At 40.9% G+C, this 1,153,433-nt stretch overlaps 11 protein-coding genes, 5 long non-coding RNA genes, 1 other non-coding gene, 3 pseudogenes and 10 gene segments (V, D, J or C); 21 read left to right on the forward strand and 9 right to left on the reverse strand.

Moving 5' to 3' along the window:
• The first annotated feature begins 79,612 nt into the window (after positions 1-79,612).
• LOC107130351 (T cell receptor alpha variable 8-3-like) lies at positions 79,613-93,885 on the forward strand. The segment is given in 4 exon segments: positions 79,613-79,793; positions 79,902-80,388; positions 86,403-86,455; positions 93,759-93,885. Coding segments are annotated over 3 exon segments (561 nt in total).
• A 5,406-nt stretch (positions 93,886-99,291) lies between these two features.
• LOC135971937 (T cell receptor alpha variable 14/delta variable 4-like) lies at positions 99,292-101,811 on the forward strand. The segment is given in 2 exon segments: positions 99,292-99,477; positions 99,642-101,811. Coding segments are annotated over 2 exon segments (558 nt in total).
• A 16,126-nt stretch (positions 101,812-117,937) lies between these two features.
• Positions 117,938-119,798, forward strand: LOC107130272 (T cell receptor alpha variable 9-2-like). The segment is given in 2 exon segments: positions 117,938-118,006; positions 118,143-119,798. Coding segments are annotated over 2 exon segments (381 nt in total).
• A 74,884-nt stretch (positions 119,799-194,682) lies between these two features.
• Positions 194,683-196,565, forward strand: LOC102119520 (T cell receptor alpha variable 19-like). The segment is given in 2 exon segments: positions 194,683-194,847; positions 195,050-196,565. Coding segments are annotated over 2 exon segments (564 nt in total).
• Positions 196,566-198,219: 1,654 nt separating this feature from the next.
• LOC123574690 (sal-like protein 4 pseudogene) lies at positions 198,220-203,264 on the forward strand (annotated as a pseudogene).
• A 30,650-nt stretch (positions 203,265-233,914) lies between these two features.
• LOC107130366 (T cell receptor alpha variable 20-like) lies at positions 233,915-242,018 on the forward strand. The segment is given in 2 exon segments: positions 233,915-234,100; positions 234,255-242,018. Coding segments are annotated over 2 exon segments (399 nt in total).
• Positions 242,019-287,385: 45,367 nt separating this feature from the next.
• LOC123574692 (T cell receptor delta variable 1-like) lies at positions 287,386-289,479 on the forward strand. The segment is given in 2 exon segments: positions 287,386-287,548; positions 287,766-289,479. Coding segments are annotated over 2 exon segments (456 nt in total).
• Positions 289,480-296,338: 6,859 nt separating this feature from the next.
• On the forward strand, positions 296,339-298,717 carry LOC123574691 (T cell receptor alpha variable 24-like). The segment is given in 2 exon segments: positions 296,339-296,425; positions 296,587-298,717. Coding segments are annotated over 2 exon segments (501 nt in total).
• A 15,841-nt stretch (positions 298,718-314,558) lies between these two features.
• On the forward strand, positions 314,559-801,569 carry LOC101925857 (T cell receptor alpha chain constant). Of its 36 annotated transcripts, none has more exons than XM_045397467.3 (6): positions 314,559-314,755; positions 315,186-315,284; positions 796,958-797,230; positions 799,120-799,164; positions 800,042-800,149; positions 801,021-801,569. In XM_045397467.3, the coding sequence occupies exons 1-5, from the start codon at positions 314,716-314,718 to the stop codon at positions 800,146-800,148; spliced, it is 564 nt and encodes a 187-aa protein (XP_045253402.1). In that variant the 5' UTR covers positions 314,559-314,715; the 3' UTR covers position 800,149; positions 801,021-801,569. The 36 variants fall into 36 exon arrangements, with proteins under 36 accessions (XP_045253402.1, XP_015309046.1, XP_015309044.3 ...); XM_073996941.1 differs by lacking the exons at positions 314,559-314,755; positions 315,186-315,284 and adding exons at positions 741,002-741,211; positions 744,054-744,127; XM_073996944.1 differs by lacking the exons at positions 314,559-314,755; positions 315,186-315,284 and adding exons at positions 769,033-769,171; positions 769,616-770,722.
• Positions 360,392-361,664, forward strand: LOC107130355 (T cell receptor delta variable 1-like). The segment is given in 2 exon segments: positions 360,392-360,548; positions 360,768-361,664. Coding segments are annotated over 2 exon segments (474 nt in total).
• LOC102118139 (peptidyl-prolyl cis-trans isomerase NIMA-interacting 4 pseudogene) lies at positions 410,199-410,647 on the reverse strand (annotated as a pseudogene).
• LOC107130364 (T cell receptor alpha variable 36/delta variable 7-like) lies at positions 479,529-480,428 on the forward strand. The segment is given in 2 exon segments: positions 479,529-479,680; positions 479,834-480,428. Coding segments are annotated over 2 exon segments (405 nt in total).
• LOC135971938 (uncharacterized) lies at positions 652,094-654,131 on the forward strand. The gene is made up of 2 exons (XR_010588360.2): positions 652,094-652,218; positions 652,384-654,131. It is a non-coding gene; the product is annotated as an uncharacterized lncRNA (long non-coding RNA).
• Positions 669,468-683,851, reverse strand: LOC102115546 (uncharacterized). Its single transcript, XR_006699870.2, has 2 exons — positions 683,766-683,851; positions 669,468-669,834 (listed from the first exon to the last, which is right to left on the reverse strand). It is a non-coding gene; the product is annotated as an uncharacterized lncRNA (long non-coding RNA).
• Positions 700,885-718,243, forward strand: LOC102115168 (T cell receptor delta constant-like). The segment is given in 6 exon segments: positions 700,885-701,138; positions 701,732-701,930; positions 714,625-714,903; positions 715,466-715,531; positions 715,871-715,984; positions 717,196-718,243. Coding segments are annotated over 3 exon segments (423 nt in total).
• A 12,444-nt stretch (positions 801,570-814,013) lies between the features above and the next one.
• Positions 814,014-837,115, reverse strand: DAD1 (defender against cell death 1). 4 transcript variants are annotated; one of them, XR_006699872.1, is made up of 4 exons: positions 836,836-837,115; positions 823,911-824,085; positions 816,187-816,220; positions 814,014-814,235 (listed from the first exon to the last, which is right to left on the reverse strand). XR_006699872.1 is itself a non-coding variant. In XM_005560800.3 (3 exons), the coding sequence occupies exons 1-2, from the start codon at positions 837,044-837,046 to the stop codon at positions 823,955-823,957; spliced, it is 342 nt and encodes a 113-aa protein (XP_005560857.1). In that variant the 5' UTR covers positions 837,047-837,115; the 3' UTR covers positions 814,014-814,235; positions 823,911-823,954. The 4 variants fall into 4 exon arrangements, 2 of the variants coding, with proteins under 2 accessions (XP_005560857.1, XP_073853054.1); XR_012415549.1 differs by having other exon boundaries at positions 816,187-816,479; XM_005560800.3 differs by lacking the exon at positions 816,187-816,220.
• A 9,650-nt stretch (positions 837,116-846,765) lies between these two features.
• Positions 846,766-860,505, forward strand: ABHD4 (abhydrolase domain containing 4, N-acyl phospholipase B). 3 transcript variants are annotated; one of them, XM_045397471.3, is made up of 7 exons: positions 846,766-847,254; positions 850,150-850,238; positions 851,872-852,244; positions 852,407-852,561; positions 854,576-854,687; positions 857,877-858,063; positions 859,023-860,505. In XM_045397471.3, exons 1-7 carry the CDS (start codon positions 847,028-847,030, stop codon positions 859,110-859,112), a joined length of 1,233 nt encoding a protein of 410 aa, XP_045253406.2. In that variant the 5' UTR covers positions 846,766-847,027; the 3' UTR covers positions 859,113-860,505. The 3 variants fall into 3 exon arrangements, with proteins under 3 accessions (XP_045253406.2, XP_005560856.1, XP_005560854.1); XM_005560799.5 differs by having other exon boundaries at positions 846,766-846,943; XM_005560797.5 differs by having other exon boundaries at positions 846,766-846,832.
• A 14,610-nt stretch (positions 860,506-875,115) lies between these two features.
• Positions 875,116-890,658, reverse strand: OR6J1 (olfactory receptor family 6 subfamily J member 1). Its single transcript, XM_065547603.1, has 2 exons — positions 890,588-890,658; positions 875,116-875,980 (listed from the first exon to the last, which is right to left on the reverse strand). The coding sequence occupies exons 1-2, from the start codon at positions 890,656-890,658 to the stop codon at positions 875,116-875,118; spliced, it is 936 nt and encodes a 311-aa protein (XP_065403675.1).
• A 35,260-nt stretch (positions 890,659-925,918) lies between these two features.
• LOC107130275 (large ribosomal subunit protein uL24-like) lies at positions 925,919-926,673 on the reverse strand (annotated as a pseudogene).
• An 8,187-nt stretch (positions 926,674-934,860) lies between these two features.
• On the forward strand, positions 934,861-935,836 carry LOC102145347 (olfactory receptor 6E1-like; the record flags this gene model as incomplete). Its single annotated transcript, XM_015453284.3, is given in 2 exon segments — positions 934,861-935,573; positions 935,575-935,836. Coding segments are annotated over 2 exon segments (975 nt in total), but the record flags the coding sequence as incomplete, so codon positions are not given.
• A 72,798-nt stretch (positions 935,837-1,008,634) lies between these two features.
• On the reverse strand, positions 1,008,635-1,008,703 carry LOC123574998 (small nucleolar RNA SNORD41). Its single transcript, XR_006700169.1, has one exon. It is a non-coding gene; the product is annotated as a small nucleolar RNA SNORD41 (small nucleolar RNA).
• Positions 1,008,704-1,017,014: 8,311 nt separating this feature from the next.
• On the reverse strand, positions 1,017,015-1,019,535 carry LOC107130376 (uncharacterized). Of its 2 annotated transcripts, none has more exons than XR_001492357.3 (2): positions 1,019,445-1,019,535; positions 1,017,015-1,017,309 (listed from the first exon to the last, which is right to left on the reverse strand). It is a non-coding gene; the product is annotated as an uncharacterized lncRNA (long non-coding RNA). The 2 variants fall into 2 exon arrangements; XR_001492358.3 differs by having other exon boundaries at positions 1,019,397-1,019,535.
• Positions 1,019,536-1,019,655: 120 nt separating this feature from the next.
• Positions 1,019,656-1,025,727, forward strand: OXA1L (OXA1L mitochondrial inner membrane insertase). Of its 2 annotated transcripts, XM_005560801.4 has the most exons (10): positions 1,019,656-1,019,737; positions 1,020,221-1,020,382; positions 1,020,928-1,021,141; positions 1,023,731-1,023,874; positions 1,024,133-1,024,218; positions 1,024,402-1,024,566; positions 1,024,746-1,024,850; positions 1,024,959-1,025,121; positions 1,025,209-1,025,289; positions 1,025,375-1,025,727. In XM_005560801.4, exons 1-10 carry the CDS (start codon positions 1,019,675-1,019,677, stop codon positions 1,025,500-1,025,502), a joined length of 1,311 nt encoding a protein of 436 aa, XP_005560858.4. In that variant the 5' UTR covers positions 1,019,656-1,019,674; the 3' UTR covers positions 1,025,503-1,025,727. The 2 variants fall into 2 exon arrangements, with proteins under 2 accessions (XP_005560858.4, XP_015309051.3); XM_015453565.3 differs by lacking the exon at positions 1,023,731-1,023,874.
• Positions 1,025,728-1,027,136: 1,409 nt separating this feature from the next.
• On the reverse strand, positions 1,027,137-1,070,345 carry SLC7A7 (solute carrier family 7 member 7). Of its 4 annotated transcripts, none has more exons than XM_015453566.3 (11): positions 1,070,192-1,070,345; positions 1,065,845-1,065,973; positions 1,063,401-1,063,941; positions 1,033,765-1,033,890; positions 1,032,627-1,032,771; positions 1,030,071-1,030,194; positions 1,029,714-1,029,817; positions 1,029,338-1,029,434; positions 1,028,262-1,028,411; positions 1,027,844-1,028,027; positions 1,027,137-1,027,627 (listed from the first exon to the last, which is right to left on the reverse strand). In XM_015453566.3, the coding sequence occupies exons 3-11, from the start codon at positions 1,063,897-1,063,899 to the stop codon at positions 1,027,521-1,027,523; spliced, it is 1,536 nt and encodes a 511-aa protein (XP_015309052.2). In that variant the 5' UTR covers positions 1,063,900-1,063,941; positions 1,065,845-1,065,973; positions 1,070,192-1,070,345; the 3' UTR covers positions 1,027,137-1,027,520. The 4 variants fall into 4 exon arrangements, with proteins under 4 accessions (XP_015309052.2, XP_065404698.1, XP_065404699.1 ...); XM_065548626.1 differs by having other exon boundaries at positions 1,065,839-1,065,973; XM_065548627.1 differs by lacking the exons at positions 1,065,845-1,065,973; positions 1,070,192-1,070,345 and adding an exon at positions 1,065,444-1,065,524.
• On the forward strand, positions 1,029,315-1,048,517 carry LOC135971939 (uncharacterized). Of its 2 annotated transcripts, none has more exons than XR_010588362.1 (2): positions 1,029,315-1,029,443; positions 1,044,656-1,044,827. It is a non-coding gene; the product is annotated as an uncharacterized lncRNA (long non-coding RNA). The 2 variants fall into 2 exon arrangements; XR_012415550.1 differs by lacking the exon at positions 1,044,656-1,044,827 and adding an exon at positions 1,046,047-1,048,517 and having other exon boundaries at positions 1,029,316-1,029,443.
• A 14,741-nt stretch (positions 1,070,346-1,085,086) lies between the features above and the next one.
• Positions 1,085,087-1,089,236, forward strand: MRPL52 (mitochondrial ribosomal protein L52). 9 transcript variants are annotated; one of them, XM_045396147.2, is made up of 5 exons: positions 1,085,087-1,085,149; positions 1,085,251-1,085,311; positions 1,085,388-1,085,540; positions 1,088,310-1,088,374; positions 1,089,065-1,089,236. In XM_045396147.2, the coding sequence occupies exons 1-5, from the start codon at positions 1,085,114-1,085,116 to the stop codon at positions 1,089,212-1,089,214; spliced, it is 465 nt and encodes a 154-aa protein (XP_045252082.1). In that variant the 5' UTR covers positions 1,085,087-1,085,113; the 3' UTR covers positions 1,089,215-1,089,236. The 9 variants fall into 9 exon arrangements, with proteins under 9 accessions (XP_045252082.1, XP_065404700.1, XP_005560864.3 ...); XM_065548628.1 differs by having other exon boundaries at positions 1,085,087-1,085,141; XM_005560807.4 differs by having other exon boundaries at positions 1,085,087-1,085,141; positions 1,085,388-1,085,455.
• Positions 1,089,237-1,091,747: 2,511 nt separating this feature from the next.
• MMP14 (matrix metallopeptidase 14) lies at positions 1,091,748-1,102,837 on the forward strand. Its single transcript, XM_005560813.4, has 10 exons — positions 1,091,748-1,092,086; positions 1,096,587-1,096,735; positions 1,097,002-1,097,124; positions 1,097,499-1,097,806; positions 1,098,331-1,098,492; positions 1,098,797-1,098,957; positions 1,099,455-1,099,593; positions 1,099,714-1,099,864; positions 1,100,336-1,100,451; positions 1,100,788-1,102,837. The coding sequence occupies exons 1-10, from the start codon at positions 1,091,979-1,091,981 to the stop codon at positions 1,101,117-1,101,119; spliced, it is 1,749 nt and encodes a 582-aa protein (XP_005560870.1). The 5' UTR covers positions 1,091,748-1,091,978; the 3' UTR covers positions 1,101,120-1,102,837.
• On the reverse strand, positions 1,102,620-1,127,503 carry LOC102131426 (uncharacterized). Of its 2 annotated transcripts, none has more exons than XR_279111.5 (3): positions 1,127,443-1,127,503; positions 1,118,365-1,118,502; positions 1,102,620-1,103,320 (listed from the first exon to the last, which is right to left on the reverse strand). It is a non-coding gene; the product is annotated as an uncharacterized lncRNA (long non-coding RNA). The 2 variants fall into 2 exon arrangements; XR_012415552.1 differs by having other exon boundaries at positions 1,102,620-1,103,323.
• A 429-nt stretch (positions 1,127,504-1,127,932) lies between these two features.
• LRP10 (LDL receptor related protein 10) lies at positions 1,127,933-1,134,861 on the forward strand. Of its 3 annotated transcripts, none has more exons than XM_045396151.2 (7): positions 1,127,933-1,128,502; positions 1,128,899-1,128,943; positions 1,129,372-1,129,604; positions 1,131,878-1,132,068; positions 1,132,178-1,133,195; positions 1,133,481-1,133,610; positions 1,133,732-1,134,861. In XM_045396151.2, the coding sequence occupies exons 3-7, from the start codon at positions 1,129,423-1,129,425 to the stop codon at positions 1,134,317-1,134,319; spliced, it is 2,109 nt and encodes a 702-aa protein (XP_045252086.2). In that variant the 5' UTR covers positions 1,127,933-1,128,502; positions 1,128,899-1,128,943; positions 1,129,372-1,129,422; the 3' UTR covers positions 1,134,320-1,134,861. The 3 variants fall into 3 exon arrangements, with proteins under 3 accessions (XP_045252086.2, XP_005560871.3, XP_045252087.2); XM_005560814.4 differs by having other exon boundaries at positions 1,129,469-1,129,604; XM_045396152.2 differs by lacking the exon at positions 1,129,372-1,129,604.
• Positions 1,134,862-1,140,563: 5,702 nt separating this feature from the next.
• REM2 (RRAD and GEM like GTPase 2) lies at positions 1,140,564-1,144,997 on the forward strand. 2 transcript variants are annotated; one of them, XR_012415551.1, is made up of 5 exons: positions 1,140,564-1,140,720; positions 1,141,999-1,142,340; positions 1,142,591-1,142,664; positions 1,143,267-1,143,556; positions 1,143,939-1,144,997. XR_012415551.1 is itself a non-coding variant. In XM_005560816.4 (5 exons), the coding sequence occupies exons 1-5, from the start codon at positions 1,140,618-1,140,620 to the stop codon at positions 1,144,232-1,144,234; spliced, it is 1,023 nt and encodes a 340-aa protein (XP_005560873.1). In that variant the 5' UTR covers positions 1,140,564-1,140,617; the 3' UTR covers positions 1,144,235-1,144,997. The 2 variants fall into 2 exon arrangements, 1 of the variants encoding a protein (XP_005560873.1); XM_005560816.4 differs by having other exon boundaries at positions 1,143,349-1,143,556.
• Positions 1,144,998-1,153,433: the final 8,436 nt, after the last annotated feature.

The raw sequence follows: 1,153,433 nt of genomic DNA on the forward strand, positions 1-1,153,433 counted from the left end.
AAAAAGAAGATGGAACATTTCTTAGTTTCTATTTTGGGAAATTACATGACATGCATAGACTGGTTTTGCCCAAAAATGTGACTAATCCCTAAAAAATATGACTCATGGCCAGGCATGGTGGCTCATGCCTGTAATTCCAGCATTTTGGCAGGCGGAGGTGGGTGGATTACCTGAGGTCAGGAGTTTGAGACCAGGCTGGTAAGCTCCATCTCTACTAAAAATACAAAAATTAGCTGGGCATGGTGGCGGGCGTCTGTAATCCCATCTACTCAGGAGGCTGAGGCAAGAGAATCGCTTGAACTTGGGAGACAGAGGTTGCAGTGAGCTGAGACTGTGCCATTGCACTTCAGTCTGGGCAATAGAGTGATATTCTGTCTTAAAAAAATGGCTTATGCCTAAAAGATACCTTGCTGAGATATTATGGCAATAGAGACTTTTAGCTTCCATGATATCTCAGCAAGACGGCTTTTTCTCACTAAGACATTACTTAAGATGAATAGGTAGTGTTCAGAGTCTGAAGATGAAAACTATTGAGACGAAACTTTTTCTATGTAGATTGGTGTGAGAAAGGAATCTTATAGCTTCCCCAATGTCTTTCAAGCCATTTCTTCTACAGAAGGGGAGTAATAGATGGAGCAGTATATGGTGGCCAGGCCTATGAGAAGATAAAGAATGGCAAAAGGAAGAAGTTTTTGATTTAATTGCAGCTATCTTGGCATCTTTGCAAATATTGGAGATTTTCTTTTGCTTGTCTATTGAAAGTGTTTAACACATATCAGTCAGTTTATTGACCCATAAGGAGTACATTTTTGCTCTTTATAAGGGTCCTTATGCACAAAAAGTGAGAGTAAGAGAATGGTATGCAAGATCCCCTGTGTCACAGGCTACAAAGAAATTGAACTATTCAGATTACTGATATAATAATTGACACTGAAGATACCTTGACTTTGAATCTTTCATTTTTCACGATCATCCTGCTTCAGTTTCTCTCTTACCTTTTAATTTTATTCCAGAGGACTCAATTTAGATCTTATTAGTTAGCTGAGCTAATAACTATACAAAATAAATAATTTATGTACATGGGAAAAATAACTTTAGATGGTTCAAATGACTATGCAAAATGTCTCTGACTTTTGACTACCACATGGCCAGGCTGCAAATTTTCCAAACTTTTATGCTCTGCTTTCATTTTAAATATAAGTTCCAGTTTCAGGTCCTTTCTTTGCTCACACATATAAGCATAGGCTGTTACAAGCAGCCAGGTCACATCTTAAACACTTTGCTGCTTAGAAATTTCTTCTGCCAGATACCCTAAATCATTACTCTCAAGTTCAAAGTTCCACAGATCCCTAGGGCAGAGAGACAATGTGGCCAAGCTCTTTGTTGAAGCATAACAAAAGTGACCTTTGCTTCAATTATCAAGAAGTTCTTCACTTCCATCTGACATCTCATCAGCCTGGACTTTGCAGTCCATGTCACTATCAGCATTTTGGTTACAGCCATTCGACAAGTATCTAGGAAGTTCCAAACTCTCCCCCATCTTCCTGTCTTCTTCTGAGCCCTCCAAACTGTTCCAACCTCTACCTGTTACATAGTTACAAAGTCGCTTCCACATTTTTGGTTATCTTTTCAGGAGTACCCCACTCCTGGTATCAGTTTACTGTATTAATCTGTTTTCACACTGCTGATAAAGACATACCCAAGACTGGGAAATTTACAAAAGAAAGAGGTTTAACTGGACTTACAGTTCCACGTGGCTGGAAAAGCCTCACAATCATGGCAGAAAGCAAGGAAGAGCAAGGTATGTCTTATACAGATGGCAGCAGGCAAAGAGAACTTGTGCAGGAAAACTACCCCTTATAATACCATCAGATCTCATGAGACTTACTATTATGAGAACAGCATGGGAAAGACCTGCCCCCATAATTCAATTTCCTTCCAATGGGCCCCTCTTACAACATGTAGGAATTCAAGATGAGATTTGGGTAGGGACACAACCAAACCATATCAACTTCTTTGCTTACTAATATGCACTTAAGGTTTCTAAGTGTTTTTCATGTCTTGATAGCTTATTTATTTTTAGTAGTGAATAATATTCCATTGTCTGGATATACTACATTTTATTTATCCATTTACCTCCTGAAGGGCATCTTGGTTGCTTCCAAGTTTTGGCAATTATGAATATAGCTGGTATAAATATCTCCTTGCAGGTTTTGGTGTAGAAATAAGTTGTTAACTACTTTGTGTAATTACCAAGGAGCACAACTGCTGGACTGTATGGCAAGACTATGTTTAGTTTTGTAAGAAGCTGCCAAACTGTCTCTTAAAGTGGCTGTACCATTTTGCATTCTCACCAGGAATAAATGAGATTTCCCATTGTTCCACATGCTCACCAGCATTTGGTGTTGTCAGAGGTCTGGAACTTGGGCATTGGAATAGATGTGTCAGGGTATCTCATTGTTTTAATTTACATTTTCCCAATGGCATATGATATGAAGCATCTTTTCATATGTTCATCTGCTATTTGTGTATCTTCTTTGGTGAAGTGTCTGTCAAGGTCTTTGGTCCATTTTTAAATCAGGTTGTTTGTTTTCTTATTACTGAATTTTACGGCTTCTTGTATATTTTGGATAGCAATCCTTTTGTGTTTTTGCAATTATTTTCTCCCACTCTCTGGTTTTTCTTCTCATTTTTTTGACATTGTTTTTTACAGAGTAGAAATTTAAATTTTTATGAAGCTCAGTTTATTATTGATTTCTTTCATTGATCATGCATTTGGTGTTGCATTTAATGACTCATTCCCATGCCCAAAGTCATCTAGGTTTTCTTCTATATTATCTTTTGGAGTTTTATAGTTTTGCATTTTACATTTAGGTTTATAATCCATTTTGAGTTAATTTTTGAAGAGTGTAAAGTCTGTGTCTATATTCATTTTCATATGTATATATATTTTTTGCCTGTGGATATCCAGTTGTTCCTGCATCATTTGTTAAAAAGACTATCTTTGCCCCACTGTATTTCCTTTGTTCCTGTATCAAAAATCAGGTGACTTTGTGTATGCAGGTATATTTATAGGTTCTCTATTCTGTTCCATTGATCTATTTGTCTCTTCTTTCATAAATGTCACACTTTCTTAATTAATGTAGCTTTATGTTATGTTTTGAAATTAGGTAATGTCAGTCCTTTGATTTGTTTATGTCTTTCAGAATTGTGTTTGTTACTCTGGTTTTTTGCCTTTCCATATAAGCTGTAAAAAGAGTTCATCAGTGTCCCTCCAAAAATCTTGCTGGGCTTTTGATTGTCATTACACTGAACCTGTAGATCAAGCTGAGAAGGATAAACATTTGGACAATATTGAGTCTTCTTATTTATGAAAATGGAATTCTTCATTTCTGTAGTTGTCCTTTGATTTCTTTCATCAGAGATTTATAGTTTTCTTTATGTAAATCTTGTACGTATTTTGCTAGATTTATACCTACATATTTTACCTTTGGGGTGCCAATGTAATTGTTTTATGTTTTTAGCTTAAATTCCACTTGTTTATTGCTGGTGTATAAGAAAATGAATATGTATATAATGTATATAATAATAAATACATGTATACAATATATCTTAGTTTGTATGTTAACTTTGCATCCAGGAAACCTTGCTACTATTGCTTATTAGTTTCAGGATTTTTCTTTTTGTCAATTCTTTTGGATTTTTTTAAGTAGATGATCTTGTCATCTGGGAAGAGAGTTTTATTTTTTCCTGCTCAATCTGTATAGCTTTTCTTTTCTTGTCTTATTGCAGTAGCTAGGACTCCTGGTATGATGCTGAAAAGGAGTTGAGAGAAGGGACATCCCTGCCTTGTTCCTGATCACGGTGAGAAAATTTCAGTTTTCTCGTTATCAGGTATGATGTTAGCTGTACGTTTTTGTAGATATTGTTTACTGTATTGAGAAAGTTCTTCTCTATTCTTGTTTTACTGAGCTTTTTTTTGTTGTTGTTGTTATGATTAGGTGTTGAATTTTCCTAAATGCCTTTTCTGCATCATTGATAAGATCATGTGATTTTTCCTCTTTAGCCTGTTAATGTGATGAATTACATTAGATGACTTTCAAATATGAGCCAGCCTTGCTATTTGTTGCCCTTGTTCTTTGTTCTTATTTTTGCCTTCCACTCTTTATTTTTTTAAAAATAATTCCTTCTCTGGTTCTTTAACGATTTTTTTTTTAAATGTATGATTTTCTTTTTTCTTTTATTTTGGTGGTCGGTGGGGGCGGGGTGGGGACACGGCCTCACTGTGCCCAGGCTGGAGTACAGTGATGTGATCTTGGCTCACTACAGCCTTAACCTCTTGGGCTCAAGTGATCGTCCTGCCTCAGCCTCCAGAGTAGCTGGGACCGCAGGCATGTGCCACCACATCCAGCTAATTTTTGTATTTTTTTTTGCAGAGATGGGGTTTTGCCATGTTGCCCAGGCTGGTCTCTAAATCCTGAGCTCAAGCGATTCACCCACCCCAGCCTCCCAAAGTGCTGGAATTACTGGCATGTGCCCAGCCTATCTATGATTTTCTATAATTTAAAAAGGAAATATTTAGGTATTTTGTTTTGTTTTGGTATATATCCTGCTGTGTGTTCTCTGAGCTTCTTGGGTCTGTGGTTTGGTGTCTGACATTATTTGGGGGGAAATTCTTAGTCATTGTTTAAAAACAATCTTTTTTGGTTAACTTCTTTCTTTCTTCTCTATCCGATATTCCCCGTATGTATATGTTATACTTTTTGCAGTTGCCCCAAAGGTTTTAGATTTTTTTTCCACTTTTTCTTTTGTCTTTGTTTTCTTTGCTTTTCAGTTTTAGATGTTTCTACTGATCTATCCTTAATCTCAGAAATTCTTTCCTTGGCTGTGTCCAGTCTACTAATAAGCTGATCAATGATATTCTTCATTTCTGTGACAGTATTTTGATCTCTAGAAATTTTTTGTGCTTTCTTAGGATTTTCATCTCTGTTACATTGCCCATCTGTCTGGCATGCTGTCTACCTTATTACTGAGCTCTTAGCATATTTTTAAAATTCCTGGTCTGATAATTCCAACATCCCTGATGTGTTTCTCTGATGCTTGCTCTGTCTCTTCAGATTGTTTTTGCCTTTTAATATTTCCTGTAATTTTTTCTTGACAGCCAGACACGATGTACTGGGTAAAAGGAACTGCTGTAAATACGCTGTTAGTGCTGTGGTGGTAAGGTGTGTGGGGAGAGGAAGTGTTCTATAGGCCTACAATTAGTTCTCAGTCTTTTAGTGAGCCTGTTCCTCTGGGCTGTAAACTTCTCCAGTGTTTTAATCTCCCTCACTCCTCACACACCCTTTAGCTGCGAAAGAATTGTAGAGTGGGCTGAAGTTGGGTATTTCTCTTCCACCAGGTCAGTTAACCTCTGATGAAACCCCAGCAGGTTGGGCTTTGGTTAACTGGTTTCTCCGGAGGGCAGAACTTTGCTAAGCACAGAGTGCTGTAGTGTATTTCAGAATTATTCCTTTTCCCCTGTCCGTGCTGGAAGTGCAAGGGGATTTTTCTGTGATATTTACTGTGGAAGCCTGGTCAAGTTGCTAAAGATAAAACTTATAAAAGTGTGGCCCCAGCCTCCCCACCCCATGACTCAGCCTTCCTGGAGTTTTCGACTCTCAGACTTGTCCTTTCTGAGCCTAAAACAGTTTTTAAAATACAGTTCAGGTTTTCCTACGTCAGCAATGGTTCCCATAAATGCTTCTGCTTCTGAGTCTTTGTTCCAGTAAGCCACGACTCCCTGCATTCACCTATTTGCCTAATCCTGGGGGCAGTGGTATGCCTGGTGTCCACACCTTTATTATGGATCCAAGATGAATTATTGAATTTTCAGTCTGTTCAGCTTTTTACTTATTAGGAGTGAGTGGCAACTTTAAAGCTCCTTACATGCAGAACCAGAGACTAGAAATCATCTGCTATTGCCTTTTTAATATAAATTTCGAAGAACATTTTCTATATTAAGAAAACTTGTCATATAACCATCATATATATGTATATATATCTTCTTAAAAAGTGTATTATCCTTTTGACTTTATTTATGATCTTGTTTGTCATGCAGAATTTAAAAAATACTATATAGTCAAATTTATCAAAAACTTTTTTCATGGATTGTGAGTTATAAGCCCTGCTTAAAAATCCATACCACTCCAAAATGGTAAAATTTTATATTGTATTTTCTTTAGTTTTTCAGATTTTTTTTGTATTTAAATTTTTAATAAAAGTGTGTGTGTAAAAAATGAGGTTGATGTCCACGGATTTTTATTTTTCTTATTTTTTTTTGGTTCATTTTGAGGCTGCCACTCATGCTCAACATCCTTTTCTGAATGACTCATTTTTCTTCATTGATTTAAAATATTTGTCCATTTTCCATGTTTCTTATTTTTCACTACTAAGGTTTTCAACTTAAGCATTTTTTTAAAAATCCAAAATGTATTGTTTACTGTAATGATGCATAATACCAATAGCTTACCAAATATGAGAGTAATATGTAGCTAGTCATCACTCAGCTCATGCTAGAAATAAACATGGGAATATGATGTGAATAGAAGGAATGTTACTAGAGAAGGAGAAAGAGATAAACTATGAGAGTGTGTAGTGAGGTGTCATCTAAGACAATGTAAACTATATGCCCGTAATCTCAAATCTGTCAGTTGTTTTCAGTTGAGAGGACTCAGACAAAGCAGTAGACAATCATGCTCATGAATTGTTCACTGAGTAACAAGTAGACAAGCAGCTTTGGAAAACAATGACAACTTGGCATCTTCTTTGTTCTTTTTGAAGAGGAGAAATTAAACAGTCAACACTTGAGTTTAGAGTTCTGACAAGTTCCAACTAGTTGAAATGCCTTGAAATTTGCAGCTACTTCAAGTTTGGGATGCTGTCATTGTTCTGGAAGAAGATTTTTGAATTTTCTTCTGTTACCACGTATGCTCCTTCATGATGTTTAGTTATATCCCCTGCAGAAATTATCATAGCTCTCTGAAAATGTTGTTGAAAATTGATTATATTTCAAATATAGTGCCCCTAACTTAAGCAGAATGAGTACAGACAGGTCTTTTTTGCTGAGATTTCTTCTTCCTACCTCTCCCTCTCCTTCACCTTCTTCCTCCTCTCTTTGACCTCTGTCTTCTTTTCTTTCTCTTCCTTGACTTTGCTGGACTGATTCCATGATCCTTTCCCGAAGTAAGCATCTCTGGGGGATCAACCCTTACTTTGGACTACAATGCCATTGCCATCAATATTTAAAAGTAATCTCATCATAAGATACCATCTCACACCAGTTAGAATGGTGATTATTAAAAAGTCAGGAAACAACAGATGCCAGTGAGGATGTGGAGAAATAGGAATGCTTTTACACCGTTGGTGGGAGTGTAAATTAGTTCAATCATTGTGGAAGATGGTGTGGCGATTCCTCAAGGATCTAGAACCAGAAATACCATTTGACCCGGTAATCCCATTACTGGATATATACCCAAAGGATTAGAAATCATTCTACTATAAAGACACATGCAAATGTATATTTATCCGGCACTATTCACAATAGCAAAGACTGGGAACCAACCCAAATGCCCATCAATGATAGACTGGATATAGACAATGTGGCACATATACACCATGGAATACTATGCAGCCATGAAAAAGAATGAGTTCATGTCCTTTGCAGGGACATGGATGAAGCTGGAAGCTATCATTCTCAGCAAACTAACACAGGAACAGAAAATCAAAAACCAGCCAGTCGCAGTGGCTCATGCCTATAATCCCAGCAATTTGGGAGGCTGAGGTGGGTGGATCTCCTGAGGTCAGGAGTTCAAGACCTGCCTGGCCAACATGGTGAAACCTCGTGTCTACTAAAAATACAAAAAATTAGCTGGGCGTGGTGGTGTGTGCCTGTAATCTTGGTTGCTTGGGAGGCTAAGGCAGGAGAATCGCTTGAACCTGGGAGGCGGAGGTTGCAGTGAGCTGAGGTCATGCCATTGCACTCCAGCCTGGGCAACAAGAGAGAAACTCTGTTTGGAAAAAAAAAAAAAAGAAAAAAGAAAGAGAGAAAAAAAGAAAAGAAAACTGAACACACCACATGTTCTCATTCACAAGTGGGAAGTGAAAAATGAGAACACATGAACACAGGGAGGGAACATCACACACCGGAGCCAGTTGAGGGGTAGGGGGCAAGCAGAGGGAGAGCATTAGGACAAATACCTAATGCATGTGGGGCTTAAAACCTAGATGATGTGTTGATAGGTACAACAAACCACTATGGCACATGTATACCTATGTAACAAACCTGCATGTTCTGCACATGTATCCCAGAACTTAAAGTTAAAAAAAAAGTAATCTCGTTATAAAGGAAAGCAGCTGTTCACAAGAGCATATAAAACAAACAATGGATCTATATTATTTAGATTCATGCAGATTTAAGACTGTGATGTCTAATATGCAACTCCCTGTATATATCTATCTGTATTGATATAGATATGTATATATCTATATCTATATCTGTATCTATCTATCTATAGAGAGAGATTTATTTTAAGGAATTGTTTCATGCAATTTTAGGAGCTGGGAAGTCCAACTTCTGCAGGGCAGGTTGTCAGGCTGGACAACCTGGGAATCATTGATTTTGCAGTTTGAGTTTGAAGACAAGTCTGGAGGCATAATTTCTTCTTCTTTGGAGAACCTAAGTATTTTTCCCTTAAGACCTTCAACTGATTGAACGAGGTCCATTCACATTATGCAGAAAATCTGCATTACTCAAAGTCTACTGATTCAAATATTAATCTCATCTAAAAATACCTTCACAGTGACATCTAGACTGATGTTGGACCAAATATCCTGGTACTGGGGCCTATCCAGTACCAGGATAGATAATAAAAATTAGCCATCACACAATCTTTACTTCTAGCAAATCTTTTCCAAAAGCCTACTTTGCTTATACAAGTATAATATACCAACTTTTTTTTTTTTATTGTTTCTGGTATATCTAGTTCCATTCTTTCAACTTCTCTGTGCTTTAAATCTGAAACTTAAAATAAATCCTCATATATCGACATTCTCAACTGTTCATAAGCTTCTTATTTCACTGAGAAGATAGAAACAATCAGAAGAGAATTTTCAAAAGCTTCAACACTTACCAGTCACTTGCGTCTATGCTCAAATACTCTCTTTCCTCTCATTAGAATGTAATCCCATGTGTGCAGGGACTTTGCTTATTCTCAGCACTTATCATCATACCTGAAAATGTAGGCATTTAAAAATAATTGTTGAATTAAAAATGAATAATAAAAATACCTCTGTCATTACCAGAACAAAACTATCATTTATTCATTCCCTCAATAAAAATTTATTAATGCCTATTTACTGACAGGCCATATTCTAGCAACTGACAATGTAGCAGAGATAGAACAGATAAAAGTCCCTATCCTAAGGGAATTTATATTTCAGTTGAAGGCTAAGTTCATGTTAGCCACTACAATAAGCCTTTACATGAATCATCTCTTTTCAATCTTTCAATCTTTCAAAAAAAATTTAGGTAAGTGTTATCCTACCTATTTTCAGAAGAGAAAGCTAAGGCTTAACTCTCCTATTTAATATCACATACAGCCAGAATGCAGAGCTTCAAATATATGTCTAAATTACTAATCTACTGTGCTGATATAGACATAAAGGGGTTTATCATCTATATTATGTTGCAAATAGTGAGGAGGAAAAAAGCTTAATCAGAAGTTCTAAGCAATTGTAGCTCTGACCCCAAGATGGCAGTATTTGCATTCGCCCAGCCTGCAGGTCTGAATGTGCAGTATGTGTAAGATAGCAAAGCCTGGTCTCTAATTGGCTAGGGATACTCTCTGAGGAACTTTTTGTTTAGTGTTAGAAAAAGAGAAGATGTTGAATACACAAGTCAACTTGTGGGAGCAGATCTCTGCAAAATAAAAATGAAGAAGCGTCTGAGGACCTGCTTGGTGATTTTGTGGCTTTATTTTTATAGTAAGTTAGTGGACAGTTTTAGCAAAGTTAACAGAGTAAGTCAAGGGAATATTTTCTTAAGATTTGGGGTGAAGGTGTAGTCCACTGGGATAGGAGGAAGGGAGAAAACGGGACCATTTTCTGTTTCACTTGGGATTCATTGTGGGGAGTAAGGAAGGGATGCAAATTAGACAGTATTAATACTGAATAATGGATCTCTTGAATCTCACTTTGCTTTCTGAATAGGGGGAAGTGGCAAAAACCAAGTGGAGCAGAGTCCTCAGTCCCTGATCATCCTAGAGGGAAAGAACTGCACTCTTCAATGCAATTATACAGTGAGCCCCTTCAGCAACTTAAGGTGGTATAAGCAAGATACTGGGAAAGGTCCCATTTCCCTGACAATCATGACTTTCAGTGAGAACACAAAGTCGAATGGAAGGTACACAGCAACTCTGGATGCAGACACCAAGCAAAGCTCTCTGCACATCACAGCCGCCCAGCTCAGTGATTCAGCCTCCTACATCTGTGTGGTGAGCGCACTGTGCTCCCCAGGCACTTGAAGCCAGTATGTAAACCTGCACCTGGAGGTTGTCAAGGAGGCATAGGAGTTGGAGTAGATCATTATTTTTTATGCAGAATATAATTTCACAAGTGCGTGAATATTTATCTTTCAGACATGATTCGATTTGAGCTTGAGCCTAGAGTTCTACATAGGCTCCAGTAGGATACATGCCCTCAAGCGAAGATTGACATTCTCACACAACACACAAAGTTGATTGCTACCTCTGGGTGTTCCCAAGGGCAAGACAGTCAATCATGCTGTATTACTGCTGCTGAAGTAGATGACAGTGTTGGTTGGAAGGGAGAGACTAGCTTGGTTTGTGATCTGGACACCTACCAGCAGAACGTTGACTAAGTGAAAGAGCAACAAGTAGATGTGGCTGATGGAAATACCTTGAGAAGTTTCCTTCCCCTGAAAGACATTCAGTTGTCATTTCATGGCTATTCAAGTTCTCAGAAAGCATCCTGTGAGAATAAATCTGCTCTTCCCATTTAGCTATGCTCCGGATGAAGGTATCTGTCCAGGTGCTGCACCAACTCTTTATCACCTTCCACCACTGCTCTTTTAGAGGACACTGGAAGGCCAGGGGATCCTGGCAGGCAGAGTCACTCTCAGGCAGCAGAACAACTGTGCCAGGCTTTTCAACTATCAGTGTTCTAGAAAAGAGGCTTAGGGACAGAATGCCTACCTGCAATTGTGAACTCTGGTTTGCACAAATTAGCTGTGAAGTTCTTTTTGGGACAATTAGAGAAACGTATATATAATTTGAGAATTAGATGAGAAAAGTACTTATTTAAAAGGCAGATATCAACCGTAAAAAACGGGAAGAATATACACCAAGATATTAAAAATGGCAATCCCTGTATGGTGGGAATATAATGTTTTTACTTTTTGTCTTTCCTTGTCTTCTGTGCTTTTAATTTTCTATAGTTCTTGGATTTTTCTTCTGTCGAAATAAAGATTATTAAAAAATAACAAACGTCTTAAAAATGTAAAGGATTCACTTGGGAGGCTGAGACGGGCAGACCACGAGGTCAGGAGATCGAGACCATCCTGGCTAACACAGTGAAACCCCGTCTCTACTAAAAAATACAAAAAACTAGCCGGGCGAGGTGGCGGGCGCCTGTAGTCCCAGTTACTCGGGAGGCTGAGGCAGGAGAATGGCGTAAACCCGGGAGGCGGAGCTTGCAGTGAGCTGAGATCTGGCCACTGCACTCCAGCCTGGGCGACAGAGTGAGACTCCATCTCAACAACAACAACAAAAAAAAAGTAAAGGATTGCATCTGATCTGTCACTATAAACTCACAGGAATTGATATTTAAAGATGATCACACATTTCAGGATATTGTTGAATAAGATTGATTTGTTATCTTTATGAGCCCTGGAAATAAGTTCATTTCCAAGCTTAGTGAATTGATAATTTGTGAATAAATGAAGCCAGGACCTGGACTGTTCTTTGTAACTAGTCTGGAGATTGCTTAAGTGTCAAGACATCAAAATGCCTTGAATTCTGGAGCAAAAGTAAACCTAGATATATTCAGTAACCAGATATTTTTTCCTGTCCTGTATCTCCTTTCAAGTCTTTAGAGTGAAGAAATTAAAGTTCAGAATGCTGCTATAGCAGACTTGTGTAAGTAATTATAAATTAATTGAGGAAAAAGATAAAATACATGAAAATGGAATCAATAGGTAAAATTCCAAGTATGTGGACAAATAAGTTGTAAGGGTATTCTCAGAAGGAGATCACTGTGGGACAGAAAAGATAGGAGGAAGTATCATGGGGAATAGCAAATTTAGTTAGGTCTTGAAGGACAGCCACACATTGAATTTGTTCATTACACAATTATTTATTAAACAAAGAATAGGGCCAGATGCGGTGGCTCATGCTTGTAATCCCAGCACTTTGGGAGGCCAAGGCGGGTGAATCACTTGAAGTCAGGCATTCAAGACCAGCCTGTCTAATATGAGGGAGCCCTGTCTCTACTAAAAATACAAAAATTAGCCAGGCATGGTGGCATGCACCTGTAATCCCAGCTACTAGGGAGGCTGAGGCAGGAGAATAGATTGAATGCGGGAGGTGGAGGTTGCAGTGAGCTGTGATTGCACAACTGCACTCTAGCAAGTGCAATGGAATGAGAGTCCATCTCAAATAAAACAAAACGAAACAAAAAACAAATAATAAGTGACAGGTGTTTTTGTAGGTAGAAGGAGTAGAGTAATAAACAAAATAGATAAATGCAAACACAAAAGACCTTCCATCATGAGGCTTGAGTCTATATTTGTCTACAGTGTTCACTTTCTTTTACAGGAATATCTTGGGAAGTTTGCATTCCAATATAGGCATTTTCTTTGTTTGCTTAGTTTGGCAGGTTTCACATGGTGATTAAAAGGCATAGGTATTGACATGCTTATCTATCACTTACTAAATTGCATTACCCTGGACAAAATTACATAACCTCAGAGCACCTACACATCATCAATGGTAATTACACATACATTGCATGGTCATAAGGATTGAATTAAATTAAATGAATTTAGTTAAATGCTTGAATTGCATTGGTAGAAAATAATTTTTAAATTAATGGTAGTTATTCTTGGACATAAATGATACAACAAAGGTAATTTAAAATAAGACAATAAGAAACTTTAAGTATAGATTAAGGTTTACCTTTCCACTCTCCTTCTGTTGATCATATTCTTTTACTATGGTTATGGCCGAGAGTCACCCTTTATTTCACATTGGCCTTATCCCATCCAATTATTTGAACTGACAGTATTGGCTTGTTTGTTTGTTTGTTTGTTTTTATCTCATAGGTTTTCTGCACAGAAAATGAAGCTTTCTTGCTTCTGGTGTAACTTAGTGTAAATTCTATGATGGATCCACATGATTCAGTCCTTTATGGAGCAGGACTCAGATATAACACCATTATACTGACCTACAGTGCCAATAACTAGATCCATACCCGGGAGCTCATTTAACAGAGCTCTGCATTGGAAAGGAGAGAAAATAACCTTTCTAGGTTTGGGGGAGAAATCTTTTTAAGTTATTCAATTTATAACTTGTACATACATGGTAGATACCCAGGAAGTATTATAGAAGGAAAAAAGAAAGAGGAACCTCTAGGGGACAAACGCTAGATGTAGCTGACCGAGAATCAGCACCTGGTCCTGCCAGGGCCCTTTTCCATGTTACTTCTTCAGAGATCAGGAGGAGCTGTGTGATCTGTGCACGGGGGAGTAAATCTTGTTTCTGGCTGGATGGGGAGACTCTCAGCTTCCTGCAACAAAGAACTATGAATAGTCACTCAGAGAAACCAGACATTTGGCTTGATAGTGTTTGAGGGCTCCCAGACCCCAGCCGGAGACCTCACTGAGTCTGAGTGATAAAAATGGAGAAGCCCTTGGGAGTTTCCTTCTTGATTTTCTCCTGGCAGCTGTGCTGTGAGTTACTGGGCTCTGGAAATATCATAAAAAAGAGCAGACTGTAGTATCTTCTTCATAAGTCTGGAAGTTATAGAAGGGTGATTAGGGTCTCAGTGCTCACCTGTGGGGGCTGTGAAAAGAGAGTATATCTTCCAAATGAACTTCTATGGATGAATGTCATCTGTCTGTGGTTCTCTGTTTAAACAGGGGTGAATAGACTGCATACACTGGAGCAGAGTCCTTCATTCCTGAGTATCCAGGAGGGAATGCATGCCATTCTTTTTTTTTTTTTTTTTGAGACAGAGTCTCGCTCTGTCGCCCAGGCTGGAGTGCAGTGGCGCAATCTCGGCTCACTGCAAGCTCCGCCTCCCGGGTTCACGCCATTCTCCTGCCTCAGCCTCCCGAGTAGCTGGGACTGCAGGCGCCTGCCACCGCACCTGGCTAATTTTTTGTATTTTTAGTAGAGACGGGGTTTCACCGTGTTAGCCAGGATGGTCTCGATCTCCTGACCTCGTGATCCGCCCATCTCGGCCTCCCAAAGTGCTGGGATTACAGGCGTGAGCCACCACGCCCGGCTATGCATGCCATTCTTAATTGTACTTATCAGGTGAGAACACTCTTCAATTTCCACTGGTTCCTGCAGGATCCAGGGAGAGGATTTGTGTCTTTGACCTTAATTCAATCAAGCCAGAAGGAGCAAGGAGACAAATACTTTCAAGAACTGCTTGGAAAAGAGAAGTTTTATAGTGTTTGGAATCTCCCACTCTCTCATCCTGGAGATTCAGTCACCTACTTCTGTGCTTTGTGGCAGTGTCTCCCCAGCACCTGCAGCCTGTGCCATGATCTGCAGCCGGGATCCTTGACACAGGCCTGGCCTTGCAGGTGGGAGTGAGCCAGAAGGCAGTGGGATGGCATATTTAAAGTGTTTAAAGAAAAAAAAATGTCAACCAACAATTTTATATCAGGCAAAACTATTGTACTAAAACAAAAGAGAAATTAAGGCAGTTCCAGATAAACAAAAACTCAGAGTATTCATCTCTTGTAGATCTGCCCTACAAGAAAATCTAAAGGGAATCTTTCAGGCAGAAAATAAATGGCACTAGACAGCGACTTGGAAACATGCAAAAATAATGAACAATCATAAAGGTAGTTACATAGATAAGAACAAAGCCAGTAGTTTTTGTTTGTAACTCCCACTTTTTCCCTAAATTATTTAACAAACTAATGCATAAACAATAATTATAATTATATTGTGGATAATCATACACAATAATCTCATTGTGTATACTGAGAACACAATGAGTATTCCATGTGTATAAAAATTTCCTTTGTTGTTGTTGTTTTTAATAGTACAACTTATGTATTTCAAATAGACACAAAATTAGTAGCATTTACAGTAGTATCTTAAGATAAATTGCCTTTGAATAAGATCTTGCTTTCAATACTTTGACGTCCACAAGGCATATCTAGAAAATTTCATGCTATGGAAGATGAAGACTGTTTAATCCAATGGGGAAGGGGACTATGATTTCTCTTTGATTAATTGCCATAACACTGTCCTTAAGGCATATGAAGGAGTTTCATATGTTATTTATACATTAGTAGACACAGAAGTTTTGCAGTACAACTTTGATGTATAAATTCTGTCATTTTGCTAGCACTGATATTGCTCTTTATATCTATTTGCCCATACTATTTTTGTTACAAATATTAAAAAGGTGATTTCTTCCTGAAAATACTGTGGTCCTCATTCAATTTTAGATGTTATATTTGTTTTTTTATAAAATTTCCAAGAAAGTAGTGACTGCATTCTTGGGTTGGTGTGACTCTTCCTTTGGTTTTTACGCTTACTGAGAAGTGACTGTTGTAATTTCTGTCATGTACAATACATTCCTAGAAAAAGGGATTTCAATACTAGCATATTACTCTCATTCTATTTCCTACGGCAGTTGTTGGTGGGAATGGGAAGGGCCTGCCCAGGCCATCATTGATGAATACTGATTACATGGCTCTTGAGTAGACAAGAGCCTGCATCATTGCTGGCCTACAGCTACCAGCTTCTTCAAGGACACAAAGCAGATTATGGACTAGAGGAGGAACAGCGGTTGTTGTGCTTATTACTCTGTAGACCCAGTTAAATTTCTTCCATAGTTAACCCTCCATAGATCTGGTTTGCTTTTTAGGTTAGGATGAAAAGGCAAAGTGAAAGACCAAATTCATGAATTTTGGAGATTCATTCCTAGATATAAACTTAAAACAAGAAAAGAAGTAAGAGGAAGCAGATGAATGAACAGGCATATAAAAGTCTAGATAGTGAAGGTAGGTCCATCTCTTTTGCAACAGCCCAGATAAATACTGTTTTGACATGCACATGTCATTGGTGTAAGGCAGAATGACGAATTCCAAGCTCTAGTCCCTGGCTTTGTTGAAAAATTTGGCCCAGGCTGTGAGCTCGAATCATATTTGTTCAGCTAGATTTTAGGTCATTCTATTTTGAAAGAATTCTTTTGAATTACAGGAAACTACTTTAAAACGTGGAGATAACAGAATGGTATGGGGATGTGTGGCCTGACATGGAGAAGAGCTATGTAATGTGAAATCCTCCTTAAATTGCAAGAGTCTCACTCAGAGTTTTGTAATAGAATGCTTCATGACTGACTGTTCAGTGTAGGAAAGTGGCTATTAGAAATAACTGCTCTTACTCATACGAGAGTTGCCATTTGATATCAAACACATACACGCATAAACATGCTTCACAGACGTCAACTTGGAGCATTTGCTTCTCAAATTTTTAATGTAACTAACATGTCAGATTTTTACATTCATCTATTCACATAATACAGGTCTACATTTTGAGTACATCTTTGATTACTATCATGATTCCACAAGATGGCAGTGTGTTCTTAGGGACTCTGAGGAAAGGTCTGAAGTGCTGGGGTGTGTGTGTGTGTGTGTGTGTGTGTGTGTGTGTGTGTGTGTGACAGAGAGAGAGAGAGAGAGAGAAGGAGAGAAAGACAGAGAGAGAACGGGACAGATGATAAGAGGAGGGGTTGGTGATATACCAGGGGTTGTGAAAAGAACCTTTTTTCTAATTGGTAGGACAGATTCTTTTATGATTCCTAAAGTGGAAGAAATAAAATATCTGTGCTACGTTATTTTTTTGGATTGAAAATTTTAATCCTCAGTGAACCAGGGCAGAAAAGAATGATGAAATCCTTGAGAGTTTTACTGGTGATCCTGTGGCTTCAGTTAAGCTGTGAGTTTGGGCATGTCTATAGGAACATAATGTATAATATTTCAAGATGTTTTGTATCCTAGGCTGGGGGCTAAAAGCCTGCATTTTTTTCTCTAACTAAGGGAGAGTACAAGGCCTGTAAAAAGATGATTTGAATTCTGGGGAGTAAGCATTTACCTCCCAATTTGTCTTCTCTGTCTGACCACTGTCTTTTTCACAGGGGTTTGGAGCCAACAGAAGGAGGTGGAGCAGGATCCTGGACCCTTCAGTGTTCCGGAGGGAGCCACCGTCACTTTCAACTGCACTTACAGCAACAGTGCTTCCCAGTCTTTCTTCTGGTACAGACAGGATTCCAGGAAAGAACCTAAGTTGCTGATGTCTGTATACTCCAGTGGTAACAAAGATGGAAGGTTTACAGCACAGCTCAATAGAGCCAGCCAGTATATTTCCCTGCTCATCAGAGACTCCCAGCTCAGTGATTCAGCCACCTACCTCTGTGCAGTGCGTACACAGTGCTCCCCAGACACCTGCAGTCTGTACCCAAACCTGCTGTGCCCCAGGAATGCCTGATGTAGAGCTTAGACTGCAGGGCAGTCAACTTGTCTTTGCTTTCCAGATTCAAGTGGAAATTAAGAGTACTAGTATGGAGGACTGATTGATCAGGGAAGTATTATTATAATTCTGAAAATAATTAAGACCCTGAAGGAAAATGAAAGGTACAATCTTGGTCTGGTTAAAATGTTTTCTAGTATTCTCTTTCTACTTTAGTTTTAAAATATTTTTTATGTTTCTTCTGGAGAGATTAAAAAAAATTAAAATATTTTTTGAGATCATTGACAAACAAGAAGGATTACATATTCATTTCATACATACATCACAATCTATGCCATAAGCATATCCATCATCTCTAAAAGTTTACTTCCTCCCTCCTTTTTAAAAAAATTTAGGTAAGATTGATAGACAGCCAGGTGCATATATTACATAATGTATACATTTTAATGCCCACTCTAGTTTTGTGCCACATTTTTACTTTATGAGATTGATTTTATGATTCTTTTTATTTATATCAGGAAAACATTTTTATACAATAACAGATATTCTGTCACTGTCCATAGGATATCTTATTCTTTCCCCATTTAGTTACCCAAGAAATTTGATGGTCATTGCTTTAGGAATGCAAAGAAAAACACAAATGCAAAATAAAAAAAAATCAACAAACTACTGTGAAAATCCTGTAAGTCATAAATTCTTTTAGTTATAGGACCCTCATCCCATCTCCAGTGCCACTCCTGAGTTATATAAGGGCACATTTGATGAGTAGTTGGAAGAACAAGAGGGAGAGGGTGAGAACTGGTTAAAAAAAGCCTAGATATTTGCAGAGATTGAAGATTAGAGAGGGTCTATATTGCCATTTTGGGGTAAAGTCTGAATTGAACTCAAAACCTTGTGGAAGAGTATATTGATTCCTATGTAACTGAGTGTGGCTTGGAGATGGTAGGGAGACTTAGCCCTAGTCACAATATGTCACATACTCACAGCCCCTGCTGGGATGACTTAAAATTTATTGAGAAGGATTTCTAAGTATCTAAAAGAAGTCTAGACACCAAGAGGCTTTGTTATGATGAACAAAGACCTGTACAAATCAGTGACCAGAGACCATTTGGTATTGAGCATGTTTCAGCAAATGTTGGAGGAGAGTTGGAAACACTCAAGAGCAGATAAATGCCTCCCTCCTCTGACTACCTAGCAATACATATTTGCCCTGCAATGTATACTAAGTTAGGGCAAAATATTTGTGCCTGATGAAAAGAAGGCTTTTTAGTGGATATTAAGTTGAATTACAGGAAAAAACTTTGAACATCACTTTATTATAAAAGTGAAGTTGTAGTCTGTTGGGCATGATATTGTTTATGTAGTCCCCAAAGTGGGAAAGTTTAGAAATGGAGAATTAAGATTTCTGTCCAAAGTTGTTCCCATAGTCACTGATGGAAAGGATGCAACTCAATCCAAATGTGCTTCAAATTCTTAATCTGAAGAATGAAAGACTGAACAAATCTTTCCAAGTCTTGGAAGAAAGATGTGAAAGGCAGTAAGGAAGAGCAGAAAGTTGCGCCAGAATCAAGATCCTTAAATTTTAGTTCCACATTTATTGTACACCTTTTGGCTTCCTGGCATTCTGGAAAGAACCTGGGTTGTGTTTTTTGTTTGAATATTTATGTTACTAATGGTCCATTTATTAGGCTATATATTACATATATTTCAGGATTTGTTTCAGTATTAAATGAGATAATATACTGCCTTGGGATGAGTTCCTTAAAAGTAGAGACTGCACTTGGAATTCTTTCTCTGTAATTGATTGAGGAAACCAGGTTGAGATGGGGGAAAGGCTAAGCATGGACATGGTCCAGTGGGAGTCTTGATCCTGCCTGACCTTATAGGGAGCTCTGGAGAGTGAACTGCATCAAAGGGGTGATTCCTCCCACCCTGAGGCAAGGGAGTCAGACTGCTCTGATCTATTGTGGGTAAGAATAAAATCATCATTGGCTGTGCTGTTTCTTGGGGTAGAGGTATATGCTACCGGACAATCGTGACTCTCATTGGCAGAGGTCAACTTTCTAGGGAAAGGGGCAACTGTGAGCCAAGAGTAGCCAACACTCACAGTGGTGGGGGATGGCTACACTGTCCTGGGAAAGGAGATCTAAGTTGGGGATCAGCAGTGTTCGTTATTACCATGGAGCTTGCCTGGTATGTGGGCAGCATTCAAGAAATAATAAATTTTAATTGTATTCTGAATTTTAATTTCTCTCTCTATTTTAAGGCGTTTATACAGTTGGCCTGACCAATTTTGAATAGTTGAAATAATGTAAGTTAAAGCACTTGTTAACAGAAACCATCTAAATAAATATAAAAAACAGATAAAAGGAAACATTTTTTCAAAGCTAAAATTCAGGAATTTTTAAAAGAGTAGTGACTAGAGAACCACTCTACTATCTTAGTTGCTTTTGGGAATGATGAGATGACATTCTATCCATCACTTTCTATCCAGGTAGCAATGATTCTGATGATTTACAGTTCACGACTCTGGGCTTCCACATGTAGACAGAACAACAGAGATACCATCTATATTTATACACGATTAATGCTATTTTGTTATTAATTTGTGTTTAAGAATGAAGGACTGGGTAGCAGGATGGACTCCTCATGTCATTGTGTCCATGTTCCCCACAAGGTTTCTTTTTGAATGGGGTGCCTGGCCAATAGTGTGGGTATGTGGGCCTGTCATGTGAATTGACAGGCTTCTTTCTAGGATGAATGAGGAGGGAACTGGTAATTAAGTTGCTTTTCTTTGTTCCCTGAATCTAATATCATTGAAAATAGTCTAATTCTATTAAATACTGATAATAAAAACTGAAACAGTCCCAGATGGTTCATGTAAACTCTCATGAAGATTACGTGTCCCAAGTTGGCTTCATATGCTTCTCACACACAAATACAGAAGCAGGTTGGCGAGAACAGAGGGAGGCTAGTGCAGCCATTCCACATGTGGACCTTCACTACCTTCTCTTGTGTTCTGTTCCTCTCACCCTTCATCACTTACTCTCTTTCTCAACCCAGAACCTCTCCAGGGTCCCACCCAGTAGGTTCCCTCCATTCACATTTCTACTGTAATCTTCTCATAGTTCATTCTGTCCCGGACTTTTCCCCTCTCTGTTTTATCCATCAGTGTGCTCGCATCCACTTATCATCTACCTCATGGGAATTGTGATATCTTTCATCTTTTTATTACTTTCATTATTAATGGATTCCGGTCATTCTGCTTATATTTTTACATTTCATTGCAGTGGGAATTTTAGAGAGTTAAGAGGACAGCACATGTGTTTAGTTAGAAGTTTTGTATCAGAAGCCCACCCTAGTTAACATTTAAATTTTTAAACTGACTACATAATTTAGTCTTACATGTGATAAACAATTTATAGGCAGAATCAAGAAATAGATCAGAAGCCCAAGGGAAAACTGATTTCAGGTTGATACAAGTCAATGGAGTATTCAGAAAGCAGTTTTTGTTCTGACCTTGTAAAATCCCATTTTACCTGAGATTTTTCTCCTTATTTGGTTATTTCATTTTTAGGATCCAATGATCTCTATGTTGCAATAGGTTCGGTGGGAAAGGCTTTTTGCTCAAAAGCTTCGTTTTATTATTGAGGCACAGGGCAGTCTGTTCTTGTTCGCTATGCCTTGTCTCCCACCCACATGGCACTGCTGTTTACTTAGCTCTGTTGAGCATCACCATCAATATCTCTCACCATTTCTATACCTCTCACAGGTTCCTCTAGTTTCTGGTCTGCTGGTTGCACTCCTTCCACCTGTATTGAGTTCATGTAGGTTTACTTTTAAAAAATCTCTTTAACTACTTTGATAATCACTTATTTATATGTTATATTTTCTTCCACTTATCATTCTGTTCAAGTTTCTTCATAGATGGAGGAACTTAATTGTGGAGATAGAGAAACTGCATTAATTTTTTTAGTGTCAGATTCTCATAATTTGGCACAATATATCAGTCTATTCTGAACACTGACAGTTGGAATAAGACTCTCACTTTGTCTTTTTAAATATAAGTTATCTAAGTTATTTTCTCCTAGGTTCACAAATATTAAACTTGTTGACCTGAAATTAGGAAGCCTTTTCCACACTTTCCACTTGACAAAGAAAATTCTTGCCTTTAATCGTTTGCTTTGATTAATTAATTAATGACATGTGATCCAGGCTGACTTTAAGTATGAGTCTCTGATCTAATTTATTTTTTAAATAATCAAATAAAGGAACAATCTCTTTCACCCACTGTAATGCCCACATCCAGCTGCACAGGGCCATATGAGACTCAGCCCAGACTGAGACAACTGATCACCACTCCTCTCTTTGATGAACGGCTTTACTGATATAGAGTGTCTCAATGGTTTTCCAAAGTCTATAATGTTGTCTTCTGTGACTAATTTCTCAGTGAAGTAAATTACTCTTCTATTTCTACATAACTCTCCTTTCTCATGTATTTAAACTTAAAACCATTTACTCTACGGAAGGTGACGTCATCACGGATTCGGGAAGAAAGAAACACTTTCTGTTGGTTTTGAGATCACATCTCAAATGAGAAGGAACAGTTCACTTCCTTGGATCTGTGGTTCCACGTGTGCCCTTCAGGGGGCGCCATTGCACTAAGGAGGCATCTGTGTTCATTGCAGACCATCCTCATCTACTGAGCCTCCTCCCTGCAGCTGGCTGATGTAGCTCACTGATGTGTGTGTAGATAGGGAGCTGTGACGACAACAAGAAGTCAGAACACATCCAGACTCCTTAAGGGAAGACCTCTTTGTGTTTTGGAAACTTTTCAAAGAAGGGACTTGTCCAGCCCAACTTTCCCACTGCTCCTAGCTCCTGAGGCTCAGGGCCCTTGGCTTCTGTCCGCCCTGCTCAGGGCCCTCCAGCGTTGCCACTGCTCAGCCATGCTCCTGCTGCTCGTCCTAGTGCTCGAGGTGATTTTTACCCTGGGTGAGTAACATTCCATTACCTTTTCCTACTTTTGTAAATGTGACTGTGTTGTAATTGCCTCAAAGTAGACTTCTTAGCGAAGTCTGCGCTGCTTTTACTTACACAGCGTTGGTGTTGCAGGAGGAACCAGAGCCCAGTCTGTGACCCAGCTTGACAGCCAAGTCTCTGTCTCTGAAGGAGTCCCTGTGCTGCTGAGGTGCAACTACTCATCGTCTGTTTCACCATATCTCTTCTGGTACGTGCAATACCCCAACCAAGGACTCCAGCTTCTCCTGAGGTACACATCAGGGACCACCCTGGTTAAAGGCATCAACGGTTTTGAGGCTGAATTTAAAAAGAGTGAAACCTCCTTCCACCTGACGAAAGCCTCAGCCCATGTGAGCGACGCGGCTGAGTACTTCTGTGCTGTGAATGACACAGTGCCTGAGAACGCAGGGCAGCTGAACACAAACCTCCTGAGATGCTGAGACTTTCTGTGACTCGAGAACTCAACCTTGAAGTCTGTCTTGTAATATTAAATAGCAATTCCAAGTTTCTGATGCTTATTGATGTATGCTGTATCTTTTCCATCTATTTATTTTTAAACTAACTATGACTTTAAATTTAAAGTGTGTTTCCTTTAAGCAGCTTTATATATAGGGTCTTTCTATCCACTATGCCAATCTCTGGTTTTGCATTGGCAAGTTTAGATAATTATGAGTTAATATATATTGATGTAATTGGTTTTAGTATACTATGTTATTATTGTGTTTCTGTTTCACCCTTTTTTTTTTTGGTTCTTTTTTTTTTACTGACACTTTTTGGATTATTTGAATATTTTAAACAGTATTTTTATCTATGGACTTCTTTGGTTTTATATCCATATTTTTTGAGTGGTTGCTCTGGAGATTATAATACATATGACTAACTCTCCGGGGTCTTCTGTGATGTTGTACCTCTTTATGTAAAATGTAGAAATTTTTGTATAATATGTCTCTTTATTCAACACTGATGTTTGTTGTAGCAGTTCACGTATATTAAAGCTACATATATTGGAAACCGCACCATATAATGGTACAATTTTTGTTTTAAATAATTTTATGGACTGTATAAAACTCACTAGGAATAATAATAAATATTTCGTGTTTAACAGCTGTTTACTAACTCTGGTATCCTTCCTTTGTTTCCAAAGTAAGTTTTCCTCTGAAACCAGGAGATGTGTTTGAAATGATGTCATTCCCTTCAAACTTAAAAAACTCCCTTTAACATTTTTTCTAGAGTAGGTTTACTGGTAATTGTATTTTTTAGTCATTTGTTATCTGAAGATGTCTTTATTCTTAATTTGCCCTTTATTTGTGGAAGATATTTTTACTGGGTCTGTAATTCTGTGCCAACCATTTTTCCCCTTACTTTAAAGATACTGTTTCATTGTCTGTTGGTCTCCATGTTTTCTGGTTAGAAATCTATGGTCATTCAGGTAATTGTTCCCCAATGATATTAATATGTTGTTTTTCTCTAGCTGCTTCATATATTTGCTATTTGTACACACACATACACGCAAGTAAAATCATATCGTCTTTTGTTGTCCTCAGTTTAATTATTATTTTTACATGTGATTCCCTTTAATTTGATCCTGTTTGGGGCTTAAATTCGTAAGTTTGTCTTTCTTTGAATTTGGGAAGTTTTTGGCCATTCTTCTTTCAAATATGATTTTTGGCCCAATCTCTTTCTCTTCTCCTTCTAGGACTCCAATTAGTTAAAACTTAGACTTTAGGACACTTTCCCACTAGGTCTCCATAGCTCTATTTTTTCTTCTTTCAAACTTTTTCTTGATTTTTAAGGTCTGCCTCTACCCACTAGATGCCTGTAGAATTACATACACCAAGTTGTGATAACCAAATTTGTATCTAGATTTGTCAAATGTCTCCTGAGGGGAGCAAAGTCAAAATTAGTTAGGTTAGGTAATCTATACTGATCTATTTTCAAGTTGTTATCCTTTTCTCTATCATCTTCATTTTGCTATTGAGCCCTTACTGTGAGATTTTCATTTTGGATATTGTATTTCTCAGTTTTAAAATTTCCTTTTTTTTTTCTTTTTTGAGATGAAGTCTTGCCCTGTTACCCAGGCTGGAGTGCAATGGCATGATCTTGGCTCACTGCAACCTCCACTTCCCAGGTTCAAGCCATTCTCCTGCCTCAGCCTCTAGAGTAGCTGGGAGTACAGTTGCGTGCCACCACCCCTGGGTATTTTGGTATCTTTAGTAGAGATGGGGTTTCAACATGTTAGCCAGGCTGGTCTTGAACTCCTGGCCTCGTGATGCCCCTGCCTTGGCCTCCTTGTGTTCTGGGATTACCCATGAGCCACCATGCCCGGCCTAAAATTTCCCCCCCTTTTTTTTTTTAAATTATACTTTAAGCTCTATGGTACATGTGCACAACATGCAGGTTTGTTACCTATGTATACATGGGCCATGTTGGTGTGCTGCACCCATTAACTCATCATGTACATTAGGTATATCTCCTAATACTATCCCTTCCCACTCCCCTCTCCCCACAATAGGCCCCAATGTGTGATGTTCCCCTTCCTGTGTCCAAGTGCTCTCGCTGTTCAATTCCCACCTATAAGTGAGAACATGCGGTGTTTGGTTTTCTGTTCTTGCGATAGTTTGCTGAGAATGCTGGTTTCCAGCTGCATCCATGTCCCTACAAAGGACACGAACTCATTCTTTTTTATGGCTGCATAGTATTCCATGCTGTATATGTGTCACATTTTCTTATCCAGTCTGTCACTGATGGACATTTGGGTTGATTCCAAGTCTTTGCTATTGTGAATAGTGCCACAATAAACATACATGGGCATGTGTCTTTATAGCAGCATGATTTATAATCCTTTGGGTATATACCCAGTAATGGGATGACTGGGTCATATGGTATTTCTAGTTCTAGATCCTTGAGGGATCGCCACACTGTTTTCCACAATGGTTGAACTAGTTTAGTGTCCCACCAACAGTGTAAAAGTGTTCCTATTTCTCCACATCCTCTCCAGCACCTGCTGTTTCCTGACTTTTTAATGATTGTCATTCTAACTGGTGTGAGATGGTATCTCATTGTGGTTTTGATTTGCATTTCTCTGATGGCGAGTGATGATGAGCATTTTTTCATGTGTCTGTTGGCTGTATGAATGTCTTCTTTTGAGAAGTGTCTGTTCATATTCTTTGCCCACTTTTTGATGGGATTGTTTGTTTTTTTCTTGTAAAATTTGTTTGAGTTCTTTGTAGGTTCTGGATATTATCCCTTTGTCAGATGAGTAGATTGCAAAAATTTTCTCCCATTCTGTAGGTTGCCTGTTCACTCTGATGGCAGTTTCTTTTGCTGTGCAGAAGCGCTTTAGTTTAATTAAATCACATTTGTCAATTGTGGCTTTTGTTGCCATTGCTTTTGGTGTTTTAGACATGAAGTCCTTGCCCATGCCTATGTCCTGAATGGTATTACCTAGGTTTTCTTCTAGGGTTTTTAATGGTTTTAGGTCTAACATTTAAGTCTCTAATCCATCTTGAATTAATTTTTGTATAAGGAGTAAGGAAAGGATCCAGTTTCAGCTTTCTACTTATGGCTAGCCAATTTTCCCAGCACCTTTTATTAAATAGGAAATCCTTTCCCCATTTCTTGTTTTTGTCAGGTTTGTCAAAGATCAGATGGCTGTAGATGTGTGGTATTATTTCTGAGGACTCTGTTCTGTTCCATTGGTCTATATCTCTGTTTTGGTACCAGTACCATGCTGTTTTGGTTACTGTAGCTTTGTAGTATAGTTTGAAGCCAGGTAGCGTGATGCCTCCAGCTTTGTTCTTTTGACTTAGGGTTGTCTTGGCAATGCGGGCTCTTTTTTGGTTCCATATGAACTTTAAAGCAGTTTTTTCCAATTCTGTGAAGAAAGTCATTGGTAGCTTAGTGGGGATGGCATTGAATCTATAAATTACCTTGAGCAGTATGGCTATTTTCACGATATTGATTCTTCCTATCCATGAGCATGGTATGTTCTTCCATTTGTTTGTGTACTCTTTTATTTCACTGAGAAGTGGTTTGTAGTTCTCCTTGAAGAGGTCCTTCATATCCCTTGTAAGTTGGATTCCTAGGTATTTTATTTTCTTTGAAGCAAAATTGTGAAAGGGAGTTCATTTGTGATTTGGCTCTCCATTTGTCTGTTATTGGTGTATAAGAATGCTTGTGATTTTTGCACATTGATTTTGTATCCTGAGGCTTTGCTGAAGTTGCTTATCAGCTTAAGGAGTTTTGGGGCTGAGACGATGGGGTTTTCTAAATATACAATCATGCCATCTGCTAACAGGGACAATTTGACTTCTTCTTCTCCTAATTGAATACCTTTTATTTCTTTCTCTTGCCTGATTGCCCCAGCCAGAACTTCCAACACTATGTTGAATAGGAATGGTGAGAGAGGGCATCCCTGTCTTGTGCCAGTTTTCAAAGCTAATGCTTCCAGCTTTTGCCCATTCAGTATGATATTGGTTGTGTGTTTGTCATAAATAGATCTTATATTTTGAGATAAGTTCCCTGAATACCGAATTTATTGAGACTTTTTAGCATGAAGTGCTGTTGAATTTTGTCAAAGGCCTTTTCTGCATCTATTGAGATAATCATGTGGTTTTTGTCTTTGGTTCTGTTTATATGCTGGATTACATTTATTGATTTGCATATGTTGAACCAGCCTTGCATCCCAGGGATGAAGCCCACTTGATCATGGTGGATAAGCTTTTTAATGTGCTGCTGGATTCGGTTTGCCAGTATTTTATTGAGGATTTTTGCATCGATGTTCATCAGGGATATTGGTCTAAAATTCTCTTTTTCGGTTGTGTCTCTGCCAGGCTTTGGTATCAGGATGATGCCGGCCTCATAAAATGAGTCAGGGAGGATTCCGTCTTTTTCTATTGATTGGAATAGTTTCAGAAGGAATAGTACTAGCTCCTCTTTGTACCTCTGGTAAAATTTGGCTGTGAATCCGTCTGGTTCTGGACTTTTTTTTGTTGGTAGGCTATTAATTATTGCCTCAATTTCAGAGCCTGCTATTGGTCTATTCAGGGATTCAACTTCTTCCTGGTTTTGTCTTGGAAGAGTGTAAGTGTCCAGGAAATTATCCATTTCTTCTAGGTTTTCTAGTTTATTTTTATAGAGGTGTTTATAGTATTCTCTGATGGTAGTTTGTATTTCTGTGGGGTCGGTGGTGATATCCCCTTTATCATTTTTTTTTGCATCTATTTGATTCTTCTCTCCTTTCTTCTTTATTAGTCTTGCTAGCGGTCTATCAATTTTGTTGATCTTTTTCAAAAAACCAACTCCTGGATTCATTGATTTTTTGGAGGGATCTTTGTGTCTCTATCTCCTTTAGTTCTGCTCTGATCTTAGTTATTTCTTGCCTTCTGCTAGCTTTTGAATGTGTTTGTTCTTGCTTCTCTAGTTCTTTTAGTTGTGATGTTAGGGTGTCAATTTTAGATCTTTCCAGCTTTCTTTTGTGGCATTTAGTGCTATAAATTTCCCTCTACACACTGCTTTAAATGTGTCCCAGAGATTCTGGTATGTTGTATCTTTGTTCTCTTTGGTTTCAAAGAACATCTTTATTTCTGCCTTCATTTTGTTATGTACCCAGTAGTCATTCAGGAGCAGGTTATTCAGTTTCCATGTAATTGAGCAGTTTTGATTGAGTTTCTTAGTCCTGAGTTCTAGTTTGATTGCACTGTGGACTGAGAGACAGTTTGTTATAATTTCTGTTCTTGTACATTTGCTGAGGAGTGCTTTACTTCCAATTACGTGGTCAGTTTTGGAATAAGTGCGATGTGATGCTGAGAAGAATGTATATTCTGTTGATTTGGGGTGGAGATTTCTGTAGATGTCTATTAAGTCCACTTGGTGCAGAGTTGAGTTCAATTCCTGGATATCCTTGTTAACTTTCTGTCTCATTGTTCTGTCTAATGTTGACAGTGGGATGTTGAAGTCTCCCATTATTATTGTATGGGAGTCTAAGTCTCTTTGTAAGTCTCTAAGGACTTGCTTTATAAATCTTTGTGCTCCTGTATTGGGTGCGTATGTATTTAGGATAGTAAGCTCTTCTTGTTGAATTGATTCCTTTACCACTATGTAATGGCCTTCTTTGTCTCTTTTGATCTTTGATGGTTTAAAGTCTGTTTTATCAGAGACTAGGATTGCAACCCCTGCCTTTTTTTTTTTCTATTTGCTTGGTAGATGTTCCTCCATCCCTTCATTTTGAGCCTATGTGTGTCTCTGCATGTGAGATGGGTCTCCTGAATACAGCAGACTGATGGGTCTTGACTCTTCATCCAATTTGCCAGTCTGTGTCTTTTAATTGGAGCATTTAGTCTATTTACATTTAAGGTTAATATTGTTATGTGTGAACTTGATCCTGTCATTATGATATTAGTTGGTTATTTTGCTCGTTAGTTGATGCAGTTTCTTCATAGCATCGATGGTCTTTACATTTTGGCATGTTTTTGCTATGGCTCGTACCAGTTGTTCCTTTCCATGTTTAGTGCTTCCTTCAGGATCTCTTGTAGGGCAGGCCTGTGGTGACAAAATCTGTAAGCATTTGCTTGTCTGTAAAGAATTTTATTTCTTCTTCATTTATGAAACTTAGTTTGGCTGGATATGAAATTCTGGTTTGAAAATTCTTTTCTTTAAAAATGTTGAATATTGGCCCCCACTCTCTTCTGGCTTGTAGAGTTTCTGCCAAGAGATCTGCTGTTATCCTGATGGGCTTCCCTTTTGGGTAACCCGACCTTTCTCTCTGGCTGCCCTTAAGATTCTTTCCTTCATTTCAACCTTGGTGAATCTGACAATTATGTGTCTTGGAATTGCTTTTCTTGAGGAGTATCTTTGTGGCATTCTCTGTATTTCCTGAATTTGAATGTTGGCCCACCTTGCTAGGTTGGGGAAGTTCTCCTGGATAATATCCTGCAGAGTGTTTTCCAACTTGGATCCTTTCTCCCTGTCACTTTCAGGCACACCAATCAGATGTAGATTTGGTCTTTTTACATAATTCCATATTTCTTGGAGGCTTTGTTCATTTCTTTTTTCTCTTTTTTGTCTAAACTTCTCTTCTGGCTTCATTTCATTCATTTGATCTTCAATCACTGATACTCTTCTAGTTGATCTAGTCGGTTACTGAAGCTTGTGCATTTATCACGTAGTTCTCGTGTCATGGTTTTCATCTCTATCAGTTCGTTTATGGACGTCTCTGCATTAGTTATTCTAGTTATCCTTTCTTCCATTCCTTTTTCAAGGTTTTTAGTTTCTTTGCGCTGGGTACATAGTTCCTCCTTTAGCTCTGAGAAGTTTGATCGACTGAAGCCTTCTTCTCTCATCTCGTCAAAGTCATTCTCCATCCAGCTTTGTTCCGTTGCTGGTGATGAGCTGCGTTCCTTTGGAGGGGGAGATGTGCTCTGATTTTTTGAATTTCCTGCTTTTCTGCACTGCCTTTTCCCCATCTTTGTGATTTTATCTGCCTTTGGTCTTTGATGATGGTGACGTACTGATAGGGTTTTGGTGTGGGTGTCCCTTCTGTTTGTTAGTTTTCCTTCTAACAGTCATCATCCTCAGCTGCAGGTCTGTTAGAGTTTGCTTGAGGTCCACTCCAGACTCTGTTTACCTGGGTATCAGCAGCGGAGGCTGCAGAAGATAGAATATTGCTGAACAGCAAGTGTTGCTGTCTGATTCTTTCTCTGGAAGCTTCGTCTCAGAGGTGTACCCAGCTGTGTGAGGTGTGAGGTGTCAGTCTGCACCTAGTGGGGGATGTCTCCCAGTTAGGCTACTCAGGGGTCAGGGACCCACTTGAGCAGGCAGTCTGTCCGTTCTCAGATCTCAACCTCCATGCTGGGAGAACAACTGCTCTCTTTAAAGCTGTCAGACTGGGACATTTACATCTGCAGAGGTTTCTGCTGCTTTTTGTTTAGCTACGCCATGTCCCCTGAGGTAGAGTCTACAGAGACAGGCAAAGTTCCTTGAGCTGGAGTGGACTCCACCCAGTTCGAGCTTCCCAGTGGCTTTGTTTACCTACTTAAGCCTCTGTAATGGTGGGTGCCCCTCCCCCAGCCTCGCTGCCACCTTCCAGTTAGAACTCAGACTGCTGTGCTAGCAATGAGGGAGGCTCTGTGGGCATGGGATCCTCCAGGCCAGGTGTGGGATGTAATCACCTGGTGTGCCTATTGCTAAGACCCTTGGTAAAGTGTAGTATTAGGGTGGGAGTTACCCAATTTTCCAGATGTTGTGTGTCCCTGTTTCCCTTGGCTAGGAAAAGGAATTCCCTTCCCCCTTGTGCTTCCCAGGTGAGGTGATGCCTTGCCCTGCTTCAGTTCTCGCTGGTTGGGCTGCACCCACTGACCAGCATGACTGTCCGACACTCTCCAGTGAGATGAACCTGGTACCTCAGTTGAAAATGCTGAAATCATCCGTCTTCTGTGTTGCTCACTCTGGGAGCTGGAGGCTAGAACTGTTCCTATTTGGCCATCTTGGGTGCCCCCCAGAAGTTTGCGCTTCTAATGATCTTGTAGTGAACATAGTACCCTACAGATAGTTTTGCAACACTTCTCCCTTCCCTTCTCTCCCCCCATTTGGAAACCGCAGTGGTTTTTGTTCTCATCTTTGTGTCCTTGTGTACTCAATGTTTAACTCCCACTTGTAAGTGAGAACATTCTGTATTTGGTTTTCTGTTTCTGTGTTAATTCACTTAGGATAATGGCCTCCAGCTTCATCCATGTTGCTGCAAAGGACATGATCTCATTCTTTACATGGCTGTGTAGTATTTCATGGTGTACATGTACCACATTTTCTTCATCCAGTCCACCACTGGTTGGAATTTGGTAGCATTCTTAAGGGTGCATGTTACAGGCTGTCCTAGATTTTTATATGTTATTCAGGCAATGGTAGGGTATGTCTCTAAAGTTCTATAGTTGAAATCCATATCTTAAATAGTTTTATTTAAAAACCAGTTTCTAAAATTCATTATGCTGTTTAACATGCCACTAATGTTTCTAATAAAAATCCAATATCTGATATTTCCTGTGCTACTTATAAAAGCTTCAGGTATCATTCAAGCTGTCGGTAGCTGAACTGTAGTTTCCTCTGTTGTGGCCTTACATGTTAATAACAATAGTAGCTGACTGCCTTGGAGTTTGCTTTCTTGACTAAGTCAATTGACTCTCCTTAGACTTGAGACTTAAGTTAACTAGCTCATGCTTGATATTCTGTGGTTTCTGTTGAAAAGATTTAATGTAAATTATATGTCCTAGCACTTTGGTATATTTATTCTTACTTGTATATATATGTAACAATATTTAGATAAGTGTTCCTACAAATCCTGAAGATCTATAAGTCGTGTAATTATAATCCTTGCTCAACAGTCATTCCAGAGAACTTATTAAATATTTAGAGACATTTTGCTATATACAGTACATATTAAAATATTTTAAAGCTTGTTAGGTAACTTATAAAGAAAATTTCACTGTTATTTAATATCAAGTATGCAGTACATCCAATACAAATTTCCAATCATTTAAGCACAATAATAAAGTTGTCAAGATAATTAGACCTCTGTACCGAATTCTTATGGGGATATCTAAGACAAGGGAGCACTTTTATTCAGGAAACTAGTGCACCAAAACATGAGTGTAAAAGGTAGAATGTTAAGATGTTGAAGATATTTTATATGTATATTTATGACTTCAAATTGCTCTGTGTGATATATTTCATATAATTGGATATTAAAAATTTACTTTCATATTAATTTTCTAGAGCTGCCGTGACAAATACCACAGACGGGGTGGCATAAACATCAGAATCTGTTTTCTGTCAGTTCTGGAGATAGAAATCCAAGATCAAGGTGTTGGCAGGGCAGGTTGTTTTTGAGGCTTGCAGATGGTTGCCTTCTCACCATGCCTTCAGGTGGTCTCTCCTCTCATGGCACACATGTCTGTGTCTGGATTTCCTTTCTTATAAGAACACCAATTATATTGAGTTAGAGCCCAGCTATATAGTCTCATTTTACATTAATGACCTCTTTAAAGATCCCGTTTTCAAATACAGTTTCATTCTGATGTACTGGGGGTAAGGGCTTCAACATGTAAATTTCGGATGAGACACAGTTTATTCCGTAGCAACCGTAGCAACCCTCCAGGGAAATAAATGTTAAATTCATAAAGAAGACGATTAAAGCCTCTCTTGACACAACACTTTGCTAATTGCTGGTACACACAATGATCATATATGATTTTGATGATGAATTTTCTCTGCTGTCTTTTGTGATTCTAGAGCAATTAGAAATGTGCAATAACAGATGCAGATACTTCCTTAAATATTTCAAATTGTAAAGGAAGTAGAGAGACTAATGATAAAAATGTAAAAGCTGTTATTTAGACTTGCCTTCTTTCTCTCTGCTACATTAGCATATGGAATTTTTCTCATGTTAGTTTTGTCCTTTTCTCCAGCTAAATCTTAACTTCTTTTTGGTTTTTCATCTCAGATAGTTTTCCTTTCTTTCTCTACTGTTTTCTGTCTGAATGTTGAATTTTTTAACCTGTCTTTTTTTTCCTCTCTCGTCTCTGATTGAGATATTTTAACTGACTAACTTGTTATTCTTGTCTTGCACTACTCTTTTACTACCTAATCAGCAGAACTGACATTTTAAAACAGCAAAAACAATTGAAATTCTTTTGGAAGTTGTTTATGGCAGGCGCAGTGGGTTGAGTAGACAAGGGAGGGGGCTACAGTCCTTGAACACGGGGTCGCAGGAAGAATCCAATCCTATATGCTCAGCTTTCTTGGGGGTTGTTGTCTGTTTTTTCAAGCAGTATGTAGCAAGATTTTTAAATTTGATTGAATCGTAGTCTTTTTAAAAAATATGTTTCTATTACTGATATGTTTGGATTCTTCTTCTTCTTTTTTTTTTTTGAGACGGAGTCTCGCTCTGTCGCCCAGGCTGGAGTGCAGTGGTGTGATCTCGGCTCACTGCAAGCTCAGTCTCCCGGGTTCATGTCATTCTCCTGCCTCAGCCTCTCGAGTAGCTGGGACTACAGGTGCCCGCCACCAAGTCTGGCTAATTTTTTGTATTTTTAGTAGAAACGGGGTTTCACCGTGTTAGCCAGGATGGTCTCGATTTCCTGGCCTTGTGATCCGCCTGCCTCGGCCTCCCAAAGTGCTGGGATTACAGGCGTGTGGATTCATTTTTAACATTTTGGCTTTGCTCAGCATGCTCTTGATTTGTTCTTTCCTGGTTCAGTCTGTCTTCTGTTGCATTAATAATTTTTTTTTCTTTCTACTGATTTAGAAAGTGTAAATTGTATTTTTGTTCCTAAAATTATCCTTAAATTATATACATGTATACATATATAATTTTTAAATGCCCAAAGTTATTATTATTTTTTTCTAAAGTTATTCTATAACATTTTTTCCTTGTATGTCCCCCTCCTTCTCCTTGGGTGTATTTTTTTCTCTTTTTGACTTACTATCTTTAGAAATACTTCTGTAGCTGATTAGAAGAAACTATACATATCAAGATGGTAATTTTAGAGTTTATCACATAAGCCAATAAACTAGAGCTCTGATGTTCACTAAGAAAAGTAATAAAAAAGAAAACCCTTCAGCACAATAGTTGGAACATGAATTCGTTCCCTTCTTCCTCAGAGCTTTTGACCAATCTTCCCTCTCCTTGGAGTGCTTTACACTACTAGCCACATTGATGGTTCTTTCACTAGCTCCTAGTCTCTGCTCCTGAAGAAACATGAGCACATATGAATAAAAAGAGGAATTACTTAAAAGCTTTATTGCCATTTTATATTTTATGGTTAAAAAATAACATTTTAAGTGTTGATCAATAGGAGAAAGGCTGTATAAACTGAAGTACATCCTCAATATGATGCAGTATGGCAGAAGGCCCCATATGTGTTAATCCAATAAGACCTAAAGATTTATTATTGAGTTTGTAAAGTGAGTTACAAAAAGGTATGCACAAGATGTATCATTTTATTACACTGTAAAACTATAAATGAAATACCATATATTTCAGCAGTTTCATATATTTTGTATATGTATGTAAACAGCATCAACTACAAATTGATTAGATGAAAGAATAAGGGTAATAAGGGATGAAAGGACTAGAATTGGGAGTGGTGGTCAAAGGAGATTTTAGTCTATCTGGAATGCTGTATTACTTTAAATGATTTCATATATTTGTGAATTCTTCCTAGCATTAAACCAAAAAAAATCATAAAAACTATCACAAAGATTTATCCACATTCTTTTCTATTCTTCTCATAGAAAAGGGGAGAGAGGAGAAAATGATCACCTTCTTCATTATATTTTGTTCAATCTTCCTAAGTATAAGTATTTTTCCTGCCTCTGGGATCATACAGCTTCTAGTTTACACTCCTCTTAGAGTCCTACTGTGTGATTTGTAGTAGAGATATGCATTTTTGTCACTCCAGTAGACTATAAACTAGAGTAACGTCCACTTTTAAGTATTCTTCAAGCCTAGTAAATAATTCACTTATAGTAAAACTTCAATACATGTTTTGGACTTATTTCGAACTAAATTAAAGGAATTAAGAGAAGAGTACAAAATGAGAATTGCCAAATTAAGATATTAATTTCCACAAAATGACATTTTAAAAGTGGTAATTGGTTCATTCTTAATCTCCATGCAATCCAGGCAGTTGTAATGTTTTCTGACCACCTCCATTTCCTTCATAGGAAACACGAAGTGAAAGGGGCTGGGTTGTGTGACTACTGAGGAATTAGTTGGTCTGAAGAGATCTTTGTTGATTGCTTCAGTCCACTAGGGGGCACTCTAGGATCTCCAGAAATGAAGACTTTTTCTGATGGTCCCAAAGGATGGAACAATTAAAAGAGGAGACAAGGGGGCTTGTGAGTCAGTCAAATCACAGATAACAAGAAATTGCAGTGGAATGGGGGGCAGTGCGTGTGTAAAGTTCATCTTAGGTTTTCAGCTCTGACATTCTATATAAAACCTCAGAAAGTTGGAGTTCATAGGTCTATGAATCCATTGTGAGGATGATTCTGTAAGTAGAGGTAAGGGAATTGGAGTTTTACTGGGAATTGGGAGGATGGACACTCAATAGAAAATATCTCTATTACATATTTTCAGTTTTTAAATTTTTATGACTAAAATTCCTGAAATTCACTGACATGCAAATTCTTCCAAAATACCCCTGATATCTGATTTCTTCATATATCTTCTCTGAGACTAAAAAGAACAAGAATAAGCAGGAAAGAAGAAAATAGGAAGGAAATAAGGACCAAAACCAGAAAGAGAATAGAGAGGAGAATATTTAATTTGACCAGCAATATGTGGCCTGATCATAACAGCTGTGTGGGCCTGTAGAATGTGTAGGGAAAGGGCTGGATGGCGTGGGAGAGGTAGAAATTAAATCAGGGTTGATATCACACACACATCCTATTTCTCTTTTAATCAAACAAACTCTAGTTGGAAACATTTTCTATGCAGAAAATCTCCTGATTTCAAGAAATTGTATTTATTTCTAAATCCACCATGCATACTATCAAAAAGTTTTCCTTATTAAAATTTTCATATAATTGAATCGTACAATTTTCTGTCAAACTATGTAATTTGGGCTTCCCATGATTCTTCAAGGCTCTACTTTACCCAGCTGAGACACGGATTCGTCTCAGACGTATCATCCTCTTTCTTCACATACTATCCTACAATTTCTCTTACATAAAGTACTGTAAGGAAAAAAACCCCTATAACTTTATACATTGGAAATATTGGCTCTTCCTCCCTTGCACTATTCCCACCCAGAGTTTTGGAGAGATTACTCTGCAGTCTCAAAGGTCACTGCTGGTGGAGTTTCCTATTTAGATGAATGACAGAACTCAGGTGTGATTGGTGCTCAGGGAGTCTGGTGCAAACTATTGACTGTAAGAATAAGTTTGTCTGGACCCCAGACTTGATCCCTTCCAGAGCAGGGGCAAAGGTACTCCAGCAACCAGGCAAGGAGCCATGGAAAGGAGACTGGGAGCTCTCTTGGGGCTTTCGTGGGTCCAGGTTTGCTGTGAGTTGGGCCGTCCCAGATGGGGGCTGTGGGGCCCCCATGTTCCGTGGCTGACAGGGGAAGGGAGGGAAGGGAGAGCTGACACAAAGCTCCTGGACTGTCCTACAGCCTCATGAGTGTTTCTAGGGATATTTTACAGGTTTGGAAACTGCATCAGTGATTCCTTAGTGACATAATACATATTTGCTTTTCTCTTTCTGAGCAGGGGTGAGAGGAGTGAAGGTGGAGCAGAGTCCTTCAGTTCCGAGTCTCCAGGAGAGAACTAGCTCTACTATGAGCTGCCTCTGTGAACAACGTGCAGTGGTTCCAACAGAAACGTGGGTTGGCCTCATCAATCTGTTTTCCATGGCTTCATGGATGAAACACAATGGAAAGTTTTGGTTAAAAGGAAACTCTAAGGAGCTCTGTGGTACCCTACACATCACAGCCGCCCAACTGAAAGACTCAGGCACTTACTTCCGTGCAGTGGAGGCACAGTTCTCCCAGGAAATCTGTAGCCTGGATCTGAACTGCAGCTGGGCCTGCAGCCCCAACCCCTACCATGAGACAGGCATGTTGCCCCCACAGTAGCACTTGCACAGCTTTAGGTTTTCTGATTGATGTTGCACTTTTATCTCTGCTAAAATTAGACATTTCAGGATTGCCATTTAACTTTTTTGTTCTACCCTTTTACTCTCAGAAATCTGTTTGCAGGAAAAAACTTTGATATGGAACCACTGGAGCAACTTATAAAGATATCAGGACCCAATGGACTGTTAAAACAGATCCTCTAGCAGAAAGCATATAAATTATACATAAATTACTATGATAAAAAAGGTTTGAAAAAATATATGCTGCTCAACAAATAGCAAAGAGATGACTCAGTGTTTCATCTAAATGCAGGTTGTTCACTTTTCTAGTAAAAGGGAAGAGGAGCATGTGTGATGTATATTATATATATATTTTAATATTGGTATTCATATTTTTTACTCCTGGAACCCATGAAAGATAAAATTTTAAGGCTCATAATGTCATTGGGTGTCAGACATTCTCTGAATTCACATAGATTACCTAGGTGCTGACAATACCTCTTTACTTTACACATGAATAAACTGAGGATTATAGGGCACACATGTCTTCATGTCTTGCCTGAGCTCAGATGTTTATGAAACTAGCAGTGAAGCTGGGCTGGGATTCCCCTTCTGGATGTATGAAAGCAGAGTGTGTACTCTAAGCTACACACTGTAGAAGACTCTTTAGAATCACCAAATACCAATTATTTCAATTGATAAATTTGTGCAATGTGCTCACATACATCACTGGCAAATATATCCGTTTGGATAATTTCTTTTCTTTTTTTTTTTTTTATGAGACAGTCTTGCTCTGTCGCCCAGGCTGGAGTGCAGTGGCGTGATCTCGGCTCACTGCAAGCTCCGCCTCCCAGGTTCATGCCATTCTCTGCCTCAGCTTCCCAAGTAGCTGGGACTACAGGTGCCCGCCACCACGCCCGGCTAATTTTTTGTATTTTTAGTAGAAACGGGATTTCACCACGTTAGCTAGGATGGTTTCGATCTCCTGACCTTGTGATCTGCCCGTCTCAGCCTCCCAAAGTGCTGGGGTTAGAGGCGTGAGCCACTGCACCCGGCTCTGTTTGGATAATTTCTAAATTGCACCTAGTAAGAAAGAGTTCATTAAACTTTTCATTTTGTTACATTAAAATCCATTTGTCTTCCTTGCATTACTCATGATTTTGTAACATCATTCAAGATCTGGAAAAGAGAGCAGAAACTTCTAGGGTTGACCCCAAAAAACTTACCTGAGGTAGCCACAGTCCAAGACTTCTGGCAAGCAAACCCAAAGTTTAAACCTCAATGTGGATCAGTTAAAACACTTGTAGAATTTCAACCTTACCAGGTCTGTTATGTGAATGTAAGAGAATGGATTAGGAAGGACTGGGGCCCTGAGAACCAAGATAAAGACAACCAGGCAGTCTCCAGTGAAGCTGGGAGCAGAGCCAGCTTCCTGGGTATGTGACCTGATGCAGCCCAGCGGACCCTGGTTAATGCTCTGCTATCACTGCCTTGACATTTTTAATAGGTCTGTTTTTAAACTTGTGTGAGTAAGTGAAGTTCAGTGAGAGGACAGAGCATGTAGATGAGCAGAGGAGATAGACAGGACAGCAGGACACAGGACAGAATCACATGCAGGCTCAGGTTCATGGCAAAGTGGGCAGTGTATGAGCTGAGCAGTTGGATGGGCTATTTTGAGTGCATGAGCACACAGGGCTCTCTGGTGTTCTGCGGCTATCCAAAGTGAGTGGCAGTAAACTTTTCAGTAAATTATTACACAATGGAAGCATATACATGGACAAGGTGATAAGGTATATTGGAGAGTTATTAGAATCTTTCAAAAAGTTTAGAGACTGTGGTTTTGAAAGTTGATATAACATTACAATTTGAATATCTGCAGGTTTAGAAATAGAAATTACATGTAAGGATAGCAGCTTAATGGAAAAGAACATCATTTTCTTACTTTTTAATGCTATCTTCTTTTGTTTTTTTTCTTAACATCTTTTTTTTCAACTTTTATTTTAGAATTGGGGGTTCTTTTGCAGGTTTGTTATAATAGTATGTTATGTGATGCTAAAGTTTGGAGTTGTAATGAATCCATTACCCAGGTAGTGAGCATAGTGCTGAAAAGGTGATTTTTTTTTGAATCCTTAACCCCCTCCCTCTGTCCCCTCTCTTGTATTCTCCAGGGTCTACTGTTCTAATTTCTTTTTTTTTTTTTTTTTTTTTTTTTTTTTGAGACGGAGTCTCGCTCTGTCACCAAGGCTGGAGTGCAGTGGCCGGATCTCAGCTCACTGCAAGCTCCGCCTCCCGGGTTTACGCCATTCTCCGGCCTCAGCCTCCCGAGTAGCTAGGACTACAGGCGCCCGCCACCTCGCCCGGCTAGTTTTTTGTACTTTTTAGTAGAGACGGAGTTTCACCGTGTTAGCCAGGATGGTCTCGATCTCCTGACCTCGTGATCCGCCCGCCTCGGCCTCCCAAAGTGCTGGGATTACAGGCGTGAGCCACCGCGCCCGGCCCTACTGTTCTAATTTCTATGACCTTGTGTACCTAATGTTTAGCCCCTACTTATAAGTGAGGACATGTCATATTTGGCTTTATGTTTCAGTGCTAGTTCACTTAGGATAATGGTTGCCAGCTGCATCCGTGGCTGCATAGCAGTCCATGTTGTATGTGTACCATGTTTTCCTTATCAAATCCACTGCTAATGGGCACCTGGGTTGATTCCATGTCTCTGCTATTGTGAATAGTGCTGTGACGAATGTATAGGTACACATGTCTTTGGTAGGATGGTTTATTTTCCTCTGGGTATATAGCCAGTAGTGGAATTGCTGGGTGGAATCGTAGTTGAACTCTCAGTTCTTTGAGAAATCTCCGAACTGCTGTCTACAGTTGCTGAACTGATTTACATTCCCACCAACGGTGTATAAGTGTTCCCTTTTCTCCACAGCTTTATCAACATCTGCTATTTTTTTGGCTTTTTAACAAAAGCCAAACATTGTGATTTTGGTTTGCATTTCTCTGGTGATTAGTGATGAACATTTTTTTCATGTGTTTCTTGGCCACTTGTATTTTTTTTTTTTTTTTTGAGAAGTATCTGAAGAACATTATTTTCATGTGAAGTTTTGAACAGCCATGTTTTAACATAGAGGATAATACTGAAGTTAATTAACTTTTTTTTTTTTTGAGACAGACTCTCACTCTGTCACCCAGGCTGGAGTGCAGTGGTGTGATCTCAGCTGACTGCAACCTCTGCCTCCTAGGTTCAAGTGATTCTCCTGCCTCAGCCTCCTGAGTAGCTGAGATTACAGGCCCCTGCCACCATGCCCAGCTAATTTTTGTATTTTCAGTAGAGATGGCGTTTCACCAAGTTGGTCAGGCTGGTCTTGAACTCCCGACCTTGTGATCCACCTGCCTCGGCCTCCCAAAGTGCTGGGATTACAGACATGACCCACTGAGCTTGGTCTGAAATTAATTTTTAATAATTACAGTGAAAAAATGAATAAACAAGGATTGTGAATTCTATCTACATCATTAAACCATTTCCAGTTTTTTAATACAGCTTCCACAAGTCACTAAAAATTTCAGAGGAAACATTAAAACAGCACTGTATAAATTTACATTGAAAATTGAGTTCAGATGTACATAAAACTGATGTGTGGTAAGAAATAAATTGTTTTAGAAAAACTGTTTCACAGGGACCATCAACCATTGATTTACTAAAATTTATATTTCAATTAATCTGTCAGATAATTATGCTAATGTTGTCACAGTATATAAAATACTTTTAAGAGCTCCAGTATCAGTTGCATCAGCAGAAATATCCTTCTCGCAGTCAGAAATGAAAAATTCTAGTTAAGATCTTGCATTTAATAAGAGCACTTGACATTGCTTTCATTTATATGCTTAAAAATGAAGTTGCTCCAGGCATGAATTTTGCTAACCTCATAAATTAATTTGCAGAAAAGTGAGCCATAACATTGTATTAATTAAGATATCATATTAAAGTGTTATATTAATTTATGATACCAAATTTTTAAACCAATTTTATGTTTTTTCTTATGTATCATTATAAAACCTATTGTGTTTTATAAGTAATACAATATTTTAAGAAAAAAACCTTTACATTTTATTACCTAATGGCCATTTTTCCTGCTTTTTGAATAAGAAATCTTAAATTTTCATTTTGCACTGAGTCCTACAAATGTACAGCCAGCCTAGCTGGGAATCTTGAATCCCCAAGCTAAGTTTTGAAGGAGGGATTTTGATGCCTGAAAGCAATCAGGATGTTTGAGAAAGTGCCTTTTGCTTTACATATTAGTAAACTCCTCTACTTCCTCCATGTTCTCCAAGTTGCTGAGGGGTGTGTGTGTGTGTGCGTGTGTGTGTGTGTGTGTGTTTCCTTTAAGACAGACATGATACGTTATTAAGATAAGAAACAGATCTCCAGAAGGGAGAATCCTGCCTCCTGATAGCCCAGCCATGGTGTCCTCCCTCATATCACTGCTTGTGATGGCCTTTATGCTTAGCAAGTGAAGTCTCATTTTATTTCATCTTACTATGGATTTAGGCTCCCCTTGATCCATCACCTATCACTAATGTTATAGGAGGAATGAAAGCTCACATAGGAACTCATCCAGAGAACCTTGTCTTTGCTTCTGAAGGGGCCCAAGGATTGGTTAGGGTAACCTCAGACCCACTAGATTGCATATAGATGTGAAAATGGTTTTGGGGTTCCATGATGCAAGACAATTTCTCCTTGCATTCCCATACTTCACACTGTGCACAACTAGTCCTTAGTAAATATTTGCTTTGTTAAATAGAATAAAATAATTTTACAGCCAGAAAAGCACTTAGAAATATTTTAGTTCAATTTCACTTTACAAAGAGAGAAACCGTATCCAAGATGCCAGTATGAAACCATTAGATGAGCCGGGAATAGAAAGAAACTGGATTTCCTCCCTTCCTCCTTAGTATTGTTTCCCCTGCCTCATTCCTGCAGGACCACATTGCTGAGCAAAGAGATACTGATGAAAATCCAGCCACTTTGACCTCTGCAGTTTGGGTCTGGGAAAGACTTGGTCCAATCAGTTTGACCATGAGAATGGAGAGTTCCAATTTGTGTAAACATTTGCCACTTTGGGCAAGAAAGATACTCAGGTGGAGACACTGTTATTTTACCAGCAAATCAGTCCATGACTCATTGGCTTCTGTAGGAGTGAGCCAAAAGTGATGGTGCCATCCTCAAGCCCTGGATGTATTTCTGAGAATTTTCCTAAAAATAGTAAGGTATATATATACCTTATGGTGGGTGGATATTCCTTGAAAGAAGGATGTGAACATAAGGAGCATCACTCTACATTGTTTAAAAATGATCACTGAAATTGGGAAGCTAAGGGAAACATTGACCTTATGTAGCTGACAGTTCATGAGGGTGCTGGAAAAGCTTTTCTAGGCCAACGCTTTGATAATGAGTCTGGCAAAATTCAACGAAATAATCACCAGGCTGGGAATTTTGTCCAGGGCATGGCTATATTCAAGGTACAGTGAATACACGGAATGCTGTGCTCCATATGTGTGGTCATATTTAGACCATTACATTCAGTTCTGAATGCCATGACTCAGAAGGACAAATAATAACCTATGCATCTGTCTCCAAGAAAAAAGTAATTTGCTCAGTGAAGATTTGATAATTGTATTGTATGAGGAATGAGTGAGATAACTGAAGATCCTTAGAATGGAGAAATTTCATATATATAAAAACACACATTATATAAATACATATATATTTATGTATTGAGTTGAGATTCTTAATCATAGCTGTCTGAAAATATTTAAGGGTGTGAGATGTGAATAAATAATTAGATTTAGTCTCTATAACTCCAGGAGACTAGAGAGTACAAATCACAGGAAAGGGGCTTTCCTCCTAGAAATGAGATAGTGTTGGTTTCCCAGGTAGCATTTCTCATGATCAGTATTTCACTGTCAGTTTTCTATTTGTACTATTCTGCTAATACACAGGAAATACTTAGCCTTCCATTAATTTATTCTTACAGAAGTAATTTTAAAATATCAAAAATTAAAGTAGATTAGAAAGGGTTTTTTTGTTTTTGGCAGAAAGAGATAAACCTGGAAACATACAGGACTGAAGGACTTTCTCAATATCTTGGAGAAAAACAATATGGTGGGGTTTGGGAGAAAAATGATAGATATGGAATCTGTGCCAGCAATGGCTGAGGCAACAGCAGTTCATGACAGAAGAGTTGGCTCGTACTTTAGAGGAAATTCCACTAAAGATATGAGTCAGTCACTGTATATAAGGACATATATTGATATCATCCATTTTGATATCAAAAAATAAAATTATTTCAACAATAAAGTTACATATGGTTATATTTTTTGAATCTGCAGCCTGATGTTTTCTGAGAATTTCTTCTTGTTTTTTTCAACACTTTGCAGAAAGCAAGACACATAGCAATAGGAAAAGACTTCTTAAAACATGCCAGATTTCTCCTCGCAAAACAGCCCAGTCAGTGGGTCAAACTATCCCTACTGTTGGAGTAGGAATAACTCATGGAACTTGCCCCCCTCCTCCTTTATCATTGTACTTTAATTTTTTACTTTTTATTAAAGCCATCTTTACTGAAGAAATATTCAACACTTTGATTGTTGGTACTATCAATTCTCTGGGAATAGCAAGGTCATGGCCAAGACCATGCTTGGAGAAGCAGAACCTGAGATAATATGCACTTGAAATATTGAGTGGTCCTCTCTCTTTTGCTCTGATCTTTGGCTTACGTATTGCTTAAAGAAAGAGTTTTTCTCCATAACAAACAAGTCATGATGGTAGACTTAACCTAAAAGGAAGGCATTATTTTTTCTTTGTTTATGTATTTTGTTAATTTCAAACATATAAACTCAGCCCATCATTGAATAAACATCAACAGCATCTACTTCTTTATAATTTATGAATAATGAATCAGTAGTGTGCATAATTATAGAGTTAGATCTCTACATTCTTACTGTGCATTTAGTCTCTGATTGAACATCCAGTTTGTTTGACTCGTTGCTGCTTTCGTGCACCTGAGTGCCTCATAGGATTAGAGAAAAACATTCAACCAGCAAGTTCAGTAGTTAGGGATGTGACCACAAGGTGGTAGTGCTCCTCTGCTGAGGCAGAATAGAGGGTTCATTTAGTGTGTCCTGAATGACTAGGTTTATGGTAGAAGCAGAGCCTTTTTCTTATTGGTTGGGTACACAACGTGAGAAACCCCTGTGGTTGTTAGAGGAGAGAAGGTACAACCTGATGATAGAAGTAACTCTTATAACTGGAGGTTGCAGGTCAATGACTGATCTTAATTGGGAAGAACAGTGATGACATCCATTCGAGCTGTATTTATATTCTTGTGGCTGCAGCTGGACTGTGAGTTGAGGGTATTTGGGTAACAGAGTATATTAGTGAATATTCTTTAGAAGTTCAAAGCGGAGACTTGTTGTATTCAGGTTTCCTCTCTTTAGTATGAAAAATAATTCTAGAGAGTAATGACCTAACAATCCCTCTTTTTTCTCTGATTTTTTCTTTCTGCATAGCGGTGAATGGAGAGAATGTGGAGCAGCATCCTTCAACCATGAGTGTCCAGGAGGGAGACAGCTCTGTTATCAAGTGTACTTATTCAGACAGTGCCTCAAGCTACTTCCCTTGGTATAAGCAAGAACTTGGAAAAGGACCTCAGTTCATTATAGACATTCGTTCAAATGCGCATGAAAAGAAAAACCAAAGAATTACTGTTTTATTGAACAAGACAGCCAAACATTTCTCTCTGCACATCACAGAGACCCAACCGGGAGACTCAGCTGTCTACTTCTGCGCAGCGAGTACACATTGCTTCCCAGGCACCTGCTACCCGTACACAAACCTGAGACTGGAGCTGAAGCTGCAACCCCTTTCTTTTGTCATAGACCTTCAAGTATAGCATCTGTCATATTGTTTGTTTGCAAGTTGAAACTAACATATTGACATTAAAAGCATATAATGAAAAGGTTAGGTTCAAGGTGACATGGAAAGGTTTAGGGCATTTTGTTGGCTGATTGTTGCCGAATGAATGCTTTTTTCTAACATTTATATTATTGTATATGTTTAAGGTATGCAACATGATGTTTTGACATACATAGTAAAAAATGAAGAGTCAGATGAAGAGATGTCTAGGGCAAGGTGTAGGGGAGGGGATGCCGAGCTTCCATGCCTTCTCTGGCTGTGCCTCCCTCCAGGCACCTCCATGTGTTCATTCAGCAATCAGAAGGCTCTGCTCAGTAGATTCTTAAAGGGAATCATTTAAAAATCTAGGCCTTAAAGATGACTTTACATTTTCCTATCAATTCAGACTCCTCTGCTATAAATAACCCCTTAATATCAATATCACAATCCCTATTATGAATGAGCTTTTCACTCTTGTCGTTTGAAAATCATTTTAGTTATTTGTTCTGATTGTAAAGCATTACATGACAAATATAGAAAATATGTAAAAGGCCAGGCAAGGTGGCTCATGCTGGTAATCTCAGCACTTTGGGAGGCTGAGGAGGGTGGATCACAAGGTCAGAAGTTCAAGACCAGCCTGGTCAAGATGTTGAAAACCGGTTTCTACTAAAAATACAAAAATTAGGCCGGACGCAGTGGCTCATACCTGTAATCCCAGCACTTTGGGAGTCTGAGGCGGGAGGATCTCGGGAGCTCGAGACCAGCCTGGCTAGCATGGTGAAACCCCGCCTCTCCCAAAAATACAAAAAATTAGCTGGACATGGTGCTATGCGCCTGCAATCCCAGTTACTTGGGAGGCTGAGGCAGGAGAATGGCTTGAACCTAGTAGGCGGAGGTTGCAGTGAGCCAAGGTCGCGCCATTGCACTCCAGCTGGGGTGATAGAGCGAGACTCTATCACAAAAAAAAAAAGAAAAAAATATAAAAAACATAAAATATGAAATTCATAATCCTATACTCAGATATTGTTTTGCTAATATTTGGTTTAGTCACTTCATAGATTTTTATTATAATTAGAATCATGATTTTTTTCACTTACTATTATAATATTGTGAATTGAGCACTCTTCATTTTATCATGTCCTCTCCTCATTTATGTTTAATTTATTATTTATGCTTAATAAATTTTTATAAGTCACATTAATTTTTATTTTTTTTCTCTATACCTGTGGTAAAATATGACATCCCTTTCCACCTGTTGTTTTTTGTTAAGAAAATACGACTGGGGTTTTCCTTTAGAGGCCAGTGAATATATATATTGCTTGTGTGTTTGAGGGAAATTAAGATAGGATGTAATTTGAGAATCTGAGCTTCAGAATAGACTTGCCAATCTATTATTTTCAACTCTTATTAATATGCTAGTATTTACTCTCTCATAGAATTTAGAAAGGAGAGATGTGTGTTTTAATAACTGCTGTATCTGCAGAACCCAGCACAATCTTTTTCACACAGTTAATAGTCAGTAGATGTTTGTTAAAAAAAAAAAAAAGAAGAGAAAAGTTAATTATGCTACGGTAGTCAAAATTTTAATTTAGGCTTTGTGGTTAAATTAAACTTAAAAATTGATTTTTGAAGTATAAAACTTCTTAGAAATGTATGTTTGATTACCTGATTATTCAATAACATAACATTTGTTTTCATTTTTCTATGTCTTTCTCCCTGAAGCTTTATTGTTTTCAGATAAACTTATTCCTACACATTTAATTTTTATTGCCACCTTTATCCTTCTTTCTGTGGTAAATGGGAATTTTTTTACATACATTTTTCAGCTATCTTACTCAATTCCTTTTTTTTTTTTTTTGAGATGTAGTCTAGCTCTATAGCCCGGGCTGGAGTGCAGTGGAGCGATCTCAGCTCACTGCAATCTCTGCCTCCCAGCCTCCCGGGTTCAAGAGATCTAATGCTCACTGCAACCTCTGCCTCCTGGGTTCAAGAGATTCTCCTGCCTCAGCCTCCCGAGTAGCTGGGACTACAGGTTTGCACCACCATGCCCAACTAACTTTTTGTGTTTTTAGTAGAGACAGGGTTTCACATGCCAAGCTATTTTTTTTTGTATTTTCAGTAGAGATGGGGCTTCACCTTTTGGCTAGGATGGTCTTGATCTCCTGACCTCGTGATCTGCCCGCCTTGGCCTCCCAAAGTGCTGGGATTACAGGCGTGAGCCACTGTGCCCTGCCTAATTTTTGTATTTTTAGTAGGGAGGGGGTTTCACTATGTTAGCCAGGCTGGTCTCGAACTCCTGACCTCAAGTGATCCACCTGCCTCTGCCTCCCAAAGTGCTGGGATTACAGGCATGAGCCATTGCGACTGGCCCTATCTTACTCAATTCTTATTAGTGGATTACAACAGGTCTTTGGACCAATGGTTAATTTACAGACAGCTTGCTACAAATCTCCCTACCTCATTTTCATGTTTTGACTGAATTAAACTTTACTACCACAATTTCTTTTAAAAGAGTTATATCTTTTAGTGTTGTAGATATATCAGTGGAAATAAAGAAGGTGCATAAATAATTAATTCCCTATTTCTCCTACCTGTGGTCAAGGGTAGGCTAATTTCAAGATTTCTTATATTCTTCCTAAGGATGGATCTAATCAGCAATTGGCATAAGGAGAATAACTCCTCCTGGCTGAGTTATGGCTGTTATGGCTTGTTCTTATAGGGAAAGTAATTAGATTAAATTAGGGTTAAAACAGCTGGACAAGAAAGGTCAGCTGTTCCTTGTCTCTTCCAGCTCTGATGGCTGTCTGCATGTCTTGGCTTGTGGCTCCATCACTCTGATCTCTGTCTCTGTGGTTGCACTGCTTCTCTTCTTCTGTCATCTCCGTCTGTCTCCCTATTATAAGTGTATACGTGATTACATTTAAGGCCCATATAATATAGGATAACTTCTCATCCCAGGATCTTTAACTTAATCATATCTGCAATGTCTTTTTTCCCTTGGCTATGTAAGATAACTTTCATGGATTCCAGGGACTGGGGCCTAACTTTTTTGGAGCCCTTATTTTGCCTACCACAGTTGGCATGCCTGATGCTATCTTTTTCACAAGTTGAGAAAGAAAATCAGAATTCCAGATAGAAAAATAGAAATCACATCAATTGCTTCATTTTATTTTCTCAATTTTTACAATTTCCAGTTTTTAAATTACCACATAAAAAGGAACACATTTTGATATGCAGTTCAATGTGTGAAATTTGAATTTTGATATATTGTATAGTTTGATATAACCATGACATAATTATGATACAAAACAGATTGCTCACCCCAAAAACTCCCTTGAGCTCTCTGTGTGAAATCACACCTTCTCCATCTCAAACTCCTTGCAAACCATGGTCTGTTCTTTTATATTTTTATCTTGTTCTGGATGTCACATGGACGGAATTGTACAATATATATCTTTTGAAAAGTCTGAATTTGGTTAGAGAAAGCATACACCATTGGGCACATACATGATCATCATCTCTGCTACCACTCTGTTATTTCTGTACCTGAATGTCTTAAACTTTTGTCATGTTATAGGAATAACTCAGCATTTCAAATGTTTCAATTTCTTTGGAGGCTTGATTTACAGTTTAAAGAAACACTATGGCAAGTATAGGGTTTAAGGAAACAGTGTGGCAATTGATAATGGAGAGGTTCAGTTGAGGATTGAACCAACTCCTATAATCAGAGTTAAACACATCAAGTTTGTTGTACCAACTCTACCCTAAATTTTTATCGATAGATATTTTTCTAACATTTTAAGGCTAAGTTTATTGATCGAAATTTATTTTAGTCATCTTAATTGGGTATGGTTAATACTTGGATTTTCCCAAGAGTTGGCATAGAATGACATATCTCACAATTATTTAAATTTTTTGCACTAGTTGTGGCTTTGTAGAGGTGAAAAGTGTTAGGATGGTTATCACCTCAAGTGAAGACTGTACCTAAGCAAATTGTGTTATTAATGAAAGAACAAAGTAGAAAAAAATTACAGATATATGCAACGTTGTACCATTAAAGTTGAAAAATACCACTAAAATGATGGAAAACAAAAGAATGCAAGGATAGTATAAAAACCAGTGGTTCCATCATCTAGATAATACTGTTCGATTATACATGGATGGAGCTGTCTACTTTATCCACCTACACATGTGTTTCAAGGACCTGGGTCTGCACTCATTTTCTGAAAAGCCCCTGAAGAGTCTATGAAGAAACTCAGTTTAATATCTGTGATGTGAATGACTTCTCAATTCTCGTCATTTAAGGATGGATAATGTCAAGCTAATTGGTAAAAAGTAACCACAGAACAATTCCTTGTACTTTGTTGAATTGGTAATAAATAGTACCTAATAAGGTCATTTTCACAAGGTTGAAAGGCAGTCTTTCTCTGAAATTTTTTCCAAATACCAACTCATCCGGGCTTAGGTCATATAAAGGCTGATTAAATGAAAGGCCAGGAAAGAAAATTATACCTGTTGGTATAAGGACTGAGTATAATGAGTTTATTTATCTAGATAAGTTTGTGAAAGAATGAACTATATATGATTCCAGATACTAGGAGTAATATGGACCTACAAGTCACCAGTTGATACTAAGACAACCTATGATGTCAGGGTGAACAACTCAGGGCCATGAGAGTGAAGGGTAATAATGTATTAGGTCATGGAAGTTCAAGGATGTCTGATACCGTAATTAATTTTAGTTTTAATATTTCTCATGTGTTGTGTCTCCATTTATAGAGGATAAAGAGGGGATAAGAAAAGAGAAGTTCTGAGTGAGGGCAAAACATTTTATAATTGTCCCAGAAAAATATTTTCCTCTAGATATAGATGATTTGAAATGTCACAGGTAGGAACACAAAATTAAATTGATTTTCAGCCATTGTGAGCTCTGTGTATTTCTCACAAGAGAGTACTTCAACCCATGTAGAAAATAAAACAACTCTTACTAGTGCATACTCATAACTCCCTAGGGAATATAATTGTCTAAAACCCCTTTGGAGATATTAAATTGTTTCCTTACGACAGTATTCCAGTTCATATTCTATTTTTACACTTTTCATGGAATCTTAGAGGTTTCAAAAAAGGCATGAACTGGCCACCTCCTGTGTTATCCTAGAAAAGTTTTTCCCCCAACTACTTGTATAATATCGCAACCAATACATCCCTACTGTGATGGGTTGTCTCTGGAAGGTTGCTAAAACGAGTATTCACTGGAGATCATTTGGTTCTACCAGGTAGCCTTTCTGGCCTTGATATATCTTATTCTCACTGATCAAACAAATCAATAATTGATCTAAGATGTAGTCATGAAATTTTTCCGTGGATTTTTCTTCATGTTCTGTAAGAGGTACTTGCATGAGGATGTTATTCAGAAAGGCATGTTCAGCATGATTCTCTGCTTATGTATTTTTTTACCTAGCTTCTATAGTGTCTTCATACTTTGGAACTTTGTCTTTCTTCGAGTAGTATCAAGACATCAAATAATTTTTGTATTTGGTTTCCATTTTTATAGCGATACATGAGATGTATGAAAAGATTAAGAAGGTTAAGAAATCTCATCATCTCCATAGTATTTGAGAGTTGTGAACTGTGTTAAAACATACAATTACTGTGTATATTTTTCATAATTGCACATAGCAAAGAGAAAGCCACAAATTCAGTTACTTTAATTTAGTTTGCTTCTTCTAAGGAATTAGATTTTATAATGGAGTCTGGAGCAGTAAATGCATTATAAGCCTCTTGTTATTTCTTTTCAATTTTGAAGATAAGACATTAAAAACAAAATTAATTCAGAATTAGGTATGAGACTGTCCAAAATATCTGTTCTGGGATGGACACTTCTTGAGTGACTGAAATACAATCATAAGATTCATTGATTGAGAAGTGTAATGGAGTTAAACACTATGAAGAGAAATTAATAATACTGTATAGTTAGTCCACCAACTGGTAAAAAAATGGATGTTTTTAGAGAGTAGATCATTTGTGCTCTATGTAGCATCATAAGATTTAATGGTGATTTCAGTGAAAGATCTGGAGATGCTTCAACAAATTTAGACAAAGCTGAAATCATTTTAAGACAAGGAGGATAAGCTATAATCATTATATTAAGAAATAGGCTATAATAGGCAATGAGTCTTTGTTGTTTTTAACGTAATTGAGTAATATCCCTAGGACATGGCCTTACTGCTAATGTTCACACAAAGGAAAGGCTTATCACAATCAATTTTCCTATAATATTTTTTTCTGGGGAGACATACGGAGACACCTAGGATTCATACCTTTCAGAAGTGGATGTACAGAATCTAGTGGCTTGCTGTGGCTCATTTGGGGTCTCAGATGACATAATAAAAATATATAAATTCAAAGATTTGATAACTTAATGATCAGAGCCCGGTGTCTAATAGGGTCTGTAAAAACAGAGCTGGGCTGTCTAAACTAATATGAAAAAAGAAGAAAACTTTTAAGATAGGACTCAATGTCTGAGGGCTTCATTCTAAACTCTTAGAAAAGAGAGATTTCTTTTTTTTCTGCATAGAAAAGAGAAAGAGAGATTAGTTTTTTCCTGCCATTTGTTCCCAACATAAGCAACTGGACAGACTTCGGGAATAGGAGAAATATTGCTATATTAACAGGTAGATCTGACGATTTGCAGCGATTAGTGCAAACAGCTTTACTTTCTTAGCATAATGTGATGAATTTCTACCTTAGGAGAAACAACAACATACATAGATGTGAGGATACATAATTATTACATCTTCCGTTGTCTTCATAATTCATTACATGTAGTATTTTAAAATAAGTGCCAACCTCTTAACCTCATTGCTCAATTCCATCACAGATGCAATGACTGAATATAGCAATCAGTCGAATAATCAATTTCCCTTCCAACCCGACTGTGTTTATTTTCATATTTAAGTTATTTAGTATCAAATTAAGGGTGGGTAAGTGCCAAAGGAAGTTTGCATTGGGTGAGGTTCTTAGCCAGTACATAGAGAAGTGTTAGAGAGCACACACTAGCTTGCTACACTGGAAAACCCCTGTTCCCTATTCTGGGGTAGCAGCAGCAGCAGCAGCAGCAGCAGCAGCACATAGTCCAGTAACTCTTCTCTTACTTCATCAGACTCACCTCACAATGCAGAGCCCTGAATTTTAAGAAGAACAAAATATATTCTGTCTGGAGAAAGAACCAAACATGTTGCTCTCCAGCTGCCTGAGGGTGGTCACAGCTTCAATGTGGCTAGGTAGGGATGCCCCTGGTGGGAATGGTCTTCCTCTAAGACCTAAGAACTGGGAAATGTCTTATCAAAACTTTGGTACAGAAGAAGTAACAGGGTGTAAAAGTAGAATTTCTTCGTTCCACATTACTCATCCCTAAACCTTTCGGTTCTTTGTTTTCTCCTTCAGAATCTGGTTTTGCTGACAAGCAACTCAAGTTAAACCATCAGTATTGGTGCATGAGAAGGACGCTGTGACTCTGGACTGCAATTATGACACTAGTGCTGGAAGTTATAGTCTGTTCCGGTACAAGTAGCCCAGGAGTGGGGAGATGATTTTTCTTATTCATCAGGACTCATGATCTGCAATATGCAATAGGTCACTACTCATTGAATTTGCAGAAGACAAGCAAATCCATCAACTTGTCATCTCCACTTCACAACTGGAGAACTCAGTGATGTGTTTTTGTGCACTGAAAGAGGCTACAGTGAGAGAACTGTTGGAGGGAGGTGCACAAAACCCCACGGGTCTGCTTGAGACATCCATCTGCTGGAGAGACCAAAGAAAGGATTCACCATCACAGACAGGAAGTGGCTATGGTTGTGACAGCACAGGTGTAGCATCGGAGGAAAACACTCTAAGAAAATACCTCGCTAGACTCATAGACCATTTTCAGAGTTATCATTCATCAAAAACATCCTAATCCCTGAGTCTTTGATTTGAAGTTAGACATACCAAATTTTTGACCAATGACTGAAGAGAAAGAACTGCCACAATAAGCAATTTGCCACTTGGCCACTAGATTGAGCTGGAAGTATTGGCTAAGGTAATTCAGAAACATATGACTGAAAGATGAATAAAAATAAATTCAACACTCTTTGTGAATTGTTGAATTTTCAGATCACTTTATTCAATAAATGCTAGGTGTCTTCAAAAAGTTTATGGAAAAAGGAAATTGCATATTATGAAAAACTATGCATGGGTTTCAAACTTTTTTGCACCAAAATAAACTTATACTAAGTTGTTATAACATATCTGAACAGAATTTAGTTTAAGGCACTAAGAAGGATAAGACATCAGTTTGAAAGGCACCTCTATCAGAGCAACATGAATTCTGTTAAGCTTGAAGCAAGAACAAACATCAAATTTACGGTGAAACTTCAGTGGAAGAATGGTGAAATCATTGATGCTTTATGAAAAATTTATAGGCTCAACACCCCAATAAAATCAGCCATCCTCTCGTCTGTCCGTTCTTAAACAAAATGGATAATTTGTTTAAGAATAGACAAGAGGGGCTGGGCGTGGTGGCTCACACCTGTAATCCCAGCACTTTGGGAGACCGAGATGGGTGGATCACGAGGTTAGGAGTTCGAGACCAGCCTGACCAACAGGGTGAAACCTCGTCTCTACTAAAAATACAAAAATTAGCTTGGTGTGGTGGTGGCGCATGCCTGCAATCCCAGCTACTCAGGAGACTGAGGCAGGAGAATCGCTTGAACCCAGGAGACAGAGGTTGCAGTGAGCCGAGATAGTGCCACTGCACTCCAGTCTGAGCGACAGAGCGAGACTCCGTCTCAAAAAAAAAAAAAAAAAAAAAAGAATAGACAAGAGGATGCTGATGAAGCCCACAGTGGAGACATTCCACAACAATTTATGAAGAAAAAATTAACCATATGTGCCTTAATCGAAAAGGACCGATGATTAACAGTGGAAACAATAGCCAACACTATAAATGTCTCAATTGGTTTAGCTCACACAATTCTGACTGAAAAATTCAAGTTGAGCAAACTTTGTACTTGATGGGTGCCAAAACCAGTATGCTCAGATCAGCTCCAGATAAGAGCAGAGCTTTCAATTGAAATTTTAAACAAGTGGGATAATGATCCTGAACAATTTCTTCAAATAATTGGAACAGGAGATGAAACATGGCTTTATCCTTGTGATTCCAAAGATAAAGCACAATTAAAGCAATGATTACCAAGAGGTGGAGGTCCAGTCAAAGTAAAAGTGGCCCATTCAAGAGCAAAAGTCATGGCAACAGTTTTCTTGCAATGCTCACGGCATTTTGTTTACTGAATTTCTGGAGGGTCAAAGAATGATAGCATCTGCTTATTATAAGGATGTTTTGAGAAAGTTAGCCAGAGCTTTAGCAGAAAAATGCCTGGAAATCTTCACCAGAGAATCCCTTTCCACCATGACAATGCTCCAACTTATTCCTCTCATCAAGCAAGGACAATTTTATACAAGTTTCTGTGGGAAATCATGAGGCATCCACCTCACAGTGCTGATTTGGCTCCTTCTGACTTCTTTTTGTTTCTTAATCTTAAGAACATCTTTAAAGGGCACCACTTTTCTTCAGTTAATAATGTAAAAAAGACTGCATTGACTTGGTTAAATTGGTGGCTAATCATCTAGTAACTAAGCAAGAAGAATACATATTCACCGAGAATAAATATGTATCCCCTATGTGTACAATGTACTGTATTAGGACCTTTGACTATACTGATAGTAGTATAAAATGTTACTCTTAAGCGGAATGAACTTACCTGAAAAATCTTACAAAGTAATCCAGGAATAAGATGAAATGCATGAAAACTTAACCAATAGATAAAATTCCAAGTATGTAGGCAATTAAGTTTTAGGGGTATTTTTAGGAGAATAATGTGGCACAGAAAAGACAAAAGTAAGCATCATGGAGAGATAGAAAACTTAGGCATTAAATGACAGACACACATTGAATTCATTCATTATACACTTACTTATCAAATTCACAATAAGCAACAGTTGTTTTTGTAGGTATGAAGAGTAGAATAATGAATAAAACAGACACATGCAGACACCAAAAGACCTTCCCTCATGAGGTTTAGATCTACAGTTATCTATAGTGTTCACTTTCTTTTACAGGAATATCCAATATAGGCATTTAAAATATATCTGTTCCAATACAGGCATTTGTCTTGCCTACTCTAGCGATTGGCAGGTTCCATGTGATGATTACAAGGCATTGTCATTGAAGTACTATTAGTATATCTGTCATTTACTAAATTATTTGACCGTTGACAAAATTACTTAAACTCAGGCTGCCTGGACATCATCAATTATAATAACAATAACAATCACCTCTCTACATGGTTGTAAGGGTTGAATTAAGTTACATGAATTTAATTAAATGATTGAATTGTAGAAGTAGGGAACAATTTTTCACCAATGGTAGATATATTTGGATATAAATGAGATATTGCAACAAGGATAATTTGAAATAAAATAACAAGAAAATTTAAGGATAGATAAAGCTTAACCCTCTGCTCTCCTGCTATTGGTTATATGCTTATATTTTACTATATTTAGGGCTCAGAGTCACTCTTTATTTCACATTGGCCTGATTCCATTCAATTATTTGAACTATTTCTTTATCTCATAGGTCTTACGGGTAGAAAATGAAGCTTTCTTGTTTCAGGTATAACTTAGTGTAAAATCTATGATGGATCCACATGAGCTTTATGGAGCAGGGTTCAGATATAACACCATTTTATACTGAGCTTCAGTGCCAATAACGAGATCCATACCTGGGAGCTTAACAGAGCTCTGCATTGGAAAGGGGAGAAAATAACTTTTCTAGGTTATATTGGGGGAGGAATCCTTGTTAGTTATTCAATTTACAACTTGCACATACATGGTAGATGCCCAGGAAGTATTAGAGAAGAAAAAAGGAAAGAGAAAAATCTAAGGGACAAATGCTAGATGCAGCTGACTAAGAATCAGCACCTGGTCCTGCCAAGGTCCTCTCCCGTGTTACCTCTTCAGAGATCAGAGAGTGCTGCGCGATCTGTGCATGGGAGAGTCAATCTTGTTTCTGGCTAGATGGGGAGACTCCCAGCTTCCTGCAACAAAGAACTATGAATATGCACTCAGAGAAACAAGAGATTTGGCTTGGTAGTGTTTGAGGGCTCCCAGACCCCAGCCAGAGTCCTTCGTGAGTCTGAGGGATAAAAATGAAGAAGGCTTTGGGAGTTTCATTCTTGATTTTCTCTTGGGAGCTCTGCTGTGGGTTGCTGGGCTCTGGAAATATGAAAAAGAACAGAGTGTAGTATCTTATTTAAAAATCTGGAAGTTATGGAAGGGTAGTTAGGGCCTCAGTGCTCACCTGTGGGAGTTGTGAAAAGAGAGTATATCTTCCAAAAGAAGTCAGCCATGAGAAGCTTCTCTGTTTAAACAGGGGTGAACAGACTACATACGCCGGAGCAGAGTCCTTCATTCCTGAGTATCCAGGAAGGAATGCATGCCATTCTTAATTGTACTTACCATGAGAGAATGCTCGTCAACTTCTACTGGTTCCAGCAGGATCCTGGGAAAAGACCTGTGTCTTTGACCATAATTCAATGAAGCCAGAAAGAGCAGAGAAACAAACTTTATAGAACTGCTTGGAAAAGAGAAGTTTTATAGTGTTTGGAATATCCCGACCTCTCATCCTGGAGATTCAGCCACCTACTTCTGTGCTTTGCAGCACGGCGTCTCCCCAGCACCTGCAGCCTGTGCCACAACCTGCAGCCGGGACCGTTGACACAGGCCTAGCCTTGCAGGTGGGAGTGAAGTTTTTTTTTTTTAATGTGTAGGGGGAACTTTCTTTACAACCTGTGTCTCCAAACAGAAGTGAAGAATATTGCACCATCTCTCTTATGTGAATTTATACGGAATTATGTTTCCTTTTGTCATTATTAAAATTTCATTCCTCGCCGGGCGCGGTGGCTCAAGCCTGTAATCCCAGCACTTTGGGAGGCTGAGACGGGCGGATCACAAGGTCAGGAGATCGAGACCATCCTGGCTAACACGGTGAAACCCCGTCTCTACTAAAAAATACAAAAAAAAACTAGCCTGGCGAGGTGGCGGGCGCCTGTGGTCCCAGCTACTCCGGAGGCTGAGGCAGGAGAATGGCGTAAACCCGGGAGGCGGAGCTTGCAGTGAGCTGAGATCCGGCCACTGCACTCCAGCCTGGGCGACAGAGCCAGACTCAGTCTCAAAAAAAAAAAAAAAAAAAAAAAAAAAAAAAAAAAAAATTTCATTCCTCAATGTAGACTGTACAGATCCTGGGCCTGCTTGCCCAGAGTCCTTCCACTCCTTTATTGTTTGCTCTGAGAGGTCACATGCTCTGAGTCCATGGAACAAATTTTCCCCTGGCTGTACACTTAGCAGCATTTAACTTATTTTTTCATAATCTTCAAATGATGTTTGCTGTGTCTGTGTACCATCTACCCCATAATTTACTTAATTTAACATTAAATTGACTTTTCTATTAAATAGATGTCAAAAATATGTAAAATATTTTCCTTACTTTAATAGTTACTATCAGTGGAACCATTTATATGTTATAAAATGTGTATTTGATGTGCAAGATATTTTTTCCTAATACAAATTAAAATAATGTTACGTATATAACAATCAGAAAGACCGTCTGTGTTCTGCCTAATGTGACCTCCTGTGTCAATCACACTTTAGAAAATATATTTCCAACTCAAGCCCCTCATTTGATAGATGAAAAAAAGCAGACTCCACAGGCATGGCATCACTTTACTCAAAGCATGTGTTGCAGTGAAATGGAAGCCTGGAGTAGAAGCCAGGCATTCTGGCCCCTTGTCAATTGCTTTTTCCATGAAAGATGTAAAGCGGGATTTGGCGTTTGAAAAAAGGAGTTGTGTGTTGTAACTTTAAACTAAATTACATTTTTATTACTTATATGTATATATAAAGATATAAGAAGATATATAAAGACATAAAACACCGAGAAAAATAGAACACACCTATAATTTCATAACCAAGAAATTATAGCTATTATTCTGTAAAAAATTTTTGGTATACATATGCAGCTATATTTTTCTATAAAAGTGGTTCATAATATATCCAGTATTTATTACCATGCTTGTTATTCTCAACATTATGTTTAGGTGTCTTCATCCTAGGAAGCATATATTGAAGGCATAGTTTTATTTTATTTTATTTTTTATTTTTTATTTTTTTTGAGACAGAGTCACGCTGTGTCTCCCAGACTGGAGTGCAGTGGCGTGATCTCGGCTCACTGCAAGCTCCACCTTCCGAGTTCACGCCATTCTCCTGCCTCAGCCTCCTGAGTAGCTGGGACTATAGGCGCCCGCCACCACGCCTGGCTAATTTTTTGTATTTTTAGTAGAGACAGGGTTTCACCGTGTTAGCCAGGATCTCCTGACCTCGTGATCCACCCTCCTCGGCCTCCCAAAGTGCTGAGATTACAGGCGTGAGCCACCATGCCCGGCCTATTTTATTTTATTTTATTTTCAACCTTTATTTTAGATTCAGGGGGTAGTACATGTGCAGGTTTGTTACCTGAGCATATTGCATGATGCTGAGGTTTGGGGTATAAATGATCCCATCAGCTGGGTACTGAGCATAATATCAACAGTTATTTTCTCAGCCTTGCCCCTTCTCTCCTTCCCCCTCTAGTAGTGCTCAGTATCTATATGTAGTCTTTATGTCCATGTGTACTCAATGTTTAGCTCCCACCCATCAGTGAGAACACATGGTATATGGCTTTCTCTTTCTGCAATGATTTGCTTAGGAAAATGACCTCTAGCTGCATCCATGTTGCTGCAAAGGACATGATTTCATTCTTTTTTATGGCTGCAGAGTATTCCGTGGTATTTATGTATCACATTTTCTTTATCCAATTCACTTTTGATGTGCACCCAGAGGGCATAATTTTAAGTGATTGCCCGATTTCCATTATAGAGATATATTTTAAAAAATTAATCACTTTTGGTATTATTTCCTCTTATACAGTGTTATAGATAATGCTTCTTAAAAACATAATTAAATTTGTAAGTTTAATGGAAATGGAGTTGCTTGAATAAAGGAGAACATATAACACTAAATGCCTAATATTCCTGAAGATTTATTTCACCACAGTATAATTTCAACAGCAGCACATGATGATGCTGATTTTTCAATACTTTATCAGTTATGACCGTTATTATCTTAAAGTAGCTTCCATTTTATTAAATAAACCCTTTCATAATGTTTTAATTTTCTTTTCTTTTAATGTGTGTGTTTATATATTTTATTATTAAAAATGTGATTAAAAACAATCCATCACGTAGAATAAATATTCTTTTATACAGTAAGATATATTTTTTAAAGTTTTGAAAAATACTGTTCTGGCCCACATTACCTTCTGTTAGGCTGGTGCAGTTAGGCTGGTGCCAGTGTAATTGCGGTTTTGCCGTTTACTTTCAATGGCAAAAACCGCGATTATTTTTGCACCAACCTTATAGCTGGTCTCTTTCTTCTCAAGGCAATCTATTCTCATGTTTTTGCTACTCAAAGTATGGGCCAGTGCTGTCTGGACTTGTGCCGATTCTCAGGCTCCACCCAAGGCTAAATGAATTTGAATCTGCATTTTGCTAACATTCCCAGGTGATTCTATCACTTCAGAGTTTGAGAAGCACCCACCTGATGGGTTGCCAGAACGATTTTTTAAAGTATAAATAAAGAGATGTCTCTAATTGGCAAATATGCTTCAATGGCTTTCTATTGCTACTGGAATAAAATGCAAATTTAGGCTGTGGCATGCAAAGATCTGTATCATTCAACCCTCCCCTCTCCCTTCAGCTCTAAACTCTCTTTTCCTGGCTTTCTATGCAGCAAAAACACCGACCTTCTTTCAATTTTCTGAACTTGCTGTGTCCTTTTCCACATTTAGTCTAACTCTCTCAATCACCTGCAATGCTCTTCCCCCAAATCTTGGTGAGTCTCATTTTCATTCCTCAGGTCTCAGCTCAAATACCATAGAGAAAACCTGCTGACTTCTGCGGATCATCCTGACTAATGCAGCCATCATGGCCTTTGCCCTAACTCTATAACAACACCCTTGTTATTTTCATTACTGTAATAATCACAGTGTGCAGTTATATTGTCGGTCTACGTGTTTACTGTCAATGTGTTTATTGTCTATATCTCCACCCAGGATACAGGCTTTATGAGGTCGGGGGTATAGTTTGTTTAGTTGACAGCTTTATTCTTAGTGCTTACAATAATGACTGGCCTGTAATAGCCAGTCAAAAAATATTCACTGAATGATAAATGGATGGATATTATTTGGCCCTCCTCTTTCCTTTTTTCCTTCCTCTCAGTCTCACCCTAGCAACTTTGACCTTTTTGTGTGTTCTCTCTGCTTCATTATGTCGGGCAGCTCAGTTCTTTCTCACCAGCCTTTCCCAGACTCAAAACCAGCCTTTCTGTGCTCAGTGAACTCTAGTCAAATAGTTAGATCCATTCAGGGTCTCAGCCTTTCCTCACTAAAGTGACCTCACTTTATCAGATGTGATCGGAAGCACTTAGTCAAATCTAAAGGCTAGTAACACATGATGAAATATCTAAATGGAAAAAAAATACTTAAAACATGTTAGAAAGTATAAAAGTAACTTCTCAAGTCCAATAATTATGAGCTGAAGTCAAAGTTATAATTCAAATTACTGTAAGAGTAAAAGCCCCTCAGGAAACAAATTCAAATAAATAGCCGTGGTAGACATGTTATAGATTAGATTTTTAAAAGATCTGGTTTAAAGATATTTATGTTCAAAGGACTGGTTCATAATTACCCTGCTTTTGACCGTCTGTGTAGTGGCTATTAGGCTTCTCACAAGATTAATAGTCATTTGAGTTGGTAACACTAATTTCCCAGAAGGAGTCTTTACTTCATTAAAGTATATCATAAAATTGCTCAAGCATTTTATTGGAAGTGATGGTTAATTACCCATGGGGCTATATACATTACATCCTTCCAGACTAGTTTGGGGAAACTTATCTTTCTAACATGTAGTTCAAGCCTTTACTATAGTAGAGAAGAGTGTTATCAGTTCTTGGATTTTTTTCCTCTTCCTGCAAGCTAATAAGTGTGTTGTTTCATTGAGGTTGTCAGTAAAGACATGAGACTCCTTAGTCAGAGACAAAGGATTTTGTCACTTATGGCACAGCAAACAGCCTAAACATCAATATGTTCACTTCAGTTACACTTCCCTTAAGTCCCCAAAAGATGATATAGTGAGTGCTGATGAATAGTTTGCATGCAGTGGTGCTGTATCATAGCTGAGGAACTCTGAGCTTGGGAAATTTATAGCAACAGTAAACAGTAAGCCAGCTTGCTCTTTGGCATACAGGGAGGCATTACCTCATCCCTTAAGGTTGCTTGCTACAAGCCTAACTCTGAAAAGTGGTCCTCGTAGAGTGGTCATGGCTTTACACTATTGGCATACCCAGCAGGTCATGTAGGGGTATGACTCACGGTGGACTGTCTTTCAACACTATCCATTCCATGGTCCTATGTCATGTTAGCTGCTGGAAATTTTTCTTATGAGTAGTCCACTCCATCAGTCATTCTAATTAATTTGACTAGAGAGGTAGAGACTAAATGCATAGAATTTGTCTTACACAAGATTTAATTAAGGCTACTGTCAGTAGAACTCTAAGCATGAGGAGGAGACCATCCTGCAATAGCAACCTTAATCATGCCTCATAGGATCCTAGATTCTCCCAGCTATGAATAAGTCCCAAAGTACAGACAGCTAGGATATAGTGTATTATTTAATATGACCTACCCATGGAAATTTAGACTGACATGCTGATCTTTGTTTTAATTGCCAAGAAGTTAACTATTATTCCCAATATAGAGATCTCGTATGGTCCCTATTTCCCAGACATGAACATAACCAAAGGTGCCAAGATTAATCCAGTTTGAAATTTATAGCTATATTTTATTTGGGTCAGCATTAGTTCACTTTGGTTAGGCTATATGAGCAGGGTCAGTGTGTATTTGCAAGTTCTGTAGCCATTCACGGTATAACCCAAGACTGTCCAGACACCAGGGGAAAAATACACATTTGTATGAGTCAGATTGAGAAAATGTTGTGCTGATTCCTGTATTTTCACACTTAAGAGGATAGGGAATCTGCATTGGGAAGCTGCCATTCATGTTGCAGAAATGTTCAGGAGAGGCTATATTCACAGGAGTTTTTCTGTTTTCATGGAATGTGGAAGAAGATGACAAACCAACAGACAACCAAACTATATTGTTGCCTTGCCAGGCTGTGTGCTTCATCTAGCATACAAAGAGAACATTAATCCTCACCCTCTTCACCTCCAATGGTCCAAGATTGTCCATTCCTAGGTGCCAGTGCTGTTGCTCTTTTTATCCACAATCACAAAATTTGTTCATCCCATTCTAGTAGTTAAGCTTTGCCTTTTTTTGTGGTCAATTCCTAGTCATACTCAAACCTTTTGTCTAGAACAATAAATAGAGGAAAAAGGTATTTTATGACTTTTATATATACCCATTTTATTTATCACCTGGGCCCTCGTGGACCATTGTACAATAATTCATAGAGCAGAACACTCAAATTAATGATAGTTAACCTCATAATATATGACCATGTTTATCCAACAAAATAATCCAGGTGGCTGAACCAGAATTCAGTTTTAACACCATTCTGACCATGTTGCTACCAGGAGAGTATACCTACCAGGCTGTTCTAAGGTTGCTGTTAGAAGAAAAAAAGAAGCATCATGCCTTCCACTTCTAGAAAGTTAGAGAAGGTGTACTTTTTTCCATTCATCTTGTTACATACAGCTAATGATTCTGGATATTACAGATGTTCCTTGACTTATAATGGGACTGCATTATAAGTTGAAAATACTGTAAGTAAAAAGTACATTTAATATATGCAGTATGCTGAACAACATAACTTAGCCTAGCCTATCTTAGATGTGCTCAGAACACTTACATTAGCCTATGGTTGGGCAAAACCATCCCTAACAAAGCCTATTCTATAATGAAGTGTTGAATATCTTACGTAATTTATTGAATATTGTACCAAAAGGGAAAAACAGAATAGTTGGATATGTACATAAAGTCCAGCTTTGACTGATTGTGTGCTGCTTTCATACCAGTGAAAAATTATAATTCAAAGCATTATAATCTCTACATAAAATTAAAAAATTAAAAGATTCTAAAAAGTGAGGAGAAAAAGCCCAACTGGTTAAGAAATTTAAGACCTGAGCAATGCTAAAGCAGTGAGTTCCATGAGTTTCCTTTTGCCTCATACAATCAGGAGTAGCCACCGACCTGGAAATGTTAGTGCAAATGTACAAAAAAGCCCAAAGACCAGCCTTTTACTTTCTTTAGCCAAAAGATCAGGAAAATAACAGACTGTCAAGACACAAAACTAAGACCACAACCAGTTTCCTCCAGCCAAATACCACAGAAAGATTTACAGCTACCAAGCACATATTTAGTCAATAAAAAAGGAATTGCAACCTGGTAGGAGAATTTGTGTTATTTTTAACTTACCTTTGCTCCATCTTGTCATCACTGGCTTTAAGATAGTCTTTAAATTACATCCTCCATTCTAAGTGTGGGTTCCTGGTGCTGGAAGAAGCAGAGTGGACCTTGATATATCAAAGTAGTGCTTGATTACTTTGACCTCTCAGGTGGCTCATTGAAGGGCTAATTCAAAGGGCTAGACTGTGTTTCAAACAACTCAAAATCTCCCCAGGATGGAGAATTGGCAACAGAGAAAAGTTTTTTTCTAAAAAACAATTTGCTAAAGGGACTTAACAGCAGGTAGGAGAAAGAATCTACAAATGTGAAGATAAGCCAAATAAAATTATTCAGTCTAAGAAGCAGAAGGAAAAAAGAATGAAAAAATATATGCACAAGAGCTCAGATGACCTGTGGGACAACAAGCATAACAGAATTCCCAGAATGGGAGGAGAGGCAGAAAGATTCAGGAAAAATATTTGTGACATGATGACCCTAAACTCCTCAAATTTGACAGAAGACATGGATCTATACATCCAAGAAGTTCAACAAGAACTAAGTAGAATAAAGGCAAAAAAATTCACAGTGAGATACTTCATGATCAAACTGTTTAAAGAAAAAGGCAAATTGAGAACTTGAAAGCTTCAAGAGAGAAGCAACTAGCCACATGCAAGAGATCCTTAATAAGATTAGCAGTCAATTGCTCATCAGAAACCATGGAAACCAGAAGGCAGTAGGATGGCATAAAGTGTTTAAAGAAAAAAGTTGTCAACCACCAATTTATATCTAGTAAAACTGTTGTTCTAAAACAAAGGAGAAATTAAGATAGCCCCAGATAAACAAAAACTGAGAGTATTCATCACTTGCAGACCTGCTCTACGAGAAAATCTAAAGGGAATCTTTCAGACAGAAAAGAAATGACGCTAGACACTTGGAGCCATACAAAATAACGAACAATGATTAAGGTAGTTACATAGATAAGAATAATGCCAATATTTTTGTAGTTTTTGTTTGTAACTCCCATTTTCCCCTAAAATTATTTAGCAAACTAATAGGTAAATAATAATTATAGATACATATTAATAGGAACACAATGGGTAAAGATGCTTGTGTTTTTGCATGTGTGTAAAAATCTTCTTTGTTGTTTTTCATAGTACAACTTACGTATTTCAAATGGACACCAAATTAGTAGCATTTGCAGTAGTATCTTAAAATAAATTGCCTTTGAATAAGATCTTGCTTTCAATACTTTGAGGTCCACAAGACATTTCTGGAAAATTTCATGCTGTGGAAAATGAAGACCACTTAATCCAGTGGAGAAGGGGACTGTGATTTCTCTTTGATTGATTGCCATAACACTGTCCTTAAGGCATATGAAGGAGAGTTTTATATGTTATCTAGACATTATTAGGCACAGAAGCTTTTGCAGTACAACTTTGATGTTGTATAAATTCTGTCTTTTGCTGGCACTGATATTGCTCTTAGGTACATTAGACTATTGACCCATACTATTTTTGTTACAAATATTCAAAAGGTGATTTCTTTCTATAAGGACTGTGCTTCAACTCAACATTCAATTTTAAAAGTTGTATTTGTTGGCCAGGCGTGGTGGCTCACGCCTGTAATCTCAGCACTTTTGGAGGCCGAGGCAAGCGAATCTTGAGGTCAGGAGATCGAGACCATCCTGGCTAACACAGTGAAACTCCGTCTCTACTAAAAAATACAAAAAAATTAGCCGGGCGTGGTGGCGGGCACCTGTAGTCCCAGCTACTTGGGAGGCTGAGGCAGGAGAATGGCGTGAATCTGAGAGGCGGAGCTTACAGTGAGCCGAGATCAGCCACTGCACTCTGGCCTGGGCGACAGTGTGAGACTTCACCTCAAAAAAAAAAAAGTTATATTTGTTTTTTAAATTAATTTTCCAAGACTTTGGTGGCTGCCATCTTGGGTTGCTCCTTCTTTGGTTTCTACACTTACCGAGAAATGGCTTTTGTGATTTCTGCCTCTTGCAATGTACTCTTAGAGAAAGGGATTTCGATATTGGTATATTCTCTTTCATTCTATTTCCTGTGAAGTTGTTGGTGGGAATAGAAAAGGCCCCTCCAAGCCATCATTGATGGATACTGATCACATGGCCCTTGAGTAGAAAAGAGCCTGCATCCTTCATGACCTCCAGCCACCAGCTTCTGCAAGGAAACAAAGCATGTTATGAACAAAAGGAGGAACAGTAGTTGCTTGTGCTTCTTTCTCTGTAGACACAATTAAGTTTCTTGCATAGATAACCCTTCATAGTTCTGATTTTCTGTTTAGGTTGAGATGGGAAGGCAGAAAGAGACACCAAATTCATAACTTTTGGAAATTAATTTGAAGATATGAGCTTTTTACAAGAACAGCCATGAGAGAAACTAGAAAAATAAACGGTCACACAAGATGTCATTGAAAGTCTATATACTACTTCCTAAACATACTGCACGTGCTCACTTCCCAAGGGTAAGACGGTACTGCACATGCAGGCAGCCCACCCTAAGGGAAGAATCATGGGAAAGGAGGAAGGCTATAAAGTCCTAGGGTCAAAGTTAAACACTGCATTTTACCTCAGTAAAATGCTTGGCTCTCTTCCAAGTGTACCTTCCTTTCTTTCCTATTCTAAAGCCTTTTAAAATAAACTTCCACCCTTGCTCTGAAAAAAAAAAAAAAAGAAAAGAGAGAAAGGCTATGTTCTGGCAGGTTTATCTCTATTACACCAACCCGTGTAAGTACTGTTTTGACATGCATGTGTCATTGGTGCAAAATGCAATGGCTATTTCCAAGCCCCTCTATTCCTGGGTCTTGTTAAAAAAATGTTGCTAAGGCTGTGAGCTAGAACCATATTTGTTCAGCTAGATTTTAGGTCATTCTGTTTTGAAAGAATTATTTTGAGTTAGAAGAAACTTCTCTAAAAATTGGAGATAACAGAATGGTATAGGGATGTGTGGCCTGACATGGAGAAGAGCTATGCAATGAGAAATACTCCTTGAATTGCAAGAATCTCACCCAAATTTTTATAATAGAATACTTCATGACTGCTATTTAAGTGTAGGAAAGTGGCTATTAGAAACAACTGCTCTTATTCATACAACAATTGACATTTGATATTATACACAAACAAACATAAACATCCCCACAGACATTAACTTGGAGCATTTACATTTGTTAAATTAAAAATTATCAAATTTTTAATTTAACAAATGTGTCAGATTTTTAAAATGACTTGTTCACATAATAAGGCTCTACATTTTGAGTACATGTTTGATCACTGTCATGATTCCACAAGATGGCAGTGTGTTCTTAGGGACCTTGAGGAACGCTCTCAAGTGCTGGGGTGTGTGTGTGTGTGTGTGTGTGTGTGTGTGAGAGAGAGAGAGAGAGAGAGAGACAGGAGGAGGAGGAGGAGGAGGAAGGATGAGGGGAGGGGCTTAGTGGTGAATTAGGGGTGTTAAAAAGAGCATCATTTTTTCTAGCTGGTAAACAGATTCTTTTTTATGATTTTTAAGGTAGAAAAAGTAGAAATATCCATTCTAGGTTCATTTTTCTAAGGGTTTAAAATTTGAATCCTCAGTGAACCAGGGCAGAGAAAAATGATGAAATCCTTGAGAGTTTTACTAGTGATCCTGTGGCTTCAGTTGAGCTGTGAGTTTGGGGCATCCCTATATAGGAAAATAATGTATAGTATCCGGAGTTATTGTCTATTATAGGTCTATAGGTAGAAGCATGATTTTTTTTTTCTAACTAAGGGAGAGTGGGGGCACCAGTGAAAAGAGGATTTAAATTCTGGGGAGTAAGCATCTATTACCCAGCCAGTCTTCTCTGTTTGACCACTGCATTTTTTCACAGGGGTTTGGAGCCAACAGAAGGTGGAGCAGAATTCTGGACCCCTCAATGTTCCAGAGGGAGCCATTGCCTCTCTCAACTGCACTTATAGTGACAGTGGTTCTCAGTCCTTCTTCTGGTACAGACAATATTCTGGGCAAAGCCCTGAGTTGCTAATGTCCACATACTCAAGTGGTGACAAAGAAGATGGAAGATTTACAGCACAGCTCAATAGAGCCAGCCAGTATGTTTCTCTGCTCATCAGAGACTCCCAGCTCAGTGATTCAGCCACCTACCTCTGTGCCGTGAACACACAGTGCTCTCTAGACACTGGCAGTCTGTACCCAAACCTGCTATGCCCCAGGAATGCCTGATGTAGAGCTTAGACTGCAGGGTAGTGAAGTTCTCTTTGCTCTCTAGGTTCAAGTGGAAATTATAAGAACTAGTATGGAGGATTAATTAATTAGGGAAGTATTTTCATAATTCTGAAAATAATTGAAACACTGAAAAAAATAAAAACAAAAATCTTGGTCTGGTTGAAATATTTTTTAGTCCTGTTTTTCCACTCTAGTTTTAAATATTTTTTTAATTGAGGTCTGATTGATAAACAAAAAGGTGTGCATATTTACTTTACACATACAGCACAATCTATGCCATAACATACCCATAATTTCTAAAAGTTTACTTCCTCCCTCCTTTTTTAAAAATTAAGGTATGATTGCTAATCAAAAAGGCACACATATTTAATGTATATATCCTGGTGCTCAGTCTAGTGTTATGCCACTTCTTTATGAGATTGGTTTTATGGTTTTTAAATTATATAACAAGAAAATATTTTCACACAATGACAGATATTCTCTCACAGTTCCCAGGACACCTTCCTCTTTCCTTCTTTAGTTACTCAAAGCGTTTGACAGTTATTGATTTGGAAATGCAACAGCAAAACAGAAATGCAAAGCAGAGAAAAAGTCATAAATGAATGACTTCAAAAATTCTATCAGTCAAAAATTCTTTTTTTTTTTTGAGACGGAGTCTTGCTCTGTCTCCCAGGCTGGAGTGCAGTGGCGCCATCTCGGCTCACTGCAAGCTCTGCCTTCCAGGTTCACGCCATTCTTCTGCCCCAGCCTCCTGAGTAGCTGAGACTACAGGCGCCCGCCACCACACCCAGCTAATGTTTTGCATTTTTTTTTTTTAGTAGAGACGGGATTTCACTGTGTTAGCCAGGATGGTCTCGATCTCCTGACCTCGTGATACCCCTGCCTCAGCCTCCTAAAGTGCTGGGATTACAGGTGTGAACCACCACGCCCAACCAAAAATTTTTTTAGTTATAGAACCTTCATCTCCAGCCTCAGCCACAGCACCACTCCTGATTTATGTAAGGGTATATTTAGTGGATAGACGGAAGAACTAGATTCAGAGGGTAGGACCTGGTTAAAACTAGAAGTCTAGACAGTTGCAGTGAGTAAATATTAGAGAGGGTCTATCTTGCCATTTTGGGGTAAAGTCTGAACTGAACTTAAAACTTGGCTTGAGCCTTGTAAAAGAATGTATTTATACCTATGTACTTAAGTGTGGCTTGGAGATGATAGGGAGCATTAGCCCTAGCCATAGCATGCCGTATCCCCAGGCAGGGCATGGGAGCATGGAACAATCTAAAATTTATTGAGAAGGATCTCTGAGTAAGTATCTAAAAGAGGTCCAGACACTAAGGAGCTTTAGTATGATGAGCAAAGACCTGTGTGAATCAATTACCAAAGACTATACGGTATCAAGAATGTTTCAGCAAATTTTGTCAGGAGAGTTGGAAATGCTGAACAACGTATAAATGCCTCCCTCCTCTGACTCCCTGGCATTGTAAATTTGTCCTGCAATGTATGCCAAGTCCAGGAAAAATATTTACTTCCTAATGAAAATAATGCCGTTTAGTATTTAGTACATTGAGTTATAGGAAAAAGCTTGAAAAGTCACATTTATTGTAAAACGAATTTGTAGACTGTTAGTCATGACATTATTTAGGTAGTACAGTGGAAAAATTTTGGAAATGAAGAATCAAGATTTCTGTTCAGTTAGTTCACGTAGTTACTGATGAAAGATGCAAGCCAATCAACATTTGCTTCAAATTGTTAATTTGCAGAATTGAAGACTTAAGAAATTTTTCCAAGTCATGTAAGATTTGTAAAGCAATGAGGATGATCAGAAAGTTGTACTGAAATCAAAATACTTAGATTTTAGTGTCACTTTTATCATATGCCTTCAGGCACCCTGGCACTCTGTAAAGAACCTGGGCTGCCATGCTCGTTTAAATATCAGTTATGTTCCTAACAGGCCATTTGTATTAAGCTGCACTGTTACATATATTTCAGGATTGAACTCAGGATTAAATGAGATGAAATATTGTCTTCGGATAAGTTCATTAGAAGCAGAGCCTGAATTGGAAATTGTTTATCCATAATTGATTGAGAAAACCAGGTTGAGATGGGAAAAGGCTAAGCATAAACGTGCCAGCTAGTGGAGTCTTTATCCAGTCTGACCTCATGGGAGCTCTGGAGCATGAATTGCATCACAGGATTGATCCTTTCCACACTGAGGCAAGGGGGCCAGAATGCTGACCTGTTGTATGTAAGAATAAGGTCGTCACTGGCTGTGGTGTTTCTTGGGGTAGAGGTATACTCTACTGGACAATGATGACTCTCATTGTCAGAGGTCGATTTTCTAGGGAAAGGGGCAACTGTGAGCTGAGAGTAGCTAACATTCCCAATAGTGATAGCGACAGGAGATAGACAAATTCCTAGGCAGACATGGACAGATCCCTGGTGAAACCCAGCCTTCCTGCCAAGGACAGTTCAAAGCCTTAAAACCGAGCTGCCAGTTCCGGACAGAGTACATAACTGTCAGTTCCGGATAGAGTACATAACTTGAATCCCCTCTCTTACCCACTCTCTCATGATTGGTTCCTTCTGGATGATGCCTTTTAACCAATCAAATGGTGCTTTTTCCAAGACCACCTATGGACCAATCAGCATACACTCCCCCATTCTAAGCCCCTAAAAACACTCGGCCTTAGCCTCCCAGAGGGCTGCACACTTTGGGTTCCGTCTTGCTTTCCAGAGGTTTCCTGTCACTCAGTAAAATTCTCTTCTGCCTTGCTCACTCTCTTGGTGTCTGCTTACCTCATTCCTCTTGGCCAGTGGGACAAGAATCTGGAACCCACCGAACTGTGGGAGTGAAAAGAGCTGTAACACCCTCTCCCACTCGCTGAACTACGGGAGCGGAAAAGCCTCTGGATGCCATTTCCTCCCGCTCTCCGAACTACAGGACGAAAAAAGCCATGACAGTAGCTGAGGATGGCGACACTGTCCTGGGAAAGGGGGTCTTGGCTGGGCACAAGCAGTGTTCACTATTAACTTGGAACTCACCTGGCATGTGGGCAGCATTCAAGAAATAATAGACTTTGTAATTATATTCTGAATTTTAATTTCATTCTCTATTTTAAGGAGTTTATATAGCTGGCTTTACCGATCTTGAAGAGTTCAAATAATGTTAGGTTAAAGCACTTCTCTTTTTTTTTTTTTGCACTTATCACATGTAGCGATTTTATTTTTTATATGTTTTTATTTTTTTCCTTATTTCTTCTAAAAAAACAGGATACATGTGAAGAACATGCAGTTTATTACGTAGGTATACATGTGCCATGGTGGTTTCCTGCACCTATTGACCGGTCCTCTAGGTTCCCTCAGGTTAAAGCACTTCTTAACAGAAAGCATCTAAATAAAGGTAAGGAAATATTACTCAAAGCTAAAACTCAAGGTATTTTAAGAATAATGACTAAGGCAACAGTATATTATCTTACTTCCTTTTGGGAATGATAACATGACATTCTGTTCATCCCTTTGTATTGAGGTAGAAATGACTCTGATGGTTCACAGTTCATGACTCTGGGCTTCCATGTGTAGAAAGAACAACAGAAAGAGATCCCATCTATACTTATACATGATTAATGCTATTTTGTTATTAATTTGTATTTAAGAATGGAGGACTGGGTAGCAGGATGGACTTATATCACTGTGCCCATGTTCCCCACAATGTTTCTTCTTGAATGGGGTGCCTGGCCAGTGGTGTGGGTATGTGGGTATACCATGTGATTTGGCAGGCTTCTTTTCAGGATGAATGAACAGGGAAGTGGTAATTAAGTTGCTCCTCTTTGTTCCTTGCACCTAATATCGTTGAAGATGGCCTAATTCTGTCAACCACTCATAATAAAACTGCAGTAATCTCAGTGGTGCATTTAAACTCTTGTGAAAGTTAAATACCCAAGTAAAAGTTGGCTTACTATGCCTATCACACGCAAGTACAGAAGCAGGATGGTGAGAACGGAGGGAGGCTAGTGCAGCTATTCCATGTGTGGACCTTCACTATGTTCTCTTGTGTTCTGTTCTTCTCATTGTCCATCACCTGCTCTCTTTCTCAACCTGGAACTTCTCCAGGGTCTCACCCAGTAGGTTCCCTTCACTTGTATTTCCACTGCAATCTTCTCATAGTTCATTCTGGGCTGACTTCTCCCCGCTCTCTGTTTCATCCATCAGTGTGCTCACATCTACTTTTCATTTCATGGTAATTGTGATAGTTTTCATCTTTTCATTATTACTTTTACCATTATGGATTCAAGTCATTCTTTTTATACTTCTAAATTTTATTTCAGTGGGAATATTGGAAAGATAAGAGGAGAATACATGTGCTTAGTTAGGAATTTTGAATCAGGAGCACATCCTAGTAACATTTAAATTTTCAAACTGGCTATATGATTTTGTCTTTCACGTAAATCTATAGGCAGAATCAAGGAATAGATCAGAAATGCAAGGGAGAACTGATTTCAGGCTGGCACAAGTGAACGGAGTACAAAGAAAGGAGGGACTTTGTTCTGACCTTGTGAAAAGAATCCTTGTTGGCCAGATTCTCATTTCACCTGAGATTTCTCTCCTCATTTGGTTTTTTTATTTTTTAGGATGCAATGATCTCTATGCTAAAATAAGTTGGGTGAAGATGGTTTCTCATTCAAGAGTTTCATCTTTTTAGGCCATAGAGTCGACCGCTCCAGTTCAATACAGTCTGTCTCCCACCCACAGGGGACTGCTGCTCACCTAGCTCTGTTGAGTGTCACTGTCAATCTCTCCCAAATCTACTATACCTCCCACAAGGTCCTCTCATGTCTTGTCTGCTGGTTGCACTCCTCCCAACTTTCTGAGTTAACACAGGTTGATTTTACTTTTCTTTTCCTAACTCTTCCCAGGAGTATTTATTTGTTATATTTTCTTACACTCATCATTCCACTCAAGTTTCTCCATAGATGGGCCTCTGTTAATGTTCTTTTTAGTGTGAGATATAATTTGGCACAATATATCAGTCTATAGGAGCTTTGACAATTGAAATAGGACTCCTTTTAAACATGAAGTACCTAAGTTGTTTTTTCCTAGAGTTACAAATATCAAAGTTGTTGACCTGAAACCAAGGGGCCTCTTTCACATTTTCGTTTAACAAAAAAATCTTGCTTATTTGTTTGCTTTGATTAATTAATTAATGACATGTGATCCATGCTGATTTTAAGTATGAGACTCTGGTCTAATTTGTTTATTCTTTTAAGAATCAAATAAAGGAATAATCTCTTTCACCCACTGTAATGCTCACATTCAGAAACACAGGGCCATATGAAGCTGAGGCCAGACTGAGGCAACTGATCACCTCTCCTCTCCTTGATGAATGATTTTACAAAATAATATAGAATGTCTCAATGGTATTCCGAAGTCTAGAATGTTGTCTTCTGTGACTAATTGCTCAGTAAAGTAAATTAGTCTTCTATTTTTACATTACTCTAATTTCTCATGTATTTAGGATTAAAACCATGTACTCTACAGAAGGTGACATCACCGATTTGGGAAGAAAGAAATACTTTCTGTTGGTTTTGATACCACATTTCTCAAATGAGAAGCAAACAGTTTGCTTCCTTGGATCCGTGGTTTCGCCTGTGGCCTTCAGGGGGCAGCGTTGCACTAAGGAGGCATCTGTGTTCATTGCAGATCATCCTCATCCAATGAGCCTCCTCCCTGCCGCTGGCTGATGTGGCTCACTGATGTCTGTGTAGATAGGGAGCTGTGATGAGAACAAGAGGTCAGAACACATCTAGGCTCCTTAAGAGAAAGCCTTTCTTTAACTGTTTTTGAAACGCTTCAAAGGCAGAGACTTGTCCAGCCTAACCTCCCCGCTGCCCCTATCTTCTGAGGCTCAGGGCCCTTGGCTTCTGTCCGCCCTGCTCAGGGTCCTCCAGCGTTGCCACTCCTCAGCCATGCTCCTGCTGCTCGTCCCAGTGCTCGAGGTGATTTTTACCCTGGGTGAGTAACATTCCATTACCTTTCTTCCTTTTGTAAATGTGACTGTGTTGTAATTTTCTCTGAATAGAGACATCTTTTCTTCATAGCAAAGTCTGTGCTGCCTTTACTTACACAGCGTTGGTGTTGCAGGAGGAACCAGAGCCCAGTCTGTGACCCAGCTTGACAGCCAGGTCTCTGTCTCTGAAGGAGTCCCTGTGCTGCTGAGGTGCAACTACTCATCGTCTTTTTCACCAAATCTCTTCTGGTATGTGCAATACCCCAACCAAGGTCTCCAGCTTCTCCTGAAGTACATATCAGGGACCACGCTGGTTAAAGGCATCAATGGTTTTGAGGCTGAATTTAAGAAGAGTGAAACCTCCTTCCACCTGACGAAAGCCTCAGCCCATGTGAGCGACGCGGCTGAGTACTTCTGTGCTGTGAGTGACACAGTGCCTGAGACTGCAGGGCAGCTGAACACAAACCTCCTGAGATGCGGAGACTTTCTGTGACTCGAGAACTCAACCTTGAAGTCTGTTTTATAATATTAAATAGCAATTCCAAGTTTCTGATGCTTATTGATGTATGCTGTATCTTTTTCATCTATTTATTTTTAAACTATCTATGACTTTAAAATGTGTTTCCTGTAGGTAGCATAAAAGAGCATCTTTTCTTTTTATCTACTTTGTTAATCTCTGTTTTTGCATTGTGAAGTTTAGATAATTAAAATTGAATATAAATATCAATCAGGTTGGATTTAAGTATATTTCATTATTGTGTTTCACCCATGTTCTGTTTTTTGTTCTTTTTTTCTGACTCTTTTGGATTATTTAAATACTTTTCAATTTACATTTTAATTTATCTATGAACTTTTTGGCTATAACTCTGTACTTTTTGAGTAGTTGCTCTGGAGATGGCAATGTACATGCCTAAATATCCCGGGTCTTATGTGAGCAAATACTGTACCTCCTTATGTGAACTGTCGAAATTTTACACAATGTCCCTTTATCTACCAACACTAAAGTTTGTTATTGTTGTTCATATGTATTAGTCACATACATTGAAAACTTCACCAGGCCTGGCACAGTGGCTCATGTTTGTAATCCCAACACTTTGGGAGGCAGAGGTGGGAGGATTGCTTGAACTCAGGGGTTTGAGACCAGCCTGAGCAACAAAGTGAGACTCCATGTCTATGAAGTATAAAAGAAATTAGCCGGTTATGGTGGCACTCACTTGTAGCCTCAACTACTCGGCAAGTTGAAGCAGTATGATAGCTTGAGCCCAAGAGTTCAAGGCTGCAGTTAGCTACGACAATGCCACTGTATTCCAGCCTAGGCAATAGAGCGAGATCCTTGTCTCAATTTTTTTAAAATCACAATATATAGAAAACTTTACCATACAATGTTATAATTTTTGCATTCAACAATTATATGCACTTTATAAAACTTAAGAAGAAGAGTAAGAACTATTTTATACTTAACAGCTATTTATCATTGCTGGTATCTTCCTTTGTTCCTGAAGATTTGGGTTTTCTCTGATACCAGGGGATATAACTGAAATTCCCTTCAAACTTAAAAACTCCCTTTAGTATTTTTTCTAGAGCAGATTTGCTGGGAAACATATTTTTCACTTTTGTTAATTATCTGAAAATGTATTTTTAACTTGCCCCTTATTTCTGGACGATAGTTTTTACTGGGTCTGTAATTCTGTGTCAACACTTTCCCCCACTCACTTTAAAGATGCCATTTCATTGTCTTTTGGCCTCCATGCTGTCTGAATAGAAATCCATGGCCATCAAGTACTTGTCCTCCAATGATGTAATATATTGTTTTTCTCTAGCTGCTTCATATATAAGCTGTGTACACACACACACACACACACACACACATACACACGACAAATTATACAATCTTTTGTTGTCAGTGATATAATTATAATGTGTTTAGATGTGGTTCTCTTTGGTTTTGCCTTGTTTGGGGCTTGAATTGATAAATGCATGTCTTTCAATGAATTTGGCAAGCTTTTGGCCGTTCTTTCTTCAAATATGTTTTCTGACCCAATATCTTCTCTCCCTCTAGGACTCCAGTTAGATATAATTTAGACTTTAGAATATTTTCCCACAGGTCTCCAGGGCTCTGTGTTTTTTTCTTTCAATTTTCAAATTGATGTTAAGGTTTGTCAGTGTTTCCTGACCTTGGCACTACTGATATTTTGGGCCTTATAATTTTTTTTATTGGGGTGTGGGGCTGCCCTGTGTGTTGCAGAATTTTTAACATCTCTACACTAGATGCCTATAGCACTACACACCCCAAGTTGTGACATCCAAAATTGTGTCCAGATTCGCCAAATGTCTCCTGGGGGAAGACAAAGTCAAAATTAGTTGGATTAAATAATCTATATTGATCTATTTCCAATTTTGCATATTCTTTTTTCTATCATCATTTTGCTATTGAGCCCTTACTGTAAGATTTTTATTTTTGATACTGTATTTTTCAGTTCAATTTCTATTTTTTTCTTTACTTTGTGGAACATAATCAAAAGGGCTACTTTGACATCTTTGTCTATGAGTTTTAGTATCTTAGTCGTCTTGATATTTGAATTTGTTGATCTTTTACTTCAATATTAGTTCATTTTTCTGGCTCTTTGTCAAATAATTTTGATGTACATCTTGAACATTTCAAATATTATGTGTGTACACTCTGTTTTCTCCTCCTCTTCCTTCTTCTTTAAAAAACAATCATCTAAAAAATGTTAATGTTTTTGTTTGAGCAGAAAGTCAGCCTAGTTTGGTTTACACTGTTAGTTGTTTCTCCCCTTTTGTGGAATTTGGTAGCTCAAAATCACAGTTCAGTTCTCTAATCATTTGCAATGCTGGTTTGGGTTTATACCTGTCGTGTGTAACTCAGGGATTAGTGAAACCAGTTTGCGTGGCTCAAATCTCAGGTCAGTTCCTGAACTCTCTGCTACATTGGTTTTAGTTTCTCCTGCATGGGTGCCGCTTGGGGGTAGTCTGAGACTGGAATGGTGGTTCAAATATTAGTTAAATAACCTAAGATTTGCTGTTCTGGTCTGAGTCAGGTTCATGTATGTAGAGTCTTGGGATCAGCCTGAGACTTAAAACTATTTTCCATCTCTTCCCTAGGGTCTCTGTTTTCTAGCCTGACCCACAGAGGCAGAAAATTGTGTTTCTTGCAGAGTTTTGACTTCCTACATCATTACCATATTGTTGTATGCATTGGGGCCTCCTTCAGGGCAAAGTCGAGAGAAAGAAATAGAAAAAATATGAAATTCACCCTTGTGCAGGTTGCTTCTCCAATTTTTGACTTCCCTACACAATCTGCTAGCTCTTGGGTAATTTCAAAGTCCACAGTTAGTTTTTTTCTTCTTTTTTTTCTTTTTTTTTGTATTTTGTTCAGTTTTTACTCGCAATCCATGGCAGAGATTGGCTGTAGGTATCTTAAAGTTATCTCCTATTCTACTATGGTCCTGCATTAATTTGTGGTTGTCCATAATATTCATCAAGAATGGCTATTTGATGTTGTCTTTTTCCACCCTCTTTAGTTGTATTGCCCTTTTTAGTTAATCTAATTCATTTTTTATATTTGCAAATTTTTCTCATCAAGATTGTAGGATGATTTAATTAAGGTCTTAATTTTTTTTTGATATTTCATTTCTTATTTTTCGAATTTAAGAAGGTCTTTCTTTGGTGCAAAAAAATTGAGAATGCATACTTGTTTTTATAAATAATTCAAATACTATATTTTTTCCTAAAGTCTAAAAATTTTTGTATTCTGAATTATATCTGGATTTAAGAGTATGTTAATGCATAGTAGGACTATTCAAATACTACGTTTTTTTTTAGTACCTAAAACAGAGCTGATTAGTTTTTAATTTTCTCTTTCACTGCCTATTTTTTTCATTTCTGATTTTTTGCTTCCTTTAAATGAACCATGCATTTTGGTATTTGGGGCTGTGTTTGGAGACCCTTAAATCTTCCAGGTAATCATGTGTTTCTTAGAATGCTGCCAACACCCTTCAGTGAGAATATTCTATTTATGATCTTATTTAACTATGAGGTGTTGCTTCTACTACTATAGGGGATTGAATAATTCCTTTACATTCTTCCAGTGCAGAGCAAGAGGCAATGTTCCAAGACATCACACAATCCTATGGCCTTTGACTTTGAACACACTGGGCTTTGCAAATGCTCAGCAACTTTGAGAAAAGTTAAAATGACCACCATTCTGAAATTCAGAAGAAGTTGTTCCTCATAGCTTATTTTCGAATATTTTTTTTTCTGCTCTGCTTTAATCTTCAATATAATCCCACCTACTTTCTGTCTCCTAGAAATATGTCACCAGATGACCTTCACCAGATGACCTTCATTTTTTTCTACTCTTGTGAATTTTAGTCTATTTCCATTTTATTTCTATTCTTTAATTTAGGAAGAAATATTCAAGAGAAGAGAAATGAGCATATGGCATTAAGAATTAGAAGTTTACACTCAAAGGCTACACTTTTACAAAATGATAGCATTACTTAATTTTCTTCATTCAAGACAATCTTTTCCGACAGGAACAAGTGAATCAAGAACCCAAGGAGAGAACTGGGCTTATACTTTCAAATCAAAGGAAAGAAGTATTCTGACTTTGTCAAGGGTCCCATTAACCACAGAAAAAGCAGTGACTTTCTCCATTCTCATGTTTTCAGAGTTTTATTTTTGTTCCCATCTACATTTATTATTATTTGTTTTTATTTTTAAATTTCAACTTTTATTTCTCGCTTGTTGTGGTTGTATTTCCTTCAGCCCAAGAGGTTTCTGTAGTTTTATTTTCTTTACCCCTAGAGGCAAAGCCTTCCCATCATGAGTTATGCCTTGTCATTAGTTGCATGGAGGCACTACTCTCCTTATGTGAAATCTTTTCCTGTATGGCTGCACAAGCACCATCCGAGGGAAATGTCTCTACCATCCTCCATCACCACTGTGGCAACACTGAACCATCCAAAACTCAGTCCAGGGCAATTGGTCTGAGCCCAGACTCTCATGGACTCATATCTAAATTCTGATATACTTTCAATAACGATTCCTCTGTGAGGTGACGTATTACTCCATTTTTACGTGAAATCTTATTGCTAATGGACTCTAGCACTAAAACACCATCATAGATTTGGTCAGGAAGAAACACGTCCTGTGGAAGTTTTGATACATCTCAGAAAACAGGAAGAACACACTAATGAGCGGTCTCTGCTAAACTCCCGTTCTGCACTTGGCCTCCAGAGGGCGAGGCTGCACAAACTGGAGCTTTTGTTTCTGTTGAAGATCAATTCACTGCTCAGTTTCTTCTTCCTGCAGCTGGTTGAGTTCTTTCTAGACAGAGACAAGTGACAAGAATCAGAGGTTTAAAAGCAACCACATTCATCTCTGCAGGTTTTGTAGTTTTATATAAGCAAGGAGCTCGTCCAGCAAACCTTCCGCACACTTCTTGTTCTTGGTCTCTTCAGCCACTTTCCTTCTTGTTCTCTGGAGATCTTGCAGAAAAGAGCCTATAGTGTTTCCCTTGCTCAGCCATGCTCCTGGTGTTCATCCCACTGCTGGGGATACATTTTGTCCTGAGTGAGTAAAATTTCTTTATGGTCTATAGTTTCACAGGTTCTGACTAGAAATGCTTACTTTTTATACTGAGTCTGCACTGCTTTCACTGATAGCACATTGTTTTTCCAGGAACTGCCAGAGCCCAGTCAGTGACCCAGCCTGATATCCATATCACTGTCTCTGAAGGAGCCTCACTGGAGTTGAGATGTAACTATTCCTACGGGGCAACACCTTCTCTCTTCTGGTATGTCCAGTCCCCCGGCCAAGGCCTCCAGCTGCTCCTGAAGTACTTTTCAGGAGACACTGTGGTTCAAGGCATTAAAGGCTTTGAGGCTGAATTTAAGAGGAGTCAATATTCCTTCAACCTGAGGAAACCCTCTGTGCATTGGAGTGATGCTGCTGAGTACTTCTGTGCTGCGGGTGCCACAGTGCCTAGGTCTGCAGGGGGAGCTGAACACAAACTGCCTATGCTAGAGAAGTTTTCAGAGACTCAGTGTATCTTCCTGTGGCATTTTCAAAGATCTCTTGCTTTTAGGATGGTGAGTGAGGCAAAGAAAGCTGAGCACATCCAGGCATTTCTATATAATTCTGCAATTCCTGCTGTGTCCCATGTCAGGTAAACTTTGTTTTAGAAGCTTTTTGTTAATTGAAGAAACTGCATAGTAGGAAATAGTATTCTAGAATGATGGAGGAGACATACTTCTTATCACCTAACAATCAGGTTCTCAAGGACCTTTCCTTGACCGTGACTGCATTAAGTGGTTGACTATGGGAATGTTGATATGGTCTAGGATAACCTTGGTTTTCATTTATCATTTAATCTCTCAACTAACCCAGAAAACAAAAGATAAGCTTCTCATTTTCTTACCTTGCAAGTTTGCATTCTTGAGCTGGTCATTCATAGGGTATTTTCTTAGAATTTATTTTTTCTGGCTTTAACTGTGCTATTCAGGTTTCAGGGTATCTTGTCTCAGTAACTCTATTTAGGAAGAATTATGAGAAATTATTAGCCAATGGTGAAAGTTTCATTAGAATCATGAAGGACTCAGAAAATTGTCACAGCGATGTGAGTTCTGGCAACTAGGAATAGTGCACAAGGAGAATGAAGATTTAGAATTCATCAGTGTTTCTCCAAAGACTTTTTCACAGTTATAAAAATAGCTTCTATTCTATTGATATATTAATTATGCAAATCTACACTGTAAGTTTTTCTATGAAATTCCATTCATCTCTTCTAGCTACTGACACTTTTACTTGTTGCTTTCACTCTGTTGTTACATGGTTTCACTATTGAAATATTAAAGATTGATTCTTTTTTTGGAGATAGGGTTTTACTCATTCACCTAGGCTGGAGTGCAGTGGCATGATCATAGCTCACTGCAGCCTTGACCCACACCCCCAGCCTCAAGCAATTCTCCCACCTCAGTCAGCTTCCTGAGTAGCTGAGACTACAGGTGCACACCACCATGCCTGGCTGATTTTTTTTTAAATTTTATTTTTAGTGGAGAAAAGGTCTCACTATGTTGCCCAGGCTGGTTTCAAACTCCTGAGCTCAAGCAATCCTCCAACCTCGGCCCCCCAAAATACTAGTATTATAGGCATGAGCCACTGAACCTGGCCAAAGATCGATTCTTTTATAGTAACATTTTGATAATCTGTCATGTGGTAAGTTTTGCGATGCCAAGCTGTGTTAGAAATACTGATAAGAGTTACAATGGTACTGGATTCCAGGCAGCTGCTGGAAAGTATAAATGTGTGACTGTCTTATGTCTAGAGTGGAAAGAACTGTATAAGAAACTCCTTGTCTGCTTGCTGCCTCGGAGGATAACCAGTGCTTCGGAGGAAAAGGAGAAGGAGGAGGAGAGAGCTCTTTAGCTGCCATTTAGCTCATACTATAATGTCTACGAGGGTAGGTGCATAGGGACCCTGAAAATATAGATCAAATTAGTAAATTGTGGGCAATGGCACTCCTTAGCCAAATGGTGAACCAAGATGTCAACAGTATGTTTTAGGATGTGGTGATATGACTACATGTGATAAATATGTTTAAGTGATTTCTGGAATGCTGTGAAGAAGGTGAATGATGTGTCAGATATATAAAATTATGAAAAAGAAATGTATGCTCATTTAACGTTCCTGCCTCAGTCCCTTCCTTCTTTGCTGGTTTTGGACCACACTCTCATCTACCACTGATAAGACAAATAATTTCAAGTGACTCATTGTCATCAGCTCAGCCACGCTGCCCAAAAGGACTCATCATAGTATCATGAGCACTTTATGCAGATCGATTTGAGAAAGAACTGCCCATTTCTTTTGATTCTGATCTCAAACTGAATATTAAAGAAAAATAAATTTCATACCAAGGACCCTAAGCAGCTGGGAGAGCATTCCCCTTCTGCCTTCAGGGAGAAGCATTCACTTCTGCCTGAAAAATCAAAGTAGTCTTGCTTCCTTCTATTAATAATTTGTTGCTTTTATATAAGTACATGATTTGTAGGAGAAACTTTCCAAAATAAGGAATTATATTAAGAAAGTGGAGATTATGAGTTATTTTATCAATGATATCAATCATTCCGACTGTTCAGAAAGAATTCTGAATTTTCTTGTAATTAACTGATCTTACCACATATTCCATCACCCAGAAACAGGTACCCTAATTGAAAGGCGGAACATTTTACTGAAGATCAAGCTAGAGCCCTGATTGGGAGACAACAGCACATATGCTAAACATTTTCTTCTCTCCCTACATCGTGTTTTTATCTTATGTACAAGCTGTTGGAAATAAACTTTATAATTTAGTGTGAAGGTAACAGAATTTTCAGGCTGAGTGAAGTGGCTCTCACCTGTAGTTTCTGCACTGTAGGAGGCTTAGGCAGGAGGATCACTTGAGGCAAGGATTTCAAGACCAGCCTGGGCAACATAGCAAGACAACATCTCTACAAACAATTAAAAAAATTAGCCAGGCATGGTGGTGCCCACCTGTAGTCCTAGCTACTCAGGAGGATTGCATGGGCCCAGGAGTTCAAAGTTACACTGAGCTGTGATCATGACACCGTTCTCTAGCCTGGATGACAGAACAAGATCCTGCTTTTAAAAAAAAATTTAGGAAGGACTGTCCCTGAATTTGAAGAACTATTAATGTAATCAGTGATAAAGTCAATGACTTTTGGGGTTGTGCATCTCTTCATTTTGGAGAAAGAATGAAAAGTTCTTCAGTTGCAAGGCGGATTTCTGTATCTCGAAGGAGATAGAAGTATAGAATTATTTTGTTGTTGTACATGTTTCAAATGTGTGTAGAAGAATGTGTGTGTTGCATAGAGAAGCTTGAAGTAGTTGAAGGAATCAATTTATTGACTCTCAGCTCTAAATTCACCCTTGCTGCTTCTGTGAAGGTGGATCTGGAACCTTCGACCATTTTCCTTTGCCAGTTGACACAATGTTAAGCTTTGTAGTAGAGAGTCAGGAAGAAAAGGTTTTGCTTTCTGCTTTCCGTGTGCTCACTCATCAGGATCCTGCACCATGGGAGTCTTCTCCAGTGTCCAGTTCACGCAGAGCACTTGCACCAGTTTCCTGCAGTGCACAGTGCCCAGGAGTTTCCTTCAGAACCCCCCTGTTTTGGGGTGATTCTGTGGAAGAGAGCCTGCAGTGAGACACTTCCCCGTGAACAGCTTTCCCCAGTGTCCTAGAGGATGATTTTCTGCCATGTTCTAGAGGGTGGATTTCTAGCAAGTTCTGCTGGTACAGCACCACAGCGACTTCCCTTTCATCCAGTGAGCCACAGCTGTGTCTTTTCAATAACATCTGGGTCTCAGCCCTGAGGGTAGGGCTAGAAGCCTCTTCCCTGGTTATCCTACCCTGCCCTAGGAGTAGAGGCTGCACCTTATGTCTGCTATTCCTACAGGAATAGGAATAGCAGAGTTTTCTGTTTTTCATATTATTCATTCTCTTGTTACTCTAACACTCTGTTTATTAATCCTTAGAATCTTTCTGTTGAAATTATATGGTTTCTCTTTCCTGATTGTACTAGACTGAGACATGCACCAAGGACTTCAAGCAACTGGAAAGCATCCTCCATCTCCCCTCCCACTCCTGCCTGAGATATCAAAGTAGTTTTCTTGTTTTATTTCTCTATTGATTTATTGTTTTACTTACTTATTGTTTTATTTACATTATTGTTATATAATTATGAGAAAACTTTACAATAATTTTATTAAGAATTTGGAAGTATTGTTACTATGTTAATAAAATTAATTTTACTATTAACATTTTGTGCACATTATACACAGAATACTATTATACCATTGGCGCAAATTGAAATCAATTTTAAAAGGTTTTAGCATACCACACAAACAGGCATTCATTCACCTATGAGGATGTGTCTGGAGATTATAATTCTAAGTCATTTTTCTTGCATGTAACTCTCTTAATACATCATTATTTTTTGATTATTCTATTTCCTTCAGATGGAGGGAGAAGACAATGATAATTGCAAAACCATCTGTAGACAGAATATTTCTGTCACCCTAGAAAGTTTTATGTGTGCCTTTCTAGTCAACTCACCTTCTGGAGACAATAGATGTTCTTATTTCTATCACCTTAGATTTACTTTACCCATTATAGACTTCAAATCAATGGAATCATGCATACTCTTTTGTGCCTGGTTTCTTTCATTCATCGCATTTTTTAGATTCCCCCATGTTCTCATGTGTATCAGTCTTTCATTATTGCTATTGCTGAGTAGTATCTTATTATATGGATAAAGCACAATTTGTTTATCCATTCAGCTGTGCACACCACTGACTGGACATAGAATCTTTTAGGGATTAAATCTTTGGTATCATTCTTAAGAGTGCAAGGTACAGTTGTTCTAGATGTTTATATCCTGTATTTCAAGGGTAGGGTGTGCCTCTAAAATACTTTAGTTGAAACATGTATCTTAAATACCTTTATTTAAAAACCATTTTCTATCATTCATTATGCTACCTAATATGTCACTAGTTTTGCAAATAAAAACCCAACATCTAATATTGCCTATGCTATTTAGCAAAGCTTTGGGTATTATTCAAGCTGTGGGTAGCTGAACTGTAGTTTCCTCTGTTGTGGCCTTATGTGTTAATAACAACAGTGGGTGACCACCCTGGAGTTTGCTTTCTTGACTAAGTCAGTTGACTCTCCTTAGAGTTGAGACTTAACCAGCACATACCCAATATCCTCTGGCTTTTGTCGAAAAGATTTAATGTAAATTATACATCCTAACACTGTGGTATCTTTATTCTTACTTGGTAACTGATAGTCAGATATTATGAACAAAATTTAGGTCATTGTTCCTGCAGGTCCTGAAGATCTGTAAGTCATGTAATTATAATCCTTGCTCAACAGTCAAATTGTTTTTTGTGATATGTCTTATATAATGGGACAATAAAATTGACCTTTATATTAATATTCTAAGGCTGGCATAACAAAATACCACAGACTAGGTGACATAAACAACATAATTTATTATCTCAGAGTTCCACAGGCTAGAAGCTCAAGATCAAGTTGTTAGCAGGGTCAATTTCTTCTGAAGTTTGCAGATCATGTTGACTTTTCACTGTGTCCTTACATGGTCTTGCCCTTGAGGGTACGCATGTCTGTGTCCAAATTTCCTTTTCTTATAAGAACAGCAGTCATACTGAATTAGAGTCCACCTATGTGACATCATTTTACCTTAATTATTTCTTTAAAGACCCTATTTTCAAGCACCGTTACATTCTGAGGTACTGGGGGTAAGGGCTTCAATATGTAAATTTTGAGTCGGATAGAACTCAGTCCATAACAACTCTCCAAGTAAATATTACATTCGCAAACAAAACAGTTGAAACCTTTATGCACTGCTTTACTAATTTCTCTTGCACACAATAATCATGTATAATTTTGATGATGAGATTTTCCTGTATTGAGTTTCTTTCCAGAGGAATGAGAAATGTGCAATTACAAATACAGATAACTTATAAAATTTTCTAAACTGCAAAAAACCAGTGATAAAAATTGAAAGCTCTTTTTCAGAGGTGGCTTCTTTTTCCTTTGTTCCATTGGGGTGCAGAATTCTTTCATGTTTAGATTTGTTCTTTCCTGAAGATAAATCTTAATTTCTGCTTGGTATTTTATCTCTGACAGTTTTCCTTTCTTTCCCCATTTTGTTTTCTGTCTGAATGTTATTTTTTTTTTACTTCTGTCTTATTGTTTCTCTAATATTAAAGTCTACCTGTGCAGAAGCCAATTTAGCTAACTTGCTATTTTTCTCTTGCACTCCTCCTTTACCACCTCATCAGCAGAACTGACATTCTAAAAGAAAAAGAATTGAAGTTCTTTTGAAGTTGTTTAGGACAAATGCAGTGGGTTAAGCAGATGAGGAAGGTGGCTACAGTCCTTAAACACAGGAGCAGCAGGAAGAATCCCATCATATATGCTCAGCTTTCTTGAGGATTGTTTTCTGTTTTTTTCAAGTAGTATGTATCAATATTTTAAATTTTGATTCAATCAGAGAATCTTTTAAAAAAATATATGTTTTGATTGCTGACATGCTTGGATCCATTTTAAATTTATTTGTTTTACATAGTGTTTTCTTGATTTTTTCTTGTTTCTTTTTAGCCTGTCTTCTCTTGCATTGATAGTTTGATGTTTCTTCATACTGCTTTGAAAAGGTAATGTATATTTCTGTTATGATAAGTACCCCTGTTATACAAATGTATGTATAGAAATATGCATATAAATGTATGTATATATGTGTATGCATACATAAATCTAATTTTTATGCCCAATGGTATTCTTTTTTTTCCCTCAGTGTTGTTCTGTAACATCTTTTCCTTGTATGTCCCAGTCCTTCTCCTTTACCTCCTGCTGACTTATGATTTCTAGAATTACCTTCGTGGCTGATTGGAAGAAACTACACATAGTTATATACATCAGGACAATAATTTCAGCAAGATATTATGAAATGAACAATAAACTATAGCTCCAATGTACATTAAGAAAAGTAATAGAAAAGAAAACCATCCGACACAATAATTGCAACATGAATTTGCTCCCTTCCTCCTCAGAGCCGTTGTCCCTGATCTTCCCTCTGCCTGGAGTGTTTTTCACCATTGGCCACATAGATGCCTTCACTGGCTCATAGTCTTTGCTCCTGGAGAAACATGAGAACATGTGAATAAAGTAGAATGCTCAAAAAGTTTATTGCAGCATTGTATTTCATAGTTTAAAAAAACCGTTGTATTAGTCTGTTCTCACACTGTTATAAAAAATGCTGAGACATGATAATTTATAAAGAAAAGAGATTTAAGTGGCTCACAGTTCCACAGACCGTACAGGAAGCACAGTGGCATCTGCTTCTGGGGAGGCCTCAGGGAGCTTTTACTCAAGGTGGAAGGTAAAGAGGGAGAGGCCGTCTTACATGGCAAAAGCAGAACCCAGAGAGAAAGGAAGGTACTACACACTTTTAAACAAACAGATCTCAGGAGCACTCTGGACAGTAGCAAGGGGGAAATCCACCCCCATGACCCAGTCACCTCCTACCAGGCCTGACCTCCAGCATTGGGTGTGGAATCCTGATTAGGGAAAAGGAGTCAGGCTGGCAGAACCAGGGGAAAGCAAAGGGATAAAGCAAATAAGCTATAGGTCTGCCTTTTTTTCATGGTCCAGGACATAGAAAGAGGAAGCAGATAAGTTATAGGTCTTTATGGCTCGGAACCTGTAGCTCTCCTGAGCAAATAACATACATAACTCACAGACTTCCTGCTTATCATCAAACACCTCTATCTATCATCCAAAACCCCAGTTGACAGAAGAATGCAAGTTAGTTCCTTGCTACCTTAGTTAGATAATGCTACCTTGGCATTATCAGTACTGCATGTAGCACTCTGCAACCCAAAAACATCCTGTAAAATCTCCAGCAAGCCTTTGTTTCCTTACCGTCAGCTCCTCTTCTGCTGATTGCTCCCTGGCAACTACTTTCACGCTTTCTTTAATAGATCTGCCTTTCTTTATCTACAACAGTCATGGCAAATTATTTTATCCCAACACCATGAGCCCAGGTAGTCATCGCTCACCTGTGACTTTGAGGATTACATTTCAACATGAGATTTGGGCGGGGACACAGATCCAAACTATATCATATATCATCTTAAGTCTTCATCAATAGGAGAGGACTATATAAACTGAAGTATATCTCTAATAGGATGCAATGTAGCAGAAGTTCCCATATGTGTTAATATAATAAGCTCTACAAGATACATTATTGAATTTATAATGTGAGTTACAAAAAGGTATGCATGAGGTGTATCATTTTGTATTAAATTTAAAAATAATAACCAAAATACTATTTATTTTCAGTTTTTTTTTGTATTTAGTACATGTATATAATGCTATAGTAAAACATTTGGAAGTATCAACTCCAAATTGATAAGATGAAGGGAGAATTAGGGTAATGAGTGATGAAAGAATCAGAATTGGGAGTGGTAGTAAAAGTAGATTTTTGTCTACCTAGTATGTTGTATCACTTTTAATAATTTCAAATGTTCATCAATTCTTTCTAATATTAAACCAATAAAAAGTCATAAAAGCCATCATAAAGGTTTATCCATATCCTATTCTATTATCCTCATGAAAAAGGAGAGAAAGGGGAAAATGACCACCCTCTTTATAAGGTCTTGTCCAACCTTCCTAAGTATTTCCCCCACCTCTGGGATCATTAGCTTTTAGTTCACACTCCGCTTAGGATCACAGTGTGATTTTATTATAGATTTTACTGATTTTATTATAGACATGTGTAGTTTTGTACTCTTCAGTAGATTATAAACTAATGTCTCATCACTTTTTATATACTCTTAAAACCTAATAAATTAATCACTTATGGTAATACTTCAAAAAATCTTTTTGGATTTTCTAAAACAAAATCAGAGAATTCAAATAAATTGCACAAGATGGGAATTGCCAAATTATTTTAAGATATTAATTTCCATGAAATGGCATTTTAAAAGTGGTAATTGGTTCACTGTTAACCCCCATTCAATCTAGGCAGTTACATTGTTTTCTGACCACCTCCGTTTCCTTCATAGGAAACGTGAAGTGAATGGGGCTGTGTTGTGTGACTACTAAGGAGCTACGTTGGTGCAAAGTGGTCGTTGTTGATAGTTTCAGTCCACTAGGGGGCACTCGAGGAGTTCCAGAAATACAGACTTTTTCTGATGTTCTCAGAGGATGGAACAGGGTACAAGAGGACATGCGAGTCAGTCAAATCACAGATAACAGGGAGCTGGTGCGGGGTGGTGGGTGATGTGTGTGTAAAGTTCATCTTAGGTTTTCAGCTCTGACATTCTATATAAAACCTCAGAAAGCTGGAGTTCACAGGTCTATGAATCCGTTGTGAAGATGCTTCTGTAAGCAGAGGTAAGGGAATTGGAGTTTTAATGGGCATTGGGAGCATGGAGGCTCATTAGAAAAAATCTCCATTACATGTTTTCAGTTTCTAAATTCTTATGATTAAAATTCATGAAATTCACTGACCTGGAAATTATTCTAAATACCCCTGATATCTGATCTTTTCTTATATCTTCTCTGAGACTAGAAGGAAGAAGAATAAACAGAAGAGAAGAAAATAGGAATAAAATAAGGATCAAGAACAGAAAGAGAATAGGGAGAGGACAATATTTAATTTGACCAGCAATGTGTGGCCTGGTCAGAGCAGTTGTGAGAGCCTGCAGGGTGTGTGGGGAAAGGTCTGGACAGAGGAAGGGGAGAGGTAGAAATTAAATCAGAGTGGATATCATACACACATCCTATTTTTCCTCCAACCAACCAACCTCTAGTTGGAAACATTTTCTAATCTCCTAATTTCAAGAAACTATTTATTTCTAAATTCACAATGCATGTTATCAAATAGTTTTCATTTATCAGAATTTTCATATATTTGAATTCTCTAATTTTCTGTCAAACTGTGTAATTTGGGAAATGGGGTTTCTCTTCCAATTACTCTTTAAAGCTCTACTTAACCCAGCTGAGACACAGATTCTTCTGAGAGGTACCATCTCCCTTCCTCACATATTATCTGTAAACTACTCTTACATAAAGTGCTTTAAAAAAACCCTATATCTTCATACATTAGAAATAGTGCCTCTTCCTCTCTTGAGAGATTGCTGTGCAGTCTCACTGGGCCACTGTGGGTGGTTTCCTGTTCAGATGAATTTTTAAAACTTATGTTTTTAAACTTAAAAACTTTTAAATAAAAGACTGATCATGAACATTGCAATAAGGCATGTTGAGGAGTTATCTGAATCCTTCAAAAAGTTTAGAAACTCAGCCAGGCGCGGTGACTCACACCTGTAATCCCAGAACTTTGGGAGGCCGAGGCGAGCAGATCACGAGGTCAGGAGATCGAGACCATCCTGGCTAACACGGTGAAACCCCGTCTCTACGAAAATTATAAAAAATTAGCCGGGCGTGGTGGCGTGCGCCTGTAGTCCCAGCTACTCAGGAGGCTGAGGCAGGAGAATGGCGTGAACCCGGGAGGCGGAGCTTGCAGTGAGCCGAGATCTGGCCACTGCACTCCAGCCTGGGGGACAACAAGACTCCGTCTCAAAACAAACAAACAAACAAACAAAAGTTTAGAAACTCTAGTTTTGAAAATTAATACATTACAATTTGAATATCTGCAGGTTTCAAAACAGAAATTAAATGCAAGGGTAGCAGCTTGATGGAAAGGAATATTATTTTCCTGCGAAGTTTTGAATGACCCAGTTATCGACTTAGAGGCTAATTTTCAAATTAATTTTTCTTATAATTGAAGATACAATGAAAGAATGCACAAACAAACATAGTGAATCATATACATATCAGTAAGCCACTTTGTTACTTTTTAAAAAAATATTTATTTTTTAAGAGAAGAGGTCTTGCTCCATTGCCCAAACTCAAGTGCAGTGACAAAATTATAGTTTGCTTTAGCCCTGAACTCCTGAGCTCAAGTGATCCTCCTGTCTAGGTCTCCCAAAGTGCTGAGATCACAGAAGACTCTGTCTCTGCTTCTGACGGAGCCCAAGGATTGGTTAGGGTAACCTCAGACCCACTAGATTGCATGTGGGCGTGACGATGGTCTTGGAGTCCCTTGATGCAGGATAATTTCTGACTACTCCCGTGCTCTATATTGTACACAATCAGTCCTCAGTAAATATTTGCTCTGTTAAATAGTATAAAAGAATGTTAGACTTATAAAAGCACTTAGAAACCTTTTAGTTCAACTTCATTTTACAAACACGAAAACTATATCCAAAATGCCAGTATGGAAACCATTAGATAGTAAATGATCTAGGAGTAGAAAGAAACTGAATTTCCTCACTTCCTCCTTAGCATTCTTACTCTTGCCTATTCCTGCAGGCACATATTGTTGAACAACGAGAAACTATCTAACGGCAGCCCTACCAGGCTGACCTGTGCATTTTGGTTCCCAGAAAGCCTTGGTCCAATCACTTTGACCATGAGAGCGGAGAGTTCCAGTTTGTGTAAACATTTACCACTTTGGGCAAGAAAGATACTCAGGCTGAGCCACTGTTATTCTACGAGGAAATCAGTCCATGACTCACTGGCTGCTGTGGGAGTGAGCCAAACGTGATGGTACCACCCTCAACCCCCAGAGGCGTTTCTAAGGACTTTCCTAAAAATAGTAAGATATATTCATTATGCTGGGTGGATATTTCTCAAAGGAAGGATGTGGACATAGTGAGCATTACTCTACATTGTCAAAAAATAATAATTAGAATAGAGAAGCTAAGGATAACATGTCCTCATGTAGGTGACAGTTCATGAAGGGGTTAGAAAATCTTTTCTGGGCCAACACATTGACAATGAGTTAGGTAATATTCAATGAAATAATCATAGGGTTGGGAATTTTGTCCAGGGGATGGCTATACCTAAGGCATAGTTAATATGCCGAATCCATATGAGTGGTCATATTTAGACCATTATATTCAGTTCTTAATGCTATACTCAAAAGGCCAAATATTGACCTAAATTTTCCATTAGCAAAAGGAGAGAAATTCATCCAATAAAGGATTTGAGAATTATATTGTATAAGGAATGAATGAGAAAAGGGAAAATCCTTAGAACAGAGAAGTTTTACATATGTAAAACCACACATTTTATGTATACATATCTATATTTGTATCTTTTAGTTGATATTTTTCATCATAACTGTCCTTACATACTTAAGGGTGCAAGATGTGAATAAGAAATTATATTGAGTCTCTATAATTCCAGGGCCCTAGTGAGTACAAGTCACAGGAAAGGTGCTTTCCTTCTGGAAAGGAGATAGTATTGGTTTCTGAGGAAACTTTCCCCATGGTCACTTATTTAGTTTTGCACTATCCCTCCTAGTGGACACAAGCAATATTTTGGCTTCCATAGATTTATTTTTACAGAACTAATCAGAACGTATCAAAAATTAAAGTAGATGAGACATGTTTTTTGGGCAAGGATAGATAAACCCAGAAACGTACAAGACTGAAGGACTTTATCAATATCTTAGGCAAGAATGTTGTAGTGGAGTTTGGGAGAAAACGGCAGATATGGAATCAGAGCTAGCAATGGCTAAGGCAAGAGCAGTCCATGCCAGATGATTTGGCTCATATTTTAGAGACAAGTTCCACTGAAGATATGAGTCAGTCATTGTATTTAAGGACATGCCATATTGATATCATTCATTTTGATATCAGAAAATAAAAGCACCTCAATACTCAATAAGGAATTTACATGTGGCTTCATTTTTGGAGCCTGCAGCCTGATGTTTTCCGAGAATTTCTCCTTGTTCTTTCTGTGCTTTGCAGAATACAAGCCACATAGCAATAGGAAAAGACTTATTAAAACATGCCAGATTTCTCCTTGCAAACCAGCCCAATCTATGGGTCAAATTGTTCCTATTGTTGGAGTATTAATAACTAATGGAACTTGTCCCCCTTCTCCTTTATCATTGTACTTTAATTCTTTACCTTTTATTAAGGCCATCTTTACCAAAGAAAGATTCCACATTTTGAGTGTTGGTACTGTTAAGTCTCTGGGAATAGAAGGTCATGGGGAAGACCAATCTTGGAGAAGCAGAACCTGAGATAATATGCACTTGAAATATTGAGCGGTCCTCTCTCTTACTCTTATCTTTGGCTTACATATTCTTTTAAGAAAGAGTTTTTCTCCGGAACAAGCAAATCGTGATGATAGATTTGACTGCAAGGGAATATATTACTTTTCTTTGTCCAGGAGAGTGAATCATGGTGCTTTCCTGATTTCAAACATGTAAACTTGGTGCATCATCGTATAAACACCTGCAACATCTACCTCTTTCCAACTTTTTAACAATGACTCATTAGTTTGCATAATATCAATCTTGATGTCTACATTCTTACTGTGAACTTAATCTCAGTGTGAGGACTTTATTTGTTTGACCTATTGCTCCTTTTGTTTATCTGAGTTCCTCACAGGGTTATAGAAAAACATTCAAACAGCAAGTTTAGTAGCTACGAATGTGACCACAAGATGGCAGTGCTTCTCTGCTAATGCGGAACACATGGAGGGTTCGTTTTAGTGGATACTGAATAAACAGGTTTATGGCAGAAGCAAAGCCTTTTTCTATTGGCTGAGTAGACAATGTGAGAAACCGCTATGATTTTTAGAGGAAAGCAAGGAAAACCCGATGATAGAAGTAGCTCTTATGGCTGGAGATTGTAGGTTTATGACTGATCATATTTGGGAAGAACAATGATGGCATGCATTCGAGCTTCATTTATGTACTTGTGGCTGCAGCTGGACTGTGAGTTTAGAGTTTTGGGTAACACAGTATATTAGGTGATGTTTTTGAGATGTCCAGGGGAAGAGTTGCTTTATTTAGGTTTCCTCTAGTTACTGTAGAAAAAGAAAATTCTGGAGAATAATAACTTGATAAACCTTTTTCTTTTTCTTTCTGCACAGGGGTGAGCAGAGGAGAGAGTGTGGGGCTGCATCTTCCTACCGTGAGTGTTCAGGAGGGAGACAACTCTGTTATCAACTGTACTTATTCAGACAGTGCCTCAGACTACTTCCTTTGGTATAAGCAGGAATCTGGAAAAGGTCCTCAATCCATTATGGACATCCGTTCAAATATGGCTAAGAGGCAAGGCCAAAGACTCACCGTTTTATTGAATAAGACAATGAAACATCTCTCTCTGCAAATTGCAGCTACTGAACCTGGAGACTCAGCTGTCTACTTCTGTGCAGAGAATACACATTGCTTCCCAGGCACCTGTAACCATCACCCAAACCTGAGATGGGAGGTGAAGCAGCATCTCCTTTCCTTTAGAATAAATTTTAATTATAACACTTATCATTTTGTTTGTTCATAAGTGGAAACTAACATATGGATATTAAAACCATATAATAAGAAGGTTAGATTCAAGGAGACCCAGAAAGGTTTAGAGCATTTTGTTGGACAGTTGATGCTTAATGGATTCCGTTTTTCAAAAAAAAGTATGGTACACATTTAAGTTAGCAACATGAAGTTTTGATATACATGTACATAGTAAAGAGTCAGCTAAAGAAATGCATAGGGCAAGGTATGGGAAAAATGGCACTGAGCTTCCATGCCTTCTCTGGCTATGCCACCCACCATGTGTTCAGCAATCAGGAAGCCCTGCTCAAGGGATCCTTACAGAGATTTAGTGATGTTTGATTTTGTAATCTAGTCTTTAAATGTGACTTTACATTTGCTATTCAGACTCCTCTCCTATATATAACCCCTTAGTATCAATATTGTAATCCCTATTATGGATAAATTATAACTTAGTTTTCAAAATTGCTTTTGTTATCTTTTTCTTATTGTAAAACATTGCAAGCCAACACCAGATAATGTGTAAAATACAAAAAACACAAAATTGATAATTCTGTATCCAGATAGTTTTTTGCTAATATTAGATTGGTGCAAAAGTAATTGCTGTTTTTGCCATGGTTTTTAATGGCAAAAACAGCAATTACTTTTGCACCAGCCTAATATGTAGCTTTGTTTCTTCATAGAGTCCTATTATAATTAGGATCATGATTTTTTCACCTTTTCTTATGTCTCAAATTGAGCTTTTCTCACTTCGTCAAGTCCTCTCCTCAAACACATGCTTTTTAATAGCTCTGTGAGAAATTTTCATAAGTCACAATTATTTTCATTTTCTCACTCTCTGTATCTGTGGTAAAATTTGACAGCCCTTTCTACCTGCTGTTTCTTGTAGGGAAAATGTGATGCGTTTTCCTTTAGAGTCAAGTTTGGATATATACCCTGTGTGTGTGAGGGAAATTAAAACAGGAAGTGACTTTAAAATGTGAACCTCAGATTAGACTCATCAGTATATTCTTCTTCAAAATCTTATTGGTATCTCTTCTTATTTACCCTCTCACAGAATTAAGACGAGTTATGTTTTTTAATCACTGCTATTTCTGCAGAACCTAGTGTAAGCTTTTTCACATTGTTCATAATCAGTAGATGTTTGTTAAAGAGAGAAAAAAATGGATTAAACTTGTATATTCAAAATTTTAATTTAGGCTTTGTGGTTGAATTAAATGTATAATTTTATTTGTGAATAATTAAACTCATAAAATATATATTTAGTTTACTTGAATATTTGAGAGCTTAATATTTCTTTCCATCTATCTATGTCATTCTTTTCCATAAAACTTCGTTGTTTTAAGATAATTAAATTTTTTCTAGACATTTAATTTTTATTGCTACCTTTTTCTTTCTGAGGTATGTGGGAATGTTTTTAATAAATGTTTTTCAGCTACTTTATTCAATTCTTATTAGTAAATTGCAGGAGGCATTTGCATAGTTAATTTGTAGTAGCTTGTTCCAAATACCCCACCTCATTTTCATGTTTTGACTGCTTTAAACAATACTAGCACAGTTTCCTTTTCAAAAGTCTTATCTTTTAGTGTTGTCGATAAAAATAATGAAAATAAAGAAGTTGCACAAATAATTAATTCCCTAATTCTCCCACCTGTGGTCAAGAGTAGGCTAATATTATTCCTCATATTATTCCTCATATTATTCCTAAGGATGGATATAACTGGCAATTGGTAGGGTGAGAATGATCCCTTCTGGCTGAATTATGGCTGTTAGTTATTAGGTTGGTCTTATAGGAAAAGTCATTAGATTAAATTAGGGTTAAAAACAACTGAACAAGCAAGGTCAGTATTGTAGCCCAACAACTCAACTGGCTTTTGTTATTTTCCTGTCTATACCACTAGCTTCTCTCCAGAGAAGAAAGCTGACTCTTGATCAGTCCATTTCCTCCCAGACTGAAATGGAGTGAGTGGGCATCATGGCTTATAGTCTATTTATTTATTGCTTAAAAGAGTGTAATTACAATTGGTTTATTTGCTGTATCTTAGTTGTCAATTTTTCCAATGTAAGAAGAAAAATTCTCTAGCTAGAGTGTGCAAAGTCAGTACACAGCTTAGATTCAGACACATTTAAGCATTAAACTTTAAATGGAAAATGGTACTGATGAGGAGAGACACTAGTAGGTAATAAAATTTACTATAAAATTACCTTCTGAGGTTGGCATAGAATGAAACAGATCAATGGAGCTAAATAAAACACATTGAACAAATACACCAAGTTTGATGTATTTTTTGTTGCCTCTGTACAAACTTGCTATCTTAAAACAATAGATACCTATTTTTTTCAATCAGTTTCACTGGGCTGAAATCAAGGCATCAGTAGGGCCCCCTCCAGAGGCTGCAGAGACAAATCTGTTCCTTGCCTCTTCTAGCTCTGTCAGCATTTCTTGGCTTGTGGTGCCATCACTGCAATCCCTGTTGCTATAGTCACGTTGGCTTCTCTTCTTGTGTTGTCAAGAACACATTTCCACAAGTTCAAAGGCAATATTTCTTCGAAAAATTTTTTGAATACTTAAGTAAAGTAAAAGCTGATTAAATGAAAGGCCAGGAAAGAACCTGTACCTGTTGGTTAAAGGACTGAATATAATGGGTTTATTTGTCTATTAATAGTTAAGTGTGTAAGAATGGAATATGTGTGGTTCAGAACATTCTGAGTAATATGGGCCTACTAGTGACCAGTTCATAGTGAGATGACACATGACTTTGGGAGGCGGAAGAATGCAAGGCTGTTAGAGCTAAAAGTAACAATGCTTTAGGCCATGGGAGTTCACAGATGTCTGATAGGGTAATTCATTTTATTCTTAATAGTCCTATGTTGTTTCAACATTTTCAGAGGACCAGGAGGTGATAAGAAAAGCAAAGTTCCTGAGTGAGAGCAAAACCTTACATAACTGTCCTAGAAAAATATGTTCCTCTACATATAGATAATTTGAATTGGCACGGATAAGACATGGAAATCAATTGATTTAGCTATTGCAGGTGCTGTGTCTTTATGACAGGTGAGTGCTTCAACTCATGTAGAAAATAAAACAACTCTTACTAGTGCATACTCACAACCCCTTAGGTAGTAGAACTGTCTAAAACATACTCAACTGTTCCCTTAGGACAGTATTCCAGTTCATATTCAATTTTTACAGTTTTCGTGGAATTTTGGAGGTTCCAAAAAGGACATGAACTGTCTACATTCCCTACTATTCTAGAAAAGTCTCTCCACAGATGTTTAATATTGCAGTCAACATGTCCCTACTGTGATGAGTGGTCCCTGAGGGGTATTAAAAAGTGTTCATTGATAATCATTTGGTTCCACCAAACAGCCTTTCTGGCCTTGATATATCTTATCATCACTGATCAAACAAATCAATAATTTATCTAAGAGAGTTATTGACATTTTCCATGGATGTGCCACTAATTCCATAAGAGGTGCTTGCATAAGGACTTTAGTCAGAAAAGCATGTTTAGCATGATCCTCTGCTCATGTACTTTTTTTCTAGCTTCTAAAGTGCGTTTCATACATGGGACTTTGTCTTCATTAGGAAATTTGTTTGAATAGCATGAAGGCATCAAATAATTTAAGTATTTGGTGTCTATTTTTATAAAGATACATGAAATATACGAGAAGGTTAAGAAGAAGTAAAGAAGGTCAAGAAACCTCATCAGTTCCATTATATTTGGAAGTTGTGAACTACGTTAAAACATTGACTATCACTGTTTATATTTATCATAATTTGACATGCAAAAACGAGAGTCACAAGTTCAGCTACTGCATTAATTTTACTTCTTCTAAGAGATTGAATTTTATAATAGAGTCTTGGGTAGTTATTACATAATAAGTTTCATGTTATTCCTTTTCAACTTTGAGTATAAGACATTAAAACAATTAATTAACTAAGTGTTTAATTAATTGTTCAGTTAGTTAATCAGAAGTTGATATAAGACTGTTCAAAATATCTGTTTGGGTATGGACACTTCTTAAATAACAAAAATGCAATTAAAAGATTTATTGATTGAGAAGTGTAATGGAGTTGAACACTATGAAGATAAATTTGTAATATTTCATAATTAGTCCACCAACTGGAAGAAAAAATAATGGATGCTTTTACAAAACAGATAACTTGTACTGTATGTGGTATCATAAGATTTAATGGTGATTCCTGTGAAAGATCTGAAGATACTTCAATCAGTTTTGACAAGGCTAAGATAAGCTATTTTAAGACAAGAACCATAAGCTATGGCTACTATATTAAGAAATAAATTACAGTAGCAAGGCAATGACCTTTGTTGTTTGCAATGTTGTTGAATGGTATCACTAGGGCATGGCCTTTAATATTCACACAGAAAGAAAGTTTGTTGCAATCAGTGATCCTATAATCAGTTGTCCTGTATATGGGATTGCCCAGAATACATTCTCTTCAGAGCTGGGCGTACAAAACGGAGTGGCTTGCTGGGGCTTATTTGGGGTCTGAATTGAAGTCATGGAAAAAATATAAATTCAAAGGCTTAATAACCTTATAACCAAACTCTGATATCTAATATGATCCGTATGAACAGAGCTGGCTGTTGAAACTGAATAGGAAAGAGAACGGGACCTTTAAAATACAACTTGATATCTGAGGGGTTAATTCTAAACTCTTCATCAAAGAGAGATTGTTTTTCTGAGTTTGGCTCCAAGATCGGCAACTGGATAGGCATTGGAATTGAGGAGGAATATTGTTATATCAATAGATAATGCAAAAGATCTGCAGAGATTTGTCCAAACCTTCTTATCACAATGTGATGTATTTGTACTTTAGGAGAAACAACAACATACATAGATGTGAGGCTAGAGGATTACGGTATCTTACATTGGCTCTATAATTCATTACAGGCATAAATACGTGTCAATCTCCCAGTTCCATCACAGGTGCAATGACAAAATACAGTAGTTGGTCGAATGATCATTTTTCCTCTCAATGTGACCATGTTTATTTTCAGATTTGTTAACAAATTAAGAGTTGGTTGATCCAAAAGAAAGTTTGCATTGGGTGAGGTTCTCATAGAGAAGTGCGAGATAACACACACTAGTGTGCTATACCAGGAAACCTCTGTTTCCTGTTCTAGGGCAGCAGTAGCAGCAGCACATGGCCCAGTAATTCTTCTCCCACCATGCCAGGTTCACCTCACAGTGCAGAGTCCTGAAAATAAAGAAGAAGATTTTTTTTTTGTCTAGAAAAAGAATCAAACATGTTACTTTCTAGCCTGCTGAAGGTGGTCACAGCTTCACTCTGGCTAGGTAGGGATGGCCTAGTGGGAATGGACTTTCTGTTTCAACTAAGGACCTTGGAAGTATCTTTATGGAAACGTTGGGAAGGAGGGGTAATGGGGTACAAAAATCGCACTTCTTTGTTCCAACCCACTTTATCCTTAAACCTTCAAATTCTCTTTTTTTTCCTTCAGGATCTGGCATTGCCCAGAAGATAACTCAAACCCAACCAGCAATGTTCGTGCAGGAAAAGGAGGCTGTGACTCTGGACTGCACATATGACACCAGTGATCAAAATTACGGTCTATTCTGGTACAAGCAACCCAGCAGTGGAGAGATGATTTTTCTTATTCTTCAGATGTCTTATGACAAGCAAAATGCAACAGAAGGCCGCTACTCATTGAACTTCCAGAAGGCAAGAAAATCCGTCAACCTTGTCATCTCTGCTTCACAAGTGGGGGACTCAGCAACGTATTTCTGTGCAATGAGAGGGCACAGTGAGAGAACCGTCGGAGGGAGGTGTACAAAAGCCCCGGGGACCTGCTTGAGACCTCCATCTGCTGGAGAACCAAGGCGGGAAATCAACATCACAGACAGGAAGTGGCTACAGCTGTGGCAGCACAGAGGCAGTGTTGTAGGAAATACATTCACTCTAAGAAAACACCTCTTTAAGTTCACAGACCATGATCAAAATTATCATTAATTAAAAACTTTCTTATCTCTGAATCTTTGGTTTAAAGTTAGACATATCAAATTTGTGACTGAAAGTTGAAGATAAAAAACAGCCACAATAAACAATTTGCCATTTGGCCACTAAATTGAACTGGATTCAAAAATATTTGACTGAAAAATCATTAAAAGTCTCTGTGAATTTTCACAACAATTTGTTCAGTAAATACTGGGGATCTGCAAAAAGTTCATGAAAAATGTGTATTATAAAAACTATTTTTGGATTTCAATTTTTTTTTGCACCAAAATGAACTTACACTTAAATTGTTATATGTAGACAGGATCTACTTTGAGGCACTAAGAAAAATAAGACAACAATCTGAAAAGAACCCCTATTTGAGCAACAGATTCTGCTAAAATGAAGCAAAAAAAAAAGTTTCACATTTATGGTGAAGGTTGGGTAGTAGAATTGTGAAATCATTAGTTCTCTATGAAAGTTTACGAGGTCAATGCTCCAAATAAATCAGCAGTTTGTAAGTGGATAACTCATTTTAAGAAGGGATGAGACAATGTTGAAGGTAAAGCCTGCAGTTGCAGACCATCCACACTAATTGGTTTGGAAAATGTTAATCTTATTTGTGCCCTGATTGAAATGGACTGATGATTAATGGTAGAAACAATAACCAACACCACAGACACCTCAGTTGGCTTAGCTTACACAATTATGACTGAAAATTAAAGTTGAGCAAACTTTCCATTCGATGGGTGCCAAAACCATTGCACCTAGATCAGTTGCAGACAAGATCAGAGCTTTCAACAGAAATTTTAAGCAAGTAGGATCAAGCTCCTGATGCGTTTCTTTGAAGAACTGTAACAAGAGATAAAGCATGGCTTTACCAGTATAATTCTGAAGGCAATGCACAATCAAAACAATGGCTACCAAGAGGTGGAAGTGGTCCAGTCAAAGCAAAGGTGGACCAGTAAAGTGCAAAAATTATGGCAACAGTTTTTTGGGATGCTCAAGGAATTTTGCTTGTTGGCTTTCTCAAGGGCCAAAGAGCAAAACCATTTGCTTATCATAGGCATGTTTTGAGATATGTAGCCAAAGCTTTAGGAGATAAGTGCCTAGGAAAGCTCCACCAGAGATTTCTTCTTCACCATGACAATGATCCTGCTCATTCCTCTCATCAAACAAGGGCAATTTTGTAAGAGTATTGATGGAAAATCATTAGGCATCTACATAGCCTTGATTTGGCTCCTTGAACCCCTTTTTGTTTCTTAATCTTAAAAAAATCTTTAAAGGGCACCCATTTTCTTTAGTTAGTAAGTAAAAAAGAACTCATTGACATGATTAAATTCCCGGGACCCTCAGTTATGCAGCAATGAACTAAATGGCTAGTATCGTTGCTTACAAAAGTGTTTTGAGCTCGATGGAGCTTATTTCAGGAATAAAGGCTTTTTAAATTTTTATATTTTATTTATTTATTTTTTTATGTTGGAAGGTCAGTTCTTTTTTTTATTTTTATTTTTTACTATACTTTAAGTTCTAGGGTACATGTGCACAACGTGCAGGTTTGTTACATATGTATACATGTGCCATGTTGGTGTGCTGCACCCATCAACTCGTCAGCACCCATCAACTCATCATTTACATCAGGTATGACTCCCAATGCCATCCCTCCCCCGTCCCCGCTTTCCATAATAGGCCCCGGTGTGTGATGTTCCCCTTCCCATGTCCAAGTGATCTCATTGTTCAATTCCCTCCTATGAGTGAGAACATGTGGTGTTTGGTTTTCTGTTCTTGTGATAGTTTCCTGAGAATGATGGTTTCCAGCTGCATCCATGTCCCTACAAAGGACACGAATTCATCCTTTTTTATGGCTGCGTAGTATTCCATGGTGTATATGTGCCACATTTTCTTAATCCAGTCTGTCACTGATGGACATTTGGGTTGATTCCAAGTCTTTGCTATTGTGAATAGTGCCGCAATAAACATACGTGTGCATGTGTCTTTATAGCAGCATGATTTATAATCCTTTGGGTATATATCCAGTAAGGGGATGGCTGGGTCATACAGTATTTCTAGTTCTAGATCCTTGAGGAATCGCCATACTGTTTTCCACAATGGTTGAACTAGTTTACAATTCCACCAACAGTGTAAAAGTGTTCCTATTTCTCCACATCCTCTCCAGCACCTGTTGTTTCCTGACTTTTTAATGATTGTCATTCTAACTGGTGTGAGATGATATCTCATTGTGGCTTTGATTTACATTTCTCTGATGGCCAGTGATGACGAGCATTTTTTCATGTGTCTGTTGGCTGTATGTATGTCTTCTTTTGAGAAATGTCTGTTCATATCCTTCACCCACTTTTTGATGGGGTTGTTTATTTTTCTCTTGTAAATTTGTTTGAGTTCTTTATAGGTTCTGGATATTAGCCCTTTGTCAGACGAGTAGATTGCAAAAATTTTCTCCCATTCTGTAGGTTGCCTGTTCACTCTGATGGTAGTTTCTCTTGCTGTGCAGAAGCTCTTTAGTTTAATTAGATCCCACTTGTCAATTTTGGCTTTTGTTACCATTGCTTAATTTTTATATTTTAATTTTACTTTACATGAACCTTTTGAAATCTCCTTGTATTTACTGTGTTATTGGCATTGTTTTCAATAAGAAAGGCATTGAAACCTTTTATGTTTCCCTTCTAAATATGTTATGATGTTTATATTGTTTAGTGGATTAGTTTGATTTAGGTTTGTTTGCTGTGAGTAAATGGTACTCACATTTATTTTCTAAAGATATCTACTATGTGACAAACTTTGTGCTAAGGGCTTATTTCATCTTATTAACACCTCGAATGTGGAAGAAATCAGTTTCCATACTACAGATTTACCTGCCTCTCAACATTCTTATCCATGAAGTGATAATTTATTAGTGACTTCCAGAAGGACATGTGGTGAATCTTCCTCAAAGAGGCACAAACCTTTTCATTTATATGTAAATAAGACATCTTTTCTTCTAAAATGAATCACCATTTTTGAAATATAAGAAATTTCCCTTTCACTATGTTTCCACACAGTTTATTTAGTTCTACTGATCTATTTGTTTAATTCTATGACAATCTCAAAATGTCGTTTCACAGTAAATTTTATAATCTCTTAGGGTAAATCACTTTTCACGAAAAATCTTTTTCAAGGTTTTAAAAAATAATTCTTGCACATTTAGTTTTCAGTATGTTAAAAGTTCTGTCACATTTTCCTTATGTTCAATACCCTTCTGTTAAACTGACAAAACAAAAATGTCTAAAAACCAGAAAGTTGAAATGGCATTTAATGAATATGTTAACAAATATCAACTTGCTTTTGTACGTTTTTATTCAGAAAAATGATATTTTTTCATTTGTATAGGATCTTTTATGTTCTCTATTACATTGTGAAGTTTCTTAATTTTATCTTCATATGGATTTGCATAAAACTGTTCCCACACATTCATCTATATATATGCATTTTAAATGAAATTATCTTTTATATATTCATTTTTACTGATATTCCCAGTACAAAGAAATGTTATTTAAAAATCATCTTGGTTATATAGCTAAGAGTTTCTAACTTTAAAGTATAGATAATTTGCAATATATTCATACTGCTTGAACCATTAAATTTTATTTTATGAACCTAGCCTAATCTTAACCCAACACCTAAAAAAATAGGACGATAAAAATATTTACTCCCCGATTTTTTTTTTTTTTTGTTTTTTAAGATGGAGTCTTGCTCTGTTGCTCAGACTGGAGTGCAGTGGTACAATCTCGGCTTACTGCAACCTCTGCCTCCCGGGTTCAAGTGATTCTCCTGCCTCAGCCTCCTGAGTAGCTGAGATTACATGCGCACGCCACCACCATACCCAGTTAATTTTTGTATTTTTAGTAGAGACGAGGTTTCAACCTGTTGTTCAGGCTTGTTTCAAACTCCTGACCTCGTGATCTGCCCATCTCGGCCTCCCAAAGTGCTGGGATTACAGGCGTGAGCCACTACCACACCCAGCCTACTCTCCTATGTAAAAGTCAAGAAACAACAGATGCTGGCAAGGGTGTGGAGAAATAGAAATGCTTTTGCACTCTTGGTTGGAACGCAAATTAGTTTAACCATTGTGGAAGACAATGTGGTGATTCCTCAAAGACCTACAGCCAGAAATACCATTTGACCCAGCAATCTCATTACCAGGTATACACCCAAAGGAATAGAAATCATTCTATTATAAAGATACCTGTACATATATGCTAATTGGAGCACTATTCACAATAGCATAGAAGTACCATCAACCCAAATGCCCATCAATGATAGACTGGGTGAACAAAATATGGTTCATATACACCTTGGATACTATGCAGCAATAAAAATAAATGCGATCATGTCCTTTGCAGGGACATGGATGGGGGTAAAAGCCCTTATCCTCAGCCAACTAACACAGGAACAGAAAATCAAACACCACAAGTTCTCACTTATAAGTGGGAACTGAACAGTGAGAACACATGGACGCAGGAAGGGGAACAACACACACTGGAGCCTGTTGGGGAGGCAGGGGGAGGGAAAGCGTCAGGATAAAGAGCTAATGCATGCGAGGCTTAATACCTAGATAATGGGTTGATAGGTGCAGCAAATCACCATGGTACACGTTTACCTATGTAACAAAGCTGCATATTCTGAACATGTATCCAAGAACTTAAAAGAACATATTTAAAAATTCACTGAAGAAACTGAATATATATTTGCAAGTGTCCCATGCCAATATAAAACACATTGTAATAAGCATTTATACATCTTATTAAATCAGTTAGAATGAATATCCATATATTCATATTCATATAATTTGATATAAAATAGCAGTTGGATACATAGTATTAATTTTAAAATTCTACTTTTAAAATTTATAATTTTAAAATTTTAATTTAAATTTTAAATTTCAAATTTAAATTTAAATTTAAAATTAAAAATTTTTAAAGTACCTCATTTTATTTCTGAGATCTGGAATCTTATTTAGTTGAATATGTCTCTTCGAGTACCCTGAGCTTGTGTAGCTTATGCTGCTGCCTCTAATATAGCTGCTACTGTTTTCAATATAGAATGAGCAAGGTGAGTGGATTTCTTGAACCATTTACTATAATAGAACCTCTAGATAATTCTACCAAATAAATAGTAGAGAACAAATTAAAATAAGCCAAATGTACTTTTACAGCTACTTTCACATCTAGTAGATGGAGTCTTTCATAGACATTTTATGAAAGAGTTTCATAATCCTCACCCTTGTTACAACACACAGTCTAGACAGGCAAGATATGTTCACTCTAACATAATATCTAAGGGATGATGTGAAGGATATTGCAGGCATGTACACACACACACACACACACACACACACACTCACATCTCACCCCAAGTTCGAGTTTACAAATAGCAGTTTACCTTTTAGGTAGTTAGAGAGAACCAGTAAGACGAGTTGATGGGTGCAGCACAGCAACATGGCACAAGTATACATATGTAACAAACCTGCACGTTATGCACATGTACCCTAGAACTTAAAGTATAATAATAATAAAAAATAAAAAAAATAAAAATATAAAAAAATAAAAATAAAAAATACACCCCTACAAAAAAAAAAAAAAAAAAAAAAAAAAAAAAAAAGAAATCACATACTTTCAGCCTAATCAGTAATTAGTTCAAATTCAATAGAAATGACATCTAAAATTGGAATCTTGGAAACAAGACTCTACTAAAAGATAACTTTGGAATGCACCAAAAATCAGTTTTTTAGTTGAGAAATGTTGTCTTTCACTAACTCTTCAGTCATTATCATTGTATTTCTTGGCACCTACTTCTGGGAAAACCTTTGTAACCACAGGTAAAACATAATATGGAAATAGTCACTCTACCTTAGTTTAATAAATGTATTCAGTTTTTTTAATGACAAAAAATTTACTCTTGAATAGAGATGCAAATATTTAAATTAAGTAATTAAAACCCGGAAGGCAGTGTATTAACAAAATAATACAGCTTGATTTTTAAAAACTTATTTTTTCACTTATATATCCATTTATTTTTTAAAAATCATTCAGCACCTACAGAGTGACAAACTTTGTGCCGAGAACTCAGTCCATGTAACAATCTTATTGTGATCTCTAGCATGTAATAGCTCAATTTCTATACTGTAGGGTTTACCTGCCCCATACCAGATTTATCCATAAAATGATTAATAAATTACTGGCTCTTAGAGGGACATTGTAGAGAGACAGAATTTGAAGTCTCTCTTTTCTCTGCTTTTGTCCTTCATTTTACTACTCTTTCAAAAGCATTTATGCCATCGTGTGGATCACTTTGCACACCCGCAGACTTGTTCCACTATGCAAAATCCTCGTTCTTTTCAATCTTCTCCTTCTACCTCCAACACCATTTTCTCCTTCCCTAAGTTTTGAATGGTAATGGTTGGTTGGTAAGTGATCTCGTATTGCAACATCCTCTTATATTTGCGTTTGAAAAGTAGATGTGTATAGTATAAATCTTAAAGAGAAACATGTTTAAAAATTTTTAAATTATTTTTAATTGTGGAAAAATATATATAACATAAATTTTGCCTTGTTAACCATTTATAAACGGACACTTCAGTAGTGTTAAGTACATTCCTTTGTTGTGCAACCATCACTACCATCCATCTTGAGAACTCTTCTCATCTTGGAAACCTGAAACTCTGTGCCTACTAAACAATAGCTCTCTATTCTCTTCTCCACCTAATCCCTAGGAACCAACCCTACTTTCTGTCTTTATAAGTTTGACTACTCTAGGTACTTTGTATAACTGGAATCATACAATTTTTTTTGTAACTGACTTATTTCATTTAGCATAATGTCCTCAAAGTTTATTCATGTTATAGCATGAAGCAGGTTTTCAGAATTTCCTTCCTTTATAAGGCTGCATATTATTCAATTGTGTGTACACACCCTATTTTGTTAATCTATTTATCTGTCAATGGAAATTTGAGCTGTTTCTATCTTTCGGCTATTGTGAATAAGCTGCTGTCAACATGAGTATGCAAACATCTCAATATTTGGGGCATATCTCCCACTTCTTTCAATTTTGGAGGGGATATACCCAGAAGTGCAATTGCTGAATCACATAATAATTCTATTTTTAATTTTTTAAAGAACTGCCAAACTGGTTTCCACAGTGGCTGCTGTACCATTTTACTTTTTTACCAAGACAAAGGTGTTTTGATTTCTCCACATTTCATCAACACTTCTTTTGTTATCATTATTTTTGATATTAATAGTAGCCATACTAATGGGCATGAAGCAGTATGTCATTATGGTTTTTATTTGCATTTCCCTAATAATTCGTGATGATGAGTATCTTTTCCTGTGCTTATTGATCAATTGTATATCTTCTTTGGAAAAATTCCTGTATAACTCCTTTATCCATTTTTAATTGGGCTTTCTTTCTTTCTTCTTCTTTTTTCTTTCTTTCTTTGTTTCTTTTCTTTTTCTCTTTCTCTCTTTCTTTCCTTTCTTCCTTTCCTCTTTCTTTGTCTCTTTCTTTCTTTCAAGATGGTGTTTTGCCATGTTGCCCAGGTTGGTTTCGAACTTCTGAGCGAAAGCAATTCACCTACCTCAGCCTCCAAATTCCTGGGATTACAGTTGTAAGCCATCGTGCCTGGCCTGGGTTGTCTTTTTTTCTACTGATTTGTAAGAGTTCTTTATATATTCCGGATATTGACCTTTTGTCAGATATATCATCTGATATATTTTTTTTCCATTCCATGGTTGTTTATTCACTCTGTCACTCCATTAACTGTGCACTTTGATGCACAGTAGTTTTTAATTTTGATGTAGTCAAATTTATCTAAGTTTTCTTTTGCATCCTACACTTTTGGTATCATAGCCAATAAATTATTGCCAACTTCATGCTTTCTGAAGGCTGAAAAAAGAAAAGAAAAAAGAAAAAGAAATTATTGCCAAATCTAAATCGTGAAGCTTTTCCCTGTAAGATAAGATGTAGTTTCACTCTTTTGCATGTGGATATCCAGTTTTTCCCAACACTGTTGAAAAGACTTTCCTTTCATCCTTAAACAGTCTTAGGACTCTTTTCTAAAATAATTTAGTCATAAATGCAAAGGTTAATTTTGGGCTGTCAGTTGTATTTCATTGGTCTATATTACTGTCATTATGCAAGCACCACACAGCTTTTGCTATATTACTGTAGCATTGTAGTCAGCTTTGAAATCAGGAAGTGTGAGACCTTCCAAACTTGTTCTTCTTTTTCAAGGTTATTTTGGCTATTTGGGGTTTCTCAAGATGTCATATGAACTTTTGAATGGATTTTTCTATTACTGCAAAACACTATTGGGCTTTTGATAGGGACTGAATTGAATCTGTAGATTGCTTTGGGTAGCATCAACATTTTAATGATATTAAATTCTCCAATCCATAAATATCAAATGTCTTTCAACTTATGTGTGCCTTATTTAATTTATTTCAGGAGCATTTTAGTTTTCATTGTACAAGTCTTATCATCGTTGTTTAAGTTTATTCCTAAATATTTTATTCTTTTTGATGCTATTGTAAATGGAATTATTTTCTTAATTTCCAAAGTGTTCATTGTTAGTGTATAGAAATGCAATTGAGTTTTGTGTGCTGTTCTGTATCCTTCAAGTTTGCTAAATTCATTTATTAGTTCTAACTACAAGCATCTTTAATGGTGGAATTTCAGATATTGTGACAGTAGAGTGGAGAATAGGACATTAGTCTCGTGTCCCTCAGGATAACTCATGTAGGCTGCAAAACTTCAAGTATACATAGAAGTATGAACTTCATAATGTAATCATTTTAATCTTTAATACATCAGGCCCTTCAAAATTTAGTTTAAATGTTGAGAAGTCAAAGAATGATGTCCTTCTAAGAATAAATATTCTAACTCATGATGATGTGATGAACGAGATGAAGAATTTGTATTTGGATACATGTTTTTAAAGCAATGTTTAGTTAGTAATTGAAAATACTAAACCAGGAGAAAATAATGTGCGCTCTCCATACTAGAGAGATATAGAAGCAGAAAGTTTTACCTCAGTCCATAGATCTAGTAAATAAAGATTCAACACTTAAACTTAAGTCATTTGACTCCAATTGATGAATTTTCAGTAAACAATGAAAAATAAAAGTAAACCAATTCAATATACAACTCCAGGAGTTATAAAATAAACAGTAAAATAAAATGGTTGAGAGTAGATTAAAGGAATTAAAAATAAAAGCAACAAATTAATGGCTCAAAGGAAAATAATAAAATCAATGATAAAACCACAACATGATATTTTGAAAATAATTAGAATACTAACACGATCCAGAAAAAAAAAAAGTGAGAAGGGACAAATACATGCACAAAAAAATACAACATAATTAAGTTGAATTTATTTTGGGAATGTAAAGTTTATTTAATACTTGAAAATCTGTTAATATAATGCTTGATATTAACAAACTTTAAGAAGGCCAAAGATGTTCTAATACCTGGTATGGTGGATTGTTTCATTTGGATCTAGGATGATTCACTGTACCTGTATGTATATGTGCATTTGTGCAGGCTCATTTAATTTTGTTGGCTTTTAAAAATATTTGGGTTCTCTCTCTTAATTTGACCCCAATTATAGATATAGTGTTATTGTTCTTAAATTTCTGGTTGCATTTAGATTATTTCTATGAAGACAAGGGGAAAATGATGAATTTATTCAACCATATTTATGACAAAGTTTTGACATCCATATTATTGTTTTTGTATTTTTCTTTTATTGTGAACTGTACCAAGGTTTATTCTAGAAATTGCTGGACCAGTAAGTATTGTTCAAATTGATGGATTGTATATAGTTCAGATTTTTGGAATATTCTTGAAAATTATTCTCATTTATGTCCTTAAACCTTGCATAATCTTGTGAAATAATGCTTCATAATGATGACTGACTGTGCACAGACTAACCCATGCTTTTAATAATGTTAGTCATTAGAAAGAATTAAGCTATGATCCTGTATGTGAGAAATTTTCATACTGGTTAATTTGAACAACTATGCTTTAGACTCCTTTATCACGAGCAAGTTTCCAGGAAGAGAAAGAGAGTGATCACCGGCCATGAATAAAGTTCCAGTACTCTGGTGGTTCACAGAAGTTTAGAAACCTTTTCAGCCTTGCTACCATGCATTGCTCATCAGGTGTTTAATAATTGGTCTGAAAAGAATGCTTATGCCACTACCTGGTGGTCAGCTCCTAAACTGCAGTTTGTTCATCCTTTAAAATATATTTTCTTTTCTTTTTTGAGACGGAGTCTCGCTCTGTCGCCCAGGCTGGAGTGCAGTGACCGGATCTCGACTCACTGCAAGTTCCGTCTCCCGGGCTCACGCCATTTTCCTGCCTCAGCCTCCCAAGTAGCTGGGACTACAGGCGCCCGCCACCTCGCCCGGCTAGTTTTTTTAGTAGAGACGGGGTTTCACCGTGTTAGCCAGGATGGTCTCGATCTCCTGACCTCGTGATCCGCCCGTCTCGGCCTCCCAAAGTGCTGGGATTACAGGCTTGAGCCACCGCTCCCGGCCTAAAATATGTTTTCTTTCCTCTTTTAGTCAAATAATCAGACCTGAAATTATTTAGTTATTAAAAAAATTCATTTGGATAAATGGAGCACCTATTAACTTGCTGTCTTAAAATATTTCAAGGGCTTGGGAAAAAGTCATTTTGGTGTCTTCTAACTTCCCTCTCAAATTTCTCTGAAAGCAATTTATACTGGAAAAAATAGGGAACACATGTTTTGCTATTAATGAGGTTTATGTTCAAAACTATTAACTTTGCCATGTACCTGCTGAATACTTGTGTGCTGTGTTTCATTTTTTGTAAAATGTGATAGTGATGGCTTCTTTAGTATTTGTTGTGAGAATTCATCAATAATGTATCAAAGAAGATTAACAAGTAGCAGATGATCTAATAATGAGGATATTCTCAATAGACTCAGAAAAGGCATGTAACAAAATCCAGCATCCACTCCTGATTAAAAACTCTCTCTAAATGCGAAATTAAAAGGAACTTTCTCAGCTTAATAAAGGAACCTTACAAAAACCTATGTCAAGTGTCATACTTGGTGAAAAACTAAAGGCTTCTTTCTCCCTAAGATCAGACATAAGAGAAAAGTTATTGCTCTAACTGTTTTTGTTTAATATTGTACTAGAATGCCTATCCAGTGCAATAAGGCAAGCGACAGAAACAACAGGCATACAGTTTGGAAAGGAAGAAATAAATCAAGGTTTATTTGCAGATAACATAATTGTCTAAGTAGAAAATCCAGAGAATCTACAGAAAATCTACCAGAACAAATAAGTAAGATTTTAAAGTTTGCAGGATAAATGATCAATTTGCAAAAATTAATTGTATTTATATATTTTCACATGGGACAATCAGAAATTAAAATTAAAAACACAATACCATTTACAATAGCATCAAAAATATTAAATGCTTACAGATTAATCTTATAAAGTTTAGAAGACCTGGTAACTTAAATCCACAAAACCTCAGGAGAGAAATTAAGACCTAAAGAATGGAGAGATAAACTATGTTCATAGATTGATAGACTCAATATTGTTAAAATGTTAGTTCTGTTTCAATTATTCTATAGATTCAATATAACCACAATAAAAGTTCATTTTTTTTGTTTAAAATTAGCAATCTCATTATAAAATTTATTCAGAAATATAAGGCACCTAGAATAGCCAAAACAGCATTGGAAAAGAAAAAATTTGGAGGGATAATACTATCTTACTGCAAGCCATTTTCCACAGTAATCAAGACAATGTGGCATTTGTGTACAGATAGACTAACAGATTAATAGAACAGAATAGAGCCCAGGAATAGACCCATATATACATGAACAACTACTTTTTGACAAAGGTACAAAGGCAATTCAATTTGGAAAGGATAGTCTTTTCAACAAATAGTGCTTAAATAATTGAATATCCATATGCAAAATAATAAACTTTGACACTCTCATACCATATACAAAAAGTTACTTAAAGTGATGATAAACATACATGTAAAACCCCAAATCATAACACTTCTAGAAGAAAATAGGAGGAAATTTTTGTGACCTTGGCCTATGCAAACATTTCTTAGATATGATAGCAAAACATGACCCATAAAAAACAAAAAGTTGATAAACTGATAAATTGGTTTTCATAAAAATTTAAAACTGCTTCTGGAAACAACTCTGTCAATAGAATTAATAGATGAGCTATAGACTGGAAAAATTCTTGCAAATTGGGTATCTGATAAAGTCATTTATTTGAGTTATGCAAAGAGCCCATAGAATCCATTAACAACAACAACAAAAAAATAGAAAAGTGAATAAAATGGGCAAAAGACTTGAACAAACACTTCAGCAAAGAAACTATATGAACGGCAAATAAGCATATGAAAACATGCTTAGCATCATTAGTCATTAGGGATATGCAAATTAAAGTCACAATTAAGTACTACTACATACCTATTAGAGTGGGGTTGACAAGGATGTGGAGCAACTGGAACTCTCAGGTACTACTGGTGGAAATACAAAGTAATATAATTACTTTGGAAAATAATCGGGCAGGTTTTAAATAAGTCAAATATACACCCGATATCTGATGCAGCCATTCTACTCCAAGTTATTTGCCCTAAGAGAAAAGACAGAATATGCCTATACAAAATTTTGAATACACATATTCGTAGTAACTTTATTTGTAACAGCCTCAAACTGGGCCTAACTGAAATGTACATCAACAGATAAATAACAAACACATTGTTTTATATCTATATAATGTAATAGTACTACTCAGCAATAAAAAGAAATAAACCATTGATTCAAATGACACAATGGAAGAATCTCAAAATAATTATGCTAAGTGAAAGAAGATAAACCAAAAAAAAGTGTATATAATTTAATTTTTATAAATTATAAAATACACAAACTAATATATAGTGACAGAGAATTGCTTGGAAATGGGCATGGGAGATAGGAAGGTTAAGAGAAAAAGTACAAAGAAACATGAGAAACTTTTGGGGTGATGTAAATATTCATCATGTTGATTGTGATAATAGCATCATAAGTCCATATGTATGTCAAATCTCATAAAAATGTTCACTTTACTTTGGTGCAGTTAATTTTTATGTAAATTATACATCAATAAAACCATTAAAAAATCCAAATTTAAAAGTACATGTCTTCAACATCACAGAAGTCTTCTGATATGGTCCAAAATGCAAACTGTTCTCACTGGGTTTAAACTATTTTTCTTAAGTATAGATAACAGTTTTCACCCATGTGCTCTACTGTTTATTTTCAACCCAGCATCATTCCAGCTTATTTTGCATTCCCCTTTGTATATCAGAATAGAAATTTGTAGCTGATTTTCCAGAATTCATTTTAAACATAGTTCTAGGCTTGTTTCTGACAAAGTGATTGGGAAGGTGGAGGAGAAGGAGAAGAGATTTGCAAACCCAAACAATATCTGGGCCTGAATTTCTTATTCAAGTCTGTATCTGAGAAACTATTCATATGCTGACTCTGGATGCATTCTTTATCTGAATCTGGGGAGAGTGAACTCCAGGAAACAGAATGAACTAAGTGTCTGTTCTTAGCTATGTGTCTAGGTATAAATGTTTACAGGTCCTTGCAGAAAGTTGGGTCCTTCTCCTAAATTTTATTCTGTTAACACTTCTGAAGGTTTTTTCTTTCCTTTTTCATTTTATTTTTAGATTTACAGGTGGAGGTTTGTAACAAGGGTATATTGAGTAATGCTGGGTTTGGGCTTCTAGTTGGTCACCCAGATAGTGAACATAGTACACAACAGGAAGTCACCTAGATAGTGAACATAGTACGTTTTTCAGCCCTTCCCTCTCCCTCTCTCCCTCCTTTTGGAGTCCACAATTTCTGTTATTCCCATCTTTATGTCTGTGTGTACCCACAGTCTGGCTTCCACTTATAATGAGAACATATGATATTTTGTTTTTTGTTTCTGCACGAATTCGCTTAAGATAATGGCCTCTAGCTGCATACGTGTTTCTGCAAAGGATATAATTTCATTCGTTTTATGGCTGCATAGTATTCCATGGTGTGTATGTACCACGTTTTCCATAGTCTATCCACAATTGATGGGCACCTAGGTTGTTTCCATGTCTTTGCTATTGTAAATAGTGCTGTGATAAACATATGAGTGCATGTGTCTTTTTGGTAGAAAGATTTATATTCCTTTGGATGTATAGCCAGGTATGTGATCGCTGGCTTGAACCATAAATGTTTTTATTTGTTTTCTGAGAAATCTCCACACTGCTTTCCACAGGGGCTGAACTAATTTGCATTCTCACCAACAGTGTATAAGTATTCCATTTTTCCTGCAAACTTGCCAGCATCTGTTATTTTTTGAATTTTAATAATAGCTATTCTGACTGGTATGAGATGGTATCTCATTGTGATTTCGATTTGCATTTTTTTGATGATTAGTGACATGAAAGAATGTTTAATATGTTTGTCAGCCACTTGTATGTCTTCTGCTGAGAGGTGTCTGTTCAAATTCTTTGCCCATTGTTTAATGGAGTTATTTGTTCATTTCCTGTTGATTTGTTAAAGTTCACTATAGATTCTGGATACTAGTCCTCTGTAGGATGTATAGTTTGCAAATAATTTCTCCCATTTTATAAGTTGTCTTTAACTATGCTGATAGTTTCTTTTGCTGTGCAGAAGCCTTTAGATTAAATAAGTCCCACTTGCCAATTTTTGTTTTTGTTGCAATTGCTTTTGAGAACTTAGCCAAAAATTCTTTGCCTAGGCTGATATCCAGAAGTGTGTTTCTTAGGTTTTCTTCTAGGATTTCTATGAGGTGTTACATTTAAGCCTTCAATCTCTCTTGAATTAATTTTTGTATATGGTGACAGATAGAGGTCCAGTTTTATTCATCTGCATTTGTCTAGGTAGTTATCCCAGCACCATTTGTTGAATAAGTCCTTTCGCCATTGCATATTTCTGTTGGCTTTGTCAAAGATCAGATGATCATAGGTGTATGGCTTTATTTCTCTGTTCTCTATTCTGTTCCGTGGGTCTTTGTGTTCGTTTCTGTACCATTACTAAGGCCAAGTTTTAGTTACCTAGCCTTGTACTACAATTTGAAGTTGGGTACTGTGATGTTCTTTCTTTTTGTTAAGGATTGCTTTGGCTATTCAGGCTCTTTTTTTGTTCCAGATGAATTTTAGAATGTTTCTGCTAATTCTGTGAAAAATGACATTGACAATTTGATAGGAATAGTGTTGAATTTGTAGATTGCTTTGGGCAATATGGACATTTTGATGACATTGATTCTTCCAATCCATAAGCACGGAATGTTTTTCCATTTGTTTGTGTGCTCTATTTCTTTCAGCTGTGTTTTGTAGTTCTTCTTGTATAAGTCTTTCACCTCATTGGTTAGCTGTACTCCGAGGTATTTTGGGGCGTGTGGCTATTGTAAATTGGATTGCATTCTTGAACTAGCTCTCAGTATGATCACTATTGGTTTATAGAAATGCTCCCGATTTTTTAATGTTGACTTTGTATCTTGAAACTTCCCTGAAGTCATTTATTAGTTCTGGAGCCTTTTGGTGGAGTCGTCAGTGTTTCCTAGGTATAGAATTATATTGTTAGTGAAAAGAGATAATGTAACTTCTTTCCCTATTTGGAGGCCTTTCACTTCTTTCTTTTGCCTGCTTGCTCTGGGTAGGACTTCTAGTACTATGTTGAATGGGAGTACTGAGAGTAGGCATTCTTGTCTTGTTCCCGTTCTCAAGGTGAATGCTTCCAGCTTTTGCCCATTAAGCCTGATGTTGGCTATGGGTTTGTCATAGGTCACTCTTGTTATTTTGAGGTATATTCCTTCAATACTTAGTTTGTTGAGGGTTTTTATCATGAAGAATTATTGGATTTTATAGAACGCTTTTTCTGTATCTATTAAGATGATCACATGAGTTTTGGTTTTAATTCTGCTTGTGTGGTGAATCACATTTATTGATTTGTGTATGTTGAAACAACCTTGGATCCCAGGAATGAAGCCTACTTGATCCCAGGAATGAAGATGAGCTTTTTGATGTGCTGCTGGATTTAGGATGCTAGTTTTTGTTGATAATTTTTGTGTCTATGTGCATCAGCGATTTGACCTTTGGTTTTCTTTTATCATTGTGTCTTTACCAGATTTTGGTATCAGGATAATACTGAATTTGTAGAACCATTTAGGCAAGAATCTCTCCTTGATTTTTTGGAAAAGTTTCAGCATGATTGGTATCAGTTCTTTGTATGTCCGGTAGAATTTGGCTGTGAATCCATCAGGTATGGGGCTTTTTAATTGGTACATTTTTTATTACTGATAAGCTGCACTTCACTAAAATTTAAAAGTTATGCTCTTATGAAATGCGATGTCAAGAAAATGGGAGACAAAACACAAACTGAGTAATCCATTGCACTTGAACAAATCTTTCTTGATATTTTAGTTTCTCTCATGTAAGAGGCATATTTCAGCTGCATTAATCTGCCATCTTACCAGAAAAGGTTTTGTTTTCTTTTGTTATGTTATAAAATGAAAACTCATAGGAAGGAAGCATAATGAAGTGCTTGTTTTTGCTGCAGATACTTCATAGGAAAAGACCAGCTTTAACAATCTGTGTAATCATGGGAACTTCTTTTGTGATGACCTCAGGGTGTTATCTCTGATAGTTGATAGCCATCTTGGTATAGGACAGTGATCACAAACAAAATCTTGTAAACAACTATCAGGCAGGCAGCAACAAAACCACCAGGGAAGTTTTTAAAAAATGAAACCCTTTGAATCTTGGAAATTGTGGTTTGAAATCTTGGAAATTGTGATTCCTAAAGTTAGTGGTTTTGTCCCAACATCTGTAATTTTAAATGACTCACAAGTTAATTCATTTCTCACACAACCAGGTTTTAGAACCTCGATTATCAGCTGATGTGTCTTTATCAATTTGTAAAGCAAGAGAAGAGGAAAGTTCTAACTCATGCTTCAGTCTATTGATGCAAATCTACATGTGGGTTCCCTACATCACCAGAGGAAATTATTTGATTAAACTTTGGCAACAAATGTTGCATATGACCACAGTAGAAAGTGTCCTTGAGGCCAGATCTCCATGAGTATAGTGTTAACACTTGTTGCCTGACTGTTATAAGCAAGCAATTTATCTTGGAGTCATTGAAATTGTGAGGGAATAAGCTATTAATCTGAGGTCATATCTTATCAGTAAATGTCAGTCACTGCTCTACATGTTAGGATACAGTGCTGAAAAACGTAGACTCAGTAACAGCAAGACTTCTTAACACTCTGTCTGATTTCAACTCAAAACCCTTGTCTGACATCCCATTGAGTTATACCACTGGCCTGCAATGGATACATGAAAGTATTGGCCTGTATTAAAATATCCAAGAAAATGGAAATCTCACCTACAGAAATACCCTAGGATGCTCTACTAAAGATCTTTTATGTCAGATAGTGTCCAAAGAACAAAATTGATAAAATAGACCATAGAGATGATAACATCTGCCCTTCATATTTACAAGGACCACCTGAGACTGGCATGGGCCTTATAAATGAGGTCAGGGTTGAGGACCTATTTCGGACTTTTGGAAGGAGTCCAGGAAAACATTCATCCCAGTTCAGCCCCTGTCCACCAGAGGGAGTGGCTGCCTAACACAAGCTCATTTCCTGCTGTCGCTGTAGGTTTCACTGTGATTTCTTCATGTTAAGGATCAAGATCATTATTTGGGTAACACACTAAAGATGAACTGTTCTCCAGGCTTAGTATCTGTGATACTCTTACTGCTTGGTAAGTAAGATGCCTTTTAAAATTTGGACTGTCTTCTATCAAGCCAAAAAAAATCTTTAACCACAATTTGACCTAAGAGCATTATGCTCAAGACTAAACATATCTCTCTATGTCTCTCTCTCTTTTTTTTCCCTAGGAAGAACGCGTGGAGATTCAGTGACCCAGATGGAAGGGCCAGTGACTCTCTCAGAAAGGGCCTTCCTGACTATAAACTGCACGTACACAGCCACAGGATATCCTTCCCTTTTCTGGTATGTCCAATATCCTGGAGAAGGTCCACAGCTCCTCCTGAAAGCCGCGAAGACTGATGAGAAGGGAAGCAACAAAGGTTTTGAAGCCACATACCGTAAAGAAACCACTTCTTTCCACTTGAAGAAAGACTCAGTTCAAGAGTCAGATTCAGCTGTGTACTTCTGTGCTCTGAGTGACACAGTGACAGGGACGGCAAAGGGAGCTGAGCACAAACTCTGAGCAGCACGAGGGGCCCGGGTGCTGAGTGTCAGCCACTGTGATCCACTCTGGTTCCAGCACAGTCTGTGGTTGTTTGTGCCTCAGTTTCTCTGATTAATGCAGTAATCATATGCATGGCTAGAGGAGAAAAACAAGAAATGGACATCCCCAAACCCAGCTTTTGGTTAGTGAAATTAGAAACAGACATTGACACCAAGTAGTTCCTCATCCAGTGCCAAAGTAATTTCAAGGTTAAACCACAGAAACAATGAAGCGGTCCCTGTGCTCATCCTTGCAGACAAAGTTCAACCTCCACCTCTTGTTCCAGGTCACTCCGGCAGATATTGGAGGTAGATGTGTTCTATTACATTTTTACACAGCCAAATGTGCCAGAGAAGGTGGCATCTCTATAATGTCTCCCTAACAGAGTACAGCAGGACAGATGACAGGAGAGCTACAGCTCCTCAGTTCAGTTCAAATGTCTATGCAGGATTCCTAATAGAGAAAGAAGGGAAGAGAAGAAAGGAGGAGGGACAGAATGCCACATGTAACAAAACAATGCAGAGAGGAAAGCAACAATTGTCAGAAAGAGGAAGGTTTCTTTTCTGGTAAACCAGATGGTAGACAAAGTCTCATGTTCCAAAAAGAAAGGGAAGGATCAAAAGCATTATTGAAGAAATGACTCATTTGTAAATCATAAGTATTCTTTACTTGTTACATTGATCAATAGGCTTTCTAACAACAAGTCCTTAAGTGAGTTAGTTTTGCAGTGCCGATGGAAGATTAAGCATACAGATTTATATTTGTATCCCTGTGAAATCCTATTAAAGACACAGTAAAGAAATTGAAAAGGGCATAAGACTACAAAAAGAATAGAAAAGGAAGTGACAGCAGACAGTGATATCAATAAAATTTTAGAAGGCAAGAGCGTATGGAGAAGTGAAAACTTGCATAGAAGACCATATAAAGAAGAATCATGGGCCTAGTGAAAGAAGACTACGAGGAATACCCAGCGTGTGTTAAGCCTTGGTTAAAAGGTTTAGAAATCAAAAGTACCAATGACCTTTGAATAATTGGTGAAGACAATGCTTTGTGTATGTGTTCTACTTTGAGGGTATTTGAAAAGAGGGTATGAAAAGAGGAGAAGAAAGTGAGAAAATGTATAATTAATAGACCACCTATGCTCTCCACCACTATCTGTTTAACAAGCGATGATCACTTCCCAAACGCAGAAGAAAATTGGAATTTAATATTTCATTAATTGAAGTGCAGAACATGATAACACAAGAAAGCAGAATAAAATTACAATGTTAAAATATCATAGTCAATTATTTAATATGAGAAATATAAAATATTGTTTATGAAATATTCTCATAGTAGTCTATGTGTGTCAATCCAATTGTCTTCTAGATAAGTTTCACTAATTTATACTATCCGTAGTGGTGATTTGGCAGAATACCTATTTTCCTTAAACCTTATGTATTACTAAACTTTTTGACATTGACTAATCAGTTAGAATTTCGTTTAAAGAATATTTCATTTACTTATGAATGAGATGGAGCTTCATTTAATATATTTAAAAGCTATTTACATTTTTTGATATATTGCCATTCATATTCATATTGACCCCCCCTTTTTTTTTTTTTTTTTTTTTTTTACCATTTATTGTCATTATTTCCCACATCTACCATTGTTCCAACTATTATATATTGGCAAACCCTCACCCTTTGAAAAATTATTTATTTTTTAAGAGCAGTTTTAGTTTACAGCAAGATCTAGAGAAGGGTACAGAGATTTACCACATGCCCTCTATCCCTTCCCAGGTATATGTCCTCTCCCATTATCAACATCCACCACCACAGTGGTGCATTTGTTACAACTGATACACTTACACTGACACATCATAGTCACTCAAAGTTCATAGTTTACATTAGAGTTCACGCTTAGTGTAGCATAATATATAGATTTGGACAAATGTGTAATGCCATACAACTATCATTGTAGTATCAGACAGAGTAATTTCGCTGTCCTAAAAGTCCTTTGTGCTCTGGTATTCATTCATTTCCCTATGTAACCCCTGGCCACCTCTGATCTTTTAGTGTTTCCATGATTTTGCCTTTTCCAGAATGTCATATACTTGGCATCATAAAGTATGTAGACTTTTCACACTGACTTCTTTCACTTAGTAACATGCATTTAAGGTTTCTCTGTTTCTTTTATGTCTTGACAGCTCATTTTTTTAGTATTGAATAATATTCTCTTTTCTGGATACACCATAGTTTATTTATCCATTCATCTTCTGAAGGGCATTTTGGTTGCTTCAAAGTTTTGGTAATTATGAATAAAGCTGCCATAAGTATCCCTTTGGAGGTTTTGGTGTAGACATGTGTTTTCCACTACTTGGATAAATACCAGTGAGGAAAACTGCTGGATCATATGGAAAGAATATATATTTTTTAAAGTTGCCAAACTGTGCTCAAAGTGGCTGTACCATTTTGTGTTCCCACCAACAATGAATGAGAGTTCTTTTTTGTTTATATCCTTGCTAGCATTTGTTTTGTCAGAGGTCTGGATGTTGGCCATTCAAATAGGTGTATCGTGGTATCTCATTGTTGTTTTAATTTTCATTTCCCTGATGCCATATGATAAAGAACAAATTTTCATATGCTTATTTGCCATTTACGTATTTTCTTTGCTGAAATATGTGTTAAAGTCTTTTATCCATTTTTCTTGGTCAGACTGTTTTCTTATTGTTGAATTTTAAGATGTTTTGCATAACAGTTCCTGATCAAATATGTGTTTTGCAAATATTTTCGCCCAGTCTGTGTTTTGTCTCCCATTTTCTTGACATTGCATTTCATAAGAGCATAACTGTTAAATTTTAGTGAAGTGCAGCTTATCAATAATTTTTTTCCAGAGAACATACCTGTCTTTGTATAAATCATTGCCAAACCCAAGGTCATCTAGATTTTATCCTACATTGCCTTCTTGGAGTTTTGTTTTGCATTTTACACTTACATCTATGGTTGCTTTTTGAGTTAATTTTTGTGAATAGTATAAGGTCTGTGTCTAGAGTCTAGATTAATTTTCTTTCCTTTTTCTTTTTTTGCCTATGAATGTCCAGTTATTCCAGCACCATTTATTGACAAAACTGTCTTTACTCCATTGTATTGCTTGTGCTCCTTTGTCAAAGATTAGTTGACTACTTTTATGTGGGTCTATTTCTGGGTTCTCTATTTTGTTCCATTGATCTATTTATTTATTCTTTTGCCAGTGTCATGGTGTCTTGATTATTGTAGCTTTACAGTAAGTCTTAAAATCAGGTATTGTCATTCATCTGACTTTATTCTCCTATAAAACCTTTTTTTTTTCATAATTCTGGGTCCTTTGCCACTCCATATAACCTTTAGAATGAGTTTATCAATATTCACAGAAAATTGCTGGGATTTTAATTGAGATTGCATTGAACCTACAGATTAAATTGTGAGGAATGAACATTTTGATGATATTGAGTCTTCCTACTCATGAACATGTCACCTGGGAACAAAGTTATGCTTCTTTTTTCCCCAATCTGTACACCTTTTTTTTTTTTTTAACTTGTCTTATTGCATTAGCTAGGACTGGCAGTATGATGCTGAAAGGGAGTGGAGAGAGGCCCATCTTTGCCTTGTTCCTGATGTTAGTAGGAAAGCATCAGTTTTTCATCATTATGATGTTAGCTGTAGATTTTTGAACATATTATTTATGAAGTTGAAAGAATTCCACTTTATTTCTAGTTCACCAAAAGTTTTTATCATGAATGGGTGCTGAAATTTGTTAAATGCTTTTTATGCATTTATTGATAAAATCATGATTTTTCTAGAGACTTGAAAAGTTGGGAAGTTTATATAGCCCATAGACACAGGCTCACTAAAAGACTGAGAACAAATTGTGGGCCTATAGAACACTTCCTCTCCCCTCACACCTTACCACCATAGCACTAACAGCCTATTTACAGCAGTTCCTTTTACCAAGTATGTCATGTCTGACTGTCAAGATTACAGGGCATATTAAAAGGGAAAATACAATTTGAAGAGACAGAAAAATCATCAGAAAAACACATCAGGGTTGTTGGAATTATCAGACCCAGGAATTTGAAACAAATATGCCAACAGCTCTAATAATGAAGTAGAGAGCATGCCAGAACAGATGGGCAATGTAACAGAGAGACAGACATCGTAAGAAAGAACCAAGAAAAAAAATGCTAGAGATCAAAATACTGCAACAGAAATGAAGAATGTCGTTGGCTGACTTGTTAGTAGACTGGACGTAGCTGAGGAAAGAATTTCTTAATATATATCAGTAGAAACATCCAAAACTGAAAAAGCAGAGAAAACAAACACTAAAAAAACCCAGAAAAGAATATCTAAAAATATTCAAAACCTGTGGAACAACTATAAAAGTGTACTATACATGTAATGGGAATGTCACACGGAGAAGAGAGGGAAATTAACAGAAAAAATATTTAAAATAATGATGGAGAATTTCTCCCAAAATAATGCCAGACACCAAACCACAGATCTAAGAAGTACGGAGAACACTTGGTAGCATAAATGCCAAAACTCCCCCAAACCCTAAGCATATCATTTTCAAACTAGAAAACCATAGATAGAGAAAATATCTTGAAAGAAGCTGGCAAGGGGTGGAGTGGGGGAAATGCCTTACCTGTACAGGAACAAACATAAGAATTATATCCAACTTCTCTTCAGAAATCACGCAAGGAGGAGAGAGTATAGTGAAATATTTAAAGTGTTAACAGAAAAAACCACCAACCTAGAATTCTGTACCCAGAGAAATTATCTCTCAAAAGTGCAAGAGAAATAAAGACATTTTCAGACAAAATTGGGGATATGTGTTGCCAAGTAGCCCTGCCTTACAAGAAATGTTAAAAGTTCTTTAAAGATAAATTAAAAGTTCAGGTTTCTTCTATGGCAGACTTGTAAAATATGAATTCATTCAAAATATAAATATATAAATAAAAATAAACCTTGAGTAAGTCTCAGTTCAACTATAGAAAAATAAGAAAGTGCTTTTATGAGATATTTAGCTAAAAGTGCAATTCCTGTTCGTCCTTTTGCACACTAGTGGAGACTGTTCCATAACCAGAGAACCCACTTGCAAATCTGAAAACCTAATTAGCTTCTGCTTATTCTTACATTTATTAGCTTGTGAGAACATGACAGCAGGTGTAAGAAGGTTCTCCATCAGTAATCCAAACTCGGTGCCTGTCATTGTAAGGAATATGCAACTGATGCTGGAGACCAGGGATTTCCTTCCTGCTTTTGCAGCGAAGAAGTGACCTTATGTAGACCATGATCTCTCTCCTGCATCTGTGACAAGAATTCTGCTACTGCTTGATGAAAAGGGGTCACTGAGAACTCTGAATTTTTTATGCTTATTGGATTCCAATGAGGGGGCAAGTAAAGGCTCTGAGAGCCTGATGGCTGCTCTCTCTGAATTCAGCAAAACATTATAAAAATAGTACATGAAAATAAAAGGTAAATGAAACAGATTAAATTTTATTCTTCTCTTGCAAGTGTGCTGAAAATGACACTCTGTCTTAGTTTTCCCTTAGTTATATCAAAGTCTTGAAAATTTAGCCTTTACCAAAGCATTTCTTTTTCCCTCTAGGCATAACACTTCTGCTCTAAACTTATATAAATTATTAGAACATTTCTCAATTACCACAAAAAATCCTTCAATTTCCTAGTAATTAGTCACAGAAGAAAACTATTATGATGAAAACAGATGATATTTGTTCTAGCATATAAGTGAATAATTTATGTTTCATATGAGAGTAGAAGTCACAGCATCAAATGATCAAAGCTGAATAAAATTTTTAGCAGTAGCTTTTTCATATCCTCCCCTCCACATTTCATCCTCTCCTTTTTAAAAGAGGTTAGCAAGGACAAAGTGTGGCCTGCCTGTGTTCTCTCAGCTCAGTCACTTTCATGTCTTTGAAATCAGATAATGTCATGGGACTGAGTCCTTCTCAGCTGAATCCATGAGAAATAGTTCATCTTTTCAGAAACCGGTAAACAAGTGAAGCATTTCAATTCACACATTGTGAATGCCACCATTTACCATGTGATTTGTTGATTAGGGAACAAAAAGGAGAGGTAGTGAAGTGAGCAGTTAAGAGTAAGAATTTAGAAGCCCGTTTGCCTGGGTTTGAATCTGATCTTGGATGCTTACAACTGTATAACCTTGGCTAAGTTGCTTAACTTTCGAACTACCATTTGCAGCAAGGATTAAATGAATATATATATTCGAAATTATGGTCCATGATAAGTGCTCAGTAATTGTTAGCTGATTATAAAAGCTACTATAAAATCTTCTATAATACTGAGAAACTAAGAAGTCACTTGTGTTCAGGGAGAGAAAAATTACCATTTCGGTGGTTAATCATTTAGTAAATAAGCAAGAAAAGAAGAATACATGTTGACCTAAAATAATAATGAAGCCTTTATATGTACAATGTGCTGTATCAGGACATTCATCTACTGATAGCAGTATAAAATATATTGCTTTTACCTGGAATGAACTTATCAGAAAAAAGCTTATAAATTAAGTGAGGAACAAGATAAAATACATAAAAACTTAATCAATAGTTAAAATTATAAGTATGTAGGCAATTAAGTTTTAAAGGTATTTTCAGGAGGAGATCACTGTGTTACAGAAAAGACAAGGGGAGACATCATGGGGAAATAGAAAATTTAATTAAGCTTTAAAAGGCAGACACACATTAAATTTGTTGATTATACAATTATTTGTTAAATAAGCAACCGGTGTTTTTGTAGGTTTGATGAATAGAATAATAAACAAAATAGACAAATTCAGAGACCAAAAGAGCTTCGCTCATGGGGCTTGCATCTGGCTTTGTCTACAGTGTTCAACTTTCTCTTAGAGAAATATCCTATGAAGTTTTTGTTTTAACATAGATCTTTCTCTTGCTTCCTATAACAATTGGCCTGTTTTACGTGATGATCAAAAGGTAAAGTTTTTTTGTTTTGTTTTGTTTTGTTTTTGGAAACAGGTATCACTATGTTGCCCAGGCTGGTCACAAACTCCTGGGCTCAAGTGATCCACCTGTCTCAGCCAACCGAGTAGCTGGGACTATAAGCCCACACTACCACACCTGGCCAAGGTCTAGGTATTTAACTGCTGTATCTGTCACTTACTAAATTATGTGGCCATGGACACATTGCTTAATTTAGAGCATCTACACATCATCAATTTTAATAACATACAACTTACCACATCACTGTAAAGATTGAATTAAATTAAATGAATTTAACTACATGATTGAATTTAACCAAAAATAATTTTTCAACTGATGATAGTTATTCTGGAATGCAGATGAAATGTGAATAAAACAGAACATAAGATAAAATAACTAGAAAATTTAAGTATAGATTAAGGTTTAGTTTTCCACTCTCCTGCTATTGATTATGTTATTTTACTATGGTTAAGGCTGAGTCACCCTTTATTTCACATTGACTTTATTCCATCCAATTATTTGAACTGACTGTAATGGCTTTCTTGTTTGGTTTCTTTAGTTCACAGGTTTTATGCACAGAATGAAACACTTTTGCTCCTGGTGTAACTTAGTGTAAATTCTAAGATGAATTCGCATGAGCCTTATGGAGCGGGTCTCAGATATAATACTATTACATTGAGCTACGGTGCCGACAATTAGATCTGTATTTGGGGGGTCATTTAACAGCTTTCTGCATTGGAAAGGAGAGAAAATAAGCTTTCTAGGCTTTCCTCGAGGAGGAATGCTTTTTGGGTATTCAATTTATAACTTGTATATATACATGGCAGATGCTCAGGAAGTATCACAGAAGAAAAAAAGGAAGGACAACAATCTAGCAGATAAACAAGTATCGCTCTCCAACAAATCAGCACCTGGTCCTACCAAGGTCCTTTTCCATGTCACCTCTTCAGAGATCAGGAGGAGCCGTGTGATCTGTGCATGGGAGAATGGATCTTGTTTCCGGTTGGCTGGGGGAACTCTCAGCTTCCTGTAATAACAGAACTATGAATATTCACTCAGATAAGCAAGGTATTGGCTTGGTAGTGTTTGAGGGCTCCCAGACCCCAACCAGAGCCCGCAGTAAGTCTCATGGATAAAGTGGAGAAGCCCTTGGGAGTTTTGTTCTTGATTTTCTCTTGGCAGCTGTGCTGTGAATTTTGGGGCTCTGGAAATATCATTGAAAAGAGCAGTTTGTAGTATCTTCTTTAAAAGTCTGAAAATTACAGAAGGGTGGTTAGGGCCTCTATGCTCACCTATGGGGACTTGAAAAGAAAGTATATCTTCCAGAAGTAGTTAGCCATGAATGAATGCCCTCTGTCTGTGCTTCTCTGTTTAAATAGGGGCGAACAGCCTCCATATTTTGGAGCAGAGTCCTTCATTCCTGAGTATCCAGGAGGGAATGCACACCATTCTTAATTGTACTTATGAGGAGAGAATGTTCTCTAATTTCTACTGGTTCTGGCAGGGTCTGGAAAAGGACTTGTGTCTTTGACCTTAATTCAGTCAAGCCATATGGAGCAGGGAGACAAACATTTTAAAGAAGCGCTTGGAAAAGAGAAGTATTATAGTGCTTTGAATATGCTGGTCTCTCATGATGAAGATTCAGGCACCTACTTCTGTGCTTTGCAGCACAGGGTCCGCAAGCACCTGCAAAGTGTACTACAACCTGCAGCTGGGACCCTGGACACAGGTCTTGCCTTGCAGGTGGGAGTGAAGGTATCATCTTTATATGTAGAGGGAACTTCTTTATAACCTCTGTCTCCAAACAGAAGTGAAGGATAATGCAGAATCTTTCTTATTTGATGAAGCTGAATTTATATTAAATTAAATTTCATTTTGTTATTATTGAAATTTCATTCTTCAATGTAGATTGTGCTGTGCTGGTTCTGGGCCTGTTTGCCCACAGATCCCTTCCACTGCTCTGTCCTTTACTCTAAAGGGGCAGACCTCTATGGCACAGGCTCTGAGGCCAAGAGGCAAGTTTTCTCCATGCTGTACTCTCACCAACAGTATTTTACCCATTTGCTTGTAAATTCATGATGTTTCTTGTATTTGTATCATCTACTATTTACTTAATTTAATATTAAATGAACTTTAATGTTGAGTAGACTTCAAAACTCTGTAAAACATTGTTCTTATTTTAATGAATACTATCAGTGAAACCATATTTGTATATAAACTATATATCTGATATGCAGGCTATATTTGTTCTTGATACAAATTAAAATAACATTACATGTATAACAATTAAAAAGACCATCTGTGTACTGCCTAACATGACCTCCTATGTTAACCACAATTTAGAAGATGCTGATCCTCATTTAATAGATGAAAAAGGTACAATCAACAGGGACAGCATTACTTACTCAAAGCGTGAATTATAGCAAAATGGAAGCTAGGAGTGGAACACAGACATTCTGGCCCCTTGTCACTTGCTTTTTCCATGAAGTGTGTAAAGTAGGTTTCAGTGTTTGAAAAAAGGAGTGGTATGTTGTAATTTTAAACTAAATTATACTTTTATTACTTAATTATATGTTCATTAGAATAAATTAGGAGATATAAACACCTAGAAAAGATAGAACACTCATATAATTTCATAACCTAGAAATGATAGCTATTTGCATGTAAAAAAATGTTTGGTGCACATATAAGGCTATATTTTTGTATAAATGTGGTTTATAATATATCAAGTATTGATTAACACACTTTTCTTTCAACTTTATATTTAGGTATTTTCAACTCAGGAAGTATATATTTTGAAATAATTTTAAATTATTGCCTAGTTTCCATTATATAAATATGCTTTTATAAAAAATCTTTTTTTGGTATTGTTTCCACTTATACAGTATTATAGACAATGTTTTTATTAACATCATTACAGTTGTAGCTTTAATGGAGGTGGAGTTGCTTGAATAAAGAAAAACACATGATACTGAATCCCTAATTTCCATGAAGCTGGTTCTCACCAAACTGTAATTTCAGCAGTAGCACATGATGATGCTAATTTTCCAATATAATTAGCTTCCATTTTGTTAAGTAAAATATTCACTTTTTAATTATTCTTTTCTTTTAATTTGTGATTTTATACCTTTTATTATTAAAATAAATAAATAAAATGAGATGAGAAAACATCAGATTCCACCACACAGAATAAGTATCCTTTTATGCAGTAACATGTATTTTTCGAAAGTGTGAAAAATACTGTTCTGATCCAAGCTACCTTCTAACTGGTCTCTCTTTTCTCAAGGCAATCAATTCTCTATGATCTTGCTCTCGAAGTGTGAACCAGCATCGAAGTGTGAACCACCATTGTCTGAACTTACGCTGATTCTCAGGCTCCACCCTAGGCTGATTGAATTTGAATCTGAATTTTATCAAGATTTCCAGGCAAGGCCGGGCGCGGTGGCTCAAGCCAGCACTTTGGGAGGCCGAGACGGGCGGATCACGAGGTCAGGAGATCGAGACCATCCTGGCTAACACGGTGAAACCCCGTCTCTACTAAAAAATACAAAAAACTAGCCGGACGAGGTGGCGGGTGCCTGTAGTCCCAGCTACTCGGGAGGCTGAGGCTGGAGAATGACGTAAACCCGGAGGCGGAGCTTGCAGTGAGCTGAGATCGGGCCATTGCACTCCAGCCTGGGCGACACAGAGAGACTCCCTTTCAAAAGAAAGATTTCCAGGCCATTCTATCACATCAAAGTTTAAGAAGCACCCATCTGATGAGTTGTCAGAATGATTTTTTAAAGTATAAGTAAAGAGCATTCTCCATCTGTCAAACATGCTTCAGTGGCTTTCTATTGCTCCTGGAATAGTGTGGTGGCTTTCAGGCTGTGATAGAAAAGGATCTATATAATTCGAACCTCCCTTGTCCCTTTTCCTGGCTCTCTGTGCAGCAAAACTTCTGATTCTCTTTTAATTTTCTGGACTTGCCATGTCCTTTCCCACACGTAGGCTCTCTTTTGTCCATTTGAAATGTTCTTCCCCTAAATCTTGTTGAGCCTGACTCAACAAGAGTCATCCTTCAGGTCTCAGCTCAAGTGTTACTGCTGTAGGAAAAAACCTACTGACCTTCGCTGCTCTTCCTGACTAATGTAGCCATCCCTAATCCTCCCCCTAACTCTATCAGAACACTCTAGTTATTTCTCTTATGTTAATTATCACAACATGCAGTTACATTCTTGGTTTATTTGCCAATATGTTCATTACCCATAATTTCTACTAGAATACAATCTTTATGATGTCAGGGGTATTGTTGGTTTAGTTCATGGCTTGATTCTTTATGTTTGCTTTTCCTTTTTTTTTTTTTTTTTCCAACTTTTATTTTAGGTTCTGAGGGTACATGTACAGATTTGTTACATGGGTAAATTGCATGTCACGGGAACTTGGTGTAAAGATTATTCCATCACCCAGGTAATGAGCATAGTACTTGGTAGGTAGTGTTTGGATCTTCACCCTCTTCTTACTCTCCACCTTCAAGTAGTCCCCAGTGTCTGTTATTTTCTTCTTTGTCTTCATGTATAATCAATGTTTAGCTCCCACTTATAAGTGAGAACATGTAGTGTTTGATTTTCTGTCCTGTATTAATTTGCTTAGGATAATGGCCTTTAACTGTATCAATGTTGGTGCATAGGACATGATTTCATTCATTTTTATGACTGCATAGTATTCCATGGTATATATGTACCACATTTTCTTTTTCCAGTACACCATTGATATGCATCTAGATTGTTTCCATATCTTTGCTATTGTGAATAGTGCTGCAATGAACATGTGTGTGCGAGTGTCTTTACGGTAGAGTGATTTCTATTTCTTTGAGTATCTGCCCAGTAATAGGATTGATGGGTCTGATAGTATTTGTTTTATGTTATTTGATAAATCTCCAAATGGCTTTCCACAGTGGCTGAACTAAGTTACATTGCCACCAGTGGTGTAAAAGCATTCCCTTTTCTCCGCAACTTTGCCAGCATCTGTTATTTTTTTACTTTTTAGCAGTAGCCTTTTTGATTGGTATGAGATGGTATCTCATTGTGGTTTTGATTTGCATTTCTCTAATGATTAATGATTTTGAGCATTTTTTATATGTGTGGTGGTTGCATTGATGTCTTCTTTTGAGAAGTATCTGTTCGTGTTGTTTTCCCATTTTGTCTGTCCATGTTGTTTGTTTTTTACTTGTTAATTTGCTTAAGTTTCTTATAGATTCTGGATATTATACCTTTGTCTGATACATAGTTTGCAAATATTTTCTCACATTCTGTAGGTTGCCTGTTTACTCTGTTGATAGTTTCCTTTGCTGTGTAAAAGTTCTGTAGTGTAATTGGAACAGGAATTAAAAGAAATTAAAGACTGTGTAAGCAAAAACTCAGTTATATGTAAGAAAACCCAATTCCCTCTGAGGAAGAGAAAGGGCTGGAGTCCTTTAAAATTAACTGCCTGTTTCTCTCTCTGTGGCTAGTGAGCCTTATCTCTCCCTTTCCCAGGCATTGTGAAAACTCTGTTTCTCTAACTGTACAGCTGCAAGGTCACTAGACAGATAATCTCAAGTTGTAAAACATGTTGTTCCTTGAAAAGTAAGAAATATGCATGTCTTAATTGAATAATTGTCTTTGCTGTTCACTTCTGTAACACACTTCTCCCTGCACAGATCTCCCCCGACCCCACGAAATGCTTAAAAGGTAGCTCAACTCTTTGTTCAGGGCTCAGACCTTTGGATGTTAATCCAACTTGGTCGGTGCATCTAAATAATTTGATAATTCCTCCTCAACCTCTTGGTCTGATTCCTTAATTATCCCATGCCATAATTAGGTCCCATTTGTCAATGTTTGGGTTTATTTTTTGCAATTGCTTTTGGAGTCTTGGTCATGAAATCTTTGCCAGGCCTATGTCCAGAATAGAATTTCATAAGTTTTCTTCTAGGGTTTTTTTAGTTTTAAGTTTTACATTTAAATCTTTAGTCCATCATGAGATTATTTTTGTATATGGTAAAACAAAGAGATCCAGTTTCAATCTTCTGCACATGGCTAGACAGTTACTCCAGTACCATTTATTGAATAGGGAGTCCTTTCCCCATTGGTCGTTTTTGTTGGCTGTGTTGAAGATCAGGTGATCCTAGGTGTGTGACTTTGTTTATTGGTTCTCTATTCTGCTCCATTTGTTTATGTGTCCAGTTTTCTATTATTACTAAGGCTAAGTTTTGGTTACTTAGCCTTGTACTACAATTTAAGGTTAGATAATATGATGCCTCCAGTTTTGTTCTTTCTTTTGCTAAGTATTGCTTTGGCTATTCAGGCTCCTTTTTTGGTTCCATATGAATTTTAGAATGGTTTCTACTAATTCTGTGAAAAATGACACTGATAATTTGAAAGGAGTAGTACTGAATCTGTAGATTGCTTTGGGCAGTGTGGACATTTTGATGACATTGATTCTTCCAATCTATGAGCCTGAAATGTGTTTTTATTTGTTTGTGTGGTCTATGATTTCTTTCAGCTGTGTTTTGTAATTCTTATTTTAGGTATCTTTCACACCCCTGGTTCGCTGCATTCCTAGATAACTTTTTCTGTGTGGCTATAGTGAATGGGATTGTGTTCTTGATTTTGCTCTCAGCTTGGATGTTTTCAGTTTATAGAAATGCTACTTATTCTTGTACATTGATTTTATATCCTAAAACTTTGGTGAAGTTGTTTATTAAATCTAGGAACCTTTTAGCAGAGGCTATGGGGTTTTCTAGGTAAAATGTCATATAGTCTGTGAGGAAAGAGAGTTTGACTTCCTCACTTCCTATTTGGATGCCATTTATTTCTCTCTCTTGACTGAATGTTCTGGCTAGGACATCCAGTACTATGTTGAATAGGAGTGGTGAGAGTGAGCATCTTTGTCATGTTTTGGTTCTCAAAGGGAATGCTTCCAGCTTTTGCTTGTTCACTATTATATTGGCTGTGGATTTGTCATAGATGGCTCTTATTATTTTGAGGTATGTTTCCTCAATGCCTACTTTGTTGAGGAGTTTTAACCTGAAGAGATTTTAAATTTCATTAAATGATTTTCATAAATCAAATAAAATGATTAAATATTTTTATGTCTATTGAGGTATGTAGTTTTTTTCATTCTGTTTATGTGATGAATCACATTTATTGATTTGCATATGCAACCTTGCATTTCAGAAATAAAGACTACTTGATTCTGCTGGATTAGCTGTGGGATTTGGTTTGGTAGTATTTTGTTTAGGGTTTTTGCATGTATATTCATCAAGGATATTGGCCTGAAGTTTTCTTTTTTGGTTGTGTTTCTTCTAGGCTTTGGTATCAGAATAATGCTGATCTCATAGAATGAGGTAGGGAGAAGTTCCTATTCGTCAATATTCTGGAATAGTTTCAAAAAGTACCAGCTCTTCTTTATATGTCTGGTAGATTTTGGCTATGAATCTTTCCAGTTCAGGGCTTTTTCTTGTTGTAGGTTTTTATTACTAATTCAATTTCAGAACTCCTTATCAGTCAGTTCAGAAAATTTATTTCTTCCTGATTCAATCTTGGGAGGTTGTATTTTTCCAGGTATTTATCCATTTCTTCTAGGTTTTCTGGTTTGTCTGCATAGAGGTGCTCATAATAGTCTCTGAGGGTTTTTTGTACTGCCACTGTGTCATTTCTGATTGTATTTATTTGGCTCTTCTCTGTTTTTTTCTTTATTAATCTAGCTAGCAGTCTATCAATCATTTTTATTCTCTCAAAAAATCATTTGGTTTTATTCATCTTTTGTATGGTTTTTTCATCTCCATTTCATTCAGTTCAGCTCTGAATTTTGTTATTTCTCTTCTTCTGCTAGCTTTGGGGTGGGTTTGCTCTTGGGTTTTTTTAGTTACTCTAGGTGTGATGTTAGGTTGTTAATTTGGGATCTTTCTAACTTTTTGATGTGGATGTTTAGTACTATGAACTTTCTTTTCAACACTATTTTAGCTGTGTCTCAGTGATTCTGATATATTGTATCTTTGTTTTCATTAGTTCCAATGAATCTTTTGTTTTTTCCTTAGTTTCATTGTTTACTCAAAAGTCATTCAGGGACAGGTTGTTTAATTTCCATATAATTGTATGGTCTTGAGAGATCTTCTTGTTATTGATTTTTATTTTTATTGCACTATAGTCCAAGAGTGTGGTTGGTATAATTTGGAGTCTTTTTGAATTTTTTGAGAATTGCTTTATAGTCAAGCATGTGGTTGATTTTATAGTCAAGCATGTGGCTGATTTTATAGTCAAGCATGTGCAGGTAAGAAGAATGCGTATTCTGAGGTTGTTGGGTGGAGTATACTATAGATGTCTGTTAAGTCCATTTTGTCATGTGTCGAGTTTACATCCCAAGTATCTTTCTTATGTTTGTATTTCAATAATCTGTCAAATACTGTCAGTGGGGAGTTGAAGTCTACCAGTATTATTGCATGGTTATCTAGGTCTCTTCATAGGTCTCTAAGAATTTGCTTTATGAATCTGGGTGCTCCAGTGTTAGTTGCATACCTATTTAGGATAGTTAGGTCTTCTTGTTAAATTGAACACTTATCATTATTCATTATTTAATGCCCTTCTTTGTGCTTTTTCATTATTTTTTTAGAAAGTCTGTTCTAACTGAAATTAGAAAAAACAACCCCTGCTCTTTTTGGTTTTCTATTTACTTTGTAGATCTTTCACTGTCTCTTTACTTTGAGCCTATATGTGTCACTGCTTGTGAAATGGGTCTCTTGAAGATGGCATACAGTTGTCTTGCCTCTTTATCCAAATTGCCACCCTCTGCCTTTTGAGTGGGGCATTTACTCTGTTCATGTTTAAGTTTAATATTGATATGTATGGATTTGATCCTGTCTTCATGTTGTTAGCTGGTCGTTATGTAGACCTGATTGTACAATTGTGCCAGTGTGGTGGCTGATGCCTGTAATTCCAATGCTTTGGCAGGACAAGGTGGGCAAATTGCTTGAGCCCAGTAGTTTGAGACCAGCCTGGGTAACATGGCAAAACCCTGTCCCTGCAAAAAAATACAAAAATTAGCTGAGTGTGATGATGTGTGCTTGTAGTCCCAGCAGGCTGAGGCAGGAGGATTGATTGAGCCTGACTGGTCAGTGCTGCCGTGAGCCATGATTGTACCATTGCACTCCAGCCTGGGTGATAGAATGAGACCCTGACTCAGGAAGAAAAGAAAGGAAGAAAGAAAGGAAGGAAGGAAGGAAGGAAGGAAGAAAGAAAGAAAGGAAGGAAGGAAGGAAGAAAGAAAGAAAGAAAGAAAGAGAAAGAGAGAAAGAAAGAGAGAAAGAAAATAGATGGTAGAGCTGTTTCATAGTATCAATGGTCTGTCCTAATTGTGTTTTTGTGGTGGCTTGTAGCAGTCTTTTATTTCCATGTTTGAGCACTCCTTTAGGGACCTCCTATAAGGCAGGTCTGGAGGTTACAAATTTCTTTAGCATTTGCTTGTCTGAAAAGAATTTTACATTTCCTTTGCTGATGAAGCTTAGTGTGGTTGGCTATGAAATTCTTGTTTGGAATTTATTTTCTTTAAGGATGCTGAATGTAAGCCCCTAATCTCCTCTGGTTTATGGGGTTTCTACTGAAAAGTTCACTGTGAGATTGATGGGGTTTCCTTAGTGGATGACCAGCCCCTTCCCTGTAGTGGCCTTTAATAGTTTTCTTTCCCACTCTATCAGAACAGTTTGGTTCTTTCTTAAAATGGCTATTTTGTTTTTCAGCTCTCATATTATTTTATTTCTTTAGATTGTTTAGATTCTTTGGATTGAGTTTCAATTTTCTTGGGAATCTCGATGTTCTTACATCCAAATTGTGACTTCTCTGTTTGTCATTTCAGCTATTTCAGCCTGGTTAATAATCATTGCCTGGGAGCTAGCGTGGTTGTTTGGAAGTAAGAAGACACTCTAGCTTCTTGAAGTGCCAAAGTTGTTGTGTTGGTTATTTAGCATCTGTGTAGGCTGATGACCCTTTAATATTTGAAGTTTCTGTCCTTTGAATGGGTTTTTAAAACTTTTATATTACTTTATGCCCTTGAGGGATTTGACTGTGGAATAAATTGGGTTCAGTCAACTGACTTCATTTCTGGATAATTTCAGGAGTCCCGGATTCAGATGAGCATTCCTGGGCTGCATGCTCTAACCCTATGGGGCTGGGACCAGGCCCACTGCTTTGTTCTCTGGCCCCTTTAGATTAAGTACCTGCTGAGCCAGAGGGACTGAGGTATTACTGGTTTGCTGACATCAACACTCCACTTGGGGGTGCCGGCAAAAGCACTTCATTGAACTCATGGCAGCAGTATTAGCACTCATGTACACATGTGCCAGTGGCAATGGGGTGAGGCTGTGGAAGGATGTGTGTCAGGAGTGGCCTGTCTGCATAAGCTCTTTGATGGTTAGGCAGAGTTTGCTGGTGAAGTAGCTATGGCACCAGTAGCCAGGAAGTGCTCTGGTTTGACACCTAAGGCAGAGCTTCAAGCAGGCATGGTCAGGTAGGGACCCCAGGAGAGGTCGGCAGACAAGAGGGTGCTCAGATCAGACTAGTCCTGACCCATGGGCAAGACAACCCTACTCTGTCCAGGTCTAACAGTCAACAAAGGCCAGAGCCATCTAGAAGAGCATGGTGCACCTTGGGGAATGGGCGTCTCTCGCTGTGCTCACTGCTGCTATTCCCATGCTAAACATTCTGGGCTTCACACAGGCTAGAGTCCTGTCACTTCTAGCATTCCAAGTAGTTCTCCCTGCCAGCTCAAATTTCGATGGGCTTCATGGGGTCTCCTGCAGTCAGGATTCGAGAGGTCCATGGGAGGAGTTAATAAATGCTCGCCTATCTGATTCAGCCTTTCCTCAGGAGACACTGGGCATCATGAATGAGTCCCAGTGCTTGGCAACACTGTGCAGGGTTCCCAGGTTCCTCTCACTTTGGTCCAGGGTCTGAGTCTTCTCTCCACCCATTCTCAATGCATTCTTTCTGGAGATATACTCAGAAAATGCCATTCTTTCTGATGGTCTGATTTATTGGTAGGAGAAGCTCTGGCTGAGTCTAATCGATCATCTTGGAGTTTCTCTTCCTGGCTTTATTCTTAGTGCCTAGAATAATGACTAGTCCATAGTAGTCAGTCAAAAAATCTACTGAATGAATGAAAGAATGAAATTTGTTTGGCCCTCCTCTCTTTCTCCCTTTTCCCTTCCTCTCTCATTCCCACTCTAGCAACTTTGACCTTTATGAATATTATCTCTACTTCATTATGTGGAGCAACTCAGTTTTCTCTGGCCCTCACCCCAAGACTCAGAACCCAGTCTTTTTGTACTTAGTGGCTTCTATCAAATAGATTCACTCAGGACCTTAGCCTTTCCTCACTTAATTGACCTCACCTTATCAGATGTGATGTGAAGGACTGAGTCAACTCTTAAGACTACTAACCCATAGCGAAATATCTAAAAGAAAAAAGACATACCTAAAAGACGTTTGGCAAGTATAAAAGTAACCTCTCAAGCCTAATAATTATGAACACATATCAAAGTTTTATTTCAAATTACTGCAAAAGAAAAAGCTCCTCAAGAAACAAATTCAAATAAGTAGCCTTTGTATATTGTTACGGGAAGCCAGATTTTTAAAAATCTGGCTAAAGATCATTATTACTTTCAAATGACAGTTGCATAATTACCCTGCTTTTGACTGCCTGTGTAGTGGCTATTAAGCTTCTCACAAGATTAATGGTCATTTGAGTTTGTAACACTAATTTCCCAGAAGGAATCTTTATTTCATTAAAGGATATTAGAAAATTGCTCAAGCATTTTATTGGAAGTGATGGTTAATTACCATATGGGGCTATGTATATTATATCTTCCAAAAAATGCCTACTTCATACCAGATTGGAGAAACTTACCTTGGTCAGCTATGTATGTTATATCCTCCATAAAAGGCCTGTTTCATACCAGTTTGGAGAAACTTACCTTTCTCATATGTAATTTAAGTCTTTACTTTACAAATCTTTATAACGCCTTTAGTAAGGAGTTGTCAGGTCTTGGATTTTGTCCCTTCTTACAAGCTAATAAGCTTATTTCATTGAGTCTATCAATAAAAACACAGGGCTTCTTAGTAAGAGACAAAGGATTTTATTATTTATGGTACAACAAATAGCATGAACATTGATGTATTTCCATCAGTTTCTCCTTCCTTTAAGTCCTCAGAAGATGATATAATGTGTAGTAAGGGATGCTATGCATGAAGTGGTATTGTGTCACAGCTGAGGAACTCTGAGCTTAGGAAGTTCATTGCTTTTATAACAAGCACTTAGCCAGGTTGCTTTTTGTCTTAGAGGGAGACATTACCTCATCTCCCAAGGTTGCTTGCTGGCATAACCCTGAGAAGTGACCCAGATAGAATGCTCATGTCGTTACACTGTTGGCACACTCATCAGGTCATGTAAGAGTACAAGAGACTCATGGTGGACTGTCTTTCAATAATATCCACTCCATGGCCCTACACTGGGTTAGTTGCTAGAAATTTATTTTATGAGTATGCCACTTTGTCAGTCATTCTGATTTATGTAACTGAGAAATGTCATGACGAAACGCATTACATTTGTCTCAAATAACACTTAATTAAGGCTACTATCAGCAGAACTCTAAGAAGCAGAATGAGACCAACCTGCAGTATTAACCTTAATTATGCTTGATCCAGCCAAATGTGAGTAAGTTCCAAAGTACAGACAGCTAGCATGTAGTATTTTATCTGTTATAACTCATACATGAAAGTTTAGACTGAAATTTTGATCTCTGAATTGCCACAAAGAAAAAAACCCTACCATTCCCAATACAGAGATGTTATATGGCCTTTCCCCAGGCATAACCCTAAATGCACAGGTTAATCAAATTTGGGATTTATTATTAAACTTGATTTGGATAAGCATGGCATCACTTTGGTTAAACTACATGAGCAGTGTCAGTGAGTATTTGCAATATTTGCAACCTCTGTAGCCATTCATGACATAACCCAAGTGTCAAGATATCAGGGGAAGCATATAAATTTGTATCTGTCCGTTTGAGACAAGGTTGTGTTGATTCTTGTGTTTGGATACTTATGAAGATGGGGAATCTATATTGGAAAGTTGCCACTGATATAACAGAATAGTCCAGAAGCCATATTCATAGGAGTTTTCCTGTGTTCATGGAATGTGGAAGGAGATAACAAATCAATAGCAGGTCAGAGAGTTGCTGCTTGGTTTCAGAAGACAATATGGTTGTTTTTCTATACTTCTTTTAGCATACAAAGAGAGTATTAGACCCTCACCTCTCCCCACTGGCCAGGGTCTAAGAGTTTCTCTTGCTATGTGCTCATCATCACTAATCATCAGAGAAATATCCATCAAAACCACAATGAGTTATCATCTCACACCAGTCAGAATGGCTATTATTAAAAAATTATAAAACAACAGATACTGATGAGGCTGCGGAGAAAAGGGAACACTTATATGCTGTTGATGGGAATGTAAATTAGTTCAGTCCCTGTGGATAGCAGTTTGCAAATATCCCAAAGAACATAAAATGGAGCTATCATTTTACCCAGCAATCCCATTGTTGGATATATATGCAAAGGAAAATAGACTATTGTACCAAAAAGACACATGGCTTCTTATTATTATTGCCATGCTATGCACAATAGCAAACATGTGAAATAAAATTCTGTGCCCATCGATAGTGGATTGGATAAAGAAAATGTGGTACATATATACCATGGAATACTATGTTGTCATAAAAAGGAATGAAATAATGTTCTTTGCAGCAACATGAATGGATCTGGAGGCCATTATCCTAAGTGAATTAATGCAGAAATGTTTAACCAAATATCACATGTTCTCACTTATAAGTGGGAGCCAAACACAGAACCTATGTAAACATGGCAACAACTGTGGCTTACCAAAGGGAGCAGGGACTGGGGGGTGTATTAAATAGTACCTATCGAGTACTATGCTCACCATCTGAGTGTAATATACACATGTAACAAACCTGCACATGTACCCCTTGTACCTAAAACATAAGCTAAAATGTCTAAAAATAGACGCAAAATTAGTACCATTTCAGAAGCATTTATTTTAAGATAAATCGCTTTTAAATGAAGTCTTGTTTTGCAATACTCTGAGGTTCACAAGGCATATCTAGAAAATTTACTGTTGTGGAAGGTGAAGACGGTGTAAAATCAGTGGAGGAGAGGTCCATAGTTTTTCTTATTTGTTGATTATCATAACATTGTCCTTTGGGGATATGAAAGAGTTTTATATAGTCTTTAGACATAATTAGGCAAACAAGGGTCCTTAGGACAGGTTTGATGCTGTATAAAGTCTGTCATTTTGCTAGCACTCATATGGCTCTTGGGTCCACCACAGCGTTAGATCTGTTGACCCATTTGTATCATGTTTTGTTACAAATCTTACAAAGAAGGGTGCTTCTTACAGACTTTGCTTCAGACGTTATATTTGTTTTAGTACATTATCCAAGACTAGTGGCTGCCAGCTTGTGTTGCTTTCACTTTTCCTCTGGTTTTTGTATTTATCGAGAAATGGTCATGGTTTCTGTCAAGTGCAATGTGCCCTTGGAGAAACAAATTTCAATATTAGCATCTTCTCCCTCATTCTATTTCCTAGGCAGTTGCTGGTGGGAATGGGAAAGGTTAGCCTCAGCCATCTTTGGTGAATACCGATTACATGGCTCATGAGTGGAAAAGAGCCTGCTTCATTGTTGGCCTCTTAAAGGACACAAAACACATTGTGGAACAGAAAAGAACAGTAGTTGTCTGTCTTTGTTTATTTATAGACTCAATTGAGTTCCTTGCATAGATAGCTCCCTGATAGATTTGGTTTGTTGGTTATGTCAGGATGAACAAAACCTGTAACTTTTAGAGACTGATTCCTAGATATCAGCTTTATACAAGAAAGGCAATAAGAGGGACAGGACAAATGAACAGGCACATTGGGTTTATTGACAGTTTTTAGGTACTAAAGGCAGGTTCATCTCAATTGCACCAACCCAAGCAAGTGCTGTTTAGGCACAGATGCATCATTGGTGCAAAATGGAATGACAAAGTTCAAGCTCCTCCAGTTCCTGGCCTTGCTAAAAAAAAATATTGCTTAGGCTGTGGGCTGTAACCATGTTTGTTCAGCTAGATTTTAGGTCATTTCATCTTGGAAGACCTATTTTGAGTTACAAGAAATTTCTTTAAAACTTGTATATAACAGAGTAGTATAGGAATATGTGGCCTGACATTAAGAAGAGCTATACGGTGTGAAATTCTCCTTGAATTGCAAAAATATCACTCAGATTTCTATAATAGAATCTGTTATGTCTGATTTTTTAGTTCAGGAAAGTGGCTATTAGATATAAGTGGTCTTACTTAGATAAGAATTGCCATTTGATGGAAACTCATACACACATACATATCCCTCTGCTTCTCTCACACATACATTGACTTTGACTCTTAATATAGCTTAAAAGCTTTATTAAAACTTTTTATTTTTAATTGATATGTAATATTTGTACATATTTATGTAGTTCATGTGATATTTTGTTACGTGCATAGAATATACAATAATCAAGTCAGGGTGTTTAGGATATCTATTACCAAGAGCATCATTTATTATTTCTGTGTGTTGAGAATATTTCAAGTCCTCACTTCTAGCTATTTTGAAGGTACAATGTGTTGTTGTTAACTTTAGTCACTCTACTCTGCTATTGAACATTAGAATGTATTCCTTCTGTTTGTACCCATTAACCAACCTCTTTTTATTCCCCGCAACCACATCCACATCCTTCCCAGTCTCTGATAACCAACATTCTAGTCTCTGTCTCCTGAGATCAACTCTTTTTTTTAGCTCCCACCTCTGAGTGAATTCATGCAATATTTATCTTTCTGTGCCTGGCTTATTTCATTTAACATAATGACTTCCAGTTCCATCCATGTTGCTGCAAAGGACATGATTTCATTCATTTTTATACGTGAATAGTATTCCACCGTGTAACTATACAACATTTTCTTCATCCGTTCACCAGTAGATAGACACTTTGTTGATTTAACATCCTTGCTATTGTGAATAGTGCTGCAATAAACATGGGGAGGCAGGTATGCCTTCAATACACTTATTTCCTTTCCTTTGGATAAATACTCAGTAGTTGGATTGCTGGATTGTATGGTAGTTTTATTACTAGATTTTTGAGAAATTTCCCTACTGTTTTCCAGAGTGGCTGTACTAATTTACATTCCTACCAACAATGTTTGAGAGATCCCTTTTCTATGCATCCTCATCACATATATCATTTTCTGTATTTTTAATAATAGCGATTCTAACTAGGATAGGATGATATCTCATTGTGGTTTTGATTTGCATTTCTGTAATGATTAGTGATGTTGAGCATGTTTTAAATACCTACTGGTCATTTGTCTTCTTTTGAGAATTGTCAGTTTAGATCCACTGCCCATTGTTAAATGGGATTGTTTGATTTTTTATTTTTTGCTGTTGAGTTGTTTGAGTTCCTTGTATATTTTGAATTTAACGAAAGTGTCTTATTTTCACTTTTAACAGTTCATATAACACAGGCCTGTAGTTGGAATACATCTTTGATCGCTTTTGTGAGTCCTCAAGATGGCAGTGTCTTCTCAGGGACCTTGAGGAAAGCTCTCATGTGCTTCTGTGGGTGGGGGGAGGGGAGGGGGATGCATGTGCACTTGCAAGTGCACACACACATGAATACGAGCGAGACAGAGGGAGAGATGAGGGAGGAGCTTACTGATGGAGCAGAGGTGTTAAAAAGAACATCTTTTCTCTAATTGGTAGGACAGATTTCTTTTATGATTCCTACAGCAGAAAAATGAGAAACATTTGGATTACTTCTTCTCTCTGTGTGTATGTGTATGTGTGTGTGTTTAAGGTTTGAATCCTTGGTGAACCAGGGCAGAAAAGAATGATGAAATCCTTGAGAGTTTTACTGGTGATCCTGTGGCTTCAGTTAAGCTGTGAGTTTTGGGCATCTCTATAGGAATATAATGTATATTGTTTGCAATTATTGTGTATTCTAGGCCTGTGGGTAGAAACATGAGTGGTTTTTTTCCGCTAACAAAGGGAGACTGTGGAGAGTGGGGGGTCCATGAAAAGATGATTTAAATTCTAGGGACTAAGTGTCCACTACCCAATCTGTCTTCTCTGTCTGACCACTGTCTTTTTTCACAGGGGTTTGGAGCCAGCAGAAGGAGGTGGAGCAGAATCCTGGACCCCTCAGTGTTCCAGAGGGAGCCACTGCCTCTCTCAACTGCACTTACAGCAACAGTGCTTTTCAATACTTCATGTGGTACAGACAGTATTCCAGAAAAGGCCCTCAGTTGCTGATTTACATATACTCCAGTGGTAACAAAGAAGATGGAAGGTTTACAGCACAGGTCGATAAATCCAGCAAGTATATTTCCTTGTTCATCAGAGACTCACAGCCCAGTGATTCAGCCACCTACTTCTGTGCAATGAGCGCACAGTGCTCCCCAGACACCTGCAGTCTGTACCCAAACCTGCTGGACCCCAGGAATGCCTGATGTAGAGCTTAGATTTCAAGGCAATGAAGTTCTGTTTGCTCTCTGGATGCAAACGAAAACCAAGAGCAATAGTATTGAAGGTTTGATTAATTTGGGAAATATTTTCATAATTCTGAAAATAATTGAGACCCCAAAGGAAAGTAAAAGACACCATTTGGTCTATTTGAAATACTTTCTAGTCTTCTCTTTCCACTTTAGTTTTTAAATATTTTTTTGGCTGGGCTTGGTGGCTCATGTCTGTAATCCCAACACTTTTGGAGGCATAGGGAAGAGGACCACTTAAGCCCAAGAGTTTGAGACTAGCCTGGGCAACATAGGGAGACCTTGTCTAAAAAAAAAAAAATCGCCAAGAGTGGTGACATGTGCCTGTAGTCCCAGCAACTTGGGAGGGAAGAGGTGGGAGGATTTCTTGAGTCAGAGAGGTGGAGGCTGCAGTGAGCTGTGATCACAGAACTGCACTCCAGCCTGGACAATGCAGTGAGACCCTGTCTCAAAAAACCAAAACCAAAACAAAACACAAAACAACAACAAAAGAAATCCAAAATATTTTAATTGAGGTATTATTGACATACAAAAAGGTGCACATATTCACTTTATACAGACAATATAATCATGCCATAAACATAGATAGCATTTCTAAAAATTTACTTCCTCCCTTTTTTCTTTTTATTAAATTATTATTGCTACACAAAAAGGTACATTTATTTAATCTATGCCCAGTCTACTTTTATGCCACATCTTTACTTTATGAGATTGGTTTTATGATTCTTTTTATCAAGGACAAGAAAATATTTCCATACAATAACAGATATGCTCTCATGGTTCCTAAGACAAACGCTCTTTCCCAAAGGCGTTTGACAGACATTACTTTAGGAAGGAAACAGCAAAGCAGAAGTGCAAAGAGAAGAAAAATCATAAGCAGACTACTTTGAAAATCCCATAAGTCATAAATTTTTTTAGTTATAGAACCCTAACTCCATCTCCAGCCTCAACTGCAACATCACTCTTGAGTTATGTAAGGGTACATCTGATAGATAGCTAGAAGATCTAGAGTCAGATGGTGAGAACTGGTTAAAAAAAGTCTAATTAGTTGCACAGACTAAAGATTAGAGAGGGTCTATGTTGTCATTTTGGGGTGAAGTTTTAATCAAATTCAAAACTCCCAGCTTGAGCCTGATGGGACAGTTTATAGATGCCTATGTACTTGAGTGTGGCCTGGAGATGGGAGGGAGCACTGGCTTTAGTTATAGAGTGCCTTATCTCCCCAGCAGGGCATGACAGCACAGAAGGACTTAACATTTTTTTGAGAAGGGTCTCTAAGTATCTAAAAGAGATCCAGACACCAAGGGCCTTTGTTATGATGAGTAAAGACCTGTATGAATAAGATACAAAAGACCATGTGGAATTGAGAATGCTTCAGGAAATGTTTGTCTGGAGAGTTGGAAACACTAAACATCATATGAATATCTCCATCCCCTGATTACGAGGCACCACAGATTTGCCCTGCAGTGCATGTCAAGTACGGGGAAAGTATTTGTAACCTGATCAAATAAGGCCTTCTAGTCGATATTACCTTGAATTACAGGCAAAACATTTGAGAATCACATTTACTGTAAAAATGAAGTTGTGGTCTGAGAGGTATGACATTATTTATGTGGCCCAGAAGGTGGGAAAAGCTTGGAAATGAAGAACAAAGATTTCTGTCCATTTTATTGACAGTCACTGATGAAAATGATGAAGCCAAGTCAGAATTTCCTACAACTTCTTACCCTGCAGAAGTGAAGACTCTGAACAAATATTTCCCAGTCATGGAAGAAAGATTTAAAAAGCAATGAGGAAGAGCAAACAGTTGTGCTGAAATCAAGGAACTTAAATTTTTGTCCCATTTTTATTATTTGCCTTCTGGCATCATGGTATTCTGGAAAGAACTCAGGCTGTGGTACTGGTTTGAACATCGATTATGTTACTTATGGCCTTTTTCATATTAAGTTATACTATTACATATATTTCAGAATTGGTTTCAGGATTCAATGAGATAAAATATTGTCGTGGGATGAGTTCCTTAAAAGCAGAGACTGCATTTGGAATTCTCTCTTTATAATTTATTTGGGAAACCAGGTTGAGATGGGGGAAAGGCTAAGCATGGACATGGTCCAGCAGAGGTCTTGATCAAGCCTGACCTCATGGGGACCTCTGAAGCTTGAACTGTATCACAGGGTTGATCCCTCCCTCCCTGAGGCAAGGGGACCAGACTGCCTAGACCTATTGTGGGTAAGACTAAAGTTGTCATTGGTTGTGGTGTTTCTTGGGGTAGAGGTGCATTCTACTGGACAATGGTAACTCTCATTGCCTAAGGTCGATTTTCTAGGGAAAGAGGCAACTGTGAGCCAAGAGTAGCCAACATTCACAGTAGCTGGGGATGGCTACACTGTCCTGGGAAAGAAGGTCTAGCTTGGGGACCAGCAGTGTTCATTGTGAACATGGAACTTGCCTGGTATGTGGGCAGCATTTAAGAAATAATAGACTTTGATCAGAATAAATGATATCAGAGATTGAAGATCAACTTACTGATATAAGATGTGAAGACAAGATTAGAGAAAAAAGAATGAAAAGAAATGAACAATGTCTCCAAGATATATGGGACTATGTGAAAAGATCAAATCTACATTTGATTGGTGTACCTGAACATGACAGGGAGAACGGAACCAAGATGGAAAACACACTTTAGAATATTATTCAGGAGAACGTCCCCAACCTAGCAAGACAGGCCAATATTCAAATTTAGGAAATACAGAGAACACCATTAAGATACTCCTCGAGAAGAGCAACCCCAAGACACATAATTGTCAGATTCTCCAAGATTGAAATGAAGGAAAAAATGTTAAGGGCAGTGAGACAGAAAGGTCAGGTTACCTACAAAGGGAAGCCCATCAGACTAACAGTGAATCTCTGCGTGGAAATCCTACAAGCCAGAAGATAGCAAGGGCCAACATTCATAAAGAAAAGAATTTTTGACACAGAATTTCATATCCAGCCAAACTAAGCTTCATAAGTGAAGGAGAAATAAAATCCTTTACACAGAAGTAAATGCTGAGGGATTTTGTCACCACCAGGCCTGCCTTACAAGAGCTCCTGAAGGAAGCACTAAATATGGAAAGGAAAAACTGGTACCAACCACTGCAAAAACACACCAAAATATAAAGACCAATGACACTATGAAGAAACTGCATCAACTAATGTGCAAAATAACCACTTAACATCATGATGACAGGATCAAATTCACACATAACAATATTAACCTTAAATGTAAATGGACTAAATGCCCCAAGTAAGAGTCACAGACTGGCAAATTGGATAGTGTCAAGACCCATCAGTGTGCTGTATTCAGCAGACCCATCTCACATGCAAAGACACACATAGGCTCAAAATAAAGGGATGAAGGAATATTTACCAAGTAAATGGAAAGATTAAAAAAAAAAAGCAGGGGTTGCAATCCTAGTTTCTGATAAAACAGACTTTAAACCAACAGAGAACAAAAAAAGACAAAGAAGGGCATTACATAATGGTAAAGGGATCAATACAACAAGAAGAGCTAACTATCCTAAACATATATGCAGCCAATACAGGAGCACCCATATTCATAAAGCAAGTTCTTAGAGACCTATGAAGAAACTTAGACTCCCATACAATAATAGTGGCAGACTTTAACTCCCCACTGTCAATATTAGACAGACCAAGGAGACAGCAAATTAACAAACATATTAAGGACTTGAACTTAGCTCTGGACCAAGTGGACCTAACAGACATTTACAGAACTCTCTGCCCCACATCAACAGAATATACATTCTTCTCAGCACCACATAGCATGTATTCTAAAATAAACCACATAATTGGAAATAAACCACTCCTCAGCAAATGCAAAAGAACAGAAATCATAGCAAACAGTCTTTCAGGCCACAGTGCAATCAAATTAGCACTCAGGATTAAGAAACTCACTCAAAACCACACAACTACATGGAAATTGAACAACCTGCTCCTGAATGACTACTGGGTAAATAACAAAATTAAGGCAAAAATAAATAAGTTCTTTGAAACCAATGAGAACAAGGACACAACATACCAGAATCTCTGGGACACAGCTAAAACAGGGGTGAGAGGGAAATTTATAGCAGTAAATGCCCACATCAGAAAGTGGGAAAGATCTAAAATCAACACTCTAACAAGGCAATTAAAATAACTAGAGAAGCAAGAGCAAACAAAATTCAAAAGCTAGCAGAAGACAAGAAATAACTAAGATCAGAGCAGAACTGAATGAGATAGAGACAAAAAACCCTTCAAAAAATCAATGAATCCAGGAGCTGTTTTCTTTGTAAAGATCAACAAAATAGATGGATCACTAGTCAGACTAATAAAGAAGACAGAAGAATCAAATAGACATAATATAAAATTATAAAGGGGATATCACCCCTGAGCCCACAGAAATACAAACTACCATCAGAGAGTACTATGAACACTTCTACACACAAACTAGAAAATCTAGAAGAAATGAATAAATTCCTGGACGCATATGCCCTCCGAAGACTAAACCAGGAAGAAGTAGACCAATAACACGTTCTGAAATTGAGGCAGTAATTAATAGCCTACCAACCAAAAAAGCCCAGGACCAGATGGATTCACAGCCAAATTCTACCAGAGGTACAAAGCTGGTACCATTCCTTCTGAAACTATTCCAAACAATAGAAAAAGAGGGAATACTCCCTAACTCATTTTATGAGACCAGCATCATTCTGATATGAAAACCTGACAGAGACACAACAACAACAACAACAAAAAGAAAATTTCAGGCCAATATCCCTGATGAACATCCATGCAAAAATCCTCAGTAAAATATTGGCAAACTGAATCCAGTAGCACATCAAAAAGCTTATCCACTACTACCAAGTTGGCTTTATCCCTGGGATGCAAGGCTGGTTCAACAAATACAAATCAATAAACACAATCCATCACATAAACAGAACCAATGACAAAAACCACACGATTATTTCAATAGATGCAGAAAAGGCCTTTGATAAAATTCAACATCCCCTTATGCTAAAAACTCTCAATAAACTAGGTATTAATGGAATATATCTCAAAATAATAGGAACTATTTATGCCAAACCCATAGCCAATATCATACTGAATGGGTGAAACCTGGAAGCTTTCCCTTCGAAAACTGGCACAAGAAAAGGATGCCCTCTCTTACCACTCCTATTCAATATAGTACTGGAAGTTCTAGCCAGGGCAATCAGGCAAGAGAAAGAAATAGAGAGTATTCAAATAGGAAGAGAGGAAGTCAAATTGTCTCTGTTTACAGATGACATAATTGTATATTTAGAAAACCCCATAGTCTCAGTCCCAAAACTCCTTAAGCTGATAAGCAACTTCAGCAAAGTCTCAGGATACAAAATCAATGTGAAAAAATCACAAGCATTCCTATACACTAACAATAGACAAGCAGAGAGCCAAAGCATGAGTGAACTCCCAGTCACCATTGCTAGAAAGGAAATAAAATATATAGGAATACAACTTACGAGGGATGTGAAAGATCACTTCAAGGAGAACTACAAACTATTGCTCAAGGAAATAAGAGAGGGCACAATAAAAAAAAGAAAATAATTCCATGCTTCCATGCACAGGAAGAATCAATATCATGAAAATGGCCATAGTGCCCAAAGTAATTTATAGATTCAATGCTATTCCTATCAAGTTACCAGTGACTTTCTTCGCTGAATTAGAAAAAACTACTTTAAATTTCATACGGAACCAAAAAAAGAGTCCATATAGCCAAGACAATCCTAAGCAAAAAGAACGAAGCTGGAGGCATCATGCTACCTGACTTCAAACTATACTACAAGCCTACAGTAACCAAAACAGCATGGTACTGGTACCAAAACAGATATATAGACCAATAGAATAGAATAGAAACCTCAGAAATAACACCACACATCTACAACCATCTGGTTTTTGACAAAGCTGACAAAAGCAAGCAATAGGAAAAGGGGAAATAATTCCTTACTTAATAAATCATGCTGGGAAAACTAGCTAGCCATATGCAGAAAACAGAAACTGGAACCCTTCCTTATACCTTATATAAAATTAACTCAAGATGGATTAAAGACTAAAATGTAAAACCCAAAACCATAAAACCTCTAGCAGAATACTTAGGCAATACCATTCAGGACATAGGCATTGGCAAAGTCTTCATGACTAAAACACTAAAAGCAATTGCAACAAAAGGCAAAATTGACAAATGGGATCTAATAAAACTAAAGAGCTTCTGCACAGCAAAAGAAACTATCATCAGAATGAATAGGCAACCTACAGAATGGGAGAAAATTTCTGCAATCTATCCATCTGTCAAAGGTTTAATATCCAGAATCTACAAGGAACTTAAACAAATTTACAAGAAAAAACAAACAAAGAAACAAACAACCCCATCAAAAAGTGGGATAAGGATACGGACACTTCTCAAAAGAAGACATTTATGCGACCAAAAACATATGGAAAAAGCTCATCATCACTGGTCATTAGAGAAATGCAAATCAAAACCACAATGAGATACCATCTTACACCAGTTAGAATGGCGATTTTAAAAAGTCAGGAAACAACAGATGCCAGTGAGGATGCAGAGAAATAAGAACACTTTTATACTGTTGGTGGGAGTGTAAATTAGTTCAACCGTTGTGGAAGACAGTGTGGTGATTCCTTGATCCTTGAGATCTAGAACCAGAAATACCATTTGATCTAGCGATCCCATTACTGGGTATATACTCAAAGGATTATAAATCATTCTACTATGAAGACACATGCACACGTGTGTTTATTGAAGCACTATTTATAATAGCAATAGCCTACCCTAGTAAAGTTTAATATTTCAAATGAAATATATTTTGTTGTCTTACATTTGAAAAGAAAATCTACAGGCAGAATCAAGGAATAGATCAGAAGTGCAAGGGAGAACTGATTTCAGGCTGGCATGAGTGAAACAGAGTACACAGAAAGGAGGGAGTTTGTTTTGACCTTTGAAAAGAATTCTTGTTGGCCAGATTCTTATTTCACCTGAGATTTTTCTCTTTATTTGATTTTTTCAATTTTGGGATCCAATGATCTCTATGCTAAAATAAGTTGGGTGAGAAAGGCTTATCATTCAAGAATCTCATCGTCTTAGGCCATAGAGTTGACCGCTCTGGTTCAATACACTCTTATCTCCCACCCACGGGGACTGCTGCTTGCTTAGCTCTGTTGAGTGTCATTGTCAACCTATCCTAAGTCTTCTATACCTCCCACAAGGTCTTCTCATTTCTTCTCTGCTGGCTGCACTCCTCCCATGTTTACTAAGTTCATGTAGGCTTACTTTTCTTTTGATCTCTTTAATTCTTCCCAGAATTACTTATTTATATGTTATATTTTATTACCTCCATTATTCTGCTCAAATTTCTCCATAAATGGGCTTCTGTTAATGTTCTTTTTAAGGTGAGGTACCATAATTTGGCATAATGTATCAGTCTATTCTGAGCGTTGATAATTCAAATGGGACTTTTCTGTAAGTTTTTTTCTCCTAGCCTTACAAACGTCAAACTTGATTTGAAACCAAGAAGTCTTTTTCACACTTTCTGCTTCACGAAGAAAATTATTGCCTATTAGTTTGCATTGATTGATTAGCTAATGACACGTGATCCAGGCTGATCTTAAGTATGAGTCTGTAGTCATTTTTTTTTTTCCTTTAGCACCTAATAAACGAGAAGTCTCTTTCATCCACTCTAATGCTCATGTGAACCCACTAGCACAAGGCCACATGAAGCGTAGCTAAGCCTGAGGCAACTGATCTTCTCCCCTCTCCTTGATGAGTGGCTCTAAAAAATAACATAGAGCATCTTAATGGCATTCCAAAGTCTATAATATTGTCTTCTGTGACTAATTTCTCAGTGAAGTAAATTACTCTTCTATTTTTACATAACACCAATTTCTTGTGTATTTTTTGAGGAGAAAAACATTTTTATTTTCTAATTTTTAAATTTTATTTCTTTCAACTTTTATTTTAGAATCAGGAGTACATGTGCAGGTTTGTAACAAAGGCATACTGCATGATGCTGAGGTTTGGACTAGGAATGCCTTTTCACTCAGGTTGTGAGCATAGTACCTAATAGTTTTTCAGTCCTTTTCCCCCCTCATAGTTTTTCAGTCCTTTTCCCCCTCCCTCTCTCCCCACTCTAGTAGTACCCAGTGTCTATTGTTACTGTCTTTATGTTCATGTGTAGCTAGTGTTTAGCTCCCACCAGTAAGTGAGAACATGCAGTATTTCGTTTTCTGCTTCTGCATTAATTCCTTTCAGATAATGGCCTCTAGCTGCATACTTGTTGCTGCAAAGGACAGGATTTCATTTTTCTGTGGTTTCATAGAAGTCCATGGTGTATATGTGCCGCATTTTCTTCATCCAATCCACCACTGATTGGCACCTGATTTGATTCAATTTCTTTGCTATTGTGAATAATGCTGTGATGAATATATGGCTAAATGTGCCTTTTTGGTAGAAAATTTTATTTGCCTTTGGGTATATACCCAGTAATGAGATTGCTGGGTTGAATGTTAGCTCTGTTTTAAGTTCTTTGAGAAATCTCAAAACTAATCTCCACAGTGGCTGGACTAATTTATATTTCCACCAACAGTATGTAAGTGTTCCCTTTTCTCCACAGCCTAGCCAATATCTATTATTCTTTGACTTTTTAACAAAAGCCATTTTGATTGGTGTGAGATGGTATCTTATTATGGTTTTGATTTACATTTCTCTGATGTTAAGTGATGATGAGCATTTTTTCACGTTTGTTGGCTGTATGTATGTCTTTTTTTAAGAAGTGTCTGTTCTTGTCCTTTGCCTACATTTTAATGGGGTTGCTTTTTGCTTGTTGATTTGTTGAAGTTACTTTTCTTTCTTTATTTTTTGGAAAGACAGGGTCTCCCTCTGTTGCCCAGACTGGAGTCCAGTAGCATGATCCTAGCTCACTCTATCCTCAAATTCCTGGGCTCAAGGGATCCTCCTGCTTTAGCCTACTGAGTAGCTGGGACTACAGGCACATGCCATTATGCCCAGCTGATTTTTTCTTTTCCTTCTTTTCTTTCCTTCCTTCTTCCTTCCTTCCTTCCCTCCCTTCTTCCCTTTTCTTTCTTTCTTTCTTTCTTTCTTTCTTTCTTTCTTTCTTTCTTTCTTTCTTTCTTTCTTTCTTTCTTTCTTTCTTTCTTTCTCTTTCCTTCCTTCCTTCCTTCCTTTCTTTCTTTTTTCTTTCTTTCTTCCTTTATTTCTTTTTCCTTCCTTCCTTCCTTCCTTCCTTCCTTCCTTCCTTCCTTCCTTCCTCCTTTCTTTCCTTCTTTCTCTCTCTATTTTTTGGAGTCAGATTCTTGCTGTGTTGCCCGGGCTGGTCTTGAACCCCTGGCTTCAAGCAATCTTCCAGCTTCAGCCACACAAAGTGTAGGGATTACAGGTATGAGCCACTGCATCCAGCCTGTTACTTATGGATTCTGGATATAAGACTTTTGTCAGATACCTAGTTTGCAAATAATTTCTTCCATTCTGTAGGTTGCCTGTTTACTATATTGATAGTTTATTTTCCTGTGCACAAACTCTACGTAGGTCACACTTTTCAAGTGTTGTTTTGGTTGCAATTGCTTTCCAGGACTTAACCATAAATTCTTTGCCAATGCCGATGGCAAAAGGGTATTTATCTGTTTTTTTCCTAAGATTTTTATAGTTTTGGGTATTTCAGTTAAGTCTTTAATCCATCTGGAATTAATTTTTGTGTATAGTGACTGGTTGTGGTCTAGCTTCATTCTTCTGCATGTGGCTAGCCAGTTATCCCCGGCATCATTTATTGACTAGAGAGTTTTTGCCAATTTCTTATTTTTATTGACTTTGTCAAAGATCAGATGGTTGTAGGTGTGTTACTTTATTTCAGAGTTTGCTATTCTGTTCCATGGTTTATGTGTCCATTTTTGTACTATGCTGTTTTGGTTACTGTAGCCTTGTAGTGTAGTTTGAAATTGGGTAGTGTGATGCCTCTGGCTTTGTGCTTGGTGCTTAGATTGCTTTCACTATTTAGGCTCTTTCTGGTTCCATATGAATTTTAGAATAGTTTTTTCCTGATTCTGTGAAAAATGGCATTAGTAGTTTGATAGGAATATCATTGAATCTGTAAATTGCTTTGAGCAGTATGGACATTTTAATGATATTGATTCTCCTAATCCAGGGTATGCAATGTTTTTCCATTTTTTTTGTGCCGTCTCTGATTTCTCTCAGTAGTGTTTTGTAGTTCTCTTTGTAGAGATCTTTCACATCCTTGCTTAGCTGTATTCCTAGGTATCTATTCTTTTTGTGCTTATTGCACATGTAATTTTGTTCTTTAGTTGGCTGTCAGCTTGAACATTATTGGTGTATAGAAATGCTACTGATTTTTGCAAATTGGTTTTACATCCTGAAACTTGACTGAAATCTTTTATCAAGTCTAGGAGCCTTTTGGCAGAACCTTTAGGGTTTTTCTAGATATCAAATCATACTGTCAGCAAAGACAGATAATTTGACTGCTTCTTTCTCTATTTGGGTACATTTTATTTTTTTCTCTTTCTTGAGTGTTCTAGCTAGGACTTCCAATTGTTCCAGTTCCTAAGGAGGATGGTTCCAGCTTTTTCCCATTGAGTATGATGTTGGCTGTTTGTCATAGGTGGCTCTTATTATTTTGTGGTATATTCCTTCAATGCTGTTTGTTGAGGATTTTTATCATAAAGCGATATTGGACTTTATTGAAAGCTGAATCTGCATCTATTGACATGATCACATGATTTTGCTTTTAATTCTGTTTCTGTAGTGAATCACATTTATTGATTTGTCTATGTTGAACCAAACTTGCATCCCAGGAATGAAGACTACTTGACCTTGAATTAACTTTTTGATGTACTGCTGGATTCAGTTTGCTAGTATTTTTGTGGAGGATTTTTACATTTAAGTTTGTCATGGATATTGACTGATATTTTCTTTTTTCATTGTGTTTCTGCTGGATTTTGGTATCAGAATGATGTTGACTTCATAGAATCAGTTAGGAAGGAACCCTTCTCCTCAATGTTTTGGGAATAGCTTCAGTAGGATTGGTACCAGTTCTTCTTTGTACAACTGGCTGAATTCTGTTGTGAATCCATCTGGTCCAGGGGTTGTATTTGGTTGGCAGGTTTTAAAAAATTATTATTACTGACTCATTTCCAGAACTCATTATTAGTCTGTTCAGGTTTTCAATTTCTTCTTGGTTGAATATTTAGAGGTTATTTGTTTCCAGGAATTTATTAATTTTCTCCAGGTTTTCTAATTTTTATGAATGCTGGTGTTCCTACTATTCTCTTAGGGTCTTTTGTATTTCTATAGGATCAATTGTAACGTCTCCTTTGTAATTTCTGATTGTGCTTATTTGGATCTTCTCTTTTATTTTCTTCATTAACCGACTTAGTGGTGTATCAATCTTGTTTATTCTTCCAGAAAAACAACTTTTGGTTTTATTGATCCTTTGTATGGGTTTTCAAGTCTCAATTTTGTTCAGTTCTTTTCTGATTTTGTTTATTTATTTTCTTCTGCTAGCTTTGAGCTTTGGTTGTTCTTCTTTTTCTAGTCCCTCTAATTGTGATGCTAGAATGTTCACTTGGGATCTTTCTAATTTCTTGATGTAGGTATTTAGCACTATAAGCTTTCCTATTAACAGCTTTAGCTGCAAACCGAAGATTCTGGAATTTTGTCTGACTGTTTTCCTTAATTTCTGCTCTGCTTTGTTGTTTACCCAAAAGTCATTCAGGAGCAAGTTGTTTAACTTCCGCATAATTGTGTGGTTTTGAGAGATCTTCTTGGTAATGATTTCTGTTTTTATTACACTGTGGTCCAAGATTTTGGTATTTTTGAATTTATTGAGATTTGCTTTATGGCTGCAATTTCTCATGTATTTTGAGAGTAACAGCATGTACTATACAGAAGGTGACATCATCACAGATTTAGGAAGAAAGAGACACTGTTGCAGTTTTGATATCATGTCTGAAATGAGAAGGAAACAGCTTGCTCCCTTGGATCCGTGGTTCCGCCTGTGGCCTCCAGAGGGCGATGTTGAAGCACCTGTTTTCATCACAGACCATCCTCATCAACTGAGCCTCCTTCCTGCAGCTGGCTGATGTAGCTCACTGATATCTGTGTAGACAGGGAGCTGTGACAAGAGCAAGAGGTCAGAACACATCCAGACTCCTTAAGGGAAGTTCTCTTTCTGTTTCTGACACTTTTCAAAGCCAGGGACTTGTCCAGTCCAACCTCCCCACTGCTCCTAGGTCCTGAGGCTCAGCGCCCTTGGCTTCTGTCCGCCCTGCTCAAGGTCCTGCAGCGTTGCCACTGCTCAGCCATGCTCCTGCTGCTCGTCCCAGTGCTCGAGGTGATTTTTACTCTGGGTGAGTAACATTCCACTCTTTTTCCTTCCACAGAAGTGACTGTGTTGTAATTGAATCTAAATTGAGACACACTTTTTATTCACATAGCATTGATGTTGCAGGAGGAACCAGAGCCCAGTCTGTGACCCAGCTTGACAGCCAAGTCCCTGTCTTTGAAGAAGCCCCTGTGCTGCTGAGGTGCAACTACTCATCATCGTCTGTTTCAGTGTATCTCTTCTGGTATGTGCAATACCCCAACCAAGGACTCCGGCTTCTCCTGAAGTATTTATCAGGACCCACCCTGGTTAAAGGCATCAATGGTTTTGAGGCTGAATTTAAGAAGAGTGAAACTTCCTTCCACTTGAGGAAACCCTCAGCCCATATAAGCGACACGGCTGAGTACTTCTGTGCTGTGAGTGACACAGTGCCTGAGACTGCAGAGGAGCTGAACACAAACCTCCTGAGATGCTGAGACTTTCTGTGACTCAAGAACTCAACCTGTGGAGCTTTCAAGAAGGTCTCTTTTTTTCTGTGCCCCTTTTGAAGGCACATAGGGCAGGGTAGGCCGAGCCCTTGGTAGGATTTGTCTCCTGAATAATTGCTCCAATGTCAATGTCGTGCCACATTCAGATACGCTTTGTCCCACATGGAGGTTTACTGATGAATTTCTTCAGTGGGGACCTCCTCCACACTCTGAAGAAAGTACATCCTAAGGTGTCAGAGCTCCTAAATAAAAGGCAACAACATTTTTATAAAAAATTATTTCTAGCATTCATCATGATTAGTATTGCCTCAGGAGTTAACTTGTGAATAACTGATGTAATAATCTGATTAGAATGTTAGCTAAAAGCTGTGCAGGATGGATTCTCAATTAGGGCAACCCATGCAGCACAGATTCTCAATCAGTGTACTGCAGATTCTCAACCTAGATTTGAAGCTTAACTTCCAGCACATACATAATATCCCACTGTGTGGTATTGACATGTTTAAAGTAAATTAGACATAATATCAAGATTTTTAATCTTGTAAGCATTATGCAAAGCAGAAATTAAACATGAATCTTAATACAATATTGAAAAACTAAGCCATCAAGTTGTGATCATTTTTAAAACAGCTATTCCAGTGATTTTCAAGTTCCAAATCTGAGGGATAAAAATGTAACCAATATAAAGATATCAAATACACTAGATTCAACTACTTTAAAAACTACTTTAAAACTCTGAGGCACTTCATTTTAAGAGATTACACAGATTTATTTTACAAAATTACACAACAAAAATTTCCGGTTACATTATCAGAGCATATATTAATTCTAATGGGTGTCTCCAAGACCAGGGTACACTATTATTTACTCTGAAATAATTATATCAAAAAACCAACATGTCTAAGATATTTTATGTACATGATTATTACTCCAAATTTTTATTTGTAGTTTGATCACATGGTAGAATTAAAAAATGCCTCTCAAAGTATTATAAAATGTTCACACAGACAGAAATTAAGTCTTCCTTAATTTTACTTTTTATAATTTTTGATGACAAAAATTATGAAGTGAATTATCTTGCTTCTTAAAAATATTTATAATTGCCTAAATCTCCTCTTTTAAAATGAGATGAAGTTATATTCTTCCCTTATTATAAAACATGCCTTTAAAGTAGTTTAAAAATATTCCTATGAATTGAGCTAAAAGAGGGTAGAGGATTTATAATCAAAGCTGTTTAGAGTTGGCTTCTTCTCTTGCACCAAAGACTCAGGTTCTTGCTTATGGTTTCTTTGGCTGCTGACATTCTTTAGTTACTTCTTAGTGTGCCACCTCTTCCAGTTTTACTTTCGTCTTCGTTTCATTTTTGTTTGTAGTTTTTCTTACAGATTTGTCCTTCCATTGTGCATTTTATGGCCCTTTATTTTGATTATGTTCAAATTTTACAGGCCAAGAACACTTCACATGATGTCTATTTTAACAATTTTTTTAAGTGTACAACTCAGTCAACTATTGGTCCAATGTTGTGTAGCAGATCTCTAGTAATTCTTCATCTTATCTAATGGAAACTTTGTACCCCTTCATCAACATCCTCCCACTTCTTCCCCCAGCCCCAAGAATGGTAACCACCATTCTACTCTCCACTTCTATTAGTTTGACTATTTTAGATATCTCATGTAAGTGGAATCATGCAGGCCTTCTATGACTGGCTTATTTCACTTAGCATAATGTCCTTAGGGTTCATCCATGTTGTTCATGTTGTTGCATGTGGCAGAATCTCTCTCTCTTTTTTTTTTTTTTTGAGATGGAGTCTCGCTCTGTCACCCAGGCTGGAGTGCGGTGGCGTGATCTTGGCTCACTGCAACCTCGGTCTCCTGGGTTTACGCCATTCTCCTGCCTCAGTCTCCCAAGTAGCTGGAACTACAGGCACCTGCCACCATGCCCGGCTAATTTTTTTTTGTATTTTTAGTAGAGACGGGGTTTCACCATGTTAGCCAGGATGGTCTTGATCTCCTGACCTTGTGATCCGCCCACCTCAGCCTCCCAAAATGCTGGGATTACAGGCGTGAGTCACCATGCCCAGCCCAGAATCTCCTTTTTTTAAAGGTTGAAGAATATTCCATTTTATGCATGTATCACATTTTCTTTATCCATTCATCCATCAGTAGATATTTAGGTTGTTCCTGTACCTTGGCTAATGTGAATAATGCTGCAGTGACCATGAGAGGGAAAGTGTTTCTTCAAAATCCTGAATTTAACTTTTTTGGATAAATAACCAGTAGTGGGATGGCTGAATCATATGGTACTATTTTTAATTCTAGGGGGAAACTCCTTACTGTTTTCATAATTACTGCACCATTTTGCAGCAAGGATTCCAACTTCTCCACATTCTTATCAACACTGTTGTTGTTGTTTTATAATAGCCAACCTAAAAGGTGAGATGTAATAACTCATTGTGATATCTAAATTCTCTGATGATTAATGATGTTGAACATATTTTCGTATAACTTTGGCCATTTGTATGTCTCCTCTGGAGAAATATCTACTCAAATCCTTTGCCAATGTTTTAATCAAGTTATTAAAACATTGATAGTTATAGGAGTTCTCTATATATTTTGAAGATTAGCACCTTATCAGACATATGGTTTGCAACTATTTCTTTCGTTCCATATATTGGCTTTTTTTCCTATTGATTATCTTCTTTGATGGGCTGAATCTTTTAAATTTTATAAAGTCCTGCTTACCTACTTTTGGTTTTGTTGCCAGTGGCTGTGGTGTCACATACAAGAATTGGCTGTTGTTTAGACCACAGTCATGAAGAGTTTCCCATATATTTTTCCAATAGTTTTACAGTTTCAGGTTTTACGTTTTTAATTAATATTGAGTTGATTTTTGTGTATTATGTTAGCTAGAAGTCCAATTTCATTCTTTTGCAAGTGGATATCCAGTTTCCACAGCACCATTTGTTGAAGAACTACTCTTTCCGCATTATGTATTCTTGATGCCCTCGTCAAACATCAGCTGAGTGCATATGTGTCAGTCTATTCTTCAGCTCTCTATTCTGTTCCATTGGTTCTATGTTTGTCTTTATGATAGTACTATGATGTTTTAATTACTGTAGCTTTGTAATATATTCTGAAACCAAGAAGTGGTGTGCTTTTAGCTTTGTTTTTCTTTCTCAGGATTGTTTGAGCTATTCTGGGCCTTCTGTGGTTCCATAGAAATTTTAGAATTAAAATTTTAGTTTTTTTCTATTTCTGTAAAAATTTCTTTGGGATTTTGTTAAGGATAGCATTGTAGATTGCTTTGGGTAGTATAAACATCTTAACAATATTAAATCTTTCAATTCATGAACATGGACTATCTTTCATTTATTTGTGCCTTCTTTAATTTTTCTTATAGATGTTTTGTAGTTTTCTGTGTACAAGCCTTTAGCCTAATTAGTTAATTTTACCTCTAAACATTTTAATATTTTGTAGCTATTATAAATGGGATACCTTTCTGGATTTTTTTTTCAGATAAGTTATTGTTAATGTGTAGAAATGGCACTGATGGGCCTGGCGCGGTGGCTTGCGCCTGTAATGCCAGCACTTTGGGAGGCTAAGGCAGGTGAATCATGAGGTCAGGAGTTCGAGACCAACCTAGCCAACGTGGTGAAACCCTGTCTCTACTAAAATACAAAAAATTAGCTGGGCATGGTGGCAGGAGCCTATAATCCCAGCTACTCGGGAGCAATATTCCTGAGACAGGAGAACTGCTTGAACTCGGGAAGCGGAGAGTGCAGTGAGCTGAGATTGCGCCACTGCGCTCCAGCCCAGGCAACAGTGTGAGACTCCATCTCCAAAAAAAAAAAAAAAAAAAAAAAAGAAAAGAAAAGAAAAAGAAGTGGCACTGATTGTTGTGTGTTGATTTTTATATCCTACAACTTTACTGGATTCATTTCTTATTTCTAATAGGCTTTTTTTGGTGGAGTCTTCAGGGTTTTTAATGAATTTATGTCATCCACAAACAGAAATAATTTTACTTCTTTTCTGGTTTGAGTACTTTTAATTTCTTTTCTCTGTCTATCTACTCTAGCTAGGATTTCTAGTATCATGCTGAATAGACATGGTGAGTGTGGATACTCTTGTTCTGCTCTTAGAGGAAAAGTTTTTTTGTGTTTCACCATTGAGTGTGATGTTAGCCGTGGGCTTTTTATATATGGCCTTTATTATGTTGGGGTAATTTCCTAATTTGTTGAATATTTTTATCGTGAAATGTGAAGCAGGTTCACTGTGCACTGGCTACTAACTTGTCTGAGTCCAGTGAGACAGAACACGCATGCATACAACAAGGTTTATTGCATACAACAACATGAAACAGGTTTATTAATTACAAATAAGCAAGGGACAGCAGAAGCTTAGGTTTCATTGCAAACAGGTCCCTCAAGGCTCAGGAAAGTTGCCTAGGGTGGATGGGGTATCATCTGCACGTGGTCCAATTGTACCACACCTGAGGGACCTGAGAAGTTACCATGCCCTAGGTTTTAGACCCCAGGATGATGTGACACCCTGGGCTAAAAAGTACTGAAGGACACTGTTTCTAGGGGGTATCTGAAATACAGCCAGCCTGTTCCAGCCATTTCATTCCTATCTGAAGATGTTACATTCCCAGTATGTTCTATGGTTATTCTTGAGAACCGCAAACAAGAAAGTGGAGAGAACTGGGTTGGTCCAAGACCACCCGGAGAACCATCCTGCATGAAAGGATGTTGAATGTTGTCAGATTCTTTTTCTGCATCTATTGAGATGATCATGTGATTTTTATCCCTCATTTTGTTATGTAGTGTGTCACATTAATTTATTTTTATATGTTAAAACATCCTTGCATCCCAGGGATAACTTCCACTTAATTATTGTATATGATCCTATTAGTGAGCTATTGAATTTGGTTTGCTAGTATTTCACTGAGGATTTTTGCATCTATGTTCATCAGGAATATTGGTCTGTATACCTTCTTGTAGTGTCCTTGTCTGGCTTTGGTATCAGGGTAATAATGGCTTCATAAAATAAGTTTAGAGGTATTCCCCTTTCAGTTTTTTGGAATAATTTAAGAAGGATTAGAGTTAATTCTTCTTTAAATGGTTGGTAGAACTCATTAGTGAAGCTGTCAGGTCCTTTGCTTTTCTTTGTTAGGAGGTTTTGGATTACCTGATCAATTTCCTTACCAGTTATAAATCTGTTTAGATTTTTCTGTTTCTTCATGATTCACTCTTGGTAGGTTGTATGTTTATATAAATTTACGCATTTCTTCTTGGTTATCCAATTTGTTGGTGTATAATTTTTTAATAGTCTCTTAAGATTCTTCTTATTTCTGTGGCATCAATTGTAATGTCTTCTCTTACATTTTTACTTTATTTGAATCTTCTCTCTTCTTTTTCAGTCTAACTAAAAGTTTGTCAATTTAGCTTGTGTTTTCAAAACTTAGTTTTGTTTATTTTATGCTATTTTCTACTCTATGTTTTATTAATTTCTGCTCTAATATTTATTATTTCCTTCTTTCTACTAAATTTGGACTTCATTTGTTCTTTTTTTCTAGTTCTTTGAGATGTGAAGTTATGTTTTTTGAGAACTTCTTTTTGAATTTAGGCATTTATTGCTATAAACTTCCCTATTAGTACTGCTTTTGCTCACTCTATAAATTTTGATATGTTGGGTTTTTGTGTTTATATCTCAAAACATTTTCTAATGTCCCTTTTGATTTCTTTGACCAATTTGTTGCTCAAGAATATGATGTTTAATTTCCATATATTGTTGAATGTTCTAGTTTTGCATCTGCTGTTTATTTCTAGTGTTATTCCATTCTCATTAGAAAAAATACATGGTATGATTTCACTTTCTTAAATTTGTCGAGACTTGTTTTGTGGTCGGGCATGGTGGCTCACACCTGTAATCTCAGCACTTTAGGAGGCTGAGGTGGGAATGCTTGAGGTCAAGAGTTTGAGACCAGTCTGGGTAATAGTGAGACTCCTTCTCCACAAAAAATAAAAATATTGGCCCAGTGGGGTGGTGTGCATATATCTGTAGTCTCAGCTACTCAGGAGGCTGAGATGGGATGATCGCTTGAGTCCAGGAGTTTGCGGCTGCAGTGAGTCATGACGGTGTCATTGCACTCCAGCCTGGACAACACAGTGACATCCTGTCTCAAAAAATGAAACAATGAAAACTTCCCTCTTTGTTCTCAGTGACCCTATGCATCAGGAATACACTGGGTCCTATCAGTGATCCTTGACAAGTGTGATGGAAGCCAGTCTCTCAGGCAGCCTATGGAAAAGCTAGAATGTTGGATGTAATGTCCAACTCTTTCCCTCCCCAGGGAGAGGCTGAAACTGGGGCTTTCCTCTCATTTATGGTTCACTGTGCTGGGGGTAGGAAGATGTCACAAACCCTCCTGTCATCTTTGATGTGGCAGGTTGCTTGCTCATTCAAGGTACTGGAGACTCTGAACCAGTTACTGGATTTTTTCACAAGTGAATTGATTTATTTATTGCTATTGAATTGGTGTGTCCATTGGGGAAAAGAGGGTCCAGGGATTTCTGTTCTGCTATCTTGCTGATGTCATACCTTTCAGGGACAGAATTCTTACTGTTCTCCTCATGGGCTTCTTTGTTTGCCCTTCACCAGAGCTGACCTCCTCTTGGGCATCTAGTTGAATGCGGTGTTCACTGTGGGCATGGTGGTGCTGCCTGACTGCCAGTATGCTGCCCTGCAATGACAGCCCAATCATACGCTTTAAACTTTCCTTGACGTTTCTTTTAGCTGTGCCTCTTAAGCAGTAGAAGGCTGGATATGAAAATCATTCAGATCATTTTCATATCTTAATAGAAAAATTGAGCCTTTTAAACTTATATATACATGCATTTATTGCTACAACTAGTATTTTTGACTTATCTTACTCGGCATAGTGACATTTGACATTGTAGAACACTTCCTTCCTGGAATGCTTTCTTTGTTGATTTTTAGAAATTCCACCCTTTTTTTCATTCTTCTTCAGTATTGTCAGTTGTTCCTTTTCAGTCTTTTTTGCTGTTTTTCCCCTCATTTATCTAATCTTTAAACATTGGCATGCCTCAGAAATTTATCCTTGGAAGTCTTTTTCCTCTGTAAATAAAGAGTTGGTTTTATTCAGTCTCTTGGCTTTAAATCCCATTTAAATACCCAAATTTATAACTGAATCCCAGATAACTCATCTGGCTTCTGGATTCGAGTATCAAATAATCTATTTGACATCTTCTTTCTGACATCCTCCACTTAATATATCTGAAAATAGTCTACTGAATTTGACCTCTATACTCACTAAACCTTCTTTACATCCCACTCGCTTCTTATGAACGCTTCTTCATTTTGGTAAAAGACAATTCCATTTACCAAATCTTCTAATCCCCTTAGCCAAATACTTTGAAATAATCCTCGACTTATTACTTTTCTCACATCCCCACTTGATCCATTAGGAATTCCTATCAGCCATTTCTTCAAAATATCCCCATAATCAACCAGTTCTCATGACCTTTACTGCTACCATCCTGATCCAAGCCACAGTAATCTCTTGCCTGGTTGATTGAAAGAAACCTAACTTAACTTCTTTCTTTCACCATTGTTCCTCTTCTGTCTGTTCTCCATGCAGCAGGATAAGTAATCTCTTTAAAACATAATTCAGATTATTTCATTTCTCTGCTCACAACTATATAATGTCTTACTATCTAACTCAAATGAAAACCACATTCTTTACTGTAATAGACAAGTCCATCTAGCTCCCTGCCACATCTTTGGCATTTGACATCACCACCTTCCTACTTACTCCCTCTCTCCAGCCTCACTTCACTTATTGTTGCTCTAACATACCAATTATTTTCCTGCCCCAACGTCTTTGCAGCTGCTCATTTCTCTGCCTTGTGTACTAGTACTCTAGGTAACCACATGCCTTATTTCTACACTTTATTCTGCCAAATAACCATGCACAAAATATTTACTGCAGATGCTTTTTGTAATGGTGAAAATTAAAGCACAAGGCGTTTCTCAGAGAATGGCTACAGAAACTGTAATAAATCTATACTATGGAATATTAGGAAGCAAACATGTTAACATCAATAGATTATCAGGACATATAATTGGATTCCAAACAAATTGCAAACAGATAAAAATGTAAACTATATATATATATTGAGTATGTATTCATCCATGTGTTCTGCAATATTTTAAAATTAATAATAAAAAATAGGCTCCAATTTCTTTCTACATCTTTGTAGAAATAGGTTCCAATTTCTTTCTACATCTTTGTCCATTTGCTCTTCTTATATTTTCATTTAGTAAGGGTCTCTATTCAACTCCCAAGCTTATTTAGCTTCTTGATTGCATTCTGTTTTATCTTTTCTAGGAACAGACAACAATGATCATATTTTCCTTAAATTTTTGTATAACCATCCTTTGTTGTAAGAAATATCTCCTTATTTCTGGGTTCATTTTGTACTTTTTGAGGTGTTACTTGATATATATGAAAACACACACATATACACGTTTGTCTTTCCCACTAAACTGCAATGTCTTGTGAGTAGAGAAAATGTCTTACTAATTTTTTAATTTCTTAAGACCTAGCACAAGATCTAGCTTATCATAGACCTCAATAAATTACTAAGGACTTACTTTGAAATAAGTTGGAGAAATCACATTAAACCTTGAAGATGCAATTTGACAAAATATTTTAATATGGTAATCTCTTGTACATGGAATTTGGAGGAAGAAACCAGTTTCCTTTAAAAAAAAAAATCACCATAAGCCTGACAGTTTTTTTTGCTCTTGACAATCTGGGTGGTTCCTCAGGAAGGAATTGGGATGAAGGCTCTGGGACTCCACAGATGACTTAGTTGGCTTGGTGGTTTCAGACCACTAGGAGGCTCTCTAGGCTTTACTCTAAATGAGGAACTTTTCCCTCAAGTTCTAAGATAGCTGACTCAGTGAAAAATTGAGAGTTAGCATCAGTTAGCAAAACATCTGAACTAGTCATATATGAAACAGACAGGAGGAGTCTCCATTTATTTATCTGCAAAGATGTTCTGTGGCTGTGATGGGTGTCACAGAGACAGTCTCCCAAGAAGATTGACCGTAGAAATCAGCAAGGGAAATGATAAAGCTGGAAACTTTACAGGTTTAATTTTTATGACTAAAACTTCTAAAATATGAGTCTCTATTTTGACTTTGAAATTATTTCAATAGTTTACACCTTCTTTTATACCTCTTTTGAAACTAGAAAAACAGGAAAAAGGAAATGAGAAGAAATGAGAAAAAATAATGAAAATATTCAGAGAGAGGATAAAAGAGAGAAAAAGAAATAAGAGGTTGGGGGGGGGAAGATGACACGACACATTTAATTGAATTTCAAAATGTGGTCTATGCCTCATATAATTTCTGTGTTGCCAAGTTAAAAAGTTCTAGAGATCTGATGCACGACAATGTGAAGATACTTACCACTACTGAACTGTACACTTTAAAATAGTCAAGATGGTAAATTTAATGTAATGTGTTTTTTACCACAATAAAAAATGTGACCTCTACCTCTTGTTCGTAGAGCAGAATTGACCAGGTGGGGCTGCAAAGTGAATGGAGAAAGTGTTGGATAGGAGAAGAGAGATGCAAATAAGTCGGGGTGGCCATCATACACACGTGCTATTTCTCTATCAACCACAGTCTCGTTGGAGACATTTTATATGTTCATGATGACTATATGTCTATGTTAACAGAATTCTCTTAATTTAATTGTATTGTATTTACTCCTTTAAGGGTGCTTAATAAACAACGCATTCGATGAGATATTCTTTCTTTGTGAGAACTTTCTTATAAATGAAATTGTGATCACTTTTCAAATCACAAGTCCTGATTTTTTTGGCTGAGGAAATTGGGCCACTGACCCTGATAATTTTTTCAGGCTATGCTTGATCCAGATGAAGCTCCCATTTGTCTCTGAGGTATCTTTTCCCTTTCTTCACTCCCCTCCTGACATGTCCGATTACTGATCACTTTAAGTGGAGGCATCCTCAGGGCATAAAAAACCTAGACATTTCCGTGTCTCTAGTGAGCAGCACAGCACTCAGCGGGGTACTGACATCAGCAATTATGCTAGTACACTGCAGAGAAACTAGAGAAAATCTCTTTGCTCCCTGATCTCGTTGTATCCCACCTCATTTAAGTAACAGCATATCTGTTACTTTTTTCTGAGCTATTTGGAGGTCAGAGGAGAGACTTTCTCAAGGGAATTAGTTTTCTTTTTAGAAAAACAAGATATCTGCAGGAGAAGCTATCTGCATGACCCATAGTTTTCTACTCTTAATCCCGGAGCTTCTGCCTACTTGACCCCAGATTTATATCTGACCCCAAAATGGGACACCTCACTTGAGCTCTCTCAACATAGCTTGACTGGGAGCTGGAGAAAATCTTTGGTTAAGGAACAGGGATTGGGGACACTTTCATTCTACCATTTTTCTAGAATTTCCCTCTTTCTAAGTCAAATGATTGTTCCTTTTATTATGGGCTTTTTTTTTTTTTTTTTTTTTTTTTAAAGCGTATAGAACTAAAATCCAAAAGGGCCATTTCCTGTGTGGGGAAGGTCAGAATCAATGATGGTGGATGGAAAATAAAATAACTTGATCTCTCAAGCCTGTAATCCCAGCACTTTGGGAGGCCGAGACCGGCGGATCACGAGGTCGGGAGATCGAGACCATCCTGGCTAACACGGTGAAACCCCGTCTCTACTAAAAAAATACAAAAAACTAGCCGGGCGAGGTGGCGGGCGCCTGTAGTCCCAGCTACTCGGGAGGCTGAGGCAGGAGAATGGCGTGAACCCGGGAGGCGGAGCTTGCAGTGAGCTGAGATCCGGCCACTGCACTCCAGCCTGGGCGACAGAGCGAGACTCCGTCTCAAAAAAAAAAACAAAAAAACAAAAAAACAAAAAAAAAAAACTTGATCTGATAATGTTTACACATTTCACCAAAATATCTGTATAGAAATTTAAATTTCTATGAAGAGTAATCTATCTATATTTTTTCTTACGTTTTTTGACTGTCATGCTTAGAAAATCCATGACCTTTCTAAATTTATTTTAAAAGTTTTTTATTTTACTTAAAATATTAAATGTTATGCCTTTTGAACTTTATTTTATAACAGGTATTAAGGTAGGCATCCTAACTTATCTGTTAACTTCCAAATGATTGGTAGAATTACACATTTTCCCCATTTTTAACTAAATTTCCATATGTATTTGTATATTTGAACTTTATATTCTACTTCATTAAGCCCTATATATGGATTTTTAAAATAACATTCTATTTCAATTAGTATAGCATCACACTTTGTCTTACTGAGGAGGAAATTCTCTGAATTTGAAGATTTCCTGAAGCCTGAGTTAGCTGCAGTATTGTATTTGGCCTCTAGAGGGAGATGTTACACAAATTGAATTTGATAGCCAAAAACAACCTGATCTTTTTGAAGAACAGCTTTTTGCTTTACATGCTGGGCAAACTCATCCACTTCTCTATCAGAGTGTCTATGTGGCCGAATTGTTTCCAGAAAAGACCTCCAGAAAATAGCTTCCTGTTTCTCCACCGCTCAGACATGAAGCCCACCCTCATCTCAGTGCTTGTGATAATATTTATACTCAGTGAGTAAAGCCTCTTTTTGTTCTATTTTTCTATGGTATTCTGATTTAGAATAACTTTAATGAATATTATCTCCAGTCTGTAAGGCTTTTCCTGATCCAGAATTGGTGTTATAGGAGGAACAAGAGCCCAGAGTGTGACTCAGCCCGAGAAGCTCCTCTCTGTCTTTAAAGGGGCCCCAGTGGAACTGAAGTGCTACTATTCATATTCTGGGAGTCCTAATCTCTTCTGGTATGTCCAGTACCCCAAACAACGCCTCCAGTTACTCTTGAGACACATCTCTAGAGAGAGCATCAAAGGCTTCACTGCTGACCTTAACAAAAGCGATACATCTTTCCATCTGAAGAAACTATTCGCTCAAGAGGAAGACTCAGCCACGTATTACTGTGCTCTAAGTGGCACAGTAGCTGGTTTTGCAAGGAAGCAGAACACAAACCCTTTAGTCACAGGAAATATTTCTTTGTAAACTCTCTGTATGACCACAGCGGGGCATTCTTTCTCCAGAAATTAATATTGAGTTTGTCTCCTACATATTATATCATCAGTAGTCAGTTAGCTATAGATTAACCTCACAATTTTGTCCAAAAAAATTCTCATTATTTACTCTGCTTAAACTAATTTTAAAAATAGTAAATGTATTTATTTTGTCTAGTAGTGCAGGAAACATACTTTTGAAATAAAAACTATATTGCACGGCATAAAAAGTATTCTTTTCTTGGTTCAGAGGTACTGTCCAGGCTTCCATGGCACAGTCCTACCTCTCCAACTCCTCTGCTGCCCCACATGATCCGCACATGTGGTTGTCACCACATACCTAAGCACAGTTCCTTAAAGTGCTCTGCTGTTTCATGGCTTGTGGTTGTTCATCTTTCTGTATCTATTACCTTTCTTTCCATGAGTTTCATAGACTTTTCCTATCTCAGTTAGGGTCCAGCCAGGAAAAAAGAAATCCAATGAAGTTTAATATAAAGATTTATTAAATAATAATGAGTAATTAACTACTAATGGGTAAAAAAAAAAACAAACTCTAAAGAATGTAGGAATGCACATGTAAGCAGAAGTTCCCATCTCTAGGGCTAACGTAGAATTCCAGGAAAGGAACAGATTGGCATAAGCATGAACCCCTCTGCCAAGGCTATAATTCAGATCTCATTGGGAGTGTGTAGCTGGAGCCTGCTGGATGGTGGAGAAGTTTGCGGAGGTGCCAGAGGAAAATACTGACAAGCAGAAAAATACCTACCAGGATTACAACACAATTCATGGGAAGCCCGCAAAGGAGTGCTGCTGAACTTGCTTGTGGTGGCTGTGAAACTTGCCAAGAAACCACCTGTCAGGCTTGCCGCTGGTGTCCCACAGGCCAACCAAGCATAGTGGACAAGAAGTGTGGAAAACATACCAGAACCAGGAAGAGCAGCATCATCCTTCTGCAGGGTCCTTCCAGCCCCCTCTACTGACAAAGCTTAATATCAAATATTTAGAGGGTCCAGATCCAGTTCACAAATAGGGTAATGAGGGTGGATTTGGAGCTGAGAGGTAATACATTGATAACTGTCACAGCCTGTCCCTCGGGCTACTGATCTTTCACATCCATTCTTTTTTTCTTTCTTTCTTTTTTTGAGACGGAGTCTTGTTCTGTCGTCCAGGCTGGAGTGCAGTGGCGCAATCTCTGCTCACTGCAATCTCCGCCTCCCAGGTTCAAGTGATTCTTCTGCCTCAGCCTCTTGAGTAGCTAGGACTACAGGTGCCTGCCACCATGCCCAGCTAATTTTTGTTTTTTTAGTGGAGGTGGAGTTTCACCATTTTGGCCAGGCTGGCCTTGAACTCCTGACCTCAGGTGATCCACCCACTTCGGCCTCCCAAAGTGCTGAGATTACATGCATGAGTCACTGCACCTGGCCTGTATGCATTCCTATATGCACATTTCAACTTCCAGACAACAGTGAAATGACACTATGTTTCTACCTAACAAGCTAAAGCTGTCCTTGAACAAGTGACGTTTTCATTACTTTTCCCAAATGAGACGATCCATAGTCCCAACAACCGCTGTATGAATCTCTGACTATATCAGCCACATCTCAAGTTCAGAGGAAGTTCTACTGAATATGCTGTTATATACAGACTAAATTATAAAGTTAATCTCCAACAATTTACATGTAAAATAATTATGATAAGAAAGAGAGAGAATAAAATGGCAACACATACAAAGAAACACCTACATAAAATGAGCAAAGAGAAAATGCATAAAGCTACTACATTCCTTGATTCCAGACTTGGTCCTGGGCTTCAATTGACATAGACAACTTCCTTCTCTTGTTACCTATTATATATTCTTCTGCCCTCAGCCACATCATTGGTGGATTGGGGTTACTTACCTGGTGGAATGACAAAAATCTTCATTCTCAAAGAGTCTGAGTTCTCAATAGTCATGGCTTTTAATTTGTTGCTGTAGGTTTCCCTTAACTTTTACTATTGGGCATGAAAGTGCCATTAGGCTCCTTAAAAAATCCCCTGGGTTTCAGATGTAGCTCTCTCTATATGTGTTGTATAGCAACATCTCAATTCTCCTTAGTAATTGGTATCGATCACTCCAGCCAGTAATTTCTTTTCCTACTTATTGGTTCAGAGGCATACGTCGGCTAAAATGGCCACATAGCAGTGTCATCTTTCAATGCAATTGAACCATTTTTTTGGGTCTCCTGGTAGACACATTCTTCCATTTAGAGAATAAGACCTTCAAACCAACGCAGCTCAAAGTCACAAAGACAGGAAGCAAAAATTACAATAGTGGGCTACTGGTAATAAGAGTGAGACAATCCATTCTCAGGACCACTTCCTTGATGTCTTGACCCATGCATTCTGGCTATGGCGGGTGGGGGGTGGGGGGCAATACCATATAATGGTTTTTGATGTAAAGCAGATACTGCATCTTGTAAGATAGAACCTGATCTTTTCAGGGTGTCTTCAAACTGGTGCCATAGCTCAATCAACAAGCCATTCCACATTTCAACAAACACTTGTGCATTGTAAGATATGTGATAAGTCTATATGATTCCATAGGCACGTGTCCACAGATGCACTACTTTGCAGTAAAAATAGTTCCTTCATTGGAGTAAATGCCGTGAGGATTATTTTGATGGTGAATTAGGCATTCTGTAAGTTTATGAAGAGGAGGCCAGCAGAAGCATTGCGTACAAGGAAGACAAGACAAATTCATAGGCAAGTATAGTGTCTGTTCTAGTAAGGACATATCTCAGTCATCTCTATGATAGAAGAGCAATCAACAGGTGTCTGGTTGGTCCCTTGGGGCATGACACCATATGAGGAGCTCAGTATTAGTCTCTGTGATTTACAGATTAGGCGTTCAGCAGTAGCATTAGCTAAGTTAGCCTTAATAAGGGGAAATCCATGCTTTTGAGCTCATGCATGGCATTCATCCCTGCCAGCAGGGCCACTTATTTCATGTGACCATTGAGCAAGCACTGGGATGGCTGGGAAAAATGTTGACACATCCATAGAAGGCATCATTTTGTCCATTACAATAGTTTCTACCGCATTTGTTTTCTCTTGGTCAGTATTCACATTGAGCAAAATTATCTTGACAGTCTTTGTTCATTCTGAGAGGTCCATCAAGATACTTCTTTCCTAGATTTCCTTGCCATCATCTTTCAAGCCTATTCCTTCTAGGTCTTTTGCCATCTGGCCAAACCTTTAACAACTTCCCATGAATCATGCCTGGGATTACAGGTGTGAGCCACTGCACCTGGTTCACATGCATTCCTATATGCACATTTCAACTTCCAAACAACAGTGAAATGACACAACAGTGAAATGACAGTGAAATCATGAATCAATGTAGATGAGCACCTCTGGCCATCTTTTACCAGATAATGTGGATAACCAAAATGTACCACTTGAAGGAGTAAGGAACTCCCCAGGAGGATACAGTCATGGATTACAGAAAAAGAGACAATGTAAGAGAAGTTGGCATCAAAGGAATCTGAGCCACCTGCTCATGCAGCTAACTTGCACCTTATGGATCTGTCTCAATGTGGTCTCTTATGTACAATTTCCACTTGATGATTGCTTCTGGGCATGCCCAACATTATGGCTGCTAGGTCAGACAGCAGTTGGTTCTTGGTCATCTATTTTTCCTAAATGAGACATTCAGACTTTACCAAGGTAAACTGGCAATAGTTACCTTGTTATCTGTAGAAAACGGAACATATTCTCCCAACTACTAGAAGACTATGCTGTGATTCTCCTATTGGTGTTTCCCAGAGTCTCTATAGAGCATTCTTACTTGCCATGGAAACTTTGAATATCATTGTTGGATCTGCTGAATCAAAAGACCAATGCGATGAAACAGTTTGTACTGAAGCCTGAAATTGTAGAGTCTCCTGTTGCTCTGGTTTCCTCTGAAAATAGGCAGCTTTACAGATGACTCTGTAAATAGGCCAAAATAGCACATCCCCATGTGGCATAGATTGCCTCCAAATGTAAAATAGTCAGTCAAATGTGTGCCTCTTTTTCTGTGGTAGGTGGTGTGGGGTGCAGCAACACGTCTTTCACCTTGGAAGAGATGCCTCAATATTCTCTGGACGGTTGAACCTCTGGAAACTTCACTGAAGTAACAAGTCCTTGAAGTTTTGTGGAGTTTATCATTAAAGGTATTGATCTTCAACTTCCAGCTCAAGAGCTTCTTATATTTTAAGCATGTTATGGCTTCTGGAGCTACTCGCCCCCTTCCTGACAACTCTGCAATATGTTCTGGTAACCATCACAGTATATTAAAACTTTATCTTATCTCCTCTTCCTATTGAGCTGAATGTTCCAGAGAAGAGCTATTATGTTCTCTCTGGCTTTTACTTAACCTTCTAACACAGTATGGAGCACACAATATGTACACAGGAAAGGAATATTAAATTCATTTAAACAAATATGAAAATTAGCAATCCTTTCCTGTGAGCATGTGAGTCAACCTCCACTAATATGATTTCACTGGTTTCTTCAGGGAACCGTGTCAAACCAATTAATATAGGCAAACAGTATGTTCATCTGGGCAAACAGATGCCTAATCAGGATAAGAGTTTCCTTAATTGGAAAAATAGCTTGCTTATGAAAACAATAGTTTTATCAATAAAACTCACCTCAAGACCTTCGGCACATCATTCTACCAATCCTAAACTCATGTATCATGAACTAGAGAAAATATCTGAGAACTAGAGCTAGATAGTGAGTTCTTGGACATCCACCCAAAAAGTGCAATCTATAAAAGAGAAAAATGTTAAATTGGCCTTAAATAAAATTGAAACCTTTGGCATTGTAGAAAGACCACGTTAATAGAATAAAAGGCAACCTATAGACAGAGAGAAAATGTTTATAAATCACACATCAGACAGAAGTCTTATATCTAGAATAAAGAGCACTCAAATCTCAGTGTAAAAAAGAAACATATAAATAATCCAATTAGAAATAGAACAGATATTTCACCAAAGTAAAAATATGGGTGAAAAATAAGCAAATAAAAAGATATTCAGTATCATTCTTCACTAGCAAAATGAAAACAAAAATTACAGTGAGATATCTCTATAAACATATTAGAACAACTAAAATACAAAATAATAATAATACTAAATGTTGGTGAGTATGTAGAGAAATGGACGCTTTTATACATTGCTGGTGGGATTGTAAAATAGTACAGCCATTCTGGAAAATAATTTGGCAGTTTTTTTTATGAAACTAAACATGCACTAAACCCCAGATGAGCTTTATGCATACGTGCTATGTCATCACACAGAATATTAAAACATAAACTAAATATGACCACGCCATTGTGAATTGGACATCTATCCCAGCAACATTCACATAAAGTCTGATACAACATTCATAGTAACTTTATTCATAATTGCCAAAAACTGGAATCAACCTAGAGATTTTTCAAGGGGTAAATGGTTAAATAAACTATAGTCGTTCATACCACGGAATAATATGACAAAAAAGGAACAAACTATTAATACATGAAACAACCTGTATGGGTCAATTCCCAAAGGTTACATACAGTTTGATTCCATATATATAACATTTTCAAAATAACAGAACTATAAGAGATGGTTGCTAGGGGACAGAGATTGGGGATGGGAGGGTGTTCGTGCATATAGAGGGTTAGGATGAGAGAATTCTGTGTTGATGGAACAGTCTGAATCTTTATTATGTTGGTGGTTATATGAGATAAAATCAAGAACCACACATATGTATGCATGCACACACACAGAGAAAAGCAGGAAAATGGTGAAAATTTAATAATATCTGTAGTCTAGTTAGTGGTATTTGAACAATGTCAATTTCCTGGTATTTATACTGCATTTCAGTTATATAAGATATCTCTACTGGAAAAGGCTATGTGAAGAGTACACAGGGTTCTATAAACTATTTTGGCAAGTTCCCATGGATTTATAATAATTTCAAAACAAATACAGGACTATAGTTCAAAAATTGCATTCTTTACTATCACCACCAATCTTATCAGCAAAACCACTAAGAATTGGGAAGCTGTGAAGCCAATGGTAGTGGATGCAAATTTTCCAAAATTCTAATTTTCACTTGGAAGCTCAAATATTATCATTGGCAACAACCACTATTCAGTGTTTTCCTCAAAGTGGCAGGTTCACACTTTATCATTTTCAAGAATATTTCTTCCAGCTACCCAAATCTGCTGTTCTGTCACTCATGCCTTCAAGTAAAAAAAAAAGTTCTATGAAAAACAGCTAATTTAGCTCACAACTCAAACAATGCTCCAGTGCCTTCCACTCTCAAGACACCACTATGTTAGTACACCCCAGATGAGCTTTGTGCATATGTGCTATGTCATCACACAGAATATTAAAAAGCTGTAGTCTCAAGGGTTAATTTAAAAATTTTTGCTTCTACATCTAGGACATTCTTGAGTAAAATCTTTTTCTCTCACCAGTGTGGTGGTAATAATTACGTACAATGACTACTGGAACATTTTTGGTTCATTTATTTTACCTGCTTTAAAATGCAAGCAACTGCATTTGCTCCATCAGTGTAAATGTCAACACAGTAAAAGACTCAAATAATATCAGCACTATTGTAAAAATAGTTTTATTCTGCCTCACACTCTGTCTCACAGTTTTCCCAAGAGGCCAGCAATATTTCTGGTTACTTTTTGCAGATACAGCTAAATACATACAAATATTAAAAGTACTATATTCTTAACCTCCTCATTGTGAGACATTAGACACAGCATTTAATTTCTTAGAACCAGCGTACATCTTTTAACTACTATTCTAAATTTCCTCACAGACTTTTCCAAAATTATCTGGAAGACAGCAGACAGATTAAAATTTCAGTTTGTTAAATAACACTGGTTCATTGCTCAAAAAGCTTTCATATGTCTTCATTTCGCACAGAAATACATACAGATTTATTTTGGCAGTCATCTGACCCAGACCATTCTTCTAGACTTATCTCGTGGAACTCTTCAATCTACATATTGCTCCAGTCAGCAATCTCTTCTTCTCTTCATTTCTTTTTTCCTTTCTCTGTTTTCCTCTCTTCTCTTTCCCATCTCTCCCTCTATTTTACACACAAAATATCTTAAAATCAATTTTTGAGAACATTTATAAAATACTCTAGAAGATTCTTACTCTTCTTTTTCACTGCTCTGCATCAGGACCCATTTTCTTATAACAATAATAATTTTTCAGTCACTAATGAATGTCAGGCACTGTGCTAAATGACATTTTATTATCTCATCATTAACCTTCAACAGCTCTGAAAAGTAGTATTATTATTTACTCATGATCCATGTTGTATAGCCAAGAGAATGTAGGCACAGAAGACAGAAACAGCTACTGAATTGATAGATGTAAACCTGACTTCGATGGCCTGACTACAAAACTTCCTCTCTTCCTGGACCTGCCTGCCTCCTGCCATAGAAACTAAAACTTGTAGGTATTCATTGCCATGGGCTGAATTGTGTTTCCACAAAATGTGTATGTAGACGCCCTAACCCCCAGTACCTCAGAACGTGACTGTATTTGGAGACACAACTTTTAGAGGTAAAGTTAAAAGGTGGTCCTGAGGGTAACCCCTAATTCAATAAGACTGGTATCCTTTTTTCAAAGGGAATTTTTCCAGTTTTTGCCCATTCAGTATGATATTGGCTGTGGGTTTGTCATAAATAGCTCTTATTATTTTGAGGTACGTTCCATCAATACCGAATTTATTGAGCATTTTTAGCATGAAGGGCTGTTGAATTTTGTCAAAAGCCTTTTCTGCATCTATTGAGATAATTATGTGGTTCTTGTCTTTGGTTCTGTTTATATGCTGGATTATGTTTATTGATAAACTGGCACAAGACAGGGATGCCCTCTCTCACCACTCCTATTCAACATAGTGTTGGAAGTTCTGGCTAGGGCAATTAGGCAAGAGAAAGAAATCAAGGGTATTCAGTTAGGAAAAGAAGAAGTCAAATTGTCTCTGTTTGCAGATGACATGATTGTATATTTAGAAAACCCCATTGTCTCAGCCCAAAATCTCCTTAAGCTGATAAGAAACTTCAGCAAAGTCTCAGGATACAAAATTAATGTGCAAAAATCACAAGCATTCTTATACACCAGTAACAGACAAACAGAGAGCCAAATCAGGAATGAACTTCCATTCACAATTGCTTCAAAGAGAATAAAATACCTAGGAATCCAACTTACAAGGGATGTAAAGGACCTCTTCAAGGAGAACTACAAACCACTGCTCAGTGAAATAAAAGAGGACACAAACAAATGGAAGAACATACCATGCTCATGGATAGGAAGAATCAATATCGTGAAAATGGCCATACTGCCCAAGGTAATTTATAGATTCAATGCCATCCCCATCAAGTTACCAATGACTTTCTTCACCGAATTGGAAAAAACTGCTTTAAAGTTCATATGGAACCAAAAAAGAGCCCGCATCTCCAAGACAATCCTAAGTCAAAAGAACAAAGCTGGAGGCATCACACTACCTGACTTCAAACTATACTACAAGGCTACAGTAACCAAAACAGCATGGTACTGGTACCAAAACAGAGATATAGACCAATGGAACAGAACAGAGTCCTCAGAAATAATACCACACATCTACAGCCATCTGATCTTTGACAAACCTGAGAGAAACAAGAAATGGGGAAAAGATTCCCTATTTAATAAATGGTGCTGGGAAAATTGGCTAGCCATAAGTAGAAAGCTGAAACTGGATCCTTTCCTTACTCCTTATACGAAAATTAATTCAAGATGGATTAGAGACTTAAATGTTAGACCTAATACCATAAAAATCCTAGAGGAAAACCTAGGTAGTACCATTCAGGACATAGGCATGGGCAAAGACTTCATGTCTAAAACACCAAAAGCAACGGCAGCAAAAGCCAAAATTGACAAATGGGATCTCATTAAACTAAAGAGCTTCTGCACAGCAAAAGAAACTACCATCAGAGTGAACAGGCAACCTACAGAATGGGAGAAAATTTTTGCAATCTACTCATCTGACAAAGGGCTAATATCCAGAACCTACAAAGAACTCAAACAAATTTACAAGAAAAAAACAAACAACCCCATCAAAAAGTGGGCAAAGGATATGAACAGACATTTCTCAAAAGAAGACATTCATACAGCCAACAGACACATGAAAAAATGCTCATCATCACTGGCCATCAGAGAAATGCAAATCAAAACCACAATGAGATACCATCTCACACCAGTTAGAATGGCGATCATTAAAAAGTCAGGAAACAACAGGTGCTGGAGAGGATGTGGAGAAATAGGAACACTTTTACACTGTTGGTGGGATTGTAAACTAGTTCAACCATTATGGAAAACAGTATGGCGATTCCTCAAGGATCCAGAACTAGATGTACCATATGACCCAGCCATCCCATTACTGGGTATATACCCAAAGGATTATAAATCATGCTGCTATAAAGACACATGCACACGTATGTTTATTGCAGCACTATTCACAATAGCAAAGACTTGGAATCAACCCAAATGTCCATCAGTGACAGATTGGAGTAAGAAAATGTGGCACATATACACCATGGAATACTATGCAGCCATAAAAAAGGATGAGTTGTGTCCTTTGTAGGGACATGGAAGCAGCTGGAAACCATCATTCTTAGCAAACTATCACAAGAACAGAAAACCAAACACCGCATGTTCTCACTCATAGGTGGGAACTGAACAATGAGATCACTTGGACTCAGGAAGGGGAACATCACACACCGGGGTCTATCATGGGGAGGGGGGAGGGCGGAGGGATTGCATTGGGAGTTATACCTGATGTAAATGATGAGTTGATGGGTGCAGCACAGCAACATGGCACAAGTATACATATGTAACAAACCTGCACATTATGCACATGTACCCTACAACTTAAAGTATAATAATAATAAAAAAAAAAGACTGGTATCCTTAAGAGGAGATTAGGACAGACAGCACAGGCAAAGGGATGACCATGTGAAGACACATCAAGAAGACAGCCATCTATGAGTCATGGAGAAAGACCTCAAAAGAAACTATACCTGCCAGCACTTTGACCTTGAACTTGTAGTCCCTAAAATCATGAGAAAATAAATGTTTGTGGTTTAAGCCATGCAGTCTGTGATACTTTGTTATGGAAGCCCTGGTAAACTAATACAGTACACTCGTAACCTGCCTTCTGGTTAGGCTTGATGTGGGCACATGGCTTGGGCTCTAACAGTTAGATGATTTGGTCCCTAACTTTCACTCAAGAATTACTTGTGCAAAAAAAAAAAAAAAAAAAAAAAGAAAAAAGAAAAAGTAAGAATTTGCTTTTTGGGAGTGGTGGTAATTACAGCAAGCTGGACATGAGAGTTTACAGAGCTACAAGGCAGTGGAATTGTAGCTACATACATTGTCCTGCATGAACAGTCTTGAGTAAACTACATGCAGTATCTGGAGCTCAGGAGAGGAGCCAGTGGGATACTCAGAGGAGTGATTCTCCAGAGTGATTTTCTGTACTGCTGCTCACTTAATAGCTTTTGAGTTCAATTCTCTGACCCTATTGGAGATTCTGAGGCAAATCCAGTATTCATTAATTTATTCCTTTTCTACTTAATTCAGGCAGAGTCCATTTCTGTTGCCCATCAATAAAAACCCTGACTTGTATATAATCTCATTCCAGGGAAATTTTTTAAAAGGAAGCTCATAGGTACATGATCAGAGGTCATAGTAACTACAGGGAATTTAACAGTGCTTCTCAGAGATAGTCTGCAAATATTGAGCACCAACTTTCGTAGTTGAGTTCTTACCTGAATTGAAATGCATCTGTTCCTATTCTAAGTTAGAACCAGAATTCAATAAAGGCAGAGACTGGAATAGCTTTATAATTTCTTCTGAGTCAGCTCTGAACTTGCATCGCCGTTCCAGAGTACATCCTAGCAGCAGGATGATGTCGCCGTCACAAGAGGGCAGTGCCTCCCTCTTCTCAGACTAACTTGGCTTTAGATCAGCCTGTCTTGCGTTGAAAGCAAAGGACTGAGCTTGCCTCTGACTGGCTAGGTAGGAACCTGAGACTAGGGGACAGAAGGACTAGGGATTCATCCAGTAAAGAGAGCTCACCTGTGACTGAGGAGCCTGGCTCCATTTCAGGTCTTCTGTGATTTCAATAAGGAAGAAGAATGGAAACTCTCCTGGGAGTGTCTTTGGTGATTCTATGGCTTCAACTGGCCAGTGAGTTGGGGTTTTTGGTGATGGGAATGGCAAGACCAAACTTTAGAGCCCACAGGACTGAGGGGTAAAGTGTTCTTATTAATTTGGAAATGTGATTTGAAAATGTAATGAGTGACTCCTGGTCCCGGACCTGTGTTTCTGCCTAGGGGTGAACAGTCAACAAGGAGAAGAGGATCCTCAGGCCTTGAGCATCCAGGAGGGTGAAAATGCCACCATGAACTGCAGTTACAAAACTAGTATAAACAATTTACAGTGGTATAGACAAGATTCAGGTAGAAGCCTTGTACGGCTAGTTTTAATACGTTCAAATGAAAGAGAGAAAAATAGCGGAAGACTAAGAGTCACTCTTGACACTTCGAAGAAAAGCAGTTCCTTGTTGATCACGGCTTCCCGGGCAGCAGACACTGCTTCTTACTTCTGTGCTACGGATGCACAGTGTTCCCCAGGAACCTGCAGCCTCTACACAAACCCTGCCAAAGCAGCTTCTTAGAAGCCCTAACAGTGGGCAGAACTGGTGGTTATGTCTTTCAGTGAAGAAGAATCTACAAACAGCTGGCACAGTAAAAGGGGAACCCTTTCAAATTCATGATTTTTTAAAAAGCATCTTGGACTAGGGGAAAAGGCATGAAATTTGGAACAGGAAATGGAAATACCAGGCTCAGTTCTGCTAATCCTGGCTACATAGGGACATTGTCAGTGCAGCAGCCTTCAATTTCCTCACTTGAAATAAAGGATTTGGATCATTGAGCCCAAAATATTACTTAATCCCTAATTTTATTAGGAAAAAAAAAACAGTCACTGGGCACTTGTGGAAGAGGAGGAAGGCTGCTCGGTTTTAGAAATTCTCATTTGTCCTTTGTGCAGCCCTCCCAAGATGTCAGTGGGTCTTTGAGATGCATTAGGTGGCTCTTGCATTCCTCTGATTGTATAAGAAGCAGTAGATTCATTAGGCATTAGAATTGGAAGGGGTCCTAGGACTCTCAACCAAACTTTTCATTTTAGAGCTGAGGAGTAAAACCATTGCATAGTAAGACAGACAATTATTTGAATCTTTGGAGTGATAGTGACAAATATCTGGATCTGATTTCACCATTTATTAGTCATATGATTCCCAAGCTTCAATGTCTCTATTAGGTAAATTGGGAATTTATAAGAAAGTAACAACTTTTCCCCATCCAAACGAGAGACAGGTGTTTGCCACTACAAGGTCCTAAAATGCTGTGTTTTGAAAGCAGTGTTTTTAGTATCAAATACATAACAGTTTTTCAGCTATTTATTCTTGCTCCTACTGAGAAATAAATGTTGACTATAGTTTTCTTGACACAGTTTAGATAGTACCGAAAATGTGTTTGTGGAGAAAATTAGAGCATTTGTATTTAGGTGCACGCTTTGGTGAGAAAAGTGGGGGAGGGCAGGGAAAGGTTGTATAGGACAGTGGTTCCCACAAGTCAGACCTTAACCCATCAATATTAGCTGTACCAGACTCACTAGAGCGTCTTTGAAGATCTAGACTATTAAGCTCAATTCTGACTTACTCCATCAGCCTCCGATAAAGTGATGAATTTCAATTTTTAATAAATATCTTCTATATATGTAAGAGACTGGCTCAGGTTCACATTTAAAAAACCCAAACAATAATGTTTTTAACAAGATTGAGTTTTTTTTTCCACACAAAGGAGCTCTGTAATAATCAGGGCGGGTGCAGTAGCTTCATCATGTTACAAAGGAACCAGGGTTTTCTAGCTTACTGTTTTTCACTCTTAATGTCTCACTCTTGTTTTTACACTTTCAAGAGAATGATAGAGATCCTTCTACTTTATACACCTTCCAGACTGAAAGAAGGAGAAAGTCAAGGGCACGTGTACATGCTGGCTGAGTCAGTCTTTACCAGAAGCTCCGCCCAATGGCTTCTCCTTACACTCATTTACTAGAGCGCTGTTCGATGTTCCCACCTCCTCCCATCTGCAAGGGAGGCTAGGATATCAGGATTATTATCTAAGTATGTTTCCATTCACAGCAAAATTCTGGTTCTATTAGTAAAAAACATAGGTGATAATGGACATTTTACAGACAATTAGAAGTTTCTTCCAGACCCTCAGTTTAGGACATATTAGGACTCATAATATTTTTGGTTCATAGTTATTTTTGATTTACCATATCCAATATATTTCCAAGTTCTATTGAGTGTACCACCCACCAAGTTTTCCAGAAGACATCGTAACCTCTATAACCTAATTCACCTCCACATCCAAATTTAAAATCCTCCCTAATCCCTTGCTCCTCTGCCCTTAGCAAACTTGACAGACCCCATCACTTCTCAATATAGTGCTTTGTACACAGTGAGGGTGACCTTTTCAGAATGCAAATTTGACCATGTCAACCACCTGGGCCCTCACTGGTTCTTACAGTAGAAGAAAAATTGCTTCATGTGATTTATAAAACCCTGCATAATTTAGACTCTTAATACCTCTCCAGCATCTTTCCACAATAAGCTCCTAATTTATCCTTTTCTTCAATACTGGTCCTATCTACGTTTCTCTTTTTTTTTTTTTTTTTTTTATTGTACTATAAGTTCTACGGTACATGTGCACAACATGCAGGTTTGTTACATATATATACATGTGCCATGTTGGTGTGCTGCACCCATCAACTAGTCAGCACCCATCAACTCGTCATTTACATCAGGTATAACTCCCAATGCCATCCCTCCCCCCTACCCCCTCCCCACAATAGGCCCCAGTGTGTGATGTTCCTCTTCCCGTGTCCAAGTGATCTCATTGTTCAATTCCCACCTATGAGTGAGAACATGCGGTGTTTGGTTTTCTGTTCTTGCGATAGTTTGCTGAGAATGATGGTTTCTAGCTGCATCCATGTCCCTACAAAGGACACGAAGTCATCCTTTTTTATGGCTGCATAGTATTCCATGGTGTATATGTGCCACATTTTCTTTTTATTTATTTATTTATTATTATTATTATACTTTAAGTTCTAGGGTACATGTGCATAACGTGCAGGTTTGTTACATATGTATACTTGTGCCATGTTGGTGTGCTGCACCCATCAACTCGTCAGCACCCATCAACTCATCATTTACATCAGGTATAACTCCCAATGCAATCCCTCCCCCCTCCCCGCTCCCCACGATAGGCCCCGGTGTGTGATGTTCCCCTTCCCAAGTCCAAGTGATCTCATTGTTCAGTTCCCACCTATGAGTGAGAACATGCGGTGTTTGGTTTTCTGTTCTTGTGATAGTTTGCTAAGAATGATGGTTTCCAGCTGCATCCATGTCCCTACAAAGGACACAAACTCATCCTTTTTTATGGCTGCATAGTATTCCATGGTGTATAGCCACATTTTCTTAATCCAGTATGTCACTGATGGACATTTGGGTTGATTCCAAGTCTTTGCTATTGTGAATAGTGCTGCAATAAACATACGTGTGCATGTGTCTTTATAGCAGCATGATTTATAATCCTTTGGGTATATACCCAGTAATGGGATGGCTGGGTCATATGGTACATCTAGTTCTAGATCCTTGAGGAATCACCATACTGTTTTCCACAATGGTTGAACTAGTTTACAATCCCACCAACAGTGTAAAAGTGTTCCTATTTCTCCACATCCTCTCCAGCACCTGTTGTTTCCTGACTTTTTAATGATCGCCATTCTAACTGGTGTGAGATGGTATCTCATTGTGGTTTTGATTTGCATTTCTCTGATGGCCAGTGATGATGAGCATTTTTTCATGTGTCTGTTGGCTGTATGAATGTCTTCTTTTGAGAAATGTCTGTTCATATCCTTTGCCCACTTTTTGATGGGGTTGTTTGTTTTTTTCTTGTAAATTTGTTTGAGTTCTTTGTAGGTTCTGGATATTAGCCCTTTGTCAGATGAGTAGATTGCAAAAATTTTCTCCCATTCTGTAGGTTGCCTGTTCACTCTGATGGTAGTTTCTTTTGCTGTGCAGAAGCTCTTTAGTTTAATGAGATCCCATTTGTCAATTTTGGCTTTTGTTGCCATTGCTTTTGGTGTTTTAGACATGAAGTCCTTGACCATGCCTATGTACTGAATGGTATGACCTAGGTGTTCTTCTAGGGTTTTTATGATATTAGGTCTAACATTTAAGTCTCTAATCCATCTTGAATTAATTTTCATATGAGGAGTAAGGAAAGGATCCACTATCAGCTTTCTATATATGGTTAGCCAATTTTCCCAGCACCATTTATTAAACAGGGATTCCTTTCCCCATTTCTTGTTTTTCTCAGGTTTGTCAAAGATCAGATGGCTGTAGATGTGTGGTATTATTTCTGAGGACTCTGTTCTGTTCCATTGGTCTATATCTCTGTTTTGGTACCAGTACCATGCTGTTTTGGTTACTGTAGCCTTGTAGTATAGTTTGAAGTCAGGTAGTGTGATGCCTCCAGCTTTGTTCTTTTGACTTAGGATTGTCTTGGAGATGCGGGCTCTTTTTTGGTTCCATATGAACTTTAAAGCAGTTTTTTCCAATTCGGTGAAGAAAGTCATTGGTAACTTGATGGGGATGGCATTGAATCTATAAATTACCTTGGGCAGTATGGCCATTTTCACGATATTGATTCTTCCTATCCATGAGCATGGTATGTTCTTCCATTTGCTTGGGTCCTCTTTTATTTCACTGAGCAGTGGTTTGTAGTTCTCCTTGAAGAAGTCCTTTACATACCTTGTAAGTTGGATTCCTAGGTATTTTATTCTCTTTGAAGCTATTGTGAATGGGAGTTGATTCATGATTTGGTTCTCTGTTTGTCTGTTACTGGTGTATAAGAATGCTTGTGATTTTTGCACATTGATTTTGTATCCTGAGACTTTGCTGAAGTTTCTTATCAGCTTAAGGAGATTTTGGGCTGATACAATGGGGTTTTCTAAATATACAATCATGTCATCTGCAAACAGGGACAAGTTGACTTCTTGTTTTCCTAACTGAATACCCTTGATTTCTTTCTCTTGCCTGATTGCCCTAGCCAGAACTTCCAACACTATATTGAATAGGAGTGGTGAGAGAGGGCATCCCTTTCTTGTGCCAGTTTTCAAAGGGAATTTTTCCAGTTTTTGCCCATTCAGTATGATATTGGCTGTGGGTTTGTCATAAATAGCTCTTACTATTTTGAGATAGGTTCCATCAATACCGAGTTTATTGAGAGTTTTTAGCATGAAGGGCTGTTGAATTTTGTCAAAGGCCTTTTCTGCATCTATTGAGATAATCATGTGGTTTTTGTCTTTGTTTCTGTTTATATGCTGGATTACATCTATTGATTTGCATATGTTGAACCAGCCTTGCATCCCAGGGATGAAGCCCACTTGATCATGGTGGATAAGCTTTTTGATGTGATGCTGGATTTGGTTTGCCAGTATTTTATTGAGGATTTTTGCATCACTGTTCATCAGGGATATTGGTCTAAAATTCTCTTTTTTTGTTGTGTGTCTGCCAGGCTTTGGTATCAGGATGATGTTGGCCTCATAAAATGAGTTAGGGAGGATTCCATCTTTTTCTACTGATTGGAATAGTTTCAGAAGGAATGGTACCAGCTCCTCCTTGTACCTCTGGTAGAATTTGGCTGTGAATCCTTCTGGTCCTGGACTTTTTTTGGTTGTTAGGCTATTAATTATTGCCTCAATTTCAGAGCCTGCTATTAGTCTATTCAGGGATTCAATTTCTTCCTGGTTTAGTCTTGGGAGAGTGTAAGTGTCCAGGAAATTATCCATTTCTTCTAGGTTTTCTAGTTTATTTGTGTAGAAGTGTTTATAGTGTTCTCTGATGGTAGTTTGTATTTCTGTGGGGTCGGTGGTGATATCCCCTTTATCATTTTTTATTGCGTCTATTTGATTCTTCTCTCTTTTCTTCTTTATTAGTCTTGCTAGCGGTCTATCAATTTTGTTGATCTTTTCAAAAAACCAACTCCTGGATTCATTGATTTTTTGAAGGGTTTTTTGTGTCTCTATCTCCTTCAGTTCTGCTCTGATCTTAGTTATTTCTTGCCTTCTGCTAGCTTTTGAATGTGTTTGCTTTTGCTTCTCTAGTTCTTTTAATTGTTATGTTAGGATGTCAATTTTAGATCTTTCCAGCTTTCTCTTGTGGGCATTTAGTGCTATAAATTTCCTTCTGCACACTACTTTAAATGTATCCCAGAGATTCTGGTATGTTGTATCTTTGTTCTCATTGATTTCAAAGAACATCTTTATTTCTGCCTTCATTTCATTATGTACCCAGTAGTCATTCAGGAACAGGTTGTTCAGTTTCCATGTAGTTGAGTGGTTTTGATTGAGTTTCTTAGTCCTGAGTTCTAGTTTGATTGCACTGTGGTCTGAGAGACAGTTTGTTATAATTTCTGTACTTGTACATTTGCTGAGGAGTGTTTTACTTCCAACTATGTGGCCAATTTTGGAATATGTGCAATGTAATGCTGAGAAGAATGTATATTCTGTTGATTTGGGGTGGAGAGTTCTGTAGATGTCTATTAGGTCTGCTTGGTGCAGAGTTGAGTTCAATTCCTGGATATCCTTATTAACTTTCTGTCTCATTGACCTGTCTAATGTTGACAGTGGGGTGTTGAAGTCTCCCATTATTATTGTATGGGATTCTAAGTCTCTTTGTAAGTCTCTAAGGACTTGCTTTATGAATCTTGGTGCTCCTGTATTGGGTGCACATATATTTAGGATAATTAGCACTTCCAGTTGAATCGATCCCTTTACCATTATGTAATGGCCTTCTGTGTCTCTTTTGATCTTTGATAGTTTAAAGTCTGTTTTATCAGAGACTAGGATTGCAACCCCTGCTTTTTTGTGTTTTCCATTTGCTTGGTAGATCTTCCTCCATCCCTTTATTTTGAGCCTATGTATGTCTCTGCATGTGAGATGGGTCTCCTGAATACAGCAAATTGATGGGTCTTGACTCTATCCAATTTGCCAGTCTGTATCTTTTAATTGGACCATTTAGTCTATTTTCATTTAAGGTTAATATTGTTATGTGTGAACTTGATCCTGTCATTATGATAGCAGTTGGTTATTTTACTTGTTAGTTGATGCAGTTTCTTCATAGCATCGATGGTCTTTACATTTTGGCATGTTTTTGCAATGACTGGTACCAGTTGTTCCTTTCTATGTTTAGTGCTTCCTTTAGAGTCTCTTGTAGGGCAGGCCTGGTGGTGACACAATCTCTAAGCATTTGCCTGTCTGTAAAGGATTTTATTTCTCCTTCACTTATGAAACTTAGTTTGGCTGGATGTGAAATTCTGGGTTGAAAATTCTTTTCTTTAAGAATGTTGAATATTGGCCCCCACTCTCTTCTGGCTTGTAGAGTTTCTGCCGAGAGATCTGCTGTTAGTGTGGGTTTCCCTTTGTGGGTAACCCGACCTTTCTCTCTGGCTGTCCTTAACATTTTTTCCTTCATTTCAACTTTGGTGAATCTGACAATTATGTGTCTTGGAGTTGCTCTTCCTGAGGAGTATCTTTGTGGCGCTCTCTGTATTTCCTGAATTTGAATGTTGGCCTGCCTTAGTAGGTTGGGGAAGTTCTCCTGCATGATATCCTGAAGAGTGTTTTCCAACTTGGTTCTATTTTCCCCCTCACTTTCAGGCACACCAATCAGATGTAGATTTGGTCTTTTCACATAATCCCATATTTCTTGGAGGCTTTGTTCATTTCTTTTTCCTCTTTTTTCTCTAGACTCCTTTTCTTGCTTCATTTCATTCATTTGATCTTCAATCATTGATACTCTTTCTTCCAGTTGATCAAGTCAGTTACTGAAGCTTGTGCATTTGTCATGTAATTCTCGTGTCATGGTTTTTATCTCTATCAGTTCGTTTATGGCCTCCTCTGCATTGATTATTCTAGTTATCCATTCTTCCATTCTTTTTTCAAGATTTTTAGTTTCTTTGCACTGGGTACTTAGTTCCTCCTTTAGCTCTGAGAAGTTTGATCGACCGAAGGCTTCTTCTCTCAACTCATCAAAGTCATTCTCTGTCCAGCTTTGTTCCGTTGCTGGCGATGAGTTGCATTCCTTTGGAGGGGGAGATGCTCTCTTATTTTTTGAATTTCCATCTTTTCTGCCCGGCTTTTTCCCCATCTTTGTGGTTTTATCTGCCTTTGGTCTTTTACGATGGTGATGTACTGATGGGGTTTTGGTGTGGGTGTCCTTTTTGTTTGTTAGTTTTCCTTCTAACAGTCAGGACTCTCAGCTGCAGGTCTGTTGGAGTTTGCTTGAGGTCCACTCCAGACCCTGTTTGCCTGGGTGTCAGCAGCGGAGGCTGCAGAAGATAGAATATTGCTGAACAGTGAGTGTTGCTGTCTGATTCTTGCTCTGGAAACTTCGTTTCATGGTGTGCCCAACTGTTTGAGGTGTGAGGTGTTGGTCTGCACCTAGTGGAGTATGTCTCCCAGTTAGGTTACTCAAGGGTCAGAGACTGACTTGAGCATGCAGTCTGTCTGTTCTCAGATCTCAACCTTCGTGCTGGGAGACCCACTGCTCTCTTCAAAGCTGTCAGACAGGGTCATTTACATCTGCAGAGGTTTCTGTTGCTTTTTGTTTAGCTATGCCATGTCCCCAGAGGTGGAGTCTACAGAGGCAGGCAGGCCTCCTTAAGCTGCAGTGGGCTCCACCCAGTTCGAGCTTCCCTGTGACTTTGCTTACCAACTTAAGCCTCAGCAATGGCAAACACCCCTCCCCCAGCCTCACTGCCACCTTGCAGTTAGATCTCAGACTGCTGTGCTAGCAATGAGGGAGGCTCCATGGGCGTGGCACCCTCCGGGCCAGGTGTGGGATATAATCTCCTTGTGTGCCATTTGCTAAGACCCTTGGTAAAGCGCAGTATTAGGGTGGGAGTTACCCGATTTTTCAGGTGTTGTGTGTCTCAGTTTCCCTTGGCTAGGAAAAGGGATTCACTTCCCCCTGCGCTTCCCAGGTGAGGTGATGCCGTGCCCTGCTTCAGCTCTCGCTGGTTGGGCTGTACCCACAGACCAGCACCGATTGTCCAGCACTTCCCAGTGAGATGAACCAGGTACCTCAGTTGAAAATGCAGAAATCACCCATCTTCTGTGTTGCTGGCGCTGGGAGCAGGAGGCTGGAGCTGTTCCTATTCAGCCATCTTGCTCAGGAAGCCTATCTACGTTTCTTGAATGCACTTTGTTCATCTTACATAACCCCCTCAAAGCAATTTTAGGATACATTCTTACTCTTTTTAAAAAGTTCTTTTCTCTTCCCTTGAGAGTAGAACCCAGTAAATGCCTACTTGTTCTTGTACATCTGTTCAAGAGTCAGTAATAGAAGAAAGCTCAATATGCTGTCTTTGAATTGTGGACCTCTGCCTTTTTTAATGTGTAGTTTCTCCTTTTATTTCTTTATCTGATTAATAATTGTCTGTATTTTTACTCTATGTGCTCCATAAGGGCAGAGACCATTATCTGTGAGCTCAGCCTTGAATCCATAACACCAAAATATCTTAAGCACTAAGATAATCAATTTTTCCTCTTCTTTCTTCCTTTTAATTTAATATAATATATTTAAATAATATACTTTATTTTAAGCCTCCTCTAAGAGTTACAATAATGTTGTAGTGAAAGAACACACAAGAAAATAGGGCTGAGTTTTTCAAACTATATAGTCCATGGGTATTTGGAATTGTATGAACAAATTGTTGGTGTATAATGGGGGTCAGAAAACGATGGCCTAGCATTCAAAACAACCTGCCACCTGTTTTTGTAAAGTTTTATTGCAAAATAGGCTGCCCATGTATTTACACATTGCTTATGATGGCTTCTGGGCTCTAACAGCAGAGTTTAGTATTTGCAACAGGGAGTGTATGATTTCAAAGTCTAAAATATATACTGTTTGTCCTTTTATAGAGAAAAGTTCACCAGTCCCTGAGGTATAGAAATTAAATGAGAATTTTTAGATTTGCAGTTTTCTGTGTGATTAGGACAAAATAAAATAATAAAGGAAAATTTCTTCTTTATTTATTTCTAAAATTTTTATTATACTTTAAGTTCTAGGGTACATGTGCACAACGTGTGGGTTTGTTACATAGGTATACACGTGCCATGTTGGTTTGCTGCACCCATTAACTCATCATTTACATTAGGCATTTCTCCTAATGCTATCCCTCCCCCTGCCCCCACCCCATGACAGGGCCTGGTGTGTGATGTTCCCTGCCCTGTGTCCAAGTGTTCTCATTGTTCAGTCCCCACCTATGAGTGAGAACATGCAGTGTTTGGTTTTCTGTCTTGTGATAGTTTGCTCAGAATGATGGTTTTCAGCTTCATCCATGTCCCTGCAAAGGACATGAACTCATCATAACAAAGGAATATTTCTAATCATCTAGATGACTAATAGAATAGCCTTCTTGATTTTGATTTATGTCGTTTTTACCAAATTAAGGGCAAGTGGGATAATAATACTCTACAAATGAAGACATTGCAGCTGTTTAAATGGTGAAAAGTTTTTGGAAAATTTTGGTTATGATATAGAACATAGCACATAGCACTACAGGTATATTGCATCGCACTACAGATGGGCCACAAACTCCCAAGAACCTGCATGTTTCCATTGAAAGAGGATGTATTGCAAACATTCATTGTTTGTATGTATCAACATACAATTCAATAGACACAAAAGTAGCAGTAAATAAAAAACATATTTTTTTCAGTGCTGAATTCTTGGGTGCTTCATTAAATAATAAAATTGTATAATAGTGACTGACTTGAGTATTGCTGAATAGGAAAAGTGAAGAAAAAATCTTAGTAATCACTAATCACAATAACTCAGACAATAGTACATCAAGCTCCAAATAACTTTAATCAAGTCAGTTATTCAACTATACACATCCATAGCTTTCTTTTAATAAGCCTACACTAACCCTTTAGTTTCAGTGAAAAATCATTTCTCACACTAATGTTTTAATTTGAATTTTATCGACTTCATATTTTGTTTTCATTTTTTGTCTGATTTGGTAATTGTATAAAACCTATGAGCCTAAAAAGTTGATACCAAATTTTATTGTTGGGTATATGAAAACACCATAATATTAAAAAAAAAGTTAGTATGAGAGCGGCCCCTTTTAAGAAGTCCTGCACCTTACTCGATTTTGAAGAACATGGAATGCACCTGCTACCAGGTCCTGGATCTACTCCTAAATGAAGTCAGTCATGCCAGGGGCCTAAGACACATCTTTCCACAGACTGTCCATCAAAGATAATTTTGCCTACCAGACACAGCCATTCATTCATTTTTTCACCAATTTTTAAGGGTTTTTTTTTTGAGCATTTCCTATGAGCTAAGGGCCTAGGAAAAGGGCTGCTGATAGTAACAGGATTCAACTTCTGATCTCAGGAGCACCAAGTGCGGCTTGAGAAACAGGACAGAAATGATTCTAACATGATGTGATAAGGACAGAAAGTATGGTGGGAAAAAAGGAGAGCACTAACTTAGAAAAAAGGAGAGTTGGGAGAATGTCTTCACATGGAGGTGATGCACTGGTTTCAAAGAATGAAGAGGAGTCGTCCAAGTGAAGCGGAGTGGGGAGAAGGAAGGACATTCTAAGCAGAAGTGCTCACCCCCTGGTTTCCGGGGACCAGTGGGAAATATACCAAGAATAAATCTCACAATTTTTTTTCTTTATCGATATTCTCAGGATATCCTAAGACGCCTAAAACTAAATTACCACTTGCGAACACATTAGATGCCGGGACTGTGGAGATTTAAGGGAGTCATATTGCTCTGCACCTTGAAGAAGTTGACAGGACTCACCCACACGGTGAAGTCAGCAGAGCGTTTGATGCTCCTTCCTTGAGTCCCACCACCCTTCACCTCGGACACCGTTTTCCTTCTATGTCTGCCCGTTAAGCCGCACCCCAGTGAGAAAATGAACAACATTCCAAGACTCAGAGCAGGCTTCAGGGACAGAGAGGAGCCGCAAGAGGGCGCTGCTCCCTTCAGCTTGTGGTTTGACACAAATTTCATCTTTCCTTTCCGCACACATCTCTTTGTTCTGCCTGTGGCCTGATTTGTAGAGCAGTTTGCCATGCTTAACACGTGAGTCAAGATTTTGTAGAAGATTCTGCCAAAGAATCAACAACATAAAGAAATATACCTCTCGGTTTGGATATCTCTCAACAAAACCTTCTACTGCTTCTCAGCCAGCCATGCTGTTTGCTTCCTGCTCAGGACTTGTGATCTTGTTGATAATCAGTGAGTAATGTTTACTCAGAACTTCTGAGATGTTCTATTCCTTAGCTTTAGGATGACCTTTAACCCCTTCCAAACTGGAGACCATACTGTCTATTGCCAGTATAATAACGTCTTTCCTTTTTTTTTTAGGAAGGACCAATGGAGACTCAGTGACCCAGACAGAAGGTCCAGTTACCCTCCCTGAGAGGGCAGCTCTAACATTAAACTGCACTTATCAGACCAGCTATTCAGCTTTTATATTCTGGTATGTCCAGTATCCAAACAAAGAGCCTGAGCTCCTCCTGAAAAGTTCAGAAAACCAGGAGATGAACAGCAGAGGTTTTCAGGCCAGTCATGTCAAGAGTGACAGTTCCTTCCATCTGGAGAAACCCTCGGTGCAGCTGTCGGACTCTGCCGTGTACTACTGTGTTCTGAGAGACACAGTGGGAGGGACTGCAGCGAGAGCCCAGCACAAACCCCGGGGGCCGCAGGTGGGGCCTGGGTGTCAGCGGCTTTGGGAGGGGGCGTTATTTTCTGTCTCCAGGGTTCTACCCTGCAGCCTTCCTCCATGTAATTCCAGCTCTGATTCTTTGGTGCCAAGAAGCCATGGAGATTTTACATTACACCACACAGAGGAATTGGGGGAGGAACAGTCTAAAGCAGAACCTAAGCTCTGTTTTCTAGAAATGCTTCTGTCCTCAGTCCAGATGTCTCTTCTTCCCCTCAGATGGCATACATTCCTGAGAAGTGACATTAACTTTGCTATGTGACAGTTCAGTTGGTCTATGCTGAAATACTTCATAACCTGTCAGTAAAAACTCTAAGGGAAAACAGTTCATGGACTAATGATCACCTTGAATCTACTCCCTTGTGTTTACAATGGAGACCAAGGTTGTTTGTCTTGCTGAGTTTCACCTGCAGAAACTCCATCTCCATGGACTGCGGCATTTGTCCTCTCTTGCCTTGACTTTTCCTTCTCTTGTGGTTGCTAAGAAATTCTGCTACCTGAGTAAGTTCTATGAGGAGAGTGTGCTGATGAGAGGCTTTCCTTGTGTTACCAGCACTGTGGTTTCAGAGCAGCCCAGTCAGTAAAGGCTGCACCCATGGCATGTCTTGCCCACACTGTTTACACCTCTCCACACTGATCTTCCTGTTGGCCTGGCAGCTGTTTATTGTAACACTAAATCATGACCTGGATTTTTGACTTGAGGATCTGTGTTATGAGAAATTCTGGATTTGGGACATTACTTTAATTTGGGAACTAACATTTTTATCATTGCATTTATGCCCATGATCCTTCTAAATTGCATCAAATTTAGCAGCCAAGAAAGACTTTATAAAAAAAGAGGTGAATGAACATGGAGTTTTGTTCACTGGGACCCGAAATGGAGAAAATAATCTCATATTTCTCTACATCAAAGAGCATAAAGCAGAAATGTGGGCCCCTCACCGAAACTCTCAGGATGTAGCTCACCACGAGAAATTTTTCCTAATATTCGGAGTTCTGTGAGACTTGTTTGTCCTTTTTCTATCCTGCATGATCCTGTGAGGTTTACACATAAAAAGGTACAGGTTTTGCAGACCCCAAAGTTTTTTCTTTGATTTCTGGGGTGCTCTTCAAGAAAAAGAAAATTAAATTATAAATTTAAGTTTCTAGGTTCTGGGGTAGAAAGGGGCTCTAAAATCAAAGCCTAATATACTTCATGGTAAATCTGCATTTAGGGTTCCATAGAGATCATCTTCTTTAAGACTGAAATATTATAATAGTCTTAGCTTGTCCTGATGCTGGGAGGTTCCCTAACCCCCAGTCCTCTTTTCCACGGCAGCACTAGAATCACTTTAGCTATCATTAATATGAGTATTTTCACTTCTATTATTAAAAAAAACAGCTTTATCGAGATACAATTCACATACCTTAAACTTCATCCTTTTAAGTCTGCAATTCAGTGGTTTTAGTATATTCACAGTTATCAATCATTATCGTGATCTAATTCCAGAATATCTTCACTGCCTCACAAAGAAAATGTGTGCCCACTAGCACTCACCCCCATTCTTTTCTTACCCTAGCCATAAATCAAATAAAATATATTTTTAATGAAGAATAATAACACAAAACTTTGATGAACCCACTCTTATTGTAAATATAGGACCTCTTATGAACCTATATCTAAGGGGTGAAACATAAGTCCCAATATTTAACACTGCAAAGAGTTTAATGTCTGTGCTGCAAGGGACAAAAGCCAGTGGAGATTGAACTCTGCTGGTATTTTAATAGGATTCCTATGATTTTTGGTAATGCTCTGGTTATAAATTATATATTTTTAGTTTTTTTCCTATCCTAATCTCCACTACAATTAATGTGTGAGGATTGGAATAGCAGGGGCATTTTCAGGAGCACACATACTGAGTTATAACAGAAACTCCTGCATTTGAGCAGTGAGTAGAATTTTTGGAATTTATTTTTGTTTACACACACATACAAATATATGTGCAAATAAACATGTATATATTTTTCTCTGCTGTTACTTGACATGGCAAACACTGAACAGATTTGGTGACTCAAGAGGTATGATGCAAAATCATTTATTAACAATAAACTATTTCTTACATAACCTTTGCTGGATTCTGTGACTGGCAAAGTAGTAACAAAGATTGAGACTAAAAGTTTTGCCTTCCTGCTAGAGAGTGAAAACTCTGTGTGGTTAGTTTGCACTTTGATTCCATCTGAAGAAAAAGACATATGTAAGACCAAAAGGTGCATAATTATATCATCCCATGTATTCACTATAGCTCATAATAAATTGTAAGCCTCACATTTTCCACCAAAGATGAATTAACTAACCATGATTCAATTTTACCACTGTATATTTACAGTCCAGTAAGTTATATTGAGACAAAATTGGTACTTAGGACAGTCTAGGATCTTCCATCTATACAGGAAGCATGTGACATGGCACAGTCAAACTCATCATACATCTGTTAACCATACTTCCTGTAAAAGGCAGAAGCCTCACACAGCCCAGTAACTTTGCTAGTACCTCTTGAGTGCAAGGTGGAGAATTAATATCTGGATTTGAGACGGAGCACAGAACATTTCACTCAGGGGAAGAGCTATGAACATGCTGACTGCCAGCCTGCTGAGGGCAGTCATAACCTCCATCTGTGTTGGTAAGCAGGACCACCAGCACAGAACTCAGACTCCTGTTAGCTCAGAAGGATGTGGAGGGAGGCAGACCTTTGTAGTCTAATGAGGCTTAGAAAGAAGGGGTAACAGGCAATGAAATCAGAGCACTAGGTCCTAAGCCACTTAATCCATTTTATCCCCAGTGTTGCAAATAAGGGATCAGTCTATTTTTCCTCTTTTCTGCAGGATCCAGCATGGCTCAGAAGGTAACTCAAGCTCAGACTGAAATTTCTGTGGTGGAGAAGGAGGATGTGACCTTGGACTGTGTGTATGAAACCCGTGATACTACTTATTACTTATTCTGGTACAAGCAACCACCAAGTGGAGAATTGGTTTTCCTTGTTCGTCAGAACTCTTTTGATGAGCAAAATGAAATAAATGGTCGATATTATTCGAACTTCCAGAAATCCACCAGTTCCTTCAACCTCACCATCACAGCCTCACAGGTCGTGGACTCAGCAGTATACTTCTGTGCTCTGAATGAAGCCACAGTGAGATGGGTGTTGGTGGGAGCCCTACAAAAACCTCAACAAGAGACAGGGCTCCTGGGGAGAGACTCCATCACAGACAGGAAGAAGCAAGTTGGGGCTGTGTCAGCACAGGTGGTTTGGCAAGGAAACCTGAGTTCAATTCATGTACAGTGTCTAGATATATCATTTATTAGAAGCATGGGTGTCTTCTATTCTTTAGAATAGATTGAGACAGAATATATAGCACATATTTTTATATCATATATAGAATTATGCAACAAAAAGTGCAAAAACAAAATATATTAATCTCGTGTTGGTTTTATTGAGGGTGGGAAACTATCCAATTATCTTCAGACCAAATGGATGATTCCATTCATAAGCTGTTAAGTTTTCAGAATGATTCATACATTTATGCATTAATTATTATGTAGAATGCTTTAATCCAAGTGTAATAGAAATGCCTTCCATTGATTTTTCTTAATAATGGTATCATTACTAAATGAGGTAGAATAATTAAATTTAGACTTCTTTCCATAATCATACCAGCAACCTCTTATACATCAGAATAGATGTGAAATGTTCCTCAAATTTCCTTTCTCTGGCTCCTCTCTTTTTGTGACATGATTATGATATTTTAAAAGTATCTAAGTATTTTGCTTTCATTTAGAGGCTGCCTACAAAGAGAGATGTGTAAGGTGGGAATTGGTCCTAACCTATTGAATATCTTGCCTTCACCCTTTCCCCTCTGAGTTCTGGCCAGTTTGAAGCTGAGAAGTGGTTAGGGCCAGAATTACAACTGCTATGGCAAACAGAACCCAGATGGTGTGTCCAGTGTCTACTTCCTGTCTAAACATATATTTTCCTTGGATATTACAGCAGGTGCTCAGGAACAGGGATTTTTATTTCTTTTGCTCCACACAAGTTTTTAGAAACCTGAGTTTTTAACATTAAAAGAAAACAGATATCACATTAAAAACTGGATTTCTAGCTTAGCTATAAACATGGGAAGATCTGGGAAACACTCCACTCCCTGGCGTAGAGGTCAAAAGTTCTCTTTGGACACATAATGGCTTTGATGTATATGTATTTTATTTTTAAAATTTACAAAAATTTACCATTCATTTCACAGTATGAACTAATTTAAAAGTAAAAATTTAAATTATTAGTTACAAGACATAAACTCATCTTCAAGACAAACAAATCTGAAATACCATCTCATGAAACTACACCTGTTTTTCCCCCATGATTTCATGTACCATGGGTATATTCCAGCTTGAGAAACTCAAGTGTAGTTTATTCCTAATTTAGGAGGTATTTTTAGCTATAGTAAGCATTGGAGAAACATTAGTTCATAAGACAGACATGGTTCCTGCCTTTATGAAGGCCATGTTCTAGGGGGCTATATCCAGTATAGAATGGTAGGCAGAGGGAATTAAAGTTTTACACAAGCAATCTATGTGACTTGAGAAAGTTATAATTCCCCTGAACCTGTTCTCTCATTTGCAAAATGTAGAGATTTAATTAGGCAGTTCCAAAATTTTACTAGCCTCACAAGAGCACATAGTCCACTACCTTTTTGAGTTCCTAACACTTATTAGCTGCCCTTCTTTTTTGCGAAAGGACAATTAGTTGTTATAGACATATTCGTATTGTTCCACATGTTGCATGATAATGTAACAGTAGTAACAAGAAGCCAAAGGAAGCAGGCAGAGAGGAGAGTGGCTTGTGAAGTCACCTGCTCTCCATACACAGAAACTGCTATTCTATGTAGCCAGGCAGCAGCAGAAGAGGGAGAGGAAAAGGAGGAGATGGAAGAAGAGGGAGAAAAGAAGGAAGAAGAGGAGAAGGAGGAAGGGGAGAGGAGGAGGGAAGAAAGAGCGACAAAGAAGGAAAGAACAAGGGAGGAAGAGAGAAGGAGGAAGGGACAGAACAGGTACTAATTCAAAAGTGAATATTTTTATTTGAATTTGAATTTATTGTTTTTTTTCCACAAGGCATTAGACATAGTTTCTTTCCTCAGCATGAGAGAATGAGAAAAACTAGAAGATTCCCATTTGACAAGCATGAGGTCACACTGAACTTGGACTAGCTGGCTGAAACTCCAGAGGACACAGCTCCTCCTGTTAAGTTCTAAGGCAGGTTGAGAGACAGATTTTCTAGTAATTCTGGTTGTCTCTTGTAAAATTAATATAATTCATCTGTTCCTAAAGGAACTAAGTACATTGTAACTGGGAAAGGTTCATTCAATATTAGAGTTGTCTCTAGAGCTGAGTAGCAAATGCAAATGCTCGTAGGTGCCTGGAGTAGAATGAAATGAGTATGATTGTCCAAGTGTTTTAAAAAGGTACAGGCTTGATGATGTGTCACTAGGCACTGGGCCTTGGCATCAGAGGATAAACAAAAATGACGCAGTAAACCCTATTCTTCTCCTAAGTAGAGTGGGTGTCCCGAAAGGTTATCCAGAGATTGAAGCTTCGTTGTTTGTTCCTGAGTCCTATCTAAGTCAGGCTACAAGCTGTTAGATGTAGACAGGCCAATGCACAAGAGCTATAATACAGGAAGTCTCTTTATGAGGGGCTGGGGAGATGAAGCCATCACAGCCTGCAAGACAGCTGAGGCTTATTCCAGCCTCTGTGAATAAAGTCAATGATAATGACCACTAGGCTTCAGCCCCTGCTACTTCCTAATGATCCTCATCAGGGAACCTCTTCAGGTGTTCCCTGAAATTAGTCACCCTCATATCCCACATCTCAGAGCCTCCAATCTTGCATATGATGGATGTCTTCATTGCAGAATTGTTCCAGTATCCCTGGGCTAGAGTTTGACTGAGTTCAGATAAAGTGTATCACACACAGAGAGAGCTGGTCAAGCTAATGAGCTGTACAGGGTCCCTAATCACTTGACTTAGGAAACTTCTGTTCTGGACCTGATCCACTGTCGTAAGCTTTTTAAAATTAATTTAAAGAATGAAAGCAAATATTAGGGACATATTATGTGTGATACAAAGAATCTCTGAACCTTAACTCTCATCCCTCTTTATTACAGGTAGTAGTTGCCTTCCGTCTGACCCCTAGTACAACCTGCTTAGCACCTACATCCTTTGTGTGTTTGCCCTCATTTCCATCTTCTAATAGACAATAAGATACAAGTTCAACAGCTCGGTGCTGCTTCAACCCCAAATGGTAGCATTAGGAACCTTTCCACCTGATTTCATAACTAAAATTTCCTTTCTTTGGAAACAAGGAAATTTCCCCATCAGAATTGGATACCCTTGGGAGCGAACAGTAAATTGTCAAATGTGTACTCTCCCAGAAGTAGAGTGGAATTCTTAATGTTTCACACAATTGTTATTCCACAACCTCCAGTGTCTTTCAGAATTTCCAAACAGAGGGAAAATATTAGGTGGACTTGAAATAGTAACTCAATCCAATAGACTTCCCCAGAAGTGAAAAATAGCTTTGTTTTCTGTTCACTGTATTAAACAAAATACTGCCCTCTAGATCCCATCGCCAATTTATAGTAAGTACAAAGGACAGCAGAACATATTAAACCCATCACAAGTATACGGTAAGCAAAATTTATGGTGTGAAAAACTCTGCAAGACAAACATCTTGGTTCTTTTTTTTCTTCCCATAAACTACAAAGAATGAGTGAGGGGATCTATGGATTAAAAGAGCCTTTAAAAAACATATCAGCCAGAATTGTGGCTTTCCCAGTGCCCCATGCTCACACCATATAGAAGTGCAAGCAGATGAAACTCCAGCATGCCAGCTTGGAGGGGGATCAGGGCGAGCAGCAACTGAATCCAGAGTTCACAGATGCAGCCTGAATGGCACCAGTGGTGAGGGCCTGGGGTGCTCCCATGGATCACCAAGGGAATGATGATGAAGCAAATAAGGACAAAGCCACATGGTAAAATGGCTTCATCGGGAGGAACTGGACACCTGTGAGAAATACTGTGCAGTTCTTTAGCATCTCTGAGTTCTTAGAACATAAGAAAAATTGTACTAAAAACCCCCCTGTCCTCATCAGGAATGACAGATAGAGGCCATGGCAGCTCTCTGGAGCCAGACTGAGCCACCAGCCACCCAGTCCAAGCAATAAAGATGGCCAGAAGTAGAACAGTGGCAGCTTAGGGGACATGAAAGAGAAGCCGGGTGTGGAGTCTGTGGTGCACTTACAGAGATGGCCCTGCACCCACACCTAAGGACATAAGCTATTTACCCACAGGCAAAGCAGCCAACACTAAGGTGCCCATGCAAGCTCTCTGGGACACCAAGTTGGCAGTGAATCAGTGGAGTGCAGGTGCACTGCCAGCCTGTGCCCAGCACCAACAGCATCCCATGGGTCCTGGAGCAGATCTTGCATCTGCAACAGCAGCTATAGCAGATCCAGCTAACCGAGAAGATCTACATTGAGATGAACATGTGGGCCTCCCATGTCCTCCACTGTGGCAGGGCAGGGGCTGACACCCTGAAGACTTTGGGCATGTCCAGCAAGTTTCTGCAGCTGTGGTTTTGCTCAGCCAGAAGGCTGGAAACCAAGGTCTGTCTCTGGATGCCTTGAAACAAGCCAAGATACCACATGCCAGCATGCCTTCTACCTTCACCACTCTGCCCCAGGACTGATGCCATTTGCTCTGAAGCCAGATGGGAAAAGGGTACTCTCTTCCCTTTCCCTGTTTGGGAAAACATCGTGTCTCCCATACTGAGTGCTTTGCTCCCTCAGGCTCTGGGCTTGGTGCTCTTCCAGGGTCCTTTCTCCACTATGGCATTAGACCCCTCCAAGAAAGGGAAAGAAAAGCTACAGAACATCTCCAAGCACAAGTGTAAGTACTCTAGCAAGGTTTTGGGGACTGATAGCTTCTCGTAGATCCACCTCTGCTCCAGCACTGGAGAGAGACCCTTCGTGTGCTCTGTAGTCATCGCTTCACCACCAAGGGTAACCTCAGCGTACACGTTCACAAACATCTCCAAGAGAAGGTGAACCCTCAGCTGTTTTCTGAGTTTCAGGACAAAATGGCAACAGGCAATGGCAACCCATATGCACTCTGTACCTGCCCCCATCGATGAATCAAGTGTCTCTTTAGACAGCAAACTTGTCCTTGTAACTTCCTCTCTAAGGCTACCTCAGAATCTCTCTTCAAAGACTAACCCCAAGAACCTCATGGATGGCCTGTTGCCCAATGACCTGCATCCTAGTCCTTCTGCAGTGAGGGCAGGCTTACCCTCCCTGAGGTATGGACAAACAATAATTCACCAAGGATTGGTGGCTTCTAAGTGAGTGGGACCCCTAGCCAGGACCAGAGACCCTAAAATTACTGTAGCTGTTTGAGAACATCCACAAGGCCACCACTGGCTTCATTTTCTACTGATTCCTAAGCGCTCTCAAAATATATTACTGTACAGGCAGCCACACAGCAGGGAGTGACCATTCCAGTATAAGATTTGTGGCTGAGCTTTTTCTAACAAAGGCAACTTGCAGACGCACCTTGGAGTTCACTGAACCAACACACCCATAAAGAGGCAGCATTCATGCCCCATCTGCCAGAGTTACCAATGCTGTGATATTGCAGCAGCATATTCGGATGCACATGGGCAGTCATATTCCAAATATTCCCTTGCCAGAGGATCCCTGTGACCTTATGGTCCTGATCCAATGACAGTCAGTGAGGATGGCAGTACCAGTGCCATCTGCTATGATGATGTCCTCAAAAGCACTGATGTAGAAGTCAGCTCCCAGGAGGGCCTAAGCAGCTCCTCAAAGATCACTGTACCTCTTTCCACGATGACTTCCTTGGATGCCCCAGGTGGGGGGATTGGGTCCTATTCCTTTTGACTTGCAGTGCCAGAGCAGCCGAAAAATGGTTCAGTGGAGAGCAATGTCTTGACCAAAAACTCATCCTCACTGAAACGAGACCAGGAGTGTGAGAACCAAGTTCAGACACCATGAAAACCAGGTCCTTCCAAGCACTGTCTCCGGTCAATAGTGAGGCACAAATCATCAAGTCAATGTCTCCTGATGCTGGGGGCAAATCAGAGCGCTTTGAGAACAGATGCAGAGATGGAAGGTCAGAGCAATCTCCCTTCAACTTTATCTGAGCCCAGCCAACATATGTCAAACTTGAAGTTCCAGGTATATTTGTAGGACCCTCAATCTTGTCTCCATTGATGACCCCTTTGTTAGATGCCCAGCTACACCGTCAGGTCAAGCAACACGGCTGCACCCAGTGTGGGAAGAACTTCTTGTCCACTAGTCTTTTCAGACTCATGGACAGACTCACACCTGAGAGAAGCCTTTTGCATGCGACATTTGTGGGACAGTTTTTACCACCAAAGGCAACTTGAGGGTCTACTATATGACACATGGGGTGAACAATAACTCAGCACACCATGGGAGGAACCTGGTCCTGAAGAACACCATGGCTCTATTAGGCACAAAATGAAAAAGAGTCTCAAAAATGTTTCCTAAGGAAATCCCAGCCCCTAAGGAAATCCTTTGGTGAATGTGGACCCTGTTGTAAGGAACCAGTATACCCCTACACTTGACGGTGGTCTGGCAGTGAAAACCAGTGAGCAATTTTGTGATCCAGAGTAGCTGTATTCCTACCTTCCTGGTTTCCTTGGGGGCTGTCTCAATCATGAATAACACCACCATCTGCAAGATGATGGCTCCCAATCAGGAGTCAGTGTGGATGTGGAAAAACCAGGTGCAATTGACAGCATTCCCAAACACCAGTTCCCGCACTTCCTGGAAGAAAACAAGCTTGCAGTCTTCTTTTTTTTTCTTTTATTTCGTTTTTCTTTTTCTTTTTCTTAATTTTTTTTTAGCTTAGCTTAACTTGCCTGGAAGGATAAATACAGACAGAGTTAAATCTCTAGAATCTGCCTTTTTTTTTTTTTTTTTTTTTTTTTTTTTGTAAAGACCCATCTCCTCCTCTTTTCCTTCTTTTTTATTTTTATTTTTATTTTTGAGATGGAGTCTTGCTCTGGAGGCCGGAGTGCAGTGGCACGATCTCAGCTCACTGCAATCTCCGCCTCCCAGGTTCAAGCAATTCTCCTGCCTCAGCCTCCCGAGTAGCTGGGACTACAGGCATGTGCCACTGCATGCAGCTAAGTTTTGTATTTTTAGTAGAGATGGGGTTTCATCATATTGGCCAGGCTGGTCTCGAACTCCTGACCTCATGATCTGCCTGCCTCGGCCTCCCAGAGTGCTGGGATTACAGGCATGAGCTTCCTGCGCCTGGCCTTCTTTTTCTGAAGGGTATGCAAATGATGTTTATGAAGGTCATGACCACCACCTCAAGCATGACTGAAATGAAAATGAAAAAAATTATACCCAAACAAATATACGCTAGATTTTTTTTTTTTTTTTTTTTGAAAGCAGCAGGTCTTGCAAAGTAGCCTTGTTACTTGTAACAAACTGTATACATAGGACTTTCGTACAACCTAGGGTGACTTTTTCTAAGACCATTATCTATTTCAAGGTGGAACCATTGGAACTTATTGAACCACAGTGGAAGACACACTACTTAGCCTAATTGGCGCAAAGGGTACTGGTAATTGTATGCAGGTAAACAGACATGATCTGTCATCTATTTAGGAAACTGTTTTATATTCCCCCAACCCTGTTCACATCTTTTTTTTTAAAATATACTTTAAAAAGAACAAAAAACTAAGGTTGTACAATTATAAAATTGCTTCAACCTTAGAACCTTAAGTAGGATGCCCTCAGATGGACTTATGTTAGTGCTTAGGGATTCATTGTGTGTGTTGCTGCTTATTCAAATGCAGTTCAGTCAGAGCCACAAGAGTGCCAATGTCCTCTTCATACTTCCCAAACGCCTTTTTCTTCCCGAACCTGAGGTGGACACCGGAACGGGGAATCTCAGGTGACTTAATTTAGTTTGCCAGTGCCTACCCTATTGAAAAACTGGGTTTTCATTCTTAAGAAGAAACTCATGGAAGGGTGTGTTTCCTGCCATAGGTTTACATACTATTTTTTTGTTTTGTTTATTTGGTACAACTTAGGAAAATTATTTTTTCTTGAGGATTTTATGAAGGCTATGAAGTTGGAACAGGTGAGTCCTGGATAGGAAAGCTTTTACTTTATCTACTTTATTTATCTGTTTATTAGCCATAGTCTCTATTTTCCTATTTTAAGACTGCTGAAGAATTCCCAGGTTCTGTCTTAAACCTAAAAGTCAATGTATTGGTGGACAGAGTTGGATGTTCAAGGTGTTTTGTGATTCCTTTATTTGTAATCTCCTTTTGTATATGTAATGATATTGAGCAAATGAAACATCTCTGTAATGGTTCAACAAAAAAGGAGAAAGAAAAATCCTAACTTCTGGGAGAAGTCTGTCCCCTGTATGTGGAAGGCCCTGATTGAAATGTAGATGGAGACTGTTAGCTAATGTTTTGCCTGTTGGTTATTGTACCTGATTTTAGGCTTCCCCCTAACCACACCCCGCCCTTTTTTTTTTTTTTTTTTTTTTGCCATTTGTGCCTTTTCTTCTGGTATTGTAAGTGAACACAATAATGGTATCTGTTTATCCTGTGAAGTGGATATTGTTACAGAGAACACACCAGTGACTTTTTCACTGTTGAGCTAATAATGCCTTGTCAATGTATGATCTTTGGAGAAACTCCTGTAGCTGCTACTGTTATCTGTTGGAAAATAAATTTTGAATGGTTTCTCTTCGGAAAACATGTCCACAAATCGCAATATGTGACTCTTAGATGAATTCTGAATCAGACAAGCTGTAAAATAATTGAAAATATGAACACATTTACTAATTTGGTTGTGTTTTTAAAAAGTCAAAATTTAGTGATAGTACTAAAATAAGCAAAAGCAAAATAATATGATATTTTAAAAATGTATGAATGGGTTTAAAAAAATAATTGAATGGCTAAATGCAATTGGGGCATAAATAAAACAAGATTGACCAAGAATCAATATTTGATGAACATGGGTGATGGGTACATGGAGTTTCATTGTTCCATACTGTGTACTTTTCTATACATTTGAGAAATTTTCTTTAATAAAATTAAAAATAGAAATTGGCTAGATTCAAATCCTGTCATCTCCAGTGCAGCGTGACTTTGATTCTTTAGCCCATTGATGTCTCAATTTCCTCATCCATTAAATGGTGATAATAGAATTTACCTCTTGAAGTCGAGTTGAGAATTAAAATTATACATATTTGCATTACACCTATATGTTTAAATTAAACTATAAATGATTTTATACAGACACAGTTTTCACACAGTGCCTAGCATGGCATGTCGACATAGTGGAGACTCGGTTTGTGACAGCCAATGTTAATGGAAAGGGTGGAATTTGTTCAGGACCTAAATCAGATTTTCAATCATGTGCTAGTTTCAAAACACCACACTGTTCCTTGACGCGTTTTTCAAAGGAAAGAGCCAAAACTTATTGATAAGGCAAGGACATCTTGGCTCTGCTTGAAAATCACCCCAATAGGGCCCTATATCCCTATTTGCAGCTCCGGTAAATAAACCCATTTGCAGCTGCTCCCACACCAGTACCCACCCTGCTGATAGGCCCCAGGCCCTGTAGAGAAACAGCACATGAGGGATGTTTAACATAAAAGTGTTTTCAGGGGGCAGGCAGGGCTGCTTTAATTGCCCTAACTAGGTAATTTAAGGTACATTTTCTCATATTTGCCAACAGACCAAAGAAGAAATGCTCTAAGATGTAATCAATATTCACATCAGCCTTCAAACCAATTTGGTTTCAGTCTTTCACAATATTGAAATAAACAACCCAGTGAAGTCCCACACATCAAGATAAAAGCTAACAAAGAAATGACATTTTTCCCTTGAGCAAATATACACCTAAAAGATACTCGTGAAGCAATAAATATAGGTTATGGAGATTTTCCTCTCTTAAGAGTACATAAACACTTTTAAAATGTACTTGAAATATTACTGATTGCTGAATTAATATATTTTGTAAGATGAGGTAATTATTGACAAAGAAGATATTCTCATCCTGTGTTCAGTTTAAATGCAAGCTGTCATACAAAAGAGAGGAGATTTATAACCTGCTCCAGGAAGCTAGGAGAAGGTTTCATTCACCAGCAGAGCACAGACACCTCCTCACTCTTCTGCTTGTTAACAGTAATATGGATGCCACTGTGTCTGGATATGGATCTGTGTCTCTGCTTAAATTGTCCCCATTGCACAGAATGTCCTTTCTCCATCTCCACAGGCTAAACTTCTGTCTCAACCTTCTATGACTGTGCTTTCGGAAAGGAAAGTGTAGAACACAGTAGGTGAGAAAAGACATCTGTTTTGCTGGTTGATAGTCTAGAAGATGTGGCCTAGACATTGAATATTGTCATTTCATAATTTATAAGAACAACTATTAAAATGCAGAGTGGTCCTGGATAACGTACAGTCACCATTCTTATCTTACAAGACACAGCTGTCCTGATGCAAAGATACAACGTGTGTAATCTTTCCTTCTCTAAACTTCTCAATCACTCTTTAACCTTTGTTCCTGCTTACCACTTGATATGTTGCATTATGGTTCCGAAAATTCATATCTATAACTATACCATGATCAGAATGGCTAAAGTGAAAAAGACTACACTAAATGTTGACAAGAACATGGAGCAACAGAAATTCATGTATTCAGTTGGAAGGAATGTCAACTGGCACAATTTCAAAAAACATTTGGCAGTATTTACTACAGCTGAACATGTGCATTCCCTGTGATGCAGAAATTCCATTTCTACCTATATGCCCAGTAAAAAGTTACATATATTCATTTGTAAAACATGTACAAGAATAAGAACATGTATTACATCAGTGATTATAATATCCTAAAAATGGAAAACAACTCAGATGCACATCAACAGTTTCAAAGATAAATGAATTATGATAATGAAATACTACCCAGCAATGAGAATGAATAAATTTGCCATATGCTCAAGGCAGATTGAATCACACAAATATTACTGAGTGAAAAATGAAAGCAAAAGAAATTCAAAAAAAAAAAGGCAAGACTAAGCTATGAAGTTGTAAGTCAGGAGAGTGAAGATAGGGGCTATCTTTATAAGGAGATAGTGACTTGGAAAGAGTACAAGGGAGGTTTTTGGATGTTGGCAACGCTGGTTCTCAATTTGGGTGCTGGTTACATAGGCGATTTCACTTTGTGAAAATTCACCAAGCTCTACATTTAAGTTCTGTGCACTTTACTGAATCTATATTATACTTTAAAAGTTTTTAAAAGAAACCTTATCCATCCCATTGCCTAAATTTTGAGAACATAATTCTTATTCAATCCATCTTCATAGCCCCACTGCCCTTCACATTAGCCTTTATTTAAAAGATGCTTCGTAATTGTTTTCTCAACAAAGGACTGAGCTACATGTTTAAAAAGATGCTCTGGTCCCAGGTCCTAGGATCTAGTGTGTTATTAGATGGACTTGAACTTTCCTGTGTAGCTTACTAATTACTGCTCTGAGATTAGATCTTTGATATTTACATGGTTTTTCTCTTTGTCTCCACTCAAATCTAATGTTGAATTGTAATTCCCAGTGTTGGAGGCGGGGTCTGGTGGGAGGTGACTGGATCATGGAGGTGGCTTCTAATGGTTTAGCACCACCCCTCTAGTGCTCTCTCATGATAGAGTTGTCAAGAGATCTGGTTGTTTTAAGGTGTGTGGCACCTCCCTCTTTGCTCCCTCTCTCTCTGTCTCCTGTTGGGCATGTGAAAATGTACTTGCTTCTCCTTCACCTTCTGCCATGATTTTCTGAGTTTCCTAAGGCCTCCCCAGCCATGCCTCCAGTATAGCCTACAGAACTGTGAGTCAATTAAACCTCTTTTCTTCATAATACCCGATCTCAAGTAGTTCTTTATAGCAGCGTGAGAATGGTCTAATACAAGCATGTTACACATGGTTTTCTGTGACAGGCTTTTAACTGGCCTCCCTCCTTCCAGCATTTCCTACCCATAATCTGCTCTCATACCCTACAAATGACTTATTCTTTTAAGAAACACAGCATCAATAACATCAGTCCTCTGTTTAACAACCTTCAATGACCATCCTTTGCCTATAGGAGTACGGTTAATTAAAACTCATGGTGTAGCTCTCGATGGCCTCTACAGTAGTCACGAAATTTCTGCTTCATCAGATTAAGTCTAACTTGTGAATGAGGTTGGGAGACATTTACTGTCCTCCATTAACAGCTCTGCTCATAGTCCTTTGCTCCCATCATTACACCTGTCTGAATGCTTACCATAATTATTTCTCCCGATCCTAGAGGCTATCTCTGATCATTATTATCTTGTGAAGAATTTTCTGGTCACCCCAGCTCACAGTGATCTCTCCCTTCTGATAAATTACCAAAAAAATGTTTTAAATATATTTCAAAAAGACTTTTTGCAAAAAAAAATTTTTGAAATATAGTTTTATATGTTTTATGTATGTTTTAAAACATAGTTGACTTAATTTTACGGTGCACTTTCATAAGCACTATCTCATTCACTCTTTATAATAACATTATGAACAAGGCAAGGTACAAAGAACTAATCTCATTTTGTAGATTAAAAACTGAGGTTCAGAGAAGTGAGGGGACCTAAGCCAGGGTGCTTAGCCAAGGGTAAAGCTCACTGTTCTCATCCAAGCTCTTTATACCCAATTACCTTATTATAAGTATATACGTTATCTCCTCCCAAATATACATTTTTTTTCTAAATGTGCTTACACTTTTGTGTCTCTCACAATACCGGACAAGACATTTATGGGGCTATGTAGAGTTGAGTGATTTTATTTCAACATTGTTCCTAGCAAGCTCAAGGACTGACAAAGCTGTACTGCTTCTGCTCTATGGGACTTCTGGAGCAAAAACTGAATTGTAGAAGAAAATAATCACTGCATCTCCAAAAAATCTGCTTTTGGAAGTAAGAAAGAGACAAGAAAAAGAGTCTTTTAAAGGTCAGGCAGCCTTAATTTTACCTTTATATCCTAGACTCCATATTGAAAAGTTTCAAAGAAGGCTATAAGAGGTAATGGGGAACAATGGGCTTCAAGAACTACAAATGAATCACAATGAAATAAGTTTCAAATTGATCAAATTCCAGAAACCACTACTCAAGTAATTTAACTGTTAAGCAAAATGGAGAACTTTTTGATTTTGAAGCCCAGTTTAATATAATTTAACTATATTAATGTAAAACTTAACTTTTTATTCCAAAGGCTCTATTATACTAAATCTTTCTGGAAGCTAGCCACAGAACTAGTGTGATGAAATTGAAAGAATGGGGAACAGACTAGGTGGATGTCTGGACACTGAAGGTAAGTGCTACCAAACTGAAGGTAAGTGCTACCTTCTATCCTTACATTGTTGACTTCCACAAACTCAGGTGTTAGACACCTGAGCACTGGAAGTTAAACATCTAGATATGAAGACTAGGAAAAGAAGAGGGAGATAGAAGGACCAAAATAAATCTGAACATTGTAAAGAAGGTATTCACACAGTCTTTATTTGCCTAGTGCTAAATACATCCAGTATCTGTTCCTAGTCTGACCCTTCATTCCAAAAGCCTGTGCCTGGGCTAACAGGAGTACAGACAGCGATTAGAATTTGCTTTACTATCTGCTCTTCACTCAAATGAAAGCAATTTGAGGCAGAAATCGTGTTTTGTTTTGGTTTATGTGTTTTTTTTGCAGAGCTTTGCATATCATGTAAGTCTGAATTTCTGGAATGAGTACTTGAGCCTGGGGATTCCTGAGCATGCATAGTGATTTAAGAGCGGCTAGATGATCTGTCCAGCCAGAGAATCTTGTCAGCATGGTAACTGTACTCAAGACCATAATTTTACTAAGAATTGAAGTGTGTAGGCAATTTTAATTGGTGAGAAAATTCATTTAGGATCAATATTTATTATTTGAAGATTATTTTTATGTTCACTTTATTTTTGCCATAGCTATTGTTATCATATTGACAGCACTTCCCATCAGAGCCTGTGTAAAAAAATACTATAGCGGTCCTCAGTAACACAGTCCTAATGCTTTAAAATGGTTTGTGTAAGCAAAGAACTATGCTTTGGCTTCTTACTATACTACAACCATACCTTGCATAAAGTAAATCCAATCCTAGAGAAATTACAAGCTATGAATTCTGCTGGTCTTGTTTCATTAGCACAAATAATTTTAAAAGCGCTAGACAAATAGGCCAACAGATGTCGAGCAACCAGAGGCTTTAATTGAGATTCCTGAAATCCCTAATAAAACAAATAAACAGGAGACAGCTATAATAAAATAAATGCCTCTGTAACGAAGAGAAGTGTGTAGTAGTAAGTATGTAAACATGGCATTGTAAAAGAAACAAAAAGTAAAAAGATGGCATCTCAAAGGCCAAGTTACTAAAGTAAGGTTACCTATTTCTCATAAGGCTAAAGGTGTAAGACTGCTGTCATCCAAGTATGGTCCAGGGAACCCTAGACAGACCTTTTAGGGAGTCTGGCATTCCAAAACACATTACTATCCTTTTTTACTTGCAGAGTCTCGCAGGCGTATATGCAAGGTTTCCGGTCTACAAGTTATGTGATAAGGTCATCCCTCTGATGGTTAATGGAATATATTTCTACCTCTATCTCTATTCCACACAAACAAAACCTCTTTAGAGTCTTCTTGGAATCTCTCAGTAAAATTATAAAGGGATCCTGAGACCAACACATTTGAGAACTGATGGTTTACAGACTACAAATTCAATTTATCACAATATGACTTTGAATAATATTTTACCATTTCACACACATTTCACAATAAATTTACAGCATTTCACTTCCATTCTTTGTGCTATTGTTGTCAACACATTTTTATTCTACATAAGTTAAAAGCCCCACAATGCAGTTTTATGGTTTTTCCTTAAAATATTATCTTTTAAAGTTTTTTTTTTTTTTTGGCACTTTAAAGTTCTGTTCTGACATACATTGTTTCGATGAAAAGCTGGCTGTTATTCTTAGCTTTGACTCCTGGTACCTAAACTGTCTTTCCTCATCTTTCTATCCTGTCACCCCAATTGCTGTTAAAATTTTCCCTTTTATTACTGGTTTTCAGAAATTTGATTACAATGAGGCTTGGGATAATTTTCTCCATATTTCTTCTTTGTATCTATGAAAAATTTTCAGCCAGTATTTCTTTAAGTATCTTTCTTTCTCTCCCTCTCTTCCTCTGAGGCCTCAGTTACACCTATTTTAGACTATTTGATTTCGTAGAGTTCAGGAGCACTATTTCTTTTTTTAAAATCTTTTTTCTTTGCTTCAGTTTAGATCATTTCTACTGCTTTTTCTTCAAGTTCTCTAAGCTTTTTTTCCTGTGATTTCTAATCTGCTGTTAATCTTGTCCAACTTATTTTTCATTTTATTTATTTAATTGGTTTTTATTTCTACAAGTTCCGCTTGGATCTTTTCATGTCTTCCATTTTCCTCCTCCTTATGTTTCTGCATTTCTTTACATCCTTGAATTCATTTTTATTGTATATATGTAGTTTATATGTGTCCGGAGCTGCACGCCCCGGCCATAGCGAATGATAATTAAGGATTAAAACGCCTGAGCTATATTCATTTCCACCTCACACCTCCTCCCTAGATTTACCTTCTTCCCTATATTAATACCGCCATTAAAAGATGGCGCTTTTCCTGCTTCTTCACTCACTTTTCTTGCGCCCAGAAAAAATTGTTACTTGATAGCGCAAGCGCAACATGACGTCCGACCGGAGAAACCGAAACCTACCTGGCCACGCCCTCTGCAATGAGGTCATTTCCGCCTTAGCCCAGCCTCTTCCCTTCCAAATGTATATAAGGCATTGCATTACCGCCATTAAACGAGACTTGATCAGAGCACTGTCTTGTCTCCATTTCTTGTGTCTCTTGTTCCCCAAATTCCCACCCCCTCCTCCAGGTTCTGCTTTGAACCCAAACAAATCAAAACAGACAATGGCCCTGGTTATATAGCCAAAACCTTCTTACAATTTTGTAATACCCTACAAATTAAACATACCACAGGCATTCCCTATAATCCCCAAGGACAAGGTATAGTAGAAAGAGCTCATCTATCATTAAAAACTATTATTACAAAATTAAAAGGGGGGAACTGGTACCCCGTGAAGGGTACCCCCAGAAACATACTCAATCATGCCCTGTTTATCCTTAATTTTTTAAATTTGGACAGTCATGGAAAATCGGCTGCCGACCGTTTCTGGCATCCTGAATCTCAAAAACAGTTTGCAATGGTAAAATGGAAAGATCCACTTGATAATTCATGGCATGGACCTGATCCAGTTTTAATTTGGGGAAGAGGCTCAGTATGCATCTTCTCACAAAAAAATGATGCAGCCAGATGGCTGCCTAAAAGGTTGGTAAGACAAATAAATCATAACCATTGTCAGTCCAGGGAAGATAAATCTCCCTGAGAAGTTCTTTTCTTCTTGTTTTTCAGAAAATGAAGCCTAACATGAAATTCCTTTGGAGAATAATCGCTCTATATAACATAGTGACAGTCTATGCAGGTTTTAATGACCCTCGTAAAGCAATCGAACTAATACAAAAACAACACGGCCAGCCCTGTGACTGCAGTGGAGGACAAGTATCTGAGCCTCCGTCAGATAGCATTGTCCAAGTAACTTGCTCGGGCAAGACGGCTTACTTAATGTCAAACCAGCTATGGAAATGTAAGTCGACCCCAAAAGATACCTCACCTAGCGGGCCGCTCCTAGAATGCCCTTGTAGCTCTTTCCAATCTTCTGTACATAGTTCCTGTTATACCTCCTATCAACAATGCAAATCAGGCAATAGAACATATTATACGGCCACGTTATTAAAAGAACAAACTGGAGGTATCAATGACGTACAAGTATTAGGATCCACTAATAAACTTGTACAATCTCCTTGTAATGGCCAAAAAGGAAAGCCTGTCTGTTGGGGCACTACCGCCCCCGTCCATATCTCTGATGGAGGGGGTCCATTAGATACTACTAGAATTAAAACTGTTCAGAAAAAATTAGAAGAAATTCATAAAGCCTTATATCCTGAACTTCAATATCACCCTTTGGCCCTACCTGAAGTTGAAGATAATTTTAGGCTCGATGCTCAAACCTTCAATATCCTCAATGCTACTTACAATTTACTTCAAATGTCCAATACAAACCTGGCCCACGATTGTTGGCTTTGTCTTAAAATGGGCCCCCCTATTCCTCTAGCTATACCTAACCTTTCATTGTCCTATGTCAATTACTCAAATAAATCCTTAGTAAATAATTCCTGTCCTATTACCCCCCTCCTCTTAGTTCAACCAATGACGTTTTCTAATTCCTCTTGCCTTTTTTCACCATCATATAATAACACTAAAGAAATTGATTTAGGCTATGTTGTGTTTGCTAACTGTACCTCCATAATCAATGCCACTAACCCTTTGTGTGCTATAAATGGTTCGGTTTTTGTTTGTGGAAATAACATGGCATATACGTTTCTACCTACAAATTGGACAGGGCTTTGTGTTCTGGCCACTCTTCTCCCCGACATTGATATCATCCCTGGAGATGAGCCTATCCCCATTCCCACTGTTGAACATTTTATTTATAGACCAAAACGAGCCATACAATTTATTCCCTTGCTGGCTGGACTCGGAATCACCACTGCTTTTACTACAGGAGCCACAGGCCTAGGAGTCTCACTAACCCAATATACTAAATTATCTAATCAATTAATTTCGGATGTACAGACCTTATCCAGTACTATACAAGATTTACAAGACCAAGTAGACTCGCTAGCTAAAGTAGTTCTCCAAAATAGAAGAGGTTTAGATTTGTTAACGGCAAAACAGGGAGGGATATGTTTGGCTTTACAGGAAAAATGCTGTTTCTACGCCAACAAATCCGGAATCGTCAAAGACAAGATAAAAACTTTGCAGAAAGAACTAAAAAAACGCAAAAAAAGCCTGGCCGCTAATCCACTATGGACTAGACTCGATGGACTTCTCCCCTATCTCCTGCCATTTCTTGGTCCTTTACTCACTCTTCTACTTTTCCTCACTCTCGGGCCTATAATCCTTAATAAGCTTATGGCATTTGTCAGACAACAAATCGAGGCCTTCCAGGCCAAACCTATACAGGTCCATTATCATCGCCTTGAGATGACTAAAAATGGTGAGTCTTATTTACCTTAATAAGACCACCTCCCCTGTGTGCTGAACTGAACAGTCAATGACGGGTAAGAGGACACTATCTCCATCAGAGCCTAAGACAGGAGGGCTGCCTTTGCTGCTGCCTTATCCCATGACGGGCCTAGAAGGTGGGGGTAAGTTGACCCAACCTAAGACAGGCGCAGTTCCCGAGGGGTTTTCTTGTCATAAAAATATAAAAGGGGGACCTGTCCGGAGCTGCACGCCCCGGCCATAGCGAATGATAATTAAGGATTAAAACGCCTGAGCTATATTCATTTCCACCTCACACCTCCTCCCTAGATTTACCTTCTTCCCTATATTAATACCGCCATTAAAAGATGGCGCTTTTCCTGCTTCTTCACTCACTTTTCTTGCGCCCAGAAAAAATTGTTACTTGATAGCGCAAGCGCAACATGACGTCCGACCGGAGAAACCGAAACCTACCTGGTCACGCCCTGCAATGAGGTCATTTCCGCCTTAGCCCAGCCTCTTCCCTTCCAAATGTATATAAGGCATTGCATTACCGCCATTAAACGAGACTTGATCAGAGCACTGTCTTGTCTCCATTTCTTGTGTCTCTTGTTCCCCAAATTCCCACCCCCTCCTCCAGGTTCTGCTTTGACGATCCCGCGGGCCGGGATATATATGCACTGTTTTAAAGTCCTTTTTTAATAATTATATAATCTGCATCATTTTAAATTCCATTTCTTTCTCCTGGTTATAGACTTTATTTTCCTGGTTCTTCACCTGCTTGATAATTTTGATTGGGTGCTAGATATTATGTATTTTACGTTGTTGGATGCACAATTTTGTTATATTACTTTAAACACAATTGGACATTGTACTCATCATTAAAATAATTTGTGTATCATTTTGATTTTTTGAGACTTCTTTTAATTTTTATCTGAACAGCCTTTATTCTGGGACTAATTTAACTCACTACTAATTTATCACCTTTCTGAGGATTCTAGTGCCTGTCTCATGCATTACAATATCCTTTGAATCTTGGATGCTAGTAGTACAAACTATGCCCAGCACTGTGTGAACTCTGGAAATTATTTGGCCTGTTGCTTCTCTTTGTCTGAGTTTCCTCTCATACATATACAGATCATCCAAAGACAGAGAGTGACCCCTCCAGAGCCAGTTTCTTCTGAATCTCTCTCTCCTCCTCTTTCTCTTTGTCTGTCTCTCTTTTTCTCTCTCCCCAAATTCCTCCTCTCTGGTACACTTATTCATACCTTCTAGATGCTTTAGGATCCCCACTCTCCTATTCTATTCCTCAATGCAATGAGGCAGCTGTGCTGTGTTGTGGTTAATCCTCCCTGTGCTGTTGCCTAGAAACTGCCTCCAGGAAATAAGTGGAAGCAATGTTAGGACTCACTTCATTTATTTCCATTATCTCTGTATTATCTGCAGTCCAAGGTCTGAAAATTTCCTTTATTTTGTCCAGCTTTTAAATTTGAAGATCAATTTCTGTAGCAGTATACATTTATCAAGGAAACAAAAGTCAAAGTAATTTATTTGTGTTGTATTTTACAGTTGTAGTGGTCCATGATAAGTTGGTGAAAACACTGATTATTTATCACAGATTATTTGAAAAAAGCCACATCAGATAACGTTTCTAACATGCATTATCATGTTTATAAGATGGCATACTAATTGTGTCTTGGGGGCTTAATAGAACTGATTCAGACAAAGAAATAAAGGAGAGTAGAGAGGACTTTCTAGGCAGATGTTCTCTGTCCCATGAGAACTATGAAGACATGCGCAAGGAAGAGACCTCAGATTTTTCTACTTAAAAGTTGTGCCTGAGGCCGGGCGCGGTGGCTTAAGCCTGTAATCCCAGCACTTTGGGAGGCCGAGACGGGTGGATCACGAGGTCAGGAGATCGAGACCATCCTGGCTAACCCGGTGAAACCCCGTCTCTACTAAAAAATACAAAAAACTAGCCGGGCGAGGTGACGGGCGCCTGTAGTCCCAGCTACTCAGGAGGCTGAGGCAGGAGAATGGCGTAAACCCGGGACGCGGAGCTTGCAGTGAGCTGAGATCTGGCCACTGCACTCCAGCCTGGGTGACAGAGCGAGACTCCGTCTCAAAAAAAAAAAAAAAAAAAAAAAGTTGTGTCTGGAATTATTAGGGATTATTATCTGTACCCAAGGAGAAAATGATGCAAGTAATAATTGAACATTGCCCCAATTATTGCTATGAATCTATAAAATATGAATGTTTAGCGCTTTCTTCTTAGAGACCTATTCCATTCTTCTTAGGTATCTACCTTCCCTTCAAGCTATTTCATTAAAAACAGGGTCAAGGTTCTTTTTGGTTTTCGTTTTCTCCAAGATGGTGGACTGGAGGCGTCGTCAACATGCCTCTCCCACTTGGGAAGACAAAATAGTGTGTAGAGACTCGCACCGTGAACTTTCTTCCAAGAAGCAACACAGGAACTTAACAAGAAAACTGAAAGAAACCACATACCCTTTAAAAGATGCAGCAGGTAGGCCGGGTGCGGTGGCTCATGCCAGTAATCCCAGCACATTGGGAGTGGGAGGTCGAGGTGGGTGGATCACGAGGTCAAGAGATCAAGACCATCCCGGCCAACATGGTGAAACCCTATCTCTACTAAAAACACAAAACTTAGCTGGGCATGGTGGTGCGTGCCTGTAGTCCCAGATACTCGAGAGGCTGAGGCAGGAGAATCGCTTGAACCTGGAAGGCAGTGAGCTGAGATCATACCACTGCACTCCAACTTGGTGACAGAGCAAGACTCCATCTCAAAAAAAAAAAAAAAAAAAAAAAAAAAAAGCAGCAGCAGGTTGCAGCCTGCACTGTGAGCTACTTGGAAAACTGTAAGTCCCCAGAGTGTGAGAAGGTTAGAAACTGCTTCTGGGATATACATGCCCACTGGAGAACCTGGCAATCCAGGCTACAGGGAAAGCCTTAATCCAACCAAGCCATAGAGCTGATTTAGTGAGCTGCAGGGGATACGTGAGAAGGAGCAGCACTGGGGTGTGCTTTGCATGCATTCCCAGTCTCCAGTGGGGACAGAGGGAAACCATTTCTGATCCTCACAGGGGACCTCACAGATGTCTGCCAGCTAGCTCAGGCGGTGGTTGAGAGAAGCTACCAACTGAGATTTGCAAATATAATCTCAAGTGGGGATAAACCCCCTTGGCCCGAACTCAGGGACAAGCGGAAAGTGTACTATAACCATTAGCACAGGAGCTAAATGCCCCTGCTTTTCAGGTGGATCAGGAGGGGCATGGCCTGAAAACCACAATTTCTGTCTCTGTGGGGAAGGCTTATGGCTGGAGAAGCTATGAGTTCTGAGTGCAGACTGCTTGGAATCTAGCTAGCTGCTGATAGTGAAACACTGCAGGTGTGAGACCTGCCTTGCCAAGTGTGTGGGGGCTGAGGGAGGCTTACTGCTGCCTGCTACTCCCCACTCCCCATGTGGAAGAGTACACATGGGGAAGTGCCTTCTGTGCAACAGAGGCAGCTCCGCTCCTCTGCTTGTGCCAGCTTGTGCCTCTGCTTGTGCCAGCACACAGAACATGGACTTCCCTAACCTAGCCCCACCTAGCTTTGCCCCTCCACCAGCTCTGGTTGCTTAACACAAAGACTGAGTCTTTTGGGAGCTATATCGCCCTTCCTGTTGCTTGAGACAACAGAGTACCTCTCCCGGTAGCATAACGCAAGCACAGATCCCACCATTATTACCATAGTTGGTGCTCCTTTGCAAGCACTATCTCCTGGCTGGAGGCCAACCAACGCAATCCTTTACAGCATTTGTAGACAGAATAAAACAGCACCAAGAAAGAGGAAACTTAAGTGTGACCTCAACTATCACCATTGCCTGCAGCACCCTGGCTAACCAGGAGGTCCTCAGCCTGTCCACATGATCAGTTCATTTACTAGTATAACCGGCATTTGAGAAAGCCAACACGCTAAAGCTATTCATAACCAAGCAATCTCTCAGAGTCTAAGTCACTCTCCTGCCACTCCCATCAGAGCTGGTGCTGGTAGCCACTTCTGGGAGACTTGACAACAGGTCACATCACCAGATCACCTGCAGACATTCTGCAGCACCAGCCTGGAGGCATCAGTCCCACTGAGTGGCCAGATCCAGAGGAGCAGCAGCATTCACAGTAGTCTGGCTCTCAGGGACTCCTACTTCTAGGGGTAAAAGGAGTGCACCACATCAAGGGAGCACCCTGTGGGACAAACGAATCCAGATGGCTGGTCTTGAGTCCCAGAATTTTCTGCTTTGGGGAAGTTTCTTTCAACGGAGGCACAGGTGCAGTGCTGGGCTCAGCAGGGAAAGCTTGTAGCTCTAACTCAACAGTCAGTCAGCCCTGGTGTTAGAGAAGCATCTTGAAAAATAGAATTCTTTTTCCCCCTCATCCACCACTGTAGACACAGCTGGAGCTTCTCCCACAGAAGCTCAGTGTGGGTGCATCTGTAGACAACCTTTCTGGAATACTTCAAGGTAAGTGCATCCCCACGGGAAAAATGCCTTCCAAGTTCAGGCTTACACAAGAGGGAGAGTCACAATCCCTGTCTACATGGAACATCAGCACTCTTGCAGGTGAAGAAGAGGTGCCTATATGATCCGTATAGCAGGACACTGGGCCAGGAGTATGACTGGGAGGTGGATCACTTTCCTGCTGGACTGGCAGGGTAGCTGAGGTGGCTTTCTCCCTTCCCCTTGAAAAGGACTCAGTGCGTTTCACTGAGAGTTCCCCCAGCTGCTTCTGTCAAGACTGGGACCTCTGCCCACCACTAAATATTGCATTTACCCATCTGCTTTAGCCACAGTTTTTTTTTTTTTTGTTGTTGTTGTTGTTCCCCTTGGACATCTCTTACTGGTCTGAAGCTCGAACTATTCCACCCAGTGAATAAAATACTGGGGAAAAAAAGTAAATAAATAAAAGGGTGCACACCACTGGAGAATGAGACAAGCGTCTAGATATCGCTGCCATTCAAGCCCCACAGGAGACAATGAACCTGCTCACGTACTGAGTCCATTGCTACTACAACCAGCAGCCAAGAAAGCTGTCATACAGACTCTCTATAACGAAGGAACTCATACAGAATCCATCTCTGAAAGCACCCGGAGCCAAACCAGATTGCAATAAACTATAATCAAAGTCATATCCTCAAGAGGGCAAAAAAGGAATAAAAACCCACAAATGAATAAAAAATAAATTAAAAAATAATTAGAAGAAATGGTTTATCCAAATACAAGAAGTGCAAAGAACCACTGGGAGATTAAACCATACACACAAAAATGTGACCCATGGTCAAAAGAGAAAACAGTTAATAAAACAAACCCAAAAAGAGACTATCCAGGTGTTGGATTTATCGGACGTACTTTGAAATAAATATAATAAAATACCAATGGATTTAATAGAAATTGTAGACAATATGCATGCTGAGAGATGTAAGTTTCAGAGAGAGAGAACAAATATATATATATGGAATATATACAATAAATACATATATATATGGAATAGATTAACCAGTGTATTTAAAAATATGTATACAAAATATGCTAACCAAAAAGAAAGATTGACAAATAGGACATGAATAAAATTTTAAAATGGTGCTCATCAAAAGACAGTATTAAGAAAGTCAATTAGCAACCTAAAGTCTGAAAAAATATTCAAGAAAGACACAGCTGAAGAAATATTATTTCCAGAATATATTTAAAACCTCCCATAAATTAACAATTAAAAATTACACAATAATAAAACACATAAATGTTGTAACGAATGAGTACTACTATAGATTGAATGTTTGTGTCCCCCAAAATTCATGTGTTGAAATCTGTTGTGATTTTAATTTGTTATGTCTTTTTTGTTTTTTGGTGGAGTCTTGCTCTGTTGCCAGGTCGGAGTGCAGTGATGCAATCTCGGCTCACTGTGTCTTCTGCCTCCTGGGTTCAAGCAATTCCCCTACCTCAGCCTCCTGAGTAGCTGGGAGTACAGATGTGCGCCACCATGCCTGGCTAAGTTTTTGTATTTTAGTAAAAACAGGGTTTCATCATGTTGGCCAGGATGATCTCGATCTCCTGACCTCATGATCTACCTGCCTCAGCCTCCCAAAGTGCTGGGATTACAGGCTTGAGTCACCTCACCTGACCAATTTGTTATGTCTTTTTAATTTGGACTTGAGGTCTCTCTCCTGAGAATGACCATAAGCCAAGATAACCACTGCCTAGGAGAGCCCTGACTAGGGGAAAAATTAGGTTTAGGTGTGTGGGTCAGGTAAAATGGAATGGATCTTTAAAACTTAATGTTGAGCAATAGAAACCAGGCCCTTTTCCCAGCGAAAATGCATAAAATAGAAGGAATTTATTACTCACAGGTCCCAGAGAGGTTATAGGTGCCAATGGGAGGCTGATGGGAAGTTTGGAGGCAGCAGGGAGCTCAACTAGTAGGTGGAGAGAGAGAGAAAAACAGAGGGAGAGAGAGGCCTGTAGGAATATACCTTTATTAAGGTTCATGGGTATTATCCCTTAGGCTTATCCACGGGTATTGAGGACTGTCTAGTTTAGAGAAAACACATAAAAAGGGGAGAAATTGTGAACATGACTCTGGCATTGGCTGTTAAATTTATCTTGGTTAACAGCTGTGGAAAGTGTTGGTCAGTGGGATGAGGAACAACCACAAAGGGAGGAGAAGTTCTAACTAGGCCAAGGGAGATGAAGTATGACTTATGTCAGGCCTGAAAATGGACGCCAAGGCAGCAACCACATTAAACAAACTTATGACAGAACTTAATTACCAGTGTGATGGTATTTGGAGGTGCGGCCTTCAAGAGGTGATTAGGTAATGAGAATAATGCCCATGTAAAAGAGATCACAGAGAGTTTCCTTGCTTTTTTGGCAATGTAAGGACACTGGAAAGATGACTACCAACCTGAAAGCAGGCCCTCACTAGGCACTGAATCTTCTGGGAACGTGATCTTGGACTTTGCTTCCTCCAGAATTGTGAGAAATAAGTTTCTGTTGTTTACAAGTCACTTATCTATGATATTTTGTTATAGAGGCCCAAACAGACTAAGACAAATTCATAAAATATGTTAAACACCATAAGTCATTAGGGAGATGCAAATAAAACCTACATTCTGGTGTCATTCATCCCCACTAGAAGCACTAAAAACAAGCCATCTGACAACCCCAGTATTGGCAAATACGTGGAACAACTAGACATTTCATGCAGTTCTGGTGAGAATGTAAAATGGCACAATCACTCTGGGGTCTTGCAGTGGCCCAGCAAGAACACTCACAGATATTTAGCAAAGACAAGTGAAAATATAGGCCCATAAATGATCCATACAAAAAATTGTGTATGCACCTCATTTATATTTGCTGTAATTGGAAACAACTTAAATGTCCATCAACAGGAGATAAAAGGGAACTACTGACTGGTACACATGACAATATTAATGGATCTCTAAAGCCTTATGTTGAGCAAATGGAAACCAGGCCCTTCCCCCAAAACACTGCATGATACCATTTATATAAAATTCAAGAAAAAAAACTAAACTATGGTGATAGAAGTAAAAATGTGGTTTCCTCTGGGAGGGAGGGTTTGACTAAAAAGGAGCACAAAGGGATTTTTCTGTGATCATGAAAATGTTCTGCGTATTGTTTTAGGTGATAGTTACACAGGTGTATAAAATTCTCAAACTTACTAAAATGAATATATTGTATCTGTGCTTTTTATTATGTCAACCATAGTTCAATAAAAAAGAAACCAAAATAAAATAAAATAACCTATGTAGAAATAAATGTGCCCCTGCACAATTGTAAAGTTAGGTAAGTTTTCACAATTTGGAAAAGCCCATGTAACCAGGACCCATATCAACAAAAAGGGCATTACCCACATGGCAGGCCACTCTTGTACCTGCTTCCTGTCTCTACCAGCCCAAGTAACAATTATCCTGACATCTAGCTGTACAGATTAGTTTTGCACTTTAATTAAATGGGATCATTTAGTATGTACTCTGGTTTCTAGCTAATTTTACACAATCATAACCTTATGAGATGTATTTGTATTATTATGTGTAGCCATAAATCTTCATTCTCAGACTCTGGGGCGTTTTATTTTCTTTAGTCATTTCATTTGTGTATATTTAGCATCCCAGGACATATTAACGACCAGCTAGTCTTTGTTGATTCCAAGTCTCAGACAGTTATCAGAGTAGACCATAATCACGACAGACCACAGCTGCTCTGTAGCAATTAGAAAAGTATAAACAAATTCCTGCAACAACTGTAGACAGCTAAAAACATTAATTTTCTCTGTGTATATATTATTTCATTTTGGTTCTTTTTATGAGGTATAATTTTTTCTACAATGAAATGCACTTACATGTTTAGTTTAATGTGTTTTGAGAACCGTATACACCCATGTAACAAGACAATATATAGAACATTCCCTACATCCTTAAAGTCCCCTTGTGTCTCTTTCCAGTCTAATTTTTCCTCCTAGAGACAACCACTTTCTGATAATTGTATCACTAGTTAAATCATCGTGGACTTTAAAAAGCTGTATTTTCTAATAAGAAAGACTATAGGTCATTATATTATATTCAATTATATTGACTCAAAGAAGAGAACATAAGTAGACAATTAAAAGCTGTGGTCAACTGAATCACACTCGTAAATCTACACATTGACACCACGTAAATCAGTCACCAACTTTCATGCTGCTGAAAGGTAAAACTATAGAGTTGTCCCCAGTGAAAAAAGTCTTTCAGCCACATCTGCCACAGCAGTGGCTGACAGAGGGATTTGTAATGTTCCAATTGCTTTATTTATGATATAAGAGAATAAGAATGCTTGCCCTGATGAGTTTGGCTGCACTCATTTAGACTGTCGGGTGCAACGTTTGAAAGACAGATTTTTCCTACCACAGACTTACTATTGATTGCTATTGGCCACATGCAATGGGACAAATTTTGTCAATCAAGAAACTTGCTGTAATGCCATTAAGCAAACAAGAAACTTTATCTAATATAAATTTTCCCAGAATCCAATGCCTTGGTGCATAGGAAGAAAGAGTTATAATGATTGAGAGTGAAAATGTTTTATCTCCCTGTCCAGAAGAAAAATCTGTGAATATATTTCACTGTAGATTTCAGCCACAGACCAAAATGAAAATGCAAAAAGATGGATGATAATTTGTTCTCAGTAGTCATCATAACCCATAATAAATTTTTATTTCTTAGGAAACTTATGAGTCCATCTCTGATGCATTGGCTGAATATAGTAAATGGTTGAATCATTAAAACCCTTCAATTTAATTTAACTCATGTACATGTATGGATATAATTTCTGTCTATTAAATTACAATAAGACCAAATAGGTTAAAATTTCCAACCGTGTCAAAAAGCTATGGTATAACACAGGCAAACTGATATCAGCAAATCACATTTTCTCTTCTGGCACAGGAACATCTTACAGCTTGATACTCCAAAGAACTTGCAACATTCTGCTCCCCTGCCTACTGAGGATAGTCATAGCCTCTTTCTGACAAAGCATGGTAAAGATGGCCACAAATGCAGGACTCTGGCTTTTCTCAGCTTTAAAATCTGGGGGCAGCAGCAGGTTGTTGTTGCCTGATGGGGTTTAGGAGAAAAAGGTAATGCACAGGGAGTCAGAATCCTGTCCTACATTAGTTCCTTACAAGCTCACGGGTACCACCAGGAGAATCAGCATAATTCTCTCTCCCTTCTTCTCCTCTTATCTCTTTTCTCTCTCTTTTTCAGGATCTAGCTAGTTCCAGAGGGTAACTCAAGCCCCAACCACAATTTCTTCTTCTTCTTTTTTTTTAAAATTATACTTTAAGTTATGGGTTACGTGGGCAGAACTTGCAGTTTTGTTACGTAGGTATACACATACCCTGGTGGTTTGCTGCACCCATCAACCTGTCACCTACATTAGGTATTTCTCCTAATGTTATCCCTCCCCTAGCCCCTCACCCCCAACAAGCCCCAGTGTGTGATGTTCCCCTCCCTGTGTCCATGTGTTCTTATTGTTCCACTCCCACTTATGAGTGAGAACATGCGGTGTTTGGTTTTCTGATCTTGTGACAGTTTGCTGAGAATGATGGTTTCCCGCTTCATCCATGTCCCTGCAAAGGACATGAACTCATCCTTTTATATGGCTGCATAGTATTCCATGGTATATATGTGCCATATTTTCTTAATCTAGTCTATCATTGATGGACATTTGGGTTGGTTTCAAGTCTTTGCTATTGTGAATAGTGCCACAATAAACATACATGCGCATGTGTCTTTATCGTAGAATGTTTTATAATCCTTTTGGTATATGCCCAGTAATGCGACTACTGGGCCAAATGGTATTTCTAGTTCTAGATCCTTGAGCAATCACCACACATCTTCCACAATGGTTGAACTAATTTACACCCCCACCAACAGTGTAAAAGCGTTCCTATTTTTCCACAACCTCTCCGGCATCTGTTGTTTCCTGACTTTTTAAAGATCACCATTCTAACTGACATGAGATGATATCTCATTGTGGTTTTCATTTGCATTTCTCTAATGACCAGTGATGATGAGCATTTTTTCATATGTCTGTTGGTTGCAAAAATGTCTTCTTTTGAGAAGTGTCTGTTCATATCCTTTGCCCATTTTTTGATGGGGCTGTTTGCTTTTTTCTTGTAAATTTGTTTAAGTTCTTTGTAGATTCTGGATATCAGCCCTTTGTCAGAGGGATAGACTGCAAACATTTTCTCTCATTTTGTAGGTTGCCTGTTCACTCTGATGATAGTTTCTTTTGCTGTGCAGAAGCTCTTTAGTTTTATTAGATCCCATTTGTCAATTTTGGCTTTTGTTGCCGTTGCTTTTGGTGTTTTAGTCACGAAGTCTTTGCCCATGCCTACGTCCAGAATGGTGTTGCCAGGTTTTCTTCTAGGATTTTTATGGTCCTAGGTCTTAGGTTTAAGTCTTTGAGCCATCTTGAGTTGATTTTTGTATAAGGTGTACGGAAGGGGTCCAGTTTCAGTTTTCTGCATATGACTAGCCAGTTTACCCAACACCATTTATTAAATGGGGAATCTTTTCCCCATTGCTTGTGTGTTCTGATGTGAAGTTCTATACTACCAGGAGAATCACTATAATTTTCTCACCTTTCTTTTCCTCTCCTCTCTCCTCTCCTCTCCTCTCTTCTCCTCTCCTCTCCTCTCCTCTCTTTTCTCTCTTTTTCAAGATCTAGCCAATCCCAGAAGGTAACTCAAATCCAGGCTGCAATTTCTATGCTGCAGAAAGAGTCTGTGACCTTGGATTGTGTATATGAAGTTAAAACTTAGTTATTATTTACTCTGTACAGACATCCACCACGTGGGAGAATTATTTTCCTTATTAATCAGGAGTCTTTTAACGATCAGAATGGAACAAAGGGTTGGTATTCTCTGAACTTCCAGAAATCAGACAGTTTCATCAGTTGTATCATCATAGCTTCACAGCTTGAGGTTCCAGCAATGTACTTTCGTCCCCTAGGTGAAACTACAGTGAAATATTCACCTTAGGGGGCCTTAAAATATTTCATATTTCAGTGTCCCCCGATATAAACACCTGGGCAAGAGTCACAGTGCGAACAGGAAGAGGCAGGGAGGCACTGTCAACAGAGAGGGAGATTTAGAAGAAACTTCACTCTAAGGAAAATGTTTTCTCTGGCTCAGAGAACATATCTGAAATTGTCATTCATCAACAGCATGTTTATCTTCAGTTCTTTATCTTGAAGTAGATTGTTTGGCTATATATATATTTTTTTGAGATGGAGTTTCACTCTTGTCGCCCAGGCTGGAGTGCAAGGGCACTATCTCAGCTCACTGCAACCTCCATCTCCTGGGTTCAAGCCATTCTCCTGCCTCAGCCTCTCAAGTAGCTGCGATTACAGGTGCACACCACCATGCCCGGCTAATTTTTGTATTTTTGTATTTTTTTCTTGTTGTTGTTAAGCAGAGATGGAGTTTCACCATGTTGGCCAGGCTGGTCTCGAACTTCTGATGTCAGGTGATCCACCAGCCTTAGCCTCCCAAAGTTCTGGGATTACAGGCATGAGCCACCGTGCCCAGCCAGCAAAAGATGTTTTTAGAAATTTGTCGTGACTACATTAAAGTGTGAAACTGACTCTTAAAAAGTTAAGAAACACTTGGCCGAATCTGTATGCAAATTATTAGATGATTTAGGTTCGTTCCACAAGTATTTATGCATTGCTTACTAAGGCTGATCGCTGTTCTAGAGCTGGAATATCTAGAGCTGGAAATCACACCTCTTGGACCCTCGCTCTTCCTTCAACTCGTGCTGCGCCATGAGTGACTTGGAATGCTACGCATAGGATAAACATTACTACAAATCTTAACACCAAGGAGAAACGAAGCTCTTCATTTTGCTCAGAACTAACTTCACTACCTGGTCACATTCTCTATATGCAATTACAGAGTTATTCATGTTTCAGGTAAAAAAATAAAATATCCAAGGAAGGAAAGCTAAAAATAAGATAGCTCCAAAATTCTACCTTTCAGAAAAAAACTATATTATGGAATCATGTCGTATAGGATGTTTTCTATTATACATTTTTACCCAACAGTATATTGTGAAATAATTACTTACAGAATGTTATTTATAGATTAACATTATACATTCTAATGATGATATTATAATGTATGATTTTAGTAATTCTTTAAGTGATTTCATTTTGTTGACTATTTAGATTATCTTAATTATTTACTGTAACAAATAATGCTGAGATGAACACACACATACAGTTATTATATGATTTCCTAGATTATTTCCAGGAGTTGAATACCTGATACTTACCCTTAAATTTTTCAAGTATTGCTCCCTGACCATTTTTGTGACCCTGGAATATAGCACGTTTTTCTTCTGCAACCACTAAACACTCTTGTAAGTGCCCCGAATCACAAAATTTTCTCTATCTATCTAGCTACTAACGACTATCCAGCTTTTTTTCCTACCTCTTAGCAAGTTTCCTGTCATCAGTAAGCTATCACTAGGAACTTCCTTACTATCTAACTGCTGATGACTCCTTGTGGCCTCTACTTCCTATAATCTTGCATTAAGTTCACGTGCAGATTAACTGTCACAAAACTACTTAACAGTCATGCCCTTTTGCTGTTGTTTGATGATATTAGATAGAAATAAACCTGGTGGATCTGTTTTCATCTAGAACTCCAAATGGAAAGACATTCTTCCTTTTGAAAGGAATCCCTATCCTCGATGTGCAAATAATACTAAAAAAGAGAGCATAATGGTGTGTGTGTGTGTGTGTGTGTGTGTGTGTGTTAGAGAGAAAGAGGAGGGGGAAAATGGAGACAGGGAGAAAGAAATAGACAGAGAGAGAGAGTCAGAGATAGAGAAGGATGGAATTATGTAAATTATGTAGCCAAGTCATCAAGTAATAAACTATCCAAACAGTTAAATTTTGTAAAACATATGGGAGGAAAGTAAGTAGAGTGTTCCAGAGAAATATTCTATTAAAGAAAATAGATGTTTAAGTAGTTTACAAATGAATAAATCAAAGATTTGAAACAAGAAAAATAAACCCTAGAATCTGGTATAGGAAACAATAATAATGAGAGATACTCAAAAGAGGATTCGCAACATTTAGTAGAAATTTAAAAATACAAGACCTGAAACAATAAATTACCTATCTTGTTTAAGAGGTATTTCCAATATATTTGTTTTACACACATTTTGCAAAAATCTCCAAACATATATTCTGGTCTGTAAGCCTTTGTTGGTTCTTTCCAAAGTCCAATTCAATAGGAAACATTGCAGTTAATGTCTTTTACACATCTATGTCTATGTCTACATTTATGTATAGATTCAAAAAATTCCTGTTATGCTTATAAAAGTGAGCACCACAGAGTCAGGAAATATGTATGTATTGTACACCATTAGCTAGGTCTTGCCATGTAGTGATTGCACATTAAATATTTGTTGATTGAAGATCAAATGGATTGATAGCATTAACAGGTAGAGTGTTTTATCCTTTGGATGCTGCTAGACAAGTATAGATCAATTATTTTACGAATTTGTCCTTTTCTCATCACCGTGAGAACATCCCTTATATTTACATGTGTCATATATCTCCTTTCCATTTTTACACATTTTTCTCATGAGGTACTATTTCTAGGTTTGCAATTTAGATGGTCTCCACCTTGTTGGCATAGACAGTGGCATCATGATCACTTGAGTGATTCTATACAAAGGTTTATACCTGATTTGGTTTCTTGCAGACTTGGAAGTTTGTCCTATATATGCATGCTGATTCTTCTTGGCTTTGGCCATTGATGGCATCCCTCTGTCTTATCTCTTTTCTGGTTTATTCTAGGAGTTTTAGAATTTGAGCATCAAATATTTACTTACTACGGCTGGAGATATGAGTTCTATAAAACTAAGAGCAATCATATAGGGGCTAAGCTGAAAGAAAATCACAGTTGTCTCAGTTCTCTCTGTGTCCCCATACTTTTCTCTTCCATCTTAAATTCTGTGGAACAAACAAAATTATTCTTGCATGTGGGTGTTCTCAAACAGCATCTGCTGCCCTTGTGTACAACTGGATGGGGTCACACCGTCAGTTGCCATTTGTCTGTATATTGCCATGACTTGCTCATCTTCTTTTTATATTTTTTTTCTTTCCCATTGAGTGACCTACTTGATTTACTTAATTTCTGGGTAGATATTCCTTCCATTACAAGTCCTAGCCTAAGACTTAAGGAAAATGAGCTTGCTTTTCTAATTTCCTGTCTCTGGTTCCAAAGGCTGAATTATTTCAATTGAAATAAAAACTTCTTGATTCTTAACCCTTAAGGAGACTTTTAGAAAGTATTATCCTCAATTGTAATATTGGCCTTTTCAAAATTCACCCATGAGAGCAAAATCAGGACCCTGTTTGGGGAAGAAGCATGACTACATCCCAGGGAGCCAGGCCATTTGGCCTTGAAACTGTGATTGTGGAAAGAAATAGATGAAAGCATACGACTTTCACAAAAAGTAATGACAAAAAGAGCGATTTCTCATTCTTGGGATAATTTGGAGAGAATTAGTCTTTTCTTCAGGAAACATGTGCCTAAATATCAGAAAAGAAGTCATAGATGAAGAAAGAAAATCTAGTTTTCAGTTCATTTTGATGACCAAAATGGATGGGCAATTTTCCCGGGGAATATTAAGGTTTAAAAGAACATAAATTTTAGGAAAAGTTTCCAGTTATTCTCAGTAATAAGACAGATATAAAACTATTTTCCAAATCTATAATAAAAAATTGCCCTGTAATAAATTACAAGAAGTTTCCAAAGATGATGGGTTGAAAAGGCTTTGATGTGGGTCCTATATTTTTAAATTAACTTTTCAGGTAGAGTAATCATAGTGAGATAAAAAGGAAATTTTTCAGCCTCAAAATATAAAAGGTTTTAAACTTTTAACTATTAAAAGTCTTTGATGTACATTTTGGTTATTCAAAGCAGAATAACCACTCTACAATTCCATTTATATAACATTCATGAAATAAAATTGTAGGGATTAATAACAGATTAGTGATTGTCAGGGGTTATGACTGGGGAGAAGGAATAGCTGTGGCTATTAAGATGAAAATAATGACCCATTCCACCTTTCCAAAAATCTATTTTAAAATAAACATCATAAAAGATAAATTCAAAGAGAATCATGAAATTAAATGTAAAATGTAAAACTCTGAAACTTTTGGAAAAAATAAAGATAATCTTCAAGATGCAGAGCCAAGCAAAGAGTTCTTAGATTTGACACCAAAAGCACAACACACACACACATACACACACACACACACACACACACACACATACACACACACACATACACACACACATACACACACACACATACAAACACACACATACACACACACATACACACACACATACACACACACACATACACACACATACACACACACATATACACACACAAATTGGATTTCATCAAAATTTAAAACTTTTGCTCTGTAAAAGATCCTGTTAAGAAGATCAAATAATAAACTACAGACTGGGAGTAAATGTTTAAAAACCAGGTATCTGACACAGAGTTGTAGCTAGAATATATAAAGAATTCCCAAAATGTAACAGAAAAAAAAACCGGTTAGAAAATAGGGAAAAAAGCATTAAACAAATATTTCACTTTGAGGATATACATATTGCAAATAAGCATATGAGAAGATGATCAACATTATCATTTATCAGTGAAATGCAAATTAAGCCACAATGAGATATTATTATATACCTATCAGAATGGCTGAAATAAAAAATAAAGATAACATCAAATGCTGTTGAAAATTGAGGGAAGTTGGATCACTAATATGTTGCTGGTAGGGATATAAAATGATATAGGCACTCTGGAAAATAGTTCAGCAATTTCTTATAAAATTATGCATGCCTTACCACATGACTCAGCAATTACACTCTTTGGGATTTATCCTAGAGAAACAAAAACTTATATTCACACCAAAACCTGTACATGAATATTCATAGCAGCTTTATTCATCACAGCCCAAATCTGGAATCTGGAAACAACCCAGATGTCTTCCAGGGAGTGAATGGTTAAGCAAACTGTGGCACATTCATAACAATATAGCAATACAGAGGAACAAAAATGTTTATAAACATAATAACTTGCATAGATATCATGCTTTTATCCCTCATGCAGAGTGAGAAAAGCCCATTTTAAAACATTGCTACTGTACTATTCCATTTATATGACATTATTGAAATAACAAAATTGTAGGGGTAAGTAACAGATTAGTGATTGTCAGGGATTAAAGATGTGGGGAGCGGAAGGGTGTGGCTGTGTGAAGGAGTAGCATGAGGAAAGCTGTGATTGTGAAACCGTTGTGATTCTTGATTGTGGCAGTGGTTACATGAATCTATACATATGATAAAATTGCATAGAACCATACACATAAAAATCAGTGCATGTAAAACTTCAGAAACCTAAATAAACTCTACAGATTATACCAATGTTAATGTCTTGGTTTAGATACTGTTCTATAGCTACACAAGTTGTTATCATTGGGTAGGCTAAGTGAAGAATATGTGAGACTTCTCTGTACATTTTTTGAAACTCTAATTCTAAAATTGTTTCAAAAGAAAAAATAAAAATATTTTTAAAAATTAAACAAGACTTTGTGTAAAACTCACATTTCTAAATCACCTTCTGTGGCTCTGTTACCCATCTATCACACATTCAGTCTAGGTTCTCTTAGTTCCTGCACTAATAAATATAAATTGTCCTTGCACTATAAATAGCCCTGCCCTGATCTTGCGTTTATCTTTGGTCTTTTCAACTTTTTTCTTAGGTACATATATTCAGAAACAGAGAAAAACTGCCTATTGAAAATGATTTGTAAGAGTCAGAGTTTGCTAATGTGAGTAAAATAAATCAAATCAGTGAATGATGAATTATATGCAAACTAGTGTAATGATTTGTAGATAACTGAGAAATTATCTTATTCTCAAAAAAAGTCAAAGAACAACGTGTTTATACTGTTAGTACAGCATGTTCTGTGTAACCGTTTTTTTTACTGCCGAGTGGAAGAAGGGTTGGAGGGGCATCAAAGTTAATGGGGACTAGGAGCAGACTGCTATTGGTACAAATCCAAAGAGAATTCATATAAGTGATGGATAATTCAACAAGATGACCACATATTTAATGACAAAATTTACTTACAAAATTATTGGCATATGATAAACATATCTCAATTATAAAATCCAGTGGTGTGTCATAGAATCAAACTAATTAGGGAATACTAGTTTTGCCATGATATCTTAGCCTAGTATTGCTAATTTCAATATTCTTGGAAAAACAGTTTAGGATTTATGTCAGAATATTTTGAGGTTAATTTTCATTAGGTAACTACTCTTTTAATTCAGCAACTCTTATTTCTATAGTAGTGGGTATGTTTAAATTATGACTACCTTGGAATTTTCATACATTTATTTGAAATTAGACATGCTCATTCAAAAATTTAAATGGAGACTAAACATGTAGAAAATAAGAAACAATCTTAAAACAGAAGGGCAATAGAGTGGAGACAAGTTCAATCATACATTAAATAATATAGCCGAAATAATTAAAAAATTTTGACAATAGTGAAAGCATAACTAGATAGATTGACAGATCAGAAGACAGAAACAAATTACATAGAGAAAATTACTATATTGCAAAGGTATTATTAATCAGGGAGAAAATAATAGATTGTTCAGCACATAATGTTGAGTCAATTGTCTAGCGACTTGAAAAAAATAACCCCTTACCTTATTCCTTAGATCAAAATAACTCCAAATGATAGGCTTAAAAAGATTAAATAAAAAATATACCAGAAATTTTCAGGATTTAAAAAAGTAAGCTTAGAGTGGGTCAGATTTTCTAAGCAAGACCAAAACTTCAGAAGACATTATAAAGGTGAATACATTTGAATATACCATAAGTAAGAGTATATGAAAGCAAATATTTCTACATGGCAAAAATACAATAAAAAAGCAAAAACCAAATGCCAAAATGGAATAAAAAGCTTCAAAATATAAAGTCACATAAAATGTGACTTTAATATATAAAAAGCTTTAGTAAACCAACAAAAAATTAACTTTCCAAAAGAAAATTGTGCTAATACTATAATAGCTAATGTTACTTATTTGTTATGCCTTAGCCACTATTTTAATTTTTATCTAGGTAGTATGTAATCTACCTATCTACCTATGTATCTATCATTATCAATATATATCCGTTGGTTTCAATACATATTTCAAATGATTCTCACAGTAATTCTTTAAGGTGTGTACTGTTCTTTCTCCACCATCCAATGATAAAACTAAGTTCAATGATAAAACTAAGTCACAGAAAATCTCTGAGCAAATTTTTCATAGAAAATAAATCATAGAGCTAGAGTTTGATCACAGGTATTCTGCCTCCAAAACTAACACTTAAACATAATTTTCAATAGACTATTGAAAGAGAGACATACAAATGGATTTTAAAATTATTTTTTCAATCCAAGCTTCAGTAATAATAGAGAAAATTTTGAAGTGGTATTCTGAATTAGCATTTTTCATCTATTAGCTTCAGAAAGATAAAAATGTTTAATAATACATTGTGTTGTCAAGGAAGTGAAGCTGACACTCGCACATCGTAAATGTGTATAATGCTACCGCTTGTTAGAGGCATTTTGGCAATATTTATTAAATGAAAAATGCATGGGTTCTCTGTTGTCATTTACATATTTTCAATAATTTTTATTAACATATTTGTCCATGTTGGCAAGCATCTTTTTATGAGGATAATCATTTCAGCATCATCTTTGGTAGTAAAAGATTGGAAATGAAAATACAAAAATGCAAAACTGTTTAAATATAATACAGGACAGCCAAACAATGGAATATTATGTGGCCATTTTGCGTGGACAAAAAACAAGGCACAGAATGATATGTATGTTTGTCTGAAAATATTGAGTATGTACATGTATGAGAGTGTTTGAAAGAACAGATGCATAGATGCCTCTGTAATGAGAACTGTGATACTGAAGGACAGATGAGGAGGAAAGACTTACTTTTGCTGTGTATTATTTATATTGTGTAAAATATTTATAATTTGCATGGAATAATCTCCCTCGCAACACACACACACACACACACACACACACACACACACACACACACAGTGACTTTCAGGTCTCTCTGAGGTCCAGAAATGGAGACCTCTTTTTTCTCTCTGCCATGCTTTTTCAAAACTTCCTTCCTTTTAAGATCTACCAATTTTGTGACCCTGAATTTCGGTCACAGTTGGTCTCAATCCTGTAGTCACACAGAAAATTATTTGAAGACATAGACTTCTTAATTTATGTTCCAAATTCTCTGCACATTGCATCAGAGAGGTTTCTAGACATATCCACAAGCTATTTGATCCCCTCAACCCCATCTTTTATTTTCAGAGCTCCAGTATTTTTAAGGTTTCACCTGCTGAGGTTCTTGTGTATTTTAGTGAGAAATATTTTTTAGTGAGACACAGAATTACACTTACCAGTTGGGTTCAACTCCTTTATAACCTCTGGTTGCAGCTTAGCCTTAAAGACCATTCAAAAAACAATCTAGACAATTAAGAGTCCAAATAAAATAAGGCTTTTCTTATTGCCACTTTAAACCTCATATACACTATGCCCACCAAATATGAAGAATCTTTTTCTTAGGAGGTGGCATGAAGTGGATACTGTGGGACTGTACTGTGGCCACAAGGTGGCAGTGGCTCAGTTTACTCTCATCCTACAACTGCCTTTAATTTCAAAAGCATGAAAATTACTAGAGGACTTGCATTTGATTGGTTGAGCAGCCAACAGAAAGGTTCTTTCCTGCATTCGAGAATATGAACTAAGATACAGAAGCAGCTCCTCTGAGAAAAGAAGGTTGAAATTATCATAATTTGTCTCTACGCTGAGATACCAGCATGGAGAAAATGTTGGAGTGTGCATTCATAGTCTTGTGGCTTCAGCTTGGCTGTAAGTTGGAGGTTAAGAAATGAGAACCATTCATGAAAAGCTGAGGAAGAGAGATGAAGATTTAATCTCAGCTCATTCAGTTTTCCTGTGGGAAGTTTTCAAAGCTGCTAAACTAAAAGCTTTGTATAATTTCTGATTTTGTTTTCCTGAACAGGGTTGAGTGGAGAAGACCAGGTGACGCAGAGTCCTGAGGCCCTGAGCCTCCAGGAGGGAGAGAGTAGCAGTCTCAACTGCAGTTACACAGTCAGCGGCTTAAGAGGGCTGTTCTGGTATAGGCAAGATCCTGGGAAAGGCCCTGAATTCCTCTTCAGCCTGTATTCAGCTGGGGAAGAAAAGGAAAAAGAAAGGCTAAAAGCCACATTAACGAAGAAGGAGAGCTTTCTGCACATCACAGGCCCCAAACCTGAAGACTCAGCCACTTATCTCTGTGCTGTGCAAGCACAGTGTTCCCCAGGCACCTGCAACTTGCATCAAAACCCTGCAGCTGGGGATCTGGAATGATGGCAGAGGCATCTCTGCTGCTCTTCCTCCTGAATGAGTATTTATTTAATACCCAGGACATTTTTCCAAATGGTCCTTTGGAGAATGAAGTCATGAGACAAAGCCAGAGGGCAGGGACTACTGTTCACTCTGTCCAGGCATCCTAGACAGTCCCTTGTGCATGTTCATGGGTCAGTCTACTCTTATTAACATCCCAGAACTTCCCTCACATAAATTCAGAAGCGCCAGAGTCCTGGATTCCAGTTGTGGACCACTTGGAAAAAGACTGCACAGGTGCATATACTCTCTGCTGAAAAAAATGTGTGTATGTGTCTGTGTTGTCTTACAATAATCTGGTCACATTAATATAAGTAAATCTTTTTCATTTTAATATAGTATTCCTGAAGCCCACATCTCCACCAGTCACATCTCTATATTTCTCATCCCTTTATCATCAAATTACCTGAAAGAATTGTCTGTACTCATTCTCTTAATTTCCATTCTTCAGTCTCACTCAAATCTGGCCCCTGTTAAGGTCACTCCAAGGGAAGTTCTCACTTTAACACCAGCGGTTTTGGTATTGATAAGGCTATCAGATATTTTTCAGTACTCATCTTGTCTAGGATTTTCAGCAGTGTTTCCTCCCTTCTCGTTAAAATAAATGTTATTTTAATCCAAATAATGCTCACATATATTTACAAAACCCAACAGCACTGTCTGACACCCCAGTCAGGTCTCCCCATTCTCAGGTGATGGTACTCACATTTATCTGAACATTTAAAAATGCTGTTTCTTTGCTTTCGTCTCTTTCTTTTTGAAATTGAGGTACAACACATAATGAGGTGAATAAAACTTTAGCTTACAGATCAATGGAATTTTACACTTCTTTGTATCTGGGTAACACCATCCAGACCTACATACTGAAATTTTCCGTTACTCCAGAAGATTCCCACCTGCCCCTTCCAATCCGACAGCCCTTCCCCAACTCCCCACCTGGAGTAACCACGATTCTGGCTTTCATCACTTGATTTTAAACTTTGTGTGACTGGAATTATATTGTACAGCCTATATCCTACTGTCTCAATTTCTTCTCTCAATGTCATGTCTTTGAAATTCATTAATATTGCTGTATGCATAAGTTATTCTTAAGTTTATATGTAAAATTCCCCTGTATAAATATGTAATAATTTATTTTTCCATTCTTCTTGAAATAGACATTTGAGTTTTTTAGATTGTTTACAGTTTTGTGCTGTCATGGAAAAGGCTGCTATAAGCATTTATTTAAATTTTATTTGGTGGACATATAAACTCACTATTCTTGGATAATTCCACTGGAATGGACTTAACTAGGCCATAAAATAGGCATATATTTAGCTTTAGTGGTTATTATCAAATGTATTTTGAAAGGTTACCAAGTTGTATGCTCTTATGAACAATATATGGAAGTTTTAGTTACTCCTCGTCTTCACCAAAAAATGGTATCAGATTTCTTTTTGTTTGTCTTTTAATTTAAGCCATTATGGTGACATGCAGTGGTATCTTATAAAACTGTGGTTTTAATTTGCTTTTCCTGAAGAGTAATGATGCTGAACACCTTTTCATATGCTCATTGTCCATCTGGATTTTCTTTTCTGTCTAGTACCTGTTCAAGTCGTTTGCTTGTTTTATTGTTCACATGTAGGCATTCTTCATAGATTCTGGATATAAGCCCCTGTCGAAACCATGTATTGTGAATTCTCTACTAATCCATTACTTGACTCCTCACTTTCATAATGATTTTCTTTGAGATACAGAAATTCCTAGCTTTGATAAAGTCCAAATAACTATTTATTTTTCTTTATTGGTTAGTATATTTTGTGCCCTGTTGAGAAATCTTTGCCTGCTTAAAGTAATACACACACTTTTTTCATGTAGGCCCATTTTCCACCTCAAATCAGTTTTCATGATGCTATGCAAAAGGTGTCAAGGTTCCTATTGCCCCATGACCATTTAGTGGAAAGATCTTCCTTTCCCCCATTGAATTGCAGTGGTGTTTGGGTCATAAATCAAGTGATCCTACACGTACAGATCTATTTCTGCACTATATTTTGTTTCTTCTGTTAATTCAGCCTCCCAACTATCTCATAATGTGCTTATTAATATAGCTTCAGAGTAGAATTTGAAACTCATCAGTGTTTTTTCTTCATTTGTGTTCTTCCCCTTATTATTTTATCCATTCTATGTCCTTTCTGATTCCATACATATTTTAGAATTAGTTTCTAAATTTTAAATCCTTTCCAAATCTACAAAATTTCCCTTGCAGTTTTGATTGGTATTACATTAAGCCTATGGATAATTTGGGGGAGAATTGCTACCTCAAAAATACTGAGTCATTGTGTCAAAATTATAGACTATCCATTTGCTAATGTCATCTAATGTCTTAAGCAATGATTTTAGTTCTCAATGTAGTGATTTGCATATCCTGTATTAGATTTACTTCCATGTATAGACATTTCATGAAGATTTAAAAATTTTATTTTCTAATTGTTGCTAGTGTATGGAAATACAATTGGTTTTTACATATTGACCTTATGTTTATTGAACTTGCTACACTTACTAATATTAATCATTTGGTCATAAATTATTTTGGATTTTCTAAGTCCACAAATTATGGCATTTGCAAATGAAGAAAATTTTGTTTCTTGCATTATAATCTTTATGTCTTATTTATTTTCCTTGCCTTATTGGCCAGACTTAGTGGCAGAGTTGGCCACTCTATTTAAATCTGCTTATTATTCCAGGGAGGCAGGGACTTAAAAATGTAAGAGATATAATTTTGAGAGAGTGGATTATGGAGTTCTAGCTATTGAGTCAAAGTAATGACTAATGCCCTAATTATAAATGGACTCTAAAAAACAGAATCAGCTCTTCCCTTCCCTGCTTTGTGGAGAAGAAAGGCAGGGAGGCCTGGAAACAAGAGAGCAAAAGTAGAAGCTTCCTGATTTAGGAAGAGAGACCCAAGTGTTCTTTAACCCACATCATCTGGTTTTGTTGTATTTAACCCTTTGGGTTTACAGCCTTACAGTTTGCCCAGCGTATTCAGGTGAAGGGATACAAAAATCACCGAAGGATTCCTGCTTTACCTGGTGCCAATTTTGTCATACTCATCATCATCTTTATTGTCACACAAACTATGAGGTAATATTAACCCATTTCTCAGATTGGGAAACTGAGGTTTACATAAGTTTTGAGATGAAGGCATTTCTGAGATAAAGTAAATGCTGTAGGTATCATAAAATAAGATGAAGAAAAACACATAAAACTCCAGAGTTAACCAACTAGACAGCACTTCTCTAATTTTACTGTACATTTAAGAAGCACATGAAGACTTTATTTTAAAAATGCTTTATTTCCATAGATTCTGATTCTATAGGTCTGACACAGAGTCAAGAGTCTGCTTTTTTTTTTAGAAAGTTGTCTAATGATTTTGATCATTAGATCGAGAGATCTAACTTTGAAAAACACTGCAATTGGGAGAGTACTGCATTTCAGGAGGATGGATGATATAGACAGGCAATCGATTTTGTGTTAACTTAGATAACAGTGCTAAGGGAACCAGGAAACACACCTAGGAACGCCTTAATGTGGGTTATGCCTATTCTGATTAAACTATATCCTATCATAATTAGTAGAAAATACTGTGTTTTGATGATAAAGAAGGCAATGATTTTTGTTTCAACAACAGAAGGAAATTTATCTATGATTTGAAAGGCAGCAGAGAGGATTAGGGATAGACAAGACTTTTAGTTGCAGACTTTCCAAGAAGAAAATAGGCTAAAACAATATATGAGACTCTCCACTATGAATAAAAGCCTTTTCATTCTTTATTGTCAATTAAAAAATAAAACTTCTATATATTTTTAAAGGCCATAAGCCAATTATCTTAGTGTTTCCTTCAATGTTCTAAAATTTAGACATGTTTTATCTAATTGTTTTATTTACTCTTTTTACTTTCTCTGGATTCTTTACAACATTTTAACTTCCTATTAAAGAAGTTTAACTTCCTATTAAGTTGGTTCCAATACTGTTAAAACTCTGTTTATTACAGAAGATAGCACTATAGTGCTCTAAACTCTGCCTTTAACATGCTCATAATAATTCCGGAATAGACCATGCAAATATTCATAATTGTTTAATGACCGCGGTTAATCTTTTGCTGCATCCAGCTATACCTCCTTTCCTGAAAGTAATAAGCAGAGAATCACCCAACTGCCTGAATGAAGGAAAAATTATGTAGTTAAAGATAATAATACAAAAAGGCAAACACTTAATATTGCAAAAATGGCTTGTCACACGTGATGATCATTCTGAAACCACAAATGACCAAAATTGGTGAGGTCCTTCCTGTAACATCACAGGCACATCTAAGTGATTCTTTTCCATATCTGTAAAGTAACTTTACAAAAGCAAGTGGAAGACTTGCCCAGGACCTGAACAAAAGCATTCATGTATTTAGTCACAAGAGGGGGTTGCTGCGTCTGTCAATAAGATGCCTGTTCAGTTGGGGAAAGAGTGTTTGGCTCACAGTCGGTAGTGAAGTCATGCAGAAACTGTGACAAATTATACATTTTATTCTCTTTGTTCTAAGCAGAGAAGTCTGTGCATAGCTTCCAACATTCAATAATTCCTGGCCTTGTCTCAATCCATTATGAAAAGTTTTGTTTCTGCTCAAAATAGGACAATACAGAAAGATGGAGACAGGAAGTAGCTATACAACTTTCAAGTTGAATTGATGTATTTTTCTCAAGTTTTTGGAATAGAGAAAAGTAGATATTTTTGGTGGGGAAGATACTGTTTTTTTTCTCAATCTATTTCATTTCTCTTGAACTTGAGAAGATAATGTGAAAAAGTCTTCTAGGCTGCTCCCTTCCTTCTTACAGTCCCCTCCTTTCTTTTCTCTTTTCTCTTCTCTGCATGTCAATTCTTAGTGTGTGTCACCACCAGGCACACTCATGGAGAATGGGGAAAAGTGGGTCATGGATAGGGTTTCCGGGGTGTAAGGATGAGTGTGATCCCAAGTCTCTTGTTTCCTTTGTACCAAGACATGCAGTCTATAAATGCTCTCCTAGAGACAGATGATATCTAGAGGCATTTCGGGCATCTGGAGACATGGCTTCCTGATCAGGCTCTGATTATACTTTTCTGGTCACTTTGGACACATTACTCTCTGCATCTGAGCCTCATTTGCTCTTTATTGTTATTTAGATGGGCTTTCTCCATCTTCTTATGATGGTATAAGCCTTGGTGGGGTTTTCCTGAATATAAAGAAGCTCATGACAGAGTTGACTGTCTGACTCTTACCCTGGGTAAGAGTTTTAGGCCTAAGAAAGGATGGTGTTCTAAACCAAGAAATCAGAAGAGAAACCTGCTGCCTGCACTGTCTTACTCTCCTTCACCCAAGATGCTAAGGGCAACTGATCAGATAACAGCTGTTTACTTTTTGAGGAGGTTACATCCTCAGTGTGAGGCACTATATCATACCCAGTGTATTAGTTTGTGCCACAGGCTGGGGACTTAAAAATCAGAAATTTATTGTCTCATGGTTCTGGAGGCAATGTCTGAAGTCAAGATGCCAACAGAATAAAGGAAAGGAGGATCTGTTTCAGGTTTCTCTCTTTGGCTTGTAGATGGCCATCAAACCCCTGTGTCTTCATATCATCTTCCCTCTATGTATATCTGTGTCCAAATTTCTCCCTTTATATTGCATTAGAGCCCACCTCATTTTACTTAGATACCTCTATAATCAAGAAATAATCTTGAACCCAACTCCAAGTAAGGTCACATTCTGAAGTACTTGGGGTTAGGAGTTCAACACATAAATTTTAGAGGGACAAATTTTAGCTTATAACCCTCAGTGAAAGCTCACAGAAGAGTTTACTTTGCTATAGAATTTCCTATATTACTGAATCCGAGGGAAAATAAGAGACAGATCCAGGGAGTCCTGTCTCTTAACTAGCGAGTCTACATAACCCTAGCCATATTTGGCTCTTTCTAGGGGAAAGGAGTCATAGATAAAATTACTTCTCAGTACTATACCAGGGGTCTTCAACAAGTTCATGAAAAATGCATATTACAAAAAACTTATGCATAACTTTTAAATTTTTGCATCAAAATAAACTCCTGCTAACTTGTTATGACATTGTGCACAGTATCGAATTTGAGGCACTAAGAAGGATGAAGGACAAAACAGTTTGGAAAGAGCTCCTATCAGAGCAACGTGAATTCTGCCAATATTGAAACAAAACCAAGCACCAAATTTAAGGTAAAGCTGGGGTTGAAGAATGGTGAAATCATTGAAAAGTTTATGGGGGCAATTCCCCAAAGAAATTAGTAGTTTACAAATGAATAACTCATTTTACGAAGAAACAAGATGATGTTGAAAATGAAGCATGCAGCGGCAGACCATACACATTGATTGTGAGGAAAAAATTCATCTTGTTCATGCCCTGATTGAAGACGACTAACGATTAACAGTGGAAACAATAGCCAACACCATAGACACCTCAACTTGTTCAGCTTACATAATTCTGACTTGAGAATTAAAGTTGGGCCAAGTTTCCACTCAGTGGGTGCCAAAATTGTTGCACCCATATCAGCTGTAGACAAAAGCAGATATTTCAATGGAATTTTAAACAAGTGGGATCAAGATCCTAAAGCATTTCTTCAAAGGATTTTAACAGAAAATGAACACGGCTTCACCAGTATAATACTGAGTACAAAGTACAATCAAAGCAGTGACTGCCAAGAAGTGGAAGTGGTCCAGGCAAAGCAAAAGTGGACTGGTCAAGAGCAAAGGTTGTAGCAACAGGTTTTTTTGTTTGTTTGTTTGTTTTTTGTTGTTTTGTTGTTTTGTTTTTGTTTTTTTGCTGAAGGCTTGTTGCTTCTTGACTTTCTGGAGAGGTGAAGAATGACAACATCTACTTATTATTAGAATGTTTTAAGAAAGTTAACCAAGGTTTTAGCAGAAATATGCCCAGGAAAAGCTCACCAGAGAGTTCTTCACCACGACAATGTTCCTGCTCATTCCTCTTATCAAACAAGGGCAATTTTGTGAGAGTTTCAATGGGAAATCATTAGGCCTCCATCTCACAATACTGACTTGTTTTCTTCTGACTTATTTTTGTTTCCTAATCGCAAAAAAATCTTTAATGTGCATTTATTTTTTCTTCAATTAATATTAAAAAAAACCTGCATTGACAACATCTACTTATTATTAGAGTGTTTTGAGAAAGTTAGCCAAGGCTAACTATTTCTGCTAAAAAAAAAATTGTCTTGAATTTATTGGAGCTTACGTTGAGAAATAAAGTTTATATTTTTTAATTGTTACCTTTTAATTCCATATTTCTATAAATTTTTGAAGCCCCCTTGTGCCTTGATCTTAAAAATCTGCCTTTATTTGAGGGTCTGGAGATAATCTCGTTTTTCTCCTCAGGGATTATGTGTAATGTTAAAGCCACAAGAGTAGGGCAGTGCTGAAACAAGAAGTGAATATCCCCTGTTCCCACTCTATCACTGGAGGAAATGAGGACACAATCTCTGGTATCAACAGTTTGATAACCATTGCCCACAGTAGCTGATTGGAGGTTTAAAGAACGAGATGATCAATCAAATGACTTCACTGCCTGTATTAGTCTGTTCTTGCATTGCGATAAAGAAACACTTGAGATGGGGTAATTTACAAAGGAAAGAGGTTTCATTTGCTGACGGTTCTGACCACTGTACAGAAAACATGTTGTTGGCATCTGTCTGGCTTCTGGGGAGGCCTCACAAAACTCTCACTCATGGCGGAAGGTGAAGGCAGAGCCAGCACTTCACATGGTTGGAGTAGGAGGAAGAGAGAGAGGACAGGGAAAGTGCCACACACTTTTAAATGACCAGATCTCACAAGAACGCAGTCACCATCACAAGAAAAGCACCAAAGGGAAAATTCACCCCCATGATCCAAACACCTCCCACCAGGCCCGACCTCCAACACTGGGGATTACAATTTGAAATGAGATTTTCGGGGGGACACAGACCCAAACCATATCACTGCCCATCCCTGTGGACAATAAGTCTAGTACCCTGGTCCTGCACCAGATAACCCTCAAAGGCACCACCATGTGTTACTACACTGTGGGCAGATTGGACCACACTTGTCTCCCTGGTGAAGAGGGGAGATAACCTCCATTTAAAGAGGGCATTGCACAAAAAAATGTGAGATTAATGGACAAAGGTAGAAAACGAAATGAAAAGAAGGAAAGGGGAAAAATAAGGAAAAGGTACATGAAATCAAGAACTGCACCAGTAAAGACAAGACAGGGAGAGAGAAGATCCTGAAACTTTCTCCAATCTAACATTTTCATTCTTGGTAAAGGTCTAGTGTCAAGTTCATAAATTGAGCATTATTTTTCTGAGAAATGTCTGGGCTCTCTCAATTTTTTTCAACTGTAGCACAATGCATTGAAAAATAAATGAATCTTGAAAGTTTGCTAACATGAAATCATTATATTAATATTTTTATTTCAATATTTCCCTAGTTTTCTATGCACCTGTATTCCATTTTTATGACGAATCACTTTGTAAATTAAGATGTAATTATTTAAGTATCTAGGCAATATAGAATAAAACGTGATACTTCATTGATTTGCTCCTGACGAGTTCCTAATCACTGTTAAAAGTTTCATCACACTTCCACTGTTTCTATACATTTAAATACAAACTCACAATAAACATACTTTTAAAAATCACAAATAGGATCACACTATATGTAAAATGCTGTGATTCAATTGAATAAGAGAGAGAAGCTTTTGCAACTCAGAAAATGTAACCCACCTTGCACTTTTTTGCAAGTATAGTAACTCACAATACAGATCTACCATAATGTATTGACTATCTATATGGAAAGAATATTTAAATTTTTTCCACATTTTTTAACCATTGCATGCAACGTACAATGCTATAAGTGTATTTATAAGAGTATTTCTTAAGAAAAATTCCCGGCCAAATGGAAATTTTGCATTCAATAATATGTAAACAACATAGGTAGACATTTATTAATTATATTTCAGTTATCAGAATATCAGAGCTTCCATTTCCTGACATTACCAACAAAACTGAATATTAATATTATGATTCTGAACTCTCTTTGCAATTTGACAAGTAAGAGATGATAGAAAGGGCCTTTTCACAGAAATGCGAGTTACAGGAAACCAGTCCTTAAGCACTGAAGTGGCAAGAAGAGACAGCAGTCATAGGAATCTGGAGAAAGTTGCTGTAACAGTATGGAAAACATTTATATATTTTCTCATTTCTAATATAAGCATTTAAGAATATATATTTCTCTCTATGCACTGATTTGGCTACATTCTACAAATCTGATATTCAGACTTTTTTGTTTCTTTAAGAGAAGGAGGAGGAGGTGAAAGTGGAGGAGAAAGAAGCATTTCTCTAGCGGTACTGTGCTTGGTCCTGAAGTGGCAGTGTTTTCATTCCTTTCATTCCATTTCCACCTCCCACATTTTGCAGATCTCTCTGTGTGTGTGTGTGTGTGTGAGAGAGAGAGAGAGAGAGAGAGAGCAAGCAGAGAGAGAGAGGAGAGACAGAGAGAGAGAGAAAGAGAGAGACTTGTCTCGGATTGGCTGGGCCAACTCTGTTTCCTGTAGAGATGTTTGAACATATGAGATACAAAGCAGAGCGTTTATCTTGTGAGTCATTCTCCATATTTCAGACATAAGATTTCGGTTTTCAGTGGGTCTACATGACAGAAGGAATGGAGACCCTCTTGGGCCTGCTCATCCTTTGGCTGCAGTTGCAATGTGAGTTAGAGGGAACTGGAAATGAGCAAAGAACAGGCCGACTCCAGGACATTTCTCTCAGGAAAGAGGGAGAAAGAAAGGGAGTTGTTATGCCTGTATGATTTGCTGGGAGTTTCTGTGGAAATTGAAAAAATAAATTTAAAAGTAATTTCTAAGGAATCATTACCCACTAACCAGTCTATTGCTCTTTTTCTGAACAGGGGTGAGCAGTAAACAGGAGGTGACACAGATTCCTGCAGCTCTGAGTGTTCCAGAAGGAGACAACTTGGTTCTCAACTGCAGTTTCACTGATAGCGCTATTTACAACCTCCAGTGGTTTAGGCAGGACCCTGGGAAAGGTCTCACATCTCTGTTGTTAATTCAGTCAAGTCAGAGAGAGCAAACAAGTGGAAGACTTAATGCCTCGCTGGATAAATCATCAGGACGTAGTACTTTATACATTACAGCTTCTCAGCCTAGTGACTCAGCCACCTACCTCTGTGCTGTGAGACACAGTGCACAACAGGCACCTGCAACCAGTACCCAAACTCTATAGCTGGGGCTCTAACCACAAGTTTTATCTTGAGACTGAGGAATGTTTTCGCATTAAGAGGTCTTCTAAATTGACACTGTCTCCACATAGAAGCAATTAAATACACAAAACTTGATGTAATAATCTGAAGTTAAACTATGATTCTCTGATCTTTAGATTTTTATCAATTTTAATATAAATAATAGTTTTATTTCAATTAATTTACATGCTACACAGTTCAGTCTTTTAAAGTGAACAAGTAAGTGTTATTTAATATATTCACAATGTTGTGCAGCTTTTATCTCTGTGTAGTTTCAAAAACTTTTTAACATCTCAAAAGGAAACCACATGACCATTAAGCAGTTACCTTGCCCACCCTCCTCCCAGCCCCTGGCAGCCACCAACCTATTTTCAGTCTCTATGGATTTTCCCATTCTGTACATTTCATATAAATGGAATAATACAGTAGGTAGTGGCCTTTGTGTATGACTTCTCTCACATGGCATAATTTTCTGAGATTTATTCAACGTAGGAAGGACCAGAGAAAGCTAAATATGCACAACTAACCAATCGCATAGGATACCTCACTTTTTGGTGAGCCTGCTTATATCTTCCCCATGCAAGAGCCTCCAACTAGGGCACACCTGAAGCTTCTTCCACTCTAAAGCTTCCCTACTCCTCTGCCTATCTTTAAGTCTCTGCCAAACACAAGGGACGGTAGCTGACTCCTTTGGTATAGCAAGCTCTGAATAAATTGCCTTTGCTTTTCTCATTTAGGTGATCTTCACTTATCTCCACAGATCCCTTGTAAAGACACTTAATTTTTCTTTCCTGCCAAGTTCTCACTTCACCATAAGAGTCACTTTGCACATGAAAAATTAATGAATCACCATAAGAAATGTTAAAGCTGGAGGGCAGCTTGTTCTCCATTCAGATTGGTCATTGAAGCCTACATCAATCAGATAGTACTTCTTAGATAAGTCAGAGAGATGCATTGATGTAAAGCCCAGTTCTCAATATTTATGTCCCAAGCTCTGTCATCAATAAAAGCTTGAAACTCCAAACAGATATCTTGGCCTTCCTGGAAGATTTTCTTATCAACAAGTTCTTGTTCTCATCTATTTCTTTTACTAAATATTCAGGCTCCATATTGTGTGATGAGGAGTTTGCATCCACAACCTCTGCCATATCTGGGCTACAAAGCTGCTTTCTTTCTTGACATCACAAACCAACTCATGGGTAAGTAATACATTCAGATATATGAGCTATAAAGGAGCTTAAATAGTGGGGGACTTCACCACCCCGCTGACTATATTAGGAAGATCATCAAGGCAGAAAACTAACAAAGAAATTCTGGACTTAGGGCTGAGCGCGGTGGCTCACGCCTATAATCCCAGCACTTTGGGAGGCTGAGGTGGGCGGATCATGAGGTCAGGAGATTGAGACCATCCTGGCAAACATGGTGAAACCCTGTCTCTACTAAAATACAAAAAAACATAGCCAGGTGTGGTGGTGCATGCCTGTAGTCCCAGCTACTCGGGAGGCTGAGGCAGGGGAATCGCTTGAACCTGAGAGATGGAGATTGCAGTGAGCAGAGATTGCAGTGAGCTAAGATTGTGCCACTGCACTCCATCCTGGTGACAGAGTTAGACTCCATCTCAAGAAAAAAAAACAAAAAAAGAAATTCTGGACTTAAACTTGACCAATTGGATCTGACAGAATTTTATAGAATACTTCACTCATCAACCACAGAATATACATTCTTCTTATTGGCCATAAAGCAAGTCTCAATAAATTTTTTAAAAATTTGAAATTATACCAATCATACTCTTAGACAACAGTGAAATAAAAATGGAAATCAATACTAAGGAGATCTCTCAAAATCACACAATTACATGGAAATTAAACAACTTGCTCCTGGATGATTTTAGATAAACCATGAAATTAAGGCAGACTTGAAAAAATTATTTAAAATAAATTGAAAACAGAGACACAACATACAAAAATCTGTGGGATGCAGCAAAATCCGTGATAAGAGGGAAGTTTATAGCGCTAAATGCCAACGTCAGAAAATAAGAAAGATCTTAAATTAACAATCTAACATCATACGTAGAGAAACTAGAAAAAGGACAAACTAGCTCCAAAGCTAGCAAAGTGCTTGAATTCCTAGAAGCACACAATCTTCTAAGATTCAATCAAGAAAAAAATTAAATCAGTCATTAAGAATCTACCAACCAAAAAAACGTCCTGGGCAAGAAGGACTCACAGCCAAATTGTACCACATGTACAAAGAAGAGCTTGTACCAATCATGTTGAAATTATTCCAAAATATTGAGGAAGACGGACTCCTTCCTAACTCATGCTATAAAGCCAGCCTCACCCTGAAACAAAAACATGGTAAAGACACAAAGAAAAAAGAAAACTACAGGCCAATATTCCTCATGCATCTAGATGTGAAAACTCTCAACAAAATGCTAGCAAACCGAAACCAGTACTACATCAAAAAGTTAATTCACCAGAATCAAATAGGCTTCATTCCTGGGATGCAAGACTTGTTCAACATATGCAAATTAATAAACGTGATTCACCACATAAACATAATTAAAAACAAAAGCCATATGATCATCTCAATAGAAACGGAGAAAACTTTTGATAAAGTCCAGTATCCCTTCATAATAAAACCTTTAACAAACTAGGCACTGAAGAAACATACCTCAAATTAATAACAGCCATCTATGACAAACCCACAGCCAACATCATATTGAACAGGTAAAAACTGAAAGCATTCCTCTTGAGAACTGGAACAGGAAAACAGTGCCCCTCTTACCACTCTTAGTCAACATAGTGTTGGAAGTCCTAGCCACAGCAATCAGGCAAGAGAAAAAATAAAAGATGTTGAAGTAAGAAAAAAGGAAGTCAAAGTATCTCTCTTTGCTGACAATATGATTCTATACCTAGAAAATCCTAAAGACTCTGCCGAAAGACTCCTGGAACTGATCAATCTTTCACTTCCTTGGTTAGATGGATTCCTGGGTATTTAACTTTTTTGTGTCTATGGTAAATGGTATGAGAGTGAAAGATCTCTACAAGGATAACTACAAAACACTGCTGAAAGAAATCAGAGTCAACACAAATAAATGAAAAACCATTCCATGCTCATGAATTGAAAGAATTAATATTGTTAAAATGGCAATAGTGCCAAAAGCAGTCTAAAGATTCAATACTATCCCTATCAAACTCTCATCTTTATTTTTCACATAATTAGACAAAACGATTCTAAAATTCATATGGAACCAAAAAAGAGCCCAAATTACCAAAGCAAAAAGAACAAAAACAGAGGCAGTACATTACTCAACTTCCATCTACACTGTAACCAAAATGATAATGGTAACAGTACAAAAACAGACAGACCGACCAATGGAACAGACTAGAGAACAGAGAAATAAAGCCATATACCTACAATCATTTAATCTTCTACAAAGCCAAGGAAAACAAGCAATGGGGAAAGGATTCCCTATTCAATAAATAAATGGAATTAAAAACAAAAGATTTACAGTAAGACCTCAAACTATCAAAATTTCAGAATAAAACCTAAGATACGCTTCTTGACATCAATCTTGGCAAAGGATTTTTGGCTTAAGTCCCCAAAAGTAATTGCAACAAAAATAAAAATTGACAAGAGAACCTAAATAAGGAGCTTCTGCCTAGCAGAAGAAACTATCAACAGAGTAAACAGACAACCTATAGAACGTGAGATAATATTTGCATACTACGCATCCAACAAAGGTCTTATATCCAGAATCTACAAGGAACTTAAGCAAGTCAATAAGAACAACACAAATAACCGCATTAAAAGATGGACAAAGGCTGGGCGCGGTGGCTCACACCTGTAATTCCAGCACTTTGGGAGGCCGAGGTGGGCAGATCACAAGGTCAGGAGATCGAGACCATCCTGGCTGACACAGTGAAGCCCCATCTCTACTAAAGAAAAAAAAAAAAACAAAAAATTAGCTGGGAGTGGTGGCAGTCACCTGTAGTCCCAGCTACTGGGGAGGCCGAGGCAGGAGAATGGCGTGAACCTGGGAGGCAGAGCTTGCAGCAAGCCGAGGTTGTGCCACTGCACTCCAGCCTGGGCCACAGAGCGAGCCTTCGTTTCAAAAAAAAAAAAGATGGACAAAGGACAAGAACAGACACTTCTCAAAAGAAGACATGTCCAAGTGGCCAACAATTGTATGAAAACAATTCTCATCATCACTAATCATCAGAGGAATGCAAATCAAAACCACACTAGTCAGAATGGTTATTATTAAAAAGTCAAAAAATAACAGATGCTGGCTAGGCTGTGGAGAAAAAGGAACACATACTCTGTTGATGGGGATGTAAATTAGTTCAGCCTCTGTGAACAGTTTGCAGAACAGTTTGGAGATTTCTCAAAAAACTTGAAACAGATCTACCATTCAACCCAGCACTCCCATTACTGGGTATATATCCAAAGAAAAATAAATCATTCTACCAAAAAGACACGTGAACTCTATGTTCATTGCAGTGCTATTCACCATAGCAAGAACATGGAATCAACCTAGGTACCTGTCAAAGGTGGATTGAATAAAGAAAATGTGGCACATGTACACCATGGAATATTCTGCAGCTACAAAAAAGAATGAACTCATGGCATTTGCAGCAACATGGAAGCACCTAGAGGCCAAATTCCTAAGTAAATTAATGCAGAAACAGAAAAACCAAATACCACGTTTTCTCACTTGTAAGTGGGAGCTAAGCATTGGGTACACAAGGACATAAAAATAGGAACGATAGATACTGGGGTCTTCTGACGAGGGTAGGACTGAAAAACTACCTATCAGATACTATGCTCACTACCTGAATGACAGGATCATTCATACCCCATACCTCAGTGTCACGCAATATACCCATGTAATGGACCTGCACATATACCCTCAAACCTAAAATAAAAGTTGAAATTGTAAAAAAATTAAAAATAAAATTGGATATAGTTATGAAAAAGGGGGCTTGATTAGTGCTACTTTAATAGCTGTTATGTTCCATGATATAAATGAACTTCTATTGTTAATGAAAATTAATGAACCACATTGCAAGAATAAATGTGAGAGTTCACCCTTGAAAGAAATTACTTTCTCCTACACATGTAACAGCATCTTAGGTAGGCAAACACTTTGCTGTTGGCAATACAGCAGTGAACAGTTAGAATTTAACAGGGAAGATGTATACACACAATAAAGCAATTCAAACAAATATTCAACACTTGAAAAGGACAATAAATTTTAAAAATGAATATGAAAGATGATAAAATTGTGTTTACTTTGGCAGGGTGGAGATTATGCCGCTGGTGGTCAGAGAAGCCCTTTTCCAGAAAATAGTTACATTGAGGTATGTCAGAAAGATCGCAATAGCAAAGTTAAGGTTTCTGCTAAGAAGAGCTGTAGGCAGAGAGAAGCACTTCTCTCTGGTGATTAAGGATACAATAAACTTAATTAATAAATGTTTTGTGTGTGTTCTGACTTCTCCACCAAGTGACTGTTTGCCCCTCTCTTTCTCTCTCTGCAGCCCTTTCTATTCCCTAAGACATAACAATATTGAAAATTGGCTAATTAATAACCCTACAATGACCTCTTTTTTTTTTTTTTTCGAGATGGAGTCTCACTGTCTCCCAGGCTGGAGTGCAGTGGCACCATCTCGGATCACTGCAAGTTCTCCCAGGTTCAAGGGCTATTCTCCTGCCTCAGCCTCCCGAGTAGCTGGGACTATAGGCGCCTGTCACCATTCCCGGCTAATTATTTGTATTTTTAGTAGAGATGGGGTTTAACCATGTTAGCCACAATGGTCTTGATCTCCTGACCTTGTGATCTGCCTACCTCAGCCTCCCAAAGTGCTGGGATTACAGGCGTGAGCCACCGCACCTGGCCCCTACAATGACTTCTAACTGTTCAAGTGGAAGGAAGAGTTGCATATCTCTCATATTATTTATTTTTCTTTTTGTGGAGATGGGGTCTCACTCTATTGCCCAGGCTGGTCTCAAACTCCTGGGCTCAAGCAATTCTCCTGCCTTGGCCTCCCAAAGAGCTGGGATTATAGGCATGAACCATCATGATGGGACTCTCATTTTAAGCCAAAAGCTAGAAATGATTAAGCTTAGTGAGAAAAGCATGTCAAAAGCCAAATCAATAGGCTGACATATAGACCTCTTGAACTAAACAGCCAAGTTGTGAATGCAAAGGAAAATTTATTGAGGAAAATTAAAAGTGCTACTCCAGGTAAACACATAAATGATAAGAAAGTAAAACAGCCTTACTGCTGATATGGAGAAAGTTTTAGTGTTCTGGATAAAATATCAAACTAGTTACAACATTCACTTAAGCTGAAGCCCAACGCACAACAAGGCCCCAACTCTCTTCAATTCTATGAAGTCTGATAGAGGTGAGGAAGCTGCCAAAGGAAAGTTTGAAGCTAGAAGAGGTTGTTTCCTGAGGTTTAGGAAATGAAGTCATCATCATGACATAAAAGTGCAAGGCAAAGCAGGAAGTGCTGATGTAGAAGCTGCAGGGAGTTATCCAGAAGATCTAACTAAGACCATTGATGAAGGTGGCTACACTAAACAACAGATTTTCATTGTAGACAAAACAGCTTTCTATTGGAAGAAGATGCCATGTAGGACTTTCATAGCTAGAGAGAGGAAGTCAATGCCTGACTTCAAAACTTCAAAGGACAGCCTGACTCTCTTTTTAGGTGCTAATGCAGCTGATGACTTTAAGTTAAAGCCAATGCTCATTTACCATTCTGAAAATTCTAGGACCCTTAAGAATTATGCTAAGTCTACTCTGCCTGTGCTCTATAAATGGAACAACAAAGCCTGGATGACAGCACATCTGTTTATAGCATGGTTTACTGAATATTTTAAGCCCAATGTTGAGATCTACTGCTCAGTAAAAAAAGATTCCTTTCAAAATGGTACTGCTGATTAACAATGCACTTGGTCACCCAAAAGTACTGATGGAGATGTACAAGGGGATTAATGTTTTCTTGTCTGCTAATGTAACATCCATTCTGCAGCCCATGGGTCAAGGAACAATTTTGGCTTTCAAGTCTCACTATTTAAGAAATATATTTTACAAGGCCATAACTGGCATAGATAGTAATTCCTCTGATGGATCTCGGCAAAGTAAATTGAAAATCTTCTACATAATACCATTAAGAACATTTGTAACTCATGGAAGAAGGTCAAAATATCAATATTAACAAGAGTTTGGAAGAAGGTGATTCCAACACTCATAGATGACTTTGAAAGGTTCAAGACCAGTGGAGTAAGTAACTGCAGGAGTAAACAATTCTGTAGAATAAGTAACTGAAATAATTTTGATATTGATGGTTCTTGTTTATTTTAATTATCTAGGACACTGCTATAGAAAGCTTTTAAGAATGGGAGGGAAATAATGGGTTTGGTAGGGTTAAGTTGTTTTCTTTCCTGGAGGCAGTGAACGAGTTGAAAGGCTCTTGAGGTGCCCTCTGGAGCTCAGAATTTTTAAACGTCAGTTTTAAAAGATCCAAATGATAATAAAAATATAATGGTAGATAGCAGGAGAACTAGAATTAGAAGTGGAACCTGAAGATGTGATTGAATCTCATGATAAAACTAACAAATAAGGAGTTTCTTTTCATGGGTGAGCAAAAAAGTAGTTTCTTGAGATGGAATCTACTCCTGGTGAAGATGCTGTGAACATTGGAACATTGTTAAGATAACAACGAAGGATTTAGAATATTATATAAACTTAGTTGATAAAGCCATAGCAGGGTTTTAGAGGCGTGACACAAATTTTGAAAGAAGTTCTACTATGGGTAAAATGCCATCAAACAGTATTGCAGGCTACAGAGAAATCTTTCATGAAAGGAAGTATTAATTGATGCAGCAAACTTCATTGTTGTCTCATTTTACGAAATTGCTATAGTCACCCCAACCTTCAGCAATTACATCCTGATCAGTCAGCATCCATCAACATCAAGGCAAGACCCTCCACCAAAAAAAAGATTATGACTTGCTGAAGAATCAGATGATCGTTAGCATTTTTTAGTAATAAAGTACATTTTAATTAATGTATTACGTTGTTTTTCATAGTGCTATTGTCCACTTAGTAGACTACGGTGTAGTGTAAACATAGTTTTTATAAGCATTGAGAAACCAAAAATTTGCATGACTCACCTCATTATGGTGGTCTATAATCAGCAATATTTCAGAGGTATGACTGTATTTGACTTTGCCATCAACTCAATGACTTACACCCCAGAAATTGTCATTAGCAGAAGCATACCAACGGTCAGGCAATGGGAGTGGTTTGCTCCAGTTGCAGGTAATAACGGGGTGCTTTAGAGAGCTTTTTAAAAACAATATAAAAATGATTAATAGCCAATCTGATTTTTATTACCATATGCCAGGAATTCTAAACAACATCAATGATAAAAAATATTTTGTTGGCCTAAGTTCTAAACAAATGCAGAGGTTACAACTGAGTTTTAATAATAAATGTATGCTTCAAATTATCACATTTTTATTTCTTATCATGTAATAAACAGTTTTCTACATGAAAGTTATTTTGGAGAATTCTCAGTTTTGCAGCTGTCTTCAACACACCTGGATTGTAATACAGCGATTTTCCACATACCTTTTATCCAGTTTCCTCTAATAATATATTATCTTGCAAAACAATGATATCATTACAGCCAGAATATGGATGTCGGTATAGTCAAGATACAGAACATTTCCATCTCTACAACAATCCTGTTTCCCTTTTATAGCAATAGCAACTTACATTATGCCACCATCTACTATTTAACCCCTGGCAACCACTAATTTGTTCTCCATTTCCATAATTTTATCATTTCAAGAATGCTATATAAATTCAGGATGTTAATGAACATGTTGGGGTTTATTTTTTCACTCCACATAATTATCTGGAGATTCATACAGGTTGTTGTGTATATTATTTCATTCCTTTTCATTACTGAGTAGAATTTCATAGTATGGATATACAAGTTTGTTTAACCATTCACTTAATGAAGGACATGTGGGTTGTTTCCAGTTTTGAGCTATCACGATTAAAGCTGCTATAAGTGTTCATGTACAGGTTTTTGTATGAAGGTGAGTCTTCATACTCTGGAATATATACCAAGTAGTACAATTAATGAGACATGGGGTAAGTGTATGTTTAGTTTTATAACAAATTGCCAAAGTATTTTCTAGATTGCTGTACCATCTTGCATTCTCACCAGCAATGTTTGAGTAATCTAATTTCTCCACATTTCTGCCAGCATTTCCTGTTGTCATTGGTTAATACTTCAGCAACTCTAAGAGGTATGGAGAATTCATTGTAGTTTTACTTTGCATATTTCTAATAGCCAATGATGTTAAACATTTTCAGTTTTTCTTTCTTTTTTAAATTAACTAAAGCCCACACCTTATTCCTAGTTCCTTAGTTTTTGCCCAAATGTCCTTTTTATGTCTGCAGGGTCTGTCATTCTCTGTTTCATTCCTAATATTAGTAATTTGTCTTTTTTTTCTTTGTTTTATTACAAGTTTGTCAGTTTTACCCATCTTTTTAAAAATGGCTGTTTAATGTTTTTTTTTTCCAGTTGTTTTCTGTTTTCAGTTCTATTGATTTCTGCTTTTATCTTGATTATTTCCTTCCTTAAACTTGCTTTGGGTTAATTTTTTCCTTCTTTTTCTTGGTTCTTGAGATGGGAACTTAGATTTTTGATTGGATACCTTTTTTCATTTCTAATATTTGCGTTTAGTGATATACCTTTTCTCTCAATGCTGCTTTGACTATGTCCTACAAATTTTGGTACACTGTATTTTCATTTCTACTCAGTTCAGTATATGATTGATTTCCCTTGAGACTTCTTTGATCCTTGGATTATTAGGAAGTATGTTGTTTAATTTTCAAATATTTGCAGATTTTTCTGCTATCTTTCTGATATTCACTTATAATTGTTTTCCGTTGTGGTTATAGTCTTTATTATTTCAAATCTTTTACATTAAATTTGTTGAGGTTTGTTTTGTGGCCTAAGATATGGCTTACTTGGTATACATTCTACAGGTGTTTGAAAAGATTGTCTATTCTGACATTGGTAGGTGCCGTGTTCTAGAAATGGCTATTAGATCCTGTTGGTTATCGGAGTTGTTGAGTTCTTCTATGTCCTTGCTAATTTTCTGGCAAGCTGTTCTATTAGTTATTGAGAGTGGGGTGTTGAAGTTTCCAACTATAATTCTAGAATCATCTGTTTCTTCCTTCATTGCTATGAGTTTTGCTTCCATGTATTTTTCAGCTCTTTTGGTTGGTGTATACACATTTAGCATTGCTATGCTTTCTTGATAGACTGACCCTTTCAATAATATATAATGTTCCTTTCTGTCTCTGGTAATTTGCTTTGCTTACAAGTCTACTTTACCTGATATCAATATAATTATTTTGACTTTCCTTTGATTAATGTTTGCATGATATATATTTTACTTTCAGCATGCCCATGTCATTAAGTTAGAAATGAGGTTTTTGTAGACAGCTGTAGTTGGATCATATTTCCACTCTTTTCACTTTCTCTGTATTTTAACTCTTTTTTCATTACTGTTTGTAGACCAGTCTCTGTATCTTAATTGGTATATGTACATCATTTGCATTTAATGTAATTTATATTTTAGGGATTAATCTTCCATTTAATTTTTTGTTTGTTTGTTCTGTTTTTTGTTCCCCTGTGTTTTAACTTCTTGTGGATTATTTGACATTTTCTAAAATTCCATATAATTTACCTATAATGCCTTGGATGTATATTTTTGTGTAGCTTTCTTCAGTGTTTGCTCTAATGGCTATTATAAACAGAGAACACAGTTGTCTATTGGTGATATCATTCCACCAATTTAAATGAAGTATAAAAACATTGTCTCCCCTTACATTCAGTTGTCCTCACCAATTCATAATACAGTTTTCTTTATGTTTTCCCCAATATATGTTTAGAACTTTATCAGACAGTGCTATTATTTTTGCTTGATCCATCAGTCATAATTGAAGATACTCACAAGGAAAAGGAAAGTCAACTGTTTTTGCCCACATTTTTGGTTATTTTGTTCTTTTTATTTCCTGATGTCCCAAGGTTCTTAATTTTGTTCATGCTTAGAGAGCTCCTTTAGACTTTTTTTTTAGGGTAGTTCTGCTGGTGACAATTTTTTTTTAAGTTTTCCTTTATTGGAGAATGTCGTGGTTTCCACTTCACTCCTGAATGATAGTTTTTTTTGTTTTGTTTTTGTTTTTTTATACTTTAAGTTCTAGGGTACATGTACACAACATTCAGGTTTGTTACATATGTATACATGTGCCATGTTGGTGTGCTGCACCCATTAACTTGTCATTTACATTAGGTATATCTCCTAATGCAATCCCTCCCCACTACCCCCTCCCCACAATAGGACCCGGTGTGTGGTGTTCCCCTTCCTGTGTCCAAGTGATCTCATTGTTCAATTCCCACCTGTGAGTGAGAACATGCGGTATTTGGTTTTCTGTTCTTGAGATAGTTTGCTGAGAATGATGGTTTCCAGCTGCATCCATGTCCCTACAAAGGACACGAACTCATCCTTTTTTATGGCTGCATAGTATTTCATGGTGTATATGTGCCACATTTTCTTAATCCAGTCTGTCACTGATGGACATTTGAGTTGATTCCAAGTCTTTGCTATTGTGAATAGTGCCGCAATAAACATACGTGTGCATGTGTCTTTATAGCAGCATGATTTATAATCCTTTGGGTATATCCCCAGTAATGGGATAGCTGGGTCAAATGGTATTTCTAGTTCTAGATCCTTGAGGAATCGCCACACTGTTTTCCACAATGGTTGAACTAGTTTACAGTCCCACCAACAGTGTAAAAGTGTTCCTATTTCTCCACATCCTCTCCAGCACCTGTTGTTTCCTGACTTTTTAATGATTGCCATTCTAACGGGTGTGAGATGGTATCTCATTGTGGTTTTGATTTGCATTTCTCTGATGGCAAGTGATGATGAGCATTTTTTCATGTATCTGTTGGCTGTATGAATGTCTTCTTTTGGGAAGTGTCTGTTCATATCCTTTGCCCACTTTTTGATGGGGTTGTTTGGTTTTTTTCTTATAAATTTGTTTGAGTTCTTTATAGGTTCTGGATATTAGCCCTTTGTCAGATGAGTAGATTGCAAAAATTTTCTCCCACTGAATGATAGTTTTATATGTATATAATTCTGATTGACAGTTCTCTCTTAGCACTTGAAAAATATCTGGCCACTTCCTTCTGGTCTTCCTGGTTTCTATTGAGAAATATACTGTCATTGGAATTGTTTATTTCCCTTGGGTAAGTTGCCATTTTCTTTAGGCTGCTTTCAAGATTTGTTCTTTTTTTAATTTTCAGATTTCATTATGATGTGTATTGACATAATTTTTTTAGATATATTCTGAATAGGATGCTGTCAGCCTCCTGTGTCTGTAGGGTTATGACTCTTCACAAATTCAGAAGTTTTCAGCCATTATTTCTTTGAGAACTTTTTAGCTCTATTTTCTTTTTATACTTCATATAGAATTCTGATAACAAAAATATTAAGACTTTTATTATAGAACTACAGATGTCTGAGGCTCTGATCATCTTTTTCAGTCTATTTTCGCTCCGTTGCTCAGATGGATAATTTCTCTTGTTCTGTTTTCTAATTCGCTGATTCTTTTCTCTGACCTATCCATTCTGCTGTTGAGCTTATCCAATGAGTTTTAAATTTCGGTTATTTTACTTTGAGTTCTAAAATTTTCTTTCGTTTCATTTTCTATCCTCTATTTCTTTGGTGAGACTTTCTACTTTAAAAATTTACTTTGAACATGTTTATAATTGCTTGTTGAGGCATTTGAAAATGATGTCTGTTTTAAAACTCTTGTCAGATAATTTTAACACTTGGGTCATCTAGGTGTTGGTGTCTGTTGATCATGTTTTCTCATTCATTTTGAGATTTTCCATGTTCTTGATACGATGTGTGATTTTTCTGTTGAAACAAGGATGTTTTGAGAGGTATGTTGGGCAACTCTCATCTTTAAATCCAAGTTCTGGAAGCCCCTTTGCAATGTCTTTTTGATGTTATTCTTTAACCATCTCATATTATCACTATTCCTACTGCTGTAGGCCCTATTGTCTACTCAATCTGAACACGGTCCATGGGAAATTTCATCTACTCAAAAGGCTTCAATTATCATTTAAGCAACCTGAGTTGACTACAGATGATAAGACTAGGCTCTGGAGTTATACGGACTTGGGTTCTAAATCCTGCTCCGTCTCTTAATAGCATTGGGACTTGAATAATTTAATTTAGCATCTGTAAAGCTAAATTTTCTCATATGTAAAATAAAATTAGTAACATATTAGCTTTTTATATTAGGTAACATCTTCTCTATGAGACATATAGCTGATAAATCATTCCGAAATACTTTCTTTATGATTGGAGAAAGATTTAATGTAAAGTTAATGAAGCTTAAGCTTCAGAGTCTCTTTCTTGAACAGGTACCTTTCAAGGCCCTGGGAAAGACTTTAGCACTGTGCCCACATTGTCATATATTTTGTATATTTTTCTAAAAGTAGGATATTTTAACCACAATTAGTTAAAACCCTTGTTTTCCTACTCCAATTTCCTACTTTGGTGACAAAGTGACCATAAGTTTATTTGGAACCCGACTAAAGTGAATTTGAATTAGGGATGCATTTAATTTGGATTTAGTTGGATTTATTTATATAACTCATAGTTACTTTATTATATATCTAGATGTTAGTTAGAAATATTTCACAGGCTTTGAACAAAAATGTTTGATAACTACCTTTACATTACACTATTTAGCCTCTCCTTTGCTAATGATCCATTCACAAACCTTTGTTTCCTTAACTTAATATCATGATAGTCTAGTATCAGCAACTTTCCAGTATTTAAACTTGTATTCCACCTCCATAACTGGCTCTGATATACTTTTTCGCTCCTTTTTTGAGACAGAGTCTTGCTCTGTTGCCCAGGCTGAAGTACAGTGGCATGATCATTGCTCACTGCAACCTTTGCCTCCTGGCTCAAGTGATCCTCCTGACTCAGCCTCCTGAGTAGCTGGAACTACAGGTGCCACCATGCCCAGCTAATTTTTATATTTGTAATAGAGATGAGCCTTTGCCATGTTGCCCAAGCTGGGGTCAAGCACCTGGCTCAAGCAATCCTCCCACTTCAGACTTCCAAAGTGCTGGGATTATAGGTGTGAGCCACTGTGCCTGGCTTCTGATATACTTTTCTAGTTTCATTGCCCACTGCTGCAGTATCTGCACACTCTATGCTATCTAAACCGGATTCCTTACCTTTGGTTATATGTTTCCTTTGGAAGGAAAAGACCTTATCCAATCATTAAAGTTTTTATTAACTTCATTCTAATTGGTCACAAAATGTTTACATTTATAAAGATAAAGTAACACTCTTACTACACCAATACAATGAGGACATTAACAGCTGTGGCAGGCAGAATTCTAAGATGGTACCTAAGACGTCTGCCTTCTGGTGTACACGTCTTGTATAATCTCCTCCCTTGATTGTTGGCAGGACCCAAAATTTGATGAATGTCTCTTCTTTAATTAGGTCATATGGCAAAGGTGAAGGGATTTTGCTCATGTAATTAAAGTCCCTAATTAGTTTCCTGTCAGTTCATCAACAGGGAGATTGTCCTTGATGGGCCCTATCCAATCAGGTGGGTTCTTTAAAAGGGTTAAGCATTTAAAAGGCTTAGGCTTCTTCTGAGCAGAGAGCCTCCTGCTAGAGGAGTCAAGCTGCCATGAGTTCTACAGCTACAAGAAAATGAAATCTTCCAATAACTAAATGATCTTGGAAGAGGACTCCCAAGCCTCAGACGAGACTCTGACCTTAGCTGACTCTTTGATTACAGCTTTATGAGATCCAGCTTAGCTGTGCCTTGCAGAAACTGTAAGATAATTAATAGGTGTTATTCTAAGTTGCTATGTCCGTGGCAATTTGTTATACAGCAACGGAAAACTAATACAGACTTAATAAAGTAGTTAATGAGCGTCATTAGTCATAATACTTAGGATTTATTACAGAATAAAAAAACTTAAAATGTAGTGAAGTCTCATAGCACATAGTAACTTGATAGTAACTTTCTCAAATTTGACTATATTCCTAAAAATTTACATGACATTAGCATAATGCACTGTGAATAAAAAATTGATCAAACATCTTTGGAGTAAAGACTGCATTATCTTATTTTTTCTATATAGGAAATACTACAAATTTATTGTCATATGAAGTCAACTAAGAAGCATGGAACCAAAAAATATAAAAACAAAAAATATGCTGGCAAGGACATGGAGAAAAGGGAACCCTTGTACACTGTCAGTAGGAGTGTAAATTAGTAAAACCACTATGGAGAACAGTATGGAGTTTCCTCAATAAACTAAAACCTGAGATACCATAAGATCCAGCAATTCCACTGCTGAGTATATACCCAGAAGAAAGGAAATCAGTATATTGAAGAGGTACCCGTACTCCTGTTTGTTGCAGCATTGTTTACAACAGCTAAGATTTAGAAGCAATCTAAGTGTCCATCAACAGATGAATAAATAAATAAAATGTGGTGCATATACACAATGGAGTATTATTGCGTCATAAAAAAGAACGAGATCCTGTCATTTGCAAGAACATAGATGGAATTGGAGCTCATTATGTTAAGTGACATAAGCCAGGCACAGAAAGACAAACATTTCAAGTTCTCAATTATTTGTGGGATCTGAAAATCAAAACAATTGAAATCATGGACATAGAGAGTAGAAGGATGGTTACCAGAGGCTGGGAAGAGTAGTGGGGGGATGAGAGGGGAGGTGGGGATGGTTAATGAGTACAAAAATATAGAAAGAATGAGTAAGACCTATTATTTGATAGCACAACAAGGTGACTATAGTCAAAATAATTTAATTGTGCATTTTAAAATAATGTACAATTACACTAAAAGTGTAATTGGATTGTTTGTAACACAAAGGATAAGTGCTTAAGGAGATGAATACCCCATTCTCCGTGATATGATTATTTCACATTGCACGCCTGTATCAAAACAGTTCATGTACCCCAAAAATATATACACCTACTATGTACCCACAAAAATTGAAAATTTAAAACTTTAAAAATAAATAAAGTATTATAGAAGTGTGTCAGATAAATAAGTAATAAAATACATAAATTTCTGAATTTTATATTTATGGTATTTGTGTTTTAAAATTTATAGATTGCTGTGATTTTATTTCTCACCTGAAATTATTTTTGTACCCAGTTTTATTCTTATTTTTATGTTATTCTTTTAAAAATCCTCCACCTTATAAGTTTCAGGCTCACAAACATAAGTCCTCCTTTGTACATTATCATAAATCTTTGCATTCAACACTGGAAGAGCAGGAAGGATGTGGAGGAAGTTCACAAAAATTGTGAATTTCTCTTTAGCCCTCTATTTGTCCGCTGGAGGGCGTTGTTGCCTAAATTGGAAATGGCTTTTCTGTAAAAGATTAGAATAAGCTTCTTCCTTCTCTACAGGTTAAAGAGGTGTCCTTTCTGACTGAGCATTCTTTTAGACAGCGATGTATAAAGAATCTCAGACAACAGATGCAGGCAAGTTTGTTAGGAGAGCATCTCTTACTAACAGTTTCTACAAGATCCCTAAGAAGAAGAAATCTAAATCCCTGCCATTTCTCCATAGCTTCAACCTGGATCAAGTTACCCCATGGTCAGATTGTGTCTGTGGGGAATCTCCTGGAAAGGTGCATGCTGCTCCCTCAGTGCTGAGACATATAGCTTAAACACCTAAGGATCTCAGCCTCAGTTATTTTCAGGAAGTTGACGTGTTCTGTGAAAGCAAACAGTACAAAGAAAGTAGAATCCTGTCTAGCATTTAGTTTCTATGGACATCTTAGGTTTCTTTAATTTATTTTCTTATTTGCCATTTTGCAAAGGAAAGAGCTTGTACCTGATTCTAGAAGAAACTAGACTATAGGATTTGTAACAAGCTGGAGGAGGTGATTTGCACCATGTTATTTGAGATAGTGATGGAATGAGATGACTTAAGCTTGGCCATGTGGATTGGTATAAGGCAAATCAATTTGCTTTTAGTTATTAATCTCATCTCTCAAGCAATCAGAAACCCAGAATGAGAGTTTATTTCAAGTTGAATTATCTACAGATTATTTTACCTACTACCCTGACTTCAGTGAGCTACAGTCCTTTGAGGAAAGAAGCCTCTTCAAAAGACTTCAGCTCACTGATGAAAGTATTGGAGACGGGGAGACTTAATTAAAGCTGACATTTAAGGATGTGTGCAAGGCAATCTTTCCAAAGACAATATAAGTAGAAAGGGGAAAAAAGACTTTTTTTTTTTAATCTGATGGTCCCCAGCAAAGGGCAATCTAAATTAAACACAACATCATGGCAAAGTTCCATGTGGAATCTTGGGGTTGGTTGTTCTATGGATGACCTGCCCTTTATCAGTTCTACCCAGATTACCTCTCTCCTGTTTTTCTCTCTTTCAACTCAATTTCTCTAATACTTGCTGAGTGTCCAATAACTATTATTGATTCCTTAATCATATTGAATTATTTCTCTACACTATTCCTCATAGTGCCAATAGTAACTATTTGCAACGTTCTTGAGCAGTTACTCCAATGTTGTGCCTGCAGAACTTTTATTTCTACTTCAGTGAAAATATAGGTGTTCTCATTTTTCACCCCCTTTACCTCCAAATCCATCTACAGATAATTAGTATTAATTATGGATTCTGGGGCAAAAGCACCAACAAATTATTTTCATAACTTTTAAAAACAGCTAATTTTCTTTTAAACCATTAGAATAATCTATTAAACCTAAAAAGAAAAATATAAATAATAATTAACAATGGATAGTTTTAATAAAATATATTTAAATAAAATTAGAATTCATTTCTTTTTAAGTTTAATTAGATTACAGTATTTAAAATAAATGCTAGTTTCAACATCCATCTAGTTGATAAAGAAGCTAATCAGTGTTACTCTTTATGCAGATTCAATCTAGGATAAATGTATGCAATTTATAAGTAATGTTGTTTAATATTACAAAGTGTTCCAGCCATCATGAGCAACTATAGTGAATACTATGCTGATTCATGAGTACCTTGAAGAACCACAAATGAGTACGTAAGAGATGCAAGAAAACAGATCCTCAACATCCTTGGGAAACAGTATTTCTTTATGTACAAATCTATTGCCTCCATGCTGAGAGGAAAGATGGGGCTAGCTAATTAATTTTTTCCTTCTCTTCCCTGAAACCCTTCCACCCTCGACCCCAATTCCAAATCAGAGTCATATGAAGTCAATTAAGAAGTATGGAACCAAAAAATATAAAAATGAAAAGTGTTAATGCTGCCAAGGACATGGAAAAAAGGGAACCCTTGTACGCTGTTGGTAGGAGTGTAAATTAGTATAGCCACCATGGAGAACAGTACAGAGGTTCTTCAAAAACCTAAAACCTGAGCTACTATAAGATCATATTTACTCATTTTTCTATACCATTCCTCACAGTGCCAATAGTAACTATCTGAAACGTTCTTGAGCAGTTAATCCAATGTTGTGCCTGCAGACCTTTTATTTCTACTTCAGTAAAAATATAGGCGTTCTCATTTTTCATCCCCTTTGCCTCCAAATCCATCTAGAGATAATTATTATTATTTATGGAGTCTGGGGAAAAAACACAAACAAATTATTTTCATATAAACAGAGTCTGCCTCCTATGGCCGCAGCAGCACAACCCACAAATATTTCTAATATTCGAAAAGGACAAAGGTCAAGGTATGTGAAGAGGTATTTTTCTCAAACCTGAAAAATGGTGTTAGTAGCTTTTTAGGCTACAGAGTGTGCCTGGTTCTGAGTGACAGAGACAGCCTGTGTTCTTCAGTACATTTGTGTGTGTGTGTGTGTGTGTGTGTGTATGTGTGTGTGTGTGTGTGATTGAATGGCCCTATAAAATATGAGGCTCTGGGCGGGACTCTTGCCTGAGTCTAAGGGTCATACTGTCCACAACCTTGCTCATCTTCTCTCCTCCTTGTATTTAATAAAGGGTCATTTTTCAAAGTTGGCCATCTTTGCTTTTGTTGCTTTCCAGTCTTGTCACCTCCACAGAAGGCATGTAGCAGCACATCCCCCATCAACTCACTTCCTGTAATAGAAGTTTGATGTAATTGTTACTGTCTTGGTGCTCATGTGGTGTTTAAGGATGCTTTTCAAAAATGATATCCTGTAAACCTTTATTACATTCAGACAGATGTTTGTCTCCTCACTATATCACAAGCTCTCTGAAGGAAAAACTGTATCCAATTCATTTTTTAAAAAAATTTCCAAGGTCTCAAACACTCTTAAATATATTGGCTTAACAATACTGAATCAAATTGGTGAGTTCATATTTTTTCAGTTCATAGGTATGAATTAAATGGATGTGCTAATTACATAAAATTACACTTAAAGTATTTATTTTCATAAAAGCCACCGTGGGGTCTCATGGTCCTATTTATGGTACTCTCCATTTTGTGGACACTTCTGTTGGTTCAAGTTAACCCACAAGTACAGCCCTAGGAAAAGACAGCTGGGCTGAGCTGTTCATATATGCTGAGGAAGATGTGGTCTTTGTCAAGGTTTTAGCACATCAGGAGGCACTATAGGCTTTTCTTAAATTGAGGGATGACTCTGAAGGATCTAGTAGTGAATAATTGTTGAAAGATTTGAGAAATATATTGAGTATAAGGATGAGGGCCAGCAATAGTGAAGAGGGAAGAATAATTATGTGTAAGGACAAACTAAGTCATTATCAGCACATAAGAAATATATTTTTCCTGAGTATTCTTTTCAATTGTAGCTCTGTCCTCTAAAACAAGATAAATGACATATGAATATTCAATATAATTCAATATAATTCAGGTTATATTTGAAATGCACATATATATCTCTATAATTTTTATATTTATCTTTATCATTATCTTCATCTGTATCTGTCAGAAAATATTCCTGGGTCAAACAGAATCATATACAGCGAAAGGGAAAGTGCACAATTCCAAAGAAGGGAATTCAGATTTTTAAAAATTTTTGTTTCCTAAGATTTCCTAAGAAAAAAATACGAACTTTGATTTCACAGGTCCAAAATTATTTCTAAACTGTTGAAAGCCATCTTCTCTTTAGTATTCTTCTGTCCCTTTCCTGTAACTAGAACCCCTTACCCTCAACCAAAAATAAATAAATAAATAAATAAATAAATAAATAAAGGAGAGCGAGAGAAAAGGAAGAACACGGAAATAAAAGGTAATCATTGAAAAAGAAGAAGATGGAACCGAAAGGTAATGATAGGAGAAAGTGGAAGGAAAAGAGGGAGACAGAAAAAAATAAAGAAAAAAGGATTTACTAGACTGTAAGATGAGCTATAAAGGAAGTTTGTATAAAACAGGAATTAGGAAAATAAAACATGTTGCCCATCCAGGGTAATATGTAGAAAAAAATATTTGAATTGATCTTATTTTTTCTCTCACAATTTAGTCTTACGAGGGTCATTTCTTATAACAATATTTGCCACAATTCTTGATTATTTCAGGAGATTCCTAATCCACATATTTCATATATTCTAATAATAAAAATTATTACATTTATAATACGTAACATGTATGTTCTTATTACTTTACATGACTGGAATGACTTTCACCTAAATTAATTCATTGGTTAATAAAGACTCTTTTGTCAGAACACATTCTCGTTTTGGGGGTTTAAAATGTGGACGCTCATTCTGTGATCTTCTCCAGGCTCGAATTAGTATTACAGTTGAGGCACGTTGTCGTCCCGAGGAGGCCCCTCCCTTTCCTTCTCATAGGATCTTTGACATTCTTTACTATATCCAGAATTATTAGAAAACATCCCTCCGGTTATGGAATAATGACCTTTCTTTTTTCCTTTCACTTCACCCCTTTCCACCCCGGTTCTCAGCCAGGTTTAAGCCGGCGAATGGGGCTTCCTGTCACAGAATGCTGTTTAAAAACTCAGTAGCATCTGGGCGTGAGCAGGCTTTGTTGAGTGAAGTTGATTGGTTGCAGGAGCAGCAACAATTCCAGAACCAAGTCATGACACCCACCTCTTCAAGGTTTAGTTAAATATATCTTGTGGTGAAAATGCCCGGAGCAAGAAGGCAAAGCATCATGAAGAGGACATTGGGAGCTCTGCTGGGGCTCTTCAGTGCCCAGGTTTGCTGTAAGTTGGGGCTGTCCAAGGTGGGAATCTGATAGGATTTAGCAGCTGCAGCCTTGTTGAAGGGAGGAAGGGAAAGGAGTTAATAAGTCTTGCAATCTTTCTATTCACGCATTCCGTGGGAGCATTTTCAGGGTTCTTCAGATGTTAAGCTGCCCATCACCTATGACTTTTTCTCCATTTCTCACCAGGTGTGATAGGAATTCAAGTGGAGCAGAGTCCTCCAGACCTGATTCTCCAGGAGGGAGCCAATTCTACGCTGCGGTGCAATTATTCTGCCACTGCGAACAATTTGCAGTGGTTTCACCAAAACCCTTGGGGACAGCTCATCAACCTGTTTTACATAGCATCAGGGACAAAACAGAATGGAAGATTAAGCGCCACGACTGTCACTACGGAACGCTACAGCTTTTTGCACATTTCCTCTTCCCAGACCACAGACTCAGGCATTTATTTCTGTGCTGTGGAGTCACAGTGCTCCCCAGGCACCTGCAGCCTGTACACAAACCCTCAGCTGGGCTCAGTTCCTCTACCAGCAACAACCACATCATGAGGCCACCACAGCAGCATTTGCACAGCTTAATATTCCTTTTGTACATAGGTAGAGTTTTAACCACAGATTCTTTTTGGCTCTACAGGTTTGAGACTTTGGTCTTTATTTTCCCTTTTCAATACACACCTCCTCCTACCCTATAAATATCAAGCTTGGAAGGAGTAGAGTAGCTGATGAGAGGACAGAATCAAAATAAATATTTAAGTGACAGTATGCAGGACTCCAAAAGAGTAAAGTAAAAAGAATAAAAAGAAAAGAAACACCATTCCAATAAGCATGTTGTTAGATACATTAGACCACGATCCAGCTTAGTTGCGTGTCTCAAGCACGTACAAGTCTCCCTCACTACATTATGTACCAGCAGACAAGGGCAAATATTTGCATCCTATCCCACTAGTGCAGCAAAGTAAAACTTCTTTGAATATTAACATATTGATAAACAGCTGTGGAAAAAAGCTTTAAAATGTTATGTTCCACTCAACTATGTCCAATATGTGTTTTTCAGGCTTGTTGTATAACCTAGAATATGATCTATCCTGGAAAATATAACCATGCATGCTTGAGAAGAATGTGTTTTCGATCTTGGGTAGATAGATGACTGTTAGGTCTACCTGGCTTTTGTGTTGTTCAAATCTTCTATTTCCTTGTTGGTATTCTATTTGTCCTATCTATTATTGAAAGTGAGATATTGAGTCTTCACTTGTTATTCTTGAATTTTCTGCTTTTCCCTTCAATTTTGACAGTTTTCGTGCATCATGTATTTTGGGGTATGTCATTAGGTTCGGATGCCCTTTTTAACATTATAAACTTTCCCTTTTTGTCTTTAGCAACATTTTTTGGTTTAAAGTATACTTTGTCTAATAATAACGTAGTTACTCTAGTTCTCTTATGGTTGCTGTTAAATGATATATCTTTTCCTATCCTTTTACTTTCAACTTATTTGTATCTTTGTATCTAAAGTATGTCTCTGACAGTGTATAGGGGTGTGTGTGTGTGTGTGTGTGTGTGTATGTAGACATTCTGATAATCTCTGCTTTTTGATTGGATTGTTTAATCCATTAACATTTAATGTTATCGTTGATACAGAATATATCTGGCATTTTAATTTTATTTTCTTTCTGTCTTATGTGTTTTCTGTTCCTCTGTACCTCCTTAACTGCTTTCCTTTGCATTATGTGAATATTTTATAGTATATTATTTTAATTCCTTTATTTTTTTCACTATGCTTTTGCAATTGTTTTCTTGGTGGATGTTTTAGTACTTACAATATATATACATCTAAACTTGTCAGAATTCACTTCAGATTTTATGCTAACTTAATTCCAAATATAGGTCTAGTTCTTATTCCTTTTATTATTGTTGTTCACATTATATGTATATATGTTACAAACAATAGATTATTGTATTTCTTTATATAATTTTTATAATTATTTATTTATATAATTTTATGTTTCATAAGCTGATAAGGAAAAAAGGAAAGCAAATATATGTTGAAGCGTTTGTTGTTAACCTTCTTACTTATCATTTCTGGTTCTCTTCATTTGTTCCTGTGCACTTAATCATAGCCAAGAGGTCGAGAAGTGATCATTTGTTCCCGTGGATTCAAGTTGCCATCTGGTGTCATTGTCTTACTCCAATATAGTTTTGCAGTCTGCTTTCCTCCTTTGTTCTTTTATTGTCAAATATATTACATTCCTATAAGTCCAATAATAGAATTATATATGTGTTGTTTTATACAGTAGTTATTTAAATCAGTTAATAGTAGAAAGGGGTTAAATATGCAGTCACACCATCTTTTTAGTATGTGTGTGGATGCAAATTACTGTTTGAAGTCCCTTGCTTCCAGCCTGAAGATCTTCCTTTATTATTGCTTGAAGGTGGGTCTGCTTACAACAAATTCTCTCGCTTTGTATTTATCTAGGAATGTCTTTATGAGATGCTTTTGCTGAATATAGGATCTTCATTGACAGTATATTTCTTTCAGCACTTTGAATATATCTTCTCACTGCCTTCTAGCTCTGTCGTTTTTGTTGAGAAATCAGCTGTTAATGTTATTGAGTTTCTCTCATAAATATTTGTTTTTCTCTTACTACTTTGAAGATTCTATTTGTCTTTCAACATTTTTGCTATGATGTGTCTGAGTGTGGATCTTTTGCACTCATTTTACTTGGAGTTCACTGAGCTTCTTAAATGAGCAGATTAATGTTTTTTGAATCTGGGAATTCTCAGCCATTGTTTCTTCAAATTTGTTTGTTCCTTTTTCTTTTCTTTTCTTTTTTTTTTTTCTGGTACTCTCACTATGCATATATTGGTGTGCTTAATGATGTATCACATTTCTCTGAGTCCCTGTTTATTTTTCTTTATTCTTTTTTCTGTCTGTTTTTCAGATGGCATAGTCTCTATAGATGTATCTTTAAGTTCACTGATTCCCTGTTCAGGGAGCCCAAACCTACTGTTTGACCTTCCAGTGAATTTTTTATTTGGTTATTGCACTTCTCCAACCCTAAAATTTCTATTTTGTTCCTTTCATAAAACATACTTTTTACCACTATATAGGTATTCTCCGGCTCATAAGAAGTCATCATCATATCTTTTTTACTTCCCTGAGCATGGCTTTATTTCTTTGAGCATACTTAAAACAGCTATTTTGAAATTTTTGTCTGTGAAATCCAACATCTAAGTCATAGAAAAGGCAGTTGCCATTACCCAAAATATTTCTCTTGTGTAAGAATCACACTTTCCTGTTTGGGGCATATCTTATAATTTTTTTGTTTTAAACTAGACATTTTAGATAACATATTGCATTAGCTTTCTATGACTACTCTTATTGGTTGAATTGTGTTTCTCAAAATTCAAGATGAAATCCTAACTCCTAGTACCTCAGAATGTGACCTTATTTGAAAACGGGGTCATTGCAGATGCAATTAGTTAAGATAAAGTCATTAGAATGGACCCTAACTGTGATGGTTAATGTTAGGTGTTATCTTGATTGGACTGAAGGATGCCTAGATCACTGGTAAAGCATTGTTTCTGGGTGCGTCTGTGAGGGTGTTGCCAGAGGAGATTGACATTTGAGTCAGTGAACTGGGACACTCTTTGCGGGTGGGCACCATCCAATAGGCTGCGCAGCTAGAACAAAGCAGGCGAAAGAAGGTGGGATAACCTTGCTTGCTGAGGCTTCTGGCTGCCTACTTTCTCCCATACTGGAGGCTTCCTTCTGCCTCTCCTGTCCGTGTGTTCCTGGACCAAACTGAGGTTTGGGCTGCTATTTTTTACGGCCGTATAACGAGATGCAGATGAACTGGGGAGAAATAGAGTTTTTATTTCTGTAGTCAGTTACGGGGACATGGCCTGGAAATTATTGCCAGACCAACTCAAAATTACAAAGTTTTTTCAGAGTTTTATATATCTTCTAAGCTAGATGTCTATGTGTAAGTGTGCCTTCATTTAAAGACATCATAAGTGATTAACTTCTTTTAATCTATAACAAAGGTCTGAGTCCTGAAGACCTTCTTTTAGAGCCTCAGTAAGTTTACTTAATCTAAATGGGTTTAGGTGCTGGGGTGATTACCCTTATCTGGTCTTCTGCTAAATCACAGAGGTTTGGGGAGTTCCTTCAGACCTCCAATAAACTTGTTTGTGGAGGCCTGGGGAGTTTCTTCAGACTCCCAGTAAAACTTGTTTAATCCTAAAGTGGTCCTGTTAAGAATTACTCCATTATTTTGTCATGCTTTAAGGCCCAGGAAAGGCCTAGGCAAAACTCTTGGTGGGCTTTTGCTACATTCCAGCCTTTGTATAAGGGCACTGGCTTTTAATATTTGTCTTAACCACTGAGTCAGTGCTGAAACAGTTGTTACGGAGACCTGCCACACTTGGACATCAGACTCCAGGTTCTTTGGCCTGTGGACTCTGGGACTTGCACCAGTGGCTTGCAGGTGGTTCTCGGGCCTTTCGCCACAGATGGAATGCTGCACTGCTGGCTTCTTTGGTTTGAGGCTTTCGAGCTTGGACTGAGCCACTACCAGCTTCTCTTTTCCCCAACTTCCAGATGGCCTATCATGGAATTTGGCCTTGTAACTATGTGAGCCAATTCACCATAATAAATAAATAAATAAATAAATAAATAAAGTTTATTAGGGAGAATTGGCACACACAATTACAAGGCTAAGTTTTATATGTATGTGTCTGTGTGTATATATGTACATATATGTATGTATACACACAGATATACACACACACATATACACAGACACACACACACACACACACACATATCCTACTAGTTCTGGATAACTCTGATCAATACACTAATCTAATATGACTGGTGTCCTCATAAAAAGGGAAAATTTGGAAACACACACACACAGAGGGAGAACACCATTTAAAGATGAAGGCAGAGATCAGGGTGGTACTTTAAAAAGCCAAAGAATGCTAAAGATTGCCAGAAAAGCATGAGAAGCTGGGCAAGAGGAATGGAGTAGATTCTCATAGCCCTCACAGACAGTCTCTCAGACTTCCACTCTCCAGAAATGTGAAACGGTGAGTTCCTATTGTTTAAGCCACCTAACTTGTGGTACTTTGTTATAGCTCCAGCAAACTAATAAAGCTGCTGTACCAAATTACTGCAAATTTGGTAGCTTAAAAGCAAACAAATTTATTCTCTTACAGTTCTGGAAGCAATCTGAAACCAGTTTCACAGGGCTACAGTCCAAGTGTTGGCAGGGCTGATTTCTTCTGGAGGCTCTCAGGGAGAATCTGCTTCCTTGCCTTTTCCAGCTTCTGCCATCCACCCGAATTCATGGCTCATGCTCTTTCTCGAATCACTCCAAACTTTTGCTTCCATCATCACGTCTCCATTCTCTTTCTGGAGCCACATCTTCCCCTGTTTCCCTCTTATCAGAACACTTGTGATTATATTTAGAGCCCACTCAAATAATCCAAAATAATTTTCCCATCTCAAGATCCTTGATAACGTATTCAAAGACATTTTTGTCATATAAGGTACCATTTTCAGGTACCAGGCATTAGGGCCTGGTTGTCTTTGGGGATGATTATTCAGGCTATCACATACATTATAGTGACTCTGGATATTGAGTCTCTACTCCGTCCAGGGCTTGTTCTTGCTTGCTTGTTTATTTAAACAACTTTACTTGACTATTTCAGTTAAGTCCATTTTCCTGCAGGGTGCAGCCTATGATGTTATTCCTCAGAGGACAGTCTTTGGTATGTGCACAGACATCTTGATATGACAGTGATTTCAGCAATATTTTCTTTAACTGTCTTTCTCCCTGATTTTTCTGTTAAGCTACCTGCCTCTGTTTGTGTCACACTTAGCCATGAGCCTCCACTAAGGAGATGCTGACTGACTGTTCTATGATTTTCAGTGGCACCCTGGGGCATACATTTCTCCATAGTCTGGTTCAATTAAATTCAGGCCCCTTTGCAAAGGTAATCTTTGAGGTCAATCTTTGAAGCTTCTTATAACCTCAGGAAGACTCTTCCCAGCTGTCTTTATTCCTGGTTCTCTCTATTAGATTTTTAGGTAGTCATCTGTGGTTTAGCTTGCTGCTCTTGTGGCGCTACCAGCCTCCTCTTAATTGCTTACCACAAAAATCTTCATTCATTTCAACAGTACCCTCAAGGCTTGGACTTCCTGACGTTCTGTTCCAAACAGAGTCTTCCTAGGGGAGAGCTCTCTGTTCTTATAACTCCTTCTCTCCCAAACTAGGATTGCCTAGATTGAATAATTTCAGTGGGCTCTGAGGCCAGGACTATCCCTAGTTGCCTGGTACCTGACCACGGGATGCTTAGGGCAGAGGAATAGTGGCTGGAATATAGGAGCCTATTGACAGCCTGATAAAGCAGGTTCTTGGAGTATGGGCTCTATGTTAGTTGGTTTGCATTTGAAAGACGTGCTCCCAAGTGAGTCTTTACTATCTCTGGGGGTTAGCCAGAGATGGTAAAGACCCTGAGATGTCAAAACATTTGAGTAAAAAGATGTGGTTAATATACCAACACTGTTGGAATATGAGACTTCTCTATGCCTCACTTTACTTTGCATACTCTTGTTCATTAATATTTTTTCTTTACTTATTTAAGGTTAGGTACTCTGACTTTGCCTGTTATGTTCCTTTTATGATTAATAATAACTTACCTAAATCTAGTCTTTACTAGAGACAACAATCATCAACTCAGTTCACTCAATTCTCCAAAGCTGACGTTATTACAGCCAATTTGAAAAGTGATCAAAGGCTATGGTACACTAACACTACCAATAGTGATACTGTTTGTAGGCAATCCATAGGTGAAAAAAGTCCTATACAAAAGGTATAACATATGATGGTGATTATTTGTCAAGAATGAATCCCATTTGAATTCCATTCAAAATGGAATTTTCATTTCATTCCTACAGCTCCTGGGATCTGTTTCTGTTTGAGAATCTGTCTCTTCATTGCCAAAACAGAGCCAAGATCAATCCTTCTGTAAGTCTATTTGTTCGGCTATTTTAAGGGCATGACCCGCAACAATCCTCAGTGGACCATACTATTTTACAAAAGTCATAAAGCAATGAAACTTTTTCTGAAGGAAACTCCTGAGGGTAGTGACGCCATCCACAGCATTAAACAATTTGCAGTGGTTATCTAAAAGTATTTTCTTACATTAGCTAACATAATAAATATAGTAATATATCCAAAATCTTGGAATCACAGTAAGCCAGTTAAAATTTCTTAATCCAAAGGCTCATGTGTAGTAGAATAGTCATATTTTTGTGGGGCCAATCAGGGAACCATCTCCGTCACTGCTAACACTTCATGTTGACTCTACATTAATACTGAAGATGAGTAAAAACAATTTTAGCATAGATAGATAGATAGATGCATACATACATACATACATACATACATACATAGACGAGACATAGATTAAAAAGCAACTTAGTTGTGTAAGATAGACTCAGAAAATCATTTGGACTTGTTTTTTATAATCAAGTCTGGGAAGTCTTGGATCATGGTTGCAAAGTATCTTACCCTTTCTATAATATTTATTACTTCAGATTTTTTTATTTGTTGCATGGCTCTGCTGGGGTTCTAAATATCACTGTCCCCACAAATGGTTGAACAAGTAATCCAAAGACAAGAATTCGATAAAACTCATGCTTATCAATATGCAAACTAAAAATCAAATTTCTACAGGTCAAAACTCTTTGTCAAGAAAATCGACTGTAGTGGGGAAGATCTGGATAGTTCTCGAACATCTTTTCTGCAGCTTTGGCTGAATAAAGACCAAAAGGGTATGGGAGGTAGGGAGAGGGGAGGAAAATAAAATTATTCTCATAGATTTAGGAAAAGATCGATTGTTACACAGCCATGATATGTAGCCACCAGAACCGGTTTTATACCTGTTCAACTGATTAACACCTCATCTCAATGAACATGCTTTTGCAAGCCAGATAATCAATGTCAGCTCCTGGTTCTGAAAGTTGGCCATTCAGTGCCCCTGAGTGCCAAGCAATCAGCAACAGCATCACCCTAGTGACTCTGTTTCTGCAGATATTGTTAACTCATTTACACCTCTGAAGTTTGCCAATTCCTGAATTCCATGCTTCCCCCAAACCCAATATAAATCAGCTATCTGCTGTGCTCAGTAAGATTGTGTCTGATTTTCTTAGGTCTCCTTTGCTATTATTGACAATAAATGCACATGGTCTTTTTCTTTCACACATTGAGTAGTGTCAAGTCCTTCGACAGCTACCAAAGTATATTTTCTTGTGGGACATTTGGACTTGGGCAACTTTTCTTACTACTTTTCTCCAATGCTCAAAACAAGCCTGACATAAAGGATATCTATTCTTGTTTGAAATGAAATTCAGCATCAGCAGAAGTAGTTGACATGCTATCAGAACTTATTAAATCAACATTTAGTATTATAAGAAAATGAATCTCTCTGCAGATCATTCCAGCCAGAATAGTGATGTTTATTGCTTTGTACATCATTGAAGTCACTGATTCAAAAATCAGCTATTTCAAAGCAGTTGTGGATTACATTTAGGGTGACTGTGTCCCACATAGCATAGCAACAAGATTCTTCACTGCTATCAAAACTATGCCATTAAGAAAAATCTATACTAGAAATATTTCTTCTAATTTTACATAATATACTAAGTGCTTCCAGCATAAAACTTTTAGGTAATTAATTATGCCTTCATCTAAAAACCGCATATATATTATGGTACTAGAGGACAAAAAAAGATATTGCAAATACTGAAATAACTCTCCAGTTACTTTGGGCAGCACATTTATCAAAACAGATTTTATCTATTTTGGCAAGTTATTCTCCTGTCTAATTGTAGGAACCATCTCCCAAACAATCTTCCAACATCCGTGGATTTAACTTTAAATATACATATAGGAGATATGTGTATTTATAGAGGATTTTCAAATTTTTCTACACATGATTTTACTTTCTTATTATTCTTAGCATTATAGCACAGTCAGACTTCCTCTCAATGAATGTATATAAGTACATATGTATGCATGATATATGTCTGTGTATATATTTTTCCCTGAGAAAAATGCTTTTCACTAAAAACTAACATCTGGCTTGGCTGAAGATTATAGAAGAGCCCCATCTTATAATTATTAATTACGCCCATATGCACATGCTTATCCTGAATAGATCTCCTGATTTCAAGCAAGAATTAGTAGCCAAAAGAGTTTCTGCAGATGCTGTATATTTTAGAGTAATGGCATAATGTTCTGACAATGCCAACAATTGACCTATATCTCCATTCAAAATGTAATTGTATTACTCTTTTATTTAGAAAAATAATTCAGATCTGGTTTTTTTCACTCTAGATTAGTAAAGCAATTCAATAATTTCATTTTATAAATTTACCTTTTGTTTCCCCTCTCATTCTTTTTACCTTCCTTTTCAGACTGGTTTTCTATTCTGTTCTGGTTTTTAAGATACACACACACACACACACACACACACACACACACACACACACACACACAGATATACCTTGGAGATAATGTGGGTAGGGTTCCAGATCACCAAAATAAAGTGAATATCACAATAAAGTAAGGCATATATTTAATAGCATTATGTATAAAAATGTATACACCTCGACTTAAAAATATTTTATTGCTAGCAAATGCTAATTATCATCTAAGGCTTCAGAAAGTTGTTACTTTTTTTGCAAATGTAGGGTCTTGCCTCCATGTTGGTGGCTGATCAGGGTGGTGGTTCCTAGAAGTTGAAATGGTTGTGGCAATTTCTTACAATAAGGCAAAAATGAAGTTTGCCACATCAATGGACTCTTACTCTCATGAAAGATTTCCCTGTAGCATGCAACACTGTTTGATAGCATTTTACTCAAAGTAGAACTTTTCTCAAAATTGGAGTCAGGATAAGAAGAAGGAGGTTAATGGTTACAAAAACATAGCTAGAAGAAACAAATTCCGCTATTTGATAGTATAGTAGGGAAATTATGGTTAACAATAATTTACTGTATCTTTCAAAATAACTAGAAGAAGAGAATTGTAATGTTCCCCAAAACAAAGAAAAGAAAAATGTTTCAAATAGTGGATATCCCAATAACCCTGATTTGATCATTACACATTGTATACATGTATCAAATATCATAAATGCCCCCAAATACATACAACTATAATGAATTAATTTCAAAATCTTTTTTTTTTTCTTTTTGAGATGGAGTTTCGTTCTTGTTGCCCAGGCTGGAGTACAATGGCACAACCTTGGCTCACCACAACCTCTGCCTCCTGGGTTCAAGTGCAGCCTCCGCCTCCCAGGTTCAAGCGATTCTCCTGCCTCAGGTTCCTGAGTAGCTGAGTTTACGGGCATGCGCCACAACGCCCAGCTAATTTTGTATTTTTAATAGAGACGGGGTTTCTCCATGTTGGTCAGGCTGGTCTCGAACTCCAGACCTCAGGTGACTCGCCCACCTCAACCTCCCAAAGTACTGGGATTATAGGTGTAAGCCACCACGCCCAGTCTAATTTCAAAATCTTTTAAAAACTACTAAGAAATTTTTTTTTTTTAAATTAAAGTTAATCATCTCAAAACCTGACACTGCTTTATCAACTAAGTTTATGTAATAATCTAAATCCTTTGTTGTCATTTCAATAATGTTTATAGCATCTTCATCAGAAGTAGATTCCATCTTAAGAAAGCAATTTCTGTGCTTATCCATAAAAAGCAGTTTATCATTTGTTAAAGTTTTATCATGAGATTGTAGCAATTCAGTTACATCTTCAGACTCTACTTCTAATTCTATTTATCTTGTTATTTTTAACACATCTGCAGTTACTTTCTCCACTAAAGTCTTGAACTTCTTGAAGTCATTTGAGCATTTGAGTTGGAATTTTCTTCTTCCAAATTCTGACAATATTGATATTTTGACCTCCTCTTGTGCATCATGAATATTCTTAATGGCATCTAGAGTATGAATCCTTTCCAGAAGGTTTTCAGTTTACTTTGCCCAAATCCATTAAAATACAAGCACATTTTATTTTATTGCAACTATTTCTTGAAAACACTTTTTTAACCCATTGAATTGTCTTGGTATCTTGTTTGAAAATTAATTGAATATGAATTTGTGAATCAATTCCTATTTTGTTTCATTGATCTACAAGTTTTATTTTCACAAATACCAAACTGTTTTGATTACTATTGTTATAATGTCTTGAAATCAGGTAGGGTGAGTCCTTCAATTGTGTTCCCTTTAAAAATTGTTTTAGTTATTCATTAAGGTTTATTTTTGCATTTCCATATAAATTCTAGAATTAGTTGGTCAATTTCTATAAAAACGCCTGCTAAAATTTTTAGTGATATTGCATTGCACTTATAGAAAATTGGGGGTAGAACTGCCATCTTAAAGCTATTGAATCCTCTAATTCATGAACATGACATATCTATTCATTTATTAAGGTTCTTTAATTTTTGTCAGTACTGTTTTTGGACTTTTCAGTGCAGAGGTCATGGACATCTTTAAGAAAACAAAAAGAGAGGCCATTGACTTGAAGAAACTATTTGAAACATGTAAATTATTCCAAAGTCTTGTGTACAGCATATGCAAAAAGCTCTTACAACTCAATAAAAGAGAAGAAAGGACCCAAGTTAAGAATTAACAAAATATTTTCGCAGAATCTTCACAACAAAAATATAAAAATGACCAATAAGCACATGAAAAGATGCTTTACATCAAGAGTCAACAAAATATGGCCCATGAGCCACATTCAGCCATCCACCTCCTTTCATAAAGTTTTATTTAAACACAGCGATGCTTGAGTTTTTTTTTTTAATGTGTTACCAGTGTTACCAATGGCTTCTTTCATGCTGCGATGGCAGAACTGAGTAGTTGCCATTGAGACTGAATCACCTGCAAGGTTTAAAATATTTTCTAATCAACCCTTTATAGAAAAAGTTTACTGACTCTTATGTCACTAAGGATAATCAGGGAAGTGCAAGTTAATACAGTAATCAGATATATAGCCACTATATATAGTATATATATATGATCCTATATAGCCGCTATGTTGGCTACAAATGAAAAGATGACTACTATACCAAGTGTTGACAAAGATGAAGTATAATTAACTAAGTTAGATCTATTTAAGGACATATTCTCTTTAGTGTGAAGACTTCTGCCTGATCTGATGTTGCCATTATGCGAGGAAGGAGATCTCATGTAATGACTCCATCTGACGGCCAATTTCTGCCTCTGAAGGAACCCCAGAGCAGTTGCTGTGTCACTGTTTCAGTAGCCCTGTTCTCTCCTGGTACCTCCAGCATCCCAATCAATTCCTCCAGATCCGCCTGAGACATACCTGACCTCAGCAAGGACAAAATCTCCTTTCATCTGAAGAAATCATTGGCTTAAGAGGAAGACTCAGCCACTTATTTCAGTGTTCTGATAGATGCAGGGGTTGCTGAACAGTTTTAAGAAGCTGTAGGAAATTGTTTGATGGAAACTCCCTATATGGCCACAAGGGGGCAATGCTTCTTCAAAGAAGATTAACATTTGTCCACATACACATATTCAGCAAGTAGCCAGAGATTACCCTTTTAAAATCTGGTAAATTATCTACTAGTCTGTTTCAATTCACGTGTCTGTTTCATTCAATGCCTCTATGCATTTATCCATTCATCTACCTAACTAGTATCTGTATTTATTCCACTCTAACAGAGTGGAAAACATTACTTTGGAAGTCAACACTTTTTTGAATTATACATGTGATCCTTCAAGCCCACATTAACTTCTCTAGTATAACTTTACAATGTTTTCACCCATATACAGTCCAATATCCAGCCATACGAATCTGTGCCTAAAATTCCCTTATCCATTCTTTTTATGGGGAAATCTATCATGGTTTGAGGCCCAGTTCAAGCATCTCGCCATCCGTACTCTTCTTTGACTGGGTCCAGAAACAGATTTCATCAATCTTTCCTTCATCACATCATCTAAACACACTGGTGTCTTTGGCAGATTTCATTGGCTGATACCTGAGTCTTGGGACTAGGTTAACTGAAGACTTGGACTATGTCTCTTTTGTGAATGAAATGAGGCCCAAGTACTGCCTAATTTAGTAGGCACTTAGTATACAGTATATATGTATTGAAGGTATTCATATATAAATTAAAAGAAAAGAAAGCACAACAAAACTTTAAACAACTTTTAAAAAGCACGTTAGGGTACTGGGGAAGAAAAGGTTTGGATTCTAGATTGAGGAACGTGGACCATCGTCTCCTATTGGACTGGGATGGTGTTTTCTTTGAGTGGAATTGTGGTGACACCAAATACAAATACAAAAAAATCATTTTTGTGTTTCTGAAAAAAATGTGCTTCTCATGTTATTTTAACTTATATGATTTATAATACAGATCATTCCTATTTTAGGGCTGCTTTAGAATTTATCTTCAATTTCTGCCTGTGTATCCTGCTTGTGTTAACATCAAAAGTTGAATTTATCCTTTGTATTTTCATAGTTGACCCATTTTGAAGTGTGAAGAAAATATCGAATGTTTATTCAAACTCAGGATAAAAGCCACCAAAAATGACTGCATTACTGGATTGTTATAGCTCTATATCTTCTGTATTCTGCAGAATTTCTATCCTCCCTTATCCATTTAAAGATCACAGCTCCTCCAGAACAGATTATTTCAGTATTTGCTAATTTCTTTTTCTAGTTACATTAAAAAATATTTAATTTACTTAATCTATTTAGAAAAAATTTGAGGAAAATAAGATTGACTAAATTATATTATATCATTTCTGAGGATCATCTAAAATATGGAATAAATACATCTGAAAAATTGTAATAAAATTTAAGTTCTCTGAGGACAAAGGGACCATATATTCTCTATGTTCTGATTCATGACCTTAGCTTGTAATGGGATATTATGTTCATTGTGTGCCCTCAACACACTTTATTATTATTCACAATAGAAAAGAAGTGCTACTGTACATGTTAATCTTGTGGTTTCACAGGAGTTCCTCTCTTCCACCATTGTAAAGTAAGGCCCTTTCTATTGACATATCCAGCCATCTTAAAGGTCTGAGGAAAAGTTGAGGGGGCTTGAGAGACAGAAATTCTAAACTGACACTTATCTGTGTGTAAAGAAAGGATTACTGATTCCCAAAGAATATATCTTCAGCAATTCTAAATTTGGACAAAGTGGGGGAAGTGCTTCCTTTCACAGAGATAGCTTTAAGTGAAAGCACTTGTGAAAGGGCGGGGCCTGTTGAAAGAATTCAGTTGAGGGTGAATTTACAGAGTTTCAGCTGGTTGGGAAGACTGGAAGACCACCTGGGCTGTCACTGAGCTCTGGTGCCAGGAGGAATGGACAAGATCTTAGGAGCATCATTTTTAATTCTGTGGCTTCAACTATGCTGTGAGTTATGGAAGAGAAACTCCAGGGTATGTTACTAACTTGGGTGGATGAGAAAATTGGGGTACAGACAAACTCAGGCAGGTAGACACTTTAAGAAGAAAATATTATTTGGGGGGCCTAATGACATTTTGTTATCTCTCTAAGCAGGGGTGAGTGGCCAACAGAAGGAGGAAAGTGACCGGCAGCAGGTGAAACAAAGTCCTCAATCTTTGATAGTCCAGAAAGGAGGGATTTCAATTATAAACTGTGCTTATGAGAACAGTGCATTTGACTACTTTCCATGGTACCGACAATTCCCTGGGAAAGGCCCTGCATTATTGATAGCCATAAGTTCAGCTGCGAGCGAAAAAGAAGAAGGAAGATTCAAAATCTTCTTCAATAAAAGTGCCAAGAACTTCTCATTGCATATCATGGATTCCCAGCCTGGAGACTCAGCCACCTACTTCTGTGCAGCAAGCACACAGTCCTACCCAGGCACCTGAAGCCTGTACCCAAACCTGCAGTTGAGGCTCCAGCCAAACCCCTCAGTGGAAGCTTCCGTGGGCAGAGATGTAGACTGGTTTTCATCTGCATATGCAAGTGATAAATAACTGTATAAACACTAGTGTGGCAGTATGAGAATGGTGATTAAATAAAAGAAACTAAGCTTAATAAATGACCATCTCTAACAAACTTTTTATTACAGTTAAAGTATTTGCAATTGTTACAAGCATCCAACCAGTTGTGGGGCAGCTGGGACTTTTATGCCTTGCTGATGGGATGCAAATCAGTATTATGACGCTGGAAAATCATTCGGCAGTTTCTTATAAATTGCTCTTAACATAGCACCAGAAATCCCACTCCTAAGTATTTATCTACAATAAATGAAAATATATCTTCACACGAGGACTTTCGTTTACAGCAGTTTTAACCATAATAGCCCCAAGCTGGAAACAATCCAAATGTCCATTAACTGGGGAATAGAAAAATAAATTGTGGTATATTCCTATAACGGAATACTACAGAACAATAACATGCAATAAGCTAGTGATACGGATAACACATGATGGATCTCAGAAACTTTATGCTTCATTGAGTGAATGGTTAAATATATCTTGGTACCTATCCACATAATGGAATATGATTCATCAATACAAAGGCATGAACTATTGATGCATGCAACAACTTCGATGAATCTCAAAGGCATTATGTTGAGTGAACAAAAGTCAATCTCAAAGGTGATATAACATGTGATTTCACTTATATAACACTATCCTCCCATCGTCTTTCCTCTGTGTGTGTCTCTGTCTCTTCATGTGACATTCTTTTCATAAGGGCACCAGTCTTATTGGACTAAGGGCCCACACTACTCCAGTAGGATCTCATTTCAACTTAACTAATGACATCGGCAATAACCCTATTTCCCAAAAAGATCACATTCTAAGCTTCTAGAGATTAGTACTTCAACATATGAATTTTCTGGGGATACAATTTAACCGAATAACATATAGCAAAAGGAACTTTACATATGTGATTAATTCAAGAACGTTGAAATGAGAAGATTTGGCTTCGGTTATCCAGGCAGACCCAATGTAACCACAGGCATCTCTATAAAAGGGAAGCAGTAGAGTCGGAATGAAAGAAAGCAATGTGATGAGAGAATGAGGACAGCCTCGAAGTTGGAAAAGGCAAAAAAAAAAAAAAAAAAAAAAAAAAAAGAGACTGATTATTCCCCATAGCCACCAGAAGGAACTCAAACCTGCTAGTACCTTGATTTTAGCCCAATGAAACTGACTTTGGATTTATGACCTTCAGAATTGCAAAATAATAAATTTGTGTTGTTTTAAGCCACTGAATTTGTGGTAATTTCTTATGGCCATAATAGGAGACTAATAAATACAATAATAGGAGGGATTAAAAAGGAGACATGTCTGGAGATAAAGTAGAAACTAAAAAAAAAAAAATTAGAAAATGTTAAGTACAATTTAAGCCAATAAATTTTAAAACTTTCAAAAGTAGAAATAATTTGAATGAAAAACATATACTACCAAAAGTAACTCAAGAAGAAATAGAAAAACTAAGTAGATTTATAATCATTAAAATTATTTGATAATTGGAAATGAAAATCACTAAAGATTCAGTAATACAAGGGAAATTTTTAACCTGCAGGTGCACCCACTACAAAATTAAAAGCAAGACACATGCTGGATGCATCTGTAAATAATATAACCGGTACAATTTTAGAAATTAAGGTTAGATGGGGAACTCTTACATATAAATAAGAAAACATCCAAAATAAGAAGAGACAAGGATATAAAAAGGCAATTCAAAAAGAAGAAATAGGAATGGCCACTAAAAATGTAAAACATCAACTTCCACAGAACTCAAGGAAATCAAATTAAAATAAAGTATTGTTTCATTTCTACTAGATCAACAAAATCTAAAATGTCTGATAACATTAAATATTGGTAGGAATATATGGAGATGAAGCTATTACACTTTTCCAGATGAAAAAAAACACCACACAGAGAACTTAGGAGAACAATTTGCCTAAACTAGTTATGAATAGGCATATATCTAACAATCCAGCAATACAAATTTCTGATATCTATATTCAAGGTAGTCAATATGTAAACTAGGAGGCATTTACAAGGGTGCTCCCTCTTTAAAAATAAGTGTAATCAATAGTGGAATGAAAAAATAGTGGTTTTGTCATACAATGGAAGTATTAGCTATTACAAGCAAAGAAGTGGTTCTGTACATATTTTCTTAGATAAATCTTACAAATAAAATGTTGGATGTAAAAGCAGAATGATACATACTGCATGGCACCATTAATAAGAAATCTCAAAATACAAAATAATGCAGTATATTGTTTTGTAATACATATCTGTAAGGTTAAATTCTTTTTTTTTTTTTTTTTTTTTTTTTTGAGACGGAGTCTCACTCTGTCGCCCAGGCTGGAGTGCAGTGGCGCGATCTCGGCTCACTGCAAGCTCAGTCTCCCGAATTCACACCGTTCTCCTGACTCAGCCTTCGGAGTAGCTGGGACTACAGGCACCCGTCACCACGCCCAGCTAATTTTTTTTTTTTTTTTTTTTTTTTTTTGTATTTTCAGTAGAGATGGGGTTTCACCGTGTTAGCCAGGATGATCTGGATCTCCTGACCTCGTGATTTGCCCACCTCGACCTCCCAAAATGCTGGGATTACAGGCGTGAGCCACAGCCCCCGGACTGTAACGGTTAAATTCTAAAAGACATGTGTGGAATCTTCCCAAGAGTGATTACAATCTTTAAAAGAGTAAACGGAACAAGGACTATTGTTCTAGCTTTGTCTGAAATGTTTGAGAAAATCTGAAATGTAGAGAGAGAGAGAATATTTTTAGAAAACATAACAAAATTCATCATCTGTTTTTCTGTTTATTCTCATCGCTGGATACAAAGGTATCTGCTATATGATTTTCTGTACTTTTTCTCATGATAATTATTTCATAAATTTAAAAAATAATTTTTAAATGGTTTACAACAACCACAGTTTTTACTATCTTCACCAGTCCACAGAATGGAGAATAGCACCTTCGTTACCTACGATTTTGTCAGATGTATTTCTGGTAGGCCACATAAATGGCAATAAAAAATCAGTTGGAAAAAATCTCTAATTTATGAATAAAAGGATGTTCAACCTGAAATAAACAACCCAAGGCTCTTTCCCCTGAACCACAATGCATACTGTTTCAATACATAAAAAGAGGAGGTGGAAAAAAATCCAATTAGTTACCTCTTAGCAATGGGAGATGTGCCCACAAAATGTCAGCATTTTGTGAATATTAACTCCCCTGGGCTCTCAAAGTTTATTTTACTTCCTTTTCTAGCAGTTTGAAAAATCAAAGAAGAAATTGGAATAGTATTTATGTCTGATTAGAGTGGCTTTCATTGGACTGAAATATTGAAGAATAAAGTAGAATACAGTGCCTAGGTTGGAATTCGTGGTCAGCATGAGAGGAGGGCTGTTGACAAGTACATGAGAGAGAGGAAGAATTGGGAAGAGCTGGGAGCCTCAACAGTGATTCTGTGGTTTCTTACAGATGTGAGTTTGGGGATTTCTACAAAGAACCGGGAAGAGTCTGAGGACAGTTTGCCGTAGAATAACTCAATTATTCCCATTGGGATATCTTTATGGGGCAGTCCAACAAAAATACAGCTTTTGGAATTTGGTGCTTTGACATAGACTGCTTGATCAGATGAAGTTTCAGCATAAAGTGGAAAAGAATCTTCATTCTTTCAATGTCCAAAGAGGGAAATATTTTTATTTTGAAAATTTATACTATTAATAGTTTTGAATATTTTTACTGATAAAGCAGCATTTTGTGAGAGACTTTGTCTTCCTGATAACTATTAAAAATTATAGAATTGCACCAAAAAGTACACATGCACTCATGACAACAGCATGGCTAAAGATTTGAATTCAGAGCGCCCATGGATTCTCCCATCCTAGAACTTCTAATAAAAGTAAGCATAGAGTTCCAGTAGAAATAATAGGCCTTCGCTGCTACTCTTGACACTAGAATTCACAACTTGAGAAAATACTGAACTTGGGAGTCTTTTTTTTTAAATCTCATTTGTCTGAGCTGATGCTTTGCCATTGTGAAGTTACCAGTTCCCTTGGTTTGATGTGTAAATAGGAAGGACGGGAGGTGATGACTTCTGGTTTGTCTCCTGTGTCGAAGCCAAGGATTGGTGAGCAGCTTCACCTTAGACTCAGGTTGATAGTAAGTGAACAATCAAAACATGAATGAATATTTGCAATCAAAGCCATGATTCATAATAAATTGGCTTCAGATAAGCCCCTCAGATTTATCACAGATCAGTTTCCTAAACTTGGAAATTTTAAATGATTCATCTCCTTTTAAGAATTCCTTCAATATTGTTTCATGCATGTCCTTTACCAGATATAATCCTTTGTCATTTGTTAATTAAGTTATAAGAAAGCGCAAAACAATGTTTAGGATAGAACCAATTTCCCCACCGAGGGGTTATCACAGCACATTAACACTTGACCCACTCAGAAACCACATTTCAGAGGCAGCTTCTATACAGAACTGCGGGATCCTGCACCTATACTGTCAGGGTACAAAGCAGGGCTATATCAACAGGAGGGAAATCCTGCCATCATACTGGTACCCAGTCTACTGTGGGTATTAATGGTCTCCAGCTACTTAAGTGCAAATAATTGCAAACCAGAGCATGGCTACCTGCCTGCACTCAGAGGTGAAATGGACAGAGGAGTAGATGTCTCAAACAATGAGAAACTCTTCCCTGCACCATTCAGTGATATGCTATTTTAACCTTTATAAAAGAACTGGAAATGTTTTAGACCTTGTCTGCACTTTCTTTCTTAGCTATCTCTTGGTCCCTTTATATTAACTCATCCATTAAGACAGTGAAACTAGGGGCTGGGTTCACACATAAAATCCCAGGACTTTGGGAAGCCAAGATAAGATCACTTGAGGCCAGGAGTTTGAGACCAGTCTGGGTAACGTAGAGAGACTCCATCTCTACAAAATAAAATAAAAAATTAGCCAGTCCTGGTAGCTCTCAACTGGAGTCCTAGCCATTTGAGAGGCTGAAGTGACAAGATTACTTGAGCCTAGGAGTTCCAGGCTGCAATGAGTTATGACCGTGCCACTGCACTTCAGTCCGGGTGACAGAGAGAGACCCCAACTCTAAAATAAAAATTTTTCAATTTAAAATTTTAAAAAAGACAATGAAATCACATGGAGGATTAACATCTAAATTCCATACAATCACATAACAGAATATAAAAAATTCAGCCACCAACTTCTGTGGTATTGACATGCACGAAGTTCTTGCAACCTTCAGATAACACGTTCTGTGAGAGTATATTATAGCATTGTATCACAGAGAGATCTTGTATGCTTATCATGACAAACAATATCTTATGCTTATCATTAAAATGTTTAAAAATGCCCAGTCACAGAATTTAACAAGTGAGACTGAATACTTTGGATCAATGGGATAGAAAATGTGATACCAGGACAATTCTAGGACACATGATCTAAGCAGTACAATTCTACTTGTGAAGGCAACAGGACTGAATATACTGATTCTCCTCAGTCTAGTAAATAAAACTTAGTGTCAGATTTTGAAATGATTACATTTTATTCCTATTATAATTTCATAAAAACGTAAACAACTGAGCAGCTTCTGAAAGTCAAGAAGGACTTATTTTTATCATTTGATTTTGAAGTAGCTTTACTTATTACAGAACTTAACTAGGTCCCTAGAACTCAGTAAGGAGGAAGAAAGAGATGCAGTAATTGTTTAGAATAGGACTGCCTTTCACAGAGAAAGTCAAATATCTGAGTATTTTTATTTTAAATTTAATTCGTTTCTGATGGCAAAAAGTAAATATATGCTAAATGAATAATATCAATGTATGTCAACTGCTTCAACTGCAGTTCCCCTCAGCTACAACCCTCAATACAAATTGCTTTCCGTATATCCGTTTTCTAGGTTCTGTCTATCCTAATGACTAGGGAAAGACAACTAGACAAAGTAAAGATTCAGGGTGAACCAGACATTTTTCCTCATTTGTGCATAGCCATGTAGTCTATGAACATGAGACTCAATTTCCTGTTTGGGGAGATAGCATCAGAACTCAGGAACTACGTATGCACACCACAGGGCCCTTGTGGGTACTGAACTTGGAGCGTCAGGCAGCACAACTCACATTTGTGCAGAGAGCTACATGCCACATGCTGTTCTCCAGCTTGCTGTGCGTATTTGTGGCCTTCAGCTACTCTGGTATGGATGGTTCCAAATGTGGGTAAAAATGTTAAGGATGGAAGGATTATAGACAGACATGTGGTGTTTCTCATGGATTTGAAGAGGAAAGGAGTAATTGGAAAAAGGCGAGCATACTATGATTTTAGTTTGGTTTGTCTCTGGGTCCTAAATTAATCTAGTTCTTATGATTCACTATATCAAAGGATCAACTCTGTTTTCTGATTTTTTCCCACAGGATCCAGTGTGGCCCAGAAGGTTACTCAAGCCCCGTCATCAGTATCCATGCCAGTAGGGAAAGCAGTCACCCTGAACTGCCAGTATGAAACAAGTTCGTGGTCATATGACCTTTTTTGGTACAAGCAACTTCCCGGCAAAGAGATGATTTTCCTTATTCGCCAGGGTTCTTCTGAACAGAATGCAAGAAATGGTCGCTATTCTGTCAACTTCAAGAAAGCAGCTAGCTCCATTGCCTTAACCATTTCAGCCTTACAGCTAGAAGACTCAGCAACATACTTCTGTGCTCTCCGGGAACTCACAGTGTTTGAAGTGATAGTATAAGCAAAACAAAAACCCTAGGGCTCGACAAGAGAACCCTCTACTCCGCATCCTCTGCTACAGGAGCCAATTTGAAATGCACACCTGCAGATCTCAGGCAAGAGAGGGTAGTGACTGTGATCTGTGGATTTAATCTGTGGTCTGGATCAGATGAGTTAATTCTAAGTAAAACCTCCTTCTATCTCATTTGGAAACAGGTGTTCAGAGCAACTTTCTTCTAATACTTAAATTTTTACTGAAAATAGATCAGACGGAAAACGTGTAAAGTTGTCTAAAGTTGGAAACACTTCCACATAATAACTTAAAGTGGCAGTTTCACTTAACGATGCTCACAGCAGAAATATGGGTCTAGTTATCTTGAATCATAATAAAAATCATTTCCTTAGCCCTTTCCTCTTAGGCTTTATGTCAATTAGGGTACAATCAGGGAAGCAGAACCATCATGAAAGATGTAGAATAAGATTAATTATAAGGATTAGACCTCATGCAATTGCTGGAGCTGGTGGTTCTCAGAAGTTACTTAGTTGTTTGTGTTTTTATGAAATTATAACAGGAATAAAATGTAATATTTTCAAAATCTGACATTGAGTTTTATTTACTAGGCTGAAGAGGATCAGGATATTCATTCCTATTGCCTTCACAAGTAGAAGAGTACTTCTTAGATCATGTGTCCTAGAATTGTCCTGATATCACATTTCTATCCCATTGATCCAAAGTATTCAGTCTCACTTGTTAAATTCTGTGGCTGGGCATGTTTTTTATTTGTAAAATACAGTCGTGATAAGCATGCCAGATTTCTATGTGATACAATGCCATACTCTGCTCTTACTCCTATGCAAAGCTATTGTCTTTGCATCTGGTATTGAGCCTGAATTTACTCTAGGTCAACTAGACTCACATTTGGGAAGGAGAGTTTAATGTGGACAGGAGCATGCAAAAACTGATTTGTAAAGACATTTTGGAACCCATGGTGACAGGTGGAACCCATGAGGACAAACTAAAACTTGTCTCCTACCTCCTTCAATCTCATAGTGTTGGTGACCTTCAGAAGAAATGGTGTTATTTGCTATCTTGTTCCCTGGGTGCTTGGCCCAAGAAAAAGAGAAGCTGAAAGAGGAGACCTGGGGGCAGTGGGGGAGTTGTGAATCAACAATAAGATGAGTTAGCAGATCAGTAGCAACATGTGTGAGTTGCCACCGTTCCTGGAGCCTGGCACCTGTCTTGCACAATTTTTTTCAACTTAATAGAGAATAATATAGGGAAGGATTTTCTTAGAAATATATTTCCAGGTAGTTACGATGAGACAATACGAAGTTACCACAATACCCCTACCTTGTAAACTTGACATCCGTATGCACCTCTTTTCATAACACTTAGCTTTCAAATAAAGACAATTTTAAAAAGCATGTTTCCTGCCAATATGATGCCACTATTCTTCACTCAACCACAAATACCCTAACCCTCTACCTCAAAGAGAATACAAAGTTTATTTATTCATCTTTGGGTGATGGTCTTTCCTCTTCTAGCTGAGTCACGCTCTCCCATTGATATCCTGTAGTTTAGCTTCTGATATTTAACAAGATATGTGATTAACTTATTAACATATCTTTCACTATTATGTATAGACAAATGGGAGGAGAGTAAAAAATGGTTACCATGTATTTTAATATTTTCATATCACAATGGAAAGGAAATGTTTATAACAGTATAGTCTTTTTTATCCACAAATGATCTCATGGTTGTAGCTGGTTTCCATAACTATCTCTTCCATTACCCATTTCATAATCTGTTTGTTTTCAGCAAGCACCTCCACTCACTGGTACACTTGACTTTCTATAAAACAAGCTCCTTGCTTGTGTATAGCAATGCTATACAGAATGCCATAAAGTTGAGTAAGGAATTCTCTAAGTCCACCACTGTGGTTTTGCCCGAAGCAGTGCAGATGTGGAACGAAAGTCCATATTCGGAATGTCTAAGTGGAATAAAACAAAGCAAAACTTGCCAGCAGCCAGAGAAAGTTGATATATCATGTTCTGGGAAATGTCTTTAAGAATGCTTGCTGAATTCTCATCAAAATCGACAGAAGCTAAAGAGGAAAAAGTATTTTTAAAGTACTTATAAAACAAACAAAAAAAACCTCTCTAACTAGCTTCCCATGAACATAAAAGTCTAATTTTTAAACCCTTTGTAAAAAATCATTGTTAAAAAGGTGGAAAGTCAGTACACAGATTGGAAAGTTATATTTACATTGACATATTTCTGAAAAAGATTCAAATGCAGAATACATAAAAAACTTGTACAAGTCAATAAGCAATGATAAAACAATACAAATGGCCAAAACTTGAAGAGACACTTCAGAAATATGATATCTAATAGTAATAAGCATACACAAAAAGCACTTAATATAATTACTCATTAGGAAAATGAAAATGAAACCCACTGAGTGATCCTCCTGTGCCCCTTCAGCACCCCAATTGTATTAATGTAGCCAGGAGGAAATGACCACGAGAGGATAATGAAAAATAGTGACTACTCCCAGGGGAAGAGATGGCCAAGTAGGTTTTCTAGAAACTTCTGTTAAATTAAGTTTAGCCTAAAGCTGCCTCCTGACTTATTTTAAGCTCAGGGCAAAGGTTTCTCCATACACAGTGCCCTGTAACCTAACAGGATGCATAAACAGGCTACAGTCTACTCTCTACAAATCCCTAAGTTTTGGCCATAGGTGGCCAACTGTTCAAATCACGTTCAAATAAGGCAAATGCCAAGCTTTAACCAATCCATCTGTTTCTGCACCTTACTTCTTTTTTCTATAAGTCACTTTACTTTTTCTGTCCAGAAATATTCTTTGACCATGTGGCAGTGCCAGAGTCTCTCTGAATCTGTTCTGGTCTGGTGGGGGGCTGCCTGAATCTCTAATCGTTCTTTGCTCAATTAAACTCCGTAAAATTTAATTTGTCTAAAGTTTTTCTTTTAACACTCCCATCATTGAACCACGTTCGACGTAAGAAGAAAAAGCAGTAACAGGCTCCATACTGGAACACTGAAGGAAAAGCAGGTTTTACTAGGAAAGAAGAGAGTTGATATTCATTGGCCATACTATATGTCAGGCACTATTTATACATTTCAAATTCATTACCTAATTTAAGCATCGTACACCCTACGAGATAGGTTTTAGTGTTCCAGTTTTTCATATTTGGGAAATGAGACACAACTTTTCCTAACTTTGAAAAGCATCTCTAACTAAAGTCAAGCAGGGTGTAACATCTTAAAGGGCTCCTATAAAGCAAAGTTTGGACTATGGAGAAGCAAACAGCCCCAAAGCAGCAGCATTGGCTTTCTCAGTGAGGATGACAAGATGCCAAACCTAGGCACAAATTGCCTCAGGATCAACAGATGGAGGAAATAATCGACTAAGCATTTAAGAGTGCTGAATGTCTCAGTGAGTCTCTTCTACAGTAGTGTGCTATGAAGCGCAAGAGGGTAGAGGGAAAGATGAGATACTATTCCTTAAACACTCCAAGCGGGCTTCCATATCAAGGCCTTTGCCCACTATGCCTGCAATGTTATACCCCCACCAGACTTCATGGTGTACCTCTGAACTCCTCTACGTCTTTACGCAAAGTTCGCCACCTTGTGAAGCCTTTATCGAAATCTTTCTATTATATTTTCCTTTTTTGAGAATCAGGCTCTAGCATATTCCACGCGTTGAGAACTAAAGCACCAAGTTCTGAAGCACTGCCACCTGGTGTCCCGCTAAACTGTTTGGTGAGGTTTATGTGGCCTCCCTGCTGCCCTCCAGTGTTCATAGGCTAAGCTATGGTGAAGCCTGGTTGCAACAGGAGCTAATATTTCTGAACCAATGTCAGTAACCTTCCCATTGTAGTGATCATGTGAGACAGGATTCAGCAGGACTGGCTGTGATTTTTTTTTCATTTAAAAAATCTTTTTCCCTGAATATGTGAGGGTGATTGATTTCAAAGTGGCAAAAATGATATATGGGCTGGTTTAGGCTAATAGAATACCTTGGCAACAAAGGTTGGCATTATTGCACAAGGTGGGAAGTTTTTCTCTATGAAGTGAGAGTTTGTCTACTGCTCTGTCCTTTACTGTAATATAGAAATATCCTAAGAAGTGAGAACAAGAGTCAATGATGGATAAAAATAAGCCATTGTAGGGAACACTGTATAGCACACTCTCTCCATGTTACCATATGCCTTCCAACCTCCCAATACAGCATCATATTGCGACTGATTTCCCGCTAACAGTAAGAAATGTGATAGAACATGGATATTTATTATAGTACATAAAATATGCTATGCAAATTACAAAATGCCCCTCGGAAAAATACTGAATTTTATCTTGTAGATAGACTGCACTGCAATTTCAGATGGTGCCTCCCAATCCCCCAATATTTTCTATATTGAATGCATCTGGTTGAGTGCCTAAGATACAGAAGTTATTGAACTAGATGATTATTCAGTTGGTGTAAAAGTAATTTTTGTTTTTTCCATTACTTATAATGTAGTGGCATAACCATTACATAGGCTTGGATTGGATTTCTGGACCTTCCACTCATTGGTTCAATTATCTTAGCAAATTACTTAATAACTTTAATGCTTCAATTTCCTTATCCCTACAATGTGGATATTGATAGTACTTACTACAAAGGGTTATTTTGAGAAATAAATAAAATGACAAATGCCAATGCTTAGCCCAGTACCAACAAAAAGCTACTGGTGACTTACAGAAAAGGAAATTGAATATGAGAGAGATTAAATGTCTTGCCTGGCATCACAAAGTGTCAGAGTTGAGCCTTCCCTCCATACCTTATTTAGAGCAGATTTCTTTTCTCAACCCAAGAATAACTCTCTAACTCATTACAGTGTTATGCTGTCTTTATAGAGCTTATCACTGTATAGAATTATCTTATTTTATAAAAACTCATTTATTTAATTTCTTCTCACTGCACTCCAGCCCCTTTTCTATCTCTTCACTACCATGTTCTCTATGCCTGAAACAATGCCTAGCACACAGGAGACACAGTCAATATATGTTTGTTGAATGAATGCACAAAAGGTAAAATTATGTCCAGAGTCCGTGCAATTCAAATATTAATATACAAGTTTAAGCTGGATTTATGTTTGTGTTATTTATCCAGAATTGTCAAGATTTCTGTCCCATAACTTTCTTAATGTAATATTTAAATATGTAAGTGCTAAATAGTTGAATACTAGCTTTGGTTTATCTACATTGGTTTATTTTTAAAGTTTGGGGGAATTAATAAATAATCTTACTAAAAATATTATCTATCAATCCCTCACTTTACTCACTGGGGAGATGAGGTGGAAAAAATGTTGAGGCATTTTTCTCTGTAGTGCGTGCATCTTATCTTTTATGTTGCAAAAGTTTTTCAGAGGACTTATATATACGTATATATTTTTATGTTTTAAAAAATTCTGTGCACACACGCACACTCCTTGCATAAGAGTAGATATACAGGCCTACTATTTGCTCAAAACAGAGAAAGTACATTAACCTTGTTTCCCTTTACTATCAGGGTGAGTGCATTTAGAATCCTCCCTTGATATATTAGGCTGTTAAGAATGATAAAGATTGATATTAGTTGAGTTGTCTTGCAGCCAAAGTGAGGAGGAAGGAAACTAGGATCATGCACTCTTCCAGAAAGAGAATCTCACTGTTTACTTTCCCTGTAAGGCCATATTTAGTTGCCAACAGGCTTGGCCTTTACTTCAGGTCAAATGTGTGGCTCTACCTTGTAGGAGTCTGTCCTACTATTATAGATAGAGGAATTCTCGCTGCCGTTAGACGTATGTCCTTCTTGGTCTGGACACTGCTCCTCCAACATGTGGGTGAATTTATCAGTGGATCAGTATTCTCCCCAGAAATGAGCTCCACAGCATGTAGGCTTTCTGAGTGATTGTGGCCATGCCTTCACTCTCCTAAGATGAAGTTATCTGAATGCTGTGATCTGGAGAAGAAACTACCTTTATTAGAATGTCTTGTTTGTCTACAGCAAAGACTTGGAGCCAACCCAAATGTCCATCAGTGATAGACTGGATTAAGAAAATGTGGCACATATACACCATGGAATACTATGCAGCCACAAAAAAGAATGAGTTTATGTCCTCGGCAGGGACATGAATGAAGCTTGACACTATCATTCTCAGCAAACTATCACAAGACCAGAAAACCAAGCACTGCATGTTCTCACTCATAAGTGGGAGTTGAACAATGAGAACACATGGACACAGGGAGGGGAACATCGCACTCTGGGGTCTGTCGGGGGGTGGGGGACTAGGGGGGGGATAACATTAGGAGAAATACCTAATGTAGGTGACGGGTTGATGTCACCAGGGCATGTGCATACCTATGTAACAAAACTGCACATTCTGCACATGTACCCCAGAACGTAAAGTATAATTTAAAAAAAAAAAAAAAAGAATGACTTTTTTGTCTAGCAGCCATCCCTAACTCTAGTCCTCATGCTTCTGAACTGGGAGTCATTATTGAGGCTTCCAGGATTTCCTTTACTACCCATACCTTTATCTCCTTTCCTGGGAAGGAAAGCTAGAAGTTAACCATTGAGATGCTTTCTAATCCTGTTCTAATTTTTTGGAACATGATTTAAATGTATGTGGACAGTGCTGTCCCCTGATATTAGTACAAACCCCATGCTGTTTCCTTTGCTTATTTCAGTTGTTCACTGGAAAGGTTTTAAAGGCACTTCATACACAAAATACCTAGAGGTTGAATTTATATTCTGAAAAAATTAATTAATGCTCTCTTATACTATTAAATTTCCCTTGGATGTATCTTATTTCTCCAATTATATTTTGGGCTCACAGCGAACAGGGAATGTTGCTTTGTAATTTTTTTTCTTTCTTTGCCTCTCCCCTAGATGAGGCTATAGCTTTGTAATTTTTAATTCCTCAGAGCTCCTAGGAAAATTCAAAACACAAAAATTACTGTTTAAAAACTACATGTATATTGAATCAAACTAACATTATATCTGGACTGTGACAGAAGCAAGACAGCACAATTCTTATTTACTTTTAAACAAGTTTATTGGAGTATGTTTACATTCCATAAATTCATCCATTTTGAATGTATGGTTCAATGATTTTTAATTAATAACTGATTTATGAAACTATTACCATAATCTATTTGTAAATACTTTTCAACACTCTGGAAAGATCCCTCATGCCATACTATAGTTAATCTCTAACCCATCTCTGGCCCCAGGCAACCAGCTTATATCTTTATAGACAATGTTCCTTTTCTGAACATTTCATATAAATGGAATCACTCAATACGTAATATTTTGTGGCTGGCTTCTTTTTCTTAAAACAGTATTTTTGAGACTCATCTGTGTTGTAGCACATATTAGATGTTTTATTTTATTTATTTCATTTTTGCTTATTTATTTTATTTATTTATTCTTGATTTATTTTTGTTGTCAAATATCATTCATATCTTGTATGAATATGCTGCATTTTGCTTATTCATTCACCAGCTGATGGACATTTGGGTTGTTCTCATTTTTTAGCCATTATAAAGAATATCCACAAATTAGACTTCCATTACTTTTAGAACATATCTAACATGTAAAGCAATCATGGTGCATCACAAATGTAGGTGGCATATCAGATTTCAAATATTATAAAGTCTAGAGCTAGACAGATATAGGTAATTGACCTTGAGTGAATTATTCATTCTCCTTGAGTGAATTATTCAATCTCCTTGAGCTTTGGGTTATTTTATGTTTGTAAATTGGAAACAGTAATGTCTCTATTGTGTGACTTTCTTGTTAAATAATGTACATAAAGAAAAAGGTAGTTTAGATGTGCACACATTTATAATTTCAGAGGGATTCAAAAGTTGTTTTTCAATGTTTGAAGATTCAAAGAAAAGTGCTTTTCCTGCCACAAATTGCCATCCCACTTGTAACTCCCTCTGAATTTGAATAATAGCAGTCCACGGTTAGGCAGCACACTTCTGATAGGTTGTCAATTATCTTTGTGTTCCAGACTCATGGGGGATTTCCTCAAAGTTTATGAAGTTGGCCTGAAGAAAGCAGTTACTTCGACCCCTCTTTGTGAACCACAGGAAACTGAAAATAGGGCAGAGTGTTTCAAGGACATTTATAGGAGCTGGTCTCTGATTGGCTAGGCAACCAGATGCAGAATCCTGTTTTCTGAAGCAGAATACTTCCACAGATTTTGGCTGCAAAACGTTTTTCTGCTGAGGGTACGTGAGCAGGAAACATGGAGAAGAATCCTTTGGCAGCCCCATTACTAATCCTCTGGCTTCATCTTGACTGTAAGTCCAGGAGTTACAGGAGACGTTCTTAGTCTGGGGTGATGATGAGGAAAGAGGAGGATGCAGTCAGACACTCTAGGTTTTATTTGGGGGATGTGTGAAGAAAATGCAAACCCTATAGAGAGACCAATTTCTATGTCTGACTCTTTTTAATAAAACAGGCGTGAGCAGCATCCTGAACGTGGAACAAAGTCCCCAGTCACTGCATGTTCAGGAGGGAGACAGCACCAACTTCACCTGCAGCTTCCCTTCCAGCAGTTTTTATGCCTTGCACTGGTACAGATGGGAAACTGCAAAAATCCCCAAGGCCTTGTTTGTAATGACTTTAAATGGGGATGAAAAGAAGAAAGGACGAATAAGTGTCACTCTTAATACCAAGGAGGGTTACAGCTATTTGTACATCAAAGGATCCCAGCCTGAAGACTCAGCCACATACCTCTGTGCCTTTGCACAGTGCTGTTCAGGCACCTGCAGCCCATACGCAAACCTGTGTCTGGTGTTGCACTATTACCAGCATTGGCAAAGAACCATGAGTAGGATGGAAAAGACAAATCCATTGAATTACAGTTTTTGTTTTCAAGAGGATTATGCTAACATGGAAAAATAAGCATGCTAGTGATCATAGCTAACTACCACAAGAGCTAATTAAGTAAACATATTCCTTATGACAGACAGATGTCAGAGTGCTAATGAAGCGTAACACATGACCTGGTAACTGGGCTGTTACTAAACAATACTAACCCCAGCTCCCAACAACACATTAACCATGTCATGGAGTCAGACCCAATGCCTGCTCTTTTGGCATGACTCTGAAAGAACCCAATAGTTACTCAAATCTATCTAAAACAATCTGGGTAAACAACAGTAACATTTATCCCCTCATTGTTGCTATGTCCTGAAAACGAGTTCTTCTATTATATTTTATCACAGCACAAATGGAGCATGTCGGCATGCCCCTTCCTCACACACCTGGCATGGAAATACGCATGTTTAATACCAGAACAGGTGATGATGTCTCCTTTAATCCATTGGGGATTTTGGTTTTGCTTTAGTTCAACTTTCCCCTCTACATGAACATTTTTATTTTTATTTCTTCTCACATGTGGCTATTTTCATTTTTAAATATCACTCATAATATTATAAAGGAGCACTGATGAAGGACCTTCACTATTAACATGGTCTATCCCCCAGTTGTACCACGATTGTGATATTGGATGACTCACTGAACTCTATTATCGAAGTCTCTTCATTTGTAATTTCCAGGTGTATTCAGCAGGCTGAGTGTTTGGTGCTCTGCTCCTTTTGCAGGTTTCCAAACAACCCACCAGTTTAAGGTCCCATTGGTACTCTAGAGGCATATAATTCCGAGCTTTCTTGGGGGTTGTTAAGATGAAGTAACTTGTTTCTGGGCTTCCTCATCTAAAAGCTAGAATTTCAACTTTCTCTAAACATCTACATTAATAGCTATTTATCCAGCTCCTGTCCAGTTTCCTAATATGCTGCTATTGCACTTTCTCTCTCTTTTGTGGATTTATGTTTTTAAAAAATCTCCTTATTGTTATTATCACATATTTAGGAAAAAAGCCGATACATTTTAAGAATAATAACGGAGTGTATACAAATCTTTCAGACTGGACGCTTTTAAAGATATATACACAGAGAGAGAAATAGTTTTTCAAAATTTATTCACAAGGTGGTAATGAATCTATTTAACTATCGGATTGGAAGTGGCTAAATTTGTAATACCATTTGAACATATATGGAATCGGAAGGGTATAGCACAGGACTGAGTGCAGAGAAGCTATGGTTCATTGTACACTAGTGTTGGTGGAGAAGAACTACACAAAAGAAGACTGATCACTGTTCCAGCTGGTAGTCAAATTCCCAAACCAGCTCTCCATTATTATTGGCATAAAGATCAATGGAAGAATTTCTAATATTTCCAGCAATGATCTCGAGGCTTGAACTAACTCTAAATTGGTAGAATCAAAAGACTTGGGTAAAATTAAAGATGCACGTCTGACTCATTTGTGTGTGCCTGCAACACAATGCCTCACAGTCTCCTGCATGTCAAAGCACACATAGAAATTAATTACATTCATACCATACTTCAGTGTGGAATGACGCTGCTTGAAACCAGCCTTGAGAACTCTGCCTGCGTTAAGCCACGATGAGATAGAGATCTTCCCACACACACGATCAAGAAAAATGTAAATCTGTAGTGCACGGTCCTTACAAAAATATCCCTATCTTTATCAAAGCTGTATGTAACCAAATAAATATGGACCAAAATTTTCAGTCTCTTTGGATTCTAAAACTGATCTGCAATTGAAAATAATGTGTTTCTCAGCAAACTATCGCAAGAACAGAAAACCAAACACCGCATGTTCTCACTCATAGGTGGGAACTGAACAATGAGATCACTTGGACTCGGGAAGGGGAACATCACACACCGGGGCCTATCACAGGGAGGGAGTAGGGGGGAGGGGGGAGGGATTGCACTGGGAGTTATACCTGATGTAAATGACGAGTTGATGGGTGCTGATGAGTTGATGGGTGCAGCACACCAACATGGCACAAGTATACATATGTAACAAACCTGCACGTTATGCACATATACCCTAGAACTTAAAGTATAAAAAAAATAAAAATAAATAAATAATAAATAAAAATAAACAAAAGAAAATAATGTGTTAAATTCTGATTATTTATAGACACAGACAGGTAAGTTCTTGTAAATTTTGTTAGTTTAGCCACGTGGAATGAGAAGAGTGTGTGAAATATAAAAATCATGTTAAATGAGAGACACAGATCTCTGTTGATTGCAGGGCCCCAACCTGAGCAATCAGCCACGTGCTCCTGTGCTGTGGTAGCACAGAGCTCTTGTTACCTCTGATCATTGCCACCACGTCTTCTGTGCCAGTGCAGAAGCATAAGGATGGCTTTGGAAAAGAAGTTTGGTGAAACTGGCAGATGCTTCAGGTCAAGCTATTAGAGACTAGCAGAGATCAGACAGAGGAAGCATACATTTTTATTGTTGATTTCTCACAAGTTCTCAAAAAGACTATTTTTCATTGCACTCCAGAGCTTTTGTGGCTTGCTGAATAACAAACTAGTCTACAACTCACTTAAGCAAGTGTCATTGTACTATCTCATGACACTTCTGCTCCTTGTGATGTTGACTGCAGCTAGGGTCCTTTGGGAGCTTGCCTGACTAGAACCCCTGGAGCTCACTGCCGTACCTGGAGCTTTGGTGGGAATGTGGAAGGCTGGGCTCATCTCTCATCCCAACTATTCTCAGGGCTTTCATTACACATGGCCTCTGCATGTGGTTTCTCCTCAAGATCTCTCTAGGGTACAACTTACCTGGTGGCTCAGGGCTTCCAATATTACAAAAGTGGAAGGTGCCAGGCATTTTTAATGTTTAGGCCAAAACTGCCACAATATTATTTCTACTGCATTCTCATGCACACATAAGAACCATGAATGTGACGTTACTTGGAAAAGGGGCCTCTGTAAATATAATTAAAATTGAGTCATGGAGCCGGCCCAGACTCAACATGGAAGGGAACTACACAAGGGCATGAATATCAGAAGCAGGATTTTGGGGGCATCTTTGGATACTAACTCCCACAAGAGCTAACTAAGTAAACATGCTCCTATGCCAGATACGTATCAGAGTCCTAATGAAGCATAACACACGACCTTGATAGTCCAGTAATTATCAAGGTCATGTCAGTTTGAACTTCCAAATACTGCACATATCTGTTTCTTTATTTCGATATTACTGGTTTCCTAATTCAGGCATTCAGCATCTCTCACTTGGATGATTTCAATGACTTCCTAATTGTCTTCCTGCCTCTAGTCTCAACTCTTTGAATCTAACTTCTACATGGCAACTAGAGTCATTATAAAATGTATCTAATAAGATCATTTCCTGCCTCCCTGTGGATAATGAGGAACCATTAGAAGTTATAAAGTTGAAACTCTATACTAAAACATACAAGGCTTGTCAGGTGTGGTGGCTCATATCTGTAATCCCAGCACTTTGTGAGGCTGAGACAGGCGGATCACCTGAGGTCAGGAGTTCGAGACCAGCCTGACCAACATGGTGAAACCCTGTCTCTACTAAAAATACAAAAATTAGCCAGGCGTGGTGGTATGCTCTTGTAATCCCAGCTACTCGAGAGGCTGAGACAAGAGAATTGCTTAAACCCAGGAGGTGGAGTTTGCAGTGAGCTGAGATCATGCTACTGCGCTTCAGCCTGGGTGACAGAGCAAGACTCCGTCTCAAAAAAAAAAAAAAAGAAATACAAGGCCATCTACAGAATCCCATTTACCTTCTATTTTAATCTTCCATCCTTCTCTCATATATGTAATATATTTTTACATGATACATATTTCATATATATTATATATGCATATTTAAATTCTAACCCTTTATATGAATATTAAGGGCTTTCCTAAATCTGTCCTCTTTTCCCAGAATATATTTTTCCCATTGTAATATGCATACAGGTCTACTCACCTTTTATGGCCCAATTCAGGCAGCATTTTTAATTTTTTATCTGAGATTTCATAGAATAACACTTGTAACATCTTATTATAAATATTTTTTAATCTGATCCTCTCTTACAACTCTTTTGACAAAAATATTTGCCACTGAGAGCTATCAGATGTTTATATTCAATGGAAATGTTTCCTGCAAGGAAATGTAGAGATTCCGTCTAAAAGTGCAGAGATTTCTTTTACTCCTTGAACCAATGCATGGCCAGCTTCCCTTCTCTTCCTTTAGTAAATTTCCACTTCCAACCATAAGATCTAGAGAGAGGCTACAAGAGAGGCCATGCTGCTAGTTGGGAAAGGGCAAGCTTGACCTGGGCGAGATTCCTGTCTTGGTTTACACCTCCTACGTAAACTGCACCAGTGCTGGTGCCCTGGATGAAGGGAAGAGGATTTCTAAAGCCCACACAGGTGCTCCTTCCACACTCCTTGCTCTTCTTGAATGGGGAAGGAGTTCTTATGGTCTTAAAATTGTTAACTTTGTCTTCATTTTGAGAACTAAATCCAGTATTCCTAAAGAGGAAAAAAGCATCCCAGTGGCATGCATTTCAAAAATTTATCTTAATTCACGAGATTTGTCATTTTTCAGCACATCCTAAAACTGCTTCTTGGTCTGTTTCCATTTCATGCAGTAATTCAGATTTTGATTCACTTTTTACCCTATACAAATTGTTGAGATTTCCGCCGTTAATACATTTACATGGCAACACTTTAAAGACATTAGATTTCTTGCAGTGGGTTGAATGATGACAGAAGATACGTCCATGTCCTAATCCCTAGAAATAGTGAATGTGGGCTTATTTGAAAAAGGGTCTTTGCAAATGTAATTGAGTTAAGAATATTAAGATAAGATCACCCTGGATTATTCAGGTAGGCCCTAAATCCAATGACAACTGTTCTTTTAAGAAACACACAGATGAGGCCGGGCACGTGGGTTCATGCCTGTAATCACAGCACTTTGGGAGGCCGAGGCGGGCGAATCACCTGAGGTCAGGAGTTCGAGACTAGCCTGGCCAACATGGTGAAACTCTGTCTTTACTGAAAATACAAAAATTAGCCAGGTATGGTGGTGCACATCTGTAATCACAACTACTCAGGAGGCTGAGGCAGGAGAATCTCTTGAAACCGGGAAGCGGAGGTTGCAGTGAGCCACTACACTCCAGCCTGGGTAACAGAGTGAGACTCTGTCTCAGAAAAAAAAAAAAAAAAAAGGAAACACACAGATGAGAAGACCATCTAAAGACAGCAGTAGAGGTTACAGTTATGTAGCCACATCCAAGGGATGCCTGGAGCCACCGGAGGCTGGAAGAGATGAGGAAGGATTCTCCCCTAGAGCGTTCAGAGGGAGCACAGCCCTGCTGACACCTTAATTTCAGACTTCTAGCCTCTAGGGCTGTAAAGAAAATAAATTTTTGTCAAGTCACCAAGATTGTTGGCTACGACAACCCTACGAAACTAGTATCTCCTAAAGGTACTATTTCTAAATAGCTACAACCAAACCTTGATTGTTTTATAGAAGGTCACATGGTCAACCAATACCATTTGAATATGGTATTGAATATGGTTCAAATATTTTAATACTTTTTGGAAATTTTTGAGTTTAAACTGTGACACAATATATATACAAACACACCTTTCTTTTTTTCTTTTTAATCATTTAACGAACACCAGAGTATCCACAATTTACCAGCTATCAGAGTCGGACATGTTGGTGAATAATAGACAAACACTTATTGAGGGCTTACCACATATCAGGTTTATATTAGTGATCCATCAGCAAACTAAAAAGACAAAATTCATTGTTTTCATAGACCCTACATTCTAGAGCAGTACTGTCCAATAGAATTTTCAAAGATAGCAAAAATGTTCTGCATCTACATAGACACTAGCCACATATGAATACTCAGCACTTGAAATGTGGCTAGTGTGCATGATAAATTAAATTTTAAATTGTATTTAATTTAAATTTAAGTATCCTCATGTGGCTTGTAGCTACCACATAAGACAGTGCATTTCTTGAAGATGATACAGTTCACACCTTCAAGGTACAAAAAGGCTAACTCAGATAATTAATCAGTAGTTATACAGGTATAAACAGTGCGATAAGTGTGGCTGAAGTTCTGTGGGAGCCAGCAGCTTTTTTAAGTTACTTTCTGTTTTTATCTTCCAACCTGTTCCACCACACATTGTAGATGTTTCTCAGCCAGATCAGAACAGAAAGCTACTTTATCCAAGTGTTTTGTTTATGGAAGCCTTCCTATAGAAATTGATTATCTGTTAGATAAGACATTTTTTCTAATTATATTAATGTCTTCCCTCGTCACTGCTGGCATATGTAAAAGTAACATAGAGGGGTGGTAGATATGATCTCTAAATTGGATAGTTTACCAGGGAAATCTGGGTGACAAAAGAGAAATATGTATTTCTTATCTTCTGTTTTGAGGTAATGGGTTGTCTAACAATAAATTACAAGGGTCTCCCACATTTATTAAAATGTCTGTGACCTAATATGTCCCATTAACACACTTACAAGCACGTGCTACGTGGCACAAGGTGATTCTTAATGACGATGGAAGCGACAAAACGGAACTTTCAATTTTCTTTGGATACCCTAGTTTTAAATCACAGACTCCATTTTAAGAGGCAAATTATTTCTCCTTGAACAATGTCACTATCAGGAAGCTCTTTCCTTCCAATCCTTGACACACATACATACCACCTAAATTACAAAGCAACTTTATTAATAAAAGAATGTTGTCAAATGAGCAATGTTTGAGTCCAGCCACAAGGAGGCAGCATCGGCAAACATAGACTCTCCTCTGAAGTGGGTGGGCAAAATGGTCTGATTGGTTTTCTTAACTTGCAGTCACTTCCCCTTTCTTTCCAAAATGCACACATCTGCTTTCCAAAATAGACCGCAACTATTTCTATTGATTTGGAAGAAGCTTATACCAGGCAACCCATTTAGGAGCAGTTGGATGAAGAGGAAGGAGAGGGAGATGCTACTCATCACATCAGTGTTGGTCTTATGGATGCAATTGTCACGTGAGTTTGAGATGTCCCTGACTGCTTCCAGAGAATAAATCCAACAGGATAGAGAAGTATCTGCAGGCAGGGAATGGACTTTCTGTTTGAAAAACAAGAATTAAGAGAAAGGGAGAGAAACAGAGAGAAAGAGACAGAAAGAATAAAGGTTGAGGGAGATGGAAAGGGAAACATGGACAGAAAGGGAAAAAAAGAAAAGAGAAGTGAGAGAGACCCGCGTAGCTCAGGGACTAAATATCTACTCTGATTTTATGTGATGCTTCCCATTGTCTTTCTAAACAGAGGTGAATGGACAACAAATAATGCAAATTCCTCAGTACCAGCATGTACAAGAAGGAGAGGACTTCACCACGTACTGCAATTTCTCAACTACTTTAAACAATATACAGTGGTATAAGCAAAGGCCTGGGGGACATCCTGTTTTTTTGATAATGTTAGTGAAGAGTGGAGAAGTGAAGAAGCAGAAAAGACTGACATTTCAGTCTGGAGAAGCAAAAAAGAACAGCTCCCTGCACATCACAGCCACCCAGACTACAGATGTAGGAACCTACTTCTGCGCAGGGCACAGTGCTCCCCAAGCACCTGCTGCCTGTCTCCAAATCTTGCCCTGGGTCTTCAGGAGCAGATCATCCTACTCTCCCCAAAGAGCAGGAGCCAGAGAAAGCCAAAGTCACAATGTCTGTGAGGATATCGAGCAACTCCTCCCCACGGCAGCAGGAATGCATATAGAAAATCACTCTGTTAAGACCTGGAAGCGTTTAGCAGTTTTATTTCCTAAAACTTAACTACCGGTTTTCTTCTACACAGGTGTCTCAAAGAATTCGAATTGTCTTAGGAAGAATCGTTGGATTTTAACAAATTGTGATACAGATATTTATATAAAAAGTCTGAGTTCATCTTTCAGTGCAGTGGTCCCCAACACTTTTGGCACCAGGGACCAGTTTTGTTGAAGACCATTTTTCCACGGAGCAGGGTGGGGGATGGTTTAGGGATCCCCCTAACCGTGAGGGAAACTGTTTACCTCAGATCATCAGGCATTAGTTAGATTCTCATAAGGAGAGAGCAGCCTAGATCCCTCGCATGCGCAGTTCACAATAGGCTTCGGGCTCCTGTGAGAATCTAATGCTGCTGCTGATCTCACAGGAGGCGAATCTCAGGCAGTAATGCTCACCTGCCGCTCACTTCCTGCTCTGCGGCCAGGTTCCTAAGAGGCCACAGAAGGTTACGGATTCCCCGCCGCCGGGGTTTGGGACCCCTGTTTGGGTGGTAGCAGAGGTTTCCAAGCAGTTTCTTTAAGGTTTTAGCTCAATTGTATTGTGGAAGATTTGAAAATTAAACATTTTTCATTATGTACACGAAACTTAAAAGAAGTTTACCACCAACTCCCTGAAGAGTCACCTCTGTAGAACTCATCTGCTTCAATGCAATGCAGTCCAACATAGCATAAAGATTATGCGTGCGGTAACCACCTTTCCAGAGAACTGAGTGAAGAGAACTCTTTTTAAAATGAGGAGTTTAGACGAAACTAGAAGGTGACCCATGAAGAGATTTAGGCATGGTCTCTTTTTCACTCTTCTGACTGCAATTATATTCCCCAAGCCCAGATGAAGCTGATGATTCAAGTTCTGGTAGCCATGTTCATTGGTCTAACTACCGGGAAATGTTAGCCACAGATTTCAAAGGGTGTTCACTGATTTGATTAATTACTTTATTTCTCAGTACTTAGCAAAGATTTTTCTCCTGGGAAAGAGAGGATAAAAAATACAACTGTATTGGAGAGTTTAAACATTAAAATCAAGTGATATTGGTCAGCTAAATGGTCAAATAAAGTTTTCGCACCTTTCTAATAAAACATTTTGTAGCCATAAAATTGTTGTGATGAAAATGTTGTGACATAAGAGTTAATTTAATTTATCAAATGAACAAAGTCAAATACAAAATAGTAGTATGCCACTTATAAAACAAAATAACATGTATATAGAAAAATATGGCTGGGAGCACACACATGTTTAGGTTAATTTCTAAGAGCACTATAATTATTTAATAGTTGTTTTCATCCAGTATAACATTTCCAAGGCTATTTCAGAGTTGTGCCAAAAACAGTAATGTTAAAATTATTGTAAAAATTATTTTCTCCTCTTCTGTCATAGCCTTGGCCCTTTTGCACACTGATCCTCTCAAATTATTACTTTTTATTGGGGGTGGGGGGCAGGTGGGTCTTTCTCCCAAGAAGTTTTCCTTCTTTTCTCTTTTTCCTTTCATACATTTTCTGTGTGTTTCTGCTACAATCATGCCAAAGTAAAACATAATACTAATCAACAAAATCACAAGCACTTGAAAATAGACATGAATTATAAAAGACCTCATAAATAATTCTGGAAAGATCAAAAATGACCTTTACTGCCAGTAGAGGAATGATTTCATCCATCAAAACAGCTGCCAGAGATGATTCACATAAGAAGGAAAACACACACACACACACACACCGCCTTACCAGTATAATTAGGATCTCATTTTGATTCTCTACCAAATTTCAGGAGAGTATGGTCCGATATTTCTTGGTTTCCTTCACTGATTGTTTCTCTTTTATTCCCAGTGTATCTTCTATTAAGCACACATGAGGGGCTCTCATCCTCTGATTCTCCAATATTTTCTGTCTGGGAGACACCATGTACAGAAACAAGGAGTGGACTGACAATTTCAATTTGACTCTAGTGTCAAATTGAAATGTTTGGCTTGTTCCTCCAAAATCCTTTCTTCATAGGATTTTTTGGAAGGTTTTCACAAAGACTGCACCTGATTACTGTACAAAAACACATCTGTAGAATCTGCTTAAAAGACCTCCTTCAAGGTTGCAGTGAGCATAGATCACGCCACTGCACTCCAGCCTGAGTGACAGAGTGAGACTCTGTCTCAAAAAAATAAAAATAAGAAATAAAAATAAAATAAAATAAAAGACCTCCTTCAGAAGGCATTAATCATGCTTTTCTTCCTTTTTATCTTTCTTTCTTTCTTTCTTCTTTCTTTCTTCTTTCTATCCTTCTTTCTTTCTTTCTTTTGTCACATCCAATCTGTATCTCCATGCTGTCTAGAGTGATTAGAGTGATTCTCTATCCTTTACAATGATGGGGTCCATTAGTCCACATCTCTGCTTTTCTTGCTCACTCACAGGAGATAAGATTAAAAACAAGTAAGGATAATACTGCTTTATGAAGCAGGTATTATAATTTCCAACTTATAAAGAAAGAAACTGAAACCTCAAGATATTAAGTAACTTACATCTACTCACCTGTAAGAATGAATAAAGTTCAAATATATGACAATATCAAGTACTGGTTAGGCTACACATCAACTGGAACTCTCATCCATTGGTGATAGGAAAGAGAAATGCTCAGCACTTTGTAAAACAGGTTGGCAGTTCTTATAAAGTTAAACTTCACTTACAATATGATTCATCACTCTCTCCTGCGTATTTAGCCAAGAGAAATAAAGGTTATGTTCACATAAAAATGTCCATGTGAATGTTTACAGAAGCTTAATTCATAATTACTGAAACCTGGGAATGACCAGATGTCCTTCAACTGGAGAAGGGTTAGATACATTGTGGTTCATCCATATGACTGAGTACTACTCAGCAATAAAAAGAAATGAAATATTGACTCATGCAAGAACATGGATGAATCTTCAATGCGTCTTGGTAAATAAAAGAAACTAAGTCCAAAGGACTACATATTGTGTGAGTTTATTTATATTATTAATACATATGAGTAGAAGCAAAACTATAAAGATAGGAAACAGATCAAAGGGTTAGTGAGAACTGTACCATAGACCTGTATACCACAGAAAGTAAATCTTACTGTGTAAGATAACTAGAATGTGAGTGGAACCCCAAAAGAAATAGAAACTGTAACAAATGCATCCAACAATATTATAGTGAATAATGTAAACACAGTGACACTGTCTTTAATGTGGAAGAAAATAACTAACCTAAATAATTTTTGACAACAGTATTTTGAGTAGATACTGTAAGACTAAAGGCAAAAGAATGGCACACAAATACCATTCTGTAGGTAATAAATTTATTTCTCAAGGGATATGGGTTAGCAATTCTTAAACTAATTTATGCAAGCATTTGGATTGAACAAATGTATATAGGTAAAATACATAATAGATCATGAATCATGAGAGCCAGATTTCTCACTGTTGGGAAAAGTAATAAATAATGAAGGGAGAAATCTATGCAGACCCAGTGGAGTTGAACTCACGTTTTTTATAACATTCATAGGTATAGGTTGATACATAAATAAAATTATTAGGAGACTTGAGTGCTTTCTGATGCCCAACAGCAAAGCACAAGCCTGTGGTTACTTTATTCAAATTGCTTCAAAAGCCTGAAAGACCTTCAGCAAAATAGATAAGAAATGTCTGGGAAACCTAGGTGGTCTTGATATTAGGAAAGATACAGTATTTGTGTTGTCACCATATTTAGTTCCGTCAGTATATCTCTTTGGTTTTTGTATTGAGGCATAATACACATACAGTAAAGTGCACTAACATTCATCAAATGTTTGTGAATGTTTAGTTATGCACATCCCTGTGTAATAATCCTCCACCAATCAAGATGCAGAATATTCCCACCAACCCAGACATTATTTCATTCCTCTTTTCACTCAATACTTACCCCTAGAGATAACCACTATTCTGATTTCTATTGCCTTAGATTAGTTTTGCTTTCTCTTGAATTTCATATTAATGAAATCATACATTACATTTTTATGTGTTTCTTATGTTGAACACTGTTCCATTGTATAAATATGCAATCTTGTTTATCTACTTCTTTGGTAATAGAAATTTGTGTTGTTTCGAGTTTGGGGCCATGATGAATACAACTGCTATAAATGTTCTTATGTAAGTCTTTTTGTGAACATGTGAAACTGTTGAACATTCTTATGTAAGTTTTATTGTTGTAGTAGAATCCCTGGGCCATAGAACAGGCATATCTTTACCTTATTAGAAACTTCCAAGCCGTTTTTGAGGTTATATCATTATGGAAAAGAGTTTCAATTCTCCATAACCTTGCTAGTACTTAATATTGTTGACATGTATTATTAAACTTAAAATTTTGAGATTATTATAAATTCACATATATTTTTAAAAATTAAGGCAGGTCATATGTATCCTTTACTCAGTTTACTCCAGTGGCATAAAACTATAGTACAAGATCACAACCAGGATATTGACGCTGACTCAGTCAAGGCATGGAACATTTCTATCACCACAAGGGTGCTTTCTGTAGTCCTTTTGTAGTCATATTAATTTCCTCTCTGCTCCTACCCCTCCTTCATCCCTGGGAACTATTAATCTATCCTTCATCGTTATAATTTTGAGATTTCATATATGTTGTATAAATGACCTTTGGGGACTGACGTTTTAAACTCAGTATTCTGCTATATTTTGTGTCTTGCCAAATTTGAGAAGTTTTTGGCTTTTACTTCTTTGATACTTTTTCAGTCCTACCCCCTTTCTTTTTTAGTACTATCATGAAAGGAATGTTAGATATTTTGTTATAGTCCTGCAATTCCCTGAGGCTTGGTTCATTTTTTAAAAATCATTCTATTTTCCTTTTGTTATTTAGATTGAGTAATTTCTTTTGTTCTATCTTCCAGTTCACTAATAATTTTCTCTATCCCCTCCATTTTGCTATTGAGCCCATCTGGTGGACTTTTTATTTCAGCTATATTTTTAAGTTCTAAAATTTCCATTTGATATCTTGGTTCTTTTTTATGTATTTTACTTCTTTACTTAGACTTTCTATTTCCTCCTGAAGCTTTCTGTTTTTTCATTTGTTTCAAGCATGTTTGTAGTTGCTCTTCGAAACATTTTCATCATGGCTGCTTTCACATCTTTATCAGGTAATTTTACCATGACTTTCAGTTCAGGGTTGGCACCTATTGATTGTCTCTTTAAAATTCTGTTTGAGATCTTCTTGGTTCTGAGTATATTGAGTGCATTTCTTTTATTGAAATCTGAACATTTAAGTATTGTGTTTGAAACTCTGGATCTTATTTAAATTTTTTGTTTTATCTCCTTTCTCTGATGCCACACCAGCAGGGGAAGGGGAACTACCTGGTAGAGATAGAATCCAGTGTCCCCATTCAGCTTCATTGACATCAGAGGGCAGGGAGGATCATCAAACTGCCAGGTGGGGGTTGAACTTCTGGGTCCTTATGTACAGATGAGTCTTGAAAAACACAAGGGTTTGGGGCACCAAACCCATGCATTCAAAAATTTGTATACAACTTTTGGCTCCCCCAAAACTTAACTACTGATAACCTGCTGCCTTACTGACAACATAAACAGTCAATTAACACATAGTTTGTATGTTATATGGATTATACACCATGTTCTTACAATAAAGCAAGCTAGAGAAAAGTAAATGATATTAAGAGAATCATAAGGAAGAAAAAATACGTTTACAGTACCATACCGTACATAGCAGTTCTGTAAGTTTATGTAGTCTGTTTACAAGATGAATCATCTGTCTGAAATTGCAGGCAACTGCAACTGCAGCTGCAGCTTAATGTCAAGCAATTAAGTTTTTTCTTGTAAGGTCATGACTTTTCTCTGCTTCTTTTGCGCACATCCAACATCACTGGTGGAATTTTGCATGGATCCCATGGTGTTATTCAAGGTTTACACTATTGCACTAAACACAGTGAAAAGTATGTGAGAACTGTGAGAGATGACTTTTACTACAATGGACAAGTGGCTGGAGAGATGAACTGCTCATGTGGAGATAATTAGCATTGCATTTTAAGTCGATATTCACAAACTTGAGCTCACTGCAATAACAACAGAAGGTGGCTACAAAATTATTACAGTAGTACAGTATGTACTATAGTTAATTTTATGCAGTTGTGATTTAATACTGCATAAAATTAAGTTTGTGTGCATTTCTCCAGACTCCAAGTGCCACCACATACGGTCTGTGTTTGTGTGCTTAAGTTTTGATACATTTAAAATTTTTATAATAAATTTGTGTATGTTTTAAGTAGTAAGTGATAAGGTAGACTAGTATTTACATGCATTTTACACATTCATGACATATCTTTTTCTTAATTTTATTGATATTTTTAGACTACATTGTGTGTTTGCAAGATTTTTCAACTTGTTGCAAATCTCCAAAAATTTTTCCAATATATTTGTTGAAAAAAAGTTCGCATATAGGTGGACCCATACCATCCAAACTTGTTCAAGGGTCAACTGCAGTCTCCACTGTAATTTATTTTTCTTTCTTTATGATTAGGGTTTTTTGTGTACTTTAAAAAATACTGTTGTCCACTTCTAATATAATACAGTTGTAATCCTGTGTCTTCTTTGAAAACTTTATAGCTTCACTCTTCACATTTAGGTTTCTGACCCATCTGGAATATGTGTGTGTGTGTCTGTGTCTGTGTCTGTGTGTGTGTGTTTATATATATAATTAAAGTTACTTTGGCATTTATATTGAAAAGACCATTTCTTCCCCCACTGAATTGCATTGGCACCTTTGGAGAAAATCAAGTCATGACACGTGTGTTCATCTACTTCGGGACATAATTCTGTTAAGTTGTCTTTTTAACAATTCTCGTACCAATAGGCCATTTTCTCTTAATTACTGAGGTTTCACATAAGTCTTGAAATCTGGAAATGCAATTCCTCCAGCTATCGCCCACCTTTTTTTTCTAGGTTATCTCACTTGTTATAGGATTTAAATTTCCATAGAAATTGCAAAACAGATTCTCAAACTTCTACCACAACAAGTTTCTGGTAATTTGATTCAGATTTGCTGAGTTTATGATAAGGTTGAGAAAACTGATAATTTAACATATGGATTCCTTAGATTTATAAATATAGCCCTCCATTTATTTAGGTCCTCCCTAATTCCTTTTATTAATGTTTTATAATTTTCATTTTAATGAACTTTCATATCCTTAATTAAATTCATTCATTTGCTTATTTCATTGTAAATGGCATTTTTATTTTATTTTCCAATTGCTTTTAGCTGGAAGCTAGAAATAGAATGGAATTTTTTATTCAATGACTGTGAATTCATTCATTCGTTCTAGTCGTTTCTTTACAGATTCTTTTAAATTTTCTATATTCAAATTATGTTATCTATGAAGAAGTAGTTTTACTTATTCCTTTCCCGACTTTATGCATTTTATTTTTTTCCTGACTTGATGCCAGTTATTACAATGTGATAATAAATGGAAGTGTGATAATGTATCGTCTTCCTAAACTCAGAGAAAAAATGTTCAGTATTTTACCATTAATTACAATGTTAGCTTTGGATATTTTTATAGATACTCTTTATCAGATTAAGGAATCTTTTCTACATGTCTAGATTGTTGAGAGTATTCATCATGTTGGGGGTATTGGCCTTGTATCAGATTCTCATGTGTGTGTAAGTTTTGACAAATTTAAAATTTTAATAATAGATTTGTGTATATTTTATGGTGGTGAATGATAAAGAAGTTTAAAATAGGTTGAACCCATTATTTTGGTTTTTCATCAAGCAAAGGAGGAGAAAACCTTACCCGTTATGATCTTAGAGATCATATAATCTTCTAAAATGTAAGACACTCTGCAAATACTCAATAGCTTGGACAAATATATTTTTTATTCTTTAGAGCTATGCAAAATACTTAATGATTTTCAATACCATTAAAAATATCACCTGTTAGTAGCCTCAATTGTCTTCCAAAAAATAAAGGTGATCAAACCAAAAGCAAAAAAAGGAAATTGTGTTAATTACTTTTCTTCTCCCTTTGTTAATATAACAACATGATATAGTCCTCCCTACTTTAAGTAATTGTCTATTTCTTCTTATATTTTCAGCAGTACTGTCCTGTTAACTTACATCTTTATGATCTAGTACAGAGTAGGCTCTTAGTGAATATTTTTTAAATGAATGGGATATTATTACTAAGACTTTTACTCCATGTCTTTGTAGCTTGATTTTTCACACCCATGTTGGAGAAATTTATTGTCTATCGTTGAATTTTTGCCTACAAATCTGACCCTATGTTTACCCCATTGTAGTCTTTGTTGCAAAATGTATTCCAGATAGCTGAAAGAGTGAATATAGAATAATTTAAAGATTTGTTTAGCATAAGTTCAGTAAATTTGTCAATTATGACTCATCTATGCATTCACGAAACAAGTAATTATTGAGTGCTATTCTGTGCCAATATGTCTTATAAGCATTGAATCGTATGGGCTTTTGAACCAGCCTTTAATTATGGGATGATTAGAAACAAAAGAGAAATGAACTCCACGTCAGCAATTAAGAATTATAATGGGGATATTATTGAAATAACAAAGTAATTTTAAAAATAGTTAAAACCTTTCTTGGAGTGTTAGAGGACTGATAAAACAAAGATGAGTACAGAGGTGTTAAAACTAAGTATCTACCTTCAAACCTGATAAAAGAGTCAGAAGATTGCTGGCTGACTTTTTGCCTGATGATAGCTACACAGTTCATTCATTCAGTCAGTCACAAGAGGGGGCTGCTTCACCTTAAAACTTAGGTTTCTTTCTTGGAGAGGGGACACTAAGCTTATGTTTTCCACTGAAGTTCCACAGAAAACAGGAAACAAAGATACACTTTTATCCTCTTTACACAAATTGTACTTTATGATCTCTTATTAAGTGTGTTATGGCTTCAAGAGTTCAGGGACCCTTACACCGATGTGCTGTCTTCTCAGAGCACCTCCCTTAACACTGCTTTCTCCAAGTTTCACTTCCCTAATCATTTCCTATCTCCCCTATACCCTGCACCTTTTTCTTCCTTTCCTTTACCTATTGTTACCACCCCCGCCCCCAACCTTGTTTGCTTTTCCTGGTCTCTTTTTCTTCTGCCTCAGTGTCCTTGGTGCACACAGTAGCCATAAGCATGAGCATAGAAATTAGGAAATGAACTTTAAGGCCAGAGAGTTTAAGGCGGATGAGAGCCAGCACCATTTATGTCACTAGTCACTATATCAAGAACAGATGCACTGAGAAATGTCTACTTAGACAACAGTCAATACATGATTCCAGGGACCTCTGTAGAAAACCCGAGTTTGGGGAGATTTAGCTTTCAGTGTCAATGTTACTAATGCTTATTTTCCCCCTGAGCACATCACTTCCTACTTTTGAACCTCACTCCCATTTTCTAGAATGTAGATGGGAACTTTAATCTCCTTACAACACAGAGCTCAGTATAGGCTTCTGGGATTTAATGACACTTTCCACAAGCTCCGTGGAACAGAGGACAATTTATTTGGTACATTGAGGAAAGAATGATGGAAGAAAAGGTCTGGATAGATACATCCTTACGATCGATTTTCCTCATTCAGTGCCAGCCTTTTAGACTTTAAACCTCATAAATGATTTCAGTAGATACCCCCTGAGTTGAGGATGTCTGGTTGAAATCCTCACTGTCTTCTCAGGAACGTGGCTAAACCTGGAGAGGAAGACACAGAAAAGCAACTGCTCTATCATTGGCTGACAAGATCCTGACAACAACACAATGAGAGCTGCACTCCTTGCAAGTCTTTACCAGTAACTGTTGATTCTGTTCTCTGGAAATTCTTTAAACCTAGAATCAGATACAAAAACTGAACTCTGGGTCCATAATCCTCATTTGTCCTTGAAGTATGAGGCTGGTGGCAAGAGTAACTGTGTTTCTGACCTTTGGTAAGTGCTCTGGGTCTACCTAGGGAGGGCTTCAGAGGACAAGGGACCCCGAAGGGTGGTTTGCCCTCTATGCTCCCTGTGCTTTTTCCAGCATACTAGATATAATTGAGAACCGTTCTGTGCATTTGTCTAGGAAGTACATACATCTACATACCAGGCCAGATCACAACCATAATCCCAGAAGAGCCCTTGGCAGTATTCGATTGTATGAAATCTATGGGTTTATTAAGTCAGAAGCCCATGGAATACAGCCTAGAGAGTCTATTATTATTGGCATGTATCTTTGGTCTTTATAATCAAACCAATGCTATTTTTTGTGTTCTCGCAGGACATAAAACTTTTGGAGCGTTAAGGGAGTGTTGTATCCTTGATCCACAGAATTACCTTGGTTTGAGAGTCAGGAGTTAATCTGATTTTCTTGACCCCTTAGGGACTATAATTGATGCTAAGACCACTCAGCCCACCTCCATGGATTGCGCTGAAGGAAGAGCTGCAAACTTGCCTTGTAATCACTCTACCATCAGTGGAAGTGAGTACATACATTGGTATCGACAGATTCACTCCCAGGGGCCACAGTATGTCATTCATGGTCTAAAAAACAATGAGACCAATGCAATGGCCTCTCTGATCATCACAGAAGACAGAAAGTCCAGCACCTTGATTCTGCCCCACGCGACGCTGAGAGACACTGCTGTATACTATTGCATCGTGAGAGTCGCACATTGGGACAGATGGGGCTGCACCTGTGCAATATCTCCCTGGTGGCAAGTGAGGAGGAGGGTAGCATTCATCTAGAGCAAAATGTCGATAGGAGTCAAAAAGTAACAAGAAAAGAGGAAAAGGAAGGGAAGGAGGGAAGGAAAGTAAATAAGGGAGATAGGATGAAGGGTAAAAAGATAGGAATAAGAACTATATTTGCTGATGTGGCTGAGAAATATGATAAAGGGGCTATAATTTGAACATAGCAATAAAATGAAGAGGGTTAAGAATTTTCACGACTCCTCTTCATGTCAAAAAAATGTTCATTTCAGTTTGTTAGTAAAAGTGAACGGATAAGGAAAATCAAGATAATTCTGCTTGTCCCAAGGCTTTTTTCCTCTGGATCCAGGGGCAAGTTCAAGCTTCAAAATGCATGCTGTTATAGTTGATCCAATTACCAGAAACAAGTTGATTTTTCTGCAAGAAAAACCTGAAATATTCCTTCTTACTAGTGCAGTAACACTAGTTACTAGAGCATGCATATTTGTGATGAAGGTTTTTCTTTTTGGAAAGAAATAAAAATCAAATGAATGTTAATTTATTTTTATTTTTCTTGAAGTGTTGAATCTATAAACGGACCTCATCGAGTTTTATTTCCTAAGCAGCACACAAATCCATCTCACCATATAAGACTCAGGTAAAGCAAAGGCGAAAGACCTACTGCATTTCCTCATTCTTCCCTGTCTCACACCACTCTTCTCAAAGAACACTGGCTTTTATACTTTAAGGTATATCATGATAGCCTGTTTAATTTCAGCTATATATCTGTGCATATAATTTTATCCAATCACACACAAACTTGCATACATACACAGTTTTGTCATGTAAATTGGATTTATTAGATTTTTTAACTTGCCATTTATTTTTCATGTAATAAAGTGTCCTAGAGAGCTTTCTATATCAGTAGAGAAGTTCACTTTATTCTTTTTGGTGCTTATTTAGTACTTTGAGACATTCCATCATATCATTGCTTTTCTATTGATGCGTATTTGTTTCTATTGCCTCACTATCATAAAGAATATTGTGTTCTACTTCTTTATAGATTCACCTTAGTTTGTGTGTGTGTGGAAGTGTTTATTTTAATGAGATTTCTGAAACTGAAATTGCTATGTCAAAAGGAAGGTGCATTTAAAATTTTTGGAAAAAGTGGTAATTTACCCTCCAAATGATAAAACTACACTCCATATAATACATATATATGTATTATTATACACATAATTATCTATCATAATTATCATATAATTAATAAATATAATACATATATGTGTTAAATAGCTTCCAACCAACAGTAGGTGAAAGAACTCATTTTACATTCTTATAAAAATTGAGAATTACTGACAGTTTTTATTTTTATTTTATTGTATTATTCTATTTTATTTTGATTCCGGGTCTCACTCTGTCACCCAGGCTGGAGTGCAGTGGCCGGATCTCAGCTCACTGCAACCTTCACCTCCCAAGCTCAAGCAATCCTCCCACCTCAGCCTCCCAAGTAGCTGGGACTACAGGCACACACCACCACTCCTGGCTACTTTCTGTAGAGACAGAGCCTTGCCATGTTGTTCAGTCTGGTCTCAAAACTCCTGAGCTCAAGAGATCTGCCAGCCTTGGCCTCCCAGAGTGCTGGGATTGTAGGCATCAGTCACCACACCCAGCCCAGTTTTTAATAATCCAAAGTTATATTATCTTTGGTCATTTTCCTGATTCCTAGTGTTTTTGAGCAACTTTTTTCTACATGTATTGGCACTTTTTCATTTGGCAATATGCTTATTCCTACCTTTTGAACATTTTTCTATTTAGTTGTTTTCCTTTCTCTTTTTATTTGTAAGAATTAGCTTCATACCTTAAATAATACATTATTTTATATTTGTTGAATATTTTATTCTAACAGTACCTTTTTTCTTGCGTATTTTTAATGCAGTTTTAAATTTTTACATGGTTTAATCTATCAAGTATTCCTTTCCTTTAGGCCTTGAAAGTCAATATGTTTATAGGAAATTCCTAAGTATATTACATATTTTAATATTCATTACCATTTGGTTGAGAATTATTTTGAGATGCATGTTACAGATTAGAAAACTGAGTCTTAACGAGATTTAAAAATCTGCTAATATTCACAGTATTAATAAGTTAGCATCAATTTTAAATTTACTTTTAAACTTGAGATTGTCAAACACTAAAATCTGAACACACATTGTTTAACCTCATCTTACTGGAAGCAGTCACAAGAAGAAAACTCCAAAATAATGAATCAAATAAAGCATCAGTGGAATGGATTATAGTTACCATGCAAGACACATGTTAGAGCAAAAGGTCAGGAATGTTAGGGTAGAAATTGTGTTATGAGTTGAGAAAATCAATGGTCCTTAATCATAAAGAAAGGTAATGCTAGTCCCCTAAATATTCAAATAGCAGTCAAAATGTGTGTTTTGATCGCGGAAGAACTCTAACGCATCCTCAGCTTCAACAGAGGCTTCAACACAGGCTTCAACACGTTCCTTCTTTTACTACTGGGTCACATCAAACAAGATCTAGAAGAGACAGACTTGTATGACTATCCTCCTTCTGCTTGGAAATACTGCATTGAAGAGGGTCAGGATTTTAAATTAATGTGACCAGTACTTTACTCCTGATCTTTCTCCTTCTCACTGCCAACATGTTGCTTCTGTTACCTTTTGTCATTCAATTGACAGCATCTCATTCTTTCAGAATCTCTGCCCATAGCCTCAGAGTTATCTTTGACTCTTATTTCTTCTTTCACTATTCACGTCGAATCCATCAAGAAATTCAGTTGGCCCTAACTAAAAGATTGACCTAAAGTTTGACCACTGCTATCTCTTTGGTCAAGCCACCCCCATCTCAATGAATTACTGTAATAGCCTTCTAAATGGTTTCCCTGCTCGTCCTCCTACAGAACATTCTTAATACAGCAGCCAATGAGAGCTTTCAAATATAGATAGGTCACTCATCTGCTCGAATCATTGCAATAGCTTCCCATTTCTCTTAGAGTAACATCAGAGTACTTACAGTGATCTGTAAGAATGCATGATCTATCTCTCGTTACGTTTTAAAAACACCAACAGAAAAATAACGTTGGCAACCCCATATTCTATACCAGTAAAAATATCACAAAGAAATTATACTAAAATAAAGACATTCTCAAATGGAAAACTGAGAGAATTCATTGTGAGTAGACCTGCTATAAAGAAGTCCTAAAGGAAGTTATTCAGGCTGAAGGGAAAGGATACCAGAGGAAAATCTGTAACTTCAAATACGAAGGAAGAACAACAGAAATAGTAAACATGTGATAAGATACAAGAAACTAGTTTTCATTTCTCTTTTACAATCAGCTTTATTGAGTTATAATTTATATACAAAAACTATACATATTTAATACATGCAATTTGATGAGTTTGGACATATGCATACAACTGTGAAATGATCATCGCAATCAAGAAAAAAGACATGTTTGTCACCTCTAAAAGTTTCCTTGTGACTCTTTGTTTTTGTTGTTATTGCTACTGTTTTTGTTGTAAGAAAAATTAACATGAGATTTACCATCAATAAATTTTCCTGTGCACAAGCCTATATTGTTTACTATGGGCACTATGTTGTATAGCAGATCTTTAGAACTGATTTTTACACAACTAAAACTTTAAAACCATTGAACAACAACTCCCACTTTCTCCCTCCCCTCAGTCCCTGGAAACCATTATTTTATTCTCTGCTTCTATGAATTTGACTAGTTTAGATACCTCAAATAAGTGTAATCATGCATTATTTGTCCATCTGTGACTGGGTTATTTCATCTAGCATAATCTCCTCCAAGGTCAATTCTGTTGTCATGAATGGCAGGATGTTATTCTTTTTCAAGGCTGAGTAATATTTAATTGTGTGAATGTACCACAATTTATTTATCTGTCACTTAACTTTCTTTTCCATATTTTGCATATTATAAAACCACATGAAGAAGAATAAAATTGATCACCATACACAAAAACTTACTCAAAATGAATTAAAGACTTAAGCATGATACCAGAAGGTGTGAAACTACTAGAAGAACATGTAGAGAAAAAGCTTCATAATATTGGCCTTGACAATGATTTCTTGGGTATGACACCAAAGACACAGACAACAAAAGCAAAAATAGACCCATAATATTACATCAAACTAAAAAGCTTCTGTACAACAATGGAGCAATTTATGGAAAGGGAGAAATATTTGCAAACCATATATTGATAAGTGGCTAATATACAAAATATGTAAGGAACCCTAAAACTCAGTAACAACAACAACAACAACAAAATTTTTTTAATGGGCAAAAGACTCAAAAAGACATTTCTCCCAAGAAGACAGACAAATAGCCAACAGGCATATGAAAAGGTATTCAGTATCACTAATCTTCAGGGAAATGCACATCAAAACTAAAATGAGATATCACTTCACAAATGTTAAGATGACCCTTATTTTTTAAAAAGTTAAGTATAGGTAAGGCTGTGGCAAAACTGAAATCCTTGTACAATGTTGTTGGGAATGTAAAATGGTGCAGCTGCTATAGAAAATATTATGGAGGTTCCTTTAAAAATTTTAAATAGAACGACCATGTAATCCAGCAACCCCACCTCTGGGTATATATCCAAGAGAATTGAAATCAGGATCTCAAATAGATATCTGTATTTCCATGTTAATTTAAGCATTATTCACAATAATTTCTCTTCTTAATTTCTTTAAAATGCATAGACTGTTGAAATAAAATGTTATAAAATTCCCCATTGGAGTTTTCGAAGTCTAAAGACAGAAGGCATCTGCCAACCATAACATGGAGGAATGAGGGTGAAATAACCTATATACAATTTCTATAGTTTTCATGAAACAGTATAATAAATATAAACAGACTGTGAAAGATTAAGTAGTAAGCATAGTAGTAATAGGCAATCCTAATAGAAACCACTAAAAACATGATGCAAAAAGAAATAGTCAAAAATCAAATAGATATATTGTAATAGAATAATAAGAGACCAAAACAAAGGGCAGAAGTGGAAAATGAATACTGAAGTAATAGACTGAAATACAACCATATTAATACATGAAATGAAATGGTCTAACATTACATGAAATGTAAATGGTCTAAACACTGATATTTAAAGACAGAAATCATCAGTATGGATTTTTTTTTTAAAGAAGACCCATCTACATACAAACTCACTTTAAATACAATGACAAAGATTAAAAGTAAAAGAATGGAAAAAATATCCTTGAAAACACTAATCAAAAGAAATCTGGAAAGGCTATGTTAACATCAGACAAATGGGACTTCAGAAAAAGAAATATTAAAGAAATAAAGTGAAACATTACACAATTATAAAATGGTGGCTTCACTAAAAAAATGTTTAAAGTGCTTGTACCTACTAACAGAGTTTCAAAATATTTGAAGCTAAAATTGTTATAACTAAAAGAAAAATAGACAAAACCACTATTACACTTGGAGACTTAAACCCTTTGTGTTCAGTAAATAATAGACTAAGTATTACAGTTAGAGAATCAGCAAAGATGCAGCAGACCTGCTCAACACTATTATATTGACATTTATGAAACACTCCACTAAATAACGGAAAGCACATAAAGCCATGCTTAGAGGAAAATTTATACAGTAAACATTTACATTAGAAAAAGAAAAAAGGTTCAAATCAATAATTTTATTTCCTTCTTGTGTGTGTCCCCAGTGATGACGTCCTACATAGAAAAAAAAAATAATCCTAGCAATCCAAGAAACTCTGTTTTTGAGTTCAGGCAAACAAGAGTGTTTTCTGCTGTTACTGCACCAGGTACCCAACTGGAAAATGATACGTCTCATATTTTATGTTGCTCTCTTATGCTCAAAGATTAAAATGAGATTAATTCTATTTACATCACATGTCACAGTTCTGGAGGAGGTTATGAGCCTTCCTATTACAGTAATGATATCAGAAAGGGTATAAAGTAAGTTTAGTCCTTCATCTTTTAAAAAAATAGCAGTTATGAAGATGGTTTGCCACGAAATGAATTCTGTTACACACATGATGAATTATATAGGACATTATAGGGTACCTTACAATACAATCTGTATATTTTCACACTAGTTGAGATATCACTAATTATTAAATGGAACTATGCTACTATGTTTTTCCTTAGCTTTTCAAGGGATAAGCACAAGAATATTCAAGTTATGCAGTGGGTCAAGCCTAAGAATAAATGGGAAAGCTGATAGAATAAAGAAAGACTCAGGCTAGGTTCTGGACTAGCTGAGACTAACATATATTAAGTCCATAAGTGCAGAATGAACTGGATGTGAGGAGTGTATAACCCTTCTCAATTTCAACGTGCCCACCTTTTGCTTTATTTTTCGCTGAATGCATCTCAATATAACAATGTAACAACACACTGACATCTCATTTAACTGTCAGAAGCATTATAGGACACAACAGAGGGAACAATCCGCTTTTCTGTGTCCTATTTGATCTTTGAGAGTATAAAAATCTGATTTTTTTCTGTGGGCAGGTATAGAGGGAGTATATGATAATTTTGTGTACTTTCTGCTCCATTTTTCTGTAAACCTAAAACTCCTCTAAAAGAGTCAATTAAACTGTCAAAAATCCATTTTAATGTAGAAGCTAAAAAGAAAAAAGAAAAATCAATCCAATGAGCTCAATCTCATAGAAAATATTTATTACAACCAGCTTGGATTATTTCCTACTTTCCTGCCTTACATACTCTCTTCAACTTTTTGCGTTGGTGCTTCTTTGGTTGTGTTTTTATTATGCAGCATGCATTATGTAAAATTGTGCATATGTTACATAATTTAATGATACTAACATGAAAGTAGAAATAACTTCTGTTAGGAAAAGCAATATAATAAGTAATTTAAGAGAATAAGTTTATGGGTTGGATAGGGTGTGTAGAACTCTCAACTCTGTCGTTATTTGAATTATAGTAGAAAAGTTAATAAATGTCTTAAATTTCAATTTTATCATCTTCTTACAGGAGATCATCATGATCACCCTATTGGAAGTTGTTCCAATTATAAAATAAGAAAATATCTTTCAAGAGCTTATCTCAGATTCTAGCACAATGTAAACATTTAATAAATTATTATAGGTAAAGAAATGGAGGCCCAGAAAACATAACGAATTCTGCTCGTAATCAGAAATCTAGTACATTATAGAAAGAACACTGAGTTTTGAAATCCTAGCTATAAAATTTAAGCCAAGTATCTTCAACTTGTGATATCACTAACCTAGCCTCTTGAATACATTTACTGGGAGTAAAAGATGAGCAGAATAGAGAAAAGTAGAGGGAAAGAGAGAAACCAGGGGAAGCACTTTGAAACCACCAAACACATATTATCTCTTCAAGTATTCAGTCACACAGATAGGCATACTCCTTGATGGCCATTTGTACCAGGGCTGCAGGACTTAATAAAAGAGAACCTAGAAAAACATTCTGTAATCTTCAATTGATTTGTTGCCCTAGATCTGGTCCACATCTCTCTACAAGGTTATAAATGTCATGTTCTTTTCAGTTGTTTCCCCTCGTATTAATGAAATGGAAAATCCTTTCTCTTCTGTCCTGACAGGGTCCTGATTATTAACTGGCATTACAATATTTTTCCTCCTATTGTTATACAAACTGTGTGTAAAGTATTCTCTTTATTCTCAAGACTATGATTTAATCCAATTAGTAAGAGGGAAGATCAGGATAGTTAGCTTGACTTTTCCATTATTCAGTAAACAGGCATTTATATAAATGAAGTGGGAGACTGGCAGTTTACTCCTATACTGTGCAAGCTTCCTTTCATTAAGACCTCAGTGTCTCACAGCTTCTCATGACTCTTCTCTCTCCCACTGTCACCTTCTATAGCAGCGGGCTCTTTCCTGGCAGATCTTAATGTGGGAACTAAAAAAGGATTGATGTGTACCACATATTACCACAGACAGATTGATAGGGTCAAGCTAGAAAGAATTATGTAGAAAAACGCGGTGATAGAAGCAAAAGGCAGAATGGGATGTACAGTTGAGCCAGAAAATTCAAGGCAAGAAAAGATAACAGAGATTGAATGTCCATAAATGTCCTTATTTCTGTGCTAGGGCTCTGTGACTGCAGGTACAACACAGAACACATGAAATCCTAAGGAAAGAGTGTACGTACTGGGCGTTGGAGAGCTGTGAGTGCCATCAGAACTTCCTGAGTTTCTTCTAAATGTCCTTTCTTCAGTAGGTAAATCTCTGAATCACCTGTGGGTTGAGTGAAGAATTATCTAAAGGGCTGAATCTTTCTCTTCTTACCTTTTCTCTAGTCAGTGCCAGACTTTAGGGTATGTGTCCTCTGGGATCACAGACCTCATTGAAAACAAGTCCCAGTATCCTAGTATGGCTTCCATTCTAGTGGGAATGGCGAGCCAGGCCCCCACTATGCTCCTGTCCTGGGGATGAATGCTCACTGAGGCTCTGCAGTACCTCTATGCCATGGCTCTCCTTTAGTCCTGGAAACAGCATTCAGACCCCACAGTCTCTCATAGCAGCCACTCAGGATCTTACAGCCAGCTCAGCAACAAACAAAAACATAGTGTGGGGCTCATAGCATCCCTTCTAAAGACTAGATTTTCTGATTCCAGGTACAAGATTCTTGTGACAAATGACAAAAACGATTTGTCAATTCTTCCGAACAGAAGGTCCAGGAACCCTAACCTCCCAGTGTGAACCAGAGAGATGCTGTTGTATATGACTATGCTCTGAAAGGCATGAGAGTGACAAATGAGGCTGCTACCATGTGATAGCCCCATGACAAGAATAAAAAGGATGGCAGCCTTGGAAGCCAGTTGAAGAAAACATACCTAAAACACACTAGAAAGAACAGAATGCTTACTCTTTCTTTTTGATAAGAAAGCCCATCTTTCATATGCTTCCTTGGTCTAGGGGCCAGGTAACAACAATAATGATGATAATGATATTAAAATACATCATTTAATATCATTTTCATTAGTAATAAATAAAAACAAGATCAATTAAGTAAGCCTGAAATTCAAGTAATTAGAATAAAAAATAAATCTACGGAAATCATGAAAATTGTATAGATAAATGTATAAGCATAATTAAATGATGAGAAAAAAGTAGAATCTCCTTCAGTTCTGCTCTGATCTTAGATATTTCTTGCTTTCTGCTAGCTTTTTAATGTGTTTGCTCTTACTTGTCTAGTTCTTTTAATTGTGATGTTAGAGTGTCAATTTTAGATCTTTCCAGCTTTCTCTTGTGGGCATTTGGTGCCATAAATTTCCCTCTACACACTGTTTTAAATGTGTCCCAGAGATTCTGGTATGTTGTATCTTTGTTCTCATTGGTTTCAAAGAACATCTTTATTTCTGCCTTCATTTCGTTATGTCCCAGTAGTCATTCAGGAGCAGGTTGTTCAGTTTCCATGTAGTTGAGCGGTTTTGATTGAGTTTCTTAGTCCTGAGTTCTAGTTTGATTGCACTGTGGTCTGAGGAGACAGTTTGTTATAATTTCTGTTCTTGTACATTTGCTGAGGAGTGCTTTACTTCCAATTATGTGGTCAATTTTGGAATAAGTGTGATGTGGTGCTGAGAAGAATGTATATTCTGTTGATTTGGGGTGGAGAGTTCTGTAGATGTCTATTAGGTCTGCTTGCTGCAGAGATGAGTTCAATTCTTGGATATCCTTGTTAACTTTCTGTCTCATTGATCTGTCTAATGTTGACATTAGACAGTCTCCCATTATTATTGTATGGGAGTCTAAGTCTCTTTGTAAGTCTCTAAGGACTTGTTTTACGAATCTGGGTGCTCCTGTATTGGGTGCATATATATTTAGGATAGTTAGCTCTTCCTGTTGAATTGATCCCTTTACCATTATGTAATGGCCTTCTTTGTCTCTTTTGATCTTTGATGGTTTAAAGTCTGTTTTATCAGAGACTAGGATTGCAACCCCTGCTTTTTTTTGTTCTCCATTTGCTTGGTAGATCTTCCTCCATCCCTTTATTTTGAGCCTATGTATGTCTCTGCGTGTGAGATGGGTCTCCTGAATACAGCAGACTGATGGGTCTTGACTCTTTATCCCGTTTGCCAGTCTGTGTCTTTTAATTGGAGCATTTAGTCCATTTACATTTAAGGTTAATATTGTTATGTGTGAACTTGATCCTGCCATCATGATATTAACTGGTTATTTTGCTTGTTAGTTGATGCAGTTTCTTTCTAGCCTCGATGGTCTTTACATTTTGACATGTTTTTAAAATGGCTGGTACCGGTTGTTCCTTTCCCTGTTTAGTGCTTCCTTCAGGGTCTCTTGTAAGGCAGGCCTGTTGGTGACAAAATCTCTAAGCATTTGCTTATCTGTAAAGGATTTTATTTCTCCTTCACTTATGAAACTTAGTTTGGCTGGATATGAAATTTTGGGTTGAAAATTCTTTTCTTTAAGAATGTTGAATATCGGCCCCCACTCTCTTCTGGCTTGTGGAGTTTCTGCCGAGAGATCTGCTGTTAGTCTGATGGGCTTCCCTTTGTGAGTAACCCGACCTTTCTCTCTGGCTGCCCTTAAGATTTTTTCCTTCATTTCAACTTTAGTGAATCTGGCAATGATGTGTCTTAGAGTTGCTCTTCTCAAGGAGTATCTTTGTGGCATTCTCTGTATTTCCTGAATTTGAATGTTGGCCTGCCCTACTAGGTTGGGGAAGTTCTCCTGGATGACATCCTGAAGAGTGTTTTCCAACTTGGTTCCATTTTCCCCCTCACTTTCAGGCACCGCAATCAGACGTAGATTTGGTCTTTTTACATAATCCCATACTTCTTGCAGGCTTTGTTCATTTCTTTTTCTTCTTTTTTCTTTAGATTTCTCTTCTCGCTTCATTTCATTCATTTGATCCTCAGTGGCTGATACTATTTCTTCCAGTTGATCGAGTTGGTTACTGAAGCTTGTGCATTTGTCACTTATTTCTCATGTCATGGTTTTCATCTCTGTCAGTTCGTTTATGGCCTTCTCTGCATTAATTATTCTAGTTATCAATTCTTCCACTCTTTTTTCAAAATTTTTAGTTTCTTTGCTCTGGGTACGTAATTCCTCCTTTAGCTCTGAGAAGTTTGATGGACTGAAGCCTTCTTCTCTCATCTCGTCAAAGTCATTGTCCGTCCAGCTTTGATCCGTTGCTGGCGATGAGCTGCGTTCCTTTGGAGGGGGAGATGCGCTCTTATTTTTTGAATTTCCAGCTTTTCTGCCCTGCTTTTTCCCCATCTTTGTGGTTTTATCTGCCTCTGGTCTTTGAGGATGGTGACGTACTGATGGGGTTTTGGTGTGGGTGTCTTTCCTGTTTGCTAGTTTTCCTTCTAACAGTCAGGACCCTCAGCTGTAGGTCTGTTGGAGATTGCTTGAGGTCCACTCCAGACCCTGTTCGCCTGGGTATCAGCAGCAGAGGCTGCAGAAGATAGAATATTGCTGAACAGCAAGTGTACCTGTCTGATTCTTGCTTTTGAAGCTTCCTCTCAGGGGTGTACTCCACCGTGTGAGGTGTGGGGTGTCGGTCTGCCCCTAGTGGGGGATGTCTCCCAGTTAGGCTACTCAGGAGTCAGGGACCCACTTGAGCAGGCAGTCTGTCCGTTCTCAGATCTCAACCTCTGTGTTGGGAGATCCACTGCTCTCTTCAACACTGTCAGACAGAGTCATTTGCGTCTGCAGAGATTTCTGCTGCTTTTTGTTGTTGTTGTTGTTGTTGAGCTGTGCCCTGTCCCCAGAGGTGGAGTCTACAGAGACTGGCAGGCCTCCTTGAGCTTCTGTGAGCTCCACCCAGTTCGAGCTTCCCAGCGGCTTTGTTTACCTACTTAAGCCTCAGCAATGGCAGGTGCTCCTCCCCTAGCCTCGCTGCTGCCTTGCCGTTAGATCGCAGACTGCTGTGCTAGCAATGAGGAAGGCTCCATGAGTGTGGGACCCTCCCGGCCAGGTATGGGATATAATCTCCTGGTGTGCCCGTTTGCTAAGACCCTTGGTAAAGCGCAGTATTGGGGTGGGAGTTACCCGATTTTCCAGGTGTTGTGTGTCTCGGTTCCCTTTGCTAGGAAAAGGGATTCCCTTCCCCCTTGTGATTCCCAGGTGAGGCAATGCCTCGTCCTGCTTCAGCTCTTGCTGGTTGGGCTGCAGCAGCTGACCAGCACCGATTGTCTGGCACTCCCTAGTGAGATGAACCCAGTACCTCAATTGAAAATGCAGAAATCACCTGTCTTCTGTGTCGCTCACCCTGGGAGCTGAAGACTGGAGCTGTTCCTGTTAGACCATCTTGCTCCGCCCCCCTGTTTCCTGATTTTTTAATGATTGCCAGTCTAACTGATATGAGATGGTATCTCGTTGTGGTTTTGATTTGCATTTCTCTGATGGCGAGTGATGATGAGCATTTTTTCATGTGTTTGTTGTCTGTATGAATGTCTTCTTTTGAGGAGTGTCTGTTCATATCCTTTGCCCAGTTTTTGATGGGGTTGTTTGTTTTTTCTTATAAATTTGATTGAGTTCTTTATAGGTTCTGGATATTAGCCCTTTGTCAGATGAGTAGATTGTAAAAATTTTCTCCCACTGAATGATAGTTTTATATGTATATAATTCTGATAGACAGTTCTCTCTTAGCACTTGAAAAATATCTGGCCACTTCCTTCTGGTCTTCCTGGTTTCTATTGAGAAATATACTGTCATTGGAATTGTTTATTTCCCTTGGGTAAGTTGCCATTTTCTTTAGGCTGCTTCCAAGATTTGTTCTTTTTTTAATTTTCAGATTTCATTATGATGTGTATTGACATAATTTTTTTTAGGTATATTCTGAATAGGATGCTGTCAGCCTCCTGTATCTGTAGGGTTATGACTCTTCATAAATTCAGAAGTTTTCAGCCATTATTTCTTTGAGAACTTTTTAGCTCTATTTTCTTTTTATACTTCATACAGAATTCTGATAACAAAAATATTAAGACTTTTATTATAGAACTACAGATGTCTGAGGCTCTGATCATCTTTTTCAGTCTATTTTCGCTCTGTTGCTCAGATGGACAATTTCTCTTGTTCTGTTTTCTAATTCGCTGATTCTTTTCTCTGACCTATCCATTCTGCTGTTGAGCTTATCCAATGAGTTTTACATTTCGGTTATTTTACTTTGAGTTCTAAAATTTTCTTTCATTTCATTTTCTATCCTCTATTTCTTTGGTGAGACTTTCTATTTTAAAAATTTACTTTGAACATGTTTATAATTGCTTGTTGAGGCATTTGAAAATGATGTCTGTTTTAAAACTCTTGTCAGATAATTTTAACACTTGGGTCATCTAGGTGTTGGTGTCTGTTGATCATGTTTTCTCATTCATTTTGAGATTTTCCATGTTCTTGATACGATGTGTGATTTTTTCTGTTGAAACAAGAATGTTGTGAGAGGTATGTTGGGCAACTCTCATCTTTAAATCCAAGTTCTGGAAACCCCTTTGCAATGTCTTTTTGATGTTATTCTTTAACCATCTCATATTATTACCATTCCTACTGCTGTAGGCCCTATTCTCTACTCAATCTGAACACTGTCCATGGGAAATTTCATCTACTCAAAAGGCTTCAATTATCATTTAAACAACCTGAGTTGACTACAGATGATAAGACTAGGCTCTGGAGTTATACAGACTTGGGTTCTAAATCCTGCTTCGTCTCTTAATAGCATTGGGACTTGAATAATTTAATTTAACATCTCTAAAGCTAAATTTTCTCATATGTAAAATAAAATTAGAAACATATTAGCTTTTTATATTAGGTAACATCTTCTCTATGAGACATATAGCTGATAAATCATTTTGAAATACTTTCTTTATGATTGGAGAAAGATTTAATGTAAAGTGAATGAAGCTTAAGCTTCAGAGTCTCTTTCTTGAACAGGTACCTTTCAAGGCCCTGGGAAAGACTTTAGCACTGTGCCCACATTGTCATATATTTTGTATATTTTTCTAAAAGTAGAATATTTTAACCACTATTAGTTAAGACCCTTGTTTTCCTACTCCAATTTCACACTTTGGTGACAAAGTGACCATAAGTTTATTTGGAACCCGACTAAAGTGAATTTAAATTAGGGATGCATTTAATTTGGATTTAGTTGGATTTCTTTATATGACTCACAGTTACTTTATTATATATTTAGATGTTAGCTAGAAATATTTCACAGGCTTTGAACAAAAATGTTTAATAACTACCTTTACATTACACTATTTAGCCTCTTCTTTGCTAATGATCCATTCACAGATATTTGTTTCCTTAACTCAACATCATGATAGTCTATTGTCAGCAACTTTCCAGTATTCAAAATCGTATTCCACCTCCATAACTGGCTCTGATATACTTTTTTGCTCCTTTTTTGAGACAGAGTCTTGCTCTGTTGCCCAGCCTGAAGCATAGTGGCATGATCATTGCTCACTGCAACCTTTGCCTCCTGGCTTAAGTGATCCTCCTGACTTAGCCTCCTGAGTAGCTGGGACTACAGGTGCCACCATGCCCAGCTAATTTTTATATTTGTAATAGAGATGAGCCTTTGCCATGTTGCCCAAGCTGGGGTCAAGCACCTGGCTCAAGCAATCCTCCCACTTCAGACTTCCAAAGTGCTGGGATTATAGGTGTGAGCCACTGTGCCTGGCTTCTGATATACTTTTCTAGTTTCATTGCCCACTGCTGCAGTATCTGCACACTATGCTATCTAAACCGGATTCCTTACCTTTGGTTATATGTTTCCTTTGGAAGGAAAAGACCTTATCCAATCATTAAAGTTTTTATTAACTTCATTCTAATTGGTCACAAAATGTTTACATTTATAAAGATAAAGTAACACGCTTACTACACCAATACAATGAGGACATTAACAGCTGTGGCAGGCAGAATTCTAAGATGGTACCTAAGACGTCTGCCTTCTGGTGTACACGTCTTGTATAATCTCCTCCCTTGATTGTTGGCAGGACCCAAAATTTGATGAATGTCTCTTCTTTAATTAGGTCATATGGCAAAGGTGAAGGGATTTTGCTCATGTAAGTAAAGTCCCTAATTAGTTTCCTGTCAGTTCATCAACAGGGAGATTGTCCTTGATGGGCCCTATCCAATCAGGTGGGTTCTTTAAAAGGGTTAAGCGTTTAAAAGGCTTAGGCTTCTTCTGAGCAGAGAGCCTCCTGCTAGAGGAGTCAAGCTGCCATGAGTTCTACAGCTACAAGAAAATGAAATCTTCCAATAACTAAATGATCTTGGAAGAGGACTCCCAAGCCTCAGACGAGACTCTGACCTTAGCTGACTCTTTGATTACAGCTTTATGAGATCCAGCTTAGCTGTGCCTTACGGAAACTGTAAGATAATTAATAGGTGTTATTCTAAGTTGCTATGTCCATGGCAATTTGTTATACAGCAACGGAAAACTAATACAGACTTAATAAACTAGTTAATGAGTGTCATCAGTCATAATACTTAGGATTTATTACAGAATAAGAAAACTTAAAATGTAGTGAAGTCTCATAGCACATAGTAACTTGATAGTAACTTTCTCAAATTTGACTATATTCCTAAAAATTTACATGACATTAGCATAATGCACTGTGAATTTAAAAAATTGATCAAACATGTTTGGAGTAAAGACTGCATTATCGTGTTTTTTTCTACATAGGAAATATTACAAATGTATTGTCACATGAAGTCAATTAAGAAGTATGGAACCAAAAAATATAAAACCAAAAAATATTAATGCTGGCAAGGACGTGGAGAAAAGGGAACCCTTGTACACTGTCAGTAGGAGGGTAAACTAGTAAAACCACTATGGAGAACAGTATGGAGTTTCCTCAAAAAAACTAAAACCTGAGCTACCATAAGATCCAGCAATTTCACTGCTGGGTATATACCCAGAAGAAAGGAAATCAGTATATTGAAGAGGTATCCGCACTCCTGTTTGTTGCAGCACTGTTTACAACAGCTAAGATTTAGAAGCAATCTAAGTTTCCATCAACAGATAAAATGTGGTACATATACACAATGGAGTATTATTCGGCCATAAAAAAGAATGAGATCCTGTCATTTGCAAGAACATAGATGGAATTCTGTTATAGCTCACTTATGTGTTAAGTGACATAAGCCAGGCACAGAAAGACAAATATTTCATGTTCTCATTTATTTGTGGGATCTGAAAATCAAAACAATTGAACTCATGGACATAGAGAGTAGAAGGATGGTTACCAGAGGCTGAGAAGAGTAGTGGGGAGATGAGAAGGGAGGTGGGGATGGTTAATGAATACAACAAATATAGAAAGAATGAGTAAGACCTACTATTTGATAGCACAACAGTGTGACTATAGTCAAAATAATTTAATTGTGCATTTTAAAATAATGTACAATTACACTAAAAGTGTAACTGGATTGTTTGTAACACAAAGGATAAGTGCTTAAGGAGATGAATACCCCCTTCTCTGTGATATGATTATTTCATATTGCATGCCTATATCAAAACAGTTCATGTACCCCAAAAATATGTACACCTACTATGTACCCACAAAAATTGAAAATTTAAAAATTTAAAAATAAATAAAGTATTATAGAAGTGTGTCAGATAAATAAGTAATAAAATACATAAATTTCTGAATTTTATATTTATGGTATTTGTGTTTTAAAATTTATAGTTTGCTGTGATTTTATTTCTCACTTGAAATTATTTTTGTACCCAATTTTATTCTTATTTTTATGTTATTCTTTTAAAAATCCTTCATCTTGTAAGTTTCAGGCTTACAAACGTAAATCCTCCTTTGTACATTATCATAAATCTTTGCATTCAACACCAGAAGGGTAGGAAGGATGTGGAGGAAGTTCACAAAAATCGTGAATTTCTCCTTAGCCCTCTATTTGTCCGCTGGAGGGCGTTGTTGCCTACATTGGAAATGGCTTTTCCGTAAAAGATTAGAATAAGCTTCTTCCTTCTCTACAGGTTAAAGAGGTGTCCTTTCTGACTGAGCATTCTTTTAGACAGCGATGTATGAAGAATCTCAGACAACAGAGGCAGGCAAGTTTGTTAGGAGAGCATCTCTTACTAACAGTTTCTACAAGATCCCTAAGAAGAAGAAATCTAAATCCCTGCCATTTCTCCATAGCTTCAACCTGGAATCAAGTTACCCTGTGGTCAGATTGTGTCTGTGGGGAATCTCCTGGAAAGGTGCATGCTGCTCCCTCAGTGCTTGGCTAGATCTCAGTGTGTGTCTTGATGCTTGGTGTACTCCTGTTCCCGAGTGCGTATCATTCCATTTTACTCCCTCGTCCACAAATGGAGCATTATCTATTTGACTCTGAATACAGATATTTTGTGTTTAGCTGAGTTCAGTGACATAGCATTGGCATTTAGGAAAAACCAGTGCCCAGTGTGACCCAGCCTGACGTTCATGTCGCTGTCTCTGAAGGAGCCCCTCTGGAGCTGAGGTGCAACTATTATTGATCTTCTGTTCCACCACATCTTTTCTGATATGTGCAATACCCCAGCCAAGGACTCCAGCTTCTCCTGAAGTACATATCAGGAATTGTTGTTTCAGGAATTAATGGTTTTGAGTCTGAATTTAGGAAGAATGAAAACTCCTTCCTCCCAAGGAAACCCTCATCCCATTGGAACGACACGCTGAGTACTTCTGTGCTGAGTCCCGCATTGCCCAGGACTGCAGTGGGGGCTCCATACAAACTACCTGAGACATATAGCTTAAACAACTAAGGATCTCAGCCTCAGTTATTTTCAGGAAGTTGACTTGTTCTGTGAAAGCAAACAGTACAAAGAAAGTAGAATCCTGTCTAGCATTTACTTCCTGTGGACATCTTAGATTTAATTTATTTTCTTATTTGCCATTTCACAAAGGAAAGAGCTTGTACATGATTCTAGAAGAAACTAGACGATAGGATTTGTTATAAGCTGGAAGAGGTGATTTGCACCATGTTATTTGAGATAGTGATGGAATGAGATGACTTAAGCTTGGCCATGTGGATTGGTATAAGGCAAATCAATTTGCTTTTAGTTATTAATCTCATCTCTCAAGCAATCAGAAACCCAGAAAGAGAGTTTATTTCAAGTTGCATTAGCTACAGATTATTTTACCCAGTATCCTGACTTCAGTGAGCTACAGTCCTTTGAGGAAAGAAGCCTCTTCAAAGGACTTCAGCTCACTGATGAAAGTACTGGAGACTGGGAGACATAATTAAAGCTGACATTTAAGGATGTGTGCAAGGCAATCTTTCCAAAGACAATATAAGTAGAAAGGGAACAAAAGACTTTTTATTTTAATCTGGTGGTCCCCAGCAAAAGGCAATCTAAATTAAACAAAACATCATGGCAAAGTTCCATGTGGAATCTTGGGGTTGGTTGTTCTATGGATGACCTGCCCTTTATCAGTTCTACCCAGATTACCTCTCTCCTGTTTTTCTCTCTTTCAACTCAATTTCTCTAATACTTGTTGAGTGTCCAATAACTATTATTGATTCCTTAATCATATTTAATTATTTCTCTACACTATTCCTCATAGTGCCAATAGTAACTATTTGCAACGTTCTTGAGCAGTTAATCCAATGTTGTGTCTGTAGAACTTTTATTTCTACTTCAGTGAAAATATAGGTGTTCTCATTTTTCACCCCCTTTACCTCCAAATCCATCTACAGATAATTAGTATTAATTATGGATTCTGGGGCAAAAGCACCAACAAATTATTTTCATAACTTTTAAAAACAGCTAATTTTCTTTTAAACCATTAGAATAATCTATTAAACCTAAAAAGAAAAATATAAATAATAATTAACAATGGATAGTTTTAATAAAATATATTTAAATAAAATTAGAATTCATTTCTTTTTAAGTTTAATTAGATTACAGTATTTAAAATAAATGCTAGTTTCAACATCCATCTAGTTGATAAAGAAGCTAATCAGTGTTACTCTTTATGCAGATTCAATCTAGGATAAATGTATGCAATTTATAAGTAATGTTGTTTAATATTACAAAGTGTTCCAGCCATCATGAGCAACTATAGTGAATACTATGCTGATTCATGAGTACCTTGAAGAACCACAAATGAGTACGTAAGAGATGCAAGAAAACAGATCCTCAACATCCTTGGGAAACAGTATTTCTTTATGTACAAATCTATTGCCTCCATGCTGAGAGGAAAGATGGGGCTAGCTAATTAATTTTTTCCTTCTCTTCCCTGAAACCCTTCCACCCTCGACCCCAATTCCAAATCAGAGTCATATGAAGTCAATTAAGAAGTATGGAACCAAAAAATATAAAAATGAAAAGTGTTAATGCTGCCAAGGACATGGAAAAAAGGGAACCCTTGTACACTGTTGGTAGGAGTGTAAATTAGTATAGCCACCATGGAGAACAGTACAGAGGTTCTTCAAAAACCTAAAACCTGAGCTACTATAAGATCATATTTACTCATTTTTCTATACCATTCCTCACAGTGCCAATAGTAACTATCTGAAACGTTCTTGAGCAGTTAATCCAATGTTGTGCCTGCAGACCTTTTATTTCTACTTCAGTAAAAATATAGGCGTTCTCATTTTTCATCCCCTTTGCCTCCAAATCCATCTAGAGATAATTATTATTATTTTTGGAGTCTGGGGAAAAAACACAAACAAATTATTTTCATATAAACAGAGTCTGCCTCCTATGGCCGCAGCAGCACAACCCACAAATATTTCTAATATTCGAAAAGGACAAAGGTCAAGGTATGTGAAGAGGTATTTTTCTCAAACCTGAAAAATGGTGTTAGTAGCTTTTTAGGCTACAGAGTGTGCCTGGTTCTGAGTGACAGAGACAGCCTGTGTTCTTCAGTACATTTGTGTGTGTGTGTGTGTGTGTGTGTGTGTGTGTGTGTGTGTGTGATTGAATGGCCCTATAAAATATGAGGCTCTGGGCGGGACTCTTGCCTGAGTCTAAGGGTCATACTGTCCACAACCTTGCTCATCTTCTCTCCTCCTTGTATTTAATAAAGGGTCATTTTTCAAAGTTGGCCATCTTTGCTTTTGTTGCTTTCCAGTCTTGTCACCTCCACAGAAGGCATGTAGCAGCACATCCCCCATCAACTCACTTCCTGTAATAGAAGTTTGATGTAATTGTTACTGTCTTGGTGCTCATGTGGTGTTTAAGGATGCTTTTCAAAAATGATATCCTGTAAACCTTTATTACATTCAGACAGATGTTTGTCTCCTCACTATATCACAAGCTCTCTGAAGGAAAAACTGTATCCAATTCATTTTTTAAAAAAATTTCCAAGGTCTCAAACACTCTTAAATATATTGGCTTAACAATACTGAATCAAATTGGTGAGTTCATATTTTTTCAGTTCATAGGTATGAATTAAATGGATGTGCTAATTACATAAAATTACACTTAAAGTATTTATTTTCATAAAAGCCACCGTGGGGTCTCATAGTCCTATTTATGGTACTCTCCATTTTGTGGACACTTCTGTTGGTTCAAGTTAACCCACAAGTACAGCCCTAGGAAAAGACAGCTGGGCTGAGCTGTTCATATATGCTGAGGAAGATGTGGTCTTTGTCAAGGTTTTAGCACATCAGGAGGCACTATAGGCTTTTCTTAAATTGAGGGATGACTCTGAAGGATCTAGTAGTGAATAATTGTTGAAAGATTTGAGAAATATATTGAGTATAAGGATGAGGGCCAGCAATAGTGAAGAGGGAAGAATAATTATGTGTAAGGACAAACTAAGTCATTATCAGCACATAAGAAATATATTTTTCCTGAGTATTCTTTTCAATTGTAGCTCTGTCCTCTAAAACAAGATAAATGACATATGAATATTCAATATAATTCAATATAATTCAGGTTATATTTGAAATGCACATATATATCTCTATAATTTTTATATTTATCTTTATCATTATCTTCATCTGTATCTGTCAGAAAATATTCCTGGGTCAAACAGAATCATATACAGCGAAAGGGAAAGTGCACAATTCCAAAGAAGGGAATTCAGATTTTTAAAAATTTTTGTTTCCTAAGATTTCCTAAGAAAAAAATACGAACTTTGATTTCACAGGTCCAAAATTATTTCTAAACTGTTGAAAGCCATCTTCTCTTTAGTATTCTTCTGTCCCTTTCCTGTAACTAGAACCCCTTACCCTCAACCAAAAATAAATAAATAAATAAATAAATAAATAAATAAATAAAGGAGAGCGAGAGAAAAGGAAGAACACGGAAATAAAAGGTAATGATTGAAAAGGAAGAAGATGGAACCGAAAGGTAATGATAGGAGAAAGTGGAAGGAAAAGAGGGAGACAGAAAAAAATAAAGAAAAAAGGATTTACTGGACTGTAAGATGAGCTATAAAGGAAGTTTGTATAAAACAGGAATTAGGAAAATAAAACATGTTGCCCATCCAGGGTAATATGTAGAAAAAAATATTTGAATTGATCTTATTTTTTCTCTCACAATTTAGTCTTACGAGGGTCATTTCTTATAACAATATTTGCCACAATTCTTGATTATTTCAGGAGATTCCTAATCCACATATTTCATATATTCTAATAATAAAAATTATTACATTTATAATACGTAACATGTATGTTCTTATTACTTTACATGACTGGAATGACTTTCACCTAAATTAATTCATTGGTTAATAAAGACTCTTTTGTCAGAACACATTCTCGTTTTGGGGGTTTAAAATGTGGACGCTCATTCTGTGATCCTCTCCAGGCTCGAATTAGTATTACAGTTGAGGCACGTTGTCGTCCCGAGGAGGCCCCTCCCTTTCCTTCTCACAGGATCTTTGACATTCTTTACTATATCCAGAATTATTAGAAAACATCCCTCAGGTTATGGAATAATGACCTTTCTTTTTTCCTTTCACTTCACCCCTTTCCACCCCGGTTCTCAGCCAGGTTTAAGCCGGCGAATGGGGCTTCCTGTCACAGAATGCCGTTTAAAAACTCAGTAGCATCTGGGCGTGAGCAGGCTTTGTTGAGTGAAGTTGATTGGTTGCAGGAGCAGCAACAATTCCAGAACCAAGTCATGACACCCACCTCTTCAAGCTTTAGTTAAATATATCTTGTGGTGAAAATGCCCGGAGCAAGAAGGCAAAGCATCATGAAGAGGACATTGGGAGCTCTGCTGGGGCTCTTCAGTGCCCAGGTTTGCTGTAAGTTGGGGCTGTCCAAGGTGGGAATCTGATAGGATTTAGCAGCTGCAGCCTTGTTGAAGGGAGGAAGGGAAAGGAGTTAATAAGTCTTGCAATCTTTCTATTCACGCATTCCGTGGGAGCATTTTCAGGGTTCTTCAGATGTTAAGCTGCCCATCACCTATGACTTTTTCTCCATTTCTCACCAGGTGTGATAGGAATTCAAGTGGAGCAGAGTCCTCCAGACCTGATTCTCCAGGAGGGAGCCAATTCTACGCTGCGGTGCAATTATTCTGCCACTGCGAACAATTTGCAGTGGTTTCACCAAAACCCTTGGGGACAGCTCATCAACCTGTTTTACATAGCATCAGGGACAAAACAGAATGGAAGATTAAGCGCCACGACTGTCACTACGGAACGCTACAGCTTTTTGCACATTTCCTCTTCCCAGACCACAGACTCAGGCATTTATTTCTGTGCTGTGGAGTCACAGTGCTCCCCAGGCACCTGCAGCCTGTACACAAACCCTCAGCTGGGCTCAGTTCCTCTACCAGCAACAACCACATCATGAGGCCACCACAGCAGCATTTGCACAGCTTAATATTCCTTTTGTACATAGGTAGAGTTTTAACCACAGATTCTTTTTGGCTCTACAGGTTTGAGACTTTGGTCTTTATTTTCCCTTTTCAATACACACCTCCTCCTACCCTATAAATATCGAGCTTGGAAGGAGTAGAGTAGCTGATGAGAGGACAGAATCAAAATAAATATTTAAGTGACAGTATGCAGGACTCCAAAAGAGTAAAGTAAAAAGAATAAAAAGAAAAGAAACACCATTCCAATAAGCATGTTGTTAGATACATTAGACCACGATCCAGCTTAGTTGCGTGTCTCAAGCACGTACAAGTCTCCCTCACTACATTATGTACCAGCAGACAAGGGCAAATATTTGCATCCTATCCCACTAGTGCAGCAAAGTAAAACTTCTTTGAATATTAACATATTGATAAACAGCTGTGGAAAAAAGCTTTAAAATGTTATGTTCCACTCAACTATGTCCAATATGTGTTTTTCAGGCTTGTTGTATAACCTAGAATATGATCTATCCTGGAAAATATAACCATGCATGCTTGAGAAGAATGTGTTTTCGATCTTGGGTAGATAGATGACTGTTAGGTCTACCTGGCTTTTGTGTTGTTCAAATCTTCTATTTCCTTGTTGGTATTCTATTTGTCCTATCTATTATTGAAAGTGAGATATTGAGTCTTCACTTGTTATTCTTGAATTTTCTGCTTTTCCCTTCAATTTTGACAGTTTTCGTGCATCATGTATTTTGGGGTATGTCATTAGGTTCATATATGTTTATAACTGATATATTCTTAATGGATGCCCTTTTTAACATTATAAACTTTCCCTTTTTGTCTTTAGCAACATTTTTTGGTTTAAAGTATACTTTGTCTAATAATAACGTAGTTACTCTAGTTCTCTTATGGTTGCTGTTAAATGATATATCTTTTCCTATCCTTTTACTTTCAACTTATTTGTATCTTTGTATCTAAAGTATGTCTCTGACAGTGTATAGGGGTGTGTGTGTGTGTGTGTGTGTGTGTGTGTGTGTGTATGTAGACATTCTGATAATCTCTGCTTTTTGATTGGATTGTTTAATCCATTAACATTTAATGTTATCGTTGATACAGAATATATCTGGCATTTTAATTTTATTTTCTTTCTGTCTTATGTGTTTTCTGTTCCTCTGTACCTCCTTAACTGCTTTCCTTTGCATTATGTGAATATTTTATAGTATATTATTTTAATTCCTTTATTTTTTTCACTATGCTTTTGCAATTGTTTTCTTGGTGGATGTTTTAGTACTTACAATATATATACATCTAAACTTGTCAGAATTCACTTCAGATTTTATGCTAACTTAATTCCAAATATAGGTCTAGTTCTTATTCCTTTTATTATTGTTGTTCACATTATATGTATATATGTTACAAACAATAGATTATTGTATTTCTTTATATAATTTTTATAATTATTTATTTATATAATTTTATGTTTCATAAGCTGATAAGGAAAAAAGGAAAGCAAATATATGTTGAAGCGTTTGTTGTTAACCTTCTTACTTATCATTTCTGGTTCTCTTCATTTGTTCCTGTGCACTTAATCATAGCCAAGAGGTCGAGAAGTGATCATTTGTTCCCGTGGATTCAAGTTGCCATCTGGTGTCATTGTCTTACTCCAATATAGTTTTGCAGTCTGCTTTCCTCCTTTGTTCTTTTATTGTCAAATATATTACATTCCTATAAGTCCAATAATAGAATTATATATGTGTTGTTTTATACAGTAGTTATTTAAATCAGTTAATAGTAGAAAGGGGTTAAATATGCAGTCACACCATCTTTTTAGTATGTGTGTGGATGCAAATTACTGTTTGAAGTCCCTTGCTTCCAGCCTGAAGATCTTCCTTTATTATTGCTTGAAGGTGGGTCTGCTTACAACAAATTCTCTCGCTTTGTATTTATCTAGGAATGTCTTTATGAGATGCTTTTGCTGAATATAGGATCTTCATTGACAGTATATTTCTTTCAGCACTTTGAATATATCTTCTCACTGCCTTCTAGCTCTGTCGTTTTTGTTGAGAAATCAGCTGTTAATGTTATTGAGTTTCTCTCATAAATATTTGTTTTTCTCTTACTACTTTGAAGATTCTATTTGTCTTTCAACATTTTTGCTATGATGTGTCTGAGTGTGGATCTTTTGCACTCATTTTACTTGGAGTTCACTGAGCTTCTTAAATGAGCAGATTAATGTTTTTTGAATCTGGGAATTCTCAGCCATTGTTTCTTCAAATTTGTTTGTTCCTTTTTCTTTTCTTTTCTTTTTTTTTTTTCTGGTACTCTCACTATGCATATATTGGTGTGCTTAATGATGTATCACATTTCTCTGAGTCCCTGTTTATTTTTCTTTATTCTTTTTTCTGTCTGTTTTTCAGATGGCATAGTCTCTATAGATGTATCTTTAAGTTCACTGATTCCCTGTTCAGGGAGCCCAGACCTACTGTTTGACCTTCCAGTGAATTTTTTATTTGGTTATTGCACTTCTCCAACTCTAAAATTTCTATTTTGTTCCTTTCATAAAACATACTTTTTACCACTATATAGGTATTCTCCGGCTCATAAGAAGTCATCATCATATCTTTTTTACTTCCCTAAGCATGGCTTTATTTCTTTGAGCATACTTAAAACAGCTATTTTGAAATTTTTGTCTGTGAAATCCAACATCTAAGTCATAGAAAAGGCAGTTGCCATTACCCAAAATATTTCTCTTGTGTAAGAATCACACTTTCCTGTTTGGGGCATATCTTATAATTTTTTTGTTTTAAACTAGACATTTTAGATAACATATTGCATTAGCTTTCTATGACTACTCTTATTGGTTGAATTGTGTTTCTCAAAATTCAAGATGAAATCCTAACTCCTAGTACCTCAGAATGTGACCTTATTTGAAAACGGGGTCATTGCAGATGCAATTAGTTAAGATAAAGTCATTAGAATGGACCCTAACTGTGATGGTTAATGTTAGGTGTTATCTTGATTGGACTGAAGGATGCCTAGATCACTGGTAAAGCATTGTTTCTGGGTGCGTCTGTGAGGGTGTTGCCAGAGGAGATTGACATTTGAGTCAGTGAACTGGGACACTCTTTGCGGGTGGGCACCATCCAATAGGCTGCGCAGCTAGAACAAAGCAGGCGAAAGAAGGTGGGATAACCTTGCTTGCTGAGGCTTCTGGCTGCCTACTTTCTCCCATACTGGAGGCTTCCTTCTGCCTCTCCTGTCCGTGTGTTCCTGGACCAAACTGAGGTTTGGGCTGCTATTTTTTACGGCCGTATAACGAGATGCAGATGAACTGGGGAGAAATAGAGTTTTTATTTCTGTAGTCAGTTACGGGGACATGGCCTGGAAATTATTGCCAGACCAACTCAAAATTACAAAGTTTTTGCAGAGTTTTATATATCTTCTAAGTCTATGTGTAAGTGTGCCTTCATTTAAAGACATCATAAGTGATTAACTTCTTTTAATCTATAACAAAGGTCTGAGTCCTGAAGACCTTCTTTTAGAGCCTCAGTAAGTTTACTTAATCTAAATGGGTTTAGGTGCTGGGGTGATTACCCTTATCTGGTCTTCTGCTAAATCACAGAGGTTTGGGGAGTTCCTTCAGACCTCCAATAAACTTGTTTGTGGAGGCCTGGGGAGTTTCTTCAGACTCCCAGTAAAACTTGTTTAATCCTAAAGTGGTCCTGTTAAGAATTACTCCATTATTTTGTCATGCTTTAAGGCCCAGGAAAGGCCTAGGCAAAACTCTTGGTGGGCTTTTGCTACATTCCAGCCTTTGTATAAGGGCACTGGCTTTTAATATTTGTCTTAACCACTGAGTCAGTGCTGAAACAGTTGTTACGGAGACCTGCCACACTTGGACATCAGACTCCAGGTTCTTTGGCCTGTGGACTCTGGGACTTGCACCAGTGGCTTGCAGGTGGTTCTCGGGCCTTTCGCCACAGATGGAATGCTGCACTGCTGGCTTCTTTGGTTTGAGGCTTTCGAGCTTGGACTGAGCCACTACCAGCTTCTCTTTTCCCCAACTTCCAGATGGCCTATCATGGAATTTGGCCTTGTAACTATGTGAGCCAATTCACCATAATAAATAAATAAATAAATAAAGTTTATTAGGGAGAATTGGCACACACAATTACAAGGCTAAGTTTTATATGTATGTGTCTGTGTGTATATATGTACATATATGTATGTATACACACAGATATACACACACACATATACACAGACACACACACACACACACACACACATATCCTACTAGTTCTGGATAACTCTGATCAATACACTAATCTAATATGACTGGTGTCCTCATAAAAAGGGAAAATTTGGAAACACACACACACAGAGGGAGAACACCATTTAAAGATGAAGGCAGAGATCAGGGTGGTACTTAAAAAAGCCAAAGAATGCTAAAGATTGCCAGAAAAGCATGAGAAGCTGGGCAAGAGGAATGGAGTAGATTCTCATAGCCCTCACAGACAGTCTCTCAGACTTCCACTCTCCAGAAATGTGAAACGGTGAGTTCCTATTGTTTAAGCCACCTAACTTGTGGTACTTTGTTATAGCTCCAGCAAACTAATAAAGCTGCTGTACCAAATTACTGCAAATTTGGTAGCTTAAAAGCAAACAAATTTATTCTCTTACAGTTCTGGAAGCAATCTGAAACCAGTTTCACAGGGCTACAGTCCAAGTGTTGGCAGGGCTGATTTCTTCTGGAGGCTCTCAGGGAGAATCTGCTTCCTTGCCTTTTCCAGCTTCTGCCATCCACCCGAATTCATGGCTCATGCTCTTTCTCGAATCACTCCAAACTTTTGCTTCCATCATCACGTCTCCATTCTCTTTCTGGAGCCACATCTTCCCCTGTTTCCCTCTTATCAGAACACTTGTGATTATATTTAGAGCCCACTCAAATAATCCAAAATAATTTTCCCATCTCAAGATCCTTGATAACGTATTCAAAGACATTTTTGTCATATAAGGTACCATTTTCAGGTACCAGGCATTAGGGCCTGGTTGTCTTTGGGGACGATTATTCAGGCTATCACATACATTATAGTGACTCTGGATATTGAGTCTCTACTCCGTCCAGGGCTTGTTCTTGCTTGCTTGTTTATTTAAACAACTTTACTTGACTATTTCAGTTAAGTCCATTTTCCTGCAGGGTGCAGCCTACGATGTTATTCCTCAGAGGACAGTCTTTGGTATGTGCACAGACATCTTGATATGACAGTGATTTCAGCAATATTTTCTTTAACTGTCTTTCTCCCTGATTTTTCTGTTAAGCTACCTGCCTCTGTTTGTGTCACACTTAGCCATGAGCCTCCACTAAGGAGATGCTGACTGACTGTTCTATGATTTTCAGTGGCACCCTGGGGCATACATTTCTCCATAGTCTGGTTCAATTAAATTCAGGCCCCTTTGCAAAGGTAATCTTTGAGGTCAATCTTTGAAGCTTCTTATAACCTCAGGAAGACTCTTCCCAGCTGTCTTTATTCCTGGTTCTCTCTATTAGATTTTTAGGTAGTCATCTGTGGTTTAGCTTGCTGCTCTTGTGGCGCTACCAGCCTCCTCTTAATTGCTTACCACAAAAATCTTCATTCATTTCAACAGTACCCTCAAGGCTTGGACTTCCTGACGTTCTGTTCCAAACAGAGTCTTCCTAGGGGAGAGCTCTCTGTTCTTATAACTCCTTCTCTCCCAAACTAGGATTGCCTAGATTGAATAATTTCAGTGGGCTCTGAGGCCAGGACTATCCCTAGTTGCCTGGTACCTGACCACGGGATGCTTAGGGCAGAGGAATAGTGGCTGGAATATAGGAGCCTATTGACAGCCTGATAAAGCAGGTTCTTGGAGTATGGGCTCTATGTTAGTTGGTTTGCATTTGAAAGACGTGCTCCCAAGTGAGTCTTTACTATCTCTGGGAGTTAGCCAGAGATGGTAAAGACCCTGAGATGTCAAAACATTTGAGTAAAAAGATGTGGTTAATATATCAACACTGTTGGAATATGAGACTTCTCTATGCCTCACTTTACTTTGCATACTTTTGTTCATTAATATGTTTTCTTTACTTATTTAAAGTTAGGTACTCTGACTTTGCCTGTTATATTCCTTTTATGATTAATAATAACTTACCTAAATCTAGGCTTTACTAGAGACAACAATCATCAACTCAATTCACTCAATTCTCCAAAGCTGACTTTATTACAGCCAATTTGAAAAGTGATCAAAGGGTATAGTACACTAACACTACCAACAGTGATACTGTTTGTAGGCAATCCATAGGTGAAAAAAGTCCTATACAAAAAGTATAACATATGATGGTGATTATTTGTCAGGAATGAATCCCCTTTGAATTCCATTCAAAATGGAATTTTCCTTTCATACCTACAGCTCCTGGGATCTGTTTCTGTTTGGGAATCTGTCTCTTCATTGCCAAAACAGAGCCAAGATCAATCCTTCTATTTTATTTGTTCGGCTGTTTTAAGGGCATGACCCCCAACAATCCTCAGTGGACCATACTATTTTACAAAAGTCATAAAGCAATGAAACTTTTTCTGAAGAAAGCTCCTGAGGGTAGTGACGCCATCCACAGCATTAAACAATTTGCAGTGGTTATCTAAAAGTATTTTCTCACATTAGTTAACATAATAAATATAGTAATATATCCAAAATCTTGGAATCACAGTAAGCCAGTTAAAATTTCTTAATCCAAAGGCTTATGTGTAGTAGAATAGTCATATTTTTGTGGGGCCAATCAGGGAACCATCTCCGTCACTGCTAACACTTCATGTTGACTCTACATTAATACTGAAGATGAGTAAAAACAATTTTAGCATAGATAGATAGATAGATAGATAGATAGATACATACATACATACATACATGCATACATAGACGAGACATAGATTAAAAAGCAACTTACTTGTGTAAGGTAGACTCAGAAAATCATTTGGACTTGTTTTTTATAATCAAGTCTGGGAAGTCTTGGATCATGGTTGCAAAGTATCTTACCCTTTTTATAATATTTAATAATTCAGATATTTATTTGTTGCATGGCTCTGTTGGGGTTCTAAATATCACTGTCCCCACAAATGGTTGAACAAGTAATCCAAAGACAAGAATTCAATAAAACTCATGCTTATCAATACAAACTAAAAATCAAATCTCTACAGTTCAAAACTCTTTGTCAAGAAAATCGACCATAGTGGGGAAGATCTGGACAGTTCTCGAACATCTTTTCTGCAGCTTTGGCTGAATAAAGACCAAAACGGGATGGGAGGTGGGGAGAGGGGAGGAAAATAAAATTATTCCCATAGATTTAGGAAAAGATCAATTGTTACACAGCCATAATATGTAGCCACCAGAACCGGTTTTATACCTGTTCAACTGATTAACACCTCATCTCAATGAACATGCTTTTGCAAGCCAGATAATCAATGTCAGCTCCTGGCTTCTGAAAGTCGGCCATTCAGTGCCCCTGAGTGCCAAGCAATCAGCAACAGCATCACCCTAGTGACTCTGTTTCTGCAGTTAATGTTAACTCATTTACACCTCTGAAGTTTGCCAATCCCTGAATTCCATACTTCCCCCAAACCCAATATAAATCAGCTATCTGCTGTGCTCAGTAAGATTGTGTCTGATTTTCTTAGGTCTCCTTTGCTATTATTGACAATAAATGCACATGGTCTTTTTATTTCACACACTGAGTAGTGTCAAGTCCTTCGACAGCTACCGAAGTATATTTTCTTGTGGGACATTTGGACTTGGGCAACTTTTCTTACTACTTTTCTCCAATGCTCAAAACAAACCTCACATAAAGCATATCTATTCTTCTTTGAAATGAAATTCAGCATCAGCAGAAGTAGTTGACATGCTATCAGAACTTATAAAATCAACATTTAGTATTATAAGAAAATGAATCTCTCTGCAGATCATTCCAGCCCGAATAGTGATGTTTATTGCTTTGTACATCATTGAAGTCACTGATTCAAAAATCAGCTATTTCAAAGCAGTTGTGGATTACATTTAGGGTGACTGTGTCCCACATAGCATAGCAACAAGATTCTTCACTGCTATCAAAACTATGCCATTAAAAAAAATCTAGACTAGAAATATTTCTTCTTATTTTACATAATATACTAAGTGCTTCCAGCATAAAACTTTTAGGTAATTAATTATGCCTTCATCTAAAAACCGCATATATATTATGGTACTAGAGGACAAAAAAAGATATTGCAAATACTGAAATAACTCTCCAGTTACTTTGGGCAGCACATTTATCAAAACAGATTTTATCTATTTTGGTAAGTTATTCTCCTGTCTAATTGTAGGAACCATCTCCCAAACAATCTTCCAACATCCGTGGATTTAACTTTAAATATACATATAGGAGGTATGTGTATTTATAGAGGATTTTCAAATTTTTCTACACATGATTTTACTTTCTTATTATTCTTAGCATTATAGCACAGTCAGAATTCCTCTCAATGAATGTATATAAGTACATATGTATGCATAATATATGTCTGTGTATATATTTTTCCCTGAGAAAAATGCTTTTCACTAAGAACTAACATCTGGCTTGGTTGAAGACTATAGAAGAGCCCCATCTTATAATTATTAATTACGCCCATATGCACATGCTTATCCTGAATAGATCTGCTGATTTCAAGAAAAACGTTAGTAGCCAAAAGAGTTTCTGCAGATGCTGTATATTTTAGAGTAATGGCATAATGTTCTGACAATGCCAACAATTGACCTATATCTCCATTCACAATGTAATTGCATTACTCTTTTATTTAGAAAAATAATTCAGATCTAGTTTTTTTCACTCTAGATTAGTAAAGCAATCCAATAATTTCATTTTATAAATGTACCTTTTGTTTCCCCTGTCATTCTTTTTACCTTCCTTTTCAGACTGGTTTTCTATTCTGTTCTGGTTTTTAAGATACATACATACACACACACACACACACACACACACACACACACACACAGATATACCTTGGAGATAACGTGGGTAGGGTTCCAGATCACCATAATAAAGTGAATATCACAATAAAGTAAGGCATACTTTTTAAAAAGTTTCCTGGCACACATAAAGGTTTAAAGTATACTGCAGTCTGTTAAATATGCAATAGCATTATGTATAAAAATGTACATACCTCGACTTAAAAATATTTTATTGCTAACAAATGCTAATTATCATCCGAGGCTTCAGAAAGTTGTTACTTGTTTTGCGAATGTAGGGTCTTGCCTCCATGTTGGTGGCTGATCAGGGTGGTGGTTGCTAGAAGTTGAAATGGTTGTGGCAATTTCTTACAATAAGACAAAAATGAAGTTTGCCACATCTATTGACTCTTACTCTCATGAAAGATTTCCCTGTAGCATGCAACACTGTTAGATAGCATTTTACTCAAAGTAGAACTTTTCTCAAAATTGGAGTCAGGATAAAAAGAAGGAGGTTAATGGTTACAAAAATACAGTTAGAAGAAACAAATTCCACTATCTGATAGTACAGTAGGGAAATTATGGTTAACAATAATTTACTGTATATTTCAAAATAACTTGAAAAAGAGAATTGTAATGTTCCCCAAAACAAAGAAAAGAAAAATGTTTCAAATAGTCGATATCCCAATAACCCTGATTTGATCATTACACATTGTATACATGTATGAAATATCACAAATGCCCCCAAATACATACAACTATAATGAATTAATTTCAAAATCTTTTTTTTCCTTTTTGAGATGGAGTTTCGTTCTTGTTGCCCAGGCTGGAGTGCAATGGCACAATCTTGGCTCACCGCAGCCTCTGCCTCTGGGTTCAAGTGCAGCCTCCGCCTCCCGGGTTCAAGCTATTCTCCTGCCTCAGGCTCCCGAGTAGCTGAGTTTACAGGCATGCGCCACCACGCCCAGCTAATTTTGTATTTTTAATAGAGATGGGGTTTCTCCATGTTGGACAGGCTGGTCTCAAACTCCAGACCTCAGGTGACCCGCCCACCTCAGCCTCCCAAACTGCTGGGATTACAGGTGTAAGCCATCACACCCAGTCCAATTTCAAAATCTTTTTAAAACTACTAAGAAAAATTTTTTAAAAAACAAAATTAAAGTTAATCATCTCAAAACCTGACACTGCTTTATCAACTAAGTTTATGTAATAATCTAAATCCTTTGTTGTCATTTCAATAATGTTTATAGCATCTTCATCAGAAGTAGATTCCATCTTAAGAAAGCAATTTCTGTGCTTATCCATAAAAAGCAGTTTATCATTTGTTAAAGTTTTATCATGAGATTGTAGCAATTCAGTTACATCTTCAGACTCTACTTCTAATTCTATTTATCTTGCTATTTTTAACACATCTGCAGTTACTTTCTCCACTAAAGTCTTGAACTTCTTGAAGTCATCCATTGGGTTGGAATCATCTTCTTCCAAATTCTGACAACATTGATATTTTGACCTCCTCTTGTGCATCATGAATATTCTGTGGCATCTAGAGTAGGAATCCTTTCCAGAAGCTTTTCAATTTACTTTGCCCAAATCCATTAAAATACAAGCACATTTTATTTTATTGCAACTATTTCTTGAAAACACTTTTTTAACCCATTGAATTGTCTTGGTATCTTGTTTGAAAATTAATTGAATATGAATTTGTGAATCTATTTCTATTTTGTTTCATTGATCTACAAGTTTTATGTTCACAAATACCAAACCATTTTGATTACGGTTGTTTATAGTGTCTTGAAATCAGGTAGGGCGAGTCCTTCAATTGTGTTCCCTTTAAAAATTGTTTTAGTTATTCATTAAGGTTTATTTTTGCATTTTCAGATAAATTTTAGAAGTAGTTGGTCAATTTCTATAAAAAGGCCTGCTAAGATTTTTAGTGACATTGCATTGCACTTACAAAAAATTGGGAGTAGAACTGCCATCTTAAAGCTATTAAATCCTCTAATTCATGAACATGACATATCTCTTCATTTATTAAGGTTCTTTAATTTTTGTCAGTACTGTTTTTGGACTTTTCAGTTCAGAGGTCATGGACATCTTTAAGAAAACAAAAAGACAGGCCATCGACTTGAAGAAACTATTTGAAACATGTAAATGATTCCAAAGTCTTGTGTACAGCATATGCAAAAAGCTCTTACAACTCAATAAAAGAGAAGAAAGGACCCAAGTTAAGAATTAACAAAATATTTTCCCAGAATCTTCACAACAAAAAGAGAAAAATGACCAATAAGCACATGAAAAGATGCTTTACGTCAGGAGTCAACAAAATATGGCCCATGAGCCAAATTCAGCCATCCAGCTACTTTCATAAAGCTTTATTTAAACACAGCGATGCTTGAGTTTTTCTTTTTAAATGTGTTACCAGTGTTACTAATGGCTTCTTTCATGCTGCGATGGCAGAACTGAGTAGTTGCCATTGAGACTGAATCACCTGCAAGGTTTAAAATATTTTCTAATCAACCCTTTATAGAAAAAGTTTACTGACTCTTATGTCATTAATAATCAGGGAAATGCAAGTTAATACAGTAATAAGATATATAGCCACTATATAGTGTGTGTATATATATATATATGCTCCTATATAGCCACTATGTTGGCTACAAATGAAAAGATGACTACTATACCAAGTGTTGACAAAGATGAAGTATAATTAACTAAGTTAGATCTATTTAAGGACGTATTCTCTTTAGTGTGAAGACTTCTGCCTGATCTGATGTTGCCAGTATGCGAGGAAGGTGATCCCATGTAGTGACTCCATCTGACGGCCAATTTCTGCCTCTGAAGGAACCCCAGAGCAGTTGCGGTGTCACTGTTTCAGTAGCCCTGTCCTCTCCTGGTACCTCCAGCATCCCAATCAATTCCTCCAGATCCGCCTGAGACATACCTGACCTCAGCAAGGACAAAATCTCCTTTCATCTGAAGAAATCATTGGCTTTAGAGGAAGGCTCAGCCACTTATTTCAGTGTTCTGATAGATGCAGGGGGTGCTGAACAGTTTTAAGAAGCTGTAGGAAATTGTTTGATGGAAACTCCCTATAAGGCCACAAGGGGGCAATGCTTCTTCAAAGAAGATTAACATTTGTCCACATACACATATTCAGCAAGTAGCCAGAGATTACCCTTTTAAAATCTGGTAAATTATCTCCTAGTCTGTTTCAATTCACGTGTCTGTTTCATTCAATGCCTCTATGCATTTATCCATTCATCTACCTAACTAGTATCTGTATTTATTCCACTCTGACAGAGTGGAAAACATTACTTTGGAAGTCAACACTTTTTTGAATTATACATGTGATCCTTCAAGCCCACATTAACTTCTCTAGTATAACTTTACAATGTTTTCACCCACATTTAGCCCAATATCCAGCCACACTAATCTGTGCCTAAAATTCCCTTATCCATTCTTTTTATGGGGAAATCTATCATAGTTTGAGGCCCAGTTCAAGCATCTCGCCATCCGTACTCTTCTTTGACTGGGTCCAGAAACAGATTTCATCACTCTTTCCTTCATCACATCATCGAAACACACTGGTGTCTTTGGCAGGTTTCATTGGCTGATACCTGAGTCTTGGGACTAGGTTGACTGAAGACTTGGACTATGTCTCTTTTGTGAATGAAATGAGGCCCAAGTACTGCCTAATTTAGTAGGCACTTAGTATACAGTATATATGTATTGAAGGTATTCATATATAAATTAAAAGAAAAGAAAGCACAACAAAACTTTAAACAACTTTTAAAAAGCACGTTAGGATATTTGGGAAGAAAAGGTTTGGATTCTAGATTGAGGAACGTGGACCATCGTCTCCTATTGGACTGGGATGGTGTTTTCTTTGAGTGGATTTGAGGTGACACCAAATATAAATACAAAAAAATCATTTTTGTGTTTCTGAAAAAAATTTCCTTCTCGTGTTATTTTGACTTATATGATTTATAATACAGATCATTCCTATTTTAGGGCTGCTTTAGAATTTGTCTTCAATTTCTGCCTGTGTATCCTGCCTGTGTTAACATCAAAAGTTGAATTTATCCTTTGTATTTTCATAGTTGACCCATTTTGAAGTGTGAAGAAAATATCGAATGTTTATTCAAACTCAGGATAAAAGCCACCAAAAATGACTGCATTACTGGATTGTTATAGCTCTATATCTTCTGTATTCTGCAGAATTTCTATCCTCCCTTATCCATTTAATGGTCACAGCTCCTCCAGAACAGATAATTCCACTATTTCCTAATTTTTTTTTCTAGTTACATTAAAAACTATTTACTTTACCTAATCTATTTAGAAAAAATATGGAGAAAAAATAAAATTGACTTACTTATATTATATCATTTCTGAGGATCATCTAAAATATGGAATAAATACATCTGAAAAATTGTAATAAAATTTAAGTTCTCTGAGGACAAAGGGACCATATATTCTCTATGTTCTGATTCATGACCTTAGCTTGTAATGGGATATTATGTTCATTGTGTGCCCTCAATACACTTTATTATTATTCACAATAGAAAAGAAGTGCTACTGTACATGTTAATCTTGTGGTTTCACAGGAGTTCCTCTCTTCCACCATTGTAAAATAAGGCCCTTTCTATTGACATATCCAGCCATCTTAAAGGTCTGAGGAAAAGTTGAGGGGGCTTGAGAGCCAAAAATTCTAAACTGATACTTATCTGTGTGTAAAGAAAGGATTACTGATTCCCAAAGAATATATCTTCAGCAATTCTAAATTTGGACAAAGTGGGGGAAGTGCTTCCTTTCACAGAGATAGCTTTAAGTGAAAGCACTTGTGAAAGGGCGGGGCCTGTTGAAAGAATTCAGTTGAGGGTGAATTTACAGAGTTTCAGCTGGTTGGGAAGACTGGAAGACCACCTGGGCTGTCACTGAGCTCTGGTGCCAGGAGGAATGGACAAGATCTTAGGAGCATCATTTTTAATTCTGTGGCTTCAACTATGCTGTGAGTTATGGAAGAGAAACTCCAGGGTATGTTACTAACTTGGGTGGATGAGAAAATTGGGGTACAGACAAACTCAGGCAGGTAGACACTTTAAGAAGAAAATATTATTTGGGGGGCCTAATGACATTTTGTTATCTCTCTAAGCAGGGGTGAGTGGCCAACAGAAGAAGGAAAGTGACCGGCAGCAGGTGAAACAAAGTCCTCAATCTTTGATAGTCCAGAAAGGAGGGATTTCAATTATAAACTGTGCTTATGAGAACAGTGCATTTGACTACTTTCCATGGTACCGACAATTCCCTGGGAAAGGCCCTGCATTATTGATAGCCATAAGTTCAGCTGCGAGCGAAAAAGAAGAAGGAAGATTCAAAATCTTCTTCAATAAAAGTGCCAAGAACTTCTCATTGCATATCATGGATTCCCAGCCTGGAGACTCAGCCACCTACTTCTGCGCAGCAAGCACACAGTCCTCCCCAGGCACCTGAAGCCTGTACCCAAACCTGCAGTTGAGGCTCCAGCCAAACCCCTCAGTGGAAGCTTCCGTGGGCAGAGATGTAGACTGGTTTTCATCTGCATATGCAAGTGATAAATAACTGTATAAACACTAGTGTGGCAGTATGAGAATGGTGATTAAATAAAAGAAACTAAGCTTAATAAATGACCATCTCTAACAAACTTTTTATTACAGTTAAAGTATTTGCAATTGTTACAAGCATCCAACCAGTTGTGGGGCAGCTGGGACTTTTATGCCTTGCTGATGGGATGCAAATCAGTATTATGACGCTGGAAAATCATTCGGCAGTTTCTTATAAATTGCTCTTAACATAGCACCAGAAATCCCACTCCTAAGTATTTATCTACAATAAATGAAAATATATCTTCACACGAGGACTTTCGTTTACAGCAGTTTTAACCATAATAGCCCCAAGCTGGAAACAATCCAAATGTCCATTAACTGGGGAATAGAAAAATAAATTGTGGTATATTCCTATAACGGAATACTACAGAACAATAACATGCAATAAGCTAGTGATACGGATAACACATGATGGATCTCAGAAACTTTATGCTTCATTGAGTGAATGGTTAAATATATCTTGGTACATATCCACATAATGGAATAGGATTCATCAATACAAAGGCATGAACTATTGATGCATGCAACAACTTCGATGAATCTCAAGGGCATTAGGTTGAGTGAACAAAAGTCAATCTCAAAGGTGATATAACATGTGATTTCACTTATATAACACTATCAATATTTAAAAATTACAGGACAGTGGTTGCCAGGAGTTATGGGTCGGGAGTGTGTAATATACAGGGAGTTTGTTTAGGGTGATGGATGGAATAGTTCTATATCCTGATTGTAGTTGTGGTTAGTGAAATCTATACATATGATAAAATGTCGTAAAAGTGTATATCAAAAGAAGAGTGCATATAAAAATGGGTGAACCAGAATAAGATTTGTAGTTTAATAAATCCTATTGTATCAATATCAATTTTCTGATTTTGATACTAGTACATAATGTTAATGGTATGTAACTATGATTAAGTAAAATGTTATCATTAGAGAAAGCTGGGTGAAATGTTCAAGAGAACTCTGCATTATTTTTGTAGCTTCTATGTGAGTCTCAAATTATTTCGAAATAAAAAGTAAGGATGTGGAAAAAGATTTTTAATAAACATTTATAAATTTTTGGAATATAAAATTTTGGAATGTGGAATTTTGAAACATGGTTGGAACATATACTGGGCAACCACTTTGGTGGATTTTCATAAAACTACATGCATTTCTACCACTACCCAGTGACATTACATCTAGGCATATACCCAAGAAAAATAAAAACATGTCAACACAAAGACTTGTACAAAAATGTTCACAGCAGTTTTATTCATGATAGCCATAAATTTGTGAAAATGTCCATAAACAAGAGACTACATCAATAAATTGTGTCACACACATTCAATATTCATCAGAAATAAAATGCCCTGAACCACTGATACACGCAACAGTACAAACAAGCATAAATTATATAGTGCCCAGCAAAATTGCCAAATACAAAAGGGGACATACTGTTTGACCCAAGTTATGTGAATTTCTAAAGTAGACAAATTAATCCATGGTGAAATAAAGCCAAACAGTGATGACATCTGTGAGTGGGAATTATTTGGGTGGGGCACAATGAATTTTCATAAGATAAAGGAAACGAAATGTTCTATTTCATGACAGGGTTGTGGTTGACAAGGCTGTTTGCAATTTTCAAAACTCATCTAACTCCATGCTTATGACCCATTTATTTCACTATATCAATTATACTTCAATTAAAAATAAAGTACAGAAATTAATCAAATAGGAAACAAAAACAAATAATTAAGGGAAAATCCAATGCTGAATAAATTTGAAGAAATAAAAAAGTTAAATACTTGGTAATGTTGACAATAAGGAAAATAGAAAATAGTTAAAAAATACAGTACACTGAATTCTGGCCCCCAAAGATGTCCATGTCATAATCCCCAGAGTCTATGAATATGCTGCGTTACAGAGTGTATTCGTTTTCTAGGGCTTCAGTAACAAAGTACCATGGACTGGATGGCTTAGAATAACAGAAATGTACTGACTCCTGGTTTTAGTGGCCAAAAGTCTAGAATCAAGGTGTTGCAGAGCCATGCTCCCTCTGGGGCGCTAGGAAAGATTTGTTTCAGACCTCGCTCTGAGTATCCAATAGTAACAAGCATCCCTTAGCTTAGAGATGGTCAGGTCCTCCCTGTGTCTCCTCCCATCGTCTTTCCTCTGTGTGTGTCTCTGTCTCTTCATGTGACATTCTTTTCATAAGGGCACTAGTCTTATTGGACTAAGGGCCCACACTACTCCAGTAGGATCTCATTTCAACTTAACTAATGACATCGGCAATAACCCTATATCCCAAAAAGGTCACATTCTAAGCTTCTAGAGATTAGTACTTCAACATATGAATTTTCTGGGGATACAATTTAACCGAATAACATATAGCAAAAGGAACTTTACCTATGTGATTAATTCAAGAACGTTGAAATGAGAAGATTTAGCTTCGGTTATCCAGGCAGACCCAATGTAACCACAGGCATCTCTATAAAAGGGAAGCAGTAGAGTCGGAATGAAAGAAAGCAATGTGATGAGAGAATGAGGACAGCCTCGAAGTTGGAAAAGGCAAAAAAAAAAAAAAAAAAAAAAAGAGACTGATTATTCCCCATAGCCACCAGAAGGAACTCAAACCCGCTAGTACCTTGATTTTAGCTCAATGAAACTGACTTTGGATTTATGACCTTCAGAATTGCAAAATAATAAATTTGTGTTGTTTTAAGCCACTGAATTTGTGGTAATTTCTTATGGCCATAATAGGAGACTAATAAATACAATAATAGGAGGGATTAAAAAGGAGACATGTCTGGAGATAAAGTAGAAACTAAAAAAAAAAAAAAATTAGAAAATGTTAAGTACAATTTAAGCCAATAAATTTTAAAACTTTCAAAAGTAGAAATAATTTGAATGAAAAACATATACTACCAAAAGTAACTCAAGAAGAAATAGAAAAACTAAGTAGATTTATAATCATTAAAATTATTTGATAATTGGAAATGAAAATCACTAAAGATTCAGTAATACAAGGGAAATTTTTAACCTGCAGGTGCACCCACTACAAAATTAAAAGCAAGACACATGCTGGATGCATCTGTAAATAATATAACCGGTACAATTTTAGAAATTAAGGTTAGATGGGGAACTCTTACATATAAATAAGAAAACATCCAAAATAAGAAGAGACAAGGATATAAAAAGGCAATTCAAAAAGAAGAAATAGGAATGGCCACTAAAAATGTAAAACATCAACTTCCACAGAACTCAAGGAAATCAAATTAAAATAAAGTATTGTTTCATTTCTACTAGATCAACAAAATCTAAAATGTCTGATAACATTAAATATTGGTAGGAATATATGGAGATGAAGCTATTACACTTTTCCAGATGAAAAAAAACACCACACAGAGAACTTAGGAGAACAATTTGCCTAAACTAGTTATGAATAGGCATATATCTAACAATCCAGCAATACAAATTTCTGATATCTACATTCAAGGTAGTCAATATGTAAACTAGGAGGCATTTACAAGGATGCTCCCTCTTTAAAAATAAGTGTAATCAATAGTGGAATGAAAAAATAGTGGTTTTGTCATACAATGGAAGTATTAGCTATTACAAGCAAAGAAGTGGTTCTGTACATATTTTCTTAGATAAATCTTACAAATAAAATGTTGGATGTAAAAGAAGAATGATACATACTGCATGGCACCGTTAATAAGAAATCTCAAAATACAAAATAATGCAGTATATTGTTTTGTAATACATACCTGTAAGGTTAAATTCTTTTTTTTTTTTTGAGACGGAGTCTCACGCTGTCGCCCAGGCTGGAGTGCAGTGGCGCGATCTCGGCTCACTGCAAGCTCAGTCTCCCGGATTCACACCGTTCTCCTGACTCAGCCTTCGGAGTAGCTGGGACTACAGGCACCCGTCACCACGCCCAGCTAATTTTTTTTTTTTGTATTTTCAGCAGAGATGGGGTTTCACCGTGTTAGCCAGGATGATCTGGATCTCCTGACCTCGTGATTTGCCCACCTCGACCTCCCAAAATGCTGGGATTACAGGCGTGAGCCACAGCCCCCGGCCTGTAACGGTTAAATTCTAAAAGACATGTGTGGAATCTTCCCAAGAGTGATTACAATCTTTAAAAGAGTAAACGGAACAAGGACTATTGTTCTAGCTTTGTCTGAAATGTTTGAGAAAATCTGAAATGTAGAGAGAGAGAGAATATTTTTAGAAAACATAACAAAATTCATCATCTGTTTTTCTGTTTATTCTCATCGCTGGATACAAAGGTATCTGCTATATGATTTTCTGTACTTTTTCTCATGATAATTATTTCATAAATTTAAAAAATAATTTTTAAATGATTTACAACAACCACAGTTTTTACTATCTTCACCAGTCCACAGAATGGAGAATAGCACCTTCGTTACCTACGATTTTGTCAGATGTATTTCTGGTAGGCCACATAAATGGCAATAAAAAATCAGTTGGAAAAAATCTCTAATTTATGAATAAAAGGATGTTCAACCTGAAATAAACAACCCAAGACTCTTTCCCCTGAACCACAATGCATACTGTTTCAATACATAAAAAGAGGAGGTGGAAAAAAATCCAATTAGTTACCTCTTAGCAATGGGAGATGTGCCCACAAAATGTCAGCATTTTGTGAATATTAACTCCCCTGGGCTCTCAAAGTTTATTTTACTTCCTTTTCTAGCAGTTTGAAAAATCAAAGAAGAAATTGGAATAGTATTTATGTCTGATTAGAGTGGCTTTCATTGGACTGAAATGTTCAAGAATAAAGTAGAATACAGTGCCTACGTTGGAATTCGTGGTCAGCATGACAGGAGGGCTGTTGTCAAGTACATGAGAGAGAGGAAGAATTGGGAAGAGCTGGGAGCCTCAACAGTGATTCTGTGGTTTCTTACAGATGTGAGTTTGGGGATTTCTACAAAGAACCGGGAAGAGTCTGAGGACAGTTTGCCGTAGAATAACTCAATTATTCCCATTGGGATTTCTTTATGGGGCAGTCCAACAAAAATACAGCTTTTGGAATTTGGTGCTTTGACATAGACTGCTTGATCAGATGAAGTTTCAGCATAAAGTGGAAAAGAATCTTCATTCTTTCAATGTCCAAAGAGGGAAATATTTTTATTTTGAAAATTTATACTATTAATAGTTTTGAATATTTTTACTGATAAAGCAGCATTTTGTGAGAGACTTTGTCTTCCTGATAACTATTAAAAATTATAGAATTGCACCAAAAAGTACACATGCACTCATGACAACAGCATGGCTAAAGATTTGAATTCAGAGCGCCCATGGATTCTCCCATCCTAGAACTTCTAATAAAAGTAAGCATAGAGTTCCAGTAGAAATAATAGACCTTCGCTGCTACTCTTGACACTAGAATTCACAACTTGAGAAAATACTGAACTTGGGAGTCTTTTTTTTAAAATCTCATTTGTCTGAGCTGATGCTTTGCCATTGTGAAGTTACCAGTTCCCTTGGTTTGATGTGTAAGTAGGAAGGACGGGAGGTGATGACTTCTGGTTTGTCTCCTGTGTCGAAGCCAAGGATTGGTGAGTAGCTTCACCTTAGACTCAGGTTGATAGCAAGTGAACAATCAAAACATGAATGAATATTTGCAATCAAAGCCATGATTCATAATAAATTGGTTTGAGATAAGCCCCTCAGATTTATCACAGATCAGTTTCCTAAACTTGGAAATTTTAAATGATTCATCTCCTTTTAAGAATTCCTTCAATATTGTTTCATACATGTCCTTTACCAGATATAATCCTTTGTCATTTGTTAATTAAGTTATAAGAAAGGGCAAAACAATGTATAAGATAGAACCAATTTCCCCACCGAGGGGTTATCACAGCACATTAACACTTGACCCACCCAGAAACCACATTTCAGAGGCAGCTTCTATACAGAACTGCGGGATCCTGCACCTATACTGTCAGGGTACAAAGCAGGGCTATTTCAACAGGAGGGAAATCCTGCCATCATACTGGTTCCCAGTCTACTGTGGGTATTAATGGTCTCCAGCTACTTAAGTGCAAATAATTGCAAACCAGAGCATGGCTACCTGTCTGCACTCAGAGGTGAAATGGACAGAGGATAAGATGTCTCAAACAATGAGAAACTCTTCCCTGCACCATTCAGTGATATGCTATTTTGACCTTTATAAAAGAACTGGAAATGTTTTAGACCTTGTCTACACATTTTTTCTTAGCTATCTCTTGGTCCCTTTATATTAATTCATCCATTAAGACAGTGAAACTAGGGGCTGGGTTCACACATAAAATCCCAGGACTTTGGGAAGCCAAGATAAGATCACTTGAGGCCAGGAGTTTGAGACCAGTCTGGGCAACGTAGAGAGACTCCATCTCTACAAAATGAAATAAAAAATTAGCCAGGCCTGGTAGCTCACAACTGGAGTCCTAGCCATTTGAGAGATTGAAGTGACAAGATTACTTGAGCCCAGGAGTTCCAGGCTGCAATGAGTTATGACTGTGCCACTGCACTTCAGTCTGGGTGACAGAGAGAGACCCCAACTCTAAAATAAAAATTTTTCAATTTAAAATTTTAAAAAAGACAATGAAATCACATGGAGGATTAACATCTAAATTCCATACAATCACATAACAGAATATAAAAAATTCAGCCACCAACTTCTGTGGTATTGACATGCACGAAGTTCTTGCAACCTTCAGATAACACGTTCTGTGGGAGTATAGTATAGCATTGTATCACAGAGAGATCTTGTATGCTTATCATGACAAACAATATCTTATGCTTATCATTACAATTTTTAAAAATGCCCAGCCACAGAATGTAACAAGTGAGACTGAATACTTTGGATCAATGGGATAGAAAATGTGATATCAGGACAATTCTAGGACACATGATCTAAGCAGTACAATTCTACTTGTGAAGGCAACGGGACTGAATATCCTGATTCTCCTCAGTCTAGTAAATAAAACTTAGTGTCAGATTTTGAAATGATTACATTTTATTCCTATTATAATTTCATAAAAACGTAAACAACTGAGCAGCTTCTGAAAGTCAAGAAGGACTTATTTTTATCATTTGGTTTTGAAGTAGCTTTACTTATTACAGAACTTAACTAGGGCCCTAGAACTCAGTAAGGAGGAAGAAAGAGATGCAGTAATTGTTTAGAATAGGACTGCCTTTCACAGAGAAAGTCAAATATCTGAGTATTTTTCTTTTAAATTTAATTCATTTCTGATGGCAAAAAGTAAATATATGCTAAATGAATATTATCAATGTATGTCAACTGGTTCAACTGCAGTTCCCCTCAGCTACAACCCTCAATACAAATTGCTTTTCTTATATCCGTTTTCTAGGTTCTGTCTATCCTAATGACTAGGGAAAGACAACTAGACAAAGTAAAGATTCAGGGTGAACCCGACATTTTTCCTCATTTGTGCATAGCCATGTAGTCTATGAACATGAGACTCAATTTCCTGTTTGGGGAGATAGCATCAGAACTCAGGAACTACGTATGCACACCACAGGGCCCTTGTGGGTACTGAACTTGGAGCGTCAGGCAGCACAACTCACATTTGTGCAGAGAGCTACATGCCACATGCTGTTCTCCAGCTTGCTGTGCATATTTGTGGCCTTCAGCTACTCTGGTATGGATGGTTCCAAATGTGGGTAAAAATGTTAAGGATGGAAGGATTACAGACAGACATGTGGTGTTTCTCATGGATCTGATGAGGAAAGGTGAAATTGGAAAAAGGCGAGCATACTATGATTTTAGTTTGGTTTGTCTCTGGGTCCTAAATTAGTCTAGTTCCTACGATATTCACTCTATCAAAGGATCAGCTCTGTTTTCTGATTTTTTCCCACAGGATTCAGTGTGGCCCAGAAGGTTACTCAAGCCCAGTCATCAGTATCCATGCCAGTGGAGAAAGCAGTCACCCTGAACTGCCAGTATGAAACAAGTTGGTGGTCATATGACCTTTTTTGGTACAAGCAACTTCCCGGCAAAGAGATGATTTTCCTTATTCGCCAGGGTTCTTCTGAACAGAATGCAAGAGATGGTCGCTATTCTGTCAACTTCAAGAAAGCAGCTAGCTTCATCGCCTTAACCATTTCAGCCTTACAGCTAGAAGACTCAGCAATGTACTTCTGTGCTCTCTGGGAACTCACAGTGTTTGAAGTGATAGTAAAAGCAAAACAAAAACCCTAGGGCTCGACAAGAGAACCCTCTACTCCGCATCCTTTGCTACAGGAGCCGATTTGAAGTGCACACCTGCAGATCTCAGGCAAGAGAGGGTAGTGACTGTGGTCTGTGGATTTAATCTGTGGTCTGGATCAGATGAGTTAATTCTAAGTAAAACCTCCTTCTATCTCATTTGGAAACAGGTGTTCAGAGCAACTTTCTTCTAATACTTAAATTTTTACTGAAAATAGATCATACGGAAAACGTGCAAAGTTATCTAAAGTTGGAAAGACTTCCACATAATAACTTAAAGTGGCAGTTTCACTTAACGATGCTCACAGCAGAAATCTGGGTCTAGTTATCTTGAATCATAATAAAAATCATTTCCTTAGCCCTTTCCTCTTAGGCTTTATGTCAATTAGGGTACAATCAGGGAAGCAGAACCATCATGAAAGATGTAGAATAAGATTAATTATAAGGATTAGACCTCATGCAATTGCTGGAGCTGGTGGTTCTCAGAAGTTACTTAGTTGTTTGTGTTTTTATGAAATTATAACAGGAATAAAATGTAATATTTTCAAAATCTGACATTGAGTTTTATTTACTAGGCTGAAGAGGATCAGGATATTCATTCCTATTGCCTTCACAAGTAGAATAGTACTTCTTAGATCATGTGTCCTAGAATTGTCCTGATATCACATTTCTATCCCATTGATCCAAAGTATTCAGTCTCACTTGTTAAATTCTGTGGCTGGGCATGTTTTTTATTTGTAATATACAGTCGGATAAGCATGCCAGATTTCTATGTGATACAATGCCATAATCTGCTCTTACTCCTATGCAAAGCTATTGTCTTTGCATCTAGTATTGAGCCTGAATTTACTCTAGGTCAGCTAGATTCACATTTGGGAAGGAGAGTTGAATGTGGACAAGAGCATGCAAAAACTGATTTGTAAAGACATTTTGGAACCCATGGTGACAGGTGGAACCCATGAGGACAAACTAAAACTTGTCTCTTACCTCCTTCAATCTCATAGTGTTGGTGACGTTCAGAAGAAATGGTGTTATTTGCTATTCTGCTCCCTGGGGACTTGGCCCAAGAAAAAGAGAAGCTGAAAGAGGACCTGGGGGCAGTGGGGGAGTTGTGAATCAACAATAAGATGAGTTAGCAGATCAGTAGCAACACGTGTGGGTTGCCACCATTCCTGGAGCCTGGCACCTGTCTTGCACAATTTTTTTCAACTTAATAGAGAATAATATAGGGAAGGATTTTCTTAGAAATATATTTCCAGGTAGTTACGATGAGACAGTACGAAGTTACCACAATACCCCTACCTTGTAAACTTGACATCCGTATGCACCTCTTTTCATAACACTTAGCTTTCAAATAAAGACAATTTTAAAAAGCATGTTTCCTGCCAATATGATGCCACTATTCTTCACTCAACCACAAATACCCTAACCCTCTACCTCAAAGAGAATACAAAGTTCATTTATTCATCTTTGGGTGATAGTCTTTCCTCTTCTAGCTGAGTCACACTCTCCCATTGATATCCTGTAGTTTAGCTTCTGAAATTTAACAAGGTATGTGATTAACTTATTAACATATCTTTCACTATTATGTATAGACAAATGGGAGGAGAGTAAAAAATGGTTACCATGTATTTTAATATTTTCATATCACAATGGAAAGGAAATGTTTATAACAGTATAGTCTTTTTTATTCACAAATGATCTCATGGTTGTAGCTGGTTTCCATAACTATCTCTTCCATTACCCATTTCATAATCTGTTTGTTTTCAGCAAGCACCTCCACTCACTGGTACACTTGACTTTCTATAAAACAAGCTCCTTGGTCAGGAGCAATGCTATACAGAATGCCATAAAGTTGAGTAAGGAATTCTCTAAGTCCACCACTGTGGTTTTGCCCGAAGCACTGCAGATGTGGAACGAAAGTCCATATTCGGAATGTCTAAGTGGAATAAAACAAAGCAAAACTTGCCAGCAGCCAGAGAAAGTTGATATATCATGTTCTGGGAAATGTCTTTAAGAATGCTTGCTGAATTCTTATCAAAATCGACAGAAGCTAAAGAGGAAAAAGCATTTTTAAAGTACTTATAAAACAAACAAAAAAAACCTCTCTAGCTAGATCCCATGAACATAAAAGTCTAATTTTTAAACCCTTTGTCAAAAATCATTGTTAAAAAGGTGGAAAGTCAGTACACAGATTGGAAAGTTATATTTACATTGACATATTTCTGAAAAAGATTCAAATGCAGAATACATAAAAAACTTGTACAAGTCAATAAGCAATGATAAAACAATACAAATGGCCAAAACTTGAAGAGACACTTCAGAAATATGATATCTAATAGTAATAAGCATACATAAAAAGCACTTAATATAATTACTCATTAGGAAAATGAAAATGAAACCCACCGAGTGATCCTCCTGTGCCCCTTCAGCACCCCAATTGTATTAATGTAGCCAGGAGGAAATGACCACGAGAGGATAATGAAAAATAGTGACTACTCCCAGGGGAAGAGATGGCCAAGTAGGTTTTCTAGAAACTTCTGTTAAATTAAGTTTAGCCTAAAGCTGCCTCCTGACTTATTTTAAGCTCAGGGCAAAGGTTTCTCCATACACAGTGCCCTGTAACCTAACAGGATGCGTAAACAGGCTACAGTCTGCTCTCTACAAATCCCTAAGTTTTGGCCATAGGTGGCCAACTGTTCAAATCACGTTCAAATAAGGCAAATGCCAAGCTTTAACCAATCCATCTGTTTCTGCACCTTAATTCTTTTTTCTATAAGTCACTTTACTTTTTCTGTCCATAAATATTCTTTGACCATGTGGCAGTGCCAGAGTCTCTCTGAATCTGTTCTGGTCTGGTGGGGGGCTGCCTGAATCTCTAATCGTTCTTTGCTCAATTAAACTCCGTAAAATTTAATTTGTCTAAAGTTTTTCTTTTAACACTCCCATCATTGAACCACGTTCGACGTAAGAAGAAAAAGCAGTAACAGGCTCCAGACTGGAACACTGAAGGAAAAGCAGGTTTTACTAGGAAAGAAGAAAGTTGATATTCATTGGCCATACTATACATCAGGCACTATTTATACATTTCAAATTCATTACCTAATTTAAGCATCGTACACCCTACGAGATAGGTTTTAGTGTTCCAGTTTTTCATATTTGGGAAATGAGACACAACTTTTCCTAACTTTGAAAAGCGTCTCTAACTAAAGTCAAGCAGGGTGTAACATCTTAAAGGGCTCCTATAAAGCAAAGTTTGGACTATGGAGAAGCAAACAGCCCCAAAGCAGCAGCATTGGCTTTCTCAGTGAGGATGACAAGATGCCAAACCTAGGCACAAATTGCCTCAGGATCAACAGATGGAGGAAATAATCGACTAAGCATTTAAGAGTGCTGAATGTCTCAGTGAGTCTCTTCTATAGTAGTGTGCTATGAAGCGCAAGAGGGTAGAGGGAAAGATGAGATACTATTCCTTAAACACTCCAAGCGGGCTTCCATATCAAGGCCTTTGCCCACTATGCCTGCAAAGTTATACCCCCACCAGACTTCATGGTGTACCTCTGAACTCCTCTACGTCTTTACGCAAAAGTCGCCACCTTGTGAAGCCTTTATCGAAATCTTTCTATTATATTTTCCTTTTTTGAGAATCAGGCTCTAGCATATTCCACGCGTTGAGAACTAAAGCACCAAGTTCTGAAGCACTGCCACCTGGTGTCCCGCTAAACTGTTTGGTGAGGTTTACGTGGCCTTCCTGCTGCCCTCCAGTGTTCATGGGCTAAGCTATGGTGAAGCCTGGTTGCAACAGGAGCTGACATTTCTGAACCAATGTCAGTAACCTTCCCATTGTAGTGATCATGTGAGACAGGATTCAGCAGAACTGGCTGTGATTTTTTTTTTTAATTTCACTTTAAAAATCTTTTTCCCTGAATATGTGAGGGTGATTGATTTCAAAGTGGCAAAAATGATATATGGGCTGGTTTAGGCTAATAGAATACCTTGGCAACAAAGGTTGGCATTATTGCACAAGGTGGGAAGTTTTTCTCTATGAAGTGAGAGTTTGTCTACTGCTCTGTCCTTTACTGTAATATAGAAATGTCCTAAGAAGTGAGAACAAGAGTCAATGATGGATAAAAATAAGCCATTGTAGGGAACACTGTATAGCATGCTCTCTCCGTGTTATCATATGCCTCCCAACCTCCCAATACAGCACCATAATGCGACTGATTTCCCGCTAACAGTAAGAAACGTGATAGAACATGGATATTTATTATAGTACATAAAATATGCTATGCAAATTGCAAAATGCCCCTGGGAAAAATACTGAATTTTATCTTGTAGATAGACTGCACTGCAATTTCAGATGGTGCCTCCCAATCCCCCAATATTTTCTGTATTGAATGCATCTGGTTGAGTGCCTAAGGTACAGAAGTTATCGAACTAGATGATTATTCAGTTGGTATAAAAGTAATTTCTGTTTTTTGCATTACTTATAATGTAATGGCATAACCATTACATAGGCTTGGATTGGATTTCTGGACCTACCACTCATTGGTTGAATTATCTTAAGCAAATTACTTAATAACTTTAATGCTTCAATTTCCTTATCCCTACAATGTGGATATTGATAGTACTTACTACAAAGGGTTATTTTGAGAAATAAATAAAATGACAAATGCCAATGCTTAGCCCAGTACCAACAAAAAGCTACTGGTGACTTACAGAAAAGGAAATTGAATATGAGAGAGATTAAATGTCTTGCCTGGCATCACAAAGTGTCAGAGTTGAGCCTTCCCTCCATACCTTATTTAGAGCGGATTTCTTTTCTCAACCCAAGAATAACTCTCTAACTCATTACAGTGTTATACTGTCTTTATAGAGCTTATCACTGTATAGAATTATCTTATTTTGTAAAAACTCATTTATTTAATTTCTTCTCCCTGCACTCTAGCCCCTTTTCTATCTCTTCACTACCATGTTCTCTATGCCTGAAACAATGCCTAGCACACTGGAGACACTGTCAATATATGTTTGTTGAATGAATGCACAAAAGGTAAAATTATGTCCAGAGTCCATGCAAATCAAATATTAATATACAAGTTTAAGCTGGATTTATGTTTGTGTTATTTATCCAGAATTGTCAAGATTTCTATCCCATAACTTTCTTAATGTAATATTTAAGTATGTAAGTGCTAAATAGTTGAATACTAGCTTTGGTTTATCTACATTGGTTTATTTTTACACTTTGGGGGAATTAATAAATAATCTTACTAAAAATTTTATCTATCAATCCCTCACTTTACTCACTGGGGAGATGAGGTGGAAAAAATTTTGAGGCATTTTTCTCTGTAGTGCGTGCATCTTATCTTTTATGTTGCAAAAGTTTTTCAGAGGACTTATGTATATGTATATATTTTTATGTTTTAAAAAATTCTGTGCACACATGCACACTCCTTGCATAAGAGTAGATATACAGGCTTACTATTTGCTCAAAACAGAGAAAGCAAATTAACCTTGTTTCCCTTTACTATCAGGGTGAGTGCATTTAGAATCCTCCCTTGATATATTAGGCTGTTAAGAATGATAAAGATTGATATTAGTTGAGTTGTCCTGCGGCCAAAGTGGGGAGGAAGAAAACTAGGATCATGCACTCTTCCAGAAAGAGAATCTCATTGTTTACTTTCCCTGTAAGGCCATATTTAGTTGCCAACAGGCTTGGCCTTTACTTCAGGTCAAATGTGTGGCTCTACCTTGTAGGAGTCTGTCCTACTATTATAGATAGAGGAATTCTCGCTGCTGCTAGACGTATGTCCTTCTTGGTCTGGACACTGCTCCTCCAACATGTGGGTGAATTTATCAGTGGATCAGTATTCTCCCCAGAAATGAGCTCCACAGCGTGTAGGCTTTCTGAGTGATTGTGGCCATGACTTCACTCTCCTAAGATGAAGTTATCTGAATGCTGTGATCTGGAGAAGAAACTACCTTGATTAGAATGTCCTGTTTGTCTACAGCAAAGACTTGGAACCAACCCAAATGTCCATCAGTGATAGACTGGATTAAGAAAATGTGGCACATATACACCATGGAATACTATGCAGCCATAAAAAAGAATGAGTTTATGTCCTCGGCAGGAACATGAATGAAGCTTGAAACCATCATTCTCAGCAAACTATCACAAGACCAGAAAACCAAACACTGCATGTTCTCACTCATAAGTGGGAGTTGAACAATGAGAACACATGGACACAGGGAGGGGAACATCGCACACTGGGGTCTGTCAGGGGGTGGGGGACTAGGGGAGGGATAACATTAGGAGAAATACCTAATGTAGGTGACAGGTTGACGGGTGCAGCAAATCACCCGGGCATGTGTATACCTATGTAACAAAACTGCACATTCTGCACATGTACCACGGAACTTAAAGTATAATTGAAAAAAAAAAAAAAAAAAGAATGGCTTTTTTGTCTAGCAACCATCCCTAACTCTCGTCCTCATGCTTCTGAACTAGGAGTCATTATTGAGGCTTCCAGGATTTCCTTTACTACCCATACCTTTATCTCCTTTCCTGGGAAGGAAAGCTAGAAGTTAACCATTGAGATACTTTCTAATCCTGTTCTAATTTTTTAGAACATGATTTAAATGTATGTGGAAAGTGCTGTCCCCTGATATTAGTACAAACCCCATGCTGTTCCCTTTGCTTATTTCAGTTGTTCACTGGAAAGGTTTTAAAGGCACTTCATACACAAAATACCTAGAGGTTGAATTTATATTCTGAAAAAATTAATTAATGCTCTCTTATACTAGTAAATTTCCCTTGGATGTATCTTATTTCTCCAATTATATTTTGGGCTCACAGCGAACAGGGAATGTTGCTTTGTAATTTTTTTTCTTTCTTTTCCTCTCCCCTAGATGAGGCTATAGCTTTGTAATTTTTAATTCCTCAGAGCTCCTAGGAAAATTCAAAGCACAAAAATTACTGTTTAAAAACTACATGTATATTGAATCAAACTAACATTATATCTGGACTGTGACAGAAGCAAGACAGCACAATCTTATTTACTTTTAAACAAGTTTATTGGAGTATGTTTACATTCCATAAATTCATCCATTTTGAATGTATGGTTCAATGATTTTTAATTAATAACTGATTTATGAAACTATTACCATAATCTATTTGTAAATACTTTTCAACACTCTGGAAAGATCCCTATGCCAAACTATAGTTAATCTCTAACCCAACTCTGGCCCCAGGCAACCAGCTTATATCTTTATAGACAATGTTCCTTTTCTGAACATTTCATATAAATGGAATCACTCAATACGTAATATTTTGTGGCTGGCTTCTTTTTCTTAAAACAGTATTTTTGAGACTCATCTGTGTTGTAGCACATATTAGATGTTTTATTTTATTTATTTCATTTTTGCTTATTTATTTTATTTATTCTTGATTTATTTTTGTTGTCAAATATCATTCACATCTTGTATGAATATGCTGCATTTTGCTTATTCATTCACCAGCTGATGGACATTTGGGTTGTTCTCATTTTTTAGCCATTATAAAGAATATCCACAAATTAGACTTCCATTATTTTTAGAACATATCTAACATGTAAAACATTCATGGTGCATCACAAATGTAGGTGGCATATCAGATTCCAAATATTATAAAGTCTAGAGCTAGACAGATATACTTTCTAATTCTTAATATGCTACTTAGGTAATTGACCTGGAGTGAATTATTCAATCTCCTTGAGTGAATTATCCTATCTCCTTGAGCTTTGGGTTATTTTATGTTTGTAAATTGGAAACAGTAATGTCTCTATTGCGTGACTTTCTTGTTAAGTAATGTACATAAAGAGAAAGGTAGTTTAGATGTGCACACATTTATAATTTGAGGGGGATTCAAAAGTTGTTTTTCAATGTTTGAAGATTCAAAGAAAAGTGCTTTTCCTGCCACAAATTGCCATCCCACTTGTAACTCCCTCTAAATTTGAATAATAGCAGTCCACAGGTAGGCAGCGCACTTCTGAAAGGTTGTCAATTATCTTTGTGTTCCAGACTCATGGGGGATTTCCTCAAAGTTTATGAAGTTGGCCTGAAGAAAGCAGTTACTTCGACCCCTCTTTGTGAACCACAGGAAACTGAAAATAGGGCAGAGTGTTTCAAGGACATTTATAGGAGCTGGTCTCTGATTGGCTAGGCAACCAGATGCAGAATCCTGTTTTCTGAGGCAGAATACTTCCACAGATTTTGACTGCAAAACGTTCTTCTGCTGAGGGTACGTGAGCAAGAAACATGGAGAAGAATTCTTTGGCAGCCCCATTACTAATCCTCTGGCTTCATCTTGACCGTAAGTCCAGGAGTTACAGGAGATGTTCTTAGTCTGGGGTGATGATGAGGAAAGAGGAGGATGCAGTCAGACACTCTAGGTTTTATTTGGGGGATGTGTGAAGAAAATGCAAACCCTTTAGAGAGACCAATTTCTATGTCTGACTCTTTTTAATAAAACAGGCATGAGCAGCATCCTGAACGTGGAACAAAGTCCCCAGTCACTGCATGTTCAGGAGGGAGACAGCACCAACTTCACCTGCAGCTTCCCTTCCAGCAATTTTTATGCCTTGCACTGGTACAGATGGGAAACTGCAAAAATCCCCAAGGCCTTGTTTGTAATGGCTTTAAATGGGTATGAAAAGAAGAAAGGACGAATAAGTGTCACTCTTAATACCAAGGAGGGTTACAGCTATTTGTACATCAAAGGATCCCAGCCTGAAGACTCAGCCACATACCTCTGTGCCTTTGCACAGTGCTGTTCAGGCACCTGCAGCCCATACGCAAACCTGTGTCTGGTGTTGCACTATTACCAGCATTGGCAAAGAACCATGAGTAGGATGGAAAAGACAAATCCATTGAATTACAGTTTTTGTTTTCAAGAGGATTATGCTAACATGGAAAAATAAGCATGCTAGTGATCATAGCTAACTACCACAAGAGCTAATTAAGTAAACATATTCCTTATGACAGACAGATGTCAGAGTGCTAATGAAGCATAACACATGACCTGGTAACTGGGCTGTTACTAAACAATACTAACCCCAGCTCCCAACAACACATTAACCACGTCATGGAGTCAGACCCATTGGCATGATTCTTTGGACCCATTGGCATGATCTCTTTTGGCATGATTCTGAAAGAACCCAATAGTTACTCAAATCTATCTAAAACAATCTGGGTAAATAACAGTAACATTTATCCCCTCATTGTTGCTATGTCCTGAAAACAAATTCTTCTATTATATTTTATCACAGCACAAAAGGAGCATGTCGGCATGCCCCTTCCTCACACACCTGGCGTGGAAATACACATGTTTAATACCAAAATAGGTGATGCTGCCTCCTTTAATCCATTGGGGATTTTGGTTTTGCTTTAGTTCAACTTTCCCCCTACAGGAACATTTGTATTTTAATTTCTTCTCACTTGTGGCTATTTTCATTTTTAAATATCACTCATAATATTATAAAGGAGCACTGATGAAGGAGCTTCACTATTAACATGGTCTATCCTCCAGTTGTACCACGATTGTGATATTGGAAGACTCACTGAACTCTACTATCGAAGTCTCTTCATTTGTAATTTCCAGGTGTATTTAGCAGGCTGTTTGGTGCTCTGCTCCTTTTGCAGGTTTCCAAACAACCCACCAGTTTAAGGTCCCATTGGTACTCTAGAGGCATATAATTCCGAGCTTTCTTGGGGGTTGTTAAGATGAAGTAACTTGTTTCTGGGCTTCCTCATCTAAAAGCTAGAATTTCAACTTTCTCTAAACATCTACATTAATAATTATTTATCCAGCTCCTGTCCAGTTTCCTAATATGCTGCTATTGCAATTTCTCTCTCTTTTGTGGATTTATGTTTTTTAAAAATCTCCTTATTGTTATTATCACATATTTAGGAAAAAAGCCGATACATTTTAAGAATAATAACGGAGTGTATACAAATCTTTCAGACTGGACGCTTTTAAAGATATATACACAGAGAGAGAAATAGTTTTTCAAAATTTATTCACAAGGTGGTAATGAATCTATTTGACTATCAGATTGGAAGTGGCTAAATTTGTAATACTATTTGAACATGTATGGAATTGGAAGGGTATAGCACAGGACTGAGTGCAGAGAAGCTGTGGTTCATTGTACACTAGTGTTGGTGGAGAAGAACTACACAAAAGAAGACTGATCACTGTTCCAGCTGGTAGTCAAATCCCAAACCAGCTCTCCATTATTATTGGCATAAAGATCAATGGAAGAATTTCTAATATTTCCAGCAATGATCTTGAGGCTTGAACTAACTCTAAATTGGTAGAATCAAAAGGCTTGGGTAAAATAAAAGATGAACGTCTGACTCATTTGTGTGTGGCCACAACACAATGCCTCACAGTCTCCTGCATGTCAAAGCACACATAGAAATTAATTACATTCATACCACACTTCAGTGTGGAATGACGCTGCTTGAAACCAGCCTATGACTCCAACTTCCTTGAGAACTCTGCCTGCGTTAAGCCACGATGAGATAGAAATCTTCCCACACACACCATCAAGAAAAATGTAAATCTGTAGTGCACGGTCCTTACAAAAATATCCCTATCTTTATGAAAGCTGTATGTAACCAAATAAACATGGACCAAAATTTTCAGTCTCTTTGGATTCTAAAACTGATCTGAAATTGAAAATAATGTGTTAAATTCTGATTATTTATAGAGACACAGACAGGCATGTTCTTGTAAATTTTGTTATTGTAGCCACGTGGAATGAGAAGAGAGAGTGAAATATAAAAATCATGTTAAATGAGAGACACAGATCTCTGTTGATTGCAGGGCCCCAACCTGAGCAATCAGCCACGTGCTCCTGTGCTGTGGTAGCACAGAGCTCTTGGTAGCTCTGATCATTGCCACCACGTCTTCTGTGCCAGTGCAGAAGCACAAGCATGGCTTTTGAAAAGAAGTTTGGTGAAACCGGCAGATGCTTCAGGTCAAGCTATTAGAGACTAGCAGAGATCAGACAGAGGAAGCATACATTTTTATTGTTGATTTCTCACAAGCTCTCAAAAAGACTATTTTTCATTGGACTCCAGAGCTTTTGTGGCTTGCTGAATAACAAACTATTCTACAACTCACTTAAGCAAGTGTCATTTTACTATCTCATGACACTTCTGCTCCTTGTGATGTTGACTGCAGCTAGGGTCCTCTGGGGGCTTGCCTGACTAGAACCCCTGGAGGTCACTGCCATACCTGGAGCTTTGGTGGGAATGTGGAAGGCTGGGCTCATTTCTCATCCCAACTATTCTCAGGGCTTTCATTACACATGGCCTCTGCATGTGGTCTCTCCTCCAGATCTCTCTAGGGTACAAATTACCTGGTGCCTCAGGGCTTCCAATATTACAAAAGTGGAAGGTGCCAGGCATTTTTAATGTTTAGGCCAGAATTGCCACAATATTATTTCTACTGCATTCTCATGCACACATAAGAACCATGAATGTGATGTTACTTGGAAAAGGAGCCTCTGTAAATATAATTAAAACTGAGTCATGGAGCCGGCCCAGACTCAACATGGAAGGGAACTACACAAGGGCATGAATATCAGAAGCAGGATTTTGGGGGCATCTTTGGATACTAACTCCCACAAGAGCTAACTAAGTAAACATGCTCCTATGCCAGATACATATCAGAGTCCTAATGAAGCATAACTCACAACCTTGATAGTCCAGTAATTATCAAGGTCATGTCAGTTTGAACTTCCAAATACTGCTCATATCCATTTCTTTATTTCTATATTACTTACTGCTTTCCTAATTCAGACATTCAGCATCTCTCACTTGGATGATTGCAATGACTTCCTAATTGTCTTCCTGCCTCTAGTCTCAACTCTTTGAATCTAACTTCTACATGGCAGCTAGAGTCATTATAAAATGTATTTAATAAGATCATTTCCTGCCCCCCTGTGGATAATGAGGAACCATTAGAAGTTATAAAGTTGAAACTCTATACTAAAACATACAAGGCTTGTCAGGCGTGATGGCTCGTATCTGTAATCCCAGCATTTTGTGAGGCTGAGACAGGCGGATCACCTGAGGTCAGGAGTTCGAGACCAGCCTGACCAACATGGTGAAACCCTGTCTCTACTAAAAATACAAAAATTAGCCAGGCGTGGTGGTATGCTCTTGTAATCCCAGCTACTCGAGAGGCTGAGACAAGAGAATTGCTTGAACCCAGGAGGTGGAGCTTGCAGTGAGCTGAGATCATGCCACTGCACTTTAGCCTGGGTAACAGAGCAAGACTGCGTCTCAAAAAAAAAAAAAAAAAAAAAAAAAAGAAATACAAGGCCATCTACAGAATCCCGTTTACCTTCTATTTTAATCTTCCATCCTTCTCTCATATATGTAATATATTTTTACATGATACATATTTCATATATATTATATATGCATATTTAAATTCTAACCCTTTATGTGGAATATTAAGGGCTTTCCTAAATCTGTCCTCTTTTCCCAGAATATATTTTTCCCATTGTAATATGCATACAGGTCTACTCACCTTTTATGGCCCAATTCAGGCAGCATTTTTTATTTTTTATCTGAGATTTCATAGAATAACACTTGTAACATCTTATTATAAATATTTTTTAATCTGATCCTCTCTTACAACTGTTTTGACAAAAATATTTGCCACTGAGAGCTATCAGATGTTTATATTCAATGGAAATGTTTCCTGCAAGGAAATGCAGAGATTCCGTCTAAAAGTGCAGAGATTTCTTTTACTCCTTGAACCAATGCATGGCCAGCTTCCCTTCTCTTCCTTTAGTAAATTTCCACTTCCAACCATAAGATCTAGAGAGAGGCTCGAAGAGAGGCCATGCTGCTAGTTGGGAAAGGGCAAGCTTGACCTGGGCGAGATTCCTCTGTCTTGGTTTATACCTCCTACGTAAACTGCACCAGTGCTGCTGCCCTGGATGAAGAGAAGAGGATTTCTAAAGCCCCCACAGGTGCTCCTTCCATACTCCTTGCTCTTCTTGAATGGGGCAGGAGTTCTTATGGTCTTAAAATTGTTAACTTTGTCTTCATTTTGAGATCCAAATCCAGTATTCCTAAGGAGGAAAAAAGCATCCCAGTGGCATGCATTTCAAAAATTTATCTTAATTCACGAGATTTGTCATTTTTCAGCACATCCTAAAACTGCTTCTTGGTCTGTTTCCATTTCATGCAGTAATTCAGATTTTGATTCACTTTTTACCCTACACAAATTGTTGAGATTTCCGCCGTTAATACATTTACATGGCAACACTTTAAAGACATTAGATTTCTTGCAGTGGGTTGAATGATGACAGAAGATACGTCCATGTCCTAATCCCTAGAAACAGTGAATGTGGGCTTATTTGAAAAAGGGTCTTTGCAAATGTAATTGAGTTAAGAATATTAAGATAAGATCACCCTGGATTATTCAGGTAGACCCTAAATCCAATGACAACTGTTCTTTTAAGAAACACACAGATGAGGCCGGGCACGTTGGTTCATGCCTGTAATCACAGCACTTTGGGAGGCCAAGGTGGGCGAATCACCTGAGGTCAGGAGTTTGAGACTAGCCTGGCCAACATGGTGAAACTCTGTCTTTACTGAAAATACAAAAATTAGCCAGGCATGGTGGTGCACATCTGTAATCACAACTACTCAGGAGGCTGAGGCAGGAGAATCGCTTGGAACCGGGAGGCGGAGGTTGCAGTGAACCATTGCACTCCAGCCTGGGTAACAGAGTGAGACTCTGTCTCAGGGAAAAAAAAAAAAAAAAAGGAAACACACAGACGAGAAGACCATCTAAAGACAGCAGTAGAGGTTGCAGTTATGCAGCCACATCCAAGAGATGCCTGGAGCCACCGGAGGCTGGAAGAGATGAGGAAGGATTCTCCCCTAGAGCATTCAGAGGGAGCACAGCCCTGCTGACACCTTAATTTCAGACTTCTAGCCTCTAGGGCTGTAAAAAAATAAATTTTTGTCATCACTAAGTTTGTTGGCTACAACAACCCTAGGAAACTAGTATCTCCTAAAGGTAATATTTCTAAATAGCTACAACCAAACCTTGATTGTTTTTATAGAAGGGCACATGGTCAACTGATACCATTGAATATGGTATTGAATATGGTTCTAACATTTTAATATTTTTTGGAATATTTTAAGTTTAAATTGTGACACAATATGTATACAAACACACTTTTTTTGTCATTTAATGAACACCTGAGTATCCACAATTTACCAGCTATTAGAGTAGGACATGTTGGTGAATAATAGACAAATACTTATCGAGGGCTTACCACATATCAGGTTTATACTAGTGATCCATCAGCAAACCAGAGACAAAATTCATTGTTTTCATAGACCCTACATTCTAGAGCAGTACTGTCCAATAGAATTTTCAAAGATAGCAAATATGTTCTGCATCTGCATAGACACTAGCCACATATGAATACTGAGCACTTGAAATGTGGCTAGTGTGCATGATAAATTAAATTTTAAATTTTATTTAATTTAAATTTAAGTATCCTCATGTGGCTTGTAGCTACCACATAAGACAGTGCATTTCTTGAAGATGATACAGTTCACACCTTCAAGGTACAAAAAGGCTAACTCAGATAATTAATCAGTAGTTATACAGGTATAAACAGTGCGATAAGTGTGGCTGAAGTTCTGTGGGAGCCCGCAGCTTTTTAAAGTTACTTTCTGTTTTTATCTTCCAACCTTTTCCACCACACACTGTAGATGTTTCTCAGCCAGATCAGAACAGAAAGCTACTTTATCCAAGTGTTTTGTTTATGGAAGCCTTCCTATAGAAATTGATTATCTGTTAGATAAGACTTTTTTCTAATTATATTAATGTCTTCCCTCGTCACGGCTGGCATATGTAAAAGTAACATAGTGGGCTGGTAGATATGATTCCTAAATTGGATAGTTTACCAGGGAAATCTGGGTGACAAAAGAGAAATATGTATTTCTTATATTCTGTTTTGAGGTAATGGGTTGTCTAACAATAAATCACAAGTGTCTCCCACATTTATTAAAATGTCTGTGACCTAATATGTCCCATTAACACATTTACAAGCACGTGCTACATGGCACAAGGTGATTCTTAATGACGATGGAAGCCACAAAATCGAACTTTCTCTTTTCTTTGGACGCCCTAGTTTTAAATCACAGACTCCATTTTAAGAGGCAAATTATTTCTCCTTGAACAATGTCACTATCAGTAAGCTCTTTCCTTCCAATCCTTGACACACATACATACCACCTATATTACAAAGCAACTTTATTGATACAAGAATCTGTTGTCAAATGAGCAATGTTTGAGTCCAGCCACAAGGGGGCAGCATCAGCAAACATAGACCGTCCTCTGAAGTGGGTGGGCAAAATAGTCTGATTGGTTTTTTTAACTTGCAGTCACCTCCCCTTTCTTTCCAAAATGCACACATCTGCTTTCCAAAATAGACCGCAACTATTTCTATTGCTCTGGAAGAAGCTTATATCAGGCAACCCATTTTGGAGCAGTTGGATGAAGAGGAAGGAGGGGGAGATGCTACTCATCACATCAGTGTTGGTCTTATGGATGCAATTGTCACGTGAGTTTGAGATGTCCCTGACTGCTTCCAGAGAATAAATCCAACAGGATAGAGAAGTATCTGCAGGCAGGGAATGGACTTTCTGTTTGAAAAACAAGAATTAAGAGAAAGGGAGAGAAACAGAGAGAAAGAGACAGAAAGAATAAAGGTTGAGGGAGATGGAAAGGGAAACATGGACAGAAAGGGAAAAAAAGAAAAGAGAAGTGAGAGAGACCCGCGTAGCTCAGGGACTAAATATCTACTCTGATTTTATGTGATGCTTCCCATTGTCTTTCTAAACAGAGGTGAATGGACAACAAATAATGCAAATTCCTCAGTACCAGCATGTACAAGAAGGAGAGGACTTCACCACGTACTGCAATTTCTCAACTACTTTAAACAATATACAGTGGTATAAGCAAAGGCCTGGGGGACATCCTGTTTTTTTGATAATGTTAGTGAAGAGTGGAGAAGTGAAGAAGCAGAAAAGACTGACATTTCAGTCTGGAGAAGCAAAAAAGAACAGCTCCCTGCACATCACAGCCACCCAGACTACAGATGTAGGAACCTACTTCTGCGCAGGGCACAGTGCTCCCCAAGCACCTGCTGCCTGTCTCCAAATCTTGCCCTGGGTCTTCAGGAGCAGATCATCCTACTCTCCCCAAAGAGCAGGAGCCAGAGAAAGCCAAAGTCACAATGTCTGTGAGGATATCGAGCAACTCCTCCCCACGGCAGCAGGAATGCATATAGAAAATCACTCTGTTAAGACCTGGAAGCGTTTAGCAGTTTTATTTCCTAAAACTTAACTACCGGTTTTCTTCTACACAGGTGTCTCAAAGAATTCGAATTGTCTTAGGAAGAATCGTTGGATTTTAACAAATTGTGATACAGATATTTATATAAAAAGTCTGAGTTCATCTTTCAGTGCAGTGGTCCCCAACATTTTTGGCACCAGGGACCAGTTTTGTTGAAGACCATTTTTCCACGGAGCAGGGTGGGGGATGGTTTAGGGATCCCCCTAACCGTGAGGGAAACTGTTTACCTCAGATCATCAGGCATTAGTTAGATTCTCATAAGGAGCGAGCGGCCTAGATCCCTCCCATGCGCAGTTCACAGTAGGGTTCGGGCTCCTGTGAGAATCTAATGCTGCTGCTGATCTCACAGGAGGCGAATCTCAGGCAGTAATGCTCACCTGCCGCTCACTTCCTGCTCTGCGGCCGGGTTCCTAAGAGGCCACAGAAGGTTACGGATTCCCCGCCGCCGGGGGTTTGGGACCCCTGTTTGGGTGGTAGCAGAGGTTTCCAAGCAGTTTCTTTAAGGTTTTAGCTCAATTGTATTGTGGAAGATTTGAAAATTAAACACTTTTCATTACGTACACGCAACTTAAAAGTTTACGACCAACTCCCTGAAGAGTCACCTCTGTAGAACTCATCTGCTTCAATGCAATGCAGTCCAACATAGCATAAAGATTATGCATGCGGTAACCACCTTTCCAGAGAACTGAGTGAAGACAGCTCTTTTTAAACTGAGGAGTTTAGACGAAACTGGAAGGTGATCCATGAAGAGAGTTAGGCATGGTCTCTCTTTCACTCTTCTGACTGCAATTATATTCCCCAAGCCCAGATGAAGCTGATGATTCAAGTTCTGGTAGCCGTGTTCATTGGTCTAACTACGGGGAAAAGTTAGCCAAAGATTTCAAAGGGTGTTCACTAATTTGACCAATTACTTTATTTCTCAGTACTTACAAAGATTTTTCTCCTGGGAAAGAGAGGATAAAAAATACAACTGTATTGGAGAGTTTAAACATTAAAATCAAGTGAGACTGGTCAGCTAAATAGTCAAATAAAGCTTTTGCACATTTTTAATAAAACATTTTGTAGCCATAAAATTATTGTGATTAAAATTTTGTAACATAGGAATTAATTTAATTTATCGAATGAAAAAAGTCAAATACAAAATAGTACTATGCCACTTATAAAACAAAATAACATATATATATATGTATAGAAAAATATGGATGGCAGCACACGCATGTTTAGGTTGATTTCTAAGAGCACCATAATTATTTAGTAGTTGTTTTCATCCATTATCACATTTCCAAGGCTATTTCAGAGTTGTGCCAAAAACAGTTACATTAAAATTATTGTAAAAATGATTTTCTCTTCTTCTTTCATAGCCTTGGCCCTTTTGCACACTGATCCTCTCAAACTATTACCCTTTTTTTTTGGCGGGGCGGGGCAGGTGGGTATTTCTCCCACGAAGTTTTCCTTCCTTTCTCTTTTTTTCTTTCATACATTTTCTATGTTTTTCTGCTACAATCATGCCAAAGTAAAAAAAAAAAAAAACTAATTAACAAAATCACAAGCACTAGAAAACAGACATGAATTATAAAAGGCCTCATAAATAATTCTGGAAAGATCAAAAAATGACCTTTACAGCCAGTAGGGGAATGATTTCATCCATCAAAACAGCTGCCGGAGATGATTCACATAAGAAGGAAAAAAAAAAAACAAAACCCACAAACACCACCTTACCAGTATAATTAAGTGTCTCATTTTGATTCTTTACCAAATTTAAGGAGAGTACGGTCCGATATTTCTTGGTTTCCCTCACTGATTGTTTCTCTTTTCTTCCCAGTGTATACTTTATTAAGCATACATGAGGGGGTCTCATCCTCTGATTCTCCAACATGTTCTGTCTGGGAGACACCATGTACAGAAACAAGGGTGGACTGACAATTTCAATTTGACTCTAGTGTCAGATTGAAGTGTTTGGCTTCTTCCTCCAAAACCCTTTCTTCATAGGATTTTTTTTGAAGGTTTTCGCAAAGACTGCACCTAACTACTGTACAAAAACACATCTGTAGAATCTGCTTAAAAGATCTCCTTCAAGGTTGCAATGAGTATAGATCGTGTCACCGCACTCCAGCCTGGGTGGCAGAGAGAGACTCCGTCTCAAAAAAAAATAAAAATAAAAAATAAAAATAAAATAAAATAAAAGACCTCATTCAGAAGGCATTAATTACGGTTTTCTTTGCACCTTTTTATCTTTATTTTTTTCTTTCTTTCCTTCCTTCCTTCCTTTCTTTCTTTCTTTCTTTCTTTCTTTCTTTCTTTCTTTCTTTCTTTCTTTCTATCTCGTCACATCCGATCTGTATCTCCATGCTGTCTAGAGTTATTAGAGTGATTCTCTATCCTTTACAACTATGGGGTCCATTAGTCCACATCTCTGCTTTTCTTGCTCACTCACAGGAGATAAGATTAAAAACAATCTTATGAAGCAGGTATTATAATTTCCAACTTATAAAGAAAGAAATTAAAACATCAAGATATTAAGTAACTTACATCTGCTCACCTATAAGAATGGATAAAGTTTAAATATATGAGAATATCAAGTACTGGATAGGCTACACATCAACTGGAACTCTCATACATTGGTGATAGGAAAGAGAAATGCTCAGCACTTTGTAAGACACGTTGGCAGTTCTTATAAAGTTAAACTTCACTTACAATATGATTCATCAATCTCTTTCCTGCATATTTAGCCAAGAGAAATAAAAGTTATGTTCACACAAAAATTTGCATGTGAATGTTTACAGAAGCTTAATTCATAATTACTATAACCTGGGAATGACCAGATGTCCTTCAAATGGAGAAGGGTTAAACACATTGTGGTTCGTCCATATGACTGAGTACTACTCAGCAATAAAAAGAAATGAAATATTGACTTATGCAACAACATGGATGAATCTTCAATGTGTCTTGGTAAATAAAAGAAACTAAGTCCAAAGGACTACATATTGTGTGAGTTTATTTATATTATGAATACATATGGGTAGAAGCAAAACTATAAAGATAAGAAACAGATAAAAGTGTTGGTGAGAACTGTACCAGAGACCTGTGTACCACAAAAAGTAAATCTTACAGTGTATAAATTTTTTTGATAACTAGAATGTGAGCAGATTCCCAAAAGAAAGAGAAACTGTAACAAATGCATCCAACAATATTATAGTGAATAATGTAAACACAGTGACACTGTCTTTAATGTGGAAGAAAATAACTAACCTAAATAATTTTTGAAAACAGTATTTTGAGTAGATACTGTAAGACTAAAGGCAAAAGAATGGCACACAAATACCATTCTGTAGGTAATAAATTTTTTCTCAAGGGGTATGGGTTAGCAATTCTTCAACTAATTTATGTGAGCATTTGGATTGAACAAATGTATATAGGTAAAACATATAATAGATCATGAATCATGAGAGCCAGATTTCTCACTGTTGGGAAAAGTAATAAATAATGAAGGGAGAAATCTATGCAGACCCAGTGGAGTTGAACTCATGTTTTTTATAACATTCATAGGTATAGGTTGATACATAAATAAATAAAATTATTAGGAGACTTGAGTGCTTTCTGATGCCCAACAGCAAAGCACAAGCCTGTGGTTACTTTATTCAAATTGATTCAAAAGCCTGAAAGACCTTCAGCAAAGTAGATAAGAAATGTCTGGGAAACCTAGGTGGTCTTGATATTAGGAAAGATACAGTATTTGTGTTGTCACCATATTTAGTTCCGTCAGTATATCTCTTTGGTTTTTGTATTGAGGCATAATACACATACAGTAAAGTGCACTAACATTCATCAAATGTTTGTGAATGTTTAGTTATGCACATCCCTGTGTAATAATCCTCCACCAATCAAGATGCAGAATATTTCCACCAACCCAGGCATTATTTCATTCCTCTTTTCACTCAATACCTACCCCTAGAGATAACCACTATTCTGATTTTTATTGCCTTAGCTTAGTTTTGCTTTCTCTTGAATTTCATATTAATGAAATCATACACTACATTTTTATTGTTTCTTATGTTGAACACTGTTCCATTGTATGAATATGCCATCTTGTTTATATACTTCTTTGGTAATAGAAATTTGTGTTGTTTCGAGTTTGGGGCCATGATGAATACAACTGCTATAAATGTTCTTATGTAAGTCTTTTTGTGAACATATGAAACTGTTGAACATACTTATGTAAGTTTTATTGTTGTAGTAGAATCACTGGGCCATAGAACAGGCATATCTTACCTTATTAGAAACTTCCAAGCTGTTTTTGAGGTTATATCATTATGGAAAAGAGTTTCAATTCTCTATAACCTTGCTATTACTAATATTGTTGACATGTATTATTAAACTTCAAAATTTTGAGATTATTATACATTCACACATATTTTTAAAAATTAAGGCAGGTCATATGTATCCTTTACTCAGTTTACTCCAGTGGCATAAAACTATAGTACAATATCACAACCAGGATATTGACGCTGACTCAGTCAAGGCATGGAACATTTCTATCACCACAAGGGTGCTTTCTGTTGTCCTTTTGTAGCCATATTAATTTCCTCTCTGCTCCCATCCCCCCCTTCATCCCTGGGAACTATTAATCTGTCCTTCATCATTATAATTTTGCAATTTCATATATGTTGTATAAATGACCTTTGGGGACTGACGTTTTAAACTCAGCATTCTGCTATATTTTGTGTCTTGCCAAATTTAAGAAGTTTTTGGCTTTTACTTCTTTGATACTTTTTCAGTCCTACCCCTTTTCTTTTTTAGTACTATGATGAAAGGAATGTTAGATATTTTGTTAGAGTCCTGCAATTCCCTGAGGCATGGTTCATTTTTTGTAAAAATCATTCTATTTCCCCTTTGTTATTTAGATTAAGTAATTTCTTTTGTTCTATCTTCCAGTTCACTAATAATTTTCTCTGTCCCTTCCATTTTGCTACTGAGCCCATCTGGTGGACTTTTTATTTCAGCTATATTTTTAAGTTCTAAAATTTCCATTTTAAATCTTGGTTGTTTTTTATGTATTTTACTTCTTTACTTAGACTTTCTATTTCCTCCTGAAGCTTTCTGTTTTTTCATCTGTTTCAATCATGTTTTTAGTTGCCCTTCGAAACATTTTCATCATGGCTGCTTTCATATCTTTATTAGGTAATTTACCATGACTTTCAGTTCAGGGTTGGCACCTATTGATTGTCTCTTTAAAATTCTATTTGAGATCTTCTTGGTTCTGAGTATATTGAGTGCATTTTTTAATTGAAATCTGAACATTTAAGTATTGTGTTTGAAACTCTGGATCTTATTTAAAATTTTTGTTTTATCTCCTTTCTCTGATGCCACTCCAGCAGGGGAAGGGGAACACCACCTCACTACCTGGTAGAGATAGAATCCAGTGTCCCCATTCAGCCTCATTGACATCAGAGGGCACGGAGGATCATCAAACTGCCAGGTGGGGGTTGGACTTCTGGGTCCTTATGTACAGATGAGTCTTGAAAAACATGAGGGTTTGGGGCACCAACCCCCATGCATTCAAAAATTTGTATACAACTTTTGGCTCCCCCAAAACTTAACTACTGATAACCTACTGTTGACCAGAAGCCTTATTGATAGCATAAACAGTCAATTAACACATATTTTGTATGTTATATGGATTATACACCATGTTCTTACAATAAAGCAAGCTAGAGAAAAGTAAATGATATTAAGAGAATCATAAGGAAGAAAAAATATGTTTACAGTACCATACTGTATATAGCAGTTCTGTAAGTTTATATAGTCTGTTTACAAGATGAATCATCTGTCTGAAATTGCAGGCAACTGCAACTGCAGCTGCAGCTTGCAGCTTAATGTCAAACAATTAAGTTTTTTCTTGTAAGGTCTGCTTCTTGGGAGCACATCCAACATCACTAGTGGAATTTTGCATGGATCCCATGGTGTTATTCAAGGTTTACACTATTGCACTAAACAGTGAAAAGTATGTGAGAACTGTGAGAGATGACTTTTTACTACAATGGACAAGGGGCTGGAGAGATGAACTGCTCATGTGGAGATAATTAGCATTGCATTTTAAGTCGATATTCACAAACTTGAGCTCACTGTAATAACAACAGAAGGTGGCTACAAAATTATTACAGTAGTACAGTATGTACTATAGTTAATTTTATGCAGTTGTGATTTAATACTGCATCTTTAAGTTTGTGTGCATTTCTCCAGACTCCAAGTGCCACCACATATGGTCTGTGTTTGTGTGCTTAAGTTTTAATACATTTAAAATTTTTATAATAAATTTGTGTATGTTTTATGGTAGTAAGTGATAAGGTAGACTAGTATTTACATGCATTTTACACATTCATGATGTATCTTTTTCTTAATTTTATTGATATTTTTAGACTACATTGTGTGTTTGCAAGTTTTTTCAACTTGTTGCAAATCTCCAAAAATTTTTCCAATATATTTGTTGAAAAAAAGTTCGCATATAGGTGGACCCATACAGTCCAAACTTGTTCAAGGGTCAACTGCAGTCTCCACTGTAATTTATTCTTCTTTCTTTATGATTAGGGTTTTTTGTGTACTTTAAAAAATATTGTTGTCCACTTCTAATATAATACAGTTGTTCTCCTGTGTCTTCTTTTAAAACTTTACAGCTTCACTCTTTACATTTAGGTTTCTGACTCATCTGGAATATGTGTGTGTGTGTCTGTGTCTGTGTCTGTGTGTGTGTGTTTATATATATAATTAAACAGTTACTTTGGCATTTATATTGAAAAGACCATTTCTTCCCCCACTGAATTGCATTGGCACCTTTGGAGAAAATCAAGTCATTACATATGTGTTCATCTACTTCTGGACATGATTCTGTTAAATTGTCTTTTTAACAATTCTCGTACCAATAGGCCATTTTCTCTTAATTACTGAGGTTTCACATAAGTCTTGAAATCTGGAAATGCAATTCCTCCAGCTATCGCCCACCTTTTTTTTCAAGGTTATCTCACTTGTTATAGGATTTAAATTTCCATAGAAATTGCAAAACAGATTATCAAACTTCTACCACAACAAGTTTCTGGTAATTTGATTCAGATTTGCTGAGTTTATGATAAGGTTGAGAAAACTGATAATTTAACATATGGATTCCTTAGATTTATAAATATAGCCCTCCATTTATTTAGGTCCTCCTTAATTCCTTTTATTAATGTTTTATAATTTTCATTTTAATGAACTTTCATATCCTTAATTAAATTCATTCATTTGCTTATTTCATTGTAAATGGCATTTTTATTTTATTTTCCAATTGCTTTTAGCTAGAATCTAGAAATAGAATGGAATTTTTTATTCAATGACTGTGAATTCATCCATTAGTTCTAGTAGTTTCTTTACAGATTCTTTTAAATTTTCTATATTCAAATTATGTTATCTATGAAGAAGTAGTTTTACTTATTCCTTTCCCGACTTTATGCATTTTATTTTTTTCCTGAGTTGATGCCAGTTATTACAATGTGATAATAAATGGAAGTGTGATAATGTATCTTCTTCCTAAACTCAGAGAAAAAATGTTCAGTATTTTACCATTAATTACAATGTTAGCCTTGGATATTTTTATAGATACTCTTTATCAGATTAAGGAATCTTTTCTACATGTCTAGATTGTTGAGAGTATTCATCATGTGAGGGTATTGGCCTTATATCAGATTCTCGTGTGTGTGTAAGTTTTGACAAATTTAAAATTTTAATAATAGATTTGTGTATATTTTATGGTGGTAAATGATAAAGAAGTTTAAAATAGGTTGAACCCATTATTTTGTTTTTTCATCAAGCAAAGGAGGAGAAAATCTTACCCGTTATGATCTTAGAGATCATATAATCTTCTAAAATGTAAAATACTCTGCAAATACTCAATAGCTTGGAGAGTATTGAGCTTGGACAAATATATTTTTTATTCTTTAGAGCTATGCAAAATACTTAATGATTTTCAATACCATTAAAAATATCACCTGTCAGTAGCCTCAATTGTCTGCCAAAAAATAAAGGTGATCAAACCAAAAGCAAAAAAAGGAAATTGTATTAATTACTTTTCTTCTCCCTTTGTTAATATAACAACATGATATAGTCCTCCCTACTTTAAGTAATTATCTATTTCTTCTTATATTTTCGGCAGTACTGTCCTGTTAACTTACATCTTTATGAAGTGGTACAGAGTGGGCTCTTAGTGAATATTTTTTAAATGAATGGAATATTATTACTAAGACTTTTACTCCATATCTTTGTAGCTTGATTTTTCACACCCATGTTGGGGAAATTTATTGTCTATCGTTGAATTTTTGCCTACAATTCTGACCCTATGTTTACCCCATTGTAGTCTTTGGTTCAAAATGTATTCCAGATAACTGAAAGAGTACATATAGAATAATTTAAAGATTTGCTCAGCATAAGTTCAGTAAATTTGTCAATTATGACTCATCTACGCATTCACGAAACAAGTAATTATTGAGTACTTATTCCGTGCCAATATCTCTTATAAGCATTGAATAGTATGGGCTTTTGAACCAGCCTTTAATTATGGGATGATTAGAAACAAAAGAGAAATTAACTCCACCTCAGCAATTAAAAATTATAATGGGAATATTATTGAAATAACAAAGTAACTTAAAAAATAGTTAAAACCTTTCTTGGAGTGTTAGAGGACTGATAAAACAAAGATGAGTACAGAGGTATTAAAACTAAGTATGTACCTTCAAACCTGATAAAAGAGTCAGAAGATTGCTGGCTGACTTTTTGCCTGATTATAGCTACACAGTTCATTCAGTCAGTCAGTCACAAGAGGGGGCTGCTTCACCTTAAAACTTAGGTTTCTTTCTTGGAGAGGGGACACTAAGCTTATGTTTTCCACTCAAGTTCCACAGAAAACAGGAAACAAAGATACACTTTTATCCTCTTTACACAAATTATACTTTATGATCTCTTATTAAGTGTGTTATGGCTTCAAAAGTTCCGGGACCCTTACACCGATGTACTAAGTCTTCTCAGAGCACCTCCCTTAACACTGCTTTCTCCAAGTTTCACTTCCCTAATCATTTCCTACCTCCCCCATTCCCTACACCTTTTTCTTCCTTTCCTTATTGTTACCACCCCCGGCCCCAACCTTGTTTGCTTTTCCTGGTCTCTTTTCCCTCTGCCTCAGTGTCCTTGGTGCACACAGTAGCCATAAGCATGAGCATAGAAATTAGGAAATGAACTTTAAGGCCAGAGAGTTTAAGGCGGATGAGAGCCAGCACCATTTATGTCATTAGTCACTATATCAAGAACAGATGCACTGAGAAATTTCTACTTAGACAACAGTCAATACATGATTCCAGGGACCTCTGTAGAAAACCCGAGTTCTGGGAGATTTAGCTTTCAGTGTCAATGTTATTAATGCTTATTTTCCCCCTGAGCACATCACTTCCTACTTTGAACCTCACTCCCATTTTCTAGAATGTAGATGGGAACTTTAATCTCCTTACAACACAGAGCTCAGTATAGGCTTCTGGGGTTTAATGACACTTTCCACAAGCTCCGTGGAGCAGAGGACAATTTATTTGGTACATTGAGGAAAGAATGATGGAAGAAAAGGTCTGGATAGATACATCCTTATGATCGATTTTCCTCATTCAGTGCCAGCCTTTTAGACTTTAAACCTCATAAATGATTTCAGTAGACACCCCCTGAGTTGAGGATGTCTGGTTGATATCCTCACTGTCTTCTCAGGAAAGACTAAACCTGGAGAGGAAGACACAGAAAAGCAACTGCTCTATCATTGGCTGACAAGATCCTGACAACAACACAATGAGAGCTGCACTCCTTGCAAGTCTTTACCAGTAACTGTTGATTCTGTTCTCTGGAAATTCTTTAAACCTAGAATCAGATACAAAAACTGAACTCTGGGTCCATAATCCTCATTTGTCCTTGAAGTATGAGGCTGGTGGCAAGAGTAACTGTGTTTCTGACCTTTGGTAAGTGCTCTGGGTCTACCTAGGGAGGGCTTCAGAGGACAAGGGACCCCGAAGGGTGGTTTGCCCTCTATGCTCCCTGTGCTTTTTCCAGCATACTAGATATAATTGAGAACCGTTCTGTGCATTTGTCTAGGAAGTACATACATCTACATACCAGGCTAGATCACAACCATAATCCCAGAAGAGCCCTTGGCAGTATTCGATTGTATGAAATCTATGGGTTTATTAAGTCAAGAGCCCATGGAATACAGCCTAGAGAGTCTATTATTATTGGCATGTATCTTTGGTCTTTATAATAAAACCAATGCTATTTTTTGTGTTCTCGCAGGACATAAAAGTTTTGGAGCTTTAAGGGAGTGTTGTATCCTTGATCCACAGAATTACCTTGGTTTGAGAGTCAGAAGCTAATCTGATTTTCTTGATCCCTTAGGGACTATAATTGATGCTAAGACAACCCAACCCACCTCCATGGATTGTGCTGAAGGAAGAGCTGTAAACCTGCCTTGTAATCACTCTACCATCGGTGGAAATGAGTACATACATTGGTATCGACAGATTCACTCCCAGGGGCCACAGTATGTCATTCATGGTCTAGAAAACAATGAGACCAATGCAATGGCCTCTCTGATCATCACAGAAGACAGAAAGTCCAGCACCTTGATCCTGCCCCATGCGACGCTGAGAGACACTGCTGTATACTATTGCATCGTGAGAGTCGCACATTGGGACAGATGGGGCTGCACCTGTGCAATATCTCCCTGGTGGCAAGTGAGGAGGAGGGTAGCATTCATCTAGAGCAAAATGTCGATAGGAGTCTAAAAGTAACAAGAGAAGAGGAAAAGGAAGGGAAGGAGAGAAGGAAAGTAAATAAGGGAGATAGGATGAAGGGTAAAAAGATAGGAATAAGAACTATATTTGCTGATGGGGCTGAGAAATATGATAAAGGGGCTATAATTTGAACATAGCAATAAAGTGAGTCATAATTTGAACATAGCAATAAAATGAAGAGGGTTAAGAATTTTCACGACTCCTCTTCATGTCAAAAAAATGTTCATTTCAGTTTGTTAGTAAAAGTGAACGGATAAGGAAAATCAAGATAATTCTGCTTGTCCCAAGGCTTTTTTCCTCTGGATCCAGGGGCAAGTTCAAGCTTCAAAATGCATGCTGTTATAGTTGATCCAATTACCAGAAACAAGTTGATTTTTCTGCAAGAAAAACCTGAAATGTTCCTTCTTACTAGTGCAGTAACACTAGTTACTAGAGCATGCATATTTGTGATGAAGGTTTTTCTTTTTGGAAAGAAACAAAAATCAAATGAATATTAATTTATTTTTATTTTTCTTGAAGTCTTGAATCTATAAACGGACCTCATCGTGTTTTATTTCCTAAGCAGCACACAAATCCATCTCACCATATAAGACTCAGGTAAAGCAAAGGCGAAAGACCTACCTGCATTTCTTCATTCTTCCCTGTCTCACACCACTCTTCTTAAAGAACACTGGCTTTGACACTTTAAGGTATATCATGATAGCCTGTTTAATTTCAGTTATATATCATTGCATATAATTTTATGCAATCACACAGAAACTTACATATATACACACAGTTTTGTCATGTAAATTGGATTTATTAGATTTTTTAACTTGCTATTTATTTTTCATTTAATAAAGTATCCTAGAGACCTTTCTATATCAGTAGAGAAGTTCACTTTATTCTTTTTGGTGCTTATTTAGTACTTTGAGACATTCCATCATATAATTGCTTTTCTATTGATGCATATTTGTTTCTATTGCCTACTATCATAAAGAATATTGTGTTCTACTTCTTTATAGATTCACCTTAGTTTGTGTGTGTGGAAGTGTTTATTTTAATGAGATTTTTGAAACTGAAATTGCTATGTCCAAGGAAGATGCATTTAAAATTTTGGAAAAAGTAGCAATTTACTCTCCAAATGATAAAACTACACTCCATATAATACATATATATGTATTATTATACACATAATTATCTATCATAATTATCATATAATTAATAAATATAATACATATAATGTGTTAAATAGCTTCCAACCAACAGTAGGTTAAAGAACTCATTTTACATTCTTATAAAAATTGAGAATTACTGACAGTTTTTATTTTTATTTTATTGTATTATTCTATTTATTTATTTTGATTCTGGGTCTCACTCTGTCACCCAGGCTGGAGTGCAGTGGCCGGATCTCAGCTCACTGCAACCTTCACCTCCCAAGCTCAAGCAATCCTCCCACCTCAGCCTCCCAAGTAGCTGGGACTACAGGCACACACCACCACTCCTGGCTACTTTTTGTAGAGACAGAGTCTTGCCATGCTGTTCAGTTTGGTCTCGAAACTCCTGAGCTCAAGAGATCTGCCAGCCTTGGGCTCCCAGAGTGCTGGGATTGTAGGCATCAGTCACTACACCCAGCCCAGTTTTTAATAATCCAAAGATATATTATCTTTGGTCATTTTTCTGATTCATAGTGTTTTGAGCAACTTTTTTCTACATGTATTGGCACTTTTTCAATTGGCAATATGCTTATTCCTACCTTTTGAACATTTTTCTATTTAGTTGTTTTCCTTTCTCTTTTTATTCGTAAGAATTAGCTTCATACCTTAAATAATACATTATTTTTTATTTGTTTGAATATTTTTTTCTAACATTACCTTTTTTGTGTGTATTTTTAATGCAGTTTTAAATTTTTACATAGTTTATCAAGTATTCCTTTCCTTTAGGCCTTGAAGGTCAATATATTTATAGGAAATTCCTAAGTATATTACATATTTTAATATTCATTACCATTTGATTGAGAATTATTTTGAGATGCATGTTACAGATTAGAAAACTGAGTCTCAAAGAAATTTTAAAACCTGCTAATATTCACAGTATTAATAAGTTGGCATCAATTTTAAATTTATTTTTAAACCTGAGATTGTCAAACACTAAAATCTGAACACACATTATTTAACCTCGTCTTACTGGAAGCAGTCACAAGAAGAAAACTCCAAAATAATGAATCAAATAAAGCATCAGTGGAATAGATTATAGTTACCATCCAAGACACATGTTAGATCAAAAGGTCAGGAACGTTAGGGTAAAAATTGTGAGTTATGAGTTGAGAAAATCAATGGTCCTTAATCACGTAGAAAGGTAATTCTAGTCCCCTAAACATTCAAATAGCAGTCAAAATGTGTGTTTTGATTGTAGAAGAACTCTAACACATCTTCCGCTCTTTATTAGCCATACATTTCCCAAGCAGAATGGATATTGAAGAAATTAGAACATAAAGCAAAGGAAGTAGGAAAGAGGAGTTTGTTGCTGGATCTGAGTGGCTTCCAAGTATTCTTAGAAACTTCACACAGATTGAGGAATTGTTCTGGTCCATAGAATGGATAGATAAATGTAAATTACTATGGTGATCATACTTGGAAATTGCTTTGATTCCATGAGTGAAAGATAATGGAACAGATATCTACACACAAATCTTAGAAAGTGCAATTGAGATGTGCTGGTAGCAGTTTCCAAAGATTGACACATCACTTTCAAGGTCCTTACAGTCACTTTATTCACAATCCTTTTCTCTTTCTCACAGTCTTTAATCTCATTTACCTTTTGCTTAACACCATCCTGTACTCTCCTATATTTGAACACACGAAAGTTTGAAGCCTGTATTTTTGGTTTTTATTCACTGAAGTATCCTCTGTATCTAGGACACTGCCTGGCAAATAGTAAGTACTCAGAAAATATTTACTGAACAAATATATTTATTTATAACTGGAAAATTTTACTGGCAAATGCTAAGGATACAATAAAATACTAGAGACATGAGTCAGATTCGCTATGAGGATTTTACTGGCAAATACTAAGGATACAATACAATACTAGGGACATGAGTTAGATTTGCTATGAGGATACAATAAAAACAAAAAAAATACACTGGCCTTATATTAATTACAAAGTGATCTGTGAACTAAAACTAAAAATTTAAGTGTTTTTATCCTAGTTTTCCTTTCTTGTTCCCAGGCTATTATATGAATAAGAGTACATCCGTTAAACACAGATGTACGACTACAGATTTTAGGCATTCTCCTGCATCTAAAACACCTTGGCTTTAGAGGCATCGACAGCATACTCTTTGTCCCCTGGTACAATCCAGGCTATTAGCTTTGAGGCCCATTCCTTTTGTTCTACTGCTCTTCCTCTAGTCACTACCATCCTCATAAACAGCAAACAGCCCTCCTCACATTGAAAGATGTGACACAGATTCCACTGTAACCTAAATACCACATGACTTAAATATCCACCTGAGCCATTCAGTGAGAAGCCCGAACTCATCAATTTTAAAGACCATTAATTTGAATCCCCTTTAGTCATTAACTTCCATAGCCACAATCTAGACAGGTCTTATGACAATGTGCTGTTCCACCTCTGAAATCTTACCTGCAGTCTAAAACCTCCCACCCTGAGATTCTCACCCTCAGTTACTCACATTGTACTTGTTCTTTGGCTATAATGGTCATCTAGTCCCTTGACACCTTTCTCTTCTTTTTCTTTTTTTATTCAACTTTTGTTTGAAGTTCAGGGGTATGGAACTTAAAATAGGTTTGTTATACAGGTAAACTTGTGCAGATTTGTTATATAGGTAATTCTGTGTCATGGGAGTTTGTTGTACAGATTATTTTGTCACCCAGGTGTTAAACTTAGTACCCATTTGATATTTTTCCTGATCCTATCCCTACTCCCACCCTCCACCCTCAAGTAGGCCCCAGTGTGTGTTTTTCCCTCTTTGTCTCCATGGGTTCTTATTATTTCATTCCCACTTATAAGTGAGAATGTGCAGTATTTGGTTTTCTGTTCCTGAGTTAGTCTGCCGAGAATAATGGACTCCAGTTCCACCCATGTTCCAGTAAAGGACATAATCTCATTTCTTTTTATGGTTGCATAGGATTCCATGGTGTATGTATACCACATTTTCTTTATCCAGTCTTTCATATGCATTTAGGTTGATTCCACGTCTTTGCTATTGTGAACAGTGCTGCAGTGAACATACACGAGCATGCGTCTTTATGATAGAATGATTTATATTCCTTTGGGTATACACTCAGAAATGGTATTGCTGGGTCAAATGGTATTTCTGTTTTTCGATCTAAAGGAATTGGCATACTGTCTTCCACAATGGTTGAACCTAATTTACACTCCCACCAACAGTATATAAGTGTTCCTTTTTCTCTGCAATTTTGCTAGCATCTGTTATTTTTTGACTTTTTACTAATAGCCATTCTGACTGGTGTGAGATGGAATCCCATTGTGGCTTTAATTTGCATTTCTCTAACTATCAGTGAAGTTGAGCTTTTTTTCATATTATTGTTGGTTGCATGTATGTCTTATACAAACTTCTTTTGAAAAGTGTCTGTTCATGTCCTTTGCTCACTTTTTGTTAGGGTTTTTTCTTCTTGTAAATTTGTTTCAGTTCCTTGTAGATGCTGAATATTAGACTTTTGTCTGATGCATAGTTTGCAAAAATTTTCTTCCATTCTGTAGGTTGTCTGTTCACTCTGTAGATAGTTTCTTTTGCTGTTTAGATGCTCTTTAGTTTAATTAGATCCTATCTGTAAATTTCTGCTTTTGTGGCAATTGCCTTTGGTATCTTTGTCATGAAATTTTTGCCCCTTTCTATGTCCAGAATGGTATTGCTAGGTTGTCTTCCCAGGTTTTTATAGCTTTGGGTTTTACATTTAAGTCTTTAATCCATCTTGACTTAATTTTTGTAGATGGTGTAGGGAAGGGGTGCCATTTCAATCTTCTGCATTTATCTAGTCAGTTATCCCAACACCATTTGTTGAATAGGGAATCCTTTCCCCGTTACTTGTTTTTGTCAGCTTTGTCAAAGATCAGATAGTTATAGATGGGCAGTCTTATTCCTGAGTTACCTATTCTGTTCCTTTGGTCTATGTATATGTTTTTGTACCAGTGCCATGCTGTTTTGGTTACTGTAAACTTGTAGTATAGTTTGAAGTGGGGCATGTGATGCCTCCAGCTTTGTTCCCCTTTATTTTCAACTTATTTCTCAGAAGCTTCTTATCTTTTATTTTCTTACCTATAATGCTTAGATTCTATGACCTGTTGCTTTCAATCTTTAGTCATTAACTCTTTTTTCTCATGCCAATTCTGCATCATAGCAGTGATCTAATTAATTCCCAATCATGAATCCATATCTTCCTTATTACCATGCATATCTTGTCTGATCAGAGTACACAGGTGTGCAGATTGGTGTCATTAAAACATGTTGTTACCAGCTAGGAGCAGTGACTCACACCTGCAATCCCAACACTTTGGGAGGCCAAGGTGGGCAGATCACTTGAGGCCAGGAGTTTGAGACCAGCCAGACCAACACAGCAAAACCCCATCTCTACTAAAACTACAAAAAATTAGCCGGGCATGGTGGCACACACCTGTAATCCCAGCTATTCTGGAGGCTGAGGCAGGAGAATTACTTGAGCCCGGAAGACAGAGGTCGCAGTGAGCCGAGATCATGCCACTGCACTCCAGGCTAGGCAACAGAGTGTGACTGTGTCTCTAATAATAAAAACAATAAATAAATAAATGTTGTTATTTTCAACACTAACTAGGCCCACAATGTTTCCAGGAAAGTATTCTTCTTCTCTGTAATCACATCTCACTGCCATTTTCTACTGGGCTATTTCAAAACTTCTCACATACCTCAGACTTCCTAACCCAGATCCTCCTCCATTCACTCTCTTGGGAGACATTTAATCTCTGTTTATAACAAGAAAAAAGATCCCATTAGAAGGTAGTAGGTGTTTCACATTTCTACCTTCACACTCCAAAGAATCACTTAAATCTAACTACTGTAATCCTTTTCTCCTTCATTTCAATAAAATTGAAAATAACTGTTTTTCCTCCTACCAAAACTTTGTTCTTCTACCTGTAATCCATATTCCAATCCCATCTGTCTCCTCAGAATTTTGATCCACTGTTTATACATTCTTTCCAAAAGCATGTAAATACACCCCAATTTTTATACACCCTACCATTACCACTTAAACATCCTCATCCAGTTTAACACCATGACTCTTTTCTCCTCTGCAGATGATCCAGCAATCTCTAGAAGGAGATTTCTATATTCAAATTTTTTCTTCCTTGTCTCATCACAATGCCTCTTCCCACTGCATCTGACCTTTTGCTGCAAAGATAAAAATCATGATTTTTGTGTTGTTAAAAAAATCAATAGTTCAATAGCACAGTATGGTGACTATAGTTATCAATAATTTATTGTATATTTCAAAATAGTTACATTTGGAATGTTGTCAACACAAGGAAATAGTAAATGTTTGAAACGATGGCTAACCCAATTACCATGATTTGATAATTACACGTTGTATGTATGTGTCAAAATGTAACATGTACTTCATAAATATGTACAATTATTATGCACCATTAAAAAATCAATAGACATTAAAAAGTTATCATCTTATAGACATTTATATACCACTCACTCTGTTAGCCATTCATTTCTTTTTAGAATTCCTTTTTCCTTCTCTTTAAGAAATCCAGCCATTTCTGATTTGCCACTTACCTCCCTGGATACCCTTTAGGTTTCCTTTTTCTTTCTTTCTTTCTTTTTTTGAGAAAGAGTCTCACTCTGTCACCCAGGCCGGAGTACAGTGGCTTGATGTCAGCTCACTACAACCTCTGCCTCCCAGATTCAAGTGATTCTCATGTCCCAGCCTCCCAAGTAGCTGAGACTACAGGCACAAGCCACCAGGCCCGGCTAATTATTTGTATTTTTAGTAGAGATGGGATTTCACCATGTTGACCAGGGTGGTCTTGACTTCCTGGCCTCAGGTGATCCGCCCTCCTCTGCCTCCTAAAGTGCTGGAATTACAGGCGTGAGCCACTGTGCCCAGCTTCGAGGTTTCTTTAGTACTTTTTCCACCATCTATACCTTCAGTGTTTGGGTTCCTTGAGTATTTTTTTAAGTCCCTATTCTCTTCTAAATTTTGCTCTAAGCATGTGTCTTGGTAAAATTGCATCTAGTCTCATAGGGTAGTGCTATGTCACAGATAACATAGTGGGCAAGGAACTGAGCTTGGAGTGGAAAAGAATTGGATTCCAATCCTTGTGTGTCCTTGGGCAAATTATTTAACTTCATAAAGACTTGATTTCCTGTCTGTTCAGTATAAATAAGATCTACTATAAAGGGCTATAGTGTAAAATATGCCATAGTTATCAGTGATCAATAATGTGGATTATTAAATCATACTGATGAGACAAACTCCAATTCTGTTGAGATAGCAGATCAGCAGGACTTGTTTTCTGAGCACTGGAACAAAGCAGAAGCTGATCAACACAGGATGCACCAAAGAGAGCGGCCAAAACCAGCTAAAACCAAGATGGAGATGAAAGTGACCTCTCATTGGCCCCACTGCTCATTATACACTTATTATAATACATTTGCATGTTAAATGAAACTCCCACCACTACCATCACAGTTTACAAATGCCATGACAACCCCCAGAAGTTACCTTATACAGCTTAAAAGGGGAGGAATACTCACTTCAGGGCTCTTTTTCCAGGTAATTCATGAATTTATTTATTATTTAGCATATAATCAAAGAATAGCCATATATATATCTATCCAACAATCCACAAGGGCTGTCACTGCTGCTGCTATTACTCTGTCTATGGAGCAACCACTTTTCTGTGCTCTGTAGCTCCAATAAACTTGGCTTCACTTTGCTCTGTCAGTTCACTCATGAATTCTTTCCTGTGTGAAGCCAGGAAACCTGTTGGGCTGGTTTTGGAGATCACCTACATCACTATCACTTACTATGATCTTGGACAAATGGAATCTTTTCTTCCATGCTTTAGTTTCCCCGTTTGTAAAACGAGGATGATAATACTACTTAATTCATAGGATTAAATAATATTATTTACTTGATAAGATTAAAATAGTTTCCTCATAAGCAGACCCCAGAAAACACCGTCATCAGATTATTCTGCTAAGAAATTTAAACCAAGGAAATGGAGCACAAACCCTAAAGACTCAGTGTGTTTCCGTGTTTGACCTCCAGAGGGCAATGTTTCATAGACTGGAAATGTCTCTGCTAAGAAGAGTTCTGTCTTTCCTGAGCGGCTTTATCTGACAGCTCACTGAGGTGCACATTCTGAGTAGGATCAACACCAGAGGGGTTGTTGTCAAGAGAGAAGCTCTTACTAGTGGTCTCTAGGCCTTACTAAACAGGAAACTCTTGAATCCTAGATTTTCCCCATTATAAGGACTCACCATCCTCTGGCACATTCCTTCCCACTCAGGAGATCTTCTAGAATAGAGCTCTCAGCCTCCTCACTGCCTAGCCATGCTCTTAGTGGTCATTCTACTGCTTGGAATGTTCTTCACACTGAGTAAGTATAATAATATTGTTTCCCTGCTCCCGTCTCCATACAAGGCACATGGTTCCAATCGGAATCTAAATAGAGACTCTGTCTCACTACAGGTAGATCTGTTCTGGTCTCACTAACAGAGTGTTGATGTTGCAGGAGGAACCAGAGCCCAGTCGGTGACCCAGCTTGATGGCCACATCATTGTCTCTGAAAGAGACCCTCTGGAACTGAAGTGCAACTATTCCTATAGTGGAATTCCTTCTCTCTTCTGGTATGTCCAATACCCCAGCCAAAGCTTTGAGCTTCTCCTCAAGGACCTATCAGGGGCCACCCAGGTTAAAGGCATCAAAGGTTTTGAGGCTGAATTTAAGAAGAGCGAAACCTCCTTCTACCTGAGGAAGCCATCAGCCCATGTGAGCGATGCTGCTGAGTACTTCTGTGCTGTGAGTGACACAGTGCCTGGGACTGCAGGGCGGCTGAACACAAACTTCCTGAGACACTGAGGTCTTCAGCAACTCAAGGGCACAACCTGACCTGTTTGTAGCAAGCTCTCTTTTGATGAAAGTGAGAAAGGTGGAAAAACAAGACATGAGGAGTGCTTGACTCCAGAGAAGAAACAGAGACTTCAACACGTTCCTTCTTTTACTACTGGGTTACATCAGACAAGACCTAGAAGAGACAGACTTGTATGACTATCCTCCTTCTGCTTGGAAATATCGCATTGAAGAGGGTCCGGATTTTAAATTAGTGTGACCAGTACTGGACTCCTGATCTTTCTCCTCACTGCCAACATGCTGCTTCTATTACCTTTTGTTATTCAATCGACAGCATCTCATTCTTTCAGAATCTCTGCCCATAGCCTCAGAGTTATCTTTAACTCTTATTTTTTCTTTCACTATTCACGTCGAATCCATCAAGAAATTCAGTTGGTCCTAACTAAAAGATTGACCTAAAGTTTGACCACTGCTATCTCTTTGGTCAAGCCACCCTCATCTCAATGAATTACTGTAATAGCCTTCTAAATGGTTTCCCTGCTCGTCCTCCTACAGAACATTCTTGATACAGCAGCCAATGAGAGCTTTCAAATATAGATAGGTCACTCATCTGCTCGAATCATTGCAATAGCTCCCCATTTCTCTTAGAGTAACATCAAAGTACTTACAGTGACCTGTAAGAATGCATGATCTATCTCTCGTTACATTTTAAAAACACCAACAGAAAAATAACTTTGGCAGCCCCGAATTGTATACCAGTAAAAATATCACAAAGAAATTATAATAAAATAAGACATTCTCAAATGGAAAACTGAGAGAATTCATTGTGAGCAGACCTGCTCTAAAGAAGTCCTAAAGGAAGTTATTCAGGCTGAAGGAAAGAATACCAGAGGAAAATCTGTAACTTCAAATACGAAGGAAGAACGACAGAAATAGTAAACATGTGATAAGATACAAGAAACCAGTTTTCATTTCTCTTTTACAATCAGCTTTATTGAGTTATAATTTATATACCAAAAGCGATACATATTTAATATATGCAATTTGATGAGCTTGGACATAGGCATACAACTGTGAAACGATCACCGCAATCAAGAAAAAAGACATGTTTGTCACCTCTAAAAGTTTCCTTGTGACTCTTTGTTTTTGTTGTTATTGCTGCTGTTGTTGTTGTAAGAAAAATTAACATGAGATTTACCCTCAATAAATTTTCCTGTGCACAAGCCTATATTGTTTACTATGGGCACTATGTTGTATAGCAGATCTTTAGAACTGATTTTTACACAACTAAAACTTTAAAACCATTGAACAACAACTCCCACTTTCTCCCTCCCCTCAGTCCCTGGAAACCATTATTTTATTCTCTGCTTCTATGAATTTGACTATTTTAGATACCTCAAATAAGTGTAACCATGCATTATTTGTCCATCTGTGACTGGGTTATTTCACCTAGCATAATCTCCTCCAAGTTCAATTCTGTTGTCATGAATGGCAGGATATTATTCTTTTTCAAGGCTGAGTAATATTTAATTGTATGACTATACCACAATTTATTTATTTGTCACTTAACTTTCTTTTCCATATTTTGCATATTATAAAACCACATGAAGAAGAATAAAATTGATCACCATACACAAAAACTTACTCAAAATGAATTAAAGACTTAAGCATGATACCAGAAGGTGTGAAACTACTAGAAGAACATGTAGAGAAAAAGCTTCATAATATTGGCCTTGACAATGATTTCTTGGGTATGACACCAAAGACACAGACAACAAAAGCAAAAATAGACCCATAATATTACATCAAACTAAAAAGCTTCTGTACAACAATGGAGCAATTTATGGAAAGGGAGAAATATTTGCAAACCATATATTGATAAGTGGCTAATATACAAAATATGTAAGGAACCCTAAAACTCAGTAACAACAACAACAACAACAACATTTTTTTAATGGGCAAAAGACTCAAAAAGACATTTCTCCCAAGAAGACAGACAAATAGCCAACAGGTATATGAAAAGGTATTCAGTATCACTAATCTTCAGGGAAATGCAAATCAAAACCAAAATGAGATATCACCTCACAAATGTCAAGATGACCCTTATTTTTTAAAAAGTTAAGTATAGGTAAGGCTGTGGCAAAACTGAAATCCTTGTACAGTGTTGTTGGGAATGTAAAATGGTGCAGCTGCTATAGAAAACATTATGGAGGTTCCTCAAAAAATTTTAAATAGAACGACCATATAATCCAGCAACCCCACCTCTGGGTATATATCCAAGAGAATTGAAATCAGGATCTCAAATAGATATCTGTATTTCCATGTTAATTTAAGCATTATTCACAATAATTTCTCTTCTTTATTTAAAATGCATAGACTGTTGAAATAAAATGTTATAAAATTCCCCGTTGGAGTTTTCAAAGTCTAAAGACAGAAGGCATCTGACAACTATAACATGGAGGAATGAGGGTGATATAACCTATATACACTTTCTATATTTTTCATGAAACAGTATAATAAATATAAACAGACTGTGAAAGATTAAGTAGTAAGCATAGTAGTAATAGGCAATCCTAATAGAAACCACTAAAAACATGATGCAAAAAGAAATAGTCAAAAATCAAATAGATACATTGTAATAGAATAATAAGAGACCAAAACAAAGGGCAGAAGTGGAAAATGAATACTGAAGTAATTGACTTAAATACAGCCATATTAATACATGAAATGAAATGGTCTAACATTACATGAAATGTAAATGGTCTAAACACAGATATTTAAAGACAGAAATTGTCAGTATGGATTTTTTTTTTAAAAGAAGATCCATCTACATACAAACTCACTTTAAATACAATGACAAAGATTAAAAGTAAAAGAATGGAAAAAATATCCATGAAAACACTAATCAAAAGAAATCTGGAAAGGCTATGTTAACATCAGACAAATGGGACTTCAGAAAAAGAAATATTAAAGAAATAAAGTGAAACATTACACAATTATAAAATGGTTGCTTCACTAGAAAAATGTTTAAAGTGCTTGTACCTACTAACAGAGTTTCAAAATATTTGAAGCTAAAATTGTTATAACTAAAAGAAAAATAGACAAAACCACTATTACACTTGGAGACTTAAACCCTTTGTGTTCAGTAAATAATAGAATAAGTATTACAGTTAGAGAATCAGCAAAGATGCAGCAGACCTGCTCAACACTATTATATTGACATTTATGGAACACTCCACTAAATGACAGAAAGCACATAAAGCCATGCTTAGAGGAAAATTTATACAGTAAACATTTACATTAGAAAAAGAAAAAAGGTTCAAATCAATAATTTTATTTCCTCCTTGTGTGAGTCCCCAGTGATGATGTCCTACATAGAAAAAATAATAATCCTAGCAATCCAAGAAACTCTGTTTTTGAGTTCAGGCAAACAAGAGTATTTTCTGCTGTTACTGCACCAGGTACCCAACTGGAAAATGATATGTCTCATATTTTATGTTGCTCTCTTATGCTCAAAGATTAAAATGAGATTAATTATATTTATATCACATATCACAGTTCTGGAGGAGGTTATGAGCCTTCCTATTACAGTAATGATATCAGAAAGGGTATAAAGTAAGTTTAGTCCTTCATCTTTTAAAAAAATACCAGTTATGAAGATGGTTTGCCACGAAATGAATTCTGTTACACACATGATGAATTATATAGGACATTATAGGGTACCTTACAATACAATCTGTATATTTTCACACAAGGTGAGATATCACTAATTATTAAATGGAACTATGCCACTATGTTTTTCCTTAGCTTTTCAAGGGATAAGCACAAGAATATTCAAGTTATGCAGTGGGTCAAGCCTAAGAACAAATACGAAAGCTGATAGAATAAAGAAAGACTCAGGCTAGGTTCTGGACTAGCTGAGACTAACATATAATAAGTCCATAAGTGCCGAATGAACTGGATGTGAGGAGTGTATAACCCTTCTCAATTACAACGTGCCCACCTTTTGCTTTATTTTTCGCTGAATGCATCTCAATATAGCAACGTAACAACACACTGACATCTCATTTAACTGTCAGAAGCATTATAGGACACAACAGAGGGAACAATCCACTTTTCTGTGTCCTATTTGATCTTTGAGAGTATAAAAATCTGATTTTTTTCTGTGGGCAGGTATAGAGGGAGTATATGATAATTTTGTGTACTTTCTGCTCCATTTTTCTGTAAACCTAAAACTCCTCTAAAAGAGTCTATTAAACTGTCAAAAATCCATTTTAATGTAGAAGCTAAAAAGAAAAAAGAAAAATCAATCCAATGAGCTCAATCTCATAGAAAATATTTACTACAACCAGCTTGGATTATTTCCTACTTTCCTGCCTTACATACTCTCTTCAACTTTTTGCGTTGGTGCTTCTTTGGTTGTGTTTTTATTATGCAGCATGCATTATGTAAAATTGTGCATATGTTACATAATTTAATGATACTAACATGAAAGTAGAAATAACTTCTGTTAGGAAAAGCAATATAATAAGTAATTTAAGAGAATAAGTTTATGGGTTGGATAGGGTGTGTAGAACTCTCAACTCTGTCGTTATTTGAATTATAGTAGAAAAGTTAATAAATGTCTTAAATTTCAATTTTATCATCTTCTTACAGGAGATCATCATGATCACCCTATTGGAAGTTGTTCCAATTATCAAATAAGAAAATATCTTTCAAGAGCTTAGCTCATATTCTAGCACAATGTAAACATTTAATAAATTATTATAGGTAAAGAAATGGAGGCCCAGAAAATATAACGAATTCTGCTCATAATCAGAAATCTAGCACATTATAGAAAGAACACTGAGTTTTGAAATCCTAGCTATAAAATTTAAGCCAAGTATCTTCAACTTGTGATATCACTAATCTATCCTCTTGAATACATTTACTGGGAGTAAAAGATGAGCAGAATAGAGAAAAGTAGAGGGAAAGAGAGAAACCAGGGGAAGCACTTTGAAACCACCAAACACATATTACCTCTTCAGGTGTTCAATCACACAGATAGGCATACTCCTTGATGGCCATTTGTACCAGCGCTGCAGGACTTGATAAAAGAGAACCTAGAAAAACATTCTGTAATCTTCAATTGATTTGTTGCCCTAGATCTGGTCCACATCTCTCTACAAGGTTATAAATGTCATGTTCTTTTCAGCTGTTTCCCCTCGTATTAATGAAATGGAAAATCCTTTCTCTTCTGTCCTGACAGGGTCCTGATTATTAACTGGCGTTACAATATTTTTCCTCCTATTGTTATACAAACTGTGTGTAAAGTATTCTCTTTATTCTCAAGACTATGATTTAATCCAATTAGTAAGAGGGAAGATCAGGATAGTTAGCTTGACTTTTCCATGATTCAGTAAACAGGCGTTTATATAAATGAAGTGGGAGACTGGCAGTTTACTCCTATACTGTGCGAGCTTCCTTTCATTAAGACCTCAGTGTCTCACAGCTTCTCATGACTCTTCTGTCTCCCACTGTCACCTTCTATAGCAGCGGGCTCTTTCCTGGCAGATCTTAATGTGGGAACTAAAAAAGGATTGATGTGTACCACATATTACCACAGACAGATTGATAGGGTCAAGCTACGAAGAATTATGTAGAAAAACGTGGTGATAGAAGCAAAAGGCAGAATGGGATGTACAGTTGAGCCAGAAAATTCAAGGCAAGAAAAGATAACAGAGATTGAATGTCCATAAATGTCCTTATTTCTGGGCTAGGGCTCTGTGACTGCAGGTACAACACAGAACACATGAAATCCTAAGGAAAGAGTGTACGTACTGGGCGTTGGAGAGCTGTGAGTGCCATCAGAATTTCCTGAGTTTCTTCTAAATGTCCTTTCTTCAGTAGGTAAATCTCTGAAGCACCTGTGGGTTGAGTGAAGAATTACCTAAAGGGCTAAATCTTTCTCTTCTTACCTTTTCTCTAGTCAGTGCCAGACTTTAGGGTATGTGTCCTCTGGATCACAGATCTCATTGAAAACAAGTCCCAGTATCCTAGTATGGCTTCCATTCTAGTGGGAATGGCAAGCCAGGCCCCCACTATGCTCCTGTCCTGGGGATGAATGCTCTGCAGTACCTCTATCCCATGGCTCTCCTTTAGTCCTGGAAACAGCATTCAGACCCCACAGTCTCTCATCGCAGTCACTCGGGATCTTACAGCCAGCTCAGCGACAAACAAAAACATAGTGTGGGGCTCATAGCATCCCTTCCAAAGACTAGATTTTCTGATTCCAGTTACAAGATTCTTGTGACAAATGACAAAAACAATTTGTCAATTCTTCCGAACAGAAGGTCCAGCAACCCTAACCTCCCAGTGTGAACCAGAGAGATGCTGTTGTATATGACTATGCTCTGAAAGGCATGAGAGTGACAAATGAGGCTGCTACCATGTGATAGCCCCATGACAAGAATAAAAAGGATGGCAGCCTTGGAAGCCAGTTGAAGAAAACATACCTAAAACACACTAGCAAGAACAGAATGCTTACTCTTTCTTTTTGATAAGAAAGCCCATCTTTCATATGCTTCCTTGGTCTAGGGGCCAGGTAACAACAATAATGATGATAATGATATTAAAATACATCATTTAATATCATTTTCATTAGTAATAAACAAAAAACAGGAAAACAGGATCAATTAAGTAAGCATGAAATTCAAATAATTAGAAGAAAAAATAAATCTAAGGAAATCATGAAAATGGTATAGATAAATGTATAAGCATAATTAAATGATGAGAAAAAAGTAGAATTGGATAATGTTTTTAAAATTGCATCATGAGAAAATTAGATTAACTCTTCTTTTATTGAAGTAATTATTCAAAAAAGAGAGGGCCTATGTAATAGGTATTATACAGGTGTATAGACACATTTATATTTACGTTATACAGTTTTCTATCATTTTGTCATCTTAATTTATGTTTTAGTTCTCCGTGTGTTTCTCCTTCCTTCACCTCTTTTCAAGCAGGTGGTGTCTCTGTGCTTCAACATGGAAGTGATGATACCTGGGAAGACAGAAAGCTGTGTTTGCCTATAGAGTCTTCTGGCTTGCTTTGAAAAATCTAATTTCATCCAGGAATAATAGCGTTTATGGAAGTGGAAGAGGTGGAAGGAGGTTTTTGGTGATAAATAGAAGAGAGAATGGCTTTTCCAGAAGAGAAGAAAGAGGTCTGTGGGTACTGGGCAGCAGGGAACAGGTCGTTGTTTCTTGACAACTCTCTGAGAATTAATAAGACCCAAGAGTGGGATGGCTGTTTGGTAATGAGAAAGAGTTCTCAGGCTTGCAAAAGATTTTGGGGACTCCATAAGCCTGAAAAACAGAAACCTTTCACTTGGAATACACACTAACACAAATAGTTTATAACACTTTGGATAAGAAGGCTGTGTTTGTGATTCCACTCACAGACCGTAGTGGCACCATTTATAGTAAAATTGGCTTGTGAGAATGATTACTGGGCAAAGAACAGAACTTGTCTTGGTTGTCTTTATAATCACACACAGAGGTCTCATTAGATCTTTGAAGCATTAGATCTCAACCGTTCTTAAGTTTGGATATTGGGCCAGGACAGATGAAGAAGACCTGGGAATCCCTCAGCTCAGCTCTTGTGGCTTCACATTGGAAGTGAGCACAGAGGAAAAGGCTAAGGGATAGGGCAAACAGTCATGCTCATTGTGGATTACTCAGAGTTCCCTGTGAGAAAAACATAAAAAGGATGTAAATTCTGTAGTAATCCTGAACTGACAATCGTATGCAGTTCCGCCCATCAATAGGGAGCAGAGTTCTTGATCTCAGCATGCCAAAGGGGGAAGGAAGATCAAAGCTTATTTTCACGCTTTAACAGGTACAAGTAAAATTCTGAGAAAGACTGCCAATATCCTATTCATAATGAATCTAAATTGGAGTGAAAAGGAAGAAGTAAGAGCTCTCCTTACTAATAAGGAGGCAGAACTTCCTCCACCTTTCAGTCTCCCAGCCTGAGGCTCAACCACCTACGTCTGTGTGCTATGTTCTTTTGGCACCTGCAGCCTGTCCCCCGTGGTGCTGCTGGGCTTATGGCTCCCAGTGTCAAGGCAGCGAACTTATTCTCAACAGGTGTATAGGGAAGGGCAAACTCAGTGAATCAAATATTTTTAATATTCTGAAAAAATGATCTGGAAATACAAACATAACATTTAATAAATGTTATTTATAAATTATATGAACCATTATCAACTTCTCTTCCTCTGCCTTAGCCATGTCAGTAACTCAGTTATTCTCTCTCATTTATTGGCATTATATGATACTCAATATTATTCAAGTATATGCATTGGCCTATAATAGTTGCTTTTCTGTTTCTATCCCCTAAATGTTGGTTATAGTATCTTATAATGGGACCTACAATATAAGCACTCCCCACTTACACACCCGCTTGTGCTTAAATCTCAATAATCGCCTACTAGTGAATGCAGTGCTGATCTCTTTAATTTATGGTTACTTTTTTTCCAGTTTCTTCCATTTCAACAATGTGCACATTTTGTTCTTTGTGCCACCTCACAATTTTTCTTTGCTGACTCTGTTTCCTTGAGAGGATCAGGCAAGAGGAAACTGACTTCTCTCATCTATCCATACCTACTCTGTGATCTTAGATAGGCTTCCTCCTCTATCATATGAAGACAATTTTACCTGCTCTACCTCTTAACAGGATTATTCTGAATTATCTTCCAAAATGAAGATTTCTTTGCATCAAATAATATAGAACTAGGAAAGAATTATATATATGATGAGATGAGCCTCATTGTATGGGTAAAGTAAAATGTAGACTATTTCTGAAATGGATTGTATATTAAATTGCAATCTGGTTAGAGGTTTAAGTCACTAAAGAGGTAGTTATTCATATAAAACCGACTTACAGTTGCTTTGATAAATTAATCAGGAATGCAGATCAGTTAATTAATTTATAGCACTTGTTAACATCCAAAGGAATTAAACCTTTCATCTCAGAATTAAGCTCTAACCATTTACACTATAGTCATTTTAAGAATTTTAGGATTATGGGCCGGGCACGGTGGCTCATGCCTGTAATCCCAGCACTTTGGGAGGCGGAGGCAGTGGATCACCTGAGGTCAGGAGTTCAAGACTAGCTTGGCCAACATGGAGAAACCCTGTCTCTACTAAAAAATACAAAAAATTAGCGGGGTGTGGCAGCGGGCACCTGTAATCCCAGCTACTCGGGAGACTGAGGCAGGAGAATCACTTGAACCTGGGAGGCGGAGGTTGTAGTGAGCCGAGATCGTGCCACTGCACTACACTCCAGCCTGGGCGACAGAGCAGGATCCCATCTCAAAAAAAAAAAAAAAAAAAAAAAAGAATTTTAGGATTATGTAAAGCTACTAATTGACTAAAATAAGAAGTCTTTTCCTTGGAAGAAAAGATATAACAATCTCAGCTTTGGATAAAATTGGGTAGAACAGATTTCCCTACAACGGTTAAAGGGATAAAAACACAAGATATCCCCAGCATCTACATTAAAGACTTAAATTAAGGAAGTAGAAATATCTCAGTAGTTGAGTTGAGGAAGTGGGTCAAGGATATGAATATCCACAGCTGCTGACAAGGGAAATATATGTTAAAACATTCATAAAATTCGAAGTAATTAAAATGGGTAAGTATACATGCCCACTTAGATTAGATGTTAATTCTTAATAATTAACATAATGATCTATGGCTGTTTGTGTGTCACTTCTACATCTCAAACTTTGATGTGGATCACCTGGGGATCTTGTTAAAGTACAGATTATGATTCAGTAGGGCCTGAAATTCTGCATTTCTAACAAGCTCCAAGGTCCTATTGAAGCTGCTATTCTGCTGAGCAAGGTTTACACTACCTGAGAGGCAGTATTCTACAGGAGCCAAGTGGGTCCACTCTTTAGCACACTACCTAGATTAGAAGCCTGTCTCTGGACTGGGCACGGTGGCTCATGCCTGTAATCCCAGCACTTTGGGAGGCCAAGGCGGGCGGATCACGAGATCAGGAGATTGAGATCATCCTGGCTAAAACGGTGAAACCCCGTCTCTACTAAAAATACAAAAACTTAGCCGGGCATGGTGGCGGGCGCCTGTAGTCCCAGCTACTCGTGAGGCTGAGGCAGGAGAATGGCGTGAATCCGGGAGGCGGAGCTTGCAGTGAGCAGAGATCACGCCACTGCACTCCAGCCAGGACAACAAAGTGAGATGCCGTCTCAAAACAACAACAACAACAACAACAACAACAACAACAAAGCCTGGCTCTGCCCGCTTACTAGTTGTATGATTATGGGAAGATTAATGAACTTCTCTGTGTCTCAGTTTCTTCATCTGAAAAATGGGAATAATGTTAACTTCCTCCTAGTGTTGTTGTGAAGAATAAACGTGTTGATTTATATGAAATGTTCAGAAAAGTCAATAGCATTGTTAATTGTATATATTGTTTGGCAAGCTTGTCATATAAAAAATCCACGTGTTTTTGACTGTCTACTAAATACCTATGTGTTTTTGATTGGCATCTAATTGGCTACTTGTGTATTAGTTGGTTAAAAAGGGACAAGGTGACTAATTATTGAGTTTTACATAGTTGTTACACTTCTTCACATAACCCTTGTCACAGAACAATATAGTCATATATTCTGGGCACTATTCACTTAGGATGAGTGTGGCTGATGAGGCTGATGTATTCTTGGATTTCTCTAGATGATGATTCATCTAGGCTGGGCCTTTCATTAGGGCCTGTTGAGAAAGAATTGAAGTAGTAAAGTTGAGCTTCAGGGAATCGTCTAAATAGATTGGTTGAAACACAGTCTGATTTATATACATAATCTCCATACAGCCTCAAGACATCCTTGTGGCATAAGCAATATAAGCTTCATTCAATTCATTAGAAAACTGTTACAGGAGTGGGTTAAGTAAATTGTTTGATGTGACCTAGCCAGTAAATGGCAATGATGGAGTGTTAATGTAAGTATGTCTGAATTCGGTATCAAGTCGTTTAGGCAGAATTCATCACTCCTCTACCAAAAGTGTTAAGTGTTAAAATATCTCTGAAAGTTTTCTCTTGTATCCAAAATTTTTTATATTTATTATTCTATTTGTTCTGGTGATCCTGAGCTCCCTTGAGGACATTGGTGGCACTAAGGAGAGGCTTACACAGAACTGGTGTCTTGAACTCAGTTTCCCCTCACCACCCCTATCACACTGGAGGCTACCCAGGGTGGACTCAGAGTGGAAGGAGAATTGTCCATGTGGACCACAGGCTGTTACCATGGAATGATTCTGGAGGACTTGATAGTGTGGCTAGAAGTTCTATTTTAAGCTCTGAGAAATGTGGAAAATCTAGGGAGGTCAACAGTTGACCCTGGCCCTTTCCTCTCTGGTGCAACCTCCAAAGGGCTATTCTATTTCTCTCATTTGTTATTGAGCTCTACTTTATGTGTAAAGGCAGGTTGGATAGTTTCCAAATCTTTGTTGGGTTGCCCCTCTAAACCTTGGATAAAGTCTTTCTCCGTGGCCCCATTGTTAGCAGTTATTACATGTCCAATGTTTGCCTGTAATGCTGCTACAGGTCTTTTTTGACACATTAGTTCTGAAAAATTTTTTTGACAGCAGCTCTTTTGGACAGTAAGGACCTGGAAGCCAGAGACCATATCTTGTCACATTTATATCCCCCAAATCTAGTACAGGGCCTGAAACTGTGTTTATTAAATGAAGAATGAGTTGGAAAATTAGATTCTGGAGAAATGGCTTGCTTAGAATATTTTAGTCAGGAATGAACTTCGTACTTTTTTGCCTATACTCCTACGGAACCATATTTTTTCTAATTATATACCAAGAGGGATAATTGTACAGTTTGAGCGGGAGTGTTTTTATTTTCCTTGTAATATACTGATAAAAAACTTTTTAAAATAATGGGCATATTTGAGATAGAATATTTTCTTTTTAATATATTGATAAACATTCTTTTATAATGGGCACATTTGGGATAGAAATATATTCTATCCCAAATATACTCATGAAACAAGCAAACATTTCTTCTGCTTGTTTGCTTGCAAGCAAACGAGCAAAACATTTCTTCAGTAACTGACCAAAGATGATAGTGATTCCATTTCAACTTAGAATATGAAGAGCTAAATAGTGTGACTTAATTTTGTCATATATTATGAATAATAGAGCTCATGAGAAAATGAGCTATATTTTCATGTATTTGATGGAGCAGAATATGGCAGGGAAAGAGCAAAATCTCTTTCATCTGGATATTCATCATCTCAGACCAAATCTTCATTAAACTTGGGTGCAAGAGCTATTAGGAAAGCACTTGGGAGTTTTCTTTGAGACTTTGTGGCGTGGCCTCTGATGAACTGTTAATTCAGAGACTTCCATAAATGTAAATAAACTGGCCATAGGACAGTCCTCAAATCCAAAAGATGAAAGAGTGCAACCAAACCTGGCTCATTTGCAATTGCAGTGATGCCTTGTGGAAATAAAATTAATATCTGGAGTACAATGACTTTAAAACAAGATCTTAGATCACTCTAAATAGCTGTTAATCAGGGGAAAAAAAAGTTTCCAGTTGCTGAATATTTTAGATCTTCACTTCTGGGTTCCAATTATTTAAGAGACCACAGAGCCTTTGTCACCAGGGCAGAGCCATTTGCTCTGATAAAGGGGAACAAGATCTTTTTTTTTTTTCAGTCTTTCATATGATTTTATTTTCTTCCTTCAACCATAATAATATGATATCCAAATCTTGTCTTAACCGGTGGGTCTGTAAACACAGGCTTATCCATCCCACTTACAGGCAAGGCAAATGCTATTTCTTGAAATGATCCCACCATGGACCCTCTGGTCATCCAACCCAAGTTGCCCCCTTGCCTGGCTTTATCTTCACTATACTGTGAGGCCACTTCATTGACTCTCATCCCAGACTTTAACTTTACCCTGGCTTCCATGGTTTTGCCATGTTTTTCACATAGAATGTGTCTGACCTTTACTTCATTGCCACCACCTTTGGGATCTTGAGCCTTCTTGTCAGCACTGTCACTCCCAGAGACTGCTCCCCCTTTCCCTGCTTTTCCAGAACCACTTTTTCCTTTGGGCGGCATCTTGGAAGTTTGTTGTTGAACTCTGAACTGGGGAACAAGATCTTACGAAGAACATTGTTGATGTGAACAACTAGTTTACTGAAGTCATGTCCTTCAACACAAAAAGAAAGAAGAAAAAGAGAGATGGGACAAGCAAGTTGTTACCATCTTCGATTTCTCCTACGTCTTCACTAAATCTTTTTATAAACATTTTAGAGTGGTCAGGCATGGTGGCTCACGCCTGTAATCCCAGCATTTTGGGAGGCTGAGGAGGGAGAATTTCTTGAGCCCATGAGTTCAAGACCAACCTGGGCAACACAGTAAGACCCCATCTCTATGGAAAAAAAATTGACAAATTTTTAAAGAGGTTTTAGAATCACGTTAATATACTTTCTTTCTCACAAGTCGGTTCATCTCACAGTGCTCCTTAAGCTCACTCTCACATACTGTATTTCCAAGAGTACTGTAGTAGATTATAATATTATTTGATGACAACTATTTATCTCCCACCTTTGCCATGATTTAGTCAGGATATACTTCCCCCCACATTGTTGACTTTGGACTTGGCCATATGACTAGCTTTGACCAATGAAATGTGAGTGAATAGGAAGTATGCCACATCAAAGAAGAAACGAAATATATTCATGTATTTTGGCTCCTTCTATTTCTGCTCTGCATGTATCATATAATAGTCATTCTTTCAGCTTCTAACTCCTAATGTCAAGCAGACTCAGTTCTGCATAGTTTAGAATGAAAAGATAAGTCATAGAACAGACCTGCTGTCTACTTGCAACAGGAAGCACAGCCTCAGAGCCTCGGAAATGCAACTGACACGCAATTAATATACCATAGACAACAAATTTGTTGTTGTGAGGACTGACATTTTGAGATAGTTTCCACTGAGCCTTATCAGTCAGAATTGACTGATATATAAGTCATATCAATTCTATCTTTTAAAGATTTCTCATATTCAGTCACTCCTTTTCAATCTCCTTGTTACTATCCTGATCCAGGTTCTCATTATTTCTCACCTGGCTAATTGGAATAACTTTTTAGTATATCCTCTACCACTTAGTTCATGCCTCTCCAATCTATTACCACCTCTGGAGTTGTCCTGCTAAAACACATCTGTGATTAGATCACTAAGCTATTTCAGGACCTTCCACAGCTCTTCATTACCCAAAAATAAAACTGTAGGTTTATTTGGCCATCTAAACCACTACTCCCAGTAACTTTTTATCCTCATTCCTATCATTACCTCCATGATCTCTGAACTTCAGCCCATCAGATGACCTCACTCTAACACCTCCTTCTTTTATATGTTATTTCTTTATAAACTTGGCAAAATTCTACGCAATCATGAAGGCCCAGTAAACATGATATCTTAAAAAAGAGATTTTTCCAAGTTATCTGTTAATAAATTACAACTATTCCCGCCCTGTCTTTTAGCATTTTATAATTTTGCAATAGCACAAACCCACCAGGTTATGAATATTTTTTGGTTCTTATTTCCTCTCTAGCTCAGGTTCCTCAAGGATAGAAACTTTTTCCTATTCATCTCTTCAATCTGAGCTATTATTAACAATCCATGCCATGGAAGAAGCACTCAGAAAACTGGCCTACAGCTTGGCCCCAGTGCACTTTGACAAGGGCTCTTATTAAATGAGAGCTGGTTTATGCTTAGGTGTGCTGGAAACATTTTACTGTAGGGACGCTTGAGGTGTCTGTAGTTCATTATATCTTTTAGGCCAATTCATGACTATATTTCCTTTTCTTATACCTGGCAGTTCTTACTTAGGATAGAACCCCAGGAGGAAGATATGACTCCAGCCATGCTGTTCTGGATTCTATCGTTTTTGTAAACTGTGGCAGAATTTTTCTTCTGACTGAAAGTGTAAGGAGATTCAAGCACTAAAAAAGATCATTCCATATTCCCAATCAGTATAATGACAATGATAGTTAATCCCAGTGTCAAGGAAATTTTCTTCTCGTTCCCATCTTGAAGCCAAATTGTTATTCTGCTTTTCAGAGAAATGCATATTATATCTAAAGGGCTTGGGTTATGGGATTCCTCAAAGAAGCAGTCCATAGCTCGTTATCCTGGAGCAGCTCATTTCTTGTTTCCGTGAGCCCCACAGGCTGACCCCCTCTATTTTAAGCCCCTCGAGGAATCTGGATTCCCACATACCCACTTAAAGGTAAAATTTTTAAAAAGAAAATGCATGTGCATTGTATTTTCCCATTCAAGATATTAACAAATAGTCATATGGCCAATCTGACTATCTTTACTAATGACTCTATGCAGTGGCTGAAGCAATCCTCTCGGTACACAAGATTTTGTGATATTTGAATACATACTACACCCACACCACAACATCTATATCCTTAAATCACTATACCAATGCACAAACACTTTACATATTAATTCATGATTGTGTGTTCACATCTTTCTGTCTAGTAACTGCTGGGGTTACAAGAGTGAAAAAAGAAGCACAACCTTTTCCACAAGGAACTTGTAGATGAGCCCAACAGGTGCAATTACTGGATAGTGTGATGAGGGCTTTGATAGGCATGAACTAGGGATCTAATAACAGAGTAATGCAGTAGAATATCAAAAATGTATTCTAAATTAAATAATCTACAACAGAATTGTTCATTTTTAATTTAGTAAAAATAGGTTTATGATACTGTACTTACTCATGCTGTATGGCCCTGTAAATGTAGTATCATTTCACACCACATATGCCCCCCACTACAGTTATAGTTACTCAGACACTACATGGTTCAACACGCTTGTTGAGGATATCAGAAATGATAAGATGATACTTTCATTATCTTCTATTATTCTTTTATTCTGGCTTTTAAATGATCAATGCTTAAAAGGATGTATTTTCCATTTTTTCAATAAGGTCACAATACTCTTTGTGTAACTGGACCCAGGTCCAGCTGCTTGCCACTTGAAAGCCAAACACGAGAGGCAAGGGTAGATGGGAAAAGCAGGTTTAATATGAGAGCCAGCAAACTGAGAAGATGGCAAACTAGCATTCTAAAGTACCATTTTACATTGTTAAATTCACCATGAGGTTTTAAAAATGAAACGCAGGATGGGAGACATGCAGGAATGGTGCAGGGTGCAGGGTTTGTGTGTCTGGTTCTAAAGGCTATCTTGGGTAATCGCCCCTCTAGGGGTCTGGTTGGTGTTATCTTGACTTTGGCCTGGTGGTGGACAAATTGTTCACAAGTCTCCCTAAGCTTGATGACGTCTCACTGGGGACTGTGCCTGGTTTGTTTCAAGGTTTGGCTCTGGGATTTCTTAAGCAAGAGAATAATCAGACAAGCATGCATTGCTGGCAAGGAGTGTCCAGAGGGGAAGAAATGAAGGGATGAGAGGGGAGGGAAGGGAAGGAAGAAAAAGAAAGTGGGTGAGGTCTCCTGTTACACTTCTACTTTAATCTTGATATTTATGCATACCAAATGCAATTGGGAGAAACAGAGCATTAATGGAAATAAAACACTTTTCTATCTCTCCACAGGAGGGTAGTATTTCAAAAGGCAACATACATTTTGAGTTGGAGGAAGGGGCGGGTGGACAGTGAATGATTCCATTGGCTGCCACACTGAGGCTCCTGCCTTTCTACAGAACTTAAAGTGGGTGGCAGCAAGCACTCTTCTAGCCCAGAGAAGCCTGTTCCAGGACGGGCTCTTCCAGGAACAGCTAAAGTCAGGGGCCATGTCCACCATGTGATAGAAAGACAAGATGGTCCTGAAATTCTCCGTATCCATTCTTTGGATTCAGTTGGCATGTGAGTTGAAAAGGTTCCCAATTAAATTAACAGAACATCCTAAGAAGATGGAAAATCCCTGATGGCAAGTTGCTTTATGGCAAAGTATGAAAGGAGGAATTATAAAAGAAGGAAGAAAGGGGGAGAGTAAGGGAGGGAGGAGAAAGGACTAAGGAGGGAGGAAAAATTATTTCAGGTTGGGGAACAATCCCTAATTCCCTTTCCTGGTTGCTTCTGCTCTGTTTCTAAACAGGGGTGAGCACCCAGCAGCTGGAGCAGAGTCCTCGGTTTCTAAGCATCCAAGAGGGAGAAAATTTCACTGCGTACTGCAACTCCTCAAGTGTTTTTACCAGCTTACAATGGTACAGACAGGACCCTGGGGAAGGTCCTGTCCTCTTGGTGACACTAGTTACGCGTGGAGAAATGAAGAAGCAGAAGAGACTAACCTTTCAGTTTGGTGATGCAAGAAAGGACAGCTCCCTCCACATCACTGCGACCCAGCCTGGTGATACAGGCCTCTACCTCTGTGCAGGAGCACAGTGCTCTTGAGGCACCTGCTACCTGCACCCAAACCCTGCTGCCAGTCCCAGTCACATGGCTGCCACATGCCTCCAGCTCCCCCTCACACAGCTTATGGCGTGAATAGAGAGAACAACCTCAGCCCCTCAAGGAACTATTTCTACTGCCTTTCCAGAAAACATTTTCCACACACACTGAAGGACAAGACCCCTCTGCTATAACACAAATATCTGGAAATGCAGCCTGCTATTAGGATCATTAACGATATGGGCCTGCAACTCCCCAGGGTGGGCAGTAGCAAAGAGAGTCGATATGGAGGGACAAACGGAAGCTATCGGACAGACTCTTTCTGAGTGTTCCACCCCTGTGTAGAAACAAAGCAGAAGGCTAGGGATTCTTTCCTAACCTGAAATGACTTTTTCTCCCTCCATCCACCTTTCTCACCCCCTCATTCCCTCTTTCTTCCTTCTTTCATTAATTCTTCCTTTCATGGTTGGCATCAGGGATTTTCCATCTCTTTAGGAATTTCTGTTAATTTAAATGGGAACACCTTCCGCTCTCATGCTAATTGAATCCAAAGGATCAACATGGAGAATTTCAGAATACATCATGGTTCAGATTGGTCATTCCGTTTTCCTGAAGACCACAGCCAGGAATGCTTAGTACAATGGGGCAGAAATGGATGGTTTCACAGCTTTCTTGTAGTACTCCGGAGATGATGAAGCTGCTGTTTCCAGACTCTTACACTGCAGTAAAAAGCAGAAATATTTTTAAAATTAGAAGAAAGTTACCACTTTTTTGGAAGAAAGATACCGATAGTACACCTCAGTAGCATTCAACTGTGGTTTCAAAGCAATATCCTAGTTGGTGGTTCTGAACATGCCCAGACATTAACTACAATGGCCTGTATGTGCACACGACTGGCTTGGGGATGAGTCTTTGAATGGCAAATATCAGTAACTTCAAGTTTTCAAGGTTGAAGAAGAAAGAAGTTGGCAGTTTCCTCCACATAGCAAGCCCTCCACTGGCCCATTTTCATACTTGAAGAATTTGTATTTGTTCTGTGAGGCAAGATGATATAGCACAATGCACATGAGTTTTTGAGTTTTGAAATCAGAATAACTTAAATTAAAATCTCGTTTTCACAATTTTCTAGCTCTGTGTCCCTGGGCAATTATTTATCCTCACCTACATTTCCTTATAAATTAATGTTAGTAAGACCACCTATCTTGTTGAGTTGCTATGAATTAAATGAGATAAAATACACAAAATTGTCTCAAGTTCCAGGCATAACATGCATACTCAATAAATGTCTCTAAAATAATGTTGTTATTGATGCCCCTATGTAAGTGTCACCGCTACTGTGGAATTTTCACTGACTACTTAAGGGGGAATGAGTTATTCTCTGCCTAATACTCTGAGTCATCACCAGAAGAGTCAGGAAGGCAGACACTGCAAGCTGCCAACCTAATCACAATTCTCTTCTGCCTCCTTATTAACAAAACCCTCAATTTTGATTTGAACGACAGTATGTCCAGCTTTAAAAAAACACTCAACACTACATTTTACCCTCTCTTGCCACAAGGGATTGCCATATACATATAGAACAGTTCTGACCAGTGAGATAGGACCAGAAATCTGCTAGGGCCTTCCTATAACGTTTTTTTCTCTCCTGATATGAGTACATATCTCCCTATCCCTCCCTTTCTCTTTTTAAAATATGGAAGTGATAACTTTGTCATAAAGGAAAACACATACCTAATCCCCTTTCCCTATCCCACGCATGGTAGTCTTTTAGATGCCAAGTCAAATCCAGCCCCCAGATTTATTTCTGCATGAAAATTTTTAATAAACCATTATTTGGTTGAGTTTTTTGTTGCTGTAGTTAAACATAATTCTAACTGTAGCAAGATTGACATAAAATGGCTCTATGATTTCTTGTTTCTATGGGTAAGAGCATGAAAAGATACATAAACAAATTACTTTGTTTATACAAGCATGGGGCCTCCATTTATGTTGATCATATCTATTTCATAAGGTATTAATATTCCCATAATTTTTTTATAAAGTAAAAAAACTTCACCTTTCATTTAGAGAGGACTCGTTATTAAATTTCCATAGCAATTTCTTATACTCATGGAAGATTATGGAATCCAACTTTCATCCTAAAGTCTTTTAACCACAGACGATTTCCATGCAAATAATAACTGTTGTCTTACATTTGTCTTAGTTTTATATTCCAAACGTTATTTTTTTTATTTTCTTATCCTTATTCTACCCAGTAATCCATTTTAAAAGCAACCTCTACAAATTTTATCACATTAAACTTCTTAATTCTGAAAATTTTAAAGGCAAATACAAATAGAAATGAGAAAACAATGTTAATTCTCTCTGATGCAAAAAGAGAAAGACACTCTCCGCTCCCTTTTCTTAGCGCACCTACTTTAGAAAACTTGTAATTGTGAGTTTTTTTCTATCCCTTTGAAATGTAGGTAAATCTTTTTAAAAGCTAAATAAACCTTTTGCCAGTTTACAATCCAGGACTGTCTTTCTCAAGGACCTGAGAGCATTTTTTTTGAAATGTAACCACGAAGGGAGGTAGTGCCCTAATCTAGTTTTAGGGGAGGATAGGAGCCTAACTTCAGCTGGAACTTTGCTCCTAGTTGCAAACCAACCTCCTGTCGTAAAGGTATGAGAAATGTTTCCTTTGCCTGAAGGCAATTACAAAACAGGTGGCTACCTCAATTACCAGGTAAATTGAGGATGAACTATGTTTGACAAATCATGCTGTCAAGTCCTCTAGTTATTGTTTATCTTGAGAAATTGTAGACAATCAGTTGCATCTGCTTGGCTATATAAAAGGATAAGATTTCTTTATTTCTTTGTAATATCTTTAGTGGATTGCCTGTGAGATGCATCACATTCTGGTTTAATGCTTATTCAATGAAACTGTTTCTTTTTTTTTTTTTTTTTTTTTGAGATGGTGTTGCACTCTGTCACCCAGACTGGAATGCAGTGGCATAATCAGGGCTCATTGTAACCTCTGCCTCCCAGGCTCAAGCGATCCTCCTGCCTCAGCTTTCCAAGTAACTGGGACCACAGGTGTGTGCCATCATGCTCAGCTAATTTTTTTTGTATTTTTGTATAGATGGGACTTCACCATCTTGCCCAGGCTGGTCTCTAACTCCTAAGCTCAACCTATCTGTCTGCCTTGGCCTCCCAAAGTCCTGCGATTACAGGTGTGAGCCACCATACCCAGCCAAAACTGTTTTCTTTCTCTTTCTCTTCTACCTTTGTGGGACGGTGTTATGGGTTGATAGGAGATTCTGTTTTACTTCCTCAACAAAATGGCCCAGGGTCTTTCCATAATCACTGGGCTTACATGTCTCTTCCTGAAAAGCACCATGAAACTAAGAAAAGAGCAAGGGTTTCTAGCAGCTCTGTCCCTTATTGGCTGTGTAAATTTGGAAATATTATACGAACTTCATGAGCATCAATTTCCTGATAAGTACTGCAGGAAGTAAGTATAAATACTTAATTTACAGTATTATTGTAAAGATTAGCAATGTTTTGGGAAATCCCTAGCATAATGGACTTAAAAAGTAAAAAATTGAAAGTGGGAACCACAGCTTCCACAAGGTACACTCAAAACCTCATTTGTGTCCTGATATACATTTTGAGCCAGGAATATGTGTAAAAGTTAAAGAAAGAGTAAAGAAACGCGAAACACAACTTGACAGTTAAAGACAGGTTTACTTTAGATAAAACCTGAAGGGGGCTTCTGGTTGATTTTTTATTTATTTATTTATTTTTTTGGTCAGGAGCACTTTCTCTTACAGACTAAGAGTGTATATTGGTTTTAGGGTGAGGGGGTTTATCACAAGCTTGGAATGTTCATGTGTGGAGGAGAAGTTTATGGTGGGGGTTGGAATCTCTCTCACAGGAGGGGAAGTTATCTTGAGGCTGACCTCTTTCTGGTAGGAGGGGGGTTATCTCAGGGCTGGCACCTTCCCGGTCGGAGCAGGGTTATCTCAGGGCTAGCATGCCTCTGGCTGAGGAGGAGTTTGGAATGTTTCTGGTTGGAGATGTTATTTGTGGTTTATGGTTTATGTGGCATATGGTTTATGTGGTTATTTGTGGTTTATGCTGACCATAGCCATTAGGCTGATGCCCTTTGGACTTAGGAGGTTTCTGATTAAGGTGAACTTTAGAATGAGGGCTTGTCCAAGATGGCAATGTTCCTGCTCTGTCAGTATGGAAAGGACACAGTCTCTTCCAAGGAACTTACTCTCATGGTGATAGACAGCCATAGACTTGCTCCCATAGCCATCGACTTGCTCCCATAGCCATCATTCTCCAGGGGCTGTAAGTTGAAGAATCCTGTGACCTACAACCTCCATTCAGAGCAATAATTTCTGAGAGAAACTGGACACTCTCCACAATCCTGAATCACTGTGTGCCTTCCTGAAAACACACTGCTGATGTTTAAGACCAGACTCAGGCACCTCCCCTGGGTGGGGCATCTGCATTACTGCAGAGGAAGTGGTGTTAGCTCTAGGTGGTACTCTAACCTGAGAAAAGTCTCCTTAGGCTGTCAGGAGGATTGATGGATGAATGGAGAATAAAACTCTCTGAAACATGAAGAGGACTAATAATTTAGGCTGAGGGTGGGGGATCAGTAGCAAAAGAGTATATGGACCATAAAATTCCTAATAACATGCATAATCCTGCTTTCTTATCACCAATTCTGCTTTATCTCTAAGAGCCAAAATGAAGCTTGAGATTTAAAGAAGACAATTTGTTTAACATTTATTTATAGATTCATGAATTAATATTTTTCAGTATCAGGGCCAATATGAGACTTGATCTGTTTGTCCAAAAATTATTTCTAATCTCTGATCACTGTTCTTATCTAAACCATGCCTATGGACATAGAGGGTAGAAGGATGATTACCATAAGCTGGGAAGGGTAGTGGGAGGCTGGGGGACAGGTGAGACTGTTTAACAGGTACAAAAAATAGAACGAATAACACCTACTATTTAATAGCACAACAGGGTGACTACAGTCAATAATAGTTGTACATTTTAAAATAAAGAATGTAAGTGGATTGTTTGTAACTCAAAGGATAATGCTTGAGGGGATGAATACCCCATTCTCCATATGTGCTTATTTCACATAGCATTCCTGTAACAAAACATGTCATGTACTCCATAAATATATGCACATACTTAAGTACTCACAAAAATTAAAAATTGAAGAAACTCAAGGCCAAGAAAAAATTTTAAAAAGAAGCAGATTGAGAAAATGTAAGGTGTAGCTGGGAAGAAAAGGTTAAGAAAGGTAAGAAGAAAATTGTGAAGGACTGTCTGAATTGAAAAGCATTGTCTCTGTGAGTTTGCCAACAGCAACATTATTAGCATTTTGGGCCAGGTAATTCTTTTGGGGGAAGGGGCTTTTCTGGGCACTGTAGAGTGTTTAATAGCATCCCTGGTCTCTGCCCACTAGATGCCAGTAAGATCCTCAGCTGTGGCAAACACAAATGTCTCCAGACACTGCCAAATGTCCCTGGAGGCAAATAGCCCCTGGTTAAAAACCAATGGTCTGTATGTCTACATATTGAATGTTGAATTGATAGAGCAGGAAAAACTTTTAGGAGACATATATATGTGTATATATATATATTTATAATATATATATTCATATATACAAAATGAGGATGTTAACATTTTTCTACTATTATGACACTTTTTATTCCTATGGTGGTCATATGTCCTAAGTTGCTATTATTTCATTTGGCTTTAATTAAATAAGATAATTTCAATGTAAAAATGGGAATTGTGATATATATAAAAACATATATTTTTATATATAAATATATATAACTTTTTATACAATTCATTCACAATGCAAAAAAAAAATTCAGTCTGATCATGTTCCAGACTTTACCTTGGTCAATATCTTTTATCTCTGACTCCTCAAAGACATATAGACTATTTCTCTATTCTCTCTCTAAGCTGCTGTGTTCCTACTTTTCCCCAAAAAGATTCTTAAACCCTAAAAAGATGACCCCTCCATTACCCCCAACCCACACACATACACACACAAGCACTCACACATATGCACCACAGTGTGCAGAAGGTGGACTAAACCACAGGTAGGTGGAGCTTTCCACTACAAAGCTGAGTGGCAATGCCCAGGAGCTGCTGCGGCTGGATCTGTCTCATGAAATTGCTCAGCCTGTTGAATATATTTCTAGTGGGGAACACATTTTTGTTATCAGTTCCTATAAAATAGAGAAGGACTTAACTGGGGCAGTAAAGGGTATTATAAAAACAAATAGATGTCTGTTAAAGGAAGTTTTCTGGAGTATGTGATGCCTCAGTTCAAAATCTGGCAATTTAATAGGAGTTAATCAGACTGAAGAACAAAAGCATGTGGGAGAAGGTGCTCCAGTTTGAGGAACAGCATACATATACAGGCAGGAAGCAAGGCAGATTATAGCAATTTTAAGACATAATGTATAATTTGTAAGTTATTATATACTGTACATAAGTGACTCTCATTTATGTAAGACTAAACAAGAACCTTGAAATGAATCGTCTGTAAATCTTAATATGGTAAGATGAAGGATATGGGAACAAAATTACTAAGCATATCTACATCCTAACAGAGCACAGATAGGGATAACTGCACTAAGAACAAATGAAAAGAATCATGATACTGATTGATGATAAGAAAAGTTAGTTCTTTAGAGACCCTAATCCCTTTTAAGTGTGGGAAGCATTTCTAGATAAGTTGTAGAAAATATGATAAATATGATACATAAACGTGATACATTTTTGACTACTGAATAAAGCTGACAATTGTCTTTAAAAGGGAGGAAATATATAATAAAGCTTTGACTTAAAGAAAAAAAGATTTTCTGATTTTTACAGTATAGCTGATATTGGAGTTATCTTTTAGCTACAAACTACTGCAAAACTGAAAAGACATATGAAACAATTCTTTTTAAGGAAAGAAGACAGTGAATGTTTGCAATTCTTGGGAGAGGGAAAGACTGCAAAGTGACTCCCACATTCACTCAACATTTCTCCCTTGTGGCTATTTTCTAAGCCTCAGCACTGGGACTTGGAGTCCCAGAAGAGAGTGGCAGCCTTACTGCATGGAAAAAAACAGAGATGAATATAACTGTGATTTGAAGAAAAGGGTACTAGAGAGAAGTGAATCTTATATAAGAGGGTCTTAAAATACGTGTAGAGTGTTTGCAGAGCCTACACGTAAACTGCACATGCACAGGGAGAAACTTTGGGAAGCTTCACAGAAAACAACTTCTGGGGGTCTAAAAGCTCCATGGAGATTTCAGGGGTTGCACTGTGCAGAAAGACATTGGCGTTCTGGCCTATCCAGAGCAAAGGAATCTTGGGAAACACTTTGGGCTTTCAATGGACTCACTAGAGTAGGGATTACATGCTAAGAGTCAGGGCTATGTTCTAAGACAAAAATAATAATTGAGGAAAAAAACCCACCCCTCACAGAGATTAAAGTAAGTTTCAACAGTATCAGGGTTATCTGCTTGTAATTTAACAAAATTAACATTTTTAGAGAAAAACAAAATAATCTACAGATTTTGTAGTGTATAAAAAATGTAATGAAGCAAGAACAAGGGCCAATAATCAAGAGATAATATAATGAATAGAAGCAGACCCACAAATGATTTAAATGTGGAATTAACACACAAGAATTTTTAAATAACTATAATTAATATGTTTCTAAAATTAAGGAAACGTGAATAAAATAAATCAAAATTTTCAACAGGAAATTATTTCAATAGCATATTTTAACGGAGTTTTAAAATAGTAACAGCATACATTTAAAAATTACATAGACATTATAGAATTGCAAAATACAGTATCTGAAATTAAGAAGCCATTGAGTAGGCTTAATATGAGACTGGAAGAGGGACACAGAATTAGTTAATGTAACGACAAATCAACATGAAATGCCTTTAAGTCAAATAAAGAAAAAAAAATTAAAGAACAGATCTGAGCACACAAATGATGTGAGGTAATTCAAATGGCCTAATATATGTGTAACTGGTGCCACAGAGAGGAGAGAGAAAATGAAACTAAAACAATCCGAAGAAATAATAAGTGGAAATTTCCAATTTGATAAAAGTCTCCACTGATTCAAGGAACTCAGCATGTGCGCACACACACACAGAACAAGAGAAAAGCATACTTCTCCATATCAGAGTAAAACTGCTGAAAATCAAAGAAAAAGAGAAAAATCCTTAAAGTCAGCTTTGCTTTTGGTTTTCAAAGGGTCGATTGCATTTCCCTCAAGTTTTTCTGAAATCATGGATGAGTGAGCCTAGTAAATGCCCAGCCCTCTTCAGGAGCCAGGTAACATATGTGACCCAGTTGCAAATTTGGGGACAGCCTATGGGGGCCTGAAGATCACTGCATTTGATCCACATAGGTAGATACCTGAGCAGCTGGGCTGGCCAAAACTCATTTGACATTATAGTATAGGCAAGAGAATGGTGTGGACTCCTCATTCCAGTCAACCAAAAGCAAAGAAGGGGGTTATTCTACTGGCTGAGATTATTGATACTGCCTTTCATGGAGAAATGGTTTGCTACAATACAGTGGGGTAAAGAAGAGTATGTCTGTGGAAATTCTTAATCCCACCATGAATGATGATAAAATTTAATGGAAAACTACAGCAACTCAATATAGGCAGGACTGCTAAAGACATAGATCTTGAGGTCATCATCCCACCAGACAAAGGAAAGTGCTTGCTGAGAGCAAAAAACAATAATGAATGATGGCAGAAGAATGAAATTGTGCCTAGCAGCTACAACCACTTCACCAGTGACAGAAACAAGATCTGAAGTAGTTATGGGTACATCTTCCTTTGATGTGTGTGTGTGTGGCAGGAGGGTAGAGGTTAACAACCCATTCTTTTTATTTATTTTGTTCTTCTACTCTCTGCAATAGTCTGTGTTTTTATTTGTTAGCTTTATGGCTCACTATAAAATTTACAGGTTATCGAAGGAGAAGTATGACTCAACTAGAAAAATAATAAACTTCACTTAAAGATGTATAAAGTGACACAAGGGACCTTGCATTTTCTTTTGGGGAAAAGGTTAACATTCTTACAATTTTATGGAAGATAATTGCATCATATTAGATAGAATAATTATTTTATTATTGTCTTATATGGAAATTAAATACCATCAAATGAGGTATGACCTAATGCAAAGTTTATAAGGAGGTACAAAATGGTGGTTTGTACTGGATTAAACAGAGAACCAAGTTTCCCAGAGTTTCCTTTTTTGTATGGTAGCAGGATAAAATTGGCCAAAGAGAAATGTGTGTGAGATATGGAAGGCAAAAGTGAAACAGTAGCCACTGCTCTCTGAAGCAGTCATTTGTCATATGTGACAAATAGACACGGATATGCCCAGCTCGTTCCAGCTTCTCGTCACTCTGTTCCACTCCATGTCTAGCATGCCTTCCTGTTGACCAGTCACCTTCAGATGCCTGGCGACAGATGAATGGAGATGGTAACCACACAAAGGCAAGAGCTTCCTTAGACTTCTTGAACTTCGCCTTCAAATCACACTTCAGCAGCTGCAGATGCTTGCTTTCTCAGATTAACTGGTTAGAGTTTCCTTCTCTGGCCTTCCCACAGCCCTTAGACCTTCACTTCCCTCTCTCCTTTCACAATCATGTAAAGCCAAATTCCCATAATTAAGCCCGTATCCCATACAACTCATGGTGACTTTCCTGTACTTGACTGTACCTTAATTGATGCACTAGGCAAATATAAATTAGTTCAATGGAAAGTTGCCCTGTCCTTAAAAAAATGTGTATCCAGATACCTATTGGGAGAAAGAACAATCAGAAATCTAGTCTTAGCAGAAAAAGAGTAGATCTTAAAAGAACACATGTAGCAAGGTGAGTTGCAAGGGAAAGAAGAGAGGGAAAAAAGGGATGCAGTCTGTGGTCACCTACATTTCCATGAAACACTGGGTGTAAAGAATCAAATTTATCACTATGTGAAGATATAGGAATTATTTTTAATTAAAAAATTCTCATCAGGAAGAAATTACTTATAATATAACTTTATGAATAATTTAACATATGTCAATCTAATTCTGTGTTGTTATAATAAAGATACCAAAGGAATAAGTCCACTCCCATGTTTCAGAAATTCCTGGTAGTATAACTGAGTCGTCTTTATTCGAGAAGACAGACTTCTCTAAACATATCTGGTAACTCAATTTGGTGTATGCAAATATGAATATGGATATGCTATGACAAGTGTCCCCACCCCCTCCCCCAACTAATTTCCTGTGCAGAGACAGCTGTGTCACCCATCTCCACTGATTCTGCAAAGGACTTGTCATAAAACTGAATAAGGCCAAGATTCAGGCTCTTTAGAGTGGTTACTTCCCTAGGAACAGAAGTGTCAACGTGACTTGTAACGTGCTTTGAACACGTTATAAAATTAATAAATTGATAGGCTCATCTTCTGCTCTCCTACAAGCTCAAAACACTGGGAATCTTTTATACCTCCAGAATGGAACCTCTTGCTCTTGTGTGGCTGAGCCATCATCAGTTCTTGTAATGTTCACAACTCTCAGTAGATAAAAGTTCTATTTCATTCTAATTATTCTATGATATGATTTAGAATCATTTTAATGACACAGTCTTCAGTGTGAGAACTTCTCCTGGTTCCAGCATACATACCCCAGGAGGAGCAGAATCTCCTCAGGTCTAGGGGACCTAGTGGACTGTAATACTCTCTCTTTTCTCTCTCTCTCTTTCTCTCTCTCTCTTTCTCACACACACACACACACAAACACGCCACAAAGTGAATTCACCACAAATATAAAATTGTGAGTCGCCAATAACCCACAATCAGCCTCAAAGCTTGCTGAAAAAATTTGCACCAACACCCTTCCCAAATAAAACAGTTTTTTGTAGCAAGGCAAGGAGTCACTCATATCCAGTGATTCAACATGGGACTTGTGGTACATCTGTGCATTGTATATTTTGTACTTTTGTTGTCTAAATGATGTGTGTGTCTGTGTGTCTGTGTGCATGTGTGCGAGAGCATGAGCGAGAGAGATTTACAGTCCACTAGGCCCCATGGACCTGGAAAATCAGCCTTCTTATACATGATTCATGCATGGATCCTCATGTTTTGCCTGTGACCACCCTTCCTAACATCAAGTCACAAATTTCCTACACACAGATACTGAAATTCAACTATAATGAACTGAGTTCATTTGCTGAGCACTCCTGGCTATAATTTTTCTGTGTGCTTTTAAAATTGCAGATAACTTTGCCCAGAATGCCCTTTTCCTACACAGCCAACTCATCAATCTTCCTTTATCTCTTAAGGCCCCAGCTGAAGAGCTGTACCTTTGTAGGGTCTTCCCTGACTCCACACTGCTAACTTCCTCAGCAGAACTAATGGATCGCCATTATGTTTTCCTCATAAAAACACTCATGTTTCATGCTATGTTGTAAATATGTAGTTACACATTTGTCTTTCTCTTCAGATTATCAGGTATTTATGCATGAAGATTGTCCCATAACCATATATATATATATATATATTTTGAGATGGAGTTTTGCTCTTGTTACCCAGGCTGGAGTCCAATGGCGTGATCTTGGCTCACTGCAACTTCCACCTCCTGGGTTCAAACGATTCTCCTGCCTCAGCCTCCCAAGTCGCTGGGATTACAGGCAGGTGCCACCACGCCCAGGCTGGTCTTGAAATCCTGACCTCAGGTGATCCACCCGCCTCGGCTTCCCAAAGTGCTGGGATTACAGGCGTGAGCCATGACACCCAGCCAGACTTAATATATTAATGGACTTAAAACACTTTTAATAGAGGCGTTTTAACTTTTCTGAGTATTTGTTTCATTATTCTTCAAGTGAAAATTCAAAACGTTTATTACAGTAATAAAATATGCGTCAAGTATTATTTTATTATGTGTTATCTGTCTTTGCTAAAAATAATTTCAAAAAATATTTTGGAATTTAATCTTAGCTGAAATCACTAGTTGCCCTACTAATTCAGCATTAAAAGTACAATTGATTCTGCTTCTTTCCTCCATCATAGTAAACCATGGAGAAATACACTACCTGTGGACCAAGAGTGAAGGTAAGCAGCTATGTTGCCTTTTTGGCATCTTTTGGTAAATTTCATGAATATATTGTCTATAGACTTTACAGGATTATGTCACCATTTTTCTCATTTGAAAATACAGAACACAGTAAATGATCTCATTCAAGTTCCAAAAGAAATAATTTCAGTTCAGAAGGTGATCTAATACAGAAGATAAATTTTGTTGTGATGATTTGTGTTTTTAAGAGAGGTACCCAGAAGTTAAATTTATTTTAATTATGTTGTGCTATTTATAATATAGAAAATATGGGCACATTTGAAGACCATATTAGAATTCAATTACACTAAAGACTAAGCTACAAAACTTCTCTGGGTTCTAAATTCATAATCATTGTATTAAAATAAAACATCATACCCATACGTGTCCCCAGTAAGTATCAATCCTTATTAACGTTTTTAAATGAGATGTTTGACTCAGTATGCCAGTTGACAAGGTGTCAGTCATTTGACCTTATGTAATTCTCTAATTTTCAGCTATCATTTTCTACTATTGCTGTGTGTGTGTGTGTGTGTGTGTGTGTGTGTTCGTTCTCTAAAAACCTTTCCTTCTCTTTCAATCTCTTGTTTTTTAACTTTTTATGGAGAAGGCATTATAAAGTTATCTTCAGGAAATGCAGAAACACTTTTACAAAAACTTTCTACATTTGAACTAAAGGGGGCAGTGCTTCCTTTCATAAAGATAAATAACCTTATAGCTACACACAGGGTTGTTCATAAGTAAAATGAAGGGTCTGTGGAAGGACATAAATAAAGCATAGGAGGTTGAAGTCAGATTTGCAGCTTTCTGTGCAGGAGACAAGACAACCTGCATCTTCACAGGAGGAATGGGCGTGCTCCTGGGGGCATCATTGCTGATTCTGTGGCTTCAGCCAGACTGTGAGTTGCGCATGGGAGGTTTGAATATAGTAGGAAAAGCTACAAGGAACACCGTAAGGCTGGGAGATAATTGGAGAAGTTTTGTTTTGTTTTCCGAATCATGATGGTTTCCTGTGGGGACATTAAAAATAAAACTGAAAATCTGTTATTCTCTTTCCAAACAGGGGTAAATAGTCAACAGAAGAATGATGACCAGCAAGTTAAGCAAAATCCACCATCCCTGAGTGTCCAGGAAGGAGGAATTTCTATTCTGAACTGTGACTATACTAACAGCATGTTTGATTATTTCGTATGGTACAAAAAATACCCTGCTGAAGGTCCTACATTCCTGATATCTATACGTTCCGTTAAGGATAAAAATGAAGAGGGAAGATTCACAGTCTTCTTAAACAGAAGTGCCAAGCACCTCTCTCTGCACATTGGGGCCTCCCAGCCTGGAGACTCTGCAGTGTACCTCTGTGCAGCAAGTGCACAGTGCTCTCCAGGCACCTGCAGCCCATACTCAAACCTGCTTTGGGGACTCAGACTGGGAGGCACACAGACTCTCTTCCATTTACACACGGCAGTGTGAGAAATTATGCTTTGAAGTAAGTGAGGCAAGTTGAGCTTAAAGGAAGACTGATACATGACAAGCCTTACAAATAAGAAAGTTCCCTGAGTTTTAGAGTGTTTAAGAGTCTAACCACTCTCCTTTTCTACTTTCAGAAAGAGGTTGCTGATTTAGCTAAAGCATAAATCTCTGGTGATGCTTTGTTTGTGCTAGCTTCTGGAATGAGGGTGCCCAGTCTCCCTTGTATACTAGGGGGCAAGAATGTGTGTTTGGAACGGGAAAACCAAGATCACACTGTAGATTCTTTCAGTGATGAACATTTCCTGAGATGTCGTTTCTTTTAGTTTTTCTCAGTGTACAGGCATTTCTGAGCAAAGAATTGCATATGTGAGTACTAACCTATGTATATCTGCATATCTATAAATATTTCTATATGTAGCATAACCATCAGTATCTATATTAAGTTAAACATTCGTTCTTATCGATGTCTCCAATGCTAAATCATTACCACATGGATCACACTAGCCTCCTCCCCTTGCTTATCCATAAATTCCCATTACAGGGGTGCACAGCCTGGCTCTCACTGTTAACAAAAAGTTATTCAGTAATACTTGTTACAACATGGTGAGGCAGAATTTATTTAGGACCACCATGATAGGTACAGAGACCACTGCAACAGGACTTTGCAGTGAGGGAGAAGAATCGAACTCAACTCCGAATACAGCATAAACAAGTGGAGATTTCTAGCCAAGGGGCAGATTAGGGGTCAGTGAATGGGAAATTACTAAGAGGAAACATCAGAACCAAGGGAAATTCTGGCTAGACTGGCCAAACATGATTCTTGCTGACGACAGGTCAGGGTAATCAGACATCAATCACCTGGGGGATGAAAGAGAATGAGGAACCCAGTTAGATACGGAGTGTAATCAGATATCAAGCGGAGGATGGCCCGGGCAGCAGGGGAGGGTGTGGTTCTTGCTAAACTGACCTGGAAGGATTCTTGTTAAAGACTAGATTTTACAAGAAAATGCAGAGATGAGCTTAGGAGAAACTTCAAAAGCCTGACTAAAGTTTGGTCAAGCAAATAATTGTTGTCATCACCACCCACTATTCATTTACATCATAGTCCAATTCCATTAAACATGTACAGTGGTATCAGAATTGTTACTTGTAGCTCCATGAGAAAGAATTTTATCACTTAAAGCACATTGCTGTATAATGGTAATAATGTCTAGATTATGTTGAACTTCTATTATTCCACCTGTTTTGTATGTATTACATTAACTAATTCTCCTAATAATTATTTAAGACAACTATTAGAATAATCCATGTTGTAGTAGAGAAAACAGGCTGTGGGAGTTCAGGGGTTTGCTCAGTATCACTAACTTTGTGAGAAAATAGAGTTCATGGTCACTCATGCTCCAAACCACCAAGTATGGGCCCGTCTTACAGAAGCTATTAACAAGTCATGCTTTTGAAATGCTAGCAATTTCTAAAATTCTTTTCTTTCTTTTCGTTTTTATTTATTTATTTATTTTTTTTTTTTTTTTGAGACGGAGTCTCGCTCTGTCGCCCAGGCTGGAGTGCAGTGGCGCGATCTCGGCTCACTGCAAGCTCCGCCTCCCGGGTTCACGCCATTCTCCTGCCTCAGCCTCCCGAGTAGCTGGGACTACAGGCGCCCACAACCGCGCCCGGCTAATTTTTTTTTGTATTTTTAGCAGAGACGGGGTTTCACCGTGGTCTCGATCTCCTGACCTTGTGATCCGCCCGCCTCGGCCTCCCAAAGTGCTGGGATTACAGGCGTGAGCCACCGCGCCCGGCCTTTTTTTTTTTTTTTTTGAGACAGAGTTTCGCTCTGTCCTCCAGACTGGAGTGCAGTGGCGCAATCTCGGCTCACTGCAAGCTCCGCCTCCCGGGTTCACACCTTTCTCCTGCCTCTGCCTCCCGAGTAGCTGGGACTACAGGCGCCCGCCACCGCGCCGGCTAAATTTTTGTATTTTTAGTAGAGACGGGGTTTCACCGTGTTAGCCAGGATGGTCTCGATCTCCTGACCTCGTGATCCGCCAGCCTCGGCCTCCCAAAGTGCTGGGATTATAGGAGTGAGCCACCACGCCCGGCCTAATTTTTAAAATTCTTAGCATGCATTTCTTCATCATTGACCTAGAGAAGAGTGTGATTATCACTCGTAGAAAATTAAAAACTGAAATTATGGTTTTATATGTATATTGCATTTGTAGGTAAATGATTAGAACTTGTTCCTCATTGGCTGATTTTCTGAAGCTGAAGATCTTTACAGTGAGAAGATACAGAAATTCAGGATGCTTCCCAAGAAGCATGCAGAAGCCTCTGTAAGTCTCATCACTTATGGCTTAATCTGAACAGTGACTTGAGGAAGTGATTTCAGGAATGCTGAAGACATTTTTGATCAGAATAGGAGTGATGCATAGCTTGGATTAGCTTGGTTCATCTAGGGATCCTCATGGGGTTGGTTTAACTATGAGGTAAAATCTATAGGTTGATTAATTCTCTCATATTTAATTCTATATTCCTGAACATGGATGTAAAGCTAACTCAGTGTGAATTAGATTTATTACCCCTCCATATCCGGGAGCACCAATATCACATGCGGTATTTTTTCTGTTGTTTTTATGGCTTATATTGGTATAGGCAGGAAAAATTCCAAGATCCTTTTCGTAATGCATGTAGATGAGAATGAAAAGCAGGAAGGAATATTAAACATCACTCTTCATACTTAGGGTGTTCCATGCACATCTCGGGTTCCCACTCTAGAGCCTCAGCTACTCTGAATGGATAGTCTGCTGTGCATATTCATTGCTCACAGGCATCCAGAGCCTGTTCCCAAATTCAGAGCTGTAGCCACAGATCCCAGCAAAAGTGCAGGCACATGACAGTTGCTGCTGTCTTCTAGCAGGGTGTAGAGAAATGTAGCTATGATGAATCATTTCATTTCAGTTTCAAAAAATATGGAAATTCAGGTGAATAATCAGTCCAGTTACTATACATCCCTGCTCTTAACAAAACTATTTCAAATACCTTAAGACAATAAATCAGTTTTTCTTATTTTCAGATATATTTAACATGATTTATAAATTATTGAAATCCATTATAAATTTCTGTTACAATGGACATTTTTCACTCTAACTGCTGTTACATTTACCCCATTTCACGTCTTGCATAATGGGGAGGGAATATATTAATGCTGTTTTTATCCTTCTAAAGCAACATAGAATCATACCAGAAAAAGGCACACTGCATCCAATGTCATCCCTGCCTTTTTGTTCAAGCTCTTCAGGCTGCTTCAACTTCCACATTTCATTCATTCCTACAGCTATCTATTTATATTCTTTTCTTATCTAGTATATTTGGGAAACAGCATTGGAAAAAGCTACTTTCTAGCATTTTTCTAGCCATAAGTGTGTTATATCTTCTAGAGCAAGTGAATCAACTTCTTAACATTTTATATCGGGACCTTCATCTGTAATGCAAGGACAATGATTTCCAGCTAACATTGTTCTCAAGTTTTATTCATCTTCCTCAATTAGCAATTGTTAACTGGGTGCCTGCTGAGTTCTGCATAAATGTTGCATGCTGGGAAAAAAAGAGCTATGGAAAAATACATAATATCTTCTTTCACTAAATGTGTAATCTAATTAGTTATGTAGGCAACTAATCAAACAGAGTAAAGTGAAATGAGGCCAACCTTGGGAAAGCAAAGGGAGGTATGAAGGCATATGGAAAGTCCCACCTCCATCTTAGCCTTAGAGTTGAGTCAGGGGCAGCCTGGAGTATGTCTTGCCTATGCTGAGACCTAAAGAGTTAGTAGGAGTCAATCAAGTTTAAAGGCAGAGAAGGTAAAGAAGATAGAAACAGCATGCACAAGGCGACACAGAACATAATGAGCCTGAGGACTAAAAGCCAGAATGACGCTATAATTAAAATCATATATGTCATAAAATGTTCAAGCTACTACTGCAAATTAGTTGTACCTTAATTCTCAGTTTTATAAATGAGTAACCATAATATTTGTGGGGTTACCAAATATGTTTTCTATTTACTTGAGATTTTACTTAATAAGGTTATTCATTTGATACCTAATATGTGTCTTAGACTCGAAAACAATAGATGCAAATGAGAAGAATAAGGCATTGTTTCTGCCTTCAGAGAACATGTAATATTGCAGAGTATATTACAATATCGTATAATAAAAGCTATCATAGGAGAAGCATAGAATATGACCATCTAACAGTGGCATTTAACTTGGAAACTTGAATGTAAGGGAAAACCACCTATGGGAGGTAGTATCTAAGTTAAGATTTGTAAAACAGTTAGCCAAAAATGGAGTCAGAGAAAGGGTATCATAGAAAAAGATACATAGAATGTACAAAGACATGAAGTCAATATTTAGTTTAAGAGGATGACATTAAACTAATTCAGAATGGCCAGAGCATACAACTCACAATGTATATCGGTAAATATAAAACTAAAGCAATAAGCAGAAACCACTTTGTGAAAATAATTAAAAGCCATCATGAGATGTTTGTATATTACATTATCTTGAAGACAATGATGAACACTCGAAGAAATCTGCACAAGTAAATAGTATCATGAAATGTCACCATTTGAAATATTACTCTGAGTTCACATACTTATATATTATATCCATGTGCGGGTATCTATATAAAATATATATGTAAAGTAAAAAATACATATATAATAAATTTTCCCTTGATACTTCCTTTTTCTCTTAATTCTGAAGTAATTCTTTCTGTAAAACAGTATATGGATAGGCCCTTCTTATAGCAAGAAAAAAGCCTATCCTGGATGAAAACTTACTCAAGAAAAGCCAAAATCCACAGTTTAATCAACATTCCTCAGTCTGGCCACAGGGGAGAGCTGTTTAAAAAGTATTCTAGACAGATGCATTTAGCTCTGTGCAGTTAAACTGTTGTGATGTGTCTCTGATTGGTTGCCCCCAAAGTTACAATATCCTGGAAACAATTACAACAGACCTTATTCTGAGTTCAAAGCAACTCCTACTAAGGAAGCCCATTCAGAAGCTGACTGGACATTCTGGCAGGCCGAGGATGGAGACTCTCCTGAAAGTGCTTTCAAGTATCTTGTTGTGCCAGTTGACCTGTGAGTACACGATTCAGTCTGGGAGAGGTTGTGATATGACACCATCTTCATGACAATAGCTTTCTGTCTTGGGAAGGGCCCTTTTAAGAACCAGACCTAAGAAGCAAGGAAAATGTACTGTAATTATGTGGTGATGCTTAATGTTTTAAATAAGGAAGGAAGGAAGAAAATCACCCTTCCCTTCATGAGACTGAGCGTCTCATTCGATTGTCTTTCTGATCAGGGGTGAGAAGCCAACAACCAGTGCAGAGTCCTCAAGCCGTGATCCTCCAAGAAGGGGAAGATGCTATCATCAACTGCAATTCCTCAAAGGCTTTATATTCTGTACTCTGGTACAGGCAGAAGCATGGTGAAGCGCCCATCTTCCTGATGATATTACTGAAAGGTGGAGAACAGAAGAGTCATGACAAAATAGTCGCTACGTTTAATGAAAAAAAGCAGCAAAGCTCCCTGTACCTTATGGCTTCCCAGCTCAGTTACTCCGGAACCTACTTCTGTGGTGCAGAGACACAGTGATACCCAGGCCTCCAAGACCTGTACTCTAACCTAAAGCTGAGCCACAGGTGCTCACCTAGCACAGATGCTCACCACAGGAGTATGGGGAACTTACCAGAAGGCTCATCCATGATAAAAGAGAAACCTAAAGGAAATTCAGTTGCTTCAATATATAACACAAAAAGCAAGCCATGGCCTTGAGATCATATCTAATTTGGCATTGTTTTCTTGATAATTATTTAATTGCTTGGTAATTATATGACAGATAACTTAGATTCAGAGAAAATTACATAGATTTCAGTTTCAAAAACCAGAGTGAATTACTATTTGACTGAAGCTACACATATAAACTCCTTTTGGATTTCTGCATTCCTATCTGAAAGTGAAAAGTAACCTCTCTTTCTTCTCCTAGGTACCCATAGCTTGTCAATAGAAAGACAGCAAAAAAAAAAAAAAAAAAAAAAAAATGTGTCTGGTTCTTTCTTGGACATGAGGATTGTACACGGTAAGTATTTAGATTGTTAATCTTGTTACTTATCTGGAAAGGCCACTAGCAGTATTTTTTCCAAGGTTTTAAATATCTGTTTTGGGGAAATAGCATTTAGAAGTACTTCGATTTTATATTGGCCTTGACTTCTCTTCTCATTGTGCTTTATTCTGATTGATTCTTACTAGTTTGCCCAATGGTCAAGATCCTTCCTTAATTGTTCCCTTACATCAACCCAGCACAACACTTCATGTAGGAAACACTCAACAAGTTTTGATTGATTCATATATTGATAAGAATTGAGAATGGCCAGGTGTGGTGGCTCATGCCTATAATCTCAGCACTTTGGAAGGCTGAAGCGGGTGGATCACTTGAGGCCAGGAGTTCAAGACCAGCTTGACTAACATGGCGAAATCCTAACTCTACTAAAAATACAAAAATTAGCCAGTCATGGTGACACACACCTGTAATTCCAGCTACTTGAGAGATTGAGGCATGAGAATCACTTGAACCTGGGAGGTGGAGGTTGCAGTGAGCCAAGATCACACCACTGCACTCCGGCCTGGGTGACAGAGTGAGACCCTGTCTGAAAAAAAAAAGAAAAAGAAAAAGAAAGAAAAAACAGACGAAATAATCACACACAGAATTCCTTCCATAAGATGAGTCTTCCACAAACATTCTACAGCTTGCTTGAATCTTTAGTCTTGTCCTATCAGTCTACCCTAGAACAAGAATTTAATTTTTCAACTTTCTATATTCATTTAGTTTTATCCATCATTTTTTTAATCAAAAAATTTTAAAATTAATTTTTAAAACCTTAATTTAAAAAATTAATTTAAAAAGATCTCTATGCTGGGAAAAAATTACTTTCTCTTTAACAGAAGCCAGATTCCCATGCCTTCTTAGAAGCTTTTTATCAAAAACACAAACAACTTTATACACTTTGCCTATAGAAAGAATTGTTTCTCTTATAGCTAGTAGTTTGTTGTTGTTGTTTGGTTTTGTTTTGTCTTGTTTTGTTTTTGAGGCGGAGTTTTGCTCTTGTCGCCCAGACTGCAGTCCAGTGACGCAATCTCAGCTCACTGCAACCTCCGCCTCCTGGGTTCAAGCAATTCTCCTGCCTGAGCCTCCTAAGCAACTGGGATTACAGGCACACACCACCACACCTGGCTAATTTTTTGTATTTTTAGTAGAGATGGGGTCTTGCCATGTTGGGCAGGCTGGTCTTGAACTCCTGACCTCAGGTGATCCACCCGCCTCAGCTTCCCAAAGTAATGGGATTACAGGTGTGAGCCACCGTGGCTCACCATAGCTAGTATAATTACATATATTAATTGTAATGTTACTTCTTAGTAACTCTTATTCTTAGTGAAAAACTGAGGAAGTAAGTAACTAATTAAGCACCAGATACAGAGTCCAAGACAAAGGACAATCCCTGGAGCCAGGCTTCACTATATCTTAAAGGCCCAAATCCAAAAACATAGTTTATAGACAAGTTAAGTGTCAAAAATTGTCATAAAAACACATTTTATTATCTTAAAACATCTAGCAGAGATAATATCTGAACAATAGTCCTTTGGACGCAGACAAAATGTCTAAATTCTGAAGAGGTTTCTATTTTATTTCACCAATAATTTTTAAATTGTCTTTATGTGTTAAAGATTACTAAAGTCACATGAACTTGAAGGTGTTTGAGTTAAGGTTTCTATTTTTCTCATAAAATATTTAAGTGCTTACTTTTTCTGTAAGCCAATTAATTAGAGCTCTTTCACACATTTTGATAGTGAAACATCACATACACATAACACATATAAATATATAGACACGCAGACACACAGACAGAAGCAGATCTTATAGAACTATATGATTTATTTACCAGTTTTAAATAGTTGTTTTTATTCACTGTTCCAATTACCTATTTTATTGCTCTAGGCAACTGTTAGCTAGGCAACCCTAAATTTGCATTTCTAAAGTGATAACTCTCAGGTGAAACGAGATAGAGGATTTGCATCTCAAAATATAGAGAGAGACAGGGAATTTAAGCTTTTTAAAGTTGGTTATGTTAGAGGAAGATTGAAAACATGGATGCCAAGATAACACAAAATTATATAAATTTATCATAGGCTTTTATAAGGTGACCAATTTCATTTAGATAGGTGCTTTTAATTTAGTCTCTTTTTTCTATCTGGACCATTGAATTCAAAGCATAACTCACACTAAATCTTGGATCGCCCAAAAGAGGTAAACGCCATGGGGATTAGGACATGCCATGTTCTCACTGTGCATTTCGCTGCAAATACATTCCCCCTGAGGCTGGTGGGCAACCCATTGCCAATCAGCCCCCTCTGTGATCAGCCCATTCCCGAGCCATTATACACACCAAAGGCAAGTTTTTCACAATAAAAAGAAATATCGAGTAACTCCAGAAGCAAAAATTTCTGGTAGTGCAATGCAAAGGAGAGCAGAGTTTTACATCTGAAAGCACCCTGTCCGTTTTCAACTCTTGGGATTCCCTGAAAGAAAAAAAAAGCAGTTTCTGCCATAAATGAGTCTGTGGCACCTTTTCTGTTTTTTCTTAAGGAATCCTAGGCTGTTAGAGTTGTTTATTTTGTTTGTTTGTTTGTTTTTGTCGTCTTATGTGGCACTGAGGGTGGCAAGAAGAAGGAAAGGGCAATGGAAACAGAGAGACAGAGGGAGTGCACACGACTAGCAGGGCTTTAAGAAGAAATTCAGTTGCCTGAGAAATTTTTACAGAGAGAGAGAACAGAGGCCTTAAATCAGTAAGTAAATACATACAGAGCCTAAATATCAGTTTTAATTAAGTCAACTTTTGACTATACAGCCCTTTAAAGAAATCCTTTCAAATCTCTTATTATCAGATTTTAGCTGGGACAAACAGTTGATATTTCTGACTTTTGAACTTATTTACCAAAAGATATCCCCCCAAGTGCCTCAACCAAGGTTATTACATAACCATGGGTACACAAGCTGTCTCCAAAGAGTTGGCAAGTATTTTTTAACAAGATCCAGAATTACCCCAAAGATGGCTCAGCGAAGGAAAGTTTCATTACCAATAAATGGGGTATAACCCATATTTCTGTCAGGCCATGTTTTTAGAGTCTTACCTTCTCAGTTGACCATCTACACACTAAGGGAGGAGACAACCCCTCATATTGTCTTATGCCCAATTTCTGCCTCCAAAGAAAGAAGAAATAAAAACTAAAAGGCAGAAATGAAATCCACAAGCAGACAGCCCAGTGCCACACCCTGGGCCTGGTAGTTAAAGATCGACCCCTGACCTAATCGGTTATGTTATCTACAGATTACAGACATTGTATACAGAAGCACTGTGAAAATCCCTGTCCTGTTCTGTTCCATTCTAATTACCGGTGCATGCAGCCCCCAGTCACGTACCCCCTGCTTGCTCAATCGATCACGACCCTCTCACACAGACTCCCTTAGAGTTGTGAGCCCTTAAAAGGGAGAGGAATTGCTCAGGGGAGCTGGGTTGTTGAGTCTTACCGAAGCTCTCAGCTGAATAAAGTCCTTCCTTCTTTAACTCAGTGTCTGAGGGATTTTGTCTACGGCTTGTCCTGCTACACATACAAAAGCCCCAAAGCCTCATGCACCCCCAAAAGATGAAAAAAGACAGGAAACATAAAGCTAAGGAAGTGGGAAAGATCAATAATAAATTTCATATTCATGAAATTTACCAGAAGATGCCAATGGGAAGATTATTTTCCTCATTTATCAGCAAACAGATGCAATAACCAATGCAACACAGAGTCAATATTCAGTGAGCTTCCAGAAAGCAACTAAAACTATTCAGCTTTTCATATCATCGTCTGAGACAACAGAAATATGTTGCAGAGTCTTCTGGCTGTGATGATGATATGAAAAGCTGAATAGTTTTAGAACCCACTGTGAAGAAAATGTTAGAAGAGCCTTACAAAAAGGTCAAAACTCAACCTGAGACAATTGCCTATTCCCACATTCTCAGGAAAAACTCACAAACCTAACCCAGGCATTTGTTAGCAGCTGGTGGTTAGGGTGCGTAAGATAAGACCCAGAAAGGAAGTCATTTAGTTCATTCCAGGAAGCACACCCTCACAACTGCCTTAGAAACCATACAGGACCACATGTAAAGACCATACTGCTCGGATAACACCACATCTCTATTTCTTCCCATGGAGTATGCCATTTTAAAAAGCAACATGTGAAACATGGAATTTTAAAGCTATAATTGATTGTACAGGACTTTATATCTGCTCAACTAAGTCTCTTGAGGAGAACAGCATGGAAGACACTAGGAAAAAAAAAACATGCATACAAAATAAAGATTTTTATGGCAGGATCCTTAAAGACTGGCCAGAGAGATGCAATCTTGGTGAGACTAGTACTTTGGACTATGTAGAACAGCAGCCTATTCTGGATCAGATGCATTTTTCTATCTCCTTGGCTAAACTTCACTCTAATCCTTGCCAACTCCAGCTTGGCTTATCATGCTTTTTGATTCTCATGTTCCTTGCAGCTGGGTCTGCTAGTTGGGTCTTCCCTACAGTCACATGCCTATCACAAGATTTGGTTAACCACAACAGAGAAAGGAGATATGTGGGGAGACACTGCTACAGATGCTAGGATCTGTAGTTAATCTTGTAGCCACCTAATTCATGGAAACTCCAGAAATGAGACTGTAGCTTCTAAATCCCATATTTATTTATTCAGTCCCCAAACTCAGTTGTTTTGGTCGAGCACATAAGACTAGTCTTCTGACTCTGATGAATCATTTTTCTTCCCTACAGATTTTCCTAAAAATCCCTCCTGTGAATCCTCTGCTAAGGATGCTAAGTGAACCCTATCTCATATGGCTGCAGGCCTGACACAGTGCCTAAGCCTTAACCTTCCTCTTCTCTTAATTCTGTGCTCTCAGTTAAGGTTTTGACAACTTGCCAGAACCAAAACAGGAATACACAAAGTATCTGCTCTTTCTTGATTGTTACCTATTTTAGAGCAAACTGGACATTCCTCCTCTAACATTTTATCGATCTGAATTCAAAATAAGATTGCCATACTTGGATTCTTACTCTCATTGGTTCAGTCAATCACTTGTTCATTCAGGAAAAGAAAATATGTCCTATGCAAAGCTCTTCAGTTGCTTCTAATTGTTTCAAGAGAAACATCCAAGTTCTCTTGGATGGATTAAAAAATGTTTCTCCCCATATGTTTTTATTAAAACCAAGGTAGAAAAAATGTGGAGACTGCTCTGTAGATATTCATAATATCCATAAACTCATCTTCAAAATCTATTAAGAGCTCAGAGGAAACCCATCTGAACCAAAGTAAATTGTAATTATATGATTCCTCAGCCTTGCTACCTTCCTTGGGATTTCTCCTTATTGAGTCCAAATTTACTACCAAGAGTCACAACTTAACTGAAGCCACAGAATCAATAACTCAGGCACTTGCCAATTCTTCCATCAACATAAGCCCAATAAAGACTCTAGTCTCTATGAGACTTTTAACAATTAAATATAAAATTGTCTCAACATTTTTTAAGAAAAGACCTTACTCTTCTTTTAAAAGAAAATGGGAGGGAAAACAGTACAACAGAAGGGACAACAATGCCCTCCTTCTCAGACTGAATAGGAAGGAGGCATTTCAATTACGATCTGTGATTTACAATGATATTATGATTTGCAATGCTTCTTATGGTTCAGAGAGAATACTGGCAAAGGTCTTGCGTTTCTGATGCCAATATTTCAATTTTAGATGCAATGGAAGATTGCCAGAGTTCACATTCCTGCTAGAAAAGAGTGTTGCTTCTACCTCAATAAGTAAAGCTGGATAAATGGAAAAATTATAACTTTGCTTTAACCCATCAGAGACCTGAGATTACAGGGCAAACAAATAGGCTGGACTCCAAGTAGGAAAGGCTTGGAAACAAGTAGGAAAAGGAAACAAGTAGGAAAAGGCTCCTTCAAGGGGAGACAGAGAGCTTATGGACTGGCACAACTTCAGCAGAGCATAGAAAAAGAAATGTTGTCTGCCATACAAGCAAGAAAAAGAAACTGGGTAAAAGATTGAGTGAGAGCTATCATCAAAATATAGAACTGCTGGGAGTTGCAGACACAGAAGGAGTTTACATTCACTGGTAGGGCCATTTCACAGATGTTGGAAGAAGTAATTAGGGGCAGGGTGGGACACAGAGAGAGCCCCAACAAAAGTGTAGGCTTACAAGACATGATCGGCAAGCACTGCAGGAAAGCACAAATCCCAGGATTCTTGCTTAAATCAGTCTCTTGAAGGAGGAAAAGCTTTAAGCTGTTGGGGATGGGGCTAAAGAGCTGACAGCACGTTCTGTCATCCCCCAGAGCACAGGTTAAGATCCACAACAGCAAAAAAAAGAGTCAAGGAAAAAACAAACAACTTCTACCTTTGGGTAAGAGACAGGAAACCATTCTGAGCTGAAGACCCTGTAACAATACCATTCTAATTTTGCTACCTGTAAGAAAGGAGCAGAAAATTCTCTCACACAACACCCACAGAGAAACACGGCAGTGTTTGGCTGCCACAGGGAGGAAAGGTATGAATGCTGAGAAAACCCTAAATCCAAGATCCAAGCACATGGGGCCAGTCTAAGATTGAAGCTGGACCAAGGCAATAGAGAAGTCCACCTACCCAAACAGTGAGTCTAGTGAGTCACACAGTGACTCTACTAAATAACAAGCAACGGCAATCTATTGCTAGAGGAGTGAGGGGTGAGGAACAGAAAGAGAGATCCTCTTTGTGCTGCAGGAATTCAGGGACAGCTAAAAGTTGAGGTAGAGTACTCTAAAAAATAGAGACTCGACCATCCTGGCTAACACGGTGAAACCCCGTCTCTATTAAGAAATACAAAAAACTAGCCGGGCGAGGTGGCGGGCGCCTGTAGTCCCAGCTACTAGGGAGGCTGAGGCCGGAGAATGGCGTAAACCCGGGAGGCGGAGCTTGCAGTGAGCTGAGATCCGGCCACTGCACTCCAGCCTGGGTGACAGAGCGAGACTCCGTCTCAAAAAAAAAAAAAAAAATAGAGACTCATAAATCAATAGCAATTCAAGAAGCCAGATTTTAAGTGGCTCACAAAGCAGTAAGAACGTTTTGGGAAAACTTTTATATTTAAGGATAGTATTCCAGACCTTCTATTTTCAGATACTTCTACTTCCTACTTTCTATTCCTGGAGACAGCATGGTTGGATACCACTATCAGAGCCATATTAGGCTGAGTGAACCACCATTGTGACTTGCATTATATTATTTTCTCTCAATTCTTTATCTCTGTGGAGTCTTACCTTAAAAGATGTTCATTCATATACTTTCATTCACTAGGTATAATTATAAGGAAGCTGATAAAAAGGGACATTTCTTATTAGTCTTTTGTTTATCTAAGATTTGTTGTAGGTTCTGATACATTAGCAGAATAATATAATCAAAATTTGATTTGTTTATCAGATCTATCTAGGTTCATATGCTGCCTCTTTGTGTTCTTTAACTTCTTCTAGTCTTTGAGGATTAAATGAAAGAATTGATATAAAATTAAAAGCACAGTGGTTGGCATGTGGTAGGCACTAATAAGCCACTAATAACAGATCTTGAAATACGTCATATCCTTTCATTGCTGCATTACCACGTTGACTTTATAACAGGGAAAAAAGTAAATATTATTGCACAGACTCCAAGAGACTCTGGATTGGGACTCGAGTGCATCACATTTTTCACTTGCAACGTACATTGCTGAAATCTAGACACCCCAAACTTCCTGCATCTGCTTAGGCTTTTCAATCATGGAAGACCACTGCACTCTGGCAGGAAAAATATCCAGATGCCTAACTTGGAAAATAAACTAAATGAGGCCATCTTGGGAAATGGCGTATAGTTCTTTGGGGGGCAGCTTTATATTTACACTGTCTTCCGATATGTTGAATAAAAGTAGTTTAAATGAGACATCTGCTTTAGTATTTGGCATATTGATATAGGTGAGCTCTTACACTATCAAAGTATATTGGAAAGGATATGACAAAGAATATGCTGCTAAAATCCCTGAAACTCATTCACACTTAAAACTGGTTGATTTCAATAATAAATTTCAGGCATCTCAGGAACCGATTTCCTCAAAAGTATGATTTATAGCCATCTGATTGTGAAGGCATGAACATCCTCATTCTTTGACATTAAAGGAGAAACTTGGCGATTAGAGGGAGATGCATGGTCTTGATTCTAGCCAGTAAATGGTTCAGGCAGAGACACTGACATTAATCTGGAACTCTTTATATTGGAAAACACAAGCCAAGGAAGAAGATGCAAATATTTTTGCCATAACAATGCTGGTGTTATGATTTCACAAGAAGTAGGTGTGAATATGTTTTACTAATGAAAAAAAACATTCATTCCTCAGACTACAATGATTGGACTATCAAAGGGAAATTAGCTTTTTAAGTACTAAGTTGTATGTTTTCATGTACAACATACACAAGTCCTGGTTGTAGCTTTACTGATACAGAGAAAACAAACTGAAATTGAAGCACTGACAATTTTCACCTATCCTCTACTTTTTTCATGGCAGCAGAGCTCACCCTGCCTTGCAAAGTTGTTAATAGTTAAAGCAAACAAAGATCCCATTGATATCTAATATATGTGCAAGACATTAAAAAGGGACTTTGATCTGAGCTTTATTATCCTATAGAATGGAGTGCTATGTCCTGAAGTACAATGGAGCCAGTATACCAAATATCATGAGCTTAAGAACAAATAAAGATTGAAAAAAAATGAGAGACAAAGAAACAAAAATTGTGATGTGTGATGGATTCTATTGGTCTATCCATTGAAACCTTGCTGTATCAGGATACCTTTTAAATTTATACTGTTCAGAACACATATTGAAACTGTCAGTAAAAAAGATCTCTGTACTCTTCCAACAGAGTCCAGTGTATATTTGGTACAAAAATAAAACATGTAAGGTTGTATTCCATTCTTTTGAATGGAAGCTCAGATTAAAGTCCCTTTTAATGTCTTGCACATACATTAGATATCAACGGAATCTTTCTGCCAGCCAGCAGATAATTCCCCAATGTGGATGAAACCTGTTTTAAATAGTACTTCTACTTCAGCAACTAGTTACTAAAAATCTCTTTGGGAAAAAGTCAGGCACATAATTGTGATGTGATGGATTTCCTTGTCTCCCAATTTTTCCCTACTTATTGGTTCTTAAACCGATGACATTTGGTATAACAGCTCCATGGTACTTCAGGACCATGGACATCAATCCTTTCTACAGGATAATAAAGCTCAGATTAAATAAAGTCTTTTTAAATGTCTTGCACATATATCAGGTATCAATGGTATCTTTCTGCCAGTTAGCAGATAATTCCTCAATGTGGATGAAACCTGTTTTAAATAGTACTTCTACTTGAGCCTGAGAGGCAGAGGTTGCAGTAAGCCGAGATGACACCACTGCACTCCAGTCTGGGTGACAAAGTGAGACTCAGTCTCAAAAAAATAAAAAATAAATAGCACCCCTACTTCACAAAGTAGTTATTAAAATCTCTTTGGGACAAAACTAGGCACACTGCTCTAAATACTTCATGAAATAATAATTTTTCCAATGCCTTTCTGAGTCAAGTGTTCCTGGTGTTACTAGATACTTGGTCAATTCTGCACAAATTTACCTAATTTACATCCTAAAATGCTCTACTTTTTCTTTCCAATAGCCATCAATTATGCCCCAATGTTTTTTAAATACATCTATTGATAATATCAAGGAACTGGATGAGGAACTCTAATATTAAGTCTGCATGCCAATTCATCTAATTACTCAGTAGAGGGAAGTCTTCCAATTGAACTTCATTGTGTGCCTGCTTTTGCGCTTCTTTTATTTAAGCATTTTGAATATATGAGACTACTTTAGCCCTTCTATTCCATTCTCATTTCCTTTTCATCCAGTTAAACTTATTGAGAGCCTAAAATAGAAAATTCAACACAGGCAGTCCTAAATTTCCGAAAGAAGATTTGCAACTAATAGTAGAACAGAGAAGCAATAATTTTATTTATTTATTTATTTATTTTAGACAGTCTCGCAGTATTACCTGAACTGGAGTACAATGCCACAATCTCGGCTCACTGTAACCTCCACCTCCCAGGTTCAAGCGAGTCTCCTGCTTCAACCTCCCAAGTAGCTGGGATTACAGAAGCCCACCACCACGCCTGGCTTATTTTTTGTTTTTTTTTTTTTAGCAGAGATGGGGTTTCACTACGTTGACCAGACTGGTCTCAAACTCCTGATCTTGTGATCTGCCCACCTTAGCCTCACAATGTGTTGGGATTACAGGCATGAGCCACTGCGCCCGGCTGGAAGAAACAATCTTTATAATGTTTCTTAGGAACACCACCTGGGCTGGGCGTGGTGGCTCACACCTGTAATCGCAGCCTTTTAGGAGGCTGAAGTGGGTGGATCACTTGAGGTCAGGAGTTCAAAACCAGCCTGGCCAATATGGCAAAACCCTGTCTCTACTAAAAAGAAAATACAAAAATTAGCCAGGTGCGGTGGTACATGCCTGTAATCTCAGCTACTTGGCAGGCTGAGGCAGGAGACTCACTTGAACCCAGGAAGTGGAGGTTGCGGTGAGCTGAGATCATGCTACTTCACTCCATCCACCCTGGGCAACAAGCAAAACTCAAAAAAAAAAAACAAAAAAACAAACAAACAAAAACACCATCTGTAAGACAAGGTTGACCAGAAACAGAATAATCCAAGGTTGGCTAACATAGCCAAACTCTCCTAAGCCATGAGATCTGCCTCTGTCTCATTCATTGGTGCCTAGCTGCTAGAGTTTAGTGATAAAAATGAAATCAAAGGCTATACATTATTTATTTTCTTTGACTATGAGTTTATCTTTCCTGCCAGATCCAAAATGTCTAATAAAATGAGAGACTCAGTCAGTCTAGACTCGAACCAGGAAGACTCTCCAAAATCCAAATGAGTAACTCTAATGATCTCTCTGAAGACTCTGCACTGTTGCTTCTTTAAACATAAACATTAAAATAGAAATTTGCATCTCTAATAAAATATTTGTCTTTCTCTCCAAGGCTTTGTTGAGAGTGAATCTGGAGTGACCATTTTGTGGTAACAGACCATCATTTGGGGCTATTATTTAAGCACCAGTTCCCTCATATTTGTGCTGTCAGTCATTTACTCAAACTTTTCCATTCAGTATGTTTTAACTTAAGACTCAGAAGAACATGTTCATGGTAAGAACTTTCTCAGTGGGTCTGAAGCTTAGCTCCAACACTGCTTGTCTTAGAATAGAGACTTCATCTTACTAGGACACCAAAGAAGATTGTTACTACATGGCAAGAATATCTGCTTGCTTCTTTATTTAAAAAAAAATGCAGAAGGCATCAATGGATAACATTCTCTGTGTTTTCATTTGAGTCTAGTAGTCTTCTGTTCTTTGTACTGTCAGGCTTTTTTTTTTTTAACCTTATATCTACCTTAAACCCTATAAAGAACTACTACAGAACAGAAACTTTAAATGCAAGATCCATAACTTAATCACCAGAAATAGAAACTTTATGACTTTCTACTAATTTCCTACTTGTGAAGTAAGATGTTCTAAGGGATAGGCAGACATGCCAGCTCTCCTTCTAAAGACAGAACGTATGAGCGTTGTACACGTTGCCTTGGCAATTAGACGTCTGCACACAAGATGGCAGCACTTCATTTTCACATGCAGGGAAGTGGAATGTTCAACTCTGCTGGGCAGAGCATAGCTTGTCTCCTATTGGCTTATAGCCAGGTTAAGAAAGAGCAGGAACACGCTGAGAATAGACTATGTTCTCCTTTCCAGATAGTGTAGATCATTGACGATTCTAATGGCAAGAAGAATGGAAAAGCCCCTGGGAGCTTTATTCAAATTCAGCTGAACCGTAAGTGCAGGGCTTCTGGAGGGGTCCATCACAAGTCTGGGGAAGGAGGGAGGGTCATTTTAGTTCACCCCAAGTTTCCTGCAGATACTCTGCAAAGAAAATGTACGTTCAGAAAATGACCCAGTAACCCATTGTCCTTGTTTCAATGGTGATGAGTGGCCAAGAAAAGGATGTGATACAGAGTTATTCAAATCTACATGTCTAGGAGAGAGAAATGGCCATTGTCAATGACAGCTATACAGATGGGGCTTTGAATTATTTCTGTTGGTACAAGAAGAAAACAGGGAAGGCCCTACTCTCCTAATGGAGATTTGTTCAAATGTGGATAGAAAACAGGACAGAAGGCTCACAGTACTGTTGAATAAAAATGCTAAACATGTCTCCCTGCATATTACTGCCAACCAACCAGGAGACTCATTCCTGTACACAGAACTCTTCAGGCACCTGCAACCTGTACTCAAACCTGCAGCTGGGAGTCCAGTCACATTCTTTGTCTTTGAACAGGTTTTGGGTTAGAAGGGTTTACCATAATGTGCTTGTTTCTAAATTGAAATGAATGCAGAACTCTAATAATTGTGATCACAAAATCATTACTTTTAAAGTAACTCAAAATGAGCTAGTATAATTTGTACTAACTCCAATGTATTCAAGAGGAGAAGTAGTGTTGTTTTAAATAGATATGTAAATAATAAAGATAACCTCATTGGAATATCTGAGGTTCTTTCATTGAGATCTTACACTTCCATAATGAAACAAGGACATCTAAAACTCTTCTGGGTAGCAATCTGCTGGCCTTCAGAAAAAAAAAAAAGATTCATTTTTGAAAAAATGTATTTTAAAATCATCACACACTCCTTATTTATTATAAGTATTTTCATTCTAGGTGTGTCTGCATATGCCTTAATTCATAGTAACTTAACATATCAAGTATATTTATCATATAACATTTATGTTCATTCTCCTGTGTACATCCATCTTCAGAGTATTGGTATTTAGTCATAAAAGCTATAATTCAAATAGCCACCAGAAGAATTCCTGCAAAGATTTTCGTCTTACAACTGTTCTACATTCAGAAAATATTTACCAACTGCCTACTGTGTGCCAGACATTGTTCTTGGTGTTGAGGATTGAGCAGGATGAACAGAAAGGAATGACGAAATTTTATTCTATTCTCCCTCTCTCCTCCAATGGATGTCTACTCACCAGAAATTAACTGGGGAAATGTTTTGATGACAGTGTATATCCCAGAGATCAATGACACCACCCAGGAGTTTTAGGATTTTGCCCAAATGCACCAATTCCTTCATACCTCATAGGTCTGTATGTACAGTAGTAACAGTGTGGTCTTTCTCTTTTTTCCAATGTTCCTTCAAGAAAGGAAGATAATAGTTATTTTAGTCAAACTGTTCAAAATAGAGAAAAAAACCTACCAACTCCCACATGAGGCAAAAAACATAAACAAAATCTGTAGAGTTAAGAGTAGTGAGGCTGGGCACTGTGACTCACGCCTGTAATCCTACAACTTTGGGAGGCCGAGGCGGGTAGATCACTTGAGGTCAGGAGTTTGAGACCAACCTTCCCAACATGGTGCAACCCCATCTCTACTAAAAATACAAAAATTAGCTGGGCATGGTGGTGTGGACCTGTAATCTCAGCTACTCAGAAGGCTGAGGCTGCAGAATCGCTTGAATCTGGGAGGCAGAGGTTGTAGTGAGCCGAGATCATGCCACTGCACTCCAAACTGGGTGACAGTGCAAGATTCCATCTCAAAAAAAAAAAAAAAAAAGAGAAAGTATTTTTCATATAAATTATTCTCGGAGTTTTGAATAGGTAATAAGTATACATGGTATAAAATAAAAATTATACAAAAGGATGCACAGTGAAAAGTAACTTTTCTCTTTACCTCTATCCACACTATCCCCAACAGCCTAGTATAACCACTGTTACACTGAAATTTTGTTTGAACATTATACATATATATAGTATATGTATATATGTATATATTAAAATGACATATGTATATATGCTTATGGGTATATATAACATACATATTAATGATAGCATACCATCCACACTGTTCTCTTACCATGCTTTCTTACTTAAACTACATCATGGGAAACCATCATTGTCAGTACATGAAGACAGCTACCTTATTATTTTTAATCTAAATTTTCAAACACACACAAACTAGGAAGAATTGTATAATGAGCTCCCTTGTGTCTGTCATTCAGCTTTAACAATCATCAACTGGCTATATCCTTCTCTTTAAAGTTTCAAATTTTGCCATTGTGTGACTATACCACATTTTATTTAGTCAATCTCTTGTTGATGGACATAGATTGTGTTCAAATTATTAGTTTTGTTTGAATTGTAGCATAGTTTATGTACAGTAAGTACACAGATCTTAAGAGTACAGTTCAATGAGTTTTGACAAATGTATATGTCCATTCAACCATCACCGAAACTAAAATATAGAACGTTTCCCATAATCCTGAAAACTCTCCCATGTTTCCCCCTAGACGCTTCCACTAAAGTAAGAATTGTTCTTATTTACATAAAACTGTAGAATAGTTCTGCTTGTTCTATTTTGATAAATTGAGATATAATTCACATACCATAAAATCCATGCTTTTGAAGTGTACCATTCAATTATTTTTAATATCGTCACAAATCTGTGCAACCATCACAACTAATTCCAAAACTTTATCATCACTTGCCAAAAAAAAAAAAATTCATACCTATTATAAGTCACTTGCATCCCCTCCTCACCACATCAGCCCCTAACAATGCCTTAATCTGCTTTCTGTCTCTCTGGCCTATCCTAGATATTTCATACAAATGGAATTGTACAATATGTGACCTATCATGTCACGTATTGTATGATTCACATATTCACATATTTTACTGACTTTTTCACTTACCATAATGATTTCAAGGCTGAACATTTGTGACCAAGTTTTTGTGTAGACATACATTTTTAGTACTTTGGGTATATGCATACAAATGGAATTGTGGGTCATATGATAATTTTATGTTTAACTTTCTGAGGAACTGCCAAACTATTTTTCAATGTGGCTTCACTGTTTTACATTACTGTCAGCAGTATGGGAGGATTCCAATTTTTCCACATTCTCATTTGTTATTGTCCATCTTTTTAATTATAACCATCTTAGTAGGCATAAAGTAGTATCCCTCTGTGGTTTTCACTTGCATTTCCCTGATGACTAATAAGGTTAAGCATATCTTCAGTGCTTAATGGCCATTTGTGTACCTGCTTTAGAAAATGTCTACTCAAGTATTTGGGCTGTTTTTAATTGGGTTGTCTTCTTATTGTTGAGTTGAAAGAATTCTTTATATGTTCTGGATACCAGACTTTTATGAGACATATAATTTGCAAATAGATGCTCCCATTCTATAGATTATGTTTTTTTGCTTCTTAATAGTGTCTTTTGAATAGAAGAGTTACAAATTTTGATGAAGTCTAATTTATCTATTTTTTTCTTTAGTTGCTGGTGCTTTATATGTCATATATTTTAAAACCTTGCCTAATCCAAGGTCACAGATAGTTATATCTATGTTTTCTAAGAGTTTTATAGTTTCAGTTTGTACATTGAAGTTATTGTTCCACTTCAAGTTAATCTTTGAATATGGTAAGAAGTAGGGATGCAAGTTCATTCTTTTGCATGTGAATAATAAGACATTTGGAGTCCCCAACCAAACGAAAGCTGGGTAGCTATACTAGTATCAGATAAAATTGACATTAAACCAGGAATTATTACTGGAGACACAGAGCAACACATCAAAATGATTAAGAGTACAATCTACCAAGAACAAATTCTATTTTTATATACACCTAATGGCATAGCTTCAAAATATTTCAAACATAAATCAGTAGAGTTGACCTGTAGAATTAAATTGGTAGAATTTATTGATTAAAAGATCAATAAATAATTTTCCAACCATCGTGTCAGGCATTAACACACATCTCTAGCAGAAACGTATTGAAATTATGACCAACACAACTAATATCCTTTACCTCACATACACAGATTGAATACTCTACCTTAAAAGAACAGAATACACATAGAATATTTAGCAAAATTGACTATATTCTGAAATATAAAGTAAGCCCTAATCAATTTCAAAGAACTTAAATCATTCAGAATAGTCATAGTCTCTGACCATATGATATTAAGCAAAAATTCAATAACAAAAAGATTATTAAACTTTATTCCTGTACCTTGCTAGATATAAGGTTAATTTTTCAAATGTATTGCCACAGAAAAACACCAAGACGAAACAGAGATTTGGGGTAGGGCATATTTTTCAGTCTCTGAATAGAGCAATGTAACATACTACTTGCAAACTGTATTTCCTGTTTGGGGACAGAAACATTGAACATCTCCAGGGACTTTGCACTCAGGCACTCAGAGAATCATTTGGTTTCCAGGCTTGAGTGAAGAAGCAAATTTCAACCATAAGAAGAAATTCTATCATGCTCTGCCCTGGCCTGCTGTGGGCATTCGTGGTCCCCTTTGGGTTCAGTACATACGTGCGGCCCCAAACGTGGGACTGCAGCTTCCTTGAGAGTGGGGCTGAACAAATTGGAACTGGTGGAGTATTAAGTAAGAGGTAAGGGAAGTAGGGAAATGAAACACTATTTAATTATTTTATTTGTCCTTTTGCCATAAATTAATCTAGTTCTCATGACCCATCTGAGACATTTAAGGGAAGCAACTCTGTTTTCTCCTTTTTCCCATAGGATCCAGCATGGCTCAGAAAGTAACCCAAGTTCAGACCACAGTAACTATGCAGAAAGGAGTAGCTGTGACCTCGGACTGCATGTATGAAACCAGATGGAATACGTATACTTTATATTGGTACAAGCAACCTCCCAGTGAAGAGATGGTTTTCCTTATTCATCAGGGTTATTCTAAGTCAAATGCAAAGCAGCATTGTTACTCTGTGAACTTTGAGAAAAAGAAAAGATTCATCAACTTCACCATCACTTACTTAAAACTGACTCAGCCAATTACTTCTGGGCTCTCAGGAATCCCACAGAAGTAGAAATGACAATGGAAGATAAACAAAAACCTTAGCACTCCATAAAGGAAGCCACCTGCTCAGGAGCTTAGAGAAAATGCATGAACCACAGACGGGAAGAAGGCACATTAGCGGCACAGTTGAGACCTTATAATGTAAACATTCCTCTGTAAAAAATGCTTCCTTATTGAGTTTGTATATCAAGCAGCATTCTTTCTTGAGATTTCCAAGTATTACGTTTCTATCTTGGGTTAAAGTAAATCATAAAGTGTATTAGTCAGGGTTCTCTAGAGGAACAGAACTAATAGGAGAGTTGTATGTATGAAGGGGAGTTTATTAAGGAGTATTGACTCACATAATCAAAAGGTGAAGTCTCACAATAGGCTGTCTGCAAGCTGAGGAGCAACAAAGCTAGTCAGCGTACCAAACCCTCAAAAGTAGGGAAGCTGACAGTACAGCCTTCCATCTGTAGTCCAAGGTCCGAGAGCTCCGGGCAAACCACTGCTGTCAGTCCAAGAGCCCAAAAGCTGAAGAACTTGGATTCTGATGTTTGAGGGCAAGAAGCATCCTGCATGGGAGAAAGATGAAGGCCAAAAGACTTAGCCAGTGAAGTCCTTCCACATTCCTCTGTCTGCTTTTATCCTAGCCGAGCTGGCAACTGATTACATGGTGCCCACCCAGATGAAGGGTGGGTCGGCCTTTCCCAGTGCAGACTCAAATATTAATCTCCTGTGGCAACACCCTCACAGACACACCCAGGAACAATACTTTGCATCCCTCAATCCAATCAAGTTGACACTCAATATTAACCATCACACAAAGTGCTTTTTGAAATTGTTCCTGAACAATAAATAAGATTAAATGAAGCTATATATTTCATGAAATTCAGAAGCAGTTTGCTGATTCTCATCTTAAACTGTTGGATTTTCAGATTTGAAATGGCACTAAAAATCATTTTATCTTCCAATTTCAGGTTGATTTTGGCAGTTTTTATAACTATTATTTTATTTATTTATATATTTTATATATAAACAAGTTTCATAAATACGTAAATTTATTTTATGTATTTTAATACATAAATACATGGTTTTTATTGTAATCAGATAAATAAGAAGGCAATTAATGTTTTGAAAGAAATGAATGACCAAAAGAAGTTTTGACTAGAACAAACTATGATTGTTAGAGATACAAAATAATTCTTGGGTGCTTCATAAGCCCAGCAGAAGGTGGGCTGAGAAACCAATTTATCCACCAAGGCAGGCATATTCCTTAATATGTGGTCAAAGGAGATAATAGAAAAAGAATATTCCGGAGGACTGAGCCAGAGAATGTAAAAAACAATGGGCAAAATAACTCCCTGTGTAGACTGCAATCAGAGTCACATCAAAGCAGGGTAGGGGTCTTCATAATAATCCAAGATGAACTAGGTATGTGCAGAAAATAAATAACAGTTTCTGTAACCCACTGAGATTTTGGAGTTGATTATTGTAGCAGAATAACCTAGTCACTCAACTTAATCTAAATACAGAGAAAAAAATGAGAAAATGTTTTCCCAATTTATTTTACAAGGCCAGCATGATTTTGATACTAAACCTGAATAAAGAAGTATTTTTGAAAAAATTATTATGGGATAATCTCACTCAATGAACATAAATTCAAAAATTCTAAACAAACTGTTAGTAAAAATAATTAGCAGCTTATAAAAAAGAACAACATATCACAAGCAAGTTGGGTTTTATATAATATTTATTTAACATCATAAATGAATTAAAGTAATAATTCTCATTAATAAAAACATGATTTAATAATCTCAACAGTTACATAAAAGTTTTTAATAAAAATTAAATATTCATTCATAATAAAGAGATAAATTTATGGCAAATTGGGAATAGAAAAAAAAGTCCTCATTCTGGTAAATTATATGTATTACAACAAAGCAGACAGGAAACTTAATGAAAAATGTTGCATGCTTTATTTCAAGAAAGCCAAAAAAACACTATCCCTATTAAAAAAGTATACTGAGGGTCCTAACCAGTATTTAAGGAAAATAAAGAAATAAAAGTTTTAACAATTAGAAACGAGACTATAAATAACATTAGCCACAGATGGCATGACTGTGATATATACAATTCCAAATCATTTGCAAATATATATTACATTGATGAGTTTAGCTATGTAGTATTAAAAATTACATTTTATGTTCAAGCAACCAGAAAATTTAAATGAACTTTTAAAAACTCTCCTTAAAATAGGTGGGGATGGGCTGGGCATGAAGGGTTACACCTGTAATCCCAGCACTTTGGGAGGCCAAGGTGGGTGGATCACGTGAGGTCAGGAGTTCAAGACCAGCCTGGCCAATATGGCGAAACCCCATCTCTACTAAAATTACAAAAATTAGCCAGGCATGATGGCACATGTCTGTAATCCTCTCCTACTCAGGAGGCTGAGGCTGGAGAATCTCTTGAACCTGGCAGGCAGAGGCTACAGAGATTACATAGCCGAGATTACGTCACTGCACTCCAGCCTAGGAGACAGAGCAAGACTCCCTCTCAAAACATAAAATTAAAAAAATAGGTGGGGATGATTAATGGGTACAAAAAAAATACAAAGAACGAATAGGACCTATCATCTGATAGCACAACAGGGTGTCTATAGTTAATAATCTAATTATATATTTTTAAATCACTAAAAGAGTACAGCTGGATTATTTGTAACACAAAAGATAAATGCTTGAGGGGATGGATATCCCATTCTCCATGGTGTAAACTTTTTTTTTTAAAAAACAGTCTCACTGCATCACCCAGGCTGGAGTGCAGTGGCGCCACCTTGACTCACTGCAACCTCTGCCTCCCAGGTTCAAGTGATTCTGGGGCCTCAGTCCCCTGAGTAGCTGAGATTACAGGCAAATGCCACCATGCCCTGGTAATTTTGTATTTTTAGTAGAGACAGGGTTTCATCATGTTGGCCAGGCAGGTCTTGAACTCTGACCTCAAGTGATCCTCATGCCTCAGCCTCCCAAAGTGCTAGGATTAGAGGCGTGAGGCACATGCCCAGCCTCTAAGATGTAATTATGCATTGCATGCCTATATCAAGACATCTCAGGTACCCCATAAATATATACACCTACAATGTACCCATAAAAATTAAAATAAAAAAATAACATGTATATATCCTTAAAATATATCTTTGTTTTTGTTACATTTGCTTTTGGGTTCTTGGTCATGAAGTCTTTGCCTAAGCCAGTGTCTAGAGGGTTTTTCTGATGGTGTCTTCTAGAATTTTTATGGTTTTATGTCTTAGATTTAAGTCCTTGATTCATCTTGAGTTGATTTTTATATAAGGTGAGAGATGAGGATCCAGTTTCATTCTTCTACATGTGGCTAGCCAATTATCCCAGAACCATTTGTTGAATAGGGTGCCCTTCTCCCACACTATGTTTTTATTTGGTTTGTCAAAGATCAGTTGGCTGTAAGTATATGGCTTCATTTCTGGGTTCTCTATTTTGTTCCATTGGTCTAGGTGCCTATTTTTATACTAGTACCATGCTGCTTTGGTGACTATGGCATTATAGTATAGCCTGAAGTCGGGTAATGTGATGCTTCCAGATTTGTTCTTTTTGCTTAGTCTTGCTTTGGCAATGTGGGCTCTTATTTGGTTCCTTATGAATTTTAGGAAATAATTCTAAAACCCCAAAGTGACTGAAAATAATTTGATCTTTCTTAGAGAATTATGGTAGGAAGCTTTTTGCTGAGCCTCATCACTAGAGGGAGGTAGCACATCCAAAATAATCTATCTTTAGACCTGAAACACAAACCCTGAAAGATTACTAACTGACTAGGTTCCTAGTTCTATTTAAGAGTTGACATATACAGTCACAAGAGGGAGCTGTTACAGCTGCAAATCCAAGCTCCTTCCAGGGTGAGAGAGGTTGTCATTGAGTTGTATAAGGAATTTATGTTCATTCTCTTTGTCACCTTATGCTTTATTATCTCTTTTTGAGTGTGTGCACAGCTTCGAAGACATGGTGAGCCCCTTCACAGATGTAGAGCAGAAGTGACCCTGAATGGGAAAAACAGAGAAGTGATTGATACATAGCTCAATTTTAAACGGTGAAATATTTTTCACTATAATGGACTGACAAGCTTAGTTATTGTAGCAGAGATAATGAGTAATTTTAATTTTATTCCTTCCCATTTCTTTAATAAGCATTTTTGAAAATAACTAGAAAAACCCCTTCATAGTTACTTCTACCTCTCTTATCAAATGGCATCATTTGATTTCCCTCTCCAAACCTCTTCCCATTTCTTCCTTTCTCCTCAGTGTCCTCGATGTGTGCCACTCCTAGGCATCATGAAGATGAGAAAGCATGTGTTAAAGAGGAGTTCAGGTGGCATAGAAATAGGGACCACTCAAGCCATTGGCTCCTGTCTCAAAACCAGAGGCACAGGCAATGTCTATCTAGAAGACACTTAGGACATTATTCCAGGAGCCAGTGTGGGAGACCTGAGTACCAGGAAACTTGGTTTTTACCCTGAGTTCTAACTTTATTCTTTCCTTTCACACTTAGCACAGCAATATGATACAATTATGAAATTACTTTTGTTATATATGTTGCAAATAACTTCTTTCATTGTGTCATTTGATTTTCAATTTTGCTTATGGTAATTTTTTTTTTTTTTTACCAGAAAGAAGTTTCTAACTGTTGAAATTAAATTATATGCTACTGCTTCTAAGACTTACTCACCATGAAGATGTGGATAGAAATGCTCTTCTTTCCCTTACAGCACAGGGCTCACATAGACTTCTTGGAATAAAGGGTATTTCTTACCAGCTCAGTGGGTTGTCAAACCACCAATTAATGGTGGATTTTGTCTTTACCAAAATAAGAGATGGGTAATCTCATTGTGAATGGTTTTACTCCTTTAGATGTAGCCTACGTGAGTTCCAACCTTGAAAACGATCTTAATGGAAACTTTCTGAATTAAAGCTAGATTTAGAGAAAATATTCTTCCCCTCTTTTTAAAGTTTTATTTTTTTAATTAACAAATAATAATTGTATTTTATCTTCTTTTAAAATTTATGTTTAAACCTGGGGATGGGCTAGACCTAACCAGGAAGCTGCTCTGTCTTTAGCTGATGATTTCTGGAGAGCACTCAAATTGAAACCTGCCTGGTGTGGGATGTGCGGTGGCTGCTGCTTTGTTGCTTGAGACCTCCCCCGACCTAGGATCAGACTCAGATTCTAAGTTCTGGGGCCTGGAACCTCAGTGTGCACTTGAACAATGAAGTTGGTGACAAGCATTACTGTACTCCTATATTTGGGTAAGTATTCTGGGCCTAAGAAAGGGTAGTTTTGTGGCTAAGGACAAAAGAGAGTTATCTGTTGTCTCCACGTCTTCTGCCATGATTTACCAATTGCTGGAAAGAATTTGTATCTATTTGTTTCTCAAGGGTGTCTGAGCATCAGTGTGAGGAGCTGGTCATATCCACTACTCAGAGAAGATTCCCCAGGTCTCACAGCTCTCAAGCTGTAAGGAGTTTTAGGTTCACTGAGCTCCAGGGTCATGGAAGATGGGAAATTGATTTTTGGCCTTGTGGCTCTGCATAGCTCAGGAACAAATAAATACAAGTAATATTTCTCTTGTCCTGTGCAACACATATAAAAATACCCAAATACGGAGTAGGGCAGGGAGGACAGTTCTGGAGCGGTGGTGAACCTGACCTTCAGATGTACCAAGAGCTGATGATCCAGAGCTAATCTGCTGTTTTTCAACCCCATAGGTATTAGGGGTGATGCTAAGACCACACAGCCAAATTCAATGGAGAGTAACGAAGAAGAGCCTGTACACTTGCCTTGTAACCACTCCACAATCAGTGGAACTGATTACATATATTGGTATCGACAACGTCCCTCCCAGGGTCCAGAGTATGTGATTCATGGTCTTACAAGTAATAACAACAGAATGGCCTCTCTGACAATCACTGAAGACAGAAAGTCCAGTACTTTGATCCTGCACCATGCTACCTTGAGAGATGCTGCTGTGTACTACTGCATCTTGAGAGACCACAGTGGGACAGATGGGGCTGCAGCTGTGCAATATCTCCCTGGTGGTGAAAGGGAAGGCATCTAATGAGGCCACTGCACAAGAAGGAGCAGAAGTTTAACAGAGGAAGAAGAAAATTTAAAGAAGAAAAGGGAAAAGAAGTAAAGAGGAGGTGGTAAGGAAATCAATGAGAGGATTAAAGGAATGAAGAAACTGAGAAAGAATAGCTAAGAAGTCTTGAAGAAAGGACTGAGAAGCTTGGCAAAGAAATGAAGAATCACAATTGGAATTCTGCAATGAAGAAGAAAGGAAATAAGAATTTTCCAGGACCCTTTCTTTTAATCAACTCTTGCTTTCCATGTAGATCTCACTATAAAAGATGAGAACCATCATCTGGTTGTCCCAAAGCGTTTCTTCATCTAACCCCAGGGAAGTGCCTGGGCTTTGAATATTATATTAGTCCTTCCAACCTCTCAATAATTGAAATGAATTTCAGAAATTGACTCATTTGCCCTTACGAAAAATTTGAAGTTTCATTTGTTACTCATCCATAGCACATACTCTTGGGATACAGATAATTTCTGGAAGGAAACAAGAAAGTGGTGGATATGTGAATATTGATTTCACCTTTTAAATCTATGTTGAAATATCTCTATTATTACACAAAAATACACAAATCTTTTTTCATTGTAAAAGATTCAAACTATTAAGTATGTGAAGTAAAACCTTAAAGACCCAAACTGACTGTCTCCATCTCCATCCCATTTTCTCTTCAATTCCTACAATAAACCATTTTGACAACTTGGAGTGTGTCCTGATGATCATACTTCTTTTCATTTACATGGATACTCACATAAATATCTACCCAATTTTATTACATAAATTGGATCATACCATGTGTATTTGTCTGCAACTTGCTTTTATTTTTATTTAAAAATGGTTTTTTGAGGTGTGTTCATACCAAGATACGTGTGTATGCATGTGTGTACAAACTGGCCTTATTCTTTTCAATATCTACAAATATTCACAGTATGGTTGTATAATAATTTTACTTACCTCACCTATATCATCGCTACATATATAAATATATATGATGTGTGTGTGTGTGTGTGTGTGTGTGTGTGTGTACATATTTCTCATAGATTCCTAGAAGTGGAATTACTGGATCAAAAGATATGCCTATTTTATATTTTTAGGATATTGAAAAGTCGCATTCCAAAATGGCTTTAACAATCTAACCCAAGCAGGAACATGGCAAAAATGTCTACTCTCACCGTTTCTATTCAACATTATCCTAGAGAATCTAACCAATGCAATGAGACAAAAAGAAAAAGGAAACCAGGCTTTACCTATTACAGATTTGTGAATTTTTCTTTTTTGGAGGATGGAGAATGAGGTTGGTGTGCTATTTGAATTTTGCCCACAGATCTAATCTGGTATTTGCCTTTACTTTGGATACTTCTGTTCAATTTGTTTTCAAAAAATTGGAAGCTTTTTTGGAATAATTTCAAGAGTCATTCCACATAACTTCTCCTAATAATGTTATGAGTAAATAGTAATTAATATATTCGCCCAACAAATTAAATCTTTAATCTGTGCCAAATCCTATGTTGTACAATGAATAACATGGGTTTTGGGAACTGCCTTCAAATATGGGAAGAACAAAATACCACGGAAAACAAAAGGAATATAATAATTGAGAAAACAACACAGAAATAATTCTAAAAGCTCCAAAGTGACTGAAAATAATTCCATCTTTCTTAGAGAATTGTGGTAGGAAGCTCTTTGCTGAGCCTTGTCCCTGGAGGGAGATAGCACATCCAAAATAATCTGTCTTTAGACCGGAAACACAAAACCCTGAAAGATTGCTAACTGACTTGGTAAAGGAAACCATATTTAACTTTTTAAAACGTAACTATCATTTTGCAAACAATAGAATTGTCTGTGTAGCAAATCCTATAGACAAAAAAACTACTGTAACCAATAAATGAGTTAGACAAAATTGCAAGATACAAGCTCAATATACAAAATAATGCTGCTTCTATACAGTAACACTAAACAAGCAGAATTGAAATTTATATATATATGCATATATATGCATAAAAAACTTTTAACAAAATTTTAGCAGACTGACTCTAACAATATATAAAAAGGATAATACATAATAATGAAGTGGGGTTCATCTCAAGAATGCAATTTATATGTATATAAATTTCAATTCTGGGCCAGGCACCATGGCTCATGCCTGTAATCTTGGCACTTTGGGAGGCTGAGGCAGGCAGATAGCTTGAGGCCAGGAATTCAAGACTAGCGTGGCCAACATGTCAAAACCCTCTCTCTACTAAAAATAAAAAATTAGCTGGGTGTGATGGCACACACCTGTAATCCCAGCTACTCAGGATGCTGAGGCACGGGAATCACTGGAACCTGGGAGGCAGAGGTTGCAGTGAACTAAGATTACACCACTGCACTCCAGCCTGGGCAACAGAGTAAGACTCTGTCTCAAATAAATAAATAAATAAATAAATATATTTCAATTATGGCGTGTGTGTGTGTATGTGTATGAATACATTTGACAAAAGATATCTAAGGCCTGTACACTAAAAGACACAAAAAAATTCTGAGATAAATTTAAGAATTAAATAAATGGAAAGAGTTATTGTGTTTGTGAATTAGAAGACTCATTAAGATTCTTTCCAAATTGACCTATAGATTCAATGTCATTCCAATCAAAATCCCAACAGAAATTTTCATAGAAATTGATAAGTGGGTCTAAGATTTATATGAAAATACCAAGGGACTATAATAGCAAAAAAAAAATTCTTAAAAAAAAAACAAATTGAGGAACTTACACTACTGATATTAATACTTTTATAGTTACAATAATCAAGAGACTATGATAGTGATATAAAGATAGACAAATAGAACATTGGAACACAATAAAGGGTCCAATAGTAAGCCAACACATACATAGTTGATTTTCAACAAAAATACCACAGCAATTTGTTATGAACTGAATATTTGTGTTCTTCCCTGCAAATTCATGTGTTGAAATCCTAACCCCCAGTGTGATGGTATTAGGAAGTAGGTTTTTGAGGAGGTGATCAGGTCATAAAAGTGTAGCCCTCTTGAATGGTATTAGTTCCCTTGTAAAAGAGACCCTAGAGAACTTTCTTGTTCTTTCTGTCACGTGAGGACACCACAAGAAGACTGCCGTCTATGAACCAGGAAGCAGGCCCTCACCAGACATGAGATCTTCCAGCACCTTGATCTTGGACTTCCCAGCCTCCAGAACCATGAGAAATAAATTTCCATTGTTTTAGTCACATAGTCTATGGTATTTTGTTATGGCAGCCCAAGCTAACAAATACAATCTCAAAATAAATATGCTGAAAGGAATCAGATGACAGAAAGCAGATACTGTATGTTTACATAAAACTCTAGAAAATCTATAGTAAGAGAAGGCAGACTAGAGATTGCCTGGGATTGAATAGGCCTTAGGATGATATATTGGAAAGGTATACAGAAAGGATTAACAAGGAACACAAGGAACAGAGACACAAGGAAACTTTGGGGAGTGGTGCATATGTTCTTTATTTTGTTTGTGATGATGATTTCACATTTGTATGACCATGTCAAAAATTATCATATTGGACCTTGAAAACATATGTAATTTATTATATGCAACATGTACCTCAGAAAAGTAGTTTTTAAGAAGGCTCCAAACAAAAGCAGGCAGAGATAAATATTGAAAAATAATCACTCTGTATTATAGAGAGCAGAATTTTTTACTTTCTTTTAATTATGAAGGGCAAACTTTCTCAAGCATGTGAGGGTAACATATGTTATGAGATTATATTTTCTTTATCTCATAAGTGGTATATTTTATGGCAATAAATAGATCTATGTCATATATAAGTTAACTCCAGAAAACCTGTCCATTATTCGCATTTCTCAGTCTGGTCAAAGAGTGGCAGTGTTAAAAAAGTGTTTGAGTAAGATCGTACAGTGCTGAGCAAACAGGAATCCAGGTATGGCTTCTGATTGGTGTCATCTCCTGCACCAATGAGCAAAGTAACTTCTGCTGGGGAAGCCCATTCAGTAAAATCTGATTTAACTGTGTTTTCTAAGTAGCCAAGGGATGGAGACTGTTCTGCAAGTACTCCTAGGGATATTGGGGTTCCAAGCAGCCCGTGAGTATGTGGTTAGTCTGGGAGAATTGTGGGATGATGACAGCATCCTGAGGGCAAGAGTCGAGTCATCCTCCAACCTGGGAAGGCCCTTTTGAGAGCCATATATATGTTAAAAAAAAAATGACAATACTTGGTTTTAATGTGACAATTTTGCTTCCTAGGGAGCATGGGGAGGGGGGGAGAAAAATCATCCCTACCATGACCATGAAAATTTTATGAGGGCCTTCTGTATTTTCTTTACATTGTCTTTTTGAACAGGGGTCACTAGCCAAGAACTGGAGCAGAGTCCTCAGTCCTTGATCGTCCAAGAGGGAAAGAATCTCACCATAAACTGCACATCATCAAAGACATTATATGGCTTACACTGGTACAAGCAAAAGTATGGTGAAGGTCTTATCTTCTTGATGATGCTACAGCAAGGTGGGGAAGAGAAAAGTCATGAAAAAATAACTGCCAAGTTGGATGAGAAAAAGCAGCAAAGTTTCCTGCATATCACAGCCTCCCAGCCCAGCCATGCAGGCATCTACCTCTGTGGAGGAGACGCACAGTGATCTTCAGGCCTCTATCAGCTGTCTTGAAACCTGCAGCTGGGCCACATATGCTCTTCTGACATGGGGCTCCTGAGATGTGGCTGGGACCTTTGCCAAGACATGAAGCCTCAGAACATTGCAATTGTCTTATTGGAAAAAAAAAGGGGGAGGAGAGTAGGAATGATACAAGGGGGAACTATATCACTAATCCCAAATTTAATTTGACTTTATTGTCTGGTAGTTATGTTACTTTTTAGTAGGAACATCAAATTAGAACAAGAATGGCATGAATTTCAGTGATTTATGCAAGAACTACTCACGAATATTGTGTCCCTGTTGTGCCAAGGAACTTCTTTCCCTTTGCTATTTACCCACCTTGTTAATAAAAAGAAATTGTGCATTGTTTGACAGATTCTTTGTCACATATTAACATTGTACCAAGAGTATTAGAATACCCATACTGAGGAGTCATGGGCAGTAGTTTTTTTCTAAGTTAGTAGTATAGATATGGAAAAAGACAAATGTTTAGATAGATAAATAGGTGATAGATTATAGGTAGCCAGATTATTAGATAGATAGATAGATAGATAGATAGATAAAGAGATAGATAGATAATAGGTAGATTAGATAGATAGAGTGAGCTAGAGAGAGGGGAATATATTAATAAATATCTAATGCAGTCTTAGACTGGCCTCCACTTCTCTTCTCATTGTGCTTTTATTCATATTCTATTCTCAGTATTCTTCTGGCCACTCCAAATTATCATCTTAAAGAATGTTTCCCAGTTGTACCAGTATGAAGTGGAGAAGATCTTACCTTCATCATCCACTCCACATTAGACTAATGCTGGCCTAACGTGGGTTTTTAGAAGTATTAAACTGATACTGAATAACCGATAAGATCATAGGTTAGAGAGAAATAATTCACATGTTTCTTAAACGCTATGTGATATTGACCAATAACTTTAACCTTCCAAGTCTCTATTTTCCTTCTGTAAAGATGATACAATCATATTATTTCATTCATATGTTCTTGTCAGGATGAAGTAAGGTTATAGATTACATACATTAAGTATCTGGTATATTACAAGCCCTCAATATTTGAAATAGCATTTTTACTATTAATCAAACAATGATAATCTCAAGTAAGTCAAAATTCTCAGATAAAAGTAGGGAAGTTGATCAACATGATACGGCTCCAACCTAACTAGGAGATGTTCTATTCTTTAAATTTAGAAAAGAAAGGAGGAATATAATGGTCTCCTGTCATCAGAAACTGCCTAGTGACCTGGTTTCAAAAGAAATTTCACGTAAAATGGGAATGATCATTTATGTTGGCCAAAGTCAGGGAAGATTTTTAAAAATCAAGTTGAATCAGATTATTTTCTGTTTTAAAGAAATGTTACCTATACCGCCCACTGAGAGAAAAGTTTGCTAAAATAACCAGGAAAGAGAGAAAAGAGAGAAGCCCGTGAAAGAAAATGTTTGGCAACGTGATAAGAGGAAAAGTAGGCAGGAAAGAAGAACATAAGTTTCTGATTTTCATGAAATGTTCCGAGTAAAGTGACACTTACCTGTGTGTGTAAATATGCATGTACATACACAAATCTCAAACTAAAGAGTGTACATATTTGCATTTTAACCTAAAATCAAATTTTTCTAATTGGGAAATAATATAAAAATATTGTCTCCAATAGAATGCTAAGAATATTAAGGATTGAAAGTATAAAGATAAATAGTCATAAGGATGTTTAAAGATTAACCTGCCATGTCGCACAAGACTGGTAAACCAATGTTATCAGGAGAAAGACACAGTTAAATTCACAGCAGCGTCTTAGGTCAGCCTAAGCAAATACGTTATATGACATGCAACTTACCCTTCTCCTCTTTCTTTCTCCCCCATCAAAAGCCAATTTCCTATTCTATAATCCACCTTTTCCAGTGACTCTGCCTCAGAATATCTAACAAACTGAACAAGGCTGAGCTCCAGACGTTGGTTTTGATTCTGGGCAGCAGAAATTTCCCTACGGGACAAGATGCCAGCATGACTTTTCCTAGTGTGCAATGAGCAGGACCAGCTCTGTCTGCCTCCTTAGGGATAGCCCCTGATAGGAATGCTGGGATTAAGTAAGTGGAAAGAGTGAATGATTAGAACAAAGAGGGCAGGACCCAAGTTTTTTTTACCTCCTGACTTGAGTGTACGGTTTAGTTCCTTTTCTAACAACTCTTGGCAATTCCATTATAAATCAGGTGAAAGAATTAGTCTAGTTTTTGTTTGTTTATAGGGCCTAACATGTCCCAGAAAGCCAGTTAATTCTAATCAGCACTATCTGGACAGTAAGGGAGATTGTGAACTCAGTTTTCTTACAGGACATAGGTATTATAATTATTATTGTGGTAAAAATGGCCTCCTAGCAGGAAGATAATTTTTTTGTGCGCTTTGGGAATCGCCCAAAAGTTTTCCACTGCAAAAACCAATGAAATAAGGAACAGATATTTTCTAAACCTTCAGTAAGTGGCTAAATCTATCAAGCTTATCTATTCACCCCCATAGTGAGAATACCTTGCAATATGTGTTTGTGCTATTCTTATAGATACCACAGTCAGAAAAAAAAGGGGGATGGATTAAAATATGCAGAAAAAAATTGCCACATTCTGTGCTAATTTTAACCCCATATAAATGCTGTCTTATAAGTAGATCTATTAAATAGGGCCATCCATAGCCACAGCCTTTCATATTTTAAGTAAATATCATAACATAAGATTTTCATCAGAACACTTGTCTCCAATTTCTAGAGCGTTTTGTTACTCTTGCCACTACCTTAGTAAGACTTTAGTGTGCCAGATATGAGCCTGCTAGATTTAAGTCAAATAATTATTTATTCTTATGCCCACTTCTCAACCGTGTTGATCAAATTCATAAAAGAAATCTTAGCCTTAAATTCCTTACTTCACTTCCTTGTCTTCACTTCCTCTGGAACCTAGTCTATTATGCTGCAGCCTTGACAACTTGCCAAGACAAAAAGTTGAGAGTTACAATAGTAGGAGGAAGAGCTACAGAGAATAAACAGAATGAGAGAGTATAAAATATGATTAAATTTAGTTCCAGAAAGAGAGGAGAGAGGTGAATGAAGCAGAAATATATGAAAAGATAATGAACAGTTTTTAAAAAAGGGACGAAAGACATCAATTCACACTTCAAGAAGACAAAAGCATCCCTGGGCAATTTATATAAAAAGAAGTGTGGTGTGTGTGTATGTGTGTATGTGTGCGTGTGTGTGTGTGTGTGTGTGTGTTCAGAGTAAAACAGCAGAGAATCTTAAATCAAGAAAAAAAAATCTTAAAAATCAGAGGGGGAGGGAGAAAAAAGACTGTCTTCAGGGAAGTCAATTGAGAGCTGACTTCTCAAAAATAACCGTGGAAACCAATTGAGACTGGAATTACATTTCCAATGTGCAGAGAGAAAATAACTAACATCAAATTTCGTATAAAACAGAGCAATTCTTTAAAATAAGAAATGAAAGCATTTAAGAGAAAATCTGCAGAATTTAACAGTATATTTTCTCTAAAGGAAACTCCACAAGTAGATGGAAAGGATGAGGGCCTGGATTATACCTCACCTACCACCTGTGTAGTTGTGCTCAAAGGACAGAACCTCTTTGGGATGGTTTCTAAATTTCAAAATAAAGATGATGTATTCTCAGCTAGTCTCACTGTATTTTATTAATTGAAACACCACATGTGAAACAGAAGACTGTAATGCAAATGTAAAGAGATTCATTACTAAAACCTTAGGCCAAGCTTTGGATGTTCTTAAAAGGGCAATGGCAGGAATGAGAATGGGGAAAATGATCTATCGTCAGTGAGTTGTAGGACTTAGAGAAAGCCTCAAGGGCTGCCATGTGTTTTATCGTGTACTGAGAAATAGGTTTACAAATATTAGCACCTCCTTACTGTGCTGGATAATTCTATTCTGATTCCTCCAGCAGTTTGTGAGACCCCCTATGTGTAGAGTGGGTATGTAAAGGGGAAACAAAGGGTTTTCCACTCTCAACAACCACATGCCTCACCTGTTCTTGCTGCCTGCAAGCTGCAGCCACATCCAGTTGGCTCTCACCTCCCAAATAGCTTCAAAGAGAAGCAAATCATATTCAACAGATTTTGTGGCAGAACTCATCCTGCAGACTTTTTTAAAAACGTGTTTTATCTTACTGCCTTTGATAAAAGTTCTGAACCCAGGGCCAGTTTCCATGGTAGCCGAATTTGGACATATGAAAAATCTGCCTTTAGTCTCTTGCCATTCCTTCACCATTGCCTCCCACCTATTCTACTGCTCCTGCTTTTTACCCATCCCCTAGTAGTATTCTGTGACCTTTTAATACTCTGTTAGCCTGCCCAAAGCCTGATATTTCTAGTCACTGAATTGCTTTCCAGAATCTTCTCCTACACTGTTAAGTAGATATATATCTCTCCACTCAATCTCTAAAATAAAGTGGTTTATAGCCTAACTTATATCTCAATGTAATGTTCTAGGTTAGGTCTCCCTGGACTGTTTGTATTTGAAAAAGAGATGTTAGAGGAGATTCCAAGAAAGTCTCCTCAAAGATACATTCTCAGTTACGGTGACAGTAGGATAGAAAAGATGTTTTTATTGTAAAATATTGTTTCCCACACTTCTCAGCCATAGTGTAGGCTGCCAGTGTTTGGTCAGTTCCCATCAGCAGGGACGCAGGCAACATACTGTCAGCAATTCTTTTTTTTTTTTTTTTTTTGAGATGGAGTCACGCTCTGTCACCAGGCTGGAGTGCAGTGGTGCGATCTGGGCTCACTGCAATCTCCGCCTCCTGGGTTCAAGCCATTCTCCTGCCTCAGCCACCTGAGTAACTGGGATTACAGTCATGTGCCACCACATTCTGCTAATTTTGTATTTTTAATAGAGACAGGGTTTCACCATGTTGGCCAGGATGGTCTCAATCTCCATGTCAGCAGTTTTTAAAACATATGTTTTTATTCCAATTCATGTAGAAAGATAACATAATTCAGAGGAAAAATTAAAGATTCTATTGCCTGACAATACATAGAATAATATTCTATTAACTATACCTTGTCTATGTTTAGATACACAAAGACTTACCGTTGTTACAATTACCTACAGTATTCAGTGCAATAACATCCTGTGCAGGTTTCTAGCCCAGGAGCAATAGGCTACATCACATAGCCTATCGTGTAGCAGACTATACCATCTACACCAGTACGCCCTTATAATGTTTGCACAATGTCAAAATTGCCTAATGATGGATTTCTCAGAACTCCTGCAGTTGAGCAAGGCATTACTATATCAGCAAAACTTCTACATGAAAGAATAGGCAGAGGAACTAGTGTGTCTAAGAAAACATGAAAATTGAACTGTCTCAGAGGCAGCATAGTCAAAACAGTAACGGTGTGTAATCTTAGGTATCACTCAAATACTAGTCCTCCAACCTCCAAACTGGATAACGTTGGACATGTGACTGAACTTAGATTCATCTAAAAAATGAATAACATCTATTGCCTAAAGTGGTAAAGAATCCCATATACTATGGGACTTAGGATTGTTTAGGATTGCTAAGGATCGCTTTGGCTATTCAAGCTCTTTTTTGGTTCCATGTTAATTTTAGAACTGTTTTTTCAAATTCTGTAAAACTGATGCTGGTAATTTGATAGGAATTACATTGTATCTGTATATTGCTTTGAGTAGTAATTTTAATGATATTGATTGTTCCAATCCGTGAACATGAAATTTTTTTTATTTGTTGTATCATCCGTGATTCCTTTCATCAGTGCTTTGCAGTTCTCCTTGTAGAACTTTCATCTCTTTGGTCAAATGTATTTTAAGTATTTTATTATTTGTATGTGTGAATATCATAAACGGGATTGAGTTTTTGATTTTTTTCTTAGCTTGGTTGTTATTGGTGTATAGAAATGCTACTAATTTTTGTATGTTGATTTTGTATCCTGAAAGTTTACTGAAGTCATTTATCAAGTCTAAGCATCTTTCAGAAGATGCGTTAGGGTTTTCTAGGTATAAGATCATGTCATCAGTAAATAGATATATAATTTTAGTTTCTCTTTTTTAATTTGGATGCATTTTATTTCTTTCTCTTGCCTGATTGCTCTGCCTAGGACTTCTGGTAATATGTTGAATAGAAGTGGTGAGAGTGGGCATCCTTGTCTTGTTCCTGTTCTTAGAGGGAATGCTTTCAAATTTTCCGCATTGGGTATGATGTCATGGATGGCTCTTATTTGTCACAGTTTTTTTTTTTTTTTTTTTTTTTTTTGAGATATGTTCCTTTGATGCCTAGTTTGTTTAGGGTTTCTATCATAAAAGGATGTCAGTTTTTATTGGATGCTTTTTCTGCATCTATTGAGATGATCACATGGTTTTTGTTTTTAATTTTGTTTACATGGTGAATCACATTTATTGATTTGCATATTTTGAACATAGACCAATGGAACAAAATAGAGAGCCCAGAAATAAAACCATATACCTACAACCAACTGATCTTTGACAAAGTCAACAAAAATACACAATGAGGAAAGGACATCCAATGCAATAAATGGTGCTGGAAAAACTGGATAGCCATATATGGAAGAATAAAACTGGACTGGATGCATATCTCTCACCATATTAAAAAATTAAGTCCAGATAAAATAAAGACTTACATGGAAGACCTGAAACTACAAAAATCCTGGAAGAAAAACTAGGAAAAATTCTTCTGAACATTAGCCTAGGCAAAAGAATTATGACAAGATCTCAAAAGCAAATGCAACAGAAGCAAAAATAGACAAGCAGGACTTAATTAAACTAAATAGCTTCTAAACAGCAAAAGAAATAATCAACAGTATAAACAGACAACCTACAGGATGAGAGAAAATGTTTTCAAACTATCAACCAACAAAGGACTAATATCCTGAATCTATAAAAAACTCAGACAACTCAACAAGAAAAAAACAAATAACCCCATTAAAAAATGGGCAAGGGACATGAACAGACATTTCTCATAAGAAGACATACAAGCAAGCAGCAAGCATGTGAGAAAATGCTCAGCATCACTAATCATCAGAGAAATGTACATCAAAACCACAATGAGATGCCATCTCACACCAGTCAACATGGCTATTATTAAAAAGTCAAAACACAAACAGATGTTGGCAAGAATATAGAAAAAAAAAGAGAATGCTTATACACTTTTGGTGGGAATGTAAATTAGTACAACGTCTATGGAAAACAGTATGGAGATTTCTCACAGGACTACAAATAGAACTAACATTCGACCCAGCAACACCACTACTACCCAAAAGAAACAAAATTGTTATATCGAAAAGACATCTGCTCTTGTATATTTATCACAGCACTATTTACAATAGTAAAGTAATGAAATCAACCTAAGTGTCCATCAGTGTAAGATTGGATAAAGAAAATGTGGTGTATATACACCGTGGACTACTACACAGCCATAAAAAAGAATAAAACCATGTCTCTTGCAGCAAGATGGATGGAGCTGGAGGCCAGTATCCTAAGTGGAATCACTCAGAAACAGAAAATAATATACTGCATGGTCTCACTTATAACTGGGAGCTAAACAATGGGTACACACGGACATACAGAGTGAAATAACAGACAGTGGAGATTCCAAAAGGGGGAATGATGGGAGGGTTGAAAAGTTACCTGTTCAGTACAGTGCTCCCCATTCAGGTACACTAGAAGCCCAAACCTCACCATTATGCAATATATCCATATAACAAACCCATACACGAATGCCCTGCCTCTTAATAATAGTAATAATAAAGATTAAAATTATATGCTTGCCTAAGGCACTTACAATGAACAGGGTTTGCAGGACTGGAAGGTGCTCTGTGTAATTCAGGAAGTGAGTAAGGGGTCAGTGAATATAAAAGCCTAGGACAATATTATACCCTGCTGTAGACTTTATGAACACTATATACTTAGGCTACAGTAAATTTATTTAACAATAATTTCATTTTCTCAAGAATAAATTAACCTTACCTTACTGTAGCTTTTTTTACTTCATAAAATTTTAATTTTTTTAACTTTTTGTCTCTTTCATAATAACTTGAAACACAAACACATTGTACAGCTATACAAAAGGATTTTCTTTTTTATATCCTTATTTATATCCTTTTTAATATCCTTATTATTTTTCTCTATTTCTATTTTTTTTCTATTATTTAAACTTCTACACTAAAAACTAAGACACAAACACACATATTAGCATAGGTCTTCACAGAGTCAGGATCACCAGTATCAACGTTTTCCACCTGCACATCTTGTCCCACTGGAAGGTCTTCAGGGGCAATAACATGCATCAGCTGTCATCTCCTATGATAGCAACGTCTTTTTCTGGAATATCTCGTGAAGGACCTACCTGAGGCTGTTTTACAGTTCAGTTCTTTATAAGTAGAAAGAATATACTCTAAAATAACTATTAAAAGTATAGTATAGTAAACACACAAACAGGTATTACCGTTTATTATTATCATCAAGCACTATGAACTGCACAAAATTGTATGTACTATACTTTTATATGATCAGCAGTGCAGTATGTTTGTTTACACCAACAACACCACAGACATGTGCGCAATGAATTTGTGCTACAATTTTACGATGGCTCTAATGTCACTAGGTGATGGCAATTTTTCAGCTCCATTATAATCTTATGGGAGTACTGTCGTGAATTGTTGATGGAAATATCATTATATGGTGCGTGACTGTATAATAAAACCTGTTCCAGTTTGGACCATTGGCCAGAGACACCAACAGACACAATGTAATCAAGATGTAGACCCCAATGTCAGCCTTCTAGACACAGATGAAACAACACCCAACTTAGCTCAAGAACACTTTCTAAAAGCAGGAGGCTCCGGTTCATCAATCTGTGGGAACAAGGAGAACCACAGTAAGTGCAGAGGAAAATCATTATCTCTGAACTTGTCAGAAGAAAAAACCCATGAAGGATTGCTTTTGAGAACTTGAATTCTGGGGAAGGCCACTGGAGGCCACAGCCACTCCAGAAATATGGAGGCCACTACTTCCCGACATGTGGTGAGTCCACATCTCCACTCACTTCCTGTCAGTAGGTGTCACTTGAACAAATTTTCTCACATCCTGGCCAGTCACCTGGAACCTGGAGGCAGGTCTTGCTTTGCACACACCTCTGTCAAAATGCGTATCAGACAATTACGTTATGGACTGAATGTCTTAGGTGTTACGGAGTAGGTGTTATGGAGTGAATATTTCTGGATCCTCCAAAGCGCACTCTCACTTTCTCTCTCTCTCACACACACACATATATACCCCAAGGAAAGGCCATGTGATATCTTAATTTTTAACTTCCAGCCTCCAGAACTGTGAGTTAACAAATTTCTCTTCGTTAAGTCACCCAGTAAGTGGTATATTGTTATGGCAGCCCAAGTAGACTAATACACTAGGTTATTCTGCTCCTGACCCAACTTACTGAGCTAGACCTTCTTTGGTCCCCACATCTCTCCCCAGGGACACTGTATGAGGCCTGGAGCTGTGTCAATTTTCCTGTACTCAAAAGTAGTGCCCTCCTGTATTTACTTCTTGTTTGTTTTATTGGAGTTCCTGGTAGGTATCTTCCTTCTCTTTGAACTGTAAATAGAAATAATCCTCCTTTTTGAAGTAGGATTTTCTTTCTGAACAAGCTTATTAGAATAATTTCCTACCATTGATCTTCTGGCATGGCAATTTCAATTAAAAGATCATTTGAATAATTATGTTAGAATACACAGCAGCTATATTTCTTAGGTTAGTGTAGTTTGCAAACAAAAGGCATATATGTTTTCCCAGTAACCTCAATGTGTGTGTGTGTGTGTGTGTGTGTGTGTGTGTGTTTTAATTTCCCTACAAATCACTGCTAACAGCCAAGGAAAGTGAGGCTATATTCTTGAAGGTCTGGGAGATATAGTCCCCTGTATGTGTATGACATTTGTTTGAAATCTCATGTACTATATTTAAAATTCATGTTACTTTCTATTATGTAATATATTCTCATTTGTTTCAATACACACAAAATACTGCAAATTGATTATTTAAATGTATGCCATGTTCATCCCAGAGCTTAATGTCACCCTTTATACATTCATACACTACTACTTAGCTTATTCTTCTTAAGGAGAGAGAAATGTATTGCCAGTATTCTCAATAGGGACACTTTCAAGGCTGAGACAGCAGGGCTCATGAAGAACTGGAACAATATAAACCATTGCTGAGACTGTAATAGCAACCATAATGACCACAAGGAGGCAACAGATCTAACGGTAATGGAAAAACACAACCTTTAGAAATCGGTGAGCCCAGCCTGTAATCCCAGCACTTTGGAAGGCCGAGACGGGTGGATCACGAGGTCAGGAGATTGAGACCATCCTGGCTAACACGGTGAAACCCCGTCTCTACTAAAAAATACAAAAAACTAGCGGGGCGAGGTGGCGGGCACCTGTAGTCCCAGCTACTCGGGAGGCTGAGGCAGGAGAATGGCGTAAACCCGGGAGGCGGAGCTTGCAGTGAGCTGAGATCTGGCCACTGCTCTCCAGCCTGGGCGACAGAGAGAGACTCCATCTCAAAAAAAAAAAAAAAAAAAAAAAAAAAAAGAAAGATATCAGTGAGCCCCTGTCATCTCTGTGCCTCCCAAGTGCCATTAAGAGAATATAGAATTAATGCATTTTTTATCAGAATTAAAGTGTTTTGCTGTTTTTTTTTTTTTCCAAAAATAAGTGATTTTATTTTTATTTGGTAGAGAGCAGCAATTCATTTTAGGTAACATGCCACCACATAATAGGAATAGAGAAGGTAAGAAAGGTAAATATACACACAGAAGTAAGTCATGGGTAAACCTAAACAACTAAGAAAATAATTAGCAATGAAATTAAAAGGAGAAAAATGCCCAGGGAAGCAGAAATAGATTTTCCTGCTCTCCTACGTCTAAAGAACACAATGAGATAACAAAACACAAACACTAGTAGATGGCAGAAGCTATTTACCTAAATCAGGATTGAAGCTAGGAGGCATAGCTTAGGCACTCGGTCCAGATCCCAGGCATTTGAAACTCCAAGTTGCAGAATCAATTTTAATCTTAAAAACCAAACTTCTTCGAAATTCCATTCTGTAAAAGTGAGATTGGCTACTATTCAGTTTTATTCGCTTCTTAAAGAAAAGTCAGAATGTTCCTACCACTGTGTTGATAAGCAAAGGTAACATTGCCTCCATCAGGGGCTTTTTCTCTTTTATTTATGTCTCTGCCTTTTATGTTAAGGGATTCTTTTTAATGTCTAATGATCCTGGGATGCTCATTGAAACTTAGTAGGATATAAATCTGAGATTCAAGCAAAGAAAAATAGCTCCAGTTTCTATTTTTAAATACTTCTTCACTTCACTCTCGACTAAGCCTGACAGCCCAGAATTTCATGTTATTTATTCAATATCTTCAGAAAAATAGTCTTTTTTCCACAAAAGTGGTTGGAAAGGAGTGGACACCTGACTATTCCAGGTGAAATGGGAAATCTGAGAGTATAACCGCACTTTATTCAATTGTACTTTGTGTTTTCTGTATAAAGTCTCCTACTCCTACCCTCTCTCTGATCTTCTGAGGTACCAGGTATCCTCCTTACTGAGACTTTTGGTGCACCTTCGTTTCTGTTGGCATTTGCCTCTGTGGGCCCTTAGAATTTGTCTTTCTTCAGTTCATTTAAGTCAGTCACCACTTGTTCATTCACTTGCATTTTCCAAAACATCTCCCATGCTGTTATCCTTTGCCTGTTCTATGTGTCCTTTGGGGTTCATAACTTTTAAAAACAATTTTACTCTCATTTCACTAGGTACTCAGAAAGGAACAGAGAAGTATGTTTCCAATTCACCATACTTAATTATCAGTCTAGCTTTCACTGATATTTCAGAGCAATCACAAGGTGCCCAGGGGCAGAGTTCCCATCTGTCTTGTTCACGTCTCTATATTTCTCTAATATATGGTGAATACTCATTAAGTGTGTTCATCAAGTGAAAGGGAGAAATAGGAAGAAACTGAAAAACTGGCATGAAAGGACAAAAATTTAGCATTTCACCACAGGGGGGCAGTGTCTCTATTCATAGCTAACCTTCAAGGTTAGCTCAAAACCCCGGGAAAACATCTGATAAGAGATCCGATTGGCTGATATCTGGAACAGAGATTTAAATTTCATGGTAGTGTTTTCAGTGTCACTCTAAGCTCAAGGGAGTTTCTTGAAGCAAAAAAAAAAAAAAAAACCATTCAGGAAATAATTCTTTGCTGATAAGGATGCTCCTTGAACGTTTATTAATAATCTTGTGGATGCAGCTGACATGTGAGTCTTGGGAGTTTCTGACTCTTCCTTAGCGAATTCTAAAGGGGAGGAAATTCTGTGAGAACAGGTGAGGCTTTATCGGAGACTATGAAAAGAGGACTACAGAAGGAAAAAAGCTAGAGAAGGAGGAAGGAAAGGAAAGACATGGATGCAGGGCTGGGAAGTTTGGGGATAGAGCGTCCAACACAGCTCTGAAAAAGGTGATCTAAAGATAACCTTAACCACGTTCTTTTCTCTTTCTAAACAGGGGTCAGTGGTCAACAGCTGAATCAGAGTCCTCAGTCATTGTCTGTCCAGGAAAGAGAGGATGTCTCCATGAACTGCACTTCTTCAAGCACATTTAACACCTTTCTATGGTACAAGCAGGACCCTGGGGAAGGTCCTGTCCTCTTGATGGCCTTATTTAAGCCTGGTGAATTGACCTCAAATGGGAGACTGTCTGCTCAGTTTGGTATAACCAGAAAGGACAGCTTCCTGAATATCTCAGCGTCCGTGCCTAGTGATGTAGGCACCTACTTCTGTGCCGGGCAACACAGTGCTCCCCAAGCACCTGCAGCCTGTACTCAAACTTGCAGCTGGAACTCCAGTCTCTATGCTGTCTTCAGATCTTAGTCCTCTTGGCACGAAATGTGATTATGCATGCCACCTTTGCCCCTGTCATTCCATTACTACAAACTCTCCTTTATCCAAGGATTCGTCCTCCAAAGATTGTGCTCTTTGCTTGATAAACTTGCCCCTCTGAATTCATTTTTAGTGTATGTAACAGATTTTCTTAGTTATTTCTGCCATGATATGAGGAGAATTGATCAATACACAAATACAGTAGAAGATTTTAGTAAGTTTCTCTTTTAAAATGGATGATATCAATAAAGTAAAAATGAGAGTCCAGAAATAAATCCATAAATCTATAGCCAATTCATTGCAACAAGACCATTCAATGGGAAAAGAATAGTCTTTTCAACAAGTGACGCTGGGACCACTGGACAGCCACCATTTGATCTCTACCTCACACATGTACAAAAGTTAACTCAAATGGATTAAAGACCTAAATGTAAGATCTAGAAGTACAAACACTTAGATGAAAACATAGTTGTAAATCTTGGTGACCTTGAACTATGCAACAATCTCTTACATACAACACCAAAAAAAGCAACCAAAGGAAAAATAGATAAATTGGGCTTTATCAAAATTAAAATCTTTGTGCATCAAAATTCACAAAATTTTCCACAAAGGAAAATGAAAAGATAACCCACATAATAGAAGAATATATTTGCAAGTCAAGTATATCTGATAAGGATTTAATATCAAGAATATATATTTTAAACTCTTACAACTTACCAATAAGATAAATGCCAATTTTAAAACGGTCAAATGATTTAAACCGTCATTGCTCCAAAGAAGACACACAAATGGTCAAAAAGTATGTAAAAAGATGCTCAACATTATTATTCATTGGGAAAATGCAAATTAAACTGAAATGAGCTGCCACGTCACACCCACTAGGATGTTCATAATTTTTTAATAAGGAAGAAGAAAATAGAGAAATGGAAGATTCTAAGTGTTGGTAAGGATGGGGGAAATTGGAATCATCATCCACCGCTGGTAGGAATGTAAAATAGTACAGACATATTAGAAAATAGTTTGGCAGTTTCTCAAATGACTAAACACAGAGTTACCATTTGACCCAGCAATTACAGTCCTAGATATCTAATTAAGAGGTCGAACATGTGATTTATTTCATTGGACAGAACCACATCATATGGCCAGCACTAATTGCAAGGGAGGTTGAGAAAGGGAACATTTAATTTGTCTAGCCTCTAAAAAAGAGATGAGCATGAAAGATATCGATTGCGGATAAGTGTTGGTTTAACTAGCCAAAAACATCTGCCACATCATACAAGGTCCTCATTCCCCAGAAGAGACTCTGATGATACATCTTGATATTCTTATTACTGTTATTATCCTAACAGCATGTGCCAAAGGAAGCTGAAGTCTGTTAAGAGCTCTACAGAGCTGTTCAAATGTAGTATTGGTTTTGCTCCAAAAAATACACTGTAGGTTTTCTTCCTTGCAAATGTTCTGCGGGAAATCAGTATCTCTCAAGAGGCATCAGCTGATGTTTCAGAGGAAAGATGGTCCACTGCCCCTGACAGTGATATGGGCAGTTCCAGGCAGTTCTTAAAGCTAGCCGCTTTAATGTCTCACAGAGATCATCATGTTCTTAAACGTCAATACGGAATTCACTTCCCTCTCCCTAAGAAGCAGTCCCCTGAAGACCCAGCACAATATTTCCATGGGTCCCACAAGTGCATATGACATAGCCCTCAAAATCCTAGGAATGTTTTAATTGAGGTAATACTTTTACAGCTATTTATAGGATCTCCAGTACTATTCTTTTCTCAGGAACTTAAAAAATGGGTATTAGCTAACCATGGATAACCATGTTTTCTTCTCCCTTCCCCATTCCTGTTCAGCTGTGTGTAGGCAAATCTACCATCCCAACTTTCTCGGTGTTGAAGCCATGGTTTATTTTATAGCAGGCTTTCTATTTTATGTTATTTTTAACTTTTATTTCAGGTTCAGGAGTACATATGCAAGCTTGTTATGTAGGTAACCTGCATGCCACGGGGGTTTGGTGTACGGATTATTTCGTCACCCAGGTAATAAGGACAGTACCTGATAGGTTTTTCAATACTCACCTTCCTCCCACCCTTCATCCTTAAGAAAGCCTGGGTGTCTGTTGTTCCCTTCTTTGTGTCCATGTGTACTCAATGTTTAGCTCCCACATATAAGTGAGAACATGTGATATTTGGTTTTCTTTCCTGTGTTAATTTGTTTAGAATAATGGCCTTCAGCTCCATCCATGTTGCTGCAAAGGACACGATCTCATTCTTTCTCATGGTTGTGTAGCATTCCATGGTGTATATGTATCACATTTTCTTCATCCAGTCTACCATTGTTGGGCATTTAGGTTGACTCCGTGTTTCGTTAATGTGAATAATGCTGCGATGAACATAGGTGTGCATGTGTCTTTCTGGTAGAAAATTTATATTCCTTTAGGTTTATACCCAATAATGAGATTGCTGGGTCAAATAATAATTCTACAGAAGGCTTTCAAATTGTGGGCTAGTATTGAAGGTAAAGATTGCTTTATTCATTTCTGTATGCTCCTCTGTTCCTGGCACAAACAAGACAGTCAATTAAAAATGTTTACATGAGAGGCCAGGCTCAGTGACTCACACCTGTAATCCCAGCACTTTGGGAGGCCAAGGCAGGCAGATCACAAGGTCAAGAGTTCAAGACCATCCTGGCCAACATGGTGAAACCCCGTCTCTATTAAAAATACAAAAAAAAAAAAAAAAATTAGCCGGGCGTGATGATGCACACCTGTAGTCCCAGCTACTTGGAAGACAGGAGAATCACTTGAATCCAGGAGGCAGAGGTTGTAGGGAGTCGAGATCACACCACTGCACTCCAGCCTGGTGACAGAGTGAGACTCTGTCTCAAAAAAAAAAAGTTATACATGAATTAAGGGGCAAGATGCTAATTAATTCTCACATCTGTGCCTCTGTGCCACCCAGAAATGCAGAAGGGGGCTTATAACCAAAAAACTGTGGGTAAAATTATCTGACCTTCATGGGGACAGTATAAACTATATTCATAAGCAGTAATAGAACATGGCATTATTTACTTTATTGTGGTGTTGTCACATCATCAATCTCTTACTTCATGTTTCCGGATTTTGTTTCTTATTTAAGATCTAGAGAATTAGGCCACATTATCATTGTCTCAAAAAAGTAGTCTTGGAAACCAAGTGATCCATCACTTCATCTCAACTGGGCAATTCAGCTTTTCTGGAACGCAAATATGTTTGTCTTCACCTTGAGATATGAACTTTCTAATTAGTAATTCTTTTTCTTAGTGATCATAAAGATGAAGCAAGAAATTACTAGTCTTCCTAGACTTGAACAATGCCTACATAGATAATATGTATTTTACTAAAAATAGACATTCCTAGACAATGACAAGAAAACTATGTAATAGCATTTATGGAATGGAATGCAACCAAATCTATACTCCAAGTATATTAGCGAAGGCCAAACTATTCTAACAAATATATACCAAACGTTCAGAGGCTTAATGAACAAAGTTTGTCTTTCTTGTGAAAATCTGGAGCAGATATTGCAGGTCAGCAGATGACTCTGTCTTACATGATCTTTGAGGAACTGAGGTTATTCTAATTTGGGGACTCTGCTATTTCTCATAGACTTACCATCATATGCAGGGTCATGGCCTGGCTATGCCAGGTTTCAGTAAGCAAGGAGATGAAAGAGTGGGTATGGAGCAGGCATGACCACTCGCTTAAGAATCCTGGACAAGAAATAATAGAATTACTGACTCCTAGGATTATGGACAGCTTTGGGTAGCCTGTCCTTTCATGGTGAAACAATTTCAGAAGTATCTACTGTCATTCATAAAACATGTGGACACTAATTTTCAGCTATTCTGCACCAGCTCACAAGATGGCGGTGTTCTATTTTGAATGACTCCCATGGGTGATTGAGTGGGAGGGATTTGAATTTAAATAGAACCAAATGACACTTTTTTAATGGTTGGCTGAATCACCAAATTGCTATTTCCCTTTTTCTGAGTGTGTGTGTCTATGTGTGTGTATGTGTGTGTGCATGCGCAGACGCCAGGGGTAGAGTGTGATGGTTCAAAAAGAAAAGGAAATGCTTAAGGTAGTGAATCACGTTTTGCCCAGGAAAACACACTTGATAATTGAAGGATGATGAAGTGTTCACAGGCTTTACTAGCGATCTTTTGGCTTCCACTGAGCTGTAAGTAGGGTTACTACAAAGGGTCAGGGGCAACCAGGAAACCTGAGGATTGATCCTCAGAAGACTAAGAGGGTAAAGTAGACTTCATTCTGACTTATTGTCTGGGAGCCCTATGGTTCTAACGGTGAATAATAATCACATTTTTCTACACAGGGGTGAGCAGTGAAGACAAGGTGATGCAAAACCCTCTATCTCTGGTTGTCCACGAGGGAGACACTGTAACTCTCAACTGCAGTTATGAAGTGGTTAACTTTCGAAGCCTACTGTGGTACAAGCAGGAAAAGAAAGCTCCCATATTTCTATTTACGCTAACTTCAAGTGGAATTGAAAAGAAGTCAGGAAGACTAAGTAGCATATTAGACAAGAAAGACCTTTTCAGCATCCTGAACATCACAGCCACCCAGACCAGAGACTCGGCTGTCTACCTCTGTGCTGTGGAGGCACAGTGCTCCCTAGTCACCTGCAGCCTGTACTCAAATTCTACAGCTGAAGCTCTGCAACTGTAAGATGGAGAACTTGCTATATTGAGCAAGCCCTCAAAAATAAACTATAAGGAAAAGCAGTTATTGGTCAAGATCCTTGTGCCCATGTTGACAACTACTTTTGCAGTTTACTGAATCCTAACTCAGAGTCATATTATTGCATTCACTCCCTTCTCTGTGAGTTTTCTATGGGATTCAGCATAGCTAATATTTCTAGAAGGTCACTCAGGATACTAACTCCATTGCCACACCTTTATGCCCTGTGATAGAAAGCAAACCCTTTTACCAGGATTGTACAGGCAACTGATATGTGCGCTACACATTAGGGAATCTGCCTAACAGCTATGGATGTTTTAGCTTCCTTCCCAGAACAGATACATTTGTAGGTAAAGTTCTGCCTATAACATTTTTTACTGGACCTACTGGCAAAGAACAAAGGGTAAGACCAAGCAGGTATCATTACTTGATTAAAACAAAAGCTTTGCATTCTCAATTGCATTATTCTTACTCACTATCTTCATTCTAGGATTGTTGCCTATTCTGGGTACTTCATTAAAGTGGTGATAGAATTTTTTCAAGATATTACACATTAATTTGTATATTAGACCCTTAAGTAGCCTACCAAAAGAAACAAGTTGGCTGAAGTAAGTTATGTGAAGCTAACATAAACTTAGCCTACTTATGTTGTGATACACTCTTTCAATGAATTATGTAATCATATATATGGTATTTACAAAGAGCTTGCAATGGAAGCTACTGTTTATTGAAAGCAAGTATTATGTGCCTTGTATTTTGCAAATATCACCTCATTGAATTATCAAAATAACTCTGATGGATCATCAATATTACTTTCTGTTAACACATTAGGAAATGCAGACTCAGAAAGATTAAGTCCCCGTCCCCATCCCCTACCCCAGACAAATACCTATAACAGAATCTGAAATCAGGTCTACCTGACTCCAAACTATACTTTCTCTATGACATGCCCCCAATGTTAAACACCACCGAGGAAAAAATTTACCCACAGTGTGACCACAATTACGTACAAAAAAATGTACACGCAATACTGAAATAGCGTGTTTAACATGTAAATAAAATAGCATTTACAATAACATGTGAATAAAGTAACTCCAAATGTTTGAAACAGTATTAGTTATCTCCGAATACTGGACTTAATACTGTTCATTGTTTTGCTCCTTTATAATATTCTTTATTTTTCAAATTATCTACTATGAACTCAATACTATTATTATTTCAGAAAGAAAAATATACATTTTGGCTGGGCGCAGTGGCTCAAGCCTGTAATCCCAGCACTTTGGGAGGCTGAGACGGGTGGGTCACGAGGTCAGGAGATCGAGACCATCCTGGCTAACATGGTGAAACCTCGTCTCTACTAAAAATACAAAAAACTAGCCGGGGGAGGTGGCGGGCACCTGTAGTCCCAGCTACTCGGGAGGCTGAGGCAGGAGAATGGCCTAAACCTGGGAGGCGGAGCTTGCAGTGAGCTGAGATCCGGCCACTGTACTCCAGCCTGGGCAGCAGAGCAAGACTCCGTCTCAAAAAAAAAAAAAAAAAAAAAGGGCCGGGCACCGTGGATCAAGCCTGTAATCCCAGCACTTTGGGAGGCTGAGACGGGCGGATCACGAGGTCAGGAGATCGAGACCATCCTGGCTAATCCGGTGAAACCCCGTCTCTACTAAAAATACAAAAAACTAGCCGGGTGAGGTGGCGGGCGCCTGTAGTCCCAGCTACTCAGGAGGCTGAGGCAGGAGAATGGCGTAAACCCGGGAGGCAGAGCTTGCAGTGAGCTGAGATCCGGCCACTGCACTCCAGCCTGGGCGACAGAGCCAGACTCCGTCTCAAAAATAAATAAATAAATAAATAAATAAATAAATAAATAAAAAGATGGCCGAATAGGAACAGCTCCAGTCTCCAACTCCCAGCACGAGAGACACAGAAGACAGGTGATTTCTGCATTTTCAACTGAGGTACTGGGTTTATCTCACTAGGGAGTGCCTGACAATCAGTGCTGGTCAGCTGCTGCAGCCCGACTAGCCAGAACTGAAGCAGGGTGAGGCATCGCCTTGCCTGGGAAGCGCAAGGGGGAAGGGAATCCCTTTCCTAGCCAGGGGAACTGAGACACACAACACCTGGAAAATCGGGTAACTCCCACCCCAATACTGCGCTCTACCAAAGATCTTAGCAAATGGGTACACCAGGAGACTATATCCCACACCCGGCCGGGAGGGTCCCACACCCACAGAGCCTCCCTCATTGCTGGCACAGCAGTTTGTGATCTTGTGGCAAGGCAGCAGCGAGGCTGGGGGAGGGGCGCCCACCATTGCTGAGGCTTAAGTAGAAAAACAAAGCAGCTGGGAAGCTCGAACTGGGTGGAGCTCACAGCAGCTCAAGGAGTTCTGCCTGTCTCTGTGGACTCCACCTCTGGGGACAGGACACAGCTAAACAACAACAACAACAACAAAAAGCAGCTGAAACCTCTGCAGATGCAAACGACTCTGTCTGACGGCTTTGAAGTGAGCAGTGGATCTCCCAACACAGAGGTTGAGATCTGAGAACGGACAGACCCCCTGTTCAAATGGGTCCCTGACCCCTGAGTAGCCTAACTGGGAGACATCCCCTCCTAGGGGCAGACCGACACCTCACACCTCACATGGTGGAGTACACCCCTGAGAGGAAGTTTCCATAGCAAGAATCAGACAGGTACACTCGCTGTTCAGCAATATTCTATCTTCTGCAGCCTCTGCTGCTGATACCCAGGCAAACAGGGTCTGGAGTGGACCTCAAGCAATCTCCAACAGACCTACAGCTGAGGGTCCTGACTGTTAGAAGGAAAACTAACAAACAGGAAGGACACCCACACCAAAACCCCATCAGTATGTCACCATCATCAAAGATCAGAGGCAGATAAAACCACAAAGATGGGGAAAAAGCAGGGCAGAAAAACTGGAAATTCAAAAAATAAGAGTGCATCGCCCCCTGCAAAGGAACGCAGCTCATCGCCAGCAACAGATCAAAGCTGGACAGAGAATGACTTTGATGAGATGAGAGAAGAAGGCTCCAGTCCATCAAACTTCTCAGAGCTAAAGGAGGAATTACGTACCCAGCGCAAAGAAACTAAAAATCTTGAAAAAAGAGTGGAAGAATTGATAACTAGAATAATTAATGCAGAGAAGGCCATAAACGAACTGACAGAGATGAAAACCATGACACGAGAAATACGTGACAAATGCACAAGCTTCCGACTCCATCAACTGGAAGAAAGAGTAACCGACTCCATCAACTGGAAGAAAGAGTATCAGCAATTGAAGATCAAATGAATGAAATGAAGCGAGAAGAGAAATCTAAAGAAAAAAGAAAAAAAAGAAATGAACAAAGCCTGCAAGAAGTATGGGATTATGTAAAAAGACCAAATCTACGTCTGATTGGGGTGCCTGAAAGTGAGGGGGAAAATGGAACCAAGTTGGAAAACACTCTTCAGGATATCATCCAGGAGAACTTCCCCAACCTAGTAGGGCAGGACAACATTCAAATTCAGGAAATACAGAGAACGCCACAAAGATACTCCTCAAGAAGAGCAACTCCAAGACACATAATTGCCAGATTCACCAAAGTTGAAATGAAGGAAAAAATCTTAAAGGCAGCCAGAGAGAAAGGTCGGGTTACCCACAAAGGGAAGCCCATCAGACTAACAGCAGATCTCTCAGCAGAAAATCTACAAGCCAGAAGAGAGTGGGGGCCAATATTCAACATTCTTAAAGAAAAGAATTTTCAACCCAGAATTTCATATCCAGCCAAACTAAGTTTCATAAGTGAAGGAGAAATAAAATCCTTTACAGATAAGCAAATGCTTAGAGATTTTGTCACCACCAGGCCTGCCTTACAAGAGACCCTGAAGGAAGCACTAAACATGGAAAGGAACAACCGGTACCAGCCATTGCAAAAACATGCCAAAATGTAAAGACCATCGAGGCTAGGAAGAAACTGCATCAACTAACGAGCAAAATAACCAGTTAATATCATAATGGCAGGATCAAGTTCACACATAACAATATTAACCTTAAATGTAAATGGACTAAATGCTCCAATTAAAAGACACAGACTGGCAAATGGGATAAAGAGTAAAGACCCATCAGTCTGCTGTATTCAGGAGACCCATCTCACATGCAGAGACATACATAGGCTCAAAATAAAGGGATGGAGGAAGATCTACCAAGCAAATGGAGAACAAAAAAAAGCAGGGGTTGCAATCCCAGTCTCTGATAAAACGGACTTTAAACCATCAAAGATCAAAAGAGACAAAGAAGGCCATTACATAATGGTAAAGGGGATCAATTCAACAGGAAGAGCTAACTATCCTAAATATATATGCACCCAATACAGGAGCACCCAGATTCATAAAGCAAGTCCTTAAAGACTTACAAAGAGACTTAGACTCCCATACAATAATAATGGGAGACTGTCTAATGTCAACATTAGACGGATCAACGAGACAGAAAGTTAACAAGGATATCCAGGAATTGAACTCATCTCTGCAGCAAGCAGACCTAATAGACATCTATAGAACTCTCCACCCCAAATCAACAGAATATACATTCTACTCAACACCACATCACACTTATTCCAAAATTGACCACATAATTGAAAGTAAAGCACTCCTCAGCAAATGTACAAGAACAGAAATTATAACAAACTGTCTCTCAGACCACAGTGCAATCAAACTAGAACTCAGGACTAAGAAACTCAATCAAAACCACTCAACTACATGGAAACTGAATAACCTGCTCCTGAATGACTACTGGGTACATAACAAAATGAAGGCAAAAATAAAGATGTTCTTTGAAACCAATGAGAACAAAGATACAACATACCAGAATCTCTGGGACACATTTAAAGCAGTGTGTAGAAGGAAATTTATAGCACTAAATGCACACAAGAGAAAGCAGGAAAGATCTAAAATTGACACTCTAACATCACAATTAAATGAACTAGAGAAGCAAGAGCAAACACATTCAAAAGCTAGCAGAAGGCAAGAAATAACTAAGATCAGAGCAGAACTGAAGGAGATAGAGACACAAAAATCCCTCCAAAAAATCAATGAATCCAGGAGTTGCTTTTTTGAAAAGATCAACAAAATTGATAGACCGCTAGCAAGACTAATAAAGAAGAAAAGAGAGAAGAATCAAATAGATGCAATAAAAATGATAAAGGGGATATCACCACTGACCCCACAGAAATACAAACTACCATCAGAGATACTATAAACACCTCTATGCAAATAAACTAGAAAATCTAGAAGAAATGGATAATTTCCTGGACACTTACACTCTCCCAAGACTAAACCAAGAAGAAGCTGAATTCCTGAATAGACCAATAGCAGGCTCTGAAATTGAGGCAATAATTAATAGCCTACCAATGAAAAAAAGTACAGGACCAGATGGATTCACAGCTGAATTCTACCACAGGTACAAGGAGGAGCTGGTACCATTCCTTCTGAAACTATTCCAATCAATAGAAAAAGATGGAATCCTCCCTAACTCATTTTATGAGGCCAACATCATCCTGATACCAAAGCCTGGCAGAGACACAACAAAAAAAGAGAATTTTAGACCAATATCCCTGATGAACATCGATGCAAAAATCCTCAATAAAATACTGGCAAACCGGATCCAGCAGCACATCAAAAAGCTTATCCACCATGATCAAGTGGGCTTCATCCCTGGGATGCAAGGCTGGTTCAACATACACAAGTCAATCAATGTAATCCAGCATATAAACAGAACCAAAGACAAGAACCACATGATTATCTCAATAGATGCAGAAAAGGCTTTTGACAAAATTCAACAGCCCTTCATGCTAAAAACGCTCAATAAATTCGGTATTGATGGAACCTATCTCAAAATAATAAGAGCTATTTATGACAAACCCACAGCCAATAACATACTGAATGGGCAAAAACTGGAAAAATTCCCTTTGAAAACTGGCACAAGACAGGGATGCCCTCTCTCACCACTCCTATTCAACATAGTGTTGGAAGTTCTGGCTAGGGCAATCAGGCAAGAGAAAGAAATAAAAGGTATTCAGATAGGAAAAGAAGAAGTCAAATTGTCCCTGTTTGCAGATGACATGATTGTATATTTAGAAAACCCCATTGTCTCAGCCCAAAATCTCCTTAAGCTGATAAGAAACTTCAGCAAAATCTCAGGATACAAAATTAATGTGCAAAAATCACAAGCATTCTTATACACCAGTAACAGACAAACAGAGAGCCAAATCATGAATGAACTTCCATTCACAATTGCTTCAAAGAGAATGAAATACCTAGGAATCCAGCTTACTAGGGATGTAAAGGACCTCTTCAAGGAGAACTACAAACCACTGCTCAGTGAAATAAAAGAGGACACAAACAAATGGAAGAACATACCATGCTCATGGATAGAAAGAATCAATATCGTGAAAATGGCCATACTGCCCAAGGTAATTTATAGATTCACTGCCATCCCCATCAAGCTACCAATGAGTTTCTTCACAGAATTGGAAAAAAAACTGCTTTAAAGTTCATATGGAACCAAAAAAGAGCCCGCATTGCCAAGACAATCCTAAGTCAAAAGAACAAAGCTGGAGGCATCATGCTACCTGACTTCAAACTATACTACAAGGCTATAGTAACCAAAACAGCATGGTACTGGTACCAAAACAGAGATATAGACCAATGGAACAGAACAGAGTCCTCAGAAATAATACCACACATCTACAGCCATCTGATCTTTGACAAACCTCAGAAAAACAAGAAATGGGGAAAAGATTCCCTATTTAATAAATGGTGCTGGGAAAATTGGCTAGCCATAAGTAGAAAGCTGAAACTGGATCCTTTCCTTACTCCTTACATGAAAATTAATTCAAGATGGATTAGAGACTTAAATGTTAGACCTAATACCATAAAAACCCTAGAAGAAAACCTAGGTAATACCATTCAGGACATAGGCATGGCCAAGGACTTCATGTCTAAAACACCAAAAGCAATGGCAACAAAAGCCACAATTGACAAATGGGATCTAATTAAACTAAAGAGCTTCTGCACAGCAAAAGAAACTACCATCAGAGTGAACAGGCAACCTACAGAATGGGAGAACATTTTTGCAATCTACTCATCTGACAAAGGGCTAATATCCAGAACCTACAAAGAACTCAAACAAATTTACAAGAAAAAAACAACCCCATCGAAAAGTGGGCAAAGGATATGAACAGACAGTTCTCAAAAGAAGACATTCATACAGCCAACAGACACATGAAAAAATGCTCATCATCACTGGCCATCAGAGAAATGCAAATCAAAACCACAATGAGATACCATCTCACACCAGTTAGAATGGCAATCATTAAAAAGTCAGGAAACAACAGGTGCTGGAGAGGATGTGGAGAAATAGGGAACACTTTTACACTGTTGGTGGGATTGTAAACTAGTTCAACCATTATGGAAAACGGTATGGCGATTCCTCAAGGATCTAGAACTAGAAGTACCATATGACCCAGCCATCCCATTACTGGGTATATACCCAAAGGATTATAAATCATGCTGCTATAAAGACACATGCACACGTATGTTTATTGCGGCACTATTCACAATAGCAAAGACTTGGAATGAACCCAAATGTCCATCAGTGACAGACTGGATTAAGAAAATGTGGCACATATACACCATGGAATACTATGCAGCCATAAAAAAGGATGAGTTTGTGTCCTTTGTAGGGACATGGATGCAGCTGGAAACCATCATTCTCAGCAAACTATCGCAAGAACAGAAAACCAAATACCGCATGTTCTCACTCATAGGTGGGAACTGAAAAATGGAATCACTTGGACTTGGGAAGGGGAACATCACACACCAGGGCCTATCACGGGGAGGGGGGATGGGTGAGGGATTGCATTGGGAGTTATACCTGATGTAAATGACGAGTTGATGGGTGCTGACGAGTTGATGGGTGCAGCACGCCAACATGACACAGGTATACATATGTAACAAACCTGCACGTTATCCACATGTACCCTAGAACTTAAAGTATAATAAAAAAAAAAAAACGAAAGAAAAGAAAAATATACATTTTAAAATACCAAAATCCAAGTAGGCTGAGCTGTATTACATGATTATTATTTGACACTCACAGCAGCTTAATTACAATGAGGAGTAGACATGACTCTACATAGCCAAATGATACAGCATTAAAACAAGATTTTTGATTGCTAGCCCTTCAAATCACTGTAGACTAACGCTCTCTTCAACTGGGAATGTTTTAAAGTTACAAGAAGACCTATTTCTTCTGACAATTTATTTGAGTGATTGTCCTATGAGTAGAAAGCTTTATTATCCCATCTCTGTATAGGAGAGTACAGTAAAGGCCACCTGTACTTGTGAGTTCGTTAGACAATTCATGGCAAATTGAGCATGGTTTAGGTTTCACTGTCTGGGAAATGGGGAGATAGCCTGAGAAAAGGGCAGGTAAACATTCAAAGAGGAGGGGAAGAAATAGTATAAAAATTAATAGAATGTATCCTGTCATTTTTAACCTACACAGACTTCTGTCCATTTTCCTTTCTCCTCCTTTCTATCTACATCAAAACCCAGAAATCACATAGTGGATGCAAGAGGAAAATCTGACAGTCATTTATTTAAGACTAAAAAATAGAGTGGGAAACCCTATGTAAGACCCGGTGTGTCTGGCCCTGCGGTATGAAGAGTTTATGATTTAGAAGCCGTAGACTTAGCTGTCTTTGAGGGGAATGTGCAGATGGAAGGGGGAAAGTTTCTTTTTTCACTCTTTATTGTTTCCTGTCCTAATGAGAACCAAACAATTTACATCTCAAAAGATCAACCTCTCACCAAAATAACATGTATTCTAATTCTAATTCTAAGACTAAATATCCATTTGTTATAAAAGAAAAAACAAATTTAAAAAAAAAATCTGTAACCTCAACCTACAGACATTACCACTATTAACTATTTAGCATTTTGCTTTCCATTTCACCTGTATCAATGAACATGAAAAAATAAGTCTGTAGAAATGTGGGGAATTCAACTTATTTCAAACAAAGAGTGTTTCTCAAAGTCACTGCAAAAATAGGTGTTTCTGTTCCTTAAAAAAAAATCTGCCACTTTGGGAGGCCGAGACGGGTGGATCAAGAGGTCAAGAGATCGAGACCATCCTGGCTCACACGGTGAAACCCTGTCTCTACTAAAAAATACAAAAAAAAACTAGCCGGGCGAGGTGGCGGGCGCCTGTAGTCCCAGCTACTTGGGAGGCTGAGGCAAGAGAATGGTGTGAACCCGGGAGGCGGAGCTTGCAGTGAGCTGAGATCCGGCCACTGCACTCCAGCCTGGGCAACAGAGTGAGACTCTGTCTCAAAGAAAAAAAAAATTAAAAAAAAAAAAAATTTGCATGGCAGAGATCCTCCCACTTTTGACCTGTGAGTTGTGATAAAAAGCTTCCAGAAAGTTCATCTCAGTGACTTAATTATGAAATGCTACCAGTTTGAAGCAGTCACTGAATAACATGAGGTCACAGATCAGGAATCCAGAAGAAACAATGAATAGCAACTTTATCTTCACTTCACTTCTAGCACTGGCTCTCCAAGGTAACAGCCCTATCCTGCACCCAGAGTGGCCCTTCTGGAGGTGGCTGGTTTGACCTATGACTGATGAATGTTTTACATTGCAGGGTCTGGGAGAGCAGACTGGCTCGAGCCCCAGGAGACAGAAGTATCTGGAACTGAAGGGAAGACTGTGAACCTACTTTGTAACTATGGTACATCATCAGGGAGCTATTTTGATCTCTACTGGTTTCGACAGTATCCAAGCCAGGCACCAGAATACATTCTCTACAGAGCGTGGGGATATTCTGGAAAAGGAGATGCCAATTTTGCCATAGGCAAGTTTTATTCAAAGAGTACAGCAAAAGCGACAAATTTGTACATCAGAAATCTGGTTCCTGCAGACACTGCCTTATATTACTGCGTGCTGAGACACACAAAAAGAACTCTTCCTAGGGGTGTCATACAAAAACACAAGTGCACAGGAGGAAAGAGAGCGTTCGTTGTAATCACACTGATTTTTTTTTTTTTTTTTTTTTGCAAAAACATCGTTGTTAGTGGAAGACACTGGATCAGGAGAATTCTGTTTTAATAATAGCTATATATAGGAATTTGTAGGAAAATAGCTTGAGCTTTCAGAGTTTCCATTTCCTGAAATTAGATAGCAATTCTAATTTGTAAAATTTTATGAGACATGGCTTTAACAGTTGGATTAAGTGTCTAGCATGTCCTACATGCTCAGCAAATTGTAGCTATCTTTTCTTGCCGTCTCTCTCTTTTTCTCTAACTACTTTGACCTCAAAGGACCCTTCTCTCACTATCTGAGAATCTTCTATATACTCCTACTGGTAAAATAATAATAATTATTATTATAACCCTAAAAACATACATGCAAGACCTAGATAGAGAAGGCTTCTTTGCCCAGGGATCATTGGTCATTGTGCCAGGCTTTTAAAAGTGCATGCTCAGCAAATCCAACAATTAGAAGACAAAAGGATCCCGAGGCACTAGCTCCTGAGTTCGTAGACCAGGGCAGTTGTACATTTATTGTGATCTCAGCAAGAACAGGAGAGAGTTCCTCACAAGACTAAAGAGAAGAGAAAGACATTTAGCATTAGGTGGGTGGTGGGAGAGAAGACAGATAAATTCTTGGGAAGACTACAGCCATGCTCTGGTGTCAGATCTGACCTCCCTAGATGGAGACAAGAGGTCAAGTGAGGCAGTGGGTCCTCAGTCCACCTGACAGACCAGGAGGGTACCTGCCACCTCCTGCACTGGTTCAAGCTGCACTCCCAACAGAATCCTTATCAATTAATCTGGATCTGAGCAAAGCCTAGCATCTTTGTTTGGACTGGTGATAGATTAAAGGTAAAAGAGGAAGGAAGATTTAATTTAGAGCCTTATTCAATACAGTTTGCAGCAGCACTAGCACCTTACTGCTTGCAGGCCGGAAACCTCAAGGTCTAGCAGTTCACAGTGAAGCCTGCACCACACTGCCTGCTGAGTAACTGCACCAGTCACTAGGAGGGCTTGGAAATCAGACAGCAAATGAGACCTTAAACAATATGTATTAGGCCATTCTTACACGGTTATAGACAAATACCTGAGACTGTAATTTATAATGAAAAGAGGTTTAATTGGCTCATGGTTCTGCAGGCTTTATAGGAAGCATGTGCTGGCATCTGATTGGCTTCTCAGGAGGCCCCAGGAAGCTTATAATCATGGTGAAAGGCAAAGGGGGAGCAGGCATGTCACATGGCCAGAGTAGGAGCAAATGAGAGAGAGTGAGGGGGAAGATGCAACATACTTTATTTAAGCCAGATCTTGTGAGAACTCACTCACTAAAGCAAAGATGGCACCAAGCCATAAGGGATCCACCTCCATGATACACATACCTCCCCTCCAGGCCCCAGCTCTAGCATTGAGGAATACAATTCAACATGACATTTGGGTGGGGACAAATATCCAAACTACATCATTCCACTTTTGGTACCTCCTAAGTCTCATCTCCTTCTCACATTGCAAAACATAATCATACCTTCCCAATAGTCCTCCAAAGTCTTAATTAATTCCAGAATTCACTCAAAAGTCCCAAGTCTCATCTGAGATAAGTCAAGCCATTTCCACCTATGAGTCTGTAAAGTCAAAACCAAATTATTTACTCCCAAGATACAATGTGAGTATAAGTATTGGGTGAACATTCCCATTTCAAAAGGGAGAAATTGGCCAAAAGAAGGTGTAAAGGTAAACTGAGGCTGGAGCCGAACCGGGAACGAAGACACAAGGCAAATGGCAGTGAGAATAGCCTTTATTAGGACTCGCGGGCGAGGTTCCTCAGTCCAAAGGTGTGGGCTGAGGAAGTCATGCTGAGGGAGGAGGGTAGGGGCTTTTTACAGCCTGAGAGGTAGGGAAGCTGGTTGTGCAAACAGGGCCTGGGGGGTCTTGAAACTACTAGGGCAGGAGTTGAGTAAGGGTCATGAGGAAGGGGGTCTTTGGAAACTGTCAACTGAAACTGCTGTTTATGAACTTGTGGAATGCAGGTGAGCTACAGGTCATGGGGGAGTGTGGTTGCCCAGCCAGAACTCTGACACATGTAAGTCTGCGGGTGTGTGCAAGGGTGAAGGGAGTCTTTAACAAAAGGCCTGCTATGCCGAGTAACGCCGCCACGCTGGGTCTAGATTCTTGCCTAATAGAAGGGGCTACAGTTCCCATACAAGTTCAAAACCCAGCAAGGCAGCCATTAAATCTTAAAGCTCCAAAATAATCTCCTTTGACTCCATGTCTCACATCCAGGACACACTGGTTCAAGAGGTGGGCTCCCAAGGCGTTGGGCAACTCCACCTCTGTGGCTTTGCAGGGTGCCATCCTCACAGCTTCTCTCATAGGTCGTTGAGTGCCTGTGGCCTTTCCAAGCACAGGGTGCAAGCTGCCAGTGGATGTACTATTCTGGGGTCTAGAGGACAGTGACCCCTTTCCCACAGCTCTACTAGGCAGTGCTTCAGTGAGGATTCTGTGTGGGGCCTCCAACTCCTATTTTCCCTCCACACTGCCCTAGTAGAGGTTATTTGTCAGGGCTCTGCCCCTGCAGCAGTCTTCTGCCTTGCCACCCAGGCTTTCTCATACATCCTTTGAATGTAGGTAGAGGCTGCCAAGCCTCTTTCACTCTTGCATTGTGTGCGCCTGCAGGCTTAACACCACATGGAAGCTGCCTAGAGTTATGGCTTGCACCCTCCAAAGTGGCAGCCTGAGACGTACCTGAGCCCCTTTGAGTCATGGCCAGAGTGGCCAGGATGTGGGGAGCAGTGTCTTGAGGCTGTGCAGAGCAACAGAGTCCTGGGTCTGACCCCTGAAACAATTCTCTTCTCCTAGGCCTCAAGGCCTGTGATGGGAGCGGCTGCTGCAAACGTCTCTGACATGCCTTTGAAGCCTTTTCCCCATTGTCTTGGCTATTAGCATCTGGCTCTCTTTTAGTTATGCAAATATCTCTGGCAAGCATGGCTTGCTTGAATTCCTTTCCTGAAAAATCTTTTCCTTTCTCTGCCACATGGCTAGGCTACAAATTTTCCAAACTTTTACACTCTGCTTTTTAAAATATAAGTTCCAGTTTTAAATCATTTCTTTGCTACTACATCTGAGCATAGGTTATTAGAAGCAGCCAGGTCACCTCTTGAATGCTTTGCTGCTTAGAAATTGCTTCCACCATATACCCTAAATTATTACTGTCAGGCCTCTGAACCCAAGCCGAGCCATCACATCCCCTGTGACTTGCACGTCCACCCAGATGGCCTGAAGTAACTGAAGAATCACAAAAGAAGTGAAAATGTCCTGCCCTGCCTTAACTGATGACATTCTACCACAAAAGAAGTGAGTGGCCAGTCCTTGTCTTAAGTGATGATATTACCCTGTGGAAGTCCTTTTCCTGGCTCATCCTGGCTCAAAAAGCTCCCCCACTGAGCACCTTGTGACCCCCACTCCTGCCCGCCAAAGAACAACCCCCCTTTGACTGTAATTTTCCTTTACCTACCCAAATCCTATAAAACGGCCCCACTCTTATCTCCCTTCGCTGACTCTCTTTTTGGACTCAGCCCGCCTTCACCCAGATGATTAAAAAGCGTTATTGCTCACACAGCCTGTTTGGTGGTCTCTTCACACAGACGCGCATGACAGGTTTTCTTCACAGAAACCTAATATCCCAAGCAAATTTGCATATAAGACTTCTTATGCAAATTACCTCTCACTGGGCTCTGTTCTTATGGCTATTAGGCAACAAATAATAATAATAAAAATAAAAATAGCAAAAACCCCTCTCTCCTATATTTTGAAAAATTTTCAATGCAACACGATGGTCAATGTTGTTCATTTTTTCCCTCATTTTCTTTCTCTCCAACCAAAGAAGCATATCTCTATTTTAAATACTCAACAGTGGGGAATCAAACCTGATATTTGTTCTCTACTAAGGAATAAAACAGGCATACACGTGAGATAACTATAAAGAGTCAGGATATGATAAGGGGTCGGCACGCTATACCCAGAATCCCTGTTTCCAGCTCTGTGGCTGCAGCGTCCCACAACTCCAGTGCTCTGTATGAGGCTGGCTGTGCACTCAGAGCTGAGCCCTGGGCTTTGGCAGGACAAGACATGTTTTACTCAGGGAGATGAGAAGGCCTGTCAACATGTACTGCCCCGCCTGCTGTGGCCAATTGTGGCCTCCATCTTCCCCAGTAGGCAGCGATGGACTGAGGGACAAAAGACATCTGAGGTGCATCTGAAAGATGCTTTGGGCCAGGGACAGAAAAGAAGTGATAGAAACCAGGCTGTGCTTTTTATTGCTGTCAGGACAATCTTCTTAGGACATGGGGGTTTCTAAACAAGGCTTTTCAGAATCAGTTCATTGTGAGTCACAGATCAGATCTGCCCAGTTCTCTGTTGCTGTTGACATTGTTGTTTCCTCTGCAGGATTCAGTGGTACTGAAAGTGTTATTCAGTCCCAACATGGGATCTTTACACAAGAAGAGGAGTTTGTGAAATGCAAATACTTTGCAAATAACTCAACTTATTTTTTTTCTTGTTTTGGGCAGCATTCCAGTGAGGAAATATTTCACCTGATTTCTCAGAGTTTAGGAGCATTCAGGAATGCAAGGAATAGAAAATGTTCTGTGAACTTGCAAATAGCTGCCAACACTGTCATTCTCACCATCTCAGTTATGAGACCAAAAGACTCAGGAAACAGTTTCTGTGCACTCAGGACATCTATAGTAAGAGAAACAATAAAAGTTGTAGTAAAAAAATAAAAAACTCAGAGCTTGTACCCCAGACTCACCTGCCACAGGGAGGTGACAGGCCCTAAACTGAAAAGAGAGATGCACAGGCCCTAAACTGAAAAGATTTGAGCCTGTGGAGAGCATTCATGAAGTATGGACAGGAAGCAGGTAACTGCTGCAAGAAAACCCCTCTTAATCTGCATTCATTGAGCAGTGCTTTCAATCCACAGTCCTTAAATTGACTTTCTCCTTCAAATTTTAGCAGATAACAAAAGATACTTTATTTTAATCTAATTATTTCTTTTTTCCTTAACTTTTTATTTGATATATTTCAAAATATAAAATAATACTTCTTATTGCAATAAATGAAGTAATAAAAAGCTATATAAGGAAAAAGTTAATTCTCACTCATCTGCTCCCTACTGAAGTAAATAATATTAATGACCTGATAAGTGTCCTTTCCCACTATTCTTTCTGCTCATGTAAATATAAGCAAAAATCCCTCCTGGCAGAAACAAATCTGTTTTTGTTTGTTTTGTTTTGTTTTGTTTTTTGTTTTTTGAGACAGAGTCTCGCTCGGTTGCCCAGGAGTGCAGTGGCATGATCTCGGCTCACTGCAAGCTCTGCCTCCCAGGTTCACACCATTCTCCTGCCTCAGCCTCCCGAGTAGCTGGGACTACAGGTGCCCACCACCACGCCCGGCTAATTTTTTGTATTTTTAGTAGAGATGGGGTTTCACCGTGTTAGCCAGAATGGTCTTGATCTCCTGACCTCATGATCTACTCACCTTAGCCTCCCAAAGTGCTAGGATTACAGGCATGAGCCACCGCACCTAGCCACAAATCTGTGAATAAATGTGTGGCCAGTTGGAATTTTTCCTCTGAATTGCCTTTTACATCTTTGTCCATTTTTCTTTTAGGTTATTTGTTTCTCATTTAAAAATGCATGCTAGAGATGTCAAAATTTTTTTTTCATTTCTCCAGTCCATTGTTTGTCTTCTGATTTTGTTTATAGCACGTATCATGGTATCCTTTGCCTCTAAATATACTCTAACCTGTATACAGTTAAATATGCCTGTCTTCTTTACAGCTTCTGCATTTCTACCATACTTAAAAATAATACAGGTTTATATAAATATTCCCAGATTCTTAGACAACAGTTTTATTGTTTTGCTTTTTACAATAAAATCTTTCAACCATCTGGAAATTGTTTTTATATATGAAATCTATTTTCCACTATTGAAATGTCTTTGTCATATTTTGTTTCTTAAACATAATCAAATTATGTACATCCATATTAAGAACTTTACCAGTATCCAAACATTACAGAATAATGTAAGGATCACACTGGAATTGGGTGCTGGAGAAAATAATCACTAAATTCTCCAGTGCCAGTTTGAAAGGAGAAATTATTGGCCATTCCACTGGGGTGAGAAAGGCCAATAAGTTTGACTGATATTAACCAAAGAGAGATTAAAGGATGGACTAAAAGCATAAAGGGGTTGACCTCTTGGGGAAATACAAATCTTGTGCAGAGAGAGGAAGATGTTTAACATATCCTACTCATCTCCTTTCCTGTATGACCGGAGGTGCCTAGCCCAGCTTCCACCCACTCCACTAAGTTGAGGAATAGCTATCATCACTTGTCTGGAAGATAATCAGCTTCTGAACTGGCAGAGCACCTCTGGTTCTTGTGACAAAGACATAAAATGTGGGAGAAAGTAGAGAAAAATAAGGTGTGGTAGCCTGCACTTCCACCTTTTATTGAGGCAATTTTTCATGTATGTCTTGTGGTTTTGATGAATCTGTCTAGGTTTGAACCAACTCGAACCTGAACCTACCCTGCCTCCAAAGAGCTGTCATTTTGGGGAAGGCCCTAGGAGCAAGAGGCTGTGGATTGACCCATGTGTGAGCTGGAGGAGGAGGAGGAGTTTGAGCCGGAGAACAATCACCATTCCAGGAAATCATGCAGATGAAGGGCCCTGTAGCCCCCTGAAGAAACCACCAGCACATCATTGTGAGAAAGCACACATTTGGATTTCTGCCAAGAGGGAATTCATGGCCAGGCAGAGATAAGAACCAACAGGAAGGGGAAGGAACCTCTCCATCAGAACCCGGAGAAATTCACATAAGGAGACAGCATCTGAACAACCAAGAAGACAAGGCTCATCAGCCCAGGGGAGGCTGAAAGGAAAGTCCTTTATTTCTTCCACCACTCTGCCCAGCAGCTGAGGGCTGACATGGGGTGATGTCTGAAAGAATAGCACATCTACCTGTCCCTGGAGCCCCTGGAGTCTTCCTGCTGGGTGTGGGTGGAGGGTAAAGCTTTGACTCAAAAATGCTAATTAAGTTCAAAATGAATATACACATAGTTGGAACAAAACTGCTTTAGTAACTAAAAGAGAAAGGAAAACCTGTTTCCCAGCAGAAAAGAGACGATTGATAAAGCAAAGTAGAGTGTTGGCATATAGTGAAAAAAAAATGAAAACCATTTCACACTTACATTTATCTCATGACTTGAAATGCTCCAGTCAACCCGTAATATCTGGATCTCTTTGGGTATTTTCTATTAAATGTTCCACTTATTGGCTTAATCCTGCACTTACATCATATTGTTTTGTTTAGAGTAGTTTAGAGTAAGTTTTTACATAAAAAAAATCTGATCTTAATATTCCTTTTCAAAAATGCAGTTGACAATTCCTAGATATTTGTTCTCTCTTAGGCATTTCATCTTGTTCAAACAAATGGCATTCTGATTGTAACTACTGTGGACAGTTTAACATTTTAGGACATTATATTTTTCCACACAAGAAAAATCCTTTTATTTAGGTCTTATTTTAAAAGTAAATTTTGCATATTTGTTTCTTGCATATCTTCTACTTTCTTGTTTTATTTTTTGTTTTTTTGAGACAGGATCTTGCTCTGCAGCCTAGACTGGAGCGCAGTGCTACAACCATGGCTCACTGCAGCCCAGACCTCCCAGGCTCAAATGATCCTCCCATCTCAGCCTCTAAAGTAGCTGGGATTATAGGCATCTACCATGCCTGTCTAATTTTGTTTTATAGAGATGTAAGTGAGTGAAGAACATCTCACTGTGTTTCCCAAGCTGGTCTTGAACTCCTGGGCCTCAAGCAATTCTCCTGCCTTGACCTCCCAAAGTGCAGGGATTGCAGGTGTGAACCACTGCACCTGTCCAGATTTCTGCTTTTCTTATTAAATCAATTGCTAAATATTGTATCATCTGTGTTGCATTATTACCGATATTTTTCTTCATTTAGAGAAATGTATTCCATATAGGGAAAAATTACTAATTTTTAGTATTTGCTTAATAGCCAACAATTTTTGTTACTTGTTGATTTTTAGAAGTACTATGACCAAAGTGGCACATGTACATGTTTATTTTTTAAATTCCTAAATAGTACAGAAAAGTCTGTATTGCAAATCTAATTTCTTACTTCTCTCCAACTTTCAATCCTTGTCCATAAATATTTACACTTTTAACTCTGGATCTTCTAGCAGCGAGCTCCATATTTCTAAATCATATGTCTTAACTACTTCTTGCAACATAAATTTTATTTTTTTGTTTACTTATTTTTTTAGATGGAGTCTCACTCTGTCACCCAGGCTGGAGTGCAATGGCATGATCTCGGCTCACTGCAATCTCTGCCTCCCAGGTTCAAGTGATTCTCCTGCCTCAGCCTCCTGAGTAGCTGGGATTATAGGCATGTGCCACCACATCCAGCTAATTTTTGTATTTTTAGTAGAGACGGGGTTTCACCTTGATGGCCAGACTTGTCTCGAACTCCTGGCCCCAACTGATCCGCCTGCCTTGGCTGCCCAAAGTGTTGGGATTACAGGCATGAGCCACCGCACCCGGCTGCAACATGAATTACCGTGTTACCTATTGACTTTTGTTTTGTTTTTTTAAATAGACTTAATTTTTTAAAGCAATTTTAGGTTCACAGAAAAATTAAGCAGAAAGTAGAGAGTTTCCATATACTTTTAGGCCTCACACATCCACAGCCTCCCATGCTATGGACATCTTCCACCAGAGTGATACATTTGTTACATTGATGAAGCTACATTGACATATTATTATTAACCACAGTCCATAGATTACATTAGGGTTCTCTAGTGGTATTGTACATTACATGGGTCTGGACAAATATATAATGACATGTAGCCGCCATTACAGTCTCATACAGAGTTATTTCACTGCCCAAAACTTCTCTGTGCTCTGCCTATTCACTCCTCCCTCCCCCCCAGCTCCTGACAACCACTGATCTTTTTACTGTTTCCATGGTGTTGACTATTCCAAAATGTCATATAGTTAGAATCGTAACAGTATGTAGCCTTTTTAGATTGGCGTCTTTCACTTAGCAATAGGCATTTCAGATTTTTCCATGTCTTTCTTGGCTTGATACATCATGTCTTTTGAGTGCTAAATAATAGTCCCTTGTCTAGATGTACTACAGTTTATTTACCTATTGAAGGACATCTTGACTGCTTCCAAGTTTGGGCAATTATGAAGGAAGATGTTATAAATTCATGCACATTTTGAACTCATTTGCTTAAATTTGAAAGAGCATAATTTCTGGATCATAGGCTAAGAACATGTTTAGTTTTGTGAGAAACTACCAGTTTTCTTCCAAAATGGCTGTACCATTTTGCATTCCCACCAGCAAGGAATGAGAATTCCTGTAGCTCCACATCCCCACTGGCATTTGATATTGTCCGTGTTTTGGATTTTTGCCGTTCTATTGGGTGTGCAGAGGTCACTCATTGTTGTAATTTGCAATTCCCTAGTGACATATGCATGAAGGGTATCTTTTCATGTGCTTATTTGTCATTTATATATTTTTTTAATACATTTCACTTTGGGGGTCATTTAGCCTTCACCTGGCAAAACAAACAAATGAAAAGTTACACATAATTCTGTGAATTAGTTTTTAAAAACTTCATAAACCTCACCTTTATCCACTTTTGTTCTTACTTATATTTACCTAGTCAGACTTTTCAGAACTCAGACTTTTCAGAATTTTTTCCAAGTGGATTCAGAACATATTTAAAATAATAAAATTAAAATAGGGGGAATTTTTGCCTGTCACCTTTGCTCTTCTCTCTTTTTCCTCATCTACTCCCACGCCTTTTCTTCTTTAGTTTCCTTCCCCAGCCTTTCCAAACAATCATTATGCCCAAGCCTCTTTCGACACTTCAATCGGAATTTTCTTCTCTATATCATCCGGAGACAATGCACCGTTTGCCCAGGAACACTTAGCTTACCTGCTTCCCACATTTTCTCTCATTCTCCACTTGTGTCTGGACTGAGTGTTGCTGACCACCGACAGCATCACAGAACCTGTGAGACCACTGGATGCAGAGTCTGGGGATCAGTGACCTCAGAGGAAACACCTTCAGTGTCCCACGGGCTCTGCAAGTCAGTGCACTCAGAGTGAGCTTCCTCGCACCTTGCTGGGGAAAGTGTCCAGTAGCTTCAATAATCTCATGACCAAAAGACTGAAGAGAGGGGAGAAGACATCCGAGTTCACATTTTCAGACAATAGTAGCTGGCATTTCCTGAAATGATCACTGTGTGTCAGGCACCTTAGGTCTGTTCACGACTTACCACGTGTTTCTGTACGACAGCACCATGGGGAGGCTTCTGTAATTAATCCCTATTGGATAGGTTGCTGCTGATGGAAATGGGGTCTCCAAATCCGTCATCCCAGAGTCTATGCTGTTCTGTGCTGTTCTGCAGACTGAGCATGCGTTCTCCCCACGCCTTCCTCAGGCTTTGGCAAAGGAGACCTCTGAAAAATGGCACTTAGTCTATTACTGACTTTTTTTTAATTGGCTTTTGGACTAAGGAGGTCAGTAAAATGTGTGAAACCAAACTAGAAGGCAGTGCTGGTAAGTTTGTTGAGTCTCTGACCAATATTTGGATTCTGAGCAATCCAAACATCCAGGCAACTTTAAAAGGTCTTCTTGCTCTGAGAGTCATAGTGACTTATACAAATAAAAATAAAAGATTAGTGATAATAGTAGTTCACCAAACACCGCATTTACTTAAATTTTCTCGAACACTATTTTCTTTTTCTTTCTTTTTTTTTTTTTTTTTTTTTTTTTTTTTTTGAGACAGAGTCACTCTGTTGCCCAGGCTGGACTGCAGTGATACAATCTCAGCTCACTGTAACCTCCACCTCTTGGGTTCAAGAGATTCTCCCGCCTCAACCTCCCAAGTAGCTGGGATTATAGGCATCTGCCACTATACCTAGCTAATTTTTGTATTTTTAGTAGAGACAGGGTTTCACCTTGTTGTCCAGGCTGGTCTTGAACTCCTGGGCTCAAGTGATCGCCTGCCTCGGCCTCCCAAAGTGCTGGGATTTCAGGTGTGAGCCACCATGCCCAGCCTCGAATACTATTTTCTACCATACCATTTAAACGTCATTCAAATTTAATATTTTCAACAAATTTTGAAAGAAGGCAATCAGGCAAATTTCATCTCAGTCAATCCCTAAACTTACACATGCTGTGGCTGTGCCTTCCTCAACTTTGTTTCCCTTTATCCAGTTAAGACTTGGTTGTGCAGAGTTAGGGGCTCCTCAGGTGATAACACGATCAAAGGCCCTGACCCTTGTCACAGGAGTACTCACTAAGAAGCCCTGGTCGGGAGTACAAGTGTTTGACATCTTCTTAGCAACTCTGTGTTGCTGAGAAGCAATTAGTGTTTTTCTTTCTCCACATTTATTACACGTAGTTTACTTTTCCCTGTATGACTGCAAAGGTGTGTATATTTGAATGTATGTTTGTATGTTGTTTGGGTTGCAGGGAAAGAAGGAGTAGAAAAAGGAATGAGAGGTGGCTGTGATTGGCTGGTTGTTCTGAATGCAAATAACTCTATGCTTTTCACCTTTAGTGAATATATGAATGTCTCAGGATGGGAGAAATAATAAATAATGCCAAAGATCTTCCTTAGTGGTCCTGTGGCTTCATTGAAGGCATATATTGAAATGTTTCTAGCCGGGAGCAGTGGCTCACACCTGTAATCCTAGCACTTTGGGAGGCCGAAGCAGGTGGATCACGAGGTCAAGAGTTCAAGACCAGCCTGGCCAAGATGGTTAAATCCCATCTCTACTAAAAATACAAAAAGTTAGCCGGGCATGGTGGCACGTGCCTGTAATCCCAGCTACTCCAGAGGCTGAGGCAGAGAATTGCTTAAACCTGGAGGGGCGGAGGTTGCAGTGAGCCGAGATTGCACCACTGCACTCAGCCTGGGTGACAGAGAGAGACTCCGTCTCAAAAAAAAAAAAAAAAAGAAAAGAAATATTTCTGAACAGGGGAAAAGCCAAATACAATGGAATACAATGGGCATTCCCAAAAGACTGAAGAAAGAACATGTGGAAGTTGATTCTTCTGGGGCTCCCAGGAAAGTTGGAAAAGCAAATGAATCACTTAAAAAGTAGAGAGCTGATGCCCGGCCCTCTGTACTTGTTTCTCTCTCTAAACAGGGAAGAAAGGCAGCAGAAAGAAGAGCAGTGTCCCCAGTCTACACGTGTCCAGGAAAGAGAGGCTTTTATTTTTAACTGTAGTTACACAAGACTCTTGGCTTTTATGTTTCAGACGCAGTGCTATGAAAGACCTTGTCCTTGTAGTTTTCATTATTTCAGAGATAAAATGGAAAGCAAGGGTAAGAGCCCCAATCATTAAGAACATGGCCTAGCTCTCTGCAGATCACAGACTCAGCCACCAACTTCTGCCCTATAACCATGGAGATGCCCCCGCTTCAGTCTGTACACAACCCCACAAGAGGAACCACTTATTCGCTTCCTTTTCTACTCAGCATGAAATAATGTTTTTCATAATTATTATCCGAGGCTTTCTATTTCCTCCTCTCTACTTATTTTGACAACATAAAAATATATCAGAGCCTGGTCGTGGTGGCTCACACCTGTAATCCCATCACTTTAGAAGGCTGAGGTAGAAGGATCACTTGAGCCCAGGAGGTCAAGGCTGGAGTGAGTCATGATCATGCCAATGCACTCAGCCTGGGCAGCAGAGTGAGATCCTGTCTCAAAAATATATATATACATATATATTAGGCATTATGCTGTACATAAAAGGCTTATTATCTAAAACACATGATAATATCTCTCGCTAGATGTAAGCTTTATGGAGATACCAATTTTTTTATCCAATAACCACTAACCAAACAATGATTGAATAAATAAATGGCTGGTTATATTTATTCCCATGTGTAAAGGCAAATTTATGGCCAATGGTTAAAATTTATTGAAAACAAATTTCAGCTCACTATAAAACAGAACTAGCAATCAGAGGTTTCCCAAAAAGAAACAGACAGCTTTAAGGCATAAAATCTTCCTTTCTACAGGGAATATTCAAAGAAAAGTAGAATGTCCATTTCCAGTGATGTTGCAGAATTACAAAATGATATTCTTTTGTGCAAAACTAAAAAACGTAAGTTTTGTGTGGGGGAAAATAGCATCAAAGAACAGAACAACCAAAGAGCTTGTAAAATGCATCATGAATAAAAAAACTACTTCCAGCTTAATGGAAATTGGATTTTGGATTTGTATTTGAAGCATGTGTAGGATTTAAAATGAGAGAGATGGTAAGAGAATACATGCCAGGCAGGTTAAGCTTATCGAGGGCAATGATCAAGAAATAACAAACAAGAAGGGTTTAGGAAATTAAAAGCTTTCAGATATGACTGAAAGAGCCAATTTTTATTGGAAAATGCTGTGAGATAAGAGGGAATGTTGGTTTGAGGCAATTGTTAGTATAGGAGGACTGCACACAACCCAGAACTGGGTTTATTTCCAGACAAAGAGAAAACATGGTATGACATTATCCATCCTTACCATAAGCAACATCAAGGAATATCTTGAAATTGTTTTTCAGAAAAAGCTAATATTAACCTAAATTTAAACTGTTAAATAACATCAAAGATTTACTTTACAAACACATTTCTAAATGTACTGAAAAACTATATATCCATAATAATCGATTCAATGGACAGATAAATTTCCTTTTCCCTGAGCATTTCTACCATCAACTAATAGCCCTTATTGCAGGAAATGAAAAATCTGAACACTTTTCCCAATGTGTCGCGATTCCCCAACCACTTTCCAGTGTGAATTTTCTTAGGGGTGAGGATGGGAACACTAATAGTTTCTCTGCACTCAGGAACCTCATAAAGGACAAACTTTTAAATCAAATAATACAGACCAAATAAATAAAACAGAGCTACATCTTGCTTTGCTTTACACTTTGTTCTCTTCCTTGTCTGGCTGCAAAAATCTTTGCATGATTTTCATTGAAAATAACTCCTGAATTGATATGAGATTTTACTTACCCTGAGACCTACCCAGGCCTGGTTTAGATATGTTCCCAAAGACTTCCCTGCTCTTTGGGGTACTGAGTTGCCATAAGGATAAACCAGGCAGACAGTCCTTAGACATTAGGGCTAATTTCTAATTTACCCCCCGTGTCTTTCTTTTATCATCACCAACATGTTTGGTATCTAATTTGGTTTACTCTTAGAAAAGCATGGTTTGGAGTACATAAAACAGAATGGCTCTTCAGGCAGCAATATGCTAAAGTTTTAAAGATCTTGTAGCTCTATTTTTCTATTAATTGATGCGGGTTTTGAGAATCAACAAGCACATTAAAAAGTAGACATCAACACTATAGTAAAATTAAAACAGTTCTTCTGTCTTTTGTTGCTGCTTCCACATCGTTCAGAAAGGGGAAAGTACTCTTTAAAATTAGAAACGGAGAACAACAAGGAAGAGAAATCTATTTTGTTGAACAGCTTTGGTAATATTATTCAGTGAAAGATGAAGTGACAGACGTGGAAACTTCTAGTCAAAGTCTGCAGCTTTTATTTGCATTGAATATCTATCCAAGATGAATCATCCTAGAAAAGCAGCCAGTGGACTCACCATTGTTTCTGCCAAAGAAGGATTTTCTTGGCGTAGAATGTTGGGTATTCATTTGGGGTCTTGAATGGGTGAAAGAGACAAAGAACAGTTTAGGAGAAAGAAAGAAGAAGACAGAATGGATCCATGGGCAGAAAAGATTTGTCCTCAAGGGTACGTCCAAGATTTGCTTTAATATTTCATATAATTGAAATTTGAAACAATTGTTAGCACAGGTTCACAGCATCTCAAAACTAAAAACCATTGTGGAAAAGAGGCTAAGCACAAAGATGTAAGCACTAAGTGAGTATAACTGCTTTGTAGACAGTTTCATGTCAGTGGACATGTGCCATTTTTCTTCTTCTTTTTTTTTTTTCCTGCCCAGTGCAATTGCCACATATTATTCAATGCACAACTTTATGGGGCATCATTCCCATCTTAGTAAGAGATGGAGAAAGACGATGCTGAAAAAGAAAAGTAGATTTCCGAGAGCATCAGAGTCTATAAATTCAGCTCTGCCTGGAGCTGCAAAAGTCAAAATACTCTTTTTGGGGATCAAGCCAGCATGAATTGAGATTCTGTCATTTACAGCCAATAGATTCATAATTCTCATAGCCAAAAGGGAGGGGAATACTTTTGGTTCTCTGCTATTTTATGAGCTGAATTTATGGTGCACAGAAGCATTTTCTAGTCAAAATAATTAGAGTTATGTAAAGGCAAATAATCATTGGTCTACTGTCATTATGGGAAATAAGAGCCATAATAACCCTATGCGTGTTTTATGAATTTCAAATGGGAAAAATGTTGAAAACTATTAAAAATTCATAACTCTGCCATGTAAACATAAGAACTCTTACTTTTTCTATTTTTACTTTTTAATTTCCACTTTTGTGTCTATTTTTACTTCTTTTTCCTTGTTTTACATTTTTGCACATGATGAAATAATATTGTAAGAATAATTGTATGAACTTTTATTCTCATTTTTATAATTAAAAATGCCTTACATTTATAGTTTGAATTGTCCACTATTTCACACTGTAGATAAACCATACTTTATAATTTTCTTGTTTGGGGATATTTTTATTATGTATTTCCAATTTTTATTATTTTAAATAGCATTGTGGTAAACATCTTTAAATATACATTTTAATTTAACTTTTTATCGTTTCATTAAGACAGCATCCTAAAACTGGACTTAGTGGTTCAATGGGTAAAACAGTTTTATAGCCTGTTGGTTCCTTGTCTCTCTTAATGACATAACACCTTTTAAAAGCTTTCTAAATTCATTATCTCTATTCCCTAACCCCTTTCTTACCCAAAACCCTGTCCAGGCAGATTTTGATCCCTATCTTTGTATTGGAATCACTTTGTTAAGGTCACCAATGGCTTTCACAGCCTCAAATCCAATGATCCATTACCATGTTTTATCTTACTGAATTTCTCAGAATAATTTGACAGTTTGGTTATTCTCTCTTTAAAACATTATCTTTGCTTGAATTTGGGGATTCCACACTTTCCTGGTTTGCCTTCAACCTCACAAGACACTCCTCCTCAGCCTCCTTTTCTAGCTCACCTTGCTCTTGCTGACCTCTAGATACTGTGTTGTCTCAGGACTCAGTCCTCAAACATACATGCCATCTACATGCACTCTCTAAGTGATTTCATCCAGGAATATGGCTTTAATTACCATCGATACATTGATGTCTCCTAGATTTATACCTCCATCCAACCCCTCTCTGTTGAAAGCCAGGCTCATATATACTATAATCTATATAACATCTATGCCAGATGTCTGTCTGGCATCTAAAATCTAAGATATCCCCAACATACCTTATTCCCTCCCTTAGGCTCATCCCTCACTCTTCCCCATCTCAAGAAAACAGTGATATAATTCACCCACTCGCTACAGCCAAAAATACTGGAATCTTCTTTAATTCTTCTGTTTCCCCCATACCCCACATTGTCAACAAACTGGCCACATAAGATTTATTTTCTGTCAGAAAAAAAACCTGACTTCATTTTTTAGTTCAAATAAGAATGTTACATGATGGGTTCCAGTGACAACCCAGTCATTTCATAATTCTAATTCTAAAGTAGATAGATGGATACGGTAAGGAACCTTACATTGAGGCTGTCATCAGTTGAAATATATTCCTGTTTTGCAATATTTCTTGCTTAGTTGTTACGGGCTCTCCCTCAGACTATAGAAGCTAATAAATTGTCTCTTTATTTGGCACCTTGGGAAATTTTTTTTTTAGCACCCTGGACCAATGTACCATTCCGGATGGTTGAGATGTACACTTTTTCTTTAAGGGGTAGGAGGTAAGGGTGATGTTGGAAAGAGAAATGGGAAAGAAGCAGCAGCATGACATTTGGACCCTCAAGCATGTTCTAGAGCAGGCTGGTTTTAAGAAAGTCCTCATTTGCCTCAAGTTTAATGACTCTGGGCCTAAATGGGACAGGATCACAATCACATTTGTCTCCAGCAAAGTCATATCTAGATGGCATACAAGTTGTCCCTGTTAGAACAATGACTTACTGGAAAGTCATTTCCCACCACTGATTTGAGCACCACTGTTATTATCATACATGAATTTCCATATACAATTAGGCCATATTACAGATTTGCTATTCCATTTAACTGATCTGTCTGCCTACCCTTAATTTTCACTTAAGAATTTTCTTTCTCTTTCTTTTCAGTTTTGTGCAATAGAAAATGTGCTCTTTTCTTCTACATTTTCTTTTAACTGTTTTTTGTTTTGGCATAGGAATGACAGGAATTTTTTTAATGTTTATATTGTAGTCAGTCTTTTGGTAGTGGTCTTTGTTCTCTTTTAGGTTTTCTGATGTCCAGTCATTTTATCTATTTACATGCAGATGATGTTTTATCTCTTTCTTTACAATTCTTATGCTTCTAATTGTTTCTCTGGGCTGACTGCATTAGCAAGTAGCTTCAATACAATGTCAGATAGCAGTAGTGGTAATGAGCATCTTTTTCCTTCACCTACTTTAATAGGAAAGCCTCTAGCACTTTCCCATAAGTTGGTGCTGGTTTGGGGTTATGGTGTATGCAAGTTTTATGTGATATGTTAAATAATTAGTTATTAGTTTTTTGTGTTTTTTTTTTTTGAGACGGAGTCTCGCTCTGTCGCCCAGGCTGGAGTGCAGTGGCACGATCTTGGCTCACTGCCAGCTCCGCCTCCCGGGTTCACGCCATTCTCCTGCCTTAGCCTCCCAAGTAGCTGGGACTACAGGCGCCCGCCACCTCGCCCGGCTAGTTTTTTGTATTTTTGTAGAGACGGGGTTTCACCATGTTAGCCAGGATGGTCTCGATCTCCTGACCTCGTGATCCGCCCGTCTCGGCCTCCCAAAGTGCTGGGATTACAGGCTTGAGCCACCACGCCCGGCCTAGTTATTAGTTTTTATTTTTCATTGTTTTAACATGAATCTGTGTTGTATTTTGTCAAATTCCTTTTCTGCATCAATAAAGATAATCACACGATTTTTCTTCTTAGTTCTTGTTATCAGTTATTAAGCTACTAACTCGTACCTATAAATGCTTAGCTCCTATACCTCGTTTCTAGAGTAGTGACTGCTGATGTCAATCATGCACTGCCCCCTAGAGCTAGTTGACTTTTTAGGTGTGTTTTTCTTATCTCTCCAACTTGATAATTAGCATATTTTATTTTGTACATTTTATTAAACGTCTCCACAGGGTTAAGTGAATTTGTTGAGGTAGTGACACTCAATATTTATTGTTTACCTGCCACAACCCCTGCCCATCATTGCTCAGGAAAATCGTTAATCATCTATAGCTAGATATATACCTGCTGGTACCTACCTAGAATGTTGAAATCACATACCTGAGATAGGAGAGAAGAAAAATTCCAAGGGGAACTCTCATGTAAATGCTACTTCTTCCAAGCAACTAAAACAGCTCCTCTATTCTTTCCAGGAAAAAAATCCCCTTCTTTGAGGACATTCCTCGTAAGTATCCTCATCAATAGAAAAAAAAAATTTACAAAGAAAACCAGAGGTTTTGCTAGCATTTCTGTGGTTTCAGACTTAATGTGATGTGGGGATGCTCTGATTGGGAAAAAGAATGATCAGAAGGTTTCTAGGGAAGCGCACCAGTTTACAAATAGCCAGGTTCTCCAGTGACCACCTCATGTGTCTACTGTTTTCTTCTCAAGCAGAAATGTGAAGACAGGAGAAGGTAGAGTCCAGTCTTACCCAAACCCTGCATGTCCAGGAGAAAGCTGACTCTAGTCTAAGCTACAAAAAAAAGGAAAAAAGAGTCTCCTTGTTTTACATAATTTCATACACAAAATAATGGAAGAGTAATATCCACAATTAACATCAAAGATCTCCTTATTCTTCACAGACTCAGTGTAGAGGCTCAGTTACTTATCTCATGACCACAGAAAAAAATGAAGGAAGAAAAGAATGAGGACAGATTTGCCAGAGCCAGGGCTTTACCCAAGAAATATAGCTGAGAAACTGTGGGAGGGTAATAAGTAGGCACCTAGGCTCTGCAGGATGAGAACTGGATGCAAAGAACAATTGAGAGCTTTCTTCCCTATCCTCTCCTCATCTTGAGTCTCTAGTCATTGCTGCAAGTACAGGAGAACATAAAACAGAGTTTCAGAAAACTAATATGTAAAACGTGAGAAATTACTAGTGTGCATGGGTGCCCAGAGCTAAATATAAAGCACTCGGATATTTGCAAAAGCACTAGCATGCTCAGAGTTAACCAGTTACTAGACTGCTTTCTCACACCTGAAAACATCCTAAAAGAAAGAATTTTCCTCCTTTGTCTTTTTAGTGGCAATTTGGAAAAGGTCTAACCCTTTTAACTTATTTAGAGCTGTTGAGATTGAGACATATAATACAGTTCTGGTAAGAAAATAATCAATTAAGGGAAATAATCAGATATTCTCTCAACCTATTCCTACCCCCCTCAGAATGTACGACAGTGCCATAGAGGCAAAGAGCCTGCATGTTTCTTTAAAGGTGAGGGGAGTGAGGGAGTTTCAGGTGTTAAGGATTTTCAGACAGTCATAACTGAGGAAGCTTTCCTTTTAACACTGTTTGCTTTCTTTCCTTTTGTTTGCTCTTCTCCTCTCTGTATGTTTTGTCTACCTTTCATTCAACATAATGAGTTACTTTATATTAAGGGGGAAATGAAAAAACAATTTTTTTGTGTTCAGACCATCTGGGGGCAGTGCTTCCTTTGACAGAGGCACTGCCAGAAAGGGAACAGCAGGAGGGCATTCAACGAAGTGTTTGATGTAACAGTGAGGTTTTGATTGTTTGTAAAAACAGAATGAAGATTTCCCAAAGGCTACCCAATCAAAAGAACCAGAAGACTCTAGAGCAGTGAACTAGGCCCAGTGAACATGGTCAATTCCAGGTCTCCAAACTGAATCCACAGAGGCTCCAGGAAAAGGAAGGAATGGAAACTCCACTGAGCACTCTGCTGGTGCTCCTGTGTGTGCAGCTGACCCATGAGTCAGGGGAGCCGTGAGGAGGGGAGGAATCGCGCAAGCAACAGAAAGTGGAGGCGGCCGGGGCAATGAAATCTAGAAGGATCCCAGGGACAATCTTGGGTCTACTCTTGGGAATGTACAACAAATAATGAAACTGATGAACAAACAAACAAACAAACTATATATATGAAAATGTTTCATTCCTTCTGAGCAGGGTCAAATGGACAACTGCCAGTGAAACAGAATCCTCCTTCCCTGAAAGTCAAGGAAAGCGACAGCGTCACACTGAACTGCAGTTACAGAGACAGCGCCTCAGATTTCCTCCAGTGGGTCAGGCAGGATCCTGAGGAAGGCCTCATTTCCCTGATACAAATGCTACCAACTGTGAGAGAGAAGAGCAGTGGAAGATTCACAACCAGGCTTAAAAAAGGAGATGAGCACTTTTCCCTGCACATACAGGATTCCCAGCTCCATGACTCAACCACTTCTGTACAGCAAGGACACAGTGCCCACAGTCACCTGTACCCTGTACCTAAAGCTAGCTGAGGGGCCCGGGCACACCTCCTTTTATAAGGGCACTGGGGCACTGACTATAACTGCTGTATATAAAGGGAAATATAAGGGACTGTTTTAGAACACAATATCAAACATTTCATTCGAAGACCATGTGAGGAGGGATAGTGTTTTCAATTACTATCTAAAGTATTTTGTTTCTAAGTGTGAGGCCCTTCCTTTGCGAAAACTAGTCCAAAAACTACAGGCTAAATATCAAAAAGGAGGGAACACTAAAGAACAAAGAAAGAACAGGGTAAAATTCTTGTCTTTGAGCTTCTTTGTAAACTTTTACAAAGATAGAGAAAATACAAAATCTTGAAAGCCGTGACCATCAAATTCAGTAGTGAAAGAAAAAATATTTTGACATGCCAAAAAGATTGGCTTAGAAGATCAAGTACCAAAATCTGAGGGAAAATGATACAAAGGGTTTAAAGGAAAAGAGAACACAACATGGTAGAAAAGCCGTCTTCTCCTTAAAAGGGATAAAATGTCAACCAGCTAGCTAGAAAGGAAGTCAATGATGTGAGGAGAGGTCATAAACAGTGAGTCCAGCATCCTGCTCTTTTCTAGGGTCAGAGCCCTGAGCAGGTAGGGTGGGAGGAGGGTGAATCACATTTAGCAATGATTCTGAACTGAAGGAACAGTGAATTTTGGCCAAAACTGTTTTGATCATTGTTTCTTATATCAATACTCACAAGAAAACACCCATTACAGAGGAAGCATTGAACAACCATGTGGACAAGATGGTCCATCCAAAGCATATCAGCCAGCCAGCCAGAGAATGTGTGTCCTTGTCAATTTCTTGAACAATAGACCCATGAACAGATTAGCTGAGGTGAGACAATTGAGTTTCTTTATAAGCCCAGAAGCATGGGTTTTCTCCCACCAAGACAGATTTAGCTACTTCTGTTGCTGTTGCAGGACTTTTCCTTAGTTCAAAGACAGGGTTCTTTGTCCCATGGCCACGAAAATTCAGGCTCGCAGACAATTTGAATGGTGAGTAAGACACGGTTTATTAGGTGAAGAGGAAGAAAAGGGGAAAACAGGGACTCTCACAAGGCCAGAGTCCCTGCTAGAGCACTTCCCACCTAGCAGTTCCAATTCCAGCTTCCACACAGAAAGAGGAGGAGCCTGGCTCCTCCCCACTGCAAAGGATGCCAACTTCTGTGACTCCACCCCAGTGCATAGGCCGCTTGGAATTTCTCCAGGGACTCCCTCCCACCTGGCTGTCTCACTGCCAAATGTCCACCCTGTCAGCAGTAAATATAACACTGAGCCTTCAATGTGGAATCATCCCTCAAAGGAACCAACCACACACTAGTTGGCAAGTTGATTAGGTAGGACCACTTCCACCCTGGAGGTATCAGGAATTTTTTTTCTTATTAATACATATTCTGGGTGTGAATTTGTGGTCTCCTCCAAAGTGCCACACGTAGTTGCATGAACTGAGGGTTCAGAGTGTCTCATTGATCATTCTGATCATCAAGGGATTTCACATCCCTTGCATCAACAGACCCACTTTATATCAAGGGCTTGTGACAGTAGTCATGTCATATAGCATATAGCTTCATCATATAGCATTAGCCATGAACCACTAGCCTGATAGAACTTTGGAATGACCACTTAAGGACCCAGCTAAAGCACTAGCATATGGACAGCACACTGAGGGGCTGAAAAGCTATTCTTCAAGATAGCGTTGTGTCCCTGTTACATAAAATACATGGACCTGGGTACCAAGGGGTGGAAGTAGGACTATCAGCCCAACAACCACCACTTTTAGTAACCCACTTTTGTGCTTCCTGTTCTTATAACTATAGGTTCTGCTGGACTAGGGATTCTGGTTCCCTTTGAGGGGGAAAAGGGAGGATGCTGCTTCTACAAGAGAAACAGAAAGGTTTTTACCAAACCCAAGGTAACACATACTACCTCATAATTTGGGGATCTTCATGCCAGTCCTGGAGGCCAAAAACGGAGTTACTACTGTGTCAGGGACAGTTGATCCTGATTATCATGAAGTTAACCCCACAGCAGAACTGGGGAAATACGTCTACAACTCAGGGAATTCACTGGGATGACTTTTAGCACTTTCATGTCAGTGATTATTATAAATAGGCAACTGTAGCAACTACAGCCTGACAAGAGCAGACTAACCAGGGGCTTATACCCCTCGGTGATGAAGGTCTAGGTTACCTCCCTGGAAAAGAAATCTAGAGCAGTAGAAGAAAATGTTAGCCGAAGGTGAGGAGAATCAAGAATAAGTAGTATAGAAGGTAGATAGAGGAGATAATAAATATGAATTGCAGACATGGAACCAACTATAGCAAGCATAACTTGTCCCAGTAACCCTCTTGTTGTCAAAAACAACAACAATAGCAGCAACAACAACAAAAACTAGTGATCTGTATGGATTTAACACAGAGCACAAGTGGATCTGAGCAAGACAAGGAGTGAACTGTATAGATACTGTTGGTTCCCTACCAATATCTCCTAGGCAGTCATGCCAACACACTGGACACCACTTGCTGAAAATCCCAGCAACCCTGAAGACGACTTTGACTTTCTGGCCATGAATGTGGAGGGTGTGGAGAACAAGCCAGAAATGCAAAAGAGTTAATGCTGCAAAAGCAGTTCTTAATCAGTGATAGACAGTGAGTTTAGGCACGATTACTCCAGTTTCTTCATGACTCATTTGGCATAGCTCCAAAGAGTATGCTATGCTGTCTCTTGGAGTTATTGTGACAGGTAGTTAGACAGGCATGAATGGGGCACAAGAGGACTCTCCCCTCCACCCACCAGGAATCATCAGGTGATGGTTTGGCAGTTATCACATTGCCTCTCTAAAAATGATAATTGGCAGCAAATTATCACTGGCAACTTGCCCAACAGATAAAGACACTTGAGATTGGTAATCGGCTTCCAATAAAATCTCAGGAATTGGCCGAGTGAACCCAGCATGCACATTAAGAGACAAAACAGCGGAGTATGACCTTCTAGGGGCACTCCACCAGAAAAAGGAAGAAAGCCTCAGATGGGCATGCGTACAACTTCCTAAACATACTGCTCATGCCCACTTCCCAAGCAGGAAGGAGAGCACTGCGCATGTGGGCGGGCAGCCACCCTAAGGGAAGAATCATGGGAAAGGGGTGCAAGATGCTGGAGGTAGGTCAGCATATAAAATCTTAGGATTAAGGTTAAAGGCTGCACTTGTCCTTCAAGTTGTCCACTTGGGTCTCTTCCAAGCGTACTTTCCTTTCTCTCCTGCTCTAAAGCTTTTTAATAAAATTCCACTCCTGTTCTGAAACTTGCCTTGGTCTCTCCTTCTGCCTTACGTCCCTCAGTCAAATTCTTTCTTCTAAGGAGGCAAGAATTGAGGTTGCTGCAGACCCATATGGATTCACCACCAGTAACTCAGAACCTTCTACCCCTAACATTATCCAGCTGCAGTAAGCTGCAATTGCCCATAGTGGTAACTGTCTTGATGGCACATTCTGTATTGGCTTCCTTCCTTCCCTGATTTACCTCCTACCCATGTTTTGCCAACAAAAAGAGTTAAACTCTGTAAAATAGTTAACGAGATTGATTCTGAGCCAAATATGAGTGACCATGGCCTGTGACACAGCCCTCAGGAGGTCCCGAGAATATGTGAAAGGTGGTTGCAGTGCAGCTTGGCTTATACATTTTAGGGAGACATGGGACTTCAATCAAATACATTTAAAAAATACATTGGTTCTATCCAGGAAGGCGGGACAACTCAAAGCAAGAGGCAGTGGGGTTAGTGGGAGTGAGGGGCTTCTGGTTTATAGGTAGATTTAAAAATTTTTTGGTTGACAATTGGTTGAGTTTATCTAAAGACCTGGGATTAATAGGAAATGTCTGGATTGTGATAAGAGGTTGTAGAGACCAAAGTTTTATCAGGCAGATGAAGCCTTCAAGTAGCAAGTTTCAGAGAGAATGGATTGTAAATGCTTCTTATCAGACTTAAGGTCTGTGTTGATGTTAATGCCAAAGAGGTATGATGAAGCATGTCTGACCGCCACTTCCCATTCTGGCCTGAACCAATCTCTCAAGTTGAATTTTAAGAGAGCCCTGGCCAAGAAGGAAGTCTACTCAGATGGTTGCGGGGGCTGGGGAGCCTTAGAATTTTATTTTTGGACTACAGTTTCCTAGAATCACCTACAATAAACTATTTACACACAAATTACTGTGTTGAAGCTGACTTTTAGGGATCCAAAAACGAGATACAGGAATTCAAATCATGAGACAAGGGTGAAGATTATCTAGAAGAAATGTTGGTGCCCCTTCTCTTATTGCTACCAAGCTGAGCTTTGCAGCACGAGGGATTTTAGCAGCCTCATTCAGGACAGGTCCCAGTGCTTACAACTCCTGAAGCATCTCTCTGAGTGGGGAAACTCAGCCACCTACCTCTGTGACAGAGAACTCATGCTCCTCAGACAGCACGCAATACATAACAGGGCCCCCATTCATATGCCCAGTTTGGGGACCCCAACTCAGGAATTACATAAGGATCCCTAACACTCTCTCTGGAAATGCAAAATTCTAAAGAATCAGAGCAAGGTATTTAAAAAGTGTTTTTTTCACAATATTTTTTCATAATGGAATGAAAATGATGAGAGCAATTCTTGATATAAATACAAATTAAACTGAGGCAATTTAGTGCTGATGAGAACTTCTGCAATAGTTATTTCAGAGCTTCTTGATATAGCATAAACAAGGTGGTTTTGTTTGTTTGTTTGTTTGTTTGCGTTTGTTTTCATTTGTTTGTTTTTTGAGATGGAGCTTCACTCCTGTCGCCCAGGCCGGAGTGCAATGGCACAATCTCAGCTCACTGCAACCTTTGCCTCTGGAGTTCAAGAGATTTTCTGGCCTCAGCCTCCCAAGTAGCTGGGATTACAGGCAAGTACTACCATGCCCAGCTAATTTTTGTATTTTTAATAGAGATGGAGTTTTACCATGTTGCCCAGGATGGTCTCAAACTCCTGACCTCAAGTGATCCGCCCACCTCGGCCTCCCAAAGTGCTGGGATTACAGGTGTGAGCCACCACCTGGCCAACAAGGTTTTTTTTAAATCCATGTAAAATGTGAGCACAATTAGACACTACATATTCTGCTTTTACTTATCTCTGAATTTAGTCGATGCTCTTTTCAGCCACAAGCATATACCTTTTTTCTCATTATTTTAAGAAATTGTAAAAATGTAAAAAATTGAATATAAACAGGCATATTCTTATCACCCAAAATTAAGTGTTCATATTTCATAAGATTTGCTTTGTAAGTTTTATTTTTTTTAAATAAGAAGAAAAATAAAATCACAGTTTGCCATTTGTTGTGAACGGAGTCAGAGGTTTCTGCCCACCCTTCCGGGTCAGGCTCTCCTCTCCAAGATTAGGTCTTATTAAAAACAAATTTGCCAGCTCCATTTTCTCTTTATTTTTCTACTAAGCTAGCTAAAAGCACTCCAGAAACATTTTTTATTTTCATTTGAAATTATAACCAGAGGCCTATTCTCTGAGAGACCAAAAAGTATTCAGAAACATTTCCCTCCTTGAAACCTAGTCACCCACTCACCTATCATAGCATTTCCTGCCCTGAAGGAGAATTCTCACCAAGCACAGAGGAGAACCCAGATCAGAGCAGAAGACTTTTCACTCTACAGGGGAGCGCTGCCAGCATGACACGTGTTAGCTTGCTGTGGGCAGTCGTGGTCTCCACCTGTCTTGGTAAGGAAGATGTAGGTCTTTCTTTATAAAGGCATCTAATGGGGCTGTGAAGCAGGAGGGATTAACAGAACAGCGACTGCATTGCCTCTTAGAGCCCAGCTACCTGGAGGCAGAAATATGCTCCCTGAGGCTGGAATCACAAAGAAAGGTGTGTGGGAATGGCAATCAGCTTGTGAGTCTGTTTCTCTCTCCCACATGATATCCCAGTGAAGTCCTTTCTCTCCTCTTTCCCACAGAATCCGGCATGGCCCAGACAGTCACTCAGTCTCAACCAGAGATGTCTGTGCAGGAGGCAGAGACCGTGATCCTGAGCTGCACATATGACACCAGTGAGAGTAATTATTATTTGTTCTGGTACAAGCAGCCTCCCAGCAGGCAGATGATTCTCATTATTCGCCAAGAAGCTTATAAGCAACAGAATGCAACGGAGAACCGCTTCTCTGTGAACTTCCAGAAAGCAGCCAAATCCTTCAGTCTCAAGATCTCAGACTCACAGCTGGGGGACGCCGCGATGTATTTCTGTGCTTTCATGAAGCACACAATGAGATGAGCAGCAGGGAGAGGCTTACAGAAACCTCAGACCTCAGCATCTGTGCAAAGGTCATAGGGTGCAAGGGAGGTGGTGGGGTAATAGGTATAGAAAATCACTGACTTCTCTTGGAAATAAAAGCTTCTCCTATTTCTTCTCCTATAAGAAACTCAGAGAGATGGCTGTCTGCAAGCTTCAATCCTTAAAGTAACAGTACAGATAATGACGTGTGCAGTGCATTCCAGTTTGACAAAGTGCCTTCACTAAGGTACTTATTACAGGTCAGACTTCCTAAGCATTTTCTCTGTCCAGAAAATTTTTATAATTTGCCTGGGCACTCTTACCTCCAGGAATTTTAAGTCTTTTCCATTGTTAATTGTTGCTTGTTCTTTTATTTGTCCATCTAATCCAAAGCTGCATCTCCTCAGAACAAGGCACCCATTTTAGAACGCAACGGGTGTGACAATGGTGGCATAACCAGGAAGGGGACCAGCTGGGCCCACCACAGACTTAAGAGATGACCTAGGTCCACCTGCAGTAGAACCTAGAAGAATGATGAAAAGGCTTTAAAATGCTCCGTTGAAGGGCCAGCTCGTGGGCAACACCTCAGTGATTGGAATGCTACGTTTCAGAAAATGATAATATTCGTTAAACCACTGGCTGATACATGGTATTGTGGCAAAAGTTTAGAAACCAAGAAATAGACATAGAATAGAGTCTTCTCATATCACTCCCTATAACTCATTTTCAGAATTTGTGTTTCCCTTTCCCACAACCCTAGGTTCTCCTAGATCAGAGGTCCTAGTTCCCAAGGAAGGATGCTCCCTTCAGGGATTTAGTAACCTGCAGCTATGGCTGCCACGTTTAGGTCACTCTGAACTCTCTGTGCCAACAGCCCAGCAGGCAAAGAGAGGAGCTATTAGACTGGAAGGGGTAATTGACCCTAATTATCATGAAGCACCAGGTTGTTGTGACTCAAGGAGGGTGAGGAGGAATGTGGCTATAATGTAAATATTTCACACTGGTGTCTGCTGATGTTTCCATGCCCAATACAAGCAGCAAGCAACAGTTCTTGTAGCAACAAGACCTGAAAAGGGCAACGTGACCAAGAACTGAGACTCTTCAGCAATGAAGTTTTAAAGAACAGAAGCTCATGTCATGCAACCTTCCCGTATTAAAAGCATTAGAGAGATTGTAGTCAGAGGCAACCTTGAAGACACAGTGACACAATGGAAATAATGTAGGGCAAGCATGCATCTGAGCAGTGCAAAGAAAGGACTGTAACTGATATCATATGTGCCTTGTTCTCCCATCCAAATGTCTCTCTGATTTTAGCTAGAGTTGTGGTAGACAATCACACTCACCTCATGCTGGTAACATCCAGCATTAAGCATAATCTATGTTTTGTTTTGTTTTGTTTTATTTTGTTGCTTTCTACCCCAAGGCCTTCTCTAATGTCTCAGGAGATCTCTTAGTTTAAGGGCAAGCACAGCCTGAAATTATAGGGACACTACCACCCCTGTTGGCAAACACCAACCAATGGGGAAAAACAGCCAGGGGATAAACGGACTAGCTTTGTGTCCTTTAAGTAGACAATTCTGAGAGGCAACCTGTATGCTTCTTGGGAGATCCTATCAGAACCAAGTCCCACTTGAGTCAGGTATTGCTCGACCCAATTTCTTCTTTTATAGTTTATTTTTATAGATCAAGGGAGTACAAGTGCCACTTATGATACATGGATATATTGTGCAGTGGTGAAGTATGGGGTTTCAGTGTAACCATCACCTGAATAGTGTACATGGTACTCAATAGGTGCTTTCTCATTCCTCATTCTCCTCCCACACTCCCACCTTTTCGAGCCTCCAATGTCTGTTATCTTTGTCCATGTCTATGCATTATTTAGCTCCCATTTATAAGTAAGAATATGTAGTATTTAAATTTCTGTTTCTGAGTTACTTCACTTAAGATAATGGCCTCCAGTTCCATCCATGTTGCCATAAAAGACATGATTTTATTCTTTTTATGGCTGAGTAGAATTCCATGGTGTGTGTGTGTGACATTTCCTTTATTTAATCATCCATTGATGGACACTTAGGTTGATTTCATATCGTTTCTGTTGTGAATAGTGCTGTGATCAACATAACAGTGAAGTTATATTTTTGATATAATAATTTCTTTGGGGGAGGGGTAGATACCCAGTAGTGAAATGCTGGGTTGAAGAGTAGTTTTATTTTTAGTTCTTTGAGAAATCCCCATACTGTTTTCCATAGAGGTTGTACTGATTTACATTCCCACCAACAGTGAATTAGTGTTCCCTTTTCTCTGCATGCTTCCCAAACATCTGTTGTTTTCTGACTTCCTAATGATTGCCATTCTAACTGATGTGAGATGGTATCTCATTGTGGTTTTAATTTGCATTTATCTGATGATTCCTGGTGTTGAGCATTTTCTCATGCTTGCTGACCATTTGTATGTCTTTTTTTGAGAAAAGTCTGTTCATGTCCTTTGCACACTTTTCAATGGGCTTATTTGTTTCTTGCTTGTTGAGTTGTGTGAGTTCCTTGTAGATTCTGGATATTAGTCCTTTGTTGGATCCATGGTTTGCAAATATTTTCTCTCATTCTGTAGGTTGTCTATTTACTCTGTTGATTATATATTTTGTGGTGCAGAAGCTATTTAGTTTAAGTCCCATTAGTCTATTTTTTGTTTTGCTGCATTTGTTTTAAGTTCTCAGTCGGAAATTCTTTGCCCAAGCCAAGATCCAGAGGAGTTTTTCCTAGGTTCTCTTACAGAATTTTTATAGTTTCAGGTTTTATATTTCAACCTTTAATCCATCTTGACTTACTTTTTGTACATAGTAAGAGAAACAGATCCAGTTTCATTCTTCTGTGTGTGGCTAATTTTCCCAGCACTATTTATTGAATAGGGTGTCCGTTCCCCAGTGTATGTCTTTGTCTACTTTGTCAAAGATCAGTTAGTTGTAGGTATGTGGCTTTATTTCTGGATTCCATAATCTGTTCCATTGATCTGTGAGTCTATTTTTAATACCAATACGATGCTATATTGGTACTATAGCCTTGTAGTATCATTTCAAGTCAGGTGATATGATGCATCCAGATTTTTCTCTTTTTTTTTTTTTTTTTTTTTGAGACGGAGTCTCACTCTGTCGCCCAGGCTGGAGTGCAGTGGCCAGATCTCAGCTCACTGCAAGCTCCACCTCCCGGGTTCACGCCATTCTCCTGCCTCAGCCTCCGGAGTAGCTGGGACTACAGGCGCCTGCCACCTCGCCCGGCTAGTTTTTTGTATTTTTTAGTAGAGACGGGGTTTCACCGGATTAGCCAGGATGGTCTCGATCTCCTGACCTTGTGATCCGCCCGTCTCGGCCTCCCAAAGTGCTGGGATTACAGGCTTGAGCCACCGCGCCCGGCTGCATCAAGATTTTTCTTTTTGCTTAGGATTGCTTTGGCATTCAGGCTCTTTTTTTGTTTCATATTAATTTTAGCATTTTTTCCTAATTCTGTGAAAAGTAATGTTGGTATTTTGATAGGAATTGCATGGAATCTACATACGGCTTTAGGCAATATGGTCATTTTAATAATATTGCTTTTTCCAGTTCATAAGCATGAGATGTTTTTTCATTTATTTGGGTCATCCACAATTTCTTTCATCAGTGTTTTGTAGTTTTTCTAGTAGATATCTTTTACTTTTTTGTTTAAGTGTATTTCTAGGTATTATTTTGTGGTTATGATAAATGGGATTATTTTGTGGCTATTATAAATTTGGTTTGCAGCTTGGTTGTTACTGATGTATAGAAATGTTACTTATTTTGTACATTGATTTTGTATCTTGAAACTTTACTAAATTCACTTATCAAATCTGGGAGTCTTTTGGAGGAGCCTTGAGGGTTTTCTAGGTATAAGGCATATCATCAGCAAACAGATAATTTGACTTTTTATTTTCCAGTTTGGATGCCTTTTATTTCTTTCTCTTGCCAGTTGCTTTGGCTAGGAGTTCCAGCACTATTCTGAATAAAAGTGGTGAGAGTGGGCATCCTGCTTTACCCATTTTCTCACTCCTGCTTCCTGAGATCACTTCCTAAATAAACTACTTTCACCCAAGTTAGTTTCAGGCTCTGTTTTGGGAGGAAATCAAACTAATACAAGGAATCTTTGGAAATCCAAAGATTCTTTGAAAATTTAACAAAGAAAGAACATAGGAGAGTTCAAGGTGAACCTTACTGGGCTGAGCTAATAAAGGCAAGTGAGTGCTTGAGTGAGTAATTGTAAAAAATAGATGTCACATTTTTTTCAAAAGATGATGAGGCAAATCGCATTTGCTAAACTCCCATCTCTGCAGATATGTGATTATGTCTTTTCAGTGTTCAAAAACTTTACTTTCCAAGTTTTAGCTCTTTCAACTGTCTCTCATTTCCCCTCCCCAAATTTTCTGACCCTTTACTATTTAAACTTCGTTCCTAGTTATTCCCAAAATATGTCTCTCTTCTAGTCAGTTTATTACCCTTACTGGCTCATAAGCACTTAAAGCTCATTGCTACCTCTAGCATTTCTCTACTGGTTGTTCCACCCACCCAAATTTCTCTTTTATGTATATTTCTGACTGCTTAAACCATATGAATCTTACAACCACCATCAGAAATCTCTCTTCCCTCCAAGATTTCTTCTCCAATAATCAAAGAATCCTTTAATTCCTTCTCTTTCAAATGTCATACAGTACCAACTGTGAACCAAACAATCCAACTCTTACTGACATACCTTCTTGAGGCATTTGCTGTTGTTTCAAGGTACTCATCTTTCCTCCCCAAATACATTATATTGTCTATGCAGATAGAGTTTGCCTTGTACCCTTCATAATTCCTCACTGCTCCTAGCACAGTATTAAGCACATAATAAGTGCTGATAAGGCACAAATATTAAGCTTAAAGTTTAAATTATAATCATGCTATATTTCTGAAAGAATATCAAGGCAAAAGGTTTCTCTGAGGATGTAAGATGTGATAGAAGGTAGAATTTAAGAAAGCAATGATAAAGGAAAGGACAGATACAATTTAAACATCCAAGTATTTTGATTTAGTGGAAACATAAATCTGAAACTCGTAAAAAGATTACTTCTAGAATACATTTCTTACTAAACCAAGTTCTTTCCACACGGAGAAGTCCTAGAAACTGCCTCTGTAATTATCTCTTTGACCTGAAGAGGGCAGTGTTTGCTGCTGTTTATAGCAGTTATTTACAAAAAACCGATCTCATTTTGAAGAATCTGCTATTCCTAATACATACGAAATAACTAGAACAAATCCTATGTTGTCTGTAGAGACTAGGTCAGATTTCCACATCCTGGAATCAAATTTTCCACCAGTTTAGAAAGGTCAAACCATGGAGGAGCTTTTAGGAACTGTATTTGTGATCTGGTGGCTTTGGCCTGGATGAGAGCTGAGTGAATTCATGTCATCAAGAACACAGAGGACTCAGAAGGTTCTGAGAACTAGTCTCTACATTTTACAGAAGGGATTCAAAAAGTAAATAAAATATTTAATTCACCCTTTATTTAACTTACCCTTAATTCATCTTTTTAAGAAAATTTGCTATCAAGAAAGAGGAAAGCTCTTCCTGACCAACTGTCCAGAAAGACAGAACCAGTCTCTGTTCTCCAGAGAGACAGAACCAATAGGATGAATATATAGATATATGAGAGGGGATTTATTAGAAGAATTGGCTCATGCAATTATGGAGGCTGAGAAGTCCCGTGACAAACTGTCTGCAAACTAGAGAACCTGGGGTGCTGGCAGTAGGGTGGCTAGCCCAAATCCAAAAGCCTGAGAACCCAGGGGGCCACTGGCATAAGTCCTGGAGTCCATAGGCCACAGATCCCAGAGTTCTTGTGTCTAAGGGCAAGAGAAAAAGAGCGTATCCCAGCTCCAGGGGAGAGAGAGAACAAGCTGCTTTTCCTAGGTTTCTGTTCTACCCAGGGCCCTAGCAGACTGGATGCCCACACTGAAGATGGATCTTCCCCACATATTCCATTAAGACTCACAAGCTAATGTCCTCTGGAAACACCCTCACAAACATACCCAAAAATAATGCTTTACCAGTTCTCTAGGTATTCCTTAATTCCGTCAAGTTGACACCTAAAATTAACTATCACCCCATCCACGAAGGAAAGATGTTTTATCATCTACTATAATTATCTGAACAGTGTTTCAGATCCATGGGTATAGAATGAAAAAGATCTAGAACAAGTCTAATGCCTTTGTTTCTGTTCTTGTTAACTAGGGTTTTGTAGTGCAAGGGAAGATAAGCAGCCTCCTTCAGTGCTAGTACCAGCTCCACCTCTCCCTGAACCCCAAGACCACCCAGTCGAGGGACTTAGCCATCTACTTCTGTGCTGCAGGGAACCTACATGCCCCTGAAAGCACCTAAATGCACCACCCCCTCCACCCTGCATTGGGATCTCCACTCAGGGGTTAGTAAACCATCTTCATCACCTCCTCTGACCAAACGAATATTGTAAATGAATATAACAAATCAGAGAAAATCTTGTTTAAAAGACTTTTAAAACATTTTTTGTTCACTGTATTTTCAGATAAGGAATTCACAGTCACAAGAACCGTAACCATGAGCTATCTGAGGTGATTAGGACTGGGCACCCTGAGTGTTCTTTCATCAAGATCCACTCATCTAAGAGGGGCTGTCTCAATAATTGGAGCGGCTTCTCCCACTTGTGCCATTAATTGCTGATGTGCCTCGGTTTTTGAATCTGTAACAATTCTCCCATGAGAACGTGAGAGTAGGTGTGTGATACTCACATATTTTTCTCCTGGTTTTCACTGTTTATAGTCTAACTAGCTAACTCCAGTAGGGTTGATATCCCAAGGAAGCACAGTAGAATTTCCCAGACTGCCCAGAAGGGGTTCTGCTTCCACAAACAGGCAGCGTTCTGCCCACCCCACCCATATTTGCCCACTTACAAGTTCTTTTATATACATCGCTTTATTTGGTCTTCAATGTTCAATAACTTGATTAACTGTGGAAGCTGGGAACTGATTGGATGATAAATACAAGATACTAAAGTTCTTATTGCATAGGCCCCAGAGGGTCACAAAAAAAGATAGATCTTGTCTAAAGCGGCAAGATCTATCTATGGCCACACCACCCTGAATATGCCCAATCGCATCTGAAATGGCAAGATCCATTGCAGCATTGGAGTCCCCAGTCAGCATTGCAATTGCAGGCCCAGTGAGCCCAGGCAAGAGGCAGAAAACGTTCACTCTTGAGACCCTAATTAGTGAACTCATAGCTGCAGCTGACCTGAGACTGGGAGAGAAGACAGCCCAACCATCTAGAGTTTCCTATACAGACTAGAGAGTGGTGGCACATGCCTGTAGTCCCAGCTACTTGGAAGGCTGTGGTGGGAGCATCACTTGAGCCCAGGAGGTTGAGGCTACATAGTTGTGCCACTGCACTCCAGCCTGGGCGACAGAGTGAGACCCTGTCTCAAAAGGAAAAACAAAAAGGACCAGAGAGGAGAAGGGGGTAAATTGTAAAGTAATAGCATATTTACCAATTTCCTGTGAATTTGTCCAGAAAATAGTAGGTAGTGCAGAAATTTAACACCAAGCAAACAAGAGACCACTGCAGAAGAACTCGACATGCTGTACTTTAAGAAGTCCTCTGGAGTTAAGAACATCTGTGGCAGAATGCCCGCTGTTAATACCATTTCCAAGTGGAAATAATAAATGGGAAGGGAGAGTTAAGACCACCGCTCCCTATACAGCTTTTAATTTAGTCTTTCAGTCTCCTTCTTGTTTTACAGGGGGAAAAGTTTACATAAAGCTGAACTATAGAGAAGTCTTATCTAAGATTGGATGGCACAAATTCAATAGGGAGAGAGAATTAATGCAAATGAAACGAGTAGTTCTCTGTATTGTGAGTTTTCATTTTTGCTCTGTTGTCTCTTCTACAAAATGAAGACTAATTCCTGACCTTTCCTCCCTCAAAGAAGAATGTGTGCATGAGGAAAAATCAGGTGCCAAGGAAAAGCTGTCAGATGTGCAACACAGAATGTTCCCAAATGAATTTTATGTTAATTGTTCTGAGTCTTCCTTCACAAAGTCATTAACAGAAGCACACAAAAGCCCTTGCCACCAGTATTGTAGAGCTTCTTGACACAGCCAAAATCAGATATTCTTTTTTTAAAAAAGAAAGTCTTCAGCAAATTACAGTATAATTAGATATCAAAATTCTGGTTTCAATTTTCTCTAGACTATCTGAATGTTATTGTTGTTGTCATTATTTTTCATCATTTCTCAAAGTATTAAAATACAATTTGGTCAAACAATTACATAACCAATACCTGTGTTATCATAACCCAGAAACAATTTTCTGATATTGGCTTCAAGACAGAGGAGGGAGAGAAAAAAAGGAAAGAAGGAAGGAAAATAAAGGAAAAAAGAGGAGTAAGGGGAAGGGAAGGAGAAAGGGTAGACGGGAAGGAAAGAGAGAGAGAGAAAGTGGAAAGACAACAAAAGCTTATAGAGAAAACTGAAGTCACAACATCAGCTTGGCCTGTCTTTTCTCCACCCATCTCATTCTCCTTTCCAAATTATGTCTTTAAAAAACAATTTATCAGCTCCCTTTCCTCTTCATTTTTATTCCCAAATAAATTACAGTTCCGACAACATCTTTTTTTCATTAGACATTATAGTCAAAGTTTTATTTTCTGAAGCAAAAGACAAAAAGTGTCAAGGAGCTTTCCCTAAGGGAGACATCATAAACAGCCCACCTGACATCCCATTTCCTGTTCTAAAGCAGCTACAGCACCAGTACAGCTGATACTCAAGGTTCAGATCAGAAGAGGAGGCTTCTCACCCGGCAGCAGGGACCTGTGAGCATGGCATGCCCCGGCTTCCTGTGGGCACTTGTGATCTCCACCTGTCTTGGTAAGGAAGGCACATGTATTTACCTTAACTAGTATTCAATAGAACAGAGAAGTGGGAAGAAAGATTAATCGTGCAGAAATCTAATCTCCTCATTGGGCCCAGATATTAGAGGCAAGAAAGTTGATGGATTTTGTCAGAGGTTTGGATCAAGAGGTAGAAAGCTGGGTTGCAATGGGAACAGGCTTGTGAGTCTGTTTCTCTCTTCCACATGATATCCCAGTGAAGTCCTTTCTCTCCTCTTTCCCACAGAATCCGGCATGGCCCAGACAGTCACTCAGTCTCAACCAGAGATGTCTGTGCAGGAGGCAGAGACCGTGACCCTGAGCTGCACATACGACACCAGTGACAGTGATTATTATTTGTTCTGGTACAAGCAGCCTCCCAGCAGGCAGATGATTCTCATTATTCGCCAAGAAGCTTATAAGCAACAGAATGCAACAGAGAATCGTTTCTCTGTGAACTTCCAGAAAGCAACCAAATCCTTCAGTCTCAAGATCTCAGTCTCACAGCTGGGGGACGCCGCGATGTATTTCTGTGCTTATAGGAGCGCACAATGAAATAAGCAACAGGGAGAGGCTTACAGAAACCTCAGACCTCAGCATCTGTGTAAAGGTCAGGGGGAAGTGTTCAGGGTTATAGGAACACAAAGAGGAAATAATTGTCTTCACTAAAGGAAAAAAAAATGTATCTGACTATAGGAAACACAGAGGGGATGTCTATCAGCTGTAATTTTTGAAATAGTAATAAAATAATGAATCCACACATGCTTTATAGATTTTCAAAATACCTTCACGTGTTAATTCATTAAACCTGCACAAGCCCGTGTGTTACATAGGTCAGATAACATATTCTAAGCATCACTGCTATCCAGAGAATCTTAGAGCTTGACCTAAAGCTCTATTCTTTTAGAATTATGTATTTTTGCTTTATTATTTTAATTACTATCTGTCTGTACATCCCATGATCATATCAAAGTCAATATATCCAAAAGGCCAGGCGCGGTGGCTCAAGCCTGTAATCCCAGCACTTTGGGAGGCCGAGACGGGCGGATCATGAGGTTAGGAGATCGAGACCATCCTGGCTAACACAGTGAAACCCCGTCTCTACTAAAAAATACAAAAAACTAGCCGGGCGTGGTTGCGGGCGCCTGTAGTCCCAGCTACTCGGGAGGCTGAGGCAGGAGAATGGCGTAAACCAGGGAGGCGGAGCTTGTAGTGAGCTGAGATCTGGCCACTGCACTCCAGCCTGGGCGACAGAGAGAGACTCCGTCTCAAAAAAATAAATAAATAAATAAATAAATATATATATATATATATATATATATATATATATATCCAAAACTGAATTTCTTACCATCTCCACAAGCCTTTATTTTTTCTTCTTTTTTTCCTCCTCAGCCTTGCTCAAGATTCAGGAACACAATAAAAGTTTGCTATTCCTGTGTTTCCAGTTTGGGGAATTTCTTCACCCTCGACTTTCCAGCCTGGGCTATCAGATTTTTATGCATACCTTATTACTTTCTAATTATAAAATGGTGCAAAAAAACCACTACATCATGTCAGACTCACTGTTTCCCATCCATCCATCATTCTTTCTGACTTTAACCTGGCTTCATCCTGTATTTCTTAACGTTCTTTAAAGCATCATTTGTCTTGACATAAGAAAGTAAGGAAAGAAAGCAAACAATTGTCAAGTAGGATTTCATGTACTGCTAGTACTCACCAGCAAATGCTAAAAAAAATTAAAAAATAAAAATAAAAAAGGAAGTTAACTTCTGGTAATGCTATAATTGCTTCTGGTAAGGCAGTCTAGCAGGTGGTGACAATTTAGATAAACCTGGTCTAACAGTAAGGCCAAGCAGCTGCCATGGTCCAAGTCACCACACCTATGTCTTCTGAGACTTGGGAGAATTCTCAGAATTGGGAGATGCCTGGACCGTGAGAGGATTCTCCCTTATGCTAAGAGAAAAATTAAAATAAATGAAAAAAATAATGCCAACATTTCTTTTTATGCCCACAATTCCCCCAATACATCTCCTTCACTATTAAGCCTCTTGTGGAGCATTTTATTCCATCTGCTCACTGTGGGTGGTGAGAGGCAGTTTGGAATGACAAACTGCTGAAATAATTAAGTTCAATAAGCAGGCTGCAGAGTTTAGGTTGGGGGTCTGTTTGGAATGAGTGGTGAGAGCGACTGGATGTGGGAGAGGCTAAGGGGAGGCCAAGACCAAACTGCGGAATCATAATTCAGATTGCTGAGTCATTTCCCAAACACAACAGCTTCTGTAACGCCACACTCTAGCCCAGCTCGGCACCTAGGCTTCTACTTGTCTGGAAAAGTAGGGTAGGCACCAATCAAAATAAAACCTTTCTCTCACACAAGGAAGACACCTTCAGGCTATTCAGGTTTTGCCCTCCCTTTTACCCCTGAGGCCCATCAGTCACGCAGACTTAGATTCAGGCTAGTTACCAAGTTTCATATCTAAACTCATTTCTTTCCATCCTTGCTTCTAGTGCTTTCATGCAGCTCCTCTCATTTGAATTAATAAATAATCATTCATCTACTCTGTCTACCTTCAATTGCGTCCCCTTTTAATTTGGTTTAGCTGTGTCCCCACTCAAATCTCAACTTGAATTGTATCTCCCAGAATTCCCACATGTTGTGGGAGGGAACCAGGGGGAGGTAATTGAAACACCGGGGCTGTTCTTTCCCATGCTATTCTCGTGATAGTGAATTAAGTCTCACAAGATCTGATGGGTTTATCAGGGGTCTCTGCTTTTGCTTCTTCCTCATTTTTCTCTTGCCGCCGCCATGTAAGAAATGCCTTTCACCTCCCACCATGATTCTGAGGCCTCCCCAGCCACGTGTAACTGTAAATCCAATTAAACCTCTTTTTCTTCCCAGTCTTGGGTATGTCTTTATCAGCAGCATGAAAACAGACTAAAATACACCCTTCAAACATTGCTTCACATAGCTGCCTGAGTGAGCATCCTATAATAAAAATCAGATCATGTACACATACCTCTGCCTCAATAAAGCCTCATTTCCCACAGAAAGGCCCTGATTATTTAGAATATAGGTCCGTCAAAGCAGAGGCCACCACTGTATTTCCAGCACTTACTATGCCTGATAGGGTAAATGGTCAGGGTCATCTATTCATGGATTAATTAGGCTGTCCCCTGCTTAGCAACTTTGCCTCATTTGTTGCTATATTCCCATCTCCCAACACCATACACGCTCAACCTCTCAGCAAATGAAATTGTTTCCTACATCTATGCCTTTGCCAGCATTGTCCCCTCAGCATGGAATGCCCATCCCCAACTAACCACTTGCCTATTATTTGAAAGGTTCGCAAGCCTCCTCTCTTCTCTGAATCCTTGTCCTGACCCTCTTGCACAGGTAGAACTGATCACTTTCTCCTTTATCTCCTAACTGAAACCCTAAGCATATTTCTAATGTGGCAAATCTAACACTTCATGGTGTTTATAGGTATTTTTCACTGTCTCCTCACTAAAATGCAAACTGTTAGTTACCAAGGACACAGTTTTACTCATTTCAATAGCAACTGTGCTTACAACAATCTTTAATTCACAGAAATGATTTTTTAAAGTTTTTTGAATGAAGGTAATTAATTGATGGGCATTTTCCTCATTAAACATTGTAGAGTAAAAATGGATAAATTTTCTATTTTGCTATCTCCTCTATAGTTGTGTCAACTCAGAATTCTGAGCTAACTCATAGGACTGTATGGCATGTCAAAAATTAATAGTAACAACAGTATCATGCTGATAATAAAAATATTAGTAGTAGCTAACAATTATTGAGTATCTATATGCACCCCATATCTGAGAGGTGCATGACATGCCTTATATCATTTAGCAGTCCCAACAAATCCATGCTGTAGCTACTATTGATATTCTAATTTTATGTGAAGAATTAATATAAGTTCAAAGAGGCCAAAATGCCTAGAATCACACAATGTATGACACCTTAACCACTGGACTTTTTGCCTTCCCAAAGGGTGGCAAACTGCTATAGCATCTCAGTCTTATTAATGTAACAGACACATAGAACATAAGAAAGAAATTCATGAAGACAGTGCTGTATGCCATACATGCACTTGTAGTCCTCACTTTTTCTAGAGTAGTAATTGCAAGATGAGACTTATTTCAATTATCTTTATTAATAGAAGTTAAATGTAAAAATGACACTATTACCATTATTGTTTACATAGGAAATTTGTGCCTTTTTAACATTAGTTTGTAATTATTTGACTTGGGATTACACAATATTTTAAACTTCTTCAGTGCATTTTTCAATAGCGTTTAGGTTTAAAAATGCAGTCTTTGGCAGGGGCATTAATAAATGTTTCAAATGTCATTTTGTATAACTCTATGAAGAATACAAGAGTTTAGAAGAAATTTCTAACCTTCCCAAGTTATCCAAATTTCCAAGTTATCATAGGAAAATCCTTCCTTTGTAACTTTTTAAACTTTTTTGTATATGGTTGGGTGTTTCTATGAAATCTGCTTTTCCATTTTTTTGCTTCAGTGAAAAACTAATATATTGTGAAAATGCTCCCATATAAACAAGCAGTTTTTCTATAGCATGAGTTTTCCATGGCTATATTATATTTTTGAAATATACTTCATTTTACTCAATAACTTGAGGGTTTTTTGTTTTGTTTTGTTTTGTTTTGTTTTGTTTTGTTTTGTTTTGTTTTCAGATGGAGTCTCACTCTGTCACCCAGGCTGGAGTGCAGTGGTGCAATCTTAGCTCACTGCAACCTCTGCCTCCCAGGTTCAGGCAATTCTCCTGCCTCAGCCTCCCGAGTAGCAGGGATTACAGGTGCGCACCACCCTGCACAGCTAATTTTTGAATTTTTAGTGGGGGTTTCCTTGTGTTGGCCAGGCTGGTCTCAAACTGCTGACCTCAATTGATCCGCCTACCTCGACCTCCTAAAGTGCTGGGTTTGCAGGCATGAGCCTCTGCGCCCGGCCTAACTTGAGTTATTGATCGAGTAAATCAACAAATACAGTAAGCATGATAAGTACATTGTTTCCAAACTGGAGCTATTATAAGTAAAACTGTAATTTTAAAAAGATGCTTGTACATAGAATAGTACGCAAGTAAGAGAGAGCCCAGATCAAAGTAACTGAAGCAAAACAAAACAAAACAAAAATCTGTTGGCTAATAAAACTGAAAAATCTGGGTTAACTACTTTAGGAAGGACTGGACTAAATGCTCAAATCATATCACCACAGCATGTCTCCATCGTTTAGCTCTTGTTTATATTGGCTTCACTCTGAAGCAAGCTCAGGCCCACGTGATGGCAAAGATGGCCACCAGGAGCCTCAGACTTGTGTCCTACTGTGTTAGTTTCCTCCTGCTGCTGTAACAAATTACCACAAAAATGGTGGCTTAAACAATATTACTTTATTATCCTACAGTTTGGGAGCTCATAAGTCTCAGTGCACTAACACAAAGGTGTTGGCAGGGCTATGTTCCTTCTATAGGCTCTAGGGGAGACTGAGTGAAACGCTGAGCTTCCCCAGCTTCTAGAGGCTGCTGCATCCCTTGGCTCATGGACCTCTTCCATCTTCAAAACTAGAAATCACAGCACTGTGACCTCTACCACCGTTGTCACATCTCCTGTCACCTTCATGGACCGCCTGAGCCTTGACCCTTGAGATTACATTGCGATCCGCCAGATATTCCAGAATAGTCTTCTCATCTCAAGATTCTTGGTGAATCCCATTTTCTGAATCACATTTTCAAGAAAATTTGCCACATAAGGTAACATATTCACAGGTTCTGGGGATAGGTGGTGGACATTGCTATAGACCAAATGTTTGCATCCCTCAAAATTTGTATGTTGAACTCCTAATCCCCAAGGTAATGGTATTAAGAGAAAGGACCTCTGAGAGGTGATTAGGTCATGAGGGTGGAGTTCTCATGAGCGAGATTAGTGCTTTTATAAAAGAGGCCCCAGAGAGCTGCCTTGCTCTTTCCACCATGTGAGAGCACAGCAAGAAGGCACCATCTATGAACCAGGAAACGGCCCTCACCAGACACTGAATCTGCTGCTATCTTGATCTCGGATTTCCCAGCCTTAATTGTGAGAAATAAATGTTGGTTGTTAAAGCCACCCAGTCTATGGGATTTGGGGTATAACAGCCCCAATGGATGAGACAGACATCTTTGGAGAGCTATTACTCTCTTTACCAGACCTGCCAAATTAACAACTCCAGCAGAAGAAAGAGGCTTCTTTTTGATAATTCCAGAAAATGTCATGGGCTGACTTTGCTTAGACTAATTTCTTCAGATTTAGGAAACAGGCAGAGGTGGTTCCTCAAGGCAAAGCCAAGATGCTACTAGAAGAGGAATGAATAACGGATACATAAAAATAACAGATGACCCCAATGCTATTAATTTCTTTCAAACTCCTTTTTGCCATCAGAAAGCAGTAATAAACTCACATATCAATTCCAATAAAATAATTTTTTAAATCGCCCAAACTTACCTTTCAACATAGCAAGCAAAAAGCAATGAATAAAATTGCTTCACCAAGATATGGAAGCTCTGTTGACCAGAAATTCAGCATAGATAGTTATTCAAGATAATTTCAATGTGTTCAGCAGATAAAGGGACAAGTAAGAACTCTTTAATGGCAACTTTAGCTGAGGGATGTGTTAAATTGTATATTTGGTAGACTGAAACTAAAGAATAAAAAAAGAGACAGCTTGATATAACTTTCTATGCCAAACCCAATGTTATACCCTAAATCTAAAACACCAGAAAAAGTTTGAAAGCAACAAATATGAAGTCAGGAAAATCATTCTAAATTAGGTATAATCTTGAGCAACTATTTAGGTATAATCTTGAGCATTTCAGCTGTAGGTGAAAGTCTTATTTAATCAGCTCACATAGATTCTCACATGCTATGAATAATAGTTCATTTGGATATCTCTTAAAAACAAGGAGGGATAAAGACAGGAAGGAAGAAAGCTGGCAGGTAGTAAGAGCCAAAGTAAAGATATTATTTTGATTAAAATATACTCATTGTTGAGGTATCCACAAATATTTGAGAACACATTGAAGAAGTAAGACAGGTCAGAAAATATAAGTCTATGATCAGCACTTAGCAAAAACAGTTGAAGAGAAAGAAAGAGCAAACAAAAAATTGCTTAAAGCAACACAGATATTCAAAGATAAAGAATTAAAGCCGAAATAAATGTGACAGAAATGGAATGGAAGGAAAATGAGGATAAATATTTAAAAAGTTATGAAACATTGGCAAAAATAGCTGAAGAATGCAGAATAAAATGTCCCAGAAAACATTTATCAAAGGGTTATATTTTATTAGCATTCAGTAGTCACAAGGCAAGAAATATTATGATAGCTATAAATAAATACATGAGAATGTTTAAGGTTTTATGATGATCGCGGCTTTACTGTTCAATATATATTAAATAAACCACAAGTTATCTATAATACAGTTCTGAATAAAATTTAGGAAAAGTAGAGTCAAGTGCTTCAATATAGAAAAATACAGAAATAATTAACCATAATGCAGACAAAATGACACCCAGTTGTAGAGAGCACTACAAGCATTGAAATATTCAGAATATTATTTGATTAAAAAAATAAACTTATGTAAAGATACCCTAAGCAATGCCAAAGATACACACACACACACACACACACACACACACACACACACAGATACACACAACACACACACGCTATATATAGGAAGGAAGAAAGTTTCTTTATTGGGGACACAGTTTACACATTACCTCATGTTTCTATGAGATGCTGTAAGAAAAATTCTCTTAAGATTTACTACATGGATAATATATTTATATAGTATCTGTGTGTATGTATAGCAAACTCTAATATATATATATATGGATATATTACAGTCTTATAGACTATGAGAGTGAGAGTAAGAGAGAGAGAGAGAAGTGTATACCTACTTCCTCTCAAAAAGGCCATATTCTGGCAACTCCCTTACTCCCCATTCCCTACTATCCAATTTGATCTAGCCTTAGATTTCCCAGGAGGTTCTCTTCCAGAAAAATGCCTGTAGCTATAAAGTAATCTTCATCTTGGCTGTTTCAAATTTCAATGCAGGATTCCTATTGAGCCAATACCTTACCATTTTCTTTCCTTCGTGGAATTGTGCTTTGTCATGATGCAATAAGTTTTCTATTAAGTATATCATAAACAACAGTCTTACAGAATTCATCACTGGACATACTATAGCTTCTTTATTGGGGACACAGTTTACATATTACCTCATGTTTCTATGAGACGCTATAAGAACAATTTCTCTTAAGATTTACTGCATGGATAATTTGTACCTATACTTGTAGTTTGTTTTTATCATATGGATGAGGTAATTATCAAAGGACTGATTGTTTTCCTTCTTTACACTGACTGTGAATAAGTTCAGAGCCAATGTTAGCTTAACTCCAACTATAGAGGCTGATTTCATATATTTTGATTCCAAATCTAATTCAAGGTTTATGTTCCTGCCCTTATTTTTTTTCTTGATTTTCATATTTCTTTGCTGTTGTTTTTGTAGATTTTTCTGTGCTGTATACTTTTTTTCAAAGATAATTAAAACAGTTTGTGAATTCAGCGGGGTAGATAAATGAATGAGGCAGACAGAAAGGAAATGTACATGGTGGGGTAACAAACTTACATAATATGTAGATGCATATAAAAAGACATATGAAGAAAACAATTTCTCTAATATATCTAATCCTCCTTATGAACGATCCCATCCACCAAATAGTCAAGAAACTTAAATTTTATAAATTGCAATTAACAATGTCTCATTTTATTCAGGTTTAAAGAGTTCCTTTCACTTTAAATATTCAGTCCATTTAAGTTCAATTCCGTGTTAGGGCTGATGTAAAGTCTCTCTTAGATGACTCGGTCTCTTTAGGTGATATGTTTGGAATTCCACCACCTTACCCTTTTCTTTCCATGATGAAATTTAGGTGATAAGGGGAGACAGTAGAGTGTCACCTGAGGCAAAAAAAAAAAAAGGCTTAAATCCATGCATTGCCTTCTGGATCTTTTGGTCTGAGCAGCTGAGCAGCCAATCTACTCTGTTCCCTGTGTAGGTACCTATTTATGTATGGATTGTCCCACCCGGACTTTTGGGATTATGTGTTGACACCACTGCTGAAGCCAATTGTTTCAGCTGCTTGACTCCATCTCAAAGAGCCTCATCATGGGCACTTCTTTGTCCTTAGCCCAGGACTTTGCCAGGTCACTAGCCCTCTCAACTCTCTGCATCTACTTCCCGGACCCCTGGGGACTTCTGGATTCCCTGCACCTGTAAACAGACCACGGGGATTCTATAAAGTAGCCTCTGACTCACGTAGCCAACCCTTGATTTTTCTCCAGGGCCATCTTCCCACACCATAAGTGAGACTTCCCCCAATACTTATCTAAAAGCTTCTAGCCTTTCCTAACCCAATCAGTGTAGCAGACCAGGGGAAAGACCAGAGTCCTGACACCTAAGTTCCTTGTTCTGCCTCCATTTTTCTTTATCCTCTAGGACCCAAAACACTGACCTCCCTCTCTGTCCTGCATTTTCCTGTCAAACTTATGTAAAACTCTGTGATCAAGTCCAGCTGGCCTTATATATAATATCATAAAGAATATAATAAATAATTAAGAAAAAAGTGTTACACCTGAAAAAAACCTTACTTTTAAGCCAGTTCTCTTGTTAAGTAATCAAAAATCCAAATTTAGATGTCAGAGCTGAATATTAATTCTATTTCCATTCCTCTCAGAATAATCTAATCTCTCCCCACTCAAGACAGATAGATTCCTCAGAAGAATATAGATAAGGTTATGTATCTGAAAATGTAAAGGAGAAAAGAATATTAATACATTTCAAAAATATAATCTCACTTACAAGTAGAGGGAGCAAATATTTTATGTCTCCAAGAGCACACATGGGAAAATCACCATAGATACTTTCAAAGAAAGTAAAAGACTGCCAAAATCATAAGAAATTAAGAAAATGAAGAAAAAGACAAGCCACAGACTGGGAGAAAATATTTGCAAAACACATATGTATTTTTTTAAGTGGTATCCAAAATGTACAAAGTATTCTTAAAACTCAACAATAAGCCGGGCATGGTGGCTCACGCCTGTAATCCCAGCACTTTGCTAGGCCAAGGTAGGCAAATCTCCTGAGGTCAGGAGTTTGAGACCAGTCTGGCCAACATGGCAAAACCCTGTCTCTACTAAAAATAGAAAAATTAGCCAGGCATGGTGGTGGTAGCCTGTAATCCCAGCTACTCGGAAGGCTGAGGCAGGAGAATCACTTGAAGCTGGGAGGTGGAGGTTGCAGTGAGCTGAGATTGGCCCATTGCACTCCAGCCTGGGCAACAGAGCAAGACTCCATCTCAAAAAATAAAGAAATAAAATAAAATAAAACCCAACAATAAGAACACTTAAAACCCAATGAAAAAAATAGGCAAAGATCTGAACAGACACCTCACCAAACAAATTATATAGATGGTAAATAAGCACATGAAAAGATGCTTAACATCAAATATTATTAGGGAATTGCACATTAAAACAGTGACATATCACTACATGCCTATCAGAATGGCTAAAGTCCAAAACACTGAAACCATCAAATTTTGGTGAGGATATGGAGCAACAGGAACCCTTATTCACTGCTGGTAGAAATGCCACTTTGGAAGATAGTTCGGCAGTTACTCATAAAACTAAACGTTCTCTTAAGATATGATCCAGCAATCATGCTCCTTAATTTTAACTCAAGTGAGTTGAAAACTTTTGTCCCCATAAAAATCTGCATGAAAATGTTTGAAGTAGCTTTATTTATAATTGCTAAATCTTGAAATCAACCAAGATGTCCTTCAATAAGTGAATGTATCAACAAACTATGGTATATCCATACAATGAAATATTATTCAGTGATAAAAAGACATGACCAGGCCGGGTGCAGTGGCTCACGCCTGTAATCCCAGCACTTTGGGAGGCCAAGGCGGGCCGATCACCTGAGGTCAGGAGTTTGAGATCAGCCTGGGCAACATAGTGAAACCCCATCTCTACTAAAAATACAAAATCAGCCGGGTGTGGTGGCACATTCCTGTAATCCCAGCTACTCGGGAGGCTAAGGCAGGAGAATCACTTGAACCTGGGAGGCAGTGGATGAGGTGAGCCGAGATCGTGCCATTGCACTCCAGCCTAGGCAGCAAGAGTAAATCTCCATCTCACCAAAAAAAAAAAAAAAAAAAAAAAAAAAAAAAAAAAAAAAAAAGACATGACCACAAAAGACGTGGAGGAAACTTACCTGTATATTGCTAAGTGAAAGAAGCCAATCTGAAGACTGTATACTATATCGTTCCAACTATAAAACATTCTGGACAAAAACAAAACTATGGGGAGAGTATGCTGATCAGTGGTTGCCAAAGGTTTTGCAGGGAAGAAAGAAGGATGATAAATAGAACACAGGGAATTTTTAGACCAATGAAGCCATTCTGTACAATACTATAAGAGTTATAAGAGTGGATTATGTCATTACATACTTGTCAAAACTCATCTAATGTATAACATAAAGAGCAAAGTCTAATGTAAATTATGGGCTTTAGTTAATATATTAATATTGGCTTATCAATTGTAACACAAGTATGACATTAATGTAAGATATCGATAATAAGGGAAATGAGGAGGATGAGGGTTGAGGGGGTGTATAAGAGCTCTATATTTCCACTCAGTACTAATACATCACATGCTAGTCTTAATCTTTTTTTTTTTTTTTTTTTTTTTTTTTTTAGGTGGAGTCTCACTCTGTTGCCCAGACTGGAGTGCAGTGGCACAATCTCAGTTCACTGCAAGCTCTGCCACCTCCCAGGTTCACGCCATTCTCCTGCCTCAGCCTCCTGAGTAGCTGGGACTACAGGCGCCTGCCACTATGCCCGGCTAATTTTTTGTATTTTTAGTAGAGATGGGGTTTCACCGTGTTAGCCAGGATGGTCTTGATCTCCTGACCTCATGATCCGCCCACCTCGGCCTCCCGAAGTGCTGGGATTACAAGCGTGAGTCATCGTGCCTGGCCAGCTATTCTTAATCTTAAAAAAGAAAATATATTCTAGCTACTGTATTTCACAATGCTATGATCATTCCTTGTCTTACTTAGTCCATTAAGGCTGCCATAACAATCATAGACTAGGTAGCTTATGAATTACAGAAATTTATTCTCAGTGTGGAGGCTGGGAAGCCCCAGGTCAAGACACCAATGGATTTGGTATCTGGTAAAGGCCCATTTCCTGGCTCATAAGTGACATTTTCTCAAGGCACCAATCTTATTGATGAGGGCTTTGCCCTCATGACATAGTCACTGCCCAATGGCACCACCTCCTAATGGCAATTGGGTTTCAACATTGAATTCCAAGGGGGAAGACAAACATTAAGATTGCAGCAGTCCTTTCCTCTCTATCAAATCCCTGCTTATCCATCTAGATCCTTAGCAAATACAACTTAGACTATATAGCCCATAATGATCTACTTGACTAATCAACTCACATATGACTTCTTGACTCTGCCATATGGGCGACTTTTTAAAATATTGACTTATATTTCTGTTTAATCATGTACAGGTTTATATGTGTCAATATTCAGAACCATGATTTACACACATAGAAACATATAAATTAAGCCATCATCATCACTTCCAATCATACACACACATGTTCATATACAGCATCCAATAAAGCATCCTATTTAAATTTGGTAATAAATAAATATTTACTACTTGAAAGATCAACTGACTAAACAAAATAATGTATTCCAATTCATCCACTTTCCCAAAGGAGGGTTCTACACAACAATCACTAGTGTGTGCCTTTGGTCACAGTTTTAAGTAACAGCAAACAGTGAAAAACAAACAGAAAATGTCAGGCTGCTCTCATTTGCACTCCTGCTTCAGATATAAATGCTTTCAATTATTCTTCTAGCAAACCACATTGCAAATACCTAAAATTTCCTTTTGCCATTTAGAGGTAAACTCAGTCTCCAATTTCTATCCATAGAAGAATTAAAGCAATTCTATTTGCATCCAGTGTGACCGAAGGCTGCCTTTCTCAAAAGATACCTATGTGGCCTCAGTAATCCAGATAAAAGGCTCACTCACTCAGTGTGGCTGCTGTACTTCTTGCCTCTTGTCTGTATAATCTACTGAAATTAGGTACCACAGCACTTTCTCTCCAACAAATCCATGGAAAGTAAGAAAAGATGTTGAACTACTCCAGGACTCCCAAATTCAGGTTCAAATTTTCTTTCATCATAGAAATAGAAACTTCTGGTGAAACACGGTGATAGCTCAGCAGGAAGTCAGCACAAACCTCTAAAGGCAAAGCAGGAGGCCTGAGCCCTCCCCTCTCTCCCTCCATCATAAGGAGCCCTGCTGTGGAGACTTCCATGGGGACAAGAGAGGAGAAATCGTTTTGCTACTCAGATCCCAGGACTGAGTGACATAGGAATGGAGGACCCAAAAATTTGAGTAAAATTCCTAGACCTTGGTTTCTGAAACTATCCTGACTCTAAGATTAAGCAACTTCTCTTCTTCCATTTTTTCTTATAAATCTCTCCTTGGGGAACTTTCCTGGGTGGATAAAACCTATCGAAGAGGGGAAACAGTTGTGGAGATTAAAGTTAGAAGAAAAAAAAAGTCTTTTTTTTTTTTGTTTAATCCTATTTTCTCATTATTTATCTGAGGTAATCAAGATCCAGAGAAGTCCCTCCCTTGCCCTACATGGAATAGCAGGGGATTCCACAAGGATTCTGTTCTTGCACTGACTCCCATCCCCAGTCTGTGTCTGCACTTCATACCAATCACTAAATATGTTATTAAATAGGAGGGTAAAAGTTGTGAATATCACCCTGGCCTAGATGGAAGCACACAATATACACAATACCATACTATAACAGATATTCTACTAGATATGAGAGAGTCGATACAGGCTAATGAAGAAACGAGAGGAAAAGATGAAAAAATTGACATCTAGAAGTATTCATGGCCGGGCGCAGTGGCTCAGGCCTGTAACCCCAGCACTTTGGGAGGCCGAGGCGGGCGGATCACGAGGTCAAGAGATCGAGACCATCCTGGCTAACACGGTGAAACTCCGTCTCTACTAAAAATACAAAAAAATTAGCCGGGCGTGGTGGCGGGCGCCTGTAGTCCCAGCTTCTGGGGAGGCTGAGGCAGGAGAATGGCGTGAACCCGGGAGGCGGCGGAGCTTGCAGTGAGCGAGATCGCACCACTGCACTCCAGCCTGAGCGACAGAGCAGGACTCCATCTCAAAAAAAAAAAAAAGAAGTATTCATAGAATAAAAATCTAATAGGTAAGTAGGCATGAGTTAATCTGATCTTTCCTGTACCCTAAATTATTTTTCTGCCCCAGTGTCTAGGCTAGAATGTCTACTTCCTGCTCCTGCGCCTATAGTAATCTTAGTCTTTGTCTGAGAACTTGGTCAAACCAGAACCTTTAGGTACTGTGACCATCAGTTAATCCCTATGGATATTTTGCCCTAGTAATATTCTGGGCTAACATTTGTAGACTGCTTTGATTATTAACAAAACCAACAACGTGGAGCTTTAATGCACTCTCTAACTTGAATTCTTTGTCTTGTCTCTTTTACAACTGCATTCTCTCTGTGACACCAGGAATCGGCATTTTCCATCAAATACAGCAAACTTTAAACTCCTTTTTGACAGGAGGAAACACTTTCTGCTTAATGAAGTGGATGAAGCAGGTAACCCAGAGAGTATCTGCCACACCCGCCTCCTCTACAGTAGCTCAGAATTGCACTGTTTGATTATTTCTTGCCCATGTCCCTTGTTCCATCTTGGTTCATCCAAATTCAGGTCTAGGAGGAAACATTGAAGGAGCTATGTGAATTTCAACAGGACTGATACTTTCCACCAAAAGCTATAGGAGACACAGATTTAAAGAGTGACTAGGGGATTAAACATAAGCATATATTGACAGTAATTCCTGCGTTGTCATCAAAGTGTGCTCATGTTTGTAGGCCAACTCTTAATGGTATTCAGACATTGAAAAAGTGTAAAACCTTCATGAATTTTTAAGATAACTTCTAAAATATGTTAGTATTAGTTTAAATGTTTAAATAGCTACAAAGGTTGTAAATTCCACTGTAATATAAACATTGACATTTTCAAATAAAACTCGTAGAATAGCTTTTAAACATATCCAGTGAAACCTTAATACCAAAGTGACTTGATACCCATCAACACCCAGTTAAAATTCACAACAAGCTCCTCATTGACAATCGAAGACCTTATATTGCTCTTTTCTTTCCTTGGAATCATATTTCCATTCAACTTCTCCTGCAGAACTTAATTTTAGTATATTTTTGTTTAAAGGCTTTTGTTGATCACCCAAAATGTCTGCAACAAAATCATGTATAAAATTGAAATTGCTTTTAAATTTTCTCTGACCATACTGCTCTAATTGCTAAAAATTACCTTTCTAGATTGAGTTATAAATATAATTATTGTTGATGTACCCTTGATTAAAACAACAAAAATATATTTCAATTTTAGTACATTTTAAACTTAAAGGTGAAAATTGTTTGGAAATGCATTTATTAAGAACATGCCTGGGGTCATATTTGTGGTTAATTAAAGGAGGTTTCCTTGACACCAATAAATTGTCCCTTTGTTTAATGTTCCAGAGATGTTTAAACTGCAAGGCATTGCTGCAAAAGGAGATTCCTTCTTGAATAAGGTTGGGAAAAAGCAATTGTGAAATCTGAGATAGGAAACGAGAACCACAGTCAAGTTCTTGAACAGATCACTTTTAGGAAAGATTACATACAGAAATTGAAGATCTGGAAATTGATTCCCTTAAAATACATAACTGTTCCCTAGTTTGACAATCACTGCATTAGATTGCTCTCCACATTACTGGTTCATTCTCAGCCAGACTTCATGAAGCGGTGAGGTTTGAGGAAAATCAGCAAGAGATTTTAATGACAGAGCCTTGAGTTTCAATAAACCTGATAAATTTCCTAAAACCTATTTGACATTTCTGGCTTGAAAGAATAGCTCCTGATGAATTAGAAAATATGGGATATTGAGTTCTTGCATGACACAAAGTCATTTAAACATATATCTTTATCTTGGGAAAGACAGTTTAAATGTCATGGCCATTTATTAATAATACTGTGAAAAAAAGTTATCCCAATCCTGGAAAAAAGAAAAATGATGATTGCTAGTCTTTTTTTTCTCTATCTGCAAGAGCATTTTCAAGTAAGCACTTATCTGGCATTCTTGGGGATTGTAACTTTCTTGTCAGAGCATATTTACGTAGCAATCCATAACTGAGAAAAGGCTCACATAGTTTACATTCCTGTGGGTTGGAGGTTAATCTACAGAAATGGAAGAGTTTTGAGTTCATAGCCTGGAAAAAAAATTAACCCCAGATTATAGTGTCAACCCTAACAGCATTTTATTTTGCTGTCTATACAGTTATGTCTTTTTCCTGTAAACATTTGTGAAATTAGCTTTTTTAAGTTAATGATTAAGAATAGTAATAAAATGTGAACACAGGCTCCCTCCCTATTTGCATTATTATTATTATTTATTTTTTAGCACATTTAAGGCCATCCTGGCACTAAGTCAGAAAACTACTTCCTGATACCTAAACTATAAAATCCTTGTTTCATATACATCTGAATTAGGCAAAAATGTAGCTGCCTATTATTTATTTAATTTGATGTCTTAATATGTAAAGATTTTCTTTTCAGAAGAAATTTAATGGACCAGATGTCTTGAAACACTACTAATTATTTTTCAGTAGTATGAATATAGCCATGAAGGCAAAATAAGGTAGATGATCAATTCATGTTAAGAGTTTCAAATTCCATGGACTAATTTATATCTTTCTCCACAACCACCTGGCACATTCTGGCTTTGAACAGATGCTTTACAAAAACATAATCTGTGGACATGGAGATCTTGCATAAAGCAAATTCTCTCTAATCCACAGCTTCACTGAGCGGTTTCGGTTTTCTAGGACAAAGTGACTGCTGGAGATGAAGAGATTCTATCAAATGTCAGTATAAAATTGTCTCTTACTTAAAATGCCCTCATTGATGTTATCCTGATACCCTTACTACAGAAGTTTATCATGATTCATCTAGGAGATACCAGAGAGTTCACTAGCCAATTCAAGAGCATGACTTCTCAAAATTCTCCACGTTTTCCTCCTTCCCTCCTAGCTACTACCACCTTCTCTCCTAGCTACTACCACCTTCTCCTGCCTTTGAAGGCTACAGCTTCTCTGCCAATTTCTTGAATTCTGGGGTTCCTAAGCCCTCTTCTACACTATCCACAGATTCTAGGCAATCTCACTGGCTCCTGAACATCAAATACCATTTAACTGCTCTAGACTGACAAATCTGTATCTCTAGCCAAGATTCTCCTTGGCACAGACACACTATTGAGCTCCCTATCTCATCACCCCATAGGTCCACCTTCTCTGTGTTCCCATCCTAGTAAACGAAGCCATCAGTGTCTCCAACATATTCTCCTTAGTCTAGCCAGAGTTATTATTTAAAAATACAAGTGCAATCAGTTTGCTCTCTTGCTTAAAACTAATCAGTGACTTCCAGTTTCCCAAAGGATGGAATCCCAAATCATTACTAAGGCTCACAAAGCCTTTCTTTCTCTAGCTTATTGCTCTGGTCTCATCTTTCATCTTTATTCTTCACCCATCTTGGACTGTGTGCTTAATATCTCCTGTTTACTTCCAGGTCCTCTCTCCATCCTTCTGCACCCTGCTCTGTGCCCCAGGTGACTGACCTGTAGGGATTATATCAATAAGCAATCTTGTCTTTTGGTTTCCAATAGGTTTTGGCCCAAGGGGAGCACACACGGAGAACAGAGAAAATAAGGAAATTAAGGTCAGGCTATATATTCCTCCAGCTTCCTCCCTCTGGGGCTGACACAGACTGACATTAACTCATAATCAGCTCCTTACGGTGGCCCCTCCAAACAGCCTGTGTATCTCCAGGTTTTAGTAATACTCCCTCCCTTCCATTCAAGGCCCAGAGTGATGCCAGTCCCAGGTTATAGCACTCTCTTTTATATGTTCCCTACTCCCTGCTTATATTTTTATAATTAGAGTCACATTTCTCAAATTACACAATTTCAGTATGCCATAAGTTTCCTACCAGATCCCTGATTGATACTGTCTGCTTTCAGATCCTAAAAGGTGTCAACTTCGGCTTAAATGTTACTTACTTCAGGAGGCCTCTTCTAGCCATCTTGACTTGGATGTAACCACCTGCTAAATTTCCCACAGTACCCTGTCCATCTCCTGACAGAATATCCTTCACACTTAGTGGCAATCATTGAATGAGTATTAGTGTCACCTTCTTTAAACAACAAACAATACTGTGTCAGAAAAATATAAAGCAAAATTTGTTGGAAATACAAAAATAACTTGATAACATATTCATTTATGGGACACTTTAATATCTATTTCTCAGAGAGAGAAAGAGAGAGAAGATGATGGAAAAAAACTTTGTATTAAACATATAGCTACAGAACATTTACCAAAAAATGAGCGTACGATATGACTCAAAAAAAAATAGGAAAGAATCTATAAGCCACATTGTCTGAACCTAATGCAATAAAGCTAGAAACTAATAATTAAAAGATACCAAATAAATGAGTAGAAAGAGAATTAACCACTTATAATAGTCTAAAACATTTTCAGGTCAAAGAACTAAGAGTTAAAATTACATGCCATTAAAAATTAACACTAATAATGGTACTACATTAAAAAACTATATATTTGTTCAAAGCAATATTCACAAGAAAATGCATCCATCTATTAATAAAAAGTAAAACAAAGGAGCCAAATCTGGCAATTCAATAAATTTTTAAAAAGTGAGCAAAATAAGCCAAAACAGAGAAGACGAAAGTTTAATGATAAAAGCAGGAATTAATTTAATTGCAAAGCAATAATTAGAATGTACAAATAAAGACAATATTTCTGGCAAACCTGATAATAAAAAAGAAAACACAAATGTGCAATGTTAAGAATGCAAAAGGTGCTATAACCCCACACAAAAAAAGCAATTTTTCAAATCACTGGTTAATGCCTTGTATAAATAGATCTTGATGAAATGGGTGGTGTTTAGAAATATGTAACTTTTTAATTTAAACTTCTCTACTTTCTAAAAATTTATACTATTTTACAATTCCAAAGTCAATATCAAATTGTAAAGAAAAAAATCCTGAATTCTGCCTCTTCTTCCTTCTTCACATATACAGCAAATAAATACTACATATATACCACCTACTAGGTCTCGACTCTCCTATGTTTTCATCATTAAAGAAAAAACCATATTGCATTCCTACTATGTGCCAATCATTGCACTACATACTGGGAAATCAAAAATGACTACGAGAAATTCCCTGCCTTCAAGGAGTTCATAATCTAGTGGGAGAAACAGATAGGTGTACACACTGATTATAACACTGTGTGGTACCCGTGATAATGCATAATGATGATAGATGTCTTTACTGAGTTTCTGCTAAGTGTCAAGTACCTTCCATTCAGCTGAGATCTTGTCCTTTACCTCTAACTCTTACCAGGGCATTTTCACTTAATATTTCATTATCATCTCAATTTCAAAACACTCTCCATACTCAGATGCTTCTCCAGTTTCCCAGTTTATGTAAATGGCACCACATCCTCTTTTTATTCAGGCTTGAACCTTTTGAGTTTACAGTCAGGTACCAATGATTGTCAGTTTTTCCTTTGAAGTGCTATTGGATATATACTTTGCTTAGAATTCCCATGCCTACCACCTTATTCAAGTCCTTAGATTGTTCCCACCCAGTTGAAAGGGGTGTCCTCCTTCCTCTTCATTATTGAAGTATCTTTCTTGCTCTTCTCCCCTATCCTACCAGCTCCCAACCACCCTCTGACCCTGTGCACCATTGCCACACCCTTCTTTTTAAGATATCTTTTCATCATATCCCTCCACTATTCACAATCTTACAACAGTTTCTATTTTCTCATAAATATAAGCCATTTTAAGTAGCTTTCAGTGACTTCCATTATCTGCTCCTCATTTCACCAATTTATCCTCATTCCCAGACACTATTACCCAGACTGTTTTCTCTGTTAGCTGGATCATTCTTCACACTTTCTCAAAAACATGTCATCCTTACTCCTACCTCTCTATATTTCCTGAAATAGCCTTTAGTGCTCTCTCTCTCTATTTAAACATTATGTATTTTTTAGTCCTCAGCTCCTCCAAAGAGATTGTACTAAATTGCTATAGCCTTTCATAATTTCCCTCTCTTTTGACCTCACATACAGCACATATATTAAAAAGAAAATGCACCCAGTGCTATGCTGCTGTACAAAGCAGTGTAGTGCTTTGCACTGCTCACTTTAACTCCATGCACATTATTTTAATCTTTCTAACTAACTTACAACTCCATTAAGGCCAACACTAGATACTGTGGAATTATTTAATACCCCTACCCACCCCATCATTTATCACATTACTTGATATTGGTGGGTACTTGCTGGGTACATTTGAACATAAAGTCTTTTATTTCTTAATGTCTTTCATTTTCTCAAGTGTTCTTAAAGGCAAAAAGCAATGTTGGATGGTTTTATCAGTTATGCACAGTTCACGCAGGAAAAGAGATTTCAGTGGGACCTTGCTTAAGACAGTAGAGAATTTAGTTTAGGATTTAACAGGTCTAGAAATTAATGTAGAAAGCTGTCTCACAAAGGTCTATTATCCAGAATATATAAGGAACTTAAATAATTGAACAAGCAAAAAACAAATAACTCCATTTAAAAATGGGCAAAAGACATAAACAGACATTTCTCAAAATAATACACACAAGAGGCCAACCAACATATGTAAAAATGCTCAACATCACTAATCATCAGAGAAATGCAAATCAAAACCACAATGAGATACCATCTCACACTAGTCAGAATGGCTATTAAAAAGTCAAAAACAACAGATGCTTGCAAGGCTGTGGAGAGAAGGGAACACTTACACACTGTTGATGGGAAGGTAAATTAGTTCAGCCACTGTGAAAAGTAGTTTGGAGATCTCACAAAGAACTTAAAACACGCCTACCATTCAACCCAGCAATCCCATTACAGTGTAGATATCCAAAAGAAATCAAATAGTTCTACCCCAAAAAGACACATATACTCCTATGTTTATTGCAGCACTATTTACAACAGCAAAGAAATGAAATCAACTTAGGTGCCCAGCAATGGTGAATTGGATTTTTTTAATGTGGTGCTACATATACACTATGTCATACTATGCAGTCATAAAAAGAACGAAACCATGTCCTTTGCAGCAGCGTGAATGGAGCTGGAGGCCATTATCCTAAGCAAATTAATGCGGGGACAGAAAAACAAATACCCTGTGTTCTCACTTATAAGTGGGAGCTAAACATTGGGTAAACATGGACATAAACATGGCAACAATAGAAATTGGAGACTACTAGAGGAAGAAGGAAGGGAGTGGAGCAAGGGCTGAAATACTAACTTTTAGGCACTATGCTCGCTGTATTAGTTCCTTTTCATGCTGCTGATAAAAACATGCTCAAGACTGGGTAATTTATAGAGAAAAAGAGGTTTAGTGGACTAACACTTCCATGTGGCTGCGGAGGCCTCACAATCATGGCAGAAGGTAAAAGATACATCTTAAATGGTGGCAGGCAAGAGAAAAATGAGCGCCAAGGGAACGTGGAAGCCCCATCTGAAAGTGGAAACCATCAGATCTCATGAGACTTTTTCACTACCAGGAGAACAGTATGGCTGAAACTGCCCCTGTGATTCAATTATCTCTCACTGGGTCTCTCCCACAACACATGGGAATTATAGTAGCTACAATTCAAGATATTTGGGTGGGGACACAGCCAAACCATATCACTCACTATCCGGGTGATGGCATCATTGGTGCCCCAATCCTCAGCATCATGCAATATACCCAGATAACAAACCTGCACTTTTTTACCCCCTGAATCTAAAATAAAAGTTGAAGGGAAAAAAAGAAAGCTGTCCGACATTGATTGCAGTGAGTATAATGGGTGACAAATTACTGCCCCCAACCTGTAGCCTCCAAATCCTAACAGAAATCTGTTACATACATACAGAGAAGAACGGGATTGAGCATTAGCTCAGTAATCAGGTGGGCTGAATCCCAACTCCGTCCCTTTCCAGCTGCATATCATAAACTTATTGTTTGACCTCTGTAAGCCTGTAAAATCTGTAAGCCTGTAAGATCTGTAAAATCCAGATATTGTGAGAATTAAATGAGATTATGCACTCACTTAGCATAGTGCCTGGCATAGAGTACAGCTCAATACATGTTAGTTATTGTTATCATCTTTTGTCCTTTCTTCCACAACTTTGTGTAAGAAGTGTCTGAGGAACTGAAGAAAATGTGATGTGTTCAACATGGTACAGAAAAGGTACACCATGTGCAGAGGGTCAAGGTGAGTCATAGACTAACCCAGTTCACAGGAGTAGCTACTCAGGTTAGATGAGTCCTAAAGAAATAAAAGCCTTCCTTCCCTCCCACTCTCCCTCCGTCAATAGTCCACAGAGATGAGATAATGCAACTGTGGTGGGCATCTACCATTTTGTTCACTTAGAATAGCAACTTATTCCGGGTAAAATAGAAATTCTAACCATGTATTATGAATGGAGACTGCTATCTTACCTACGAATGGAATGATGAATGACCCAGAGGTGGATGCCTGACCCAGCTGAACCAATCATATTATGTGTACACCACTCTAGTCACAAATTGGCCCCTGGAGGGGAACCTGGCTCAGATTGAAGCAATCAAAGCCTTACCTCAATATTTTTAAATCTGGGATCAGAAAGGAGCCTCAGTACTTCTTTGGTGGCTACACTGTGAGATGAATCTCAACCAGAAAATATTTACAAACATGCCTCCTGCTTCGTGCTGGAATCTGGTCTGAGGAATGAAACTAAGACACAGAATGAAAAGTCTTGAAGGATTAAGTTCCCTGGCACCCTGGATGCCTGAAGTTCAGATACACTTCTGCTCTTGCCAAGGTTATTGGAGTCAATGCATTTCTCTTATTGCCTAAGCTCATTTGAGTTACATTTCTGTCACTTGTAAAATTTCCTCACTGAATCAATCAATGTTTCAACGAGATGTGAAAGAGTTAATTTACCAGGAAATTTTTAGGAACACCTTGCTGGCTTACAAGAAGCATCAATTCTAATTACTTTCTCAGGAATTTCTCTAAGTATCCTGAAGAGGGCACTGTTTCCATTCATAACTTCTGTCCAAACCAACCCCCACTCTTTTTTTTTTTTTTTTTTTTCTTTCTTTTTTCTCTCTTTTTTTTTTTTTTTATGAAAGGGAGGGACTGCAGGATATGATTCTAATTGGTTGGAACATCTTTTGAAATCGTGTTTCTGTAGAGAAAAAAAAATTACTATATTTGGATAGCCCTGGCCAGCTTTCAAGTTTCCTAAATCTGAGTCTTCAGTGAACTGGACAGAAAAAAAAAAAAAAAAAATGAAGAAGCTGCTAGCAGTGATTCTGTGGCTTCAACTAGACTGTGAGCTGGGGGTTCATTGAAAAGGGAGCCATGGGAGGAAAGGAATTGTCCATACAATGTTTGGGGGTAGAGACAAGATTCAATGCAACTCATTTGGGTTCCCTGGGGAGGAACAGGATTATTGGGGTAACCAGCAAATGCCTCCTCCTGAAATGTTCTCTTTGGACAGGGTTAAGTGGAGAGCTGAAAGTGGGACAAAACCCTCTGTTCCTGAGCACGCAGGAGGGAAAAAACTATACCATCTACTGCAATTATTCAACCGCTTCAGACAGACTGTATTGGTACAGGCAGGATCCTGGGAAAAGTCTGGAATCTCTGTTTGTGTTGCTGTCAAATGGAGCAGTGAAGCAGGAGGGACGATTAATGGCCTCACTTGACACCAAAGCCCGTCTCAGCAGCCTGCATATCACAGCCGCCCTGCAAGACCTCTCTGCCACCTACTTCTGCGCCGTGGACACACAGTGCTCCCCCGACGCCGCTAGTCTGTACCCAAACCTGCAGCTGGTGGGCCCACTCCTGCTGCAGGAACTATGACTGTGAGGCTTCCTTCACTGTCTGCGCATTTCTTTCTGCAAGGAAAATTCTGAAATGGGTGAAAAAAGATGCTGTTTTATTTTCTTAACTGTGGAACATTTTTTAAAAGGAAAATGTATTCAAGCTGAGGGTAGAATCCTAAACATGTATTTCCTGAGACTATGAGGTCTCATCCTTTACTGCCTCACAGTCAGAATTTGTTAGTCTTCCATTACGGAATGATTGTACATGTAGTGCAACTGTCACAAATAATTCCTATGAAATATGGAATTATTATTTGTTTTATATATGAATGTAACATATGGCATTTACCAATGAAAGAAAGAAAGAATAAATGTTTTATAAAAGAATGTCATATTTAGTCGGGCGTGGAAGCCAGCGCCTGTAGTCCCAGCTACTCGGGAGGCTGAGGCAGGAGAATGGCGTGAACTCGGGAGGCGGAGCTCATAGTGAGTGGAGATTGCGCCACTGCACTCCAGCCTGGGTGACAGAGCGAGACTCTGTCTCAAAAAATAAATAAATAAATAAATAAATAAATAAATAAATAAATAAATAATGTTCGCGGCCAGGCGCGGTGGCTCAAGCCTGTAATCCCAGCACTTTGGGAGGCCGAGACGGGCGGATCACGAGGTCAGGAGATCGAGACCATCCTGGCTAACACGATGAAACCCCGTCTCTACTAAAAAATACAAAAAAAAAAAACTAGCCGGGCGACGTGGCCGGCTCCTGTAGTCCCAGCTACTCGGGAGGCTGAGGCAAGAGAATGGCGGGAACCCGGGAGGCGGAGCTTGCGGTGAGCCGAGATCGCGCAGCCTGGGCGACAGAGCGAGACTCCGTCTCAAAAAAAAAAAAAAAAAGTTCGATGTGAAGTTCCTTACCTAGCGTTTCCTGCTAAAATATTGACTACAGTAGTCAGATAATATCCATGTGATCTAAGTACCTGTTTATCTCAAAGTGTGGAGAATCTCTGGGAAATGTATCCTTTGGCTGGATTTACTCCAAAACTATCTGAGTGTCCTTGCCAATCAGAAGAACATCATATTTTTCCTATATTATTTGCCAGTTTCCTCTTCTCCTCCCTCCATTTTTTTTTGTAATTGTTTTGCTACACTGTAGAACTTATATTAAACTTTATTTCCCATTGCAGATTAGATTAGAATGAATTTCACTTCCAGGAAAATTGTCTTATAAGAAATCCCCAATTTGAATATTATAAAAAAATAACTGAAAATAACTTTTCCTGTCCCACTAAAGAGATAAACTAGTCAGTACCTTCAGATATCAATTGCATCACATTTTCACCCCAAAATTCTAGAAAAATAATAAACTTGATTCAGTCAGGCTTTTAAGCGACAATATTTCAGAAATTATCACTACAATGTAAAGGCTGACCTTAACATTTCAACATTTGGACCCTCCTAAGGAAAATCACCTTAAAACCATTTAAAAACTAAAAGTACTTATATCTCTAAATTGCCCCTAGAGTCTTACAAGCAAATCAACTTCTGCAGCAATTTGTTGGCAGATTATGAAAAGTCAGCCACAGCAGTGTACAGACCGAAAGCTCCTGCTACCCCTCAGAGCCTCCAGCAGGGACTATAATAACTTCCACATTTAGATAAAATAAAATTTGGCATGAAAAACTGACTAGTTCCATCATCCTTTGAGTCAAGCAGAGGCTTCACTCTGACCGAGTAGGCTGAAAAAACTTTGACTTTGTATTTATAAATACTCATAACATATCTTAAATTTCAAGTTTCTTGACCTGTTACCAAAGCAAGTTTCCTTGTCAATGGCTGATTGTCAGGAAATTTTTATTTTGCATTGATGATCTTATTTGTTGTGTTGTTACATAATCAGACAACAGGATGTTACATCAGATTTTCTATAACCTTTCTGGAGCATTTAACAGCATGTCTTCACATACTCATTTTCATGGTGAAAACAGTTTCACAAGGAAACCATTCATGACAGGGAAAAAATCTTGCTCAGTCCAATCTAATTAACTGAAGGAACAATATCCACTTAAGTCCCCAAATCTCTTCCTTCTTAGAGAGAACTCTTGGATTCTGAAGATGAACTTTTATATCTTCTTCAGATCAAGAATATAAACTAACCCTAAAACAAATGAATAGAACTGAGAATTTCATTAATTTGATCTTTAGAACATAAAAACTAAGTTCTTTCCACTTTGCCTTCCCAATTTTCCTGACTCCTTCCCAACTTATGAGTATATAGATTTTTTGCTTTCTTTTCCTAGAATCACTTACTGTCACTGAAAATATATCATTAAACCTTATTCTTGAAGAAACAATACATACATTCAAAATTGAACCAGCTGATTTTAAGGGTGTGATGGTGTAGTAAGAAAATATTATCAAAGGTGACAATCTCCAACATATTAGAGCGTGCTAAACCAAATACGTTGTTCCCCGAGTTGGACCTTTAGGAATGTTTCTGGTGACTCTAAGCTTCCGGCACTTGCTGTCCATGACCAGAGCTTCTACTAACAAGAAGTTCCATAAAATACTTGGACCCATCATAATCAGATACACCAGTTGCCAAGTCCACTTACCACAGAGATTAGAAAAGGAGACATTTTTCTGAATTGTGCTATTTATGTCCCAGAAAAGGCATTTGAGACGAATAATTCTCCTTTGAGTATTTCTTTCACCCTGTCTCATACGTTTTGCTGTGAACTAGTCTCTTTTTCACTGCTTTTAATACAGTTGGTTATTTTTTCTTTTAATAGTGTGTCTGCTTCAAGGCTTATCTATAAGTTGTTTCCTAATATCAAAAGAATTAACATTTTTTATTTTTACTAAATTATGATCAGAGAATGCACCTCTATGAGCTGTACTTTTTAAAAACTTTCATTAAGATTTACTTGAAGCCCAAGTACATAATCATAATAATTATATTCGAAAGCTATGAATTTATATATGTATGTGTGTCTATATATTCAACTTTTTTGATCATATCATTAAATCTTTCTATGTCCTTGTTTTTGTTTTCTAAAATCTGTCACATTCTGAAAAAGACTATTGAAATCTTTCACTTATTTTGTCAAGTTTTGCAAATTGCTTTTGCTTTATTTATCTAGCTGCAATGTTTTTGGTGTATATGGTTTATGACTTACATCTCTTCAGATAGTCTTTTTAGCATTAGTAATGTCCAAGAAATTATTCATTTCTTCTAGATTTTCATCATTATATAAAGTCCTTCATCCTGTGTGGTACAGTCTGATATTTTTTCCTCAATATCCATTCTGCTGTCTTCCCCTCTTTTACTCTGCCCCAGAATAAAATCTGTGTTGCCCAGATCTCCTTACAGCTAAGTATTTGCATGAACTAAGTTCTGTTCAATGAAATATAAGTGTACATGTCAGATGCACCTTCTAGGAATTTCTCTAAGACTCAGCATGCACGCTCTTCCATCTTTCCCAGCTACCTTGCCTCCCATCTCCTTTCCTGCTGGACTTGTTGATCCTCTGAGATTCAAGCACATCCTTCACTTAGTCTATGCACTATATACCTTCCTCAATGAGGTCCCTGTGGCAGGGACATGGTTCTCATTTTCCAGCTACTTTCCATGAGCTCCCTCAAGCCAGCAAATATTTTTAGAAGATATTTTTAGAAGACAACATTTTAAAAGACCATAGTGTCCTTTCTACTCTACTGTGTCTGCAATATGTTGCAATAGAACATTTCACAAAGCTAGATCTTCTCAGAGCTCCGGATGGGAAGCAGGCAAAAGCTCTTTTTGCAGTGGACAGTCAACCTATCTTGTGGTTTCTACCATCTGCATTACTAGCTCAGGGTTTTAGACAGGATTTGTGACTTTTAAAAACTGCCTTGAAACCTCAGGCTCTGCTCTACATATAAATTCTCAAAAGAAAAATTACCAAGTACCTGGCTCTTGCAACTCAAAATAATGCCTTATTTCAGGATACCTTTTCCTCCTAAGACTTTTTAAGTCCATTTTGAATACAAAATCAATAATTTGACCCTTTGATCTCACTGGATCCTTTCACAATCTCACTTTACTGGACCAATAAGATTCATCCTCAAAATTTATGGCAAGAGATTTAAAAGGGAAAAAAATTGATTTCAAAGAAGGAAACTATCATATTTGAAACTGTTAGTCCACTCCATTTAGATTCAGAGATTCTAATAATGTAATAGTGTGAACACCAGATTTGGTATCAAAAAGAATTCCTGAGTATTCAAACTCTTCTATTATGAGCTCTATACCCTTAGGGAAGTTTCATAATGTATTTAAGTCTACTTTTCTCATAAAAAATATGGAAAAATTAATAACCACTTTCTAAAGTTTATATGACATTTAAAATGAGATGGTGTATATGTAAAGTAAACAGCACACATACTGGATCTTCTAGAACAGTGTTTACTAGAGAAAATTCATAAAGACAAGAGAAAGAGCAGGTGTGTGGTTTCCCCAGGGGCAGCACGCACCCTACATTCTGAAACAGCACACAGCAATGTAGCATGGCCAATGTGAGACCCTAAGAAAGAGAACCCAGTCTTGAGCCATGGAACTTTAAGGCTGCATTACTGGGGAAGCACTAGGCCTTACTGTAGTATGTGGGCTGGGCTCCAAACTATATGATTATAGCAAAATCAAGGAAATCTGCAGCCTCCAGTCCTGATCTGCCACCTCAGCTGTCTTACAAAATTTACTGCCTGAAGCTCTAGTCTGGGTCTCTATTAGGAGAGCCAGTTCCTTCTCTGGAAGGTCACCCTGCAGGGAATCCATTACCCTTACCTCTCAGTGTGTGAAATTCACTAGCACAGAGCCTGGCATGTAGTTGGTATAAATGTCGAATGAATGCGTGCAGCCATGGAGGACAATGTCTTCAGTCCCTTTGTAATGCAGAAAGTGTGCTTGTTCTCAGATCAAATAATTAACTTATTCAACAAGTGTTTGTGGGTATCTACTAGGTACCAGGCTCTCTTCTAGATACTTGAGCTATCTGCTTTTAAAAAAATGCACAAAGATAATCAGATTTTATAGAAAATACATTCTAGTAAGCATTAACCATAATAAGTAAATTACTATATGGTTTATGACTTATATCTCTTCAGAGAGTCTCTTTAGCATTAATATATTCTGCATTAAAATATATAAGAAGATAAGTCTATGGAGACAAGAATCAGAGCAAGTTAGGAGATAGGGAATTCTGGAGGGGGCCACAGAAGGGTGGTTCCCTTGTAATTTTAGGTAAAGTGTCAGAGTAGGCTCACTGGAAGGATAACATTTGAGCAAAATTGAAGATGAGAGAGTGAATCTTGCATATATTTGGGTCAAGTTTTCCAAGCAGAGTCCAGTCCTAAATTAGGAAATGCCTAACATGTTCTAGAACTAGGTGGAATGAGAAGCCATAGGAAGACTTTGAGAAAGGAGTGATATAATCTGACTTCCATGTGAAAGTCTCACTCTGGCTGCTGTGCTGAGAATAGACTGCAGGTCGTCAAGATGAAAGTGAGGAAGATTGTTGTATTAACATCAGAACCGAAGATAATCTGGTGTTACTCTGAGCACAGAGGCTTCTTCCACCAGAAAAGCTCCTTGAAGAGCAGCTATTGTTACTGCTCCTGCTGATGGAAAAGGGGCTAAAGACATATTTGATAGCCTTTCTGTAGATCTGTTGACTGCAGGTGACCTGTGAGTTTAGGGGCAAATGACAGGAAGGAGTCTTAATTTCAGACACAAGAAGGTCTGTTGTGAAAGCATCTTCCAGAAGGCAATATTTGTGCTTTCTTCTGTTGTGTAAGACTCCCTACTCAAATCTAGGCATTTTAAGGACCTTAGAAAATTGTGCTATGGTGATAAAGGTAATGGAAGTCGGAGCAGAGGGAAAATAAAAATCCACATGCCTCTGTGAAAGCCTATGTAATAAAGATCTCTGCTGTCTCATCGATCTGAACAGGGTGGAATAATCAAAAAATGGACAAGAACGCTCAGTCCCTGAGCTACCAGGAGACATAGGCCTTTAGCGGGACTGCCTATGTAATTTACGGGACCCAGTACAAAATGAAAATGCAAAACTTCCTAAGAATTTGAAGACTGCAACAGCGGAGCATTAAAACATGAGTTCTATGAGACTGTACAGGTTTCATACTGAAGCTGGCCCTGATCATTAGTTTGGAATGCCATCACTCAAACAAATTATTCAGATATCGATGTCACAGGCAGGAGTATGGGAAAGACCTTACATTAATTTGATAACAATTCAACCTAGTGGCATACAGAGTGAGGGCAAATTAACTGAGTAGCTTGGTGTAGAAAAGAAGCACCTCACCTCCTCAAATTACCTCTGAGATGGTGAGATGTCCTGTTCTTTCGACATCTACATATTTATTATAAACTCTTCACCTAGGACCATAGCAGTGGCAGAGATCCAGATGCTTGGAGGGATCTATTTGCACAGGAAAAACTATGCATAAAGATGTTAATAGTCAAACCAAATAAGGGGTTGAGTTGTACCGTGAGCTTTTTTTACAACTTCAAAGTGGGAAACATTTATTGCCCTTACTCATGGAGCTGTCTAGAGAGTAACTTTGTACTCTCCTGAACATTTCAGAGTTCTACCCTCATTAGAGAAACTGTACTATTACTATTTTATTTTGAAAATATTTTTTAAAATGGGGGTCTCACTGTGTTGTTCAGGCTGACCTCAAACTCTTGAGCTCCAGCTGTCCTCCTGCCTCAGCCTCCAGAGCTGGGACTCCAGGTATGCACCACCCCACCCAGCCACTGCGTCACTATTAAAAATCATTTAGCATAGCCAGGCTGAGTGCGGTGGCTCATGCCTATAATCCCAGCACTTTGGGAGGCCAAGGTGGGTGGATCACCTGAGGTCAGGAGTTCAAGACCAGCCTGACCAATATGGTGAAACCCCGTCTCTGCTAAAAAAAAAATTAGCCTGGCATGGTGGCACCCACCTGAAATCCCAGCTACTCAGGAGGCTAGGGCAGGAGAATTGCTTGAACCCAGGAGGCGGAGGTTGCAGTGAGCCGAGATCACACCACTGCACTCTAGTCTGGGCAACAGAGTGAGACTCCGTCTTAGAAGAAAAAAAAAATCATTTAGCATAGCCAATCTGGGGCTTTCTGCTGAGATCCTTTGTTGACTTCTCTTCTAAGGCAAAGAGCAGGGATATAAGGAAGTAACACTTCAAAAGATGGATGTTCTAGTTGAATTCCTAGGCTCTGAAATCAAATACTTAATTCACTTATTGACTGATTAATTTATCCAACAAATATTAAACTTGACAGACCCTTATACTGTCTAGAGTCTGGTAAATAACTATTGAATAAGCTGTAAACAGACAGAAGTCCTGTGGACTCAGAGAATAAAGAGGCAGATCAGATATTGAATCCTGGCTTCACCACTTTTGAGCAGTGTGACCTGGAGCAATTTGTTTATCCTCTCTGATCATCAATTTCCTCATCTATAAAATGGGAACAATAATATTAATGCCTACTTTTCACAGTCATGTGGATTAATGTACGCAAAGCCTCTGGTTCATCATTCAGCACTCAGTAAATATTAGCTATCATCGTCATCATCACTAATTTCTATTGATTTAACTAGACACCGAAAGGGCAGCATGTGTCTCACAAGTCAGAGCTTCCCTCTTCTAACCACTAATTCAAAAAGAATTCTAAGTAATACTTAGAGTTCACTCCTTAGCCCAAAACAGGATGGCATTGTGTTGTGCTTTGTTTTCTTTCTTCCTCCAGTGCAGAAACACTTGTGTGTTTTGGCTCATTAAAGATTTAAAAGATTCCTACACGTAGTCATGCCAAGTACTTGTATATACCTCTAAGAACCAGTAGGTCTAGCGATCCTAGAGTCTCACATCTGAAAGAGGAACCAGTACTAAAAGACAAACTTCCCAAAATCTAAAGAAGGGAAGTGCAATCAATGGTATGAGGTAGAAGCCTCAGTCCTGGGAGAGACAGCCCATGCAAGCCAGGAGAGATCATGGGTTCTCCACAGTCGCCAGCACTGGAACAGCCATGATCAGTGCCTCCACTTCAATGCTTGCGAGATTGTTACTCTCTGGTGAGCAAAATGACAGTTTAAAATTTTGACTGTTTTATAATTTCTCTTATTTCTCATTTTATTACTTAGAGTCAATGTCGTTTCCATTCATTCTAATGAAAACCTTGGCTTTCCAGGAAGAACCACTAGAGACTCAGTGACCTAGACACAGGGATATGTGACCCTTTCTTCAGGGGCACACCTGACATTGAACTGTACATACAAAATGGGTAGGTACCTGCCTCTTGTTGTATGTCAAATATCCCAAGGAGATATCAAAATGCCTTGTCTCTGAGGCATCATGATAAATGAAAAGGAAGATTACAAAGATTTCAGGCCCATTAGGTTAAGATTAAAACCTCTTTCCACTTGCAGAAAACCTCTATCCAAGCACTAGGCGAAGCACATGAGACTGCATCTTTGAAATGGTGAAAGGAAAGATTTGTCAAAACCTTGCCCATATCTGTCCTCTAATTATAGCTCACTGGTCAAAACTATAAGCTTAGTAATGTAATGAAGGAAAGTTCTTTGACGTCAGTTATTTAAAATATGTACAATGTGATTTTCTGATAATACCTTTGTATTTAAAATGTAAATTACCCTTAAAATTAAAATAAATCAATAACTGTTTTAGTCCATTTTGTGCTGCTATAATAGAATACCTGAGAATGTGTAATTTTTGAAGAACAGAGACTTATTTCTTACAGTTTTGGAAGATGGGAAATCAAAGATCCTGGGGCCTGCATCTGGGGAGGGCCTTCTTGCTGCACCATTCTATGGCCAAAGGCAGAGGGCAAGAGAGTGCGTGCAAGGAGACACAGGTAAAGTGCCAAACTCATTCTTTTATCAGGAACCCGCTCCCAAGGTATCTAACCCACTCCCGTGATAATGTCACTAATCTATTCATAAGGACAGAGCTCTCATGAGCTTTTAAAGGTCCCACCTCTCAACACTGTTGCATTGGGGATTAAATTTCCAACATGTGAACTTTGGGGGACACATTCAAACCATAACAATAATAAAACATTAATATTCCTGGGGAAAATGAGCAGTTCACAAAAAGTAGCACAAATGGACACTTTATAAAGAGGTATACAAATTCTTTAGTCATCAAAGAAACATAAAAAACAATGTGATTCATTTTTTCCAGCTATCAAAATAGTGGTTACTGACACACACACACACACACACACACACACACATATCATGAAATTTTTTTTTTCTGTTACTCCAAGAACCTCCTCTGGCACCATGAGTCTTGAGCCATTTATTATATAACCAGAAATAAAGACTGCAAATACTCAGCTGTAAGCCAAGCCACTTCTAGTCTAAGTGCAAGATTGAATATTTGAAGTGAAATATTTCCATTTCTGAGAAACCAGATAAAATTATGCCAGGACTGAGGAAGAAAAAAAGAGAAAAAAAAAAACAGTCAAAAAAAAAAACCAAAAAAAAAAAAAACAAAAACAAAGCTAAGTAGACTTTGCAAAATGACTTCCATTGAATTGCACCATCATTATCAAATAGATCTTCAAGACCAGACAAAAAAGGAATAAGTGTCCCCTCAGCACTACCCTTTTCTAGAAGAGACAACCAAAAATATCTTGATTCACTACCGTTTTCAGTAAAAAATTTTGCAAATGTGAAAAATGGTAATAACAGGACCAATCAAACAACAGACAGTCCTGAGAGGTTACTGCTCTTTTACTGTAATGCTAAACTTTGAAATGTGAATGCTAAGTCTTTGTTAACACAATTATAATAATAATTACATTTTAGATAGAATTTCATATTTATTCTTGTATTTTTGAAGTTAATTCTATTTTTCGATATTCAGATTCAGCTTTAGCTTCGCCCAGATATTGACTTTAACACCTCACCATTGGGCATTTGGTCACAATGTGTGTTCAGTGCACCATGTTTTAAGGAAATAATTAGATGTATGAAGAGGGTTTATGTAAGCATAGATTTATCACAATATTGTTTATAAAAACTGAAAATATTAAAACAACTGTCTAAAATACTGACATGTTGTGATGTCTAAGTTCTAGTGACAATTATTCTCCCTTAGAATAAGTGTTGTAGAGATAACAGACTTAGGAGCGTGGTGAGTCCCCTTTGCACAAAAAGACCACCTCACACCCAACATGACTCTTAAGAATGAGGACAGTAGTGAGGACACAGAGCAGAACATTGAGAGGCAGATAACGTCTCATAACCTTTCATTAATTTGTCACGTGGGGGTGCTATTCATCAATGAAATCATAATTTATGCATGAATTCTGAGTACAACTGTGAATCATTTTGTATCCTCACTTCAACAGTGATGCCGTCTGGTAGGCCAGAGACACTAACAATGAACTTCTCTCTGGACTTTCCAATTCTAATCTTAATGTTTGGTAAGTACATTTTATTAAAATTGTTTTATTATTTCAAAATTATAAAAACCTTCACCAAAAGATACAGCTCTGGCTAAACCCATATAACCAGTACTTTTTCCCCCCTACAGGAGAAACCGGCAGCAATTCAGTCAAACAGACAGGCCAAATAACCATCTTGGAGGGAGCATCTGTGACTATGAACTGCACATACACATCCGCGGGGTACCCTACCCTTTTCTGGTATGTCCAATACCCCAACAAACCTCTGCAGCTTCTTCAGAGACAGACGATGGAAAACAGCAAAAACTTTGGAGTCGGAAATATTAAAGACAAAAACTCCCCCATTGTGAAATACTCGGTGCAGGTATCAGACTCAGCCGTGTACTGCTGTCTTCTGAGAGACACTGTGCTAAAAGCACAGGGGAACTATACAAAAACCTCAGTGGCCCAGAGGAAGTATGTAGTGAGGCTGGAAAACCCAGGTTGTAGAGCCTTGTTCTCTGTCTCACAGACAGTCCTGTTAAGACATTATTAGAAGATAAAGAAAATCAAAATCAGATGTAATTGCCTCTAATTCCAGGGCATAGGGGTTTCTTTGACAGAAAATGGGGTCAGGGAAGAGGGTCTCAGATAATATCCTTGCTCTCAATTAGGTCAGTTCTCTCTTGTCCTTCAGGCTTTCTTGCATGATGTGTAGGAATTAGAATATAATGACTTGGATGTCAGTCCTGGCTCTACTACTTATTAGCTATGCAAATTTGGCCAAGTTAATTGATGTCTCAGAGCTTTAGTTTTTTTCATCTGTGAAGTAGAAATAAAAATAATCACACAAATTTAAGATGGAGATAAAGTGGAAAAAAGGTAGATTAGAAGGGGCAGATTATTACTCAAAGCATTACTGGAACTTGCAAGGCCCACCATAGCAGTTCTGCTCTCTCATGGCAATCTGTCTGCCTAGTGCTGACCATCCTAATAGGGCTTGGCATGCCCACTGCTTTGTCATACCACACCACACCCCATGCCCAGCCCCAGGCCATTATGATCAACATATCGTCTTTTCTCTCACAGGCTCCTACTCACACCACACACAAAAATTAACTCAAAGTGGGTCATAGACCTACATGTAAAAACTAAAATTGTAAAACTCTTAGAAGAAAACACAGGAGTAAATTTTCATGATCCTGGGTTAAGCAATGATTTCTTAGATGCAACACCAAAAGCACAAGCAATAAAATAGAACATTGATAAGTTGGACTTCAACAAAATTAAACTTGTTTATGCTTCAAAGGACACCATCAAGAAAATGAAATGATAACCCACAGAATGGGAGAAAACATTTGCAAATCATATGTACTATGGACCTGATGATAAGGGACTTATATTTAGAATATATAAGGAACTTTTACAACTCAATAATAGAAATATAACTCAAGCAGTGAGCAAAAGATTTAAATAGACATTTCTTCAACAAAGATACAAGAATGTCTGATACGCATATGAAAAGGTACTCATTATTAGTCATTAGACAAATGCAAATCAAAATCACAAGATACTGCTTTGCACTGAGTAAAAGGCTATGACTTTTTTTTTTTTGAGACGGAGTGTTGCTCTGTTGCCCGCCCTGGAGTGTAGTGGCCGGATCTCAGCTCACTGCAAGCTCCGCCTCCCAGGTTTACGCCATTCTCCTGCCTCAGTCTCCCGTGTAGCTGGGACTACAGGCGCCCACCACCTCGCCCAGCTAGTTTGTTTTTTTTTTGTTTGTTTGCTTTTGTATTTTTTAGTAGAGACGGGGTTTCACTGTGTTAGCCAGGAAGGTCTTGATCTCCTGACCTCATGATCCGCCCGTCTTGGCCTCCCAAAGTGCTGGGATTATAGGCTTGAGCCACGGCGCCCGGCAAAGGCTATGACTTTTTATAAAGGACAATAACAAGTCTTATCAAAGATGTGAGAAATTAGAACCCTCATACATTGCTGGTGGGGACGTAAAATGATGCTATCACTTTGGCAAACAGTTTGGCAGCACCTCAAAATGTGAAACATAGAATTACCATATGACCCAGCAATTCCAGCCCTATGTATCTACCCACAATACATATGTCCACACAAAAACCTGTGCATGAATGTTCATAACAGCATTGTTTATGGTAGCCAAAAGGGTAAGTAATCCAAATGGATAAACCAGATATGGTATCTCTATACAATGGAATATTATTCAGCCATAAAAAGGATTAAAGTACTAACACCTACTACAACATGATGAATCTTGAAAACATTATGCTAAGTGGAAAAATCCAGATACAAAATGTCCATATTGTATATTTCATTTATATGAAATTCCAAGAATAGGCAAATCCAAAGTCAGAAAGCAGGTAGGTGGCTGCCAGAGCTGGAAGAAGTGGGGAGTGGGGAGGAACTACTTAAGAGATGTGTGGCGTATCTTTTTTTTTTTTTTTTAATTTATTTATTATTATTATACTTTAAGTTGTAGGGTACATGTGCATAACGTGCAGGTTTGTTACATATGTATACTTGTGCCATGTTGGTGTGCTGCACCCATCAACTCGTCATTTACATCAGGTATAACTCCCAATGCAAGCCCTCCCCCCTCCCCCCCTCCCCATGATAGGCCCCGGTGTGTGATGTTCCCCTTCCTGAGTCCAAGTGATCTCATTGTTCAGTTCCCACCTATGAGTGAGAACATGCGGTGTTTGGTTTTCTGTTTTTGCTATAGTTTGCTCAGAGTGGGGTTTCTTTTGGGGAAAATATTCTGAACTAGATAGTGGTGTTGCACAACATTGTGAATATACTAAAAGCTACCGCATTATATACTCTAAAGTGATAAAAAAAGTATGAATTTTATGTTTTGTGCTTACCTCAATAAAAAAGAAGACAACCAAATAATCTAGATGTGATTATTAATGGAACAAGAAGCTCTAAAAAAATTAAATTCTTACTATTCCATTGCAAACAATTCCAATAAGTATATGAAATATGGAGCCACCTGATAAAACCTATAGCAGTATGGGAAGGTATACTAACTCAGATTTTAACTAAAATTTATAAAAATGTTGACTGACACAAAGACAAAGGAGAATAGCAAAGATGGCATGAACTTTTAAGGAAATCATTAAAAAGTGGAAACTTTTTAATGAAAAAAGTTAAAGATTAAAGAAAATGTGAAGTGGAACATAAAAAGCATTTTAGAACAGTTTGGAGAAATGAAGATGGTAGGGTGGGGAGGAAGCTTAATTTACATATCAAGGAAAACAGAATAATTTGGCAGAGAATAAAGAAGAGGTAGAGCACTTCGACTCCTGGTTTCATCCTCTATTCTTCATCAAATATAATAATTTTGGGTTGGGAGCAGTGGCTCATGCCTGTAATCCCAGCACTTGAGAGGTTGGGGCAGGCGGATCACCTGAGGTCAGGAGTTCAAGACCAGCCTGGCCAATGTGGCAAAAAAACCCATCTCTACTAAAAATACACAAATTAGCTGGGGGCAGCAGTGGACACCTGTAATCCCAGCTACTCTGGAGGCTGAGGCAGGAGAATTGCTTGAATCTGGGAGGCGGAAGTTGCAGTGAGCCAAGATCATGCCATTGCACTCCAGCCTGGGCAACAAGAGCAAAACTCCATCTCAAAAAAAAATAAGAAAAAAAAAGTATAATTTTCAAACTGGAGATGAAGAAATGAAAAATTATGACAGATGAAAAGATACTAAGAGAGAACTTAGATGCTTTCAAAATAATCAAGTCTTCTGGGTCATTTAAACTAATCCCCAATATACGAAAAGAGTTTGCAGACATGGTTGGCAAGGCGTTGGGTGAATTTTTTGAAAACCTATGGGGAATGAAGGAAATCCCCAACACATGAACACAGAAATAGTGGATTGATACCCAGCAAAATTCTAGAGCAGATTATTAACAGATAATATGTGGGCTCTTAGAAAATAATGCAGTGATCAGTACCAAGCCAGAATGAGCTCACTAAAGACATTTTTAAAACAAGCCTGCTAAATTCAAAGGACTTCCATGGACTTTAAATGTGTCAAATATTTGCAAGACATATAATAATTTGGTTTTCACTCTATCAATGGGAAAATATATATATATTATCATTTGTTGAGTGTTGTGTTTGCCACAGGCCCTATTGTACTATAGATGTAATAAGAACTAACATTTATTTATCAAGGGCTTAATGTGCATGAAGTGTTGTTCTAAGTGCTTTGCATACATTAATTCATTTAATCTTCACTACAACCTCATGAAGTAGGTGCAATCTTTATTAAAGATAAGGAAACTATCTTTAATACAGAAGAATTAACTAACTTGCCCAAGAACACAGAGTTAGTAAGGGAAGACCTGGCATACAAATACAGGTTGACAAGCCCAAAGCCTTCATTCTTAAATTCTATACTTTGTTAACTCCCAATGTTATCTGTAATTCCCACCACAAAACTACAAGTTTTGTATTGTTATCCCCATTTTATGAATAAGGAGGCTGAGGATTGGAGTACTGAATAGAAAAATCCAGTAGAATCTAGTAAGTAGTAAGACTAAGGCTCAAACCCTAAGTTCATTTGAATCTAGACCATATCCTCTATTCACTTCGCCATTCTACATAATGCTAGACTTGGTGAATCCTCAGCTGAAAGAATGGCCGTATATAAATATACAATTTAGAAAAATGTCCCTATTGTTACACCTCATGTTTTATCCTTCACTCTGACCTGTTCACATTGATCTTATGTAAATTCACACAAGGTATGCCCATGCCCATTAAATGTACAAATAGCAAATTTTGAGATTGGTATATGATGATGATGACCTAATGATGTCCAGCTAATATGTTTATTTACAGCATACATTAAAGATTGAAAGTCATCTGAACAAACTGGAAAGATAAACTGCAACTGCCAACATAGAATTTAATGGAGATAACTATATATTTATACGGTAGTTTTATAAAATGAGTTGTAATGTCTGGAAGAAGGAATCCTAAATTTTTAGTATTTGTTGTTTAATGCACTCAAAGTAATTAAGGAAAAGATTTTCGGAAAGGATATTAGAAAGTCTCATAAAATCAATTTGTGAAAAATACAGCTAGGGCTCACAGAAAGAAGAAAATCACCAATTGGCTTTCTGAATCTTTCTGAATCTACTTTTCTCCGAATGTATAATCTGTTCTCCTCCTGGGAAATCAGATTCCGACGTAAACCTGTCATATTCTACTCCACAACAACTTCAGTTTGAACATACCCATCTCTGTTTGCTAAGAGATGAGTCTGCTTTGAATCTCACAGGGCTTTAAAGCTCTAGTTACACTAACTGCTGTTTCTGTACCTCTAGTTCAAATTAATGAGCATAGTATCTACCCAGATCCAACAAGCTATTGCCAGAAAAAGGAGGTTACTTGGTACAAGCATGACCTCTATGTCATCTCTTTAGAAAGGAATCCCCAAAGTGGAAAAGGACTACAAGCTCGAAATAATTCACCAATGTGATAAAACAACTGAAATTATCATAGATAACAATAAAATGAGTGGAAACCAGATGAGTACAGTAATACCCTGACAGGGCAACAATATTTGAATCACATTTGAAGAGACATGAACAAACTGTAGCAAGTCTAAAAAAAAGATAAAACTAATAAAGTAGTCTGAAATAATACCATGTGCAGAAAGAAACAAGGATGTCACATAAAGAAACCAGAGATATTTATAAGGACCCCTTTACAAAAAAGAACAGATCTGGCCTTCAGTTTTCAAAAGATATAGTGTGAAATGCGGCTACTCTACTTAATCTATCATAGCTGGCTGAAGTCAAACAATCATCAGGTTTCTGTTCCCCCACATTATCCCCACCTTACTTCTAGGACTCCTAGTAGGAGGATGCTAAGTTTGGTTCTCTATCTGTATTGTGGGTGAGAGGGCTGTTTGTTTGTTTGTTTGTTTGTTTGTTTGTTTGTTTTAGAGACAGGGTCTTGCTCTGTTGCCCAGACTGGAGTGGAGTAACATGATCATATCTCACTGTATCCCCAAACTCCTGGGCTCAAGTATTTGACCTGCATAATAAATGTCTACGCCTCATGCCACTAGGTGGCAATGTGGGTGTTACATTTAAAAGATCAGGGATGGTTCACTTTGCAGGTAAAACTGTAAATGTTCTTAAGTGTGCATTTCTGCTGCTTCTGATGGACTAAGAATCCCCTTGGATTTCTAAAGTAAATGTAGAGACGTTTTAAAAATAGAAGACTCCTTTGTCCAACTAACATATATTCCAAAATCCTCCAACAGAGGCCTGTGTGAGCTTCAGCTGCCATAATCATGGTGAAGATACGGCAATTTTTGTTGGCTATTTTGTGGCTTCAGCTAAGCTGTAAGTTGGGGAGTTTCAGGACATGAGATATTTTACAAACTTCTGGGGAGGGGAAAGAAGGGATTCCAAGTGGCTAATCTGGAGTGCCCTCCTGAAAATGTGTAAATAAATGTGTATAAATGTTTCAACAATTGTAATATTCTGTATCTGATGATGTCTTTGAGAACAGGTGTAAGTGCCGCCAAAAATGAAGTGGAGCAGAGTCCTCAGGACCTGACTGCCCAGGAAGGAGAATTTATCACAATCAACTGCAGTTACTCAATAGGAATAAATTCCTTACACTGGCTGCAACAGCATCCAGGAGGAGGCATCGTTTCTTTGTTTATGCTGAGCTCAGAGAAGAAGAAGAATGGAAGATTAATTGCCACAATAAACATACAGGAAAGGCACAGCTCCCTGCACATCACAGCCTCCCAGCCCAGAGACTCTGCCATCTACATCTGTGCTGTGAGACACAGTGCTCTCCAGGCACCTGGAGCCCGTACCTAAACTCTAAAGCGGAGGCATCATTTCTTACTCCTGTCTTTCAGACTTGTCTGTCTCTATCCTTGGTCAGATGATGTCAAATTTTTAAGTTTTTAAAATATAATATTCTCCCCTTCTAGACCATCTCTCTTCTCTACAGCATCATCACCAAGTATATTAACCAGACGATATGTGATTTTTACCTTGGAAGTAAAATATACAGGGTATAAAAATCCCGATTCTGCTACTTATTAACTGGATGATCTTGATCAAGTTACTTAACTTCTCTGTGCCTCAGTTTTCCCTCAACTATAAAAAGGAAACACTGTTAACCATAGTACCTAACCCCAATTCTGGGGATTACATGAGGTAATATACACAAAGTGCTTGACACATTTCCTGGCACATAGTTAGTGTTACATAAAGGGTATCAATTATTGGTATTAGTTGTAGATGCAGCATGAGTTTGCTGATACTCATTATGGGTTAATACCACAAATCATTGAAGAAGTATGTGGAATATAAATAATAAGCACCTTAGAATAATTTTAGTTTTCAGATTCTTTCCTAATGATGTCCAGCACTTGGCCTTTTTAATAGTGTTGAGAAAAACAGAGAGTAGCTGTAGAAAACATAATAGAAGGATGACTCTATGGTTTGGTTTGTGGTGTGGAAATGAAAGACTGGTAAGAGATGCTTCTGGAGAAGCTCAGTGACTTCTTTAGAAAAAAGGCCAGGTTCTAAGTTTTCATGTGGAGATCTCTAATGGAAACTTGCATTTGTGGAAATTCATGAAGCAGAATATCAAACCCAGTGTATCTAAATCAATGGTTCTTTATATCCCCCAAGGATTCTTTTCATTATTATTCCCAATCCCAGTGGAATTCTTATATCAAAACAAGTTTTATGATTATAATTGTTCTTATTACTCAACAACATTAATCATATATATTAAATTATAGCTACATTCTTTTTTATTTTTTTTATTTTTTTTTATTTTATTTTATTTTTTTTGAGATGGAGTCTGGCTCTGTTGCCCAGGCTGGAGTGCAGTGGCCGGATCTCAGCTCACTGCAAGCCCCACCTCCCGGGTTCACGCCATTCTCCTTCCTCAGCCTCCCGAGTAGCTGGGAGTACAGGCGCCACCACCTCGCCCGGCTAATTTTTTTTGTATTTTAGTAGAGACGGGGTTTCACCGTGTTAGCCAGGATGGTCTCGATCTCCTGACCTCGTGATCCGCCTGTCTTGGCCTCCCAAAGTGCTGGGATTACAGGCTTGAGCCACCGCACCCGGCCTACATTCTTTTTTTTAATCAAAGGTTCTTTAAATCAAAATACTACCTGCACATATCTAAAAAGCCGATAGTATTATAAAGATCTGTTCCTTCCTTAGCCCATGCTCTACCCCCACCTTCCAATTCAAATCCATTCTAGCAATTTCTGATTAATATGTATATACTCTTGATTTATCATTATTAAGCATTATCTATTGACTTCCTTCTATGGCAGCATGCCACTACTCTCACCTCAACATACTTATATATATCATAAGCTGGGGTTAAATAGACAGTCAATGCATATATGATTATGACCACATAAATATTGCCACTGTCTAACCAAAATGACAACTATATTTCCTTTCTGGTACAATGTATTTTCTTAGTTAATAATTACATTTTTTTTTCATTTATTCTATGTCAATGTCCTATTTTTTCCAAGTTCTTCAACACAGTCTTAAAAATATTTATTAATAATTTCTCTCAAATGCTTCGAGCACCTTAATTTCTTTTTTTTCCCCTCAAGATTCCCTTTCCCTTGACCTCCATTGATTTCCCTATGTGAACTGATTGCTCTATAAGCCTAAATGTGATTCTAGACATTTTAGCACCACTCCCCCAAGTTGGCTTTTTTGCATTTTGGATCTCATATCTTCATTTCCCAAAGACAAATAGTAGAGAGAGAAAAGGGAGAGGAAGAAGAAGGAGAAAGAGAAAGGAGAAAGAAACACTCTTGGGCTCACTTTTGAACAATGGGAGAAATAAATGAATAAATGGTTCCAGCCTCCCCCATGTCCTGCAGTATTGGGGGAAACCAGCCCCCGATATTTCACCTAGGTTCTTTTCTATTTCCCTAAGCATCAGCTGGTCTGAGAAATAAAGGGAAAGAGTATAAAAGAGAGAAATGTTAAATCTGGGTGTCTGGGGGAGACATCACATGTCGGCAGGTTCTGTGATGCCCCCTGAGCCGTAAAACCGGCAAGTTTTTATTAGCAATTTTCAAAAGGGAGGGAGTACACAAACAGGGTGCGGGTCACAGAGATCACATGCTTCAAGGGCAACAAAAGATCACAAGGCAGAAGGTCAGGGTGAAACTAGAATCACTAATGAACTTCCATGTCCCGCTGTGCACACATTGTCAGGGTTCAAGAGCAGAGAACCTGTCTGACTAGAATTCCCCAGGCTGGAATTTCCTAATCCTAGCAAGCCTGGGGGTGCTGTACGAGACTAGGGCGTGTTTCATCCCTATCTACATCTGCATAAAGCCAGACACTCCCAGGGCAGTCATTTTAGAGGCCCTGCCCTGGGAATGCATTCTTTTCCCAGGGCTGTTAATTATTAATATTCTTTACTGGGGAAAGAATTCAGTGATATTTCTCTTACCTGTTTTTGGTAATAAGAGAAATATAGCTCTGTCCTATCCGGCCCACAGGCAGCCAGACTTTAAGGTTATCTCCCTTGTTCCCTGAAAATTGCTGTTATCCTGTTCTTAAGGTGCCTGGATTTCATATTATTCAAACACACATGCTCTACAAACAATTTGTGCAGTTAACGCAATCATCACAGAGTCCTGAGGCAACATACATCCTCCACTTATGAAGATGATGGGATTAAGAGATTAAAGTAAAGACAGGCATAGGAAATCACAAGAGTATTGATTGGGGAAGTGATAAATGTTCATGAAATCTTCACGATTTATGTTCAGAGACTGCAGTAAAGACAGGCGTAAGACATTATAAAAGTATTAATTTGGGGAACTAATAAATGTCCATGAAATTTTCACAATGTGTTCTTCTGCCATGGTTTCAGTCAGTCCCTCTGTTTGGGGTCCCTGACTTCCCGCAACACTGCATGAGGAAAAGTCTGAGGCATATTTCAAAAGGCTCTTCAGAAGGTCATGTCAGGATCAGGCACCAGTCATGCACATGGTGGCCAGCTGCATTATGCACCATTGCATTGGCTTTCTTCACTACCCAAATCTACTCCCTTGATCCCTCACTCCTGCTCCATGAGATCACTTCCCAAAAATGCCCTGCATGCAAACCTTTATCTCAGACTCATCTTTTAAGGGAATATAAGCTAAGACATGCCTTTTCTCCCTATGAACAGACAGGACACGGAGCCAGAAGACACAACATTGCCCGTCTGCTCTCAGTAGTGCCTTATCCCCTTCAAAAGCCCTAGATACTGGCCTATGTAGCTGTCCCAGTGACTACTGACCACAGCTTCTCTGTTGGTGATACAAGTTCCTAGCTTCCTGTTTTTAAGAAGTACTGGACACACCTGTGTCGCTTTCCTGAAAGAAAGAGTGCTGAGATTGGAGGGTTCAAGTGGAATTACAGGGTGAGACAGAGAGAAGATACAGGAGATGCTGGCCCTAACAGAGAGGGAAAACAAAACAAAACAAAAACCTGTTCTTATGAAATAAAATAAAATCTTGTTCATCTGAAAGTCCACTGGTCTTTCCTGAAAGTGAAGGCATTTTTCCATTGAATAAATGCACAAGTAAAAATCAATAAAACATAAATATGGATAAAAGTTTCCTCATAGATTTGACGAGATTATTCAGAGACAGAATTCTTGGTCTCAATTTTCTCAGCATCCTCAGAGTTTACTGTGTGGACACTATGATCACAGAAAGAATATCAGGTGCCAAAGCTAGCAATTCAAGTTGTTTCTGGTAGAAGTCAATGCCCTCCTGTAATCAAATGAATGAACTAGTAGAAACCACTGCCTTGGTCAGTTTCCTCTCTCCTGTATCTGGCCTTCAGCACCTCAGTAGGTGCTTAGAGAGCACTTACCAGGCACCAGCTCCCAGTGGTATGGGAACCATTAAAACTCTCTCCAGAGAAACTCAGTCTGGCCCAATGTTTCTGACTTCAAGCCTCATTTCCATGAATCAGACAGCTGGTGAAATTGATAGACCACAAACTCCATGAGGGCAGGAACCACGTCTTGGTCATTACAGTGCCCCTAGTGCTTAGCATAGTGCCTGGAGTCAGGAGTGTTCTCAATGATTTACGCTGCTTTGTCATCTGCTCTGATAATGAGAGTTTCTCGATGTCAAGGGCTGTGTTTTGTTCATTTTTGTATCTACAAAGGGATTAGCACTGTATTTAACAATAGTAGAAACTGAAGAAAAAATTGTGTGAAATTACATTTCTTCTTTGTCATCAGAAGTAACTTAGTCTTGCTGACTTTCTTTCTATGCCCTTGCGTGTTGCCTCTTTGTTTGCTTACTTGATTTTTTTGCCTCACTGAGAATGTAAGGTCTGTGAGGACATTGGCTAGCGTTTCTTCATCCCTGATATTTCTTTTGTAACCAGCCCAATTCTGATATCTAGAAGGAGGCCAACAAGTGGTTTTTGGAAGAATAACTGAATATTCTTCAGTTATTCAAGTGGGCTGGGTACTTGCAACGGCTAATAGTGCAAAGCTGCAATTCTAGGCACTATCAGTACGTGTTTTAACTAACACATTATGTGGATTATTTAAAAACTTGAGGTATATGATAATATAGTACTGATTTGTATTTTTACAAAGTCATATTTTAAAGCTCCATTCTTAGCTCAGAGCTGAGCCATTAAAATAATGTGAGACGTTACATTAAAATAATGTGAGACAGCAAGAATGCTAAAGCTTGATACTAAACCTATTCAGTAATGTGGAATAGAATTTGAGATCAGGAAAGAGGTGGTCCCACAACTGGGAATTAAAATCAAAATGGTGTTGAGCAGGTAAAGCTGCATGTCCAAACGAACTTGATGGCAAAACTTGAATCTGCCAGAAATTTTCTGCTAGATTTACTGCAGATCCTGCCAGATTCAAGCCAAACATAGAAAGATAAGCAGAAAACCTCCTTCATCACTGCCTGTGAAAGGATGTTGAGTCCAAGAGACAAGTAGAGAAAGACTCTTATAGATTAGGACCCATTAATATACACTGACTTGGCAAACTGAGACCCAGACGCAAGTACAGACCACAGGACCACCAGATGATTTGCTCCCTTGAATCCTACTGGTGGCAAAAGCTGCCCCCAGCGTCCACTTCCACTGTACAGGAAACTACTTCATAGGACCTGAAAATTATATGGCAATATACATCAAAGAGTCCTTGCACTCTGACCCTGTAATTTCACTTCTAGAAATTTCTCCTTTCTTAATAAAACAATCCAATATATACAAAGATTTGTTTTTTTAAATGTTGGTGAGAGCTTTATTTAAATAAGTGCAGAAGGAAAAGAAACACCAATTCTAACAAAGTAGTTGATTTAAAAACCGGGGGCACATTTGTCTAATGAGTATAACCACTAAAAATCATTTTATCTAAACTTCTGCTTCCAGCCACGCTGAAGTAACAGGGACCAGATTTACCCTTCCACTTGAAACAACAGCAACCGAGAAAGCTCCAGACAAATTACACAAAGCAACAATTTCCAAAACACGGTACACTAAGCAATAAATGACCATGATCCTGAAAGATGGGAAACAAATGAGGCGAGTCCCAACATTACAATAACTTATTGCCTTGAGAGAGTTTCTAGGCCACAGCACAAAGAAGGAAAACTGAGGCAGAACCTAGTAGGTTCCCTGAGTTGAGGCAACAGAGCTGAGACAGAGAAGACTAAGGCAGCTAAAGTTCATAAGACAGAATATGCGAGAGGAGAGAGGGCCGCAGAGAGGACCTAGAGATCTGCCGAGGGTGCCCTCAAGTATTCAGCAGAACGCTCATCTGCGCAAGCATGTGGAAACTACCCAAGGGTGAGTGGTGGTGGCGGGGAAGAACCATTCAAAAGGATTAAAGGAAAGAGGGCCTCTTCAAGTATGTCTAGGATTTAGAAGAGAGTTTATTGCTTAGCCATATATTTCTTAATACTTTAATTAATATTTCATACATTTCATTTTCTCTGGCTCTAGTCACTTATCATTGTTGTTCATTTTCAAACAAAAAATCATTTCATATATTGAGGAAACAGCCCTATCTGGCTTAGGTAAAGAGTAAAGGCAAGAGGCTAGGTGCGGTGGCTCACATCTGTAATTCTGGCACTTTGAGAAGCCGAGGCAGGCTGCTTACCTGAGGTCAGGAGTTTGAGACCAGCTCGGCCAACATGATGAAACCCTGTCTCTACTAAAAATACAAAAAATTAGCTGGGTGTGGTGGCACATGCCTGTAATTGCAGCTACTCGGAGGCTGAGGCAAGAGAATCACTTGAACCCGGGAGGCAGAGGTTGCAGTGAGTGGAGATTGCACCACTGCACTCCAGCCTGAGTGACAGAGCAAGACTTTGTCTCAAAAAAAAAAGTCAAGACAAGAATAAGTATTACCCATATGGCATGACCAAAGTTTTTGGTAAACTTAGGGTTTTTTTTTTTTCTGTTATCAGTAATACAATTACTCTTAAAAACTAGTTTTTATTTCTCATTCCTGAACTCATTTACATGTAATGTCAAAGTATGATAAATTCAAACTATGCTGACACCTGTAAGAATGTGGCTATGTATGATATAAAGTCTTTATACTTTCATCAACTTCAAACCTCAGTTCTGCTGTTATAATGATAAAGTTCATTTCACTATCTCTTGTGGCCATTTAAATACTTTCACATATTTACTATCATTTTTCATCTTCTAAGGCTGAGGACTTGTAACTCTTAAGAATATTTCTGTTATCCCTATAATTACTGTTGTGTCTCTCCAGGCATTCTTTTTTAGTGAACAACTGTCATTAATGGCTTCCAGAAAGGATTCAAACACCATCTCTACATTTATCATTCCAAGTGCTGTGACAACTGCCTTGCCAACTACATTTTCCAGGCTCCCTTGCAGCTAGAGTGCAGACCTGTATTCAGCCAAGTCTTTGATTGGGAGATGACCACCTGAGGACCAGGCTAGGCAGGGGCATCCCTTTTCTTGGTTTAGGGGCAGTGGAGGCCACATGGTCTGGGTTAGGCAGCAGCAGCATCTTTTTGATTGGGCCAAGAGCAGTAACTTCCTGTTTAGGCCTGTTTGGCTGCATATTCTGTTGCTGGCAGCACTGGAGGCAGCTGTCATAGGGATAGGACTGCAGCCTTCTTACAAGGCTGATGGATGGGTGGTTCTGGGCATCACTCCTGGATCGAGCCTAGAATCTTTTTCTCCAGTCTGTCCAATGATTCTGTGAGCCTTTTGCCTCCCCAAATCCTGATCTTCTTACCCGAGGTAAAGTGATTTCCTTTCTTTCTTGTCCCTTAGCACACAGGCATCTTACAGTGTTTAGTCTGAGACCCACCACAGCTTTCATTCCAGCATCCTTCAAGCTGAGTATCAGACCTGGTTAACTTTTTCACTGCAGTACACTTGGCTCATTTCAATGAGGATGAGTTCATGTTTATAGTGATTTCTGGTTCCTTTGCTTGGAAATCCTAAAAGATAGAAAAGAGCCTCCAGTTGCTGCAGACACAGGCATGAGATATACTGAAAACTCTCCAAAAGTGTCTCTTGGAATGTTTCTTCATTACTTCACTACGTTTCTTTCTAACCTTCAGAGCTAGTAAGGACCTTCAGTTAAAAGAGCCATTAAATTTCTAGTTTAGTTAAGAAACATTTTCCTCAATTTGTGGGAGTGGGGAAGCAGTGCAGACTAAACTTACAGCTCACATCATATTGTTGTTACCAGTTCAAATCGAATCACAGTTTTCAGTCGCTTAGTTAACATTTATCCTTCTTTAAATCTTGATGAAATGTCTCTTCCTCAATGAACACTTCTCTGCCTCTCAACCTAAATTTGTTCCCCTTGTGTTACTGTTTTAAAGAACCCTATAATTTCTATGTATTTCTGTGTGAATATTTGTATAATATCTGTCCTTCCTATTAACCTCGAAGTTCCACTAAATACTCTGTGTTCAGAATAGTGCCTGGCACAAAGGAGTATGACAAATAGTGATGAATGAATGAATCTGAACCATCAGGCATGTATCTTACTTTGTGTTGGGCTCTCCCTCAAGTATAGATGTTCCTAGTGACAATCCCATTAATTCAAACACTGACCAGAGAGGATTGAAAACATATGAAGCAGTGCTTTTGGAACTGAGGCTGGAACTGAGGCTGTAGTCCAATATGAGTGGAGATAAAAAATGAAGACTTTAAAAGGAGAATTCACATAAAAGCAGGTATCAACATGGAAAACTGCGGAGGATGTTTGTATACACAGTGGGCACAGCAGCAACCATCACCTCCAAACTTGAGGTTCCAGGCTGAGGTGACAGATCAGAGTGAGCCAGGCACTGTGGGACAATGGGAACACTTAGATTCCCAACACTGGAATTTGCTGATTCTTCTACTAACATTTAGTAAGAAATTTAGCCTTACCCAAAGTCAGGTCCAGTCTTTGTCCCAGTTCCTGTGAGACAACCTCTGAAGGCTTAGAATTTCCTGAATTGTTGGCATGTCTTTGTAATTGATGGTGGGGTCCTTGGACCACACTTAATAGTTTCTGCTATTAAGATGACTCATTGTGGGGCTGGCTATATTCAGTGGTCTCAGGATGGGGGCTGGCCATGCCAGAAAGACCAACCATATAACCTAGGGTGGAGGGTTTGGGTCACAACCTAGAGACTGAGTTCAACCACACAGGCTATCAGTCATCCAGTATAAAGAAGTCCCAATAAAAACTCTGGACACAAAAGCTCAGTTGAGTTTTCCAGACTGGCAATATTCCATGGGTATTGTCATGCCTTGATGCTGGGATGGTAACTCATCCCTGAGGACAATGGAAGTTTCACATTTGGAACCCTACCAGACTCTGCCCTATGCATCTCATCCCTTGGCTGTTTTTAATGTATCTTTTCTCTGTAGTAAATGAATCACAAGTATACTAGGTTTCAATGAGTTCTATCAGTCTTTCTAGTGAATTATGGAACCTGCTTTAGAAAATACCCAACCTTGCCAGTAGTGAGAGTGGTCATGCATGAACTTATCTCCCCTTTGTAGTTGAGTCCTAGTTCCTTGCAGTTGGGGGTAGAAGTCTTATGTAGATTTAGTCTGGAGGTCTATGCCCTTAACCTTGCTGCTTGGTTAACTCTGGGTAGCTACATTTTGTATTGAGCAACTCTATATGAGTAAAAGAAGTTTTGTTCATATAATGCCTAAACAGCTAATCAAGTATATAAGAAAGTTTTTTAAAAGTTAAAAGTAGGTAAGTGAACTGGTAATAAAGTAGGCAAGTCACAAGGTAATTAAATGCCTATGTTTCAATGCTTACATGTGTTGCTTAGAACATATGTGTATGTGAGATCATCACGTTAAAATATTTCTAACACGAGGACTGGCAACACCTAACAATAATGATAATTAGTACTTGTCTAGTTCTTACTACTAACTGGTTTCTGTTCTGAATGTTCTACATGTATTAACTAATTTAATTCTCATAACAACTCTGGTTATTAGCCAGGTTTGTAGAAGCTGAGGCACAAGGAGGTTAAATACTTTGCCCTATGGCACACTCCCAAAATTTGAATCCAAACCATGTAACTCCATAGCTCATGCTCTTAACCAATGCCCCATATAACTTCCCAGAAGGCAATCACTTGAAATTTCTTTCTGATCTTATAGAAAGGTGTTAGTAGACTGGTTATCTTAATTAACATCCAATCCTAATTATCTTTGTAGCAAAGTAATATTTTTATATAAACATGTCAGGGGCATTTGAACCAGAGCAACTCCATCTTGAATAGGACCTGGGTAAAATGAAGCTGAGGCCTACTGGGCTGCATTCCCAGGAGGCTAAGCCATTCTTGGTCACAGGATGAGATAGGAGGTTGGCACAAAATATAGGTAATAAAGACCTTGCTGATAAAACAGGTTGCAGTAAAGAAGCCTGCTAAAACCCACCAAAATCAAGATGGCGACAAGAGTGACCTCTGGTTGTCCTCATTGCTACACTTCCACCAGCGCCATGACAGTTTACAAATGCTATGGCAATGTCAGGAAGTTACCCTATCTAAAAAGGGGAGGCATGAATAATCTACCCTTTGTTTAGCATATAATCAAGAAATAACCACAAAAATGGGCAATTAGCAGCCCTCAAGGATGCTATGCCTATGAAGTAGCCATCCTCTTATTCCTCTACTTTCCTAATAAACTTGCTTTCACTTTACTCTGTGGACTCACCCTGAATTCTTTCTTGTGTGAGATCCAAGAACCCCCTCTTGGGGTCTGGATTAGGACCCCTTTCCAGTAACAAAGAAATGTGTATTTTATTTCTGATAATACATTTTTGCTTTGTTATCCCTCTCATGTTAGGCCAGCAGCTCAAGTCCTGGTCTTCTTCCTGTATTGGAAAAGGGAGTTCACAATAAACACAAAAGAAGAAAGGATAAATTTGAAAATTCCTCCAGAGACAATAGAATGGGAAAAAAAAGGGGGTTTTGAGTTTGGGTTATGACTTTTGAGTTTAAAAATAAATCTATGCCTCAAAAATTCTCTTAGAATATATGTGAATACAAAACCCAATTATGCAACCCTAGATTTAATGCAAATTTCTTAGTTTCTGGGAATTTCTGGGGTGATGGAGACAAAACAAGGAAGTAAGACATCGGTGAAGATCTCTGTGCCCATCTCCATACACCCTGCCAGCAGTGGGGTGGGAGGAGGTAATGTTTAGCCCCCAAATAGGATGTTAGGAATCTGAAACTAAAGGAGATTGACAACTAATTCCTCTTAGAAAGCCTGAGTGGCAACATCCTGCAAGTTTCCACCAGGGCAGAGACAGCTGTGCAGTAGTACCAATAAGCCCAGAGAGCCCAAGACAGCCTGATTCTGTCAGATCGGAATTAGAGTAGTTGAATTTTTACATGCACACAAAAAGCACAGAAATTAACAGAGAGAGACTTAATGGACCTGGATGGGTGTCAATATTATAATAAAAAGGATGCAGAGCATTAGATTAATAGCCAGAGATCTACAGAGACTCAGACATCAGGACATTAGAAACAATAATGTCCCAGACTGGACCCTAAGCACTGCACCCCAACAGATGCCAGTATGGGCCAGGTGTCCCCAACTAATGTCAGACCACCATTTAAGGCCTCTACATTTCACCCCAAGGATGGCGAGGAGGAAACCTGAACTGATGGAGGACATCCTGAATTGACTTAGAAAGTCATGATTTTACTGAGAAAACCCTGTATTTACTTAAAGCAAGCTTTCTGACACCAGGCAAAGTGGTTACTAGAGTTAGAAATTAAGCTGTTATGGAAAATAAAGCTGTCCTGGATTGAACATCTGAGTAAATTATAAAACATTTACCTGCTACATCTCTGCTCACCAGATAGCGATGCTCAACCATTCATCTGCCCCTACACAAATGACAAATGACATTCACGTTTATTACATATCCCCTCAGGCCTAACTAGGGCTGTGTGCTGTTTCCAAGACCAAAACGTCACAACTGAAAACCACTCACCTGAATATTTACCATAAGAAATAGCTTGGATTAGTATGGAACTTGGTGTAACCCTCAAATATAGGAGTTTGTCACTAGAGGTACCAGAGGACCACTTTCTCTGTTAGGGGACCTTGACGACAGTATATTACAATGAAGGCAGTGATTGGCAAACAGCAGCTTCAAATAGGCATGCAAACAAACATTGAGAAACAGTAAGCACATAAGATAACTCATTTAGACACTTTTATATGCAGCATGTATAGGACTTAAAATAACATTCCCAAGTTAAACTGAAACCATTACTATGTAAATGCCACAGCCAAGTCAAATGAAATAGTAAATACCAGCCTTGCAAATTGATCTCCCTCAAGGGCACTCAAAAGAGTTAGACTGCCTGCTGCTCTCTTAGGAAATGTCCTCCTCTCTATCAATCATTTCTGTTCTGACATCAAACCCATTGACCAGCATATGTTTTGGAATTTCTGAACAATTGACTTTCAAGGACTCACATTCATTCTGCACTTTCTTAGAAACCTCATAGGAGCCACTGTTGCCAATAAAATAAAACACACACACACACACACACACACACAAACATTATAAATCTAACCCCAAAATGGGATTGCTTCAAAAGAGAATGGACACCCCCACTCCCTACGTTGTTTGTACACATCTGTGTTGATTCTCTCGGTGAATTGGCCCATGCAAGCAGGAGATCATCAATCAGCAGGTGTCACCAAGCGCAAGTCAGAATTGCTCCACAGAAAAATTGAGTCTTTTTTTATTCCCTGTTGTCACCTACTAAAATGTAAGTTGCTTGTTGATCTCATCACACTGAGTTATGTTTCAGTGAAGTGTTGAAAAGGCCCAGCCTGCACATATTCTTGAAATTTCGAAATAATGGCTCAGTGAACAGATGTATACTTTCTCCCAACAGCTCTTTGTGGAAATGAATTTTTTATGAGCCCAAAGTATCTTTGATTCATTCCTGATTAAAAGTCAAGTTAAAACTAAACACCATATACTTTTTGAAAGACATTTTAGGAAGTATTGACACAAGGACTTTTGAGACTGAAAATCATGGGTTAACAATAAATCTTTGTTTGGTGAAACAAAAGAACAGTATAGGTGAGAGGTAAAAAGCACAGGCTCCAGGGCCAGACTCCCTGGGTTCAGATTCTTCACATTTCAGCTGTGTGACCTTGAACAAACTACTCCAGTTAATCACAACTTCAGTCTTTTTTAGAAAATGGGATATTAAATAATGGCTACTCCATAGGGTTGCCATAGAGGAAAATACAAGGTAGTATTTACATGTACATAAAACAGTGCCTGGCACAGAGCCAGTGTTCAATTAGCGCTAGCTATTTTTTGGATACAGGTAGATAAAAGAAGCATTTAATGAATAGTTACACGCCCATTAACATAAAATGTAAGCCACATCCATATGCTGTAGCTTATGGTGACAAAGTTTTCTGCTCGCCTATTAACTAAAAGGAGAGAAAAGCTTCTCTATAATATTGAAAATGTTATCCTAATGGTTCCAAAGGACTGTTTTCTGGGAATGTTTGCTGCAGAAACCTCACTGGTTAGATGTTTGTTGGAGCACACTGTGATTATTCATTGTCATTGCAAACTGTGTTTACCACGGGAGGCTGTTCTGACTCACCACTTTGTGACTCACCAATTAGTAAACAGCTAAATGTCGCATTGCTGATTTAGGTGTAATTTACTCTGTCAGTATAAAAGGACTCTGCAGATTCTACTAAAATTGAGAACATAGCTAAAGGCATTCTTCATTGTAAAAATGAATTTTAGAAAACAAGATGACTCTAACAGTTACTTTAAAATACAATGTAATATGTCTATTTTAAATGACAACACTATGTCCTGTCTGACAGCATTCAACTTACTTTCAGATTTATTCGGTGTTTTCTCAACTTCACAAGCACTTGAAAATCCATAAAGGAGGGAAATACGTCTTGTTTCATTTTCAATAGTTATATCAAGGATACTTTTTTAAAGTTCGTATTTACCATGTTTTCAACAAGTAACTCTTAACAATACTCTTAAGAGTACGATCGTGATGATAGGTAAAAGTCAGGATCACTCCCTTTTCATCTTTACCTGTGTAGAGCAATGTAACTTGCCCTTTTCCCAAACTCTCTGACTCCATGAGGGATGAGACACAGAGGGTGTGGCTGAGGGCTCATAGGCCTGAGACTCCTTGACTGGTGTCCTGTGGCCTGCAGTCCAGGGCTTGCAAGTGATCAAACAGGGAAGCAGAAATGAGGGAGGCACAGTGCTACGAGTAGGCCTGTGTTTTCACTGGGAATGGTGGTTAGCAGATGCTCAGATGTGTCCCTTCTCCCTCACACTCACCTTTGGCTTGGTTCTTAACTCCTGCCCACCCCTCCCTAAACCCTTTGTGAAGGTCCAGAAGAACTCACAAAGAACTGAGCGAGTCACAGACACCCAGCAGTCTCCAGAGAGGCCTCTGTGCATGAAGCCTTCCCCAGAAGGATGCCCACTTTTCCTACCTGGCCTGGAAACTCAAAATGGGCACGAAAACTGAAGACTGTGAGAGAGGGTCAGGTTACAGGCCAGAAACTAACAATAAGATTGATGTTCAAATAGCTGAATTCTTGATTCTTTTCCTGAGATCCACTCCTCATTTTCAGTCTTGCGGTAAACCTCAGTGAGGGGCGTTTTGTCTTGTGTTCTATCTATTGGTGAATGGATCCCAACCTTTCTGAATATGGGGACGTACTTTTTAAAGCCAAAAATTTTGCAGATAGTAATGGATTTTTAACATCCATTGATTAACAAAGTGCTATGAATACAGTAACACTTTTAAATAAATGTGCTTTCAGTTTTTTTTAACTAAACATAATACATGCATGTATTATTTAAACTTATCACAGTGCCTGGCACTGTGAAAGCACTCAACAAATATTAGCTATAATTACTGCTATTGCTGTCGTTTACTCAATCTATTGGTAATGCCTGGTATACATGTGGATTCTTAGAGTCCTTATAGAGCACAGCAACCCATAAACTATACTAGGCTCTAAATCTTCTCGCCCAGGAACTTTATCCGATGCATACTTCACCAGCAACAGCAGCATTTAGCACTGTCTTGTTGTAGAAAAATTCTTGATAAATTAATTGAATTAAATTTATGTACCATAAAATGTCATGAAGAGATGGAAGTGTCTTGGTCCTGTATCTTAGCATTTTCAAACCTCTCCCTTGTTTTTTTTAATGTATAGATTTCACCTGTGTAAAAATGAAAAATAAGAAAACTGATTCTAATGCTCTTTATGAAAGGCAAGAAAAGCCTTCTTGGAGAGCAATAGTTATGGGAGAGTTCTGCCAGAATGTGTTCTCAGTATGACATGAGAAAAATTTTATTCTAGGAACCAGAGGTGCTGAGGACTCAGCTTCTGACTTACCCTAGATCATAAACATCACTGGACTAATGACCAGTTGAGAATAATCTAAGCTCTTGCACTTTTATAACAGACCTGGTTATGTCCTAAAAAGTAAGAGCATTTATAAATAAAAAAGAAATTTTAACAGTTCAATAGAGCAATGGCACTTTCCAGGTCCTCCCTGAACAGGTGTCATCTATTTCCCCATCCCTTGGATCTCAGTTGGCCTTGTAACTTATGTGGATCCATAGAATGCGGCAGAAGTGACAGTTGTGCAAGTTCTGAGCCCTCACCTCAAGAGCCTTTGCACTCTGTCACCTGCTCTCTTGGACTTTGGCTTTTTTCCACGTGAATCAACCAAGGCTAACCTTCTGGAAGAAGAGAGACCGCGCGAAACAGAACCATGAAATATCAGCCTGAGGCCCTGGATATGTGAGAAAGCTGAAGATCAGCAAAGCTGACCTAAAACTGAGTCACAGTTGACCTCAGATGCATGAGAATCTAGCCAAGGCTGAAAACATTCAGTTGAATCCCACCTCAATTTCTGACCCAGAGATAGCAACTAATGTACAATATCATGACTATTATGCAATCATTGGAAAGAATGTATTAGATAAATGTGTATTGGTCTGGAAGAGGTATCAACTAAGCATGCTTAATGATTATCCATCTTAAAAAAAATACAGAAACAGGGTTGTAGAACAAGGTTCCTGGCCATACTGAGCTTACTTTTCTGTTGGTGAAATAAAACACTTAATGAAATGACAAGGAAATAATTCAACCAATAAGAAAACGCTTTACAACCAAGAGACTTATTAAATAAAATGGGTGCACCTTTTATGTTACCCATAAGTATAATAGTGCCCTAACACAGCAGACACATTTCTGTTGTCTGCAGTTATCCTTCAGAAAGTCTTCATGGGAGAACCTTTAAATGACCTCAGAGAGTGAGGGTTTATGTAAATAAAGAATTAAGTCAGTGTGGGTAGAGGTTCAGCACCAGGGAGAAGGAAGTTACATGAAGATTGTGGTGTGGGGCTCATATCTAGAAACAGAGTAGCCCCATGTCAGCCTATGAGGGAGGAGCCAGGCCCCGTCTCAAGGGTGTCCTTCAGGAAGATCTCTGTGGGAAAGGAGCAGGCGTTCCACGTTGTTGGCAAAGCCTGTGCTTGGGCAATCCATCAACACAGTTAGTCCAGGGCCCACCGATGACCTCTGACCCTTCTCACATTTATTTTCTCTGCCTGGTACTTCCTCTAAGGAGCATCCTGCCACTCACCAGCCCCTACCAAACACACGCGCACACACACACACACACACACTCACTCTATTTGCTCATAATCATTCATCAGGTTTTAACTTAGACAGCACTTCTTCTGGGAACTTTCTCTGGTGAGAGATCCTCTTATGTGACTCTTGACCTACCAAACCAGAAGCAGTGGTGCAATCAGCGATCATTATTCTCTTACTTATTATAGTATCTCCAGCACTTAGCACAGTATCTGCAGACAGTGGGCACGGACTGAATAAAATACTTTTTGAATCAATGGATTAAATAGCTAGTTTTCATTCACCCTGAGAAAATACCAAGCATTGGTCTTAAGAATATCACAGGCCTGAAGGTATAAAGGAGGAAGCAAGGAAACAAAATCAACAGACAGAGCCTTGGCAAAATCTGCTGTTTGCCTGTCCTCCCAGAAACTCCATTTCCCGTTCTGGGGAAGCAATGCCAAACAGCTCCAGGAACTCTGTATATGGTCTGTCAAGTATCCAAGACAGAAGGGAGACTTTCCAAGAGTGGAAGCCCAGCCTGCTTGCTCCAGTCTGGACTGTGCTGGTCTTTATTTTCCTAGTCAGGGATGGCCCCAACCAGGAACTGTGTCTCTTCTCAGGCTCTGAGGCCTTGGAAATGGAGGAATGTTGTATCTGCCAGTGGTTTAGGTCTACATTGTGAAGAATTAACTTTCCCAAACAGAGATCTGGCCTTCGCCCTCAGCTACTGGGTGGTGATTCGTAGGCTCCTGGAATGTCCTGTCAGATAGGAGTATCTATGTTTGTCTGGGGGCTTTGGCCACTAGTCAGTCTAACAACATGATCTAGGATGGGGTTTTGGAACATGCCATGTGAGTTCTGACCTCTGGAGGAACCAGAGACCATTAACTAGAACCTCCAGGAGGGGCTGGAGGTTAAAGGTCAGCCACGTGGGCAGCATGTGATAAAGCTCCAGAAAAAACTCTGAACACCAAAGGCTCAGTTGAGCTCCTATCCTCGGCAACACTCTGTGAGTTCTGTCACACAACATGGCTGGGAGGAGGAACACACCCAGGTCTCCCTGGGAGAGGACAACCAGAAGCTTCACGTTTAGAACCTCCCAGATTTCACCTAATGCTTCTCTCCCTTTGGTTGGTTCTGATTTGTATCCTTTTGCTCTAATAAACTATGATCATGATCACTTTCCTAAGTTTTGTGTGTTGTTTTATGGAACTATCAAGCCTAAGGGAGCATGGGAACTCCCAGATTTGTAGCCAGCTAGTCAGAAGTAAAGGCAGCCTAGGAACACAGAACTTGTGGCTGATGTTTGCAGTGAGGGCAGTCCTGTGGAGGACTGTGCCCTTAACCTGTGAAGTATGGCCACCTCCCGGCATTTGCCGTCAGAGCTCATGGCAGGGCCACGCAGGGAAGTGTGGGAAATTGAACCAATGAGGACTGACACTGACCATCCTCTAGGAAGTCTGTCAGGAGATGTCCTTGTTCATTTCCCTGTAGGTTCCAGCAAGGCTCAGAGGGTCATCAGTTCCACCAACAATATCTGTGCAGAAGAGGGTAGCTGTGATTTTACTTTAGTCTGAAAGAACATTTTGTTGATTAACACTTAAATATTACAAACAGCCTCTCAGTGTGAGATTTATCTTATTCTCCTGTGTAATTAGAATGATTATTCAACAAATGGATGTTATGCAGTGAACTTCCAAAAAGAAGCCAAATTTATCAACCTCATCAACTCACACTTACAGCCCAGGGATCTATATTCCTGTGCTCTCAGAGCAGGCATGGAGCGTGGACTGATAGCCAAAGACCAGCAAAAAACCCAGAAGCCAGTCAAAAATGCAGGATCCTGGAAAGACCTGAAAACACACAAGAAAAAGCTGGGAAATAGGAATGGGGAGTGAACCTCTGCGATCTGGAGAGGAAACTACTGGTTATTTTAGGAAAAACATTCCCACAACGGGGCTCAGAGAAAAGAGAAAGTAACGGTATCCAGGCCTTATTCTCAGAAGCATTCTTCTCCCTGAATCCAGTACCTGAGGTAACTGGGCAGCAGATAAAAATAGTATTTTCTCAAAACCAAGCAAAACATTAAAAAAAAAATAGCCTACTGTCTAAGCTTTGTCTCCAAGTGGAACTCGGGAACCAAGCCAACTTCTCCAGCTGTGCATCTTGGCTATGTGTCTCAGATGGAACATTTCTGACTTCATTCCCTCCTCCTCCCACGTCACTCGGTAAGGAGGGTGGGCCAGGACAGGCAGCTCAGACAGCTGTTCCTACAACTGGCCTTGCTACAATCCTCCAGGCTTCATATACAGGCACCTCTGGACTCTGCCTGCCTGCACTAACCCATCCGGCCCAGTGCAACAGACCATTCTTTCAAGCTGTCTGTCTCCTCCTCACAATCATCCCAGGACTCCTCTTAAAACTATGTTTTCTGAGAACACATTGTGCTTTGCCACAGTGTTCCATTTATCTCTTGGTGGCCGTTCCATTTGCCTCAACAGCTCTCTATCCCATTTTTTAGTACGGAAATATTACCCCGAACGAGAAGGCAATCTCATTCACCTTGCCAGCTCTAAATCCTTATCGCAATCACGTTGCTTTAGATTGCATTTATGTGTGGATAGGTGTGGATGGGTTTTAGCACTGTGTTAGATGCCAAAGATACAATGCTAAGGAAAAAAAATACCTGACAACAGATTTTATTATATTCTAACGGGAAAGATAGGATAAACAGATACATAAACAGTATATATGCAGAGTAGGATGAGTATCATGAAAGCAATAAATAAGGGGCTGAAGGGTTCAATTTAAATGGGGTGGTCAGAAAATGCTTTTCTTTCTTCTGAGAGAAATGAGCGAGGGGCACAGGGAAGCCTGAATTGTTACACTAATGAATATCTCTGTGCTTGAAAACACAAAACAAGGGGAGATGAGGTTCCACTCAAGAGAGGTATATACACCTCAATTACATGACCTGGAAAACCTGATCCATACACACCTTGCTGACACTGCTCCATAGGGAATGTCATTAGGACTTGTGCACATCTACCACACCTCCATTTTCACTCTCTCTGAGATAAGAGGATGTGCATTTGCACTGTGTCTGCCTAGCGAAACTGTACTCTCTGCTGAATAAAGCACAGTTAGTTGATATTCATGAGCACCAAGCCTCTCCTTATAATGATACTTTAGAGAGCTGTGCTAACTGACCAGCATTCTGGATACTTACAAGCAGATGTCTGGTAGTAACAGAACCTTTCATGACCACCCAGCCTCTAAATAACTGTTCAGCTCAGCAGCTCATTATCACCTTCCTGGAGTTAGAGCTCCAACATAAGAATAAATATCTCCATCTAGAATTATCACTTTTAAAATCAAAACCTATATTCATCTTGAGAGTATAAATATCAAAATTCCGGGGCATTTTTTCTAACCTTTCTTGGGAGATTTTAGTAAAATTCCAGGACTGATTGCTGAAAGTACAATCTCGAAACAGAAACTAATATAGTGTCACATCATATGAAGTTAACCTTTTTTTCTTTTGCAACTCTATCAAACTTCAAGGAAATTCTTTGGAAATCTGTGCACCACTGCATTTAAAACAAAATAGATCTATCATTAAATGCCTAATAAAGGTTGATCTTACAGTGTTATTGAGGTGCCTTGCAGATCTGAGACAGGTGGATTATTCCAGAATGGGAAAGAAACACAGGATGAATAAGTCACACTAATGGCAATAGCAACTTCTGGGAAACACCATTTTCCAGCAGCTGTTGCTTTCATCAACACATTCTCAGCAAAATTGCCACAGCCATTTCTGAGCGCTTAGAAGCACTGCTAGGAATCTCTAATAGGAGTATCTATGATGGGAATTCCTATTGACTAGAGCCGCCTTTGCAAATAGGAGATAATGTTGAGCTAAGGGAATCTTTCAACGATTCATTCAAAACATGTTTATCTACCATGTGATAAACATTATAGTCAGTGCCATAGTATAAACTTGAATAAGACATAATCCCTGCCCCCAGGGAACTCACATCCTTGTCCACATACCTAGCACAAAAGCACAGAATTATAATAAAAGTTGTCAAGAAGAAGAAAAGCATGGGGCATTATGCAAGCAAAGAAAAAGGGACTGCCTTATTCATTTAGAAGCTACTGGCCCTCTCTAGAGATTGTTGGTCTTCCAGCACATCTAAATATTCTTCAATCAAAAAATTCCATGAAGCTAGAAGTATAAAATGCTGTGTTATCAGTTAAGCACCCCCCTCCCTTTTATTTTTGAGACAGAGTCTTGCTGTGTCACCCAGGCTGGAGTGGTGGCACGATCTCAGCTCACTGCACTGTAACCTCCACCTCCCAGGTTCAAGCAATTGTCCTGTCTTAGCCTCCCGAATAGCTGGGATTACAGGTATGCACCACCATACCCAGCTAATTTTTGTATTTTTGGTAGAGACCAGGTTTCACCTTGTTGGCCAGGCTGGTCTTGAGGTCTTGAACTCCTGACCTCAGGTGATCCGCCTGCCTTGGCCTCCCAAAGTACTGGGATTATGGGATTACAGGTATAAGCCACTGTGCCCAGCCAGTTAAGCTTCTTAAAAAATGTCTTGAATTATAGCAAACACATGATGCCTATCTCCCCCCATATCTTTATACTGACAAAATTGGGTTTAAAATCAAGGCATGGTCACCAGAAATCAGGTCAGAGGGATCAAGAAAACATGGACAGTGAAGTACTTTCACTTCCATACAGGTGATAAATATTTCCTAAAATACAGGTAGATGTGTCACACAAAATCTCCAGACTTTGAGTATCAAAGTCCCTCCTAATACCAGAAAGAAAGGTATTGAGATGATTTGTCATCTCAATCTCAGATAAACACATACTCAGAGGGCCTCAGGAACATATGTAAACTAAACAAAAACCATGAGAAATTGAGCAGGGGCCTGAGTTTGGGCTTCCTTCAGTGGGTACTGTATTAATTTCCCATAACAAAATACTATCGAATATTACACAGATGTTTCTTTTCTCACATTTTTGGAGGCAGGAAGTCCATGATCAAGGTGTCAGCAGGCATGGATTCTCCTGAGGCTTTTTTCCTTGGCTTGCAAATAGTCATTGTCTCTCTCTCTTTTCACTTCATCTTTTCTCTGTGCACAGGCATTCTTTGTATCTCTCCCTCTTCTTTTTTTTTTTCTTTTTTGAGATAGAGTCTCACTCTGTCACTCAGGCTGGAGTGCAGTGGTGCCATCTCAGCTCACTGTAAGCTCTGCTTCCTGGGTTTATGCCATTCTCCTGCCTCAGCCTCCCAAGTAGCTGGGTCTACAGGTGCCCGCCACCACACCTGGCTAATTTTTTGTATTTTTAGTAGAGATGGGGTTTCACCGTGTTGGCCAGGATGGTCTCCATCTCCTGACCTCGTGATCTACCCACCTCAGCCTCCCAAAGTGCTGGGATTACAGGCGTGAGTCACTGCGCCCAGCCCCCTCCCACTTCTTATAATGACATAAATCCTACTGGATTAAGACCTTACCCTTATGACCTCATTTAACCTCTTTCAAAGCCATATCTCCAAATACAGTCACACTGGGGACTAGAGCTTCAGCATATGAATTTTAGGAGGACACAATTCAATCCATAATAGATGGGGACAAGGCTATTCTCTTCCTAAAGTAAGCCTTCCCTTAGGGCCATTTACAGGGAGATAAACAAACCCCAATTTCTTCTGAGCAAAAGTTCAGAGACCCTGAAATAACTGTAGCTAATAAATGAGAAAGACAGAATATTTTCAAAATCTTCAAGTCTAATACCTAGAAGTGATAGAGGCTTATTCACATTTTTCTCCCATTTTCTTATTCTGTGTTTATTTAGCATTTCTGTTAATGACACCATTATTTTCAGAAATCAAAATGAAATCTTAATGTCATCACTTCCTTGCCTTCACTTCAATCATACTTTTCCATGTCTATGTAAGTATTCTTTTGACTATTTACATATTCATCAGAAACCAATTCAGCTCTTATTGCTTTTCATGAAGATCACTAAAGGAAGCCACCTATTCATGCTTCTAGTTTAGGTGCTCCTAATAGGGAAACTGTATAGCTTCAGTTGATCTATAACCCTTCACCCCCCATGTTTTGTAGTTGTTTGTATATACACTTTCACACATATAAGTGCTAATGTGTTCATTGCTATTATCAGTTGTTCAAAGCGGGTCCCTCACCCATGAACAGGTTAAAAGCCAGAGCTCTCATCTCTCCTACTACACTTGCTCCTTGTAAAAAAATATTTAATCTTTGTGATTAACAAAGATTCTTCCCCCTACTCAAATACTCCCAGTTACAAACATTTTAACTTGTTGTTTTAAATGGTTCCTGGTCAGCAATCCCTTCTGTAGACTCTTCCAAAAATTGCCATGGAATACCTCTTGTAATCAATCTCACACCCAAGAGAGGAGATTTTAGAAAGGCATGGACAACAGAATGCAGAGATCTATCTGTCTACCAGAGTCCACCATCTGGCCACCAATGACTCACATTACCCCCGCTTGCAGAAATACATTCACACACATCCCCAAAGGTCTCAAGAATCTTATCCCACAGAGCTTTAGCTCAAAGTCAAAATTTTATGATTTAAATCACATCTAAGTTCAAACACAGGTCCTGGGCATAATATGTGAAGTACAGCTCCTGGAGTATAACTTCTCTTCTTCTGTCAACCTGTAAAACTAAAGAGACAAGTGATCTGCCCCCAATACACCCATCATACAATGTTGAAACAGACATAACTGGAAGTCATGGGATAACAGTTATAGACGTATTGGTTCAAAGGGAGGAGGGGAAGAAGATAACAAAGAGTCATTGGTCCATAGCAGTTCTAAAATCTAGCTGGGCAAATGTCGGGAGTTCAATGATTAGGTTTTAGAGCCTAAGATTAATCTCGGCTATTGGGGAAGCCCCCAATATTTCAACATAGGTTCTTTTCTATTTTCCCTGAGTGTTGGCCAGTCTGAGAAATAAAGACAAAGAGTACAAAAGAAAGAAATTTTACAGCTGGGTCTCTGGGGGTGACATTACATGTTGGCAGGTTCCATGATGCCCCCTGAGCTGCAAAACCAGCAAGTTTTTATTATGGATTTCAAAGGGGAGGCGTGTACGAGTAGAGTGTGGGTCACAGAGATCACATGCTTCAAGGACAATAAAATATCACAAAGCAAATGGGCAGGCAAGGTCACAAGGCCAGGGCAAAATTAGAATTACTGATGAGGTTCCCTGTCCTGCTGTGCACGTATTGTCATTGACAAGCATCTCAACAGGAACAACTGGGTTCAAGAGCAGAGAACCAGTCTAACTAGAATTTCACCAGGCTGGAATTTCCCAATCCTAACAAGCCTGGGGGCGCAGCAGAAGACCAGGGTGTATTTCATCCCTTATCTACAACTGCATAAGACAGACACTCCCAGAGCAACAATTTTAGAGACTTCCCCCTGGGAGTGCATTCTTTTCCCAGGGCTGTTCCTTGCTGAGAAAAAGAATTCAGCAATATTTCTCGTATTCACTTTTGCAAGAAGAGAAATATGACTCTGTTCCACCCGGTCCTGCAGGCAGTCAGACTTTATGGTTATTTCCCTTGTCCCTGAAAATCACTGTTATCCTCTTCCTTTTCTAGGTGCCCAGATTTCATATTGTTCAAACACACATGCTCTACACACAATTTGTGCAGATAACACAATCATCACAGGATCCTGAGGCGACATACATCCTCATCTTAGGAAGATGATGGGATTAAGAGATTAAAGTCAAGACAGGCATAGGAAATTATAAGAGTATTGATTGGGGAAGTGAAAAATGTCCATGAAATTTTCACAATTTATGTTCTTCTGCCATGGCTTCAGCTGGTCCCTCCATTCGGGTTCCCTGACCTCCCGCAACACTCAGCTCTACCCTCTTGGCTCTTAGCACCACCCTCTGTCATCCACCTTCTTTAATGTTTGCAGTTGAGTAGTTTTATCAGCCTGTTTCCTGCCAGTAAAAATGTCGGGTTCTGACAGCCTCCTTTATTTCATTTTGTACTTTTTCTATCCCTTTCAGTCCAAGCCAGTAGTGTTTCTGCTGAAATAATTTTCTCAAGATCTTTGTGCATCTACCATGGATTTCAATGATGTTCTGACCATCAAAAACAAAAACACACCCACAGATCTTTTCCAGACAACATATATTTTTGGCTCCTTCTCAGATGGCTGAGGGGCAATACTCTTAAGCTTTCTAGAGGTCCCACACTTTGATTGAATGGATCCAAAAGGCACATTCTTAATCTCTTTAAGGAGTCCTTTGTGCAGTTAAATATTCTCACTTTTTTATCTTTGAGGTTTTTTAACTTTTATTTTGAGTTCAGGAGTACATGTATAGGTTTGTAATGAAGGTAAACTTGTGTCATGGGGGTTTGTTGTTCAGATTATCTCATCACCCAGGTATTAAGCCTGGGTGTACCCATTAGTTATTTTTCCTAATCCTCACCCTCCTATCACCCTGCACTCTCAATTAGGCCCCAGTGTCTGTTGTTCCCCTCTATGTGTCCATGTGTTCTCATTTTGCTCCCACATAAAAGTGAGAAAATGCAGTATTTGGTTTTCTCTTCTGTGTTAATTTGCTGAAGATAATAGCCTTCAGCTCCATCCATGTCCCTGCAAAGGACATGATCTCATCATTTTTTATGGCCACATAGTATTTCATGGTTTATATCTATCACATTTTCTTTATCCAAACTGCCATTCCTGACCATTTAGGTTGATTCCATGTCTTTGCTATTGTGAATAGTGCTGCAATGAACATATGCACACATGTGTCTTTATGATAGAATGATTATTATTTTTTTGGGTATATACCCAGTAATAGGATTGCTAAGTCAAATAGTAGTTCTGTTTTTAGGTCTTTGAGAAATTGCATGCTGTTTTTCCTAATGGTTGAACCAACTTACACTCCCACCAACAGGATATAAGTGTTCCTTTTTCTCCACAACCTCACCAGCACATTATTTTTTGACTTTTTAATAATAGCCATTCTGACTGGTGTGAGATGGTAGCTCGTTGAGGTTTTTATTTGCATTTCTCTAATAATCAGGAATGTTGAGCTTTTTTTCATATGCTTGGTGGCCATATGTGTGTCTTCTTTTGAAAAGTATCTGTTCGTGTCCTTTGCCCACTTTTTAATGGATTTTTTTTCTTGTAAATTTGCTTAAGTTCCTTATAAATGCTGGATATTAGACCTTTGTTGGATACATAGTTTGCAAATATTTTCTCCCATTCTGTGAGTTGTCTTTTTAGCCTGCTGATAGTTTCTTTTGCTGTGCAGAAGCTCTTTAGTTTAATTAGATCCCATTTGTCAAATTTTGCTTTTGTTGCAATTGCTTTTGATGTCTTTTGCCATAAAATCTTTGCCTGTTCCTATGTACAGAGTGGTATTGCCTAGGTTGTCTTCCAGGGGTTTTTTTTATAGTTTTGGGTCTTTAATCCATCTTGAGTTGATTTTTTTGTATATGATGTAAGGAAGGAGTCCAGTTTCAATCTTCTGCATATGGCTAGCCAGTTATCCCAGTACCATTTATTGAATACAGAGTCTTTTCCCCATTGCTTGTTTTTGCCAGCCTTGTTGAAGATCAGATAGTTGTAGGTGTGTAGCCTTATTTCTGGGCTCTCTATTCTGTTTCATTGGTCTATGTGTCTGTTTCCATACCAGTACCACACTGTTTTGGTTAGTGTAGCCCTGCAGTATAGTTTGAAGTTAGGTAGCATGATGCCGCCAGCTTTGTTCTATTTGCTGAGGATTGCCTTGGCTATTTTGATTCCATATCAGTTTTAAAATAGTATTTTTTTCTAGTTCTGTGAAGAGTATCATTGGTAGTTTGATAGGAATAGCATTGAATCTATAAATTGCTTTGGGTAGTATGGCCATTTTAACAATATTGATTCTTCCTGTCCGTGAGCATGGGATATTTTTCCATTTGTTTGTGTCATCTCTCATTTCTTTGAGCAGTGTTTTGCACTTTTGCTTGTAGAGATCTTTCACCTCCCTGGTTAGTTGTATTCCTAGGTATTTTATTCTTTTTGTGGCAATTGTGAATGGGATTGGGTTCCTGATTTGGCTCTTGGCTTGACTGTTATTGGTGTACAGGAATGGTAGTGATTTTTGTATGTTGATTTTGTATCCTGAGACTTTGCTGAAGTTGTTTATCAGTTGAAGGAGCTTTGGGGCCAAGTCTATGGGTTCTTCTAGATATAGAATCATGTCATCTGCAAAGAGGGATAATTTGACTTTCTCTCTGCCTATTTGGATGCCATTTATTACTTTCTCTTGCTTGATTGCTCTAGCTAGGATGTTCAATACTATGTTGAATAGGAGTAGTGAGGGAGGGCATCCTTGTCTTGTGCTGTTTTTCAAGGGGAATGCTTCCAGCTTTAGACCATTCAGCATGATGTGGGTTTGTCATAGATAGCTCTTATTATTTTGAGGTATGTTCCTTCAATACCTAGATTATTAAGAGTTTTTAAAATGATGAAGTGTTGAATTTTGTTGAAAGCCTTTTCTGCATCTGTTGAGATAGTCATGTGGTTTTTGTCTTTAGTTCTGGTTATGTAATGAATCACATTGATTGATTTGCATACACTGAACCAACCTTTCATCCAGGGGATAAACCTTGCTTGATTATGGTGGATAAGCATTTTGATGTGCTGCTGGATTTGGCTTGCCAGTATTTTGTTGAGGATTTTTGCATCAATATTTATCAAGGATATTGACCTAAAGTTTTCTTTTTTTGTTATGTTTCTGCCAGGTTTGGGTTACCAGGATGATGCTGGCCTCATAGAATGAGTCAGAGAGGAGTCCCTCCTCCTCAATTTTTTGGAATAGTTTCAGTAGGACTAATACCAGATCTTCTTCATACATCTGGTAGAATTTGGTTTTGAATCCATCTGGTCCTGTGCTTTTTTCAGTTGGTAGGCAATTTATTACGGATTCAATTTCAGAGTTTGTTACTGGTCTGTTCTGAGATTTAATTTCTTTCTCACTTAGTCTTGGGAGGGTGACCAGGAATTTATTCATTTCTTCTATATTTTCTAGTTTATGTGCATAGTGTTGGTTCATAATATTCTCTGAAGGTTATTTATATTTCCTAGAAGAAATGGACAAATTCCTAGAAGCATATAATATGCCAAGACTAAATCGGGAGGAAATAGAATATTGAAACAGAAAATATAAACAGACCAATAACAAGTAAGAGGATTTAATCAGCAATTTAAGAAACAAACAAAAGCCCAGGACCTGATGACTTTGCTGGCAAATTCTACCAAATATTTGAAGAAGAATTAATGCCAATCCTTGTCAAAGTCTTCCAAAAAATTTGAAGAGAAGGATCACTTGCAAACTCATTTTATAGGAGCAGAAGTACTCTGACACTAAAGCCAGACAAGGACATTACAAGAAAAGAAAATTGCAGGCCAATAGTACTAATGAACAAAAATACTCAACAAAATACCAGTAAACTGAATTCAACAGCCCATTAAAAGGATCATAACACCATAATCAAATGGGATTTATTCCTGGAAAACAAGGATGGTTCAATGCATACCAATCAATAATGTGATATCCTACATTAATAGAATGAAGGATAAAAATCATATGACCATCTCAACAGATGCAGAAAAAGTATTTCACAAAATTTAACATCCTGGCCGGGTGCAGTAGCTCAAGCCTGTAATCCCAGCACTTTGGGATGTTGAGATGGGCGGATCATGAGGTCAGGAGATCGAGACCATCCTGGCTAACACGGTGAAACCCTGTCTCTACTAAAAAATACAAAAAACTAGCCAGGTGAGGTGGCGGGTGCCTGTAGTCCCAGCTACTTGGGAGCCTGAGGCAGGAGAATGGTGTAAACCCGGGAGGCAGAGCTTGCAGTAAGCTGAGATCCGGCCACTGCACTCCAGCCTGGGCAACAGAGCAAGACTCCACCTCAAAAAAAAAAAATTTAACATCCTTTCAAGATAAAAACTCTCTACAAATTAGGTATAAAAGGAATGTACCTTAACATAATAAAGATCATATATGACAAGACCACAGTTAACATAACAATAAAATTGCAAAATACAAGATCAACATAAAAAACCAACAGTTGTATTTCTATACACTAACAATAAAAAATCTGAAAAATAAATAAAGAAAACAAATCAATTTACCATAGTATCAAAAAAGTACACTGAAAACTGCAAAACATTGATGGATTAAATTTTAAAAGACACAAACAAATAGACACCCCATGTTCATGGATTGGGGGATTTAATAGATGTTAAAATGTCCATACTTCCCAAAGAATCCTAAATATTCAATGCAATTCCTATCAAAATCCCAATAGAAATTTACAGGAATAGAAAAGACAATTCTAAACTGCATATAAAACCACAAAATAGCATGAAAAGCCAATCAATCTTGAGAAAGAAAACAAAGCTGGGGATATCACACTTCTTAATTTCAACATATACTGCCAAGCTACAGTAATCAAAACAGTATAGTACTGGAACAAAGACCAATATATACACCATGGAACAGAATAGAGAGCCCACAAATGAATCCATGTATATGCAGTCAACTGATCTTTTACAAGGGTGCCAGGAATACATAATGGGGAAAGGACAGTCTCTTCAATAAAGGGTTTCTGGGAAGACTGGATATCCACATGCAGAAGGGTGAAATTGGACTCTTATCTCAATAATGTACAAAAATCTACTCAAAATGGATTAAAGATATAACATAAGACCTGAAACTGAAAAACTACTAGAAGAAAACATAGGGAAAAAGCTTCTTAACATTGGTCTGAACAATGATTTCATGGTTATGATACCAAAAGCACAGACACCAAATATAAAAATAAGTGAGACTACATCAAATTTAAAAGTTTCTGCACAGCATAGGGAAAAAAAAAAATGGTAAAAAGGCAGCCTATAGAATAGGACAAAATATTTGTAAACCCTGTCTCTGATAAAGTGTACAAAGTTTCTCTCCCACTTCAGTCTAGTGAGATAGAACATGTGCACAATTCAGACAAAGTAGATTTATTATTTACAGATAAGCAGCAAAAATAAGCAGAAGCCTAAGATTTGTTATCGGGGGAACCAGCTCCCAATATTTCAATTCAGGTTCTTTCTATTTTCCCTAAGTGTCAGCTGGTCTGAGAATTAAAGAGAAAGAGTACAAAGAGATAAATTTTACAGGTGGGCCTCCGGGGGTGTCATCACATATTGATAGAACCATCATGGTGACCCCGAGCCACAAAACCAGCAAGTTTTTATTAGGGATTTTAAAAGGGGAGGGGATGTACGAACAGGGAGTAGGTCACAAGGATCACATGCTTCAAAGGGCAGTAAAGATCACAAGGCAAAGGCAAAATTAGAATTACTGATGAGGGTCTATATCCTGCTGTGCACGCATTGTCATGATAAACGTCTTAACAGGGAACAGCATTGGAGAGCAGACAACTGGTCTGACTAGAATTTACCAGGCTGGAATTTCCCAATCCTAGTAAGCCTGAGGGTACTGCAGGAGACCAAGGTGTATATGAGTCCTTATCTCAACTGCATAAGACAGACACTCCCAGAGCGGCCATCTATAGACCTACCCCCAGGAATGCATTCCTTCCCCAGGGTTGTTCCTTGCTGGGAAAAGAATTCAGTGATATTTCTCCTACTCGCACATCTGTCTATAGGCTTTCTGCGAGAAGAAAAATACGGCTCTATTCTGCCCAACCCCGCAGGCAGTCAGACCTTATGGTTATCTTCCCTTGTTCCCTGAAAATCGCTGTTAGTCTGTTCTTTTTCAGGGTGCACTGATTTCATATTGTTCAAATGCACATGTTTTACAATCCATTTGTACAATAGTGGCCCTGAGGTGACATACATTTTCAGCTTATGGAGATAACATGATTAAGAGATTAAAGACAAGCATAAGAAATTATAAGATTATTGATTGGGGAAGTGATAAATGTCCATGAAATCTTCACAATTTATACTCTTCTGCCTTGGCTCCAGCCAGTCTCTCCATTCGGGATCCCTGATTTCCCACAACAATTCACGGCAGGAGCCTAGGGCAGATGGAGTCTCACCTACATGTACTTGACTTCATATTTTAATGGAGTTATTTGTTAAGTTCCTTATAGATTTTGGATATTAGACCTTTGTCAGATGTATAGTTTGTGAATATTTTCTCCTATTCTGTAGGTTGTCTGTTTACTCCATTGGTAGTTTCTTTTGCTGTGCAGAAGTTCTTTAGTTTTATTAGATCCTGCTTGTCAATTTTTTTGTTGCAATTATTTTTGAGGAGTTAGTCACAAATTCTTCCACAAGGCTGAAGTCCAAAACGGTGTTTCCTAGGTTTTTGTCTATGAGTCTTATAGTTTGAGGTGTTACATTTAACTCTTTACTTCATCTTGAGTTAATTTTTGTACCTGAGAGAAGATAGGGGTCCAATTTCATTCTTTTGCATATGGCCAGCCAGCTATCTCAGCAGTATTTATCAAATAATGAGTCCTTTCTCCATTGCTTTTCATTGTAAACTTTGTCAAAGATAAGATGACTGTAGGTGTGTGGCTTTATTTCCAGGTTTTCTATTCTGTTCCATTTTTCTATGTGTCTGTTTTTATATCAGTACCTCATTGTTTTGATTACTGTAGCTTTATAGTATCCCTAATGAACATAGACTCAAAAATCCTCAGCAAAATATTAGCAAACTAAAACCAGCAGCTTATCAAAAAGGTAATCCACACAATCAATTAAGCTTCATTCCTGGGGTACAAGGTTGGTTCAACATGACATAAGCAGAATTAAAAACAAAATCCATATGATTACCTCAATAGGTGTTTAGAAAACTTTTGATAAAATTCAACATTCCTTTACATAAAAGCCCTCAAGAAACTAGGCATCAGAGAACATACCTCAAAATAATAAGTACCTTCTATGACAAACCCACTGCCAACATCATGCTGAACGGGCTAAATCTGAAATGATTCCCCTTGAGAATTGGAACAAGACAAGGATGCCCACTCTCATCATTCTTACTCAACATAGTACTGAATGTCTTTGCCAAAGCAATCAGGCAAGAGAAAGAAATAAAAGGCGTCCAAATAGGAAAAGAAGTCAAACTATCTATCTTCACTGACAATATAATTCTACCATAGAAAACCCCAAAGACATCACCAAAAGGCTCCTGGAACTGATAAATTACTTCAATAAAATTTAAGGATACAAAATCAATGTATAAAAATCTGTAGCATTTTATACAACAGTAACATTCTAGCTGACAGCCAAATCAAGAATGAATACATCTGATTTACAATAGCTGCAAAAATAAAAATAAAATACCTACAAATACATCTAACCAAGAAGGTGAAAGATCTCTACGAGGAGAACTGCAAAACACTGCTGAAAGAAATCACAGATGAAACAAACAAATAAAAAAAAAAACATTTCATGTTCATGGATTGGAAGAATCAATATTGAAATAGCCATACTGCACAAAGCAATATACACATTCAATGCTACTCCTGTTAAGCTACAAACATCATTTTTCACAGAACTAGAAAAACTATTCTAAAATTCATATGGAACCAAAAAGGGCCCAAATAGACAAAGCAATCCTAAGCAAAAAGAACAAAGCCAGAGGCATCACAGTTTTCCTTATTATGTGATGTACCAGTGTCAAGCCATCCAGTGGAGCAATGACTTACGTGATTTATCTGTATTCTGAAAAAGAAAACTCAAGGGAAGGATGCTATTCTGTGGCATTTTAGAAACGAGGCAAAGTCCTAAAGCTCACCATCTGAGCCTTGATGCCTAGAGACTCAGCTGTCCATTTCTGTGCTATCAGAGATTCCATGGTGAGAGCAGTAACAGAGACAACCCTACAAAAACATCCAGGGCTCAGCAAGAGTCAGTCCCCTGCTCCAGGAGCATAGGAGAGAACAACCCACAGGACAGGAAGAGGGGAGACATGAGGCACAGTGGGTGGAACCATAGAGTCTAGAGAGGGAATTAATATATGTTTCAGAAAGAATCTTTCCACATTTGGTACCAAAGAAAGAGCTGTAGTTACAAGACCCCAGCCTCAAGAATATTTTCATCTCCAAATCTAGTGCCTAAGGCTGATAGGAAAGCTGATGGAGTTGTGTGTGTGTTGTTTCTGCCTGCTCAACATCCATTCTCCCATTTCTGGTGACAACACCTTGATTGATTTTCCCTGGATGAACCAAGGCTCCCCTCCTCTTACCTATGTGTGGGTGTGGAGGTGGCCTGCCCCACCCTTGGACACCCTGATCAATTGACATAGTTCATCTTCCTGACCACAGTAACTGGTCAAGGATGAGCACATGACCCAGACCCACTTTCCAAAACTTTGTATGAAATTATTCTCAGAAATGATTTTGGGAAGGTGAGAGGCTGGGATGTAAAAAGTTGGGAGGTGATTCTAGGAAGCATAGGAAGAGAGACTTGAAGGGAAGTCAGCCAATAAAAGGGTCTTATCAAGCCAGCTGCCACTGTGGGCAAGTGGCGCTTAATCCTGCCACGGAAACTCAGGAACCAGTGTGAAACACCTGCCACGAGTTATCCCACCTGAGGGCACAAGGAGCTAAGGTATTGATATCCCAAATCCTGCATGCCTTTACTCGAGGGCAGCTCCTGGAGATAGGAGCATTAATTCCCAACACTTAGGTCTGCCAAGCAGGCTGTGGCAGTAAAAGAAAACCCATAGGCAAAGAAACTCAGGTGCTGGCAGGAGAAAGCTGGGCAACGTGCGCTAAAGTCATAAGCACAAGGAGGTGTAGGTGGACACAACAATGTAACATAATAAAATTTTCTCTTAAGCTATTGGGAGTTGAATTTTCTATCACTTGCAATTAACAGAGATCTAATTAAACATACCAGTGAAGATAATATTGTGTAAAATAAACTAATCAAACAATATATTTTTAAATTGCCTTTTTTTAACTTGTTGCATTTCAAAAAGTAAACAACTCCTCCAACTTTTCAGATTAGCCCGTTCAGCTCTTTTCTCCCATATAACCTGGTGTGGCAAGGAGGAGGAACAAATTTAATACCTTTATCTGTATGATTACACTGGACTTTAAGCTGTTGTCTCCCCTTTTAGACTCTTCTTGCTCAGAATTGCTCTGCTTAGTGCTGCTAGATTAATGTCCCTAAAGTGTCCCTCCAAATAACCTTCCATGCCCAAAATCCAGATTCCCCATGAGACTGCGTTTTTCCCAACTCCAAACTTTTGTTCCTGCTGTCTATTTCACGCAATATGTCCAGTCTCTATTTCTCCCTTTCAAAAATCTCTGCCATGGTGCTTTGGGGATAATCCCAGTTAAAACTCCTTCCTCTCTCCATTGGTTTGCTGGGCCAGCTGGTACCTGCTGGGGAGCTGAGTGTGCATATCTTTTCCCAGTTCTACCTTCAGTGATGTTATGTTAGCAGCATGAAAATGGCCATGCTGAAAATATACAATAGCTGCAAAAATAAAAATAAAATACCTACAAATACATCTAACCAAGGAGGTGAAAGATCTCTACAAGGAGAACTGCAAAACACTGCTGAAAGAAATCATAGATGAAACAAACAAATTAAAAAAAATTTCATGTTCATGGATTTATACCAGGGAAATCAGCAGACATTATAAATCAGGACTTTAACCCCATGGAGAGCTGACTTGCCAGCACATCACTACCTCTCCCTCTGCATTGCACCTTTACTGCATCCCAGTTACGTTAGCTAACACTGTGTGCCTTGCATTGCACTTCTCCCTATACTTGTCTTATCTTCCCTTTGGCCTGCAAGCCCCCTGAGGACAAATACATCAGTCAACTGTTTCTTTGTTTGTTGTTTCTTTTTAATTCCTCTCATTACTTAGCACAGATCATTTATACCATGTGTGTTTAATATCAATAGAATATTTTAGAGCAAGAGGTTGTTTTACTTGGTTTTATGCTTTCACTGTTGTTGTAGAACAGCTGGGTTAGAAGACATTATTAAACACAAATACAACTGGTAAAATTTCCCAGCCGAAGAAATGCTTTAAAAAGATCTCCAATCACTGCAGGAGTTCAGAGAGGCAACAACTCCTCCAGCTTTTGTTCATCAAATAATTGGTTTAGTTCACTCCTTCCACATCACTTGGAGCAGTGGGGTGGGTGGGGAAAGCTTAATGACCAGGAAAATCTTTCATAAACTCATCATCAATGTTCTTTATAACCTAGTGTCACTTCAATAGTCCATGGTTTTCAAATAAATGTTCTACCTGCCCACAGACTGAACTTTTGGCCAAATAAATCCATAAATTTAAACATATTGACAATCCAAATGGTAAAAAGAGCTTTTATTTTTAACTAGTAAAAATGGTTTTAGAGGTTATCAGGAAGAATAAATGAGATATATAGTCAACAAAAATTTAAATACTTGCTATATCAGATATTAGAATGTGTTCTAAAGCTATGTTAATTAAAATAATGAGATACGAATACAGGGATAGGTAGGTAGAGCAATAGAAGCATTAAGTCTAAAATTATAAGAGACTCAAGTTATAAGTTATAAGAATTTGACATATGTTAAAGTTAGCATTTCAAGTCAGAACAGCATGTCAATAAATTGTTGGAAGACACCTGGATAACCATCTGGAAAACAATTAAATTAGATCCTTACCTCAACAAATAAATTCCAAAGGAAAACGACTTATAACACTTTTAATTAAAAAGCACTGGAAGAATATATAGATGACCATTTATATAACTTTGAAAAAGTAAAAGAATGTTATAAAAATCACAACAAAGGCAGAAACTATAAAAGATAAAATTGACAGACTTGACTAAATGCATCTTTAAGCATGTGAATAATAAAATACCATAAAAAATTAAAAGGCAAATGAAGTAGAAATTGTCTAAAATACATATCAAAGCAAAAACTGCATACTGGTATATAAACTGCACACTGGTATATAAAAATACTTCCAAATCAGCAAATACAAATTGCATGCAAATAGAAAATGATAGAAGACGCTAACAGGCATTTCACAAAAGAAGACTATAAATGACTGATAAACCTTTAAAAATGTCTATTACTACATAATTAAAGTAATTGTGAAACCAATAAGGTGCGATTTTCTGCCTAATTCTAGGGATTTATGCTTAGGAAAGAATTTGTAATAAAGATCCACACATAGGATATTTATCAGAATGCAGTATATAACGCCACAAATCATAAATGAGTCAGGCACAGTGGATCATGCCTGTAATCCCAGCACTTTGGGAGGCCAAGGTGGGAGGATCACATGTGGACAGGAGTTCAATGACCTGTCATTATGACCCGCCTGGGCAACATAAAGAGACGCTGTCTCGAAAACTTTTAAAAAATAAATGACTTAGGCCAGGCGCAGTGGCTCACCTGTAATCCCAACACTCTGGGACACCGAGGAGGCTGGATCACCTGAGGTCAAGAGTTCGAGACCAGCCTGGCCAACATGGCAAAACACTGTCTGTACTAAAAAATACAAAATTAGCTGGGCATGGTGTCATGTGCCTGTAAACCCAGCTATTTGGGAGGCTGAGGCTGGAGAATCACTTGAACCCAGGAGGCAGAGGTTGCAGTGAGCTGAGATCATGCCACTGCACTCCAGCCTGGGTGACAGAGCAAGACTCCATATCAAAAAATAAAAATAGAAAAATAAAAATTAAAACTAAACAGTTTAAATGTCCAACAATAGTGACTTGGTAAAATAAAATTTAGCACATACACATAATGTAATGCTATTGTCAAATGAAGTTATTTACGGATATTTGTTGACATGAAGAAATGTTTGTGAATCATAATAGTCAGTTGGAAGACAGTTGCTGACATAAACTGATGTTTGGCTAAATTATAAGTACAGATGCATACATATAGAACTATGGGTATATATCAGGGTTAGTATACATATATACATGCTTCCTTGCTCTGCCAGCTGAAAAGCAATAACACTCCAGTAGAAACAAGCATGCCTAGGTCCCAGAACTTCCATTGTAATGCCATTTTCCAATAAAATAAATCAGAGCTCTTTGGAGAAATGTCTGATTCTAAGGCTGGGACAGGGAATATACAACATAGGTCTGGAGAAAGTTACAGTGCCAGAAAGTAAGCAAGTGCTCAAAAACAAAGAAAAAAAAAAAACTCACAGTGATGGGAGTGTGTAAAAAAGATGTAAGAGCCAATTGGAAACATTCCCTTTGGCTAAAGCCAGAACAATTGGAGCAATAAAATAAAGTAGCATTGAGTAATAATCCAAGGTGTAAAACAAATATTGTGTGTCAATACTGATATAAATAAATGATTCAATAAATAAATGGGGAGAATAGACAAATCTCCCATGCAGAAGAATTCCAAATAATTTATGTGGAGCATGAAGTGATAGAATGTAACTCCCTCCTCAAGTGTGGGCCATACACAGTGATGTCCTTCCAAAGAGCACAGTATGGAAAGGGGTAAGAAAGAGCAACTTTACAGTGGTAAAATTTGGCAAACATGGCCTCAGTCAAGTGATCAAGGTTGACATCAATAGTAGTAAGTCATGTTGACAGTATGAACTTTGATATGGTGTGAAAAGAAATGGCATGCTACCTACGGCATCTTCATCCCAAAAATGTATAACCTCAGTGTAATCATGAGGACATCATCGGAAAAATCCTAATCAAGGGAAATTCTACAAAATACCTGAAAAGGATCTCTTTAAACAGTTAAGGTCATCAGAAACAAGGACTCTGAGAAGTTGTCGCAACCAAGAGGAGTCTAAGGAGACATGATTAAATGTAATGTGGTATTCTGGCTGGAATTCTGGAACAAAAAAAAATTGGGTAAAATTGAAGTAAATCTAACAAAGTATGAATTTTAGTTAATAACCATGTATCGATATTGGTTCATTAACTATGGAATATGTGTTGCTAGTTAGTAAGAAGACACACTGGATAGGGGTTTATGGGAACTCTGTGTACTCTCTTCACAACTTGTCCATAAATCCAAACTATTCCAAAATTAAATTTTTTCTTTTAAAACTAAGTTTCATATTATCGGGGGAAACCAGCCCCCAATATTTCATGTAGGTTCTTCTCTATTTCCCTAAGTGTCAGCTGGTCTGAGAAATAAAGGGAAAGAGTACAAATGAGAGAACTTTTAAAGCTGGGTGTCCGGGGAGACATCACATGTCAGCAGGTTCCGTGATGCCCCCTGAGCAGTAAAACCAGCAAGTTTTTATTAGCAATTTTCAAAAGGGAGGGAGTACACGAATAGGGTGCGGGTCACAGAGATCACATGCTTCAAGGGCAACAAAAGATCACAAGGCAGAAGGTCAGGGTGAGACTAGAATCACTAATGAACTTCCATGTCCCGCTGTGCATGCATTGTCAGGGTTCAAGAGCAGAGAACCAGTCTGACTAGAATTTGCCAGGCTGGAATTTCCTAATCCTAGCAAGCCTGGGGGCACTGTAGGAGACTAGGGTGTCTTTCATCCTTATCTACATCTGCATAAAGCCAGACACTCCCAGGGCAGTCATTTTAGAGGCCCTGCCCTGGGAATGCATTCTTTTCCCAGGGCTGTTAATTATTAATATTCCTTACTGGGGAAAGAATTCAGTGATATTTCTCTTACCCGTTTTTGGTAATAAGAGAAATATGGCTCTGTCCTGCCTGGCCCATAGGCAACCATACTTTAAGATTATCTCCCTTGTTCCCTGAAAATTACTGTTATCCTGTTCTTAAGGTGCCCGGATTTCATATTGTTCAAGCACACATGCTCTACAAACAATTTGTGCAGTTAACACAATCATCACAGGGTCTGAGGTGACATACATTCTCCACTTATGAAGATGTCAGGATTAAGAGATTAAAGAAATCACAAGAGTATTGACTGGGGAAGTGATAAATGTCCATGAAATCTTCACAGTTTATGTTCAGAGATAGCAGTAAAGACAGGCATAAGAAATTATAAAAGTATTAATTTGGGGAACTAATAAGTGTCCATGAAATCTTCACAATTTATGTTCTTATGCCACGGCTTCAGCCGATCCCTCCATTCAGGATCCCTGATTTCCCACAACACATATGACTTGATTTTTGTAGAGTGAGGATTACAATTTTATATATAGCTAAGTCATTATAGATATAGCTATAGACATAGATAGAGATATATAAAAAAGCTTTAAGCTGTGCTGTCTAATACACAGCCATTACCTAGATATAGCTATTGAACACTTGGATTGTGGCTAATACAAATTGAGATGTGCTGTAAGTGTGAAATGTACAACAGATTTCAAAGATGTAATATGAAGAAAAGAATATAAACAATATCATTAATATTGTGTTTTGAGACAGGGTCTCACTCTGTTATCCAGGCTGAAGTGAAGTAGTACGATCACAGCTCACTGCAGCCTCAACCTCCCAGGCTCAAGCAATCCTTCCACCTCAGCCTCCCAAGTTGCTGGGACTAAAAGTGCGCACTGCCACACCTAATGTTTCCATTTTTATTTATTTTTTATTTCTAGGTTTACTCAAAAACAAGTTATTTACTCAATTTGTAAAATATTAATTCAGTTAGCTGGTGCCTAAAGACTGAAAAAAATTGTAATTTTCAAGGCATTTATACTTTGGGGAACAAAAAACATGAGACCTACTTGAAAAAAATAGAGGCTAATAAATAATTAAGGATAAGGCTCTTAAAAAAAAAGAGTATTACAAACTATTTTTAAAAAGAAAATATTTGATAGCAAAATGTTTCTCTGACTTTGTAAATGCATAAGAAAGATAAACAGTTTTATCACTTGCAGACAAGGCAATTAATATCATAGAAAATGTGATGATAAACTTCTAAGAAACTAAGTGTTTATGTCTATTTAACAATAGAAGTTTTACCTATTACCATTTACTATTCACATGTCGACAGCAATCCCCTTCTCTCCCAACTAGGCCTTTCACAATTACGGACTAAAGACATAAAATATTATTGCTAGATACATTTTACAAAATAAAAATTAGTAAATGGAAAAAAGGCAAGTTAAAGTAGTTATATATATTGAAAAGTAGGTGAATGAATTGAATTACTTTCACTAAAGTGACTATACAATAGTTAATGAATTTCTTATTTATACAAGGGGAACACTGGATATAATATATCTCTGACATTACACAGTCATAGAAAAATGTTAACTTTAACCTCATAAAATTCTTTCCCCACATGTTTTACACTTTGGATTTTCTTTCAATGTTTATTTTGGATCCAGAGGGTACATGTTCAGGTTTGTTACATTGGTATATTGCATGGTGCTGAGGATTGGGTTATGAATAATCCCATCACCCAAGTAGTGAGCATAGTACCCAATGAGCAAATTGTCACCCCATGCCCCACCCCACCCTCTAGGAATCACCAATGTCTATTATTCCCATCTTTATGTCCATATGTATTCATTGTGTAGCTCTCATTTGTAGGTGAGATTGGTTTTCCATTCCAGCATTAATTCACTTAGGATAATAACCTCCAGCTGCATCCATGTTACTGATTTGTTTCTTTTTAATGGATGTGTAGTGTTCCAGGTGTATATGTACCACTTTTTTCTATCCAGTGTACCATTGATGGGCTCCAAGGTTGATTCCATGTCTTAGCTATTGTAAGTAGTGCTGCAATAAACATATGAGTGCATATCTCTTTTTGGTATAATGGTTTCCTTTCCTTGGTGTATGTACCTAGGAATGGGACTGTTGGGTCGAATGGTAGTTCTGTTATAAATTACCCAAGCAGAGGTCTCCAAACTGCTTTCCATAGTGGCTGAACTAACTTGCATTCCCACCAACAGTGTATAAGCATTCCATTTTCTATGCAACCTTACCAGCATTTGTTATTTTTTGACTTTTTAATAATAGTCATTCTGACTGGTGTGAGATGGTATCTCATTGTGGTTTTGATTTGCATTTCTCTTATGATTGGTGATGATGAGCATTTTTTCACATGTTTGTTGACTACTTGTATGTCTTCTTCTAAGAGATGTCTGTTCATGTCTTTTGCCCATTTCTTAATTGGATTGCTTGAGTTTTGCTTGCTGATTTGTTTAAGTTTTTTTTTCCTATTTGGATGCCTTTTATTTCTTTCTCTGGCCTGATTGCTCTGGCTAAGACATTCAGTACTGAATGTTAAATAGGAGTGGCAAGAGTAGACATCCTTATTTTGTTCCAGTTCTCGAAGGCAATGGTTCAAGCTTTTAAACATTGAGTATATTGCTGGCTGTAGGTTTGTCGTAGATGGCTCTTGTTATTTTGAGGAATGTGCCTTCAATGCTTAGTTTTCTGAGAATTTTTATCATGAAGCGATGCTGGGATTTATCAAAAGCTTTTTCTGCATCAACTGAGATCATCATATGGTTCTTGTTTTTAATTCTGTTTATGCGGTGAGTCACATTTATTATTTATATATGTTGAACCAACCTTGCAGCCCATCAATAAAGCCTACTTGATCATGGTGAATTAACTTTTTTATGTCATGCTGGATTCAGTTTGCTATTAACAGTATTTTTTTTTAGATGGAGTCTCACTCTGTTGGCCAGGCTAGAGTGCAGTGGTACAATCTCATCTCACTACAACCTCAACCTCCTGGGTTCAAGAGATTTTCCTGCCTTATGGAGTACAGTGATGCGATCTTGGCTCACTACAACCTCTGCCTCCTGGGTTCAAGCAATTCTTCCACCTCAGCCTCCCAAAGTGCTGGGATTACAGGTGTGAGCCACCGCACCTGGCCAGGGATTTGCTAGTATTTTATTCAGGATGTTTGTGTCTATTTTCATCAGGGATATTGGTCCGAAGTTTCCTTTTTTTGTTATGTATCTGCCAGATTTTGGTATTGAAATAATGCTACCTTCATAGAACGAGTTAAGGAGGAGCCCTTCCTCCTTGGTTTTTTGGAATAACTTCAGTAGGATTGGTACCAGTTCATTACATATCTGGTAGAATTCAGCTGTGAATCCATCTAATCAAGGGCTTTTTGTTGGTCATGGTGGGGTTTTTTTTACTAATTCAATTTTGGTACTTGTTATTGGTCTGTTCAGGCTTTCACTTTCTTCCTGGTTCAATCTTGGGAGTTTGTGTGTTTCCAGGAATTTATCAATTTCCTCTAAATTTTCTAATTTGTGGGCATAGAGGTGTTTGTAATAGTCTCTAAAGATCTTTTGTATTTCTGTGGGATCAGTTGTAATGTCATCTTTTTCATTTCTGATTGCACTTATTTGGATCTTCACCCTTTTTAAAATTTCTTAATCTACCTGGAAGTATATCAATCTTGTTCATTCTTTCAAAAAATCAACTCTCAGTTTCATTGATCTTTTATATAGATTGTCTCAATTGTTTTATGTTCTTCACTGATTTTATTTATTTCTATGCTTCTGCTAGCTTTACTGTTGGTTTGTTCTTATTTTTCCAGTTCCTCTAGGTGCAATGTTAGATTGTAAATTTGGGATATTTCTAACTTCTTGATGAAGATGTTTAGCACTAGAAACTTTCCTCTTAACACAGCTTTAGCCGCATCCCAAAGATTTTGGTAAGTTGTATCTCTTATTTTCACTAATTTCAAAGAGTTTTTAAAATTTCTGTCTTAATTTCATTTTTCACCCAAGAGTTGTTCAGGAAAAAGTTGTTTGATTTTCATGTTTATGTGTAGTTTTAAGAGATCTTCTTGGTATTGATTTTTATTTTTATTGCACTGTAATCTAAGAGTGTGCTTGGTATGATTTTGATTTTTTTGAAATTTATTGAGACTTGCTTTGCAACCAAGCACGTGGTCGATCTTAGAATATTTACCTGTGTGGATGAGAAGAATGTCTATTCTGCAGTTGTTAGGTGGAGCGTTCTGTAGATGTCTATTAGGTCCAGTTGGTTGAGTGTCATGTTTAAATCCAGAATTTCTTTATTAGTTTTCTGCCTTGATGATCCATCTAGTGGTGTAAGTAGGGTGTTAAAATACCCCACTATTAGTGTGTAACTGTCTAAATCTTTTCATAGATCAAGAAGAACTTGTTTTATGAATGTGGGTGCTCCAATGTTGAGTGCATATATATATATATGTATATTTAGGATAGTTAAGTATTCTTGTTTAATTGAACCTTTTATCATTATGTAATGCCCTTGTCTTTCCTGATTGTTTTTGGTTTAAACTCTGTTTTATCTGATATAAGAATAGTGATTCCTGCTCTTTTCTGTTCTCCATTTGTGTGGTAGATTTTTCTCTATCCCTTTTCTTTGAGCATGTGAGTGTAGTTACACACGAGCTTGGTCTCTTGAAGACACCAGAAAATTGAGTATTGTGTTTTTATCTAGCTTGTCACTCTGTGTCTATTAAGTGGGGCATTTAGACCATTTTACATACTGAATTAGGATTGATATGTGAGATTTTAATCCTGTCACTGGGTTGATAATTGGTTGTTTTGTAAACCTGATTGTGTAATTCCTTTATATTGTCTGTGAGCTATGTTCTTGGTATGTTTTTGTCACAGCAGGTATTGATCTCTCATTTCCATGTTTAGCACTCTCTTAAGGACTTCTCATAAGGTTGGTCTGATGGTAACAAATTCCCTTAGAGTTTGCTTCTGTGATAAGGATTTTATTTCTCCTTCACTTATGAAGCTTAGTTTGGTGAGATTTGAAATTCTTGGTTGGAATTTATTTGTTTTGAGGATGCTGAAAACAGGCCACCAATTTCTTTTGGCTTGTAAACTTTCTGCTGAAATGTCTGCTGATAGGGTAGTGGGGTTCCTGTTATAAGTGATCTGACCTTTCTCTCTAGTTGTCTATAATATTTTTTCTTTTGCATTGACCTTGGTGAATCTGATGACTATGTGCCTTGGGGATGATCATCTTGTATAGTATTTTGCTGCGTTCTCTGTATTTCTTGAATTTGTATGTCAACCTCTCTAACAATATTGGGGAAATTTTCAAGGTTATGTCCTCAAATATGTTTTCCAAGTTGCTTACTCTCTCTCTCTTTCTCTCTCAGGAATGCCAATAAATTGTAGGCTTGATCTCTTTACATAGCTCTCAGAGGTTTTGTTCTTTTTTTAACATTCTTTTTTCTTTATTTTTTTCTGACTGAATTGATTTAAAGAACTGGTCTTCAAACTCTGAGATTCTCTACTCACTTTGGTCTATTCTGCTGTTAATGCTTCTGATTGTATTTGAAAATTCTTGTAGTAAATTTTTCAATTACAGGAGTTCAGTTTAGTTCTTTCTTAAAATGGCTATTTTGTCTTTCAGCTCTTAGATCATTTTACCAGATTCTTTGGGTTTCCTGGATTGCATTTCAAATTTTTCCTGGATTTCAATGAGCTTCTCACCATCCAGGTTCTAAATTCTACGCCTATCACTTCAGTCATTTCAGTCTGGTTAAGAACCAATGCTGGGTGGGGGCTAGTGTGCTCATTTGGAGGTAGGAGACACCCTGACTTTTTGAATTGCCAGAGTTCTTATGCTGATTCTTTCTCATCTGAGAGGGCTAGTGTTTCTTTAAGTTGAGTATAGTCTGTTGGCTTCATTTTTGGGTACTTTCAGAGGGCCAAGGCTCTGTACAGGATCTTCATTTGTAGCTGAATTCTTGTCTTAGGTTTCACAGGCACTGTACACTGGCAAAATATTTTGCCAGTTGTAATTTGAACTGCGACCCAGTAGATGGTGTTTAGGAGTGATGACCAACAGACAAGCTTTTATTTAGCCATGCAACTCTTTTGTATTTCACCTTGTTCTCAACAGTGAATGGGGTCAGGCAGAGAGACGACACCCTGAGCAGGTTCATTCGTGGACCTTGGAGGAGCCCCCTCCAATCACTGGGGTCATGCCCAAGTTTCTTTTGTTAGGTGTTCTGGGCTGTGGGGTTCCCTCAGATAGAGGTCATGCTGGCAGAGTGGCCACTCCCTTCCCAGACCAGCCCTGTGGAGAGAGGCACACCCCACTTTCATGCTGGTCCATGAACCAGGGCATCTCAACCCTGTCAGTGTTTTGAGAGTGAGAACATTTCCCCCACTCAGGCACCACCAAGCCAGTGAGTCTTGCCTATCTAGGTACAGAGGGACCATGGAGGTCACATGGACAGCCATCAGGGTCTCCATATTTTGTAGAGACAGAATCTTACTATGGTACTCAGGCTGACTGTATATTGAAATGATAATATTTTAGGTATATTGGGTTAAGTGAAAATAATTTTATATATTTCTTTATGGTTTCTTTTAATGTAGTCACTAAACATTGTTAAATTTTATATGTGATTCATATTGTATTTATACTGATAGCAGCTGTTTAAAAGGATAGAGATGAGAATGTTAACAATAGCTTTTCCTAGTAGTAACGTGTAATTTTTAGCTTTTCTTTTTTCTAATTTTTCTTGAATAAATATGTGTTCCTTGTGTAATTTAAAAAGTAATAAAAGTACAAATACACAACGAACTACTGCTGTGAAATGTCACACTAACAGAAGTACTAAGCAGCAATGTAAAGTCATACAGTCCTAATTATTTATTCATTTAAACACATATATATTAAGTGTCTCATGCAAAGCATTGGGATAGTTGCTAGGAAAGTAAACACAAAAAAAAGATGAGCTATAATTATTTCCTTCATGGGGTTCACAGTCCATTTTGGAAGTTAGGCTCATGAATAGAATATTACATCACAATGTGGTCAGTGATACTATGGTGATTTGTATTAATTCTCCTCCCCTTCTGCTTTAAATGTTGCTATTTTTCTGGCTCTAACCTTAGTCGACTTCTCTGCCCACACCGTAATTGCAACTAACACCTATATACTAATGGCTATGCCTTTAACTTTGAATTTGCTCTACATCTCTACATCCAACTGTCTTTTGGTCAGATGGCCATTGGGCAACCTAAACTGTGTGCCTAAAATCCATCAACTGTGTGCCTCCCCTCCTCCAGACCCTTCTACCTCTGTAATTCTTCTCTTTGTTAATGATGCCACCATTTAACCAGTTGACTCATTACTTTGTAAAAAGGAAATTTAGTTACTTTACTTCACTTATCAAAATTCTTCAGGCTTGACAGTACACAAGCCCACATAGGATGTGCCCTTAGCTACCAATCCAAACTCAACTCCTGGAACACTTCTCATCAGCATTGACACTCTAGAAATACCAAACTATGAAACTCTGGAAATGTCACAGGTTATCACCTCTCTTCCTTTCATTCTTGCATGTGTCCTTCCCTGTGCTTGAAGTGTCCAACCTCATCACCAACTCCTCTTCATGGTTCCTAGATATTCCTCTCTGATACCTCCCTTGATCTTCCAGGCAAATTAGGCTGTCTCCTCTCTGGCTCCCGTTGAACTTTGTACATACCTCCAGCATAGCAATTTTCCCATTATATTATAATACCAGCTTTCTGTATGATACTCTGTTCCCTAAGGACAGAGATTGAATCTCATTTACCTTGGTATCCTCAGCATCACGCGGAACGTGACAGACAGAAAACGTTCAAGTTTACTGAATATTTCCTATCTTTCTTTATCTTTTCCACTCTATTGTGGTCACTGTTACCCTAGAATAGTCTAGATGTTCCTTGAATACCAACCAGGCTTCACCTCTGGGTCTTTGTTCTTGAATGGCCTTACTCCAGATGGTTCCCTACAACAAACCAGTCAGTCACTGCTCAAATGTCACCTCATCAGACAGGTCTTTCCTTCAATCCTATATAATATAGTGCCTGGCAAGAAAAGGATGCCCTCTCTCACCACTCCTATTCAACACAGTATTGGAAGTTCTCAATCAGGCAAGAGAAAGAAATAAAGGGTATTCAAACAGGAAAAGAGTAAGTCAAATTGTCTCTGCTTGCAGAGGACATGACTGTATATTTAGGAAACCCCATCATCTCAGCTCAAAAACTCCTTAAGCTGATAAGCAACTTCAGCAAAGTCTCAGGATACAAATTCAATGTGCAAAAATCACAAGTATTCCTATACACCAATAATAGACAAACAGAGAGCCAAATCATGAGTGAACTCCCATTCACAACTGCTAGAAAGAGAATAAAATACCTAGGAATACAACTTACAAGGGATGTGAAGTACCTCTTCAAGGTGAACTACAAACCACTGCTCAAGGAAATTAGAGAGGACACAAACAAATGGAAAAACATTCCATGCTCATGGCTAGGAAGAATCAATATCATAAAAATGACCATACTGCCCAAAGTAATTTATAGATTCAATGCTATTCCCATCAAGCTACCATTGACTTTCTTCACAGAATTAGAAAAAAACTATTTTAAATTTCATATGGAACCAAAAAAGAGCCCATATAGCCAAGACAATCCTAAGCAAAAAAACAAAGCTGGAGGAATCACGCTGCCTGACTTCAAACTACACTAAAAGGCCAAAATTACCAAAACAGCATGATACTGGTACAAAAACAGATATATCGACTACTGGCACAGAAGAGAGGCTTCAGAAATAACACTACACATCTACAACCATCTTTTTGACAAACCTGACAAAAACAAGCAATGAGGAAAGGATTCCCTATTTAATAAACGGTATTGGGAAAACTGGCTAGCCATATGCAGAAAACTGAAATGGGACTGCTTCCTTACAATTTACACAAAAATTAACTCAAGATGGATTAAAGACTTAAACGTACAACCTAAAACCGTAAAACCCTAGAAGAAAACCTGGGCAATACCATTCAGGACATAGGCATGGGCAAAGACTTCATGACTAAAACACCAAAAGCAATGGCAACAAAAACCAAAATTGACAAATGGGATCTAATTAAGCTAAAGAGCTTCTGCACAGCAAAAGAAACTATCATCAGAGTGAACAAGCAACCTACAGAATGGAGAAAATTTTTGCAATCTATCTATCTATCTGACAAAGGGCTAATATCCAGAATCTACAAATAACTTAAACAAATTCATAAGAAAAAAACAAACAACCCCATCAAAAAGTGGATGAAGGATATGAATGGACACTTTTCAAAATAAGACATTTATGCAGCCAACAAACATATGAAAAAAAGCTCCTCATCACTGGTCATTAGAGAAATGCAAATCAAAGCCACAAAGAGATATCATCTCCCACAAGTTAGGATGGCAATCATTAAAGAGTCAGGAAACAATATATGTTGGAGAGGATGTGGAGAAATAGGAACACTTTTACACTGTTGGTGGGAGTGTAAATTAGTTCAACCATTGTGGAAGACAGTGTGGTGATTCCTCAAGGATCTAGAACTAGAAATACCATTTGGCTGAGCAATTCCATTACTGGGTATACACCCAAAGGATTATAAATCATTCTACTATAAAGACACATGCACGCATATGTTTATTGTGGCACTATTCACAATAGCAAAGACTTGGAACCAACCCAAATGTACATCAATGATAGACTGGATAAAGGAAATTTAGCACATATACACCATGGAATACTGCACAGTCATAAAAAAGGATGAGTTCATATCCTTTGCAGGGACACGGATGAAGCTGGAAACCATCATTCTCAGCAAACTATCACAAAAACAGAAAACCAAACACTGCATATTCTCACTCACAAGTGGGAGTCAAACAAGGAGAACACATGGACACAGGGAGGGGAACATCCAGGCCACACACCAGGGCCTGTCCAGGGGTGGGTGGGCTAGGGGAGGGATAGCATTAGGAGAAATAACTAATGTAGGTGACGGGTTGATGGGTGCAGCAAACCACCATGGCACATCTATACCTATGTAACAAACCTGCATGTTCTGCACGTGTATCCAAGAACTTAAAGTATAATTTAAAAATAAATTAATTAAAATATATGTATATGTATATGTGTGTGTGTATGTGTCTGTGTGTGTGTATATATATGTGCGTGTGTGTGTGTATGTGTGTGTGTATATATATGTATATATATAGTGCCTGCCCAACCGATTCCTCTTACCTTTTACCCTGTCTTATTTTTTTCATGGCATCCACCATTAGCAAACAGTATGTTATACATTTGTCTGTGTGTTTCTTGTCTGTCTATCCACCAGAATATAAGCATCAACTGGGACCTAATTAAACTAAAAACTTCTGCACAGCAAAAGAAATAATCAGCAGAGTAAACAGACAACCCACAGAGTGGGAGAAAATATTTACAAACTATGCATCTGACAAAGGACTAATATCCAAAATCTACAGGGAACTCAAACAAATCAGCAAGAAAAAACAAATAATCCCAACCAAAAGTGGGCTAAGGACATGAATGGACAATTCTCAAAAGAAGATATACAAATGGCCAACGAACATATGAAAAAAATTGCTCAATGTAACTAATTATCAGAGAAATGCAAATCAAAACCACAATGTGTACCACCTTACTCCTCCTACAAAAATGGCCATTAAAAAAAAATCCAAAAATCAAAGATTTTGGCATGGATGTGGTGAAAGGGAACAATTTTACACTGTTGGTGGGAATGGAAACTACTATGGAAAACAGTGTGGATATTCCTCAAAGAACTAAAAGTAGATCTACCATTTGATCCAGCAAGGCCACTCCTCAGTATCTACCCAGAGGAAAAGCAGTCATTATACAAAAAATACACTTGCACACACATTTTTATAGCAGCACAATTCACAATTGTAAAAATATGGGACCAGCCTAAATGCCCATCAACCAGTGAATGGATAAAGAAAATGTATACACACATATATCATGGAATACTACTCAGCCATAAAAAAGAATGAAATAATGGCATTCACAGCAACCTGGATGAAGCTGGAGACCATTATTCTAAATGAATTAACTCAGGAATGGAAAACCAAATATTGTATGTTCTCATCTATACAAGTGGGATTTAAGCTATGAGGACACAAAGGCATAAAAATAATATAATGGACTCTGGAGACTCGGGGGAGAACAGGTACACCAAAATCTCAGAAATCACCCTAAAGAGTGTATCCATGTAACCAAAAAGCCTCCTGTTCCCCAAAAACTATTGAACTAAAATAAAATAAAAGTCATTTTTTATAAAAGAATCTTAAGTATCAAAAAGCTCAGGACTTTGTCCGAATTATTCAACAAATGAATAAAGATCTGATACATGTATAAATAAGTAAATGATGTTATTTATCACCTAAATATGACACTGTCTCTCTAACTTTAATTTTCCTTCCATCTGCTTATTTTTCTTCCCAAGCCTTGAATATGGGACAAAAAAAGGGATTAAGACACAAACTCCAAGAATTGGCAAGTATAATGGGGCTGAATAATAATATAATAATTTGAAAAACAACAATAGTTCAGGTAACAATATATTAAATTTGTCTCAAGAATGTATTTTATTTTCTCATTCATTTATTCAACAAATATTTACATCACGCCTATTATGAGTTATTTTTGAAAATGCAATAACTGTCTCTTACATTTGTATCATTGTTTATAGTTTACAAGGTCCATTCTGATACTTATTTTAATGTATCCTCATAAACAATTCTTTGAGGTAAGTAGGTCTTATGAGGAATGAGTCTTAAGAGGAATGAGTTACCAGATTAAAGATCATTGGGTTGTAAAAATCTTGAGCTAGAAAGCATTCCGTCATTTTATTGTTGATACAACTATATACAGAAGCCCATTATCAATCTATTTATTTCACCACAGAGAGCTATAATACACACATTGACCATCAGTACCAGTACATTAATTCTCACTTCTGGGATTTCCAGCCTACTCTTAGCTTCAGTGTTAATGTGAATATTTCATGGTAGAATGCACAAACTTTGAGGAAGGTGCAATGCTTTCCCTGTTTCTTCTGCTTATGTTCAGGTTCTGCACATACTGTGGATTCTCCATAAATATTTATTGGCAAAGAGAACAGTTTTTAATGTAAGAATCTGTCTGTTCAGAAAATATCCAAGGCAACTGTGATAGCTGCTGGTTTCCAAAGATGGTCTTTCAATGAACTACGTCTCTCAGTATTTGGAATTTTGCATAATTCCTTCCCCTTGATCTGGACTGGCTCTGTGACTTGATTATAACCAATAGAACGTGGTGGTGGGTTAAGCAATATTCACTTCATAGGGGGCATTTCTGGTCACATGATAACTTAATGGTCCACGGTCAAATACCAGGACCCAGCAAAGAGCCAAGAACTGTTTCTCAAAAAAAAAAAGAAAGAAAAGAAAAGAAAAGAAAAAGAAAAAGAAAAAAAATAGTTATCTGCAGAGCATGGCATGGCTTTGCTCCCAGATTCTAAAAGTCTGCTCTGGAATTTACCTAAGAGCCCTGCCAAAAGCTTGATAGGCACTTTAAGCACCACTGAATCAGATGTGTCATATGACCCAAGTGGCAGGGAAGCTTGCCACCCTCTCACAAAGGCTTGTCTTTCTCCAGGCCTTCTTCAAAACGGGAAGCCTTTCAGATTACTCACTCAGCAAATACGTTTAGACCATATAAGATATGTTGCCTCTAAAATCCAATGAGGCACACCAGGAATCGGGACTCTTTCTTTATGGTAGGAGGGACCAGATGTAGCAATTGACCTTCACCTTGAAAGAGATATCTCAACTTTCCCAGACCATGAAACCCCAAGAAATTTCCTGAAGGAAACTTCTAAATTTTTCTGGGATTCATTTCACAACCTCTTGCCTCTGTGTGTCTTACCAAGGTGTCTAAAGTAGTTGTGATTTCCTGGTCCACCAGTGTAGAGGATCCATGTGATGTGTTGTGAAATGAAGAGGCAATCAATTTCCTGTGGAATAGAATAGGCCAGGATTGGAGAGTTGATATAACCCTGAGGTGAAACAAGGAGGGTTCATTGCTAGCCCTTCCAGATGAAAGAAAAATGCTTCTGATAGTCTCTACTAACATGTATATAGAGGAAAAAATGACTTCCCATATCAGTATTCACATAATAGATGTCACATATATTGATTTACTATAGCAATGAAACCACATCTGGAACAGCAGCTGTGATTGTACTCACCACCTGATTAAGTTTACAATAATCCTTTGTCATTCTTCAAGATCCATCTGTCTTCTGCACAGGCCAAATAGTTGAGTTGAATGGAGGTGTGGTGAAAATCACCAGCCCTGCATCTTTTAAATCTTTTATAGAGGCACTAATCTCTACAAGTCTCTACAGAATGCAGTGCTGCTGTGAATTTGCCAGTTTGGAATACAAAGGCAGTTCTAACGCCTTCTGCTTATCCTCACTGCTCAGATCCGATAATCAATATGGTTATTCTGCCTTTCCTGAGTGTGCCTCCTTCAGTTAAGCATTCTAGAACTTGGGAAATAACCATGGGGTAAGTTCAGAGCTAACTGGATGCAATGTGAGATGGACCTGAGCCAAAAATACCATTAATCCTTAAGCTTCAATAAACCCCTACTCTGGTAAATAGGAATAGTGGCATATTGTGTCTCCAAGGACTGGTATCTTTTCAGAGCCAATGTCCAGAAATCCCCCAAAAGTCTGGTTATTTACCCTTCCCAAATGCACTATGACCTTGGCAAATGGCTTTAGGTCTTTTCGGGGAAGGAAAGAAGGAAAAATTACAGTCTACACTTTTGGAATGTAAATATAAATTAGAAAAATCCTGCAGTCTTTTTGGCAGACATGGTACCTCATCATTTTGTTCCTGCCCTGTCAAGGCCTTCCAGGAGTTGAGTCTAGCTATAGGGATACAAACAATGAAAGATGTTGGGGGTGAGTCTTGAGGGGTCTCAGCATTTTTCCACAGAGTACGTCCTTACGGGCTTTTCAATCAAGGGAGTACTAAACTCCTCAGAGGGAAAGGCTGCTTCTGCTGGGAAAGGAGACAGGGCTTTCAAGTTTCTCAGCTTGCAAAGAATCTGCCCACATGTTGCCATCTCAATTTTCAGGGCCTCAACTATATCCCAATCAAAGCCGTAATTTTAACTGTAAGACCGTGAATTGAACTGATGTTGTAATCTAAGCTAGCTACAGGATTAGTCTTTGGGCTTGGTTTTTTGAAATATCAGATCTTGCAGCTATGAGAGATAAGAGTTTCTTTCAGAGTAGTCACAAAGACTTTTCAGTTCCTTGCCTGCATCTTTAACTGAATATTCAATAACCTGAGTTTATTTCTTTTTCTCCATGTTCTCTGTGACACTTTGAAGCAACCTGCAAACTCCAGTCATTAAACTTCTTATTTCCACCACGTTGGTCTATGGCAGTGGCTACCTGGTAATCTAACACCTTGTCTTTTACAAGCACTTGATATCAGGGACTCCTGTGTCCCATTTACCATTGGCAGTATAGTCACTAATGCTTCATCAAATCAGAGAATCAATACCAAATTCCCATCCTTAAAATTCTATCTCTGGATTCACTTCCACGACCAATAGTTGTATCAGTTAAGAGTCAGCCAGGGAAGCAGAACCACTGTGAATGATATGGAATATAGGAATAGTGGATTCGTTGTGGAATCAGACCTTACAAATGTGGGAGAAGCTAGAGAAGGAAAGGTCTGGAGGAAGGAGTCAGAGGATCAGAAAAAGGGTCATTAACCTGTCTATCTTATGCAGTAGCACAGATGGACCAGACAGGTTGGGGCCTGACGGAAAATCTAAGAAGCTAAACACTTTCAACCACTAAAGTGGGACTGTGAAGGGGAGTTCATGCAGAAGTGTATGGAAAGTGGGTACCTCTCTGTAGCAACCACTTCTGTGGGTCCACAGCCAAGTAGTCGGCGATGGGTCTGCAGTCACTGTTGTTCAGCAGAGCCAAGAGTCAGAAAGATTCGCTGGATGCAGAGTGAAGGAAAGCAAGGACTATATGGGACCTACCAAGCATCTCTGCCTCTGTCCATCACTGTATCTGACTACAGTGACTTTCTAAGAGTAATGGTTATTGTTTCTGTGTTCTAAATCTTTTCCCATTTCATCTCTTAGCCAATGCTAATACAGAGCGATACATGAAAGGGGATTCTGAGAAATGCAGTTGTCTGCTTAAGCAACTTGGCTAGCATAATCCAGCACAACTTCTAAATCTCAGAAGATAGCAAATGTGGGCAGAAAGAAAAGTACAGATGCTCCAGGGGTTCACTGGTGATCTTTATGGCTGCAGCTGACCTAGGATTTGCGAGATGCTTGGAGAGGGACAGAGGGGCATACAGGAACTTTCCTCTCAAATATGAGGATATCAGTCTAGATCTACGAGGAGTCCTTTTGGAGATAAAAAGAACTATATAGGAGATGATGAACAAAAGGCCCAATTTCTATATTAGACTGTCTCCCTGAATGAGGGTAAATACCAAGAGGAGACTTAGCCAAGGGCTCAGGACCTCTGAATTCTAAAATATAGAGAACTTCATTCTGATCTGTTTTATACAAATGGCGCTGGTCTTTCAGACAGGACCTTGTCCAATGAAAGAAAGAGAGAAATGAATTAGAAGATTCATAACCCAGCTCAGTAAAGAGGCACACCTTTGCTCTTTGCTCACCATAATTCCCCTGCTCAAAGTCTCAGCTACCTGCCTCTGTGCAATAGCTACACAGTGCTCCTCAAGTATCTGCCTCCTGAACACAGAATTATAGCTAACAAGTATTTAAAATGTATGTATTTGGTGCACATCTTTCATTATGCACTTTTTGGCACCGACTCTGAATGAATGCCAATATAAAAATAAACAGTTTGAAATTATTTTAAGTGATTATCAAAAATAACAGCATAAATTCTATGATGTGGACTTCAGTCACAGTCCCTTCCGGGGACTCTTCCAGGCAGACCACAAGAGAAAAGCTATCTGCAAAAGGAACTCAAAGCTCCCAGAACCACTAGCATACTTGAGTCAGACACAGCTCCTTAAAGGACAAGTAATTTCCACAGGCCCTAGGGTAAACTAAATTAGTTTTAACATAATACTATTTAAACATGTAGAAATGCAATATGGTTTATAAATGCTATGTGCTTATTGCTCTTATAACAACAATTTAAAAATATAAATTAAACATTCACAAAGCTTCAAAACCTCTACACTTCAATAAATAATTTTAATTTAATGTAATAATAATATTTGACTAAAACTAAATCACCAGGTTTTTTTCTTTCCAACTTTTATATTAGGTTTAAGTGGTACATGTGCAGGTTTGTCGAATGGGTGAAGTATATGTCATGGGGGTTTGACAAGATACAGATTATTTCGTCACCCAGGTAATAAGCATAGCACCCAATAGGTAGTTTTTCAATCTTCACTCTCCTCCTACCTTCCACCCTCAACTGGGCCCTGGTGTCTATTGTTCCCTTCTTTGTGTCCATGTGTACTCAATGTTTAACTCCCACTTATAAGTGGTAACATGGCATTTGGTTTTCCGTTCCAGCATTAATTCACTTAGGATAAGAACTTCCAGCTCCATCCATGTTGCTGCAAAGGATGTGACTTTTATGGCTGCATAGTATTTCATGGCATATATGTACCACATTTTCTTTATCCAGTTCATCATTTAAGTCACCAGTTTTGAGTTTAATAGATGAAAGATATGTATGTGGTGTTGGGTTTTGCTTATTAACTTGATTCTTCTCATTTTGTACATAATTTTCATCCTTGTTTTCCTTTGTTTGAAACAAATTCATATTGAATTGTTAATTAATTCACTTGACGGGCCAATCAGTTTACTACGCACCCATAGTACAATACTGAAAGAAATGTTTTTAACTTTTAATGAAGCATTCTTTACTACACAATTACTTCCATACCTATTGCTAATCAACTGTAGCTCCGTGATTTGTACAAAAGATGAGCTCTACACAGTACAGCCATGTGAATGGGGAATTTACCAATCATTCATTGAGTTCTCCATGCTTACTGCATCTAACTTGTTATGATTCCATTTTCCAATGACTGTTTTATATTCAAATTACCTGACATTATTAGACCTTCACTTAGTATTAAAGTAACTATTAGTATTAGCAAAGCAGGGCATCAAAATCTTGTGACAGTATTTGCTTACAATTGTTCAGATAAGCCTCAACATGAGTCAGTTGCGTTTTACGAGAGGTATGTACTCCTTATAATTTTGCATAATTTAAGGCTTATCTTTCCATAGGGAACTGGTTCACAGAGCCCAAATACCTACAACTTTGTAGCACATTTCTGTTTTGATGTCGCTCTTTATTTTCTTTGCATTATCTACAATATTTAGCAACTGCTCCTTTCTAAATTAGTGGTAAAACACATCAAGGGAGTAGTTTGGCTTTTTCTGTGGGAGTGAATTATAGCTAACATCTGCTTAAAAGTTATGTATCTGAATGCACATTTCCCAGCATGAGGTTTGGTACCAACTCCTAATGAATGCTAATATAAAAAGAAATAAAACAATTTGAAATTATTTAAGTGGTTATTAAACATAATAGCATAAAATAACCAGATCTCTTATAGAAATTCTCATAAAGCAACAGGTAGAACATACCATACTAACAATGGCGGGTTCTTTCCATTAAAGCTGAAGTAGCTCCACCATGTGGCAGGAGTAAAAACAATCTACCATTCCTTTAGCTTGTTCACCAACTGAAATTATGCAAATCTCATTTAAGTTTGGTGAGAATCACAAAATTACCTATTTTTCTCAGAATACACAGGCTATTAATTTTTATATCACATTACTTAAATTTCACATAATTTATGCTGTCAACTACATGTTTTAGACTACCATTCAATCGAAAACAGATTTTTAACTCCATAAAATTATGAAGACCCATGAAAATTCTAGAGATGCACATATTCCGAGTGTAATAAATATCACAAATAACTTTCAAATCCAATGTTTAAATAATTCTTGTTACTATTATAATTTCCACACAGGTCTCAGAAGCATCTTACAAGTAACGATAACTTTTTGTCTCTATAAAAAGAATACTATTCAAAAAAAGACAAAAAGTTAATAAATGTGGAATACTAACTTTGTAACTAATATATAAAATACATGAGTTTTTTGATTCCTAAATTCTTCCAACAGAAGTTCACATAACATAAAATATTGGTATCTTTAAACCATAATTTATTACCTTGTTAATTTCAAAACAGCATACTAGTAACCTGATCTTTAACATTAGTTGTTACCAAATTATAGTTTTTTGTTTTAATTTCCTAGGAAAGTGTGTCATTTTTTGAGTATTGAATATCTCAGCTCATAGGAATACGGTGATTGTTTTCCTTCCACTCTTTTGTATTTTCCAAATTTTCAATGTAATAAACACATACTAATTTTATGATGAAATGAAATTTGCAAAAGAATAAACATTAATGTTAGAAGATAATTAACAAAATTATCTATCTTGAGTACAATATACAATACAAGGAAATTAATATAAGATTTTACCCTGGTGGCGAGAAAATAGGTGAGATAGCTTTCCTATCACAACATAAAAGTATATGTTAGTAAATATTCATATTGGAAAGAAATGTATTCTATGACCTAGCAATTACTATGTCCCAGTCTTGGCATTACTCTTATTGTAAAAGAAAGCATGGACAAGCAGCAATTTGGGGACCATGAAAAGTTGGAAATAACATAATCATATAGTAAAAAGTGATATCACATATTATAATAAGTCTATATGCCATATATTAAAAATAATGACATGAATCTGTATATAATGTCAGGAGAAGATCGCCAAAATGCATTATTGATCGAAAACGCAAGTTGCAGAACAATATATAGAATATTATACTATTTATGTTAATTAAAAAACTTGTACAGTATAAATCCTGAATATTGCACAGCAAAAGGACTGTAAGTACATTGATGAATTCCCTGTTATTAGTATCTCTGGAAGAGGGAATTATATTGTGAGATGGGAGGATAGTCAGTGGAGATTTTGGTTTTAATTGCAATGCTTTTGTTTTTATAATAAGGATGTATTAGTATATTACTTGCAAAATTAAACTTTAATTGTTTTTTAGATTTTCTTCTCCACCCTCATATATTTACATGCACATACCTATGCAAATAACAAAGTCCACCTAATAAAGGGGATTTGTGACTGGCATTTTTCTAAGCACTTTGTCATGTGTCATACATTGTATCAAGCAAACTTATCATTAATCTTATGATGTTAATAATATTTTTCCCATTTCACAGATGATGAAACCAGGCCTCAGAGGAACTGGGTACATTGCCCAAATTCACCAAGCCCATAAGGGTTACAATCAAACTTTGAATTCAGATATCTGGCTCAGAGTCCACAATCTTAACCAAAATAGTATTTTACAAATTCCCTTGTAGAAGTGTGTATATCCACATGCAAGTGTGCACACACACATCCCTGCCATCCAGCCTCTTCTCCCCCTGACACTTGAGTACACAGGTCATTGGTATGTTCTCTCCATAACTTTCCACCATTGACAGAAAGGTGTTTGCTCAAAGGATGACTTGAGGTGAAAACCTGACAACATTAGTTGTTTTGCAAAAATCTGAGCAGATATTTTATTTTGTATTTTGTTTTCCTAGCTACACCTCTCCTTTTAAAGGTTTGCAAGGTGGCATTAATATCTATTCCTTTCCTGACTACTCCATTTATTAGTTACATTGCGATTAGTGAATTCTACTTGGTCTTTCCCCAATCCATTAATATTTTTTGCCTTCACTTAAAAAAAAAATAAAGAAACACTTGTTTTCCAAATGGCTTTGGGGTGGTAGTAGGCTTTGCTGATGGCTAGAGGAATCTCCTCATGGCAGTATCTTGGTTGAGTAATCGGTCCTCGTCTATATGATCAAGAAGGTGAATGTTCCTTGTAAACCCAGAGGGGATCAGCCCATCAGAGGTAAGCTTCTGCTATCTAAATTGAGATGAGATTCAGGCTTAACCTCAAACGCCAATGTATTTGCTCTTCTAGTCTCTCCTTCTCCTCCTTATTATCATGACACTTTAAAAGTCAAATTACTGATAAGAAATTTGCTTGCTGAGAACATAGAAAGTTAAATGGCTCGAGAGAGGGGGTTGTACATTTTTCTTTAAATCTAAAAAAACACCATGAAGAATCCCAACCTCTCAATAAAAATTGCCCCTGTGTCAATTGGATTTTACCTGCATTCAGTTTTAACATCTCTCTCCTCTGTATAGTGCTGACACTGTCCTTCTGGGAATTATGACTTCCTTAGACACACAATGCTAGAGTCAAGTTGGAACTTAGATTCTTTTTCTTGTAGAAGTGGGAGGCATTTTGTCTCTTCCCTTCATGCATTAATTTAATTAGAAAAACATTCACTGTCTCTCACTATCAGCCTACAGATTCTATACCTTCTCAGTCCTGTGAGAGCCTTATCACTCTGAGATAAATGGTTCTCTTTGTTGTACCAAGGGGGTTCCTAAAGCATGGTAATGGGGAGGAGACACCTAGAGACCAAAGCAACTAATACAATCAATTCCAATCCAAGCCCCAAACCAAGTCTTTCCACCAGCTATTCCTTTCATATCTAAATGTTGTCCTCTTCCTCTGCAGCAGGATAAAAAATCAATTTCTAAGGGTAAAGGCAGTAAACAAAATTTCAGGAATATATAGTATATGTAAGTTTGAGTACATAAAGTTAAAAGATTCCTGAATATCTAAAAATGTTTGAATTTAAAAATCAATATCAAATTAGTAAAAAAAAATTACAAAGATACATGAGCTGTATCATAGTCAAATGTTAATATGCTTAATATATTAAAAGTGTATATAAAGGGATAAGGACAACACTAGCCTGATGGATATATAAGCAAAATTCAGATACAAAAATTATGTATAAATTACTAATGAATATTTGAAAAAAACACACTGAAAATTTTAAAATGCAATGAAGACAGCTATAATTCATATCAAGTTAACAACTATGTTTAAACAATCACAATCCAATGCTGATGAAATTGGGCACATTAAGAGCAATTACATTTATTACTGCTATGATTGCAAACTGATACAGTGTAACAGTAGATTATTTGGCATTAGGTATCAGAAGCTTTTAAAATAGTCATCCTCTTGACCCAAATATTGGAAATCTATCATTAAAGGGGTCTTCTGAGCAGGTTTTATATAAGCAAAATGTTCATTAAATATTTTTCATACTTTCATATAATTTGAAATAACCTAACTCTCCAACACTAGAGAAAAGGTTAAGCAAATTAAGCAATATCTACCCAGTAGAATACTATGCCATCATTAAAAAATTAGATTTTTAAGAGTTTTAAATTACATGGGGGAAAATATCTTCCTCTAATATAAGTGGAATAAAGTTAACAGAAAATTGAATGTACAATATGGCCTCAACAATGACAGAAAATATACTTAAGACCGAAGACTAAAAGGAAATATACCAAAATGATGTAGTTATTGTCTCTGGGTAGTGAGATTGTAGATTATTTCCTTCTTCCTCTTCTTTTTATAATTATATATAAACCACAATTTCTTCTTCAATGACAACATATTTCTATAATGAGAAAAAATGATCTAATAAAAGTGTCTTTTAAATACAAGGTTATGTGCCCTGAAAACACTCCTAGGTTCCCTTAAAGTCATTTGTCTAACATAAGTAAATTTGTCTAAATCTCTCTAGAACACACATTCATATGCTTTACCCCAGGAGCAAGGAGTTCCCAAAATCTATTCCCTGCTATGTAAAATAAAACTGCCTTTAATTTTTTTCTGAATTGGTTTCAGACTTCAAGTAGAGTTCTTTATTACTTCTGTTCAACAGCACAAACTACAAACATAATCTGTTTGGCGAACCATTTTTATTCAAAAGACAATAATACCTTGTTTCTAAATCCTTCCAGAGAACGTAGTGGAAGAAAATGCCTAACATCGGGGAACAGCAGGAGCAGCCTAAATTGACCACAGAATTGTATTTGGCCACTGTCCTCAAAAAATTCAAGTGGATTCAGTAATCCTGAATACCTATTTACACCAAACATTCCTACTATAATAGGTCATGAGGATTAAAATGAGGTGAGTTTAAAGGTGAGCATGACATGTAGCCATAGCAATTAATCTTAGGTTCCTTCTCCCTTAAAAATGACCAACAAAACAAAAGAAATTCTGTATCAATAATTTCAGAATAACATGGAATAATTGTAGATATTTCTATAAGATTTGCACCAGATCCACTAGGACAAATCTACCAGTAGCTAAACACTGTAGAGTCCCTAAAAATGGACAAAGAGAAGATGTGACAAAGATGCTCTTTAGGGGGATAAAGTCATCCTAAAAACTGAAGATATTTTCTGCTCTGCCAATCAAGGAATCACTGTTCTTTCCCCAGCAAGAAGGAGAGTGAAAAGAGGACCGAATTGGAGGGCCCAAATTTGCATTTTAATCATAACCCTTCATAGCTAATTATGAGATCTGAGCATTCTCTGGATCTCAGTTTGCCACGCATAAAATGATGGGTGGACTGAAAGATTTCTAAGTTTTCCAGTTCTGACATTGCATGGGTCTATAAGGAGCTCCATCTTGGTTGGCCCCTGGAGGCACCCGGAGACTTTGGTTTTAGGGAACTAACGAGTCTCAGTGCCGAATGAGGATATAGTTCCTCAGTGTAGACTTTTAGAAACTATGCAAGCACTTGGGTCTTCAAAAAAAATTAGTTGGTCCCTGGGCTGTCTCTTATAACTTTAATATTTACACTATGACAAAGTGAAAGTGCTTATTAGTGTTTGAGAAAAAGTAATACCTTTCTCTTTATTCATTCCAATGAGCTTATTTTACATGAGCAAGAAAGCACTGGAGAGATAGAGACCCATGGGATATTTGCCTAGCCTAAGTGAGTCTCAGATGGAAATAAATATGAAAAGTGTTAGCATGGGACCTGTGAGAAACTGACTCTTACATCTGGTCTCCAAAGGGTCAAGCCTCAAATAAGTGACCTTTGACATGCCCCTTCTCTAGTTCTGCCTGGAGCTGCCCACAGTTCCCAGTGGTGTCCAGTCAACTCATTCTCCTGATGCAGGATCATCAGAGAGAATCTGGAGTAATGGCAGCTGCGGGTAAGGGGCTGCCAAATAATAGTGGAACAAAGATCTCTTCCAAGTTTCTATTTCCTCCGAATAACTCAAACACCTCAAGAGTCCAGGTCCCCCTAAAGACTGCATTTTCTTAGCTGCATTCTCTCTAGTTGTGATGAGTGTCTCAAAAAGGAACACCTCTCCTTCTGAGTTTATGACAGTTTATGACCTGCCACTTCATTTCCAGCAGTGTGTCCCAGTTCCTCTTGCAATCCACACAGGACACTTTTTCTTTCAGCAGCCTGGTGTGAGGTCTTGCCACTCAGGATTAGCTGTGATCTTACTGCTGGGGCGGGAGCACACTTAGCCACAGGGCCCAAAAGAACTACTGTCACTGAAAACAGTACCTTCCTGTATTTAGGGCTCTTCCTCTCTGCTGGTACACCCAGGGAAAAACCCGGCGGAGTCCACCCACAGTGTTTGAGGATTAATTCTGTAAGAACTTTTTACGCTGAAGGGAATCCTCCTCCAGGGGATGATTCTGCTCTGTGCTTCCGAGCTCTGACGGCAATCACATCAACATCGCCGGGGCCTGTGGCAGAAGAGGAACACCACCCACTGGAAACCAGGGGCAAGTTGCTCCTCTGTAGTTCTGGGAAATGGCCAGAGGCACAGTTCTGCTGTTCCAATTTGCAGTTTTCTCTGACATCAAAAACAAAATGTGATTTGCATTTGAAATTTTACAGAATTCCTCATTTTAGGTCAAGACTGGCCTTACCCGTAGGTTAGTGACTTATGTGGTAGGATTTAAAACACACAAACACACATACACACACACACACACACACACACACAAATATCATCCATAAAAAGAATTAGATTCCCACCAACCTGCTGTGGCATTCATCGGTGACCCTTTGAAGGTCAGCCATTGAAGGTGCAGGTTAAAATGCAAATTTGTTTCTTGGAGAGGTAGCAATAGAGCTATTATCAACTGTTAATGCTCCAGTATCGCTGGAATGTCAGAGTAAGAAGTTTGGGTTAAAAATTAACATATCAGTAAGTGAAGACTGGCTTTATAAATTACATATTTAATTTATAAAAATGGCAACATTAAAAGGTGGCACCAAAATGTAAATAGAATCAAGATCACTTTGGATAAATTAATGCATGACACATCCTTGATATGTTATTAATGGAAATGAGTTTGGGGGATATAATTTAGCCTTTGAGATTAGTGTCAACAGAGAATGGTATCTCCTCTGGTGCCCATGGCAGAAGCAGAACATTAGTACAATCCACCATAGATCAGGTTCACTTTGTAATTCAGTGTAAGTGGTTTATATGATAAAGAGGGCAGGAAGACCTGGTTTTGACTCTGTCTCTACTACTTACAAGATGCACGAAGCTGCTCAAGTCACTTAAGCAAGGTGAGCCTCGGGTTCTTCATCTACAAAAGTGGGATGTAGGAAAGAAGAGTAAATGTAAAATTCCTTTCAGTGGTTGTCTATTAAAGAATCTCTCCTTCCTGCCTCTATTCACATCCATCAGGGAGAGGAGTAGGCTGATGGTGCCAGCTAAGGACCTTGGCACTCCTAGACCTATTCCTGAACAATTAATAGCTCTGAATTTGGGACAGGAATGTTACTGTCATGGTTAATTCCTTCCTCATCTGTCTGCTGGTGCTTGTTCACAATGTCAAAGATATGGCAACTTCATGGGGAGGAAGGGCTAACATTTTGGTGTTTTTGCACTAGCCTGTATGTCTGTCTACTTTTCATATGGGAACCACTTTGTTGATTCAGACTGGAAGCTTCAAGAGGGAAGTTTCTTTCCATTTAATGCACTGGGAATGGTGCTCAACAGAGAACCACACTCAAATGGGGGCTAAATAATACGTCAGTATCACGGTTACAAAAGAAACACGTCCTTCTCTCACCGAATCACTAAATCCTATATTCTATAAAAACAAAATTGAACTGCAAACATTACCACCATGACGAGAGGATTTAGGCACACTGACCAACTGATTAAATTCTGCTTGTCATCCAGAGTGATCCTGGAGGCCTTCAGATCCTCCTTTTCCTGGAGGAAACCTTTCTGTGACTCTAGTCACATCTTTTTACACAGGGAAAATCAAATTAGGCTGAATATCTACAGTGGCTTCCAGAAGTAAACAGATTGCAGAAGGGCAGCCTGCTGCCTTAGGATTGCAGGGGATGAGGAAGGGGTGGGCCACCTGGAAGCGACCTCTACCTTCTCGGCACCTGGAGTTGATTTCCAGATGATCACATAGTTTAACCCTTTTCTTTTATAGACAAGGAAATTGAGGCCCAGAAAGGTTCACAGTCTTGCCCAAGACCTAAGATTAGAAGGCAGAGTTGGGATTGAAAATTGCTTATGCCACACTCAGACTTAAAGCAGATGACCACATTTTCAAATTCAGTGAAAACTGGAAAACCCATATGGGCCTACCCAGCCTGGAAAATCCCCATGTATTACCAATACATACTAAACCAATCAAAGATTGACAAGTTTACTTGAAAACCAGTCAGAAGGCCTCTCTCACATACAAAAATCCAACCCTAATAGAACACTCATCGCCCATCAGACTGTCTTAACACATCTCCTTTTTCTCTCTTTTCAAACCCTTTGAGCCTGTGCCAGAAGTGACAGTGCCTGCCACCCTCTCTGCAGTCAGTTCTGACCAGTTATCTGGGGTTTACATCTGTCCTCCGGCCACTCGTCCGCTGCACTTCCTGTATCTGCTTGTTTCCCCCTGGCCCCAGCTTTACCTGAGGGGTGCTTGGCCTGTGCCTTGAGTTCCAGAGCCTATGTTTACTTCAAAAATATTAGTGTCAATTCCTTCAACTTGTTCCAAAGCCAACAGAGCCTCTCATCAGCAGGCAAGCCCTGCCACTTGTCATGTAACTGAGGCTGAGGAGCCTGCGAGTCCCAGCCAACTTTATCACCTCCCTCTTCTGAGGGGTGGAAGTCCCCAGCATCTCAGGGTCCCCTGAGAGTGCGGGGATTCCCACATCGGAGATTCCCGCATCGGCAAGTACCTGCTTCAGAGAAGCCCATGAGAAACTGGCCCAGAGCAAGCAGGGCCCGCCCTCCCATCGTGGGAAAGCGAAGGGCAGAAGGGGTCTGGCTGGAGGTCACTCCTGCCACTGGTCTTCCTTACTCGGGCCCAGCCTGTCAGAGGATAAAGCACAGTGGTGGGTCGGGGTATCTGGCTCTCTCCCCCACCCGGCTCCTCAGGGGTTCAGTAGTCCCTGGGAACAAGATTCAGTGAAGGAATTTCTGGGATGTTGGTCGGTTCTGGCCCTAAGGACACTGGGAGTGACAGTGGGCTGCTGAGGATGTGACAGTGACTGGGCTGTTCCCTTCACATGACCCTACCAGGGCAAGCCCTGGCCAAATCCCAGCACCTGCCGAAAGTTGAAGCTGACCACTGGAGTGATTAGATTCGTGACATGCGGTGAATCTATCGTGACCTGGGGAGTGGGGCTCCTGGGAAAGGACACAGCTAAGGAATCTCCTCCCTCCCAGCATTGCTTGACCCTTTCACAAAGACAGCGTTAGGTAGAGGAGAAAGGAGAATTGGCCTACTCCTTCCGTTTGGCTGTATATGGTTACAGAAATTGTCAGAACTTTACATCTAGATTCAAGTTCTATCTCTAGCACAATTAGCTCTAAAAGTTTGGGAACGTTACTTAACCTCCTGGGTCCTCTTTGTTCATAAAATGGGAACGTAATACATACCTTGGTTGGCTGTGAAAGTTATATGAGTCAGTGTTGCAGGGAAGTTGAAGGCATGCAGTAGATGCGCAAGGGAAGTTAAATTCTGTTCCCCAGTTCATGGCTTGCAAATTGGGGGTTAAACTCATTTAAGCTCAGAGAAGACGTGATGGGGGATCAAGGGAGAAGTGGGAAGCTCATGGGCTGTGGTTCCCCCGATCCACAGTAGACTCCAAGTGACAACACCCTCACAATCCCATGAAACTGAGCAAAATTTCTCTTCTTTCTTATGACATTTCCAGAAATGAAGAGAGAGGGAAGGAAGACACGGAGTCTCTGATCTTTGGCTTCACTTTGGTTCCAAGACCTGGAGTGGATAGCGTATGGAGGGTTGCCTGCTTGTCCAGGCAATGTGAATAAGACCAAGGTAACCCAGCCCAACTCTAGGACACAGCTAAGCCAACAAGCAGCTGGATCTTGTGTCTCAGCATTCACAGAAATGTATAAATCATCTGATACCAATTGCTCCCTGGCAGCCTCTGTCTCCAGAATATAAATGCCCAACAACAGGACTGGCAAAGAAACCAAGCCCTGGGCAATGCCTGCTATGGAGCCTTATTTCTTGTGGTTTGCTAAGAAAAAAGTAGGCCCAGGGGAGAGGAGGGGGAGAACCAGGAGGGTCTAAAGTTCTTCTGACTGAAAGAAAAGACTACATAAGAGAGAAAGAAAGGAATGAGTTAAGTAATAGAAGGTTGTGAGTTTATTTATAATTCAACGAAACAAATTAGCTTCCTACACAAACATTCTGAGGATTAAGTGAACAATATAATACTTTTTTGAGCTCTTTCTGATCAAATGCTTTGCTGTTAAAGGTTATATTCCTGGGGAGTTGATACTGAAGCTTCTTGTTCCTTGTCAGTAAACACAAGGAGACGCCAACCCTCTGTAAATTTAAGTCACATAAAACCTTTCTCCAAACTGTCTGGTCTCTTAACAGCCCCTTTTCACTGAACTCTCTGGTTATGGAATGTAAGTAGCTTTATCACAGCAGCACAGACTTTTGAAAATTTGACATAATAGAATTTCTTCCTCACAAGGCATATCAAACACCATTGCAAACTAGTGGGATGTTTGCTTTTAACCAAGACTAAAGCTGATGGTCTTTTATTTGTTTGTTTGTATTTAGATTATTTCCCACATGACCAATAAAATGTTCTCTCTGACCATTATCCCTGCTGACTAGAAGTGCCAGGAACCTTCACTCACCCTCACCTCCAGAGGTAAGGGTGTGAACGGATTGTGAAAAAACACAGCAGAACATTGGGGGCAGCAGAGAGAAAGTGGGAGGACCCCATGGGCAGATAATCTAAAAGCAGCAAAGAATCAACAGGAAACTAACACAAGTGCCTGAAGATGGAGACAACAATTTTTAGTGATTTTGGCTTGTCTCTGTTCTATGAAGCTCCAACTCAGTGGCAACCTGATGTGAAAATTTGCAAGATATTTCTGGATTTATCTCTGTAACTCCAGGTCTGGCATGGTATAGGTTTCTTGAATGAATAAATGAATGAACATGTCAATCAATGAATGAACAGTAATATTAAGGAGGGGGAGAAAACTATTACAGGTCAATGAATGGGGTCCTGGAAGATTCTCCTTGTCTCCCATTGTCTTCTGACTCAGGGAGACAACAGCTGGAGCAGAGTCCCTAGACTTCGGGGACTTAGGAGGTCACACATCTTAAAGAGCATTTCACTATCCACAGCAATTCCTTGGGCAGTTTGAATTATAATATTTACTTCCATGATACACTCTCCAGCTGTTGTAACTGCTAGTGACCCTTCTCTGAACCCCTACTTCGTATATTAGACATTTTTTTACATGGAGAATTAATACAGCCTTGACTGCTATGCTTCTTTTTTACTTTCCTCTCTAATAAAAAGATCCTCAAGGGTCCAGACTGTCATACTCTTGTCTTTTGTGTTTGCTTCACTGCATATCCTAGAGCTGAGTACATATGGAAGAATGAATCAATCAATAAAATTAATGAACACATGCTGAGGTTTAAAGAGAAGAATATCAACCGCTTGGTTTGATTACAAAAAGCAACATCACTCTGTGTCTAGCTCCCAGCCCAGAGGTGCGGGCTCCATCCTCTCGTGTGAGGAGCCCACGGTGATGCACAGGCACCTGCACCCCGTGCCTAAACCCTGCAGCTGGCATGGGCCCTGTCTGCTCTTCATTCACCATTCTCACGAGTTGTAATGACAAGTTCAGCCCTCCATGTCACACTGTGTTTTCCATCCCGGGGAGTGTTTCACAGCTATCCCAAGCCCCACGCTGACGAATCAGGGCCGAAAACACACTCCGATGCCAGCACAGACCACGGAGCAAGGGTCAGGCAAGATCAGCCTCAGAAAAGTGAATCCTGAATTGCCATGGAAGTGGGCTTCCTCTTACAAGGACTTTGTGTGGAGATGCGCAGGTGAGCTGTTGGAAAAGACCCGTGGAATTCCCTTCCTCTGGGTGCCTTTTCCGTCCCAACCTCTGGGGATTCCTCAAGAATCGGGGAGGTTTCAGCACGCAGTGTGGGACTCTGTCTGCCCCAAGGTCAGAGGATTCACCTTGGCTTTTGGAAAGAACTGCCCAGTGTACCAGGTTTTTATTAGTTACTTTTAGAGTCGGGAATGCGGGCAGATTTATAAGAAAGTCGACAGAGCATGTCTCTCCACAGGGGAGAAAGCTCCCAAGCCCCAGAAGGCAATTTCACGGTAGCCCAGGTGGATGTCACGGGATGGAAACCAATCCTCAGTTGCCACGAGGAATCTGAGGAGATCCAGGATTACGGTTTTTATGTAACTGTCTTACTCCTGTTTCACAAGGGCCGAAACTTCAGCCCCGTTATGAAATCAACAAATGCAGAAAAGAGACAAGTGGCCACTAGATGGCAGCAGATGGTAAGAAACGTGAGTTGCAGGCGGGCTGGGCAGAATTAGGCTGGAAGCCCCTCCATTTTGCTTTACGTCTTTAATGAGATATGTGAAGAAAATTAGTCCCTTACATGCCAGACACAGATGCCACAGCATATGGAGACATGCCGCACAGCAATATTTCTCTGGTTATTAAACAGGAGGCACCTAACCAGTCATTCACTGCATCATCATGCAGAGTTATCCTTTAGGTCTCTGGATACTGTTGTTGACAAGGTAATAACAGAAGAAAGCAGTTGAGAAGACTAATGTCAGGACGTGGGCCTCTGGGCTCGTGGGACTTCGCCACGCCAGGGGACGGGGCGCATTGCCAGAAAATGAAGAGCAGCCCACTGGGGCCACTTCTCCCTGGCCGGGGGACACTGTGTGGCTCCTGCTGCCAGACTCAGTCCCAGCAGGAGTCTGCTGCTCTCTAGTCCCCTCCGGCAGTCCTTTGGGGCTCATTTATTCAGAAGCCCTATTACCACGAGACAATTCTGTGGTCTGACCTTTCCCCACAAACCCCAAATGGGAAAGGGAGCTCTGGGCATTTTAAAGAGCAAACCACATTGCTTCTCCGGCAAAACTGAAGAGATATAGCATAACTAGAGTGCATTCAGATGCACGTAGATAGGGAAACACGGTTTCCATGCTGCCCCAAACAAAAGGAGGGAGTCCAGTCCTGCTGACTGCGGGGAACAACCTCACTCGGAAGACACTTTTTCCTGGGAGAGTGTTCCCAGGTCCAGAGCAGGCAGGGATTGCTCTACTTTATGACTACATTCTACCCACTTCCCCAGTCCTCACACTTTTCTCCAACTCCACCACTCAGTCTGACTATTCCTTTATTTAATTATTCCACACTCCTAAACCCAGGGGCTTCATAAGGCCTTTGTGGTAGCCAAGGAACAGAGAACAGATTATGCAGTCCAGGCAACCGATCCCTGTCTCAGGCCCAACAATAAACTGTTCTCTTACTAACCTGAAAGCCCAGAACTCCCAGGACTTCTCAGAGTCACTCATGAAGCCCCTTAACAGTCCTGAAATGAAGGTAACTAATACAGCCATTTTTCATACAGAGAAACTGAGGTGCAAAACTGAGATCAGCTGCAGCTCTCCTGGTCCCCATTGCTTTCCCATAGATTCAACCCTCTGAAGCATCCTCCAGTGAAAATGTAGTAGCAAGATTCACCCTGCCAGGATTTCTCTCCCTTTCTTAGATAATTACTTCCTGTGCTAGAAATCCTCCCTTGTCTGTGTGACTTTAGACAACTCGCTTAACCTCTCTGTGCCTCACTTATCATCTGTAATTTGAGGGACTAGAACCGATTGATGACTAAGGCCCATTCCAGCTCTGCAGTCTTGTGGCTAATTTCCCAGTCCTCTGCCAGCCCTCAAAGAGAGTCGTATGGGACACTTTTTCCAACAATAGCCAAACTCAACAGGAGCAAGCAGAATTTCCTTCTGCAATTGAGAAGCAATGGGGTGGTGGCTGGAGTCTTGTTGATGTCTTTTGTCCTTGGAGCGAGGCAAAAAGGGAGGCTTCAGATGTTATTGGCACTAACATCAGGACCTGGAGGTGGCCACACTCTTGTGGAAGGACCATGCAGAGCTGTCCCTATGGGCAGTTTACTTGCATAGCCAAGACTGGGGGATGTTTTAATAACTACTTCTCAATAAGAAGACCTATTTTATTCTGCACAGGGGTGTGGAGCCAATCCAGGTCTCCCAGGAGGAATCTACTCTCACCCATAATGGAGGATTGGTTCAGCTCAGCTGCTCTCACAAAGGGCTGAATACAGCATGCAGCAGTACAGGCAGCTCCCCACAGCTCCATGTGAAAATGACTCACAGCAGTTATGAATATCAAACCTCCTTTGATGTGTTCCCAGACATGAAGAACAGCCACGGTGGGAGGAGGTGGACTCTGGTTGCTAGCTCTGTGGGGTGGTGCGCAGAGGGCCTGGACACATCTGGTACCATCCTGAAGCTCCAGGAGAAATTCAGGCTGGGTAATTACCTAGGACTTCCTAGGATAACAGAGCTTCCTTTCATCTATCTCTCTCCCTCCCTCTCACTCTCTTTCTGTCTCCAGCTACAAGGGAATTAGATTCTCCAAGAAATTACAACCTGTTTTTGTACCTTCACCTTTCCCGAGGGATAACAATTCACATCCCTGAATAAAAGTTGTTTTATTGAGCACAAAATGAATGCACCCCCTCGCTCAGCATCTGTGCCAATTGCCTTAAAGCCATAGACCTGGCCTCCGTCAGCCAAGTGAAAGAATTTTCCTCTGTCGTGGCCATTTCCAGACTCTCAGCCTTTCAAGTAGCCACATGGTACCTTGTCCTCCTAATAGGCTCTCAATGATGATTGAATACAAAGGCTCCAATTCTCTCTTCTGTTGGCAAGACCAGGTCGATCACAGTCATCCACAGCAGAAGACAGTGGTGCTGACAGTCAAATGAGCATCAGGGCACACAGCAGAAAGGGAGAGTCAGCCACTGTCCCTTCATGCCCATTTCAACAGAAAGCTTATTTATATGCAAGGGGTGTTCCCCTTCCAGACAGGGTTCAAGAGCACATTGGTCCCTGGCAACTTAAGCAAAGTCTTCATGGTTATAGAAGGGAGTGGCAAAGGACATGTAGGAAGAGAATCAGTTCTACCCCATGCCTGCACATTTCATTTTCTGAAATGAAGCTGATTTTATTTTGCAGTTAAGTTGACCTTTGACTGAAAAGCTCTCATACACCCACAGAGGTCTGCACATACCCACACATGGAAATAACATAAACAGCTACTCTTTACTGAGCAGTGACCACGTGTCAGGCACAATGCCTCGGGCTTCACATGCATCATCTCTAATCCTCATTGACATTCTTGGTGTAGGAGGGCAGCTATTGTTATTCCTGTTTTACAGATGAGGAGCCTAAGGTCAGAAAGGCTAGGAAACTTTCTTAAGATTGAACAACTACAATAGAAGAGCTAAAATTCTAGATAGCTGGATTCCAAAGCATCATCTCTTAACCACTGTACTATGGGGCAATATGCTTATTAGCAAGTGCTTACTCTGTTGCAGGCACTGGAGTTATGAAGTAGTGCAGGAAAGACACAGTTATTAACTTCACAAAGCTTCATTTTTACCACACACTCATGCACACAGAGCTACACACACACGCCAGAGTTACTGTAACTGTGATGTCTTCCAAGAGCCCTGTCACTAAGGTATCTGGTATCCATCCTTCCTCGGTATACTATTCTCGGTCCCCCTGCGCTTGAACCACAGTTTGAATTGTGCGTAGGGTGAAGACTGAGGTCTTCTACAGAAAGGCTTAAGCTGCTTGAACTTTACAGACAATTATGTGAGCAATTCAACCTTTTATACATTATGCTGTAGTTACCAAGCTCCTGAGCTAGTCATCGGGTATTTTGTTTTGTTTTTTAATGTGATCAGGAAGTTTCTCTGACTCATTTCTCTATCTTTTCAGAGGAACAGGGTAGGAGAGAAACAGGGGCAGGGACAGAGATTATTTCAAGCTTAATGAAGGTTCTGGAAGTCAAGTCATAGGTCAACTAGAAGAAATAAAGCAGCGGAAGATTTGGGGTGGGGCTGAAGCTCCATTGCTTCCATGACACCATAAGATAATTGGTGATCTAGGTCATCTAGGTGTGCAAACGTGAAACAAAACGAAAGACGCAAACATTGTTCTAGTTGCAGATTTTGCCAAGAGCAGATTGGTTGCCAAGGCTACTTCAGCCTTGACTCATATAGATCCATGATCTGGGAGACAAGACAGTGTCCTACTGTGGTGGACATCTTCCAGTGACATTGACCCAACTGGGGGAACTCCCTGAGGTTAAGAAAAACCTCCCTCCAAGGCTGAGTTAATGAACTACCTAAATGTAAGACAGGAGACTGAAACCATTTATGTCCCAGGAAAAATGCTGACTTACCTTCTTATGACCTAGACCTCTTTGCAAATCTAATGAGAAAAGTTTGTTACGTACAGATATTTGCCTCCAATTTTATTTCAGGAGATTTGTGCTCTTTCCTGGACTGCCCCTGAACCTGGAGGTAATAATTCTAGATCGAAGTCTCCCTAGAACCTTGAAAAGGGTGGACTGAGAAGACTGGATATCCAGCTCTAGGTAACCGGTCCTCCACTGCCACCACCATGCTTTCTAATCCCCGGGGAGCCTGGTCATCTTGCCAGACAATTGCTATTTCTCCTGACAAAATCTGAGTTAGTAAACTGACAGGGTCTTTGTTTCTGTTTCTCTCTATGCCTATCTCACATATGCCTATGCCTGTCATTAATGAATCTTAATCATCACTTTTATATCTCAACTCTGGCTCCCAGTTTCTGTTTTCCCACCCTTCCTCTGGGGGAGCCATCCCGGAACCCCCTCATTAATCCACAGACAGCCATCTCAGGACTTTATGCTAAGAATTCATTGTTCCCCACTTTCCTGCATTTGAACACTGGAGGGCAATGCTGGACCGGCCAAAGCACTCTAGGTGCTCCGCTCCATCTTTGTCTCAACCTTGCCTGTCATTTCAGGATGCAGCCTCTGGTTGGAAGCCAAAACCAAGGACCAGTAGAGCACCCATAGGCTAGCAGAACACTTAGGTCTATTACAGCAGCTCCTCCACATGGGATCATAGGAATAAAAGGTAGCTCATGGAAAAGCACATCTGGTTTCATGGGTGACACAATCCCCTGTGAAGGAAACTGAGAGGGATGCTTCCCTAACTGTGTCATTAACCAGAAACAATCTGTCTCTCTGACTAGGGGATGCAGATTCCTACCTGTCTTCACTCACTCAGATGTAAGCCCCTGGAGGGTAATGTGTAAGGTCTGCATTCCTGTAGCAAGCACAGTGCTTGGCAACAAATCTTTGCTGGATGAATAAATGGATGAATGCATGCGTGGAAACATATGTATAAAGTGGAACCAGTCATTTTCAGATTTGTTGTTGTTTTCTAGCTCTTATGACACCTAAAGTTTAAATCATTAATCAGTTGCTGAGCATTCTTAGTCTTAAAGTCAGCTAAGGATGGTCAGGTGGTTAATTAAACCAGTGGTTGTCATTATACAATTGTTATTTCAAACACCAATTCAAGAGTTTCAGGTCTCTTATTTTTAGGAAGTCCTTCATTATGTCATCCATGTGTCCTCAGACCTCACCAGCCTGTGGATTACAAAATACAGACACTATTTCATTAATATTCAATTCACAAGAACCTGCAGGCTCATCAAGCGGAATATTGAGCATCTGTGATGTCCCCAAGTGATCTGTGGGGATTTCATATGCCACAGTGGGTCCCCATGAGGCTTGATAGTTCCACAGAGCCAGAGCTCTTCTTCAGGCCACTTTTCATCGTCTTGTGAGACGTTTCTCCAGGCTGCTCTCCACTCTACCTTCACCACAATGAATCCCATATCAGGTGGACACAGTCCCCTCTCTTAATCATTCAAAGCACTGCTAAATGTTTGAGGAAGAAAGAAGAGCACATTTTGAGACCCCAAAACCCAACCTGAGACTCTTTCTACCTCCAAGCAGGCTTATACATAGCAAAGACCAGCTCAAGGCACCCAGTAAAAATCTGCAGGCATCTCCGTATCTCCAAGTGCAGAGAGCAGAGGAGATCTTTTCTTCTCAGTCCAAAACTAGTTTTTTCCTGCCCTGGGATGATTGACGGTGAGAAAAACATTTCCTCCAGGGAAGCTCTCTACCTGCCCCTCCACCTTCTCAGATGGGGCCCGACATTCATGACCCCGACAAAGCAAACCTGGTACTCGGCTGTCTTACTAGATCTTATAATACTATGTGTGTGACATCAACAAGTCTAACTAAATTCACACTTGGGAAAAATATGCCCCTCATTCTAACTAAAAAATACCATTTAATTTTTCTAACAGAACACTTACTATTTTGATGCACAACACCTGTTTTCAGTTTTATGATCACTTCATAATCTCCAATACAGTGAGTGAATATTTATTTGAAATGAGAATAACCTCATTCTCAACCTTACTTTAGTTTTCTCAACAAAAGAAGAGTGCTTAAAGTTCATCTAGGGTCTTTACCTACAGAAATTCAATGCCGTCAGCAATCTTCAAGGAGCCGCTGTGCCAAAGGAAAAAGAAAGAAAGAAAAAAGGAAATCCTGCTTTTGTAAGTTATCCCTATTACTAAAATTTCTAACAAATCTCTCCCTACAGTTCAAACATAGGTCCCCAGAGTACATGGTCCTCATCCTTCTCATAAAAATGCTGTTAAAAAAAAGATGTCCTTTGACACCTTTTCTGAGAGCAGAGATTGAAAAAAAATCATTCTAAAATAACATTTTTCTATCACTGTCCAATGGGAGGTGAGTTGATCATAGGTTAGGCATGTTCTATTAGTATATCTTGCTCAGGATGACTTTGGTGTGAGTAAGGCATGGGTTTCTAGGGTAAAATCTCTGTTCTATACCTGCAAAAAACAATGTACAGAAATTTCCATAAGAGAGGAGATTGACAGTCAATACATAAGACTCCATAGGCAGGAAATCTCCAGGGTCAGCTCCCTGCATTCAAATACAGACCTACCATCAGGGCTCTGATTTCCAGGTCAAAGGCTTGGTGAGTGGATAATGCCTAAGGCCTGACGCCAGGCCTGATGTCCAGCTTTAACACTGATGACAGGCCACAGACCCTCCTGCCTTGGGATTCTGAAAAACCCAGAATCTTTCCGAGTTCCTACTGACACTCACTTTGGCCCAGGCAAGAAGTGTCTGAGACTGCTTCCCTTGAAACCATAGTCCTTTCTTATCATTCCAAAAGCAAGCAGCCCTGGTTATGCTGCTGTGGCAGAGCAGGTAATCTTGGTGAGTCCTTCCAAACTGCACATACTGGGTTATCCCTGGGGAAATGATCACATTATGCTACTTTGTTGAACACCAAGGACTGCAATAAGGACTATGAATCCCAAATATTGCTAGTGTGGGAGCCAGATCTTTCAGGTCATTCACCAGAAATTATCCAACCAGGAAATTTTCTTTCAAGTTCTGTTCAAAGTCCAGCAGTTTGCATACAGGATTCAGATGAGACTTCTAAGAATCACCTGCATCTTGGATAGAGCACCCTGGCAGCCTCTTGAAAAATCAATTCCCTAAGAAATCTATCTTTTAGAAATGGACCTTCCCAAAGCCAGTGAGAGAATGGGAGGAGTATGTGTTTTCCAAAGGGAGACATATATAGACTTTCATGTCATTAATTTCTGAAGTCAGACCATGATAAATGTTGGTCAGAGTACAATGCACAGCTGCCCAAAGGAGGGGAAATTAGCTTGGTTCAGGAGGACTAGGAAAGGCTCCCTGTGAAAGTTTTAGTTAAAGCTACTTAAAGGATGAATGATTTTGACAAATGAGGGATTGGAGAAGGACATGGCGGGCAGAGGAAGTGCAGCTTGAGCAATGTCAAGGAGGGATATAGAACTGTGCTTGGGGAACAGTGATCACTAGGTGAGAGTCGAGTCTGCCTGAATTGAGGCAGTGGAGTGGTTAGAGGGGTGGGTTGTGGTTTGACTGAGAAAGCTGTTGTGAATCACACTAAGGAACTAGATTCTGTTATATGGGAAACGGGCAGAAATTGGAGGCACATAAGAGGAAGTGTGCTTCGAAGAGTGCTTGGAAAGATTACTGTGGGTGGGAAGATTGGTTCCGAGACCGGAAACAATGAGATCAGATGTAAAATTAATACGAGACTGAGGTGCACATTGAGAAGGATCAGAAGAACTTGGAAAGAGAAAACAGATTTAAGAAACACCTCAAAAATAGGTAAATGATAGTGGGAATGAAAGAAAAGGGAGAGATTGTCTCTTCCCAACATCCTGGCTATGTGCTGGAAGATTCCCTAGTCCCAGGCCCCAAGGTCTTACCATTAGAAGGTCTTACCATTAGAAATTAATCCTTACTCATTTGTCCATTAAGGCTTAAGGTGTCAATCCTTCCAGGAATGTTTTTATGTTTCTACTCCATAGGATTGATCCTTAATTCCAAAGGATTAATCTCCAGTGGCAGAATGCCAGGAACCAATAGAGGAGATTTGGGGGCAGTGGTCTTCTCGGGCCCCTCAAGAATCATTACATAGTTGACTGCCCACTCCTCTTATTTATAAAGCTGTTTGTGTGGATAAGCTCCCAACTACTTTGTCTGTGCCCATTTGATCACTGATTGAATACAAAATAAAAGCCAAACATCTATATTCTTTTTCTTCTCTGAATTATCTTTTCCCCTCTCTTCAGATACGGAACGAGGAAATCCAGATCCAGGGAAAATATTCTAAATCCTTGATCTCCCTATCCAGTTGACGCCCCAGCCCAGTAAAATGGCTTTGGGTACAACATTCCGCCAACAGCAGAGACAGCCTTCCCTGGGAGTCTTGAATAGGCCTGTCCAGGGCCACCATGCAGCACACATACATCTTCCCAACCAACTCCACTGTCACAAACACCATCCACACTGTCGTGGGCAAGCCTCTGGCCACCAATGCCACCCCACCTGCTCTGATGCGGGCACATCCTATAGCCATGCCACCAGCACTCCTCGTGCACATGTCTACAGTGTATCTGTGCAGTCACAGTTGCCACCAACTCAATTCTGTGTAACCCTAAGTCCAGGCATCTTGGGGTGAGTATCTTCTTATTCCTTTGTCCATTGTCCTGCTCTCCCTTTAAAATTGTTCATGAGAGTATTTTGCAGAAAGATATGTGATCTTGAAAGAGAGAGAAGGAAAGAGATGAGGTAGGAGAGTGGCAGGGGTGGGGGTAGAGACTTTGAGAAAAGCAAGAAAAGAGAAAGGATCCTTGACATCCATCAGTCCCAACTCCCAAAATAAGATTGGCCCTAAAGATAGCTTATTATTTATCCCAAATTAAAATTTTGTGGCTCTGCAATCATTGTGTACACAATGAAAAGAAAACCATCACACAAAAGATGCAGTTATCCTCACAGTGGGAACAATAGCAGCCAAGCTGATTCTGTTCCAAGAATAGAATGATAACAGTGCTAAGTCAGGAACTCCAAAACTTTGTCAACAAATAGAATAATTTCTTGATGGGAAAATGGCTATAAAAGAAGGTGGGCAGAAAAGCAACCTTCCGACTCGAACTGGGCGTGGGTTGCCAGGGAAAATTCCAGCCTGGGTTCCTCCATAGTGAGCTCACAACCAGCTGTGCTGACTGGGGAGAAGTCCTGCCTAACTATGCACAGACTCCAGAATGCCCTCACCTTACCCCTGCCCAGCAACATATACAGAATCTGACAGGCTGTACCTGCTTCTCTTGCCTAAAGTTAAGCATCATTACCAGATTTCCAGCTCCATGATGGCAGAAACTTTGGCTGGTTTTTGTTTCCATTGTATCCAGCATTCAGCAGAAGGTTTGTATATACTTGGCACTCAATAAACATTTGCTGAATTAATGGTTGATTGATTAATCAATTAATTGATTAATTTAAAATGAGCAAAATACTTCCTCCCTGTCTGGCTTCTGAAGAGTGGGTCTAAGTACTAGAAACTGCCAGATAGGCAACAGAAGCCACAGTCCACTTAGAAAAATGACTGTTTCTACCTTTGCTCATCCTTCTGGGCACCTTAGATTCCTGAAATTCAGGAACAAGGACCCAAGAGATCATGACCCACCAAGTGTCTTTCAACAAAAGACTATTTTCCTGGCTGTTTCTTTTCAGAGAATAAGCCTCCTGGGGCTGATAAGGGAATGGCACCATATGCTGAAAACACAGGCCCTGAGTGGCTCCTCTAAGGAGCCTGTTGGATTGCAGCCTTTAAACAAATCTGAGTATGTCTTTTGATAGCACCGGCATCAACCACCCCCAAGGACCTCTTTCCTTTATTGCTTCAGCAATGAAACAGCCACATGGCTGTTGTAGATAAGGTGGCCCAAGTGCATTGTGCATGCAAAGTAGGCTGCATGGTGCACAGCACTGAGAACCGCAGACGCACCATGTACCGGCTTCTCTACATTGCGCTGCCCTTCCTCTGTAAGTGGCCCCCAGGTAAATGGGTACGATTTCCCACCACTTCTCATTTCTCATTTTCTATCATTTTTTTCTTTGCCAGATGGCTCCTGCAAGACTGAAATCAGACAGCCTTCCAACATGGCCACCATGATTGGGACAGATGTCAAGTTCCAATGCCAATATAATATTCCTGATGGGAATTATGGTTCTGTGTGCTGGCATCTGCAGAGAGCTAACCAAAGGCTTACCCATATCTGCCATCCCTTTCAAGGCACCCTGGAATCAGAGCATCGCTAGTTGTCTGTGGACAGAAAATTGTTCTCCAGAATCTTAATCCTTAAGCATGTGCAGCCAAGAGACAGAGCCATTTACTGCTGTGCACTGTGGGCTCCATGATGCATACTGGATATCACACTGAACAAACACTGTAAGCCTCAAGCAGCCTCAACACAGAAAATTCAAAGGATGCACCAACAACACACAGGGTGTTTAGTGTCATCTTAAACTTGCATCTTGAATGCATCATCGATTCATTCATTCAAAACTAAAAGTCCTTTATGGCTTACAAATTGATGTACTGAGTATTGTGAGGGATACAAACATATATAACAAATACTTCTCAAATAATAAAATGTATTCAGCAGGTAGGATCTCCTCACTTTTATCTTGCTAAACCATGAGAAATTAAAATTAAATCCTGTTTAATTACTTGAATCTTCCAGCTGACAAATAAAAGCAGTCTTTGATACACAGAGGGACAAATGAATTGCACACACATACAAAATCAAGGCCAGCAATTAACATCTTAATGACATACCCTTAACTTACTAACATTTCTAAAAGCCTGAAAAAATATTAAATATCTACGTATACATGTATATGTACAGTAAATTCATACATAGATGATAGATGAATAGATACATAGACAGTCATGCTGTAAGAAGCATCATAAAAGGACTGCGCTCAAGTTCAGACTTTAAAGCCAGACTTCTTGAGTTTTGAATTCCAGACCTTCCATTTACTGACTCAATAGCTATATGACCTTGAGCAAGTTACTTTGTGCCTTGCTTTCCTTATCTATAAAATAATGATAACAATAACACCTACCTCAGGGGATTGTTGCAGAAATTAAGTGAACTATAGCACGTGTTACTGTATTCAGAGTGAGGCTTGGCATGTGAAAAGCACTCAGTGAGTATTAACTACTTTTGCCATTGAGTGTGATAATATCCTGATGATGATTACTAAATTTTCCCTCTGTTGGGCTGGGTTGAGGCTTTAGGAAGTTGTTGATAATAAATAAGTCAGTCTCTTGAACAATCAAACATTATTTTCTACATTAGTATCCTATCGAGTAAGAATTAAATATCAATGGAAATTCGGAGAAATACAATTCAAAAGGCCTTCAGGACCTTTTTCCTGGATGGCAATAAATTACTGAGGGCTTCCTATGTAGAAATAAAAAACAGAAGAAAGTAATTTCTGCTTGACTGTCATAAAATAAGCAAATATAGGCTTTGTGAGATGTTAAAATACAACAGTAGCCCCACTCATTAAATGAATAGAATAATGGAATAATTTATAAATTTAAAGCCAAAAGTAAAATTAAAGTCATTTATGAGCATATTTTTAAAGTACAGTATTTGTTCTATCAACATAAAAGGCACAGTAGATGACCTGAAAAAGTTCCCACCTCCAAGAAGATAACAAATTAAGTCACAGTATGCCTGACGTTGTGTCATCCTCAAAAACTGGGAAGTCAGGATCAGTCCAAGACGCCAGAAGTGAGGAGGCTCTACAAAGACACCTCCACTTTGGCCTCTGTTTATTCAAGGCCCCAGCCACGGAAACTCGATGGTATGAACTACTGAGCTGAGAACTGGGGGTAAGTGAGGACTGTCTTCTCTGTTTTTTTGTTTTGTTTTGTTTTTTGTTTTTTTTGTTTTTTGTTTTCTGAAAATGCAGGGTCTCCTGCTAATTCAGATTCTGTGTTTTATCCATCAGTGGGAACACAGATCCCTGCTGTCCTGCTAGCTATCTCATCTGCAGCCAACATATGGGTTTATCAGCACTGGTTACCCCGCCAAGAACAGCCCTTCAGGGACATGGGATAACACAAAACAGGAAATTTTTCTTCGAATAAAGAGTTGGGCAACGATCCTTTGTAAAATTTGGTTTTGGGGTCAGATTTCAAAGTCCTAACCCTCATGGGACAGGCAGAGACTCAGGGGTATTTGGTGAGTGACTGAGTCCCTTTTCCTCCTGAGCTCGCCCTTCCCCAGGGCGCCTCGGAGCCAGAATTGCTGAATGTTAACGTGGGAGACTCAGGTTTCCTACAGGACACTTACAACTCTTATAACCCTGCTGTATGCTCTGCCAGTAAGGAACTACTTAGCAATTCCTCCCAGAGCCAACACTCAAAGACTAATGCCACGTCACATGCAATAGGGAAATGCAGCTCTATCTGTCATCCATGTCTCTGATTCTGTCATTCATTACTCCATGCTAAAAGTCCCAGTGAGAGAAATCGTCTTTCTTCTTTTTCAAAACCAGCTACTATTGAAGGTAAAGAAAAGTTTAGGGGCAGAAGAACAAAGTCATTACAGAACTATGCATGGATTGTTGAGCACTGCCCGGGAGCAGGTTTTGTGGTAGTGATACATAAGAAGCAAAGCAAAAATTATGGTGGAGCTGATGGAATATTTGAGAGTCTCTGCCCCAACCATCTCACAATCGAACTAGGAACCCTCTAATCTCCCCATGCAATCCTTGGAGGACAGTCATAGAAGAAAAGGTGAGCAAGAAGGTTTAACTAGTTAACAGGTGTTCATCAAGTATCCATAAATCTCAGGGGACAGAAGTGGCATTTTTGTATTCAATCATGTATATTAGTATTTGCTATGTGCTCCATGCCACGCCGAGATCCAAGCCTTCTCGCATTGTGTAACTCATACCATAGTAGGGCTCACAGTGTAATAGAGGACCCAGATCAGATGCTTGTGGAAACAAGAGAAATACTTGGTTGTAATGATTATGGGGGTGTTCCAGGAGGAAAGTACAGATTGAAATTAGAATATTTCAATTTCAAAATGAGTTAGGTGATGGGAGCCAAGAAGACATCCTAAAGGGATTAAATCCTGAGCTGAGAATAGATACGAAAAAGTTTGTTTATTTACATCTCAAGGTCCCAAGTCAGTAACAGAAGCAGAATTACAACTTGAGAAAGGCCCCACTTGCCTCTATGCTGTTTTGTTCAGCAGCTGCTTCCTTCGGTGGCACACAGCTGGGAAAGTGAGTCGCAGATGGACTATTGGCAGCCAAAATTTTTTTAGAGACAAATGACACTGTGATTTTCCTTGACACCCATTGAAATTCCTCACTAATTTCCAAAAATATCTTATGTTGTTTTAAAACAACCAGTGAGGCCCAGACATTTCAGTAGAACAAATAAGAGAAACAAAGTTAATTCCAGCCATCTGAGCATTCTGAGCCCAAATCAGCTAGACTAAGAAGAAGAATCGTTTACTTACCGAAGGCAGTCCCAGGACACCCAACAACTGAGGTCCTGACTCACAGCATTCTAACCAAGAGAAAACACAAACACAGCGTCTTCTCTTTTCATTCACTTCTGTTCCTGTCCTTCAGTTGCTTGTCCAACCAGCTGGAGACACAGCAGAGAAACCAGAAAGCAAAGAAAGCAATTAGGAACAGGAGAAACAGCTAATAAGCACCCTGCCTAAGCAGAGGTGAATCCTGGGCACCCATCAGGGAAAGACTTTGCTGTTACTAAGGCTTTAGGTGAGGAGTTTGGGGTTACGAGTAAGAGATAAAGCAAGGAAAGAGCCTTCCTTTGCCAAATTTATCTTTTTTTCACCCATAAAGCTCAAAGAGGATGGGGAAAGAATGGCTGTATTCTCAAATCAAATGAAAAATAGTTCTAAAACTTCCAATTAGTGACAAAATCAGAAGTTCTGGCACTTTCTCCCATTTATATTGAAGTAATACTATGGGTAAATGTTTTATATCAAAGACCCCAGAGAGACCATCAGAGAATGACACTAAGCTGGGCACGCATACTAGCTGGTATGGGGTTAATTTGATTTGACCTTGGCATCTTCTCTCTTCTTAAAGTCCTCCCATCCTTTCTTTATCCTGTATAGACAAAGAAAATTGGGATCTAACTTATATGTGTCTTCCATCCTTAGCTGCCAGAGACAGTCCTTTGCCAAAGGGCACAGTAGATTGATACTACTCATATGTCTCTTGACACGGCTTCATTCAGCTCATTCATTTATCTACCCAAGTCCTACGGCAGCCTAACATGGCTCAACAGACCACTGTTTCCCTCAGAGGAACGTTCTGTGCCAGGCTTGAAATAACAAGCTCTGTGTCTCTCCTGGTAACTATGGCTCAGGCAGGGAGCTATGACCAGGTCACTAACCCCACCATGGCAAAGAAGAAGAGACAAGGCAAAGAAGAAGAGACAAGGCAAAGAAGCCAACATCTAAATGAGTACCTGGCACAGGAATAAGTCCTTCACATGTGTTCTCTCATTTCAACCTCACAGCATCCCTGCAAGGTAACTATAATTACCCCATTTGCAAATAAGGAAATCAAGACTCAGAGTTGTAATTTGTCCCGCTACTGGTAAGTCACAAAGCAAGATTCAAAACCATGGGCTAGTAGACCTGCAAAGTCAGTGCTCCTTTTACATGTAGGTAATGTGGGCACTGATACCACCTAGGCAGTGAGCCACAAGCTATTACAAGCAGGTTCTATCCAAGTGGGAGGCACCTTGCTCTAGGTACCTAGCAAGTTCTATCCAAGTGGGAACCACCTGCTGCAGAGTGCCCCACTTCTCCTTGCACCTACAACAGTGGGTAAAAGACCTGGATTTCCCATATTTTATCCTGAGTGGCTGGCAAATTCTTTCCTAATCTCAGTCTTCACTAGATAAGCAACCAACCCTCTTGGTTTCTTGAGAGTTGGGGCATCTAGAAATCCTGCTTGGACTAGCAAATATCTTTGAGTTCCTAATATCGACCAGCTCTGTGCTGGGCATTAGGAATGCAAATATAAATAAGGTACTGTTTATGTTCTAAGTACTCTTTTTTTTTTTTTTTTTTTTTTTTTTGAGACGGAGTCTCGCTCTGTCGACCAGGCTGGAGTGCAGTGGCCGCTCTGCCTGCACTCACTGCAAGCTCCGCCTCCCGGGTTTACGCCATTCTCCTGCCTCAGCCTCCCGAGTAGCTGGGACTACAGGCGCCCGCCACCTCGCCCGGTTGGTTTTTTGTATTTTTTTAGTAGAGATGGGGTTTCACCGTGTTAGCCAGGATGGTCTTGATCTCCTGACCTCGTGATCCGCCCATCTCGGCCTCCCGAAGTGGTGGGATTACAGCCTTGAGCCACCGCGCCCGGCCCTAAGTACTCTTAAAGTTCAATGCAGAAAACAAGCAGATTATCAGAGAATAGAGGTGATAAGTGCCATGACCCAACATGGCAGGAGGTCCAGGGGAACACCTCCCTCAGGTAGAGTTAAAGAAGGGAGAAGGACGGTATGGCTTTTCCAGGAAGAAGGAGAAGCCAGTGTAAAAACTGAGCATCTGGAAGTCTATGACACATCTTTGAACCTGCAAGTATTTTTATGTGGCTAAAGTGTTGAACATAAGTGGGGGAGTGGCCAAATGTGAGACTGGAGAAGGTAACAGATCAGGAGGTCTTAGGGACCACACAGCAGAAAATTGGAGACAGAATGACCATATTTTACAGACTGGTTTGCGCCTTCGTGCCCTCATGCCTTTACTCAGACCATTCTCGCTCCTGGAAATGCACTCTGGAAGTGAAGGCTGACAACATCCTGCTGAACTTTCAGGGCTCAGTTCAGGGTTTTCCTTCGGAGTACCGGAAGCAGAAGCACTTCCTTCCACCACTCTGCTGGAACATGCTGTATCTACTTCTTTAATAGGACTTAACACTCCACTGTATTTGCACTTAACACTTGTCATTGTATGTCTGTCTTCCCAGAAAACTGAATTTTTTTAAAGCGGGAGCCCATATTGTTTACCTTTATGTTTCCCTAATAGTCTCTGGCCTGCAATAGCCCATGTTTGTGGAATAAACAACTTACCTTGTGACCTTGCCAGCCCGTCACAGCTCTCTCTCAGGAAGTGAGTAACACCAAACCACCTATATAACGGACAAAACTTCTCCTGGGCAGAGAGCTGCTGATCTGGGCAGGGACCGCCAGGAGAGCACCGGCCTACTGCAGGGTCACCACCGCCCCCCACCCATGAAGCCATGCCAAAGACCTGTCTCCTCTTCTTCCTCACCATCTTCTGCGCAGGTAAGGACAGGCTGGGGCCTTTGGCTCTTAGGGATATGGGTTCCTGGGGCAATTTTCTGGGGGCCAAAAAAAGTGTATCATTGCAGAGCACTGCTGTAATACCCCATCCCCTTGGGGAAGAGCAAGTTCTTCACAGTCTTTCTGACTTAGGGCTTTTCATTTCAGGGGTCTCACTGGATATAATTTTGAAACCGGATACCAAAGCACTGACTGTCCTCATTGGGGAGGCTGCTACCTTCCGTTGCAGTGTAACAGGAGGCGACCTGAAGAACTATCAAATAAGCTGGTATAAGAAGAGTGAAGATAACTCTCTGATTTTGATCTCCAAACTAAGCAACAATTCTAATGACAATTTAGGGAATAATTTCAAGGTGAAAATCGATACTTTAAAAAGTCAATTTATGCTTGACATTCAAAAAGCAACAACACAAGATGTTGGGACTTACTACTGTGCGTCTGATATCCACAGTGCTGCGGCTCCGTTTCTGACCGCTTCAGAAACCCTAGGACCAAACTGAGGCGGCAGATCCAATTCGAGACCACCCCGGGCTAAAATGTGCACCACACCTGAGATGAAGCTGCCTGATCACTTCAACAGTAACATCTGATAAAAGAGGCCAGGAGTTGAAATGGGGGCAAGGGGCTTATCTTTGCAGTTGGCTTAGAGGGGCCTTCTTTATCAGTTGAAGAGGGCAGAAAAGACTGTGAGGATTATTGTGGAGAGATGTTGTGGGGGGAGGGGGGTTGCTGCACCTGTTTCTCACAGGCTCCTGAGGAAAGGTTGAAAATAACAGCTTTTAATACTGAATAGGCCCTCTCATTGTGAAGGCAGGCTGAGATAAACAGAACTTTTACTATCATGAGTGCTATAGCTCATTGCAGTCTTTATTGTGAAAGTGTTCATGTGCATAAGCCAGATAAAGCAAGGATGGTTTTCCATTACCATCCTAATCAAAATTTCCAAAGCTATTAGAGATAGCTTTAATTCTTACTCTGTGAAGAAGGATGAATAGAGTCATTTTCTGAAATGTTTCCACAACTATTTCAGGTATTGAGTGTTTTATATCTTCCCTCAGCTGCCGAAGAGTCCTGGGGACCGGTAGGGGTGAGCAGGAAGGGGAAATGCACAGGCTTCCTTCATGCCGGTTGCTGAGAGAGAGCTTAGAGACAAATACTTGTGGCAATGTGGAATTTCTGAGTTGAGCATGGGTCAACTAAATTAAAAAATTTATTTGATTCCCGAGTCCCAAGTTGAAATGGGTAAGCCAAGAAGGTATGAGACTGCAGGGAGCAAATACCTGGAGGAACCCACTGAGCAGACGAGTAGGCAGAGGGGCTTAAACATACAAACATTAAACCCTCATCCAGGTAGTGCCTTCATCCTGTTGGATCTCTTTGTTCTGCTCAAATATCTGTCTGGAATCCTCTCTCTACCTAAGGTTAAAATTCAGGCATTAGGACACAGAGTAGACATAACCGTAAAAATTACAACTAAAAGTCAACCCTCCTGATACCTTCTATTCAACGTTTCTTCCAATGTGCTATCATCTTCATCACATGTTTTTTCTAGGGTACTTACTGTTCGTGGTATTGGGACGGGTCATGGGAATAGCAAAGTTCTAAGGCAAGTTCTAGTCAAAGTTCTATTCTCATCAATGTGTTTTCAATTTAGTTTTAAAAGACAGGGCATTCGAAAGTACAATTAAAGATTACAAAGAATACAAAAATATAAGACAGCACATATGATAATGAGGGTTAGTGATTTCATGTGCAGCGCTCTAGGAGTTTATGAAAGGACCAACCACTCTGAGAAAAGTTTCTTAGGTTTGAGACTGCAGTGAGTTATGATCACATCACTGCACCCGAGCCTGGATGAAAGAGTGAGATCCTGACTCAAAAAAAAAGAAAAGAAATATTTTTTAAAACTTTTTTTGCTTTTGTAAAAAAAAAAAATTTATTTGTATATACTTAGTACAAGTGCACATTTCTTACATGCATATGTTGCGCAGTGGTGAAGCTTGGGTTTTTAGTGTACCCATCACCAAAATAGTAACCATTGTACCCAGTAGGTAATTTTTCAACCCTCACTCCCCTCCCACCTTCCCATCTGTTGGAGTCTTCAGTGTCTGTTATTCTACTCTGCATGTCCATGTGTACACATCATTTAGCCCCCACTTATAAGTGAGAACACGCAGTATTTGACTTTCTGTTTCTAGGAAATTTTACTTAGGATAATGGCCTTCAGTTCCATCCATGTTGCTGCAAAAGATATTATTTCATTCCTTCTCATGGCTGTGTAGTATACATACCACATTAAGAAAATTGTCTTAGAATAGCTGAGGCTTAAAAGAGGCAGGACTTGGATAAGTGGGAAGGAAAAGGAAGGGTATTTCATGGTGAGTATACTTGTTATCTATTGTCACATACACATCACTTCAGAACTTAGAGGTTCAGAACGACATTTATTATCTCAGTTTCTGTGGGTCAAAAAATCCAAGTGTGGCTTAGCTGCATCCTCTGGCTCAAGGCCTCTTATCAGGCTGCCATCAAAGTGTTACCTAGGGCTGTAGTCAGTTCAAGGCTCATCCGAAATAGGATCCACTTCGAGTTCACTCATGTGAATGTTGACAGGCTGATATGGTTTAGGCGTGTGTTCCCTCCAGATCTCATGTTTCAATGTAATTCCCAGTGTTGGAGGTGGGACCTAGTGGAAGGCACTGGTTCATGGGAGAAGATCCCTCATGAATGGTTTGGCTCCATCCCCTTGGTGATAAATGAGTTCTCACTCTATTAGTTCATGAGTGAGCTGATTGTTTAAAAGGAGCCTGGTACCTCCTCCTCTCTCTCTTGCTCTCTTTCTCACTGTGAGACATGTGCCCAGGCTCTCCTGCCCTGACTACAGAGAAATGGACATTATATGTGGTCAAGGTATCTCTAGAACAAAGGTTCTCAACTCTATCCACATATTTGAATCACCTGGGGATATCCTTTGACAATACTAGTGTCTGGGATACGTCTCCAGAGATTTTGATTGAATTGGTGTGGGCTTGAAGCTCTGGCTTCCCAGATGACTCAACCTCCTTCCCCTCCTCTTGCTCTTCCCTCCCCCTGGGGTTGAAAGCCACTGCCTTAAGACCTTGCTATTCCAAGTGTAGTCTAGACAATCATAATCAGCATCACCTGGAAGGTTTTCAGAATGCAGGATCTCGTGCACCATCCCAGATCCACTGAACTAGAATCTGCATTTTAAACAAGACTCCCCAGGTAAATTATATCCTTATTAATGTTTGAGAAGCACTGGTCTAGGCATTCATCATTATTGAAAATGTTCATGGAGGTAAAAAAATAAATAAATCACTCTTTCGCAAATGTCACCCAAGAATCCATACTTGTAAAAAATCTCCGGAAGGGATACTAATGATACTGATGTGCCACCAGAGTTCACTGATAGGCAGTCAGTCATCCCCAGTTCAGCTTACAGATTATTTGTGTTACTACTAAGATAATAAATATTATGGCCGGGCGCGGTGGCTCAAGCCTGTAATCCCAGCACTTTGGGAGGCCGAGACGGGCGGATCACGAGGTCAGGAGATCGAGACCATCCTGGCTAACACCGTGAAACCCCGTCTCTACTAAAAATACAAAAAACTAGCCAGGCGAGGTGGTGGGCGCCTGTAGTCCCAGCTACTCCAGAGGCTGAGGCAGGAGAATGGCCTAAACCCGGGAGGCGGAGCTTGCAGTGAGCTGAGATCCGGCCACTGCACTCCAGCCCGGGCTACAGAGCAAGACTCCGTCCCAAAAAAAAAAAAAAAAAAAAAAAGATAATAAATATTCTTATTGGGGTGACAGTGAGTCCTTGTATACTTCTTAGAAGAAGGTAGTACATAAATTCTAGGTTTTATAATTTCTCATTCTCCACAAGCAAATAAGGAAATGAATTAATATTTACTGAGTCAATATACTTTTTACCACACCATGATGGATTATCCACGGAAACCCAGAATCTTGCGCCACATACCTTCTATTCAAGATCAAGCCAAAAAAAAGATCCACAAATTATTGGTGTCTGGTTAAGTCTGATCAGGAGCAAGAGGAACAGGAGACACAAGAATGTGTGCCTCCAGTGGTCCACTCCTGCAGGATGAATGAGGACATGAAGTACAGGCCCATGTTGGAGTGGGGTAACGTAGAACCTGAGGTAGGCCTGGGGTGAGCATGAAAAATAGCCTAGAGGCAAGGAGGAGGGAATCCTGGGAGAAAAGAGCTGGACTGCCCAACAATCTGAGGGTCTGGACACAATGAAAAAAGAAACCGGACAAAAATTAAAGTAAAAAACCTGGAAAATTTAAATAATTCCTGTGCTTACTAGCAGGTAATTAAGGAAGCATTTTACGTAACATCTGAAGCCTCAGATTTAAGTGGACACAGGGCCACTGTAGGCCCTAGCATAGTATAGGCATAGACCAAGTGTCTGCAGAAATCCTAAAGCCACATGAGTGAAATGAACACCCACTATTGTTTTTATATTGTTCTTGCTTTCTTGCTTTCTTTTGGAATGGAGTCTCATTCTGTCACCCAGGCCGGAGTGCAGTGGCATGATCTCGGCTTACCACAACCTCCTCCTTCCAAGTTCATGCAATTCTTCAGACTCAGCCTCCCAAGTAGCTGGGATTACAGGTGCCCACTACCATGCCTGGCTAACTTTTGTATTTTTAGTAGAGATGGGGTTTCACCATGTTGGCCAGGCTGGTCTCAAACTCCTGACCTCAGGCGAATCACCTGCCTTGGCCTCCCAAAGTGCTGGGATAAGAGGCGTGAGCCACCATGCCCGCCCTGTATTGTTAATTTTCTTCCCCCTCCAGTGGTAAAGACAATTGATAGTTGACTAAATTCATATTATTGTTGCCTCCACTGTTCTGCTTTCTGTAATTCTTATCCATCATGAGAAGGGCTGACTTGGAAGAGTTCAGAGCAGTGAAGAGAAATCCCAGAGAGTGTCTGTCAACCCTCAAAAAGACTTTGAATTTGACTGTCAGACATAGGAATAGGCTTGCCGCTCTCACCAGGCTCCCAAGAAGAGTCCTTGGGCAGGCTAGATGGCTGGAAAAAGAAAATTCCTCTCTGATGCCCAAAGGCAGCTAGAAGGCATCCTGGCTTCAGGAACAGTGCCATCTCCTGGCTGCCCTCACAAAGAGGTCATCCAACATTGTGAAACCATGGCTATGAGTGAAAGGCAAGAGAAAATAAGGGAATCTGAAACCATGTAAATATGCCACTTCCTCTACATTAGCGGAGGCCAGATATAGGCAATGAAGAGAATGTTACTTCTATCATATAACATGTTCTCGATTCAGAAGATGCCATAGCCTTGAGAAAGTCTTCATTACACCATCTTGAAAGCTCTCAGGACGATATAGGTAGGGTCCAAATAAGAAAATGGACTCAAGGAAATCCAAGTTGTGACCTTCACTCTGAAAATTAAGATTTTAAACAGAAAATAGGAATCATTGAATTTGAAAGCCAGAAAGGATCTTAAAAGCCAAGTAGGAATCCCCTCATTCAGTTTAAATGTTCACTAAATATTGAGTGAATAAGATCATCCAGTCTCAATTCAAATATTTTCAATGACAATTCTTATTTCAAAAAATCTGTCCTAAACCAAATCAAAATCTGCCTCCCATAACTTCATATCTTTATATTTGTTGTGCCTTCCGGAGTAAGGCAGACTAAGTTCACTTTCGCATATTCAAATATTTAAAGATAGCTATCCTGTCCAACCATTCCTCATGACTGTCTAAGAAATTTTAAACTCCTTGAGAGAAGAATCCAAGTTCAATATATTTTCCTGTACCATATGAGTCTTAATAGAGTGACTAACCTGTAGTGGGTAGTCAATAAATGTGAGTTGAATACATGAATTAATATCTATGTGTCCACCTGACCAACAGTTCTACTCAGGTGTCTCAAAGGCACTTCAGCTCAACTCCAAGACTTAAATCAAGATCTTCCTTGTGAATATGGCCCTAGCCTAAGGTGCCCTATCTGAAGGAATAACACCATCATTTCAAACCCATCCACTGCTCTCCATCCACTGCCACCAGCCTGGTCAAAACCACGATTTTCTTCTTTGGATTGTTTCTATAGCCTGTTGAGTTAAGTTAGCTGGCCTCTGGTACTATTCAATATCTCCTCCCCACAGCAGCCAGAGTGATCTCTCCAAAATACAAATATGATCACGTCATACCCCTCATTAAATATCCTTCAGTAACTTCCCATTGCAGATAGGCAAAACATGAAAATCCCTAAAAGTCCTCTAAGACCTTGCACAGTCTGACTCCTTCTCACCTCCTCTGCCATATCTCACTCCTCTCTCCCTCATTTTCCAAACATGCCTTCTTCCAGCTATTAAATACTTGAATGTACCAGCTGCCTTCCCACCCCAGGGTTTTGCAGCACTTTCCCTCTCCTCGTCCCCTGTTTAACTCCTATTGAAAGGAGTTAAACAAAAAAGATCAAAGTCTACACATTCGTTTTTCAGAGGCATCTTGAGATCTCCTGACAAGTTCAGGTTGTTTATTCTTTAATGCTTTCATATATCAGTTTGTAATATTTTATTAGTTTGATTATGCCTATTTTCTCATGAGTCTGTAAGCTCTGGAGATCAAGGACTATATCTGCATTTGCTTATTCAACCTGACAAATCGCATAAACATATCTGTATGAATAAATGAATGAATTTCCCATATTCTGGGACTTCCCAGAATTTGATCATCATCACATACTCTGGGCTGCAGTGGGGCCTCAAGCCTTGCCATATTCTCACTTTTTAAGGGTCTCGGAGACTCCAATGTCATCCTGAGCTGGAGTTCAAGGCTTCTTAGAAACCACTGATTTATACTCATTCTGTCTGGCATACTCAAGAGCCCATTCTTAGGCACACAGGACAACTGAACAGGATTAGAGGGTCCTCCATAGGTCTGAGTCAGCTTCCACATAGGGATCCTGAACAGATAAGTAAAACCTGCCCTGAGAGTCTAGCTAGACACGAAGAAATCAGAGGAGCCCAAAATGATTATTATTTTCTTAGTGACTACTGGCTAGGCTTATGATGAGCCCTCTTGGTGTTTTTCATTTTGTGTAGCTATTTTCAGTAGCTGTATCATTAAAATACACAAGTCTATAATTATGGGGATGCATATCGTCATCCCTCAAATATGTACTGAGCACATAGAATATTCCTGGTCCTGTGCCACACGCTCAGTTACAAAGGCGGCCAAAGCTCAATTCCTGTCCTCAAGGTGCTCTTCCTAGTGGAAGAAATAGACATGAAAATAGAAACTTACTAACAGAGAAAGGAGCAAACAGAACACAGAGAAGAAAGTGATGGCCTAGAGATGGGGAGCGCTTGTCACAGGAGGTGACATAGGCTCATAACAGAAAAAGCACTTGTTTCCCTGAGGTAAGGTGTGCTTGCAGGTTCCTTAAGATGACCCAGGAGAGAAGATGAGCATCCTCAACAGTTACACACAAACACACTCACGTTGGTCTCTGATGCTTGCAGTGAAAATAAACAACTGAAAATAGGCCCGGCGCGCTGGCTCATGCCTGTAATCCCAACACTTTTTGTTTGCTTGTTTGTTTTTAATCCCAACACTTTGAGAGGCCAACATGGGAGAATTGCTTGAGCCCAAGAGTTCAAGACCAGCCTGGGTGACAAAGCAAGACCTCGTCTCTATTAAAATAAAAAGAAAAAATAAAATATTGAAAAATAGCCAAAAATGTGCTGCAAACCACCTTGGAACGTTTATACCTATGTAACAAACCATCCTGGAATTTAAAGTAAAATAAAAAAATTTTAAATTAAAAAAATGAAAATAAATAAACTGAAAATGTATGGAAAAATACAAAACCCCAGACTAGACACAATCAGTTTCTTTTTGTGGGAAAGTGGATTTATATCAGAGCTTTCATAGGGGTTCTATAACCACAGAATGTAGTTAATTCCCTGCCAAGTAAAACTTAGATACTTCCAAAATGTTGCTATTGTACACACCGCAGAACAGAGCAGCCAAAATGGTAGTGGTATGGGTTGAAAAGATAAAGAATTAAGAAAAGCAAAGAGGAAGGGGAGAGTAAAAGGAGAATATTATTTCCTTGAATGATGATCACTCCTTTTATTAATAACTTCTGTTCTTAAAGAGATTTCCCAAACCTCTGGGCTTTCCCAGAATTTGATACCACTGGTGCACTGACCTAGCCTCATCCTGCCAATGTGAGGAAGCCCAGGGAGACTAGTAAAATGCTTTATAGAGCAGCAACCACGCCAATGGGGCTGGCTGTGAACCTTCACCTTGGTGTGTTCTTTGATTTCATTTGGTGTGAAATATTGAGATTTCTCCTCAGATATCCCAGCGCCTTGTAGCTACACCGGATCTATAAATCTTTATCTGGGTTAGATTGAACCATTTTCATTTATGGAGTTGTTTTTAATCACAGCAAGAGTAAAACTTTTGCCCTGTACAAAAAAGTCACCTGTAAACTGAGCCATTCTGATTCAGCGTTCTGCTTCTCCTCTGAAATTGTGTCTCTTCTGAGAGCTCTGGAATAAAACAGCTGCCATAGTCATATCACCCTTCCATATTTTCCTCTTTGTATTAGTCAGCTCTGATGTGGTAACGAACAGTGCCAGGACCTCAGTGGCTTACAGCAATGAACATTTACTTTTTGTTCCCGCTTTTACTACCAGTTGGCTACTGAGCTCTACTCCCTGTGTCTTCCCATTCCAGAGCCCAAGATGAAAGATAAGCCACTATTTGGGGCATACTTTTTTTTTTTTTTTTCCTGACAGGATCTCGCTCTATTGCCCAGAGGCTGCAGTACAGTGGTGCAATCTCAGCTCACTGCAGCTTCAACCTCCTGGACTCAAGAGATTCTCCTACCTCAGCCTCCCAAGTAGCTGGGACTACAGGTGTGCATGCCACCATGCCTGGCTAATTTTTGTTTTTTTTGTTTTTTTGTAGAGATGGGGTTTTGCCATGTTGCCGGGGCTGGTCTCCAACTCCTGGGCTCAAGCAATCCACCTGCCTTAATGACCCAAAGTGCTGAGATTATAGGCATGAGCCACCATGCCCCTCCACACTGTTTTTATGACAGAAGAAAAAGAACAAGAGAAATGCAAGCAGAAACTCAAGATACTTCTTAAAACTTCTGCTCAGACACAGCAGACGTCATGTCCACTCACATTCATTGGTCAAAGCCCTTCCATGGCCAAGCACAAAATCAACTAAGCAGGGACTCACACCTTTCCCACAGAAGGCACTGCAAGACACATAGCAATGGGTAGGAATCAATAACCTTTTTCATGGAAAGAAAGATCAAATACTTCAGAATAATAATTATAACCTACCATACCCTTTAACTCCACCCATGTAATTTGTCTTCATCCTGGGGAGTTTCTCCTGCTGTCAACTAAAAAGGAATTTAAAATGCTTTTTTTCTTCTTAGAATTCTTCGGGGGCAACATTTGCCCAATTATTCTTCAGAATGTCACCCTTCCCAACAATTTAACATCCCTCAACTGTTAAATTGTTAACAGTTGTTGCACAGTTTAACAGAATTCCACCATCAGATAATTTTGGCAAATGCAACATATTAATATCCTCCTCTTAATATTTAAATTCTTATTACCATATTAAATGCTCTGAGAACCCCTGCTGTAAAGATACCTATTTAACGTGGGATTGGAATCACAGAATTCTTTTTGTAATGGCACAGCCATTAAGACTCGTGAAATTCTATAGGCAAATACTGTCCCAAAGGATTACGTGGGAATCAGTCAGACAGATTCCTGCTGTTTCCTCATTTCTGTGCATCCAGACTGAAGGGTACCTAATGATGCTGAAAGGAGCTACGCGTAAGGCCAATGGGTCTGTACAGGCCTCAAAAAGAAGGCTTGCATTTTTTGCTAAGACCAAACTCAATGTCAGAAACCTGAAAATGCTATTCAGATACTACTCTTTGTCTACCGAATTAAGTATAAACACTTCAGACTGGCTTTTGTTCCTTCCTTTCTGTCTGCAACAAATATATCTTGAGTCCTACTATGTGCCAAGTACTGTGCCAGGCATTGAGTACATGGTGTGAGCAAAACAGACATGCACCCTTCCCTGTGGACTTACCTGTATAAAATAAGAGGAGACAGACACAAGACAAGCACACAAGTAAATAGCCAGTGATCATACAACCTCCCAGTGGTTAGCTACACCATTGGCCACCCATTCCTCCTCAAAATGTTTTCCACACGTAGCTTCTGAGAGGCCACTCTTGGCTGATTTTCCTCTTCATCACTGGCTTCTCCTTCTCAGTCCGCCTTGCTGGCTCTTCCTCCACTATATATCTTCTAAATACTAGAGCAGCCAGGGTCCTTGCCTGGCTCTATGTTCTCTTCTGTATCTCTCCCTAGATGATCTCATTCACCCTCGCAGCATTAATTTCACATATGACTCCCAAATTTATATCTCCAATGCAAAACTCTCCTCTGAGGATATAATCTTCCCCCAGTTGAACCACCTTAGCACTTACCACTCTTGAGTTATTTCATGTGTTTTCTCTTTTGCCATGATTGTTTGCATACTTCCTTCATCCTCTTCCTAATTTATAAACCCCTCAAGGCGGGGATCCTTGGTCTGTTTCATCTTCAGTTTCCATAGTGCATTGCAGAGTAACTGTTTAATATATGATTATTGAATTTAATGTTTGAACTGAATTTCTGCTTTAGGGATCACTGAGACACAGATGTAATGAAAGGGAATATTTTATTTAAAGAATAATGTCTCATCCTTCTGTATTTCCAAATGAACAACTTCAAATGAGAGAACACAGCTACATACATTAGCATGAGGTGAATACTTAAGTTTAAAAATGCTAAATTGAGCCAGTATCATCCCTTGTGGTCACAGCAGCTGCTGCAAAGGTTTTATAAATTGCCTATGCTCCCGCACCCCATCTGGCGATGCTGGCGTGTTACAGCCATGGATGACTTACTCTTCACAATAGCCTTCACTTGGATCTATTCCCTACTTTAAAATAAAAAGACAAAAAGAAGGTGCCAGGGGCTTGCCTAAAGTGCTCCCACCCAACCACAGTATAATTCAACCACATAATGCTGACTCCTCAGCATTTACAGGATTCGATTCAGGGTCAAAGAGGAGGTCAGAAGAGGAAGGCTCTCTGGACTGCAGAAAGGTGTTTCACCATCAGTTCTAACAATAGCATGTGGCGGCTGCACTTCTGGTCTTTCCTCTGCATTTTAATCCCATTATTTTCTAAGCCTCTCCCAAGGCCTCCTTTACCAGTCAAAATCAGCCAAGGTTTCACATGCCCTTAGAAGAAAAGAGGACTGATAGAACCTCAGTATCCACTAGAGAAAAGCCAAGAGCCTTTTCATGCTGGATGATCCACGTGAGTCTGGGTTCCTGATTGCCACACAGGGAGGCCCTGACTATAGTGTGGACATTGGTTCCTTTGCACAGCTCCCTCATGTGTGTATGCAGAAGCTGCTTTTTCTCATCTTGCTTGCCCTAAAACATTTTTTGACTTAGCCTCCATATACTTGAAACTTACAGTTCAACCTGTCAAAATCAGAGGGAAATTGACTGAATGGCATCTTTCACGAAAACAAACTTTTTCCAACTGCCATGGCATTTTAGACTGTATTTTACTTTTCTGCTAGTGTTGCTTCCCTATCACATTTCCCTGGATAAACATATAGTTTGTGCCATAACATTTTTTAACAAGGAGTCCTCTGGGCAGACGGTGGCATTAGGAATTTCTGCTTGGCATTTGGTATGCTGTCCAGCTGAGTCCCCAACCATGTTGTGAGTCAATGCAAACACAGCAGCTTTCAATAAAGGAAACAGTTATCTGAGCAGGCTGCAGCTGTGACTCTCAGCGCAGCCTCTGGGTCACCAGTCTGGGATGTGAGCTGGCACCTTGTTAAAAAAGGTATTCTGACAGAGAGACAGCTGTCAATTGACTCTTCCAAAAATCCTCTTTCCCTGGGTTCTTCCAGTCCATCTCCTTGGCATGTGCCATTCCCTATGCATCTTATGTTAGACTACATCTCTGGTTTCTCACCACAGCTTGGACACTGCTGATGGGCTAGATTGATACCGTATGCTTTGTCATGTACCGTGATCCCACTCACGATGTTATTTCAGTGGGATAGATGCTGAGACTGTTCACCATGCCAGAGGAATCTTGCTGCACATAGTATTTCCTTTGCCCTCCTTTGGTAACTTCCCAAGTTCCCACAGTCACTACTTGGTTATGCATGTGTGCTAACGCTCAGACTACTTTGCAATTAGAGCCCTGCCAATTGGATAGCTAGTATTTCTATTCAATAATCTTTTCATTCACTCATACTAAACATTCATTACAGAGCTCAATGTTAAGAGCCCTTTAACTTGTCATATACATGATGAATATAACAGCACTCGCATTCTAAACCCGGCTTTAACACAGCGGTACAGTGGTGATTATAAAACAACCACTCTGCACTGTGGCATCTCTAGCCATGGTGAATGTTATAAAGAAAGTGTGTTTACTCTAGTCCTTGCCCCATACCAGTCCCCACACACCACCAAACTCAATATAAACCCCACATAACCAGCAAGAATATCTGAAGTATGCAGGTTATACTTCATACCTGCATACTTCAGATATTCAGACAATGGGACAGTAGTAGGTGCATAGTGGGTGAGGTTCCCGGGACATGACCAGGACACTGGTTTATAGTGGCCCAAGCTGCTGTAAGTCTAAGATCCCACTGAAATGCTGTTCTCACTTTCCCACTTAATGGTTTAGGAACTCTTTTCTAGCCCCCAAAGCTACACTTCAAGCCACTTTTTTTTTTTAAACCTACACAGTTGCCTTTCCAAAAGTATCCTGCAGTGATTCCATGTTGCTCTTCCATTGTTTCCTCAGTTAGCCCTGACTCCATGTTTTGGCAATCTTTCAGCCTCATTCCTTTTTCCTCCCAATCTGTAATAAAACTAAGCAAAAAGTAGTAGGTATATTAGCTCAAGAATTGGGATGTACCCGTGGAACTGCTGGGCCATGCAAGTTTTTGTCAATGGCTATGGGAGCCCCTGGCATGGAAGGCCAGACCCACCACCCCCTCCCAAGGGAAAGAGGACAAGTCCCCATCCATCTGTCTTCTCCCCTCCTCTGGCATCATAGAACTATCACAGTAGATAGGGTCATTTCGCTGTCTCCCACTGGAGGTGGAGTAGGGGAGGGTCTCACGCCCAGAGATGCTCCTACAACTTTCTCCCCTCCCTTGTATTGAAGGATGAAGGGTATTTATTTGTTTCCCCACAGGAGATGAAGCAGGGAGTTTTTCTAGGGTTCTGGGAGGGCCCACCCTTGTCACCACCCTGTGGTGCCCCAGGGGTAATCAGCCAATTGAAGGAATGTAAAATCTGTATAATAAAATCTTAATTCCACAGAAGTATGATTCCAGCTACAAAATTTGAGCTTTCTATAAACATTAAACACTCTACATTTCCGTAAGTCCCACCACCAAAGGAAAAGAAAACAGCATTTAATTCTCTCTAACACTGAGCTATCCCCTCAGCCTACTCCCAACCAAGAACCTTGAGCAAAATTCTTTTCTCCATTTCAGAGGAGGAAAGTGGGAAATGCTTTTTCTTGTATGCAGAGACTACTTCAAAGTGGGAGGGGCTCTTGTTTGGGCCCTTTTAAACTAATTTTCCATCTGCTCCCAATCCAGGTTTATCCAGTTGTACCTCTTTATTGGGATATTGTTGAATGGAAGTACATAATAACCATTGTTTTATTTTTCATAAATGGGCTTCTACCAACAAAAACATAGGATTAGTCTACTGTTAGCATGAAAACCTGTGTCATGGCTTTTCCAGGTTCTACCTGAGGACCAGCACACCCCCACAGTCTTCCAGCGAGCAGAACAAATCAAAGAGGATTTCCAGAGACAGCAATAACTTTACATTCCACCCACTGCTCTCCCTGGGGCAGCAAATCTTCACTGTGAAATCTGCAATTCCAGGAGAGCAGAAAGCAATCTATCTCCCTCCAAAAACAAGTGGCCATTTCAGGGAACTGGACATATTTTCACTCCTAATGGTAGGTCTCCTTGGATTACTATGGTCTGCCATGAGCCTGGGAATTGTAAGACAAAAACAGAGGAAAGAAGGAAGGAAGGAAGGAAGGAAGGAAGGAAGGAAGGAAGGAAGGAAGGAAGGAAGGAAGGAAGGAAGGAAGGAAGGAAGGGAGGGAGGGAGGGAGGGAGGGAGGGAGGGAGGGAGGGAGGGAGAGAGGGAGCGAGGAAAAAAGAATGCAAAGTTGAAATATAGCAAGAACCCATTACTCTGTAAGTCCATTGCACTGCAGGCTAGGTTCCATCTCACACACACACACACACACACACACACACACACACACACACACAGAGTGATGTCCCAGTGTAAGGAATCCCAGCTAGTGGGCTCCCCAGCTGAATTCTACCTCTCAGAAGGGAGCTGGATAGGACAAAATTTCTATCTGAAAAGTCAGGGCAGGATTAGGAGGCGGAACCAAAAACACAGATTTAGCCCATTTCATCTAGCACAGAAGGACCCAGAATGCCAGGTATGATATCACCTAGTGAATATTTACTAAGCACCCACTAAGTGCCCAACACTGTTGAAAGAGATCAAGGGAACAGGAAGATGGTTGGTGCTGACCTAAGCAGAGCCGTGTGCCCTCTGGTTTGTAGGAAGTGAGCAATCACCAGGCAGGAAAGCTGTTGGAGGTCTGCACTGGTCATAGAGAAAGGACAAGGAGCAGAACCCGATGCTACAGCAGGCCCTATGGTCACAGGTGACACCTCTTCCTTGTCCCCTCAGTACAACAGTGTATAAGCCTTTACTGTCCTACAGTTCTTCTTTTTGTTACACAGTGACTTTCAACCCTGGTTGTACATCAGAATTATCTAAGGAAGTTTTTAAAATCCTGTTGCCCAGAACCCACCCCAGACTAATGAAATCAGCCTCTGTGGGGGTGGCACCAAGGCTTCAGTAGTTCCTAAAACTCCCCAGGTGGTCCCAGTGTGGGGCCAAGATTGAAAACCACTGCATGGAGGTAATTGTCCTAAATACCTCTCCAGCTTCTCTCTGCCTCTACATTCCTCTTATCTAAGCTCTTACATTGCCTTTTTATTTTTAGTTTGTTCTACTTCATCCTTTCAGTAGATAATTCTATAATACTCCATTAAACCTTTTTTCATGCTTTAACTTTGCTTTTTCTCATTTAATTTTCATTGCCCACTCTACTTACTCCTTCTTCCCATTGTGTTTGTTTTGTTTTGTGTTTTCTTTAATCCAGCATTAACATTTGCAGGGCACTTGATATGGACACACTACTACAGCAGGCACTTAACTGCTGCTACAAATTACATTTAATGCAGTAATATTTTTTGTTAGATCCTGTGCCATGGCTACAGGCTCTGGTCTGATGGAAGATTGGCATTTTGGCTTCCTCCTTGGAAGCAGCTGCATTGCTGTATAAATTTAAGATCCAAAATAAGCATATTACAATAAAAAATAAAAGAAGCATTCACAAATATGAGGGAAAGAAGCATTAACAGCCGTCTGAAGCTAAACATCAACATCACCCCTGCCAAGCTCTTGGCCTCATTGTAGGGGGAAGACGCTTCCATGTGCAGCAAAAAGAGAAAGAATCCAGACTGCATTTACAACTAATGAGGCTGTTCTCTGAGGACAGGGCATTTGCTGATTTAGACTCATTTCCTTAAGGTCCTCAAGCAAGCCCAAGAGTACATAGGCCAGTCGCTGAGACACTGAAGGTTGCGATGTGGAAGAAAGGGCCAAGAGACTGTCCCAGGAGCAGAATGCTTCAGTCCTCTAGGGAAGCTTTGGGGGAGATCTGCCCTCTTGTCCTCCTACAGCTCAACTGAGAGCAGCCCCGGAGCCTCAGAACCACAGGCCCTGTAGTTCCCTGGGTCTGGCAAGCCCCCGAGAGACCAAATCACTGTCCTCCCCGCAGAGCCAGCCCAGCACTGAGAATACCATACAAGTGAGAGGACGCTTGCCAAATAGATGCATGAATGAATGAATGAATGACTCCTCTGATGAAATTGTCCCAGGGAGAGTTTGTGGGAATACTGAAAAGGAAGGTGGTCCCCACACTGGTACCCCAGTCCTTGATACTCTGATGTGGCTTTTCAATTTCTCTATCTTCCTTTTACCTTGATTTATTTATTCTGTATCAATCTATTTGTTTATTTGTTCATTTATTTTAGGAATCAAGCCAGACACCTTGTTGGAGCAATAAGAATTAGAGACATTTGTTCCTTTTAGAAGAAGCAAAATTTTCCAGTGCCGACTGACAGGGAAGGAGATGAATAATTACAATATATGCTGGTAAAGAGGACCTGAGACAGCTTCCTGATTTTCGTACATCAACAAGAAGACTTCTATGGCCCTGGTCTCCAGCACATCTTTCTTGGTAGAGTTGAGAATTCAACCAGCCAATTCTTCCTGGAGATTCTCAGAGCCACATTGAGAGAGCAGGGGACTAACAAGGACTGCCCTATCCATGGTGACTCTCCTTGGCCTCTAGGTAAGTCACACACTGAAGCCTGCCCCTCCCACCCTCCACCCTGGTCAGCTAATCTAGGTTAGTGCAGGTCTAACTTAGACTACAAGGCGTGCTCGTGTGCATAATTTTGTTACCACCAACAACCACATGGGACAACGTTATCCCCATTTTATTGTCCAGGAAACTGAGGCCTGGTGTGGCAAGTGACTTGCAAGTAAGAGAAGGAGTGAGATGTAAACCCAGATTCCTGAATCTAAATTCAGTGGTCTGCACTGCAGCATAGCTGCCTCTTGAGAACTAGAGTGGGCAGTGGGGAAGTGGGAATCCTCAAGTTCCCAGGCCTCTTCCAGTCCAGTCTTCTATGTAAAATTTTTCTCTTCCAGGCTTGTCTGAGCAGAGGTAGGGTGACCCCGCCGCCTGTTCCTCAACAGTCTGTGCAAATTCAAAGAAATAGAGTGTGAATTCAAGGAACTCATTTGAAGAACAGGAAAAGCAACTCTCTCCTTGAGGTTATGGGGAAATGAAGGTTGAAACATGGATCAGAAGACTTGCTAAGGTCCCTTCCACCCTCAACTCTTCCATTCTGTTCCCAATGAGGCCCAAAACACGGCTTTCTCCATCACTCTTTAATCTGTTGGTTGATTTGCTTGGTGCTCCCAAGAAGCACCGTGGCCCTGAAAATAAAATATTAATTATATCCACTTTACAGCCATCCATCGCTAGCCATCTGACGCTGATAGAAAGGCAAGAAGCACTCGTGGCAGTTTGCATATCAGGGTCGGCAGTTCCTTTCTTAACCCTCCTCTGTCTGGCAAGCTAAGGGAGCAGACGCTCCTGTAATGACCTGGCCTGTCTTTAGAGCTGCAGCCCTAAGAGCTGCTGTTCTTCCTGTGGCTGTAGTCTTGGCACTGAGTTCCTTCCTGCTCTTCTTTTGCTCTTGTGTGTAGCCGACCACAACATGCTTTCAGATCAGACATCCTGTGGGCAGAAGAAATTATTTCACTTCAATAAGAATTTTTGAAGACCAGTATGGGTTCAACGGGTGCTTGGGGGATTACACCAGAGATAAGAACAGACTAAGTCACACGCATGAGGCAGCATTTACAAATCAAACAACACAGTATGCAATAGCAGCTTCCGAGTTTCTGCAGAGGAGGGGCTAAGGACAGCAACCTGGTTGGAAGATGCCTCAGGAACTTGCCTTGAGGCTGTATTTTCATAGCACGTAAGATTGGGAAAGACATCAAAGAATGGGAAACCTTCCATTCTGGAGAGATAGAGATTATGGGGGAGAATGGATAAAGCCCCCAAAACCACTCTTGCCTCTCCTACTAACTTCAAGTCTCAGGTATCATTATTTGTATGACAAGGAGAAAATTAACATTGTTAAGCAATGAGCCAAGGATTTACAAGCCTAATTTCATCTATTTCTCACAGAAATCCTATAAGCTATCTTCTCCCATTTTACAGAGTATAAAAAAATTAGTTTTTCCTAGAAATCACATGAAGGGACAGACATCCCCTTGGCAGGACCGAGGAAGCTGTGGCCTAATTGCTGGCCTTGACATGAAGGAAGGACTGAGCACAAAGAACACAGCCTGCACAGGGCCGGAGGAGGGTTGGGTCCGAGGGCAGAGCCCTGGTGGATGTTTCTGCCTTCCACCTGGGCACCCCGAGACAGGCTGTGTTTTTGTTTAAGTTCCATCTTGTCCTGCCACAGACCCAGGCCAAGCCGACTGCTCCTGACCTGGTGAAGCACTAGCCACACTCTGTCGCAAGCTCCCACCGCATCATCGCCTGTCCTCTCCTGTACTGTCTTCTACCTCTGGCTTTGATTTATCATTCATACCAGCTCTCTCTCTTAGTCAGGCCTGGAGGAAGGTTGTTTTTGGCCATTAACAATAAATTCTTAAAATTCCCTCTAACCAGTGGAAGACACAAATCGCAGTCATAAACATAATACACATTCTTGGGACTTTTCAAAACGACTTCCTGAATAATTTGAGATAGTTCAACAATAATTATCTAGAAAGACAGGCTTACCTGAGCCCTGCTAACTGCTCTTTTGATATTAATACAGCTTTAAGCCCTCTCTACTTCTTTCTGCCTGAAGGCTTTTTTTAATACATGTCCTCATTTGTTACATAGAATGGTATTTCCCTAACCATGCCCCATACCTGTTTCAGGCAGGGTCCCAGCAGGAGACAGGGCACTCTCGGGGTGATTAGAGAGAGTTTAATGAAAGGGACTTTTACAAAGGTGTGGACAGGTATTATGGATTGAACTGTGCCCCCAAGGAAAGATATGTTCAAGTCTTAACTCCCAGTACTTTAGAATGTGACCTTATTTGGAAATAGGGTCACTGCAGATGTAATTAGTTTCAATGAGTTCATACTGGAGTATGGTAGGCCCCTAATGCAATATGACTGGCATTCTATAATACAGCCAAGTGAAGACAAAGACACGCAGGGAGAGAAAACCACGAGACAGTGCAGGCAGAGACTGGAGTGATGCAGGTGCAAGCCAAGCCAAAGGCCGTCAGAGTTTCCAGCAAACCACCAAAATCTAGTGAGAGGCTAGGAAGGATTCCCCTACAGGTTTCAGAGGGCGCATGGCCCTGCTGACACCTTGATTTCAAACTTCCAGCTTCCAGAACTGTGAGGTAATACATTTATATTGTTTTAAACCACCTAGTTTGTGGTACTTTGTTAAAGCAGCTATAGGAAATTAATACAGAAGGGTTATGAGAAACCAAAAAGAAGGTGGTGAAACACCCAAGGCTGGCAACAAAGAACCGCTGCCATGCCAGACCTGAAGCGTGTAGGGGAGGAGCCTTTACTGAAACCTGCAGCTATGGAAGAGGAGCTATAGCTTCCAGTGGAGGAAGGCACTCTCTCCTTCCCTCCAGTCTCCTGAAGGTGTCTCCATTGGCCAAAATAGGATGGAGAGCCAGTGGATGCCGCCAATTAAGGTCAGGCTCTTAGAGTAGGAAGTAGAGTGGATGTGCAGGGGCAAACAGACTCAGTTGCAACTTCAATGCCACTTCCTCTTCAGGGAAGCCTTCCCTGACCTCCTGACCAAACCTGGCCTCTGTAACATGCTCTCATAATCCTTCTGCTTCTGCAGAATACTTATAGCTGCAATGGAGGAATAAACTATGCAAATCATTAAGTGATGACTGACTCTCATGCTAGAACATAAGCTGCATAAGAAAAAAGACCGTGTCTTCCATTCATCAACGGCAGACCCTGAATCCTCAGGGTCTGGCACGCAGTAAGAATGACTAGGTTTCATAGGATGTGCCAAGAACTAGGCAGCCCGATAGAAAAAGGTCAAGTGTTTAAGTCCAAACAGATTGACCTCGGCAACTTTCAAAGAGCTATAGACAGCAGACAGCATTATGTTCTGCTGGGGGAGGGGGTGCTGATTATACCATTTATAACATCAAAGAATGTGCCCACCTTGAGTACTTGGTAACAGTCCTCCAAGAGCAGTAGGCGGGATGGGCAGTTGCGCAAAGTGAGGTGAGGCAGGGGTGGGTGGGGAGAGCAACTACTATGGGGTCAAGAAACTTGAGCTGCTCCTATCTGAATTTTTGTTCCCAGTCACACTGGGGAACTTAAGAAAGCTTAAGTGAGTCTTTCCTCCACTAATCTGTGAATGTAAGTCCTGCATCCACTTACTAATATGGAATGCCACCTTTGCTCTTGCTTTTTTGCTTACCAAGTGACCCCCTTCCCAGCTTCTGCTGCACTCTCTAGTTCCCATTGTTATTTACCTGTTTGATTTCAAAATTTCAAAGATGGACCTTTAAACTCAAAAGTGGAGGTCCCAAAAATCCTAACACTCCCCTCTTTTGAAGTCCACATAAATTTAGCCCGTCATAAGTTGGGATGTAGTGGTGGTTTCTAAGTTTTTTACAATATTTTGCTTTGTGTAATTTAACACAAGTAAACTAAGAAGCCTTCAGAAAAGAAGATAGATGAGCTCAATAAAGATCAGGAAACTCTGGTTCACATTTGGAAGACAATGTTTCATTGGATCGCTCTTTAACACATGGGTAAATCACCCTTATCCAACTTTGCCTAGAGGGAGTTTGCAGTCAACACAACAATCATTACAACATCTTCAGTCTTTGTGCACATACTATCGATCTCCTCATTTGATGGTTCTTTTGATTACAGCTGTAAATGTCAATAATTCTTCTTGGTATTAACTATTAACATCACCACATAGTGTCTAACATGTACACCTAATCTGAAACTAGAACAACAATATCAAATTTAACATCTAGGGCAGGAAGCAGAAACCTTATCATGAATTAAATAAGCTGCCTTAATCTCCTCTCAGTTGGCCTAACTTACCTGAACCACACTATTGGTCTTGAAGGTGGCACTGTCATCCCATTAACAGGCAGCAGGCCCTGTGAGCCTCCTGTGATCAGCTAGGCTTCTCTGAGGAATGAAACAGCTGCTGATAGGGACTGACTTCCTCAGTCACAAGTGTTTCACAAGTGTGTTGGTTCAGAGGAGGGACCAGGCAGAAGGTGGTTCACAGGCAGAGCTGCCCCTGAGTGAGCCATGCAGAGGATCTCCTCCCTCATCCATCTCTCCCTCTTCTGGGCAGGTAAGGCAGACTCCAGAACTTTGGCCAAGCAAGACTCAGCAGCAAAGAAGCATCAAGGCTCCCAGGACCTTGTACTCCTGGACCTCGCTCCTTACTCAATGGTCTCAGCCTCCAGCCCTCACTGAGCCTGTCTCTTGTGTCTTTTCTCTCAGGAGTCATGTCAGCTGTTGAGTTGGTGCCTGAACACCAAACAGTGATTGTGTCAGTGGGGGACCCTGCCACCCTCAAGTGCTCCATGAAAGGAGAAGCAATCAGTAACTACTATATCAACTGGTACAGGAAGACCCAAGGTAACACAATGACTTTCATATACCGAGAAAAGGGCATCTATGGCCCTGGTTTCAAGGACAATTTCCAAGGTGACATTGATACTGAAGAGAACCAGGCTGTACTTAAGATCCTTGCACCATCAGAGAGAGATGAAGGGTCTTACTACTGTGCCAGTGACATCCACCCTGCTGCAGCTCTACTTCTGAGCAGCTCAAAAACCATTGCCGGCCGGGCACGGTGGCTCATGCCTGTAATCCCAGCACTTTGGGAAGCTGAGGCAGGAGAATCACGAGGTCAGGAGATCGAGACCATCCTGGCTAACACGGTGAAACCCTGTCTCTGCTAAAAATACCAAAAAAAAAAAGAAAAAAAAATTGGCCAGGTGTGGTGGCGGATGCCTGTAGTCCCAGCTACTCAGGAGGTTGAGGCAAGAGAATGGCGTGAACCTGGAAGGTGGAGCTTGCAGTGAGCCGAGATCATGCCACTGCACTCCAGCCTGGACGGAAAAAAAAAAAAAAAAAAAAAAAAAAAAGACATTGCCACCCATGTAGAGCAGCAGTTCCAACAAGATCATGATTTTCTCTTGAATAAATAATTTAGGAAATGGGGACCAGAGAAAGCCAGTGTTCCTACCTTTCTTTCAGGTTCAGCCACTCAGCTTGCACATGCCCTCCCATGGTGCTCAGACAGTCAGCTCCCAGTGCGACAGAAGAGAGGGGAGATGGAGCCAAAGGAATGAATCGTAGCATCTACTGTGACAGTTTTCTTGGGGGCTCATAAAAGGTTTGACCACAGAGCCACAGTGCTTAGAGTATAGCGTAGATTAAGAAGGCACCTTATCATGTACAACCATGGGTGACATCCAGTTTTTCTGCAGCCACATGCCTCTGAATTTACATGTTCTAGAGAAAAAGGACTGGCAATGAGGGGAGGCTCCTCTCCCTCCTTCAGATCAAATATGTACACTACCTGTCATTTTGCCCAACATGGAAGGAAAGGTTCCATCTGTAGCATGCTCTATTGTTTTGATGATTACTGACTGGATATTTTGTTTTGCTTTGTTTTGTTTTTTTCGTGAGACAGAGTCTTGCTCTGTCACCCAGGTTAGAGTGCAGTGGCATGATCATAGTTCACTGCAGCCTTGCACTCCTGGTCCCAAGCTGGATTATGGTGTTTTGCTCTCCCTTTCTTCTCTATCTCTTTACTTTCACATGTATTAGAAACAAAACATTGAAAAATTGCTTCCACTGGCTCTTCCTTATCCTTCTTTGGACAGCTCAATTCAACCTGCACTTTTATCTTGAACAATGTGTTTTTCCAGATTTAGATGACTGACAGGGCTGTCTACTCCAAGGCTGAACCTGTGGCAGAAATCAGCCTTCCTTCTGTTCTCATCTAGAAAATCTACCACTTACCTTATTAAATAGCCTCATAAGAACGTGTGGTGATAGATATGGTCAATGACTTAATCGCAGTGATGGTTTCACAGATGTACAGGCATAAATTCATCAGATTAGATACTCTAAATGTGTACAGTTTATTTCACATTAAGTATACTTCAGTACGGTTGTAAAAGTATTTGTTTAAACCCAAAATGAATTCTTTAGGCTTCATTGGAACACTTCAGGCAATGTCTACAGAAAATGTTCTTCAACAAACCCCTCTAGTCAAATATCCTGTTTTCCACAGAAGGACAAAGAGGCTGACAGGGCTTGCCACACCTTACTTGGTTTCAGTCAGGGCTTTTCACTGTTTCACCAAGGGTCTTCCCAATCCTCTCTCCTCTCCTGATTCTGCCTGACCTTTCATATATATATATATGAATACATATATACATATAAATACATGTTTTATATGTATGTTATAATATGTCATTGTTCCATGCATTTTAGTCATGACTGCCCCCATGAGCTCTTATCATTTATTTCCCCCAAACAGCTCAAAACCTTCAGAAAACATCTCTTTTCTACTCTTCATCCCAAACTCACTCACTCTGACCTGATGCCTGATCCTAACATAGGCCTGGAACCTGCCTTCTACCTTTCTGTCCCACCCCATTGGGCAGCTTCTTTGGTTGAATGGTCTGCAAGCCCTGGATATTGGCTCTGCCCTTGGACAAAGTCAGGTTCCCAAATCGCCATCCAGATACAGCACTCTGAGCCCCATGATCTTGGAAGGGGTTTGGACCCAGTCTTCCCCAGATGTATTTACACAGAGGGCCTATCACGATTCGTCAAGCCCACTGCCCGCCACTCAAATCTAATTCTCCTTCTTTGAACGAGTGATAGGCAGGAAGGTGGAGTGCATCTCCAACATGGAGAGGATACAATTCTTCTCCCAGTTTGAAATCATGATTTGGAAAAAGAATGACATCTGGAAAGCTGGTTATGCAGATGTCAAAGTTGTGGAGCCATGGTTTTCTAATGCCTGCAAGATGGATTCCTAGTGACTCCCTGTAACAGAGACTGGGAAGAATGTCTCTAAGGAGAAGGAGGGGAATAAATATCTGGACAAATCCATAGAGCTATATGTCTTCTGTATTAATAACTAATATCTGTTGAGTGCTTACTATGTGCCAGGCAGCATTCTAAGCACTTAATGTGTGTTATATGATTAATCTTCACAGCAACCCTAGTATTCATTTTCTATTCTTGTCCTTATTTTACAAATGAGTACCCTAAGGCACAGAAAACCTGAAATACTTGCCCAAAGTAGCTTAGCTAGTAAGGGAGGGTGACAGATTTCAGACTCTTGATGCTGCACCAGAGGACACAGCATGTAATTTAGGGAGACGGGGGGCCCATAGAGAAGGACACCTCCAGGATGTGTCAGAACCAAGGGACAACAGGAACTGTGGCCTCACCACCAAACCTGTTCAAACTGATACTCTGTGACCATCTGTCAAAAAACTAGGACAACAGAGCAATGGTCCCAAATGACCTCTCAAGTGTTTTCTAACTCTGAGATTTTGTGATCCTGACATAAGCTTCACACTGTCTTCTAAAATCATCTGCATCTCTTCATCTATGAAATGGGGATAATAAGAGTTCTACCTTCCCTGTGTTATAAAATATATAATTATAGAAAGTAAATAAATTGCATTGCCTATAGTAGCTATTTAATAAATGTTACTTATTATAAGAAAAAGCAAACTGCAAGGAAGAATAATTGAGAAGAAAGTGAACTAAATTACTGAGCACCAACAAAATGCAGCCACTTTACAGGTATGGACTCACTTATCCTATGACAACTCAATGAGGTCTTTATCATCCTTTCTGTTTTGGAAGCGAGGATACTGTGCCTCAGAGAGGCTGGACAGCTTGCTTACAGAAGCAGAGCCAGGATCTGGATCTGACTTGAAGCCTGATTGTCCTGGCTGGGGTACTGGGCTGGGAGCTGCGGGATGTACTAAAGAAATACCTTACCTATAGCAACATCTCAAGTAAAGGATGGCTGGGAACAGGTAAGTGAAGTCTGGTCATCTTTGCTCATGCAAAGATTGCTCTTGACTCCTTGGCCAGTTTCCAGAAGAAGGGATAGGATGTGAAGTCTTCAACTCCTTCCCCCTGCCTCCTCTCCCCTTCTTTAAAACACCAATTGCAATTTCGACTTCCAGGCTGTTCTCCCGAGATGGCTCACTCCCCTGATTGAAGGAAGACAGCTACTCCTCAGCCCATTGCCAATCACTCCTGAGCACCACTCCTAGGTCGGCAGCTTTTCTCCCAGGGTACACCATGAGAAACATGAGAAACTGGCCCACATATTCCCTCCTTCTGATGCTTGTCAAAGATAGTCTCTTGTTGGACTCCCTTAGAGTCTCTAGGGGTGCTCATGGATTCACTGCCTTTTCCTCTCCTTCTCAGGGGCTTGCCTGGAGTGGAAACTATAGGGGTCCAGGGCCGGCATAATGAGAGCTAGAAAAATTCCCTGGGTTTCTGTCAGGTCCATAGAGTTGGTGACTTTACCACCCACATATATCTTTGCTGTCAAGCAAAGTGTGCAAGTTTGTCTCTTCCATTGTCACTGACTTACCACTTATACAGAGGCAGCAATGGGGCTTGAGATCTGACAGCCACAATTCTCTGCATTCAAAAGTGAACAAATGGGCACCAGAAAACACTGCAGTGGATTAAGATGCAGGAGCCACTGGGTAAAGAATAGAAATTAATTTCTAACCAAATGTCTCTGCTTTAGTTAGGGTCTTAGTCCACCGCAGTATCTTAAACAATACGTACTCAATGATAAATTTTCCGTGACAAGGTGAACAAACTCAGAATCAAGGCTCCTTTCCTACTCTTCAATTCAGCACATTACCCTAAAATATTCATTGAAATGATAGGATTATACAGCTTTATTTTTTTGTTAGAGCTCTTTATTCATTCTTTCAATAAATACCATCTCTCATATCTGCTTAGTTTTTCTCCACAGCATTTATCACTATTTGACGTGCTACATATTTTACTTGTTTATATTTTGTTGTCTGGCTCTCCACTGGAATACAAGGTCCTTGATGGCAGGGATGAGTTTTTGTCTGTTGTGTTCATTGCTTTAACTCCAGCACTTAGAATAACTTTGGCCCATAACAGACACTCAATAAATGTATTAAATGAATGAGTGAATGAAATACATATGAGTGAGTGCTATGTACCTTGAACTGAGCTGGATGCCAGGGACATAGTGGTGCACAAGGCTGGTGCGGACTCTGCTCTCATCTACCCACTAAAAAAATGCTATTGACTGTAACAAGATTTTCTGAAGAGTTGATTATAGAGAACTCTGGAACACAAAACAACTTACTCTTGGAGAGCAGACATCGAGGCTCCTAAGTACATTGGATGTTAGCAGGGGCAAAATGAAGAAAATAGTAGGCTTTCTCTTTTCTCCACCTTTTCTCTCTTTTGAGTCCCAAGGGCCCCGGCCCTGAGTCTGAGGCTGTCAAAGAAAAAGCCAAACACTTCTGTTTTATTTCACAAAGGAATTTTGCGAACCTTCTCTCCAAACAGACTTGCTGGGGCATGCTATTTCACAACGAAAAGCCACAATAACACAGCTTCCTAAACAAAAGAGTGATTCCTAACTCCCTCTCGCTTTATCACCACCACCACCAAATGATTTCGGTATTCTTCAAGAATACAGAATCCACTGGGTCTTTTTGGGCTTTTTAGCAATTTACACATGCACAAACGCATATGTTTATGAGTGGTAACAGCGTACGTTCGAGTACGTGAAACACTGCAGGGACTCTCCGAAGGCGTGCCCTGGATGCCCCAAGGCTCCGAGGCAGCAGTCAGCCAGTGGAACAGCGTGCCACCCAGCATGCTCAACTTGATAGAAAAAAGACCCAGTGACAGGGCACAGGAAGTCAAGCCAACATGCAATTGCTTGTATTAATTTAAATAAAGCCAGGTTCTCAAACTCCATGTTTAAATAAGAAATCTAACAGTCATAAGTTTTCTTTTTACCTGCATGCATATGATAGAATAGGGAAAGTTTAAATTATCCTTCTGGCTTAAGGACAAAATTGCATGAGTATTTATAACTTTCAGAAAGAGAAATGTCAGTCTAAATATATTACTAGGGCAACAAATTATTAAGAAAAAAAAAACCCCAAAGTACAAACTTTTGGAAATTAAAGTTGCTTTCATAGAATATAGCAGCATTCACTCAGTAACAATTCATTAAGTACCTCGTATGTGCCAGACGCTTTTCTAGACACAATGGAAGCACAGCTCTCAGAATCTCAGGAGCTTATATTTCAGTGGAAATAAACACAAAATAAAATAAGTAAAATATATGTCAGATGGAGATAATTGCCTTGGAGAGGAGTAAAACAGGCGGGGAGAGAGAGGGTTGTGAGCAGGCTTGGAGAAATTACAATTTTAAATCAGGTTGTCAAGAAGGGATACAATGAGAAGGTGACATTTCAGCAAAGGCCTGCGTGCAGGCAGGGAGCCCAATATTTGGCGTGTGGATGTTTGCTGGACTCCCTCTGTTAGAAATAACATTTTCGTGCACATTCTTAAGACGCATAATCGTACCAGCTTTTCTGTAAGTTGGGGAGATAAGGAATCATTTTTTCTTTCTTATCTTGCTAAGAGCTCTTTCACAAGTAGTTCACACTTTCATTTTTCAAAACCAAGCGATGAAATGCCATTAATTAGCACAAAGTGTGTTGGGGAGTGGACACGAGGGTTTGGCAAGGAAGCAGTCCTGAAAAGATCAAAACTTGCAATATGAACAGGAAGATGACAGCACCGATTATGACAAACGGAAAACGGGGCATGGCATTTTGAGCCCTTTGCCTTGAGTCTCTCCCTAGTCATGTGACCACATTCTGTGGACTGAAAAGTGTTTCTTCCCCAACCACAGAGGTAAGAATACAAAGTAGGTGATGCATTTCTCTCACTGGTCCCCAAATGACTCCACTCCAGCAGCCCCAGAAAAGAATCTGCAGCTTCATCTATACCTGCAGGTTGATGTGCCTCCCAAAAACTGTCTCACTCAATTGTGAAGCTGAAATCAATCCTGTGTTCACCTCAGTGGGGTTCTTGGTTTTTCTCTTCTGGCTTCTTCAAAAAGCCAATCATAGAGAAACCTGAGGACTGTGGAGCCACTATGGAGAAGGCTGGAGTGCCTTTACCACCCCTAGCTGAGCTTTAGGGATTCACCCTCCAGGGCCTCTGGGTGTGCTGGGATCACATGGCCTAAGGTAGGCCCGAGAGTCAGTCTCCATCTTTACCTGCCACCTGACAGGAGTGAGAATTGTTATTTAGAGGCAGTGAAAAGGAAAGTCAGCAGCCCCAGGGACAGTACCAAGAAGACACCACCTGAGTGTGTGTTGTCATAAGCTCTGACACAGCCAAGGCCTCCTCGGGCATAAAGACCTCCCTGTGTTTGCATAACACCTGTGTTATAATCGTGAGTGATCAATAAAGGAGTAACTGCCTCAGTCTTCTAAAGAAATGAAGAAGCGTTTTATGCACCAAGTTCATAAATAAGCACACAAAAAAACACAAAGGCCTGTGTAGCTGCCTCTGTACGTTGAAATTAGAGAAATGGTACAAGAACAATAACCCATCTCTGTAGTAAGAATCAATGTAAAATCTATGAGTTCATAGCTAGTCCATTTCTCAGCATCAAAACCATCATCATGCTTTCTGTATGGAGGACATCCACCCCCACATATGCACACTCAGAGTGTCAGAGCAATGAGAAACCAATTATCATCAGGCTCCACCTCTTCGGTTGAAGACGTAGAAACCGATGAATGAAGAAATTAAGTGACTTTTCCACATCACACAATATAGTGCAGACAGGTAAAGTGATATACTATATTTCTATCCCTTTCCTCCAATGTCCTAGAAGTCAAGCGCTAAGAAAAGACAGAAAGGGTAAACCACGTGATCATGCCAAAGTGAAAGAAAAATGGCAGTGGCGTGTTCTCCACTTTCCAGACAACTACCTCCTGTCATCTTCCCCTGTCATTGCGATCCGTGAAAATTTTCTCATTGTTTTAACAGAAGGTCTCATGGCACAATTTAAACAGGCGTTTTTCCTCTCTTAAATAGGTGGCAATGCAGTCCAGGTAGGCAAAGTGATATACAAAAATAAATAGCCTTAATCATTCATAAAAATATTAATGTGTGTCAAATTTAAAAACAATAAACTGCAAATTGCCCCTAACTTTGGCAAGGTCCTTTCACCTATCTTAAAATGAACAAGTTTACAAATTTGAGCTATTAAGTTTTTGTTGTTTTTTTTCTCCTTGAGACAGAGTATCGCTCTTGTTGCCCAGGCTGGAGTGCAATGGCACAATCTCAGCTCACTGCAACCTCCGCCTCCCTGGTTCAAGTGATTCTCCTGCCTCAGCCTCCTGAGTATTTATAACTTTCAGAAAAAGAAATGTCAGTCTAAATATATTACTAGGGCAACAAATTATTAAGAAAAAAAAAACCCAAAGTACAAACTTTTGGAAATTAAAGCTGGGATTACAGGCGTGCATCACCAGCTATTTTTTTTGCATTTTTAGTAAAGATGAGGTTTCACCATGTTGGCCAGGCTCGTCTCAAACTCCTGACCTCAGGTAATCCACCCACCTTGGCTTTCCAAAGTGCTACGATTACAGGTGTGAGCCACTGTGCCCGGCCACATGTGAGTTTTTATAAGTAAGTTCTTTTAGTAGTGAAAAAAGTATAGCCTCTGGAATCAGAAAAAAATTAGAATCACAACCCCTCACTTACTAGTTCTGTGACCTTGAAAAATGTTGCTTTAACTTTTCTAAACCTCTATTCCCTCATCCATAAAATAAGGGTAATAATTTCATAGAGTTATTATAAGGATCAAATTAAATAATTGCTAGTAAGTATCTGAGTGACTACAAAGTGGAGGTGCTCAATAATGCTAACTCCATTCCTTTCAGCACCCGATGGTCTGTAGTAGAGTGGTTTCACCCTCTTCTCCAGACAGAAGGAGACAGAAAAGCCAGAATGGGAGAGAACATGGCCAATGACCACTAGTGTTTTTCCAAACCAAGAAATCTAAAGTGCCTATCAGCACATTTTTCATCAAAATACCTCATCAGGAATGTTCTTCCCACACGACCTCTCTAAATCCTTTCCCTGCACTAATGATAGTGAAGGTCCCAATGGCAAGATCATCACTGGGACAGTCTAGCTCCCCAACAAGAGACAGTGTCCTCATTGCCCTTCATTTGCAGAGATCAAAGTGACGCATGTCAGTGTCCGCTTCACCAATAGTAACAGGGAGAGTCTTTTTTTTTTTTTTTTTTTTTGAGACAGGGTCTCACTCTGTTGCCCAGGTCGGAGTGCAGAGGCATGACCATGGCTCATTGCAGCCTCAACCTCCCAGGCTGAACTGATCCTCTCCCCTCAGCCTCCTGAGTAGCTGGGACTACAGGTGTGCAGCACCGTTCCTGGCTCATTTTTTAATTTTTTGTAGAGACGAGATCTTCCTATATTACTCAGGCTGGTCTTAAATTCTTGAGCTCAAGAGATCCTCCTGCCTCAGCCTCCTGAAGTGCTAGGATTATAGGCGTGAGCCTTCACGCCCTGCATGAATGAATTTTTTACATCAAACCTTCTCCAACACACTTAGTCCCGATGTCTGAGACAAGAGCTGCACAAAGGAGTCTCAATCTTCAGAAAGTGCAGCCTTACCAAGCTTTATGGATGCTCTCCCACAGGGCCTCCCTAGTCTTTAGGACACGTTTCATTCATGCATCCGTTTAGGAATAGAGATCTTATACCATCCTTACAAAGGAACCTATAATATTAATTACTGACCTGTGATGAGTCAACTGTCCATCCTTATTCTGCCCATGCTGTCTACATGGAGTTAGTTTTCACTGTAGTACTTGGCCAAGAAAAACCAAGTTTTTCTAAATGAATTCCAGGGATAAATAGTCTCATTCCAGTTCTTTGGCTTCTTCCACTAAAGAATTATAGGGACCTGATCTAGGGAAACTGGGAGGAAAAGTCAGGGAATGAGAGCCACTGTTTGCCAGAAATGCATGTTCTGATGGGGAAAGATAGTTCAAGATATCTGCACCAAATCACTCACTGGGAAGAAGCTGTCTGAGATCTGAAGAAATTTCCACCTGCTAAAAAGAGCTAGCAGTCTGCTGGAAAGAAAAAAAAATTCATTTGGGTGTCAGAACTCTTACTCTTCACTTTGTGTGTGACTGTAGACAAGTCAGTTAACCTCTTTGCACCTCAGATTCTCATCTGTTTAGTAAAGAGTTCACGTTAGATGATCTCTAAGTTTCCTTTAGCATTAACAAGCTATAGGTCTCTGCCTGGCAAGAAAGAGAAGGAAGCCTCCATGGGACATAGGAGATCAAATATGAAAGATTCCCGAGATATAGGAGTACAGATTCCTGCCTAGCTAATTCCTGTATGTGACACAGTAAGGATAAAATCGAAAAAAGGAACTAAATGAAATACACTCATGATTAACCAAAGGGGACTGAAAGTCATGGCTAACCTCACACCTACCTTGCATCACCTCCAGCTCACCTCCCTTGAGACACTCCTCCTCCTCTTTAATGCCTCATCATGATTCCCAAAAACTGTGATCACTCAAGGTTGAAGCTTTTAATCTCCCATGTATAAAAGGACATGCAAATAGAGTTCAGTTTCCTGTTGAGTCTCTGCCAAGGTCTTAGCCTGGCAGTTCTGGGAAAAGAGCCAAAGACCTCATATTTCTTGGCTGTTAACATTCTGCCATCTGTGCTCAAGTCAGCAGCCTGGGCTTCAGGCTGTGGTTTGTCTTTAGTCTTACACTTTCCCAAGTTTTCTGAAGGAACCCTTTAGAATGTTCCTGCAAGAAAGTAAGATACAAGTGGCTCCCAAGAAACCAGACAGAGGATTATCTGGTTGTATTTGGAGGCAGTAAGAAAAAGACCGGGAAGTCTATACTTGTATAGTATATAGCCACAGAATCCAATCTTGCAAGCTACTTGAAATACTGATATTAATTAAGTCTTAGGCAGGGCTTTCAATAAGTCATCTGTGTCTCCAATATGGGAGTCCCACATCATGCATATGCAGAGTGGAAAAAAACAAGTTCCTTGGGTACAGTACAGCATTCAAAAATTAAAGACCTGAAAAACACAAGACATCTCAGTGTGCTCCCGGGCTGGAGGCTCTGCTAAACAACAGAAGCAGAGACCGGACTAATTGTCCCCTGTATCTCTTTGACTGAACTCACACAAAATAGAATCTACCATTTTTACTCAGTGCAGGGTACCCAGACCCAAGTTTACTACAATGTTGTTACCAATATTCTGATTGAAAATTATATATTCCAAGCTATGTTAAATTTGACCTTTTATTAAACATGGAATTTCTACTTTTTCTGTAAGTGCCTTGTCTTACTTGTATTTCCCATCTAAAGCTAACTCCCCAAAGGGCTTTCCTATATGTTCTCACTTCCATTACAAAGTCAATGTACAAGTTAATTTTTTAAATTTCTTTAGAAACCTTTATAAAGAGATTTCCTCCTTCATTTCTCGGTTATCCCAGGCAGCTGTCAGGAGCAAAGAGCTCAAGCCTGCACTGCCTTGGAACAGGACATCAGTAAAAGATACTCTCAATCTACTCAGAAGGCTGAGGTGGGAGGATTGCTTGAGCCAGGGGTTCAAGACCAGCCTGGACAACTAAGTAAGGCCCAGTGTCAAAAAAAATGTTATTGTTCCATACCCAATCATTCACTTGGTGTTTTCTGCATCATTTATTTATAAATATCTCAGTCTGTTCTTAATCCTTGAGCCTCTATTTTTTAAAATCATACTTTCTTTAATATCTACTCAGAGTGTTGCTTCTCTTCAAATTTCCCACCTCTTAGTTCTCCTCCCACTTTCTCCCACCCTGAGCATTATACCTCCAACAATGATCATTCTAAGACCATTTACATCTCAATAGGGAAGTGATATAAAACAGGTCTCCTTACTCTGTTTTGGAGGGTTTTTTGGTTGTTGTTGATTGCTTCTCTGTCCCACCCCAAACTCATGTGTGTCTGAAATTTAGCACCACCTTGCGCCGTTTGTGAGCATTTTCCTCAGAGGCTTGTCCCAGAGCAGCATTTTCAGACTGAGCCTGAACTTCACTGATGTTACGACCCTTTAAAGTGCCTGGCTCCGAAAGACTCAGGAGTTCCTGCGTAAATCCAGGTGCAGCTACTTCATCACTGTGACTTGTTTTTGGAAAGGTTGAGCTATCAACATATTGCTCCTGTAAAGGCTCAGAACTGAATCTTAGATTCTCCAGGATATATGGGTCCTCTGTGGCTCCTGGGCAGCAGTTCTGTGGACTGTAAATGAGAGATGTCCAGATCATACACCTTCAATGGAAAAAAAAGCACTGTCACCTTAGACGACTCCATCTCTGTGGTCTACTTTTGTCTTCCTAATACCATACATCATTCTCCAATGCATTTATGGCAAGCCTCATCTACTCAGAAATAACCAAGAACCAACCAACACACTCTTGTGTTAGTGTGGAGGCCCAAGGTGACGTAAGTGAATGTGGTTCCAGACGAAAACCTTCCCCTCTCCAACATAAAGATGCCAAAGACTATGTATAAAGCAAGTCCTAAATCACTCCATAGTTCCATTTGAATATATTTCCCCAGTTCTTATGCATTGCTTCTGCATACACAGAATTCAGTGATAAAAACTGAGACTCTGTCCTAGATATAGTAATTAATTCAGATATCAATGCCAATTGACTGCGTAGAGGGGAGACAATTTTGTACCAAGATTTACTAACCTCTATTTTAATGAGAAAACCAATGGAAAAGCTTTCTTCCTACTATGACTCTCTCTGGATAAATTGCTTGCCAGGAAGTGTTAGGATATTTCTGCCATGACTCTTTGGCTTCCACACCCAAAGACATTTGGTCTCCATCACATGTGCAGGAAGGATCTCCTTGTTCAGCAGTATTTACACCATCACCCTGACACCAGTAGTCAGATATAACTATACAACTTGGGGCCTGAGTGCTGGGAAACTGCCCATACCCACTGCTGACTTGGTCTTCTCACCAGCTGCTTGATCCAACAGATGTATCTTCCTTATGAGGCACCAGAGACCCAGAATGTCCACATCCTGTGGTCCCCTGTGCCCTTAACACCCCACATTTGAGTTCCTTTCCAATTCAGAGAACAAAACATGCAGGCTTTGAGCCAATTTACAACAGATGTGGGTCACAACCACCAACTACCCAGGAAGCCTCCACCAGAGCAGGGCATGAGAACCGGCTTCTTAGATATTCCCATACATGATCCCATCAATCATTTAACAACTGTTCAAAGAGAAAGACTAGGAGACTTTCTCCAGAGCATCCCCAGGGATTTAATTCACTATGCTAGAAATTAAGAGATTACTACTAAGATATAAGAAGGCTAAGACAGAGTTAAGGGAATTATTGGAAAGTTGGCATTACAAATTTACATGTACACTGGGAAAATCTGCAGCACTACCCATAGCTTTGACATAATGCCTTCCTATACCCTGTCCTTGCGCAACTCTGACTCCCACATCATGGCCATACTCTGGATAGGCCCCTCTCTGCATGTAGAACAATATGAATGGGGATTCTGCTTATCAGGATATCATCACTAGTCTGTGCCAGTCCTTGCAAGAATGTCCTTGTGCTGCGACTATTTGTACGAGACGGTACCCTGGCCACCCCTAAGTGTGCAGACTTTTTAAACATTTTTCCCCCAAGAAAGTGGTCCCTGATGGCACTGCCTACTGAGTAAAGCTAAGAAAGATAGGAAGAAAGAGGACGAAGTGCAAGGAGAGAAACGTTAGTGCGAGGAGAAAAATAATGATGTGGATGTAGAATATTTATAATGTGAATTCATATTAACCTGACTTCCTCAGAAAATGTCAACGTTAGTATTAGGATGTGTATTTCCTTCAGAGCTCTGAAAGAAAATATGAGAATTCAAGGGGTGCTACTGCAGAATCCACACACACACACACACAAAAGTGCTTCACTGTGGCTGGAATGATGCAGAGTCTTGGCAATAGCTCAGGAAGCTGCCAGCTGTCCTCCTATTGTAAACAGTGAAGTAGGTCATCTGTGGCTCCCCATCCTCATCTGTGTAGGCCGTTTTCTTGGACCCTCCTCCACATCCCATTCCTCATATGTTTTCATTCTATTTCCATCAAACTGCAATCTCAAGAAATGGCCTGAAATCACTTCATACTAATGTCTGAGGAATGAAAACAGAGGAAGGCTTTAGCTTTTCTGAGATTGGCAGGGAGGGTCGCAAGTGAGCATTGTGTTTTCCTAGACATAATAGCCATAAGCTAAACAATGCAGCAACCACAGCAGAACTTTCCAAGCCTGAGGAACACTGCCCAAAATGAAAGACAGAGGTTTGTGCTCTCTTCGTATGGAGGTTCAGTGTGGATCATACACAGAGAGTCTGGAGCCTCCCACAGTGGGCACTTCTTTTCCCTTGTCCAGGAAGAAGTCCAGCTGGAGCAGACAACCAGAGAGAACATTAGCCTGACCATGGGGAAAGGCACTGCAGCAGAATTAGGACCAATGGAGGAAAAAAAGATGTCTGGAAAGATACTTCATTTCAATAGCAGTAATAGCTTTATAAGAGTTGATAGCCATTCAGCAGTGAAACAAGCATCCTTGTCAGTGGATGAGTTCAGTGAATGACTACACTGGGAAGGTTGTCTACATTGGTTGGGAGCTAAATTCAATGAGCTCTTTCCCTCCTAGGATTCATTATATACTGTATGTATATGATTACATACACAGAGTATATGTAATATATGTATAATATGTATATTACATATACTCTGTATATGTAGATTACATACACATATATGTAATATATGTATAATATGTATATTACATGTACTTTGTATATGTAGATTACATACACATATATTACACGTACTCCGTACATGTAATCATACACCTTATACACATTTGTATCCATTATATAATCAATTTTCCATGTTATTGGTATTTTTCCTAATCAATATTTTTAATAAGCTACGTTAGTACTGTGTCTAGAGGTATATTATAGTTTACTCAATCAGTTCTCTTCATGGTTGAGCATTTAGGCAGCTTCTACATTTTTCCTACTATGAAAATTATTGTGATGAACACACCTGTACTTACAACTTTTTCACTATTTAAAATCATCATATATGTATATGATTATTTGGACCCTCTTCCACATCCCATTCCTCATATGCTGTCATTCTATTTCCATCAAAATGCGATCTCAAGAAATAACCTGAAATCAATTCATACTAATGTTTAAGTAATGAAAACGGAGGGAGGCTTTAGCTTTTCTGAGATTGGCGGGGAGGGTCACAGGTGAGCATTGTATTTTAATAGAGATAATAGCCTAAGCTAAACACTGCAGCAACCACAGCAGATATTCAAATGGTATATATAAAAATACACAATTATATTTGTATAAATATATATATAAACATATAATAAAGTAAGCTTCTATTTTCTTAATTAGAAGATTCAAATTAAGAATTTTGTCCAACTTGAATATATAAAACTTTAGGGTTATACAGAAATTAGCCAATTCTACTTTAGAGTTTTAATGTATTAAGACAGTTAAACATGCATATTTTAAAATCACATATTATGTAAGATAATGTATCAATTTTGAATACTGCCTTTTCCTTTTCATAATTCATAAAATAACTTTAAATTCTTCTTAAGCATTTCAAATCAATGTATTTGTCACCACTAGAGCCACTTTTTTATCCTCAAATATTTTTCCAGAGTATATGAAACTCACTTTGCTAAATTGAAAATTTAGAAGCACATTAGATTTAGAAACATAATTCTAAATTGTTTGAACAATAGCACATTATTAATACCTACTTTTGAGACATAATACATACTCACATAACATTAGAATCATTGTTTTGCCATTTATCCTATAAGTGAATATTCATGATCTCCACAACAAAACATTTCCTTTGATAGATTTGTTTAAACAATATCAAACACTTGCAATCTTGAAGGCACTGGGAGACCCAAAAAATAGTTACTATGTTTCTGTTAAACTACTTAGTCGTCTTTTTAACTAATTCTATCAGCTCACTGCCATAAGCATCCATGAGCTAGCATTGATTGAGATCATTCCAATGTGTCCTCACTGAACTGTACCTAACTGTTCAAAGTAAAATAATTAAGTGAAAGCATTGTAATATTGTTTTTCATAATTATTGTAAGGAATCAAATATAAGGGATTTCTTCTTCTCTGAGGATCATGAACCTTACTCCATGTTCAAATAGATATAGTATTTTCTCACAGTAAATTCCCCAAAGTGGAAATAGTTGTTCAAAAGAATATAAATATTTTTACTCTTTTGACATTAACTAATTGGCTTCCAATAAAAATCAAACAATTTATATTGTTACCAACATCTTGCCCACATTGGGAGTGTCACCATTTTGAGCACAAGCTGTAATTAAATATCTAACCAAAAAATTGTTTGTTAATACTTTACATTTTTATTACTAGAGAGTTAAAACATTTTTCAAGTCTGATAATCAATGATTAACTTTCTTCATTTGTCCTTCACCCATTCGTTTTTTAGGTTGATAGTGTTTTACTCATTTATTTGTGTGATTATAATAATTTTGTGCCTGAGTTTCACAGCATTTAACCACAATAACAGCATTGGTGAAAGGAGTTTCAGAGGTATTGTGGATGGCAGAGGGTGGTGATGGCAAAGTGCCAAGGAAAGGGAAAAAGGAAGAAGAGAGTTTTTATACTGATGTGTTTCACTGTGCCTTCGTACCACAGAGGTTGGAGTGCATTAAGCCTTTGTTCAAAAACACCCAGCTGTGATCCGCTATGTAGGTCTCAGCATTGGAAGAGTCCTCTGAGTGTCATGGGAAAATAATATATGAGTTTTATTGCCCCTGTGTCCCAACTATTTTCTATTTATTCCACATTGGTCTACTGCAATAGTTTCAGAACATAAACAAGTATCACCAAAAACATCAGTGATAAATAATTCCAACCACTCATTTCAATATTTACTAAATATACCCATGGCACTGAAAAGAGAATATAATGGAAGAGTAAAGGAGTTGGGACTAATCGTGACTGAGTACCTGAATTGTAGGCTACACACTAGGTATATGATGAACCAAGAAGTTGAACCCAAATCTAACTAACTTACATAATCCCTTCCTTCAAAGAACTTAGTGTCCAGCACAAGGCAAGTGTTCAAGAAAGAGCTTGTTGTGAATTGAATCCATTTCATTGGAATACAGCATCCTTGCAGAGTTCCAACTTTTTAAAATAATGTGTTTCTAAAGACCATTGTCTTTTTTTTTTTTTTTTTTTTTTTTTTGAGACGGAGTCTTGGTCTGTCGCCCGGGCTGGAGTGCAGACCATTGTCTTTAGAAAGACCAGTGATCAAAGACCTTAGACCACTGGTCTAAGGACCATCTGGAAGCAGATCCCCAAGGTGAAATTCTGACATTGAATGCCCGATTCCTAACAGGTCATGTGCCTTGTTCTGATGAGAAAACTGTCGAATGAGGGAGTTGCAGTGGCATGAAGGTTGTTAGTAGGTAGCATGGGCCAAATGGCCCAGTGATGTGGTGAAAAGTGCACTCCTTCAAATAAGACCCTAGTTACTAGAAAGTCACAAGTAGGTAAACAGATGCTGGTAGGGACAGTTTTTGTTGGATAAAGTCAGCAAAGAAAAGCTTTTAGAGGAGACGAATCCTGAGCTGGTGCCTACAGATAGTGACAGCCCTAGTGCAACTGGGAATATTACGGAGAGTGAAAGAATCTCCCTCTCTAACTAATGCCACCAAGAAGTCCCTTCACCCCAGAGCAAAGACATAACCTATCTCCACCCAAGTGAGCTATGTATTTTTAAAATATATCCCCTCTGAACTAAACCACTTTTCTGTTCACTTCAGATCAACCAGTGTTAATACCATAGATCTGAGAGCCTAGAAGTCCTGAGTTTTTCTTCACTCTTCTCGACCCCATGTGAGTTTGATTCAAGAACATGAGGATTAGTCCCTTCTCTTGGAATTACAATCACCAATTAGCACACCATGTCCAATTGCTCCTTTTAAGTCTAGGAGAGCACAAACAATGCACAGGTGAAGAAAACTATGCCTAGGCCTCCTCCCTAGGTTGTCCAAAGTAACTGAATTTATGACTTCAAGGACAGAATACATCAACCCAATCAAAATAAAATCAAAGAAGCCCATTTTCAGGGACTAGAAACAATTCACAGAAATAACACCTTGAATGAAATTCTCATTTTTAGTGCAGAAATGGAACATAACATCCTTAGATTACTTGCTTTCTAAAAGTGAATACTCTTTAGGTATTACTTTTTCAACATTGATGAGTTTACAACATTTATTTTTGCATAGCAGACAGAACTGTGTAGGCATTCACAGTTACAGAAAGAAGAAATTGACTAGCTTCCTGCTTCACACAAAGAAATCATGGAAAAAAAAAACATTTCAAGCCAAAAGAAAAAAAAAAGTTTTAAAACATTTTAAAGTCTCAGATTACTTGCTGGCTATAATGGGAATGTGTAACTTTGTGAAGATATCTGTGGCCATCTTATCCTAATGATCACTCATCTTTATCAAGCCATTATATTCATCTTGACATGATGCAATATACAGGGCATAACATCACCTACACGGTATTTCTGACATAAATAAATAAATAAACTAAAACTAATCAAACTTTAGTTCTAACAGGAGACAGGAAGTTAGAAAAGCAAATTAAAGGATTCCACAAAGAAACATCTAGACAAATCCAGCAGGTGAGACATTCCACTGAACAGTTTCAGTCTCACTGATAATCAATGTCATGAAAAAGGGGGAAAAAAGTGCAGTAGAGGGGAAGCAGTGGAAGGAGAACTATTAAAGATTAAAGAGATGTAAAAGATTTAACAACAATGGAATGCATAGTCTTTGAATGGATCCTTGTTTAAAAAAAAAAAAAAAAAATCTGTAACAGAGGCCAGGCACGGTGGCTCACGCTTATAATTCCAGCACTTTGGGAGGCAGAGGCTGGAGGACCACTTGAGCCCAGGAGTTTGAGACCCTGTGCCTGTAAAAAAGAAAGAGGAAGGAAGGAAGGAAGGAAGGAAGGAAGGAAGGAAGGAAGGAAGGAAGGAAGGAAGGAAGGAAGGAAGGAAGGAAGGAAGGAAGGGAAGGAGAAAGAAAGAAAGAAAGAAAGAAAGAAAGAAAGAAAGAAAGAAAGAAAGAAAGAAAGAAAGAAAGAAAGAAAGAAAGAAAGAAAGAAAGAAAGAAAGAAAGAAAGAAAGAAAGAAAGAAAGAGAAAGAATCTATAAAAGACATTTGGAGCATTTGGAGGAAAATTAGGAAAACTCGACTATGGGTTGGCTATTAAATTATTTTCAGGAATTTCTGTTAACTTTGTCAGGTGGGAAATGGTATTGTGGTTGTGTAGAAAAATATTCCTTTTCGTAATATACACTGAAGTGAATTGTCATTTTATCTGTAATTTTTTTAAATACTCAAGCAAAATAAATAGAAAATATGACAAATGTTAACAATTGTTAAATCTAGGTGATCATTCTATAGATACTTATTTTGTTAATCTCTTCTTTTTGGATTGTTTCAAAAATTTTATAATAAGATCCTTTTTTAAAGTTTTCATTTTGTGGCTGGCATGTTAGCTCACCCCTGTAATCCTAGCACTTTGGGGAGCCAGGGCAGGTAGATTGCTTGAGCCCAAGAGTTCTAAACCAGCCTGGGCAACATAGCAAAACCCTGTCTCTACAAAAGAATGCAAAAAATTTCCCAAGCAAAGTGGTGCATGCCTGCAGTCCCAGATACTAGAGAGGCTGAGGTGGGAGGATCACTTGAACCTGGGAGGTCAAGGCTACAGTGAGCCATGAGCATGCCTCTGCACTCCAGCCTAGATGACAGAGTGAGAATCTGTCCCAAAAAAATAAACAATAAAGTTTTCATTTTTAAGTGGCCAACAAGTCTACAGCAAATTTAAACAATGAAAATTTGAAATACAATATCTTCCTTAAAAATTAGCATATTTTCTTAAGGAATACTACTCTGCTCAAAGAATTCCCTAGATCTGTAAGCGTTCGGACAAATTAAAATCTTGTGTTTATATAACATATTTCTAAGACAACAATGAATTCTGTCACTAACTATATGAGTAAAATGAACAAGAAAACCATTAATAATGATGTTGCACATTTTAGATTCTTATTATTCTTTTTCAAGACACAGGCATAACTGAGATATCTTAAAATCACTGACTTTCAAGATTTGACATAATGGTAATAGCTCAAGATCAAGTCTTCCCTTTGTGTTAGAAGTGGGGGTGGGACAGTTCCAGACTTCCACAGTTGTACCAATGAACCCCAATCAGACGATTTTCAAGCTACTTCTCCTTCAGTGGGTGGGCATCAGAGAGAAGCTAAGAGATGGTTTTGACAAAACCCAAAATGTGTCCAGACCCCTCAAATAAGGTAGCCTGACCAGGTTTAATCCATTCTTAGGGCTTAATATGGATCTCAGTTCAAAATCCTGGTCTCTTTTAATTCTTGTCCAGTTGCTAAGTGTATTGTTTGTTTGACCCATTAACTCTGCTAGTCATGTTGGTCCATTCTTCTTCTTTACGGTTTTGCAAAAAACCTCAGGTTACAATTTCAGGTATCTGTCACTTAAACAAGTAAGCACTTATTATTTTTAATGGGAGGGCTAATATATTGCCACAAAAATATAGTATGGGTACTGAAGAAAATATACACAGACTCTCAGGTCATCACTGAGCCTTCCCACCATCATCATAGATCCAGCATCTGACTTCCAGAGTACCACCAAGAAGAAATCAGAGGCAGATGACATACAGATCCATGGTCCTTGACTCTAGAGAGTCCAACCAAAATGTGTGGATCCATTTAATCATTTCTACAGAAATGAAAGGCTACTGCTCCAAATGACTTCTAACCACTCACTCATCCATCACTCAAAGCATATGATACAATTGATCTACTGGTCATTAGCAATGTAGGTAGAGAGTAGTGAAGTAGTGGAGAGAGCTTGGTATTTACTGCTGCTGTTGCAGCTTTGGTAGCACAAACAACACGGAATTAGGACAGGGATTTTCAAAGTATTACCCACGGACCTCTGGGCACCTCAAGATCTTTTCAGGGAGCCCATGAGGTCAGAATTATTTTCACAATAACAGCAAAACATTATTTGCCTTTTTCATTGTGTTAATATTTACACTGATGGTGGAAAAGCAATGGTGGATAAAACTGCTGGTGCCTTAGCATGAATCAAGGCAGGGGCATCAAATTTGTATTAATAATCATTATATTCTTCACTGCCACAAATTTTCAGGGGGAAAAAGTTAGTTTCACTTAAAAATGATACTGACTGTGTCACCTTGCTAGGGCTGCCATAACGAAATACCACAGACTAGGCGACTTAAACAACAGAAATTTATTTTCTCACAGTTCTACAGGATAGAAGTCCAAGATCAAAGTGCTGGCAGAGTTGGTTTCTTCTAAGGCCTCTCTGCTCCATCTCCAAGCAGATGGCAGGCTTCTCGTTGTGCCCTGAAGAAAGGGTGGTCTTTCCTCTTTGTGTGGGGCACGCTGGTGTCTCTTCTCATGGTGTGTCCAAATTTCCTCCTCCTTTTTTTTTTTTTTTGAGACGGAGTCTGGCTCTGTCGCCCAGGCTGGAGTGCAGTGGCTGGATCTCAGCTCACTGCAAGCTCTGCCTCCTGGGTTTACACCATTCTCCTGCCTCAGCCTCCCGAGTAGCTCGGACTACAGGTGCCCGCCACCTCACCCAGCTAGTTTTTTGTATTTTTTAGTAGAGACAGGGTTTCACCGTGTTAGCCAGGATGGTCTCGATTTCCTGACCTCGTGATCCGCCCGTCTGGACCTCCCAAAGTGCTGGGATTACAGGCTTGAGCCACCGTGCCCGGCCATTTCCTCCTCTTATAAGGACATCAGTCAGACTGAGTTAGGGCCAACCTTAATGGCCTCATTTTAACTTAAAACCTCTCAAAAGGCCCTTTCTGCAAATATAGCCACATTCTAAGGTTATGGGATTCAGGGCTTAAACATGAATTTAGGGGGCAAACGATTGAGCCCATAATACTTACAAAGCAGTAATAATTATTAATTGTATTAAATCTCAACTTTTGAGTACATGTTTTTTAGTATTCTGTGCGACAAAATGGTAAGTACACATAAAGCACTTCTGTTACATTCCAAATTATGATCGTTATCTAAGATCACACTTGTGTGGTTGTTTGAGTTGCAAGTTGAACTAGCTACTTTTTCAAAAAAACACACATTTTTGTTTGAAAGAACAATTGACAGGCAACTATGGTTATTCAGACTTATAGATTTGCCAGCCATTTTCTTAAAAACAGATGAACAGAGCCTGTCATATTAAAATAAACAACTGCTAGTTGTTGCTAATTATTAAATTTTTTTTTTTTTTTTTTTTTTTTTTGGACAGAGTCTCACTCTGTCGCCTAGGCTGGAGTGCAGTGGTGTGATCTCAGATCACTGCAAACTCCACTTCCTGGGTTCAAGTGATTCTACTGCCTCAGCCTCTCAAGTCGCTGGGATTATAGCCACGCGCCACCACACCCAGTTAATTTTTGTGTTTTTAGTAGAGACGAGGTTTCACCATGTTGGTCAGGCTGGTCTCGAATGCCTGACCTCAAGTGATCTGCCCATCTCAGCTTCCCAAAGTGCTGGGATTACAGGTGTGTGCCACCGTGCCCAACCTGCTAATTATAAAATCTAAACTTCCAGGAAAAATTAGAGTTTTAGGAAATTTATGTTTGCCACTGTGAAGTAGATTGCTCACCAATATTTAAAAATTTTTCCTGATTTAAAGAGACTAGTGATTATGTTAACTACTGTAATACTTTGGCATTGAATAATAAAATGTGTGCTAACAGGTGGAAGCTGCTTAACAGTAAACCAATTTTCTCAAGTGACGAATGGATGCGTTAAGAAGCGTGCATGGGTGAACATTCTATCCACATTTCAGGATAAACCAATGTTTTAATGTAACAGAATATAAGTTCACTAACACGGTGTCAGATTTCACATCATAACTAGCCTTCAAAGAAACTACCTTTTGTCATGTTATGGTGCAATATAAAGAATACTGTAGCCACAATATTTTGAACAGGCTGTTAAAATACTCCTTTGTTTTCACACTACATATCTATGTAAGGCCAGATTTCTCTCACATATTTCAACCAAACCAACATATTGCAATAGGTAGAGTGCATAAGCAGACATGAGAATCCAACTGTCTTCTGATACGCCAGCTCTTCTCTGATAGATATCTGAAGACTATGATCACTGTGATACCTCCCTTCCTTTGGTCTACAGTCTCCCATATGTTTTAGCTATTCTTCCCAGGACATGGTTTGAAGTCTCTTAAACAACCTAGTATCCCTTTTAAAACACATTGTAGTTTGTCTACAACTCTCAAACCATATGTGTTAATACCAGGAGCAGCGGGTAGAGATAAATAACACTAGCTCAAAGTTCACAGTCCCAAATATTCTAAGCCTGGAGGATGCCCCTGTTCAATCTCTATTTCATTTCTTGGCTTAATATCCCACAAATTTGCTCCCAAGCATGAGATCACAATCCAGCCAGGACTGAACAGTACCACAGTCAACCCAGCCTCTAACACTGTCCCTTTCCTCTGAAAATGAGAGTGCCTGGCAAAAAGAACATGACACAGGCTCCTTCCAGGAAGAGTTGAACCTCAGGATTCATCCACCTTGTGCCTGCTCTTCCCCTTTCCTGCAGAAGAGCATCTCACATAATGATAAAAAACTACACAGAGAAAGAAAGGGCCAGGTTGCCCAGACTACCCTATGGCCACCCCAGGGAAGGGTATCAACTGAGAGGTTGAAACATTCTCAAACCATAAATGCCAGAATGAAAGACCAAAGAAGACATTTGCCTAGTGTACCAAAAAGATCACTGCACTGGGATATAGATACCCAATTTCTTGTATGTTCTTTTGAAATTGGGTGACTTGGTCAAGTTGCGAAACCTCTCTGGATCTTTCTAGACTCTCTCATCTGAAAACTTAGGAGAGTAAATATATGATCTTTGAAACGTCTCCCAGCTATGGCATTCAAGGATTCCTCTCCAGAGGTGCAATTGATCTTTGATTACCCATGTTAGTGGAAGAGAACATGACTTGAATACTCCAAATATGTAGACAATGTGAAACTCATTTCTATACAGCTTTAGAATATATTATATGGTATGGAGTAAATCACAACAAATTAAACTTACCCACCATGTTTAACTCAGGCTAATATTAAAAATCAATGTGTTTTAAGTAGTGGTCCCGTGTACCACTAAACAAATGTTAAGGCAGTATTCCATAAGGCAGCCTGGTGCCAGGCAGTGAGCCAGAGCCTGGGAGTTGGGAAGATCTGGCCAAGGCTCTGTCACTTACTAGCTTATCTTCGCTGAACCTGAAATACCTCATCCTTAAAATGGATTCAGAAGGCACTTTCTGAGCACTCACTGGGTCAGGCTCTGTACTTGTACATGGTATACAGGTATGAACAAAACAGATCACTTCCCTCAAGGGTCTCGACCTAATAAGAAGAGGGAAAAAGGGTTTTGAGTGCAAAAATAAAGATAATTACTGGATGCCATGAAAATTCTGAAAAGGGTGAGCACTTAACCCAGATCAGTTTGGGGTAGTCATTTAGGAACTCCCAGGGAAGCAAACAACTAAACTAAGACCCTGAAAATGCGGAGGATTTAAAGAGAGGGACCAACTAGGGGATAGAAGAAGGAAAGGGCATCTCAAGCAAAGAAATATGAAAGAGCACAGAGCATTCAGGAAGTAAGTAGTTCAATGCAACTGCATTTAAGGGAGCAAGTAAGCTAAGGTCTTGTGTTTTATACTGTTTTGTCCTGAGGATAATAGGAAGCCACCAAAAATTTTATGTATACCATTCCATAATTGCTGGAGACATAGTTAAAAGCATATGAGGGTGGAATCCTCCCAAGATCCACCATCTGTATTAATCAACTATTTTTGTTATAATTGTGATCTATAACAAACAACCCCAAAATTTCAATTGCTTACAGTAACAAACATGTATCACTTTTGCTCACTGGTCTGCAGGCCACCTGGACTTGGCTTCAAGATGTGAGTTGGATTTAGATCTGTTCTATGTGTCTTCATTTTAGAGGTCAGGGTGAAGTAGCAATGACTCCCTGGAGAACACTCCTTACATCTCAAAGGATAGAGGCTAAAGAGTGCTGGTGGAGGCCAGGCACAGTGGCTCATGCCTGTAATCCCAGTACTTTGGGAGGCCGAGGTGGGCAGATCACAAAGTCAAGAGTTCAAGACCAGCCTGACCAACATTGTGAAACCCTGTCTCTACTAAAAATACAAAAATTAGCCGGGCGTGGTGGCACACACCTGTAATCCCAGCTGCTTAGGAGGCTGAGGCAGGAGAATCACTTGAATCCGGGACACAAAGGTTGCAGTGAGACGAGATCACACCAGTACATTCCAGCATGGGCAACAGAGCAAGACTCCATCTCAAAAAAAAAAAAAAAAAAAAAAAAAGAGTGCTGGTGGAAACCCATGATGTGACATGTCCGAAGACTCAGCTTAGAACTGGCACACCAGTTTAGAACTGATACACTGAGCCAGCTTGGCCTGACCTAACTGTCAGGACCCTTTGATCTTGCTGGAGCTTGACTTGGAGAAAACATCTGGTTCCGGGGATTCTCAGGGACCATATAGTGTGAAACCAAGGGGAAGTTTTTGTAAAACTCTGTAGCTCTGTGACTGGGTGGATACGCACAGTGCTACAAAACCTACAGAGACCTGTACAAAAACTTCAGGGGCAAAAGTGCCACTCATATTCTATGAATCAAAGCATAATGAAGCCCCAATGTCAATAGAGCCTGTAGTAGGAAGCCCTGCAAAGTCACATGGCAAAGAACCTGGAGGTACACTTCTATTACAGGGAGGAAGTGAAGAGTTGGGAAGCCACATTCTCATCAGGATTCCCAACGTTTGTTTCCTCTAACTAATTCTATTTATACCAGTTTCTGATGGTGTGAAAGTCACCAGCTTCTTGGGAAAGTCACCAGCACTAGAAGGAGCTCAATGAGTCTCATATGGGTGAGTCAGAAGCTTACTGCATCAATCAGCTACCTCTTGCCATTTCAAAGACTAGTACCTAAGGCCAGCTACACTCAAGAGTCCAAGTGACAGTTCTTTATTCTTATCTGGTTCTCCCCATGAGGCCTTTTGCTCTATGCCATCCTATTGCATTGTCTGTTACTGAGGCCATAACATTCTTATTTTTCTCTTTTCCTATTTGCTTTTTTTTAATCAGCAAAAGAATGCTAGATTTTATATATAGAAATAACGTTCCTTGGAGTTTATGGGGCAGGTATGCAGCTGTATGTAGGGTGGAAAGTCATCACAAAGGTCGTAGGCAAAGTAGTCATAATTAAACCAAACCATGCATTTGGATAAGACCTTCAGGGAAAGTGTGAAGATTAACCTTTTTAAATTCCTGCTCCCTGTTGCTAGATAGTAACAATAACAAAATTCATACTCTTCTTTCATGGTTAACATTTAATAAGCTCACTTTCGACGAGCCTATCATACTACTTTGTTTTGACAGCACTAGAACAGAGATCAAAGGCAAGCAAGACCACTGTCTTGTAAGCCCTGAGGAGAGTTTTTGAGAAGGCAATGACTGGGTCAAAACTCAGAGGTCAAACAAGATTAAAACTGAAAATCATCCGTTGAATTTGGCCAGAGCTGCTGCCTCTGATTGCACAGGTTGTGCCTTCACAAGGGCACCTGGCAGAGAGGAGAAGTGGGGCTAAAATTCAAGGCATGCTCTGCCACCAGCCAAGGCCCTGATGTGGGGCTGCAACTTCTGGACAGGGAAGGCGTTTCATAAACCACACAAAAGTGCAATCTGTTTGCCAAGCTTGAACCCAAGGGGCTATCTCTGCATTCACCCAGCACAGCCACCTTTTCTAAATCACACAAAGCACCATGTGGGCTACTGGCCTGAATTTAGTAACTGGGAGGAGGTTAATGGAGAGGACAAAATTTTAAATTTACATGAAAACCCTTTGTAAACTGTATATATACTATTCAAGTGGAAAGCAGGGTAGGAAGAGGTGATTCACAAGCTTAGCAAGAGACAGGAGAAATTACAGTGACCACAAGCATTTTCTGCCTAACCCACAGCATGTGAATCTACATGAGATGTCTAAGTACCCGACAAACTCCTCAGTGGGAAACCATCTGAGGGCAGACTGGCCAGAAAGCACAGATGGGAGTGGATGTGATGATTTCTAAAAGTCCATTCTAGTCACAAACCCCAAGGCAGATTTAGCCAGTGGGGCAGAAGAGCCTCAGACAGAAGCACCTGAGTCAGCTTGGCCTGACCTAACTGTCAGGACCCTTTGATCTTGCTGGAGCTTGACTTGGAGAAAACATCTGGTTCTGGGGATTCTCAGGGGCCGTATAGTGTGAAACCGAGGGGAAGTTTTTGTAAAGCTCTGTAGCACTGTGACTGGGGGTATACGCACAGTGCTACAAAACCTACAGAGACCTGTACAAAAACTGCAGGGGCAAAAGTGCCATTTCCCTGGGATATCCTCAGCCTGGGTCCCACACCTCAGGAGATAAAAACAGCAAGCAGCTTCCCTCCTTGCTTTGGAGTCTGGAAAGGATAGCAGGAAGCTGACTGGACCGGGGAGATGACCACGGCTGCTGACCTCTCACTCACTACTGTTCTCCCTTGGGTAAAACTGGCATTTCTACATTTTCTTACAGCACATTTGGGGAATACAAAAAGGTATTTCCTACAAACTATTCTTGTCTTGCTTTCATGTTGATTCTATTGCAAAAGAGAGTTATATGAGCCACCTCACACAGAATTTCTAAATTCAAACCCCTAGAGAGATTTACCCAAGTGCTTTGCTTTGTGGTTTGGGAAGATGGATTTGAAGAGAGATTGATTTGTTTGTAGGCAATTACCAGCCACAGTTGCTCATTCTAAAGCTGACTGCCCTGTAAATCACCCAGTGCTTCATGCCACCCTGTCTCCTCTTGCTGTGCCACATATTATCTGCCTTTAAAGCAGCACTGGTGGCTACAAACACCTTAACCCTGCAGTAGTCATGGAGCCAAGACCCACCCCTTTGACGGTGCCAGCTTTTCAACACAGAGGGCTGAGTGTGGGTCTAGGAAGTGAGAGCAAGGTAAAACAATAGAAAGCAACAGTTCAGAGCACTGCATCAAGTGTATTGTGCCGGAAAGGTCCGCCATAGGAAATATGCTCCTCCATACTCCTCAGACAACAGCCTTCCCAAAGCAAACCTGTCCCTACCTGCAGATGATTACATCATCTATGAACAGCTGGATAAGCAACAAGTGCCATCTTTCATGGAACTGAGCCTTAAAGATCCTCCAGTCCTAAAGCTAATGGGAAGAAGGTAGGTGGGAGCAGCGCTGAGGTTTTTGGAACGTCCTCAAGTGCTGTGACACTGATAAACTCATCTTTGGAAAAGGAACCCGTGTGACTGTGGAACCAAGTAAGTAACTCATTTATTTATCTGAAATTTAAGGTTAAGGCATCCTCCATCTAAGGAGGCAGCAATAATCCTGAAATGGGAAATGGGTGAAATAGCTAGTGTTGAGGAGGACTCCTGGGAAGAGGTGAAATATGGTTAATCCTTTCCATAGGAGGGGAGCAGAAGGTGTCTGTGAAAAAAGACTTTGGGGCATATGAAAGGACCCATACAGCTCAGAGGAAACAGAGAACTCTGCCCAGTTCATCGAATTCGGGTCAGGCTGTAGAAACCACAGAGTCATTGGCCCAGCTCCCCTGAGCAGAGTCAGAATGGACATGGAATGAGGCTGACCTGAGTCCAGATGGTTTTCCCAAGGTGATTCCAAACGTTCTGACTTCCCTTACGCCAAATACATCCTCCTGGGAGAGCTCAGAACTGAATCCATCTCCTGGGCATGGAGGGTGAGGCGAGAGCAAGTAGTCCCTGGTGTTGTGATATTTCTCTTTAGAAGAGAATAACCTGTTCCAGACATTTGTTTCTAATTGTTTGAGGTGCAAATGAAAACTAGGTTACTAGTGAGAAATATGGGACATTCTAGTTCCCACTGAGACCAGATTCCAACCAGGACAAAGTGAATGTGTAATGCTTCCAACTAAGAAACGCTTTGAAGTCTCCAGCACACAGCCAGGAGAGTTCCCTACCACTCACCAGCGTTCAACGTTTTTGCGAAGAGTGTATGGTACCACTCACTTATTAACAGTTATGCAGGAATCGATGCTAAGGTTGTTGAAGGATCATGCTCAACACAGAGGGCATCTTTGATGTCCTTTCAATGACATTTGCATTCAACAGTGTCTTGCTAAAAAATAAAATAAAATAAGACAGTGGTCTCCACCTGGCAGCAGCTTCCAGTTAGATAGTGCATATTAATCTTAAGTAAGAAAATGTAATAAACCAATACAAAAACCCATTTCAAAGGTCCTAGGGAAGTCTAGCAATAGGGGTCAGTGGTCCCAAATCAGCCCAACCAGCTGCTAGAAAAGAAACAGCATGCCCTGCCCTGGCTGGGACTTTGGCATTCGGCTTAGGTTTTTCTAGGTAAAAGAAGGCTCTAGAGAGATAGGGTGGTGATGGTGGGCTCTTCTCAGAGACCAACTGGGGACAAGGCAGTTCCAGGCATATGCAGTGAAGGAGGCTGAGGAAGGGGAAGGACAGGCATGGGCATCCCCAGACCTCACACACTACAGGGAGAAAAGGGGCAGGGGCCCTGCCATCAAAGAGAAAGACACCCAAAGCTGTGCTAGCGGAGTCAGTGCAGAGACCTTCAGACTTTTTTAAAAATCAAAACCTTAGTAAGATTTTGAAATTTTAACTAATTTGGGCCTTTTCCTTTAGACCTCATTATCCTTAAAATTTTCACTAAAATACGTCTATCCACACTTCCAACAAAGCTAAAGACTGATTATCTTAATTTCCCTTTGTTTGCCAAGTTTTTCCTAATGAATTAAGCTCCTCTGTTTACCCATTTACTTGGTCCATATTTCCCTAACTGTGGAGTGCATAGCACATGGTTTCAGATGGAGAGACATTCTTTTTACTTGCATGGATCTATCTTTTAATGGCTATCAGAATAGTACAACTAGGTTATCAAACCCATGTGATTTCAAGTTTCCTTTTAATTATATTTTAAGTTAAAAAATGAGTAAATTTGTTTAAATTATTAAGCAAATTATGACAGATGCATGTGATGAAAAAAGGGGGGGAGATGTGCTTAAACGAAGTTTGGGTAATGCTGAACTTCCTATTGGTGCACTTCATCAGCCTTTGAAGTGAAAAAATAAGGGGTATCCAGAGGGGGCACGACCTAGAATATCTTTGAATGGCGCCTGCTATTTTTAAGCAACCAATATTGGATTAAAGAGACAGCACTGCAAAGCCCAGGCCCTTTATCTTCTCAGAGGCCTTTTGATGCTTTTTTTTCCTTGGGAGCTTCTTTCAAGTTCTTATTTATGGAGCTCCTGGGTAGCACAAAACTAACAGAATGAGTCTATACAAACCCACAGCTGTAGACCTCACACTTTAGTCATCTGGATAGAGTAAACCTGGAGAGGCTACTTAGCTTCATAAAACAGAACAGAGAACGGGACAAAACAGCATGCGATAAAGTAATGTAAATGTGTACTTCTACGGTAACAACAGGAGCAGCGGGTAAAAGGGGCATGGTCGTTGGGAATATCTGCATGGAAGTGGGCCATGTGAGGGACTTTGAATGCAATCTATTATTTTATGTCATAATTATGTAACTACCACTCTTTGAGTGCCTACCATTTATTAGGCCACAGCACTAAGTCCTTTAATGAATGTGATTTCACTCAGTTCTCACAACGATCATGTGGAATTGAGGTACCATGACTTGCCTTTAATGGATCAGGAAACTGAATCTCAAAGGGGTTCCTCAAGATCACACAGCTTAGTAAAGTCATCATTTGAAGCACCTGCTTGATGCCAGAATCCGTGCTCTTAAGAACTCTGCTTTTCCATCAGGACTACAGCTAGACTAGGGCATGTGTGGAGGTTTCTTCTGCCTGGCCCAGCCTCTGTCTCAGGCCTCTAATGAGCTCCTTTTCAAGCTGAATCAGAAACAACAGTTATGCCACTTCCCTTCCAGTGCCATCCCCATCACTTCTCTCACCAAGGAAGAACTTCTGAACCCTTGCCAAAACCAGTTACCCAAAGCAGCATTCCCCTTCCCCAGGAGGAGCTAGGTGAGGCCCATCTCTCACATTACACCCCTGGAGACCCAGGGTCCCTAAATACAGAAGGTCCAGACGATGATCAGAGCATCACCCTTTCCCTCAAGAAAAGGAGTTCACATAATTCTGGCCTCATCAAGATGTCTCCCAGATTCCAAGAGATGACCTTCCCATTCCTCCAGACCCACTAGTCCTTGTTCTGGCATCTGACATTCCCTGTCACTCCCAGTGAGCATCTCCCAGAACAGAGCCTTTGCACCTGCAAGTCCTTCCACCTGGAGCCATTTTCTTCCAGGGACTCACACAGTTTTCTCCCTCCCCTCCTCCAGGTCTCCACTCAAATGTCATTTCCTGTGAATCCTTTCCCTACCACCTCATGTCACTCTGAAGACCCCTTTCCCTGCTTTATTTAGAGCCCTCATGTCTACTTGAAACTTTGTATGCTCATTTGCTGTCTGTTTCCCTTGCTCTGTGAGAGAAAGGACTTCGAGCTCTTTCTTACTACATCTACGAATACACTGAAAGCACTAAATAAACATTTGTTGAATGAGTGAATGAATAAATAAAGGAATGAATGAATCAGAGAAAAAGTCAGCTGTGGTGTAAAGCAAAAGAAAAGAAAAATGAAAGGAAACTGATAACCTACAGAGCCAAGCCTGAGTCCTGGCTCTGCAAGCCATCACAGGTCACTGCCACTACGTGCCAGGCACTATTCTGGGTGCCAGGGAATCCACATGAACAAAGCAAGCATGAATTTCTGCCATATTGGAGTTTATTTTCTAATGGCAAAAGACAGATGGTAAACTAAATAAATAAATAAAATATACAGTATGTTAGGGTGGTAATAAGCCCTGAGAAGAAAAATAAAGCCGGGAAGGAGAATAAAGAGGACTAGTGAGAGGGACAGCGTGCAGTTTTAAACAGAAGAGTCACAGAAGGTCTCACTGGAAAGGGGACAGTTGAGCGGAGACCCGAGGAAGTGGTAAAGTGAGCCATGCAGACCTCTGGAGGAAGAGCACTTCCAGGCAGAGGGGACACAGTGCTGCCTGGGATGTGTGGCTGGAGGAGGGGAGGGAGTGACGGGGAGAGAATGTGAAAATGAAGTCAGATTGGTGATGGGTTGGGGATAGGGTGGCTTGTAGGCCACTGTAAGGACTTCTGCTTTTGAATTCTAAAGGGAAGATTGGAGAGTGGAAGGGAAGTCACATGTAACCTAGAGAAAAGATCTAGAGAGACAGAAATGTGAATACCAGTCCTTACCAATGGCCCTAAGAAGTGGGCACCCTCTTCATATCACATAACACCAAAAAAATAGCTTCTGTTCTTTTTCAGCAACCTGTCCCACAACCCTTCCTGCTTGGAGCTCTGTTCTTAGTGCAATTACATTCCCCAAGCTTCAAGTAAAATGTATCTTCTCTGAGTTTATCCCTCATAAACATTCTAATAATTACACCGAGGCTCTCTGCTTCGCAGATGCTGTATCTAATCTTATAACCTATAATACAGAAGATGTTATCCTCACTTCATAGAGAAGCCAGATAAAGCTCAGTGAGTTTAAGGAACTTGGCCAAGATTACACACTTGGAAAGGGACAGAGTCAAAACTAGGTTTGGGATCTTCTGACATCTTTCTACTTCACAACAACTAGGAACCACCCTTTATGTTAGTGATCCTCCAGCTATGATCTACAGTCTTTTAAGGACGGTAAACTGATCTGAAAAATTCATATTCCCTCCTTGGTTTTTATGGGTGATATACAGGCAATCTCATAGATTCTGATGTTCACATATGACAGAAATTAATTTGACTGTCACTTCTAAGTGTGAGTGTGTCATTGAAGCTTGCTAAAATTTGGTATGCATGAATGTGTTATTAAAATGGATGGAAAAACTTAATTCTATGTTGTACTAAGCAGTCTGGCTGCTGCACAATACTTGGCAATGATGCAAAACTCTCAGATATGAAATAAATTTCCCCTAAAAGGTTGGAATGCATGGTATATATAACCTGCTAGGTCCCTGCCCCACCTAAGTGTAGCCCAAAGGTGGAGAACCACTACTCTATGACCAATATTCCACCCTTCTTTCCTCCTGATCAAACCAAAAAACATCTTTCCAGTCTATATTCATTCTCTCTTATTTGAGCACAAATTCTGTCAGATTGTAATATGGGCAAAACTTGGATTTCTATTTGACACTAGAGTCGCCTCTTGTTCCATCCTGAAGGACAACCTGTAAGGCTGAGAAGAAGAGGCTAGGCCAGATAGGATAGAAAATAGCTTGCGATGAATATCACATGACTTGGCAACTGGGGCTAGGGCTCCCGTAAAGGGAAAAGCAAGGTAGTTTTTGGATTAGGTATGTCAGCTGTGCCAGACCACTGATCTTTGGCAAAGGAACCTATCTGGAGGTAGAAAGACGTAAGTAACCTACTTTTCCTTCTTATGACCACTATGTTTGGCAATTATATTTTTAAAATATTTATCTAAGTCACCAGGTTGGGAAGCAGTGCTCCAGTAGGTAATATATCATGGGATGGCTTGAGGAACAGGAACTGAGTTTCCGATAAAATTCAGGATGGCATCTGTGCTTCAGTGAGCCGTCTTGATCCATTGTCCTTCCTAGAGAGTTTCTATTCCCTCTACCTGACTCTAGAAAGCCTCCTCAACATCCATGCACCCACCATGTACAGATCTAGGCCACCACTGTGATCAGATCCACATGACAGCACTTCTCGGTGGTAGACACAAGGTGAAATGAGGGGCACGCTGAACCAGTAAATCAGAGACCAAATTCCAATCCATCCAATGCATTAACTGACAGTGCATTACCTGACAAACTCTGTGATTTAACTGCACTGAACTATAGTTTCCTTATAGTTAGATGAAGGATTTCCAAGTTGTCTTCCAGCCCTTGCCCACTATGATCCCGATTATCCCCAGACCAATTCTTATGAACAATTGGGAGGAAAAGCAAGGAAACCCAGTGGTGTGACTGTCCTACCCAGTAGGAATTCTGTGATTTAATGGGAAACAAAAAGCACTGGAAAGGGAGTGAAAACTCTCCCTATGCATCCCTTAATTAGCCCTTGTGTGATCACAGAGGTTTGGAAAAATGATGCCTTGAGGCTCCTTTCAGTCCTATCATCTATTACTCTGATTCAGGGGCTGGAAACTGGAAACTGAGTGAAGCTCGCCCAACTCAGCCACTCGCTTAACCACCTTTACAGTGACTTTGTCTGTAAGATGGATCTAAAAATATCACCTCATAGGGTTTATTTCAGTAACTTTGTTGAAGTAGTATAAACACCAGCTGTTTAAGTAGCAAAGTATTTATACAAGTGATAGTCATCTGTGATTATTATAATCCTTTGGATAAACCCCAAGTCTTTTGCATCAACGGCTCTTGCACCAACCATTGTGCCTTTCCACCTCTCACTGAGGCACAATCCTGTTGTGATTGATTTAGTTGAGGCTTATAGTTATGGTTCCGCCTACAATGGCCATTTGGCAATTCTCAGCAAAATATGTGAAAATGTTATCCTGAAGCAAGATCTGGGAGTAAGAGATGGCAGGTTGAGGAGATAATAGCAGAAAATCTAAGGAATTGCCTAAGTGTCAAAACTCAGAAGATAGCAGACATCAAAAACGCTGCCAAAATATAATGCTCAGATCTCAGAAACCCTTGCAGAGCTCTGTCTCCAGCTACACCCTTTCTGCTCCACCCACCCACTTCCAAACAGATGAATTAGACTGACAGGGAGCAAATAGGTAGCAAGGTTTTTTGTAATGATGCCTGCAGTAGTGCTTTCACAGCACAACTCTTCTTTGGAAAGGGAACTCAACTCATCGTGGAACCAGGCAAGTTATGCATTTTACTACAGCTTAGTGTGTATATTCCTTTAGAGTTGTTGTAGCATAGTACTGAATGAGTGGGGCTTCCTGGGAAGCGAAGAGTTCTAAATTAGAAACCCATTGTTTGTTGCAAACGGTAGGGGTAAAATTTGGGAGCAAATGCATTAGATTTCTCTCAAGACAATATTCTGTATATGCTTGGAAATTCCATTCTGAGGCTTGGTATTGATAAGTTTTTTACAACTACTGAAAAAAAGCCCTAGGTCAGGCTTCTAGTTTTGGGCTCCCTGGAACCAGGAAAAAGGCAAGCTGTGGTTGAGGAGGGTCTCTCCAGTATTTATGAGGGATAAAAGTCATGGTCACAGTGTAGGAAGAGGTAAGGTTAGAAAGAAAAAATGTATTATGAAAGAAGGAGTTTTAAAAAGAGAATCTCTCTCTCTCTCTCTCTCTCTCTCTCTCTCTCTGATGATAAGAAGCCAACCTTGCCCTTGTCACTTTTTTCTGAGAATTTGCATTAAACCAACATAACTGGCTCAGATTAAATGGTTCTCAGGGTCCCATCCTGGCCTGGGTCTGCTGAGAGCCATTATCTGCGCACCTCTCCTGTTAGCCCTGAAACTGGGGACTCTGCACAATGGCTCAGGATCCTGCATCCAATGTAGAAACACAGCTACCAACTCCAGGACAATAGAGAAGTCGTGGTCCCCTACTGGAGCCATTGTCTACTGGTAGCCTGTTCCAGTGTTTGGAAATCCAGGGACTATATTCTGGTAGTTTGGGTAGCTGCCAATAGTCAATCACTGAGACCAGTTCAGAGAATAGCCTTCAGACACCTTCCAAAATGCCAAGTCCATTGGGAGAGCCATTACCTCTTGCATGATTAGGTATTGATTTTGTTTATTCAAAGGAAATAAATAAGTAGGAAATGGTACATGAATGTGGCTAGGCTATCTGACAAAAAGTCCAAAAAGTGACTGGTACTATCAACATGGTCTCTGCCTCTCAGAGAATGCTGTAAACTTATAGGGGTTCTCCACTGCCTGTTGCTTCCAGGGAAATAGTAGAAATTGCCAAGTTTTCTTATCTTTGAGGGGAGAGAGACTAGAGCACTGAAAAGGAGAGAAACAGAATCATGTTGTAGCTGATTTCAGTCTGATTGATGGTTAGCAAATTGCATCTGAGCAAAAAATATTGTGTTTCATTTTCCCCTAAAATCATTTCCACTTGAAATTTGGAATTATCTATAGTGTTTGAATCAAATCTTTGAGGTTGTGCCTTTGGGAGTCTTAGGGAAGAAGGAAATTAATGAAACTGATGCTTAGCCCCTCTGCCAGGATGCTGACCATGCTCCCCAATGACACTCCATTAGCTTCTCTGGTTTTCTTCTCCTGCAGTGATGAAATGTAATATGACGATGTGAAGCTCAGGTAGGGGATGTGAAAATTTTCAAATCAAGCCCCAAGTCCTTAAAGTTTTGACAGTGAATAATGGTCCTACACAACTGTCATTCTCTTTTGCCAGGCTCTAACCCAAAGAGCTTGATTTTTAGTCATGAGGCAGAGTAATTCATATGGTCTTTAAGTTACATTTCACATGATGACTGTATGCTCCTGAAGCTTATATCTGTATCCAGATTCAGGAGAAATTATAAAACAAAAATAAGCAATGCAAAGCAAGCACTGGCTTCTCACACAGTACCAGTGGGCTCCCCCAGCAGTGACCAATTTCTTGTTCAACCCTCAGGTCCTTAGAAAGCCTTTAACCAAGCTCAGGGAATTAGAAAGCAGGTTCGTTATTATTGTGAGACTCAGTCTGAGTGATGGGGGAAATTAGGTTTCTAATCAAAATTCTGTATTTGTGACCCAAGAGAATGGAACCAGAGTATAACAATGGAACCTGTTTCTATAACTCTCCTCTCCTCAACCTAACATTTGTTGTAAGAAAGGTCAAGTTGAGTGCTCCATCCCTACCCTCAAGCTATTATGTTCTTCTTGGATGCCCCTCTCAATAAACTGGGAGTCAAATTTTCCATCATGAAGGCAGCTATTGCTCACCTGCCACCTTCTTCTCTTGCTCTGTCTCAGCCCTGCCCTGGTATCTCTTGGATGGGGATTTCACCCTCACATATCTATCCAGTAGTTCAACTATTATTAGCTTCAAAGGGAACTGAGACTCTGTGTACTCAGCCCTGTGGTCTCATCAAAAGCAGCTTTGTAGTTCACTGAGCTGTGGGGTCTCTAGGCTGAGACCTGAAGCTGGGGGGCAGGGCACAGATGTTACAGCCCAGGCCCCAGGGCCAGCTCTAGGCTAGTTACCTGTGAGGCACTGTCATAATGTGCTCCTGGGACACCCGACAGATGTTTTTTGGAACTGGCACCAAACTCTTCGTGGAGCCCCGTGAGTTGATCTTTTTCCTATATTTCTAGGGATAATTTGAGTCCTGGCACTGGGGCTGTAATCCAGTTTGCATTATAAATTATAACTAGTAAATGAAATTATAATAAGGAGACAGAGTATTACAGATGTGAAGTAAGCCAGAGTGAACACACTAGACTGAGTCACTTAAGTAACTCTGTAACTCCTTTTATTTTATGTATATAGTATATATTAAAACAACACCTCCCATTTACTTCTGAAATCTTCAGAGCAGCTCAAAAAAACACAAAGAAATCTAGAAGAACTACACTAAGAGTTGGAGCATTCAGGTGCAGGGGAGACAGTGGGAGGGATACTTGGGCCGCAATTCCTCAGGAAGCTGCTTCATCTCTGCATATCCCTTTGGCTAAACTAACTAGTATGCACGCCTCCTTGCAAACTGAAAACAAATGTCCTCCAGATTGGAAGATTCTGGAGAAAGGTAGTTAGCATGGTCAGAGTAATTAGGTAGAATAAACTTTTATTTCAGGGTTTAAGTTAAATCCCATATTGGCAGAAAGTCTGGAAATTCTGAGCGACATTTATTCCAGACGTTGCCATTCTTAGGGGATCAGTAGGACTCTCTATGTGAATCTAAAACATAGGTGACTTCTAAGTTTATAAATTAAGAAAGACTGTTCAGGAATGGTATACACTTTTTTGGTATTGTTTGCCAGCACATAACTTAGCAATATATTGGTGTTCATAAAAAGAGAAAGTCTGACAATAAAGCAATTTTCCAAAGAAATAGCACTTGAAGCACATGTTGCAATGTAATTATATTTGTGGACCAAGGAAAAAAGACTAAAAGTTCTTCAAAGATAAACAACTAAATCTTTAATCTAAATTTTGGACTACAGTTTCATATAGCTTCACGTTTGGGTTTAAGTCAAACACAAAATAGACTAGGATGCATATGGCAACTATATTGAGTGCATTCCAGTTTTTAAAAAGGTTTAATTACCAAGATGCCATAGAATGGATTCAATAAGACAGTTTTCTTTCAAACAATCTCTTTGAAAATATAAACATTAATGTAGAAAGAGAGATTCAGAAAAATGTTTTATCAAGTCAATGCATTATGCTCTATCTGAAATGCTGACTAATAGATTCAGAGCACAATATCACAAGTGCATGACCTTCAGACATGTCTTTTCAATTATATCGTATTATTCAAATTACTCAAACCCAGTCTCCCCAACCAAAGTGACGATTCGACAACTGCCTGATGAATTTAGATTTTAAAATTCTAGGAAGCCTTAATTATCCAACTAAATCAGACTAAGATTAAGGGATACTCTTAAATAAAAAAGGAAATAGGGTGTTTATTTTATGGACAAGTTTCTTTTGTAACTTGTAACTCCCTTGAAAGTCAGCCAGAGTATGTCTCAAACCAAAGTCAAAACAGTGAGCAAGAAGTGTCGCACTTATGAAGGGAGGTGAGTGAGCAATGCATGTGGTTTCCAACCGTTAATGCTACCGTTACCAGTTTCTGTTATCAGTGGCTTCAGCTATGCAAGGAAACCAAACAGGAAGTTTTCTCAAGCAGGTTGAAAGCAGGTTCCAAGAAAGCCCTTTAAAAAATTTCTAATCCTCTCAATTGTCTAGAACCAAAGCCAAAAACATAAGGAACCAGATTCTTAGAAATGAGTTTCCTGCCCTGAGTGACTGAAACAGAATCAGTCTTTTAGCTGAGCTTCTCAGCAGAGGAAATGGGGAGAATGATGAGGTAGTGATGAGGGGGTTTCTCTGAATAGTTGATTTTCTAGGAAAACCTTGATCAACTTTGGTCCATTTACAAAGCCATGATCAGCAGGAACTTCCTGACTAGCAATCGCTCCCTCTCAATCAGATAAAACCAGTTGATACGGCAGTAGGTCTACTGCCATGAACCTCATAGCTGAAACCTAAATTCAGATTCAGGATAAAGCATTAGAAAAATTATTTATTTTCATACAAAAAATTAGCCTGTGGTGGTGTGCACCTGGGGTCCCAGCTACACGGGAAACTGAGGCTGGAGGAGAGTATGAGCCAGGAGGTGGAGGTTGCAATGAGATGATATTGGGCCACTTCACTCCAGCCTGGGTGACAGAGAAAGACCCTGTCTCAAAAAAAAAGGAAAAGAAAAATTACTTATTTTCCATTTACACATTCATTACCAACTTTTTGTTCAGCAATACCTAATGTCTTGACTATAGACCATAGTAGATAAAAATACACTAGAATTCAACATATTTTTCATTTGATATCAAGAAGCCAAATTCACCTAAGTTTCAAATACTAAGGGCCAAATTTACAGGAGCAATTAATATTGAAAGTCAGCATTAAATTTAGAGTTGAAAATATATCTAGATCATCATTTACAGGTTAGTTGTCTCTCTTCGTTTCAGGTATTAGCAGGGCTCTTTCTTTAACAGTTATTTGAAGATAGCCTAAGAATCTAAGTCTCCATGGACATAACATTTATCACAATTCAAAAACTTCAGTGAGGCACTGTGTGAAAGAATCATCACTACCTCTCTCAAAGTTTCAAGACTTGTGGTCTTAAGGAAAGAAAGGGATGCATTTACAGGGTGGTAGTCCAAAGTGAGGCACAAAAGAAGAGAAGGCCAGGAGGGAACCCAATCCTGGGACCAACATTTCACGGCTCTTCTTAGATTAAAGCAAGAATGAACGGGCTTAAATTGGTTTTATTTCTTTAAGGACTTCCTGAAAATGGTCATTGCTATCCTCTGACTAAAGACTCAAAGGAAACTGTACAGTAGTCAGTCCCCTATAGAAGAATGAGTATTCATCTAGAGGCAGAAACATGTACCACCTACCTTCAGCAGATCCCTTTCCAGCAGATCTGGAAAGGATGGCACCCTTCCATGACCCCAACACTGCCATCCTCAGAGCCTCTGAGCTAGTTTTGCAGTCCTTCTCAGACTCTTGATTCTTTAAGTGACAGAATGCAGAGCATGAGCACCTGCCCTGATCTACCATCCAAGTACCCATGCATTTACAAAAAACCAACTGGTGCAGACAGATATTCAGTCTGACCTAGATTGTCCAGAGGATTGATTAATAAAACACAGAAAATCGGCCAGATGCGGTAGTTCCGCCTGTAATCCCAGCACTTTGGGAGGCCGAGGCGGGCAGACCACCTGAGGTCTGCAGTTCAAGATCAACCTGACCAATATGGAGAAACCCCGTCTCTACTAAAAATGCAAAAAATTAGCTGAGCATACTGGTGCATGCCTGTAATCCCAGCTACTCGGGAGGCTGAGGCAGGAGAATCGCTTGAACCCGGGAGGTGGAGGTTGCGGTGAGCGGAGATCACCCCATTGCACTCCAGCCTGGGCAACAAGAGTAAAACTCCATCTCAAAAAAAAAAAAAGAAAAAGAAAAAGAAAAAATCCACAGATAATTGAAACCCAGATGATCCAGAAACTTCTTTGTAGTTGTTATTTTCCATCTGTGCTTCCAGCCCTATCTCCTAGCAGCTCCTAACTAGAAGTCAAACTCACTGCCTTTCATTTCTGCTCCCCTTGCCTGTCCTTTAACAGAGGTGCTAAGGCCCAGGTCACTAACAGGATGCATGGAGGTCTGAATTGTAGTGTTTGGCTCCAGGGTAATCGAGGTAATCACCACTGTTTAACCCCCACAAAGTTGTGAATAATCATCTCACGTAACAAGTTGATTATATTTACAGAAAGACAACCTCATACCAAACCATCCGTTTTCGTCATGAAAAATGGAACAAATGTTGCTTGTCTGGTGAAGGACTTCTACCCCAAGGATATAAGAATAAATCTCGAGTCATCCAAGAAGATAACAGAGTTTGATCCTGCTATTGTCGTCTCTCCCAGTGGGAAGTACAATGCTGTCAAGCTTGGTCAATATGCAGATTCAAATTCAGTGACATGTTCAGTTCAACACAACAAGGAAGTTGTGTACTCCACTGACTTTGAAGTGAAGACAAATTCTACAGGTAGGCCATTTCTGGCTTCAAGGGGCTGGAGATTATGGGGAACAAGAATTGGGTGAAAGGGAAGTTAGAGATGTAACTGTGGACAAATCATTCTCAATATAGCATCATGCTGGAAATAAGACTTAGGCCCAACTGTAGCCTGCCATTGGCAGGGGAGGGAAATGCTTGGCATCCCTAAGATGGAATCTAAAATAAAGCCCATCTTATTTCATTCTCATCTCTCCTCTTTACCAACCACTGTCCCCTTCATACTAGACTCTGGGATTGAAAGTCCACGTGCAGTCTAATCCAGTGCTAAATTCCAACAAAGGGCAATGTGGCCTATCATGGGGCTAAGATCCTAGTTCTTCCCACATATTGGTGTGCCTGGATGTTGACTTCATGGTACAATGAAAAAGGCTGGAATGGGAAGTATGTTGTATAATTAGCTATGTGACCTTAACCAAGTCACATCCTCTGGTCCTCAGTTCACTCACCCAAAGTCTCCTCCAGTTTTAAAACCCTACAATCCTGTGAGCCTCTTCATTCCCAATGTAACCCTGACCACTGCTGTTTGTTCCAGATCACCTAAAACCAACGGAAACTGAAAACACAAAGCAACCTTCAAAGAGCTGCCATGAACCCAAAGGTTAGTTCAAATCAAAGGGCCAACTTCAGAATCAAGGGTTAAAGCAAACTCTGTAGTTGTACACTGGGGCCAAAAAGTATCAGATTTCAAAAGAAAACACAAATGATGCTGAGCCCAGTTGGCTCTGTGGAGCCTCTGACTCTCCCAGCAGAGCTTGCCTGGCTGGGTGTCAGCAGCAGCCTAAGGTCTCTGAGGGCTGTCTGGCACCACGCTGGGCTTGCAGGCCAGAAAGAATTAGGCAGACTTGGGGTCGGCTGATATCAGTGTTACAGGCCCAATTTCTGGAAGGGAATTTAATCTCTCCCTGAAGCCACCCTCTTCACTCTTGTTCAACCATAGTTCATGCCGAGAAGGTGAACATGATGTCTCTCACAGTGCTGGGACTACGAATGCTGTTTGCAAAGAGTGTTGCCATCAATTTTCTCTTGACTGCCAAGTTACTTTTCTTGTAAGGTAAGAATTAGCCGCTTCTTATTCCTATCTCTACCCACACTGTCCTGCACATGGGGAAAGGGGATTTAGAAATGGTAAGAAACTAAGAAGCATTGGAAAAGGAAAATAGAGACATATTTAGAATTAATAAGGTAGGCTATCTCAGCTACTCAGCAAAACAGCACCCCATCTCCTGTTATCCTTTCATTTTAAGTCAGACTGAAACCCATTAGGTAGTATAATGTACTATTTTTCTAATACACCAGACAATAACCCTCACTTTCACCCCAGGGAGAAAACAGAAGATAAATAAAAAGAATTCATCTTCTTTAACTGCTATTTTGTTCATTGACCAAGAGGCCATGGGTTATTTGCAAGACCATAAGTAAAGCTTTGCCTGAAGAATATCCAGAGGAAGCAGAGCCTATCTTTGTCCTGATAAAGGGAATGCCAGCTCACACTCCTTAATCATAGGACCAGCCTGTCTATGGGTGGATCAGCCTGTCTTTGGGATGAACCTGCACACAGCATTAGTAGTGAACAGCTCACTATTACCTACTCAGGATGCATACACAGTTAGGTCTGAGATGTTAATTATTTGCCTGTTACTTGCATTCCTTTCTCAGATAGTCTCGTACACGAAATTGAAACCAGGGCCTGGGTTTGCATGTGAGGCTCCTCCCCGTCACTCCTTCTGCAATACTCACAAATGCTCATCAACCCCAGCTCCTGTTCTAAGAACAACCCTAGACTTAGAGTACTTGACTGACCTGACCCAGACAGTAAACATATCCAGTCATCTCCAAATGGGTGTCCAGCTCACCTGTTATTTTACTAACAGTCCCAGGGACACAGGCAGTGTGGCTGGATAAAAAGAGGGCTATGCTAAGAGTCAGAAGATCTGAGCTTTATCTTGATTTTGACATTAACTTACATGTTACCTTAGCCAAGTTGCTTCATCTCTCTGGGCCTGGGTTTTTGCATCTGTAAAACAAATAAGTTAAAAAATAATAACAACCAAAGGAGAACAAAAGAGTTTCATGACTTATGCCAACACTGATAGCCGAACCAGCTAAGCTATTGCCATGTGTAGATGGAAAATGAGCCACAATAGATTAGTGATGTCTGCAATGGCATAGCATAGCAAGTACTGGCCACCCCCAGACTACATGACCCCTATGATTCCTTCTAGCACTGGCAGTCTATTCTATAACAACTTTCTTTACTTGCAGGCTGACTGGCATGAGGAAGCTACACTCCTGAAGAAATCAAAGGCTTACAAAAATGCATCTCCTTGGCTTCTGACTTCTTGATGATTCAAGTGGACCTGTCATAGCCTTGTTAAAATGGCTGCTAGCCCAACCAATTTTTCTTCGAAGACAACAAACCCAGCTCATCCTCCAGCTTGGTGGGAAGACAAAAGTCCTGGGGAAGGGGGGGTTTATGTCCTAACTGCTTTATATGCTGTTTTGATACAGGGATAGAAGGTTACAAAAAGATATAGGACACTTTTTTTACTCCTACAACTGATACACTTTGAAAATGATGTTTTGTTCTTTTTGACTTTCTTTACCTTTTGAAGTAGAAAGTGAGAACCAAAAGGTTCACAGCTTCATTCCTCATGAGGAAAATAGGCCCTGGGAGAAGAAGAGCAGGTGCCCTTTTATCTAAACATGGAAGACTCTGCTCAACTGAGCACTGGATTTGCTACAAACCAGCATCATCTTCTTCCTCCTGCCCTCACAGCTTGTCCCATTCTCTATGTTCACTTCAGGAGCCACACTAGAGATTCTGCATGGCGTGGAGGGGGGCAAAGTTTTAGCACTTTCTGCATCTCCTAGTACTTTACAAATGAGATTACATTTGAATTCGCTAATACTTTATGAGCAGGCAATGGGGTTTCCAAAATCTCATCTAAATACTCTCCAGACTATTAGCAAAAATCAGAGTAAAATACAGAGGAAAGGCACTGCTTTCTGTTAATTCATTTAACATGCATAAATTAGCTCGCTCTGAGTTCCAGGCACTGTACTGAGAGTACAAAGAAGACATAAGTCTGCTTTCAAGCAACTCCCTGTGAAAGTGTTTTTGAAGGGAGGAACAGAAATGAGACCCCTATCTTTCTCTACAAAAACAACATTTTTACTGTCCTTTGCCTGCCAATCTGTGTTTGAAACCATTGCACACTGATTCTCTGGCCTGGTACCTTGGTATTGATGGTTTTCTGCCTTTCTTCTCAGCCCCTGTCTCTGTTGCATTTATTAAACTGCATTGTGTGCACCTTGCCTCTGGCTTTACTCTTTGCAAATCACCACAGGGGGAAAGGCAGCTCTGTGAGCTCACTATTAGTCAGCCAAAAGCCAAACTGAACTTACGCATCACACCACAGTTTCCTGAGCCCCAAGCCTACAGAGGCCCTGCCTTGGAGACCCAGCCTCGGGTTTCCTGCTGCGTCTGCTGATGCCGCTGTTACAGCAAGAACAACAGCAGCACCTGCAGTGTGGCCAATGACCTCTGCTACTCCCACGTCAGGAAGGCCACAGCTTTGTCCAGGAGCAGGGCTCAGGGCCCTGGCAACCCATTATTGTGGTTCCTCAGCACCTATGTGGAGTGTCAAGCGAGGGTTTATGAGGTAACAAGTGAAAGAGTGACTGTCGCCAACAACTCCCCTTGCCATGACCGACTGCAAACTCCCCCATCATGTGTACTACACCTTGCATGTGTAAAGAACGCTGATTTCCAAAACATTCACAAGTTACCTTGTGTAATATTAGGGTGTTTCTTCTGAAGTTATTAGGGAAAAAAAAGATCATATTCTCATTTTTCAGATTAAAAAAATGCCCTCTCCTCAAAAAAGTATGTACCTTGTCCAGAGTCATTCAGTGAGGCAGGGATATTGCTGGGAGTAGAACCAAGGTCTCAAGATTTTCAGTACGAAGTTCCTGCTATAAGAACACATTGCATCCCCAAATGAGGACAAGATGTCAATGTGAGTATCAGCTAGAATGAACTTCAGGATTGTCCCATATTTAACATATAAATGAGCCACCCTCTAGCCCACTATGCCAGAAAAATAAAACAAAACAAAACAAAACAAAACCTGGCATATCACAGGACCATGAATTTCTCAAACCAAAAGGAGCCTCCAGAGAAGATTTAAGGCAAGAGCCAGGAGGAATTATGGCTGCCTTCTGATCTGGGGCCATGATATATGAACTGTGAGATGGACATGTGACATACTCAGTAGGCATTAGAACAGAAGCCCCAGAAAGCCAAGCCACATGCCCAAGGCCTTTGGCTCCCTCATCCCCTGTTCTTTCCATTGCTCCATATAGTGGCTACTCTTGTCCAGTGTTTCTGAAGAGTACATAAACTGCTGCCCAAACCACTCACTGATAGAGCCACCTAGGGTGCAGCTGCAGGAGAGAGCCCTGGAAGTGTAACGCTGCATTTCTGGGCCCGTCATTAGCCAGATATACGACTTTGAGAATGTCCACCATGTCTCTGGACTGCAGTGTAGTTTCTATAAAATAATGTGCAAAGCCTCTTCCATTTCTAAGAGTACATCTAATACCTCTAATAATTCTATGAAGGCAGATAATTCAAGAAAAGAGGAAGGAGAGACTGATTCCCAGGGACTGAGGGTATGTATCTGTTTCAACACCGCATAGTCAGTTTGCCCCAGAGGAAATTTTCTCTGCTGGAGACACCACTGAGCTCCAAACTCAGGGACTTGGCAGCTGGAATTCTGGAAGTCACAACTTTCCAGGAAAGCCTCAGTGCTCTTCAGTGGAAAAAAAAAGAAAATGTTCTCCAAATAAAATAAGTAAAATAGAGGTGTCAAAGAACATCAAAGAAGGTGGCTGGATATAAAAAGATGCAAAAAAAAAAAAAAAAAGGAAATTCGTGAAAAGTCTTTTAAGTAAATAACTTTGTGTCTAACTTAATTTTTTTTTTTTGAGACAGAATCTCATAATCTGTCACCCACGTTGGAATGCAGTGGCACCACCTCAGCTCACTGCAACCTCTGCCTCCCAGGTTCAAGCGATTATTGTGCCTCAGCCTCCCGAGTACCTGGGACTACAGGCGCAAGCCACCATGCCTGGCTAATTCTTGTATTTTTAGTAGAGACCGGGCTTCGCCATGTTGGCCAAGCTGGTCTTGAACTCCTGGCCTCAATTGATCAGCCTGCCTCAGCCTCCCAAAGTGTTGGGATTATAGGCATGAGCCACCACATCTGGCCCTAATTTAATTCTGAAATGAAAACAGACCTATTCATAATAATGGATAAATGATGGTGGTGACTAAAATAAAGACACTGCTGGCGGCCTCACCTTGACGGGCCCTTCACCTGCACCTGAACCTGCATTCTGAAACCCTCACAGGAAATGCAGCACAGGCTTGTCAAGCCCCATTCTGTATCAGGGCTGACCAGGGCACTGGGGACACAAAGACAATGCTCCCTAAACATGCAGTTCTCCCTTGCCTACCAGGAGTCATTCAGGTGGCAAGGGCCCACTGAGTCAGAAGTGGGGAGATGTTCTGCTTCTCTGAAGCCAGGGTGCTCCCCTGGATCTGACCAGGCCATTTATTTCTCAGAAGACACTTTAGGTCACTTCTAAAGGCCAGGCTGGAACACAAAATGGCTAAGAGAAGGATGCCAAGTCCCAGACATGACCCACCCTGAGAGGTAGCTCTGCTGAGCCATGCCCCAGGAGTTTGTGTTAAAACTTCCTGGGCACCTGCATCATCGTGCTCATGGCACAGTAGTAAGTGGCACTGTCTTCAGTACTCACTGGAGAGATTACCAAGTGAAAGGCTTTCTGGGTCAGAAGGTGCTTCACAGAAAACCGTCCTTTAGCAAAATATGAACCGTGAGATCTGCTTTTATCCCCATAGAAGACAAACTGAAAATTATAATCTGGCCTTATGCGGTACCAGAATAAACCTGGATCTGAATATGTACTGTCGTAAGTGCAGAGCAGTACCACCTCACTGCCACTCGCCACCATCTGGTCCGGGGAACTCTGAGTTACTTTGTCACACAGCATGCCCCTGTCTGTGAAAAAGACAAATGAGGAAATAGTGAATTCTGCACCCCCTAGATACTGAGTACAGGCCATGCCTAGCCCAGAAGAACTCAATGAGCAGAGGCAAGAGAAGGACACAGAAATAAAGCGAAAGGCAGAAAATAACCAAAAACCAAGAGTGCAAGAGAAAAAGCCTTCAAGAGTCAGAGAAGGAGAAATGGGGTTATGGAATAAGTGGAATGTAAACAAATGAATCTACTTACAGAAAAACAAAAAGCTAAAGCCCACAGTAAGAATCATCTTTTCTTCATACCAGGGCAGAGGATATACAACAAAACAGGGTTCCTAAGATCTCAGAGAATATCTGACGGTTCTAACAAAAGCAGACGGGAGGAAGAGGAGACTGGCAGCCCTGATGGTCATGTGACTGATTCAGCCGTGACTCCTAGAGACAAATGGGCTCAGCCGAGGAAACTGCTATTGCTGTTATGATTTTGGCCCCAGTCCATCTTGAACTAATATATATGGCAACGAAAATTGATTACTTTAAAAAAAAAGAAAAGAAAAGAAACAGAAAGGAAGGGAGGGAGAGAGGAAGTGAGGGAGGAAAGAAAACAGCAAGTCTAATGATGGCGTTCTTGGATATCCAACTGCTGCAAAAGTAGTTCACTCTCCATTTCTGTATCCTCTGGTCACAGACTGGTGTACTAGTCCATTAATCACATGTCGTACTTTGAGCGACACTGTCTTATAGCATCTAGCACAGCTCCACACACTTTGTTCTATTCAATAAATGGAATAAATGAAAGAGTACCTTGGACAACTCCCTTACTTCTCTGTGTGAAGAGGGAAGAAAGGGATTGGACAAGATCCTTTCTAAAATCTGTAATAGACCTGAATTCCAGAAATCTTTGATTTCAGATGCTTGAGGGAGTGTCCTGATCCTAAGTGCTTCTTGCACTTCACCAGCTTGACTTTCTATCTCTCACTGGGCCCACTGCAGAACACACTTGGCTCCAGCTGGAAAATCCTGAACAGAGCTTCCTGGCGGGTGAACTGCCATGAGTGGGTTACAAGCTTGCTGAGATAGGGTTCAGAATGCCCGTGTACCTGGGGTGAGTGGAGCCCCTGAGCCAGCCCCTCACAGCCAGAAGCCCTACAAATACGATTTTGCACGTAAGCCATGAATATGACAACAGTTCGGAAGCTCTGCTGTAAAAAACAGAACACGGACTAACTCACTCCCCAAAATGCAGGAGTGTTTCCAAGAGTATTTCTAGAAGGTCCTTCATTTCCCTTTTTCCCTACATCCAATTCTTCAGTAAGAACTGTCAGTTCTACCATGAAAATATATCTCCAGTCTATCTACTTCTTCCATCTCCACCACCACCACCTTCTATAAACACCATCATCTCTTACAGGGACTGCTTCGACAACGCACTAACTGGTCCCCTTGCTTCTGCTCTTGTCCCTGGACAATCCATTCTCCAGTTCTTCATAAAATGTACATCAGATGATGACAGCTGGACCTCCTTCCCAGGCCTGTAACATCTGCAAATGATCTGGCCCTTGCTTCCTCCCCAGCCTCACCCCACATCTGCTCCTTCTCTTTCTTCCCTTCAGCTGCAGTGGCCTTCCTTCTCATCCCTTCTATGTCTTCTTTTCTAGCTGCCTGAAACTCCATCTCCAATTTTTAACAGTTCTCAGCTCCAACTAAATTAGTCACCCACCCCACCTGTCACCAACCTCAATTACATCTCTGGTCTTATTTTCCCTCACATCAGTATCTGAAATCATCAGATTCAGGCATGTTTATTTTATGCCTCTTCCATCTCACCTCTCCCCTACACACACACACACACACACACACACACACACACACACACACACACGATAATATAAACTATATGAGGGCAGGGAGCTTATCTTTTCACTGATATGTCTCCAGCCTCTAGGCTTGTGTTGACCACATCACAATCAGTAAATATCTGTGTAAAAAAAAAAGAATACAATTTCTTCACTTAAAAACTCACCATTCACCTAGATTTAGCAAATAAAAATACAAGACACCCAGTTAAATGTGCATTTCATATAAACAACAACAAAAATTTCAGTAATATGGATAGTTGGGACATGCCATATTTGGAACACATTTATACTAAAAAAGTATTCATTGTCTATCTGAAATTCAAATTCCACTGGGCATCTTGTGTTTTATCCGGCGATGCTAGGCATGCAGAATACCAAAAGTAAGCACCAGGCAGGCCAGAGTCCCACCATGAGCATCTTCAGAGCCCCTGGATGTGGAAGAGGGAGATTCAGGGCCCAGGGGCTGCCTTACCGGTGCATTGACTGCCCATGCCTGCACTGCCACCTGCCGGCAGGGGTCCAGTCCACGAGACCCAGCTCCCTGCTGGCGGAAGTCCATTTCAGAGCTTCCGGTTCTTCCAAGCCCAAGGATTCTGTTCACTTCCCACCCACAGTCTATTAGTGTCTGTCCCTGCTCTAAAGATGTTGTCTGGGCTTGATATTTATGTGAGAGCTGACTGTTCCCTTCCTGATCTAGACCATAACCGTCTTCAAGTTAAATTGCTCCTCCTCTTCTAACTGCCCAACCTCAGGTACAGCTGACCATACCCAAGCACAGAGAAGTGGGTTTAATGGACCTTCACACAGAGGGACACATCCTCTCCTATAATGCTTCACACAGAAGGTTGAGACATAACCTGAGCCCTGCTTGGGGTAGCATCGTCATGACTCTTCTGCCCTGGTGTCCTTGCAATATTCCTGGAAAGACATCCTTCCCCAAAGGAAGGGCAGGCACTTAGCACAGCAGTGCAGTATAATGGCTAAGAGTGGGATCCTGGAGCCAGCCTGCTTGGGTTCATATCAGCACCAGCTTTTACCAGCTGTGTGACCTTAAGCATGCCCTAACTCTCCAAGTCTCAATTTCTCCATCTGGAAAATGGAGATAGTAATAGCTTTTCTCACAGGACTATCGGAAAATTTAGTGAGGTCACACATGCAATACACCCAGCAGATAAATAACCTATGAATGTCAGGTATTGCTGTTACATATTTAATTTAAATGTTGCCATTTTTATTAAATAGACATATGAATAGAGTTCCTAAGAGTGTTACGCTCATCAGTGCTGTTCAGGGAAAAGATGCTGAGTAAATCTAAATTTTAAAGTTGCAAAATCTTGCAAAAGATTGTTGATATGTTGTATCAATCAATGGTTAAAAAAAGAAAAAGACTGACGTCTTTAATTTGCTGTCAGTGCTGCAAGCATGTCCTAGAGCTCTGTGATCCCCTGAGACATGAGCCAGCTGTGCTCTCCCCCAAGTCCGTAAGAGCATTAGGAGCATGAGAAGTGAGCCTTCCAGCCCCTTGGTCTTACGTCTTCCAAACGTTGCAACAGGCTTGTTCATGAGAGGCCACAACACATGATCAAGTGACCCCACCACTGTAGAATAGGAGAGAGTCTCAAGATTCAGTGGCCCACTAAGGACGTATTGCCCCTAAGTTTCTCCACTCCATCTTCCTTAAACCTATTGGCGTCTGCAGCCTGCGCCTCTCCCCAAGGTGCTGAGGGTCCTGCAGGCCCCACTCACCCTGCAGGCCCCACCTGCCCATCAGTGAAGCAGGGCTGCCTTTCATTAGCCCAAAACTGCCGCTCAAGAGGGGCCCTCAGACCAGGTGGGAGCCAAGAGATTTGGCGAACAACGTCACCCTTGTCCCACAGCTTGGATCTTGATCACTCATATCACTCAGAAGAGGGACTTTTCTCTCTGTTTCCTTTGAGGTGGGCAGCTTTGTTTTTGACCTTGTAGCGCCCTCTGCTGCTACTAATTATCCCATCTCCATAAATAGGTCATACTGGAGGTTGATAGAAAATAGGTCAGGGAAGGAAAACATTCTTTGTTCACAATTCAAGTCAAAGCTACTGCTTCTGTCTCTATTCCCTTTTCAACTCTGAGACTGGTAGCTGCTTCTCTGTCAGCCCAAAGGGACTATCCTCCACCAGTCACCCAAAGAGGACTGTCTTTAAGGATATGAGATAGCACCATAAGAGGACAAATGGACATTTTCTTGTCTACAGAAAGCCTAATGCAACAGTAGAGGACATAGGGAAATTTATTTGGATGGATACAGACAAGTGCATCTCTTTCTTGTGAAAGAATAGAAACATGATTAAAAAGGAAAAGCCTAGAAACGTCTGAACGTATGGAAATGGGGGTGAGTGGGCTAGAGAAAGGATTTCTGCATCACTTTCTTCCTGTACCACATTCCATCTGAGATCCCTGGGACAGACCTGGCCTGATGAATTGCAGGAAGCACACCAGGGAGGGACAAGGTCCCGCAGACAACGTCCACCCCCAGGATGGGATAGCGCCATGGGGACCCAGGGCCTCTGCTTTGGGGAAAGACCTTGCTGAGGGCCCAATGGGCAAGAACAAGTGTGAAGAACCCTACCATGATTTTTTACCCAATGCCCTCCACAAAGCCAACGTTTGAAGGAAAACTGTGAAGAAGAAGGGACACTCCGTGGTGTTGCTGTTGCCACCTCTGGAGCAGCTTGTGGCAAGAATGGTCTTGGTCCAACCAGGTCAGTGATACTTTTTATGATGGGGCTGTGTGGGACCTGACCCGACTCTTGCTAACCAGATTTCTAAAGCCATCTGCAGGGTCTTTTCTCCTATTATTCCCCAGGGCATGGAGGGCAAACAGATTCTATCTCCATGATCAAGAGGTAACAATTGGTAGAGACTATCTGGAGCATGCTGGTGAGAAGGATTCTGAGGCCACATCTATATGCAGAGGGAGAGAGTGATGTGTCTATTAGCAATATCTACCACAGGAGCAGGAGGCAACCCCACACCATTTTGTATTTGCCGTTCCTGCTCTCGATGTCATTCTCTGAAATGAATCCTACAGAGAAAGAATAATCAGAGCCAATTCTCCATTGGATTGTCCTTTTGGTAAAGGGCAAATTTTTCCATTTCTATCTTTTCCATGGCTTCCCTGGGATCTCATGGACCATTTCCCCTGCTACCAATTGCTGTTGCCTGCAGCCTAAGAAATAAAATTTTTAAATACCTATAATTCTCTCTAAAATCATAAACAATGTGTCAAGGCCAAACACCTCCCCAGTGTGACTTATTCATATATGGACTTATTCTTGTATAATTAGCAGGAATAATCATACCCTGAACCAGCTAGCAGAGCCCCTGGGGACAGAGACCACCCAGAGACGATCCTTGTTCTCCTGAGTCACAGAAAGGGAGTCACACAAGGCAGGAGTGGAACTCAGGTATCCTGAATTCTAGTCCCAGCTCTGCCTCTACCTATCTACATGACCTTGAGCAAATTTACCCCTCAGAGCTTCAGCATTTTCATCTTTAAAATGAGGGCATTGGCCCAGGCAGTTGCTACATTTCCTTCCAAGTCTCACATTCTAGGATGCTAATGGGTAAAATTATAGAGCTGACCCAAGAGTTATTAGTTTATATCCCCCTGTGCATGTTGCTTGAACTCCTCATTGCCCAGCAAGAGGAAAAAGGAAAACATGCTTCTTCATTAGGGGGTAGCATAATTTCCTGGTTTACTGTGTGTGACTCATCAGAGCCTGGAGGTCCAAGCCCAGATGCCAACTTGAAATCCAGTTATTATTACATCTGGAAGAGAGAAATGTGCTGAAAACAGTTTTTGGGACACCATCAATTTGGCCAAAAAAAAAAAAGAAGAAGAAGAAGAAGGCTCTGTCTAGTGTGATAACATTTTGTTATCGTATTTATTATCTTCATCCCTGAAATCCACTCTGCTCTCTCCTATCTCTGCTCTGAAAGACAGAAGGAGGGCAGCCCTCTCCCAGGCAAAATGGGGCCCCTGTGGGGAACAGAGGGGTGTCTCTGTCAACAAAGTTGATGCCACATCCCTTTCAACCATGCTGACGCCTCTGGTTTTTGTAAAGGTGCTCACTCCTGTGGGTACCGGGTTAATAGGAAACTGACATTTGGAGCCAGCACTAGAGGAATCATGAAACTCAGCAAGTAATATTTGGCAGAATTTCTTTTTTCTATCTGAAAATTATCAGTGGGAGATTTTAATGTGCCTTAACAAATAGGAACAAAAGATGAATGTTTAATACAATTCAATTTAAACAAATATTTATTAAGAGCCTACAGTTTTTCCCATGGATCATCTGAGTCAGTTTCTGAGGAAACATTATCATTGCCTTAAGGGAGTTGGGGGGTTGTCAATGGGCCAGAGATGGGATGAAAAATGACAACAGATTTACCTCTGGGACCGGGACATGGTTAACCACCGTGGCCCTGGGTAAGCAGCTTAGCTTCAGAAGAAAATGTGCACAATGGCATGGGTAACCTAAAACACCAAGCAATCAAAATATTATTTTATGATTGGCTTTAGCACGTATTTTATTATTTTGTAGGGCAGGTTTGTCTCACCAATTATGTATTTTCTTAAGCTGATCTATAAAATCTACAGGGAAAAAGTATTTTAAGAATTACATGTTTCTGCAATTAGGCTCCCAGCAGTCAACAAAGAAGTGGTACTTTTTGTCTTTCCAGTGATGAAAAAGGGAGCCTGGCAACGCTGGTGGCCCACCAGGGTCTCCTTCCCTGCCCTAGGTCAGAACCAGCTGTAAACCAGCAGGCCATTATCTTCTTATAAATCTGTAGAGCAAGGTGGACAACAAAAGACAGCCTGCTAGGTTTTCAGGACATGAGTTCCTTGTGTAGCCAGAGAACCTTGGACCATCCTGACGTGATTGGTCCTGCTGTCCTCACGGCCTGAATCCTGTGCTGTATGAGTAAGAGAGGTGCAAGCCCAGATGACTGTTCACGATGCTGGCCCCCCTTGCACCCCTAATCACGCTAGAGTTACGACCAGGGTCTGAGAGGAGGAAGTTGCAGCACAGCACTAACAGGGGCTTTTGGTAAAGGGCCTGGGTACTGTGTGAAGAACACCGAGATGCTCAACTTTGGGAAGGGGACTGAGTTAAGTGTGAGCCTGGGTGAGTACCTCGACTCCAGAGGTAACTTTAGCGGAACCCCTCTATACCTAACACCTGTCAATCAGAGGGCTGAAACACTTGGCCAGATAATGAATTCTCTTATCCGGTGGGAAAAGGCTGTAAAGATCAAACCACCTTTCCTATGGGTAAGCAAGAGCCTGTAGTTGATGTAAAGGCAGCAGCTCCTGTGGGAAGGAAGGAAACAGGAAATTTACATTTGGAACGGGACGCGAGTGAGAGTGAAGCTTAGTAAGTGCTATCTTTAAACCAAAGGTGTCAGGTTATTTGGTTCGGTTTTTGAATTATCTGGAAGTTCCAAAGAAAGAACACTTCTCCCTGAGGATTTGATTGCAAAATTCTGACTTCAAACTTCTAAAAAGATCAAATGTTAAATCAGATAGTAGGCTTGGAAAACTCTATTTCTCTATGTAATAAGTAGAGAACTATTTTTCTTTTGTTTGCTTGTTTGTTTTATTTTGTTTAGGAAATAAGAAGATTAGATACCCTGGTGGTGAGTGGGGAGGGCAGGGACATTTGCACAGCATTTCTGGATAAATTAGATCCAAATAATCAAATCAAAGACTCTCAGCTCAGAAAGTAATTTTGCAAATGAAGACAGTGAAACTCAGAGAGGTTATGAACTTGCTCAAGGTCACACAACTGAACCTGATATCAAGGTCCAGGGCAAAGCCAGGACAGCTCATAGTTCTCTCCAGCCCAAACCCAAGGGAGAAAAACACATCATAGTCCTTGGCACAGCAGCATCATTTGCATCCCAAACATTCTTTACCCAAGACTTAATGAACTCAAAAAGAAATCCTGAGTTCCAAAGGGAGATAAAATTATTCTGCGCCTGTTGAAAGAAAAAGCAAGCTAAAGTGGAACAATAATTGAACTTGGTATTAGGGGAAAGGTGCAGTCATCTGCAGACTGAGAGGGGGTGAAAAAAACAAAATGAAAATGCTAGTCTTGTCTTCAGACAGTGATTATGACTATAGAATACTACCTATAAGTTCTGCATAGCTAATTTCTTTCCCAGTGGGGTTTGTATTCTATGATATATTGCATCAGCTATGTGATTGTTTTGGACCATAGGATATGTATACAGAATTGGCTTGTTGAGCCTTCTGGTGTCTTGAAGTAAAAATCGTATCTCTGGACATATCTCTCAGGCCTGAAGCCCTAGGCTACAGGAAAGAAAGATCCCATGACTTATCTTTCCTCTGAAGCTTAGAAGTTGGAGAAAAATTCTAGTTCTTGGGAAGCTCTGCAAAGCTGGGTTCATTAAGCTGACGCCACAGGTTTTTGCAAAACCCCCCAGCACAGTGTTTAACAAACCGGTGGCTCTAGGTTGACCTTTGGGGAAGGAACACAGCTCACAGTGAATCCTGGTAAGTGGAGGGGAGCATTGAATCCTCTGCCTGAATGTATCCATTTTACGCCAATGAATCGAGATATGGCTTCTTGCCCCATCTCTGCCACATTCAAGTCCTGCCTGGCTAAACAATGCTCATGGATGTGCACGTGTGCAGTGGGATGCAGCTTTTTCTAACTTCTCACAAAAATCATGTAATCCCTTCACCAAACTGCTTGGTGGCTCTTCTGAGCCCTCATCTCCCTGCTAGTTTATCAGTTAGAGGAAGACAAGTGCCCAGGGGCTTTCATATTTTTAGGTCATTGTGAAAAAAGGAACGTTGGTGATGTGTTTGCCTTCTTGAGAGGAAAACAGTAATGATGATTTATTAATTGGTTTCTATATGCTAGCTGATGTGCCGCAATCTTTCTCTTATCACACTGAATCCTTATACCAGGTCTGTGAGTTAGGTGCTATTATTATCCTCATTTTATAGAAGAGATATTTATATTTTATATTTCTATAGAAGCACAGAGATGTGGAATAACTTGTTCAAGCTGGTGAAGTAAGAAAGAGAACCTGGAATTCAATTCTTGACTCAGATTCCAGAACTAAAAGCTTTCTAGTGAGGGGATTATGTCTGGAGGGAATGTCCCTGATGCTGTAGTCTCTAAGGTGGCTAAAATAATCCCTAAAGAACTGCGCTCTCAGCAAGTAAAGCCAGGGGTTGATCAATAGGACCACTGTGACCCAGTTACATATTCTTAATCCTTACATCATCAAGCAGTTATTGTTTTCCCCACTTTACAAATGAGGAAAATGAGGTGCAACAGTTAGGAAACTTGTCCTGGGTTTCAAACTCAAGCCTGCCTGCCCCAAAGCCTGAGATCTTTTACATTAACTGCAACTACTGATCAGCTAGATTAACTAATTACTTAATTAATAAGACAACAACCTAACAGGCTGTAAGGTAAAAGAGTAATCACATTTGTTCCAGAGGTCCTCTCCCTTTTCAGGAATAGCAATACAATTGTATAATTTTATGCTTCCCCTGGGAGAGTGGGTGGAGCCCTGGCTCCCAGCCCCTGGTGGAAGGGTCTTGGCAGTATTTGTAAAGCAGTCTGTGGGGGTGTAACTCAGGGCGGATCTGAAAAGCTCGTCTTTGGAAAGGGAACAAAACTGACAGTAAACCCATGTAAGTATGAATAACTAATCCTTCCAAATTTCTCCCTGGAACCCTGATTTCCAAATTTTCCATTCTGTTTCATAACCCAAGTCCAAACCACAGCAGTCCCACTAATGGATTCCAATGCAAACAACTGCTGGTGTATTCCTACTACACCCAGGTCTCTGCTGTTTGCCCTCACGTGCTATTTTAACTAATAGCTGAGAATGACAGTGCCAGTGGAGCACTGAGTTAAGGAGTCTGTTAGAAAGGAGACTGTTCGAAAGCTTCATTCTTTATTATAATTGGTGAGATTTTCCATGATACTAGGAGAAAGTTGATTAACTCTCTGAGCCTCTATTTTCCTCCTCTGTAGAACAAGGGAGGCAGTTCCTGTTCCCATTTTACCACAGCAAGTGTGCTGTGAGGGGATGCTGGTACATTTCTAATAAGGTGACAATGAGTGTGAGGAGAAAGGAAGGCCCCCGGTGGTCTGTAAACTCTTCCACCAGTCCCATACTACAAACAACTGGTTTTATCAGGGGGATTCTTGGATGACAAGTAAGCACTTAAGTAAATATCAAGGGGAGTTGGGGCAACTGAGTTTTTGTAGATCCTCATGTCATTGTGTGATACTGGAGCCAATAATAAGCTGACATTTGGAAAAGGAGTAACTCTGAATGTTAGACCAGGTATGTTTTAATGAATGTTACTTGTTTCCAAACATAAGCCACCATCCTTAGAAATTCAGTGAAAGATAACTGAATCTCCTGCCCAGTTATTAGCATCTTTCACCATGGGTCTTTCTGGAGAAAATGACAATGTGGGCAGCCCCTGACTGCAGCCCCTTCAGGACTGTTTCTTTAACACCTTTAAGTACTTGGGAATGTTAAGTATGTTTTTGTTAATGTTGGAGATATGTGTCTGACAAATGGAATCTGAACTGAAGTTTTAGTGTGTAGGGGCAGAAAGCATTTAGAAAGGACAATGTAAGGACAGATTAGACTAAAATACATACCAATGGCTGGGAGTATGCAATGCAACCTAATCCAAAAGGAAATCGTGAGATGTAGCCTGCTGATTAAACAACTGAGTCAGCACTCCATGTCAGCTGACTTGTCTTCCCAAAACTTCCACGTTGGTGCAATTAGGAAAAGAATTGTCTAATCCCCATAACTCAAAATCTTGGAGCCAAGCTAAATTGGGCGAAGCCTTGTAAGATTTTCTGGTACTGACACTGACTACAAGCTGATATTTAGGGAAAAGGTAAGATTGAAAGCAAATATTCAAATTAGTCAGAAGGACCATGAACTTCTGAAAACATGCCCCAGGATGCTGTTAACTGCTGCATTTCTAATTGGGTCCTCATGGAACATTTTCATCTCCTCCTTGTCTGAGCTTTCTGCATCAGAGAAGCCCCTTTTGATACCCACTCACTTCTGTGTCCCTCGTTGAAAAGGTGGCAACTAAGCTTGGAAGTGTGAGAGAAGGATTCCCTAATCCAAATGCAATACTCAGGGGGATATTTTAAATATTACTCTGCCATTCTCAAAACAAACCTAATTTCAATTAACTTTAATGTAGCTGAAATTTTGTTCCATGAGGGAATCTCTGTTTTCTATGATAATGGGAGTTCATTTCAAACAATTGTTTGGGGTTTAACTTTTGCTCATAATTCCCAAAAGATACCAACTATTCAATGAGTATCTCAAAATAAAACTACTTTCATGACCAAATTGTTATCCCCATTAGAAAAGTTAGAATCAGAATGTCCTAGTATGTATTATGTGAGCTCCATGCTACCTTCCTAAAGTTTCTTATGCCTAAAACAACATAAGAGAGAAAAGCATTTCCAGGCTAACCTGTGTGTTCACCGGCTAACAAGGGTCTGAAGAGCAGGTGAGTCAGCTGCTCTATTTCCAAACTGGATTGGACATTTAGAGTACTGCAGATACTAAAAGTGATAATCAGAAAAAGCACACACAGTTCTACTTTTATATGTAATTTCCATCTTTCCCAAAGAACTGTTATAAATTCTCTCCCAAAGGTGTTATATTCATCCTTCTTTTGGTTCCTCTATTTGTGATGTGTACTGAGATGAAATATTGGTTGAGATCCAAAAACCCCATGAGATTTAACTTAAGCTTTCCCTGTCAGAGAGATTCTAAGAGCTAAAAGATGGGAAGCTGGTATTTGGGGACTAGATTAAAAAGAAAATCCAAATTAATCCCAAGGAGCAAGGCTCAATAGATAGTTATTTAGACATAGCACGTCCACCCTGCAAGCCTAGTTGCTCAGTTGACTGGACTGCCCCTATCTTAGTCTTGCCTGAAAGAGTAATAAGTTTTTTGCCCCATACCTGTCTTGAGAAATGTCAGCCTCCAGACCTGAACGCTTCTTGTGATTTGGTTTATTTCCGCAGAGTTTATTATTTTACACAGTGTTCTGGAAGTAATAGAAAAGTGCATTAGAAGCTCCTGCAAATGGAAATGAAATGTAAATTTAGATTGTAAATACATGACTGCAGTAAATAGACAGCAAGAAAAAGGATGAAGAGATTAGAAATTTGCCACATTTCTCTAACCCTAAAGGGACGTTTCTATAAATAGTTTAAAACTATTGAAGACGAAGGGGGAGGAGGAAGGAGAACAGAGGCAAACAGATTTTCTCCTAATCCTTTCCATTTGGCAACATTAGAAATGATTTTTCAATCAAATTTCACTGAGCAGAGGAAGAAACCATGTCTGTTTCAACACTGAAGTTCCCGTGGGTAGGAGTCTCTAGAACTGATTTTGAGGATGGCTCCCTGTTAGTGACAAGTGCTGGTAATGCTCCTGTTGGGGGAAGGGAATGAGCACAAAAATAAATCCAAGTAAGTGTGGAGGGACAAGAAGATCTCACGGCGCAGGTTTCCCCTGGATTTTCTGCATTGCCTTTTCACCTTTCCTGTCTTAGCACGACAAATTAGGTCCCAGATGAGCAGGCCCTCGCATTCAAACCAGAAATTTTAAGGAGGAAGCCAGATTAACTTTACTCGGGAGACCTAGTAGACTCTGACTTTAAAGGTTCTTTTAATCCAGCTGTTTTTAGGGAGAGCTCTGTAAAAGCTGAAAGAAATGTTGTTATTGTTTTTTTAAAAAAGTTAAAATTCTATGGAGTGAAAACGAAGATGTTAAATATTTGATTGGCAAGGAAACTGAAAAATCTGGACCATGTCTGCAACTGCTAAAGGAGGCTTTGTGAAGGAGAAAATGAGCAGCCCAGGGAGACCCTGTGCTAAACTTCTCTGGTTAGTGAAATTCACGCCATCCTCTGCCACAGCCTTGGACTGCTAGGAGGGCAGATCAGATGTCTTCCTCAGTGGGGAGAGGGGGGCCCTCGTTGGCAGTTTCTGTAAAGCCTTGTGCTGTGGTGTAACTCAGGGAGCCCAGAAGCTGGTATTTGGCCAAGGAACCAGGCTGAGCATCAACCTGAGTAAGTATGACAGGGTCAAACTACATGCAGCTGGCTACAGTCTTTTCCTTTCTTGACCGTGTCCTGCAAGCTCTCCTTGAGGGACATATACTCATTTTGCATAGTCCTTTATAAAGAAGTAGACCAGCAAAAACAGGAAAGCCCTCAAATTTCCACTTTTAAACACATCCCTGTAAAAACTCTCTTGCTTCGCTCCCCTTCTACAATCAGTTTCTAGTAAATCAGAATCCAGTGAGCTGATACGCAATTTCAATGAAAAAAACAGCAGAGAAATAGTTACCCCAAGAAGTGCAAAAAGTAGAAACTATCTGAGTACCAGCCAGGGGAAGATAATTAGGAAAGAAAAAAAAAAGAAAGAAATGGATTACTGGAACTGTGATGGCAGCTTAGTCACAAAGAAAATGATTTTTAAAAAATTAAATTTAAATTTTAAAAACTTTAAAGATATATATACATACACACACACATACTCATATATAAATATATATATATCAGGGCTCCATTGCCCTCTGGAACCCCAGCACCCACCTACAGCAGCTGCCTTCTGGACTTATTAAATAACCTATAAACCTGTAGTTTAATGAAGAGTTGAGCAATCGAGACCATATTGACCCCCAGGACCCTTCTGCAAAGAGCAGCTTCTGTTCCGGTTTCTGTAAAGCCTTCTGTGACTGTGAGAATAGTGGAAGTAGCAACTATAAACTGACATTTGGAAAAGGAACTCTCTTAACTGTGAATCCAAGTAAGTTCGAGGGGAGTGGGGGACGGGGGAATTCAAACACTTCTGATTTAAATTACTTGTCCTTCCAAAACATTCCAGCTTAGGTTCCAAATCTAATGTTTGTGCTGGGGGGATGTGGTGCCCATCAGAGGGATTAGAACTCCACTGTACAAAGACTAAATTACTTTCAGCCCAAAACATTCCTATCATCCATCTTAAACAAGATTATTGGTGCAAGGAGAAAAACTGAATACAGAATCCTGAGGGATCCAGCTAAGGGTCAGGAAATGTTTGCCAAAAAGATAAAGAGGAAATTGGCATATTGTGACTATGCAAATGCAGTAGACCAAATATAAATTGTCCTGACTTAGATGCTAACACTCCTCTTAAATTTATCGCCTGAAATAATGGGGCCCTGCAATTTCATTAACTAATGCTGAAAATTGTATAAGCAGGCTCCTTTTCTTCTTTTACCTTCACTTTATCTCTCTGAAAAGAACTGTTCTCAATCCCCAGTCTGGGAACTGAGGTCCCGTGGATGGAGCTGTCTGGTTAACTCAGGCAGGGAGCATTTAACCCCACTTTTTCCTTGGTTACCAAAATAATGGATTCAGCCTCCTAGTTCACCTGAGAAGGGAAAAATTCATCTGTCCTCTGAGTCGTGAGAAGAGAGCAGCACATTCTCTCCTTTCAAATATACACCCACCCTTCCGTAATGGTAATATGTGAGTACTTAGAAAGTTTTTAAATGTTAGAGATAAAAGTAAGGCACTGTGGTTGCTAATAGCCCTTCTGGAAAATCTGTGCTGCTGGTGGACTTCTGAAAGTGGTGCTTATAAACTAAGCTGGAGAAGACTGACTTGTAAAATTCAGATAAAATGAAAATGGGAAAAACTTGTCCAAGGGCGCCAGTCTCCTAAGTGCCCTGATGTTGAGTAAAGGCCAGATGCCCTGGTTTTACTTACTCAGATCTGCTTTCTATGATTAAGAAGAGATGCCCACTAGAGAGAGGCACTTTGAAAAACACAGCCCAGGCAAAATTCTTAAAAAGACTGGCTCTGGTGGCGGGTGGTAAAGCATTCAGTGACACCATGTATGCAGCATTGAGGGAGTTAATGCAGACTTGTGAGCAGACAGCTTGGAATGTTCTGGGATAGGCCCTGCCTGAAGAACATGAAGTGTGGTTAGCCGTCAAGTTCCCATGGGCAGAAGTGCCTTGCTCAGCAGGGGCAAAATCAGCACGTCTGTGGCAACAGCAACAATGAATAATATATGATGTTGTTAAATCCCAGGCGTTCAGCAGTCTCCACTGAGGTCTTATCAAATTAAAGCTTCGAGGGCATTCATATGAACATCCCAGGAGACTCAAGGACTCAGTCGCTTTTCAGAGGGTGGGCAGCCAAGGCTAGGGACCAGACAGTAGGCTTTTTTCTCTGGTTTCTTACCGGAAACACACCAGGGCTGGGATTTGTGGTGGGTTTTCCAGAATGCAGAGAAGCTGGGAGCCCCTCTCAGCACTTGGTCAGCCTCTTAGGGGACTGAGAACTGTAACAACTCCTACCCTTCAAAATGTTGACGAGGTCAGGGAGTTTGGCAGCCTTACCAGGCAAAGAAAATATCTGTGCAAGGCTAGCATTCTTCCAGAGCTCTGGACGGTAATTGTATGCCAGATTTTCCATGCAGTGGACTCTTTAGCTGCAGGAACTACATGGCAAGGCTGGAGTCCAAGGAACCCATGATTACATTCTGTTTTTCTGCAGTAAGTGGAACACAGAGATTATTGCCACAGCAACACTTTGGTGCCTATCTGTTTGAGGGCCTCAGCTGAGGGCAGGCATCTGGTTTTGCTTATGTCCTATGGAGGCTGAAGAGAAGATGGGAAGCTCTTTAGATAGTGAATACTGTGAAATAGTGAAGAGATAGGAAGGGTTGTTTGACTCCCTAACTGCTGTCCTTAAAAAAATGGATACGTCTTCTTAGCTAAATAATAGCCTTTTCTCTCACCCTTTTCATGACAGTAAGCAAGCTAAAACTTTAACCCTTTGTAATAAGTGGTTGCTTGAAGAGATGACTAAACAGGCTAGCATAAATTCAGTCCAAAAAAAGTCTGAGTTAAGAAAACTAAATTCAATTAAAGAGGTATTTGTTTTTCATACCCTTTGGGGACAGGGTTTGATCATCACCACATCATGAAACTGCCTGGATTTTGTTCTTCCCATTTTTTGTGACATCCAGACACAGCCAGGGAGACTCCCAGGATTCCTGTGGTTGTGTCTGTTGGCAACAGAAGCATTGTTTGGTCAAGGGATGAAATTTACAGGAACCCCAAGTAAATGTGCAAAAGCCTGCCGCCAACAGAGACCTCACTTAACCCTACCGCTGTGGCCACTGGGCTGCTCTGTGGGGTCAGAACACCTCAGGTGAGACTGTGGGGTGACCAGATGTCCTGGATTTCCTGGGATTCAGGCGTTTTCCAGGACAAAGGTCTTTCTTTGCTAAGCCCAGAATGATCCCCAGGATCGTTAATCACCATAACAAGGCACAGATAAAAACTTTTTTCTGTGAGCTACTACTTACATTTCTCCAGATTCAAGACTGACAAAAAAGCTAAGTTGTGTGAAAGCTCAGTTAAATGTGCCCATCATTTTTATTTCTTATGCTAGGGCATGAAGGGAAACAGGAGATACTGTTTCTTGAGGCTGCAGTCTAAACCTCATCTAATTCTGGTCAGTCTCCAAAAAGCTGAGCACTCTCCTCCTGTCTCCTTGTAATCAATTCATTGTCATCAGAAATGTGTGACACCTCGAGGGGATGGGAGGACATGTCTTGAAAACTGATCAGAGAAATTGTCCTGAAAATGATGCGTAAAATGGAAATTAGACCTTTAGAAAGAGAGATGCTGAACATGAGAAATCAGTAAAGCCTCAAGACAAAAACTAGAGGAAATGGAGAGAGATGGGAGGCAGGAAGCCGGCCCTGGGGGGAGGCAGCAGGTCAGTGTCCCAGGACCAGAGGTGGAAATGGTCTTCCGACCTTTAGTGGGAAGAAACTGAGCCTCACAGCGCTGGGCCCCTTTGGGTGAGTTCATTCTCCCCAGAATAAAAAGAGGAGGAAGTCTGTGAGCTTCAGAAGTCTCCCTAGGGTTCTTGTAAAGGCCTCCAGTGCAGTGCTAATGCTGGTGGTGCTGGCTATGGAAAGCTGACATTTGGACAAGGGACCATCTTGACTGTCTATCCAAGTAAGTGTAACAGGACACAGCAGTATACTGGAAATTCTGGAATTTCACCCCAGTGTCAGGTTTCAAAGAACCAGATATTGCTTAAAGTTAAATGGTGTCCTCTGAGGTCCTTTCTCTTCTTTAATCTCAATATTCATAGATTTCCTTTTGGACCCTGAGTTGTTAGGTCTGTCTCCCTGCTGCATGTACAGCTGACCTTGACCCTGGAAAGTCAGAATCTTTCCTGCTTTCAGGGTCTTCTATGGAGGTGATGCCCTAACTTTTTTGAGGGGGAGGTCACCCTTTCCAAATGACTCCCCTGAGTAACCTGTTCTAATGTTTAGTGGCATTCCCAGTCAGAAAGTCCTTCCTTATGTCAATCTTAAATTATGCTTGGTATAGCCGAGGCCGTTTCCACCAGCATCATCCACAATAAAGAGGAAAATTGAGAGCAGGGTTTGAATAGGTATGTGGTATTTGGTTCAGAATGGGTTTTAAATGAAAGCGGAGAGGGAAAAAATGAAAACTGAATGGGAATCTGAGGTCTTATTTCAAATCCCTCTATGTTTCCTGTCTGTTGTCTCCTTTTGCTTCTATAGATGCAACACTACAAAGAGAGAGAGGGGGAGAGAAAGGATAGACAGAAATAAACATCCACTGTGTCCATTCCCTATCGCTGAAACCACCAGGCAAGGGATTACAATTAATTCCAAAGAGTTTCAGATACACGGCTTAATACCTTTCTCCTCGTGGTAACTTGTTTCCTGGCTGATAATTAGAGCAGATAGAAAGATTTGGCTTTGGTGTGTTTGCCGCTGCACCCCACTGGGAAGAGACAGAAACTTGACTGTTTTTTAAGATTCATAAAGTTCCGTCAGTCGTTGTAAAACTCCCTGAAGCAGGGAGATGCGTGACAGCTATGAGAAGCTGATATTTGGAAAGGAGACACGACTAACCGTGAAGTCAAGCAAGCTGGAAAGACCTAAAACTCACAGTGTTCCTTATGTGCTTTTGCTCCCTTCCCTGTTTCAGGCCTTTTGGCTCTTTCCTGTAGGGATTCTAAGGGAGTCAAATGGAAATGGATTAAAGAGAATCTGGAGCCCCGTGGGTGCTCAGAAATGATAAATGAAAGGAATAAGAGACAGAAAGGGAAACAAAGTTGAAAAGCAGGAATATGCTTTTCACTGCAGCGTGATAAGACTGAGATGGGAGGTGGGTGTCAGAGAAGGATGTCATCACTCCAGTTGCTATTACAGAACACTCTGTTTTCCTAGGATTGCTATCAAGGGCAGTGTCCTCTTATGCCAAAGGGATGAGTCAAGTCCCTATATTTCTGGAGTAGCTGCCTTTGGGCAGGCATAGTTGGTCAGGCAGATAGTACAATCCCAGTTCAGTGTGCATGGAGGAGGCCACCTGACATTGCCACCTGTATCTGCTCCATTCAGTGGCAGCATAAATTCATGCCAGGGGGATGTGGATTTGGAATATGCCGGTGCCACTACAAGGCTGAATATTGAGTTGTTGTGATCATCTTGAATGTGTGAGATGCCTCCAAGTGATGTCTGGTTCTAATGAGCAGGGTGCAAATATTGCCCATTTTCTGTTGAGTTTCTCCAGGCCCAGTGGTGTGGGAGTCAACATTAAGAGACTGACATTTGAGCTGAGGATCCTATTGACTGAAATATGCCTAAGGGATCTGAAAGGCCAAAACTGCCTTCAGAGCTCGGCCTTTGTTGTTAGCTCTCTGGCAGTTGTCATTTCAGCAAAATGCATCCACTTAGAAAGGTCAGCTCTTCATTAGGCAGACAAATGAGAACAATATATTGACCAAAGATAAGGAGTTGGGAGCCCAGATCTCAGCCTCTGAGAGCCTGGCATTTCCACTTCTTTAATCACGTGAGCCGGTGAGCATATGCTGTCTCAGAGAAAGCAGATCAATGGTGCCTGAGGACCTGGTGTCACCAAGCTAGGGCTTAGAGACGGAAATGAGATGCAGATGGGGATGTTGTGTGAATTGGGGAATAATAAAGAAGGGAGGAGGAGACAGGGAGTTCAATGATGCTTTTTAAAACCCGCAGCATATGAGAAATTGTAATGACACAAAGGTGAAGAAGTATGTATTGCATATAATCCTAGCAAGTTTCCTACCATTCCCAACAGAATCTGGCCTCACTGTAGCTCCAACTCACAGATCCTATAGGTAATGCCAAATGGTACCTGAGATGCCTTTTGAAAAGGCATCAAGAAAGACTGGGCTCTGAAATCTTTGAGAGCCACCTGTCAATTATTGTAAAGGTTTGGATGGCTGTGTGACAACCTCCTACAACAAGCTGATGTTTGGGCGGGGGACAAGCTTATCAGTCATTCCAAGTAAGTCTCCCTGGGATGCTGCCTGTGGAGTGTGGTGGGGCTAACAGTATCATGCATTAGGGCTTAAATGGCTTTGCAGATGGCATGGTGGTTGAGGACACAAAATTGAGAGAATCAAGATACACTGACTCCGATCAGAAAAACAGGTCACATAATAGCAAATATAGGTTTAGTCCTTAAAAGGTAGCATAGATAACATGGGACTTGAACATGGCAATTTGAAAAACAACCTGTGGTCTGTCAGCACGTTCTCACTGCATATGGGGGATAAACAGAGGTGAGGGAATAAGCAATGGACATTGCATAATGGGGGTGCTAGGGAAATGAGGCAGGTCAGAAAGAAGCAAGGTGATCAGAGCCCCATACGGGGTTAATCTAGAGAAGATGAATTGTTCCATAAGGTTCACAAAGAACTAAAGTCCAAAGATGTAATAAGGAGTCCTGATTAAAATCCACTTCAGAATCATATGATCATCAGGAGAGAAATTAAGTCTTAAAAGAAAAAGAATTTTTTAAATGCCCGAGCATAAAACAAATGGACCTACACCTTTAATTAGACAGCAAGCCGCACAAGATGCACATTAGCCTTCCTTTTAATCCCCTCTCAGGAGGAATGAGTCCCTCCAGCTGCACATGGTCACAGCTGCTCTAAGCCCTGAAGCTCCTTGCCAGTAATACCCTCGCTCCTGCTCCTGCACAGGGGAAGGAGATGCCTGCCTGCCTGCCGGTCTCTGCCTTTTGGTCCGTCGCTTGGCGGGGCCCCAGGTGTAAGCTCTGGTTGTCTCTTCTGCCTGGTTTTTGTTGAGCTTCCTATCACAGTGGAACACCGGTAACCAGTTGTATTTTGGGACAGGGACAAGTTTGACAGTCATTCCAAGTAAGTCAAAGAAAATTTTCCATCACCATTGTGTTGAGCAAACCCTTGAAATTGCAGAAACAGCTGTCAAAGTCTGCTACTCTATTTCTCTGCTTCTAGGTATAACTTTATGTGGACCAGAGTAAAGAGGCGCCCCCACACCTGAGAATGATTTATGCTTGGACAGGTCCTTATTTCACTCCTTGAAGTGTCTATCTATCTATCTATTATCTATCTATCTATCTAACTATCATCTATCTCAGAAATAGTTGTTTTTAACAGTTAGTTCTGTGCCTCACCCAAATTGTCATTAACTAAATGCAGATGTGCTGCCACACTGATAAACTTCATTGGAAGAAAACAAAAAAAACAAACCCAGAGAATGTTCCTTGAACATTCCTGAAGTGGGGGAGCAGGCGATGTCACTTGCAGTGATAGCTGGCCTCTCTAGGTCACCCCCACATCTGTGCCAACCAGAGAAGCTGGGCCCTTTGTGGCACAAGCCTCAGGAGCAGAGAATGGAGGGACATTCCCAACTGAGAGGAGAGGGACTAGGAGGCTAGAAGGGAAATGAGGTGACTTTACAGAAAACTGAATATGGGATGGTGTAAAGGGATGAGAAAGATGGCAGGGGGGTCCACACTCACTCTTGTATTTAGACCTGGGGGATGCACTGATAGATACCACGTGGAGAGAGAAAGAGGATTTCTGTTTCTCTCTGAAGAAAAATGTGGCAGGAAAATCAAAAGAGATCGCACGTGTCAAGCCTCTCCTAATTACAGTCGTTCATTCTAGTTTCTCTCAGTTGTCCAGCAGGAAATGGTAGGAAAGGGTCACTGGTGCCTTTGATGTCGTGGAAGCATTGCAGGAAGGAGATTTACAAGAAATGGGGCAGGGGTTTGCAGTAGAGTTTGGAGAGTTTAGAGTGATGGTTTTTGTAATGACTTAGAACACTGTGTGTCTAACTTTGGAAATGAGAAATTAACCTTTGGGACTGGAACAAGACTCACCATTATACCCAGTAAGTTCTTCATCCTTGGTCAGGAAATCAGGCTGCATAAGATTCTGGGGGTCATAGTAGACACGTGGGCTTACAGAATTTTCATCTCTTCTTGTTCAGAACTGGTAGAGACAGGCAGCAACCAAATATCTGAGTTTTCCGGGGGAACTCCAGTCCTGACTATTTAATTCAAAACTAGAAAAAATGCCTCACAATTCTGTTTTTGCTGCTGCCATCAAGTGCTAATGTGGCATGTGAAGAGAATTCAGGCAGAATGACTGCATCTTCACTTTTATCTTGTGTGATAGTTTTAACTTTGAGTACTGCAAGTATTTGGGAGAAATGGTAGAAACATAGAATATCAAAGAGACAAGCAAACCAAGAGACCCAGAGAGGCAGGCAGACGGAACGTCAGGCAGTATAATTTTACAAAACTAATTCAGTGTTGTGTCTCTCTCTGCAAATGGCAAGGTATCTGGAAAGGTGCTAAGAGCTAGTGCTCTGGGCGGGGCAGGATTATCTAAATAGAACACCAAGCACTGATGTCAAGGGGAAAGTTTAAACTTGGAAATCTCTGGGTTTGATTTTTTCTTTTTTTCCAATGAAGTTTATTAGTGTGGCAGCACATCTGCATTTAGTTAATGACAATTTGGGTGAGGCACAGAATTAACTGTTAAAAACAACTATTTCTGAGATAGATAGATAGATAGATAGATAGATAGATAGATAGATAGATAGATAGATACTGGATATATATACACAGGGTAGAAGAATGTGGGAAACATGGGCAAATAGATTCTTTTGCACCTGCAATTAAAAGCTGTGGAAAAGTTGAATATGTTCACTTCGTAATCAAAGACAACCACACAAAATAGAACAGAAAGCACACTTCCAAGAGCGAGAACTGGAGGTATGGAACCTTTCTGTCTTAACCACTCAGTTGCCTAGAATAATCTTTTTTATGTTTTGCTGCATTAGAAATTAAAGGCATGAATATTGAGGATTTGGGTAGGTCAGACTTTTATAGTGACAATTACATTACAAAGCACCTCTCAGCTAGCTTGGATAAAGCACCTTTAAACATCAAAGTCTTTTTCTTCTCTCTGGATAAGATAGGAAAACAGTCTTTCCCACCCTGTATCTAAGGACAGGGGGCTCAGAGAGTTCCAGACTTACAAAGTGAGACTGCAGCAGAGCTGAGCCGTGGGACCTGGAGGGACCCAGTGACGGTCAGTCTGCTGCCTCCCACAGGTGCTATAGTAGCCACAACCGTTCAGGGAACTGTCCCCAGGTGAGAACGTAACACACGCAGGGAAAAATCCCACTGCTACTAAGAGCAACTCAGCATAAGAATGTCCTACCCAGCAAGGGACAGTCAGAGGGCTCTAAACCAGAGCCCCAAATATTTAAAAACTTTACCTGGAAGCCAGCTATAACAAGTTTGTTTTCCAAGTCGTGCTTCCAGAAGCTGTTGGTGGTTGGTAGTTGCTAAGGGTTTTGAAACTAGAGGACATCACAGCAGAATGGAATTATTTGGAACAAGGGGCTATGATTAGAATTCATGAGATGAAAGAAGATTCTGGCTAGAGGACTAGAAAAATCCTGAAAGAAAAGATACAGTAAACCTTGGGGGAGTTGTAGCATTTACCCTAGTCCAAGCAGCAAAGAGCAGACGGAAGCCAAATTCCAATAAACAATTGGCCTTTTTACTTTTACAAGTTCCTGCAATTATTACAATGTCTTCAGACTCTTGGGCAAATATCAACAGATCCTAAATGCAAAGTGGAACAGTCCTCTGTTTCCAGAACCAAGTAACTTGGCCCCACCCCACACACTACCCACGCTCAACCACTGTTTTTGTAGAGGAGTTTGATGCTGTGTGGACTATGGAAACAAGCTGATCTTCGGCACAGGAACCATTCTGAGAGTCAAGCCTTGTGAGTATAAAACACACTCAAGTCCCAACCTGGGTTTCATTGCATATTAAATAAATTTTTTCTGGCTGAGAAGTATTTGATTCTAAAGAAAGGAAAAGTGAAATTCCAGGTGCAACACAAACATTTCATTAGTGTGATTCATTAAGAATTTCCATGTGTTGCCTTTGAGAGCATTTATCACATCCATTCACTGGTGAGACCCACAGTTTTAAAATTCAGTTAAATTTGAAAAAAAAAAAAATTGTCAGCATCTCTGTGGACCACAGTGCTTGCTATTTGGGTGTCTAGACTTCCAAAATGGAAACCTCAATCTGTAGTTTTGAGCTTAGAGATTTATCCTGAGCCTGCGACTTAGAGATGTGTAAGAAAAGCTACACACTGCTGGACTTTGTAGGGCGTTTGTGGGATGAGTGTCATGAAGAAGCCTGGGTAGACGGGTTGGTGAGGAGACACTGGTGACAGGTGTCTGCCCTGTTTCTGTAAAGCTGCTGACAGCAGTGAGAAGAAAAGCAGCAGAGATAAGCTGACTTTTGGGACCGGGACTCGTTTAGCAGTTAGGCCCAGTAAGTCTGAGCAGAAAGTAAGATCTTTATGCCTTTTCCTATTATTCGTTCTAGCCTGACATTTGAGTTGTCCTCCTTTGGATTCCAGATCAACAAACCGTGGTGTCTTTTCATACTCCTTTTAATATTTGTGGCTAAGGGCCCTCCATTCTTCCCATCTCTCCTACATGAGGGTCATGTGGCCAGGTCCACACTCATCAAGAAACCAACAGTGAGGCAGTTGGTTGGCAGTGTGTCAAGAAACTGAAGTCATCATCTCCAGGGCCCTTACTCTGGTTATGTGTGTTTCAAGCTTTTATGCCAGCAACAGAGGAGAGGGAGAAGTGACCAGTAGCAATGACCAGGGCTATTAGCTGTACCTGGTGTCTGTGGGTTTCAGAGCAGCTGTGGAGGTTCTGGGAAGTTCAGGGCATGAGTTTTTCTGGCAGAGGGGTTTACGTAAAGGGTTGGCCCAGGGTGCGTATTCAGGAGGAAGTGCTAACAGACTCACCTTTGGCAAAGGGACTCATCTAATCGTCCAGCCCTGTAAGTGCTTTTGCCTGGGAGGTGGGGTTCAAAATGCAGTCCTAATGGGGGCGTTTCTAGACATTGGCTTATGTGCTTCTGGTGTCACTACTATTGTTGGCACTGTCCTAAGTACATGGGAAATTTTGAGCCATGTAGAGAAGGAGGTGATGCAGTTTGTGCTTTGGAGGACTCCTGAGATCTGCCCTTTGTCAACTGTGTTTGAGTGGGAGTCCATCATTGGAAAATCTGGATGCCAGCAGACAAAAGATATGAGCTTAGGATGGGTCACAAACATATGGAGGCCACTTTGCCAGCAGCACCTTTGCAACGAAAATTGCTCTCATAGGAAATGTGGAAATGGCTGGGTAGATAGAGATTTGGCCATTTCTCCTTTTCTGTCTTTATACCTTCTTCTCTACCTGACTTAGGGACCTTAAATTAGAACAGTTATTAATCATTTGATTTCTCGGCCCCATCACTCATCAAGTATGACAAGAGGGATTCATTAAGATAAAACTCAGAAAGAGAAAGGACAAAGAATTCAACTCTCAATGTCTTCAGAGTTGAACCTGACAGCTCCTCTGCCTTAACCATCTAGTCAGCACCCCATGATCAACTGAGGTCAAAAAGGGCAACCAGCAGGTAATGTTAGTCAAGTGGGTATCTGGCCAGAGCCCTGCTGCCCTCATAGGAATTAATACTGTGGAGTTTGGGAAAGGGAAATGAATCCGTGAGGGCTCACCCAGGTTGCCCATCTGGGAGAGATCATGGGGAGAGTTCTGAGTGAGGGAGGGAAGACCAGATGGAAAGTCAAGCAGCAGGTTTCTGTTATGAAGCATCTCACAGTGTAAACACCGGCATTGCCAGTAAACTCACCTTTGGGACTGGAACAAGACTTCAGGTCACCCTTGGTAGGTAACAGAAACTGTGAGGTAACTTAACTGTGTGTTCCTTTAAAACAAGGGAGACTGCAGAGGGGATATCCTGGTTGGATGTAGTCCTTCCTTCCTTCCAGCGGGAGGTGATCTCACTGAGGATACATACCTGCATTCAGTCAGTTCTTGTGCTATTTTTATACCTGTTACAGAGGTTTTCCTTTCCACCTGTGAAAACAGAAACTCTCTGCTCCAAGCTTCTTCAGTCTTTATTACCCTGTGTATATCCTTTAGAACAGTGGTTTGGGAATTAATTTATCGTCAAGACTTTGTCACTCTGGGCAACAGAATGAAAGGGCTCTCAAATAGAGAACAGAGAGTCCTGAATACTCAGATAACTTTTCCAGAGTGATATGTGTTATGTGTAAATGGGAGGAAGTGGGCTAGTATGACCTTCTAATGGCTGTTTTGGAGACACACTAAGGAAACTTGCTTAATATCCTACACCCTTAACTTGTTAGAACATTGGTGAAGTAAAAGCAAAACCTTGACCCTCTAAGAACATAAACAAATGCCGACTCCTCTCCCCCAAAGCACTGCCATGTTTCATTATGTGCAATTATGAAATGAATACATGATAATTTATATGAAATTACATAGATGAGTAGTTGGGGCATTTTGAACCTGTGAGTAAGATGCAAATTGTAGAAGTTCTGGAGCATCTCACCAGGCAGTTCCTCATACAAAGTGGTCCCTGAAGACAAATAGTGTACCTGGGCATGATTTGTTTGCAGTATTGGTTTATGCACTGTTCGAGGACCTGTTTGAAAGCTGATTACGTCCCAGTGTGCCAATTTGGGGTCTCAATTAACTGTGCTTAGTGCACTGAAAAGTGCCCATGTTTACAGTCTAGAAGCATGACAAAATGGCCCCATTCCTGTAGGAAAAGAAGAACGGAACTGTGTGTGGTGTGGTACTTGTCAGTGCTGCTCCTCCTTGTCCCTGCCATGCTGGGAGCTGGCTGCAAGGTTTCCCCAGGAGGTTTTTGTTAAAGCATGTATTACTGTGACAATAACAATGACATGCGCTTTGGAGCAGGGACCAGACTGACAGTAAAACCAAGTAAGTTGGGGGAATGGTTCAATCTTAAAAGCTGACCTGAGTGAGCGATGGTGCTGTTCCGGGCAGTTTCTGTCGGGTTAAGACACTGCCACTCCCAAGAGGATCTAAGCACCTGGTTTCTTAGTGCCTGAGACCCTGAGCTGGTTGGAAGTCTGTTAGTTGATGAATTCTGGCAATCCTAAGAATTAGGTCAAGAAGAAGTAGAAAATTTCACTGGTTTCGTCATTGGCTCTGGATATATAAAAATGCTAAATATAAGCCAGGCGAGGTGGCTCACTCCTGTAATCCCAGCACTTTGGGAGGCTGAAGCGGGCAGATCATGAGGTCAAGAGATGGAGACCATCCTGGCCAACATGGTGAAACCCCATCTCTACTAAAAATACAAAAAATTAGCTGGGCGTGGTGTTGGGCACCTGTAGTCCCAGCTACTCAGGAGGCTGAGGCAGGAGAATCACTTGAACCCAGAAGGCAGAGATTGCCATGAGCCAAGATCGTGCCACTGCACTCCAGCCTGGCAACAGAGCGAGATTCCATCTCAAATAAAATAAAATAAAATAAAATAAACAACTATGGCTGAGAAAGTGGCATGGTGCTCCTGGTCCCTAAAATAGCCACTGGGCCCCCGATGTTGACCTCCTGTGCTGGGTGCTATTGTCCTTATGTGCCTCTGGCACAAGCATTCTGTCAGAACCCAGTGTTCTAGGAAGAAAACAGGGGATTTAAGATCAAGTTCAGATCTATCTGCACAGCCAGCTGTTAATTTTAGAGAACTGTCCTGACCTTGTAAAGGAACTGGGAACAGAGGCTGCAAGGTGGGGAGACTTCCACTAGAGGGGAAGATGATCTCACTTTCTCAGTCTCCCCCTCCATCCTTCCCACCTGTTGATTATTGTAAAGCTCCATAGAACTGTGTGAATTATGGAGGAAGCCGAGGAAATCTCATCTTTGGAAAAGGCACTAAACTCTCTGTTAAACCAAGTAAGTGTTGGGGATTCAAAGTCCTGATTTATCATCAGGACTTTGTCACTCTGGGCAACAGAATGAAAGGGCTCTCAAAGAGAGAACAGAGAGTCCTGAATACTTGGATAACTTTTCCAGAGTGATATGTGTTATGTGTAAATGTGATGAAGTGGGCTAGAATGACCTTCCAATTACTGTTTTGGAAACACATTAAGGAAACTTGCTTAACATCCTATACCCTTAACTTGTTAGAACATTGGGGAAGTAAAAGCAAAAGCAGTTAAGTGCAGCTAAGGTACAATGCAGAGTGAGTGAGAAGAGACTTGCCAACTCCTTTGTCTGTTATATCTTCCCTCCACCTTCACCCTTGAACCCCACAGAATTGCTCCTGTCCATGCCCCGGCTGTTTCCAGTCCGGACCAGCACGTCCTTCTGCTGGACATAGGAAATCCCCAGACTTCATAACATGTCACAGGGCCCCCTCCCTCAGGTGGCAGATCTCAATATTGATCACCCACATCACTGTGGGGAGTGGTGACCTTGTCAGCAATGGTCCCATGGAAGAGGGAAGCTTTATTTACACCATCAAGGGCCCATGGATGATCCACAGTCTGTATGACTGCTGTGTGATTGGTTTCCAGACATTAGCTTTAATAGGAATCATAGGAGAAGGGACAGGGTGGCTACTGCAAGGGGTTTTTTGTTTAGGGAGAACACACTGTGGAACTCAAACTCCGGGTATGCACTGAACTTCGGCAAAGGCACCTCGCTGTTGGTCACACCCCGTGAGTTCTTGTGGTTTACTAATTGTCCTTTCTGGAAAGAAATCCAATGGGACCTGTTGAAACACAGCTGAATTTAATTGCTTTGCTTAGCATGCAGTTGTTAACTATGTCTGATGTGTGAGCAAGATATGAATACATGTTTCCCTGGAGGCTGGATTTGGTTATCAGGTCTCGGGGCAGTTTGATAAATTGTACTAATGCTGCAATCACTGTTTTTCAAAGGTCCACAAAGCACGTTGCGGCTTTGGGAAAGGCAGAGATAAGAAACAAAGCTTTGTGATAGAGACAGAAACAAGCCCATGAAAAGGGAAGCTACCAAAGCAATGGCATAGCCAAGGAAGTGTGTCCTCAACAGATAAGAGGCAAGAACCCTGTTGAGTTGATGCTTGTGTCATCTGGTAGAATTAAAAAATAAGGCGAGTGAGCTGGGCGCAGTGGCTCACGCCTGTAATTCTAACACTTTGGGAGGCTAAGGCGGGTGGATAGCTTGAGGTCAAGAGTTTGAGACCCGCCTGACCAACATGATGAAACCCCATCTCTACTAAAAATACAAAAATTAGCTGGGTGTGGTGGTGGGCACCTGTAATTCCAGCTACTTGGGAAGCTAAGGCGGGAGAATCGCTTGAACCCGGGAGGCAGGGATTGCAGTGAGCTGAGATCGTGTCACTGCACTCCAGCCTGGGTGATAGAGCGAGACTCTGCCTTAAAAACAAAAAGAAAGAAAAACAGAAAGATAAGGCGAGTGGACTGAGGACTCAAGTGAAGAGAGGGGCAGCAGGAGTTCCAAGCTTGGCATGGCTTTCTTCCTCTAGGAGAATAGCAGAACAATGTAACTTTTTCTAGAGAAAGAACAGAACCCTTGAAGTATCACATGGATGGGCTTGCTTGTTTGGATAGCCCCCTTCCTCACCGCAGGTCCCCTCATGGACTTCACCCCCTTACCTAGGCTGGCCAAACCAACCCTATGGGAGAGGCAGAGAATCCCAGGACTAGGGAGGGCCTCCCCACATCCACTAGATTATCTGTAATAAAACAGAATATTCATCCGAGTTGTGAAGCTGTCAGGGAGCAGGCAATCGTGATGGATTATAAAAAGCAATATTGAAAATTGTACAAGCTATCTCCACACCTGGAGAATTCAGTGGGTTTTTTGGTTGTTATTGGGGTTTTTTTCTGTTAGAATTACAGAAACAGGGGTGCTTTCCTGCAGGCACCCTATTTGCAAAAATGTCTGCCATCTCACATTTCAATAGTATTTCATCAACAGTTCTCTGCACATGAACCAGCTGTGACAATAAGGTAATGTGGCTGATTTGTTAACAAATCGAGTTCACACATTTCAATGAGTGGCCCAGTCAAAGCACTCAGCTTGAAGCATCCAACACTGTCCATTGCTTGCCCCCTCACTGAAACCACCCTCAAAGGTCAAAACACTTTCTTTTTGTAGCATCCATGATGGCTGTATCTTTTAAAGGTGGATTTTACTTTTATTGATAATCAAAATCCTTTAGAACCAAGACTATTAAATTTAGGAGAGAATCGACTAGTTACTGATACTGTTTTGGATCCAAAAATAGATGTGACTATAAAATAATGTCATAGGTTTGTTTATGTGGCTCATAAACTGGCTCTCAGGGGGAATCCTAGATGGAATATTTCAGAGGGTTCAACAGTCATTTGGATATTTAAGTCCTCACATGTTCGCTAAATCAGCCTCTTTAATTAATAAACACGCATAAAGATAGCATGAGATTGAAGAACTTTTGCAAACTCAGACCCAATAGAAGCAGTGAAGACTTTCTCTATAAATTAAGATATAATCCCAAATAAATTACTTTTAGAAAAATATGAGGTCAAGGCCTTTCAATGGGGAAAGTGCATGTAATGCCGTATTTATTCATGGAGAGTAAAGCTGCTTCCATAAATGGTAACATTGTGTTGGTTTATGTAGAGACTCATAACACTGTGACTACCACAGGAAACTACAAATACATCTTTGGAACAGGCACCAGGCTGAATGTTTTAGCAAGTGAGTATTACAGACAAGACAGGCTTTATTTTAAATGTTGTTGGTGTTCATGTTTGAGGGACAAGGGAAGGTAGGACAAGGGAAGTACCCGTGTAAACTGTGCAAGCTAAATTCACTGCTATCTGAAGTGGCAATTCTGGGTCCCTCTATTCTGGACAGGAGGGGTGAAGGAGAGCTCTGAGGCTTGCCATGATGGACTTGCTGCCAATTTCATAAGAATTGTATCCATCACTAGAAATATGTTTATGACTTGAAGGTCTCGAGAAACTCCTGTAAACACAACAGGAGTTCTGTGTTCTTTATTCCCTTCTTTTAAAACTATATTCTCACTTTACATTTTTTACTCATTTTTCTGCCTCTTTTTATGCCCCTCTCCTCTGTGCAACTCAATGCTTCATCTGGGCATTCATGTTTTGAGAAATCATCTCAAGGGGAAATCATGTCCAGATCCTAGCATGTCACTCAAAGCTCTCTAAAATCTGGGCCCTTTCTGTTCTCCAAATTTATTTCCAGCGATTCCCTTTCATGAATGCTCTGCTCCAGGAAAACTAGGCATCTGCCTCCCTTGAATATTTACACATGCCCACACCTGTACCCTGTGTCCACACATCAGACATCCTGGCCCCACCACCTAAAACAGGCTTGCACAGGTGACAAAATTTGGTTTCACCGTCTCTCAGCCTTGAAACTCAGCATAGGCATTACCAGATTTAGTTTCATAGGAATGGTGTGAAAAATTATATCATTTTTTAATTAAGCAGGCCAAGGTAAAAGATCCATCAGACAAAGAAGCAAAGTAGGAAGGAGAGAGACAGCTTTTGTAATGGGTTTGGAAAGGAGAGATCTGTCCCCTGAAGTAACACTAACATAATCTAAGTAGGAGATTTACAGGCTGCATGTTTGTTGGTTTCCCTTTGGAGTGCTCCATCCCTAATGCCAGTTGTTAAGCCCCTGGTCCTCAATGTGGCCGGGGGTGAGGAAGTGGGAGGAGACCATGCTGGCCACTCAGTGGTGGTGTCCATGGAGTTTCAGGCTCAGACTTTCGGGCTCAGACTTTCTGTGAGGTACCTCAAAATTGAGAGAAGCTCAAAAGGATCATGCAGGAAAAATGGGAGAAGCCACCTTCTTAGTCATGAGAGGATTATTTCTGATTAGTCCTTGAGCTGTGTTGTGTCCTGGGGAAGGGATGGTGAGTGGAAAAGTCTCTCCTAGGACAAGGATAGGCAGTGGTGAAAAGTCCTTTTCCTGGTGACTAGCAAAGCAGGGGATGAAAAGATCTGGAGTTGGAGTCCAGGGTGGATTCCAGGGCAGACAATTGCATAGAACTGTCTTGTGTTGTGTGAATTGAAAAGGTTGGGCAGCCCTTCAGATGTTCCCGAGCTGACTTTGGTCAGAGGTGCCTGGCTCGAGCACCCGGAAGGTGTGATTAGCACGCCAACCCCTCCTGCCTGGTAGACTGTGACAGCTTCCCTCAATCCCTCCCACTGTGACAACAGTCTCTCTGACTGCTTTTGCTTTGGTACTGTGGACATAAACTGTCCCTACTATGTCCAAGTGAGGTATATAATTTTCAGAACCCTGGAGAATTATTATCTAAAACAACAGTGGATATGCTAGGATTTTGGCATTCAGTATTCTGGGCCTGTGCAGGAAAACTCTTTCTTTAGAACATGTAGAAAGACTATCCTTTATTTATCCAGCATGGAAACAGTCCTGAAATCCAAACTGATACTGGGATCCTGTGCCAGGTTATTACTGTGACAATTACTTAATATTCTCTGTGCTCATAATATCGCTCCTTCCAGAAGATCTTTAGGGAAAACTTAGTTCAGTTTCTAGGAGGTTTTTGCTCAGCTGAAGATCACTGTGTGAATAATAATGCAGGCAACGTGCTCACATTTGGAGGGGGAACAAGGTTAATGGTCAAACCCCGTGAGTATCTCTGCTGAATCCATAATGAATGCACTAATTTCAAAAGGAAGCCATAGCACTGAGCTGTTTTCTGTTTTCTCTACTTAATTTTTTTATATTCATTCTAATGGTTACATGTTATCAATACATGGCATATGTATAAGTGAAAATGGACATACATATAACTACCTGGCATGGGAACAAATGTGCTGGAGAAAAACAGATGATTTCTTGTCCTTTTTGTCTTAACCATTTGGGTCAGAAAGTCTGACTGAGTAGAACATGGGCTGGGTGAGCACTGCAGTGGGGGAATCCTTCTCCAGCGGCTTTGTCAGGATTATGCTCCTTGCTGGCCTGGTCAGAAGGCAGCTTTGTCAGGAGGTGGAGGGATGAACTAGTTAACCTCAGAAGAGCCTTTCCACCCTGACCATGCTGTGAATAGACCGCCATAATAAACAGTCTTTTCCGCTGCCTCTGGCCAGGGTCCCAGCTGGAGGAGAACGCCGGCCAGATTTGGGGATTGAAAGGGATTTCCTGATACACATTGGCCTGGTCGGTTTTGGTAAAGCTTTCTATGACTGTGTAATGCTGGCAACAACCGTAAGCTGATTTGGGGATTGGGAACAAGCCTGGCAGTAAATCCAAGTGAGTCTTCATGTTAACTCTGTCAAACCTGTCTGTGCAGTTTGAAATATCTCAGAAATTGCCTCCTTCTTTTTAGCCCTGATGTTTAAAATATCTAGTTATGGCTAGTGTTTTCTTCCTGTCCACCAAAGCTGAACCCTTGCCTACCCCTCAATCAAAATAACTAGGTAGAGGGATCCAGATGAGCAGGGTAGGAAGGCCATTGGAGTGTTCGGCTGTTTTCTTAGAGATCAAACATATTCGTGCATTCCAAAAGAGCCTGTCTGGGAGCACTGAATGTTACAGAAGGTGAGAGTGTGCAGCACATTTCATGGCCGCTTTAGTCTGCACTGTGCCAGCCTCACCGTGGGCCATTGGTAAATACTGCCGCTTTCCAGCCAAAGACAGGTCAAGTGCTGGGAACTCTCAGGACTCACAGTCATGCTCGTGACCATGCTAGAGCACATCGCCCCAGTGTGGATTATCCAGAATGACTCAAACTTGCCATGTAACTCCTGCACCTCTCAGTTCTCTTTGGCTTAGAACCTCATTGTGGATGTGCTAGAGGTAACAGGAAAGGAACTGATTTCATCCTAATTCTGGCCTCTTCTGAGAAGTTATTCTCTGCAAGAGTCTTCAGGAGCATCTTACAGACCACCTACACTGTTCAGAATTTTGTTCCACACACCAAATTGTGTTCCCAGCAGTGTCTGCCGTGGCTTTAACGGAGGCCAGGTCCTGAGTCAGTTTTGGAGCTCCAGGCTTGGCAAAGCTGGATAAGGGCAAGGGGAGTTGTCCACAGAGCCAAAGGGCTTCAGGAAACACATCTTGGATACAGACATTAATGAATTTCTAAATGGGCTTCTATGTGCTAACCTGATAAGATTCTCTGGGGAGAAGGTCATCCTTACCTTTGCAGCTCTAAATATAAGACACATGCAGGAAAAAAAAAAAAAAAAAGAATGGGAAATGTCTGTTACAGTGCCAAAATGAAGATAATGGGTATAAATATTGGATTTGTTTTAATATTAAGTTTATGAAATGTAAGTCTTTCAGAAGAACTATCTCAGGATATATTTATTAGGTCAATGCACTATTTTATCAATGTGACTAGTATACACCCTTCAAAGGAGAACCCAAAATGGCAGGCAGGGGAGAGTGGCTAATGAAAGGTATGGCATAGAGGTTAAGAATATGAATTTTAGAATCAAACTGTTCAGACAAATCCTAACTCTGCAGGTTACTTAATATCTTTATGCCTCATTCTTCTCATCTGTAAAATGGGGATGGTAATAGTACCTAGCTCACTGAGATGTGATGAGATTTAAAGAGCTAATACCTGTAAATGGACCTTGCATAGTGGCAGGCCGATAGAAAGTTTTCAGTTAATATGTTTTTATTGCTACTACGTCAGGTTGCTGGAGGGAAGGGAGAAAAATGGAAATGATCCCCATTGATAGTTTTTGTAAAGTACAGCATTAGAGTGTGCCTCTAGCAACACAGGCAAACTGATCTTTGGACAAGGGACAACTTTACAAGTACAACCAGGTAGGTCTGGATGTTTCCAAGTGAACTGCAGTTATCCACTCTGTTCCTTTTTTGTTTAATCTTCTCTGTCTCAACTTCTAACCAAAGACTCTTACTCTTAGGTTATATTTTCCTTTTAAAGTAGGTAGAATGTGTGTAAAGTCTGGTTAATAGGGTCTTTTCTAACTCACTTGGTTTCAGCTAGAGGCAAAAAGAGGGGTGTATTGGATCTGGAATTCCTAGGTTAAGGCTGAAAGGATGTCAGTTTGGCTGACTTGGAAGAAATAAAAACATCAAATGTGAGTGGTTCACACAAAAGACGGTGATTTTTCATAATAATATGCTAAAGTAGAATCCACCCTTGTGACCACCAGAATTATTCAAGTTCTGTCTTCCAAGGAGAAAACGGGCAGCATGGAAATGGTATGTTTTTGTTTGGGGGAAGAAAATGGGGAGAGAGAGAGAAAGGAGACTATTCGTTGTTTGGATTGTTAAGAAACATGGAAGACAGCACTTCTCGTTGGAAGGTTTTTCAAAGGTTATCACCAAGCAGAATTCCAAATGTGTGTAACATACCCCTGGCAAACTTTACAGAAGAAGAAAGCTGGGAGCAGTGGCTCTCACCTGTAATCTCAGCATTTTGGAAGGCTGAGGCAGGAGAATCACTTGAGGCCAGGAGTTCAAGACTACCCTGGGCAACACAGTGAGACCCCCATCTCTACAATAAATAAATAAATAAAATTTTAAAAAAATAGCCAGGCATGGTGGCATGCGTCTGTCATCCTAGCTACTGAAGAGGTTGAGGCAGGAGGATCACTCGTGCCCAGGAGGTCAAGGGTACAGTTAGCCAAGATCACACCACTGCACTCGAGCCTGGACAACCAAGTAAGATCCTGTCTCTAAAAATAGATATTTAAAAATATAAAATAAATAAGTTAAACAAGGAGGAAGGAGAGGAAGAAAATTTAGCTTAGTAGGAAAGTGTTTTTGTACTGGGCAGAAACACTGTGTCAAACTGGGGTAAACAACCTCTTCTTTGGGACTGGAACAAGACTCACCGTTCTTCCCTGTAAGTCCTTACCACTTCACAAAAAAGCTCTTTGTCTGTAATGACGAGTTCTCACATCCCAGACACCTAATGAATTTCTAAATGAGCTTCCATGTGTTAACCTGATAAAACTCTCTAGGGAGAAGGTCACCCTTACCTTTGCGGCTCAAAATGTAAGACGTGTTGTAAGAAAAATTGGGAACTGTTAATTGCAGTGCCAAAATGAAGACAGTGGTTACAAATATTGGGCTAGTTTTAATGTTAGGTTTATAAAATATAAGCCTTTCTGAAGAACCATCTCAGGGTACATTTATTAGTTTGTGTCTATACAGCCCAATTGTCCAGTTACTTTGATTAATGTTGGTAGCTGATCCAGATATTTAGGGACTTCCTTGAGAAAACTTCTTTGTGCTCAAAATTGCATGAATTGAATGTCACATTACCTAAATAATTGCCAAATCTGTTTTACTTTGTGCTGTATAGACTCAGCCTAATAAAAACAAATGCTGTTGTGCTTTTTCCCAGTCTGTCCCCTCTCCACACAGAAAGTTTCCCTTCTACTAAACGGCATCTCTTCCCACAAAGAAAAGGTACCCAGCAAGCCATCCGACTTATTGCTGCTGCTATTTTGCATTTATATGACTCCTTTCCTTAGAAGAGATTAAGACACTTTATACGACTTATTAGCTAAACAGATTGACAGCCTAATTAGGAAGAGAGAAACAGATTCTGAGTATCTTTTTGTGGCTGCTGTTCCTACCCCCTCGTGTGGAACATTTGGTCAGATGGCTCTTTGAGACAGAAATAAGACAGGGACGTGGTCTCTGTTTGTGGTGTGGGGCGTCTCAGCTGCACCTAAGAGGTTGTCACAGGAGGTAGAACAGTACTAAATAGGTCAGGGCAACTGACACAGCCAGGAAAATTTCTTTCCCCTAGAACTTGTGTGTGCTCACCAAGCAGAGTGTGACTAATTTTGACATTCGTTGTTACTGTGTGTCTACCCTTCCTGCCTTGTTTTTCAGACCCTTCCTTTCTAGATCCTACTCCTTCCATCTCCAACTCCTGTATGCAAATCCCTGCTCTCTCCTTTGAATTCCTGACTGCTATGCCCATGCCCAGCACCGGCACCCCCACACACACTGCTGCCTGCCTCTGTAACCATCAGCTGTATTTCTGAGGAGTTTCCTAGCTCCTTGAGTGATCCTCAAATGGCCCAGGGCCCTGAGGGAATCTTTCCTGAGGGTTGGCCCCAGCAGAGCCCCTGCAGAAGTGGAGGTGGCCACCAAGGGACACAGACTGCCTGCATGAAGGCTGGAGCTGGGCCCAGGATAAGGAAAAGCCTCAGGAAGGAAGGGGCCGACACAAAATAAGGAATACCATGGCGTCCATGATATGCGTGTCTGACTCTTCTCTCATGCCTGAGAAGCTTTAGCTTCCACCTTGGGACACAAAACATGTGGTTATGAAGAGATGACAAGGTTTTTGTAAAAGAATGAGCCATTGTGGATAGGCTTTGGGAATGTGTTGCATTTCGGGTCCGGCACTCAAGTGATTGTTTTACCACGTAAGTATATCTTTTCTCATTTCTGTGGGCTGTTATGTCTGTAAATCATATAGAACAGTTCTTCACACACACACACACACACACACATTTTGCAGTCACTGATGAGAAACAGTCTCTGGGTCTACCTACACAGCCAGTTTTACCACTAAGATGGTCAAATTCATTTTTTAAAATAACTTTGATTGGTTCCACTTAATGCTGCCAACAGCCAAGGGCATTAGCATGTCGTGGGAACCTAATCTATGCTCACTCACTGCTGTGGGAGGACAATCATTTCTTCTCCTCCCCTGGCAGTCAGACTTCAGAATCCAGCTGACCTTTTCCATGCCTGTCTCTTCTGGCAGATTAAGTGGTTATTTCCACTAACTTTCTTGTGGAAAAACACACAAGACAGATATATTCTCCTTCAGTTTTTACTAAGAAAGCTTTGTGGTTATTATTTCGACAATAAACTTCAGCTAGCATAGTCCCTGCTATTCATGTTAATAATATCCTGACTTGAACCATCATATTTTCCCCACATTATTCACAATGCATTTCAATGCTGCAACCCACTGCACCGTCCTCGGCCCTTTTATCTTCACAACGTTCTCTAATAAGGTAAACAGGGTCATACATCATCAAACATATGTCACAGACAGAAAAGCTGACACATAGACAAGTTAAATAATTTAAGTCAAACCAAAAGAAATCATACCTGGGATTAGAGCTTGAGATTCCCTATCTTCTTACAGTGAACTGTCTTAAGCTATCACTTAATGCATTGAAAACATAATAAGCACAGGCCATAGGCATTTTCAGAAGATGCAACTTGACTGAAACTAAACCTGACTGTTTGATTGCTTTGGTGTTTTAAATGTATCCCCAAATCTTCTTTGCTATTGATAGTCATTTGGTGCCAGTGACAGGGAAGAGCAGAGGGGCTTAGGAGGTTTTTGTAGATCTCAGTATCACTGTGTCTTATAACGCCAACAAGCTCATCTTTGGGACTGGGACCAGATTACAAGTCTTTCCAAGTAAGTACTAGAAACCAAGGAGCCATTTTGAAAAGGTGTTTTGTTTTTCTGTTTTTCTTTTCTTCTTCTTCTTTTTTTTTTTTTTTTTTTTTTTTTTTTGAACGAAGTTTCTCTCTCTGTTGCCCAGGCTGGAGTGCAGTGGCGCGATCTCGGCTCACTGCAATCTCCATCTCCCGGATTCGAGCGATTCTCCTGTCTCAGTCTCCCAAGTAGCTGGGATTCCAGACACCCGCCACCACGCCTGGTTAATTTTTGTATTTTTAGTAGAGACGGGTTTTCACCATGTTGACCAGGCAGGTCTTGAACTCCTGACCTCAGGTGATCTGCCCACCTCGGCCTCCCAAAGATTACAGGCGTGAGCCACAGCACCCAGCCTGAAAAGGTGTTTTCTATAAACAGGCACGTTCTCACAGCACTGCAGGTCACCCTTCCCAACTCTGAGCTCTGTAGGGGCCTTTAACACCTATAGCTGCAGAACCCTCTTTAAACCAATTAATCTATTCGTGAACAATTTAACTTATATGTGAACACCATGGTGCTGACTAAAATCTTAGCAGCAGTGAAAAGAAGGCACTAGAGCGTCAGATGCATTATGACTCTAAACAAATGATCTGTTTCCCTCTTTTGCATTTTTATTTAAAATATCAGGGAAGGTGAAGCAAGTTCAACTTCTCCAATTTGAAAACTGTTTCTGAATTATGCTTCCCTTGTATGCAGAGAGACCTAGATTGACTTTGGATGTTTGGTCATTCGATTTCATCATCTGTGTCTGGAATCTATAATGGGCAAGGGAATCAAATGTAATTAAATGAGCAAATAATCTTCAATAGCCAATATTCCTCCGTCGTTTCCTTGTTTTATGTGCTTTGCTCTAGACTTTTTATCTGGGCTTTATCTCTAATAGGATCCCCGGAAGGACAGTGAAGGTTTTTGTTAAGGTTTTTGTGTCTGTGTGGATAGCAACTATCAGTTAATCTGGGGCGCTGGGACCAAGCTAATTATAAAGCCAGGTAAGTCTCAGAGATGTGACTGTAAGGGAAAGGAGATGCTATTTGAATAATACACAAAATATAGCATGCAGATTATATTTTTAAGAACAATTCAGCCTGCTGAAGACAATGCACTCGACCCAAATGGGGTCTCCACTCCCAGTGAGAAGCAATGTCAGCCACCAACTCTTTTGTTTGGGATAGTAGCTTCTGGGATGAATAATGCTTAAGTAGCCCTCTAAGAGAGCAGAGCTGGGTTGTTAGGGAATATCTAATTCCCTCTGATATGGTTAAAACTCTTTCCCAAGGACAGAACCAGCTTCATTCCATTGGAAGACCAAATTCAGAGAAAAAGGAAAGGGTCATAGCCAAAGATGGTGAAATTTTCAAAGGTGAAAAATAGCAAGTCTGCAGCTCTCCTGACATCCTTGCCTCAGGCTGCTGTCCCACGTGGAGAGCAGATGCCTGCAAAGCTCTTGGTCACTGCTGGAGTCACTCAGGGTTCTGGGCTTTGGGATGTAACTTAAATGACAGTGTCAGGGCATGTCAGGGGAATATGAAGGCTGCAGCAATGCCTGCAAGTCAGCTTTTGCTGCACTGGGACTGAGATGTTCTAAGTCTGGAAAGACGCAAAGCTGTCCTCACCCCATCCTGCTGTGCCCCTCCTTGAGGGTTAGTGTAAGGCTCTGAAGGACTGTGTGAATTATGGCGGTAGTGGAAACAAGCTCATCTTTGGAACTGGCACTCTGCTTGCTGTTCAGCCAAGTAAGTAGTGGCGTGTGTCAGGTGGATTCTGTGTCCACTGCAAGTGGGAAGCGACAGCCACCCTTTGGTGGAAAGAAGGTCTGAAGGTTGACTTTGTTCACTGCTGTCATCTCTTATCTGCTGTGATATAGCAGGCTGTCAAAATTTCCCTTTCTCCTGAATGGCACACCACAGTCAGGGAAGGGGAAACATGCTAATTTTATGATAAACCTCAGGGGAGAAAAAGACTACTGTGGGAAAATTTAGTTGAGAAAATCGAATTGTTCTCTACTAAATGCTGCAGGTTTTATGCTTCTGTGAACCCAATTTCCCAGTCATTCATTGAACTTGAACATACCTTTACCTGGGCAAATACAGCCTCTGCTAACCTATTTATACAATTTTGTGTCTGCTGGTCCAAACGCCTTCTTCTATAGGCCATGTTTTGTTTTTCTTCCAAAAGAGACTCCAGAGCCATCCTTGGGAAGAGTGCTGAGAAGTCAGGCAAGTCTAACGTCTAGGGGTTGGGTAGGGGAAAGAGAAGGCTAAGGGTAACTTAGCTCAGTATTAGAACTGTGATCCACGTATCTGTCACTCTATTTCCTACGTTTGCTTCTCTTTTGTTTTCTCTAGAATAAGTTCTTTATGTTTACTTTGGACACCCACTGCTCCCAGGATGAAAGGAGAGAAATGAGATCAGTTTTGAACGCTTCCTCTTGAAATGTAAAGAATCAGCCAGTTACTGTCATGTTGGGGACTTCTTCTCTCTCCAAGCTTAAATTTCTATTACGTAAGCCTTACTTTTAACCAAGAAAGTCAGTGACGTGGTATCGCTGTCTGCGATGCTCACCCCTCTCTCTTTTCTCCAGATACTCCGTGTACACTAAAACTCAGCCAATGCTCAACTTCGTGATAAAGGAAATGTTCTGTGTCTTTATCTCTGCCTTTAGGATGCAATCTTTTTTATAATAGAAAATGTTCTCTTCTCCCATTTATTTCATGCCTAGACTCTCTACCCCTTCCTGGCTGAAACAGCATATGGGTCCATGGTGGAACTTCTTTGGGGAGAAAAAAAATAGGACTGTTTAACTTTTGCCATTCTTCCCTCATGAAACGTTTTTTAGGCTATCAAATAAGCACTATTACTCATTGAGAAGGCTTTGAAATAACTTGATCACTGAGTCTGGAGGTGAGCTGGGATGGCTCTGTAGCTGGAAAATATCCCTGTGGGTGTAGGAATGTATTATCCCTTCAAATTTGTGTGTCTAGGGCTGAGCTCACACATATGACAGCAAGAGTTGTTAACAAACTAGATTCAGCTTTGGCAGTTTTATGCCTAGAAATGCAAAAGAATTTTAAAAACTCATAAGTTTGGTATTTTTAAAAGAGAAATGGTTTGCTTTATGTTGTAGAACCAATTTTTCTTCCTATCATAAAAGGCCAATTTCCAGAAACACAGCAAAAGCAAAAAAAAAAAACAAAAAAAAAAACAAGGAGAGTCTAACTGCCCCCTCACCACAATGCTGTGCGTTTGGAAGGGTTTTCCCAGGGGTTTCAGTAAAGGCAGGAAGCGCTGTGGAAATAACAATGCCAGAGTCATCTTTGGAGATGGAACTCAGCTGGTGGTGAAGCCCAGTAAGTGGCCATGTTTTATTGATATTTGACCAAACAAATAAATCCTGTGAAGTTAGTGGAGATTTAATTTAATATGTAAACAAGTGTCCTTCTTGAAAAATGACTTTTGCAAATACATGAAACATTCGTAATTATTGAGACTAGAGCAATAATGATAAATAAAGGCAAAATGAGACCATCCCAAATCCCCTTTAACATGGTGGCTTAGCCGTCTTTCTTCTAGAGAGATATGGGGCTATGAGCTATTTACAGCCGCGGTGTCTGTTAAACTGGGTTCTGCAATGATTTGTGTGTATACTCTGATTTTAGCCACAGAACTTGTTTTCCATTCTATTAAAAATGAGACTCTATCTCATTTTAAATGCTACTAATATTTATAAGTTACCTTCTTTGTCTCTTGTGCCTGCATATATATTCATTTCAAAAAGATCTAATAAGAAACCCAAACATTGTCGCATTTTGACAAATGTCCACATTTAGTCCCATAATGTCAAATTTCACTAAAAACACAGCCTGACTATTCAAATGCAGTGGAAGAAGAAAACGATTCAGAAATGAATTGACAATCTCAGGTGGCTTTATAGATACCTAAAAGGAAATTCAGAGTGAAATAAAATGGCAGGTATGATAGCACGATTTTTGTTTAATGATCAATTGCTCCATGGGGAATAGAACTTTTTAAATCTACCTCCTTAAAAAGGAGGGAAATAGGCATTCAGGAGCCTGGCATGCCCGAGTGTGCTCCTGGGGTGTCCGTTTCTCCACATTGCCATTTTGGAGACAACAGGACCCATCCAAATGTCCAACCAAAAAATAATATTAAGAGGCTGGTGTCACCACATTGACTATTATTAAACCCTACAGCAGGTTATAATTAAGATTATGGAATGACTAACCCAAGGAGCTTTAAAATAGGATAGCCTAGTTTTAAATGGTTCTGCCTTGGGAAATGCTGGAAGACAAGGAAATGAGATAGATGACTCTACAGGTTTGTTTTAGATGTAGTGAGCATATCCATCCCATGTTAATTTTTTTTTTAAAGACTATGATAAAGACCATCTTTGGGGTCAGGTAGACCATGAGGAAGAGAAAATGGGACTTGGTTCTTTAAGTGTCAAACAAGGATCCAGCCAGGGTTGATGGCAATGGCATAAGGCTTCCATCTCTTGGTGGTGAGAGACCACATCCATGGACTGTGGAAGGAGAACATTTCCTAAAAGATGGGGATCCCTCTGGGCTAAAATGAATGAAGCTCATGACCTCCAGCTAGGGCAGGGCTATAGTGAGTACAGCAAACATAAGGCAAGGGATCCTCAGAATTTGGTGACATGGCAAATTCTAGAACTTAAGGCGTAGAGCCAGGGTGAAGGGAGGGCTCTGTAATGCAGTTCCTTCTCAGGTGGAAATCCAGATATGTGCCCTAAGTGACCCATTCCTGCCCCATTTTTGTTTGGGCTCTGAAAAGTGGATTCCTAGCTCAGTGGCTGTCTGCCAGGTATTTTTTGCCTACAGTAACAGAATTATGTTTGATATTGGAAAGGAGTTTGTTGAATTGTTGCTTTTATAATTCACTGTCAGTGTCAAATGAGGTCATTCAATTTCCTCCCGCACATTTGCAATAAGCAGCATAAAATTCAAGCAGAACAACTAGAAGACACAAAGAAAGATGGTTGAGCCGATAATGAGGCCTGTTTATTACAGGAGAAGGAACAATATAGGAATCTGTTAAGTCCCATGAAGGTGAAATATCCATCAAAAAACATGTAGCTTTCCCCAAAAAAAAGTCACTAGGAGTTTTTGTTATGGCCCCAATCACAGTGTGAACAGAGATGACAAAATCATCTTTGGAAAAGGGACACGACTTCATATTCTCCCCAGTAAGTGCCATTTATGTGATTTTCTGATATTGACTCCCACTGAGTTTAAACTGTTGTGAGTGTTGAGTGGGAAAGTTTCTAAGACTTGTGGGTGACCTCTAGGTCCTGGGCTGTTCTCTTGCAGAGGCCCAGTCCTCAGCCTTTCCACAGCTGAGCCAAATACCAAATTCTCCCCTCCGGGACTGGAAAAGTTGCTACCAGTCTTCTGCTACCCAAATATAAATTATCTTTTTCATTGTTTATTAAGAAGAGTAAAAGAATCATGACACTTTGTCCAGAACTTATTTTCCAGTCTTTCCCCAGGCTTGTCCCCAGTAACCTTTGTTTGGACACATTGTTAAGCCCAGTGTGATTTTTGGCTCCAACTAAATTGATTTTGGAAATGACTCCAACATACCTATGACCCCTCTCCTTCCACCCTCCATAAAAGATACATTTTTCTTTAATTGGCCTCTGCTGAGATTCCTGGCTTTGATACCCCATGATCTCTCATTTCCCTTGTTCCAGGGATAAGTGAGAGATGACTTTCCAAAGAGCTACTTTCATGTTAAAGACAACAAAGATAGTATGCCAGCCAAGAGCAACATCTTGCATTGAGCCTTCTCACTCTGTGCCATTTTCCAAATCTTTTTCTTTATTTAGGATAAGTGACCACTCCTTTTTATTTCTAGTGCGGCAAAGAGTACATCATGATGTCAGAAACAGGGATTTCCTTTGGAATATCTTTCACAGGCTAACAATAAGCTAGAAGTTCAGAAATGCATCTCCGGGCTACAACTCCATGTATGGAAGCTCATCAGCAGGGTAGACAGGCAAAGCAGAAACATTTTGATTATGCCATACTTCATAGAGATTCGGGGAGAAGTGGGCAAATATATGCTAAGGAAAAACAAAACAAAAACTATGGTTAAGTGGGGAGATTTCCAGATGATTCTAACAGGGAAGAGGACCAACAAGAGGAAACTTCCGGGAAAACCACCAAGGCCAGGCATTCAGGGTTTTTGTTATGGAGGAAATCACTGTGGGAATTCAGGAAACAGAGCTCTTGTCTTTGGAAAGGGCACAAGACTTTCTGTGATTCCAAGTAAGTGTTTCCAGCCATCCCGATTTTGATTGGCAATGGCTTCTTCCCTTGAATTATTTTTCAGTGTACCTAGAATGCTTTTGTCCCCAAGAAAGGTTTGGAAGGAGCTGGGCCATTAGCGTTGAGTAGGAAGATGAACAGGTTACTCTGTTATAATTCAAAAGTCAACTGGACAGTCATGAGCACACACAGAACTGGGCCCTGCACTGCACCCTGGCCTTGTTGCCTCCAGCTTGTTCTGAGCATACATCCTGACCCAGTTCCCTCCTCTGATCCCAGGAGTCCAAAACCCTGGGCAGAGAACCAGACTCTTTAGCCTGGGAGAAGCACAGAAAGGCTTGTCTGAGATCCAAAAGCCATTTTTAAATACATTGCAGGTTTCTATTTAATGTTATTATTAATTTTGATTTGCCCAAATAATACCTTAAAATTTCTCATTGTAAACCATTCAAATTACAGATAAAGGCCGGGTGTGGTGGCTCACACCTCTAATCCCAGCACTGTGGGAGGCCGAAGTGGGCAGATCACCTGAGGTCAGGAGTTCGAGACCAGCCCGGCCAACTTGGTGAAACCCCGTCTCTACTAAAAGTACAGAAAGTAGCCAGGTGGTAACGGGCACCTGTAATCCCAGCTACTCAGGAGGCTGAGGCAGGAGAATCACTTGAACCCGGGGGGCACAGGTTGCAGTGAGCTGAGATTGTGGATTGCACTCCAGTCTGGGTGACAGAGTGAGATTCTGTCTCAAAAAAAAAAAAAAAAAAAAATTACAGATAAAGCCAGCATTCACCTTGGCCCCTTCCTTCAGTATCAGTTTCCTCCTCCCCAAAAGTGACCACTGAGACCAGCTTGGTGTGTTGTGATGAGTTTCCCTGTGGAATATGTTTATGTGAAATCCCATCTTCAACCAGGGAAGCTTGAGAGGGAAAGGGCTCAGACTGCGGTTTGCAGGATTTCAATTAGATATAAGGAACAGTTGCTTGGATGTAAGGGCTGTTAGCAATGGAAAGCTTTATAAAAACTAGGAGCTCTTAATAACTAGACAGGTCTTTGGTCAGACAACACATTGACTGAGGACAGGAGGATGGATTCAATGACCTCTGAAAGTCCAGCCAGGACTCTGGAGGACTCCGAGGAATGGTCCGTTCCATAGCCCGCCTCTGTAATGCGCTTCTCTCTTGCCTGTTGTCTGGTTGTTGTTACAGTCTGAACTTTTGTCAGAGCTGCTCCTATGCTGTGAGTGGTCTGATTTTCTCAGCATCTCTGGGGTTTTTGCAAAGAAAGGAAACTCTGTGCATACTCTGGGGCTGGGAGTTACCAACTCACTTTCGGGAAGGGGACCAAACTCTCGGTCATACCAAGTAAGTTCTTCTTTCTGGCTAATTATTCTTCCCAAGAAGCCTGTCTTCCATCATGCGGAAGCTGTCAAAACACAGGTGGTGTTTTCTTTGCTTGGTTTGTGTTGGGTGGTTAGTGATATCAGTTGGAAAACAAGGTTATTAATGCATATAGTCCCTGGAGCATTGTATTTGGACATTTAATATCCATGTAGTCTCTCCCTGTGAAAATATGTGAACCGCCGCGAAAAGAAAGGTCCAAGGAAAGTAGCAGGCAAAAGGCAGGAATTGGATGAAAATAGCCAAAGAGCCTGCAGGAATACAAACAAGGCAGGATCCCAGGAGACAGAGCAGTAGTCACTTCCAGTGAATTTCCCAAGAGGTGCTCCTGCCAAGGCCCATTCCTTCAAGGAAAATTACGGCAAATAGAATTGGGCTGGGGAGTTGCTAGTTATTAGTATTCCTCCCACGTTCTAACCTAATTACAAGGAGGTTGTTTTGGCCATGGGCAGTCATCTCAGGTTTTGTTTTCCTGCTTTCCTCCTCCACCTCCACCTGTCTTTCTAGAGGCCTGAGTCAAGGTTATTGCAATAGCACTAAACACTGTGTAACACCAATGCAGGCAAATTAACCTTTGGGGATGGGACTACGCTCATTGTGAAGCCAAGTAAGTTGTGTTCTTCTTTGCCTAGGCCTTCAGGGGCAATCAATCAAATCATTAGTTTGAAAAAGACTTTAATCCTGTGCATCTGGTTGGGCTCTTTATTAATGTTCTTTCCCCGGGCCAAACAGTTGATTCTCTTCCCTGCTTTAAAATGAGATGTGAGTGCATGTATGCATGCAAGTGTGCACACACGCACGCCCACATGCAGACTCTTGCTCTAGCTCATGGTAAGGGCTTCTCAGGAGCATATACAACATTTTGAAAGAAATAGAGAAACAAATAATAATGAGCCAGTGAAGCTGTCAGGAAGGTTCTCCACCACCCCTGACCAGGCTTCCCAGCAGGATCTCTGGCCATATAGGATGTGCTCGCACTATATCGGATGGTCTAGGATGGGAAATGTCTCTCTGTAATTAATTCCAAAATTTGGCAACCTTTATTGCCAGAAAGTACTTCTCGTATCTAAGTTTGATCTCCCTGCTGCAATTTAAATATCTACTTGAAAAGAATCACTAGAACTCTGTACATCTGGATTGAGAATCAAGTAAAGTAAATGCCACAGACTATGAGGCTTAGCACTGAGCCCACCTCTGCAGCACCTCTGACGTGTCTTGGGTCCCCTCTGGACATTTTGAGCTTAAGTAATAATGGATTAAGCAGGATAGTATGAGCTTTGGAAACAGAAAAACCTGAATTCAAGTCCTTGCTCCACTACTTACCTAGCTGTGTGACCTTGAGCAAGTTACTTAATCTCTCTGAGCCTCAGTTTCCCCATCCACAAAATGAAGATAAAAATATTCCTACCTCGTTGAGTCATTGTAAAGATGAAATAATACAGCTAAAGTATTTAGCATAGTGCTCAGAACATAGAAAAAGCTCATTAAACCCTCGCTATTAATAATAATGATAAACATCATCTCTAACCCACTGCAGAGCCTTTGTTTCGCCCCTCGGGCTCTTCTGTCAAGGCTCCGTTATGCATCAGGAGCAGAGCTGGAATGGGGGGGAGGGGGAAATGTCAGCCTATTCTATGAAATTCTTCACCTGGGATTTGAAAGTGGAAATAGAAAGAATCCTGACTAATTTAAATACAAAATCATCCAAGTGTCAGAGGCAGGGGAGAGGTTTCTGTAGAGAGCTGCATGGCTGGGACTCTCGAGGCTCCACACACACGCTTGGAGCAAGGATGCGGTTCACAGGAGGGCAGGGCAAGGGTTGCAGAACTGAAACCTTGTACTGCCCCATCACCAAAATGCCCCCAGCATGATTTCCTTTAAGGTGTCCCGAGCCCCTTCCCAAAAGACAGGCTCCCTGTGTGGAGGGGCAATGACAGAAGGAAGATGGAAACTTCATGGGAAAGGCGATCTATCCCAAGGTTGTCCTTCTACTCTTCGGGGTAGTGAAGCTCATGAGAAATATGGCTCCTGAAAATAGCCACTAAATGAAACTCTCCAACCTGGAGGTAGAGGATCAGTAAAGTCTGCAGAGACAAAATGAGGCAGTTTATTTCAAAGAAAAGAGGTTGAGGGCAAGGTGGGAGTTAAGTCACACATCTGAATTTGGGAAAGGAAGCATTAAACAGAAGATGGAGGAGCTCGGCTCTCCACCTCCACCAGGATTCAGACCACAGGACATGGCTAATACTGCAAGAAGGGAGTTAGGTTAGTGGTAAAACCTTTCTAATAGGTTTTTGAACAGTGAAAATTAGCTGTCAGGAGTAGTTGCCAGGGCACTTTCTCTAGAGGGTTTTTGAAAGGAGATAGACACCCTGCTAGCAGGGGTGATTGGAGTGCAGCCCTGCCTCGAGGCAGGAGGAGAAATGAGAGAACCTCTTTAAGCCTCTTTCCAGTCCCCGGAGCCTCTCTCCCTGAAAAAGACTCAGGCTCATTAATGCAGAGCTGCATCCTTCAGGACACAGGGGGTTGCTGGGTTAAGTTTGGAACCTTTGCCGGCTTGGTGGTTCCCAAACTCCCTTTGTTCTCATGGCCTGACAGACAAATGAGCTGGCCTTTTCACTTTAAAGCCAAAAACACAGGTTCTGAGTGCTGTGTTGTTTATGGTGTTGAGATCCCCAGGCTGGAGGGAGGAAGCTTTAGGGGGTTTTTGCTGAGCCCAGAAACACTGTGGGGATAACTATGGTCAGAATTTTATCTTCGGTCCCGGAACCAGATTGTCCGTGCTGCCTTGTAAGTACAGTTAAGTGGAGATAGAAAATGAGTCCAGTGCTCAATGTGGGGAGAAGCTGCAGGGGCTTGAGGCCGGGGGACCACTGTGACCTCAGCAGTGGTGATGGAGAAGGAGGTAAAAAAAGGAGTGAGAAACAGAACCATAAGGAAAATACAAAGAGGAAGGGTTCACTTTTTCAGGAAGGAAATCACAAGGTCGTGTGATGGTCACTGGAGGAAATGCACTCCATTGGAGGGTCCCTTCTTGGGGAGGCTTTGTGTTGGGGAAAGCTGAGCTGGTAGGATTTTGATGCTGAGATAATCACTGTGCAGAAGGACAAAGCTTCTCCTTTATCTTTGGGAAGGGGACAAGGCTGCTTGTCAAGCCAAGTAAGTGACATATAATTTACATTGTGTGCTGAATATTATTATCTCCAAGAGGAAAACCTGCCCTCTTTTCCACAGGTGCCTTCTTGGGTCAGATGGACATTAAAGGTGTTGAGCAGACCAAGGCTAGTACCTCATCACCTTCTTCATCCTTGAAGGAGCTTTAAGAGGTTGTGGGGGGGAAGAAACCCACCAGGACCCCACCAATAAGCCCAGCCTTGGGGCCCATCTACCCATCTACTGTCAGACTTGAATAAGAACCATCTGATGACAAGGTCTTCCTCAGAAGGGGACTCCAGCGTAGTCATCCCCATTTGATAGATTTCAAAACTCAGGGCCGGGCACGGTGGCTCATGCCTGTAATCCCAGCACTCTGGGAGGCTGAGGCAGGTGGATCACCTGAAGGTCAGGAGTTCAAGACCTGCCTGGCCAACATGGTGAAAGCCCATCTCTACTAAAAATACAAAAAAGTAGCTGGGCGTGGTGGCAGACACCTGTAATCCCAGCTCCTCAGGAGGCTAAGGCAGGAGAATCGCTTGAACCCGGGAGGTGGGTGTTGCAGTGAGCAAAGATCACGCCATTGCACTCCAGCCTGGGCAACAAAAGTGAAACTTCATCTCAAAACAAACAAATAAACAAACAAACTCAGGCAAGTAGAGGCCAGTGATTAACCCTGTTCCAACAGGAACAGAACCCAAGCATCCTGAAGTAGTTTTTCTAGTAGGCTCGTGAATTCAAAACATCAAGTTATTTAAATGACAGAGCAACTGTTGTGATCAGCTGTCATTTGAGTAGAGCTGAGGACTGGGTCTGACCTTGGGTAAACTCCTCGGCTGGTGGGTTTCTTTCTATTCCTGCAGCGTCTAAAGCGGACGCCCAGGCTTCACTGACCCCAGCGGTCTGGCTTTCTGCCCCTGCCGCCCAAGAGGTGCAGCTCTTGGCACACACCATCCTTAGTGTCTTGAAAGAAGAGAAATTAGAAGAGAAAGGGGGTAAAGCTTATATCTCATATCATGCAGTTGCCTCATTTTGTAGCAAGATTGTCTCCCCATGAGCAGTTTGTCTTCATTTAGCAGCTGTCTTTTCTGGGGAAGCCATTTTGTAGAGGTGTTTGTCACAGTGTGACAACTGACAGCTGGGGGAAATTGCAGTTTGGAGCGGGGACCCAGGTTGTGGTCATACCAGGTAAGCCCCATTCCCTGGAGCCTCACCTGCCCTTAATATTTGGCATGCAGGGCTGAGGCTGTGAGAAACACATCTGAAAGGAAGCCATTTCCCTGAACAGCAGTACCCAAAGCCATTAAGCAAAAATGAGAGATCAGATTGGTGTTAAATAGAAACGTTTTTTGGATAAATAGGAATTCTCATTATTCTCTATCAGTCTCCGGTGTGAATACCCTTATTCCCCTTTTAAGGAAAAAAGTTACAATAAGCAGTATAGCCATGATTCATGCTGTGGTGTGGGAGCAATCTGCCGTGGATTTGGGGGTGGAGGATTAGAAATGTGTTCAGGCAGATTGGATGTGTTTTTGACAGGATATGTAACACAGTGTGAATTATAACCAGGCAGGAAAGCTTATCTTCGGACAGGGAACCGAGTTATCTGTGAAGCCCAGTAAGTATAAAATTGTATCCCTGGATTAAGCAGTGTCTGTGGATTAAGGGCTGATTTAGACCCAATTATACACTATGTGAAGAATGTTTAGAGAGGGGGTGAGCATCAAATAGGAAGCCAAACGTTGCCCTGGCTAGGATCTAGCATCTCGGTGCAAAATGGGCTATGTAAGTGTGTCTCTGGGAATTGCTCTTGAATATATGTGTTGGGACTAAAATGTATGACTGGATACTCGGGGTATTGGCTGTGATCATATCCCTGGATTTATGTAGTAATTGGTGACAAGATTTCTAATTCCTTAACAAACCCTCTAAGACACTATTCTATTTGGCTAAGATTGTCAATTTATAGAAGGGAAGAATCTTGTAAATAATGATCATTAACCAAAAGTAATGTGATTAGCCTCTCAAAGTCTGAAAAACCACTTTTTTAAAAAAAGTTAACTCATGACTACTGAGGGAGACTTCCTGTTTCTGAGACTTTTGGCCAAAAATTCATACAGCATAGCCTCACGGAGCAGAGAGAGCCTTGACAACCTTCCTTTCTGACTTTCTCCATGGGTGAGAAAACTGAGGCTCATTGAAGAGACTGATCCCGGCCCCATAACCAGTCTATGGCTGAGCTAGAACTAGATTTTAGGTTTCTAATTTGCCAACCCTGTCAGTTTGCTCAAACTTGAAGTTTGAGGAGTCCGCAAGATTCATCTGACAAATATTTTCATGTACTTGCACTCTGCCAGGCTCGGTGCCAAAACCAGGGATCCAACAGGAAACAAACTCAGTGTGATCTTGCCCTCATGCAACTTACATTCTGGAGGTGGATTCCATGTTTCTTCCCAGATATGACAATGCATACCCTGATTTCTCTTGGGCATGACTCTCTTATACCATCATTACTTCCTTAGGAAATACTAAAACTAATTTTTGCTGCAGTTTTAAAGTCCTTTAGCAGATAACTAACACACATACCACTTTAGTCAGGGGAAGGGAAATGTCCCAAAATTGAAGTAGAAAACTAGGAATTTCTCTGATAATTGATTATTATGAAGTTATTTTATTAATGTAAAATGAGTGGCCAAGTTAACTGGACAATGCCAGCTCTGTACCTACCTCACTTAGATTCTATAGACTCAGTCTTGGGAGGATTCAAGAATTTAGACAGTTCTCTGATGATGTAACCCAGCAATGCCCACAACAGAGGAGGCATATTCTCTATTCTGGACTTAGTGAGTCTCTGTGGATGAAAAGATTCAAGTGCTGTTTTGACACCTAAAATCGCAGAGTATTTGCTCTATACATACATGGAAAATACACAGTTGATGTTTAGAACTTTGTAGTGGAAAGTGGAAAGCAAAGATCCCCTAAAACAAAATGGGATTGTAAAGACAAAGGAGGGTTCGTTTAGGATTTGTAGACAGTCAATTTGTCTACTCCAGACCAAACCTAAAGTGACAGTGACGCAGGCCTAATTCATAAAGGAACCACTGCCAACTATTTATTCAGTGCTCTGCCAACCTGGCCTGTTTGATCTGGTTTTTGTTGTTGAGCAAATCATAGTGTTTCTTCTGATTCTGGCTGGCAACTGACCTTTGGATCTGGGACACAATTGACCGTTGTACCTGGTAGGCTGCCACAATTAAATACTATTTGCACTGATTTACTAATCTATAAATGTATTCTGTACATGTAACTTAATGGGCCTGAGGTTGAAGATGGGGAGAGACAGCAACAATGCATACTAGAAAGGGTAATGTGAGCAAAGAATTATTTATCAGAGACCAAGAAGAGAAAGAGAAGCCTTTTTGCTACAGCTTTTAATAATAGGAGTTGATGAAAATGAATAGAAAAAATTTCATTTTAACTTAGAAGGATTGCTGAATAATGAGAACAGATTCCATAAGGTGAACCTCTGTTTCTGATAATATTTGCGCTAGAACCAGACTATATGCTACAAAAACTATCTCACACCAAATCTAGTTGGCCACTTACATTTCTAGTCTATTCTAGTAGCTATTTCTAAATAAGTCTTTAAACATAGAAGTGCCTATATTTAAGATATTTAAATGAGGCTCTAGTTCTGTAGCTCTCTGGTGCCCTTCCAGCAAAGCACTGCTGTAACACATTGTTTATCATTTCTACAAGTGAGAACAAGTAAGCCCCTTGCCCTCCAAAACTGCATGAGAGTTGTAATTACTTGGCTTAGACTGAAGTCACTTCTATGTTGTTTCTCATAACTGTGTTCATTTGTTGAGATCTGTTTAACTCCACACTGTGTGGGCGTCTAACTGTTGGCACTAAGGTTTCTTTTCTCTTGAAATTGTCAGCAAAATATTTTGCCCATAAATAATGTTTCATTTACACTTGCAAATGACAACCAACACTGCAGCCTCTTTTTTTCTCTTTTTCTTTGCTTCTTTTTTTCTGAAGGGAATATGCAAGCAGGAAGAAAAAAACAAAAGCCGCAATGGACAGTTTAACTGTGGGGTCTGGGAGGAGAGTGTCAACGTGGGTGCTAAAATCTACGTGGTTGTATAACTTAGGTACTGTGACAGAAAGACTATATTGATCTTATTAGGTCATACATACAGAGCACTGGCCAGCTGGCGTTGCTCAGGGTGTCCTTAAGAAAAGCTCAGGTCTAGTTGTCAAGTGCAACCCAGATTCAGATACAGAGTCTCAAAGAGAAGCTTCCAGATCACCCTGGAGCTAAAGGCAGAATATGAATTTTCCCCTTAGTTAAGTCCACCTGCGGGTAATTTTCATTTATAATTAAAAAAAGAGAAAGGTAAAGAACATTTACTTGCAGTGTCCTTGTTTCCAATATTGTGTGCATTGAGCACAGAGGACACAAGAATGAACCCAAGCAGAAAACTAAAGAAAAGAAATCAATAAAACCACTGAAGAAAACCAGTTGCCCTTATCTTGCCTGTCTCTGAAAATGAATGTGCCTTCCCTGCTCATTCCTCACTTTGGTTCTCAAATTTTCCAGTGAATTAGCAAAGAACTGGTGGGGTTGGGTTAGTCTTGGTCTAATTTGGTTAGTCATCTCTGGATAACAAGTCTCCTTTTTAGGAAGTGCCAGGGGATTTTTTGTAATGCTAGTAAACATGGTGTACAACTTCAACAAATTTTACTTTGGATCTGGGACCAAACTCAATGTAAAACCAAGTAAGTTATAGTTGCCTAGAAGAAAAAGTTACTAACACATTATGCTAAATTCTTGTTTTCAGTCTGTATTTGAGTTCTTTTATTTTGCATTTTGGGTCCCCACCCATAATATTTTATTAGTACATATTCATATGTCATTTGAACAGATATGTAGTAAACAATCCTATGATCGAGTAAACATGCTGAAACTGCCAACCGTGTTCTCAAGGTGCTATTCTATATAAGGAAAATGCCTGAATTTTAACTGTTGCCACTTAACAAAAGAGCATTTGGATATAATTTACAGCACCCCTGAATATCCAGAATTTCAGAGACAATTAAAATTGTATGTATTATTTAAAGATGAAAAGAATTAGATCCCCTTGATAATACCCTAATAACTAACATTTCTTCAATACTCGCAATGTGCAAAGCACCTTTCATACCTTGACTCATTTGACCCTCCTAACAACCCTCTGGGATAGATATTACCTATCTCCACTTTCACAGATGAGGAAACTGTGTGAAAGTTAAAACTAAAGCAAAGAGGTTGAAATAGCCAAGAGCTTACAGCAGATGAGGGGCAGAGCTAGATTAAGAGCCAGGTCTGCCTGTCCCCCAGCCCACTCTCTTAACCATGGTCTTGGTGAGGTTTGTGTAGGGCGACCTCGCACTGTGCCTCTAACAACTACAAGCTCAGCTTTGGAGCCGGAACCACAGTAACTGTAAGAGCAAGTAAGTAAGAAAGAAAAGTCCAGAATAATTTTAAGCAAAATGGTGGGTAGGTTTTTAAGCAATTTCACCTAGGAAGTGCAACGGTCAAGAACTAAATTCCAAGAGCTTTCCCAGTTTGTGTTAGAACCATAATTTTTCTACCTCACATGTCTCCCTCACCTTCTCTGTCACCTCAGAACATCTCCTCCTAAGATGGTACATTTTTTGGTGGCACAGTCTTCGTGGTCAGATAAAAACTGAGCTACTTATCTGAAATTATCTCAGGTCTCTAAGTGAGAGAGTTAGCTCCTTTCAAATATTTGAAGAACTACTATGTAGACCAGGTAAAGGGTGAATGTGGAGGCCAAATCAAAACCAGCAGGTAAAAGATGTGCTCCAATGTCCTCTCCAACATTGTTGAACAAGTGGAAGTGCCCTGCAGTGGAAAGGCTGCTTTGTGAAGTATGGAACTTTTCTTCCTTAGATATCTTCATGCCAGATCCCTAAGGTTAACCATGAGATGTTGCAGAAGGCACTTCTATGCCATATTAGCTATTAGACTGAATCACCTCTGGGCTCCCTTTCAACTCTAAATGCTAAGATCCCATGACTCAAGCCTGGAGGATTAATAGGTGAGCTCAGACTTGTTTCTTCTATTTTTACTATTTTGTTAGCCAAAGAAATAGTTCAGCAAATTATTCATAAGCTAAAGCCTACTTGGGATTTTTACACCTTGAAGATAGTGGGGTATGATTTCCCAGTACAGTAAATGAGAAAATAATAGGAGATATCAAGGAGGAAAAAAAGAAAGAAGAGATAAAGGGAATGTCTTAAGGGAGGATCAGAGGTTGAATGAAGGAAATGAGGTGATTTTGCAGAGGACAGATGTGGCTATCAAAGATTTTACAAGTTCAGCTTTGGAAAGTCATCCAAATATAATGTCACTCCAAGTAAGTGAGCAGCCTTTTGTACTGGAAAATAGGACCAGGGGAGCAAAAGTCCTTCCAATTTAAACACACTCAAAAGGATGTGTAATTGCTTTCTGATGGGAGGGAACTCTGAAGGTAGAAAGGCTATTGTTACCACAGATCACTTGTCCCTGGAGTTAAAGCATCTGAGGACTGACTGTCCAGCTTAGACTGCTGTCTGTGCAAGAAAAAGACTTACAGATGCTTAAAGGGGATGGAGGCAAATTTTCAACCCTGTATTCCAAAGCTGGGGGGAGAAGGGATGGGAAACATTAGGGCTGAGTTCATGCAAAGGGGACCAGCACTGTGCCGACAGAGGCTCAACCCTGGGGAAGCTATACTTTGGAAGAGGAACTCAGTTGACTGTCTGGCCTGGTGAGTGAGTTGCTTTCTATTCCAGGGAAATATTACTGTGGATAAATTAAAAGCGGAGATGAATTAACTCCTTTAGTCTTGAAACTAAAGAGATATGTGTATTTCCCCTCCTGGAAGACCCCAGTCGCTAGGTAGATTAGGATGAGGAAGCAGAGGGAAGCAAAGGTGAAGGAAAGTCCCTTTTAGGAACCCAGGAATCAGAGAGGACTTGATGGTCCCCACCAAAGGCAAAGAAGGGAGGTCCCACTAAAACATGTGAGCATCCCAAAGCACCTGCTCTGGTCCACACACAACACCTGGGGAAGGACATGGCCCTCCACCCAGAATGGGCAAGCGAATGAGAACATCTTTCTAAGGTGTGTTTTCCTTGGGTCCTGTGACTCTTGGCCATCTCCCTGTCAGAGGCTCCATCTGTCACTGCACTCCTTCTTATTGAGAATGACCTCTCTGTGGTTCTCTGTAAACTTTCCCCAAGAAGCCTGTTCCCCTGCTTCCTCAGCACTTAGCCTCACCAATGGATGGGCTCTAGAGTAGCTGGAGGCAGTCTGGGTCTGAAACTTTCACTGAGAAATAAAGTTGATCCACAATACCCAGTGGGTATGGCAGCTGGAAGGGCCTGGTAGGACCTAAGACTAAAGTATTTGTCCTCTCTTTGGGGCCTTTCCTGAGCACTCAATCAAATACAGAAACCCTGTTAGCAAGTGCATGCATGTATATGGTGCTCAGCATTTCCATTCTGAATGTATGGATAGCCCTACCCTGAAGATTCTCTGGAGCTTCTAGGGCTTTCTGTTTTCAGAGAAAATTGCCTTTGTGAGACAAAAATGGCCAAATGGGCCCCTGAATGAGGTTATGGTTGAGAGCTATTAATATTATCCTTATTCACAGAGAAAATCCAAATTGCCAGAGCAGAGCAGTGAATAACTATGTGAAGGGGTTAGACCCAAACATGTGCCCACTTGCAAGCATTCCAGCTCTATGAAGAGGATACAGTGCTAGGAGACAGGATTACCCTGCACATTGCAAACTCTCCACTTTCCTATACCATAGAAAATGTCCTTTGTTGAGCACCGACTGAGTATTATTTTCTTGGTCCCTGTGGTTTTTGCTGGGCCTCAAATCATTGTGTGATCAATGTTGCAAGCAACAAGCTAACTTTTGGAGGAGGAACCAGGGTGCTAGTTAAACCAAGTAAGTACTGGGGCTTGACCCACAATTGAGCCTTGTCATCAGTTTGAAATTCAATGTGCCGTGTTGGCCCAAATTAATGTCTCAAACTTGTCTCTAAAATGTTTTATGTTGCTCTTATGCATACCTGTGCACTTATGTACAAATTCAGCATGGATAAAGGATAATGTTATCTGGTGTTTTCTAGAGTTTATTTTCTTAAGAGAAGACACATAGTAAAAAGTACTTTCCTTATTTCTTCACATTTCTTATCTGATTTTCCCAAGGGGCAGATGAAGATGGATATGGCGTTTCTCTCTATTCAGAGTAGTTGATTTGAACATGGTCACAATAGCGGAGCAAGGACTTACAATTTCTAATGTTCAAAATATTGCTGTCTGTACCAGGCTGCAGCCTCTATAACCATTATTCTGATTTATTTCCTCTGGCCCTCATTTTTCCCAATTAATGTAACTGAAATATTGGTAACCCTTATCTTCTGGTTCACAGAAAGTGTGTGAGGATTAAAAAGTCACTGCTCTGAAAAGGAATTGAGCTTAGAGGGTTTTCTTTTGGAGGGGGGTATTGTTTTGTTGATGATATTGTCTCTTTCATTGAGGGAGGGAATAAGAAAGGAGGCATACTTGAAAGGCAAGGTAATATGATCAATACATGAACGTGTGCAAAATAAATCATTAAGGCATTCAACTAGAAGCCAAAAAACAGTGTGGACCCCTGCCAGCCACTCACTCACTAGGCAGCCATGAGAAGATGACTTGAGCTCTTTCAGCCTCAGTTAATCTAAAATGTGGAGATTATTATTCCAAACTTGACTATTTCAAAGGAGTCTGTGAAATTCAGATGAGATAATATGATGATATAATACATATGAAATCTCTTTGAAAAAGATGGGTGGTCAAATGATTCATGATTTTTAATAATTAGGTTTTATGAAAAATTTCATTTGAAAGGGTTGGGTTTGGATATAAGGTGGACCTCTCTAATAATAAGAAATAAAAGAACATGAGAATTGGTGAGCAAGGCCTTCCCTGAGATCTTCAGAAACCGGAGGTCACTCAGGAGAGAAATGTGTGAGGTTGAGAGCTTATAGTAAATGGTTTCTGAAGTTTCCTACCATTCCAAAGAGTGTGTGAGCTTAACATTTTTCTTGAGTTTAGCTAAATATGTGTTTAGTGTTAGATTAGGTTTCAACCAAGCGAAAGAACCCTGGGAGAAGTACCATGCTTGGAAATGAAGCATCCTTTGGTTTTTGTGGTACAATAGATCACTGTGGGTTTTCAGATGGCCAGAAGCTGCTCTTTGGAAGGGGGACCATGTTAAAGGTGGATCTTAGTAAGTATCATTACAAATGAATTCTGAATTTGAGTAGTTATTGAGACAAGTAATACGCTTTTTTGGAAATCTAAGTGGACTGCCAAAAGTTCTCAATTTATCCATATTTCATGGGGAGCAGAGCATTCTTCATGCCTTCTCCATCCTCACTTCTGCCAGGTGGGAGTTGGCATTGTTAACAGGGAAGCAGAATGGCAGCTTAACAGAGAAGCAGTATGGAAGACGTCTCCTTAGCTCAGTGATCAGTTCCATCAGAGAAGTCTGCTCTGAAATGCAAACACTTTCTCTTGCAGCTGGCAGCCCCTTGCAACCTCAGTGCTCTCCATGGCCAGGGCCAAAGCTTCCAGTTGCCCAGATAACATGCCAAAATCGCTCTGAAAGAAAATCTGTCTGTCTTTACCTTTTCTAACCAGGAATTTACATGGTTAGATTTATATCTAACACTTCAGCAGGGCGAAGGCATGATCTAAGTGTCCATGTGGACACTCTGTGTGACTCGGAGCCAGGCTCTGCTCTTTCAGCCCCTCCATTTATCTCAAAAGGGATGATGATTAACTCCTCTAAGCCTAGACTTCACTTTAGACATCACCTCAGAGAGGCCTTTCTTACCCAGACAATCTAACAAGTCGTCAAACACAGCCACTGCCTGGCTGCTCTCTACCCTGTTATTTAGCCTGATTTTAATTCACACACTATCAACACTTAACATTATACTATCTATGTATTTATTGTTTGCCTTCTTCTAGACCATAGGCACCATGAGGACAGGGATAGTGTCTAAGTGGCTTTCACCATATCCCTAGTGCCAGCACAATGTCTTTACACTTTGGAGGTGTTCAGTGAACAGTTACTGAGTGAATAAAAGACGTAGCACCAACTGCCTCTCTTTTTCATGAAATTACAGAGCTTTGCTATTTCATACCCAAATACTAAAACCCACTGAGATTTTTGCACCAAGGGCAAGGACAGAATACAAATTTCCATCATTTATAGTTTTGTCCGAGGTGGATTTGAGTGAGCGGGTACATGAGGTATTTGCAGGGCCTCATTTCACTGTGCCAACCAGGCTGGAACTGCACTGATCTTTGGGAAGGGAACCACCTTATCAGTGAGTTCCAGTAAGTACCTGATAATTATTGATCATAGTGTTTGTACTTATCCTGTAGTCATATGTTGCACAGGTGACCAAATGCCTCCTCTTTCTTTGAGTTAAGGAATATTGACATTTAATGAGGAAAGCCATTTAAACAAATGGGAAAATTGGATGTTGTCTCACACCCCTAATGCTCCAACCATAGCCCCTGTCCTATTCCATGCTCATTAAAAAAAATTTAATTCATAGAAGAAAGAAAGATTACCTACAAGGATATGAGTAGTTTGCTAAACAGTGGTAAAATGAGATTATGTACAGGTGTTGATTCCTAGGTAAAAATGGGGGTCAGAGTTGCTATCCTTTGGCTAGTAAAACAAGATTACTTGGGGAAATTATGTAAATCTCCTTGAAAGAAATAAGTTTCAGAGTAGTCTAGAGAATATCACTTGGACTCTTCTTAGGCTTTTGACTACATCTATTGTACCACTATTGCACCCTGAAAAGAGGTTTTCTCAGGCTTAATTCCATGGCTTAGTCTTTATTCCAGTATCAAAAAGGGGGAATCCCAACCAGAGCTCCCATGAGGGAGGATGGCTGCATGCTAATCACATTAATCTATTATCAAGGTAACTCGGGCGTTTTTGTCAGGCAGCACAGTGCTGTGATTTATAACACATTCATCTCTGGGAGTGGGACAAGATTATCAGTAAAACCTGGTAAGTAGGTAATATGTCACTAAAGTGGGAGGCTTAATGTGGCTACTGAGACCCACTAAACTTACTGCAGTATTTGGAAGGCCCAAGTGTCAAGAAATTAATGGTTTCTGCAGAGTTAAGTGGATTCCAATGAAGGAAGAAATGTTAAAGTAATGGTGCGGAGGATAGAAGAGCTAGCTGTGAAAAAAAATAGCCATGTGGATGAACCAAACATCACAGGCTGAAACAGCCTAGAGAGTTGATCCTAAAGAAAAAGGCAGAAAGTCTGGCTGAGCACTTCCAGTTCTCCTAACCTGACTTCATTAGTGAACCTGGGCCATAGTTTCTTTATCTATAAAATGAAAACATTTAATATCACCTCAGATTTTTTGTTTTAATGTTGTGGGTATGTAATAGGTATATATATTTACGGGGTTCAGATGTTACTTTAAAGATAAGCTAATCTATGTGAAAGTATTTTGTAAATTCTTAAATGCTATCCACATGTAAAATACTGTTTATAGAACAAAGAAAAACTATGTCAGATCATAGAATTCTTTTAACATGAAAATTTGTAGGTTCTTAGTGAAATAGCCATTTACATGTAATCTGTAGCCCTAGGCATTGGTAAAAAGCACTCTCTCTTCTACTGAAGTATAGTGGCTCAAATGCTACCCAAATGAAAAGGGCAGGGGAAGGGAAGTCATTTTGTAAAGGCAGGCATTACAGTGTGAATTCTGGAAGCTACCAGAAAGTTACCTTTGGAAATGGAACAAAGCTCCAAGTCATCCCAAGTGAGTCCAATTTCCTATGCATTTCCTCTTCCTTGTGTTGTCTTCTCTCAAACCGTAACATTTGGAGCACATAAAGGGATATAGTGGGCCTGCTCTTTTCTGACTGTTTCAGGAGACTGAAATAAAGGGATTGTATAATAACATCCGTTAGCATGCTCTTAGTACTGTTTTATCCAGTTTGTGTTTCTTCTTAGTATCAAAAAAGCTAAGACATTGCTCGTGAAGCCAATGGAAAACAGTGGATTTGCAAAGAAAAGGACTAAAGAGAAGACAAGTGGTACTTTTTACCAAGCTTAAAGCAGAGTGGGTGTCCTTTAATCAGAGGGATGCTTGGTTCTGGGGGCTGGATGGGACTCAAGTGAGTAACAAGGAGTCACTGAGCTTCTAAAATGAGTTGACTCGGGGGAGCAGGAAGCTGCCACTCATGATGATCTGGATGCTATTCCGTGAAGTTTCAGATTGATTGAAGTTAAAATTAGGGGTGACGCTATGTCAGGAATCTAAAAATTGATAACTGTAATGGAAATGAAAGAAGGGCTAGCTACATCTGTTGGGTAAATGAAGTTGAACATCATGAGTTTGATGGCAACAGAGCCAGAGATGTGGGCAGGTAGAAACTTCATTTCAAGTGATACGCAGTAAATACCCCAAATTGGAGTCAAATGGCCTGTGTAAAAAGGAAGTTAAAATGTAACCCGTATCTCCTTGTGGGTGAAAAGGCCATATCTCTATGTCTTAGGTATGAAAAGGATGTGTGGGCTTCTGTGTGTTTTTGACTGACTAAGAAACACTGTGGGATGGATAGCGACTATAAATTGATCTTTGGGAGTGGGACCAGACTCCTGGTCAGGCCTGGTAAGTAAGGCGTCAGAGAGGCAACAGAAAGATTGAGGTAAAATGTCTTCATGTCTCAGGAAATGATTGTATAATGGAAAATGAGCTGGAGATTTTTAGGAGCACTGTTACTAGAGTTCTGATGTCTGGTTCTAGCACCCTAATATAGCTGTAATCCCTCTCTAGAAGGAATAAGGAAGAGGAGTCTTCTCTCATAGCTCCTCCTAAGATTTATCCATCCTCTGCCAAAGCGTCTTGTGGATCCAGGATACTTACATCTTTGTTAGCAGTGCTGGCCCCTGCTCAGCCTCAGATCACCTATTCTTCATTTGTAAAATGAGGATAATAATATTTAAGTTTGTGGCACAGTTGAGGCCCAAATGAGGTAGTGTAATTATGCATATTATTAATCCACTTGGCTCATAATAGGTTCTCCATAAATGAAGGTTTTCTTTCCTTTTCCCTAAGTAGACCATGGGTTGAAACACTGCAGGTCATTTTTGTATGGGGATTTGCTACAGTGTGAATTCAGGATACAGCACACTCACCTTTGGGAAGGGGACAATGCTTCTAGTCTTTCCAGGTACATGTTGACCCCATCCCACCCATGTTTTCCCCTTATCTGGTTTAAGGTTTCTATATGTCTTGTGTGTTATCCTCACGGATTGCATCATCTTTGTTTTATTATCGATGTTCTGTGAATTTAAGATTGAGCCTCCATGGACTCTTCATTTAAAAATGAAAATAGCTAATAGAAGAGTTGGAAATAACAGTAGAACTAATTCACTAGGTCAGGATGGAGAAGAGACTAATACTCTAGACAATTAGGACAAACATGGTTTTTCCAGAAATAGCCTCACTTCCTGTTTAAAGCCTAGACTGTGGTCTCTCCCCGAGCACCCTTCACATTCCTCTAGCCCTCCATATCCCAAATTTAGCTGTGGAATCTTAGACAATCTGTGACATATGCAGCTACAGAAATCTTTTCTTACTGAGAATATCTGCCTATTTGAACCGAAAGATCCTTGAGAATAGACACTCTTTAATATTCCATGAAGTGTCTGATATGGTCCTTTTACAAAAGCAAGTACTTGATAAATTCTTGTTTAATTGAAATCAAACACCCAAAGAAATCAAGTTTCCAGGCCAAAGGGAAGAAGAAAATTAAGCAAATGACACAGTACATTTGAGCCTGTGGTGGAGAGAAAGAAATGCTAGATTGGGATTGAAATAGAGCCATGTTTTGGTCTCTGCTACCAACTAGCAATGTAACTTAGGCCAGATCTTTTGCCTCTAAGCCTCAGTTTCTTTATCTGTAAATGGGGAAGTGGGTCCAATGGCCTCTCTGGTCTCTTAGTACAAAAAGTCCATGAATTTATCCCATTTGGGGCACTTTTTTGTCCTAGGAGTAACTCAATAGCTATATTAAAGCTTGAGTGTTTTCTCACTCATTAGAGCACATCAAGAAGGGGTGAAGTGGCCTAAAAGGGAGTTTATTGTGAGGCATCAAACACTGTGATACTCATGGGAGGAGGAAACAAACTCACCTTTGGGACAGGCACTCAGCTAAAAGTGGAACTGAGTAAGTATGAGATTCTATGGTAATTACAAAATGTATTCTGGTGACAATAAGCAGAAGAAAAGGTGACGTTATTTTTGTCATTATATCTTATTTTTAATCTATTACTGAAGCATTAAGAGTTGTGACATCCAGATAAATTAGTGAAAGTATTAAAGACTATTTAAGCATGCTTTCTTTGGGGTGGAATTTAGCTAACCGCTAGAGCTAGAAGAGCTAGAAGAGCAGAAAATTGCATTGTCATGATCAAATAGATCCTTTCTACTTCCACTGCCGTGGATTCAGAGGTGCACTTAGAAGAGGATATTCAAGGTAATTTTACCCATGCCCCCAAAAAAACACTCCCAGTTCACTCCAGAGATTGTGCCCCCTTATTCTAAACATCATCCAAGAAGAGTCAGTGAAGTACAGAGAAAGAAACCCAGGGCTTCTGGTTTCAGTCCAGAGTTCTAGGTTTGATTTGGTCCCAACTGGCTGTGTGATATTGGAATGAGTCATCGCCCCTCTCTGCACCTCTGACTCCTCCAGTGGATGAGGGGGTCAAAGCCCTCAAAATCGGTTGTTCTGGGATTTCGCTATTATACCACCTGAGAGTTTATAGGACTCAAGAGTATGGAATCTTGTATTTCATAAACAAATTCTATAATCCTCAGGAAATAGCCCTGTTAATCAACAACCTAACTTAACATAGGAATAATAACCACCATCTCAGTCCCTACGATGTTTAGATACTATGCTAGATGCATGACATGTAGAATTGTTTATCTCCAATATCTCTATGAAGTGGGGGGAAGTATCCTATTTTACAAAAGAAGAAACTGAGGCTCAGAGAAAGAAGTGTCCAAGATCCCAAAGCTAGTATGTAAAGGACCTAAATTTAAACTTGGGTCTGCCGGCCTGACTAAAAAGCCCTGCTCTTTCTTTCTTTTATTATTTTTTTAATTTTTTAAATTTTATTTATTTATTTATTTGAGACAGAGTCTCACTCTGTTGCCCAGGCTGGAGTGCAGTGGCGCAATCTCAACTCACCGCGACTCGATTCTCCTGCCTCAGCCTCCTGAGTAGCTGGGATTACAGGCACCCACCACCACACCTGAAAGCCCTGCTGTTTCTACTGCATGATGTCGCAGAGCTTATGCCCTAGTTTACTTAGAAATGAGAGGTGATGCCAATCACAGTGACTGGTGAAATGCTTGGAATTTATCTTTGCTGCTTTAGATATTGCTGTGAGTTAGAGAGGGTGCTTCGGGAAATCTTGACATGGATGGCCCAAGTGTCTAAAGAGTTCTCTTCCCCTTTCAATGACAAAACAAAAAGTACAGAGTTGCTGGGAGCATTTACCCCAATAAGGAGAAGAGAGAGGGGAGCTGGCTGCTGCCACTCCCTTGTTCTGACTGTCACTTTCCTTCAGTGTTTCTATTATTTTCCCCAGGGAGACCAGCCACCAGTATAATTGATCTACAAGAGCCTGACTCGTTTATGAGTTATAGAGAAATGAAGGGTGAAGGCACTTTGGACATAGAACTTTAGCTCTGAGAAGGAGCTTCAAAATATCTAGTGCAAACCTCTTTATTTTCCCAATAAGGAAATTAAGACCCAGAGAGGTTGGTTGAATGGTCATAAAGTCAGTGCAAACTAGAGCTGGGACTAGAACCTGGAGATCCTGGTCCTGGGGCCATATTCTGTGGCTGCTGTTTGGTGAACTAAACTTCTGATAGGTAAGAAGTGCGAGTTATGCTCATAAACAGGAAAAAAAAATAGGTTTTACAAGGGGAGTATAAAAATGTCCTCCTTATTACTAGCACCTTAGTATAGGCTCCCTAGACCTGCTCCCCAGCTGTAGTGTAAAAATGGAAGGAGAAGGAAATGGCCCATTTTGTCGCAGTGCAAATCACTGTGGGAAATACTGGAGGCTTCAAAACTGTCTTTGGAGCAGGAACAAAACTATTTGTTGAAGCAAGTAAGTTCCATGAAATAACCTGACTTATATTACAGTTGAAGGACATCTGTTTTCATTGATTTTTTTTTTCTTTTTGGGGGGAAGGGCACATAGTTTTGTCTGCTAGTTAAATTAGAAGATAAATTGGCAATAATAATGTTGCACTGTACAGTATCCATGGGCATCACTCTTGCAAGAAACATGTATAATAACAGACAGTTAAGTGTGTATGGATAAAACTTCCCTAGGTCCTATCTAGAACCAAAACTCTGTAATTATATGAATAACTTTTTTAACTTGAATATTAGTGACACTTTTATATAATCCACTGTATACAAAGCAGAATCTTCAGTTGGGTTCTATCTTATTTGTTGTCATCTTCCAATGATCTTAGGAGAATTAAGGTTAAATAGTAAAATTAGATGCCCCCTACCACTTTGGCACATGCATGCAGACGTAGAAACATCCTTAGTAACTAACTTGCATGTGACTTGGCAATCCCAGGCTATGGCCCAGTGACAGGGTCCCATTTTGTACAGAGTTATGTCAGAGTGTGAACACAGGCTTTCAGAAACTCGTATTCGGAACTGGCACACAACTTCTGGTCAGTCCAAGTAAGTCAAATCTGCAGAAGTGTGTAGCCCTATCCTCAATATTGGACATATATAGATATAATTATTCTGGTCTATAATAGATTATTATTACTACTATTTTGTTGTTATTAATCATAATAATGCTACTCATTTCAAATATACATTTTCTGCCATATTATTCTTTTTGCCTTTAAGGAGAATTATTCTCAAGATATCAGGAGAGAAATATTTGAATTTGCTTTGAGTCAAGTTTCTTATTTGTTCCTCAGTTCTCGCCTCTCTGCTGAGGGTCATATGAACCTCACGATGTTTCGGTTTTTATATTGCCTTCTTATTATCTCTCTTAGAAATGCTTCCTTGGTTTTTCCTTGCCTAAGCACTTAGATTTTGCAGCTCACATTTACCAAGAGTATATTTAGCTTTTAACCTCTCCCAAAACTGGCCTCCCTGTTCCAATAATTATGCACAATAAAAGTCAGTTCAATTCAGTAAATGATTATTGAGTATCATCAACAAACCAGGGAATCATAGTTGGTTTAAAAAGAAAGAAACAAAGAAAAGAATTTTTTAAACCCTAAGATAGGGCTCCTGATCTCAAGAACTTCCAGTCTTATCAGGGATACTAAGCACTCATAATAAAAGGTCTAGTAACAATTTATATATGCATGTTCCAAGATAGGGGGGTGGGTTCTCTGATGGCTGGAGACAGGACAGGTATGACCATGCACAGTCCACATTCTTTGACAGAGAACACACATGATTCCCCCAACAGGGTTTCTGGAAAAGGAATTGAGTCTGTTCTGTGCTGAGATCTTTGACTTTCTTGAGGACAAAAGCCCCCTCGGCAGTTAGCATCCTTGAGCAGGGTGAGGAGAGGAACAGGAATGAGTCAGGCGTGAGTCACCCAAGACTCTCACTCAGCCCCGAGAGGATGCAGTGACTCTGAGTCATGCCAAGGCATGTTTTTAGCATGTGCCCCAGCACAGTGTGCATTTATGGCAAGGTGAAAAATACATTTTTGCATATGTCCACAGGAAAATGATACCTTCTTCTCAAGCATGGCAGATGAAGTAGGAAAATGCCCGCTTGCTCTCTGGTATCTTTAGAAATATTCACACCCACCCAGCCTATGTAGGATGCAATGTTTTTCATGAAGTTTTGTAAAGATTCTGTTTCTCCCAAAGAAGAAATAGCCAAAGCTGTGTTTGTTGATAGCTGTGATGAGGAAAATTAAGGCCAACAGGTAGCATTGGGGTCTGGTGCTGTTTATACCCTTTAGGGAGGTTCCTTCAAGTCCTCATACCACCCATTACAAGGAAAACTAGGATCCACCTTTCAGGGTTTCCAGATCTTAGAGCTACTGTGAAGGGGATGTGTCTTCAGAAAGGGGATGGGCAAAACCAGGATGTTTTTGTAATACGCTTATATACTGTGACTATGGGAACAACAGACTCGCTTTTGGGAAGGGGACCCAAGTGGTGGTCATACCAAGTAAGTGAGCTGGGATCCTCCTGCACAAATGGCCACACCCACTCCCATCCCTACCCTCTGCTGGAGAGCCTCCTATTTCCAAGGGAGCGGGGAAAGGACATGCCATTCATCAATGCCATATCGAAGAACCTTAGGCGGCCACTGTCCCAAATCTTTGCCTGTCCTTGGTTTCCTTCACTCTCCCCTTCTTTCTGCATCTCCACTGAACACACTCCTGTTCTCATGTAAAGCTACTCCTGATCTTCCCTGAGGCTGGATTTCAGATTGAACAAAGGACCACAGAAGTGAGAGCTGGAGGGGACCATGGGAACATCTTGCTCATGTTGCACAGGGGCCTGACGCCAGGGTCTAGCATCTGTTCAAGACCGTGCTGATGGTCAGTGCAGAGCAGTGGAGGGGCCCCAGCCCCTTACTCCCACCCTGAGTTTGGTGGAGCCACACAGCTCTTTGCTAAGTGACCCTCAAACCCAGTGTGAGATAAGCTGAGTGTTGACAGTACCCACCTGCTAGGGAGCCAAGCGCTGAGTTCCTGCCCCAGCTCAGGACTGTGGCCCAGGCCATGACCTCCCTGGGCCTCCGTTTTCATATCTCTGAAGTAGACAGCATGGTCTCTGTTTCCTCCCATCTTTCAAAAATTCTATGGAAATTATTGTGACTTTTTTCTCTATAATTATAGGGTTTCACAGAGGCAGGGCCCCGTCTGAGTCAAGGTCATTAGAAATAAAGGAGTCCAAGGGTTTTGGATGCCTTGGCCTAATTCTGGGTGGTAAAGAGGGAAGGATGAAAGCACAAATCACAGGAAGTGCCTAAACCCTGCTTGGATTTAGTGTTGCCTTGGACAGGAATATGCAGAAATCCAACCCCTGGGTCTCCCATGGGAAGAAGACTAGTAGTGGCAAGTGCCAAAGACTCTGGAAAGGAAAAGAGAACAAGGAATACTTCGAGAAAAGGAGGTCAGAACAGCTTCAGCAAAATGTCACATAAAATTTTCTTTGCTCTCTGTCCTTGGAGCATTTTCAGAAGCTCCTTGCATCTGACTAAAGAGTAACAGAGCTAGACCCTCAGAATGTCTGCCCCAAGCAAACAGAATGTGGTGTTTGTATTAGGGTGCTGGGAGCAGACATGGGGAGTTGCTGCCCTGCTTCTCTGCTGATGGGAAGGTGGTATTTTCCCCTGGGTACATGGGGGCTGAAGAGCTCTCCAGTCCCCAGCCCCTGGCTCCCACCCCTAGGCGCTAGCACTCGGGGGCTCTAAGGACAGCAGTCGGAGACTTTCTACAACTCGGAGAGTATTCAGGAGGGTTTCCCAGGATGTTGCTCAATACCACGGGGCAATTGGTAGAGGGAGGTCACATGAAATAGGTTTTATCAAAGGCTCTCCTCACTGTGTGCATCAGGAGGAGGCTACGTACTTACATTTGGAAGAGGAACCAGTCTTATTGTTCATCCGTGTAAGTATTATAGAAATGATCAAGAGAAATTTTGCAGACAGATTATATTATGGAAGGATACCACAGTAGTGAGAGTTTGTGTTGTGATCTGTTCCATCATTAAAGGACTCCTTTGTTGCCTGGGAGTAACTATCAGTGTCAGGTCTGATGAGATGATTGAGGCTGTGCCGGGCAAAGGTTTTGCACAATGGTTTCAGAGGACAAATCCCCGAGTTGTGAAAAAAGACTTCACTCTTGGTTAGGTTTCTAAAATAGAACTTTCTTCTTGGCACCCAAGGGGTCTACTCTGCCCCCTCACTCCTATGTCTCTTATGGCTGAGACTCTGTCACCACCTCCCCTAGAATCCATGAGATATCTTCCCCTGAATTAGAGCATACCAGCCAGGGTGCTGAGGCACTCTGTGGTACTGGAATGGGTGGTTCAGGGATGTGTTTCTGGGCTTCTGGCTGCAAGAAGCCTCATCCTTCCTCCTTGTGTAAAGCATTGCTGGGAATCATCCCATTATGAGCCACTATTTACTGAATGCCTGACATGTGCCAGTGGCCATTCTCTGTCTTTTATGTAATTCTCATTCAATGATTACATACATCCTAATAATAGGTAGCTGGTATTTTGCCCATTTTACAGGTGAGGAAACAGAGGCTTGGGATAAGTAACTTATCCAAGATTCTATAGCCAGGAAAGACAGAGCTAGAATTTAACTCAAATCTATTTGACTCTAGGGCCTTGTTATTAACCGTGCCACCACCATGCCTCCTGCGTTCTGTGAAGGAAGACCTCACACCTCCAAGGCCATCTGTTTGGTCTTTGGTTTGCCCATCCTGAGCCTTCTTACCATAGTGACCATGGCATGGTGACTCAGCACTTCTGAAGAGATCAGTAGAGCCATTGGGTTGGTGGCAGGATACAGCTATGGCAGGGAGGGAAGGAGAAACTTAGGGGGACTGTTTATTGGGCATGAAGTTAGAAAGAAAAATTTATCATCAAAACCATAGAATAAGCTGCTTAAAAGCTTTTCTCCCAAGAGAGAAGCTGTGAGTATGTGAGGGTCATGGGCAGCTGCCCCCAGCTGGCAGAGGGCAGGATTTTGTATTGTGATGTACCAGGGTGTGGACACGGGCAGGAGAGCACTTACTTTTGGGAGTGGAACAAGACTCCAAGTGAAACCAAGTAAGTACCCAAACTTAGGCTCTGGCCAAAGACATAGAAAGCCCCTATTCTGCTTTCTCAGATGATGAATCTGTACCTCCTGAACTAATTTTTCATGTTTGTTTATGAGGCTTGAATATCTTAAAATTTTAATTCCTAGCCACTAGCTTAATAGTCTGTTTTCTATCAGTAGTATTTGCCAACGGGAATTGGCCATTTCATCATTGCAGAGACAGATTCCTTTGAGACAAAAGATCTTTATCAGAAAAGAAACTGTGACTGATTATGCCAAAAGATTGTTTTTTGTTACCATTTCGTTTTCATGAAAGGTGATGAATTATGCTTTCCAAAGACTCTGGGCATTGGACACACTTTCTCAAAACTGCACATCCAACTGAGAGACACAGGAAGAACTTAGAGCCTAAATAATGCCATCAAAATAATAAAAAGTTTGTAGAAAGGAACCATATAGAAGTTAAAGAAGAAATGAAATAGGCCTAATAAAAGAAGATAGCAGAACTGCATTAGAAATGAATGGAAATATTTAGAGGGTTTATGCATTCAACAAATATTTATTGGACAATTATTTTATTCCAAGCACTATGCTAAGTGTGAGGAAGGGAATGGGAGAGGAAGGAAGGGAAGGAAAGGAAAGAAAGTGGAGGAAGGACTGGGATGGAGGGAGGAAGGAAGGAAGGGAGGAAAAGAGGGAAGGAGGAAGGGTCTCTGCCATCCAGGGAAGGAGGGAGAGTCTCTGCCATCCAGGAGCTCAGAGTGCAAACAGACAACTATAGCCCATTGTCACCATGTCATAGTGGAGGTACATGCAAATTGCAATGGAAGTACAACAGAAGACAAGGCTAGCCTCCAATTGCCTGGTACATACACACATCTTCCACTATCATCTCTAGAGTTCTAGCAGCAAAAAAGAAAGAGGTCTAATGATAAATATATGAAGTCTGTCTCCACTTGAGAGACCACCCAAAAAAGATTTGTTCTAAGGAAACTTATCCCTATTAAGAGCAGAATCATCTTGGAAATATACAGTTCCAAGGTGTGTTAGAAAGGTGTGTACAAAAAGACCAAAAATTCACATTTGGAAAAAGGCGTTAAAGTTGCCATTGTTTCTAGTAGGTAAACCCTGCAAAGTGTTGGGGCAGCATAGATCCTGCATGTTGACGCCTGCATCTAACCTGCCCCGGAGCTGTTCTGACAGTGGCTGGAGCGTTTGCTGCACAGTTGCCTCGGTGTTCAGCAATTGCCAAAATAAAATGAAGCTATTTCATGATGATTAGAAAGAAATAATCAGCATCAATGAGGCCTCTAATGCATCTTCAGGAGTGAGTAGGAGGAATTAAGACCTGGTGGTCTTAAGACAAGAGACTTTTCTCTCTTGTCAGAGGAAGTTTGACTTGGGGGACCCTGGAAAACAGGGACAGGAGATGGAGTGCCCCAGCCAGGCTGGTCCTGCCCAGGTTAGAGTTCTTGTAAAGCACCATCTGATTGTGTGTTTTCTGGTGGCTACGATAAGCTGATTTTTGGAGGAGGGACCAGGCTGGCTGTACACCCATGTGAGTATGACCCTGCAAGTGACCAGTGCAGAAAGAACTGACCACTTGTCTATGAGAAAACAGGCGATGATTTATGGCAAACTTGGGGATCTATTGAGAAGCACTCATTTTCCATTTCTACAAGCTCTCTTGGTGACATAAAATGTTCCCATTTCTCATACTAAACACAGAAGTGCCAAGAGCCAACTGAGTAAATGAAAATCTGAGCAGAATAATTTATAGAAACATAAAAAGAGTCCCAAATACTCAGTGCTTCCAAGCGAAGCTGATAATATCGACACCAGATAATCTGAACATTCAGGAAATTAGCAAAGTGCCCTTGGGGGAAAGAGATGAGTTAATGGCAAACACAAATTCTCTTTTATTGCAGCAGGTAGCTAAATTCCCTGAATTGGCTAATAAACATGGTATGGGGATCCCTACCCATAGCATCTTCCTCTCTGGAGTTAGGAGAGTTTTCGACTTCCTCCTAAGGGTAAAAGTGGCCCAGACTCCTAACTGAAGGGCAAGTATACCACACGCAATTACAAGGTATAGAGGCAGCAGTGTATAGGGAGGCCCACAGACCTGGGGAAAATTCGGGCTCTACTCTCACTGGCTGTTTTCAATAAAGCCTCCACTTTCTCAACAGCAAAATGACTGTAACTACATCATAATAATATGAGATAATGGCCAGAATGTAAAAAGTGATCAATAAGTAGTAGCTTTTCTAAAATATTATTATAATTATTATTACTGAGGCTTTGCTTATACTAAGGTTTACACTATCATAAAGGGAAAGGGGAATTGCTTCCGTGGGAAGCACCAAAGACCCAGTGAGCCTTTTAGAATGTTGCTCTGAGACCCCAGTGGGTTCCAGCAGATTAGCATCAAGAAGGTTATCTCAAAGACCTTACCCACAGTGGGGGTACAGCAGTGCTTCCAAGATCATCTTTGGATCAGGGACCAGACTGAGCATCCAGCCAAGTAAGTAGAATGAAGCAGGAGAGCAAGGGAGGATGGACAACTATTTCTTCTTTGCCCAAAATGCCAACTTGAGCCCAGGTATTTTCCTCTGTGGGCTCCCAAATAGTTTCTTCCACCCATCCCCAGGAAATCCTCCATCCAGCACTCAGTGCTCTGCAGACATCATCCTTAGGCTGGGACCTTAGGAACCATGAGGCAGGCGATGAGCAAGGACTCCTGAACCTTCCACAAACGTATCCAAGATACTGCTGCCTGGAATTGAGGTTTTTGCTCTACTGAATTCTTAGTTAATTGAAACCATATGAAATCACAACCTCAGCCCAGGGAACCACAGCAGAATGGAGCAGGAGGAGAACTGTACATATCAGAAGTGAAATTTCAGTGCAAAAGAGCAGAAGGTCTAACTCTTAGGAGTGTGATTCTCCTGCCTTGTGGGGGAGATCAGTGTTTCTCTTATTTAAGTAACAGGTAAGTCCTGTGAGTTTCTGCAATGGTGTCACCCGTGGTGTGAATACTGGAGGAACAATTGATAAACTCACATTTGGGAAAGGAACCCATGTGTTCATTATATCTGGTGAGTCATCCCAGGTGGCACCACTTGCAACCCCATGGGCCAGTGTCGCTAATCCTTTCTCTGGGGATATCACTTATTACCATGGTGAGGCTTGCTGAAGATGTTGTAACTAATTGTCTTACAGAGGTCTGGGAAGGGAAAAGCATCACTATCTGTCTTGAATATTCATGTTTCTCTAGGTCAAACACATTAAAATTTGACTTTAATCATTCAATGGGTATTGTAAAATGCCTTCTATGTGACTATCACTCTATAAAATGCTAGACTGAGTATGAAGTGTAAGATAGATTCCTGTCCGGTCCTGAAGTGGTATAAAAACTAGACAAAAGTACAGAACTGTTGTAAATTAAGCAGCCCGAAAACTGTTCTAGTATTGGCCAGCTGATGATGTCAATGGACACAATAGAGATTCAGAGGGGATAGGGTGCTGGCTGAAAAGTTGGCCTAGATTGAGAAGTTTCATGCGGTACAAAGGATTCATTGAGCCCCAAAAGATGGATAAGATCTGTATGGGCAGAGAAAGGAGAGAAGGGGAGTTCTGGGCATAGGGAACAACAAGAAAGAAGGCATGATCCTGGGAATAATGAAGGCACATGCATTGTAGCCTAAGTATACATCTGATAATAAAATTGGTTGAAAAGTACTCAGAGAACATGTCTTTTTAGGCATGGAAAAAGGAAATACTAGAGCACGAGAATACAGAAATTAGGGCCGGGCCAGCCAGCCACTGGGAAACTGAGAATCCGATTTAGAGATGCAGACCAGAAGTGAAGGTGAGAGGAGCCAGCTACAGTGCTGCAGACCTCCCCTCTCCTTCCTCAGTGGGCTCTGAGAGGGATCAACCCACACCTTAGAGGAGGAGAAACCTAAGGGATTCTGTAATAGAGACACTGGGAGTGATATGAAAGTGTTACCTCCCAGTAGCAATTTGGCAAAGGAACCAGAGTTTCCATTTCTCACGGTACGTCTGCCCATGCCCACAGTTTCCTGATGCTCACTAGAACCTCAGTGGGACCCAGAGCCACTGTCACTAATTCTGATTTCTGGGTCCCTAGTGCCCAACTACAGGGACAGATTTAATGGTAAGGGAGCTTTCGATCACTGCTGTGTCCCTAGGGACCTAAAGCACTAGAGCACATGTGCTTCTGCAGTTCATTTTGAATGTAAAGGACAGTTCAGGATCTAGAATAGCTGAACTTCCACATCAAAAAGTTCGTTCCGTCTTGCCAAGCCTACCTTCTGATATCGTCAGTGATAGGATGTGTTATTCTTACTAGGGTAGAATAGGATGTCTGTCCCCAAAGGGCTCTGGCAGACAGACCCCTAAACACCTCCAAATTAAAAGCGGCAAAGAGATAAAGTTGAACTAGAGGTACATGGGGGATACAAAGTATAATAGGTACATGGCATGAAAGTATAAAAAGGCTAAAAAAAACTCAGTACCTCTAACTCAGCCCCTGTTGCCGTTTCTCGGAGTCTTGTGTTCCGTGGCATTGCGCTTTCTATAACAACAGTGTCCAGTAGAACTTTCTGTGGCAATGGAAATGTTCTGTCAATCTGCACTGTCCCATGCAATGGCCACCAGCTACATGTGGCTATTGAGCTCTTGAAATGAAGTTTCCATTTTTAATTGAAAACATTTTATTTCACATTGACTAATTCTTATTTCAACAGCCACATGTAGCTAGAGACTATTATACTAGACAGAGCAGCCTAGATCTTCTCCAGTCTGACACCCACTGGCCCCAGGACTTGAGTGAGTGTTTAACCAGGACTCCAACTTGGGTTTCTGCCCCACAAAGCCACCCACTTTCCCTGATTAGGGGCCACCAGATGCAGGTTGGCTTGAGGATCAGCACTTCCAGACTCTTCTCTCCCCCTCTGCAGTGCTGCCCAAGACCCCCACTGATGACTAACAATCAGGGGGACGTGTTGGTGGAGCTAATGGCTTTCTGTCTGTCCCTTCCCAGCAAAGGAACTATGCCTTAGGGCCTTCACCCAGAGAGATGTCAGACTGCCCAAGTATAAGGAGGTTGGAGGGAAGTAGGCAGAATCCTCTGGAGCCACAGCTCTGGATGTCTCTCCCCTCTGACCATGCAGCCCACCCCTGCTCCACTGCTCCAGGGGCAGCTGCATGCTGCAGGCAGCTCTGCCTCCACTCAGCATCCCAGGGGCTGATTTCTTTGGTTTTGGATCCAGCTGGATGTCGGCATTGCCGAGACCACCATGGTTGGCTCACCAACTGTCGGGGAATCACCAGGGTCTGAGAAATCTTGTATGCATGTGAGGAGCTGTGGGAGCAGAGAACCACTGGGTGGGAAATTCTAATCCCCACCCTGCTGGAAACTCTCTGGGTGGCCCCAACATGCTAATCCTCCGACAAACCTCTGCTTCCTCCTCAAAAGGCAGGAGGTCGGAAAGAATAAACAATGAGAGTCACATTAAAAACACAAAATCCTACGGAAATACTGAAGAGTGAGTCTCAGCACTAAGGAAAAGCCTCCAGCAGGTCCTGCTTTCTGAGGGTGAAGGATAGACGCTGTGGCCCTGCATGACTCACTAGCACTTTATCACAGCTATATTCTGCCAGGGTCAATGGCTCCAACTAACATTTGTTTGGTACTTTACAGTTTATTAAATAGATTTTTATATGGAGAAGCTCTCATTTCTTTCTCAGAAGAGCCTGGCTAGGAAGGTGGATGAGGCAACATATTCATTTTGCAGATGAAATTCCTGAGACGTAAGGAGCTGCTGTGACTTGCTCAAGGCCTTATATCGAGTAAACGGTAGTGCTGGGGCTTAGACGCAGGTGTTCTGATTTATAGTTCAAAACCTCTATCAATGAGAGGGAAATCTCCTGGTGATGTAATAGACTTCCCAACTTAATGCCAACATACCATAAACCTCCCATTCTGCTAATGCCCAGCTTAAGTTGGGGAGACCACTAGTTTGCTTTGCTCGGCCTTCTTTCCATGCCTGCCTTTGCTCTGCCAGAGTTATATTGCTGGAGTTTTGAAGAAGATCCTATTAAATAAAAGAATAAGCAATATCATTAAGTAGCCCTGCATTTCAGGTTTCCTCGAGTGGCAGGCCAGGCCTGGCAGTGAACGTTCACTGAAATCATGGCCTCTTGGCCAAGATTGACAGCGTGTACCTGTCCCTGAGTCCCAGTCCCAGTCCATCACAAGCAGCTGGTTTCTAAAACGCTGTTTCCCGTATAAAGCATGAGACCATGACTTGCCAGCCCCACGGAGCCCCGTTCTGGTACATCACTGGCATCTGGACTTCAGCCTGGATTGGGGCCAAAGAAGGAAATGAGATCATGTCCTAACCCTGATCCTCTTGTCCCACAGATATCCAGAACCCTGACCCTGCCGTGTACCAGCTGAGAGGCTCTAAATCCAATGACACCTCTGTCTGCCTATTTACTGATTTTGATTCTGTAATGAATGTGTCACAAAGCAAGGATTCTGACGTGCATATCACAGACAAAACTGTGCTAGACATGAGGTCTATGGACTTTAAGAGCAACGGTGCTGTGGCCTGGAGCAACAAATCCGATTTTGCATGTACAAGCGCCTTCAAGGACAGCGTTATTCCAGCAGACACCTTCTTCCCCGGCACAGGTAAGGGCGGCTTTGGTGCCTTCGCAGGCTGTTTCCTTGCTTCAGGAGTGGCCTGGTTCTGCCCAGAGCTCTGGTCAACGATGTCTAAAACTCCTCAGATTAGTGGTCTTGGCCTCATCAATTGCCACAAAACCCTCTTTTTACTGAGAAACAGTGAGCCTTGTCCTGGCAGTCCAGAGAATGACACGGGAAAAAAGCAGATGAAGAGAAGGTGGCAGGAGAGGGCACTTGGCCCAGCCTCAGTCTCTCCAACTGAGTTCCTACCGCCTGCCTTTGCTCAGACTGTTTGCCCCTTACTACTCTTCTGCGCCTCATTTTAAAGCCCTTCTCCAAGTTGCCTCTCCTTATTTCTCCCTGTCTGCCAAAAAATCTTTCCCAGCTTACTAAGTCAATCTCATGCAGTCACTCATTAACCCACCAAGCACTGGTTGTGCCGGTACATGAATGCACCAGGTGCTAAAGTGGAGGAATAAAAAGTCAGATGAGGGGTCTGCCCAGAGGAAGCTCCATTCTAGTTGGGGGAGCCCATCTGTCAGCTGGGAAAAGTCCAGAAAACTTCGGATTGGAATGTGTTTTAACTCAGGGTTGAGAAAACAGCCACCTTCATGACAAAAGTCAGGGAAGGGCTCTCTGAAGAAATGCTACTTGAAGGTACCAAGCATACCAAGGGCAGGGAGAGGACCCTATAGAGGCCTGGGACAGGAGCTCAATAAGAAAGGAGAAGAGGAGCAGGCATGAGTTGAGTGAAGGAGGCAGGGCCAAGTCACAGGGCCTCCTAGGCCATGAGAGGGCAGACAGTATTCTAAGTATACCAGAAAGCTGTTGATCAGCTTCAAGCAGGGGAGGGACACCTAATTTGCTTATTTTATTTATTTTATTTTATTTTATTTATTTTATTTTATTTTATTTTATTTTATTTTATTTTAAGACGGAGTTTTGCTCTTGTTGCCCAGGCTGGAGTGCAATGGCGCATCTCGGCTCACTGTAGCCTCCGCTTCCCAGGTTCAAGCGATTCTCCCGCCTCGGCCTCCCGAGTAGCTGGGGTTACAGGCTCCCACCACCACACCCAGCTAATTTTTTGTATTTTTAGTAGAAACAGGGTTTCACTATGTTGGCCAGGCTGGTCTCAAACTCCTGACCTCAGGTGATCCACCCGCTTCAGCCTCCCAAAGTGCTGGGATTACAGGCGTGAGCCACCACACCTGGCCTGCTTTTCTTAAAGATCAGTCTGAGTGCTGTATGGAGAGTGGGTTGTAAGCCAAGAGCAGAAGCAGAAAGGGAGCAGTTGCAGCAGAGAGATGATGGAGGCCTGGACAGGGCGGTGGCAGGGAGGTGGCCAACACCATTCAGGTTTCAAAGGTAGAACCATGCAGGGATGAGAAAGCCAAGAGGGGATCAAGGAAGGCAGCTGGATTTTGGTCTGAGCAGCTAAGTCAATGATAGTGCCATTTTATTAAGATGAAACCAAGGAACAAATTTGGGGTACAAGGATCAAAACTTTTTGGAACACATGAAAGTACCTGTTTATACTCTTTACGGCCCTTGCCACCGTGTATGCCTCACTGCCTCCATTGGACTCCAGAATGAAGCCACGCAAGAGCAGCGTCTATGCGTGATGGCACCTGTGGCCTATGTCATGCAACATGTACTTTGCACAAACAGTGTATATTGAGTAAATAGAAATGCTGTCCAGGAGCCAAGGTATCAGTCCTGCCAGGGCCAGGGGCTCTCCCTAGCATGTGCCCATGTGCTGTAAGTTCCCTCCAGATCTCTCCACAAGGAAGCATGGAAAGGCTGCAGACGTTCACCTGCCCAAGAACTAGGAGGTCTGGGGTGGGAGAGTCAGCCTGCTCTGGATGCTGAAAGAATGTCTGTGTTTTTCCTTTCAGAAAGTGTCTGTGATGCCAACCTGGTTGAGAAAAGCTTTGAAACAGGTAAGACAGGGGTCTAGCCTGGGTTTGCACAGGGTTGCAGAAGTGATGAACCCGCAATAATCCTGCCTGGATGAGGGAGTGGGAAGAAATGAGTAGATGTGCGAATGAATGATGAGGAATGGAAACAGCAGTTCGAGACCTGCCCAGAGCTGGGTGGGGTCTCTCCTGAATCCCTCTCACCATCTCTGACTTTCCATTCTAAGCAGTTTGAGGATGAGTTTCTAGCTTCAATAGACCAAGGACTTTTTCCTAGGCCTCTGTATTCCTTACAACAGCTCCAAGAGAGCCAGAGAGAGCTCCCGGGTGGCCCAGCTGTGAAATTTCTGACTCCCTTAGGGATAGCCCTAAACTAACCGGATCATCCTGAGGACAGTTTCACAGCCAAGAGGTTTTGCCTTCTTTCAAGAAAAGCAACAGTACTCACACAGGCTCTAGGCAATGGTCCTGTCTCTCAAGAATCCCCCACCACTCCTCACACCCACCCTGGGCCCATATTCATTTCCATTTGAGTTGTTCTTACTGAGTCATCTCTCCCGTGGTAGCGGAACTCACTAAGGGGCCCCTATGGACCCCAGGGATTGAAATGATAAATTCTGAGCAGCTACCCCATCCCCAGAAGGGCTCGGAAATAAAATAAGAGCCAAGTCTAGTCGGTGTTTTTGTCTTGAAACACAAAATACTGTTGGCCCTGGAAGAATGCACGAAATATGTTTGCAAGGGGATATGCACAGAAGCTGCAAGGGAGAGGTGATGCAGGAGCCGCAGGCCTCCCCCACCCAGCCTGCTCTGCCTTGGGGAAAACCATGGGTGTGTCCTGCAGGCCATGCAGGCCTGGGACATGCAAGCCCATAACCGCTGTGGCCTCTTGGTTTTACAGATATGAACCTAAACTTTCAAAACCTGTCAGTGATTGGGTTCCGAATCCTCCTCCTGAAAGTGGCCGGGTTTAATCTGCTCATGACGCTGCGGCTGTGGTCCAGCTGAGGTGAGGGGCCTTGAAGCTGGGGAGTGGGGGTTAGGCACGCGGGTCTCTGGGTGCACCCTAAGCTCTGAGAGCAAGCCTCCCTGCAGGGTCTTGCTTTTAAGTCCAAAGCCTGAGTGAGCCCACCAAACTCTTCTATTTCTTCCTGTTACAAATTCCTCTTGTGCAATAACAATGGCCTGAAACACTATAAAACATGCTCATTTCAGCCACCTCAGTTGAACTTCTCCCCTATGAGGTAGGAAGAACAGAAATGAAGAAACTGAGGCCACACAGCTAATGAGTGGAAGAAGAGAGACACCCGTTTACACCGCATGCCTTGTGCTGTACTTCTCTCACCATGTGACCTAAAGGGACCCCCAAGGCCTCTCCTCATGTCCTCTCTCCCCATATGGCCATCTTAGCTCAGTAGAAAGAAGACATTACACTCATATTATACCCTAATCCTGGCTAGAGTCTCCACGCCCTCCTCCCCCAGGGTCCCCAGTCATCTTGCTGACAACTGCATCCTGCTCCATCACCATCAAAAAAACTCCAGGCTAGGTGCGGGGCCTCACGCCTGTAATCCCACCACTTTGGGAGGCAGAGTCTCCCAAAAGTAACTGTAGTCCCAGTTACTTAAGAGGCGGAAATGGGATGATCGCTTGAACCCTGCAAGATCAAGGCTGCAGTGAGTTGTGATCACGCCACTGCACTCCAGCCTGGAAGACAAAGCAAGATCCTGTCTCAAAAAAATAAAAAAATAAGAACTCCAGGGTCCATTTGCTCCTAGAACTCTACCACACAGCCCCAAACAGAGCCATCTCCATCACACCCCTAACAGTCCTGGGTCCTCCTCAGTGTCCAGCCTGACTTCTGTTCTTCCTCATTCCAGGTCTGCAGGATTGTAAGACAGCCTGTGCTCCCTCGTTCCTTCCTCTGCATCGCCCCTCCTCTCCCTCTCCAAGCAGAGGGAGCTCTCCCACCCCCATGGAGGAGAAAGCTGCTACCACCTCTGTGCCCCCCGGCAATGCCACCAACTGGATCCTACCCAAATTTGTGATGAAGATTGCCGAAGAGCTGCCAAACACCGCTGCCACCCCCTCTGTTCCCTTATGGCTGCTTGTCACTGACTGACATTCACGGCAGAGGCAAGGCTGCTGCAGCCGCCCCTGGCTGTGCACATTCCCTCCCGCTCCCCAGAGACTGCCTCCACCACCCCACAGATGATGGATCCTCAGTGAGTTCTCTTGGGCTCTAGGTCCTGGAGAATGTTGTGAGGGGTTTATATTTTTTAAATAGGGTTCATAAAGAAATACATACTATTCTTCTTCTCAAGACATGGGGGGAAATTATCTCATTATTGAGGCCCTGCTATGCTGTGTATCTGGGTGTGTTGTATATCCTGCTGCCAATGGCTTCATTAAAATGGTTTGGAAGAGCAGAGACTGTGCCTCTGTTTGACTGGGTTTGGTTGCAGTCATTTTCTGCTTGCTGGTAATCACTAGCTGGGCAGAGAAAAACCAAGGCATTTGTCTATGATGCGGTCCAGGAAGCCTCATTCAACAAGCTGCCTAAGTCAACCTCTTTTTGGAATAACCTCTAAAAGCTTCCGCTTAGCAGGCTATGCTGAGGGCCGGGAAAACCCACCTACCGGCTTGGGCCCCTTCTCTTCCACTCTCATGCCACGCCACGGGACCACCCATAACAGGAGCCCATACACATGGGTGGCAGTGACCTGCAGCAGACAGGGACCACACAGCAAGTGTCCCCAAAATGCCACCCACGTCTCCTGCCCTCCAGGAGCATTTCCTTTGCCTCTCCTCTCAGACTGGGTTTCCACTGAAACTGCATTGTCTCACAAATTCATGGCTGGGGACCACCCACCACTCTGCTGCCTGGCCCAGCCCCACGCCAGCCCTTTGAGGTGCCCAATCTGACAGCAGGAGCAGGGTTGAGAGGAGGCTGTGGCCCCAGCAGGACTTTATGTTCCCACCATCCCGGATGTGAGAATGAGGAAAAAGGAGATGAGTTGTCTCCCCACGAGCCCAGAGATTTGACCGAGGAGAGTCGATGCCCTGAGCTCTCCCCTGGAAGAAAAGACATGGGGCTCCCTGGGGTCCACAGCACACTGTGCTCTCCCTCCTGAGACTCCTGCTGCCAGAGCACCTTTCCCCAGGGTCAGGGATGCCGAGGGGAACACAGCTTAGAGACCACTCCCCCATCCACCCAGCAAGCACAGCTACCAAGACCCAAAGCTGAGGCTTACCAACGCCCGGGGGTGGGAGAGGGTTCCATGGTTCCCCTATGCGTCTGACCATCCCAGCCAGAAATACGTAAATCCTCTCAGCTACAGCTCATGCCTGCTTTTTTTCACAGGGAAGAAGCTACAGGTTGAGTATCCCTTCTCTGAAATGCATGGTACCAGAAGTGTATCAGGTTTTGGATTTCTTTTCTTTTTGAGTCGGAGGTAGAATATTAGCCTTATACTTACCAATTCGACATCCCTAATCTAAAAATCTGAAATCCAAGATGCCCCAGTGAGCATTTCCTTTGAGCATCATGTGGGCACTTAAAAAGCTTCAGATTTTGGAGCATTTCACATTTCAGATTTTTGAATTAGGGATACTTAACCTGTACCAGCTTTAATAGGTGACCTAGAGCACACCCCTGCCCTCTACAGGCTTATGTGTCGCCACTTACGAAATGTCGGGTAGGACTGGAGGCTACCTCCCACTCCCTGCACCGCTGATTCTGTGCCCCCTGTAGAATTAAGAACCAGTGTCCCCTCTCCTGGTCAGCCCTACTGAGGGGAGTCACAAAATCCCCAGTTCTTTCTAAGCTGCCCCATCTCTCACCTACATCCAATCCCCTTAAAGATCACCAAAGGGAAAGGGCTCAGAACTCCATCACAGCAGGGCCACCCTCACACATGGTAGGACTGTAGCACCTTCACAAAGGTGGGGTTTGCCACCTTTGGGGAACTCTGGGGGGCCTCTACCTCCTCACCAGTCTGACACAATGCCAGAGATTCCACCATTGGGAATTTCTTATAATTAAAGCATTCTCTTCCCTGTATTAAATGAAAATGCCCCTGGGAGGGTTAATAGAGCAAGCCTTTATCAACCATTAAAAACTGAGGGCCAGTTTGTTTCTCTTTCTTTTCCCCCTGAAGTGGTAATTCATTTTGCTTTGTAGAAAAAGATTCAGGCGAGGGAAGTGTGGGTGACTGGGGAGGCAGGTCTGCTCTTTTGAGTTGGCTGCAGTGACGTGGAGGTCATAGGGCTGAGGGAAGGAAACAGGAGCCTGGAAGGCAGTGAAGAGGTGAAAGATAGACCCCTGCAATAATCTTAGAGGCGACCCAGACTGCAGGAGACCTGCAGGAGGCCTGTGGGAGCCTGTGGAGGCCTGTGGAGGCCTGCCAGCCCAGTGCCCTCAGAGAGCAAGGACAGTCACTGGTCCCCCAAGGCCTCCCACAGATCTATGCAAGGTGATGCAGCAGGGGCTATGGACCCACCCACCCCCAAGCAAGGAGGCAAGATGACAAGGCCAGGGCAGGTAGGGAGCCATCTGGAGAGCGGGCTCAGCTCCACCCTTGAGAAATTTCCATCTAAATCCAGGAGATGCTCTATTCAGCAAGAACCTTCCCTCACGTCTGAGGCTGTTAAACCTAAAGCCAGTTAGGGCAGAGGTCAGAGGAGTGGACCAGGAGCAAGTGGGTTGAGGCTGAGCAAGTGTTGGGGGTGGGGCCAGAGACTCCATCCATCTCCGACTGCTCTGCTCACATGTCTGGCTCCGGGCCCACCTGGGATGTCAGAGGGAATTAGAGTGGCCTTGTGAGAAGGCTCAGCAGAAGGGCTCCTGTGCCCACTGGGCAGGTCAGCACTGAGCCTAGCACCACCACAATAAAGCCCCTCAGTGCAGAGGGCCCAGCTATAAGGAACTGGGCATTGCTTGGCCTGGAGGGAATAGGAAGCTGAGGAGACCTGGAAACACAGTCATGAAGAGCCCGGCCGTGAAGACCCACAGACCCTGCGAGCCAGGGCCATGGGCTGCAGCTGCAGCTCTACCAGCCTGGACCCAACCTCAGGCCAACATCCCAGCAGGGAACATGTTACTAAGGCCAGCTTTAGAAGGGACTTCTCTGGACACATGCCCTACTGTCCCAAAAGACTTAAGCACAGGCCAGTCCCAAAGGCATAAGAATGGACTAAATGAGCTCTCGTGGCCCCAGGCCTAAGATTCTAGAGGACTCTCTGAAACTTCACTCGGAGACCTGACCTCTGAGGGCAACTGGAGTCACAGCCACTCAGGCGAAACGGCAGGCTACGCAAGCACCGTGTTTCAGGAGCGTCCTGGTGGGGTCTTTGGCTCTGACAGAGCAACCCCTCTGCTGTTACCCTTACTGGGGGCAGCCATCTGAGTCTTAAGGGTTTGCTTATTTTTTAGGTCCAAACATAAAATTCAATTCCCCTGGGATCATGTATACAGACAGACCTATAGCACCTTATTATCAGGTACCATCCTGGTGGGGAAGTCCCCTGGCCTGTGTGCTCTGTGGGACGGGAATGTTCCTTGTCATCAATGTGTCCCCAGGAACTAGAACAGTGCCTGGCACACAACAGATGCCATTAAATAAATAAGTGAATGACTCCTGCAGTTAGGCTCTGGGTGGGGGGAGCTGAGTGTGAGGAGTGGGGAGTACAGGAGAAAGGAAAGTGGGGATTAGTAGAGGAAGTGGTCAGGTGAGTCAATGTTTCACAGTTTTGCCAAGAGCTAAAGTAACTTGTCAAGAACTTCAGAACAAGCAAAACCTGAGTGGTGGCCCCTTGGTCAGGGCAGCCCCCAGGCAGGCACACATCTATCCAATGAAGCCTGGAGGACAGGGACTGTGGGAAAGCATACAGGGTAGCTGGGAGTCTGACCTCACTGTGTGACTACACCGAGGTCCGGGGCCAACAGTCACTTTATGTGGGTTCACCTCAGTTTCTCCATGAGTCCTACTCTAAAACCCATCTACCTCCTTGATCCATGTGTGGGAAGACGAGCTTCTGACTGGGATGAGTCTGGGGGAGCAAGCACATGGAGACCCAGTGCTGTCATTCTGGCTGCGGGAAGGCTGCAGGACCACCAGCGCCCTGCGTCTGCGTCAAGGCCCCCTGGGCAACGCGGTGAGGGGTGGGGGGTGCAGGCCTCCTTTCACACAGAGACACACATGCCTGAGGCCTCTCTGCGTAGCACACATAGAGCTATCTTTTGCAATTAATAAACAGGTCAGACATTGAGTCAGTAGCCACAAGTAGAACAGGAAGTGGAAAAAGTCTCCCACTTCCCTCCAGGTGTTTGGGGGCTGGGGCGGTCCCCTCCCATTTCCATGATGTCATGGTTACCAAGAGGGGCAAGTAGGGCACCCTTTGAAGCTCTCCCACAGAAGCCACATCCTCTGGAAAGAAGAGTTAAAAATACTGAGTTAGAGATAGCATCGTCCCAGGCCACGTGCCGAGGGGAGCAGGCTGTGCCGTTACACCACCCGCCAGCCGCAGGTGCAGCAAGGCCAACACGCCAGGCTGGGAGGGGCTGCCGGTCCCTCTGTGACTTGCACCGGGCCCGCTGCCTGCTGGGGCGGTGCTGCTGGCCCCACTGCTGAGCCGCCTCCCTCACCGCACCTCTGCTGCCCCTCCAAACCAGCCAAGATCAGACCTCGATCTCACCTGGTTAAGTGCTTACTTAGTACAGGACAGACCCTCAGGGCTCTCCTGGGAGGGAGGGATGTGGGGAGGCTGTATCTGTCCCCACACACAGCTAGGTCTGATTCTCTGAGGGACCCCCTTCAATAGCCCCCCCCTTACCCTGATGTTTGTCCATTAGGTGATGGCCCTAATGGACGCCTTGATGGACACGTCCGGGACCCAGGGACCCGGAGACCAGGAATCTGCAGGTCTCCGGGAGCCGCAGAACCTGAAACCCAAAAATACCAGGCTTGATCGCCGGCTCTTTGGTAGTGTCGCCATCCACCCGCATGGGGGCAGCAGCGCTCCACCAAAAAGACCTCTCCTCCCTTTGTCTGTTAATTCTGGAGAGAGAAAGCCCCCAAGGTTTAGGAAAAGCTCTTTTCCGAGGAAAATAAAAGGGCAGGTGACTTTTATCCCACAAGTCCCTGCCCTGTGCCCGTCACTTTGCTGGGCGCAAGACCTGTGTTATCATGTCACATCCCCACAGAGAGGAGGGACTGGGGGCTGGGCCGGCAGCAGGGGGCGCTGCTCGTCCGGGATCATCAGACCCGCTCCACCTGGAGCCCTGCAGAAAGTGCAGAGGGAGGGCTGGGGGCCCGGAGGAAGCCTTGGATTCGGAATTAGGGTGGCTGGCGTCCGGAATCCACCACTTCATAGAGCTGTGCCTTTGGCAGGTCACTAATCGCCCACCGCCTCAGTTTCCCAGTGGGCCCAACTCTCTCTCATGGGTAATTTAAGAACCAGGCTTTCTTTGGCATTGTATACCTGCCACGTGCCAGACTGTGTCGTGCTCTGGGGATTCAGTCTCTGTGCAAACTATGACCCCATACAGATGAAGTCCAAGAACAGGCAAAACGCATCACAGGTGATAGAAATTAGGGCACTGTTTGCCTCTGGGGTAGAAGGATAGATTGAAAAGGGGCATGAGGAAACCTTCAGGGGTGGTGGAAATGTTCCATATCTTTATCTTGGGTGATGGCTAAATGGGTGTGTGTGTGTGTGTGTGTGTGTGTGTGTGTGTGTGTATATATATATATATACACATCTCAAATACATCATTAGTGCATTTTCTTCTATGTAAATTATGCCTCAAAAAAGTACTGCTCCCATTAAATACACACACACACACACACACACACACACACACACACACACACACACAGAGTTTCTGTCTTCAAGGAGCTAACAGTCCAGTGAGTAGTGGGTATGAAAGAGATGTGTTAACGGCTGCAATCGCAAGACAGAGGCTTTTGTTATTATACTATCTTCTGGCAGGAGTCCTCTGGCAGGAGTCCTCAGGCGGGAGGCAGGAGAACCAGTTGTTTGTCCCTAAGTGTCACTGCCCCTCACGAGCCTTCTCTCCTGGGGCCTTTAATTTTTCTGAGTCCCCACGTGTTATTATTCACATAGAGATAAAAATACCTGCCCACCTATTCTCAGTGTTGTTGAAGGGATTGAAAGCAATCATGGGTGTGGAATGCTTAGTAAACTGAAATCCCAATGCAAATATGAAGTGGGAATGCATCAGAAAGCCCAGAACCATGACCTGAGTGAGATGGGTTGGGCTGGGTCAGATGGCACTGCCATACTGAGAAAAAAGTGGGCTGGCTGCGGCTTCACGCAGCCCAGGACAGCTCAGAACTCCCCAGGCCCTGCCGGTGCGCTGGTGTTTCTCATAGTATGTGGCCACCTCTCCAGTCACTTCGGCCCCAGGAGCTTCTTGTTACACCGTGATTTTGTCACTACCTCTGCAGCTTCCCGCCTCCTGCTTCCGGCTTCCGGAAGGAAGCGCGTGATGGAGAGGAAATGACGGAGCCAGGAGGCAGTGGTCAGGCAGGGCCGAGTTTCTGACAGAAGCCAACACTTCTGGCCCCACAGTGCTCACAGCCTCCCTGACTCTCCTCACCACATCACAGCTGAAAAGGCTCATGTCTTATCTCTCCTCTCAACCCCTGGGGCCTTCTCTGCTTTCAGAAGGACCCCCTGGGAGCCCCTGGCAGGACACATCTGAAAGCACGGAGCCAGACCTCTACAGCCACCTCCAGCGGGCAGGTTCTGTGGGTAGCCATCTCCTCGCAGGCCAGAACACCCCACATCACTCCAGGAGGGTTTCGCCACCTTTGAGAAGAGAGGAGTCCAGTGTCTGTTTGCTCTGGAAACGTGGGCATGTTCCCATTCCAAAGGCGACAGGATCCGAGGGGGGGATCATTCCCATTTTCAAAGCCTTCCTAAAATCCCACCGAGCAGTGGGGAAGAGTGCAAGTCTACCCTTTCCCTGAACCGCCCACATGAAATTTAGCAACAACAACAAAAAAGGAAAATATTACGGCAAGATCATGTAAGCGTAAGAAGACAAGGTTGGCAGGACCTAAGTCTGGGTAGATGAAGGAATATGGTTTACATAATGGGGAGCACCTAGTCTCCATTTCATGCTTCCAGCCTTGATGGGAGGAAAGTAGGTAAACCTTAAAAGGGACTTCTTTCCAATGGAGGCTGCAAGATTCTATTTTTACCAACCTCTAAGGTGCCCACCTTATCCTTGCTGACCCAAGTTATTCCAGTGACTTACCAAGGGACATGGGTGGAACGACATCCTTATCTGGACTCCTTATTAACAATACCCTGCATCTGTACAACACCAAAGCAAACATCACCTCTTTTGATCAGAATGATAAACCCAAGTGGTAGGCAGAGTATTCTCTCCCCTTTTACAAATGAGATGCACACGGAGCGGCTTGCACAGGATCACGGTGAACTAGGCCCTGACCCCACCAGACTCAGATCCCAGTCTTTCCACCAAACTCGGTGGACTCAGAAATACCAAGTGGTTCCAGATTCAGCCATCAGAGGAAGGAGCATGAACTGAGTGGCATTCCGAGGCCCCCGAAGACTAAGTGTCTTATTTCCTGCCTCCGTGGCCCTTCCCTCTTTCCGACTCTGCCTGCATGGAGTTGATCCCCCTTCAGGATAAGATCAGAATGGCAAAGCAGAGTTCTGTACCCTTAGGAGGCACTCCCTCAATAAATATCTGATGTTGCCAGGCGCGGTGGCTCATGCCTGTAATCCCAGCACTTTGGGAAGCCAAGGCGGGCAGATCACTTGAGGTCAGGAGTTCAAGACTAGCCTGGCGAACATGGTGAAACCCCGTCTCTACTAAAAATACAAAAAAATTAGCCAGGTGTGGTGGTGGGCGCCTGTAATCCCAGCTACTCGGGAGGCTGAGGCAGGAGAATTGCTTGAACCCAGGAGGCAGAGATTGCAGTGAGCCGAGATCACGCCATTGCACTCCAGCCTGGGCAACAGAGCAAGACTCCATCTGAAAACAAAACAAAAAAAATTATCCACTACTCAAGCATATGCCAATGGGGATGACTAAAGTAATATCCAGACACACTCCCCATGGCTGGTCCCTTCGCTGACTCTTTCTCAGCTGCCAGATCTCAGCCTATAGGTTACCTGGTCAGAGAGGTCCTTCCTAACCACTCTAAGCAGCTCCCTCCCCAGCCCCATTTACTGTCACATTGTATTGTTTACTTCTTTCCTTTACTCCACTCACAACAAAATTATTTCATTTATGTAATAATTTGGCTCTCTTCCCTACTGGAATTTAAGGCTCAGAAAGTGAGGCGGCTTGTCCGTTCTGATCACTTCTGTAGCACTTAAGGTAAGCAAAAATTGAAAGGGGTAAAACAGAAAGAATAAGCTCTGCCATCAGATGTCTCTTATTTATACCCTGACACTAGATTGGGGTTAAATGTGGAGAATCATTGAAGCTGTTAGACATATGGGAGCTTGCTAGCCTTTTGACGTGTGTGTATATGCACACATGAGGGAAAATTTCAATTAAAAGTTAAAAACAAAGTTGTTTATCCCTGGGTTTTAACAGTCCTGAATAGCAGGCCTCAAAGGGGGCTCCTAGGGAGGTCTCTCCCCTTCTCCCAGGGACAGCCAGGCCTGCCATTGGCCACCACAGTGCTTTAGCTGAAAGTCAGTGAAATGGATATGTAGCTGGGGGAGAAAAGCAGTATGTCGTGGAATCCTCAGAGCTTCTGGTGAGTGCTGAAAGGAATGAATGACACATTTGTAGAGCAATTACATTAACATGTTTTCACGTACGTTTTGTTGGGATAACCACAGTATGAAGTATTATTATCCCCATGCTTATTTTATGATTTATCTCATTCAAAGCCTAACCCAAATGCTTTCAGCTAGACAGAAATAAGATTCAAACCTAACACTTGCTGAGTCTCCATCTCCTCATCAGGAAAATAAGAATGCCACCCACCTCCTTCATGCAATGATAGGGAAACGTAAGTAACAGGAGGGTGCTTAACAGTTTGCCAGACACGTGGCCCACGCTCGCTCACTCACTCCTCTCACTCACTCCTCGACAGGAAGGGCTGTGTCTTATCTTTTCTAATGCCATGCACTACCTAGCACAAAGCCTAAGTGTGTAATTATTTGCTAAATTTTAGAGGCAAAAGGTCAACAGACAGTAAGTGGCAGAACAAGTCCTTGAATCAACACTTCCAGATCAAAGTGTTTTCCACAATACCAGGCTGCCTCTCTGGTGGTTTGAAAATACTTTTTTAAAATCCCATTGACAGAACTTGGACCTACCTATAAATTCAATGTAAGCAAATAAAATACTTTGTTTAGTCCTTCAAAAGCTTCCTCCCACTTTTTTCCTACCCCCTCCTCTAAGATCCTTGTTCTAGAAAGTGTGTTCTCCCACAGGAGAAATCCATTTTTTATATTTGTTAAAAACTTTTAAATAAACCGTAGTTATTAAGTCATTTCACACTCAAACTTTTATTATAGACTCCCAGAGCCGAGCTGCAACCCAGCACGACAGGAGAGCAGCAGAGTCTCCCGCTAAGTTTGTAAACAAGCTCCCTGGCCTCTATAACCTCCAACACCGGGGAGCGTGCCTCTGTGACCTCCCCAAGTATTTTCTAGCCATCACAACAAAAGTGTTTTGAAGCCCAAGATGAAAGGATGTGATCACAAGAGGCCGAAGGTATAGGCTGCTAAGAGAAGAAAACAAGAGAGATGGTTTCCATGTGATAGGGGCCAGGAAATGTGTGGGCAGGAGGTGCTCAGGGCTGGGCTTCCCACCACTGCAAAGAATGGCAGGGAATAGACTTTCCACAGTGTTTGTGGTGAATGGCTTCCGGCCCCATAAAAGAGCACAGAAAACAAAAATAAACCACCCCACAGAGGTGTTAAGCAAGGGGAAGCAGGAAATGCTAGGGTCTACCTCACTCTCCATGCAGTAGTCCTCAAAATCAACTCCTTCAACATACTTCAGCTGAAAAAACACCAAAGAATCAGAAACGCAATGGGGCTTGGGGGTGTGTCTTTAAGTTCGAGACAGGGTCTCGCTCTGTTGCCCAGGCTGAAGTACAGTGGTGCCATCATGTAGTCTCTACCTCCTGGGCTCAAGTGACTCTCCCAACTCAGCCTCCCGAGTAGCTGGGACTACAGAGGTGCACCGCCATGCCCAGCTAATTTTTTTTTGTTTTTGTACAGACAGGGACTCACTGTGTTACCCAGGTTGGTCTTGAACTCCTGGGTTCAAGCCGTTCTTCCACCTTGGCCTCCCAAAGTTCTGGGATTACAGGTGTTAGCCACTGCACCTGGCGTTTTTTCAGTGTTGTTTCATTTTTTTTTGTTTTTTGTTTTTGTGACTAAGTTTCGCTTTTGTTGCCCAGGCTGGAGTGCAATGGCACAATCTTGGCTCCCTACAACATCTGCCTACCAGGTTCAAGCGATTCTCCCGTCTCAGACTCCTGAGTAGCTGGGATTACAGGCACAAGCCACCACGCCTGGCTAATTTTTGTATTTTTAGTAGAGACGGGGTTTCGTCATATTGATCAGGCTGGTCTCCTGACCTCAGGTGATCTGCCCACCTCGGCCTCCCAAAGTGCTGGGATTACAGGCATGAACCACCATGCTTGGCCTTTTAAGAACAGGGTCTCACACTGTTGCTCAGGCTGGAGTACAGTGGCTACTCACAGGTCCACAGTTAATTCTTCAGTACGTGTGAAATTGAGAACCATAAAGCAAATCAACAGAAGCATAAAAACAAGAGTTACCTATAATGAGCCTTTAACTAAATCTAATCCCAAGACTTCTAAAGCAGTCTGTAGGTTTTACCCCTGAAGCGAATATTGAAAAGACACACCAAAGATGAATGTTTCCTGTTGATGGTAACTGGCTTGGGTAAATCACAACCTCTGAGACCACAGCTGACCTGGCAAATGGGAATTTAATACCTGTCCCATGTACCTCAAGATCATTATGAAAAAATAAACAAAACCTGTATATTAAAGACTCTGCAATTACAATGTCTTCCTTCATAAAATTACTATTATTCCCAGTTTTCAACCCATGTCTCAAAGTTCAGATGCTTATCTTATTCAAAATTCCAATTTCTCTAGACTAAAAATTATCCAGAAGCCTCCTGATAAGGTCTATGACATCTGTATATAAAACAGATTAGGCCAGGCACGGTGGCTCACACCTGTAATCCCAGCACTTCGGGAGGCCAAGGCGGGCGAATCACCTGAGGTCGGGAGTTTGAGACCAGCCTGACCAACACGGAGAAACCCCCTCTCTACTAAAAATACAAAATTAGCAGGGTGTGGTGGCGCATGCCTGTAATCCCGGCTACTGAGGAGGCTGAGGCAGGAGAATTGCTTGAACCCAGGAGGCAGAGGCTGCAGTGAGCCAAGATCACACCATTACACTCCAGCCTGGACAACAAGAACAAAACTCCGTCTCACATACAAAAAAAAAAAAAGGCAGATTAAACTGCTCAATCATATCTCGGTGAACTAGTATCACTTAAGAATGGCAAACCATGACCCACATAGCCACAGCCAATTTTCGTCAAGTGACAGCGGAACATAGCTATGCCCATTTGTTTAAGGAAAAGCTTGCTGACTCCTGACTCAGTGCGTTATCAGTTAGGCAAAGAGCTAATAAGGAACATACAGGCCCAACTTTTTCACCAAGTTCCTAGGTAATCTTGAGACACACCAAAATGTGAGAACCACTGCTCCAGATCAGGGCTTCTCAAATCTTATTGTCCACATAAATCACCTGAGGACCTTGTTAAAATGAAGATTTTGCTTCTTTAGGTTTGGCGAGGGGCGGGGGGCGGGGGGGGGTGAGGCCTGTGCTCTCAGGTGATGCCAATACTGGTAGTCAATGACTACATTTTGAGTAGCAAGAATCCAGAGCAGTGTTTCTCCAATTTGCTGTGCTCTGGAATCACCTGGGTAGCTTTACAAACTACAGATGCCACCCCAAGAGATTTTTACTTAATTGGTCTGGGGTGTGGCCTGGACGTTGGGATTTTCTTTTTACATTCCCCAAGTCATGCTAACGTGCAGCCAAGTTGGAGAAGCTCGCAACTCATCATTCTCGGTAGTTGGCTAAATTTAAGTAGTGGCATTCTCAACATAGCTTGCACCCCATATATAGCAACCCGACAGCACCCAAGATGAAAACAGGGCTGCGAGCATGATACACATCGATAAGCCCAGACTTCAGCCAGCAGACCTACGTTCCACCCAAGCTTTGTCATGAACTCTGATCTTAAGCAAGTCACAAATCTGAGTTTAAATTTACTCACCTAACTAATGAGGACAGGAACCCCTAAGGTAATTGCAAGAATAAAATGAGAGAATATTTGTGAAGGTGCTTTGGAGAATATCATATCTTATAAGTCAACACATACATAACCCCCATTTTTCACTCTGTTTACATTGCCTAAGAAAAACATACTTCACTTTTACCACTAAAACATGTTGAAACAGATGTAAATGTGGAAGCACATACTTAGTTCAATTTCTGGCAAAGTGCTTAATGATGCAGTTCTAGGAACGCACTGTCATAAGAGTGGAAGCACCTGTAATAATCGAAGGATTAGTAAAGGATTACCTGCTCCAGGAAGAAGACAAAGGACTGCCATTTCCCAGGGTTGTCAGCACTGCCTTTTGCCATTAACTTCAAATACACTTAATGAAAACAAGGAGGCAGGTTCACAGATGTAAGTTACCAACTCATAGAGTTCAGCACAGAGGACTGAAGGGAAAAAAAAGGATTCTGATACCAGTAAAGAATAAAAACAGAGCCAGAGGCATAAGGAGGAGTGGCATGGAGTTCTTTAATTAGGAAGGCAAAAGGTTACATTTAATGAAAGGCAGGTTGGATTAATAAATGTTTGTTAGAAAGTTGTTCTGACACAGAGTGAACTCTGGGCTTTTCTCCTGCATAAAAATCAGAGCTACTGCAAATCTGAAGAAAATCCATGTGTCCAACAAGCTGCCATCTCCAGAACTCTTATCCAGGAAATTCAAAGAGTGAACCTAGAAGAAAAAAGCAGCAAGGTTAAATGTCTTATGATACTAGAGACAGGGCCCCAAATCCTTCCATCTAAATTCTAACCCACAAGACAGTTATGGGGTTCCTACACTCAGGACAATATTTAAACCAGGCGAGAAAAACTAGAAAGCAGCAAGTATTTCTCACAGAACATTTTATGGGAGTACTATCCAGAAAAATTAACGTTCAAAACTGAATTTCAAGCACACCAAGGCAAAACCAACTAGGAGCTGGGAGACGTGTGTTCTAACTCCAGCTCTACCATTCATTAGCCGCACGACTTCACAAAAGTCACTCTGACTTCCCTGGCCCACAAATTCTTTGAGGTGAGAGGGTTGTAGTTCAACCTAAAGAGCTTTCCGGAATCTAAAATGCTTATAAAGCACAGATTTCCATTGGCGGGGAGGCAGGGTAGGGAGTAAGGATTCAAGAAAGAAAGAAAAATTCCCAATCTCAGCTGTAACAAAGGACCAAAATACAAGAAATAATTTAGTTTTCATTTAAAGATAAGTTTATTTTTGGCAAGAAAAAGGTGAAGAAAGAGTAACCCCAAAAGAAGTGGCTACATTGCTGCTAGAGCCAAATGGAACTGAGATCTGTGAGTTGTGAGGTGGAACCCTCACCACAAGATACAGGCTTCCTTTAGTCCCTCAAAGCACAGCCTCGCACCTACTGGACTCCAGCACGGGTCTGGCTGGAAAACCTCCGGCCCTAGGGGCTCCACTGTCTCCAGCGATAAGCAACTGATTTTCCCAGTGTGCCATAAAAATACTGTAATCTCCTATGTGTACCATGACTCAAAAAAGGCTGGGAAATACTACCTTTCAGAAGAACCGGGCTGCCCCAGGAGGTAAAAGGGCACTACCTTATTTGGTATATTGAGTCAAGTAAGTAACCTGGAGATTCTGGCATCAGAGCTTAAAGGAGAGATTTTAGACTTTCAGCCAGAATGCGTTTATTTCACTAACAATAGTATTTAGAGAAATGCTACATAATTGCAGAACATTGCTGAATCGGTGGTATTATAAGAAATGTGTAAAACAGCGAGCAGTAACAGGAAGCAAAAGGTGTTCATAGTGCCAAACAAAACCAAACAGACCTATTCAAACTCAACTATTCATTCCATCAAATTTCTTAAAGCAAACTCTCTGGCAATAGACTATAAACCAATGCAACATTACAGTTTTTTTCAAGACAGATTTTTGTGCTTATTGTCCAGGCTAGAGTGCAATGGCGCGATCTCGGCTCACCACAACCTCTGCCTCCTGGGTTCAGGCGATTCTCCTGCTTCAGCCTGCTGAGTAGCTAGGATTACAGGAGTGCACCACCACGCCCAGCTAATTTTTGCATTTTTAGTAGAGATGGGGTTTCACCATGTTGGTCAGGCTGGTCTCGAACTCCTGACCTCAGGTGATCCACCTGCCCCAGACTCCCAAAGTGCTGGGATTACAGGCGTGTGCCACCGCGCCTGGCTACATTATAGTTCTAATGGCCAAGGTGAGAGAGGACTAGAGCATAAAGCCATTTTCAGGGAACAAAGCCTTGACACTTTTAGAAATATAAAAGAAATCCTAGTTTAGTACAAAATCAAAGTTTCAAGATTTTATGATATTAAAACATTTAAATATAAGATGCTGAGGCCAGTCCACGTGAAAGGCAAAAATTGACTCATGAGAGTAAGTCTCTTTGACAGTGGTTTTCAGAAAATCCTATTTACAAAGATCTGCTCCCCCTCTTTTAAAGCAGATCTATTTACCAGACACTATTCTAAAAGCAGAGGTTCTAGGATTCTTTGAAATGTTAGCTCACATAATTGACTATTCAACAGCTAAGAAGAATGGTTTCAACTGTTAACCAGGGCATAAAGGTTTCAGGAAACTGACTAATAAAATCTCCTCCCCTGATATCAAGACATGCAAAATGGAAGACACCTACTGAGAAAAGTTAGCGTGGCTTCAGTCTATTTCACCTGCGCAGAAAAGACAGTGCCATTTAATCAGTTTGTTGTAATCATCTTAAAAGAAAGCAAGGCATAACACAAAGAACTGTTAAAAATGACTCTGTAGAGATAGAAAAGATAATGCCAGCCGGGGTCATTTCTATTTGGAATCTGTATTCTTCTCCAGCAATATCTCTATTCAGACACTAGCAATGGGCAGACAGGTTCAAATACTGATTTTCCTTCAAATTCATCTCATCCTGGATCCTCGTCAGTTTTCTAATTAAAACTGAAATTAGAAATAATGTGAATCAAAGACCATTCTGCAGAAATTCTAGGTTTACAGCTCAATTTGAATCATCAGTTTTAGAAGGCACAGACTGTATATTTCTAAAAAATGAAAGGAGCTTTAGCGATCAGCTTCTTTAATCCTTTCATTACAGAGATGAGAAAACTGTGACCTGACAGTGTTGACAAATTTGTCCAGAGCTCTGCTGTCCAACACCACAGCCATTAGCCACAGGTGACTATTTAAACTTAGTCAAAGTTAAATTAAAAACTCAATTCTTCAGTCTGTTAGCCACATTTCAAATGTTCAATAACCACATGTGGCTAGTGGTTACCATAACGCACAGTGCAGACCCTGAATGTTTCCCCACTGCAGAAAGCTCTATTGGACAGTGCTGGTCCAGGATCACCCTCAGTAGCCAAAGTCAGGTCTCCTGACCTGCATTCTCCTCCATTTCTCCTGGACCATATTAAGTATGGCCAACTATGCAGAAACATTTGAGATAGCCGGCCTTCATCCTTTCCTATCAATCTCTCCCAAATTTTTCCCATTTAAAAAAGAAAAGCATCCAGTCTGATGGTTCTGATAAAAATTTAAAATAAATAAAAATTTCTTAAAAAGAAAAGCAAATTTAACATTTTTAATGAAAACCCTCTAACATGACATATATATAAAGCCATCATCTGAAAGTCCTAAACATAACAGGAAGGAATATAAAGGTTCAGAGTCCAAATGTCTGTTATCCAGTTCCCCCTCAGTCACTTATTAGTTCCAGGGCCTGGATACATCAACCTAAGTTTCACCAAGGTGTAATTACCTAGGTGTAAAATGAGAATACTACTATTTGTCTATCTCCACATCACTGGGTAGGAAGGAAGAATCACATGAGCTGATGTATGTAAAAGTATATGTGGAACGTATGTGAATCCTACAAGCTTGTTAATGTGGGAACTATAAGACATTTTACAAAGGTTTATTCTTGTAAAAGGTTTCATACAAATATGTGCATCTAGTTATAATCACATTTAATTTTCTACCTCCTATAAATTGATAATGGGAATCTGAAAATATGAAAAAGCAACAATTAAGGAGAAAACAGAAAGCAAAGCCCAATTGAGGAGCCACAAAAACAGTACAATCCTCCTCAAACACAAAAGAACCATCAAGAATTATGCTGAGAGGCATTAACAGTGGCAAGAGACTTTGATGAACATCCAGGCCAATCCTCTCATAGTGCAGACAGAGAAACTGAGGCTCAGAGGTAAGTTTATTTGTCCATTCAACTAGTTAACAGAGCAAAGGCTACAATACAAGTCTTCTGATTTTCTTTTTTTTTTTTTTTTTGAGACAAGGTCTCACTCTGTCACTCAGGCTGGAGTGCAGTGGCATGATCACAGTTCACTGCAGCCTTGACCTCCCATGCTCAAGCAATCCTCCCACCTCAGCCTTCTGAGTAGCTGGGACCACAGGCACACACCACCACGCCCCTCTAATTCTTTTGATTTTTGGAAGAGACAAGGTCTTGCTACATCGCCCATGCTGGTCTCAAACTCTTGAGCTCAGGCGATCCTCCCACCTTGGCCTCCCCAAGTGCTGGGATTACAGGCCTAAGTCACCGCACCCAGCCCCTACTCTGACTTCTTGTCTCATGCTCTTCCCCACTCCACAGCCTCTCCCATGAATCTCTGCCTTGGCTTTTTTTTTCTTTCGTAGCACTTTCCATGTTTTAGCATCCAAGTAACTTAATAACATAACTTTTTCTTGCAGTTAAAAATTGTTTATTTGGTTGGGCACGGTGGCTCATGCCTGTAATTCCAGCACTTTGGGAGGCTAAGGCGGGCGGATCACAAAGTCAAGAGATGGAGACCATACTGGCCAACATGGTAAAACCACATCTCTTCTAAAAATACAAAAATTAGCCAGGCATGGTAGCACACGCTTGTAGTCCCAGCTACTGGGAGTCTGAGGCAGGAGAATCGCTTGAACCCGGGAGGCAGAGGCTGCAGTGAGCTGAGATCATGCCACTGCACCACAGCCTGGGCAACAAAGCGAGACTCCATCTCAAAAAAAAAAAAAAAAAAAAGAACAAAAAAGGTTTATTCATTCATACACTCATTCAACAAACATACACTGTTACTGTTCACAATTGAGTCCAGTGGGAGAGAGAAGAAAGTGAATGAATAGTTTCATAACAATGTGATAAGTGCAGCATTGGAGGTATGCAGTAGACTAAGGGCCCGGAGAAGAGGCTCCTATGCAACCTGAGGGGTGGGAATGACTTGGGTGATAGGAGTCATCCAAACTGGGAGGATGGAGAAAATAAGGCAGTAGAGTTAGGGCAGCAATGATATTCATAAATACAATTCTATTTCGATATTATTTTTTTCTTTGGTAGTCTTAAAAAATAGACCAAATATAAAACAGAGTTCAATAAACAAGTAGAGTCATCAATTAGCACTTTTTAGCAAATAAAAAAGTAGATTCAAAGTTTTAAGAATGAAAGGTAAAGAACTAATCTCAGAGCCAGGCACTGTGACACACCTGTAGGTCCAGCTACACGGGAGCCTCAGGCAGGAGGATCACTTGACCCCAGGGAGTTCCCAGCTTGGGCAACATAGAAAGACCCCATCACATAAAAATATATATATAATTAATCTCACCTCCTAAACAGAGAAAAATGAGTTGAAAAAAGTTATGATGTGACTACCTCAGAAGATTTCCTACAAATTTAGGACAGTTCCCTTGGAGACAGCTTATTTGGTGGCAGGACCTAATTCAACATAAGGTGGAAATATCAAAGAGAAAATAAAATAAAAACTAAATGGGGCCCTCCACCAACAAAAAATTAAAGATTATTGCCAGTAGGAGGTCACTACTGAGTATAAAAGATGTAGAACAAACCAAAAAAGGAAGCTCTCAAACTGACGAGGTGAAAAAAAGAAAACAAAGGGGAAACCTGCGGGTCTATGTGCACAGTCTTGGTCTTCCCCTATGAAACAAAATCTAGGGCCACTTTAGGGTTCTATGCCCTTTTGTTCCTAACTCGACATTGCCCCCTTCTGGCCAGAATGTAAAGCAACCCCCAACCCAGCATCTAAGCCCACCTGGACCTCTGCTGCCCCTCAATGACTGGAAAGAAACTAGGTTTTATAACACAGGTATCAGTAGCTTCTTCCCCCAAATTCAACTCCTCTTATGTTCTGTGGTAGTCTCTCAACACATGAAACATACAATCCACTAGGTGGCAGCAAAGCCTACAGAATAACATCAAGATCCCCTTCCAGAGGTAATTTTCTAGATTACTATACTTAACTGAATTCGAAAAGCCAACACAATTGCATGTTTGTAAACAGTGTTGCCAGTCAGTTTAAAATGTTCTGCCCAACCCTGTAGCCCCCTTGTTCCAGCTAGGATCAAACACTGAATTTTTTAAGACATGGGAGAATGGTCTCCATTATAAAAACAAAACAATGCTAACCAGGCACAGGCATTTGGCAGCTATCTTATCTCCCTGGGAGTTGAGCACATTTTCAAGCACGGTTTTGTCCCTTTGGGCCCAGTTCACCCTTCCTTCTGATCCAGGGTCCAATTCATCAGGAACTTTAATTCTCAAACTGTGATCCAATACAGTTCTGTCCTCCTTTTCCTCATTACCCTTCAGAACACCTGAGATGGACTGAGATTTTTTTAAAAAAAAGAATTTCACAGGCCAGGTGCAGTGGCTCATGCCTGTAATCCCAGCACTTTGGGAGGCCAAACCGGGCGGATCACGAGGTCAGGAGTTCGAGACCAGCCTGGCCAACATAGTGAAACCCCATCTCTACTAAAAATACAAAAATTAGCCGGGCATGATGGCAAGTGCCTGTAGTCCCAGCTACTCGGGGAGGCTGAGGCAGGAGAATTGCTTGAACCCGGGTGGCAGGGTTGCAGTGAGCCAAGATTACACCACTGCACTCTAGCCTGGGCAAGAGAGTAAGACTCTGTCTCAAAAAAAAAAAAAAAAAAAAAAAAAGGTTTTCAGAAAGAAACACAGAAAAACAAACATGGAAAAAACTAAAGCATATAAATTTTTAAATACTGAAATCCACTGAGCTTCTTTCTGTCATGCATTCATTCAAAAATATGCTGCCGCCTACACACCAAAAACTGATCATCATTTCAGGTGTGCATGGATTTCTGGGGGTCAGAAGCCCACTGGGAGCATTTTTGCTTTTGTATTTTCATTTGTATAGTCTAAAAACTACTGAATCTTTCTTAATGATTGATGACCTGGATAGAAACATTAGTTATAAGATTTCTAGCAAGGCTCTCTTTTTTTTTTTTTAAAGACAGAGTCTTACTCCTGCCAGGCTGGAGTGCAATGGCGCAATTTTGGCTCACTGCAACCTCTGCCTCCTGGGTTCAAGCGATTTTCCTGCCTCAATCTCCCAAGTAGATGGGATTACAGGCACCGGCCACCACGCCCAGCTAATTTTTGTATTTTTAGTAGAGACAAGGTTTCACCATATTGGCCAAGCTGGTCTCGAACTCCTGACCTCAGGTGATCTACCTGCCTCGGCCTCACAAAGTGCTGGGATTACAGGCGTGAGCCACCACGCCTGGCCGTCCTAGCAAGGCTCTCTCAACTTCAGTTCCTCATCTGTAAGTGAGAACAGCAAACCTATCTAAGTGAAATTATTCCGAAAATAAAATGATATAGAACAAGAAGTACTTAAAGCATAGCACACACTGAGCACTCATTATCTGTTAACTTCCTTACTTCCCCTTGAATTATTTTTTTTAACCCAATGCCATTTCCTTTTGATCTTTCTCTTTCAGAGTAGTTCAGAGTTTGTCATCCCCAAATTCATGTAAGATCAGCTATATTACAGATGTTTGTTTTTTAATATCAAACTCTCAACTTAGTTGGAAAATATGAAGACGTTCCATCTGTTTTGTTCTACCTTCTGAGCTGGTATCAATATTGAGAATTTACTTGGAACTGTTTTTAAAGTGCTGTGGCACACTGCACATATAGCTGAGTTAAAAGCACATAAAAGGAGCAAATAAAAGTATATTTTTAAAAACTGAGAGTAGGACAGTGTAGTGTATGTCAAATGAAGGATCTCTACGAAAAATAATCTGGGCAATCCCCCAGAGAGAAAGATTTTTCTATGAACATACTCTCCATAGAATGATTTAACACTGCAATCTGGGATTGAGGATTTTGCTATGCTTTGGGCCCATAATTCCCAGCTGAACAGGTGGTCCTAGGTTGTTAATATGGTCTGCAGTACACAGTTTCTGCTGAGACTGCTTTTTTGTCTCTGCTTTTGTCATAATTTTGAAATACTAAGCTCTCTGCAGTAAAGTCCTCCTCCAATCATGACAGCCCTAGGAAATAATTTTCCATGATTTGGTATCTCCCTGAGCCTAGAAAACATCCTTGAAATGTTTGCTCTATCCCCTTCCTAAGTACACACCATGACTCATCTAGAAAAAAAGAACTTCAGAAATCTAGAGTAAGCAATCAGAAGACTTATGACCTTTCCAGAAGGCTCTATCAGGAAGCCCAAGGGTTACTCATAGTTGCAAGCGTGAGAAGGTCAATGTTGGAGGGTCAGTTTTCTACCTGCATTCAAGGTTATCCACTGGTAACAGTTAATTGTAACTGGCAATAGTTGTTATCCATTGGTCAGATAACTCATCTGCTGCCCCAGCTCCCAGATGGTACAGCTGCTCTCTTCTCTGGATTTATTGCAGCACTTTGTTCAGACCTTTAGTGAGGCCCTAACAGGGCTGTATTTTAACTGTTATGTTTACATATTCTCCCCTACTGTACATGTCTTGAAAACAGAAGCCAGTTTGGGGGTTTTTTTTAAATTAAGGTAAGGTCTTGCTATTTTGCCCATGCTAGCCTCAAATTCTTGAGCTCAAGCAATCTGTCCACCTCGGCTTCCCAAAGTGCTGGGATTACAGGCATGAGCCACCACGCCCAGCCAACAGTATTGTTTATATTCCCAACAACAAGACATTGGCTGGTACATAGAAGGGGAGGGAGGAAGGGAGGGAAGAGGACAACTCAAGTCTTAATCAGGTCTCTAAGGAGTTAAACTGTATTAAAATAACAGAACAAAGTGGTTCTTAAAGTTTTTCACTGAAATAAACCTCTCTGTCAACTTACCACTACCAAAATGATACCTTCCCTGAACTAACAGAACTGTTTTTGAGGCAATATCAAAGGAAAGGATTTATGTAACATATTATAACTAAATGACTAATTCACGTCAGAAAATGAAGTATAGTCACTGTCACATTATTGCATCCACTTTGCACATAGATGCTCTAAAACTCTTGTACTAGATTTCTGCTGATTGGTATAAAAATGACAGCTTTCCAAGTGGTGAGGAAGAGGCTGGTCCTAGGATATCCTTCCCCCAAATAGGAAGAGATTTCCTAAGGTTCTCTTTTCTCTACCACCCAGAACATTAAATTTTGCAATGCAAAGGCAAATATTGCATGCATTCATCAGTAAGCTACATGGGATACCGGAAGGAGTACTGGGCCAAGAACACCGCTAGACTAGGGCACTTCACTGCAAACACTTAACTATGCGGCCAGGGAAGGCCCATGGATTGTTCTAGGCCTCTGTTGTCTCATATATAAAGTAACAGTGTTGACATACGGTATGGAAACAGCCATGTATTTATTAAAGCTTTAGAACTCTGCTTGGGAGGGAGGGATGCAGGGGAGGGCATACCATACATGAAGGGAAAGGCCAAGCAGAGAGGGCTTTTCAATTTCTGTCCATCAAAAAAACTCCAATTCCACTTCTGCTTTATATACCAAGATTCTTTTTGTAAGAGTTTGTTTGGGAGAAGGGAGAAAGAACTCTACTGCTAAAAAATGGAAAATGGCAAATGAACCAAGCAGCATCCCATCTTACATTTTAAAGTCTTCTCCCAAGTTAACCCAATTTCCCCATTTATTTCTACTTTAAGGCACATATTAGCAAATGCCCACAGTCATTCATTCAACATACACTGGATGCTATCAGATTTAAGTGCTATGAAAACAATGGTCCAGCATTTAAAGTCATCTGAGATCAAAATCAGAAAAAAAATAACTAACAAATCTAAAGGCAAAACCTACCATTTATGTCTCTTCCAAAATTTGAGTTATTTTCATGAAGTTATTGGTGCAGAAATTATTGTACTAGCTACAAACACTAATTTCCTGTTATCTTAATGATTTGAAGAACAATAAGACAAGGCAATGACCACGAGTGGTAGCACTGATTATGATATTAATGCATACTTTGCAGACCAATGGAAAATTCTGCAAACGTCAACAGCAGTATGGGAGGCTTGCCAACCACAATCGAAACCAGTCCCATCCAATTTCTCTTCCTAAAATCAACATTACAGGACAAGGACTATGATCATCACTTACATTCTTTTAGTCTCCTACTCCTCAATTACGTAAATGGGAATGATTCAGCCAACAAAGTTCATGACAACAAGGTGCAGGATGGTGCTGGCAAAGAGAAAATCAGCAAAGGCTCGCTCTGGGGAGATGCCTTGGAAATCCGCTTTGTTCTGTGGGTTGATCTGTATTCTCAGGCAAACTGCACAAGAAGCAAAACACAAAAAATGATTATATGGAAGTATGAAATAAATATGACTGCTAATGAATACAGACATACCCTAGGACCCAACAATTCTACTCTAACAGAAATGAATGCATACATAGATCAAAGCGCATATACACAAATGATACCCAGATAGCCCCAAACTGGAAGCAATCTGAATGTCTATCAACAGTAAAATGGATAAATTACGGCATATGCAAACAATAGAATATTATACTGCAATGAAGAAGAACTTCTGCTATACACAAAAATGGATGAACTGCACAAGTAAGTGGGGCAACACAATCAAAACTTTATTTTTTTGGAGGGCGGGGACAGAGTCTTGCTCTGTTGCCCAGGCTAGAATGCAGTGGCACGATCTCGGCTCACTGCAACCTCCACCTGCCGGATTCAAGCAATTCTCCTGCCTCAGCCTCCCAAGTAGCTGGGACTACAGGCATGCGCCACCATGCCCGGCTAATTTTTGTATTTTTAGTAGAGACGGGGTTTCACCATACTGGCCAGGCTGGTCTCGAACTCCTGACCTTGTGATCCACCCACCTCGGCTTCCCAAAGTGCTGGGATTACAGGTGTGAGCCACTGCGCCCGACCAAAAACTTTATACACACTGGCTGGCCAAACCAGCTGGAACCCAGCAGGTCACCCAGAGGAAGCCAAAGCCAGAAGAGCCCAGCTCCCACACAGAGACCACAGGGCAGAACCTAAGTAAATATGTTGGGGGAACAAATGTACCCCCTCAATTAGATGAGGAATATTCTGGGACACAGCCACACGGAGCCACTGTGAACTCGGTAGGAGACAGGGTCTGGTTATGCTGCCCAGGCTGGACTGGAACCCAAGCGATCCTCCCACCTCAGCCTCCCGAGCAGCTGGGACCACAGGCATGGGTGAACACGTCTGCCCAGCTCCATGGTATTTTTAGTGTGACCTTCTATTTATGGATAATGATTCAGGTTCTCCATTATAAGTTTATTTTAAAAGTACATTTACTACAGTTAAAAAATGAATCAATTTAATTACTTTGTTTTTTAAGAAATGCACAAAAACCCTCATATACAAAATCAAATGATTTTCAACCAAAGTGACAAAACCACTCAATGGGGAAACAAGTCTTTTCAACTAATGATGTTGGGAAAACTGGATATCCACAGGCAAAAGAATGAAGCTGGACCCTTACTTTATACCATATACTACAAAAATTAACTCGAAACGGATCAAAGACCTAAATGTAACACCAAAAACTAAAAAACTCTTAGAAGAAAACAGAGCAAAAATTTTATGGCATTGTATTTGGTAATGATTTATTGGACATGACACCAAAAATACAGTCAACAAAAGTAAAAATAAATTGGACTATATCAAAATTTAAAACTTCTGTGCACAATAAAGGTACAATAAAGAGCACAATAGTGAAAAGGCAACCTATGGAATGGGAAAAAATATTTGCAAATCACGTATCTGATAAAGGGTTAATATCAGAATATATTAAAGTACCCCTACAATGCAATAACAACGAAATCATAACCAGATTTTAAAATGGGCAAAGGACTCGAATAGACATTTCCCCAAAGAAGATATAGGAATGGCCAACAAGCATATGAAAAGATGCTCAACATCCCTAATCACTAGGGAAATACAAATCAAAATTACAATGAGATATCACCTCTCAGCTATTAGGATGTCTAATATCAAAAAAACAAGAGTTGGCAAGAATGCAGAGAAACTGAAACCCTTGTGCACTAATGAGTGGGAAAATTAAATGGGGTAGCACTGTGAAAAACAGTATGGAGTTTCCTCAAAAAAATTAAAAACAGAATTACCATATGATCCAGCAATTCCACTTCTGGGTACATATCCAAAAGAAGTGAAAGCAGCATCTCGGCCAGGCACAGTGGTTCACGCCTGCAATCCCAGCACTTTGGGAGGCTGAACCAGGCGGATCACCTGAGGTCAGGAGTTCAAGACCAGCCTGGCCAACATGGTGAAACCCCATCTCTACTAAAAATACAAAAATTAGCTGGGCGAGGTGGGCAGGTGCCTATAATCCCAGCTACTCGGGAGGCTGAGGCAGCAGAATCGCTTGAACCGAGGAGGTGGAGGCTGCAGTGAGGCGAGATCATGCCATTGCACTCCAGCCTAGGTGACAAGAGGGAAACTCCGTCCTGGGGAGCTGGGAGGGTGGAGGGTGGAACCAGGCTCTCAAGCGATATTTGCATACCCATGTTCATAGCAGCATTAGTCAAAATACCCAAAAGGTGAGAGTAACCCAAGTGTCAGCAGAAGAATGAATAAGCAAAGTGTGATGTATACATACAATGGAATACTCAGCCTTAAAAGGAAGGAAATTCTGACACCTGCTACAACATGGCTGAATCCTGAGAGCATTATTTTAAGTGACATAAGCCATCACAAACAGACAAATACTACATGGTTGCACTTATATGACATCAAGAGTAGTCAAACTCCTAGAAACAGAACGTGCAACGGTAGATGCCAGGGACTGACAGAGAGGAGGATGAGGAGTTATTGTTTAATGGGGACTGAATTTCAGTTGCAGAAGACAAAAAAGTTCTGGATATGGATAGTGATGATGATTTTACAGCAATGTACATGTACTTAATGCGACAGAACTATACACTTAAAAATAGTTAAAATGGTAAATTTTGTCATGTTTTATCTTGATTAAAAACAAACAAAAAAAAGGCCAGGGGCGGTGGCTCACGCCTGTAATCACAGCACTCTGGGAGGCCAAGGAGGTCGGGAGCTCGAGACCAGCCTGACCAACATGGAGAAACCCCATCTCTACTAAAAATACAAAATTAGCCGGGCATGGTAGTGCATGCCATGTGATCCCAGCTGCTTAGGAGGCTGAGGCAGGAGAATCACTTGAACTCAGGAGGTGGAGGTTTCGGTGAGTCAAGATTGTGCCATTGCACTCCCGCCTGGGCAACAAGAGCGAAACTCCATCTAAAAAAATAAAAAATAAAAAAACAAAAATAAAAAACAAGGGCCAGGCACGTGGCTCACTCCTGTAATCCGAGCGCTTTGGGAGGCCGAGGTGGGCGGATCATCTGAGGTCAGGAGTTCAAGACCAGCCTGGCCAACATGGTGAAATCCCATCTCTAATAAAAACTACAGAAATTAGCTGGGCATGGTGGTACGCACCTGTGATCCTAGCTACTCAGGAGGCTGAGGCAGGAGAATTTGCTTAAATTCAGGAGGTGGAGGTTGCAGTGTGCCGAGACTGTGCCACTGCACTCCAGCCTGGGCAACAGGGACTCCATCTCAAAACAAAACAAAACAAAACAAGTGTATGCTATATGATTCCATGTACAAAAAGCTTAAAACTTGGTAAAACCAATCTATGGTAAGACAGTGGTTTTTATCTTTCACAGGGAGAAGATGACTGGGAAGATGCAAGGAGGCTTCTATGGTGCTGATAATGTCCTGTATCTTGATCTGGATAGTGGTTAGATAGGTAAATTAAAAATTCATCAAGTTGTACAATTAAATTTTGTACTCTGTTAAAGGAAGAAAAAATATGACTCTCAGAGTTATACTGAAATCTAGAGGCTTTCTCAGAGAGAAAAAAAAAAAAAGTATAAGCAAAAAACCCACAAAGCTCTCTTATCTCCTGATTTAAAGGTTTCTAATTATACCTAGATGGGGATGCACTTGAGGCAACAACAAAGGGTCTGGGCTGAATGATACAAAGTTACAAAAATGTGAATTATTTTCTAATAGAATATTCACTTAATGGGTAGCAGAGTTTATAAAGACAGCACGCTCATTCACAAGGACCTCACAGTTGTCGATAAACTCTCTTTGATCTCGAAGTTCCAGCAGCTGCTTATTTGTCTCAAAAAAGGCAGAAGACCTAAGCAATATAATTCATGAGAACTCTCCACTGCCACACTCTATGCCCTTGAAGATTCTTACAGTCACCATTGACAAAAAAAAAAAAAAAAAAAGGTAGTTCCAGGAATACACTCTTCCAAAGTATCTTCATGCCTGTGATAAATTATTACACTGCTTAAGAAAACCTAAACTTGCTTCAGGCTAGCATCATCCCATCATTAACTAAGAAAAAGCAACAAACAAATCTAATCCAAAGGCCAGAAAACTATCAGACTAGTTCTCCAGAGCCTGTCACCATGGCAACAGTTTTCATTATGCTTAAACATGTAAACACCATGGAAGCACCATTAATCTTTTCAGGTATCCAGACCCTTAAAAATATTAAAGACAATGACTGAAGCAAGGGTACCAAGTGAACCCCTCCTGTAGAAAGTACAGATTCGTTCATCCATTTGGGAGAGCAACTAGCAATATCCATTAATATTTCAAATGATTTTACCTTTTGACAAAGGAATTTATCTTACAGAACAAAGACATTCTGAAAGTATGTCTGTAAAGTCGAAAAAAATTAAAACAGTCTAAACATCATATACTACTGACATGCAATGAAATCCCATGCAATTATTCAAAAGAATAAGGTAAATTCTCTGTACATTGACAGCAAACATATCTAAGATTTATTAAGTGAAAAAAAGCCAATCTTTTTCTTTTCTTTGGAGACAGGGTCTCACTCTATCGCCCAGGCTGGAATGCAGTGGTGCAATCATGCCTCTCTGCAGCCTCCACCTCCTAGGCTCAAACAATCCTCCCACCTCAGCGCCCCAAGTAGCTGAGACAACAGTCATGCACCACCATGCCTAGCTAATTTTTTTGTTTGTTTTGGGTAAAGACAAGGTCTCCCTACGTTGCCCAGCAATCCTCCCGCCTCTGCTTGCCTAAGGGCAGGGATTACAGATGCAAGCCCCCACACCCAGCCCATTCCTAGGGCATGGTAGCTCGCAACTGTAACCCCAACATGTTGTGAAACCAAGGTGGGAGGATTGCTTGAGCCCAAGAGTTTGAGAACAGCCTGCGGAAGATAGGGAGACCCCCGTCTCTACAAAAAAAAAATGTTCTAATTAGCCATGTGTGGTAGCACACACCTATGGCCCCAGCTACTGGGAAGGCTGACATGGGAAGACTGCTTGAGTCCAGGAGGTAGAGGTTGCAGGCTGCAGTGAGCCACGGTCATGCCACTGCACTCCAGCCTGGGAGACAAAGCAAGACCTCATCTCAAAAAAAAAAGTAAAATATTTTATTTATATATGATATGCATAATTATCTTGTCATTTCAGTTAGAATCTAGAAAAAAAATCTGAAGAAATAGAAAACTATTAATACTGGTTACTGGGGTAGAGAACACGGTGTTGAGTTTTGAGGAAATACGAGAGAAAAAAAGAAAAATTATCCATGAAGGTGGATAAGGTAATACATTGATGTTATCATTATCGTGATCATGGTAGCCAGATTATTTCAATGAAAATATACGAATCAGAGTCACAAAGATGGAAAGGGCCTCAGAGGTCATAAACACCAACACCCCATTTGATGCATACAATGCCCAAGAGGTGTTGGGGTGGGCATGCTGGGGGAGGCTGTACTAACCACACAGGAAGCTTTCCAAAGTATACTCACCATGTACAGAATCTGGTAAGCTACCTCCAGATGGAGAATTATCAACTTTCCAGAGCCTGTGTTACTGATAAGGGTATCACATCTCTCAGATGCATTGGAAACAAAAACAGCAAAAAAAGAAAAGCCTGTTCAAAATGCTCCACTACAAATGATCCTTCAGTCTCTCCCTAGGCACTTCCAAAGATGGAAATTCACTACCTCTTCAAGCAGCCTGTTCCATTTTAGCAATTCTGATTTACTCTATCCCCTTAAATGACCATTTATTCCAAGAAATATTTACTAAACATCTACTACATGATATGCATCATTTCAGGTGCTAGGAATATGGCACAGAACAAAACAGTCTGGCTCTCAAGGAACTTCCACTCCTATGGAGAGAAACATATAATCAATAAGTTAACAAATAAACCAGGAACTACTAGATAGAGATATGTACTATCAAGAAAATAAAACAGGATAATAAAGAGTGACTGGGAACCTTTTCTTAAACTCAATCATAACAGAAGGTCTCTTTAAGAGGTTGCTATTTAAGACCAATATTTGAAAGATAAGGAACCAACCATGCAAAAATTTGGGGGCAGAGCATTCTAGACAGTAAGAACAATCTTGGCATGTTATAAATACAACAAGGACAAACGCCAGGCACGGTGGCTCACACCTGTAATCCCAGCATTTTGGGAGGCCGAGGCGGGTGGATCACCTGAGATCGGGAGTTCGAGACCAGCCTGACCAACATAGAGAAATCCCGTCTCTACTAAAAACACAAAAAATTAGCTGGGTGTAGTGGTACAAGCCTGTAATCCCAGCTACTTGGGAGGCTGAGGCAGAAGAATCGCTTGAACCCAGGAAGCAGAAGTTGCAGTAAGCTGAGATCATGCCATTGCACTCCAGCCTGGGCAACAAGAGCAAAACTCCATCTCAAAAAAAAAAAAAAAAAAAAATCAAGGACAGACTAACAAGACTATGGTGATCAAGGGGAAAGGGACAAGGGCCAAATCCTGAGGGGCATGGTAAGCCTTAGAAAATAGTATGGATTCAGTTATAAGAGCAATGGAACAGTATAATGGTTTACAAGGTTAAAAAGCAGAATTACTTAGGACGCAAAGAGCTCAGGGTAATGGTAATAAAAATGGACAGAAATGAAGACATACAGGCTATATTTTGGAGAAGACAGAGCTTGCTGATGAAACCGATGCAGGAGATAAGAAAAATCAAGGGATCTGGGAAACTTAAATCTCTTCATTTAAAATCACAACCAGCCAGGCGTGGTGGCTCACACCTGTAATCCCAGCATTTTGGGAGGCTGAAGCAGGTGAATCACCTGAGGTCAGGAGTTAGTGACCAGTCTGGCCAACATGGCAAAACCTCGTCTCTACTAAAAATACAAAAATTAGCCAGGCATGGTGGCGCTTGCCTGTAATCCTAGCTACTCAGGAGGTTGAGGCAGGAGAATAGCTTAAACCCGGGAGATGGAGGTTGCAGTGAGCTGAGATTGTACCACTGCACTCCAGCCTGGGTGACAGAGCGAGACTATGTCTCAAAAAAAAAAAAAAAAACCGCAACTGACATTGACACCATGTACTAACTGGTGAAGAGGCAGATGGCTGGATAAGCAGGTTTGATCTTGGACATGTTAAGTTCAAGGTACATATCAGACATCAAGTGAAGACATCAAGTTGGCAACTGGATTTACTAATTTGGAATTCAGGGGACAGTTCAAAACTAAAAATATAAAGCAGTAGTTGTAGGTATACAGGTGTTATTTAAGTTTATCTATTTAAAAAAAAACATACAAAGTGAAGGTATCTACAACCCTGCTCTCAGTCAGAGATGTGCCCAGCACAAAACAGCAGAAAGGAAAAAGCAGTGAGGTGAGACAGAATCAGCAGGGGAGTCTTATATTCAAGAAGAAACTTTCCTTTTACACAGAAGCTGATGCCTAAGTTAAATGCTAAACATGGCAAGAGTAGTTTCAGTAAAGTAGTGAGGACAGACCAATACCAAGAGTGGTTAAGGAATGAATAGTTAAGGAAGTAGGAACATTAATTATTCTTTCAAAAATTCTGTAATGATGGAAAGGAAATGGGATGGTAGCTAGAAGAATATCTGTAGTCAAACGGATTTTTTAAAAATGGACAATATTAGAACATGTTTATATGATGGGAATGATCCAGGAGAGAAACAGAAATTAATGACACAGAATGGAGGAATAATTGCAGAAGTGGAGCCCCTGAGTGAGCAAGGGAAGACTGGATCCTCTGCACAGGTGAAGCTTTCACAGGAAAGAGACACATCACCCATCATGAGAAGTCAGAGAGTATGGGTATAAAAGCAGGTGATCTGTTATGATTCAGTGGTGAAAAGATGAAGGAATTCTTACCCACTTCTATTTTTTTAGTGAAAAAATAAAAGTAAGATCATCAACTAAGAATAAAGGAAAAGAGGAAAAATATAGTGATTTATGAAGCCTATTTTGGGAAGGTGAATATATAAGAGAAACATTATTGCAGGACTACTGGCAGGGCTGGGTGCACATTGTGTTCCCATTCTCACCAATAATTCTCCATCAGCACCATATCCATATTTACTCGTCTGTATTTCCCACTACAATACAAACTCTGTGAGAACAGAAGCCATATCTGTGTGCTTCACAAGTTGAATTCCCAGCACCTTGGCAGAGAACCTAGCATATCATTGCTCAGTATTCCTGACTTGACTATATGCCTGCTCACCATTTAACATGTACAGTGTTCAGCACTGAGGATGAAGAAATGAGAAGACAGCCCCTGCCCTCAAGGGCTCACCTTCCAGAGGGAAGGCAGACACCCAAATACAGCACAGTGCCTTATCTCTCTCACACACACATACAAGGTGAAAAAGGAATAAAATGGAAAGACCTCAATCTGCTAGAGTCAGGGAAGGGCTCCAAAGGGCAATAAGCCAGGCATAGGGGTGTATGCCTATAGTCCTAGCTACTCAGGAGGCTGAGGCAGGAGGACTGCTTGAGTCAAGGAGTTTGAGGCCAGTCTGGGCAACACAGCAAGACCTTGTTCTCTTTAAAAACAGTAACAAAAAAAGGAAATTTCACTGAGCTGAGAAGTCTAAAAAGTGAAAGAATTTTGAAGGCAGTCAAGCAAAGGCAAATAGTTTGACATTTGAGAGTGTTCAGAGAATGACAAGTAGTTCAATACTGTTGGAACATAGAGTATAGAGGAGGCAGAGGCAAGAGATGAAGCTGCAGACAGAGAGGAAGCCAGATCATGAAAGACCCTGTATGTCAAAAAAACATTTTTAATTTTACTTTGGGAAACACAAATTGTACATGGGAGCGACACAATCAGATTTGCAAGTCAAATCAAGCCTGCAAACATAGTAGAAGATGGACTGGAAACCAGAGGCCAGAAGACCAGTAAGGAGGATCACAGTAGTCTACATAAGAGATACTGAGAGGCTAAAACAGAGGATGAAAAAGTAGCAATGATATGAAAGATATTTAGAAACAAGACTATCAGGCACAAGGGTGGCAAACTTCTAATCTCTTTGATAACAGTTATGGCAGATAATATTAGGATCCACAGATCTGATGGATAATTCCAAAGTAAATGCTGGGCCCCAATCCACAACAGCCCAATAGCTCCCATGAGACAGAAAACTCTGGACTAGGCCTCCTTGCCTTACAGATTCAAACTGGTTTTGAATTTGTAAACTAGGAAAAACAACACTATTTTTTAAGACAAAATTACCTCATATAGATTAGAGAACAGAACAGATGATAGTTGGGAAATGACTTAAAAACTTGTTTCAAGACCAAAGATTTCTTTTGAGGACAGTCAATGTTTTCCACTTATCCCTTCGAAATAGCACTTTAAATGAGCACAGCTTTCAGTTGGGCAAACAAGGAAACTAAAGGGCTGCCAACACTGGAACCTAACTCTAAAAAAGGGACAGATGTCCTCTTCTAGAGATATCTAACTACAAGATAAACAGCTAACTGAGGATGTTTGAAATCTGTCTGAAATTAGAAAAATATTCCACCTCTGAGGTCCTTTTAAAGTCAATATATTATACTCTGATGATTAAAAAAAAAAAAAAAAAGGATCTCTCAATGGCAACTTTCCACCTCTGGTTCCCTCTTGAAACCATGGGTAAGTCTCTCAGCTATGAGGGAATAGAAGAAAACAGACCATTTTCATACCATTAGGCCCAATAACAACAGGTTTTTAAAGGTTTGGTAGCATTCTGAATTGGTTTAAAATGTACTGGCCAATTTCCAAAGAGCGTATGCTAAACTAACACATGCAGAGGGAATAGAATAGACTGCCAAAAAAAAAAAAAAATTAGGGAAGATTAAAGAACATTTCCCTCCAATTCATCCTACATGCTAACACCAATTTTAAATCTCTCCCTTTAAAAAAGCATCCTCAGAAGCTTTACTGTTACCTACAGGATAAAGTCCAAACTCCTGGCTGGGCGTGGTGGCTCACATCTGTAATCCTAGCACTTTGGGAGGCCGAGGCAGGCAGATCACCTGAGGTCAGGAGTTTGAGACCAGCCTGCCCAACATGGAGAAATCCTGTCTCTACTAAAAATACAAAATTAGCCAGGCGTGGTGGCACAGGCCTGTAATCCCAGCTACTTGGGAGGCTGAGGCAGGAGAATTGCTTAAACCTGGGAGACAGAGGTTGCAGTGAACCGAGAACGTGCCATTGCACTCTAGCCTGGGAAAAAAGAGTGAAAATCCAACGTGGGGGGAAAAAAAAAAAAAGTCCAAATTCCTTGGCCTGGCATTCAAACATCTAATAGCCAGCACTATCTAATCCTTCAACAGTATCTCCTACATTTCCCTCTCCCAGCTTACTGGACTCCTCCATTCTCTTGCAACAGGAAACTCCACAGGAAAGTTAGAAACCCCAGCACCATAAAAAGGAACAAGGCTACCTTTGCCAACAATCAAAACAAAGGATAAGCATCCAAATTTCCCATTAAAATCAGTCTCCAGTTGATGATCTAGGCTAACAAATGGCAGATTAAAACCAGTCTCCAGTCGACAATCTAGGCTAACAAACAGCAGAAGAGGCAGGATTTAGGAAAGTCAGTGCTGTCAAAAGAAGTATAAATCATACCCTTCTGTGGCAAATAAGAATTATCATGAATCCCTTCTTTTCCTGAAGTTGCTTTATTTCTCTGGCTCTATTACCTGTTATCTAAGAGATCTGGAAATTCTAATCCCCCTTATTGGCCCCATTATTAATATGCCCTTTTACTAGGTTTTTCTTCAGTGACAAGCCACCTAGTTCCTGTTGGAGAGGAGAAAGGCAGTGCAGTCTGCCAATTCAATTTCAGCCACAACGGGCTCAAAAACAGGTCTTAGCATAAGCAAAAGTCATTTGCTCAAAAAACCTTCTGGCTTTATTACACTGATAATCTGTAACTCGAGTCCATGCCCACTCTTCAGCAAACCACATTCTTCAATGCATCCATGAAAAATCATTCTTAACCCTAGAGGCTTATGAAGGCAGGGTGACTTCTACATGGAGAAGGCATCTTTTTAAACTCAGCTTTCAGACCCTGCCTTGCTCCTACTCTTCCAGACCTGGAAACAAAAACATCAAACAAAATTAATCAGAAGTTTTCATCAAGGTTCCTTCTCCGGGCTGGCTAATAAAAACATTTAGTACTGTGGTAGAAGGTGGTGGGTGGGTGATGGAGAATACTTAGAGCAGAGGGTAATGTATCTGTCTGATGATGGTTAACACATCCTGAAGGCAAGGATGCCACCACAGACAACCAGGTCTTGGTCATCTAGGACAAAAGTCAAAGATGGTAACTAAATATCCAATCAAAAGGTTAATCTGCAACTTCAGTACACAAGTCATTAGATCCTCAGGCCTGTTTTAAATTCTGAGAAGTATCTCTGGTGTGTCAGAACTAGCAATGCAAATGTATAAAAAGCATTCTATAGGTCTCTAACTTTAAGCACAGCACCACTGTCTCCAGACTTCTTTTTTTTTTGAGGCTGAGTCTCGCTCTGTCACCCAAGCTGAAGTGCAATGGAACTATCTCGGCTCACTACAACCTCCACCTCCCGGGTTCAAGTGATTCAAGGGATTACAGGCGTGCGCCACCATGCCCAGCTAATTTATGTATTTTCAGTAGAGATGGGGTTTCACCATGTTGGCCAGGTTGGTCTTGAACTCCTGACCTCAAGTGATCTGCCTACCTCGGCCTCCCAAAGTGCTGGGATTACAGGCATGAGCCACTGTGCCAGGCCTCTAGACAATTCCAGTGCTGTATTTTGTCTGTATCCCAACTAGACCATAAACTCTTTAAGGACAAAGAACATGTGCCTGATGTATCCCCAAAGCTTTTACCATAATGCCTCATATTGGACTGAAAATATAACTGATGACCTGACTGATGATCACACTGAAAAGAAACCATGAATGCTGGCATGTTTTCAAAGTCAAAGTAGCAGGTGATACCAGCGATAGAGGCCACGCCTGTTTTCAGTATTCACTGAATCCCCATTGGGCAAGAAAAGTCAGATTTTGACAAAAATTGATGGAGACAGTTCTCGCTAAATATAGCAGTCCACAAGGTTACCAAATCCTGGAATCAAAAGGAAAAATAAGGCTAAAATAGAATTATGTGAACAAAAATTGGGTTTAGGACAGTGAAATAACAACTTCCTCTACAAGAAAAAAAGTAGTAGCAGCTAAAAGGCAAAATCAAGTAAAGGATGATTCAACAAGAAAAGCACCAGCATTTATATTCTTTGCGCTTTCATTGAAACGTTTTACCGGAGATTGGTAATGATTAGGTCAAGATGACAGAGATGATTCAAGGTTGGATTTTTCATTTGAAAAGTCTACTAATTTTAGACTTGTGTTAAACCTAAGTTAAAGTTGGAATAGGGTTTTCCCCGGACCAATATTAAGTGAAATGGATCACCAGGTGGAGTAGCAGCACGAAGGTGGTTTCTTTAGACATTTAAGTCCAACTCCTACACAGCCGTTTGGTATTAGGCATGTGATCTAAGCTTTCTGGGCCTCAATTTCCCCATTCACAAAAAAAGGGCAATGCAGGCTCTTCTCATAACTTCAAGGGGCGGTGGTCTGATATAGAGTACTATGAAAACAAAAGCAGCACACCAAAGTAACACATTATTATTATGATCACTTATAGAACCATTACCCGCTAGGATGAAACTCCCCACACAAGAGATGAAGCCCGAGAGAAAAGAGTTGAAGGGGAAGGTTCCCACGAGGAGACAGTAACCGAATTGCAGCGCCCCGGTCAGCAGTATATACAGCAGGTACGCGTCCAGCAACTTCAGACGCTGCGGAGTGGAGCTCAAGTACTCTTCTAAGAAACGCGAAATGACAGACACTACCGACGCCGACATAACTACACGCAAGGTACTCCGGTCCGCGCGCCCAAAACTCCTAGAGGACCCGTCGACCACACCGGATGTGCTGTTTGCGCTTGCGCACCGTCGTGATCTAACTCCGCGCCTCCGGTGTGCCAATTTGCGCAGGCGCTGAGGCAGGCCAGGGCGCGTAACAACTACTGCGCAGACGTGGACTGCGTCAATAGCCCCAACTACAACTCGGAAAAGTTAATGCGTCTGCGCACGGCCCTATCAATGAGCTGGGGACGTGTACTCTTTTTGTTCTGTTTCCGCCCGTCAGATTGGTGACGCCCACAGTTGCTCTGGCAACAGGACACAGTGGGAGGAAGAGGGGAATAGGCTTTACTGCGGACGGCGTAGCTAACCGGAGGGTTCCGGCTCTCTCTGGTCCTGAGTCCTGGAAGATTTAACGGTTTGCATCTACTTTGAGGCAATGCCTGGCGTTCCTGGGGTTTGATAACAGCCTGACCCTAATTCTGTTAAGGGCGCTGTTTGCAGATGTCTGTCACAGATCATTGGAACAAATCAAGTTCATCCGCAGTGAGACCCAGCGCGGCCAATAACTGTGCAGGCCCCAGTTTAGACTTAATTACTTGGGGGAGTGAGTGGGTGTGGTGAGGGGCGGGAGGCAGGGAGGAATCCTGTCCTCTGCAGGGTTCTGAACTGGAACTCGAGATTTGGCCCTGCAGTGCCAATATTTATGGGCGCCTCCTTGGGGCCCGACGTTGTACTCACTTGTAGGGACTCTCACGTGAGTCAGATATATTTGCAGCCTTAAAAGAACTGGTGAAGTGAGGGATAGTGGTCGAATATCGTGCAAAAAGCATATGGCCAAGTTTAGCAGCTCTCTTTCCACAAGCTGGTATCTTGAACCTGGTGTAATATCCCAGGACTTCAGCGCCGAAAGGCCCAAAAGAGCATTCCTGGTTAAACCCTACTGTCTCCAACTCAGTTTACAGAAGAAACTGAAATAGTTTCAGGTTTTGTATTTTAACAAGTGGGATTAGTTTGAGCGTTTTAACTTTTTTTTTTTTTTTTTTTTAGTCTTGCTCTGTCGCCCAGGCTGGAGTGCAGTGGCGCGATCTTGGCTCACTACTTGGCTCCGCCTCCCTAGTAGCTGGGACTACAGGCGCGCGCCACCACGCCCGGCTAATTTTTGTATTTTCAGTAGAGACGGGGTTTCACCATGTTGGCTAGGCTGGTCTCGAACTCCTGACCTTGTGATCCGCCTGCCTCGGCCTCCCAAGGTGCTGGGATTACAGGCATGAGCCACCGCACCGGGCCCGTTTTACCTTTTTTTTAAAAAAAACTTAAGTTCTGGCTTTCGTGGCCCTTTTAATTTCACATCAATCCAACCTTGTAGACCTAGTTCATCTCACCTTTTAGCTGTAAGTTTTTCTATACATAACCAGGTACTTTATTTTCAGCTTCTAAATAATTTGAACTGTACGTGAGCAAAATTCCTAAAACAGCAAGTGAACAACAGCATTCCAACCTTTTCACTTTTTTTTTTTCAGATGGGGTTTTGCTCTTGTTACCCAGACTGGAGTGCGATGAATGGCACGATCTCAGCTCACTGCATCCTCCACCGCCTGGGTTCAAGCCATTCTCCTGCCTCAGCCTCCTGAGTAGCTGGGATTACAGGCACCTGCCACCACGCCCGGCTAATTTTTGTATTTTTAGTAGAAACAGGGGTTTTGCCATGTTGGCCAGGCTGGTCTCAAACTTCTGACCTCAGGTGATCTGCCTGCTTCAGCCTCCCAAAGTGCTGGGATTACAGGAGTGAGCCAACCTGCCAGCCCCTTTTCACTTTTTATTTGCCTTTAGACTGGAAACTGTATACGCGTTAACTAACAAATGTATTATCAGTGGTCAGCAAAGCCTTACTTAAGTTCTAGGAATAAGAGAAATAACCTAAGAAACCTTTACAGTCTATTTGAAGAGATAGATTTATATTCATACCCATGGAGATTTGTGCAGTTATTTGAACATAAGTCAGCCTAAACCTATGTTGCTGAGAAGGAAAAAAAAAAAAAGAGTAGATAACAAGCTGGTTCCTATTTCAATATAATATGGCAGGAAGCATAAATTTCTCTGACAAGTTGAACCTTTCTCTCTGCCTCATCAACAAGTAGGAGGGTAGATTCCTCACAAATATTCAACTTCAAACTTTACAGGCTAGGCTGACGCTTTTTAATCATTCAGGTGTGGATTCTTCAGGGAGTTTCTGTTCCATCAGCCAGGCTCCTTCCAGCGGTTTCTCCCTTAATGTTTTGTCTGCCTTTGATCTATGTCAACTATCATCATTAAGATCTCCCCAGGAACTCTCACAGGAAAGAAGAAGAAGAGATGAAAAACATCAAATGCACTTATCGAATGCATTTGTTTCTGAGACCTGCTAGTCACACCAATATACTACACTAGAGCTTTTCTGAACTACTTAAAACAGCAAGAAAAGGCCTATTCGGTTTATGATTCTATAATCATTGAAACATTTTTAACTGATTTTAATTTCAATAGGAAATTGCTAACACTAGTGTTGATTTCAATTAGTTTAAATCGGAACATTAATATAGTTAAAAATTCTTGTCCAGAGTAGTGGATAAGAGTGCAAGCTCTAGAATCAGACAATCCTAGGTTTGCACCTTGATTCTGCTGTTTACTAGTTGTCTAATCTGGAATAAGTTATTCAGTCTCACAGTCTCATTTTCCTTTTCTATAAAACAGAAATAATACCTGTCTCATTGAAATGATGTGAGGATTAAATGAGATAATGTTAAGCATTAAGCACTTCGCATAGTGTTTGGCAGACAGTAAATGTTCAGTAAATGTTTGCTTTTATTAACTATCATTAATCCTAGTAATTAGCCATGTCTGCTTCTCCTATTTCTCTGAATGATTAAAAGTTGGCCAAACTACAGTGCCCCCAATAATTTGGGTATGCAAAAGATAGCACTGGAGGGACTGCAACTCAAATGGCTCTTAAAGGGCAGATCTAATTTATAAGCTGAAACTGAAGTCAGAGTATACTTTAGGGGTTTCATTACTAAAATACTCAATATCATAAAACAATGGAAGAGTGGAGGAACAAGAGGGTTCCCTTAAGGGCAAAGTCCATGATTTTATATCATTCATCTCTCTACAAAAAGAAATCACATTATTTACCAAAAGAAACACAAATCCTGCAAAGTTTAAGTAGAAAATGACTCTTCTAAAGGAAATCTCCGCATGGAAAAGAATGTCTTTTCCAATTCCTTTCCCTTGTGTTGTCACTTTTGCCTTAAGATTCCCCCCTTTGCTTCTGTTTACTACTATTGCATATATCACCTCTACCTTTTAAACTTTGGCCCTAGCGTGACCAAAACCCCCTCTCCTTGTTGCCTAATAGAACCGATAAAACAGGTTATTATTTTCAAAAATAATGTAAGGAGAATCAAGTTGCAAACAGCACAAAGTCAAATTTTTGAAGTATCGAATTTCTGATCAAGTCCTAGTAAAGCAGTAAATATCTTCAGTGAACCCATATCCTTTCATCCTTTCAGTTTCTGATGAAGTGGAACAAATTTTCAGCTCCTTTGTCTGGTTTCCCTCCCTCCTAGCTGTTTGGGAGTCTCACAAAAACCTCAGTTTTGCCCCCTTGCTGGCACCCAAAAGTGAGTCCACCATATTGTCCTTTCCAAGAACAGATCACTCACCACAACATGGGGCTAAAATCATCAGTTCCTGAGCAACACTGTGCAATGGAATTTTCTGTGATAATGTGTCTGCACTGCTCAGTATAGTAACTGCTAGACATATGTGGCTATTGAGCACTTAAACTACAGTTAGTGTTGTAACTCAAATGCAGGTTCAGTCTCTCGCTGCTTGCAGAGTCCACTTAACAAGAGTGAGATCTGGTATAAAGAAAATGATATTTTATTCCAAAGCTATCTTAGGGGAGGAAGTATAGATTTTCTGCCTTAAGGGTGCCACTTCACTTTTGGAGCAGAAAGAGGGTGCTTTTGAAACGGGGCCTGGAATACTGGCATGAATGGCACACGGGAGGAAGCAAGTGGTTGAGGGGTCTGCATACTACCTTCAGTGCCTTATCTACTGGACGGTGACTGCTGGTGCCTTTTGTGGGCAGGACTTGGTTGTAAAAGTGGCCAAAACTCTCCAGGTAAGAGGAAGCTTTGTAGCAGGCATACTTTGGGTTGTAGATGGACTGTTGTCTCTCAAGGCAACCTCCCAGTGGGTGAGAGTTCCTCTCTGGAGCTTCTAAGTACATAGTTAGATGAACCTGCCCCATAGGGAGTGTCTGGTAAAGAGGAGGTAAAAGGCTACAATTGCATTTCTAAAGAGCTAAGGAAGAAGTGAGGAGAAGGGGGAAAAGAAGAGAGATTTTTTTAAAATTCATTAAACTGTCTCTTAGAAAAATGGGGATACTTGGTTACAATGTGACTAAGGAAATTTTATTTGGCTTTTATTTAAATCTAAGTAGCCACTTGTGGCTAGTGGCTGTCATTGGACAGAGCAACTTATGAGCTATTCCATGCATTTCTAGGTTCAATCAATTGAACTATTGTTCATAGTTCATTTAAATGGCAGTGATACCCATTTGAAACAAAAGAATAATCTATAGCTGCCAGGCCTGAGCTATGAGTTTATGAGCCCCACCTATTTTTGGAATACTTAATGATGACTTATAGTCATAGAAAGAGGGTTTGCAGGCCGGGCGCGGTGGCTCAATCCTGTAATCCCAGCACTTTGGGAGGCCGAGACGGGCGGATCACGAGGTCAGGAGATTGAGACCATCCTGGGTAACACAGTGAAACCCCGTCTCTACTAAAAATACAAAAACTTAGCCGGGCGAGGTGGCAGGTGCCTGTAGTCCCAGCTACTCGGGAGTCTGAGGCCGGAGAATGGCGTGAACCCGGGAGGCGGAGCTTGCAGTGAGCTGAGATCCGGCCACTGCACTCCAGCCTGGGTGACAGAGTGAGACTCCGTCTCAAAAAAAAAAAAAAAAGAAAGAGGGTTTGCAACCTCCCAAGGAGTTCACCTTGCCCGCTGCCTAGACAGAGCCGGTTCATCAAGACTGGGCAATTAGAATGAAAAAAGAGTAATTCATGCAGAGCCAGCTGTGCAGGAGACTGGAATTTTATTATTACTCAAATCAGTCTCCCCAAGCGTTTTGGGATCAGAGTTTTTAAGGACAACTTGGTTGGGGGAAGCCAGTGAACCAGGAGTCCTGATGGTCAGGGATGAAATAATGAGGAGTCGAGGCTGTCTTCTTGCACTGAGTTCCTGGATGGGGGCGCCACAAGATCAGATGAGCCAGTTCATCGATCTGAATGGTACCAGCGATCCATCAAGTGCAGGGGCCGCAAAAATATCTCAAGCACTGATCTTAGGAGCAGTCCAGCTGCATGACTCCCAAACCATAATTTCCAATCTTATGGCTAATGTTAGTCCTACAAAGGCAATCCAGTCCCTAGGCAACAAGGATGTCTGCCCTGGGAAAGGGCTGTTATCTGTCACAAACCACAAACTGTAAGTTTCTCCAAAGTTAGTTCAGCCTATGCCCGGGAATGAACAAGGACAGCCTGGTTAGAAGCGAGATGGAGTCGGTTAAGTTAGATCTCTTTCACTGTCTCAGTCATAATTTTGCAAAGCTGGTTTCAGATTTGTCAAATTAATTTCCATCCACACTTGTTGGAGTCTCATACTTGCTCATGGTGTGCTTTGTCCTGATGATAAGGAGAAAAAAAATAACTTCATTTTCTCCCCAGAGGCCTGCCTAGAATAGGCTCCGAGAGTCCTCTTTACTCTGTATAATTCTAGCAGATCCATCCCAATCTTGAGATATATCAGCACTGGGGATACCTTAAAAACTGTAGTAACTTTGGTTATTAAAGGCATTTTCCATCCATTCAAGTTTCCTACTTCCAAGAAACCTCTACTTTAAAGCTGATTTCACACATGAAAACAAAATACGAACACTGCTCTGCACTGCCTCCTGAGAAATGGTCTAGAGAGCTCTAATACCAGTTCATGTGCAGTTGTCCTTGCCTCAAAAAAATCTCACAACTTACAGGTTTTCAGAAAAGTGGGAGATTTTATTGTCCTGTCTAAGAGTGATACAGTATGGAATTTCCTATTTGCTACAATTTAGAATGCAGCTCCCAAAGCCTTTGACACTTAGCATATTGTTTCATAGGTAATTGTATATGCTTCTGCCTCTTCACTAGACTTTTCTTCATTTACCCAACAAATATTGAGTGCCTACTCTGCCACACCTTGTTCTAGGTGTTGGGAGCACAGCAGATTACAAGACAGAGAGGGTCCCTCAGGAAATTTAGTCTCTAGTGGAGGGAAACTGATAATAAATGAGTAAAAACAATGCAAGATAATTTCAGATAATGTTATGTGTTATGAAGAAAATAAAAGTAGGGTAATGTGACAGAGTGATGGGGGGGCTCTCTTTAGATCCTGTGGTCAAGAAATGCCTCAGATGAGGGCAAGTTTGAGCTGAGCTCTGAATATAAAGTTATCAGCTCTGCAAAGCCAAGAACAGCCTAGGGTAGCAACAGCTAGAAAGTCTGTGTTCACCACTAGAGCAGGTTGTTTATTTCCTTTTGATAACTGCTTTTTTCTTTCCTTTTTTAAGAGACAGAGTCTGACTCTCACCCAGGCTGGAGTGCAGTGGTGGGATCATAGCTCACTGTAACCTCTAATTCCTAGACTCAAGTGATCCTCCTGCCTCACCCTTCCGAGTAGCTGTTACTATTGGCATGCATTGCCATGCCCAGCTAATTTTTTTCATTTTTGTAGAGACAGAGTCTTACTATGATGCACAGGCTGGATAACTATTTTTAGTGCTCAACATAATTCTTGGCATTGAATAATAGCAACAACAAAAATAAGTAATATTCATAGCACAAGTAAGTGTACCACGTGTTTATTTGAATTATCTTGGTTAGTTCTCACAAGATACAAGCCAGAGGAAGAAATTAAGAGATGCTAAATAACTTGGCCAAGGATTTACAATGGATAAGTGGCAAAGCAAATACTGACCTTAACTAGGCTTCTGACTCCAGAATCTATACTTCTAACTAACAAGTGAGTCTCACGGAAAACCAGTATCTGCGGTGCTTCCTAATAATGCAGCTTTCTAGCATCAAACCAGACAACTGAATCTGAATCTCAGAGAGTGGGGACTAGAAATCTGAATTTTTTTTTTCTTTTTCTTTTTTTTTTTTTTTGAGACGGAGTCTCGCTCTGTTACCCAGGCTGGACTGCAGTGGCCGGATCTCAGCTCACTGCAACCTCCGCCTCCCGGGTTCACGCCATTCTCCTGCCTCAGCCTCCTGAGTAGCTGGGACTACAGGCGCTCGCCACCTCGCCCGGCTAGATTTTTGTATTTTTTAGTAGAGACGGGGTTTCACCGTGTTAGCCAGGATGGTCTCGATCTCCTGACCTCGTGATCCGCCCGTCTCGGCCTCCCAAAGTGCTGGGATTACAGGCTTGAGCCACCGCGCCCGGCCTGAATTTTTTTTTTTTCTAAGATGGAGTGTTGCTGTGTCCCCCAGGCTGGAGTGCAATGGCATGATCTCAGCTCACTGCAACCTCCTCTTCCTGGGTTCAAGCAATTCTCCTGCCTCAGCCTCCTGAGTAGCTGGGATTCCAGGCATGTGCCACCACACCTGGCTAATTTTTGTATTCTTAGTAGAGATGGGGTTTCACCATGTTGGCAAGGCTGGTCTCGAACTCTTGACCTCGTGATCTGCCTGCCTCGGTCTCCCAAAGTGCTGGGATTACAGGCGTGAGCCACAGCACCCAGCCCAGAAATCTGAGTTTCTGATAAATCCACCAGACGATTCTTATGCATACTGAAGTTTAGAACCACTGTGCTTTGTTGAAAGGTTGAATGAAGCCAAGTTTGTTGGCTCACCCCTGTAATCCCAGCACTTTGAGAGCCCAAGGCAGAAGGATAACTTGAGCCAAGGAGTTTGAGACCAGCCTGGGCAAAACAACAAGACCGCATCTTTACAAAAACTGAAAAAAAAAAAATTAGCTGGGCACCTGTAGTCCTAGTTGCTTAGAAGGCTAAGGCAAGAGGACCCTTGAGCCCGGGAGTTCAAGGCTTCAGTGAGCCATGATCATGGCACTGCATTCCTGTTTGGGCAACAGTGAGAATCGGTCTCAAAAAAAAAAAAAAGGTTGCATGAAAGAGACAAGGCCTCTGCTAGTTGTACTGCTTTGCACCACATCTGGCAAATTCCTAAGCCCCTAAACTCTATAAATGCTGGTTCTCCTAAACGTTAAGTCTTTATAATGATCAGCTTAACACTGTGTTGCAACAAAGAAGAAATCTCAGAATCATCTGGGTCCTGCAGGAAGGCTAAAGAAAACTGCCTTGATAAACCCCTGTGCACCAGCATTCTCTCACCCATCCTCCACCACTCCCCAGCCTGGTTTGTTTGTTTGCTTGCTTGCTTGCTTGTTTGCTTTTGTTTTTGTTTTTTGAGACGGAGTTTCACTCTATCACCCAGACTGGAGTGCAGTGGCACAATCTTGGCTCACTGCAACCTCTGCCTCCTGGATTCGAGCAATTCTCCTGTCGCAACCTCCCCAGTAGCTAGGATTACAGGTGCCTGCCACCACACCCGGCTAATTTTTTGTATTTTTAGTAGAGATAGGGTTTCACCATGTTGGCCAGGCTGGTCTCGAACTCCTGACTGCAAGTGATCCACCCACCTTGGCCTCCCAAGGTGCAGGGATTACAGGCGTGAGCCACCGCGCCGTACCCCTAGTCTGGTTTTAACTAAGAGGGCGATCTGAAATCTGACAGTTCCAGGGAGGTCAGGCCCTGTTTACCAGTGCCAGCAAATTCTGCAGCCAGCCTCAAGACTTAGCTCCTGTGCTGAGCAAACTGAAGTGTGCTTAGGACCTTGGGCCAAGCCAGCCTTATCTCCCTGTCCCCACACTTACATACCTAAAGCAGACCTAGGCTTATGGGTGAGTCCTTCAACTGTTATCCTCCAGACTGAGGGTGACCTGGAGTTGAGCTGTGTTTTCACTGGAAAATAGGTTGGGGTCAGATTCAACTCCAGAGCAGAGATATGCCCATTTTTGCAGATGTCATATAGGTTTAGGTTTCCAGAGAAAATACAGGATGCCTACTTATATCCTAAATACTGCATGGCCCATACTTACTCTAAAAAATTATTTGCTTTATTTAAATCTGGAATTTACATTTAACTAGGTGTCCTGTATTTTAGTTTCAAAATCTGGCATCCAGGCCCTTTGTAGGAGCATTCAACCAATGGTGGTGTCTCCACAAACATTTAAGCCTCTTATTAGAAGGAACATTAACAAGGGTCGATTTCAGGAGGACACAGTTATAATAGGAAGCCCAAAGAGTGGGTGTGAGTGCAGGAGTAGTTCTATCACTTTTTAGTTATGAGAGAACGGAGGGCTGTTGGAGCTCCTGCAGGGACTCCCCGAAATGTGTGACCAGGATTACCATCCTATTCTGAGACCCTCAGAGACATCTCTGCCGGGACACATGCCAGTAATTGAAAACATAGCAAGGGCCCCACTAGCTCAAACCAAGTTGTAGAGTTTGAGAGTCCCACCCGCCGGCCGCCCGCCCGCCAGCCGCGAGCCCTGCCCCCGGCGCGGCCACGCCCCCTTTTTCCTCGCGGCCTCCCGGGTCAGCTGGTGCTGGCGTCAGGCGCTGGGCGGGCGCGCCAGGACCTGGCAGGGCTTGTTTACTATGGCCGATGATCTGGAGCAGCAGTGAGTTAATCCTGTCCCTTTCTCTCTTTCTGTCTCTCTCTGGGCCATGATCCTGGGACTGTCTGTGGCTGAGAAACAGTTGTAGACACCTTCCCGCCCTTCCATTTCCAGGTCGGCCTCCGGGGAGGGCGGGGGGTGGGTGCGTTGCTCGCTTTGCATTTGCCCAGAGGAGGCAGCGGCTGAGCCTGGGGAGCCATGGGAGACGCGCTTTCCCGCAGCCCGGGGATCCTGGCTTTCTACCTTAGTCCTCGCGCGTGCCCTTCATTCTCCTCTGGCCTCTGGAGAGATTCCGTGTTAATGTGGGAGATCCCCGAAAGCAAGCTTGTGGGACGCGGGTGCGGAGGTAGCAGCCAGGCGTGCTCGTCTCGACTTGCCCCAGAACGGCGGTCGTGGGGATGGAGGGAGCCTCCTCCCTCCGCCTGGTAAGGAGAAGGTGTGGAGAGACTGGAGAGGTCTCCACCGCGCTGAAATTGGTGTGGAACAACGGGCTGGCAAGTTTCTTTAGCTGTCGCCCACCGAGACACGTAGGCGCACGTGATCCTAGTTGATAATGCTTTTAATAATCATAACAACATTTTTAATGCAGTGGTTTCAGATTTAGAGCTATTGGGATTTGCTACCACTCTCTCAAGGGCATCAGGTTTGGGATACCACCTGTAGGTGGTGTGACTGGCAGTTCGCAATCTGATAGGAGCAAGAAAAAGTTGCTACGAGAAGAATGACTCAGCTCCCAGCCGAGCCTTGGTTTCACCAGAACTGGGCCTTTCCTGGACCCTACTGGGTCCTGCAGAACTGGAAGTCCAGGACACTAATTAACTTTATGACCATAATTAATAGCTTGCTGGGCTTGAAAGAAATGTCCAGGGGAATGTTTTACTTTCTAAGATGACTTTTCCTAGAGGAAATTTGCAATGCTTTAAAGGACTTAGGGAAGCAGAATATTAGAACTGGAGGACATGCAGGTAGTTCAGCTCCTTTTTACAAATGAAGAAGCTGGTGTCCATAGAAATAAGGAGACTTGCCCAAGATCACAGAGGTCTAGAACAGGATTCTCTCCCAGCACAGAACCCCTTGTGCTTCACCATCAAGTTGACAGAGACCATCCTAGCCAGGTTAAGTTCATGGCTGAATGTCTTTTCTGCTCCTTGCCTCAATTTCTCACCCCAGCCCTTACCTCCCCCATAGTTTTGAGCACATACAGTGTGCCAGGCACCATTTCCAGTGCTTTACTTGTAACATGTTTGGTGAAGAAGGAAAGCAAAGTAATTCTCCCACCAAGGACTATCTGCTGAGCAGTCCGTGATGCTGTTCCTTGGGTAGCGTTTCTCCTGAGCTCTGCTTTGGACAGTAACAGGACAATGTGGGATCCAGGTGTTATGATCTGACTTGTCACAGCCTGTGATTTGGAGAGAAAATTTGTCTCTTAAGGCTGGCAAAATCCTGTGGTCTTGGTCCCCGTGCTTCAAGCCTACAAGGAATTCCAGTAGAATATTAAAAGGATTCTGAGTCTTCCTAGAATTAGATCGATTGATATTGACAACTCTCATCTGGCTAAAACCGTTGATGTATCACTCCCAGTTGCAACCCCAGTTTTTCTTTCAAACTTCAAACATCCACTGAGAGTTGCTACTTGCAAAACACTGGGAATGTAGACAACTTGTGATTTAGCTGGGGGGAAGGAAAGTTTATTGGGAGTTTATCTTGTGCTAGGCATTATTCTATGTGCTTTAGATGCATTAACCCATTTAATCTTTATAGCAACCCTATGAGGTAGATATTATTACCTCCCTTTTAAAGATGAGGAAGCTGTGACACAGAAAAGCTAAATAATGTGCCCATAGTCACATTGCTGGTAAATGACAGTGCTAAAATTGGAACTCTGGCCTTCTGAGTTTAGATCACACCTCCCTTGAGAAAACAGATAAGTGTAAAAATGTGACTAAGTTCTGTGAATATTTGTATATGACCTTGAAAAGCTGAGGCTTGAAGGTTTAGGGAGAGAAACCTGGATTTGAGATAAGGGGTTCTAGTTCTGGTTCTTTTTTCTAACTTGTATGACCTCTTTGGGCATCAGTTTGCTCATCTGTAAAATACAGAGGCTAGACTAGATGATTCCTAAGGAAACATCCTAATCTAAAATTCTGTGCTTCAAATGATGTATCAGGATGCCCAGTGTGTGCCAAGGGGATTTGGTAATGGTTCCCCTCATTCCCCCTTAGAGTACCCTACCTTGAGTATGCCAATGTTCACAGGCCCTTCCTATAGCTGTAGATGTCTGTCCTGTAACTCAGGCAGAGTTCAAGAAAAGAGAAATGTCATATAGGGTTAGCAAGGAATAATACAAACTCATTCATTGAGCATCTCATTTGTACTGGGCAACTTACAAGGGTCCTTACATATATAGATGCTCAAAGACAGGTTATTTAATGGGCCAAAGCCATTCTGCTCATCAATGATAACACCATGATTCAGGTCCAGGAGGGGTGTGTGTGTGTGTGTGTGTGTGTGTGTGTGTGTGTGTGGTAATTCCAAAGCTGGTGCTTTTAACCTCTACTTTGCAATGACTTAAGGTCAGTGGGTGTGAAGGAGAAAGCAGGATGAGTTATCTGTTTTACTGCATGTCATGGGAGGTGAGGACATAGGTGAGCTTTCTACTCATTTTACAATCTAGAAAATAAGACCAGAGGGAACCTGTGTCCTGTCAGTGAACCATAACAGAACTTGAATCCAGGTCTCTCACCTCCTCCTCCCTGCCTACCCCATCTCCATGGGTTGGACTGATTGATTACCTGAGAGATCAGTTGGGCACAACACAGTATTCGCACTTCTAGGGGCTTGGAAGAGGGCGCACATAAACACCAACCAGTGTCCTGCCAGTAGGGGAGATGGCATGGGAATTTGTCCTAGTGTTAAGAAACAGCTAGTACTGGGGACAGCAAAGGATAACTGAAACATTAGTTAAAAGATGCCTCTTCCTTTAATCTCCTTGAACATAAATTATGATAATCAGTAACAAAGAGAAATTAGAAAGCTGTAGCGAGATAATAAATGTTACAGAGCTTTGTAAACTGTAAAGTATTATATACAGGGTGTTCTGAATATCTATTGAAACAAGGGGCATGTTGTTAATATCCATTTACCAAAAAGAAACAGTCTATCAGGCAGCTAGGGAACTGCTGGCTGCCATGGTGGGCAGGTCTCCTGAGGCTAGGGAACACCCTGCCTCCTGAGAACCCTTTTGTAACTCTCAGCAAGGCTAAGAGCATCAATGTTTCTTTCCATTGTTGCCAATGAGTGTCTCTGTCTCCTCCTCCCAGGCCTCAAGGCTGGCTGAGTAGCTGGCTGCCCACGTGGCGCCCCACTTCCATGTCTCAGCTGAAGAATGTGGAAGCCAGGATCCTCCAGTGTAAGTAGAATGGACAGCTTGTCCCACCTCCCTCATGGGGCCCAGGAAGGATTCAGGATCTTCCCAGAGCCTGCTACATTGAGCCCACTGATTCCTAATTAACAGTGTGTATGGACTGGGAGGAAAGGATGTCAGTTGTGTGAGGGAAGAGGTGCATACAGAAAGCACCATATCCAATGATAGTGCTTCCTCAACATCTCCCTAGCCATGTGGATGGTTCCTGTTACTTCCTGCAACTTCACCTCAAAACCTATGCCAGTGCGAGCTAACATACACAAACACATACATTCTCCCGTTCCTCCTTCCTTCTACCCCACTTCTCTCTTCCTTCTTCTCTCCTTCTCTCTTCTCACCACACAAGTACTTCTTAGATTTACCACCTGCAGACCCTCGGACCAATAATCTTGCATTCTCTGATATTACTATTCCCGTGTTCTACCTGGTTTTGCCCCCCAACCCCCCATCTGGTTACCACAGTAGTTTGTGATTTGCAGACCAGCTGTCATCAGCACTGTTATATTGCAGCAGGGCATCCCACTAGCAGCAGCAACTACTCACTCAAACAAGCCCCTCAAGCCACTTCTTCCCATATTTCCCATATGCTCTTCTCCACCACACCCCTACTGCCCCAGCCATAGCTACCCTTTCTCTTCTGGGCCCGAGTAAGTGCAGACAAACAACAGCCAGAGCTTTCAAGCCTCTGTCCAGGATCCAGGCTGCTTCACCCAGGCAGCTCTGCCCAGGAGACTGCTGTCACACCAGCAGAATAAGCACTGCCCCACCTCCATCTCTCACCTGAGGCTCAGTCCACACCCATCACCCCCTCCAACTGGCTGGACCACAGTTCTGTCCATCCATCAAGCCCCAAGCACACACAGGTTCAAGAGCAATGGATGCAAGAGCTCTGTGTGGTTGGTGGTGTCACTACCACCCTGGGCCTAAAGGGAGCTGGGCACACTGTTTCAAGGGTTAAGACAGTCCCGCTTACTACATACAGACTAAATGATCTACAAATGTGATTGGAATTGAATTCTTTAAAGTGTATAGTGTTAAAGAAAAAGTGATTTTGACAGATTAAATCAGTAAAGATCATTCAAGACTATTGCAATAGAGGAGAGAGATCAGGCTCAACTCTTGAATACAGTAAGGACTAGTGGGGATTTATAACCAAGCAGCAGGGTGAGGGGGGTCAGTGGATAGAAAATTACTGAGGAAATACCAAAGATAAGGAGAGTTCTTTTCAAACCAGTTTAACAGAATCATTGCTGAAGGGAAGGTCAAAGGTGAGGGATGAGGAACTTGATCAGATATGAAGGAATTCTTACTAACGGACGTAGTATGACTTACTAATCCTGACTTAGCAGGATTCTTGCTAAGACTGAGCTAGACATTTGGAAGACAGGGCAGGGCCAGGGTCAAAGCCTAGTCAAGAAGAGGGCTCAGAAAGGCTTGCCTAAAGTTTGGTTCAGGAGAGAGTCGTTTTCAGTGGTCAGAGGGTTGTGAAAGGAAGGAGTGGAGGGAAACTGGGGAGGGTTGGGGAAGGGAGAGATGTGAAGAGTGGTAGTCCAGGCAAAATGATGATACTGTCAGGAAACAGACTTGTTGACTTGCCATGGGATTCTTTCCTCCCCAGGTCTCCAGAATAAGTTCCTGGCCAGATATGTGTCCCTCCCAAACCAGAATAAGATCTGGACGGTGACTGTGAGCCCCGAGCAAAAGGACCGCACCCCCCTGGTGATGGTGCACGGTTTTGGGGGCGGCGTGGGCCTCTGGATCCTCAACATGGACTCACTGAGTGCCCGCCGCACACTGCACACCTTCGATCTGCTTGGCTTTGGGCGAAGCTCAAGGCCAGCATTCCCGAGGGACCCGGAGGGGGCTGAGGATGAGTTTGTGACATCGATAGAGACGTGGCGGGAGACCATGGGGATCCCCAGCATGATCCTCCTGGGGCACAGTTTGGGAGGATTCCTGGCCACTTCTTACTCAATCAAGTACCCTGATAGGTAATAAGGAGATGCCTCCATCCCTCGTGACCTAATTCCTGACCTTAATGGGAACTTTCCAGTATTCGTTTCCAAAGTTCTCTCATTCCCAGGCGATTTAAGGGGCTATGGCACCTACCAAAGAATATAATGTGTCTTCTTCTCTTTCTGCCTTTAACATAGAGTTAAACACCTCATCCTGGTGGACCCATGGGGCTTTCCCCTCCGACCAACTAACCCCAGTGAGATCCGTGCACCCCCAACCTGGGTCAAAGCCGTGGCATCTGTCCTAGGACGTTCCAATCCATTGGCTGTTCTTCGAGTAGCTGGGCCCTGGGGTGAGTAGCCTGTAGTATCTCCTTAAAGGAAGGCTGTAACCTTCTAGAAGCCCTACTGTGTCTTTCCCGCTTATTCCTAAAAAGTGGGAATGGGCCTAGCCTTGTTATTTAAAGCTGTTAATCTGAACCAGATCACTTTGTTCAAGGTTTGAGAAGTTTTTTGTTTTTTGTTTTTTATATTTTTCCCTTCATCGGCATGGGAAAATCTTTTCCTATGCCAGGAACAGGTGGAGCAAAATAGCTACCAGAGTTTCACTGTGTCTCCCAGGCTGGTGTGCAGTGGTGTGATCTCAGCTCACTGCAACCTCTGCCTCCCGGGTTCAAGCCATTCCCCTGCCTGAGCCTCCTGAGTAGCTGGGACTGCAGGTGTACCCCATCACACCTGGCTACTTTTTGTATTTTTAGTAGAGATGGGGTTTCACCATGTTGGCCAGGCAGGTCTTGAACTCCTGGCCTCTAGTGATCTATCCTCGTCAGCCTCCTAAAGTGCTAGGATTATGGGCGTGAGCCACCACAGCCAATGTGTATGAAATTTTATGAAAACCTGCTGGTGATTCACGCTCAGTAACCACTGAATCCTATCCCTTTGGTTCACCCAACACCTGCAGCAGGGAGAGGTCAGAACCAAAACCTCCAACATAACCCACAGTGGCAGGCAAGCCCCTCTGAACCATGCACTTGTCCAGGCAAGCACCACATCTTCACCTGCTCTGTGTCACCTAGCACTTAATAACTGTCAGCAAATTCTGTGGGTAAAAGGGAGAAAAGGAGGTGGACGACCATGGGGAGCCAGCCATAATGATGAGTATCTCCAGCCTTCTGACCTCACACTGCCAGCACCCTTCTCTGCTGGGGAGCTTTTTACTCTGATGACGTGAAAAGCAGATTCCGTTGTGGAAAAGATTGATGACGCCTATCGTGTACTGATGGTTGTGATCACATAGTAATATTCAATAGCCAATTATTATGAGTTAATTGCTGATGGCTAAGTAAGAGTTATCTCTCTAGGTCCTTCAATAAAAACAGAATGATTCCAGACAAAGAAAAAAAGCATTCGAGTAGAATATAGGAGTTTAGGAGTTCTGAGAGAGAGGGAGGACACCAAGACACAGATGCCAAAGGAGAGAAAATGGGCAGAGGTTCCCAGCACTGTGGTCTCCAACAGACTCCATAGTCCTTTGCCAAAAAGAAGGCCTACTTGAGCTACTCTCCCTTCTTCTCACCTCTGGCCAGGCTCGTGCAGGAGCATCAGAACTATCATGGTTGTGGAAGTTGGCCCGCAGCCATGAAGGACTGTGCAGCAGGGAGGACCAGGCCCATGCAGATCCTCATGACACCCCCCACCCAGCCCCTTCTTACCCCCCTCTTGCTTCTCATAAACAGAGAGAAGACCAGAGAGAAAGAGAGAGATCAGAGATCAGAAGTTGATCAGTAGACCCAATTTTTACAGTCTGGTTGGATGTGTGTATACCATAATGAGGTGAAAGGAACAGATCGTTGTAAAACAATCTGAGACACGAGACACGACTGTGTTTAGTTCACCTCTCCACATATTCTACTACAGGCCTGAAAATGAGAGCGCTCTTGGGAGGTGGTCTAGTTCCATCTGCTACCATCAGAAGATTAAAAGGCCATAAGGGTGTCTGGGAGAACGAGAACACAGCTCAGGCCCTAAAAGAAGAGCATCTCAGCCATGGATTCTGATGGGGAGGCCTTGTGATTCTTACAGGGATAGATCTTGGGACTTCATTGAGCTGAAAATAACCTGGCTCCTCTGTGATGTTAGACTGTCTCTAAATTCTTTGGTAATGAGCTGACTTTGTCATTTGAAGTCACCTGGAGCTTGCCAGTAGATTCCTGCACTCTTTCTGCTGCTGTAATGTTAAATGAATAAAGCAAACAAACCCTTAGGAGAAATAAGATTTAGTTAGAGTTGTTAAAACATACACAGGCAGGAGTCTTCCCTGCCCCACCTCCCAAACTGGCCACTCTGTGTTTTTCTATCCCCTCCCAGGGCCTGGCCTGGTGCAGCGATTCCGGCCGGACTTCAAACGCAAGTTTGCAGACTTCTTTGAAGATGATACCATATCAGAGTATATCTACCACTGCAATGCGCAGAATCCCAGGTGAGGGCAGCTCCCCAGGCTGGCTTGGGGCAGACAGTTGTTAGGAGAAAAAACTCTTAGCTGCTGGAGTTCTGGGCTTTATTTCTTCTTCAACAAAGCTCTGACTCAGTTAGGGAAACATAGGCACTAGCAAACCTCATCATTTCCAGAGAGTTCGCCAGGGATAGACCCAAAGGAACATAGAAGATAATAGATTCATTAAACATGCTGCCCATCTCTAGAGGAAGGCCCTCCCTGTTCCCTACAGGTATGCAATTGGCCTGATAAGCAAGAGTCTGGAAAATACTAATATTTTGAAAGATGTTTTTAATAGAAAAGGTGATACAAACATGGTTTTTTTTTTCGTTTTTAGGTCAAAAATAATTAGCAAAAACATGATATTTTTCAAAAGGAAGTCTTCTCCTGTCCCAGGCATATAGTCCCTAAATTTCCTTATTATTTCCAGTCTAAGATAGCACGTGTGCCATTTCTTCAGAGGGCCTCCATGTACAGATTCCTTTGTACACACATGTGACTGTATCTGTTGAACACATTACTACAAATAGAATTTCTCAATGAAAGAGCATGCGTTTTAAGATTTAATTATGTGCCCTTGAAATGCCTTATCATTGGGACAGAAATTTCTTTGCATCTTTGGGAGATGAGGGGATGTCCCGAGAACTCTGAAAAGTTCCTATCTGGTGCTGCTTATTGACACCGCAGGCCCCACAAGCCTACCTCCCTGCAGTTTGGGCAGCGTGGATGGCAGGGCAGTCAGGGAGGCGATCCTCTTACGTGGAAGTGCCCTGTGACTGGCTGATACCACGAGGCCATGTTGGTGACACCCCGAGCTGCTGGGAGGCATCTCAGCAAAGGCAGGCTTACTGCCCTACCCCTTTCTAAGGCTGTCCAAGTCACTCGTTGTGAGCCCAAAGCCGTGAAAAAGGCAGAGATTTGCATTCCAGTAATACTGTCTGAACGTTAACCTCAAATCCAGACAGCTGTTGGGCAGTGTGTGAGCTGTCTGTCCAGCATTCCACATGAGCTCAGCTAATTGAAGAACCCTGATCAAACAGTAGTATAGAAACTCCCAGCTCAGCAGTCACATCAGGTTCCCCTGTCTTCCTGCCCTTGGCCCTTCTCTTAGCCCCCATGGGCTCAGTGCCTGTCTCATACCTACCTGAGGCCCCACAGGCCCAGCCCTAGCTCTTTCCCCAGAACTTTCCCCATCCCAGACCTAGTTCTGTACAATGTCCTACCAACCTAAGCCACAGAGTATATAAGTCTGCAATTCATTTGTGTCCCAGAGGAAGCAAAGGTGACATCAGTGACAACCAGTTCCCTCACCCACAAACACCATCACTCAATTTTGTAACTCCCTGAGTTTTTTGACTTTGTAACCCTGACAAGCTCATGGTAACGCTTATCATTTCCTTGGAAAATGTGAAATTTGACCAACGTGTTTAAGGGTATCTTCTTCACCTCACCTAAACTTAGGGGCTTTATATATATTTTTATTTTCCTAATGATGTCCTAGTGAAGTAGGTATAATACTCTACATTTGTAGATGAGGAAATTAAAGTATATTCTGGTTGCATGACTTGGTAAGGAAACACAGCCGAGGATTTGAATTCATTTGACTCCAAATTCCATGCTTTTTCTGCTATGTTACAATATCTTAAGGAAAAATTATCTATTTCTGGTGGCCTGGGCAGAACTCAGGTTCCCATTCATCTGTACATGTAAAAGAGGATGGAGATCTAACAGTACTAAACAGGCCAAGCCTAGGAGGCAGCAGTGTCCCCAACCTGCCCTGTCTCTAGCAGAAGCTGTCGACCAGCCCAGAAAGCTGGCTCTGTCCCAGCCTTGTGGACACCTCATGATACGGCCTCAATTCATTCTACCTGAGCAAATGACCAGGGGATGAAATAGATTACATTGGCATTTATTGCTTCTTGCTTAACAGAAACTGCTGCTCCCCCAGTCCTTGGAAGACTGATTTTTAATTCCAGAGTCTTCTCAGGAAGCCCTTTTTACTACTATAGTACTCACTTTTAAGCGTTCACCTCAGATGAACTTCTGACCATCTCTCTAGACCCCCAACAGGCTAAATCCCCAGGCTGTGTTTTCATAGCACCCAACCACCTTTTCACCCTTCTGGGGAAATTTTAAGTTGTATTTGTTTGTTTGTTTTTGAGATGGAGTTTTGCTCATTGCCCAGGCTGGAGTGCAATGGCACTCACTCACTGCTCTCAGCTCACTGTAACCTCTGCCTCCCAGGTTCAAGCAATTCTCCTGCCTCAGTCTCCCAAGAAGCTAGGATTGCTGGCATGCACCGCCACGTCCAGCTAATTTTGTATTTTTGGTAGAGATGGGGTTTCACCATGTTGGCCAGGCTTGTCTCGAACTCCCGACCTCAGGTGATCCGCCCATCTTGGCCTCCCAAAGTGCTGGGATTTTAGGCATGAACCTCCATGTCCAGCTGTTTGTTTGTTTTTTTGAGACGGAGTCTCACTATGTTGCCCAGGCCAGAGTGCAGTGGCATGATCTTGGCTCACTGCAACCTCCGTCTCCCAGGCTCAAGCAATTCTCCTGCCTCAGCCTCCTGAGTAGCTAGGATTACAGGAGCGCAACACCACGCCCCACTAATTTTTGTATTTTCAGTAGAGACAGGGTCTCACCATGTTGGCCAGGCTGGTCTTAAACTCCTGACCTCAAATGATCCGCCCGCCTCAGCCTCCCAAAGTGCTGGGATTACAGGTGTGAGCCACTGCGCCCAGCCCAAGAAATTTTAAATTAAATAACAATTAATCATATGATTATTTACTTAATGCCTACCTCCCTAACACAGGAGCTAAAATGTGTGAGCTCCAGGAGGGGCAACACCCTACCTTTCTTGTTCATGTGTCCCCTTTCCCCACCCAGGGCATGACAGACAATATTTGTTGAGTCAATAATAACCGATTTCATTCTCAGAGTCTTGGACAGTTCGTACTGTCATGGGGTTGTTCATAAGTGTTCCTCTGAACTCTTCTGTGATAGGAGGCCTCTGGAATTTTGGTCATCTGCTAATCTTACCAATATTTAATGAGCCCAGTGTGGGGCTTTGACAGGAATACAAAGATGACTAAGATTCTGTCTCAGTCTCTGAAGAGACCAACAAGTTGACATATTCTGCTGTGAAGTTTATTGCTGTTTTGCTTCTGACAGTGGCGAGACGGCATTCAAAGCCATGATGGAGTCCTTTGGCTGGGCCCGGCGCCCTATGCTGGAGCGAATTCACTTGATTCGAAAAGATGTGCCCATCACCATGATCTATGGGTCCAACACCTGGATAGATACCAGTACGGGAAAAAAGGTGAAGATGCAGCGGCCAGATTCCTATGTCCGAGACATGGTATGTTGCACCACCCAAGGAGTGGAAATGGTGACTGAGAGTCAATCAGCTGTCAGCCTTGGGGTAGAGAAGGGTGATCAAGAAGAAAGAGGAATGGACAAACTGAGATAGGGCAGTAGATTTGAGAAGTTTGGAAACTCTCTTTGTAATATCTTTTTTTTTTTTTTTGAGATGGAGTCTTGCTTTTGTTGCCCAGGCTGGAGTACAATGGTGCAATCTCGGCTTACCGCAACCTCCACCTCCCAGGTTGAAGCGATTCTCCTGCCTCAGCCTCCCGAGTAGCTGGGATTATAGGCATGCACCACCACACCCAGATAATTTTGTATTTTTAGTAGAGACGAGGTTTCTCCATGTTGGTCAGGCTGGTCTCGAACTCCCGACCTCAGGTGATCTGCCCACCTCGGCCTCCCAAAGTGCTGGGATTGTAATATCTTAATTAGGGGCTTCCTACTTTTAGCCAGTTCAGCTAAAAGGCTGGTTATTGTCTAGCAGCCAGGTACCTGCTGCTACTCCAGCCCCCATGAAGTTTGTACCCCAAAACCAGAGCCATGGGCAGTAGAGTGAATAGTAGAGGCTGCCATGAAGCCTCCCCACCACACCTCCTCCCCTTTTTTCTTAGCCCTCTCCACCATGTGCCAGTGAGTGTGCTTAATGAGGCTGGGTGCCAACCATGGGCCCAGTTTTACTGGACCTTTGGATTAAATGAGCAGATCAGTGGTGGAGCTAACATGGAAGGAAAGACATAGTGAATGTTCATCAGATAGGTAGAATGGGATATTGGGATTCATTGGCTGTCAAAGGAAAATACCAAGATCCAAGCGAGAAAGGTGGAGCATTATTTCTGATAAGAGCTGGTGGGTGGCAGGCAAGCAAGTCTAAGGGGAAAATAAATAGTGTGAAGGCTTCCCAGCACCAGGAAATAAAGGGCCATCCCACCCCTGCGGGTCCTCTCTCCACAGGAGATTGAGGGTGCATCTCACCACGTCTATGCTGACCAGCCACACATCTTCAATGCTGTGGTAGAGGAGATCTGCGACTCAGTTGATTGAGCCACTCTCTGAAGAGGAAGAGGAGAAAGCCAGAGAGTCACTCTTGCCTCCCTGTCTGCTTACTCACCCACTCTGTCCTTTCCTCACCAACTAACATGTGCCAGCCAGGCAGAGTCTTGGGCTGTTCCCAGAACAGGACCACAGTGAAAAGAACACTCTTGATCCCACACTGAAGGCTGAAGGCAGAAGCCACAAGAAGCCTTGAGTGCCACCCCCGGGGAAGAACATAAAGGGTTGCACAATGTCACCCATCCACTCCTTGCCAAGTGTTACCCAGATGGTGGAGGATGTGAAGGGATCGCACTGAGCCACATTCGCTCTCTCTGCGGCCTTTCTTCCTCTGGGCAAAGAAGGGCTTCCAGTGGCCTTTCCTAGCTCTGCGGTGTTTGTGGGGATAGGTTCCATGCAAGAACACTTTCCTCCTCCATCCCCCACTTCACCTCATCCCGTACCAGTTCCATCCAGGGTCTGGTTAACCGCCAAGAGCAAGTCCTGGAGTTCCCTTCTCCTGCAGAGTCCTTTTCATGACCTAGAAGGTCTTATTCAAAGCCCTCATTGACAGAGGAGGAAACAGGCCAAGGCAGGACATGGCTGGACCATGGTGATACAGCTCTGTGTGATTCAAGTTCTGGCTAGGGCCCAGGTCTGCCGACACCCTGTGCTTGTTGCACACTTGATTTGCTAAGGCTCGAGACAGGCACCATTGCCAAGGGGCTGGTCCTGGTCACTGGCTGAGGATAAGCCCGTCTCTGCCCCACATTCTAGCCCCACTATGTGGGGGTGCTGTTGTCCTGCCTGTGTCTCATCCCTGGCTGCCTAAGCTAGGGACACTCAAGTGCTTCCTTCCTTGCCCCATCTTCCTCCCAACTGGAGGCCTCTGAGCCTCCCCTGTGCCTTGGGCCCTGAAGCCCCATATGTAGTATAGAGCAAAGGTGGCTCCTGGTGAAGAAAGGGTGGAAAGGCCCTTCAGTCCCAGGGCCATGTCTGGGTTCTCCATGCCCATCAGTCTCTGCAGTTTCTTTACCTGCCCCCAGAGCTGAGGCCATCTGCAAGCCCCTGCCCATGGCCCAACGGGGAGCCTCCAGACACCAGTTCCCTGTCCTTATCAGCCACTGGGTGGTTCCCACTGCATGACCTCTATCCCTCCCATCTGTCCCCATGGTTTCCAGCTCAATCCACCCCCGACCCACCTGTCAGCCCTCGCCCAGGGAGCTGTTTCAGGGGTTCTGGGCAGTAGGCTGGGCCTGGCCTCAGAACTTGGCAGCTCCCGCCTGCTCCTTCACTTTTGTAAAACCAACCCTGTCACCAGAATGGCATTAACTCCTGGTGCTTTGTACTACTGGTCCAGCTGCCCTGGGCTCCTTTTCTATATTAATAAACAAATGAGTAAAAACTGCCAGTGGCAATGATGTTTAAAATTGCTCTGACAAGAGCACTGGTGGTGCTGAATTCGCAATAGCCTGTGTGATGCCTGAGAGAAGGGAGTCCTGAGGGTTGCCTGCCTACCCATGACTCCTCCTTTTAGTGTGGCATTTGCCCGCTAGACCCAGCCAGAGTCCAGGTCAGCACAGGCCCTCTCAGCCAACCACTCATGACAAATGAGGAGTCGAGATCCAGAGTGTGGATGGACCAAGCCCCAGTTCACAGGAGAGAGGCGGAGCTTAGTACTTCCTGCTGCCCATTAAGCATCCTTTCTTCCTGAGTTCCAGGGAGCCCAGCCTGTACTGCTCCCTACATCCTGTTCTAACTTCTACTCATCCTCTGGATCTCAGCTCAAAAATTCCTTATGCAGAGATGCCTTCCCCTGATTCCCTAGACTAGACTCGGACCCCTCTGTTCTGCATCTCTGTGGCATATCATCTGCCCTTTTTGTAAAACTTATAAACTTGTGGTTACTTATTTAATGTCTCTTTCCTCCCCAGACCATAAGCAACATAAAGACAAAGGGCACATCTAGCACATAGTTCATGTTCAATAAATGTTTGTTTTCATCAAGCCATGGGAAGTGAGATATACCAAGTCTTCAAAAAAAGTGTTCAAATCATTGCTAACGGTGCTTGCTCTGTGCTGGTGAGTCCAGCTGGGCCCAGAATTCCACAGTTCCAAATGGCGCATATTCCATGTGCATAGGCTGATTGAAAAAGTATTAAAAATAAATTTTTAAAAAGGCACATGATACTGCACATGTCATGATGAATGAATAGATAGAACTCCTCCTGAATATAATTACAAAGTTCTGATCCATCTCAGGACCCTGTGTCTTCTCTGAGGATTGTTATAGGGAGGAGAAGGCAGGTATTTAGAGCTTACTAAATGCCAACCACTATGGCTACAATAGTGAAGAAACAGATAGTCTCTGCCTTCGTGAGAAATTCCAGTTCGCTCAGAGAGATGCACCTAGTCAAAATTTATGTAAATCAATGTAAAATTGCTGGAGTGCTACCCGTGAGAATTGAGAAAACCTCCTGCAGAAGTGATGGCAGCTGTGCCTGAAGGCAGGACCAGGGAAAGGGGAAGGAATGTCTGGAGAGAGGGGCGACTGCACAGGCAGGTGGCTGGGAGCGAAGGCTGGTGAGATCAGTAGGGACCAGCTCAGCAGATCCTCTGGCCACATGAAGAATGTTGTGTTCATTCTAAAAAGCAATGGAAAGAAATGAATGAGGGTCAGGGTGGGGTAGGGAGTGTGACAGAAGCAGCCTGAGATTGAAACAGCCATTCTGGCTGCTCTGTGGAATTCAGGTGAGAGGGGGATGAGAACTTTGAGGCTGCTGCAGTGGTCCATGCCAGAGTTGCTGGTAGTTTGGACTTGGCTAGGGGCTGATGGATACAGAGAGGGGAAAGATTCAAAAGATGCTTAGGAGGTAAAATCGAAAAGACTTAATATCAACGCTGCATGAGCCTACCACCCTCTTGAAGAATGGGCCAAGTGAGGCAGTAGTTACCAAACCCAGTCACATAACAAAACAACCTGGGGGCATTTTTTTTTAAATAGAGATTCCTGAGCTGTATTCCCCAGAGTTTGATTTGGTTAACCTGAATGAAGTCCGACCATGAAATCTGCATTTAAACACATTCCTAGGAGATTCTGGTGCCCTGTGTCTCAGGAACTGGTCTAAGGGACTCTGTCTCTGACATTTGACCCAGAAGGCTGGGTAGAGTAGGGCCTGTGCCCTTGAGAGTTCATTCTGCTTGCTCCAGAATCACTTTGTTTTTGGAGGTAGCACATGTGCTGATCTGCTTTTTCCAACTCAACACGAGGCAAACACATTCTTCAGGAGCAGATGCAAGAAGAGTCTGAGAAAGGTCACCCAGAGTGCCGTTTATGCTACATGGTCTGCACGCATGGACACAAGCCAGCGCGCAGACACGCACCCCATCTGACAGGAACATTCCTAACATTCCACTAGGTGGGACTAAGAAATTACTATGAACATTCCACCCAGTCAGCACAGTTTCTGGGTGGACACTAAGGATTTAGGGTGACAGTTCAAACCATAAATCCAGACTCCTCAAATGCCTAGCAGTTTAAAAGGAGAGATTCCACAGATAGACATTAAGGACTGTGACTGAACTTAAGACCCAGGAGGTACTGCAGTGTTCAGCGACTAGTGGGAAATGTGCTAAATTTAACTTCCTCCTCAGTATAGACACCAAAGTATGTGTGCTAAAAATGTAGTCTGGTTTCATTGCCAAAAGGGTGGTGAAATCTTGATGAATACCTCTTTCTACTCTGATCCATGACCCTGCAGGTACAGTTCATGGCCAGAGAGAAGAGACTCCTACTGTTTTTTTTTTTTTTTTTTTTTTTTTTTGAGATGGAGTGTCGCTTTGTCGCCCAGGCTGGAGTGCAATGGCGTAATCTCAGCTCACTGAAACCTCTGCGTCCCGGGTCCAAGCAATTCTCCTGCCTCAGCCTCCTGAGTAACTGGGACTACAGGCGCACACCACCATGCTCAGTTAATTTTTGTATTTTTAGTAGAAACGGGGTTTCACCATATTGATCAGGCTGGTCTCAAACTCCTGACCTCAGGCGATCCACCCGCCTTGGCCTCCCAAAGTGCTGGGATTACAGGCGTGAGCCACCGTGCCCGGCCTAAGACTCCTACTCTTAACTGATAACAAATACAATGTCCAATGAATGGTACGCAACATTTTTTTCATTTTATGACTTTTCAATTCATACAGAGTCCTTGGATGAGGTCTGGAGGGTCCTTTCTCTCAGTCTCCCTTCTTTTTCTGTCCTTCCTCAGGGTCCTGGTCTATCTTGCAGAAACAAGAAACACACTTGAGATTCCGAGGGTCTGTCTCAACCCCATCCTAGTGAAATATCTCAAGATAAACCATCTCCTCTCTTGCTATTATAATATTGACTTTTTTATAGCATAAGTTCAGCATTGTTATGCTTGAAAGATCCTTGTCATCGTCCTGCTAAATATCACTCTTCACTAGGGTTAAGGAGGAAAGACAATCCTCATTCCTGGATAGAATACTAAGGAGGATTAGCAGATGTCAGCAGGTGCACAGTCTGTTCCCCCATGCCACCGAGGACCCCATTCCCTTGGATGGTGACTCTGCTAAAGTCCTAGGAGATCTGCAGACCTCACCTTACTGGTGGTTGGTGCTCCTTCCTCCTGGAGTATTCTGAGGCCTGATATAGAGTTTGTGATAATTCAGCAACCACATATGTTAGTTGGTATATGTGTGTCTTAGTCTGTTTGTGTTGCTATAAACGAATACCTGAGGCTGGGTAATTTATGAAGAAAAGAAAACCTGTCAGTTCAGTAGGCTGTACAAGAAGCATGGCATCAGCCTCTGCTTCTGGTGAGGGCCTCAGGAAGCTTCCACTCAAGGTGGAAGGGTGAGGGGAACTGGAGTGTGCAGAGATCACATGACAAGACAGCATGGGCAAGAGAGAGACAAGTGAGGTGCCAGGCTTGTTTTAACAATCTCTCCTAGGCACTACTAGAGCAAGAACTCACTCATAACCACACGGACAGCACCAAGCCATTCGTGAGGAATCTGGCCCATGACCCAGACACCTCCCATTAGGCCCCATTGGGGATCAAATTTCAACATGAGATTTGAAGAGTCAAATATCCAAACTATAGCAATATGAGGTCAAATTATACACAACCAGAAGAAACCTGGGACATGCTAGTGGCTGAAGAGGATTCTAAAGGATATGGCGTTACAGGTGATAGTTTCATCTTCTCAGTTTGACCAGCTGACAACATGTGTAGCGTCTGGGAACATAATTTTTGAGAGGGCTCACAACTTAGGGTAGATTTATGGGCCTCTGATAAATTATGAGGTAACTAACACAAAAACTGGGCATCGTATACTTTCTAAAATTTTCAAGGAGATTACAGGCATGAGCCGAATGTAACTGCAAAACCATATATTATAGCAGTGGCTTCCTACATAGATATGCAGACTGGAGCTGGTCCATGATAAAGTGTTTCTGGTTCATAACAAAATAGTGCCTTTTCTTTTTAGTATTTTTAAATTCTGAAATTATATCCTTTCTAACCTTTTCAGGATTAAGGTATTGTTATTTTATAAAAAGATGCTGATACTCTATGATTTTTGGGGGGTGAGAGGGAATGTCATTTTTTGTTTCCAAACATACCAATTTTAGAAGTTTTTCCTGTATTTGTAATTAATATTATCAAAATCCTAAAGTCTGGGGAGTGCTGGCTATATTACAGAAGACCAGAGTGGGAAAGGAACTTGAATTTTATGACAAGATAAATAAGTCAATCATGTGGACCCCATGACTGGAGGAGACCGTGGAAAGATAACGCTGTTCAGAGGAAGTGAATCTAGTTGAAGGCACTCAACAATAGCGTGTATGTCAGAAAGGAAACCACAGAACTGAAGATGGAAATGTTTGGTTGGGGATAAAAGGAGAAACAAACAGGAACAGATACTAAGATAATTGGAGGACACAGATGCTGCTTTCTTCGTTCAGACTGCAAAACATCAAAAGCAAGTTACAGTAGTGCCAGAGGTCTCCAAGAATCAGGACACTAACCTGAGTTTCTTTCTGCCAGACGTAGAGCACCTAGTAAATGCTTGCTCTACTCACAATTGTGTTTACTAGAATGTTGAAAAAAGATTGTCAGATGTAATTTTTATAGATTTCAGGAAGTCAGATTTCAGAATGTTCCAAGGAAAATTATCTAGAGTGGATAAAAGGGACAGGGCATTCTGAAACTGAAGTTTCAGTTGTATCTCAAAGGATCCTGCTGAGGAAGAATGAAGAGGCTTCAGCAATCAGAAAGCGGCTGCACAGGTTGTTTCCTGACATGATCAAACTGTGGGCAGAGATGAATGTCAATTCTTTCACATGAAAAAAATGAACCTTGGCCGAGTATGGTGGCTCACGCCTGTAATCCCAGCACTTTAGGGGACTGAGGCAGGAGGCAGGAGGATCACTTGAGCCCAGGAGTTCAAGACCAGCCTGAGCAATATGGCAAGACTCAAAAAAAAAAAAAAAAAAAAAAATTTAATTAGCTGGGACTGGTGGCATGTGACTGTAGTCCTAGCCACTCGGGAGGCTGAGGCAGGAGGATTGCTTGAGCCCAGAAGTTCAAGGCTGCAGTGAGCTATAAAGCTATGGAGTGCCACTGCACTCCAGCCTGAGCAGCAGAGTAAGATCCTGTCTCTACAAAAAAAGAAAAAAAAAAAAAAAAGAACCTCGCCCGGCATGGTGGAGTGCACTTTCAGTCCCAGCTACTTGGGAGGCTGAAGCAGAAGGATTCCTTGAGCCCAGGAGTTCCAGGCTGCAGTGCTCTGCGATTATGCCTGTGAATAGCCACTGCACCATAGCCTGGGCAATATAGTGAGATGCTGTCTCCAAAAAAAAAAAAAAAAAGATAGAAAAAATGAACCAAACTAGTAAAGCAATGGCAGTTAATGTGAAAAGATTAAACCATTGTGTAAGTTTTAGCGGGCTAGAATCTCTGTTTCTGGCAGTAAAGAAATGAAGCTGCCCCAAAAGCTAATGGAAAGCTAGGTCTCATTCCCTGCATTGATTGGGGGACTCAGTGGTTTCACTGTAACCTGATTTGAGTGTTGGGTTCAATTCTGAGAACATTTTTCCTTTATTTAAATGTAAACAAAAATTTTTAATTGTACAAAAATAGGACAAAATTAAAAACACTTTTTTAAAAATCTATAGTTATACTACCCAAAAATAACCATTTTAAATACATTGGAATATATTCTTTCAGATGATATATATGTTATTGTGTATATAAATATATATTTGCCAGAATGAGAGCATACTAACAAAGTGCTTTATAAAAATTTTTAACTTTATTGTTATAAATCTCTTTCTACACCAATAAATATAGAATCCATAGAAATATATTATCATTTTTAATTGTTGCATCTTCTTCCATTGTGCAGATTTACTATAATTCATTTATCTGCTTCTCTATTCTTGGATTTTAAATTGCTTCCAAATATTTGTATGTTATAAACAACGTACGCTAAGTGCCTTGTACGTACATATTTGCATATTTGACCAATTATTTCCTTCCTTGAGGTAAGATTGCAGGATTGAAGGGTGTGCAAAATGAAGCTTTTGTTTTTTGTGTTTTTTTTTTTTTTTTTTTTTTTTTCTGAGACAGAGTCTTACTCTATCACCCAGGCTAGGGTGCGGTGGTGCAATCTCGGCTCACTGCAACCTCCACCTCCCAGGTTCAAGCAATTATCTTGCCTCAGCTTCTTGAGTAGCTGGGATTACAGGCATACGCCACCCTGCATGGCTAATTTTTTGGTATTTTTAGTAGAGACAGGGTTTTTCCATTTTGGCCAGGCTGGTCTTGAACTCCTGACCTCAGGTAATCCACCCTCCTCGGCCTCCCAAAGTACTGGGATTACAGGCATGAGCCACCATGCCCGGCAAAATAAAGCTTTTTGATAAGCAATGAGAATAGTTTATAACAAGTGATCAGAAAAGGAAAAGCAACCCAGCAGAAAAATAAATGTTTTATTTTTGTGTACGTGGCAAGAAATATGAGTAAGTAATTTACAGAAGAAGATATACAAATGACCAGTGAATGATCGCTTCTCGGCCTTTTGGCTAAAATCAAGTGTGCAAATGACCAATGAAGCCAGGCCCAGGGGCTCATGCCTGTAATCCCAGCACTTTGGGAGGCCACAGTGGATGGATCACCTGAGGTCAGGAGTTCGAGACCAGCCTGGCTAACATGGTGAAACCTTGTCTCTACTAAAAATACAAAAATTAGCCAGGTGTGGTGGCAGGTGCCTGTAATCCCAGCTACTCGGGAAACTGAGGTAGGAGAATCACTTGAACCCGGGATGCAGAGGTTGCAGTGAGCTGAGATCGTGCCATTGCATTCCAGCCTGGATGACAAGAGCAAAACTCCATCTTGAAAAAAAAAAAAAATGAGGTCAGGTGTGGTGGCTCATGCCTGTAATCCCAGCACTTTGAGAGGCCAAGGTGGGTGGATCAGCTGAGGTCAGGAAGTCAAGACCAGCCTGGCCAACATGGAGAAACCCCATCTCTACTAAAAATACAAAAATTAGCTGAGCGTGGTGATGCACGCCTGTAATCCCAGCTACTCGGGTGACTGAGGCAAGAGAATTGCTTGAACCCAGGAGGCAGAGGTTGCAGTGAGCTGAGATCGTGCCATTGTACTCCGGCCTGGATGACAAGAGCAAAACTCTGTCTCAAAAAAAAAAAAAAAAAAATGACCAATGAACATATGAGAAGATACTCAACCTCACTAGCAATAGAAGAAGTACATAACAATAATAAGATACTATTTTTACATGCAGGTTGACAAAAATTTTAAAGATTGACAATAGCTAGTAATGGCAATAGTGAAGAAGATGGATATTTTTATACAATGTTGGTGGGAGAGGAAATTGTTATCACACTTTTGGAGACAACTTGGCAGAATTTATCAAAATAATTACTGAAATTTAAAATGGTCATACACTATTAGCCATGAGTCCTAATAGCAGGAATTTATGCTAAAAAAAATTTAGCACCAGTAACAAAATAGAAGAGATGTGTCTTCATTGGTTATAAAAGTGATATCCAAAAATGAATTATATAACTTTATGGGTACGGTAAGCCAAAAATAAAATTCTAAGCACCCTGAACCAACTAAATGGACCCCTCCTCTTGACCAAGGGCATTCTAAAGTAAACTTGAAATACTAGTTCAGGCCATGATGAGAATGGGTGGTCAGACATGCCACATTAAACCTTCCTGCCTTTGGAATTCAGGCACAGCTGACCAGCATTAACATTAAAACAGTCTTATACATTAAGACAGCACAGATTCTTGGTAGCAATAAGATACCAATATGACAGATAGCAGGCCCTGGAAGAAACCAAAGTATTTTGCTCCAAAATATATTGCTTTAACATATTTTGAAATAACCCTGCAAAGCTGTCTCTTTAAGCCTGATAAGAAACAGGTTCTGTTCTCTCTGAACCCTGCTACCTGAAGACTTCATCTACATAATAAGAACCTTGGTCTCCACAACCCATCTGAACCCAGACACTCCCATTTATTAATTCCAGGGCTTTAGATAAACTGTCAGCCAATTGCTAATCAGAAAATCTTTGAATTCACCTTTGACATGGAAGCCCTTCCTTGTCCTGCCCCCTTACTCTCTCCACCCTCAACATCCCTGCTTTGAGTTGTCCCACCTTTCCAGATCAAACCAAGGTACATCTTACATGTATTGGTTGATGTCTTAGGTCTCCCTAAAATGTATAAAAACAAGCTGTAGTCTGACCACCTTAGGCATATGTCATCAGGATCTCCTAGGGCTGTGTCATGGGCCATGGTCACTCACGTTTGGCTCAGAATAAATCTCTTCAATTATTCTACAGTTTGGCTCTTTCTGTTGACAGTATTTACATGGAAAGATTTTAAAACTCAAGTCGCAGACAATTCATATAATGCCTTCTGTTTTGTAAAGTAAAAGTTATATGTGTGAATATGAATGAATATATATATATGTTCTAATATATTCTAAGCATAAAATATGTTTAACTAGGCCGGGGGTGGTGGCTCACACCTGTAATCCCAGCTACTCAGGAGGCTGAGGCAGGAGAATTGCTTGAACCCAGGAGGCGGAGGTTGCAGTGAGCCGAGATCGTGCCACTGCACCCCAGCCTGGGCGACAGAGCGAGACTCTGTCTCAAAAAAAAAAAAAGTATGTATATATATGTTTAACTAACAATGTTGACTGCTACAGAATGGAATTGGCTGGCAGGACTTTTCATGTTTTACTTTATACACTTCTGTACTGGCTGAGATTTTACAATGAACGTGGATTTTCATAATTAAAAATATTAAAAACAAAAAAGTTTTCGAAAATTGATTCTAACTTTGGTTTACACCTATGATGTCAGTTTCAGGAATGTTCTCAGATGGGAATCAGGTCTGCTCACCTTGTTTTGTAGGGGTCCTGCACGAACATACACCTAAATTGGCACAGCAGGCGGATGCAAAGAGCATTGGCAGAATGTCTCCTGCCCCTCCGCCAAGCCTCAGGGCTATGTAACGGCAAGTGCAAATTCAAAATAAGTGGCTTATTTCTCTCTGTTGAAAATAAGGGAAGAAAGTTCTCCCTCTTCCCTTTCCTTATGCAGTTACCTCAAAAAATTTATGAGTTCTTTCTCTGTCTCTTTGAACTATAAATAAATCTTTTTAAATGGTAACTAATCCTCTGAACAGCATTACACCCCAGGAATGTCTTTCTTAAGGACCTGGGAAATATCTCTTTGGAATCATCAAGGAAGATAGCACCTCTATTCCCAGTCCTGGTGGGAGGGGAGGAACCTAACTTCAGAACCTCTTGCTCCTAAATTACCTCCTGTTACAAAGATATGTAAAGTTTATTTTTCCTTTGGAGAAGGCCAATTAGATAGAACAGATGATTCACCCCAATTACCAAGTGAACTGAGGACAAACTGTGTGTGACAAGTGGGGTTGTCAAGTCCTTTTACTTGAGGATTAGTTGTTATTTATCTTGAGAAAAGGTATGCAATTAATTTTATTAATATGTCTTTATAAAAGGGTGACGTTTATTTCTGTCTTTGCAATCTTTTTGGAAGATTGCCTGTGATGAGCATTACATTCTGGTTCAATGCTTATTCAATAATAAAACTGTTTTATTTCTTTTCTACCTTTGTGGGGCAGTTTTCTGAGCTGGGGATAGATTTTGTTTTTAATTCTATTTCCCAACAGTTACAGAGAGCCAGACCCCCTTGCATACCTTCAGAAGCCAAGGCCACCCCCGGCCGCCTAGATTCTGCCAGCTGCATCCTGGAGAAACTCTCTGGAGCCACTGGGAGAGTAAATGAAGGCCACAGGCAGATGCAGGCTGTGGAGGCCACAGATATATTAAAGAATAAAAATCATGTCATAGACTAGAGAGGTCTGTGACACTTTGACATGCTCCCCCAATCCCCAGATTTTCTGGGACTGGACCACTGGCCATCTTTAAGCCTCTGTTTTCTAAGGAGTTTACAGCAGAAGCTACCTCCCATTTGGTCTTGGAACTAGAATGCGTGTAGAAGTGGGAGCAAGTACAGACAGCTAAGGCAAAGTGTGCAAGCCGATGAACTTTGCCCTCGTGCCCCTTTCCCTGTATCTGAACCCATTTCCATTTCCTGATGCTCACTGCCCCTCAGAGGGTCCTCCCAGTGCCTGCAGGCTTCTTCCTCCTTTCTAAGGGGCTGAACTGCTTTATTTAGTGGGAATACCCCAACCCAAATCCAAGCTAAAATTTGCATTTTCAAAAAGGACTCTTGCTAAACTGCACATATTTTCACTTTATTTAGTAAATACTTAGCATATCTGGTGTGTGAAACACTGATGTAGGTTTCTGGGAGAAAGGGTAGGAGACCCCCAAACTAATATCATCCAATCTTCTGCACTGAAAGGAATTTGCTATTTCTTGGGGAAGATGTTACAGGTAGTTAGGCATGAGCAGGGCAGGAGAGGGCTATCCCCCACCCACTGGGAATGTCAGGTGATGGTTCGGCGTTTGTCACATTGCCTCTCTAAAAGTGATAAATTGGCAGCCAGGGATAGGCCATTATCCTGAGGGTTCACACCTGTTGCACTAAAGTGTTAATTGAATGCAGATGCCAGGAAGAAGCAACTTTCTGGGCATGCACATTAAGAGACAAAATGGCGGAGTATGACCTTCCAGGGACACTCCACCGGAAAAGGGAAGAAAGCCTCAGATGGGCATGGGTACAACTTCCTAAACACGCTGTGTATGCTCACTTCCCAAGAGTAAGGGGGGCACTGCACATACAGGCAGCACGCCCTAAGGGAAGAATCATGGGAAAGGGGCCAGCCTATAAAGTCCTAGGATCAAGGTTACACACTGCACTTTACCTCGGTGCCCGCTTGGGTCTCTTCCAAGCATACTTTCCTCTCTTTGCTGTTCTAAAGCCTTTTAAAATAAACTTCCACCCCTGCTCTGAAACTTCCCATGGTCTCTTTTTCCATCTTATGCCCCTCAGTCAAATTCTTTCTTCTGAGGAGGCAAGACTTGAGGTTGCTGCACACCCGTATGGATTCGCCTCTGGTAGCTCGGACGCCTTCCACAGCTAACATATTTGGTACTGTGAGACTCAGGTATTTGCCACCCCTGACAAAGACAGACAAACACACCAACTCCACAAGGCATGGAAAGGCCCGTAAAAAGGAAGTGTTTGCTGTGGGCTGAGAATGGAACTGCTAGGCTAAGGGTTCACCAGCGGAAACTTGGACGTATGTTGCTGGTTTTAAATCCAAACTTAGAAGCTTTTGGTCAGTGGTTTGAAAGACTTCTGAGAGAGTCTATGAGTCCCCAAATGTTTTCAGTGAAACATTGCTGGTAGAGAAAGCATGGGTTCTGAGGCCATCTCAGAGTCCTACACAGGGAAACACCGAAATCTAGCTTCTTCCTGTCCCCTAATCTGATCCTAGAGACTCATAGAAGTCTCCACAGAAGACTGGGCCTCACAGTCTAACTGCTTTGCCAGATGTACAGTAACAGTGGGCTTCCTCTAGAGGCACTAGGTGTCCTCACAAGCCCTACTAGCCAAAGAGTCTAAATCTTGGGGCTTAGGGTCCACTCAAAGAAGCAGAGTCTTTGGCACATGCAAGACATCCTCAGTTTCTACAGCTCCCATTCCTGGCCTGCAAACCCCCAACAACGCTCCGTTTACCTGAGCTCACCTTTCATCATCTGTTCTCACAGGATCTGGTTTTCCACTTTGGGAGGATTGTCCTTCTGCTTAGACTTTAAAATGTTATATGAAATTTCAAGGTTGTAAGAACTGAGAGACTGAATATGAAAGTGGACAACAGCCAGATCATATATGACAACAGAACTCTGACTCAGAAACTCCAAAGGGACCCTCGAGGGAAGCCAAACCACAACAAAACCTCTGAAGCACTTGGCCCAGAATGGACAAGACTTGTTCATGACTGCCCACTTTCCTGATTTCTGAAGCCCCCTCCCCTTCCACACTTCTTTCCAATTCAAGACCAATCACAGAAAGCCAAATATGCTTCCCAAATCAATCCCCTAAGATGTCCTGCTTCTAGTTAGCTCACCTCCAGCTCCCCATGCCAAAACCCTCCAGTCAGTGGATACCCGGACCTTCCCTGTTTTTTCTACTATGAAGCTTTCCACTCACCTGCCTGCCTTTGACTCTCTGCCAAAGGCAAATGATGGTGGCTGACTCCCCTGATATAGCCAGCTCTGAATAAGTGGTATCTGTGCTCATTTGAGTGGTCTTCATTTATGTCCACAGAACTCTGCAGCAGTTCCTGAGGTATGCATATGCCCTTCTGACCAGTTCCACGCAGAGCATAGGGGTTAATTTAGCAAACTGGATGCTGCAGCACTGGTGGCCAAGCAGGACAAGAAATTAAGCCTCAGAGATTCTGAGGACATTGAAAAGCTGGTTTGCACTGAGCTGAACCATAGGCCCAGAGGGGGGCCAGTTAAGCATCCCAGGCAGTGTTTGGGCACCAAGAATTCAGACTAGGAGTGCGGTTAAAAACACATTCTTGGCTGGGCGCAGTGGCTCATGCCTGTAATCCCAGCACTTTGGGAGACCGAGGTGGGCGGATCACGAGGTCAGGAGATCGAGACCATCCTGGCTAACACAGTGAAACCCAATCTCTACTAAAAATACAAAAATTAGCCGGGCATGGTGGCACGTGCCTGTGGTCCCAGCTACTCAGGAGGCTGAGGCAGGAGAATCACTTGAACCTAGGAGGCAGAGGTGGCAGTGAGCCAAGATTGCGCCACTGCACTCCATCCTGGGTGTCAGAGCGAGACTCCATCTCAAACAAAAAACAAAACAAAACAGATTCTTTTATTTTCTTTTTTTTTTTTCAGACGGAGTCTCGCTCTGCTGTCGCCCAGGCTGGAGTGCAGTGGCGCGATCTGGGCTCACTGCAAGCTCCGCCTCCCAGGTTCAGGCCATTCTCCTGCCTCAGCCTCCCGAGTAGCTGGGACTACAGGTGCCCACCACCTCACTTGGCTAGTTTTTTGTATTTTTTTTAGTAGAGATGGGGTTTCACCATGTTAGCCAGGATGGTCTCGATCTCCTGACCTCGTGATCCGCCTGTCTCGGCCTCCCAAAGTGCTGGGATTACAGGCTTGAGCCACCGCACCTGGCCCAAAACAGATTCTTTCCAGGTGTATGGAGCCAGAAAAGGGGAGAAGCTATGCTTGGTGGAGAGATAATGAACTTTGTAGTCAAGCTGCTTTTTGGTCACAAGAATCTAAGACCTTCTCAAGATGGCTCAATAAAAAGGGATTTGATTTACAGGTACAGGCAAAACACATCAAATCCAGGAAGAGGAATCAAAACTCTACCAGCTCCAGGCCTAGGAAGCCATGAGAGAAAAGGGCTCTTTGTGTTGTGCCTCTGCAACTGAGTGGGCTCTCATCTGTCTCTTCTGTGTTTTTCTCTATACATCAATTCCATTCTCTCTGAGGGGCAGACTGGTTTCCTCTAACTACTCATCAGCTTGTACCTGGCACCAAAGTGGCCACTCCAGCCGCCAAGCCTATTTCTGCTTCCAGGGGAAACATCGCCCTTGTGTGGAATAATTTCTGTGTTTTTTGCTTCAATTTCTCAAAAAAGTGGTTATCTGTTTGCACAGCTCATCTGGTCCAGCCAAGCCACACAGGTCGTAGGTCATTGGCCAGTCTCTTAGGTGCGTAAGTATCCCTGCAGGTGATGGGTTATGCCTTCGGTCAGATTATCCATCCACGGATCAATCATTAGTGGCTACGGGAACAGGGCCATGTCTTACATAAGAACACAAGCATATTGGATATTATGAACATGTTCTATTACAGAAAGCAATATTATTAAATAACACAGATGACATACACCCATCACAATCATTGCAAATGCCCACTAAGAAAAAAAAATGGATTACAGGATATGATAGTGGATTAGAGAATAATGAAGGTTATTTCTAAAAAGATCCTGCAGAGGATGGAAAGAAAGAGGGTCCGTGCAGAGAAGTTCAGGAAGGACTTTGTGTCAAGCTGATAGAACAGTTGTGTTCGGGATCCATAAAGAAGTGGGGCCAAACGTGTTAGGACTTTAGGAGGAAATAGACTGCATGGCCCTTAATTCTTACAATATTCATTGTGGATAGGTCTTAGAGATCATCAAGTCCAGCCCTGTTGCACTTCAGCTGAGAGTACTGAGAGTCAGAATGGCTGGTGACACAGCTGCGGTCACAGATTAAAGTTAAAACCAAGGCCAGAGTTCAAGTCTCTGTCTCCACAGTCAGTCTTTCCACTGTAGACTATAGCTAGCTCACTCTTTCACTAAGGCAGCTCCTCTCTTTCTAACACTGGAGCTTTACACAATACATACATGGTGGAGAAGAGCAAGCCCCTCCTTGGTGGTCTTTGTTGGAGGACAATCTGCTCCTCAGCACTGCCCTCATCCTCTTTTCTAAAACTCCTCAAACCCTGACCCACATATCCCTGAGGACTCCCTGCATGGCGTCATTCCTCAGAGTATATATAAAGGGATTGAGGAATGGAATCATCACACTGCTCATAACTGAAGGGATCTTGTTGATCTCTAGATATTCTTTCTGGGAGGGAGTCACAAAGATACACACAGTGATACCACTAGAAATGATGACTATGGTCAGGTGGGAAGCGCAGGTATTCAAGGCCTTCTTCCTTCCACTTGCAGAAGGAATGCGCACTATTGTCAACATGATGTACGTAGAGGAATAGGCCACGAGGACTACGCAGCAGAGGATGACCATGGAAGAAAGCATAAAATTCATCAGCTCGATGGCAGTGGTGTCTGCATAGGCCAGGGCCAGCAAGGGTCCACCGTCACAGAAGAAGTGGCTAATGATGTTGGAGCTACAGAAGGGCAGCTGGGAGATGAGGATGGTTGGAAAGAGCACAGACAGGAAGCCTCCCATCCAAGAGAACACAACAGTCTCAATGCAGACAGGAGGTCTCATGATGGCGGTGTACCTCAGAGGGGAGCAGATGGCGGCATAGCGGTCATAGGACATGACCGTCAACAGGAGGAACTCAACTGTGCCCAAGGAAAAGTAGAAATAGCACTGGATGATACATCCGGCAAAGGAGATGGTTTTATCCCCAGATCCTAAGTTGGCCAACACTTTTGGAGAGATGACTGAGGTGAAGACGATGTCCAGGATAGAGAGGTTGCACAAGAAAAAGTACATGGGGGTGTGGAGGCGGGAGCAGGACAGCACAGTGAAGATAATGAGCAGGTTCCCCAGAAGAGTCAGCAGGAATGTGAGCAGCAGGAGCACCAGGAACAGGAGCTCCGCCTCCCTGCTCAGGGAAAACCCCAGCAGAACAAACTCAGTCACCGCTGCAGTCCAGTTCCCCACGGGCCTGGTGGGCCTGGCTCAATTCTTCTAACAGAACAAAGGGAGGTAACACTTAGGAGAGTGTTCAGTGTATGAAACCCCATGGTGCTCACTAGAAAAATATGAACATAGAACATGAGGACTGCCAGTTAGACATGTAATCCAAGTTTAGCTTGGCTTTCAATTATTTGCCTATCAAAATGGACAAGGTTTTTGAAGATAATAGTGTACACTGTTAACGAGGGTGTCCTGAGACCTACACTGTCACAGAGTTCATACGAACTTTCCAAAAGATAATTTAGCGATGTGTATCGAAAACCTTAAAATTAAGCAAATTCTTAGATTCAGAAATTGTACTTCCATCCTGAGGAAGTAGTCATGGATATGTTAAAAAGATTTTGCCACAAGAATATTCACCACAGAATTTTTTACAATAATGAAAATTTGGCAACAACTTTAATATCCAGAAATGGGGGATGAAATAAACAAATTATGGTACCTTAAAGAAAGAACACATTATGTAGCCATTAAAAATTACATTTTACAGTAACATATAAATGACAAAACATTCAAAACATATGATTAAGTTTTAAAGCATTATTTTAAGCATTATTTATTTATTATTATTAGGTTTTAAAAGTGTTTTTAAAACAAGTTATAAACTTGTACTGACACCATTGTGATGCCATTTTGGGGGAGAGATGTAAATTAGCAAAGGCCCTAGAGTAGCCAAGAAGACATTGCTGAAGAAGAAAGTCAGGGAAGGGGCTCATGTTGGCAGATATCAAGACTTATAAAATTGGAGTGATTAAGGCAAGATGGTATTGGCACAAATATACATAAAAATGACCCATGGAACAACATACAGAGCCAAGAAACAGACCCACACAGATGTGGAGCAGTGATATGTGTCAGAAGTGAAAGAAGCTGGCACTGATGCTTGTCCTCAGGGGAAAAAGTAAAATTGATTTCCAATCTCATGTCAGACACTAACATCCACTCCAGATGGACAAAAAACTTACATGTAAAAATCAAAACTTTTAGAAGAAAAGCTAGAAGAATGTTGTTTTGGCCTCAGAGTAGAAAAGAATCTACTAAATAAGACCCAAAATAGTGCTAAACAGAAAAGAAAATATTAATAAATTAAGCTACGTTAAAATGAAAAATTTCTATTTATTAAAAGATCCTTCAAATAAAGTTAAAGGAAAATCACAAACAGGAAGAACATATTTATGCCACAGATAATGGACAAACTTTAGTACTCACGTAATTAATATTTTGATGCATACAACGCAGTAAGAAATAGATAAGCAATCCAATAGAAAGATGGGCCAAACATGCTACCTGAACTCCATTAAAGAGGAAAGAAACATAGCTAATAAATGTACAAAAAGATGCTTGATCTCATTAGTAATTAGGGAAATACAAATTAAGACACTAGCAAGATACAATTTTATATCCACTATATTGTCAAGAAGCAAAAATATGACAATAACAAGTGTTGACGAGGATGTAGAGCCTTAAAAAGTTTACACTGCTAGTGGGAGTGTAAACTTATATAACTGCTTTGGAAAATAATTTGTCATGACCTTGTAAAGATGAACATTCACATACCCTGTGACCCAATAATTCTACTCCTAGGTAGAGAAACTTGCACATATGCCCCAGGAGACAAACAAGAATATGTATAGAGAAGGGGGAGAGGGGGAGGGAGGGAGGGATGAAAAGGAGAAAGGAAGGGAACGGAATGAGGGGAAGGAAAGGTGGGAGGGAGGGAGGAAGGAAAGAGAGAGATAGAAAGAAAAGAAAGAGAGAGAAAGAAAGAAAAAAAAAGAAAGAAAAAGAAAGAAAGAAAGAAAGAAAGAAGAAAGAAAAGAAAGAAAGAAAGAAAGAAAGAAAGAAAGAAAGAAAGAAAGAAAGAAAGAAAGAAAGAAAGAAAGAAAGAAAGAAAGAAAGAAAGAAAGAAAGAAAGGAAGGAAGGAAGGAAGGAAGGAAGGAAGGAAGGAAGGAAGGAAGGAAGGAAGGAAGGAAGATCCTAAAATTATATATATATATATGTATGTATGTATGTAATTGATTGGAGATATATACATATATATGGTTGGATTGAAAACGTATATTAGCAAACACATATTGAGTGCCAACTATGTTGTGGGGCCTGTTATTGATGAAAGTTTGCAGAGGTGGTAAAAAATTGCCTGCCCTCACACAGCCTTCAGTCTAAAAGAGATGTGAAGAAACCTGATTTCAGGGAAATCACAGAAACAGAGGAAAAATTAAGGGATGGCAAAGTTTTTTCATGGCTATTTGTCCTGGGCCATTAGTCTGGAAAGCAAACTAACTACCAGGAAAACTGATAGATTCCAGGGACAAGGTCAAATAGGGCTTAGATATCTAGGAGGGACTCTGGATAGTAGAGGCCACGTAATTACCAGTGACTAAGAAGAATATGGATTGGACTTGGAAAAACAAGAATAATCTAGTAAAGGAAGAGGACTGCAGAAATCCTGAGGACTGAGTTGACCTCTGCCTATCTAAGCTGAGTCAGAGTATCAGCCACTCCTGCATAGAACCTGTCCTCACGAGCTGCCCTACCTTCCTGTAGCCTTGGCACACGGACAGTCTCTCCAAACAACTCACCACATTTGCATTGCCAAGGATCTTTTCTTTTTTAACAGCTTTACTGAGATATAATTCAAGTACCATACATTCCACCCATTTAAAGTATACAATTCAATAGCTTTTAGTGTATTCACAAACCTGTGTGTCCAACACCACAATCAACTTAAGAATATATATATTTATTTTTTTGAGATAGAGTCTCACTGTGTCACCCAGGCTGGAGTGCAGTGGCATGATCTCAGTTCACTGCAACCTCCACCTGCCGGGTTCAAGCAATTCTCCTGCCTCAGCCCCCTGAGTAGCTGGGATTACAGGTGCCTGCCACCACGCCTGGCTAATTTTTATATTTTTAGTAGAGATAGGGTTTCACCATATTAGTCAGGCTGGTCTCGAACTCCTGACCTCATGATCTGCCCACCTTGACCTCCCAAAGTGCTGGGATTACAGGCGTGAGCCACTGCACCCAGCAGATTTAAGGATATTTTAATGATCCGTCCTCCATTCCCTGGAAACTGTTTTTCTACTTTCTGACTATGGACTTGCCTATTTTGGACATTTCATATAAATGAATCATACCATATGTGTGTCTAGCTTCTTTCACTTACTGTAATATTTTCTTTATTTTTATTGTGAAGTTTTTTTTAGATACAGGGTCCTGCTCTGTCCGCGAGGCTGGAGTGCAACGGCATGATGACAGCTCACCGCAGCCCCAAACTCCTGGGCTCAAGTGATCCTCCTGCCTCAGCCCCCAAGTAGCTAGGACTACAGGTGCACACCACCACACCTGGCTAATTTTTTTTTTTTTTTTTTTTGAGATGCAGTTTCACTCTTGTCACCCAGGCTGGAGTGCAATGATGCAATCTCTGGTCACTGCAACCTCTGCCTCCGGATTCAAGTGATTCTCCAGCCTCAGCCTCCCAAGTAGTTGGGATTACAGGCATCTGCCACCACACCCAGCAAATTTTTGTATTTTCAGTAGAGACAGGGTTTCACCATGTTGATCTCGAACTCCTGACCTCAGGTGATCCATCCACCTCGGCCTCCCAAAGTGCTGGGATTACAGGCGTGAGCCACCACGCCAGGTCTAATTTTTTTTTAAATTAGAAAATAATTTTACTTTTTTTATTTTTTGAGACAGGGTCTCACTCTGTAATCATAACTCACTACAGCCTCGGCCTCCCAGGCTCAAGTGATCCTCCTACCTCAGGCACCCAAATACCTGGGACTACAGGCCCACGTCACCATGCCCGGATAATTTTTGTATCTTTTATAGGGATAGGGGTTTTGCCATGTTGCCCAGGCTGGTCTCAAACTCCTGGGCTCAAGCTATCTTCCTGTCTCAGCATCCCAAAGTGCTGAGATTACAGGTATGAGCCACTTACTGTAATATTTTTTAAGGTTCATCTACGTTGTAGCATGGATCATTGCCAAGGATCTTAAAGAACCAATGTAACAGGAGGAAAGGCCACAGCCCCAAGAAGAAGCCCTGACCGCTGGCTGGCATGGCAGACACACACACACACACACACACACAGACACACACACACACACACACACACACACACACACACACAGAGATCGAGCAATTACTAAATGTAGATATATGCAGAGTCTATAAAATCTAGAATAGTATGGAGGATGAATTTGGACTTGGTCACCAAATCGGGAAATGGTAAGATAAGGGATGAACACTTAATTCATTTAACTCTCAAAATACATCTTTGCATAAGGCGCCACTGCACCCACTGGAAAGTCATTTCTTCACTTCAGAAATATCAAGAAGCTTACTGAAGGCAAAGATACACACCTTAGATTGTAACAAGAACTGCTGCTCCCAGCCAGCCCCCAAATGCCAAATGGTTGGTTTGCACTCACCTCGGCTGGGATCGCCTTGTACCACCTCCATGGCTCAGTCTGTTCACCCTGGCTTTGCTGCCACCTAGGATCTTCCACAGTAATTATCTTGACCAAAAAGCCCCAGTGCATTCCACATGAGAGCAGCAGTGTTTGACAGGTGAAATGAGCCCTTCCCAACTCATGTGGATTGTTGCCCTAGCTGTGACCTCTTGCCCGACGAGTGTGCACTCGTGTTGCAGACAGCTGGAAGGTACCTGTTGGATGTTTTAAACTGCTGAGGAAGTTACAAGGTATGGCATCCATTCCAGCATGGAGAGGTCTACAAATCCTCTCCCTAATCCTGAGTGTGTGAGGGTTGGGTTAAGCATTGACCAGCTGCACCTCCCAGACTGTCTACACAATCTGATCCAGTTGGGGAGAGAAAAGGAGCACTCTCCACTAAGCTCCTGGATGGTGCTTTGTTCCCCTCTCCTGCTACCATCTTTCCTGCACCCTCTCCAGTCTTCTGCTCAGTCCAATCTTCTGGTTGCTTCTTGATTCCAGAGAAAATGGGAAAAGAAACACTGTGTTACCTGATGGACAAAAACCATCAACCTGCTTATTCCTCTGTCCCCTCAACCCAACATGCACTACAACCACCACCATTCCCATCATATTTTTTTCAGAGACTGGCAGGCCAAGCATCCCAAGGACTAAACTTCCTCTAGGGTTACTGCAGGATAGTCACATCCTGCTGAGGGGTAGCTGGTGCATAGAGAAAACTCTGGACGTGAAGCCAAGAGTCTGGGTTCAAGTCCCACCTGTGCCTTTTACCATTCTTGAGACTGGAAAAATTGCCTCCCTTTCATATTATCCGCACATGAATCCTCATGTGACAAGCAGTGGTAATGCTCTTTTCCTCATCTTTCTCACAACCTGGTTGAGAAACGCAAAATGGAAAATAAGATAATTCATATGATGGATCATTGCCAAGGATCGTGAAGAGCCAATGTATAATTCACATGATGTGTGAAATCATAAAACACCGTATCAGGTATTGCTGTTATTTTCTAGAACCTCTCCTATTCTGCAATAGTGGAAAAGAACAAACCTTATCTTCCCTGTCCCTACTGAGATATTGATCATCCCACCCTAGAGGGAAGAATACTGTCCCTGCTGGCTCTGGAATACATCTCATCAGGCCCATGCTTCTGCCTTAATCAACTACTCTCTCCTTGGACAGCATATCTGGTTGGCTACAAAGTGTGAAGACAAAGGGAAGATGCTTCTCTACACGGGAATTTCGGTTGCCCAGGATTCCTGGAAATGAAGAAACTACTTCCTATCCTCCACCATCTGCACTCTACAGAGGAGTCAGTAAGCTGGAAGGGGTTCATCGGGAGGATTGAGAAATACTCACATTGGCCTAAATTAGGTAGAGGGGGCTGGCCCCCAGCATATCCTGCCCACATAGCTGCCCTGGGCTTCTGTGCTGGGCGCTGAGGCTTGCGTTGCTGCAAACAGACTCTGCACTGTCAGGGCTGAAAGGGGCGTACTCTAGAAGAGTCCCATGTTTGGACCCCACTTGGGCGGGATGGGGTGGGATTGGCTCAGGTGAGAGCATGCATTTTCTGAGAAGGATCCAGACATGGGACAATCCTCGGGGGCACATTACAAAGCTGTCCCTGCACAGCAGGCCTGAGTCTGATGCCCCTGAGGCCCACTTAGGAAAGGATGCAAACCCAAACATCTACACTAACAAGAACTGAGAGCAGAATACCAGCCAAGATCAACGCCCCAGGCCTATCTCAGCCTCACAGCGTACAGTCCTCCACCCACCCCCTCTCCAGCCCCACTGTGACAGTTCCATCCACCCCTACCACTCCATTTACCCAGGACCCTCCTCTTCCACATCCTAATACACTGTGATCAATATGCCACAGCTTCAGTAACCTTGCACTATGTTAAAGAAAACACCTCACGCTGCATAGCCTGGCACTCAAGACCCCCTAACCCCAGTTTCCCCTGAATTACCTCCCAGCCTCAGCTCCCATCTTACACATCACCTGCGCATCTCTTACTTCAGTTGAGTCACTCTATTCACTGTGCCCCACGCTGGCCCTCACTTTCTGACTTCACACTCAGGCCCCAAGTGTCTTACCATTGGGACCATCTCCTCCACCGCTTAGTCTCTAGGCCCTATTCTTGTCCCTTTTCCTCAAGCCTAAGCTGGGTTCTCCCTCTTTAGATATCCTTTTCTTGCACTTGGAATCAGGAATCCACAGTGTAGAACTGGAGCGTTTTTAACCTTTTTTAATTTAAAGATAACACATGTATAGAAAAGTATACAAATCATAAGCTCAATGAATTATCAATAAAGTGAACACACTCATGTAACCACCACCCAGGTGAAGAAAGAGAATGGTACTAGCACCCCAGAAATCCTTCTCAAGCTCCCTCCCCACATTCCAGTGGTAACCATTATCCTGATTTCTAACACCATGGATTAGTTTTGCCTGTTTTGGAAATTCATATAAATGAAATCATCTAATAGGTCTTGTTTTGTGTCTGACATCTTTTGCTCAAGCTTATAGTTTTGAAATTCAATCATGCTGTGGTGTGTGACTCATTTATATTGCCATGTATTTCATCATTTCATTTGTGGTTATTTAGCCTCTGGGCAGATTTTTAAGTTCCTTGGGAACAGGGATTTTTTCCATAAAATTATTTTGGAATCCCCATAATGCCTAAACTGGAAAAGCAAAAGTTGCTCAGTATATATGAATTTTAGTCCAAAAAGTTTCTGATTTCAATCTCACATCATATACCCCCATGAATAAGCAATAGTATCTAACAATTTCGACAATTTCTTTTTCTCACATCTCATATCCAATTCATTAGCAAATCCCATTGGCTCCACCTTTACATATATGTCAAATCCAACCACTTATCACCATCCCCATTACCCTAGTTCAAGTCACAAACATTGTAGAAGAATAGATATTGAAGTAAAAAGAGACTGTTGTAAAATAGTATAAATGGTATTATCCTTTTCTTTTTCTTTTGTTTTTTGTTTTGCTTTGTTTTGTTTTGTTTTGTTTTTTGAGATGGAGTTTCGCTCTTGTTGCCCAGGCTGGAGTGCAATGGCATGATCGCGGCTCACTGCAACCTCCGCCTCCCGGGTTCAAGGGATTCTCCTGCCTCTGCCTCCCGAGTAGCTGGGATTACAGGCATGTGCCACCACACCTGACTAATTTTGTATTTTTAGTAGAAACAGGGTTTCTCCATCTCTGGAGAACTGGTCTCGAACTCCCAACCTCAGGTGATCAGCCCACCTTGGCCTCCCAAAGTGCTGGTATTACAGGTGTGAGCCACTGCATTCAGCCTCTCTTTTTTTTGAGATTGAGTGTCACTCTGTCGCCCAGGTTGGAGTGCAGGGGCACCAACTCAGCTCACCGCAACCTCTGCCTCCTAGGGTCAAGTGATTCTCATGCCTCAGCCTCTTGAGTTGCTGGGAGCACAGGCATGGACCACCATGCCTGGTTAATTTTTGCATTTTTAGTAGAGAGGAGGTTTAGTCATGTTGGCCAGGCTGGTCTCAAACTCTTGACCTCAAGTGATCCACCTGCCTCGGCCTCCCAAAGAGCTAGGATTACAGGTGTGAGCCACCACACCTGGCAGATCCCATTTTTTAAAGACACATATTAATGCATAGATAAAAGAATATAAGTATATTAACTAAAATATTAATTGTGGTTATTTCTGCATACTGGGATCTATTCTTTCTTATTTTCACATTATTGTGGTAGATAGGTCAATCATTGTGTTCCCCACCCAGAGCCCTAACTGCAGCGTTCCTACATATGAGTTGGCCACCTATCTGATTGGGTCACAGGTAAGCAAACAGCCCAGGAGAAACTAAGCCAAAGGCCAGGATAAATGCGGCAGATTTCCTCAAGAAATTGAACTAAGAGGTACAGAAACTATGGTAGATACCTGTTGTTTTAAACATTCTTTCTTATTTTCTTCTACTAACCACTACCTCTTTCCCTTTTGGGAAGCAGCTCCTTCCCCATTACACAAATCATGTGATTCTAATGGGACTATATAATATCACAATATAAAGCCAAAGTTCAGGAAAGGGAACATGGTCTATTATAATATCCATCACCCAGCCACAGTGACTGATCCAAAGAGTGACCATCCAACCCAAGGCAGGCCAGGAACCCCTCCTTTAGAATCCGCATGCTGGAGCAGAGTTAGGAAAAGCTCTCTCCTCTGGGCTCAAAAACTGTGATGACGTAACCCTGAGCTGCCAGTAGCCATACCCAGCCTCACCTTCCACTGCTGCATGGAGAGAGCCTTTCTGCTGTCTGGATTCATGAGGACCACATATCTATGGAAATGCAGCTAACAGACAGAGATAGAATTTGGACAGTGTTGTGTATGACTGGATCAGTCATGCCTGAGGCCTGCCAACAATATTCTTTCTGATTGTACAACCCAAGCCAAAAAATTCTCTGTTTTTCTTAAGTTCATTTGAATTATGGTCTTCTGCAGTTATAAGAACTCTAACGAACACAGAGACTAATTAGTAAGATGCTGGTGTACTTTTCTGAAAAGTTGTGTAGAGTTGGGGCTGGAGTAGATGCCATAGCAAACCAAAGCGATTCCTAAGCTGAAGTCACAGGGGAGCAAATAAACCATCACTGATAAGAGAGACCTTGTTTCCAAGAGAAGTGTAACAGTAGCTTACACTCAGAGACAAGTAATAACTGAGGGAACATGGGCCCACCAGAAAGGGTGGCGGCAGCCTGAGCTGCTGACTTTCTTGTTCCAATCCCTGTGTGCCTTGTTTCTGTTCTTGGATGACCATGAGAGACTGCCTGATTCTTTCTATTCTTTCTACAATCTTTGTATTCTTTCTACAATCTTACACATACACACACACACACACACACATATACACACATGCGCGCACACACACACACACCACTTTAGTCAACTAGCTTGAGTAATCCTCTGTTTTTTAAATTCAAAGTATCAATGAGTAAGAAAATAGTGTTCATACATCACATTTCTAATCAGAAAGTTATTGTTAAGATCCAAACAAACTTTTGCTCTACAGAAATTTATTTAACATAAATGATATTTATAAATTTATAGATTAAGGCACAAATTCACTACAAAGGTCAATGACCTTAGGACAATTTCTATACAGGGACAATACTTCCAGAAAGTTTAAGGCTGCCGACCTTATTCTGTTTTAACTCCAGCCACTCCCATGCCTGCCTTCCCTTACTTGAGCATGGTAATGGGTCTGGCAACTGGCTAATTATAGTAAGTGACAAGATGAATATTTTTTAGGCCCAACCAACAATTTTATCATGTACTAGCAACTCTCATGAGGATGTCACTCATAAGTTGGTTTTTTTTTTTAGTACTGGTTCCACTATGTAATTGATGTTTTATATTAGCCATCTCCCACAATTGTTTATGATCATAGAAATAGAATTTTGAAGATGGAAGAACCCTAGTGCTATAACCTCCTCATGTCACAGTAGGATGTTAAGTCTAACACAGGTCAAATGAATCACCCAAGGTAACAAAACTTTGAACGTAAAAACTCCAGCTCTCTTGACCAGAGCAGTATAGAGAAGAAAATCAATGAAAGCTAGTGGCCCAGGCACAGGATTCATGGAAGATGGGAGATTAAAATCAAGTCCTAGCCTTTCGATAGAGGGCAACGAGTACTAGACTATGAGTTGAAAGAGCCAGGTACTGGGTCAGACTATGCCTTATCTGTTTATATGACTCCCTGAAGGTAGAAACTAGGTTTTATTCATCTTGGTATTCCCTACGCCCAATATCATAACAGAGACATGAGAGAAACCCAATAAAAAAGTGAATAAGGAGTGGGTGAGTAAGTAAGCAAATAGATAGGAAACCTAATACTCTGGAGAAGTCTATGTAGAAAAGGAAAAAAGGGACTGGGTACTGTTGTTCATGTCTGTAATCCGAGCTACTGAGGAGACTGCACCTGGAGGATCCCTTGAGCCCAGGAGTTTGAGACCAGCCTGGGCAACATGGTGAGCCCTCATCTCAAAAAATGGGAATAAAGCCTCGGTGAAAGCCTTCAGTTAAAAGGCAAGAGAAGGAGTCACCACTGGAAACAAGAGAAACAGTAGTAAGAAAGCAAACCAACAGAAAGCCAACGGTACAGGATTAGCAAGCAGGGGAGGAGAAATTCAAGATGTAGGTATGTCAGCAGTCCAAAAACTAGGAAAAGGTTATGAAGCATGACAGTGAAGGAAAAGTCCTTGGGAAAAAAAAAAAATTTAAGACTAAGTGTCTATTACTAGGCAAGACTAGCAGCATATTTTGGCTAGGCAAGAGTTGGGGTTCCAGTGTGGCTGAGAAGAGCAGACAACATTCATCCCCAGGCTGGCACCACTGGCATGCTTCCTGAACCCACCCCTCAGAGTATCTGCTTACATTAGTGCCTCTCTTTCCACAGCAAATAGAGACAAGAAGAGTCCCTTTTTATATCTATTTGCATATACCAAATTACATTAAAAATTAGGATTCTCCCAGGGGTAAAAAGAGACTGGAACTTTGATTCTCATTTAGATTCAAGGACATAAAAACAGGCTTGATGTATGCAAGTGCCCATAGTCTGAGGTTAGGCTACAGGAAAGGATTATGGAGCCCCTAAGAGGGAGCTCACCACAAGGTAGAAGGACTCTGAACAGATGAGCTGTGCTCAGACACAGCTCCTTAAGTACAATGTGTGTCTGCCATTCTGGCAGTGTAGAGAATCAGTGAGTGTGTGGGCATTGATATTGGTGAACCTCTTTCATGAGCGCCGCTAATACTTTGGGACACAGCCCATTTTACTCTAAGGTCCTGTACCTGTCTGAACTCACAGCATAGTTAACAGCAGGCCTGTGGTTTCTAGAAGTGGCAATGGCAACAGTGGCCCCTGCCTCCTTCACTGGTGGTGGTGGAGACCCTTGAGGTCACCAAGACCAGCTATTGTGGTGACTCAGCCCCTAACATCTACCAAGCACCCTCCTGGAACACGGTAGACCAAAGATGCTCCATAAAAGCAGCACAGCACAGCTGAATGACTGAATTCAGAGAGGCATTTAGGAGAAATTGATATCAAAGTCACTGCAAATATTGAGTAGCAATGCAAGAACCTTCAAAGTGTCATTCCTCATCTCTTCCCTGTAAGAAAAGAAAAATAGCTGAAAGCAGCCTGAGCTCTGTAAGGCACGCAAAATTTATCAGGCTCAGGGAGACAAGAGTGTGGGACCTCGGTCGTGCCCACTGTGTCCCCCACCATCCCCATGACCAGGGGCAAGTGTTTAAAGGTGTTTGGGTCTTGACTAGCGGCCTTGCCCATTATCTTCACGTTCCTGGCACTTGTGATACAAAGAACAATGTATAGCTAATTAATAGCTTATGTTACTTTGATGTAACTTCTTGGCAAACAACTTAGGAACTGCCTCTTCTTTAAAAACTCACATGTAACTGCTGCTAACTAATCTCAGCATATAGTCAGGGCAACCTGAATCTCTGTACCCAAACTGTAGTCCTCAAATCTGGCCCAAATAAACTCCCTACTTTTATTAATTTTGTCTCAGTTTTTGTCCCTTAGGTTGACACCTGTGTCCTGGACCTCAGTTCACGAGATTAGGTCAGGGCCAGTGGGTTAGGAAAGTGAAGATTTCACATTCCATCAGCCCTGGCCTTAAATGTCAAGAAGAATAGTGCCGGGCTGGGTTCAGTGGCTCATGCCTGTAATCCCAGCACTTTGGGAGGCCGAGAAGGGTGGATCACTTGAGGTCAGAAGTTCAAGACCAGCCTGGTCAACATGGTGAAACTCCAACTCTACTAAAAATACAAAAATTAGCCAGGCGTGGTGGTGCGTGCCTATAATCCCAGCTACTCAGGAGGCTGATGCAGGAGAATTGCTTGAACCCAGGAGGCAGAGGTTGCAGTGAGCCGATATTGCACCATTGCTCTCCAGCCTGGGCAACGAGAGTGAAACTTCATCTCAAAAAAAAAAAAAAAAAAGAAGAATAGTGCCAGGGATGCAAGCACTGCCAGCCTCAAAGCACCTCAAGGCACTGATGCTGCTGGCATTTGCACACCTCAGCCTGGCCTCTGCAGAGGCTGACAGGCACATCTGCATCTTATCACTTAATAAACATTCACTGACACCGCATGTATCTTAGGCACTTTTGGTAGATGCTGGAACACATTAGAGAACAAATCCAGTCTTTGCCCTCCAGGCATTTATAGTCTAGAGCAGAAGCTTCAGAGTGTTCCAGTTTCAGAATTGTTCTTCAATTACACAAAAAGGCCGGGCATGGTGGCTCGTGCCTGTAATCCCAGCACTTTGGGAGGCCGAGGCAGGCAGACCACCTGAGGTCAAGTTTGAGACCAGCCTGACCAACATGGAGAAACCCCGTCTCTACTAAAAATACAAAATTAGCCGGGCATGGTGGTGCATGCCTGTAATCCCAGCTACTCGGGAGGCTGAGGCAGGAGAATTGCTTGAACCCAGGAGGCGGAGGTTGCGGTGAGCCGAGATCACGCCATTGCCCTCTAGCCTGGGCAACAAGAGAAAAATTCTGTCTCAAAAAAAAAAAGAAAAAAATTGTGTGTCTACATAGATTGAAAGGGAGGTGGAAACAGTCAAATTCTCAAATAACTTTGTGACCCAGAAAAGGTTAAGAGCCTCTTAGTCGGAACCATCCATATCCCTCATTTCTAAATTCTTAGCAAGTACCCCAGCACTTACTGACAGCACCTCTTGGGCATCTCTAACCTTTTGCAGTGTTCACAGTGCCTTCCTCACAGCTCCTGGCAGACTCCTGGTGGAAGAGGAGGGAAGCACACCTCATTGTTGACATTGCCTTCTAGTTCCCGGGTAGCTCCACTCCAGGAAGGTATTTATCCAGGAGTGGCTGTCCCTGCTTTTTTGGATAACTTTGGGCTCATCCAGCAGAAACCACTGCCTACTCCCTGATGGGCAGACTGACTGGGGGACAGTTTTTCCCCGCCAAAGTACTGCTTGCTTCCCGAGACTTCTCCAGACTAAACATCCACTGACTGAGATGAAATATGACACTTTTCTTTTCCAAAGGGTCAAAGGGATCTCAGCAAGGTGCAGACTAAGAGAAAGAGGGCTGAGTTGTGAATATACTGGGAAGAGTATTTTGGTCTAACAGTCTTATTTCTCATCCAAATTAATAATATGTCACTCTTGAGAACATTTTCGTTACTGACTCCTGAAAACACAACCCACCCAGACCCAGACTGTGAGCCTTCAAAGACAGAGACAGGGCCCCGGCCATCCCTTGGATGGCACTACCGTTCTCCTCCTTGATGTTTTACGAGACTGCTAATTTTTGTAAGATGTAATAAAACATATTTAAGGGAGAAAAATATGTACTAGACTGTTTTAATGAGATTGAGCATCTATATTTTTGAAAATGTAATGTCAAGAAGCCAGGGAAAGTTGTTTTTTAGATTACCAGCAATTTTCTGATTCCACTTCTGGAGGAGACTTGTTTGTTTGTTTGTGTGTTTGTTTGTTTGTTTTTAAGAAACACTGCAATGACTTTATGGCAGTAAAGCCAAAACCATATTCTCAGTAGCTTAAGACCACGCTGAGCTACACAGCTCACCTTCATGACGTTGAGATGGCCTGAACTGTGAGAAGAGATCCATCTCTACAGGTTAGAATGTGTCTTGAGAAGTGAGTCTGGGGCCGCCATGAGGTTTTCCCTTCTCACTGGGCCTCCTGATCAGGGTCCAGCACCTGGCAGGGGGGTCGTAGCAAATGGATCAGTGACAGACATGAGCAAAGACACTCCACGGCAGAAAATAAGTCTCATGATAATGTGGCAGCAGAAGGAGGAATGAGCAGTGGGAGAGAAAAAACAAAATACCCTGTCCAGGTGAATGGCTGGTGGACTTTAAGAACAAAAATCTCCTATATCTCATTCAATGGATTTTTTTCCCTCTTTCCTACACAATCCCCTCCTGGTATTCCAGAACTTTCAATGAAACAGGAGTTACAGCTGGCCTGACATACCCGGCAGATAATGTCATGGCACTGGTAAGAGTGTAGTAGTGAGGATGATCAGAGTTCACTCTCATTGCCATCTTGGTTTTGGTAGGTCTGCACTTGGTATGAGGAGGGGCGGGGAAATCAGGAGCAGTTGGAGAAGCTCATCACAAGATGGCCAGAAGTGACCAGCAGAACCCCAGAAGCAGCAGGGATCTGCAGGAAATGTAAGCATTCTCTGAGGGTTACATGTGAGGGGATCCAGAAAACTGCTACAGTTGCAGTGGCTGATCACGATGGGGCTTAGACTCTAGTAATTGTAAGCACTAAAGGAAAGGGTGGCTTTTGTAGACCAAAGAAATCAGACTTTGGAGTTACTTTCTTAAATTGTATCAAACCAATTCACAGCCAAATGTTGTGAATGTTGGGAACAGTAAGATGCAAAGGAGTTTAGAAGAAGGAGGGAGACTTGAAGGAGTTCTTCCCCACGATGGCTGGGAAGGCTTCACAAAAGAAGAATTTGAAGTAGATCTTGAAAAGGGGAATCTTAGAAAGAGGGAGGAGGACAAGAGGACTCCTTTTAGGAGAAATGGGAAGAGCTACATGAAGATACCCAAGTAGAAGGTGTGCTTTAAGCAGGGAATGGCCTTGTCTGACTGAAGTCAAGTCTATATTCTTGAGCATCCATCTTTCCTACTTCATCTTGCCAGAGGCATTTGAACCAGAGCCACTCCACCTTGAGTAGGCGCTGGATAAAATAAGGCTGAGATCTGCTGGGCTGCATTCCCAGGAGGTTAAGACATTCTTAGTCACAGGATGAGAGGAAGTCGGCACAAGATACCAGTCATAAAGACATTGCTGATAAAATAGGCTGCAGTAAAGACGCCAGCCAAACCCCACCAAAACCAAGACGGCAATGAGAGTGACTTCTGATCATCCTCTACTACACTCCTACCAGTGCCATGACAGTTTACAAATGAGATGGCAACGTCAGGAAGTTACCCTAATTGGCCTAAAAACGGGAGGCATGAGATCCTCCCCTTGTTTAGCATATAGTCAAGAAATAACCATAAAAATGGGCAACCAGCAGCCCCTTGGGCTGCTCTGTCTATGGAGTGGCCATTCTTTTATTCCTTTACTTTCCTAATAAACTTGCTTTCACTTTACTCTATGGACTTGCCCTGAATTCTTTCTTGCGTGAGACCCAACAACCCTCTTTTGGGGTCTGGATCTGGACCCCTTTCTAGTAACAATCTCACTTTAGAACTCATTCTTTTTTTTTTTTTTTTTTCTTTTTTTTGCGACAGAGTCTCTTTCAGCCACTCAGGCTGGAGTGCATTTGTGAGATCTCGGTTCACTGCAATCACTGTCTCCCATGTTCAAGCTATTCTCCCGTCTCAGTCTCCTGAGTAGGTGGGATTACAGGCACCTGCCATCATGCAAGGCTAATTTTTGTATTTTTAGTAGAGACGAGGTTTCACCATGTTGGCCAGGCTGGTCTTGAACTCCTGACCTCAGGTAATCCACCCACCTCAGCCTTCCAAAGTGCTAGGATTATAGGAGCGAGCCACTGCGCCTGGCCCATTCTTTTTCTTTTTTTCTTTCTTTCTTTTTTTTTTTTTTTTTTTGAGACAGAGTCTCACTCTTGTCACTCAGGTTAGAGTGCAGTGGCGTGATCTCGGCTCACTGCAACCGCTGCCTCCCAGGTTCAAGCGTTTCTCCCGTCTCAGGCTCCCGAGTAGCTGGGATTACAGGCGCCCACCACCATGCCTGGCTAATTTTTGTATTTTTAGTAAAGACCAGTGGCCATGTTGGCCAAGCTGGTCTCAAACTCCTGACATCAGGTGATCCACCCACCTTGGCCTCCCAAAGTGCTGGGATTACAGGCATGAGCCACCAAGCCGGGCATTTAGGGCCCATTCTTGAGGCCCAGGAATGGGAACATATTAAGCTAGTCTTCATGGAACAATCAAAGTTGTTGACAACATCTTAAGTTAGCCGGTGCTAGTACTCAGAGAGAGGCCAGTCATCCCACAAGGACAGGAATTGGCCTAGAACTCACCCTTGGTTTTCTCATGCCTCCCTTCTTAGAAGGCTCTCCTGTTTAGAACGCCCCAACGCTCTGCAAAGTGCTGCAAAAAGTGCCCATGTCTCTCCATCAGCCCTATCCCACAGGCTACTTGATCTGTGACGAAGACCCCACTGGGCAAGAGGCATGTTGCTTTCTCACACTGATCAAAAAACATTCATCCAGCGCCTACTTTATGTCACGCACTCTTCTAGTCACAAGGGCATAGCAATAAATAGGTCAAAGTCTCTGCCCTCATGGAATTTTCTTTCTAGTAGGGAAGACAAATATAAATATGTAATAAAACATCAAGTAGCTCTGTGAATAAAAGTAGAGCAAAGTAAGGGGACACAGAGTAACAAGGAGGGGGGTCTTTTTTACAGAAGACAGAAAAAGCTCATCTATGGAGGTGACACTCAGCACAGGCCACAGGGGTGGGGGCCAGGCTCTGAGACGGGCACTAGTGGATGTGCTTGAAGAACAAGAAGGCGTCTATGGCTGGAGCAAGCTCAATGAGCACAGGGGATAAAGAGGTGGAGGGGCAGAGGAGGAATTACCCTGCAGCTCCTGGCCCAGCATGGCCACACAGTGCACACATCTCCTGCCCACGGCCATAACCCCAGTGGCCCCAGCTCTTCCCTGCCATATTTTCCGCAGGCCCTCAATGAGACTCATTAAACTTTATCCAAAGTTACTGTGCTCTGCAGCTGGGGGAAAAGGGCAAACTTCCAGTCCTAAAGTTAGAGCAATCAACAGCCAAGGGATTTGGAAGTGGCTGGGGCCTTGTTAATTTAAGGTTGTAATGGGCCTTGTGAGAATCCCCACGACTTCACTCCGGAGAGGGGAAGCTTCCCTCAGCAGATCCACACTCGGGACTCAAAGTTTCAAAATTCCGTAGAAACTGGGAAGCAATCCAAATACACCAGGCCTGCACTAGAAGCACATAGAGTCGCAGTCTCCCCAGAATGGCTTGTACCAAGGCTTTGTTAGGGGTGTTGCTCTAATAATCTAGTAGGCCCCTGGGACTGCCTGTGGCTGTGCCCCATGAATCTCATTATCCACAGTTACACCCTTAGCTCAAGAGGAAAGGACAGGAAGAGAGACTCCAAGGCCACAACCATGGGATGATTCACTAGCTGCTACCTCACCAACACAACCCAAAAGCAAGGGTCAGAGTCCTCCCATCTAAGAATGTAATATTTTGGTAGGGCTAGAGAAGCAGGAAGCTCCGAGGAGCCTGGAAACCCCCTCCAGCTGGGTGACCAGGAAAATCCAAGAGTAAATAACTGCTTCTCAGCCCCAAGGTAAGTTGGGGCCTGTTTAAGATAGCTGAGCTGTTGGAAAATAAGGAGCACGTGGGGCATATTAAAGAGGATACAATATAATCATGCTAATAAACAATAATACCCTGGCATGGTGGCTCACACCTGCAATCCCAGCTACTCAGGAGGCTGAGGCAGGTGGATCACTTGAGCCCAGGAGTTTGAGGCCAGCCTGGGTGACATAGAAAGACTCCATCTCTAAAAATAAAAACAAAAACCAAAACGAAAAATAATAATAGTCAACATTTACTGAACACTTACTGTGTACCATTCCAAGCATTTTACATATGTTATTTCAACCTCCAAGTAAACTCTATGAGCTAGGAAAGCTATTATAATACCCAGTCCACCAAGAAGGAAGCTGAGGCACGGAGACATGAAGGCACTTGCTTCGAAACTTATACACTAATGAATGGAAGAGTCAGGATTTAAATTAAGGTCAGAATCCAGAGGTGGTATCCATAGGCGCAGTGCATGTGGCACTCTGGAAACTATCCCATGGCCTAAATATCCTGGATATAGTCAGCAACAAGTAATCTTTTGCACAAATTATTTTTTCAGTGTCATGAAAATGTACCTGCCCAATGTCTTGAAGACTGCTTCTCTTGGAAAAGCCCATGCTTTTTCTTTCTTTCTTTCTTTTTGAGACAGAGTTTTGTTCTTGTTGCCCAGGCTGGAGGTCAATGACACAATCTCGGCTCACTGCAACCTCCACCTCCTGGGTTCAAGCGATTCTCCTGCCTCAGCCTCCTAAGTAGCTGGGATTACAGTCATGCGCCACCACAGCTAATTTTCTGTATTTTTAGTAGAGACGAGGTTTCTCCATGTTGGTCAGACTGGTCTCCAACTCCCGACCTCAGGTGATCTGCCTGCCTCAGCCTCCCAAAGTGCTGGGATTACAGGCGTGAGCCACCGCACACGGCCAAGCCCATGCTTTTATAAGTGCCACATTGGTATGAACTCTTCGTTCCCAGAATAAAGAGCTGGGCTCTGTAAACTCTAGAGTCCCTCCCTGCCTTGTGCTCAGAGTACTGATGGAATGGCTCTGGGTGAGATGCAAGGCAAAGACTAATCCACGGAGAGAACCTGTGGAGGCCGACAGGTCCACTGCACCGTCTGTTGTTTTCAGGGCAGCTGGACACTGTCCAGCTAACTCTGTAGGGTGTTGTGAGTTGCAGCTGCCCTGGGTCTATCTGAGGAAACATTCTGCTGCCTCCTCTCTCCAATCAAAGGTATAGCCACCCTCCATAGGTGGCCTCCACCATCCTAGACAGAGAGCACCTATGGAGCTCTTAAGTACAATCAAGGACAAGAAGCTGCATGGTCTCCTACAGAAGGACATTCCTTATTATATCTAAGCTAAGTGTTTCCTGCCACCTCCAACCCCTCCAGCATCTCTGCTCTCCCTAAGGAAAAACAACAGAGGGCAATGACTACTTATAACCCAAACAGGCATGGCAGACCCCCTGCCTTCTCTTAACATTTCTGCAACATTTCTTTTTCTTTTTTTAATAGTTAAATGGATCATTTATCCTACAGTGACAAACTGTAACCAAAACAAATTGTGGGGCTCTAGACTCCTGACAGCACCAAAAAATCAAATTGCATTTTTGTAGCATTTCTTGATGTCCTTTGTAATTATATAAATGATCTAATTTTTTCCAGCTTTGAATTGCAAAATATTCAGATGTACAGAAAATCTTTAAAAATAGTACAATGAACAACCAAGACCCATCACCTAATTCCATTTTAAAACTTTCAGTAAGCTAAGGATGGGGCATGGCGGCTCACACCTGTAGTCCCGGTATTTTGGGAGGCTGAAGCAGGAGGATCTCTCAAGCCTAGGAGTTCAAGACCAGTCTGGACAGCATAATGAGACCCTGTCTCTACAAAAAAATACAAAAATTAGCTCATGCCTAGAGTTCCAGCTATTCAGGAGGCTGAGGTGGGGGGTGGTGGCTCATACCTATAGTCCCAGCTACTTAGGAGGCTGAGGTGGGTGTGGGAGAATCTGCCTGAGCCAGGGAGATCAAGGCTGCAGTGAGCCATGATCCTGCCACTGCATTCCAGCCTAGGCAACAAAGACTCTGTCTCAAAAATAAATAAATAAAACTGTTAGTAAGCTAAGGATAGGAAGAAATTTCAAACATTCATAAGAAGCCTAATTAATAATTATACTCAATGTTGAAATATTAAAATAATTCTAACTACAAAATCAGAAAAATATAAGCTCCATATTTGTTCATTTCATCTTGGTTAGAAACTGTAACTGAAGAGAAAAGCTATAAGCCTTAGTTAACAATTAAACAACATTCAGCCGGTGCAGTGGCTCACATCTGTAATCCCAGCACTTTGGGAGGCAGAGGCGGGTGGATCACCTGAAGTCAGGAGTTCGAGACCAGCCTAGCCAACATGGTGAAACCCCGTCTCTACTAAAAATACCAAAATTAGCCGGGCGTGGTGGCAGGTGCCTGTAATTCCCAGCTACAGGGGAGGCTGAAGCAGGAGAACGGCTCGAACCCAGGAGGTGGAGGTTGTAGTGAGCTGAGATCGGGCCACTGTGCTCCAGCCTGGATGACAAGAGCAAGACTCCGTCTCAAAAAACAAAAACAAAAACAAAAAATAGATCGCATTATATATGAGATTCAGTATTAGTTTATTAGGCTGGGAAGTCCAAGATCAAGGTGCAAGCAGCGTTCGTGCCTGGTGAGGACCCAGTCTCTGCTTCCAAGATGGCACCTTAAAAAGCTACGTTCTCACATGGCAGAAGGGATGAAAGCAAAAAGGGACTAGCTAGTTCCCTCCAGCCCTTTTATAAGGTTGCTAATTCCATTCATGAGGGCTCTGTTCTCATTATTTAATCACCTCCTAAAGGCCCTACTTCTTAATACTGTTGCACTGGGGATTAAGTTTCAACTTGAATTTTGGAGGGGACACAAATATTCAAACCATAGCGCAGGGTTACAACTATCCTTGGGACTATTAAAAAAACTTTTAATATTGTAGGAAAGCTCTTTGACCTTTTAGTTGGCTGATTTAGACAAATGCTCAATTCTTTAAGCACGACATACAAAGTAAAACATAGATTTAAATTTGTGAGTAACTGATATGTAAATGTTTTTGCTGACTGTCCTTATCTACCTAATAATATGAAATGATTGGTTTAGGACTTTCTTTCCTAAAAGCATCAATCCCCTTTCTTTCAAGGCATATTGTTTAATTTTTTTTTTTTTTTTTTTTTTTTTTTTTGAGATGGAATCTCGCTCTTGTCGCCCAGGCTGGAGTGCAGTGATGTGATCTCGGCTCACTGCAACCTCCATCTCCCAGGTTCAAGCGATTCTCCTGCCTCAGCCTCCTGAGTAGCTGGGATTACAGGTGCCTGCCACCATGCCTGGCTAATTTTTGTATTTTTAGTAGAGACGAGGTTTCACCATGTTGGCTAGGCTGATCTCAAACTCCTGACCTCAGGTGATCCACCCGCCTTGGTCCCCCAAAGTGCTGAGATTACAGGTGTGAGCCACCGCACATGGCCCATAATGGGATCCACTGTGGATCCTCCATTCCACTCTACCAATTTACTTGCTATTTTTGTGTCAATACCATCCTGATTTGCTATGTAGTTTTTGATATGTGGCAAGCACATCATTGCTATTTGTTAATTTTTACACACACACACACACACAATCCTTGACCACTTTGAAACACTTATCTTTTATTTAAACTTTATTTTGTTTTATACATATACACACATACACATACACACACAGAGGTTACTATTCTAATTGTAATTGCATTGGATTTACTTTTGAAAGAATCATCTTTTTAATACTAAGACTTCCCCAAGAAGAGGTGTGTCTTTTTTGTTCAGTTTTTGTGTCAAATTCTGTTCTTAGGCTGGGCATGGTGGCTCATGCCTATAATCCCAGCACTTTGGGAAGCTGAGGTGGGAGTATCAACTGAGCCTAGGAGGTTGAGGCTGTTCTGAGCCATAACTGTGCCACTGCACTCCAGCCTGGGTGACAGAGCAAGACCTTGTCTCAAATAAATAAATAAATAAATCTGCTGTTTGTAAACATGTTATCTTTCTTGTTAAACTTACACGTAAGCATTTTACAGTTCTTACTGCTATCATTCTATTGTGAATACATTATTTTCCCCATTTGCTTATTTCCTTATTAATTCTAGAGGTATCTTACTAAATCTCTCAAATTTTATACAATTATATTGCCAGCTTGAAGGAATATGTTTTATCTTCTTTTTCAATGACTCAACCACCTATTTAATTTTGTGATGTTATAATTTGCTTGAAAGTCTAGAAGACAATGTCAAACCACAGTGTTGATAGCAAGCATTCTTATCTGGTTCCTAATTTTAATTAAACCATATTTCAGTTAGTTTTATTAGTATATTTGGTAATTAGTTAAAAAATTAAAATTAGTTTAAAAATTAATTAAAATTAGTTTAAAAACAATTAATTTAAAAAATCTATCTCTATTTTAAATTAAGAAAGGCTGCCAAATTTTATCGAATACTTTTTAGCATCTATTGATATGATTATATTATTTTTTATTTAACCTGTTGTTGTCATGGATTATATGGCTAGATTTCCTGATGCTGAACACAGCTGAATTCCTAAAATAAACTTTTTAGATCATCACTTATTCTTTTGATAAATATTATATTTTATTTACTAGTATTTTGTAATTTTTTCTCATATTCTAAGGCAAGCCTGGTATATGCACCTTCCTTTTAGTTATAGGTTTAGATTAAAATCATATTGGCTTCACAAAATGAATCACAAAGATTTCTGGTTTTTTTCTATGAGCCAAAATAGTTTCAACAACATCAAAATTATCTGGCCTTGAAAGATTAGACATAATATAACTGAATCTATCTGGTTGTGCCCCCTTCCACTGTTAAATCTTTAATCACCTTTTCAGTCTCTATCATTTAGTGGGTCTATTCAGCCTGCAACATCTTGATATCCATTAATTATCATTTATATTTTGAAAGGAAAATATCCCCTTTTAAAGAAGGATTTTCTTTTTGCCATAGTATTCATGTAAACTCTTATAATTCTTGTAATTTTTCTTGAATCTGTAGTTATGTCTCATTTTTTATTCCTAGTCTTATATAAAGAGTTCTTATAAATTAAAACAAAATATTTTTCAACACAGTGAATACTACCCTGAAAATAGGCAATAGCCAAGCATGAGAAATTTACAGAGAAAAGAAATGCAAATGGTCATTAAACAAACTAAAAATATTTAATCTCACTGACTGTACTATAAACGTTAATCAATGTTGGCCAGACATACCATGTTGTAAGAGAAGCTACCTGCCCACAGCTTCCTGAAATCGAGATAGACATGTAAGCAAATGGCATTGAGACTAGTTGGAGAAGTTGAGTTCCTCCCTTCACCTTCCCCAATGGGTAATAGTTGGGACTGGTGCCCTTAGGTTAAAGCTGGAGACTTCTTCTCCAAAGAATGGATAATCTGCCTGTCACAGCATGCCCTGTAGACACAGCTACTCAGGAGACTGAGGCAAGAGGCTCATACGAGCTCAGGAGTTTGAGGCCAGACTGGGCAAAATAGCAACACCCTGTTTCTAAAACAATAAAAAAAAATTTTTTAAAGAATGAGTAATCTAATATTAAAAAATAAGTAAATAACAAAGAATGGATAATCTACTCAAAAAGGGCTCCTCGGGGGAATATTGAGACCGGAGAGAAAAATACTGAGTTTCAAAACACAGAGAAAAATGTTAAAACACAGAGTTCTATCCAGAGGCTGAAATACACCAAAGACTATCACCACAGATTTAATAATTATTTATTTCTGTAGAATGGGAGGGTATAAATTACCTTCCCAAGTACTTGGATTTAAGTACTTGGATCACTAGCTTGCCTAATTCATACCTTCCCATCCTGGAGAAAAATCTGTCTGTTGACAAAGCCTGCCAACTTATAGAGCCAAAAGTCAAGCCTCTGATTCAAGGGAGGGACATTTTATGGAAGTTGACTTATCCAACCAGGGAGAAAAACCCACACCAGCTACCATTATTATTTAACAAAGCCTTCATATATGAAGATAATTTGACACCCAAGTAATACCAGGTATTTGAATAAAAATAAATAGCATGAAGAGAGAGTTCAGAGATGAACAAATAGACAACTAATATTGGAGAAACTCAACATGATTCAGAAAACTAAAAATACTTTTTTAAATGTATGCAATAATCTTATAGTGATTCGAATGGATATGCTATCCATGAAAGCATACAGTCTGTGAGGAAAAAGAGAGAACAAACATATATCAGAGAACAAAAATGTTTTGGACATTGAAAATACAATTGCCAAAAATTGCATTAGACTGTCTGAATAATAAAATGGATATGAAGACTTAATTAGAAATTGGAATTAAATTTAACTTTCCATAATGGAGACTAGAAAGTAAATAATTCAAAAATATAAAAATAAATTTTGGCTGGGCATGGTGGCTCATGCCTATAATCCCAGCATTTTGGGAGGCTAAGGCAGGAGGATCACTTGAGCTCAGGAATTCAAGACCAGCCTGGACAACATAGTGAGACCCTGTCTCAATAAAAAATAAAACATTTTTAAAGAATATGAATAAAAATAAATTTAATTTTTCTTGCAGCAGATAGCTAAAAAATAAAAATAAATTTAAGACACATGGAAGATGAATTCAGGAGTCAAACATCTGCCTAAAAGAAGTTTTAAATGAAGAGAACTATGACACTATGGAAGGGAAGAAATATTCAAAGAAGTAGCTAAAGAATATTTCCCCAAACTTCATGAGTCTTCATTTTGAAATGGTCTATGAGGAGCCAAACAAAATTAATTTTAAAAAGATTCACTCCTAGATCCAATCCAATAAAATTTCAGAACTCTAAAGGTAGAGAGAAAATTCTGAGAGCTTCCATAGAGGGAGTAGGAAAACAGGTTACCAAAGGAAACAAGGTTAAGAAACGATACCAAACTTCTCATCAATAACGGTCAATGCTCAAAGATAATGGAACAATGTTCAAAGTTTTAAAGGTGAGAAAAGATTTGTGTATTTTTGTATTTTTATTTATTGTTTTTCAAATGATATTTTCACTTGGTAAAAGGATAAAACTACATTAAAAAGTGTTTATAAAGTCTTACTCCCACTCTCATCTGTTCACCACATTCTCCACTCACCTGCCTCCAAAGGTAATAACCATTTTTATTACTTTTGTGTTTATTCTTCCAGCTGGGAAAACGTTTTTAACTTAGATTTCTAAACCAAGCCAAACAACCAATCGAGTTTGGGGGAAATAAATGCATATGTGATTGATATGGTTTAGATGTGTGTCCCCTCCAAATCTTACAGGGAAATGTGACTTCTAATGTTGAAGGTGGCCTTTTTGGGAGGTGTTTGGGTCATGGAGGGGCAGATCCCTCATGAATGCCTTCTTCTTGTTCTCAGGGTAATGAGTGAGTTCACGCTCTATTAATTCACCAGAGAGCTGGTTGTTTAAAAGAGTCTGGAAACTTTTTCTTGTTTTCTTGCTCCCGCTCCTGCCATGTGACACAGCTGCTCCCCCTTTGCCTGTTACCATGACAGGAAACTTCCTGAGGCCTCACCAGAAGCTAAGCTAAGCAGATGCTGCTGCCATGCTTGTACAGTCTGTAGAACCATGAGCCAAATAAACCTCTTTTCTTTATAAATTTCCCAGTCTCAGGTATTTTTTTCATAGCAACACAAAATGGACTAACATGGTGATACACAAGTGCTCAGAGTATAGAGTGCCAATCTAGTTTTTGTGAAATAAAATGCTAGAGAAGGAGTTCCAGCAAAATGAAAAGGAAACAAAAAAAAAAAAAAGAGGACATACAGAATACAAAAAACATAGCGACAAAATATGGAATCAACCAAAGTGTCCATCAATGGATGAAGGAATAAAGAAAATGTGGTGTGTGTGTGTGTATATATATATATATACACACACACACACATATATATACACATACATACATACATACATACAATGGATCATTACTCAGACATCAAAAAGAGTGAAATCCTCTTATTTGTGGAAACATGGATGAGCCTGGAGGACAGTATGTTGCATGAAATAAGTCAGGCATAGAAAGACAAGTACCACATGATCTCACTCACATGTGAGAGCTAAAAACAAACCAAAAAAAACAGTGATTTCTTAGAAATAGAGAGTAGAATAATGGTTACCAGGGACTAGGAATGTAAGGGGAAGGGGGGGTTAGGGAGAGGGTTAACAAATGCAAAATTAGTTAGATAGGAGGAATAAGTCCTACTTATTACTATTACTTGTTGTTTATACAATAAACAACAATTTATTGTATATTTCAAAATAGCTGGAAGAGAGGAATTTGAATGTTCCCAGCACAAAGAAATGATGTTAGAGGTGATAGATACCCAATTACTCTGACTTGATCACTATACATTGTATACATGTATCAAATATCACATGTACTCCATAAATATGTATACTTATTATGTATCATTCAACATTTAAAATAACATTTAAAAATATATCTGCAACATTTAAAAAAACATGGCAACAGCTAAATATCTATAAATGAAAGAAGCTGAAAAGAATTTGGGGGGGACCTCTTAGTCCCAGAAACAGATTTACAATGAAGCCAACGAAACTAAAGTTTCAGGGCGCCTCCCTCACCAGCCTTTTTGAAGGCCAAGGATGAACTCTAACAGTGTTGCATTTGTAATTTTGTATCTTTTTCTCTTCAAGGGGGCCCCTCAAATTGTACAAGATTCAAGATCCACAAAAACTGGATCCATCTTTAATAGAACCTTAACATTTGGAAGATTTTCCTTCAAATAACGAAGTTTTATATAACATAAATTATATTTCTTTCCTTGGATCCAAACTACTATAATATTTAGTGAATAATATGATAAATGTTTATCAGTTTTCTACTTCAATAATTAACCTATAGGCAAAATACAACAATTTAATTGAAGTTATAGAACAAAATGTAACTGTTACACATCTTGACAATATAAAATAACAATATAACTAAAAAAATTATGACATAGGAAGAGAGACAGAGAATAATTAACGTATCAGTATTATCAAAGAGGGATATCTAGAGAAACCATCTAAAGTTGACAATAAGAATAGAAGGGTTTTTTTTGTTAACTACATGAACAAAAATGTGTTTAACTACAGTCTGCAGCTGGAGGGTGACACGGCTTGGATCCGTGTCCCCACTACATTTCATGTCAAACTGTAGTCTCCGATGTTAAAGGTCGGGGGGTGGTTAGGTCATGGGGATAGGTTTCTCATGAGTGGTTTAGCACCATCCCCTTGGTGCTCTTCTCCTGACAGTGAGTGAGTTCTTGCTAGATCTGGTTGTTTAAACATGTGCAGCATCTTCCCCTCTCTCTCTTGCTCCTACTCCTGCCATGTGAGAGCCCCTTACTGCCCCTTCACCTTCAGCCATGATTGGAAGCTTCCTGAGACCTCCACAGAAGTGGAAGCTGCCATACTTCCTATACAGCCTGCAGAACCATGAGCCAACTGAACCTCTCTTTTTTTATAAATTACCCAGTCTTGCTGGGTGGGGTGGCTCACACCTGTAATCCCAGCACTTTGGGAGGCTGAAACGGGTGGATCACCTGAGGTCAGGAGTTCGAGACCAGCCTGGACAACATAGTGAAACTTCTTCTCTACTAAAAATATAAAAATTAGCTGGGCATAGTGGTGTGAGCCTGTAATCCCAGCTACTCGGGAGGCTGAGGAGGGAGAATTGCTTGAACCTGGGAGGCAGAGGTTGCAGTGAGCCAAGATCACACCATTGCACTCCAGCCTGGGCAACAGAGCAAGGCTCTGTCTCAAAAAATAAAATAAAATAAAAAAATAAATTACCCAGTCTCAGGTATTTCTTCATAGCAGTGTGAGAACGAGCTAATACAGAAGGGTCAAGGAAAGTGGGTGGTGTCATAAAAGCAGTAAATTTCTGATGTAAATAAAATAAATAAATAAATAAATAATAAAAAGCAGTAAATTTCTGATCTTTCAGAATCCCATCATAGACACTGGTTTAAAGATGATAAACCAAGGGAAAGGGCAGAAATATTACTCAGGGCAGAAATATTATTTAAAGATAAAATAATAATCATGAGAATGACCCAGTCAGAAAGTATTATTATCAGTGATGCTTGGGTTGAACTAAACTATGGAAGAAAAAAGAAAAGGAAATTTTTATGTTTCATTATATAACTTTCTACAATATTTTAATGTTTTATCTGTGCACATGCTACTTGTAAAAATTTTTAAACAATTTTTTAAAACATGTGTACAAGGTTTTTCTTTATAGTGTTGTTTATAATTGTGGGAACTGGAAATAATCTAAATCCCCACAGGGAAATAAATAAGAGAGTGAGTAAAATAATTTAAATTGATTTTATGTATTTACTAATATGAAAAGATCTCCATGCTATATTGCTTTTTTATGTTAATAAATCCAGATGCTAAATTACATGTATGTCATGACCATTTATTTATGTATTTATTTTTGAGATAGACTCTTCTTTTTAATCCTTGTTTTGTTTTGTTTTTGAGACACAGTCTTGTTCTGTCCCCCAGGCTGGAGTGCAGTGGCATGATCTCGGCTCACTGCAACCTCCACCTCCCAAGTTTAAGTGATTCTCCTGCCTTAGCCTCCTGAGTAGCTAGAATTACAGGTGTGCACCATCACGCCCAGCTAATTTTTGTGTTTTTAGTAGAGACAGGGTTTCACTATGTTGGCTAGGCTGGTCTTGAACTCCTCACGTCAGGTGATACGCCTGCCTTGGCCTCCCATAGCGATGGAATTATAAGCGTGAGCCACAGTGCCCACCCTGAGATAGGGTCTTGTTCTGTTGTCCAGGCTGGAGTGCAGTGGCATGAACATGGCTCACTGCAGCCTTGATCTCCTGAGCGCAAGCAATCTTCCTACCCTAGCCTCTCATGTAGCTGGGAACACAGGTACCCTCCACCACTTCCAGCTAATTTTAAAAATTTTGGGGGGGCCGGGCGCAGTGGCTCACACCTGCAATCCCAGCACTTTGGGAGGCCAAGGCGGGCGGATCATGAGGTCAGGAGATAGAGACCATCCTGGCTAATACGGTGAAATCCTGTCTCTGCTAAAAATACAAAAAATTAGCCGAGTGTGGTGGCGGGGGCCTGTAGTCCCAGCTACTCGGGAGACTGAGACAGGAGAATAGCATGAACCCAAGAGGTGGAGCTTGCAGTGAGCCGAGATCGCGCCACTGCACTCCAGCCTGGGCCATGAGCAAGACTCCATCTCAAAAATAAATAAATAAATAAATTTTTTTGTAGAGACAGGGTTTCACTTTGTTGCCCAGGCTGGTCTTGAACTCCTGGGCTCCAGCAGCCCTCTCACCTCAGCGTCCGAAAGTGCTGGGATTATAGGTGTGAGCCACTGCATTCGGCATGATCCATTCTTTAAAAATATGTGTTGTGTATGTATGTGTATTTGCCAAAAATACATATTCTAAAATGTTAATTATTATATCCAGGTGATAAGCATGAGGGTGATTTTTTTTTTCCTTTCTGTTTTTTTAGAGACAGGGTCTCATTCTGTCCCCAGGCTGGAGTGCAGTGGCATGATCATAGTTCAGTGTTACCTCAAACTCCTGGGCTCAAGTGATCCTCCCACCTCAACCTCCGGAGTAGCTAGGACTACTGGCACTTGCCGCCATGATGCCTGGCTAAGTTTTGCTTTTTCTGTTTCTGTAAAGATAGGGTCTTGGTGTGTTACCCAGTCTGGTCTCAAACTCCTGATCTCAAGAGATCCTCCTGCCTTGGCCTCCCGAAGTGCTGGGATCACAGGCATGAACCACCATGCCCAGCCTTATTTTTTTTCCTTTTTACTTGTCTAGACTTTCTTTCTTTTCTTTTTCTTTTTCTTTTTTTTTTTTTTTTTTTTTTTGAGACGGAGTCTCCCTCTATCACCCAGGCTGGAGTACAGTAGCACGATCTTGGCTCACTGCAACCTCCACCTCCTGGGTTCAAGCAATTCTCCTGCCTCAGCCTCGCTGAGTAGCTGGGACTACACGCCACCATGCCCAGCTAATTTTTTTTTTTTTTTTTTTTGTATTTTTAGTAGAGACAAGGTTTCACCATGTTGGCCAGGCTGATCTCAAACTCTTGACCTCAGGTGATCCGTCTGCCTCAGCCTCCCAAAGTGCTGGGGTTACAGGCGTGAACCACCACGCTCGGCCACTTGTCTAGACTTTCTAAAATTTTCTATGAATAATATAAATTATTTTGCATCAAAAAGAAAAACAAGTTATTTTAATATATTTTTCCATACTAATGCATTCCTCATTCCTCCCAATTGAAACAAGGCCACAAAGATTCTATTTGTCATTCTTGTCACAACTGAATATTTATTTGAGTGAAAATCTGTTTGACATCACCCTTAAATCAAAGTGGTCAGGTGCAAAGACATCCTTCAACGCACAGTGATAAGAACACGATTTCACAGCAAAAGGCAGATAAAGAGAACATCATTTGCTAGCTACCTGGGGCAGCAGTGACATCGATTTCTAAAGTCAAGGAGAGAAGGATCTAAATCATCACGGCTTGACAACAAAGCACAAGCTGAGTTTGTGAGAGGCATTTTCATTGTCTCGGATGCTCATTTCAAATTCCTCTGGGAAGGCAAAGTTACTGCTGCTAAACTTTGTAACATCTGAAAATCTGTGACTTTTACAACCATAAAGAACAGTCCTGCAAACCTTGATAAGAAAGCTTGCATAGACTTCATCATTACAACAGATTTAAAGGTGAGAAAACAAAGGCAAACGATAGGTACTAACCCTCTAGTGGAAGTTCCAATCCAAAGCATGTTCATTATCATTACCAAAGCATGTAGCAAGAGGGCCACAGAGAATTTTCCTCTCATTTAGAACATTTTGCCTTCACACAAAAGGCTGCTGTGTGTTTCAGAATTCAAAAACAGACTTTACAGGTAACCACAATACACTTCCATCAAATTTCACTTATATTTTTTAGCCCTGACCTGCCTAAACTTAATCAGATATTTCTGGGAACCGGAAGCAATTTAGAAACTCAAAATAGTGTTTACTCCAAACTGAAAAATTCTGCAAAGGGAAGTGTCGAAATAATAAGAAGAATGGTAACATTTATTGAACTTTTCCAATGTGCCAGACACTATATTAAGTATTTCACACACACTTTTCACAGTTCCTCACAAAACCTTATGAAATAGTCAGTACTATTATCTATATGCAGAAGATCATATTTTCTAAATATGGCCACAACAGTATCTCTCATCCCAAATACTTTCCCACAATGTGATCTTGCCACTCCTCCCATCAACAAGCTGGACCCTTGGTCTCCGCCCTTTGAATCCCAGTAGGCTTTTACTACTTGAGTATAGCAGAATGAGGTCATTAACTTTCAAGGCTAGCTCAGAAAAGTCCATGCAACTTCTACCAGACCCTCTTGTGATGTTTGTTCAGGGAGAAACCAGACACACGACACTTAAGAAGCTCTACTACCAGAATATGGTAGCTCACACCTGTAATCCCAGCACTTTGGGAAGCCAAGGCAGGAGGATCGCTTGAGGCCAGGAGTTCAAGACTGCAGTGAGCTATGATCATGCCACTGAACTCTAGCCTGGGCAACAGAGTGAGACTGTGCCTCTAAAATAAATAAATTAATTTTTCAAAAAGAAGTTCTACTACCATTAGGCCACATGCTGGAGAGGCCACGTGTAGGTGTTTCCAACCAATGGTGTCAGCCGAGCCACTAGCCAACAGCCAGCCTCCACTGCAAACCATGGGACGTCCGTCTTGGATTCCCAGGCCAGTCAAGCCTTCAGATGCCTGTATCTCAGTCGATATCTGAATGCAACTGCACGGGCAAGTTGCAAGAATTTCCCACCTAAGTCCTCTCTGAAGTCCTGACCCATGTTTTATGCTTGTTTGAGTCCGTTCTTACATTGCTATAAAGAAAACCTGAGGCTGGGTAATTTATAAAGAAAAGAGGTGGCTGGGCACTGTGGCTTACACCTGCAATCCCAGCACTTTGGGAGGCCGAGGTGGGTGGATCATTGGAGGTCAGGAGTTCAAGACCAACCTGGCCAACATGGTGAAATCCCGCCCCCACTAAAAATACAAAAATAAGCCAGGCATGGTGGTGGGTGCCTGTAGTCCCAGCTACTCGGGAAACTGAAGCAAGATAATCGCTTGAACCCAGGAGGTGGAGGTTGCAGTGAGCCAAGTTCACGCGATGGTATGCCAGCCTGGGCAACAGAGCGAGACTCTGTCAAAGCAAAAAAAAAAAGAAAAGAAAAGAGGTTTGATTGGCTCACAGTTTTGCAAGCTGTACAAGAAGCATAGTGCTGGCATCTGCTTCTGCTGAGGCTTCGAGGAGCTTACAATTATGATGGAAGGTAATGGGGAGCCAGCATGACACATTTCTCATGAGAATGGGAGCAAGAGAGAGAGAGGGAGGAGGTGCCACACTTTTAAACAGTCGTATCTTGCATGAACTCAGAGTGAGAACTCACTCATTGCTGTGAAGAGGGCACCAAGACATTCATGAGGGATCTGCCCCCCTGACTCAAACATTTCCCGCCAAGCTCCAGTCCCTCCAACACTGGGGATTACATTTTAACATGAGATTTAGAGAGGACAAAACATCCAAACCATGTCATTCTGCCTTTGCCACCCCCCACAAAATTCTCATGTTCTTCTCACATTGCAAAAGTAATCATCCCTTCCCAATAGTCCTGCAAAGTCTTAACTGGTTCTAGAGTCAACTCAGTCAAAAGTCCAAAATCTCATTTGAGACTTTCCACCTATGAACCTGTAAAATTAAAAACAAGTTATTTACTTCCAAGATACAATCACGATATAGGCATTGGGCAAACATTACCATTAAAAGGGAGAAACTGGACAAAAGAAAGGGGCTACAGGCGCCCACACAAGTCTGAAACCCAGCAGGGCAGTAATTAAACCTTAACTCTCCAAAATAATCTTTTTTGACTCCATGTCCTGCATCCAAGGCACACTGGTGCAAGCGGTGGGCTTCCAAGGCCTTGAGCAGCCTTACTGCTGTGGCTTTACAGGGTTCAGCCCCTGTGATTGCTCACAAGTTGAAGTCTGGTGCCTGTGGCTTTTCCAGGCTGAGAGTGCAAGCTGCTGGGGGCTCTACCATTCTGGAGTCTGGAAGACAGTGGCCCCCTTCCCACAGCTCCACTAGGCAGTGCCCCAGTGGGGACTATGATGGGGTGGGGATGCTGCAACTTCACATTTCCCCTTGGCACTGCCCTTGTAGAATCTCTCTGTCAGGGATCTGACCCTGTGGCTGGCTTCTGCCTGGGCACCCAGGTTTTCTGATGCATCCTCTGGAACCTAGGAAGGAAACTGCCAAGCCTCCTTTACTCTTGCATTCTGTGCACCTGCAGACTTAGCATTAGGTGGAAGCTTCCAAAGCTTACAGTTTATGCCCTCCAGAGTGGTGGCTCAGGTTGTACTTGAGGCCCTTTGAGCCACAGCTGTAGCTGGAATATCTGGGATATAGGGATTAGTGTCCCGAGGCTGAGCAGGGCAATGAAGCCCTGGGCCTGGCCCCTGAAGCTATTCTTTATTCCTAGGCTTCTGGGCCTGTGATGGAAGGAACTGTCTCCAAGGTGTCCGAAATGCCTTCAGGGACCTTTTTCCATTGTGTTGGATATTTGCACTTGGCTCCCTTTCACTCACACTAATCTCTCTAGCAAGTGGTTGCTCCACAGCCTGCTTTTTCTACCACCAGGATAGGCTGCACATTTTCCAAATTTTTACACTCTTCTTCCCTTCTAAATGTAAGTTCCAACTTTAAGTCATTTCTTTGCTCCTGTATCTGATCATAGATTTTTAGAAACATGCCACCTCTTGAAGGTTTTGCTGCTCAGACATTTCTCCCACCAAATACCCTGGGTCAGCAGTCCCTACCTTTTTGGCAACAGGGACCAGTTTCGTGGAAGACAGTTTTTCCACATATTAGGGAGGGGGGATGGTTTCAGGATGAAACTGTTGCACCTCAGATCATCAAGCATTAGATTCTAATAAGGAGGATGCAACCTAGATCCCTCGCATATGCAGTTCACAGTAGGGGTCATGCTCCTATGAGAATCTGATGCCACCCAGGAGGCGGAGCTCAGGTGGTAATGCTTGCTTGCTCACCACTCGCCTCCTGCTGTGCAGCCCAGTTTCTAACAGGCCATGGAGCAGTACTGGGGTCTCACTGTGTTGCCTAGGCTGGTCTCAAACTCCTGGGATCAAGCAGTCCTTTGACCTTGGCCTCCCAAAGTGCTAGGATTACAAACGTGAACCATTAGGCCCGGTCAGTCATCACTCTTAAATTCAAACTTCCACAGATCCCTAGGGCATGAACACAGTGGAGCCAAGTTCTTTGCTGGGGCATAACACAGGTGACCTTCACTCCAGTTTCTAATAACTTCATCATTTCCATCTGAGACTTCCTCAGTCTGGTCTACACTGTTCATATGTCTGTCAGCATTTTGGTCATAGCCATTCAGCCAGTCTTAAGAAGTTCCAAACTTTCCTTCACCTTTCTGTCTTCTTTTGAGCCCTTCAAACTCACCCAAACTCTACCTGTTGCCCAGTTCCAAAGCCACTTCCACGTATTCAGGTATCTTTGTAGCAATGCTTTACTCCTTGGTACCAATTTTCTGTGTTAGTCCGTTCTTGTGTTTCTATGGGGAAATATAAGAGACTGGATAATTTATAAAGAAAAGAGGTTTAATTGGCTCACAGTTGTGCAGTCTGTACAGGAAGCATGCTGCCAGCATCCGCTCCTGGTGAGGGCCTCAGGAAGCTTACAGTCATGGTGGCAGGTGACAGGGGGCCAGCATGATACATGTCCCACAAGAACAGGAGCAAGAGAGAGAAAGGGAGGAGGTGCCACACTCTTTTAAACGACAAGATCTCATGTAAACTTAGAGTGAGAACTCATTTATTACTGCAAGGACAGCACCAAGCCATCCATTAGGGATCTGCCCCCATGTCCCAAACACCTCCTGCCAGGCACCACCTCCAATACTGGGGACTACATTTCAACATGAGATTTGGAACAGAAAAAACATCCAAACAATATCAACACAATAAGTTTATGGTGATTTGCTACACAACAACTGTAACAAGAACACCCCATTTTGCAAATAAAGAAACTGAGGCTTAATAAGTGACTTTCCCAAAGCTTAACCATCATTTTATTCTGCTCCAAATGTGCTAACAAATTTTATGCCATGCAGAAGAAATCCTTCTCAAGGTTCATGTCCATTTCAGCATATCCATCAGCAGAACACACTGTCAAAGGAAATGGACTTCACTGAAGTGGAAGCAATCTATTTTACTTGCATTTTGGATGAGGCCATTTTCTATGTTTCCACATATTGATCCATTAACTAAAATATGTAAAACTGCTTAAATATTACTTGCAGTATTACAAGGATAAGTGCCTACAAACTACTGTAGGCAAGCATCCTAATAAGAGAAAGTCCCAGGAGATGACTTAACAGTTATCTCTCTTTCTCTAAAATCGCTTCTAGCTGGCTGGGTTGAAGTTTCAAAGGTCAATTCTTTCGGAATGTTCTCAAAGCATGAGCTATATGACTAATACCTTGTGAAATTTTAGAGATAAGTTTAAAACAAATTTTATAGAACTTGGTTTGAAGAATAAAATGTATGTGAAACATAAGTGAGAAATGAGTGAAACTTAAAGTTTTTGTGAAGTTTTAAAAGGCATTGAACTCAGTGCTGCTCTTGTTATAGCAGAAAGCAAAACCGAACCGAACTCAATGGACACCACCCACAGAGGGAGTATTTAAACCAGCCCTTGCCAAGGAGAATCACCGATTCCAGTGGTTGTAACTTGAGTTTCTGCAAGCCTCACTACTGCCAGCTGAAGTGCTCTGACACCCCAGACTAATGTGAAAGGCAGTCTAGGCCACAAGGACTGCAACAGCTAGGGGAATCTTAGTGCTGAACTGGGCCCAGAGATAGTGGACTGGGGGGACATGTGACCTACTGAGACACCAGCCAGGGCAGCCAAGGGAGTGCTGGCATTGCCCCTCCTCTAAACCCAGGCTGCATAGCTTGCAGCTCTGAAAGAGCTTGAGGAGAGGAGAGGGAAGGGTGGGGAGGACTTTGTCTTGCATCTTGGATACCAGATAACCCACAGCAGGGTAGGACAGCAGTAAGAGTTGTGAGGCCCCCTTTCAAGGCCCTAGATCCCAGACATTTCTAGATACACCCTGGGCCAGGAAAGAATCCACCACCTTAAAGAGAAGGGCCCAGTCCTGGTAGGATTCATGACCTGCTCACTGAGGAGCCCTTGGGCCCTGAATAACCAGCAGCAATACCCGGGTACTATGTCAAGGGCCTTGAATGAGACACTGAGACTTGCTGGCTTGAGGTGAAACTCAGCACATTATAGCTGTGGTGGCTATGGGGCAAAACTCCTTTTGCTTGAGAAAACTGAAGGGAAAAGTAAAAATGACTTTGTCTTGCACCTTAGGTACCAGCTCAGCCAGAGGTAGGTGGAGAACCAAGTGGGTTCTGGGGGTCCCCAATTCTCGGATTGGCTCTTGGATGGCATTTCTGGACCTGCCCTGGGCCAGAAGGAAGCCCATTCCCCCTGAAAGGTGAGTCTTAGGCCAGGCTGACTAAAGATACTTCAGGTCTTAAGGGAATATTGGCAGTAGCCTGGCAGTACTCCCCATGGGCCTGAGGTGGGAGTGGCCACAGGGTAAGGCTCCTCTGCCTTTGGGAATGAGTGGGAAGCACTGCGTCTTGTGGTTTGAGTGCCAGTTCAACCACAGTACAATAGAACACAAAGTAGACTTCTCAAGTTTTTGACTCTAGCCACTGTCTCCTAGGCAGCATCTCTGAACCTACCCTGGGGCTAGAGGAAATCACTGTCCTGAAGGGAAAGACATAGGCCTGGCTGGCTTTGCCACCTGTGGACTGTAGAGCCCCACAGTTTTTAGCGAAATAGGTGGTAGCCAGGGAGTAGTTATAGTAGGCCTTGGGTGAGACCCAGCTGTGCTGGCTTCAGGTCTGACCCAGCACAGTTCTAATGGTGGTGGCCACAGGAGTGACTGTGTCATTCCACCCCCAGCTCCCAGTGGCTCAGAACAGAGAGAGTCTCTGTTTGTTTGGGAGAAACTAAGGGAAGACAACAAGAGTCTCTGTTGGTAATCTAGATAATTCTTCTGGATCTTGTCTAAGATGATCAAAGTGGTACCTCTGTAAGTCTGCAACAACCACAGCATTACTGGGCTTGGTGTCCCCCCTAAAACAGATACAGCCTAGATCACAACACACAAGTTCTTTTGAATATCTGGAAAACCTTCCCAAGAAGGACAGGCACAAATAAGGCCAGACAGTGCCAACTACAATAAAAACCTAACTTTTCAATGCCCATACATAGACAAACATCTACAAGTATCAAGATGATCCAGGAAAACATGACCTTACAAAATGAACTAAATAATGCACCAGGGATAATCCTGGAGAAACAGAGATATGTGACTGTATCAGTTCATTTCCACACTGCTATAAAGAACTACCAGAGACTGGATAATTTATAAAGGACAGAGGCTTAATTGACCCACTTTTGCATGGCTAGGGAGGCCTCAGGAAACTTAAAATCATGGCAGAAGGTGAAAGAGAAGCAAAATACATCTTACATGGCAGTGGGGGCTGGAGTAATGACAAACACATTTAAACCATCAGATCTCATGAGAACTCACTATCATGAGAACAGCATGGGGGAAATCACAACCCATGATCCAATCACCTTCCACCAGGTACCTCTCTCGAATATTGCCAGACTACTGCCAATATTCCCTTAAGACCTGAAGTATCTTTAGGGGGATTACAATTTAAGACGAGATTTGGGTGGGGACACAGAGTCAAACCATATCATTAAGTCCCGGCCCCTCCCAAATTTTATATTCTTCTCACATTTTAAAACCAACCATGCCTTCCCAACAATCCCTTAAAGTCTTTTTTTTTTTTTTTTTTTTTTGAGACGGAGTCTTGCTCTGTCACCCAGGCTGGAGTGCAGTGGCCGGATCTCAGCTCACTGCAAGCTCCTCCTCTCGGGTTCACGCCATTCTCCTGCCTCAGCCTCCCAAGTAGCTGGGACTACAGGCACCCGCCACTTCGCCTGGCTAGTTTTTTGTATTTTTTTAGTAGAGACGGGGTTTCACCGTATTAGCCAGGATGGTCTCAATCTCCTGACCTCATGATCCGCCTGTCTCGGCCTTCCAAAGTGCTGGGATTACAGGCTTGAGCCACCGCGCCCGGCCAATCCCTTAAAGTCTTAATTCATTTCAGCATTAACTCAAATGTCTAAGTCCAAAGTCTCATCTGAGACAAGGCAAGTTCCTTCCACCTATAAGCCTGTAAAATCAAAAACAAGTTAGTTACTTCCAAGATCCAGTGAGGGTAAAAGTATTGTGTAAGTGTTCCCATTCTAAATGGAAAAAATTGGCCAAAACAAAAGACCCACAGGACCCATGCAAGTCTGAATCCCAGCAGGACAGCCACTAAATCTTAAAGATCCAAAATAATCTCCTTTGACTCCATATCTCACATCCAGGACACGGTGATGCAAGAAGTGGGCTCCCAAGGCCTTGGACAGATCAGCCCCTGTGGCTCTGCAGGGTACAGCCCCTGCAGATGCTTTTATCGGCTGGCATTGAGTGTCTGTGGCTTTTCCAGGTGCACAGTGCAAGCTGTGGTGGATCTACCATTCTGGGGTTTGGAGGACAGAGAAGAGCTCACAGCTTCACTAGGCAGTGCCCCAGTAGGGACTCGGCATGGGGGCTCCAACCCCACATTTCCCATCTGCATTGCCCTAATAAAAGTTCTTCATGAGGGCTCTACCCCTGCAATAGACTTCTGCCTAGACAACCAGGCATTTCCATACATCCTCCAAAATCTAGGTGGAGGCTTCCAAAGCTCAACTCTAGTCTTCTGCACACCCACCAGCCTAAAGGCACATGAAAGTCACCAAGGCTTGGGGGCTTGCACCGTCTGAAGTAACAGCCTGAGCTGTACCTTGGCCCCTTTTAGCCATGGCTGGAGCTGGAGCAGCTGGGACACAAAGCACCATGTCCCAAGGCTGCATAGAGCAGTGGAGCCCTGGGCCTGGCCCATGAAACCATTTTTCTCTCCTAGGCATCCAGGCCTATGATGGGAGGGGCTGCTATGAGGATGTCTGAAATGCCGTTGTTAGAAACAAATGCTCAGTGCTGCAAAGAAGATTCAGCACTCTGGCAAAAAAAAAAAAAAAAACAAACAAACTTTCTCAGCAAGGCAATTTACTTCTGCAAAAAGGTGCCACTCATGCCAGATGTGGTTGCAAGAGAACACTGAGCGGGGTGGGGCAGGGGTCATTTTATCCCTAATGCAGCGGCTCCTGTAGCTGTGTCATTTCCCCATTGGCTGGAGTCAGACAGCACAGTCTAAGCTGACCCAGTTGGCTACTGTTTAAAATTGAATAGGGCTAGTTATGCAGGAAGGGAGAGGATGTCTGTTAGGGTGCAGTAAAGGTAAGAAGGATAGTTTCAGTGGGAAGGTCAGTTACAGAGCTGGTAATCAAGGAATAGATGTGAGTTACAGATTAGAACTGGTGGGGAAAGTTGTTTACCATAACTAGCAGCAAGGAGGCACAAAGAATGAGAAAGTTAGGCTTGGAAAATCAAGATCAAAGAACCAGGAAGCTGAACAACCTGACTCTTTGAAGAGGAACTCACTGTACCTAGTACCCTGGAGACATTTTCCCTCATTGTCTTGGCTATTAACATTCTGCTTCTCTTTACTTACGCAAATTTCTGCAGCCAGCATGAATTTCTCCCCAGAAAATCAGCTCTTCTTTTCTACCACATGGTCAGGCTGCAAATTTTCCAAACTTTTATGCTCTGCTTCCCTTTTAAACATAAGTTCCAGTTTCAGACCATCTCTTTGTGAATGCCTATGATTGTATGCTTTCAGAAAAAACCAGATCACATCTTGAATGCTTTGCTGTTTAGAAACTTATTCTGACAGATACCCTAAATCATCTCTCTCAAATTCAAAGATCCACAGATCTCTAAGGCAGGGGAAAAATGCTTCTAGTTTCTTTGATAAAGCATAGCAAGAGTGACTTTCTCTCCAGTTCCCAGTAAGTTCCTCATCTCCACCTGAGACCACCTCAGCCTGGACTTCATTGTTCACAACAGTATCAGCATTTAAGTCACAACCATTCAACAAGTCTCCAGGAAATTTCAAACATTCCCATATCTTCCTGTGTTCTTCAGAGCCCTCCAAACTGTTCCAACCTCTGCTCGTTACCCAGTTCCAAAGTCACTTGACATTTTCAGGTCTGTTTATAGCAGTGCCCCCAGACGCCTAGTACCAATTTTCTGTATTATTAATAGCTTATTTTCACACTGCTATAAAGAACTACCTGAAACTAAGTAATTTATAAGAAAAAAAAACAAGATTTAATTGACTCACAGTTCCATCAGAGTGAACAGGCAACCTACAGAATGGGAGAAAATTTTTGCAATCTACTCATCTGACAAAGGGCTAATATCCAGAACCTATAAAGAACTCAATCAAATTTACAAGAAAAAAGCAAACAACCCCATCAAAAAGTGGGTGAAGGATATGAACAGACACTTCTCAAAAGAAGACATTCATACAGCCAACAGACACATGAAAAAATGCTCATCATCACTCGCCATCAGAGAAATGCAAATCAAAACCACAATGAGATACCATCTCACACCAGTTAGAATGGCAATCATTAAAAAATCAGGAAACAACAGGTGCTGGAGAGGATGTGGAGAATAGGAACACTTTTACACTGTTGGTGGGACTGTAAACTAGTTCATCCATCGTGGAAAACAGTGTGGCGATTCCTCAAGGATCTAGAACTAGAAATACCATTTGACCCAGCCATCGCATTACTGGGGATATACTCAAAGGATTATGAGTCATGCTGCTATAAAGACACATGCACACATATGTTTATTGCAGCACTATTCACAATAGCAAAGACTTGGAATCAACCCAAATGTCCATCAATGACAGACTGGATTAAGAAAATGTGGCACATATACACCATGGAATACTATGCAGCCATAAAAAAGGATGAGTTTGTGTCCTTTGTAGGGACATGGATGCAGCTGGAAACCATCATTCTCAGCAAACTATCGCAAGAACAGAAAACCAAATACCGCATGTTCTCACTCATAGGTGGGAATTGAACAATGAGATCACTTGGACACAGGAAGGTGAGCATCACACACGGGGTCCTATTGTGGTGAGAGGGTAGGGGGAAGGGATAGCATTAGGAGATATACCTAATGTAAATGACGAATTAATTGGTGCAGCACACCAACACGGCACACGTATACATATGTAACAAACCTGCACATTGTGCACATGTACCCTAGAACTTAAAGTATAATAAAAAAAAAAAAAAAAAAAAGAATCAAGCAGAAATTCTGGAGTTGAAAAATGTAATTGGCATACTGAAGAATGCTTCTGAGTCTTTTAATAGCAGAATTACCAAGCAGAAGACAGAATGACTGAGCTTGAAGACAAGCTATTATAATATTTGAAAATACACAGTCAGAGGAGACAAAAGAAAAAAGAAGAATACTGCGTTTGTCCTGTGGTTTTTGTAACCCACAAACCAGGAGATTCCCTCTGGTGCCTACCCCACCAGGGCCCTGGGTTTCAAGCACAAAACTGGGCAGCCATTTGGGCAGACACCAAACTAGCTGCAGGAGATCTTTTTTTCCATACCCCAGTGGTGCCTGGAACGCCAGCGAGACAGAACCATTCACTCCCCTGGAAAGGGGTGCTGAAGCCAGGGAGTCAAGTGGTATAGCTCGGTGAGTCCCACCACCATGGAGCCCAGCAAACTAAGATCCACTGGCTTGAAATTCTCACTGCCAACACAGAAGCAGTCTGAGATGACCTGGAACACTCGAGGTTGGTCGGGGGAGGGGCGTCCACCATTGCTGAGGCTTGAGTAGGTGGTTTTACATTCCCAGTGTAAAGAAAGCCACTGGGAAGTTCAAATTGGGCGGAGCCCACTGCAGCTCAGCAAGGCCGCTGTGGCCAGACTGGTAGATTTCCTTTCTCTGGGTAGGGCAGCTCTGAAAAAGAAGGTAGCAGCCCCAGTCAGGGACTTATAGATAAAACCCCCATCTCCCTGGGTCAGAGCACTTGGGAAAAGGGGCAGCTGTGGGCACAGCTTCAGCAGACTTAAACGTCCCTGCCTGACAGCTCTGAAGAAAGCAGTGGACCTCCAAGCATAGCATTCAAGCTCTGCTAAGGGTTAGACTGCCTCCTCAAGTGGGTCTCTGACCCCCGTGCATCCTGACTGGGAGACATCTCCCAGTAGGGACCAAGAGACACCTCATACTGGAGAGTTCTGGCTGGCATCTAGCAGTTGCCCCTCTGGGTCGAAGAGGGGCAACTCCAAGAGCAACTCCAAGACACATAATTCTCACATTTGCCAAGGTTGAAGAAGAGCAACTCCAAGACACATAATTCTCACATTTGCCAAGGTTGAAATGAAGGAAAAAATGTTAAGGGCAGCCAGAGAGAAAGGTCGGGTTACCCACAAAGGGAAGCCCATCAGACTAACAGCAGATCTCTCTGCAGAAACCCTACAAGTCAGAAGAGAGTGGGGGCCAATATTCAACATACTTAAAGAAAAGAATTTTCAACCCAGAATTTCATATCCAGCCAAACTAAGCTTCAAAAACGAAGGAGAAACAAAATCCTTTACAGACAAGCAAATGCTGAGAGATTTTGTCACCACCAGGCCTGCCTTACAAGAGCTCCTGAAGGAAGCACCCAACATGGAAAGGAACAACTGGTACCAGCCACTGCAAAAATATACTAAATTGTAAAGAACATTGGCACGATGAAGAAACTGCATCAACTAATGGGCAAAACAACCAGTTAGCCTCATAATGACAGGATCAAATTCACACACAACAATATTAACCTTAAATGTAAATGGGCTAAATGCCCCAGTTAAAAGACACAGACTGGCAAATTGGATAAACAGCCAAGACCCATCAGTGTGCTGTATTCAGGAGACCCATCTCATGTGCAAAGATACACATAGGCTCAAAATAAAGGGATGGAGAAATATTTACCAAGCAAATGGAATGCAAAAAAAAAGCAGGAGTTGCAATCCTAATCTCTGATAAAACAGACTTTAAACCAACAAAGATCAAAAGAAACAAAGAACGGCATTACATAATGGTAAAGGGATCAATGCAGCAAGAAGAGCTAACTATCCTAAATATATATGCACCCAACACAGAAGCACCCAGATTCATAAAGCAAGTCCTTAGAGACCTAAAAAGAGACTTAGACTCCCACACAATAATAGCAGGAGACTTTAACACCCTACTGTCAATATTAGACAGGTTAACGAGACAGAAATTAACAAGGATATTCAGGACTTGAACTCAACTCTGGACCAAGCGGACCTATTAGACATCTGTAGAACTCTCCACCCCAAATCAACAGAATATACATTCTGCTCAGCACCTCATTGCACTTATTCTAAAATTGACCACATAATTGGAAGTAAAACACTCCTCAGCAAATGTAAAAGAACAGGAATCACAACAAACTGTCTCTCAGACCACAGGGCAATCAAATCAGAACTCAGGATTAAGAACCTCACTCCACTCAAAACCACACAACTACATGGAAACTGAACAACCTGCTCCTGAATGATTACTGGGTAAATAACGAAATGAAGGCAGAAAGAACGATGTTCTTTGAAACCAATGAGAACAAAGACACAATGTACCAGAATCTCTGGGACACATTTAAAGCAGTGTGTAGAGGGAAATTTATAGCACTAAATGACCACAAGAGAAAGCAGAAAAGATCTAAAATTGACACCCTAACATCAAAGTTAAAAGAACTAGAGAAGCAACAGCAAACAAATTCAAAATCTAGCAGAAGACAAGAAATAACTAAGATCACAGCAAAACTGAAGGAGCTAGAGACATGAAAAACCCTTCAAAAAATCAATGAATCCAGGAGCTGGCTTTTTTGAAGAGATCAGCAAATAGACCACAGCCAGACCATGTATTCAGACCATCCCAACAGCTTTATAGTTCTCTGGTACAATCTTGCCTGGTATTCACGCCCTTGAGTAATCCCTTTCACACTGAATGGGGCTGACTCATACAACCAACAGGATATTGAGGATATGATGGTGTTTCAAAGTTAGGTCGTAAAAGTCATTGCACCTTCCAACTTGCTGTCTCTCAGATCACTCGCTCTGAAGGAAGCCGGCTGCCATGTCCTGAGATATGTAAGTAGCCCTATGGAGAGGATTACTGTAAGTGAGCAAAATTCCTCACCTGTTATTGAAAGTAGATAAATCAAATTGCTTAAAGTAGATAAATCAAGAAAGAGTAGTATAAACATATTATTTCGGAATAGTAGATATAACCACCTGTAATCCCAGTACTCTGAGAAGTCGCAGTGAGCAGATTGCGTGAGGTCAGGAGTTTGAGACTGGCCTGGGCAACATGACAAAACCCTGTCTCTACCAAAAAAAAAAAAAAATTAGATGGGTGTAGGTGCATGCACCTGTAATCCCAGCTACTTGGGAGGCTGAGGTGGGAGGATCACTTGAGCCCACGAGGTCGAGGCTGCAATGAGCTGAGATCACACCATTGCACTCCAGCCTGCATGACAGAGCAAGACCCTGTCTCAAAAAAAAAGAAAAAAAGAATAGTACGTATAATTAACAATGAATTTAAAATAAAATGGTGAAAATAATAATAATTTAACAATAATTTATGTAATTGATATAATCAATAAAAATTCTATTTGATGTTAATAGTAATGGCAGATCTACAGGTGAGACTATCAGAGATATCATGGGACAAAATAGAAGGTAAAGGAAGGAAACTAACTATATTAAGCACCTATTTTTTGAGTAAAATGAGGTTCTGAGAGAAAGGGTGACCCAGCCAGCAGATTGCAGAGCCAGTATACACATCCATATTTATCTGACTCTAAGGTCAAAGTCTTTTCCACTGTATCAAGTAATTGACCAAGACACACCAGCTCTCAGAGCAGCAGAATGTTTTCCACATTTTTACTGATGAATAATTAATAACATAAATTATGTTTATATTGCAAAGTTTATTTATGGAAATTTGATACCCCTTTTTACATTTTATATAAATTTATTGAGTTGTAACACTGCCTGATGCCAGGTAAAGCAAATACAAATCTGGGTTCAGAAACTCACATGTACAACAAATTTAACTTTCTGGATATTTTTTAAACTCAGCTTAATGTCCCTAGGTGCTCCATTAGCCTGATGACAGAAATTAAATCTCAGGCAATTCTGGGTTCTCCCACAAGTACACTTTCCTTCAGAGTTGTGCTGAAGTTCTAAGGAGGATGGAAAGAGGCTAGGAAAATGGCCAGTCCTTTGCCCATCTATCCTCTGGCATTCTCCCATCCTGCCCCAGGTTGTCAGACCACACAGGTGGCTGGTGCATCACTCCTCATTCTTCTCAGTGAGGTCCTTGAAGCTTGGGCAACTCTCCCTGCTACTTCTTTACCTGTCTCAGGCACTCTAGACTTCATTACTCTATTTCTGCACCTCTGAGCTGCAGAAGACTCCTTGATGCTCTTGAAAATCCCACCTGCCTAGAAACCTTGTGTGTCCTCTTCTCCTCTGTGGCATTACCATTGCCTGAAGGCCCTTTCCAGAAAGCAGATCACAAGTTTATTTTCTGTTCTCAGAACCACAACTCTATGTGTGGTTCTATCATTTCCCCTTTCAGACTCAGCCGGGAATTGGGAAAGGCAGAGTACTATGCCCCTTTCTGGGGCCCCACTAGCTCTGAACTGTCCTTTCTTCTCTTTCAAGTCTCCTCTTTCTCCCTAGTGTGCACAATCTGAGGAAGTAAAAAGACATGTTCTGACCCATCAGGTTTTTTCCACACCATGAGTCTTAAACTTCAAAAAGGCTTTACTCTTCCTTCTGCAGCATTTCTTTCCCAGTCTACCTACCCAAACTGGGAGGAATAAGAAATACTCATAAAAAATCATGGTTTTCCACACAGTGGCTTATCAAAAAAAAAAAATCATGGTTAACGTTTCAACCTATATGATACTACCATATAGGTACTTGTGCCACATGCTGGAAATACAAAGAAAAATGTGGTTAAATTCCTGCTGTCAAGATGTGTCCAGGGTCACATTGTTAGTAGATAGATACGAAGAAAAAAAAACAGCAGTGACGATACAGTATTCAGTGCAATATTAGAACTATTTATAGACAAGAGAAATATGATTGGGTGGACGGAAGGGGGAAGTACTTAGAAAAGTTTTCCAGTGAAAAACTCAACCTGCTTTTGGCCAAGGTCAGGAAGGCATTTCAAGTGGGAAGAACAACATATGCAAAGGCATGGAAGCCCAAGAGAATGTGATAACTTTCAAGAGAAACTTTCGAGTGGTGTGGTTGGAGACTAGGTTGTGTAAGGAAGAGGATGGAAGAACAGAGAGGAGCAGTAGGTGAACCAGGATCAAAAGGATACCATACTAGAAAGCTACATTGCAGTCCGAAGATTATTTACAGGCATCATATAATTTTAGGCTGGAAAATAGTATAATCTGTTTTGTGTTTTTAAAGATCACTCTAGCAGAATGTGAAGAACTAAAGTGAGAAGAATATTAAAATCCAGATAAGAAATAAAAGAGCCCAAGTTAAGGCAATGACAGTGGGGATGGGAAAAAAGGAGGAAGTTCATTTACAAGATATTTTTGAGGCAAAATTATAGAACTTGGGGTAAGAGAGTGAAAGAGAAAAAGGAATTTAGGATAACTCCCAAAATCCTGGGTTGAGTGACCAAGGAAATGATGATACCATTCACATACAAAAGAACACATGAGGAAGGGCAGGTTTGGGCAGAAGTGGTCAGGGCTGGGGTGGGCAGGAGATTGATACATTCACATTTTTTTCATTCATCAATCATTTCATTTTAATGGTTCACTTGGTTCAGATTTTGAATTTTTATTATTTATTATTTTTAAAATAATTTCAACTTTTATTTTAGATTCAGGAGATAACACATGCAGATTTGTTACGTGGGTGAATTGTATGGTGCTAAGGTTTGGGGTGTGACTGAACCCAGCACCTAGGTAGCGAGCATAGTACCTGATAGGTAGTTTTTCCACCCTCTCCCCCACTTCCTACCTCCCCTATCTTGTAGTCCCCAGTGTCTATTTTTTCCATCTTTGTGTCCATGTGTGTCCAGTGTTTAGCTCCTACTTATAAGTGAGATCATGTGATATTTGGTTTTCTTTTTTTTCTTTTTTCTTTTTTTTTTTGAGACAGAATCTCGCTCTGTTGCCCAGGCTGGAGTGCAGTGGCGCCATCTCGGCTCACTGCAAGCTCTGCCTCCCGGGTTCACTCCATTCTCCTGCCTCAGCCTCCCCAGCTCCTACAGGCGCCCACCGCCACACCCGGCTAATTTTTTGTATTTTTAGTAGAGACGGGGTTTCACCGTGGCAGGATGGTCTTGATCTCCTGACCTCGTGATCCACCCGCCTTGGCCTCCCAAAGTGCTGGGATTACAGGCGCAAGCCACCACACCCGTCCTGGTTTTCTGTTTCTGCTTTAATTCACTTAGGATAATGCCCTCCAGCTGCATCCATGTTGCTGAAGAAAAACATGATTTCATTCTTTTTAATGGCTGCATAGCATTCTTTGGTGTATAGGCACCATATTTTCTTTATCCAATCCACTGTCAGTGGGCACCTAGGTTGACTCCATGTCCTTGCTATTGTGAGTAGTGCTGCAATGAACATGCAAGTGCATGTCTTTTTGGTAAAAGAATTTATTTTCTCTTGGATATATACCCAGTAATGGGATTGCTGGATTGAATGTCAGTTCTAAGTTCTTTGAGAAATCTTCAAAAAACTTTCCACAGTGACTGAACTAATTTACATTCTTACCAACACTGTATAAGCGTTCTATTTTCTCTGCAGCCTCACCAGCATCTGTTGTTTTTTTGGCTTTTTAATATAGCCTTTCTGACTGGTATGAGATAGTATCTCTTTGTGGTTTTGATCTGAATTTCTCTGATAATTAGTGATGTTGAGCATTTTTTCCATGTTTGTTGGCTGCTTGTAAGTCTTCTTTTGAGAAGTGTCTGTTCATGTCTTTTGCCCAGTTTTTAATTGGGTTATTTGTTTTTTGCTTGTTGAATTGAGCTTCTTACAGATTCTGGATATTAGATCTTTGTCAGCTGCATAGTTTGTGAATATTTTGTCCCATTCTGTAGGCTGTCTGTTTAGTCTGTTGATAGTTTCTTTTGCTGTGCAGAAGCTCTTTAGTTTAATTAGGTCCTACTTGTCAATTTTTGTTTTTGTTGCAATTGCTTTTGAGGACTTAGCAATAAATTCATTCCTAAGGCTGATGTCCAGAATGATGTTTCCTAGGTTTTCTTCTAGAATTGTTATAGTTTAAGCTTTTATATTTAAATATTTAATCCATCTTGAGTTAATTTTTGTACATGGTAAAAGGTAGGAGTCCAGTTTCATTCTTCTGTATATAGCTAGCCAGCTATCCCAGCACCCTTTATTGAACAGGGAGTCTTTTCCCCATTGCTTATTTTTGTCAACTTTGTTGAAGATCAAATGGATGTAGGGGTGTGGCTTTATTTATGGTTTTCTATTCTGCTCCATTGGTCTATGTGTCTGTTTTTGTACTGTACCATGTTTTGCTTACTGTAGCCTTACAGTATATTTTGAAGTCAGGTAATGTGGTGCTGACAGCTTTGTTCCTTTTGCTTAGGATTGTTTTGGCTATTTGGGCCCTTTTTTGCTTCCATATGAATTTTAGAATAGCTTTTTCTAGTTCTGTGAGAAAGGACATTGATCAGAATAGCATTGAACCTATAGATTGCTTTGAGTACTGTGGTCATTTTAATGATATTTATCCTTCTAGTCCATGAGTGTGGAATGTTTTGCCATTTGTTTGTGTCATCTATGATTTTTTAGAGCAGTGTTTTGTAGTTCTCCTTGAGACCTTTCGCTTCCTTGGTTAGATGTATTCCTGGGTATTTTATTTTTTGTGTGGCTATTGTAAATGGGATTGTGTTCTGATTTGGTTCTCAGCTTGAACATTATTGGTATATAGAAATGCAAACGATTTTTGTACATTGATTTTGTGTCCTGAAACATTACTGAAGTCATTTATCAGTTCCATTAGCCTTTTGGCAGAGTCTGTAGGGTTTTCTAGGTAGAGAATAATATCATCTGAGGAAAGATAGTTTGACTTCTTTTCCTGTTTGGATGTCTGTTTCTTTCTCTTGCCTAATTGTTCTGTCTAGGATTTCCCAGATTTTTTTTTTTTTTTTTTTTTTTTCCTCCTCCGAGATGGAGTCATGCTCTGTCGCCCAGGCTGGAGTGCAGTGGCATGATCTCAGCTCACTGTAACCTCTGCCTCCCAGGTTCAAGAAATTCTTCTGCCTCAGCCTCCCAAGTAGCTGGGATTACAGATGCCCGCCACCACACCCAGCTAATTTTTGTATTTTTAGTGGAGACGGGGTTTCACCATGTTAGCCAGGCTGGTTTCAAACTCCTGACCTTGAGATCCACCTGCCTCAGCTTCCCAAAGTGCTGGGATTACAGACGTGACTCACCACACCCACTCCCAGATTTTTTAAATATATAAAAAGATACATATTAAGGAATCATGCTTTCTACCCTGACTCTATCCACCCCAAACTACCATCTGCAACAAGTATTACTTTTATTGGTTTCTGGTACATTCTTCAATTACTTTCAACATATTGCCTTCTTTTTTTCATTTCAAGTTTTAATGAAAGCTTGTATATAAGATTACCTCATATCTGCATCTTCTGTATTGTTTCTTCCTTGTATTTGCCCTTTTCCTTTCCTACTTGGTGAGATTTTCCTTTCCATTCAAGGACCGTTTTGAGGTCTTTGTCCAGTTTTAGCCTATTGATAACCACTTTGCTGGGGTGAATACTTACATGGATGGTTGTGCCATTAGCCTTTTCCTGCTGCACCCATTCAATGTAGATGACATATTTCTTACCGTAAACCTGGACTACTTTGCCAATTTGCTGACCTTTATAGTGTCCTCGTACAACCTGAACTTCATCATCCTTTCAGATGGGCATGGATCAAACATTGTACTTCTGTCTCAGCTCTGTGGAAAGAGAGGAAGACATTATCTTCCTGCAAACGTGGGAAGGTTCATTGAAATGCCTTTTGTGGTTCTTACTTTGGTCAGAAGTCACAAAGGGATTGAATTTCATTTTGGCTGTTCCCACTTCAGTGATGGTCGCAAAAGGGAAGAGCACTTTCAACATATTGGCTTTAATGCATACAGGTGGATACCTTTAGTAAGTAGTTGGATAGATGTTTCTGGGGCTCAAGAGATGTGTTCATTATACACACTGAATCACCAACGCAGGAGTAAGTAATAGTTGAAGATGTAAGCACAGATGAGATCACCAAGAGAGAATGGGAAACTTAAGGACAAAACTGTAGGACACCAGGGATGAATCACGAATACAAGGTAAAAGGGTGAAGACAATAAATTTAAAAGTCTCTTTCCAAGAAGTAAACTATATGCTCCATAGAGAAGCCTATGTTCAGTCACTACTGTTTTCGTGGTGCCTAGCCCAGTGCCTGAAACCTAGTAAGTACGAAATAACCATTTAATAAAGTCCAGCTCTCAAAGAAGAGAGAGAAAGTAAACTTCAGAAGATTCAGGATAAGAGGAGGATTGCTTAAAATGGGAAACTACTTTTCCATATTTATGTGCATGTGAAAAGCAGCAAGAAGAAGAAAGTATTTGAAGGTTCAGCATCTAAGACCACTAAAGAAGGCAGGAAGTGAATGAACTCAGTCCTTGTGATGCCCCTTCCTTATAGCTTCTCTTTGCTTCCCTGGAAATGGAAAGGGTGGTCTATCATTAATAATGAAGTTGCCTAATGTCACAGGACTCATTACTCCAAATATATTTGTTTTTGTTTTTGTTTTTTTGAGACTTGAGACTTTTTGAGTCTTGCTCTGTTGCCCAGGCTGGAATGCAGTGGTATGATCTCAGCTCACTGGAGCTTTCGTTTCCCGGGTTCAAGTGATTCTCCTGCCTCAGTCTCCCGGGTAACTGGGATTACAGGCACCTGCCACCACGTCTGGCTAAGTTTTGTATTTTTAGTAGAGACAGGCTTTCGCTAAGTTGGTCAGACTGCTCTCGAACTTCTGAACTCAGGTGATCCGCCTGCCTCAGCCTCCCAAAGTGCTGGGATTACAGGTGTGAGCCATTGCACCTGGCCTATTTGATTTGAATTGGGTAGAAGAGTCCATATGAGGGCATTCCTTGAAAGCCTGACAGTCTCAGGCACACCCTGTGAATTTGCTCCACTTGCTTGTACCAAAATGTTTTCACTACTCATATAGATATTGCTAGGCTTTTCTGCTAAATTTGAAGACCTATATTGGTAAAATATAAAATATAGGTTTAAAAACCTATGTATTACTATGCAGCCATAAAAAAGGATGAGTTTGTGTCCTTTGTAGGGACATGGATGCAGCTGGAAACCATCATTCTTAGCAAACTATCACAAGAACAGAAAACCAAACACCGCATGTTCTCACTCATAGGTGGGAACTGAACAATGAGATCACTTGGACTCGGGAAGGGGGACATCACACACCGGGGCCTATCATGGGGAGGGGGGAGGGGGGAGGGATTGCACTGGGAGTTATACCTGATGTAAATGACGAGTTGATGGGTGCTGACGAGTTGATGGGTGCAGCACAGCAACATGGCACAAGTATACATATGTAACAAACCTGCACGTTATGCACATGTACCCTAGAACTTAAAGTATAATAATAATAATAAATAAATAAATAAAAACCTATGTATTGCTTTATATAAATGCATTTCCTAATACCACTAATGTCATCAATTGACTGCTGAATATTAAAGATGGCTATAAGTTGGAATACAGCTATAGCTATAATTCTGTTCTAGTGTTGTCTACACCAACAAGGCAATGGATAATGTAGGCTCACCTAAGAGACACAAATACATCCTAGCAGTGCTTAGTCAAGTCAATGCATACACTGTATAGCCCAGCTATCCTACTCACATGTACATATCCCAGGAAACTGCCACACATCCATAAGGTACTTGTATAAAGATGCTTGTTGCCGGACATTGTTGGCAATCCAGACGACCATCACCGGGAGAACGGATCAATAAAAGGTGGTGATGCACACTATGGAATAATATGCTGCAATTAGAAACATCAAACTAAAAGTATGCGTATCAATAAGTCTTCATAGTACACTACAGAGTAAAAAGAGTAAGAAAAAGAACAGGAACTATATAATAACATTTACATACAATAAAAATATACTTTATATGTTTTACATAGACACATACAAATTCAATTACAGTGACCTCTTATAGGGCAAAAGAATGAGAGCTTGGAATGTGGGTGGAAGGCAATGAATAAATACATACATACAAACATACATGTAAGAGACATAATGGCATGCCATGCCATGCATTGAGGGTGTGTTGATTGTGTGCTGGAGTCAGCTTCTACCAGCTTTGCAGAGCTAATTGTGCACATTTCTTGCCAGGTCTGCATTTAGTAACATCACATTGGTAACTAAAAATCAGCCAGAGTGGGGCACAGTGGCTCACGCCTGTGATCCCAGCATTTTGGGAGGCCGAGGCAGGCAGGTCACCTGAGGTCAGGAGTTCAAGACCATCCTGGCCAACATGGCGAAACCCCATCTCTACTAAAAATGCAAAAGTTAGCTGGGCGTGGTGGCGGGCACCTGTAATCCCAGCTACTTGGGAAACTGAGGCAGCAGAATCACTTGAACCCGGGAGGCAGATGTTGCAGTGAGCTAAGATCGTACCATTGCACTCTAGCCTGGGCAACAAGAGTGAAACTCAGTCTCAGGAAAACAGTAAGTAAATAAAATTAGCCAGAATGAAAGTATTTACACCATAGAAATCTCAAATGCTACAAATCAAGGCACCTTTTGTTTTCCTGAGGGCCTGTTGGTAAACATTTGCCAGTAAATCACTGCCCCAAAGTCACATTCTTTCTTCTTTACCAGTGATTCTGAGTGTCAAAAAGAAGGTGGTGCAGTGATATAGATGACTTGAAAACTTTTGACAGGTGTGGCTAATGCAACAAGCCCCAGCTGAAAACCATTGTTCTATACTAAGCTGCCGTTCGAATACTGCAGTTTGTGTCAATATGGCAAGATATCAAACGCCTTAAAAACTAGTTTCATCTGGACTAGTAATTCCAGTTCTAAGAATTTGTTTTAAGGAAATATCTCAAATATGGAAAATGTTTTATATACAAAGATATTTATCCCAGTCCTACTTTAATAATGACAAATTGGAAACGACCTAAGTGTGAAAAGGGAGTGGTTATGTAAACTAATGATAAATCCAGCATTTAAAATTATATTTATGTGAAATCTTTAATTACATGAAAAACACTTCTATTGCTGGTTTAAATTAAAAAAAGCAGGATAAAAATATATATGTAAATATAGTGTGATACTAATCAGTCACCCAGGGATCTTGTTAAAATACAGCTTCTGATTCAGGAGGACTAAAGTGATGCCTGGGATTCTGCTTTTTTAACAGAAATAATGCCAGTGCTGCTGGTCTACATACCACTTTTTGAGTAGTAAAGGCATGTAAAATACAATCACGCTCATGTAAAAAAAATGCATCAGAAAAATAATCTGATGGAAAATTAAAGTGTTAAAGGTATTGAGTTGGGGTCATGAATGAGGGATTTAAAAATGTATATATTTTACTAGAGTTTCCAAACTTTCTATCTTACAGGATTACTTGCTTCTATAGTGTGGTAAAATGACATTAAAAATAATCTGCTTAGGAGGGCTGGGTGTGGTGGCTCACACCTGTAATCCCAGCACTTTGGGAGGCCAAGGTGGGCAGGTTTCTTGAAGTCAGGAGTTCAAGACCAGCCTGACTAACGTGGTGAAACCCCGTCTCTACTAAAAATACAAAAATCAGCCAGGTGTGGTGGCGCACACCTGTACTCGGGAGGCTGGGGCAGGAGAATTGCTTGAACCCAGGAGGCAGAGTTTGCAGTGAACAGAGATTGTGCCACTGCACTCCAGCCTGGGTGACAGAGTGAGACTCCATCTCAAAAAATAATAATAATAATCTGCTTAGCCAAGTGTGGTGGCTCATGCCTGTAATCCCAACTACTTGGGAGGCTGAGCCAGGAGGATCACTGGAGCCTAGGAGTTCCAAGCTGCAATGACCTATGATTGCACCACTGTACTCCAGCCTAGGTGACAGAGTGAGACCCTGTCTCTAAAATAAAGAAATACGTAAATATAATTTCTAAAATAAAAATATGTATTTATGCTTATGCATGTGTAGGTGCAGGGAATATATGGGAAATCTCTATAACTTCCGTTCAATTACTCTGTGACCCTAAAACTGATCTAAAACATAAATCTATTTTTAAAAACCTGCTTTAATTTTCTCATAAACAGCATTAAAAATTGAATAACCGAGAAATCTTGGTTATTGTCGATGAGCCCAATTGTACAGCCTGCTTGAGATTCAAGCCTACGTATGTTTCATTCTTTTTTCCCACTTTCTTAACGACGTCTTGAACGTGGGTTTCTGATCCTTTTTACCAAATGCTTTTATATTTTTAACCAAAGGAAAAAGACATTTAATTGCAGCTTTTTCATTTTCTTGCATTTTATCCCTCTCTCTTGTGCTGCATCTTCAACCATGTCACAGCCCTGGGAGGGAAGGGGTCCTGCAGGACAGGCCTGGCCGGAGTTCTACATTACTTGTGATGGTTCCTTATATCCCTAGAACAATAAGACTGCCTAGTGTTACGCAGGACTCCCCTATTTTGGATGCATAATTTGATTTTTTTTTTAAATTTTTGTAGAGACAGAGTCTCGCTATGTTGCCAGTGTGGTCTCAAACTCCTGGCCTCCAGTGCTTCCCCCTGCCTCAGCCTCCCAAAGTGCTGGCTTACAGGCATGAGCCACCATGCCTAGCCTGGATTTATTACTTTAACTAAAAGTAGTTGTTATTCTCGATCTGAACAAACAACAGAAAGTTTTGTTTGCAAAGTTGTAGTAAATAACAGCCAAGAGACTTGGAAAGAGGCTGAGTGGGGTTCATTAGACTAACTCTCTGGGGATCCCAAGTCCCATTAAACTAGGGAGATGAACAGATCCCTTAAGAAAACAAAACTGCAACCCAAATCTTCCAGCCCTGATATCACCTTCACAAAAAGATGTTTACTTCAGAAGGAGCTTACTGAAAAATGAAGATTTTGAAACACTCTAGACTCTTCAGACCCTTTGCATTGAATGATGGCTCCAAAGAAGCTATTCTACTCTGAGTGACCAGGGAATGCATCTGCCCACTCAGGAAGCTTTGTAAGAGAACAGGTGTTCTTAGAAAATGCCATCAAATTCATGAGAGATACAGATCTCACACCAACAGCATAGGACCAGCATTTAGAGCCAACAGACAACATTGCAACCTCAGGAAATAACGGTGAGAACCAGTTATCTCCTGCAGTCTTGTGAGCAGTGTGTTTGGAATGGCCTGATTGGGACTCCCGCGGAGGACTGGTAGACACCTGACCCTGGACCTGCCAGGTAATCTCCACCTTAGCACTTCAGGGGCTGGCAGAGCAGCAGTTGCTTCCTCAAACCCTCCTCTTACTGGCACTTGTTTTTATATTTTGTCAGAAGGTCTGGCACATCAAGGGCAGGCACTGGGTGTCATTTGTAACTTGAGCCCCACCACCCAAGTCAATGCTGGAACACAGCAGTGGGTAAGCCGATGTTTATTCAGTCAGAGCCATTATATTACTGACTTGCACTGAGGGACTTTGCCTGGCCTGATCTGCCCAATGTTGTGCCACTCTGTGCTCTATGTAACTGTGCCCTTGGAAGACACAAAGCTCTGGACAACATGGAGTCTGGGTGAAACTCCAAATGCTTTTGTTTTGAAGGAGAAGATCTCATCCTCCTTCTAAGTGTAGTAGAAGAGCATGAAGGCCAGGCACAGTGGCTCACACCTGTAATCCCAGCACTTTGGGAGGCTGAGAACGGTGGGTCACCTGAGGCCAGGAGTTCGAGACTAGCCTGGCCAACCTAGTGAAACCCTGTCTCTACTAAAAATACAAAAATTAGCCGTGTATGGTAGCACACATCCGTAGTCCCAGCTACTCGGGAGGCTGAGGCAGGAGAATCGCTTGAACCCAGGAGGCAGATGTTTAAGTAGGCCGAGATTATGCCACTGCACTCCAGCCTGGGCAAAAAAAAAAAAAAGAGCCTGAGTCTCTACCGTGGCAGGTCACACCTCCAGGTCATGCATACTTTTCCATGGGGCACTACACAACTGACCCTAAAAACAATGAATGGTCTGAAGTAGATGGTGCAGCCACGTCCAGGCTCTCAGGCTGCCGAGCAAGTCTCCCCTTCACTCATGAAGCATGTAGGATAAAGGAGGAAATGCCTGGGATTCAGGAAGTGACCTAATTTACTTTGTATCTGGAAAGCCAAGAACTAGTGACCTCTGCTTTGAAACGGGAAGAAAAAAAGAGTTCATCAGCGTCCCTGGCTAGATGCTATTCCTTGGCTGGTCACAATGCCTTTATCTGTGCTAAGCTCATGACTCAGCATGAACTTGGAGCTTTTTCTTCTAGTCCCATTCACATCTGGCTCTTTATCACCTTAATCTCTGTTCCTATGTTTCTCCCAATGTGCACCACCCAGGACTTGCCTAAATAATACTCTAATACTCATCCTGTTAGTTCCTGATGATGTTTCTGGGCATCATGTTTATGTTGGATTCTGCTTTTGTCATGGGCCACCTGGGCTCATCTTTGAACAAAATGATGAGGCTACAGAAACCTCTTTTTCCAATTGTTTATGGATCTAGACAATGTGAAGCCTAGAATTAGCCCACAAGAAATAGCCCTAGTTATATCCTCAAAGGCTAGTCAACTATTTTGTGTTCTTTAATAACTGTCAGCAAATGTTAGAGATAAGGGTAGTTTATGGAATTACTTAGAGTAATGTAGCCTGTGCTCAAAAGAAGGCATAACCTTTTTAAGGTTTTTGTTTTTTGGGTTTTCTGCTGCTGGAAGCTCTCTAGTAAACCCAACCAGACCTCTGTCTCATTCACTCAAACTCCAGACCGTCTTAAAGATGTAGACTCTCCCTCCAGAGAATGATTGTGGGGCAATGCTTCCACCTTGTTGTGAGGAAAAGCAAACTCTCTCCAGATAACCAATTTCAGACGGGTTGGCATGCTGCCAGCAAGGTTGCTGACCCTTAGGAAATGCTACATAAATGACATGTCCTCAACCACTTGTGTGTCAAACACCCACCCAATCCACCTGTCAAGACATTTGAGATATAGCTCACTCATTCAATAAACGTCTGTTAAAGCTGATTACTTCAAGAAATTTGTTTTAATTACTGTAGAAAATACAAAGGTTAATAAATTATTGACTCAGTGAGCAAGAAGTCAAAAACAGCTATAACAATACAATAAAAACAAGGTGATATATAATAAAATTACGAGAGGTACAGAGGAAAGACATTTATTTGGAAGAGAAGGCTTTATAGAAAAGAAAGCATTTATTGAGGAAAGACTTAAAGGATAAATAGGACTTGAAAGGCTGATGATTCCAAACTGAAAGAGTGCCATGAGCAAACACACAGTTGTGTGAAAATGGATAAAAAATCAAAATATTGCAAAGAATCTATTATATCCAAAGCTCAGAGTTTGTGGAAGGATATAATGAAAGAAGAACCTTGGGAACAGGTCATTAAGAATGTTGAATATCGGCCAGGTATGGTGGCTCACACCTGTAATCCCAGCACTTTGAGAGGCCGAGGCGGGTGGATCACCTGAGGTCGGGAGTTCAAGACCAGCCTGATCAACATGGAGAAACCCCGTCTCTACTGAAAATACAAAAATTAGCCAGGCATGGTGGCGCATGCCTGTAATCCCAGCTACTCGAGAGGCTGAGGCAGGAGAATTCCTTGAACCCAGGAGGCAGAGGTTGTGGTGAGCTGAGATTGTGCCATTGCACTCCAGCCTGGGCAAAAAGAGCGAAACCCCATCTCAAAAAAAAAAAAAAAAGAATGTTGAATACCAAACTCCCATTAAGGAGTGTTGATTTATGCAGATGCTACTTGGATTTTTCCTTATTTGATTTGTGAGAGTTGTGCTTTTCTCTCACAGATTTCCTCTACTCTTTTTTATTAATCCAAAAACTAGTGAAAGGTATCAAAGATCCTGGCAATGTTTAAACAGCAACACCCTCGAATATGAACTCTTTATGGATGAAGACCCAATATTGGTGTAAACACAAGAACAAAAGTTATTGAAAGCAGGTAATATTAGTATAGGCAAAGGGATTCATTGAGAAATCAGGATAAAAGTTTTGGTTACAAGAAGTAAGAAAGGATACATTTTGGTTCTGAACCTTAATTGGACCACCTTGCACATCACCACTCTCTCGTCTAACACACAGATGCACCAGAAAGCATACATGAAACAGGTAACCCCAGAGGCTCTGCAGATAAGCCTGAGTAGTCAGTAGTGGGAAGATACGTCCTTCACAGAAATAAAGCACTTTCAGCCCCCTCTCCTTTCAGTTCCAGGTTGTCCTCAGGTCCCCAACATAACGATTCCTGTTGCTGAACACCTTTGATCGGCCCTCCCCAGCAGAGGTCAGAGGAGCCATCAGGAACCGCACCACCGTCACCGAGTTTGTCCTGCCGGGGCTCTCAGAGGCCTGTGAGCTGCAGATGCTCATCTTCCTGGGGCTCCTCCTGACCTACCCCCTCACACTGCTGGGGAACCTGCTTATCGTGGTCATCACCCTCATGAACAGGCGCCTCCACATGCCCGTGTACTACTTCCTCCGCAACGTTGCTGTCCTGGAGATCTGGTTCACCTCAGTCATCTTCCCCAAGGTGCTAACCAACATCCTCACAGGATACAAGACCATCTCCCTCCCAGGCTGCTTCCTGCAAAGTTTCCTCTATTTTTTCTTGGGTACCACAGAGTTCTTCCTCCTGGCGGTGATGTCCTTTGACAGGTACGTGGCCATATGTAACCCTTTGTGTTATGCCACCACCATGTGCCAAAGGGTCTGTGTCCAGCTAGTCCTCTGCTCGTGGATGACAGGATTCCTTCTCATCATTGTTCCAAGTTTCCTCATCCTTCAGCAGCCATTCTGTGGCCCCAACATCATTAACCATTTCTTCTGTGACAACTTTCCCCTCCTGGAACTCATTCGTGCAGACACAACTCTGATAGAGCTCCTGGGTTTTGTTATAGCCAACATCAGCTTACTGGGCACTCTGTCCGTGACGGCCACTTGCTATGGCCACATCCGTTCTGCACATCCCCTTAAACAAAGAGAAGCAGAAAGCCTTCTCCACCTGCCCCTCCCACATCGTCATGTCTCTCTTCTATGGCAGCTGCATCGTCATGTATATCCGGTCAGGCAAAAGTGACCAGAAGGAAGACAGGAACAAGGTGGTGGCATTGCTTAACACCGTGGTGACCCCGATGCTCAATCCCTTCATCTACACCCTGAAGAACAAGCAGGTGAAGCAGGTGTTTAGGGAGCAGGTGAGCAAGCTCCTCTTATAAAGCTGTGTAACAAAAAAAACTGAAGCTCAGTATCCCCAAACAAGCTAAGAGAATATAGGCCCCTTGAAACAACTGAGCCTTTCCCATTCAGAAAAAGCCCCGATGATATGTTTGTACATGATATGTTTCTATGGGATCAGTCACTATGCCATTCAGCATAAACTCTTTGGACTCTCTGGCACTATTAATTAGTGGATTTGAATATTTCTGTTCATTCCATCTGTATCTACGTGGCTTCCAACAAAATAGAAGTTCTTTGAAAGCAGAAATTAGCTCTGTAACTTACTATAAGTCTCAAGTGTCAATCCATTGTCATAGACCATATAGATTCTTAAAAATTACTTGTGTGATGATTGATTGTTTTGTGTCTGTTTCTCCAACATCCTCAGGGGAAAGAACAGTTATCTATTAGTACTGTCCTCATTTAACACTGACAATCCTGTTACAGAAATATATTAGCGAGACATCAAAAATGCTAAAGCTAATATCTTTGCATATAAGCTATTTATGCTCTTTTAGTATTTAAATTCCTAGAAATTCCTCATTTTTATTGATAAAGGCTCTTTCATATACTAGTTATATTACCTCTCTTAGCCCCAGTTTTCTCATCTATGAAATGAGGATGACAATGGCCATTTCAAATAATTATAATAAAAGTCTAATGAGATATTCTATGTAAAATTTCTTAAATAGTGTCTGGTCCTCAATAAATGTTCCTTCCTTTCCTCTAATTATAATCCTACTTTCCTGTTCCCTTTTTTATTTTATTTTATACCAGTTAACAACAAAAGTATTTTTGAAGATTTTATATTCAAAATGGTATTTTAAATTTTAAAGTTAAATACAGTGTTTAACTTATTGCAATTTATTACTAAGATATTCACTATTGCTGAAAACAAAGATAAGTCATATCCATAAATGAACAAATAGTAAATAAGTAACCAAATCAATTAACATTAATTCTTCCAAAGTAATTATTACACAAAAGTCATGTTCAAGTAAATGTGTGGTCTGGTAGATAATAATCTATACCTTTGAAGAATATGAAATCTAAAAAAGACAATATGAAGTATGCAAATAATATAATTCAGGGTAGAAAATGATAATGTGTAAGAAAATATCACATGTAACTCTTCAACAACCAATTTGAAAACCAAGAGGAAATTTTCCCAGAAAAAAAATTTTTTTCAACTGACCTAACGAGAAATGGAAAACTTGATTAGACAAACTACTATAGAAAAACCTCAAGATCAGATTACATATCTACTATAACTCAAAAACAAAAAGCAAACAACCTGATTCTACAAATGGTCCATAAGTATACGAAAAGTGCAACATCACCTAATCATTAGGGCAATGCAAATCAGAACCACAATGAGATACCACTTCACACCAATTAGGATGGCTATTTTTTTAATTTAAAAAAAAAAACAGAAAATAAAAAATGTTGTCAAGAATGTGGAGTGGCCACTTCCAAGGAGTTAGAATTGCAGTGGTTCATCCCTGTAATCCTAACTCCTTGGAAGGCAAAGACAGGAGGATCATTTGAGGCCAGGCATTCAAGACCAGCCTGGGCAACTGGGCAACACAGTGAGACCCCATCTCTACAAAAAAAACTACAAAAATTAGCTGGCCATGGTGGTGTGTCCCTGTGGTCCCAGCTACTCAGGAAGCTGAGGTGAGAGAATTGCTTATGCCCAGGAGTTTGAGGCTACGGTGAGCCATGATTGCACCACTGCACTCCAGCCTGGGTGACAGAGCAATACCCTGTCTCAAAAAAAAAAAAGAGAGAGAGAGAGAAAGAAAAAGAAAGAAAGAAGAAAAGAAGGTACGGAAATCATCTAGACTTTCTTATAAGACTGGAAAAAAATGTAAAGAAATTAGAACTCTTTCATATGCACATTGCTGGTGGAAATGTAAAGTGATACGGTCACTGTGGAAAACAGGATGGTGGTTCCTAAAACAATTAAACATAGATGTGCCATAAAATCCAGCCATTTTATTTCTGTGTTAGTACCCAAAAGAATTGAAAGCAGGGGCTTGAATAGATCTTTGTACACCTGTGTTCACAGCATCATTATTCACAATAGCCAAAAGGTGGTTTAAAAAAATGTCCAACAACAGATGAATGGAAAAATAAAATGTGACATATACGTACAGTGGAATATTACTTAGCCTTAAAAGAAATGAAATTCTGATGCATACTATCTGTAATAAACAAATATTAAATCATAGATGAGCCTAGAAAACATTATACAATGTGAAATAAACCAATCACAGAAATATTGTATAACTATACTTATATGAGTTACCTAGAATAGTCAATTTCAGAGATAGAAAGTAGAATGGTGGTTACCAGGACCCAGGTCAAGGAGGAATGGAGGATTTATTGTTTAATGGGTATAGAGTTTCAGTTTGGTCTCGATTTTTTTTGTTTGTTTGTTTAAAGATAGAGTCTCACTCTATCTCCCAGGCTGGAATGCATGGTGTGGTCTCAGCTCACTGCAACCTCTGCTTCCCAGGATCAAGTGATTCTTGTGCCTCAGCCTCCTGAGTAGCTGAAATTACAGGCACACACCACTATGCCAGACTAATTTTTGTATTTTTAGTAGAGATGTGGTTTCACCATGATGGCCAGGCTGGTTTTCAAATGATTTGCCCATGTCCAGAGTTTCAGTTTGGGATGATAAAAAAAGTTCTTGAGATAGATACTGGTGATGATTGCCCAACAATGTGAATTTACTTAGTGCCATTTAACTGAATAGTTAAAAATGCTTAAAATAATACATTTTATGTCATGTATTTTTTACCACAATAAAAATACAGATCTCAGATCAATAAAAACCCAAAACTATGTAATTTTTGACTCGCCTCTTTCTCCAATATCCTACAACCAATCCATTAGCAAATTATGTGGGTTATACCTTCAAAGTATATACAGAACCCTACTATTTCTTACCACTACCACCAGTACCACCTTTGTCCATGCAACCTTCCATTTCCTCTTGGTTCTCCATCTCCTACCTGCCACCTCTCCTCCATCTACATAGCCCTGAGGGAGGGAGAAGTCACAGGTAAGGGGCAGATGTGCTTGCAGTCAAGACAGATAAGGCCAACAACACACACCACTTCTCTCTGAAGACGTCTTGCCTGAAACAAGCTCTAGGTGGAGGAAAGAGTAAGTTTTAACTTTAAATGAAGTTCAGAATTTTAATAATTACATAGAATTGGACAGTTTAATAACACTATTCTATGGACTGATAGTTAATAGAGGACTTTTAAAATTATATAGGAGTGACCAGAAAAATCACTAGACTTGTCCTAGATTTCATCAGGGGTCAAGGAAATATAACTATATGAACGGGTTTGAATGGGTATATAGGAAGAGGGTGGAGTAGAGAATACATATTACAAATAAAGGTTTATTATCCATAATTTACAAAGACAAACAAAATGATGAACAAATGAGATAAAGATATGCATAGACACTTCAGAAAAAAGCAAATTTAAAGGGCCAATAAATAAATTAAAAGATGTCCAATCATGTTAATAGTTAAAACAATAAAAATAAAAATAACAGCTCTTAATAATTAATGAAGCATTTTCAGTTTTTAAAAGTAAATTTATACTTTAAAAATTACTCTTGCTTTAATACATACTAAAATATTTACAGAGAAAATGATATGATGTCTGGGATTTGCTTCAGAATAGTGAAAGGAGGAGGGGAGTTGGTGGTGGTCTAGGTGAAACAGGTATGACTTGGTCATTGTTAAAGCTAGGTGATAACTACATTGATATATGGAGGTTTATTACAAAATATGTCTACATTTTTTTTTTTTTGAGATGGAGTATTGGTCTGTCACCCAGGCTGCCGTGCAGTGGCACAATCACGGCTCACTGCAACCTCCGCCTCCCAGGTTCAAGCGATACTCTTGCCTCAGCCTCCTGAGTAGCTGGGATTACAGGCACGTGCCGGCATGCCCGGCTAATTTTTGTATTTTTAGTAGAGACAGGGTTTCACCATGTTGGCCAGGCTAGTCTCGAACTCACGACCTCAGGTGATCCTCCCAAAGTACTGGGATTACAGGCATGAGGCACTGCGCCCTGCCAATCTGTCTACTTTTGTACATGTTTAAAATTTCTGTAATAAAAAAGTAAAACAAAAATGTAAAGGAAATACTTTAGTACCCATGGCAATCTAACAAGAAAAAGTATGAAGAGATATTGCAGTCAGACCTGATAGGGCTTGGGTAATGAAAGAAAATGATTGGAAGAAAAAACATACTTGAAAGAGATCCCCAGGTATTGAGTCTAGGTAATTAGGAAGATGTTGATATCACAGAAATGGAGCAGTCAGTAGGAGAAGCTGACTTAGGAAGTGGCAGGGTCAGTTCTTTTTAGATATCTACATTGTGGGCACGCAAAACTTGGGATATGCATGTTGACTGGGGTAAGGAACTATTCACAACAGTTTCCAGTGGCATTAGGATTGTTGTCCCACTGTCCAACCCTCGTTCTCATTGTTTAATTTATAGCAAAGAGGGGTGTTCAAGAAGTGTATTGTCATAAAACTGGCCGCCTCAAGAACCAGTGGGGAAGACAAGCAAGACAAGCAAGGATTCTTAGTCACACAGGGGAGTTTCCATTTTTCACTATCCCGCAGCAGGTGTCCACAGAGGGGTGATCATGACCTGAGAGCCACAGGGCTCAGAAAGCCAGGCCTTTACTACTCTGGACAGAGGAGAAATACTATTTACTTATTTAGTCATTCATTCATTCATTCATTTTGGTTTTTTTCTAGCCAGGGCACAGAGTAGAAGAAATACAACTTCTAAAAGCAGGTCCCAGTAGGTGCAATCTGTGTGTGCCACATGCACTCCCTACTCACATCTGTTCAGCTCTCTGGGCCTCTTTCCAATAGGTCACTGTGTAGTTGTGACTCTCACCAGGAGTATGGTGACTACACAAGCCATTGACACAAGGTGACAAGCTGTTTAGGAGGCAGGCTGCCAACCCTAACCACCCTGCCACATCAAGGATAGCCAGGCACCCAGGGAGGGGCACCCTAGCCAAATTAACACACTAATTTTTTAAAAACAGATATCTGAAACCCAGTCACTAATATGCCTTTTTAAACACAGCATTGGCCCCTGAAATCATACCTCTTATTGCCATCAACTTCTATCAGCCAGTTTTCTATTGAAGGTCTACAGGTTTTATCTGGTCTAAAAACACTTTGGTGACCAAAGAAAGACAGTGGGATTACAAAGTAGTTTTAGCTTAAATGGACCAAGGACCAATATGGGAACTGTCCCGAGGTCTCCTTACCTGATTCCACCAATGGAGAGTAAGCTCCATAGGGATAGGGCAACATGTCTGTTTCATTTGCCACTCATAGTCATCCTCAGTGCATATATATATAGTACAATGCCTAGCACATAGTAGGTGCTCAAGAAATGTGTGTTCAATAAATGATTAATTAGTCCTCATACTCCAACTCATTCTTCAAGTCTCAGCTTAATACAACATCATCAGAAACATCTTCCCTTATTGTTATGGACTGAACGTTTGTGACACCAAAATTCATATGTTGAAGCTCTAATCCTTAATGCCGTGGTATTTGGAGATGGGGCCTTTAGAAGGTAATTAGGTGTAAATGAGGTCATGAAGGCAGAGGCCCCATGATGAGATTGGTGCCCTCATAGGAAGACAAAGGAAACAGAGCCCGTGCTCTCTCCACCATGTGAAGATAAAGCAAGAAGGTAGTCATCTGGCTCATGCCTGTAATCCTAGCACTTTGGGAGGCCAAGGCAGGTGGATTGCCTGAGCTCAGGAGTTCAAGACCAGCCTGGCAACACGATGAAACCCCGTCTCTATTAAAAAATACAAAAAATTGGCCAGGCATGGTGGTGTGCACCTGTAATCCCAGCCACTCAGGAGGCTGAGGCAGGAGAATCGCTTGAACCCGGGAGACAGAGGTTGCAGTGAGCCAAGATCGAACCATTGCACCCCAGCCTGGGTGAGAGTGAGACTCTGTCTAAAAAAAAAAGAAGAAAAAGAAGGTGATCATCTGCGAACCAGGAAGCGGACCCTCACCAGACACCAAACCAGCTGGCACCTTGACCTTGGGAGTTTCCAGCCTCGAGAGCTGTGAGAAACAAGCCTCTGTTGTTTAAGCCACCCAGTTGTAGTATTTAATATTTTGTTATAACAGCCCAAGCAGACTAAGACACTCATCCTCCAGTCCGGGTCAGGATCTCTTATGGGCTCTTCCTCAGAACTCTAGTCACAGTGATAATTATTTGTGTGATTGTTTTAGTGTCTGTCTTCCCCACAGTATTCTGCCTTCATGTCTCCAGCATCTACAGCAGTACCTGCCACACAATAAGCACTCAACAAAAGTATTTGAATGCTTTAACAATTGTGTTTCTTTGTTACAATTAAACTTCATTGGAAGTTTCTGTGTTTTTTGATCAGAACAATGTAAACTTTCAATCCCAAAGTTGAGGAAAGTAAGAGGTGAGGGACCACCCTGGCTCCCTGTTACTCTAAAGGTAATGAATCTCCAGGGAACCACAGCTCCATCCAGCAAGAGAAAAGGGAGACTCTCCAGATGAGATCAGTGTGAACTGTGTACCTTTGTGTATCTTTGAGTTTCCATAGGGATCAAATAGAACCCCAAACAGTCCAGGTCTGATGCCAGGTCTGCAGAGACATGGAGTCTGCCCTGAATAATTTACCCTCACAATCCTCTAGGGGTCCCACAGCCCTGGAAGGGCATGAACCATTAGCCAGAAGCCTCTTAAGACCAACTGAATGTGAGTCAGAGGAATCTGCATCAATTGAGGTCTGTCTCTCTCTTAATATGGGAGAGGAGGAATAATTAGATTTCTACATCCTTTTTCCTGGAAAAGTGGTCCAGCATTGGTACTTTGGGACAGGAGCAGGAGCAGCTTCCTAAGAAATTGATGAACCCAGAAGGTCTGGGGAATACATAGCTCATTTCTGAAGAGACCTGGGCATGTGTTGGTGGCAACAGAGTCAGGGGAAATTGTTAAGGAAGACTGGTTGTTGAAAAACATGGAAGTTTGGCAATACGTGCAAGACAAAGATAACAAGACTTGCCTATGTCCACGACGTGTGATGACCATGTTACAGCTCTGGAGCTTCTTTCACTTTGAACACCCTGTGAGCCCCCCAAGAAGTGTAGTCCTCAGGCAAAACTGCAGACACAGGAGCTTCTAGTGAAAACCAGGATTTTCCATCATCTGAACCATCTGGAAAGACAATCAAGCACCTTGCCTGGTAGCTAGTGAGGTAAACTGCTTGGTGCAATTTTTGGAATGGGAGAAGGGAATCTGGTTCTTCCTGACACTCTGCCTAGAAGCCTGTGGTCTGTTTTCAGATGTCCACTGGCAGGCTATGGCACAACTGACTTCTTTGACTTTTTCTTCATTCTCAATATCCTGACTCAAGTTCAGCTGGTGAGTCACAGAATCCATGAGGCTTTTCCTAAGCTTTTTGTTATAAGTAAAATGTTTATTCAGAAACAGAATGCTTGTTCCTCGCTACCACAAAGAAAAATCAGTATTTAGATAAAAAGTTTTCTCAGCAAGGCAATTTTACTTTCTGCAGAAAGGGTGCTCCTTACAGATGATTTGTTCTTTAACAAAAAGAGAAACTTTGAAGAGGAAACTTTCAGAGTTACAGGTCGAACATGGTGGCTCATGCCTGTAATCCCAGCACTTTGGGAGGCCAAGGCGGGTGGATCACCTGAGGTCAAGAGTTCAAGACCAGCCTGACCAATATGGTAAACCCTGTCTCTACTAAAAATACAAAATTAGCTGTACTGGTGGCATGCGCCTGTAATTCCAGCTACTCAGGGGGCTGAGGCAGGAGAATTGCTTAAACCTGGGAGGAGGAGGTTGCAGTGAGCCAAGATCATGCCATTGCACTCCAGCCTGCGCAACAAAAGCAAAACTCTGTCTCAAAAAAAAAAAAAAAGGGAAAGATACATTCCCTAAAATTAAAATTGAACCGATGAGCAACTCTGAAACTAAGCATTTATTATTATTATTATTTATTATTACTGAGGAAATTATCCAACAGTATTAAGCATAATACCTGGTTTACAAATGTATGCTCTCTCTTCCCTCTATATGTCAGTTTCATAGTACATGTAATTCTCAAAAAATATCAGCCAAATAATAACAGAAAGTTTGTAATAACATGAACAGTTCAGAACTGCTGGGATTACAGGCAAAAGCCACTATGCCTGTATTTTTGTTTGTTTGTTTTTGAGACAGGGTTTCATCATGTTGTCCAGGCTTGTCTCAAACTACTGGCTTCAAGTGATCTGCCTGCTTCAGCCTCCCAAAGTGCTGGGATCACAGGTGTGAGCCACCACATCCTGGGATTTGTCCAGACAAGTTTTTTGTTTGTTTGTTTGTTTGTTTGTTTGTTTCTGAGTTGGAGTTTCACTCTTGTTGCCCAGGCTATAGTGTAGTGACAGGATCTGGGCTCACTGAAACCTACACCTTCCAGATACAAGCAATTCTCCTACCTCTGGAGAGCAGGGACTACAGACATGCTCCACCACAATGGGCTAGCTTTGTATTTTAGCAGATACAGGGTTTCACCATGTTGGTCAGGCTGGTCTTGAACTCCTTACCTCAGGTGATCTGCCTGCTTCAGTCTCCCAAAATGCTGGGATTGTAGGCATAAGCCACCACACCTGGCCATCAAAATCTTAATAGAAGTAGTCTTTGTGAGGATATGAATAATTTTTTAAATTCTATTTCCCTGTATTTCCTGAACTTTCCATAATAAGCTGATAATATTATTATAATTTTAAAACTTTTTATTTAATTTCATATTGCCTTAAAACTCATTCTCTTTTCTCCGATTTTTTTTTTTTGGAAGGAGTCTCGCTCTGTTACCAGGCTGGCATGCAATGTTGCCATCTCAGCTCACTGCAACCTCCGCCTCCCAGGTTCAAGCGATTTTCCTGCCTCAGCCTCCTGAGTAGCTGCGATTACAGGTGCTCGCCACAATGCCCAGCTGATTTTTGTATTTTTAGTAGAGACGGGGTTTCACCATGTTGGCCAGGACAGTCTCAATCTCTTGACCTAGTGATCTGCCTGCCTTCAAAGTACTGGGACTACAGGCGTGAGCCACCACACCCAGCCTCCAAATCTACCCTTACTTCTTATTAACCTACTAGAGTTTCAGACACAAAGGAAAAAATGAAAACAGCTAACATTATGAGACTGCTCACTCTATGGCCAGCCCTGTGCTAAGTGTTGGGTATGCATTATTTATGAAATAAATATATATATTTATATATATATATGTATATGAGTATACATACTTAAAGTTCTGGGATACATGTGCAGAATGTACAGGTTTATTACATAGATACACACGCGCCATGGTGGTTTGCTGCACCCATCAAGCTGTCATCCACATTAGGTATTTCTCTTAAGGCTCTCCCTTCTTTAGCCCACCATGCGCTGACAGGCCTCGGTGTGTGACCTTCCCCTCCCTGTGTCCATGTGTTCTCGTTGTTCAACTCCCACTTATGAGTGAGAACAAGCGATGTTTGGTTAATCCCCCTGCCATGTGGCTCGTAATAACCAAGGGGAGAGAAGAAAATGATATTACTACCCATATATCGGAGGGTAGACACCCCCTGCCATGTGGCTCATAATATCCAGAGGGAGAGAGGGAGGTCATATTACTCCCCATACTGCAGGGGGTGGACACTCCCCTGCCATGTGGCTTCTAATATCCAAGGGGAGAGAGGGGAATGATATTATTCCCCATATGTCGGGGAGTGGATAACACCCTGCCATGTGGCTCATAATATCAACAAAGGCAGAGGGGGGTGATATTACTCCCCATATGGCAGGTGGTAAACATCCCCCTGCCATGTGACTCATAATATCCAGGAGAGGAGAGGGGGGTGATATTACTCCCCATATGGCGGGGGAGGGGGAGGGACAACCCCCTGCCATGTGGCTCCTAATATTCGGGGCGGGGGGGAAGGAAGGAGATATTACTCCCCATATGGTTGGAGGTGGACACCCCCCTGCCATGTGGCTCCTAATATTCAGGTGGGGAGAGGGGAGTGATTTACTCCCCATATGGTGGGGGTGGACACTTCCCTGAAATAATGGAAGTAATATTATCCTCTTTTATTCTGGATATTACAAACAATATCACAGGGGGGTGTACACCTTCTGTGATATTGGGGGTAATATCATCCTCGTCCTCCCTGAATATTAGGGACAATATGGCAGCGAAGGTGTACACCCCTGCGATATTGAGAGTAATATCATCCTCTTCCTTCCGTGGATACTGAGAATTATATAATGGGGCGGGGGTGTACACGCCTGCAATATTTTGAGTAATATCATCCTTTCCCCCTCTAGATATTAAGAACAATATTACAGGAAGGGTATACACCCCCTGCGATTTAGGAAGTTACATCATCTCTTTTCTGTCTTGATATTAGGAACAATATCACAGGGACATGTATACCCTCTGCGATATTGAAGGTAACACAATCCTCTCCCCTTCTGGATATGGGGAATAATATTACCGGGGGAAGTGTACTCCCTCTGCAATATTGGGAATAATATCATCTTTTTCATTTTGGGTATTAAAATCAATATCACTCGGGGAGTGTACACCCTCTGCCATATTGGAAGTAATATTATCCTTTCCCCTGCTAGATATTAGGAACAATGTCATGGGCAGTGTGCACGTCCTGCACTATTAGGAGTAATATCATCCTCTCCTCCCCCTGGATATTAAAAACAGTATCTCAAGGAAGGGTTTACACACCCTGTGATATTGGGAATATAATCATCCTCTTTCGCTCTATTTATTTAGGAACAATATCACAGAGTTGTGTACACCTTCTGCAATATTGGGTGTAATATCACCCTCTCCTATCCTGGATATTGGGGGCCATATAACAGAGGGGATATACACCCCCTATGATATTTAGAGGAATATTATCCTTTCCTTCCCTGGATAGTAAAAGTAATATCACAGGAAGGGTGTACATCCCCTGTGATATTAGGAGTAATATCATTCTCTCCCCACCAGGATATTAGGAACAATATCATGGGGGTTGGGGGTGTACATGCCCTGCAATATTGACAGAAGTATCTTCGTCTCTTCCCTTAGATATTAGGAACAATATCACAATGGAAGAGTACACCTCCTGCGATATTGAGAGTAATATCATCTTCTTTCTTTTTGGATATTAGGAACAATATCACGGGGAGGGGGTTACACCTTCTGTGATACTGGCAGTAACCTCAATCTCTTTCCCCTAAATATTAGGAACAATATCACACAAAGGGTGCACTCATTGCGATATTGGGAGTAATATCATCCTCTCCCCTCCAGGATATTAGGAACAATATCACATGGGGTGTGTACACACCTGCAATTTGGGGAGTAATATCAACCTCTCTTCCCCTGGATATTAGGGACAATATCACAAAAAGTGTGTACACCCACTGCCATATTGGGAGTAATTCTCTTTCCACTAAATATTAGGAACAATATCACAAAGAGGGTGTACACCCCTTACGAAATTGGGAGTAATATAATTGTCTCTCTCCCTGGATATTAGGAACAATACCACAGGGAGTGTATACACCTTCCACAATATTGGGAATAATATCAACCTCTCCATTTCTGGATATTAAAAACAATATCACAGCGGGAGTGTACACCCTTCGCTATATTGAGAGTAATATCATCCTCTCCCACCCTGAGTATTAAAAACAATATCACAGAAGGGGTGTACACCTTCTTCAATATTGGGATTAATATCATCCTCTCTTCCACTCTATGTTAGGAACACTATTACATAGTTGGTATACACCCCTTCTGATATTGACAGTAAAATCATCGTCCCTCCCTCTAAATATTATTAACACTATCACAAGGAGGGTGGACAACCCCTGCGATATAGGAAGTAAGATCATCCTCTTTTCTGTGGATATTAGAAAGAATATCAAAGGGGGGGTGTACACTCCCTGTGATATTGGGAGTAACACCATCATCTTCTTCCCTGGGTTTTTGGAACCATATCACAGGAGTTGTACACCCCCTGCAATATTGAAAGTAATGTCATCCTCTGCCCCACTGGACATTGGGAAAAACATCACATGGGGGAGTGTACACCCCCCTGCGCTGTTAGGAGTAATATTTTAGTCTACCACTCTGACTATTAAAAACAATATTACAATGAGAGTACACACCTGAATATTAGGAGTAATATCACAGGGGAGTGTACACCCCCTCCACTATTGAAAGTAATATTACCCTCTCAGCCCCTGGATATTAAAAACAATATCTTAGAAGGGTTTACAACTCCTGCAATATGGGGCATAATATCATTCTCTCCCCTCCTAAATACTAAGAACAATATCCCAGGGAAAGTGTACAGCCCTTGCAATACTGGGCTTAATATTACCTTCCCCCAACCTGGATATTATGAATAATATCACAGGGGTGTACACCCTGCGATATTGAGAGTAATATCATTTTCTCCCCTCCTGGGCAGTAAGAACAGTATCACAGAAGGGGTGTACACCCCCTGCGATATTGGAAGTAATATCATCCCCCTCTCATATTAAGAGCAATATCACATGGGGGATGTATGCCTCCTGAAATACTGGGAGTAATATCATCCTCTCTCCCCTAGATATTAGAAACAACATTACAGGGGGGTGTCCAACCCCTGCAATACTGGGAATACTATCATCCTATTTCTACCTGGTTATTAGAAACGATATCAGAGGAAGGAAGTAAACCTCCTGCGATACTGGAAGAAATATCATCCTCTCCCAACCTGGATATTAAAAACAGTATCAAAGAGATGTGTACACCTCCTGCGACATTGAAAGTAATATCAACAACTCACCTTCTGGATATTAAAAAGAATGTCACAGCGTGGATGTACACCCACTGTGATATTGAAATTAATATCATCTATTATCCTCTCTTCCCTGGATATTAAAAACAATGTCACAGGGGGTTGTACACAGGTGGTGTACACCCCCTGTGATATTAAGTGTAATATCATTCTCTTCTTCCCTGATATATTGGAAGTAATATCATCCTCTAACCTCTGGATATTAAAAACAGTACCACAAGGGGGTCTGTACAATTTCTGCGATATTGAAAGTAATATTATCCGCTACCCCCCTGGATATTAAGGACAATATCACAGGGTGCGTGTACACCCCTTGCGCTCTTGAATGTAATATTATCCTCTCCTCCGCTGGGTATTAGGAAAATATCACAGGGGGGATGTACACCCCCTGCAATATTTGGAGTAATATCATCCTCTCCCCTTGTGGATATTAGAAACAATATCACAAGGAGTTGTTCCCTTACCCTGAGATATTGGTAGTAATATCATCCTCTCCCCACCTGAATATTAAAAATAATATCACAAAGGGGGTGAACACTTCGAGAGTAATGTTATCCTAATTCCCCCTGGGTATTGGAAACAATATCATGGGGAGGGGATGTGATATCATCGTCTTCCCACCCCTTGAATAATATTAACAACATCACAAGGGAAGTGTACACCCCCTGCGATATAGGGAGTAATATTATAGTCTCCCCCCGGATATAAGGAAAAATATGGCAGGGAGTTGTACACTTTCTGCTATATTGGGTGTAATATTATCCAATCCGCCCTCCCGGATATGAGGAAAAATATCACAGCAGAATGTACACCCCCTGCAATATTGCAAGTAATATCATCCTCTCTCTCTGGATATTAGAAACAATATCACAGGGGGTGTGTATGCCCCCTGCGATATTGGGAGTAATATTGTCGTCTCCCTCCCTGGATATTAGTAACAATATCACCAGGAGGTTATACACGCCCTTCGATATTAAGAGTAATATCATTATCTCCCTCCATAGATATTAGAAAAAATATCACAGAGGGGGTGTACACCCCTTGCAATATTGGAAGTAATATCATCTTTACCCACTCTCCATATTAAAAACAGTATCACGGGGGAGTGTACACCACCTGCAATATTAGGATTGTCCTCTCCTTCCCTGGATATTAACAACAATATCACAAGGAAGGTGTACACCCCCTGCGGCATTAAGAGTAATATTATTCTCTCCCTTCTTAAATATTAGGAACAATATCCCAGGGGAATGTACTCCCCTTTCAATATTGGGAGTAATATCATCCTCTCCCTCCTGGGATATTAAGAACTATATCACAGGGCCGATGTACACCCTCTGCGATATTGACAGTAATAACATTGTCTTTCACCTTACATATTCAAAACAACACCACAAGAAGCGTGTATGCTTCCTGCGATATTGGGAGTAATATCATCCTCCCCCCTTTGGATATTAAGAACAATATCACAGAAGAGTGTACACCCTTTGCAATATTGGTAGTAGTATCATCTTCTCAGCCCTAAGTATTAGGAACAATATCACAAAGGGGGTGTACACCTTCTGCGCTATTGGGAGTAATGTCATCCTCTACCAAATGAATATTAGGAACAATATCACAGGTGTTACGTACACCTCCTGCGATACTGGGAGTAATATTATCCTGTTCCCACCTGGATATTAGGAACAATATCACAGGAAAGGTGTACAACCCCTGTGATATTTGGAGAAATATCATCTCCTTTCCCTCTTTAATATTAGGGACAATATAACAGGGGGTTTGTACACTCCTGCTATATTGAGAGTAATATCATCCTCTTACTCCCCTGGATATTGTGAACGATATTAAAAGGGGGGTTTACACCTTCTGCGATATTGGGAGTAATGCCATCTTCTCACTTTCTGAATATTAGGAACTATATTACGGGGGTGGCGTACACCTTCTGCCATATTGGAAGTAATATCCTCTACCAACCTGTATATTAAAAACAGTATCACAGGAGAGGTATATATCCCCTGTGATATTGAAACTAATACCATCCTTTCACCCCCTGGATATTAGGAAGAATATCACAGGGGAATGTACACTTCTTGCAATATTGGGAGTAATATCATCTTGTCCCCCCTGGGTATGAGAAAGAATACCACAGGGTGGGTGTACATCCCATTCAATATTGGGAGTAATATCACCCACTCTTTTCCTGGATATTATGAAAAAAATCACATAGATGTGTACACCCCCTGCGATATTGAAAGTTATATCATCCTTTCTTCCCCTGGATATTAGGAAGAATATCACGGGGGTGGCGGGTATGTACACCGTCTGTGATATTGGTAGTATTATTATCCTTTCCCTTCTGGATGTTAAAAACTATATCACAGGGAGTGTGTACACCCCCCTGCGATATTGGGAGTAATATCATTCCCCACCTTTATATTATGAACAATATCACAGGACAGTGTACACATTCTGCAATATTGGGAATAATATTATACTCTCCCCACCCCAGGATATTACGAACAATATCACAGGAAGGTGTACAACCCCTGCTACATTGGAAGTTGAATCATACTCTTCCACCCTCGACATTGCCAACAATATCACAAGATTGTGAACACCCCCTGCGATATTGAAACTAATATCACTCTCTCCCTTCCTGGATGTTACGAACAATATTACAGGGGGGTGTACACATAGGGTGTTTATGACATTGGGATTGATATCATCCTTTCTTCCCCTGTATATTGCGAACAATATCACAGGAGGGTGTCCACCTCCTGAAATATTTGGAGTAATATCATCCTCTCCCCTTTCGGATATTACAAACAATATCACAGGAAAGTGTACGCCCCCTGCGATATGGGGAGTAATATCATCCTCTCCTCTTCTGAATATGAAGAACAACGTCACAGGGAGGTAATATCATCCTCTCCCCCGATGGATACTAGGAACAATATCACAAGGGATTGTACACTCCCAGCGACATGGAGAGTAATATCATTCTTTCCCCTTCTGGATATTACAAACAATATCACAAGGGGGTGCACACCCCCTGCGATACAGGGAGAAATATCATCCTCTCTTTCCCTGGACATTATGAACAATATCACAAAGGGGTGTACACCCCATGCCATATGGAGAGTAATATCATCCTCTCCCCCACTAGATATTATAAACAATATCATAGGAAGGTGTACACCCCAAATGATATGGGGATTAATATCATCCTCTCCCTCCCGGTATATTATGAACAATATCACTGGGAAGTGTCCACCCCCTGCGATATAGGGAGTAATGTCATCCTCTCCTCCCCTAAATATTGCAAACAATATCACAGGGGATGTACACACCCTGCAATGTGAGAAGTAATATTATTCTCTCGCCCCCAGGAAATTAGGAACAATGTCACAAATGTGTGTATACCTCCTGCGCAATGGGGAGTAATATCATCTTCTCCCCCACTGGATATCATAAACAATATTACAGGGGGGTGTACACCTCCTGCGATATGGGGAGTAATATCTTTTTCTTCACCCCTGGATATTATGAGCAACATCACAAGGGGGAGCACACTCCCTGCGATATGGAAAGTAATATTACCCTTTCCCTGCCCTGGATATTATGAACAGTATCACAGCGGGGTGTACACTTTCTGTGATATATGAAGTAATATCATCCTATCCCAAACCCAGATATTACGAACAATATCACAGGAGGGTGTACACCCTTTGCGATATGGGGAGTAATATTATCTTCTCCCTCCCTGGATATTACGATAATATCACAGATGGGTGTACACCTTCTGCGACATGCGGAGTAATATCATCCTCTCCCCTCCTGGATATTACGAATAACATCTATAATAATACTACAAGGTCTACACCCTCTGAGATATAAGGAGAAATATTATTTCACCCTCCCTGAAATATTACGAACAATATCACAGGGGGGTGTACACCCACTGCAATATGAGGAGTAGTGTCATCCTCTTGCCCCCTAGATATTACAAACTATATCACAGGGTGGTTTACACTCCCTGCGATATTGAGAGTAATATTATCCTCTTTCTCCTGGATATTAGAAACAATGTATCACATGGGGATGTACACCCCCTGCGATATTGGGAGTACATGTTCTTCTTTTTGGATATTACAAACCATTTGGCGGGTGATGTACATTCCCCGAGATATTGGGAGTAATATTATCCTTTCCTTCCCTGAATATTATGAACAATATCACAGAAAAGTGTACACCCTCTGTGATATTGGGAGTAACATCACCCTCTCCCTTTTTGGATATTACAAACAATATCACAGGAAAGTAATATCCACTTCCCTCTTGGATATTACAATGTCACATGGGGGTATACACTCCCTGTGATACGGGGAGTAATATCATCCCCTCCCCCCATAGATATTATGAGCAATATTACAGGAAGGTGTACAATGTTTGCGAATATATCACAGGCGAATGTACACCTCCTGCGATATAAGAAATAATATCATCCTGTCCCTCCCTGGATACTATGAACAATATCACAGGGGGGCATGCACCCTTGTGATATGGGGAATAATATCATTCTCTCAATCCCTAAATATTACAAACAACATCGCAGGGGAGTGTATACATCTGTGATATGGGGAGTAATATTATCCTCTCCCCCCATGGATATTACCAACATTATCACAGGAAAAGTGTACACCCTCTGCGATATGAGGAGTAATATTATCCTTTCCCCCATTGAATGTTTTGGAGAATATCACAGGTGGGTGTACACGTTTTCCGATATTGGGAGTAATATCATCCTTTCCTTCCCTGGATATTACAAACAAACCACAGGCGGGTGTACACCCTTTGCAATACGGGGTATAATATTATCCGCCCCCCACCCAAATATTATGAACAATATTACAAGGAAGTGTACACCTCCTGCGATATGGGGAGTAATATCATCCTCTTTCCCACTGGATATTATAAAAAATATCACACGGGGGTGTACATGCCCTGCAATATGGGGAGTAATATTATCTTCTCATTCCCTGGATTTTACGAACAATATCACAGAATAATATCACAGAACAATACCCCTTGCTATATTGGAAGACATACAATCCGCTTTTCTTTTGGATGTTACCAATAATATCACAGGGGGTTCCATACTTCCTGTAATATCATTTTCTCCCCACCTGGATATTACAAACAATATTACAGAGAGGTGTACACCTCCTGCGATATTGGGAGTAATATCATCCTCTCCCTCTCTGGATATTACAAACAATATCACAGGAAGGTGTACACCCCTGCGATATAGGGAGTAATGTCATCCTCAACCCCCCAAATGTTATGAACAATGTCACAGAAGGGTGTACACCCTCTGCAATATTGACAGTAATATCATCCTCTCCCCACCTGAATATTATGAACAATATCACAGAAGAGTGTTAACTCCTTGCAATATGGGAAGTAATATCATCCTCTCCCCGCCTGAATATTACAAATAACATCACAGGAAGTTCTACAGCTGCTGCGATATAGAAAGTAATATTATCCTCTCCCTCTCTGGATATTGTGAGCGATATCACAGGAGGGTGTACACCCCCTGCAATAATGAGGTTAATATTTTCTTTCAACCTGGTTACTACGAACAATATAACAGAAAAGTGTGCACCCCCTGAGATACTGGGGGTAATATCATGCTCTTCCCACCTGGATAACAGCAAAAATATCACAGGTGGGTGTCCACTCCCTGCGAAACTAGGAATATCATCCTTTCCCCGTCTTGATGTTATGAACAATATCCTAAGGGGCTGTACACCCCCTGCGATGTTAAGATTAAGAACATACTCTCACCCCTGAATATCATGAACAGTATTACAAAGGGGTGTACACACCCTGCAATGTTAAAAGTAATATCATCCTCTTTCCCTCTGGATATTATGAACAATATCACGAGGGGTATACAATCTTTGCGACATTCAGAGTAATATCATTTTCTCCCCCAGTGGATATTACAAACAATATCACAGAAGGATGTACACCCTCTGCGATATTGGGAATACTTTTATGCTCCCCCCTTCTCCTGAAAATTAGAAACAATATTACAGGTGAGTTTACACTCCATGCGATATTGGAAGTAATATAGTCCTCTCCCCCTCTGAATATTACAAACAATATCACAGGAAGCTGTACACTCTGCGATACTGGGAGTAATACCACCCTCTCCTCCCCTGGATATTATGAATAATATCATAGGATGGTGTACACACCCTGTGATACTGGGAGAAATATCATCCTCTGCCACCCTGGATATTATGAACGTTATCACCGAGAATGTACACACATTGTACACAGGGTGTTTACGATATTGCGAGTAATATCAACTCCCCCCTAAATATTACAAACAATATCACAGGGGGGTGCACACCCCCAAAATCCATCTGGGAAGAGAATAATATTACTCCCAATATCGCAGAGGGCGTACAACCCCCCGCCCCCCCCCCCCATGATATTGTACCTAATATCCAGGAAGGGAGAGGATGGTATTACTCCGAATACAGCAGCGGGTGTACATTCCCCTTGTGATATTGTTCCTAATATCCAGGGTGGGGAAGGATGATATTACTCGCAATATCATAGCAGGTGTACACCTTCCCTGTGATATTGTTCCTAATGTCCAGTTATGGAGAGGATGATACTTATCCCCACATCACAGGGCGTGGACACCCTCATATTGTTTCTAATATCCAGAGGCGGAGAGGATGATATTACTTGCAGTGTCGCTTGGGGTGTACATCCCTTCTGTGATATAGTTCCTAATATTCAAAAGGAGACAGGATATTATTCCCAGTATTGCAGGAGGTGTATATCCCTTCTGTGATATTGTTCCTAATATTCAGAAGGGGAGAAGATGATATCACTCCAAATATTTCAGGGAGCGAACACCCCCTGGGTTATATTGTTCCTAATATCCTAGGAAAAAGATAATTATGTTACTTCCAATATTCAGAGAAAGGGAGAGAGAGGATGATATTGCGCCCAATATTACAGGGGATGAACCACCCCCTGTGATATTGCTTCTAATATTCAGGGTAAGAGAGGATGATATTCCTCCCAATGTCACAGGGATTGTACACCCTTCTTGTGATATTGTTCCTAATATTCAGGGGCGCAGAGGATGATATTATTTTCAATGTCGCAGGGGGTGTACACCTCTCCTGTGATATTCGGGGGGAGACAGCATGAATATTAGGAACAATATCACAGGTGTTATGTACCTCCTGTGATATCGGTAGTAATATCATCCTCTCCCCACCTGGATATTACGAATAATATCACAGAAGGGTGTTAACCCCTTGAGATATGGGAAGTAATATCATCCTCTCCCCTCCTAGATATTACAAATAACATCACAGGGGGTTCTACACCTGCTGCGATATAGAAAGTAATATCATCCTCTCCCTCCCTGACTATTATGAACAGTATCATAGGAGGATGTACACCCACTGTGATATTGAGGTTAATATTTTCTTTCCACTTGATTACTACAAACAATGTAACAGAAAAGTGTACACCCCCTGCGATATTAGGGGTAATATCATGCTCTCCCTGCCTTGATATTACGAACAATATCACAAGGGAGTGTACACCCCCTGCGATATTAAGAGTAAGAACATACTCCCACTGCTGGATATCATAAACAATATTACAAAGGAGTGTACACACGCAGTAATATTAAGAGTAATATTATTCTCTTTCCCCCTGGTTATTATGAACAATATCAGGAGGGGTATACAATCTTTGCGACATTGAGAGTAATATCATTTTCTTCCCTAGTGGATATTACAAACAGTATCACAGGGGGATGTACACCCTCTGCAATATTTGGAATAATTTTATGCTCCCCCCTGAAAAATTATAAACACCCCATGCAATATTGGAAGTAATACCATCCTCTCCCCCTCTGATTATTATGAACAATATCACAGGAAGGTGTACACTCTGGGAGAAATAGCACCCTCTCCTCCCCTGGATGTTATAAACAATGTCATAGGATGGTGTACGCACCTTGTGATGTTGGGAGAAATATCATCCTCTGCCACCCTGGATATTACAAACTATATCACAGAGAATATACACACAGGGTGTTTACGATATTGGGAGTAATATCAACTCCCCCCTAAATATTACAAACAATATAACAAGGGAGTGTACACCCCCAATATCCATGGGTGAAGAGGAAAATATTACTCCCAGTATCTCAGGGGGAGTACAATCCCCCTGTGATATTGTACCTAATATCAAGGAAGAGAGAGGATGTTATTACTCCCAGTATCACAGCGGGTGTACATTCCCCTTGTGATATTGTTCCTAATATCCAGGGTGGGGAAGGATGACATTACTCCCAATATCACAGCAGGTGTACACCTTCCCTGTGATATTGTTCCTAGTATCCAGTTATAGAGGGGATGACATTTCTCCCAATATCGCAGGGGTTGTACACCCTTCCATGATATTGTTTCTAATATTTAGAGGCAGAGAGGATGATATTATGTCCAGTGTCACAGAGGGTGTACATCCCTCTGTGATATTGTTCCTAATATCCAAAGGAGACAGGATAATGTTATTCCCAATACCACAGGAGGTGTATATCCCCTTTGTGATATTGTTCCTAGTATTCAATGGGGGAGAAGATTATATCACTCCCAATGTTGTAAGGAGTGTACACCCCCTTTGTGATATTGTTCCTAATATTATGGGGAAAAGAGAATGATGTTACTCCCAATATCGCAGAAAGTGTATACGCGTCCTGTAATATTGTTCTTAATATTCAGGGGGGGAGAGGATGACATTACTCCCAATATCGCAGGGGGTGTACACCACCACTGTGATATATTTTCTAATATCCAGGGAAGAAGAGAAGAATATTATTTCCAATGTCGCAGGGGGTGTACATCCACCCCGTGATATTGATCCTAATATCCAGAAGGAAACAAAATGATATTACTCCCAATATCAGAGGGGGTGTACACTTTTCCTGTGATATTGTTCCTAATATCACAAGAGGGAGAAAAGGACATTAGTCCCAATACTGCAGGGGGTGTACACTCCCACTGTGTTATTGTTCCTAATATTCATGGGGTGAGAGGATGATATTACTTCCAATATCGCTAGGGGTGTACAGCCCCACGTTCTATTTCCCGAATATCCAAAGGGGGAGGGGATGATATTACTCCAAATATTATGGAGGGGGTACACCCACTCTAACACTGTTGCTAATATCCAAAAAGGGAAGGGATGATATTACTCTCAATATCACAGGGGGTGTACGCCTCTTCTGTGATACTGTTTGTAATATCCAGGGTTGAAAATAACGATATTATGCCCAATTTCACAGGGGGTGTACAACCCCCAGGTGACAACGTTTCTAATATCCAGGTGGAGTGAGGATGATATTACTCCCAATATCGCAGGGGGTGTACGCACCTTCTGTCATATTGTTTCTAATATCCAAAATAAGAGAAGATAATATTACACCCAATATCACCGGGGATGTACACCTCCCTTATGATATTGTTCCCAATATTCAGAGAGAGAGAGAGAGGATGATATTATGCCCAATATTACAGGGGATGAACCACTGTTCCTAATATTCAGGGGCGCAGAGGATGATATTATTCCCAATGTCACAAGGGATTACGCCCCTTCTGTTATATTGTTTCTAATATCCAGGGGAAGAGAGCATAATATTTCTCCCAATATCACGGGGGTGTACACCCACCTTGTGATATTGTTTTTAATATACAGGAAAGAAGAGGATACTATTCGTATAAATATCAGAGGGGGTGTAAAAACCCCCTGTGATATTGTTCCTAATATCCAGGGGTAAAGAGAAAGATATTACTCCCAATATCACAGGGAATGTACATTCACCCTGTGATATGGTTTCTCATATCCAGAGAGGGAGAGGATATTACTCTCAATATCTTAGGGGGTGTACACCCCTCCTGTGATATTAATATCCAGGTGAGGAGAGGATAATATTACTCCCAGTATCGCAAGGGGTGTACCCCCCTCCTGTGATATTTTTCCTAATATCCAGGGAGGGAGAGGTTGATACTACTTTCAATATTGCAGGGGTGTACACATCCCTTGTAGTATTGTTCCTAATATCCAGAAGAAAAAAAGATGATATTACTCCCAATATTGCAGCAGTTGTACACCCCCTTTGTGATATTGTTCCTAATATATAGCAGGGAGAAAATGATATTACTATCAGTATCGCGGAGAGTGTACAACTCCCCATGATAATTATTCCTAATATCCAGGTTCGCAAAGGATGATATTACTTTCAATATCTCAAGGAGTGTACACCTTGCCTGTGATATTGTTCCTAATTTCAACGGGCGAAGAGGATAATATTACTCGCAATATCACAGGGGGTTTACAGCCCTCCTGTGATGTTGTTCTCAATATCCAGAAAGGAAGAAAATGATATTACTTCCAATAACGTAGGGGATGTACACCCCCACCTGTGGTAGTGTTTCTAATATGCAGAAATGGAGAGGATTATATTACTCCCAATATCACAGGTGTTGTACACCTTTTCTGTGATATTGTTCCAATATCCAGGGGGTAGAGGATAATATTACTCCTAAGATCGCAGTTGGTATACTCCTCCCTGTAATATTGTTTCTAGTATCCAGGGAAGGAAGGAGAGAGTGATATAACCCTTTTTTTTTTTTTTTTTTTTTTTTTGAGACAGAATCTCGCTCTGTCGCCCAGGCTGGAGTGCGGTGGCGCGATCTCGGCTCACTGCAAGCTCCACCTCCCAGGTTCACGCCATTCTCCTGCCTCAGCCTCCCGCGTAGCTGGGACTACAGGCGCCCGCCACCGCGCCTGGCTAATTTTTGTATTTTTTTTAGTAGAGAGGGGGTTCCACCGTGTTAGCCAGGATGGTCTCGATCTCCTGACCTCGTGATCCGCTCGCTTCGGCCTCCCAAAGTGCTGGGATTACACGCGTGAGCCACCGCGCCCGGCAGTGATACTACTCAACATCGCAGGGGGTGTGCACTTCCCCTGTGATACTGTTTCTAAATCCAGAGCGGAAGTGGATATTACTCCCAATATCGCATGTTGTGTACACCTTTCCCACCGTGATATTGTTCCTAATATCCAGGGCGAGAGAGGATGATATTACTCCCACTATCGCAGGGGTTGTACACCGCCGCCCCCCGTGATATTGTTTTTAATATCCGGGGGGAGAAGATAATATTACTCCCAATATTGCAGAGGGTGTACAACGCCCCCCCCCCCCCACCAACCACCGCCCCGCCCGCCAACCGTTGATATTCTTCCTAATATCCAGGAGAGGAGAGGATGAAATTACTTTTCAAAATCGCAGGACGCATACACATCCGTGTGACAATGTTTTTAGTATCAGTGGAGGAGAAGATGATATTGCTTTCAAAATCGTGGGAGTGTACACCCCCCGTTGTGATATCGTTTATAATATCCAGGAGGGGAGAGGATGATATTAATCCCAATATCAAAGGGGGTGTACACACCCTCCCTGTGATTTATTTTATTCCTAACATTCAGGTGGGTAGGTGGATGATATTACTCCCAATATCGCAGGTGGGGAAAACACCACGCCTGTGATATTGTTCTTAATATCCATTAAGGGAGCGGATAATATTACTCCCAAAATTGCAGTGGGTGTACACCCACCCTGTAATATTGTTCCTAATATCCTGGGAGGGAGAGTATATTATTACTACCAATTTCGAAGGGGGCGTAAACCCCCTCTGTGATACTGGTTTTAATATCCAAGAGGAAAGAGAATTATATTACTTCCAATATCGCAGGGGGGTGTACACCCCTGTGTGATATTGCTCCTAATATCTAGCTGGGGGAGAGGATAATATTACTCCAAATATCACAGGGAATGTACATGTTCTCTGGGATATTGTTTTTAATATTTGAGGATGGAGGATGATATTGCTACCAATATTGCAGGGAGTGTACATCCACCCTCTCATGTTTTTCCTAATATCCAGGGAAAAGAATGATATTACTCTCAATATCACTGGAGGTGTACACCCCCCCCCCCAGTGATATTGTTCCTAATATCTAGCGGGGGGCGGGGAGAAGATAATATTACTCCCAATATCAGAGAAAGTGTACGTTCCTTCTGTGACATCGTTCTAATATCCAGGGAAGAAGAAGATTATATTACTTTCAAATTTACAGACGGTGTACACCCTTCCCCTGCTGTGATATCATTCCTAATATCCAGGAAGAGAGAAGACGATATTACTCTCAATATCTCTACATCACAGGGAATGTAAACACCACTGCGATATTGTTCCTAATACCCAGGACGGGGGGAGAAAATTGTATTACTCCCAATATCGCAGGGGCTGTACACCCCACTCTAATATTGTTCCTAATATCCAGAGTAAGAGAGGATAATATTACTCCCAATATGGCGGGAGGCATACACCTTCCCTGTGATACTGTTCCTAATATCCAGGGGGAAAGAGTATGATATTACTCCCAATATTGTAGGGGGTGTACACCCCCCATTGATTTTTTTTCTAATATCCAGAAGGGGAGAGGGTGATATTACTCCCAATTTTGCAGGTGCTGTACACCCCCTGTGATATTGCTCGTAATTTCCAAAGAGGGAGATGATATTACTCCCAATAAAGTAAACAGACTGTGTAATATGGGAGAAGGGGGTGATATTACTCCCCATATGGTGGGGGTGGACACCTCCCTGCCATGTGGCTCATAATCTCCAGATGGGGAGGCGGGGTGATATTACTTTCCATATGGCAGGAGGTGGACATTATCATTATTAATTCATTTTTATAATATTATTAAGACTAATAAACATATTAAAGCAATGACTCAACAGATCTAGCTTTATATTATTTCACTTATCACTTCTATTTTTCCAAAACAACTTTTTAATTAAAATTATAAAATTAAATTAATAAACATTATTAAATTAAATTATTTTATTTTACTAAATTAATAAAAATTTAATAGAAAATTTTTAAATTTTGTAGTTGCCTTTTTGAGAGTATATAACTTTTTTAGAATAGTTTTCTCTTTGGAGAATACAAAGTACATAGAATTTTCATACTCATGCTCATGGTTTCTATCATCTTATCATTCTTGTTTATGTTATGCAATAATTTATCATGTAGGTCTTCACTGCCTCTGTAAAGTTTTGTTTGCATAATTCCATTGAGTTTTTCTGCTCAGCAATTATGTTTTTATGCTATGATTTTTCTCACTTTTCTCAGTATTTTTCTATAATTTCCAAATTAATTTTATATAATTTATATAAGTGCAATTATCTTTCAAATCACATTTTTAAAATGTAAACATTAGGAAAGATTTTTCACAGCTTTGGGTTAGTTCTTTTCAGAGAAAGATATTTGTGAAGATTTCACATGTTAGGCTCTCTCTTTAAACTCCCAAATAAGCCCACTTTCTTTGTTAGAAAAGGGTCTACAATTGCAAAGAATTTGGAAGTGATGTGGTTTTTGTCAGACAATCTTAATCTTGCACAAGCAACAGAAAATATTGAATGATTTTTCATCTGTCTATGGATTTTGTAGTCTGCACTGAGTAAGACAGGATATACATAGGCAGGGCGAATACTTGAAAAATATTTTGTCTTTCAAGTACTATAGAAGTCAAACTAAATAATGCAAAAATCTATCTCTAATTGTCTTTAAAGGAAGCATCCTTGGTAAGGCTGAAGATTTACTCAGAAGGTTGTTTATAGTCTATAAAGTGCAAACTCTAAGTGCTACATATAGTAGAATTCAGTCTATCCAAATGAATGTTTGGAACAATTGTTATAAATCCAGATGCAACAGATTTAAATAGATATACCTTAATATCCAACTTCTCAAGCCCTGTTCTGCAAGACATGAGCTTCTGTCATTATCTTAACAAACAGCAGAAAAACAACTTTATCAATGTTAAGAAAAGATACTTTGGGTAACATTACTCTGAGACGGAAAGGCCCTCCTTCTAAGGAATTAGTGTTCTGGAGTAAAACTTGGATTTCAAAAACCTAAATTTTAGCAGCACACACCCCCGCCCCCACTCCCGCCCTGCCACATACACACCCTTAGCTTGAGTTGGCATTTTATCTAAGGTACACTATGAACAATCATTAGTTATGCCCTTGCATTTTATCCTTACTTTCAAAATTCATTTTTAGGCAGGTTTCTTATTCTCCTCACAGGATTATTTCATATCTCACTTTGGTTTCATTTATATCCGGTTTCTTGAAATGTCAATATTTAGATGATAGTCTCTGGCTTCTGCTGAAATAGATCATTTTTCCTATTGAATTTATTTGATCATTTACATGGATTTTAAGTATATAAGCTCACATTTTTATTTTTAACAGAAAATAATAATATGTATGGGTCATTTTATGAAATGTTTTTTAGCAATAATTATATTTCAGAAATATGGTTTTTATTTAGAAATTTCACTTTCTGTGAGCTACCATATTTTCCCATGAAAGTAATGATTTTTCACGTTTAACAACTCCTTGCATAAGGTAGGTTGTGCTTGCCTAATTTTGGCATGCATTGAAGAATGGATAAACCAAGACTGGCTACAACAAATGTTAGTGAGGATGTGGAATGACCTCTTGTATTGATAATGAAAACGTAACATGGTACAATGAAATTTGAAAAATTTTTTGCAATTTCTTATAAAATTAAACACGCATCTATTCTACAACCACACAATTCTATTCCTAGTTACTTCTCCAAGGGAAATTAAGATGTATGCCTACAAAAGACTTATAAAAATATGTTCATAGCAACTTCATTTACAACAGAAAAACTGAAAATAACACAGAGTTCAATAAGCAATACATACACACATTTTAGTATATTTGTTTAATAGAATACCACTTAATGATAAAAAGAAAGAAACACACAACATGGATGAATTTCAAAAACATTCTAAGGAAAAGAAAAAGCTGGGTACAAAAAAAATACATACTGTATAATCCCATATATATGAAGTTCTAGAACAGATCAGAGGTTGTTCTGTGCAGGAAGAGGCAGTAAGAAACTTTCGGGTGTAATAAACATGTTTTTATCTTGAAAAGGGTGGGGCTTATACTTGTGTATGCATTTGTAAAATGTATTAAGTTGTAAACCTAACATTGGTCCATTTCACTGTATGTAACTGTAAGTTTTAAAAAAAGCAAATAAGTGATAAGTTTGATGTTTTGAAATAAACACTAAACTCCATTGAGTAGATTTCCTTGTATAGTGGTGTATTAGTCCATTCTCACGCTGCTATGGAGAAATACCCGAGACTGGGTAATTTATGAAGAAAAAGAGGTTTAATTGACTCACAGTTTTGGGTGGCTGGGGAAGCCTCAGGAAACTTACAGTCATGATGGTGGAAGGCACCTCTTCACAGGGTGGCGGGAGAGAGAAATGCCAGGCCAAGCGGTGGGGGAAGCCCCTTATAAAACCATCAGATTTCATGAGAACTCACTCACTATCATGAGAACAGCATAGGGATAATTATCCCCATAATTTGATTATCTCCCAAAACACGTGGGAATTATGGAAACTACAAGTCAAGGTGAGATTTGGGTGTAGACACAGCCAAACCATATCAAGTGGTATCTTTGGTATCTTTAAAAATTCTGAAACTATTTTTTATCAACTTAAGCAAATAAATAAGCTTTTGAGAATTACAGGAACCAGATTTCTCACAGTTCGAACACAATGTTACCAATGGAAAGGCAGAAGACTAGAATGTACCCTGTGGTGTTTTGTTTTGTTCTTTGACATCAGAGATGATGTATCAATATGCAATCACAGTTTCAATATATGTAAACTATGTGTCTATATCGTAGCTCTCTGCAGAAAAGGTCTAGAAATAATAACACGCAAGTACCACTAAACTTATCTACTATTTGCTTATTAAATGCCACGTTTCATTAATAAGAACAAGAATTCCTTAAAGAAATTGCTGATTTCAGAGTTGAAAGTGAGAGTAAGCAGAAGATGGACCTGAAATAACTTTTTGCATCAGAAAATAAGAAAGTGCTAGGTCTTAGTCTGTTCAGGCTGCTATAACAAAATACCATGAACTGGGTGTAACAACAGACACTTATTTCTTCTACTTCTGGAGGTAGAGAAGTCCAAGTTAGAGGTGCCATCCAATTTGGATCCTGGTGAGGGTCCTCTTCCTTCTCTTTCCTCTCTGTGTCTTCAGTGATGGAGAGAGAGTTCTAGTTTGTCTTCCACTTCTAGTCAGGACACTAATCCCATCATGGGGCCCCACCTCATGACCCAAACCAAATTACCTTCCAAATGTCCCTGGCTCCAAATGGCATACCACTAGGAGTTAAAACTTTAACATATAAATTTGGGGGTGGGGACACAAACTTTGCGTTCATAATAACATGACAAAAAATAGTTACAGTGATAAGCAGGAAGGAAAGGGGTATAAAGTACATAATCTATGAGCATAGCTATGTAAACTAACAAACAATAAATAAAAATTTAAAAATAGAATAGAAGTACATCAAAATCAGGCCTGGAGCAGTGGCTCACTTGTAATCCTAGCACTTGTAATCCTAGCACTTTGGGAGGCTGAAGCTGGAGGGTAGCTTGAGCCCAGGAGTTTGAGACCAGTCTGGGCAACATGGTAAAACCCTGTCTCTACAATAATAATAATAATAATAATAATAATAATAATAATAATAATTAGCCAGGAGTGGTGGTGCATGCCTATAGTCCCAGCTACTTGAGAGGCAGAGGTGGGAGGATCAATTGTGCCCAGGAGGTTGAGACTGCAATGAGCTAGGATTACACCACTGCACTCCAGCCTGGGTGACAGAGTGACACTCTCAAAAAAAACAAAGTACATCAAAAATAATTTTTTGTTTTGTTTTTATTTTTGTTTGTTTGTTTGGTGATGGAGTCTTGCTCTGTCGCCCAGGCTGGAGTGCAGTGACACAGTCTCAGCTCACTGCAACCTCCGCCTCTGGGTTCAAGTGATTCTCATGCCTCAGCCTCCCAAGTAGCTGGGATTGGAGGATTTATTGTTTAATGGGTATAGAGTTACAGTTTGGTCTCGATTTTTTTTTTTCAAGACCTTCGCCTCCCAAAGTGTTGGGATTACAGGTGTGAGCCACCACACTGGCCAGTAGTACAAAAATTTTAAAGATGCTGAGTAACTGAGCAAAATTCTGAGATTTTTACTCAGTCTGTTTGCCAGTCTTCATAGTCCCTGTCACACCTAATTAAACAATTTTTTTTTTTTGCTGCCTGTTTTTATGGAACCTATTTAAAGAAATCAACTTGGTTTTTACACTTGTATTTCATTGGTTTATCTTTAATTAGTTAAAATATGTCATTACAATAACAAGTCCGTTTATGAAAGGAGGAGTTTGGAAACAAACAACTGATTCTTGGTATAAGTCAACTGGTGGAACAAAAGTGTGTATATACAGAAGCCTACTAGCCGCAAAGGCTCAGCATGCTGTGGACATCAATCAGTTGGGAGCACACAGATGGAGAACAGAGCTACTGGAAGCATACTATTTGCATTCATCACCAAGCTCAGCTACCTATTAGCCATTTAATCTTGAGCAAGAAAGATTTCTCTGTATTTCAGTTATACACTTGGCAATAACAATAGTATCTACCTTATAAAATCCTTATAAACATTAAATAAGTAAATATTTTGTTAGAATGCTGAATACAGGGTTTGGTACAGAATAAGTACCATGTTAAGTGAAGGTATCATCTTTTAGAGAAGGAATCAGTTGAATAAGTAAAGCTAAATTAAGAGATCTCAGCCAGGCACAGTGGCTCATGCCTGTAATCCCAACACTTTGGGAGGTCGAGGCAGACAGAGCAGAAGCTCAAGAGATTGAGACCATCCTGGCCAACATGGTGAAACCCTGTCTCTACTAAAAATACAAAAATTAGCTGGGCATGGTGACATGCACCTGTAGTCCCAGCTACTGGGGAGGCTGAGGCAGGAGAATCGCTTGAACACAGGAGGCAGAGGTTGCAGTGAGCCGAGATTGCGCCACTGCACTCCAGCCTGGGTGACAAAGCGAGACTCCATCTCAAAAAAAAAAAGAAAAAAAGAGAGAGAGATCTCTCTTGGGGAAAAATAAGTTAGATATTTCATATTTTAAACTGAAATTAATTCAAAATGAATTGAATAGATAAATATAAAATCTGAAAACATGAAAAAGAAGAAAAGTTTATTATTTAAGATAGAAAAGATAGAAAAGTCTATCTTATTTAAGGTATGTAGAGTTGTTTTAATGGAAAAAACATGAAAAAGTAAATGTAAATTTGGCTATGTAAAGTTTTTTAAGTTCTTTAAGTCAGAGAAAAATAAACAATGTAATGGCCATATGCAGTTTCTTCCTGCCTAGCATCCTTTACCCATTCTTATCATAATAGGATCCTGATTTTTCTCAAGAAAGCCCCTTTCCATTCTCAGTCTATGTAGCCCAGGTGGCACTGACTTCATTCTCAATGAATCAGAGCATGGCCATGGTTATTGGCTCAGGGATGGCCTCACAACCATCCAGTCAGGCCAATGAGACCAAATGAGTCAATTCAGAGACACTTACGAGAACTGATGGAAAAGAGGCTCTCTCTCTCTCTCTCTGAACTTGAAAATGGGAGAATGTAGATCTAAAAAAGTATAAACCACTTTCCAAATCATTTTAAGAGGCTAACAAAACCTTGATATCAAAACTGAAAAGGACATGACAGTAAAGAAAAATTACAAACAAATCTTTCTCACAAACATAGCTACAAAAATCCCAAACATCAGCATACTGAATGAAATGATACCTAAGAAAAATAATGCATCTGGTGGGCATGGTGGCTCACGCCTGTAATCCCAGCACTTTGGGAGGCTGAGGCAGGTGGATCATGAGGTCAGGAGATCAAGACCATCCTGGCGAACATGGTGAAACCCTGTCTGTACTAAAAATACAAAAATTAGCTGGGCATGGTGACATGCACCTGTAGTCCCAGCTACTCGGGAGGCTGAGGCAGGAGAATCGCTTGAACCCGGGAGTTGGAGGTTGCAGTGAGCCAAGATTGCACCACTGCACTCCAGCCTGGTGACAGAGTGAGACTCCATCTCAAAAAAATATATAGATATAGATATAGATAGATATAGATAGATCTTTGCTGGTGCAGTGGCTTGCACCTGCAGTCCTAGCTACTAGGGAGGCTGAGGCAGCATAATCACTTGAGTCCAGGAGTTCAAGGCTATATTTCACTAAGATCTAGCTTATGAATAGCCACTTCTCTCCAGCCTGGGCAATAGAGCAAGACCCCATCTCTAAAAATAAAAAATAAAGAAAAAAGAAATAACTATTTGGCACACTCTTAAGTTAAAGAAATATCTGTAATCTATTAAAGAGCAACTATAGAAACCTATAGCGAACACCATGCTTTATGGTAAAATGTTGAAAGATTACCTTCTGAGATCAGGAATAAATCACCATGCTATCACCCACTTCTACTGTATTAGAGTTGCTAGCCAATGCATTATAGCAAGAAAAAGAAATTAAAGGACTAAATACTGAGAATGGAAGAAATAATGCTATTATTATCACCACTGTTATGCTCTTGGAATTAATAATTTCAATTGATACAAGTTCAGTCCACAAAAAAAGCTTTGTTTTATATACCAGCAATAAATAGTTAGAAAATTAAAATGTTTATTTATTAGTCCATTCTTGCACTGCTATAAACAAATACCTGAGACTGGGTGATTTATAAAGAAAACAGATTTAATTGGCTCACCGTTACACAGGCTGTACAGGAAGCATGGCAGAATCTGCTTCTAGGGAGGCCTCGGGGAGCTTTTAATCATGGTGGAAGGCAAAGGAGGAGTAGGCATCTTACATGGCAGGAGTAGGACTGAGGGCAGGGGGAGGTGCCACACACTTTTAAACAATCAGATCTCATGAAAACTCACTATTGTGATGACAGCACCACGGGAAATGGTGCTAAACTGTGAGAAACTGCCTCCATGATCCAATCACCTTCTATCAGACCCCACCTCCAACACTGGAGACTACAATTGAACATGAACTTTGGGCAGGGACATATCCAAACTATGTCAGTTTAGGAGCTAGGTGCAATGGCTCACACCTATAATTCCAGTTACTCAAGAGGATGAGGAAAGCTGGGCACAGTGGCTCACGCCTGTAATCCCAGCACTTTGGGAAGCCAAGGCGGGTGGATTGCTAGGTCAAGAGATCAAGACCATCCTGACCAACATGGTGAAACCCTGTCTCTACGAAAAGTATTAAAAAATTAGCCAGGTGTGGTGGCACACACCTGTAATCCCAGCTACTCAGGAGGCTGAGGCTGAGGCAGGAGAATTGCTTGAACCTGAGAGGTAGAGGTTGCAGTGAGCCAAGATTGTGCCATTGCACTCCAGCCTGGGTGACAGATTGAGACTCCCTCTCAAAAAAAAAAAGAGGATGAGGAATGAAGATCATTTAGGGCCAGGAGTTTGATACCAGCCTGAGCAACACAGCAAAACCCTGTCTCTAAAACAATTTTTAAAAATTAGCCAGCAGTGGGGACAATCAGTGACAGCAGGTGGTCTCTAAGCCCAGTTTCCCCCTAACCTTTCCCTAACTTTGGGTGCTACCTTTAGAGGGGACAACTGTGGACAGAGGGGCTGCATCTAGACAGCTGTGAGAGGCAGGAGGGGTTCCTGGGGGCTCAGTTGGCTCTGCAGGGGAACAGGGGACAGGAGTCAGGTTTGTCCAAGAGGGTGGCCAGTAAGGTAAGAGCTGCACCTGAGAGGTTACCAGAATAGGGCTCCTACTTGAGCTCCACACCTGTAGGGCCCCAGGCAGGACCTCCCTAGTGGTAGCTTTGCATAGCTACATACAGGGCAAGTGAAGCAAGAGGAGCAGAGCTGACCTTGCTTGTCTGAAGGGCTTGAAGCCAGCACCCCAGGCATGGCCTGTGAAACCAAGGAGCAGCCTGTGGAATCCCCATCATCCACCCTCTACAGAGGGCTCATAGAAAAAAATGTAATGTTCCTCCCAGCTTCTCCCTCTATCCACTTTTGAACAGAGTAGATTGTCTTGCTAGGCCCAGAACCAACTTTGACAAGAAGCGGTCAGGCTGAATCTTCAACCCATAGCAGAGCAAGGTCCCCTGGCCAACCAGAATTCAGCACTTTGGACACCCCAAAGAGGAAGCATTTACTGGCACCTTTTCCTCCACCCATTTTTGCACTAACAGAAATTTCTGTGAGGATGGAAATGTTCTATGTCTGCATGATCCAATGTGGTAGCTATGAGTCAGATGTGACTACTGGTACTTCAAGTGTGGCTAGTGCAACTGAGGAAATGAAATTTTAACTTTATTTAATTGTAATAAGTCTTTTCGTAAATGACAAAGAGTTGTTTTTATGTTATGGGTGCTGTGAATCATTACAAGATCACATTTCTCCCTGTGCTGGCTGCTAGGAAGCTTGTCAGTTTTGGGTCCTATGGTTGCAAGAGTATATAACCTCATGGCATGCACCGTTAATATAACCTCATTCTCAGCTTCCTTTTATTTTTACTTTTCCCATTGCCCTGCTTAATTTTTTATCTTGTCAATGTGGTCAGCCTTGAGTCCTTAGTGCTGGGATTTCAGGTGTGAGACACCACGCCTGGCCCTAGAATGAAATTTTTAACTCAAAACTAAGCTATAAGCTATTTATAGGAGGTAAAAGGATGAAAAAATATATACTAGAAAAATATTAGCTAAAAAAATCGGCATGTGTTTATTAATATTAGGTAAAAAATACTTTAAAGCCAAAGATAGCATTATGAAGATGAGGAGGATCATTGCTTAATGACAAAGTTCAAGCACTGAATAACATAGCTGCAAAAAATATAAAGTAAGGATTAACGTGATGAAAAGGAAATATTTACAAAACCATCATCGTAGTAGACTATTTCACACAATTATTTCAGTTATTGATAGTTGAGGCAGATAAAAAATAAATCCTTTGTGATCAAGACAAGGTATAGAGAGTGATCAAACACACAGATCTATACTTCTGCCACTTTTTGCTCATGCCCTTGGGCCCTGACTGGACCCACAAACAATTCACCCTGGTCAGCTGTGGTCTCTGCCCTTCCTCAGAGAGTTAGCTGCCCATTATCCCAGTCCACGGAGGCTGTTGTCAGCTGGTAAAGTAGTTGGTCCCAAGCAGCTTCTCTTACAGGAGGTGAGGCAGGCTGTGAGCCATCTCCACTCCCCCACGGTGTCTGCAGCCCAACATCGTCCTTCTAGCAAATAGGCTGCTCCCTACACAGGGCCCACCTCACCACATGGCAGTGTGGAGCCTGGGGAGGCAGTGGCACTGCTGGAGGGGCCGACTCCCCATTGGGAGTCACAGCCATGAATAAGAGGGGTGGTTCCATCAGCATCTCCCAGTCCATGGGGGCTGGGGGGAGCAGGTTTCCTAATGGAGGAAGACAGCAGGGGCATGGGCAGTACTCTGGACTTCACCTCCCCAGGGCCTCCTTGGTGTCAGAGAAACCAGCTCCCCATTCAAACCTTACCTGAATCGTCCAGGCCCTGCTCCAATTGTTGACCTGGCTCAAGGTCTGGCCCATCTGGTGCTAAGCCCAGAGAGGGGTGCCGGGGTTAGCTGGGGACTGGGTTTGCCTGGCCTGGAGGGGATGAGAGGCTTCAGCCAGTCAGAGCCACTCTGTGCTGTCAGCCCAGCATCTCAGTACTCAAAGCCCCACATGCTTGTGAGATGGGGTTGGGGGTCACTGGTTAAGGAATGCAGAGTCCTTGACAATTATACATGCATGCACAGCTGGTCCATTCCCCTTGTCTGAAACCTTGGCTGACTGCTCACCACCTTGAGGAAGAAGGCCAAGTTCCTTTTGACCTACAATGACCTCTCTGGTCCTGGGCCCCTCCCAGCGACATCCCACTCCACTCCCTATTCCCACTTGTAGTTGTTGCTTGTCTCTGCGTTTTCATTAATGTCTTCTCCCTCTCTGCATGGCCACCTCCTGCTTATTCTTCCAGATATGGCACTTACTTTCCTGACTTCCTCAGGCGGAGTTAATCACCCTGACTCTAATCACCGATAATTCATGTCCTTGTGCTCATCACTGGTTGTTTCATGGTATTATCATTATAGATTTACACACTTATCTCTCTAGCTAAACTTAATAGTAAACTCTGCATAATGTCTGGCACACAGCAGGTGGTAAATAAATATTTGCTGGATACAAGGCTCCCTGGCAGCTGGGATTACAGGCGTGTGCTACCACGCCCGGCTAATTTTTGTATTTTTAGTAGAGATGGGGTTTCACCATGTTGATCAAGCTGGTCTCAGACCCCTGACCTCGTAATCTGCCCGCCTCAGCCTCCCAAAGTGCTGGGATTGCAGGAGTGAGCCACCACTCCCGGCCTGTTTGGTTCTTTATTCTTGGGAACTGAAGGTCCCTGTCTGTTACAGTGTAACCATCCAATGGGTTCACCTTGCCAGCTGCCTAGACAGAGCCAATTTATCAAGAGAGGAACTGCAATACAGAGTAATTTATGCAGAGCCAGCTGTGTGGGAGACTGGAGTTCTATTATTGCTCAAATCAGTCTCTCTGGGAGCAGATTTGTTAAGGACAACTTCGTGGGTGGAGGGAAGCCGGTGAGCCAGGAGTGCTAAGTGGTCAGGTAGGAGATGCAATCATAGTGAATTGAAGCCATCCTCTTTCACCCAGTCGGTTCCTGGGTGGGAGCCACATGAGACTGCCAAATGAGCCAGTTAATCGATCTGGATGGTGCCAGCCGATCTGTCAAGTATACAGTCTGCAAAATATCTCAAGCACTGATCTTAGGAGCACTTTGGGAAGTCAGAATCTTGTAGCCTCTAGCTGCATGACTCCCAAACCATAATTTCTAATCTTGTGGCCAATTTGTTAGTCTTACAAAGGCAGTCTAGTCCCCAGGCAAGAAGGATGTTTGTTTTGGAAAGGGCTGTTATTGTCTTTGTTTTAAACAATAAACTATGGCCAGGTCTGGTGGCTCACACCCGTAATCCCAGGACTTTGGTGTGAGGAGGCAGGTGCATCACAAGGTCAGGAGTTCGAGACCAGCCTGGCCAATATGGTGAAACCCTGTCTGTACTAAAAATACAAAAATTAACCAGGCATGGTGGTGGGTGCCTGTAGTTCCAGCTACTTAGGAGGCTGAGGCAGAATTGCTTGAACCCAGGAGGCAGAGGTTGCAGTGAGCCGAGATCACACCACCGCACTGCAGCCTGGGCAACAAAGTGAGACTCTGTCTCAAAACAAACAAACAACAATAAAAACAAAACTATAAACTAAGTTCCTCCCAAAGTTAGTTCAGCGTACGCCCAGGAATGAACAAGGACAGCTCGGAGGTTAAAAGCAAGATGGAGTTGGCTAGGTCAAATCTCTTTCATTATCTCAGTTACAATTTTGCAATGGCAGGTTTCTACAGTAGGTGGCTAGTCAGGCAGAAGTGGGGCAATAGAGGGTTTCCCCCACCCGCCAGGAATGTCAGGCAATCATCAGATGATGGTCCGACAGCTGTCACACTAAAATGATAATTGGTCACAGCACCAGGGAGAGGCAATTTCCTAATAGATAAAAATGCGGTTGGGCTCGGTGGCTCATGCCTGTAATCCCAGCACTTTAGGAAGCCAAGGCGGGTGGATTGCCTGAGGTTAGGAGTTCGTGACCAACCTGGCCAACATGGTGAAACCTTGTCTCCACCAAAAATCCAAAAATTAGCCAGGCATGGTGGCTTACACCTGTAATCCCAGGACTTTGGGAAGCTGAGACGGGCAGATCACTTGAGGTCAGAAGTTCGAGACCAGCCTGGCCAACATGGTGAAACCCTGTCTCTACTACAAATAGAAAAATTAGCTGGGCATGGTGGCATGTGCCTGTGATCCAAGCTACTCAGGAGGCTGAGGCAGGAGAATCGCTTGAACCCCGGAGGCGGAGTTTGCAGTGAGCCAAGATCATGCCATTGCACTCCAGCCTGGGCAACAGAGCGAGACTCCATATCAAAAAAAAAGAAAAAAAAATTCAAAAATTAGCTGGGCGTGGTGGCAGACACCTGTAATCCCAGCCACTCGGGAGGCTGAGGCAGGACAATGGTTTGAACCCAGGAGGTGGAGTTTGCAGTGAGCCAAGATCACACCACTGCACTCCAGCCTGGGCGACGGAGTGAGGCTCTATCTGAAAAAAAAAACAAAACAAACCAAAAAACACTTGAAATCAGCAGCTTCCAATAAAATCTCAGGTAGTGAGTGAGTGGGCTTGAGCATGAACATTAAAACCCATTAATGCCTAGTGTTCCATTATTGGGACGCTAAGCTTGTGGGAATTATTTATATCCTACTTCTCAATGTCATTGCCAAGGTCTGATTGCAAAAATTCAAAAAATTGCAACCTCGGGCATAAATGGGTTAAGAGACAAAATGGCAGAGTATGACCTTCCAGGGGCATTCCACCAGAAGAGGGAAGAAAGTCTCAGGTGAGCATACCTACAACTTCTTTTTGTTATTTTTTGTTGTTGTTTTTTTGTTTGTTTGTTTTGAGATGGAGTCTTACCCTGTTGTCCAGGCTGGAGTGCAGTGGTGCAATCTTGGCTCACTGCAACCTCCACCTCCCAGGTTCAAGCAATTCTCCTGCCTCAGCCTCCCCAGTAGCTGGGACTACAGGCACGCGCCACCATGCCCGGCTAACTTTTGTATTTTCAGTAGAGACAGGGTTTCACTATGTTGGCCAGGCTGGTCTCAAACTCCTGACCTCATGATCCACCCACCTTGGCCTCCCAGAGTCCTGGGATTACAGGCATGAGCCACCGCGCCTGGCCTAGAACTTCCTTTTTTTTTTTTTTTTTTTTAACGGAGTTTCACTCTTTTTGCCCAGGCTGGAATGCAATGGTGCGATCTCTGCTCACTGCAACCTCCACCTCCTGGGTTCAAGCAATTCTCCTGCCTCAGTCCCCCTGGTAGCTGGGATTACAGGCGCCCACCTCCACGCCCACCTAATTTTGTATTTTTAGTAGAGATGGGGTTTCACCCTGTTGGCCAGGTTGGTCTCGAACTCCTAACCTCAGGTGATCCACCCACCTTGGTCTCCCAAAGTGCTGGGATTATAGGCGTGAGCCACTGCACCTGGCCTACTTCTTAAATACACTGGGCATGTTTACTTCCCAAGCACAAGGCGAGCACCATGCATATGGGCAGGTCACCCCAAGAGAATAATCAGGAGAAAAGGGCCACAAGACCCCAGAAGTATGCCAACGTATAAAATCCCAAGTCAAAAGGTCAAACACCACACTTGACCTCCACAGTCCCCTCTTGGGTCTCTTCCAAGTGTGCTGTCTTTTCTTTCCTGGTCTAAAGCTTTTTAAGAAACTTCCACTCCTGCTCTGAAACTTGCCGTGGTCTCTTTTTTCTGCTTATGCCCTTCAGTTGAATTCTTTCTTCTGAGGAGACAAGAATTGAGGTTGCTGCAGTCAGTAACTGTCGGTAACTCAGATATTCCCCGCCCCTAATAGGCCGAGGCCACTTTGGTGGGATCCTGAAGCCCTAGAGAAGGGATACCTGTCCGTCATTGCCCTGAGGGGTGAGGGACTAGCCAGGGTTCTTTTCTGTTTTCAGACTGCCAGTGAACCAGCTTGAGTACTCTTTGGCAATTGAGGGTGTCTGACCAAGGGCACTCCCTGGTGTTACCCAAAGCCAAGACAAAAGAGTGCCACCCATCAGGGTGGCAAGTCCACTTTTACTTTAACACTCTGTAAATTGTGCCTTGGAAACAAGCAGCAGCGATCTCAACTCTGCGCAGACACATGCTACTAGTTGCAGACCTAATTTTGGATTCAACTTCATCACAAGCACTGCATCCCAAGTTATGGATGAGTTCTCCTTCACATTAGGTTGGAGCTGACCACTCAAACAAAAGCACGCCTGGACTGGTCATCCAGGCAAGGGCAGGCCCTCTATCGGTGGTGGGATGCCCCACGTAGAGTGAGCCAAAGGGAAAAGGAGGGTCCAAATCCTTCAGGGACGCCTCAGGGATCTTGTAGTCCCTTATCCAAACCCAACATCGGTTCAATTCATTCTTCAATTCATTCCAATTCACCCTTGGGTTGCATTCTTAAAAACCGGTCCCATTTTAACCCACAAACTCTCAAAAAGAAGCGTGCGATTTTCTTTTGTATTTAGAGGTCTCATATGTCCAGGTCTTTTTGGCTTTATCCCAAAGCCCAAAATTACATAAAAATTGTCACACATGCTTCCAAGGAACTTCCTCTCTCCCCAATTCTTTGTTTGTTTGTTTTGAGACCGAATCTGGAATGCAGTGGCACAATCCCAGCCCACTGCAACCTCTGCCTCCTGCTCTCTCCCCAATTCTGATGTCTTAGATGATCCTTCCTTTTGCCTGTCACACTCTCCTCAGCCTGCACCTGCTTCACCTACACCCACTCCATTTGCTCCATCCCCGGGGAGTCAATGCCCCTCCATATCCAGACACTTCACCACCCTCACATACTCTTATGGGAGTCACATATGCCACTAGTACAGAGTCCTCAGAAGATCCCACAAATGTTTTGCCTCTCCACGAGGTGACAAATGGAAATTTGGGAACAATTCAAGTTCATGTCCCTTTCACAAATTTAATCCAAGTTGAGTTCATTTAGCCAAGATCCCTTTAAGCTCATTCAAGAATTGGGGGCTTTTGACTATAGCCTTTGATTCAACCTGGCAAGACATGTTTGTGGTATTAATTACTTATTGTTCCCACAAAGAAAAATCATGCATATGGTCTTTAGCTTGAGTTTTTGGGCAGATGAAGTTCATGCTCGTAATCTTAATGGTAATAGAGCCAGGGCAGTAGGTGAACCTGACACAGAAACCAATTGGCAATATCAGGCTGCTGATGCCGGCCCAAACAGAGGCAGGGGCAGACAAGATTGCATGATAACTTGCTTGTTGGAAGGAATAAAAAAGGCTGTAATAAAACCTGTTAATTTTTCTTTCTTTTTTCTTTTTTTGAGATGGAGTCTCCCTCTATCGCCCAGGGCTGGAGTGCAGTGGTGCGACCTCGGCTCACTGCAACTTCCACCTCCTGGGTTTAAGCAATTCTCTGCCTCAGCCTCCAGAGTAGATGGCATTACAGGTGCCTGCCACCACACCCAGCTAATTTTTTTGTATTTTTAGTAGAGATGGGGTTTCACCATCTTGGCCAGGCTGGTCTTGAACTCCTGACCTCATGATCCACCCATCTCGGCCTCCTAAAGTGCTGGAATTACAGGCGTGAGCCACCGCACCAAGCCAATTTCTCTAAATTACCAGAAATTACCCAGCAGCCATCTGAGAACCCCACCCTTTTCCAAATTAGACTTGTGGAGGCCAGACATAAATATACAAATTTAGACCCTGAAACCCCTGAGGGCCAGTTCACTCTGGCCATACATTTTATAAGTCAGGCTTCCCCAGACATCAAACAAAAACTCCAAAAATTAGAGCAAGGCCCACAGATTCCCTTTCTTACTTTATTAAATACAGTCTTTAAGTTTTTCAATAACTGGGAGGAAACCTCAAAAATAAAAATGGCTCAATTGAAGGAAGAACAATGCCATCACCAAGCAAATTCCGTGGTGACACAGCATTGGCACATTCTTTTTCATTAGTTAATAACCCCAAGGCATGTCCCTATAATACAGAATGGGGGTCTGTCATCACTGCAGAAATCCAGGATATTGGCGTAAAGAACATTCCAAGCCTCCAGGTTACAAAGCTGCCCCCAGGATCCTGTCCTCATTGTAAACAAGAGGGTCATTGGAACAGCGAGTGTCCTTCTCTCCCTCATAAGCAGGGGCCACCTCCTCCTTCTGGGCTGTCACAGGCACAACCTCATCAACCTACCCAACAAGGGGGTCCTGCAGAACGAGGACAAGGGCAAGGGCAAGGACAAGGGCAAGGACAAGGGCAAGGGCAAGGACAAGGGCAAGGACAAGGACAAGCACCTCTAACTCTATTCCTGGATTATGATCGAGCCTCTGAAAGTCATCCCCTAGATGACTGATGGGGCCTTGAGGCCTTCCAGGCCCCTATCTTTTCCAACTCTTTGGAGGAGCCTCAGTAAATCCAACTGTGACTGAACAAGAGATAATGTTCCTCATAGATACAAGGTTCAGCTTCAAATGTTGACCAAATGTCCTCCATATTCCTCACAGGCATTGATGAAAAACCCCAATGAGGCTGTTTCACACAGCCAGTCCCTTGAAAAATGGAAGGCTATTTCTTTACCCACTCCTTTTTAGTCCTACCAACCTGTTCTGTTTCTTTTCTTTTCTTTTCTTTTCTTTTTTTTTTTGAGACAGAGTGTTGCTCTGTCACCCAGGCTGGAGTGCAGTGACGTGATCTCAGCTCACTGCAACCTCTGCCTGCAGAGTTTGAGCGATTCTCCTGCCTCAGCCTCCCGAGTAGCTGGGAGTACAGGTGTGTGCCACCGACACCCAGCTAATTTTTGTATTTTTAGTACAGATGGGGTTTCACCATATTGGCCAGGATGATCTTGATCCACCCACCTTGGCCTCCCAAAGTGCTGGTATTACAGGTGTTAGTCACCACTCCAGCCTAGAAGTATTATTATTCTTCTTTTTTTTTGAGATGGAGTTTCACTGTTGTTGCCCAGGCTGGAGGGCAATGGCTTGATCTCGGCTCACCGCAACCTCCGCTTCCTGGGTTCAAGCGATTCTTCTACCTCAGCTTCCTGAGTAGCTGGGATTACAGGCATGTGCCACCACGCCTGGCTAATTTTGTATTTTTAGAAGAGATGAGGTTTCTCCATGTTGGTCAGGCTGGTCTCAAACTCCTGACCTCAGGTGATCCACCTGCCTCGGCCTCCAAAAGTGCTGGGATTACAGGCATGGGCCACCATGCCCGGACCCTAGAATTATTGATGAAGCTGTAATTTCTATTCATCCTATTGTCCTAAATTCTTATACACTTTTTGGACAAATTCCCACCACCATAGCTTGGTTTATCATACTTGATCTTAAGGATGACTTTTTTGCATTCCTGTACACCCAGATAGCCAAGTTTTGTTCACTTTTGAATAGCAATATCCAGATACACAAATAACTCAACCATTAACTCATGCAGTTCTGCCCCAGGGATTCAGAGATAGCCTCCACCTTTTTGGACAGGCTCTAACTAGGGACTCATCCACCCTGCAGTTTCTCCCACATAGCAATCTGCTCCAGTATGTGGATGATCTACTAATCTGTAGTCCTAACAAGGCTGTTTCAGACCAAAATACAGTATTAGTATTAAACAAACTTGCTGACTGTGAATACAAATTATCTTCTTCTAGGGCCCTAACACCCACACAAAGGGTTCAATTTTGGGGTCTTATCTTAACTCTTGGTACAAAGGGCCTCTCTAGTGCTCGTAAAGATCTTATCTTAAACATGTTAACTCCAGTAAATAAACAACAGCTTTGGTCCTTTTTGGGTAGGGTCAGGTTTAATATGGATTCCTTCCTTCAGATTAATAGCAAAATCTTTGTATGAAGCTTTCAAGGGAACTGAGGAACAGCCTCTAACATGGACTAATGATATGAAACATGCTCTAAACACTATAAAACAGGCTTTAATCTCAGCCCCAGCCCTAGCCTTGCCAGATCTGACTAAGCCTTTCTTTTTGTACGTACACAAACAAAAGGGAATCACTTTGGAAGTCTTAGCCCAAGATCTAGAGCCTTCTAAGTGCCCTATAGCATATTTTTCAAAAACTTTAGACTTGGTACCCCAGGGAAGGCACCCCTACTTAAAAATAGCAGTGGGCCAGGCACGGTGGCTCTCACCTATAATCCCAGCACTTTGGGAAACTGAGGCAGGAGGATCACAAGGTCAGGAGTTCAGGACCAGCCTGGCCAACATGGTGAAACCCCGTCTCTACTAAAACATATATATATAAATTAGCTGGGCGTGGTGTGCGCCTGTAATCCCAGCTACTCGGGGGGCTGAGGCAGGAGAATTGCTTGAACCTGGGGGGCAGAGGTTGCAGTGAGCCGAGATTGTGCCATTGCACTCCAACCTGGGCAATAGACAAAAACTCCATATGGGGAGGGGAAAAAAAAAAAAAAACAGCTGCAGTGGCCCTCTTAGTCCAAAAAGCCTCAAACTATATTACCTGCTCCTCCTGGGCTCTTACGGCTTTGTGGCACTGCCAATAATTATTTAAACCCTTTTCATACTTTGGCCCTACCCCACCTTGATAATTCTCTTCATTATGGTGATTATACTCTGAGAACAATAGTTCCCACCCAAATCACTGTCTTGAATATAATTTCCAATTCAGAATTCCATTCTAGAAGAAAGGGGGCCCTAGGACTTATTATGGCTGGAGTTGTGGAAACTTTATTGCAACTCTCACCCCTTGAGGGGTTTTACTTACCATGAAATCACACTACAAGGACATACTGTCTCCCTTGAAATAGCTTTAGCAAAAACTGGTGCAAGTCTATCAGCAATAGAAAAGTCTTTAGACTCACTAGAAGGAATGGTGTTTGATAACAGATGAGCTCTGGATTTTCTCCTAGCTGAACAAGGAGGACTATGTGCTGTCATCAACAAAACCTGTTGCACCTACATTAATGTGAATGGAGAAGTGGAATTTCTAATGTCCATAACATTTTTAAACAAGTCAAACGGCTACACACACTTTCCCAAAGTAGCCAAGACTGGGCCAAAACCTTTACTGATTGCTCTCCAAAAATCACTTGGCTTCTCCCATTCTGGACCTTTATTCCTTGTCATTCTTTTAATATTTGATCCCTGCCTTTTTAATGCTCTCATTAAGTTTACATCTTCAATATTACAGTTCCACCTACAGATGGCTATGCAATCCCAATACCAGCCTGCAATAGCAACTTCCATTCACACGGGGTCTCTTGATGGAATTCAGTCTTCCCCACAAGTCTTTCATGACCCTTCATTCCCTTCATGACAGAGAGCAAGAAAGGGAAAAACGCAACCTAATCCCTTAACACCCCCTTTCAGCAGGAAATAGCCAGACACACTTGTCGCCCCTCTTCATTTTCCCTTTCTTGAGACCCCAATAGGCAGCAGGTAGCCATGATCATGAGAGAACATAAAGGTTCAAAGATTTGACCAAAATATCTGTCAGGCGAAAAATGAAAAGAGCAAAATCACCCAGTGACCATCTAGCAGGCCCTGGAGACAAAAACTCATTATCTGAGGGATTTAGAGATAATTAGACTTCTCTGTTATCTAAAGGCATCTGGTTCCAGGCCTTTTCTCAACTTAAAATGTGTAAGTAACTAGAATTTCTATACATTTCCAGAATGCATGCATGTTGAAACTCATTGTGCAACCCTTGCTGACATTAAGGCACCAAAATGTCTATAAATGTAGTCATTTATTGCGCAAATTTCCGTTCAGTTCCTGCATTAAGGTCCATAAATACCCCTAAGGAAAAATCCACTGGCATTCTCACTCCTCTAGAGCCTCACTGCCCTCTTCTGTAGCATTCTTTCTTTTTAATAAAACTTTCCTTTTTCTTTTTTTTTTTTTGTGAAACCGAGTCTCACTTTCCCAGCCTGCAGTGCAATGGCATGGTCTTGGCTCACTGCAACCTCCGCCTACCGGGTTCAAGTGATTCTCCTGCCTCAGGCTCCCAAGTAGCTGGGATTACAGGTGCGTGCCAACACGCCCAGCTAATTTTTGTATTTTTGTAGAGATGGGGTTTCACTATGTTGGCCAGACCAGTCTTAAACTCCTGACCTCAGGTGATCCACCCACCTCAGCCTCCCAAAGTGCTGGTATTACAGGCATGAACCACCATGCCCGGCCCAAAACTTTCTTTTTTCAAACCTGTACTATAGTCGGTAGATTCTTCTTACCAACCTGCAAGTCCATCACTTCCCAATGCTGATGCCAGGGCTCTGACACCACACTCGGCAGTTTTCTAGCAGTGGAATCTGTCATACTAACTCTTTGAATGAGTAACCAAAACAGATTCTGAAACTGAAACTGCCTCTGCAAGGATTATGACAGTGGGAGAAATGGCTGTCATGACTGCCTCCATGACATGACTGACTCCATCTTGCTTCTAAGCCTGTGAGGCCAAACTAACCATGGGAAGAATTTAGTTTATAGTTTAACTTGCAGGCAAGAATGATAATAGTCCTTCCCTAACATTAACCCCTGCCTTCCTTGCTCAGGGACTAAAAATGAATGACAGGCCATGAGATTAGGATTATGGGAGGAGCCTGAATTCTGCTAAGGATGTAAACAGAGTTTCTATAACCCCTTACTGCTCAGGAGTCATGTTGCCAGAGGTCACAATATTTGTGATCTCCCCACCTGCCCCATAACAATACAATATAGGCCAGACAATATAGGTGGTGGCTCACGACTGCAATCCCAACACTTTGGGAGGCCGAGGTGGGCAGATCATGAGGTCAAGAGATCAAGACATCCTGGCCAACATGGTGGAACCCCATCTCTACTAAAAATACAAAAATTAGCTGGGCATGATGGTATGTGCCTATAGTCCCAACTACTCTGGAGGCTGAGGCAAGGGAATCGCTTCACCCCAAGAGGCAGAGGTTGCAGTGAGCTGAGATCTCGCCACCACACTCCAGCCTGGCAATAGAGTGAGACTCTGTCACAAAAAATAAAAAATAAAAAGGCCAGGCACGATGGTTCACACCTGTAATCCCAGCACTTTGGGAGGCCAAGGTAAGCAGATCACCTGAGGTCGGGAGTTCCACACCAGCCTGACCAACATGGAGAAACCCCAACTCTACTAAAAACACAAAATTAGCTGGGTGTGGTGGTGCATGCCTGTAATCCCAGCTACTTGGGAGGCTCAGGCAGGGGAATCGCTTGAACCTGGGAGGCGGAGGTTGCAGTGAGCCGAGATCGCATGATTGCACTCCAGTCTGGGCAACAAGAGTGAAACTCTGCCTCAAAAAAAAAAAAAAAAAATACAGTATAATAGTGATTCTAGGACCTAAGATTGGTCTTTTAAGATGTTTTCCAGACTTTTGTATTCTATCTCATGACTCAACTGGTCCTGCAGCCCCCACCCAGAGGTAGATTCAGCACACAAGGGTTGTTTTCTACAGTCCTATGATTTTATCCCCAACCAAATTATCTACAAAAACCCCAGCCTCTGAGTTCTCCCTAGCCCCTGCCCACCAAATTATCTACAAAAACCCCAGCCTCTGAGTTCTCCCTAGCCCCTGCCCACCAAATTATCTATAAAACCCCAGGCTCTGAGTTCTCAGGGAGGCTGATTTCAGTAATAATTCTGTTTTCCAGATGGCTAGCCAAGTGTTGATTAAACTCTTTCTTTAAGGCAATGCCATGGTCTCCATGAATTGGTTTTGTCTGTATAGCAGGCAGGAGAAACCTGCTGGGCAATTACAAAACTTTTTCTGGAGTTTCACAGTAAAAAAAAAAAAAAAAAAAAAAGAAGAAGAAGAAGAAGCCCTTTCAAAATCCATTAATGGTAGGAAAATTAGATTATATGTATGTGACGGATCCTATAAAGAGTTGTTATCACACTGAACTTGGGTTCGCTCACCCAGCACAGTAAAGTCAAACATCCCCAAGTTTTTTGCAGTGGGAGAAAGGAGGGCATTTGTTTGCAGGGCAGGGCACCAAACAAAGAGAATCAGGCAACTCACACTTAAGACCCAACCTCCCCAGTGGCTTACAGTTAAGGGTTTCTTAAGGCAAGGAAACAGCGGTTATGGGCAAAAATCATAAATCGGGCCAGGCGCTTTGGCTCACGTTTGTAATCCCAGCACTTTGGAATGCCAAGGCAGGTAGATCACCTGAGGTCAGGAGTTCAAGACCACTCTGGCCAACATGGAAAAACCCCATTTCTACTAAAAGTACAAAAATTAGCCAGGTGTGGTGGCAAGCGCCTGTAATCCCCAGCTGCTCAGGAGGATGAAGTAGGACAGTCACTTGAACCAGGGAGGTGGAGGTTGCAGTGAGCCAAGATTGCGCCACTGCACTCCAGCCTGGGTGACAGAGTGAGACTCTGTCTCAAAAAAAATCATAAATCAATACATGGAGGCTATACAGGACATTACGAAGCAGTGCCCACAGGCCACAGGTGAATTCAAATCAAAAATGATTTGCAGTTGGTTAAGAAGGGAAAAATTTAGGATCAGCAGAAAAGAATGTTAGCTCTGGTTTATGGGCATGCTGCCTCCACGCCCTTCAGGAAGAAATGTATGACAAAGAATGGTGGCCAGCGTTCAGTCCTCAGTTTCCCCCTTATCTGAGGTCTGCATGCCAGAGGAGCCATTTGATGGAGGTCTGGGTTTCTGAAAAACAACTCAGGGATATATGTTAAGATGTTATCTTCAGTTTCTAAAGGAAACCAAACATCCTGTGACTTCAACTTCCTTGGCTATTGTTTTAGGCTACCATTCCCTTCTTGCTTATCAAGTTGTTCATTTACTTCTCAAGGCTAACTAGGTGCCTGGAATTTCCCTTGAAGAAATTTGAGATTTTTCTTTATTTCCATGCTTTGTGGGGAAGGTCATCCCTGGCAGGCCCCTAAGAGGGGTCCCTGCTCCATCTCAGAGTCTATGTATGACTGGAACTCTCATACATTGCTAGTGGGAGTGCAAAATGTTATAATCACTTTAGAAAATAGTCTGACCTTCTGTTATAAAGTTAAACATACACTTACCATACAAACTACCAATCCCCTTTTTAGATGTGTACCCAAAGAAAATGAAAATAGATGTCTACTCAAAGACTTATATGCAGCTTTATTAATGATAGCCAAAAATTAGAAAGAGCCCACATGTCCATCAACTAGTGAATAGATAAGTGTATTGTGGAAGACCCATACTATGGAATGCTCCTCAGACATAAAAAGGAACAAATTAACATATAATATAGGTAAACTGACACCCATTTCACTTGGGAGGAATATGGCCTTCTAGTGAGAATGAGTAATGAAGGTGTGATATTGAAGAGTTGGCCCAGCTGTACTCATGCACTGCTGTCCACTCTATTATCCATAGCCTCCTTCAGCCTCAGTTCCTGTTTTTTAAAATGAGAACAATGTTCATCTCAACACATAAAATTGGCAAAACAATAATAACTATGTTGTAGAGAATTCAGAAAATTGATGCTCTCCAACAGCTAGTGTGATCCTCAGGAGCACAGTCTAGGAATGTGAAAAAAAAAGCCTTAAAACGTGCAGATCTCCTGACCCAGCCATTCCACTTTTAGGCAATTATCCTAAGACTATAATCACTTATGATGAACATATTGGTCCTAGTGACATTGACAAAGTTACTCATTTTATCTGATGTATATTAGTTTCAGAAAAATAGTGCCAATATTATTAGTAATAATAAGACTATGATCTACATTTAAAAAAAAAAAATTGTGTTATCTCACTTACCTCAAAACAGCCCGATATGATACTTTTACAGATTTCACAGGTGAGGAAAATGTTGTGCCTAATGACACACATCTAGTAAGTATATCCTTAGTCATCAGGATGCAAACCTCAACAGTCTAAGACAATCCTCACTGTTAACCACTGTCTTACACAGCCAGATATACAAGGCCTGGGCAATTGTACCCACTGTTAGAAATTCAAATAACTATGTTTTAGAGACTGCTAGTAATGACTACATCAAACAAATCAATACATTGAACATTAATTCTCGAATTGGCTCATTGCTGTTCCCTATTTACAGATATGAGCCCAAGTATAACTTTATAACAGACAAATGTCACCTAATTCTTCTGAGTTCCATCCCAGGTTATAAATCTCCTCTTCCTTCTAGTTTATTAGACAAAATGTAAAGAACAGTTGGTCTGTCAAGGAGTTCTGGAAGTTTATTAACACATTAATAGGGCAACAGAAATTGTTAAATTAGATTAGGGCTGAGGAACGACGGCAAGGTGTTCCCCTGCCCTGAAAAGACCATTTTGACTTCTAACCTGGGGACAGAGTCCTGGTTATGACTTTAAAGAACCTAAACACTGGGGGTGGTGACTGATGCCTGTAATCCCAGCCCTTTGGGAGGCTGAGGGGGACAAATCACTTGAGGTCAGGAGTTTCCAACATGGTGAAACCTCATCTCTACTAAAAATACAAAAATTAGCCAGGCATGGTGGCGAGCGCCTGTAATCGCAGCTACTCAGGGAGCAGAGACAGGAGAATCACTTGAATCCGGGAGGCGGAGGTTGCAGTAAGCAGAGATCACGCCACTGCACTCCAGCCTGGGCTACAGAGTGAGACTCCATCTGAAAAAAAAAAAAGAAAAGAAAAAGAAAGAAAAAGAGAAAAAGAAAATAAGGGTCCTAAGTCTAGCCTGATCACTGGTCATCTGGGAAGGCCAAGTTGATTCCAAAGCCATTCTAAAATGTGCATTCTCTCCTTGATGGATCTGAAAACCTACTTTCCATCGCCACTCCAACCAACCCAGCCTTTCTACGGCAAGCGCGTGCTCTGGGGCATGAGCACTGGTGAGAATCATTGCCCCTATAAAACTAAGACTGGAGTTGAGTTCTGTCCATCCCCAACTAGAAGGGTGATTATTTATCCTTTCCATTATTTTCTCCCCTCTGTCTGCTCCTGCTGGTTCTCTTTCCCCTATTCTCACTCAACACTAACTCATCTTGCAAATATTAGTCACTTTAAGTCATAAAATAACCCATCACACTAGAATATCTTGAGGTGTCAAACTCTCAGTGTGTATCAATTCCTGAAGAGTGTTGGGTTCTAACTAAAAAGCCAGGGAAGGCCTGGCGCAGTGGCTCACACCTGTAATGCTAACACTTTGGGAGGCAGAGGCTGGCAGATGGCTTGAGCTCGGATGTTCAAGACCAGCCTGGACAACATGGTGAAACCCCGTCTCCATTTGAAAGAAAAAAAAAGAGCTAGGGGAATATCAGAATGGCTCTTCCTCTTCCTTCTTCCCTGCCCTTCCTGTCTATCCCATGAAGGAGGCAGAATGGCCACAAAAGAGGCAGCCACAGGGAGGCAGACAACCAAGGAAGATGTTGGCCAAAGAGGTGGCACCAGAGCTGGGGCTGAGAAGTTGACAGGGTCAAGAAAAATGGAGTGACCTTCTCCCACATGGAATGGAAGAAAGCTAGAAAAAAACTGAGATATTTGATTGGAATTGGGGATACTGGTGTGAATTTATATTCGCTAGTTGATGATTAGATAGATAAGATTAGATAGATATAGATAATCAATGTGTGCATGTGAACACTAGTTCCAATGAGCCTACTAAGCACCCAGATCTTGGTTGCTAAATATCATCCTCCACTAAAAGGAACCAGGAATCCTTGCAGAAATGACAGATTCCAGGGCTGAGGTATAAGTTGAGTTTGGAATATTCTATAATAGCAGAAAATAAGGAAGTACTCAAAGAATGATGGAGATATATCCAAAGGAAGTGGGACTCGGCTTTGAGAGGGTTTTCACTGACCAAAACTGGGACAATCTGAGCATCCTAATAAATGATGATAACAGATCCTAATCTATTGACTAACATAAGAGTCCATGAGTTCACACTGACATGAATAAATGAATGAATGAATGATTAAGGAAGAAGGGAAAGTTTTTCTTTTTCTTTTCTTTTCTTTTTTTTTTTTTTTTGAGACGGAGTTTCACTCTTGTTGCCCAGGCTGGAGTGCAATGGTGCAATCTCGGCTCACCGGAACCTCTGCCTCCCAGGTTCAAGTGATCCTCCTGCCTCAGCCTCTCGAGTAGCTGGGATTACAGGCGCACGCCGCCACGCCTGGCTAATTTTGTATTTTTAGTAGAGACAGGGTTTCTTCATGTTGGTCAGGCTGGTCTCCAACTCCCAACCTCAGGTGATCTGCCTGCCTCGGCCTCCCAAAGTGCTGGGATTATAGGTGTGAGCCACCATGCCCTGCCAGGGTTTTTCTTTACAGAAGAGTATCATCTAATAATATAAAAGAAATGATGGACTTTAAAAATCAGCATATGATCAGGGCATGGTGGTTCACACCTGTAATCCTAGCATTTTGGGAGGCTGAGGTGGGCAGATTGCCTGAGCTCAGGAGTTCGAGACTAGCCTGGACAACATGGCGAATCCCGTCTCTACTAAAAATACAAGAAATTGGCTGAATGCGGTGGCTCACGTCTGTAATTGCAGCACTTTGGGAGGCCGAGGCAGGCGGATCACAAGGTCGAGAGATCGAGACCATCCTGGCCAATATGGTGAAACCCCATCTCTCCTAAAAATACAAAAAATTAGCTGGGTGTGGTGGCGGGCGCCTGTAGTCCCAGCTACTCAGGGGGCTGAGGCAGAAGAATCGCTTGAACCCAGGAGGCGGAGGTTGCAGTGAGCCGAGATTGTGCCACTGCACTCCAGCCTGGTGACAGAGCGAGACTCCGTCTCAAAATAAATAAATAAATAAATAAATAAATAACAAAAATAAATAAATAAAAATACAAAAAATTAGCCAGGCTTGGTGGTGCACACCTGTAATCCCAGCTACTTGGAAGGCTGAGGCACAAGAAGTGCTTGAACCTGGCAGGTAGGGGTTGCAGCTAAGATCGTGCCACTGCACTCCAGCCTGGGCAAAAGAGTGAGACTCTGTCTCAAAAAAAAAAAAAAAATTCACCATATGGCAAAAAAAAAAAAACAAAATTCACCATATGGCAAGTGTCACAGTGGCGGCTGATTCAGGTAGGACTCATCAATGAATACCATGGCTGGTGGGTAAAGATTTGACGAAGAACAAGATATTAGTATGGTCTTTGACTATCTCCTCACAAAATACTATTCAATTACAAATTGAGAAATGTCTTTACAGTGAGATACTTGGCAGATATCAGCTTGGCTACGTAATCAAGGTTAACATCACCAGCAATGGGACAGGTTGACAACAGATGTCTCCTGCTGGAATGCACTGAGAACAGCATAGCTTTTTTTTTTTTTTTTTGAGACGGAGTTTCGCTCTTGTTGCCCAGGCTAGAGTGCAATGGCATGATCTCGGCTCACAGCAACTTTTGCCTCCCAGGTTCAAGTGATTCTCCTGCCTCAGCCTCCCAAGTAGCTGGGATTACAGGCATGCGCCACCATGCCCAGCTAATTTTGTGTTTTTAGTAGAGATGGGGTTTCTCCAGGTTGGTCAGGCTGGTCTCGAACTCCCAATCTCAGGTGATCCACCCGCCTTGGCCTCCCAAAGTGCTAGGATTACCGGAGTGAGCCACCGCACCCAGCCAGCTTAGTATTATTTTGGGGCCACTCCTGCCAAAAATTCATGAGCTGAGTCTGGACAGGAGAAAGCATTAAACAACCCCCAATTGAGAGTACTTAGAGAATGAAATAGAATATACTGTTTAAAACTGTAAAGGTCATGAAAGACAAGGAAACATTAAGGAACAATTCTAGATGGAAGAAGACTAAAAAGACATAACAACTAATGCAATGTGATACTGGATCACATTCTAGACTACAAAGAGAGAACGGAACAGCTGGCAAAATTTGAACAGGCTCTGTTATGTTAATTGCATAGTAGCGTTGTATCAATGTTGACTTCCTGAATTGGGATAGTTGTATTATACGGAAAAATGTCCTTGTTCAGGGGAAATTCACAGTAGTATTTAAGGGTTGGATCATCATGTTTGCAACTTGTTCTTCAATGGTTTGGAAAAAGAATCATCATATACGTTAGAGAGAGAGAGAAATATGGCAAAATGTTAACAACTTCGAAATCTGAGTAGAGAGTATGGAAGTTTCATGTTTGAAATCCTGAATTGCAATTACATGGGGGATTTGTTTCATAAACTGTATTAAGTTGTACACTTTTGGTGTGTGCACTCCTCTGTATACATATTATACTTTTTAAAAATATTTTACTTAAAAAAATTAACCCTCACCAAAATATTAAGAATTGGGCTTATTTGGTAACTTTTTATTTTGATATAATTTCAAATTTACAGAGAAGTTGAAGAATCATACAAAGCATTCCTGTATACGCTTTCTCTAGATTCATTAATTGCTTACATTTGTCCCATATTTTATCATTCTCTCTCTGCAAATATATGTGTATACATTTTTCCTGAACGCTTTGAGATTAAGTGGCAAACATCATGCCTATTTGCCCCTAAATTCTTTAATGTGCATTTCCTGTAAACGAGGACATTCCCTTACATAACCATAGTACAATTATCAAAATCAGGAAATTTAACGTTGGTACAATACCATTTTCTTTTTCTTTTTTTTTTTTTTTTTTGGAGACAGAGTCTTGCTCTGTTGCCCAGACTGGAGTGTAATGGTGCGATCTCAGCTCACTGCAACCTCTGCCTCCAGGGTTCAAGCGATTCTTCTGTCTCAGCCTCCCGAGTAGCTGGGATTACAGGCATGAGCCACCACGCCCAGTTATTTTTGGTATTTTTCGTAGAGATGGGATTTCACCATATTCGCCAGGCTGGTCTTGAATTCCTGACTTCAGGTAACCCACCTGCCTCAGCCTCCCAAAGTACTGGGATTACAGGCATGAGCCACCGCTCCCGACCTACAATCCATTTTCTAATCCAGTACATAGTCATCTGTCATCAGTTATGCCAACATGTCTTTTTTTTAAGTCCAGTCTCCAATTCCAGGATTATGTTACATCCAGTTGTCATGTCTCTTTAGTCTCCTTTAATCCGAAACAGATCATCAGTCTTTCATGATTTGACTTGTTTGAAGACTGTAGGGCAGTTTGTAGAATATCCCTCAATTGGGGTTTGTCTGATATTTCCTCATGATTAGATTCAGCATATGTATTTTTGGCAGGAATACCACTAAAACGATGTTGTGTCCTTGTTAATACATCACATCAGAAGGCCAGGTACTGTGGCTCACACCTGCAATCTCAGCACTTTGGGAGGCCGAAGCGGGTGGATCACCTGAGGCCAGGAGTTCAAGACCAACCTGGCCAACATGGTGAAACCCGGTATCTACTCAAAATGCAAAAATTAGCAGGGCGTGGTGGCAGGTGCCTCTAATCCCAGCTACTTGGGAGGCTGAAGTGGGAGAATCACTTGAACCCAGGAGGCGGAGGTTGCAGTGAGCCAATACCTTGCCACTGCACTCCAGCCTGGGTGACAGATCGAGACTCTGTCTCAAAAAAAAAAATACATCACATGAGAAATGCATGATGTTACTTGGTCCCATCATTAGTGATATAACTTTGATTACTTGGTTAAAGCAGTGTTTACCAGACAGCGCCACTGTAAAGTTACTATTTTTCCCTTTGTAATGACTAGGTAACCTTAAGGGAGATTATTCAAGACTAGTAAATACCATGTTCCTCATCAAACTTGCTGGCTAACTTTAGCTACCATTGATGATTCTTGTCTGAAGCAATTATTAATATGGTAGTTGTCAAATGGTGATTTTCTCATTCCATCTACATTTATCACACTTATTAGTTGGCATTCTGCTGTAAGGAAAAGGTGTTCTGTTGTCTTCCTTTTATAGGTTATTCATTCCTTCACGTACATCAGTTTGGACTCTTGGATTCCTATTTTGGTCAGTAAGTTATTATGTGTTAACTATCATTGTAACTTTGAGGCTCAAATTGTCCCAGAATTGGCTAGTGGGGAATCCAAGATGCATTTTTGTCCTGACTTCCTCATTACTAGCCAAGTCACCTTGTACTCTCAACTTCTTCACACCAAAGTAAAATTAGATTGTACATTTGAGCTGCACAATGTACCCAACTACAACATATGTGTAGGAGAAAAGGCAATACAACATAAAAGAATAAAAAGGGGGAAGTAGGGAAATTCTATGATCTATAAGTAGTAAAATCTCCCTACTTTCAGCAATATAAGTTAACTCATGCTAAATGACAGCAGCAGGGATAAGTGTTAAGGCTCTACTAAAATCTGCCATGTTTGAAGGCCGGGTGCAGTGGTTCACGCCTGTAGTCCCAGCACTTTGGGAGGCCAAGATGGGCAGATCACCTGAGGTCAGGAGTTTGGGACCAGCCTGACCAACACAGAGAAACCCCATCTCTACTAAAAATACAAAATTAGCGAGGCAAGTGGTTCATACCTGTAATCCCAGCTACTCAGGAGGCTGAAGCCGGAGAATCGCTTGAACCCAGAAGGCAGAGGTTGCAGTGAGCCAAGATACTGCCATTGCACTCTGGCCTGCACAACAAGAGCAAAACTTTGTCTCAAAAAGAAAAAGAAAAAAAGAATCTGCCATGTTTCAAATCAGGAATAAGTAACAGTTAAAGTTCAAAAAACTGTAGTCTTCTTTTTTCTTTGTTGTAGAGGCCTCTTTTTCCAACGACTCACAATGCTCAGTTCTCTTTCTATTTGGTCTAAAGCGCCATGATAGATATCAACTAACAACACTAAGAACGAGAAGTTCCTCTATAACTTTGCACAACACCCAAAAAATTGTTTATAAGACCAGGTTATCCTTTCTTATTTTTATCCAGTCTCATAGAATGATGGCATTTTTCAAATTAGCATTTTCTATTTATGGATAGAATTATTCTTATACAATAATAAACCCTATTTTCTTCATCTTGAATAACAAACATAAAATCTCCAAGAAGCATTCTACTTTTCAAAATCAGGATCATGTTAAATAACTTCTACATTTAAGGAGAGAGAAAAGCCCAGCCTAGGCAACATAGTGATGTTGCAGGACTTTCCTTAGTCGAGCTAAAGACAGGGTTCTTGTCCATCCCACCGCCGTGAAAATGTAGGCTCACAGACAGTTTAAAGGGTGAATGAAGTAGGGTTTTACTGAGTGAAAAGGGGAAAAAATGGGGGGAAACAAGGATCCTCAGCAAGGCCAGAGCCCCCTGCTGGAGCGCATCCACTCACCCTTTGAATCTCAGGTTCCACACAGGAAGAGGAGGGGCCAGGCTCCTCTCCGCTGCGATAGTCATGAACTTCCCAAGGCTCCACCTCAGTTGGCAGGCTGGTTGGAGTTTCTCCAGGGACCACCTCCCACCTGGCTGTCTCAGTGAGACCCCATTTCTATATATTTTTCTAAATTTTTAATTAGCTGTGTGTGGTGGTGCACCCCCGTAGTCCCAGCTACTTGGGAGGCTAAGGAGGGAGGATGGTTTGAGCCTAGGAGGTCGAGGCTGTGGCAGGCCATAATCGCACCACTGCACTCCAGACTGGGCAACAGAGCAAGGCCTCATCTCAAAAAAAAAAAGAAAAAGAAAAAAATTAAAAATTAAAAAAAGAAAGAAGAAAGAAAAGCCTATCAAATGAAGTAGGTTCTGTTGTTGTTGTTGTTGTTGTTGTTGTTGTTTTTCTTATAGAGCACTGTGAGTTACTCTTAGGATGGCAGAAAAACCTCCAGAACTCTAAGTTTAGTGAATAGAACCAATACATGCCACTGGGACATAAATGTAAACAGTCAGAAGATAGAACTTGATCATATCCTAAACAATGAATTAATATATCTAGATCAGAAACTGGAAGGTTAAAACAAGGAGAAATGAAAGGGATTGGAAGGGCAAAATGTGTCAGTGATTAGCTAGCTAGCATGGTTCAAGGGAGAGACTATACAACAAGCACTATTCTCTGATGAGACTGGTTACTTTAACCAGCTTCTGACACAATCAAATAGTAAGACCTCTCAAGCTGAAGACAGACCCCTAGTTGATTTTAACATCACTGGGCAAAATTATACAAAGGCTATCTTAGCAGCAATCAGTTTTTGGTGACACCACTATTTCTTCATGCCCCATCAAACTGCAGTAGATATGTTGGAATTTAAGCTCAGCATATATAGTCATCCAAACTATCTCGAAAGGTTAAAAAAGATAGGAAGAAAATTATATGTTGCTCTATGAAGACTATGAAAGGAGAGTGTTAGAAAGAAAGATAATCAACAGTGTCAAATACCACTGAGAAATCTAGGACAATGAGGGATGAGAAAAATCCACCACGCCTCAGGATGAGGAACCCAGGGTTGCCTTCAGCAATCAGTTTGAGTGGCAGAGATGAGGGCTGAGGGAGCAGCAGACGTCAAGAGGGCAGAACAAGAAATGACTCTGCATTGAGAAAATGGAGTTCTGTCCTCAAACATGTAACAACAAAAGGATGAGGAAAATAGGATAAAAAATGCAGCAAGGTCAAATGAAGGCTTTGGGGTTTGGGGTTTTTGGTTTTTTTTTCAGCAAGGAGGAAAAAGGATTATGTCTGCAGGCAGAGGAGAGAAGAAGAAATTAAAGGTGCTTAAGCTAGACAAAAAGGAGATAATTAAGAGAGAAAATCTTTGATTGCAGATGTTATAGCACCCACCAGGGAGAAAAGGGAGAGAACAGAGAGGACTGAAAACATAAGGTTAGTTTAAACTTAGAAAGAGGAAGTTCAGTTCCTCGCCTAAGATGGGGAAGAGAAAGAAATAGCCACAGAGTTGTTTTGGAATGGATTAAAAGGCTTGTCTCACATGGTCTTTATTCTGCCAGCAAAGTAACACATAGCCCCTGTCAAAGGAGAAGGGGGCACGGAGGGGCACCAAGAGGAGAGTGCAGAAGAGAAAAGGCTTAGAACAATGGTGGGCAGGAAACTGCAAAGAAATGGACACCTGACACCAGGTATCAGTACCTACTCAGTAGATGTCTGAATAAATTGATAAGACATTTTAAAAGGCCAGGCTCAGTGGCTCATGCCTGTAATCTTAGCACTTTGGAAGGCTGAGGAGGGATGATAACTTTGGGCCAGGAGTTCAAGACCAGCCTGGGCAACATAGTGAGACCCCATCTTTACAAAAAAGTAAAATAACCGTGTGTAAAAAGATATTTTAAAAAATAGCTGGTTAGTAATGGGGAGAGCCCCATTGATCAGATGATAAAATTTTCTCATAACTTTTATGTCTTTCTGCAGTACCACTATAATGTTGACAGTAGACTCACAGAATCAAAAGAAGGAAGGATAAATTACTGTCTTCACTGTGACCTGGTGGCTTTCCCTAGTGGTGCTAGAGGAAAAGTAAGAGCTCCAGGGTACCTAGGCTTTGCTTTGTAAGGATAGCCTCAGTATTGGTACATACTTTGAAACACGGGCTGGGTAAGAATTTAAGGGTAGCCAGAAAAAAAATCTTGGTATGAACTTCATTTATCAATACTTTATCATAAATTCATCATTGTATGTTGAAATTTGTGATTTTTTAAAATGTTGACACCTTTCCTTTGTTTTTTGTGTTTTTTTTTTTTTTTTTTTTTTTTTTGAGACAGAGTCTTGCTCAGTCGCCCAGCTTGGAGTGCGGTGGCGCCATCTCGGCTCACTGCAAGCTCTGCCTCCCGGGTTCTCACCATTCTCCTGCCTCAGCCTCCCGAGTAGCTGGGACTACAGGTGCCCGCCACTACGCCCAGCTAGTTTTTTGTATTTTTAGTAGAGACGGGGTTTCACCGTGTTAGACAGGATGGTCTCGATCTCCTGACCTCGTGATCCGCCTGTCTCGGCCTCCCAAAGTGCTGGGATTACAGGCTTGAGCCACCACGCCCGGCCGACACCTTTTCTTTGTGAGGCTGTTCTCAGTCATCTGCTCTTGGCACTTCACACCACTCACCCAAAGAGCTCAAGCAATCATAGTTACTGTGACCACATCAGTGCTGCCGAGAACAAAACATTTTCAGATCCTGTCTCTCCCACAAACTCCAGGGCCATAGTTGATCTACATACAAGGTATCTCCACTTGAATAGCCTGCTGTCATTGCAAGTTCAATATATTCAAAACCAAACCTGACACCTTTCAAAAACCACCCCAGCTGCACTTCTGTAACTGGCAAGACCCAGTCAGGAGACAGAAACCATTCCAGTATATGGAAAGAATTAAATGTAAAGGATTGTTAAGTAATTATAAAGTTGTTAATTAGGTAACTGAAAGAGCAAAAAGAGAACTCTAAAGGACCACAGAGATAGCAATTGAAGAATGCAGTTGCCACCCCTACACCTGAGGGAACGAAGGGAAGAGGCCAGGGTGATTAAAACTTTGAAGCTTAGGCCGGGCACAGTGGCGCACGCCTGTAATCCCAGCACTTTGGGAGGCTGAGGCGGGTGGATCAAAAGATCAGGAGATCAAGACCATCCTGGCCAACACTGTGAAACCCCACCTCTACTAAAAATACAAAAATTAGCTGGATGTGGTGGCACACGCCTGTAGTCCCAACTACTTGGGAGGCTGAGGCAGGAGAATTGCTTGAACCCACGAGGCGGAGGTTGCAGTGAGCTGAGATTGCGCCACTGCACTCCAGCCTGGCGACAGAGCGAGACTCCATCTAAAAAAATAAAAGGCTCCCCCAGAACTGAAATTCATATATCTGAGGAGAGAGCACCACTGATGTCTCTGAGTGGGCATGATAAGACCGGCTCTGCAAGTGTTAGAAAGATAGGAAACTGGATACAGTTCCTGGATGAGAGGCACTGCCGGAATAAAGAAGTGTCACTTGATGGTGTTCACAGGATGCAATTAGATAGGAAACCCACATGGAACAAACTACAGGTAACAATTCATTCTCCCACCTCCAGCCTTCTAGCCCCGATCTAGCATCCCTCACTGGCAGAGTGGAACAGGGAGCCAGTTGCAGAAGCAGAAAAGCAGTTTGTGGACTATCAGCCCCAGAATCACAAAGCAGTGGGTTCGGAGCTAAGAGATAATAAATTAATAACTGACACAGCTTCTGAACTATATTAGTTAGGGTCCAGCCAGAAAGCAGAAACCACTCTAAGTATTTCAGAAGGATTTTACCACAAGGAATTGCTACATGGGTAAGAGAAGAGCTAAGAAGCCAAAAGGGGCACAACGAAGCAATCTGGAAATGCAACAGCAGGCATCTGCCGCCACTCCCTAGGCTGGAGGGACAATGGGAGTTAGTGGAGTTAGTGCAGCCCAGAATCTAAGGGCATCCAGAGGTCACAAGAATCATGGCAAGGTCTGCATGGAGGGAACTAGGATCGTGGAGAGAAAGGCTGTCTGGCCAAGGAGGAAGAGATGTTGCTGCTAGGAATAATACAGGAAGCAGAGAGAACAGGAGACAACTACCCTGGGTTCCCTGGGTTCTCTTCCCCACTGTCTACACTCTTGGGCCAGTGACTTTTGTGAACTTAAAAGTATCTGAGACAGGTCTCAATCAATTTAGAAAGTTTATTTTGCCAAGGCTAAAGACGTGCCTGTCACACAGCCTCAGGAGGCCCTGACAACATGTGACCAAGGTGGTTGGGGTACAGCTTGCTTTTATACATTTTAGAGAGACATAAGGCATCAATCAATACATGTAAGATTTACATTGGTTTGATCTAGAAGGGCAGAACAACTCAAAGGAGGGAGGTAGGGGGTGGGTCTTCCAGGTCATAGGTAGATTTAACAATTCTCTGCCGGGCACCATGGCTCATGCCTGTAATCGCAGCACTTTGGAAGGTCAAGGCGGGCAGATTACCTGAGGTTGGGAGTTTGAGACCAGCCTGAGCAACATAGAGAAACCCCATCTCTACTTATTTATTTATTTTTTTATTTTTTGAAACGGAGTCTCATTCTGTCGTCCAGGCTGGATTGCAGTGGCTTGATCTCGGCTCACCGCAACCTCCGCCTCCCAGCTTCAAGCTCTTCTTCTGCCTCAACCTTCCAAGTAGCTGGGACTACAGGCTTGTGCCACCATACCTGGCTAATTTTTGTATTTTTAGTGGAGACGGGGTTTCACCATATTGACCAGGCTGATCTCAAACTCCTGAGCTCAGGTGATCCACCTGCCTCGGCCTCCCAAAGTGCTGGGATTACAGGTGTGAGCCACCACACCCAGCCCAATTTTTTGTTTGTTTGTTTGTTTTGAGATGGGGATCTCACTCTGTCACCCAGGCTGGAGTGCAGTGGTGCGATCTTGGCTCACTGCAACCTCCGCCTCCCAGGTTCAAGCAGTTCTGCCTCAGCCTCCTGAGTATCTGGGACTACAGGCATGCACCACCATGCCCGGCTAATTTTTGTATTTTTAGTAGAGGTGGAGTTTCACCATGTTGGTCAGGCTGGTCTCAAACTCCTGACCTCCTGATCCACCCGCCTCAGTCTTCCAAAGTGCTGGAATTACAGGTGTGGGCCACCGTGCCCAGCCTGTCTCTACTAAAAATACAAAATTAGCTAGGCGTCGTGGTACATGCTGGTAATCCCAGCTACTCAGGAGGCTGAGGCCGGAGAATTCCTTGAACCTGGGAAGCGGAGGTTGCAGTGAGCCAAGATCGCGCCATTGCACTCCAGCTTGGGCAACAAGAGCGAAACTCTGCCTCAAAAAAAAAAAAGAAAAAGAAAAGAAAAGAAAAAAGAAACCATTATCTGATTGTCATCAGGTTGCAAGACTTATTATCAATAGAAAGGAATGTCTGGGTTACAGTGAGGGGTTGTGTAAACCAAGGTTTTATCCTGCAGTTGAAGCATCCAGGTAGCGGGCTCCTGAGAGGGTAAATTCTAAATGTTTCTGATCAGACTTAAGATATGTGTTGATGTCAATGCTGGTCAGGTTTTTCCTGAATTCCAAAAGGGAAGAGAGTATAATGAGGCATTTCCGACCCTCTCTTCCGTCATGGCCTGAGCTAGTTTTTCAGGTTAATTCTGGAATGCCCTTGGCCAAGAGGAGGGGTCCATTCAGATGGTTGGGGGGTCTTAGAATTTTATTTTTGGTTTACACTTCCATTGCCAGAACCCACCCAGAAGCCAGGGGGCAAGATAACCTGGGAAATGTAGTTTCATGTGATATGAGTCAGAGAGGGTAAAAGCAGAAAAGGATCTGGGAGCAACCAGGCAAATGGCCAGTTCATGGATGTATCCATTTATGACAGTGACACTGCCCTGCCCTTTCCCAGCTTTCCTGCTCAGAATCCCCAAAATCTTTCATTTTCTCCACTTCAAGTTCTGCATTCCAATCATCACCTGGTCTGCGTCCTTTTCCCCTAAAAGGGCTCCAATATATCTCCATTTCCATCACATTGGCCCAGCTTAATTCTGGCCCTCTTCACTGCAGATATTAATTATTGCCATATTCTCTTCCTAACTGTGCTTGAACCTCCAGTTTTTATCTGCTACTGTCCCTTCTACGAGGTCTATTCCAGGAGTCACCAAACTATGGCCAATCAACCAAATCTAGCCCACGACCTGTTCTTATACATCCAGGGTTTTTTAATTGATACATAATAGTTGTTCATATTTGGGGGGTATGTGTGATATTTTAATACCTGTATACAACATGTAATAATCAAATCAGTATAATTTGGATATGCTTCACCTCAAATATTTATATTTTCTTTGTGTTGGGAACATTGCAATTTTCCTTGTACATAAGTTTTATTGGAACACTGAGTTAAAAGAAAAACTTCAGCCAAATTAAATTTAAGAATTAATTGAGCAAAAAATAATTCATGAATCAGACAGCCTCCCGAGCTAGAGTAGGCTCAGAGACTCCAGAGCAGCCACGCGGTGGAGGGTTTATGGGCAGAAAAAGGAAAGTGACATACAGAAAATGGAAGTGAGGTACAGAAACAGCTGGATTGGTTGTAGCTCAGCATTTGCCCTATTTGAACACAGTTTGAACAGTTGGCCATGTTTGATTGGCCGAAACAGTGATTGGCACAAGAGTAGGCTACAGTCTGTTTACAATTCCATTTAGGTTGTACTTCACAATGCACAAAGAAACCTTTAGGCTGAACTTAAAATATGTAAGAAGGTAGCTTTAGGTTAAACCTGAGATTTAGCAGCTGCCATGCTCATTCATTTACTTATTGTCTGTCACTGCTTTCATATTACAATGACAGACTTCAGTATTTGCAACAGAGACCGTATGTATGCCCCAAAATATTTACTTTCTGGTCCTTTACAGAAAGGTTTGCTGATCCCTGAAATTAAACTGTCACTAATCCATTCCTTTTTTTTTTTTTTTTTTTTGAGACAGAGTTTCACTGTTGTCTCCCAGGCTCCCAGGCTGGAGTGCAATGGCGAGGCTCACTGCAACCTCCGCCTCCCAGGTTCAAGCTATTCTCCTGCCTCAGCCTCCTGAGTAGCTGGGATTACAAGCACCCGCTCTCATGCCCAGCTAATTTTTGTATTTTTAGTAGAGACAGGGTTTCACCATGTTAGCCAGGCTGATCTCGAACTTCTGACCTCCAGTGATCCGCCCGCCTCGGCCTCCCAAAGTTCTGGGATTACAGGCATGAGCCACTGCGCCCGGCCCACTAATCCATTCTGTTACCAAACTAATCTTTCTAAAATACCCTTCCTGTGGCCGGGCACGGTGGCTCATGCGTCTAATCCCAGCACTTTGGGAGTCTGAGGCGAGCAGATCAGCTGAGTTCAAGAGTTTGAGACCAGCCTGGCCAACATGAAGAAACCCATCTCTATTAAAAATACAAAAATTAGCCAGGCATGGCGGTGCATGACTGTAGTCCTAGCTACTCAGGAGGCTGAGGCAGGAGAATCACTTGAACCTGGGAGGCGAAGGTTGCAGTGAGTCGAGATCACGCCACTGCACTCTAGCCTGAGTGACAGAGTGAGACTCCGTCTCAAAAACAATAATAAAAATAAATGGACAGGCCCGGTGCCTCACGCCTGTAATCCCAGCACTTTGGGAGGCTGAGGACGGTGGATCACCTGATGTCAGCAGTTTGAGACCAGCCTGGCCAACATGGGAAAACCCCGTCTCCACTAAAAATACAAAAATTAGCCGGGCATGGTGGCGCACGCCTGTAATTCCAGCTACTCAGGAGTCTGAGGCACGAGAATCATTTGAACCCAGGAGGCGGATGTTGCAGTGAGCCGAGATTGCGCCACTGCATTCCAGCCTGGGCAACAGAGCGAGGCTCTGTCTCAAAATAATAATAATAATAATAAAATAAAAATAAATAAAATATCCTTCCTCATGTCATTTTCCTACCTTCAAATCATTTCTTATGTCCATCCAAAGTCCACAGCTTGTCATGATTCAATGTTTTCCCAAACTTGATGCCATATTAATCAATATTTAAATCAATGACTTCATGAGACTGTCAATATATCTTAATACAATGCTCAGTACACAGTGAACAATCAATAATTAAGCTATCATTGAAGTTATTTCACCTACCCTACTATTGCTATTTGCCACATATCTTTCTACTCTAGTCAGGCTTGCCCCAGTTTTTGTGTCTGTATTACCAATAATACACCAATTACTTTTTAAACTAGTATATACGTTGAATCATGTCTTCCCAAAATTTGTGTAAATCCTAAGCCCCAGTACTTGAGAATGTGACTATATTTGGAGATAAGGTCTTTAAAGCATTGCTTTGGTTAAAATGAGGTGCCCTGCTTTTTTTTTTCAGGGTGGGCCCTAATCCAATGTGACTGGTGTCCTGGTAAGAAAGAGAAATTTAGGCATGCCAGGAGACACCAGAAATATGTGCAGACAGAGGGAAAACCATGTGAAGACAGAGTGGGAAAGCAGCCACCTGCAAACCAAGGAATCAGGCCTCAGAAGAAACCAAGCCTACTGGTACCTTGATCATGGACTTCTAGCCTCCAGAACCATGAGAAAATAAATTTCTGTTGTGTAAGCAACCAAGTGCATGGTATTTTGGTATGGCAGCTCTAGCAAACTAATACAAATATTATCTAAGAGTATAAACAAAATATGTAATCGTTACAATAAATGTTAAAATTACAGAAAAATATAAAGATGGAAATAAAAATCAACTATAATTCCATCAACAAATGATAACCATCACAAAATATTTGGAGGCCAGGCATGGTGGCTCATGCCTGTAATCCCAGAAATTTGGGAGGCTGAGGCAGAAGGATCACTTGAGCCTAGGAGTTCAAGACCAGCCTGGGCAACATAGGGAAACCCTGTCTCTGTAAAATAAATAAATAAATTATATTAAAGTAAATAAAATGCTTGGAGTATTTTCTTCCAGGATTTTTTCTAAGATATGAATTTTTTTCATTTTCACAAAATTAGCATCATAATGTACTTACAATTTTATATTCTGCTTCTTTTACATAATTATGAACATTTATATTTCATCATGGACATTTTACCACCTTGTTATCAAAAACATTTTTTGCAATGGCTACATATTGTTCTATTGAATGAATACAGCCTAAGTCATTTCTATTCCCCTATTGATTAAAATGTAGGTTGTGGGGGTGGAGCAAGATGGCCGAATAGGAACAGCTCCAGTCTCCAACTCCCAGCACGAGCGACACAGAAGACCGGTGATTTCTGCATTTTCTTTTTTTTTTTTTTTGAGACGGAGTCTTGCTGTGTCTCCCAGGCTGGAGTGCAGTGGCGTGATCTCGGCTCACTGCAAGCTCCGCCTCCCGGGTTCACGCCATTCTCCCGCCTCAGCCTCCCAAGTAGCTGAGACTACAGGCGCCCGCCACCACGCCCGGCTAGTTTTTTGTATTTTTAGTAGAGACGGGGTTTCACCATGTTAGCCAGGATAGTCTTGATCTCCTGACCTCGTGATCCACCCACCTCGGCCTCCCAAAGTGCTGGGATTACAGGCTTGAGCCACTGCGCCTGGCCGATTTCTGCATTTTCAACTGAGGTACTGGGTTCATCTCACTAGGGAGTGCCGGACAATCGGTGCTGGTCAGCTGCTGCAGCCTGACCAGCGAGAGCTGAAGCAGGGCGAGGCATCGCCTCACCTGGGAAGCGCAAGGGGGAAGGGAATCCCTTTTCCTAGCCAGGGGAACTGAGACACACAACACCTGGAAAATCGGGTAACTCCCACCCCAATACTGCGCTTTCAGGAAACGGGCACACCAGGAGATTATATCCCACACCTGGCCGGGAGGGTCCCACGCCCACGGAGTCTCCCTCATTGCTAGCACAGCAGTCTGTGATCTACCAGCAAGGCAGCAGCGAGGCTGGGGGAGGGGCACCCGCCATTGCTGAGGCTTAAGTAGGTAAACAAAGCCGCTGGGAAGCTCGAACTGGGTGGAGCTCACAGCAGCTCAAGGAAACCTGCCTGTCTCTGTAGACTCCACCTCTGGGGACAGGGCACAGTAAACAATAACAAACGCAGCAGAAACCTCTGCAGACGCAAACGACTCTGTCTGACAGCTTTGAAGAGAGCAGTGGATCTCCCAACATGGAGGTTGAGATCTGAGAAGGGACAGACTGCCTGCTCAAGTGGGTCCCTGACCCCTGAGTAGCATAACTGGGAGACATCTCCCACTAGGGGCAGTCTGACACCCCACACCTCACAGGGTGGAGTACCCCCCTGAGAGGAAGCTTCCAAAGCAAGAATCAGACAGGTACACTCGCTGTTCAGCAATATTCTATCTTCTGCAGCCTCTGCTGCTGACACCCAGGCAAACAGGGTCTGGAGTGGACCTCAAGCAATCTCCAACAGACCTACAGCTGAGGGTCCTGACTGTTAGAAGGAAAACTATCAAACAGGAAGGACACCTACACCAAAACCCCATCAGTACGTCACCATCATCAAAGACCAGAGGCAGATAAAACCACAAAGATGGGGAAAAAGCAGGGCAGAAAAGCTGGAAATTCAAAAAATAAGAGCGCATCTCCCCCGGCAAAGGAGCGCAGCTCATCGCCAGCAATGGATCAAAGCTGGACGGAGAATGACTTTGACGAGATGAGAGAAGAAGGCTTCAGTCCATCAAACTTCTCAGAGCTAAAGGAGGAATTACGTACCCAGCACAAAGAAACTAAAAATCTTGAAAAAAAAGTGGAAGAATTGATGGCTAGAGTAATTAATGCAGAGAAGGTCATAAACAAAATGAAAGAGATGAAAACCATGACACGAGAAATACGTGACAAATGCACAAGCTTCAGTAACCGACTCGATCAACTGGAAGAAAGAGTATCAGCGATTGAGGATCAAATGAATGAAATGAAGCGAGAAGAGAAACCAAAAGAAAAAAGAAGAAAAAGAAATGAACAAAGCCTGCAAGAAGTATGGGATTATGTAAAAAGACCAAATCTACGTCTGATTGGGGTGCCTGAAAGTGAGTGGGAAAATGGAACCAAGTTGGAAAACACTCTTCAGGATATCATCCAGGAGAACTTCCCCAACCTAGTAGGGCAGGCCAACATTCAAATCCAGGAAATACAGAGAACGCCACAAAGATACTCCTCGAGAAGGGCAACTCCAAGACACATAATTGCCAGATTCACCAAAGTTGAAATGAAGGAAAAAATCTTAAGGGCAGCCAGAGAGAAAGGTCGGGTTACCCACAAAGGGAAGCCCATCAGACTAACAGCAGATCTCTCGGCAGAAACTCTACAAGCCAGAAGAGAGTGGGGGCCAATATTCAACATTCTTAAAGAAAAGAATTTTAAACCCAGAATTTCATATCCAGCCAAACTAAGTTTCATAAGTGAAGGAGAAATAAAATCCTTTACAGATAAGCAAATGCTTAGAGATTTTGTCACCACTAGGCCTGCCTTACAAGAGACCCTGAAGGAAGCACTAAACATGGAAAGGAACAACCGGTACCAGCCATTGCAAAAACATGCCAAAATGTAAAGACCATCGAGGCTAGGAAGAAACTGCACCAACTAACGAGCAAAATAACCAGTTAATATCATAATGGCAGGATCAAGTTCACACATAACAATATTAACCTTAAATGTAAATGGACTAAATGCTCCAATTAAAAGACACAGACTGGCAAACTGGATAAAGAGTCAAGACCCATCAGTCTGCTGTATTCAGGAGACCCATCTCACAGGCAGAGACATACATAGGCTCAAAATAAAGGGATGGAGGAAGATTTACCAAGCAAATGGAGAACAAAAAAAAGCAGGGGTTGCAATACTAGTCTCTTATAAAACAGACTTTAAACCATCAAAGATCAAAAGAGACAAAGAAGGCCATTACATAATGGTAAAGGGATCAATTCAACAGGAAGAGCTAACTATCCTAAATATATATGCACCCAGTACAGGAGCACCCAGATTCATAAAGCAAGTCCTTAGAGACTTACAAAGAGACTTAGACTCCCATACAATAATAATGGGAGACTTCAACACTCCACTGTCAACATTAGACAGATCAACGAGACAGAAAGTTAACAAGGATATCCAGGAATTGAACTCATCTCTGCAGCAAGCAGACCTAATAGACATCTATAGAACTCTCCACCCCAAATCAACAGAATATACATTCTTCTCAGCACCACATTGCACTTACTCCAAAATTGACCACATAATTGGAAGTAAAGCACTCCTCGGCAAATGTACAAGAACAGAAATTATAACAAACTGTCTCTCAGACCACAGTGCAATCAAACCAGAACTCAGGACTAAGAAACTCAATCAAAACCGCTCAACTACATGGAAACTGAACAACCTGCTCCTGAATGACTACTGGGTACATAACGAAATGAAGGCAGAAATAAAGATGTTCTTTGAAACCAATGAGAACAAAGATACAACATACCAGAATCTCTGGGACACATTTAAAGCAGTGTGTAGAGGGAAATTTATAGCACTAAATGCCCACAAGAGAAAGCAGGAAAGATCTAAAATTGACACTCTAACATCACAATTAAAAGAACTAGAGAAGCAAGAGCAAACACATTCGAAAGCTAGCAGAAGGCAAGAAATAACTAAGATCAGAGCAGAACTGAAGGAGATAGAAACACAAAAAACCCTCCAAAAAATCAATGAATCCAGGAGTTGGTTTTTTGAAAAGATCAACAAAATTGACAGACCTCTAGCAAGACTAATAAAGAAGAAAAGAGAGAAGAATCAAATGGATGCAATAAAAAATGATAAAGGGGATATCACCACCGACCCCACAGAAATACAAACTACCATCAGAGAATACTATAAACACCTCTATGCAAATAAACTGGAAAATCTAGAAGAAATGGATAATTTCCTGGACACTTACACTCTTCCAAGACTAAACCAGGAAGAAGTTGAATCCCTCAATAGACCAATAGCAGGCTCTGAAATTGAGGCAATAATTAATAGCCTACCAACCAAAAAAAGTCCAGGACCAGATGGATTCACAGCCGAATTCTACCAGAGGTACAAGGAGGAGCTGGTACCATTCCTTCTGAAACTATTCCAATCAATAGAAAAAGAGGGAATCCTCCCTAACTCATTTTATGAGGCCAACATCATCCTGATACCAAAGCCTGGCAGAGACGCAACAAAAAAAGGGAATTTTAGACCAATATCCCTGATGAACATCGATGCAAAAATCCTCAATAAAATACTGGCAAACCGGATTCAGCAACACATCAAAAAGCTTATCCACCATGATCAAGTGGGCTTCATCCCTGGGATGCAAGGCTGGTTCAACATTTGCAAATCAATAAACATAATCCAGCATATAAACAGAACCAAAGACAAGAACCACATGATTATCTCAATAGATGCAGAAAAGGCTTTTGACAAAATTCAACAGCCCTTCATGCTAAAAACGCTCAATAAATTCGGTATTGACGGAACGTACCTCAAAATAATAAGAGCTATTTATGACAAACCCACAGCCAATATCATACTGAATGGGCAAAAACTGGAAAAATTCTCTTTGAAAACTGGCACAAGACAGGGATGCCCTCTCTCACCACTCCTATTCAACATAGTGTTGGAAGTTCTGGCTAGGGCAATCAGGCAAGAGAAAGAAATCAAGGGTATTCAGTTAGGAAAAGAAGAAGTCAAATTGTCCCTCTTTGCAGATGACATGATTGTATATTTAGAAAATCCCATTGTCTCAGCCCAAAATCTCCTTAAGCTGATAAGCAACTTCAGCAAAGCCTCAGGATACAAAATTAATGTGCAAAAATCACAAGCATTCTTATACACCAGTAACAGACAAACAGAGAGCCAAATCATGAATGAACTTCCATTCACAATTGCTCCAAAGAGAATAAAATACCTAGGAATCCAACTTACAAGGGATGTAAAGGACCTCTTCAAGGAAAACTACAAACCACTGCTCAGTGAAATAAAAGAGGACACAAACAAAGGGAAGAACATACCATGCTCATGGATAGGAAGAATCAATATCGTGAAAATGGCCATACTGCCCAAGGTTATTTATAGATTCAATGCCATCCCCATCAAGCTACCAATGAGTTTCTTCACAGAATTGGAAAAAACTGCTTTAAAGTTCATATGGAACCAAAAAAGAGCCCGCATCTCCAAGACAATCCTAAGTCAAAAGAACAAAGCTGGAGGCATCACGCTACCTGACTTCAAACTATACTACAAGGTTACAGTAACCAAAACAGCATGGTACTGGTACCAAAACAGAGATATAGACCAATGGAACAGAACAGAGTCCTCAGAAATAATACCACACATCTACAGCCATCTGATCTTTGACAAACCGGAGAGAAACAAGAAATGGGGAAAGGATTCCCTATTTAATAAATGGTGCTGGGAAAATTGGCTAGCCATAAGTAGAAAGCTGAAACTGGATCCTTTCCTTACTCCTTATACGAAAATTAATTCAAGATGGATTAGAGACTTAAATGTTAGACCTAATACCATAAAAATCCTAGAGGAAAACCTAGGTAGTACCATTCAGGACATAGGCATGGGCAAAGACTTCATGTCTAAAACACCAAAAGCAATGGCAGCAAAAGCCAAAATTGACAAATGGGATCTAATTAAACTAAAGAGCTTCTGCACAGCAAAAGAAACTACCATCAGAGTGAACAGGCAACCTACAGAATGGGAGAAAATTTTTGCAATCTACTCATCTGACAAAGGGCTAATATCCAGAACCTACAAAGAACTCAAACAAATTTACAAGAAAAAAATAAACAACCCCATCAAAAAGTGGGCAAAGGATATGAACAGACACTTCTCAAAAGAAGACATTAATACAGCCAACAGACACATGAAAAAATGCTCATCATCACTGGCCATCAGAGAAATGCAAATCAAAACCACAATGAGATACCATCTCACACCAGTTAGAATGGCAATCATTAAAAAGTCAGGAAACAACAGGTGCTGGAGAGGATGTGGAGAAATAGGAATGCTTTTACACTGTTGGTGGGATTGTAAACTAGTTCAACCATTATGGAAAACAGTATGGCGATTCCTCAAGGATCTAGAACTAGATGTACCATATGACCCAGCCATCCCATTACTGGGTATATACCCAAAGGATTATAAATCATGCTGCTATAAAGACACATGCACACGTATGTTTATTGCGGCACTATTCACAATAGCAAAGACTTGGAATCAACCCAAATGTCCATCAGTGACAGACTGGATTAAGAAAATGTGGCACATATACACCATGGAATACTATGCAGCCATAAAAAAGGATGAGTTTGTGTCCTTTGTAGGGACATGGATGCAGCTGGAAACCATCATTCTTAGCAAACTATCACAAGAACAGAAAACCAAACACCGCATGTTCTCACTCATAGGTGGGAAGTGAACAATGAGATCACTTGGACTCGGGAAGGGGAACATCACACACTGGGGCCTATCATGGGGAGGGGGGAGGGGGGAGGGATTGCACTGGGAGTTATACCTGATGTAAATGAAGAGTTGATGGGTGCTGACGAGTTGATGGCTGCAGCACACCAACATGGCACAAGTATACATATGTAACAAACCTGCACGTTATGCACATGTACCCTAGAACTCAAAGTATAATAATAAAAAAATAAAATAAAATGTAGGTTGTTTCCATTTTTAATCATTTTATTTATTTTTCTTTATTTTTATACATTTTTGTCTTTTTTTGACTCACCTCAGGATCAGCCAGTACGAATACGAGAGAAATCAGTGTCACACAACAGTCAAAGGTGTCATCACTTCCCTCCAATTTTCATCTTTTTTGGTGTTTTTTGGGGGTTTTTTGTTTGTTTGTTTTTTTGAGACAGAGTCTCCCTCTATTGCCCAGGCTGGAGTGCAGTGGTGTGATCTAGGCTCACTGCAACCTCCACCTCCTGGGTTCAAGCAATTATCCTGTCTCTGCCTCCTGAGTAGCTGGGACTACAGGCACATGCTACCACAGCCAGCTAATTTTTGTATTTTCAGTAGAGACGGGGTTTCACCATATTGGTCAGGCTGGTATCGAACTCATGACCTCAGGTGATCCACCTGCCTCGGCCTCTCAAAGTGCTGGGATTGCAAGCATGAGCCACCACGTCTGGCCAATTTTCATCATTTTAAATAACACTGTAATTAACCTCTGTGAATATAACTGTGATTAATTTCCTACGTGGAAATCTTTATAAAGGAATTACAGGTTAAACTTTATTGCAGGCCAGTCTTCACAGTGTCCTCCACATACCCCACTCATCACTGCTTCCAGGCCTGCTGTCTTGCTCCCTCTGCCTGGAAGCACCAATCAAAATCTCACCAACACTCTTCCGTCATAAATGTCCCCTGACTGTTGTGACTCCATGTCAATTTCACCCTCACAGTTACCCTGTATTTTGTTACCTCAAATTTCATTGCACACTCTACTTAAAAGTACTTTAATCATGTCATGTATAGGTATTTTCTCCATATCTAGACTATAAATTCCTCAGGCTTTTTTTTTTTTTTTTTTTGGTATCCCGGATTATTAAACACAGTGCTGAAAATTTAACCAAATAATTAAAAACCCACGTTTTAAAATAAATATGTATTTGTTTAAAAGGAAGATTAAATAGAACTACTGGTATCATACTCTCTAACAAAAGTGGTTTTACATTCATTACAGAGTGATGTCTTAGAATGTTTGAAATTAAATATAATTTAGGAATATTAGCAATGGCAACAAAAGCCAAAATAGACAAATGGGATCTAATTAAACTAAAGAGCTTCTGCACAGCAAAAGAAACCACCATCAGAGTGAACAGGCAACCTACAGAATGGGAGAAAATTTTGCAATCTACCCATCTGACAAAGGGCTAATATCCAGAATCCACAAAGAACTTAAACAAATTTACAAGAAAAAATCAACCCCATCAAAAAGTGGGCAAAGGATATGAACAGACACTTTTCAAAAGAAGACATTTATGCACCCAACAGACACATGAAAAAATGCTCATCATCACTGGTCATCAGAGAAATACAAATCAAAACCACAGTGAGATACCATCTCACACCAGTTAGAATGGCAATCATTAAAAAGTCAGGAAACAACAGGTGCTGGAGAGGATGTGGAGAAATAGGAATGCTTTTACACTGTTGGTGTGAGTGTAAACTAGTTCAACCATTTTGGAAGACAGTGTGGCGATTCCTCAAGGATCTAGAACTAGAAATACCATTTGACCCAGTGATCCCATTACTGGGTATATACCCAAAGGATTATAAATCATGCTGCTATAAAGACACATGCACACAAATGTTTATTGTGGCACTATTCACAATAGCAAAGACTTGGAACCAACCCAAATGTCCATCAATGACAGACTGGATTAAGAAAATGTGGCACATATACACCATGGAATACTATACAGCCATAAAAAAGGATGACTTCATGTCCTTTGTAGCAACATGGATGAAGATGGAAACCATCATTCTCAGCAAACTATCACAAGGACAGAAAACCAAATACTGCATGTTCTCACTCACTCATAGGTGGAAATAGAACAATGAGAACACTTGGACACAGGGCAGGGAACATCACACACTGGGGCCTGTCTTGGAGTGGGAGGATGGGGGAGGAATAGCATTAGGAGAAATACCTAATGTAAATGACGTGATGGGTTAATGGGTGCAGCAAACCAACAGGGCACATGTATACATATGTAACAAACCTGCACATTGTGCACATGTACCCTAGAACTTAAAGTGTAATAATAAAGAAAAAAATAATATTAGGCCCCATGAGAGATAAATATTGACTTATGTGTATCTCTACTGCCTAGAATAGTACCAAATATATAATGGGTACTCAATAAATATTTTACAGAATAAATAAATGTTGAATGGATGAATGAACTTTTACATGGTACTGTAACAGGAATTTTGTAATTGTAATGTAGCTAATTCCACTTCTTAAATAGCAAATCCCTAGAGATCGTATCTTTTAAAGGATTGCCTGATTAAGCACAAACAGCATTCTGCATAGGGAGAAATCATCCGTGCATAATTAATGACCGAAAATTACACTTAGGTCTTTAATATGGAGATGTGATATTACAATGAAAACTCAGAGTCCCTCAAAAAAAAAACTGTATTTTTGCAAAAGGCAGTATTGTTTTCCTTTATTGTTCATTCTGCTTGGAATGCCATGCTATTTTCTTTATTTTTATCTTTCTTTCTCTGTATCTATTAATTAAGGCCAAGATTAAAAATGGTTTCCTCTATGAAACCATCCCTGACGTATTCTTAGACACGATCTCTCTCATCAGAACTACCTAAGAACTTTATTCATTTCTCTCATAAAGCACCAAAGATTAAATGTCCACACCAGGTGAAAAAACAAAGTAATTATCCACAGAATAAGCTTTTTAAATTTTTTCACTCGAAATATATTAATAGAGACAAATGTACTATTTTGACAGGGCAGTGGCCTCTGTAAACTGTTTTTTTACTTATGAATAAAATTTATTCATGTATAACTTACATAAAATATGCCCATTTAAATGAATAGTTTGCTGAGTTTTGATAAATGTATTCGCCTACGTAACCACCACAATAATCAAAATATAGATTTTTTTTTTTTTTTTTTTTTTTTTTGAGACACAGTCTTGCTCTTGTCGCCCCAGCTGGAATGCAAGGCGTGATCTCAGCTCACTGCAACCTCTGCCTCCTGGGTTCAAGAAATTATCCTGCCTCAGCCTCCCAAGTAGCTGGAATTACAGGTGCTGGCCACCATGCCCAGCTAATTTTTGTATTTTTAGTAGAGATAGGGTTTCGCCATGTTGGTCAGGCTGGTCTCAAACTCCTGACCTTGTGATCTGCCTGCCTCAGCCTCTCAAAGTGCTGGATTACAGGTGCGAGCCACTGTGCCCAGCCCTAAATTTTTTTTAGAGATGAGATCTCACTATGTTGCCCAGGCTAGTCTTGAAGTCCTGGTCTTTTTTTTTTTTTTTTTTTTTTTTTGGAGATGGAGTTTCACTCCTGTTGCCCAGGCTGGAGTGCAATGGCGTGATCTTGGCTCATTGCAACCTCCATCTCCCGGGTTCAAGCAATTCTCCTGCCTCAGCCTCCCGAGTAGCTGGGATTACATGCATGCGCCACCATGCCCAGCTAATTTTGTATTTTTAGTAGAGACGGGGTTTCTCCATGTTGGTCAGGCTGGTCTCAAACTCCCGACCTCTGGTGATCTGCCCACCTCAGCCTCCCAAAGTGCTGGGATTACAGGTGTGAGCCACCGTGCCCAGCCTCTTCTCTTATCTTTCTATTTCTTTTCTTATACTTACTTAAGGTCCAATTTGCTCTTTTCTTCTATCAAGATGGATGCTCATGTGATGTCAGCAAAATGGTGGACGACAAAGCCACCATTTGTCGGGTGGGATAATCCAACCATTTGGTGGGATAATCCAAGCTTTCATTATCCCACAGAAACTTCATAAAACAACCAGAAATCAGCTGAACTAACATGTAAGAGCTCCAAAAAACAGTTAAAAGTTTACAGTAACCAAGTGAATGCCCACCTTCAAAATGTTGAGAAAGTTTTGTGGTGTTTTTATTTGCCCTTGCCCCCTCCTCCTCCCTGATGTGGCAGTGCTCTTAGTCTGGAAGAGGCAGCAGCCTAATTCCAAGTTCCCTCCCTCAAATGGAAGGGAGAAGAGCAAAGCTTTTCGCAAATTATTGTGTACATATGGGGGTTACCTAAAGGACTGGCCTCAGGTCTCAGAAAAGTGGTAGTCATTGCTCATGAAAGCTGCAAGGAGACTACAGACCCACTGACATATGGAGTAAAAGACTATGGGTGGATACATACAGTAGACCATCTAAGGCCCCAGGAGAAACTGGACTGAGACTCTTTAGGAAATAAGACATTCAAAAGCAGCCATGTATATGGGGAAATTGGGAAGTTACACATGCCCAGGTAAGACACTTGGTCAGAAAAGCCCTGAAAAGACCTTAAGCCTTCACCTCAGCTGATCCCTAGGCTCAAAGCAAGCCTCGCTCATTGTCGAAGAACTGTACCAGTATAGAGCCAATCTGCAAAGACTAGGGGAGTTAGCTGTTTTCTCAAATGTCTAATTTCCAACCAAAACTACAAAAATTACAAGGCATACAAAGAAACAGGAAAACATGGCACATTCAAAGGAGTAAAATTAATTGGCAGAAACCATTTCTGAGGACACCCAGACATTAGACTCACCAAACAAAGACTTTAAAACAATTATCTTAAATTTGCTCAAACAGCTAAAGAAAACATGGACAAAAAACTAAAGGAAATCAGGAAAATGGTATATTAACAAAATTAGAATACCAAGAAAGGGACAAAGATTGTAAAAAGGAGCTAAACAGAAATTCTACAGCTGAAAGACACAATAACTGAAATGAAAATTCACTAGAGGAGCTCAAACACAGAAGAATCAGTGAACTTGAAAATAGGACAGTTGAAATTTTCAAATCTGAGGAGCATAAAGAAAAATAAAGAAAAGTGGATAGGCCAAGTGAGGTGACTCATGCCTGTAATCCCAGCACTTTGGGAGGTCAAGGCGGGTGGATCACTTGAGGTCAGGAGTTCAAAAACAGCCTGGCCAACATGGCAAAATCTCATCTCTGCTAAAAATACAAAAATTAGCTGGGCATGGTGATGAGTGCCTGTAATCCCAACTACTCAGAAGGCTTAGGCAGGAAAATTGCTTGAACCTGGGAGGCAGAGGTTGCAGTGAGCCAAGATTGTGTTACTGCATTCTACCCTGGGCAACACAGTGAGGCTCTATCCCAAAAAAAAAAAAAAAGAAAGAAAAGTTGACAGAGGCCGGGCGCGGTGGCTCAAGCCTGTAATCCCAGCACTTTGGGAGGCCGAGACGGGTGGATCACGAGGTCAGGAGATCGAGACCATCCTGGTGAACACAGTGAAACCCCGTCTCTACTAAAACTACAAAAAACTAGCCGGGCGAGGTGGCGGGCGCCTGTAGTCCCAGCTACTCGGGAGGCTGAGGCAGGAGAATGGCGTGAACCCGGGAGGCGGAGCTCGCAGTGAGCTGAGATCAGGCCACTGCACTCCAGCCTGGGCGACAGAGCGAGACTCCGTCTCAAAAAAAAAAAAAAAAAAAAAAAGAAAAGTTGACAGAGACAAAGGAACTTGTAGAATACCATTAAGTAGACCAACATATGCATTACAATTCCCAAAGAGGAGATAGAGAAAGGGGCAAAAGGATTATTTGAAGAAATGGCTGAAAACTTCCCAAATTTGATGAAAGACACTAATCTACAAATCCAAGAATCTCAATAAACTCCAAGTAAAATAAATCCAAAGAGACTCACACTGAGACACATTATAATCAAACTGTTGAAAGACAGAGAATCTTGACAGCAGCAAGAGAGAAGCAACTCATAATGTACAAGTGATCCTCAATAACACTATCAGCTGAAGTCCAATCACTCTGGAAAAAAAATAAATAAATAAATAAATAACAACAAAAAAAAAACTATTGGCCATTTTCTCAGCAGAAACCTTGGATGCCAGAAGGCAGTGGGATAATACATTTAAAGTGCTAAAAAAAAAAAAAAAAAAAAAAAAAAAACTGTCGAGACAGGCATGCTGGCTCACACCTGTAACCCCCAACACTTTGGGACGCACCAAGGTAGCTGCGTAGATCACTAGAGCTCAGGAGTTTGAGACCAGCCTGGGCAAGATGGTAAAGCCCTATCTCTACAAAAAAACGCAAAAATTAGTTGCACATGTAGTCTCAGTTACTCAGGAGCCTGAGGCAGGAAGATCACTTGAACCTGGGAGGTAGGAAGATCACTTGAACCTGGGAGGTCAAGGCTACGGTGAGCCATGATCATGCCACTGCACTCCAGTATGGGCAACAGAAAGAGATCTTGTCTCTTTAAAAATATATATTTATATATATATGCGAAATCTACTCTGCCTGTTTTCCATAAAGGGAACAACAAAGCCTGGATGACAGCATATCTGTTTACCCTACAGTTCGCTGAATAATTTAAGCTCACTCTTGACACCTACCCCTCAGAAAAAAAGATTCCTATCAAAATATTATTGCAGGCTGGGCACAGTGGCTCATGCCTGTAATCACTAGATTACAGGCAACATTTAAGGAGACCAAGGCAGGAAAATCACTTGAGGCCAGGAGTTCGAGACCAGCCTAGGCAACACAGCAAGACTCAGTCTCCATTTAAAAAAAAAAAAAAAAAATTACTGATCACTGATAGTGCACCTAGTCACCCTATAGCTCTGATTGAGATGTACAAGGAGATTAATGTTGTTTTCATGCCTGCTAACACAAAATATTTCCATAGCCAGTGGATCAAGAACTACTTTTGACTTTCAAGTCTATTATTTAAGAAATATATTTTGTAAAGCTATGGCGGCCATAGATAGCAATTCCTATGATGGATCTGGGCAAAGTAAATTGAAAACATTTTGGAAAGGATTCACCATCCTAGATGCCATTAAGAGCATTTGTGATTCATGGGAGGAGGTGAAAATATCAACATTAACAGGAGTTTAGAAGAAGTTGATTCCAACCCTCATGGTTGATGTTGAGGGGTCTAAGACTTCATGGAGGGATGTAACTGCAGATGTGGTAGAAACAGCAAGAGAACTAGAATTGGAGGTGGAACCTGAAGATGTGACTGAATTGCTACAATCTCCTGATAAAACTTTAACAGATGAGGAGTTGCTTCTTCTAGACAAAGAAAGTGGTTCCTTGAGAAGAAATCTACTCCTGGTGAAGATGCTATGAACATTGTTGAAATGACAACAAAAGATTTAAAATATCACATAAACTTAATTGACAAAGCAGCAGCAGGGTTTGAGAGGACTAACTCCAATTTTGAAAGAAATTCTACCGTGGGTAAAATCCTATCAAACAGCATCACATGCTATAGAGAAATCTTTCATGAAAGGCACAGTCAATTGACGGAGCAAATCTCACTGTCTTATTTTAGGCCACCCCTACCTTCAGCAACCACCACCCTGATCAGTCAACCAACATCAAGGAAAAATATGACTTGCTGAAGGCTCAAATGATCGTCAACATTTTTAAGTAATAAAATATTTTCAAATTAAGGTATGTACATTGTGTTTTAAACATGTTATTGCACACTTAAGAGACTGCAGTATAGGGTAAACATAACTTTTTCTTTTTTGTTTTTTTTTTTTTTTGAGACAGAGTTTCACTCTTGTCGCCCAGGCTGGAGTGCAATGGCACGATCTTGGCTCACCGCAACCTCCGCCTCCCAGGTTCAAGCAATTCTCCTGTCTCAACCTCCCAAGTAGCTGGGATTACGGGTGCCCACCACCATCCTTGGCTAACTTTTATATTTTTAATAGAGATGGGTTTCACCACGTTGGCCAGGCTGGTCTCAAAGTACTGACCTCAAGTGATCCACTGGCCTTGGCCTCCCAAAGTGCTGGGATTACAGGCATGAGCCACCTCACCTGGCCACTTTTTTTTTTTTTTCAGATGGAGTTTCGCTCTTGTTGCCCAGGCCAGAGTACAATGGCACGATCTCGGCTCTCTGCAACCTCCGCCTCCCAGGTACAAGCAATTCTCCTGCCTCAGCCTCCCAAATAGCTGAGATTACAGGCATGCACCACCAAGCCTGGCTAATTTTGTATTTTTAGTAGAGATGGGGTTTCTCCATGTTGGTCAGGCTGGTCTCAAACGCCCAACCTCAGGTGATCCACCCTCCTCGGCCTCCTAAAGTGGTGGGATTACAGGCATGAGCCACTGCACCTGGCCTAGTAATTTTTTTTTTTAAGACATGGGGTCTTACCATGTTACCCAGGTTGGTCTCAAACTCCTGAGCTCAAGCGATCGACCTGCCTCAGCCTCCCAAAGTGCTGAGATTACAGGCCTGAGCCACCACGCCCAGCCCAACATAACTTTTATATGCACTGCAAAACAAAAAACTCCCTGTGACTCACTTTGTTATGATATTGGCTTTATTGTAGTGGTCTGGAACCCAACCCATAGTATCTCCCAAGTTTGCCTGTACATTTCAGCTATTATTGAACAACAAAGTACTCCAAAACTTAGTGGCTTAAAACCACAATAATTTTATTTATTTGCTTGTAATTTTGCAATGTGGGCTCAAATAGCCTTTCTTTGCTCCACACGGAGTCACCTGAGGTGGCTCCAATGGGCTGGAGAATCCACGTTTTAAATGGCCTTCTTCACGTGGCTGGCAAAAGCTGGTGTTGATTGCTGGCTGAGGGTTCAACTGAGGCTGTTAGCCCAAACCTCCGTTCTTCTACAAGTGGTTGGTTGGGCTTTTCACAGGCAGTAAGTCTGAGAAGTCAAAATTCTAACACAGCAGCTGGCTTTCCCCTGAATGCAAAAGCAGAAGCTATCAGGCCTTCTTAAGGCATAGTCCCAAACTGGCATAACATCACTTCCAATGCATTCTACTATTGATTAAAGCAAGTTACAGGGCCAACCAGACTCAAGAGAATAGAACTCCTAAAGGTGCACATATTGTGAAGCCTGGTTCATTTGGGGTCACCAAAGTAGCAGTGTACCATAAGATAGTCACCCTGCCAAGTGTTCTGTAGCTGTATATTTGCAATTACTTCTAATTGTATTGAGTTTTAAAAGTAATCTCTAAAAAAAAATCAGTGTTTCCATATCAAAAATCTATTGATGTTTACAATAGCATCCAACATATGCAAGTGTCAGCTCATACCATTAATTATTACTAAATCAGTATTATATTTCTTTGCCTCCTATTTTTGCCGTATCTGTCAGGTACATTCATAATTGTCCCAAATTAGCAGTCACTGAAATAATTTCAGGTTATTGTATCTTTCTGAAACTAGTTTGTTGTTTAGAAAGTAATCTGCATATTGAGAGACTTTATAATGGTTCAAATATAATCAACTCCACTTTTCTGAGCAGTAAGTTTTTTCCCTGGAGATGAATGCTTTTAACTTCAAGAAACAGAACACCTAAGCAACAGATTTAGAGTCTAAACAGTAAAGACCTTTAATTATCTTTTTTTTTCCTTTTTTTTTTTTTTTTTTTTTTTTTGAGACAGAGTCTTGCTCTGTCGCCCAGGCTGGGGTGCAGTGGCCGGATCTCAGCTCACTGCAAGCTCCGCCTCCCGGGTTTAGACCATTCTCCTGCCTCAGCCTCCCGAGTAGCTGGGACTACAGGCGCCCGCCACCTCGCCCGGCTAGTTTTCTGTATTTTTTAGTAGAGACGGGGTTTCACCGTGTTAGCCAGGATGGTCTCGATCTCCTGACCTCGTGATCCGCCCGTCTCGGCCTCCCAAAGTGCTGGGATTACAGGCTTGAGCCACCGCGCCCGGCCTTTTTTTTTTTTTTTTTTTTTTTTTGAGATGGAGTCTCACTCTGTCGCCCAGGCTGGAGTGCAGTGGCTCCACCTCAGCTCACTGCAACCTCCACCTCCTGGGTTCAAGCAATTCTCCTGCCTCAGCCTCCCTAGTAGCTGGGACTACAGGTACGCACCACCACGCCCGGCTAGTTTTTTTGTTTGTCGTATTTTCAGTAGAGATGGGATTTCACCATGTTGGCCAGGCTGGTCTCGATCTCTTGACCTAGTAATCCACCAGCCTTGGCCTCCCAAAGTGATGAGATTACAGGCGTGAGCCACTGCACCCTGCTAAGACCTTTAATTACCTTACACAACAAAGTCTGGAGATAGACGGTTCCAAGCATGGTACATCAGCTCAATGATATCATCAAGTATTTGGGTGTTTTCTATCTTTGCCCTCAACCATCTTCAGCACGTGAGTTTTTCTTTTTTTTTTTTTTTTTTTTTTTTTTTTTTTGAGATGGAGTCTCACTCTATCGCCAGGCTTAAGTGCAGTGGCAAAATCCCGGCTCACTGCAACCTCTGCCTCCCGGGTTCAAGTGATTCTCCTGCCTCAGCCTCCCAAGTAGCTGGGATTACAGGCGCCCGCCACAATGCTCGGCTAATTTTTGTATTTTTAGTAGAGATGGGGTTTCACCATGTTGGCCAGGATATCCTAGTCTCGATCTCTTGACCTCGTGATCCACCCGCCTCGGCCTCCCAAAGTGCTGGGATTACAGGCCTGAGCCACCGCGCCCAGCCTGCACGTGAGCTTTTCATCTCGAAACTTGTCCCCTCATGGTCAGTCGTCACACCACCCCACTTACAGAAGAAAAAATGGAAAGGTGAAGTCTCTGGAAGCTTTGTCTTTTTATCTGGGAGGAAAATATTTCCCAGCGGCTGCCTTCTCTTCATTTCTGTCAGACTCTAGACTACCCTCAAATTTCATTGGACCTGCGATTACAATTTACCTAGCAATAAGAATCAAAAGAATCGAACATCATTGAGTGGGAAAAATCCTCTGCAAGTACAGCCAAGACTTTTCTGAGGCTATTTTTAAACTGACGAATCAGAGGACAATCGCGACATTAGAGGAAAATTACCCAGGTTTACGCCATCACAAACGATGATAGCTTACGATGATAGCTAACCTGGCTCTTCCACTTCCTTTCAATCTCCAGAAAAGGCTCTCTGCGTGCTCATGGTAACGCGGCTTTTCAGATTTTTACCCACTTCAAATATGGCCGCCAAGCTCCGTTCTCTTTTACCACCTGATCTACGGCAACAACTCTGGCTTCATGCCCGCTTCCAAAAGTGCTTCCTCTCGCGGGATTGTGGTTCTTAGTGCGCAGGCGCAAAAGTAAGTCCTCTTCCGGACAAAATGGCGATGGGACTGATGTGCGGACGCCGGGAGGTTCTGCGCCTGCTACAGTCCGGGCGTCGGGTAAGGATGCCCCGGGGCTGAGCACCGGGATGCTGCCCTCACCCAGTGAACCAAGCCCCAGGACAGCTCGTGCTAGGGATATGAGCAGACGCTGACCCGCTCACCGGGACCTGAATGTCATGACCTCGGGTCTTGTGAGGACGCGCTAGGGTTAGTCCCCAACACTGTGGGCCCAGCAGCCCGGTGTCAGCTTCTGGAATTGGCTTCGCCCCTGGCGACAGCACCTCGGCCTAGTTCTCAGGGCCCCCCGATGCGGGTCTACGGTAACTGAGATGCGGCGAACCCGGATTCAGCCTTTGCTCTGCAGGCATCACCAGCTGCATGCCTTCGGGCTAGCGGTCTGCGCGCGGTAATAGCAATGTCTGCACCTGTAGTGGCCGGGCTGCTTGCTTTTTGGGAAGTTAGCATAACGAATCCCCTTTGCCCCTACGCGAGGACTTCTGCTCCCGGTAAAGGGGCTCCATCATCCTTTTACACGCTTAGGTCCACAGCGTCACAGGGCCCTCGCAATGGCTCGGGAAACCGCTGACCGCACGGCTCCTATTCCCAGCAGCCCGGTGCTGCTGTCGCCCACACTACCTCTTCCTTGCGGCTTCCGGCCCCCGCAGCCTCAGTACCTCTGCCATCTCGTTTGCAGAAGTCCAGGTAAGAGGCCTTTCGTTCCTGCAATATTAGGAGTGGTGTTTCCCGGTTGGTTTCATATTCTGTTTTGTTTGGGAGCAGGGGGAATATGAAGCAGAGTTCTTGTCCACGCTCCACACAGCTCTCCAAAACGGTAGCATCTCTGCTTGGGATGAATTTTCAATTCAGTGGGGAAATGATTGGAAGTACAACAGGAGAGATGTTATATTTGGTTTTCTGAGCTGTTTTAAAGAAAAGTAATTGTTTCATGTTAATATATGGTAAAAATCATAATAGTGATATTCAAATGGCTGAAGTTTGGGAAACAGTGATAAAAGAAATAACTTCCCAGCATGAAGGGAAGTCATGGAATCTTACTCAAAGTAACTTCTCTTCCTACCTATTGATAAAAATGAGATGTCCTTTTTAAGCTTGAATTCTATGTACACTAGGGTAACCTGGAAGAACAAGAAGTAGAGAGAACAGAACCCAGTACTGGTTATTTTAAGAAGGTCTCACTTTCTATGTGTTCACTACTGAATAAATATACAAGGCTTTCTTTCACACAGGTTCAGGCCCCTCCTGTTGCTCCTGCAACTCCCTCACCCGCAGCGGTACCTGAGGTGGCTTCTGGAGAGACTGCAGATGTAGTCCAAGCTGCTGCAGAGCAGAGCTTCGCTGAACTGGGGCTGGGGTCACACACCCCAGTGGGACTGATCCAGAATTTACTGGAATTTATGCATGTTGACCTGGGCCTACCTTGGTGGGGGGCCATTGCTGCATGTAAGGGGAATATACCCTATACATGGGTTAGGGATAGAACCTCATAGATGGCAATTATTTGAATGGATTCAGGAAGTAGTTGCAGAAGCTCTGGGATCAGAAGAGCAGATGATTTCAAATGAGTGATAGAGGCACACGATACCTAGATGCAGTCTACCTATATTTCTTAAAGAGCATTATAAAACCACCAGATCATCTGGGATTCAAGAAGTATAGATATTCGAATACAAACATGGGGTTAGAGTCAGGGGACCTTATTAACAGTCATGAGGCTGTCCTGGTTTAGAAGAACAGAGGTTCAAGTCAGGCACTTAAACCCCCAAATTGGGAGGCCACTCGCATTGCTTTTGTAAAGGCTGAAACTCTGCTTTGAATTATGTGTCTCTCTGCCACTTTGCTCCATCAATGATCTCTTCTCTCCCCTGTGTCTTCAACGTTTCCCTCCTTATTGCCCTGCCCTGCACATGTAAGCATGCTCAAGCATACCCATGTGTTACTTGGGGGAAAATTTCTTCCCTTCATTCTTAGTTCCCCTTCACCTACTACCCTATCTTTCTTCTTCCTTTCATGGCTGTTATTTATTTGTTTTGTTGTTGTTTGTGGATACGTAGTAGGTGTATATATTTATGGGCTACATGAGATGTTTTGATACAGGCCTGCAAGGTGTAATAATCACTTTATGGAGAATGAGATATCCATCCCCTCAAGCACTTATCCTTTAAGTTACAAAGAATCCAATTACACTTTATATTTTATTTTATTTTATTTTTTTAAACAGAGTTTTGCTCTGTCACCCAGGCTGGAGTGCAGTGGCCCAATCTCGGCTCACTGCAACCTCCACCTCCCAGGTTCAAGTGATTCTCATGTTTCAGCCTCCCAAGTAGCTGGGACTACAGGTGTACCACCACACCTGGCTAATTTTTACATTCTTTATTTTAAAATATACAATTATTACTGATTATAGTCACCCTGTTGTGCTATCAAATAGTAGATCTTATTCTTTCTAACTAATTTTTTTTTACCCATTAATTATTCCCAACCCTGACTACCCTTCCCAGCCTCTGGTAACCTTCCTTCTACTCTCTGCCCATGATTTCATTTGTTTTGATTTTTAGATCCCACAAATAAGTGAGAACATGGTGATGTTCGTCTTTCTGTGCCTGCCTTATTTCACTTAGCATAGTGATCTCCAGTTCCATCCACGTTGTCACAAATGACTGGGTTTCGTTCTTTTGATAGCTATTACTTAAAAGATTGCTCTGCATCCAATGAGCCCACTTCTTTCCATTTACTCTCTCAGCCATCTGGCTTTTACTCATATCACCTCATTTGAACTGCCAGTAACCTAATTGCTAAATCCACTTTTATTATACTTGGTCTTTCTGCATTAGACACTTTAGACCTTAAAATCAATCTTTTCCCAGGCGTGGTGGCTCATGCCTGTAATCCCAGCACTTTGGGAGGCCAAGGCAGGAAGATTACAAGGTCAGGAGTTTGAGACCAGCCTGGCCAATATTGTGAAACCCCATCTCTACTAGAAATACAAAAATTAGCAAGGTGTGGTGGCAGGCGCCTGTAGTCCCAGCTATTCGGGAGGCTGAGGCAGGAGAATCGCTTGAACCTGGGAAGCAGAGGTTGAAGTGAGCCAAGATGGCGCCACTGCACTCCAGCCTGAGCGACAGAGCAATAGAACGAGACTCTGTTCAAAAAAAATAAAAAATAAAGTCAATCCTTTGGCTTTTATGATAACGTTTCCTGATTTTTCTCCCTGTCTTTCTGACCATACTTTTGCATCTCCAAATTATCCTACCTACCCGTTCAGTGCCAGTAGTCTGGGTTCTATCCTTAGCTCCCTTCTCTTTCTACTCCACATCATTCATCATAATGTTGATAAAGCCTAAACCTATAACCTAGTCTCGTATTTGACATCACCATGTTCTCACTTATTTGTGGGATCTAAAAATCAAAACGAATGACCAGGAAAAATGAAGTGTCAGAAAAGAAATATGAAGGAGCTAAAGCAGTAGGCCATCAGATTATTTCCTACTCCAGGGATTTCTAGAACAATGGCTTTCAAACTTCCTTCCTGGAAGCCCCAGGGTTTTGTAAAGGGACCTCTGAGCAAGGTGAAGGCTGCCACATAAACAATCCTGTGGCCAGGCTTTTCGTTTGCTCAGGGCAGCATTTTTTTTTTTTTTTTTTTTTTTTTTTTTTTTTTTTTTTTTTTTTTTGGACATTGGGGCTACGTGTACAGTTTGATGGAGCAGGGAGGCTCTTTTGATCACAGAAAAGTTTGGAAGCTATTGATCTAGAAAAGTGCTCCTGTCACCTTTGTGTTTGAGGAAACAAACAGGATTCCTAATCATCTGCTTAGAGAAGTTAATGCCATACTTTTGTGATGCCAAATCAGAGAACTGAGCCTTAAAGCAACTAATTCATACCCCTGACCCTAATTCTGGGCCTCTTAGCCATAAGTCACAGAATGGACAAGGCAAGAATAAGACCCTTTCAATAAGGACCTAAAAACCTTCAACCTTCTAGCTGCAGAACTGCTTTAATTTCACTCCAATCCTAGTTTGTATTTTCCAGGTACAGTCTTTGCCCGCTGCCTCATTTTTCCTCTCATCGTGGTGGGCCAGCGAGAGGCAGCCAAGATCCACAATCACTTGCCAGAGATCCAGAAGTTTTCCAGTCGAGTCAGAGAGGCCAAGTTGGCGGGAGATGATACTGAGTGTGAGTCAGCTGCAGAATGACCGTGGGAGAGGACCACATTTGCACTTTTCCTTACATTCTGCTGGGGGAAAGGAACAATGTGAATCAGAAGTTGCCACAGTCGGGAAAGTTCTAAAGATTTATCTGTTTCTTGGGCCTAATGCTCCCAAGGACTGGCCAGGGTTGGTTAGAAATTTCACAGGCCAGGTAGATGATGAGGATGTTCACCTCCACTGATGTAACTGTTACCCCAACCATTAATTTCCTCTCACCTCACAGTTTACAAGGCTTCCTCGGAGATGGCACTTTACCAGAAAAAACATGGTATTAAACTCTTTAAACCTCTCATTCTTCCTCTGACTCAGGTGAGCAAAAACATTTCCTTCCTTATTTCATCCTATACCCATCAAATTTCCTCTCTGTGTTTGATGTGCCCCAGGCCCCCCAAAAAAACAGGTGGTGGTGGATTATACATGGCTTTCAGTAGTGGGGTGATGAAAATGTTTCCTCTGGTAAAGCATGCTGACACTGTTTATCTTGTGTAATAGGCCCCAATCTTCCTCTCCTTCTTCATTGCTTTGAGAGAGATGGCCAACCTTCCTGTGGCCAGCCTGCAGACAGGTGGCCTCTGGTGGTTCCAGGATCTCACGGTATCCGATCCCACCTACGTGTTACCACTGGTAGTCACTGCTACAATGTGGGCTGTCCTTGAGGTAAGCCCAGATTGGCCAAGTGCCAGGCCTGCAAAGTGAACTGGGATTGGAGGGTAAAGTAATTGTACAGAATGGTCATCCTTCACTTGCTGGAGAAAGAGTTGATGGGTAAGAGATTAGAGACAGGTTCACTGAAACTGACAGCTTTCCCGACTTTTCTACCCCGCTTCTTTTGGCAGCTAGGTGCTGAGACAGGTGTGCAAAGTTCTGACCTTCAGTGGATGAGAAATGTGATCAGAGTGATGCCCCTGATAGCCTTGCCCGTAACCATGCATTTCCCCACGGTATGTAATGCCTTATGGGCTGGCTCCAAGGCCTTCTGCCTAGCCTAGCCACCTAGCAAGCTCACCAGGGATACAGCTTCTGAGTCCCCTCTCTGTGTTCTCACCCAGGCAGTGTTTATATACTGGCTCTCCTCCAATTTGTTTTCCCTGGGCCAAGTATCCTGTCTCCGGATTTCAGCAGTACGCACTGTACTTAAAATCCCCCAGCGTGTTGTACATGACCCTGACAAATTACCTCCACGGGAAGGCTTCCTAGAGAGCTTCAAAAAAGGTAAGGGCTCGTCCTCTGTGAAACAGGACTAGGGAGAGGGGTCTACAACTAGGAATGCAAGTGACTCTCTTGCTTCTCTTTACACAGGCTGGAAAAATGCTGAAATGGCGCGTCAGCTGCGAGAGCGTGAACAACGCATGCAGAATCACTTGGAGCTAGCAGCCAGGGGTAAATAGTCCTTTCAGGCCAAAATTCTGTCTTTTGTTTCTTCTTTCTGTTCTTCGTTGAGATTTGTTTTCTCTTCTCCCCTCAGGTCCCTTACGACAGACCTTTACCCACAACCCTCTCCTACAACCTGGAAATAATAACCCTCCCAATATCCCTAGCAGCAGCAGCAGCAAACCAAAGTCAAAGTATCCCTGGCGCGACACGCTTGGCTGACTTACGTTCCGTGCGCATTCTGGCAGGAACTCTGTCTCTTCAAAGACTCATCCTCAAAACAAGACTTGACACTGTGTCCTTGCCTCAGTCCTAGGAACTGTGGCACACAGAGATGTTCATTTTAAAAACAATTTCACGAAACACTCTTATACTCATGTTTATAAGAGAGCACTGGGTAGCCAAGTGATCTTCCCATTCACAGAGTTAGTAAACCTCTGTACTACATGCTGCTTCCTGATACTTATTGAACAGGGAAATGAGTGTGTGCTTCAGAAAACTGAAGAATACCCAGGACTTTGGGAGGCCGAGGCGGGCGGATCACCTGAGGTCAGGAGTTTGAGACCAGCCTGGCCAACGTGGGGAAACCTCATCTCTACTAAAAATACAAAAATAGCCACACGTGGTGGCGCACACCTATTGTCCCAGCTACTTGGGAGGCTGAGGCAGGAGAATTGCTTGAACCTGGGAGGTGGAGGTTGCAGTGAGCCAAGATTGCGCCACTGCACTCCAGCCTGGGCAACAGAGGGAGACTCTGTCTAAAAAAAAGAAAACCAAAGAATAGAGTGGGTCATGATTGCTTTTGCTGGCCCATGGCATTGGAAAATATAATGTTTTAACCTGGCATTAAGGGTTTAAACTTCCACCCAGGCACAGTGGCTCACGCCTGTAATCCCAGCACTTTGAGAGGCTGAGACGGGCAGATGGCCTGAGGTCAGGAGTTTGAGACCAGCCTGGCCAACATAGTGAAACCCTGTCTCTACTAGAAATACAAAAATTAGCCAGTCGTGGTGGTACACGTCTGTAGTTCCAGCTACTTGGGCAGTTGAGGCAGGAGAATCACTTGAACCTCGGAGGCAGAGGTTGCAGTGAACCAAGATCAAGCCATTGCACTCCATCCTGGGCAACAGAGTAAGACTCTGTTTCAAAAAAAAAAAAAAGTTTAAACTTCCAACCCATACATGTGTTGTTCTATCCACATTTGGATTGCAGTCTAGAGGTGTGGCTGATAAGTTGAATGTTGAGATTGTATCTAAATATAATAACTGCATTTCTTGATTCCAAGATTACTTTAAAAATTTCAAGAAGTAGATGTGTGCAAATTCTTAGTGATAATTAAGAATGAAAGTTCCAGGCTGGGCAAAGTGGCTCACACCTATAATCTCAGCACTTTGGGAGGCTGAGGTGGGTGAATCACTTGAGTCCAGGAATTCGAGACCAGCCTGGGCAACATGGCGAGACCTTGTCTCTGCTAAAAAGTTAGCTGAGCATGGTGGTGCTTGCCCATAGTCCCAGCTACCTGGGAGGCTGAGGTGGGAGGATAGCTTAAGCCCAGGAGGTTGAGGCTGCAGTGAGCCAAGATCATGCTGCTGTACTGCAGCCTTGGCCACAGAGCAAGATCCTGTCTCAAAAAGGAAGTTCATGTCATTTTTATGTAACAACCCAACATTTCACTAGAGCAGTTGAAGTGTTCTGTTGTCTGCCTTTGTGTAGAGCCTGGTTTATCAGCCTTCAGCAGCTAGCTTGAGAGAGAAAAGATGGATCTACTTTCAAGCATAAGATTGTTTTTAGTCTTTGTGTTTCTAGGCTAATGGGAGCTGTCCTAGAGATACTATATAAAGTGAAGTCACTCAGACTTTAGGAACATAACTTTTTATTGTCATCCAGCACCTGTGATAGTTTGATGTCTCTCTAAAGGAGACAATTGGAGGATTGTGGGCCCTTTTAAAAGAAAAGAGGAGTAGGTAGGCGCACTCAGGTGCTTCTAAAACCACCAAGCCCACACCTGACATGCTCCTCTCCCCAGTCTCCTCTATTGTCCGCTTTAAAAGTCTGGAACTGTATGTAGCAAAACAAATAAATTACTTTTCATTTCAAAAAGTAAGTTCAAAGGTTGAAGCTGCCTAGGCCAGGCTTCTGGACAGGTGCCTCCAAAGAAGTGAGCTTTCCTTTTCAACTTCCTCAGCTCTAGCCAGTAGACCAGAAACCCCTGCTTTCCACATCAGGATTCCAGATGGTGTTTAGTTAGACTTGGGATCCCGTTGTTTGGGCATCTCTTCTCCATCTTCCAAATCCATTTCTGCAGCAACTGACATACACAGGACCTGGAGGTACCTTGTGGCAGACCCTACAAAGAAAACTTTGAGTTGGAATTGAGAAGAGGTCAACTGGGCTGAGTTCAAGTGTCATTGAATGGAACTGGGCCTGAGGGGAGTGATTCCATTAAGCCGAAGGGTTCATAAGAAGGGGCTATGGCAAAAATGTCTTTGGAGGCAAGATTTACAGAAAAAGGCAAAAACCAAGCTCTACAATAGCTGAGCTGATTTAAGGATGCAATGCTTACCCACGATCCTTCGGAGGTAAAGAGGTCGCTTATGTTCTGGCACTCTGATGATGAGGAAGTAAAAGGGCAGGCCTGAGAGGGCAATGGCAATGCCGATGAGGGAGTTGATGGTATCACTGTACAGTGGAACAGCCACCAGGAAGATGGTGCAGAGGCAGAAGACAATCGGGAAGAAAACGCTGAGCTGAGGGCACAGGAAACACAACTGGGGTGGACCACTCAGGATTCTTAACAGCTAAAATAACACCTCCCATAAAGATTAGCGCACTGAGCCTTCTTTCCATACCTTTAATTTCAACACAGTACTAACCACCAAGTCCCAGGCAAAGGTTTCTAAATAAAGTGTCTTGTAATAGTCCCCTGTAGCAGCAACTCTAGCTGTTTCAGATGGAGCAGAGGTAGGATGGAGTTGCCATACCTTGAGGGGACGAGGTCGATCAGGCTCCTTCCAGCGCAGATAAAGCTGACCCACAATAGAAAGCCCCACAAAGAACCAGTAGCTGAAGCTGTAGTAGTTAATGAGCTGGAAGATGTCTTCCACACACAAGTAGATCAATGCCATGATACCCTGTAAGCGTGAGCCCAAGTCAGCTCTTCTCAGGGCCTTTGTTACTCCAAAGGCTTTTCACTCCCTTTATACCTCCCAAATCCATCCCCCGTCGATCCTCAGAGTCTCCTGGTCCTCTTCTGTTTTTAATCCCTTTAACACTCTAGTTTCAATACCTTATCCCCTCTGTTACAAGTCAGTAGTCTCAACTGGTTTTTCAACCCATTCTTCAAGCTAACCCTGTATAAAGCAAGTCTTGAAACAATCCCTCAAAAGTCTTGCATAGGACCATTTCCATAATGGCTCCAACCTACATTATGCAGCTCTTATCTCCTCCTGCATGTTGAATATCCCGATTCTGAAAATCCAAAATGCTCCACTGTCAAGTCAACACTCAAAAAGTTTCAGATTTTTAGAGCATTGCAGATTTTGGATATTCAAACTGTATTAAAACCCATACTGCTTTGCCACAGGATTTTCTGATATTATTTCTCCTACCTAAAGCCCATCTCTACCATTTGCAACCCTAGCCATCAAGATGCACCTTTTTTTTTTTTCTGAGAACATTTTGGTGGATTTTAAGACACACATACACTTCTAGAAGTAATTCTTCATTCACCCTCTCCTCCCATGGAAGTGATCATTTCTTAAATACTGTATCACTCACTATCTGTCATGGCAATCAATCATTACAATGTATTCCATGTACTTTATGGCTTCTCTTAGAGCAGAGGTGTACCATTCCTTAGAGCATTTGGATTTTCCCTGTAGTGCCTGTAGCGGTTGGCATAGTGCCTTGCCCATGGTGAACATTCTGATCCACCAATAGTTTTTCTATTGGAATTTCTTTTAGAGCTTTCAGGAAGCTAGAACAGTCGCTTCTGCTGTTACTAAAGTTTCCCCCCACCCCCCCAATCATTTTCAGTCTCATCCTTGAGCTGACTTACGTTGAACAGCAGAGAAGGCACTGGTGTGAACCGCTCAACATGGATCATGCAGATGGCATCAGGGAGATGGCCTTCTCTTGAGCCCACAAAGAAAAGCCTATGTCAGGTAAGATAGGAGAAGCTGAGAAAATTGGTGGACACGATGCAGCCTGGTTCACCTGCCACATGGCCCTCCCTCTCTGCCATCCCTTCCTTCAAAAGTGTTTGGATAATATAGACTGGAGCTCAGTATTAAGATTAATGACAACTGCAGGCTTCTGCTAGAAACAAGAAGAAAGAGGTTATGGTATCAGTTGGAAAACACAGGTAATCAAAGTCCAGGTCCTGTAAGTTCTACCGTCCACTGCCATAGCCCTTCAAAAGATGCCACTCTTACCTAGAAGCAGCCACAATGGAGGCATTGAGGCCACCAAAACAGGATAATGCAACTGACAGTGGAATTATCCAGTTAAATATTCCAAATGTCTGATCTGCAAAAGTCTAAGGGAAAAGAATGGAAGAGTCATTAGCAGGATCTAAAAGGGATGAAAGACATGGATGGGCATGCCCCAGATTCCCCTTATTAGGACTCCAACTCTTCTTCCACAGTGGGGGTAACAGGACCTTCTTGCAAGCCCCATATTCGAAATGAACTCCTTCCAAGGCCATCTACCCCCTTTCCAGGACTTTCAAGAGCCAGAATATACCCAGTACCCCACAAGTCACCCTCAACCTGCTAGTGAAAATCCTTTACCACAGCAACAGCATCACTGGCCAAGATGTCTCTCATGTCTAGCACAGTATAATAGGCCACATTGGTCAAGATATAGATGATGGTGACAATGGGCATGGAGATGCCAATGGAGAGGGGCAGGTTCCTACAGCCAAATAGAATAAAATACACATTAGTCCCACAGTCATATCCCTATCTCTCCTTTAATCCTTAGACTCTCCCTGCCACACCAGTCTTTCCAGGGATGGAGACTCTTGCTACATTTCCTCAATGCATTTGTCTTTGACGGTGCCCTGGATAGTGGCTGAAGCTCTGAACTAAACACTTAAGAACTAAAGAACATTAGGGGAAAGGAATATCATATTAGGAGATAGGACTGTGCAGCTGGGATCAGTGGCTCATGCCCGTAGTACCAACACTTTGGGAGGCTAAGGTGGGCAGATGGCTTGAGTCCAGGAGTTGGAGACCAGCCTGGACAACATGGTAAAACCCTGTCTGTACAAAAAACTAGCCAAGCAGCCGGGCGTGGTGGCTCACGCCTGTAATCCCAGCAGTTTGGGAGGCCGAGGCAAGTGGATCACCTGAGGTCAGGAGTTTAAGACCAGCCTGGCCAACATGGCAAAACCCTGTCTCTACTAAAAATATAAATAATTAGCTGGGCATGGTGGCACGCACCTGTAGTCCCAGCTACTTGGGAGGCTGAGGTACGAGAATCACTTGAACTCAGGAGGTGGAGGTTGTGGTAAGCCAAAATTGTGTCATTGCACTCCAGCCTGGGTAACAGTGAGACTCTGTCTCAAAAAAACAAAACAAAAAATTAGCCAAGCATGGTGGCGCATGCCTGTAATCCCAGCTACTTGGGAGGCTGAGGTGGAAGGATCACTTGAGCCCGAGGAGGTCAAGGCTGCAGTGAACCATGACTGGGCCACTGCACTCCAGCCTGGGCAAGGCAGTCAGACCCTGTCTGAAAAAAAAAAAAAAAAAAAGGATTAACAAAGAGTGTCCCAGCATAATAATGCACAGGAAAATGGGAGGTTATTTTGTTTTATACTCCAGAGATCTTTTGGTGTCAGGATTCCATCTCTAAGATTATCAACATTGGCACTTTTGTCTCAAGGTTGAGAAATATAAAAGGAAATTATGGAGGCAAATTGTGAAATTTAACATCTTCAGAGATAGGCCTTCAGTAGGAAGAGAAGTGTGTGTATCTGACAAGCAACCTGGAAGATATGTCTGCCCACCCCTTCCTCAGTTTGAGAACCTCAGGAGCCATCCTAACTGGTGGGCAAAAGAAAGATGCAAAGAGCTCTCAAGGTCCCTGTAGACCAATAAAGCCATGAACTTTATAAACATCCTTAACAGTAAGGCTGCCCAAAAGAAGCACAAAGTGGGGCAAATACTCTGCAAATACAGAGTCATGCAGCTTCTGTCCGGTAGGTGGAAGCACCACCCAGGCCTTCATCCTGCTTCTGTTCTCTCTGCTCCCATAGCGTTACCACTAGTTGTGTACCAAGAGTGCTCTTCTGTTTCTCAAGCCAAAAGGAGTTTATTGGTATAAGAATTGTGATTCTTTTGACTTAAACATTTACAGAGAGCTGGGCACGGTGGCTCACGCCTGTAATCCCAGCACTCTGGGAGGCTAAGGCAGGCGGATCACCTGAAGTCAGGAGTTCGAGACCAGCGTGGCCAACATGGTGAAACCCCATCTTGACTAAAAATACAAAAATTAGCCAGGCGCAGTAGCAGGTGCCTGTAATTCCAGCTATTTGGGAGGCTGAGGCAGGAGAATCACTTAAACCTGGGAGGCAGAAGTTGCAATGAGCCAAGATTGCGCCATTATACTCCAACCTAGGAAATACAGCAAGACTCTCTCTTAAAAAACTCCATTCCCTGGCAAATCTTAGTTCCCAGAATCATAGAATTTTAGAGCCAAGAAAGGCCATGGAGGTCACAGAATTTAACCCCCTCAATTACAGATAAGGAAGCAGACAAAGAGATGGCCGGGCAACTCCCTCAAGGTCAGCCCACAAGTCAGTGGAAAGACAAACTCTAGGTCCTTGTCTTCCTATCCAGTGCTCTTTTCACTCTATATATAGACTACAGAGCAATAATGGTGGGGTGACTTAATTGAATGACTGAAACTATACCACAATGTCAATATGAATTTAGGAAACAAGGAAGGGATCAGAGGGAAACATAGGAAGGTTTCTGGATGTCTATATCCCAAAGCTATGTATGTGGGGATAAGGGTGGATGAAATATCTATCAAGGAAAATCTGTTTTAAAAACATACATAAGCATATAATACAATCTGCTTTAATTAATGCAGAAATTAATGAACAAATGTAAAAATGCATTTAAAAAAATTTACAAAGCATACATGAGAAAGTTCATATTTTAGCCCTGTTACTATGATCATAGACAAGTTACTTCTCTGAGCCTCAGGCCTCTCATCTATTAAAATGAGGCTGATAAAATTAACCTCATAGGTGGTTGTGATATGCTGTCTGTCACAGAGTAGTAGCTCATTAAATGATGGCTATCACTGCTATGGAAAATTGGTGGTGCAGTACCTACCTCTCAGGATTCTTGATCTCTTCTGTGACATAGTTGAGAGTGTCCCAGCCTGAGTATGAGAACAGAGCTGAGTACAGTGCCAGGGCAATGTCACCCACTGCATATGATGAACCCTCAAAGGAATTCTCAAAATGAGTGGAGGCTCCTGGAACCCAAGAACATTGGAAGGCAGGGGATTAGTGGCTTATTCTCCCACTTCATGATGATCAAGTAAAGGACTGAGAGAATATGGTAATATAATAGCAGGTAAGTGGCCTACAACACCTTTGGCAGCAAGAGTAACAGTAAGGGAACAGGAAACAGTAGAGAGACGTCTACAGAGATAGACCAGAATGCCCTGCATCCTAATGACATAGATGGGGATCTTGACAGGAAGGGTCCAGGGTAGCTTTCTAGGATAAGAAACCACCATAGAGCAGATAGGCTGGAGAATAGAAACAATGCAGTTCTGCTCTGCAGGCTGCCTGATTCCTGCCTCCTATCGCAATCTGCCAAAGCCAGCTCCCAGGGCATGGCTGTCAACCCTTTTGCCAAGATCAGCCTCCTCTGAGGCAGTGTGAATGAAAGTTAAAGGACAGACTTTGGGTCAGTTGTCCTGGATACAAATTTCAGCTCCTCTACTTGCCAGTAGCGACTTGGGCAAGATAATTAAATCTTTTTTGTTGTTGTTGTTGTTGTTGTTGTTGAGACGGAGTCTCGCTCTGTCGCCCAGGCTGAAGTGCAGTGGTGCAATCTTGGCTCACTGCAACCACTGCCTCCTGGGTTCAAGCGATTCTCCTGCCTCAACCTCCCAAGTAGCTGGGATTATAGGCACCTACCACCACGCCCGGCTAATTTTTGTATTTTTAGTCAAGATGGGGTTTCACCATCTTAGCCAGGCTGGTCTTGAACTCCTGACCTCATGGATCCACCTGCCACGGCCTCCCAAAGTGCTGGGATTATAGGCATGAGCCACCCCGCCCAGCCCAAGATACTTAATTCTGCAGCCTGTTTCCTCATCTATAAAACGTGGATAATAATAGTGCCTACCAAATAAGGTTATTATAAGAAATGAGATAATGCACGAAGAGCACTTAGAGGAGTGTGGCTCACAGAAAATGCTTAACAAAGATTAGTTGCTGCTAATATTATTTCTTACCCTGGCCAAGTCTAACAATGCCTGCAATGATGATCGCGATCAGCGCCAATACTTTAGCATAGGTGAAAATATCTTGTACCAGGGTTCCCCACTTGACATAGGCACAGTTAATGAAGGTTAAGAGACCTGAAAGAAAAATAATACTGATTGGTGACTTACCCTCACCACTGTAGGACCTTAGACTCCCAAGCAATTTTTCCAGTACCAGTCACCAAGATAAACCCTTCAGCCAAAGACAGACCCTCTGACCTGCTCTGCACTGGAAGCCTCAGACCCCAGAATGTCCTCACCATTATCATGCAAAGGCCTCCATACTCCCTACCGCCCAGCACCTTATATGGGAGACACAAAACAAAGTGATTGCAGATCTGCTTACATAAAAAATACATCCAGATTTCCAATCACAGCAGTGGGAGGCAACTGGGAACTATACGGGATTAGTGATTGTTCCAGCTCTTGGCTCTGAAAAGTCACGGTCTCTCCCTCCTACCTCCCATTCCCCATGGGCTCCAGGACATAGCACTCTGACTCTGTGGTATTACTGTTAACCTTGAGGAGTCCTGCTGTGACTTAACCAATGCTGAGCCAGCAGGTCAGGCCGTGTGGCCAAGGATTAGGATGAAGGCCAGATTTCCTGCCCACTGCCTGGCAGCTCAGCTGCCTGCTTTTGTGCTTGGAAAGATTCTTGCAGCTAAGAGTGGCTCCTGTAGAATAGGGACAGGGCATTTTTCCTGATGGGACAATAGAGAAATAAGAGCCACACACATTCCCCCAGTCCTTCTACTCAGAAGTACAGGTAGTCCTTTTACCAGGGTTCTTAACTAAGTTCTCCATAAGGCTCAAAATTCTTTTTCCCAAAGTGTTATGTCCATATTAATACAGATATACCTAAGAAAAAGGTTCATACCTTTTCTTAGAAAAGGATCATAGCTTTTATCAGAATCTCAAAGAAGTCCATTATCCCTCCCCCAACGAAAAAATTACAGTCTACGACTTGAATTTGAATTACTTGAAGAAATTCAAAAAGGGAGGCCCACAGATGCTGTGAGGTTGACCAGTAGCCCCAGGATGTAGCAGAGAAGAAAGCTGGAAAAAACAACATAGATCTTCCCACTGGTAGCATAGCAAATCGCTTCATTTATCCCTCCTTCTCAGCTCAGCAAGTAGAACACTATAAGGAGGGCTTAATTTTACAGCCCTTCTCCCAAGGGCTCTAAGGGCAAGGTCAACATCACCCTGCCTTACCAGTCAAGAGAATGAGGCCTAGTACAGGTCTTGCCTACTTCAGGCCACCGAAGCAGTCAGAAACACTCTGAGTTATCCTGGCAGTGGTGTGGCCTTGGTGTCCCTAGTCCTCCTATTTTGTCGTGTCCTGGCCTCATCGCATTCTGGCTACTTCATCCTGAGAAGCAGGGAAGACTGGCCTCTCAGAACAGCTGCACCATCTGCTCTCTCTCACCCTCCCTTCCACCACCACCCTCATTCTACTCACTGCCCAAGTTCCTTTCTGCTCTTCCTGAGAAGGGGCATTCCTGTCCTATACAGATGCTTGCCTTTCTGCCTAATAAACAACAAACCTTATCACAGGGCTGGGCAAAAATGTACCCACAGCTCCAGGCCACCCCAGTGCTAAGTTAATAATTAAAGACACTAGTGTGCAGCACCCCACAAAATGACCAAAGTGCCTGTATCTTGCCCTCCACAAATCTTTCAAATCTGTTGCTCCTCCTCAGTCACCCATCCTTTACTCCCCACTGGACTCCAGCCTCCAGCCACTCAACAACCTAGTGCCCCTTCTACCCAGCCTGTAACCTCTGCCCTTATCCTAGGCTCTGTGGCTGGCTCATAACCACAACATAGCCAGGTTTCCAAGTAGAAACACCAGGCACAAAGGATGGTGCCACATTGTCAGGGGAATGGGATCTCCAAATACAAAGTTATGATTCCCTGCCAGGTAACCATAGGTCACAACACCAAACTGGAATAAGCTTACAGGACTAGTTCTAGTTCAGACTCAGAATCTGAGCCGTGTGCCACAAGGTTCTCTTCTCAGCTCTGTCCAGGGATGTAGGTAGGGAAAAGGAGGGACGAGCAACCAATTCACCACCCACTACCATAGCAGATTCTGAAATGGAAATACATGGCTTGTTTATATTTTATTTTATTTATTTTATTTTTCTTTTTGAGACAGAGTTTCACCCTTGTTGCCCAGGCTGGAGTGCAATGGTGCGGTCTCAGCTCACGGCAACATCTGCCTCCTGGGTTCAAGCAATTCTCCTGCCTCAACCTCCCAAGTAGCTGGGATTACAAGTGTGCGCCACCACACCCAGCTAATTTTTGTATTTTTAGTAGAGACGAGGTTTTACCATGTTGGCCAGGCTTGTCACAAACTCCTGACCTGAGGTGATCCACCCACCTCGGCCTCCCTAAGTGCTGGGATTACAGCGTGGGCCACGGTGCCCAGCCTATATTTTTTTATTATTTATTTATTTTTATTTATTTATTTTTGAGATGGAGTCTTGCTCTGTCGCCCAGGCTGAAGTACAATGGCATGATTTCAGCTCACTGCAACCTCTGCTTCCCAGGTTCAAGCAATTCTCCTGCTTCAGCCTCTCAAGTAGCTGGGACTACAGGCATACGCCACCACGCCCAGCTAATTTTTTTGTATTTTTAGCAGAGACAGGGTTTCACCATATTGGCCAGGCTGATCTCAGACTCCTGAGCTCAGGTGATCCACCCGCCTCGGCCTCCCAAAGTGCTGGGATTACAGGCATGAGCCATCACACCTGGCCCTAATTTTTTTTTTTTTTTTTTTTTTTTTGGAGATGGGGGTCTCACTCTGTCAAATAAGCCAGAGTGCAGTAGAGAAATCATAGCTCACTGCAGCATCAAACTTCTGAGCTCAAAGGATCCTCCCATCTCAGGTACCCTAGTAGCTGGGATCAAAGGTGTGCACCACCATGCCCGGCTAATTTGTTTTATTTTTTATTTTTCTTTTTTGAGACGGAGTCTTCCTCTGTCACCCAAGCTGGAGTGCAGTGGTGCGATCTCAGCTCACTGCAACCTCCGCCTCCAGGGTTCAAGCAGTTCTCCTGCCTCAGCCTCCTGAGTAGCTGAGACTACAGGTGCCCACCACCATACCTGGCTAATTTTAATATTTTTAGTAGAGACGGGGTTTCACCATGTTGGTCAGGCTGGTCTCAAACTCCTGACCTCATGATCCGCCCTCCTCAGCCTCCCAAAGTGCTGGGATTACAGGCGTGAGCCACCGCGCCTGGCTGTTTTACTTTTTTTAGAGACAGGGTCTTGCTATGTGGCCCAGGCTGGTCTTGAACTCCTGGCCTCAAGCAGTCCTTCCACCTCAGCCTTCTGAGGAGTGACTGGGATTATAGGGAGGAGTCATGGCACCTGGGTGGCTTGTTTACCTTTTAATCCCTATTGCTTCTCTACTGCTCTCTTTTTTTTTTTTTTTTTTTTTTTTTTTTTGAGACAATCTTGCTCTGTTCCCCAGGCTGGAGTACAGCAGTACAATCTCAGCTCACTGCAACCTCCGCCTCCTGGGTTCAAGCGGTTCTCCTGCCTCAGCCTCCCGAGTAACTAGAATTACAGGCATGCACCACCACGCCTGGCTGATTTTTGTATTTTTAGTAGAGACGGGGTTTCGCCATGTTAGCCAGACTAGTCTCGAACTCCTGACCTCAGGTGACTCTCCCGCCTCAGCCTCCCAAAGTGCTGGGATTACAGGTGTGACTCACTGTGCCCAGACTCTTCTCTACTTCTCTCTCCATCCATATGTATCCCTCTCTTTGTCCACCAGTATCCCACCTCCCCCATTCCTGAGCCTGATTCCTCAGCCACTGACACACTTTCTAGCCCTGATCTTCTCTCTGTACTGAGCAAAGAAGGCTCAGTTTGAATGAGGAAGGGAATCCTACAGAAAGAAACCAGGGAGCAGAGGGAACTGACTGAAGAGAGCTAGTCCTCCTCTTCCTCAAAGCCCAGCTTCCTCCAGGGCCTCTTGGCTGTGGGAGCAGGAAATGAGTATGGCAGGCAGCAGTGCTGACAGGGCTTTTTGTTCCCACCTCAGCGGATACAGCTGACCAGTGGCCCCAGAGCCCAGCCAAGTGCACTGCTCTTGAAGTGGAGCCCAACCTCCTGCTTCAGGGCCGGGGACAGGAGGGGACCATGGGGTTAGGATAATATGGAGGCAACTGCAAGTTAACCTCGAGGGCAGAGATGCCCTCCCCTAGAGGGCATCCAGCCTAGGCAACAGAGCAAGACTCAGTTTCAAACAAATTTTTTTAAATAAAAAAATTAAAATGTTGACTAGGATCAGCAGAGCCATATAGTCTATCACTATAGACCTTTCTGTATTTGTCATTATTCCACAACGTTATTCAGCCGACTAAGAATCTACCGAACTATATTTTTATCTAGTCTACCTTGTCAACGAGAATATCATGAGAATTTGCCACGAACCTCTCCAAAATCTGCATACACATGCTTCTGCTCTAACAATCTAATGATGCTATCAAACAATTCAAATGAAATTAGTATATATGTAGAATATTTGTAGCCACACCCTTGCAGTGGCCAAAAACTAGAAACAACCCAAATGCCCAGCAACAGTAGATTGAATAAATACTAAACAGCACTAAGAATAAACAATCTGGGACGGGCGCAGTGGCTCAAGCCTGTAATCCCAGCACTTTGGGAGGCCGAGACGGGCGGATCACAAGGTCAGGAGATCGAGACCATCCTGGCTAACATGCTGAAACCCCGTCTCTACTAAAAAAATACAAAAAACTAGCCGGGCGAGGTGGTGGGTGCCTGTAGTCCCAGCTACTCGGGAGGCTGAGGCAGGAGAATGGCGGGAACCCGGGAGGCGGAGCTTGCAGTGAGCTGAGATCCGGCCACTGCACTCCAGCCTGGGTGACAGAGTGAGACTCCATCTCAAAAAAAAAAAAAAAAAAAAAAAGAATAAACAATCTGTCATCCCAGCATGTTGGGCGGCCAAGGTGGGCAGACACAAAGTCAGGAGTTCGAGACCAGCCTGGCCAACATGGTGAAACTCCGTCTCTACTAAAAATACAAAAAATTAGCTGGGCGTAGTGGTGGGCACCTGTAATCCCAGCTACTCAGGAGGCTGAGGCAGAGGAATTGCTTGAACCTGGGAGGTGGAGGTTGCAGTGAGCCAAGATCCTGCCACTGCACTCCAGCCCCGGCGACAGAGTGAGACTCTGTCTCAAAAAAAAAAAAAATGAACAATCTACAACTACAGACAAAAATACAGAAGAATCTCAAACATAATAAGCAAGCCAGATGCAAAAGTGTACATATAAATTATATCCATTTACATAAAATCAGGGAAAACCAATGCAACTAGAAGTCAGAATAGTGATTTCCCTTTGTGTGGGGTGGAGAGGCAGGGACTGGGAAGAGCATAGGAAGGGTTCAAGGGTGCTAGTTACACATGCGCTCAACTAGTGACCATTAAGCCATAAACTTATGAGATTGCACTGGTCCTTCTGTATATTTGAATAAAAAAAAAAAATTGAACCAAAAAGTGAGGTTAGCAGAGTATGGCTTGTTCTTAATGAGTTCATACAGGTTACTAATGATTTCCCACTCTTCTCCTCATACTTCACTAACCAGGTTTAACTTACAAGCCTAGAATTTGGGCAATAATCCACCTTAAGTTATCACTTCATAGTGCTGCTCCTGCTCATCCGCCTCTGTTGGAAAGCTGGGTTATCACTTGTGGTAGGTAGACTAATGGCCCCCCAAAGATGTCCACCCCCTAATCCCTGGAGCCTGTGAACCATGTTATATTGCATGGCAAGGGAGAATTAAAGTTGCAGACAGAGGCCAGGCGTGGTGGCTCATGCCTGTAATCCCAGCACTTTGGGAGGCCAAAGCAGGCAGATCACCTGAGGTCAGGAATTCCAGACCAGCCTGACCAACATGGTGAAACCCAGTCTCTACTAAAAATACAAAAAATAGCTGGGTGTGGTGGTGTGTGCCTGTAATCCCAGCTACTCGGGAGGCTGAGGCAGGAGAATTGCTTGAACCCAGGAGGCAGAGGTTGCAGTGAGCCAAGATCCCACCACTGCACTCCAGCCTGGGCGACAGAGCAAGACTCTGACTCAAAAAAAAAAAAAAGTTGCAGACAGAATGAAGATTGCTAATCAAGTGATGAAACGGGGAAATCATTCTGTATTATCTGGGTGGGCCCAATGTAATCACAAAAGTTCTTAAAGATGAAAGAGGGAGGCAGAAAGGTCAATGTCAGAGTTGTACAATGTGAGAAAGACTCTCCCAGTTACTGCTGACTTTGAAAATGGAAGGGGCCATGAGCCTCTAGAAGCTGGGAAAGGCAAGAAGATGGATTCTCTCCTTAAGCCTCCAGAAAGAAACACAGTACTACTTCATATTAGCCCAGTGAGACCCATTTCAGACTTCTGACCTCCACAACTATGAGATGATAAATTTGTGTCATTTTCAGCCACTCAATTGGTGGTAACTTGTTAGAAAAGCAATAGAAAACTAATATATTGGCTGGGCACAGTGGCTCGCTCCTGTAATTCCAGCACTTTGGGAGGCCAAGGCAGGCTGATCCCTTGAGCTCAGGAGTTTGAAACCAACCTAGGCAACATAGAGAAACCCTGATTCTACCCAAAAAAAAACAAAAATTAGCTGGGCCTGGTAGCATGCACCTATAGTCTCAACTACTCAGGAGGCTAAGGTGGGAGAATTGCTTGAGCCTGGGGAGGTCAAGGCTGCAGTGATCCGTGATTGCACCACTGCATTCCAGCCTGGGTGACACAGCAAGACTGTCTGAAAAAAAAACCAAAAAAACCACCTAACTGCAGGCAGAAAACTGGAAGCAGCACTGGGTTACTATTCATTACATTTGTTGAAAAATGGCGAAAGGGGCCGGGCGCGGTGGCTCAAGCCTGTAATCCCAGCACTTTGGGAGGCCGAGACGGGCGGATCACGAGGTCAGGAGATCGAGACCATCCTGGCTAACATGGTGAAACCCCGTCTCTACTAAAAAAAATACAAAAAACTAGCCGGGCGAGGTGGCGGGCGCCTGTAGTCCCAGCTACTCGGGAGGCTGAGGCAGGAGAATGGCGTGAACCCAGGAGGCGGAGCTTGCAGTGAGCTGAGATCCGGCCACTGCACTCCAGCCTGGGCGACAGAGCGAGACTCCGTCTCAAAAAAAAAAAAAAAAAAAAAAAAACAAGAAAAATGGCGAAAGGGGAAGTGAAACCCTTGACAGCTCACTGGATCTTGGTGTACTGAAATTTCCCTCTCGCTGCAATCAAAAGAATCTAAATGTGACCTTATGCAAAGGAGGCAGGCATCCCTTATGATAGCAGATCCTCAAACAAGTCTGTACATCTCTCTTTAACGTACTACATCAATCCCAGCTCTTCTAGCAAATCATCACTTTTGAACAATGTATACTCTTTCATTATCATATTCTAATCAAATATCGCTGATGGCTATGAAATTGTTTCCTCCTTTCAGTAAAAGGTCAAATACAGGCCGGGTGCAGTGGCTCATGCCTGTAATCCCAGCACTTTGGGAGGCCGAGGCAGACGGATCACAAGGTCAAGAAATCGAGACCACCCTGGCCAACATGGTGAAACCCCGTCTCTACTAAAAATACAAAACTGAGAGGGCTGTGGTGGTGCGCGCCTGTAGTCCCAGCTACTCGGGAGACTGAGGCAGGAGAATCACTTGAACCCAGGAGGTGGAGGTTGTAGTGAGCCGCGATTGTACCACTGCACTCCAACCTGGTAACAGAGTGAGATGCTGTCTCACAAAAAAAAAAAAAAAAAAAAAAAAGGTCAAATATGTTTATTAGCCTTACTGGTAATATTTGTAGATAAGAGTTCAAAAGCATCATTTCTGATCTCCCATCCTATTTTCTCCAAATGCATTACTGAGCAACTCCTCTGCCTTTATTCTCTTGCTATGTAGTACCTGATAGTCTCCAAAATACCCAGATTTATACTTTTATCTAGGCATTTTTCTCCTTTCCTCTAAAATTTCTATTTTAAAGCCTTATTATACACATCTCTCCCAATCCCTACAAACCTCCTCTATCCCTTACCAGGAGTTTATCTTTCTGCTATCTTAGAATTTACGGTCAGGAACTCTGTTCTGTGTTCTTTTTGCTTTCACATATACAGCCTTCAGTTCACAAAGAGACGAAAATTCCACCTGCCACTCAGTTTGCTACTTTAAGCTTCACTCCACCAGTGAGACATCTCAGCTATCTCCTGACTGGTGACATCATTCATCCCACAGCAATCAGCAGAAGGATAGCAGTCCCTAGGCTTAATTGGGTGAGCAAGCTCTTGGTCACATGTTGCTCAGAAAAACTGCACATTTCTAGGTTAGGCTGGGTCTGTGTATAGTCAGATGCACACTATTCATGGGGAGAGGCCAAACCAGTTGTGAAAAAAATCACAACTGGCATACTCAGGCCTGCTAATACCCTGGTGTCTCCAAAATACTCTACCACTGCTGTTTCCTCAGAGGGTCCAGATTTAAGCTCTCTGGAAATGCCTCATATCTGTGACCTAAACCCAGAGATTTCGAGTCTCTTCTTCTTCCTTTTCTTTGCTGCATCCCCATTTGTTTTGTCTAATGTTGGTTCGGGAAACTCTCTACACCTTAAAATCACATTTTCACCCTGGCTTCTTTGATACATTATTTCTTCCACTCTCCCTAGGTGCTGTTATTTCTCTCAGATAGCAGATGGCCTTCAAATTCCTTTACCTTTCAGTCTACAGAAACATTTTACTCCAGGTGTGGTGGCTCATGTCTATAATCCCAGCACTTTGGAAGGCCAAGACGTGGGGATCACTTGAGGCCAGGAGTTGGAGACCAGCCTGAGCAACATAGCGAGACCCTTTCTCTTTTTTTTTTTTTTTTTTTTTTTTTTGAGGCGGAGTTTCACTCTGTCTCCCAGGCTGGAGTGCAGTGGCTGGATCTCAGCTCACTGCAAGCTCCGCCTCCCGGGTTTACGCCATTCTCCTGCCTCAGCCTCCCGAGTAGCTGGGACTACTGGCGCCCGCCACCTCACCCGGCTAGTTTTTTTTTTTTTTTTTTTTTTGTATTTTTTAGTAGAGACGGGGTTTCACCATGTTAGCCAGGATGGTCTCCATCTCCTGACCTCGTGATCCGCCCGTCTTGGCCTCCCAAAGTGCTGGGATTACAGGCTTGAGCCACCGCGCCCGGCTGAGACCCTTTCTCTACAAAAAAAAATTACAAATTAGCTGGACTTGGTGGGTGTACACTGATGGTCCTAGCTACTTGGAAGGCTGAGGTAGGAGGGTCACTTGAGTCCAGAATTGAGCCCACAACCATGCTACTGCACTCCAGCCTGGGCAACAAAGCAAAACTTCGTCTCAGAAAGTAAAATAACGTTTTTGGCCATGTGTGGTGGTGGCTCACGCCTGAAATCCCAGCACTTTGGGAGGCCGAGGTGGGCAGATCACCTGAGGTCAGGAGTTCATGACCAGCCTGACCAACATGGCAAAACCCCATCTCTACTAAAAATACAAAAATTAGCCGGGCTTGGTGGCACACGCCCGTAATCCAAGCTACCTGGGAGGCTGAGACAGGAGAATCATTTGAACCAGGGAGGAAGAGGTTGCAGTGAGCCGAGATCATGCCACTGCACTCCAGCCTGGATGATAAAGCGAGGCTCCGTCTCAGAAAAAAAAAAAGAAAGAAAAGAAAAGGAAAGAAAGAAAGAAAAGAAAAAAGGAGAAAATAAAATAATTTTTTTTTTTTTTTTGGAGACAGAGTCTCACTCTGTTGCCCAGGCTGGAGTGCAGTGGTGTGATCTCGGTTCACTGCAACCTCCGCCTCCCGGGTTCATGCCATTCTCCTGCCTTAGCCTCCCGAGTAGCTGGGACTACAGGCGCTCACCACCATGCCCAGCTAATTTTTTGTATTCTTTAGTAGAGACAGGGTTTCACTGTGTTAGCCAGGATAGTCTCGATTTCCTGATCTCGTAATCCACCCACCTCGGCTTCCCAAAGTGCTGGGATTACAGGCGTGAGCCACCATGCCCGGCCAATTAAAATAAAAATTTTAAAGAAACAACCAATTCGCTTACTCAGGTGTCATGGGTGAGAGCCTCTGAAATTGCCTTTGCCAAATTATGACTGAGACAGTGAAAGAGATCTATCTTACCCGACTCCATCTTGCTTCTAACCTCCAAGCTGTATTTATTCATTCCATGGCACAGGCTGAACTAACTTTGGGAGAAACTTAGTTTATAGTTTAGACAAATAGGATAACAGCCCTTTGCCAAAGCAGACCTCCTTCTTGCCTGGGACTAGATTGCCTTTGTAGGACTAACACTAGCCACAAGATTTAGAAATGATGGTTTAGGGCTGGGCGCAGCGGCTCATGCCTGTAATCCCAGCACTTTGGGAGCCCGAGGAGGGCGGATCACCTGAGGTAGGAGTTCAAGACCAGCCTGGCCAACATGGCAAAAACCTGTCTCTACTAAAAATAAAAAATAAAATTAGTCTGGTGTGGTGGCATGCACTTGTAACCCTAGCTACTCGGGAGGCTGAGGCAGGAGAATTGCTTGAACCCGGGAGGCAGAGGTTGAGGTGAGCCGATATCACACCACTGCACTACCGCCTGGGTGAAAGAGCAAGACTCCATCTCAAAAAAAAAAGAAAGAAAGAAATTATGGTTTAGGAGTCATGCAGCTGGAAGTTACAAGATTCTGACCCTCCCTAAACTGCTCCTAAGATCAGTGCTTGAGGTATTTTCCAGACCCTGCCCTTGGTGGATCAGCTGGCCCCACCCAGATCAATAAACTGGCTTATCTGATCTTGTGGTCCCCACCTAGGAACTGACTGAGAGCAAGAAGACAACTCTGACTCCCTATGATTTCATCTCTAACCAATCAGCACTCCTGGCTTACTGGCTTCTCCTGACCCACCAAGTTATCCTTAAAAACTCTGCTCCCAGAATGCTCGGGGAGACTGATTTGAGTAATAATAAAACTCCAGTCTCCCGCACAGCCGGCTCTGTGTGAATTACTCATTATTGCAATTCCCTGTCTTGAAGAATCGGCTCTGTCTAGGCAGCGGGCAAGATGAACCCCTTAGGCAGTTACACCTCTGGCAAGAAGACACACCAAATACAATCCCTGTGGGTCACTGGATCAGAGTCCTCCCGCTCTCCTTCCTGGAACTCAGTCAGCACTTTGGTCCCTGGGACTCTGACCACTCTGAGGGAGCAAGCAGGCAGTTTGTACCAGGAGGGTCTTATAGTAACAACCCCATGAGTCCCTTCTCCAAGCCATGTAAATCCAATCCTTATTGGTTTGCTTAGCTAGGGGTCAGTTCAAGTCCTCAGGTACAGATCTCAAGTCTGAGTGAGCATCAGTATCACCTGAGGAATTTGTCGACCCCCAACTTCAGGGCCCCACCCCCACAGGTTCTGATGCAGGAGACCTGAGACAGTTTCACAGGCCAGTCTGAGGACCTGCTTTTCTGGGTGTGTTTCCTTAGGAAATAACCACACACAGAACAACTGTATCAGAACAGCCGCAACCCTTTGCTAACTCAAGGCTCCTCTATCCTGGCTGCAAACTGGCATCACTGACGAGCTTTAACAAAGGCCAGTGCTCAGGCCCCACCCAGACCAATTAAGTCAGAAATTCTGGGGTGGAACCCAGGCATTGGCATGTTTTTAAAACTCCCCAGGTGACTCTGAAGCATGGTGACAATTGAGAATGGCTCTTCCCACCTCCAGTGACACAAGACCCTCATCAATTCTCCTCAAAAGCAATTTTTCTGCTTCCCCAATTCTCGTTCTCCAAACCAATTCTCATCTCATTCTTCTCCCCAGTGGTTCAGATTTATGCAGTCAGGGAGTGGGAGTGAGGAGTATTGTTTTCTTTCTTTTCTTTTCTTTTCTTTTTTTTTTTTTTTTTTTAATTGAGACAGGGTCTTACTCTGTTGCCCATGCTGGAATGCAGTGGCACGATCTTGGCTCACTGCAGCCTGGACCTAATGGGCTTAAGCAATCCTCCCACCTCAGCCACCTGAGTAGGTGGGGCTACAGGCACGCACCACCATGCCCAACTAATTTTTTTTTTTTTTTATAGAGACCAAGTTCCCCAGACTGGTCTCCTGAGCTGAAGCCATCCTCCTACCTCAGTCTCCCAAAGTGCTAGGATTACAGGTGTGAGCCACAGTGCCCAATCTGAGTATCATTTTCTTAATTCCCCAGATGATTCTAATCCACAGCCAGAGTTAGGACCCACTCCTGCCCAGCATCTTCTGCAACCTCCTGTAGGCTACCTGTCCAGCTTCTCCTGCGGCAGAGAGAAAGGGAACAGAGAAAGGAAGAGAGCAAGGATGAGCCCCCAAAGGGCCTTGATGATCAAAGCAACATAAAGGTCTACCCCTTCACTGCTGGTCAAGAGTTTGTTCCAAAGTTCACAACAAACCCACACTAGAAAGAACCCAAGGCTCTGATGAAAGCCTGTTTCTTAAGGTGAATATGGGCCAGAAAAGGTAAGTTTCTTCACCTCCACCTTCAGATGGCTCTTGGGAAAAACCCTCTGAAAAAGGCAACTAGCTTCCAAGTAGAAGGTTCAAAGGGCAAAAGTCAGTTGGGGGCCCAGCGTCTGACTGTTCCACCTCATTAGCCACAAGTACATGAGATTGGTCATTCTGGTACCAGGAGAAGCTGCACGAGAACACCTGGCCAAAGCTCTCAGACACACAAAGATCCGAAGTCCTTCACAGCCCACAGCGTCTCTGGCAGACTCAGGGTAAGCTGTCTGCCCCCTTCCCACAGCAACCCTCAGCCCCCACCAGCACCCTGAAAGGCAAAAACACAAAATACCCTTCTCAGCCAAGTTGAACCTGGAATCATATCTTCTGTTCATTCACCAAGTCAACATTTATTGAAGAACCTACTACATGCAATTCACTGTAGCCACGTGTGCATGACACGAAGAATCTTTGCCTGATCCCTAAAGAACAGTACTCCGTAAAAAAATAGCCCTGAACTGCCAGGTATTGCTGACTCACTGATACAGGAGGCATACTGAAGACATAGATGGTAAAAACGTCCTGGTGGTGTCCTGAATGGCAAAACAACTAGGTCTCAGTGTGGACAAGTGTAGGTAAGGCAGGAAGAGTAATGTCTACCTGTGAACAGTGGGCCAAAACACCTTGGCTCTGAGGAAAGGCCGATTGGGTGGAGCTGGACTTCTGGACACCTGTCCTCTTGCTGAGAGGAAAGTTCCACCTCTCTCGCAAAACAGGAAGAAAAGTCTCAGCCCTCCTTTCTGATCACTGAGCTATTGTGAAGTAAAATTTAAACTGCTTTTAAGTCATCCAAAGACAGCATATGGAAGGTAAAGCTTTTAGAAATTAATAAGATGCACATGATATGAATATAACTTGCAGTAATAGATACTATTAGATACTTGCAGTAATAGATACTATCTTCTAATTTAATCTGACAGACGGTAAGTTTTCTTATCTTTATTTTACACTTGAGAAAACTGAGGTCAGTCAGTGACTAGCTCCAAAGCCTATATCCATTCCACCACATCACATACCTCCCTAACTGTATGCAAGAATGTGAGGCTGGGAGTGGGATTATCTTCCCCTGTGGTAATGGAGATATCTAGAACTGCAGAGCGCTGGGGCAGTCCACGAATTGCTCCGAGAAGTCAGAATAAGCAGCTTCGGGAGGTGCCATCTGCGCGCCTCTCTGTTTGGGAAAAGCAACCACTTCTACTACCCTAGACAGGACAGCGAGGCTCCTTCAAAACTCAGAATTCCTTCACTCATTCATTCATTCATTCTTTAAGCTTATATTGAGTACCCACTGGGTTCCAGGCCCTGTGCAGGCTCTGAGATTAAGACCCAGTCCCCAGCCTTCACTCAGAAGTGGACATTGACAATTACAAGAATCAGGTGCTACGAAAGTCACTGAGAGGCAACCTATCCACCCACACATCACTGGAGGAGTAATTGGGGTGCAGGCAAGCACCAGGATCACTGTTATCTGAACTGAGTGCATGGAGGCTGGTGCTGGGGTGGGGGAGGAAAAGCAAATTTCCTGACAGAGAGAGCAACACGTTATTACCCTGACAATGAAATCAGCAATGAATGAAGTCACCCACCCGTATAAAAAAACCCACTTAAGCAATAACGAGTAAATGATTTCAAGGTCTATTAGTAATACCAGACTATGTAGTTCAACAGCTCTAAAGGTAGACTATGCCTGCCAAAAGACCGCAAACAACTGGCAGGAGCAGAGACTCTGTGTTTGCTCTCTGGAAACTGTCATGGTTGAATAGAAAAAGATGAAAATATGGTAGAAATATAGATCACATTTCTATGAGGTAGGGACCCCATTCTATAGAAGAGGAAACTGAGGACCAGGCGCGGTGGTTCACGCCTGTAATCCCAGCAATTTGAGAGGCCAAGGCAGGTAGATCACCTGAGGTCAGGAGTTTCAGATCAGCCTGGCAAACATGGTGAAACCCCATCTCTACTAAAAATACCAAAAAATTAGCCGGGCATGGTGGTGGGTGCCTGTAATCCCAGCTACTTGGGAGGCTGAGGCAGGAGAATAACTTGAACCAAGGAGGCGGAGGTTGCAGTAAACTGAGATTACACCGTTGCACTCCAGACTGGGCAACAAGACTGAAACTCCATCAGAAAAAAAGAGAAGAAGGAGGAGGAGGAGGAGAAAGAGAAAGAGAAGGAGAAGGAGAAGGAGAAGGAGAAGGAGAAGGAAAAGGAGGAGGAGGAGGAGGAGGAGGAGGAGGAGGAAACTGAGGCTAACAAATTTGACCTAGGATTGAATGAATCCTGCCTGATTCCATGCTCTTCACCACCATGCACCAGTGCCTCCCAAAGGGATAAGGGTATCCCCTACACTGTTCAAGAAAAAGAAGTCTGACTCAGGGCACCCAATCATTACAGCCATGGAGAAGGCATCACTGTAGGGTAAAGATATTTCATCCAACTTTCCCAGAAACATACCTCAACCAACCTAAGGCAGACTTAACTCTTTTTCATAAAATTGTCCCTCAACCTTGGTCCTTTCCTCTAACAGCCACCCTCCGTGCTTTCAGAATCATTCATCTAAAGAGCATGTCTACATTCCTTCCCCTTCCCATGTCTCTACAATGCAATCTGAGATGTTGCAACTCCTTCCTCTTCCACCCTGCAAAAGTTTCCCTTTGACCCTCTGAGTTGCCAATTCTAAATGACATTTTATTCCTTATTTTAAACTTAACAGCTCCTCCAGAAAGGCTATTTCTGAGTGTAAAACCACCACCTCTGGTATGCTGCCCTTGCTCTGTGCTCTCACCTCCCCACATTAACTACACTACATTAGAACAGTGTACATATGTCTCTCCCACCCATGAGAGCTGTGTGAGGGCAGAGAGTGGATAACAGTTATCCTTGTACCCATGGGCATAGTCCTGAACTAGACACACAGTAGCACTTAATACATTTTACTGGGTGAATAAATGATATTTCTGAAACCTGATTTCACCCTCACTGCCCTGAAATTTCATTGCCTTAGGAGAAAGCCCACATGAAAAGCCACCGGTGACCTTCATATCAATAAATCCAATCAACTATACTCAATCTTTACCTAGCTTCACCTCTTAGCAGATTGGACACAGGTGATCATTCATTCCTTCTCAATTCACTCCCTTCCACTCACCATCTTCCAGTTTTCCTCCTATCTCTCTAGATGCTCCTTCTCCATCTTTTCGCAAAATACCTATCCCTCAAATGTGGGTATTCCTCAGAATGCTGTTCAAAGCCCTTTTGTCCTCCCTTTCTACATCTTGTCCCAAGGTCATCTCATCTGTTCCTGTGGTTTCTTTTTTCTTTTTTCTTTTTTGAAACAGAATCTTGCTCTGTCACCCAGGATGGAGTGCAGTGGCGCTATCTTGGCTCACTGCAACTTCTGCCTCCCCGGTTCAAGCAATTCTCCTGCTCAGCCTCCAGAGTAGCTGGGACTACAGGCGCGCACCACCATGCCCGGCTTGTTTTTGTATTTTTAGTAGAGACAGGGTTTCACTATGTTGGCCAAGCTGGTCTCGAACTCCTGGCCTCAAGTGATCAGCCCACCTCGGCCTCCCAACGTGTTGGGATTACAGGTGTGAGCCACTGCCCCAGCCTGCTCCCTATGGTTTCAATAACCATGTATATAATGATGACTCCCAAAAGTATATTACCAGCCCAACTGTCATGATTCCAGATACATATGAATATTCAACCACCTACTGGACATCACCCGGCACATCAAACTCAACATGTCCAAAACTGACTCCCTCAATTTCTTTCAAACCTACTGCACATTCAGTGTTCCCCATACAAGTAACTGGCATCACCATCCACCCATTTATGCAAGCCAAAGACCTGGGCATGTTATTATCATCATCAACTTCCACTCATATCTACTCATCGTCCAAGTCTTAAGTCTCCCCATCCCCAAAACATGACTTCAGTCCATACCACCATCATTTCTCACTAGGATCATAGCAGCAGCTACCCACCTGTCTCCCGGCTTTCAATCCTACATAGAAAAACTAGAGTAATCTTTCTTAAACTCACAAATTCTAAAATCTAAATCACAAATGCCACTCTTCTGCTTTTAAAGGCCTTAAGAGTTTTTTCATTGCCTTAGAAGAAAGCCCACCAAACTCCTTAATATAGTTGGTGCAATAGATTGCACTTTTCAAAGATGTCTCAACATCTCCCGTCCCATATTCCTTTCTTACAATGTAACTTTGACACTCTACCCATCAAGAGGCAGGGTCTGTACCCCTCTTCTCAAAACCAGATGGTCTTCTGTGAATGACTCTACCTATTGAGTATGACAGAATTGACACGATGCAACTTTGGAGACTAGGTCATAAAAAGTAATGCAGCTTCCACTTTGGTTGCTAGAACACTCATTCTGGAAGCTTTCAGCTGCCTGCATAAGCAGTCTGACTGCCCACATGTCACCATGCTGTGAGAAAGCTCAACACAGTCCATATGGAAAGACCACATGGAAAGGCTCTGACACAATTTGATAAGAGAAAGAAGGCCGGGTGCGGTGGCTCACGCCTGTAATCCTGACACTTTGGGAGGCCGAGGCGGGTGGATCGCCTGACGTCAGGAGTTCAAGACTAACCTGGCCAACATGGCAAAACCCGTCTCTACTAAAAATACAAAAATTGGCCGGGCGCGGTGGCTCAAGCCTGTAATCCCAGCACTTTGGGAGGCCGAGACAGGCGGATCACGAGGTCAGAAGATCGAGACCATCCTGGCTAACACGGTGAAACCCCGTCTCCACTAAAAAATACAAAAAACTAGCTGGGCGAGGTGGCGGGCGCCTGTAGTCCCAGCTACTCGGGAGGCTGAGGCAGGAGAATGGCGTAAACCCAGGAGGCAGAGCTTGCAGTGAGCTGAGATCGCGCCACTGCACTCCAGCCTGGGCGACAGAGCAAGACTCCGTCTCAAAAAAAAAAAAAAAATACAAAAATTAGCCAGGCATGGTGGGGCACACCTGTAATCCCAGCTACTCAGGAGGCTAAGGAAGGAGAATTGCTTGAACCTGCGAGGTGGAGGTTGCAGTGAGCCAAGATTGCGCCATTGCACTCCAGGCTGCGCAACAGGAGCAAGACTCAATCTCAAAAAAAAAAAAAGAAAGAAAAAAGCAAAAGAAGCCCAGATAGTCTGCAACTTCCTCAGCAACCCTTTTTCCAGCTCCTGACACCATCTGACTGCAACCACATGAGAGATCCTGACCTAGAACTGTCCCACTAAGCCCTTCCCAAATTCCCAAGCCACAGAAATCATAAATAAAATGACTACCGTTTTAAGACATTAAGTTTTAGACTATTTGTTGTAGCACAATAATAACTAGCACAGTTTATAAAGCTTTGAACAACCTATGCCTTGACCTCTATTTCCTCTGCAAGCCAACTCTCAACCTTTCCTGCCTGAAATTCAACACTGCAGCCCACCCTGAACTCCTTTCAGGGCCTGAAAGGACCACTTCTTTCTTGCATTTAAGTTTTCATACATTCTGTTCTTGCTGCCTGGAACACTCCTACTCTTGATTAATTCTTCTTCGCCATTCAGATATCAGCTCAAACATCTACAGGAATGGTTTCTAAATGCCTAGGTTAGGACTGGTCTCCTCCTGTGCCTTGTTCAACCTTGCAAATTACACCACCATCACAATCCACTAAAACCCTGTATCGGAGGCCAGGCACGGTGGCTCACACCTGTGTTCCCAGCACTTTGGGAGGCCGAGGCAGGCGGATCACGAGGTCAAGAGATCAAGACCATCCTGGCCAACATGGTAAAAGCCCGTCTAAAAACTACAAAAATTAGCTGAGCATGGTGGTAGGAGCCTGTAGTCCCAACTACTCAGGAGGAGGCAGGAGAATCTCTTGAACCAGGGAGGCAGAGGTTGCAGTGAGCTGAGATCATGCCACTGCACTCCAGCCGGGTGACACAGCAAAATTCCGTCTCAAAAAAACAAAACAAAACAAAAATCCCTGTATCAGGTTGCCCATCCTGACCCCGGCATGCACCCATGCATGTAGTCACACACACACATGCACACACATCAAGTGCTCCAAAAAGACAGTGACAGTGCAGGGAACATGGCAAGCTCTTTGCAAATACTTGTTGAACGCTTAATCTCCAACCCTATCTCTTCCCTAAATTCCAAAGGGCATATCTGCCTACTACGTTACAAATAAATTCCAAATTCAACATGCCCCCATCCTCCTCCTTAGAATAACTGATATCACTGCCTACAAGTTGTCTAAACCAGAAACTTCATCTCTTCAAAGAATATTTATCGAGGGCCGGGCATGGTAAGTGGCTCACGCCTGTGATCCCAGCACTTTGGGAGGCCAAGGCAGGCAGATCACTTGAGTTCAGGAGTTCAAGACCAGCCTGGCCAACATGGTGAAACCCCATCTGTACTAAAAATACAAAAATTAGCCAGGCCTGGTGCCGCACACCTGTAGTCCCAGCTACTCAGCATGCTGAGGCAGGAGAATCCCTTGAATCTGGGAGGCAGAGGTTGCAGTAAGCCGAGATCTTGCCACTGTACTCCAGCCTGGGTGACAGAGCAAGACTCTGTCTCAAAACAATAACAACAACAATCAAAAAATATATATATATTTATCAAGCTTCTCTGTTTCCTTGCTGGGGATACAGTGGATCATAGATAGGCACAGCTCTTCTGGCACAAAACTTACAAGATGGTGGATGTTTTCCTTGACACTTACCTCTCTCTTATACTTGACATCTTAATAGGTCTCATTGGTTGTATTGATTATACCTTCTAAATTGCTCTCAGATCTATCCTTCCCTGTCTACCCCAACTGCCACCACCCTAGTTCAGGTTTTTGTCATTTCCTGCCTGGATTGCTATAAGAGCTTCCTAATAGTGTCTCTGCCTCCAGCCTTGTCTCCTAAGTTCCACCCCAGCTATATCACTCCCCTGTTTAAAATCCTTTAATGGCTCCTCATATGCTTTGGATAAATTCTAAACCCCTGCAAAGAAATACCTTGTGTTCTAGCCCCTTGCCCATCTTGACCGCCTCATATCCCACAATCCCCCATGCACCCCCACACCCCATATATTTTTTTCACCTTGTGCCTTTACATTGGCTTTCCCTGTGCCTAGAACATCCTGCACCCTTCTTCATTCAACATATAATTATTGAGCACCTAGCAGATGCCAGGCACTGTTCTATGTGCTGGTGATTCAGCAGTGAGTAAAACAAAGTCCTTATTCGCATGATGTTTATATTCTAGAGGGAAAGAGAGACAAGTAAACAATGTGTTGAACAGTGCTATAAAGAAAAAGAGGCCAGGTGCAGTGGCTCACACCTGTAATCCCAGCACTTTGGGAGACGAAGACGGGCGGATTACCTGAGGTCAGGAGTTTGAGACCAGCTTGACTAACATGGTGAAACCCTGTCTCTGCTAAAAATACCAAAATTAGCCAGGCATAGTGGCAGGTGCCTGTAATCCCATCTACTTGGGAGGCTGAGGAAGGAGAATCACTTGAACCCGGGAGGCGGAGGTTGCAGTGAGCCGAGATTGTGCCATTGCACTCCAGCCTGGGCGACAGAGCAAGACACCGTATCAAAAAAAAAGAAAGAGAAAACAGGATGGGGAACTGAGAGTGACCATTTTAGATAGGATAGGTCTCTAGTAAGGTACTATTTTTGCAAAGAGGTGAATGGAGTAAGGGAATAAGCTCTGCAGGCATCTGGAGACATGCCTTCCTTGCAGAAGAAACAAATACAAAATCCCTGAGACATGCATGTGCCAGGAAAATGCAGGAGAGAAAAGAAGGCCAGTGTGGCTGGAGCAGACAAAGTGAGGGCAAGAAGTCCAAGGTGAATCAGAGAAGTCAGGTGGAGTACGGCCACATAGGCCACAATAGAGATGTGGGTGCTTCAGCCCAGCCTGACTCCTTTCATCCTTCAGTGTTGATGCAGACATCATCCCCTGAACAAGCCGCTCTCCACCCCTGCAAGCACTTGCCACATATACATGTTTAAGACTATGTTTGCCTCGCTTCACCACCACACTTGCGTTCCCTGCAGGCAGGGGCTCCACCTTTCAGCTCCATGCTTTATAGAGCCCAACATGTTCAGAAAAAAATTCTCAAATTATTCAAATTTTCTTCTTTTGTTTCAATTCCATACCCTGCAAGCAACTTCCTGATTACTAGATTGGTTTCCCAGTTACCAGGGTACCAGGAAGGGGATGCCTTGATAGTGAACACACACCTTCTGGTCATTAGAAATTACTCGCGTGAGAAAGGATTCCCTATTTAATAAATGGTGCTGGGAGAACTGCCTAGCCATATGCAGAAAATTGAAACTGGACCCCTTCCTTATATCTTATACAAAAATTAACTCAAGATGGATTCAAGACTTAAACGTAAAACCCAAAACTATAAAAACCCTAGAAAAAATCTAGGATTTCATAGCAATACCATTCAGGACATAGCACGGGCAAAGATTTCATGGCAAAAATACCAAAAGCAATTGCAATAAAAGCAAAAATTGACAAATGGAATCTTATTAAACTAAAGAGCTTCTGCACAGCAAAATAAATTATCATCAGAGGGAACAGACAACCTCTACAGAATGGGCGAAAATTTTTTGCAATCTATCCATCTGATAAAGGTCTAATAACCAGAGTCTACAAGGAATTTAAACAAATTTACAAGAGAGAAACAAACAATCCCATTAAAAAGTGAGCAAAGGACATGAGCAAACACTTCTCAAAAGAGGACATTCATGTGGCCAACAAGCATGAAAAAAAGCTCAACATCACTGATCATTAGAGAAATGCAAATCAAAACCACAACGAGAAATCATCTCATGTCAGTCAGAATGGCAATTATTAAAAAGTCAAGAAACAGCCAGGCGTGGTGGCTAACAGCTGTAACCCCAGCACTTTGGAAGGCCGAGGCAGGTGAATCACCTGAGGTCGGGAGTTCAAGACCAGCCTGACCAACATGGAGAAACCCTGTCTCTAATAATACAAAATTAGCCAAATACAAAATTAGCCAGGCGTGAGGGTGCACACCTGTTATCCCAGCTACTCAGGAGGCTAAGACAGGAGAATCCCTTGAACCTGGGAAGCAGAGGTTGCGTTGAGCCGAGATTGTGCTATTGCACTCCAGCCTGGGCAACAAGAGCGAAACTTTGTCTCAAAAAAAAAAAAAAGTCAAGAAACAACAGATGCTGGCAAGTTTGCAGAGAAAAAGGAACGCCTGGTGAGGCGCAGTGGCTCATGACTGTAATCCCAGCACTTTCGGAGGCCGAGGCGGGTGGACCACGAGGTCAGGAGTTCAAGACCAGCCTGGCCAAGATGGTGAAACCCCATCTCTACTAAAATTACAAAAATTAGTTGGGTGTGGTGGCGAGCAACTGTAATCCCAGCTACATGGAAGGCTGAGGCCAAAGAATCACTTCAACCCAGGAGGCAGAGGTTGCAGTTAGCCAAGATCATGCCACTGCACTCCAGCCTAGGCAACAGAGCAAGATTCAGTCTCAAAAAAAAAAAAAGAAAAGAAAAGAAAAAGAAAGAAAGGAAGATATGGCAAGTAAGAAAATGTGGTACATTTATGCCATGGAATACTATGCAGCCATAAAAGGGAATGAGATCATGTCCTTTGCAGGGACATGGATGAAACTGGAAGCCATTATCCTCAGCAAACTAATGTAAGAACAGAAAACCAAACACCAAATGTTCTCACTTATAATTGGGAGCTGAATGATGAGAACACATGGACAAACGTGGGGAAAGAACAACACACACTGAGGCCTGTCGGTGGAGGTTGGTGGAGGGAGAGGATCAGGAATTATAGCTAATGGATGCTAGGCTTAATACCCACGTGATGGGTTGATCTGTGCAGCAAACAATCATGGCACATGTTTACCTGTGTAACAAAGCTGCACATCCTGCACATGTGCCTTGGAACTTAAAAGTGGAAGAAAAATTAAACAAATAAAAATTTTTTAAAAAGAAATTACCCATGTATGCTCATCAACAAACTGTACATACATCAAAGGCCAAATGCGGTGGCTCACGCCTGTAATCCCAGCACTTGGGGAGGCCAAGGCAGGCAGATCATGAGGTCAGGAGATTGAGACCATCCTGGCCAACATGGTGAAACCCCGTCTCTACTAAAAATACAAAAATTAGCTGGGTGTGGTGGCAGGAGCCTGTAATCCCAGCTACTCGGGAGGCTGAGGCAGGAGAATCACTTGAACCTGGGATCTCGACTCACTGCAACCTCCGCCTCCTGACATAGTGAGACTCTGTCTCAAAAAAAAAAAAAAAACTGTACATACATCAGTAAACTGGCATTATCATTCACACATCAACCTCTTTTTTCTTTTTGAGACAGAGTCTTGCTCGGTCACCCAGGCTGGAGTGCAGTGGTGCAATCTGGGCTCACTGCAACCTCTGCCTCCCAAGTTCAAGCGATTCTCCTGCCTCAGCCTCCCAAGTAGCTGGGATTACAGGTGCCCGCCACCACACCCAGCTAATTTTTTTGTGTTTTAATAGAGACGTGGTTTCACCATGTCAACCTCTTTTTTCAGGTAAGCATCACTCACTTGCTGGGAAAATGACCCACTTCTATGTCATGACAGCCAAAGAAGGCACTGCTCATGGAAGGGCCACATGAGTGCCCAGCAGAAGACTCGGATGCCCTGTCTACCTCACACTCAGCCCATCTTCCCTATTTTAGATGGCAGCCCCATCACCCACACCTGTCCAAGCTCAAACCCCTAGCTTCACGAACTCTGAGAGCTTCCACATCCCCCATACCTAGAATATATGCGTAATGGAGTGTGCCTGAAGGATTATGGGATATGAGAAGGCCAAAGCAGTGAAAGCACAAGGCACACCTTCAAGGGGTTTAGATTTTCTCCTAAAGCATATGAGGAGTCATTGGAGGATTTTAAACAGGGAGCAACATACTGGGGTGGAAACCTGTGGGCAAGGCTGGAGGAGGGCTTTACCTATAAGAGCTCCCCGACCCACAGCAAAAAGTCCTTGAAAGTCCACTGTTAACTTTTTTTTTTTTTTTTTTTTTTTTGACGGAACCTCTCTCTGTCGCCCAGGCTAGAGTGCAGTGGCCGGATCTCAGCTCACTGCAAGCTCCACCTCCTGGGTTCTTGCCATTCTCCTGCCTCAGCCTCCCGAGTAGCTGGGACTACAGGCACCCGCCACCACGCCCAGCTAATTTTTGTTGTTTTTTGTTTGTTTGTTTGTTTTTGAGACGGAGTCTCGCTCTGTCGCCCAGGCTGGAGTGCAGTGGCCGGATCTCAGCTCACTGCAAGCTCCGCCTCCTGGGTTCACGCCATTCTCCTGCCTCAGCCTCGCGAGTAGCTGGGACTACAGGCACCCGCCACCTCGCCCGGCTAGTTTTTTGTATTTTTTTTTTAGTAGATACGGAGTTTCACTGGGTTAGCCAGGATGGTCTCGATCTCCTGACCTCGTGATCCGTCCGTCTCGGCCTCCCACAGTGCTGGGATTACAGGCTTGAGCCACCGCGCCCGGCCTTTTTTTGTATTTTTAGTAGAGACGGGGTTTCACCATGTTAGCCATGATGGTCTCGATCTCCTGACTTCGTGATCCACCCGCCTCGGCCTCCCAAAGTGCTGGGATTACCAGCGTGAGCCACTGCGCCCAGCCAACTATTTCTTTATTCATACCCTCATCTCTGTTCCTAAGGCCACTCCACAGTGCAGATCTTCATCACCCTTCACATGGATTCAGTTTTCAGCTCCCTAAACTAGTCTCCCCACCTTTCTGTCTCTTGCTCTTTCTAAAAACATTCTCCATGTCGCCACCAGAGTTCTCCTTTTAACCAAATCTGATTATTTCAGTAGTCCCCATACCCCTGCTTAAAATCAGTAGCTGTGTAGCTTTGTAGCTCCCACCTGTAATCCTAGCTACTCAGGAGGTAGGAGGATCACTTGAGGCCAGGAGTTGGAGGCCGCAGTGAGCTATGACTGCACCACTGCACTCCTGCCTGGGCGACGGAGCAAGAACCCCCATCTCTAAAAATAAAAAAATAAACAATAGCTTCCCCTTATCTTTTAGATAAAGTCCAACCTGATTATAAAACCCATCTCACCCAGCGCTGTCTCCTAGCCCCTCTCCCACCCCACATTCCAACCATACCAATGACCTGGAATTCTCTGAACATTCTGTGCCTTGCACCTCCACACCTTTGTACATGCAGTCTCCTCTGTGAAAGGTCGCAGGAGACAGCTATATTTGTTTTCAAAATTCAGCTCAGACACCATGTTCTCTGTGATACTTTCCTAAGCTCTCCTCCCCTACAAAAATAAAGTTGCCCCATTTAGGTCAGGCGTGGTAGCTCATGCCTGTAGTCCCAGCACTTTGGCAGGCTGAGGCAGGCGGTTCACCTGAGGTTAGGAGTTCGAGACCAGCCTGGCCAACATGGTGAAACCCCGTCTCTACTAAAAACACAAAAATTAGCCAGGTGTGGTGGTGCATGCCTGTAATCCCAGCTGCTCGGGAGGCTGAGGCAGGAGAATCGCTTAACTTGGGACATGGAGGTTGCATGAATGAGGCGAGATCACTCCAGCCTGGGCGACAAGAGTGAAACTTCGTCTCAAAAAAAAAAAATATTGCCCCATTTGCTCTTATGGTGCCTCTATCAGTGCACAAATTATATTGCATGACAATTATTTGTTAACATGTCTGTCTCCTTTCTGGACTATAAATTATGGAATGGCAAGGGCCAGATATCATTCTTCTTCGTTTTGCAGCACTAAGTAAAATATCTAGCACACACATAGCATGCCCTAATTAAATTTTTTCTAAGGGAGGGAATGTATGAAAGCTCTAAATTAAAGCCCTTCTGTTGCTAAATCTGAAGATTCTGCCTAAGTTCTCACTTAGGCTAATCAGAATGTCTTTATAGGTCCTAGCATCTGACTTGTGTCAGGTGCTTATTAAACAGTGCCGGAAGGCCACGTGCAGTGGCTCCTAGCACTTTGGGAGACCATGGCAGGCAGATTGCTAGAGCCCAGGAGTTTGAGACCAGCCCGGGCAACATAGCGAGACCCCATCTCTATAAAAAAAATTTAAAAACAAAACTAAAACAGTGGCTGAAGGAATAAACCCATGAATCATATGTCACTAAATTCTTAGTCTTGATTGCCCTTCTGAACCTTCTTTAGATCTCTATGTTCCTCTGAAGTTATTAAAGATAGAACAAAGTCCAGATATTACCTATGCAGTAATATCTCATTTATCTAACCATAACTACTCAGATGAAGCCAAGAAACAGGAAAAGGAACAGGACTATAAGTGACCAAGAAAGATAGTAATTTTAAACATAATACCTTATACTTGAGTCATAATTTATGATTTTCACTGAATCTCATTCCATTCTCACAACAGCCTGGAATTAAACAGTCAGTGCACTTGGCTCAAGGTCACATAGCTATTGAGCCCAACCTCAAACACAAGTGTGTGCAGAAGTGGTGTGCACATTTCACTCTATCAGAGTAATCTCAAATGTGTGTCACACATCTGTGCACAAAACTCCATGCCTTTTACTCACTAAAGAGCTCTGCATATGAACCATAACTGTGACTACTTTGCATGTGTTATTTTTGTTTTGTTTTGTATTGTTTTGTCTTTTGAGAGAGTCTCGCTCTGTGGCCCAGGCTGAAGTGCAGTAGCATGATCTCGACTCGCTGCAACCTCTGCTTCCTGGGTTCAAGCATTTCTCCTGCCTCAGCCTCCACAGTATCTGGGATTACAGGCACCCACCACCACACCCAGCTTTTTTTTTTTTTTCTTCTTTGAGACAGAGTCTTGCTCTGTCACCCAGGCTGGAGTGCAATGGCACAATCTCTGCTCCCTATAACCTCTGCTTCCTGGGTTCAAGCGATTCTCCTGCCTCAGCCTCCCGAGTAGCCGTGACTACAGGCATGCACCACCACACCCAGCTAATTTTTGTGTTTTTAGTAGAGACGGGGTTTCACCATGTTGGCCAGGATGGTCCTGATCTCTTGACCTTGTGATCCACCCACCTCGGCCTCCCAAAGTGCTGGGATTACAGGCGTAAGCCACTGCACCCGGCCTTTGCATGTATTCTTACAAGGATATACAGGCACATGAATGTGTACATGGGTGAATGAGGGTTTGAACATGTATGTCTCTATTCCTAAATTAGAAGCAGAAAATTGGCCAGGTGCAGTGGCTCACGCCTGTAATCCCAGCACTTTGGGAGGTCAAGGCAGGTGGATCGCCTGAGGTCAGGAGTTCAAGACCAGCCTGGACAACATAGTGAAATCCTGTCTCTACTAAAGATACAAAAACATTAGCTTGGCGTGGTGGTAGGCACCTATAATCCCAGCTACTTGGGAGGCTGAGACAAGAGAATCACTGGAACCCAGGAGGCGGAGGTTGCAGTGAGCCGAGATCGCGCCATTGCACTCCAGCCTGGGCAGCAAGAGCGAAACTCTGTCTCAAAAAAAAAAAAAAAGAAGCAGCAGCAGCAGAAAATTAAAAAGGGGTGACTGGCAGAGGTAGGCACAATGCCAGAATCAAGGAATAAGAGCTGTCAGAAATGACACAGACAAAGATAGTTAAAATAATAGAATTCTAAGGCTGGGAATGTGGCCCATGCCTGTAATCCCAGCACTTTGGGAGGCTGAGGTGAGCAGATCACCTGAGGTCAGGAGTTCGAGACCAGCCTGACCAACATGGAGAAACCCTGTCTCTAATAAAAATACAAAAATTAGCCAGGCATGGTGGCACATGCCTGTAATCCCAGCTACTTGAGAGGCTGAGGCAGGAGAATCACTTGAACCCGGGAGACGGAGGTTGTGGTGAGCCGAGATTGCGCCATTGCACTCCAGCCTGGGCAACAAAAGTGAAACTCTGTCTCAAAAAAAAAAAAAAAACACCTCAGTGAAAACCCCCTTCTTGCAACACAAAGTGGTGCCTTCCACCCCTCCCTGACTGTTGCCATGTATGACAAACATACACAGAGATGAGCCCAGGCCAGACACAAGGACGCACAAAACACAGAAGGACCCCACCGAAGACAGCCAGTTCTCTACACAACAGTAAAATCAGGGAAGCTGGAAAGGAATGGGGCAATACAGAAATTGAAAGAAAAAAGGACACAAGCTGATGGGAGAGCAGGGAGCCAATGAGCAATTGCACCTGGTGCAAGATTCCTGTGCCCCAACTGCTACAGCAGCTGCCCCTCAAACTGACAGAATGTCTGAGCTTCTTCACAGTTGTGGGGTGGAAGGCATCTCTAAGGTCCTAGGCTCTCTCAGGTTGGAAGGGCATTTTTCAAGAATAGAGGCATCTGAGGGATGGGGCTGTGGAGAATCATCATCTCAGCACCTCCAATGGCTTTGCTGAATGTACAGATTTAAATAATATTTTATTTATGAGATGGAGAAAAAGCCAAGGTGGACTGAAATGACAGTATTAAAAATCTTGCCCACAGAGGCTGGGTGCAGTGGCTCATGCCTGTGATCCCAACACTTTGTGAAGCCGAGGCAGGTAGATCACTTGAGGTCAGGAGTTCAAGACCAGCCTGGCCAATACAGTGAAACCCCATCTCCACTAAAAATACAAAAAAAATTAGCTGGGCATGGTGGCACGTGCCTGTAATCCCAGCTACTAGGGAGGCTGAGGCAGGAGAATCACTTGAACCCAGAAGATGGAGGTTGCAGTGAGCTGAGATTGCGCCACTCAAGCCTGGGTGACAGAATGACTATCTCAAAAAAAAAAAAAAAGGAAGAATCTAGCCTACAGAAATACTCACGCAACTGCAAAAGGACATCCACTGGAGCATTATCTGTAAGACTGAGAAACTGAAACCAAGGTACATGGCCATTAACAGAGGACTAGCTAGATAAATAAACTACTTAAATCCTTATAATTAACATGGAATTAAAACATAATTTTAAAATACATCCTTAAAATTAACATGGAATAATACGAAGCATTTTTTAAAAAGTAGATCTGTAAGTAGAAAAGAATGTCACTGATAATGCTAGAGGAAAAGCACGTTGTAGAATTACATGTAGACTAGTATGATCTCATTTTTGTAAAAGAACAAAACATATCTCTTTTTTTAATTTTTTTTTTTTTTTTTTTTTTTTTTTTGAGATGGAGTCGCACTCTGTCACCCATGCTGGAGTGCAGTGGTGCAATCTTGGCTTACCGCAACCTCTGCCTCCTGGGTTCAAGTGATTCTCTTGTCTCAGCCTCCTGAGTAGCTGGGATTACAGGTGCCTGCCACCATGCCCAGCTAATTTTTGTATTTTTAGTAGAGATGAGGTTTCACCATGTTGGCCAGGCTAGTCTCGAACTCCTGACCCCAGGTGATCTGCCCACCTCAGCCTCCCAAAGTGCTGGAATTACAGGCATAAGCCACCACACCCTGCCAAAACTACATGTCTTGAAGGAACAAGAAAAAAAAAAATCAGTGTGCCTGTAGTCCCTGCTACTCAGGAGGCTGAGGCAGGAGGATAGCTTGAGCCTAGAAGTTCCAGGCTGAAGTGAGGTATAATCACACCACTGCACCACTGTATAATCACCAAAACTGTGTTTTGGGTGACAGAGCAAAACACCTGTCTCTTAAAAAAAAAAAAAAAAATCAGGAAGAATATGCAAACTGCTAATAGTCCTTACCATGAGAAGTTGGGGAAAAGGTGAGTGTTTTTATGTTACACTGTGGTACTGTTTGAAATTTCACACTAAGCATACATTAATTTAACTATATATATATATAGAGAGAGAGAGAGAGTTGTGTATATATATAATTGTATATACATAGTTGTGTGTATATATAGTTGTGTATATATATAGTTGTGTGTGTGTATATATATAGTTGTGTGTGTATGTATATATATATATATATGTTGTCAGAGGCATTCCTTTCTATCTCCTTCTTACTCCCAGACTGCACTCACATCCCAGCCTCTGCCCAGCCCTCCATCCACCACCTCCTGCCCCAGCCCTACTTACAGATGCAGGCAGCAGCCAGCAGGCGGCTGGCAGCATAAGGGGCCAAGCAGCTTGGGAAGAGAGGCTGTACCATGTAGTTGGCAAAGGTGATGGCAATGATGGCCTGGCTGGTGGGCTCACTGATGAGCAGGGAGGTCCAGAGTCTGATGAAAGCAAGGAATCCTCCAAAGGCCTCCAGGATATAGGCATAGCTGGCCCCAGATTTCTTAATGGTGGTGCCCAGTTCCGCATAACAAAGGGCCCCAAAGACGGAGAAGAGGCCCCCGACAGCCCAGATGACCAGAGAGAGACCAAAGGAGGCACTGTATATGAGCACACCCTTGGGGGAAACAAAGATGCCCGAGCCGATCATGTTCCCCACAATCAGGCACACGCCGTTAAGCAGTGAGATCTCCTTCTTCAGCTTTACCTGCTCCGGCCCTGGGCTGGCCCCATCACCCAAAGGGGAGGTTTCCACCTCAGGTTGGGAGGCCCCTTCATACTCAGTGCTGTCAACCATGGTGGAGGAGAGGAAACCCTTCACCAGCTTCCTGGCATTGCCCTTTAAGGAAGAAAGATGATGCTATATATTAGGTGGTTGGCAATTACATAGAACCTCTACCTGCCTCCAACGCAGGCTAATATGGGCAGCCCACCAACCACTGCAGAGACCTCCAAATAACCTTTTCTCTAGCTCACTCATCAAAACAACCCCAACTTGAATATGTATGTATTTATTTATTTATAGACAGAGTCTTGCTCTGTAGCCCAGGCTGGAGTGCAGTGGTGCAATCTTGGCTCGGCTCACTGCAACCTCAGCCTTCCAGGTTCAAGCACTTCTCTTGCCTCAGCCTCCCAAGTAGCTGGGATTACAGGCACCTGCCACCACGCCTGGCTAATTTTGTTTGTTTGTTGTTTTTTGTTTTTGAGATGGAGTTTCGCTCTTGTTGCCTAGGCTGGAGTGCAATCTCAGCTCACCGCAACCTCCACCTCCTAGGTTCAAGTGATTCTCCTGCCTCAGCCTCCCGAGTAGCTGGGATTACAGGTATGCACCACCACACCCGGTTAATTTTGTATTTTTAGTAGAGACGGGGTTTCTCCATGTTGGTCAGGCTGGTCTCAAACTCCTGACCTCAGGTGATTCGCCTGCCTCAGCCTCCCCAAGTGCTGGGATTACAGGCATGAGCCACCTTGCCCGGCCTCCAACTTGAATTTTTAAGAGAAGGCACTCATTCGCCAGAGAGAAAGCATCTGTCTCTCATCATTAGGATATTGCTGCTCACCCAACTCACCAAATAGAGAACGAAATCTTGGGCTGGGCACAGTGGCTCATGTCTGTAATCCCAGCACTTTGGGAGGCCAAGGTGGGCAGATCACCTAAAGAAGGGAGTTCAAGACCAGCCTGCCCAACATTGAGAAACTTGGTCTCTACTTGGTCTATACAAAAAGTAGCCATGTGTGATGGCACATGCCTGTAATCCCAGCTGCTTGGGAGGCTGAGGCAGGAGAATCACTTGAGCCCGGCAGGTGGAGGTTGCAGTAAGCCAAGATCAGGCCATTGCACTCCAGCCTGGGCAACAAGAGCAAAACTCCGTCTCAAAAAAAAAAAAAAAAAAAAAAAAAAAAACATAACAAAAAAAACACTAAATGTTGGTTCTCTCTGAGCCTGCTATAATACAAGATAGGCATGGGGGCAGCGTGGCAGTTCCCAGAAAATAACCATAATGGCTTGACCCTGAGTTTTCAGCCTTATCCAAAACCCGTCTTCCCTCCAATTTCAGCTTCAGCGATCACCTGCGCTGAGATACAACATTAGGAACCGATCTTACAAGCAACTAATCTGTGGGAGCGCCTCATGACGCTGCTCTTTTCCCCAAGGACTCTATGTCTGCCAAACCTAAAGGCTTCAGAAATCTGCTGGAAACCCACAACCATCCTCCTGCCCAAGGAGCATCCCTTAACCCTTAGCTGGAGTCTTCAGCCCTGGCAAAGCCCAAGTAGACCCACCTCACCCTGAAAGAAAACAGGCTATTCTCTTTTCCTCGCTTTTCCTTTCCCAGATACCTTTTTCCCGGTCTCTGGTATTCCAAGCCTCCTGCTCTCAGATCCCTCACATCAGCATCGTTGAATCACCCAAAAAAGTATGAATGAGAGAAGGGTGATCCAATGCACAACGAAACCTAGAGATGATTGGAGGCAGCTGATGGCCACTCCCTACCCCAGAGTTGCTGCTGGAGAGATACCACTGCAAGCCAAGGCAGGAAGACAGCTGCAGCCAGGCAGCACATGCTGGAAAACACCGAGCAGGAGACAGCTGAGAGGAAAACAGAAGAGGCTAGTCAAGCAATGGAGAGATATTAGGGCGAGAGGCACTCGGGAGAAGAAGCAATTAGACACTGCACAGCAGCAAAGACGAGGGTAAGCAAGGCGCGTGGAGATGAGAAGAGGGTGGAACACACACTTACTCCTTGGTCCTGGATATAAGCAGGTTCTCACGGCAGTGCCAGCAGCAGTCAGGAAAAGTGCCTTCCAGGATCTGTGGTCTGATGCTCCTCCTTCCCAGCCAGCAGTAAAAGGGAAGGCCAGAAAAATGCCTATGGATTTAAGCAAGAAGGGTGGAGGAGGTGAGGCAGCCTGCAAAGGAAGGAGTGAGGGAGGGGGAAAGGACTGTTAAGCAACCATCTGTGTCCAAGGTTCACTGGCCCTTCACATCTGCAAAAGCGGTGGCTAGGAGCTCTTGGCTCAGCACTTTCTGTGATAAGAAGTCACTCTCTCAGGAATCTCCTTTGTCAGCTCTGCTCTGGGACCGGGGACCCAGATGAAAGGACAGTCAGCTGGGTGCAGTATCTGTAGCCCTGGGGAAACTGTTCCAGACCAAGTTAGCTGAGGACAGGACAGTAGCCGGGAAGGAATACACAGCACTCTCTCTCTGTGTGTGTCCTCCATGCCCCACCCTAGCCTCTCTTCTCTCTCACCCCAAGCATTTAAGAAAGGGAGGAAGGTTGCACAGTGTGACACAAAGGCTTGTTCCCATGCTGAGATTACAGGAAGTGTAAGAGCAGTCTCTACACCCTGTGACTGGGCGTTCTAAGAGAACTCTGCACACTTCCCCATGCAAAGAGAGACTGGGAGGTTGCCTCCAAACCTGGGCCACTGCCCCAAAGTCTGAGCCTCAGACTACTTCAAAAGAAACACAGTCAAGAGATCAAATATCTGACTGCATCCCCACCAGACCCATGTGCCTTTTCATTCTTGACAAAACATACCAAGATTTTTGGGTAAGCATAAATTCCTATGAACGACTTCCTCATATATAAGTTTACTCCACTTTCCTAAAAAATATGAGGAAATCAGGCCAGGCGCGGTGGCTCACGCCTGTAATCCCAGCACTTTGGGAGGCCAAGGCAGCTGGATCATAAGGTCAGGAGATCAAGACCATCCTGGCTAACCCAGTGAAACTCTGTCTCTACTAAAAATACAAACAAATAAAAATAAAAATAAAAATTAGCTGGGTGGGGTAGCGGGTGCCTGTAGTCCCAGCTACTCGGGAGGCTGAGCCAGGAGAATGGCAGGAACCCGGGAGGCAGAGCTTGCAGTGAGCCGAGACTGGGCCACTGCACTCCAGCCTGGGTGACAGAGCGAGATTCCGTCTCAAAAAAAAAAAAAATTTAAAATAAAATGAGGAAATCAGATTTCACTGAATTCTGTTGGACAGACAGGCCCAGAACAGGCAGAGAAAGCTGAGCATTTTTTGGAAATCACATAGTTTATGCTGTCTTTATTATTTACTTTAAATCTGGTATTCTATTTTACCAACAGAAATAGACCCTATCCATTCTGAAATCCAACTGTCTGTTTCTTCTCATATCTCTTCTAACCCTCTTTGGTTATTCTACAACCAGAGAATAGAGATCTAAATATCTCTGGGAGACATCTCCACCATACATCCTCCCATTCTAGCTCTTTAAACTTTTAATTTAATCTAGGAGGAGGATTCTGGTGTGAGCGTTTCCAGAGATCATGCTTCTCCCAAGACAGGCATCACAGTGATCTGAAATCCTTCTGCAGGAGACTATCCTTTTCTCCAAAATGCTCCTGTAATAATAATTGCTATCACTTATTGAGCACTTACCTGGGTCAGACACACTGCTAAGGACTTTAAGCACATCATCTAATGGAACCACCAGAGCTCATATACTCTTAATCACACAAGTATACTATCCATCTCCCCATCCCCCTGGCCTGCCCTAGTCTCTAGGCCTTCTTTTTATTTTATTTTATTTTATTTATTTATTTATTTTATTTATTTTTTGTTTGTTTGTTTGAGAGAAGGTCTCACTCTGTCACCCAGGCTGGAGTGCAGTGGCACGATCTTGATTCACTGCAACCTCCACCACCTCCTGGATCAAGCAATTCTCATGCATCAGCCTCCTGAGTAACTAGGATTACGCCTGGCTAATTTTTGTGTTTTCATTTTGGTATTTTTATTTATTTTGTTTTATTTTATTTTATTTTGAGACAGAGTCTTGCTCTGTTGCCCAGGCTGGAGTGCAGTGGCGCGATCTCGGCTCACTGCAACCTCCGCCTCCCAGGTTCAAGCAATTCTCCTGCCTCAGCCTCCTGAGTAGGTGGGATTACAGGTACACACCAGCACGCCCAGCTAATCTTTTGTGTTTTTAGTAGAGTCGGGGTTTCACCATATTGACCAGGATGGTCTTAAACTCCTAAACTCAGGCAATCCGCCCACCTCAGCCTCCCAAAGTGCTAGAATTACAGGCATAAGCCATCGTGCCCAGCCTAATTTTTGTATTTTTAGTAGAGATGAGGTTTCGCTCTGTTGGCCAGGCTGGTCTTGAACTCCTGGCCTCAAGTGATCCACCTGCTTCTGCCTCCCAAAGTGGCGGGATTACAGGCATGAGCCACCAGCACCACCTTAGACCTTGCTTTTGGACAGGAATGACCTACATGGATTACCTGGAGGAAGATGTAATCAGACTAGACTAAAAAGAAAGAAAGCCTCTGTCATCCTTCAGTCTATAGCCTAGACTAAAGGCTCCAACAAAGTTTGTTAATCTCCTTCCTGGCTGCCCCTCCCCTTTCTCATTCTTTGCAGGGATAAGAGGTGATTACAAGTCCTCTTGGCAGTGCTGCTATTGCTAGGGTGCCCACTTCTAAAGCAAACAAAAGAAAACACAAACACATCATCACGCCTGCCCTTTTAAGACCAAATTCACTGGCACCAAGAGGTGGGCATGTGTCCTAATATGATGTAAAAGAAAGGAAGGAAGGAGGGACAAAGGAAGGGAAAACTGTGAGGGGGAATGGAGAGAGAAGTGTACAGGGTTTCATTCCTGACTGGTGGCATCTGAAAAGTGAAGTCCTATCCGTGGAATTTTGAGACAGAAATCTGCTGGGGGAAAACCCGCACTCCAGCAAACAGCATGCCCTGGTGGTAGCACCAAGAAGTGCTAGTCGACTCTAACCTACTTCAGTCTGCCCATGCAAACTAGGCAAGGGAGGCTGCCATTCATAGAGAACATGAAGCCCCTGTCTTTTCTCAACCACTACCTAGCACCCTGGACAAGAAGGCACCATCTTTGGCAGCTCACATTTCTCCCTAAGACCCCGGGTCTTAGGGTAATGCTTCCGCCATTCAGGCAGCCTGCGACCAACAATACCCCTAGGCTCTCCCAAAGGGGCTCTTCTGCCCCAGGTTTTCTTTTTTTTTCTTTTTTTTGGGGGGGGTTTGGGTTTTGGGGTTTTTTTTTTCTCCGAGACAGAGTTTTGCTTTGTCCCCCAGGCTGGAGTGCAGTGGCGCAATCTCTGCTCGCTGCAACCTCCACCTCCCGGGTTCTTCTGCTTCAGCCTCCCTAGTAGCTGGGATTACAGGCACCCACCACTATGCCCAGCTAATTTTTAATTTTTTTTTTTTATTTTTAGTAGAGACGGGGTTTCACCATGTTGACCAGGCTGGTCTCGAACTCCTGGCCTTGTGATCCTCCCACCTCAACCTCCCAAAGTGCTGGGATTACAGGTGTGAGCCACTGCACCTGGCCCACCCCAGGTTTTACATGAGCAACCCCGTAAGATAACAGCAGCCCTTGTCGTCTTTCCCTGTCTGAGATGCATTCATCTCTGAACACCCAGTGAAGATTACAGGACAACACACTCATCCTACAGCCTGTGGAAGAAATTTGATTCAGAAACTGGCAGCAGGGCCTCCAGTATGCAGTGCTGGGCAGAACAGTCAGTGGAGCCCCTCACCCTAACCTCACCCTCGAATGGCAACACCAAAACACACTTCCTCCAGGAACTAGCACATAACTCGGGGTCTTGGCTTCTCAGCCGAGCTCAGGGAACTACTGTAAGAACACACTTTCTCTCCCAGAGACCCCATGTCCTGCCTTCCTGGCTCCAACCAGTCTGTGCTGCCTCCCCTAACAACAGAAACAGAAAACAGATACACTCTGGTATGACTAGATTTCCCCATCACTCCAAGCTAGAAGCTCAGCTCCTCCCTCCCCAGTTCTCTGTTTGTTTTTCTATATTCTACTGTGGCTAAGTCAGTCTCTTAAAAAAAAAAAAAAAAAAAAAAAGGTGAAACAAAAAAGAAATTGTTTACTCCTGTGGCCAGGGCTTCCATTAAGGAAGGGCTGAAGTCTCTGGGCAGAAGTTTCAGCCCAGGGAGGGACACGGCTGGGATCAAGAAACAGGAGGCTCTTGGGTCTCCATTCAGCCGATTTTTAGGACTCACTCCATCCTCCTCCTACATTTCCCCTCTCGCCCATTGTCCCTCCTCTCCCACCTCTTACCTGTCCAGTGACCTTTGGGCAGGTGCAGGGAGGAGGGGCTACCAGCTCAGTCAAGGGAGAGGGGAAGGTGCTAGTTAGGAGAAACAAGGGTATGGCTCACGCTGCAGCAGCTGTTGACTCTGAGGAGCAGAAAAAGCAGAGGGTAACGGGGACTGAAATGGAAAACAGGAAAACACATGTGTGACTCTGGCCGGCAGCGGGGAGGGGCCAGGGGACGGGCTGGAGCTGGGACTGCCTGGTCAGACCCAGAGGACCTCAATGCCTGCCAGCCTCCAGGCACCTTCTCCACTACACTGGCACCAAATACCTGAGTCTCAGCTCCTTCTCCCTCCCTCAGCCCCACCCCCCTCTTCCTTGTTGCCCTACATTTACTGAGCATTTAAGCTTTCCCCTCCATTGATAGTGACCTCTGATGCCTCTTGCAACTCCCCTCATTCCATTTCCTAATCATCTCCCACTCACTCCCACTCATGTACTATCCTTAGTCCTGCAGAGGGGATACGATCCCATGGTCAGAAGGAAACTTTGCAGTCCCATCTCAAGAGTGTCAAGCGCCATTTCAGCCCCTAAAGCAAGCCAAGGGAGGTAATGCAGGCCAAGGAAGACCACTTATAGGAGGACAGCCAAGCACATTTAGACACCAAGCAAGCTCACTCACAGCTGAGATCTCTAATTGGTTCAGGTGATACAGATGTGTGTCACCAGGTAAGAGCCAACTGGCCCGTGGCACCCTGGGCAGACTAATGAGTTGGCATCCCTTCAAACCAGTTTTACTTAAACATCTGTCGAACGTTTACTTAGCAGAGGTGAGGGAAATACCAATTTTCCTGGAATACAAATTGTGTAAGCCTCTTTATATTCAAAATTAGAAATTATTACGTATCAGCCGGGTGTGGTGGCACTTTGGGAGGCCAAGGCGGGCAGATCACAAGGTCAGGAGTTTGAGACCAGTCTGGCCAACATAGTGGAACCCCGTCTCTACTAAAAATACAAAAATTAGCCAGGTATGGTGGCGGGCACCTGTAATCCCAGCTACTTGGGAGGCTGAGGCAGGAAAATCGCTTGAACCCGGGAGGCAGAGGTTGCAGTGAGCACTCCAGTCAAAAAAAAAAAGAAGAAATTATTACACATCTTCATCACATGCAATATTCCGAAGCAAACAGCTTCTTGGTAAGCACAGTAAACCACTTAAAATCAGATAATAGTATAAATCTCTTGCCCTCAGGGAGCAGCACTTCACAGTGCATCATGCATTTTTGGAATTACAACTGTGACTAATGCCTTTAAGCAACTGCCAGCTGGCTGGCCCCTGGGCTACACCCTGCAATTTGCACCTGTCTTGCAAAATTACTCCAGACACAAGTAGTCCAGGTAAGGAGTTGTCAATAAGTCTATGTCACTGGATGAAAGCCAACTCATATTTCACCAAGACACAGAAATCATAGTACACTGGCACCAAATACCTGGATTATTGCAAAGATAATTTAGTGTCTTTTAGACACTCTCAGTCTGCTACCCAACTTGCTGGCCCCTTACCTGCACTCTGGGGTCGGGTCCAAGTTGTGAGGGAAGACCTAGGAAGAGGAAGCTGTCTTTGCCTGCATGGGCCCCCCTGCTGTCTTCCTCATTCCACTACAGCTTCACTGGCTTCCCTGCTGTGGCCACACAGCAAGCACGCTCCCGCCTCACAGCTTTTGCAATTTCTGTTCTCCCTGCCTGGAACATGCTTCCCAGTGATATTGTCCATTCCCGGTGTCATTTGTTTGCTGTCACCACCCCCACTAGAATGTAAGCATCACAAAAGCTTTGTTCACCACTGTATCCCCGCAGAGCTGGGCTCACATAGACAGTTAATAAATGTTTGCTGGGTTAATAAATGAATGAATGAACTATGTTATTTATTTGATTTCCCAGGTAGCTAGGCTCCTGGGCATGTCCTTGAATTTGCTCTCCAGGCCCTCCTGTTTGGCTGCCGCTCTGGCTCCTAAGCAAGGAGTACCCGGAGGTACTCTTTTTGACAGTAATGTGTTAAAGGCAAAGAAGAAAGTATGGCTTTCACGGTTTTACTGGGAGGCCTAGAATGATTTGAAACGGACTTTTGTTTCATTAATGGGAAAAGCAAAGCAAAACAAAAAGCCTATCATCTAACACTCTTTCCCTGGATCCAGGAAATTCTTGTCTGCTCTACCTCACACCCAGGCTCAGGTGACCGGTCTGGGTGCGGCGTGGAGATGACGAGAGCTAAGTGCTACAACTGCGAAAGGGTGAAGGGCAAAGGAGGAAAAGACCGAGGGAGGCGAACGCTCAGGTTCATGCATATGCAAGTGGGTTCTACAGCTGAACTTCGAAGCATACACTCAACTCCCCACCATGCGCCCCGCCCGCTGCTCTTCCCCGGAAAAGCTCTCCCCTAGCCCGCGATCCTCACTGGCCTAGCCCTTGGCCGTTCCCATCCCCCTCTCCGCCCCCGCCCAACCTGCTGGCCTCACTCACCTTTGTCCCTTTCTCCCATCCCCACCCCGCAATCCACCCTCGCTTTCTCCGGTCCCCTGCCATTTGTTTCGCTTTTATTTCCCTCCTTCTTTTGGGTCCCCAGTCTGCGGTCCTAGGACAACGCCTTCCCAAGCTCGGATCCAGCCACCGTCCGCCTTCATTACCCCTCTGAAGAACAGGGTCGCCCCCGAGGCCCAGGTCTGGCTGTGGGGGCCCACTCGAGCTCTGCCTTGGGGGACCAGGACCTCACCCCAACAGGAGTCCCTTCCGCTCCCTCCACCTGGCCAAGCGGCCCCCGCCCTTCCACCGACTCTAGGAAGCGCTAGAAGAGGGGATTGTCGTGGGTGTAGGCGAAGGGCGCAAAGGTCCAAGCACTGAGGCCTCGCAACCCGCTCCCCCGTCCGCTCCTCGCTCCCGCACAGCTGGATTGCTGCCGGGAAATGAAAATGACCGCGGACACCCTTAGAGACTGGTCGTCCACCCCATGAACGCTCAGCTTCCTCTTCCCTCCCTCTCAACCCCGCATAATCTGGCTGCCAGACAGGGGTCGGGGCAGGAGCCCCAACCCTTGGCCACAAGTGCCTCCTGCCCCGAGATGCTTAGCGGAATCTGGGTAGGACCCCCAGACGGGAAGCCCCTTGTGGGGGGGAGCGGGGGCGGGGGCGGGAGGCGGGGCGAGGAAAGGTGCCTGCTCGGAGCCGGAGGAGGGGTCTCCCGAAGGCCGTCTCTTCCACTCCGGGTTCCCGACTCCCCGCCCCCTCGGGGGAGCTGTTGCATCAGCTTCCAGATTCCAAACCAGAGAAAGTGAACTCCACTAGGCTGGGAAGGCGTCGGGCATTAGAGCCGCCGCCAGGAGGCAGCGCTTAATCAAAAATGTCGGGCAGAGGGGCCCAGGATAACGGAGTGCCCGGAGCATCTTTCATCTGAAGTCTTCGCAGCAGCGCGGACCTAACAAAAAAGGGAGTTGCTGAATTAGTTCAAGAAAAGGGAACTGGAAATGCTTCATCACGTTTTAAAGCTAAAAGATGGCTGGTAAATAATACAACTACCTTTTGGATACCTTTTGGACAATCTAGCTTTGGGGTTTTTTTAAGCCAACGTTGGCGCTCTGCGGAGATCCACAAACAGCCACCGCCTTCAAGACCAGTCTGATAGAAACACAGAGAGCTTACAGAATTTCCCAGCCCCCAGGCAAAGAGGAATGTAGTCCGAAGTCATGATTTGCCCATCTTGAAGCTCAATCATTTAACACCTAATTTAGCCAGTACTGATATAGCAGAGATTTGACAGTTCTGGGAAAAGAAGCAGAATATGTTGCAATAAATTATGTAAGCAGTAAGGAAATAATATGCAAAGTACTGTATTGAGTGATTTGTAGCCACAGTTCTCACATTTCTTGCATGAGGTGACAGTGATTTGATCTTTGTGCTGTCCTAAAAAGGGAGATAATGAAAGAATTCCCAAACAGTTCACTCTTACCTCCACAACTTCTTCAATCTTAGAATATTCGCACAGGCAAGCAAAAAGGAAAAGAGATTGCAAAATGAAGTAGAATTGCCTACCCAGAGTCAGCTTCCTTCATCTTAGGTTCCTTCTGCAATGTCATCATTATCAATCACAACAATTACAAGGCACCTAATTTCCCAGAGCAAAGCACTTGTACAAAAGTAACTGTAGGGGCCGGGCGCGGTGGCTCATGCCTGTAATCCCAGTACTTTGGGAGGCCGAAGCGGGCGGATCATGAGGTCAGGAGATCGAAATCATCCTGCTAACACGGTGAAACCCCGTCTCTATTAAAAATACAAAAAAAAAATTAGCCAGGCGTAGTGGCGAGCGCCTGTAGTCCCAGCTACTTGGGAGGCTGAGGCAGGAGAATGGCAAGAACCCGGGAGGCGGAGCTTGCAGTGAGCCGAGATAGCGCCACTGCACTCCAGCCTGGGTGACAGAGCGGGACTCCGTCTCAAAAAAAAAAAAAAAAAGTAACCGTATAAATACAAACGTACAGAACAGAAAGAGGCTGTTTGGATAAATATATTAGACAAAGCATGAGCTCATTGCACCCTTGAACTTCTGGGCTAAAGTAATCCTCCAGCCTCAGCCTCCCAAGTAACTGGGACTTGCTGGTGGGTGCCTACAGGTGGGTGCCCAGGTTATTATTATTATTATTATTGTTAATTGATTCTCGCTCTGTCGCCAGGCTGGAGTGCAATGGCACCATCTCGGCTCACTGCAACCTCTGACGCCCTGGTTCAAGGGATTCTCCTGCCTCAGTCTCCCCAGTAACTGGGATTACATGCACGCACCACCACGTCAGCTAATTTTCGCATTTTTAGTAGAGACGCGGTTTCACCATGTTGGTCAGGATGTTCCCAATCTCTTGACCTCGTGATCTGCCCGCCTCCGCCTCTCAAAGTGTGGAGATTACAGGCGTGAGCCACTGCACCCGACTTTTTTTTTTTTTTTTTTTTTTTTTAAGAAACAGAGTCTTGGCTGTCTCTAAAAACTACAAAAATTTGCTGGGCATGGTGGCGTGCACCTGTAATCCAGTTACTCGGGAGGCTGAGGCATGAAAATCTTTTCAACCCAGGAAGCGGGGGTTGCAGTGAGCCGCCATCAAGTCGCTGCACTCTAACCTGGGTGACCGAGCGAGACTGTCTCAAAAGAAAAAAAACAGAGAGAGAGAGAGAGAGCCAAAGTCTTTCTGTGTTGCCTAGGCTGAGAAAGCAAAATGTTAAAGCCAAATACAGGGCATGACGCCCTTGAAAAACAAAGCAGCTTAAGAGAGGAAACACATGAAGCACAGATGCCTGATGCTTCACATTATTCTTAACTCCAGTCTTTGCCAGTTGAAGTCCAGAGGTTAAAAGACATTCAGTTTAGGATGACGAAGCTGCTTTCCTGTGGCTTCTGAGGCTGATGAAGTCATAGAGGAGTGCTGTCCAGGTGCCAGACCCCTCCCTCCAACAGAGTTCCATGAGGTCCCTGAGAATGCTGATGATGTTGTCAGCGCTCTGGGGTTCTCTCTCTCTGTCTCTCTCTCTCTCTCTCTCTCTGTGTGTGTGTGTGTGTGTGTGTGTGTGTGTGTGTGTCCAGGGAGGCTGACATGAGAGGTAGCTGTTTCGGTGAGGAGCCCTTTCTGGTATTTACAACCCATAGATTGTCCCCCTGCTGTATCACACTAACCACATCAAAGGTTAAATTTAGGGAGGCCCAGACAGGAAGATTGCTTGAGCCTAAGAATTCAAGACCAGCCTAGGAAACATAGCAAGACCCCATCTCTAAAAAAAAAATAAATATATATATATAGGCTGAACTTGTCTTCCTTTTTTTTTTTCTTTTTTTTTTTTTTTTTTGAGACGGAGTCTCACTCTGTGGCCCAGGATGGAGTGCAGTGGCACAATCTTGGCTCACTGCAACCTCTGCATCCCGGGTTCAAGTGATGCTCCTGCCTCAGTCTCCCGAGTAGCTGGGACTACAGGTGCCCAGCACCACGCCTGACTAGTTTTTGTACTTTTAGTAGAGATGAGGTTTCACCATATTGGCCAGGCTGGTCTCGAACTCCTGACCTTGTGATCCGCCTTCCTCGGCCTCCAAAAGTGCTGGGATTACAAGCATGAGCCATGGCGCTTCTAAAGACCCTTCTCTTCCCAGATTTCCTAGTTCCGGTGAAACTTCCCACCCTGCTCCCAAAGTCCTCCAGCTCTGGCTCCTTGACTCCCACATCTGCTAAATAATTGTACTTGTCTACTTTTGCATGCTGTGTTCATATTATATACATTATTTGTTCACCTAAATGCATATGCCCCACTCCACCCCAGGTGTTTTTTTGTTTGTTTGTTTGTTTGAGACAGTATCTTGCTCTGTCACCTAGGCTAGAGGACAGTGGTGTGATTACAACTCACTGCAGCCTTGACCTCCCCAAGCTCAGGTGATCCTCCCACCTCAGCTTCCCACATAGCTGGGACTATAGGCACACGCCACCGTACCTGGCTAATTTTTTGTTTTGCTTTTTGTTTTTTGTTTTTCCAAGATGGAGTTTCACTCTTGTTGTCCAGGCTGGAGTGCAATAGCGTGATCTTGGCTCACTGCAACTTCCGCCTCCCACATTCAAGTGATTCTCCTGCCTCAGCCTCCTAAGTAGCTGGGATTACAGGCATGTGCCACCACACCCAACTAATTTTTGTATTTTTAGTAGAGACAGGTTTTCGCCATGTTGGCCAGGCTGGTCTCGAATCCTGACCTAGGTTATCCGCCTGCCTCGGCCTCCCAAAGTGCTGGGACTACAGGCATGAGCCACCCCGCCCAGCCAATCTTTTGTATTTTTTGTAGAGACAGGGTCTCACCATACTGTCCAGGATGACCTCGAACTCCTGGGCTCAAGCAGTCCTCTCACCTCCCTGACCTCAATATCTCAAGTAGCTGGGACCACAGGTGCATGCCACTATGCCCTGCAAAACACACACACACACACAAATTAAATTTTAGTAGAGGTAAAGTCTCACTATGTTGCCCAGGTTAGTCTCAAACTCCTGGGCTCAGGTGATCCTCCAGGCTCAGCCTCCCAAAGTGCTGGGATTACAGGCCATGAGCCACAGTACCTGGCCAGTTTGTCATCTTTTCTTGTTTGTGTGTGTGTGCGAGAGAGAGATGGAGTTTCACTCTTGTGTGCAATGGCGCAATCTCGGCTCACCACAACCTCTGCCTCCCGGGTTCAAGCGAATCTCCTGCCTTAGCCTCCCGAGTAGCTGGGATTACAGGCATGCACCACCACACCAACTAGTTTTGTCTTTTTACTAGAGATGGGGTTTCTCCATGTTGGCCAGGCTGGTCTCAAACTCCCGACCTGATCCTCCCACCTCGGCCTCCCAAAGTGCTGGGATTACAGGCGTGAGCCACTGCGCCCCGCCACTTGTCTTTTCTGTCAATCCTGTATGTTGACACTTGGGTAGTTCTTCGAGCCTTTGGCTTCTGCTACTTGATTCCCCAAATGTAAACTGTGAGACTCCAGTGCTGTACACCTCACCTGTCTATCTCAAGGCCAGCCAAAGGCTCAAGGAACCAAGCTTGGGAAAAGTGTCACTCAGTCTTCATTCTTCCTTTAACTGTAAAACAATAAATTCAGGGCCACATTTTGGTTCAATTTTTTGATTTCTAAAAATGACAAAGCAATCTGTACAATGATTGCTTCCTGGACTGTCTATCTACTTTACAAGTTTATTGTGAAAATCATAGGAAATTGTTTATGTGGAAGTGTTTTGATAAGTAAAAATGAAGAGTATTAATGCAAGATGACAGTGATACTGTATGTCTTATTTCCCTTGCTTATTTAAGTCAATCTGTTGGCTTCTAGCCACGTTTCTTTTGTTCCTATCCCCTCTTCTTGTTCAGCCCTAGCCTGTATCATTCTTATTGTTATCAAAAATAGCTGCTTTTACTACTTCAACCAGGATCCACCCTTCCCTTCTTTCAGAGCACAACCTACAGCCACCTCCTGTGGAAAAACTTCCCACTCTTGCAGAAGAAAATGATAAACTTCCAGATAGATCATTATACCACTCCCGTGGGTTTCTCCCATCAGCACATGTTTGTGTCTTGCCTGTGTGAACCCCAAAAATTTAAGACAGGTCTCAGTTAATTTTAAAAGATTATTTTGCCAAGATTACAGATGCTCCTGTGACACAGTCTCAGGAAGTCCTGATGCCATGTGCCCAAGATGGCCGGGGCACAGCTTGGTTTTATACATATTAGGGAGACGAGACATCAGTCAATATGTAAGAAGTATATTAGTTCCATCCAGAAAGGTGGAGACAGCTCAAACAAGGTCCCCCACACTGGGGACTTCCAGGTCACATGTAGATGAGAGACAGATGGTTGCACGCCCAGCCCTGAAAAATATATTCTTATTGCATTTACACAAATAACTGTATTGCCGTAAGTTAAGAATACTCACAAATGTTTCCAAATTCTGGAGAAATCAGGTAGAGAGACATAAATATGCTCCAAATTTGTTCATAGGACTATACTAAATTGTTAAAAGCTATCAATAGCTCAAAAGAAAAGTTTTAAGACTCTGAAAAACAAAACAAAGCATCAGTAAACTTTTTTTTTTTTTTGAGATGGAGGGTTGTTCTGTTTCCCAGGCTGGAGTGCAGTGCCACAATCTCGGCTTACTACAGCCTCTGTCTCCTGGGTTCAAGCAATTATCCTTCCTCAGCCCCCCAAATAGCTAGGATTACAGACGCGCACCACCACACCTCGCTAAATTTTGCATTTTTAGTACAGATGGGATTTTCCCATGTTGGCCAGGCTGGTCTCAAACTCCTGACCTCAGGTGATCCATCCACCTCAGCCTCCCAAAGTGCTGAGATTACAGACATGAGCCACCACACCTGGCCAGAATCAACAAACATTTTAAGCAAAAAGTCAGAAAGATTGGTTCAGTCCATGCAGTTAATTTCTGTTCTGCTTAATACTCATGAGCATTTTAGCTCTCCATGAGTCCTGAAAGTTTTTCCTCTATTCTGATGTCACAATCTCCAAAGTTATCAGAAACCTGCATTCAAGAGCACCTGCTGGAGTTTTATAGCTGATTACAAAACCAGCTTCTAAAGAGGACCAGAAGACAATTGTCAATGGATGAAAAAAAGTTTTAAGGCAGCCATACTTAAAAGACACAGTTGACAAGGAAATTTGTTACCACTGTGACACAGAATAATTTTTATATAACGATTATGATTATTAATGATAATGTACACTAACACTAAGTTATATCAAAGTTACTGGAGTTTCCCATAATTTTGGAACACATACCAATAACATATTTACACAAATACAGCCCAAAGAAAACCAAACACCATTTCATATGTGACAATGCTTCCTGTATAATTTGTATACCAAACAAGCCAAATTATGTCATTTTTTGCGGGGGAGAACTTTTGGGGGATCTAATTTCTTAAAGAATTAGGTTAGAAAAAGACAAAATTTATAATGTGATTTTGGAAAGTTTGTCAACCATAAAAGGTTTAAAACACTTGATATTATAAAGTAGGATTACAGGTCATTGTAAAGTCATTTATTTAACCAAAGTGATAATTCAAGAATTTCAAAAAAAAAAAAAAGCAAAAACCTTAATTCTTCGAGAGAGGAGACTTAATTTTCTAAACAAGAAGGCCTAATGAAAACAGCATGAAGTCAATTATATTTGATTTCAAAATTTTGTAAACAATTTATAAAATTTAATCTTGATTATAAAATGTAACTTCCGTAAGCCTTTTACAACCTTTATAACCTTTATTAACGAGTTGGTTAAAGCTGCAAGAAAACCTTGTTAATCTGACACAGGGTCTATATACTGGTTTTGCATCAGTGTGTCTTTGACACTAATGATATTTATAGAGAAGCTGAACTTATTTCACATTTCAAAATTGGCTCTTACAATCTTACATGCCTACCTCTTCCACAATAGTCCCTGGGCCTTGAGGAATTGAATAATTTCAGGCCCTGTGTCTCAGGAAAGCAGTTTATTTTGATTTGCATGTTCTATGGGGCTTGAAGATGAGGCTTTAATTGTTGTCAGTGTTTAAGATTTAGCAGGACTTGATGTCCTTTTTAGACCCAAGAGTCAGACCCCTGAAACTCAATGTCACAAGGACTTTAAAAGCACATACAGGCCAGGCACCGCGGCTTGCACCTGTAATCCCAGCACTTTGGGAGGCCGAGGTGGGCGGATCACAAGGTCAGGAGATCAAGACTATCCTGACCAACATTGTGAAACCCCGTCTCTACTAAAAATACAAAAATTAGCCGGGCATGGCAGCGCGCACCTGTAGTCTCAGCTACTCAGGAGGCTGAGGCAGGAGAATCGCTTGAACCAAGGAGGCAGAGGCTGCAGTGAGCCGAGATAGCGCTACTACATTGCAGCCTGGGCCACAGAGCAAGACTCTATCTCAAAAAAAAAAAAAAAAAAAAGCACATACAGGCTGGGTGTGGTGGCTCACACCTATAATCTGTAATCCCAGGACTTTGGAAGGCCAAGGTGGGCAGATCACCTGAGGTCAGGAGTTCAAGACCAGCCTGGCCAACATGGTGAAACCCCATCTCTACTGAAAATACAAAAATTAGGCTGGACACGGTGGCTCACACCTATAATCCCAGCACTTTGAGAGGCCAAGGTGGGTGGATCACCTAAGGTCAGGAGTTCAAGAACAGCCTGGCCAAAATGATAAAACGCCATCTCTACTAAAAATACAAAAATTAGCCAGGCATGGTGGTGGGTGCCAGTAATCCCAGCTACTTGGGAGGCTGAGGCAGGAGAACCACTTGAACCTGGGAGGCGGAGGTTGCAGTGAGCCAAGATTGCGCCATTGCACTCCAGCCTGGGTGGCAAGAGTGAAACTCTGTCTCTCTCTCTCTCTCTCTCTCTCTCTCTCTCTATATATATATATATATATATATGCCAGGCATGGTGTCGCATGCCTGTAGTCCCAGCTACTAGGGAGGCTGAGGCAAGAGAATCACTTGAACCTGGGAGGCAGAGGTTGCAGTGAGCTGAGATCCCGCCACTGCACTACAGCCTGGTGACAGAGCAAGGCTCCATCCCAAAAAAAAGAAAAAAGAAAAAGAAAGAAAAAGAAAAAAAAAATCTTATCTCAGTTTTTGTTTGTTTGTTTGTTTGTGTTTTTTGGAGACAGAGTTTCACTCTTGTTGCCCAGGCTGGAGTGCAATGGCTCGATCTTGGCTCACTGCAATCTCCGCCTCCCAGGTTCAAGCAATTCTCCTGCCTCAGCCTCCCCAGTTGCTGGGACTATAGGTGCGCGATACCAAGCCTGGCTAATTTTTGAATCTTTAGTAGAGACGGGGTTTGACGATGTTGGCCAGGCTGGTCTCAAACTCCTGACCTTGTGATCCACACGCCTGGGCCTCCCAAAGTGCTAGGATTACAAGCGTGAGTCACCGAGCCCGGCCTAATGAAAGCCTTTTAAATACAAATATGCACACATGCATGCATACAGACACACATCTTGGATGTTAGCCTTTTAATTAAGCTGACTTTTAACTATTGAGCTCCTTAACAAAAGAAAAAAAAATTTTAAATCTCATTACCATATTTCAGCTATGACAAAATGCTACTAAACTAACAGTGATCACACAAATTATATGATTTCTGAGCGCTCTAAGTGTAAGCAGAAATTAACACCAGCTGGCTGTTAAATGCTAACTTTATTCGTTTAAAAGGAATTTGCAAGACAAAAATGCCAAACCAGTTTCTTACCTAGTGATGGGTCACAGGCTGTAGACTGCTCTCTACCAGCCTAGAAGCAGGAAAAAAAACAACTCGTCTTCTCTGTTGGAAGTGAGTTCGAACTCATGGAAAGAGGAAAACTTACCTTCCTGTAGGAAGCAAGTAAAACTCAAAAAAAAAAAAAAAGAAAGAAAGAAAGAAAGAAAAAAGGAGTTGTACAGCAAAATAAACTACTTTAGATCTCAACCAAATTTTGGGAGATCAGGGATTCTCTGGAGGGGGTGCTCTCAGACCTCAGCAAATTGCCCTATTGGTTTGAGCCATAAAGTTAGCTCATGCTGGTACCAAGCACCAATAGGAGATTTCTTTTATTTTTTTGAGATGGAGTCTCGCTCTGTTGCCCAGGCTGGAGTGCAGTGGCGCCATCTTGGCTCTCTGCCTCCCGGGTTTAAGTTATTCTCCTGCCTCAGCCACCCGAGTAGTTGGGATTACAAGCACACGCCCCCACACCTAATTTTTTTTTTTTTGAGACAGAATCTCGCTCTGTCGCCCAGAGCTGGAGCGCAGTGGCACAATCTCGGCTCACTGCAAGCTGCGCCTCCTGGGTTCACGCCATTCTCCTGCCTCAGCCTCCCGAGTAGCTGGGACTACAGGCGTCCGCCACCACACCAGGCTAATTGTTTGTATTTTTAGTAGAGATGCGGTTTCACCGTGTTAGCCAGGATGGTCTCGATCTCCTGACCTCATGATCCGCCCGCCTTGGCCTCCCAAAGTGCTGGGATTGCAGGCGTGAGCCACCGTGCCCAGCTAATTTTGCATTTTTAGTAGAGATGGGGTTTCACCATGTTGGCCAGGCTGGTCTCCAACTCCTGACCTCAAGTGATGCACTTGCCTTGGCCTCCCAAAGTGCTGTGATTACAGGCATGGGTCACCGTGCCTAGACAATAGGAGATTTTTTTTTAAAGGTTAAGGGCATCTCCACTCAGAATTCTCCTGTGGTTACCAAAATGTGAACTCCCAAAATTTGAGACAGGTCTCAGTTAATTTAGAAAGTTTATTTTGCCAAGGTTGAGGACACGCCTGTAACACAGTCTCAGGAAGTCCTGAAGAGATGTGCCCAATGTGGTCCGGGCACAGCTTGGTTTTATACATTTTAGGAAGACATCAAAATGTAAGAAGTACATTAGTATTTGTTCTGTCCAGAGAGGCAGAGACAGCTCAAAGCGAGGCCCCCCCTCACTGGGGGCCTCCAGGTCACATGTAGGTGAGAGACAGATGGTTGCATTATTTTGAGTTTCTGATAAGTCTTTCCAGAAGAGGTAATCAGAATATGCATCTATCTCTGTGAGCAGAGAGATGACTTTGAATAGAATTGGAGGCACAAATCTGCCTCCAATTCTGTGGTTCTCAGGTTCTCAGCTTGAAGAGGCCCAAGATATTTTCCCTTCACACCTGGCATACAGTTAATGGGCTCTTTTGTAGGAGTTTCAGGATTTATAAAGCACTTTCACTCACATTATCACTTTTAGACTGTTTTCACAAATGTAACATATTTAGCATTTTTAAAATTAAAAAATGAAGGATAAATAACTTCTCCAAGACATCACTGAATAGCAAGTGATAAAAGGAGGGGAGTCACCAATGAGGGTTTGCCACTTTCTAGTACCTACCTCACAGGGTTGTTGCAAGGATAATATTAACCAATGTGTGGCAGTAGCACTTATAAAAATGGAATGTCACATCTTAGCTCCAATACAATACCCCTTTCTCAGGAAAGTCATCTTTGATGGTGTACTGTAGATCAAGTTCACACTATAAACTCATAAACAACATGTACTTCCTTTCCCAGCACTCAATGACAGTATTAACATATGAATGACAGTATTAACATATGAATGACAGTATTAATGTATGTCATCATTTGATTGTCTTTTTTTTTTTTTTTTTTTTTTGAGATGGAGTTTCACTCTTGTTGCCCAGGCTGGAGTACTGTAGCAGAACGAGCCACAGTCAAAACTCCTCAGCACCGGATTAAAGAAGGAAGAGGTTTATTCGGCCGGGAACGTCAGCAGATTTGTGTCTTAAAAGCCAAGCTCCCAGCCGAATAAACCTCTTCCTTCTTTAAGCCAGTGTCCAGGAGCGTTCTCAGGATCCGCATTGCTTAATCTGGCCAGAGTCCCCGCCAGGGATGCTCTACAGGGCAGGCAGTACAATGGCACAATCTCGGATCACCGCAATCTCAGATCACAGCAACCTCCGCCTCCCGGGTTCAAGTAATTCTCCTGCCTCAGTCTCCAGAGTAGCTGGGATTACAGGCATGTGCCACCATGTCTGGCTAATTTTGTATTTTTAGTAGAGACAGGGTTTCTCCATGTTGGTCAGGCTGGTCTGGAACTCCCAACCTCAGGTGATCCGCCCACCTCAGCCTCCCAAAGTGCTGGTATTACAAATGTGAGCCACTGCACCCGGCCTGTCTTTTTTCTTTTATTCCGAAAGCTCTATCAGGATATTAATGTCTGGTTTTATTCTCCATAAAATCTCCTACACCTAATACAGCACTTGTCATATGGAATTTTTTTTGAGGCAAGGTCTGGCTCTGTCACCCAGACTGGAGTGCAGTGGCGTGATCTCTGCCTACTGCAGCCTTGGGCCTCCCAGGCTCAAGCGATCCTCCCACCTCAGCCTCCCAAGTAGCTGGGACCACATGCATGCACCACCACACCCAGCTAATTTTTCATTTTTTTGTAGAGAGGGAGTTTCGCCATGTTGCCCAGGCTGGCCCAATTTCCGATTAACTCTAGATTTGATTACTTTTCTTAGTCTAGGAAAACTGTGTTACAGTGATGCGAGGATCTGTAGAATGACGTTGATGTTACTCCTCTGAGATCAAAGTTACTATTAATATCAATTTCGATGAACTAGAGACCGCTGTAGGGAGATTGTGGGAACTGTTCAGAACGGTTTAATCTGGGAGGACACGACTTCTACTGAGAATGCATGCCCTGAACGACAATTCGTTTTCACCTCAAAAACCTGGATCGCAGTTTTGTCTCTCCTTCCGTACGATGACCCAAGATGGCGGAGCCCGGGATTGAAAACCCAGATTCAAGATGGCGACTTCCAGCTTCCCCCATAGCGTCGCGCGTGGCCACCGAGGCCACGCCTACTTCCGGCGACTCCGGCTCAGCATGGCTGCTTTAGCGACTGTTCTCTTCAGTGAGTGGGTATAGATAGTGACCGTGGACTCGGAGGCGCGTTGGGGAGGGGCACAGGACCCCTGATCCGGCTGCGCGGCCTCTCCCCCAGCTCTGTTCTGTTTTCCCAGCAGGTGTCCGGAGGCTGCACTGCGGCACAGCCGCTTGGGCGGGCAGCCAGTGGCGACTACAGTGAGTGCTGGGATGAGGGATCCTGGGGGACCAGAAGCCGGGCTGGGTCCTCACAGATCTGTTTTTCTCCACATAGGCAGGGACTGGCTGCCAACCCCTCCGGCTACGGGCCCCTTACAGACCTCCCAGACTGGTCATATGCGGGTGAGCGCTGATCTGACAGTTAACTCCACTGGGGAGATTTTCACCCAGAGGGAACGCCCCTGGACGGGGAGCTGGGGGTATCAAGGTGGGGGCGTGTAAAAGTGTTGAACTTTCTATTTGGAAAACGGAATTTGGGGAATCCCTCGTGTTTATTTTGTAGATTACACTTCAACTAAGGAAGGTAAAGCTAAATAGGATCTTGACTTGTGGAGATAAGCAGAAGATAATTCTGACTTGGGGCCGCCAGGGTGGAAGCGGGTGACAAGACTTCTGCGTTTTTTAAAGGGGGACATTATTTTTTTTAACCAAGAACCACTTTTCTGTGTGGTTAGTGAATTTTCAGTATTTGGTACCAAATGCAGGGGGAGCTCTTTGAAAAGCTACAGAAATAAACATCTCAGAGGGGTAGAAGGATGAAGACTACGGATGGCAGGCTCCCTTCAGAAAATTATTTTCCCTTTACTTACAAAAGAGAGGGGTGGGGGAGAGTAGATATTAGCCCTAGAAGGGAGGGACCTTAGAGAAGTTGAAGCTACTCCCCATTCTTCTTATGAGACTCCAGTGTACAAGTAGGAAATTTGAGGCCTACAGAAGTGAATTGCCCGTGATCATACAGCTAGGTAGTAGCAAAGCCAGGACTAAACATAGGCCAGTCCTCCTTGACAACACAGAGATCTGAATATTTAATCCCCTATTGTTGCTCTCTAGGAGTATGATCCTGCTTAATTGGATAATTGGTGACTGAGGAAGATGGTGAAGATTTTTTCCACTTGTTATTTACTGTAAGAAGCTTGGCATCTCCTTGTAGGAGTATGGACTGTTGGAAAGACTCTGGAATTATATATGACTGCTTCTTTTTTTTTTTTTTTTTTTTGAAATAGGGTCTTTCCCTGTCACCCAGGCTGAAGTGCAGTGGCATGATCATCGCTCACTGCAGCCTTGATCTCCTGGGCTCAAGCAGTCCTCCCACCTCAGCCCCCCAAGTAGGTGGGACCACGGGCACACACCACCATTCCTGGCTAATTTTTTTTTTTTTTTAACACCTAGTAGAGATAAGGTCTTGCTATGTTGCCCAAGCTGGTCTTGAACTCTTTAGTTCAAGTGATCCCCTTAGCCTCCCAAAGTGCTGGGATTACAGGCATGAGCCACCACGCCCAGCCTGTGGACCTTATTCTTAATCTAGGCTTCCCTTCTCGCTAACTTTGTGGTCTTGGACAAGTTACTTAATTTTATCTTAGTCTCAGTTTCCATATCTGTAAAAGAATACCTATCTCATACGGTTCTTATAAGGATAAAATGAAACAACCAATGTAAAGCACGTGGCATACACAATATTGGTTCCCCTTCCTGATAAATATCACCTCTTCTCTGTCTTGCCTTCAAACTTTTGGGCAGAGTTTTCACTCTGTTTCTTTCTTTGCAGAAAGTAAACTACTTGGGTCAGATACTGCATCTTTTCAGCAAGTCAGCAGATATTTGTGGATGTTTATTAACATGCTTATGTGCCTACACTATACTATGAATAGCAAAAGCTAGCGATACAGTTCTTGACCCAGGGAACTTAAAGTCTAACTGGGACAAAGCGTGGACGTTTTAAAAATTAAGTAATAGTATTCAGGGCCAGGCGCCGTGGCATGTGCCTATAGTCCCAGCTACTCAGGAGGCTGAGGCAGGAGAATCGCCTGAGCCCAGCAGGTGGAGGTTGTAATGATCTGAGATTGTGCCATTGCACTCCAGCCTGGGCGACGGAGCAAGACCTTGTCTCAAAAATAATAATAATAATAAATAGTATTTCAATACTCTGCCCCTTTCCAAAAGGACCTGAGGTAGCTAAATAACACTTAAAGAAAAAAAGTACAGTAAATGTCCCAAGGCAAATAGGTGAATATTAAATAGTCAGCACTTCTTTCAGAAGAAAAGGCTGATGGATTTGAAGAGATTAGAGTTTCTGGGAAAGTTAGGGTTTGAGTGGACCTAAGGATGAAAATTTGGCTGGAAGAAAAAGAAAAGAGGGCATTTCATTGTGGAGTGGGATGGAATTTAGCAAAGATACATAGTACAACAGTGATCACATTGCTTAAGAATTTCTGAAGACAAAACAGATTCAGCATTGCAGAGGACCTCAAATACAAGGCTAATGAGAGTTAAGTGAAATAGAGTAGTAAATAGCCGGGTATGGTGGCACGCACCTGTAATCCCAGCTACTCAGGAGGCTGAGGCAGGAGAATCACTTGAACCGGGGAGGCAGAAGTTGAGGTGAGCCGAGATCATGCCATTGCACTCCAGCCTGGGCAAAAGAGCAAAAGTCTGTCTCAAAATAAAAAATAAAATTAAAAAGGCCAGGCACAGTGGCTCACGCTTGGATTCCCAGCACTTTGGGAGGCTGAGCCAGGTGGATCACAAGGTCAAGTGATCAAGACTATACTGGCCAACATGGTGAAACCCCGTCTCTACTAAAAATACAAAAATTAGGAATGGTGGCACATGCCTGTAGTCCCAGCTACTCAGGAGTCTGAGGCAGGAGAATCTCTTGAACCCGGGAGGCAGAGGTTGCAGTGAGCTGAGATTGTGCCACTGCACTCCAACGTGGCAACAGAGCAAGACTCTCTGAAAAACTAAATAGATAAATGAAATAAAATGAAAGAGAGTAGTAGTATGCCTGAGAGCTCATTCTGGGTTATCGTACCTTACCCCTGAAGATGAGGGACGTATTTTAGCTTAATTAAGCTACAGTGTATATGAAATGGAAGAGAGGAGCTAGAGATTGGTTCTTCCCTTATTCCTATCACAGTATTTGCACAAGGTGCTGCAGACCGTCTCTAACACTTGCCTTTTCTCTCACTTCTACTTGTAGATGGCCGCCCTGCTCCCCCAATGAAAGGCCAACTTCGAAGAAAAGCTGAAAGGGAGAAGTTTGCAGTGAGTGGCTAGAGCAACAGCCAGGGCTACCTGGAAGGAGAACATTTAAATCATAATTTGTCTTGAGCTGTGTTGCACCTAAGCAAACATGTACCCCTCATGCAGAGGTTTTATTAATAACAGCCAAAGGTTGTTTATGTTTTTGTTTTTGTTTTTTGTGAGATGGAGTTTCGCTCGTTGCCCAGGCTGGAGTGCAATGGTGCCATCTCAGCTCACCTCAACTTCCTACTCCCGGGTTCAAGCGATTCTGCAGCCTCAGTCTCCCGAGTAGCTGGGATTACAGGCATGTGCCACCACGCCTGGCTAATTTTGTATTTTTAGTAGAGACGGAGTTTCTCCATTTTGATCAGACTGGTCTCAAACTCCCGACCTCAGGGGATACGCCTGCCTCAGCTTCCCAAAGTGCTGGGATTACAGGCGTGAGCCACCGTGCCTGGCCCCAGCCAAAGGTTTTAATAGCACTGTGAGAAGGGAGGAAGAGAGTGGGGCACTGCCAGGACAGGAACCAGTAGTAGACATCCTGCTGCGCATTTTGCTGTCTCCCTCTGCTTCCCAAGCCAGGACTTGCTCCCACTGGGGAGTCAGCAGTGTCATTTTCCAGATGAAACCTTTGAATTTGTAAGTGGAAGGATATATAGTGTAGCGCTTAAGTCCCAGATGTTATCCACACTGTTTTCCTGTCTGTTTCAGAGACGAGTTGTACTGCTGTCACAGGAAATGGACACTGGATTACAAGCATGGCAGCTCAGGCAGCAGAAGTTGCAGGAAGAACAAAGGAAGAAGGAAAATGCTCTTAAATCCAAAGGGGCTTCACTAAAGAGCCCACTTCCAAGTCAATAAAAAGCAGCTCCTGCCTCCCTCAGCCTCTCTCTGGATTTCTTTTCTGTCACCTAGATGCTTCATCCCACCCAGAAGAGAGCCTTCACATTCCCCATCTGTCTCCAAAGCAAAAGAGCTGGGACACCAAGAACAAGCTGTTAAATCACTGCCTGGGAGGCTTGGCTTAGTGCCCTCATCTCTGGCTCCATTCCAGTTCGGCTAAGTCTTGCTTTAAAATGTTTACCTCCTTTGCAGGCCATAGGACTGGCCCAACTATGAGAAATAGCTGTTCTGTGCACATGAAAAGGGGACAGCAGTTTTCCTGGTTCTAGCCAGGCACTAAAGCCTTTAAGAGCCCATACACAGTTTAGGCCATGTACAGCTGGCATCTAATAAATGTTTTCATGAAAAGGATTTTCAGCCGGGCACGGTGGCTCACGCCTGTAATCCCAGCACTTTGGGAGGCTGAGGCGGGTGGATCACGAGGTCAGGAGTTCAAGACCAGCCCAGCCAACATGGTGAACCCCCCCCCCTTCTCTACTCAAAATACAAAAATTAGCCAGGGGTGGTGGCACACACCTGTAATCCCAGCTACTTGGGAGGCTAAGGCAGGAGAATGACTTGAATCCAGGAGGTGGAGGTTGTGGTGAGCCAAGATTATACCACTACACTCCAGCCTGGGCGACAGAGTGAGACTCCATCTCAAAAAAAAGAAAAAAAAATTTTCTAGTCTAGGTCCCTTTTTTGACAAGCATCTGGTGTCAGTCTTCCTAAGATTCAAATACGTGGTCCAGGTGGTTACCCCCACTGGGAAGGCTGATGTGGGAAGAACCATACCTGGGTGTTGCATGTTCTGCCAAGAGTGGGGTTCTGAGGTCTCCATGTTTCTGACTGTATTCCAGAGATTGGTTGAAGAGGGGCTTGTACCTTCCAACCCCAGTTTGTGTAGGAAAGCCCTACGTAAGGGCTTAGCCCTCAGTCACTGTGGGGTAGGTAACTGTTTAATAACACAACCATGGGAGGCCAAGACGGGCGGATCACAAGGTCAGGAGATCGAGACCATCCTGGCTAACAAGGTGAAACCCCGTCTCTACCAAAAATACAAAAAATTAGCCGGGCGTGGTAGCGGGTGCCTGTAGTCCCAGCTACTCGGGAGGCTGAGGCAGGAGAATGGCATGAACCCAGGAGGCGGAGCTTGCAGTGAGCCGAGATTGCACCACTGCACTCCAGCCTGGGTGACAGAGCAAGACTCCATCTCAAAATAAATAAATAAATAAATAAATAAATAAATGCACACCATATACCTCCCACAAACCTGGAGGCTCCACAGGACCTGAAAAGCTTTTCATTTTATTGATCGTGAATCTGAGAGCAAAAGACCTTTGTTTTCATTACAGTACTGAGCACTAGACTTCCATTCTTCTGCCACAGAAGTGCGATAGTTCCTGAATCCCTTGGATTTCTGAAGCTTCCTACCTGACCTAATTTCTGTCCACCCTCCTTTATTCCTTCCTTTGCTTTCTTCTGCCTCGTCGCACTACCTCCGTCCTCTCTCACTGACCAAATGCAATTCTTGGATCTTAGATTTCGCTGATAGTCGAGTTTTCTGTCTCCCACACTTTTCCTGCTTCTGTTGTGCTGCTTTTCCACATCTGTCTAGTTCCGGACTCTTTATCTGTCTCCCTTTCTCACGGTCAGCTTTATCCTGCCCTCTCCCTTTCCTACATACCTCCATCTTTTGTTGAGTCCAGTAAGTCCCTAAAGGAGATTTTACTCTTTAAGAATTGCCTCCTTTTTCAGTGTAGAGGTGGAACTAAACCCCAGCGTCCCAACTCCCAATCCCTTCTTTTACAATAATTTCACCCAGCTTGATTTGCTTTCCCCAGATCCCATGGCCTTGTACCCTTTTCCTGTCAGCGAGTTCCAATTAAAGGTGCAGCCACATTACAAATGACAATAAAGGAATCTTTCTACAAGGTTGGAGCCACAGATCCAGTATGGTTGTGGGGTTTTTTGTTGGTAGTTGGGTTATAGTTTGGAATTTTTGGCAGCGGAGGGAGGAACATAGACAGTTGTCTATAGGGGCCAGAAGATAACCCCCCAACTATTAGTAAACTGGCCCCTTCTCCCTATGCAGGTCTCATGAGCATAGAGGAAGACCTCACCATCCCACACTTTGAGCTCCTTGTTGCCCATAGCCACGTAGCCCCCAATAATTTCCACCCTGAGGTGAGACAAATGCTGAATACCAGAGGAATCAAGCAACTCAGAATATGCTTATGGGGAGAAAGTCTCCCACATCCCGTCCCCTGGGTCCCCTACAGCCCCCTGCTGTCCACCGTGGCCTCAACCCCTGCAGATGGCAGCCTGCACCACAAAAAGGCAACTTAGCGGGTTGGTTTTTTTTTTTTTTTTTTTTTTTCCAGTTCTTGGTTGTAATTGGATTCAGGCTAAAACAACCACGTCCCCAACCAGGAAAGGAGGGCACTGGGGCGGGGACGGAGGAGAGGCTGCGGGAAAAGGGAGGGACCAGAGGAGAGAGCGAGAGGGATCCAGACCCCAGTTCGCCGACTAAGCAGAAGAAAGATCAAAAACCGGAAAAGAGGAGAAGAGCAAACAGGCACTTTCAGGAACAATCCCCTTAATTCCAAGCCGACAGCGCTCTAGGAATTAAAGTTCAGTGCTACCGAAGACAAAGGCGCCCCGAGGGAGTGGCGGTGCGACCCCAGGGCGTGGGCCCCGCCGCGGAGCCCACACTGCCCGGCTGACCCGGTGGTCTCGGACCATGTCTCCCGCCCCAAGACCCTCCCGTTGTCTCCTGCTCCCCCTGCTCACGCTCGGCACCGCGCTCGCCTCCCTCGGCTCGACCCAAAGCAGCACCTTCAGTCCCGAAGTAAGTGAGCTCCCCGGCCCTTCCTGGAGTCTCGCCCGCCGGGAGGCGAGCCCGGGGGTCTCCAAGGGGACAGCCTCTATTCGGAGAGGAGGGCTCTTGGGATCTCGGCTGTTCGGGCCTGCAGGACTCCCCCTCCTTTTCTTTTTCCTCTTCGTCTCCAAACTTCCAGATCGATCCAACTTTTGCCCGCTTCCAACCAGCTGCCCCCACCCCCTGCGCCGCCGACTGTCTTTCCCATTCCTTCTTTTTTCCCAGTCCTTGGAAGAACTTTACAACTGGGGCAGACTCCCCCTTCCCCAATTCCCTTGGGCTCTGCGTTCCGCTCTGGAACCGCCTGGTAAACATTTGGACTCCGCTCAAACCCCGCGCTGTCCCGGCTCCTCGTCATGCGCGAGAGTTTGTTGTTCCTTCGACTTTCCAGCTCTCCAGCGCTCTCCCGCCGGCGCGCCCTCCGATGGGCGCTCCGGCCTCCCCGGGCGGCCCAGGCCCTCAGCAGACGCGTCTGCGGCCAGATGGGGGTCGAGGGTGGACGGCCGAGCGTCCAGGGCCACAGCCCCCGTCTCCCCGAGAGGACCCCGCTGTCCCCCTACCCGCATCCCTGGCGTCGAGGGTCGCAGCGCCGGCGCGCTGGCCGCGTTTCCGTCCACACAAAGCTCTCCTTGTGAGCCGGGTGATCCGCCGGGTCGCTGCCTTCCCCTGTCCCCACCCGCGTCGGCGCCTTCAGGCCCTTTTTGTTGTTAATTGTTTTTCTGTGTTAATTGCAGGGAGCCAGGGGGCGTCGCTCGGGGAGTGGGGAGAGGGTCTGGCCCGGGGTGCCCTCACACGTCTCGACTGGCTCGGGCGCCCCCCACCCCCACCCCGGCCCAGACGGTGGCCCACCGGGCCCCAGAGGAAGCTGCGTGGGAGTTGTCTGAGGAGGTTTTTCCTCTCTCTCTCTTATTTTGGGGTGAAGGTGGGAGACGGATTTAATGAGCTTCTTATTTTGGGCCATCTCAACCCACTCAGCCTGGCAAGGGCCTGGGTGCGGTCGGGAGGGGCCAGGAAGGGCCCCAGAAGGGGGATGGGATCTGGGTTTGGCTTCTCCGCCCTGGTCCCACCCCGGAGGAAACTCTTTGGAAAGAATACTCTCTTCTCTCTCTGTCCCTGAAGGGGTCTGGGGCCAACTGGAAAAGTATGGCCCCAGGAATGGGGGTGGAAGACGAAACGTGGAGTGCTCAGACACCAGGGAGAGTAAAAACCTGCCCTAGTGCTGGAGGCTGAGCCTGACTCTCGGGGAGGAGTCGTCTTCTTCCCAGGCCTAGAGTCCTCCTCTGAGACCTGAAAGGGAGCGCCCCTAAGAAAACGAGCCTGGGCATCTGGGGAGCTGCCCACAGCCAACTTCACTGCCTTGCCTTTTTTCCCTCCCCTGCTCTGCTGGGTCCCCCAGGGGAGGGGCGGCAGCCCTGGCTCCGTTTTAAGTGGGTCATGGGCGGTCCCAGTGCCAGAACCACCATTTGCTTCTGGGCCCTGGAAGGGAGGGAGGAGCAGCCCCAGAGGCTAGGATCCAGGGCCTACTGCAGAGCTGGAGGTCCCCCCACCCTCCACTGGACTCCTAAGCCAAGGTGGGAGGTGTTCCGTTGACTTTCTCCTAGGGGATACCTTGCATCTCTCTCATTCACAAAGACAAAGCCAACCAGCTGAGTTCTTTGACCCAACATAGTTGCTTTTTACTCCAGACCAATGTGGAGGGAAAGCTGGGGTGGTGCAGGCCTCATGCAGCTGGGTCCCTCCCACCAGGCCTCCAGAGTCCTGCACCAGCTCCAGGACAGCCCTCTCCTCCCTATGGCCCGTCTGGCGCTGAGCCCTTCCTCCCACCCAGCCGCAGACACAAGAGTCCTCTCTTCTGTGGTTTCGACCTCATAGTCTCTGTGAGGAGAGAAACTTGCCTAGGCCTGGTGGGAGGAGAGGGATGGGGGCACTTCCTTTCCAGGCCTTGCAGCTCTCTTGACTCCAGGGAAGTCTTTCACTTGACTGAGCCTTCATTTTTCTCCCTAGGGTATGGGGTGGAGGTTGTGGGTATGAATATTTAGACCCGCCTAGCTTCTTGAAAGACTCCAGAGGGGATTTCCCCTAGAGCTCCTGGATGTGGATTCTCCCCATCTCTGTGCTGCCCTCCCTTCTGTCGTTCTGCTTTAGGTGAATTCTCTCAGCTTTGCTCTCTGAGGGTTGAGGGGGCCTGGCCTCAGTCCTCCTGCCTTCCAGCATCAGAAGTAGACCAGTCCTGTCCTTCCCCAAGTCCTGAAGCAGCTGCTCCCCAACCAAGGGTCATAAGCCTGGGGTGTATTTATCCTGCAGGTGAGGCTAGGGGCAAAAGACGTTTCCTGCATATTTAGGCACAGGCCACAGCAGGCCTCCCCAGGCACTGGCTGTAGCATCAGCCAGAACAGGTCAAGGCAAGCCTGCAGCTCCCTGAGAGCAGCCCGGGACTGGCGTGCCCTGCTTGGCTCCCCTCTGGTATACCAGAGGTTAAATGTCACTCCTTCCTCTACCCCTGAAGAGGGGCTCTCAGAGCCTCAGAGCTAGGTGGTGCTAGGGTTGTTCTAGCCAAGACTGTTGGCTGGGAAAAGGCTGGGTTGTTTACGTCTCGGGTTCTAGCTCCCATCAGCCTTGGGGGATCACTTCCCAGAACCATGTTGCAATTCTTGCCCCTGTGGGCTCAGGTCCCCAGTCAGCTGCTCTTGAGTCACCCCCAGTCCCCATGCAAGACTACTGCCCCATCACCAGGGCCTGAGCCAGAGGTGAAGGGCCATGTGGCAGTCCATACTGATGACCTTGGATAGGAGATGCAGCACCCAACAGCAGCCTCCCCCATCTCCCCTCCAAGGTCCCGTCCTGGGCAACCTACAGCCCCTTCCCGAACTCCCTAAGAAAGCAAAACTGGAGCAGGGACTAGAGCGATCTGGGTGGTGTCTTCTCCCCATAAAAGAATCCAAGCATCTTCATATTTCATATATAACTTGGCTTGTTTTACTTTTTTGTTTTGTTTTGTTTTTTTTGAGAGAGAGTCTTGCTCTGTCACCCAGGCTGAGTGCAGCGGTGCAATCCTTGGCCTCCCAGGTTCAGCGATTCTCCTACCTCAGCTTCCTGAGTAGCTGGGATTACAGGTGCCCACCACCATGCTTGGCTGATTTTTGTATTTTTAGTAGAGACAGAGTTTCGCCATGTTGGCTAGGCTGGTCTCAAACTCCTGACCTCAGGTGATCTGACCGCCTCGGCCTCCCAAACTGTTAGGATTACAGGCATCAGCCACCACACCCAGCCTGGCTTGTTTTACTTTGAGGCTTTAAGAAAATACTCCATCGTCGTTACAATAAAGGCTGACTTTCTCCTCAACAGGGCTTTGCAGTGTGTGAACCTTTTAATCAAACACCAAAAACCTAACATTAATTTAAGGCGATATGCCGCCTTTATATTATGACCAATTCACAACATACCTGAAATAAAATACAGTCACCAAGTGTCCTCCACCCCTATCTCCCACTTCCTCTGCTGAGAATCCTTTTTTCTTCTTTTTTTTTTTTTTTTTGAGACGGAGTCTCGCTCTGTCACCCAGGCTGGAGTGCAGTGGCGCAATCTCGGCTCACTGCAAGCTCCACCTCCTGGGTTCATGCCATTCTCCTGCCTCAGCTTCCCGAGTAGCTGGGAGTACAGGCGCCTGCCACCACGCCCGGCTAATTTTTTTTTTGTATTTTTAATAGAGACGGGATTTCATCTCCTGACCTCATGATCCACCTGCCTTGGCTTCCCAAAGTGCTGGGATTACAGGTGTGAGCCACTGTGCCCGGCCTCTGCTAAGAATCTTAAATAGGCCTTTAGGTTCTAAGCCACAGGTCAGATGCTGCTTGGATAAGGACAGTGACAGGATCCTGGCTCCAGCTGAATCACACCTCTTACCACATCCCAAGTTCCTAGTTTCCCCTTGTAGTGGCCAGCCTTAGCTCTAGCTCTTTTTCTGCCCTCCTTTCTAAAAAGATCTCAGCTGTGAAGGTCCCGGGGACATGGCACTCCCATCCCAGGAGGGCCTCATGTCAAACCCAATAGTAGAGCTCACTCAGCCTGTCAAGACCCCTCCCCACCCATCATGGGCATAGCCCATTCCCAGGTGGAACATGCTATATCTGCAAGAACACTGACATGAAGGAGAAAAGTGCTAGAAGGAATCACAGCTCTGAGAAGACATCTCAGAACTCCATTAAACTACCAAGGCTCTCTCTCATTTTCAAGAGAGCTACAGCCAAAAGCCTGTTTGGGCCCATAGCCCCGAGGGGACAAGCCCTACTGGGGCCTGGACCAGAGATCAGGTCTAGCCTGGGAGTTCCTCCAGACCTGCTGGCGGAGCCAAGCTGGGAACCCACTGCCCTTTCCTCACCAAGCCAAGGCTGTATGCTGGGCATTGTGGGGGAGGTAGAGGCACCCATCGACCAGGTGGGGATGCTCTAAGCCATACCCCTTTCCCTACAGGCCTGGCTACAGCAGTATGGCTACCTGCCTCCCGGGGACCTACGTACCCACACGCAGCGCTCACCCCAGTCACTCTCAGCGGCCATCGCTGCCATGCAGAAGTTTTACGGCTTGCAAGTAACAGGCAAAGCTGATGCAGACACCATGAAGTAAGTGCTAGACCCTGGCAGGAGTTCTGCCTAGCACCCACTGACAATGCCAGCGCCAGAGATGTTCCTACCTGAATGCCTGGCTTGTGCCCCCCCATACCTCATCCCCACATGCTGATCCTGACCCTCTCATTTTCACCCTGACCTCATAACCTTGGCCTTTCCCCACATTGACACACAGCAAGTCTCACCTAACACTGACGCTGGAGACCTTTCTCTTTCATACATTGCACTGACCCCAATCCTCACACCCAAACCCACTCCAGGGCCATGAGGCGCCCCCGATGTGGTGTTCCAGACAAGTTTGGGGCTGAGATCAAGGCCAATGTTCGAAGGAAGCGCTATGCCATCCAGGGTCTCAAATGGCAATATAATGAAATCACTTTCTGGTGAGTCCAGCAGGCAAGCAACCTTTCTCACATCTTGTAATTATTCCCTACCCACTGTGCTTATGCAGAGACTCAGAGACCTCCTGCCCTACTCCCCTCAGTTCCTGGGAAGCATCCCTGGGAGTGGGGAGGAAAATGGCTCTCATCCTGGAAAGAGGTGTAGCCATCAAGGGTGTACCCCAGTGCCAGAGAGCCAAAGCCTGAGGATCCCTTGTTCTTGAGACAGAGGCATCGTGCATGAGGTAGCAGGAAGAGCTGAGTCAGGCAGAGGTGGCTGGGCAGCACAGTCAGAGCTGGGAGAGTGCAGGGAAGGAGAATGTTGCCCCTCGTTATCCTAACACACCCCATCCTCTCCCCACGTGGCTGGACCTCAGCATCCAGAATTACACCCCCAAGGTGGGCGAGTATGCCACATACGAGGCCATTCGCAAGGCATTCCGCGTGTGGGAGAGTGCCACACCACTGCGCTTCCGCGAGGTGCCTTATGCCTACATCCGTGAGGGCCATGAGAAGCAGGCCGACATCATGATCTTCTTTGCCGAGGGCTTCCATGGTGACAGCACGCCCTTCGATGGTGAGGGCGGCTTCCTGGCCCATGCCTACTTCCCAGGCCCCAACATTGGAGGGGACACCCACTTTGACTCTGCCGAGCCTTGGACTGTCGGGAATGAGGATCTGAATGGTGAGCCAAGTATCCCTGGGACTTACTCTGGAAAAAGCCAACAGTCATTTGTAGGGGTGATTCCCCTCCCTCCTTCCAAAATCTCGGGGCTAGAAGGGACCACAAAGACCTTCTGGTCTAACTGCTGACAAAAGCAGGAGTCCTGTTTGAGCTATTTACATCTGGTCCCTCCTCTCACCCACTGACTGGCTTTCCAGTCAAAGACTTCAAAGCATCCTTATCACCCACTTTTCCAAATTGATGTCATGTCTAGCTCCTGGGAGAAACGGGACTAGAGAGGGCCTTGGCTTCCCTTAACACAGGTCTTTCTGGGATGGGGGTCCTGCTTCCAAGCACTGTCTCACCTCCACCCAGAGGAGCTTTGCTTAAATGCCAGATTAAAAAGCTGGACCTCAGAATTTGGTCACTTTGGATTGAAAACATGGGCAGCAGGCTTGGGGGTGAAACCAAAGCTGCTGGTGGGGAAGCAGGGAGGCTGAGGGAAGGGACTCAGGCTGCTATCATCACTGTCCCCATCCTTCCAGGAAATGACATCTTCCTGGTGGCTGTGCACGAGCTGGGCCATGCCCTGGGGCTCGAGCATTCCAGCGACCCCTCGGCCATCATGGCACCGTTTTACCAGTGGATGGACACAGAGAACTTTGTGCTGCCTGATGATGACCGCCGAGGCATCCAGCAACTTTATGGTGAGTAATCTACACCCACGCCTGCTCCCTCCTCTGCTCCTTCCTCTGCTCCTTGTCCCCTCCTGGTCTACGCATTTCCCCTGTTTCATGCCGTGCAGTGTCTGCACCGCCTCCTGCCAACCCGACGTTGCCTCTATCAGCTCCACTTTGGAGCCCACCTTTTCTGTCGCCTCCCAGTTGGTTGCTTCAGCCTCCCCTAGAAGCCCATCCACACCTTTCCAAGGGTACTGTCTGCCCATCTGTCTGTCCTTCCCTCCCCTCTCTCCTCCTAAGTCTGAAATGCCCCTCGTGTTTTCTGCCCCAGGGAGTGAGTCAGGGTTCCCCACCAAGATGCCCCCTCAACCCAGGACTACCTCCCGGCCTTCTGTTCCTGATAAGCCCAAAAACCCCACCTACGGACCCAACATCTGTGATGGGAACTTTGACACCGTGGCCATGCTCCGAGGGGAGATGTTTGTCTTCAAGGTGAGAAGAAGAGGTGGGCTGGTTTGGAAGACAAAAGGGTTCTATGGGCCGGGCGTAGTGGCTCATGCCTGTAATCCTAGAACTTTGAGAGGCCAAGGCAGGCGGATCTCCTGAGGTCGGGAGTTCGAGACCAGGCTGGTCAACATAGTGAAACCCCATCTCTACTAAAACTACAAAAAATTTGCTGAGTGTGGTGGTGGGTGCCTGTAATCCCAGCTACTTGGGAGGCTAAGGCAGGAGAATCGTGCAAACCTGGGAGGCAGAGGTTGCAGAGAGCCGAGATAGGGCCATTGCACTCCAGCCTGGACAACAGTGCGAGACTCCATCTCAAAAGAAAAGGAGGGGGGCTCTGTGGTAGGGCAGCTGGGTGGAAGTGACAACAGCTGGCCTGAAAACTAAAATTGAGGAACAAAAAGCAGTAGGGGAGCTTTGGGGACTGAGCCAGAGATCTAGGCCGCAAGACGTAATGGACTCTTCCTGCATTGACTGACTTCCAGGAGCGCTGGTTCTGGCGGGTGAGGAACAACCAAGTGATGGATGGATACCCAATGCCCATTGGCCAGTTCTGGCGGGGCCTGCCTGCGTCCATCAACACTGCCTATGAGAGGAAGGATGGCAAATTTGTATTCTTCAAAGGTAACCAGGCACTCCACTTTAGTCTTTGGGAGTGAGGAAGGTCTCCCTAGAGGAGCTGATTTCCTCTAAAGTCCCTAGAGCCTACGTTGAACCCAGATGCTGCCCTCCTGTCCTCCCCAGGAGACAAGCATTGGGTGTTTGATGAGGCGTCCCTGGAACCTGGCTACCCCAAGCACATTAAGGAGCTGGGCCGAGGGCTGCCTACCGACAAGATTGATGCTGCTCTCTTCTGGATGCCCAATGGAAAGACCTACTTCTTCCGTGGAAACAAGTAAGACCTCAACCCCTTAGCCCCAGGCCTTCCTCAGAAACCACCACCACCCCAAATTCCCTCAGTTCTGGAGAAAGACGCACTTTACCCCCAAGATGCTTCCTTGGAGAAGGAGCTGGCTGAGCCTCTGCTGTTGCCTAGAAATGGGCAGCCTCCTTTGGGCACCGTGTGAGTGGGATGTGACCGGGTCATTTCAGACCTGGTCATTTGGCACCTCCTGCCTCCAGCACTGTGCCTCCGCCCCAGCAGCCAGGCACTGTCATTAGGGCTGCTAGTGGCTCCTTGCAGCCTGGACCCTCCCTTCCACCCCCACCTTCCGCTGCTTTCAGCAGCAGGCCCTCATTACTCAAAACCCCTGTCCCCACCCTGTCCGCAGCTATCCTTTGCCCACTGGTGGATTCGATCTGGGTCTTGCTGCCCTCTGAGGACATGCCCAGTGTCTGCCACTGCCCTTCCTTTCCCCTTCCCCAGGTACTACCGTTTCAACGAGGAGCTCAGGGCAGTGGATAGCGAGTACCCCAAGAACATCAAAGTCTGGGAAGGGATCCCTGAGTCTCCCAGAGGGTCATTCATGGGCAGCGATGAAGGTGAGAGGGGCAAGGGAAGGTGTCGCTGAGAGAAGGATGGGAATAGGGAGTTGAGGAAGAGTGGGAGGGAAGCCTGAGGGAGTGCTGTGTGGGAAACAATGGCGATGATAATACCACACACCAGGCGCTGGGCTAGGTGCTTCCACATGTGGTACCCATTCATCCCCACCACCTTCCAACCCGGTCCTATCGGCACCCCCATTTTACAGCTGAGGAAGCTGATGCTCAGGAAGGTGGAGGGGAACTCAGCTGCCCTCACATTAACAGAGCTTCCCTCGCTCCTCTCCTCTCTTTGGGTCTTCCCTTCCTTACCACCTTCTGATTCACCCCCTGCAGTCTTCACTTACTTCTACAAGGGGAACAAATACTGGAAATTCAACAACCAGAAGCTGAAGGTGGAACCGGGCTACCCCAAGTCAGCCCTGCGGGACTGGATGGGCTGCCCATCGGGAGGCCGGCCGGATGAGGGGACTGAGGAGGAGACGGAGGTGATCATCATTGAGGTGGACGAGGAGGGCGGCGGGGCGGTGAGCGCGGCTGCCGTGGTACTGCCCGTGCTGCTGCTGCTCCTGGTGCTGGCGGTGGGCCTTGCAGTCTTCTTCTTCAGACGCCATGGGACCCCCAGGCGACTGCTCTACTGCCAGCGTTCCCTGCTGGACAAGGTCTGACGCCCACCGCCGGCCCGCCCACTCCTACCACAAGGACTTGGCCTCTGAAGGCCAGTGGCAGCAGGTGGTGGTGGGTGGGCTGCCCCCACCGTCCCGAGCCCCCTCCCCACAGCCTCCTTGCTTCTCTTTGTCCCCTGGCTGGCCTCCCTCACCCTGACCACCTCCCTCCCCGCTGCCCCGGCATTGCATCTTCCCTAGATGGCTCCCATGAGGGCTGACTGGGAGGGTGGCCCTTTCCAGCCTCTGCCCCTCAGCGGAACCCTGTAGTTTTGTGTCTGTCCAGCCCCATCTGAATGTGTTGGGGGCTCTGCACTTGAAGGCAGGACCCTCAGACCTCGCTGGTAAAGGTCAAATGGGGTCATCTGCTCCTTTTCCATCCCCTGACATACCTTAACCTCTGAACTCTGACCTCAGGAGGCTCTGGGCACTCCAGCCCTGAAAGCCCCAGGTGTACCCAATTGGCAGCCTCTCACTACTCTTTCTGGCTAAAAGGAATCTAATCTTGTTGGGGGTAGAGACCCTGAGACAGTGTGCGGGGGTGGGGACTGCCCAGCCACCCTAAGACCTTGGGAGGAAAACTCAGAGAGGGTCTTCCTTGCTTAGTCAGTCAAGTTCCTCGGAGATCTGCCTCTGCCTCACCTACCCCAGGGAACTTCCAAGGAAGGAGCCTGAGCCGTTGGGGACTAAAGGGACAGAAGAAACCCTTAGCAGCCCTATGCCTCTCGAATGTTAGCCTTGGATGGGGCTTTCACAGTTAGAAAAGCTGAAACCAGGGGTGCAGCTGTCAGGTAGAGTGGGGCCAGCGGGAGAGGCCCGGGTCAGAGCCCTGGGGGTGAGCCTGAAGGCCACAGAGAAAGAACGTTGCCCAAACTCAGGCAGCTGGGGCTGAGGCCCGAAGGCAGAGCAGCCAGAGAGGGCAGGATGGGCCCAAAAAGGAAAATGAGGACGTGCAGCAGCATTGGAAGGCTGGGGCCGGGCAGGCCAGGCCAAGCAGGGGCCACAGGGTGGGCTGTGGAGCTCTCAGGAAGGGCCCTGAGGAAGGCACACTTGCTCCTTCTGGTCCCTGTCCTTGCTGCCCAGGCAGCATGGAGGGGAAGGGTGGGGCAGCCCAGAGAAAGGAGCAGAGAAGGCACACAAACGAGGAATGAGGGGCTTCATGAGAGGCCACAGGGCCTGGCTGGCCGCGCTGTCCCGGCCTGCTCACCACCTCAGTGAGGGGCAGGAGCTGGGGCTCGCTTAGGCTGGGCCCACGCTTCCCTGGTGCCAGCACCCCTCAAGCCTGTCTCACCAGTGGCCTGCCCTCTCACAGCCCCACCCACCCAGCCCACCCATTGAAGTCTCCTTGGGCCACCAAAGGTGGTGGCCATGGTACCGGGGACTTGGGAGAGTGAGACCCAGTGGAGGGAGCAAGAGGAGAGGGATGTCAGGGGGGGTGGGGCACAGGGTGGGGGAAATGGGGTGAACGGTGCTGGCAGTTCGGCTAGATTTCTGTCTTGTTCGTTTTTTTGTTTTGTTTAATGTATATTTTTATTATAATTATTATATATGAATTCCATTCAAATCGTTTCTTTTTGTTAACAAGGGGCATGGGGAGGGGTGGGGGTGGGGGGGCAGAGGCGTCTGACCCCAGGAACCTGCAGGGCGGGGCTGGGTCGGTGCCCTCTAAGGACAATTTTGACCTTGTTCAACCTTCCACAAAGAATAAATTGTGTTTCACATTCCTTGTGTGGCTGAGCTCTGTAGAGGGTGATGGGCTGTGGGTGAAAGGAGCTGGATGAGGCAAGGGCACGAGTCATGAGCAGCGTTTTCCATGAGGTGGGGCTTTGGCATTTTTCATAAAGTAGTATGTTTATTCTTAGTGGACTAAAGGGATTCAGGGGCCAGAGTTGGGGAGCAGGGCATACCCATAGGGGGCAGTGGGGTGACTGACAGAGCTCAGCTGCTCTCCCACCACCTGGCTTAAAAGGCTGCCTTGAGCCCCAAGGCTCAGAGACAAGAGGAAGTGGTCAAGCTGAGGCCACTTGGAAAATCTTCCTAAATTGCATTACCCTGTCCTGTGACCCACCCGCAGACCCTCCGTTTCCTCATGCGTCTCTTCCAGAGGCAGGGGGAGTCCCATGATCATATTCAGCCTTGGGCTCACTGGCATGTCCTTCCCAGCCCTCAGGACCTAAGAAGTCTCTTCCAGGCCTGGGGCTCTGCTGCTGAGACAGAAGGAAACAAGGGAGAAAGAGAGATAGGTGTTGCTGCTGGGCCTATTAGGAGCAGCCTGTCTCTGGCCAAACAGAGATCTCATCCTAATTGTCCGGAAGAACCAGGATGGTCAGGTTGGAAGGGCAGAATAACAAGGCTTTGCTTCCTCTTTCCTTAGAAACTCCTGCCCCAGACAGGGTTCCCAGGCTATCCACCCACCCTTCCTCTGAAACCAGCCTGGAGGGAGGAATCAGCCCAGTGCTGAGTCAGCTCAGCTGGAGGAGAGCAGCCCCTTTTTTTCACCCCCCTTCCCTTCCTGCCTCCACCCAGCCCACCCTGGGCTCCAGCCCAGACTCCCTCCACCGCCTGCCTTGCAGAGTCCTGGCCCCATCATGCCAGTCAGTCTATCCAGCTGCTATTCAGGGCTGGTTAGTGTGATTGCTTTGGCAGAAGGGGTACCCCACCTTCCTGTCTGCCAGGAACCCTGACCCTACGCCTGGCCTCCTGCACCTCCCCTGCCAACAACTGTTTGGCAGAGTCTGTGTGTCTCGGTGGAATTGGACACCACCTCCGAACCACCCTTACCAGAGGGGATGGGGACCTTGACAAGGTGGCAGGGGAAGTCAGGGGCATCTGAGGGTGGTAGGGTCTGTGCGGGTGGCAAGGAACTCAAAGATGAGCTCATGGCCCCTTTGTGTTTTTGTGGTCCACATCTGGAGGCAATTACAGATGTTATCCAGTGGGAGTTTTGCAAAACACAGCTGGAGCCAGTGGAGGAGCCTGGGGAGGGGGGACTGCCAGAGAGAAGAGGAGGGGGAGCCTAGGGCTCCCGCGCTGGAGTGCGGTTTCCCCATCACGAGGAAATTGTTTGGCCCTGATTCTGGAATCACAAGATGCTCTCTGGAGCCAAGGGGGAGAGATGGGAATGGAGGACCAGAGACAAAGGGGGAAGAGGTAGAAGATGGGCTTATAAAACCCCCCACTGCTAAATTTGACTGGTTTAAAAAAAACAAAAAACAAAAATTAAAACAACCAGAGAGAATTTCAGGGTGGAGACGCAGGGTCCCGTGCTTCTGACGTGCCTGGGCCTGCCTGATCCACCCCAGTGAGGCTGCCCAGGGACCCTGGGAGGTGCCTTAGTGATCACAAGGTCCCACTGAGTGAACCTCCAGGTCAGGCTGGGGTGAGGGGAGAGCAGAGGGCCCTGTGGCTTCCAAAAGACCTGCAAACTCTGCTTTCACTGGCCCTACCCCGATTTGTCCGTTGGGCCTGACCCAGTTTCTATGGTTCCAAGTTCCTTTATTCGAAAGCAGCACATGTGAGTTGGAGCAGCCAGGAGGGAGCCAAGGGGAATCTTCAAGGAGGTTTGGGCAGAACCCAGGAAAGTTGGTGCTAAGGAGACGCTGGACTGGGGGCAAGGGCTGAAGAGGAGCAGCACTCTGCCCACGACTGCACCCCACACATTTGGAGGGGGGCCACGGACTCCCTTGTCATCACCTCCCTTTCTCCAGGGCTCCTGGCACCAGCTGGGCCCATGACTGCAGGGCTGCCAGCCAGGCTCTGGGTCAGCGGGAAGGGAAGGGAAGATCTAAGAGGAGCTGGGTCCTCTAGAGGAGGGAGGACTGGGCAGAGAGACACCCCCACACCCCTCCAGACCCCAAAGCACAATCTGGCTAGCTCTGCTGGTCCTTCACTGTCCCTCCCCCAGGGCCCCTTCTCCCCACTATCTGACAGATTTTCCAGTGGTCTCTTTCCCCTCTGTATCCCTCCTTCCCTTCCAGCAATGGTGAAACTAACATTTGCTGAGCTCCTTACAACACACAATGACACAGGCACTAATATTGTCCCCGTTTTACAAATAAGGGAACTGAGACCCAGAAAGATAAATGACTTGATCAAGGTCACAGGTTGTTAGTCCAAATTTAAAACCCAGATCTTTCCAATTTACTTATTTATGTTTCTATACTGGCAGATCCCGGCAATCTCTTGGTGTCTCTCCCAGCATGGACCCTGGGTAGCTGGGCGTCTTCACGGCAGTGTGTGTTCTGGGGATCTGTCAACACATATATATTTGCTTATTGTGTTTTTTGTTGTTGTTGTTGTTGTTGTTTTGAGATGGAGTTTCACTCTTGTTGCCCAGGTTGGAGTGCAATGGCGCAATCTCGGCTCACTGCAACCTCTGCCTCCCAGGTTCAAGTGATTCTCCTGCCTCAGCCTCCCAAGTAGCTGGGATTACAGGCATGCGCCACCACACCCAGCTAATTTTGTATTTTTAGTAGAGACGGGGTTTCTCCATGTTGGTCAGGCTGGTCTCAAACTCCCAACCTCAGGCCGCCCACCTCGGCCTCCCAAAGTGTTGGGATTACAGGCGTGAGCCACCATGCCCAGCTGTATTTGCTTATTGTGCAGCAATATTATGGGGGGTAGGAGTGCAGAGGGAAAAGGACCCCACTTTGCCAGCCCATTGCCTCCCTTCTTGAGAGAAGGAAGGTGGCACCAAGACTCAGAAGCCAAAGGGATGGAATGAGACAATGGCAGCAGCTAAGGGAAGGGTGGGATTGGTGAATGTTTGTGTTCGAGGGCATCGGGGGAGGGCGGAGGGCTTCAGCGGTGGTACCCATTCCCAAAGGCCCCAAGGAAACCCCAGCCAAGACTGCTCCATCGTCCTGCGGTTCCTGTACCTGTTTCCTACCTACCATCCCAAATCTGAACACACTTCTTTTAAAAGCTCAAGTCTGCACACCTAGCCCCAGCCTTGGGGGTTTCTGCCCTCTTCGCTCAGTCTTGTGAAAGTAGGGAGACCAGAGGCCGCCTGCAAGGGGCTGGGCAGCCAGGGCCTGGAAGCGAGGCAGGCCTGACTGGCCAGAAGCCACCTTCCAAATGAGCTCACACACATATTTTCCACCCTGGCCCAGGGCCGATGGCTCAGCTTCTTCCAGGCCAGCCTTCCCCAGCCAGGCCCAGCCCCCTCTGTCCTACCCTGCCACCAGTCCTGGCCCTAGGGGCTCCAAAGCAAGATCACTGGTAGCCCTCTGGCCAGGGCAGTCACTGGCATCCCCAAGGAGCAGCTTCCTCTGCCTCCATGCTGAGGCCATTTGCCCCCAAAGTCCCGTATTCCTTTGTGACTTAGAGAAGAAGGAGACCAGCTCCCTGCCTCCAAAGACCCACACCTGGGTAGGGAGGGATGTTAGAGGTGACAGAAGAGGCAGTGGAAGTAGTGAATGGGCGGAAGGGCTTCCTTTGAGTGCCCGAAGTAGCTCATTGACTCAGGGACCAGCCAGGTCTGGGAGCTGCCTCATCACGGGTTACATCCTGCTCACTCACTCAATTTCCTGCTAGGGGCACTTCTCTGACTTGGAGCAGGATGGGGTCTGGGTGAGGCAAGGCCAGGCTGACCACAAAGCTGAGAAAAAACACTGGCGTGTCAGAAAGCCTAGTGAATTCATACACATGCAACAGGCTCCATTTCACTTTGGTTTGTCAAAGACATCACTCATTGCCCAGCTTCCAGACATGTAGCACCAGGCCAGAGAGCAGGATCAATTCCCCAAAACGCTCTCTCACCTGCTCAGCACCTCACTCTGTGCTAGGAGTATGGCTGCCCTGACTGTATTTACTGGATCCAGTTATGTCCCCTGGAGTTCTGTGAGTTAGTATATTCAGACATGGTAGACAACTCTTCCCATTCTGGAGTCCAAGGTGATGGCCACTGTGAGTAGATCACACCATGTTGATCTCTCATACCAGGTGATGGTATAGTTCTGTCAAGGAATTACTATAATTTATAATACCAACCCTATCACAGCCACTGGAAAACAGGTTCTAGCCTCAATTTTCTTTCAAAAGGGTAAAATAGTGCTAGACACACAGGAGGCACTCAATAAAAGTTTGTTGAATTACCAGTGGTAGTTGTGATTACATAAGTATTGTATACATATGTACATATTATGAACACATAAGTAGTGAATATGTAACTCAAATCATTGAGCTGAACAGTTAAACTTAGTGCACTTTGTGAACTTCATGGTATATATATATATATACACACACACACACATATATTTGTGTGTGTGTGAGACAGAGTCTCCCCCTGTCGCCCACGCTGGAGTGCAATGGTGCAATCTCAGCTCACTGCAATCTCCGCCTCCCGGGTTCAAACGATTCTCCTGTCTCAGCCTCCCATGTAGCTGGGATTACAGGCGCCTGCCACCACGCCCAGCTAATTTTTTTTTTTTTTTTTTTTTGTATTTTTAGTAGAAACGGGCTTTCACCACGTTGGCCAGGCAGGTCTCAAACTCCTGATCTCGTGATCCACCTGCCTCAGTCTCCCAAAGTGCTGGGATTACAGGCGTGGGCCACCGCGCCTGGCCTTTCATGGTGTATTTTACCTTACTTATTTATTTTTTTTAGATTAGTCAAGTGCAGTAGTGAGAAGGGGGATAAGAACAGAACAGGGAGTTTGATCTGTAACTGACTGTGAGCAATCTGTTGAGATAACACATTATCTTCAGACCAACCATTACCTCAATCTTTAAAAGGTTTTAAAAAAGAAAAATATATTGAGGTAAAGAGGTTTATACCCCCAGAACTCCCTACTTTGTCCTTGTCGGCCCCATTCCCTCCCGCTTAGGTGTCAACTCTCCACTTCCTGCCTGCCCTTAATCTGAGAGTGGCTGGTATCAGGTTGTGTTGACCCAACTCTTCTGGAAATACCCAGCCTTCGGGCTGCACTCTCAGCCCAGCCCACACCTAGACTCTGACCTGGAGGGCCCAGCCAGGAGGCCTCTCTTCCCTATATCCCTCTAAGCTCTATGTCAGATTCCCCAGACTCTCCTCCGCTTTGCTGGCCTGTGCTCCAGAGGTCTCCCCACCTCATCCCTACAAGATTGCATGTAGGATCTGAGTGGAGGAAAGCTGGGTAAGGGACTTAGAGGAACACATCCCGCTCTTTATGGCTGTGCCCACTCCATGTACAAGACCTGCGGGGCAGGGTTTGCAGGGTGGTAGCGCCCCCTTGTGCTGGGTGTTGGGACTGCAAACAGAACCCAGGGAATTGAGACGGGGAGGCAAAGCTAGTCCCACCAGGGCCGCGGGTACTACTAGCCTGTCCCTTCCCCTGTTCCACTTTCTATGTCTCCATCCTGGACACCTGTACTTAAAGGGGTGGGACTCTGGGCGAGACGGGCAGACAAGCCGCTCTTAGCTTTCCAGCTGCGGAGGGAAACGTCAGAGTTTCCGTCTGCCGTCCCTGTGTGGAGGTTGGTGGGCAGGGGCAGCCCTCACCAACTCCAGGAAAGGAGAGGGAGTCGGGGGGTGGTGGGTGGTACAGGACAGATGATCCGCGAGGGGAGGAAGGTTGGCACTTCTGTGCCCTCTCCTTGGAGCGCCTCCGAGTTGTCACACTGCCCCCCTGTGGTCACCTCAGACACGAATCACTCCAGGATGCCTGTCTCGGGGTCCCAGGGTAAGAGTCCAGGTGAGACTCTGCACTCCCGGACTGCAGAATGCTATCACAGAACTCCCTCTGACCAAGACAAGCAGGGCTCTGTGTCCCCTTTATCTAAGAGTGGGACATTTCTGTGCCAATTCCCTGAGGCTTTGGATATAACACCCACGCCTCTTGAGGGAACTCTAACCTGGACCCATGCCCCTGTCCTCATCCCCACCCTGGGGCCATGAGAATCCTTTGGTCTCAGCCTGACATTTATAAAGGCCCTCAAATTTCTAATTTTGTAGTTTAAAAAATTGCTGTCCGTTCTTGTTAATAGTACTTTATGGCTGTGTTGTTTGTACCAAGTTTTTATTTGTTAAATGTTTAAATATACCAAGTATTCTCAAAACCATCTTAGCATTTCATAGTTGTTGTTGTTGTTGTTGTTGTTGTTGTTGTTATTTAGACCGAGTCTGGCTCCATCACGCAGGCTGGAGTGCAGTGGCACAATGTCAGCTCATTTGCAACCTCCACCTCCTGGGTTCAAGCGATTCTCCTGCCTCAGCCTCCTGAGTAGCTGGGATTACAGGCACCCGGCATGCTAATTTTTGTATTTTTAGTAAAGATGGGGTTTCACCATGTTGGCTAGGCTGGTCTCAAACTCCTGACCTCAAGTGACCGCCTGACTCGGCCTCCCAAAGTGTTGGGATTACAGGCATAAGCCACTGGGCCCAGCCTTAATTTTTTAATATATCAGAGGCTTAAAAAATGGACATGATTTGAGGTTACGCTCCAATTTCTGAGGGGTGTCCCCACCCCACATAAAAAATTGAACTGCGGCTGGGTATGGTGGCTCCCACCTGTAATCCTAGCACTTTGGGAGGCCAAGGTGGATGGATCACCTGAGGTCAAGAGATTGAAACCATCCTGGCCAACATGGTGAAACCCCATCTCTACTAAAAATACAAAAATTGGCTGGGCGTGGTGGCGCGTGCCTGTAGTGCCAGCTACTCGGGAGGCTGTGCCAGGAGAATCACTTGAACCCAGGAGGCGGAGGTTGCAGTGAGCCACGATTGCACCACTGCACAAAAAAAAATTGAACTGCATCTTATTCTCTTTCAAAGCACAAGGAAGCCAGCTCCCAAAACCATATGTAGGCCTTCAGTTCCCTCTCTCCCTTCGAACATAGAAATTTTGTTGGTGGTGTTTTTGTTTTGTTTTTAAGACAGGGTCTCACTCTGTTACTCAAGCTGAGTGCTGTGGCACAATCATGGCTCATTGCAGCCTGAACTTCCTAAACTCAAGCAATTCTGCTGCCTCAGCCTCCTGAGTAGCTGTAACTACAAACATCTACCACCATGCCTGGTCAATTTTTGATTATTTGTAGAGAAGGGGTCTTACTATGTTTCCCAGGCTAGTCTCGAACTTCTGGACTCAACTGATCCTTCCACCTCAGTCTCCCAAAGTGCTGAGATTACAGGAATGAGCCACTATGCCTGGCTGCAAGCAAGTTTTTAAAAGCTATCTAGCTGTCTATATTCCTTCACTGGTCATTTCTTTTTTTTTTTTTTTTTTTTTTTGAGATGGAGTCTTGCTCTGTCACGTATGCTGGAGTGCAGTGGCGCGATCTCAGCTCACTGCAACCTCCACTTCCTGGGTTCAAGCGATTCTCCTGCCTTAGCCTTCTGAGTAGCTGGGATTACAGGCGCGCACCACCACGCCCAGCCTATTTTTTCGTATCTTTAATGGAGATGGGATTTCATCATGTTGGTCAGGCTGGTCTCAAACTCCTGACCTGTGATCCACCCACCTCGGCCTCCCAAAGTGCTGGGATTACAGGCATGAGCCACCGCGACTGGCCAATCATTTCTTTTTAACCTAACCTCTACATCTGTATTCCAACCCAGACATTTGCCAAAATTGTTCCATAAAAGCAGTTTGTGGACCAGGCGTGGTGACTCACACCTGTAATCCCAGCACTTTGGGAAGCCAAGGTGGGTGGATCACCTGAGGTCAGGAGTTTGAGACCAGCCTGGTCAACACGGTGAAACCCCATCTTGTCTCTACTAAAAATACAAAAATTAACTGGGCATGATGGCGCGTGCCTGTAATACCAGCTACTCAGGAGGCTGAGACAGGAGAATCTCTTGAACCCAAGAGGCGGAGGTTGCAGTGAGCCGAGATCACGCCATTGCACTCCAGCCTGGGCAACAAGAGCAAAACTCCATCTCACCAAAAAAGAAAAAAAAAAAAAAAAGCCTGGCTGGGCACGGTGGCTCACACCTGTAATCCCAGCACTTTGGGAGGCCTATCATGAGGTCAAGAGATCGAGACCATCCTGGCCAACATGGTGAAACCCCATCTCTACTAAAAATGCAAAAATTATCTGGGCGTGGTGGCGTGCACCTCTAGTCTCAGCTACTCGGGAGGCTGAGGCAGGAGAATCGCTTGAACCTGGGAGGCCGAGGTTGCAGTGAGCCCAGATTGTACCACTGCACTCCAGCCTGGCGACAAAGCAAGACGACTTACTTCAATAAGCTCCCTTTGCCCTTGTCTTCTGTGAAGTGAACCATCCTGAAACTCATGAGTCACAGAGTTGTCAAGGAGTACTGATGGCCCCAGACAGGTATCCCTCTATATCAACACTCCCCCTCAGCTTCTGTACCTCAAGCAGGAAGTAGGCTGACTTTATTTGGTCCATTAATTCCAGTTTCTGGCCTTCAGAGTACACAGAATAAACAAATTCTTGTTCTACACTACAGCTTGTCAAATATTTGAATCTGGTTTTCATGTATTCTATCCCTCACTAAAGTTAAGCATTCCAGCCAGGCACAGTGGCTCACTCCTGTAATCCCAGCACGTTGGGAAGCCAAGGTAGGAGGATTGCTTAAGCTCAGGAGTTCGAGCTTAAGGCTCAAACCTGGGCAACATGGTGAAAACCTATCTCTACCAAAAAATACAAGAATTAGTCAGGCATAGTAGCGCGGGGCTGTAGTCCCACCTATTTGGCAGGCTGGGGTGGGAGGATTGCATAAGCCTAGGAGGTAAATGTTGCAGTGAGCCATGATCGTGCCACTGCACTTAAGCCTGGGCAACAGAGTACGAACCTGTCTCAAAAAAAAAAAAAAAAAAAGGTTAAGCTTTCCTTTCCTTTAGTTGAAGAGCCTTTCTAGTTTCATAAACAGCTTATCATATGACATGACTTAGAGACATCTCAACATTCCTGTCACTTTCCTCTGCATTATTTCACTTTACTAATCTTTTACAATGTGGCTTCCAGTACATGGGGAGGCAGTAACATGGAGTGGCTAGGAACAAGGGCTCTGGACTTGTGCAATTCGTGTGTGAATCTAGTCTTTACTACTTATTGTTTGGGACCTTCAGCAAGTTATATATCCTACTGGAGCTTCAGTTTCCTCACCTTTAACGTGGAGCTAATAATACAAAGGGTAGTTGAGTAGATTAAAAGACATCATCTATGTGATGCCTGTCACTAGTGGTCACTGATTCATTCACTCAAAAAGCATTTATTGAATACCTACTATGTGCTAGACATTGTTTTTGGCACTGAGGACACGGCAGTAAACAAACAGACCCCATCTTCATGGAACGTACATTCTTGTGAGAAGAGCAGGGATACATGTGATAAATTAATAAAACAGTTTATTAGATAGTGCTAAGTGCTAAGGAGAAAAATTAATTGAGGAAGGGAGACAGACATTGTTGGGAGTGTAATTTTGGGCACTGGGGTCAGAGAAGGCCCCACCAAGAACCTGAGGATATGAGGAAACAAACCAAGTGGTTCTCAAGAAGAAGAGCACTCCGAGCGAAAGCAAAAGCAAATGCCAAGACTTTGAGGTGAGTACACGGCTCCCATATTCACACCTTACTGAACAAGGTAGTGTGACTGGAACAGAATGAGCAAGGAAGACAGCAATGGAAGAGGAGATCAGACGGGTCATGGGGTGACATCCCATAAAACCATGTAAGTCATTGTAAAGACTTTGGCTCCTACTCTAACTGAAAGGAAGGAAGACTGCAGCGGCGTAGAGGAAGGACGTGATATTTTAGTACAGTGTAAATACTCATTATTATTATATATTATTATAAATACTCATTATTAGCATATATTAAATAAATATATGTTATTTATTTATTTTTCTTTCTTTTTTTTTTTTTTGAGACGGAGTCTCGCTCTGTCGCCCAGGCTGGAGTGCAGTGGCCGGATCTCAGCTCACTGCAAGCTCCGCCTCCCAGGTTCACGCCATTCTCCTGCCTCAGCCTCCCGAGTAGCTGGGACTACAGGCGCCCGCCACCTCGCCCGGCTAGTTTTTTGTATTTCTTAATAGAGACGGGGTTTCACCGTGTTAGCCAGGATGGTCTCGATCTCCTGACCTCGTGATCCGCCCGTCTCGGCCTCCCATAGTGCTGGGATTACAGGCTTGAGCCACCGCGCCCGGCCTATTTTTCTTTTGAGATGGAGTCTTGCTCTGTCACCCATGCTGGAGTGCAGTGGCGCGATCCCCACTCACTACAATCTCTGACCCCCAGGTTCAAGCAGTTCTGCCTCAGCCTCCAGAGTAGCTGGAACTACAGACACATGCCACCACACCAGGCTAATTTTTGACCATGTTGACCAGGCTGGTCTTGAACTCCTGACCTCAGGTGATCTACCTGCCTCGGCCTCCCAACGTGCTGGGATAACAGGCGTGAGCCACCCTGCCTGGCCAGTGACTTATTTATCTAATACAGTCTGGCAGCAGTGACAGTGTGTGACTTCCAAGAGTAATAAGCAATAAAAGACATTATATAAAAATCTGAACTCTAAAATAAAAAATATATTTTGCTGTCTTTTGGATCACTCGTTTTGAAGAAAGCTAGCTGCCATGTTGCAGGACACTCAAGAAGTCCTATAGAGAGGTCCACAGGTAAGGAACTGAGGCCTCCTTGCCAACAGCCAGCATGAACTTGCCAGGCATATGAGTGGGCCATCTTGGAGGCAGATCCTCCAGCCATGGTCAAACCTTCAGATGATTGCTGTCCTGGCCAACATCTTTTTTTTTTTTTTTTTTTTTTGAGACGGAGTCTCGCTCTGTCACCCAGGCTGGAGTGCGGTGGCCGGATCTCTGCTCACTGCAAGCTCCGCCTCCCGGGTTTACGCCATTCTCCTGGCTCAGCCTCCCGAGTAGCTGGGACTACAGGCGCTCGCCACCTCGCCTGCCTAGTTTTTTGTACTTTTTAGTAGAGACGGGGTTTCACCGTGTTAGCCAGGATAGTCTCGATCTCCTGACCTCGTTATCCGCCCGTCTCGGCCTCCCAAAGTGCTAGGATTACAGGATTGAGCCACCGTGCCCGGCCCCTGGCCAACATCTTGACTGCAACCTAATGAGAGTCCCTGAGCCAGGGTCATCTAGGTAAGTCACTTTCAAATTCCTGACCAATATAAAATGATTACAATAAATGTTTATTTTATATTTTAAGCTGTGAAATTTTGGGATGATTTCTCATTCAGCAATAGATAACTAATAGGTTTGGGCACTAAAAGTGGAGTGCTGCTGTGACAAACCCCTAAAATGTAAGAATGACTTTGAAATTAGGCAAAGGGCAGAAACCGGAAAGACTTTGAGAAGAGTGTTAGTGAAAGTCTAAAATGCCTGGAAGTGACAGTTAGTAGAACCATAGTGGCCTTTTTTTTTTTTTTTTTTTTAAGACAGGGTCTCACTATGTTGCCCAGGCTGAATTCAAATTCCTGGCCTCAACTGATCCTAAGTCACTGAGATTATAGGCACAAGCCACCATACCCAGCCATGATGGCCTTTGAAGTGGTGGCCAGTGAAGACTTAAAGGAAACTGAGGAAAATGTGTTTTGAAACTGTAAGAAAGAGGATTCTCGTTATTCAGCAAGTTTAGCAACTGTAGTTAGTGTGTAGTAACAAGGAAAGTAAAAAATGTAATTAATGAATGGGAAATCTAGCTAAGAGATTTTCAGGGAGAGTGTTGAAGTTAACACCTGGTTTCTTCTTTGCTGCTTATAGTAAAGTATGAGAGAGATAGCTAGGGAAAAAAAAAAAAAAACACTTAAAAAGAGCCAGGAGGCCAGGCACAGTGGCTCACACCTGTAATCCCAGCACTTTGGGAGGCCAAGGCGAGCAGATCACAAGGTCAAGAGATCAAGACCATCCTGGCCAACATGGTAAAACCCCGTCCTACTAAAAATACAAAAATTAGCTGGCATGGTGGCGCTCACCTGTAGTCCCAACTACTTGGGAGGCTGAGGCAAGAGAATTGCTTGAACCCAGGAGGCAGATGTTGCCGTGAGCCAAGATCTTGCTATTGCATTCCAGCCTGGCGACAGATTGAGACTCCGTCTCAAAAGGGGAAAAAAAAAAAAAAAAAAAAGAGATAGGAATTGTTGGATTTTAAAATTCTCAGCCTTTGCAGACAGTAAATGATGTTAAATTTTTAAAATAGCTTCTGGGCAAATATCAAATCCTGGGCACTCTCAGGAAAACATGGTATAAAGACAAAGCCAAGATTGAGTGTAACATGCTTTGCTAATATCAGAAGGATCTAAGGTGGTACTCAGGAAACCATTTAGTCTGACAATATGGTTTTTGGGGTTTTTGGTTTTTGGTTTTGGTTTTGGTTTTTTTTTGAGACAGAGTCTCACTCTGTCACTCAGGCGGGAGTGCAGTGGCGTGATCTCGGCTCACTGCAACCTCTGCCTCCTGGGTCCAAACGATTCTCCTGCCTCAGCCTCCCAAGTAGCTGGGACTACAGGAACGCATCACTATGCCTGGCTAATTTTTGTATTTTTAGTAGAGATGGGATTTCACCATGTTGGCCAGGCTGGTGGCCAGACTGGTTTCAAACTCCTGACCTCATGTGATCTACCCACCTCAGCCTCCCAAAGTGCTGGGATTACAGGTGTGAGCCACAGCACCCAGCCTAACAATATAGTTTTTAAGAAACTTAAGAGCCAGGCATGGTGGGTCACACCTGTAATCCCAGAACGCTAGAAGGTCGAGGTTAGAGGATTACTTAAGGCCAGGAATTCAAGACCAGCCTGGACAACATAGCATGGTCCCATCCTACAAAAAAAAATTTTTAATTAGTGGGCGTGGGCCGGGTGCGGTGGTTCCCAGCACTTTGGGAGTCCAAGGCAGGCAGATCACAAGGTGAGGAATTTGTGACCAGCCTGGCCAATATAGTCGAACCCTGTCTCTACTAAAAATCCAAAAAAATTAGCTGGGCATGGTGGCGCATGCCTGTAATCTCAACTACTTGGAAGGCTGAGGCAGGAGAATTGCTTGAACCCAGGTGGTAGAGGTTGCAGTGAGACAAAATCACACCACTGCACTCCAGCCTGAGTAAGAGAGTGAGACTCCATCTCAAAAAAATAAAATAAAATAAAATAGTGGGCATGAAAGTATGCACCTGTAGTCATAGCTACTCAGGAGGATGAGGCAGGAGAATAACTTGAACCCAGGAGTTCTACACTGCAGTGAGCTATGATTGTATTATTGTACTCTAACCTGTGTGACAGACCAAGATCCTGTCTCTAAAAAATTTTAAAAAGAAGCTATGCCTGAGCGCAGTGGGTCATGCCTGTAATCCCAGCACTTCGGGAGGCCGAGACAGGTGGATCACAAGGTCAGGAGTTCGAGACCAGCCTGGCCAATATGATGAAACCCCATCTCTACTAAAAATACAAAAATTAGCCAGGCGTAGTGGCATGTACTGGTAGTCCCAGCTACTCAGGAGGCTGAGGCAGGAGAATCACTTGAACCCAGGAGGCAGAGGTTGAAGTGAGCCAAGATCACACCACTGCACTCCAGCCTGGGTGACAGAGCGAGACTCCATAAAAAAAAAAAAAAAAAAAAGAAGCTTATGAGTGTTGCCCCTCACCAGTCTAAACTGAAGCCTGAGGTAGAAAAGAGTTTATCTCAAAGAGATTTGTAAGTATGACTTTTATCTAATTGAGTGAACCCCAATAAGATTCACTGGAGGGTCACAAAAGTTTTAAGAAAATTGTATTGGCAGAAACGCTACCAGCTTGTATTGAAACAGATAGAGGCAATATATAAGAAGAAGTTTTTGGACCCCCAAACTTTTTTTTTTTGAGGTGGAGTCTCACCTTGTCACCCAGGCTGGAGTGCAGTGGCATGATCTCAGCTCACAGCAGCCTCCACCTCCTGGGTTCAAGTGACTCTGCCACCTCAGACTCCCCAGTAGCTGTGATTACAGGCGTGTGCCACCACACCTGGCTCATTTTTGTATTTTTAGTAGAGACGGGGTTTCACCATGTTGCTCAGGCTGGTCTCAAACTCCTGACCTCAAGAAATCCACCTGACTCAGCCTCCCATAGTGCTGGGATTACAGGCACGAGCCACCATGCCCAGTCTTGACCCCCACACTTCTACAGCAAAAGCAGGCTGAGAAAACAACACAGCTGCAAGCATGAGCCTTTCTATGAAAAGGAAAGGTGGCTCAGAGGGCAGAGCACAAAGAGCCCAAAGCTGGAGCCAAAAGCTATGAGAAATTATGCTCAGGCTCTGAGCTCTACTCAAGGAACAGCCAACCTGTATCCTTCAGTATTTTAGAATTTCTATAGAATAGTGACTACTTCCTATATTTATTTATCCCTTTTTCCCCCTGCCACCAGGGACCTTTTTTTTTTTTTTTTTTTTTTTTTTTTTTTTTGAGACGGAGTCTCGCTCTGTTGCCCAGGCTGGAGTGCAATGGTGCAGTCTCAGATTACTGAAAGCTCTGCCTTCCAGGTTCACACCATTCACCTGCCTCAGCCTCCCAAGGAGCTGGGACTATAGGCACCTGCCTCCACACCCAGCTAATTTTTTGTGTGTTTTTAGTAGAGATGGGTTTTCACCACGTTAGCCAGGATGGTTTCGATCTCCTGACCTCAGGTGATCTGCCCACCTCAGCCTCCCAAAGTTCTGGGATTACAGGTGTAAGCCACCATGCCCAGCGGACCACTCTCTTTTTGTGAATAGAAATATCTGTCGAGGTAATCCTATGCTTTTCCCACATCTCATCATTGTATGTTGGTGATGGAGGAGTAGGACGGAAAATATAAGTTCTCTTTTTAGCTCATAGGTCATCAGATCAAGAAGAGCTACTCAAGCTGTTCATAGGAATTAGTCCAGAAGAACTTCACCTGGAGGCCTGTTTTAGATGACAAGATTCTGGACTTCAAGCTGGTTTTGTAATGGGATGAGACTTTTGAGTCCCTTGGGAGAGTTAAACAGATTTGCATTTGTGAAGGACATGAACCTTTGGGAGCCACAGTGTAGACTAGTGTAGACTAGCATAGCCAGCATTCAGGATGGATGTCAATGATCTTTACCTGCCAATATCTGTGCTCTTGTGTAATCTCCTCCTACAATACATAGGGTGGACCTGTGTTACTAAGGGATATTGCAGAAATGATGGGGTGTGCTTTCTGAGACTGAGTGTTAAAAGCATTGTGACTTCTGCCTTGCTCTCTCTTACACTGCCCATTCTGGGGGAAGCCAGCTGCCATGGTATGAGGACACTCAAACAGCTTATGGAGATGCCCATATGGGGAGGAACTGAGGCCTCTTGCCAACAGCCACTACCTACTTGCCAGACATGTAAGTCAGCCATCTTGGAAATGGATCCTTCAGCCCCAGTTGAGTCTTCAGATGACTGCACCTTCATGAGAAACACCAAGCTGGAATCACCCAGCTAAGTTACTTCTCAATTACTGACACACAAAACCTGTGAGAAAATAAATGGTCACTGTTTTAAGCCCTAAATTTTGGGGCAATTTGCTATGCAGCCATAGATAATTAAAACACTAACATTAGCATCATCCTTATTTTATACATGGAGAAAATTGGGCATAGAAAACTGAAAACTTGCCAAGTTCATTCAGCTGATAAATGGCAGTACTGGCCAGTTCTGCTTCTCTAGTATGTTAGCTTTTATGCAACCATGCCATGCTATTCATTCAACATCAGCAGAAATCTCTAATTTGTCAATTAAATTTATTTGTATTTTTATTTTTTGTAAAGACAGGGTCTTGCTATATTGCCTAAGCTGGTCTCAAACTCCTGGCTTCAAGCAGTGCTCTGACCTTGGCCTCCCAAAGTGCTGGGATTACAGGCATGAACCACTGTGCCTGGTCCCTAATTTTTATTTTTTATTTTGTTATTTTATTTTATTTATTTATTTTTGAGATGGAGTTTCACTCTTATTGCCCAGGCTAGAGCGCAATGGCGCAATCTCAGCTCACTGCAACCTCCACCTCCCAGGTTCAAGCAATTCTCCTGCCTCAGCCTCCCAAGTAGCTGGGATTACAGGCACGCACCACCACACCCAGTTCATTTTTGCATTTTTAGTAGAAATGGGGTTTCACCATGTTGGACAGGCTGGTCTTGAACTCCTGACCTTAAGTGATCCGCCTGCCTCAGCCTCCCAAAGCGTTGAGATTACAAGTGTGAGCCACCACGCCCAGCTCCTAGTTTTTATTTTTAAAGAAGGGGTCTTGTTATGTTGCCCTGGCTGGACTCAAACTTCTGGGCTCAAGAAATTCTCCCACCTCAGCCTCCCAAGTATCTGGGCTTAATTCCACTTTACATAAACAATAATTAAGCCACCTGTCCTTTCTGTAAGTTGATGTTTTTTACCTAAGTTGTAGGATTTTGCATTTTTATCTCCTCTGTCATTGTAGATCTCTCAGATTCATCATCCTAGGTTGTCAAAATCTTTAGATTCCTTATTTTATCTTCTAGCTCCCAATTCCAATTCATGTCATCTTAGAATCTAATTAACTCTTATTCTACATCTTCATATAAATAATTTTTTTTTTTTTTAAGACAAGGTCTCACTCTGTCACCCAGTCTGGAGAGCAGTGGCAAATTTTTATATGTTTTGTAGAGATTGGGTTTCACCATTTTGTACAAGCTGGTCTCAAATTCCTGAGCTCGAGCAATCTGCCCACCTCAGCCTCCCAAAGTGTTGGGATTATAGGCGTGAGCCACTGTGCCTGGCCTTAATTAATTTTCGTATATGTTGACTGGGACTCTCCAGGCTGACATCAGTTTTGATGTGTGCATTATGAATACCTATTTCAACTTGAGGGTACTAGTCGTATTATCATTCAGTCCATATTTTCCTATTGGCTTAAATCTAGATAGTCTGTTTATGGTACTAAGTAATACTCCCAAAAAAGAGATTGATTTGTATTTTTATTTTTTTTTTTTTACTTTTTATTTATTTTTTTTTTTTGAGATGGAGTCTTGCTGTGTTGCCCAGGTTGGCGTGCAATGGCGCGATCTTGGCTCACTGCAATCTCCGCCTCCCAGATTCAAGCAATTCTCCTGCCTCAGCCTCCCGAGTAGGTGGGACTACAGGTGCCCGCCACCACGCCCAGCTGACTTTTGGTGTTGTTTGTTTGCTTGTTTGTTTTGAAACAGAGTCTCACTCTGTCGCCAGGCTGGAGTGCAGTGGCACGATCTTGGCTCACTGCAACCTCCGCCTCCCAGGTTCAAGCGATTCTCATGCCTGATTCCCGAGTAGCTGGGATTACAGGCGCCCACCACCACACCCAGCTAATTTTTGTAGTTTTAGTAGAGACGGGGTTTCACCATATTGGCCAGGCTGGTCTCAAACTCCTGACCTCAGGTGATCCACCCACCTCAGCCTCCCAAAGTGCTGGGATTACCGCTGTGAGCCACCATGCCTAGCCTGTTGTTGTTTTTTTTTTTTTTTTGAGACGGAGTTTCACTCTTGTCGCCCAGGCTGGAGTGCAAGGGCACGATCTTGGCTCACCGCAAATTCTGCCTCCTGGGTTTAAGCAATTCTCCTGCCTCAGTCTCCCGAGTAGCTGGAATTACAGGCACCTGCCACCGTGCCTGGCTAATTTTTTTGTATTTTTAGTAGAGACAGGGTTTTACCATGCTGGCCAAGCAGGTCTCCAACTCCTGACCTCAAGTGATCCGACCACCTCAGCCTCCCAAAGTGCTGGGATTACAGGCATGATCCACCGCACCTGGCCAGCTAATTTTTATATTTTTAGTAGAGATAGGGTTTCACCATTTTGGCCAGGCTGGTCTTGAACTCCTGACCTCATGATCTGCCTGCCTTGCCCTCCCAAAGTGTTGGGATTACAGGCATGAGCCACCGCACCCAGTCGATTTTTATTTTTAATTAATTAATTTTTTCTTTTTGAGACAGGGAATGCACCCAGGTTAGAGTGAGGTGCTGGGATCACAGCTCACTGTAACCTCGACCTCCTGGGTTCAAGTGATCCTCCCACCTCAGCTTCCCAAGTAGCTGAGATCACAGGCATATGCCACCATGCCCAGCTAATTTATTTTTGTTTTTTGTAAAGATGGGGTCTCCTTATGTTGCCAGGCTGGTCTCAAACTCCTGGGCTCAAACAATCCTCCCACCTTGGCCTCCTATAGTATTGGGATTACCGGCGTGGGACACCACCCTCAGCTAAGAATGATTTTAGAATGATGTGTCTAGTCGGTGAACTATGCCAGGTACTACTGATGATTACCTCCATGGGTCAGAATCTGGTCAGGTAAACAGTCCGTAACAGTTAATTCAGTAGAGGAAATTTAACAAAGAACTAGAAAAATATGATGAAATTGCTAAAAGTCTGAAAGGAGATGGTGAGGTAGCCCAGAGATAAGCAACAGCAGGAAGCTGGAGGAACAAAGGGAGAAGGTGGTGTCACCAGCACCTAACAAGCCAGGCTACCCAGTGGGAACTAGAACCATGGAAGAAGCGCAGCTGCTGCTAAAGACAAAGCTGAGGCAGAGGGGATGGGGCCCGCCCTGGGTCCTCCTTCCCTGCCTCCCCTCCAGTCTCCCACTAGTGCCTCCTGCTGGCTGAACCTAGCCCAAAGTCACTTGGCCAGAGAGCCTGGAAAGTGTAGTTTGCAGGAAGAGGCAGCAGGATTAATCTGAACACAGACAAGTAAATGACTAGCATCCATTCTAGAAATTAGTCAGGTGTTAAATTCCTTGCTCTGAAGATTCTAGAATCTACCATGTTTAACACCTAGGATTCTGATTCAGACAACTTGACTTACGTCTTGGCTCTTGCACATGCTAGTAGTTTGATCTTGAGCAAAGTGTCAAACTGTCTGTGACTCAATTTCCTCAATTAAAAAATGAGGACAAAAAATAACACCTACTTCCTAGTGTGGTCAGGATTAAATGAGATGATGTAATGTGAAGTGCTTAGAACCGTGCCTGATGTGGTGAGTCCTCTATAAAAGTTAGATATTATCATCTTAAAAACTAAACATCAGCCAGGCATGGTGGCTCACGCCTATAATCCCAGCCCTTTGGGAGGCCAAGGCAGGAGGATGGCTAGAGGCCAGCAGTTTGAGACCAGCTTGGGTAACATATCAAGAGCCCATATCTACAAATAAATAAATAAAAATTTAAAAATAAACATCTGGGCCGGGCGCGGTGGCTCAAGCCTGTAATCCCAGCACTTTGGGAGGCTGAGACGCACGGATCACGAGGTCAGGAGATCGAGACCATCCTGGCTAACACGATGAAACCCCGTCTCTACTAAAAAATACAAAAAAAAAGCTAGCCAGGCGAGGTGGCGGGCACCTGTAGTCCCAGCTACTCGGGAGGCTGAGGCAGGAGAATGGCGTAAACCCGGGAGGCAGAGCTTGCAGTGAGCTGAGATCCGGCCACTGCACTCCATCCAGCCCAGGCGACAGAGTGAGACTCCGTCTCAAAAAAAAAAAAAAAAAAAAAATTAACATCTGTCCATTTCCCATTACTTTCACTATTTTTCATAGTTCCTCAAAGATTTCCAAGAATATTTCCACAGTCCCATTCCCAAAGGTACTTGATCATTTAGGATATGATTTTTATGGGACTGAACACTGAAACTCACTAAGCTAATTAAAGCTTACACTCGGGCCGGGCGCAGTGGCTCACGCCTGTAATCCCAGCACTTTGGGAGGCTGAGGCAGGTGGATCACGAGGTCAGGAGATCGAGACCATCCTGGCTAACACAGTGAAACCCCATCTCTACTAAAAATGCAAAAAATTAGCCGGGCGCGGTGGTGGGCACCTGTAGTCCCAGCTACTTGGGAGGCTGAGGCAAGAGAATGGCGTGAACCCTGGAGGCGGAGCTTGCAGTGAGCTGAGATCGCGCCACTGCACCCCAGCCTGGGCGACAGAGCGAGACTCCGTCTCAAAAAAAAAAAAAAAAAAAAAAGCTTAAACTCATTATAAAGGCCTAGGTCATCTTGAATTTTTCCCTCATCTTTTTTTTTTTTTTTGGTTTGCATTCACTCTTGAATATTAACTCCCAGTGTCTGCCACAGTGTCTTGTACTTGGAAGGCACTTAAATATTTACAGAATGAAAGTTTGTTCTACCCTGGTGCCATTTCTTCCTGATGATGATTATCCCCAACAGCATAGGTCTTGACTATTTTCTGCAAATTTTAGTTTATTCAACATTCCAGACCATGGGTTCTCTTCCCCCTTTCTTCACCCCCATAACTCTTCCCATCTCACTACCACCTTTCCTGCTTCCTTTCCAGACTCCTACTCCCTGCGATGCTCATTCCCATGGACACTCCCCATGGCTGTCTGGCATTATCAATTTATGTATCTGACCTCTCTTTCCAACTAGACTGTAAGCTCCTTGAAGCTAAAGTGAAGTCTTAGGAATTCCAGGCATCCAACAAGAATACAGCCAGCGCTCAGGTGAAACTTCCGTCCACTTTTAGGACCTAAATATTTTCAAACTCCCCAACCTCCTTGTCCTGCTTCCTTTTGCATCTGCCTCTCACCTTCAGGGTTCTTTTTCTTTTTCTTTTCTTTTCTTCTTCTTCTTCTTTTTTTTTTTTTAATGGGGTCTCGCTCTATTTACCAGGCTGGAGTGCAGTGGTGCAGTCTCGGCTTACCACAGCCTCAACCTCATGGGTTCAAGCAACCCTCCCACCTCAGCTTCCCAAGTAGCTGAGACTACAGGTACACACCATCACACCCAGTTAATTTTTGTACTTTTTGTAGAGACGGGGTCCTACTGTGTTTTCCAGGCTTGTCTCAAACTCCTGGGCTTGTCATTTATAGTTATCCCAATCCGAATCTGCAGGAGATTCAAGAGATTAGTTTCAGGATCCCTGAAGATATCAAGGATCCCTGAAGGTATTAAAAATCCCTGGCTTCCACCTTCACGGTTCTATTCAATCTTCTCATTAATCCTGGGAGCACAGAGAGAGTTAGGACATGGGACCAAGGTCCAAGTGGAAGAAGAGCCTTTTTATGGCCAACTCTATGGTATCAGGCCCACTGAAGCCCTACAACAATAAATGTTATTAATAGAAAACCCTTCTGAGGCTGGGTGCGGTGGCTCACACCTGTAACTCCAGCACTTTGGGAGGCCGATGCAGGTGGATCACCAGAGGTCAGGAGTTCGAGACCAGCCTGGCCAACATGGTGAAACTCCGTCTCTACCAAAAAATACAAATATTAGCTGGGCATGGTGGCACGCGCCTGTAATCCTAGTTACTTGGGAGGCTGAGGTGGGAGAATCGCTTTAACCCAGGAGGTGGAGGTTGCAGTGAGCCGAGATCGTGCCACTGCACCCCAGCCTGGGCGACAGAGTGAGACCCTGTCTCAAAAAACAGCAAAAAACAATCAAACAAAAAAGAAAACTGTTCTGACTGGTCTGTTACAGTGGTGTTCACAACTAGTTGATCACAATCAGTTACAGATTTCTTTATCCCTTTTCCACTCCCACTGCTTATTTGATTAGCCTTTAAATATAATAGGGCCGGCCGGGCACAGTGCCTCACGGCTATAATCCCAGCAATTTGGGAGGCTGAGACGCGGATCACCTAAAGTCAGGAGTTCGAGACCAGGCTGACCAACATGGAGAAACCCTGTCTCTACTAAAAATATAAAAATTAGGCCAGGCACGGTGACTCACGCCTGTAATCCCAGCACTTTTGGGAGGCCAAGGCGAGTGAATCACGAGGTCAGGTGATCGAGACCATCCTGGCCAACGCGGTGAAACCCTGCCTCTACTAAAAAACATACAAAAAATTAGCCGGTCATGGTGGCGGATGCCTGTAGTCCCAGCTACTCGGGAGGCTGAGGCAGGCGAATGGTATGAACCCAGGAGGCGGAGCTTGCAGTGAACTGAGATCGCGCCACTGCACTCCAGCCTGGATGACAGAGCCAGACTCTTGTCTCAAAAAAAAAATTTAGCTGGGCGTGGTGGCGCATGCCTGTAATCCCAGCTACTCAGGAGGCTGAGGCAGGAGAATTGCGTGAACCCAGGAGGGGGAGGCTGTGGTGAGCTGAGGTCGCACCATTGCACTCTAGCCTGGGCAACAAGAGCGAAACTCCATCTCAAATAAAATAAAATAAAAATAATAGGGCTGAGTGCAGTGGTTCATGCCTGTAATCCCAGCACTTTGGGAGGCCGAGGCAGGTGGATCACTTGAGGTAAGGAGTTCAAGACCAGCCTGGTCAACATGGCAAAACCCTGTCTCTACTAAAAATACAAAAATTTTCCAGGCATGGTGGCAGGCGCCTGTAATCCCAGCTACTTGGGAGGCTGAGGCATGAGAATCACTTGAGCCGGGGAGGTGGAGGTTACAGTGAGCTAACATTGTGCCACTGCACTCTAGCCTGGGCAATGAAGTGAGACTCTGTCTCAAAAAAATAAAATTAAATATAAATAAATAAATAAATAGGCTGAGTGAAGTGTCTCATGCCTATAATCCCAGCACTTTGGGAGGCCGAAGCAGGAGGATCACTTGGCCCGGGTGTTGAAGACCAGCCTGGGTAACATAGTGAAACCCCATCTCCACAAAAGATACAAAAATTAGGCTGGGGACAGTGGCTCACGCCTGAATCCCAGCACTTTGGGAGGCCGAGGCAGGCAGATCACAAAGTCAGGAGATTGAGACCATCCTGTCTAACACAGTGAAACCCCATCTCTACTAAAAATACAAAAAATTAGCCGGCATGGTGGCACATGCCTGTAGTCCCAGATACTTGGGAGACTGAGGCAGGAGAATCACTTGAACCCAGGAGACTGAGGTTGCAGTGAGCCGAGATCGTGCCACCGCACTCTAGCCTGGGCGACAGAGCAAGACTCCGTCTCAAAAAAAAAAAAAAAAAAGAAAATTAGCCCGGCATGGTGACACAGGTGTGTATACTCATGAGGCTGAGGTGGGAGGATCACCTGAGCCCAGGAAGTTAAGGTTGCAGTAAGCCAAAATTGTGCCACTACACAATTTTGTAGAGTGAGACCCTGTCTCAAAAAATAATTAAAATTAAAAATTAAAATTGCTGGGTGCAGTGGCTAACGCCTGTAAGCGAGTAGATCACCTGAAGTCAGGAGTTTGTGACCAGCCTGGCCAACATGGTGAAACCCCATCTCTATTAAAAATATAAAAATTAGCTGGGCATGGTGGCCCATGCCTGTAATCCCAGCTACTCAGGAGGCTGAGGCATAAGAATCGCCTGAACCCAGGAGGTGAAGGTTGCAGTGAGCCTAGATGGTAGTCACTAAACTCCAGCCTGGCAACAAGAGTGAAACTCTGTCTCAAAAACAAACAAACAAACAAAACAAAACAAAACAATTTTATATCATTTGTAGAAGAGAGAAAGTGGTTAAGATCAGAATGTGGACTCTATCCAGAGTCAGACTGCCCGGGTTCAAACCCTAGCTTCATGGCCAGGCGCAGTGGCTCATGCTTGTAATCCCAGCACTTTGGCAGGCCAAGGCGGATGGATCACCTGAGGTCAGGTGTTGGAGACCAGCTTGGCCAACATGGTGAAACCCGGCTCTACTCAAAATACAGAAATTAGCCGGGCATGGCGGCGGCGGGCACCTGTAATCCCAGCTACTGGGGAGGCTGAGGCAGAAGAACTGCTTGAATGCGGGAGGCAGGAGGTGGTGGTTGCAGTGAGAGGAGATTGCGCCACTGCGCTCCAGCCTGGGCGACAGAGCAAGACTCCGTCTCAAAAAACTAACAAACAAACAAAAAAAAAAACAGATGCAATTCCACTCAATTCCCCCAATCCCACCCTTGACAATATTTTCTGTCTACGATCAGTTAAATCTGCGAATGCAGAACCCAAGATATGGAGGGCCCACTGTATTACATCTTGGGCAAAATACTTAATTTTTCTGTGCCTGCATTTCTTGGAATACCTTGGAAATTGGAAGTAACAATAGTATCTACCTCACACTGTTGTTGAGAGAATTAAACCCGCAAATACTTGTAAAGTTTTAACGTATTTAGTATATACTAAAGTAGTTCCTATTTAGTAGAGTGCTTACTTAGATCTGTGCCTGAAAAGTGGAAAAATCTAAAATTGTTTGCTATTTGTTGTTTATTTTTCACTGAAAATTCTGAGCTTCAATATTGTTTATTAATGTTATCTATCAGTGCCACAGGAAATCGGTAACCCCCAGCTCACACAAATTAGAAATACCTTCTGTGACTGATAATAATAGTTGCTACCCGATATGGAGCACTTCCCGTATGTCAGGCAACTTGCTCTCCTTAAATGTTAGCAACAACCCTAAGAGGAAGTTGCACTATCATAAACCTCATTTTATACCTGAGAAGAACGGAGAGGTTAAGTAATTTTCTGGAGGTCAGAGCCAGCAAATGGAGAAGGAGTACTTATTCGTTTATTTACCATTTATTGAGTTCTTCCTGTGTCTCAGCAGGAGAGAAGCCCTGTAGGTGCAAAGGTAAACAGTCTAGGCCCCAGCCTACGGGAAGTTTGTTTGCAGAGAAGGGGCGGGACGGGGGCGGGAATGACGAACAAATAGTTACCATACCGTGTGGTAATAGCTGTAATAAAGTCTCACTCCAAAAAGTGCTGCCGGATCTCAGACCCCGGGACAAGAAAAGTACTGAGAGCTTAGGGCCCAAAGGAAAGACATCACAGTTATGGAATAAGCAGACGTCCTTTGACAAACGTCTGACAAACGTGTTACACCCCAAGGATTAAACAAAGCAGGGTTAAATGCGGAAGCTGAAGCTGCCAGTCAAGGGCCCGTCTGACAAGTCCGGCAGAGCCGGAAAGGGGTTAAGGCGAGCAAGTGGGTGTGGCCCGCTCGTTGATTGGCAGGGGTGGGACCGGGCTCGTCACCCGCCCAGGCTACTCCAACCCCTGGGCGGGCGGGGGTACCTCCTGGGCAAGGGCCGGAGCGCCGGGCCGAGCCACCTCTGCCCCTCCCCCGCTTCCCTGTCGCGTTCCGCGGGCTGCAAGCGCTAGAGGAGTGGAGCAGCACCCAGCCGGCCCTAGGGGCTGAAAGTCGGCAAAGTTTGGCCCGAAGAGGAAGTGGTCTCAAACCCCGGCAGGTGGCGGCCAGGCCAGGCCAGGGGCGCTCGCGGCCTGCGGGCGGGCTGTAGGTGAGGGCGCGACCCAGTGCCGAGATCCGGGACTTCAGGAGCCAGCCCTGGGAGAAAGAGTGCGGCGGCGGCCGCCGGAGAAAACAACTCCAAAGTTGGCGAAAGGCACCGCCCCTACTCCCCGGCTGCCGCTGATTCCCCGCCCCCAGCCCTGGCATCCAGAGCACCAGTCGAGCCCGGGCCATGGAGCCCCCTTGGGGAGGCGGCACCCGGGAGCCTGGGCGGCCGGGGCTCCGCCGCGACCCCATCGGGTAGACTACAGAAGCTCCGGCACCCTTCCGGCACCTCTGGACAGCCCAGGATGCTGTTGGCCACCCTCCTCCTCCTCCTCCTCCTTGGTAAGAGCCGAAACGAGACCACCCCCCAGCCTTCTGTCACCGGGCCAGCAGCTCTAACTCCCTCCAGTGCGGCCCCGCACTCCATCCTGCCTGCCCATTCCCTCCAGCCCCTGCCACCACCCCCAGCACTGCCGGCCCCAACCCCCAGGAAGTCTTCAGCCGCTCCGCTGGGCCCTCGTCCTCTCTCCGGCTTTCGCCAGATCACCCCACCAACCCCACAGGCCCTGCTGTCGGACCTTCCTTCCATGGAAGTCCCACGCCGCAGCCTTCTCCCACCCCCGACTCCCTCTTCCTATTAACTGCCCGGAAGTCCCGGATGGCTTCCTTGAGTTGCTCAGGTGAAGAAAACTCCTAAGGGGTGTCTCACTCTCCTGCCCTTTCTCGTTCCTCCTCTAGGAGGCGCTCTGGCCCATCCAGACCGGATTATTTTCCCAAATCTTGGTGAGTTGAGGGAACCTCTGGGGCTCCGTGGGCTTGGGAATGTGGGGGCACTCGAGAAGGACGCTCTGTTCCCTCAATTCCATGGGACCTACCACAGTTTTAGAGGAGAGATCATTTAGCCTTTATTTTATAGATGAAAATAAGGCTCGGTGTGGACCTTCATCTGGTAGTTGCTATGTACTATTTTATTTTTTCTGGGAATATCTATGCTTGATCGTCCTAACCAGGATGTAGTCTCCCTGAGGGTAGAGGTAGTATTTCCTGCTTCTCCTGGTTCAGTGACTGGCACAAGGCAGACTTCAGAATTGTTCGTGGTATTAGTATTAACTGGTGAAGCTATGAAGAATGTGGAGAGAAAGAGCGAAGCCAGAGGGCTGTAACTCTAGGATGTGTGTGGGCAGGGGCAGATACTTTGCTCCTCCTTGCAGAGCCCAGACTTTTGGAAACCTCAAGCCTCCAAGCGGAAGCGGAAGGGTGAGATGCTAAGGGCTGTCTACTACCAGTGTCCTACCTTCCTCTCTCCAGCTTGTGAGGACCCCCCAGCAGTGCTCTTAGAAGTGCAAGGCACCTTACAGAGGCCCCTGGTCCGGGACAGCCGCAGCTCCCCTGCCAACTGCACCTGGCTCATCCTGGGCAGCAAGGAACAGACTGTCACCATCAGGTGAGAAGCGGAGCAAGAACAAGAACCCATTCTTCTCCCTTGCCCCTTCCCCTCCATTGGAAGTCTTCAGGTACATTTCTTTCCCTTTTTTTTTTTTTTTTTTTTTTTGAGACAGAGTTTCACTCTTGTCACCCAGGCTGGAGTACAAGGGCACAATCTCAGCTCACTGCAACCTCCACCTCCTGGGTTCAAGTGATTCTCCTGCCTTGGCCTCCTGAGCAGCTGGGATTGCAGGTGCCTGCCACCACGCCCAGCTAATTTTTTTTGTATTTTTAGTAGAGACAGGGTTTCACCACATTGGCCAGGCTGGTCTTGAACTCCTGAACTCAAGTGATCCACCTGCCTCGACCTCCCAAAGTGCTGGGATTAAAGGCGTGAGCCACTGGGCCTGGCCCATTCAGGGATCACTTCTCTATGGAATTTCCATCCTTGTCAACAGGGAAAGAGTAGAATTTGATTTGGCCTAGTGTGCCCTAAAAGCCTGACTTTTTCTGGGCCAGACTTAATGAACTGAAGTGGAGCTGGGCTGGAGTGGACATCTAGCTTGGGTCCTGGGCATCTCCAAAGGACAGAGGCCACTCTACAAACGGTCCTCAGCTCAGATAGAACTGTTCTGAGGAGTCCTTCCATTCATTGCATGTCCTGTGTGAGATTCCGAACTACTCCTTAATCAGCCTAGAACATTCCTCAGCCTCTCTGGATCTTTTAAACATTCCAAGTTTCCCCAGGCTCCCCTGACCTTGGATCATTGTTTGGGGATCATATTGAGTACCTGGCTATTTGCCTCACATAGTTCATTTTCCATAAATTCACCCAGAAAGAGGTAGACAAAGAGAGAGGCAAACTGTGGAGAGGCTGGCAGGGCAAAGGGATCAGAATGCCGTGGAAAACCAACCCACGTCTCACATCTGGCACAATGGGGTAGGGTAAGATGGTGAGTTCTGGTTAATTGAACTGTATGGTAATCACCAGCTACTGCTGGTACCATACTTGGGTGACAGTGCTACAACAACTGGAATGCAGTGCACCTCTTCTTAACTCAGTCCCGGAACACAAGTCAGTTTTTCCAAAGGGCTCTAGGATATATCTTATGGTCTTATGGTGATACCAGCCCATGTTAGGAAGATCCCCATTGATTACATTGACTTAAAAATAATTTGGCTGCCAGACGCAGTGGCTCACACCAGTAATCCCAGCACTTTGGGAGACTGAGGCAGGCAGATCACCTGAAGCCAGGAGTTCGAGACCAGCCTGACCAACACGGTGAAACCCCGTCTCTATGAAAAATACAAAATTAGCCAGGTGTGGTGGCGGGCACCTGTAATCCCAGCTACTTGGGAGGTTGAGGCAAGAGACTTGCTTGAACCCAAGAGGTGGAGGTTGCAGTGACCCGAGATCACGCCATTGCACTCTAGCCTGGGTGACAAGAGCGAAACTCTGTCTCTAAATAAATAAATAGGCCGGGCGCAGTGGCTCACGCCTGTAATCCCAGCACTTTGGGAGGCCGAGGCGGGCGGATCACAAGGTCAGGAGATCGAGACCACGGTGAAACCCCGTCTCTACTAAAAATACAAAAAATTAGCCGGGCATGGTGGCGGGCGCCTGTAGTCCCAGCTACTTAGGAGGCTGAGGCAGGAGAATGGCATGAACCCGGGAGGCGGAGCTTGCAGTGAGCCGAGATCGCGCCACTGCACTCCAGCCTGGGCAACAGAGGGAGACTCCGTCTCAAAATAAATAAATAAATAAATAAATAAATAGGCTGAGTTTTTTGTTTTTTTTTTTTTTTTTTTTCATTTTAAACATTTTATTATTGAAATTTCAAACACATACAAAAGTAGAAATATTAGAGCAATAAATCTCCACGAACAAACCACTCCACTTAAATTATCAACATGTTGCCAATTTAGTTCCCAGTTCTCTTTGCCAATTATTTTTCTTTTGCTGGAATATTTTGTTTTTTTGTTTTTTTTTTTTTTGAGACGGAGTCTCGCTCTGTCGCCCAGGCTGGAGTGCAGTGGCCGGATCTCAGCTCACTGCAAGCTCCGCCTCCCGGGTTCACGCCATTCTCCTGCCTCAGCCTCCCGAGTAGCTGGGACTACAGGCACCCGCCACCTCGCCCGGCTAAATAGGCTGAGTTTTTATTTGACCATTTAGATCACAGAGAAGCAGATGTTTGTGCTTCCTGGGATACTAGGGGCCTGGTGGCACCGGGGGAGGAGAAAGCCAGCAGCAGTCAAGAGCATCTCATGTCCTGCTCTCCTCTACTCCCATAGGTTCCAGAAACTACACCTGGCCTGTGGCTCAGAGCACTTAACCCTACGCTCCCCTCTCCAGCCACCGATCTCCCTGTGTGAGGCACCTCCCAGCCCTCTGCAGCTGCCCGGAGGCAACGTCACCATCACTTACAGCTATGCTGGGGCCAGAGCACCCATGGGCCAGGGCTTCCTGCTCTCCTACAGCCAAGGTAGGCTGGACAGGGATGTTTGAGGAGTAGGCAGTGAAAGCCCCAGGCAGGAGGGGAGGATCCTGAGGGCTCTGGTGCTTCACAGCCCCTCTCCATGGTGCCTCTGCAGATTGGCTGATGTGCCTGCAGGAAGAGTTCCAGTGCCTCAACCACCGCTGTGTATCTGCTGTCCAGCGCTGTGATGGGATTGATGCCTGTGGCGATGGCTCTGATGAAGCAGGTTGCAGCTCAGACCCCTTCCCTGGCCTGACCCCAAGGCCCATCCCCTCCCTGCCTTGCAATCTCACCTTGGAGGACTTCTATGGGGTCTTCTCCTCCCCTGGATATGCACACCTTGCCTCAGTCTCCCACCCCCAGTCCTGCCATTGGCTGCTGGACCCCCATGATGGCCGGCGGCTGGCCGTGCGCTTCACAGCCCTGGACTTGGGCTTTGGAGATGCAGTGCATGTGTTTGATGGCCCTGGGCCCCCTGAGAGCTCCCGACTACTGCGTAGTCTCACCCACTTCAGCAATGGCAAGGCTGTCACTGTGGAGACACTATCTGGCCAGGCTGTTGTGTCCTACCACACAGTTGCTTGGAGCAATGGTCGTGGCTTCAATGCCACTTACCATGTGCGGGGCTACTGCTTGCCTTGGGATAGACCCTGTGGCTTAGGCTCTGGCCTGGGGGCTGGCGAAGGCCTAGGTGAGCGCTGCTACAGTGAGGCACAGCGCTGTGATGGCTCGTGGGACTGTGCTGACGGCACAGATGAGGAGGACTGCCCAGGCTGCCCACCTGGACACTTCCCCTGTGGGGCTGCTGGCACCTCTGGTGCCACAGCCTGCTACCTGCCTGCTGACCGCTGCAACTACCAGACTTTCTGTGCTGATGGAGCAGACGAGAGACGCTGTCGGCATTGCCAGCCTGGCAATTTCCGATGCCGGGATGAGAAGTGCGTGTATGAGACATGGGTGTGCGACGGGCAGCCTGACTGTGCGGACGGCAGTGATGAGTGGGACTGCTCCTATGTTCTGCCCCGCAAGGTCATTACCGCCGCAGTCATTGGCAGCCTAGTGTGCGGTCTGCTCCTGGTCATCGCCCTGGGCTGCACCTGCAAGCTCTATGCCATTCGCACCCAGGAGTACAGGTCAGTGGGAGTGGGACTGGCAGTAGAGGAGTAGACCCTGAGGGTGAGGCTGGGCCGTGCAGCTACAGGAGACCATGAAAGCGCCCACCTTGGGGGAGAGGCTCCCATGATCAGCTTATCAGTTGTGTCCTGTAAGGGACAGGTCCAGATCCTGAAAGCAGTTTCAAGGGAGGAGGGACCTCAGATGACCTTTGGGAAAGCCATGGCACAGCTCCAGCTGGCCTGGCCCAGGTGTGGAAGCTGGCCAAGAACTACCAGCAACTGAGCAGTCATCATTCCTTCTAGCATCTTTGCCCCCCTCTCCCGGATGGAGGCTGAGATTGTGCAGCAGCAGGCACCCCCTTCCTACGGGCAGCTCATTGCCCAGGGTGCCATCCCGCCTGTAGAAGACTTTCCTACAGAGAATCCTAATGATGTAAGTCACTCCCCACAACCCTAGCACCTCCTGGTCCCAGTTCTGCTGTGGCCCCACCCCTGTACCCTCCTTCATCCAACCTTTGGCCCTCTGACTCTGAGGTCTTCTCATCTCCTTGCAGAACTCAGTGCTGGGCAACCTGCGTTCTCTGCTACAGATCTTACGCCAGGATATGACTCCAGGAGGTGGCTCAGGTGCCCGCCGTCGTCAGCGGGGCCGCTTGATGCGCCGCCTGGTACGCCGTCTCCGCCGCTGGGGCTTGCTCCCTCGAACCAACACCCCAGCTCGGGCCTCTGAGGCCAGATCCCAGGTCACACATTCCGCTGCTCCCCTTGAGGCCCTAGATGGTGGCACAGGTCCAGCCTGTGAGGGCGGGGCAGTGGGTGGGCAAGATGGGGAGCAGGCACCCCCACTGCCCATCAAAGCTCCCCTCCCATCTGCTAGCACGTCTCTAGCCCCCACTACTGTCCCCGAAGCCCCAGGGCCACTGCCCTCACTGCCTCTAGAGCCATCGCTATTGTCTGGAGTGGTGCAGGCCCTGCGAGGCCGTCTCCTGCCCAGCCTGGGGCCCCCAGGACCAACCCGGAGCCCCGCTGGACCCCACACAGCAGTCCTGACCCCAGAAGATGAGGACGATGTGCTACTGGTGCCACTGGCTGAGCCGGGGGTGTGGGTAGCTGAGGCAGAGGATGAGCCACTGCTTACCTGAGGGGACCTGGGGGCTCTACTGGGGGCTCTACTCATAGTGGCACAACCCTTTAGAGGTGGGTCAGCCTCCCCTCCACCACTTCCTTCCCTGTCCCTGGATCTGAGGGACTTGGTGGGCCTCCTGTTGACCCTCAGTCTATGCTATAAAGTTAGGTGTCCCTCAGGCAGGGAGAGCGCTCACAGAGTCTCCTCTGTACATGGCCATGGCCAGAGACCCCAGTCCCTTCACCACCACCTGCTCCCCACGCCACCATCATTTGGGTGGCTGTTTTTAAAAAGTAAAGTTATTAGAGGATCATAGGTCTGGACACTCCATCTTTGCCAAACCTCCACCCAAAAGTGGCCTTAAGCACCTGAATGCCAATTAACTAGAGATCCTCCAGCCCCCAAGGGGAGGATTTCGGCAGAACCTGAGATTTTGCCATCCACAATCTCTCCTACAAGGCCTGGCTCACAAAAAGAGTGCAACAAATGCTTCTGTTCCATAGCTATGCGTTGCTCAGTAAGTTGAGGTAAAAAATAAAGGAATGATATATCTCAAAATTTTGCAAATTAGCTGCGAGCCTGAGCCCTGCCGCTGCCCATCTCAGTCTATGCTCATCTCATCCCACTCCTCCCTGTGGAGCCCTTTGCTTGGCCCTCTACCTCCTGCCCTCTTCCTGGTCATCTCCCAACCACTATTCTCTTGATTTTTATACCACACAGAAGGTAAGAACATTCTAGGAACCCTAAGGATCAGCCCTCTCCATTTCCACTCAAATGCCTGGCGCCCAGCTCTGCAGTGACTGACTCCAGGGGTGTGCACCAAGCCTTGTTTCCTCACTGCCAAGATAGAAGTCAGGGGAGCCAGCTGGGCCTTGCGGTCAGGAAGGTTCTCATTTATGGAGCATTCCCCGAGCCCAGAACATAGGAGCAACTGTCCCTGGTGGGACACAGGAGTCATGACTCCTACCCTCCACCCTCCACACCTACCAGGCATTTAGCAGTCTGTCCTATGCAAGACAGATGGATTCTCAGCCAGGATACCTCAAGGCAGGCAAAGGTGAGTGGAGGGAAAGCTCACAAACATTCAGGATGTGTGGTGCTGGCATCACCATGGCCAAATCCAAGAGGTCTTCCTGGAAGAGGGCCCAAACTGGAATCTAAAGAGTGCTGTCAGCAGTTGGAATAGAGCTGTGAATTCTAGACAGGAGGAGTGTCCACAGAACAAGCAAACTGAGGAGATGAGGGCAAGGATTATAGGCAAGCCCCTGGGCCTGAGAGCACAAGCAGCGGCGAGAGTTGCAGAGCTGGGGTGGGTGATGGAGGTAATGATTCGTAAGCAGTGTTGGAACCCAGCCCCTAGTGAGCAAAGTGACAGAAGCTGCCCCAGAGTTTGGGAGGAAGATAGAGGCAAAAGATGTAGAAGGAAGCTGTAGGGGTGGGAGTGATGCCTCAGGAGCAAAACTGAGGAATTCCCTAACGGAGCCAGTCCCTGGGAAAAGAGGCTCCCCTAAGGCTCTTCTTGTCTAGCCCCACACCTGGTGGAGCCCAGTACCCAGCCTCGCCCCACACCTGGTGGAGAGGCCCTGTTGATTACACGCTGTCAGCATCCTCAAACCCAGCACTAATTGCACAATTTTCCTCTCTTCTAGTGAGCAAGAGCCTGAGGAAGTAGCAGAAAGGGATGTGGGCCCATGTGCAGTTCTGGGACCCTGGCACCTTGGCTCAGGGAAGACCTGAGCTCCTTTCACTGCTGACCCTCTCCAGGGACTGGGGAGAGGGCTCCGGAGAACCTGGTTCTTGCTTACTGTTCTCCCTTTGGGCCCTCCTTCCCAAGTGCAAACAATCCTGGTCCATTCAGCATCAGGCCCAATGGAAATAGTGAAGCAGTGATTATCCCTCCCCTGCCTCTCCATAGCCTGGTCTTTGCCCTCTTCTTTGCTCTTCTCTTCCCCCATAGCCACCTCAAATACTTGCAGCCTGATATCTTCATTCCCCTTCATCCAGACCTTTTCTCTCCTAGTGGTATTGCAAATTGAAAGTGGACAAAGACGCCAGGCGCGGTGGCTCAAGCCTGTAATCCTAGCACTTTGGGAGGCCGAGGCGGGTGGATCACGCGGTCAGGAGATCGAGACCATCCTGGCTAACCCGGTGAAACCCTGTCTCTACTAAAAAATACAAAAAACTAGCTGGGCGAGGTGGCGGGCGCCTGTAGTCCCAGCTACTCGGGAGGCTGAGGCAGGAGAATGGCGTAAACCCGGGAGGCGGAGCTTGCAGTGAGCCAAGATCGCGCCACTGCACTCCAGCCTTGGCCACAGAGCGAGACTCCGTCTCAAAAAAAAAAAAAAAAAAAGACAGTGGACAAAGACTTAAGGTAAAACTGCTCCTCGTGGTGGAATGCTTCCAAATGCTGGAAGGACTTTAGGAAAGAGTTCACCAAGGAGGCCTGTGATTATAGATCAGTGGGCCTGAAAGAAGTTTCTCCAGGTTCTGGTTGTGTGCTGTATGAGGCATAGGCAGTAATACTACTCTTGTCAGCCATAGTGAAGCCCCAGGCTAGCCAGGATAGGGGACTGACCTTGTACAGGCAGCATGGAGAAACTAAGACAGAGGGTCCTGCCCAAGTGATGGCACTGGGGAGTAGTCACTCAGGTTTATTTCCACCAGGGCCCAAGAAAAGAAATGAAGCCACTTAAAATTCCATCAAGATAGATACCAATATCCAAGATGCTTGGTCTTAGGGGTGTGGGATCCACATGGAGGTTCTTGGTGGGAAGGTGGGAGGTGTTTTCAGCATGAGATAAGGCTCAGGCTGTGAATCACAATCTAGAATCTAAGATAAAAGAAGATACCAGGGCCGGGTGTGGTGGCTCATGCCTGTAATCCTAGCACTTCGGGAGGCCAAGGCGGGCAGATTTCCTGAGCTCAGGAATTCGAGACTAACCTGGGCAACACGGTGAAACCCCGTCTCTACTAAAATACAAAAAATTAGCTGGGTGTGGCGACATGCACCTGTGGTCCCAGCTACTTGGGAGGCTGAGGCAGGAGAATTGCTTGAACCCGGGAGGTGGAGGTTGCAGTGAGCCAAGATCGCACCACTGCACTCCAGCCTGGGTGACAGAGACTGCATCTCCAAAAAAAAAAAAAAGAAGATACCAGAACTCAGTCCTTAAGAAACAAAATTCTGCCAGGCACAGTAGCTCAGGCCTGTAACCCCAGCACTTTAGAGGGGCCAAGGCAGGTGGATCGCTTGAGGCCAGGAGTTCAAGAACAGCCTGGACAACATGACAAAACCCTGTCTCTACCAAAAATACTAAAAACTAGCCAGTCTCATAACCTGGTCTCAAAATAAATAAATAGATTTAAAAAAAAAAATCCTGGGCCTGAACCAAGCTCCAGGCCTCGCTGAGAGGGGAGAAGGACCCCCCAGCCACACAGCCCAAGGCTGCAGAAGCACCTTGGTTAGAGAGTGAGTACCTGGATGTGGCGCGGTGGCTTATGCCTGTAATCCCAGCACTTTGAGAGGCCGAGGCAGGTAGATCACGAGGTCAAAAGATCAAGACCATCCTGGCCAACATGGTGACACCGTCTCTACTAAAAATACAAAAATAAGTTGGGCATGGTGGTGCGCGCCTGTATTCCCATCTACTCAGGAGGCTGAGGCAGGAGAATCACTTGAACCCGGGAGGCGAAGGTTGCGGTGAGCCGAGCTCGCGCCACTGCACTCCAGCCTGGCAACAGAGCCAGACCCTGTCTCAAAAAAAAAAAGTGAGTGCCTGATGATGCCAGATTTTTCATCACCTGAAGTGAACCCACACAACAGAGCTGGGCCATGGGCATCATAAACCCCATTTTGCAGGCTCAGGAGGAGTTTCAGGGAAATCAGAAGACTGGCCCAATCTCTACCAAGTGGTGGATTTAGACCCGGTATGGCTCTGTTCCAAATCTCAACCTTATCCCACTGTTCCACGGGACCTCCCATTCCTGACGGAGCCTGGACACGGGCAAGTGCACAGCCCAGGAGGTTGAGGTTAGAGTGAGCCATGATCACACCACTGCAGTCCAGCCTGGGCAATAGGGCGAGACCCTGTCTCTGAAAAAAAAAAAAAATACTCATTTTGGAAGGAAGTCATTCTAAAATGTTACACTTGTCTTCAGCGTATCTGCAATATAATAAAAATTTTCTGCATAACTGAGGATCATTCACAGAAAGCAATGGCTTTTCTCCAGCAGTGTCTTCTGAAGTTGTAACAGTAGGGGCACGGGGAGCTATTTGCTTTTATGCTAAACGACCTTAGACCACTTATAAAATGCATATGAATGCTTTGAGTGTGTGTGTGTGTGTGTGTGTGTGTGTGTTGTTGCCTCCCTGACTACAAGGGGTCACTTGCTACTCTAAATGTGTTTCTAATCTGCTAGTACAGGAACACACATGGACACATTAAAATTGTGAATAAAAGTAAGTGAAAAGTAAGTAGGCCATGACTGAGGACTGGAGAATCTACCCAGTGGGTAAAGCACATGAGTATTCTAGCTGCTGAGGGGTCCTTTCTGCTCCCTCAAACTCTCCACTGTTGCCCTATAGCTGACCTCCAAATAAGTGAAGTGTCACTGCACATTGTTCCCAAGATGATTATTTGCCTCTTCCCCGAAAAGTCCACTGATGATTGCAATATAGACTTTTCCCAATAATAGGAGACAGTTGGAATATTTAAGAGAAAGAAAGCAGCACAGTGTAGAAATGAAAAATCCTTGGCACTGGAAAGATGTGGGTGGGATTCTTGGTGTTCCCATTTTCCAGCTACAAGATCGCTTTAGGGACAGGGCACCCACCTACCATTGTGGGCCTTGGGGTGAAGAAGATGAAAGGAGATAATGCGGCCCGGCGCGGTGGCTCAAGCCTGTAATCCCAGCACTTTGGGAGGCCGACACGGGCGGATCACGAGGTCAGGAGATCGAGACCATCCTGGCTAACACAGTGAAACCCCGTCTCTACTAAAAATACAAAAACTTAGCCAGGCGAGGTGGCAGGCGCCTGTAGTCCCAGCTACTCGGGAGGCTGAGGCAGGAGAATGGCATAAACCCGGGAGGCGGAGCTTGCAGTGAGCTGAGATCCGGCCACTGCACTCCAGCCTGGGTGACAGAGCGAGACTCCGTCTCAAAAAAAAAAAAAAGGAGATAATGCAAGAAAGTACTTAGCACAGCATCTGGCAAAAACAGGGCAAGGAAAGGAAATCAAAATGTGTGTCTGGGAGCTTCAGGGTGTCAGGAAAGAGGACGAGGAGGAAAGAGGCAGGAGAAGGAACCTGAAGGGAAAGGGAACTGGGCAGAAAAAGAACAGTAAAAGAGATGTGCTATCTGGGCTTCCTACAAACAGGCACACATCACCCATTGTGTATCTGCCTTGCATAGCCCAGAAGGCCTGGCAGCTACACCAAAAAACATTAACAGTGGATAGGGGAGTTGGGGGGTAGTGGGCACTCCCCCCTCCCCCACCCACTTAAGATTGGGAACTTCGTGTTTGAGATAGCTAGCTTTGTCTCACCCTTTTTTCCTGCTCTGATTATCGTTGGCTTGGTGGGCCTGGCAGGGAGAGAAGGTGGAGGAGTCTCCACGGTGGTTTGCCCCTACCTGAACTTAGTGGCAAAATAAAGCTGCCCAAATGAAGCAGCTGAATTTCCTTCCTCAGAGCCCGCATCTGACTAGTGGCTAGGAAATGGGTACTTTTGTGGCTCTTAGCCCAGAAGAGGCAGGGTGGAGAAGGAAAAGGTGGCAGGTGGCTGACCCTCAGTCCCCACACCTCTTTTGGCCTGTATCTCTTTGTCTTTCAGACCAGCTTTTAGTCTTTCTGCCTCTTGCCCCTGTGCAACCACTGAGCACGCTCTCTGGGCTAGACAGTGTCTGGAAATACAGAGACAAATGATGCATAGTCCTGGCTGCTGGAGAAAGACCTTCACCTCCCCAGGTCCCTGCCTTCTGTCACCCTCAGCTCCCTTACCCACTGACACCTCCTGCAACCCTTGTCTGTTCTGCCCCTTGACTGTTCTGTTGTAACTCAACCAAGCTCTGCAGTGTGTGTGCTCCCAGAGGGAAGCGACACAAAGAAAAGGGGGGGGGCAGAAAGGAGGGAATCCCGCTGACATCACTGCTCATTAGCATGTGTGACCTCATCAGGGGGCGGGACAATTTCCCCAGGTGTCTAGGGGGGAGGGCATGTGTGTGTGGGGGGGTGGTATTTAAAGGGAAAAGCTGACAGTGCTGCTGAGTGAGGGAGAGGGTGCTGCGAGCTGCTGGGCTGCACACGCACACGCACACCGATGCACACGGACCCGGACACAGACATGGACACGGACACAGAAACCACAGCACTCTGCCCCTCTGGCAGCCGCCGGGCCTCCCCTCCAGGGACGCCCACGCCAGGTGAGGGCTAACCTGGGCAGGTTCCAGCTGAAACCATGGGGGTGGGAGCTGAAGCTTTGATGGGGAGGTCAGAACTAGGGGTTGAGGGAGCTTGAGCCCAGTCAGCAAGAGGGGAAGAGCAATTGAGAAAGTGGAGAAAACCCCTGCTCACACAAGGGATTGGGGTTGGGCTAGGGTGGAGGGGAAGAGCTGCCTAAATGCCCCCTCCCCCATCACTCCCAGGGCTTTGCTTGAGAAACTGGTACATGGCCCCTAGCTCAGCCTCATTCCCGAGGCTAGGATGGGCAAGAAGGAAGGGGAGAGGAAAGGGGCAGCCCACAAGCCTGGGAATCACAGGCAGGGGCTACCCTGGGGAACTGTTGTAAGGGTTCTTCTGGCTCCTGGAGGTCCTGGCTGCTGGCCAAGTATTGATCCTGGGCTATTTCCAGCCTCCCTCCAGCCCCCTTTGTTGTGTCTGTTGTTCCTCCTCCAGTTACCCTGACCCGCGCATTGTCACTCTCCCTTTCGTTCACACACACACACACACTCTCTCTCTCTCTCTCTACTTCTACTGCTCTATGAACACAATATTCTCTCCCACTCACAGGGACAGACAGGGATGCAGGATTCTCACACCCAACCACGCAATGAGGGATGCTCACCTACAGGGCCACGGGAAGCAGCGGCAGCCCCTCTCTCTCTCACGCACACACACAGAGAGAGCCCACAGAGCCCCAGCATGCACATCATCTCAAAAAGCAAAGGCCCTTTCCTAGGAAGAGGCTCACTACAAAGTTTTTTACTCTGCTGTACCTACTCCCCAGACACTAGGCAGCAGCTTCAGCTTCTCATCCTCTCTGCTCCTCAGTTTGGGGATGACCAGTGCCGGAAACAGGAGGAGGAAGGGCCTCTTGATGGAAAAAGAGGCAGCTTCCCCAAACCCCCCTCCCACTCCACCCCACAGGGCCAGAGGCCTAGTCTGGGGATGTGCCTGTATATCAGTGTAAAGTGTGAGTGGGTGTGTGAGTGTGCATTCAGGTCCCTTCCCTGCATGGGGCACGTTTTGAATAGGTTGGAGTTGGGACCACATTGGAGAAGCTATCATGTCAATTCCAGTTCAGGCTTCTGGAGACTTTAGTGTAAGAGGTCAGGCCAGACATTCTCAGTTCCTTCTGGGTAATGGTCAAGTGGGTGTAGCTGGGCCTCTGGTACTGGAACGGCCTGGATTGACCCTTCTGCATATGGTTGGGCATATCCCACTCACAGTGTCCTTTTCTTTGCCCTCCCATTTTATTTTAGAAGCAGATACCACACTACTAAAGAAGCCAGAGAAACTGTTGGCAGAGTTGGACCGCAGCGGGCTACCCTCTGTCCCTGGGGCCCCCAGACGAAGAGGCAGTATGCCTGTCCCCTACAAGCATCAGCTCCGGCGGGCCCAGGCTGTAGATGAACTTGACTGGCCACCTCAGGCCTCATCATCTGGCTCCTCTGACTCCTTGGGCTCAGGAGAGGCAGCCCCTGCTCAAAAGGATGGCATCTTCAAGGTCATGCTAGTGGGGGAGAGCGGCGTGGGCAAGAGCACCCTAGCAGGCACTTTTGGTGGTCTCCAGGGAGACAGTGCTCATGAACCAGAGAACCCAGGTATTTGAAGAAGCCCTCCAGGGGTTGAGGGGGCTCTGGGGCCCTGGTCAGGGAAGGAAGTGCTCATGACCTGAGCAGCCCCTGAAGGACAAAGCTTAACAGAAGCTTTTCCAATGCTTTATGTGGCAGCCTCCCTGAAGAGGGGTGGGGTTTCCTGGTGCTGATATCTGAGGTGTCCCTGGTTACCAGGTCTCACAAATGTTGGGAAATCTCCTAATGGACTTTATTCCCTCTCCCTATTTCCCAACAGAGGATACCTATGAAAGACGCATCATGGTGGATAAGGAGGAAGTGACTCTAGTCGTTTATGATATCTGGGAACAGGTGAGAACTAAGATGTGGCTGCCAGCAGGTAATGAAGCTGGGAGAACTGGGGAAGGGCAAAGTGGCTGAAGGTGGGACTGCTGGTCCTGGTTTCAACATGTACTGGAACCTGACCTTTCATTCATATCACTTCAGAAAGCAAAGGCCCACACCACAGTCCATAGCCATTAAGAGTCACAGTCTTTCCAGGATCTTCTGACTCAGAGCAAACTCAGAATGGGAATTTGACAAACCCTGCAGCTCCAAGCTAGGCTGGACACCCTGAAATTGACTCCATCCATAAATGTTTCAGTCTGAAGGAATCTGATGTGACAGGACAAGAGCTCAGGGATCTGGAATATCAGGGAAGGGGGAAAAAAGTGAGGACTTCTGAATATTTGGACATAAAGGTTACTATGTAGAAATAAGAGGCCAAATTACAGACGTGTGAATAATATTCATTTTTGAATCAAGAGCTTAAGCTTAAGAAATTAGGATGGCTACCCTAGTCTAGGATCCTCATAGTACTAACTTCTTCCTCCTCCACAAACACTCTGGGTATGGAGATTCTGCCATTAACTAGCTCTACTATCCTAAGCAGGTGGCTTCTTTCTCCCTCACAGCCCTGTTCCTCCTCTTTGAGGTGTAGGTGCTGGACAGGATCTCCTGTGCCTCCAGCCCTAACGTTCCTCTGCCTGTCTGCAGGGGGATGCAGGAGGGTGGCTGCGGGACCACTGCCTTCAGACCGGGGACGCCTTTCTCATCGTCTTCTCAGTCACTGACCGACGGAGCTTCTCCAAAGTTCCAGAGACCCTACTTCGGCTCCGGGCTGGGAGGCCGCACCACGACCTACCCGTTATCCTTGTTGGAAACAAGAGCGACTTGGCCCGCTCCCGGGAGGTATCACTGGAGGGTGTGTATCCTGAACAGATTCCATACTTGGGATCTCAGGGGAACGCTGTCCCTTCCAGGTCACCTCTTCTCCCTAAGGCCTTTTTACCATTACGGACGCTCTCACTTGCAATCAGACCCAGGCTAAGGGCACACTCCCAATGCCCTACTCGAGGACCCTGAGAATCCCTTCTTGTCACTTCCCCTCACCTCTCCCCTAGGCCTCCTTCTCCCTCTCCTTCGCACCTCCACCTCCCCACCATATGAGCTCAGCCAAGTTCTCTCGGTTGCAAGAGTCACTAGTACCAATCCCTTGCCACCGCACGCCCAGGCCCTCCCTAGACCCACCCTCGCCCCAGGTCCCGTACGGCCTAGCGGGCGCCTGAGCGGGTCCCTTCCTGCAGAGGGCCGCCACCTGGCCGGGACGCTGAGCTGCAAGCACATCGAGACGTCGGCCGCACTGCACCACAACACGCGGGAGCTCTTCGAGGGCGCGGTGCGCCAGATCCGGCTGCGGCGGGGCCGAAGCCGCGCCGGGGGCCAGAGGCCCGAGCCGGGCAGCCCCGAGGGTCCTGCGCCGCCCGCACGCCGCGAGAGCCTCACCAAGAAGGCCAAGCGGTTCCTCGCCAACCTGGTGCCGCGCAACGCCAAGTTCTTCAAGCAGCGCTCCAGGTCGTGTCACGACCTCTCGGTGCTCTGAGCCGCGGTCGCCATGACCACTGCGGTCGCCATGGTCACCGCGCCCTCCGCTCGCCCCCCTCGCCCCGCCCCTCCCCGCCCCCGTCCGGCTTCCCTGGTGGAGGCCGTCTAGGAAACCAAAAACTCCCAGGATGCCCCGGTGTGACCGCGGGGGGCGGCCCGGGGCCGCTGGGCGGTACCTCCACACCCTCCCCCACGCGTTCTCCGGACCTTCGGGCCTCAGGGCGCCTAGAAGGCAAGGACGCAGACCTGAAGGCGGCCGGTGAGCGGGGCGGGTTCTGCTGGGTCGGGAAGAAAAATAATTCTGCAACGTAGTTTGTTTTTTATTAATTCGCGCTTGGCCACCTCATCTGTAAAGAGATTCTAAAAGCGAGATCTGGAAAAAGTGCTTTGTAGACTCCTTGACGGAGTTTGCCTCCTTTGTACGCTGCGTGAACATGCCTCACCTTTAAGAGAGTCTTAAAGGTGAAGACACGGAGACCCTTCCTCCAGGGACCTTCCTGAAAACGTTCTGGCTCTCATCTGCTGCCGCATGTGTCCACTTTGCCTTTAAGGAGTTCTTAAAGGCAAGGGCCTGGAAGCCCTTGATTCACTTGACTTACTAGTCCACCACGGCACTTCCCCTTTAAGATTATTAAAGGTAAGGGGTGGACAGACTTTCTGCATTCAGAAGCTGAGCAGTGGCAACCCCTTTGGGCCAGGGCCCAGGGAGCACCAGCAAGAGGCCACCCTTTCCCTTTTCAATAAAGAATTTTTGTACTGCATCTGTTCACGTTTGACTCTGTTCTTGGAGTCTGTGGGGGAGGAAATGGGTGTTGATGGAAACTGCTATTACCCACCAGAAAACTCAGGCCTAGAGGAGCAAGGAACCTAACTCTCTAAGGAGGCTCTGGAACTGACTTGACCTGGGATAGTCCGTGTCAAAGGGCCACAGGCCCTTACAGATAATCGGGCCCACTTCTTTTGCCGATGAGAAACAGGCCTGGAGAGGAACAAGGACCTCCTAGAAGTCATTTGTAAATTAGTGACACAGTGGGACCAAATCTCTAGACTCTGAGCCTCATCTCCTTACCCCACTCTATCCTGCAGGGAACAGGCTAGAGGCTACATTTAGCTCCCAGAGGTAGTCAGCTTTGACTTGGGCTGGTTCAAAGTGGGGCCCATATCGCGTGCGTGATGGGGTCTCTCTGTGCCTCCTCTGGCAGGGCTCCACAGCCCCAGCTGTCACCTGCAAAGCCCGTGTGAGTACTGAAACTGTCACTGCCTCCCCTGGGGACGCCCACGCCTGCTGCTGCCTGAGCCATGAGTTTGAACAAAGGGAGCAGAGGCAGCAGCTCCCCTCACCACCCCTAGACACAATACAGCTACCTGAGCACCTGAGGGCCAGCCTCCATTCCACCCCACACAGCCTCCCAGAACTTGATGGAAAGAGGGTTGCAATGCTTCCTGAGTCCCTGCACCTGGGGAGGAGACAAGGGGACCAGCCCAGCATGGGTAGTTATAATAAGATGAATAATGGCACTATCCTTAGGACTTTATACACTTTATATGTTAATTCCTTAAAGACTATATAAGGTCCAGCCTGGGAAACATAGTGAGAGCCAGTTTCTACAAAAAATATAAAAAATATACAGGCATGGTGGCTCACACCTGTAATCCCAGCACTTTGGTAGGCTGAGGCAGGAGGATCATTCAAGTTCAGGAGTTTGAAACCAACCTGGGCAACATGGCGAAACTCTGTCTTTACAAAAAATTAGCTGGGCGTGGTGTCATTCGGATAGTCCTAGCTACTTGGGAGGCTGAGCTGGGAGGATTGCTTGAGCCAGGAGATTAAGGCTGCAGTGAGCTGTGATTGTACCACTGCACGGCAGCGTGGGCAACAGAGCAAGACCCTGTCTCAAACAAAAATTTAAAAAAATTTAAAAAATCAGTGCACCTGTAGTCCTAACTAGTTGGGAAGCGGGAGGATTACTTGAGCCTAGGAGTTCGAGGCTGACGTGAGCTGTAATCACTGCATTCCAGCCTGGGTGATAGAGCCAGAACTTGTCTCTTTAAACAAACAAACAAAAAGATAATCCCAGGTGCGGTGGCTCACGCCTATAATCCCAGCACTTTGGGAGGCTGAGGCGGGAGTATCGCCTGAGGTCAGAAATTCAAGACCAGCCCACCCAACCTGGCGAAACCCCGTCCCTACTAAAAATACAAGAAAATTAGCTGGGCATGATGGTGTGTGCCTGTAATCCCAGCCACTCGGGAGGCTGAGGCAGGAGAATTGCTTGAACCCAGGAGGTGGAGGTTGCAGTGAGCCAACATCGTGCCATTGCACTCCAACCTGAGCAACAGAGCGAGACTCTATCTCAAACAAACAAACAAAACAGCCGGGCGCGGTGGCTCAAGCCTGTAATCCCAGCACTTTGGGAGGCCGAGACGGGCGGATCACGAGGTCAGGAGATCGAGACCATCCTGGCTAACACGGTGAAACCCCGTCTCTACTAAAAATACAAGAAAATTAGCTGGGCGAGGTGGCGGGCGCCTGTAGTCCCAGCTACTCAGGAGGCTGAGGCCGGAGAATGGCGTAAACCCGGGAGGCGGAGCTTGCAGTGAGCTGAGATCCGGCCACTGCACTCCAGCCTGGGTGACAGAGCGAGACTCCGTCTCAAAAAAAAAAAAAAAAAAAAAAAAAACAAACCAAACCAAACAAAAAAACTATATAAGGTGTTACTACCTGTTTAACAGTAGAAGAAACGGAGTGTAAGTAACTTGCCTGAGGTTACCCAGTAAGCAGCAGAGTTGGGATTCTATGTCTGCTTGATACCTTTTTTTGTGTGTGTGTGATGGAGTCTTGCTCTTATCGCCCAGGCTGGAGTGCAATGGCGCGATCTCCACTCACTGCAACCTCCACCTCCCGGGTTCAAGTGATTCTTCTGCCTCAGTCTCCTGAGTAGCTGGGATTACAGGCACCTGCCACCACAGTTGGCTAATTTTTTGTATTTTTAGTAGAGATGGAGTTTCACCGTGTTAACAAGGCTGGTCTTGAACTGTTGACTTCAGGTGATCCACCTGCCTCAGCCTTCCAAAGTGCTGGGATTATAGGTGTGAGCCACCGCACCTGGCTCTGCTTGATACTTAATGGTGATTTTATCCAGTTTTGCATCTGAGGCTCCCTTTCCAATAAGGATGGGAGGAAGAGAAAGAGGGGACAGCAGTCAAGATGCAGGGACACCATGGGCAGGGCCATGTGCAGCAGCTGTGGTGAAAGGTCCAGAGAAATTACATGCCTGTAGTGGAGTAAGCAAGTTCTAAATTCTGAGGACCATGAACAGAGGCAGCTCAAATTTTAAAATGCAGGAAAACACACTGGGCCCATTAAGGGACCAGATGGCTGTACAGTTGGGTTGAAACCTCAGGGACATGAAGAGGAGGGGTAAGAGATGAGCATGGAAAAGAAGGTTTGGAGTCCCACTGTAAAGGATCTTAAATGCCAGGAAAAAGAGTTTGTGCCCAACTCTGTAGGCAGGGAGAGTCACTGCAGGTCTCTGAATGTGGAAGTCATGATTAGGATGGTCCTTTGGGAAGAGGAGGCTGGGAGAGGTGTGTATGGATTGGAGCTGCAGAGGAAGTCCTGAGGAGCTGAGTTTAGGGACCAGTAAGAGTGATACATATGGAGGATAATGAAAGGCCACCCTGAGGAGGGTGGCAGTGGGAAAGGAAGGAGGCATGGGTTTGAGGGTCAGAATTAATGGGACTTGGCAACTTAGTGGATGGTGTAAAGAGAGGAAAAAGTTGTAGGTGGTGAGAGGATGGTGAGGAACTTGGAGTTAGGGGGCAAAGGAGGTAGTGAGAGTAAGGAGCTCCATTTTGGAGAAACTGAATTTGAGATGCTAGAAGAACATCTGTATGGGGTTTCAGCAGCTCTCTGGAGCTGAATCCGAAATTCAGAACAAGTTGGGACAAGAGAAACAGATTTGAGAATAATTACCATAAAGATAGTAGTAGAAGAGCAAGGGGAAAAGGTGACCAGTGCAGTCACACAGGACCCTAAGCTTAGTTTAATGTTCTGCTGTTGTGTTCTTAAAATTCTTCGAACGGCCGGGCGCGGTGGCTCAAGCCTGTAATCCCAGCACTTTGGGAGGCCGAGATGGGCGGATCACGAGGTCAGGAGATCGAGACCATCCTGGCTAACATGGTGAAACCCCGTCTCTACTAAGAAATACAAAAAATAGCCGGGCGAGGTGGCAGCGCCTGTAGTCCCAGCTACTCAGGAGGCTGAGGCTGGAGAATGGCGTGAACCCGGGAGGCGGAGCTTGCAGTGAGCTGAGATCCGGCCACTGCACTCCAGCCTGGGCTACAGAGCGAGACTCCGTCTCAAAAAAAAAAAAAAAAAAAAAAAAAAAAAATTCTTCGAACAAGGAGCCCTGATTTTCATTTTGCAAGGGGATCCATAATTATACTAAGGGAGAAGGTACAGTACTGGCTGAGATCCTTACCCCAGACTACTGATGGAGTCTGTGTTTTGTGAAATGGCACATACAATCTGATGTATTTGTGTAGTCATGCATGTGTCTGAGAATAGGGTTCATGAATTTCATCAGATTCACAAAAGGGTTTGTGACAGGCCAGGCTCAGGGTGGCTCATGCCTGTAATCCCAGCACTTTGAGAGGCCAAGGCGGATAGATCACCTGAGGTCAGGAGTTCGAGACCAGCCTGGCCAACATGACAAAATCTCGTCTCTACTAAAAATACAAAAATTAGCTGGGCATGGTGGCACATGCCTGTAATCCCAGCTACTCGAGAGGCTGAGGCAGAATTGTTTGAACGCAGGAGGTGGAGGTTGCAGTGAGCTGAGATCCTGCCACTGTACTCCAGCCTGGGCAACAGAGTGAGATTCTGTCTTTTAAAAAAAAAAAAAAAAAAAAAAAGGGTGGTGCTGGCTGCCTCTGGGAAGGGGACTGGGTGAGTAGAAGACCGGGATGGGATGGGGAGCTGACTTTTCATTGTATGCCCTTTTTCTTTTTTACTTTTTCTTTTCTTTCTTTCTTTTTTTTTTTTTTTTTTTTTTTTTTTGAGACAGAGTTTCACTCTTGTTGCCCAGGCTGGAGTGCAATGGCGCGATCTCACCACAACCTCCGCCTCCTGGGTTCCAGCAATTCTCCTGTCTCAGCCTCCCGAGTAGCTGGGATTACAGGCGTGTGCCACCATGCCTGGCTAATTTTGTATTTTTGGTAGAGATGGGGTTTCTCCATGTTGGTCAGGCTGGTCTCAAACTCCTGACCTCAGGTGATTCACCTGCCTCAGCCTCTCAAAGTGCTGAGATTACAGGCCTGAGCCACCGCGCCAAGTCTGTATGCCCTTTTTCTACATTTGGAACTTTTTTTTTTTTTTTTGAGACAGAGTCTTGCTCTGTCGCCAAGGCTGGAATGCAGTGGCACAATCTCAGCTCACTGCAACCTCCACCTCCTGGGTTCAAGCGATTCTCCTGCCTAAGTCTTCCAAGTAGCTGGGATTACAGGTGCCCGTCACCATGCCCAGCTAATTTTTGTATTTAGTAGAGATGGGGATTTCACCATCTTAGCCAGGCCGGTCTCGAACTCCTGACCTCGTGATCCACCAACCTCGGCCTCCCAAGGTGCTGGGATTACAGATGTGAGCCACTGCGCCTGGCCTACCTTTGGAACTTTTAACTATGTCGTTTAGTACCTCTTCAAAAATGAAACAAAATAGGCTGGGCACGGTGGTTCACACCTGTAATCCCAGCACTTTGGGAGGCCAAGGCGGGTGGATCATGAGCTCAGGAGTTCAAGACCAGCCTGGCCAAGATAGTGAAACCCCGTCACTACCAAAAACTACAAAAATTAGTCAGGTGCAGGGGTAGGCACCTGTAATCCCAGCTACTCGGGAGGCTGAGGCAGGAGAATCACTTGAACCTGGGCGGCAGGGGTTGCAGTGAGCCGAGATCATGCCACTGCACTCCAGCCTGGTGACAGTGAGAGTTGTCAAAGAAAAAAGGAAGGGAGGAAGTAAGGAGGAAGGAAGGGAGGGAGGGAGGGAGGGAAGGAAGGAAGGAAGGAAGGAAGGAAGGAAGGAAGGAAGGAAGGAAACAGAATAATTTAAAACAAAGCCTCAGGGGTCCAGAGAAAAAAGAGGGGAAAAGGAGCTCCTGGGGATATATAGATGGAGAAGGTGGAGAAGCAGCTACCAAAGAGGTAGTGGGAGAACTAGGATTGAGCCTGCTGTGACTACTGCCAGAGGAGGGGTTTCTAGGAGAGTATCACCAGTGGTCAGATATGGCCAGAGAGGAGGATGAGGAACAAGAAAGGCCCAGTGCCTTTTATGTGGCAGAAGCTTAAAACGTCTTTCATGTATGGAAGATGATGACGGCAAGACCTCCCCCATGAGGGGAGCCATGCACCACGAGCCTCCCTCCCCCAACTCAGCTAGTCCCATCAGCCCAACCCATCTGTGTGTTCCCTCCAGACGCCTACAGGGAATAGCTCAGAACAGACAGAAGCTGAAGCCAGGCTCCCGCCAGACTTGGGAGAGGTGAGGCCTTCTCCAACAGCCACGCCATTCTCTCTTTCTCTGATCAAGGCACAGTAGAGCCATTGATCTTGGCTGGGGTGAGAGGTCAGCAGAGGGCATTGGGGCCTGAGCTGCCAGGCCAGGTAAGGTCCCTTCTGTCCTCATGCATCTCTTAACCACTGCAATTTTGTCTTGGAGTCCGTGTTCCCTTACCAGCCCCTGCCCAGCCCTTACTACTCCCACTCCCCTTTGCCCACAAGACCCCCTCATTGGCCCAGAGCATAGACTTTGTGTGCTCTCCCCTGAGGGCCAGAGGAGTGGGGAGTCCTGCATCTGGAAATCTCTCCACTCTGGGCCTCTGCCTACAGATGAGCTTTTAGGCCCTGCTGCATCTGATCCCCTCTAGAGAAAATGGAACAGGGGCTCCTCTCTTCTGAAGGACAGTCAGGGTCATGTGTGGAAGTCCTCTGGGTTAAACCCTCACTCCCAGGAAGTCCACGCACATACATCTTTTTATTAATCTAACATAGTTTAAATCCACATCAATCTGAGTACATTTTTCCTGGACATTTTAATCTTTCATCCACAAATGCTAGAAGACATTTTGTTTCTCTCAAGTACTAAACATCTGCAATATGCCAATCACTGTGCTGGGCCCAATAGGGAAAACAAATACAAGTAAGACACAATCTCTGCCCCTCAAATCGCTTACAATTAAGCTGGGGAGATGGATGAGGTGGTACAGCACAAAACAGGCAAAACAGCAGCAAACAATACCACATTCTATCTAACTTGGGGCTACCTCATGTGCTCCAGGAATTCTGAATGGAAGAAACAGTAAATTTGGAAGACATATTTTAGAAACTGGGCCTTAAAGGATATGTAGGCTATAGATAGATGAGAGAAAGAAGGAAAAGCATTCCTTGTGGTCAAACTACATGAGCAAATGCACAGAGGAGAAACAGTGGGCAGCCCACCACATGAGAAAAAGGCCTTCCTATAAAGAAGGCAGCAAAATTTGGGTGGATGGTGCAGTCGTCAAAGGACACAAACACCAGACAAGAGCATACTGCTTCTCAGGCCTTTATCATCTTGGTGACTCTCTGATGGATCTGCTCAAGGTCCCTTTTCATCTATTTGAATATTGATGTCAAGTTTCCATAGCTTAGTGGCCTTGAAAACTCCAGATGTGAATGCAAATTCAGGAAGCCCTTGAATGCTTTTCAGTTAGTGCTCAGGATGTTTCCTGGATGGGGGTCTGTGGATGAAGTCACTCTTAACCTGTCTGGTTTGCTGAACTCAGCTACGCTATCCCAACTCTAAAACGAAGAATACCTACCTTGTAGCAAAGTCATGAGGACTAAATAAAAGAGCAAAGATCTTTGTAATTTCTCAAGCATTATATAGAGGAGCAGTGGAAGTAGGAATGCCTTTTGCAACCTATGTCCCTTATTTAGGCATCAAAGCAACTTGCTAAACTCTCAAAGCACAGCACCATCTGGAGATAAAAATTTAAGTTATAGTCTACAAAGTCCAACATGCCTCCCATAGGACTCACAGGTAACCCTTTATAGGGTTTTGTTGTTTGGTGGAAGGTTGGGGGAAAGATTGGCAACTGAAGCTCCGTGATGGTATTATACTGCATGATTTTCCATTTTTGTGTTCAAATTATAACTTGACTTTAAGCAGAGGACCTGTGCTGATTTAAAATATTTATTCAGGTCAGGCAAATGGCTCACACCTGTAATCCCAGCACTTTGGGAGGCCGAGGTGGGTGGATCACGAGGTCAGGAGTTTGAGACCAGCCTGGCCAACATGGTGAAACCCTCTTTTTTTTTTTTTTTTTTTTTTTTTGAGACGGAGTCTGGCTCTGTCACCCAGGCTAGAGTGCAGCGCCGCGATCTCGGCTCACTGCAAGCTCCGCCTCCCGGGTTTACGCCATTCTCCTGCCTCAGCCTCCCGAGTAGCTGGGACTACAGGCGCCCGCCACCTCGCCCAGCTAGTTTTTTTTTTTTGTATTTTTTAGTAGAGACGGGGTTTCACCGTGTTAGCCAGGATGGTCTCGATCTCCTGACCTCGTGATCCGCCCGTCTCGGCCTCCCAAAGTGCTGGGATTACAGGCTTGAGCCACCGTGCCCGGCCACCCTGTTTCTACTAAAAAAAAAAAAATTACAAAAATTAGCCAGGCGGCCGGGCGCGGTGGCTCAAGCCTGTAATCCCAGCACTTTGGGAGGCCGAGATGGGCGGATCACGAGGTCAGGAGATCGAGACCATCCTGGCTAACACGGTGAAACCCCGTCTCTACTAAAAAATACAAAAAACTAGCCGGGTGAGGTGGCGGGCGCCTGTAGTCCCAGCTACTTGGGAGGCTGAGGCAGGAGAATGGCGTAAACCCGGGAGGCGGAGCTTGCAGTGAGCTGAGATCCGGCCACTGCACTCCAGTCCGGGCGACAGAGCGAGACTCTGTCTCAAAAAAAAAAAAATTAAAAATTAAAACAAAAATTAGCCAGGCATGGTGGTGGGCGCCTGTAATTCCAGCTACTTGGGAGGCTGAGGCGGGAGAATCACTTGAACCCGGGAGGCAGAGGTTGCAGTGAGCAGAGATCATGCCACTGCACTCCAGCCTGGGTGATAGCATGAGACTCTGTCTCAAAAAAATAAATAAATAGGCCGGGCGTGG

The sequence above is a fragment of the Macaca fascicularis genome, chromosome 7, assembly GCF_037993035.2.
Source record: "Macaca fascicularis isolate 582-1 chromosome 7, T2T-MFA8v1.1".
Taxonomy (NCBI): domain Eukaryota; kingdom Metazoa; phylum Chordata; class Mammalia; order Primates; family Cercopithecidae; genus Macaca; species Macaca fascicularis.

Coding starts and splice junctions, on each gene's coding strand:
- LOC101925857 (XM_015453544.3), top strand. CDS start 764,738: ATGCCATACTTCATAGAGATTCGGGGAGAAGTGGGCAAATATATGCTA. Junction 764,988..796,957: donor AAGACTTTCTGTGATTCCAA/GTAAGTGTTTCC, acceptor CTTGTCCCACAG/ATATCCAGAACCCTGACCCT. Junction 797,231..799,119: donor CACCTTCTTCCCCGGCACAG/GTAAGGGCGGCT, acceptor TTTTCCTTTCAG/AAAGTGTCTGTGATGCCAAC.
- DAD1 (XM_005560800.3), bottom strand. CDS start 837,046: ATGTCGGCGTCGGTAGTGTCTGTCATTTCGCGTTTCTTAGAAGAGTAC. Junction 824,086..836,835: donor GGGGAGTTTCATCCTAGCGG/GTAATGGTTCTA, acceptor CTTCTTGTGCAG/TTTGCCTGAGAATACAGATC.
- ABHD4 (XM_045397471.3), top strand. CDS start 847,028: ATGGGAGACGCGCTTTCCCGCAGCCCGGGGATCCTGGCTTTCTACCTT. Junction 852,562..854,575: donor TCGAGTAGCTGGGCCCTGGG/GTGAGTAGCCTG, acceptor ATCCCCTCCCAG/GGCCTGGCCTGGTGCAGCGA. Junction 854,688..857,876: donor TGCAATGCGCAGAATCCCAG/GTGAGGGCAGCT, acceptor TGCTTCTGACAG/TGGCGAGACGGCATTCAAAG.
- OR6J1 (XM_065547603.1), bottom strand. CDS start 890,658: ATGGCAATGAGAGTGAACTCTGATCATCCTCACTACTACACTCTTACC. Junction 875,981..890,587: donor GCCATGACATTATCTGCCGG/GTATGTCAGGCC, acceptor TTCCCTGAGCAG/GGAGGCGGAGCTCCTGTTCC.
- OXA1L (XM_005560801.4), top strand. CDS start 1,019,675: ATGGCGATGGGACTGATGTGCGGACGCCGGGAGGTTCTGCGCCTGCTA. Junction 1,024,567..1,024,745: donor CAATGTGGGCTGTCCTTGAG/GTAAGCCCAGAT, acceptor TTCTTTTGGCAG/CTAGGTGCTGAGACAGGTGT. Junction 1,024,851..1,024,958: donor TAACCATGCATTTCCCCACG/GTATGTAATGCC, acceptor GTTCTCACCCAG/GCAGTGTTTATATACTGGCT.
- SLC7A7 (XM_015453566.3), bottom strand. CDS start 1,063,899: ATGGTTGACAGCACTGAGTATGAAGGGGCCTCCCAACCTGAGGTGGAA. Junction 1,029,818..1,030,070: donor CCAGTGATGCTGTTGCTGTG/GTAAAGGATTTT, acceptor CTTTTCCCTTAG/ACTTTTGCAGATCAGACATT. Junction 1,029,435..1,029,713: donor TCCATTGTGGCTGCTTCTAG/GTAAGAGTGGCA, acceptor TACCTGACATAG/GCTTTTCTTTGTGGGCTCAA.
- MRPL52 (XM_045396147.2), top strand. CDS start 1,085,114: ATGGCTGCTTTAGCGACTGTTCTCTTCAGTGAGTGG. Junction 1,085,541..1,088,309: donor GGGGAGCTGGGGGTATCAAG/GTGGGGGCGTGT, acceptor TTCTACTTGTAG/ATGGCCGCCCTGCTCCCCCA. Junction 1,088,375..1,089,064: donor CTGAAAGGGAGAAGTTTGCA/GTGAGTGGCTAG, acceptor TGTCTGTTTCAG/AGACGAGTTGTACTGCTGTC.
- MMP14 (XM_005560813.4), top strand. CDS start 1,091,979: ATGTCTCCCGCCCCAAGACCCTCCCGTTGTCTCCTGCTCCCCCTGCTC. Junction 1,097,807..1,098,330: donor CGGGAATGAGGATCTGAATG/GTGAGCCAAGTA, acceptor CCATCCTTCCAG/GAAATGACATCTTCCTGGTG. Junction 1,100,452..1,100,787: donor ATTCATGGGCAGCGATGAAG/GTGAGAGGGGCA, acceptor CACCCCCTGCAG/TCTTCACTTACTTCTACAAG.
- LRP10 (XM_005560814.4), top strand. CDS start 1,128,466: ATGCTGTTGGCCACCCTCCTCCTCCTCCTCCTCCTTG. Junction 1,128,944..1,129,468: donor GATTATTTTCCCAAATCTTG/GTGAGTTGAGGG, acceptor TCCTCTCTCCAG/CTTGTGAGGACCCCCCAGCA. Junction 1,129,605..1,131,877: donor GAACAGACTGTCACCATCAG/GTGAGAAGCGGA, acceptor CTACTCCCATAG/GTTCCAGAAACTACACCTGG.
- REM2 (XM_005560816.4), top strand. CDS start 1,140,618: ATGCACACGGACCCGGACACAGACATGGACACGGACACAGAAACCACA. Junction 1,140,721..1,141,998: donor TCCAGGGACGCCCACGCCAG/GTGAGGGCTAAC, acceptor ATTTTATTTTAG/AAGCAGATACCACACTACTA. Junction 1,142,341..1,142,590: donor TCATGAACCAGAGAACCCAG/GTATTTGAAGAA, acceptor ATTTCCCAACAG/AGGATACCTATGAAAGACGC.